Source organism: Tympanuchus pallidicinctus, unplaced genomic scaffold (genome assembly GCF_026119805.1).
Source record: "Tympanuchus pallidicinctus isolate F22 unplaced genomic scaffold, pur_lepc_1.0 scaffold5, whole genome shotgun sequence".
NCBI lineage: Eukaryota > Metazoa > Chordata > Aves > Galliformes > Phasianidae > Tympanuchus > Tympanuchus pallidicinctus.
Window position 1 is genome coordinate 6347768 of NW_026294769.1, and position 1140371 is coordinate 7488138.

The 1140371-nt window shown below is 37.5% G+C and overlaps 3 protein-coding genes, 5 long non-coding RNA genes, 1 other non-coding gene and 1 pseudogene across 16 annotated transcripts; 5 read left to right on the top strand and 5 right to left on the bottom strand.

Moving 5' to 3' along the window:
• Positions 1-35787: 35787 nt before the first annotated feature.
• LOC128091655 (U6 spliceosomal RNA) lies at positions 35788-35892 on the bottom strand. Its single transcript, XR_008211499.1, has one exon. It is a non-coding gene; the product is annotated as a U6 spliceosomal RNA (small nuclear RNA).
• Positions 35893-278064: 242172 nt separating this feature from the next.
• On the top strand, positions 278065-283971 carry LOC128091033 (uncharacterized). The gene is made up of 3 exons (XR_008211194.1): positions 278065-278211; positions 283094-283159; positions 283658-283971. It is a non-coding gene; the product is annotated as an uncharacterized LOC128091033 (long non-coding RNA).
• A 43416-nt stretch (positions 283972-327387) lies between these two features.
• Positions 327388-939778, top strand: CTNND2 (catenin delta 2). Of its 6 annotated transcripts, none has more exons than XM_052703881.1 (23): positions 327388-327513; positions 438052-438185; positions 564092-564204; positions 647327-647361; positions 647827-647943; positions 670298-670470; positions 678352-678916; positions 700787-700981; positions 716887-717139; positions 781836-781968; positions 803679-803892; positions 819238-819421; positions 853056-853173; positions 856549-856734; positions 866027-866200; positions 875929-876079; positions 901833-902043; positions 905291-905375; positions 911640-911765; positions 924341-924467; positions 928308-928439; positions 935249-935322; positions 937889-939778. In XM_052703881.1, the coding sequence occupies exons 1-23, from the start codon at positions 327477-327479 to the stop codon at positions 938147-938149; spliced, it is 3798 nt and encodes a 1265-aa protein (XP_052559841.1). In that variant the 5' UTR covers positions 327388-327476; the 3' UTR covers positions 938150-939778. The 6 variants fall into 6 exon arrangements, with proteins under 6 accessions (XP_052559841.1, XP_052559844.1, XP_052559846.1 ...); XM_052703886.1 differs by having other exon boundaries at positions 327389-327513; positions 678784-678916; XM_052703883.1 differs by lacking the exon at positions 327388-327513 and adding an exon at positions 345726-345853.
• On the bottom strand, positions 677404-678910 carry LOC128091034 (uncharacterized). Its single transcript, XR_008211195.1, has 2 exons — positions 678808-678910; positions 677404-677905 (listed from the first exon to the last, which is right to left on the bottom strand). It is a non-coding gene; the product is annotated as an uncharacterized LOC128091034 (long non-coding RNA).
• Positions 929804-929922, top strand: LOC128091649 (uncharacterized; annotated as a pseudogene).
• A 7009-nt stretch (positions 939779-946787) lies between the features above and the next one.
• On the top strand, positions 946788-962587 carry LOC128091028 (uncharacterized). The gene is made up of 3 exons (XR_008211189.1): positions 946788-953753; positions 961157-961242; positions 962333-962587. It is a non-coding gene; the product is annotated as an uncharacterized LOC128091028 (long non-coding RNA).
• Positions 962588-1019430: 56843 nt separating this feature from the next.
• Positions 1019431-1059043, top strand: DAP (death associated protein). Of its 2 annotated transcripts, XM_052703925.1 has the most exons (5): positions 1019431-1019586; positions 1026547-1026643; positions 1037888-1037980; positions 1055102-1055144; positions 1056789-1059043. In XM_052703925.1, the coding sequence occupies exons 1-5, from the start codon at positions 1019532-1019534 to the stop codon at positions 1056906-1056908; spliced, it is 408 nt and encodes a 135-aa protein (XP_052559885.1). In that variant the 5' UTR covers positions 1019431-1019531; the 3' UTR covers positions 1056909-1059043. The 2 variants fall into 2 exon arrangements, with proteins under 2 accessions (XP_052559885.1, XP_052559886.1); XM_052703926.1 differs by lacking the exon at positions 1037888-1037980 and having other exon boundaries at positions 1019437-1019586.
• Positions 1031901-1059992, bottom strand: LOC128091032 (uncharacterized). The gene is made up of 4 exons (XR_008211193.1): positions 1059938-1059992; positions 1042081-1042145; positions 1032854-1032924; positions 1031901-1032132 (listed from the first exon to the last, which is right to left on the bottom strand). It is a non-coding gene; the product is annotated as an uncharacterized LOC128091032 (long non-coding RNA).
• An 11672-nt stretch (positions 1059993-1071664) lies between these two features.
• Positions 1071665-1109713, bottom strand: ANKRD33B (ankyrin repeat domain 33B). 2 transcript variants are annotated; one of them, XM_052703910.1, is made up of 5 exons: positions 1109151-1109713; positions 1083133-1083262; positions 1078693-1078833; positions 1073242-1073467; positions 1071665-1073130 (listed from the first exon to the last, which is right to left on the bottom strand). In XM_052703910.1, exons 1-5 carry the CDS (start codon positions 1109568-1109570, stop codon positions 1072617-1072619), a joined length of 1431 nt encoding a protein of 476 aa, XP_052559870.1. In that variant the 5' UTR covers positions 1109571-1109713; the 3' UTR covers positions 1071665-1072616. The 2 variants fall into 2 exon arrangements, with proteins under 2 accessions (XP_052559870.1, XP_052559868.1); XM_052703908.1 differs by having other exon boundaries at positions 1071665-1073467.
• LOC128091035 (uncharacterized) lies at positions 1084332-1086652 on the bottom strand. Its single transcript, XR_008211196.1, has 2 exons — positions 1086263-1086652; positions 1084332-1085324 (listed from the first exon to the last, which is right to left on the bottom strand). It is a non-coding gene; the product is annotated as an uncharacterized LOC128091035 (long non-coding RNA).
• Positions 1109714-1140371: the final 30658 nt, after the last annotated feature.

Consider the following 1140371-nt stretch of genomic DNA (forward strand, 5'->3'; position numbering starts at 1 on the left):
AACTCACACTCTGTTATGCCTCCTTTTCTGTGACTCCCTCCATCATCAGCCACATGCAAATACTGGGTGATAAAAGTACCCCCTTTCATCCCATCTGCACAAATATATATTTAAACTACTTTTACCACAACTGTGAGCTACCGTTTTCCGGTGCAAATCTAGTTATTACTGTAAATTAAAGGTGGTTATGCACATATTTTCCAGTATATTGACAAAAAATTCTTTATTGTCTCAGATAACATAAATTACTAATAGATTTTTTCCATAAAATTTCATACTTTCACAAATAAAAACTGGAGATATTCTTCTAAAATCCCAAAGGATGGTTACGTGGTGTTGGCAGGGCCTCACTCTCACAACTACATGCAGCCAAATCAGCAGCCCCAGCAGCCTGTATTTTCATTGAAGACTGTAGAATACATTAATACAAGTAACAAACTTCAGGTTCATTATGAAGAACATGAATAATCAGTCAGGAAATAGAAATGAATTTTCCTGTCACTTCCCTGAAGTAACAGTAAATAATCCCTGATAATCCAAGATTTAATATTTCAGCTTTAGAATCACTTGTGTCCTGTTAAAAAAAAATCCTTCCATAAAAGGCAAACTGCATCTTGAAATAACTTAAGCTCTTTTCTTTTATTATTTCATTCAGATGGTATTTTAGATCATCCCACACACAATCTTATTTTCTGTCAATCTATGTGACCAAGAAATGCTCATAAGCTCAGGCAGAAATGTAAGGAGTGATTAATGAGCTGCTGGAAAAAAAGAAAAATCAGCTTTACACAAGAGAGTTGAAGATGTTCTTTCTTCCAGTTACGGGGCTGTATCATCTCTGTACATTAGGTAGCTGCTTATCTGTTCCTTGTGAATTAATCAGAATAGTGCAAAGGTCTTCCTGAGTTAGCTAGACCAGTGATAATGGAGAGACAGTCCATATATGGCTCATCAAAATATACAATATGAAAACAAACTAAAACCTAGGAACTCTGAAGCAAGTAATTTCTCTGAATGGATTTAAACCCAGGGACCAGTAATAAAAAATACATTTGTATTATGATTCTGCAATATATTGCAATTGCTAGACTCACACTAAATGTGTGTCACTTAGTGTGACGAGGACACATATTGTAATTTAAGAATACAATAAGGGATACAATATTCAATAAGTAAATTTGGTATTCAACATAAAATCTTGTATGTGGAATATCTAAAAGAACCTGGTCAGAAAATATTGGTCTCCAATGCAACCTATTTCTAATGTTTTCCACTAGGATGCTAAATACTCTTTAGCTATTCAAATGTTAAAGGGTGTTTATGTTTTTACCCCTTTTTACAGCTCCCAAACACACTTAAAGAGAGTCAGTATCTTCCTCAGCCATTTCTGTGCTCATCCAGGTAAGGATTTTTGTTTATTTATTTGTTTATCTATTTATTTATTTAGGTAATAGAGAAGCTCTTCCTTAATAGAGAGGTTGATGATCATCCTGTATCAAATTAGTACAATTCTTGCAAGTCGATCTATTTTTGGAAAAAGATAATCAGAAGAAAACACATTGTACTGAGATGTTTTCCATGTCTTGTTTACTGGCAAAACTTCATTTATTGTTTTTCTTTTCTGTATATGCTTTGACAAATCTTCACAGCAGTTTTCCTTTTTTTCCTATGATGTTACTTGAATTGATTCTATGACTGAAAATATGAATACTCAGGTCTGTCTTTTTTTCCCTAATGAAATATATTTCTTTCTAGTGGAGCTCCTTTTTATTATTCCGTTAGTCCAGGACTTTGAAATTTTTAATAAAGAATTTCCTTTACTACTAGAAAGTATGACCTAATTATTCTTGTAGCATTCTCTCATTCTTCACAGAATTACTAAAAATTCCAAATTATGAGCACACACCTCCTTAAGGTTATTAGTGAACTCAACTTTAGATACTTAAACAAATTTCATTTCTATACTCTCATTAAAAAGACCAAACAAATAACAAATAATGCATCCACTGAAATCCCAGATATCTTCCAGGAAGCATGTAATTCCTGAAATTTTGCAAGAGAGATTGGTTTTGGTCCCAAATCTCGTCCCTGTTCAAGCCAGTGTGCCAAATGACACCTCAGATATCTTATGAGCATATATTAGCCCAAAAATATACCCTATATTTTGTCAGTGTTATCTTCATAATCTTTGCTTTCATGAATGATTGCCTTCAGTGAGAATTTATGTTGTTACCGATATGAAAAGACCAATGGTACAGCATTATTAATGCAAAGTTTGCAAAGTTCTGAAAGCTGTTCTAAGAGCATGGTATGTGCACGTGGCATAAGATTTACAATATTTCGTGATATCTAATGAAAGAGGAGGTCACCTTATAGGCTCCTTTCTTTTGGCATGTTTCGGCATCCACTCCTTTACTGGATGTGGGATATTTATTTTCAAGTATTAACCTGAAGTAATTGTATTTCAAGAGATCATTCATGATGATACTGTTAAGATTTTCCCAACATTCATCAGTCCTTTTAATTTTCTGGAGATCACCCCTCTTGGTGTCTTCTGGTGAGCTCAGCCGAAGGGTAAGCTCTTCCACTAATTCTCTTTTGTGATCGTTGTTTACTTTGCCTAATTCTCTTGATTATATTGTAATTATAACATCCTGATTATACAGTGTCTAAGCAGTTCATACTCACAGTATTTGTATTATTTGTATTTTAACATCTTCTGCATAAATCAAACACACCATTTAAAATCCAGGCATTTTGTTTTGTTTTGTTTTGTTTCTACTATGAGGCCAGTGTTTTAACGACTTTAAAAAGTTTTTATATCTGATATTCTAGCCTAATAGTTATAATGTAGGGAGCATTGATATTGTTACCTTAGTATTTTTGAAAAGATATTTATTTCTCTTTAAAATTTATTTTGAATATAACATTAATTCCATCACTGGCATGTAGGAGGAGAATGAAAACAGAAATGATCGTAATAATAAAAAAGTCTTAACATCTTAATTTATCTTTCCTTGTAAACAGCACAATGCCAAGGTCATGAACATTCAGCTCTCACAGTACAGCTATAAAATGATATTTAGATTCTGGCAAAGCACTGTTAATTGTGATTAGTAAATAACATTACAGGATATTGGAGTTCCAGAAACAAAGCTTAAAATTTTCAAACTGCCATGGAATTTTAAAAAGTCATTTGATAAATCATAAACTCTTGCAAATCCACGGGGCTGAAGTTTTTAGTTTGTTGTCTGGATAATTTATTTCTGGTAAAATTTTTAATTGTTTTTTGCCTGTTTCTGGCTGCTAAATTGAATTAAGACTGCAAAATATCATTGAGCTAAAGCAGAACTCTCTGCTTTTTTCAAAGCAAATCCTTTAAAGGCATGAACTACTTTAAAGCACTGCTTGTAATCTTCTAAATGTTTAGGAATTCATGAGGTTTTGGCAAAATTAGCCATTTCAGTCATTTTATTTAAATGACAGCAAAATATCTTTTACTTTTCACAAGTAGAAAACATATAATTATGAGAATATAATATTAATATTATTAATAAATCAATGTAATGCCTTTAAAAATAACATCTTTTTAATGGGAAAGATAGGGAGAAAACTATCACCTGTTGTCATTTGTACCCATTGCTAACCCTCATATTGAAATAGCTCAAATTAAATTTTTTATTAGTATAATTCTAACGTTCCTCTAAGTAATATTATTATGTGACAACAACACTATTTCTGCCAGAAGGAAGCAGAAAAACTTTCTCTGCAGTTCTCATACTTATTTTTCTTATAACAGTTTGAAAAATGGTACCGTTCAAAGCAGTAATAGTACTGTAAGACATAAGTTCACAATATGGTTTCTCACCACAAACCTTGCTACAACTTTATTGATACAATTTTTTTCCTGTAGATTTTTCCTTGAAGATTTCTTTGACTTTTTTCTCACACTGTAGAAAATTCCAGTACAGTTTCTTAGCAGAGGATATGGAAAGAAAGCCCATATTGTGCTGATACACCCAAGTCAGGTGGACCTACTTTAGTGTAAACATAGCCAATATGCTTCTCTCACCATGTGTAAAAGAATCTGTCTTATTCTTGAAATGGAACAAGGGAGGAAAAATGCCTTGCTCTCACAGGTGCATCTATGATGCAGCAAATGCATAGGATTAGTCTGGTCATTCTAGGAATGCTAGGTATTCAGATCACAAGCTGTGATGCTGCAGATGTGTGCTGTTAGCACTGAACAGATTGCAAAATCTGGTACATTTATTTGTTCTCTTTTGACTGTATTTCTAGCACAAGTCAATTTAGACCAACACAGCAACAGATCACTAGCTCAGTTACCAGTGCTTTTAGAACCGTTTGCCAGTTCACTTCTTACTGTTGCAATCTGATGAACTATTGATTGTCTAGTTCAGTTTATGTGGCTTTTCTATGATTAAATTTCTAAAAAGTCTACCAGTGGTTTGTGTGAAATGGGAAATTTGTTTATATAAGAAATATTACCCTGAGGTACGTTATTTCCAGGAATTAATAATGAATATGTTCTGTGTTCTGCATAGAGAAAAGCACATGTAGATCTCCACATTCAAGAAAAAACGAATGAAGATATCCTGATAGCAATACATATGAATTTTCAATGAGGAAACCTAAATAAGGAATGCATTTCCTGATGAAATGGACATATAAAAAGCATTAATTAGGTGGATTTAACTTATTCAAGTCAAGGCTTGAAAGAAACAGCACAAAGAGAATAGCAAATGCTGTTGCTTGACACTAGAGACAGTAAAATGATTTAGGAGGTTTATCTTTCTAACAGGATTTAGAGAGCTTAGCACACTCTTGCTTTTAGGTCTAATATAGGAGAGAGGCTTTGTACATAGGGATTTGACAAACAAACTTTATTTGATCTCTGTGAGGAGCTTAAAGAAGACTCTAAGGCAGAGTGGAATAGAACTACACTTTACAGAATGTAAAATGCTTGAAGTGTCACTGCAATCAGTGTTTAGAAGCTCTCTACAGATTTTGGTCATTTCAGGTACATTAACCCTTCTATTCCCTGCTGGATTTATTCCATTTTCTCCTTTTAAGCCCAGCATTGCTTCAGGCTGTTAGAAAAAGCATGTTGAATCCTGCATTGGGATTGGAGATGTGGTCAGTCCCACAGTGCTCTCCCAGAATTTATCTGATGGTATTGAAGCTGCAAGTGTAGCTGAACAGGTCAAGTAGAATGTGTGAGTCCCCAGAGCAGGCTGAATACCAGACATCCTGCTGAGAATGTTAGACGTACTTCCTTGTCTACCACCAAATCAATGCACTTTATTGAATAGTAGAGAGAATTTTCAGCTCTCTTTAAAACTGAACACCAAGCGCTAAATTTGTTTTGGATAAAGAAAATGGTGTTATTCTTCTTTGTTTCTTTATCATAAAAAGTATTTCAATTAACTTTACTGAATGATGAAAGAAGAATCCAGGCAAATGTGTTGATTTATATTGTCTCCATCATTCCATGTTATTAACATGCATACATGATTTGTGTTTATTTTCAAACAAATCAATTTCTTAAGGAATGATATGTATTACTGGTATCAGCTCTTTATCTAAGAAAAAATGAATTGCTATCATTTTAACTTTAACTTTTTATGTGCACAAGAGATTGGCAACATGGGAGGACTACAGAGATGCTTGCTATTGTAGGGAGAAAATTATTGTGGGCAAAGATAATTAGAATTGAAGCTGGCCAGTATTTTGGGGGTAGACAAAAAGCTTTTAAAAATATATTAACAGAAATTGGAGGATCACAGATAACTTTAATCTGCTACTTGATGAGGATGATCACTTCACAAACAGGGATGCAGGCAAGGCAGGGGCATTTAACTCTTTTTCTGTCTTTAACATTACAGATAGGCCCTGGTGGTCCCAGAGATATTACACAGATGACTGCATCAACATTTTAATTACATGCTTTGATTTTCCAGTTAGTCTAAAATAACCGAGTAATATTTTTAAGTTCTACTTATTCATAGCTTTTGGATGAAATGGGAGATTCAATTTAACTCATAATCATGCATTTTTGTCTGATCAGTTTGCTCCCAAAATAATGAATAACGGCAAAATATTTAACATGCAGTGAGAATTGGACTGTTTCTCGAAAAACCTGCCATCTGAAAGTGATTACAACTCTGACAACAGTCAGAATAAGTGCATTTAGCAATCAGCCTTGTCACAGAATGATTATACTTATAAGTGAAAGCAAGAAATACGTATTTTAATGTGCATTTGTTAGCTATTAATCTCACATTTAAAACATTAATCTGCAGGGAGTAGAAGCATTATTATGCAATTTACAAGGAAAATAGAACAACAAATTAAAAAAATTGACAGTATTTGATTGAAATAGTGGAGAAATAATAATTGTTTCTAGGTCTTCAGTGAAATCCATTAATAACAGAAATGTCGAAAAAAATTCTTGTGACTTTTCTTTTTGTAAGTGATTGAATAAAAGTCAAATTTTAAATAACATTAATCCAAAGAATATTTTGCTTTGATCCATTTCAAAAACTCCTTCCAGCAATATGTCTTTCTGTTGCATTCTTTGAATGAGAATATTCAGTAAAAATGTAATATACATTGAAATAAAAATACGTGCTTAATGTATACTGAATCAAACATGCAAGAACTACTCTTTATGTCAGCTTCCATCTGTCAGCACCCAAGTGCACTGCACATGCTATGTACATTCATATAAAATTTTAAGGAAAACTACCTATAGGAAATAAAATGAAACAAGCTCTATTTGATTCATGCCACTTTCTTATCAAAGCTTTTCATTCTTGTTATCCCTGCTCAGTTTATTGTGCCACAGTCGTCACATGCTAACCATGCATGAAAGGATCTTGCTTTTCATGTCCACTATTTCTCTGAGATGGGAAGCATCAAAGAGAGAAGTTCCCAATTTGTTCTTCCTTATCCTGTTATTTCCTGTTCCAGAACAATGAAATATGAGTCTCTTCAGAGCCTTTGGCCAGAATAGAAGGTAATAGTTGAGTTCTCTACTGTTTTTGCTATTAGTTCTTCTGCTGGAGGTCTTTTAAGCTTTTGAAGTTTTGTTTTCAGATATCATGAAAAAGCGCAGTCCTGATTATTAATGTTTTCACTGTCTATGAAATGCTTTTGCTTTTCTTGTCATCTTTTCTGGGAAGAGTCAGCTGCCAAAGCTACTGCAAATACCTCCAGCAAGTGTACTTGTCACCTGTCTGGATTTTAGTCAAAAAATAAAATTTTATGTCTAGATGGAAAATGCAAATATGAAATGTGATTTTTTACTACAAGATATTAGAATAACCTTTTTTTAAATGCTGAATACAACCTGGGAAGCCTCTAAGCCTTTTTCTGAAGTACACTTAATTTATAGCTACATAAAGGGCACATTTGAAACCTAGACAATTATAATCTGCCAATATAGGAAAACATTCCAACAACATCATTAGAATTTTAAATGAAGAGAATGCAAAAAATACTCAAGTAAAAATGGATTCAGTGCTTAAAATAGATTTTGAGCTAATGCTAATTAATGATAATTACAGGCTAAGTCATTAGGATATGGCTGATCCTGGTAGGAAAACATAATGTAGCAGACAGAGTACCTTCCCTGGCTGTCAGTGAGGGCAATCCACAGCCTTCAACTGGGAAAGCAGCTGCTCATGGTTAAACATAGGAATTTAGTGAAGTAACTAACTAGTAAAGTGGAGAAAACTTTGAAGCATTGAAACTTACAGACAATTCAGATTTCTGAAGGCACGTACCTGATTACATCTAGGGAAGAGCAACAAAGTTGATAAAACTCCTGGAAAGCACATTCTGTGAGGACATAGTTTATCTAGTCCAGAGTGAGGAAGGTTGAGAGGCAACCTAATTGCTCTCTACAACTTCCTGAGGAGAGGAAAAGAAAAGGGATGTACTAGTATCCAATCTCTGGTAACTAATGACAAGTTCTGCAGAAACAGAAGAAATCTGTGCCAGAGCAGGTTCAGACTGGGCTTTAGTGAGTCATGAGAGTTGTCAAACACTGGAACAGGCTTCCTGGAGAGATAGATGATGTCCCATGCATGTTAGTGTGCAAGATTACTCAGTAATATGCTTTAATTTTGGTGAGTCTTGAAGTGGTCAGGCAGTCGGACTTGATGTCTTTTGTTGGTTCCTAACAACTGAAAAAAACAACTTTTTAGGTTAACAATCACTACATAACTATTAAGTCCCAATAAAGTCCAAGCTAATTAGTTTGCTAATGCTATTAACAGAGGCTTCTTTTCAAGTGCAGCTGCTTGAAAGACAATGTATCTCAGTGGGTGGGAGTTGCAGGGTCTGCATCTCTCTCAAATTACACTAAAGTAAGTATTTTTTTACAATAGAAGATAGTGATGAAGAAATACTATTTACAGTTTCTAAGAAAGCATTCACAAATATGAATTTAATGTCTGGCAAATGCAAAAAGAATACAACCAGCCTGAGAAAGAAATCCCTTGTTTGATTGGTTGCTTTCTTGAAAAAAATATTTTCTAACTTTCTAAGTTACTGAATAAAACTGCCAAATAATAAGAGATGTATTTTAAGGAAACTGAAAGATCTCAGCAAAATGTAGCATTATATTTGGTAGAATCCTGTACATAATGTAGAATGACTTCTAAATCAATCTTTCTGGCAACAATACTTTAGACTAAGAAGGGGGGTATAAACTTGATTAATGAACGTGTACAAAAAGATGAGCAGGGTTTACAATTTAACATATTAATGTCCTATTGAAGCTGATGCATAGGGCAGAATAAATCAACTTTACTCACATCGAGCTGAAATCCATCAAAAATGAGGAATACTTTTTTATTCAGGCATGAAATTCATTGTATTCAGAAGTTATTACTAAAGAGTGATATCAAAGAAGTCATTATCACTTCTGTATAATTTAATATTATGAATATAGAGTGTATATATATTGTTGCTTTTAATTTAATGAGATACATTATTACTATGATCAACTTTTTTCACAGTTGAATCCAAACTTTGACGTAGTATGTATAAGTGTTTAAGTGATAAGTAAAAGTGTTGAATTTCTTGCTATGTGCATTACCTGAATTTAGTGCACTGAGACATACAGATCAACGTAGTTCTGAAGATAACAGGTGTGTTGTGACAAAGCTGTAGATCTCTGCTCTGTTTGTTTTTTGTTTTTTTTTTTTAAAGAAAACAAAACAATAAGAAAAAAAAGAAAAGACCAAAGAACAACAGCAACAACAAAAATAATCAAGCTAGCCTGTATGTTCTTTCTGCTCCACTGAGTAAATATGCTACTGAATCTCTTCAATTTATGTATCTTTAAGTTCCAGGTATACACAGGTCTGTTTTGTGCAATGTTTACCTCTGTATATCTACATAATATGACAGTATAATTTTGTGTACAAAGCTGCACTGCACTCTACTTGTGTAGGACAATGTTCATCTAAAAACATTATTCATAAATAGAAAAAAAAAAAAAAAGCAGAAAGCAAATCTAAGCCACAATTAAAAATATATATCTTAATATAGAAGTTTGAAGAGTAGACTTTATTTCTAAACACTTATTTGCAGTTGCTTCCAGAGAATCCCTTATAATGTGAAATAACATATAGCACTCATAACCCTGTTTCTGAAGAGGAGTATAACATGGAAGACAGACTTCATAAAAAATATTGTTTCTTCAGGGAAGATTCATTTTTCCACTTTGATTTTAAAATCAGTGTTTTACTGCCATATGCATTACACAAAAAAAATCATAGCATACTCCTGTTCTTCCTTTTGACTCAAACAGTACAGTGATGAAAATAAAGCTGATATTTGAATTTAACCACTTTATCCCAAGATCTTTTCTGTAACCCTGAGTAGCAGTAAACTGACTGTTCTCTCCCGGAGGAAAAACATCAGGTACTTCTTGTGTTCATGTGGGGAAAAATTCTTTTGCATGTAAGGTTTAACTTTAAGACTGATAAGATTAGTGATACTAAAATTCTCATGTCAGCTTCAACAACATCAAATGTACTGACCCACAGATGTAAGATGGAGAAAGGGCAAGAATGGGAAGGACAAATTTAATTAAATGTCTTGAGTGTTTTCCTCTGAATTAAAGGAGGATTAGTGGGGTTACTGCTCTCTGTTGGAAGGAAATGGCGTTGGTAAAGAGCTGTCTATTTTGATCACTAAACTTGTCTGCACCTGTGAATAATTCCTTTGAATTCTGAAGCTTCTTTTTCCCAAAGACATTGACCAAGTCCATTCTGATATCTTAAAGAATAAGTGAAAACTGGACAGACACAGTTTTAGAGTGTGTAAAGCATGAAGCCTTCTAATAAAATTTAGAAAAATGTTCAGCTAGGCAACTTTTATTTTCAGTGATACATGTATCAAATTTTATACTTGTTCAAAAGGTTTAGGGAGACAATTAATCTGTTGAGTTTGGACTTGACAATCTTGAAGGTCTTTTCCAACGTGAGCAATTCTATGGTTCTATGATTCCATCTGATCTAGAATAAGCTGTGATCAGCCTCACAAGTCCTTGGAAATACAATTTTCTACCTATTCTTTAAGGAAGAAAAGAGTAAATAGAAATACAGAACCTTGAAGGAACACCAGGTGTGGACAGTAAGAAGCCTATTGCAAGAGAGAAAGTAGTACAAAAACTAATAAATTATTTTCCTTTTCCTTCTCAGTAATTTGATTAAGAAACACTTAAAAATAAAGGCAGCAATTTACCCATTCACATAAGAGAAAGATACAGTGTTTCTTTGCTTGTCTTTCCCTGAGCAGATGGTATACGAAGAAATCTCCGCATGCAATTCTTTTTTCTTCAGTTTCAAAAGCTTCCTTCACAAAAGTATTGTTCTCTTAGAGAGCAGAAGTCTCACTCTCCTTCAGATATGGAGGATGTTGTTCAAGCAATGAGACAGGGGAGATTCTGAACCTGACAGTTTCCTTTGAGGTGTATGCAAGATTTCAAAGTGAAGCTGAAGAGCGACAGCGTACTAGTGGAAAAAAATCTCTCCAGATTCCAGTGAAACATATTTGAATGCAACTGCATCTTCCTAAATACTAAGTACAATTAAAATATCTGCATGAAATCCAAGGTCCAAAATGTGATTAATGTGACTTTTTAAGGCTACATTCAGTCTGCATATGAGCCTGAGTAAGAAAATAAGTGAAACTTTCCATTGTGTTGCAAACCTGTCTTGTACAAACAAGAACTAAGAATGCACATTATACTTTAACTGATGTAAGCTTACAGATTTGCTTCCACTGAAGTCTTCATTTGTATGGAAGAAAATTGATGGAAATATTATTATTGTATACAAAATTTTAACAAGTTACTGTAGTTATCTACTAGCATAAAAGAGCAATAGTATTTCTGCAGATAGTCTTTTAAGGATCAGCTTTGCAAAGTACAGTTGAAATAAATGTTTACTTTATTAGTTCTTTGGAATGTATTTTTATATCCCTATGCAACAAAAAGCATTGATTATAGATCGAGGGAGTGACCTTTGAAAAAAACTAGCACTGAGTACCTACATTTTTATTTGGAGAACAGTACACCTACGGAAAGAGCTGAAAGTAGACCACAAACTGTTTCAATTTTTGAAGTTCTACTCCTTTAGAAGCTGAAGCTTGGGTTGCAGGTGCACCTTGCAAAACGTTAACTTTTAACAGCATTTTAGTTAGGCAAGGGACAGGAGTTATGTAGCACACTTACAGGGAGTATAGCTCTGCTGTGGGAGGTAGTTTGGCTCTCGCATAGGAAAAAGATTGACTTCTGGCCATGGATTGGCAACATCACCTGCATGATTCAAGAGCCTCTAAGAATGAAAGATTGTAAAATTTACAGAAAGTAAATTTTACAGTATCTTAGATTCTGAAATCTCACAGTGATACGTTTTAAAGTTACAAAAAGAACCATAAATTTTATTTACATTGTGGTACTGTAAGCTATAGAACTTCAAGATAGGCAGGGGAGAGTGAGGATTGGAAAACGTGGTCTTAGTGCATGCATATGTTTCCTGATTAATGTAACTATGTGCTAGTATCTTGATCATCTGTAAATCTAACATCTGATATAATATATTCAAGTGCTTAACTACCTTATGGTGTTCAAATTCACTGGAATGGCAATGCTTACAATATATTTTTTTTATATTTTTTTCTGTACTCAAATTAAATAAACCCACGTATTGTGGTTTAACCCAGCAGGGGCTGAACACCACACAGTTGTTTGCTCATTCCTTCCCTTTCCAGTGGGGTGGGGGAGAGCATTAAATGGAAACAAAAACAAAAACAAATTAAGCTAGTGGATTGAGATAAAACTACTGGGATCGAGAAAAGGATCATAATTACAAATATAATTACATGTATATAACAAGTGATACACAAAAAATTGCTCATCACCCACTGACCAATGCCCTGCTAGCCCCTTGAGCAGTGGAAGAAGGCAAGGTCAACTCTCACTCCCTTCAAAACTCCTTCCACTTGATGAAATATGGTATGGAATACCCCTTTGGCCAGTTTAAGTCAGCTGTCCTAATTCTGTTCCCTCCCAGCTCCTTCAGCCTTCCTCTGAGAATGGCTATGGCTTTGTACAACACTGCTTAGCAGCAACTATAAACATCAATGTGTTATCAACATTGTTTTTCTCCTAGGAATAAAACATGGCATCACATCAGACATTCTGAAGAAAGCAGTTCTGTCCCAGCTGAAACTAAGACACTGAAAGGTGGTAGATTTGTGTATCAGCACACTGAACTAAGTACTCAAGTAATTAAACAAACTAATAAACTGCCAAGTATCTGTATTTTGTGTTCTAGCATAGCTTAATTTCCTATTTTCTGTAGTGTACATTATAGGAAATATAGTGATTTTCTTACTACTTAGTTAGCCTGGCCACTGACAAGATCCATTTACGGTGTTCTTTGGGAATTAGTATATTTCACTGCAAGTTATCTTCAATCCTGAACTGAATTTCATTATTTCAGTTCTATTTTAATCTTATTTCTGTGAATAACAATGTTTAGGATGACTTGTTTTCAAAATAACATTATATTGTAGCTCTCAAGACACGTATAAATGGCATGCTTTGTTTGTACTTCTAGTAAGTATTTGATTTTCTGTTGTTTCAGGACAGTGCTTGACTCCTAAAGATGCTCTGACAATATAACTGTGTTTTCATAGAAAAGGAATATGAGAAAATAAGCTTCTAGTAACCATAGAAACAAGCTTCTAACTTCTTGTGTCTATGAAAGTATTCTGTTTTCTTAGAAACATTCTTGCTTTCTTTAAAAAACCAAAGGAGCTGAAAAAAAAAAAAACAAAAAAAACCCAAAACAACCAACATCATAGATGTGATTGATGCAGATGTTCACATATCTACTCCTTTGAGACAGGTTTTGTACAATTAGCTTTGCTAGGGTGCTAGCACTGAAGAAATACATTTTAGTTATTGCAGGTATTGAGTAACACAGTATTCTGGCTCACACAGGATAGTAAATAGTTTCTATATTTAAATCCAGTGAAGCTCAAAGAAATGGTTTTAAGCCTTAGGAATGTAAAACCAGAGAGAATGTAGGTGGTGATCCACCACCTGGGGCTCTTAGTTTGAACCTAAAAACTTTCTTGAGATTTCCAACCTCTCTTACTGAGTTTCAAATCTCAATTTAAGTCTTGTCATAGATTTATTTTTCTGTTTGTCCTGACAGTATTCCTGTACAATACTATCATTCCTAAATACCTTTATTTATTAACACTGAGTCAACTTTCAGAGATAATTAAAGTTGTAAATGTGGATTACTTGATTACAAGCTTGATTACAAGCCCAGAGCAATGCTAATTTTCTGGCATGGAGATTTCAAAGACCAATAAACAAAATAGGTTTGCAAGTCAGTTTTGATGTTTATTACCTCCAAGACCTGGCCACTAGCAACACACAGCATGAAAAAGGTGTGATGTCTTTTTAGTACCAAAATGCACCTTCATAAACTGGTCAGAAGTTGACAGTGTCATTGAAATAAATCTGAAGATTTTATTTCCTGTGTGAATTCTTCTTTCAATCTATGTTCTTATCTTTCTGTTTTAGTTTATATTGTAAGTATTATGAGGTCAAATAGTATGACCTGTGCATAATTATTTCTGACATCACTGGTTTTTGAGCTTAATTCCATATAATCTTTTGCATTAAAAAAGAATTATGCTTTATATTGACAATTAGTGCCTTTATTACTGTATATTTATTTGTCACATAGTGTACGCTATGTGTACTAATTACAAATCTAAAGTATTGCTGCCTCTGACTTGCATTATTTCTTAATATCTTAATAAATTTATTGTAGATACCAAGAAGAAATCTATAGTGAAAAAGTACCAATCACAGAAAAAGGGAAAAAAATCCTTTGAAAGCACATTCTGAGTTACTGTTTAAGTTTTATGAAACAGTTGATCAATTTCATACCTTAGCTTTTTGTTGCTGACGATGATTATTACAGTGAGTTAATCCTTCAGTCTATTTCAATAGGTAGCTTAGATCTAAAAAAGATATACTGGTAAGAATTGGATTGTAGTCTAAAATATTCAAAGATGAATCTGCTATGAAACTTACTGGTTATATTCAGCATGTTGGAACAGAAATACTTTCCAAAAATGAAGTATATTGACTATTTCTCATTCCTACCTTTCAAGTCATAGATGTCTCCTTTCTTCTGCTTATTGTAAAAGAACGTACGACATCTCTCTCCTCATTAAATATTTTCCTGTTTTTTTTTTTTTTTCCATAATATTTTTCATTTCTAAAAGTTAAACACAGAAATAGGCAAATTTTTGCTTGCTGTTACTTTATGTTTCTCTAATTCTGTTACATTTGATGAAAGGTGGCATTGTGTTACTGATCTCATAGAATAGCCTGGATTGAAAAGGACTACAATGATCATCTGTTTTCAAACCCTCTGCTACGTACAGGGTCACCAACCACCAGACCAGGCTGCCCAGAGCTACATCCAGCCTGGCCTTGAATGCCTCCAGAGATAGGGCATCCACAGCCTCCTTGGGCAACCTATTCCAGTGTGTCACAACCCTCTGTTTGAAGAAATTCCTGCTAATATCTAACCTAAACCTCCCCTCTCTCAGTTTAAAACCATTCCCCCTTGTCCTATCACTATCCACCATGTAAACAGCTGTTTCCCATCCTGTTTATATGCTCCCTTTAAGTACTGGAAGGCAACAATGAGGCATCCCCAGAGCCTTTTCTTCTCCAAGCTCAGCAAGCCCAGTTTCCTCAACCTTTCTTCATAGGAGAGGTGCTCCAGCCCTCTGATCATGTCTGTGTCCCTCCTCTAGACCCACTCCAAGAGTTACACATCTTTCTTGTGGTGGAGATCCACAGTACTCCAGGTGGGGCCTCACAAAAGCTGAGTAGACAGAGAAAATGATCTCCCTCTCCCTGCTGGTCATCCCTCTTTTAATGCAGCCACAGTTGGCCTTCCAGGCTGAAGTATAGAATACTAGCTCATGTCCAGCTTCTCATCTACAAAGACCACCAAGTCCTTCTCTGCAGGGCTGCTCTCAAGGAGTTCTCCCAGGAGTTGTATAAATACCTGTGATTGCCCTGCCCCATGTGCAACACCTACACCTGACATGGTTGAGCCTTATTAGGTTTTCATGGGCCCACTTCTCCAGCCTGTCCAGGTCTCTCTGGATGGCTTCCCTTCCCTCCTATGTATTGACTGCACCACTCAACTTGGTGTCATCCACAAACTTGCTGAAGGTGCACTTGATGCCATTGTCTATGTCACTGATGAAGATACTGAAGAGCACCGGTCCGAAGACCAGCCCTGAGGGACTCTGCTTGTGACCAGCCTCCATTCTGACACAGAACCATTGATCACAACCCTTTGGCTGTGACCAATTTAACGGGTCACTGATCCTACTATAACTTAAATTAGATAATCCTTCAATTGAATATGCAGAAAAGAAAGACATTTAAAACAAAAATTGCAAGCAGTTATTATTTTCTTCTGTTTCAGCCTTTCTTGCTTAAGCAATCACTAAGCTCAGAAGAACAAGGCATAGTAGATTCGCATTTGAAAACAGTGTTGACAGTTATCATAAAATGAGAATTTTATGGCAATTAGCACCAAGCATATTGAGTACATGTACTACTATAATTCTAACTAAAGATACACATATGTATAAGGTTTGCTATTTCCTATTTCTATCCCAGCCTATGTTGACTAATATTTTATTTTTGTTCTGCTTTAAGAGACTACGTAATTTTACATTTTAATACTCTGCATCTGTTTTCCTTTTGGGGGGAGGAATTTTGGCTCACTGGCTTATTTGGTCTGTAGTCTTCATTAGAACTTCGCATACTCTTTCTCCCTGCTAAGATATCTTCCAGGATATGCTTAAGGATTTGTTTTAAAGTCAAGGATTGAAAATGATCAAGATAGAGCTGTAGTGAACACAAAGTGCTCTCTGAGTGGTGGAAGAAGTCTTCAAAAAGCCCTGATGGAATATACCACTCAGGACAACAACAGGATATTAATGCAGACTTGGTATTCAGCTGGTTAAGTCAACCAAGGATGTATTTTTACTTAAAGAAAACTTTTACTATTAAAAAAAAAACAGTTGTTGACTTTGGTTAAAAATAAATTACAAATGAAACTACTACTTTCAGGGTAAAATTCAATGTTACATAGCATGAGAAAAGGAGTTAAAAAATTCTGAAATGTTTCACCACTTATATTGTCTTCTAATATATACATTTAAAGCTATCGATATTGTACTCACCTCTACAACCCCTGATAGCATATTTTCTGAGAAGTGTTGTAAATTCACCTACAGGAGAATAAATGGAAGTGAGGTACAGAATATAAACAATATTTTTAGACTGAGTTGCCCCACAGTCAGTACATAAATTCTGTTTTCTTGTGTCAAATTTCAATATAATGTGTCTATTACATTTTGAGTTATCTTTACTGTAATTGATTCAACAGTATCCCAAGAGTGTCTGAAAAACTGCCAGTGTAAGCTGCTTCCTTAGGATTTTGAAGTAAAGCTATGTACTTACAGCAGGTTAATTGGCAATGAGAATGATTAGTAATTTTACATCTGAGAGAATAAGCATAAGATAGATGATATGTCCTTGAGAGAAAATGGAAGGTGTTCTCTGAACTGAAAAGCCACAGTGCTGAGAAAACTATTTTTATTTTCAGTGAGAAGTACTTGCTATTCACTGTATTTGAGGATGTTTATTTCAAATGTAAAAAAACCATAACATAGTTAATTCTGAAATGACTAATATGGAATTACTATAGCACATCTGAACTGAAATTTCACAGAAAAAAAATGTTTGTTTTGAAAGACTTCTTGAAAGTTTTCCAACTGAGTTGTTATTCCCACACTTGTAATTTGACTGTAGTAGGATCTCTACCAGGATTAAGAAAATGTAGCAATTTTGGCAGGTGCACTGCTAATCCAGTGTTCAAATCCTAACTGCTACTTAAGTAACCTGCTTCAATCTAACTGCTCTATGCAACTTGTTCAGTGATCACATAAGGAAAAACTTTTAAAACCCCTTCTGTACTTGCCTCAATGTATTTAAGAAGCAAATTTATCTATTTAGTTTAAAAATTCTAGTTTCTTACTGATACATGTGTATTTTTTCTCAGTGTGCCTGTATCTTTTCCCTGTTTACTTTAACTTCTTGAATTCTGTGACTTTTTCCCGTTTATGGATTTAGATAACTACACTTTCTAACAGAGAAATATAGGAAATGCAAAAAAGAATCTTCATCAAAGGCAAATTCTTATCTCTCTTGATTCTGTATTTGGAGCAACAGCCAGTGCTTCAATAGAATCAACTCCTGTAGAATATTTTCTATGGTAACTAGGTATTGTAAAGTAGATCTAAGTAACTAAGTTAGCACAGAATTAATAAGTTAACTGTAGTTTACTATATTACAGTCTGACAAACACGCATACATGCATATCTTCTTACACCTATTCTGTACGAAGTACTTTACCTTGTGTGTCAAAATAACAAATCTCAGCATATTTCTGATGAACGATGAATATGGTGGTAATTTTAAGGCGACAGAATGCTAGAAACAGATCTAAAATGCAATTTCCTTGATTATACTGTCAGTTGCCAGGAGAACTGACCTTCAGCCTGGAGAAGAGGAGGCTCAGGGGAGACCTCATTGCTCTCTCTAACTTCCTGAAGGGAGGTTGTAGTGAGCTGAGGGTCGGCCTCTTCTCTCATGTCATTAGTGATAGGACCAGAGGGAATGGTTTCAAGTTATGGCAGGGGAGATTCAGGCTGGACATGAGGAAGTATTACTTTTCAGAAAGGGTGGACAGGCACTGGAATGGACTGCCCAGGGAGGTGGTGGAGTCACCGAGCCTGGGGGTGTTCAAGGAAAGGCTGGATGTTGTGTTGAGGGACATGGTTTAGTGGGAGCTATTGGGAATAGGTGAACGGTTGGACTGGATGATCTTTTAGGTCTTTTCCAACCTTGGTGATTCTATGATTCTATGAAAAAAGTAGCTTGGGCACACTGATCTCTCATGTGGAATATGCTGTGTCATGAGATGATACAGATTAAGATGGAAAAAAAGTTTAGTAAGTAATGCTAACATAACAAGGTAGAAGAAAGCTTCTCTGACTGTATTCTGCAGTTTAGAAGTATTTAATAATATACAAAAATCCATAATAATAACAACAAAAGTCACTCAGAGTTTAAAGTAAGTTAAATAAGATTTTTGCAATCAAAAAGAAAGTATTTCTGTTTTTCTATCTACTGTGATTCTGAAAAATCTTACAGCAACTTAGGTGTTCTTTCCTCTGTCCAAAGAGAAACACCACTCCTCCAGAATCTGTTGTCAGATGAATGCAATTGGATTCTTAATATTGTGCTGGTAACTGAAAATATAGATTAAATTTTCATGCCGTCAATAAAAACTGAAACATGACTTTTTATAAGAAATATTGCCCCGCCAGTGCAGGTGGCTCACCATTTCTCAGCTGCTATGATAATATCGTTGCTAGGAAAATGTTGCTCACACAGTCCAACTTTTACTGTGCTCCCATCCACTGTTTGATCTTCAAAAACGTTCAGTAAGCACTGATGGAAGTCAATTTCTGCAATTCTTTTTCCATTAGGAGGATTTCAATTATACATCTTTGCTTCGTACACACTTTCATGTCAGATGCAATTCTGTCAGACTGCCTTTCTGCAGCCATCTGTCACATGGCAACAAAATGTAAAGGAATAATTATGGGAAGGGTCAACCTCTACTGCCATAGCACCAACATCTACCTCTGAGGTCATCGGCTAACACAATAAAATAGAAGGCATTTCTTTTGGAGCAGCCTTCTTATCTCTGTCTCTCTGGTATTTCTGTTTTAATTGCCTGATGGACACAGATACACATTGTCTGAATAACTATTTTCTCTCCCTTTTTTTTTTTTCATTTTTTTTTGTTGTTCTTGTTTGTTTCATTCTTCAGTAGTCAGCAATTTTTTCTTTTAGAATTAATGGTAAGGGCATATATTTTTAAGAAGCCACTGAAATAGCTACATAATATTAAAAACAATATCAAAAACAAAAAGGTGGGACAAAACAAACCAAAAAAATAAAAAACAAAAAAAACTTCAGCTTCATGCTAAACCAAAAAGTGCTTTTGCTAGCTATTTCACAAGGTTAGGCTTAAAACCATTTTTCCTTCTGTAGTCCCATGCTCAGACCACTACAAGATTATATGTTACTCTATTACAGTATCAGAATCTTTATTTTGAACACAGTAGTCCAAAGTAGATCTGGTCACATTTACATGCCAAATCCTCTGGCAAACAGTCCAAACTAAATTTTGGTAATTTTGTCTTAGTCTCATTCATGAGTCAGAGAATGACTGATAATTTCCAGAGTAAAAGAAGACTCTTTGTAGAGCAGTTCATTTCAGTCATTTGCTGTATTTTGATATAATTGCACATCACACTACACACTCTCAGTTGCACTCTGAACCTGCTTTATCTGAAGAAGAGTAAAGCTCTGTTAATGCTGTCACTTACTGAGCTTGTCTGCCTTATATAAAGCTTCCTGAAATATGGGAAAATATGAAATATGGCAAAAAAAAATCAAAGATGTACTTGGCTGTGGAAGTGAAGTTAGAGCTACATGATCTTAAGTGTTGATTGCAACCAAAACCATTCTTTGACTCTACTATTCTAAAACAAAAGAAATAAGAAATACTTATATTTAGAATTTAGTTGGCTCTCTCTGGTGTACTTCAAATTGTGTGTGGATCAGGTTTTTTCCTAGGAACTGCTGTGAGCAGATCTGTATTTATTATTTCAAGCTTGAAAATTTAACTCTCTACATTTATAAGAAAACAATAGACTTCCATACAAGTTATGTATCCGAATTATACATTTATGTAGCTTCTTTAAAGCACTTAAAAAAAAATTCCCACCACCTTTTATTAAATATATCATGTTCATTCTATGGGCAGTTCCACTGTAAATATCTGATCAGGTAATGCTTCAACAGCACTTAAAAGGAGTTTTCATATCTTGTAACATAAAACATAATCTGAGACAGAAGCATAGTTCCAACACTTCAGCTGCTAGTCCTGATTAGACCTAGCTGCTTATGGCTTTTCTTGAATAAAAATTGAATATGTTGCATACATGAGTAAAAGTTGACTTCAGTATGATTTAAAAAGAAGCCTTGTGGGAGGAAGCAAAAAGATGAAATGACATCAAAGTAAAATTATGTGAATGACAGCTGACAGCATTGAAGTTGTTGCTGTTCCCAGTTGCTTACTTCCATTGGATGCAAGACTCACAACAATACAAACAAGAAACTGCTTTAGTTCTGGCTTCTGACTGTGTTGGATAGCTGGAAAGGCAAGTAAAACAGAGTTATGAAATAACATGTGAGAATATACTTCCTTCATTGAGGAATAGAATTTACTTCAGATATTGTAAATCTTTGAGAAAAATAGCAAGGCTCAGCACATCAGATAGTATAGACTACAAATGGTGTCATAGAAATGCTAAAATGTTGATCAAAGCTCTGTTCCAACAGGTGTTAACAAAACAGTTCCCATCTGAAAGAGGTTGTAGTGCATACTATCAGGTTTTTCTAGGATTGAGGAACTGAGACACCCAAAGGAAAAGTTTTCTCCTTTGTTTCTTGCATGTTTCAGCATGATTAAAGTCTGCTTTTGACAAAAACAGAGTGTTCATCCTTCACCTAGTTTCCATATATTATATTTCTGTGGTTGTTTCACACTGACAGATAGCTCCCCCTCCTCAAAACCACAGAGAGAGATAATATGATTAAAAATAGGACTCATGGGATGAGATAAGGACCGGGAGACTTCTCACCAATTGCCATCATGGGCTAAGAAACTTAACATAGCAGGATTGCAGATAATTAACTGCCAACTAATAACATCATAGAGCAGTGAAAAACTAAAAGCAAGCTAAAAACATATTCTCCACTTCCCTCCTAAGTCACTCATAGCTCAGCTTGGCAGCTGAAGCTGCTCTGGTCTGACATGGAGCAGTGCTGGGCTCTGCTCATAGACACACCTGCAGCACCCCTCCACGTCTTCTGCTACCAAAAATGTGCCAGATAAGACTATCACACAATCATGCAAGGCATCAACTTAAACAACCAGATTTATAAATACACATATATATATATATATATACATACATATATGGAACAGGATGGGCTTTAAAATCCCTTTCAACCTAGGCCATTTTATGATTTTATGATTCAGATGTATTTTAGAACTGATTCTCTATATGAGGGAAGCAAAATGAGGACATTTTACTTTTGCAAAGTGTTTAATTTTTGATTTTATCATTGTCGGTTTGTTTTGTTGATTTTTTTCTTTTTCTATGGGGGGAACATGTATAAGAATCACTGCAAAACAGGAATCCTGTGTATCTTGCACCAACTTCAAAGCCGTTTAGAGCATTAGAGCAGAAAACCCAATTTTCTGATAATCAGGAACACCATTTAAAAATAATTAAATAAAATATTTGTAGATTGTATTTAACTCAAACTAAATGAAGTCAGTTTACTTTTCAGCTGATCAAGTCTTCTGACAATAAATAATAGATAATAATTGCATATGTTATAATTTGTAAGACCTGCAGTTAAAATACATATATATATAGCAGCAGTTCTGAGTGCTTGGTAATACAGTTCAATTTTTTGTAAGCCACAAGCACTCTTTTTACATGTACAGGATTTTTCAAGAAGTTCTAAACAGAGGTCAGCCTTACCAGCATGATGTAGGAGAGACATCAGGTTGAATTTAAGCAGGCAATAATCTTTATAGCCTTCTGTGTGTTTGAAACCTCTCACAACCCTCTTTATCTCTTCATTGTTGCAACTGAGGTTTTCATGTTTGTCAAAGGTGTTTCCCTATTTATATTTGATATTTCACTTATAGCAGCTGTTACAGAGAGGAGATTTCTGTAAAATACATAGAGAAATATTCATTTAAGAAGCAAGGCTTGCAACTCATTTAAGAAACATTTCTTGCAACTTATTAGGGCTGTACATAGAAATAAGTTAATCAGTGTATCATCAGGAGAGAGTTTCGCTTGTTTGTAAGGAAGCAGAGGTTAACCTGGTTGACAATCTACGTTATTGATATTCTTTATTTAACCAAATAAGAAACATGACAAGAGATCACACAATTAAACATCACTTAGATTTGCTTGTGTCACTGATACTCTGTTTACAAGTGTTATTGAAATAATAATTTAGAATTGATGTGTTTTTGTGAAGATAAATGTAAATGTGCAATGGTACTCTTGGACTAAATTGCTTTGGGTGAGTGTTTGAGGATGTATTTCGAGGTAGAAAGACTTGTTCTTTCAGCTACTTGACCTGGTCTCATACCTTTGTGCTGTTAATAACTAACCGTTTTTTCATACAGCGAATGAAAAACCCGTGTGTTTATAGCAGAATAGTGACAGGAACAGGAAAAGAAACAGGTAGTAAAATGCATGGCAAAGATAAATGTGGTTTATAAAGACTAAATTGCCCATCCAGGAATATTTCCTGAATAATATGGGTCTTGAGACTCTCACAGACTTTTGTGGCCTCCATATGAGTAATTTGATTTCTTTACAATGTTTTCAATCTTTCTCTTTAAAAACGAAGAAACAAAATCCCCTGTACTTTCAGGAAGAAAAGAAAAAACATCAGAATGCATGTACTTTATTTCTGCGTTACCTTAAGTGCGTTATATCATTTCAAGTTGAATTATTTCGTTGGTATTCTTGTTGGTATTCTTGATCAATATAGTTTAGACCATAGTCATTCTCAACTAAGATCAATATTCTAGTGAGAAAAAAATTAAAAAATAAGGCAGGGTTCTCTTACAAATTATAAGGTGTTGAGGGACCATGTTGGTGGATTTCTTAGAGAGATGTTCCAGTGTCTTTTTTTTTTTTTTTTTTGCTTTGTTTTCTTTTGTTGTGCATTGCTTTCCTTTTAAGGGAAAGACTTCTACGGAGTCCTGGATTCCTTCCATTCCTTTGAATAGTTCATCATGTAAAGATTTTTGAAGGACACTGCTGTGTTGCTAGTCTTATTAAATCTCTTTGACAGCAATATGAGCAATATAGCTGCAAACAAAATCAACAACAAAATATGAAGGAGATATCTTTTTTGTAATGGTTATTTGCAATGCCGGTATTAAGACTTCAAAATTCAAATATTCTGTTTTAATTTTCATATTCAATCAATTGAATTATTTAATTATTTCTCCGCAGAAATATCAGTAAAGAAGACGACTTTTTAAGCTGGACTTCAAGAAGAAAATATATGAAGTTATAAACTGAACCACAGACAGTGGAAAGTTAATAAACACTGAAATCAAATGAGCACTGACATATCTGAGACTAAGTATGCATAAATACGGTGGAAAACAGATTACTGTAACAGATGGAGAAGAAGAAGAAAGCCAAGTTACACTAATCATAGTTCTGATACCTTCTAAGCAATGAATGACCCAAGAGTAACCATACATTTCTGTTTTCTTGCACTGGTGCACTTTTCCTCTCACAGTTTTTGCCTTACTATATGGTTGGCTAAATATTCCTGTTTGTTCTCCTTGCTCATTCTAAGATAAAAGATTGATGTGCAGGATTCCTTTCCCATCTGGTGACTCTCTTCAACATTAATGATACTTATAAATGCAGGGACATGCATTTCTATCTTTGGTTTTAAAAACCCATTATTGATCTGAATACTTCTGGACATTGATATATTTTTCAATCATAGATTTCTTTTGAATTCCTGAATATTTCTGTTGTTCCACTCTGAGAAATTATTTTTACAACAGATTATGTTTTACTGCAAACATGCTTATTTATTAAAGCTAAATCACATAATTCATAATACATTTGCTTTTTGACTTGACATTGTATTGTGATAAATGCTATATATTCTTGGTAGGCTAGTAGAGCTATGAACAAAAGAAGGAACAAAATTGCTACCCAATTAAATACTTAATATGAGGGGTATAAAGTAGTCCTGGTCCTTTACAATAAAGGAGTCATTTAAAATTTTGATATCTCATTTTCTTGATAAATATTCTAATGAGGGGAGAAAATGGCTAAATGTTAATCCTCTTCTGTGACAGAGAGTAAGAAGTAGGGAAATTAAATTAATCTTCTTATTGCAGGTTTGACACTAGACTTTCATTCTTATTACCTGATGTTCTCAGCTCTTTATATTTACAGAGACTTTGTTAATGTTAATTTAGGTTATATCAAGAGAAGCTGAGCATTTTATTGTATTCATACTTCTTTTTTTCAGTAAGACCCTTAACAGTGAATAAAAATTAAGTAATCCTTCAGACGTGCAATTGCTGTCCAGTGCCTTAATTCCTAGTGTTCATGATTCTCTGTTCACTTTAATTTAGAAAATGCTAGTTCTCAACAGGAATAGATTCTCAGTAAAGTTCTAAAGATCTGCCCTTCTTGTTCATTTTCCAAGAAGGTGAAACCACTCCTCACAAACTGCTGGATGTTAAAATTCTCAATGTAGCAACAAGTTGTATTCACTCCTACCACTTACTGAGTTCTTTAATGGCAACAAATGCAAACACAGATGTCTGAATTACTTGGTTTAAATTATTATATTATACTCCAAACCACCCTGGTACCTCCAAGAGTCTGACAGATTCCACAGAAGAAAAATAATCCAGAAAAGGGTAGAGTCAGTCACTGGTCCTCAGGTGTCACATTTTCCAATCATGTCAGATACCAAGCATAAATGTTAAAATATGTAGGCTAGGATGTTATCAAAATCCCTTTATCTATGATGAACTGTTTAATTATCTCCTTTACAGCACCGAGCATTCTGTCTTCTCTTTTTGTGCTGCTTCCCTGGAGAAACAAGTTTCCTCACATATTTCTCTGTTAATACTCTCAGGCCACTTCTGCCAAATCAAGTGAAAATATAGCTTTTTCCAAATGTTGACGTTATCTGGAAATAGAAGTTTCACTGACAGCTGCAGCCATGCAAGTAGGAAAAGTAAAGTAATACTGGGAAAGGCAGGATATGGTCAAAGAGGAGCACGTGTCTGTAGAAAAACAGACTTTGGTAATCCAGAATGACAGTCACAGCTGTGAAATTAGATTGGACTATTTCACACGTTTTGCCTCTCAGAAAGACAAAGGTCATAGAATCATAGAATCAGAGAATGGTTTGTGTTGGAAGGGACCTTTAAGATCATCTAGTTTCAACCCCTTGCTATAGGCAGGGATACCTCCCTCTAGACCAGGTTGCTTAAAGCCCTGTCCATCCTGGCCTTGAGTACTTCCAGAGCAGGGGCATTCACCACTTCTCTGGGCAACCTGTTCCAATGTCTCACCACCCACATAGTAAAGAATTTCTTCCTAATATCTAGTCTAAATCTACTGTCTTATTGTTTAAAGCCATTTCTCCTCATTCTGTACTACATGCCCTCATGAAAAGTTGCTCATCAGCTTTCCCGTAGGCCCCCTTCAGGTTCTGTAAGGCAGCTATAAGGTCCCCATGGTGCCTTCTCCAGGCTGAACAGCCCCAACTTTCTCAGCCTAACACTGTAGGGGAGGTGCTTCAGCCCTCTGATCATCTCCATGGCCCTCATCTGGACCCATTCTGACAGCTTGATGTCCCTCTTGTGTTGGGAACTCCAGAACTGGATGCAGTACTCCAGGTGGGATCTCATGAGAGCAGAGTGGAGGGGGGCAAAATCACTTCCCAGATCAAAATCTGGGATACAGCTGGTCTTTGAATCTTCTTTATCGTCAATACTATCTTCCAGTCAGAAATCTTATTGTCATTTATTTTCATTCAAGTCAAGCTTAATTGCTCTCACCAAGTCTGAACACAGTCATGGACTAATGTCTATGGAGAAAATAAATATGAAAAGCTTTAGTATTTAGATACGGTGTCTCCATATGTCTCCATGTTTTCGTATAGGCATATTAAAACCTGCCCTTTGATTTTATGGCAGGAGAAGGTAACACAATTGGAAAAAATGGATGATATGCACTGTTTTGGGAGATGGTCTAGAAGAATTATCTGTCAGCCTGGAACTGTGATAATGTTTCTGATAAGAATTCCCTTGATTAGCATCATTTCTTGGAGTTCTGTGCAGTGTGTATGGATGACTCCCTCAGGAACTTACAAGTGTTAATATTTGTCTGTTTATTTCTTGAAACTGCATAATATGCCCCATCAATCTAGCTATTCTTGCCTTTCTTAGCAGTAATTCATAACTATAACTAAATAGGACAACCTGAACTGACGAGTCTCAGTGGATTCTCTAATAGCTTAAGATTGTATTTATGTTCTTTGAACTGCCACATGCACTTCCTGGATAGTAAAGGAGGTTACTTGTCTAAATTAACCATCAAGGATGAAGGTGGGCATTGTTGCATTTTGTTGTACATGATTTTACGGTGACTTTCCTTACCTCATATTTCTTACCTTGTCACTTATTTTAAGTAACAATTTTCTTTCAGTGTCTCTATAAATTTGCATGCAGCTAACATAAAAAATTTCCACAGGTAAGCCTTCAGTAAGCAGCTTTGGCATTGCTGTCCAAATAATTTCAAGCTGTCATGCTGCTTTCTCATCAGGTTTTTTGTTGTTCTTGTTGCTGCCTGGTTTTTTGAAGAGCAATAAATCTAGTTCAGAAGTTACACTTTTCTCTACATGACAGAGAAATACCTTTTTAGTATGTTTTCTTTCATTGCTAAGACAGTTGATACTTCTGATAACATTTGCTTAACGAAATAAGAGAACTATTAAGCAGTGAGTAACAATGCAGTGGGTTTTCTAGTGAGAGTTTCATTTCAGTGCTCCCAAGTAAAATACAGGGGAAAGAAAAGTTCTTTACATATGAATAGTATTTAGACAAAACACTATAATAGTCCAGTCCCTTCCATTTTATTATGGGATGGTGACAAATGCCCAAGCATAAACCTTGAAAAGGTTAGTATTCCTTCTGAAATGGGATTACTCAGAGTTCTTGAGTATATGAATGCATATGCAGGAGAAAAAAAAGTTTAATTTAAGGACTCAGCATTCATTTATTTTGCCTGGATATTCTGGACCAGAAATGTGTACCAGCCTTCAGCCTACTGCCACCTGGCCTACACAGAAATATAAAAAAATACTGAAAAATGTAATAAAAACCTCAATCACTATTTTATTTAAATAAATTACTTGGAAAATTGATTATATTTTTTTCCTTAATAGTATGTCTTTTCCACACGCTTACCTTAGAATATTCCGTCATGTAGACAGTCATATTAACTGTATTTATGTATTTGACCCAATACTTAGAACAAGAAGTACTTCAGTATGAAATTTAATTAGCTGACTGTTAAATCATACAAAAAATATTTTGAGATTCTAGATTTTTAGTATTCACTTTAAGCCTAAGAAAGATTAGGTTCTGATGACTGGTAAGTCTGACCAGAAAAATAAATGAGTTGGACAGACAGGAGTGCCACCACAGTCAGACTAAACAGGTTCCTGTGTAGCAAAACTGAAAAAGAAATGTGAACATGTGCAAAAAGGAAGCAGAGATTTAAACTGAGATTAAAGGAAAAATGAGTTTAAAGAAGTCCAAAAGCAGGCAGAAAACAGATATTTCTGTCTAGGTTATATTCTACTACTTTATATATATGTATGTAAGTATTTTAAACTCTATTTTAACTGACATTTCCAAAGGTATTTGTGGTTTACACTGGGAGAAATTGTCTTAAATAGATAGATCTTCTTTATTTTCCTTCTTCTGTAGAAGAGATATCTGAGGAAACTTGCTCTGCCTGATGTGATTTCCATCAAAATTCCCGTAGTTTTCAGAAGAGTGTGCAATTATATTTTTATAGCTTACTGATTTTAATAATTGCCAGTAGACTAGGGGTAGCTTGAATAGTACTTCAATTTTAAGTGAAGAAGCAAAGGGCCTTGCATTAGCTTGATAGGTAATGTTTTGCACAATGTGAGTTTTCATGGAGTAGCTGATGAGTATTGCTGTGCTTTGTGTTGAAAGAGCTGGAAGGAGGTCCCATACAATATTGATGGCTGAAAGTTCTGAAAAAGTTATTGACACAGGTATTTTAAGGTTTTATGTGCCTAAAATAGATGTTTTAACATGAAGATAAATATTTTGATACAATAATTGGCTAGAGGCTACACATCACAAACACTAACATCTACACTGTTTTGTAAACAGTTAGAAGACCACTATGTTGTATGTGCAGTCAAAAGGTAGTGGAATGATAAAGGCTGACGTTCAGGAGTAATGTTCAGGGTTTTTTTTGTTTGTTTTGGTTTTTGCTGGGAAAGATACATTTTTCCATTTTTCACTATCTGCTCATTTTTCTGTCATCTTTTCCTTTCTGTGACATCATGGATACTGAGAGAAAGAAGATAATTTAGAGGATGTTTGTTTGCCCCTTCCCTTTAGGATCTGATCATAGAGATATGGTCCACAAATTATTTTTGAAGCATCCAATACCACCTGTCTCCACAGCTTCCTAAAACAGCATCCTGAAGTTCACTATCTAAGGTATAAAGAAATGTTTCCCTGTACATGTTTTAAAATTATCTTTTTGTGCTACATAGTTGTCTAAACACATAATGCTTTGTTACAGAACCCATTGGAAAACTTGATAAAGAGACTCACAGTGCCATAAACTGAATTATTTTCCTTGCTGTGTTAACAGAACCATTCTCATTTTCTGGCAATGTTCTTCAAATGAAAAATTTTACCGTTTACTAGAGGCTTTTATTTGAAAGAAATCATGTAGAGTGCAGCAAATTAATTTTTTATAATACCTCAAAAAATTCTGTTGTTAAGTCTTAGATTGCTATACATTGCTACTTTACCACAGAACAATAATTCCATAGCCTCTGTTTTAGTTAAGGTTCATGTTCATTACCTTGGTCAACAGGTTCACAACTGCTGTAATGCTGAAAGATGTAAAATCTCCATTCAACAAATTGTGGTTAAAGACTTACTGTCTTAACTTATAAGTGTTCAGGAGGTAAATATATACTACACCAAATGAGCTTTTTGAGGTCTGATTGATGAACTGTTTTCACAGTCTGGGCAAAACCAAAGACAGCCTGAATAAAAAATGTCTATCTAAATTATTTATAGAACATTAAGCATTTTAAGACAGTATGGTACTTAAATCTTTCAAACAGCATCTTGACAAATATCTTTCATAGAAATGCACATCCACCTTATTCAGATACTGTATACTTAGCATTAGAGTCAAAATACATTTATCAGCAGAAGGGCTGAAGTATTTTTTTACATTACTGTGATCTTTTAAGAGCTACTGATTTATTTAATGCTGTGACAATGTGTTGAATAATTATAATGAGTTACTGAAAATGTTACTACCAGAAAGAACACTGTGGTCTTTTAAAAGTAGAAACCATTGAGACCTTTTTTCCTCTGTGGCCAGGAGTCATGGTTCAATAGAAAAAAAAAGGACAAGCTATCCTTGAACTTTATATCAACATTATGAGCTTGTGTATCTCCACAGTTAATCTTAAGTTTTCTGGGGAAAAGAAACAAATAAAAAATCCATAACCTTGAAGATTTGTGTTGTGATGCCTTAAGAGGATGGTCATCAATTTCCGCGAGGTCAAGAGTTCAGTTCAACACTTAACCTAAAATTTTGATTCACTTTAAAAAGAATTTGCTGGAAAAGTGCAAGAATCAATGAAATGAAGAAGGTAATTGTCTCTACAAAATGCAGCAAAATTTTAAATTTAATAGGACAGTTGCTAACATTTTAACAAACGCCTGTTAGTGAAACAATTGAAAGCTAAAAGATATGAAAATTAGATATTCAAAACTACAGGCAAGAAGAAACACACCACTCAAATTCCACAGAGGAAATAGTAGAAGTTTCTGAATCACTGCTGGTGAACTATTGATATTCCTGTAACGGAGTGAAAATATTGATGGGCAGAAACCCTAGGGTTGAATTCAAATGGCATTTTCATGAATTTAGGGGCTGCTCAATGTAGACTGTGTAATCTGCTGGCTGTCAGGCCTAGTCATGTCATACACACAAATGAAATAGAGCCATCAAATTGCTTTTTATAGAGCTGCAAAATATTGTGACAGCACCCAGTAATAATTAATGCCAGAGAGACCAAGAATTTACCCACCTTATAAATAAAAGGTTTACCCTCATCATGACACAAGCTACTGGAATGCTGGAACAGAAATGAACTATTTGCAGCAAGCATTAAGTTCAAACAGTTCATTCAGATAGCATGTATCCTCACAATTACCTGCTAAGACAAACTCATATTATTAAGTTTTTTACTGCCTTTTATAGTAGCTGAGCTTTTTTTACACCTTCTTTTTTTTTTGAGAGATTACCTCAATTTGAATTTCATCACATGAAAAATATATTTATAAAGATGAACAAGAGAAGATACAAATATTAAAATGTTGCTACATTTGCACATTGTCCTTTTTATAAATCTTTCTTACCATTGTTTAGTAATTCTCTGCAGCTATTCATAAAACTTGTTCTGCTGCCATTATCTGAACAGAACTTTTAGAACAATTTAAAATTATGGATGTATATAATTCCCTGACCTGCTGAAATTATATCTAGGAGTTCTTTAAGTTTTTGAGAGTGTGGACAACTTTTTGATTATGAAATGGTTTTTAGAAAGATCCGCGTGTTATGCCTGCAGATTTAGCCAGACACCCATCAATTTTTTGGTACTTTTTATTCTTATATTCACTCCAGATATTATTACTGGGCTCTTAGTGAAGATGATGGCATGAGAGTCTGTATACAAACCCTTGCTAAATCAAGGCAGACTACCTTTGCTCTGAGCAAGTTGTTTTCTCAAAGAAGGGAACCTAGTTAGTAAACACATAAATGAATAATACTACCAATTTATGAATTCATATAGCCTTTTTTTTGAAGGAGTTTCTTGTCCTTTCTGAGCTTCTACAAGCATTTGTTCTTTCTTTTAAAGTTCAGGAGATAATCACTCTTACAGAATTCTCGAGGTTTCTTTGTATTATTCTGTTTTTTTTTAACAAGTACAAAAAGGATGAATGAAGTTAAGAATTTTTTCTATGGAAAGTTTTTTCAGGCATTGAATTCTCTAACTTCAGAAAAAAGTCCCTTCAGAGTTTAAAATTAACTGTGTTAGCTACAGTAAAATATATCAACTAGCACTTTTATTAGGATTCAGTAAGTCAATCATTTATATTTTCAGACTAAACTTGAGAATTTTTGGACAATTTTCATTTTGAAAATTATTAACAAAACAGGATTTCTTATATTTAAAAAAATTTTTACTACAGCATATATTCACATACTTACTACTAGTCAGATTTTGAAGAAATATAACTTCAGAGAATAATTTGCAAGAATTATGCATTTTATACTTCTACTCAGACAGAATGTACTACATATTTGTACATTTCCATTGTTATTTTGCTTTGAGTATGGAATGTATATAATTTGTTAATTTTTTTCTGCTGTCTTACAAACAGGGAAAATAAATGCCATTGCTTTGTTTTTGCATTTTGGTCAACAGCTGTTTTTAGCCAATGGGAGCAGTGAGTAGCAAGATTTATTTTTCCAAGCTAGTAACAGGAAAATAAAATAAGAAATAAACTTACTATTAAAATTAGCCATACTTGGGAAGGAAATGGTTGTCTGTAAGAGATACCTGGGTGCTTCAGGAAGTTTCTAATGACTGATAATCAAATTCTAACTGTATTTTAATTCAAGCTTCTGATGATTAGGTGCAATGCCCTTTTCAAAGGCCAACTTAAGTATCTGCACCCTTATGCTCAGCTGTGATTTAATATAAAGCTGTGTCTTGTTGTGAACTCTGGAATCAGCAGGCATGATTCTGTCAGGAGTTTTCATTGTGAGATTTTCAGTTTAAATGTTAATTCCTGTAGGTATTCCTTTCAGTGTAACAAGTCCCATGCTGATTCCCATTAATCCATAGCTTGCAGAAGAATAACAAAGTTGAAAGGCACTTTCAAGATCTTTTAATATATAAGGTATTCTATCTAATAGATTACTGAGTACCACCTGAGTGAAAATCTATCAACATTTTGGCACAGTTGAAGTTGTTTCAGTTTTGAAGTTACATATTTGAAAGATATGTCATCTTGCAGCACATTTATTTCCTCAACATAAGTACATCCTGGACTAAATAAAACCAGCATGGGAAAAGGAGTTTGTAAGTGAATGTGCATTATTTGTCATGTGGCTTCAAACAACATTGTTCTAGGAAATGAAACAGTGTACATGGTATAACTAAAGGATGAAGAGATAATCAGTTGGACTGAGCTTGTAACTACAAGCAATGCAACTGCCACCTGAACAGAAGTCCATAAATATACATGCACAGTCGTGCTGTGCTGAGCCACATTCCCAGTCCTTCTCTCCACATACTGAGAAGACAAGCAAATAAGAGAGCAGAAACTGGCAGAGCAATTTTTTTCCTCTTTATTGTGCCTCTGAAAGCCATATCAGATGAAATTCTTTTATACTTAAAGCTAAATAAAAACCAGAGGCATTAATGTGTCTTCACTGGACTGAGCAATCAGTAAACAGAATAGAAGAGGAACACACCCACGGATAACTAGAGAGTTCTAATTCAGTTATTCTCAATATTAATGACATTTTTGCTCCACCTACTGGTAGGAAGATTTGTAGTTTCCTGAATTGCCATCATGGGCTTGTTACTCTTTCTGCAGCCAGTTCTCTTGTCCCGTTACAAGATTAAATTTCCTTATGTTGAAAGAGAGAGAAAAAAATCTTGGTACCTGTCTATAAAATATGGAAGTGAGAGACAAATTGCAGTTCTACAGTGGAAAGAATCATCATGACTCAGAATTTAAAAACAGAAAAGTGTTTCTTGTGGTGAGAGAGGATAATGCTGATAGTTTTGGTGGAAAAACACATGAAACATACAAGCAAAAGAAATCCCAAACACCTATAAAATGCTCTACAGCTTTACCTTTTAGGATTTTATTGATAATTTTCTAATCACAAAACAGTCTGATATCAATGACCATATCCCGTTCCTGATGGCTCATTTTGTTTCTTAGTGGGATGTGTCAAGAAAAATGGGGCTTGTGAATTTATTTGCAAAGCTATGTGATTGGTTATGTTTGGTTTTAACCTTGTAGGTTCTCAAAGGTTTACTCCATAGTTTCTGAAGTTGTCAGCTCACAGTCTCTGATTTCTTAGAATGACAACCAAAAACCAGTTTTCTAGATGCATTCTTTTACTCTTGCTCATTGGACTGAAATCAATGAATAAGGTTCTTTCATAATTACTGATTCGAAAGCTGTAGCTTTCTCTTCTGGTTACAGGCTAAGGTCTTCATCAGAATGCTGTGCAGTAATATCAGGATAAATCCATTACAGTGTTTTGTAGATCAGTTAATATCCCTGTATTTATTGGATAACATTCTTTTAAATTTGAAAAAAAAAAAAGTCAGTTTTCTTGTAGGACAGGTTTCATTGGCATTTTGACAGATACTTACAATTGTGATAGATAAACTGCTTTCCCTCTATGGACACACACAGTCACAGAGCATGTATGGTCAGTATAGATGTCCAAAGTTCATTTAGATGAATATTGTTGATGAAGACTGGTCTACTAAAACAGGCTGCTCAGAGCTATGTCCAGTTGGGCTTTGAATATGATCAGAGTTGTGGATTCTATAACATCTCTGGTAAACCTGTCTCTGTGCTACTGGGGAAGGCACAGGTATGGCCATTTTCCCCAGCTGCAGTGTAGAGCATTTTTTTTACATCTTATCCTATCTGGACTGGCCCCAGGTCTACTGCATGAACTATCTCCTAATTTGCTCAAAGACTTGTTGTTGCTCATGGCCCCAGGTGAAATTGTTCTTCTTCTATATCACTTGATACAATCAGACTGCAATCTGGAATATGCATTCTACTAAAATCTATAACATCTAAGAAAGCTTATGTTTCCTTTTGTGGAGACATAGAAGTTATTTTGTTGATCACATCCATAGGTAAATAATGCTATACATCTTGGCATTTATATTCCTCAAAACTGAATCTCCTTTAAGGGTTCCTTGAACTTGCTTTGCTTTCTGTTAACACTGACTTTCAGAAAGATTTGGATAATTTTCTTTCTTTTTTAAAAAACCTCCTGTGCTGTGCTGTGCTGCTCCTCTGCCCCACATGATGATGTCATCAACGTATTGCAGGTGTTCAGGAGCTTCCCTTTTTCCAGTGCAGTATGGATCAGCCTATTGCAAATGGTAGGATTGTGTTCCCACCACTGGGGCTGTCAATTCCAGGTGTATTGGATGCCCCTCGATGAAAGTGAATTGTGGCCTGCACTATACCACCAAAAGAAATTGTGATATAACACTTGGCTGCCTTTGACTCCCAGTTCATACTGAAATTCTAGCATGTCCAGCATGACGGCATTCAGCAGTGCTGTGACAGTAGTCCACAGTGAAACTCCACTCTCCATTGCACAGTCCATACAGAACTGCTAAGGGGTGAGCAAGTCTTGTTGATTATTTCTTGGCTCTCTCAATAATGAGTAAGTTTGTGGATGGAAATCAGGAAGTCTTGGTTGGTGCGATAATGTCACTGTTGTACTAGTGATTGATATCTGCAGTTCTCTTAACAAATCCAAAACAGAAGAATCCAGGCAAGGTAGACAGCTGCTTAATGTCTCCACCTCCAAGACAGCTATATCAAAAGCCCACCAGTACTCTTTTGGTCCTTGAAGTAATCCTTCCTGAGATTACCTATGTCAAGAATGCATGGAGCCTCTGCGCTATCACAGTGGATGCTTTTGCCATCCTTCCCAGCTAGGTTCTCTTCAGCCTCCTAAGGAATGAACTCTTGGGATCTTCTTGTTGCTCCAGAAATACACATGAAGCCTGCCTCTCAATAACTTGATGACATCAGTACTGCCATCATTAGCGCTTTGTGCACTGATGTTCACTAGAGCCTTGTATGTCTGTGGATCTCATATGAGAGGCCATTGAATAAACGCACTTCAAGAAACCCAATTGTCCTGGCTGGAGCCAGGACCACTCTAGAACTGATTACTGTATTTGTTAAGCACTTCTTCTGAATAAAAGTCATCATCAAATTCAAAATAAGATAAAAAAATATGGAGTTACTTATGAATTTTTTTGTCATTCTTGCACAGGGACCATGGTAATCTTCTGTGCATCATTCCAATTTTAGTATACATTTTAGTTGCTAAAGTGAGCATAGTGTTTGGTCACTCTCACTATAAGTAATTATTTTGTACACATGAATTTGAGCCCACAAGAAATTATCATATAGTCATATGTATACCATAGGAAGGTATACAGTGAAGTGCTTTTGTATCCTCTTCAAGACTGGATTATTGTGAGTATAACCATAAGAAGAATTAGCCTACCTAGAATCTAACTGGATATAGAATTCATATAATTGATCAGATGGTATCAGAAAACCCATATCATGCTTTTGTCCCTCTCTTATTCACTGAAGATACAATCCTATATACAGCTACCTGTCCCTGATTTTGTAGGCTGCCTTGTATGGCCACAGTTTCAAAAGTTTAAAAGAATTCTTGAACTATTCAGAGGCTAAACAAAGAATCACTCAACCTATTGGTCTCTAGATAAAATAGAAAGCATAAGTGCTTTCAGCTATTTTTAACAGGAATACTTACCAGTTCTTAAACAAGACTAAATCTCTGGAAGTTACTTACTGCAGCCTGAAATTGTGCAAATTCCAGAAAACTCATGGGTTCAGATGCTGATGGAAAAATTATTATCAAATTCTTTTTGGTCTTCAAAAACTAAAGCCTAACACTGACTATTATCAACTTTTTTTATACACTGTATTTTAAGATACATATTGAATATATCTAAGTAGCAGGTCTTAAGTCCTTTCAGGAAGGATTATGGGCTATAATGAGTAATGATATAAATGATAACTCTGAGGAAATCAGAGAATTTGGAGGAGTGTTAATCAGAGAATTGTCTATCAACTGATTGTTCTATTGGATATCTATGTTACATCTGAGTTTATCCTGGCTGCTGCTGCAGTATCAGCCACTCTGTGACAAGTCTAGAGCAGATAATACGCATAGTGCACATACACACACAATATGCACACAATACACAAAAGCATATTCTACATTTTAAACATTTAATTTTCTAACCCCAGTTATGTAGTAGAAAGTAATTGTTGAGTTACTAAAGCAGAATATGATAAATGATAAAAGGAAAAGAGGCACTTTCATTTTCAAAAGAGGAGAGATACTTGATGCTAAAGTAGTAGCATGGATTGGGTTCCACTGGGAGATACAATGCTGCAGAAATTCCCTCCATGTTATTTTTCCTTGGTCTCATTCTTGTAGAGGTTATGGTTCTCTTCTTTGTCTTATCAGTTAAGTCTCTAATTCTTCTAAGCACGTGTGGATCTCAAAGTGTAAGTATATTTTACATCCAGTTCTGTTGAACACTTTATGTGCTGGTGTTGGGCTTATTATCAGAATGCCCATAATCCATACTTAGTACAAGAAAGAAAAAAGATATTTTAACAGGATTAAAGAGTTATGCTGAGGATGCACACTGTACTAATGGTAGAGCTGCTCCTGTTTCTGATTGTGTCCTTCATATTTTCATTGTTAATTCATGTTCATGTTCATTTCATTGTTAATTCATGTGGCCTATGTCTTGTTTGTTTTCCTATTGTTCTAAAACTTGTAATTCCAGCTCTTAAGATTACAATTCTTTAATAATATATAAAACTGTTTTTTTGTTTGTTATTGATAATGATATACCTTTGATGTCTCTGTTATCATCTGTGCTGCTGTTCTCAAACCCTTTTGATCATCTGTGCTTATACTCTTGGAGACCACTGCACACAATGTGACAGGGGATAGTCTATCTACCAGCATTTAGTAAATCAAGGACTTGTAAGAAACAGGCATTTGTCCAATTTTTTTTTCCAGTGAGAACATCTGTTATGATGAAAACCCTGGAGGTTTTCAAGAAACATGTAGATGTGGCATTGAGGGATATGGCTTAGTGGACATGGTGGTGAAGTGTTGGTTGTGGGACTAGATGCTCTTAGCAGTCTTTTCTAAGGGTTCTAAGATTCTAAGATTCTATGATCTTTAACCACACACATTGAAATGCATTCATAAAAATATTAACCTACACAGAATGCTAGGATATTATTATTAAATTATTATTAAACCAAGACACTTTAATTTGGCAAGAACTTAGCTGGTGTTATCAGAGCTCAGGAGATTCTATTAAACTGAATAAGAGTACAGTAAATCAATTTCTATTCTCTTGACTGTTGTGACAACACCGTTATACCTGTTTCATTAAGGTGATGAAATTTTCTTATCAGAGAGATCTATATCGGTATGAAAATGTACTTCGGTGGAAAGACTTCAGTAGTCTTAAAACTATGGTTTTTTTTCTCTTGAGTAGAGTATCACTTGGACAATCAAATGCACTTTCTATTTTAAAATGAGATTTAGGCATCTAAAATAAAAAAAGCACATCAAAATTTTAAACTTTTGTAGTATGGAGTGATATGGAGTGCATGTGTAGATTTAGAGATCACGTGCAGATCCAGAAAGGGAGTAAAAATACAAGATATTTAATGTTGAGAGTTGTACAGTCAATATGAAATTCTTTAATCCTTTAGCCCTTGTCATGTAGTTTCATTACATGCTCCAATAAAATGCTATCCAAAACAAAAATTGTGCTTTGTAAAACCTGTACTTATTGAAATTAATTCCTATTAATTACATACAATTAATTATATCATAAACTTAAACCTCATGACTGACAAATGTCATGGTTAAGAATATTTTAATTAAATAGATTTCCTTCTGTTAATTGCCAGGCTCTATAATAATTTGAAAAAAATATTGAAAAATGTCCTGCTAATGGCTGTTTTCTCTGATTCTTAGCATATTCTGTCTGGTTTATTCTTATCTGGAAAAAAAACAAACAAAAAAAACCAAATAAACACCACCAAAACCACCTTATTATTGTCGTTTTTTTCACTTTGGAAGAAACTAGAAATACAGCTTTACAGCTTTAGCATTGATTCAAATTTATAAGAAGCTGATTTCCTATTTCCTGCTTCCTTGTTGAAGTACTGCTCAACAATACTTCCAAGCTGTGTGTTCCAAGCTAAACAGTCTGTGTGTAATAGTGTTCTTAGTGTTCTCTTAGTGCTCTTAGCTTGGTGTTCCAAGCTATACAGTCTGTGTGTAATGAATTGTTTTAGTCTAGATTTACTTAATCACCTTAATCTGCCATAAAATCACACTGAAGTTAAAGAAACTTTATAGTATACAAGAGTAGTTTTTGTGTTTAAGACTGGTATGAAGAAGTACTGCAAGTTATTCACATTGTATACTCTTGATCAAGAAATTTATCTCTCTTGGGGAGGAGGAAGAAGGCTTCGAACCTCATGAAGGAGCATGTGTTAATCTTCTCCAGTCATAAATTGTATTATATTTTGATTGGCATATACCTCAGAGCTTACTACTTTTTTTTCATCAGACATTATTAAAAACCAATTAATTTTCAGTATAATCAGGTATTTAACTTATCAGCTATGCAGTGAAAAATGTTGGGGGTGATAGCATTGACAAACAAGCTTACCAAATAATCAGCTAATTAATTTGAAAGTCTGTCATGTTTTATAAAGATTCTGCATAATATAAACTATTTGAGACCAAGTCACAAATACACTTGTGGAAATGCCTTTGGGAAGAGTTGCCTTGAAATATGCTCAAAAGGCATCTGAAAGATATTAGGATGCTCTAGTACAAAATGTTCTGGTCTCTCATTTATTATATAACCTTCCTCAGAGGTTAATAGAAAAATCTTTGAAGAGAAAATGATTTAAATAAGTTTCATTAATAAACAACCTTATGTCAGAAGAACTGTCATTCCAGTAGAGACCTGCACCTGTAACTGCAGGGTGTTTAATCTCCTGATAACCCTAGAGTAGATTAACACTTCTCCCTATTTATTTAGAAATATGATAGCTTTTTCCTGTTGCTTCCCAAGCGGGCAATTATTAGGCATAGCTGTTTGTGTAGTAGCAGGAGCTGCAGGGTGTGTGTGTGGGAAGAAGCCAGGAACTGCCCTTTGGCCATCACAGCCAGGTTCAGCCGAGTTGGAAACTGGTGGAAACAGACCACTGCACAGCACACATGGATGGTTTCATTGCAGAAACCAAAGGAGGAAGTACAGAAGATGTAAGGAAGGAGACATTGCTGGGAATGCAGCTGGAGACGCACATTTGGAATGTGATATAAAGGAGCTCTGGGAGAGTATGAAGCAGTGACAGCTCTTTGGGTATGTAGGCTATAGCAGAGGTGGCTACAGAAAACTGGAGGAGTAGAGACTAGGAAAGGAGTGAGATAGGTGTTGACTTAAAGATGTTCCTGAGATTGAGGGAGGAAAGGTGACAGTTTAATTATATGTCTATTTTTCCTCAGTACACCACACAGTAACTAAAAGTTTATGTTAACTGACAATAAAATAATTCAGTAAAATGACCCAAGTCAAGTCTGTTTCATCCGTGACAGTATTGAAAATGGAAATGTGACCTAACTTTGAATCACTTTTTTAATTAAATTTCTTTTTTTTTTTTTTGCATGTAGACTAAATAGTATTAAATTTGCAAAATTTAATTTTTAATTTGTATTCTCTGAACAGTTTGTAATCTCATTTTTAATGACTGTCTAAGAATTTGTGTTAGATGTATGTATACGAGTATTTGTGGTCAGTGGAGGACTTGAACTCCACTCCGGTGCCTTGCTGAACTGGAATGCCTTACGTAGTCTAGAGACCAGAGCTATAGCCTGGATACCTTCACTGCTTAAGAAGTTCCTGGCTAACACAAAGCTGAGGCATACAAATGCAAGTCAGGCAAATGAAGCAGGAAATATTATCCTGAATTATCCATCTACTCTGTCTTTAGGTTCCTCTTTAACAGGTGAAAGGATAACTAATCTGCTTTTTAATCGCTGCTTTTAATTTCATGCTATGTCTCTGACTGTTAAAAGAAACCGTAAAGTATTTTTAGAATACTTTATTAGATATAGGGAGTAGTGGAAATTAAGCTGGATGCTGAATTTATCAGCCTGTGTGTAAGTCCGTGGCTCATCAATTGCTGCTATAAAGGCAACAGTTTCTTGGAGAAGGAATGGTGGTTTGAAGGTTAGCTGGGAGTGATAGCAGCTTTTCTTGTTACTTAAACTTACCTGTGAGTCATTCTTCATTTCATTTCAGAATAGTATCTAAAACAAACACTAGTGTACAGAGAAAGGTGCTTACAGCTAGCCAGTGGGAAATGTAATTATGGATTACTGAAAATGTTCCAGCTATTCTAGTTATAGTTTCAGATATAACAAAAAAAAAAAAAAAAAGCAGCTGTCAAACTATTGAGAAAAAATAAATGACAAAGGTATCTCTCTGCTTTGAAGGATTTTAAAGTGCAGCTTAAGTTTGTAAACACTTTTTTTCAAGGGACTGTGGCTAAATTCCAAATTCATAAAAAATTCAAAGCTGGCAGATGAGGACTTGAGCGTGACTTTGTTAGTCTACTCATATGAGAATGAGGTCTTGACTTTGTTTTCTATTCCTAGGAATTTCTACACATTTATCTGACTTTTTTTCAGATATTCTTGTCTTCAGATTCCCAGATTGTATAGAAATGAGACATGATGAATGTATAGTATTACTGCTGTGTGTAACAGCAGAAAGCCTTTTCTTACGCCACATGTTTAAGCTGTATGTGTAAAAGAAAGTGTTGGAATTGTTCACTATAAAACAATGTCTTCTTGACAGTTTAACATAAGACATATTTCTCCCATTAAGTGTTGATAGTGCTTGCCCTGCCTCTGATAAGTGAACAGGAACTGGGTTGAAGCAATTGCAGGCTTTGTGCACTTGGGCTTTCATTTATCTGAAAGGTAGCAAGTACTCAGATCAACAGTGACATGTGCTTCAAAGACTATCAGTTGTCACCTATGGGAAAGGTCCAGAAAGGGTGAGAAAAAAGAAAAAAAAAACAACACAGTAAGAAGTAAAGGAAACTGAACTGTAATGCTTTATACAGCAGTAACCCTGACATCAAATCCTTTCAGACTCTGATAGTTCTAGGCCTCCTCTTTTTAAGACTAATTGCAAGATATAGTTCAATTTATTATGAATAGTAAACAAAAATTTGTGTCTTTATGTTCATATGAATCAGAAGGCTTTCCGTAACAAAGTGTCAGTGGGACTTAGCTGCTACCTGAAGACAATGAAAGATTGGACTCAGCACAGGTACTGGAGTAGGGATGGGAAAGCAATGAAAGAATCAGTGAAAGAAACATAGCCACAGAAGACTTGAAGCTGGAAGGGACTTCTGATAGTCATTTAGTCCAAACGCTATTGCTCTAGCAAGGGCACCTAGAGCAGATTTATGTCCAGATGAGTTTTAACTATCTACAAGGATATTCCACCATTTCTTTGGGAACTCACCATCACTTCCCTTGCCTGTCTTTGACCACACTCACAGAGTAAGTGTTTTCTTCTGTTCCCAAGGAATTTCCTGCGTTTTAGCTTTTTGTCCATAGCATCTTCTCCTTTCACTGGAAACGAAGAGGAGTCTCAAATGAAAGGGAACAAACAACAACAACAACAACAAAAATAAAAATAAAAACAAAAACAAAACACCAGCTAGTAAAATCTCCATGCTTAAACTAGAATACCTACAGATGTTTTAAGGCTGCAGTAATACTGGATGTCTTATCGTTATTCACTCCCATCAGATGTTTATACACACTGGTAAGCCTTCTGTGTGAATAGTCCCATCTCTTTCAGTGTTTCCTCACAGGAGAGATATTTAAAGGAGAGATATCTAAATATTTTAATTGCCCTTAATTGCCCTGTGGAATCTTCTCAATACTTCCATGTACATTGTTGCTCTGGGAGAAGTCCAACAATCAACCCATTCCTGTGCCTGTGTTACTCAGTGCGATATCTATGCTTTCCTTTAAAATCTGCAGTGATTATGGCCCCACCTCATCCCTGGTCAGCCTTTTTCTTTGTATCACCAAAAGAAGAGGAGGGAGGGAAGGAAGGAAGGACAGAAGGAAAGTTATAGTATTCAAGTATATCTTACAAGAGATAAAGACTGATACAGGTATGCTCAGAAATGAAATGATACGCAGCCTTAAAACATCTGTAGATATTCTAGTTTAAGCATGGAGATTTTACTAGCTGCTGGTTTTTTTGTTCGGTTGTTTGTTTTGTTGTTGTTGTTATTTGTTTTTTATTTGAAGTTCTGCTTGTAGTCTGGAGAACGAAAATACTTTCATCATCAAAGACTTGGATCAAAACTGGAAAGCAAGGAAGTACTGTAAAATAGTTTAATTATCTGCACAATATGCATCAGAAAAGTTGTCTGATTTTGGAGTAGTGACTTTAAAATGTAGTAAGACGGTGTAGAGGGATTGGTTTTTTTTTTCAAGGTGAGAAGAATTCCCTCTTTTTAATGCATGTATAACTTTCTATAGTCTCTGTTACTAATCTCACCACATTCATGGTGTCTGGCTGCTAATGTCTTCCTTAAATCTCAATTTATAGTGCCTATGCAGAAGGAGATCAAACAATGGAATCCTTAACTGATTTATTTCTTAATAATAACCAATTTACTATATTTGATAAACAATTTCACAAATGATCAGTGATCTGATTGCACTAAACTTTCAGAATAAGTTACACACAGATAAAAACCCAAGGCAAAAAGAGCCAAAAACACACAACTGAAAAACAAAACAAAAAAAAAAGCAAACAAATAAACTGAAAAACCCTGGTAAGCACCTGGTGGTAAATCTTTCATATTCGTACCATATCTGACTGGGATGGAGTTAATTTTCATTGTAGAACACCATATGATACTGTTTTTCAGATCTGTAAATAAAACAGTGCTAATAGCACACCGATGTTTTAATATTGCTGAACGTTGCCTGCTGACATACTAGTAGGAGAGATGATTAGGTGATTAGAGTATAAATATTGTTGAATAATTATGATGATCCATAGGAACTTTGTGGTGAAACATTAATTTAGGAGTGTAATGAAAGTAAAATCAGAATAGCAACATAATGTGATGAAGGAGGTGAAAATCTTGTATTTAAGAGACAACCTTCAGTCGTCCAACCTCCATGCAAAGAAATTGAGATTATATTGACAAGAATGAAGCATAAGGAAGAATAAATTAGTCTGATTCTCCAGATGTTCAAGAGAAATACGTAAGGAAAGTATTGATCCTATCAGAACTCAAAAGCTAAATGTCTCTTTGCAAAGTCTCAAGTCTATACTGTGAAAAGACAGTGAACTTTTGATTCAGTCCCTCCAAAAACAAAGCACATTGTTCCTGAGTGGCAGTGTGCTTCATGGCAGGTGCTCACCTTGAACAGGGATGCCCCTTGAAGGTTACATCTGCGCATAGATGCCTTACATCTTGACATCAAGAGATGTCTTGCTGATATAGATCCTCAGTAAGTAACTAACAGTTTGTTTAAATTTTGTTATTTTCACTAACATTCAATTTTCTATCAATTGTGTACATATAATCCCTCAGACAAAAGCTGCTGACCAAGCATGGAACTAAAATTACATTTAGCTGCACCTAGACTCCTTATCTCTGTGCTTCAACAAGTTTAGAAGGCAAGAGGGTTGAACCTGAAGCTTGGGACTCAATGGGAGGACCTCCTGGATTAATGTGTTTACCCCTACCCTCTTTGCAGTAAATAATCATATGTATCATTTCTTAACTCACTGTCTTATTTATGATTAAGCTCTATTAAGTTACTTTTATACCCATCAATTCCTGCTTCTCTCTTACTAATGAATTGTAGTTTCCATCTACAATAGAAAGATAGGACAAAAGGAATTCTGCAGAATCCTGCTCTTTGATTGACAAAAAACAGTGTTCTGATTTATTCACTTTACTTTTTATCTCAGCTGAGGAGGAAGTGGAGTGAATGAGATACATATTATTGAGATTATCAGCCCTTCCTGCTGTTTGTCAGGTAATATGTGACGGTGATAGCATCTTTCTCCTTCCCTCACAGTAATACAGTAGTAGCTGGGAAAACAAACATAAAAAAAAACCATAAAAACAACAACTACAGAAGTATATATATTGCCTCTCCATTTAAGATGAAAAGTAGATGAATGGTGCTGTAACATAAACAATCTCAGAAAAATGGAGCTTGTATTGATTTTTTAAAAAATACTTATTGGATTCATATCACCTAGCTAAAAAGTCTTTCTTTTTTTAAGGGCATGTCCTGTCAATTTTTTTCTCTTTCCCTCTTGCTCATGCATATACACACACGTTTACATACAGAAAAGTCTTGGAATGGGTCTGAATTACCCTATTTAAGTTTTAGTGTTACCTCTTTGGATCCGTAGTGTTCTCATGCTGAATTATTATATATAACAAGAGATACCTGTTTTTATGTCCTTACCTTGATGTCTAAAATTATGTTTCAGGGTCATCAGTTACTTTTCAACTTGGTTTGAATTCTTCTAAAAACATGTTTCTATATTTTCGCTCTCCGCAACTCATCTGTTTCTCTCTTCTTTAAAAGCAATCTTCTGAATTCTTCTGGGAATGTGAAGAGTTTAATTCAGTGTTACTAGTTATTGATGCAGTGGTGAAATCTGTAGATAAAAAGTTGACTTTTTTCTACCATGTGATCATAGGCTAATCCAGGAAGTAACTTCTGATAATAAGACTAGCTAACTTGAAACAATAAGTAAATCATTGATCAGCTTGGATTTATTCCTGTCTTTCCATATTTACAATTTCTCATAGAGTAGTTATGAAAATGTTCTGGGTGATAGACTTATTTTTCAGAAATACTGTAAAATAATAGATTCTGAAGAACAGATAGATTATTAGAAGAAAAATAAAGCTTTTGTTGAGTCAATGAAGAGTTTTTTCTTGTAATCAAAATGGAACATTTCTTTTTTGGATACCTGTAATACAGTATAAGGAAAAGAAGAGCTTAAGAAACCAAATTGCTTAAACAGATGCTCAAGTCCCTACCCAGTAAGTTGTATTTATAGCAGAATGAAAACCTACAGTTAAAATTTCTCATCTAGTTATGTATGAAGAGAGAGAGCTTCAGACTCATTATAGTCACTAGGCAGTTTTTTTTAACAGAAATGTTCAGGTTGGCAGGAATTTTTCTATAATTATTTCTGTTAGAACAATTTTATTATTATTATTATTTTTTTCCCCATAGAGTTACTTTACTGTCTGCCCTTTTTTACTTATCTTGAAAACAATCATAAAAACATCTTCAAGAATGACAGAATTTAAATTGACGTATTTGATTTTGGTTTTAAATTTGCCATATTCACAATATACTTTTCTATTTGAAAATATATAATGAGTCAAGATAAATGCTAGTAATTTTTTCTAGATATGGTCCCACCAGGTTTTGTATAAAAGTGGCTGTGGCCAGTGCAAACTTAAGGTTTCAGATACTTACATTTTAAGATTATTGTCTCATGCAGACACAACTGGCACAAAAGGATTAAATAGGAATGTCATTGAAAATTAGTACTGCTGGTATTAGTTTATGTTATCTGGAGGGTCTATCATTGTTATCATAGTACATGCTGTGCTTTTAAATAGCTTAAGGAATAGTTCAATATTATGGGAAATATTATTATTTTATCTTTATTATTTTATCTAGATGTGTTGTTCTATCATCTGTCTATTTATCGATCAATCTATATATCTATCTATCCATCTAGTTATTTACTTATTGTAGGTGTTGTAGTCTATCTCTGTTCTAAAACAATTGGAAAATTTAGGAGATTATTTTTCATGTCTTTGAGCTGCCTACTGTGACATCTGGACCTAGTATATTTTTTTATATTGTAAAAAGCAGTGAAACTTTGTGTAAATATCATGTGCGGAATTCCTCTCAGAAATTTTAAATTGATGATGATGTATGATTTCATTTGTTTCTTTCTTTGTTTAATCAAAATGCTCTTGGAAATCTGTTCTTATCCAGAAGAGGGAGTGGGAGTGAAAAGAGTGATGTGCAACCTCAGTGGTAACAGGAGAATTCAAGTTACTTATCTATCCTCTTTCAAAATAACTGTATTTAATCAAAAATCAGGAGAGTTGAAGATCATTCAGATGGCATCGTTGACTAATAATATTTTAACTGCAGAAATACAAGTTTAAAATGTCTATTTCCTTGAAATTCCTTAAAAATAATAAATTGGTTTGTCATAAGACTTAGCATTCATCCACTGTGTTAAAATCCAAATTTCCAAATCAGACAATCTCAGAGACTAGATTTGTTTTGAGTAAATTATATTGATGCGTATAGTTCATTTTGTTTTATTCTTTTATATGTATACATGATGAATTGACTGTCTTAATATATACTATATAAATCCATTTGATATTAATACATACTACATAACTCCATATTGTAATTTGGAGAGGGAGTATAAATATTTAATAAGGAAAGCATCTCAACGTAATGAATGTATTTTAAACATCTGAGTATTTAAAGTAGTGAAAACTATTAGGATTATGTGAATTGCCTTTGACTTTCTGAAGGTAAATTACAGCTCTGAAATACCTTCTGGATAGACTTGATTTTCTATGCAGACTCTAGTTTAGAATAGGTAGTGTTGATATCAGTCATCACTATATTTCCAGTTCTACTTTCTGAATCAAATAACCTTCTCACTATTATCTTTTAGATTACTCAGAATAACACTCTAAATTGTCTTGTTGTTGTTTGCTTTATTGTTGTTGTTTGTTTTTTTAATTTAGCTTTGTTTTGTTTTGTTTTTAACTAAGTTTATTTTCAGGGTCAAATGAAATAGTCATTTTCTTATTTCCATTGAGAGAAATAGGCTGCTCTCCTGCGTTATTTAAGCCAAAATGTGAACATAAAAATGTCCTGAATTTGGCAAAGCGGACAGGTCTGAAATATATATGTATATACCATTTTCTCCAGCATTTCTAAACACTGCACTAAAACACTTTTCACAGGCCAAGCCAATGCAGATCACAGTGAGCTGCACACTGTAATGAATGTTTTTTCTATTCCTGGTACTTCCCTTATTGAGTGGTTTTGCTCAGGAGGAAAATCCATTTGCCTGAAGATACTGAAGTAAAAATGTTTCCTTTTGATACTGTCATGGTGTCTCTATGGAGACAGTCAGCAGCAGCTTTGTCTTCTTCATGCATTTTGGAAGGCCGAGAGAAAAAAGAATGTGCTGCACCTGAATTAAACAGTTGCTAGTTGCTGTGCATACATATGAATTATTATGCATTTTTTATATATCTTATCATAAAACAAAGCATTTAACGTGTTTGAATCAACTACTAAAAAAATACCGTAGCTAATATACTGAAAAGAGAAGTCAGCTCAGAAAAATGCCTCTTTATTTTTATTAACTTTAATAAAAAAGAAATTGAATATAATACTAGAAAGACAACAAATACCAGAAGTTTTCCTGGACAATAAAGATAAATGGCAAACATGGTGTTGAATTAATGATACTTTGTACATAGGAATCATCTTTAAAGGGAGATAAATGAATTTCTAATGTTAATGTGACAACAAAATTTCTAGTGTTGTTTCAAGTATGTATTCACACAAATCCTTTCTTCTTAATGCTCTATTATTTCTGCGTTTGCTTCTAAAAACTTGACCTTACTTTTAAAACCCACAGTCTCATCATACCTGCATACTTTTAAGGCATATTTTAGCTATGAACTCTTCAGGTGTGAGAACCAAAACCATCTTTGCTCTAGAAGCAAATGAAATTGTCTGAAACGATCACAGGTTTTTAACAAAAGTGCCTCCTTTAAGTTAATTGTCTAAATTTAGGAATGCAGAGGTTACCTTGCTTCAGATCTATTCACTTCATTGACAACTGTAAAGATGTAATGCTTGCCTTTTTGCCCATACTGTTACGCAACAGAGTTTGTGCTTTCTCAGATTATAAATTCAGCATTCACAGTCAGGGACTCATTAAATTAAAATTCCCTGTGTAAGACATGTGATGTGCCTGAGCTCTGTAGAATGAGGTACCAACAGAAGAGAATATTGCATAAATGTCTGTCTGTCATGACCTATTCTTTGGCAGTAAAACACAATGAAAGCTTTGGTCATCATGTGTCACAATACTGAGCTTTCATCTATATTTGTTCATACACAGACATGCAGAGGCACACATTGTGTGCTCAGACTTAAAGACTTCATTAAATTTGGTTCTTTCTAGCTGCGTTTGACAGTGCTACTATTATTGATGATGTATTTGCAATAATGAACAAGTAATATAACAGAAGCATGGGGAATAAATACACCCAGCAGAAAACAAGAAAGGACAAATTGAACTCTGGGATCTGCGGGGGTCAATCTTACTCTACTTATCTGAACAGTTCAAATTTTGTTCCTATGCTGTATTAATGCTCCTCTTTATGAGAGTGACTTCTGTTTATGCAGAAATTTCTGATATATATTAACTCTATCTTATGAAAGAAAAAAAGACCATTAGTTGTTCTTGGTTCAATTAAGATTTCTGTGAATTTCAAGGCATTAATGGTGAATCAGCTCTGCTGTATATCCGGTGAGGTAACAAGACATTTATAGAATGGATCCCATCTGTTCTAAGTGGAAACAAGTGTCTCAACACATCTTTGATTTTTTTTTTTTTTTAAAGAGCATTTGATTACATATCCATAATCCACAGATAAGTAATCTAACAATTCACGTATCTCAAGTAGTCTTTCCTTATCAATATCTTCCTATTTTTTGTACCAGCTTTTTCCATTATTAGACTTTATGGCTGCTTTTGGACATTAAGTAGGAGGAAAATTTTGGATCATACTTATTTCAGATAATGGTAAAGAAGGGTCAGATTTTTGCAGAATGAAGTTCAAGGTGAGTGGGAGGGGAAACAAGAGAGAGGAGATATCCATTTTTACAGCTGTGAGCCTATAAGGCTAACTCAACTTCCCATAAAATAATAATAATAATAAAATATAATAATAATAATAATAAACACTTCTGTACTGATTGTGTGATTTTTAATATATTATAAATTTTTTCATTCATTCTGGTATGTTTAAAAGCTTGTTAATACTGTTTTGTAGCTGAAGAAATATTTGACTTAGATGCACAAGCCCCAAAGGTGCTGCAGAAAAATAGCTTAGTACTTACAATATTATAGGTGAAAATGTATTGCCCTTCAAACTTAGACTCATGCAGGTAGAAGGAAAAACAGATTTCAGGCATTAATACATGTAAATAGAAAAGAATGATTCTAAAAAAAAGAAAGGTGAATCAGTTTAGGACCTGAGTACTGTAAGCTTAAAAGCTAAATATCTCTGGGTATGGACACTGTTATGAATCAGGAAAGTGATGATACTGGACATGAAAAAAGAAAGAATAACTGAGTAGAAAGAAAGCAAAACAGCATCCACAAAAAAAGCCCCAGAATATACAGCCTCCAGTCATTATAGTATACAGTTATTATAGAAGTTATTCCCTGTTGAGAAGAAAGCACGGCACAAATAACGAGGGAACAGAAAATGAATAAAGCATGTAGCATTTTCTGTATTGGGAAAAAGGAAGAGAGGGATGACAACAGCAAAAAATGTTTTGATGTTCACAATGCCTCAGCTGATGGGAGCTAAATGTACAAAACTAAATAAAGAAGAAGGGAGAACTACTGGGAAAACTAAGTAAGCAAGCCCAAATTTGCCACTGCCCATAGAGTATACAAGAAAATCTGGTGCCAGCGTAAATATTTTGGCTGGTATGAACCAGAGACTTACATGTTCATGGGAACTACAGAAATTATTGTGTGAATCAATCTTCATCTGTGCTTCAAGGAAACTTTATTTGAGTTTGGATTAGTTAAATGTTACCTAGAGCATTGATGACTGATTTGCTAACATTAATGTGAAAGATGGAATACCATGGAAATGCCTGTCGAACCAGGAAATTTAGTCTTGTAATATTGTGGATGCTAGTGTGATCTTCCATCCTGATTTTTTATTTATTTATTTATTTTTGCCCCTTTTTTTCAATATCTGTGCTATATTTGTCTGAGCTAATCAGTTTTAAGAACTTTAAGTATCTTGAATCTGTTCTATTAAAGTAAGGAGAAAGGCTGATAGATGGTAGGAGATAATTAAGTCTACAAAGGGCTGGATTACAAGCAGAGATAAAATTAAACTATTTTCATGATTATTAGTGGTCAAATTGTGGCACACTCACCCGTTTTGTTTCTTTCTTCTTGCTTTGTGAGTAGTCTCATTAGAATAATTTAATCTTCATGCATACTAATTCACTAACTGCTATGACTAAGCCAGCGAATAAGCAATCTACCCTTAGGGGAATCAGTGACATAAACTAGTTTTATCCATGTAATGTTAACATTTGTGTTAACAAAAAAAAAATTACAAGTGTAATATTTAATTAAGATAAACATGTGTTATTTTAATAAGGCAATAAAACTAATTATCTGGACTTGCCCTTTAAGTTTACCTGTAAGAGTACTGTCTTAATTAATGATTTGCCCCATCTCTGGACTCTTTGTCTTCCTGAACCAGATCACTGTTAGGAAACATCTCAAATTTTTTCCAAGCCCAGGTAACATGCATTTAACACAGATCGAAACAGGAAACACGGTATTCATTCACAAATCATAGAAAGGAAAAAATGTTTCTGTGATAAAGATCACTTCTGTCATAGTTTTTTCCCTTGTGGTTTAAAATAGTAAGATTGATATCCTAACTTTATAAGACATCTCTATACATAAAAAAGGTACAATACTACTAGAAGAGCTCTGAATGATAATTCTAAATCTTCACTTGCCTGAAAAAATTTAACCACATTTTTGTGTGTGTTTTCTTTAAGTAGAAAAAGAGCCTGACTTTATTCTCATGTGAATACATGTTCTTTTCATACAAATATCCATGTTGTAACCTTTTTAACAACATTCTGGCATTTCCAGGGGAAGTTTTGTTATGAACAGCTGCCACAGAAAATAAACGTATGCTGTAAGTGCAGCATTGATGTAAGCATTCATTCAACACTGTTTTTTCATATCATGGCATATATCCCATAAGCTTCAGAATCCAAGTATGCACTCCAGAGCATATACCAGGTTGCAATGGAAATTCATCCCCTTCTGGTATGCTTTCTGCTCCTTACTGCTCAAATAAAGTCTCACAGTGTCTCCCTTTCAAAATAAGAGGCAATTTGCTGAACATCTATAATGCATAGTAAGATCTTCCGATTGATTGACAGGACACATCATAGGCTTTGTTGCTACCAGTTAGTTGCTTCAATTCACCTTCAACTAAGACGTAGTAAGATGCAATAGAATATTTTTTTCGTAACTTCCTAAGTAATCTTCACACTTACTGGTATTTGTAACAGACAAAGCTGAAACCAACGTTCTCTTTCACTTCTTTATATGTAAAACGTCTCTGATATAGTAAGGGCTATCTTTATGTTTGACCAGTTGGTAGTTTTCTAGTCTCACTGAAGTTTAGAATGCCCACTTATTTGTAACTCAACAGGATGTTTCAGTTATTTTACATTTTGCAGCCTATTTATTGCAATCATACAAAATACTTAAAAACAGAATAGATATCAACATATATTTTCTGATAGTTGATTGAGTCTGGACAAGACAGTTATTAGTTGGTTTCAGATAATGATACCCAAATTCTTCCTCCTCTGTGTAACAGTACAGGTAAATTTCCTGTCTTCAGTAGATAGAAGTATAAATTTACTTCTTGTTTCATGTATTTTCTGATAAAGTAGATATAGTTAAGTATTCTAGTTTAAGTATTCTAATTTATTAAACCTGAATTTTAGAGTCAAGTTCCTCATTAATATTGAAAACAAGCTACTCTTTTACCTTCAACTTACATGGGCTGCAGTTCTAGGGAATGAATATTTCACTGTACTTTGATGCTTCTCAAGAATACCCAAGGAAAAGCAATTTCCAAAGTTGTTGCTGCTTGAGTTACTTTATTTTCTGTGGTGTCTCCCAGTATGCCATCTTATGGTCTCAGCAAAACTGATTCAGAAAAACAGTGAAAGGTTTGGCTTTTCAGCCCTGGAGTTATTTTTCTCCTTCTTGCAAACCAAATTTTCTGTTAGCGGAATTCTCTCTCAGCAGGAAGCTGTCAGTACTGTAGCTCAAGTGCTTTTTGCTGTTGTGTTCTCTTATTGATATATTGCCACCGAATTTCATGATTCTTACTGTTTGGATATCTTGGTCTTTCAATGCCACTATACAGCAAACTGCCTTTTGACAGATCTTTTTTTTTTCCATAGGAACTGTAATATTACGGACATGTGAAGTGACAGAAGTTTTGAAAGAGCTTCATGTTCTTCACTCTTTTTTACTGCATAGAATTTTGAAGATTTTTTATTGATTCTGTGTTTCACACACAATTTCTGTCTCTCACTTCATCATCAAACATATGGACTTGCATATTTCTCATGTCTCTTTTAAAGAAAGAGAACTTCCTTCTAAAGTCTTGAATTAAAGAAATAAAAAGGAAGCATTAGGAAGGTTTTCAGTAGACAGAAAATGAAAAACAAGTAGCCAGATTGTAACCTGTTATAGATATGAAATAACTGAAATGCTGAAGAGCTTTTAATTATGCTCTTGTCCAGTGTTAATCTTGCCCTTTATATCCAGGTAAGTGACAAAGTATGAAGAAAAATCCTAGTCCTTTTTTCCCACACAGGCAGCTCCTGTAGGGACTGAAATGTCACTTCAGTGGATATTCACACAAAATAGAAGTGTCAGGATCAGGATTTCAGGTCCCAAGAATAGTACTCAATGTTTTGTTACATCTATTGAAGACCCCATGCAAAGCTGTAGCTGATCCTCAGTCTTGGGAATGGACTGTTCCTGTCTGACTGCTAAAATCCTCAATTCTTTTTGTCACCTGGTGTCCTCTGTAGATTTTTCTGCAGTGAGTTTGCCACTACTGGACTTGTTGTAATGACAAAATGCAGTAGTCACAGGGAATGGGATCATATGCTGAAAAGCTGATGTAGATATGCCTTGCAGCTTAGTTGAAATAAAGTATTTCTAGAAAGTTTGCACTTTTTCCTTTTTGCAAGGAAGATGATTCAGTACAGAACAAAACTTTCCAGTATTCTGTTTGAAACAGCAATTGTTGATCCAAAACTTAACACTTTATCAGCCAATTTTCCCTTCTGTTCCTCGTGATTCTGTATCTAGAAACTCCATCACTTACTTTCACAGAAAATCATAAAATGTCACTATGAAGGTAAGTTATTTTTGATGTAATTTGGCAATTTGATCTACAAAGGCTAGAAATATTAGAGGGTTGTTGTCATTCAGGAAATACTTGTTTCCACAACATGGAGTTATTAGAACATGAGACTATTGATTCACTGATTTAAGTTTTCCTGTACCAACTTCAAAGTGTTTTGTTTACAACTCTAGCTAGTGTAACTCAAGTATTAGTAAAATGTTGGTGAACGTGATTCTAAAATACTTTCTACTTGTTATCACCATTTTATGCAGAAAACTAGTGTATTAACAACATTTAAAATAATCCTTGTCACATTTGTTCATCTGGATAATTGCTAAATCTTTTATTTGTCTTAATAAGTAAGGCATTAGATTCAAAGCTATTTACTCTTTAGATGAAGCATCAGAACATTTAATGTTTTTAGTTTAGCAAATCAATTACTTTTCTGAGAACAATGTACCATATAGTCGTATCTTTCTGAAACAGAAGTATAGCATTTGTGAAGGATCTTCTTAGAGAATTTTATAATTTCCCAGCTATCTTACATAAATCTCCCTCTTATTTTTGCTTACACAAATCCACCTGTTTCACATACTCCAGAAAAGCCTATTTGGCAACTTTCTTATTGAAAATTCTCAAGCATCAACTTCTCCAGAGAAGCATCACCTGTCATCCATTGAGAGTTGCTTTATTCTTAAACATATGGCAAACCACTTCTGTTAGCATCAAAGTATGCCAAAACAGGAGTGCTAGTGCCATTTCCTTAAGCATTTCCAACTATGTAGCTCATCATAGGCCTTTCTGTTTGTTTTTTTGAATCCTGTCAAAATACAAATACATGAGAATGCAGGTTTACCTTTGAGCTCACAGATTAATGAACAGTTCAGTGCAAAATATCATGAGTTTCATGTATTTGTTTAAATACTTTTTTCCTTACCCCAAAGGTCTCAATTTTTACAAATTTCCAACATCACGTTAGCAACAAATTTGAGATCTTAGTGTTTGAACTTCACTTTGAGCATTCCCACATTTGATGCAAAGAAGATATATGGACATGGGAAGGACCTGACTGCAAAATCTATGTAAGAAACTTAAATTATTTCTCTTGCTACTAGTGGTTTTTGATCAGAGAATCTTTTACAGAAGAATAGAAACTTAAGTGCTGCTCAAACTATTATTCATTTTGAAGCTGCAGCATTTTTTATTTCTTTTTCCTTTTTGTCTCTATCAAAGAAATAAAGTAAATATTTTATATCAAAATAACTATGAAGTACTGTAAAATACATGGATAGTATACCTTACAGAAATGCAAATGTACATGTTTGTTTCGAAAGGTGACAATACATAAATTGTGCTTACTAGTATTTTATAAATAAGATGCTAATTGCAGGCATGCCTCTCAAATTCTGTTTTCTTTTTCTGTTGGAAAATAATTGTTTTTTTGCAATAGCAGACCAAAGTAGCATTCTGCTAACACAAGAACGTTATACTTCAAGAAAACAACAACAGAAAAGATTAAAAGTACAACTCTTCAATACCAACCAAATGAGAATGCTTTTAAAATTATGTCTAGCTTAAGATAAACATTTAGCCACCTACATGTGCAAACAGGAGAAATCTCATCCAGATTATTTCATATCCTCTGGATTCACAGTTTTACAAATAAGATTTAAGCTTCTTTGGAAAAGTTGGCTTTCTCTTTCCTGGTAAGGTTAATATCAGACATCAAGTAATATTCTGACAAGAAGTTGTCATGTGAAATCATGATGGTTATGAGAAGTGAAGATTGTACTCAACAAGGAGAAATTTAGTAATTAATGACAAGTCAAATGCACGAAAATGTCCTGACGGCATATATTTATTTTCTGTCACCACATCTCTGTTTTCATCCTAGATGAACTTTAACAATTAGCAATTAAGAAATAAAAACAAAATTGCATAAATTATGTCTAGTGAAATACGTAGGCTACAGATCAGATACGTAATAACAACTTTGAAATATGCATTCAGTTGGATACCCATCTGTCTTCTGTGCTTTAAGATGGGCTAAGAAAATTTATCAAAAAAGTTTTTGTGAAGAACCACGTAAGTGTATATAAAATATTCATAGAAATCAAAGTTTGAGGTTAACATTAAAATGCAAATAAGCGCAATGATTGTAGGAAAGATTTACAATAGGAAATGAGACATTTTTCATACAGTGATATAAAACATAACCATGTAAAATGGAGCAAGATTGTGTGTACTGTTGACTCAGATAACAAAACAGAAGTTACAAATTTATACAGTGCATTTAATTTGATTCTTTACATTAAAAATCTTATTCCTTGTAAATGAGGTCACACAAGTAGAGGAGACCTTTACATGTGCTATGCAGGAGGTCATGGAATTCTTAACCAACTCTTGATGCTCATCAAATATTAAAGCTTATGCTGACATGACATAAATGCAGATCGTTTATTTTAACATTTATGAAGAATCCATTCTATGAAGTGTTAATCATGAAAATGCTGTTCTGAAATTAAATTCAAGCGCTAGTGCTACATATGTTAAAAACTTTAAAAATTTAAATTCTGTTATAAACTTTTTTATATACATACATTCATTTTTTTTTCATTAAGTTTCATTAAGTGGTCTCAAATCTGTTCTTCCCTTACATTGTAAAGGAGTTTGCTTCCCCAGCTCCTGCCTAGAGTTTGAAGGACTTGAGAGACGTGGGAAGCCTGATTTGCAGAAAGAAGCAAATAACCTACTGAGTACTTCAATCTTTTCCGCATTCACTGTTGCCAATTCCTAATTCTTTTTCATCACAGAAAGTACATATCTTTGCTCTATCCTACAATTATGAAGACAAAAATTAATATTTGTAGTCCTAACTATACACTTTTGAAGCATATCACATGCCCAATATCAGTAAGTATATTATTGATTTTTTCCCACAGTGTTTCTTCTTTCACAAAAACAATTCCATGGACTGGTAGCCAATGATTTTTGATGTAGATGTGATGTCTACAGTCCTTACTGCCTCTAAAATCATAAAGTAGATAATAAAGTTTGAAACTCTAATACCACAACAATGTTAATGTTCTTTCCTGTAGAATCTAATGTTTTATGTTATGTTTTATAATGTAATATAATCTAATTATATTATCTAATGTGTAATGTTTAATGTTTTATCAATTCTCCACTTTCCTATTTATTTGTGCTTCTTGATGTGTTTGAAACTGGAATGTACTTAATTATGGTACTAGGGGAAACCTTTCCTATTTTCCTTGTGTCAGCAAACCTGAATGTGACTATGCTTGTGCCTAAGACTATGCTCAGATAACAGTGAACTCTGTAAAAGTCTTTTTTTTTTTCTTTTCAAAGTAAGGCTTAACTGTAACTCATCAGTGGAAAGCAGGGGGAAAATAGGAAGCAGAAAGGTAAAGATGTTCTCCTGTCTCAGTAGAAACTGTCTGATAGGGCATACATCTTCTATTTACTGAAATGGTATATGTGTTTATACTTGTGCATCGTCTTATTTCTACACCATTCTAGCAGCTTTGCCACAAGAAGTGAAAATAAGAAATTATCCACATTGTTTAGTTCCATACAGTCTGTCATATTTAGCTTCATGCTGAAGCATGCTGCGAACACACAGGAAATACATTTTGATTCTTAAAATGTTGAAGAAGGAAGCTATTTTTCAGAGTACTGTGTGCCACTATGTGGGAAGCCTCAGGGCAGATACAACAAATAAAATAAAGCAAAACACAAGCAAGCAAAGAGAACAAAACAGGACAAACAAACAAAAATTAAAAAAAAAAACAACTTTACAAACAAACAAATAGCCACACTAAAAAAAAAGAACTTCTATCCCAGTATATATGTATTATTAGTCTTAATATCTTTTAAAGTAATTTATTACTTGATTGATGCAAAACTGTTTGTTCAAGGCTATATTCTTCAGGGGGGGGCATCTGTAAAGTGACATTTTTTATGTCACTCCAGAAATGTCAGTGATTACATCAATCTTCTATTTCTGTGCTTACAAATATTTCTGATTAATTCGTCCAGAATCTTTATTCAAAGCTTGGTCTTCTTACCCGCTTTTATATAGTTTTATATTGCCATCCTAAACTGACAAAAAGGTTGTAAATTAGACCTTTGTATCACAAAATACTCTACAAAACTACATACTCTACAAAAATCTAAACACTTCAATCTACTTCCCTCTTTTTCTTTTTTTCATTCTCTATTTTATGTTAATTCCAGTGCTTTTTGGAATGAAGTTTTGGAATCAAGTTTTCCACGCTATTCATAGCAATTGTTCTTACATACATTACTGATTCAACAAACAGATATTTCATTAGGATGTGCTTTAGACTAATTTTTCTCTTTTTATTTCTGTAGCATTTGACATCTACTGCAAAAGAGATCAACTCAGTCTTTTACTACAGTATAGTTGGTCAGCCATTTATTTGTAGGGGTCTCCAAAGGTGTTGTGCACAACTTCTGAACTTTTATTTCATTATTTGTAAGTTAGCAAAAAATGTCATTATTTATTTTTAATATATAATTTATATTAAATCAAAATGGGAATCCTGTCCATAGTTTTCTTGTGTTGCCATTGACGACCTCAAAGATAAAATATTTAATCTTCCAAAATATTAAATTTATAAATGTTTGTAAGAAATGTCACATTGCAATGTGTTTTTTCAGGAACTGAACTTCTGATAAACTAGAATATGTTTTTATTTTTTTTTAATAACAAAATCTCATTATTTTCTATTTGGCTTCCAGCTTGGATGTTTAGAAATGCAGTTGGGAATCATTGTTTTTTTACATCTTCCATTTCGGTTCTTTCATGTTCAGTGTATTTTTTATTGAGCAGCAATACCACCATTAACAGCCTATGGCTTGCTGTGTTTCCTCTGTTATTGCTCTATGAATTGTGCTATATGCTGTGTTATTTACTTTCCATCCCATGTTATCAATGCAGTACTAAAGTGGAAATTATAAGTGGAAATAGTCAAACTAAAAATTGTGGTGAAAAAAAATAAAGGTCTTTATCACTTCTTTTCAGAAGTGATGTCATCTAACTGAATCTTACTAACCAAAATAGAACAGGGATTGCTCTATACCTAAGGATACCATCTTAATGGTTTGAAAACAAGCCTGAGGAGAAAACAAGCCTTGAGATCAGCCCTGAGGAGAAGGATGTGGGGGTGTTGATTGTAGAGAGACTGAACATGAGCCGGCAATGTGTGCTTGCAGCCCAGAGGGCCAACTGTATCCTGGGTTGCATTGAGAAGCATGACCAGAAGGTTGAGGGAGGTGATTCTGACTCTGCTCTGCTTTCCTGATGCCCCACTTGGAGTCCTGTGTCCAGTTCTGAGGTCCCCAACAGAAGGACATCAAGCTGCCAGAAGGGTCCAGAGAAAGGTCACAAAGATGATTAGATGGATGGAGTAACTCCAGGTGGACATTATAGCAGCCTTCCAGCACCTGAAACAGGCCTACAGGAAAGCTGGAGAGCAACTTTTTATAAGCCCATGTAGCGACAGGATGAGGAGAAATGGCTTTAAAATAAAAGAGGGCCGATTTAGACTAGATATTAGGAAGAAATTCTTTACTGTGAGGGTGGTGAGAATCTAGAACAGGTTGCCCACAGAGGTTTTGGATGTCTAATCCCTGGACGCACTCAAGTCCAGGCCGGAAGGGGCTTTGAGCAACCTGGTCTAGAGGGAGGTGTCCCTGTCTATAGCAGGGGAGTTTGAACTGGATGATCTTAAAAGTCCCTCCCAACACAAACCATTCTATGATTCATAGAATCATAGTGTGGCCTGGGCTGAAAAGGACCTCAATGATCGTCTAGGTTCAACCCCCCTGCTATAGGCAGGGTCACCAGTCACTAGATCAGGCTACTCAGAGCCACATCCAGCCTGGGACGATTCAATGATTCAGTGATGCTCTGATTAATGGCAATGAAGAAATGCGCTACAGGCAGCAGAAAGCTACAAGTACCTAAAAAGATTAACACAAATGCAACGAAAGAAATATCTGGTCATTGATATCTCAATTATTCTGGCTACTGCTGACAGGTTTGAGAAGCAGCTATATAAACTTTTTAAATAAAAATAATTCATTTACTATTTTAGATTGCAGACAAACACACAGTGGAAACAAAACAACCAAAAAAACCATGCACACAAAGCATGAGAATTCTTTAGTAGTGATGTCAACCCAGGTGTTTTTTCAGTGCTATACTTTGTTTATTTTTCTTCCATCACAATATATTTGGAGATCAAGTCAGGCAGTGCTGCATTTACTTCTTCCTGCTCTGTTTTTGGAACAAGTTTCTTGTTTATTTGTTTCAGTTTTCATTGAATCTTCATGAAATTGTGCTCATTTCTTACAAGTATTTAATCTACCATGCCTTTATCTTATTAATTAACTGTTGTTAAAGAAAACATTAATTTCTTGGGTTCTACCATGGGAATTGTTGAAACTGCCGATTTTATTGAACACTGTTCCACAGGAGTACAACTTCTTTTTACAGAAAAATTTCTTTCAGAAAGCTATTTTAAAATATAGCTACTGTGAAAAAAATTACTTAAAAGTGTTTTGAATTGTGCTAATTTGAGGAACACCCAGGGATTCTTTATGAAAGTTACTATAGGACGACTATTGTACGACTGCTGTAACTCAGCTAGACTTCTCAGTATCCTTTGCAAGTCCCATTTAAGTATGAAATTATGATTGCTTTAATGCTAATTTCATGCTTTTTCTTCTTTTTTTAGTAATTGTCAGGCATTTTACCTTAGATTTGAATACAGACATCAAGCTGCTTTGTTTACTTACATAATGAAAGCAGGTACAATGAGCACTTTTATCACCAATTAACTATATCAGTAGAAGTGCCAAAACAGATTTTATTTAAAATCAAAGACAAAAAAGACTATTTTGTATCAAAACCTGTAACTTATAAATATCTTTTTACTTCAAAACCATCTGCAATTGTTTATATATTATATATATTATATGAAGCTGCTTTATAAGATAGAAATGCTCCCATTAAAAGAAAAAAAAACTCCCATTAGAAGAAAAAACTATCTGCTTAATGTGTCCATCCACTATCTAAAGCATGACAAGTTTTGTGTTTATGTGTAATTTAGATGCATGCGTATCCGCTTCCTGAGTACAATAAGTCACAAAAAAGAAATACATTAGAATCACCTTTCAATCATAACCTCACTTTGAAAGATGTATTTACTTCTTGCAGATTCTTGATAGCCACATGATTTTTTTTTTCTAATCTTCCAGAAATTATACTGAAATGCAATGATAGAGAACTGCCACTGCTTAGGTATATATGCACATTTATATGAAGATACTTGTAGTTGCTCTGAAAATAATACCTCCTGTTTATTTCCATGGAAACAACAACAGGTGAAAAAGAAAGGAAGTGTACAGTGCTTAATTTCAAAGGATTTGTTGAAGATTTGAGGCAAAATCTGTGACACTGCAGACTTCACAGGAAAGTGTTTTCTGTCTTAATAATGATTAAGTATAGGAGTTAGATTTAACAGCAATGGAACAAAGCACTGACATATTTGGTTAGGATAGTGAAAAGGATCTTTATCAGCCGAGCTGAAAATGTTTGAAATCCTTGAGATATAGTTTAACTATGCATATTAGCCTTACAGCAAAACTCATTCCTAAGTTTTGAAAAACAAACGTATTGATTTCTGAGAAAGCAGAAGCTCTTTTGCCTTTCAAGTGGTATCTAGCTGGAACATATCACTTAGTATCCATCTGTGTAATGTTACTTTTCACAGCTTGGTATCACAGACATATTTCAGCAAATCATATCCAAGTAATTAGAAGTTTATAGCCAAAAGCTGAAGCTAATAGAATACAAAGTATCTATCTATTCCATGCAGACGCTAACGTTTGCAGAATGTTAAAGATTTGGAATGATGTTTCATCTTTTGATTTTACCAATTTCCTATTAATAGTACAAATTAAACCAGCATATTTAAATGATAGATGCTACAGCAAAACTATTAGGAAAGTCATTGAAGAGCCGTTAGCAAAGGCATTACTCTGTCCCAGGTGCAGCATCTGCGTTTTCCTCTGTTGAATTTCATGCCATTGCTAAGTGGCCTGTGCTCCAATCGATCTAGATCCCTCTGCAAGGCTTCCCATCTCTCCAGGTCAACAGGTCTCCAGTCAACAGTATTTCCCAGTTTAATGTCATCAGCAAATTGCCATTCTCCCACTGAGCCAGTTCATCACCCAGAATAGCCTAGGTGAACCTGTTTATCTCACAAATGAACAATTAATCCAGAAAGATTCTGTGAGAGACAGTACTAAAAGCCTTACGAAGTCTAGAAAGATTACATCCTTCCCTCATCCACTAAATAGGCCATCTTAACATTGAAAGAAATGAAAGTACTAACACAGTATTTCCCTTGAATCCGTCTTGACTATGCCTTATAATAGCTTTATTGTATAATGTCTTTCAATTGCACCCAAGGGAGTTGCTATTTAGGAGTCTCGGTTTGTTCTACAAAATGATGGAAAATACTTTGGCAACAAAATAATTGTTCATAACGTTTTGTTTAAATGACATAATGCACAGATTCTATTCTTATTTCCAACTCTGTCCTTCTCCCACATAAAAAAAGTTGCTTCACCAAAGTTGTGACTTGGAAATCCAGCGAACAGCATGTTTATAAAGTTGTAGAAATGACTAACCTAAGAGGCAGCAGCTGGGCTTATTTGATCAGTACTGGCATGTTTCAGTCCTTCCATCATGATTCTTTTTCATCAAACAGAATTCCTCTGCTTTTCCTGTTTTCAAAATATCAATATTGTGAAATATTTGTACTTTCTTAAATGCTTTGATCTTAGTGAAAGACTTGCTCCTGCACTTCAAGACACAGATGGCATTTGAGTTATAGTTCCTTGCGATAGGAAGTGTGCAATTTGTGCATGTATGTTCTATCCAGCACAGTTAAGTCCTCTGAATGTCACATAAAACAATGTTGACCTGCAAATAGAGAATTCTGTCATTTTTGCTATTAATAAACGTAGAATAACATGAATCTATCACAAAATACCATTGGGAACTATTATTTGCTTTCAAATCTTGCACTTCCGCCCCCCCCCCCCCTCCAAAATCTCATTTATTTTATTCTTAAAGATGATATGTATTAGAGCTCTGACTACTTCCCTTCTTCCTTTGAAATCAGTATCGGTAAGGGTGGAAGAATGAGAACCTTTATTACCTATATTTCCCTCCATAGCCTGCTGTCTAATTACAGGTAATAGTAATAATTCACTTAATTGTTAAGTATATTGCAACTAAAGCTGTTTAGTAACTACAGTTATAAATAGATCCTACCATATCAGTCCAATTCCTATTTATGACTTCTTTTGTTTGCTTATAGATGAATTTTTGATTGAATTTAATTTTATTTGCAAGCATGTTACTGGTAAGTACAAATACTGCATATGGGAAACCAAATAAATATTGGCAAGATATGACATTCCAAAAAAGAATGCTAATGTCCTTATTAAATAAATTATTATTTAAATAAATTATTAAATAACACTCATTTGGTTCTCCTCAATCAACTTCTATTTCTTTTTATGCCACAGACTACAGGTGCTGAAGTAACATGAATATAACTATGCACAGATTTTTCCACCAAGAAATGATTCTATAATACAGTCACTTCCTTTTTTCTCTCCTGCTAAAATTCTTCTTTCCCTATCTTCCTTGCCTGGTCTAAATAACAATAAGGACCCTATTACTGTGAAACTTTGGGAAACTGGAGGTAAGACAGAGAGCAAACAGCATCTGTTTGCATCCAAGGGTAAACAGGAGGTTCTTTTTGTATGCATTGTTAATCTTGTTATGCTTAAGAAACCTTTCATCCTTTATCACTTTTGTTTGGGAGAAACTAGGGCTGATTAACTGATTAGAGGAACTGTTAGAGGAACAAGAATTTCTTGTTTGTAAGTGGTATATGAGTTGTATGTTGAACACAATAAAGAGAACTATTTTGATGCTACAAGAAACTATGAGAGCTCTCTAACTCAACTGGGTGTCAACAGTAGACTTAGTGTAGATATTTTGAAGAAATTCTTTACTGTGAGTGTAGTGAGATGCTAGAACAGGTTGTGAATGTTCCCTTCTAGGAGGCATTCAAGATCAGGCTGGATGGGGCTTTGAGCATTGTGGTCTACAGAGAGGTGTCCTTGCCTGTGGCAAGGGTATTGGAACTAGATGATCTTAAAGGTCTCTTCCAATCCAAACCCAATTCTTTGATTCTATATATTCAAGGACTACAGGTATACTAGTAAACTATATCTCTTGGGAACATTCCTCATATACAGAACCGGCTTATCTATGCAAGAAAGTTATTAGAAATCTGCTCAGCTCACACTGGCAGCAGGTCTTCCCAAACAATTCCCAGCAGTTAAAATATTTCTCCATCTGTGTTCAAGCAGATTTTGTAAATCCTTCATATCATTGTGCATTTCTGCTGTCACAGACTGGATGGGCACTTAAAGGATTTTAGTGTATATTTCCATTCTAAGGAGTGCAGAACAAAAAACTTGTCCTCATAACTGACTTAGACAGTAATTGAACCTGCTAACAGTAACAATGACTATTCACATGAAACAAATAGTCAGAGGAACTGGTAGAAAGGAGATGTGTCCATTCACAGCCCTGGGACGAAGTAGAAGCTCCAAATAGAGTCATATACATGAATATATGTATATTTATATATATGAATAAAACAATCAGTTAATGGAGAATTATTCTTTATAGACATGTATAGTGAAGCAAATTTCTTTTTGAGATTCCTGAAGACGGAAAAAGCAAAAAAACTTTGGTAGTATCAGATCTTAATGATGTTTATTTTCTTCCATCTGTCCTGCAGCCAGTGTGACCTCTCTGTACAATCTGTAGGTGACACTGTTCAGACACAGGAAATACTTCAAATATACAGAGGTCTGTCAAGCAACATGCTGTCTAAATGTTGCTTGCCTAGTGTATGTGGGAGTGATCACAACAGTCAGTATATTTTAGTGTGAATAATCTCACTCAGTGAACAATGCACAGCCTCAATCTTGGATTACAAAGAGATAAAAAGTTACAGAATCGTGCTCTGCTCCTGCAAATTTAAAAGCATTAAAGCAGGCTAGGGCTATTTCAAGAGACCCAGGGAATTCTCTTTGGAGACAGGCTGGTGGTTTACATGTGGACACCTTGCCTTTCCATCTGCAAGGTGCTAACTCCTGGTGGCTGATTCTTAGCAGCTGAACTCCTTGTTCATGGGAAACAAGAACACAGAAGCTCAGTACTGAGCCTTACTGCAATGTGCTGTACCGATACAAGATACACAATATCTCTGTGTTGCTTAAGCTTTATTAGATCAGATTCACTTTCTGTAATATTCAGGTCTATAAATATCTAAGGTGTAGGGGGCTGAATGGCGAGGCCGGACTCTTTTCAGTGGTGAGTGGAGACAGGACAAGGGGAGATGGCTGGAAACTGCAGTATAGGAAGTTCCACACAAATATGTGCAAGAACTTCTTTACAGTGAGGGTGACGGAGCACTGGAACAGGCTGCCCAGGGAGGTGGTGGAGTCTCCTTCTCTGGAGATGTTCAAGACCTGCCTGGATGCCTACCTGTGCGACCTGCTGTAGGGAACCTGCTTTGGCAGGGGGGTTGGACTCGATGATCTCTGGAGGTCCCTTCCAACCCCTATAATTCTGTGATTCTGTGATTCTGTAATATCTTGGAAACAGTGTCTTACAAAGCGGAATATAATCAGTAAGCGGCCATCTTGATGCACTGGCTGGACATTAATAATTTGGTTGTCATGACAACAACAACGTATTTAAAATATGAATGTAACTGCAAAATGTGCAAAGAAAATACCTTTCAAAAATAAAAAAGAAACTGACAAAATTTTCAGTAAGAAAAATTAATAGAAGTCTTTAAAAAAATATTTTATATTTGCTACCACACAGATTTCTTCAAGTCCCAAAGAGCATGTGATTGAGCATGCATGAGCTTGAAAAGCTGCAGGTACCAATCAAAACCAAGCAATTCTGTATTTCTACATATATATAAAATGGAAACCATTTTATTTACCAGCTTTACCAGCTGGTAAGTGGTCTTCACTTTACCTCTGATATACTGCAATAATATTGAAAAATAGATTAACATTGAAGTATTGAACATTTATATTCTGTAATATGGTAAAATTGTAAATGAAATGTGAAATATAGATTCTCCCAATCACAATAAATGTCCTAACCATAAACAGTCACAAAACTGCCACTCAGTATTATTTACAAGGACATGAAATTTTCAGTTAAAGATCTATATGGCCAAGAAAAATGTGCTTTTTGATTCTTAACTAGTAAACATAGGTGTTTCCAAACAAAACCTTTTAGAATGCTTACTCTTTATTAATCTATACTATTAAATATAATTTTCTTTTCTTTCCCTGGAGAAATACGAGCTCCTCAAATTAAAGCAATGAGATGTAGTACATCCAATGTAACTATATACCCAAGTTCCTAGTTTAGCGTTTTATAGGTTTCAGGACCTAGTTATTGAATCTTGAATTTATGTACTTAGTTGCATAAAATTATTTTTCTAATAAACTATTACAGACCACATAATTAGTTTTGTTTTGTAAAAAGATACGCTTTTAGTAATTCTTCACTGAAATTCGACCTTTTTACTTTAAGAATCTGAAAACAGAGAGTAATAAAAGCACGTGAAGGATTTGGGTTTTTTTTTATATAATGAGTACAGAACAAAATAAAAATCTTAAAGGAAATAGAATAAACTTCAGGGAATCACTGTATTCTGTATCTTCCATGAATCAAAAAGAATAGTTTAAAATCTTTCTATTTCTTAAATATAAAGTATGAGATAATAACATTCATTTATTTCCATTGAAGGAATATCACATGATGTAATAAATGGTAGATTTTATCAAAACTGAGATTATAACAGCTGGACACTAATCAATCTTCAAGATAGGCTAGGTAAAAAAAATAGCATATCGGTCTGATTAAGAAAAAAGATAAGTAATTACTTCAAAAATTTACCTACAAAAATGTTCAAACTGTGACTGTACATATATTTTGATGTAATTCTGTTAGACTACTCAAAATCTTAATGTTATGTAGGGTAATTAAGTATTTAGTAATCTGAGTGGTTACACATAATGCGTAATGCATAGAGCTTAATTTTCACAAAGTCACAAAACTTTGTCTGAAGGAAGGTGAAATTACTTTCAATACAAGTGAGTACTTTGAATACAAGTGAAGTACTTTGATACAAGTAAGAAAAAACAGAATTGTTTAAATTCCTGTAATTCACGGAAAACTTTTGAGCACTGCATTTTGGAATCCTCTGCAGCTTCTTCCTTCCAAGTCAATTAACAGGGGATTATATGCTGAAGTACACTGTAAAACTGCATTTCAATAGGAAATTCATATTTCTGGTTTTGTTCTGTTTCCTTTCATCTGAAAATGAGATTAAATATTCTCTCTAGAAGAAAAGAAACCCTTATTACAGCTTACTGAATTGGAGAAGAAGTAAATGGGAAAGTTTTGTGTCCATTAAAAGACAAAATAAGCTAAAATATAACCTTAATAATATCAGAAGATATCATAAATTCTCTGGTTTGTTTACAACTTTGGACATGAAAAACAGTTATTTCTGGCAAAGCATCACTTAATTTAAACTCCTTAAATTTATGTGTTTTAGTGTGTTATTACATTTGTCTAAGTTGTATTTCTATTTTTGTTACTCTGATTCAAACAATGTCACTGCTGAATAACTACACTTTCTAAACAAATTTTGAACAATTTCCATTTTCTATGCATCAAAACTTTATAAACTTATTATTACTACTGTATTTTTATCACAACAAATGTCCAAGCTTAAAATAAATTATGAAACTATTAGAGAGGTAGTATTTTTCTTTCATTTTTTTTTTAAAGATCAGTTACCTTAAATGATTGGAATAATCAACTATGTTTAATTTTATTTTCTGTTGTAGTTGCTTCATGCATGTAGGATGAGTTGTTATATTTTAAATGTTCTAGATGCCTAACCCAAGGCAATTTGCCATCCATTTGAATAGTTACTGTGTCTTTACTACATGTTGAAGGTACTCTTCTGGCTTCAGAAAATCTTAACAAGTTAGTTAAAAATCTAATCTTCCACAGTGACAAAGTAGCCAAGATGTGAAATAATTTTCTGTATTTTCTTTCTGAAATTTCCAAGTCGTCGGCTTGAATAGAACCCTTATTTGTAAAAAATATGTAAGTTAATCAGTGAATATGTCTCCCTCGTGCAATAGGTCACTGGGTACACTATCTAAAGTAAAGATTTGTACCAAAGACAGAGCTCCAAACTGCAAGGGGTGCTCTGAAAGTAATGCCTCCTGTTTCATTATGTTGGCCCACTGTGCCAAAGGCAGATGATGGTGGTATGGCAGTAGAGGTTGAACTTCTCACCAATATTCCATTCCATTTTGATGTTGTGTGACAGACGGCAGCAGACTGGCAGTCTGACAGAATGGTGACAGGCATGAAGTGCAGAAGAAGCAAAGATGTGTTACTGAAGTCTTCCACACAGAAAAAATGGCACCCTTTGACATCCACTGATGCTTGCTGAACATTTATGGACACCAAACAGTAGATGTGAGCACAGTGAGCTTGTGGGTGATTCATTTAAGTAGCGATGACAGCAAAGTGAAAAACAAATCACATTATGGATGACCATGTAGTTTTTTATGTGCACAACATGCAGGCTTCTGCTCATCGCTGGCACAAATATAGCTATATTGAAAACAGAGATTTTTGTAGCTGAGAATTTGTTCTATCAGATGTGCTATTAAACTCTTTGTATCTGCTGTATTTCCATGGAAATAGATAGAAGGAGTGACGTGCATACAAGAGAAGAGAACTATATGACATGGAATGACTTCTGCCTTGCTTCCTATTTTTAGGTATTCCTACAATGCATTTTTCAATGCACTGATTACTCTTTTGAGTACCGCATTCTCTACATGGAGGTTAAATGTTATATCCAATGGTTTCTAAAAATAGGTGTTAAAACTGAATGAACTCAAAATATCCATTAGTTTAATGCTTAAGTAACTTCAAAGGAAGAAGTGATCTGTCTCAAATTGCTTTCTCAAATTGGCAAGAACATGGATTTTGACTTGTCTTTTCTAATACCTGGTAAATATCCAACTTGTCAGAAAGTTTAAAACGAATCAATCACATAATCAGTTTTCATCCTGGTTCAGAAGGCAGTTGAGGCTTTTTTTGAATCTGTTTTTTTAGAAGTAAATTTTATTAGAGATCTAGTATTTACTGAGTGAAAGAAGTATGATTACCGGTTTTGTGTTTATCCAAGGTTAATAATAAAACTTGTAAGTTAGTACAAAACTTGTTTAATTTACTAGATATAAATATGTTCATCAATGCCTGATTTGTTTTCTGTATAGCAATATTTATTTATTGTTTTTCTTTCTTTTTTTTTTCTCAATAATTAGATTTGATCTAATAATGATTCCTGTATTAAACTGAGGATTACAATAATATCTTGTCTATATATAAGGTCTCCTTCCTTTTTGCTCTTTACAAGATCTTGAGATTAATATTGATTTTTATATGACTGAATTTTTCTATCCATTGTCTAATATAATAGGAAAAAATCTTAACGTAGAAAAAAATCAGAAATGTAAATAAGAGATTTTTTTATCCTTATAAATTATTCCCAAAGCAGAAATTGCTTTTACTGATGAAAGCAAATTTATATTTTTTTGATTTATTGGTAGTGCTTTTTAAATTTTGTTTAGTTTTTTGAACTTTAGAATATTTGATTTTTAAAAGCATTCATTCTTGGTAGCATAAAATGTTTCTCAGAAGTTAATTTTAAAGAATACAGGCAAGAATTCTGACTCTTTGTATTGCCAGGTATGGTTTTGTAATGTGGTTGTGTAAACAAGGGTGTTCCCAAAGTATTTTTATTTTCATTGCACCTCTGTCACATTCTATTGAAGATTAAATGTGATTAGTCAATTTCAGGAGAATTACACAAATGAAGATCCACTTCATTCACCCTGCTATTTTCTTACTAACATTTGTGCATGTGAGGGATGAACTGAATCTAGGTGCATCAAAGCTGGAGTGGATAAATCGAATTTTTTGAAGGATAGAGTTACATGGACTGAAATAAGTGGTAAAAACATGGAGCAAATGTGAAATATTTACTTGAGAACTTTAAAAATTCTAGATGAACAGAAGATACCTTCAATAAACATAAATAATTCAATGACTGATATCAAGGAAAGAAGAAAAACATTAAACTACTTTTGAGGTATTTATTTTATGCAACATATTAGATTTGAAACACCTTTTTCATTCTTTCATTGTGAGAATGCCCATGAAAATACACTAAAATCAATTGGAGCCATGCTGCTTTTAAGTGTATCATCCCATTATTCTGATGACATGGCAGTGCTGTGGAGTGGCATAATAGGGAATTTATTGAAGCAAACATCAACCCTAGGTATTTATATATGAAGTCTTTAAGAAAGTGCATTTCATGTATTCATACTCTCTCACTCACACAGAAACACTTATCTAAGATCAGTTATGTACAAAATGAATGACTTGCCACTTTCAAGTCTACTTCAAGTTAGTTCTCTGCAGCTGTTCACTGGAGGTGGCAATTTTCAGGACAGGTCTTTTGCACTATTTAGAAGTGATAAGCCTTGTTTGAGAATGTGGCTGATTTCTGTGTCCATAAATCTTTGGTTAATTTATTAAACATTATATGTTTTTTCCCTTATTTTATGGTTGAAATATGTTTCCGTAATCTCTACTACTGATAAGCAAATAGAAAAAAAAGAAAGGTGTATTCTGTATGTGGCAACATAGTTGTATGAGAATTGAGGTGGGAACCCACCTACGCTGCATTCTAGAGTACAAATCTTTTTATCTTAAGAAACACAATTCTTAGTGCTACCTCTAAGAACAAAGCCTGGGTGCCATAGCTTCTCAATGCAGGCCGCCTTTAAAACCTTTTCTGCTGTTCCTTCCTTTCATTCACTGTGCATCCTACAAACTTCACCATTTCTAAGTATTATAAATCCATGCAGCATGACTGTGCAAAATTATCTGAGGGTTTGCCACAATAATATTTCAGAGAAAACTGGAAGCTTGTTTCTGCAATTTTATTAGGCAGTATTTATTAACCCATCTTATGAGTTCATCAATTTTTGAATAATGACCAACAGAAGGAACACTGTTTAAAGAGATTGTTTTCATGAAGAACAAAAGCTTTTTCCAGCTTGAGGCTGCAGATAGAGCTTCTTAGAATTTTCTGCATGCTTTCAGCAGTTCTGTACCAATGAATCAGATTATTACTTTAAGGAAGGGTGTACCATGAAATTCCTTTCATATGAAGTCTTACAAAAACTAAGAATACAACACACCCTGTGGTGGTGAAGTTCCGTATGTATCTTACATTTGTCTAGATGTTCTGCTGTTATATTAATTTAAGGTAAGAAAATACAGGTTCTGGATAATACTGTGTAATGTAAGCATTCTGATTACTTACTGAGATTCTGTTTTTCATGTATTATATGTCCGTAACTCACATTGAACAAATCATTATTATAATCTTTAGGATCAGGAAAATATGCTCTTACACTTTAATCTGACAAAAGATGCTCGCTTAAATGTTGATCATTTACACTCTATTTTCTTTGTTGTTCACAGGAGGCAAGTCATAGCAAGCCATGGGGCATCTTAAAAGGAAGTTTTATTTTTACTTTCTATTTATTTATGAAAGCATTGCAGTTCTTGACAATTACACACAATTTAGCAATAACAGCAACATTTATCTTACAGAAAAACCATGTGATTTCTGTAATACCATCTATTGCAACTTCATATATAGGTATTAATAGGATCAATTTTAAGTGTAACAATAGAGATCAGTGTTGCTGTGCTGATCCCCTAGTTGACACCTAAAGTTAACTCTTCAAATAGTATAAAAATCTAGGAGTCATAACTACTGTCAGATTATTGAAAAAGATGTGGGATGTTTTGGTATGCGGTTTTGGCTGGATTTTGCAAGGAAGTTTCTCTTATATAATGCCTGATGAGTACTTTCTTACTGCCAAAAAGTCATATGATTAGATTATCTTCATAGTTAAATAATGTATCTGAAACATGAGAAGAGGAAGAAGCTTGCTACATGAAGATAGAGACTTAGTTTTTTAATTTAGACCATTTTTCTAGGCCTGGAGTAAGGTCTTGCAATAAAGTGAGCCAACTTAAATATTTTGTTTGAAAAAATCTCTGGGAAATTATAGGTATACAAACTCTTTCACTTCTACCCAAAAGCAACATACCAAGCCATCAGAAAACATCTTCAGGCACCAACTTACGTGTGGACATCAGTATTTAAACGTGAATGTTCTGACTGCAGAAAAGTCTAAGAAATGAAACAAAATAGGGTATTATACCAGGTTTTTTAATTACTACAACAAAAACTTGTCATTATATACTAGACTTAATAGATTATAGTAGGATAGTTGACAAAAGCAACATTTATCGTTGATAAATTGTTTGCTGTGTTTGAACCGAATTGTAGACAACCTACTATACAAATTTACTCAAGATTTTACAACAAATGGAACATTGCAGGACTCTTTCTGAATGTCAATTTAGAGCAGAAACATATTTCAATAAATGCTCATATAGTCCTTGAGAAGTCATTCAAAACACTTTGTTTATATTATCAAACACCTGGATGTGGGTATTCAGTGCTACATTCTATTTATGTAAATTTAGGACATCAGTATTGTCAGTAGGATTCTGCTATTAGTGGTGTTTCTCTGCAGAGCAAGAAACTGATGTGCTGCTGGCTTTCAAACAGATTCTCCTTGCTCACAAAATTTACAGTAAAAATCAGTCTATAATTTAGATCTGATATATGTTGGAAATTTGGGCATGTTTGGCTGAGGTCAGAAAAAATGATTGAGATCATGGCTAAAAGCATTGCAGTATGGACGAAGTCCTTTGCAAGCAAAAATGCACAGCTCCAACAGCTAGTAATTAAGCAGAGTTAGAATGGCTTTAGTTAGACTCAGGACTGCAGCAAAGACTTTGGGCAGCCAGTTAATGGATATAATTTGGCAGGAAGTGACTTGGCAAGGAGTTAGGAGTTACAACACTGTACTTTAATGCCAGTACTGCAGGACCAGTGTTTCAGGGGAGTTAACTCTAAGGGGAACATAAGAACTATTAGATTGACTTGTCTTCTGAAAACTGAATTACCTGACAGTAAAACCATTAAGCTATACTGGGCCAGGGAAGCATCCGCAGTAAATCAAGAGCTTGCTAGACTTGTCATTACCACATCAGAGAGAATTAAGATGAAGAACCAGGTACACTTCCTTGGAATTCTTTTGCTATAAATGCCCAGAGGGTTTAAGACAGGTGCACTTGGTGCAGGAACTCGCTGAGGGAGGGAGATATGAACAGACTTACCATAGTGCCTGCATGACTCACCAGTTCTCTTCTCATCTTCCACATTTTATACACATATACAATTGTGTGCTTTGTACACTCTTTGTCCATTCCCTTAAAATTATTCAGTCTTTCTGCTTACTAAAAAAAAACCAAAACCAAAACAAACAAACAAAGTAACTTCTATACTTCTCTTTTGAAGAGTAGAAAAATAACCTGAGGCATCCTTCTCTCCCTCTGCATCTATAAATTAAACAGCAAATCTGACTAGAACATTTTTGAATAATCTGCTAAAAATTCTAGCAATAATAAACCCAAGATTTCCTTTTCTTTCTTTCTGCTTCTTTCTCTCCTACTTCCTTTTTTTTTCTTTTTCTTAATTTTATTGTGTAAAAGTGTGTAACTGTGTATACTGTCGCCTTTGTTTCGGCGACCCTGATTGAAGTCTCCCTGTGAAAGTGTTCCGACAGCCCCGGCCAGTTTCACACGCTTTTCATGACACCAATATGGCGAGCGGTAAAATGGCATTAATTGCAAGGAGCACATCCTTCTTAAAACTTTCCCCATGCCTTAGGGCTACTACCTGACCAATGGACATGTGGCATGTCTTGTTTCTTCCTTATTTGGTCTATCCTGTTCTTCTTTCTTATCTTCAAGTCATTTGTTGCCATGGTTTCCCAGGGGCCAAGAGGCCCCTGTGGACCCTGGCGACTGCCACAGCCCATTCAGTTAACTACAGTATACAGAGTAAGAGTTAGAAAGATCTTAACCTAACACCGATAAGTTAAATGGCAGCATTACCTGATTTGAATTGTGATTAAACCAGGAAATCTCTTTTAAAAATATCACCCAGAATGTTATGGGCGCATGCTAGGTTTCAATTAAACCACATTTAAATCTACCTTAAGCTGATTATTATTGTTCTCTATAATACAGCTACTACGGAACTAAGATTCTAGGATTTGGAATACACAGAACAAGTTATTCTTCTGAAGCTTTTTTCACAATGGGCATAATTCATTCTTAACATAATGCAAAGAAAGCATACAGGCTGTATTTGCTTAGCCAGTTAAATCTGATTCGAAATTCGTCCTATCTAAAATGTTTGAAAAACATTTAATAGTGTAAAATAGTGTAAATTCAAAATTCATTTTAAAGATTTCAAGTAATTTATGCCTAAGATACATCAAGTTCTACCACAGAAATGCTGCTAAGCAGGATACTTTTAAAGTCAAATGAGAACTGAATTATTTACTTGCTCATCCTAAAACCATCAGGCTTTATTTTCCACCTTCACTGTTATTTAAAGTAGTTTCTAAGATTCCTTGAAATATATGAGTAACACTTTACAAATACAACAAATTTTTTTTAATAATTTAGTCATGCATTACTACTATATACAGTTCTCCATCCAGATGATTTCTGTGATGTGGAGCTAACCTTGCTAGCTATTGTTTTCTACAGTTTGTGATTATGTAGTATGATTGTTCAGTATATTATCTCATCTTTTAAAAGGCTATACTGGAATGACTTAAGCATATTATATTCGCATTTTTTGATAGATGTATCCCTATCAATCAGATCTTCTTTGTATATCTTAAGTCTACTCTTACAGACATAAAATGCATTTTTAATTCCTATTTTTCCTATTCCTATTTTGTAAAGTTTCAGCATAATTTCATAACCTTCTGAGAAGGGTGTACTAATATGACAGACATAGATATTTACCAAGAATATGATATCACAGGTAATGCCTTAAGCATTGTGAATACCCTTTGATTGAGATGTCAATAGCTGAAATATTTTTGCAGGCAAAAAACACTCCTTTAGCTTCCACAGAAAAACAATGATGTAAATTATTTCTCAGTTGATTAAATCAAACATTTGCAAAGGACTATTTTTGGAATGGATAGAACATATTGGTTTGGTATTAGACTTGTAATAGCAGGACAAGAGATTAAAACAAAAGACAAGAATATGAAAAGAATAAGACTAAAAATATAGGATGTACATAGAATTGTGTTATTTCACTCTTTCAGATTTATTATTTTAAATTGTTATATTTGTTTTTTTTCTTATATTTTATTGTACCATGTTTTATAGCTATGCTAGATAGAAGGCATGGAAGATGATGTTCTGTTTTCTGATGCTGAACTATCTATATCTATATACAGAGCTCTAGCACTCTGGTTTTCATTTTCTGTTCTTTTTTGACAGTGAGAATTACTTCGGTAATAACCATTCTACAACTATACTATGCTATGCTTACTTTCCCAGAGAGTTTGAAATATTGAATTGACATTATCAACATCGCTCAAATCTGACATAATTTTCAAGCCTCTCGTGTCAGATAATCTTCATGCTTATAGAGAGACAAAGAAATGCCAATGGAAATTAATGACATAGTAAGGAAGAAATAGGAAAAAGAAGTCATGTAACACCTGGGGAGGTTTTTTAATTGAATTTTTCATTTATTGTAGGGAAGACCAAATGTGATGAATCAGGAAGACCAACTGGTTGGATTTAAGAGAATGGCAAATAGGTGAAAGTAATAAGTTCTATAATAGCTAAAAAATGAGAAGTCCACTATTAGTAGCCTATATAACTATAGGAGACTGTGCTCCTCTGCTCTGCCTTCATGAGCCCCCATCTGGAATACTGTGCCCTCAGTGCAAGAAAGATGTGGAGATTTAGGAGCTGGTCCAGAACAGGGTCATGTAGATGGTCAGAGAACTGGAACACCTCTCCTAGGAAAACAGGGTGAGGGAGCATGGCTTGTTCAGCCTGGATAAAAGAAAGCTCCAAAGAGACTTTATTGCAACCTCTCAGTACTCAGGGAATGCTTATGAAAAAAAAAACAAAAAAAACAGGAAGGGACTTTTTGCTAGGACATGCAGTGATAGGACACAGGTTAATCAATGGTTGTAAACTATGAGAGGGTTGATGCCAATTAAATATAGGGAATATTTTCTTTATTATGAAGATGGTAACTCTCTAGAGCGTGTTGCTCTGAGAGGTTTTGGATACCTCATCTCTAGAATCATTCAAGACCAGACTGTATGTGGCTTTGAGCAACCCTAGTCTGGTGGAAGTTTTATCTACCCATGTCAGAGGTGTTGAATGATCTTTAAGGTCCCTTCCAGCCCAAATCACAGTATAATGCTATAGTTGCGTGATTCTATGTATTACTTTTAATGTTCAAATATATTAGTGATATTTTATGAAATTTTATACTTATAGGTGAGTATTATGAAATATTATATCAACAGGCTCCTAAAACTCTTAAATAAATATTACAAATGTGAACTGTAAGAACAGAGTACTGCTGTAAACATTTGCAGATTTTGTCATATCTGCAACAAAATGTGAACAAAGAAAAAAACAAAGCCTCACTAGTTTCTCAAAGCATTTGGAACACCAGAACAGCTACTGACATTTCAAATGAGAATTTAAAAAAAGAATAGAGCATGACCTCATTAGCTATCCCTATGACTATTTGCAAATGTAGAACCTGAAAAAAAATGCAACGATTTAAATGCATATATGGTTGCTCTAACAACTCAAGCTTAAACCAACTTCCATAATCTCATGAGTTAACCCTCTTTGGGATTTATTCTAATTGCTTTTTATCAATACATTTTTCTTTCATCTCATTATTCCTGTTATAATTCACAAAGGATATTGTGCTCATTAATGAGAATTAGTAAGACCTTATTGAGATCAGACGCCCTTTTCCCTTTTTGCCCTTTTGCTCAAGGGCAACTACTACTGATCCTTCTGATATCCTGGGCAGGACTTAAAGTAATTTATTTCATGGTAAATTATTCTTTGGTGCCAGAATCCTAATGTCACATGGGGAGTCGGTGACAATCCTATTCACAATATTACCAGAAGCATTTAACTGTACTGTTTTACTCTTATCTCTCCTGGAGAAGCTTTCCACTGCTGGAAGCAGCACCATATCTGGTGTATGAGATGGGAGAGATATCTCTGAACTCTGTGCTAAGGACAACAAAATACTATCCTGAAGGATGTAAGTAACTAAAAGTGGATTTTGATTTTACGTGTACAATTTCTATTAAAACCAATAGGTGGTATTTTTGCTTTACCAAGAGAAATGTTTGAAATGTAGCTTAGTACGTTGCATCTACTTCTTTCAAACTACAAGAAAGAAAATTCTGCCATTTTCATCTTTGCTACACTTAAATACTTTCAAATGTTCATACTATAATAATGTATTTAGGTCTAATATATGGAAAAAATTATTGACATTAACATAAATTCAAATTAAAATAAATTCATTGGGTTCACAAAACTGAAGATGATACTTTATAAAACATTCAAAAAATTGATTTAGTTGATACCAAATAATGATTTGATACTACTCAATCTAGTACTCAATCCATTATGTTTTGTCTTAACGACTTCAAAAATGTTAAATTACAGAGCTTTCCTGATTTGTGGTTTGTTCATTTATATATATACATACATACATATCTGTCAACTACTAAAATATGTCACAGAATCATGGAACTGTAATGGTTGGAAGGGACCTATGGGGATCATCAAGTCCAATCCACTACTAAAGGAGGTGTAAATAATTGTATTGTGTCCTTCATATATTTATTATTATTATTATATATTTATGTATATCAAATTTACACATATTATTTATGCATACGTAAATATACTGTAATTTAATGTGCATAATATAAAAATGTGCATTATAATATATTTTACATATGTACATATACATAAATATAGTCCTTCCAGTTAATCTTCTAGTTACACGGTACCAGACCACAGTGTCTCACTCCAATTTATTAATTAATAATTAATAATTAGCATATATTATATTATTATTATTATCATTATTATTATTATTATTAATAATAATTAATTTTTAGGAGGGAGAGGAGGTTCTTTTATTATTTATATACCCAGCATGAGATTAAGAAGCAACGGTTCAAATGTTGGTCCAACCAGTTTATTACAAATCTTAATCAGGGACATGGGGAAGGGCAGGGAGGACACACTTATGAATTAGGGTAATGGGGAAGGGAAGGAGGGTGATAGAAAAGATAGAAAAGAAGAAGCAAGGAGTCTTTATAGGAAGCAAGAGGGACATAGTCACCACCATGGATCCAGTGGTTTGTAATTCAGTCTTTGATCTTCAGTAGTGGTGGGTCGTCAGGCAGAGTTGTTCTGTTGACAAAGACGATGGACGACCACGACCATGGCAATGATGGCCCTTTTTCAATGCTTCAAAGTGGTTGAGTCAGCTCTCCTTTGAGTGACAGCTCAAATCCAAAGTGGTTGAATCAGCTCTCCTTTGAGTGACAGCTCAAACCGAAGGTGGTTGAGTCAGTTCTCCTTGCGGTGGCAGCTTCTGGCTCTGGGATCTCAGCAGGAACCTCCTTTGTTCTTATCTTTCTGGCAAGGCCTTGCCAGAAAGATAAGAGGAAGCAGGGAGGCACCAACTTGCATCTTGCCTTCGCAAGATACAATGGTATCATCCCCCAGCCTCCCATACCAAGCGGGAGCGGTTTGGCCACAGGCCAGATCTTCCACCAGTGAACACTCCTGAGCACTCTCTTCTGCTCTTCTACAGAGCAAGCAGCTCTGGGGAGGAAGGGGCTTTCAAATGTTCCCAAAGCAATATCGATTGTCACACAGTTAGCACCCATCAGTTGCCTCCTTGACAAGTCACTCAGAGTCTTATCACAAGAAAAACCTCAGGAAGCAAGCTTTGAGCCAAAAAGACAAAGAACGATTCTCACACACAGTAACCTTCCAAAGATTTGAATGCACTTGGGTTTTCTGCTATGGGCATCAACACATGCAATCTATATACAAGATTAAAAAAAAATCATTCCACCCAAATTTTATTGTCACTCTATGAAGCAGTTTGGGATATTTGTTTCACTTTTCCTGTACCCTGAGCATGACAGTGTCACATTCATTAACATTTTCAGCAAACATACTCTGCAGAGCTCTTTCATATACCGTTATCTTCTTACCATATTTCAGTTTGTCATTACACTATTTATTATTCAAAGTAACATCATCTCACACACAGTTGTCTTTTTCTGTATTTGCAGGCAGTTTTTTCTTCCTTGAATCACTGAGTTTCATCTGTCATTGAGTTGTCAATAAATCATATATTGCTATTTTGATTGAAAATGACTTTCTAGTAAGACTTCATTTATAATATGCATTTATAATTTCCATTAAATATAGACTGTCCTCACTGATGAGAGTTCAGGTATGCAGTACTAATCTATGCATGGCAGTCTCTAAAAGACTAAAACCTGGAAATTTGTGTTGAGGTTTTCAAGATTCCCACACAGTTGTCTTTCTAATTATCAAAATTCGGTAAAAAGAAATTTTAAAAATAGAACTTTGGCTGGAATTATTTTTGTTCATGTTTTGGAATGTTCCATCCAATATTAATATAACATGAAAAATGTATTACAGCAAATACTTTCTTATCTGAAGTATGGAATTCTTTGGAAAAAGTGAAATAGCCAGTTTTACTGTAAAATAATTTTGCCTACAATATAATGTCTAAATACAGTGGTAGGCATACTGTTTCCAAGATGAACTGGAAAGATTAAAACAATCACAGTTTGGGAAATCTTAATGCGTAAATTGCATGTTTAACTCATTGAGGAACTTCTAGATTTAAAAGGTTTCAAATAATTACAATACTCCTAAAGTTTTGTATTTCTTTTTAATTGTGATGGTGAAACTATATGTATGAAGTCCCATGCTAACTTTAATCTTTTAATACTGAAGGTCTACAAGGAATGAAACCATGTGATACAGAGAAATCATCTTTAGGCTCTGAAACAGTTTCTTGGTTTTTCTAATTGCACCTTATCTCCCACTGCATCACACTTAGTTAAAATAGATAGAAAAAGATCAAAAAGGTAATACAGATGAGATACTGCTCCCTTAGAGGTTCAAGGATTTTTCAGTCCAATTAAAGCCAGTCTCTCAAAAAAAGGCAAGGAGATGGAATAAACACTGCTGTCATGGCAAAAGAACATTTTACCTGATATTAACAAGATATTTTGAATTACACTGATAGATAGAGGAAGAAGGCTTTGCAGGTGTATCATGCATGAGGATGCAAACTTTTAAATATCACAGCTGTCCTGCTTGTATTTCCTCTTTTTAAGGAAAATAAAAATGTCATTATCAGCCAAAAACTGAATGTTATTAAAGTTGTGTGTTGTTCTTTAATATCTCTAAATTTCCAGGATTTTACTGTTGTTACTATATTACAAAAAAAAAAAAAAAGAAAAGAAAAAAAAAAAAAAGTTATAAATTGACTGCCCCAAAGACGTCATTTTACAGCAAACATGTGAGAAGTCTTGACAGTCCTACACAATTCCTGTTGCTCTCTTCCAAACTCATCTAATGTCATAAAATACTCCCGTGTCTCCTCCAAGAAATTGTCCCCAAATCTGTTTGTTTACTCCACTCCTAAAAATTATTTTCTCCTATTTCAAAGAGAGAATTCTGGTGAACTTGACATTGGCCTTTGCAACTCGCATCAGACTTCTGGTATTCAGGGATCATGCTCTAAATGCTGGTACTCTAAGACATTACATTTTGGGGAGGAAACTTAAATGATATTCCTGCTGAAATTATGTAAAACACAAGTGCAAGGTGAACTACAGGCCAGTGAGCCTCAGATTTGTGCGTGGGAAAATCATGGATGAGATCTTGGAATCTCTGTTACGGCAAGACAAGAATGTGATTCAAGACAGCCAGCAGCCAGCATGGCTTCACAAGGGCAAATCATGCCTGACCTATCTGGTGGCATTCTGCCATCAAATGGCTGCATAAGTGGACAAAGGGAGAGCAATAAATGCTGCCAACTTGGACTTCTGCAAAGTATTTGATATGATCTCACATTATTATCTCTAAGTTGGAGAAATATGGATTTGAAGAGTTGACTCATCAAGTCTGCATATTACATGCACCTGAGTGGTGTAGTTGGTATGACATAAGGAAGGAACACCACCCAAAGGGATCTGGACAGGTTTGAAAAATTGGCTCTGATGACCCTAATGAGGTTCAATAAGGCCAAGTGAAGGGTGTTGCACTTCAGTCAGAATAACTCCAGATATGTGTAAGGACTGGGAGAAGAACTCATAAAAAATAGCCCTGTAGAGAAGGGCTTGGGGGTCCTGATGGATAAAAATCTGGATGTGAGCCACAAGTGTGCACTTGCAGACTGGAACGTCAACTGTATCCTAGACTGCATCAAAAGAGGGGTGGCAGTAGAGAGGGATGTGATTATCCCTCTCTACTTTGCCCTTGTGAGGCCCCATCTGGAATACCAAGTCCAGGCCTGGGGCCCACAGTACAAGAAAGATGTAAAGCTGCTGGAGCTTGTCCAGAGGAAGGACACAAAAATGATCAGAGGGCTGGGGCCCCTCTCCTATGAAGGAAGGCTAAGTGAACTGAGCTTATTCAGCCTGGAGGAGAGAAAGCTCTAAAGAGACCTCACTGTGGCCTTCCAATTCTTACAAGGAACTTATAAATAGGGGAGAGACTGACTTTTTATATTGGCTGGCAGTGATAGAGCAAGGGGGAAAGACTTCAAACTCAAAGACAGGAGATTTAAGTTAGATGTTAGAAGGAAATTCTTCACTCAGAGTGTGATGAGGTACAGGAACAGGCTGCCCAGGGACTGCATGGATGCCTCACCCCTGGAGGCATTCAAGATCAGATTGTTGGGGCCCTGGGCAGCCTGATCTGACTTGTGGTAACCCTGCCTACAGCAGGACGTTGAAGCTAGATGAACTTTAAGGTCCCTTCTAACCTAATCCATTCTGTGATTCCATGATTTTAAACGTGTTTCTCAATGTATTATGTGTAGTAACACTGAGCAAGTCAGTTTCTGTATATCCCACCTTATCCCCACAGTTACCTCTTGTTCTTCAAACCAGAAAAGTGCTGAGTTGCCTAGTAACACACTGCCCTCACCTGTAACTTGGAATCACCAAATCTTAATTGTTTTTAGGTTGGATCTGCCCTTTAATCTTCATATCCAAACATTTGAATTATGGCTTTGGTTTGGTTTGATTTGAGTTTTGTTTTGTTTTGTTTTGTTTTTTTAGGGGGAAATACTACTACCTAGGCTGAATTTTTTTTTTAGCAGCAAATTTTTTTGTTTAGTGGACCAGAATTCACTATCATTTGATGCCCGAAAGACCATTTCCTGTAACTAAAATATTTGTACATATGGGTTAATTTCTTGTTTTAGTATACACAATAGTAATTTCTCTGGTTGTTACTTGTTATCATGGGTAGTTAGAAGGAGATATGTATTATGTAGTGAAACATCCAGGGTAATGTCAACTTTGAAATGTTGAAATTAAACAACTTTTTGTACACTCTCCATAATCTGAGACAAAATAAATCTTCAATATTCATAACAATAAGTTCTTCACTAGATGCAGGACAGTGAAACTGCTTTTCCTATCAGATAGTGATTTTTAAAGTAGTTCATGAAGTAAAATAATGTAGTAAAATTAACTACAACATCTTCTGATCCAATGCAGAGATAGTATGAATCAAATTAACATAACAGACAGAAAGGTTAGAAGTAAGCCTTTTCTAAAACAGTTTTAAAACAGTAGAGTTGTGTCAATGGGATGTTAGAGATAGTAAAGTAAGATGCACAAACTAATGAAAAGGAATATATCAAGCAGTACTGAGTATAAAAACACTAGCTTTGACTGATCAAACATGACTCTTGAATTCTTATTCTGCTTTCAAATCATTGCATTAATACATACTTTTTTTTTACTTTTTTTTTTTCAGACTATTGCTTATGTTTCAAATGTTTTATTGCCAAAGTGATTTCTAATAGCTACCTTCTTGAGAGCAGAGTGCAGTGGAAGCTTTGCATTACTTCCCACATCTCTCTGTTTTGGAGTGTCTGAGAACGTCAGAATCTGAAATTGCAGTGACACTGAAAGTGCTATTAAAGCTGTGAGACAAGACTTTAAAAAAATTCTTAACCTAATAGAAATTGCTCTGCAATAGCCTTAAGTGTCATTTGCTTAAACTACTTCAGTCGTGTATCAGACATAGTTAGATCATGATGACATAACATCTAGGTTACCATGTTCCTCATTATAAAGTCTAATTCAGACTTTTTTTAGCAGAGCCATGGAAAAAGAGGCTGCAGAGGAGCTTCTTTGACTTTATCAGCAAGGGAAGAATGAGAAATCAGCATCATTTTTAGTATTTCCAATAAGAAGAGACACAATTTCAGTTCTCGGGATATGCTAGCAAGCATCTGCCAGGCTCTGAGAATACCAGTTGTTGCAGAGCAGCAAGGCATATGGTTCATAAGACAGTGTGTTGATGTGCTAAGAAGAGTACTCTCTTGGGCATGGGAAGCAATGTCTTCTACCCTTACTTGGTGCTGCTGTTGACTGCAGTCACAGCTGAGAAGAAAAGGCATTGGCAGATAACCTCTGCTCAGCTTCTTTGTCTGAAGCTCACTGCAGTACTTTGGGACAATGAATAGATGGTGAAGAATGTAATAATCCTATAGTAAAGGCAAAGAAAAATGCTCTGTCATTATTATGTACATTTTGCTGATCATACCCATGCAAATTTCATTTGATAACAGTTTCATGATAGAAAGCTTTATGAGCTTCAGACAGTATAATAGGCAGGAGAAAAACACTGTAAAGAGAAAAAAAACCACAAAATAATTTTTCTGAAAGAAAAATCAAACTTTGTAGTTATACCATCACTTAATCTGTTGTTATAGCAAAGATTAGATGGTAATATGAATGTCTAACCTCCTTCTAAATGAGTATTAGGATAATTTATTCTAAATATCTGATCCAAGCAGAGATTTTAGAATTTTTAGAGCAGGAAGCATTGCTGAGTTTGTTAATGTTTGTGTATCAGTATCTCCCGTAGTGACACTGAAATGTAAGGTCAGTTGCAGCAGACTCCGGTCCACATAGTCTGGTATGCCTACCATTTGGATAATAATAATTATTAAAAAAAAAAAAAAAAAAAAGAGGTCTGTCAAACAAAATAAGGCATCCAGTAATTTAGACAAGTTTGGGTTTTCTACCCACGGAATTTGTCTGGGCATGATAAGAACTGATAAGATAACATCTACTCTTCAGATCTTCTTAGGGGTTTCTAACTTTTAAAGGTGATCAGAGTGGAAGAATGTCAAGTGTTTACAATTAACTATACTAACAGCAAAATTGATTCTATAATAAACCACAGATAGGCAAAACTGCAACTTATGAGTATAAATAAACCTCTGTTAACTGCCACTCCCTTAGTGAAAGTGTATAAATTAACAATAAAATTTGTTCTGTTGCTGGTTTTAGACATCACTCCAACTACTGTCACTGCTGGTTAAGCATGACAGTGGTGTACTCTAAAACAGGAAAGAAAATGCAAAATAACCCTGGGTTTCTCCTTTCAAGAAATTAGTGATTGCAATTATTTTTCTTATAAATATATCTCAATTTTGATTATTCTCCCACACCAGGCTTTATATCTACAGTTTTCTCTCCACCTAATAAGCATAAAAACATGTCATTTATACACTTTATTGGTTGAGCAAATGAAAAAATAGAACTGATCATGTTTAAAATACTTATATATCAATCCTACTTATTCTAGATATATAAAAGCAATACCTAATCTCTCCAGTACAATACTTCACTTACGAAGAGAAAAAGGAACAAAGAATTCTGTGTCTCTCAGAGCTGTGAAAAGTAAAATATGTAAAAGAAAATGAATTTAGAAGATGGTGAACTGTCAAGAATTTTTTACTCCAGAGATAAATCTACTTTTTACCTTGTCTAGAGAAACATTTCCATTTAAACTTTATCTATGCATTTGCAATTCTGCTTCTCTGCTTTATGTATACCGCCTTGGCGCAAGTAGATTCCAAATGCATGACTAATAGATAGAGAATGACTTGAATAGCTGTGGACTCTGTTTTTGTGATAGGATTCTGCTTGGTGTCTGCAGCAGAAGGAAAGATAGGTTAGTAGAGATTTCTCAAATTCCTTTGAACAGACTGTTCTAGCAGTCAACTACTCTTTCTTCAGTTTCTGTTATTAGCTTCTAATTTCCTACTGGTGAGATTCTTGAGAGCAGATACAAATTTATTGTTTTCTGGACACAGATCATTATTTTTTTTCCTCTTTTTGACTGACAAAGCTGTATAGCTTTGAATAGTTTTGTATAGCTTCTCAGTTTGTCTTGTGTTGCAATCTCTTCTATGGTTTTGGATCTCCAGTTCTGGTTGCGTTCTGATGTCTTGTAACAGGTTCTGCCCACATTCTATAGTCATCTGTCTGAATCATCATTTCAAGTAATAAATTAATCAAAGGACTCTGCCTATGTAATGTGGATTAAGAATATGTTTTATTAAAAAAATCATATATTTGTTGAGAATGTTATAATCTTTAAACTTATCAGCTAAAATTTCAGAATTAACTCACTCTAACAAACCTGTTAGTGTTTGTGTGTTTTAGTTAGTGTTTGAGTTTGACTTAATTTATTAATATTACTAAATGCTGTTAATATATTCTTTCTCATTGAATTCCTTTGTTCCTACATAGACTTGAATACTTTCAAGTCTCCAGTGACTCCATCTCCTCAGGAATCCTATTTCCTCTCTCTTTCGACTCCTCTTACTCTTTGGAATAAGAAAAGAACAGCAATGTGTTTTCTGAGATCCTGCTGTCTTGGAACATTAGTGACTGGCATTTTTGTTCTCAAAGAAAGAGCTTAACTGAATTCACAGTAAAAATCAAATGCTGAGCTTCCTTCAAAACATAAAATCACATCAACAGACTGCTTCTAGGGGCTCAATGGATTTTTCTCCAGCAATATTTTGTACATAATAATATATATAACGTATATATGTAAGGTATATGTAATATATGTAATAATATACATAAGCTCTTCAATATTCTAGTATTATACTGTTTATAGCCATCAGTGCCCTCTTAATTTTCAGCCTTTATGGTGGAGCTAGCAGTAAAATAGTTGTCCAATTACTTTATACATATACACCAAGTCAAAAAGTAATGTTTTCTATGCTGAAGCAAGGCTTTATTTCCATTATGTTTAACCTGACAGTGCCTCACATGTAGGTCTTCCAGTACTCTGAAGACAGCTGGGGGTTTGTAACAGCCTGCAGAGTGCATAAATACTGAACTGGAAAAAAAAAAAAAAAACTAAAACAAACAAAAAAACCCATTAATAATCTTATATTAAATATCATGGGAAACAGTGTTATTTGTATTCCATACAGTTTTAGAGCTGTAAATAACTTCTGCCTTTTCACTGTGAAATCCGAACTTCAATCATTTCTGCAAACTGATCTAGTGTGAATCTTTTCAGTGTATTTTCTGTTTCTCTGTACTTTGGGTTCATTTAACATGAGTTTAAAATGCTTTCTTTGTTAGTCTTACATCTCTTTGACAGAATGGATTTGCTTTATGAGCACTGTTAACAATATTTGGCTGCTCCTTTTTCACAGTTTTGTTGATTTCTAGAGCTGCTTATGCAGAGATGCTGCTGTTGTCAGATGAAATACACAGGCACATTACCTTGTCTGACAGAATCAGTAAGCATCAAGAATTTTATGAAAAGAAACATCAGTATTCAGCATTTGAAGTTTCACATTTCCCAACACTACTAATTACATTATCTCCTTAACACTGACTTCTAATAATAGCTATTACTGTAATGTGTACCACTGCTCTTCTTTAAAGAGAATTCATTTGAAAAACTGCACAGCTCTTTTATCTCAGCCGTTGCATTGAACTGACTCAGAGCTGACTGGCTATTCCGGATGAATTCAGTGGCAATAATCCAGCCTATTTCAAATGAAGGAAAGATAGAAACTCACTGGCAGAAAAATATCCTCCTTCATAAAGTTCCAAATGTCCTCTACTTCTTTGCCCTGATGAAGCCTCATCTTTAACTGGGAGTTGGACTAGGTGATCTTCGAAGGTGCCTTCCAATCCCCATGATTCTGTGAAAAAAGCAGAGAACTAGATGGGAACAAAAGAAATTCCAGAAGCTGTCACTCCAAAGGGAGCTGACTCAACCACTTTTGGATTTATAAATAAGTTTTTACTGCAGTTGAAAAAAAAGTTGCTGTCACTGTCATCAATCGAACAACTCCTGATGACCCATCACTACTGAAGATCAACATCTGCACTATGAACAACACTGGATCCATGGTGGTGACTATCTCGCTTTCTACAAGGACTCCTTGCTTTTATTACCGTTCTCTTTTCTGTTGCCCACCTTCCCTTCCCCATCTCCCTGATTAGGAATCTTAAACAATGACTTGGATGAAGGATTAGAGTCCACCCTCAGCAAGTTAGCTAATGTTACAAAAACAGAAGGAGTGACTGTCCAGACTTAGACAGACCAGAGAGTTGGATGGAGAGGAGCCTAATGGGGTTCAACAAGGGCAAGTTCAGAGGGCAAGTCCCCCTCCACCTTTGGTTGTCTAACTGCATGCATCAGTACAGAGTAGGGGCTGACTTACTGCAAAGAAACTGCAGGGAAGGACTTGAGTGGCTGAAGGAGGTGGGATTGTTCAGTCTGGAGAAGAGGAGGCTCAGAGGAGACCTTATTGCTCTCTATAACTACCTGAAGGGAGGGTCAGCCTCTTTCTCATGTAACTAGTGATAGAAGGAATGGCTTCAAGCTGCACCAGGGTACATTTAGGCTGGATGTTAGGAAATGCTACTTTTCTGAAAGAGTAGTCAGGCACTGGAACAGGCTGCCTAGGGAGGTGGTGGAGTCACTGACCCTGGAGATGTTCAAGGAACGTTTGGATTCTGTGTTGAGGTACGTGATTTAGTGAGTACTATTGGCGATAGGTGGATGGTTGGACAGAATGATATGATATTGAAAGTCTTTTCCAGCCTTAGTGATTCTGTGATACTCTGTGATACTGCGAGTGTCCTGGTGGACAGCAGGTTGGCAGAGCCAGCACGTGTGATGCTATGCCAAGACCAGTTGTATATGGGGGTGCATTAAAGAGAGCATGGCCAGCAGGTTGAGGGAAGATATCCTTTCCTCCTAATAAAAAAGACAAGAAACTTTGAGAGAGTCCAATGGAGAGCAACAAAGATGATTAGGGGCCTGGACCATTTTTCTTATGAGGAAAGGCTAAGAGACCTGAGACTGTTCAGTTTTTCTGTGTAATCTACTCTAGAGAACTTGCTATAGCTGGGAGGTTGGACAAGATGATGTCCTGAGGTCTCTTCTAACTCCTACAGTTGTAAGATACCATGTTATGTTTCTATGACTTTTGCCTTGTCCTCTCTGCCCCCTCTTCATCCCAGGTTAATAGAAAATTTGAAATGTAGGAGGGAGGAGAAACTACCTAGCGAATAAATCGGGGGTATATCAAAGACACTCTAATTGCTAAGAAGTTACTGTAATTTGGATGAGATTGTCTGTTTTGAAAAGCCTACTCATCTTCAGCACGTCCTATTTCAAAGCAAAGAGCTCTGATGTTTCTTTGAACCAGCAGTTGAAAATCTGCAATTGAATGACATATATTTACAGCCTGTGACAGAATAGTAATAATATCTTTGTCAAGCCATGGTCAGTACAACTTCCTTTAAACTGCACAATTGCAGTTGAAATCTGTGTATAATAGGCTCACAAGTTATTCAGCATTACAGCAGACTTTTGTTGGCTAATGGGTAAGCTACGTGAAATGACTGGGAAGCTCTCAGCCAAATTCTCATTTGAGAAATGCCTTAATCCAAAATGTAATAAAAATTGTCACTTATTCCTCTACTGCCTATACTTGGAAACTGGTCATATCAAGGTTAAATTGCATAGCTTAGTAGCAACGTAATTAATGGTGACTAAGAGGCACTCACTGCAATTATCATACTGCTTGTGGTCCCGCAGTATCTGATTATAGCAGTACAGTATTCTTTCATAGCATTAAAATTCAGTCTACGCTGTGTATAAATTCATATCAAATACATCAGTAGTGTCTGTTATATAGGGACACTCATTTACTGTAGATACTGACTATAAATTTGTTAAATAGCTGAAGAACAATTTGGAAAAATTGAAATGTAAGACAAAGAGAAAAATAAATAAAGTGAAACTTTCAACATAAAATTTAATGAAGGACAGTTTTTTGCAAACTGTCTTGAGAGTAATTTAGAATTTTATCATTATGAACAGTTTTGGGCATCGTGGAGAAATAAAGTCTTCCTTTTGTCCATGGAAGATTAAAGTCAAACCCTGAAAGGCCATGCAAAGCCTGAGGATATTCTTATTTGAAGATTAAACAGTAAATATGGAGATAAAGAAATGTTGTAGCCTACAGTTTTCCAGCCCTCAAGACACTGTTACCATGAATCTCTGGTCATGAAATTCTTTTTCTACCAAAAGTCAGACTGATCTTTGGTTCCACAAATAATGCTTTTTTGTTGGCACTACTGAGAATGTATTGCTTTAGCTAATAAATGCATAGCCTTCTGAATTTACTTATTTTTTTTCTGAAATTTCTTTCTGATAAAACACTGAATGCAGATTAGGCAAGTCTGAATAAACTTGAGGAATGACTGGAACTTAATACATCTTGACTGAAATACCTTTGATCTCCCCTCCTGTTTATAGGTTCCCTTTAGGTACCAAAAGGCTGCAATCAGGTCACCCCATGCTTACTAAATACAGTATTTGGTTATTGTATGTTTTATTAAAATTCTAAATTATAAAGGAGATTAATAACTGTTTATTCATGAAGCTTGAATGTGTAAAGTTAGTTATGCACCACATTCAACAACTGGCATCACATGAAATTATGAGAAAGCAATCAAGCTCCTGATTCGGACACTGCTCTTCAGTGTCTAAAACTTTCTGTTAAATAATTACGTTTTTCTTGCTTACCATCAAAAATTTTCAAAGAAAATGAGTATCTTTCTACATACATCTGATTCAGTTGGACTGCTCTATTACAAAAAATTCTCATGATTCCTGGGATTTGTTTTGACAGCACCTTGTGCTTTTATTTATCCCCTAACTTTGGAATATTTGTGTTTCCCATGTTACTACATGTTCACTGTATACCTAAAAAAAATTTTTTTTCATTTGTTAGTGATATTTCTAATTTTGTCTCATTTATTTCGTAGTTTATTTAATCATTTTTAAGAAACAAAAGCATGATGTATACTGTTTCTATTCTGATTAAAGGATTTATTTATTTACTATTATTTTTATTGTGATTCTCTCCTGTGATGTTTTAGGGTTAGTTAGTAACATTGAGAAGGGTGTTCAAGATATTTCCTCTCACTTCAGAACTTGCAGCTTTGTCAGAATTTCTGTTATGCTTTTCCCATCCCATATGGAAGTCTTAAGATACCCTGCTTTGCTTCACAGTACAGCTTAACAAGAGTCAACTAAGTACAACGCTAAAAAAAATTTAAATGACTTTGTGTAGTCAGCAGCTGTTCTTGTTTGGCAGAGGGTGATTTGGTCCAACAGATGGACATTTATGTTATCTTGCATTTGTGCTTTTTGACGTTCTGATTTATCACAGTAACTCACTGGAAGTGCTGAAGTTAAGCAGGCATATCACTGTAGTAACAGTGATGAATTCACTTATTATTTTAGCTGTGCAGTGCAGACCAGACAACTTTAGAGGTTATAAAGCATGTTCTTAGAATTTATGAATTTATTTAAAATTTTGTCCTGTAAGCTTTAATATTTTTAATTTGACTGATTGCTTAGGTGCATTGATGTTTTGCAGAGGTCACAAAATAATTTATCCGTAATTAACAGTTTAATCAACATTTTTTAAAGAATTGGTGACTATGAATTTGTCTAGAATGTTGCGACAACGGTAGTAACGGATATACAAAATGGATAGACAAAATACCCAGAATGCTCTCTGAGAGAGAATGAGCTATGAACTATGTTACTTTTCCTACCTGTAGTCAGTTTTTAATTCTACAAAGAACAGAGGACTACAAACTTCCTGAAAAAACTGAGAGACAGAGTTTAGTGCCAGGTTGAATCTATACTCAGTGGCTTGTGTTTACATCTGTACAGCAGATTAAAATTAGTCTCTCAGTACTATGCTGCTGCTGTAACTCAAATTTTCTTGGCAAAGTAAAATCAGTACAGATTGCTTCAGTACGTCAAGCAGCATTACTGATGATTGATAAAACTACTATTCTAACTACGGCAAGTGCAATTCACGCCATCAAGTTTTAACTTAGTATTAGAAATGGAAATAATTATGATGAGCTTATCACAGATTTAGAATAGATTCTTCCTTTTTGTGAAGAGGGAAGCATGTATAAAAACTTAGTTTACATATCTGAAGAGAAAAAATACAAGCTTTCTTTTAGTATCAGACATTCACATATACAAACATTTTTATTTCTTCTTCTTTGTCCATCAACCAATATCCTTCATTTTCTACGGGAACAGGAGGGAAGACATTAATAATAACATTTACAAAGATGCTGAAAATTCATGCCTGCTGGTTTCTTTTTTGTTGTTGTTACATTGTTGTTTTGTTTGCTGTTGTTGCTGCTTGCCCAAATCAATAAGGAAAATAGGACTTGTTTATCATTTAGTTCAATGAATGTATCTGTCAAAAAAAAAAAAAAAAGATTGTTGTATGATTTGGCTTACCTGTGCTGGTATAATCAAGCTGGTATGGATAAAGGCATACTGTTGAGTTAATATTATACTCTAGGAATATGGATTTTCTGAGGAGACTGGATGGGTGTGATCCGTGAGCACCATATGCCCCATAATGTCAACTGGCACCAGAGTAACACTCAAACCCTGTGCCAGTATTCCCATCAGGACTGCAGCTATCTTTTTATTACAAGATCAGTTTTTCAAACTTTGCATGAACTAAGAGTCTAAATGCAAGAAAATGTTTTATGAACACTTCTGAGGTGAGCAGGAGGAAAGAGTCCATAGTGATAGTCCACTAGTATACCTGGTTTCCAGTTTCCATGACCTAATGTATGGCGCTCTGTTACAATTCTTGCACCTTTCAAGGAATTCCTGTCTTTACAGACTGAAGAGAGGTGTTCTGAGCAGTTCTAAGATCTTCCCTATTTCCTCTAAGTACCATGATACTGGGTGGCTTTTCTGTGTTTTGCTTTTTTTTTTTCCACTTAGCATCTTTATGCTCTGCACATCTATTCCTTTTTGCTTTATGTAAGAGGGTTATTGGTTCCATCTGGACATGGAACATGAGATGTTTTTGCAGAGTTTCTTACATGGCTCTTATTAGTTCATAGAACCATTCTAACGCAAAACCCTCATAATATATGTTGTTGATCTGTAGCTCTGCTTCCACTCATAACAGATTTACATTTTATTTTTCTAACCATCTTGCTATTATTCCTAGTATTTATTTTGATTTTGCCTGGTTTTCTTTTGAAAACAAAGGCTTATGCAATTATCTTTTGTCTGTCTGTGTGCATGTGATGTAATAAAAGACTGCTGACTCACAGCTGGCAGTTTTATCTTTTTAGTAAACACAAAATAATCATCTCACAAAACTCCAAATCTATCTTTGCAAATCCCTTGGCACTGCCAGCCTTCTTCCTGTCAAGTAACAGTTTTCTTGGGTAATGTAGCAGTTCGTGAATTTACCATAGCACTGTTGCTTGTGTAAATAAGAATAAATGCTCTCAACACCTTAAATAACAAATTAAGCAATATTTCTTTGTCCTCCGCAAGAATAACACTGTTACTCTATTTTCAACTTTATCATAAATAGCAGGAATTACAGAACTTAATGTTGACTAAGAAATTTTTGTATTATTTTATTTTTGTTTTGCTTTATTTACAGAAGAAATAGGAAGAAAAAGCCACTCTTTGGTGCTGAATAGTTTGTAGAATGTTTGCTGAATTTTTTTGCATTCAATAAAAATCCTAAATCCTGTATGACTTTTTCTACCCACTTCATATCACATTTCCTATCAGTATCTTAGGAATTATATGAATGATACATAAACATTTTGAAAACATTTTCTTCTGATGAAGGAAATACTCAGTTCAGAACCTGTGGCTGCTACATTTTTTCTCTCTGAACTTGTATTTCAAGCAATTTTCCCTTGTGTTTAGTATGAGATCAGACTTAACTGGCCTCATTTCTGCTTTTTTAATTGCAGTAGATACAGAACTCCTAAGACATCAATAAATGTTCATTTTCTAAACTGAAGTAGTATTACCAAGCTGCTAACAATTCTGTTAGTTGCAGACATCTTGGCCATCACTGATGGTTATCACTTACACCATCATATCAGCTACAACACATTTCTCTATACAAAAATATTTGTGAGGAAAAGGAAACCAATTCATGCTATTGTCACTGGTTTTAGATTTTGTTAGGATCTTATCTGCAATATATATTAAAACATATATAAAATTAAGCATACTTGTTTGCCACTATCTGTAAATAATTTATAAGGAGATGAAAAATTCAATTTTGAAAATATTAACATCTTGGAGTAAATTTGAATAGATATGCTTGCATCTGATTTATGAATATCTCTAATCTATAAGTACTTCAACTGTACTACAGTGATATGCACGTCACAGTGAGACTTCCACTGAAAAACCACTTAAAACACATGGGAGAACTTCTTCTCAGCAATCTTTTTTTTCCTTCAGTGAAAAGTATTTGTATGTGCAATGCCATAAATGAACCTTACTTTTTTCAGATACAACCTACGCTAATGATAAGAAAACAATCCCTGCATTTTAATGAAGTTGTTAGAAAAGCATAATTATCTAGAAAATTGTAAAAAGTAAAAGAGCCTTCAGATTATTTTTAATGTTTTAGATTAGTTCATACTTTTAATATAATTTTATATTTAAAGAAGATAAAAGTGAGGAATATTTATTGTTACAATATATTATGCAAAAGATTTCTTGTTCTTCAGGAAGTTATCTAAAAAATGGACTTGGTAATCTTGACATGTGATATCTACATCTATATATAAAATGCATTCAAAATTCAGGAAACACACTGAAGGCACAAGATAAGAATTGAAACTTTCAGAATAGATGAGAATTATACATGGTATTGAGCATAATAAATCAAAAATATGGAAATTGTCCAAGGTATAAGTAAAGTATTTTTCAAAAATGCTGAATGCAAGCTAGCTATATTGTTATGGTTTTGGCTGGGATAGGGTTAAATTAATTCATAGAGGCTTGTCTGATGCTCTGTTTTGTATTTCTGGTGAAAACAATGGTGATAAGAAATCAGGGTTTGTAGCTGTTGCAGAACAGTGCCTGCACAGACCCTAGGATTTTTCACTTCTCACACTGCCCTGCCAGCAAGGAGACTCATGGGACACAAGTAGATGGGAGAGGACACAGCCAGGACAGCTGATCCAGACTGACTAAAGGGATATCCCATATCATATAATGTCATACTCAGCAATAAAAACTGGGGAATAACGGAGGGACATTTAGAGTTACAACATTTGTCTTCCCAATAAACCACCACACATGATGATTTTTGCTCTCTAAGTAGTTGAACATTTCCCTGATGGGAAGTAACTAATGCATTACAAGTTTTGCTTTTATGTGAGCCTTTTCCATCATCTAGTCAGTTGCATTTATCTCAACCAAAGAGTTCTCACACTTATACCTTTCCATTCTCTCTACCCCTTCCTATTTGGGAGAGTGGCTGTGTGACGCTAATCTACATGCTGAGTTTAAACAACAAAATATAACACACAGATAATGGTATTGCACTGCAACCCAATTTAAAAAATAAATCTTGTAAGTTCTTAAGGGTGACGCAATCCATTTCCCATTACTGTTGAAAATGACAGTGCATCTGGATTTCCAAATACCAGATGAAAGTAAAAGCAGCAGAAGTTTCAATAACCTGGTACAAAAGGAAAACTCCCTTTTATTTTTGTTTTTTAACTACTTTTTCTTCTTGAAAGAAAAGTCAAGAGAAATTCATTGCTGATAGAAGACGCAGGAAGTACAAGAATCAACATACTGTATGAAATCTGAAAATCTGCCAAGCTGAATATTCTGTGGCCTAAACCAGAAGTATAGAGGTGATGAAACAGTGCAAACACACAGTAATGCATCCTCAGGATTTTCCAGGCTGTCGATGATTGCATGCATCAAAAAATATGTATTTGCTTTCAGTAGTTCTCAATTTTGCAGTGCAGACTTTTTCCATGATTTTTTGTAATTAATTAATTAATTAACTCAAAACACCTTGCAGCAAAGCATTCCTCAGCTTAGTTACAATGTGCCAGGGAACCCATCTCAGTCTGATTGTTTTGAACATGTCACTTCTTATCTTTAACTGATGTTGCCATTACCTTTACCGGAGAAAAGTGAATGTTTCCTAATTATCTTTCCCATTCTGCTCTTGTATGTACAGGTCTCTCTCTTCTCCTTTCTGTTCTTAAAACAAAACAAAGCAAAACAAATAAACGAGCAGTAAGAAAAAAAAGAAAAAAAGACAACAGAAAATCTATATAGAAAATAAGTATTTGATATGGAAGTCATTCCAGGCATTTGGTTATCCCTTGACACTCTTCTCTCAATCATCAACTGCTTCCTGTGGAGCAGAATTTCCTGGTCAGTAAGTTTATTCTCAGATCCTTTTCTATAATCTCAATGGATAGAAATATTTCAAATTCTCAAAGTGCAGCTAACGGCAGCAGGGACAGTCACACTTGGAACTGACTTGTACAAAATTGATTCAAAAACAATTTGCTAAAAATGAGGTGAATAAGTTCAGGAATACATCAACACACTCAGCTTTTTTTTTTTTTTTAATATAATTTCCATCCTTCATTATAATTCCATCATTAACAAAATCCATCCCCTCTGAGAGATAAAAAAGGACAAGTTTTCTATTTTGTCAAAAGTAGCGAACTTTGAAAGTGAGCTACTCTTCACTCAGTTGCACTAGAACAATGTGCAGCCATATCCTTGGAAAAAGAGTATGGTCATCTTGTAGTGCAATATAGGCCCACTGCTATCTGTGATTATATTCATATTATATGAGGAGAGTGAAATCTGTTTGAAAAATACATTAAATAGTATTAGCTAAAAATGAATATAGCACAAAATTTAATATGTAACACGTGCATATGCACCCAGAGCAAAGCACTTATGGCAGCTTTTCCATGTGTTACATAAGTGTCACAGTTCGTAGCTTTTCCATATTTCCTGGCTTAGTAAGCTTTCTTATGTATACAATCAAATGTACAGAAATGAATGACATATCACAGTAATGATGCTTTCTGTTACTAGATACAGTCAGGATCAGAAAGCTTGTTGTCTAGAAACACAAGACTTCTACTGCTCTACAGCTTTTTATTATTATTGTTTAAATTCTGGTGAAAGAAAATATACTGATTTTTAATTCAGAGTATATCAAATTCTATATTTGTTTAGTGGGTACGTGATCTATTTTTTTGGCTTTTAGATTGTCAGATCTATTCATGTTCAATCATATTTTAATCCTGTAAACCTGCTTCATCAATTAGTATTAATCTCCTCATTACGCTGTATAAACAATGTTCAAAGGTGAACAGTTTCTAGCAGAATCTGTGACAGAATGGTTCAAGGGACAATAATTTACTACCTCCATCATTTATATCTGACTCACTGTGATTATCTCAAGGGGCATTGACTGGTGTACTGAAGACTGAAGTCACCCACTTCACAGATTTGATGTTGTACATGTCTTTATATAATAACTAAATATTTCATTCCAGTTTTGCTCATGCCTTAAAATTCTATAACAAATTCTATCTATAGAACAGTCCTGTCTTGTTTTAGTTTAAATTTCAGTAAAATTACTTTCAGATTGTGTTTTAAGTTGTAAAAATATTTTTTCTTCTACCTACAGAGAATTTCTGTAGGACTCCTAACTTAATAATCTGAAGGCAGCCTTACCTTCTGTATCAATGCGTTATTTACAATCTAATAGTGTTGTAGTTTGTATGTAGTAACAGATGGTGTGGCCTTTGTAGCCTAAAAGTTTAGCTCTGTTTTCAACAGTTTTATTACATTATTTCTGCAAGGCAGAGGACATTTTAGAATTTTTCCTTTAGAACTAGAAAGGAAATCATTTTAAGCAGGAACACTTTCTATTGCACTCTTTTCATTTCAGCTGTTATATCTCCTCTAAATCCTTTCTTTCTGCCTTTTTTCTCCCTGATTTTTACAGAAGAGGGATCCTCTCCCAGAGTCCCAGTCTGTAGTTTTGTACTTGTCCCATACCATTTGCCAGATCAGAAGTTTCAGAACTAGGCAGAAAACTTCAAATATTTGCTGATGAATCTAATGCAGTGGAGGCTGATTCTCCTTGCTCTGTTATAATCAGCCTCCTATTGGCTACTGCTTCAGATCACATGCAGTCAACTTGTTCCATTTGCAAGAGATCAAGTAAATATTTTAAGCTCCTGTGTCACTGTTCCTTTGGCAGCTTACTGATTCTTCCTTAGGGAAAATGATCTGCTATAGAATTGCTGGAGGATATTTTAGTACTGTTACATAGCAGTATCTTTAGTTTCAACCATGCAGTAATACTTGACATTAGCAAAAATTATTTGCTAAAAAATATTATTTTTATCCTGTTTGAGTACCATGAATATTTTTTTTCATTTTCTTATTTTGTATAAAGATCCCGCTTGCAGTTAAGCACCTGTTTCCTTAAGAACTTGGAAGAGTTTTTGTTTGCTTAACATGTACCTTTACACCAGTCATGAACATTAGCATACAGTCTGTCAGAAAAAAAATAACTAATGTGATTCTGTTGGGTAACTACTATGCTTCTGCTTCAGAAATGTACTGAAATAGTTATGATTAATATATTAATAATGATTATGCATCAATGATTAATGTAGGTTAAGTTATGGCAAATTTATAGCATACACCATGTAAATTCCTGTAGTCCTAGGAGATTAACTACTCAGAAGACAGGGCTCTGAAAAATAGTTTTGTAGTAACTGAGTATAAATAGAACAGCCTTTATGTAAATTATTTTCCTTAGCAAATAAAAGTTTAGAGATTTCCATAATTGAGATAGATCTGTAGTTATGGATCAGCAACAGAACAGGACACTGCCAGTGTAATGACATGAGACTAATATGCTATAGTATAGCCGGGAAGAAATTTGAGACCATTCACCTCATCACTTTCCCTTACAATTTTATAGTCAAAACTACTGATAAAAATTGTTGAGGAAGAGACAGAGAAAAAAAGGAAAACTCTTTTTGCTGTCTATCCAGAACATATATTAGCTGTACTGTTTGATATAACTAGCCTTTTTGATGGGCTTTGGACAGTCAGTTGACCTTTTTCTCCTAATACCTCCTAGCATTCATGTACTGTAGAAATGATGGCTTTCTGCTTGCTTTAGCTATACTTATGAGCACACTGTTTATTATCCTTCTCACTATAATGTCAAATTGAAAGGCAAACATTCAGTGTGTTATTGCCATCTCTTTTCAATATATCAACGGCTTAAACTATGAACTCTGTATATGTTTAAGGTTCCTATGCATACACAGTGAAGTTGCATATAGTTCTTTGTCAAGCTAATAGAAGCCAGAAGGCATACAATAAGGTCATTTCAGGTAAGAACGGTATAATTGATCTTTCTTTATTGCTTTGTGTGGCCTCAGTAAGGCCACTGAGTGAAAGAAAATAAGGCTGGACAGTGGTTGATATAACATGAAACAGAAAAAGTATTGTAGATCAGAATATAGCGATAACAGTTTTGTCTTGAAATGGAAATTCAATTCTCAGCTTACAGTTAATGAGACCATTAAAGTGTTCTCCATAGTTCTGAACACTTAGAGGTTGTTGTGCTGAATTCTAACTGATTTGTATCATTATGTTCTGTAAATGATGGAAATTAGCATAAATTGCCTGAAATGTGCCATTTGAAATGCAGTGCACAATAATGGTGAGGATATTGTCTTCCCACTTTGCAAAGTATTAGTATATAATTGCCTTTTATCTCTTGTGCTCATATTCCATGTATGGAAATGTTAAATGTTGCCAACAAAAAGTATAATGTTGAAAAGTTTGTTTTTTGTTATATTCATTGTGTTAATGAGGTATAAATTGTGTTGGGCAACAAAAACGATGCAGGTTAAAAAGCCACAAAGTTTATCAATAGAAACCATTGCTTATATAATTACATATCATGGATAAAACGAGTCTAGGAGTTTGACAGCAAAAGATATGTTTCAAAGGAATGATGTTTGTGATGAAAAGTTATCTAACCTCTGCATTCTTTTCACAGGCTTTCAATGTAAGGCAGGTCTTTATGTGCAGCTACTTGATATTGATATGTCAGCTGGGAGATGAAAGGATTGAGCACAGCCCTGCTATAACAGACCAGAGAGTACTGGTAAATGGCAAGCTGAACATGAGCCAGCAGTGTACCCTCACAGTCCAGTAAACCAACCATGTTCTGTGTTGCATCAAAAGAAGTGTGGTCAACAGGGTTAAGAAGGTGATCCTGCCCCTCTACTCTGCACTCGTAAGGCCTCAGCACTCAGTACTGCATCCACATGTTTATTCCTCAGTACAGGACAGACATAGACCTGTTGGAGTGTGTTCAGAGGAGGGCCACAACATCCAAGGGATGGAATACCTCTCCTACAAAGACAAGCTGAGAGAGCTGGGGGTGTTCAGCCTGGAAAAGAGAAGACTCCAAAGTGAACTGCTAGAGGCCTTTCAGAATCTAAAGGGGAGCTACAGGAATGAAGGAGACAGACTCTCTAGCAGGGTCTGTAGTAATAGGACAAGGGGAAATTATTTCAAACTAAAATAGGAGAAAATCATGTTTGATACAAGAAAAAAGTCTTTTACAGTGAGGATGGTGAGGCAATAAAAACAGTTGCCCAGAGGTGGTGAAAGCCCTGTCCCTGGAGACATTCAAGGTCAGGTTGGATAGGGTTCTCAGTATCCTGATCAAGCTGTAGATGTCCCTGTTAACTGCAGGGGAGTTGGACTAGATAACCTTTAAAGGTATCTTCCAACTCTGAGGATTCTATGATTCTATGATAGTAACTGATGGTACCAGGAGTTCCATATTAACTTGAAAAGAGATTGTCAGCTGTGAATGAAGATGGATGTCTTTGCTGACTTGTTTTCTACTCTGTTTGTGGAAACAAAACTTGGTATATCCTCAATCTGCAAGCAGAATTATCTTGAATTCACTTCCCACTTATCATTTCCTAATGGTTGCCTGCCCCCGGGTTTGAATTAAATAATAGATCAAAATGAGTAACGTCCAGTTCAACCATTATGTGAAACAAACATACTTTATAGCCTTATCTGACACTTCTTTTAAGGATTCAAGTGGATATATATATATATATACCTTCTTTTTAGAAGTGATTTTGAATATCATTACTAAAACAAGAAACTTGTAATGTGTTCCTGAAAGCACTAAGTGGTGCCTTTGAAGCAGTAAGAATGTCTACTGAATGCCAGTGAGAGTTGTAAGAGGTCAGATCTTCAGTTTCTCCTGGCGCTTTATAAGATTTTGTCATCTTTGTAGTACTCAAAATATGGTTTTACATAGCATGCTTTTAATATTCTATGAGACAGAGATATAAAACTTCACAATACAGCTTTCACACAGCTGACCTCAAAATTAAGGATCTACTTCTATAAAGAGTTCTCATCTTACTACCATTAATATTCATGGGTGATATGGAGTATTTGTGTTTCTCTAAATGTACTTGGACCTTCACAGAAGAGTACTGTGTTTCAGAAGGACAATGTTATAGTTCTTGCATGTTTTGAGAATGTTACCCAGAGGATATTATTATAGAATTATTCTTGTCTTTTCTGCACTTTCAATATCATTGTCAAACTGTCACCTCTCTCTCTTCCTTTTCCCCTCTTTTGTTAGTAAAAGTTAAACTACAAAAGTATTTTCCACTTGTAAGGAAAATTTCACAATTTTATCTGCTTTTACTTGGAGCATATGATGTATTTTCTTCTTACAATCTCTGCTTATCTGCCAAAATATTAGCTGGATTGGCTGAACTCTGCTCCCTGACATGGCTTTAAAATGGAATCCAAAAGCATGTGAACCATTTTTTTTCCTTCAGAAATACTCAAATGTAAATCCTTAGGCACACTAAAAAATAAAAAAATATATATAAAAGAAGTCAGATAAGTTCTTTTTCTACATTGGCAATATTAAAGTTAACTGATAAAATAACTCATTAGTACTTGAAAATCATAAATTTGAAAGGTCAGTTGTCTGATTAAGAATGTTTTTGTTCATTTCACTGCTATACAGAACAAACCCACCGAAAGCATTCTCTGTGGATCTGTGACATATACAATTTCAGTTAGAAATGAAAGGTCAAACACTTGAGATCAGTTGTGTCCAACCTGCAGCCCATGGACTGCATGTGGCCCCAGAGGATCGCAACATTTTAACATTATTATGTAGCTTTTAGTGATATTTTTCTTGAGTTGATTGTGTATTGCTGAAGAATGGGCCGTTACACGTCACATGCACCTATGTCACTTAGCAAGTAGTAAAGCACAGTGATTGTCAATAATATTTAAACCCACCTCCATGTGTGTGACTTTGAAGACACACTTTTTTTTTGTTAAGTAGACATGTAAGTCTTCTTATTTAATTATTAAATTTGGACTTATGTTATTTTGTAAAATAATTTAATAAGTTAACAAGTTCAGAGGAGAAGTATCCAGAATTCTTGTGCAGTGCAGACAAATTTTATAATTTCCAGTATTTTGACGCACTGAGTAAACATAGGCCAGTAAAAAGCAAAAAATGCATGGCCATGCTTTCATTTTTGATGAAAGAATTTCAGAATAGGTTTCAAGATTGTTGTAAAAATCATCAATTATTTAGATACATACGTGATTCAATTTTCAGTTGAAATAAATACAATTCATGTGAATTTTCAAATGCAGTGCATGAAGTTCCAATCAGATGTTCAGATCAAAGAAAAAAATCTGATCATGTCTCCTTACCAGACTTTTGTAAGATCTTTCTTACCAGAGAAAAATATCCCTTGCTTCGCAGTCACACTTTCTTCACGTCATTGCATTTTGGCAGTGCATACATTTGTGAAAAACTATTTCCAAGGATGAAGTACAAAAAGAGTTACATTAGATCAAAAGTCTCTGATAAGGAGCTTGAAAACTCACTAAGAATTGCAACCACTTCACTGAACCAGACTGATGCATTAGTGTCGCAAAAAAAAGATCAAATATCCCCATACCTGTGAGAATAAATCTTGCATCCCTCATCTATCATGCACACCATAACTCATACCTTGTGTATGTGCCCAAGACAATGATTTTACTACTTCCCCTCTTTTTAAATGTTTTAATTAAATATATGTATGTATGTAAGAAAAAAAAAAGTTTTGTAAGTCATATACATAAGCCCAATTACATATTTTATACGCAGTCCAAGACAACACCTCTTAACTCAGTGCTGCTCAGGCAAGACAAAACTTTGGTCACCCATGCTGTAGATCATACACTGATGCTGAAGGGTTTTTTCCTGAGGGACTTACCAATGTCAGCATCGTATCAACGTGAAGCTATGTATCCGATGAGCTGCACAAAATACCAGCCTTATGACTGTGGTCGAGTTCTGTGGAAGGCAATCAGTGTCACCATTCCTGTCTGATGATCAGTTTTGTTTTCAGAAGCAAAAAGTCTTGACCTCATTAAAGCTATGAAAGAGAAACATGTCTCTTTAGGAAACAAAATGATGACATAAACAGGAAAATTGTAATTAATAATAGGACATGCAGCTTCTGTTGATCTTTCTGCCATTGAAAAACACTGATTTCTCCTGGTATCTCTCCACCAGAGGGTTGTTATTGTGGGAGTGGAATGTTCCTTTGCACAGAGTGTAAGTCCACTTCTCTTCTCACCCACTACAAAGAATTTGTCACAAGAATAAAGTGTTTCAGAAAGAAAATGGCTAAGCTTCATCATTGGCAATTTTTTTTTTTTTTTTTTTTTTTTTAAAAGGAGTAGTTTTGAGCCATTGAAAAATTTTTCAGTGTTTCATTTGTTAGAAGAAGTCAACAAACATTTTAAAGAGAAATGAAATAAGCTAATTTGGATAATTGTGTCTATATTTTTACTATAAATGAATATAGTATGGTTCTATCTCTCTGCATTCAAATTCATAGAATCATATAACAGCTTGGGCTGGAAGGGATCTAACAGATCATTTATTCTCACCTTCCTGCTGTGCAGAGTTTCCACCCACCAGCTCAGGCTGCCCAGGGCCTCATCCAATCTGGTCTTGAATGCCTCCAGGGATGGGACATTCACAGCTTCTATGGGTAATGTGTTCCAATGCCTTACCACCCTCTGAGTAAAAAATTTCCTCCTAATACCATGTCTAAATCTGCCCTCTTTTAGCTTAAAGCTGTTACTGCTTGTCCTATCGCTGCATGATTCTGTAAAAAGTCCTCTTGAGGTTTATTGTAGCCCTCATTTAGATACAGGAAGGCTGCAATCAGATCTTCCTGGAGACTTCTCCAGATTGAACAAATTCAGCTTTCATTCTCTCTTCTTCAGCCCTCTGAGCATCCTTGTGGCCTCCTCTGTACTCACTCTAATAGATCCATGTCCTTCCTATGTTGCAGAGATCCCCGAGCTGAACACAGTACTCTGGTTGGGTTCCCACAAGGGTGGAGTAGAACTGGAGAACCACCTCCCTCAAACTTCTGTTCATGCCAAATTCAGATACATTATGTTCTTTTATTTTAAACATTATTCACAGATTCTGTGCTTCACTAAGTTTGCTCTATAGTTTCTTATTTCTTACTTAGCTATATACTTTTACAGACATATGTTTAGAAAGCAAAGTCAAAATAAAAACAGTAATGCAAAAAGAAAAATTCCACTGAACCGTAGATTAACTTGTCAAGAATATTTATTAATTTTTGTTCCATAAACACAAGTTATTTTACTATGTAAATTGAGAAATAGTGTATTCTTGTATTTACCTTTGTTCTGTTTTCCACTTCCAGTGCTTTCAATTCAAAAACAATGTGATAAATAGGCATTGTTGCTTAGCAACTGTAAATATTTCCTTTCTAAAAGAATGCTTATAGTTTGAAATATAATATAAGCTCAGTGCATATTATATGATAATTTATTGGAAAATAATTGCCTTCTCCTTTCTTGTATTTTTTCTCAGGTATATTTTTCATGGGTTAATTTACCTTTTATTTTTCTAGAAAGAAAGAGCTTGTCTATAGTGCATACGCATATAAAGATTTTGTTAAACAAATGGTTTATTATCCTACATATTAAACAATTATTTTTTCAGCAATTACCATTTAAGTAATTTTTTTTTTAGTTGGGCACTGGAACAGGCTGCACAGAGGGATTTTGGAGTTAGCTTCTTTGGAGATGTTCAAAGACCCTCTGGATGTCTGTCTGTGTACCCTACTGTAGGGAACCTGCTTTAGCAGAGGCATTGGACTCAGAAATCTCATCACAGCCAACATAAAAGTCAATTTCCTGTCCCTAAGGATTTGTGAGATTTTGGCTCCATAGTCTTAATAATGCAATTATTTAGTTTGTAAGGAACTCCCAGTGGCCATGTAATCCATCCTTCTTTTAATGAATTTTCTTTTACATTACAGGGAAATAGTCCTTATAACTGAGTAACATGCAGTCAGTTTAAAAATGGGAATAATTTTATGGAACATACAAATGCAAGAATAAATATTATCTCAAATTTGTTTTAGAACTGTTAAAATTTTAAACGTCAAAAAGTGTAAATTATGAGGAAGTAAAGCAAAGTGTTGCAAATAGCTGGCTAAAATACTAATATGCGTAAGTATCTAAGGGTGTCATAATCATGAATCAGTACTTTAGTCTGATGCATACTGTATAATTACACTCCCTAAACGGATGTCTGTCACAAAAGGATTTTTAATCTCTGAAGTATATATATAAGAGAGTCACACAATAATACATAAAAGTCTAAAAATGAACATGATTAATTCATTAACACATCATCAAATTAATGATAATTATGGGTTTTACAAAAAAAGTAAATGAACAGCAAAGCAATATATCAAGTAATATTTTTTAAGAATCATTAAATTATTTAAGATGGAAAAGATCTCTAAGGTCATCAAGTCCTGTCATTAACCTCACACTGCATAGTCCACTGTTAAACCATGTTCCTAAGAACCACATCTACACATCTCTTAAATACCTCCAGGGACAGTGATTAAAGTGTTCCTCTGGGCAGCCTGCTTCAATGCTTAACAACCCATTCAGTGAAGAATTTTTTTCCTAATTTTCGTCTTAAACTTCCCCTGGTGCAACTTGAGCTCATTTCATCTGTTCTAAAGAAAATGGATTATGGAAACGTTAGTGGGCATTTATGTGGAAATTCTGTGGCAGATTGAATTTGGGCTGCTACCAGCCACACATTCACTCCCTTCCTCAACAAAACGAGGAGAATATGAAATGAAGAAGACTTTGAATCAGGATAAAGGTTACCAATTATCACCACAGGCAAAATAGACTTGATGTGGGAAAATTTAATTTATTGAGAACTAAAATAGTTGTTAATGGTGAAAAATAAAAACTAAAAGACAACTCCACCCTTCCTTTCCTCCATTCCTTTTCTCAGGCCCAGCTTTAGTCCTCCATTCCCCAACTCTTCTACTTATCTGCCCTAATCAGCACAGGGGCATGGGGTCAGCCCCTGACAGCCCCTTTCTGCCACCCCTACCTCCTCACAACATGCCCTGCTCCAAAAGGGCCCTCTTTAGTCTCCTTCTGAGGCACCCACCTATGGCTGCTGGGTCAAGCTGTGTCCTTCCATTTGGGGCCATTGGAGTCAGCTGGAATTGGCTGTGTCCAGCACAGGGCCTCACAAAGCCTAGCTCTGCCTTCTGCCTGCTACCATCAATTCATCACATAAACTAGATGTAATTGGAAAGACATGTTTTTTGTCGTTGCACTTAAAAAAGCTGTTATCTAGAAGTTGAATGTTGGTTTCATGGGATAACTGGAGACCAAAGCCATACTCTTCATAGAAAGAGGAAGGATACTTAACATAAATAATTTGAGTATAGTATGAAACACCAAGCAAATGCCAGAGATCTATGAAATGTCTAAAGTTGACTGGGAAAACAATCTTTGTTGCAATGTTCTAAATGGTTTATAGGAAAAGAAACATTCAGATTATCAAGGTCATTTTGCTAAAAATCAAAAGCAAAATGAGACTCCAAACAAGTTTTAGCTATGTATTTGAAGAGAAAAGGTCATGGCTAATCTATTATGCAGGAAAACTTGGCAAGCATTAATGATATTTGGGCTATATGAGCCCTGAGTGACTTTAAGAATGGAGGCTGATATTAATGTGAGTAACTGAGAAGCAGAGTGGACAAATTTGTCTTTAGTGATAGTGAAGGAGGACAACTGTTTAACCTTATTGAGGTAACAATAGAGATGACTAGATAAAGAGATGTGAAAAGAGGGAAAATAAAGATGAGGTAATAAGGTTACTGTCTAAGTTGTTCTCATGAGGCAGATGTACAAGGAAAGAAAGAGGAGAATAAAACCGAAGATAGCAGAATAAAAGAGATCCATAGAACTGATATAACAGTGAAATGAGAGATGTATAACAGCAGCAAGATTGCAGAAGTCATTCGTGGATGCATTTTCAAGAAATTTACCTCTTTAGAATGAATAAATGAAAGAATAAGAAGGAAAGAATGTGGCTAACAGTATTTATTTATCAATCAGTTAAAGTTCAAAACTCTGATTTATAAACCCAAAATTTGACCCCAAAGTGGTATAAATCTCTTTGTTCAGGATGTAGAAAATGGCTGAAAAATAAAACAGGACTGATAATGGCTGAATTATCTTGCATCTTGATCATCCTTTAGCCTTGAAGACTTTCATTTATGTATATTTTTGAAGAGAGAATTGTTGATTTTCATATCTTTACAAATTATTCAGTAAAACAGCCTTTTGGTACATTTTGTTGCATTGTCACTGTTAAATCCCTAGATGTTATGATTCTGCCTACAGGTTTTGTTTTAACATGATTCCAGGTTTTTTTGAAGGATGTAATATCATTTCTAATTACTATTCTTACCAGAGTGTGTAAATGTGTTTGTTATCAATTTGTTCTCTAAAATAGGTCCTGATAGTTGTACAACTCTGTTTTGTGTTTCCAGTGATGTTGTGCTTTTTATAGCTATTATAGTTTCCATGGAAATATATATGAAACATTACTTTTGGAGTAACCTACAGACATTTCAACATATACTGTATTCCACTGTATTCATGGTCTACTTTGTTTCTCATGCATTGTTTGTGCTGTAATCTAGCGCTGTCCAGTTTACTACCTTCCTTCTTCCCTGTACTAGGTATGACTATGAAGTTTATCCTCACTAAAGATTTCCAAGTTCATTTATTAAGCTTTATACAGTCCTCATAAGCTTTGGTACATGAAGAAATTTTTCTGTTTTTCTGCATTCACCTTACATAGCATAAGGTATGCTGATAGTGATGTAAAATTTTGTCTAAGATTTCATCATTAGTCAAGTTTCTTAGTAATACAGTGCATGCAAATAAATTCTGTGAGATTCTGAAGACTGTTCTTGAAGTTTGGCTTTTGGGAAAGATCAAGTGTCCAAAATATTTTTCCTCTCTAAATAAATTTTATTAAGTTATGCCTTCCTATTTGGGATCTAAACAAAGAAAATAAGGTGAAATCGCTAGACATTAACATGTGATCCTTCTATTTTACTAGCACAAACACAGCTCTGTTTATATAGAAATTTTAGAGAGATACACTGAAACATGAATTGAGACTCTCATCAGAGATTAGCCTTAGGTGAGAAACTTAAACTTATTTTTTAATAAAGGAAGAGTTTTTATAACAGTAGCGACTTGAGAAAGAGTATGTTGATTCAGCAAGTCACACATAAAAGACAAAATTTGTTAATTTTGCATGATAGTTTTGAGGAACTTATCACATTCTTCCTCTTCCAGAAGGTGAGGTATTCATTCTACTTCATCTTCTCTGGGAAAATTTCCTTAGAGACAAAGAATTTCTGTAATTCAGTAAGATATTTCAATCAAAATACAATTAAAAAAAATCAAAAAAGTGAAATTCAAAATTCAATACTGCATATAGGTAGCTGTATAGCTATTTTAATTCAGTGTAATTCAGTAAGATATTTCAATCAAAATACAATTAAAAAAAATCAAAAAAGTGAAATTCAAAATTCAATACTGCATATAGGTAGCTGTATAGCTATTTTAATTCAGTTATTAATATAATTGGTCAGTACAATACAATACAATAGCTAAGTAACAGAAAAGAATTTACCAGCATTTTGTGTTCTTTTATACTGCATTTTTTAAAGATAAATGAGTAAGAAAATCCAAACAGGGATAAGAGCTTCAGCAAATGTGATCTACAACAGACTGTGTCTGTTAATATGTGAAAAATTATTTCAAAGAACATAGTAGCAGTTTATTCAAATTTGTACACACCCTTCATATGCGCACATACTAAGATGTTGTAGAAAACTGTGGTGTCAAACTTTCTCTAGAGGATTTTTCAGAACAGATAAGACAAACATTTGTGCATTGCATTCCAGCTCAGCTCAGGGCTTTGCTTTAGACAACTTTGAAGACTAAATAGGAAGTAGAATTTAATACTGATTATGAGTTACATCTAAAAATTATTAGTACTATTTAGATAAATATTTCTTGTAGAATATTTTTAAATTTAATTACTAATTCTGTCTTTGTTGCAGTGAAGACTTACACTATTTTTAAAACATTTTCTTTCTATCATAGTATTATCTATATGTATTAATGAAGCTCATAATACAGTAATTAAAAACATAAGAATGAAAATAACTAGTCATGATATTAAAAGAATTCAACAGTCTCTGAAAAGCTCAGGACTGGTGTTCGCTTATGCATGTGTATGACCAGGATTTAATCTCTGTGTGTTTGTGCTTACTTTCAAACTCAAAAATTGTAAATGACCAAATATTATGCAAATCATCTTCACGCTCAACCTATTTTTGTTCTGAGGATTTTTTTCTTGAATGTTTTAAGAAGGGCACTTGTCAGTGTGATTGTTCAAGTTTTTCTTTCCTTTTTATGCAGCTAAAGAATGCTAGTCATTAAGCTTTGTTCTCAAGTGGCATGCTTGATATTGTGACTCACAAATTGGATGGGGATGTTGGATGTGAAATGAATGGAGTGAGAGTTTGAGCTATTTGTTTTAATGAAGAATTTTTAAAGTCCCATGGCTGACTTCCTTTATTAACATCCTGCTCAGACATTAACTTTTACTAAAATATGATTATTTTTATTTTTACACTAATCAGTATAAAATAACATATACATAGAAAATGCATTTTCTTTACTATGTCATTACGTTAACAAGCAGATGAGTTTTGCTCTGCTAATCTCTTCTTTGTTTGTTAGATAACATTTTTACTTCAGAAGTCTTCTGCCATTAAATCTCTATGAAAGAAGTTATTTTCAGTATGTATTTGATAAATTATAACCCTTATAGAGAAGTGAGACCAAAAAATAGATAGAGAAATGCACATAGGTTGCTCTGAAAACAATGTATTCTGTTTATTTGCATGGAAATACCAAGATACAAAGAGCACAATAGCACTATTTCATAGAGCAAATTCTCAGCTAGAAAACACTAATTTTCAACATATCCACCACCATTAGTTATACATTTTCACTAGCAATGAACAAGAGCCTGTATGCTGCATTTGTCAAAGTATGCACCAGTTTCACATCTGTTATGATGACACTGATGCTAGGAAGAGGTTGCCCACACAGTCCGCCTTTCATTAACTCAGATAGAAGTCAGAAGACTCGTTTCACAACTGCATTGGTAACTTAAATCCACTGAATGCTAATTCGTCATTATTCCCTAACATTTTATCATTTGGTCAATTTTTTTATCCATAAAAAATCTTCCTCCTTATTCTGAAGACTTTGGATCCCTATTTGGATTACAAATCCAACAGAATATTAGCCACATCACTTTTCTCGTGGACTACTTCTCTCCTTCAGAAAAGTCTAGCTGGCTTTTGGAGCAGGACTTCTTTCTGCCAAAGCTGTGCTTACTCTCCCCATTAGGTTGTACTTATTTAGCTGTCCACTGGTTTTTCTCTTATGTTTTCTATTTATTTTATTTTATTCTCTTATGATTTTTATTTTTTTTTTTTTTCTATTCTTGAACACACAGTAATTCCACCATCTCCCTGGGCAGTCTGTTTCAATACTTCACTACTCTTTGTGGGAAGAAATTTTTCCTAATGTCCAACTTGAACCTCCCCTAGCAATTTAAAGCCAGTACCTCTTGTCCTATGGCTAATTACTTGTCTTTTGGTCCTGCAAGTTTAGAAGCACCTCACTAATGTAAGAGTCATAGTTCTTTACAGAGTGCCTGAATATCGCCTCAAGAGTATTTCTCTCACTCTTTTTATGTCAGCCTTCTTCACACAAACACAATTACTGCTTTCTGTCTAGAACTTTCTAGAGTGAATTCAAATTCCTTTTGAGATCACATACTTCTGGGCTTGGCAGACAAATCATCTTGGGTATTCTGTGTATGATAAGTTGTCAGTTTTCGAGAAATTGCATCTTTTGCCACTCAGGTCTGATTCTCTCCCAGTTAGGCTTTCTGTCCAAAGCGATGACCTGTGTGCAAAAGGATAAATTGCTACCTTGTAGTAAGGAAAGGAACACAGATGTGTGCTACAGGGATTATTGACCTTTTCAGTCTCATGTCATCCTCCCTGAATTAAGGACTGTGATCTGAATCTGATTCCACTTTATGATGTCCTGAAAATCACTATGAAACTCTGCTGCATTTCTCAGTAAGGGGGATTATTTGCTTTGAGAGAAATCTGCTCAAGGATGTTCTTAATCTTACCATGAGTGAGCCTTGTGAGTTCAGCTACTCTTCTCTCAAGAGCTGAAATGTTCTCTGAAGACTACAAGTGGACTGTATTGTACATACATGTATGCTACCTTTTCAGAAAGAGATTCTCTCAGTAAAATAGATAACTTTCCTTTCCTCCACCTCTTTGCTTTCTCAACACTCCAAGCTTCAGCTACTATCATCCATTGGATATGTTAAGTTCTAGCTTGTTCAAAGCAGTCAGCAGAGTCACAATATTGTAGCATCTCACTCATCATGAAGGGGGAGGAAAGGTTACCTGGCAGCAATTCTCATTCAAGATATCAAGGCTTATCCAAGCTTTCTTGTCAAGGTCAATTCTCAATAAATAACAAAGGACAGAATTCAGTCTGCAGACGTATACTTTCCTTCACTGGATGCAAGGCACCAATAACTTAGTTTTGCAGTAAATCATATAACCGTTAACATAAATGTGTAATTAAAATGTATTGAAGTAAATTTTCAGAAGGCAACAACTGTCAGACTAAGCCTATTATGATCAGCTCCTATTTATTAGCTTTCAAGGAAGCCTGTCTTGTAACCAGGCAAAGTAGTTACTGTCAACAACAGAAAGCTTCTAAAAAAGTGAATACATTAAAGCAACAATCCAACTACTGCTTCCCAGCAAAATTTATTAGGTGTAAAATAAAGGCATCTATACTCATGTCAAATCATTTAATGACGCATTTATAGTAAGTAGTACTTAAAAGACAGATAAATCTCAGATCTTAACTACTACGAAATTTTCTGTGAAATAAGTTTAGAAAATGTTTATGTTCTATGTGAAAAGTATCTAAGAAAATAACCTTTGAGTATTTTCTTTTTCTGATAAAGTATGCTCTATTAGGATGAAGAACAGTAATCAACATAAATGCAAAAAAGTAGGTTTTTTCCTCTGTTTAATTTTGTCCTTGAAAAAGAAACATGTATAAACAACAGTTTTGTTTTGAACTGCCCAAGCACAGACTCTAAATGTTAAAAAAATTATCAAACCTTTGAAGTCCAAAGCTGGAAATACTTTCATGAGACATTGTTTTTCTTCCCAAACTTCAGTCAGTCTGTCCACAAAAATTATTCTTTTTTCCACCACTAGACCCTAATTCAAGAATTAACAGAAGTGCTAATTTTCCTGGTTGTATCTACACCGTGTCTGCTAATAATGCCAGGAAGGTCCCATAGAAACCAAACTGAAACTCATGTAAATGCAATGAAGTTTTCTGAATGGTAATACTCACAAAATTTTATTACTGATAAAATACGGCCTAGGTAGATTCATTTGTGTTTGTGATGGAAAAGAGTAGGATTATACTTGCTGCTGCTTAGAGATGGCACTGAATAATGGAAGGTATAACCACTCAATCTCAATGCAAAGTCCTACTGACAGTAATTTTTCATTTATTCTTAATGTTAATAGAAAAATCTCTGCTTTACTGCAAGATACGTGTAGCTGCAATCAAGAGCTTGGTCTTGAGCTACACCTGGAGAACAAAATTAAGCCAGGAAGATAAAACTAGTTACCAAGAAATAAACAGACTAGGAGGTTTTACTGGGTCCACAGCAGAGCCAGTATTGAAAGATAAATCCCACAGAATCAAATCCTACAACACTGGACAAGACATGAAGGGGTGCCCTTGAAGAAAGAAATTTTTTTTTCATTATAAAAAACACACATTATAAGTGTGAATACATGTCAGGCTTGTACAGTCACTTTACAGAAAGATGAGACTAATTATTTCATTTTTCACTCTTTGAAGAGAAAAAAGCCTGAAGTGAAAAATAAAAAACTGGTAACATTCTTGCTTTGAAAGAAAGGAAAAACTAATGCCATATATATATATATTTATATATATATATATATATAAATATATTCTTCATTCTGTCATTCCTTACTGTTTAAATGAGATTAGAGGAAAATCTTACAGAAAATATACTTATCAAGACTGCTGGCATAAATTCCTTTGTTTTTTCTCTTTGTATAGCCTAAATATTATGGTCTTCGTTTAAAATTTCTTGCCATCAAAACTAAACTGAGTGCATTCCTAGATGGTTTTTGACTTTGTTTTGCTTTATTACTAATACTTTTTTCTTTTTTTTCTAACTCACTCAGACTAGTTTTGTTTCTGATAGAGGTGCTCAACCTGCTCACAATGAAAGCAGTCAGGCCCCATTTCTACTAGAGCACTATTAGTCTTTTTCAGGTCCAATTTCAACCATAAGCTTGTTTTCCTGTTAAAAGCAATGTTGATGTTCCTTTTAGATATATTTTTTAAATTGTAGCAGATGGCAGATTGTGATTCACCTGTTGGCATTTCATACTCCTGACACACTGTCCTACTTACAGCTAGTTTTCTAAATTCTAGAAAGCACATGATCCTGATTGTACCTGAAAACTACATTTTTAATTTAAGCACTTGAAAAGAAATATAAATTCCTTCAACTCTTTCTAGTCTGGAATCTATTCATGGAGTTTGTGCCTTGACTACTCAGGTTCCACCATTTTGGCAAAGCCAAATATTCTTCACTAATCTTGAATGTATCTTATACCCCATCACCTAATATCTTAGGTATTCTTTGACACGGACATTAAGCAGTTATTAACAGAACCTCTGTTACTGATTTACAAAAATTACATGCAACTTATATACATTTTATCATGGTAACTTGGTTGCAACTAACAGAAACTGAAGCTAAGTTTTTGAAATGAATTAAGACTTTGAACACTACCCCAGGGAAAGAACTTACAAGATTTTGATACAATTCTGCCCCCCTGCCCCCATCTTCTTTTTTTTTTTTTAACATAATATATTTTCAAAGACCTCATCCTGCAAATGAGAAATCACTTTCTAAAACTGTTCAGATTTCAAAATTCTAAGAATATCTAATACTGAGGGTAGGCTTTCACCTAAATGCACATATCAACAAATACTAAGGACTTGCAAGCCACAACAGTGCTTTCTGGAGCTCTTCTGGAAGGAAGTACAATGCAACATGATAAAAAAAGTGAATACACATTCTTCATAATTATCAAGGAGAACAGAATTCTATCCCACACATTGTGAAATGTACATAAAATATTTTCTTGGCTTATAGAAAACAAACAAGTTCAATTCATTTGAATTAGAATGCCAAATTACAACAAAAGGCAGCTAAACAGGAAGGAGGGATTTGTTTTCTGTCCACCTTCCCAGAGGAGTTTGGTTTTATTTTGTGTTTTATTTAAATTGAGGAAAAAGGAAGCTGGGAGCTTACCTTTATCTTGAGCAGCAGCAGGAGGCTTTGGAATATGCACAAAATTATTGAGAATTACAAAAATTATACTAAAATATATAATGTACTTTGAAAGGAAGATGATTTCTCATCCTCTTAACAAAGCCAGAATTATCTGTTCATAATAAATCCATATATACATACACCCTCTTTTACATACTGAATAAATCTATCATGTTATTTTTCTTAAATAGTGAGTGGCAACACATTATATTTACACACATCATATCTCAACAGCTGAAGACTTGGTTGTGTTTTTTTTTCTTTTTCTTTGCAGTTCTCAAGCCAATCATTGTGAAAAAATATGTAGAGATTTCTTTCCTTACAGTTTGCTATTTGTACAGTTTATTCACTGAATGACTCCAACTTATAATAAACTCATCTAACCTACGTGGTGAAGGATGGTTCATTTAAATATTGAACTATATGAAGACATTATCCTTTAAACAACTAAAAGTTCCAAGTCACATGCAAACTACAGTATAAGGAAATAGATATGCATTGATCCCACTCATCATTTGTCTGGTATCATTTCAGATTCATATAGGAAGACACATAAACACAATTTCTGTTGTGTTATATAAATGATATTAGGATTGTTTTACATTCATATCCAATAACCTTATTTCTAGGGTAGTCTTCCAACTCATTGTTTTTTAAAAATTATCTCTGGTATGTTATATACTGAAATCACTTCCTTGTTTTATAGGAACATTTCCTCTCAGATTAGCTACACAGATTTTGCCGGTGAAAAAGTGTCCTTTAGGTTAGCAGGAGTCTATTAGTTATTGTTTCTTTTCCAATTTAATCTTCTCTGAAAGCTTTTTAAAGATATAGTGCTTTCTCAGCTGCAGCCCTTAACTTTTCTGTGCCTTTGTACAAAGTTGTAACTTTGTTTTGGTGCTGATACTTACTGAAAAAGGAGACTTTTCAGGCAAAGTTTTAGCAAAATTTGGACTATTTTGACTGTATAGATCACACAGATAATACAAAGACTGGGTGAAGTTACTATCAAGTCTTCTAACGCCATGCTAAATGGCATTTACTGTCTGCGAGTATCAGCGCCTCATTTCTTTCTGCTTTCTCATAAAGATGGTTAAGGTTATAAACACCTATTTCAGGACTTATGTAGAAGTTTAATAAACATGATAACCACCTAAAATTTTTATCAATGTTGGTTGTATCACAGGTTGGCAGCTAATTACCACACAGCCTCTTGCTCACTCCCTCACAGTGGGATGGGGAAAGGAATTGGAAAAATAGAACTGAGAAAACTCGTGGGCTGACATAAAGATAGTTCAGTAGATAAAGCACAAACTGTGTGCATAAGTCAAGAAAAAAATTAGGAATTCATTCACTACTTCCCAAAAACTTGTTCTGCCTCTTTCAGGAAAGTAGGGTTCACCATGCATAATGTTTTTTAGGAAAACAAATGCCATCACTCTGAACTTCCTACCTTTCCCCATTTTTCTTGCTGAGTAAAGCATCAGATTTTATTTGATATATATAGGTTAGTCAGGGTCACTCAAAGTCTGCTGTCCTATATGTGTCCCCTCCCAACTTCTTACTCTCCCTGGAAGGGCAGTGTGAAAAGTTAGAAAGTCCTCAATGATATGCAAATATAATTGTCTTTGTAGCACTGTTCTGATCACACTCAAAACACCATATGAGCAACTGTGAAGATTCCAGCCAGACCCAATACAATCTTTTTTTGATGTGTTTAGAATATTGAAACAAAACTGTCTAAGAAGTTAGCTCATGCCTTGTTCCAGAGGTACACAGTGTCACACAAAGCATTTTAAGAGAGGTTCAAATGCACAAGAATTTATTTGTATCTATAGCAAACAAGCTGTTGTAGTGGCAAAAATACTTTGGGGCCTAAAAAGAGAGAAATCAGTGAGAAAAAGAGTGAGTGACAGGTGAAGGGAGAAGGAAGGGGCAGAAAGGGAAAATATAAATGATTGCAAGTTTGGAGGTTTTGGGTAGCGAGATGTTTTTTTTATCTAATAGAAAAATATATTTTTTAAACTGTTTGACACTTTTGCATGTTTCAAGTAGAACTAACTAGAATTCTAAATACTTATCTAATTTGTAAGAAATGATAGATAGAGAATCATTTTGAAACCCATTTGAAAATGCTGTGACATTTTTTATAGTGAGTTTGATATTGAATTGCATCTGTCTAAAGTGCTGCAGACAGTTATGGTTCAACCAGCTAATGCTATCATTCTTCTCTGAGGACTGCATCTTCCATTAGGTACCAGGCACAACATAAAGCAATGTCTTATAGAAATCTACTTAGCCAATAAATAATTGTATGGAGGGCAGCTGGAAGAAATATGTTTTATATTTACTTTAAATAGTAACATGTAGTTTAATAAATCAAAACTCACTCATTGTGATATGCTTAATTCATTCTTTGCTGAAAAATCATAGCAATTTTCCATAGCAATTTTTTAATCTACTATTAAAATGAGTCTCATGAAGTCTTTTGAGTTTAATGTCTCTGTTTAGAAAAAAAAAAACTAAACTTTATAAAGAGTGTCATTCAAACATCAAGACATTTCATAGAATCAGGAATAAGTAGTTGATTACTGTTTCCTATAATCAAATCATTATATTCTCTTTTTTTGGTGCATATATGATTTATTTTCAGATAATTCATGAAATTTGCTTTTTCCTAAGTTTTCAAACTGCAAGATCTTTAATGTAAGTGAAGTAGCATACACCAGGCTGTAGCTGAAAAGTTGCCCCGTTAGTTTCTGTAAGCAGGCTTGTTGGTTTTATTTTTGAAGTCACCCTGATGTGTACCATTTTCATATAGAATATTGACTGCATCCATCACTTTGCTGCTGTCATAGGCAATTTGAAAATAATTCTCTTCATGAAGGATGGCTCCAAACACTTTGCAATACATCCAATGAGCTTTTGTAACTTGAATATGCTTAGCTTAGTGTTCACAGGAGTTCATTTCCTTCAAAGATAAACCAGTTAAAGGCTAACTCATAGTAACAGGGTGTTTGCTTCATGAAATAACACCTGTTAAAAATCACTTCCATTTACAGGAAGTAATTTACAGCAGACTAAAATTATTGTAGGTAGAGAAGATAATTGATTGCGCTCTAAGCAGATAGATCTACAAGTCTAATTCTAACCTTCATAGTTTCATTATTACTTGTTGGAAGAGGGAGGTGGAGAGCAAGGAAACAAGGAAGACTGCAAATTACTAAGAAATTTGTAGTATGGATTTTATGAGACATAAATCTTCATAAAAAAATTTTGCTTGCTACCTGTCTCCTGTGATCCTGCATTAAGCAGACACAATCTGGATATGAGAGAGAGACATTTCTTTTACAAATCTTTTATGCAGTAAACAATGACAACTATCAGATGCCACAGATAGCAAAATTTATCATGATAGAGATTACAAATACATACGATTATTAGTATAATCACAGGATCATTCAGGCTTAGCAGAGATCTCAGATGTCACCCAATCTAACTCAGAACAAGGTCAGCTTTGAGGTCAAGTAGTTATTCAGCCAGGACTGCACAAACTCTCTGGACAAGCAGTTTAAGTACTTGCCTGTCCTCAAGGTGAATGAGTTTCCCCTAATATCAAATGTTAAAATAAAATGAAAATAAGGCCATATGTCTATGCCAAGAATACTGACTTGGTCTACACTTTTCAAGTGAGCCATGACAAAATACATTACTTTTTTCAACATCAAACTTTATGTTTTTAAAAAATAATTTTGCTTTTCCATATCTTTATTTTCTTAAGGAGAAAATTGAGAGGAGCCCTTAGGAGAAGGTCTTGAGTATATAGGTTGATGAGAAATTCGGCATGAATTGTGAATACAAGAATACATGAAATGAATGCAGTGTGCACTTGTAGCCCAGAAAATCAACTGTATCCTGAGTTGCATCAAAATAAGCATGTCCAGGATGCTGAGGGAGATAATTCTCCCCTTCTTCTGCTTCTTATGAGACCTCACCTGGAGTACTGCATTCAGCTTTGGGGTCTTCCACACAGGAAGGATGTGGACCTCTTGAAGTGAATACAGAGGAGGCTTCATAGATGATCAAAGGACTGCAACACCTCTCCCTTGAAGACAATGAGAGAGCGCTGGTGTTTTATATAAGGTGATATCTCTAATACTTAATTAACATTACTTTATGTACTACATTGTGCTGAAGATTTTGAAAGGTTCTTTAGGCCAGAAATTACACAATGTGACTGTGGTAATCACTGGTTATCATCTCTAGATGGGTACAAGGAGTCAGTGACATAGCTTAGATTTAATATCCTATTACTGCTAATTAGATTTGCTTCACTTGCTTCAGTTTCTTTTGCATTCTTGTCTTATAGCTTGTCATGTCCTTGATAGATGTAGGTGTCAAGAGATAAAATATAGTAACTGCCAGATATAATCCTGCTTTCATCAGGCAAAAAAAGAAAAAATGTTTTATAGCTCATTCTTTGCTTCTTCTGCTCTGCACATTGCTTTACTAAAACGATGCAGTATTGATAATATCTGTTTAGGTATAACATGTAGTACAGCAGCTCAGTAACTCCTTTGCCATCAAATAATGCTTATCTAGGACCACAGGACCACAAAGATAGAGGTTTTATTTTTCTCTACAAATCTGTGACCTCTCTACCAATTATCCTAGGCTCAAGATCAGCCAGGCAGTATGAAAAACAGCATGAGACAATGGCTCAGTGCTAAAGAGAAGCCTAAGCATTTCCCAAAAAAACAACAGGGTTCGTCTCTGCAAGGCAGGGGGTCAGTATCATCAGTAACAGATGAATGGTTACCTACTGTGGGATAACCAGGGTTTCAAAAGCATCCAAAGCTTTTCTGCTGTTCCAAGAGCTCACCACTGTTTAACAGCTGTCACAAGAAGGCTAATGACCACAGGGAATGCATTACATTTCCTTCTTCTGAGATAGTAATGTATGTATCTATCATTCTATATATAGATATATGCATTCATTTGTGCTGTTTTTCATATCACTGATAGCAGTATTAAAAAAGGGAAAAAAAGAGACATAGTTCCAACTATATTACTATTTCCACAAAAGAAGACACACAAGTTTGATGAATTAAAGACAATGAAAACTGAAGTTTTCTGAAAGCACAGTCAGATTTATAAAAGATTCCTAGAATATACCCAAGAAAAAGTAAAATATACAAATTACAGAGTTCACTGAAGTCACCGAAAATCAGAATATAAATGATAAAGTACTAATATAAATTATGAAACAAATTAGGCTTATTATTTTTTTTGCACTGGTGTCCACACAACCTTGTGCAGGTCTTGCTGTGGCAGTGAATACAGACCATAAGATAAATGACAATGGACTCCAAGACAAGTCGTCATATAATTTCCTTACCCCTTGATCTTCTATTATGTACACATTGGAATCATTATGCACTTATGAAACTTACTTTTTCAGTCTGTTGATATAACACATAAACAAAATTGTAGATTGTATTCTTTTAATGCCTAACTTAAAAACTTAAAGGATACTTAAGTTGTATAGAAAATTTTGTCAGATATTGAGTCAAGGTTTTTGGTGGGTTTTTTTGTTTGTTTGTTTTGTTTTGCTTAGACTCTTTCAGATGTGGGATGATGCTTCAGCTGCTTCTTCTACAAATAGCGCTTTCATAATTGTCCTCTTGACTTTTTCCTATGTCCATTGTTGGTTTTGTGGTTTTTTTTTAATCTTTACTGTTGCTTGGATTTGTTTTTATGAAGTGCATATATTTCCTTACTCATAACGAAATAGAGACTGATTTTTAAAATGACTTATACAAATTATATAGCAAATTCGCTGGCTGAAATTCTAGAATTTCAGTGTTCTGACATCTGCTTGCATACTACACTGTAGAAAATATTTAATATAACTTGTAGTCCCAGTCATATAAGTATCAAATACAGAGACATGATTCTGCATGTGGTAGAAGTTTTCAGCATCTCCAAACTGTCATCCACTTATTTTACACCTTAGAATTATATCATCGTAGACAGAGGACCACCTGAAAATCAGGTAATTAAAAGAGCATTGTCCAAGTGCTTCACTCATCATATTATATATATTTTTAGCTGAGAAACTGAACATTTTGTTAAGAAGAATACTGTGGGAAACAAGAAAAAGCTGAAGTTCAAGATATTACGTCAATTGTCTTTCCTTGTCAACATGGATGGACATGGGTGGACATCCTTGGAAGGGAGAAATAGAAATGATGCATATCCCATGTAATTCCTTGGAGAGTGAAGTACAACATCTTTAAATCTGTTTTTTCCACTGCCAGTTTCAAGTCATCAAGTAGTGTCAGTTCAAACACTTCTTCTTCCAGGGAAAAGAGAATTGAATCAGCTATGATCCAAAGTTCTGATATCAGTTTGATTATTAGCGACTTACAAAGTAGTTAATAGTATCACATCTCTTAGTTTTGAAGTAGTAGTGAAAGTCATTCAAAGATGAAAACACATGATTTTCTTATAAAACTGCATGAGTTATCACAGAGGATGTGTGATAAATAGCAGTTGATTAAAGTTGCTGGATGAACAGTCCAATTGGTTCCAAATGTACCTTCTGGTGGAAGATACTGTTGTGATATGCTATGCGTGTGAAAGAAAGCAATGCAAAAGTAGACTTTTTTCCCCATTATGTCTTACTTCAGGCATCTCCTGACTACCTTATACAGTCAAAACAAGGAATGGAACCTGAAGGTAATGGAAACTCTTGTTGCTGCTCCTTAAGCTTTGATGAATATACTTCTGAATCGTGGAATAATTTGGTCAAGTGTATTTTTTTCAATGACAGTGTCTGAAGGTGTTTCACCACCTATCAACTCATGGAGAAAGAAGGATTTCTAAGGGCTTTTGTTACAGTGCTGAGTCATATAAGCCTTTCTTTAGTGGCAAACAGATTTTGAAATTCACACCAAAGTGTACTTGTAGCTTAATTGTTTAGAAAAAAGGTCAAAAGTTCTCTTGACTTTACAGCTGGAGCTATTAAACAGCTGTGGATGAGACTGTGTGTTTCCAATACAATAAAACAATCCACGCTCTTCAAGAATTAGAAAGGCTTGATCCTTGGGTGTAGATCAAGCAAATTAGTTATATTAAAGATGTTTAATCTGGTAATTTTGAGTTCAAACAGAACATTATTACTTGTTTACTTCACTTTCATGTTTCAAGTTTAAATGACTGCAGGAAAAAACTATTACTTAAAATATTCAGGACAGCAGTGTATGTCTCAAGAGATAAGACTTTTGCTGTTAGTTTAATTAAGAGATGAAAAGGCAAGCTTCAAGTGTTATTTACAAGTTCTTGACATATTGACTAATGAATCATAGGAGGCTGTAAAGGTTATTCTGCCTATTACAAAAGAAGTGCACAATAGTTGTTTTTTAACAAACATATCTTCAAAGTTTTATTGCCTTCATAATAGATCAATGTAACTAAAAGGAGAAACAAAGACTCTTTTTTTACTGTTTCATCTATCTCCTTATTTGAGATAGCAGATAGTGGTACACTGTTATATTCATTTCTATATTAGGAGTTAAGTTTAATATTAGCACAGTTTTTTTTCACTCCAGAACAGTTAATTCATTTTTAGAAATATTAGAAACATTTGGAGCAGCTGCCAGCACACCAGCTAATGAAGGACTTCCAAAATTCAATACGTTATTTGCTAGTATAGTAAATAATTTTGTTTAGTATGATCTAAATGCTACTTTAATCAATCTTTCTACTTTCTGTCATGCATATTTGTTAAACCTATTGGTATATTTTTTCTTTTTCTTTTTTCTTTAGAATTTTTTCTTAGGCACAGACACGCACATTCTTTGTTCAGATTTTATTTGTTGCATTAGACACTCACTCAGCTGAAACAAAACAAAAAACAACTCTTCCAAATGAGTGGTTTTAGGATTGATAGCAATGATACTGCATGCTGCCATTGATATACAAGGTGCTGGATAATGGATAACAGCATCTGTATTAGAATTGAGCTTTAAATGTATCTTATATAATAATATCTTGCTCATCTTCTGTCTTCTAAAGAATCAACATTCACTTACTTCAGCTGTGGCTTGCTAAAGAAGACAGATTTTCAGATAGAGTTTATAGTTCCTCCTTTTTATTTAGAGTGCTGCTTAAATTGAATAGTCTATATTGGAGAGCAAGTCAAAAATGAGAAAGAACACAAGTGCACCTGATCAAAGAATCTTTATTTTTCTGTTTGAAACATCTTTTTGTTTGTTTCTCTGTTACCACTACTTTATTAAAGGGGAGTGAATAACTAATTACACAATAAATCATGTTTTAAATGTTTCATTATGTATCTTAAAAATAATAATTAAATCCTGTTTCTCTTCAAATGAACAGAAATTAAAGATTTAGGTTTAGCAACAAAAAAATGACTGACCATACTATGCCTAGAAGGTAGAAATAGTAATTGAAGCTATGCACGCTTGATAGAACAGAAGAAAAGCTAACGTTCAAAACCTACTTCAAGAATGACTGTGATTAGCAAATTAGGTACAGCTTGTAGTAATGTGTGTCTGGAAAAAGGCCATATCTCTTCCTGCTGAGGCCCTTAGATACATTCCAATGTCTGCTTCAGTGTCACTGCATTTTGTGTATGGAATCAGATTTATCAGTCACCAGCAGCCAGCAAGTGTACAGAAGAGGAATTGATAGGAATTATATTTCTGCCAGCAGCAGTTGGCTTCCTTCCAACAAGGGACCTTAAACAGACCCATTTAATTTCTAGCCATGTCATAAAATCTGTATTTAGTTTTGGAGGAGACTATCTCCTTCAGTTTATTCTGTTGCATTTGTAGCAAGTGGAACCCTGAAAGATACAGTTCTGGTCAAACTGGAGGGATTGTGTCTCCTTCCCACCACTCCTATACCTCCTCTGACAGCATGAGCAATTAGGAGCACGGCCACATCTGTAAGCTTCTCTTTCCTTTGGTGGAAACAGGTCACTGTAGAAGTCAACTAGGATTGAAAAGAACTGGCTTTAACAACATTAAAGAAAGAACAATATAAGGTGTAAGAGAACCTTTTATAGCTGTTTCCCCATACTCACTGTAAGAGAAGAGAACATCGTTCATTGGGTTAAACATCACAAAATTTCTTTTCTTGGAGTAAATGTAAAAGATAGTGAGACTTCTTTGTGGAACCAAGCAGCTGACAAATGAAATCATCCACGTAATATATAAACACATTGTTCAAAGTATAGGCATGTCTTAAAAGAAACCTCTTTGCTAGATGATGATGATTACTTTTTTTTTTCTTTGTGGGGGAGAGGGCATTATTTTTCTCCTACAACCCTAACTTATCCTATGCAAATAAAGAAATATCATAAAGGAGCAGACCCAAGAACATAAGAAATCAGAAGGTTATTCATAATTCTTATTATGGTTAAAATATTACTAACTGCAAAAAGAAAAACCAGAAGCAAAACAATACCTCCTGATTTCCATATCATAAAAATGGCACTGTCCATTGTTTAGAAATGTTTTTTTATAATTTTTTATCAAATCAGAAATACTTGAATTTATTGATAAAATTTCCTTCTAAATGAAATAAAGTAAGGGATTCAGTATCTTGATTCAAGTTTAAGAGCAAAACCAGTCTTTCTGCCTGCTACTCAATCTTTAGAGATCTCTGCCAAGGTCACAGTCTGACTTTTCATCTTCTTCATCAGTACCACTGAATAAATGCAAGGGTTCTCCTATCTACTGCTACTATAAGCTATTAGAAATTTAACACCCATCTCTCCCCAGAGGAAGGAAGAATTTTGTTGGCTTATGTTGTAAACTTGGTGTTAATGTAACTCCTCTTTGACAATGCCACCCTACAGCAGCAAAGCTGATTCACTGCTGCCCAGGCATAGGATTCAGCAAATAATACACAGGTCTCCCTCAGTTTCTGCAATACCTGTGACTAACTTTCTGCTTCTGAGCTTTAAGACATTATTTGTATTTCACAACTATCTGACAAGTGACTGCCATTCACTTTGTTCTTTGTGTGTATAGGACAAGATGTGAATAAACAGGAAAATGGGGATATGGGAGATATTTTCTCAACAACTGTTATCTCGTTTTTATTGTTAGACAACCAATATTTCTATGCTAGCATTATAATTTATTAATGCATTTTTATGCTTCGATATTAGTACATTTTAATCTCTTTATAGATTATCTCCTATTCTGTTGTGAGCACAGTGAATTTAATAGCAAAATACTTAGAACATAGAGATACTTCACTGGAAATTGATTGAACTTTGTATGAGAAATTCAAATGTAACTTACAGCTCTTCTGCAGTTTTACCTTGCCTTTTATCTTTGTATCTGTGTATGATGGGATCCACATTGCAGCCTAAAAAAGTTTTATCACAGCATTCAGAAATATTTACTTGGGAAAGTATTGCTGAAACTATTCCAACAGTTCTTGTCTTTCCAAGTGAGCTACTGATGTTGAAGCAAAACAGTTTATTAAAAACAATATATTATTTAAAATAGCATAGTCTTTACAGTTCATGATGAAAAATCAATCCTATATCCTGTAACAGAAAAAATACTTTTCCCTTATTTCTCCATAAAATTTTCTTATGTCTAATATTCCACAGAAGAACTACTATCTGCAAAAATCTCTTTTTTCTAAATTCCAGGAGTAAGAGGTAATCACTCTTTTAATAATTAAAAACCATTTATACTTTGGATAGAATATGTAGCCTTAGCTTCGCTTTGTATTTGTGCATTTCCAAGCTCTTCATTAAAGTTATTTATTTATATATATATTTTAGTATGTTTGATGACTTCCAATCTTAAAAGAGCAACAGTAAGATCTGACAGTAAGCTAGTGAAGAGATAGTAAGGGAAAGATTATAGTATTTCTCAATACAAGGATAATGAGCTAACTACATGATAAGAACTTTTGCCATATACCTTCTACTCTATTCATGTAGTCTGAGCCTCTTTCAGAACCACTGAAAGACCACAGGTTGCATAAGCGACACATTGAGAGCCACTGCTAGTTAATTTGCCTTAAGAACCTATCTTCTGTCAAAGAAACAGGTATAAAGAAAAATCATTCTTTTAAGTCTCCAAAGAGATCTCTGCAGTTGGGATTCGGACTGAAATTCTGCACCTGTGGAGTGTTCTATATGTGCTCAGAGGTCATTCTGTGTAATACTGCTCAGGTTTTTGATCCACATTACTCATTTTTTATTATTTGAATTGCACTCGTAGACTGTGCTATTAGAGGTAGATATATAGAAAAATATAGTTTATATGTAATCTTCATGGAGGCAGATCACAAAGAGTAAACTTCATTAAGCCATTTATTTTTTCTTAGAAATATAGCCAGTTCAATTTGTTTTTTTTTTTTCCCCCTTTTCTATTATTCCTCCAAATGTATCAAAGAAAAGCTAGCAAATATGCACAATTTGTTTCTTAAAAAGTCCTTAGTAGGACAAAATTAGTCAGAGATAACAGAAGACAGATCTTATTATTGGTAAACATCTTAGTAATCCACAGTTTAAGCTCTCTAGGTACTTAAAAGTTTCGTTCAAAGTTTGTCTTTCCTCCTAAGAAGAAAACATGCCAACAAATGTGGATTTACTTTATCTATGTATTTCATGCTGAACTACAATCTGGAAATTTATGCCAGGGAGAAAAGCAAAATAATAAAACTTAAATCTAGATCTGGATGCATGCTTCAAAAACTGTAACACATGAAGTTAGGGTCAACCCTACTGCAGTTTGATTTGCAGTTTTAAACCATTCTAAATACTGCCTTTAATGAAGAGTAGACACTATTAATTTATTCTAGAACTGTCAATATATCGCTGTCTGTAGTCAAAACCAAAGTAATTGATGCATAATATCACAAAATAAAAAAATGGTGTGTGCTATGATATTCACTTTTTCTGTATGCATTTGTTCAAAGAGCTTGCCCTTCCTTGGGTTAATTTCTCTATACTTATAGAGGCAGAAAATGAGCAAGAAATGAAAAACGTATGTAAGTTGCCTAAAACTCAGTTAAATTCTCTATAAATCTATACTTTGTTTTTGCCAATACCAAAAATTGTGATATAATGAGCAACATGAATGCAGACAAATGTATGCAGAAAAAATTACGACACGTGACTCTAGAAGGTGAGTTTTACAATAGCTATATATCCCAGATAGAAATCTCTATAAAATATTGCATTTTTATCACTGATGCCAGTAGTTTTTACAATACAAGTGGAAGGATAACAGATTGCTCTTTAAAGGTAGCAGCACAGAAAGAAGCAATGTTCCTACATATATAAAGCAACAAGAGTCTTTCCTCTGTCTTTAGTGGTGTGTAAATCAAGCCTTGTAGAGACAAATCCAGATTTTATTTATTTATTTATTTATTTATTGCACAATTAGGAGAGCTTTTCTGTAGAAACAAATTTCTGTAAATATAAAATAAACCTGATAGACTAGTATGTTAGCTTACCCACTTCAAATATTGCTTTCTTGCCTGTTTTGAAATACTTAATAAAATACAAACTATCCAATTCCCAGTTATAAAACAAATACTTTTTCAAGAATGTGAATTTGAAAACCAGCCCAGTATATTAACCTTTAGATTAAAGTCTAGAGACTGTACCACTGGGGAAGAAGTTCAAAAAAGTAACTGATAATTTTTTTTCTAGAAGAATAAGATCTAGTAGTCTGCAAACATGGCCTGATGTAATTAAATAGCTGCTAAGAGAGCCCAATTAGTAGACTATAGTAATATATAGAATTTGTACACATATAGTCTGGATTTTCTCTCTCAGAAGATATTTTGCAAAATGATATTCTTGAGAATAAAAAATGTGTTTTACTGAAAGTGTTCTCCTGATCGCTTTTTCTATTTAATTGCATGGAAATAAAATACTTTTTTATTCCCAGTGGCAGAATGAGTTTTAATGGTCCAGTCACCACATGAGCCGTCTCTGAAGGCTTTAATTCCAGGAAGAATCATTCAGTTTTGATGGGCAAGTTGACAGCAACAAGCCAGAAAGCATTTCACTGATCTATCAATGTAGGTTAGCAAACTGTCATTTTAAAAGATAAATTTTAGAAATGTAACCAGATAACTAGATCCCACAAAGGACATGGCAAGACATGCCCGGTGAAACCTATTAAAGAAATATCTGCCAGAACAAGGAGCATTGCAATCATAAAGTTATTTTAGTGAAAGGAGAAGAAAAGGGAGGAAATTTTAGAGATAGAATCTGATGAGTAAGCCACTTTTTAGTAGTTAAAAAAAAAAAAAAAAAAAAAAGTGGTTATCTCAGACTAAATTTCAGAAGGAAGCAATTGTGAGGATTTTTAATAGCTTGCGCTGGGGAACCTTCCTCTTTTTCAGATATAAAAAGTCAAGATAACAAGTTTTGGACTTCTTTGTTTGTGAACTGATACATCCACATTCTTCTATTCATTTGTTCATGTGTCATTTCTTGGAGCCCAATTGCAATGATATGCAAAATTGTTTGATCCCCATAGACACAGGTGCAATCCTGACTTTCTCTTTTAAAACACGTTCTTTCTTAAGTGCTAGATCTGTGAGATCATTTTCTTTACCGTTGTGTTAACTGATAAAGTGTAACAGCAATACTAGAATGATATTCACTTTTTTGCCTCAACCAATATTTCTTTTTTCATTGGATCATTCATTTGGGGACTTTCACATCTTTTCTTTGAGCATCAGCTTTAGCACTCATCATGTACTTATAAAGTGCTGTGATAGAGCAGAAGGTCAAAGAGAAAAAAGGAGAATACACAAAGATGAAAACTAGAAAAACAAGCTGTAAGGGTTAAGGTAGACCCTATCTGTGAATATGAGTTTCTTTATAAAGTATAAGCAGTTTATTTCCTAAATGCTTCATTCATTTACTTTTGTACCTTTGCCTTGACCTAAAGTTTCCTCTCTTTTTCCCATTGACTCCATCATTTAATCTTCTCATTTATCCATTAATCACTTGGCTGTACCAACATACACTACCATCAGAAACATAAAATGCTTCCTGTTTTTGCTATGATTCTTAGTCTTGTTGACAGCTGTAAAATACAACCTCTTACACTCTATATAGGTTGAGAAGTATAATGATGTTTCAACAACAGTGTGATCAGGAGCTTGGGTTTTGTCAGTTCAGACTGTAACTCAGTTCTTCTCATTTTCCTATGAAAAAGTAAATAAGCACAGCAAGCAAGATTGGGCATCTCCAGCTACTCACTGCAATATCTCTTTCCTACAAGCAAGAGAATGGCATGCACAGGCTCATGGAGTGAAAGAATCATCTCAGTTTGACTGTGTATTAAGGGCTCAATTGTGTCTTGAAAAATGGGAATGAGAAACACAACAGCAAAGTTCTTTAAGGAATAAGGCTTGTTCTTTGTTTAGGAAAGGTCCAAGAATGGTGAGGCTGAAATTTTACCTTTGCTTCCCTGTGCCTCTTCAGTATCCTGGAATAGCTAGATGATTACACAATTCCAAACTAGATTAAATATTTGGAAGGGTTTAAGAAGCCCATATTCTCATATTTGATTCCTAGAGATGAGGTTTTTTTGTTTGTATGTTTTTTGTTTGTTTGTTTTAATATTATTGCAGTGAACACCGCATTCCTGAATGTATGCAGAATTCAGCTCTAGAAAATCTGGTCTCTGAAAATTAGATGTAAGAAACAGTGCATGATAATGAGTGCATGAAACTAGCTACCTCTGAAGTGAATTCAAGCATTCACAGAAATGTCAATGGACATGAATTTGGCCTGTGTTCCCCAAACAATTCCCTAACATTTTTTTGATAGTTAAAACATTACCACAGGATAAAAATAACAGAATCATTCATATCGGAAGGTGTCATATAGAAAAGATATTTATTATAATTTAAACTAAGATCAATTTTTAAATAATTTATTATTTTGCTAATAACACAATTAACAGAACTATACAAGCTGATGCATATCATTATGAGAACAGATAAAGCAGATCACCATTCAACGAACTGAATGAACCCATTCAAGTTTCTGACCTTCCTATAGCTATTCCCAAAGAATTCTCATCACACACCCACACAGTGTTGCATACACAGCATGCATAGCTTGCAAGTGGCAAGTGCTCTATGAGCCTAGGTTCCCTTGCTTGCACACACGTGCAATGAGTGCTGTCATTTCACGAGTGAGTGTACAATCTCATGTGCACTTCCCAGCATTTCAGTTTGCAGTTCATTTGAGTGGAAACCCAGTCCCTTAAGACACAGACAGTACACACAGTTTGCTGTACACCTTTTGGGAAACATTCCTTTTTGCTACTGTATATAGTAACATGATAATTCAGGGTCTTCATTTTCCCACTGTCCTCCAGCAGTATCATTATAGTAGGCAAAACAAATTCGCACGTCCCTCCATTGTGTTAAAAAGCCACCAGAGAGCAGCAGATATCTGAGCCACAATCAAGAAAGGATATGGTTCTAACTTAAGCTAAACAAAGATACTAAAAGTCAGCTAACTTGAACATAAACAGCAAAATGAAGAACAAGACTTTCAGGAGATGGAGTGCTCCAAAGCACACTGGCAGGAATAGTGGGCTGCATACTGGATTATTGGAAGCTCACCAGAGACTGCAACATGGAAGTGAGTTGCTTCTTAAGGAGCAGAAGATGAGATGATATAGAGAATTATAGAATTATTTGGTTTGGAAGGGACCATGAAGACCATCAAGTTCCAAATCCCCCGCCACAGGAAAGGTTCCCAATCAGTAGATCAGACAGCCCAGGGCCCCATCCAGCCTGGACTTGAATACCTCCAGGATATGGAATATCCATAACTTCTATGGGTAACCTGTTCCCCTGCCTCACTACCTTCTGAGGAAAAACTTCCTCTTAGTATCTGATCTAGATCTCCTCTCTCTTTGCTTGAAATCACTCTCCTTGTCTTATCATTGTCAGATCATGTAAAAAGGCCATCTCTCTACCGTTTATAGGCTCCCTTTAAATAATGGAAGGCTGTAGTGATGTCTCTTTGGAGCCTTCTTTTCTCCAGGCTGAACAAGCTCAGCTCTCTTTGAATTTTCTTCATAAAAGTGGTAACTCCATCCCTCAGTGTTGACTGAGACTTTTCTCAAAGGTGTGAGAGAGAGGATGCGCTGTAAGAAATAACAACGCTAAGCAATTTGCTCTGAATGTTACAAAGGTGGCCTTACAGCAAAAATGAGAATTTTTAATGCAGGAGCAGAAGACAACAAACTCTGGTTAGTCTTTTTATCTTTCTCAAAAACAAAATACTCTGTGTAACTTTAGCACTAATGTGAATTGTATAGCAATTCTTCCTGCAAGAAACAGAACCTAGAAGGTCTGTATTTGGCCTGACTCTCATTAGCTGCCCCTAAGACTCCTAACATTCCTGACTATTGAGCTTGAGGCTTTGTTGTTTCACTGTCATTATTTTGTACAATATTTCCTGTACTAACTAATATGGATGATATTGTGAAGAACTGGTGAAAAAAAAATAAGGGGGGGGAGGGGGATTTGCAGTAACTCTGCTAGTTAGTGAGGATTAGTCTGCTAGTTAGTGAGGATTACAGCTGCACAGAAGGGTTGACTTTATTAATAATAAATTTGCTTGTGCCTTTGTCTGTGTTGAGGGAATATTCTACATTAATTTATTGTTTGTTATTTTATCTTAGCAAAAACAGAGTGACAATGAAATGTTAATAAGGCAAAGACAGAGCCAAATGTTACGGTATTGTAGTTAGTTCCAAAGAGGATCTGTTCATGCTTGCTGTCTCCTTCTCAAGACTTCCAACCAAGTCACAAAATCTTTTACCTCATCCATCTGTAGCCTAGAACCTTTCTTGCTAAGCCCTTCATCACAGACAGATAAGGCCAAACTTTTAGATACAGTTTGGGTGGTAACATCCCTGTAACAACAAACTGTGCTTTATCTGAGATGGTGAATTTAACCAAAATTAGATAGTGAAATGTATGGACTACTTCTGGGAATAAATGCACCTTCCTTCCTTCCTTTAAGGATAGGTAGTGAAGCTAATGCCTGTTAAATGTAAAAAGAAGGTGCTGAAAACAAATGTAGGTTTTATGACTTCCTCCACGTTATGATTATTGATGTCAATGTGAAGATGATAAATAAGAGCAGACGATGCATGTCTCAGTCCACTGAGCCTTGTCATCAGAGGTCAGATAGAAGCCTGCAGCTGGGGAGGGTCAAGCTGGTGAATGAGAAGGGAAAGCTTGCTGAGACCATAATCCCTTCACTCATGTCAAAACAGATTTGATCTATCGTTCAGCCTGTGGAACCCCTATTACCTTTAAAAGCCATTCCTCTGAAAGCATTCAGAAGCCTGTGGATGGGAAACTTGAAATGAGCACTGTTTAAAGGAATTCACCTGTGTCAGTTCAAGGAGAGAATGGTCTGTGCCCTACAGTTATGAACATAAAAAACTGGGGCTTAGTGAAAGTTTACTTGTTTATGAGTTTTGGTTTTAGAATAATTAGAATCATAGGTTTTTGATTGATATTTCTAATTGCTATCTTTAAACATATTAATTAATGGTAATTACTTGCATTAATCTTGGAATGAGGGGTAAAGTTCCTCCAGTTATTGATGGAAGCAGTGCTTTTAAATGAGATACAAGCTGCCAAGCATAACCATAATGCGCAGTTGAAAAGCTTTGCTAAGTGAGACAAGAAACCCAGAAGAAAATTAGAATCCATTGCAGGACAAGTAAAGCCCGCATAAAGGATTAATAAAAGTCAAAAGATTGGAAAGTATCACTGTAGGCTGAAGAAAGCTCAAAAGGAATGCTCAAGTAAGAAGTCCAATGCAGGAAATAGCTTCAAAGGCTGATGTATCTGAACTCATGACTTCTTGGAAGCTACATATTAACAGGTAGAGAAAAAGGAGAACAGAAGACAAAAGGATTTTGAAGCCCAAACCGTGTTCTATAGATTGAAGGTCAGTAATGTCTAAGAGGGCTTTTTATGCTCTCTGAAAGAACTGTAATGTTGAGAGAATATTAACTTTTAGTCAGTACTAATTATTGGGAAGTACATGAGCATGCGTCAACACAGCAAAAGTAAAAACTAATGAAGTAATTTAATAGAAATCACAAAGCTTCCAGATTATTGGTCATACAATAAAGTGGTATACGAGTTTTTTCAAGTAATACCAAGGAATGTTTTGTTTGACTTTAACAGAAACTAAGGAGCGTATACTGTGTCTCAGATCCAGGCCCTAATTCTGCTAGATAGAAGAAGTACTGAGGAAAAGAAGCGTTATTTTTTTTAATGGGAATAATCCACGAGGCTCAGTCTCATAGAAGCCAATGGAGAAAGACAAAAGAACAGTGTAGAGGCAAGTTACTGGTTTTGTTCTTAAATGTAATTGATTAATCTCTGTTTCCAGTGATAATTCCAATGTTTGCTTATGAAAAAAAAATTGATCAAGAAATTTTGACTGCTATACTGCCAGGTTGGCAAGAAATTTCTACTTCTTTTACACTCTCTTCCTTTATACTCCTTCAACCAACAACCCTAGACAAGGGAAAATAATTCAAACTAAAAAACTGAAAAACTAGGGGAAGAATCCACCATATTAAAGGAATAAAACCAGAGGCAGAGACTAAACTTGAAGATAGAAGTCAAATTTTGGTAAAAATAATAACAAAAAAATGATCATGCCTTCTTGTATCATGCCAAAACCCCCTGTCTTATTATAACTGTTCTACATCTACAGTCTGTGCCCGCCAGAGAAATGAAGGCATGATCATTTGAAATGAAAAGGTAAATCCTTGCAAGTCTTTTCTAACTGAAGCAAATCTTCTGAACAGACTGAAAAGCAATTTTCTTCCTTTTTTGCTCTTTTTGTTTTGTTTTGTTTTTACAGCAGCCTTCTTTGCCACTCTGTGTTTTAAGGCACTTATTGCCTAGTACTTTGAATTCAATATGATTAATAACAAATAAAAGAAAAAGTGGCATTTTGTCTGCCCTCAAGTTCACAACATTGAATTAATAAAAGAAAATTTGTCTATTTATTGTGCAACCCTTTTTTCTGGGAAAATCAACCACACAGAACTAAAGAAACCTTGATACCCAAGCAGTGAACTTTAATAAAAAGGAAGATAATATGTATTCTACCATACATGGTGGTTTAACTCTTCCCTCGTGAAATAATCTCAGCACTGTGTTAAGTTGTAGAACCTTTATGGCCCTGTACTGTAACTCAGGCCCTTGAATTCAAAAGGTGCATGAAAGAAGGAGATTGAACATTTAACCCAGCAGCATAATTAGTACCAAAGTGTGTAGTATTATTGTCTGTGTTGGTAGTATTGTAGTATTAGTGTTTGATTAGTAATTGTCCCAGTTTCAGCCAAGACAGTGTTAAAAGAACACTGATGTTTGCTTGTTGCTGAGTTGGGGGAGATCACCCAAGACTGGGCTGCTTGGCAGGGAAAAACCACAACCACGATGGCACAGACAGCAGGCCTGAATTAGGTATGGTGTTATTTCATTCCCAGTGACACTGTGCAGGCAGCTGTAAAGCACTGGATACAGTTACACTGAGCTACTCTCTGTTGTAAGAAATTTACTCTGAAGGACTCTATGGTACTTTTGTTAAAGACATTGAATTAACACATGGTTATAGAACTCCAAGACTATACTTTCTATCAGTTTACCTTTTTGTTGACAACTCTAAAACCTATTTGCTTTGATAAGATACATCACAAAGGAATGTTGGGCAAATGAACACTGTCCAGTCTCCAGCCATTTAATTATACTCTACTTTCTTCTGCACCTCATGGTGATAGACTATCATCTGTTAGATAAAAATAGAGAAAACTGAGAGAGATTTTTTATTTATCTGACAAAGATGCATTTCTCCAATAGCATCACTTTAATTCTGGAAGCACATTATTTTTCAGCCAGAAAGAATGACAGCATCTTTTTCCTAGTTTCATTCATCATTCTGATGCTTTTCATGGCTTTGGCATCTGTCTTGTGAAAGACAAGTATATGTCTAACAGGAGAACAAAAGTGCAGCTTTATTGTTCAATTAACTCCCACAAGAGTAAGAAAGACTTAAATGTGATGTTTTAAGCACATTCATTTTGAGTATGGAGTGAAGTAAAGGAGTGGGTTCTCTGTTAAGACTTTGAAACCTCTGAAGGTTTATATTAGTAAGTATATGTCATTTTTCATCATGGTAACAGAAAAATCACATCAGTTCAGATATTGGAAGACAGGATTCATAAGTATTTGGTACTCTCAGTTCTGTCACAAGAGTGGAGAGCAGAAAAGCATGTAGGAAAAAGACAAAAAATAAATACGTAAGACTCCTGCATTGTAAAAGGAAACAGGGATCCATGCTGCACTCTCTGAGGCTGAGGCTAGCTGATGTCTGCTGTTAATAAGTCTGGAATTTGTGAATAGATAAACAAAAAAGAATACCTGAGCTTCTCAATTTCTACCTATTATAGTGCTATTGGCAGTATCTTCCCTTGAGTGTACAGAAGATCTGGACATCAGGATTGAACCTGGAAGAAAACTCACTAAACTCAACCTATGTGCCATGGGTTTGGAAAAAATCAAGCTACAGCTTGAAAGCTTTTCTGGCATTTAAAGCAAAATAAAAGTACTCAAAGTTCATATGAGTTGGCTGTAGTAGCAGCATGCTCTTTGCAAAAGGAAATAAAGAGAATCAACAATCCAAAAACATTTCTGTATATGTTTCTGTTTCAGCTCATCAACATGCAATGCTTTTATGTTGCCAATATAATAAAAGACTATAATAAAAGTGTTGCATGTTGTAGTCATCTCTTTTGTCATTCAAGGACATTTTTGACCTATTGCTGAAGCCGAAGAATGAATTTCTTAAACATGTTTAAGTCATGTAAACATTCAAGCTGTGATATACAAAGATAGCTGTCTTTCCAGCTTTCTGTGACATCTGCTTACCCTCTAATAAATAAATAAATAAATAAGATCTCTCTCCTCTTGTCACAATAGCTGTGACTCCATATTGGAGATGGGACTTTGCTCCTGACACTGTCAGGAAAGAAACATACAAAAGTCTTCATTTTGATCCAGACTGCATTTCTATTTTCAGGTTTAGCTTGTGTTCTTATCATTTATCCTTGTCATTCACAAACCACCTAAGCCATAAAAATTAGACCAATATTTAACATAAAGGGAAACCTTTCTTTCCTACTGTATGAGAGTTAAGATTGGAATGCAGGCATAGGAGCCCTTTCCTGACTGAGGCCACAGCTGACATACACTTACTTTTTTCAAATGTGATCAATGCTTTTGCAAGACTGCCTGATCTTGAAGCAAGAACAAGGAAACAAGCTTAGAAGAAGTAATAGGGAAACAAGATAGGAAAGAAAAGTAGTTATTTTGAATCATTTTAAAGTATGCTAGAGTGAAGATTTAAAGCAAATTTTGAAGCTGTTAATAGAAAATAATGACCAAATCACAACTTCAACACAAAAGAAATGGTTTGAACAAGGTACTCAGTGAACCAGTCAGTTCCCAATCTTCTGTGTTCAGCTGGACACTTCTGATGGCTAGAACAAATTTCAGTTCTTATCTTCTTTTATTTAACTTTTCACTGACTCTGTCCATTTAATGAGCTGTTTTAACAGCAATGAAAATAGATGCATGAATCATATACATAGTATTCCAAATTAAAGTGAAACTATGAGGGTCACTTAAATGTTCTATCAATCACTTATATGTTCTATCAATATTTGACACTAAAGAAGAAACTTAGAACAGGATTCTCTTGACTATCATGCAAATTTCCCCATGGAGTCAAGAAAGAAGACATACATAAGGTATATATACTAAACAATGAGATGAAAGAAGTATCTTCACCTAAAGATCTGCCTGGATAGGCAGGCAATGACATGCGTAATACAAGATAGCAGTTCTAGCACCAGGCATCCAGAAATCATGTCAGTCGTCTCAAACATCAAGTCATAACATTAAAAGTATTAAAAATATATCTTTTCAGACTAATAATGCTGGGTTCAAAATCATTCTTGGTTTTGAGTCTTCAAAATTCATATTTGAGCAACTCTTCTGTGACTCTGAAACTTGCCTTGTTTTTATTTCACAACAAATGTAAACATTTGTTTATTTCATCATTTGTTGAGGGTCATAAAGTACAAGTTTGTGATATAAATGTTGTTTTGCAGATCTCAAGAGAATTGCAGATCACAAGGGTGATGACCCAGAGTGAAAATATAGAGTAAGCTTGCTCTATACCTCATTTATGAATAGATGTCATTCAGTATTGTTACTGACTTCATTTTTTTCCATGCTTGTCCAGTTTAAAGAGCAAAAGCACTATAAAAAAATTCATCTTACTCTTGAGTCCAGATCACAATAAAATATTCTATACATTGACTGAAATACAAAATTCAGCCACTTTTACCGTAATTTGTCTGAGGAGTTGAGTAGTCACTACTCCTGTAGATCTTTTTCGCTTTGATGTCTTCATGCATGCAAGAGTTTAGATTATGATTATATGATAAGAACATGGTAGATAAAAACAAACTAATTCTTATATATCCATATAGCAAACTTATGAAGAATGCAAGCCCTGCTGCTATGTCAAGTATGGACCTCCTGGACTACATACCAGCATGGTTCTTTCCTTAAGAAGAAAAATATTTTTGTAAATAACTGTTATTCTCACCAAGATACACAATTCTTTAACTGGGAAATCTTCCACAAGAAAACAGTTATAATGTTTGAAAAAGTAATGGTAAATTTTATTCACTCCTTCAGATTTCTCAGGCCCTGGAAAGAGAGAAAGATTTTTATGTGAATCCATAGTTTGAGCTACTGTTGTCATGTTTTGATCTTGAGGACTACTCGGTGGGAAATTGTAGTGTCTGATATGGGAATATATGAACATAAATTGGCTGTAATCTGTTTTATCTCTTTTGCAAATGTCATTTTCATAATCTGAAAATATTCAGGTTGTCCTAAAACAAAAATAAATTCTAAACATTTTGTATTATTTTTAATTTAAAGGTTGGATAGTAGAAAATCACTTTTAAAGCATAAAGTTTCTAATTTATTTCATCTGTATTTGCCTAAGAAACTTGGCCCTATGCATGTCAAGCTGTCACTGACATCACAAAGACCCAATCAGGATACAAGATATTTGATTATTACTCTTAATGTTGATTGACCAAAATACAATAAGTTTCATTTTAGGGCTGAATTTCAGAGATAATGAAAAAATAGGATATTCTTGTTCTAAATAAGAGAGTAACATAACGTGAAAAATGAATTTTTTCCCATTATGTAATGAGACAATGGAGGATTAGACTAGAAGATGTCACTTCCTGGTATTTCATCCTGTGCCTTTCCCAGAAATGTCCTTGTTATTATACAAGGAGTAATCTTTCTGTTTCAGGAGGTTGCTGAAGCTCTGAATCAGTAGAAACTGACAATGTAATAAGTTTTTTTTTTTATTTTACTGGGTTTTAACTGCTAAAGTACCAAAAATCTAAGAGACATTTCTTGGCAAAGTGCATTAAAAAGATGGAAAAAATCATCTTGAAAGTCTCAATCATAAGATCATAGTTGTTTGTGTAGCAACATATATTTATGAAAGTTCAGAAAAGACTTCACTCTTTTGTGCTTGACAAAAAGTATTATAATTTTCCCTTTTATTATTTAACCTTTTTAGAACAGACATTGAATTATATTACTGTCTAGATTTTCCACCATTACTTCTGGAGAATCATGGTGATAACTAATAGACTATAAAAGTGATCCTTCCAATTCAAGTAATCATAATAGTTTTTGAGAGCAAAAGAAGTCGACAAGATACACATTTTTGCAATGACCCAAGTAAATTTCCAGTGACTACATAACAAAAACACTGTGAATATTACTGATATTAATATTAATAAATATTAGTTGTTGCTAAGAGGTAGTAATGTGATCAGCAATGTGCCATTTTTAGTTCACACTCTAGTTTTAAAAGTGCTTCTGAGTAAATATTGATGCTGAACTGACAGGTTCTGGTGGAGATAGAGAAAAATATTTCAAAGTTTCTTTCTTTTTTAGTATTTTTGCTTGCGCTCTGTCTAAAGTTACTTTCTTTACTACTTCTCTTTTATTGCTTTTACTTTTAACATTTTGGTTTCAGAAAGAAAGTGAATTATAAGCTCAGTTGGCTAAAATCATGGTAGTCATTACATCAGATACATTTAACAGCAGGGAACAAATAGTATTTCATTATAATTAGAATTTGTCAATATTACAAATACAAATGGTGAAGAATTTGATTAAAGTGCTGCTGTGTCTTGACCTCATTGCAAGGTGACTCTAATTTGCAGTGTACACTGTTGGCTTTCTGTTATCTTTTTACTTTTATAACTTTCTTCAGTCCATTAATGATAATGAGATCCAATTCTTTCATTTTATTTTGGTGAGGAGGTTGGAGGTGAACATCATGGAGAGATGCTGAATTATTATTACATGATGAAAAGAATCATCAAGAACATAGTACAGTAAGTTTCATATGAGGCATCCTATTTTAATCTATGTAGATATCTGCATCCAAATAAAAGTCTAGTTTAATATTAATTTTGTCTCCTATTGTCAGTGTTTCTTATCTTGTATAATCTGCATTCTAGTGCTTGCACTCAACTGTTTATCTCCTACAACCCAGCAGTAATTTTAGTAATGTCATTTACCAGATAATTTTGTACATTTTGGGTTTGTTTTTCATGCTCTATACTTGCTTCCTTTTCATGTAAGTCTTGCTTCATTTGCTTTTGAAAATGACAGGACAGATTTTACAGAAACAGGGAACTGTTTTGTGCCTTAAACAACAGAAAAATATTCTATGCAGTCTACACACAAACAAACAAACAAACAAACAAATAGACTATTTAAAACATTGAAAGTGGTGTTTTGATTTTTTCCTAGATCACTTTAGAGCAGGGCCAGTTTCTATGTACTGTGCACATTCATGAAAGTGGGAAGTATTTAAAGTAAACTGAGTAGCTTAATAATTTTGGTGCCTGTGGTCACAAACCTTGATATCATGTTCTAGTGCATCAGTTTATGCACTGAATTGAACAAAAATTTCAACTGTGTAAAATGAAGTTTGTCAGTGATCATTTCATCTCATACTTTTTTTAAGAAACAGAAGACAGATCCATTTCCTACACATAAAATCAGCATTTAACATGTATGTGTGTTTGCAACTTCCTCTATGAGCGTATAAATGAATAAAAGGCAACAGTGAAGAGCAAATCAGTTTTGTATCCTCACAAATTTTCACTTGGGATGAAAGCAGTCCACAGTCTTCTCTTTCTGGAGATTTCAAACTGGCTTTCACACATTTTTAACTGGAAAAATCTGTATTTCAAAATAAAAAGGGGGATGAGTAACACTGAGATGAGTTATGAAATTGAACATATACATATATGTTCTATATATATGTGTTCTATATGGAGAGAGAGAGTGGTCTTATAAATAGTTGAAACTTAGAAAAATCGTATATTGGATTTCTTCTGTACTAACAGCAAAATAAAAATAAAAATGGAAGACAAATTAGGAAGTTATGAGTGGTTTATATAACTATATTGTGGTCAGTGGTGCGGAAGTTATGGAATAATTATTTTACTTGCACTCAGTACATACTACACTGATAATTTGATACAATAAAATGAAGGTGAAAGGGATGTTGTGTTATAAAACATGCATTTCAGAAGCAAGAACAGTTTTAGAACTAAATAATAAGCCTCAGGTAAAGAGATTGTAGTTTTTATCTTTTTTAGTTTTTTGCTAAATATTTAGCTACCCCCCCTCCCATCCCCCCCCCCACACACACACAAAAAGGGTGTAATGCAAGCAAGCCTATTATTGTAATAAGAATTCTGTCCACAAAATAAAGAGAGTCTTGAAGCTGCTTTTGTGATCCTAGGAAACTCAATTGACTTCTGTGGATGAAATCCTGGACTCAATGAGTGAGGTCAAACTGCTGTTGAGTTCATGATTTCTTTTGCAGTGTCCAACTTCTGCATCTGCATGCTGGAGATAAAATTAATTCTCCACATCAAAGGGATGGTAAGAGGCTTAATTCATTAATTGTTCTAAATTGCTTTGAGGTCTTCAAATGAATGCAGTAGAGTTGTTATTAATTTATTCTATTCGTGAAAGCCAACAGTAACTGTTCACACCAGGTGTAGCATGCTGTTGCAAAAATTAACATTCCTAATTATCTATTAAATTCATAGGTTTTTTCTCCTCTGAGGTTTAGCTGCCTTTGCTCAAGGCCATACCTGATCTGGTGCAACTGTGTGAACCATGGTCGAAAAACTGCAAAAAGAGCTCAGAGAGAAAGGACCATGAGAAATATTTTTGGCAACTTGCTCCTCTGCATGAGAGGATGCTTAGCTTTGTCTCTGCCAGAGCTATGTGGGAGTTCTGCCTGTGGTCAACCATGTCTTACAGGTTCTGACCTGTGGACCAGACTTTCCAAGTTGACCTTGGATGTGCCCTGTGACTATGGGCTAAACTTGCGATCATGATTGTCAGCTGAACCTGATCATTGCATGTGCTCTTTATTCATGGGTATCATGAGACTATGTCTGCACCTCCTGTTTTGCTGTCACTCAGCTCCTGGCTTGCTTTCCCTTTCAGAGTAGCTAGCTTCTGCTTATTCCTAACTTTACCTTCAAGAGAACTGTAGCATACACATAGACTGCTCATCTTTACCTCTGAAAATAATCATAATATGATAAAATAATACCATGTTTGGTATTTCAGATAAAATAATCACATATTATCTTGTAATCCACATAAGCAGGTGATACTTTTCTTTCTCATAATAACAAAGAATATGACTTTGCATGTGAAGCTGATCTCCCACTTCCTCCTGTGAGTTTCACTGGAACAACAGAAGACAAAGACATCAAAGTTTTTCATTAAAGATTTATCAAACAGCAGCTCATGTTTGTGCTTCTTTTCAAGTGCCTGGATATACCACAGTCCAAAGAAGGGATGTCTTGAGAAGCATTTTCTATTGGCAATACCAACAAGATAATGTTAATTGTTACTTATTTCTTTCATCAGTGATAGGAGTCTTACTAGATCAAAACCACGTTTACAGATTACACTGATGAAATTGAATTTCTGTTTATTCTTTGAGGAGATGAATAAAATTATAAGCTACAGCCAGTATTTGTGTTTCCCACCTCTTAACAAGAACACAGCTAACCATGACATACCTTGATCAAAGTGACAATATGTTATTTCTGGTATATTTTTTCTAGCAAGATTATACCATGGTTTAGTTCACTTTACAAATATCAAGGGTTTTTTTTCCTATCACAATCCTCATCAGTTAAACTGTATGAGGAACATTGCCCTTCAAGTGTTAAGTCTTTATACTGTCCTCTTATTCCAACACTGCCCTGAAGACACAGAAGCAGCTGTCAGCATCCATAAGCTTACTGTAGAAAGTAGCAGAGAATCTTCTTAGTATGCTGATTAACTTGCTACAAACGTGTAGTGTCTTAACGGCATAATTTAAAGGGCTCCATGTGAATGCAAAGCACCTGGAATTTGTAGCTCACTTGATAAATGATCATAAGCACAAGAAATTATATGTCATTAAATGCTTCAAGATGTTCTTTAACTGAGAAATTACAGTACAGTGATTATTTAAACAGAAAGTATGAGTAAATTCTATTTTTTATTCGTCTTTAATTGTCAAATAGTTTCACAGGTTTTGACAGTAATCTCTGCAGATGACACTTGCCAGAATGTCAACATACACAAGAATTTACAGCTGATAAATCTGCATTTTAATATCACATATATAATGAGTTCAAAATACTTTAGATGTGTGTACCAGTCTTTACCCTTCTGACTACACCAACCATTATCCTTTTAGGCATTGAGCACCAACCTTGAGCTCAAAAATTTCTACCTTGTTTTTTGCTTTTTCTCTCAGACTTTTCTAGAAGATGATGCTTTGAAGAAGCAGTCCTTGTGTTGTCTTATACATTTGTGAGCAGCCAGATGTATGTGACAAGAACTCTCTTTTTTGAGGCATGCAAGCAGAAAAGATTTCTTTCTTGTGTTTCTGCCAAAATGTTTTTTTGTTGTTTTTTGTTTTTTAGTGAGGCTTTTATTTTACATATTGATATTTATTTTACATATTGATTTTTTTTTCTGTATATTTAGGTGCACCACTTCTCTGAATATTACAATAAATTGTAAAGAATTGGGAATATTTTGGAGAGGAACTTTTTTATTATCAGCTGAAGCAGCTGCAATGCCTGAAATGCTGACATGGAGCAATCCTTTGCAGCCATTCTGACTGGCAATGATAAGCTGATAAAGTGATTATTTTGTTGCTTCAACTGCATGTAGCTAAGTCATGCTCTAACACCAATCCTCCAGTAGCTGGCTGTGCCAACTTCAAGGGCTGCCCTCTGCTACTCTGTTGGTCAGGCCTATTTACTTTTAACACTGAAACTGTCATCTTATGGCTGACACAGTGGAGACAATTCCAATACTATTACAACAGTTCCCCTTTACCCATTAATTTTGGGGTAGAGAGGAAGGGCATTTAAGCTAGTTAGATAGTAAGTTAATTAGTTAGTACTTTGTACAATTTGTAAAACTCTAATTTTCATGCTACATATTCATTTTTTGTTGATGATTTCTCTGCAGACATTTCACACAGAGCCACTGGGTGAATGATAAGGGCTTTTCTGAGTTGAACGAATAATGAAGAAGTATTCTGGCAAAAAATCAACTACTTTATAATCCATTAGGAAAGACAGAAAAAAATGTAACTGTCAGCTTCATATGCTGCACAATATATTTCATGAAAGTTTGCAGTTATTATTTCTCATTCAGAAATTTGAAAATGGAAGTACAGAGGGCACCCTTCCCACTCCTTAGTTATTTGTAATATAATTCAGTGAAATTATTTAAATGGCACATCATGTAGGAAAAAGAGTTGTTCCAATTAAGTAATTGTCAGTGTCATGAAGTTATATCCACAGACAATTGTTTTCATTAGATGAATTTCCAGAATAATACCTGATAGAATTATCCAAAGTATTCAGATGTTCTGTAATAATAAAAAATATGAAAGATTTATTACAAATAGGTCTGTGGGAGAACTGTAAGCTCCACAGAGGAATGAATGCACCATGATAGATAAATTCTCATCATTATGTTTCTCAGTCCATGTAAGAATGAGGTCAAATTCTTTCAATCTGCATAGCAGTAAATTTCATCTTTATAAATAACATATAAAGCTCAGCAAAGAAACTGTTATTATTAACCATTATTATGCTAATAAAGAGGACTGATGCTTCTATAAAAGAATTATGTTGTTATATTGGTTTATAGCACAGCTATAAGTAAAATACTTTTACCACATTTACTCTCATGGGAGGGGTGATTTCCCAAAATGCATCAAGTAATTATGCTGAAGTCAGAGCTGAATGCTGTCGAAGCAACTACATCTTAGCAAACAGTCGTCTTTCTGTGCATTCAGGGAGAGAATTTAACCCTCTCTACTAGGTTTTGTGGTTTCCAACTTGGGAATCTGCAGTAGGTCTCAAGCTGGGAGTATATATGTAATATTCTTTCAAAGGATAAGCTTATGTAATAGATTTAATATAGAATCATAGAATCATAGAATCACCAAGGTTGGAAAAGACCTAAAAGATCACCCAGTCCAACCGTTCACCATTTATATAAAATAAATGTGAGCCTAGTGCTCATTTAAATAATTGAACCAAAAGAATTTTTCTTGGGAAGTATAACCACTAAAAGCTACAAGTAAATATTAGACTGAGTTAATCACACAAATGTACATAAGGAACTGATAACCAATCATGAAGAAAGACATATGGCTATGCAATGAATTGAGTAATAAAAGTTACGTAAGTAAAACAAATATTTATCAGGGTGTATGCTCTTCTTTTTGCCTAGATACTTTCATAATTTACCTTGTACATCATTGACAGGATGTATACTCCCTGTACTTTGGAAATTATTCATTTTATTGGAAATGAAATATATGAGTTATAGAAATACTTTAGAATTTCATATAGTTTAAATCTGTCACAGCACATTTCTATAACAGGATGTATTTTTATATGAACTGGAAATTTTATTATTAATTGAGTGATGGATACCCAAAAACTAATATAATAGTCTACAGCTGTTTCCAGTATCGGACAAAAAAAAAAGCTGAAGTAAAATGAAAGACATAGCTGGTACATACTGTTAATGAAGAAGTAAAATTTTGAAGACTTACAGTGCCAGAGCTGTTTTTCTTTTTTTTAACTAATAATTTTGCAATGTATTTTTATAAATAACTTTCATGCCATTGCAAGAATGTCCATGGAGAATATAAAATACCCCTATTTATATTCTCCAAACTGTTCTCCAGGGACTGTACTGTGAAAATGCTTTTCATATTAGCCTTTGCAAAATTCACATACCATATTAAAATATTTTATTGGCTATTATACTACTGGAAAAATCTTTAATCCATTTTTATCCCATTGTAAATTCTGCTTCTAAATGTTTATCTAGTATTACATCCACCTGATAAAATTGACTTAATTGATTTCACTGAACATTCTGAGGAATTTCTAGAATTTCATAAACACTTGAAAATTTGTAGCATAAACAGTTCAATTATTATTTTGTCTAATTTTGAATCTAGAATATGTAAAAATATTTTTAGTTTTCCTCCCCTAAAATATGATCTTATTTTTCTTGTTGTGGAACACTGCAGATCACCAATGACATGCCCTGCCTGTCATGAGTACTGTTAGTGGAAGTGTCAAGCACAACATTTGGACTTTAGATTTGCTTTTTAAGGTCTGCAACTTCATGGAAACGTTCCTTCAGCACCGGTCAATGAGCACACAATTCAGTGGAAATATGTATCAGCAATGGCTATTATTTTCTGTGCTGGTAGGATCTTGAAATGAGAATCTTCCTCAGCCAGAGAAGACAGTTCTCTGTTCTGGCAGTAATTTTATCTAAACAGTGATAGAACGAAGCTAACAGGGACAGTGTCTGTCTTTCCATCTGCCTGCAGCACCATAAGGACAGTGGGTATTAAATATGCAAACTTTTCCAAAAGGTCCATATTTACTAATAAGAAAGTTCTTTGTTAGAATGGAAAACAGTAATCACTAACTCCAAAGGTAGTACTTTAAAATATATATATATATATATATGTATATATATGTATGTATATATACATTTTCTGACTTCTAGAACACAATGGGAATTTGTTGGTAAAATATTTGGACCAGTCAACAGATACATTAATCTTTTAAAGGATCAACAGTGAAGATTATCTGTAATTTTCTTGGTTTAGTTACAGAAGAAAGCAAGGATTTAACTATCACAGAAAGAGGCATAGAAGAGGAGGTGGTATTATGCAGATATTAGCCTGACATCCATGTCAAACTAGTACTTAAGCTCAGCAGCAGGACAGATGAGGTACATTCAGGTATAATGAGAGGATCTGTGTGGTTTGCATGCTATCGCATGATAACATGGGCCTAACTATCTTAAGAGAGATTATGATAGCAAAAAAAAAAAAAAAAAAAAAAAGGAATAAAAGAATACAATTTAGAAGTACTAAAACTAGAATACATTGAGATTATTTGGCCATAGCTATTTTAACACGTAATATGAACTTCATTTCTGCCCACTTACTGTTTCTTATCAATGAAACAGCAAATAAGTGGCTGAAACCAGACATATATATATTTATGTAGAAAAAATATTTAATAGAGGACAAGGAAAGAAAAGTAGTGAAGTTCAAGTAACAGAAATCATAGCATCTTAGCTATAGTTTGTGAAGTGAAAATTTTTATGTCCCCCATTCTCTGGAAAAGTCTGGAATATGTTAAGACTTGTAATTGTAAATTCTTGTTTCAGCAGCAATGGAGCAGACCAGTGAGGTTACTGAATCTGTAAGTAGAATGTTATTCACTGCTTTATTCACTGAGTTCAATCAAATTTAGGTTATGTGTTTCTTTTTCAGTGGGGATTTGATAGTTTGGCAATGCATCCTACCAGATAATATGATGTCCTTCCCTGAGATTCTCTTAATTTGTAGTGAATACATTTGAAAGTTGCAAGAAAGCCAAATTCTCCCACGACTGATAACATCATTGACAGAATGATGCAGAGAGTGCAGAATCATCTCTCTTCAGCCTTACATCATCACTTTAATATAACAGTGCTCTGTCCATTCAAAGAGACTCTTCATTGGAAGAATCTGAAAAGAAAGTGACTACTGATATGGAAAAAAATCAGCTGCAGGAAAGGAAGGGATCACTGCAGAACAGATGACTTGATAGATCTGCCTGTTGTAGAAGAAGTGCATTGGCAATATCTTTTTTTCTGATAAAAAGAGTTGAAATATGGGAAGATGAATAGTCAGAATGATTGTTAGGTAGAAGGCAAAATGAAACTCTGCAAACTCAAAGATGAAAAAATGACAGTGTAGGAAAGACAGAAATGTGGTAATGCTTTTGGTAACCATGGTGAAGACCTCCAAGTTATAGAAGAGGAAAAGACAGAAGAAATCGCGAGGGGGAATAAATGGTCTTTTGGAAGAAAAGGTGAGGAGAATATTGCTGTGATCACAGGTGTGATACTTGTTCTCCATGCTTCATCTCAGCTGTGAGTTGCTGGAATGCTAGGTTGGAGGGAACCTCCTGCAGGAAAGGAAAAGGAGAAGTCAATTTTGTTCACTGAGAAAAAAAAATATACAGGGTTTGAGGTGTGCAGCAAGGAATGAATAGAAGGATCTACCCTGGAGAAATAGCAAATAGCCTGCTAGCCCTCAGAAATAACAGAAACAGAAAATTAATGAAGACCAAGCTGAAACATAGTGAATTTATTACAACATGGAGAATGACTAAGATGACTAAAGCCATACCTGGAAGCAAAGACATGATGAGCAGGGTAACTATAAACCCTTCCATACTTCCATACTGATCTCAGCTTTCTCTACCTAAAAATTTAATTCATCTTCTGTAATAAAAGCAGAATTTTCTGAGTTTAACCTTTCTAGTCTTCATTGTGTTTACTGTAAGGTATCTGCCTCAAAATTCTGTGGCTCGGTTCAGTCCATTTATGAAACACTATAAGTTTATGTGAGTAGACCAAATTTCTTTGGCACTAGGGAAGACTAGGGAATAGAAAAAGTGTGTTTTTTGAGGAAATGTTATGGACAATCCTGGATTTACATTATTTTAACCCAACCTCATCTTGTTATTATGCTTAATTCACATGAACATATTTTCCTTACATTTGGCTCTATCAACTATACTTGCCAAAGTACTTGACAACTTGACAAAGCTATTAATCTTGAATGTAGGTGTCTCTGGAAGTAATGCCTCCTATTTATTTCCATGGAAACTAAAACAGGTACAAAGAACACAATAACACTATTTGCTAGATAAAATTCTCAGCTACAAATACGTTTTCACTGGCAATGAACAAGAATCAGAGTCTGTGTGTCACTCTTGTAAACATATGCACCAGTGAGGTGACACACTACTTCTGTTGCCACTGCTGAAACTCACCACCCACCATCTCACTGTACTCACATCCATTGTTTGGTGTTCATAAATGTTCAGCAAGCATCAATAATGCCAATGGACACCATTTTTTTCTGCATGGAGGAATTCTATGGATTGTCATTATGAATTTTCTGTTTCTGCTATCTCTGAGCACTGTTTTGACTTCCATGTCAGATGCCATTTGCCAGACTGAACCTTTGCTGCCATCTGTCACACAGCAACAAAATGTAACAGAATATTCACAGAAAAGTTCAACCTCTGATGCCATACCAACAACATCCACCTCTCATGTCATGGGCTGACATCATAAAATAGGAAGCATTACTTTTAGAGCAGCCCTTGTACACTGATCCCCTGGGTCATTTGTCTGCACTATCCATTACTGATATAGCAGTAGGTAACTATATATCTCACTACCGTCTCAGCTTATTGCTTTTCCTTGGTCTCAGGCTTGTTGCAACACTTCAAATAACTCTGTGGCACAAATAACGTGGCACTTTGCTTTTAAAAAATGATGGTTATTACAAGTCAGAAACATTTATCCTAACATGTTTCCTATGTTCACATATTTGTTATAAATAATGCAGCACAGGGTAAAATAATGTTTTTCTAACTATGGATTTATGAGCAAAAATCCTTACAGCATTAATGGAAAGGATGTGCATAAATTCCCTTGTGCACTGATGGCGTTATATTTCCCAGAATGTATGTGCACTGCATGTCATTTGGTGCTTTGCTTGGCTAGAATCCTCCCAGCCATTTCGTCAATCCTCTGAAATCCAAGCTATTAAGGTACCATCGCATGCACAGGAAGACATTTCTGGAAAACTTTCTCATGGTTACCGTTGCTAGGTAAATCACTCCCTTGACACTCATGTATTTAGATATGCTTCTCACTTTCTTTGTCTCAGAATTGAAACAGTGACATGACTTTGGGGCAGGGGTAAGGAGAGATGCATGCAAGCCACAACAACTGCTAACCTGTGGGAATAAAAGATACACTGTTAGGATTTATAGATGAATACACTGGGGAGACTAGGAAAAAAGAAAGATAAAGTATTTGAAAAATTCTTGGATGGGAAATGAGAGAAGAAAACCTCTTTTTTATAAGGAGAATAATAGATTGAGCTGATTAATTCCAGCAGTCTTCCAGAAATTCTTGTCAAAGCCCTGAAATTAAACAGGCTTTCAATAGCAGGTTGATTCTAACACTGACTTTCTCTACAAGGAGTAAAATATACCCTTTGTGAGTATTTGATGTACCTTTAACAATACTGGTGACATTTTTAATGGAAATATTACCATTCTGTGAAAGCAAGATTTATCTTACAATTTTTATGCATGTCCCTTAGCCTACCCACTTCAGAAAGTATATATGGGAACCTTGCTTTTCTCTTAATAACCTGACTGTTATGTAAAGAGTAGTGAAAAACATTTTCTGAAACTAAGATGTAGATAAAGTGCTAGACCAACTAATAATTTAAATAAGTTTTTAATGAAGATGTTACAAGGCAGTTCATGTGATGTACATCTTCTTTCAAAGTCTTTCTAATTTTTACTCTGAACCATTCACTCAGCTTCTTCTCTTCCTATAACCAAGAATATTAATTTCAGAAGCAAGAGATAATGTTGAGATACTTGGGGTGTTTCATTTGCTCAGAATTAGATTTGCAGAGTAAAAAATATTATTACTAAATAAGATTCTGTATGTCACTTATTACTTGCTTATTAAGCATTCGATTACTCTCTGGCTAATATTCTATTTACTGATGTTTAAATTTTACTTGCAGCTGCAATTGTGTGACTAGTAATAATATAAATGAGTGGTTTCTTAATGCACATTTGCACACATACATGCATGCTTTATACCCAGGTGTATGAATTAAAAATACTAATTGAGAGAAAGGACTATATTTAAATATTTCTCTTCATAATTACTCATTTCTAAGGAATAAAAGTACAGTTGTCTTTTTTCTGATTTCTTAGTGCCTTGTCTTGTCCTCCCATGTCATTAAATTCGGCAAATTTTCAGTACTGTTATCTGGATCTTTACTTCTACTCTGTGAGGTTTAATTTATCTGAAAGAAATAAGACCTCAATTTGATGATATTTTTTTTTTAGCCTTACAAATTAAAGGTAATATAATATTTCCAATACAACTCTCTTTAGTTAGGGTTTTTATACACTACCAATAGAGAAGTTTAATTTAAACTGCAAGGAAATAAATTCAACTGAAAACGAGCCCATTAGTTTCAAAGTAGTCTGAAAAGTGCTACATACTAGTTTATAATACATAAAATATTTATCAAGATTTAAAAATGACTAGAAAAGAAGGAGAATGTTCTGTAGAATTAACCCATGAGCATTTCCTGCAATATATGTTATCATATTACAAAAAAGGTTTTTGAATACAAATGGGCAAGCTACAAAAATATTAAATATTTTCCTTAAAATGCCACTCAAAGGCTGAAAATCTTTCTAGGATCACCCACAAAATAATCAGAAAAAATTATGAGATCTCTTTCCTCTCCTTATCTGCTAATGGGGCTAGAAACAAGAGTGTGGTAATTTTAAAAGTGTTTAGGGACGGAACAGCGCTGGAAAGCTTCCCTGGGCAAGGGAAGGTAGGCCTTACAGTGAAGCAGCAGTACTTGGCAATAGGCTACTGTGATATGGCTATCAGGAAGAAGTCAGTGATTGTTCACCATGAGCACCAGAGCAACCAGAGCTATCAGTATGCCTGAGGCCATCAGGAGTCAGTTGTAAGCTCCACTAGTTAGCCTGCTTGCATGTACACTCTTAATGAATAAGTAAAGCATGTAAGATCCAGATATATTCTTCACTGATCAATGTAAATTGTGACTTCAGGTTATTTGAGAACCTTGTATTACTCAAGAGTGTGACAAGTGTAAATCAATAAATGCTAACGCTTGCTCCAACAAGGAATAAAAAGACCTCTTCACTTTTGGCAAACATGATTCACAGAGATGTCTTCAGAATTTGAAAAATATGTTTTACTATTTATATAGAAGTTTTTAAAACTTTGAGAATAGTCCTTAATTTAGAAGACAAGATCCCAGAATTTTACATTTATTTGCTGAGTAATTCCAATTTTCTTAATAGCAGCAGAATAGAGAAAGAAATACAGTTGTATCATGCAAGTTGTCCACTTAGTATTTGTGGCTACTTAACAGACCTCATTATAAGCACAAGAAATATATTTACTCTGCAGCAAGCTGCAGCAGTTCAGTTTACAAAATAGGATGTACAATAGGAAACAGAATAGAACAGAAAAATAGCCATCTGTAAAGACAGTGAGTTCTCCATTATTCAAGACCATCAGGAGGAGGTCAGATAACAGTATATGTCAGGATGGCACATATATGTAGGCACAATTGACTCTGCTGTAGGGTAAGTAAATGAGCTACAGTAACTCATTTACAGTGATTCAACGAGTCATCTCTCAGGAGACAACAGATCAGAGACAAAATGAAAAGCTAAATCTGGGTTAATTTGAATGACATGTACCAAGTGACAGGAAATAATAGCTCCGGACTTGTAAAAGTTATTGTGGTATTAATCCTTCTAATGACTTTTAATTCATACAGCACCTTTCTTCTTGGTATCACTGGACTTTCTCGTAAGTTTGACCTGTGGCTATCCTGGCTCAAGGATAGCAGAAGTAACCATGTAAAAATGAAACTGTGATACTTCACATCTTTTTTTTTTTTTTTTTAAACTGCAATTTTAGAATCTTCCAACACGGAATGAAATAAATAAACTCTACTTATAATGATATTTGGAATGAAGGAAATTATTTACTATTTGATATTGCTGTAGGAATCATAATCACTAGTTTTTTGCAGCTATGCTCAGACAATAAAAAGATGCATTTTTCTTTATACTAAACCATACGTAATTTAAGATAAATGCAGAAAACATAAAGTAACAAAGACATTCATGAATTCTACAAGAATGAACAATCATGAGACACCAGCTGTGTGCCTCTGTGGAATGTTTTTGTAGCAAAAGTGAGATTTAAGAAGGGTTTTCACTAGGGATGCCACATTGATTGTCCATTTATTTATGAGTTTACAAAAAAATTGCCATAAACCAGAACAGAATGTCAATGAAAGCAAAGGTAATGCTTAAAAAAAAAAAAAAAATGTAAAATGGTAGCAAAGATTCTGTATAATTTAGACAGAAGAAAGAGACTGTATCCCAGTAGTGTGCAGGAAATGATGGACAGAATATGCTGTGGGAAAAATGCAGCAAGTTTATTTGATATATTTAACAGTACCAGTCCTTATGATTTCTGCTTGAATATGATTATTTTCATTTTATATATAAGGGAAAAAGACTGGATAAGGAAGTTAGACATACTGAAACTACAAAAAACAAAATCAAAATTTTGAATTTTAAATACATTTTAAGGAAAGTAATAGTTCTTATTGGAAATATCATTCTTGGAGTACATGATTTCACTGCAATATTTTCATTGATTTTTTTACTTGATTTTTGATCCAGTTCAGAAAAATTTTTCGTATGAGTTATGCATGGGATAATTTCTTTCAAATCTGTTCCTTTTTGACATCTGTTCTGCATATTTTTTCTTTCTTTATAGCTTTCAATTTGGTTACCTTGAGAAATTTCCTTCTATTTTTTCAGTTTCAGTCTTGACTGAATTCTAAATCAATATGAAACATGACTACAGAAAGAAATAACGGTTTTTATCTTACTAAATATCTCTGCCAATAGTCATGCGGAAAACGAAAAAAACAAAATTGTGCAACACTTTATTTTCCCAACTTTGCAAAATTCTTCGAATTCTTTTTATTCTTTCATCCCCATATTTGCCCAGTAAATACTCAAAAGCTGTATAATTGCCTAGCGAAAGGGATCATTGTTGGTTTTAGTTGGCTTTGTGGATTTTAAGTGGTTTTGATTGGTTGGCTGATTTGTTTTGTTTTGATTTTCAGGGGAAACAGTAATTTACTGGGCAATGTATTAAAATCATGTTTCTTTCATAGTTTTCTTTCAAATCATTATCGAGTCAATTGATTGTCCCACTTATGTGGGATAAGCTATTATTGTATTCCAGCCTCAAAGAAACAAAGAGAAAAAATGAATGCAATTACACTTTTTTGTGTATCTTTTTGTGCTTATGCACATAAGCAGCTACTCCAATTCTCTTCTAAAGTCTTGTTTTTGTAAAATTGAATCTTGTTTAGGTTGAACGAAAGACCTGGGTTGACCTCTGTTGATTTTGTCATCAGACTGTGTGCATGAAGTAGAATCCAACATTTTTCTATGTTGGCACGTTTAACACCCTGCCTAAGGGCTACAGTTACTTGAAGATGACTATAATTATTTTCACTGTCTTGTAGTTGGATCTGGAATTATGAATCTGTTTGTATAATCTTGGTTCCTAAAAAGGAATGAAAGTAGCCTTTTTAGAAGGCATTTCAGAGGATTATTGTTGCTTGTTTTCATCCAGAGTTCTATTTGAGATGTTTACAAAGATATCTCTGGCTATTTTTTTTTCTTTAAATGCTGAAGTTGTGCTGTTGTTTTGTTTGTTTATTTTTTAATTTAACCACAAAGATTACCTGCATATTTTATCTGTATCCATAACCTTCATTAAAATATATATTTTTTTGTCATTAATTAATATCCAGGTATATATGCTTACAACCTCGGTAAATTCCAAAGCATTATGTGGCTGTTTTTTTTTCTTGTAAATTCATCTAATATGTTAAGATGTTTGTATTATTTTTATTGTTAGTCACCAGTCTTTTACTTTTCTATCTCAGTATTCTTCTTATGAAAAGTGTCTGAGTGCACTTGGAAATCTTGTAAATTTTTAGTGTCATGTGGTACTCTAAGTTAAAAACTGCCAATGAATGCTTGCCTACTGAATATTTAATAGGAATAATCATGGGAAAATGTTACCTTTTCACTAATTGTTTCGGTTTATAACTCTTTTTCTTGCTGTGTATAAAATGTACATTCCAGTTGACTCCTGAGATAGCTGAGGATTTCCTGAGGCAGAATATTAAAACAGTGTATGATATGTCACATAACTACAATGAGTGTCTTTATATTTATCATTTATTGCTTTTTTAAATGCCAAGTTTAAGTAAACTGGATATTCTTTAAGGATTATTAAAAATTGCAGAACAGTGAAAAGATTTCAATATTGTATATCCTCATCTTCTGATCACTTCTGTCTTGGATTAAAGACAGTGGGAGTTTTGAGTGACCAAGGGTTTCAGGTTATGTAAACAAAACGCTGAAAAAAGAAGAATTTGTTCAATAACACAAACACCCCTATGAAAACTCTGCCATCGAGTGCAAAACACTCTCAACTGACTGTCAGGCTTCTTTAAATATACATGAATTTGCAAAGACCAAAGACTGTCCCTGATGTATGGACTCTCAGGCAGAAGTATGGCCACAGTCAACTCAGAATGTTTCCTTTAGCAATGATCTGGTCTTCTCTGGGGATGGGGAAGCTAAGCCACTACCTCACTGAGTAATCAAGGAGGAAGATCTACATATGTTTCCTAAAGCCTATAATTTTAAGTTAAATCTTGTTAATTGTAAACTAAATCTAAGTAAACTTCCTGATGTATTTTTGCCCAGTTGATTACTGACAGGTAATCTGAGTACAAACATTGCAGACCCAACCTGGAGAATCTGAATTAGTGCAAATGAATATTTCATATAAGAACTTAGGATCAGACATAGGTTTTTAAGTTTCTAAAAAGCTGGCGATATAATTCTTCAACAATGTCTTTTTTTAGCAATCCATCAAAATTGCCACCCTCATTTTACTGTGTATCTGAAGTTTTGATAAGAGGCAAGAGAGCAAAATTATTGCCTGACAAGTCAAGGTGATGTTAAATGTGGAAAACAGCAAATGAAGATAAAGATGTCACTATTCACTCTAGCCTTTTTCCATCCAGCAGCACAGATGGTTTGCAGTTTGCACAAGTCCTTTCTAAAAGGAAACTAAAACTATAGTAGGCTACTTGATTACTCCCATTGAAATACCAGGGTGATTCATAGCCTTGTATTTTCTTTGCATAGGCAAAAACAAACAAACAAACAAACAAACAAACAAACAACAACCAGCACAGTCCAAATGCTGGCACAATTTGAGTTCTTCTACTGTATATCCTTGTCACAGCTGACAAGACTCAGCTTCTAGAACACGGCTAAAGTTTGGTCAGTTTTAGTAATGTTCCTGCTGTTTTAGCTGCGTCCTCTGAAATGCTTTACAGTGCTGCAAATCAGTTGCATATATTGAACATGCTCATTTTTGTTAATCTACACTAATCATCCTTACTTAGCATTTAATACATAATAGTTCAACCATGGTCGTAAAGGCACAGCATTGCTTCTGATTTAGTTATTGCTGCCTCATAAATTTTCTCTAAACTGTACTTTCCATACATATATTCTCTACAACAACCTTGTTACTGCCACAGTATAATTTTTTATTTAAGTTGAAGTATATTTTAAAAATTACACTATTACATCTCATGCTACTGACTACACTTTTTTTCCTGCTATACTCTTGAATGCCTACCTTAGTGTATGCCATGAGCAAGCACAGACCACTCTACTCAGTTTTGTTTGACTGGTGGAGAACCATTAAATATGCTCTCTGCAAAGTGCCAGTCTCAGGGTCTCCACTTCATGAGCAAAGACTGTTGTCTTACCAGGGTTTCTAAGTTCATTGATCAGTTTTCCTGACTGTATCCATATCTCAGGTATATTGAGCAGTTATGTGAGCTTATGTGTGCACCCTCAGCAAGTTTGTGTGCACCCTCAGCAAGTTTGCTGACGACACCAAGCTGAGTGGTGCGGTTGATACGGTGGAAGGAAGGGATGCCATTCAGAGGGACCTCGACAGGCTGGAGGGCTGGGCTAGGGTGAACCTAATGAGGTTCAACACGGCAAAGTGCAAGGTTTTGCATTTGGGCCAGAAGAACCCCAGGCACCTGTACAGGCTGGGAGGAGTGGTCCTTGAGAGCAGCTCGGCAGAGAAGGACCTCGGGGTCCTGATGGATGAGAGACTGAACATGAGCCAGCAGTGCGCTCTGGCAGCTCGAAAGGCAAATGGGATCCTGGGCTCCATCAGGAGAGGGGTGGTCAGCAGGGAGAGGGAGGTGATTGTCCCTCTCTACTCGGCTCTTGTGAGGCCCCATCTGGAGTACTGTGTCCAGGTGTGGAGCCCTCAGTACAAGAAAGACATAGAGATTTTGGAAAGGGTTCAGAGGAGGGCGACTAAGATGATCAGGGGGCTGGAGCACCTCCCCTATGAGGACAGGCTGAGGGAGTTGGGCTTGTTCAGTCTGGAGAAGAGAAGGCTGCGGGGTGACCTCATTGCAGCCTATCAATACCTGAAGGGAACCTACACCCAGGAGGGGAGTAAACTCTTCAGAAGGGCTGACAATAGCAGGACTAGGGGAAATGGATCCAAGTTGAAGGAGGGAAGATTTAGGTTGGATGTTAGGGGGAAGTTCTTCACAAGGAGAGTAGTTAGGCCCTGGAACGGGCTTCCCAGGGAGGTTGTGGATGCCCCGTCCTTGGACGTGCTCAAGGCCAGGTTGGACGGGGTCCTGGGCAACCTGATCTGAATGTGTATGTTTGGTGGCCCTGCTAGGCAGGGGGGTTGGAACTACATGATCCTTGAGGTCCCTTCCAACCCGGGTGATTCTGTGATTCTGTGATTCTGTGATTCTGTCTGCAGGATAGGAACCTTACCTAAGGACATTTACCACTTGTTTGAAGTCAAATGCTCAGTATTTTTTTATTTTTTGAAGAACATTGTGCTTTAGGTCACTCTTCATTAGTGTAATCTATTAATGTGTTAATTATTTAGATTATGATTATCTATGTTTTTTAATATCTGTTTTAATCACTTTTTCAGTAAGTGGGAAGTAAATAAAACTTTTATATTAAACACTGACAAACGTACTGCAAATACCTTCCCAAAATAAAAGATTAAATATGTTCCTTGGATTGATAGAAATTCTCTCCATATAAATTCAATTTCTCATGAGGGTGTCATAAGACTCTTTGCAATGAAGAAAATGAGACCAAAAAAAAAGTCCTAAGGATGGCATTTAGGAACTTTCTCTTTTTTTTTTTTTTTTTTTTTTTTTTTTTTGTACTAAATTGTTTTTTAAAGGAGTGACATAATTTCAAATATTCAAACTATGAGATGTTTTACACCTGAATTTTATGTTTTCAAGTTACTTCGGAGGAATTTCTGTGAGAGCTTTTGCCATTAGGACCTGCCTGATAAGAAATTTTTTCATAACTGGAAACCTCACTTGAGATTTTCTTAATTTCATGTGAAAAAAAAAAAAAAAAGTGACAATTCTTATTCCACAAAATGTAATATAATCTGCCTGCAGTACCGTGTGCTTTCACTGTAACATTTTGATGATTATTTGTATCTTTCCATGACTTTTTGCAGTGATCTATTTCATTAAACAAAAAGACATTCACCACTATGATTTTTTTTCCAGATTTTTCTCAATTTTTTATTTATTGGCAAGTCATTGTATTCAAAATAGTGAAAACTTTTATAATCAGACATTTTTAAAATCATTGTGACACTGATTACAAAGTAATTACTTCAATAATCTCATCAATAAGCAATGTTATAGCTGTAAAATTGAGTAGATAACTAATCATATTAACACCCATTTTCCAGATAAGAAGATTTGAATTAACTTGGAAGTTTATGGACTCTCACGTAAGGATATCTTTGAAGGCTGTGAAGATGTCACAGTACAGGCCTATACCAAGTTTAAGAATCACTAATATATTTCTTGCTTTTTTGTTGTTGTTGTTGCTTGTTTGCTTGTTTTGATTACTGCATTATTAGACAGTGTTCAGTTTCCATACTGTTAGAAGTGCTACAAGTTTTCTGTATTAATCATTCTGTCACATAGACTCCAGTAGCCTACCTGATGTCACCCTAGGTATTCTCCCTGACTACCAGTAACAAAGATTTTAAAATGTCAAAAAAAATTAAAAGTGAGGAAAAACATCCTATTTTTTTAAATGTATTTTTTAAACAATGAGTGTTTCATGATGCATTTAGTTGAGTTTTGGAAACTTCATGTTTAGTACACTTTCTCCTCTATAATAAAATTAAACAACCATTTTTTGTACATAACAAGAAATGAAAATAACAGAATAAAAATACTGTTTTCAAGATTAGAAAGCAAACAAATTTTGAGTTATTTCATAGTACTCAAAATTACTTTCAGATCATTTCTAGAAAGACTATTTATCTACAAAATGCAGAGTCAGCATGTGAGTTCTATTTCTTTTTAATTTAGGCCTTAACACAGCAAGCTGTCATTGGAAAAGATTGTTGCCATACTTGTCTCTAGGTGTGTTAATCCTTCTCTGATTAAGTCAACACAAGCAAGCTAGTTAATTTATGAAACAGACTTATTAATTCAATTGATGAATACTGAAAAATACATATATCAGCATGACATTATACACAGTGTGAATGTTTTCTATGTAATTCTGAATTTCTTATATATCATATAAAATAAAGGCATATAGTAACTATGGATTTATGTTGAACTGAACAACTAAGGCATGTTAATTCTTTCTTTTTTGGAGCTTTTTTTAAAAATACGCATGCATTTTTATCTTCAAAGAATGGCCTTTAAAGAATGACCTTAGAAATAATCCCATTGAGATCAATAATATGGTAGGGAAGATATGAAGAAGAGAATTAATGAGATATAAAAGACTTTGGTTATACTACAATTAATTATATTAGTTAAATGTGTTTGCCATTTCTAACTGTTCTGAGGCATTTTTTTAACAGCTTTAGAGGCATTTTGATCCAAAATGTGAATAAATGCATGAATATTTTCTGTCTTTCACACTGGATGTTACTTTCAGAGTTTTCTTCAGACTATTTAAACACACTAGCTTCTATGTATTTAATCAGTTCACATATGTACAAATGAGAATTCTTAAAATATCAAGGTAGGTTATTACTTCTTTTAAAGACTTTATTTATTTATTTCTCTGAGTGAGCTATTATTTCCCTAACTTTGTCAGATTCTCCAAAAAAAAAACAAAAAAAAAACCAAGGGATTTCCACTAATACACCAGTTCCAAACAGACTACTTTAACTCAGTCACATTAGTTCAATAATGGTGTGTGTTGTTTGTTTTTTTTTTTAATTTGCTTGTTTATTTGTATTTCGCTTGTTTTTTGTTGATTTTTGATTTTTCTTTGAGCAAATCTATCTCTGTAATTGACAATAGTAGCGCAAGATGAGACAGATGGGCAAGTGGATGTAGAAGTAATATCAGAAGGAATAGTTTCACTTGACCTTCTTTCGTTTGTAGATGGCTGCTGAAATAGTGCCAGGCCTGCTTCAAAAGTAGTGCTTCCTGTCTTATGATGTTAGCCCATGATGTCAGAAGCATATGTTGGTGGTATGGCAGTAAAGACTGAACCATCCCAGCAATATTCAATTACATTTTGTTGCTATGTGACAGATGGCAGCAGAGGGGCAGTCTGACAGAATGGTGTCTGACATGGATGTGCTGATGAAGCAAGGTATGATACTGAATTCCTCCATGCAGAAAAAATACCCCACATTGACATTCATCAGTGCTTGCTGAACATTTATGGAGCCAGTGTGAGCACAGCGAGGCCATGGGTAGTGTATTTCAGCAGTGGCAACAGTGATGTGAGACACAAACCATGTCCTAGATGCCTATGGACAGCAGTCACATCGCAAAATGAACAGCATCTTGATCAGCTCCTCTGCACAACAGATTTCATCCAGGGAACTGTATATGGAGCTGAATATTGGCTTCCATGATTTGGAAATGACAATGGCAATGTTGGAACATCACAACACTTGTGCCAGATGGGTCCCACAGATCCTTTCTGTATGCAGCCCTGCACTGAGTACATAAATAAATATATATATAGTTTAATACTGTACTGCACTGCACAAATGAACTTGAAATGCCATTAGGAAATTCCTGTAGATGATGCTATGCATCTGTAAACTGCATACACTTGCGCCTTGATGGCACCAAACAGAATGTCATTTATTGCTGCCAAGCATTGCACACACTGGACTGTGCTGCTTCTTATGTTCAGTTCCATGGTAATTCACTTGAGCACTCCCTGAGAAGTTACGTGACAGCTCTGAAGAAGCCACCAGTTCTAGTCTGAGCAGTGCATATAGTTCTGAGATCTGGTTAAACAACATTTAGTGTTTAACACACAGGAAGAGATTTTTAAGCTGCGACTTGGGAGGTTCAAGTTGGATAACAGGAAAATGTTTGCAAGCATTTAGTGCTTGAATGATTTATCTAATCCATCAGGAAAAGTGCCTGCTCTTTTCTGTATTCTTAATTCCAGTATAAATAGAATTTTAATTACCATAACCAGAAACTTAGTTTTCATTCTATGCTCAGGAACCAATAACAACAAAATCCCAAGTAATACTGTCAGTATTGCCCTGTTTCAGAGTTAAAATCACCTTAACATTATTAATCAATGGGCACTTTCCTGTCTGAGAACATACTTTATTCCCTAGGCAACTGTTAATATTCAAATGATTCATAATTTTTCTGTCTTGATTAATACTTGTATACACAATATTCCCTGGTTTACAGAGTTTTTGATATTATACATGATTTTATGTTCTCTGGGAAATTTAGAGGATAACATCTTCTCTATTCCAACCCTAATAAGATATTAGTCCGTTTCAGTCGGAAGCAAAAGACATGAACACAACTTAGTTAAATCAGATTTGACTGCCTCTGATATACAGATGATTCCTGAATGACTCTGCCAGAGAAGTAATTTAAGTAATAATAACTTGTTTTTTTTTTTAAAGTGGTTAATATATATCTATTCAGAAAAGTGCAGATGCCTGCATTTCAGTCTCAGATTTCCCCTGTTACCTGATTTATTTACTTGTAGGAACACTTCTGTTCCTTTATTGTATCTAATACACAGGTTGCAAATCTTTCGGTACAATCTACCAGAATTTATTTTATTGTAAAATATTCCTAACATGATTTAGCAGAGAAATACAAAGTTACCTCTGTTCTATACTGTATTAAATTATTTTCTCACAAACTAGATAATAATGCACATGTATAAAACAAAAAAAAAATCTAAAATTCACTCTTTCTCACATGCATCATGAATAACTACTACCTTTTGCTATTATGTTAAGACCTACTGTATTTATTTCATTTACATTAGGATATGCAATGCAACAAACTTGCCCTAGTACTGTTAGACATGAAATGGCATCTTTTCTGTTTTAATTCTATAATTGTCATAAGTATTCAAATTTTTATTATATTAAATGTGTCTATTTGAATTTCAACTGTTGTAATCTTTTTATTAGCAGTTATAAGATATAGCTACTAATGGCAAAAAATAGTATACAGGTTAATTTTTCATATTTACTATGATAAAATGAATTTTTTATTTAGAAATGAATATGTTGCCCAGAGCGCAGATGCTTAGTGCTTCTGTTTACTACCCATCTGCTCTTTGGCAATGAAGATATAAGTCATGCACAGGGCATTTTTTAAAGTGTGCTCTAAACAGAGTGCATTGAGAATTTTCTATGCGACTTGCTGAAGCTTAAATTGGAAACCACACCGTCAATTTCCCTCTCTGAAATGAGGCTGCTCTCTCACATGAGGACAGAAGTATTTTTGAAACCCAGACATGTTTGTCTATCTGTTCTCTATAAAAATTAGATTCAAAGGAAAGTAAGCCCACCATGTATTTTATTTCTACATTTTTATCGGGAAGTAAAGGTGCTGTATTTCCCTCTGTCCTCTTTCTAATTTTGGTGACCCCAATGAAATCTTACTGAGAATTGCATAAGCACAAATTGTCTTAGTGACTACTGTATTCTATTTTCCAGTAGCAATCTGAGCAATTGTAAGAGTCCTGGGATTTCGGATTGTTGGGCAAAATAAAACAGCATTAAACAAAAAAAACATAGTTTAATTCTAAGAGCAAATATTTAGCCTTAGAAGAAAAGTACTGACTATCTTACTAAGTGAAAACAGGAAGAATGGTTTTGATTAAAATAATGAATTTTTAGGGTGAAGGAAAAACAGATTTCCTGAGTGTAACAAATTGTCCTGAAAAACAGAATGGGAATTCACTAGAACAAATAATTTTATCAATAATATATAGAAAAAATCAAAGGTAGTAAATAGCTATGGAAAAGTGAGTAAACATTAAAAGTTAGCTGTAACAGGAAAAGGAGCTACAGGATAATTGAGGTATGAATTATTATTGCCATCAAATAAATACTCTTGGTATAAGACTGAAGAGAAATCCCAAAAGCATTGGTTAGACATTGTTATAACATTGAGGTGCAGCATCCCAGCTGCACAGACCAAGAGTATTCTCTGAAGCCTGAATGATATGGTGTTGACATATGTCAATTATATGTTGAAAGAGCAGCCTAGACATGCCAAAGAACAATACTGTAATGGCAAAAAAATGGCACTCTGAACACTTCACCAGCTAGCTTTAATCAGTATCATGTGACTTTTGCACAATTTAGCTACGTATTTTGAGAAAATCTAGCACACTGAAGTAAAGAGAAGTTATCTGAATGACATAAATTATTGAAACTGTTCTTTTTTTCCAAGCTTCCAGCTATGAAAGCGGGTTCTATTATCTGCTCTGCACTGGATTGGAAATTTATTTGTATTCAAGAACATGAGAACGTCTTCAGTATGAATTTTGTTTCTGCTGCTATCTGATTACTTTGGGGTCCTGTTCTGGTTTGATTTTTCTAAAGCTTTTCAGTCACAGATGTTTAAGGGTAGTTAGGTGCTTAATTGCTGTGGAAGATCTGTGAAATACCATTTTAATGGGTATTAAATACAGCCTTTCTCAGTTCAGGATTTTTCAGTGCTGTTTTCTCTGGAGGAAGGTGAGCAGTCTAGGTTAGGCTGGCTGACATATTGAAACACAACACTTCAAAGAATGAAACTATGCTAACTGAGGATGCAGAAGTTCTTTACCCCTCCCTCTTATGACACTCAGGATCAAAAGAAACCTTATAAGCTTCTCTGCTCTTGCTTTCAGAAATGCAGCTGTAAAAGTTTGATTTGTTGTTGTTATTTAATGTCTATGCAAGATTTGTGATCACTCAAGCACTGTACATTTTGAGAAAATAGAAGAACATTTTGGTTTTACATTCTATTTCTTATGCTTGAAAATGGTAAATAGTCCCCTTACTGACATCTGTCTTTGATTATCACTCATCCCAATGCACAACCTGTTAGAATTGTGCATTAATAGTAAGCATCTACAGAAAGGTGTCACCAAGGTTTTCACACATAATAAGCTTTTCAACATACCTGTCTGATTTCAGATACAAATCTGAAAAGATATTAATGACCCTTCCTCTAACCTAGAATGAAGTGAGATGTTCATTTATTGCAAATGGGTACATCTTCTTTGCCAGTTTAAAACTAGTCTGATTAACGCAAAAAAAGAGACTGGCTCAGTGAAAGCGAATGTATTTCCTGCACCATTTTAGGAGTTTGTCCTTGTTTCATCAATACATATAAAGGAACTACAGAAATATTGTTCACATGACTTGGAGGTTTGTTTACAATGGCTTGTAGATTCTCTTCTTTCCCTTGGGTGAACTGTAGCTCTCACTGAATTTTAACTTCCATTAAAGTCTTTGTAAAGAAGGGCAGGATATTTTTCAGAATTTAGTTTGCAAAAGAATGAGAGACTTGCTTCTTGTCAAAGAAATAAAACCATAGCTAATTCTGAAGAGGTGCATTCTGCATTAGATGGTATTACATAACTATATACCAAAAAGACGTTGATAGTCTTTTGCTGCTGTTGTTTAACCCAGCAGCCTGCTCAGTATCACACAGCTGTTCTCTCACTCCTCCCTCCTACTGAGTGGAGAAACAAAATCAGGAAAAAAAAGTAGAACTTGTGGGTTTAGATAAAAACTGTGTACTGATACAGAAAAAGAGAAATAATAATATTTTACATATATATGCACCATCCCTCAGGGACTGCTCCCCACGGCTCCCCATGGGTTGCAGCTGTGGCCTGGAGTGAGAGTGATGAGACACTGGAACAGGTTGGCCAGTGAGGCTGTGGTTGATCCCAGACGGAAGGTGGCCAAGGCCAGTCTGGATGGGACTTCAAACTGGTTTAGAGGTAAGTGTCCCTGCCTATGGCACAGGGGTTGCAACTACATGATCTTAAAGGTCCCTTTCAACTCAAACCATTCTATGATTCTAGGATTCTATTTTGCTTTAGCAAGAACATTACTGTGCATTGTTACCGTGAAAAAGGTGTTCCTGTGAAGGATTCCCTACATTTTCAAAGCCTCCTGCAATTCTGCTAAATGAAAGTTAGCACTGAACAGTATCAAGGGTGACCTAGCCAGCAGTGTTACTCAGAATATTCCACAGACAAGTAGTTCTCTTCTACTTCTTGGGAGTAAACTGCATTTAAGAAGGATTTAAATATATTTTTTGACTATTGGAGTTTTGTACTTTTTGTTGGTTGTTTCTTTTTTTGTTTGTTTGTTTGTTTTTGGGGGGGGGGTAGGGGGAGTTTGGGATAAGAAGAGAGTTGATTAGCAGGTTTTCAAAAATGACAAACAAAGATTTAGTATCTAGAGGAAGATGCAAGGAAAGACAGAAATATTTGGGAAGGTGAAGCAACAGCTATGTCTGCTTGTATATTGGCAATGAATCTGCCATTTTCTGTTATTCTTTTTTTTTAATCTGTGTCAAGACAAAGAGAGAAGAAAATAGCGTGGCCTAAAATATTTCGAGTATGCCTGTTAAATCTAAAATGTGACAGAATGATCCAGGAGCTCCACAACAGTATTGATTTCCAGCCTGAAAATTTTCTGTCTTAGTGAAAGAACAGGAATGCTGTGAAGAAAGGGAGGTCAGTTATTTCCTGGTGGAAGAGGGCTCTTCCTTTTGCTGCTCCTCTGCTCCACAAATACTTTATTCCTCCAACATATTTATCAACTGACAAGTGAACTTACTTTTCTGAAATCGTGATATTCTACTGGAAATATTGTTGTCGGTCCTGTCCTGCTTATCTCTCACATGTGAACACCATGATGACAGGACACACTGGGCAAAGCCATCTGCAAACTAGGCACAATGTCATTATCTACTGAACAGTCATAATTTTGCTCTGTAAGGGAAAATGGTAATAAAATTGTTTAAGTATTGATTAGGAATCTCCATCCAAGGAATCAAGACTGGTGTTTGGTTGAAAATACATGTTTGCACTGTCATTTTTATCTCTCAAAAGGGAGGGTTAGAGAGAAGGTGTGGCCCTTGTTAGCTGGTACTGTTGGGCTTCAGAAGTTCCTAGTCCAGCAGAGTCACAGACTGGGCTTTGGTGGTATGTAGCAAGTGGTGCACCAGGTGATCTCTACTATGCAGCAGTGAGGCGGAATTCTTCAAAAGGGTGGAAGCCAAGTGTAGTAACACAGCTGTCAGGACAGGTTTCAGTTCCCTGGCACCTAGGTGAGGCATCTAGGAGATCTGGAGATGGCAGCCAGGTTCAACCAAGAGGACAGAATACAAGTTCATGGTGATGAGGCATGCTCCTAGGTCAAATGAGGAAAATGTGTCAGCATCAGGCCCAGTGAGGGTCACATGGGTCAGACATGGCTGGGTTCTATCTTGTCCATGTGAGACAGCTGAGCAGAGCCCTCAGGATTGGGGTAGGCCATGGGCACATTTGGCCCTGGGGAGTATTAACTGAAATAACGTAAGCTCTAATCCTCACACAATGGAGTGGTACATTTGTATGTAGGGAAGGATGAATAAAGCTATGTGAATTTTTTCTTCTAAAACACTAAATTTGCCTTACTTAATTCTGAATTGTAAAATGTAATGCTGAGAGAGATTTATCATGGAAATAAATGAAATAGTAACATAGTAGTTATTTCATTGTTTTTGTCTTCTCTTCTGTCTAGAATCTCCAGAAAATCACAGAAGGTAGTTTCAGTGAACAGGAACATGTAATATAGGTCTAGGACTAGACCCCCTGATTCTCACTCAGCTGCCACGTAAGGTAATCCTTTTATTCTCAGAAGTTAAGGATTCGGTACAGTAATTAGTAGGTGAAATTCTACTTCATGCAGGCTGCAGGTAGAGACTAGATTAATCTGGATCACAAAGGGTGCTTCAATAGTTAAAGGCTGTCAATTGGACAATTCACTTTAAATTTTTACAATATTGTCATGTTAAGTAATCAGAAAGAGTCAGGAGACTGTTACATCTCCACAATGTCTGGCAATTTATGTTTATAGGACATAGGATATGATTTGTCGTGCTTACTGGATGCTAAAACAAATTCTAGTGGGAATACTGATTTTATGTTATAACATTTGTTTTGGAAAATGGAAAGGGAAGAGGTCACTTGTTTGATTTTATTTATTTGCAGCCACCCAGACAGGCTAATCAAACTTGACTCTGCTCTGTGGTAACTTTCATTGCTGTCTCTTCAAGATGAGACTCTGATTTAGCCTGCTTTACATGAGTCAGAGTAGATTCTTATTTTTTGAAAAAAAGCTTTAAAAAAATTTGTATTTGAACATAGCAACAAGAACAAACAAGTAACAAATCCAAGCAAATAATAATTATAAATGAAAACAGAAGCACCAAAGTTCCAAAAAGCTAACCAGAATGATCAGGAACAGGAACAATTCCATGCTCTTACAAGCCAATTTGTTTCTTCCGGGCTCGTTCTTAGTCAAGAAAATTTGGCTGTGATCTGGCTGTGTCTTCTGTTCACTTCTCTCAGCACTCTCTTCTGTTCGAGACACACAGCTTGCTGAACACTCATACTTGGCACATCCCACCCAGCACTCAAGGAAGTATTTTTGGTCTTTTGTCTGAATGTTCCCAATTGCAAGAGAAGGTGCAATCTTTCAAGGCAATCTGCACATTTGCCAGCCATTTATTCATCACTTTGCTACTTTTTCTCCTTTAACTAAGTGCTAGCAAGGCACAATTCATACGCTTTTAATGGATTGGTAAGCCACATACTCTGAATACTCCTTAATTTTGTACTGTAGGTTAGAAACCTACCTACTCTCTATAATAGAATACTTTTGTGGTTGGCATATTTCAGAACCCAGTGTCTAAATATTAGGTTTCTGTAACCATATTTAACATAAAAATAAAAAAAATAAAAAAAATTTAAAAAAAGATGCCATATCAGAATTTAGGGTTTAATTTTCTGAAAGTTTCAGTAAATATTATTCTACATATTTAGGTTCCTAAATTCCTGACATTAATTTTCAGGTAACCATTGTATTAAAATAACACTTTCATTAAAATTATGCTAGAAATGTTAAACTATTTCCCAAACTAAAAAGAAGAGAATATCTAATGGCCGAGTACTTTGTTAGAACTCAAATAAATTGATTTCTTCTACATTCAAGTTTGACAACACTGTTTTGTTGCTATAATGCAGTGTTTTGGAATGTTATGTATTTGTGATCATGTTTTGTAACTAAAGCAGATGATTATTCCATCCATGAAGAAGAAGCATATTTCCTTGTAAAGTAAGCAAATAGATTCAGATGTAAATACACTAAGATAATGTAACCAATGGTGATTTACCAATTTACCAATGGTGGTAAATACCCACCAAAGCCTCAGCACTGGAAAGATTTGGTTGCATGACTGTGGTCTGTGGCAGAAATAAAATGACGGTGTGAAATGACAGCTGAATGAGAATTTGGGGGGTCAAGTCCTAGTAACATGCTTCATGTTCTCTTTCACTGATACTACCTTCTGTGATTTTTCTAGAGTTTCTAGACAGGAATAGAGAAAATAAAAACCTAAGAATTTCATGAATGTGTATGTAAAGTAATGCAAACTTGTTGGAGGGAAACAGGAATATTAAACTTATTTAAACAGTGTTATGTGACACTTTTGAGGGCTTCTTCAAAAGTAATGCCTCCTATTTTATGATGTTGACTCAGCAACATCAGAGGCAGATGTTGGTGATACGGCAGTAGAGGCTGAACCTTCTTGATAATATTCCATTACATTTTCTTGCTGTGTGACAGATGGCAGCAGTGGAGCAAGTCTGAGAAATTACGTTTGTCATGGAAGTGCATATGGAGTAAAGGTGTGGAATTGAATTCCTCCATGTGAAAAAAATAGCACTTACTGACACTCATCAATGATTTCGTAACATTTATGGAGACCAAACAGTCAATGTGAGTACAGTGAGGCCATGGGTGGTGCGTTTCAGGAATGGTGACAGCAACAGTGGTTCACCTCCACTCTTGCAAAATTTTATATGTGGCATGCAGGCTCTTGTTGTGACTGTGTTGAAAAATAGTGTTTTATAGCTGACAATTTGCTCTACCAAATAGTGATGTTGTGATCTTTGTGTCTATTGTTTCTATGGAAATGAATAGGAGGCATTAATTTTGGAGTAACCTACGTATATATATATGTGTTGTGTAATGATATGACTACGTCTGTGTGTAGCATACAACTGTTCTCACATAGTTATATATGAAGACTGTGACTTCTAGTATAACACTCCTTCAAAATTAAATTATTTTCACTGCACATAAAATGATTCACAGATCTGGAAAAGGATGGATATTTCTATGTCTATTCTGCACAGGATTCTATGGAACATATACCTCCTAAGACAGGAAAAATCACAGAAGGTGGCCTAACAACCCACGTACATACTTTTTTTTGTACAAATAAATCAATGTGCATTTCAATGAATTATTGTTTAAACAGAAAGATAAGGGAATAGGAACTTAAAAATCAGCAGGGAAGCTATTAATACACAGATAACGTTAAAAATTGATTCAGCTTTCTCTTTGATACCTCATCAAACACAGAACTCTGGAGTCAACAGCAAAACACTCACTACTGATTTTTATTAGACATGTTAAAGAACAGTTATTTCTTCTGATTCTATATCAGCTTTTGAAAGACTTGATAAGCCTTTGAGGCCATTCTTTGTCTAGTGAAACAAAACAATCTTACAGCTATTGACTGTTAAGCTTTCTTATATTTTTACCTTGCAACAAAAATGAAGGCAGTTTACACCTGCAGATGTGAATGTGGACACTTCATTAGATACACTAATGGTCCCATTTGCCAAGCAGAGTTTGGTACAATTATAATATTTTTCCAACAGAATATGGGATAAAAAAGTCATGAGCCAGTATGAAACACAGAGCAGGTTCAAACACAATTTGTCCTATACACAGAACTAATTTTCTCAGCATTTGCTTTGCTCTCTTTAAAATGCAAACAGTTACCACTAAAAGCTATGGTTGCTAGCTGTTTCTTATTGTACAGAAAATTTGCATTTTTTTCATTTGATTCACATTACCTTGCAGGCTGTGTTTAACTAGACCTGTGAGCAAGCACTATAGAGATCATCAAGGCCATAAGTTGTTGATCCGTTCAGTTTGCAGTTTGGTTGGAATTTTCTTCTTCAGAGACCAAGGGAGTAAGGGACTCACCTTGATATGGATCTACCCAGGAACCTAAGCCCTCCAGGGAAACTGCGGTCAGATGTGCAGTTCTGAGTTTGTCTTTTGAAATTTTGATCACCCTTGGAGCAATCTCTGCAGCTCTCTCTTCACAAGGCAATTTCTTTTTGTTGCATCATCTTATTTGTACAGAACCTCCAAAGCCTTGTTATGCCATAATGAAAGCCTTGAAGTGGCTGTTGTATGTCTCTTGCCTGATACTTGCAATACGGAAATTCCCATTTAGAAACATTTTCAGTGTATTTTTCAAATAAGCACACACTTTCAGATCAGTGAGCATGATTCTTTTTAATTTGCATGGGGATTGCATTCAGATATACCTGTCAGAATCTCATTTTATTGGCCACTGTACAGACATAACATAAGAGACAATCTGTCTTGGCCTGTGTGTATGTAAAATGTGAAAACACAGCATGGGCAGGCAAGAAGGAGGTATCAGTAAAAGCAAGTAAATTACCATGCCATTACTGAAGTCTCAGCTTCGCTTACTTCACTTCAGGGTTGTCAGTCTGCAGCACGCTGTGTGCTTACTGTATTCTACTACACACAGAAGTTCATAAGTACAGGTATGAACTTTACTTATTCGTAACTGGAATACACATAAGCTTTTGCAGCTCTTTTCAGAAGGATTAAAAGTTTGGCTTTAGCATAAGAGCAAAAAGGAAAAGAAGTATAGCTTCTGCATGTCCGCATTTTTCTGCTTGTTTTCCTGTGATTTGAAATGAAATAGTTAAGAATTCTATTTTACATTAGATACAGATTTGACTCTTTAAAGTGTTTAAGCAATTCTAAATTAATTTTAAAAAAAGCATCCATACTACTGGGAAGCCCTGTCAGAAGCAACAGATGCTAGACTTGCATATTCTTAAAAAGGAATGTCTGCTTCCAAAAGCCACTTCTAGAGATCTCCTCTTCTGATCAAACTATATTATTTCCCCCTCACATGAGATCCTTAGAAGTAGCTTTTATTCTTCCAAGTATTCTTTCAAGTAGAGTTTCCAGCTCTCCTACTCAGAGATATTAAAACACACTGTACTGATAACAGGTCTTCAGATTAAGTGTTTAGTCAAACCTGATCGCTTAGTCTCTTTTGTGGATTGTGACCATAACTGAATGTTTGTAATCTGTCAAGCTACCAAGGAAATTCATCCTTTTCACATTAAAAAAAGAAAAACAAAAACAGTGTTGTCACCCCTAAAAGTAACTTCATTACGGAAGTTTTGAATGAAATTTTCAGATTGAACTTTTTTCTCTTAAATGTTTTGATGTTTTAGATCTACCCCGTACCCCAGAAAATATTTATGAGCAATTTTATAAAAAAAAATTTCAGCTGATTATAGTCAAATGTCATCTTGCGAATTTTTTTTTTTTTTTGGTTGGTAAAAATTCTTTTTCACTTAGAAATACTCATGGTATTTTTTCAATCAAATTAAACATTGCTGCTGTATCTCATCTACTAGTGTAGATGAAACATGAACATATATTCTCAGCACTGGAAAAAACACCTCTGCAATGACATAAGCATCTCACTGAAGAAGAATCCTCTTTGTGAAACAGTTGCAAGAACTTGTCTTAAAGGCAGTTGTAATATATTTAATGCATAATGTTATCTTTGTAAGTATACTAAATCACATTGTACAGGATTCAAATTTCTATTGTTAACAAAGAATAACTCAGATTACTCCTGATGCTAACCATGCCACATTAGTGATGAAACTGTGCTTTCCATGGTGAACAGTCTGAGAAAATGGATTTCTGTTTTTTTTTCCAGTTCACACTGAATTCAGTTCTATGAAAATACATATGTATCATGAAATTACTGTTTTTTTCCTCCCCCAAAATCATTACATAAAACTGAGTGCTTGAGAAGAGGTCTTCTAGGAAGTTCAGTTTGATACCTGTCAGTCTATTCTTACAATTAAAGACCTGATGTCAAAATCCTGCCAGGATTCAATAAATGTTGATTGTAACGACCACCATGCTTGGACTTAAAATTTAAGATCATTTTGCACCAAATATCAGGAACATGAAACGAACTAAAATAATAAATAAATAAGGCTAATTTTTTAAATTCTTGAAGAGCCCTCTGAAAACTTTAGGAGCTTTCTTACTGCTTCTGTGATCCGTATGTTCTCACCTTTGCTCACAGAGGAGCAGACCGTTCACCTGCAGCCCACGGGCAATGCGCAGAGCAGACCTCCCTGCACAGCCACTGAGAAGGATGAGGTCTGAAGGAGGCACAGCCCACGGATATCCCCGCAGAGCAGCCCAGGCTGGAGCTGCCAGCTGGGGAGCAATGGGGACCAGTGCCTGTAGGTGAAGTGTTATGGAATGACTGCAGCCTCCATTGCCTGGGAGGTAGAAGAGAGTGGATGAGTGGATAAAGTGTTTTTAGTTTGCTTTTAGTTCTCACTGCTATATGCTGTTATTCACTGATAATCTTCCCCAAGCCAAGTATGTTTTGCCTGTGACATTAAGAGGTGAGTGATCTCACCATCCCTCCAGCTTTTCCATTTTCTTTCACCCTCTTGTCCTTTTAAGGGCAGGAGCAAGAGTGGCTGTGTGAGGGTCTGGCAGCCACCCAAGTTATAGAATGGTTTGGGTTGGAAGGAACATTTAAGATCATCTAGTTCCAACCCCCTGCTATAGGCAGGGACACCACCCACTAGACCAGGTTGCTCAAAACCCCATCCAGCCTGGCCATGAGTACTTCCAGGGAGGGAGAATCCACAGCCTCTCAGGGCAATCTGTTCCAGGGTTTCACTCACCTCAGCGTAAAGGATTTCTTCTTAATCTAGTCTAAGTCTTAATCTTAGTCTAACTCTACATGCTTCCCGTTTCCCTGTTCCTACATGGACTTATAAAAAGTCCCTGTTCAGGTACTGCTAATAAGATCCCCTCACAGCCTTCTCTTCTCCAGTCTGAAGAGCCCCAGCCCTCTCAGCCTGTCCACACAAGGGGAGGTGCTCCAGCCCTCTCATCATCTTCATGGCTCTCCTCTGGACCTGCTCCAGCAGCTCCATGTCTTTCTTGTGCTGGGGTATCCAAAACTGGACACAGTACTCCAGGTGCTGTCTCCTGAGAACAGAGTAGAGGGGCAGAATCAATTCCCTGACCTGCTGGTCACATTTCTCTTGATGTAACCCAGGATGCAGTTGGCCTTCTGGGCTGCAAGCGCACGTTGCTGGCTCTTGTTGAATCTTTCATCAACCTACAGCTCCAAATCCTTCTCCTCAAAGCTGCTCTCAAGCCATTCTCAGCCCATCTTGTTTCTGTGCTTGGCATTGCTCTGACCCAAGTGCAGGACCTTCCACTTGGCCTTGTTAACTTCATGATGTTGGCATGGGTCCACTTCTTAAGCCTGTCCAGGTCTATCTGATATTTTTAATCATTGTATTATTTTATGGAAAAATGATCACTTCAAGTAGCTGTGAAAAAAAAACATATTTTCATTACATTATATTATTGCCAACCTGTTTGAAATCTACTCCCTCTACAATGCCAACTCTGCTTTCTTTTTAAACCTTAGGTCAGTTTAAAACTGACAATTATATCTGTTTTCTTGCACCCTGGAAAAATATGTATTCTGTATATATACTGATTTTTTTAAATACAGTTAGCACTCTTCTTGTACCAGTAATCAAAATTAAATTTAGATTGTATATATCTATGTTTAAAAAAAAAAAAAAAAAGCTTAGGAACATGCGTGCCTGTTGTAAGACTTGTGCGTTTTTTTTATTAAGTATCATAACTGATACATTTTGAAATTTTTGTGTTCCCATAACTACTGAATAATATTTTAATCATTCATATAAATGCACAAGTGCATTTTTAATCCTCTTATTTATGTTTTCTTATATATTTATTTGTATTTAATTATTTTTTGCCGTAGCTTAAATGCTTTTGTATTACAGGATAAGGTGTAGAAGCGATCCCAATGTAGAAAATAATACATGCCCTAATTCAGGGAAATCTTTAATACTCACCTTTATGTCTGAACTAACAGAACTTCATTGTCCAAAGGAATATCTGTGTCTGAAGGTTATCCTTGCAGTTTGTATTTAAGGTATGTTATAATTTTTTTATTGTTATCTCAGGGAACTAGAAAATAGTAGTCTCCTTGCACTGGATTTCTAGGCTCCATTTCTAGGCTCGTTCACACATTTTAGACTTACAGCACAGCAGATATAGTACTGTGGTGAATTTGCTTTTTGGGTCATTCATTAAGTTTTGTTTCTTGCACACCTTGGAGGTCAAAGTACTCACTTTTCAGGAAGGTATGAAACCATTAGAAATCAGTGAAAAGACTTCAGTGAAGCTAAGAAAAGAGTTCAGTGAAGCTAAGAGCATTGAGCTCATCATTTGGACTGTAGTTGAGCTGTCATGCTAGCTGTCCCTCACAGTCTCATTAGTGTTATCTTCACTCCCCACATGCCTTCTTTTCTTGTTCTCTCTACATATAATATATATCTCCTTCTGTAAAAGTGCCACTCACACTTCTTTTTCTTCCCGTTAGTAATGCTGTTGGCATTTCCAGTATTAATCAAATAATAAATAGTATTATCCTGGAGCAAAATCATAAAAAGCCTTCTTCTTCCTTCAGTTATCTTCGATAATTTGCTTTACAGATTGTCTCACATCATGGCTCTGAGAAATGTCAAAGAAAACTGAATACATTCATTCAACACAAATGCAATCCATGTGGAAAATTGTAAGATAACAATAAGACTGGTTGATTCACTTCAAATGTCTGTATGTACACTTTCTAGTTTTTCTTTTCTTTCCTTTGCTTTTTGGTTTATTTGACATTGTGGATAGTTCAGTGTATGTATTCAAACATATTTCTTCATTCCGGAAATTGTTTGGTATCTCTTTGCCCTTGTAGCTTATCCCCCCTTGATTGCAGTGATGTAACTAAACATGGTCTGTTGCCATAGAGATGATCAGCCGTGTATAATGTGAGCTGCTATGATTACAGGTCTGTGCTGCTCGACTGTTTTTTCCAGTCTGTTCACTGAGAGATCTTTTGTTTCATAGTATACTCCAAGTTGTTTTATTAACATGCTTAACCAATTTTCTGCCTATAAAAGTGCCTGTCACTGTAGAAAGTATGTTCCTACAAGAGCTTTCGATTTGCCCTTAATGCACATACAAACACACTACTCTAGCCAGCATTTGTAACTTAGAGAAGCATTGACTTATATATGTGGAGAAGGGCACAGAGAAGGCTTTGTTTTTGACATGAGATAGCATTTAAGCCAATTCCTTTTCTTAGATCTAGGCACTAACAGACCCAAGCAGGAAGAATGGGCAAGTTGTTAGGAGTGATTAAATGAGAGGAGAATGCTTGTTGGAAGGCTTTCCTTATAAACACCAGCACCAAAATACCTTTTTCCCCTTTATTTTTCTCTTACTTTTTCATTTTAAAAACAAAGGTTGTGCTACAAATTACAACGCACATCCAGATTCTAAAAAAAGAGAATTTACTAAGCACATATCTGCCTGTGGAAATACTCTGATTCTGCTGCTGGTCCTACACAGCAGTAGCCCACCCTGCCTTGAGTGATGCATAGCAAACATGTTTTTACAACTTGTTTAGTTCCAGTCTGCTGTTGTGCATCTCACACCAAGAAGTAGCTCTGAGAATTAATGTGCAATTTATGAATATGAAATCAGCTCAACTAGCATTTATCTACAATTTTGCATTGGCTTAGAAAATTCTTTTTCTGCAAGCCAAGTATATACATAAACCTCCCTCTCCAAACTTTATAAATATGCTACTATATATACTATCTTTTGGGAAGCTGAGTGAAAAATAGTTATCCATTCTATGTCCTTCATTAAGCATAGAATTAAATTTCCCTGCCCATCTGCAGTACCTCACAAATACACTAACAAACTACTGAAGAAAACCTGCATGGGTGAGAAACAAGACAAATGGGATGAAGTATTCAACTGTTTACCTTTTCAGCTGGTACCTTTTGTACCACAGTTTTTGGATAACACTGGAATAGCCCCAAACTATGCTTCATCGTGTTTTTTTCTCTCTACTTAGATAGACTGTCTAGGGCACTTCATGTATTTAATTCAGAGTTCTGTAAGAGCAACTTAAAATATTTGAAAAATGAAAAAATATATTTAATGCTGCATAAACATTCCTTACTTCAAATACAAATTGAAGAAAATATTTTACATTGATATTTTACATTCACTTCATAATTGACATTTTCATTCAAAATGGGAGCACTAGAGAAACGTAACTTTTTTAAAAAGCGAATCAAACACACAGCTCCTCTACATTTTTCTTTACCCTTCAGAAAAACCTACAGGAAGTGGTCGTAGGTATGTGATCAAATTTGTGAATTAATTGGTTCATTTGTACTCTTTTTTTAAAAGTCAGTGACAAAAGCAAGGATTAATTGCTCCTGTGCCAGAATCAGAGATATTCTTCCCTTAACAGGGATCTTTCTTTACCTGAGAAAACAATTTATTTTGAAATTAAAGGACATTTACAGTAGATAATGAAATATAGAGTTATAAATTATTTCTGATTTCACCATTCATTCTCACTCCCTTCCTCAGTCTCCTGTTACTTGAGAGTATACAGTGGAACGACTCCTGGAAGCAAAAATTTAGAAATGAATTTTTGATATGGAAAGGACATGAACTTCTCAAGCACTGATTTCATTTTCTTTGATAATAGAGGTGAACTGGGTTGTTTGCTTCTACTAATGTTCATGAGCAAGTGCAAATGTTGTCTTCTCCTGGATTGCAGCCAAAAAGGTTGCTTTAATTTTAATTTGTTTCCGTCAGTTTCTTCCTTAATGTTAGAAATCAAGAACATCCTTCCGTATCCTATACTAAAGTGTACTCTTTCTTCTGAATATCTGTTCTTCATCAGTGTCAGCAGTATACCAATATGAATTGTGTACCTGTATTTAAAGAGAGAAGAAAAGTACATGTGTATGAATGTTAGTTATGAATTCATTTGGGATTTTGTCATAAAATTGTAACTAATCAAATATCAAAGAATTGATGCCCTTACACATCCATGAATCATACAATAGAATGAAATCATAGACACATTACTGATTATTTTCCTGTATAAATGTTTGTAATTTAATTCATGAAGTTAAAGTACATTAAATCCAGACACTGAAGTAAATTAGTCAATTTTTTTTTTTCAATGAATACAGTTTTTCGTTTGTGCTTCTGGTCGTATTTTCCAGTACATGCATTGTGGAAGAAGAATAGTTAGTTAATGTGTCCTAGACCTTTGCAGTCCTAATCAGTTAAGAAATACTTGCAACTAATGTCCTTGCCAGCCAGCAATTTAAGCAACAAAGGAATGGATTATTCAAAATATACTGCCTAGAGCCTACTTACGTTAAAGATTTCAGTCGATGTTATGTACCATCCTGCTTGTCTGACACAATTTTGATGAAGAAGAAGTTGCACACTCTAGATAAACGTGCATGAATCCTTTAAGTTCCTTTCAGCAGAGCCTGGCATTCTGCTCCAACCTGACTACATTGTGTTTCCTTGCCACTAAGGAACTGAAGTACTCCTATCCAACAGCTACATTTCAGTTGAACTAGCAGCAAGTGATAGTTTCCAAACACTTGATAAGGGGTCCATTTTTCATGTTGGCTTTCATGCATCTATAGTGATGCAAGATCTCAGAAGAGAACAGGGAAGTCATTAAGGCTATGATCATTTTCTTCATTATCTTTACATGTGGGTTAGCATAGCCTATTATAATTAATTAAAACAAAACTGAACACATTTTTTTGTATATTTAAATCAGCATTTCATCAAAAAGGATAAATGAACTAAAGTATGTCTTCAGTTGGAATGGCACTTGACTCAGTTATAATTGGAGCAAGACAGTTTTGCTGTTTAGATTCTGATTAAGAAAGAATATGCGTCTGCACTGGTATGGAGCAACTCATTAGACAAATATCACAGTGCTTAGCCCCTACTAAATTCTTCTTAAGATCTGATCATAGCAAAATTAAAGTTTCTAAGTGCCATTACAGTATCAACTAGTTGCTCTTGCGAGGTGGAGATGCTATGATGATAGTTTAAAAGATTTTTCTTTCCATGTTAGAACTGGCTGAATCCACAGGAGAGAAAGACTTGAAATGTATCATCAGTTCCTCTAATAATGATGCTTTATCTCTTCCAAATGAGGAAAAAATGTTTAATTCAAATGACTGTCTAAATGAAAGATGCTATTATACAGAACTCTTGGGATTTCCTCAGAGACAAGAATGCTATAACAGGGTGCCTCAGGTGATGTTAACTTTTTGACTAAAGTATTGAAATATTCTCTTGAAGAACAAAGAGTATCTTTTCAGCACATTTGTATACTTTACTACTTTTTGATATTTAATATGTCAAGCTCATCTTTGTAACCAATATATTTTTTCCTTGTTCTTTTTTTGTTTCTTTTTCATGCTTTCTTTAGTTTCTTTTTCCCTCTATTTACAAAATCTGTCTTTCTCTCGTATAACTAAGGAAACTGACATCTATTAATAAGCATTTCTGATCTAGATTAAAATGACCGAGGTAGAATAAATGGAAACACATAATTTTCTACTTTCAGATATTCTGACATGATTTTATTTCATAGAGCTTCATCAGATATTATTCAACAATCATGGAACTGAAGACATATGGCAAACAACTCATGCGTAGTCACAATTATGATACAACATAAATAAATTTGATTGCCAAATAAAGATCTTCTATCCACACCTTCACTTCAAGGTCCCTTTTAGTTTACCATTATTTGTTATATTAGTCACATCATTTCCAGTGAGTCTATTTAAAGAAAAAAAAAAAAACCATACTGCAGATTACACAGATAACCAAATATTATGGAATTTTAGCTGTCTCTTCTTATTTTGAAATATGTTCATTAATTTCCTAAGGAAAACATTTGTTTTTTCTTAATTGTAATCTCATTCAGCAAAGTAACATGCATTTTTAATTTGTAGAATTCATATTCTTATTTCTAAGATTTTATGTGGATATTCCACCACCACCTATTAAGCAGCCTTAGATTCTAATGCAAACAGAATTCAACATGTAGGTTAGAAAATCAACTGTTTTCTTGCATCTTTGATAAAGCAAGTGATCAACTCCATGGAGTAAGGCAGAAATGTGAACCTAAGTTACTGTGATGTTTCAGTCAGCTGGAATCTGCTTGCATTTTTTCATTCCCATTATTATCAAGGAAAAAATAAATTAAAATTCACATTCAAAGTTTTTTTGCTGGCAAGCTTTTATAGGAATAATTGAAATATGTTGGTATAAAACATTTCTCTAATGAAAATTATTTTTTTTTAATAAAATAAACTGTTAGATATTATATTTTGAGATAATCACAACTGAAAATATTTTGTTGGATTGACCTGGAACACACTATCTTAAATCAGTTTTACTTCTTTATCTCAACCTTTTCTATGGGGAAGGTATGAGCACTCAGATGTATTCTATACTCAGATACTCGTGTTTTACAAATATATGATTATGCTGGTGAGGGACAGTTACTGGTATTGAGTTTCAAAAGCCATCACAGGATAGAAAGGATGTAATTTATTTAAACAATCATGTGGCAGTTCTGTAAATGAAACATTTTATTTCAATACTGAAAATGTTAGAATGTTTAATTTATATGGAAAAGAACTTTTTGCACATCTTTTTAGAGACATGTTCCTAAAATATATATTAAAAATTTATCTTTGCCTCCCTGGTTCTAGTCAAAATGAGAATTTCCAACTTTGTTTAGTACTACTTATTTCCTGACCAGCTAGGCATATTTGTGTTACAAAGTGCATCAAGATTTATATTTTTTCTTGTCCTAATAGTAGAGGATATCAGGGAAGGCAAATTTTCTTTCAGTTATTTAAATCAAATTGTATATATTGGCTGTTATCTTTTTATTTTTTAGAATGAAAACAGAGTAGAAGTGGAGAAGATTTGGATCCTTTTGCAAGGGTCATCTTCAAGTTTTGGTATAATGTGGGTAGCTGTTCTCTCCTAAAAACTTTATGTTGTAATTTTACAATGTAGGGGCCCTTTTGTGAATGAGATCAGGAGGTCTTTTTGGACTAAGTCTCCCTGACAGCAGGATCATTGCCTTAGCAAGTAGTCTGCTACCAGCATTGTCTAAGAGTGTTTACTAAATCTGTCCTCAGCCTTGACTTATTTCTTGAATTGAGTCACTTTCATATTGTTTGAACTATAAGGAGAGATCCACCTGATATTATTTTTCTTTCATGCTTTTTCTGTTGCTTAAATGAATCTGCAGCCTAATTTAGCAAGTAAAAGAAATGTCTGATATTGGTGAGGAGCTTATTTTTTTAATTCTCTTGTGTCTAATTAAGTCGTGTATTTTGAACTATTGATAGAGATCTTAACTGTATGTTAAGGTGATAAGTAACTGTTGTATGCAGCTGGCATTACAACGTACTCCCATGAGCTAGACTTCTGCATCATTTTTCTCACTATAGTTGAGAGTGGATTTGATAATCCAGGAATTTCATTCCATTTCTAAAGCTCTATGAATATAACTGAGATTTGTAGTGGAAATCCTATTAGGAACAATGGACAACACCTGCCATTTACACTAGTGGTTGAAATGGAATTGAAGAGCAGGGAATCATTTTTGCTGATTGTTGTGTATTTGCTTAGTATTTACCTAGACTTATATTGTGCAGAACTATCAAACTGAAAAGAAATATTTGGAAGTAATGTTCAGGATATCTGCTGAGTATGGAGGAAATATAAGGAGATGAAGAAAAGATTCATATTGCTTTAATTAGAACTGTGTATGTGCTCTGAAAAAATGTGAGGAGAATATATGTGTGATAAATAATTTTACTTTATGTATTATGTCTTGCATTTATATAGGAACATATATTCATAGTTACTTAGCTTCTCACTAATTAAGAGATTATATGAGAACACCTGAGCATAGAAGAACGTTAACAATGGAAGGCAGCTGTGCAGCATGATCTATCAATATAATATTGCAGTGATAAATATTAACTCATTGACTCAGGATTGTAAAGTGTTCCCACTTATTTCAGCATAAGGGCTATGCACTTATTTAGTCATTTATACCTCCGCTGACTGCTTTGAAAAACAGAAAATTACAACCATAGCATCTACCCACTCCTCTATGTTGACTTTATAGTTGCACAGTACCTGCAGTAAAGCTGGAAAGAAAATTTGACTGTGAGGTTGTGAGAATCCTTCTTAGTTTTTTTTTGGCTCAAAGCTTGCTTCCTGAGGTTTTTCTTGTGATAAGACTCTGAGTGACTTGTCAAGGAGGCAAGTGATGGGTGCTAACTGTGTGACAATCGATATTGCTTTGGGAACATTTGCAAGCCCCTTCCCCCAGAGCTGCTTGCTCTGTAGAAGAGCGGAAGAGAGCGCTCAGCAGTGTTCACTGGTGGAAGATCTGGCCTGTGGCCAAACCGCTCCAGCTAAGTATGGAAGGCTGGGGGATGATACCATTGTATCTTGCGAAGGCAAGATGCAAGTTGGTGCCTCCCTGCTTCCTCTTATCTTTCTGGCAAGGCCAGAAAGATAAGAACAAAGGAGGTTCCTGCTGAGATCCCAGAGCCAGAAGCTGCCACCGCAAGGAGAACTGACTCAACCACCTTCGGTTTGAGCTGTCACTCAAAGGAGAGCTGACTCGACCACTTTGGATTTGAGCTGTCACTCCAAAAACAGCTGACTCAACCACTTTGAAGCATTGAAAAAGGGCCATCATCACCATGCTCGTCGTGCTTCGTCGTTGTCAACAGAACAACTCCGCCTGACGACCCACCGCTATGGAAGATCAAAGACTGAACTATGAACCACGCTGGATCCATGGTGGTGACTATGTCCCTCTTGCTGCCTATAAAGACTCCTTGCCTCTTCTTTTCTATTTTTTCTATCACCCTCTTTCCCTTCCCCCATTACCCTAATTCATAATAGTGTCGGTCCTCCCCTTTCCCATTTCCCTGATTAAGATTTGTAATAAACTGGTCGGACCAACATTTGAACTGTTGCTTCTTAATCTCATGCCGGGTATATAGATAATAAAAGAACCTCCTCTCCCTCCTATAAATTGGAGCGAGACAGAGGTAGAGGAATGGGAATCATATGTGAAAGAGTGCAGTACAGGGAAAGCATTGGATGCTGATGCATGGGCAATATGACTGAATAAGGAGACAGAAACAGCTCACATGCACAGTACGAGCTGAGAAGAGACATGAATTTGGCCTGTTTTCTTAAGTAGTAAGTCTGCAAGTGAAAATGTATCATTAAGAAATAACATGAAGGATATGTAGAAATGCAGCTGAATGGGACAGACTGTTCTAAGACTTCTGTTTCCTCATTTTCAGTACTATCTTTTGCTACCTCAGACACACCCAAAAATCTGTAGAAAAGGAATGTGTCATTTGTTTCTACTATAATGAAAAATAACATGCTTAGGAAGTCAAAAAAGCAGTGATAGTGGAGGATTTAACTTCCCTAGATACAGATGGGAGAAAAGTGGTATTGAAAATGATGCTAAGGTTGTTTTAGGTATCCATCACAACTATTTGATTTACACCAGCATGTGAGATTCACTGCAAAATCTTAAAAGAGCCGTTGTGTAATAGTGACTGCAAAGTTCTCGTATTCAACCTCCCCCAAGGGACAATAAAAATGAATATACCATAGCTGTCCACAGTTTTCAAAAGGGGAGCTATAAGAAAGTGAGAAAACTCTCAGAAGTTAAAAAAAGTATTTGAAAACAGCATGGAAAATATATTGGAGTCATAGAGCAAAAGCGTATCACCTGTCACTAAAGACTTGAGAAATGATGATAAATAGTAGTAGCTAAAAATCAATGCAAAGGAAACTAATAAGAAGGCATCTTGCAAAAGCTGGAATTTTTGTCCAAGAAAATGTCATAACATGCAGCAGGCAAAATGTAAAAGCACAGTAATGTGGATCAGTGGATAACAAAAAAAGTCTGAAGAACAACTTCAAATGGTGCAAAAACTGATACTACAATTCTTTTCATGGAGAAGCAGGAAACTTACCAGATTACCTGCCGAGATTATAGAAAAGCAGAAGTACAGGAAGAATATTTTAAGTAGATAAAACTTATTTTTTGTGGTTTTTCTGGTTGGTTGTTGTCTAATTTTGTTGTTTAGGTCTGTTGGGGATTTTTTTTGTGTTTTTGTTGTCTTGGTATAGGTGTCTTGTTTGTTTGTTTGTTTTCTTTGCATCCATGTTAACTGCTGACAGAATTAGTGACAGAAAAGAATATGGATCAGAAGACCATACTAGCAGTAACAAATCACCAGGAGCAGATAGCTTCTGCCCTGCAGTTCTAAGGTATCTGAGTGTTAAACAGTCAAACAACAAACTGTGGTGTGTAGAACACTGACTCAGTGTCAGAGAACAACTGCTCTTCAATGGAAGGCAGTTCACAGCGGAATTTCCGTAGAAATCTGTGCTGAGTCCTTTGAGGTTCAGCATATGCATGTGAATCCTTAAAAAGGGAGGTGAATATAAAAATGACAGAAGTTGCTGATTCTGTTAAACTATTCAGAGTAGTAAAGATGATGTCCAAACTGGGAAAAAATTCAGAAAGCAAACCACTAGAATCTGAACTGACAGCTGAAAGGCTATTTAGACATATGTAATGCTGTATGATAGTCTGTTACGTGTGACAGAACTCAGCTGTTGATACAGAACAGAACAATTAACCGTATAGAGGTCTCTTAGTGTGAGTACATTTCATTTCTTAAACTTCAATTTCAACCAAGTTCTTTCATGGACTGTTTGACTCAGTAATCATTTAAACATATTGTGTACAGTGTTGAATGTTGAACAACTGCCATTCATACTAAGTCGCCTGATTTTAATTACATTTTAACATTCTTTTGATGGAAATCAATACTGTAAATAAATCTGTTCTCGCGATCCAGTTTGTTGGTGGTATAATTACAGTATTAAACACAATTGGCTATCAAATTGTACCAGGTAGGTGTGTGATGTTTTATAATGGTCTATGTAAATTATAACTGAAAATCAAACAAACTAACAAAAGCAAAAACAAAACAAAACAAAAAAGATACCAAGTGCTATATGCAGTTAGCATAAAAAATCTTTTCTAAAGACTTAAATCTGAAAGTCAGTAATGGACTAACATACAAATAAATTTGCAAGAGACTTGTAACTGAAAAAAAACAAACAACAACAACAAAACAATGTATCATCCCTAGTGATGATCAGTCTAGAAACAATGTAAAAGAGAACAGATACAACATTTCCATGATTGACCTTTAGTATTTCTGATTAACTTAAAGATTACATTTTCTTTTAAGCCAGTCTAAATCTGTGCAACTGGTGTAACCAGGTAATAGGCTATATTACTTAGAACTGAAATATTGTTTATATAATAGGAAAATTCATGTCCAGATGAACAGGTGAGATGTTGGATTTACTTTATTTTATGGTTTTTAACTCATTCTAAGTGAAACTGATCTTCCTGGGAGCAAAGGATGTGAGAACTATTTCACTTAAACAAAAAAAAAAATAGTTGAAGTAATGATATAAAGAGTCTTTCTGATGTTACTTATGCTTTCAAGTCCAATTAATCAAGATATTAAGAGTCAAGTTAAAGAAAAAATGAGCACAGAGATACAAGTCTTCATGCAACAATTAGCAGCTTGTCCAGAAGTGACTGTGAATATCAGAAGAATAAATTAATTACAATCACAGAATTGTAGAATATTCTAGAAATTCTAGAAATAGTTTGGAAGAATTCACAAGGATCACCGAGTCCAACGGCTCACTCCACAAAAAATCACCCAAAAGTCAGAAAGGTTTCCAAGCCCTTATTGGCTCCAGCAAGCTTGGTGTCATGACCACTTACTTTGGTTTCTGTTTGACCACTCTGTCAGTGAAGAACCTTTTCCTAATACCTATCCTGACCCTCCCCTGATGCTGCTCTATGACATTCCCTCACATTCAAGGGAACAAATGACATTAAGAATTAAGAATTTGTTAATGGGAACAGAATCTTACTGAGGCCCTGAGTTTATAACACTTAAAATGTTGGATAGTATTAAGAACAGAAATCTTGCATTCTTACCCCATTTTATCACTTTTCTAAACTTTCTTTCATTCTTACTCTGCATATTGGTTTTCTCATGCAGATTGGAGGCAGATAACTCTCTTACATATCCTAAGAGCCTCATCCTGAGAATGAGAATAATAAAAGATGTCAGGAAAAATACAAATGTGTTTTAGGAAACAAATTGGAGTAAATGAAAGTGGGAAGTGTGGAATTAAGTGTCAGTCAAATGATTAAAAGCAGAAAAAGTAAGGAACCCAAAAGATGGCCCAAAACCCCAATTCCTGATCTCTGAAAAGAGGCAAGGGAGATGTTAAGTCAGATCAAACACTGGTTGTGTATCCCACTGAAGATATGTATTATGAGTTTATATTGTTCAGCATTGTTGACTACCCATGTGCAACTCAAAATATTTCCCAGTGGAAGAATAGTACATTGGAAGAGATGAAGTGTCTGTGCTGACAGATTCATCTGTAGGCTGCAGGCTGATCACAGAATCACAGAATCACAGAATCACAGAATGGCCAGGGTTGGAAGGGACCTCAAGGATCATGAATCTCCAACCCCTCCACCACATGCAGGGCCACCAACCTCCACATTTAATGCTAAACCAGGCTGCCCAGGGCCCCATCCAACCTGGCCTTGAACACCTCCAATGATGGGGCATCCACAACATCTCTGGGCAGCCTGTTCCAGTACCTCACAACTCTCTGGGTAATGAATTTCCCCCTGATATCCGACCTAAATCTCCCCTCCCTCAACTTAAAACCATTTCCCCTCGTCCTACACATATCAACCCTTTCAAAGAGCTGATTCCCCTCCCCTCTGTAGGCTCCCTTTAGGTACTGAAAGGCTGATGAGGATGTGATGGAAAAGGTGATTTTAGTTATCCATGTGAGAACATGATCTCTCCTTTCTTAGAAAGGAGGGCAAACAAATAAAGTGCTCTGAAGGTGATCTAGTTGTGAAGATGCTTTCCATACTTACATAGATACAAGATGCAAATTATTATCTACCTAAGCAGACATCTTTGGGGTTTTTTTCTGGTTATTTTTGTTGGTGGTAATGGTTGGTTTTGTTGTTTGTTTTTTTAACTGAACAGTAAATATTTCAATGACTCAAGGAGGTCAGCTCTTTTCATTTATTTACAAAAAAAAAAAAAACAAAACAAAAAAAAACAAAACAAAACAAAAAAAAAAGCATGACATATCTTATAAAGTTAAAATACAATGGAACCTTAATACTTCACAACCCTTACCTTCATTCACACCATTGAGGTATTTGATCATTCAGTTTTACCAGGTAGTTGTGATCTGCTTTTTTAAAGATGGCAAGATGGCAGTGTTTTATATCAAATCATGCTGACACTAAATATATTCTTAGGCACTTGTTTCACAAACTGAACATACTTCAATAGTGAGTTTAGTTTGTCACAGATTAGGTGCATTTATTTTTTTTAATATTACTATTTTGGTATTATGTATTTCATAATTTTACTGCAAGTCTTTATTTAGTACCAGTAAGTTTATAAAATTATAAGAGAATATAACAATGTGAGACTCTGAATTAAAACAGTGCAACCTAAGCTACTTTTCTGATAGGAGATGTAGTTCAACATTTTCAAAAAAGATTGCTTTCAGTCACCACTCTGCTCACTTTCTCCTTCTCTGTCATTTCTGTTTCTTTCTTGTGCAGTTGCCACAATGATAAATAATTCTTTAAAAAGCCAGCTTAAGTTACACAGACACTTTCTACTGCATATAATGGAGTTGCAAATTCTGTTGTTATAAATTTAACATATCATCTCTAGTTCAGGAGCAGTTGAAGAAGAATAACCACTTAATTTACAGCAAGTAATAAAATAATTATTTTTTTCATATCTATGTTAACCATCTTTTGACATTGGTATCAACTGAATCATAGGTTAAAGAATTAACAGGATTACTACTGCACTAAAGGTGGAACAAATTAATGCACAATTAAGGAAACTGATAAACACAAAATAAGTTCTGGATCTAACAACTAATAAGTTTATTCAAATAAACAGATGAAATATTGACACAAAAATTGTCTAGAAATTTTCAACATTAATTTCAAATTTGTATTTTAAAATTGCCATTGTCATATATGAAACATTGCTGTTGACTCATATATATATGTAACAAAAACTGGTTTTGAAGGGTTAGGTTTTGTTTTGATTGGTATTTGGTTTAATTTGTCAGACTTAGCACCGTTTAACATATTAATTCCATCATTCAAACAGAGTATGTCATTGACATATTTGAGTTTCAATATATGATATACACCATTCTTTCACCATTTCCTTCTTCTTATTTTCAGCATTACTTTCTTTGTTCAAGCACGTTTCCTTTCCATTTCTTTCTTTTTATAGTTAGATCTTCTGTTTTACTAATTTTAGTGATAATTCCATCTTTCTAGCTCTCATTGTATTTTATTTGTCAGATAAGCATCAAATGAAAAAATAACATATTTAGCCTCTACTACAGTCTCAGTCCACTGTAACCATATGCTTTGTTTTCAACTGTCAACAAGATTTCAGTATTTTCATAAAAGACATAGATTTGTCTCAGTCAAATTGGTGAGATGACATTCTCCAATATTTCAATAAAATTTGAATAGCCTGACACATTGTATTCCTTCTGTACTATCTTATGTAATCTAATAAAGAAACAATTTTTTTTGTCCGTAAATGCCTATATACAACTGCATTTACCTACAGTTATTCTTTCCCTCTGTCTTGTTTCATCCCTATACTCACTTTTCTCTGAAATTTATTACCATGATTGTTTTCATAAGTCTTTTAGTCGTAAAATGTTGTAATAAAATTAGCAGACACCAGAATATTTCAGGAAGAAGACATAGTGAATTTACCCTCTACTAATCACTAAAAGCAGTCTTTCATACTGTGAAGATAGATGCAGCTGTGTAGACTCCAGTCTCAGTATTATTTCAGGTTATTGTAAAACCATATTTTCTCCTGATACTATTTTCCTCTAAAATCTATGGAAACAAGATTTGTTGTTTGGGATGGGGAGAAGGAAGGGTGTTTTTTTACAGTGAACATTAAAAAGAAACATTGGCCTTTCAGCCTATAGTTATTTTTATCTTTCTTCATGGAGTTTGCACTTAAATGCTTTATTCATCCTTCATTTTTATTACAAGGATTCATTCAGTGTATTGTTTTTCTTTCACAATCAGTGGAATTTTAATTGATTTTGGTAGATAAGTGTGTGCTCTGAAATGTTAAAATAGATCAATATTCTTTTTAACATGTTTATTGTAATTTAAAAATACATATTTGATAATTGCTTACTTATGTGCTTGTGAAGGCTACACTCACCTTCTATTCTTGTTTTTCACTAATAATATTATTGAAAAATTGAAAATTCCCTTAGTTTTTCAATATGTTCTCATCTAAAATAATTTTCTATATGTTTCTGAAAACTGTACTTTATTGAAAGGTGGCATATAATATGTAATGATTCAAAACAGATTCTGTGGTTACATAAAAGTTATTCTGGACTTCCTAAACGTTTTTCTTTAAACCACATTTGAATTTCACATATGGAGGATATCATGTTAAATCTATTGGAGAAAATAAAACTGTTAAACAAAAAAAGTCTATTTTTATGACAAAAAGCTGGAATCTGATACATAATGAAGAAAAGATGTCTGTGAGAAATGTACTCTGTTTATGAGTCCACATAGCAACAGGGTGGGAATGAGTTTATTTCAATGTCATTTTAATATAATTGTTCCTTCCAGTGAAATCAAAAGCCTCACATAATGAGATGCATCTGTGAAAAAGACAAATCCAATCATAGGATGCTTCAGGCTAAACATTTCCAAAAAAAGTAGGGATGTATCTCTGCTATTCTATAAGAGCCAAGTCAGAACACATCTGGAAAGCTATGAAGTTCTAGTCCACCATATTCTACCAGGATTCTGGTAGAAAAGAACAGCTTGTTTTTGTTGTATGAGTAAAATAAATGTTGAGAAGAGGTATGATTACTCTAAATTTGACATAAGGGAAGCTTTTAGAAAACAAAGCTGTTAAAACTAAGTCTCATTGTTGGGAAAAACACAAATGTGAATAGGCTGGCTATAATTGCATTTAGCTCAATATTACAAGATGCCTGACCATTCAAAGAAAGGAATTCTGAAAAAAAAAAAAAGAAAAAAAATTTAAAAAAATCTCCATCAGAGAAAGGAGGAAAAAATCAATTTTAAGAGGGCATTATATCAGTATCATAAAATTTTTTGATTTGGAAAGGAACCTTAAAGATCACCTAGTACCTCCCCTGCAATGAACAGAAACAGGTACAGATAGATCAGGTGCTCAGAGCCCAGCCCAGTTTGATCTTGACTGTCTCCAGGGATGGGGTTTCCCCACATCTCTGGGCAACCTGTTTCAACGCTTCACTACCCTTCTCATAATATATATCTCATGTATCCAAACTAAATCTCCACTCTTTTATTTGGAAACAATTTCCCCTTGTCCTATTACAACAGAACCTGCTAAAGAGTCTTTCCCTTCTTTCTTATTGCCTTCTAATGCTATATTATGAGGGGAGGTAGCTGGGAATTTGTGATTGAAGGATCTGAATGAGTTGTCTGACTGCTAAATAAGGTACCATTGTGGCATCATATGAAAAAAAAAAAGTAGAACTACAGTCAGCTGCTGTATGATTTGAGTAATTCACTTTGAGCTACACTGATTTTGAATGATTCTCTTTGCTTCATGCTGGTTTTGATTCTGAAGAAAACTACGAATGCCTTTCATATTCTTTTATTTCCACATTTTTTCCTGTGCATTGATGTTCAACACCAGCTTTTGATGTTCAATATTACTATGCTGTGATAAACATTTTTTGAACTTTTTCTAGCTTTACTTTGTAAGATGTTTTAGTTTATCAGAGCTGGATGCTAAAGTTTTCTATTCCATTCTATCAGTATGCTAAATTAAAGAGTAGAATATAAAATTTCAGAAGAGGTATGGAATTTTTTAAGGGACACACATATTAGGATTTTTAAAGAAATATGCAATGCTCAGTCTAAATTTCAAGTTAATTGCACATTAGAATCCAGAAGCTACATAGGTTGCTCTGAAAGTAATGCCTCCTCTTTTTTTTCCATCAAAACTACAATGGGTACAAAGAGTACAGTGACATTATTTAGTAAATTCTCAGCTAGAAAAAAAATATTTTTCAACACAATCACTACCATTAGATATGCTTTTTCACCGCTGCTGAACAAGAGCCTGCATGCTGTGCTTGTGAATATCTGCACCAGTGAAGGTGACACTGCTGTCACTGTTGCTGAAACAAACTACCCACTGCCTCACTGTGCTCACATCCACTGTTTGATCCACATGTATGTTCTGCAAGGTACATGTCAATGAGTGCCGTTTTTTCTTCATGAGGGAAATTAATGACACACCCTTGCTACATCCACATTTACATCATGCTGTTTTGTCAGACTGTCCCTCTGCTGCCATTTGTCGTACAACAATAGAGTGAAATTGAATATTGGTGGGACACACTATTAACAGTTGCCTCTGAAAAAGTGAGCCAAAATAATAAAATAGGAGGCATTATTTTTGGAGCAGGCTTCACACAGATCACCCAGCTGCAGCCAGAAGACAGATTACTGAATAAATTACAACATTTCCAATATTGTCAGGTATCTCGTTTTACACTGTAGGCAAGACTACTTTTATATACTGTAATTATGCACTGAGTAGTTGTTTTTTAAAGTCTGTATACTGAAAGACAAACAGTGCGAGATTTGACATGTATTTGCAAGGTGTTTTTCTTTTATAATACATAATCTTTTTTTTTTTAGTAAATTGACAATGATTCATATGTAACAAATACTGTTAAGACGTTGATTTTGAATAATTCCCAGGACGCTGTGTTCATTAACTAATACCAACATCTTTTGAAAGAGATGCACAAAGACTTTATTCAGTTTTGAAGACAATATCTCAATCTGCACAGTGTTGATCTTCGAATTGTTCCAAGAATTGTATTAATGAATACACCACATGTGTGATATAAGTTATAGTAGTCTTTCACATGTACTTCAGCAGAACAGAAATAGGGTGAGGTCAACTTTCTGTTGTCTCTTTCTTTTTGTTCAGGATGTTGCAAAATAACAGGGAAAGGGAACTTCAGGAGACATACTGTTCACGTAGATATCAGATATGGAAGCATAATTTGACAGGTATATTTTTTAGCTCTTCCATAATGTTCAGTGTAGGAGTTCAGTCAAATGTCTTACGAATGCTTTGCTACTCACAATCTTGTTTTTGAAAAATAGTTAGGCATGTTTTGAAACGTCAGCAGAGAAAAAGCAGAGAACTGGCTGAAATACAATACCATTAACATTTTCTGAGAAGGCACAGACAAGGTAGAAACCCATTTAAAGTTTCCTTAGCAAAAGGACACAATATAAATTCTTCCAAGAAATTGGATTTTGTCTGGTACCAGTCACTCAGTTCTGATTAGAAAGCAGACAGTGAACTTCTGTCACTTAACAGAAATCTATTCCTCACAGTGCTACAGCCTACTATTATATTTTCCCTATACATCCTGAATGCCATTAAATTATATTTTATTTCAAAATGTTATATATAAAATATTAAAGACTGAACCACTAGGCACTTATTGTCCATCCATAGTGTTGTGTCTTTCAACAGTATTGCCTTAATCTTTAGAGTGGGTCCTCAGAATTACCCCAGTATCTGAAGGCTTATTCCAGGTAGTTTATTTGTCAAAATGGAATGATTTTTGTCTGACCTACTTAAACACTTTCAATTCCTGTCTATAAGACACCATCATCATTTAAAACTAAATCTTCTACTCCATATGCAGCATAGACTTGTGTAAATAGTGCTGAAAGGTACTCAAAATACGGATGAAAAATACTGTATTTAATTTTAAGTATTATTCCTTTTAATAAAAAATAAAATAAACATATAATCAGAAATCAGGTACCTGTTTCTCATAGATCACAGCTAAGTTTTAAGTATGCAAATAGAACTTACATCATTATTGCCATGCTATCTGTATCTACTATTAAATTATACTATCTGTAAACATAATAATGCAGATATTTGCATACATGTGTGTCTATATCTGCATCTAAAATATTGCTATTTCAAGGCAGAAATTCAAAACAACCCCCCAAAATGTAAGCACTGTCTGGAAAAAGTCATCTCTGAAAATGCTGACTGTGGCTGGTAAAGCAGTAGCACATTCCAGAAGAATACAGACTTTCATGAAAATGCCAACTAATAGTCATGAACTGCTTTAGAGGAGGGCAAAAGCTTTACCAGTGAATTAAATAAAAATTAAGTATTTTTCTTTGACAAATATTTAGCAACAGAAAATTGTTAAATGGCTCACCAAAAATTTTTAAGTGTTTGTTCACACTAATGTAAAAATGAAAACAGCCTTCAACAGGAGGAATAAATTTGTAGATTTAGTGATAAATTATGCCATGCCAAAGTCATTGCTCTGTTATCCCTGTGTTCATTCTCGGTATGAAGGTGCATACAAGCTCAGTTTCCTACCTGATTTTTAATCTGATATTTCTTTGGTTTGCACCTTGCTAATCAGTGCTGACAACTTTGCTTCATTTGCCCACATCAATCTTCTACAGATTACACTTTAACTTTTACACTGCATTTCTCTTTCACATATTCCTTTCCTGTAGTTTTCATCCTACTGGTAACCTTTCTTTTCTGCCTAAGGACAGTATCTTGTTTATCTATTTTTCCAAAATACCTTATTTTGTCTCTTTAATTTATGTTCTTGAACCAAAATAAATTAATTAATTAGGGTTAAAGTTTTAAAATAAAAAAACTTAAATGTGTCTAAATGCATAATTTAATAAGCATACTTATTCTCCAAGCAGCTTAAAGAGAAACATATTCTATGCCCTTGTAACATAATTTCTTTTTTTTTCTGGTTAATCTATTTTCAACATTCTCAGTAGCAGTAATATCTAAAAATAAAATATTATTTGTAAATATATACAGCATCAGCAGATGGAGGAAGAGCAACTGACATCATCTACATGAACTTTGAAAAGCGTTTGGCATCGTCCTATGCAACATCCTTGTCAACAAATTAGAGAATGATTTGATGGATAGGCCACTTGCTGGATAAGGAATTGGCTGGACAGTTGCACTCAGATAGTTGTGGCCAATGGCTCGATGTCCAAGTAGAGACTGGTGATGAGTGGTGTTCCTCAGGGATCAGTACTGGAATTGGTGCTAATGAACATCTTTGTAGGGGACACAGAGAGTGGAATCGAGTGCAGATTCAACAAGTTTGCGAATAGCAACAAGCTGAGCAGTTCTGGTGACACGCTACAAGGGAGGAAATGCTATCCAGCTGGACCTGGACAGGCTTAAGAAGTGGACCCATGTCAACATCATGAAGTTACAAGGCCAAGTAGAAGGTCCTTGGGTCAGAGCAATCCCAAGCAGAAAAACAGGCTGGGCAGAGAATGGCTTGAGAGCAGCTTTGAGGAGAAGGATTGGGGCTGTAGGTTGATGAAAGATTCAACAAGAGCCGGCAATGTGCGCTTGCAGCCCAGAAGGCCAACTGCATCAAGAGAAGTGTGACCAGCAGGTCAGGGAATTGATTCTGCCCATCTACTCTGTTCTCAGTACCTGGAGTACTGTGTCCAGTTCTGGAGACCCCAACACAGGAAGGACATGGAGCTGTTGAAGCAGAGGAGAGCCATGAAGATGATGAGAAGGCTGGAGCACCTCCCCTTGTGTGGACAGGCTGAGAGGGCTGGGGCTCTTCAGACTGGAGAAGAGAAGGGGAGGGGATCTTATTAGCAGCTTTCCAGTACCTGAAAGGGGCTTACAGGAAAGCTGGGGAGGGACTTTTTATAAGGCCATGTAGGAACAGGGAAAAAGAAAATGGTTTTAAAGTGGAAGATAGTATACTTAGATTAATTATTAAGAAGAAATGTGAGGGTGGTGAGATATTGAAACAGGTTGCCCACTGACATTGTGGATTCCTGCTCCTGGGAAGCACTCAAGGCCAGGATGGATGGGGCTTTGAGCAACCTGGTCTAGTGGCAGGCGTCCTTGCCTATAGAGGGGGGGGTGGAACTTGGTGATTTTAAAGATCCCTTCCAACCCAAACCATTTATGATTCTGTGATTCTGTGAGATATACTATGTACATCTTAGGTGGGTTCTACTTTTCAAGTGGTTACTTTAAATCAGATGAATTAAAATACTTGTAAGCCTCATGTATCGAAAGTATAAAGAGAAAGTGATTGTGAATTTGGTAAAAAAGTCTGGCAAAATCTAGTAAAAGATTATGACAAAGCACACAAAATCAGAGTTCAAGATACCTCATAATTTATTCTTGCTCTTAGGACAGACAAAATAATCTATCTCTAAATTAAATTGAAGTTAAATCACTTGAATCTCAATATTTTCAAAACTTTCAATTCATCATCCTCACTGATAAAATGTCTCAAATTTTCTGTAATGTTAACTTATTTCGTTAAAGAGTATCAACATGATGAGTATGTAACGCTGTTCTTTTGATCCTGATCTTTTCTTAGGAAGGACAAAAAATACATACATACAAATGTAAGAGAAGATGAGTCTAAATGGTATCAAGCAGTTGTCTAGTCCAGCACATTGTTTACATCACTGCTTCTAAGGAACGTGTGAAAATTTCACAGAATATTACTATGCAATGAAATTTCCTAGGGGAAAAAAAAAAAGGCACTTAGAGAATTACTATATTTTCTTCACTGATGTCATAAGCAAAACAGTGCTGGAAAATTTTGCATAGTTTCTTGCACTGAGATATACTGCACAAATTGCTTCCTTACAAAATGCCCACTGATATTAAACACTTTTTTAATGTCATCCCGTATCTCAGTTGACAAATGATCCCTAATGTGTGAACTTTTGGAAAGCTGGACTTCATGAAATGAGAACAGTTCTCCTGTAAGCTACATGGAAATGTCACTTCCCTCCTCTCAGCATGCTGGACAGATGTAGAGTAATGTGTAAATGAGATCTGGGCCTAAATATATATATATATATTCTGTATCTACAGGATTCTTAAAAACTGAAATATGTGGCAAATACCTTGATGACAGGCAGCATAGGAGGAGGTCTGTGAAAGAATATTTCTGCTAACACCTGAAATTTTAAAAAGGCAGCCTAAATCTGAGAGGCAAGTGAGATGCAAAAAATGATTTCTTTAATAAATATTTCTATCTATCTTTGGAAATGATCTTCCAGCCAGTTAAATTCCTACTAAGAATTTTCCTTAATAGAAGATCCAAAATATTTTCTATGGCACTATCTTGGATTAAAAAATAACACATAAAGTAGTCAACAGCAAGGTTCTGTTCACTTTAAGGAAATGAGAACAGCAACATTTGTATCTGCTAATTATGGTTCATTGAGATATTTTAAAGATCTAGAAATCTCTATTTGCTACTTCTCAGATGAGAGCTTTTTTTCCTGACAATTAGAATTTTCTCTGAATGTGCCTTATCTTCATTTTGCTATGAAATGAGGTTGAGATCTAAGCGTATATTGAGATGTAAGTATATATGAAGCAGAATAGGTCTTTAAGAACTCAGATATCTTAAAAATATTCAATATTAATATACTTTTTCTGATACAAATTCCTCAGAACTACTGATCCTGAAGATTGTACCCTCACCTTAACAGTTATGAACTATTCTTCCTGTTACCTGGAAGTCTTTTACGTTATCTCCATGAGAGTGCGTTGTTCTTCAGTCTAAGCATAAATGAGATTATGCTAAATTGAAAATAAGACCCTATTACAATACACTTTAGCCATTTCTTTACTATAAAAGCAAAGGAAATCATTTCCTGGCTATAATTTAATGCAACTATTTTATATAGTTTTCCAATGCTTACTTCACAGTAATCTTGCTACATGAAAACAGCAGTGCATCATATTATTTACTGAAAACATTGAGCTATCTGGTTAATTAGAGAAAAATGTCATTGATTTTTCAGTATAAAGAAACCATTTTATTCAAGCCCGAATGTATAACACTCAAAATGCTACTAAGCCTTCCCAAATTGTACAGAAGAAAAAAAAAGAAAAAAACCACCAAAAAACTCAAACAATTACAAGCAAATTCTATTTTCTCTAAGACTTCTTTTTCTAAGCATATTTTTTAAAATTGTTTTCTCTGAATATTCCCAAGAGAAGCAAGCTGTTCCTATGAAGCTGATTCAATTGTAAGGCTAAACACTGATTCCTCTGACTTTTACACTTTTTTTTTATTTATTATTTCCAGTATGAAATTATCTATTCACATTACATGCTAGATAAATGAAATCTGCTGCCCTCTTTGGGACCTGGATATTCCATTCTACATGGTCATGAAGACTAGTTGTGACCAAGATGAGCAATGGGCTGTACTTAAAAAACTGTGACTGACCTCTCAGACACATTGTCACAGCCCATTTACAGATTTCAAGTCAGATTCAGGTGCTCTGAATTTTTTATTCCAACTCATACAAAACTAAACTGGCAAAAGATTGACAGAGATAGATATGGTGACAGATGTACTTCTGTGGTGCTTATTTATGTTCAACACTACAATTCTCAACTGCTTTAATTTTAAAGTGTATCACAGAATCACAGAATCACAGAATGGCCAGGGTTGGAAGGGACCTCAAGGATCATGAATCTCCAACCCCTCCACCACATGCAGGGCCACCAACCTCCACATTTAATACTAGACCAGTGTAAGTAAATTTGTCTTTATAAAGTGAAAAGGTGTAGAAGGGACTGTGATGAAAGCATCAAAATGACATTTGTAATAAAACCAAGGGCTTGATGTTCACCATTCTAAAAGGGAATCAAACTAGAGAGAATATAAAGAGTGAGGTGAACGTAAGTCCACGAGGTGCATTTACTATGATCTTAGAGAATAAGAGAAGTATTTTAGTCTGTCAGTTATTTATTTATTTATTTATTTATTTATTTATTCATTCATTCATTCAACTATTTATCTATTTATTATTTATTTATTTTGGATGCAGACCATATTTAGTTCTTTTAGGTATAATAAGCTGTTGTTTCTGTTTTTGGTGTTTCTTCTGCCACTGAGAAGTATTCTCACCATCTGAGTTGGGTTTCTGGAATTGCCTCAGATTCTGCGATGAGTCCAATTTTTTTTTTCCACTGTGTGAAAATTTTGTCACTGCAGGAACTATCCTTCCCATAAATGGATGAGAATACAGCAGAAAGTGATGAGCATTTCACTTTATGTAACTCTAGCTGGTACTACTAACAGTGGCACTCTATTTCCACTCTCCCAAAGGAGAGTAGAGTCAAGTGCAACTCAATAATGCTGGAGACAGCATTTATACTCTGACGCATGGCATGTCCCCTTGCTTTGTCACTGAATCCTTGTGGAGTCATTACTTCACTGGGCCAGCTGGACACAAGATGGAGAATAGTGCAGGACTTGCCACGTGCCACTGTACTGAAAAAGAATCGCATCCTCCAAGACCTTGTACAAACTGTGCATGGCAGCTGCTGCAGCTTTCTCCAGGCTCTCTGGCACTGCTAAGCACAGCCTGACTCCACTCTCATCTGCCTGTGGTAAGCAATGCCAGACGTCAAGCTCTGTGAGGTCTTCCCAATCACTGTACTTGCTAAATTGTCTGACTACAGAACAAAAAAAACATACACAAAAACAAAAAACAAAAATCAGCCTGCTTTACTTCCTGCTTGTTCCTCCCAGTTTGTAAAGTGTCAGGCCACAACTTGCTTCTTTCCCCATACATCCAATCTTCTTGCATAGAGCATGCCTCATTTCAAACCTTATTTAGCCTTTTAAAAACAGTTTCCAGCATCCCATTTTTTCCTAAACATGGTTCATAATCTCAAGATTATATATTACACCCATTAAATTGAAGTTAGGATCCTGGAATAAATCATGAATTCCTGTATTAACAGCAAGAATTAAAGTTACTGTCAATATTAATTTTCATTTCAAATTTCATTTCATTTAATATGCTGAGCTTGCTGGAATATGTATCAATTTTAGTTTCTAATTATTTAAAAAAAAAATAAGAAAAATATAGAGGAACAGCATAGCTACTTTCTCCCATAAATGGGTATTGGAGACAACCCTTGCCACAGGAGATGTCCCTCTCAAGCTCTTTCTTACTTCAATAATTACTACACTGAAAAATCCTGTCATTTGGATCAGAGTTCTTCCTGTGTATATTCCTGGTAATAGTTTTGGCACCAGTAAATGAATACCACTCTATGGCAAGAAGTTCTCCACTTCCTTTTTTGTTCAGCACACAGCGTAATAAACATGATGGGATGTTCAGTCTCTTTGAAGCTGATGCTGATGAATTCTATGTTTTTTGGAGGAGACCTATTAAAGGCTTGTTTAATACCTGGAAATGTGTTTTGGACAGCGTTTGCATTGCAAAGCCAAAGTCACAACCATATATAGAGAGAATTAGATTGCATTGTTTCCCTTGCAGATTTGTATTCCCATGAATGTTTATTCACACAGAAACTTAGATAAGTTTCCCAAGAATGTTCAAGAGCCTTATCCCTCCTAATTTGGTATTCTCTTGAAACTGAGGGTCCAAAACTTGACATTCATTCTCACTCATGAGTGGTGGCGTGGTTTTTCTTCAATATTTTTCTAATGTTGTTATTTGAAACATTTCATACAGAAGGTTGTAAGGCACTGAAATGGGAAACTGTGGATTCCCCTTCCCTGAGAATGTTCTAGGCCATGTTCAAGGCATTTGAAGGAGGTTGGGTGGGGCCCTGGGTGACCCTACTCTTGTCAAGGGAGTAGAATTAGATGATGTTTAAGGTTCCTTCCAACCTAAGCCTTTCTATTATTATTTTATTCAGTGAGAGTCTGAATGACTTGGAGTGTCAAGTCAACAATTTATCTGTTATTTTTCATATGAGAAGAAAAAATAACGCTAAATAAATTTCATTTACAGAAAAAAATGAGACCATATTATGAAATATTGTATTGAATTGCTGTTGTATTTATATCAAAAATGAATACTATATTTTTAATTGCAATTCTTGTTACAATAGCTATTATAAATGGTGAATTAGAAAAACCAATGAGAAAAAGAACTATCAGATAGAAAATCAACAAGAATATCAATTGTGGCATTAACTTTCAATTAACATTTAAATTTACTAAAATTTCTTTTATTTTGTATACCAAATTAATTACCTGCTGAAAGTTCTTTTCAAAAATAACTATGAATTAACATATATATTAGAAATAAAAATAAAGCTTACACCAATCACATATTGAACAATTAGATTGGAAAACAAAATATATTTACATGTTGCATTATTTTTAATTTTATTAAAAAATTGAAACTGTAGTTTTAAAATGATAGATATTTGCAATGGATGTATACAAATGTAGGTCACTCTGGAAGTAATGCCTCCTATTTTTTGCCATGGAAACTAAAACTGATACTAAGAGCACAGTAACAGTAATTGATAGAGCAAGTTGTCAGCTGCAAGTCACTATTTTTCAACATACTCATCACAATTACTATGCATTTTTGCCAGGAACAAAGAAGAGCCTACATGCCATGCTTGTCAATATCTACCAGTGGAAGTGACCCACTGTCACTATTACCACTGCCGTAACACTCCAGCATGGCCTCACTACGTTCACATCCACTGTTTGGTCCCCATAAATGTTCACCAAGCATCAATGAATGTGAGTGGGTGTCATTTTTTCCACATGGAGGAATTCATTTTCACGCTTTTCTTCCTCTGTACTTCCATGACAGATGCCATTCTGTGAGTCTGCCCCTCTGCTGCCTTCTGTCACATGGCAACAAAAGGTAATATTGGCAGGAAAGTTCAACCTCTACTGCCATACCACTAACATCCACCTCTGATGTCATGGATGAACACCTTAACGTAGGAGGCATTACTTTCAGAACAGCCCTCCTGTAAGGATACACATGTACAGCATACATCTCATGCTTTTGCTGAGTGCGACGCGTATAATATAATATATTTGTACACATACACATATATCTTCTCTCTGTTTATGTTTAAATATAAGAGTCTGAGAAGGATATATTTTTACTTTTATAATTTTAGAAATATTTATATAGTTAGAAAAATTCAAGTTGCTATCACGTATTTTTGTTGGTACTTGAAAAAAAGTTTATCAAATCAGTGTTAGGAGTGGCACTTCAGATGGAAATGAAAGTATTTTCAAGGTCTCATCAAATACTTATTAACAGAAAGAATTCTGAAGTGATATTGTACGCAGAGAGAAAAGGAGACATGCATACACATTTTTTTAAATTATAATTTAGGTCTTGTCTAGGTTATGTTGCACAGTCTCATTATGGTCTTTGTGTCCCAAACACCTTAGAGCATGTAGTTGAACCTTTTCAACTCTCAGTTCAGATCAAGTAATTAAAACACACGATTAGTAGATGAGATCTTATGCAAATTCTTTTTCTTTCTTTTTAAATTTTTTTTTAGCATATAGCCTTTTAGAAATTGGCAGCAAAAGCAAGACGGAACAGAACTTCACAATCAGGATGTCAGCAACACAAACCTGCTTAAACTTCAGAGTAATATCCTTAGATTTTGTTATTTATTTGGGCTCTGCAATTTGTAATATATGAAAATCAGATTATAGTAGCTAAATCTCTGCCCTTTAAAAGAAAATCAAGGAAAAGCTAAGACTTTTTTTAGAACTAAAGGCAAGACAACCAGTTAACAGGAAATACATATACTTATAGTAATTTTAACCTAGTCAGGAGTGCAAGACAATGACCAGAAGAAATATGAACTACAAGGCAGTTTTAAAATGCATGAAAATTTCCCAAGCTGTTAATATGATCTACTTTCTCAGTTTTTGCCACTTCAACCCCATTTTTCACCATTAACATCACTTCACCATTTTACACAGAGAATATGGCTGCAGTAGGTGAGAATCAGTATGACAGAGAGTCCTTTAATGTCAATTGGTCAAATAATTAAGTTTTAAATCACCACGACTTTTGTTCCTTCAAGGATAAATCAGAACACGTTACGTGCTTTCCAGTTCTGTATTCCAGTAAGTTGATTATTTGGTTCACTTAATTTGTGATTTGTTTCTTGATTATGAACCTTTGAGAAAAATTATGACTGTGTCTGAAACAGATTTGGGAAGAAGGAAGTATTCTGCTTTGCAGAGGGAAAAAAAGACTGAAAGAAAAAAGCTGAAGTGAGCTGACTCTGCAATAGTGTGACGTTATACTGTAGATGTCTGAGTACCACATGCAAACTTAACCCATTGCTCAAGCACGTCATGAGCTCTCATCATTTCCTTCTGTTCAGTTTTTGCATAGAAGATCCTACACTTGTAACTTGTGCCACTGCCAGAAACTGGTCTCCATTTTTTTTCCCTGGATATTCATAAACTTATCCAGAAATTGAGAGTCCTAACTCACAAGTTTTTAAACAGCTCTCTTCTCTTCTCCTCTCAGAGAACCTACTTTCAATAAGATAATATTATTTTGTGATATTTCAGGATTTAATCAAAAAAATTTATTAGTTTAGTAAGATCGGCAGAAAATATAATCACCATGGCTAGCTCCTGTGAGAAAACTGTTAACCTTTTATATGCACTCTGATCAGGACTTAAAGCTGTAGATAGGAGTTGCAAATGATTTAGTAATCATTCTAACTTTCGAACAAGTCATTTCCATTGTAGGTTCTCTCAGTGTTAATTATGGGAGCAGTAGCTCAGGCTTCAGTGACATGGAAAATGAATGAAAGTCTGAGTTTCATTTATTTTTGATTTTTTTAACATACCAGGTTTGGACACTGCACTTTTTGCCTTGATCTGTGATTCAGTGAACACGCATCATAGAGACATAAACAGCTAATATTGAAGATTTTTGTGGGCATGCTGCACTTCTGCAAACATTGGTGGTCTGGTAAACTGACAAGGTTAGAGTTTCTTGCTTATGCCACTGAAACAATAATACTGTTGATTCCAGTCAGCTTTGGGATTAGATGTTTAAAGAAAGGAAAAGAAAATTTCTTCCTGGAAAATTTTATTTCCTGGAGCCTGATAGAAAATTTAATGTGTAGCCAGGCAATACTGCAGAATGATAAAAAAAAAAAAAAAAAATACCCAGATTTGACAATTTCCAGAACTTTTTGCCTGATAATTAATTGCTTGTGATCAAACTTTTCTTTGAAAATGTCAAGGTTTTCTAACCTCGAATGAGATAGATTTAATAGGAAATCTTCAAATAAAGTTTTCATTTCTGGTTTAAAAAAAAAAAAAAAACAACACTTGCAAGTGCTCATTTTTCATAATACAAATATCTGCTTCAGTGTCTAAGCCTAATTTTTTCCATTTTATTCTCAAAGTATACAGATGAATATATCTGCAACATCCTGATTCATTATGGCTAACAATTGGGAATTGAAATGAAAAAAAAAGTCATTTGCACGATGGGCATGTTTCCTAGTTTGTAAAGAATGTAGATTAACTACTTATTCTATCATGTCACATTACAGTGCTACAGCACCCAAGATCAAATGAGTAGCAACCGCTTCCATATGCAAGTCTTCAAAGAGTATTTTAACTTCCCCACTGAATTTCTGAGGGTGATTAACTCAGGTGAGTAGTGGAATACTATTTCAGTATTCTTAGAGATTAAAAAAAAAAAGTCCTATATGTTGCCTTTTTTTTTTTTTTTTTTTTTTTTTTTTTTTTGACTTACAAAAGCACTTGAAATTTGATGGATTTTGATGAACAGTTCATAATGATAAACAGTTCATGATAAACAGTTCAGTTTTATTTTTCATGTCACCCTACTGTCTCAAGGGTAAGGTATACAGGTTTTTTTTTTTTTTAATGTGCTACTAATATTGGCATTATTTCTTCAACAGTTTCACTAAATTCTTGAAATATTCTTAAACAAATTTCATACAATCATATACGTGTTTAGTTATGCTTGTTTCTGCCAGTAACTGGATAGATATGGATGAATATATTTTGTTAACAAGAATATCTCTAGTGCTGGAAATGTATAATATAATATATAATGTATATTTATTATGGAAAATAAAATCAAATCTGTGAGCTATTGCCCAGACCAGAAAGATAGAAAAATATTTTAGAGTAAGAATGCTGAGTTTACAGATGGCATTACTGGTCTGATACAAAGAAAAGCCCTCGAGATCAACTACATACTGTAAAACATCACTGTGTTTCTTTATGCTTTTCTCCTTAAATAACTGGGTTTAAAAACATAGTAACTGACCAGATATTTTTCAGATACCTAAAGAGTGCCACATAGTATTCTCCAGTTAATTTGACATCTTGTATTTAGAAATCTTCTTGTAAACTTTTCTTTAAAATTACTGAAATGTACTATTTGATTAGCAGATTGAAAACCATAGGTTCTCACTGTGAGCCAAGTTACCATAATGATAGATCTTTATAGCATGATTCACCAAAGTTTGTGCCATTCATATGGAGTCCAAATTATTCTACTGTAAATTTGAAATATTTCAACTTCAGGTTCATACTATTCATATTTCATATTATTTTTTGCATTCATCATTCTTGCTAAGTGTTTCCTCCAACTTTTTAAAAGCCCATCAATTTTTATAGTTACTGAGTTATTCTATAAAGATTATTAATATGGTAATTTTGCTATGGAATTCAGACAAAGGGTGTAACAGGGAACATTAAAAGGGCTTTGGGAATTGACAGTAGGAATGGAAATGTTTTCTTTGCTAAAATATTAATATAAAATATGTGCAGCATAGTCAGGGAAATGTTTTGACCAAGAACTGTCCTAGATGTAAAACGTTCAGGAATCTGTGGAAAGCCTCATTTTCTTCAAAACAACTCTGTTTAAGCAAAGAACAAACTATATTTTGTGATCAACTCCCTGGGGTTAAGAGAGGAAGGTAAAAAACGAGAAACACATTTTTTGAGTCCTTCACTGAATGGTAGTCACTTAAACCAAGGCATGCAGCACAGCATTACTTGCAGCAACATGATAAAGTAATGAGCCTATTAAGTAACTCAGAATATACTTCTATTAATATTTATTCATCCAATGCAGCTTCTTCTGCTGTATAAAGAGATTCTACAGTATGAACAGATTCTTCTTGAAATTCTTTGGTTCTACCTAGAAAAGATACATAGCAATCTCCTGGGGTTTTCTTGGGATTTAAAAACAGCCCTCAGGTTTTCTTTGAAGGAGGATTTCTAGAGTCTGTAGAGCTGATATTCAGAGAATTTCAGAGAGCAGGGTTTAACTAATACAGAGAGCCTTGTAAGAAGGAGAGCTGTTAACTCAAATCCTTTTCCTGCATAAATTACAGTTCTGTGGGTTAGTATTTGAACGTATTTACTTCAGGTGGTTTTACTCAGTTAACACTGGTAGAATATTTAATTCATGTCTATATGTGCTTAAGTTCTGTATTTTAATGCTATTAATTGATTTTCATCTTTTGATGGTAATGTGCTTGGACTTCCTTTGAGTTAGGGGAGGGAAGGGGAGTTTCACAAATAACAATGTTATATATATTGCATATTTTAGCACTTTTTTTGAAGAAACTATTTGCACTGGCTAAGCAGAAACAGTAATAGTGAAGGTGTGGAAAGAAATGTTTCAATTAAACTATTCATAAGTTCTTAATAAACAGGCTGGGTAACAATATAATAAAAGTTGCAGTGAAAAATAAAAATCCTGAAGTCCAAACTCAATCTGACTCTGAACAGCTGCATCAGGATCTTATGATAAGGAACAACTTGATAAAGGAAACTACAGATAAAACTATGTATCAGCATATGTAAAATAAAACACAAGAACACATGAGCAACTCCATATGCAGATCACTATGATTCTAGATACTTACCACTGCATACAAAGATCTTAATAGCTGTAAATATCACCTCAACTGCTTACAAGTTGTTCAATATTATTACAGAGAGCAAACAAGATAATAATAGTATACCACTGCACAAATTCACTGTTACCACATCATATAATATGCAATTTTCAATTGCTTTGCTCCTCCATTACATCTAACTACAGAGAATACAACAAGGGTGGTCAGAAATATAGAAAGCTTTCCATGGTAGAGAAGAAACTGATTGTAATGCTTCTATGTAAAAAGCAGGAAACTGAGGGATATCTTAAAACAGTATAGAGCAGTATATATAGTATAAACAGTATAAATATTTACTTTCTTCTCTGATGTTCTTTAGCACACTGAATACCAGATTAAATCATACCAGAAGGATAGCTGAGTTGTACTTGTATCCTTTTCTGAAATTCAGTTAAAAAGAGGATATGTTAATTGGAACTTTGGTATAAGAATTACTATAGTGTATCAGGTTATCAAGGATCAATTGTATTAAGTTGACAGCTTCATTTTTGTGGTGTGGCTGACTGCCAGACCAACCCACTTCTCTCACTTCTCAATAGGAAAAGGGGGCAAAATTAGATAAAAAAGATTATGGAGGAAGATCATGACAGGGAGATCACAGTTAAAAATCATGACCAAAACAGACTCAATTTGAGGAAAATTTATTTAATTTATTGCAAATTAAAATAGATTCGGAAACTGAGAAGAAAAAAAAAAAAGACACAAAATACATACGTACATACATACATACATACATAAATACATACGAAAATAAAACACCCCTTCTTGTTCCTAGGCTCAACTTCATCCCTTCATCCGCAACTTATATGATGTATAGCCTTCAAATTAGGGTAAATAATTTTCAGAATTTGTCCAATTTCCTTTTTTAAGCTTGCTCTTTTCATCTCCACTCTAATAAGTAAACCTGGATCTATTCTGAACTTCTTTTTTCCCTTTCCTTCTCCATCCACTCCCAGAGTGTCACTAGGAGTTTCTGGGGAAAAAAAAGCCCAAGTTTCATCATAATGCCAAGATGTGAAAGAAGTTGAAGAGTTCCTCAAATTCTTTTGAGAAAGGGCAAGCTACATTGCAGGAAAGCTTCCGGAAGAGAGACAGGGAACAATGCAATAATTTATCTAAAAAAACAAAGATCAAAAGCATTGGAGAAGAAAAATCCCCTATTTCTTTACCTTTTCTATTACAATTTTCACAGAATGTTTCTGTAAAGCAGATAAAAATTTGATTGACCTGTGTAGGACCCACAGTATTTTGGTGGCAAAATGACAGCAAGAAAAAAGTTGTCTGATGAACAATGGGAACTTTTTTGTTAATATTAAGTTACAGAATGAGTAAATAAGGGTAATGGAAATTGAATCTTGAGCTATGAGAATATCAGCGTAACAAACAGTGGCTTTGTATATCACTGGGCTCCATATGGGCTAATTGACTCTGAAGCTCTCCATAAAGCACACTATATTCCAGTGAGAATGTCTGACAGCAGCACATTTTGTCTCAGAGCTCAGTGATACACAGACAAAGTAGTGATGAAGCAAGACAGTAAAGCTTGGCTCTGCTATTCTTCTCTTGGAAAGAAAGAAGTTTTTCCAGCCATACTTTGCAAATTAAGAAAGTAATCTTCAACCACTGTTTCCACTTTGTTCTCTACTGTCAGAGCCCTCTTTCTAGAAGCCCTGTCTCACTTTACTGAAATAATGATTCTTCAGCAAATGATGTTTTAAAAGTAACTCACATGTTGCTTTTAATTTTCCTGACTTATTTGTATATTGTCAACCCAGAACAGAATGCCTTATCTAATGTGCATGTAAGTTCAGAACAAATAATGCATACAGTCTTACAAAATAATCTTATGAGTTCAGGTTATTTAATAATTAATCTGTATACAATATAATTTCATAATAAATGAGCAGTCCTTCCTTATTTATTAAAAGAAAACAGTATTTGATCTGCTTTACCAGAGCAACTGTAGCAATACTGTTAACAGTTGCATCCTGATTAATGAAGTGAGTGATAAATTTTGGTCACTTTGGAAACAAACTTATAGATTCATAGAATCACAGAATCATAGAATCACAAGGTTGGAAACGACCTACAAGATCATCTAGTCCAACCATCTTCTCATCACCATTGCCACCACTAGCACTAAACCATATCATGCAGCACTTCATCCAGACCCCTCTTGAACACTGCCAGGGACGGCTACTCCACCACCTTCCTGGGCAGCCATTCCAGTACCTGACCACTCTCTGAGAAAAATAGTTCTTCCTTATGTCCAACCTAAACCTCCTCTGATACAACTTGTGGCCATTATCCCGGGTCCTGTTCGTTGCCTGGGAGAAGAGGCCAAACCCCTCCTCATCACAACCTCCCTTCAGGAAGTTGTAGAGTGCAATGAGGTCTTCCCTGAGACTGAACAATCGCAGCTCCCTCAGCCGCTCCTCATAAGACTTGTGCTCCAGACCCCTCACCAGATTGTTCAGTTATTGTGTGAAAAAAATGCAAATGTTTGAATAACTGTTTCAAATCATAGTTTCACACAAAATTTCTTCATTGTGGACTGAGATCTCAATGAGAATCTTCATTTGAAATATATAAAACTATGACTACAAATATCTCTGTTTTCAAGAAACATGGCAGTTGTCTCATCACATATAAAATTTTAAATAAGAGAAGAATAGGGCTTTCTCTTAGAGAATGGTAGAAACATTGGAAGATTTTATTCTGTAGTATAGCAGTGATTAAAAGAAAATATTAATTTCACAATGCAGTGTTAAAATTAGGAATAAATATTTTGTGAACATCCTCCTGGAAACACATTATTTCTTTCACTCTACTCTCACAGTTTCTGAAGTTTGCTGAATCTTCAGTGGCAGGTATAATACCTAATACTCCTAATACCTAAGAGCATAATACCACTCAGTATTCTAGCTGAGAATATATTTGAAAAATGAATCCTTTTCTGGATCATTTATTTGTTTATTCATTTATTTTTAGATTGAGTGTGAAAGAGAAATCTATAATGTTAAACAGGTGAAATGTGTATCACGTGAATTATTTCAAAAAACGACTAAATTTAGGGAAATTAGGAACTGAAAACCTAAACCAGTGGCTTGGGGACAAAATTGCTAACAATGTTTAATGATGTTGATAACAGCCACTGGAAATTAGGATGAGAAGTATGCTATGATTACTGTGAAATATTTTTGCACTTCGGTTCCCTTTTGTATTTTAAATCAAGTCACTGGGCTGAACTGATAGTCATTAAACTGCATAAATTCCCACTCAAGTTAATGATGACAGCCATTGCACTCACATGAAAGTTTCTCCACGTTGTTCTATAGTTGTGCAGTTATGTCCTTGCACCAGAAACTACAATGGAAAATGGATTTTCTAGAAATTTTATCTTACTGTGTGTGCAATGTCTTCTGAGAACACTTTGTCCATCACTTCTTATCACAATGCTTCTGTTCTTGCTCTGTGAACCATAACAGCCTCCTCTGAGAGAACACGTCTGGATATGAATATCTAGCTGCTATTATGACTCGAGGTCAAATGCTTATTGGTCTATGGAAATACTAACAAGGTGGGCAGCTGGTACTCCATACATACCAGATGCATTGTGTGGCCTGTGGCTAAGATGAATCTCTGTATATTGAAATGGAAATTTTACACCTGTGAAATTAATTTTGGCTATTGCATTGCTCTCTGCAGCTTGAGGGAAAGGTGTGAAATGTCATTCTGACATGTCACTCCCCTTGGCACCATCTTGCACTCCATCTGGCCTATTTCAATTGTAGCACCACAAGGTCTGCAAGATGACAGTGATGGTAAGAGTGTGGGGTTTGTGAGTAGATAGTTGGACACAGATTTCTTCTAAGGGCCAATTTTTAGTTTACCTTTTCCAGAGGAAGTAATAGAGTTTATTTGTTTGTTTGTTTGTTTGTTTGTCGCCCTGCTTTCTCTGAGTAAAGTATTTCTATACATGAGGTTGCTATGACAAGTACTGCCAAATAACCAGGGAAGGGAGGCATGAAAATTCAATACACTCCCTGGAATATAGTCCCTTGTTCACTTTATTGTGTTAGATCCCATGTTATAATGCTAGCTCAGAGTGCAGATTGTCTTCATATGCTTCAAAATAACCAATGAATTGTGAATCATGTGTCGTACACTGATGTTTTTTCAAATAAAATTTTGAGTCAGCTCATTACAGTACGAGTACTTCAGATGAAATCTTCCTGGCCACTGGTTGCTTTCTGCGACCTTCATTCAACCAGATTTCATCTTCTTGAAACAGAACTATTCTATGAATCTGTCAGAAGTTACTCAACCATGCACCTCCATGTGCTCCTACTGGGAAATTCTCCAGACAGCAACTCTTCTTCCAGCACAATCAGACCAGAAACTCAATTTATTCCAATCCCCAGGTTATCCTTCTGTGCTGCTAAGATTGGGATTAAACATCTTCTTTTTCTTGAGTAGCAGCTGGAAGAAATATTAAAATGCACTCCAGAACCAAATGCTGAAATGGTTGTTTCCCAGCTTTTGAGACTGGATTTTTTATAGCTGCTTGAATCTATAAATTGCTAGATTACAACAAATGCTGTGAAAAGGTATTACAGGACTAGAGGAGCAAAGGAAGGTGGGAAGTTGAAGGCTGTTTGAGTATATTCTATAGAGAGTGATGTGCAAACCAGTGTATCCTCTCATACTTTTTTTTTTTTTTTTTTTGCTTTTTAGTGTGGTAAGATTGTAGGGTTTCGTGCAATTTTCCTTCCCTAGCATGTGATGCATGCAATGTGGGTCATCAGGTAATAAATAGTCTAAGTAACTTAGGTGTCATTCCTCAGTACATTTTCCAGTGGACAAGTTAAAATTGGTAAAAGCTAATACAAATAAGTAACATTGTAAAGTCACACAAGAGATACAGGAGAATCAAACTGAAACACAATTATCAGCAGTAAAACAGACTATACTTCAGAGAAGATGGTTTTAATAAGTAATAAGTGACATTACATTTTTCAGAAACAGAGGCACAGAAATTTTAAATAGAACTATTGGGATTTCTCAAAAAAAAAAAAAAAGTGTATTATTATTGCAGTAAAACTTGAAATGATGCTGATATCAAATGAGTTAGTAAGTGCTATAGTTTGTGGTAATTTTTTTATTTCCCACACTATTTGATTGTATTAAAACATTATTGAGATTTCTATCAAATAGTAAAATAAGAAGATATGATTGGATAAATAGATCACCTTAGAAAATACAGAACAGCATTTACTGAGCTTTACACTAAAGAATTTACATGGTCCCTGCTATCTGGTTGCCCAGTTCAAAGAATTATTCATATTGCAGTCTGTGGAGACAATATGGGGGTAGCATTTTTTCTAGAAAAGAAAGATTGCTACAAATCTTCAATGATAAAAGTAATAGGACAACACTGTAGATACAGTGATACGTGGCCTGTGATGATTTTGACTAGGTGATGTATGAAGTGACCAGAGACAGGACCCAAGGGAATGGCACGAACATGTGTCGGGGCAAGGTCAATTTGGGTGTTAGGAAAAGGTTCTTTCCCAAAAGGTACTGAAATAGGGATGTGGTCACAGTACCACATCTGACTGAATTCAAGAAGCATTTGGACACTTTCAGACATGTAGTAATTTTTAAAGTAACACTGTGTGAAGCCAAGAGTTGGACTCAATAATTCTTGTGGGTTTCTTTCCAAGATATTTTATGACTTTGTGATATGTGGTCTCCATGAAATAAAACACACAGCAAGTGTCTAGTGAGGTGATGCAAAACAATACCCCTTGAAAAAGTTGAGAGTAGGGCATGTTCTGGGGCCTTCTACAATACATGACAGCAGACAACTGCTACAGAAAAAAAATAAATTAATTGAAGTAATCATGTTTTTTAAGTCATAGTGTTTCAGAATTGTTTAGAACATGGAAATATTGTAGTTGATTTCAAATCTTGTTTAACAAGCCAGAATACAGTGACGTACTGAAAATGCTAGTACTGGCAAGAAACTCTGGCAGTGACTTCAAGTAGATTTGGCACTACTTGTTTTGATGATGCTCTGCCTTCTGCATGCTTAATGTTTGCATAAACGTGTGAGAAGAATACTTTTTAAGAAGTCACATCTCCCTAGAGTCACCCACACTCCCTGAGCATTCCTGTCTGAACTGTTTCATATCCATGCAGCAGAGAAGCAGCTTTATTACAGATAAGAGCACAGGAAACATCTGAAATTCTGGAAGGAGGGCTCTTTCAGTCTGTTACAGATGCTATCCCAGCTGTCAAAACAAAACAATGACAAAACAATGTGGAATTTCTAAGAGTTTTGATGCTCATCCAGAAATCATGGCAGCTGGGTTATCAGTAAGGCACAGTAACAGATTAATTTCTATACTACTCCACTACACTTGATGTACAGCACAGCATATTTATAATGAGACAGGCTCAGTACTTTGCCAGTAGCAAATATATGGTTTGATGTTTCTGTAAAAGCAGAGACTTCATTGGACAATGGTTGGCAAGTAGCTGTCCTATCTCATAATACCTGCAGTTAACACTAAAAGGATTGCAATTTTCAATTTTAATGATGCTGTTCAGGGACATTTTGGGGGGGAAAGATAACTCAAGACTCTAGGAAACTTGTCTAACATAAGCAATGGTAAAATTATGGTGAAAATAGAAATACCTTAAGAGTTGCACTTAAGAGTTGATGATTGAAACAAAATCTTCTAAACACTGCATTTCTTCCATACCACAGAACAGTTGCGCATAGGATAAAACTGATAGGGATACTGGGAAACCTTGTACATACACCCATGTTAAAGGAAAATAAATTTATCTTACACAGTTTTATGTTTAGTTATCATTACTTTATAATTTGAAGCGGGGAAGCAAAGTTTGTTAAGTGCCAGATATGCATGATTTTACTCATGCTTAATTTTACTTTATTCAAGCTCACTCCTCCTGAATGAATGTGACTATGTTTGAAGAACAGCTACAAGATCTCCTATCAGTTGAAGAATTTTCCTTAGAATTTTCCAATATCCGATAAAGCCATTTACATCATTATATGTATAATCTGGACAGCCTTAAGTTTTTTCCATTCAGCACTTGATATAATAGATAGCCTCCTGTACTATTATGCATTTTTAAATCTAACTTGGCTGCAAGAAGCAAAGGCCAGTGTAAGTGAATAGCCAGTTCTGTCTGGGAACAACCTCACATGTTGCACTACCCAAACTAATCTATAACACCCTTCAATATTCAAAATGCATTATTTGAGAGTATTTACTATTATGGTGAAGTTGTTTATCTTGCCTTTCTGTATAACTGAATCTTTAAATTTTGTACTTACTGTAGCGATTAGTTACGAGAAGTCTTTCTAGAGGGAAGAAGTTTTAATTATGCTTTCAAAACATGAAAGTCAGTTTGAATGAAATTGTTTTCTGTAGAAGCTCTCAGATAATAAAAGAAGACTTTGAATCCTGTATGACCTTAAAAACATTCATTTTGTAGATTTCCAAAATATTTAGATCTCAGATCGTAGAGGCTATGATTCAGAATAACCTGGTAATTTAAATTATGTAAAGTTTATTGATAGGAGTGCTAATTTTAAGTACAGTAATCAGAAAAATTTTACAAATATATATTTCTTAAAAAAAATTCATTGCAAGTCTTTCATCCTCTGCAGTTGTATCTTTTTTACATGAATGCAAACAGATTTGCTGAGTAGTACTCATTAGCTCAGCTAATAGTAGTACACAATTACACATTTTTAAAGGCTATGTCATATTTTTATCTGATTTAATTCCTTCTTTCAAGGGAAGTACTCCATATAACCTCAATAAATTTCAATTGAAAATTTTCACTTTTTACATGTTGTCATAATTCATTATGGAAAAAAAAAATTTCTCAAGCGTATCTGTCAAACTAATAGATGTTGGCAGTTCGCAAGTCAGAAAACAGATGGATATAAATAAATGTTTCAAAAAGAATAATTTTGGAATTTTTTCTTACTGATTCCTACTTTTTTACTACTGGCAGTGTAATAAGGTCTTTGGTTACTAGAAGTAGCCAAAAAACAAACAGTGTTATGTTTGATATTCAAGAAACTTTTTCATAGGATATCAACACTAGCAGGAATTGACAGGAAGCATCAGATATTGAATCACATCTTTTCCAATGGCAGTACATGAACCAGCCAGGCAGAAAGAGGGTGAGAAATAACAGTAAAGTGAAAAGCATGGAAAACGTGCTAAGCATGCCAGTAGAAAAGTTAGCTGTTTCTAACTTGCATCTTCCTGTAGGTGATCTAGGGGGAGGTCAAGAATCCTGTCGATGTGTGCCAAAGGAAGTGCAGAATATGGATGAAGACATTACTTTAATAAAGGCCTGCTGAAGATTGTTCAATGTATCAGATTAATTCAGATCAACTGAATTTCAAAATAAATGAAAAATGTTAAAAAATGTTGAAACATCAAATTTAACATTACTTTGTCATGTTTGTAATCAATTTGTTCTCTCTTTTTCAGTGCTAACCATTATAAAATATATGATTTTGCATTTTATTACTATGTCAAATGCAGTGATCCAAAATCAAACAATAGAAAAAAAGACTTGCAGATTTTCCTAATGTAGAATGTATTTTTGCACTTGTATTTTTTACAATTTTCCTTCAGGACATTATTTAGATATTCTTTTTATAACTGGATAAGTAGATATTCTTTTTATTAAGTTAACTTAATAAAGAATAGCTAAGAAAAAAATGTAACCATTTTAGATGACCAAGTGCAACATAATAATGAGGAATGTACTGTTTTTTATAATTTCTCCATGTCTAACTTTTTATGGTGAAGAGAATTGAAAGGATTTCTGAAACTAAAGTTATTATCAGTATATAAATACCAGACCTTCTTAAAGAAAGAATTTTTTGCTAGCAGAGCACAAATTTCTGAAAGTACTTCAAATGTGAACAGCTTCTCCAAAATATTATAATATAAATATTGAGATGATGATATTATAAATGAAATGTTGATATTATAAAATATGTTGAGATGAGATTAAAAATCAGGATAATTTGAATTACGAATTTTATTACATAGTAAGTTTAAGTGCAGGTATGCAAAATACACACATATGGCTTGATTAATAAACTTACATTTAGCTAATCTTTAATTTTCATTACACAAATTTCAAATACAAATTATGTTGTTATAATGGCTTAGAAAACAATACTATTTGACAGTCTACTTTAGTTTTAGGAAATGTATTTAGAGAACATTCACAATAGTGAGGTGAATATTTTAATTAGGAACTGCATTTAAATCTTCTCATATTTTGTGTGATAATTTTAGAATTAGAATGAATGTTGTGCTATATGGAATGAACATACCTTCAGCCTTGTTTTCAGAAACTGCAGGAAAGGAACACATATCCTGGTTATGTCATCCTTGACTTTTATGACTGCAGGAATATTGAATGGAATCTATTTCATGCTATATTTCTCAGAAAAATTTTACACAAGCTTTCTCTGCAATTTTTGAGCTAGTTTCTGTGCATTACTAAGAGAAATTCAACATAGTCTGCTCAAAAAATTCTTGCAGCTGACTACATTTTGGATATTATTTCATAGCAGACAAAATGTTATTCTCAGAAATGTATGAAAAAATCCTGTCCTCTCTGCCATGTGTTCAGGAAAGGGTTGGTTCAAGCCATCCGCACAGAACTGCCTGCAAAATGAAACAAACATATATATATATAAATTACTTTGCAACTTTGTGATTAAAACTGCTAGACTGTAAAGGAAGGAAAGGCAACACATGAGCAGGAAAGAGGAGAGACTGAGAGTGACACTACACTAGTCTCCTCTCAAATTGCTGTAAACTGCCAGACAGTTTTGCCTTGAGATTTCATACCTCAGCTTCCAAAGAGATGTGTTGGATCTCCATGACGTTTTTTATACATCAAAATGAGTTACTATGTAAAATACAAGGTGTAACCAATAATAATTCTTTGCCACATTTTAAAAACTGTTGATCATTTCTTTTTAAATAAATAAACTGTATATATTCTACTTCTCACCCAATAAAACAACTTAGGAAAAGAAAAAAAAAAAAAAAGAAAAAAGAAAAAAGAAAAAAGCTGTTAGCTGTAGCTAGATAGAAAGTGAAAAACTGTGAGTCACTGAAGTCACTGAATTGTCACTGAAGGTTACGGTTCAGGTCAATCAATCATTCTACATTTCATTATGAACTGATTTGGCAGTGAAGTGAAATAAAAACAGATAAATGCCCTTTTAGGAATGTGTTAACATTTAGAAATTTCATCATGAACAGCAGATTCTGACATTTTCAAAACTTAAGACTTAGTTTTCCAGGTTATTCAGAATAGTTACAACCTTATCTACTACATTTTAACATAAATGCATATGTTAAGTTAAATAATTCTTCAGAGTTGTTGCAAAGTTGTTCAGATCAACAAAAATACAAATAAAATAACAATTTGCAGAATTATTTCTAATGAGAACAAATCCACATTTTTTAAAATGTGCAATTCATACCATAGCAAAGATTTTATTTTTTTCCCTCTTTTCACTGAACATTTTCTCTGTTATTTAATTACACTGCTCCGTGTAACAAGTTCAGCTGTGTCTAAAGTTGATCCACAAAAACAAAATATTCTCTCCACAAGCCACATATTTCTTAAGATATCTATTTAAAATGCAGCTAATAGTCGTGGAGAAAATCATATTAACTAAATTTACAAATGATTTTATATACACACTGTAAGAAATTTAATTTTAGGGAGAATATTTTGTGACTGAATTCCAAGATAAAAATGCAAATCCTCTGATAACAGGCAAGTAAACACTCTCTTCCAGGAAATATTGATTATGTGTGACCCTTTGTATCACTTATACAAACATGCATGGAGACAAACAGAAAAGCTGAATATCTTTAAAAGCACCTTTTACTTTTATATGCTTTTTTAATCCCCAAAAAGTTCTAATGAACTTTGAATGAGGAGAATATTAGGATATTTTTTAACGAAAGAGCTTAAATATATTGTAATACCATACTGGAAGGCTTAGTTTGAACACCTGCAATAGAGAATTGGAAAGGTTCCTTTGTCAGATTTCTCCTTAGGAGTGTGTGCATACAATTCAATTTTGCAGTCTAACTGAGAATGCTGTAGCAGTTTCTTCTCTTATAATATGACATTGGAATTACACAGTTTACTTCTTTTTGTTCAGAGTTTCCAAAAACAACGGGAAGCACATCAAAAGGATTTTTACAGCCTAACTTGGTGCTTTGTTAGGACACTTGTCCTGCATGGAAGTTCCTTGCTGCTGATTCCTATTTAACTGCAATCTTTCTTTGTCAGGATGCATGGACGTCACCTCTTTAGATGCCGAATTCCTCCATGAAGAAAAAATGGTACCCAGTGGCACTTGTTTGTGGACACCAAACAGTGAATGTGAGCTCAGTGAGGTAGTGCTGGTGTATTTCAGCTGTGGTGACAATAGCAGTGGGTCACATTTGCTGGTACAGTTTTTTATGAGTGCAACATGCAGATCCTTGCTCATGGCTGGCAAAAATTCATGGCAAATGGTAGTGACTACATTGAAAATTATTTCTTTGCAGCTGAGAATTTGCTCTATCAAATAGTATTATTGTGCTCCTTGTAGCTGCTGTAGTTTCCATGGAAATACGTAGGAAGCATTAGTTTTTAATTGACTTATGTAAATATAAATTTACATTTGTCTAACTAAAGCTTTTCTGGTAAACAAAACGAAAGTTTCGGAGGTGTCCAACTGCTTCAAGTAAGATTGTACTGCATGTGTACAAAATAACCACAGAGTAAAGTTAAATCTCATAGACTCCCTCAGTGAAGATATCTTTTATGTTTTTGGTTTTTCTTTCACTGCAATTAGAAGAAGAGAAATTCCATTTACTCATTTATTCATTGAGAGAGTATAATAGATGAATGGAAGATACAAATAAATATCTTTAGCGTTATGTAAATAATGAAAAGTTTATTTCCCTACTGTAGTTATATAGTTTTTTTAATGGGAATATTATTGCATTGTGCTGCCTGACGAAAACAATTGTTGGGTTTTTCTTGTGTAAGAAGTTTATTTCAATGAGATTGTAAAAGGTGATAGGGAGAACTAGTTTTGTTTCTTCTCAGTTGTGAAAAGAAATCCTTGCAGTGACAAATGTACTGCAGAAAGCAGAGCTAGGCTTTGCGCCAGATTTGCAAGCTCTGCACAAGTTTGTTGTCCTGTTCTATCACTTCTCACTCTAGGCAAAATTATTTTTCAGCCACTGAAATGTCCTAAAAGAGGATCACAGAATGAGGCACCCAAGCTTTCTTGACATAACTCAAATCTTGATCCTGTGCTTTACTGCACATACTGGCAGTAAGATATGACACAGACCATCTGAAAAAGAAAGATCCTGAATTTTTGCTAAGTCTTAGATTTTTTTAACACAGTTTTTTATTCATGATAAAACATGTACAGGCTCCCTGAGCTCTGCAGAAGGAAGTCTCTATAGTTCACATACCTACAGTTAATGAGGATGATCTCACTGCAGGCTATGACTTTCTTCCCATTCTTCATATTTTACAATGCTCTAAGGGTGTAAGATGACCATTTCTGGGCCCTGGAAAAAATATTATCATCTTTCCTTTCTGTCACTAGTCACGTTGAGCATAAAATTATCTATAAAAAATATTTCATTGCCAGAACTCTCCAGTATTATCTAAGCTGTAAGAAACTGACAAATACTTGGAAAGAGGAAGATCTGCTACTTAATAACCTTTCTGGGTTCAGCTGTTAACAGATTCCTTCTCTCATGCCAGCCATTTTCCATAGTACGCAATGCCAATTTGTTGTGAAGCTGGACACCAGTGCTGGGAGATGATTCCAGTTCTTATCTGTGCTGGCTTAGATTTTGTTGGTAACGTAGCAGAAAATGAAATTCCTGGATTTCTTTCAACGTGTCACTTTCTGTCAAAGAGGTAAGCACGGTTTTGAAATAATTATGTTCGTGTTTATATCTTTGAATTTCTGATCACTCTCTAAAATCCTATATACTTTGAATTATTTCTGCAACTGTTACATTTCCATGAGTTTCCAGATGGTCTGTACTGCCCATTCACTTCTCATCGCCACACAAAGATTTTACTGCCGCATGGAGGTCTTCTGGTATTTGCATTTTGTAACTCCCTCAGTTCAAAAGATCTCACACCTTCTGTGTCTGGCTGCATACGAGTGTTGAAAGATAAACTGTGAAAAACTTACATCTGAGGTTTAATTATCAAAGATACAGCAAGCACAGATATGAGTGCCCTTGTACATGTGTCACTGGAAGTAAAATACCACTTTTGTTGTCTGAGTTTTTACGCAGAAATTTTAAGGATTGAAATTGGATAATATGGTTATGATTTGAGCAGGGAGGGAGGGGTTCTGCTGTTGATTTTCTATCTATCTATCTATCTATCTATCTATCTATCTATCTATCTGTCTGTCTGTCTGTCTATCTATCTATCTATCTATTTTTGTATTATGTTGACTAGGAATACACTTCATCTCCAAATAGTTGAGAATATTTTTGTGCAGGTGGAATTCCATTCATTCAAACTTTATGAGAATCTCGATATTTGGAAATCCTATGGATGCCTCTCTTTGATTACATTTTTCTTGTTATAGCTCTGAAGCCTCTGCTTTTCTGGAAAAATTCATGTATGTTGTCCATGAAATAAACAGCTATTTTCTCTTGCCATCCCAGAAAGAGCTCTCTAATCCAAAACATTACTTGTCAAGTAATGCATTTTTATGAAACATATTTATCTGAAATATCCATCTTAGGAAACATTTTGCTTGAGTCTAATTGGAATTCTTTTGACCAAATCTTCTTTAATAGATAAAAGTTAAGGATATTTTTCTTCCAATTTTTCATTCTAACAGTATTAGCTCACCAATCAGACCGATCTTTTAGTACTTCCATGTTAGCCTGTGTAAGCCTGCACCCTGTCAAACAATATTTTTTTAATTTAATAAAAGATAATAAGTAATTTAATTTAATAAATTTATTATTGCATTCTTTCTCTGCATTTTCTATCTATGTAAGAAAGAGTCAAATGCATGAAAAAAATTCTGAGGTATCTGTATAATGACTGGCTACATTGAGTGCTGTACATAATGGAGTTCAAATCTAACTTTGTTTTATTTTCTTGCAGTATAACAAAAATACTTATTTCCTTCAGATTAATACAGTTGAGGTTTAATTTGTTATTAGTTTCTTCTATCTGTCTTTGAGCACAGGCAGACAAACCAAGAAAAGGGGCAATTCTGAAACAAGCAAAGCATCTGAAAACTTTTGCAGACAACAGATTCTGTCTTTCAACCTAAACACTGAATTCAATGAGGAGCAAAGAGAATAGACATCTGTTGTTTCATTTTACAAGCAACAATGGGTAAATGTCCAAGCTAGTTTCTAACTAATGAGAATAAATTATTTCTAACTATTATTAAAATTGTGGCCACAAAAGAGTCTATCTTGGCTAATTCTCCACTCTGATGCAGGCACACTCTCTAATCCATCATAACAGAGAAGATGGGCTGGGGAGGAACTAAATTGTTGATGGCATTTTGCTCACATTTGCTTTGTTTACTTGGTTATGCAGGGCTGCTGATTAAAATTATCTCCTCAGGGTTACTCATTCTTTCCCAGTGTAGAACTTCTGTTAAAGTAAACTAGGTAACTAGGTATCCAACTTTGGGGTACCAGAAAGTGCATATGATCTGCTATTCTGCAACAACTTTTCAGTTGGTTTGTGTCCCATGGTCACGGGGAGCTGGGACAAAGCTACACTTGAATAACTGGGCAACATTTATGAAAGTGTTTTCTTTCCTGATTCTTACTGACAGAAATAGAACTCAAGCAAACTTTGATTTACTTCTCAGCATCTACTGAGACCTTGTTTAGGGTAAACTTCACCACGATTTAACAACTCAGAACACATAAGGAGGAAATGCAGCTGGACCCAGAAATAACCAACTGCATTTCTTCCTCTCTGGTAGAAAAAACTTTACTTTATAAACTCTGAAAGTAGAGTTCCTATGGAGTGACAGTTAAGAAATAAATAGCTGAAGTAGATCCAGTTGACATTTGCCGGATAAATATAAACACTTCCCATTTCTTACATTCTGAGCACCTTAAGTACTTGGCAAAATGCTTATAAACTATACCAGGCAACATTCCAGCTGCAAAATAAGAACTTGAAAGAGGTTTGATTAATTTGTCTTTCAAAATAGTACTATGTAATTATATTTTCTCTGTTTGATTAAAGAAAGATCTAAACTACTTCAGTACTAGAGGCTTTAATAACGTACATGCTGAGTCTGGTGGAAACTTAATACTTCCTTCCATACAGATAGTGATACAATCACTCAGCAGATGGGAAATGGCATCTTCACTTTCAGGAATCATACCGTAACTAATGTCAGACGAGTCTGCTCCAAAGCGAAGCAATTTTCTCATGGCCAGCTCACTGGGTGAAAGAGGCTGAGTCATCTCTGCTGATAGTCAGAAAAAAAGAGTTCTCCATTCATACGTGCTTTCCCTTGTAAAAGATTTGTTCCACAGTATCGGGTATTTTTTTTTTATTATTGTTTATTTTTTTTGCAGTAGTCTGAAGAAACAAATGAAGAAAATAATTAATTCAAGTCAAATAAGGAGATTAGGAGATTTTAGCTAGTCCAGAAGCCTGTGATACCAGTAAATTCTAAATGAAATAATCAGAGTATAATTAACACAAGCTACACTATAATTACTAAACAATTTAACTATTAAATACTACACTTCACAGCTGTATGTATTTATAACACTATGATGACACAGTCAGACACAATTTACGTATGAGAATAATGATAACCAAAGAGGCAAAGTTATGTTTATTTGCATATAAAAGGTATCCAGATAATTAAAGTTTACACACAGAGAATGAGATAAGCACATGGGACTGAAAATGGGCAAGATGTCTTTCCAAATACACAAGAAGGATGACTGTAAAGACAAAGAGAAAATGATATACAGTATGGGAGTGCAGGAGGACTTCCCCAATGGCCTTGGTGGGAGAAAATGGTGGCATAAAAATATCAGGCACAAGACAGGAGAATTAGAGATCTGAAGGACCTGAAAGACCTGAATGAAAGCAAGACTGCTTTCTGGCTTCTCCTGTCGCACTCTTAAATCTGATCACTGGGACCTCTGCTTCTTAGGCTCACAAAGGACTGAATTTGTCAGCTAAACATGTGCCATCTGCTCCTTGGTGTAGTTACACTTACAGTGAATTTAGAATACAGCTGTTGAAGTCAAAGCTTTTTGCATATGTATTGATGATAACTAATAATAAGATCTGACCGTTAGCAAGTGTGAGTAATTAGGTAAATATTTTGGTGTACAGTCTAGATCTGGCCTGATTTTCTGTTCTTGTAAAAGTCATATGACAGAAATAGCAATTCAATAACACACACATATATATATATATTCATGGTATACATACACATATATGTAATACATATGGACGCATATATTCAGAAACAACGTGTTGTACCATGAAAGATAATTTATACACAAGATACAGAGATATTTGGTAATATTTGGTACAAACAGAGCAGTAGTCATAAGGAACTTCCACATTCTTGATAGAGCTGCAACACCTAATTTTTAAATCCTACTGTGTAATTTAAAACACAACTGTATCACAGCTCATAGCCTGGAAAATATAAGTGAACGGATTTTTTTCCTTAAGGAGCACACAGAGAAGGCTTGATTGCCTTTGCCTATTCTTTATAACATTATTTGAATGTTCCTTTCTGTACCACCCAGGATTCAAACCAAATATTTCGTGTATCTCAGGAGCATTCCCTTAATTTACTTTCATTTTTATCCAGTAATTACTCAATGCAAATTGCAAAGGCAAGCTGTTTCATTATTACATTACAGACAGAGACTTTCATGATCATTCTTGTTCTTTCTGATACCATCAGTCTTGAAAGAGTACTTCACAGAGCTTCCTCAGCAGTAGTGCAGGTACCATTGTGAAGCAGCTTAAGGAACAACATGAAATTTTTGGGGGAAGTGTAATCTCAAACTAACTCAGTTTTAGGTGAGCATAAGCCTTTGGCAAATGCTGTAGCCACTGTAGAATTTTCTTCCAACAGTTTTAAATGAGTTGTTCTAATCACAGTTATAGGGAGATAGTGAGTTTGTGCCAAATCTTCTATGTTTCTATTCTTGGTCCAGGGCCTCACTGGTTTTCCACTTGCCTTCATATGTGGCAAAGGCAGGAAATGATGTGGCAACCCATCATTAGCAGGCAGCATGTAGAATGAGAAAGACCAACACAGTAAACTTTTAAGGCAAGCAGAACATTCATGTGATTTTGCATATGATATCTAAACTATGCATTAGACACAGGTTTTTTTAACTCCAAGGCATTTTTTTTAATTGCTTCCACTAGAGATAAAGAAGGATTTGTGGCTTTGTCACAGGTCAAGCTACGATTTACGCATGGCTTTGTCAGTCCTTGGTCATGCAAATAGTTACACACAAGCTTAAGTGCTATTTACATCAGTAAAATTCTTGGAAGTTAGACTTGAATAGAGTCAGCTTGAAGTAAATTATTTTATTTCTAGAGTCAAAACCATCAGTTTGTGTTTATTTGTTTTTCTACTTAGCATGTGACAAGGAAAAGCATAAACATATTAAAATAGCTCATTATCCAGAGTAGTCCTAAAACTGAACTTTGCCCTACACAGACCTTAAAATTGAACTGACTATTGTTTTCTTAAATACACATGGATTTTACTTTAATTTCAGTACAAACTGAAGGACTTCTTTATCTGTTTGAAGTACTCTAGGTTTTCTGTTTATATTCTAGCACCAAAGATACTTAGAGCTTCAGTTGAGATGTGCACATATCTCTATATCTTCACTATTCACATTCAATTCTGAAAAAAACTTCCCAGGTGATGTTTTGTAAAAGTTAAAAAATGTGCTAAGAACTCCGCCTCCCCCCCCCCAAAAAAACCTACCACAGTCCATGTAAAATCATAAAAAAATAAGTATATTAAAGACACAATGTGGTAAAATGTGTAGTATGCTTAGCACTACTCTTTTCGGATGAAGATGGTTAAGGACACTTTGATTCGTGTTGTGCGAATAAAGATTTTAGACAACCATATCATATTTATATGACAATATAACTATCTGCTGTCAACGGTTTAAGGGCTTGTTTGGCCCAGTTCTGTGACTAGCGGGTGGAGGGACCCGCAGATCCGCGCCTCTGGAAAAGGGAAACAGGGGACCCCAAAATAGTTGAAAGCAGCAGCGACGATCTGAGGTGGAACAAACTAATTTACTAAATACAGTATCAGAATGAAAGATAATATGATATAATGGAATTGAAGCTAATAAATCAAAATATAATGAGAGAGAGAGAGTGTACGAAAGTTGCATAGCCTCACTACTACACTGAGGTGAGAAGTGCAGTCCAGTTGAGCTGATGAAGAAAAGCGGATGGAGATCAGATGAAGGAGCGCAGACGAAGAAGCGCAAACAAAGAAAACATCAGGTGACCTTGCCAGGAGTTGTATCTCCTTGCTGACCGCAAAGCCACCTGGAGAATGTAGTTCTTCTCCTCTCCTCCGGACAGGCATCCGGAGCTTGAGCATCAACACTCAAACCCCCAGTGCATTACATGATGTTATGATGTGGAATACCGATAATCAAAAATCATTAAACCATGACATCTGCCTAAATTTAAAGTTATGATTTCCTTGGAAAACTTAGATCATGATCTTACAACAAGGGATGCACTTTCCTTAAACCCACCATTAGTTTGGATTTCATTTGTATCTTTAAATTTTGCAATACTCAGTAAAAGCATCAAAATTACTTTAAAGAACAAACATATTAGATATGTCATTCAGGTTGAAGCCAGTCCCTCCTTGTGCTAAAGAAGGAGTTGGCCAGATCAATTTTAGCAGATTACTGGCAGGAAATCAAATCTTTAGTGTTCTGTTAGGAATTTGCTAGCAAACTGCAGTGGGTAATTAACAGACCAATAAAAAAGTCTTTATGATTACTAGTAAGCACAGACTTGGTTCAGAGCCATCTCAGCATTCCTTGGCAAGAGCTGGATAGTATCATGACAGCAATTTCCTGGTGGTCTGTTGTCTTCCCTACATTTTCTTTGCTCCAGGCTCAGATTAAATAACTGGGAGAAGAATAGCTACTGAGCAAGTGGACTTTGGGGCTAAAGAGGAAGAGATACACCCCATCAACACTGTACATCTTCTGGTGAAGAATTTGAGATGATAACTGCTCACTGTGTCTCATGGTAGCCCTGTTTGAGGAAGGTGGTCATGATGTTAGTACCCACAAGGACATTCCATGAGTGAGCATATCACCAAAGAAAATGATAGTTGGAAATTTTCTCATTTAACGGTTTTAGGGATATTATTCTTAACGAGGCTTTACACTATTAATTTGGATTATGTAGTAGCACTATAACTGTTCTAATGATAAATGTTTGATATGTTTTGATTACACTATCAAGATTTTTATTAGGTTTGCAGTGAATCTTTGTCTTAATGTATATGGATTTTTCCCTCCTGACTGTAACAGGATTTTGAGTACAATGAAAGTATTTCCAGCATTGCTGCTGGCTGACTGCATACCATACTCAAGAAAGTTAATGCTGAACATAATCAGAATTTTATGAACTAACCAACAGAAGAAGTTCAGGTAGGATGTGGAGTCCTCAGTACAGGAGAGTCATAGGTTTGTAGGAGCACATCCAGAGGAGTGCCACAGAAATAATCCAAGGGATGGAATATTTCTCCTACAAGAACAGGCTGAGATTGCTGAGGCTTTTCAGCCTGGAGAAGAGAAGGTTTCCAGGTGACCTGACAGCAGACTTTCAGTATCTAAAGAGGTGATACAGCAAAGAAGCATACAGACTCTTTAGATGGGTCTATGATGTTAGGACAAGGGGAAATGTTTTCAAAATAAAAGAGGGGAGATTTCTGTTGTATATAAAGAAAAAGTCAATTACAGTGAGGGTGGTGAGGCACTGGAACAGGATGCCCAGAAATGTGGTGGAAGCCCTGCCCCGGGAGACATTCAAGGTCAGGCTGGATGGGGATCTGAGCACCCTGATCTAGGTGTAGGTGTCCCTGTTCATTGCTGGAGTATTGGACTAGATGACCTTTAAATGCCCCTTCCAACTCAAACGATTCTGTGATCCTCAGATAAAATTAAAAAAAAATTCACATTTGGATTCTCTGAGTAAGTTATTTCACTAAGAAGAATGATAAGATTCAGTGAATGGACAGAAAGAAGAAAATAAAACAGTAGAGATCACCTGGTTTGAGAGTGTAACTCTCATATGCATGAGAATTTGTCTCATAATCCCCACCACCTGACATCCTGAAATACCATCTTTGAAAAGGAGGCTGTCTTTTGAGTACAAACCTTCATGAATGGTAACTTGGTCATGAGTCTCAGCACTAGTGACCATGCAGCCTCATGGAGGATATATGTCTTATTCCATGACACTGATCTTTTATTGAGGTATGAATATACTTTCTTCAGTCATCTTTAAACCAAGAAGAGTCAGTTTGAATAAATACCTTAAATACAAATTGAAAAAGTATAGGAAATGGCAAGAAAGTATCTGAAATCTTGCTTTACAATCAAAAAACTTGGTTCATCATCATCATAGAGAACTGGTGAAAAATCCAATAGATCTAAAAGGATGGTAAAATAGAAATAGTTTATTCAGGAATCACGAACAGAAAAAAAAAAAAAAAAAAAAGGAAGCCAATATTACACTGTAGATCAAGAACACTTTGAAGTCACTCTCTGAAGTTGAGCAAGAGGTGAGAGGAAAATTTGTTGCATTTCTCTGGGTGAAGATAAAAGGAGAAAGAACAAAAGAAATGTCCTTATCAGAAAGAAGCTGTAGATGAATATTTTTGATCACACAACAGTAGCAACCAAAGGATGACAGCAAGAAGGGACTAAGTAGCTAATTATTTATTGGAAAACAGTATGTAGGGCACAGTCCTACAAAATGTATGGAGAGTGACTTTGGGTAGGGTAAATCTGAGAGATTCTGTTGTGCAGATGATGTTAAAATTCATGAAAAATTATCAAGTACCTGAAAAATTATCAAGACCATATCTGAACCATATGCAATTATATTTTGAGAAATGCTTAAGGTATAAATTTTCATGAACTTTACCATCCAAAAAGAAACTTTATCGATGGGAAAAAAAAAAAAAAAAAAATAGCTGATGAATAACAAATGTATTGCTTTAACTTTCTTTCTCAAATTGAATAACCAACTTGTAAGCAACTGAATGACAACAGCACAGAAGAATATATATGGTTCTCACTCACTGTATTTGTTAATAACAACATAACTAGTCTAGTAAATAAAAATGAAGCAATACCTGTGATGTATTTTAACCTTAGTAAGCTTTCTGTCGCTGTCCTACAATACGTACATAACATTGGGAAGATCATGTTTACACTATCACCATAAGCACATTACCTAACTCTTCAAATAGATAATAATTATAATAATTATAAACAATAATTGATTGAGAATGTATGTCAGGTGGATAGAATCACAGAATCATGGAATCATAAGGTTGGAAATGACCAGTAAGATCATCTAGTCTAACCGCCTTCTCATTACCATTGCTACCACAAACTAAACCATATCTCGTAGCTCCTCATCCAGACACCTCTTGAACACTGCCAAGGACATTGGGCAGGCCATTCCAGTGTCTGACCACTCTCTGAGAGAATAAGTTTTTCCTCATGTCTAACCTAGACCTCTTCTGGTACAACTTTTGGCCATTTGCTCAGATCCTGGATACTTCCAGGGATCTGTCTTGGGCCAAGTTTTAATCAGTATTTTCATTCATGGCTTGAAAGAATAAATCAAGAATAAATGTATAATACTGTAGGAAATGCCAGTCTAAAAGAAATCACTATTTCAAAGAACGGTATGAGAATTTAGAATGCATTAATTAATTGGGAAAATGGTTTGATATTCACAAGATGAAAATATATGAAAAACAATAAGTTAGGAAGGAGAAATCAATTAGTTCATCAGAGAGAACAGTTTGCTCTGCAGCACACAGTGGACTCAACAAATTTCTGCACACAGGGTACTCTGTGAATGGAAGAACAGTGAGAACAAACCCCTGCCAATGATGGTAAAGCCTTGCCAATGTTCTCAATGCCAACCCCAGATGCAGTGACAGTGACTACCTTAGAGACTCAGATACAGAATACCTAAAAGAAAATATTTTTTATTTCTTCTTGATTCCAAGTGATTAAAACTCATCTCTTCAGCATAAGAAACTGTTTTCATGAGAAATAAAGTCTTGCCCTCTATTTTCAGGGCTGCCTCCAGTAAGAGAGGTCTCTTTAAAAAGTATTAGAGTTCCTCTCACTCTGCAAAGGCAAGCTATATTTTATATTTTTTGAGACCTTGAAGAATGCAGATTTCAAGGCAAAATGCTGTTTGACTAAGGCAAATTTTTGTCACAAAATTACATTTCAGTGCCCCAATAGAACCATGTTTGGGCTCCACTGTTGGACTATAATTTTTGAAAGTAAAACAGAAATAAGTGTGTATATAATCAGTTCGCATTTTTCACACTTACAATGGGTTGTCTTTGTTATTTAACACCACTATAAAGGGTTGCTCAGAGTTGAAACTTGGCACCCTTTATCTGGAAAGAAGGAGTCCCAAGCTTCATACAATCACCTAAAAATATCTAAAATCTTAGGAAACAGAGTATCTGTTTCTTTCCCACTTCATTAAAATAACGTACAGAGCCAACTCACTCACATGGCTATCCTTCACAGTTTTACTGGAGATAAAAATAAAATAATCCTCTTCGTTAACATTGTGCTTAAGAATCTAATATTCTTTGTTAACATTGTGCTTAAGAATCTAATATTCAACAGCTACCAAGTTCTGACTCGTAGTATAACGGATAGTGAGCCATAAGTATGTGCCTTTTGCAGGAACAATGAATATTTATCTGTTTATCTGCTTTTTACCACTTTCATAATGTCACAGGTAAGTAAAATATTCATGGAGCAGTAGGAGTCCAAAGACTGGAGATCTCTGAGTATGAGATCCTTCTTATCTTAATATAATAGAATCATAGGATCTTTCTTGTAAGGGAATTTTAAAAGCCAAATAGTCTAACTCCTCTGCAGTGAAAAGAGACAATTACAGTTAGTCCAGGTGCTCAGAACTTGATTCAACCTGACCTTGAATGTCTTCAAGGACAAAGCCTGCTACCTGTCTGGGTAATCTGTCATGGTAGGGGAAGTGTTTGACCTCTTGGGTCATTTTTGAGCATCAATCTCAGTACTCAGTACAGTTTGTCACCGATCACTATCCAGACATTGAGCCACTGACCATGATTCTCTGTGTATTATCTCACAACCAGTTTCCCACAGTCACAACAACTGTTATAGGGCATGTTTTCTCTCTGTGAGGAACTTCTGTCAAAGAGAATTGTCAGTTTGGTTTAACAGTAGAGCTGTGTAACTGCAGACTTAATTGAGTTTTTCACTGTTATTGAGAATACAACACCATGGTTTCCAGAGGAACTTTGTTATAAAACTGACCACAATATCAAGTTAGAACCTTTAAATCTCAACTGCAATAGCTGGTCTCTGAACAGACAAGGGGGAAGAACTCCACTAGATCACTACCATAATATATTTTATTGATACCTGTTAACTAGAATGAGTTGCTGATTGACACAGAAATCTGATTCCTGGTCCTAAAATCAAGTCAAGGGTAAAAGTCTTAAATTCAGATATTTCCTTTTCCTTTCTTCCTCATTTTGTTTCATAGGTTGTTTCTCAAGGTTGGTTTTGTTCATTCTCAATAAAATCAGCATGTATTTTTTCTGAATAAATAGATATTTTATTTTTCTAGATGAGGTCTAATGTTTTGCTATTTTTAGCTATTTTTACTTTTAGCTATTTTTACTTTTCATTAATTTATTACAGACATCTCAGGAAGTCAACAATGAATTACTGACAGATAAAGGCAGTGTGTTTAGCTTCATACAATTTTATTGTGGTGGATCTTTTATTTTTTTGTCAAGTATTCTTAACGGAGTTTAAATTCTTTTTGCTAAATAATCATACAGAAAAGAATCTATTCCTTTTTCCAACAGCATATTAATGAGTAACTATCAGAAATATAGGAATATTTCCTTAGATTGTAGCAACATGAAAAGTGTCATTTTCATTTAATTGTTTGTTCTTCTTAAACAAAAGAGAAATTAATACATCGTCCCACCAAAAGACTGCATTTTAGCTGCAGGTATACATAAAATAATATAATTTATTATTCAGTTATTTATTATTTTGATTGACTTTTGTTGTCTCTGTTGCAACAGAGGAAAAATACCAGTAAGAAGCTGCACTGTAACTGGCTTAGTGATCCAAGATAGCATTCCGACAAGCAGTGGAGAAACATCTTCCACATAAAAGGTAGTAAGTCCTACCGTGGCTGTTACCCTTACACATTCACAAGAATACCTCGGTTCACCCCTATATGATAATTACACTCTGGTCACAATAACATGCACTTGGAGGTTTATGAATTTCAGACTCAATGCTCCATAAAATTGTTATTTACTCCACAATGGAGTAAATTTTTTTGATACTTCACCCTGTCTGAAATGAAAAAATCTCTAAATAGCAAAACAATGAATACATATGATGCTGTCTTTGGGAAGAGACCTATTCTTGAAATGAATTTTCTCTATAGTTATGGAAAGTTTTGGTGCTCAAAGTGTGCAGTTTTTAAGGATAAAATATGTCTAGATGTGTATTCTGAGTTAGGATGAGGTGACTCATCTTCAGCATGCTTACATCCACTTCCAGATACTTAAGAAAATTAGGCTATCTTCAACAATACACTGAGTGGCTAACTTTTTCACTCCATTCCATGAGCTCTTGCAATTTTTCATTGTTAGGATTCACTATAAGTTAAACAGAAAGCAAGAAGTCTTGACATTTAGCCATCACTTCCTTAATCCGAAGTAAAGCTACAGTTAGAGGCCTAATCTCCAATTATGAAGTAGCATAACTTTGAGCCCCTCAAGATTTATTGTGACAGGAACAATTTCATCATGTAATGAGATCCTGTAAAAGGAGCATCATGAAAATGGAAAACAGTATTTCATAGTGTGAAGTGTTCTATGCATTTTCAATACAATTACAGTTTTAAAAAGTCATAGTACTTTACATACATGCATGTGAGCACTATATTGGATTTTTCTCTAGAATCTCAATGATTCTAGATCATTGCAGGGAAGTTGGAGTAGATAACCTTCAAATATCCCTTCCAACTCAAATGATTCTGTGACTCTATGATAAAGTCTATGGCTTTCTGGGTAGAGATATGCTGAGTCTTAAACTGGAGAAAAGTTGAAAACTAAATTTTATTCTGAGCACATCTCATAACAGTCTGGAAATCAGAACTGTTGAAAATGTTTGAGTTTTAGTATAGCTTTGCTAATAGCTCACACTTTACATAATATGTGCAAGTTTGAATCGCTTCTGAATTTCTGCCTTCATTATATTCTTTGGAATAGTTAGGAAATAACTAATTTAATAGTGAAGAACAGTTTTCTCACTACTAAAGATGCAGTACATCAAAACAATGACATGTACAAGAATAAGTCATCAAATTCTCTCAATACAGAATACAACCATAGGAATGTGATTTTTATCTGTACAGATCTTCATTTCTTCTCTAAAAAGAGTGGGCCAAAGTCATAAAGCCAGCTTCCAGAAAGTGCTGCTGAAAAGTTGGGATGTAGAAGAGGTGGTAAGTATGAACATTAAATTGTCTTGCTGTTTTCTTCATATATTTAAACAATTTCAACTTGATTATAGCTTTACTATAAGGATATCTAAAGAGCTTTTGCTGATTTTCTACCTGCTTTTTGTTCATTCAGTACTTTGATTACTTCCCTATTTCTTGTAAATACTTTTTTCTTGCTTTATTTTCTGTCACTGTCTTGTTATTTTTTATTTGTCAGAAAATTTGGAAATATCAAGTTGTAGATGAAAAGACTTTGTATAAAAAGGTGATCTAATGCAGCAGATGAACAAAATTACATCAACTGACTTCATTTGGAGTGAAATCAATCAACCTGACACCTTGAAATCCTTAGCTTCTTACATATTTTTTTCCAGAGATGAATGTTCTTTCTTTTCCTAGCTGCTGTCATTGCATTAAAGTTTTCCAATAAATTTCATTTTTACAAGAATATATAGCTACATTTTCATACCTTTGGATTTCATTGTTCCATTCTAAAATTTATCCTTCCACGTTCTATATTTAGATCTGAGTTTTTCTTTTAAGTTATTAGCATATTATTCTAACTTCTGACTTCAGCTTTCTGTGGTCAAAACAAGAAAAACTTTCTCTGTTATAAAATTTATTTGGTGAGTATTTGAAGTAATCTTTTTGCATACATTTTATTCATGTAGTATCTTAGGATTCTGCACATTCAAATGTGCCATTGTTCCCTCTATTGTTCATAAAGACATACTTTTCATAGCATAAAACCAACCAGCAGATTTATTATGCTTTGCAAATTTCAAAGGAAGAGTGTTCTCTTCTTTTAGATATTTGAATGCTTGAGGTCAGTCTTTGATTATATCCCATATGCAAAAAGAACTTCAGATATACATATAGCAAAACAGGAATGAAAACCTACAGCTGTCAGATGCTGCCTTGCATTGCATTTTATTAGTATTTTAAAAAGCACTTTAATATCAGAAATTAAATTCAACATGACTTGTTTTCTCTAACAGAATTTCTAAATAATGAAGTTTTAATGGCTGGTTAGTCTATGTTTCCACTAGCTTGAATCTTAATACTTAGTTAAAACTAAAGAAATCCAGAGATCTTCTGAAGTGTATTTTTTTTTTCTCATTTCTAGCGCATCAATTTCACAAATGGTCAACTATAGGAAAGATGTCAAAAACTTCTTCTTGCTATCAGTCTTGCTACTAATAAGAAGAACATGATATGTTTGAAAAGATAGATGAATCATCATGAATATTATCATTATTGGTCTATACTTCTGTTCTGTGCTGGCCTATGAAAATAGAAAGCAGTGAGAACTGGCAAGGCAAGCTTTGCACTTACCTTTGCAGGACTCAGTGTTTTGTCTGTCCCAGCAAATACAAGGGAAGCATATGAAAAAAATCTGATATTTTTGCACTTGAATCCAGATCTGTTGTGACAGGAAAGATATAATGCTGCACATAATAATGGAAATTCAGGCTAACAAGCCCTAATCTCAGAAAATAATTCTGACTTTGTGAGACAGCGTACTAGCTGTATCTCGTATTCTTGCAACAGTCAGGATTTCTTTCAGCCATTAAGTGTTTTGCAAAGCAAAATCAAGCTCAAATCAAGTATCGAGTATAGATTTCTTTCCATTCTGTGAATTCTACATGAGATTTACTGAGGACTCTTAATGGCTGATTACTGCTGGCTGCTGAAAGTAACCTGTGAGAATCACAGAATCACAGAACGGCCAGGGTTGGAAGGGACCTCAAGGATCATGAATCTCCAACCCCCTGCCACATGCAGGGCCACCAACCTCCACATTTAATGCTAAACCAGGCTGCCCAGGGCCCCATCCAACCTGGCCTTGAACACCTCCAAGGATGGGGCATCCACAACATCTCTGGGCAGCCTGTTCCAGTACTTCACCACTCTCTGGGTAATGAATTTCCCCCTGATGTCCAACCTAAATCTCCCCTCCCTCAACTTAAAACCATTTCCCCTCTTCCTACACATATCAACCCTTTCAAAGAGTTGATTCCCCTCCCCTCTGTAGGCTCCCTTTAGGTATTGAAAGGCTGCAATGAGGTCATCCTGCAGCCTTCTTTTCTCCAGGCTGAACAAGCCCAGCTCCCTCAGCCTGTCCTCATAGGGGAGGTGCTCCAATGCCCTGATCATCTTTGTGGCCCTCCTCTGGACCCTCTCCAACAGCTCCCTGTCTTTTTTGTACTGCGGGCTCCACACTTGGATGCTGTATTCCAGATGGGGCCTCACAAGAGCAGAGTAGAGGGGGACAATCACCTCCCTGTCCCTACTGGCCACCCCTCTTTTGATGGAGCCCAGGATACAATTTGCCCTCCAAGAGCACGCTGTTGGCTCATATTAAGTTTTTCATCTATCAGGACCCCTAGGTCCTTCTCCACAGGGCTGCTCTCAAGGGCCGTTCCTTCCAGCCTGTACGGATGCCTGGGATTCCTCCGGCCCAAGTGCACAACCCTGCACTTTGCCGTGTTGAACCTCGTCAAGTTCACCCAGGCTCACCTTTCTAGCCTCTCGAGGTCCCTCTGCATGGCATCCCTTCCTTCAACCGTGTCGACAGCACCACTCAGCTTGGTGTCATCAGCGAACTTGCTGAGGGTGCACTCGGTTCCTACATCGATGTCATTAATAAAGATGTTGAAGAGCACTGGTCCTAAGACAGACACCTGGGGAACGCCGCTCGTTACCGGCCTCCACTTGGACACAGAGCCATTGATGACTACCCTCTGTCTGCAGCCTTTCAACCAGTTTCTTATCCATCGAGTGGTTCGCCCATCAAATCCACATCCCTCCAATTTGGAGATGAGGATGTGGTGGGGGACCATGTCAGAGGCCTTGCTCAAGTCAAGAATATTGGAAGAAAAACTACTTTTCAGTTTTGTCACCTTGAGTTTTCTTGTCAGATGCATTAAACCACAAATTTAACCCCTTCTACAAATAAAATGAGCTGCCAGTTAGGATTAATGCAGACAAAAGCTCTTTTTTACCACAGGAGTGGAGAGATAATGAACTAAATCAATAATGAGTACCTCCAGCCTCCTTCTTTCCAAGGTCTCAGCTTTGCTCCTGAACAAAGAAAAGCAGGATCAGGTCCTAGAGGTGCTGACTGGTCAGGTCTTTTTGTGCTGTTGTCGTATAGCCTCAGGCTTCTAAACCAGTCCTTTCTCCAGGCTGTGTTTGCTGTCTCACAGTCTGCTGTGCAAGCAGTGGTAAAGTGCCACAGCCGAGCCTGCATGCTCTGCTTGTCCTTCAGCACCCAAAGATGCCAGTAGTCTGGGATCCATGGGGATCCAAGCACATGGACGTGTTGGGCAAGAAGACAGGTGCTAGCTAGCTGTGAGGGAAGTCCTGCTACTTGGACAAGGGCTGTATCACAGAAGGACCTGCTGTGTGTCTTCAGTTTTATTTCAGAAAAATCACTAGTATAGGTTTACCTGTCCAATAACTGTCCTTCACGGTGTCCCTTAAAAAAAAGACTTATAACTTTAGACAAAAAGACATGAAACACTACATCATAATAAGTATCCTATAAGTCAATAGGCAGGATTGAAAAACAGCATATTGTTAACCATTTAGAAGCATCAGATAGGAAGTTAAATTTCTCGTTCCCATCTCGGAGCATCTAGATCTCTCTCAGACTGTCAGATGCTCATAATAAACTCTCTCCTTGAAGTGTTTGAGGTTGAGAACATTCTTTACAAAAGAAATCAAGAGAAAGAAGTAGAACGTTTTTTATAAATGATTGGTGTAAAACTTAGGTGCCATGACAGCTGCTGGGAGTTTCAGTAATGATTCTACAAAGAAGATGGTTATCTTTCCTAGTATTTACCAGGGTGATGGATTGGGCCCACCTGGCAGTTGAACACCCACCCAGCAGGACAGGGAGAGAAAGCTCATGAGTTACAAATAGGGAGACTGCTTGCTAGATGTTACTGCAGGCAAAACAGTCTCACTTTGGAGAAAACTGACTTGTTGCCAAATAAATCAAATATCTAAATGCTTAATTTGGGTAGTGGGAAAAGACTAACATTAAAACAATATCTTTCAAGATATTATAGACTTCATGATCTAAGAGAAAAGAAAATTAACAAATTAATTTGGAAAAATAGCAGGAATTTCCTTACTGGTCATTTTTGTCTATGGCAGAAACATCGCAGCACCTGGGTAGTATGCTGATACTAAAAGATAATGCTGAGGAAACATCACTGAGGACATTCACAAACCATAACTGCTTAAAGCTCCAGAATCCAACTAGGCAACTTGATATTTTAAGTTGCAGCGTGTAAGCCAAATTTTTTTGCACCTGTAAAAAACATCCATTGCTGTTATGTTACTGCAAACAAAAATCCCCAATCTGCAAGCATACAGGGAACCATTTAGCTTCACTTCCAACATTCACTGTAGCCCTGTGAATTCAAAAAGACTTTTCACCCAAATTATATCTGTTTAAGCGACGTACCATAAAAACAGGATTCTTTTGCTACCCATTGTATCATAATAGTCTTTATCTGAATTCCTTTGCATCAGTAGCTATATCATCCTGCAGCTCCTCATGGCACATGATTCTTGTCAGAGATGGTCACTGGGAAGAGGAGAAAATTAGACTGTTTTGCTGTTGTGCTGGCAATTTCCAAGCTCTGCTTAGGTGTCCCAGAAAAATCCTATAGCATTTAGGGAAGACGCTGAAGGTCACACAGTGTTATTGGTCCTTTATTTCACAACAAATCTTCTTGTGTAAAATGGTACTTGAAACTTTAAAGAATCTGTTTTATGTACCTGTTACAAAACATCGGAGGGGCACAAGAGATGTCTGCCACACTCCCATTCCATAAGCGCTTGTAGGGAAAGGAAGGCTAAAATATTACCATTGTACTGAGTATCTCTTCATAATGTTGCAGGTATGATTAAGTAGAGTTAGATTTTTATTCACACTGTTTTCCATTCGAAGAAGTCTATAAATTTTTCATTGCCTTTAGGCAATTCTGTAGAGAAACTTGTGAGCAGATTGATGTAAACAGCTAAATAAGTTGTGGGTCTCACTGAATCAAGCAGTTGCAAGATATTTCTCCATAGTTTTTAATCCTCTATTCTTAAACTGTCACCTATAACAGTTTCTGGGTCTTTATACAATGATCAATATGAGTGAAGGCTGTGTAAAATCACAAATATTTTAAAGGTTTTTTTAACAACAAACTTTATTTTTAATGTAAATTTCTTGTTTTGTCTTCCAGAATTTGAATTGAACACTTAATTTTAGCTTAATTGGTTTGATACATACATATATATGCTACATTACTGTATAATTACTGTCTTTAAGGATCCTAAATCAAACAAATAACTTTTGTGTTTAGTTAATATAAATCAATGCATTTTTATGGACTGTAATCTTCTGTTGACAGAGGATCTAGTCAAAATGTTTACTTCACAAGGCTATCCTTGTGAGGGATTAAAATACATAGATTTGTCCATACATCTACCGTACACATCAGCTTCTGAAAAAGGGAGCTGCTTTACCTCTGGGACTAGTTAGATGCATTTAGTTTATCTCTCTTTCAAATACCTTGTTTAAATTCTCTAATAACTAAATTCAACACATAAATAAGGCATGTGTATTAACTGGCAAAACACAAAGCCCAGGATAAACTGGAATATACTCTGTTCTTAGGCAAAACAAAAGGAGAGTTGAGGGTTATTTGGAAATCCTATTATGTGTACTAGCCGTACTTAAAATCGGTCCTTTTCTTGATCTGGATTTCTATTCGGAGAATTCCTCTCTATAATTGGTAAATTACAGAAGTATTGTTTTAGAAGTGACACCTCTTTTACCTCACAAATGAAATGTTTTCTAAGAGGTTCATAGCAACAAACACCTCTTGCTGACTAGGAAACTTCTGGAAGCTGATCACTGGCTGAAGGAATATTGATGGGATTGCATATTTATAATATTTCTTTCTAAAGCAGGTTCTTGCCAGCCAGTTATTTTCCACTTAGAGCTATCATCTCTTCTACTTCCCTTTTAGTTTTCCTGCACCAATTCCCTTTCCTATTCTCACTTTCTCACTTCATGGTCTGACATCCTGCCACTAAGCACCATGTTATCCAAAGATTTATTTTACAAACTGCAACACAAAAGATTATTGGAGAGGTGTCCATGTATTTTTTTTTTTTTTTCAGCCAATAGATGAGTATGGGAATGGTTAGATTGTTCATATGTAGAGCCCAAGTGAACAAAAACTCAACAGGACTGAACAAAATCAAGCCAATTCTTGCCTCATCTTCTACACTACTCTTTACAGGAACACTTTTTTTTCCTGCATCTCTTGCACTGCTACATCTTTCTCCTAAATGCATAACCTTCTATGCAGTTTCTTCTCAAAATTCTTCTTAGCCTTGTCCTTTATTTCTTGTGTTTTGCCCTTCGCTATTTCCTCTTCTATCTAAATCATTTTCTACTAAATTCAGAATTGAATTTAGCTGGTTTTCTAGTCTCATTACAGACAATGACGTAATGTTTCTTACTCACAAGTACATACAGCCAAAAAATGAGATTTTGTTTTAGTGCATTTTATTTTCTAATGTTTCGATACCATTGGGTGTATTGCATGGGTTCTTATTAATGCTTTGCCTACAGAGGGCTGTTTTAACCCTCCTCTTTTTTTTTATATAGTAAAACCGGAAAAGTGTGTAACTATCTTTTTTTCCAAGTGCAGCATAATTTATTTTATTTGTGAATGACATTTTGTGACTTTGTTTTGTTTTTAATGAGTCATACAATTACACTGTTGATTGATTACTAGGCTTGGGAATATTTTGGATTTCTAACAGGACTGTTCTTCCCACAGCTTTCCTTTTTTTTTTTCCTCAATCCCATTCCACCATAAAATATCTAATTTCATATAAATGTTAAAATTGGTTGCTAGACAACCTGTAGGAATCAATTCTAAAAATGTACAAGTGGCTCTTTAGGGGGTTCCTAGAACGCCAAAAGATTGTTCAGTTAGAAGATGAGGAAAGTAGCTTTGCATTATTTATGTCTGGTATTTTGTTACAGCAGCTTCAGTCGATGAATTAGTGTCTAGTTTGGACCTAGCCCAGGTGAACTGACTTGTAAGACCATTCAGTACAACAAAATCTAATGCAATACAATGTATATAAAGAAAGATTTACTGTAATAGGAGAGAAAATCTTTCTTTAGAAAGAAGTCCCTTGTGCCAACACAGTTACTAAAACTGCACATTTGAAATGCAATTATATTGAAATATACTGCAAATTCTATGAGTAAAAAGAAAAAAAAAATAGTGTGGTTACTTACCAGTGCTATAGCTATCAATACTGTGAACTATTACCACTGTTATGATTAAACAGCTCCATAATGAAGTAATCCATGTAAGGAAAAATTCACATGTTTTGGAGCATGAGAAAAAAAAAAGGAAAAGCATTTAATTGAAATTTGGATACAAGAACTAGAATATTGGGTAAGGATGTATAAGGAGTTAATGCTCTGCTACACAACGCAGAAACAAGAAATAAATAGTGTTGAGATCTGATTCGTCATGCCCTCAAGCCTTAAAATTAAAGGCATTGTTGATAATGCAACATAGTCTATAACACAGCAAAACCAATTGCAATAGAAAAGCTTAGTTACAATAGAGCTGTTAATATTTATTGGATAAAGTGTACTTTAAAGGTACTGTTGCTTTGATTTCCTGTCTCTACACTGGCTATATGGACCCCATTGGCTAGAGGATCATAGAAACACAGAACTGTATAATCAGCAAGGTTGGAAAAGACCTTCAAGATCATCTAGTCCAACCATCCACCTACCACTAACGCACGTCCTTCAATACAACATTTCTTGAACACCTCCAGGGACAGTGATTTAACCACCTGTGCCCTGGGCAGCCCACTCCAGAATCTAACCACTCTTTTCTCTAATGTCCAACCTGAACAACCCCTAGTGCAACTTGAACCCATACCCACTAGTCCTATCAAGGGATGTTTATCATGGTAGGAGAATTTGGTTGTTTTTGTAAGTAGTCGAAAAGTTTTGTCCTGAAGTGCACAAGTTCAAAAACAAACAGAACTACCTCATTTCAGTTCTTCAAACCTAACCTGACACACTCAAATACAGACTTTTGGTGTGCAGATGCAGAGTGCATATGCCTCAATGACTCTTTTCTGGGTATCTCCAAACTGTTTACTAGCCAAAAAGGCTGATTGCATGTGATCTCTAATCAGAGGTACAAAGGATCAGAGCATGATCAGGTGACATCAGAAATGTGAACAAATAAAATCGTAGAGAGCATTCTAAATCAGAGCTGACATTATATATCTCTGTAATAGCTGGGGTAAGTCTTTGGGATAGAAAAGGAATGAAATGCATGGTTTATGTTTCTTCTTCTGTACGCCATAATTATCTCAACCTGTGTGACCAGGTCAGTATTTGCTCTTTTCATTGGTTGTAGGAGCGGTAAGTTTAAGAAATCAGCTGCCGGCCCTCAGCAAAAAAAAGCACTGTTTACTCAGGGCAGTTACATTATAATGAAAATAAAATGGAAATGCCTCTCTTGCTGAGATGTCTATTCTTATCCCAAAGGAAATAGAAATCTAAATGTCTTATCTGCTGCTGCTCACTCAACTCGTGCCCTAGTTTTGGCTAACACACAGCTCATGCTGAAACCCGGTGTATGCTTGGGGCAATGCCATTGGGTCAAAGCTAGACCAGCATGTAGAGAAGACATGGACAGGATACAGTGGTAAAGATCACTATGCAGCTGCTAGTACCTGCAGCTTACTGTCTCCTGAAACCATTGGTCTCCTGTATCCTTGCATGTTCATTGCCTGGCAACTTCTTCAGAATCCACTGAATAAGATACTATTAACATGTTAGTTGACCCAAAAATCTTTTGAGCAGATCTAACAGTAGCAGGACTGATGAGGCCTTCCTGTGGTGGTGCAGAGGACACTTGAAGCATGACTGGTGAGGAAGGATGAGCACTTGCCCTTGGCAAAGTAATTGCATTGCTCATGGACATGAGTTACAAGCTGGGGAAGCTGTTGAGTTAGACATGTCATGAATTACTGAAGTGATAAGTTACTGTATTCATGTCAGACTAGCCTGTACAAAGGGGGCCGAATCCTTGATTTGATGTGTTTGTTTGTGAGATTGTTTTCTTAATGACTACATAAAGCAGTCATTAATTTACAGAGCACATTTTCTTGTAAATTTGAGATAATCAAACTAACTATGATACCTTCCCTTAGCACTTGTATTTGCTACAGTCCCAGCCAGGCCAGTCAATTGCAAACTGTTTATACTTTTCAGTCTAGGACTGCCCATTTTAGATATTTAAATTCTTCTTTTCTTTTCTGCTTGTCTGGATAGTTCTGTCTGTTTCAGTGGTTCCTTCTGGGGAAGATAAGATTTGGACAATAAAACTTTTTTCTACTTGATCATGCTTTTGTTTTTTTTCTTTTTTTACTAGTAGCATTGTTGTGAACAATGTTATCATAAACTGAGCCACAAACATATTCTGACCTACAGAATTGATTAGATTATTAGTTCAGACTATTCTATATAATTGTATGATTCTCTCTATTTTGCTAGTTAATATTCAACATTCTGCAGTTTATTATCTGCAGTGGGATGATGGGAAGATTTTTCTGAGAGTGAGGTATTAATACATTCTCTAGCTCCTGAAGTTTAAAAATATATTTAAAAATATATTGATAATGACTTCTTCTTTCCCTCTATTACGTAACATTTGCTCCAGTACTCACCAAAATTCCAAGCAAAAAATAATGAAAACTAATCTGATCTTCAAATCAAGATTAAAATTAAACTTTGGTTGCTAAATGAATTTAATCCCAGTTTGAACTTTAATACAAAGACTCCTATAAATTTAAGTGAAAATACAAGGGAGTTTTCTCAGAGTAATACCTGATGGTCTCTGTGACGGTGTCCGCAATGCAATTAAATAATTGAACTGTTGTAACATACACTGTAAGCAATGATTTCCCTGGGATAATTGATGTTTGAACAGAAGCAAAAACAAATGCAGAATCAAGCAAGAGTATGTGACATAATTAAGATAGACTTAGCATTTGCTCTCCGCTCTGTGGACCTGGGAGTCCTGGTGGACAACAGGCTGGCCATAAGCCAGCAGTGTGCCCTGGTGGCCAAGAAGGCCAATGGGATCCTGGGGTGTATGGCCTGCAGGTCAAGGGAGGTGATCCTCCCCCTCTGCTCTGCTCTGGTTAGGCCTCAACTGGAGTACCGTATCCAGTTCTGGGCTCCCTGGTACAAGACAGACAAGGATTTCCTGGAAGGATTCCAGCGAAGGGCAATAAAGATGACAAAGGGCCTGAAGCACCTCTCTTATGAGGAAAGGCTGAGTGACACAGGTCTGTTCAGCCTTGAGAAAAGAAGACTTAGAGGTGACTTAGAGGTGATCTTATTAATGTTTATAAATATCTTAAGTGTGGGAGTCAAAGACACATGGCCAACCTCTTTTCAGTGGTCTGTGGAGACAGGACAAGGGTAAACGGCCATAAAGTAAACCATAGGAAGTTCTGCACAAATATACAAAGGAAATTCTGCACAGTGAGGGTGATGGAGCACTGAAATAGACTGCCCAGGGAGGCTGTGGATTCTCCTTCTATGGAGATATTCAAGACCTGCCTGGATGCCTACCTGTGCAGCCTTCTGTAGAAGCCTTCACATTAGTATTGGACTCAATGGCCTCTGGAGGTCCTTTCTAATGCCTACAATTCTGTGATTCTGTATCCGTCTCTTTCTGTCTCTATATATATATGAAGAAAAAGCTTAATTAATATCTAAGACTGCTAGTTAACAAGACTCAACTACAGTCTCTTTCCAGAAGACTTTCCGCTTTTCATAAGCTCTCTATTTTTTTACTATTTGTTTACTTGTTTTTTATTAGTGTTATTTTTTTCCCTTCTTCTAATAATTTTGGATGAGATAAGCCAGAATTAACAGCTGTTCTGAGGAATCCATAAGTAATTCACCAATATGTAGAACCAAACAAAGGAATTTAGCCAAGATGTTGTCTGATGAGGATTTTTTTTAATAAGCTGGTTGGAATTTTATTTATAGGTTTAGTTTGGAATCATTTTATTTTATGTCTCACTTAATGACTTCTTAGAAGAGTTTATACTAAAAATGAAATTGAAAAATAAAGCACTTTACCACACATCACATTTATTATTGTTGAGGCACCTCACAGCCCTGTCCAGTGTATAGATTACTGTTTTTAGCAGCAGGACCAGTGATAATCTGCATTGTGGTTTCTTTTATGTTTGTTTTTTTTTTTTTTGGTAATAAATAGACCAAATAACTGCTTTTGTACATAGTTATAGGAACTGCACAACAGTTTCAACAGTGTTGGATTTGGTGTGTGAAGAATATCACCAGATGAGAATATTAGCAGAGGATAAGACTCTCTTATTAGAAAAGAATTTAAATATCCGAAATTGTTAATATACAAGTCCAAAGTTTTATTTGTTTCAAAACCCTATTGAATTGTTGTTAATCACAGAAAAAAACTTTCATGGGTATATATCATCATTTATGTGTTCATTTGATTTGACAGTTCAGAAACTTTTTCTTATGGTAGACTGCACAGTTAATGAACTTCACTGCATGTGTAATAAAACACCTCAGGTACATGTGGCTGAACTGTTCAGGATCTATATCATACTTAAGTATGAATGAATGACAAAGAGCAAAAGGATAAACACATGAAAGAAAAGTAGTTCCTCATGCAGAAAACTGTCAGATTTCCTTTTCTAAGTGCATAACTCTTGTATTAATGATTTATTTGTGTCTGATCTCAGACCAAAAGACCTTAGATTATCTGCACAATGGCAAAGCTTTCATATGATTGCTGGAAAATAGCTCCAGAAAAAAAGAACCAGAATAGCCATATAGTTAAAGAATACATAGGAAAAAGGATGTGTAGACTTACATTCTCATTTAGAGAAAATGTTTGAGTTTTAACAATCTGCACCCACAAGATTGGCATAAGTAACATTTGATGGCATTAGAAATCAGGGTAATTGAGACCTCTTTCATTCTTTGAACAAAATGACGTATGTGAGTCAACCGTAATGGTGCTCTAATATCTGGTTTCTGAAATTAGGCACTCCTGGAAGCTGCAGAATCCCAGCTGTTTTTCCCCATCTGTATTTATACCAGTAATCTAAAGTGGGCAAAGGAAAAAGCCAGAAGAATGACCTAAAGTAACTTTTACCATTTAATTCCTGGAACGTTCTTTGGCACAATTTTGGCCTGTGCCAGCCAGTACTACTTCAGACAGTGCACAGTTTAAGGGATAGTACTGATCAAGAACTCTTCCCAGTAGACATTTGGCATATGTGGGCTTACGTCCATTCCTAAGACTGACTCTTGTCTGTCTTAAGCTTTGTGTCAAATCTAAATCTTAAAGTAAGCAGCTGCCTGTTTCTTTCAGTCATGAACTGAACACCTAAATTTTTGGTGCTTCCATATAGAGCTGCTTACCTACTTACAGAATTGATTGGCTACTAGTTGTGTTATTCTATGTTGCTTGAGACATGATACTCTCCATGAGCTTTCCTCAGCTTCAGAATAAGCATCATCAGTGGAATCATTAAACTTCTTTCTCAGTAAATTTGAATTCATATCAGCCAGTTCTTAAAATGATTCCTATGGGTGGAATAAAAGCTAGGGTTTTAGTTTTCAAAAATTAAAACAGCTTTTAATGGGAAGGAAAGGGAAGAAGGAATGGAAGGAAGAAGGAAAGGGAAATGGCCATCTCTGGATATAATAAGATAAGGCAATTGGAGGGTAAGCTGAATACTACTTTGTTGCAACAATGAAAAGTTTATGCCTAGAAAGTAAGACTGCTCAATGTTTTGCTGCTAGCTCATCAGTATGAGTGAAATCAGATGAGGTCTTTTTATTCTCTTGGTTTTTGTGGTTTAATACATGCCCATTATTTTCAACCACAGTTCCCTGGCTACTGACTTAGCTTTTTAGATGGAAAGAGTCTGGTACCTGATGTGATTGAACACAAATATGGGTGTGAGAGCTGTAATTTTTGTTATCTGTGTATCTCATTTCTTCAGGTATCTCTAAGGTATTTGCCTTCTTGAGAAAATGAGGTAAATTTAGCTTCCTGCTCTCTAGTTACATCTGTTTCTCTTTTATTCATTTGAGACTGGGGCATTAAAGTACTGAATGGATTCCTCATTCTATTTTTATGTAAAAGTATAAACACAAACTACAACAGTATGTCCTGAATGCACTGTTCAATGAAATTTTCAAGTGCTGTATTTTTTATGTGACATGTAATTTTGTAAAATAAGAAGTAGTGTAAAGTGTTCTGAAGGTCTGCTTGCTTTCAAAGAGAATTTTAAATATTCCTGAGACCTTCAAGAACTGTGATTTATTACGTTAACATGTTTACTAGGCAGTGTATATTTGAATTTATTAACAGTATTCTGAGGTAATGCAAATTCTTGCCTGTGACAGAAGGATTATAAACACAGTGTTAGTGTTTTGTGACATGATGAAATGACAGCTTTTGCTTCAGTGGATGTAAATTTCTGTAAACATAATGTGACACCTTTACTTTGCTGTTGGAGATTTTTTCCATTGTATAATCTGTCCAGTTTCCCCTGACACTAAGACAAACAGAACATTTTGATTTTTTAGGAAAGCAATAGGAAGTTGCTGTTCCAGTTTGCTCCTTAAACACTTTACTTTTGATCTGCTGACACCTGTACGTATGGAAAAAAGACAAAAATCAATGTGAGAACATAAAAAGTGTCCAGAGAGCGTCCAGAGTAACCAACATAAAACTGGTGAGACTATTCCAAAAGTGACCAAAGTGGAAGCTAATTTGGATAGAGATTAATGGAATGTGAAATGGCTAATCAGAAAAAGGGTCTAGCTGAGCTGAAAATGGCTGAGGAAATACAGGCTCCATAGTGTTCTCAGTGCGCTTTCCCTTTCTTCAATACAAACCTTCAGAAACAGAATGTTAAAAAGACAGCAGGAAAAACAAAATGCCTCAGGAACACCATGGCCTAATTCTGAGTTACAAGGAAGAGTTCACTGTGTTGTTTCTGTTTGTGGTAAGTCACTTTCCAGGTGAATAGATTTCACTCCTAGTTCCTCTGGCGTGTTTTTGCTCAAGCATTCCAGAAAAGTACAATAGTATTTGCAAGTGAATCTTCATGTAAAACTCTAAATTTTGCCTACATGAAGATATTAAGCAATTTATTCATTTTTGGGGGAAGTAAGTGTTTGATACTTTAATGAACATATATGTTGAGCCTCAGGAAATTTTTCAAAAGATTGGCAAAAAAAGATGGAAATTCCTTCTCACACCAGTGGCTGCTAATAAGATGTAAGCTTTATTTACTTTTAGTTTTAGCAACTTTCTCCTGCAATCTGTGCTGCTGTTTTACCCAAGTAAAGGACGTGAAATGATACTACACCATTAAACATTGCTGTCCCTGGGGACATGTATGAGCCAAAGGCAAGAGGGATGTTAGATAGGAGACCTGAAAGGTCCATTGGCTGAAAAAGCTCCCCAAGGAGACAAGATGGACAGGGGAAGCTCTCAATAGCATTGCCTCTGAGCTGGCCTTGAGCCCTGGCTGCCAAACCCATAGGCAAGAGGTTGTGCTCAGGCCTTAACACTTACCATAGTGCTACATAACATTATGGAAAAAGCAACAGAATCTGGGTCCAGTTTCTCACTGTATTAAACAACATCAAACTCCTACCGCTACTGATAGTGCTGCCTCTCCCCTTTGGAAAAAGTGAAGAACTTAATTCTGCTTTCAGATTATGGCAAATTATTTTTCTTCTACTTATTTTTCACCCTTTTATTTTCAAAATCTGTTAATTTTTTCAAAATCTGAGTGTTTATTTAACTGCTTCTTTTTGTTTGCTACTCTTTGCAATGAACTTCTGAATTAGTATCCACAGATTGTGTAAAAGATTAATGAATGTCTTTTATTTCCTTGAAATATTTTCAAATATTATTTTCTATAAGCTTCAATCCTGAGCTTACATGTCCTACAAATGTTTTCAGACTGAAAATCAAAAAGTATCTAGGCTTGATATAATATTTTCACAACCTCTACAGTCCTGATTCTGTTTAAAAGAGTAATTTTGACAGATGGAGAGTAGAGAAAGACAGCAAGTTTTCCAATTCTGTTGTAAAAATCCTCTTATGTCTGTCTGAAGTATTCTTTGCCCTAATGAACTGTTTTCTTCACAGATCTTTTAATAAAATGTATATCTGTCCTCTGTCAAAGGAAATATAAAGTCATTACAACATAAGGAATGAGATTCCCCACATCACCATTAATGTCACAGACTGAGTTGAAACAATTACAACAATTACAAAGTTCTATAAAAAGCACAGGGATAATGAACCTCAAAATAAATTATGAGTTGCAATTTTGATAACAGCAATTTCATAATAAAACTGAGCTGGCCCAGTGAGTCTCTGGAAGCTCTGGGAGACCAAGATCATTTCTTTAGTAGCTTGGAATGGCATTACTGTCAACAGGATACTCAACTGAGTTTAAATTCATTTACCTTTTGACACAAATTAGGGCTTCATTTGGTAATAAAATGGCACCCTAAAGATCTACTAATATATTACTAAAAACATTACAGAATTTCAGACACAATTAAAAAGATGCCATTTTTGCTCTATATGGAAATATGTTAATTAAACTGTAAAAAATAATTGGGATACATTTGCTAACGTGGTCCAGTATTTCTTCCATTTAGATTAGTGTTACAGTTACACCATATTAAAGATGCTGCTTCTTATCTGTAACAAATGTGTTAAGGTAGCCATAGGTAGTAGGGTGTGTAATTAACTACTGAAAAGTTAATTTATATTTCTATGTGATACTTTCATTTATATATGCTGTCAACTTTTTTTTTATTTTGTCCAGAAACCTGGACAACGAAATTCTTTCCTCTGTTTGTTGAACGTAAAAAGAAACAAAATGTTCTTTTTTCTTGGTCTGGATCACTACCCTTAAGGCCAATACAGGCTTTTTTACGGAAATTACCAACAAGCTTTTAAGTCCAGGTCTTGGCTTCTATTTCAGCTTCTTTTTCTATCATTCAAAAATGTTTCAACTGATTTAATTTTATATCTACAGCTCTAGTGTTTCATTTCTTATTTACATCATTTTTGCCAATCCCTTTGCTGAGAAATTGGCTTATTACTAAAGCTTCACTCCATCCGTACTTACAGATTGAAAAGAGGCAGAGTTACTTACAAAGAACACCCACATCACAAATGTCTTTGAAGATGGCTTAGAAAGAAGAGGAAGAGAAGGTGTGAGAGAGGATATAAATGTCTGTGTAGCTGTGTAATTAAGAAGTCATAGGAGATTAGAAACTGATTAGGAAAAGCAAGGGAGAATACAGAGCAGTACAATTTGGATAAAATATGTAGTCTACCCTCTCCTCTCCTTATTGGTATTCAATATATGGAGGCCCAGTTAAAATACTGTCATCTCCCTGATGAGCTCTTAATACTAGTCAGTATTACCAATGAATAGATAATAACTTCCCTGTAACACTCGAGGTGATTTAAAATTTAGGGTGTTAGAACATATGTGTATATACGTATTAATATGTTTATGCACATATTAACATATTAACATATATATTCATTTATTAAGGTTGGATATTAGGGAAAATTTCTTCTCAGAAAGTGTGATGAGGCATCGGAACAGGCTGCACAGGGAGCTGATAATTCACTGTCCCTGGAGATGTTCAAGAAATGTGGAAATGTAGCACTGAGGGACATGGGTTAGTAGGCACGATGGGGATGGGTCAACAGTTGGACTAGATGACCTTAGTGGTTTTTTCCAACCCTAATGATTCTGTGATTTCTGTGATTAGTATAGTATAGCATTTCTGTACTATCAGTAATAGGATAATACATATATAAATATATGCATACATACATGCTAAAAGCTACAGTAAAATAATATGCAATACTATATATTATGATGTGTACTTGAAACATGTATGTGCATATATGTAAAGAAGTAGACATGTCCTGACTTTTAAAGTATAATTAGAAACAACATTATTTTGAATGCTAGGTGTCATAACATCTAAGGACATTACCTGTCTGAAACTCTTTTCTGACTGAAACTTTACACACATTCTGCCTCTGGTACACCATGAGCTTGTTGCTGAAATAGAAGTGACTGAATTTAAATGCTGAAAGAGAAGGGGAACAACATGTAATTACTCTTTTTCCTGAAGCACCATACATTCTTTGCAGTGTCAGTTCAGAGATCTTCATTTCTTTAAACCGACTTCTCTGCCATAGTCAAAGATGCATGTTAGTTAAAACAGAATTTAAATCATCCTTTTGTTTAATGTTAAAGATTGCTATATAGACACTATATACTCATCCTTCTTGAGCCATCTGAAGTTTCTAGAAGACTTTTTAGTCTGATAATTACTGTTAAACTTTTAAAAGATTATTTCTCTTGAACACACAATGGACTTCAGATTGGAAGTAGGGGAAGAGTGAATATACTACTCTTAACAAGCTTTCATGCCAAATGTGCTACACATTATTCATTCATGTCTAAGCATCTAAGCAATTCATGTCTAAGCATCAATACAGGTATTTATAAATTAAAAATAAATAAGTAAATATACAAACAGGGAAAAAATACAAACAGGAGTTACACCTTTCTTGCTGTCTATAATTTGTGCTAGGGATGTCCTTAGCTTACTAAATTTTTTTCTTAAACCTGCTAACCACTAGCCTACTTCCCTTGAATTTCTTCCATAGCTACTCAGAGTGTCTTAGAAATCAGTGCTGCAGCCAAGAAAATCTCATGGAGGGATACATATGTAATAATGTCAATAATGTAAGACAAGATATGTGAGTATGTGGCCTTGTAAGTAGAAAAGGTAGAATTAAATCCTGCTCCCTTTGGTCAAGCATTGGTACCACAGGAATCTGTTACAATTGAAAGATCTTTACTTGTACAGAAAAAGGTAATGGACAACTCTTCTTTGGTGAGGAAGGTGTGTAGCACCCAAGTAGGTTGTAATTGCTGAAGAGATTATTTCACAGAGCCATTGGAATAATAAAAGCTGCCCACTACATATATGGAAAGCTCAGTGACTTGGACACAGCCCTCACTTCAAAGATACTGACAAAATAACAAAGGACTCTTTGCCAATTAATGCATGTTTAAACAATTTAGGCAGGATTTTCAAATATAGTTTATCATTTCATTCATTTTGAACTGGTACAAGTCTGTTAATTACATAGCAGTGGATTGTATAATTGTGCAGGTAAAATTATACAATGTGTGGGCTCAAAGTACGTATGAAAGGGATTTGGATAATAGATTTGAGGCTTTCAGAGTCACAAAAAGAGGTTGTCATCCTGGTTTCTCAGCTACTCTGTAGCTTTCAGAAGTAAGATTCTCTTATTTTTGAGTTCATAAATGAAATGAGTTTTAACTGTTTCTAAAGCCACAATTACTGGCACAAAAGTTTTTGAGGAATAATGCTTTGGGGAACCATTAAAAAGAATCCTGGAATGTCATAGAAAAATCAAACATCGTGATAGAGCATGCTGCAGTTGCTATTTTTCAGAAGAAAGTACTTCCAATTGAATTTCCAGCATCGCTTCCTGACACATCCTGCACACTCTTTTAGATCTTTGTTTCAATGAGTTTTATCCAGTGTAGTCAGGCTGGGAGGGCTCAAGTTAGTATGACTATTATTGTGTGGTTAATTAAACTGATACAAATAAAAATTCATGGAATTTCTTTTTTGTTTAACCAAACCTTAATTTCATGAAAGAGAATGAGGGTCATAATTTGCAGACAAAATTAGAAAGATAGAGAAAGAAGAAGAAGAAGACTGGGTGTAGGTTTAACTGTAATTTTCTAGCTTTGAAGACCTCACAAATTATCTACTTGTTCTGAACTTCAAATGCTAATAAAGGATTTACAAATCTACTTATTTCAATTTAGGATTTATTGGGATGCTTTGTAAATTAATCATAGGAATTACATATAGAAGGTAGGATTTATGAGCCTAGAGGAGGATTATAAACATGATGTAGGATTAATTAAGTCTATTATACAGTACGTAAACATATTTCCAGATTTCTAAAGCTATTACATATGTTAGCCAAATCATATGTTTAAATTAATGATGTCTAAATCAAAACTGGGTAAAACACCATTTTTTAAGCTAGAGGCAAGATAAGTTGTTACTAAATTAAAAATAATAATAATAAAAAAAAAATTATAAGAAATACAATTTATAGAATGTAGACAGTACGGAGTACATTTTACAGGTAGAAATGTATGGGAGAAAGAAGAGGCATTACTACAATAGGAACTTCCCAGAACTGTTTTCAACTTTCCAAAACCCATCCAGACAGAACAATGTAGCAATCTAAAACAACACATTCAGTGCCCACACACATAATGGTGAGAGAAACTGGAGAGAGGATAACTGAACAAAGAAAGCCAGGGAAGCATACATACATTGTTTTGAATAAGAATAACCAATTCTGGTGACATTGAATTGATTAAAAATAATAGAAATTACACTGTTAGTCTGAAAATAAGCCTGCTTTCCCCAGTAACTTTGGTTGAGATCTCTCCCTTTGTCTTCTCTTCTACTTAAATTTTAAACCAAGGGTAGACTGGCTTGGTGAGCAGCTGGCATTGAGCCATTTAAGCCTGAAGAACTAATTTCAAAACAGATAGGCGAATAACCAGTAACGATATTGTGAGCAATTTAAGATTTTTAGTAGCAGAGCTGTCTAGAACAAAAACCTTACATTAATACAAAAGAGGGAGTGCTGTGGTAACCTGCAATCATTCTGTACAAGGTACCACAACATAGCAGTTACACTCAGACTTAAAATTCAAAAGAACAACTGGCAGCACTATCAGAACAATCTGAGTAATTTGCTTCTCACCATGAAAGTATTTGAAATCTTTCTTGGCTGGCACTCAGATTGCATTTGCCAACTTGTAGTAAGTTGCTCAGATTTGCTCTGTGTTTGTAAATACCCTACAGAGTTTATTTTTGTTGCACTACAAAATATATTTTTATTCCATTTCTAAATAGCTGCAATGTATATATATGAAGGTAACAGAAGTCAAAACAAATCTGAGGCAGAAAGATCTTAAAAGGAGGATAGGAAAATGAGAAGAAGGACCATTCTTTTGTGGATAAGTATCATAAAACTATTATTAAGTTGAAGATATTTTCTATTTAGGCTCTTATATGAAGAAAGAATTAACGCAATTTTTTGTTCTTTATTTCCTGCCAAATACTTAGATTCTGAAATGCTAGCTTTGCCTCAAGAAGTCCCTTGCTCACACTCAGACTTTAGTGATTTATTCTCTGAGGAGAGTATGTGCCTATCTAATTTTTAATTTTTTTTTTTCCTTGACTCTTGGGAGGCAGACTATTCGGCTAGACAGGTGCTGGGTCTGACCAGGAATAGCTATTCACATCTATTTGTTAACATTCTCAATGTTGGCTGTTTGTTTACATTAGCCCTGACAAGTATTTTTCAACACTTTAGTACAGTGTGAAATACAATGTGTAAAGTTAATGGCTAGCCAGATTGACAGGTTTACCTCTATGAACTTCCATCTGTTGACTCTTCTTAGCCTTTGAGGCTAAGCAGTTACTCTTTCCTGCATCAAGGGAACACCTTAATGAATTCCAGTAACAAACTCAATAACTTTGTAGATCAGTTCAGTGGTCATAGCGTAAATGGAGAAACACCTCCTTATTTAAATCACTGGCAAGTTTAAAAAGTGAAGGAAAGGTGACACTTTATCTTGAGGTTCCACTATGTATTTGCAGAGTAAAACATAATGAAAAAGGCCATTTATTACTAATAAAAAATTTCTAACTGTAGCTAATTGAAAGAAAGAGCTTAAGATGATGATCTTGTAATTAAATCCTACATATATTTTTTCTTTAAAAAAAAAGCATAAGCAAACAAACAAACAAACAAAAAAAAAAAAAAAAAAAAAAAAAAAGAAGAAGTAACAAAAATTAATTGAAAATGAAAGCCAAATCAAGATCACTTTTAAGCGTAAACTAGGACCAAAAGGTAGAATTGTGATTCCTGACAGTTGGTTACCTTCCCTCACTTTCCCACAGAGCACTCTGTGTAGAAAAGCTGTACTTGAGAAGTAGTATGTTACCACATCCCAGCCAACTGGAATGTTAAATCCTGTTTCATATTGCCATTTGCATGAAACCAGCCTGCAGCTTCAATATTTTCCTATAGCCAAAAATACTTTATTTCCATGCATCCAGACGTAAAGTACATAAATGCTGCTGGGTAACAACTTCCACAATAAGCAGGCCAAAACCCTGCCTGCAACACAGCCCACACAGCCTGTTGTTGAACTGTTGGATGAGCCTGCTTCTACTCAAAGATTTTCCTCCTCACTGGCACAATTGGGAAGACCTCACCAATACCTATTCTGCAGTTGAAGATCCAGAAATGAAACAGGTACCAGAAGTCATAAATCACCAATTTTTTTCATCTTGGCAGTCTGCCTCCACAGTTTGTTTGACCATGGCCTTTGGATGTCAGTCTTTTTTTGCCTTGTATGGCTCAGGCTCTAATTTCTGCCGATTTTCTGTCCAGTCAATCTCCTCTTCACCCTCCCTGATGAATTTCTGGAGCATGTCTCATGAGGAGTAGCTGAGAGAACTGGGATTGTTCACTCTGGAGAAGAGGAGAGTCAGGGGAGACCAAATCACTCTCTACAACTACCTGAAATGAGGTTGTTGTGGGGTGGAGATTGGCTTCTTTTCCCATGTAACTAGCAATAGGACCAGAGGGAATGGCCTCAAGTTGTGCAGGGGGTTCAGGTTGAACATTAGGAAAAGTTTTCTTTCTGGAAGAGGGGAACAAGCTGCCCAGGGAGGTGGTGTAGTCACCGTCCCTGGAGGTGTTCAGGAAAAGTTTAGATGTTGTACTAAGGATCATGGTTTAGGGGGAAATATTGGCGGTAGGTGGAAGATTGGACTGTATGATCTCGAAGCTGTTTTCCAATCTTGGTGGTTCTATAATTCTCTGATGATGATAGCTTATACACTAGTATACTCTAAGTGACACAGAATTCCAGTGTCTCCTACAAGAGAGATCCCCAGCACTAGGGAAAGTTCCCTGATATTCCCTGTAGCCCCCTGGGGATCTCTATTGGGAGTGAGGCACCCAAGCATAAAGGACGTTTTTCAGTACCTAAAAACTTTACCACATATTGCACTAAGCATTACAGCTAATTTCATTATGTTAGCAGGTTTTCATTTTCTGTGAGTAGGCAGCTTTAAAATTCTTCGTAATCCAAACTAGAACTGGCTAATTTAAACAGCCATTTAATTCTTATGCTCAACATTACTTTTGCCAACATTAACACTGCAAAAGCGCCTAAGGAATTAGAGGTTCCAGACCTTGATTACTCAAAAATGTATTTGTATTGATTTATTGTGAGCTATCGTATTAAGGATTACCCTGCCTGTGAACTTCTACCTTTTTACATGACACAAACAAATCAAACATTTATCTGGAAGTCAAGAAGGCATATTTACATTACTGTTGCAATCTGACAAAGCACAATTTATATCCTCTTAAGTGATAAATTAAACCAGTGATAGACCTTGGAAATAAAGCGTGAAAGGGAAAAGGCTGTTATTAGAAGTGAAACATGAAATATAGGAGCCAAAACCTAAAGGTAAAGAGCATGAAGTATAGTGTATGAACCTTTGTCAAACTTACTCAGCTTTGTGTTTGGATTAGCTATTTAATTTATCTAAGTAGGTACTTCAAAGATTGTAGAAAGCTCTTTCTTGCATGTCTTGTTTCTTACCTTCTTAAAGTGACAGTTCTTTCACCTGAACAATGGAGAGAAGCAGTCCAGCAGAGCACCAGTAATAAAACAATAAACCATAGCACATGAAGTGAAAATAAGAGGGTAAGATAAAAGATCTATGGAGAGGACAGACATACCCATTTCTTCCTAACTTTCTTAACAATTCCTAATTCTTTCCCAATTCCTCGCCTTTCTCAGAAAATTTACTGATGTGTTAGTACAATTAACTTTTTTTATGTCTGTGTTTGTAAGTGTCTGTGTTTTACTCCTACTTTCTCCTACAATTTTTTACTCCTACTTTCTCCTACAATTAAAGATCTATATTATTTTCTGTATGTTCTTTACAGCGAAATTGCAACACAGTTTATTTCTTTCTTCTTTGTGGCAAAATAATAATAATAATAATAATTCAAAAAGCATAGCACAGAACTGGAAAAGAAAACAGAAAGGACTTCATGAAAATAAAAATTTTAGACCTAATTCCCTTTGTTATTTTTCAAACAGTAAAACAAAGAACCTTATTCCATTGTATATTATCTGCAAGTCATTTTTGAAAATTTTGACTTTAGAAGCCTTTTTCAGTATATTAACTTTATTTGCTTTATAATAGTTTCATAGAATCATAGAATCATTTATGTTAGAACAGGCCTCTCAGATCATCAGATTCAAACATAAGCCTAGCGCTGCCACATCTACCACTACTCTATGTTCCTAAGCATCACAACAGCACCCAGGGATGATAATTCAACTACTTCCCTGGCAGACTGTTCCAATGCTTCATGACCTGTTTAGTGAAGAATTTTCCTGTTATCAAGCCTAAACCTCCTGTAGTGCAACCTGAACCCATTTTCTCTAATTTCTTGCTGCCTGAGAGAAGAAAGCAGCCCTCCACTTCATTACAATCTCCTTTCAGATAGTTGTAGAGGGTTATAAGGACTCTTCCCCCAAGCCCCCACTTCTCCAGGCTAAATAATCTCAGTTCTGCCAGCTGCTGCCTGTAAGACCCGTGTTCCTTCCCAGCAGCTCTATGTGTTTCGTGTAGTGAGGTGCTGAAAACCAAATACAGAATTTGAGGTTCAGCTCTCACCAGAGCCAAGTACAGGACGTAATCACTTTCCTGATCCTGCTGGCCACACTATTTCTGTTACATACTTGGATGCCATTACTGTCTTGGCCACTTGGGTACACTGCTGTCTTATATTCATCTAGTTATCAACCAATTCTTCGAGTTCCTTTTCCACCAGGCAGATTTCCAGCCATTCTTTCCCCAGCCTATAACGCTGCACTGGGCTTTTGTGACCTAAGTGCAAGACCCAGCATTTGATCTTGTGGAACCTCATACAGTTGACCTCAGCCAATCAATCCAGCCTATCCAGATATCCCTGTAGAGTCTTCAACACTCCCGCCTAAATTTGCATTGTCTGCATATTTACTGGGGATACACTCAATCCCCTTGCCTAGATCGCTGATAATAGTATTAAAGAGAACAATACTGAGCTCTGAGGACATCACCTGCAACTGGTCTTGAACTGGATTTTATTCTATTCACCACAACTCTTTGGGCCCAGCCTCTCCACCAGTTCAGTAAACCTTTTTATTTCTCTTTTATTTAATAAGAAGAGGTTTTTTTATAGTGGTTTTCTCCTCAAAATCTTCTGTTGATTTTTCCCCAAAGTATTTCTATTTTTATTAAGTTATGGACAATATGATTAATATTTTTATTTTGAAAATTCTTGAATTTTCAAATTCAATTGAATTCAAATTGAATTTGAATTAAACTCAAGGACTATCTGGAATATAGATACATAATACAGAACATCCTACAATTAGTAGTTACATTACAAAATAAGAAAGCAAACTGGATTGAAGATCAGCAACAATAAATCATTGAAAGTTATCATCAATGAGGCACATATATTTGGCAGCCTGCTGTAGAAATTTGTCCCTCAGATACTAAGTTTCACAGTTCTATTGAATATCTAAAACCACAAATTCACTGTAGATACTGAGTTTACAGCGTGTTGTCATCTTTTTTCCTTCCCTCATTTCTCAACACTGCAAAGACTATAAACTCCTTGTGTCTCTCGTTCCTTTTAGAAATTGATACCTTATCAGCTCTCAGAAATGGGTTTTTGAGAAATAGAAGTCACCTCCCAAAAATCCTTTCCACTTCATCAGTACTAGCTGCCTTATCTTTCAGAAATAGACTAACAGATACCTATCTAACTAAATTTCAATCACGTTTTCCAAATTTCCTTCTGTTTTTGGAAGTTGTTTCTTCTGTTCACTGACCTGAGGAAGGATTAGTGTGCCTGAAGCTTTGTCTTTTGCATACCTGAAACTTTGCTTGAATTTTCCTACACATGACAGTGGATGTAATAAAAGAAGCATTACTGCCATCTGTAAACTTTGTTTAGCTAGCATTCTTAGATTGTCATTGCTGTAGGAACATTACCATTATATACAGGTTATCAGTTTAAATTTGCTCACTCAAAAGAATACAGGGCTATCTTGTTTCTCCTTCTTTAACACAAAGATCACACAGAAATTTTTTCTTGAGCTCATTCTGGAAAATTCCATTTGAAAAAATTAATCGTTTTTATTTTCCCTTTATTTTTGTACTCTTTTAGTGTTGTAATTAGGGTTATGTTGTTATTTTACATATTAAATCTGTTAATTTAACAATTAATGTACCAAAAAAGTTTGTTTTGTATGCCCCTTCAATAAGAAGTTCATTTGCCATCACACTTTAATAGTAAATATCAGTACACTATCATATTTTTCCTTTGTTATGTCAGCAGAATAAAACTTAATAATATTAAAAATTAAAGGCTGATGCTTTTTGTAAATATAAAATTCCATGAAACTGGTATGCCATGCCAAGAAATGTAGAATAGACCAGAATTTGGTACTGCCAAAGGTATATGCCATTTTCCATCAGTGGTAATACTACTACCAGCATCGTTGCTATGATTTACTTTGAGTTATGACCCAAAACAAAGCTTCAAAACTTCATTTTTTAAAAAAGAACTAAGTAACAGATATGGATTATTAGCCATACCTTACACTGTACTTCTCATATCTTCTGCAAGATTAAAAGATAGTGACAATCTCTCTTACTCCCTTACATGACTTGAAGGTAAATGACAGTTATTAATCTCATTATTCATAAATTTTTATATTATTATATTATTCATATTAATTGTATAAATACGCATACTATCAAATTACATTAATATTGTGTATTAATGTTTATTTCTATTAATATCTATTTATTTATAAGTTATTGTGCAATTATAAAATGCTTGATTTTTTTTTACATTTATTTTCCAATAAGCTATGCTTTTTAGGAATACGCACTTGTCTACATAAGTTACTTAAAAAACCATGGAACCTCATTTACATTTTAAAACTTTTGTAAGAAAGATTAAAAATATTTTTACTGGAAAAAAAATATCAGCCACGTAGTATTCAATATTATACTTATTTTCCCATTAATACGGTGTTCATCAGAAACCACTAAGAAGAATTCATCTCCAGAAGCTGCAGCAAAGCTATCAAATCTAGTTACTGCACATAGCAACATTGCCTGTCAACTTCTGGAGTATATTGAGCTGCTTTTTGAGATAAAAGAGGGATGGCATTAAAAAAGGCATAGCTTAATTCTTTCTACACATAAGCACTTTTTTCTAAGGAGGAAGTGGGCATGAAGAGCATATTCTCTTATAAATGGATTTGTTACATTTTTAATTCTGAGGCCAACTATAATATCAGAGAACTGTACAGTAGTTTGATTTGGAAGGGACCTTTAAAAGCCATCTAGCCCAACTCCTCTGCAATGAACAGGGACATCTACAGAGAGATCAGATTGCTCAGAGCCCCATCCATCCTGACCTTGAATGTTTCCAGGGGCAGGGCATCCACCACCTCTCTGGGCAACCTGTTCCTGTGCCTCACCACTCTACCACAAAAAAGTTCCTTATATCCAATCTAAATCTCCACTTTTTTAGTTTGAAACCATTTCCACTTGTCCTACTACAGCAGACTCTGCTTAAGAGCTGTCCTTTCTTATAGCCCCTGCTTAGATACTGAATGGCTGAATTTTGGCCAAGCAATGGCTTCTAGCATGTGAAGATTCACATTTGAAGCAAATTTTTGAAAAGATCAGTAAAACTTTCAGATAATTAAATACAGTCATTTTCTTTGTAGTACTTATCACCCACTGAGGCTGTCAGGTCTGATTTTTCACAATAATTCAAGTGCTATTTGCCAACTTGACCATTCATTTGAACACCTGTATAAGATGTCAACTGCTTAAAAATTGGTCCCTTCATGTTTGTAAGTTCTTTCTCTTGGGGTTCAGAACTAAAGATAGGCCTGACTTTGAATTTCACTGCAGTATAGCAGGATTTTTTCTGAATTGAAGGAACTGAACTCCAGCACTTCAGAGTTAACATCAGATTTTCATTCCATTATCAGTCAGAACTAATCTTGTGCAGTTCCCCTGTCCCCTGAGCCATCAGGAGAGACTAATTTTTGCTGACATTGGATTTCTATTCATTTCTGACATTCTTGAAGAGTGTTAAGACATTATTGACTATGAAAAATTACTTGTCTGCATAGCATGCTATGTATTGCAGCACTCCCTACATACAAATAATTTTAAGCAGTGACAATGATGACCTGAAATGTATAAGAACCTCAGAATTATTGATGTCATGCACAGAATATCATTTTATAAATGTGGTTCATCTTGTTACTAAATTTGTCACACCTTTGAACAGAATTAAGAACAGAATATTTGTCATCTTACCTCTTATCTCCATTGATATTTCTCAAATGACTTCACAAACATAAAACCATCCAGGCAATGCTGATAACTTTTAAATACCTAGCTATCTTGCTAGTGTCCATATTAAATTCACAGAAACAGATATTACTTTGTCTTCCTTTTAGAAACATGTTACAAAAATATGTTATCAGAAATGCTTAATTAGAAATTAACATTTTCACCATTCTGTATGATTACTATGTGTTTTCCTTATATTTCTACTTGTTTGAGAGTTTGGGGTTTGTGAGAAGACTTGAAATATTAAAATGATTAAGATCACAAACTTTCAACAACCAAACAGGATATAAGATAAAAATTATTTGAAGCTCTTTATATCTTGAGGGATTCCTTTCTGCTCTCATTGCTATATTATTAAATAATATTAAAACGTATTATTGGCAGTGCTCAGATAACTGTTTACATGTCTGTTTATTCAACTCTACAATTATTTGTGTTAGAATTATGGACTTGGTTTTCTATTCAGAGAGTTAGTTTCCTTGCTCACTGAGTCTTGAAGCTATTTTAGTTTGAATTATATTAGAGACTCACATACAAAAGGATTCTTTGTTCTCAGCCTATCCAACCAAATAGAGAGGGCTTCAGAGGCACCCATAGCTCCAGGGCCCAGTAAATTAGGTCTTGACTAGAAAAATAAAAGGAATAAAAATTGTTGTATGGAAGAGAGTGGATTCAATTTGCTGTCTCCCACTAAGAGCAAAGAAACAATATTCTAAGCTGAAAGTGTTTTAATTTACATACTTCTTCAAAAGCACATACACTTAAATAAAGAATCTAAGATTAAGGAAAAAGTCTGTTTTGTATTCTTTTGTAGAGCATTTTTCTATGACAAAAAGGAGACAAGGAAGTCAGACTAGAAATCTCCATGAAATTTGCATTATCCTGGTGACTTTTCTATCAGTCATGAAAGATGTTAAGAAGAGTGGCTCCAGAGAAACTAGATTTCACAAAGCCCTTAGCATTATTGATATATGCTTATGGCTATACAACAGTACAGTCAGAGATGAGGATTTATTTCATGGGCTGTTTCAGGATAGAATGGTTTTCTTCTGTTCTTTCTCTGATTCAACTCTTTTTCAGAAAGCTGAAAATTAATTTCAAGTGAGCACATCTGTTAAAGAAATCACTGAAAAATAACCTTAGATGGTCTGTGCCATGAAAACCCTGATATCATCAAAATGCTACTTTTTGACTATTCTTTTTTAATGATCTTATGATGAAATTTATATTCTTTAAAGTATTTTTTTACAGAATAGAATGCATTTTGTTTGTTTCCCATGGATGTCTTGTTAGCTACACCATTTTCCCTCCTTTTTAGGGTTATGCAGCTGATGCGGAGATATAAGTGAAAAGCAGATAAATTAGACTCTTGCACAATTGTTACAGGATTTTTTACAGCTGTAAAGAGTGGTTTGTGGTCAGTTAAATGGATTAACTCATCATTAAAGTGAGACATAAGATGATTTTAATCATACCTATGTTGGGCTATTTTCACATTCCTCTATGCTGTTGTAGAAGCATCTCCTTCAGAGTGGCATTTTTTCACTTGTACAGAGTTAATTTGCAAGTAGGAGGTTGTTCTTTAATTCCAGTGAGATTGTTCTTTAATTCCAGTTAATAATGCTTCAGTTTCTACTTTCTTCCATTCACTCTTCCCTGGGGTGAAAATCCATTTTTTGTTATATTTCAGAAATCATTACAAAGGCATCTTGTTTAGATCACTTTAAAGTTCTGTAAAAGATCAGCATCTGATTTTATGTATCTGCAAAAAAAGCAGGAACAATTATGTCTTACTAGAAATACTAAAAAATTAATAATATACAGAAAAATATATCAAATGCTATTTTAGATTCCTCTGTATTTTATCCATGCATCTTTAAACAAGTGTAAGTTACTTAAAATGTTATATACCTGTTGAATTCATTAATGTAGCAAGCTAAAAGCTTATACTTTAATGCTTCATGTGGTGTTCCTTCAAACCAGGAGGTAATAGTTTCTAATTTGAGAACCTATGTCAGAAGCTATAAGAATTATAGATAGCTTTTCATTAGAACAATGAGCTATTCCTTTCTTTTTCTACAATGACATAGACCAAAAAATGTAAATTATTTTTTTTTCTTAAAAATCTTAATGTCTTTCTTCTTCATTACTCACATTTGGTATTTAGGACCAAAAATATTGAACAATCAGCAGTGAAAAGACAATAGAAACAAAAACAACACAGAGAAAGAATATGTTTATAACTTAGATAAAACAAACGTTGTCAGATTTCAGGTTTTTAAGAGTCCATCAACTAAATCTTTCTGTCATTTAACTTCAGGAATAACAGGAATGCAGATATGATCTCAGAGGTGGGAGTCTACAACACAGTACCTATATTTCAAACAGGGGAATTTAAAATGTATGCTTTAGACTATTGAATTTTAAATCTTGTAAGATACCAGCACTAATTAAACAGTTATGATACACATATGTAAAGATGAGAGTGTAAGAAACACAGACAATGAATGTGCTGAAGTTCAATTCCCTTCATTGCCAGAATAATTGTTTTGCTGGATGGTAGGAATGACAACTGTGACACTTCATTTCATTTACTTTTTGATGGAACTAAATATGGAAACACATTCTGGAAGAGTCTACTATGAAATATATTAATTATCAGTTGCAAAAATTGCAAAGTGATTATCAAGCATTCATTGTCAGTGTTTGGACCATATGTATACAAACCTACAGGCTCCAGCTACCCTGACCAGCCTCATCTGTAGTTTCCATTCATACACCCTCTTAGAAAGGGGTCTAAAATTTGCATGTAAACTCAGACCTCTGGCCTCTGTCTAATCGCCAGAGTGAAAATGTTGTGTCATGCCATCTAACTTCTTAACTTTCTGGCTTTACTTTAATCTCTCTTCTAATTACAGACATGTCTGGTGGTTCCTGGTCTATGCTTGTCATGCAAGGTACTGTGGGACTGTGCCCCACATCAGTGAGGTCTTGCTTTCCTGTGCGAAACAACCTCATGCTGGTTGCTCTTGGATAACCAGTGCAAAGTTCATCTCTAGTGGAACTCGTCCTGAGCTCATTTCCACTTACCATAGCACTGAAAACATGCCAAAGTTAGGCATGCTCCTGGAATAGGAGAAAAATTATGAATACTTGAAAGATCTTAGCTGGAAAAGAAAATTAAATCAAAAAATAATAATTATATCTGGGTCTGGACTACAGGGTAGAGTCAAGAAAGTTGAATTCTTCCCTGGAGCCAATGAATTGTTACAAGAAAAAAAAAAAAAACAACAAACAAACAAAAACAAACCTAAGTGAGGTGGAGGGAGGTGAGGTGGAGTCGCTGCAGAGAGTTTTAGAATGCTACCTGTCTCTTTTAATCACGTCCCTTCCAACCAAAAATATGAAACAATACACTGTTTTAAAAACTTACTATATTTTTATGAAGAAAAATAACTTAGCTTCTCACCTTTTTTACTTTGGATACCTCTTCTGAGATGTGCAGAAAGACTTCCCAACTACTTTAATGGAAAATTTTTACTTTGAGAATATGAGTGGATAATGGCTTCTCTACAAAACCCTGAACAGGCAGTTTCAAAGTAAATTAAGTCTACTATGAAACAAAAATATCTTTCAGTGGTAAGCCAAGATGGATTATGAAAGCATCACAGATCTTTTTGTCCATGTAAAATTTCCTGCTCATTCTTCTACACACATGTGGAATAATGAACTTTACGTGACTTTCTTAACACTAAGGAAGCCCAGACTGATATGCTGTAGTGAATTGTCAGTGTTGCATTAAATAATATCTTAGAAATGAATTTAGTGAAGGCCAATTCTGTGATACCTTACTTCCTAGTTTGCTTCTCCAAAACACCAGTGATTTGAAAGAAAAGAATTTAGAAAGATTATACTGTAGCGTTTTCACATTCTTTCTGCATGTGGCGAAAGTCTGATCAAAGAAACAGAAAAACAACAAAAAAATATATTTGACATGGAAATATTTGGGTTGCTTACATCCTAAACATGATCATTAAAATTTAGCAATTCTGTAACTGTCTCATCTCATCAGAGAGAAAAAAAAATGTCCTACCAAGGTATAACTTTACAGTTTTATTTCCTCTTTTACTGTAATATCTATCTTATGCTTACACTTCGTAAGCATAAACATTTAATTGAAAGTAAATACAGATAACCAAAACAAAAACACAACAAACAGAAAGTAAATAATCTAAAAAATATACCTTTGTTTCCTTTTCAAAATACATAGTCTTAGCTTCGTTTTTAGAAAAATAAAAATATTCACAGACAGAATCTTTATATCTGTTTAGAATACTTTTTAGTAGGTTTGACTGTTACCAGATAATATTTTGCTTCTTTCCTTATTTAAAACTTATTTCTCGACAGAATAAAGTAATCTATTTAGATCTACCTAATCTATATTTATACAGTCCTCTCCTAAGTATGGCGACAGATTTCCTTAAAACATCAGAGATCTAATGTACTTGAAATGTGAACCTCAACAGATGAAATAAAGAAAAACAGTTCTTTTGAATCTAAATATTTGTACTGTAGGCAATATCTTGTGCTGGGAGTTGTAAGATAACCCTTGATACAGGAAAGCATCACAGTCCAATTTCTGATCCTCGTGAACATTCATCACTCCTTGCCTGAGTTGCCACTTTGTACTATCAGCATAATTACATGGAAATAATCTTTTATTAAGCCTTCTGACATTTATTATTCTCAGAGCATCATGCTCAAGCTGTGACTCTCTTTGTCACAGCAATAATGTATCTGTTATGATTTAGAGAGCACATACACTTATGAATAGAATGTTTAGTGCCTTTTTATGTTATCATCTTTAAATATCTGGAAGACTTTGATTAGACGAGATGGGTAAGTTTGACATGCTTGTCAATGTCCGATGTATAATGGATATACATCTATATCAGATGTAATGAGCTAGACCTGTAGATTAACAACAAAGATTTTTTATCTAATTCTTCAGATGTTTTCTTTAGCAAACTTAGCTACTGTGACTGTGTGGATTTTCAAATGTTTTGACCCATTAGAACTACCATGCTGAGAGGATAAACAGAATTTTTCTGATTTATTCTTTCAGATACTTTGGTTGGAGACTTGGATACATCCTATGAACTTGCAAAACTGAGGCCTCTGATTTTTTTCTTCCTAAAGACAACGACAACAGCTGGTACATCTACATTTTAAATACTATATATCATGATTTGTACAATATTTTCATGTTTTACATTACAGCATTTCTGTCATTATTAAATGAATTATTTAAAAATATTTGAATTTAAATTGCAGAAGAAGCAGTGGAAGTCTGTTATATAAATGCTGCTCAAAAAGTAATGCCTCCTAATTTACTACATTGGCCCACAACTTCACAGGCCTCAGTAAGAAACTCAGGAAACAGGTAACTTACAATTTGTCCTGTAAATATTTCAAGATAAATAAAATCGATGCTGAAAATAATTTCAGGATATTTAAATGAGAAAAGTGGGAGCTGAATAATTTTCCCACAGAATACGTTTAATTGATAATTCTTCAGAATAATTCAAATGCATAATTAAAGTCAGATGAGAAATGCATCTAGTTGAAAGAACATTAAATAGTAGACAGCATACCATTACAAATTAATATGTCATTATCCTGTTCCTTATGATTAACATCTGTTATCTACATTCTGCATAAATATTATGAAATATCATTGCTTTTGAGTGTTGAAAAATTACTGGTCCTGTAAGAAGGTTCGTAAGAAGAAATTATCTGATACATAAAAACACATGGAAAGGTTTCTCATTTCTTCAACAAAGATAATTGAAACAAACAAGTTTTGTTTCATTTCTAATATATTTATTTAATGATTAATAATGAATTGTCAATTCTGCATTCAAATTGTATAATATACAGTATAGAAGCTGCTTTAGAAAACTGTACTGATTTATGCATGCAGTAGTCTCATCAAAATCATATGTAAAAGAACACACTTTACAGAATCACATATTGGTTGAGGTTGGCAGGAGCTTCTGGAGATCACCTGGCCAAATCTCCTGCTGAAGCAGGCTGCCCAGGACCATGTCCATTTGGTTTTCGAAAATGTCCAGTGAGGAGACTCCATAACCTTTCTGGCAACCTGGGGCTTCATCACCCTCACAGGAAATATGTGTTTCCTGGCATTCACAAGGAATTTCTAGTGTGTTCCAGTTTGTGCCCACTGTCTCTTGTCCTGATATTGTGCACCGCCTAAGAGAGTAGTTCCTTCCTGTTTGCATACTCCCTTCAGATATTTATTTACATGGATGAGATGCCCCCCAAGACTTCTCTTCATCAGGCTGAGCAGTCCCAGATGCCCCAGCCTCTTCTCATAGGAGAGATGTGCCAGTCACTTCATCATAAATAGTTTCTTATTTAACATCATACTCTCCATTAAGTCTATGTCTTCCTTTTATTAAAGGACTCAGAACTGGACACAGTACTCCAGATGCAGCCTCACCAGTGCTGAATAGAGTAATAGTAACCACTTAAGTAATTAGAAATTATTTATTGATAAAACTATATCTCTTTTTTGTGCTCTTTTTATGATGCTACCGTTTACTATACTTCACTGCATTTCTGGCACACTGTATCTAATTCAAACTGTTCTTTAAGTGTAATGTCAGCATAATTATTATTTTCAATACAAATGTCTAAGGAAAGTGCAGAGAAAATCAAATATATATATATTATTTTAACTCACATCCAAGTTGTATATGCCTTTCAAAAGTACTAAGTAATTGCTGAATTTCTTTTGAAAATCCAAATATATTTTCACATAACACTTGCAGTATTTAAAGCTTCCCTGCAAGAAGCTCAAAAACATTTACCTTCATTAAGATACCCTCACTGAGGACTGAGTGATCTAATGCCTTTTGGTGGAAAGTTGAAATCATAATTTTTAATAAAAAGTGAGACTTAAAAGAAACAGTAAAAAGTTCATACTATAAGTTTAAAAGAAAATGAATTGCGAGTTAAAAATCCTCACACAATTTTACTTCTGCTCCTTAGGGCACATACTGTCATTTTCCACAGTATTGTTATATCTTTTTGCAGTCATCTACATGGATACAAAAGTGATGGAAAAGCTCATCATCTTGATGAGGTTGTATTTTTTGCTGTGGTGTTGACCAAGTTATTTTTATCTTCCTCTGCATCTTCATGTGTCATCTGTTTCCCAGGCTCATCAAAGTATATTCACCTAAAAAACTTATCTGCCATCCTACTGACATGAAGATAGCTGATACACTTGATTGTTCCTCCTCTTTTTGTGATCTTTTACACTGAAGATCTTAATTTCTAAGGCACTGAAGTGCTTTGCGACACAGTGCATGTCAGTATGGCCCTTTCTAGATGATATATTTATTAAATGGCTCACTGTAATCACAGCTGAGTGGATTTCATGGGTCAAAGGTCTTTTTGAGCTGTACAGTCCTGAAAGTAAATGTGATTATATAAGGTGGGAAGTAGTAAAAGATATTTAATTACTAAATTACAGAGGTTATTATTCATGAGGCAGTGATGCATCATGAATAAGGCAATGGAGCACACTGCTTTTATCCTCTTTTTCAAGTAAGCAAGGACATCTGCACCATTCCTCTGTAGGCTGTTTATGCCATCAGTAGGGATTGATCTTGTGAGTGGAATACAAATTAGATTTTTTCTTACTGTTTGGAGCAAGACTAGGTTCTAAAATATATTGCCATACTTCCTGTTGAAACATGTATTCGCATTTTTCTTAAGCATTTTTTTTCTGAAAATGATGTTTTATGTGTATGAAAAGTACAGTGTTCTGCTGATTGTTTTTCATTTAGACTATTCTCACTTTGCTGGGGTTGCAGGCTAACGATTGCCTAGGACTTGACTTGGTGTTATGTTAGCTGAATGAGACATGGAAAACTACTAAACCTGAGAAACTTCTTGATGTAACAGAAAGGATGAATGAGAATCCAATGAAAGCTACAGAAGTGCCACAAAGGAAGGCTTTTATACATGATTCAGGTGTACACATGTAAGAAAAAGCTAAACTTCATAGATGGTGAGTGCTGGGACCTTCAGGGAGAGAAATCTTGGATAAGCCTAGAAAATCTAGAAAACCGTATAAGCAATACCATATACGATTGAAATCACCTTAATAACACTGTCAGAAATAAGAAATTAAGGCAAAAATGTACCAAAACCAAGATTAATAGGGGAAAAATAATTGGGGGCAGGTTGTTTATTTGGTAAGCTGATAAATGGGCAAAAAAAATGGGTGAGGAAAAATAGAAAAAGCAGCAGAGGAGCTGATTGGAACTGTCTATGTAGACCTGCCAGACTGTCTTGGTGCTTGATTACCACAACTGGGTAGGATGGCAAAGTAGAACTGTTGCTGTCACCCCACAGAATATTCTGAGCTTGTATCTACCCTTAGGTATACACAAGTGGTCCAGCTGCCTTCACACACTAGCAGAGGAACCCCTGGGATAGACAGAGCAAGCCTCCTAGGACATTTTGCCAGTACTTCCTTTGGGCTGCATGACGCCAGTATCTTCCTCTTAGTCTCCCAGCACACTGCCAGTCTGGCTGTGAGAAACATGTGGTTAAAAACCTGGAACAAGATATAGGGGAGAGATTTTATCCTATGGCCTTCAAACCATTTCAGACAGGAACATTTTTGAAGGTAGAAGATACTCAAACTGAATCAGTTCCTAATGAGCCATAATAGTAGGACAGAAAATTGACATGAAATTATATATCAAAACTAGTTTTCTAAATTCTTTATACTTCCCAGTTGAAGTACAGTGAATAATTTTCTAGCTTCACAAAGAAGTTTCAAAAGCCCTCAATGATGTCACTGAGTTTCAGACTGTTTAATCTAGGATGGTATGATAGAGAAATACCATTGCAGGATAGCTCTGCTTTTATGCTCTTCCCAGTCCTACTCTACAGAACACTGGCCAAAAAGATTACTGAGTCAGATTGTCTTTTGGCCTGGTTCTGTAGAGGCAGTAGCAGATGCAAAGGAAGCCAGGCCTTCACGTTCACATAAAGCACTGGTATATTTTAGAGTAGTCTATGCACTGAGCAGGTTCAGGGATTTGGAGATAAGCTCTTTTATTTCTTATTCCTTGCAGACTTCTCCTTTTCTGCCTAATGATATATTACAGAGAAAGCATCATGAAGCATTTCTCCCTTGATAATCTGCTAAGGAATTATCCAAATGTCAAGCTGGTCTGGGTCACTACAGTAGATGTACGATAACAAAGCAGAAAAAAAAGAGGTAACTGAGGGAAAAACTGTGTTAAAATTACTTAACCAGAAATTTGAAGATAAAGTTAAATAAGAACTAGTCTTATGGAAATGTGTTGAAAATACAAGCTTACATTCTGAAAGTAATTAATGGCTTATTCCACTAAACTACACTTGAGGCAAACGCTTAGAAAAATTGCTGTCTCACTGGTCCACTAATAAGAGCAAATATCAAGGTAAATTAGATTTGTAAAACAGATTTGTGTGTGTGATTTTCCAGTGTAATAACTAACTGCAGCTGTGCTGCTTTTAATATGACTGCTCTGAAACAACTGCAGGTAAGACAGTTAGATGTAAGCAGGACTGATATAGTGGTTGTCTTACCTGAGGTCAGGACTGTCCTTCTCCAGGGCCAGATGTCAAAACAGGAAAACATTTTATAAACAAGTGAAGGTAAAACACAATAAACTGTTCACATATTAGCAGTATCAGGAACAGGGACACGACATGATTTCTGAAGTGAGGAATATTTTTATGTAGATATAATACCCTTCTTTTCAACGCTGACTTTAAGTACCATTTCCACAGAGTTCTTTATGGTTGCCTGAGTATGAAATGAATATATTCAATTTTCCGCAGTCTCATTCAGACCACGATGATCTGGATAACACACTACTGATTAATTAAGTTCAGAAATAAGGTATAATTCTCTGAGCAATTATTTAATTTCTGCCCATACAAAGTAACTTTAGCTGACCTTATGCATTTTTTCTTATGAAGTTTTCTGTGCTTCAGATAAACACTATTCATACATGCTTTGCATGGCTTTTTCATTTCAGTCCCCACATACTAAAATAGATTTTAAATAATATTTGATCTATCTTCACAGAATACATCTGGTAGAACTTGTGCATAAGTGCATGTCATACACCTAGTATAGAGATAGTTCTGTCAAATACAAGTTGATGTCTTTGCTGCGTGTTTTCGAGAAAAGGATTTCAGTGATTCAATTAATACACGGAATCATTTCTTTTCAACTCTTCTTTCACATTTCATTTTTCACTCCTACACATTTACTTAAAATTTTATATTTAGTATATTTTAATAGGGTTTCTTTGGAAACACAGGAAATAATAGAACACACTAAAAACACCTGTACTACCTCAGCCAAATACAAGAAGTGAAACCTTTACAAATGCAGTTCTAATTACGTGACCAGAGGATATAGATATTCATGTATTTTCAGTATTCCTGCCCAAATTGGAAAGCAGTCATTCACAGTAGAAATCAATCTGCTACAACACTTCCTCATGCTTCTAGCTTCTTTAAGCAAGAATACTTTTTTTTTTTTTTTTTTTTTTTAAATAATGGGAGAAAATTTAAGATTATAAGAAAATAAAATGCAAATCCTATCTCCTTTCTCTGTGAATAATTTCTTTACTTGGAACACAGGTACATGGGTACCACATACCCACATATCAGGGCTTGGAAATTGATAAAAACTTCAATGATGCTTATCATTTCTTGCTTGGTTTTGTTTGGCAGCTTGTTGAATAAAGGATTGCCTTTTACCTTTTTTTCCTCTAGTCTGTATTTAAGGAAATATTTATGTCATCTTTTCCAAGGACAAGCTGATGTCATACACTCTTCAAGGGCTATGGTGTTAACACTTCTGTTTATGCTGGTTACTAAACAAATATACATGTAAATTTTTTTTTTTCAAGTGCCATTTGGTTGTCTCAGTGAGCAAATTGTAAAACATAGTTTTAGCCTCCTCTTCCATGTCCGTTCCTATTTATGTTGTCTTGTTTATCAATCTCTCAAATGGAGAAAATTCTGCAAGGCACATGCCAATTAACAAGGATTATTGATATATATATATATATTTTAAAGGAGGGTTCCTACAAGTAAATGCATGATATCAAGAGTTACTGGAAGGGTAGAGAAACTATTAACTTGTTTTTTCGCTAAACTGAGCATAACATAGTATTTGGCTCTTCCTTGGGGATTGTTTGCAATTTGAAGTTTAGAATATCAAGATTTGGTTTTTGCTGTTGAATGTTTGTTTATTTGATATTTTCCAAGTACGTAAGTAGCTTCCAGAAAGTAGTCTTTCTTTGGGTTTAGTTTCTAATAAGGGTGGTTTAAAATTATCTAAAACAACTATATACTCCTCTGGAGTCAAGATATCTCAAATGAACCTCTTCTTAATGTTTCCTATCAGAATACGAAAGCAGATCCTAGGACATCTAGGGAGCATTTTTTCTGTATCAGGTGGAATAATGAGTCAGATAACAAGTTACCATATGGAAAAAAAAAGAAAAAAAAAAAAAGCAATTTGATACCTCAACTCTTTCACACAGAAAACTATTTAGCTATTAGCTTTCCAATTCTTTTCCACTACTGTCAACAGATTTTTCAAACCTATTGTCAATAGGTTTTTAAATGTATGAGACAACTAGAATAAAACTTTTTCAGCGTGTACATACTGAATTAATCCTTCTTTTTTCTTCATAATTCATCTTTTCTAAACCGTTTAATTATTTTGTCATCTCTTTGGAACTCTCCATTTATTGATGAAAAGATTTTGATGAGATATGCCAATCTGTAGGTTTCTACATTTTTCTTCTTCTTGAATAAATCGCATTAATTCAGAGCAAATATGAAACCTCATCTCCAGAATGGTGACATTAACTAACATCTCAAAACTTAGAACTCTTAAATATATCTTGCTTTGTCATCAAAACTAACTGAGGAAGGAGAGGGCAGCTGGGGGAACAGTAAATCTTTGAAATTGTTCTTTTAAAAAAAACTTCAATTTTTCAAAAGAATGCAAGAAACTTCATATATTTTTCTATCACTGTAGAAAATACAGAGAAAAGTATAAGTAAATTTAATACTAACTGCATTGTAATTCACAAGTTTTTAACTTGACTGCCCACAGGCATTTTTAAGGAAAAGCTGCCAGAAAGTGCCAGATGCTTTAAAGAGATGTGTAAGTTTAAAAACAAATTTTCTATGGAGAAGAATACAACTTTAATAGTAGAAAATCTTTTATGTAAATATATATATATATATATATTTGTTGTTATTAATAAAAGGGGTACATGCAGAAATATATATTTAGAAGTCACGGAGAGCAGGAAGCAGGAACTTTAACAACATGGGAGGTATTTCAATTGACACAAAAAGATGAGGAACAGTACATAAAACTGTAAATGTCATTTCTCTTGGCTGTATTTATTTTAAAAGAAACCATAAATACAGTTCTCTACATATTTTAACTAAGACAAGTTGAGAAGGACAAGTGAAAGAAAGGCTTGCACCCTAAAATTAGATAAAGTCCAGTGGTTTTGACAAATTCCTCCAGTCTAAGCCACTTGCATGCACAACTGAGACAGCTAACAAAAACTGTATATTAAAATCTAATCTATATTAACAACATGGCTGATTATTCCCACATAGGATTCCAGGGGGATCTTGTTTTTCTCCACACTCACGAAATTACTCTCTTTCTTACATTATTTCCTTGCTTTTTTTTTTTTTTTTTTTTCTTTTTCTTTTTTTGGATTGGGTAAGGGGAGAGGGGGTAATTTATTACGTGGAAAAAGTTATATTTCTTTGCATATTATCAGATGTGGATTTCAGAAAAAAAATTCCAAATGCAGAGAGTTAGATGGAAGGAAGCATTGTTTATTGGCCAAAGCAGGTAACACTGTAATAGATGAGAGCTTAGAAATGGAATGAAGAATTCTGGAGGATAGATATCAATTAATATATAAAATCTAAATTTTAGAAATAAATTAATAATTTTTTGGAGGATCCCACCTTTCCCCATGAGATGTGCAAGGTAAGAACTGGTGTTTAAGTAAAGGTCAGTGAGATGTATCCAATTCTAATTTAGTGAGTGTAATGATCTTCATGAAATTTAGTTGGCTTTGCTGCATTTGAAGTTGCCTAACTGAGCAGTTTTTTTATACCACGTTACAGCGTCCTGATAATTATGGTTGCCAGGGCAACTTAGCTCAAGTTTTATCAATATGAACTCTAGTAATTGAACTGACCTCACAACACATTCTTATACTTCCAAGCAAGAAATAGGGCATGTCAAAACAGATCTCAGGGTGCACCCACTGAACAGGAGTAAAGGCTATGGAGGCAATGGCTGTGAATCTCAGTTGATACGTACTGTCAGTAAAGTATGGTGATGCCTTCTTCTGCCCACTGTGCTTCACTGCAGGATGAATACAGAGTTTTGGAAGCCTTGCAACTGCTGTATGGGCCCAGTTGCTTAGTTATTTGTTGTTCCATCTCACCATTACATCCTTGCTCTTAAATGTAAGGTTGATTTAATGTAATTTTTGTGAGATCTGATTTTCATAATTAGCTCTAATTATCTAATAACTAGGTGCATAAATTCATTGTAGAAGAAAGAAAAGTATTGCTAAACATTTATAATGTTTTCTATCAGTGGAAAGATACAAGTGAGTTTTCGAGCTAAAAGTAGAAGAATTCAGTGCAGTTAATTAATGATTTAGAACTGAATGTATGCAGGTAAGAATCAAAGAATCATACCTCTAGCAATTAAAAAGGCTTTGATCCTGCAATGATGGAATATACAATAGGATATTACAACAGAATAGAATAGAATAGAATAGAATAGAATAGAATAGAATAGAATAGAATAGAATAGAATAGAATAGAATAGAATAGAATAGAATAGAAGTGAGAATGGTCTTAAACAGAGACAGGGGAGGTTTAGGTTAGATATTAAGATGAATTTTATCACACAGAGGGTGGTGACACACTGGAACAGGTTGCCACTGGAAGTTATGGATGTTATGGATGTCCCATTCCTGGAGGCGTTCAAGACCAGGCTGGATTTGGCTCTGGGCAGCCTGCCCTGGTGGTTGGCAACCCTGCACATAGCAGGGGGGTTGAAACTAGATGGTCACTGTGGTCCTTTTCAGCTCAGGCCATTCTATGATTCTATGATTCTATGACTATGTTCTAAAGACTCTTAGAAAAACTGAACACAAGAGATTGTGTAGTATTTGCGATGGGAAGATAATATTTCCAGATATGAAGTGATGCATACTTCAAGGTTTAGAATAGACTGGTTGTACATACTCCTGAGTGCACGCCACTGCGTGGGAGCAGCTATTCAGGAGAAAGAACTGGGTACCATTTACATGGATCAGCTTCCATACAGTATTCAGTTCTGCTTCTCTGAATTAAAATGGAATAACTTTATACGACTCAGTAACAGTTAATGTGAATCACTGTAAGCAGTGAAAATACTTATAGACTTTTTTTTCTGAAATTTGTCTCCTTTCTTTAACGAAGAATAAAAACGTGTAATACTTTGAAACAAAACAGTGAATACTACAGAGCGAAAAGGCAGAAAAGAATGAATTCCTTTGTCATTTCTTTTAGAAAAGAGTGCATTTAATTTATCACTATTGCATGTAATTCAGTGAAATAACTCCTTGCCACAAAATGCCTCTGGGACTAAGTTTTTAATAGAAATAGAAAGGGAATTTTGTGTTTTCAGGCTTGGTGTTTTTGTAGTTAAATTCTATGCAGAGTTAAAAAGCAGAAATGTCTTCAGCACCAAAAATACTTTAGTCATGTGTCAGCTTTTCCAGACTCTATTTTTCTGGATAATTTTCACAAGCACAGTTTTACTAGATTATGGGTGGTAGTACAGTTAATTAGCAATGGTTGACAACTATTCCTCTGATTTGTTAACTTATTTCTGATAATGTGAAATCATATAAAACTCTCCAATGATGTAATTACACATTAAATTTTTATACAACAATCACATGAAAGAAATCTGTTCTAGTATTAATGTTTTATTCTGTCCCAAATTCTGGAAGTATTTTTAACACACTGGTATATATTTTTTCTAACCAAATCTGTCAGAAATGAGAATGTATAATTAACTTTTACAGAGGGATAAATGAATAGTCCTAAATTATGGTTTTGAAATAAATTTAAGAAGAAAAGTTCTGAAAAGAAATAAGCAAAGAAAATTCCATGAGTTGTAATTGTTTAAAAAAAAAAAATAATAAAAAAAAATTACCATGGGAAAAACAAACAAACAAAAACCCTTTAATTGCTGTGTATGGGAACTGCTGAGTCACAGCCTGAACCTCTGATTGATCACCTGAGGCAGGCCATGAGTCAGCCAGAGGAGCACAGGTGAAGGCAATTCCCCTGTGCTGCCGGAAGGGGTGGAGCCTGGCTCCAGCCCTCCTAGAGCTATTTAAGACCTGGCTACCAACGTGGAAAGTTCTCTTCTGGAGATCCCCTCTTCTGGTGTTTTTGTGGGTGAGCCTAGCATAAGGGTAAGCTTTCCATTTATTCTCTCTTGTTACTTTAGTCTACTTTGCCTAGCTCTCTTGTTCTTTTTTGTTTTTATAACATCTTAATATCCATTGATTATACATGCTGATTTGCCAGTTTATTCAAATATATGGAATCTGCAGATAAAGGTCATGTTAGAGCTGTGAAGCATAGCTGTGTCTAGGATAGTACCTTCTGGAAGTTTTCTTTTTCTTTTTGACAAATATCAGAGCAGTTATGGGCTAACCTTGCTCTTTAAAATAGATTCAACCTGATGTTGTATTGGAATTCAATCTCCATGAAATACAGATAATAATATGTAGCTGTTTCATAAAGATGCTTGAGAATTAATTAGTGCATAAAAAGCTCACTGCAAAAATCAATATTTTTTTGAAGAAATAATTTTAAATGAGAGAAAATACTGCTGCAAACTCATCAATAGGAATTGATGATACAGGAAATAGGAATAAGAATTCTGCATTAGACTCTAGGTCAAAGACAGAGGAAATGAAGTAGGCTCCTTTGTGACCACCCAAAAGCAGTACAATTAAGCCTTTTGTTTTGTTTTATATTGGGGGGGGGGGGGGAGACAAAGAGAGAATTTTTGTGTATAAGTGTCAGATCATTCTACGTTCCCTTTCCCTCACTAAAACAATGTGATCCAGACCAAAGGCAGCATGCACCCTTACTGCTGATTTGAATAAATACACTGTCAGTCAAAAAGGAAAGATAACCCTCTTGTGCTCAAAATGTAATCTTTCACTGAAGGGAACATGAATTAACACCTTCAACTTCTATACAATACTTTATTTTCATGAAGCTTATTGGAGCTTGAAAGCTCTAAGTCCTTGGCTATACTTCCAATTCTAGTTGAAGCACAAGACTGTTTGAGTTGAAGGGACCTTGAAGATAATCTAGCACCCCTGCTAGTGGTGCTGGGGAAGGTTTTGTTCCACTAGACCATGTTACTCAATGCCGCATCTATTAAAATCTGATATCAAGTTCAAAAGTTGTTGAGGATCTTGACTGAATGACTGGCAGAGAGATAACTGAACATAGACAGTTTTATGATGGCATAAAATTTTTCTTCTTAGGAAAGCAGGCTAAAAATAAACTCACATTATTATAACACACAGTAGACTTTAAGTGTTGCTCATAAGAAAGCTGCAATAATTACAGTACTATACTCCTGAGGCTACTTGAAGGTATAATAATGGTTATAAGAGTTATTCTTCTCTGTCTACCTGTAAAATTGATGCATGTCACTCATACATAATAGCTGTTTAACAATTCTTATTATTGAACATGTGCTATCAACTGACAGTAACTGGAAGAAAACAAAATGCAAGACAAAACAAGAATCTCAGTTTTCATTTAGGACTGTCTTCTGTAAGATCTATTGGTACACAAACACTAGTTTACTCAGCTGAGAATATGATGAGCCCTTATGAGCTGTATAGGTAAAGTTCAATCCCAGAGAATTCAAATCCTGCAGCAAAGCTCTCATAAGACAAGTCACTTGAAATTATTTCATGATGTGGTCTTTTGCGAATCAAGTAAATACTTGATTCTGAAGTACATGAGGAAAGCTGAGGCCTTTTTGTTATTCAGTAGAATACAAAAAGTCATTAAAATAAACTACACTCTCCAAATGAATATTTATTTGTATTCTGAAGTGGCTTACTTCAATGACTACAATTTTTAAAATCCATCTTTGCTGCATTCCAATTGCCATTTTCAGTAAACAGATTGGCACTTATCTAGAGGCAGAAGAACATTTACCTGTAAAAATAACCCATTCCGGTGACATTATAAAGGCTATAATGTATGCAGCATTCAACAAGGGCAAATCGCCTTTCTGGAAAATGCCAAACACTTAGCCTGATTTAATTATTTATTATGTGAAAAGAAAGGTCTGTGACAACTCACACTGATGTGGGTTTGTCTAGTGTTTTTGTCAGAACAGAAACCGCTACTGTGAGTTCCAAACTAAACTGAGGCGATGCATCACTGTCATGAACATCACAGTTCGGGTCCCCTCAGACCAACTGCAGAATTTATGTTAGTGCAGCTTAACCTTGAACTAATTTTTGATTAAATATTGAGTAATGAAAATTGAATTTTCTCTCAGTTGTATCAAGTAGTATGTCCATAAGCTGCAAAAGCACCAGGTCCTGTTCATTATGCTTATCAAGATACTCCTACTGCCATCAGTAGAAGCTGTCCATGCCTGAGGTTGTTTTCTTTTGTCTTTTTATTGTCAGGAATGGCAAAGATAAGCTGTGAAGAAAGACAGTAGTGGAGAGAAATAAAAATATACATATATTGAAAAAGGATTATTTCACTAATCATGTTCTCAATGTAGCTAAAATAGTGTTGACCATTTGTACTCACTGATTTTATAATGGACTATTCTTTCATTCACTAGCATTGCAATTGTACTCCAGAATAATGTAGGATTCAATGTCTATATCATTTCTCTCATGTAACAGACAGCAAGATGGAATATTAAACAATGTTATTTTACACTGGGGAAGAAGCCTTATTGTACCATAATGAACCTCTCTGGGCAAAATCTACAAATCGATACAATACAGCTCAGCTGACCTGACAGATGGGACAAACTCTTTAGCAGGTTCTGCCATAATATGACAAGAGGAAATGGTTTCAAACTGAAAGAGGGGAGATTTAGACTGACTACAAGGAAACATTTTTTTATGATAAGGGTGGTGAGGCACTGCTTAGCCCAGAGAGGCAGTGGATGCCCCATCCCAGGAGACATTCAAGGTCAGGCTGGGCAGGGCTCTGAGCAACTTGATCTAGCTGTAGGCAATTCCTGTTCATTGGGGAGGAGCTGGGCTATATGGCCTTTAACAGTTCCTTCCAACCCAGATGATTCCATGGCATCTGAAGCCAGCTGTTATTATCTGTCATTACACTGGCTTGCCCAGTTGTAGAGGCATCTTATGTATTCTTATTTCTCATAACTTCAGTTTCTGAATGAATCTACTGTTGAGTGCAAATACAAGATGAGATCCTAGACTTAAGAAATTTTTCATGATAACTTGTTTATTCTTTAAAATATATATATAACAATAAAAAAAAAATTATATCCTGTGTGTATTTGCCATTTGCTCCAATGGCATCCTAATGTTCTGTTTTTCTTAAAAGATCTTGGAGGTGAGATTTTCTTTTTGATGAATGGCTGCTGTGAGCTTATAATTCTTATATCTTAACCTGCCCGGGCTGAAAATATGTACCCTTTGCATCACATGCCAAAATGAAGACAGTAAAACTGCCACAGCAGAATAGATTGCAAGGTAAGTAACTGTTTTCTAGCTCTTTAAGACAACTTGTAAAAAGTAAATGGGCAGTTTTTTAAAAACACAGTTGAAAGTCTTGATGTATTTACTTTGAAACCTAGTGGAATTTTTTATATCTGTGAGTTCTGACCTATTGATCTGCTGTCCATCTAGTGACATCATTTACACTTGTGCAGAGAACAATCAGTGGAATAGAAAAGCCATATTAGTTTCCTATATTACAGTGATATTTTAAGTGACAGTATAGTCAAGGGAGAAGACTTCAGTAATAATAAAAAAAATTAAACAAGCAATGTAGTTTTGGGTTGTATGGCCTTGCCAAATTGATTTTTACTATGGTTATTTCCTGTAGTCTACCATCAGAGGAGCTGTCATATCTGCAATAGCCTTTCTTTTTTTGAATTAACTATTTTCAGTTGGATAAGCAAATAAGCTTATTTGCATTTAGCATACCGTTCTGAATTACAGTCCAATATTTCCTATCCTAAGGTTCTGGCAACTTTCTGCCATATGTCCTCTGGCTAAATGTTTTTCAGACATATGAAAAATTTCCAGTTCTTTCCCTAATCTAAATAGTATAGATTACTGTGTCTCAAATAAAAGAGATTTCTGGAGGTTGTTTTAGTCCCAGATCTGTGGAAAGGATAGGGAAAAACGGGAGGGCATTCTTGTCTGATAGTCCAAGAATGAAAGGAAGCATTTTGTGAAAGTTAGGGTAAGATGCTTGTCTTGGACAACTTCTGTCAGTGGAACATGAAAATAAACCCAATATCTCAGCCAGTCTGAACTGGAAGAAAAATCTCTCCTCATTCCAAAACCAGCAATTCACATTCCTCAGAGTGTGTGTGTGGAGTAAAGCTTACCTGAAAAGATTGCTCAGATACATGAGATCTGGAATGTAGATATATATAGAGAGAGACAGACAGAGACAGAGAGAGATAACTGACAAGATTTATCTAGTATATGTTGAGAAATCATAAAATACAGATAAAATTCCATATTAATGTTTGCAACTTCACACTCTTGAAACCTATTTGGGGACAGGTGAACACAATATGACAGTAATCCAGATTAATACACACTAATTGGCTTTCTGTATGGAGAAGGTTAAAAAAAAAAAAATCAGCTTTGGGATACATGATTAACAGCTTAACAAATCTAATTCAGAACGCAATAAATAATGAAAAATTGTGGTCCCCTCGGGAGGAGCTTTGGGGAGGAAAGAGGAACTCAATACATAGATATGTGAAAATGTGAGGAAGACTGAGTCTAAGATGATGCCACTACATGTGATTGACAAGTCAACAGGTTAGAATAGTGTCAGGCTTGCCCAGAATATGGTGCTGGTCATGGCTAGACTGAGCAGCTTTGATCATTCTTTAATAAGAAGCCTGAGAGTGTTGTAGAATAGAGATCTTGAAACAGAACTTTTTATCCACCTGCTAGAGCTTATTAACTCAAATCAATTAAAAGTATGCCACAGCACTAAATGATGCTGAATGTCATCTTAACACGGGCACTTTCTCTTCTGGGGCTCCCTGACTTCATAGATGGCCAAGATCTTTTGCTTCAGAAGAAGAGAGGAGGAAAATGATTTTTAAAATGTTTCTTATATCTACAGTGAATTACTATTTTCATATGAAATTCTATCAGAATCTTGTGTGTTGTTCTCCTACAAAAGTAGCTATCCTTGCGATCAAATACCAAAAAATAATAAGCATGGAAAAGCCTGTGAAGATGACATGAAATATCAACTCTGCTTTATTCTTGTAATTATAAACCAGAGAATACACATGCTATTAATAATTTGTTGGTGGAGTTTACAGCTCTCTGCTGAAGCACAGTGGGTACACGAAGCTCCAGAAAGGCTATGTCTGCCAGTGCAATGCCCGATATCGACTTCATTTTCTCCATTTAGGAGTAAAATCTGGGTCCTGGAGAAAGTGATGAAATAAGAATAACATATATATTGCCAACTCAGGTACAAACTGCGTAACATGAAAGACAGAAAGAAGGAAAAAAGAATTATTAGTAGGGTATCTGATGTTGTTCTAACAGTCACCCTTTGAGAGTTGTAAATTTCCTGTAAACTTCACAGAGAGAAGAGCTGAAAGATTATTCATCTGGAATGAGAGAATGAATAAAAACACAGCTGGAAGAGTAAAAAAGAAAAGCATTCACTCTGCAACACCAATAAATTTATTAACGCTTGAATAGGATTATAGCAGATTTTGTCAATATCATATTTGTACCTCACAAGGAAGGTTAAGGGAGGTAGGGGTGCTGGAAGCTTTGCAGGTACCTAAATTAGGAAACTAGTCTGGTTTTGTTATAATGGAAGCGTAAGACTTAAGCCACTGTGGACAATCCCTGTAAAACTACACAAAACATACACTACTTTTTCCAAGTGTTTAGTTTTGTTTAAATAACATCATTCTAGTCTTACTGCTATTGAAAGTTGGACTGATGTGTAATAGCAAAAATAAAAGCTATTTTTTGACTGAACAAAAAGAAATCTAAGAAATAAACAAAAACATGCAAAAAAGGATGGGAAAGCTGATTTACTAAATATGTTAAATATTTTATAATGGACAATTCCTATCCATACACAGATGTAAGAATACTGTCTTGTGCATTAATTGTTCAATAAGACAAATGTTCACTGTCATGCATACAAATTTCAAAATGTGTTTTAGGACAAACAAAATGAATATATCATCTTTGGATTAGAGTAAGCAAGTACTAACATGTAGATCTGAATGATATTTTGTTAAAAAAACGTCTGGGAGAATCTTCTAGTACGTATGGTCATTTCACTGTCTGGAAATGTAAGGATCCTTAGAATACTTTGAAAATAGCTGAAAAAGTCAAGCACTTGAAACACAGATTTACTTAAGTGAGAAACACATAACAGAAGAATAATTTTAATTAAGGAAACTTAATAGTTGTATATTGTATCACTTTTTGATTAATAGTCACGACTCACCTTTTGGAAATGTATGCAAGCATACATACTATGAAAGCAGAAAGATGTGAATTACAGAATCACAGAATTGTTGAGGTTGGCATTAGGTCCAACTATGCAAGTCATGAAGTCATAGGTAAACTGGGCAGAGTTCTGCCATTATAATCAGTGTATAGATCCTGGTAAATGTTGATAGAATATTGGATTTGAAGTAAGCCAAGCTGCTCATTATAGAATCAAAGACTCATGGAATCATTATGGAAAAGACCTTCAAGATCATCTAGTCCATAGGTGTCCAACCTTGGAGCTTCCCTGGGCCACACTCGCTGAAGAGGAACTAAAACTTAGTTAATTATAGAAGTAACAAAATATTTTTAAAATATTTTTCATTATTATTTTTTAAAGAGTCCATCAAAAAAATAGAACTGGTGGGATATTTGCTCTTTTTTCTTTGAAACTTGGTTTGATGGAAGTGATTGCAATTACTAGTTAATACTCAAAATGTTCATTAGAGATTTTTAATGTAATTTCACTCTTCCTGTACTTTTTCCTTGAAAAGGGTTGTTCACAAATGTAGGAATAGCCAAAAAGTGATAATATGAATAAGGCGTGATAGTAAAGAAAGGCATATATTTCTCTGGTTAAGAGAGCTATTACAAAAATCCAGTAGAGTAGTACATTCTGTCTTTGAGTTCAATGTCTGACTGCAGCTCTGTACATTCAGTTTGAAAATTCATAGGTAATGTATTCATGTTGAATGAAATTGAAGTCGCAAATATTCCAAAAAATTGTTGGCTTTTTTGTAAATCTTAAAACTTATTGAAGTTTTTGAAAAAGAAGACTGTTAAGATGAGAGGGAGAAATCTTACTAAAGTAAGGGCAATGTCAAGTGGTAGTCTGGATGAATATCATATCTGTGTCTATATCTATGTCATATCTAGACATTATGACAGGTTTGTCCCAAACCAGTGTGCTAAAATTGGTTCAGATTATATCGTTAGGAGTCACTGTGTCATGAATAAACATAAGACACTTAGATTACAAAATCCTGAAGCTACCAAATCAAAAGGTCTACTGATGATTGATTTTTAAGGAAAGAATCCACATAAATTAGAAAAGTTGTTAAACAAAGGTTAAAGAGATTAATCATTCCCAGTAGGGAGTATTTAAACTATCATATGGCATCTCCAAGTAAAAGAATGCAGCCTGTCAGGAAGGATCTGACAGAATTCAACTGCCTTTCATTAGAAAGGGAGATTCATTAAAAACCTTAAGCCGTGTTGAAATGTGAAAAATAGAAGGAATGATAATCTCTGATCGACTAAGTTATATATAAATACACAAAATGGCAAGGCCAAAGAAAGAGAAAACAAGGTACAGATATTTAAAATAAATAAATTAATAAATATATTTTCAATCATGAGAAATAAGCCTTCTTAGGTGTATGTAGCAAAAGGAAATGAATGAAATAGTGAAAGGAGCACAGAGGAAAGGAGACTACAGGAGAGAAGAAAAGCTATAGGCAAAATGAATAGTAAAGTAAAATCTACAAGACTGAATGGTGTTTACATTTGGGCTCCAGGGAAATTTGTGGATGAAACAGTGAATCACAGACCTCTCCCTCAGACACAGTGTGGAGACAGAGGACTGACACATGCCTAACACAGTACCAGTTATTTTGGAGGGCTGTAGGGGAATCCTAGGGCTGGCCAGTAACTCAAGATCTGCAGCAAGTTAACTAGTTAAAACTGTCTGAAAAATAGAATTTGTGTGCACCTAAAAGAGGTGAAGATGACTGTGGAAAAGGGGATTTAACTAGGTAAAGACATTTCTGATTTAGAGTAAACAAGTTGCTGAAATGGTTAGTTTGCAGGGTGGAGGAAGATTACTGGAAGAATCTCTCATCTCTTGCAGGTTTGTACTTGATTCTGTGATTTTAACTTGGTCATCAGCAATCTTGAGAAGAAGCTGAACAGTGAGGTGAAAAAATCTAGCAATATTACCAAGTCATTTGAAACAATATATATGAGCAATACCTGTGAAAAACGCAAAAGTACTTCATATCAGTGACTGACAGGTGACAAAATGGTGGACAAATATACAGAAAAAAACCATAAATCTGTTACCTGTATGCTTTAACTCACTTTTGATAAAGTAAACCACATGGAACTTGAATACAAAATTATGAATACAAAACTGATCATCGATCAGTTTCAGGAAAAAAAACCAGAAATGTTACAAACTCTCCAAATTACAGCTTTGCTTCAGAATGAGTATCTGCCAATTGCACATCTGTGTCTACAATATGCTTCCCTTGCAGGAGGTTTTCAGATTTGGACCAAACAGACTAAATTGAAACATGATTTCAGTTCTATTAGATCAAATCTATCTATGTAAATCTCTAGCTATGATTTTTTTTCTAGTTATACATGTGAATAATCCATCTGGCACCTTTTTAAAAAAACACTGACTGTCTAGGCCAGCTTAAAAAGCCCCAGCCCTACATTCCAGGCAAGTCCTGCAAGCATGAGGAACGTGTGGATGTGCACCAGCATTTGTGTCAGCACAGAATCCAAGCTGCTGTCAGTCTCTTGGGCACAGCTCCATCAAGAATAGGCACCACTGACACAAAAAGAAAACAGCATGAGAGCAAAGTCTTAGGAGAAATCTTCAGATGAAAATGGGTGCCTCTTTTGCGGTTTGTGACATCTCCTCTCCTCTGCAATGCCAGTAAAGGGAGCAACTTCCTGACCTCAGCTCTCCCTAGTCCACCGCATAGCCGTGGATGTGACACTGGACTGTACCTGGCCCATCTGTGGACACAGCTGGGACAGTACAGCCTACATGACCCTCTGTCTCCATCAGCTTTGATATGGCTATGCACTGCGGTGGGCAAGGAAGAAACTGAGTTCCCCCTATGCAGAGAAATGATCAAATACTTGGTGAGTTCAGCAGATTATTAGTTGGAGTGTGCTGTCCCAGACATGTAGAACATATGGATAGCAAGCACCAAGGTGGGCATAGAGTCATCCTGCCTCAGTTTCAGAAAGAACACCCAACACTTGACCTCCTTCACTCTGCACCCTCTGCCACACATCAGGGAGCAACAATCCTTTCCAACCTGTGCCTGCTTAGCACAGGCTGAATAGAATGTAATGAAAGGACAGTATAAAAAAACAAGCTGTCAAATCAAAGGTAGTGTCTCTATTTCAAAGAAGGAAAAAAAAAATTAATGCCAATTTTCTAATAATGGGAATTATGAATTCTATCACTTGAAGTAAGAGTAGAAAAGGAGGGGAGGAGGGAAGAGAAAAAAGCTATCTAGACATTAAAACTTCTTATGGCTTTTCCTCTCCTAATTTTCAGATAGCTCTGAGATCTCTCCTCAGCAATGTTGCCCTTAGAAGTTTTCAGAAGAAATATTTGTTCACACCATCCATCTATTATTAATACCTAATTTTCCAGCTTCCCTTTGACAACTGTTTCATTTCAATTTCTGATATTCCATTGTAAAACAATGGTGTAATATAAAATACATTAGGGAATTTTCCAGAGCAATATTTATTATGTAATATTTAGAATCACAGAATCATAGAATGGCTTGGGTCAGAATGGACCTCAAGGAACATCAAGTTCCAAACCCGTTGCCACAGGCAGGGCTACCAACTTGCAGATCTGGTACAAAATCAGACCTATTTTAATAGGTTACTTTTATTAAAAGGGTATAAGTGATGTTTTTTACTAATTATTTATATACTGCTAAGAATGACTAATGATACAGGATGTGTCTGTTGGCTGGACAGCTGCAAACAGTTACAGTCAGTAGCTCTATGTCCAAATGGAAGTTGATGATAAATGCTGTCCCTGAGGGGCCTATCTTGGAAGTGATGCTCCTCATTATGTTTGTAAGTGACATAAATACTGGAATTAAGTGCACTCTCAGCAAGTTTGCAAATGACACCAAGTTGAGTGTGTAGATATTACAGAAGGAAAGGATGCCATCCGAAGGCATGAGCAAGCTTAAAAAATGGATCCACATAAACCTAATGAGGTTCTACAAGGCAAAATGCAAAATGCCTTAACTTAGGTTAAGGCAATCTCAGATATATTACAGACTGGGAAGAGAACTCACTGAGAGAAGCCTTACAGAGGACTTGGGGGTCCTGATGGACAAAAAGCAGTAGGCTCTTGCAGTCTAGAAGGCCAACCACATCCTGGGCTGCATTTGCCCTTGTGAGGCTGCTTATGAAGTACTGTGTCGAGGTCTGGGGCCCTCGGGACAAGAAAAAAGTGGTGCTGTTGGAGGGAGTCCAGAGGAGGGCCAGGATGGAGGGCCAGAGGGATGGAGCACTTCTCCTATGAAGAAAGGCTGAGGGAAATGTGCTTGTTCAGCCTGGAGAAGAGAAGACTCTGGGGAAAAATGTTTTCAGTTTTCCAGTAATTAAAGGGAACTTATAAAAAATAAGAAGATGAATTATTTACATGGTCTGATAGTGATAGGAAAGGAGGAAATTTTTTAAACAGAAGAGGAAAGATTTAGATTAGATGTTACAAGAAAATTTTTGACTCAGAGAGTGATCAGTCACTGAAACAGGTTGCACAGGTGATCAATAGCCTGATCTGGTGCGTGATTCTATGATTCTACGATTCTATGTGACAAACCTCCTCACTGAAGAGGGAGTGGAACTAGATGGTCTTAAAGGTTCCTTCCAACCCAAGCCATACTTTGATTCTATTGAATTATACATCCTTCATCTTTTTCTTCTGCATCCCATAGTTTTTTTGTTTGTTTTTTGATTTTCAGTTTTACTTTTTCTATGAATATGCTGATGTACTGCTTCCCTCCTGCCTGTATCTGAATGGAGTTTTCGGTATTTTTGTATTCGTAAGGCAAGAAGTCAGGGAGACAAAGATATTGACACAAAACTACCTTCAGAAGGTTTTCGTCTCCCCTGGGTGTAACTTTCTTACAGTGTACATTCAACAATAAAGTTCTTCAGCACATCGTACATCTGTGTGTCAATCAAGAGCTTAACTCTCTTTCAGGCAAGTTCCTGGGTGAGTTCAGATTGTGGCACCATAGCATTATGCAGGGCTTAAATCATCACAGATTTACCTCTCTGTGTATCATTTGCAGTATTCCTGGAATATATATTGCCTCACAGTAATTGGTGTCTGGGCAAGTAGCAAACCTGTGCAAGATACAACCACTCCCAACAGCAGTGTCAACAAATCTAGGCACTGACATAATAAGCATGTGCTTCTGATGACCGTCAAACTGTTTGTATTCTGATAGCTGTCATTTTTGCCATGGGTCATTCATGAAAACTGCTGAGCGCCGTGGGATGGGAACATCTGTCTCATACATAGCTGAGAGTTTCACTCAAGATTGGTGAGGGTGGAGTCCTTTGATCAACAGGAAAATGACATGTAAGACAGCATAAATTCTGACTCACACTAGAGAGTCTATGCAGCCCTAGACAAGTTGTACTGTATTTCTGCTAAAGCCTATTATATATAAACTATTAACCATTTGTCTCCAAATATGTTTTCCTTTCACTTCTACATTATACAATGAATGTATGAGGCCCGTGTCATCCTCATGAAGTTCAGCAAGGCCAAATTGATTGGGGCAGTCCCAAGCACAGATACAGGATGAGCTGAGAATGGCTTGAGAGCAACCCTGAGGAGAACAATTTGGCAGTGTCAACTGATGAAAGAATTATCAGGAGGCAGCAATGTGTTCTTGCAGCCCAGAAGGACAATCATAACCTGGGTTGCATCAAGAGAAGCATGACCAGCATATCAAGGGAGGTGATTCTGCCCCTCTGCTCTGTTCTCATGAGGCTCCACATGAAGTAATGTATCCAGTTCTGGGGCCCCCAACACAAGGACATGGAGTTGCTGGAGCAGGTTTAGAAGAAGGCTACAAAGATGATCAGAGGGATGGAGGACCTCCCATACTGAGGACAGGTTGAGATAGGTGGGGCTTTTCAGCCTAGAGAAGAGAGGGCTCCAGGGAGACCTTGCTGAGGGCTTCCAGTACCTGAAAGGGGCCTGCAGAAAAGTGGGGATGAACATTTTATAAGGGCATGCAGTGACGGGACAAGAAGAAATGGTTTTAAATTGGAAGAGGGTAGATTTAGACTAGATATTTGGAATAAATTATTTATTGTGAGGGTGGTGAGACACTGGAACAGGTTGCCCAGTGATCTTGTGGATGCTCCCTTCCTGGAAGCATTCAAGGCCAGGCTGGGTGGGGCTGTAAACAACCTGATCTAGAGGGAGGTATCTCCAGCTAGACCTGGAAGGGTGGAGGTAGGTGACCTTAAAGGTCCTTTCCAACTCAAACCATTCTATGATTCTGTGATTCTATTAGTACAAGAAAATGTTGATTCGTCAAAATAGATATCCACACAGCATTTCAAATATATATGTCCTTAAAAGTAGATAATTTACAGTTATCAATTTCCTGAAGTTATGACTATAAAGCAGTATCTGTGAATGTATATTAAGGCATCAAAATTTGTACTAAATATACTAGATATCATACTACACATCTGGACAATATGGCAAGATAAGAGTTGTTAGGAAACAAATGTCTTCCTTTATTGGAACATTTAAGAACATGAAACTAATTCAGATTTGGTAAGAAATTTATTTCTATGTCTCTTTATAAAAGAATGAGACATTCACAGCTCTGAAACTGTTGCAAAATTATTCAGAAGTTGCCATTCTGAAAACCAAGAAAAAGTTCTAGCAATTTTTAAGGACCAAAGGTACAGTCACTACAGAATGTAAATCTTTGATGAATTGTGTTAATGAGTTTACAGCTTTTGAATTGACTTAAAACAGAATTCTTCTTTATTTTACCTTCCAAAAATCCAAAAGTATTCAACATGTGTATTGGTCACAGTGATTATTGGAAATACCATTATAATTTCAATTGATTACAATTGACTATAGTAATTTCTCCCAATTTTATTCCGTTGTTCTGTGGCTACATTTCAGTGATCTATAAAGTGATGATTGTATTAGTTTGTAACGCAGTAACTTTCAGATTAGGACAAAACACAGAGCAGCATTATAAATAATGAGATTTCCTGAGTTGCTCACTTTTGTCTAACCTTTCTCAGATTTATCAGACTAATTTAAGTTTAAAATCCTACTTGTCATACATTATCATGTTGAAACTAAAAGAGAGGAAAAATGAGATTACTAAATGCACATCAAACATGAAGACAACAACTAGATTTAAAATATATATAGATTAGCTAGAAAAATATTCTTTGAAAGAATACAAATGTTAAAATATAATTCTCAGGAATAAAGCCAATGAATGCTAGCTAGAATATATAAATGGCACTTATGCTATCTAATCTGGAGTGTGTATATTCAGCCATGTAAATGTTGCATACTTTTCTTCTTCCTTTTCTTAAGTTGATCTCCACTCAGGTAAAATAAATTTGCTTTAAAGTGTTTGAAAAGTAGACCAATTTACAGAAATCATCTGCAGAATGTAATTGCCAGCTAGTATTCCAGGCAGCTTTCCTAGCTATCTGGAGAAAGAAACAGGTAAGGTAGAAACATAAATTACAAACAATAAGAAAGAAGTAGAATTATAGACTACTGAGAAGAGAAACTACTGCTATCAGTCCTGCCAGTTCATAAGAAACTGATCTGCAATTCATGAATGTGACAGAACACATTCTTCTTACAAAACAATAAAACACTACGACAGCAGATAAGTAGGGGCAGAAGGAAAGATGCCATGGTGAAATCGGTGCAGAACTATGGACAGTGTTTCCACATAGGTAGATCCTTAAAGTGTGAATAATGCAAGGACACAGAGAATGCAGAAATAACGGGAAAAAGTGGCAAACACATTTTTACATTCTAAAAAATGAACCCCACAGAAGTAAAGGGGCAAATAAAACGATCTAAGCTGATATAACCCAGCAGTCCTGTAAACCTTATACTTGAGAAGCTATGAAAAAAAATGTTAATTTTTGTTGTTGTTGGTTCTAGATGACCGAAGCTGAAATTCCAAGTTTTCTGCTGTTGTTCTATTTTTTGGGTTGTTCTATTATTTTTTTTTTTCTTTTTGCAGAAGATTAGAACTCCTATGATCTTTTGTCTGTGATTTCTTTTTGGTCTGATTACTTCAGAGTAACCAGGTGTCTTTTATTCTTTTTATTCCCATGTCTTTCAATGCACTGGGTGGGAAATTGCTTTTTATCCTCTCTGTTGGAAATGCAGGGGTGTTTTTGCTTCTGGTACCAAAAAAAGAATACTTCAAGGATCAGATTGAGTAGACTTTTTATGATTGTACATACATGTTTTAAAATGAGTCAAATAATGTGTGCTCTTTCACTGTAAAGCAAATGTGGTACTCTAAACGACTAATTTCAACTTCAACAACTTTGGTTGCCAAGTTTTCACAAAGTTTGGCATTCCTTCATCCTTCATCTAATTCTTGATTCACATTAATACCCAACTTTAGGATTCACAGCCCTAGATTCACATTCTGGGGTTTCAGATTTACGTGAGGAAAGGATAGAATCTCATATAGAATAGGTCAGAAATCAAACAGCTAAGCCCATGTTATATATTAGAAAGCCTTATTCCAGCATAATTTTCCTCACTTTAAGACTTTTTTAGAATATAATGGCATCTTTGGTTCCAGAGCAGAAGGAAAGTTTGTTTTTGGTGTTAACACCTTCACTGCACAGTGTTTTCATCTCCTGCTTTTCTCCACAAATGTTTTTTTTTCGCTATCTCATATCTGTATCCAGAACAAACAGGGGTAATATCTAAAAAGAATAATGGTAATAAGTTGAAAGGTAATGTTTGGAGTCACAATTATGTTGCTTTTTTTCCAAAGTGAGTAAAATAGCAGAATTAATTTCAGATTTATAATCCTATGGAATTAGTCTAATGAGAGGCACTAATTATACCACTTTAATGCATTGAGCATAAAATACATAAGTAGGGATAATGTATTATAATTTTTATGAAGATCAAAGCCATTGATTTTCAGGAAAAGTGCTATGCAGTGAAGAAAAGACTGTAACTTAAAAATAAGCCATGAGATCTGTGATACTGAATTTTCTTTTTGGTATGTGGAAAAGATGTTGCTTTACAAAATTTTGTTTTATGTAGTAAAGGCAGGAAGAGATAACTGCCTAGTCCCCATTTTTTGAATTTTCTTCCAAGCATTGTTTTTTTTCTAATAATTGAACCCTCCTTACATCAAACTATGATCATTCCTTACAAATATTTAACTAATGATAATTTTCCTGGGATAGATTTTAAGCATCTATCACAGCTTACACTGGAAAAGTTAATTTTTACTTATTTAAATAAATGTTTTAAATAAAAGAAAAGACTTAAGTTTCTATACAGGAAATAGAAATAAGAATTAGACAAGGATAAGGAAAATCAGTCTGTCTTAAAATTATATCATAGCATTCAAAGTCATATTGAGGAAACTTTTTAAATCACAACCCAAGTGAATAGCAAATGGAAACTGAAAATTAACATCTTTTTCAAGTGTTATTTTTGAAATGTGGTCCAATCAACTCTACATCAAGGTCTATAGAAGCTTGTTAGCTCGCCATAACACTGTCAGTCATGCTCTTTTCTCTACTTATAATGTTGTTTCAGTATCTAATATCATAGAATCATAGAACAGTTTGAGGTGGAAGGGACCTTTAAGATCATCTAGTTCCAATTCCCTGCTCTAGACCAGGTTGCTCATGATCTAAAAAATTGTTCCATAATGTATTCAGAACTCAAAGAAACCTTTCTGGAGAGAACATACCTAACTCCTGTAATGAGCTAGCAGCAACTTGCTTGACATGGAGTAAAGAATTTTGTTTTCTCTTCATGCTGCCATGTTTATGAATTTTCCTCTTTAGGTAAACAATTCATATCGTAATACTGCCTGGGAGACATACTTCTGAAAATTAAGGCTTCCCACCAAGCCTTCCAACATTCCAACACACATCATCCTTTTATGTGCAGTATTCTTTTGAACTGGCAGATGCTGTGATGAGCATCTTTTCAGTCTCTTCTTTTGGTCTGCTTATCTTTAGCTGCTGCATCAAAAGAATGTTCAAAATGGTGTGAGCATTGTTTAATGAAAAACATCTTTCAAAAAGTACATGTTTCCATGTTGTTTTGCCAGTTCTGTATTTAGCTGTATTTCACAAATAAATAATTAACTTATTCCTTTTCTTGGCAAATTAAAGCTAAAGCTGGTGAAGCTTGGCAGGAGTACGTGGAAGGAAAGAAATAGCAACTCTATTTCTGTTTCAATCTCTGCAAAACCACGGAAATGAGTCTTGCAACCAACTTGCAGCTGTGTCAGGCTTTTGCTAACCTGCAGGAATTACAAGAGACTGAATTAGAAAGACAAGCTGTTGTATAGCACATCTCAGACTAAAACCTCCCAGGGTGCAAAAAGAGTCTCTGAGCAGCATTAATAATCCCTGCACATTTTCTGCCCCAAACTGAGGAGAACCCATGGCTGTGTAGCTCCTGAAGGAAAAGCACTTGGCTAGGTGACTAGCAATAGTAGCCAGCTCAGTATATCTCTGCTCTCAGGCAGCAAAGCACAGAAACATTCTCCATGTACACTTACTACATGTAGCAACACACTTTTTTGAGACTAAGAATGAAGCATGTGCCTGAGCGGATGGTTGAACTGATACTTCTGGATTCATTCAAAGCCAACTAAGTAAATGTAAAATGTTGCATTAGCATTAATAAGCTTCAGAGACTATAATCCTATGATCTGTAGAGCATGAGCCTGATTTCACAGTAAATCGCTTCATTGCAGTTATGGAGTATAACTAATGTAATAAGATTAGAAGCCCCCTCTCATGTATATTTCTTATTTCACAATATAAATAGATATGTATTGCTTATAGATTTGTTCTACCTGTTCCTTTCCATCAACTTTTAATTCCATCATATGTGTATTCCTCTGCTCGGATAATGCTTTGAGTCTTGTTAGATGGAAGAAAAACTGTGACATGGAAAAGGTAACAACTTTGGCTCAGTACCTCCAAGAATAAAATTGAGGAAACATACATTTTTATTACTGTTGCAAAGCAAACACACTGATTAAACTGTAACGTTCTGAATGAAGAAATACAAAATGCCAGAAAGCAAATGCTGACATGAAAAATTCTGCTGAATTATTTCATTAATCAATGTCTTAGAAGCCAAATTTGACAGTATCTATAAAATAAAGAGGCAGAAAGATTTGTAAAAATATACCTCTTTGGAAGGAAAAGCTTCCTTTCTAAAAATGAAGAGATGATAGGGAGAAAGAAAAGCAGTTTGTTTTCAAATGAAAATCTCATTAAGAAATGAAAGCTGGCAGCAAAAGAAGACTGCATCCAGGTTGTTCATCTTATTCTATATTGTGTTTTTAGTTAGACTAGAGGACTGGCTTGCTGTGAACAGATTCCTAGAACAGTGCAAAGGTCTGTGTGACATACATGCTTCATCACTTGAGATTTGTCCAGCAGAGGGAGGAATTTGTCCCACACTGCATAGTGTGGAAGAGGCTCAAGGGAGAGTTCTCCATATGAGACAGATGAATTTTTTTTAATTCTGTAAATCCTGAAGAATTCTTATATGAATGCAGAAACAGGAAAGTGGAAAAGTACCCTACAAAACTGAGAATGGACAAGTTGAAGATTTCCATACTTCAGCTTATCTGCAGATACACCGCTTGTAGTAGATTATTTTGCACTAGCTGGGCATTGCAGAGGTATCCCACTGGAGCAGTAAATCTAGTCCAGTATATTTCATTACAGAAGGAACTGCTGAGCCTGACATTTACATGACCTGTAAAGGATATTGGTCCTCCTTATTTCACAGTAGACTAACCATATTGGATGTCACCTCAGGGTGAAATGGGAACACTTGCACATATATACAGTTTTGTGAAGGAACTAAGTACTGGTAGGTACAGAATATAAGAGAAACCCTCTCATCAAAATCCCGATTCTTGACCTAAGCAAAATTAACATTGAATAAATCTGCATTTTGTTTGACAAAGTACTGTGGGGTATAACAAATCATCAGGCAACTAAGTGCTTAAAGACAGTGACTGTAAACATTCTGTGCTGTACTGTGCCCAGGGGTGTCTTAGAAATATGCACTGGAAACACAGGTATAAGCACAGGGCCTGGTTTTTTTCCTAATAAGCTAAATAGGATGCCCTGTGTTAAAATGGCACTGAAACATACATTCAGGAAGCTGAACAATTTCCCTTTGTCTTATATGAGAAAGTAGGAGGAAAAAAAATCATTTCAATAAATCTAAATGCTGTCTGTGAGCATCAGCACTGATCACATGCCAAATGATCATTTTGTACCTTTTAAAAGGAAGTCATTAAGGATTTAATGTTTCATCTTTCCTAAGGTAACAACATAAGTTCCTTTCTTCACAGAGGGACCACCCAGACTGGTCCTTCAAATGCACAGCGCTTGGTTTTGTTTCATCAGGTGAGAGAAAGGAGTATGCTTTGCTTGAACTCCCTGAGAAGAACTTGGCTACCCAGGATTTTCATTCCATCCCCACTGCATCACTTTGACTTCCTCATCTGCTTGCCAGTCACAACTCCTGCCTCGCTGGTTCCTGCTCATTCTCTTTATCACAGGGTGTGCATGCATGAAGGTGATGGCTAGGATTCTGGCTTCCAAGATTCAACTAGAAATCTTTCATGGAGGGAATAGAAACTAGCCTGTGAATGTTAACTTTGTTTAAAAGGGCAGTCCATATTTCAAAAGGTTAGCTTCTGCTGTCATGTCAGGCTGGTGACCCCCTGCATAAGATAATAGATTCTTTCTAAACTGCTTGCAGTTTATTTAAGACTGGTTGTGCGCAGTGATTAACCACAACTTTCTCCATTATTTCCTCATCCTAGACAATTATGTGGTCTTTTAAAATTTAATTTTTCACCAATTTGATCTATGTTGCTTATTTTTCTCACTCTTGCTTCTGCTTTCATTGTGCTGCAGGAATCCTTTTTCCTCTATGGAAATGCAAGAATAGAAGAAGTTGTTTAATTATTTAAATGTGCCCAATTCGTATGCACTCTGGGGAAGAGCATTGTGATATGAGACAAGAGCTGACAGACACAGCAGCAAGCAATAGTCAAAAGTTTCAGCATGCAGTGGCTTTTGCACTTTATTGTGTGGATATATTAGGGAAGGACAGGGCATGAATAAACAGAACAGAAGGCTTCAGATTTCCAGTTTCAGTGGCAAGGCTGGTATTTTTGATTATGTAGATATTTTATCTTAGGCATCTGGTGAATGAGCACTCACAGGAACTTACCTGTGATTTACAGTAATTGATCCATGAACTTATTACTGTCCAGGTGGAGTAATAGGTCTCTAAACGTTTCCACCTGAGTCAGGGTGGGTTTATTCTGCTCCCCATCTGAGACTTCCAGTGCAGGGGACCCCAAGAATAATCAGTATGATCTTTAAAGACAGGTGTAAAGCAGGCATTGAGAACCTCTGCCTTTTCCTTATCTTCAGTGGTCCCATTCCCTGCCCATCATCCAGAATATAATGGATATAATATTCATTGTTTATATACACGCACACACATATATAAAGAAATAAAGGAAAATGTACTCCTTTCTCAAATGTGTAGTTTATTTTAATTCATTCTATTTTTCAAATAGTGGAGTTATACAGGAGTAATACACTAAACTAGAGCGTCATTGACAAATTATGTACAGAAGCATACATATACTTATGAAGCTAGACACAAATAGAACAAAATTTTTAAAAGAGATGAACATAGTCTATGTTTTCCACATGTGCACTGCATGACGATTAAGTATACAAAACTTCTTTTTTTAATAAAAATTCCAGTTGACAGTTGAAGAAACTGGAAAACAAAGCCCACGGTTCCTCTGACTCTATATCATATTCCCTGTAAATTGAAAGATTTACTTTCTATCCATCTCATCTGTTTTCTTTTTTTTTTCTGGCTGGCATAGACTTCCCAATAATAATGGCATAGACTTAACAATAAAACCAATTTCCCTCCATGTTTTACATTTGCATTGTGTAAAATTGTTTTAAGTCCCTGTTTTCACTGAATGCTTTCTATGTGCATTAGATTTCACATATATTTTGTTTAGAATACAAAATTTTTAATATATATATATATATTCTGTATTCTTGTGCATCTTTGTTTAGTCATGTACTTATTTATTAGTTGTATAAATTATAGTGATAGGTTTTTGTCAGTTGAATTCTATCTGTCCATAGAGTTAAAATCCTTCTTGTTATAGAAAGCTATAAGGAATTACATATAATTTCCTCTCCCATTTTTCAGTTCTGTTAAAATGCTTTTAGTTTGCTGAGTAATTAACTTTTACGTCTCCTTAGGTACAGTATGAAGCACTCAAGGACCTACAATATTAATGTGCTATAGAATGTGCATCTTAAAGGAGAAAGACATTAGAGTCCAGCCTCTCTTGCTTCGAAAGAGTCAATTAGAAAATTTCACTGATGTTAATACAGCCAGCTTTTTTAATTTGAAGAGTGGCAAAATAATGAAGTGTTCCTTTTTCATGCTTTCAGATGTTTGTTGTGAGCTCTAGATTCATGCTGCATGCCTTATTTTAGCTTAATATCACTAATTGTTATGAGAGCTCTATTTCAAGCTCTTGCACCTTACAGTACTATTCAAAGATAGTCCTAAATAAATAGTGAGAGACTTTGAAGTGAGTACTATTCAAAGATAGTCCTAAAATAGTGTTGACGAATTTTATACTCCTTCAACAAGCCAAGACAGGACAAAGAATCAGAAAACAGATCTGCTTATCAGTATATTGGAAACATACCTATATAAAAATCTATATCATGCAATTGATCTTGCCACCAATACAGTACAATGGAGCATTTTATGAGACATGGAAGTCTTCAGAAAATCTAACTAATTAAAAGGAGGAAGAGCATTGAGGTCTCAGTGGAATGATTGTCCTCTCTAGAGAAGTAGGGTGGAAAGACAGTAAGATCCTGGCTATCAGATGAATCGAAAAGTGATGCTGTCAAGATAAGGAAGTTTGACTACCCAGAAGCAATCACACACTCATTTGTCTTGAGATATGGTTTCAATCCAGATACAGATAATGGCATGGACAGTAAAACAAGCTTGAGACTAGAGCACTGGCTGAGAAAAAATAGATATGCCTAGTCTCCATATGTAAATGTTGATGAACAACATTCAAGTATTTAAAACAGCAAAACAAAAAGGCAAACATGTTAGACTTGCAGTAGAAAGAATACATAAACAAAATGTTTTTTAGCTGGAAGCACTAATATGACTTTTTTGAAATCTCACTAAGAAAAATCAGGAGTCTAGGCAGTAAAATGGAGGAAAAAACTCCCATGCAAGATATCAGAGAGCATGTTACAGAAATAATAAAAGAAAGACTAGTGGCACTAACCATGATTGAGGTATAGGATATAGCTGTTCCGAAAGGACATAAATGAAAGTAGAAACAAAGGGACATTTTAGTTTAATTGATGACTGTAAAGAATTTACAGCTTGAGCAAAACAAGTCTTTTTGATGAAACAGAGAAAAGTGTTGGAAATGTCCCAAAAATTGGTGTATGGTATACAATAAAGAGAACTAAGTCTTGAAATGAATAGAATTATTTATAAGACAAGTAATTAACAGTGAAAATTGAGGCATTATAAGCAATTTTAATTTCTTAGTGCTAGACCTGGACGAATGCACCTGAAGCAGCAGATATCACATTCATTGTCAAGATAAAAAAACACCAGAATCCTTTACAAAATAGCAAGGTTATAATAAGAAGAAATGATGCTAGTTTTGTTTTTAGTGAGAAAAAATAACGCAAAAGCAATAGGGACCTTCACCTTAGTAAGTCAGGGATTTTATATAGTTAGAATTTCATAAAATTATTAGAATTTTATAAAATTATTTCACAAAAATAACAAAAAAAAATCATCAAAATTGCTAAGGGTAGCTGCAAGAACAGAGATGTGATAATACAGGTATAAATATCTAAATGCTACAGAATAGAAGAATTTTAAATCCCTCCGCTCTTTATTCATGGGACTTTGCATTTACTCATTGTTGCTGAAATTTTCCAGTGACTTCCCAATTTTTCTCTGGTGTTTTATTTTGTATTAGAGAAGTGATCCACATCGAACAATAAAAGTATTTCATATTCATATAATATCATAAAACTGTAGTACTGGAAATCTTCAGAGTATTAGACACATAACTTTTCTTACAATATACTGAAAATCCAATTAGAATAAATATTTCTAATGATTCCCCACTGTTACCAAAGAAATATTTATAGCATCACCAGTTCTTTCGCAGTTATAAAACAAAGATGTGCAACTTCACCAGTGTGACTTACAAACTACAACAAATCCATAATCTGTCTAAAGTTCCTGTTTAGCTAAGACAAAGAAGGCAATCACTTTTAATTTCACTTCTTAAGATAGATATACCTCTCCCTTTAATTAATCTAATAAACCACCGTCTGTCTGCAGATCAGATTTTTGCTTCTGTACAAAGGCTTGCCAAAGCTGTATGTGATATTCCAGATGAGATCCTGCCAATGTCTCAAAGAGCAATTCTGGTAATAGTCTATATCTGTCAGAAAACTTTCTCTGCTTTGTCATTAGAATATCTTGCACCTCTCCCATGCAGGCAGCTCAATAATCTTCTCCAGATGACCATACTCAACTCATATTTTCCCTCCCACATTTCCATTTGGATAACTAAGCAGACTGTAGCAGTTGTTTCAGCCTCCCTCAGTGCCTGACTTTTCATTGTTTAATATCACTCTGTTTCTGCTGTTCCTTGGTTTAGTGACAAGACTCTGCAGCTTCCTGTTTTCCACAATTAAATGAACCCATGTCTACTGGTGGCCTCTGTTGCATCTGTTAAAATGGATTGGTTCCTGAGATGTTGTTCAGAAACAATCCTCCTCCTTTCTTACAGCTGTTAAACTTCCTCTTTTGACAGTTTTTTTAGCAACCTCACAATTGGCTGGCAATGTCTAATCCTCACTTTGTTTTATAATTGTATAGGAGTCATGTATTAAATGATTAACTGAAATCTTGATCTATGATATCATCTTGATCCCTTCCATGAGAAATCAGACTTACTTAATTTCTAAAGTCACAATGATCTTACAGTCTACCTTTACTAAAATCATGCTGATAATTGGGATAACTGTGTTTGCTTCTTTGTCCATAGTCACTATTCGAGATCATCTCTAAGACAATAGCCAGTGTTGAAGTGAACTATCATGGAAATTTTTGGTGAATGATTTTCTACATTTTTTTTGAAAATAATGAATCATAAAATCATAGAATTGCTCAGTTTGGAAAAGACTTTAAAGATCAATGAATCCAAACACAACCTAACCATACTACCCTAACTCTAACGAGCCTCCACTAAATCATGTTCCTGAGCACTACGTCCAAATGGTTTTTAAACACATTCAGGGATGGTGACTCAACCACCTCCCTGGGGAGCCTATTCCAATGCAAGCCTTTCTGTAAAAATGTTTTTCCTGACATCCAACCTAAACTTACCCTGGTGCAACTTGAGGTGATTTCCCTTTGGCCTGTCACCTGTCACCAGTGAGAAGAGACCAACCCTGCTCTCGCTGTAAGCACCTAAATGTGTGTATCAGTTTGAGCAACAAGTTCTGAGCTAGATAGATAGTTTCAACACAAGAAGACAGACAGGCAGGCAGGCAGAAAGACAGGCAGACAGACAAAGAGAAAAAAAAGAGTCTTTTTCTGAGTCTTTTTACCCTCCATTGTCCAGTACATTCAGTGTGCTTTCCCCTTTTATTTTGAAAATCCTCCACACCATACTCATGGAATTGTGTACATCTTAATTATTGCGGGGAATCTTGCTTCCCAGCTACTATTTGTCTTTGAAAATCTCCCTCTGTGCAATATCAATTAAGCTAAATGCATCCCAACTTAGACTAAGAGATCAAAAACCAAGTTAAGAGCATTAAAATTTACAGCCCTTATTTCATGTGCGTGAAAGTTGGCAATTGAAACAGGGGGACAACTCAGCTAACTAACCATCTGATTTCCAAGTGGATAGCATGTTGTATGCAGCATACTGCAAATGCAGCTCTGATAGATGTATACATGTTAGCAGAAAGAATGTAGTAGATATGATCAAAAGAATTAAAAGCCTTCTAAACAGAAATCTAATTTGACGTAGGTTCAGTATTATGCATAGCTAGAAATAGTGATCAGGGAAGGAAACAATAGTAGCTATCTCCTATCACTGTATGTCTTCAGATCAATAGGCCAGACCTCGCTGTTAATTTTTTTAATCCATGACATATTTAAAGAGAATCAATTTTGAATGGAGGAAATAAATACAAAAAGAAAGAATGTGAACTAAAAGATATTTGAATTTTCCCTGCTCATTGAGGTACCCATGTCGTATGATATTCATTTTTATTTTTTTTACAACTGTTTTGTTAGTGTTATTTAGAGACATACATTGGTATCCCATGGAACATTCATGTAAAAAAAATCAAACAAGAGAAGGAATGCCTCCATGACACAAAGAAACAACTTTCTAAAATCATATTTTCTTCAGACTAGGAACCTTTCTAAAACACACTACAGGAAGATGCTTTGGGTAGTGTTAAGTATCTAACATTTAAGTTTATGGTAAGTGCATCATAAATAAAAAAGTTGCTACAGGTTGCCCCGAAGTTATGCTAGCTTCTTTAACACTCAAAAGTATGGAACAGGTTTTCCTGATTTGCTGTCTTAGTGAAATCCCAAAAGAACAGAACATTTCAACACCTCTCAGTTTTAATCTCTGAAAGATTCATGTAGCTCTAGCATGAACAACATTCACTTTCTGAAATAAAGAAATAAGATTAAGCATTAAAATTAAATAACTGTGATGTAACTACGGCACAAGCATTCTGTTCCCAGTGAGAAGACATACACTGAACAGAGAACCCATTGAATTCGAAGACTCAAAATTCTTATAGTTGTGCTGAAGGTGAACCTACCGGTTGCACTAAAGCTTCATAATAATTACTGCTTTGTACAAACAAGAATATAATGACCAATACATGTTTAGAAAGGAATTTCTTGCACAGATACATTTTATTCGAGCCAGAAAGGCTCGAAAAAGCTGTGAAATTCAACGTTCTGTGGCTGTGAATAATCTGAATTCTTACAGTCTATGGAAGAAGAAATCATTAAAAATCTACCTGTCTCCCTAATCCTGAAATCTATGGAACCAAGGGAGTATAGTAGCTTTTCAATTTACATGTGATAAATAATATGAGTTCCTCACCTGAATTATAAGAATTGTATTTTGGACAAGGCCCATTTAAGTTATTTTTTCCTCATAAGTGATCCGTCAGCATAAAACTATCAGCACATGCATAATTTTACTACTGTTGGCATTTTCAAATCCTCCATAATTTGTAACACAAAACTTGGAAGACGTTCCAGAGAATTATCATTCAGAATGTTTTGCTCTTTACTGTCTATTTGAATCAAAACTAAAATTCAGCTTATTTTTACCATCACCTTTTACTTAATATTCTGTTTTCTACTTTCTTATTTATTATTTCTTACTGTACATTGTACTTAATGAGAGTATAAGATGCGAGCTTTAAGCTGGGGTGTAATTAATTCTTTTACTTCTTAATATTCTGATAATTACAATCAGTGCATAAAGTAGGGAGGGCTCAGAATCTATGTGATTTTGGCAGAAAATGCACCATAGATTGTTGTGATTGTGAGAGAAAAAGAGATGACATTATAATTACATACAAATAGCTTACACAGCTAGCTGCTTCTGAAGTACCTAGCTGCACTTCATGGTATGCAAAAATCACAGAATCATAGAATGGCCTGGGATGAAAAGGACTGCAGTGATTATCTAGTTTCAACACCCCTGCTATGTGCAGGGTCACCAACCACCAGACCAGGCTTCCCAGAGCCGCATCCAGCCTGGCCGTGAATGCCTCCGGGGATGGGGCATCCACAACCTCCTTGGGCAACCTGTTCCAGTGTGCCACCACCCCCTGTGTGAAAAACTTCCTCCTAATATCTAACCTAAACCTCCCCTGTCTCAGTTTAAAACCATTCCCCCTTGTCCTATCACTATCCACCCTCGTAAACAGCTGTTCCCTCTCCTGTTTATACACTCCGTTCAAGTACTGGAAGGCCACAATGAGGTCTCCTTGGAGCCTTCTCTTCTCTAATCTAAATATGCCCAGTTCCCTCGATCTTTCTTCATAGGAGAGGTGCTCCAGCCCTCTCATCTTTATTTTGGAAGATCCATAGCCAAGTCATTATATCTTCAGAATCATTATATATATGGGCAATTTTTTTTTTTTTTTTCCCACTAAAAACATATATTCCTTTAAGGTTACAAACAAACAAACAAAAACAAAGAATCAAACAAACAACAAGAATTTGTAAGTAATATCCCTGAGAATCATGTAATGTTAATATTTCAAGGGATATAGAAATTTGGAGTACCACCTGTTGGTGAAACATAGAAGTAACTTATTTTCCTGCTGAATAGTAGATGCTATGCTTTAGTGAAGAGCTGGAGTCAATAATGATTTTTTATGATTATCAAGAAAACACACATAACACGAAGTTGTATTACAAGAAATATCAGTTATTTATGATATAGTTGTTTCAGGTTGATGAAATTTAGCATGGATTCAGCAATTTTGGAATTATTTATGCTTTTTGGATTATTTATGCTACTCTTTGTTTTGGATAAATGTGTTAAATTAAAATTAGACACCCCAACATGCAACACAGTAAAAAAAACAGAAGCAGTAAAAGTTAAAAAGATTTAATTTAGCACAGAGACCATTCTAATTTTATCAACTGTGAAAACTGTGGCTACGTAATCTACATTATTGCAAGCCAGATTCAATCTGTGGAGGTGGTACAGACAGGATATTCAAGGCACAGAAAATAGTCTTTGCCCTTAAAAAATGTGTAACATTGCAAGTTACCTAAATCGAAAAGGGATGGTGTCATAATAATAATAATAATAATAATAATAATAATAATAATAACATGCTGACTCTTGTGTGAACATATCATTCAAAGTCTGTTTAAAAAATATATATATATATCTTCACATATATATATCTTCATATATATATATATATCTTCTCAGTTCTAACTTAGACATTTTTAACTTGTCCTAATGTTCTGCTTCAGGTTTTAGAAACTCCCCTACAATTTTTGCTCAAGAAAAGAGGAGAGGGAAATGGAAGTCTCTCACAAAGAACTCAAGTATATACCCTTCAGTCTCTGTGTAGTTACACTGCTAAATTGTATTCTATTAGTCACTGTTCACAGAAATATCTACTCTTTCTCTGAACAGTCTCTGTATTTCTTATGGTACAAATTTAGTGCTCTTGAAAGAGGATGATTGCTATATACATATTACACGTAGTACCCAAGATAATTTTCTAGGGTCCTGCATTAATTTTTCTTACTCTCCTGCAAATTCTTTTGATGTGTTTAATTGCAATTTCTTTCTCTTGGCAACATCACACTGATAACTAAACCCATATTTATGAACTCAAATTTTTCTGCTCTACTGTCATTTCATTCTCACAAACCTTTCATTTTTAGAAGAATATTCTTTTATCAATCCTTATTAGCAAGAACATCTTGTTCTTGCATTTTAGATGAATTTCTATTTGTCTCCTTAGCCTTAAATACTTTTTCTTTGCCGATGCATTCTAAGTTTTGCTCACTGCAAGGGTCAAAGAAATTTATCTGCAGCTGTCCAGATAATTCATTCCTTCTGAAAAGTCATTACTTCATGAACTATTTTCATGCACACAACACTGAATTTTTAGTCAAAATAATCACCTCTAGACTTATTTGTGATTTTCTATACTTCTATTGTCAGCAATATAAAAGCTGAAGGCAATCCATCCCATCAGGTAGTCCATTTATTAGGCTGCTGAAGAGATACTGATCACCTCGATTTTTCTTGTAACTTCAAGTGTGTTGGTTTACTGTTCCATACCACTATTATCCGAGCTCTCTTATTCCTGTCATTTATTCAGCGATACCCCACTTTCCGAAAACAGAAGCAGAGTACTTATACAACCTGGAGCTACACTCAGATTAATTTTGAACTTGAGGAGGAGCTCAACTTTGGCTAATTATTGTCTTTCCTATCTCTTTGACTGGATTCCTTACTTCCTTGAGGATTAGTCATTTTTTTCTTTTCTTCATCCTTACAGGTTTTCTTTTTTTTTTTTCCATTTTTTTTCTTAGTATCCTGTCTTAACTGCCTACATATTCAGATACATGTTGTGTCCTCTCCTCTTTAATTACATTAAAAACCAAAATACAAAATCAAAATATGTGATTTTTCCCTTTGCAGAACCTTTGATACGCAGATCTTTTTGGCCTGATCTCCCTAAATTGCTTTGCATGCTTCAAATCAGTGATTTTGATCTAGACAACATTAGTTAGGAACTGCTTGTTTACCCTTTCTTATAAGTTGATCCTGCTCGAGGCATTTAATCGTGTATCTACTATTTCATTCTGGAATAGCTTTATTTCTTCTCAATATATCATTCTTTAATGGTATATCTCTCAGCTATCCCAAACAGAAATTACTGTGCTATTCTGACTAATAAGTTTTCTGTCATCCATATATAGGAAATTAAAAATCCAGTAAGTACACAAATTCAAATACTTATAGTATTTATAATACAAAGAACTACAGAATAAAATTCTTGGAATATGTAGAATATTTTTAATATTGCACCAGTACTTTTTATATTTTAATCTTTACCCAAAATTATTTTGACTAACGTGTCTCCTTTTAATGTCTCCCTCAGTCATACTTCACCCACTTCAGTGGGAATATTTGTCCTTCATAATAACAATAATTTTTTCTTTGTTCCAATCAGATTTTCTTATGTCTACATGTTTTATTTTCTGTCTGGCAGCCAGTTCATTTTCCATTCTCAAGTTCTGCTTTGACTTCAGGACTGTCAATTAATTAACAGCAGTCCCCACTAGGAAAAACACAGAGTTGATGTTTGTGAGAATCTCTTATTTATTTCCAGAGTATTCTGATTTCAATTTTAGTACCATTGATCATATTTTTTTTTTCACATTCCTGCCCTTGGCTGCCTCCATTTCTTCCTGCTATAAAAAGTCTTCTTTCTCCTTATCATATTATTTTCTACCTGACTTTATTCTCAGCTCTCCATTACAACAAAGTTTTTCATAAGAGAACTGATAGACTTGTTCCTCATAACCTTGTGGTTTGCCAAGTTAGTGATTTGAGTCTTCACTCAGCAGTGGAGAGGGAAACATGGGAAATTTCAGCCAGAGTGAAGTTACAACTGGACAGAGTCCCAAAAGTCTCCATACTCTGCTTAGCTCCTATCAGTCAGGCAATACATCTTGGAATTAGCCCTCTTATTTAACTAACAATTCTGGGCTTAAATGTGCAAACCATTGTCAAGCAAGACTTCTGTTGAGTTCTTAAGCTGACTTTTCTCCAAGCCTTACCTTTCTAGATCTCATGATTGCACACTAGAGGAAAAAAAAGAAAGAATGGTCTGACAACCCTATTCCCTCTCTTTTGTATCCCTGTTAAAACCTGTTAAAAGCATTATTAAACAATCTGCTTGTGATCAGGGATTCTCTACAAAATCAACATGCTGACTAAACCACAGAACTATGTAAGTTCTTTTTCAAAGAGTAATGAAGCCATTCTCTGCTAACTGCTAATAAATTCACATTGTCTGGCATTACTTCAGAGTTTCCCTAAAGTCTTATTTCTAACTCAAGAGCTTAATCATTAACGAACATAGAAGTTTAGATTCATGGGATATAATATTGCTTTATATTTGTTCAACACCATAAAGATATTCAACTACCTTCACTTTTTATGAGAAGCATCTTTTAGTTCAGTTTTGACCCTTATTCACCCCATGTAGCATTTCAGTCTTCTGCATAATGTTATAATTTCCTGACTAAGCTTCCCAGAGATAGGGCCTTTTAGCAACTGTGGAAATGACAAGGGAAACTCTGAGATTATTTAGAAATGTCAAGCCCAGAGATGTAGCAGCAAGTGCTTTCTTTTTTTTTTTAAACTTTGTTAACTGTAGTGTTGAATCTGCTTTACACTGAGAAAATAACAGATCTATTTATGACAACTGTAATAACTGAGACTGATGAGGTCTTATCCCAGTTGTAAGCTCAAGTTCTGCAAAGTCATTGAAAGTTCACAAAATGTTCCCTGACTCCTAATAACATGTATTGATAGGAAAAAGATCAAAAGACAGAGGCTAGAGAGAGAAAATACCTAAAAGAATATTATACCAGACCATGGACACCAGAAAAAGACAGGAATGAAATAACTTTTGGCAAGCAACAGCAAAACAGAAATGAATTAACCAAAACTGGTGTACTGGAAACATAGATTATTCAATACCTGCCCTTAGCCACCGCCTTTCTTACAGTTTCTAAAAAGATTGTTTGAGGCAAAGGACAGTAACTTTTTTTTCACCTTTCTATGGACATATCAGATTAGCTCATTATAAAGCCAGCAAAGACCCCCTTGTGATTAATGTGTCTTCCTTCTCTCTTATCTTCCCAGGATCCGGAGGAAAGACTTTTAATAAAAACTACTGTGACTGAGCTCCAGACTTGTATGCCAAAAAGCCAGCCAAAAAGTCACATTTCTCCTATCATTTTGATTTCATTATCTTTCCATACTTTTTTGTTTACTTAGAAAATAGGACAGTGGCTGTCTGCCAAAATCTGAAAAGCAATACTTTTTCTGTATGACATATGTACAACATATTAGATTTTAATTAATGATTTATTATATTAAAAAAAAAAAGAATCTTGATGGTTCTTGACCACCATTTTCTGGTTTGCAATCAGATTTTACTCTTTTAGTGTTTTGTTGATAGTGTATTTTTTAAAATAATTATTTCTTATCCTAACACTTATTTCCTAGTTTCTGTGAAATGCTAAGTGGAGATATCTCTACTTAAAACCATTTTAACATTACCACTACTAAAAATCATTGCATACAACATTAAAATGGAACAATCAATGTATGAATCTTGGTCATTCATTAGGCTCATTTATCCTTTAATTCTTAAAGGTAGATTTATGGGGGCACGTATATAACTGAGCAATTCAGTATGACTCCAGATCTGCTAAATCATGCCTTTGAACAAACCACTCTTCATGGGCTATGGCAGAGATTTTATGGCAGAGAATAAACACTGTGTCACTGAACCAGAGACACTAGGCTACCCCTATGGTAACTGATGGAGAATGTAACTGAAATATGTTAAGTATCCCTGTAATAAGATAAATTGAAAAGAGATGGGAGATTTGTGGAGTAGTATACACTGTATATCCACATTTGTATGAATAGTACAAAATAATGTGAATCTTTCCAATCACGTCTGAATAGTAGTTTCTATAGATTAAAGGAACTTTCAGCATAAAAGTTTGGTAGACTGATCTACCAAAAATGCCTCTTCATTTAATATTTAGCAGGTTTCTAGCATGAATAGCACAAAGTGAAATTATTCTGGAATTATATGATCATTTTAATGCTTAGGTAATTTCTCCATGAATTATTTACGAATCTGTTCCTCTGACAGGCTTCCCACTGCCTGTTAAATATATGACTCAGGTTATCTCACCTTCCCTTAACATTACCATGCACTTCCCAGGGCCATGACTTTACACTTTTTCTTTACACAGTCTTATGTCATTTAACCATTTATTCATATATTTTCATCTTAGATAAAATTCATCCTGGGGCATATGATTCAACTTAAGTACTTGATTGTTTACACAGGTACAGTTTAAGAGTTTTGAGTCACTGAGTAAATGTCATATTGTTTGCTGGTTGTTTTTTTTTTTTTTTTAATATCACCCAGTGTTAAATTCGTATCAGTTTATATTAATACAATAATTGTATTACATATATTTTGTTAATTGACTAAACCGTGTGTCTCCTCCTTAGAGGAAATTATTTAAAATGTGCATTAATCAGGATTTAAGTAAACATATCTGATTTATGACAGCTTGTTTTGCTGTTGGATGGAGAGCAGTCGGCCAGTTATTTAATTGTCATTCATCACTGTGAAACAGCATTGATATTCATTCATTATCAGACCTTCAACAAGCTGGATGCACAATATTTCCTTACCAGCTGACACTATGATATATTTAGTTGGTAGTATGTTTTGTATTTTGAAACTCATGAGGCAGTTTGGTATCATATTCCTGAAAGCATGTATTTCTGTATAATGCAAGTAATAACTTGCCATGGTTCTTCCATTTCTGAGTATTGCCTAAACTAAAAACTTTTATTTTTTTTCATCCTCTAATTTTCAAAATATACAATTTTTCTTAATAGCAAGAAACAAGCTGTAAGATGCCAACTCCTTATTCAGTGTTTTATGTTAGATCTAAGTTTATTATTTTGAAACTATTGTTCTTCTGTACCCAATACTCGCAAGTTATGATGGAGTTTAATAATTAAAGTAAACTAAAAATATGTGAAATCCGTCCCTGCACTCTTGTGCCTTCCATTTATCATCATTATTATCTCCTCTATATAAATTCTTTAACTAGATTTTGGTTCCTAACAATGCTTAGCCAATTTGAATTAATTTTTCATTATATTCTGAAATAAAATCTGTGCAAAGTAATCTCCAGTGAGCACTGAGGTTTACATAAATGTAAGACAAGGTGATGTTTCAGTTCAAATTAAACATCATATTGATTTTCTACAAGAATTCTGGCCTTTGATTCAGGATGCACTCTCATAATAGTTCTATAGGAACACACTCATTCACAGATGGGGATCCCCAGACTTTTATCCTTTTGGCTGAAATGAATGTTATAATGGATCATTTGGAAAAAAAAAAAAAGATAAAACACCAAACTACTGATTATGGATGGATTCATGCAATGTTTATAACAGCTCCCACCATACCTTCAGAAAATGACTCCTAAGCTCATCTTAGTCCGGAAGATACAGAGGTAGCTGACAGAAACCATTCACCTAGAAAAACCGTACTGTGACAGCTGCTGGTTTCACTCTTTGGTTTAGTTTAGAAATAAGAAAGAGAAGTTTTGCAGTTAGGAAGAGAGGGGCTGTCATGTTGCAGCAAGTTTTCTCTACCAAAGGTAGTATTTATACATAAAAAAGTCTTCCTGTTTTCCCTACTTTCAACAGAAAAGCAGTGAAGAAGATCTCTAGTTTGTTTAAAGGAGGCTAAGGAAAACATCTAGAATTATCTTGTGTAATCTATTGGGAAAGGCCTGGGAGGAAGAATATAGGTACAGTACTGTTTAAGGGTCATAGAAAATGAGATCTACAGAGATGAGAGGGAAAGAAATAATGAGTATTGGGTAGATAAAGCCCTCTAGTGAGCCCTATACTAAAGCATGATAGTGAAAGTGTCAAAGATGACAGAATCAGTGTCCCCTCGATGAGCTCTTATGTGCATTTACTCTCACTGAAGAGCCTGCAAAACAATGGAAGAATTACTTCTTTTCATTAGTCAGGAGTATCCAGGAGGATGATGGACAAATGCAATCCAGAGACAAAAGTATGTAAGTGGTTTGGTTGTCTTTCGAAGAAATGATCTTGCTGCTATCGGAATTCCTTGTGGCTAAATACAGGTGCTAAAACACAGGTGCTAGAACACATAAATCAGAAAGAAAATATTGTAGTTTGATCACTCCTAGTGTATGTATGAAAGAGGCATGTTAGCTTCAATACCAGTATTCAGGCCAATAGTTTAGCATGTTTCTTCATCCTTGCATCTTAGCTTCTCTCCAATAGTAACTCACATTTTTTAATGTCATAACCAAAATTGTGAATAGAAGGAAAAAAAATCACAATTTGCGTAACATTTTTGTCTGATCCATGAGAGCAAGTGACTCCACCTTTTTTTCTTTTAGCAGTAAGTTTACTGTAACAATTTTTTTCTCAACAGATATGGGAAAACTTCTGTAAATTTAAAGGAAATTTAGTGTAATGCAGTTTCTAAGATAGAATGGCAATTACCTTTTTTTTTTCTTCTTTTTTTCCATCATTAAAGAATAAAAGTAGAAGAACATGGAAATTCAATTTGGATATATGGAAGAAATCTATATCTTGAGACCAAAAAGATTCTTAGAAGATTGCATATAAAAAATAGAGACAAACTACTGTACAAAAAAAAAAAAGGGAGTTGGAATGCAAATGACTCTTAGGAGACGTTGATTTCTTAACTGTTGCTGACTTTTCTCTAGCTGAGGAGCCATCAGCCACAGCAATCCCATAAGCCAAATCTGAACCAAATGATCTTTTTGGACTATGCTAAAAACACATAATTCTGCAGGTTCCTACAACAGGTTTTGATCCACAAAATCTCGTCACACCTATGGCTACATTTTTCATTGTAAATATGCATTTTGAAAATCAGACAGAAGTCAAACAGGCATAGATACAATCAGTTAGGAAAGAATCTTGGGAGACTGCCTAGTCCAACCTCATTCTCATATCAGGGTCAAAACTCAGTATAGATCACACTGCTTTGGGCTTTGTCTAGCCAGGTCTTGGACACCTTCTTAGAGCTAGTTTGAGAATTCTTTGAAATGAACATTAATAAAAGAAGTGAGAACTGTTTTGATACTTCATTCTGAACTGATTCAGAAAAGATTATCTCAGAGCTATCTTATTAAGGAAGTTCAAGAATTTTCCAGGGGATATTGTTGTAGCAGAACTGCAGTGATACTTCTGCAACCTAGGAAATTTGAATAGGCTACCCAGTCCTATTGTCTGTCTTTATGAACTAGCGCTGAAGACACTGAATTTGGCAAGGAGAAATAAGAATCTGTTAGATGTGATTTCTAGAGTTTTTAGTGGAGCTGGTTCATGAATTACATAAATACCCATAGCTTCTGTTTTAGAAAAACATGCTTCCTACAACTGACATGAACCTATAGTCTGTTGCTGAGTATTTTGTTAAGATGCTTTATTGGTTCAACTTTAGGCTACCTACAGTTTTAGGGAAACAATTCTTAATTAAGGAAATTAACAAAAATATAATTGCTTGATCTTTCTTCATAAAGAGCAGACAGATGCTTGTTTTGATATTGTTTAGCTTTGATGCGCTTAAGAAGTACATTTATTCTATGATAGTTACTTTTTAGGAGTTACATTATCCATTGTTAAAATACATTTCCCCTTGCTAAAAACTGTCATAAAAATCTATTTTAAAAATATTCTAAGAAAGCTTTCTTTGTGACACATATGTCATCACCTATAAGAATAGAACTTAATGATTTAAGAGATTTTTCTTCTCTGTGGGAGGTGAGATTACTTCACAAAAAAGAAAAATTTAACCAAGGCTAAATTGTTGTTCATAACATGATGTGAACCACTTCAGGTTACTGCTATTTCGTCTTGCCAAATACAAGATTAACACTATTTTAAGCAAATGGAAAAAAAAGAAAAAAAAAAATATGACATATATAAAGAAGAACTAATTTAAGTAAAAGGTAGAATCAAGAATTCCAGTTTCACATGGCAATTCTTGACATATGTTTAATTGTAGTGCCATTTCCTCATGTATCAAAATATATTGTTTTAGTATTTTTTGCCCATATGAACTTAAATCTATTTCCTCTACATTAAACTCACTGAGAGCATGAAACTGTAGCCTAAGTCTTGTGCTTCCACAGAGCAATAAATGATGTGTGGAAAACAACTAGGTGTTAGAACTGAGGAAAATTTGATCATTTTCAGCCTCTACACTTATACTTTCTGTTTTCTGTACTTTCAATCTTGTAAATCCTGATTTTAGTTGTGAACTGGGAGACAATATAATCAGCAAATTTGATTTCTAGGTCAGGGATCTTAATACAAAGACAAAAAAATAAGAATTTAGGAAATTGCTTTATTTTCATAACTGTTGTTTTTAACCAATGTTAAGGAAGGCTACAAGTGTGAAGAGAGAATTGCTGTGTTTTAGCTGCTAAATGGACATCAACAAATTATGTCAAGAAAAGCTGCACTGACATTTTATGCTCGTAGCAGTGAAATGGCAATGCTATTTTCACCAGCCTTTTAACTGGATATTCTATTCACAAGCTTCTCAATCTTTTTTCCTCCTGCATCTCAGTAAACGTAATCACATTTTCCACAGCTTTCTATGACCCTATAGTTACCTCCTTGCAGCAACTCATCCTCAAATTCAGAAGTGCTCCAGAATATTTTCAGATTGTTTCTCAGAAACACAAAAGTAATACCCATGACCCCAGAAAAACACTGTTCTCTGCTCTGGTCATAGGACTAAGTGACTCATATATTGAGATTTTCTGATCTACACAAAAAAATTAGAAGACTAGATGATTTAGAGGACATGCTGAAATATTTTAAGACTTTATCTCCTAAAAAAGCAGAGGGAGAAGTGTGAAGATCAAACAGATGGAGATTGTCAAAAGCCTTTATTAATGTTTGATTTTATGTACCACACTATCTGAGGCACTGATACACTCAATCTTTTTACTGCTCCAGATATATATTAGAATTTGTGTTGTCTGGATTGATAAACATAAAACACCGTTTGTATTCGCAAGAAAAAAAAAGTAATAAGAGTTATTACACATGAAGAAGATTTACAGTGCTGCCATAGGGCGTAGTAAAAACAAACTAAAAACAAACGGGAAAGCAAATGAACATTAAAGGCCAGAAGATGATGTCTTTATTGTTCTTCAAGGTCTGCCCTCACCATATGGTACATCTAACAACCTATGATTATTTTACCTTTCCCAGTTTTTTATTGATCCTTTTGTGTTGCATACATAATTGTTAGGAAATTAACTACTGGCACATTCTGATAAAATGATTTGCAAATATAAAATGAGAACCATTTTGGCATTTTCCCCTTTGAAAATACAACTAGCTTTATTTTTATCTAGATTTGAAGATCCTCATTTGTCTTCTAGAATCTTCCAAAAGTTGTCCAAAACTGTTGCACAACTGTATCTTATAATACAGAAGTGTCTGTTCCAGCGTAGTCAGAAGCAAATACTGTCATGGCATTCACAGGGATTGGAAGGGACCTCCAGAGATCATCGAGTCCAACCCCCCTGCCAAAGCAGGTTCCCTACATCAGGTTGCACAAGTAGAAGTCCAGGTGGGTCTTGAAGATCCCCAGAGAAGGAGACTCCACAACCCCCCTGGGCAGCCTGTTCCAGTGTTCCGTCACCCTCACCACAAAGAAGTTCTTGCACACATTTGTGTGGAACTTCCTATGCTGCAGTTTCTGGCTGTTTCCCCTTGTCCTGCCTCCACACACTGCTGAAAAGAGTCTGGCCTTGCCACTCTGCCCCCCACACCTTAGATATTTATAGACATGGATCAGGTCCCCTCTCAGTCTTCTTTTCTCAAGGCTGAACAGACCCAGTTCACTCAGCCTTTCCTCATAGGGGAGATGCTCCAGGCCCTTCACCATCTTTGTGGCCCTCCACTGGACTCTTTCCAAGAGATCCCTGTCTTTTTTTTCTGGGGAGCCCAGAACTGGACGCAGTACTCCAGATGAGGCCTTACCAGGGCAGAGTAGAGGGGGAGGATCACCTCCCTCGACCTGCTGGCCACGCTCTTTTTAATGCACCCCAGAATGCCATTGGTCTTTTTGGCCACAAGGGCACACTGCTGGCTCATGGGCAACCTGTCATCCACCAGCACACCCAAGTCCCTCTCTGCAGAACTCCTCTCCAGCAGCTCATCCCCAGTACAGGATATATATATACAGGAGATGCCAATGCGTTCTTCAGGGTGCGGGATACTCCCTGGTTATTTTGGCAAGTTCTGTGTACTCCTTTTGAGCTCCTCTGGTCACAATCCTTCCTGCTTTTGCCTCTAGCTAGAGCTACTCTACCAGTAGATGAGCCTGGGCAGCCCTGGCTCCAAAGGGGAAGGAGAGGATGTACTTTCCAGGAATTTGGAGGGTGGCATGTTTAGAAATATTTCATTTGCTTAATGGAGGCACATTTCTGGAAATGCCACCCTCCTTCTCTTTCATTCAGATATGGGTTTCCAAACCTCTATCTTGTCATTCAAGTAGTGGGAGAACCTCATCACCAGTAGGACAGAAGAGATTTCTGAAGTGCACAAATACCTGCTAAGCTGATGAACATTTTTTACCCTTCTCCCCTTTTTCCTCCATCCTGTGAAAACAAGGTGGATCCTCCAAGTCAATTTTGACAGAACAGAAAGAAGAATGACAGATAATGTGGCCAAAATGAAGAGTGGAGCACCACTTCTGATGAATCTCCCGAAGGCAAACCAGTGACTAGCTAGTGGTTAGTTTTCCCTGCAGATTCTTTGAAAGTATGGCTAAAAACAATAGAAATTAAACCTTGCCCATTTTACTCTTGTTAACACCTCTGGAAGCTACATAGAGCTAAGCTCTGCATGTTTCAAATAGATATTCAAGCCTGAGTAATATGAGGGTTTTTATGTTCTTTTCAGCATAAAGAAAGCTTCATGAAGGATATTCTAGGGACTGATAGGGAGTTGTCTTGTGCAATGGCTTGTTCTCCTGAAATGGTAGGGAAATTCTCCACACAAGTAACTGTACTTCTGAGTCAGGCTATAACAGATGTTGAGACTAAAGATACAGTAAAAATTGTTTGCTCTAAGCAAATGGTATAGTGTTATTGCAAGTGAAGCTCAGGACAAGGAGGTGTGATGAGCTCTGACAAATACACAGAAAAGAAGCCTTATTTCCCAGATAAAATGTGGCAATATGTGACATGTGATATATTCCTTCCTTGATCATTGTTTGCATGTGTGACAACAAGAACTTGAGATCTTTTATTTTCCTTGTATACCATTTGCTAAATCTATTTTTGATGGAGATGAATTTGCAACATTAATGGAGAAGATTATTAATTACCAAGAAACAAGATACTGTACCTTGCCAAACGTCACTTACTGTGTAAAAACTGAGACTATTTAATGCTTTCAGCATAAGAAGACCCACTGTTTTTCAGCAAAACTGAACTCTGCAAAGTTAATTACAATAATTTTTACAGGCCACAGTGACAGCTTCTAATAACAGCTGATCAGTTGTAGATGCATCAGTTGCCAGATTGAGTCAGCTTTACAGCCATGATGAGCTGATGACTCCCGCTTGTGTGCCGTGTATGCGTAAGTAACCAAAACAAAAACAGTCAGAAACACAAATTGAATTGTCAGCATTGTTCATATCTGTAAAGTCCTGCTCATGTAGTGATTCTTCATAATCTGTGAGGTGTTACTAGGTCTTGTTAAATGTTAGCTAGTATGATTGACTAGTATTAGCACTGTTTGCAAAACAGAGTTAATCATCTAGTTGTAGGGTTATAAAACAGACTTTCTGAAAACAATTGAGAGGAAAAAAAGGCTATCTCCTAAAAAAACATGTATTATATCAAAATATTTAATTGATAAATCCAAACAATTCTACTGAATCTGCATACTATTTAAATGAGATGTATGGCTGATTGAGAAAAAGCCAACTAAGCCTGTATTTTATTAGGTATATATTTTCTGATAATTTTTTATCTTCCACATCTACTTTGTTTAGCATCATCTTTTCCAAAAGAATTTCAGGTTACATAGGACTTTTAAGCCAGGGCCACATTTTCACAGTCTTACAGTGCAGTGAAGAGAAAGGATAAGAAGCAATTGATTTAACTAACGAATTCTTCAATTACTCCAACCAAAAGAAGAATACAGGAAGTGAAGTCTGAATCAGATTGCAAAGGATGAGTGCAGAATAACATAGGCAAGCATGTGGAAACAAATGACCAAAGCATAAACCTCCTGAAAACAGGAAGACGTATCACAGTAATAAGCGCTTAGCATGCTAGCAGAATAGAAAAAAAATAGTAGCTCGTTATCCAGTAGAGAATAAAACTACCATCAGCTAGAAAAACCCAATATTTCTTTTCTTTTTGAGTCTTGCCTCTCCCCAATTCCCCATCCATCACCATTTGGCTTCCACAATTGATCAGTTCACAAAAGCAGGATAAGATCTCAGCCTTGAGCAAAGAGAAAACAGGTATGAATGCATTCAGGTAAGATAATTGCTTTGATATCAGCTAAGTCCAATAAATTTCATTCTAAAATGTTTATGGAACTGAAATAAACACAGTCTCCAGCACTTATTTTTGAAAATTTGTGTAGAAAAAATTCAGCAAAATTGGAGGTGAAACCTGACAATGGTAAAAGTCAAAGGATTTAGTGTGGATTTTGCACATTTTTTTTCTCATTGTTAACCCTGAATAACTTTGATGCAAATAAATAAACCATTTTTGAGTAGTGAAGATACTAAAAGATTACAATATTGATATCAGCTTACATAGATTTGTGAAAGATTAAGTGTCAAATTAATATAATTATATTCTGTGGCAGGGTGACAAGACTCCAGAGTAGAATGGAAACTTAGAAACAGTAAAAACATACTTCATATCATGACATTAATGTTAAGTATTAATGATGTCTCATGCAATACTCTGGTAAACAGGTTAGGGAGATATGATCTACATGCAATTTATTACAGGAAAATCTAGATTAAACCTGCTACAGTGTGGGTGTAAATCTTGTTGGAAAACCATAATCAGGGGTAGCTATAAACAAATTACTGCCTACAGCAGAAGAGGTCTGCTCAGAATCCATTTTTACCTAAACTCTGTCATTAATGGATTTGATACTGAAATAAAAAGCATGATTATTAAATGTGCAAATGATGGAAAACCAGATGAAGCTGAAAGTGTGTTGAAACATAACATTAGAATTCAAAATGACTTTGATAAATTGCAAAAATAACCTGACAAAACAAGAAAGTTAGCAGTGAAAAATGCAGTGTGCAGTTGTGCAAGTAAAAGGTGAAAAGAGACCTGTTAGAAATTAGTCTTGTGGGAAGAAGTAAAGAATGTGAGCATGTAAAAAGGCTACTCTCTGAGGATTGTTTTTGAAAGACAGAGCACTTCTAAACCATCTATGTGGCCCTACTGTGCACCTGTTATCTAGTATTGTCCTACGTATTTCAGGAAAGAATGAGAAAATGCAATATCAACTGAATGTGTACATTGAATAGCTAGGGTAATCAACTTAGGCAAGTTAAGATCTAATTTGGAGTATTTACTTGAATCTAGATACACAGGGAAAAGTGTGAGATCTACTCTACAGAAAATTGACCACAGAAGATGCTAGAATATTTAGTGGGAAAATAATAATTATTAGGATTTTGAAAATTTGTAGGAAACACATACCTTTTAAACTGGTATTTTCCAATGTGGAACTACAGTTTACCTGGTGGACATCTTGTTTTCTAGATTAACTGTCTGTATCACCATGAAAAGGAAAGAGAGAGAGAGAGAGAGAGAGAGAGAGAGAGAGAGGAGAGGAAGGAAGGAAGGAAGGAAGGAAGGAAGGAAGGAAGGAAGGAAGGAAGGAAGGAAGGAAGGGAAAGGGGAGAGAGGGAGAGAGGGAGAGAGGGAGAGGAAAAAATAAAAAGATATTTATTGAGTTTAGAGGGAATCACCTTAATATGTAAACTCTTAGGAATTTACAGTGAACAAAATCATCACAAATTTCTTGGAAGATATGTTCTTTTGTATTGCACAATGAAAAATGTGGTACCAGTCCTCTCTGCAGGAATTTTTCAGGTTTGTAGGTTGTAAAAGTCTAAGCCTTTGAATTCAGAAACTATTTATTATTCATCCATGCATTTCCCTATATATAGAAAAGCTTCTGCTTTTCTCATGTAATCCTTGCAAAAGAAAAAATGACTCTAAATCCCACCTCCCTACTCTTTTCCTACTATAATCTCTAGATCTAAGAAGTCCTCCAATTCCATAGTGTGAATTGTGATTGCTTCAAAGTGAGGGAACAGCTTTGTTTTGTGTCACACAGAGATGGAAAAGGGAAGGGTAAGGTATGGTAAGCTGTCCCTGGGGACGGTTCAGGTCTATGGAATATCTGGACAGATAATGAACTGGCTTTCTAGAACAAGCCAAAAATTTTCACTGCTGATTAAGACAAACATATTCGTGTTTGCTTTGTTTTGTTTTGTTTTCATTCATATAACAGGGTATGTTCGTCATGTATCCTCTTTCTGTTGGGAAAAAAAAGATTGAAAATGGGCTTATTCAATAATTTCATTTTCACAGCTGAAGAACATGACACAAAATGAAGTTTCATGTGCAATTTCTTCTCACATTAGGCAATATAGCAGTGAAATTGCCAAGAAACTGCTAGAGAAGATACACTAGGAAACAGTGATGCAGCTAAAGTATTCTGAGTTTTGACTTTTTTTTTACTGAATACTAGTAGCTCTCTGCAGAATAGTCTGAGTCTCTTGGCTGCTGTTGTAGAAAAGTTGCCAAAGCAGCTCTAAAGGCTCTGAAGATTACTGTTTTTTAAAAATGGTTGTTTTAAAAGCCCATAGGCCTGCTATCTGTCTTGATTCTTCATATTATGTTATAATGCAAGTGTTTAGTAATTTGTTGTTACGAAACCTGTTTTTTTTCTTTTTATATCAGTGTATTTCTTGTGCCAGTAAAGTACCTGTAAAAATCAAAGTCTATTTCTGTAGTTGCACTCTTGTGTCTGCATAGGCTGCATTTCTTAGAAGTTGAGTGATGCTTTCCTCAGAATCTGGTTAATAAATGTCCTTAAGTAAGAGGCCTTGTTTTCTTATCTTAATCAATTTTCCTTCTTGCCTGAAGATTGAAGAATATGAATAAGTACTGTAAGGATATGTAGAAAAGGTAAAGCTATGTGAATTGTAGAGGATATATACATACTTGTAATGTAAGGACACTTCATAAGGACAAGGTAATGGCTACCCTGCATAAAAACAAAAGGAAGGGACAGAAAAAGTAAAAAACCCACCAAGATTCACACATGCTAAGGAACAAGATATAACAGAGACAACAACAAAGATTAGATATTTCAGATTGCTTATTAATGGAACACAACTGAATGAATCACTCAAAGTCTTGGAAAGGTTAAACTAGCTTTTCCTAATTGATAACAAGAGTTGGAGTGGGAAATAAGAGTATCACAGACCTTAGAAGAGAAAGCAAACTTAGTCTGAAGGTCTATAAGGTGTTTATTACAGTGTGTTTAGGAGAAGAACCAAGCCATGGAAGGGGCCAAAACTCTTGTCCACCTGAGCTCTGCACTTGATCACTGCAGTCTATACAGTATTCTTGACCCTGTAATCTTTTCTGTGTGACCTTGTTCTCTGTGCAGGTAAGCAGAGGTGACTTAGCAGCAAGCTTCAAGCTGTGCTAGGCAGCAAGATGGAGGAGACGAGAATCTGGAAAAATCCAAATTTGGAAATGGAGATCTGTTAAACAGGACATAGACTGGGAGCAGACCTCCCATCTCATCTAGGGACTCTTGAATGCAGGAGTAACTATGAATGAACAGTAATGTTGTGCTAATAACCACTAGCAAATTGATCATCTGGAGAGGGAGAACAGGGTGTTCAGCTGTGTTGTTCATTTCCATATAAATGCTGTGGGTGCTTATGCAATCTCAAGCAAAGACACTGCATACCACATCCATATGGTTGGCCAGACGTGTGCTGTGCCCCTCTACTGGGATGCACACTAAGCCTCACAACTGAATGATCCTAACAGGAGCAGAAAACAGACTGGACAGAAGAAATCTCTTCAGCCTTAAACTCCAGTGGGTTTGCCAAACCTTTGTACACACTCAGGAATTCTTCAAGTAATAGCTATGGTATTATAAGAATGATGATGAGGAGGAGAAGGGAAAACAGCTCTGCAGTCCCAGATGTGTAATCTTCTTTCATTCTCACCATGTAATTATATCTAGTTTCCATTAAGCCACTGAAGATTAGGTATAGACAATGGATTGAATGATTGTCACAGGGAAAAAAGAGAGACAAATCTAAAAGAATTGCTAACTAAGCAGTCATAGTTTCCTACACCTGCTTAAGAAAAATAGGAATGTGGTGATGGACAGAGAAGAAAAACAGGGTCTCTAAGAGTAAATGTGAAAGCCTCTATAGTCTGTTAGGATAAAGGGAGTATGTCTTACAGTCAATAGGGTACTATAAATGGAATTTGACCTAAAAGTAGCAACAGATCTGTACAGAGGTCAGTAGCACAGACAAAAAGAGTTTGAAGAATGACAGAGCTAGCTGTGGTAGACAGTAACAGTAAAAAGAAATCACATGATGATATATCTACAGAGACAAGAATTTAAGAGAAAAGGAGGCACCTGTGATACAGCAAGTGAAAGAGCCCTCTCAGTTAGCCCTGGAAGACTAATAAAGCAGCACTCATCTGAAAGTGTAGGCAGTACATGGTCATGACTACATCATTTTGGCCATTCTCCACAATTAAAATACAGCAATTAACAGTATATGGTTGGCAACCTTATCTCTTTCTGTAACATTTTTTGCTAGTTACTTACAAGAAGGAAAGCAGAGAACACCAGACAAAACATTGGGAAAAGCCTGCCAAAAAGACAACCATATTCTGTGCATCTACCTTTCACTGTATATTGTGTTAGGATGGCTCTTTGTTCTTGGCCACTCAAGTACACTGGCTATGCTAAGAGATGTTTTTGTATCCTGCATGCTTACATGGTGTCCCTTCTCCAGAGATCTCCATTTTATAATTGAAAAAGTAGAAAACAGGCATAGAGTAGTCATCATGAACTCTATGAAGATCTATAGCAGAGCATCTTGACCCTCAATCACCTGTTACAATGACTGCGTCATACATATACATATATAGTGGAACATTCTAAAGATTCGCTATTCCTACTGCTACAACAGTCTTGAGATCGTTAGTTTATATGTTAGAACTACAGGTCAAATTTCTTATAGCAGACTGAAACGATATTGTATAAAAGAATAAGTCACTAAACTGATAAAATAAGTATTTTTCTTCACCATAATACAGTGGCCATTACTTCTATGTATGAAGTCTAAGTGCAAGATAAAATTTACATATTGTTCACATTAACACTTGCCATTTTAAATACTTATAACCATATACTGCATTGTTTAAAGTGGCATTTGTTTTTTTCTATTGAATTCAGTGTATGAAAACAAAAATTGCAGCTATTCAAAACCTTATTATAGATGACACTGAATTACTGCAGTGACAAGACAGCAACATGAGATACTATATATTATGATCTTGTGACTTCATAGATTTTTCTTGGCTATCTAAACTTAAAAATTCATAATCATACACAAAGACCAGAGTTTATGCTGTATCACAAAATTCCTTGAAGCAGTATTAAACTGGCAGCCATCATGTCAGTTGCTCATTGGAATAAATAATAGCATAAAGAATCTGAAGCCAGATAGTTACTTACCAACACTTCTTCTGCAGAAGATTTTCAAACAACCAAAAGCACTGTACTACTCTCTGCTGCTTTATAACAGCTGAAAAATCTGCCAAGCATCACAAAGTAACATAAACATCACCAAAGGTCACTGAATCTAATATGATTTTCTGAACTGATGTCCTAGACTGGAAAAAAAAGAAAAAAGTAAATTGCCATCTGAATTCTGTATGTGGCAAAGGTAACTTATTTAAGGGATACAGTTGACATGGGAAATGTCAAAGATTTTTTGAACTTCAGTTAAAAGGTTTAACTGGTTTAAAGTCCTTCTTACTGTTGGGTTTATCACAGCTGTCACAGAATACTTTTAACTTGTCTCCGAAAGGACTGATCCTGGTACAAACTACGCTACTTTTGAACATCTACAGCTGTTCTGTAGCATGTAGCCACAGAAGCTGTGGGAAATCCAAAATCTGGCCGCAAACACTGACTAAATAAATTTAATGCAGATACATTTTTAATAAGATCCTGATTAAAAATAATAATAGTAAAAATCTTAATATTCGGAGTGTGCAATATCTTATTATTTCCCTCTTAGTACTATGTATTACATAATATTACTTTCATTTTTTTTCTTCTTGCATGAAGGGTAAAAGCATGCTAAATTCAGTTATCTTTTCTTTTTTAATCGAAGCAGGAGGTACTGATGAAATACATATTTCTATTTTCCATTAAGTTAAAAATTACACAAGGTGGTAAGGTTTGCAGTAGTACAGAGATTTAAATAACAGGATTAGACCAAAATAAGCAGATACTTTTTCTGCTGAAAATGCACAAGATAATAAACTCATATTTCTCTTCGTGTTACCCTGAAACTGGAAGAGCAGAAGCAGAACAGAAAGTTGGAAAAAAATCCTTCCCTATGTGTTCCACATATTTTCCAGACGTAGTTTTAAGCACCAACTTTAAATATCTTTGATAAAGGTAAAAAGTTGAACAATTTATATTTGTTTAAATGTTTCAATCAAGTTTTTATTATTTCCATTTTTAGAAGACTATTGTAAAAATCTAATTTTCCAGTAGAAAACCGTGATTTTGAAAACTTGCATAAGTAAGATTCGGTGTTTTACTTATCATCCATAAGCCAGTAATCCCCTACTCATCCATTTCACTCTTGGTGAATGGTAGCAATCAAGGAAGCAGTTCCTTCCTTGCTAAAATTAATCTACTAAAAAATTCAGTTCATTGAAATGAGATTGGGACTGAAGACTCCATGGAATGCTGACAAAACATGTCTCTCCACTACAAATTACATATAGGGCTACAGATACCCAATTACACAAGAGAATCTCTAACAAGAAGTATAAGACCTGGCACTCTGCATGAACCAGATAATCTGATGCACTCCAACATTTTTCTGAGACAAATTCTGGAGACTGACTGAAGGAGTTATCAGGTCATAGTGGGAGACAATCAGGCATCTGCTTCACAACTATGAAGTAAAAAGTGCTCAGCTAAGGAAAGAGAGGAAGTGGTGGAGTTTTGTTTCTTGATCCACTTGGCTGAAATGTTTTTTCTTCCAACAGGAAATACTGACATTACTCAGAGGTACAGTGCAAAGAAGGGAAAACTGGGTCTCAGTTTTCTGAGGTCTTTTAATGTTACAGGACTCTATATCCATATTGCACCTATATCATCAACAAAATCCACAGTTGCTGCCAGGCCTCAGTGCGTACAAAGCACGCTAGAGGACCTTGAGTCCTCGTTGCAATCGGTGCACTCTAGAATGGAATCCAGCTGTGATATCAGCCTTGGTTCCACTAGTGAGGCAAGCACTTTGAAAGCACCAAGAGGGTAAATAAGAAACTGCAATATGGATGTGTAAGGAATATTGTAACAAGCCTTCCTGTACACTAAAGACTAAAGTACATGTCATGTAAGAAGACAAATATGCATGATGTGTAAAAATTTACGTGGAACAGAGAAAATCTTGCAGGAAGTTGCTAACCCAAGGACCTTCAGTGGTTCCATACTTCACAAAGCTTACCAGTGTGATTACTGAATGAAACTGAGAGCATGAGTCTGGATAGGTATCAGGTAGATGCTAATCTCCTGTGCACTAAGAAACCAGATCAGATGTCTCTGAGAACAGATAGCCATACTGGATGGAAAAAAAGAAAAGTATATGACTTTTGGAGGGTGTTACTCTCGGTGTTAATAGACAAATTTAGCTTCATTTTTCCTGCTGTTGCCTGAAAGTGATAAAGAATAGTTTAAAAAATACACTACATAATTGCAAGACATGCCAAGTAATTCACTTCTTTTTCAGAGTAAGCAGTACCTCAGCTTTCACTGAGGTCTAAATAGATGTAGAATCTACTGGTTCCTTAAACGCTGGCAGCCATTCACACCGTAGAAAAATATGAGCTAAAACTCACACATAATTGGATTAAATAAAAGGATAGTCCGTGTAATGACATTTTGCTAACTGTTATTCAAACCATCCCTATCTGAATCTGTGGCAATATTTCTACATGGCCTTTTGCAGGATGGCCTCTACTGTTGAGATAGACAAACTCAACATGAAGTGTAAACAAGTACAGTGGAAAGGAAAAAAAGAATCCAAAAAGCACAATACCATTTTCTAAGTGTTATACCTTAATCCTAAATGCTTTTGCAGCTTTGATTGCACAAAGGAATACATTCTGAGAATAGCTTGGCATTTCAATTGACACTAATAGGAATAAACTTGTTTTGAACTATTAAAACTAGACTGTGATTTTCAGCTGAGTTGACAGCTTAGTTTTCATAAAACTGGTTCACAAGCAGATAGATTGAGATTACTTTCTTCCATGGAATTAGAGTGCAGAAATTGTTTCTGAATATTCACATCTTTGTATAAACTGTGTGCAATATAATATATGAATTTCTAACAGCAAAGTTTATTTTTACCATATTGGGAAGAAGAATTTTTATATTACACTGGTTTTTATTTGAACTTCTGGCCTTTCATCTTCTGTACAAGATACCAAAAAGTTTCAAAACTAGATTTCAATTAAAAACAAAAACAAAACAACTAAAATCTCCTTTAGTTCAGAAGTGTGCAATTAATAAGAGTATTCAGATGTGTGCCATTAATAGGAATAATTGTTCATATTCCCTATGTCTTCTTAAATATTTCCTGTGTGTTCTTTCTTGGAGTTGTATGAAATTTCTACTGTCCCATTAACAAAGAACTCTTAGATACAGTTCTGTTATGAAATAATTGTTATTGAACATGACTGCTGTTTATTTGTGATTGATGTGCTCGATTGAGTTTTTGACCTTTTTGTATCATTGTACATGAAAATCTGATATGCTGAAAATGTCAAATTGCTTAGGAGACAAATGGAAACTATTAGTTAATATTCAATTTTAGTGATTTTTTTTTTTTAAATTCAGGAGATCAAAATACTAACAAAAAACAACAAACCAACAAGAAGACTTCATTCCATCTGTTTTATAGAGGTTTTGTTCACAATCATCAATTTGATCATCCATGGACAAAGGAAGAAGAAAATCCCGGTCAAGTCTCAGGGACCTGAGAGTTGTCTTCAGTACATACAAACCAACTTTCCTAGTGCAAATATACATTCATTTACAAAATCTGCAGGTGCTTTAAAATCAGTTGTATCTTCCTCTTGCCAGCCAAGCTTAGCACTTAAACAATAATCTGCTCATAACAAGACTGAGTCAAAACCAGCTGTGTCTCTGAATTCAAAATACCATATACTTCTTTAAAAGACTGCTGCTAAAAAAATATATTTCCATGGGATCACAAGCTTATGCAAATGCAATCATGCAAACCTTCTCTTGCTATTTTCTCTTTGTCTTATAGGACTCCATTCTTGTTCCAGGATTTACATGTACTTTACTGTTAAGTATGCAATTGCTTACATAATACTGCATAACAACTTAAGAAAAAATAATAGAAAATAAAAATATTATAATCCAATGTTGACTTAGCTTATTAAGATAATATCATAGTCAAATGGGAGAGAAGAAATTTGAATCAGCTGTTTCAATACCCTCCAACTTCATTTTCATTAAGGCAACATACTGCGTGTCTCACAAAATACATTCTTCCTATTATTTCTATGGATGTTGTCTATTTCTTTTTAATAATTCCACCTTTAAATGATTCTTAGAAAGTGATAAAACAGCAAAACAATAACCTCTTTAAAGTATCGCTTCAAATATGAAATACTAGTTACGCTTAGCTGTTTTTTAAGTTAATTAAAAAAGGCAAATAAAAAAAAGTTCTATTGATTCCAGAATTGCTAAAAGTTGCCTGCAACATGAATCTGTTTCATAGACCTAGTTTTAATTCAGCTACATTCTTAGTATGCATAGTTCCCATTGACATCAGTGTGACAAAGAAGGGTGCTGCCCACCCCTCCTGCCCCCAGCAAAGGATCTGGATTTGGGGAGCTTGGTGGTCCTGAATGCGGCAGGGGTTTGGAGATTTATGATCCTTGAGGTCCCTTCCAACCCGGGCCATTCTGTGATTCTCTGATCTCAATAATCTTCAGATGAAGTATACATTTAATTTTAATCATTATCTAAATGCAAGTAAATCCATAATTTTCCATTCTGTCCAGAAAACCAGAAAACAAATGCCCAAACCTTGTTCTGAGAAGGATGAATCCAAGAGTAAATATATTTATTTTGAGACAGAACACACAGATACGATTAGTGCTTGTGTACATGTAACCCATGTTTTAGATAGGTTATCTAATTTGGGGACAGTGAGTATTTTCCTGTCCTCCTTGGTTAGATTTTTAGTTAACAACACACAAAAAAAAAAAATAATAATAATTGCTGCCAACTAACAGTAGTAATTCACAACCCTTGCAGATAAGTTAAAACAATTTGTAGTTGTTACAGTTCAGATAGGAAATTTTCTGGAAAAAAATATTACTGGACTTAAATCTACTCATGTTATGATGTCTTTTTTGCAGAAATTTCATTTGCCTTGCCCTTATCTTCAGCAAATAGAAACTTAAGGCCTCAAGGACATTTGAAAATATTAGTTAAGTATAAGTGACAAAGACTTTTTACAGCTTCTATGCTTGAAAATCTCAGCCTTGATGCAGTCATCATTTCCATGTCTTTTTTCCCTTCTAATTAGATAGGGAACATAGAAGTCCATGAAGTTAACCAAGTATTATGCTGGATACACCACTCCCCAGGCACAGCTTAAGTGAGCCCGGCATCGCAGGCTGCCTACGGCTGAGAGGGCTGCGGGGACCGAGAAGGGAGCAGCCTGCACCTGCCTGGGCTTCCGGCTCATCAGAAAGCGGCTGAGTCATCGGGAAGGAAAGGGGCACACAAGAGCTGCGACAGAAGAAGCAACCCCTTCCAGGAGCTGCCCTTACTCCTTTGTACTTTTTGATCTCGTTTTTCCTTCCTCCGTATCACAGAACAGGAGCAGAAAGACACTCGTGGAGGGCCAGGTTGGCCTCCTGCTCCCGCTGCTGCTTCTTCCTCACCCTACGGTCCCCTTCGCAGGCGGCAGGGCAGGGCAGGCACCTGCTGGAGGTCGCAGAGCAGCCCCTGCTTAGCGGGGAGCCGCTGAGCGAAAGGTGGCAGCAGCGAGTTGTTCTCAAACCTGGCGGTGGCGGTCCCTCTCACCGAATCGGCTCAGTCCGGTGACGGACACCTCTCCCAGATTCCCTGCTAGTCAAACACCCGTTAGCACTAAGTCCACCGCGCTGCCCCGGGGGCGGAGCAGCCCGCCTCGGCCCCCTCCCGAGCTCAGCCGCGCGGCTCCAGCTCGGAGCGCAGGTGGTACCCGCGCGGCGCGCGATGCCCCGACCGCCCCCGGCACGCGGGTTGAGCGGCGTTCCGCCTGCGGACATTGGAAGCCGCTGTTCAACTCGGGAGCAGCGCCGCAACGGCGCTTAAGCGGAGCGGTGGAATGGGAACTTTCGGGCGCGCGCTGTCATTGCGTCGCACGCAAGTTTCTCGGTAAAGGGTTAAGCGCATACATAAGTAAATACGACTTCCATATTCCTCGCGCTCTTCGCTCGCGAAAAGACTTCTGCAAACACGGTAGGTTTCCCACCAAGGATGCAGAGAGAAAGATGCGGGATAACGAGCGCGGGCGTCACCCAGATCACATCTCTTCGCTGCTTTGCCGAGCGAGGAGAGCTGCCGGGAGGGGATCCCAGCGTCCCCTCCTGCAGCGCCGCTCTCTTCCCGCTTCGAGGCCTCGGCGCGGCCCCGCCCGGCGCAGGCAGCGGCGGCGCCTCATCGGGCGCGGGGCCGCCCGCCCTTCTCCCTCCTCCTCCTCCCCCAGCCAGCGCCGGCTGCTCGGCCGCGGCGGGCGCGCTCCTGCTGGGGAGGGGACGGGAGGGAGGGGCGGAGGCAGGGCGGGAGGCAGGCAGCGCGGCAGCGAGAGAGGCAGGCAGCGCGGCGGCGGCGGCAGATGCTGCGGCGGCGGCCGCGTCTCCTCCGGCCACATCCTGCGCCCGCCTGGCGCGCAGCGCTACGGCGCGGCAGCGCAGCCCGGCTCCAGCCGCAGCCCCACGCCCTCGGGGCGGTGGGTGCCGAGCGCGCCTCGCCCCGGCTGCCGGCCGTCCTGAGCGCTCCGGAGCACACACGCACGGGCGCGCCCGGGGGGGGGGAAGCCGAAGATGCTGCAGCTGGTGCTGGGCAAGGTCAGGACCTTGCGGTGAAGCCTGGGGCTGGCGCACCCCCCCCCCCCCCCCAACCCTTCTCCCCGGCCCTTTTCATTCTTGCCCACCGGAGTGAGGATTTGCCTCTGGGGTTTGGTGGATGCTCGGGAGGAAACACGCTGGAGCGGCGCCGATCGGTGAGTACGGCTGGCACCGTCATGGTGCCAGGTCCCCCGCCTCCCTCCCTCCCTCCCTCCCTTTCTCCCTTCGTCTCCAGCTTCTCGGTGCGGGCTCCTGCGCTGCTCCCCTCGGCGAGGCGGCCGGGAGCCGCGTTTGTGCCTGCAGACGGGAGGTAACAAAGTGCTTCGTTTCTTCCTCCCGCCTTTCCTTCTCCCCCCGTCTCTTTCCTCCCTTTTTTTCATACGCCGCTTATGTAGGGCACAGCGGCGGCTCCGTGCCGCCCGCCGCCCCGCGCCGATGCTCTCGTTACGGCGGTGAAGTCATGGGCCGGGGCGAGGAGGAGGAAGGCGGTCGGGCCCGTGGCTGCTCTGCGTGTCTGCGCGGCTCTGAGGGGTGTCCTTCCTTTGAAGCCCCCCCCCCCCCCCCGCAAAACGCTGCGCTCGGGGAGGGGGTGGGGAAGGGGCTGCGGAGTGCTCGCTGATCTATTTTTAATGGCTGAAAGGAAAGATGCTCTTCTTCCCTGTACCCTTCCCTTACTCTGTTGCTGGTGTGTAATGTGTTCGCATCGATCGGGCAGAGCGGAGCCGCGGCTGGGTGAGGGCACGCAGAGGAGGTGAAGCAGCACGAGTGGTGATTGTAGCACACCAATACGTCTGGCCAAAGAGATCGGAGAGGAATCAGAAAGCCCCGAACTGAAATCATTTGGGGAACCATGTTAAATCTCCCCTGTAGGGACTGAAGGCGTGGATACGTGGAAGACGGGAATAGTGCATCTTGTTGTGCTCAGGCGTTTTCTTTCTCACAGTTTAAGTGTTGGTGTGTGCTTTGTTCTGAGTCAGGGTGTCACAGTTAACCTCCTGTGTTATAGGAAAATAGCCCGAACTTAGAGGAAAATATGTAGGAAGCAATAGGCCTCCAATAAACAGCCAGCTGTTAACTTTATTGGCTGTAGAAGAATATATCATTGCACCTAAAACCACGTTTGCCTCTTTTATTGGTAATAACATGATGAAATAAAAACTTCATGTTGCAGGCTTTTTTTGTGGTTTGCGCGTAAAGTGGAAATCCTGAGCCATAGTTGGTAGCCAACTGTTCTGCCACACTCACAGCCGCACCTCTGGGGAGTGGGGGCATACCCAGAGCTGTGCAGGGTTTATGTAAGTCTGCTGTGGGCTTCTGCTCAATCAAGAGAAGGGAAATGATGCGTGTCATCCTGTATCTCAGGATATACTTCTCTTGTCTTGAGCTCAGGAAGTTACCTGGCTGGGCTGGGCTGATGTTGTCCAGGCAGCTCGGTTAGTTGGTCAGTGCAGAAGTGACGTGGCGTGAGGGAGTCAGTGCAGGTCTGTGGGGAGAGCTGCTGTGTGCCCTGAGGTGGGCCTCAGGCCCCACGGTTTTAGAGATCCAGGAGTCATCTGGTTGGCACTGTGGGCATTGGGAGAAACCCCAAACCCAACCACCAGGGAAGAGTGCAGTAATTAAGCAGAACTTGTGCATTCTATGGTGATCAAACATCCCTGTAAGACCAGTTCTGTGTGTGAAGCTGCCCCTCTCGTCTGGAAATTCCTTTCCCTTTAGGGAGCTGTGATGGAATATCATCAGTCTGCATGCTGCAAAGCTGCACAGAACTTGCAATAGATCATTTTTATTAGTAAGAAGTTGATTAATGGCTTGGGGATGTGTTGGATGAGACTCTATTGAGAGCTGCAGTACAGAAATGGGAGATTGCATCTTGGTCGCGGTGCTCAGAGATGGTTTTTGCAGCCTGTTATATAAGAGAAGCTTTGAAAAAAGAGAAGTGGGCTGTGCTATGTGTACATACCAAAGGAAATACCTCCGAAAGCTTCTGGTAGGAAGCAAAGTGTTTGTTTCTGGATTTCAGTGCATGAGAGTTTGTGGGTTGTGAGAAGGATGCTTTGGGGAGGGAACTCCAGCTACTGTGCTGAGTTCTGCTTGTCAGATCCCTTAGCTGATGCCAAGCAGTGATAAATGGCTCATCAATGGCTCTAGCTTCTGATTTTCACTTTTTTTTTTAAAATAATGCTCCTAAAATTATTTCATCCTCACATAGTGAACTCTGACAGACAGCTGCACGAAATAGAAATAGTATCAACTAAAAAAAAAAAAAGCATTTGCATAATTCTTGTTTGCATAATTTATCTTTGCTGACGGATGGTATCAATTTAATGACTGTGATCTGTTGTAATGTGTTTGTTTCTCGAGACGTGTAACATCAACTTATGCTACAAAGGAAGGGATGGAGCAGCTTATTTTAAGTGTTTTAAGAAATCTGTTTTTAAGTAGGGCTGTAGATTGGCGTATAAATTGAGCAGATAACAAAATCAGCAGAACTCACGACTGTTAAATTTTGCACTAAACTTCAGATACATTTTCTATTTCATGGTTCAGTATGATATGATTTTTAGAGCCTATCACTTGTGGCAATTCCTGCATATCTTTGTTAGGATTCCAGACGTACATTTCAAGTATTCCTAGAAGCAACTGTGTTCATGATTGCCAGTAAGATAAGGAAAACACATCATTTTGGCACTCTTTACTTAAATAAGAACTTGTGGTTTTGATTCTTATTGATTGCACTTGCAAGTCATGAAGTTTGATATTTCCAGTTACAGCTTAATCTGTCAAAAATGAAATGGATTGTTTTTCTCCTTTTGAAGGTCTCAGTACGATCTTATTACAGGACGAATTTTGGGTGATTATTTAACTGCACAGTGTTAAATTTAGTAGTATGCTTATATACAACATAAGTAATACGTTTCAATGGAGGCAGGATTTTTAAATATGTTGCTTTTTTTTTTTAAATGACAGAATGAGTCCTGAATAAGAGTAAAATGCCTTCGCTTTTGAATAAGAGATTGACTTTGTTCACAAAAGTCAGTACATTTACAGAAGCATTATTTTTTTTTCTGATTTTAAGGGGGAAGACATAGGACAGCTATTCAATATTGGAAATAAGAAAATAGGTTGCCTAGAGAGGTGGTGGATGCCCTGTCCCTGGAGACATTCAAGGTCAGGTTGGGCTGGCCTCTGAGCAGTCAGATCTAGCTGTAGGTATCCGTGTTCATTGCAGTAGAGTTGGACCCGATGACTTTTAAGAGTCCCTTCCAACTCAAATCATTCTAATCCTTTGCTCATGAACTGCAGAACCAATGCATTTGGTTTATAGCTGTTCTGTAGTTAGGGTACTTGGAAAGAAGTCTGAATGGAGCAAGACACACTGAAGTGATTTCTTCTGTTCCCTTGGGATGTGCTAATGCGGTATCATGAATGGGCTATAAAAGCAGATTGTCTGACCAGATTCTCTGGCAATATTCTGGTCATTATAAATGTAAAGGAAATATGTTATCTGCTATACGGGCACTGATAGCTATGCTAATAGATTTTTTTTTTTTCTCATATGAGATGCTTGTTTATTGTAAAACTAAGAAAGAGGGAAACATCTCATTATCTATGACAGCAAGCATTTAATGTTTAAGTTGTTCTTGGCATGCTAACTTCTGGTACATCCTACTAGCTCTTAATCTCCCTGTTCTGCTTTCAAAAATTCAGTTATAGGAATAAGCAGTTACTTCAGGAGACACGAAATATGGAGGAATATGTAGTATCTTGATCAAAAGGGCACTCTATTTTGTTGAAGTTTTTTCGGAGAGAAAAAAATAAAAAAGACTTCTAATGAAACTTTGTATTTCTCAAACCTACCAAGAAAACTGCAAACATTTAAAAGCCATATTTGTAATGACAATATTTGGTGTTATACTTGATTGTTTTATTGCTTTAGCCATTCTAGCTCTATAATATAACAAACCATGTTTTTCCACCAGTTTACATTCATTTTGAGAAGGCAGAAATATGCAGAGTTGACACAGTGCTAACATAAGAGCATTTGAGAGCCAAAGAAGTTCTACATCAAATGCTCTTTAAGGGAAGATTTTGGTTTTTTTGTTGTTGTTTGTTTGTTTGTTTTTGTTCTCCATTCTTTTTTTCTCTTTTTGCCAAATTTGCAGTTGACTTAATCACTCAAAATGTTAACAGTCAAGAAAACTTCTTTTGGAAACAGATCGTAAAACTTAAATGTTATACTAAGCAGTTTATTAGCAGAGAATCATAGAATGGCCTGGGTTGAAAAGGACCACAATGATCATCTAGTTTCAACCCCCTGCTATGTGCAGGGTCGCCAACCACCAGACCAGGCTGCCCAGAGCCACATCCAGCCTGGCCTTGAATGCCTCCAGGGATGGGGCATCCACAGCCTCCATGGGCAACCTGTTCCAGTGCGTCACCACACTCTGTGTGAAAAGCTTCCACCTAATATCTAATCTAAACCTCCCCTGTCTCAGTTTAAAACCATTCTCCCTTGTCCTATCATTATCCACCCTCGTAAACAGCCATTCCCCCTCCTGTTTATACGCTCCCTTCACATACTGGAAGGCCACAATGAAGTCTCCCCGGAGCCTTCTCTTCTCTAGGCTAAATGAGCCCAGTTCCCTCAACCTTTCTTCATAAATACCTTTCTTCATATGTACTCTTCTTTCAGCCACAGGTATGTTTTTGTTTCCTGTCACAGTAAATTATTGTTCAATTAAACATCTCCAAAATATCCCTTTAAGGCTGAATTTTTTTCAACAGAGCTGAATGAAATTAGACATGTAGCATAAATAAGAATTTTTTTATGAGCTTCTTAATTGTTTTAAACACACTGGATTAGACTTGACCTAAGATAAATTAATATGTAAAACTTAACTTCTTTTAAATTACTGAATTGTTTAGGGAAACAATTAGAAGCAAGTTACAATGAGGTGTCTTCTGGCATTCTTAATGTTGTACCTCCCTGGGTAGTAAGTAAGTAATTGAACACGCACATTGTCTTCTCTTTGACAGAAAGTAGGTTGTTGTCCCAGTCAAGCTTGCATACTTAAAAATAATCCTCCTCCTTGCCCAAAGGTTTTACTGTTACCTTACTTGTTTGGCATAAGGAAAGACAAAAACTTTTCTGTGTTTTTTTTTTTTTTTTTGGCATGAGAAATTGTATGATGTTGAATATGAAGGTGTCTGAAAACTAGAATGACCCAGAAGTCTGGGTCAGAGAGTCGTTATCTATGGAAACGATGGCTTGAATGTCTTCAACAAAGTAAACAAGTCGAGGTTAGAGAAACCCAGACAGAGGAAGTTCTGTTATTGTGTTTTCAGAGGCATTGAGCTCTTTAAATAAGCTGAGACCTGAAAGCATTTTTGAAATCATCTGTCTCATGTTTCTTACAGCAGCTAAACTCCACTACACCTTTTGAATATGCCCTGTAGCAGCATCTCATGTCAGGATGGCTTGGGGCCTTTGACAGAGAGCTTGTGTGATCTGGAAGCTGAATTCTCACAGAAAATGGGGCTTGGGTTCCAAGACACTGTTAATGCTAGAATGGGTCTTCCAGATAGATCATCTTAGAAATCAAAGTCCTGCTCAGTCTATTACCATTTTGACAAATTAACAAATACGATGACTCATTTTGTTAAGCTGAGGGTTTCTAATGAAGTACCCGTGTCCAGGGTAACCTGACCTTCAATTCTGTCTAACCTTATTTGACCAGTTGTGCTTATAAATACAGTGAATAAGTGAACAAGCTTTGGATATTTAAAAAACAAACAAAAAAACCCAACAACCATATCTTGGGCATCTGTGAAGCAAGTTGACAATAATTGAAGAATCCTGTTATTCTTGCTATTCTCACTGCTTAATAATATTTTTGAAGCTTGAGCTATAAGAATCATGTAGCTTTATTTGTGGATTTCTATCATGGTGCTGAAGTCATTTAGTGTTGCATGGAAAAGCTTAGAAATGTGAAAGCATGCCTCATCTTTTTAAGTGTCTGTAATATAGAAGCCTGAGTGCATTCTCAGAATGATCATTACGAAAAGAATACCTGAAGATACTTGGCATTTATTTTCTTTATTTCTTGTTAAACCAGGTTTATAGTATTTATCCCAATAGAAGGATGTTGAATAACAGGGTTAAAAGCCCGGCGCAGGGATCACCACATTAATTCCCACATGCCTCTCTGCTGTTTGTGATTTCTTTTTCAGATGGTAAACTTTGGTTCACTCTGGGAAAAACAGGATCTGTGATCTGGCAGAGACCTCATTAATGATTGACTAGTACATGTTCTTTAATTTTACCAATGGCATATAGCATCCTATAAAAAAGTGTATATTAGATACATAACATTTCCTCTTTTTCACCTGCATAAATATGATTGTCTGCTAAAGATTTTTATAGGATCAGAAGTACATATTTTTGGTTACAAGTATTTCCTAGAAGGTTGGCAGCTTCTTGTGCTTGTTTGCCACTTCTGACTTCTATTGTCTTTACCAAGAACAAGTACAGTATCTGCACAAAGCCTCAAGGGTCTTGGTGGTCTCTGACTTTAATCTCTTCAAAGAAGGGTGGGCAGATTGAACTTAATTAGAAGCATGTCTAATGAAGGAGTAAGTTTAGAATTGAAGATTAAAAAAACCTAACATTAGAAACAGTCATGGTACGAAGGAATCTTACATATGAATATCAGGATTGAATGAAAGCCATCACGTATTTGAAAAGCTTAGTGCACTATTCTACAAAGCAACTATTTTAATACACTCAGGTAAATAAGTATTTAAAATGTGCCATTACATTTTGTGCACTAAAATCAAATACTGAGGCATGCATTTCTGGTCAAATTAGGGAAGTTCATTAGCCTCTGTGTGCTTCCACTGGGATACTGCACACTTAATTCTCAGTGCTGACTGTCATAATGAGCTATCAAAGGATGGATAATACTCCTCATTTCAAAAAGAAACACTTCCTTATATTGTGTCACCTCGTATAACCTAGCAGCAGTCATGTTCAATGGATGAAATGTGAAACTATGACATAAAACAACTTTGGCATCTCTTCTTTGCCTCTCTGAGGTGGAGTTTTGAGCAACTGTTCTAAATGCTCCCTCTCTGTAAATACCTTTTTAATTAGAAGTAGACTTCTAATCAGCTTCATAACTGTTGCTTTTCTGTCTGTCTAGGAGATACGCTGCATGTGTAACTTTATCTGCCTTTTTTTTTTTCCCTATTCTATTTGAAGATACATGATTTTTTGGTAGAGAAGAATAATTATTTCTTTTAGCTCATATATATTAGTATAAGAAATTTAAACTGAGAAGACACCTCGCTTTGAGTGTTAAAAACAAAATTCTATATTTTATTCATGTTTTAGGCCTTTGCTTTTGTTCAAAATGGCTAAAGCTTTGCATAGTTAGATTTGGGAATTTAATTTGATTTCCAGGGTAAGATTTTCTTTTTGTTGTGTATTTTACATACATATATATACAGGTGCAGCATTAGGATTTGAGGAACATAGTATATCTGATGCTTAATTCCAGCTAAATGCCAGATAGTCCTGACCTACATTGAGAACTTTGGGATGTCTTGGATTTTTAAGACCTAGCATCTCTGACCTCCTAATTATGCTGGTGTCATTGGAAAGAGTACTAGGCAAAGTAACTTCAGAGAACTTGATCTTCCCTTTCGTGTGTGTATGCCCATCTATATTTTTGCAGGTTCTATTTACTGTGTAGTGTCAGGGTGCATACATCTGAAGGCAGGCTCTCAGCAGAATAGCAGTGCAAGCAGAGCCTTGTCTCAGCTGGCCTGCAAGGAGAAGGACTTTTCTCTACAGCATTGCTCGAGAGTCTTCATGGCTGATGGATTGCTCTTTGAGGCTCCCTCAGCATGGTCTCCATTCTGAAAAAAAAAAATCCAGTGAGGAGCTGCTTGGCTTTTGATTAGTGGTGATGACAATATTTCAGGTCTCTGGATGACAGATTGTTGGTGATCTATTGACAGAGCAGACTGGGAGCGGTGATGTTTGTCAAGGAGCCAAAGACTCTCAGCACTATAAATTGCTTTTGCATTTTTCACTGTGTCACAAAAAAAGGTGGGGACTGGGAGAGAGGTTGAAAGTCAGGATAGCTGTACTGTCAGCAAAATAAAATGATGCTGATTCAATCCTTTAATAGATAGTTGAGATAATCTGATTTCTAATAAATGTTTTCAGATATACATTTTCGGGAGTACTTTATTTGAAAAATTATATAAGTTGTAACAATGCCTTGCACAGATTCAACAGGTATACCAGTTTGAACCTGCTTATGAAATGCTTCTGTGTGTGCTATTTGAATGCTATAAGCAAGATAGAACTAGCTGCACCTGTGTTAAATGCACATCGCACAACTTGACATGCTAAGCTCCAAGGCTGTATAATTTCAAGGCTTTTTTTTTTTCTTTTTTTCTCTGAACAAAACTCAGTCATATTCTCAATTAAGTAACAGAAATCCAACTGGATCAGTTGAAGATGTATGCTTTGCAAGATGGACCTTGGTCAAAAATATTTTCTCTACAGTTGGCATTTTTTCACCTACTTGGGTCTTCCATGACTCCATAATCTAATGTTTGTCATGATGCAGGAAATTCTGTTTCTTTGATTTAAAGAAAACCACAGGCATCTCAATGGTATCATCAAACAGGCAGAGTGAATAACCTCTGTACTAGTTTATATTTTTTTTTCCTAAAATTTAGAATTTGTAAGTTTTGCTACACTTTTTCCAAGTTTGATGAATGTATGGATTCCAGATGGGAGGAAAGGAACGGAGGAAGGAAAGTCAGTGGTAGTTTGTTTAGCTAACTTTCTCTACAAAGATATCCTGTAAATAGCAGTGTTCCCCAGGAGATCTCGTTCAAAATGGTTTCAAGCTGGACGTTAGGAAGTATTACTTTTCAGAAAGGGTGGTCAGGCACTGGAACGGACTGCCCAGGGAGGTGGTGGAGTCACCGAGCCTGGGGGTGTTCAAGGAAAGACTGGATGTTGTATTGAGGGACATGGCTTACTGTGTCCAGTCCCGGGCTCCCCCATTCATCAATAAATAAATACCTAAAGGGAAGTGGGAGGCAAATGGAGGAGGCCAGGCACTTCTCTGTGGTGTGTAGACAAGGAGTAATGGCCTTGAACTTGTATGAAGGAAGTTCTATAGTAACATGTGGAAGAACTTTATGGTAAGGGTAAAGGAGCACTGGAACAGGCTGCCCAGAGAGGTTGTGGAGTCTCCTTCTCTGGAGATAATCAGGAATCTTCTAGACACCTGTGTGACTTTTTGTAGGGTACCTGCTGTAGCAGGTGGTTGGACTTGACGATCTTTCGAGGTCCCTTCCAACCCCAGCAATTCTGTGATCCTTCCACATCCATAACAGTTAAGTTCTGGATGCGTAAGGCTTGTTTAGCTGATACTGTTTTGTGCTTATCAATAAGTGATTACTTCCTATGAAAATGTGTTCTTTGAGGGAATGAAGTAATTATTTCTCCCTCACAATTCATTTTAAAGTTTCCTTATACAGTGTTCTATTTCATATGCTTATAGTAAAATACCAGGTCCTGACTGTGAAGGGTTTAATATTCTTTATTGTTTAATATTCTATAATGTTTAAATATCCATATTTGTTCATATTTTTTTTCAAATAAATCTTTATTTAAATACAGCCTTCTGGTTCCTTTTTCAGTTTAATTACTAGAGTATATTGGCAGGTGGCCAAAAAATGGTTGTGTTGTCACATGGTTTCATTTCAGTGTGTAATTTATATTACTGTGCAATATAGTCATATTTTTTACTTAATAAATGAGAACGAGTGGCTAGTATGAAAAAGATGAATTGGCTAGAAGGAATGATACAAATGGGATAATTGAAGCTGTCCCTAAAACTGAAGTCAGATGGAGAATGGGAAGGAATAGTGACTGCTCTTGAGATTACAGAATAAGAGTATGTATATTTGTTGAACTTTCTGAAATGCATCGGTCCTACACTGTGGACTGTAAGGATCAGGTGAATCCTTACTATAGACTCTTGGGATGTTCCTTTGGAGAAGCATGTGTTGATTCTTGCCCTGTGCACATTGAAGGAGATTTTAGTTTATACTCTTCCGGGTTCCATTCTTTCATACTTGCCTACCTAACCAGCAAAACCGCTCCCTGTGTTGGTAAACTTGTTACAGGTTAGGATGCTGTCACTGCAAAGAAGTGAAATTGGGGTTGACAGAGAAAACAGGATTAATGAGTTTGTTCCACGTTTTAATTATGTAATTTATTATTCTGATCTGGAATAAGCTGTTGGACTTCAGGTTCAACTTCCATCTGAAAGATAAGAGCACAAGCTTTGAATACTGAGAATATGTTGGAATACTGAACACATGTTGCTGAATGCACATTAATCTGGGCTATTGCTTTAAGAATAAAGCTTTAAAAAAAAAAAAGAGAGAACCTTTAGATTTCCATCTTCTCACTTGGAAATATGGTAGCCCTCTGAAACTCAGGCTAGTAGGATTTTATTGTCTATATAGAACATTAATTTTGCTATGATGTTTTTAAAAACAGTTCTGCTTCTTTGGTAGTTAAATTTGATTGGTTTTCTGACCCTTTTTACAGCGTGTTGTGTGAAATTCACAGAGCAGGATCAAAATTATAACAATGTTTCAGCTGGATCAATCTTACTTTCTAGGAATCAGAGAAACCCATGTCATGTAACTAAACTTAAATAAAATGAAATCTTATTTCTTTTTTTTTTTTCTTTCTGAATCAGGATGTTTCCTAAAATGAATGTTATAGAAATCTTCATGAATATTATCAGCTTGCACTCAAGTTTAGTAAGTAGCATGAAAAGGTAGACTTTTAATAAGCGTCAGTAGCTGTTTTCATTATCTGAGCAAGAACTGCAGTCCTTTGTGTGGTTGCTGCCAGAGAATTAAGGTAGCTTTTGGATTTTGTATGGGTGAAGTTGTCTAATTTTTTCTGAGGCAAAACTTAGTTTTCCAACAATGTAACAATTAAGTAAGGCTAGAGTGTTATTAACAGTTTTGACACTTAAGTGGATGGAATAAGAGAGAGGTAAAAGAGTAAAATCATATTTTACAATCTAGATTAAGGTGATGGAATATATGTGAAGGTAAAAATATGTACATAGAATTATAGTATGGGCTTTCAGAGACTGCTCCAATTCAGATGGGAAATCAACTTCAGCAGTAACGGGTGGTAGCTGAAACATTTCAGACTGCCTATGTAATACATCAAGACTCTTACCTGTGAAATAGCGTGATTTGAGACTTTATTTTTTGTTTTGGATCAGTGAAAGGAGGCAATATCAGTGCGATAAATCCTCTACTACCTCAATGGAATTTGACAATAGTGAAAATAATTTTAGTTTTCTATTCTGTTCCCTTCAGTGTGCAATTTACAGTAGTTTATGTGGAAGGGTTAGGGACTTGTGATTTATTTCTCAATACCAGGTTCTAGATATAAAGTATATTTCTGAATCATAGCTATATATCTGCATTTCACAAGAACCGTCAGAGAAAGCCAGCACAAAGCCCTTTCTTCTGTGCACATGAATCCCTTTATAGAGCTTCCTCAAAAAACTGTGGCTTAAACAGTGGTTCTGATGTTTTAATCTTCTCTTTTTGTCATATGTGTGTGGAGGAGAAAAACAAAAAGGGACTTGTAATTTAAGGTCTGAGTATTTCTGTGTCCAAAACTTTTGAAGTTCGAGTAATTCTATTTCTAAGAATTTTTAGTAAAACTTAAATAAGACATTCAGATATTACCCAAAGCATAAGAAAACATAAAGCAGTATGGCCTTTTTCAGTTTTTTATTTCTGTAGTTCTTTTTGTTTCAGGCTACCTCTTTTGTAAAGATTTTTGTTATGGTTGTCTTGAAACAGTCATTAATCGCTTAAATAGAAGAAGACTTATGGAAGATCTTGTTTCCTTCTTTGCATTTTAAACGTCTGGAATCTTGTGCTCTCTGATAGAATGTGAGTTCTTTCACTTGTTCACTTGTTCATGTTATATTCTAATAGTTCTTCATACTGTTTAACAGAATTAAGGTTTATAGCTGATAATTGCTATTGCTAAGATATTGCTAAGGGCCTGAGGCACCTTCCTTTAGATGTAGGCTAGCTTGTGTTAGAAACCCAAGAAAATTCCTTGTCACTGTGTTTGCAGGTCTTGTTTGTTTTTTTTTTCCCTTAACTATTTTGAGATGGAACCAAAGTTTTCAAAGTTTGAGTGGAAGTATATTTACTCATCACTACTAATTTTGTTATGAAACTGGACCTGAGATAAGCATAAGTTACAAAAGGAGCTCAGAGTTAGTCATGAATATCCCAGCATTTTACACCTTGAGCTACTGTGTGAACTCAACACCTCTGAGTTAATCCCAAACCTCTTATAATCCATAAAAAACACAAGAACTTTAGTCAGAAATAAGATTCAGCGGTGTCTTTGTACACAGGCATGTGACCATCTCCTTTCCAGCATGCTTGAAAAATCATGCGCTATAGATTCATTGATGGTTCCATATGTAAAGGCCCATATGTAAGAACAAAATGAAATAACAAACTGCAGTGCTAATTTATCACTCATCTAAGCAATCAAACATAGCTATGGCTTTTTATTCTGTACTGTTTTGACAACTGAATTTAGAATACAACCCTGTTGAACTGGTGCTGTCCAAAACATTCTCACAGATGGTTCTGTGCTGAAGAGTTCAAAAACCCAGTTAACGCAACTGCTAAAGGAAAAACATGCATAGAGAAGTTAAAAACAGGTCAGATAAAAGCATGAAAACAAGATCTTGGTTCCTTATGTACTCTGTTTCCTAGAATATGCAGCTCTTTCAGTGTTGTTCAGGCAGAGTTTCTTGTTGCTATCAGTGCATGGATAGCATAAAACTTTTGCTTTTGGACATTTTTGCAAGTAGGTAATAATGCGAAGAATTAAATGCTATTCTAATGTTTTGTTTTAAAAAATACTGTCAAAGCTTAAAATATCCTGGAAGTAGCCTTTTCTGAGATAATTTTTTGTTGGTATCCATCTTATAAGGTAAAATAGTAAAGCACCCTATAGTTACTTTGACCTAACTTAGTGGATCAGAACGTTAACTACTGACTTATTTTTCCCCTCCACTAGGGTGTGTTACTCAGAAGAAGAAACTTAGGCTAGTATAAACTTCAGCAAGGATCTGAAGACTATGCTTAAGCTGTGCCCCTGCAACAACAACATACAGAAATAAAATAGAAAGATACTGGGAGTGGGAGAAGGAAAATATTTCAAGGTTGGCATAGTTACTAAAAATAACTGTTTCCTCAACAAGAAAGCACATGTTTTTTCTGAATCAGTGTCAGAATGTTATAAAAAAGTAAAATGCAGTTGGTGTATTGGGTAGCAGCTGCCTTTATCATTTCAGTGTTTAAAATGAAGTAAAATGTCTTGACAAGTATGGATTAGGACTTTGGCAAGAACGCATAATGATGCTTTTAATGTGGCAAGTAGACTACATCATTCTGTAATAGCTTAGAAGATAATGTAATACATAATCAAAAATCTATTTGATACAATATTCATTTTGAAAAATAAAACTCTGTAAACATCTTAATTCAATGAAAAAAAATTAGTTGTGGCTTTGTAGCTGATGCTGCTTTGGTTTGAAAAACACCAAACAACAATAAAAGCAAAATAAAGAATAAAAACAATAACTCAATGAAAATAACTCAATAAAAACAATAACTCAATGTTTTGCTTAGCAAAACATTTATACTTTCTATGACTATTTAACAGCTCTAATCCATTGACATACTTGTGGTCAGCCTTAAAAGTATGGCCTTTTTGAACATTTGCCTTTTAATAATTCTAAATATCACTATTCTAATTGCATACATCTAGGATAATTATTCCTTATGCTCTTATGTTTTATACATTTCTATTTTGTATATTGCTCAAAGCATATATTCTTTTTCCTATCCATAATTCCTCTAGATTGACAGATTACAGTCTGCAAAGTGTGAGGTTAATAAATTGCATATGTGACAAAAGGGGAAATATCATATGAATGACAATATTTCCTAAAGACATAATCTGAAAATAAATTTCATTTCAAAAAATACAGTTTCTAGGAGATAAATTGGCTTACTAGTAGGATATTTTTGAATATATTATCTCCTTAATTCATGGTAGAGATACTAATTATTTTATGTTCTCAGAAGGTGGATGGACTTCAATTCTTTCTTGTTCCTTTTTGTTTCTTTCTTCCAAAAGACTGTTCTACAGCTGAGTACCCTTCCTTGACATCACTCAATATCTTGTTCTCATAAGATTTGCTCCAGGATTCATTATCTGTATTTTCAGTTATTAACTTACTTGTTTTTGATTCTGCCTTTTGGTGAGTTGAGCTTAGGCTATTCTTAGTGACTGAGAATCTGAGTTCACTTGTCATGCCTGTAGCAACCTGAAATTCTTTGGCATTGCATTATTTTGCTGTGGGACTATACAGCTATTTCTGGAGGACTCTAGTAGGACTTTAACACAGTCCATACTGGAGAAAAGGAAACAGTGCAAGAATGTGCCTGATCAAATGCTAATGAACAACTGGTTTGTGTTTAAGAATTAGCTTGTAGGCAACACTACATGGAGAAGGAGTCAGTATTTCTGAATCTCATCATTGTATCTGACTATCACCTTCATTTAAATTTCTACTATTATACTAGTTGTAGGAGATTAAACTCTAACAAGTACCTTTGAAAGGTCATGGCAATCAGGGGAGGTGCTTCAAGACTTGGAGGAAAACAAACATCTGGAGAGCTACAGGCCAGCCAGCCTCATGTCAGTCTCTGGAAAGGTGATGGAGCAAATATTCCTATAAATCATTTCCAAACACATGAAGGACAAAGAAGGTGATTGGAAGAAATCAGCATTGGTTTGTGAAACAGACAACATGCTTGACCAAACTGATAGTCTTCTACAGTGAAAAGTGCGGTGGATGAAAGGAGAGCATTGATTGTTATTTATCTCAGCTTTAGTAGGGCTTTTGACAGTACCACATATCATCATGTTAGACAAGCTCTTGAAGTGTGGGTTAGATAAATGGATGGTAATATGAACTGAAAACTGGTTGGGCTGAGTTATAATCAGCAGTGTGAAACCCAGCAGGAGACCAGCTACTAATAATGTGCCTCAGAGTTTGTACTATATCCTGTATTGCCAAAAATTGTTGTTAGTGGCCTGGATTATGGGAAATAGAGACGTTGTCTGCAAGTTTGCAGATGATACAAAACTGGGAGAAGTGATTTTATATACCAGGGGACTGTGCTGCCATTCTAGAAATGTTGACAGGGTGGAGAAATAAGCTGACAGGAACCTCATGAACTTTAAGCAAAGGCAAATTATCAAGCTCTACACCTGGGTAGGAGTAACATCTTGTACCATTACATGCTGGGTGCCAACTGGCTTGGAAAAACAGCCTAGGTGAAGAAGAGCAACAGCCACCTTGTCTGTATTAGTAAAGTTATCACCAGGACATGGAGGGAAATGATTCTTTCCTTCTACTTTATTCTGGTAAGGCCACTTGTGGAGAGCTGTGCCCAATTCTATTGGGTATTTAAATAATTTGTAACTGTTCTTTGATTTCTGACAAAACAAAAATCAGATTTCAGTGAGCTATAACATCTGCTGAACTGTTACTTAGTTTCAAATGAGGATCAAAGCTTTAAACAGGGAGCAGAAGCAGTTTGGGACAAGGGAGGCTGGCAGGCTCCAGATGACATTTGATTTCAATGTAGCAGGTAACTCATTTCTTTGCAAACCTGAGACCATGTGTGATCTTCACATTCAACCTCAAATGCATTAATCATCCCAAGGATGTCAGTTGTTTACTGTGGCTTTTCCTGTGTGCAGGAGAAATTTCTTTGCAGGCAGTCCACAAGTTAATGTTCTGATGTTACCTGAGAACTTGGATGTAGCAGTTTGTAAAGGAACTCAAAGCTTTGCGTGGTTTCTAGAAGGGCTTATATGCCTGTGAGAGGGATGTGCAGCATCATTCAGCCTTAAGAGCAGCTTTTCTACATTCAGTAATTAGTTTCCTAAAATTCAAAATCCACAATAGCTGGAGCTGGATCCCTGAGGAGGCATCATCAAGATATTCCAAGAGTCTCATTACAGTTTTCTCTGAAGAAGGTGCTCTATGATTTTATTAGTGATTGGTTTTCATTTGATTTCACCAATTACTGATAGGGCAGGCTGATTTGAATAAAGCAATAGGTATGTCTTAGATTACTCTGACAGTGCAACTGGAGAAGTATATTGCGTGCTCTTTTTTTTTTTCTGTTACTTTGGAGATACCCTTGGCACTCTAATTCAAGTGGTTTTGATTTGCTTTTCTAACAAAAGCAAGAAAAGATATTTGCAGCAAAGCATCAGTGGTCTCTGAGTTGGAAAGCTTTAGATTAATGGCTTGCAGTTTCAAACTGTTCTAAAAATAAACACTTCACAGTTGGAATTTACATTTTTGTGGTATCATTGATGACAGGAAATGCCTCTTAATATTGTTTGTTAAATACATTTTCCTTTTTTTCATTCATCATGAAGTATCTTAAATGAGCTATTGTTTTATGCTTTGTTTTGAGGAAGTTGCTCGAAGTCTCATGTAAAGACCCTGTATTTTCAGGCGTATAGGATGATCATAACAAAATAATGCTTAATGTTTGAGCACCTTTGTCTTGGACCCTGGGGAGCATGATCCAACAAGATCCAAACAGGTAGTTCATTGTTATGCATTTTAGGCAGTTGCATTCTAGTTCCAACTTGATCAAAAAGTCAGGAGGCATTAGGTAAAACTTAAAGTAAAAACTTTCATATTTGGTATGGATAGGTTTTGAGGGAGTGGGGGGGGGGAAGGGGGGAAGAAGAAGGACAAATGATGGCAGATCAAATGATTATTATTTCTTTTATTCAGAGAGCACAAATCAAATTTAAATTCTATTTGGTAAGAAATAAAAAGCGTTAAAAATCAAATCTATGTCTTGCCAGAGGTATGAGCTGTTGTTTGAGCACTGAATAAATGAGTGATATAGTGTTTTGCTAACTGTCTTTGCTTTCTCTCCTTATAAACTAAGAGGAACGCTAGAGTGTTAGAAACTTTTGTTTATGGTGAAAACTAGGTTCCCTGATCTCCAGAAGAGAAGTACTATTATTGATGTATTGTTTCTAGTTGTTGATCCTATCTATACACCCAGCAGTCTTGGGCTAATTGAGTGGGACAAGCAGTTTGGACAGAGACTGAAAACAATTGTACCTGTTTAGATTTGCAGTCATATAAGTCTGCATTGGTTTCATGCTGGAATTCTGGATCTTCAGTTCTCTCAAGTTGTACAGAAAGTTATCTGTTTCTTCTGAACTATTCCTCTGTTGGAGCAAAACCTGTAGGGGGTGCTAAGAAGTTGCTTTTGGGTTAAGGAAAATGATAAGTCTTCTCTCATTGGTGTCAAAAGTGCACAATTGCATGTTAAGATTCAGTTCCTGATAGGTCTTACTATAGTAGAGTATATATACTATAGTATAGTATAGATAGGTCTTACTATACGATAGTTCTCAGTGGTTCAGATGCCTTAGAAAGGACTTCTTCAATTTTGCTTCTGAAGTCTTTCTACTCAGTGATAAGTTACCTTTGAGTGTGTGTATGCATGTGTCTTTTGATACTAGGCACTATCTGTATGACTGATGGGTCTGGTTTTAGATTTTTTAAAACATTTAATCTTTATTCATAACTTCTCTGAACTGGGAAAATGCACAATGTTCTAAAGTCACATAGAGCATACATTAAGATAAATACAATTTTTTACCAAGGCTTGGTATGACAGCTGAGGCTAGATGACTACAAGTTACCAATTCCTTTTAATCTTGCACAAGACTGTGCCATTTGTTGCTAAGTTAGTAAAAAGTCTCAGGTAGCTTTAACACACTGGACTATTAAGCAATGCCTCTGCCAATCAGCTGCAGCTAGTGGTGAAGAGGGCACCATCAGAAGCACAGCTTTTTAGAGGGTTATAAATTGTCCATCCTGCACCTTGTCAGGGGCTGAAATTTGCATTTTTCTTGCTTCGCTTAGATGTGTATCAAAAATATCTGGACATGTTCACATATTTGTAGTTTGAAATACTCCTAGAGATTCTACTCAACTGCAGCTTTTTGCACAGCTGTACCAGGCTTAAAGTGGTTGTAGGCAGTAATGACATGCATATAAAAGTAAGATGGTGTATGGGAACTGTTAGGTCATGGCCTGAACTGGTGATTGAGCACCTGGTGAAGGAGTGTGACCAGCCCTGAGACTACAAGTGCAAACAATTCACCCTAGCCTCATTTAATGGTTGGCAGCTGAAAAAGAAGCATCACCAATTGGAGATTGCTTCCTTTGGGAGTTTACAGCGAGCCCTGATTCTTGGAAAGGGGTAAGTGATTCCTGTTTGTTGCTGGACTCTAACTGATACCTTTCTTGAGCGACCCAAAAACTGGTCAAAGGCAATTATATCTGCTGCCTATCCTTACAGATAGTATATAAAAGATGGAATTATCATCACATTAAAAACTGGGGAAAGAAGGTTCTTAAGGGTTCTGTACGTATTTGGAAGATTCTGCTGTGAGATATAGTTGTTTAAGAATTTCTTACTCTACTCCCTGTCCTGTGTCAAGGTATAGGGAATCTTTGTATTCTCATCAACACAACCAAAGCCTGTTCATATTTACTCACAAAATCCTGTTGACATCATTTACATGAGTAGAAACCACTGGGATTTGTCTCAGACTGTATAATCTCCTAATGAATTTGTCAATTTATATGTATTAACAGAGCATTTATAGTGTTTCATGATCCAAATTCTTGTTTAGTCTACAGAAATTGTACTGCGTATGAAATAATTACGTGACCCCTTAAAGAGGACTTGAAGAATATTGCAAAACTAACTGCCTGAGGGGGGGGGGGGGAAAAAACTCATACTGGGAAAAAAAATATATATAACGTTAGTTAATAACGTTCATTTTTAACAGAATGCTGGGGAAGCATTGTGAGAATAGTGAGAGAGGACTAGGTAGATAAATAATTTTCCCAATTAAGTGCACAGACTTTTTAGAATAGCAGGACTAAGGGACACAGCTTTAAACAATATCAGCTGGGTTTACCAAAACATTAAGATAGTGTTACTTGTGCTGCTTGTCTTAAGAAGAGATGAGATTTGATATCCTTTTGTCTTTCTAGAGAAGGAAAAAAAAAAAGAGTACATGGGGGAGGGAGGGGGGGAAGAAGCATTCTGTCCTATTGGATATGCATTGGAGCAAAATTAGTTGAATGGTCTAAAACAACCAGTTTTGAGGATCCTTACCCTTTAGTGCAGTCAGCTGAGACGCTGCAGGTGGAGTGAAAAGGGCCTTAAAGCTTTGAATGACTCATGATCTAGGAAACACCTTGGGAAGATGAAGCTTAAGTGACTCCTGGTGGAGGGCTTCTTAATTCTGTAGCAAATGAGATTTGGAATTGGTGTCTGAGATTAAACTGATTGATTTCAGATATAGGTTTAGAATTTTCATACTAATTGTAGTTTGTCAATGTTCCAAATGACAGCATTTTTAATTCATTTACTTGAAGACTACATATATTAGTATGTATAGTCAGATTGGTAAATGTATCTGTCTTGGATATCAGATTTGGTTGTGTATTATGTGTTTGTATTTATGAATTCTTTGTTTTACTGATGCACTTTAGAAGTTTGCTCTCAGTTGCTCACCAGTATACTTGATTGTAGTTTTCTTAATGTAATAAATACGGCTCTTACAAGTATTTTGGTACTTGGCAATACCTGAATATCCAAATATTTAAGACAATGCACACTGATTCATTTCTTAATAATAATATAAATATGGTTTAGGCTCTTTTGTGTGCCAATAAGGTATAGGTGTGGCTAACTCTACAGGACACAGGTTTTGAACTATCTTATTGTGAGATGATATGGGCTTTTGCAATTTAAAAGCATGTCTGTTCTGCAACTATAACAGCTTATCTAACTGGTACTTGTGATGCTTAATTTAGGGAGTGCTAATTAAACTTGACTAATTTTGAACATCTTAAGCATGTTACGAAAGCAAGAGGACTTTATTTTAAAGGCTAGGGAAGGGAGTGAGAGGTAATAGATTTAATGAAGAACCATAAATATCAATCCAATAGTTAGAAATGTTTCTTGGGAAATTGTAGTAACCATAATTAATAACGGGGAGCTTTCAAAAAACTATTTTTGTAGCTTGTAGTACTTTTTCATTTTGCTTCTTAAGTAATTGTGTGGACAGTTTGAGTGTGACTGTCCAGTTTATTACAAAACTGCATACACTGACATTTTATGTTTTTGTTTTCCCCAAATACAGTGGCAATTACTTTGTCTCTGAAGAGTAATGGTCAATATAACCTGATACAAATGATGCAAAATGATGTGCTGTATGATGACGTGGCTTAGAAGAAGGTGCAATTTTCCTAATAGTATAATGACCAAAGATGTCATTTTCTGTGTTTTTTAATCATTTACACTTCTATAATGGATCAGATAAAAATGAAGCTTCAGCAACTTTTCCTCAGTTATGTGACACAGTTCTTCAGTGAACTAGGAGTTCAGAAATAGAGTATCTCATAACTAATTGAGAAATACATGTACAAATAGAAGATGGTTCTTATTTTTATACCTTTTTTTAATAGCAGCATAGTTCAATGATATGTGGGTAATTAGAAGCCTATATTAAAGGCTGTACTGCTGCTGGGGTTTTAAATAGTATACTTGGCTATTTATCAACAGATTAAATGTCTGAGAGTCACTTTTTCCCTCTGGACTTCTTTCATGCTGTAAGCAGAATTCCAGTGTGTGAGTGCTCCACATTTGCACGGAGAGATGTGCCACTGCCTTCTGTTGCATTTCAGTTAGTCAGGTGCTTTTTTCATAGGATTTTTTTTAACGGGATACCAAGATGGTCCTAGAATCACTCCATTAAGGACACTTAAATAAGCTCTTTATTTGTGGATGTTTTTTGTACTGTAGTATTTATGCACCAAATATGTGTGTGGGTGTTTTTTTTTGTTTGTTTCCCTCCCCCACCCACCAGGTAGAATTCAGAAGAGACTGTGACTGTGGTCTCCTCTGGGGAAGAGTGAAGTCTCAAAGTCCAGGAGCAATTTCCACAGTCTTCTGAAGGGCTCAATACTGGCAGACCTGTGAGTTGGGAAGACAAATTCTTGTTTTCTGTTGCCTCTTGCACTGGTCTTTGAGTAAAGCATCAATGTTTTCCTCTTGGATAGTGACTAAATTGTGAAGCTTTTAAACAGTGTGGAGGTCTGGAGCTAGGTTGTGCTGTGCCAGGAAAGATGTGGGCTTTTTGCTGCTGTTGGTCTGTATGGTCTGGCAGAGCCGCATCCTCTGAAATGTGCAAGGACCGGCTTTGTACTGCAGTTTGGCTCTAGAACTGTCATTCTGGAGGGGAAGCCGCTGTGTTGAAGATAAGGATTTCAGAAAGGGGAACTGAAGATGCTTTCCTGATTTATACAAATCATGCTTGAAAGAGCAATTGCAATGTCAGGTGAAATAAATAGCATTATATAAGGGGTCTTGAAACATCTCCAAGCTGAAGTAATCAGGACAAGATTCAGTCCGGTTTGCTGACAGTTTGCCTTCTGCATCCTTCCTTATGGTAAATCTACTAAAATTAATGGGTGGGTGGTGGATGTAGTGGTTAAAGGCATTAGTACATTTAATGAAACAGTACTCCTAACAATTTTAACAAATAAAATATGCATCTTTTAAAAATATCCTCATAAAAGTGTGAAATGATAATTTTAACTATATTTATTTTCTAACTCAGCCTAAGAAAAACTGTTTCTGCCTTCAGAACAATTGATCTTTGTGTCCTTGGTGTCCAAAGACACCTATTTGAAAATAAGTGATAACTGTCTGCTGTTGCAGTCATCAGATGTCTTTATTTTTTCAAAACAAATAAGTTAAGACTACCTTTTGTTTAAATGGATTAAGAATCGGCAAAATATTTCACAAAAAGGCTACGGAAATGCTCAAGAAGGGAATAGTAAGATAAAAACAAATTCAAAGACTATATGAAGTGTTAGACCTTTTGTATTTGCTTACAGAATCACATCTTACACAAATGTGTTCTCTTCTGTTCATAGATAACCACTGACTTAAGTGATAAACTTGATGGACAGAATCAGATCCACAAGCAGTAGAGTTCTTTTTCACTTAGCAAAATAATGCTGCCATCCAGATGTTACAAGCATGTTCATTGTCATTTTTTGAACTTGGTTTTGATGTGGATAATTAAAAGGTTGATCGCTTGCTTATCAAACAGGGGAGAGTAAATGTTTGTGTTTTCATTGTGTACGGCCAGCTGTCGTGTTACCATGCTGCATTTTTTTTTAATTTTTTTTTTTGAGATTAACAGTGCTTTGTCTGTCTCCCAGATGTATGCTGAACACCTGCCACTTTAATATCTGTCTAGGTCACAGTTACAGGGAGTTTCTTCATGATGTATGCATGCTGTACGAACATCTCCTCTAAACGCCTTTTTTCCAGCTTGTTCTGCTTCTATTTCAGAGACTAGAGCATACACATTGATCTGTGGAAGTGCAGGAAATGTCCTTAGCTCATCTTCTCTTTTCTTGGCAGTGTGAGGGCTTTGTGTTTTCAAGCCCAATTTTATGGTGAATGTGAGAGCAGAGCCTTTTTCTGGCTTGGCCAAAACTTCTGTGCTGGTGCAGACATCAGAATTGAGAGTAACAGCTCTGTCTTTCACCTGCTAGCTCTGTCTTTCACCTGCTAGCCCTGTCAGAAGAACAGAGAGGTGCGAGTTTCCTTTGCCATCCCTTTACTTTCTGTGCAGTGTGTCTGGCATTGTGAGTAATGGCACCGCTATGTTCTTTGTGGGGCCTTGCCAATGGCAGGGCTGCAAATGGAGCATGGTTCCTGCTAGGTGCCATAGCCTCCCCACTGGGCTTCTGGTGGCAGGGCTGAGTGATAACAACACGCTTCTTGTGTTTTCCCTCTGCCACCATTTAAGAAGCCTGTGTGTAAGGGGAAGCCTGTGTGTAAGGGGAGAGATTAATGCAGCTTTCTGTCTGCTGACTTGGGATAGCATTACAGCACTTGGCATTAGGAAGCTTAGGTTTTCTTTTATATGATGTGGTGGGATTTAGTATTTTTAGAAATAATTTGGCACAGAAAAGCTATCAGGCTGCTTAATTTGTTTAGGAGACACCATTCCTTAGTAATTAGCAAAGTAAAATATCAATTTAAAAACCTTTCTGTGGTGCACTCTGATCAGTGTGTTTTGTCTGACTCTATCAGGAGAGTGCCTGCTTTTAGTGTTAGCACTGACAATAAGTCATGCTCAGATTGGGATTTAGGAAAATGCTAGATTTGCAACTCGGCCTCATTTCCTTACCCTAAACATTCCTATGAACGGCTTTTCTTTTTTCTTTTTATGTAGAGAGCATGTACGTGCTCTTGCTGGTCCATAGGAAAGGAAAACTGATTGCTGTCTTCCTCAATTGTATCGCTGACTAAAGGTGCAGTCTTTTTGTCCTTCCTTGTAGGAAACCTAGCTGCTCTATCTCAGACCCAGCTCTGTGTTCTCCTGCGCAGGTGACCTGTGCTGCTGAATGAGCTCTTGGTAGTGTTTCCAGATGTGTTGTGGCCATGCCTTCATCTCCTGTCCCTCTTGCAGCAACGTTCCCCTTCTCAGTGGGAGAGAGGGTACGAAAGAAAGAAGTCTCTTCATGATTTTTTTGCTGCTATTAGTGAATGTCTCACTGGACTGTGGCTTCACCGTTTTTACTGTGCTTTTGAAATGCTCTGTGCTGATTGACCAGAAGTCACCATATTCAAATATTTCAGAATGTGTTCTGTTTCAGAAATGCTGCATATATATGTGTATGAATATATATACACACACATATATATACACTTATATATGCAGCATTTATATATATGTACAAACATCTATCTATCTATATATACACATATATTTAAACCCCTTATGAACCAAGACCCATTCAAACCAGTTCATCTGAAGTACTTGAATTACAGATGTCCAAGTCTTGGAATTTCCCACTGCAGCCTGTGTTTTACTGTTTTAGTGCTATTCTAACACTTCACTATTCTTGCTTCTGTTTTGGGGACTTGATCAGTGTGCCCTCTTGTCATGACTGCAGATAATTAACCACTTAAGTGTAAAGTTCTGGAAGAAAATGCATAAATCTTCCCATTCTGCATCACTGCAGAAAGGTGGGATCCAATTTTCAATGCTCTAAGATCTGCTGAGCTGTGACGCTCCTGTACTAGTTCTGTTTTAGTACTGTATCTTTAAGTCCACAGCCCAGGTTACCTGCCATTGCAATAAGTATTTCACTGCAGTAGATGAAGGGAAAAAGATCTCTTTCCATAAAGTACTTCGAAAGTGAATGCGGGGTAAGAGTGAGTGTTTTTTTGTTTTGTTTTGTTTTTAGTTTTAGCTGATGAAACTGGCATTTGTGTTTGCACTATGATATTATTAGGCTTGTTAATTAGTTTTAATATGGGATTGAGACTACTTCTGGTACCTACAAGTAGATAGAGACTGCAGTTGCCAAAAATCAGTTGTCATTGCAGCTGCTTCCAATTTGTGTGGATGTGGAGTGTATTTTTCCAGTCTCGCAAGAGAGTATCTGTGATACAGGAACAACACATTGCAGATAAATGCCAACTATTTTTCATTTGCATCCTGTTCAGACACTATTCAGAAGTCAGTTAAAATTAGTCAAAATTAATTTGTAAATGTTAAATTGAAATGTATCCTTTCACTTAATGTCATATTTATATTGAAGTTTGGGGAAGAAAATGAAGTTACGTGTTACTGTGGAACTTAAATGAGGCACTGAAGCTAATTTTTGGAAAATAATAAAATAAATCCATCTGCTTGCTGTTAATTAGGAGAGTATGATTTCTCAGGTGTCTGGGTGACAGAGCCAGGCTATTTTGGTGTGCACAGAGTAAACCTGCAGTGTTCAAATGTCAGTGTAAATTTTCAAGTGTATACTTAAGCTCACTCATCCACAAACTTCAACCTTTCATAAATTGAAATGATCTTTAACAGATATTAACACATATTTCAGTAAGCTTGCATATTACAGGTGCTGGAAAGGAAATGAAATTTATTTTGAGGGCAAGCTTTTGAGTTGTAGGGTTCATTAATGTTAAATGAAACATTGTTTCAATAAAAGCAGTATTACACTTTAATGATTACATTTTTAATGTGAAAAATATTTTAGAACTTTTCTCTGTGCTTCTCTTTTGGACATGATATTTCACTGAGATTCAGACTCTTCTCCATGCTAAAAGTTAAACCATGTGTTAGTTTTCTGGCAAATAATTTTTGCCCAGCGTAACAGTGCTGCAAACAACTTGCAGTACTTCGGAAACTTTTTGAGAAGGTGAAGAGAAAGCCTGTAAGGATGAATATTCATCAAAGTAGCAAGCCTATTACATGGTCCATCAATGCAGTTAGGAGTCTTAGCTGAAGTCAGCAAGCAAAGGCTGGCTCTGCATTTTTGTGTTTTGTTGGACATTTTGCTGATGTGTGGAGCTTGGATTTCTGCTGTAGGTGTGAAATATGCCCTTTTCTTATATTCAGCAGATAGTCTATGGCTTACACAAATCACAGCTCACTAATATTTTGAAGTCTTATGTCAAGTGCAGGCTCTGTGTTGGGCTGCTGGTTGAGATGTACTCTATACAAGGTGTCTTCAAAGCTTAAAAATTATACATATATATACATACATGAAATTGTCCTGTTGATGAATGCAGATATTCCATGCAAACTGAACTTGCTGTAGTTTCATTCCCAACACGGTAGCACTTGTTTCCGTAGGAGAGTAAGCCTTTTGTCTTCCTTGCTCATTAAACACCATTGGTCTGTACATTCTCACTTCAGGATGGGATAAAGTCAGCTTTTCTCTGAGCTGGTTATGTTACTATGCATCATGCAGGTTTTGCAAGTACCATGTCTGTTGTGACTGACTTCCTTGCATCTCCTGTTCCACCACAAATATTGCTGAAGTGTAAAATAGAATCTTGCCTATTGAAAATACCAGGTGTTTGCTGGTGGTAGAAGATGTTTCTGTGTGTAGTTCCAGCACACACACACACACACACACACACACACACACACACACAAAAAGTAAATCAGACATGTTATTATGCTACTGTCTGTGGTAAACCAAAATGCCATTGACTCAGTTTCTGCACATAGAATGAAAGGAGGATGGAAAACATTTGGAGTTTAAGGAATGTGACTGTTGCCATGCAGTTCTCAGTTGACTAGACCTTCTTTTCTTAGCAGAGTCTGGAAAATACTGGAGGACTTTGACATTAAGAAATCATCAAGTTCTGCTAGGAAAAAAGACACTTAATTTGTTTAAAAATGTAAGGGAAGGGAGTAAGAATCATAGACTCGCTGAATAACTTCATTTAGAAGGTGCCTTTAAGATCACCTCATTTCAACCCCTCTGCCATGGGCAGGGTTACCTTCCACTTGACTGGGCTGCCAAAAGCACCATCCAGCCTGGCCTTGAATGCTTCCACAACTTCTTTGGATAACCTGTTACAGTGCCTCTCTGCACTCATATTTTTAAATTTATTTCAAATATCTAATCTAAATCTACCCTCTTTTAGTTTAAATAAAGATTTAAGTAAGGATGGGAGAGGGAAGGTATAAGTTAGTTTCTTTCTATCTAGCATGGATGGTGAACAACATCACATAAAATGTGCTGAAAATTTTCATGATGGTTAAGCTTGATTTAAAAACAAAAAAAATCCCAAACCTACATTTGTTACTGCTTATGTATTGTAGTATCTAAGTCAAATTTTATGAGATAATGAATTCAGTGTTGTATCCAATTTTTTTTTGACTGGTTTAGTGTGACCCCTTTTCCCCTTTGTGCTATGAGCAAAAATAGCTGAGATAACAAAAATGAGTAAACTTTAGAACTAAAGTGCAAGTAGTTTATTTTTCTGAATCTATACTAATCCAAGTATATGCTTTTTTTTTTTTAAGAGTGTTTGAATAGGATGTGCCACGTATTTTGAGCTGATTTATGACCAGACCTGCATATGTTTATAGAAAAATCATGAGCTTGCTTATCCTATCTCTGAAGACTATATGCAATTCTTAAAAATGGGGGGGGGAGGGGAGGGGGAAGTTGTTTACTTTCCTTAATAAACAATGGTGTTTCTTGGGCATTTTGGGTTTTACTTTGTAGTGTTATTCATACTGTCACTGTGCCTTGGGCTTCACTAAAGCTAATGAATAAATGCATCAGCTAGCTGCACGAGAAACCGGTTCAGTTGGAAGGATGATTCTGAATTATATTAAGGAATGCTTGGAGAATAGAACCAAGCTAACCAAAATACCTACATGGTAAGGCATTGTAGATTTGCAAATGGTAATAAAAACAATATAAAGCTGCTGCTTCCTCTGTCTGGAATTTGTCTCTTTGCTCTTCTAAAATGTGATAAGATGTAAAAGCAATGAAAAGGGAGGGCTGTGAGGAGTGAGTGGAGGGCTGTGAGGAGTGCATTCTCTGCTCTCTTGTGCCCACTTGATGTCTGTCTGGGATGAAATGGTGGACAACAAAATGTTGGTAAGTTCCATCAGTCCTTTCTTGCAACAAAGGCTGATTAACTTATTTCAATGAGGCATAAGAAATTGGTGATAAACATGTATAGAAAATCAGGTTTGGAGGGCAAAAAAGATTAGCAAGCCTTAAAAACTCTTAAGTAAAGGAAATGATGCCATAGACAGGATTAAAACAGAAAATTTACCCTTACTCTTTCAGATGTCTGTTATGTACAAAAGGATTGGGGGGGGGGGGGAGGGTGAGCACGCACGAACATTGATGTGTAAACGGCAATTTGTTGTATACTCTCCCAAAATGGGTATTATTATTATTTTTTTTTCCAAAGGGTACCCTCCCATAGTGCTGTCCAATCCATGGATTTGGAAGAAATGGGAGTAAATTAATTTAGTCAGTATATTCTAATCCCTCCTGTTGTGTATGTAGATGACTGCAATAGCAGTCTTAAAGTTGATCTGATTGTGAACATATGGGTTTGGAAGCACCAGAAGGAAAACACTGCAGGAAAGGGGCCCTAGGGATAAATGGATCCAAGCACAGAGTTTTGGAGATGTGGGTGAAAGAAGGTGATCAAGGCCTTGAATGCCCTCCGGGTGGAAAGGCTGTCAGGTGGCTCCCAGAACACCTTGTGATTTCCAGAGAGGAATCAACTTTGCCTGAAAATTTGCTCCATCATTACTGTAGTAATGTAGCAACATCTCCTACAGACTGTTGTTATCTGCTGCCTCATGACAGCACTAAAGCTTAGGGGAGTCTGTAGGATGGGTGTTTATGGGGTATAAAATGCATTCTCCACAAATGCTCCATCTGTGAGCAGTTAAGTACTGAAAAAAAGCATTTTGAAAACAAAGAGCCACCATCAACCTGGTTTCAATGTATGAGTTTCAGTTCTCTCCCTCATCCTGCTGGGAACAGATGAGTGAGCCAAAGGCTGTGTGGTGTTTAGTTTCTTGCTGGGTTAAACCATGACAACCACTAAGGCATTTATTATGCTCTAGCCTTAGGTCCTAGAGTGCTACTTGCACGGGTTGTGCTGAGTGATGGGCCTGGGCAGGCTGTGAGATATGAACACAAACTTGGAATATAGGTTTGCATCATACAGTGGGTGAGCAGAATGTAATGAAGTAAATAAGGAACAGAAAAAAAATTCTGATCACATAAATAAGGAGTTGCTTTGGTATGAGGAAATTATCTTGAAAATTCAATTTCAGGTAATTCCCTAAGAACATTATATTTATCTTCACCAGCATTAAACTGATCGCTTGTTACCCTGAGCCTTGTTGCCTGCTCTCCTAGCTGCAGAGATTTAAGACTTCTACATTAAGAAAGCAGTCATTTTAAAGTGATTCCATCCAAGATTTGTCCTAGTGATGCTGAGGAAATTCAGTTGTCCAAAAGATACTGTGGATAGTCCGTAACATATTACACTTAATTTAATATGTAAAGATTATGAAAGGTGAATGAACAATGCATGAGGGCTGCTCTGAAGTGCCTCCTACTTGATTGTGTTGGCCCACAACATCAGAAGTGCATGTTTGTGTTATGGCAGTAGAGGCTGAACCTTCCTGCTAATATTCTATTTCATGTTATTGCCGTGTGACAGATGGCAGCAGAGGGGCAGTCTGGCAGAATGGTGACTGACATGGAAGTGCAAATGGAGCAAGTGTGTGTCACTGAATTTCTCCATGCAATGGTACCTGTTGACATTCGTCAAAACTTGCTTAACGTTTATGGAGATCAAACGGTGGATGTAAGCACAGTGAGGCAAAGGGTGGTGTGTTTTAACACTCGTGACATTGAGGTATCTCCATGATGCAGAGTATCTTGTTCATCCCCGGAGAAAATACACAGCTAATGGTGCATTGGACATGATCACTGGAGATTGTGTTGCAAAATACTGTTTTATAGCTGAGGGTTTGCTCCATCAAATAGCGATATTGTACCTGTTGGATTTTCCATGGAAATAAATAGGAGGCAGTAGGAAAGCACAATGCTTTCATAGTGTCCCATGTAGCAATAAGGCAATCCACCATATTAGCCTAAGCTTTGTTTTTCTAGTTTTTGTTACTTATTCTTTCAGGTATTTTCTTGCTAAAAAGTAGGATCGCATTTTACATTCTTTTAAGACTAAGTTTGCTTCAAGGTGGATGGGAACTAATACATCAGGAAATTATTTATTATTCTGTAAGTCGCTCTGTGCTCCTGCACTAGGAGGGCTTCCTTTCCAGAGTTAGATAACTACAAAAAAATGAAGTGAATGGCTAGTGAGAGCTGTGACAAAACTTAATGAGATCATATTTAAAACTATATTCTGGAAACAAGCAAACAAAAAATCTCAGTTTCTTCTTTGTTTTTTTTTTTTTTTTTTTTTTTTTTTTTTTTTTTTTTTTTTTTTTTTTTAAACTTTGAAGCAGTGAAAGCTTTTCTAGGAGTGTGGTCAATCTACTGGTGGCATTCAAAGAGGACACTGAATTGTCAATCTATTTCTATGTTGTAAATGCTGAAATAACCATACAAATGCATATAAGAAATGAATTTGGTAATAAAGATAAAAGTAAGGAAACTAGCACAAAGAATATGTAGTACTGTGTTGCTTTGTCAATGGATTTACCCCTTGAGGTGCTTATTCTAATTATGTAGAGGTGTACATCTAAGCCCAGGTGCATCAAAATGTTGATAGTCATAAAATGACTTTGGATTTTTGGAGAATGCTTCTACAAAAACAAGAGTATAATTCTTGGGCTTGCTTTGATCAGACAAGAACAGCTTTGGCTTTCTTAACTGGAGCAGGATTGTATGACAAATACTACTTAAAATAATATATTTTTGATATTTGGAGTATATAGACACTGCCTTTGTAATACATTCTGGTTTCTGTATTGGAAGCTCAGATTCATCTGCTGAATTCATGGCTGCTGAGTTTGGATATAGCAGGTGGGGTTTGAATTGGTCTTGAACTTTATGTAGAAATCTTCAGTCGTTCATTGTCAGTGTTTTATCTTTTTTGTACAGTATGTATTTTGTTAAGTGGTATTATGAAGGCCAGAATATCTGAAGTGCCTGCAGAGGTAGAAAGCGGTAGTAGAGTCTCTGTTGATATGTGATATCTGAATGATTCCATTTGTTTTTTCATTCTGTGTTGCACAATGCTGAGCTCTGTTGGGGTTCTTTTAATGCCATGAATGTTGAGAGCTTTAATAACCTCTCAAACCTTTCTGCACATGATCTTTTTTTTTCTAATGCTGGAAATCTGGCAAATTTCATTTCATTTTAAAACAGTCTAAATGTTTGTAAATTGCCTGAGTCACAGTTGGTATTTAGGAAAAAGAAAAAAACCCAAAAAACAATTATCTTTTCCATTTATTGTCTAAAATAAATAACAAATGCTAAGAATTCTTTTTCTGTTATCTGTTTTGAAATAATTACTGAAATGTAATTTATCAAGGTCTTAACTTTACAGAATTTATGTATTTGAAAATGGTATGATACCTATGCCTTTCTATACAAATATATGTTTAAGAACGTTACATGCTGTTTTAAGCAATATAGCTTTAATACTATTCAGTGTTATTGCCTTATTTCGTGGAGACTAATTAGTTATGGAGCTATGTCTCAATTAAGCTTTGAATTGATTCTTAAGGGGGGTATGTTGTCTCAATACTGAGAAGCTGAACATACAAATCAATATAGGATGCAAGATAACGTTTTTGTCTAAAGAAACTTTGGAGTCCTATTAAACATCTTTCTAATGCAGTATTTCCTATTATAGTAATAGTATAGTAACTCCTGTGAGGAGTTTGAGGCTTACTCTTCTCTGGAATCTCCTGCAGATGAATTAACACAGGCCCTCTCTAAAATGGGAAATCTGGTAGATCAAAGCAAAGAAAGAAGCCCTGGTCATGTCATGTCCCAAATGACAGGATTTAAATCCCTTGGCTGACCATCACTAATGGAGGTGGAGAAGTGATTGCTACAGCTCTGTTAGGTCCCTGTTTAAACAACTTAGAAGTTTAAATAAAACAGAAAGCAGCGATGCTTGAGGAGGCTCAGCCCTCACAACACAAATGATGCACTAGGAGCTGTTCTTAGAAGCCAAATGTCTTCTTGAGCTTTGTAGATGCTGCAGCAGGAAATGTGCTGTTATCATACTGGAGCTGCTAAGAAAAACAGTATCGTAAAACGTTGTCAGTCTTGAGTGGCAGAATTTAGGACAGAGTAAGAAGATGTAGTATGAGTGCACACAGCATTGTGCTGGTGGTGTTCTGTGGCTTCAAGTAGATTACTTTTAAAAGGGCCTATAATGTTACTGCTGTGTAGGGTGTGCCTTAAGTTGCAGTCACTTAAACTTGGTGGTAGAGAATGGCATGGGACTGACTACGTAGAGTCAACATTTTCTTTACTGAAAATTAGAGATGGCAGACGTTGCTAAACCTTGACAGACTGAACTGTCTGCCTGTAAAGAGTATGTCTGCACTGGATTTTTGCTAGAAATAATGAAATTAACTTCATATCTCTGTCTTGAACTAAAGGAATCATAAGAGGTTCTTGTGCTACTTGCTCAGGAGGTTGGACATCAAGGCTTTTATATTCTATGTTCTAATTTCTTTGAAAGTATGTGACCCTAAAAGATCACTTTTGATCTTCCAAATACAATAACAGCTTCAACACAGAATCTTTTATTTCAAATTTTGTAAAGGCAGCTAAGGGTTATATTCCAATGTGTTAAAAATAAATCATCTGAAATGCATGAGAGTTCTATTTCAGCTGGTTTTTTTTCTTGGTTTCTTTATAAGTTTTTAATCTTCTATGCAGATGTGGTATCCAAGCAGAACTTACTTTGTAAATGTGTATTATCTCCCTCCATTCAAGTTTCTGTAGCAGTTGTGTGGCAACTGTATCAAAGAAAAATCATTAAATCCATGACCATGTTTTCCAGTCTCCCTACTGACAGGTTATGAGCAGAATGGATCCTGTTTACATCTCCACTGAAGTATGCGATTTGTTAGGCTCAATAATGATTTCTTTGAAATATTCTTTTAAAGAAAATATGGAGTAAATAAACACTATATGTAGTATTTGGATAACAAAAGAAGGCTTGCTTACCTTAATCAAAGCAATTACTGCAAATCAGCCTGGGTCTGGAGGTAGCGAAGAGGAGATTTCTTTGAAGGAGCACACCACCTCAGCAATTTGTCCATTGGAGGGAGTCTGTTATAAATGGGAAGATGTCATTTCTTGGGACATAATTCTGAAAGGAAGGCCACGAGTTTCTCTGTGCTATTGTACTGAGGGCTGGGGGGATTCATAGCAGGAGTGAATTCTCAGTTGTTTGTAACTGTTCATTAATGGCAGTTTCAAGAAGTAAGCTACATTTAAAACTTCTGTTCCTGTGATAAAATGATCTTCTTCCAGTATTTGGATACAATTTTGTATGAAAATGTTAATTTTTTTATTGGTGATATTTGAAGAGTAAGTTACAAAGCACTGTGCTGTAACAATCTTTAGAAGATGGTGCACTTTGCTGTATAATTTCTTAAGTAAATATTTTTTAAGTACTGCTGACATGATGGCAAATGTTTTATGTGAAAATCTTTAATTGCTTTTTTTTTTCCATTTAGTACAAGTATTTATATTTAAATCTAATCTTATTTTAGAATTAACCTGATTGTAAAAATGGAAATAACTTCAGAGAACACAAAAGGAAAACATTTTAAATGTGAATTTTAGCTTTCAACAAAATATGAGAAGTATATACACAGGAGATGAATTAATCAAGTGATTGCTATAAACTACTTGTATCAGAGGGAAATTTCTCAGAACTTTCAGGTATATGGAGGAAAGCCCTTATTTATCTGTGGGTGATTAGCTAGTGTATTTGAGAGAAATGAAGTTTTTCACTTTTGTTTTCATTGTCTGCCTTTACAGAATTCTTGTAGGTTCTCCTTCATTTCTTTATTTCTACTTCCTGCTAAATAGTGGACTGTGTGAGCATTTGAGTCTCAGTGTTTGGGTAAATAGCTGTTTTGTTTTCCTAAGTAGTAGAGAGACAGTCAGTGTAATTTAGCAGTTTGTGCCTGTGTCTCACTGCTGCTTTTCTTTCTGAAGGGTTAAGCTGCTTGGGCCAATTTATTGTCACTTCCGCTGCATATGCATGAATGAGATTCTTTCTCCTTTTGGCCAGAATCCTCTTAATGTCAATATATTGATTCTTCATTGGAGAAACAGGTTTTGTTTGGCTTTTGCTCTGAAGTACAAACATGAAGTTTCTTGCTTTCCTTCCTCCTCCTCCCTCCCAGCCTGTTATGCTTGTGTAGGTATTTTACACCTTCAGTTGGAAGAAAGAGCCTGCATTCCTCCTGATTTGTAAGAGCAGACAGAATACTAAATGGAAAATACTCCGGTGTGCTCTCATGTGTCCTTTTCAGGACTGAGAGCCAAGACTCTTTCCAAAGAGACAATCTCCTGGAATGATGTCCATGTCTGTGCAGCTTTACTCAAAGGTATCCTTTCAATTTTTTTGACAGTTGGCAAGTTTGTTAAACACAAGTGCCTGTGGTTTTAAGGAAAATTAATAAGAATTGGGCACAAAGGATTTAAAAGTTTAGAAGTTCCACCCTCCCTTTCATATCATGATATTGTACACTTTCACAAATTGGAAGATGTTTGTCACATGTGACGAAGGCTTTTGCTAGAGTTGCAGATTTGTTTATCGAGCATGTGTTGGAAAGTCTGAAATACTGCTGGCTGTACAGCTAGTGTAAGCTGTGCTGCATGCAGGTGTTCAAGGCTCTCTTCCTTCAGAATCAATGTCTCTGACTTGATCAACAGTCCTGTGGCTGCCGCTGGTTTGTTAAATCTGGCAAGGTACAGAGCCATGATGATCCCATGGTGGTAGCTGTTATTCTCGAGCTGCATTCTTCAGCTGAATCTGGCAGCTGTAACGTGGGCAATGAGCGAAAGGGTGAGTGTCCAGGTCTGTGGGATGACTTGACCAGTGCTGTCTTTTCTCCTTTGCAACTTGTTTTTCCTTGCTGTTTTTTTTTTTTTTTAAGAGCCTTTGAGACTAGCTGTAAATGGTAATTTGTGTACAGTAAGATCCTGCTGACTGCAACTGCTTTGTATTTCTGCTGAGACCTCGTAGTTTATGGTCAGCGTTTTTACTACAGTGAAATTAATGTTTTATTGCTGCTTAATGTACAGAAAGTGAATTCTGTGGCAGAGTTGCTAGTTGCGTGCCACTTTTAAAAAATATCTTCAGCTCACTCTGTTATTCCCTGTAAAGAATGGTACTTGTTTCCCTGCTCTTGTGAATTGTGAAGCTCTCCATCCTGAGCCATATTTCCTTCACATTTGTTTTGCAGAAAATGTTTTAGGTTGCCTGGCACGTTCCCCAGACCAATTAACATTAAAATCTGTCAAAAAACAGTTCAAGCAAAAGAATTTAGCCTCTAACATGTCAGACTACAGTGAGCAATTGTGTTTTTTGACTAAGTTTAAGATAAGCATCTCTGCTGTTTAAATTATTATTCTATTTAGCTGAAATTTTCTTCTTCCACAGTGTTTACTGTCTATCTGGCAAATGTATTCCCTAAACAGGCAGTGCTCAAGTACAATCTCTATTCCAAACATTTTAGAGCCTATAATCTCCCCAATCAAATACCTGTCATAGCCAGAATCAAATTTCTACAGCCTCATATTCTTTAGTTGTGTGAACAGGAGAAAATTACTCTCCCATTGCTGTAAAACAAGGTAAAACAAGGATATTTGCTTTATGGTGAGACAGAGCTGTTTATGCCTGTGATTTCTCTACCTGCTTATGTCAACGTGTTTAGTTGCTTTTCACTTGTTCAAGCATGCTTATGGAAACTGATCTGAGGAAGTAACTTATTTCTCATATGAATTTGAATTTTGTTAAGTCATATGTATGAAAATTTCCTCTTACCTTCATTCATCTTTATAATAGCAATTCGTTCTGCAATAGCACCTAGAGAGGAGAGTTTTACAAACTTGTAAGAAAAAGTGCAGACTCTCTAAAGAATTCTGTGAAACTTCTCAGTGGAGGTAGGCAAGAGATGTGTAAACTGTTTTTAAAATTAGGTAGGCATTTTAGCCTATGATCATGCAGTGTAGCCTGGCAGTATTGAGAGTCAGCAGCATCCTGGGTTATTATTACATTAATGGAAGTATTTAATTTCCCCTTTTACTCAGTCCTCATTAGACCACACCTAGAATATCACGTCCAGCTTTGGATTCCCCTTATCCAGTGTAAGAGACGTCGTTGGACTAGAACATTTTCATTCAGGACCACCAAAATAGTTGAAGGCTGAAGCATGTGATCTCTGAGGAGGAGCTAAAGGAAAGAGGACTTGTTCTTGCTAGGGAAGAGTTTTTAGTGGTGGTGGGAGATCCTAATGGCAGTCTGTCAGTACCTATGAGGTTGTAATCAAGAAACATAGCCAAGACTGTTTAATGAAGTGTTTGACTGGAGGGTAAGAACCAAGGCCCATAAATCAACGAAAGTGAGATTTATGTACATAAATCAGGAGGTTCTGACCTAAGGGAAATAGGATAATTAGGCACTGGAGGAGGTTGCATAGAAAGTCTGTGGAATTTTTGTCCATGAGGGTTTTCAAGTCCTGCCTGACCAAGCCCTGAGCACCTGCTATGAGTTCAGTATTGGCCATGCTTTCATCAGAAGCTGGGAGCAGGTGGTCTCTAAAGTCTATGTCCACATGAAGTATGCTATGGTTTCGTGAATCAAGGAAGATCCAGAGAAGCAGAAAGTGAACTGAATGTTTTCTGCAAGAGTTCATGGTTTTACAAATCACTAACTTCCTTGTAGGGGATCAAGAAAAAGAGATGAAAGAGTTCGGAGGCCATGTTCCAGATTTCTGAGAATCATCTACCCAGTCACCAGAATTTTGCAAAGTTCTAAAATTATTGTAGTGATGGAAAAATGTGTAGAAAATGGCAATTTTTAGAGTTTGGGACAGCACCTCTTGGGGGGGTGATGAGTGGTTAGGACCAACAAAACCTGAAGAAAGTGTAACTATTATATCTTCCACTTGCAATCAAGTGGTCATTGAATGATGCAACCAAGGAACACAATGAAATAGTAAGAAAATGGTTTTAACCTTCAAAGAGGTAGCTAGGTGGAACGACTTGCTGTAGGTGTAAATGAAAAAAAAAAAAAAGTGTTGATGATTACAATAAAAATAATCCTTCTGTTAAGAAGAGGTTTGGAAAGGATAATGGAAGAAAACATCCACTGAGAGCTGTTAAATATAGTGACTTTACCAGTGGATTTGGGAAGAGTATGAGAGCGCGCCTGTTTTTGGCTACCACTGGAGACAGAAGATGGAACTCTGGCTATTGATACTGACATATTCTTGTTCAAGGATCAGCTTATTATGGAAACATGAGTTGTACCTACTCAGAATTTGTCACTCTTGCAAGCCTTGAAATTATATGCTGTCGTAGTCTGGCAAGAAATCAGTGATCAGTTGTTGATTGAGTCATACTGATGGTCTAAGATCCTGGAGTAATCATGAAGACATGAAATAAAAATATCTTTTTACTGGAAGAGGATGCAAAGAATTTCCCCCTTGCTGGTGGTTTTGTTGACTTTCAGTGATAGTTTGTTCCCTCTGGCAAAAAGTTTCCTCATCATTTGTCATCATTTCTTGATTACCAAATTTGTATCCAAATTGTGTGCTTACCTTTATTTGGTAAAGAAAAATAGTCCTTTTAATATTGTCAGTGGGTGTATCATATATGTAGATTTAGTTCAGTGACTTTATTATGATATTTTTACATACTAAGATCAGAAGGAAGCTTGTTTTCAGACTGCAAAAAAAAAAAACTTAGACTACTTTATCCTTTGGACTTGTGAGGCATGAGTATCTGAGTACAAAGTATTTGGTGTTTAATTCAAAAATATTCAAGATCCAATATACATTTGAAGTCCAAATTCCTTTCAAATAATCATGTCAAGAAATCAAGCTCCTTAGATTAGCAAAGCTTTGTCTTGCATGATTGGTAGCAGTTTGTAATAGCCTGATAGAAAATGTCCAGTATGCAATCAAGGGCATGTAATTTAACATCGTGTGCTTTGAGTGCAGCAAGTGAGCACGTAGAACATCAGAGTATTGTAAAAAATGTATCTGCTGTAAGTTTTTTCAGTGTGTGTGTGATTTCTAATTATCACAACATGTTTCAAAAAATACAGATAGAGAACTGCTGTAGCAGCTTCTTTTTATTTGAATAAATTACTGTTAATAACAAATATGTTGATGCCTGCCAGAGATGTAGGAGCAGAACTCCATTATTGATCTGCCAGAATTTTTATGCACTTCTTTCCAATCCTGGTTCATTATATATCACATTTGATCTGTGGGGATGGCATCTAGAAGAGATCTCTTGAAAACAGGTAGAATGAAGAGGACAATGAAATGGATGTATAGAGACCTGACTTCATCTGTCAGAAGCATTTTTATAGACTGTATTCCATAAAAAAAGCTTTCTAAGTGAAGATAGGCTGCTTTAGTATATACTTCTGTCAGTATTTAACATGATTGCTATCTTCCCTTCAGTTCATAAACAAATGCTAGTAATCACCACGTTATGCCTGTGGCTGCAAGATGGCTGTCTCCCTCTCTGTCATTTGCAATGGCTATATATGAAGCCCGAAATTTATGCATACATGTCTACTGTTTAAATGAAGGCTTTTCTTTATTTGTTCATTGTCTTCATCCACTTAAACACTCAGAGACCATGTTACAAGAGGCTTATAGGTCCTGCCAAGTTTTATATCCCTGTAAAACATAAATACTGAAGTTTTAAATGATCATCAAGGCTATTGTTAGTACAGTCTTTACATGGCCTTATGAAAAGTGATGTTAAACTACATTTTAAACCATTTCATCTTGCAGGAAATCAAGTGCCCATAGGCATACTGTAAATCCGAAGATGTGATGCCATTAAGCAAATATACTCTTTGGCTCAGCTGTTTTTAGTCTTAAATACTTAATTATCCATTTAAAAGCAAAACAAAACTAAAAACTCAAAAAACAACCGAATAAGAAATAAGCAATAAAAAAAACTAACACCACAAAACTAGTCAGTGGTGGAGGACTATGTCTATTAATGAATCACAAATTTGTAAAAATGAAGTTTAAGTTTTATATACAGCTAAATGTATTTATCCCATTGTTTCACTTTATGCTTTCTACTTGAAAACACTTGCAGTGAAAGTAAGAACTTGAAAATTACAAAGTGTATCATACCAGCTTTTACAAATAGGGGGTAAATTTGTATAAACACAGTTTCCCACAGCTGAAACATTGGAGGTTTGTGTTCAGTGGTGACTAATCAACTGGAAAACATTCTATTGATTTCTAATTTTAGCATTCTTTATGCAACTGCATATGTATAGAAAATGTGTTGAAGACTTGGATGACTTTTTTTCTATTTCTACATTGGAGATCTCCATACCACATTACCGTATATAGTGCTTTGTTCTGACTTTTTTTTTTTTTTTTTTCAGCTTCTATGCAATTTTCTTTGTGGTTCCTAACATCTATATATAAGCTGACATGTGGTTCAGCTCAATGATCATTATTTTCCTTGTGTTGTCCTATTTAGGATTGATTTTATCAACATAAAAGCAGAAATACGAATTGAATGAAATTACCTGAAATGGAATAATAGGAATTTTGAAGGAATACTTTGAAACCATTTGAAGACAGAATATATTCTTTTTTTTATATTTCATATACAAAGACTCTTTCTATTTAAAAGTCACAGGCCTGTTATAAAATATTTTTGGAAATAATGAAATAATCTTACCAGTGCAGTTGAGGAGATATCAGATGAAGATGTGCTTACTGACTCATTTTTATGAACTTGCTTGTAGTATGTGGATGCTAAATAGAAAAGTAACTGATGAACTCTTATGTTACTAGCATGTTATCAGGTTGTTTGACAACAGAAACCTTGTGAATCTATCTGCTAATAAAACACCTTTAGTACAATGTATAAACAATCATCAAAATTTCCATACAAAATCACTTTGCATGGAAAGATGACTTGTAACTAAAGTAAATATGGTTTCTTGTCAATGTCTACTAGTTTATGTTAAATCAGCCCTAGCTAATGAGTGCTGCTCTGGAATACAAGAGAAAGAACACAGAAGCTTGTGGAAGATGTTTGTGACTGTAATAATTCTGTAAGTGCTGATTGTGAAGAAAAACAAAAATGTGGCAGGTATCAGCAATTTAGTGAAAATCAGAAAATCACAGATGCCAAAAGAAAGAATTCACTTTGAGAGCTTATGGCCTCTTTTTCTTTTAATTATTTCTGCAAATGTTTCAATGATGGAAGATAAACATAGATACGGGGGCATTCATTAAACACTTCTTTGTGCATTTAGAAGTTAGTTGCTAGAGGTCTTTGTGGAAATCTAATTTTGAACACAAACAGATAATATTGGTAAGCTACTTTGAAGCCTATACATGGTATTGCTCCCTTATAGTAGCATGGGATATATTAGTCACAAGGAGATGAGGACCGTGTCTACTACTTGTATGCTTCTGCCAGGAGTTCAGCTGGTTAATGGATGTTTTAATGCTGTTTTGGCAGAGGAACTTCAAAAGAGTTGATAGTGGGTGGGTCTTGAAAATTCTTTTGTTACCTCTTCAGTAGGATATGTACAACCAACTGCTGAAAAAAAAAGTTGATAAAAATAATATTTTAAAAAAAAAAAAAAAAAGCCAAACAGCTAAGCATGACAATATCTCATCCTATATCTTTCTGACACTTTGAATCTGTGCACACAACAATATTCATAGTTGACTTCATGTGAAAGTAGCCGTCAGATCAGGGCTTCCATTTACTCTTCAGCTTTCTCCTTGATGTCAAATTTGACTGTGAAAGCAATGACTTATACAGACTGTTGCAGAAATGTGATTCAGACTACTCACAAAATGGCATAATTCTTAACTCATCCCAACAATGGAAATGGTAATTTAGCTCAATTTCCTGTAACTCCTGTCTTGGTCTTGCTGGATAACTTACCCTTGCAATAAGAGGCACCCTGACTAACTGGTACTCGAAAGTGGCATCAGATCTCCTGAAGGATCTAACATTACACTTCTCAGTTATCTTCACTTTCAGTATAGTTTGCATACAATGAGTTTCCTTCTTCCTATCTTTGTTTCTCTTGGTGTCCTTTTCTTTTTCCCCAGTGTTTCTTTGTTTCATACTTTGTTAAACCAAAATATCAGTTTTTATAAACTGAGACATTTCAAGGAAAAATGTTTGGAGTTACTGGCATGAGGAAACACTTGCAGGAACAGACCTTTTAAGTATAAATTAATTTGAATTAATAAATAGAATTAAATTGAAATTAATATTTCAAATATAGTTGGCTTCTCACTGTTGTCTACTTGACCTTACTATGTATCAGGCAAAATTCTTGGTCTTTTTTCAGGGGTTAACATTTACTGCTATTCTTCAGTTGTTCCTATTACCTGGATAATTATCATCAGGTATTTTCTTGTATGTGTACTGTGCTTCTGTGGGGCTTGTACCTTAATCAGAAATTGTTATTTCTGAACAGCCAGCTATTGCACACGTATGACTAAAGCTGATCTGTGGCTTTGTGTGTTTTCATCTGTTTGACAGATACAGGGTGACAGACATGGTGATATAGTAAGCAGAGAGAAGGCACAGTTAACGGAACAGTCACACCTTTCAGCAAAGGCCTACTTTCAGAAATCCTTCAGTAATTACTGTTTTTGAGCTGACTCAAACTTTTCAGAGCCCAAGAAAAGCTGCACAATGATTAGGGGACTTTTCCTTTTGTTCTTTTAAAGCCAAAGCTGAGCCATTTGTTCTAGTAATATCAGTTTGTATAACAGTTAAAGGAAGTGTTTTCTGCACCTGGAAAAGAGTATTTTTCTGTGAAAGAATAAAAGAGCTTAGACTTCATAGCTGGGAAGCGAGTATATAATTAACACTTCCTTGTTGCTGCTATAATAGAAATGAAATGGTAAAACAAAGCATTTCCTCTACAAAATGTAGCTCTGGAGAAAATGCAGAGCTGTAGGACTGGCAGCCTGAGCATTTATGAGTGATTTCCACTTAACTTGGTAGCCTATTTGGTGAATAAGAGGGATGTTGCTAGTATGGAGACATACTAGAAAAAAATATGACAACAAGCTGTTATCAAATATCTTGGTCTAATACAGTTGTATTTCCTAAAACGATCTGCCTAGAGTTGATTAGATTTTTGAGAAAATGCAAATATACGTGATGACTCTGTATCATTTTACTAGTGGAGAAAATTTGGGGAAAATTGTCCTTGGAAGATCCCTTTCTTCTTTGTTCCTTGGTTTTGGAAGATATTATTTAGAAAAGATGTACAAGCAGAGACTTCCTCTTTTGAGGAGGACCATTACAGTGGTGTTTGGCCCATTTCTTCTGTTCTTGAAATGGCAGTAGGAGTCAGCATATCCCTGGGGAAAGAAGTAGAGAGCTAAACAGGTTATCACTCGCTTCCACTTCCAAGAACTGATGAAATAAAAGGAGAATTTTTTGAAAAAGTTCTCTTCAATGGGATGGAAAGAGAGATGGGGAGAAAAAGGAACAAAAGGGAAGATGAGGAGAGCAAAACTACCAGACTTTTTCAATATGTTCTCAAATCCAAGAGCAAGTATGTGCTTCTAATTTGCTTGCTGATTGCAAACTCCATCTGTAAATGCTTTGAAAGCTTGTACTCCAAACTTAAACTTTCCAGAATTATCCTACATGATTGAGAATAATTTTCTTAAATGATAGCTTTATATGCAGAAACTTAAAAGCCAACAAAACAGCACATTCTTCTGTCATTAGAAGTACGCAGATTGTACTGCGTGTATCTGTTTTGAAGACAGATGTGCAACACTGAAAATGTTCTGCTTCATGGTTAAATTCATAGTAGATGTAATGTAAGCTCTAAAGGTTTATCTGCCCATACTTTCTCTGTAGGGAAGAATTAAGGGCTTTCTTACAGATGAGGGTTGCTCTGAAAGTAATGCCTTGTACTTTATGATGTTGGCCCAAGATGTCAGAGGCAGATGTTGGTGGTATGAGGTTGAACCTTCCCACCAATATTCCATTACATTTTGTTGTTGTGCAACAAATAACAGCAGAGGGATAGTCTGACAGAATGGCATCTGATGCAGAATAGTGTGTGAAGCAAAGGTGTATCACTGAACTCATCCATGCGGAAAAAAATGATACCTACTGTATTTTGTCAACATTTGCTGAATGTTTATAGAGACCAAACAGTGGATGTGAGCACAGTGAGGGGTTCATGGTGAAATACTCTGAAACAGTGGGTCACCTGATGGTGCAGATTTTCATCAGTGCAGCAAGTTCATTCCTGGTTACAGCTAATGATGGTGACTGCGTATCAAAATAGTGCTTTGTAACTAAAAATTGGTTCTATCAAACAGTGTTATTATGCTCGTTGTATTGGTTGTATTTTCCATGGAAATAAATAGGAAGCATTACTTTCAGATCAACCAATGTACAAACACAGAGCATTTATATGTTTAAGTTATGTATAAGCTCAATTTACTTTTGTTAGTAAGATAGTCCTCATTACAAAGATTTTTAAAAACAAACGAACAGAAAAAAAAACCAAACATCATTCCTGTATTTCTATTGAATTACTACTATGGTAATGAAGGGGAAAAGCAGGCCCCCAAAAAAACCCTCAAAAAACAGCACTCCAAGCAGGATCTGTTATTAATGCAGAGATTCACTGTTCAGAACAGTGAGGGAATCCTCAATTCCTGAGTGTCAGCTGTCTGCAATATGAGTAGGAAGAAGCTGTATGCTGCAGACCTCACCGTCTTTTTGGCTTGTTTTAAGTGGATAGAATTCTCCAGATGATTTTCAAGGTCAAAGTTTTTCCCCTTATCCTGTTTTGTGAGATGAATGCATTTATTTACTTTAAGGACTTCCTTCCTTCAACTAAACTGTTCTGTGTAGCATCCCTAAGTGAATTTGAAAGTATAAATGCTTACGTTGTTGCAGCTGGGAATAAAAAGCAGACAAAAATGGAAGTGAGGAAGGAGGAACAAACTGTGTTGAAGTTAACAAGTTTTTAAGGCCACTGTAATATTTAGAATAGCTCAGTTACTGAGTTCTCAGTTTCTCTTCGCAAGCCATGTCTTCAGCCCTGTTAGGCTTGGTTGCCCTCCTCTGGATGCTTCTGGGGACCTTAACAACCCTTTTATATTTAGGAGACCAGAACTGCATGCAGTATTCAAGGTGAGGCTGCACTAATGCTAAATATAATGGAAGAATTCCTTTGACTGACCTGGCTATGCTGTGTTTCATGTAGTCATCATTTTTACATGCTCCTTCATTAAGAAATTAATTTATTGTTTGTGGCTGTTTCTAGAAGTGAAAATACAAGGGAGCTTTGGGTGAATCCCTGAATCACAGAGCTTTCCTCAGAGAGTTCCAGCAGCACGGCCAGGAGACAACTGTTGTCAATATTTGTGTCACTCCCTTCTACACATTTGCCAATAATGATGTTAACAGAGAGAACTATCACTGCTAATTTCTCCCATCACTTCAAGAGATGAGAGCAGCATAAGGGAGGACTTGATGTGGCCTGTAGCCATTCCTGCAGCATTGTGAGCTGCTCAGTCTATGCGACAGTGATGGATTTATATTAAAGGATGATAATTTCTATTTAAGATTTCATTTTAAAAAACAAGAAGGAAGTACTTGCTGATTTGCCTCAAGCTGTGTCCAAGGAAAAGGCTATTTGCTACTCTTCAAGGGAAAACGCGTATAGAAATAAATCCTAATAGTTTGGTCTTTAGTTTCACAATGTGCAATAGCATATAATTATCTTCATACTGTTTCCTTGCTATCTCACACAGGCTTGTTAATTGATTACAACACTAAAGCAAGATAGAGCTTGTAAATGAAGTGGTGAGAAACTACAGGTTTCGATCACAGTTGTACAACACTAAGATGTTTAGGGGAAAAATGATTACAAATTTTTGTATAACGTTTAAAATAGTACTTCTGTGTTTTCTTTAAAGTAGGATGCCATTGAGTCTGTGGTTTGGTTGGCTGATTTGAGATCTCCTTGTCCTTTATAGCTTTGTTTTATTATGTCAATGTGGTCAATGGCCAGTAGATTATGGGTGGAAAAATATTAAATAGGAATCTGATTCGCCATAGTAAAGATGATCTTTTCCTGCTAATCGCCTACACATGGGGAAGGTGCTGGGGGGAGGGTGGATAAAGTGAGAAGAAGTAGGGATAAAATCCTTGACTCCTACCTAGAAGTCCACTAGCTGCATCTTATTGCCTTTATTTCCTCTGTTTTACTTTTTGTAGTGGAGAGGCTGGATTGGGTATGATCATTGCTTCCGTAGGCCGTTTGCCAGCTCTCTGCTGCCTCTGTTTTTCCTGGCAGTTGTATTCATTACTTGTATTTTTCATAAGGGTCTTTGTGGATGAGAACAACTTTGAAAAGTGCTTCAGGATTTGTTGCTTCTTCCGTAAGCATATGCTGTCCACATTTTATGCATGTAGAAATGACTTTATTGAGCAAATGAAATTTCAAGTGGTTGGCTCTTTGGTTTTGGTGTGATCTGGCTGCAGGGTGTTTATAGGTTAACATGTAGTTGTTCAGTGAATTTGGAAGAACTCACTGTTCTCAAAGCAGGCCTTTTGTCACAGTGAGTGAAAAGGGTGGATGCGTCTCCTGTTATAATAGGAACTGGAAATGTGTAGGGGAGTCCATTCTTTGATGTATTACAACATACCAAAATTCAGGTTACTTCCTAAGTTCCATGACAAGGCATCTGATCTTTGGGGTTCTGCTTGACGCTGCGTGAAATACTCCCCTTAACAAATACTAATTCTTAATTTTTGCTGTTTGCAGTCTATAGAATTGGAAAAAAAAAATTATTGAACTTGTCATTCGGAGATGTCAACTGAGTATTTTTCTTTATGACAGTGTTGTAAATTGTCTGAGATTGTTCACGTTTTCCAGAACAGCCCTCCAGCTTCACAGTCCATCAAAAAAAAAAAAACCAAAAATTGAAGTGTTTTTGAAATTTCTCTGTACTGTTTATTTGATGGACTTCTGTTTGGCAGATGAAGACCAGAATTTTAATATTTGCTACTCTTTTTCTGTTTATAAATAAGAAAGTAAAGTCAGTGCATGTATATGCGCAGGCTGAATGAATTGAAGTAGTTAACTTATTTCAGTGGTACTCTTTGGTAGTGGATGTGCACACTATATGAAGTAACATTTTTATTCATTACACAGTTAAGAATGAAAGACAATTATTAGTTAATACGCAGAAGGATCAGTTAGTTCACATAAACTCAAATCTATGATAGAAAAGTAAAAAATGGTTTCTACAGGCAAGAGATCTGATAGAGATTAAAAATCACTTATTTGGCAGGCTGTACTGACTTCCTACAGTACAGGAGCGAATTACTTTTCTAATCTAACATACAGTTTACTTGATCTTTTAATTTTGTAATTCTGTAAAGGAGACTCCAAAGAATGCCAGATAAAATGTGCTGCATAAAAAATGTTTACAGAAAGATGATTCCTGAAAGTTAATTTTCAACATGTTTATAGTTTTTGTAGTTCATCTCAGTGTTCATGCATTCAAAATTATGGAAAATTGTTTAGAAGTTAAAATGTTTGTCCATGGTAGGCCAACATGCACATTTTCAGTACAGTCACCAGTGATGTTCCTCAGGGATCAGTTCTAGGGCTGGGCTTGTGTAACATTTTTATGTGTGGTTTGGATACAAAAGTGCATGCTCAGTATGTTTGATGGTGACACTAAACTGGAAGGCACTATTGACTCTATGGAAGAAAAGACACATTGAAGTTGAGTCTAGATGGAACACTGAGTGATTAGCAAGGGCCTAAACTACAAGAAAGGCTGCAGCAATTAGGACATGGTGATGCCAGACACAGATGGGAGATGAGTGGTTGGAGAACAGCTCAGGAGGAAGGGACCTGGGAGTGCTGGTGACAACAGCTTAGCATGAGCCAGCAATGTGCCCTGGTAGCCAAACCAGGCAAAACACATTTTAGGATGCATCAAACACAGTGCAGCCAGACATTCTTCTCCTATACTTATCATTGTTTGTATCATGCTTACTCTGTGCTCTGAGGTTGGTAGTGTCTTCTCTCCTCGAGGGCAGTAGTGTGGAAAAGTGCTGTACTTCTTAGCTCTTCTCTGGGGGTGCCCTGAAGTGATGTGTGTGAGGAAGAAATGTAGGCTCTGTTGGGGGCTGTTCTCATGTGTTTGTAAATGTTCTTTCCAGATGTTATTTTTCTAAATAGCTCACTGTTACTTTCTTTTCCCACCATGTAAATGCAAGAGGACCTGTTGCACTTGGACCTTTATCGCATACAGTTAAAACAAATCTTTGCAGAGTCAGCATTAAGATGTAGAAAAGTAAGGCATTACTGAGCTGAAGAAAGTAGGTCACTGCAGAGTTGGTGTTCAGCTATGGGAAACAACACTCCTACCCAGTCCTGACTGTTACTGATATTTGTGGTTACAGCTAAAGAAGATCTGTGACAATCTACAGTGTTCCCTTACCAGCCCTGCCTGAGGCGAGAGTTGTGAAGCATGCCCTGGGCAGCAGTTACTGAGGAAAGGAGACCAGTGACACCCTGAAAGCCAGCTTGCTGGCTAGGGAGAGGCTGCTTAGGGGCAAATGCAAAGAAAATGAGTCTTCAAATAGAGGATAGATAATCTGCCAGAATATGTTATCCAGCATTACATATCACGGTTTATGGGAACTCTTTGTTAGCTGGACCACTCAGTGGCATTTCAAAGTCACTTCTTTGCCTTAAGGTAATAAATGGACAAGGCCAATTTGGGTGCACAAAGGAAAATCAAAGTTTGAAGCTTACGCTGGTTTTGGTGTTTAAAATCTTTGATTGCATTCTAAACCTTTACCTTTAAAATGTCATTGATTTTCATTAAAAGCTTTGTAAAAAGGTTCAGAAAAAGCTTCAGCTTTTGTAAAAGCTTCAGAACTGTGCTTGCTCTCTCTTTCCCCATCCCTCCCTCTCCCCAAGAAATCTGTTGTTAAGGAATTATATTTATTTCTTGTTTTGGATTCTTTCCAATCTTATAAATTTGGACTTAATCAGGGATGCAGAAAAGAAATAGGTTTTATAGTGAGTAATAAGTCAGTAAGATATTTTGCTTGAATATGACTTGAACTGCAGCTCTATACAAATGTGATATAAAAAAAATGCTATAGTTTTCTTAATTTTTTGACTTACTACTGGTAAATATTTCTTCTTTGAGAGAGATACATAAATTTATTCCAAATTTCTGAAAAGGAGTATAACCAAATTTGGATCTAAGCTTATTTCACGAAGTAAGCATAGCTTAGAGTAAGAGGATAATCAAGTGTTAACAGTTGTGTTTTTTTTCCTTCAAAATGTCTGTCAATGTAGGAAGTTTGATTCGGGAGACTTGATCTATTAGTCATTGTTAGAATTATCTACTTTGATAAATTTTTATGCCTCATGATGAAAACCCAGTAAAGGTGTGTTGTTATTTTCTCATTTGTCAAGTTAGGGCAGAAGCCTGCCCATTAGAACCATGAAAATGAAACAGTGCCTTCACTCAAATATTTCTTTAAAAATCAAGATTACTTTAAGTAGACTGTGATGATTATTTAGTTATTTTTTATTTATTTATTTTTTTCAATATCATAAGTCATCTTTGCTGGATAACTCATATTCAGGTTTTCTTCAAGAAGCCTGACAAAGCATCTGTATCAGCTATTCTCTGTCTGTTTTCAGATTTTATTTGGAAAGGGGCCAGTTAAAAACAGTTCCCCCTCTCCATTTTCACAAGTCTGTGAAAATGAGAGATCGAGAAGAGTCATGGTATGTTGCTGTGTTGTTGCCTAATACAGTGATATGTCTCTGGCTGATGAACATAAGCACTGCTCAATATTGTATAATCACTGAGCCTTGTGCAATGAGGCAGCTGTGTTGTTGTTGCTTCTGTGCATCTCTCCTCTCTGCAGAACTGTTCTCTTTCACAGTTTTCAAGGAAATGACTGTGTCTCTTAGGGACAAGGGTTATCTCTGTTGTAAGTCATTCTGTACCAATCCTCTCGCAAGGTAAGCTCAATTCTGAGGTGTATATATATAGTAGATATGGCATTAATTAGGGAAATGCATCATTTTATTGATAATGAACATCCCTTTTGTTGTTGTGTCATTCTACAAGCACAGCAGTAGCATGGCTTTCTGTGTAAGTTTTTATCTGTGAGCTAAGAGATGTATCAGGACATCACAGTCAGAAAGTAGAGAAGTAGATCACTTAGGCCTAAGTGGACAGTACCTGGAATAGCAGCTAACTGTACCAGCCAGCAGCAAGAACTCCTGAGGTTTGCTTAGATGGTGCTGTTCACAGTGGGTGCTGCAGCAACCTATGGAGCTGTTAGTCATGAGTGACCAGCGAAAAAGTTAGTGCCAGCTCTGGCCCCATCTTCCACATGTTAACAATTCATGTGTAGGTGATGCTTAAATACAAAACCACCCCATGGATTTTGGCTTGCTTCCCCTCTGTATTTGGGCTTGGTAATAGTTTTGGCAACCCATATTGTATGGGAACTGCTGAATCATGGCCTGAACCTCTGATTGATCACCTGAGGCAAGTAATGAGTCAGCCCTGGCAATTCACCTCTACTGCCGGAAGGGGTGGAGCCTGGCTCCACCTCTCCTAGACCCATTTAAGAGCTGACTACCAGTGGGGAAGGATCTTTTTCTGGAGATCCCTCCTTTGGAGTTTTACAGCAAGTCCAGGACATGGGTAAGCACTCTATCTGTTCTCTTTTGGTATAATAACCTGCTTAGCCAAACTCTCTTGTATATTTCATAATTATAACATTTGTATATTCATTGATTATACATATATCTATCTGGGTATCTTTTCCTATGCAGTTGTATAGTTATTATAGTGTAAAAGGTTCAAATATATCACAGCAGGAATGTAGTTCATATGACACATAGCTCTCCTACCTATTTTCTACCCCTCCTCCCCTCCCCAGACAAACAGCCAAACAACAACCAAAAAGAAACCAGCTAGACTTCTTTTTTTTTTTCTCCTTCTGAAGTAACAAGCATGATTAATATGCTGAATCTAATTAGCTCCCATCCCAGATTGCTATATCATTCTGACTTGGAAACTACTGTTCTTTGAAAGAGGATAGAAGCTTTACTTTAATTAGTTCACCATTTAACCACAAATTAGCCAGTAAATTTGTAAATGAATAACTTTATATTTCAAATTACACTTATCGAATGAGTATTTACATTACTTTATGCAAGTGGAATAATTACGTAAGTTAACTAGCACTCAACAGTTATTCAGTTTAGATAAATCTTTTCATTTAAATAAATAAAAAGGCAGAATGACAAAATCTTATGAGTTCCTTAAATCCTTAATTTAAATTCTCTTAGTCATATGTGAAATCTTGAAACTTCTTAAGCTCATTTCCACCCCCAGGGAGACAACAAAACCAGCTTTATGTAGCTAGTATAATCATCACCACTTTTCTCTCATCCAAGAAATCACTGTAACTTCTCCAAGGGACGTGTCCTTCTAGTCCATTTTCTTTCATCCAACCATTGTATGGCTTGCGAACATTAAAAAAAGTAACTTGCTATCTCAGGAATTGGATTTTTTTTGTGTGTGTGTGCATGACAACTATGAATGTAGAATATGTGTTTACAACCAATTATTTCTCCTAGGGGGGAAAAAAGTTCAAAAAAGGTTAGAAATTATATTTTAGCCTTTATTTTTCAGAGAATAAAACCTTACTAATATAATGGTTAATAATGAGAGTTGTTAGAGGGGTTGGTGCTTAAACATTTCAATTAAAGAAAAAAGTACTCATGATGTGCTGATTGAGAGAGTTAATGAACATCTGTAAATGTGTTGGAAAATTATTTTCCAGTCATAACCTCACAATTGGTTCTATTAGAATAACTCTAAGTGCTTTAAGAAATCTTTGCCTATTTCACATATGCCTCAGATGTAGAGCTTTCACTTGTCAAGTATGCTTTGTGTGAATAACTTTTATTTTTCAGCTTATTTTTGTATAGTATCAGAGATTCTTTAGGATCTCAAAGCCATAACTGGATACAAAAATTGTTTTTATCAAAACCAGTATTGCAATATTCCTGAACTATTGGTGTTACTGTTGTAGTCGACTTTACAATCTTTATCCTTTTGTATTTTCTTCCTCTGTACCCCCTCCCCCCCCCATTGTGCTCCAAAGCATGAGGCTGGAAGAGCTTATCTGCCATCAAGTAAATAACTTTAACTGTCCTACAGTGTAGTTTGCAAAATTTAAGTCAATGAGCTATCAAAAATAAATCAAAATTCAGAGCCCTCATGTTGGGAGGAAGAAAAGACAAAGGGAAGGCAGGGGTATCTATTACTGATACAAAAAGTATTGTGTATTTATTTATTTTAGAGTAAAAACGATACATTTTTGCAATGAGATAAGCTTAAAACAAAATGGTTTAATATAGCCTTGCAGCAAAACATTTTATGAGAAAGCCTGTCAGTGTTGAGCAAATGCATCAGAAGGTAGCACTTAGCCTTAGGCGGAGCATTCCCTTCAGTGGGAGGTCATCAAAAGTATATGCTTTTATCAACCTTCCTTAAGACTTCATAGCTGTTAGATGGATCACTTTGCATATTTATATCACAAAGGTCAGCATGTTAATTTAACTGAACTGACTTTTACAAAGAAATATTGAACAAAGTACATATAGTTGTGTTTTTAGAAGGAGATAATTCTTTCAAGTATAGAGTTTCTAAGAGGCTCAGACACCTATTTCTACGACTTCGGAGTTGAAAAGGCTACTAAGGATATGCCTAAAATATAGAAGCTTTGATGTGATGGTGGCAGTGGAACACGGCTGGTAAATCTGCTGTGAACTGAAATTTTAATTTCATATTCCTGTGTGGAATAAATTATGTTGGCAAACTGGCAATTCTGCCTGCATAACTGCTTCTACCATGGAGGGATCTTGTTGTTTCAGATCTGTCAGCTAGTGGAGGAAACTGGAGGTAAATGACATCAGCATAAATGTGCTCTGATTTGACTTAGAAATGTGTATCCTGGTAGTGAAATAGTATTAGGTTTTGGAGAAAATAATACAATGTATACCCTATGGTATTCTGACGTATATCTGGCAAGAGTTTTAGCTGAGGTTAGCGAGAAAGATTATGTCAGAATATTGTGCATGCTTTCACTGAGACCTCATTTGTGCATGAATTGATTACCCAAAAGAAAAGAAATTATATTTTCCCTTTTCCAGTTTGGCTACCAGTCTGATCCATAGCAGCTATAGTGGTAGTGGACTCAATGCAATCAAATATCAAATGTTTTTGTACTGTTAGCACTAAATTGGAGACCACTTTTGGGGAGTTACTTAAGACAGTGCATTTGAGATGAGGAAAAGCAGTTCTCTTCTACTTCTCTTCCCCAGTTCTCCCATGGGAGTACTGTTACCTGTAGGAAACTTATTACAGAGATTAAGGAAGCTTATGTGTGGAATTTAATGATGAAATCACTATTTTGAAGTGTTGATTATCTGACCTTATAAATTCCTTTGCAGTGACACAGCCTTTTAATGTGAAAAGTTGTATAACATTTGGCAGGAGGATTACTTAATCCTAAACTGGCTCTCCAAAGAGCTGCTGAAGTCTTGAATAACCCTGGTATGGAAAACCATGTATTCAATGGGAAAAGATGCTAGAGAAATGAAACTGAGAGACAGCTTGAAAATGACAAGTTGAGACTGATAGTTTGAATGCAGAAGCAGCTGAGAAGTTGCCCACACATGGGGGTGAATCCTGGTTGCACAGAGTGTGCCCTGTAGTTTCCTGTGTAAACTGAGTTGAAATGAGGAAGACTGACTGCCATTTGCCCTGAATGTGAGTGCTTCCAAGGCTAAGAGTACCTGCAGTGTGCTGAGGAGACGTGAGAAGATGGCACTGGTGTTTCTGTTACCCATCTGTATTGCAGTTGGGTTTTGGCCTTGGATCAGTTTTGTGCGGCTTTGCTGCTGCTGTGGTTAATGCCAGCAGTGGTGGTTCCTTGATAGTTGTACAGCTGCACAGCTGCTGGAGTATGGCAAGCCCATGTCCCCAGATGGCAGGAATGCTTAGGGTAGAGACTGTTTTTCTTGGATCTCTGCTTTGTGTTAAAGATGAAGAACTGCATGTGACTAAACGTGTAACTAGAAAGCAAATAAGCTTCCTGAAGGATGTGTAAAAGTCTTTAGAATTCTGAAGTTCAGTAGATTGGAATTCTAAATTTTTATTGGTATTTATGTTGAGTTGCACATTGCTGCAGAAGTTAATGCTGCCTTATTTGTGCTGCTTAGTCTGTAAACAGCATAGCCCCTCTGAAACTAGTACAGATTTGCTATGAAGAAAAAACATAAGTCTGGGATAGGCATTCTAAATCCAGCAGTTCAACGAAACCTGGCTCGTGGTGACCAGTCTGTAAACAGCACTGTTGCGTGTGTTCACTCATTCTCACTTCTGCCCCAAAGGTTCAAGATATCAGACTTGAGCCTCAAGTACCTTCTTAATCTGAAAAGAGAACACCTTGAAAATGCTATAATTTGGTGGCTTCCCACTGCAGAGGCAAGATAGCCATCGCTGCCCATCTGATTATGAGTTTGACTTTACTGAAGGGCTAGGCATACCTTGAAATGCAAAACATTATGCTTATTTGTGGTGTGAATCATTGCAGCTCCAGCAGCAATTTTTGAATATTTACCTTCAGGATGCTGTTTTCTGGAATATAAGCATAACATAACCTGTTCCTTTTTACTGTTCTGTCTTGCAACATTACTTTTTTTCATGCTTTCTTTTTTTTCCTGGGGTATCTGATGTAATCAGAGTTACAACTGAACAGACAACAACAGCTTAAGAAGGTAGGCCTGTAAAGGGAAACGGGAAACAGAATAGTAATGGTAGGGAGTTGAGTTTGCTGGAAATGTTACAGGCTTGTCTTTTTTTCTTTTTGAGTTGACTCTTTTCTTTTTGAAGGTTCTGGAGGAATGTAGGAATAGGTAAAAACTCAATGGCACAAAACTCAATTTTCCTGATCCTCTTGAACCCAAACTGAGCCATGCTGAACACTGCACTGAAATGTAGTCTTTTGGAGTTTTTAATTGTATAATAAGTGTGGTCTTTGATATAATCCTGCCAGGTTAATCTGTATGTTTCTGCATAGCACTAGCATAGCACTGTGTAGGATTGAGCTTTCACACAAGGCTTGTTGATTATATGTAGGCACAAGAATTTGACTACTCATATTAGCTTAAAATATCTGAGATTTGCATAAACCAAAAAAAAAAAAAAAAACAACCACGTACACTGTAAGCACACAAAGATGTTATTTTATTCCACTTTGAACATAAACATTTAAATAGTTTCAAACTATATTGGTTGGACATGAGTTTGAGAAGGCTCTTCATTAACTTTCCCTGCTTGTGAGCCAATGCTTCTAGCTAATAAATCACAGAGAAGAATACAGTGTATTATTTCTATGAAGACACGAGGATTAGTTGTTACCAATTGTGATGCAATTTACAACTTATTTTGGCTTAGATTTTGTATGTAATTCTTATTTCTCAAAATGTACTACAAAACTTTTCATCTTCTTTTATGCATTAAATACAGATGCATAAATGTGGCCTAGATGGAGATGTTATAAATTATTGAAACTGTTCTGATTTGGCTGAGAAACATATCCTCCTATCAAATTCCCCATATCAGAGAGGTTGAGTGAGAGGTTCCTGGCAATTTCTTTAGGTGTTGTCTGTGCAGTCAAGTAGCTTTTTATCTCTTGGTGCAACATTTAGTAGATAAAAGCATTTGCAAATGAAAGCTTTAGTAAACAAAGAAGGTTGCAGAGGTGGGAAGGGGCAAGTGCTGAACTGGAAATAGCTCTTTATTTTCTGTAACAGAGTAGATATCAAGTTTTCTGTTGATTACAGACATCTAGAAGGATCAGGTGTTTACTGCATAAGTAATATGCTGAACAGTAAATGGCTTTTCAAAAACATATGATTGAAAAGGTAGATAGTGATTTGACAACAAATTAAATAGTTACAGCAATAAGAATGAAACTGCTAACGCTGAATAGCAATCCATCTTTATTTGGATGCATACCATCTGTCACCAACTTGCTGGGGAAATCATGGTAAAGAGGCATCATCCTAAGCAAGCAGGTGCTTTTAAAGTCCTTTCCTTGCTTATAGTGAAATGCTAATTGCATCAAGGAATACTTATTGAGAGTGCCCCAAAAATGTTAAATATTAAATGCTTCCTTCTGATTTCAAACTCAGTCCTTGGACTTTTAAAAATGATCAAAATTAGTTTTTTAAAAACAGTGTTACCAAGACCATATATGGTTTTGCATTTGCACAAAATTTCTTGAAACAGTGGTGGAAGGGAGTGTAAAGTCCATCTTGTTTATCTCTAACTGGGAGAAATCTAATTGCACATTATCCTACTCTGCCAGCAAAAGTAGTTTGGCTAAATTGAAGAGGGTCATAAAAAGTGAGGGATTTGACAGACTGATGAGTAGGTTGAAAATGTTTATCCTGTAGTATAAGGAGGCTTGAGCATGAAGACTATCATCAATCTATAAAGTAAATGAGATAACTAGAGAAAAATGTGAGCTGAATATGGCATAATTTTGTCGTAAGAAGTAATTTATGAAGAGACCTCATTTTTTTTCCACCAAATCATTGTGTTGGTGTTGGGTTGAATAAATGACTTTCATATCACATTGTCAAAGATAGTTGTTGTAACCATTAACTACAAAAATATCACTCTTCTGCACTAATGTTTCTTTTCAGTGCCTGAGTATTATCTTTGGGTACAGTAAGAAATATTTTGTGTGGAAATTTATCTGTTGTGAAAGATTTCTCTGGGAGATCCAGAAACCTGAGATAGTTTGAAGAGAGTGGAAGACTATGAACAGGTGGGAAAGATTGTTCACACCCAGACATGTTAACTTTTTTTCTTTGCTGCTTTCTGTACCATGGGAATATCCCATAGTCTCTAAAGGAGACCAACCTCCTTTTACTGAAGATATTGTATACAACAGCAGAGCAGGATTTTAGTAGTCTTGTGTTTCTGTGGAGTATGCTTTGCCTAAGAAGGAAGAGGGGGGAAAAAAAAGGACCTGAAAAAATCATATTAGTTCTTCATATGCTCGTATGATAGCTTTTGTGGGAGACATAGCTCTATCAAATTTGTAGCCAATCAAACTTTTTTTCTAAATTGACTCTATCAGTTCAATGCAAGAAGCTAATTCTAATAGACTGCATTTAATGCAGTGTCACCTAAAATTGTCTATATTACTAAATTTAAAACTAAGCAAAATGACTTACATAGCCCAAGAGCAGCCCCAGTGTGTTTCTTTTCTGCTCTGCTTAGCAATTAAAGAGCAAATCTCTCAAGATTAGCCAGGTGCAATATGCTGCTACTCCCTTCTCTGTGTAGGATCAGGTGTTGGCCAGTGCTGGAGGCAGCCTGCCAGGTTTCAGAGCAGCAATATGATCTACTGTGACAAATCCTGTAAATTCTTTTGGGGTGGTATGAAACTGCTCTGCTTTGAACACTGATGCGTACTCTATAGATAGTGTCTAGTGCCATGTCTATTTTTCTACATCTCGGTTCATAGTGATTGCATTTTCCACCCTGTTGATTGAGAAATTATTTTCTACTTTTATGTTCGCATACATGTAAGTATGAAAGCAGCTGGAAGGATATAATTAGTGTGGAGGAAAACAACACAAGTGCAAGTCTAACAAGTTTATATGTGTGTGGGCAGCCTATTTTTTTGGTGAAAATTAAGCAGAACTGGCTGAAGTATGGCAGCAGCTGAGAAGTTAAGCATGTGCTTAACTTGAGGTCTATCCTCAAGTCTCTGTCCTCTTGAACTCTATTCTGAGCATGTTCCCTTAGGACCCCAGGAAGAATTTCTGTCCTTTGAGGATGATGAAGCATAGACAGTTTGCCCAAAGAGGTGGTGAAATCTGATTCTTGGAGATCTCCAAAAGCTCCTTGGACATGGGCCTCAGAGAGTAGCCCTGAGTATCCCAGCTTGAGCAGGAGTTGGACCTGACGGATACAGAGGGCCCTCCCATCCTCAGCCATTCTGTGATTCTTTGTCCATGCTAATCATATTCTTGAGTACCTCAAAGTTAACCTAAACAATACTTTTTTTTGTTTGCATTTGTTTTGTTGTTTATTTTCAGATAACTGACTGAATTAGTGGCATGAGAATTTTGTTACCAATTTCCAGAAACTCTGTCATCTTAGAGCTTTACTGTGGTAATAAAAACAATAACTTTATCACATCATACTACCAGAAGAGAATTGTATTTTATTGCAGCATTGCTATGATGAAACAAAAATTCAATTTCCTTTAAGAAATGGAGAGACCAGAGCAAAGAAACAGGAACAAAGATGATAAAATGTTTCATTATCAGTCAAATTGGCAGTGAATAATGAAAGTGTAAGAAGAATATGTTACAATGCAGTGTTGAGGGCTATCTAGCTCTGAAGGGGGAAAAAGAAAAAAGGAGGAATAGCGACTCTAGTTTGGGGGTTTGACTTTGAAAACCTATTATTATGAATGCTTTTAGGACAGTGCTTCAATATTTTTAGAACTCTGTTTCTTTCAAAGAAAATGTTAAAAGAATTGTGGATGATGATGATGGAGATAGAAATAAAGAATAAAATAATGTCGCCAATTCAAAGAACTTGAAAATATAAAGTCAGTCTGGAGGATAATTACAAGATGATTGGAATGAATCTATATAAAAGATAAAATTTTCCAGACCTTGCTTATATGTGAAAAAGATTTAAATTCTAAGTGTAGGTTGCTGATATAGCCAACTTAATCTTGTACAATTTTCTTCCTTTTTTGTTCCTTCTTCTGTTGCACTTGGAAATTTTAGTTTCAAAACTTTATTCCCCACCCCCATTGCTGACTAAGTTGCAGTAAAATGAATGCTAAGTCTGACACTGATTTCTTCAGGCAAAATGTTGTGTTCCATATCTTGAATCAGTGCCTCTATCAGTTGCTGGCAGTAGTGGGTGGAACTCATGCTCTCTCTAGTTTTATAACCAGGATGATATTCTCAAATACAAACAGAAATGTATGTGGACTTTTTTTTCCTATTTTCTTATATCTTGCCCCACTCTGAGGTTGAAGCCAATCGTGTATTTGGCTATTTAAGCAGAAGAACTTTAAGTTAGAAAAATTATTAATTCTTAATTTTTATGGGTAGGCATGTATGAGTGTTAGATAACTATTTTAGGCTGTATCTGCTGTTTCACTGGCTCAGCACCAATTTTTTCTGTTTTCATTTTTTTTAAGATGCGATATTCTGAATGTGAAAAACAAAGGTGTGTCTTTAACAGTGACAAGTTAATAAAGAATGCATTATTTAGAACAATTTCTGAGCCTCTGTTATACTTACCTTAAAACAGAACAATATGAAAGCCTCACACTTGTAATTAGTTTGTGTTTACAGGGGAAAAAAAAAAAAGAATAGAAAATGAGTGATGTCAGGGGTTCATTTAGCAGATGTTCTGTTCTGAGTTAAAGACTGCGGAAGAAGGGGCATGCAGGCCAAATGGATGTGCAGGAGTTAACAGAACCCTTGTAGAATGAGCTCCTTGGAGAAGTGCATGAGATTCATAAACCATTCAGCACGCTACAAGATATACTAGGAACATTCCAACTGACCTGTATGGTAGTTTACATCATCTGCTATGATCTGATGGAATCAGAGAAATTAAGAGTTTGTGGGGTTGATCTACAATTTTTCCACTTACTGGTTAAAGCTAAGGAATGGAAAAAGACTACAAGCACAAATATCTTGATCTGAGTATGATATTTTTTTAAATGTTCTGATTGACTGTGATTCAGTGGGTTTAAGACTAATATGACGTACTTCAAAAAATTTCTTGGGATGTTTTCTGACATCTCGAAGAGGGTATGACTTAAAATTCATTGTTAAAAGAAACAAAAATGTGACTAGGTGCACCTTTCTTCCTTAAAATACACTTAAATTTAAAAAACAAAACAAAGAAACCTTCCCAAAATATGTGTGAATTTCAGCAAAAAAAAACCCAAAACCTTGGTTTTTCAATTAATGAGAAATCTGTACATTTTAGATTTTGCTGATTTTTTTTTTTTTTTTTTTTTCTTCTTCTTTTTTTCCTTTTTTCTTCCTTCTAGCCTCTGAGGTGAGCATTTTTGTTCATTTATTGTATTTGGTTAACTTGGATCCAGCTAACCAAAGTACATGGCTATAATTTGTCAGAATATGAATTGCAATAGTATTTGAATACACATTTTAAATCAGTAAATTATCTGAAACATCTGCACTGCTTCAGGAATCTCTACGTAAAAAGACTCAGTGCTGGTTGCACAGATTTGTCTGTTTTATGATAAGAGTAGAATGCCTTTTTCTAATCTACTTGCTTTGGTGCACAAATTATTTTCATATACACTTGAGTGTATATGAGTGGGTATATATATGTGTATTGAGTGGGTAAATAACCCCAAAATACATTTTCTCAGGGTAATGGATTGTTCTTTTCAGGTGGGAGGTATAGGTGAAACAGGCATATATTTATTAATTGTTGCTATTGTCTAAATCAGCATCATGTACTAAGATTTGTTTGCTTAGAAAACAAACAGACAACCCAACAAACTCAAACCTAGCAACAGTTAATCTCTTGAACCACAGAAACTGCATTTTAACCAGCAGCTTGGATCTCTTCCAGACTGTGCCTTCATGATATTGTAGAACATATTGCAAATATAGAGGTAGAATAAGGGTAGGTTTAAATGTAGTCATTTTTGCTTTTTTTTTCTTTATTAAAAAACAAAAACAAAACTTTGTGATATGTTTCTAGCTTTATTTCATAATCTGAGTTATAATCTGAAATAAAATTCTGAAAGATATTTCTGATGTTACTGTTCAGTACAAAAAGAGAACTGTTTACTAAATTTTTATTGTGTCGTGGAGAGAAAAATTACTTGAGCTTGAATGATAGTGTCATCTGCTACTAAGATGCACTTATGCTCAAGAAGAGGTGGATAAATGCATTCTAACTTTCACAGGGGTGCTATAAACACCTTAAATTGTTGTAGCTTTGGGAATGTCCTCACTTGGGAAGTTGTCCCATTATGCAAATTATTCTGAAAGACCTTAAACAAAGCAAAAATAGTGGGGTATTCTGTAGCCCAGTTAATTTTTATTTTATTTTTTTTCTTTTTCTTCAGTGTATTAGTACAGTAAAAAAGCAATCCATGCTGCAAAAACATTGTGTGGGAGACAGGGTGTCAGCAAAGAGGCAGCTCATCACACTTCATGCAGTTATCTTCACCTGAAACATTCAGGAGAATTCTGATTTACAGTATTAACAGTTTAAAGCAAAATATCTATTGGCAAACCATTGTCATCGTTATGCTGCTATGGATGATAAGCCTCTATGTTAAAAGCTTGAAATGGATATCAGTTTGACTATTTCTGATATTCACCTGTTAATCTAAAATATAATTCAATTTCTGTTCATTTTAATCTGTTCCCCTGTGTTTATGAAGATCAACATTTCCTCTAACATATTAGAATATTGATTTAAAAAGTAAAGCCTTTTCTTCAATCTTCATACACTCACAGAATCACCAAGGCTGGAAAAGACTTACGAGATCATCCAGTCCAACCATCCATCACCAATAGTTCTCGCTAAATCATATCCCTCAAGACAAAATCCAAATGTTCTTTGAACACCTCCAGGGTTGGTGACTTCACCACCTCCCTGGGCAGCCCATTCCAGTGCCTGACCACTCTTTCAGAAAAGCAGTATTTCCTAATGTCCAGCCTAAATCTCCCTTGGTGCAGATTGAAGCCATTCCCTCTAGTTCTGTCACCAGTTACATGAGAGAAGAGGCTGACACCCAGCTTACTGCAACCTCCCTTCAGGTAGTTACAGAGAGCAGTAAGGTCTCCCTGAGCTTCTCTTCTCCAGACATGTGGCTTTCTTTCAGAGAGCGTTCTTTTATGCATTATGGATATCGAAGTTAACATATTAACTATATGTTTGTCATTAGGTTTAACTCTTTTCATTTGATGTTTCAGTTCATAGCTGCTATCTGTGTTCTTATTACATGGAACATGTCTCATCTGAGCAGACTGGTAATTCTATATCATGCATGTGTACCATGCTGACTTTCTAATTTGAAGAGACATGAAGGGATGTGTCCATGTGGAATAACACCAATATTACTACTATTTTCAGACAAGAAACATTCTGCATTCAATTCTCTGTTCAATATAAAGTGTTATATTGATAGGCACAGACTTACTCTAATTATTACTCAATTTTTTTTTATCTGTAGAGCATTTACAGTGAATATTCCTTTCATTCAGTTTACTTAGGATCTTAAGGACAGTTCTTGATAATTTTACTTGCACAACAAGATTAAATCCACTATTCAGAGGAATATTCCAAATGACATTGTACTTTGGATATCAACATGTGCAGCTATTTGTTTTTTCTTGATTAATCTCTTATATAGAACAAGTATACAGCACTTAAATTAATTTGTATTATAATTACGCTAGGGATTTAGATCTATATTAAAGATAACCTCAGAATGTGAAAACAGTCAGACTTCACTTTGAGGATGTGACACTATCTATCCTGCATTTCTGGGGGTTTAAGCTATATATCATTCTTCCTGTCCTACTAATATTAGCAGTTTTTATGTTTGCAAGTACTTCTATAAGTCTGTTGTATATGTTTATCTATTTGATGTATCCTAGGCTTGCATATATTTGACTGATTATATCTGTAAGATTTAAATTGCTATAAAACTCAGATGCTATTTTATTAAAAAATGCATTGTTTTATTTGTAAACTAGAATTACTGTGTTCATAAAAGTTATCACTATTCATAGTTTCTGTTCAAAAACTAATTACTTTGTAAGGAAGATCCTCTGAATGTTTTTGAAATCACAGATAAATTTAATCAGTGCAAGCATATAGTCTACGCTGAGATCTTTGCATCTCCCAGACAAAAGAGTGTCCTTTTACCTTCACTTTTTTTTCTTTAAACTGTTGAATTTTATTTATTTATTATTTTTTTTTTGGAAGTGCTGCTTCTCTCACTACAGCAGTAGCAATTTCAGCTTTGGCTGGACACTTTCAAGCCTTTGGTCTAGTTAGGCTGTTGCTGCAGGTTCCTGGTGAGCCATATATTAAACTGTTTTGAGGCTTGTTGATATAGCGCTAGCTAGCAGGGTGGAATCCACCTGATAAAACATTGTTACAATGGATCTCTTTCTTCCAACTATCCTTACATTTGGCATTGCTATAAACTTTCAGTAATATAATTCTGTGATATGATAACTATTTCAACAAGAACTTCTTAACGTGGCAGCATTTTTGACTATAACCTTAAATGCTGAAATTTAAAACAAACATTTAGGTTTAAAGCAAACATTTCCAAAGAATTTTTCTACAGAAGACTTAAAGATCAATTTTCTTGTCTGAGAGTAATAATTATCATTGTATGAATGTTATCCTCGAATGAGTCCAGCATCGTGCATACAGTTTAGGGTTGTGGGTTTTGTTTGTTTGTTTGTTTTTGTTTTTATCTCAACTGAAATAAATATGAAATAAAAACAGTCAGAATTGGTCAGGTTGCTTGGAGAGACTGAGTAGCCTCAAACCATGTAGTTTTTCAAGAATGCAGATGGATAAATTCGCAAGAAACCTGGTCTGATCTCATAGTGGCCCTCTTTAGCAAGGAAGCTGACCTATATGACTTTCTGGGGCCATCCCAATGTTATTCATCCAGTGGCTCAATGAAATTCAGACTACGTCACCTGCAGCTACTGAAAGTAAAAGAAGAGTAGCAAATATGTGGCTCTTTTTCAGTCAGTTCAATCTTCTGTGAGATAACATAAGCAGTGGCAGAGCTACAAGAAGAAATAGAATCATGGAAAAGCAAAAGAAACAAGACATGATGCTTAATGCACAAAACCTTTATTCACTGAACGTTTAGATCTTTTAAGATGCTTTCTGATGTAAGGTAATTTTGTCAGCCCCGCAATTTTGCTGTTCATCAGGCAAATGTGAGGAGTTTATTCATGATGGAATTGTGAAAAGATGTGTTAGATGGTCAAAGTGAGACAGTGCTAAGGGTATAGTTTAGAAGGAGGAGTGAATTATACACTACCTTGCTATATAAAAAGCTAAGCTTGTAAATATGTATCTTTGTGGTCTATGAATGTGAAAGATAACCTTTTAAAAGTATTTCCTAAAGACCTTTTTTCATCTCTTTTGACTTATGTGCCCTCATTTGGTGATTATTTTTAAAAGTCATATGGACAGTGGTATCCTGTTGGGCCATTTTAACTCTCTTGTAAATATTGATTTGAATGTAATTAATGCTTTTGCAAAAGTGGTTAGTTCTCGTTTACAGGGACTGTAAATGTAATACTTCCAGTATGGAAGGGTAGCTTGATATATTCCTCTAACTATGGAGGAGCTCATGTTTAGAATACCTAAGTGAAGAATGATGTTTGTAAACATAGAATTGCTTTTTTTTTTTTTTTTTTTCTTTCCTCCCCCCGGTTACTTGAGTATAGTAAAGATGTTAAAATCCCCATGATATTATGTGGGCTATTGCAGCTTGATTTTCACAATACTATCAGTATTATATTTTGTTCTTTTAACATGTGTTTGTGCGTGTCAGATTTAAAATCATTTTAAATGTCTGTATTTTCTATTTAAGACTACAGACAACTGGTGGGTTACTTTACTATGGAAAAGTTAACCAGCAACTATTTAATAGAGTATTACAAACTGAGGAAGTAAGAGAATGAGGAAAATGGTGTTCACGTTCCTATACCCCTGCAGTCTTCTGCTGAAAAAAACATCTTCTGAACTTGAAACAAAGAGGAATTAAGATACATCTGGAGGAGGAAGTTGATGGGTTTATAGGTAATTGGAAGAGTAGTACCAAATTCAGAGATCTTCCTGCAGAATGCTGTTCAGGAAACCACAGGAGGAGGAAAGGCCTAGAAAATCAATGAACTCACTCTTCACTCAATACACACAGTGCTTTCTTTCCAAAATTTTCAAATTCTTTTCCTTGTGTGTGGTGTTCATAGCTTACTTTTATGAGCTGCACTCTCTAAGCATTTGTCTTGTAAACAGAGAACATCTGGAACCCAGGGTATAGAATTTATTTAGAATTGTGTAAAATTATTACTTAATTTCCTTTGTCAAGGATGCCAATATAAACAAATAACAAAAATGATTTTCATCATTTTAAATGCCTAATGCTTGTGTACGCAATGAAGAATTTCCGGAGTGCCTTTTCTTTTCCTTTTTCCCATTATTTGTTGTTCTCTCAGTCACTGTTCTCTTATTTTTATTGCAGATTAAATGTCTGTTATAGGCCCAGTCTAGTAGGATATAAACAGTTACAGGAGGGTAAAAGGTTGCCTTGATTTCTTCTGACCTGTATTGAGGGCACTGGGAGCTTTCTGTCAGTAGGAGTGGTAACCTTGGAACAAATCCCTACAACTAGGTGGAGCTGTGCTGGGTTTTTTTTTTTTTTTTTTTTTTGTCTGCTGATAGCATGGGAGATAGTGCAGCTTCTGGCATCTTGTGTTGTTGCACTGCCCCTTGGTTTGCTCCATGATGCAACTCTGGTGCCTGTGGGCTTTACTGTAGAGAGACCCCTGATGTTGCATAGACTTGGGCTTTCATTAATCTCCTTTATATTGTAGGTAATAAAGCCTGTCTCGTTTGCAAGAGAGGGAGAAAAAGATATGTGTGTATATACATATATATATTTTTTAAACAGATTTTGTATTTCTGAATAGATGAAACTACCTCAGAAATTCTTTGTTATTACAGAATAAACAAACTGTGCTGTAGACGTCTTGACATCTAGTCTGAGTCTTTGCTCAGGCTTCACTTGTTGCTCAATGTTAGTGCTTATACTTTTTAAGGACCTTGATATTTTTGCCACAATATATACCTGCAAGAGGCTGTTCAGAATATTTTACCATCTGAAACATTGAGATCAATCAGGTAGGCTAAGATACTTCAGTAACTGTATTATAGTGGCTTCAGAAGGTAAAGAGCAGCCTTGTCTATTTGTTTAAAAAAGTCTGCTATGATCTCTAATGTGCTGTCCTTTGCAAGTAGAAGAAAATAACTTCTTAAAATTGTAACTTGAGCAAACCTTTTTCCTTGATCAGACAGCAAAATATTAGGTGTTTGTGGGTTTTCTATCGCCTATTAAAAAAAAATAAAATAGCACTGCTCTGAAAATTTGTTTGTTATTAAATTTTTCTAAAAGCTGAATTTTGTTCACATCATATCACACATCACAGAAGCTTTGGCTAGAGTTCCCTGACAGTTGTGGGGAAAGATTTTCAAGTTTCTCACAAATCAAGTGAATGATTTTCTTAAAGGGCACGAGGGAGATTGACTTTCACTTGGTTGAATTCGAGTTTTGTAAAAAGAATCATCTTTGTTGCAAAGCATTGTAACATTTTAAACACTTCACGTGTTTAAAGTCAACTGGGCAGAGTCTTCAAGTATAGATATTCAGGGAGTCTGAATGAGCAAAATCTTTTTGGAGCTTACTTTCTGTTCCTGTTAGTAAATGCTGGATGGATATTCTGCTGGAAAGGAACATAAAGGTAGCAGCACTCATCTTCTTTAAAACAATTCCTTGGGGGTTGTGAATGCGGTCCTGGGATGTGAAGGTGAGAAGCTACAACTTAGTTTTTTTTTCCTTTACATTTTTTTCTGAAAGTATGACACACTCATTCCATAAAGTCCCAGAAAGCAAGTTAAAGTGTAGGTGGAGTAACACACATGAGAGTGAAATATTTTGTTATTGGAAAGCTACAGAGAGACCAAGTACATAGGAACAACCAGTATCTTTGGAATGAAAAAACCTTGGGTTCAGATTTAGACAAGTATGAACAGGGAAACCTTGAAAACAGTTTTCTTTTCCTAGATCAGTAGATTGATTCACTGGAAGAAGCAATAGATTAGATATTTATAAACTGTTAAGTATGGAATAAAGGGCAACAGTTTCTTTTAACCACCTACTTAGCTTTAAGCGATGAATAACTGAACACCACTTAAAATATCTCTCAAGGAATGGATTAGTAGGATTTGTCACTAAATCATCTCCTCTCTATACTCCAGCATCTTCAGATTGATTGTATACTTGTAACTGATTTCTGTGATTTCAGGTTATCTTCTTGTTGTTCCATATTTGTCTTATAAATACTGTAATTGGTAAATATGAGCTTTTTTTTTTTTTTAATCTAATGACTTTTTTGAACTGTGAAGTTATATGGAAGAAGGCACATCTCCTCATGTGTGCAGGAACAGGGGAGGCATGATAGCAGATGTCAAGCCCTAATACCTCAGGGAAGGGAACCCTTGCCCTGGCCTTTCTGTGGACTATCTCCTGAGGGACATTACCCTGCTGCATAGGGCTGCAGCTGTTGCCCATCACCATGAGTCAATGGGAACAACTTTCTGGAGCATCCTTTCGAGTGAGTGTGGAGGGATTCAGTGCCTGAGGGTACAGGTACATCATGGGTTGCAGGGGAATAGTGTTTCAGGATGGTACATGAGTTGGTTCAGTGCCTTAGGTATGTTTGTAATGAGTTTCTGAGACCCTTCTGAAGAGACCAGAGGGTCCAGGAAGTCAGTAGGTTTTAGGGAGGTGAGAGGGGATCTCTGTGTGAAACTACTGAAAAAAGAAGATACAGAGACCTTTCACTGCACAGGGACAGAGTATCTTAGGACAGTTACAGAAGGGATGCACAGTGTGTGTTTCCTGCTAGAGGACCTTCATCCTGATCTGCTGGAGAGGGGAACAGAGTGAGATGATTGTTAATGAACATGCTGCTAGCTGTGGTCCTTACAACACTGAGGGCCAAGTGATGTAGCCTTGCTGCTGTTTGTGCATGTCAGTGTGGCTTTTTCATGACTGCATGAATTTGATACAAGTTTACCTGGTAACCCTTTAGTCTTTATCTGCAGGATACCTTTCTTTACTGATGCTGATTTTTCACTGTTGTGTAGTAACTCTGTGGATAAGGACCTGGTGGACAACAGGTTAACCATGAGCCAGCAACATGCCCTGGTGACTAAGATTACCAATGGTATCCTGAGCTGCATTAGGAAGAGCATTGCTAGCAGGTCAAGGGAGATGATCCATTCCCTCGCCTCTGTCCTGATAAGGGTCCAATGCTGTTCAAGATGCATGGAAATACTGGAGATAGGACAGCAGAGAGATGCAAAGATGGTTTGAAGTCTGGAGCATCTCTTACAAGGATCAATGACTATTTCAGGAATGTTTTATTAACAATTTAATATTTTAAGTTTCCTTGTGTTTATTTTACTTTTAAATTTATCTATCAAGAGTATGTTGAGGTTATTTTATGATTGTATGAGATGATGGAAGGGGTTGTTGTGTTCTAATAATAATGCATAGTCTGTTGTAAACATACTGCTTTCTAACTGGAAAATCGAGCATCTTTTTTGGGTTGCTGTACTGACACTGATAGTGATACTGAGGCCTTTAGCTCATTTGGTTCCTCAAAATATGTGTTTTTTGCTCCCATCCTGTACGTCAGAAGTGCAGTGAAGAAATCTGCAGAAAAAAATTTGCATTCATATGAAAACTTGCTCAGGCAAAAATGTCTGTCAAGCAAAAGATGCAAAAATATCAGAACTAAAAATGCAAAAGCATCAGAAATATTTGTTTCTTGCCTGTTACGTGGAACCTTAGAATCAAAGTTGCTAGTTCTCACATTGAAGATATTCAAGACAGTAAAGCTGACAGCAATTGAAATCATAAATGTATTAAATGGTAAATATTTTCATTTTTAATATACAAAAAAAAGCATTCATTAAAAAAAAGTAATTCATTTATTTTGAATTGAATGCAGTGTCAGTTTAATTTTCAGAATGTTGCCTAGGGCAATGGCTTGACATTTTCTTGAAAACAATCTGATTAGTTCTCAGAATTACGCTAAAAAATGCCACTTACTATGGAAAATACTTTTTTAAGCAGTGAACCTCAGAAAAGGAAAAAAATTTTCTTCACAGATTGCTTTTTGCTTTTCAGTGGCAAAAGCAACAGTTAGCTCTAATTGTGTATTGAGCTTGTTTTTATATGATTATGAAATCAATTTAGAATCTTAACAGACAAGTGATATGGATTGAAGCAAGTCTGTTGGGCTGTCTTTGTGAAGGTGACCTTAAAGGGTGAGCTTAAAGACTTTCAAGTATTAAATTTTGTTATTCTTCTGCTGCAGTTCTTAAGACACGTAGCACAGAGTTGCTGTGTAGTGTCTTCCATAAAGTGGTGAACACTCAAATATGGGTTTTGAATGAGAGAACAAATATAACATTACAAGATATTGTTTAGGGGACTTATAAGTATCTGCCTGTGTTGTCGTTCAGTACTATTCAGTGATCTTACTGGGTCTTAATGGATGTTAAACACTGTGTTAAATTACAGTATTTGAGCTAGTTTGGCAAATCAACTGGTAGATTTCCCAGAACTTAAAATCAAACATTAATTGTCAGATTTTGTGGTACAAAACTTCAGTTTCTGCCAAAAGCAACATCTTTACCAATAGATTGGGTTTTATGGTAGTGTAGAGTAGATCAGCAGAATGCGTTGTCTGAAGGATGGTGATCTTCAGTGCTGTAGTGGTTTTAATAATTATTTAACAGTTGAGAATATTTTGCTGCTTTTATTTTTAAAACACAGACTATGTATATTTTAAGAACTTAATGCTGTTCATGAAAAGTATATAAATTTTCCCCCTCTTTTTTTTTTTTTTTTTTTTTAATTAAAGAAAAGTTGTCATATCCTGGGGCCTTGCCAGATGACTGCAGTGGAATGGGTTACTGTCCACTTTAACACAACTCACTTTCTAATGAGATGATATTTTCATGCTGACAAAGGTGATGCATCTTGTTGCTTTCATCAGTCTGTATTCTCTTGCAGTTCTTTGCTTTCATCGTAAACAAAGCTTTATTTTCAGGAGACTTCCATCTGTATGTTAAAAAGAAAGTAGAAAGCTGGTGGTTTTCTTCCTCCAGGTTGGGCAAAGTGTCACTTGTACCTCCAATTAAAGAAAAAAATCTTCAAGTGGGAGGAAAGTTCTTTATAGAAGACAGATGATGCATTTGACTAGTATGCACAGTGCAATTAGTGCAGAACAAGATCTTTGTTAGGAATGAAGACACCTCTTTTAAAATTGTTGGAATGATTTTGGACTTGCTCTTAAACGCAGTTAACCTCATGTTGTTCTTGCTGCTAACACTGATTTTAATGTTCTATATGTTAGTGCATATATAAGTAGTTAGATGTGCAAATTGATGTCAAAATCCATTCTGATTATTAGTTATCCAAAATATCTGTAGCTTTATTTTCAAAAAGTTAACATATTTTTAGCATGCAGATATAATGACAGAGGTCAGTACATTTTTTTTTTTTTCTTTTTGTGTTTTTTTCCTCCTGGTATTTCCCAGGTTTACAGAAAGGGAAAGTGAGAGAAGAAGAGAGAATGATTGACTTGTTGTGCATACAGAAGGGCCGTGATAGAAGCCAGATCTGTTTAGCCCCCATCATATGCTCTTCCTTATTCCTAATTGAATACCATTTCCAGCAACGTTAGTTTTAATTAAATAACTAGTTCTATCTCTAAGCATCATTAAGGTACTATTTAGAAACTAGGGAGATGAGAAAAGGATGTCAGAGTTCTTTCAACAGGACTTCAAATTCTGGTTATGAACCATAATTTAATTTCATGTTCCAGATTATTTAGTTGTTAAAATCACTGTTTTCTACTGAACTCTTCTGAAATACAAAATGTTTAGCTTGTTCTAGAGGTGCTCCTCAAACTCAAACTCAAAAAACAAACAAACAAACAAACAAAAACCCTAAAAAAAAAAAAAAACCTCAAAATATTCTTGAGGCCTGAAAACAAGAAAACAGTTTTAATTGTGTGGGAAATAATTGTTTTAAGTACAGTACTTGGCATGTTTTTAAATGGATATTGTGACCTAAGTGTCAGCAGATTTGACTTTGTGATACTGTACTTTTTAGGTTCTTTTCTTAATTTGTTTCTTGCTCAAACATAATAGACATAGAGGACTAGCACCAGTTCAGAGAATGGTATGCCTCTGTGGGAGTGTCTCTTTTGCAGGAAGAGGGTAAAACACACTTATAGAATCACAGAACGGTTTGAGTTGGAAAAAGGAACTCAAAGCCCACTCAGTTCCAACCCCATGCCAGGGCTGCCACCCATCAGCTCACCTGCCCAGGGGGCCCCATCTGACCTGGCCTTGAGCACCTCCAGGGATGGGGCACCACAGTTTCTATCACAGAATCACAGAATTGTAGGGGTTGGAAGGGACCTCCAGAGATCATCGAGTCCAACCTCCCCTGCAAAGCAGGTTCCCTACACCAGGTCGATGGGCAACACATCTGATGCTGCAAGGCTGTTTAAGACCAGGCAGTTGGAAAGCTGGACTTTTCTTTGAAGTGATTCTGCAGCAACATATGAAAGCATTTTAAAGTAATCGTTTTAATTATGCAGTGTTTTAAAATTTGCAACGTGTGCATGTGTGTTGGGATGACTAATTGACATCCGCTATGTCATAACGCTCACAGGAGTAGGAGCTGTGCTCCAGCATTGCGACTTTTTTTCTTTTTTAAGTAACGCTAATGGAAAGCTACAAGTGCTGGGAGGTGATGGCAAGGTGGGTATGAAGCAGAAATCCCAAGTTTCCTATAGTCTCTGTGAAGTTTATGAAGGAACTAAAGCTAAAGCTTTCTCCTTAATTTCTTTTGAAGTTACTTTTCCAGCTGACTTAACCCTCTGCCAGGCAGAGGACAGAGGCTGTGCCCTGGAAGTGGATCGGCTTGTTTTTCCTTTGGTTTGTTTTTCTCCAGAGACCAGGCACAGCAAGTGCTATCTTTGTTAGGCAGTTTTACTGATACGCTTCATCCCCAGCCAGTTTATTCCATGTTCCCAGAGGGGATAAAACAGCTTTCATCTGCTGCTCCTCACTACGTGCCCCCTCTGCAGAGCCTCTTGTTTGGAGGCATTTATCTTATGTCTTTGGTAATCTGGGGTATGAGCACTTGCCATCGCTTTTTTTTTTTTCCAAGACTACACTGAGCTGGGGAGGAAGAGAAAGCTATCAGCTCAAATCCAAGCAGGCTGTGGTAAGCCCTATGTGTTTCCAGTTACTCTTGGTGCATGCTTAAATCCAAATCAAAGCCCTTTTCTAACATTTGCTTCAACACTGTGCTTTAGGAAGAGGTGAACTACCTTTTCTTCCTCTTCACTACCCTTTAATGTCTGCTTGCTCAAAGTTGGCTTTATTTAAGAGGCCTCCTTCTATATTGCATCATTCATTTCTAAGAGGTGATGTGTGTCACACTAAAACCTAACAAAGTGATATGAAATGGGATACAACAATTTCAGCCCTCCCTAAAAGTGGCATAAACAAAACATATTCTGAGAGACAACTTCAGCCCTGTATTGTTAGAATAGTTGTGTATGAAACAGCAGCTGCATTGTGGCACCTGGATGGAGGCATGGGGCTCTCGTCTTCATATCAGAAACCACAAAAATTACAAGCGTGTAGTTAAAGGCAGAAATGGTTTTAGACTCTTCCCATATTTTTCAGAATTTTAATGTGTTTGGTTTCAGTACTCTGTATGAAGCAACTCACATTATCAAAGTCACACCATATGAGGAGTTGTTAATGCAGATAAAGGATGAGCTCTCAGGTGTCTGTATAGCTCTTCTTGACCTCGTGCCATTAGGAAGAAGTGTCAGCAGCTTCACTACTTTCTAGGTAGAGATGCAAAGTCCTGACTGCAGGCAGAGAACTGGTCTATGGTATGACTAGAGAAAGAGATGCAAGCATGTATTGACCCAGCCTTCCATAGCATATTGATAATAGGAAAGTTCCATTCTTTCAGGAGCTGAGGATGTCAGATCTTTGTCTTGGAAATTTTTTTTGTAGTCAACATTCATTCATCCAGATGGGCTAAGCATCCAGCAAAAAGCATGACACCGGAGAAAGATGTAGGAGATATGGATCTTAACTCCAATTCACTGCAATTTTTGCCACTGGGAGCCATTTATTTTCCATTACTCTGCTGAGAGTAATGGAAATGCTACACATGAAGCATTCTCCCCATCTTCTTGTGCCGGTGGCAGGGAACTGATGCCTGAGTGCTTTTCTCAAAACTTAAACAGGTGTTTCTTTTTAGACCAATTTCTAAGGTGTTCGTGGTCTCTTGATCCTGACAACAGATGCAGATGAAAAATAAACCTGCAAGCACATTGATGGAAGGGGAGGGGCAGCCTCCAGTTACTATCCCCTCCCATCTGTCTTCCTCAGGACTCACTTTTGCTGGGGAATTCATGTGACACTACAGCTTCATGAGAATGAACTGCAGTCAGTCAAGATGTTGGTATGAAATAGGAAGCCAATACTTCGTTTTCCCAACCTACTCTCTTTTTTAAGTTGTGGTCCCTCATAGCAGGTAGCTCTCTGAACCTGAAATGTGGCAAATCCTTTGTAGTCCTCTCCTGCCATCTTTTCCTTGCTGTGGAAAAATTGGAATTCAAAAAGCTTTGTGCATACTAAAATATACATATTTGAGTTTTTCCACTGCAGCCATAAGCAGCCTGCAATAAAGGACTTCCAGGGCATGGATTCATAATGTAACAAGGGTTTAAAATTATGTATATACACACATCTATCTATCCTTATGCATATAATATACAGGGTAGTTCATGTGTATATACATATTTCACAGAATGGCCAGAGTTGGAAGGGACCTCAAGGATCATGAATCTCCAACCCCCCTGCCACATGCAGGGCCACCAACCTCCCTGTTTAATGCTAGATGAGGCTGCCCAGGGCCCCATCCAACCTGGCCTTGAACAACCTCCAGGGACGGGGAATATTTGCCCTTGTTTATAGTTAAAACCTTCTTGAACAGTGAATACTTACATTTGTCTGTCCTCAGTTATCTAATTCTCTGAATAATTGTGTATTTGCTCATTAATATATCCAGGTACAACCTGTACTATGTAACTGAAATAATGAAAAAGAAGAAATCATGTCTCATTACATTGTCTCATATTCTAACATATGAAAATAATGTTCCATTGCTTCCTTCTTACACATTAGGTTTAGTTTAAGTTCTGTTTACGTGGGTGGATAGTGATAGGACAAGGGGAAATTGTTTTAATCTAAGACAGGGGAGGTTAGATATTAGGAGGAAATTTTTTCCCACAGGTGTACATGTATGTATGTCACTGGAACAGGTTGCCCAAGGAGGCTATGGATGCCCCATCCCTGGAGGCATTCAAGGCCAGGCTGATGTGGCTCTGGGCAGCCTGGTCTGGTGGTTGGCAACCCTGCACATAGCAGGGGGGTTGAAAGTAGATGATCATTGTGGTCCTTGACATTGTGGAACCCAGGCCATTCTATGATCCTATGGTTTTCTGTTATTAGAAATTCAAAGGTAATAAGCAATAAAAAGTGATAGCCTTGCCCACAACACTGAGATGCTGACCTGCAGAACTGTGCTACTGTAAAGTTTTCTGTTCTTTTGTCTACTGTTACTTTCTCCTGTAGTTATTTTCAGTCCAACTCGCTTTACAAAAACGATATAAAGCAGTTCTTTATGCATTGGTGTATTTAATAGCTATGGACAGTTATTTTTCATCTATGGCTATGGTTTTACTCTGTTTTTAGATGTTTTCATTTCTGATGGGAAGCTCTGTAAGAGATAAATAACTTACAAGAAATCTAGGTATTCAGCAATGAATAAAGACTTTATATCAGATGTCTTTGACATAGACAGTGGTTTTGAAAATAAAATTTAGGAATTGATGTTAGTATTTAAGTATAAAAATCAAAATTAGTTTATGACCTTATACAAAAGTATTAAAAATTATAACAGAGGCTCTAATTCAACTGACTGATTATAGTGCCCCCATTCATGCCCACAGTTTGATTGGCTTTCATTGGTGTTTCTCATCTAAGTCTTCTTCGCTTCTAGCTGAACAGCACAAAACCATTCATATTATTTATTTCAAATCTTATACTTACCTGTGTTATTTAAAACATACAAACAAAAATCCCACACAACCCCCTCACTTTTCCTGCTTTACCATTGTAGTTAACTGAAAATAAGGAACCTGTAAATAAAATAATTGCAATCCGTGTTTCAGAAAATCATAGGCAGGTAAAGAAACTAATGAAGAAGCTTTTTATCAATATGATGTTTGCTTCTAAAACTGGCTTTGAAAGCTGCTGTCTTGGGATCTACACAAGAGAGAAATAGTGTGCTGCAAGTATAGAAATATGTACTTTATTTTGTATTTCTATATAATTAAACATAAAAAGGGATGCTAATTTTGCTCTAGGAGTACTACTACATAATAAATTGAGCAAACTAATAGGCTACTAAAGGGAAGTATCTTAACCATCTAAATGGATGTAATTTATTGTAGAGTGAAAGTACAGGTACTATAATTATTTATAGGCACAAACTTAAATTCTCTCTGTGTTAATATTTGCTTGTGGTATGAACTGAAAAAATATATCTTAAGCTTTCTCAGGTCTGACATATGAATATACCAATAATTTCAAGTTCTATATAAAATTGCTTGGCCTTTTTGTCACGTAGTTTCAATTTAATGCAGTGGAAGCTGTGCAGCTAAAATCACACTGAATTCATCGAAAATCTAGGGCATGCTTAAGGGGCACTTCATCTGAGTACAGAAATCATTGCTTTGACTGTGGCTATGTTAAGTGAGAGATGGAAGTGAATAGCCTTTAGTTTATTGCTCATTTGAAAGCTGGAGGGTAAAATGTCCCTTGTCTACCGGCCAAGCTCTTCCCCTCCCCTGCCCAAACTTCCTAAAAATGCTCATTTGAAATCTAGCAGCAGCTATCTTTGATTCTTTCAGTAGCTTTACAGCATTACATTTTTGTGATGAATTTGATCTTTTTTTAAAGTGTGGTAAGTAAAACCAATGCGTTTTGAAACAAACCTCAAAGAAAAAGTCACTTAATGATAATTTAGTACTTAATTCAGACTGTGATCACTCAGATGTGTTCTTGAGTTGCTTAGTCATTTTCTATTAACATATTAAGCTGTTAGGTTTCTTCAAATAATTTTAACAGTCCTGCCTTTTTGTGTGAGCTACAATCAGTTCTTACTACAGATGTAGTCTCAGTGTTGTAACGTTGAAAAATGGTAATTGCAGTCTACAGGACGTTTGTGATCTATGCATTGGTAAATGTGACACCTCAGTGTTACGCAATTAAATGAGGAAAGTAAAATTATGAATTCCACTGGTATCTTCAGTAATAGTACTCTTAGTGCATTAATTAGCCTCACACTTGCTTAAAGATCAGAATGAGGAACAGAAAATATTTGGTGTTTTGATAGGAAAGCATTAAACAACACAAGCTTTTCTCGGGGAAATAACAATGTACATATTGTGGCTTTGCATTTATACTACTTTTTCTTAATACTTACTTGGAATTTTGAGCTCCTGACAACATCACGGATGTTATGTACGCATTTTAGAGACCATCTTGAGAGATTGCTTCTTATGGAGGGGAAAAAAGCAAAGCTATCTTTTTCTTCAAACATGTGTTGTAATAAAGAACCTATGTATTCAGAAATTTAGCTGAAGTATGTAGCTAACTAAACGTGAAATCACACCAAGTCCTTCAACTCTTTTTAAGTGTAATTGAAAATGCTTCCTGAGAAGTGAATTAGATGCTCATCTGATTATCAGTATTTCGCTAGATGCTGTTCTGAGCATAACTGTTTACATTTTGCCTTATAAAGTCAATTATTACTCCCATGAAGTTTATGTCAGTAGCCCTTAATAATTTTTGTTTGCGATAATGATTGATAAACTAGACGTTTTCCAGCAACAAAAAAAATGGCTAGTTAAATTAAGATTAAATTCAATCTCTCTTACTGTTTTAATTAAACTTACGTGTTGTTAGTGGATGTGAAACTAGAAGTCATCAATGATGATAGAAAAGGAAGTGCTTGGGATAAAAGACTCTTAAAAAGTTGAACTTACCTTAGCAGTAAGTTCACAAGTGCTGCTTAGTGTTTGCTGCATTGTTCTTTCTTGCTGGATTTTGATAAAATCATATAAAGCATTCCTGATACTTGAGATCTTTTACTGAATTAAATATACTCTGACTTACTGGATTGGTTAGATCTATTAAGCTAAAGTCTTGAAGCACTATGCTTAATTTGCTAACTTTTTCTGCAAAGCATGAAGGTAGGCCATTATTTGTCCTTCAGGGATATATTTTTCTTATCATTTTTCCATTTTCCTTTCTCTATGAGCTAGGGAAGGGTACTGCTATAGGTAACGATACTGCTAAATAAATGGAATTCATGATTGAGACATTCTGGAAAAACAAATGTTGAACCTCATGATATAAATGTTGATTCAGTAAATTCTTATTTTGTAAGTGTGGAAAGTGCTTATTTTTGCAGTAGCATTGAGGTTTCAATGATGGTTACTTGGAAGTGTTCATTTCTCTATTTTCCTTTGTGACTAAAGTTGTGTGTCCCGTTCATATCTCCATACAGCACAACTTTGCATTCACAGTACATACATGATGAAGGACTGTGGATTTGTACTTGGGCTCAGAGTCATGCTTAAAATGTAGTGAAAATGTTGCAAAATAAGTCTATCATAACAGCATGCATCTTCCTTTTACAACGGCATCTAGCCAGGCCAGCAGGAAAAAAGAAAGGTTGTGGGTGATGAGCAGTTGTCTCGAAGGTCAGAGATTTGACTGAAAGTTGTCTGCTTGTGGTTTCCATGTCTCTGTAATGGTATTTCACAGTTGATATGCATTAGAAAGTACTGTTTGAAATAATAGTTGTACAAAACTGACTATCTTGGTTGAAAAAAAAAAAATATAGATTAACTCCAGTAATTTCATAATCTGCCAAATGCGAGTAAAAGGGAGAAAAATCTTTCTTCAGAAGGTGACTTGCATATTTTTAATGTCCTGTTCATCTTAAATATGTGACATTTTGAGGCAAAGATTGTCTTCCTAGAAATTCAACTTTATTTTCTACTAGTTTACTGAAGTATTTTCAGAGAGCTTCATGCAGTTTTAAGGAGAAAACAGTGTTAAGAGTTTTCTTAGCCATTATTTGTGAATGATTTGTGTACAGAGATTTTATAGGACTTCAGTTTACAGCATCATTGATCAGTTTCAAAAAGATTGTGATTGACTAGGTAGATATTTGATTTCCCTGAGCATAGCATTTGTTGGATGATGTTACTGTGTAGAATTAAGTACCCAGAACTTGGCTTTTGTCTCCTTTAAATAAAAAAAATAAATCAAGTGAAAACTAGCTTATCATCTCGTTTAGCTGGTTCCCTTCCTACTCCTTTTCTTTCCCCCCAAAATAGTCACTTTAGTGATTATTTATTTAGTAACTTTAAAATATTTATCTGTTTTCTGTGGAGACATTATTTAAGAAACTTACTTGCTGTAACTTATTTGTTTTTAAGCCTTCTCAATTTATGAAGACAACTATTAGTAACACTTTGGAGGACAGTTCTTAATAATTAATATATTATGAATTGTATTGGAAATGTTTAGAAAATGACAATTGCCATGCTTGCGTATGCTTTTTAGTAGTATAAATTTGAGATGTTAATGCTTTCTATGAAAAAAGAAAATCCACATTGCCTATAGCTTTAAAGATTGGGAGATGAATGGCATTTGTGTAGCTGCAGGATATCATAGCCTATAGTCGAGGGAAACCCACTGAAGAGAAGTCTTGTAATTTGTTCTGATTATAGCCAAGTTTTGTTCTTGAATTCATTTCTGCCAGCAGCAAATACCAGAGATACTTATCATTTGCCAAGAATTTCAGCAGCCTTTTGGCTGTTGAAAACGCAGTGCTTGGAGGCAGCCAAACACTTTGGGTCAGGGTTGAAGGATCAGTGCTTGGCCTTGGCATCCCAGCAGTCATGCTGCACTGAGCTCTACACAATGCTGTCAGCAGTCCAGCACTGACTGCATCACACAGAACGTGTACTGCCAGGTGTCACAGGGCAAAGGCATAGAATGAAACACCTGTTATATTTATCCTCTCAAACATATGTTGTTGTAGATAGGCTGATACTTACTTTACTATGAAGTCCCAGGCCAGAACGTCAGAAGCCACATTGCAGTGGCTTATTTGTGTATTTATTAAGAAAAAAAAAATCTTCCCAAATGCTCATGTATCATGTTGTCTTTTTACATTTTACCCTTTTTTTTTTTTTTTTAAATACGTATAGATCTAGGCTGAACAAATTAGTATTCCTGTCAGCATTTTACCATTCTAAATAATGAACAACAGATGTTTATTGGATGTCATTATCAATCATGAATGCTGTGAAGTCTAGGATCCTTGAGTAGTACTCACCAAGGATGGAATGATGCTTGCTTTTTCATTTGCTTTCTTTTCCAAAGTGTGGAGGACAGGATTGGTTTTAACAAGCAGAGGAAAGCACATGAACTATAAAAGCAGTACCTGTAAGCTTTCAAAAACAGTAAATTAGTGCTTTGATATTTCCTAAGCTTTCATTATGTTGGCGCAATGCTTTTTACAGTAAATTTAGCTTCATTTAATCATTACTCAAAAAGCTGTGTTAAACATTTCTGAACATAACATTTTAGACATGAATATAATGTATGGTTATGGGCTTGGACTACTCCTTAAATACCTTCCATAGTAACAAAGCTAGTTTTATATTCAGAAGTGGTAGCGAGCAGCTTTGCACAGTTGACTTGAGATAGTGTTTCTGTTTCCTCATTTGTCATAGAAATGTTATCTTGTTAAGTAGCACCTGAGTTATTTGTTAAGCAGATGTTGTTTATAGTAAAAAGCAGCGTATCTGGAATTCCTGTAGATAAGGAGATTGTGGATTGTGTATGATAAGTAAAATCTAAACACCTTGGCATTAAGACTAAAAGTAAATAAAATTCAGACATCATTATCACTGCTGGGCTCTTTCAGTAAACAGGACGTGTTTGCATAAGCTGACTCAACTTCATCTTTTGTTCAGCTTAGATTGGATAGTGAATGATATTTTTACTTATGTGCTGCTCTACTGTTCTCATGATAGAACTTGCAAACTGCCCTTTATTTGCAATGAGAGATTCTGTGCAGAGCTCAACTCAGTTTTCTGTAGGTGTCAGCAGTACATTATCAAAAGAGATGTTAGTGCGTATGGGAGAGGTAAGGGCTGTGGAACTTTTGTCCCACAGAAAACAGAATGCAGCCCAGCAAAGTCAGCCAGCTTGTAAGTAAAAAAAAGAATCCTAGGCCTTGTAAGAAAAAGAAAGGACAATTCAGATTTTCTTTCCTTGAGATTTGCGTGCAAACCAACGAAAGTTATTTACACAATGATTCTTTTTGTTGGTTGATTGTTTTGTTCTCAAGCTAGCCTGGCAAGACAGCCCTCACTGATCTCATCTGATCTTAGACTGTTTCCCAAAAGCCTGTGCTTTGCTTTGGTTCCCTTATACCTTCAAAATAATTGCTCTTATGTTCTTGTTCCTCGAGGTCAATGTCTAGTGTATAACCTGCTATTATTGTGACTGTGTTAGTTGGGCTGGCATGTTTTGGGCCCCTCACTATGCAAAGGACATTAGATTGCTTGAGGGTGTGCAGAGAAGAGCCAATGAACCTGGTGGCAGGACTGGAAAACAATCTGTCAGAAGTAGCTGTGGGCACTGGGGCTGCAGCAAGAGGGATTGGTCTCTTTTCTCAGGTGCCAGACATTGTTTTTCTAAGTGCTTATAAACTGTTTCAAGGATACATTAATGAAGTGCTTCTATATGCATCAGTAGTCAGTATTATTTTTAAAGCCTGTGTTAAAATAGACCAAGTTTTTTTTTTATACATCAGTAAGTAATGCAAATAAACTCATGGCAGTATGAAATTGAACTGATCTTGTGTGTAATAATTTCACACCATACACAATTCCATAGGTGCTGGTCTTTGTTTTGAATCTGATTTCTGTATCCCTTAGGCTTTCCTTTATTTAAAAAAAAATTGAATTGCATTTTAAATGTTCTTGTTTTGGAGACTTGATTTTTGGAATTTGTGGAACGTTCAAAATATGTTCTATAGAGTTTCTGGAAAGCAATATAGGAAAAGAAAAGAAAAAAGCTATGCAATACAAATTACATGTGATTTCCTTGTAAATTAAATGCATAAATCTAGAAATATCCCGTAAGAATGAGAAATTAATTTGTTTATAAGCATCTCTTTAACAGAAACAGCATTGTTTGCTCAGTCCCAATGCCTTTATGCAAACAATATATCATCAGTTCTTCGGCAAAAATTCCTCTTCTGTACCAAATATAGCAAATCCTCTTTTGAAAGAAATAGCACAAAACCAATCAAAATGGGTTATGTGGTATCAGAGCTTAGAAAAAAGAATAAGACTGGTCATAGGTAGGCGTGCTCAGGAAGACATCTTGAATAGGAAATGATTTTGATTAGGAAGAAGTCTTGTTGGAGTCAGAAGTTCGAACTTTGAGCAGGAGTAAAAGTGAGACTCCTCAGTCATCAGAATTGAGATACGAACTTCTGTAATTCTTATTTTATAAGGATCTCCATTTATATGTTTTTCTATGGGAAATTTTGATTTTAGAGAGAACCCTAGCTTCAGTAAGATTTTGTTTTACCTGTTACCTCTGTATAAAAGTGATTAATAAGTTTGTTACTGAGTTTACTTTCAAGAGCACCAGGCAAAACTTGCATATTCAGTGAGAACTTTCGGTTTTGGTAAGATCTATTTAGAATGATTAGCCAGCATCTTGTATCCTATATTTCAGCTGTATGTTCAATGTTATATATATATTTACATATTATATATATAGTGTATGCATACTGTGTATATATATACACAGTATGTATATATAGTGTATATTATATATTATATACACAATAAGGAAACATTCAACAGTCTTGTGTGGGGAGAGCTGTTTGTTTCCAGATGGGGAAAAGAATGAAGGTTTTCCCAAGGGTAAAAAAAATTCTTTATTTCAATTGATTGTTTTGAAAAGGATTGGCAAAATCACAAAATCATCATGTGATGCAGTTCTGAATGCCTTTCTTTTTCTGCTTACACACTGACTAAGCCTAGCATAGTATATTTTCGAGAATAATTTTATTGCAAAATGCCAGCTGGTGAAATACTGCTAACATTTCTTTTCTTTATCTTCGTTTTGTTTCATCCTCCTGTAAGGCATCTCAGAAAGGAAACCATTCATGCTCTGTGGTATTTCTCATGGCTGACTGTACTGCTTTTTCTCTTGTGATTCTCTTTTTTTTTTGTGTGTGTGTGTCTCTTTCTGCTCACAATAGGTTGAGTCTAAATGGGCAGTCCTTTGAGGCATAACTGGTGGCTTATTGTTATTGATTTTTTTTTTAATTCCTTTTCAGCTTTTATTTGGTTGTCTTTTCCATCACCACTCTCTCCAAAAGTTGAGCTGCAGGTGGTCTCATTCTTCGGTTGGCTGAATCTGCTGGTGATGAGCATTTTGAGTTCATTGTCAATATTTTTTTTTTTATCTTCCTATGTGTAGCAGTTGTCTCATAATTAATAGTTATTTGTATGTTGGCATTTCCTTTAATGTGATGTGGAGAGAATGAGGTATGAAATGCTGTTCATGTCATCATCTTTGCATGTTTCATGGGGTGGATCAAGGTGTTCCGTCCTGTAGAATTTTAGTGAATAAACAGTCCCCATTTTAGAATATCTATGATGGAAAACACTGCATCTTTAATGTGAGGGATCGAATTCCTAGAAAGGCAAATGAGCAGTATGTGTGTGTGTGTGTGTGTGTATATATATTGTTTTTGCCTTAGCAGTTCAAAGGGTTATGTATGAGGGCATCAGATTAGGAAACTTTGTTCCTCTGTTGATGCTTTTTCCATACTATTCTGTGACTATGCTTCTTAGTATAGCATTTGTTTTGTTTTTGATTCAAGATATTGTTGCTAGTCCTAAAAGTCTGCATTCTGGAGTCAGCTTAATCTGAAGATAATTTACTTTTTTGGATTACTGGAAAGATGAAATGATGGGAGATGGCAGAGGGCCATCACAGCTGTCGTAAAATGTGTGGTCATGATCTTACAGGTCTGCTGTGTTGATGCTAAGAAGAGCAGGAACAATTGCACCCCTTGTCTTAACTGCAACTCAAGCAGAGGAATGAGATAGGTAGTTTGCAAAGAATGGGCTGTTTAAATTTCCACTTTAAATAAAAAATTACTGTAAAGACTGTGGTGCTTGTCTGCTACCTGAAGGTATTGATTCAACCTAGAAACTTGCAGATTGAGGGGCAAGTTCAGGATGTTGACTTCTCGTTTTTTCATTTTAAGTGACACTAGGAAAGGGGGACAAGGCTGCAGGGTATGCTCTTCTCTTGGAGGACTCTCAGAGCCAAAGGTTTGAGAGCTGATGTCAGAACCAATTAGCTTGTCAAAGTTAGCCTGCACTTGAGTGTATGTGTGTATATATATACACATATATATAGCTCATCAACTCTACCAAGTGTAATTTCTTCTTAAAAAACAAACAAAAAACTTGCAGATACAAAATCTATGATCTCATATAATTTTTATACGCATTATTTAGCTTGAAGGATTTTCTATATTAAAAAAAAAAAAAGCACTTTCCAAGTGATGGATTGGAGTAATATCAGTGAGGTATCTTTTTGAAAGAGCAAAAAAGAACAAAGTAATTACTTGAAGCAAGTGCATGTTTATAAAGAACTCTATAACTAATTTAACTTCTGAATTTACATTATTAACAAAAGGGACTGGCAAGATAAACCAGCTACATAACAGACTACTGAATATATTTACTTATATGAAGATATTTAAACAATGACTTTCTTCTAATTTGTTATGATATTAACTGTACTAGCTGTTGCCAAGATCAGGGTGAAACATGACTGAATTATTTTTGCATTTGTAGGAGTGTAAAAGGGTAAAAAAAAAAAAAAAAAAGTTATACTCTAGGTTGTAATAAAATCTCTTTGCATTAGCAGGCCGTTCTTGTGATGTTGCTGCATGTAACCATGGAGTTTGGTAGTCAAGGAGTGCTAGCAGATGAAAATAATGAAAGGAATTAATAAAAAGCCAAATGTAGCTTGAGCATCAAGTCAAGTCTACTGAGCACTGTAGATGGTGGCAGTCCTATCCTTAATGCTAGGCTTACCCTGTAGCAGCAGTTGTACAGCTGAGAGCTTTTGCCTCTGGTTAGAATGCTGTAGGAACAAAGTGTGCTTGAGATTTTATTTTTACTCCCAAGCAGTTGCGAACAGTAAGTGCTGCAACTTTCCTAATATTTTATTCCAAATTTTATCAAACTCTTTGGGGTAGTTACAAAGGGGGATGTCTTTTTCTTGTTAAACTGACTTGATTGGTTTAAATACTGTACATTTACATTCACCATTTTTTTTTTTTTTTTTCTTTAGAAAGGTATTTGTGTGTGTACTCTTCCATACACACTTCTGATTCAGAGTTCATCCCAAAACAGCTTTTGCCTGAGCTTTGATTGTGTTCTTTTTCAGTCATATTGGTGAATACCCTGGGATCCTTTATTGAGCTGCTTACTTGTACCTGCATCCCCAGTGACAGAGCACTGCACTTGCTATCTTACCAGTCAGAGCAGCCATCTCCATTAAGTTTATTGACTCATCTACATGGAATTAGCGCCAAAAATACCCTGTGTTGCTAGCTGTTGCTTCCAATACTCAGCTTACTTTGGTGATATGTGTATTTTCCCTTCTCCGTTATCAGGTGATTTCTTCACCTGTATTGAGTCTATCTACTAAAAGCAGATAAAGTAGGCAGATGTTTAACTGGAGGTAAACTGTGTCTGTGGACATTTGAATGTTACTGGCATGAGGCATTTCAGTGCATACAGTCAGAAACATGACTATTTTAGAAGTGTGTGAACTGCACACCTCCTTTTTGTGTTCTCTGTGTCAGGAGTCACCAGGTGGCACAGCCCTATGGAGCCCAAAAACTGCTTTCTCTGTTATCGGAAAGGAAACCTGGATGCTGGGGGATTTTCTTCTTGCTGCTCTGATGGTAGTTTCCGTTGCATATTTTCTTGGAGGAAATGTGGCTGTGTCTTGCATGTTTGCATTATACCCAGGGTATATATACCCAACTTCGAGAACCCAGTGTGACTGCTCTCATTATAAGAAAGATTTGTTTGTCCAGTCTTTGTAGGGAAATGTCTCTTCTGGGGCAGTAATTTGCTTGAAGCATATTACTCTTAAAAATATATGAAAATCTGACATTGATATTTGAATTTTATTTATTGGACTTCTGTGCAAGATCTTAAGGCATACTTTCATTTGCAGAAAAGATGCATCACGATAATTCATGTACAAAATTTAGAGTTCATTTGCCAAAGTTGGATGCAGTAAATAGTTTCATATTTCCTTTAGGTTTGTTTTTCCTGTTTTTCTTTCTCCCTAGTTTTAAGTTGATATGTATTAAATTTGGGACATTCGGTGGCCTCTTCTGTACTTCAGGCAGCAGTTTTCAGGAGCATTCTTCACTTGTCCTTCATAGTGTAGGCTTTTGTTGTTTTTTTTTTTCTAATATAGTTATAATTTCTACCAACTACATTTCAATGTACTCAGCAATATGTCGGAAAAGCTACAATGAATTTTATTCTACAAGTGAATGTAAAATAACAGTGCCTGCTGTGAGCACTGTTTCACATCAATTTAAGGAAAATATTACGGTATCTGCCTAAAATGTGTCACAGTCTCATGTTTGGAGGTGATCCTCACCATGACCTTCTAGACATTAATAGCTTAACCAGCATCCCAGTAATTTTTTTGTCTGGAACTTCAGCTTGTCAGGAGCCTTGCCTCATTGTGATTTGAGTTATAGTACTAGAAAACCTTTATTGTAAATATGCATTAAATGTATCTTAGTAGTCTAAGACACTTGAGAAATGGAGGTTAATTGATGTCTTCTAAACTGCAAAGAACATGAGTCCACAGCTGTAAGCAGAAATGAAAGAGAAACAGAAGACTGTATACCCCTCAGTAGAGGTTAGGGATTTATTATTTTAATTTGTGCAAAAATTAAATTACAATTGTATGGATATTTCAGTAATGTAGCTCATATTACTTAGGCAGTCTCTCAAATTCAGCGTTATTGAGAAAGCAGTTCAGTATATAGCAATACTGTGTGCTAACGTTTATTTGTATCTTTTACCTGCAGATTTGTAAGATTTTTATCCTCTAGTAGAGCATGTATCAGCTGTTATCCAGTGAGCAGAGGGTTTCTAATCTCATGGAATAAAACCACAGACAGTTTCATAAAAGCTGAAATACAAATTAATTCAAACTAGCTTAGTAAAGCAAATTTGAGGGCTTTTCTAGAAACAGAACATCTTGTACATCAGTAAACCAAATTATATGTCTGATTATTTGAGAATTTCCATAGAAATAAGAAATTATGCAGAAATCAAAGCATAATGTTCACTGAAGTTTGGACAAGGACAGTAAAGAGGCTTGGAGTTGCACAGAGTGAGAAATGAAAGTGAAATCACTGACATATTCTACTTTTGAGATTATGTTCAAAGATAATTTCCTTTTTTTTTTTTTTTTTTCTCTTCGGTTTGCTTATGCTTCTGAAAAAGGCTCCTTGCTTGAGGTGTTGCCATTTGAATATTAACTTTTGGGACAGTGTAGCTGAAATTACTTTAGTAAAGGTCCAAGTAGACATCTCCATTTTGGAAAACCTAGAGGGAAGTTTGATGTGAAAGCCCTTGTAGAACTACTTTGTTCTCTGGGTTGAATTTGAGATGGCTGTAACATCTGAAAAAATGCTAATTATAGCAAATCAAATTGATCCCCTCTGTTAAGGATATCTCTGTTCTCTAAATATATAATTTTAGTTGAAGGGGAAAATTTATCAGATATACAAAACACAAAAACAAGACAATGGAGATCATAAAAAGGAATCATGGAACGAACTAGGAACTATTAACCCAGGCTAATAACAGACTTCTTCATGAAGCAAATTACCTGCTGACAGCAGTGCAACTAAATCATGAAAAAGTACAAATGTGGTAGCAGTCAAAAAATTTTGTGAAACACATAACATGGAATAAAAAATAACCACTCAAAGGTCAAAAGATATACATGAAGAAAGTGAGAAAGGTATAAGTTAGAAAGGTGAAAGAAATAAAAATTCAATCAACCAATAAAAATAAATAAAATATAAAATAAATATAATATATAAATAATAAATATAATATAATATAAATAAAATATAATTTTTTTATTAAAAAAAAAAAAAAATCCCAAAGGAAACAAAAAGCCAAACCCCAAGAAATACAAACCAAGAAACGGCAATAGAGAAGCCTCTCTGAAAAGAGGACATTATTTTTGTAAAGTGTAAAATAAAGAGTTAGTGAATCCTATTCCATTACAGCTTTAGGACACAAGTATAATTCTGTGGTGGTAATTAAAGACCGAAAAAGCCAAAACTATTTCTCTCCCTGCCAGGACTTTTTACTGGTTAATTACCTACAGGATACCTTAGAAAATTCTATGCAAATTACATGACTCATCCATATCCCCTAGGTATGGAGAAAAAGGGTGGATAAAATTTTTCTTTATGTCTTTATTCTTAATGATGAAAAAAAGGAAAACAAACAAGCCAAAAATGTAATTCTTTTAGATATCTGAAATCGTATTGTGATACAGTGTATTTAACCAGATCTGTCCTATGACTGTATCTAGTAAGTACCACAGGAGATTAAAGCATTAGAGTCCATATGTGAGAACTCTTTTCATTGAGAACATACTTTAACTATTTTCATGGAGTTTTTATATATGTATGCATGAAAACTAGTGTGCTGTTAATAAAGATGAAGGACGTACTTGCTGAATAGTGAGTAGCAATGGTTAGTGTCTACCCAACATAACACATTCCCAAGCATTTCCTTGAAAAATTTAACATAACAAATGCTTTGGAATCTAATTAAATCCCAGAGCTTTTATGAAAATTGATCTTGTTTCCTGCTGGAGAGACAGACAAATCCCTCTTCTTCTGTGGTTTTCTCCGATATTAACGTATAGATCCTTTGCAATGAAAGAACCTAACCCAGTATACCAAGTCCATTTCTGTGGCTTCCTGTTCCTTTTCTAGTCTGAGCCTTTTGGTTAACAATCTAAAAATGTTTTTTTGGGTGCTCATTTCCTCACAGGATCCTGCCTCTACTTTATCTTCAATGGGAAAGCACCTTTGAGTGCCTGTATCTGTCAGCTCTGGTAGAAATCTTATATTGTTTATTTCCCTAATGAGTCCTGCTGGCTGTCTGTTCTGACTATTCACTTTCAAAATGACTGGCTGCTGTCATTAGTAATTTCATTATTTCTCTGGCATCTGACAATCTGTTGACTGTGCTAAATGCAAGAAACTTCACAGAGCTAATAAGTACTGTATTACTTTAGTAAGTGGTTTTATTTGGCATATGATATCCAAGTAGACTTGACAAACTTCCCAGGTGCATTCCTTTACAGTTTTCTAATCTCTGGACTGATTGTGAACTTGCTTTAGGTTCCCGAAGTACAATTTCAACATAAGGAAGAATATGGATTTATGTCCAATATTTTTTTGTCTTATTATACATAGAAGAAATTCAGTATAACTATTGACTTTTTAGAATTCATTAGTTATTCTCCTGCTCTTTGCGAACTTATGTTTTACACTACCTATTTCAAGAGAGCTATATGTTGTTTTCCATGATCTTTAATGACACTGATTTCCTGACATGTTCCCTTGGATCTAGTTGCTGTTACTTATGGGGGAGATTAGCCCATATGCTTGGGGCTGTGAACACCAACATTTTCTGGATCATTATGTGCTATTAAACATAATGCACAATTTAAAATCAGTGCAGAAATATGAAGTTTGAAGTTCAGGTGTTATTTGTACAAATCACAACTCTGCATGTAACACAGTCTTTCCTTAACTGGACTGGAAAAATTTCTGCTACATAGAATACCTGATAAAGGGTACTTTTTAAAAATGCAGATGAGTGGTTTCTAAGTGCTTTGTCAGTTCACTACAGCAGAGAATTTAGCCCAGCACCCAACTAAAAGTGCATAATCATAAATTTTATAGCAAAATCTGATATTTGATTTTGGGCTCAGTATTAGAGAACACACTCTAAAATGAGTGTTTTGGTTTTTTTCCCATATACCAATTTTTATTTGTATTTGCTAAAATGCAGTTACGTATTCAGTGTAGTCTGCAGTGTAGAGCTGATCTGAGGGTTTGTAGTTGTAAAGCATAAGGAAGCTCTGCCAATCCCACCATACAAGTAATAAGCATGGAAAAATAATGCTTTTTGTCTTTTTCTTAAAGAAGGCACAGAAACACACAACTTTAAATAGTGCTATTTTGTTGTAAATTATATTTGATTATGGAAAGATATTACATCTCCTTAAATGTATTGCAAAGAATTTGTGTAAACTTCTGTAAAACGGCTTCACAATAGGGCTTAATACATAACAGATGAATAAATGCAGTCATCTTTAGTATATGACTTCTACTATACTGTTTTCATGCTCCAAACCAGTTATGAGTGGTCAGTTTAGAAGACAGAGTTAATACAGTACCAGTTCCGTAGCTGTGTAGATCATCCCAGTGTCACCTCTCTTCAATAGATGACTTTTTCTTATTTTGAGGCGCTTGAAATGTGGGCAGGATAAGGATTTCATAAGAAATGCAATTATTCAAAGCTCTGAAAATAAAGCAGTCTTATTTTCAGTCTGACAGTCTGGATCTAGTTGACCATCATTTACTATTTGGCAGATCAGTGACTAATATGTGTGCAGTGCTGTAAAGGAGCAGGCAGCATATTGTGCATCGCCGGTAATCACAGAGTCACAGAATGGCCTGGGTTGGAAGGACCTCAAGGATCATGAAGCTCCAACCCCCGTGCCAGGCAGGGCCACCAACTTCCACATTTGAAACTAGATCAGCCAGGGCCCTATCTAACCCAGCTTTGAATACCTCCAGGGATGGGGCATCCACAATCTCTCTGGGCAGCTGTTCCAGCACCTCACCACTCTCTTGGTAAAGAACTTCCCTTAGACATCCAACCTAATCTCCCCTCCATCAACTTAAAACCATTTCCCCTTGTCCTGCTGTTATCTACCCTTTCAAGATATTGACTCCCCTCCTGTTTGTAGGCTCCCTTTAGGTATTGAAAAGCTGCAATGAGGTCACCCTGCAGCCTTCTTTTCTCCAGACTGAACAAGGCCAGCTCCCTCAGTCTGTCAACCTCACTTGGGAGGTGCTCCAGTTACCTACCATCTTTGTGGCTCTCCTCTGGACGCTCTCCAACAGCTCCCTATCTTGTACTGGGGGCTCCAGACCTGGATGCAGTATTCCAGATGGGGCCTCACAAGGGTAGAGAGGGACAATCATGTCCTGTCCTACTGGCCACCCCTCTTCTCATGGAGCCCAGGAGCCCATGGAGCCCATTTGCTTTTTAAGCTGCAAGAGCAACTGCTGGCTCATGTACCTCTCCTACTGACTTGCTCAAGAGGTCTAAGGTTTTGTATATATACAGATCTGTTTTCTTTCTAAGTGGATAAGGCTGCTTCCTTCGTACTGGATTTGTTGAACAGCTCAATTCATATTCACCAGCTCAAACAGAGCTTAATAATGTGTGATTGTTACAGCTGGTGCATTTGTCTAATGTGATAGACTAATGTATTTTGCCTTGTAAATGCTGAACGCCGATCTGTCTTAAGAAGGCAACTCTGATTCACTCAGCATATGCTCAAGCCATGCTCTGTTGCTTCCTGACAATATTTTGCAGGCTACTTGTGAAATCCTTGGGGCATGGGGTATTTGGGAATCTTTTTAGCTTCCATTTGTGCCCTTGCAGTGCTTACCATTTGTTGGCAGATCATGAATCAACTCCTTTATGTTGGTTATGTTGCATACATGAATGGGAAAGGAAAAGAAAGAAATTAACGAAATGGTATAGTGAAAAACTTAAGTGGTTCTTTTTAAATTATAGAACATTGGTAACATAATTTAGGAAATCAGATGCAATGTTGAAACAGTATTTGTCCAGCTATTCTTGAATTTAGAGATGTTATACTTTTGTTTAAGCAAAGTGATTTGTATTAAAAGTAATTTTTAATTAGTCATGTTGCAAACTGTAGAGCTGTGAGGGATGTTTCCAAAATGATATTCAAATTTTCTGTCTGACCCTTTAAGAAAGGAGAGACACCAGTGTGTCAATTTGTTTTTAAAGAAATATTTGTCCTCTTGCTCATAATAGATCAATGTATCATTAGTATAGTCCTGAAGATGTCACAAAAGCTTATCTCTATTTACTTCTCATTCTTTTCTTACTAACGTAGCTTAATTTTACTTCTCTTCATGAATTCATGTTGTTTTTGCCCATTTGGTTTTGAGATTTTGCAGCTTTCTAAAGTTTGTTTAAAATTTGTGTAAGCTTGAAAGCACCAAGGAGCTGCAGTCCTTTTGTTAATCACAAAGTCGTTCCATGTCTCCTCAGCATGCTGTCAAAGTAAGTGTTCTGTTTCCATAGCAAACTCTGGGGTAATAAATTTTATCTGAATTTGGTTTTGTGCTGTAAAAACAAAACAAAACAAAAAAAAAACAACGACCAACAACGACAACAAAAATTTTCTGTGAAAAATATGTATGTAATCCTCTTACTAAGCTCGTCATATGGCATTTTTCTAATTTCACTTTGTTTTAGGAATGTAGGGCTCGATTTGGTTACCTTGACATAAAATCCTAATGCTTTCTGGGACGCTCAGAATACCTGGCATGGCAGATATGGTACAGAACCTGCAAGAGATTCACTCCTTCTGGAATCTACATCTAGAGTTCAGACGAGATTACTCACAGACAGCACACACCTACAATTTAGTTTGGTTTAGTTTGGTTTAGCTTTAGTTTGGCTTTAGTTTGGTTATATTTCAGTTAACCAGTTATGTTGGATGAGAAGCTGACGTCAATGATTAACAATATTGTCCACTGTCATGTTGCTAAAAATGGCCAAAGACAAATAATCAGAACAAGAGAAGTGTGCATTATGCACACTTCTTAGCATAGTCTCAGAGACTTTTTAAGTAGTGTGGTTCTGTGTTTATTTAGAAATCTCAGTGCTTTTTTTTTTTTTGCTTTTTTTTTTTTTGCATGCAGTCATGTATACCTTTAGCAACTTGCAAGTTCATTTCACAAGGACTTCAACAGCTCAGTGATGGATAAATAACCACTTCTTTTTCTTTGCTTGGAACTTATCACTTGCTCACTTCATTTGCTCTCTCTATTTATTCTTATTCCCTACTCACCCTGCCTGTGCTACCTAGGATTTTATAAAGCTTTTTTCACTCATCCCCTCAGCCCTGTCTTTTCTGGACCAAAGAGTTCTGGCATGCTTCATTGTTCCCTTAACAGAAGCCATTTCATGCCTTTGGTTGTTTTTATTGCCCTTTTCTTCCTTTCCAGATCTGCTGTATCCTTTTAATGAAAGGAAACCAGAACTGTCTCACGGCATTCAAGAGGCCAGTGAACTACAGCTATTTTATTACTCAGTTGTTTAGTCTTGCAAGGTCCACATTTCTTCCTAATTGACCATTTTCTATAATACTTTCAATTTAGTACATTAGCAAATGTAATTGTCTCCTGTGCACCAGAAGAAGCGACTGGTATGAATATACAAAACAGCACAGATCACAATATAGCTTTCTCTGGGAATTTGTCATTGTTTTTTCTCCTCACGAAGAGCTCACTCTTTGGGTTTTGTTGGTTTTTTTTTGTTGTTGTTGTTTGTTTTGTTTTTTTTTGTTTTTTTTAAGCCTCTTACATAATTAGTTACTTATGGAGGGATCTTCCATCCTATGTGATAACTGTCTAGGTTACCCAAAAAATTTTGATGAAGGACTTGAGAAAAGCTTTGATGCAGCATCCTTGTATTTATGTTGGCACATTACATCCTAGCTGAGTAGCTCACTAGGTGGATGAAAACTAGTTGGGCTATCAATCCAGGCATGAATGGTTTACTTTAAGGGATCTGTCCTGTGCCCTTGTCTTGTTTAGTTCTTCATCAGAATAAATCAGTCAGTGATGAAAGGCGTTCTCATCAAGTGGCCGACAACAAATTGGGAGGTACAGTTGTAGCATCCAGAGACTGGTCTGCCATTGAGAAGTGCCTACACAGGCTGGAGGAAGGAGATGACTGCACTCCTAAAGCTTGCAAAGGAGAATAATGCGGTCTTGGAATGGACTAACTTGGGTCATCACTACATCTTGGGCACTCACTGACTTGAGGAGAATATCTGCTAAGTAGACATATAGTTTCAGGCAGATGGTAACCTGAGTGTGAGCCAGCAGCACATCTTGGCAGCAAATAAGGCCAATGGCAACTTGGGCTTCATCACAAGGAGCGTGTCCAGTAAAGTGAGGGAAATGTTTATTCAGTTCTACTCAGCTCTCATTAGACTGCATCTTAGAATATTATGCTCAGGTTTTGGGGCACCCCAATTCAGGAGAAGGTTGGCAGGCTGGTGTGTACCAGGAAAACTTGCTTTGTGAAAAGAGGCTGAGAAAATGAGGCTTGTTCAGCCTGGAGAAGAGATGGCTTTGGGACACCTTGCAGCAGCTTCCTCATACCTAAGAGGAGGTTACCAAGAAGATTGAGGCAGGCTTTTTTGTTGAGATGGAGTTAGACTCTTTTTGAGGGTTATGTTTTCGCTTACTTAAGGGAGAACAAAATGTTCACAGTGAAAGTAATTAACCAGTGCAAGAAAATGTCTGGACAAGCAGTGGGGTCTTGATTCTTGAATGTTTTAATGAGCCAACTGGACAAAGCACTGAACAACCTGGTCTGAGTTTTAATGTTGATCTGCTTTGATCAGGATGTTGGATAAGATAACTTCTTGAGGTCTGTTCTAGACTGGATAATCATTCTGTATTACTGATTTTCTGATAATTCCATATTTAGTCATATCCAACTCCTTAGCTGAAAACAGAAGAGAGTTTTTTAAAAAGTAATTATATTGTGGAGAATAAATTTGTTTGTATTGTCTATGAGCATTCACTTGACTGAATTCTTAAATTTTAATGCAGATGTAAGTAAAGAACAGTTAAAATAATATCATTTTTGTAAGCACTCCTTAGGAATGAATTTTCCTCATCTGCACTGGAAGAGTATTATATTATTGCCTTTTCAAAAGGTAAATAATTGTCAATTTTGTCATAAATGCAGTGTAATTATTTTTGTAGTGAATTTGCATGCATATGTATTTATGTTGAAAATGTATGAAAAAAAAACACCAAACTTACTTGCTACATAATTCTGTGTATGTAACAGAAAAGGTGTAAGAAAACCTTTGGTATTTACATGTTAGAGACAATTGCTAGCACTGGGTATTTTTACTCATCTTTCCAGAAGTTTTGAATAACCTTTTGATTAGATATCATTTTCCTGATGAGCTTATTTGTTGGTAAATTTATTCTGCGTCTCAGATGCAGTGCATCTTACCTAATTTTAGCTACCTGAAAATGTACTCATTGAGTTTAAAATAGTTGTCTAAGCACTCACTACAGGTAATAGAGATGATTCCTTATCCCTTAAACATGAATCATCCTCTCTGCATTAGAAGCTTCTCTTGCAGTGGAATTAATCACTCTGTGGAAGCACACATTCTCCCCTACAAACTAGGAAGAGAATATGGGCAGCGAACTCTTACACAAAGGCTAGTTTTATATGATTATTTTGCAGATATCAACATCAACAGACTAATTCTTCTTTGGTGTGTTTTTTAACTTCCTCCTTCCCTTCTTACTTTCATCCCACTGTATATTGGCAGTCTCAGAGTTGTCAAATATAAGGCAGTGGGACAGAACTTCATCTTGGGTAACAGAATTTTACCAATATACTAAGAGCACATTGGAAATGCTCATACCTCCATTAAGCTTGCTTTGATCTTTTTTTTTCTAATCAGTGGTAAATTATGTTGGCTTATTCAATACAGTATCTGTATCTGTATGGGATAAAAATATATATAACTAAATATCAGTAAGACAGTCTGTGGAAACTGTAGAAGCGATGTGTGCAAGATAATTCTCTGAACGTGTTCTGGATTGCCTTTTCTTCTGCTGCTTCTTCTGCTTAGAGTCTTGACACAACAGATTATCCTGCACACGTGCTTCTTTTCTTCTCCTTTTGTAATATGTGAGTCCTCTTCAGGACAGGTCAGATACATGGACATATATACACTACAGATTATGTCAGATGAAGTGTGAAGTATTATTTCTTTAAAAAAAAAAAAAATTGAAAGAAAATACTGCAGTCTAGTAAAGTAAGCAGAATTAAGCACATTTTGTAAGAGAAACCTTTATCAATTCACAGATGCCTATAAAAGCCCAGCTTGAATTGCTGGACTAAATGTAACAGTAACAATGCATAGCTGTCCAAGATTGTTTGGTGCTTAACAATTAGCTTAATAAATATAATATATTTGATGATTTATTTAAGGTGTAAGACAGGAAAGGAAACAAACATCTGCATTATCAAGATTTATCTTTGTCAGTTGTAAATACAGTAAATGTTAAGTCAGGAGGATTCATTGGAGCAACTGTTCATTTGATGTTGTATATCAAAATGTTGCTGCAGATTTCAACTAAGTAAATAAAGAAAATGGATAGTCATGAATACAGCAAATGAATAGCTGTTTCTAGCCTTGTACAGTCTTTGTGTTTGTTACATCTTGTGGGTGTTTGAGGATCATAAAACAATGACTTGATGCACATTTTAAATGCTTCTTTACAGTATTAAAGAATTGTGCAGGGATTTTACTTATTTAGTTTTTTGAGAGGCAAGGGAAGAGGGAAAAGAAATCTTTATCATTAAGTGGTCATAGAGATTATTAAGTCTGACTGTTTCAGCTTTCTGATTTTGTAAACTATAACAGAGACCTCAAAGCCATGAATATTTTCTACTTCTGTCTGGCTTTGTTGCAGGCTAGTGAATTTGTAGCTGAATTTCTTTATCCTGTGCATACTTAAAGTGACAAGCCATAACAGGCCATCTCTTCATAGTGTCAAGAAACTTATAAATGATACTTTTTGAACTATTAATTTTGTAGTCAGAAAATAATCACTTTATCTTGAATTCTATGTTTGCTTTTTTGAATGTATTGAATTCAGTAGTGAGATCTGAATTTCTACAATACAGCTAAATATCTTATTGTGCATTATGATGCTTTTATGATATTTTTTTCTTGGAAGAAACCTAAGAGACTAAATTGATAGTCATTTTCCTTTAATACTTATGTTCTACTTTGTGCTCACTATAACTACTTATTGCAGTTCTCTATGTATATAGGGCATGGCAATATACGTTTTATATATGAATGTGTATAATTTTATAAGATTGTATATTATGTGCATGGATATAAAAAGCTTACCACACATAGAATTGAGGAGGAAAAAATACTGTAGTAAATTGAGATGACAGGAATTCAGTAAGGCAAATAAGATTATGTAGCATGGAAGTAAGCTCATAGGAAGGTCTTAGATATTTTAAATATCTTAGATATTTACCAATTCTAGTGCCTTGTCTGCCAGCCTTCCTTTCTGTTTTAGTGTATGAAGAATGTGTCCATACATTTTCTATTCTGAGTTTTCCTTCAGTGTTCTCATTTGTACATCTCAAAGATTTCTGATTCGTGATGACTACGTTATCAATTTTAATCAAGTGCTGAGAGATGATACATGTTCATGGCAAACTGATAAGCTGCACAGTGAACAATCTTGTAGGACACACCATCTTTCTTCTTGTAATGCACCATGCTTTCAGAGTACAGGGACTGGATGCTTGCACTGCTTTTTTGCAGGGCTCTATTTGAAAGTACATTTCAGACTGCAAGTAATGTGGGCTGACAGCTTCCTCTGCAAGTCTTCCTCTAGGAGAAGCAACAGCAGAGTCTAGAGGACAGAGGACGAGGCCAGAATTCATTTTTGGTCTTTCTTCCTGAGCAGTGTTACTGACTTGCCATATCCTTTCCTGTATCTTGAATAGATCATTTTATTTCTCTATGGACATTTTTCCTTTCATTCTTTATTTTATCCATCTAGGCTTTAAACTTTCCAGGGCTGTCTTTTCTTAGTTTTTTGCAGTCCTCAGAGCAGTGGGTTCAATTGCAGTTGAAGGCTCAAATACAAATAATAATTTTGTAGCTATGCCTTTACAACATAAATGCTTTCACAATTTCCACTTTTTTAAAATACTTTTTTTTTTTTTTTTCATAATGCAAAAGACAATTTTCAAAAATATAATTCTTGGAAATACCTCAAGTGTTTTATGACTGGAAGTCACTTAGTTATGACACAGCTGCTTGGATGGAGTGTTTTGGTCCAAGCAGACAGCTTGTCAAAAAAATATGTGGCTCAAAATAGGATCTTAAACTGAGAAATGCTAAGCACTACTAGCTCTGCCTGTAATTAAAAGAGAAAGCTAGAAAGAAGATTGTGAAACTTCCATAGCAGCTTTAGGTTGGTGAAATTAGTGGATTCCATCAGAGCTGTTTAAAAACCCCTCTCAGCAGGCTTGACTCCTTACAGTTGCTGACAGAGTTCCTAGAAAGCCTTGGAACTGTTTTTATCTTCCTTCTGCACAGTGGTTCATGTTCAGGAGGCAACCTGCAGCCCCTTGCAGGAGGAGTGGGAGGGGTGGCACCTGCCTTTCTAACTTCCTCACAGATTGTCAGCTCCATCTCTGGGGTCTTTTGCTGCACCTCTGGTAGTATGTGCCTGAACACAACACTTGCAGGAGTTTGTACAAATTTTAAAAGTACAGAAACTGGATTATCTGCAGTGATGTATGATTTCACAAGAGGAGTTTGTAATTAAAATCATTTTAGATTCTGTAGATAGGAGAAGATTGGAGCACTCTCTAAATACATTCATATATTTATGTTGGTGGTTAAAGCAGGGTAATATAGACAGCCAAAACAGATGCTGGAAAACATGTATAACTTAATGCAATTGTGTGTGACTATGCATATGTGGTGAAATATATCTGCTTAGGATGAGTGTCGCTTCTGTTCCAGCCACTTGACTTTGCTAAGGAGCTCAGTGGCATCTTAAATCAACCTTTGCAGTGGAAAGGGAGGACAGCAGTTGTTATACAGCTCTAATTTAAACTGTGTTGTGTTTAATAGCAGCCAGCAAGGTAGTTTACAGGATCTTCAGGATTTACTCATTATAGTAATTCGGCATTAATTCAGTTGAAAACTTGGACAATAGCTTTGGTTATAATTTGAAATGAAGGAATGGTTAAAAGAAAGATAAATATATTTTTAAAGGGAAGCATTAGAAAGGGTTACAATAAATGGAAGGAGTAGATGCTAGAAAATATACAGAATTATGTATACTGATTTCTGTTACCATTAATAAGTTTGATGTAGTAGAACAGAGCTACACGGTGATCAGTAAAATTCTACAGCAGATCAGTCTTGGGCAATTTTCACTTCTGTGCAGCCAGTTTAGCTGGTTTAAATCCAGCTCACTGAGGGGATAGCCAACTTGCTTCCTATGCCTAAATCCTTCTACTACTTCATTACTGTTTCATATATCTTAATGTACCTTTTTATCACAAGGCTATTGTTTAAGAATCAGATTCTCTACTGATGTGTTCTTGGTAAATCCTGTAAAGTAAACAGGCCCCTAAGAGAAGATAGTAATGATACAATTTTGTAAAAGCAGGCTCTAGGTCTAGGCTTTTTGAGAAAATTGTTGCAAATTCACTTGCCTTGTAATACTTATAGGTGGAGTTAAACAAATAATAATAAAAAAAAAATACAAAAAAAAAAAAAAAAAAAAAAAAAAACAACAACAAAAACAAAAAACCCAACAAAAAAAAGTAATAATAATTAAAGGCCAATGTAATGGTAATAAACTAGCTCCATTTTTTTTATCCTTACTGAGAGTATCTTTTAAAGGAAAACTTATGGATTTTCAGGCGACACTGGCAACAAAGAGAGATTTGGTGAGGTTCAGATAGTGCTGTGGCACCTTTCCTTTACATGAGTTGCTTGGCTCTTAAAGATCACCTGAATAGTCTGTTGATACTAAGGGAGAGATCAACTGGTGATGTTCAGCTTGTGATTTTCTAAGCAAAATAGCTAAGGATAAGCAAGACATATCACAAATACAGTTCACACTATCAGCCTGACCTCTTCACACTTAAGACTTTATGTCTGATTGAATGTCCCTGTCAACATTTGGGATGTTTTATGTTGTGTTGCACTGTTTGGTCTTATATACACCTTGTAGCCTTTCTAAATTCTAGCATGTTCATAAGATTTTACTTTATACATCCCAGATCAATCAACTTGTTAAATTAACAAAGCTTTGAAGTTCCTTATCCAGGAGGATGAGAAATTCCCAGCTGTTGGTGAAGATAGACAGAATATTTTAAATGACACACAGAAAAGTTTGCTCTGAAGCAATTATGCAAGGCTTCGGATTTGTCAGTATTTTTCTCCAATTGATTTTTGCTATCATTTAGCATATCCATTTTGATGTATTGAAAACAAGAATAGGAAAGGCATAGTAAGTCTTGCAAGTCATGGATTCCTAACTGATGTATTTTAAGAATGTACTCAACATGCAGTGTTTATAGATAGCACTGTAAGTTGACACTGTTCTAGTGTAAGAGACTGAAGATTGAAACTATTAGACTGTCTTGAATGTACATATTTTTATCCTTTTCCATCAATTAGCTATATTCTGGATATCATTTTGGCTAGAGAGAAACCAAAATAGACGATCTGTATTGTGTAAGAACACTGGGCTTGGCTGAGCCACTGTGGGAAGGGATCGGTAATTTCAGGTTGACTGACTGAAATAAAAATGAGGACAACTACCTTCTCTATATCACAGGACACAAGTTACACACAGTAGTTACACAAGTAGACATATAACATCTTTAGGTAATTTATTGTAGATTGCTCACTGAGTTCCACAATATCTGGCTGTAGATTTTCAGCAAACTGAATTTGAAGGAGTTGTCATCACACGCTCACAATTGTTGTTATTGTTGATTGAAATGTATTCAAGCTGAATCTACACTTTCAAGCTTCTTTTGCGTATGTAAAATATGCTTTGTAAAAATGCAAGGTTTTCTGCCTCTACTTTATGCTAGGCAGAGAAACAGAGAGTTTTCTATTCTTCTGACTTTTTTTTAATCGTGATCCTAATTCAAGTTGATGTAGTTGATGTATCATTTATTTTCTTATTTACTTCTACAGAAATCCAGATTCCAGGGTCAAGAACAATGTTTTCAACTATGTGCAATCTGGGAGGGGGGGGGGTGAAATCTGTGTACTCTGTAGAAAGAGAATAGTAGCATTTTCTTTTCTTGGAAGTTTTGGCATCACTGGTACAGTAATATTTCCTACACTGTAAAATGACATGAGAGCACATAAATTGCTCACAGTATTCTAGCATTTCAAATGCATGCACAGGAATGCTATTGATATTTGTAGAAGAACTAGGCTGATCCTTATAAACCTTATCTCATTAATGGTGTGGGGTGAAGATTTTTTGGTAGAAAAAAGTTTTTTTGTTTTTTTGTTTTTTTTTTTAATATTTATATACCTGAGAAGTTCTTATCTTTATTCTGTTTGTTTATTTGTTTATTTACTTGTTTGTAAACTTTACAACTTGGCTATATGTTTTCCTTATCTTTTCAGTATTTTAAGTGTTATAGCTTTTCAAGCAGTTACTCACACAGTAAGAACTATGACATTGGTACCAAGTCTGTCTACATCCTAAAACATAGTTGTGTGGATAAGGTTTTACTTTATCTTCTCAGATGTCTTCAGATCTAGGAGTTGTCTATTTTTTTAATTATAATTTATGCTTTTTTTTCCTTCTTATTGACTTTAACTAAAACATCTTCACCCACCACTTTTAAGTGTGACTACTAAACTGCTGATTAAGGGACAGAAAAAGAAAGAACAGAATGCATTCTACCAATATGGCATAACACGAAGAGCTGTACAGATATGATTTTAGAAGCACAATATTGGGAAAAAGAAAATGCTCAGTATTAAAATGTATATTAAAAATATGTATAGAAAAAACCATTAGCAGGAAAGTAGATTCTAGCCTATCTGTTTTATCATGGGGTCCCTTGGGAGTGCTGAAGTGCTCACAGGCTGTTTTGGTGTTGCCCAGATGGTCCCAAATTCTGATGCAACATGATAGGATTTTCTTCTCTGTTTTTATGATACTCTGTCTACCCACAAAATGAAGTGTCCTTTGTTGTAGGATTGAGCAGGGAATACCTTATTGATGAGTAGTCCTTTCAAATTCTGATTTGCTGATGTTGCTCACAATCTGCTTGTTCCAGATGCTTCTTGATGTATTTGCACTTTCTGATAATCTACAGGTTGTTTGTATAGGTTTTCTTTAGCACACAAAACCTGTTTTGTTCCTTGAGCCAGGTGGTTGACTGTATTTCATCTGCTTCTGCCTCAGCAAAGAGTTAATATTCATAGGCATATGCTAACGGCTATCTTATTTAGGCATAACCATGCTAGCTGCTACTGAGAGTGAAGTAAGGGAACATATTTTTTTTTTTTTGATCTTGGCTAATGTGTCTTTCCATGCTGAAACTGTTCTTTGTGGGGATTTCTTGGGGTCTTAAAATCTGAAAAGAGGTGATGAAGCAAAAAAACTACCACCAACGACACCAAAATATACATAGACGAATTGCCAGGAAAAGGTGATATTCACTTGAGGGCTCTAAGGTAACTCAAGAATTAGGTACCTGAATAGCTAAGGATGTTGTTGTGTGTAACCTCTTGAACTATGAGTGCTAGAAGGCTGGAAAGCACCCAGTCATTCCTCCAGATTTGTAAGGGCTGTTGGGGATGTTCATGAGCTAGAGACCAGAAGTATTTGCTAGGCAATTAATCTGAAACTATATAAAATATTATAAAAATTAAATAAATAGTGTTTTCTGAAGTTTGGCTTGTTTAAGTATTTCATCATAATTTTATAATTCATCATAATTTTGTTAGAATTCCTGGAAGCAGCTTGTGTAATTCTGGTTGATATTTGCTGAATTTTCCTAAAGATTTTAATAGGAATTTCCATTTCTTAGAGCTTTTAAAGACAGCCAACGTTGGATATGAGGGAAGTTATTGCATGTTGAAAAAGCTGCTTAAAAATATGAGAAACAGGTAATATCAATAACTAGTGAGTTTACTGTTTAATGAGTTTACTGTAGACGTAGCTCATCAAAGTGATATCTAGCAGTGGGCATATGTTGTTCAACACATCCTGAAATGATGTGGAAAAGGAAGTGAATAGTGGAATGACACAGTTTTGTGAACATGCTAAGCTATTCAAGATGGGGAAATACAAACTGTGTCTGCAGAAGGATCAGCAAAGTTGAGCACTTGGATAAAAATCCACATGGATTAATATAAAATGATGCACTTACAGAGAAGAAGCGGGGAAGGGGGCAGGGAGGTAGGATTAAAACATCCCAGCTTCACATGTGAAAATGAGTTCAAAGTCCATCATTTTATTACATTCTGTTCCTTACAAGCAAGATGATGAGGGACAAATTGGGAAGTCTTGGAGAGAATGGATGAAGCTGGAATCAAACCCAGTGTAAAGAGGAATAGCATGAGAAAGCAAGAATGGTGTGTAACAAGCTGCAAATGAAAGATACAAAAGGGTATGTCAAGCAGGCAATTTATGATTTCCACAGATCTTCAGAGATGTCCAGGTGTGTTGAATGAGTGAATGAGGAGACTTTGTGCTCTTCCACCAGCTTTCCATTTGAGAGATGCAGCTGTGAAAGGAGTCCCAGAGGGATAGCTATGCTGGTTCCATAGTGCAGTCCTAGCTGCTGGACATTGCGGCTATGAAGGTTTTGAGTTACTGTGCCTGGAGATGTTCAAGAAATGTTGTTGTGCTAAGGGACTTGGTTTAGTGAGGAAATAGTGGTGATAGGTGGACAGTTGGATGAATGATCTCAGAGGTCTTTTTCAACCTTGGTGATTCTAGAGATGCACTTCACACAGTGTTGTATGGTATTTATTCTGCACTCCAGCTCTTATAAAAGAGTGAGACATGAGGTAAAGAGGATCTGTGCAATTTAGTATGATATATATAAGTAAGCTCCTTAACTGTAGGAATTAGTGAAGAAGTAGATTAGTCTTGAGATTACACCAGTAACGGAACTGTCTATCCTACTTCAGGTTCAGAGTCATGGGAGACGTTAAGAGTACTCAGTGTGAATCAGCTAGCAATTAAAATTTAAGTAGGAGTAATAAACAGTCTATTTTGGCATGAAACCTTAGTGAATACAGACTTGGAGGGCTGTGCTATTGTCTTGTTATTTCTGTTTTTGAACAGGTGTCCTCGGACATGGCTGTTATCAATCCCATTTCTTGTACTACAAAATATGTTTTTATTTTTCTCGTTACAGTTGTTGATGTTGAGGGGAATTACTTACTAATGGTTTCTGGTGGATTGATCTCAGCTAGCAGCTAAGCCCCTGCTCAGTCATTTTACACAACAGCACCCCCAGTGGAATGAAGAGAGTCAGATAGGCAAAAGCACGAACACAAACTAGTAGACACAGTCAGTTTGAAAAATGAAAGAAAACCAAATAATGTGAAAGCAATCACTCATCATCAGCCAGCCCCCAAGTAACAGCTACCTTGGAGAAATCCCCCCCGAGTTGTGTTGCTGAATGTGATGTGATGTGGTAAGGAATTTCATTTTGGTTGTTTCATGGCAGCTGTTCCTGCTGTGTCCCCTCCCAGCCTCTTGCTCACCCTTAGCCTACTTGTTGTGAGAAACAAGAGAGATCTTGACACTGCTCAGCAGTAGCTCAGCCCACTGTTTAAGTAGCAAATCTAAAGCACAGCACTTCTGTGTAAACACCTATGAAGAAAATTAACTTCATCCCAACCAGACCAGTACATGATGTCACCTCCAGCCATCAATGACCACTGAATGAAAAGAAATACAAAGCAAACATTCCATAATTTTTCAGTATCACCTTCTCTCATGATGTGTAGATCAAACAAAATTTTAAGAATTCACTGTAATAGTGCTTTCAAGTTTTGTTTTTAATTGTGCATTTTGTTCTGAATGCCTGAGGGTATTGGCATTGTTGCTGAAATAAGAGCTCTCATTCCCTCAGTAACACAGTATGCATCTTCTGGGTTCCACAAATAGGGCAATTTTGCTAGATTTGTGAATAGACTTTTCAGCAAAACTGAAATCAATTATTGTAAATTCTCATGCTGAGATCTGTAAAATATTGGCAGGAGTATGAATTTTTATGTTGGTTTTTCTTTGTGATCACATTGCTGACTTCAGCTGTGAAATATTTTCATAAATTTTTTAGGAGGTTGCACAGTTTTCAAATGATGTATGCTAACTGGTATGGGAAAATTCTTATGGATTTAGTAGGTGGTTTCAGTGCCAATGATGTTGGAACATGTTCCAAGCCAGTGTGTTTTATCTCTCCTAATTATTCATTTAATTGCAATAATATGTCAATAGAGAAGGGGGTTGGGAGCATTTAACTGGAGAGTAGTCAGTCTTCCTGGGTTTGATTATTTGAATATTTATAGAGCCTGTGTGGATGCTGACTCAAGTTAAAGAAAAAAAAGCAAGTGACATACATTGATATATTGGGCATCTTTTCTTTGCCTTTTTTTTCAGAAGCCCTTTGGGTCAAATGCTGAAGCTTTCCTCTCATGCGCTCCTTCTGAGTTATACTGCTAAAATCACTGGAAATTTTGTGAGAATTTTTGTTTGGTATTTATGAAGAAAGGCTGGATAGTGACCTGAAATATTTGAAATTCAAATTATTATAAAACAAAACTACCTTATTTTATGATGTTACATGAGCAAACAGTACCTACAAGGATCATACTGAAGTAAAATATCTGTAATCATCATAGATAGATGAAGCTCTAAGCAAGACTTCAGGTTTGGTTTCTGGCATTCTGTCATTGTTAATGCAGACAGTGAAAGTATCTTATGCAGCCTTAGGAAGAGACCTCATATTGACTACTGTCAGTATAAGATCATTCATTTTGCTTTTTTGTTGGAGAATGGGAGATATTTTGATCAGGCTTTAGCAGGAGTAGAAAGTCTCTAAGGAAAAAACTTCACGCTGTTATCTTTGGATTGTTGCAGGAGATGCCTTTTTGAGTCAGGTATCTGTGAAAGAGAAGGGAGGAGAATTTTATATATGTTGCCTGCATATGTGCCAATATTTGGCATTTCCATTTCAGGTTTTATATGTTTATCTGTAGGATTTTAAGGAAGGATAGACAAGGAGGCTGTTAAGGAAAATTTTCAGATAAAGCTCTTTGTTTTACAGTATAGCTGTTTTAATTCTTTCCTGTGACATCTTTTATGTCTTCTATACCAATTTTGTTAAGAGAAGGGGGAAAATGGAAAGTTTATGGTTTTCAGAACCTGAATTTATACTTTGTCTGAAATCTGCAATCAGGAGATTGCTTTTCATCCATTTTAAACCAGAGGATTCTTTCCCATCCATTTTAGAGACATTAAATACTGTGGTTAAACTAACTGAGAATACAACAGTTCATCACATGAGAAGAAAGGGGGGGGGGGGGGTCCCTTTCTCAGTTAATAAAGAACTTGATGGATCTACCAGCAAAGAAAAATCCCAGAAAGAAAATAGAGCCTCAGCTCTTTGGGAAGCCCCTGTGATGAGCTAGAATGGATAGAATACTGACTCTATCCCTCATATCCCTGTCCCCTAACTGAGCTTAAGTCTTTGCAAAGATGCTTAGAATATAATGTCCTTTTTAACCAATCTGTTTTCTCATTTAGTAATTTCCACATAGTAAGTATATGCTTTAGGATATTGTGAAAACTACTTAAGCAATCAGAAGAAATTTTCTTCTTTGAGATATTTGCCAGGATCTGGAAGATTTTCTTCCCCCTTGATTCATGAACTCAAGAGATTAGCAATTTTTTTTTTTTTTTTTTTTTTTTTTTTTTTTTTTTAAGAATCCTTACTGAGACATAAATTGTATCAAACTGCCAGCAAAGACAGAACACAATGATCCCTCTGTAAAAGGAATCTACAGTTGTTCTGTGTGCAGGAGAAGGCAAGGCACATCTTCATGTACTTCCTGTCACACAGCTGAAAGATTTACTTTCGTTACAGATGTGATGAAACAGTAAGTATTTGAGCTATAATGCTGAAAAGTTTATTGCATTATTAGTAGGTACATAGATTGCTGCCTGGAGTCAGTGATGTCTCAGTTGTGGATCACATCTCCAGTTTGATTTTACCAAAAGGGTGCAAATAGGTCATCTTTCTGCTGATAATTCCTTGAATGTCCAAATCCTCAAGCAGTGAAAGCATCTTGGTTAGCTTGTAACAGTAACATGTATGTGATAAGCAGACTGAGCAAAGTCTCAAATAGTTGAATTGGCTTAACTAGTGTTAAGTTAGTGGAAATGATTATTTTGGCTATTTTTTATATACACTCTAACAGGAATATTTGAAATGCATGTTATTAAATGGTAGTCATGCTGCAGTCTGTAACAGGATATTGTTGTTATAGGAAGCAAAAATTATTTCTAGATGCACAATTGCATATTGAATTGTTTTTAATTGATTGGTTCTTATCCAAGGCTACTTCCATGTCGTTTTATGGTTCTCCAGATTAGATCTTTGAGCCAAATTTGATTTCTGTGCAGTAAGACCGCGTGACCTACACTTTTATGATGAATGTTCTCGCTCATTAATGATTCACTGTATGGGGAAAACCCACTGGGGAGTACATATTCTTTACCGTAATACCTTTTAATTAAAGAAACTTATTTGGATTTTCTGATTCCACTGATAAAATGCAACTGCCAGCATAATTGGTAGTTCTTCTTTCTCCATAGACTTTCAGACTTTCTGGAGCTATTTTAACATATCTGTATATTCTACTCAGAAAGGAATAATGCAACAGTAGACTATGCAAGCAACATTAACGAAGTGACCTTTAAAGGAATGTCAAGCTAATATTTTTTAAAAATCTACCTCTTTAAACCAGACTTTTTCTTATCTAAACATACATTAAAAAGAACCAGAACCTGTTAAAACAATGCAGTTAAAGTTGGAAAAGGAATTAATTGCTTGGTTTATAGAAGAGCATGCAGCTTTTTCAGTTCTAGGGCTTTTTCAGTGTAAATGTGCTGAATGAGGCATGGCATTTCTGTTGTGGAGGAGAATAAGTTCATTGAAAGGTGATGCAGCCACGGCAACTGACAAAGAGTGAGAACATCATCAGTGAATTCTGCCACCAGAATACCTTTACCAGTAATGTCTTCATGGCTACACTCTTGTAGGTCTGTGTCCAATATGATTGAAGTCCATGTAAAACTGCACTTCCAAAATTAAATTTTCAAGTGAAACTATAGCATGTGACATTGCTGTTTCCATATGTGAAGATAAATAGTGTATATACTTCTTCGTTTTACCTAAGGATTGATATGTAGTATAAAATGTTAGCCCTTCCCAAGGTCTCCCTGTGCCGCCCAATGGTGCCTTGTGATGGGGCCCTTGGAGCTGGCTGTGTATGGCACAAGGCTGCCCTGGCTTCACCTCACATGCATAGGGGAGAGGACATTTTATTTTGTATCTACAACCTTATTTCTTCTTTTTCCCCAAAATGAGGCACATTTTTCAGATTCTCTTAGAAAGACAACTGGGAAGAAAAAAAAAATAAAAATCAAACTCCACATAGAATTTTGCTAGTGTTATTAAGTATGGGAATACATGAATTATTTATGTCCAACTTTCGATATGTTCCCAGCAGGCTGGTAGTATTTTACCTGTTCATCTATGAATGATCATCTAAGATTTAAATTTGGTTCTCTCAGGAGCATGTATATGCTCTGACTTACAGAATCTCATTTGTTTTTCTCTGACGCACGTATGAAATAGCAGGAAACTGTGGGAATCAAATACAACAGATTGTGTTATATACGCAACCACAGCGTACTCCGTTATGTTTCTTAATTTTTATTTTTCTTCTATTTGCTATAGTTTTCCATTTGAATTTAGGGCTAAGCTCCCTTGAATTAAAAGCTTAACATCATCAAGTGTAATTTGTGAGGAAAGATGAAAATAATTGGAGTAGCTTTTTCTAGAAAAGAGAGCCCAGAGTAGAGGAATGTTGTGATCATGTGTGCTAGTGATGAAGTAATTTGATTTCTGTGTGTGTTTTGGATGGTACAGGACATGCTGAGGTTGTACTGGGAAAAGCATGTTAACTAGTAAAGCAAGCTTCCTGCAAGTAAGGTGGGTAGAATCCCAGAACAGACAGAGGAGGCCACGGGAAGCTTCAGATGCTCCAAATGACTTAGGAAAAAAGAAAAAAAAGAATCTGCGTCATTGGGAAGTTTTGTAGTGAGATGGGGAACTTGCAGCCCCATCTTCTGTAATTCTTAAGTACCAGCAGTTTTAAGCCCTGTTAAGACATGAGAGTACCTGACTTCTTATACTGAAGACCAGACTGAATTAAAATGTATTCCTAATCTGATCAAATGGACTAGTTCAATTCAAATGCTGACTGCTCCATTACTGTTGAGTAATACTATTCCTGATTCATGTATGATTCTTTTTGAACATAACTGCCTTTGGTACAGTAACTTCTCTGTCATATTGCAAACTCAATTCTCTGTTTTCTTTGTATATGATTTTTCTCATATGAATTTGCATAATGCAAAAACATTGAAGCGCATTACATTAAAGGCTCAGCTGGCTAAAGTCACGCTGAGATTCAGTGTCATGTTATTAAATGCAATTTGTTACAATCTTGCACCCTCAAATAATTGTAATAATAAACTGAACTAATGAGATAGAAATTGTATTTTGTCCAGAAGAAATATTTTAGGTGGAATGCCTTTTTTTTTACTCATCATTTTAAGCTATATATTAAAGGACAAAAGTCAAACAACAAGAAAAAGCCAAAAATCATGGGATGCATGAGTTGACTGTAGAATATTAGCATTGCTCAGTCCAGATATTGAGCCTATTTTATTGAAGCAAATACAGTTGGTTGCATTATCAGATTTGTTTTCTATTTAAATTGATTTTTGCAGAATTTCAAATAGTGCTGTAGCAATATACCATGCCTTTTTATTGAAAAAAAAGTGTTTACAAAAAGCGTCTGAAAATTAAAATGTAATAAGTTGCATGCAGTTCCAAAACAAGTTTGGGATAGCAAGAGGCAGTATGTCATACTGATATTACTCATTATGAGCATAGAGAACCTAACAGCAATAGGAAACAACCATACCTCAGTGGGCCTCATTTGGATTTGCTCTCAGAGAGTCTCACGGACAAAAAACAACCTTGAGTTCAGGAATTATGCTTAATTAGATATATTTCCAATTAACATAAATCTAAAATTATTGATTCTAGTAATGAGAAACTAAGAAAACAAGCAATTAAATGAACACAAGGAAAAGACTTATCTCCTCCCATCCAACTGAATGAACACAAGTCATGTCTGCCCATCCTGATGACAGTTGGCTGAATATGAGCCAGCAGTGTACCCAGGTGGCCAAGAAGGCCACTGGCATCCTCAATTGTATCAGGAATGGTGTGGTGAACAGGACTAGGAAAGTAATCCTGCCCCTGTACTCGGCATTGGTGAGGCCTCACCTCAAGTACTGTGTTCAGTTTTGGGCACCTCAGTACAGAAGGGCCATTGAGGTGCTGGAACAGGTCCAAAGAAAGGCAACAAGGCTTGTGAAAGGCATAGAGAATATGCCCTATGAGGAGAGACTGAAGGAACTGGGCTGTTTGGGGAAAAGGAGGCTGAGGGGAGATCCTATTGCTCTCCTCAAATACCTGAAAAGTGATTGCAGCAAGAGCAGGGTTGGTCTCTTCTCACTGGTGACAGGTGACAGAACAAAGGGAAATGGCCACAAGTTGTGCCAGGGTAAGTTTAGATTGGATATCGGGAAAAACTTCTTTACAGAAAGGGCTGTTAAGCACTGGAATAGGCTCTCCAGGGAGGTGGTTGAGTCACCATCCCTGGATGTGTTTAAAAACATTTGGATGTGGTGCTTAGGATTTAGTGGAGGGTTGTTAGAGTTAGGGAGGTATGGTTAGGTTGTGGTTGGACTTGATGATCTTTAAGGCCTTTTCCAACCTGAAAAATTCTATGATTCTTCTTCTATGTTATACTCTTTCCCTTTGGTGAGGTGATGGGTGAGCTCTTCCCACACAGGTTACCAGGTTTTCCTTTCCTCCCCACAAAAAACTCTGCCAGTTAAGTATTGGCCAGTATGGATTGCTGCAGTACAGAACAAGTGTATCTCTGGAACGTTACCAGAGCTAAGTTGAAGTTTTATCACTTCTGTTTATTTGCTTACAAAAAGGGAGTCATATGGAAATATATAGCTGCTTTAATTAAAAGTAATATTTTATGATAGTAATCTTGTGCTTCAACATGTCAACTAATCTAGCCTGAAATATATGGAAATTTCACTTTGGAGGATAACCTTTTTTATGAATAATCTGCTTTTTTATGTTTTTACTGTATGTAAGAAAGCTAATCTTCTGAGCTTCAGGAAGCTTTTGAAAAAGACTTCCCATCTAGACTGAATGAATGTTCCTGGGCAGTACTGAAACTTAGATCCAAACTTCTATAGAATGTAATCTCCCTTCTTTTAGAGCCTTGCTTTCCCTGTCAGGGCGATGTGCTGATTTTTACTCTGTGACCTGAATTTTGTATGTTGCTGTTAGCCAAGTCCCCTTAACTTCTCTTCAAACTATGCATTTCTTTCCATTAAAATAAATAAATAAGTAATATCTGTCTTCATAAAAACCTGCGTTAAGTAAAGTGGGACAGAGCCAAGGCATAAGGTTTTGCCATTGATGTGAATGGTGATTGCTGTGGTGTTTAAGTGAAGGTATTACAATATAGCTTAGCCTCCAGAAAAAAAATGCATTGTCCTTTTCAAAGAAGGAAAACTAGTAATTCCTGCAAGTAGTACAAGTTTTGTTTTGTAATGGATCTCAAAAATGTCTTAGCAACTGGTGTGCTGAGTTTTTTGTTTGTTTTTTTTTCAAGAATACTCTGATAAAATATTTTCAAAATCACCCTGTAGACTGGAATAAAAGCATAGTCACCAAGCTTAAAATACAATAGATACTAAATAGTCAATTGAATTAGGAAGCCAGCACTGGAATTGTTCTATTTCTCTTGTATTATCAGTTGGTTTACTGTTTGCAAAGCATTTCATGATTCATTATTTTCATGGTACTGTAATTTAGTGTTGGATGCTGCCACTGGAATACTTTATGAAAATCACAGCTGTAAATGATTTGAATCCTCTCCAAATGTACTGTGGTGCATATTTTAGAGTAAGACTGGGAGATATATTTTGCTTTGAAATGAATTTTAAAAATTATTCATAGTCTGAAATAAATCTTTTTTGTTGTTGTTGTTTCTCCATAAACTGCAGAAGCTATGCCTGTTCCAGACCAGCCCTCGTCTTCTGATAAGACAAGCTCCCTCAGTCCTGTGCTGAACACATCCAACGGTGATGGCTCTGAAACTGAGACAACGTCTGCCATTCTAGCATCAGTTAAAGAACAGGTATGCCAGAACTATGTTTGCGTGTTAGAAGAGAATATTATGATTTGGTGGTTTTACCAAGGTTTAGTAGGCAGTACATGAATAATTTCATTAGCAGATGCAAGTTGTAAAGAGCACAAAATATTTATCTGTGTCAGTATGCTTCCATGTACTGTCCTAGGAATAGCTTCAATGTAATTAAAATGTTGATTTCCTCCTTCATATTTAGTCTTTATTGTGGACGTTAGTTTTGAAAGATGTCTCATTTTCTTGTTGGTAGCTTATGTGTGGAGTTCTATCGTGCTGTTTAAGAACTACTGACAAAAAGTAGCTTTGAGAAAAGTTAATTATTCCAGTCATTTTAGTTAAAAGATTTAAAGTATAGCAAGATCTTAAAGTTCATCATATGCTTGTTTTTGTTCTTATTGTATGCACAGTGTGGAATGAGATTATTGTAGAGCAAAATTGGGCAGAGATAGAAGCTTTTGTCCTTGGAGTTAACATCAGAAGCACTAGCAATATTAGAAGGAAAAAGACCTTTTGAGTGACACTCTGCATGATTCTAAAAAGACAGTTTGGGATGTTTTTATGTTAATTTTGGTGGGTTGATTGTCTTAGATTTTGCTTTATTCCTCAAGAGATGGTTTGTATTTGCTTTGTAAAACACCTAGTCTCCACTGCTGCTTCATTCGCTTCAGCTGTAGCAGCAGGTATCCTGGAAAGAGACATAAATGGTTGTTTTTGGTCAGATTTCTTCTTCCTGTAAGCATCTTGGTTGTTCCTCCCATTATAAAGTAGTGATCTTAGCAGCATAAGATGTTCACTGCTTCGTTAGCGAAATTAACACGAATTTGGTTTATGATGTCTAATACCATTGCAATAATAGCTGTTGCATCGTTGGGCATTTTAAAAAAAAGAAAAGCAACAAGTGATCTTGTGCTTATTGTTTTGTTTGCTATGTATCAATTCTCTCCTTTGGGTGTGTTAGAGGTTATTCCTATTTTCAGTTTTTGTAAAGATGAGTGCAAGAAAGAAAGGTAGTAAAATGGAGTTGTGTTTTAGGATTTATGGCATGATGTTGTATCAGATTTACCCACAGATTAAGTGTCTGCATTTTTTCTTCCAGGACAGTAGTGTTGACTGAGCTTGAATCATTGTTTTGACTTCAGACAGGTGTTTCAGACCGTGTTTCTATATTGTTACCATGAAAAGTATCTCTCTTAGCTATTGGCTTTCTGATGTTGAAAAAATATACATGGGCTTCAAACTGGTAGATGCATGTACTTATCTGTTGGAAACACTGTATTGAGTAGTGAGAAATTCCTATGAATAACCAGCTAACCTATGCTATTGCTGTCTAAAAAGATAATCAATTGTGTCATTGTCATACAGGGTAAAAATGCAAAAACTTCATTGGTGTTCTCTCCAGTGCATTTGTTTCTTGACAGGTGATCTGTGTACTAAGATACTTTTATAAAGTACTAAGCTTAAAAGTTAGACTAATTCTGGGGAGTATCTCAATGCATTCCTCAGAATATATGGTGACTTCAGGAAAGTCAGTTTATGACACACGTTTATGTTCAGCCATGCTGCTGGGAAAGCCGTGTAATTTAATTTACTTTGTAGTAAAGGTTTGAAATAGCAAATTGATTTGGCTTTCTATTTCTGTTTTCTGTTCGCCGTAATACTGTATGTTTTGATAGGCTTCTATTAGATAGTTTTGTTGGAACAATTCTAGGCTGCTCTTGCCATACTTAAAGCAAATGAAATGTATTACATCAATTTAGCATTAGGGAAGTAGATTAAGTTTCTGTGTTTCTCAACATCTGCCTGTTGAGATGTCTAGCCCTTGTTTTTTAGAAGGATGAATGAATGAATGGTATCACTACTGGGTATGGATCTTTATTATTCACTGTAGCCCAGAAGGAAACTTGAAGTTCTGAGAATTGCCTGTGTTTGCATGTTGTGTGACTGCATGAGAGTCAACTGAGATTTATGATACTGAGTACTGTAATGAGCATTTTTTTCTTTGAAGAGGGCAGGATATATGGAAGAAGGCACAGAGAAGTCATAGATGTGACATTTGTTTCTTTTAATTTTTATGTGAAACATAAATGATTCATTGGAAAAATCTGAAGCTTTGCATTTGAAGATCTATGTGCTGTATCTTACTTTGAGGAACAGATTTATAGGATCTAAAAACAATTTTGCCTTTAACGTGAAGTGGCACTCAAACTATTGTGAATTTAGCTACATGGTTTTCAAGATGGGGATTTGTGACAAAACAGAAGTGGAAGCCTCTATTTTGTTGCTGAGGAGTTATGTTTATTTTAAGGAATCCTAAACTACTTGCTTTAATATATTAGACATTTTGTTTTTGCTTAACACCTTCTCAGGCATACTGAATAATCTCATGTTTCAGACCTTTGAGATGAAATTGAGAAGAAGTAAAGGATAAGGGGTGTAAACCCAGGTTTTTTTCTTGTTTCAAGCTTCTTCCAGGTCATAGGCACTGCTGGAGGTGATGTCAGAATCACACACCATATTTTTAAGAAATCTAGGGATGCCAGACAGTGAACTTTACCTTTGATATTTTCAAGCTGTCCTCATCAGGAGGAGGAGTTGTGAACTTCTCTAAAGTGAAAGCTGCTTTTTGTTTCATTGATTGTCATCTACTTTTGTAAATATTGGAAAAATTCTTCAACAAACAGAAATCATGATTTCTGAGGACACAAATTTCTCCTATTGCATCCATAATGTTTCTTCTGCAAAAAATGCTGTATGTTTTTGATTAAGAATTTGCATCTGTGCAAGACACTTTTGATCCTACTTAGTGTTAAAAGGTTCTTGGGAAGAGAGCCGTTCATAATGCTGTTTTTTGAAGGTAGAAATAGCTGCTGGAGAGCCTTTTGAGTAAATACATAGTAAAGCTGATGCTTTTACTGGGAATCTATATACATGGTTCACAGTAGTTCAGTTCTTGGCATGCAGGAACAGCTCTCCTGGAAGCTGAGGATGGATGTAGTGACAGTGATCTAGTAAAGGCTGTTTTGGCAGGGTTGTTTTTTTAGTGAAAATGCTTGGAGAACATGAGATAAAATCATTTCCTAAGAGCGAGAGAGCTCTTGAGGCACTGACGATTTTGTTTAATGCAGAAATAGTATCATACATTTCTGTTAGATTTTGTGACTCATGGTCAGTTTTTTCACCATCTGAGCAGTTGCCTTTCCAGAGAACAGCTCTCCTCTCTTTCATAAAGCTTATGCAAAGAAGTTGTGTAACATTTAATATTTCTTCTGAATTGCTTTGGAATCTACCTATTTCAAATCAAGTTACTATTTTTCAGGTGCTTGTCTTCACTTGCCTTTAAAAACAAAACAAAAACCTTTAGTCTGCTACACTGTTGGAACATTTCTCTCTCTGTTTAAATAAATGGTTGATTAATATGTTCTTTAAGTCACAGTACTGATTCCAGAGAAAACAGAAGTCTCTGGATTTGAGATGGTTGCTGATAACTTTTCCTGTTAAAACAAGGATAAAAGAGTGATCTCAGTTGTTAAATTTGTTCCAGCTTTATAAGTCTAACATATTTTTTGTCTAAAGAAAGATACTTTTAAAAAATAACCAGTATTATCATTATCAAACTGTTTTCTACAGAAATTTCAGTTAAAACTAGTTTAAGAGCACACACAACATGTAGTCATTATTACTTTGTAATGTGTGTCGTTCTTAAATGAGGGTAATATATGTGCATGACTTTTGTGAACTTATTTGTTAGGTATTCATACTTCCTGGAGACAAATGTATGTATGTTATGCACACTTTATATCTGCAAGTAAAACTACAGATGAAAATGACACTAAAAGATGAAAGATTTCATTTCTTTTCTTCACTCTGTCAGATTGTTCTTTCTACATCTATATATCATCTTTGAGGTTTCAGAAAATCATAAATTTAGGTTAATGTTTCAATCCAGGCTAGTTTTCTAATGTTATGAGGACAGAAGAGGCTTAGGAAATCATTTAGTCACTGCATTTCATACAGTTGTCCAAGTACTTAGCTGTGAATCTGTTCACAGAATGATTTCTGCCGCTATTTTTCTGATTAAACTGAATGCTATATTGTGTGATATTCACCAAAATAAATAAAATCTCATTGTTTCCTTGTAGGAACCAATAATTAGTGTAATAACCTGAAGTGATCTGTGGATTTTTCTAAATAGGTTCAATTATGATACATTCATATTTTGCTCATCCTCACACATCAGGCACTATCTTTGCCTCTGTGTATTTTGGCACCTCTGTTTCAGACCCAGGTTAATTATATTCAGTTTATATATAATTTTTCATCTTCTCAGTAGTGTGCCAATATATTCAACTCCTTAGTTATAGAGTCATCTTTTTTTCCAGTGAGGTTTTAAAATATTTCAAAGAGATGCCTCTTCCTTGTATCATCTTTCTTTTCATTAGTATATTTATTTTAGATATTAATACACTGTAACAGCAACTTGACTGCATTATATATTTTGAATACCACAGATGCATGTATATTTGATAGCATTATTCTAAGAGTGCAGAATGGACCAACATGCTATTAAAATACAAGGCTGTGTGAGTAGAGCTATTGCTTCTCAGATGCTTTCTCAAGCTGATGGGATTGTTTCTGAAATGTGCGATTCCCAGTACTGGAGTTCTGTAAAGAGAGATCACAGTGGCTGGTGAGGGAGAAAATCATAAATGTACTTTATGCTCTGCTCTACAGGACTCTTGAGTTCTTGATTTAATCTGGGTCTGTTTTCATAGAGCTCTGTGACACAGCCGTGAGTAAATTCGTGGGCTTCTCTGAAAATGGCGGTGTTTGAGAGAGGACACTTAGACAAGTCATTCTTTTTCAGAAACCTATATTCTGTAAGTCATCATCTACAGCTACTGTACCTATGGATCGAGTATGAAGAAAGTGAAAACTCTTTCACTGGAAAAAAAAAAAAAAAAAAAAAAGTACTTTGTGTATTGTTGGGAATGAGCTAGGTTTGGAAAGTCTTCTATGAAAATTTAGTGTGATGGAACAATTTTGAGAGAATATCAATTTAATCTCCCTGCAAAATCATCTTTGAAGAGAAGGAAGGAAATGCTGATTATGAGAATAAAATTGCAGTTACATATTTTCTATTTTAACTTTGGAAGTGTACAAAATTTTAGTAATTTTGAGCCAATAATTTTTAGAGAAGCTGGGTAGAATACCACTTAGTGGCAGTTCAGTCTAATGCTAATTTAAAACACGGTTAAAGACAAAAATATTCTTTGTTATCCTGCAGCCAAGATGTGAACACGTTTCTACTGATCCACCAGCACTTTTCTCTCAACTCTTTTTGTCATCAGCAGAAGAGTTTTGAGCTTGGAATAATGATACCCTAAGAAAGTAATAATAAATTCTGAATTGGAATTTTAATGTATAAAATTTGTAACAGTTTAATGCTGAAGATTTTTCTTTCTATTGTCATTCATGGGGTTTTTTAAAATCTAAAACATTTTCACATCTAAATGTGTCTTTTAATCTGTGTAGTGGAATGGGTTCTCAATTTCAACTTGAAATCATTTGAGAGGAACCAGGTGAACTTAAAATATTTAGGAGTAGGTAATGAGTTAGCTGAGTAAGTTGAAAATAACCTCCCCAAAGATTAGAAAGCAGCTTTGTGACAAGGAAGGTTGAATGGTGTTTTCTTTTCCTTTTTGAGGAGTTGTATTGTATCGGTTTGTCTAGATGTTTTCAAGGGTTGGTCTTTTAACAAAGCTGTTGTAAAATATGCTTCAAATCATGGGTCAGCTTCTTTTAGTAGTTTTTAGACCGATTCAGAAAGTCTCACGTGATGACCCTGTTTAAATGCATAGATCTTGAAAAGTGGGAGAGGAGTTGGGTGTGCCTTCCCCACTTCCTTGTCTAGAAATTGTCAAGGTCGTGTTTATGTATATTTGATTTTCCTGTTTTCAGTATTCCTCCCTTGCTTGAGAAAAGCTTGAATTGCTTGAATTGCTTGAATTAAGCAAGATCAATCGACAGCTAAGTTTATTTGCATAACAAAAGAGTTTCTGAGGCCCATGGCTTTTTCAAAACAGCTTACCTATTCTAGAGAGAAAATAAAGTGCTATTAAAACACTAAACTAAACTGAATGCTTTGGTTGGTAATTAGTTTTATTCCTTTTTTTTTTTTTTTTTTTTTTTTTTTTTTTTTTTTCTGTTTTCTTTAGAAATGAAACAATAAAAGCATTCTCTGGATTCCACAGTGATCCCTCTTCCACTTGTCTTGCCAATACTTTTCAGGCAGCCTGCTTTTGTAACTAGAGCTTTGTGAAAGATTTTTGAAGGCAATTACATTTTCATCATTGTTTCGATGATTTTTGATGCTTTTTGTCGTTTTGAAAACTTGAGTAATTCTATTGTGCTTTTCCATCTGTTTCTGTGTGTTTTCTACTCTTGGATGCATTTACTGCTAAATGGAGCTATGGAAATGTATCTTTCTGTGGGCAATTTAAATCTTTTGTACTCTAAGAAAAAAAAAACTTAATGTGTAGTTGAATATTATGCATGTTATACTTTGATAAAATGATACAATTCTGTTTATCTCCACGTGTTAGAAACCAGAACTCAAAACATCCTAAGCAAAGTTTGAACTTGTAATGAATGTTTATCTGAGTTAAGCTGCATCACTACCCAAATAAGTTTATCTATGAGTTATATTAAAATGTTTTAAATAACACAATAAACTTACCTAACAATATTTGATATATACTTACCTTTTTCCTCCTTTGTGGTGGAAATGAAGTGTATCTTTAAAATTTACAGTGACAGAAACTTCTTCTATAGATACCCTTGATCAGAATCTTTACATTTTGGATGGGTAAAAGGCTAAAAAAAGACTTGAAATTTTTTTCAATTATTTTTAAAATTCTAGAAAAATTAATTGCTTAATCCATAAATTCTCTTCCTCAAGATAAAACTGTAGGTTTGGTCAAAGATGGCTCCCTTTGTTTTAGGGAGGTTTTACGTGAACAACCTGTAACATGTAAGAGTGCAGCCACAGTTCTTTGCACGTGTTTACTGATACTCTGTGCAGACACTTTCCTCTTCTATGCAAACAGCAAATCCACATTCTGTGGCCCAAGAGAGTTTTTTCTCCTGTTTTCCTTCTTAAACACTTTGTTGAAAGTTTTATTTATTTTTGAAGGGGTAGATGAGATAAGGTTTTAGCTACTTACATTTGGAAACCTCTCTTCTAGGATATCTTTCTGTTGTTGCTTTTGAAACCTTATGAGCAGTACTCTCTAGCCATGTTCTTCTGGATATTCTATATATTGAGGGCTTAATATACACTATAGAACTTTATTAATTTGAAGGTACTTGCAATTATGGAGGATTTTGGTTTAGCACAGCAGTGCAGCAATGCACTCAAATCACTATTTAATTAGAGTCTATACTTATACTTAACAAAGTATAGCAATTGCAATACAGATAACACATAGATATCAATTTTGTTATCCAAAATATGCTTACCACCATGATTCCGAGCATCCCCTGGTCATCAGAAAGGAATGTGTGGGTTGAGGCTAGAGAGAGAGAGATCTGAAGACCATAGCTCTCTTCAGAAGTTTTAGTGGCTGTTTGATTTTAAACCTGATGTTAGTTTTAATCACATATGCACCCTCACAGTGCTCATCTGTTGTTATAATCATGGTCTCCAATTCCAAACCAGTCGCCCATCTCTTATCTCTTTTGAGCCTGCACTGAACAACTACTTCACTTCTGTAGGCCACTGCTGTTGTATCAGGCCTACACTTCATCATTTTAGTGGCATTAAATACCTCACTCTACACAGAATAACGGCTTGATACTGCCATTCGTACAAACTATGGTCATAACAAATTACCATACACACCTGGTCAATTACAAAAATTGCTGCTACAGCAAAACAAGGTAATAAAAGTTGCAGTCAGGTCAAGTAAAGTTCAAATGGAGAAAGCCTGGCAGGGATTAGTCCTGAGGACTTGCAGTCTTGGTACAAAGCTGAGCCATTACGTGGTTCATTACTTGGCTCACATAAAGCTGTCTGGAAGGCTCTGCAATGGGGGACACACTCCTTCCTCTGAGCCTGACAGGGTGAGCTGTTTGTTGTACAGGTCCGGAGGACAAGGCTTCAGGCAGAGCATAGCTCAGCTCTGCTGGCTTGTCATATGTTTGTGCTGTTGCATTGCTACTTCATCAGCAACTAACTGTAGTTAGAAGTTGAGCAGGCAGTCACTTGCTAAGGGAATAGCTGGGATCTGCAGAAAAGCATAGAACAGTATGCTGAGTACCTCTTGGAGGTGTATGTGTGGAAAGATACTGTTAACTAGAGTCAAAGGATCACAGTATATAAGCAAATATAATAGCTTATAGAAGCTATGCTATTTTGAACACCTGAAACTAGTTTTGTTTAGTTCTGGACCTGCATTTCTGTAAGGGACGGGTAGTTATGCAGACAACTGAAATGCTTTTCTGGGATAGCATATCTATCTAAAAGAGTTACCTCCGCATCCCCTTTCACATTGAGATGAGTTTGGCTTCATTTTCAACAGCTGTGATCAATCACTTCATTATTCTCTCTTGAGCCTCAGCGCCACGTATATTCACTTATCTCTTCAGAGCAGTCTTTCTTTGTGGATGTGGATCTGTAGCGAGTGGGAATGGGAGGGGGATTCTTGGATCAGACACAGCCCTTAGTGCACTTATCTTACATACAGTGGTGCGCTTTTTTCTGATGTGCCAGAATTTACCCTTTTGAGTAATAATATCTCATGATTGCAACTTTTTTAAGTGGAAAAATGGCCACTGGTTATCTACTTGACAGCATATGAAGAAGTATTTCTATTTCTATTAGTATTCTCTCAATTTCTTCAGTATGGATCGTCACACAGCAAATAGTTTCTCCTTGTCTCTTTCCTTGGTTATTCTAAAACATGAGCCTTGCTTCTTAGATTTCATCTGTGTTCATTCATCTTCCATGTCTGTCTCTCCTTGAGTCTTCACAAAACATTTTTTTTTGCATTTTTTTTAGATATTTCCTGTAACTAGTACCTGGCTGCATTGAGCTTTTCTTCCTCAGCTGTGTAGCACCGTCCAAAATAATTATTTGTTTAATCTGGAATGGCATTTTGCTGGTTAATGAGGTATTCTAGCACACTAACCTGGCAATGTTATCTCTTGGTCACAATTATATATCCATCCTGCCAGTAACACTGCAATTACATGTCTGGCTGTGTAATTAAGTTTTAAATCAAGCCTTTTGTATACTGTTACAAGACTCTTTGTCTAGGAATTTTCCCAGTTTTTGTTCACACTGAAAAGTGTTTTTCAACGAAATCTTTCTTTAGGGGAAAAGAGTAGAAAGGGAAAGAAATACCTGACGTTATCCGTTCACCTGAATGTATTTCATAGTCTTCAGAATCCTGATGTATATGGGTAAATTTAAAAGATGCACTCTATCCCGTTTTCACCATCTATCTCATTCCAGCATAGCAATGTATCTTGGTACAAACCTTTTTATGTTTTTTACTGTATATTTAGTGAAATACGTATGTGTTCAGGTTTTTCAACTGCTAGCCACGGAAAGAGTACTATTTTCCTCTTTCAGAGTAGTTGAGGGTTTATTTATTTTTGGATGCTGACTTTCCTGTGTATAGTTATGCCCATCTTTGTTCACTTCATTGTCAGTGTAGACTGTTATTTGAAGATTTTGTTGACAGAGCACTTGATGGTAACTGCATCTGATGTTATAAATAGACTTTATTCTTCATAGTAAGTCAGCAAATACACTTGAAAATCCTCAAGTTTATACTTAGCTTGATAAACTGGAAGCCTTACCTCGTTCTTTTGTCAACCAGCAGCGTAACAATTTTTAATGAATTGAAGTCTTCAAAGCTTCAAAGCTTTGACATTCTACAACTGAATAATTTCCAACTAACATAGGAATGTGCTAGTTTTGCTTGCAGGAGGAAAACGGACACTTTGAACTATTTAAACTTCAGTTTTTATTTCACAAAGCAGTGCTTTTATAGGAGAACATACTACAGCACAGCTTACGCCATTCCATTTGTTTCAAATGACAGAAAAATTGAGGATACTGTGCCTCTTTCCATATGTTTTTAGTAGCATGTGCTGTAACAATAGATACTTCTTTTGTTAAGTTGGTTTGTTGTTTGTTTATGGCAGACTGTGGCAAGGACCAACTGAACACCACACATTCCAGCCACAATTTAAGGCAACCTTCTGGTACAGTTAAACCTATGATAGGTTGCATTTTCTGCATGGCTACAACTGCAGAAAGAGACTTAGGTGCATCTATGGTTTCAGCATTGGAACAAACTCCTTTCTCTCTGAGGACTTTGACTGCTATGCTTCCCACTGCACATATAAAGTAAGAACATCGTATTCCTGCTTTCTCATTCATCTGTGAGTTCTGAAACCTCATTTAAATAGTGCTTAAATTCTTAGGATGAAATTAATAATGTGGGTTCATCCAGTGCCCTTTCCATGTGGAGAACAAATGCATTGCAAAATCCAGGTATAATGCTAGGTCAGTCCTTTTGCCCCTAAAAGAAGGACTGGATGTACCACAGTCATGCATATTGGGTTTGAAAGGCATCATAAAAGGTGTACTTTTTCCCACTGCAGTCTATAAAGATTTCTAAGCACCCCACAGTTTATTTGCAGCACTGACATCTTCTTCAGAGGTTTCTCATGCTGAGGCTGAATGATGGACTGTAGAAAGTGGGCAGTTGTCCATATTAAATTTGATAGCCACACAGTGAGGTTTGACACAGTGCCTGTTTGCTGACACTGAGTTGGCACTGCTACTTGTGCTGTACTTCTGTGTGAGAGATTCATTCTCAGGCGCCTAAATTCATTGGTAGTTATTTGCCACAGCAGTGCCTGCTAGGAATAAATATCTGGTTGTCTTCTGTTCAGTCTGAAGAGAACCAATTTGCTCCTTCCCCTTTTCAACCATAGCAAAACACGTGTTGAACTCAATCTTATGACTGTTTCTGAGTTCTGATTTTCTTGTGTTCACTACTTTATTTTCTTCCTCTCAATTCATCTGTGGTCATGCAAAGAACTATTTTACGATTCCTTTCTGTAAATTTGTGTGATACATAATTATTGTCCTTTAAGAATTTTTACTGCCTTTTCATTAACAAGGTAGTCTCTTAGTATGTAGTTAGAATGCAAGATTTACAGGTATAGGTGATAAAGTTTATAAGGCCAACTTTTAAAGGAAAAGGATGTACAAGCTTTCATGCATCTGTGCATCTGAATTCTTGACCTTTTATTTATTTTTTTTTTCTCAGTATTAGCCCATTTTGATAGCATATCCTTTTCATTACAAGCCTTCCTTCATATGAAGGTGTCATATGATGAAAGGTGTTTTAATTTTTCTTTCTTATTTTCTGACTCAATATTTAAAAAAAATGTTTTTGAAAAAGAGAAAATCATGGATCTTGCTTTGATAATATACTACAATATTATTGTAATGACTACTGTTTGCAAACTTTGTGCACATCAGTAGATCCTTTTAGTGTGATAATGCATTAGTGTACATGCAGAGAAGGAAGGTCTTTTAATAAATCGTATTCATTTGTGTCTTTTTTGATCAACATCTTTAATTTGTTAAAATTTCTATTTTGTCACACTTTGACTTGAATGTTTGTTGTCTTCTTTTTTAATCATTATGCTGTCCTACCTCAAAAACTAGAACTGCAGATAGAGGTTTTACCTCCTCTCAGTGAGCCAGGAATGAGTGAGCTGACATAAGAATACTGAAAAGCTTCAGGTTAACATTTACAAGGATAAGATTTGCATTTATGAAGAAGCAGTAGTTTCTGAAATAAATATAATTCTTTAAAATATGAATATTCTTGACATATGCTTTCCGTGTTGGTCACTTTTACTCTTTACCTTTCTTTTTTCAGTATGTGCTTGCAAGAGTCATCAAATTATGGAGATAATGTATCCTTGCAGTTGTGTTGTAAAATTGCTTGCTTTTCTTTTTTTGGAAAGTTCAATATTATTTTTTTTATATATGTATAAATACTGTGCAGTTCGCAAGATATTCTGCTCATTGCTCAACAGCATAGCATGAGACAGATTAATTCAGTTCCATTTATCTTAGTGAATGAATTAACAAGATCAACAGCAGCTGTGTTCTTTTATTTTTATTAATGGTGCAGCAATTATTTTATAGTAGGGGAAAACCAGGCTTTGTGTGGTGTTTTCTTCTTTTCCTACAAAACTTCCTGAGACTTTTCAGACGTCCACATTCACTTAAGGATGAAAGTTTCAATGTGCAAAGCCTACATCAGTCTTCCAAATAATATAGGTTATAATTTCTACCCTTACATGCATACTGATCTAGAAGCTGAGTATACGTCTAGTGTAATGTGTTTTATATGCTAAATGTATTTTGTTCTTTACTTCTTGGGAAGCTATACTAACAAAATCAGGAAGACCAAAGCCTATTTTGAGCTAAATTTCTGGGCATAAAGTAAAATTAGATGAGTAGCAGAAGGGAAATGTGTGTCTCTGGATGAATTGTGGAAGGAATGTAATGATGGAAGACATGGAAAAGGCAGAAATTTCACGTTTTTTAACTGTTTCCAGACAAGGGACAGTAACATGGAGGAGACACAATTCAGGGACTCATTAGACAATGTGGATTCAGCTTCTTTGGACTCTGTGCCAAGATTATCAAGAAGTTTTTCTGGTGATAGGATTGCAAAGCAGCAGTGAAATGGCAATTGAGTAAAGTCCTTAGAACCAGGAGAAGGCTATTAGGCTGTTGCTATACCAGTCCTTAAGACAAGGAGAAGGATGGAGGGATGGATCTATAGACCATGTCAGGTCAATCTCTTTCCCCAGAAAGATCATGACACACATTTACTTCACAATTGTTTCCAGACATGAAACCGACAAGAGGGTAAATGGGAAGTCAACACAGATTTTTTTAAGTGCATTTAATGTCTTGCTAATCTTAGTGCCCTGTAGGGTAAAGGACTGACAACGTGAGTGAGGGGGGAAAATAGGTGATATGGTGTGACTGGAACTTTACTAATGCTCCTGTTAGCTTCTCCCACATTATTGCCAATAGTAAGCTGAGGAAGCACAAGCTAAGTATTACGTGGGCTGAAAATTGGCTACATTATTGGTCTGAAAGGATAGTCATCAGTAGCTTGACTCATTAGCAAACTAATGAAATTAGTTTGAAATTCTTAAAGGGCTGATTCTTGTGTAATTTAATTTATTAGTGACTTGGATGACAAAACTGACCAGAATACTCTATGAGCAAATTTGTGAATAATGCCTGGGCAGCTGAAGTAGGTCTTTAAGTCGTAAAGCATCTTGATACCTTGAGAAACCTGAGGATTCAGTCACAGGAATTTCATGTATTTAAAAGTGAGATGACTGAAATTCTGTATCTGAGGTTGAATGATCCATGCATCAGTGTAGGTTGGGAAGTATCAGGCTGAGTGACAGCCCTGATGAAAAACACCTTGGGCCATTATGAACATCAATCTGGATTTGAGCCGATGGTGTGTTTTCACTGCGGACAAGACTAACTGCATTCTGGGCTACGTTAGAAGAAACGACAAACATAACTAGTGGGCCATAGAAGGCTGTTACCACCACTGCTTGGAGCTGATGAAGCTGCTTCTGAACAGCTATGTCTTGGTCATTAGCAACATAAAAGGGATGTTGAGAATCTGGAAATAGTCCAGTCAGGGGATACCAAAATGGTCAGAAACCACATGATGTGACAAAAGATTTTAGGGAACTGTCTTTTTTAGGAAGCTAGGCTAACAAAGATAGGCTGAAGGATGATCTTATGTTAGCTCATAAAAACTTGAAAGGGAATGGCACAGATGATGGTATAAGCTATTCTCAGTAGCAACATACAGTTTAACCAATAACAACAGCTGTAGGTGGCAGCTTGGGCAGTTCAGAGTAGATACAGCAAAAATTTAATGTAGAGGCTACTGTAGTACTGGAATAAGTGATGTAGAAGAGGCTCTGAGCTTTACAATTTTTCAGCCTCAATTTTGTGTTGGAAATTATCATATTTTTAGGGGTAGGTGGGAGTAGGTGACTTTTTATGTTTTGTGATGATTAATTCAATAATAATGCAGATTTTTTTCTCAAAGATTTTTTTCAGCAAAGCTGTTACTTCTCAAACTCAGCTATACCTAAATACTTACAGGAGAGCAACATGGAAAAAAACAACAGCAAAGCATGTTTTCCTAAAGTTAATAATATAAAAGAGTAATTGTAGCCTCACATTTAAATTTGACATCCTTCTTTGTCTAACTTTATACAGCTGATCTATTCGCTTCACGATCTGTTTGTTCCATGGTTTGTATTTGCCTCTTTGTTTTATTTTTGAGCTGGGAATAGTAACTTTTTTTCTAAATTTCAGGCAGGTTGCATGTGTATGTCCATGAAGAGAACAGGTTAGGTCCCTTAAGGGAGACAGAATACTTTTTTTTCAGTCATTTGCTTGTGTTAGATGAATAGCTGGCAAATAGTAGAATGGATACAAAAACTGATGAAGATTGCTATATTGTAATAGCTGAGCCATCCCATCAGAGGATTCAGAAGTTGTTCTGCATCTACCTATATGACTTGCACATCATGTTGCATAAAATGAAGTGAGGCAAGTGAAGTATGACTTCAGTAAGAAAATTAATCGTGATATGGTCTGTATATAGCCTATGAGCAAGTAGACAGGAAATCAGGGCAAGATATTCCTAACAAATGAAAGTGAGTGGCCACTCAAGCTGCTGCAATAAGCTGGCTTGCTGACCGGCTTGCTGACCAGCTTGGTCTCAGTGGTACAGAGCAGTCAAACAATTCCTGAATGTACAGTCAGGGCTGCAGGAGACTATTCTTTGGGTTAATCCTGGGCTTTGCCAAAGTATTGCCAGGTACGTGTTTAGCTATTTCTAAAGCTGCAGGAGAAATGCACTGTAATAGTTGCAGTAATGTAACTTTAGGATATTGTACAATGATTGTTATCTCTATCATGCTTAAGTGGTTGCTGTGAAAATAAAGATTGCTCACTTCAAAGACAATTCTTGTTCCCCTAGGGCCTATTTAGAAGAAATTCCAGTGCCAAAATGCTGGATTAGTATTTCATGCAACACTAGCAAGACTGTGATCTGTTTGTATCTGTTATCTGACTGTTGATGCAGTAGTCATAGGCCAGTACCAGATCCCTTCCTTACAGGTTAAATCCTGAGAAGTATGTGGTCCTTTAAAGAAAATCCATACTTGAGCTGCTTTGAGTTGGTATTGTGTAGTTTACTGAAATGCTATTCAACAACACTCTTCTAGTTTTTTGTGCTTTAGTGGATTTCTTTGTTTTTCATTTCTGTTCTGCTCCTTCTTGACTCTCCACGGGCTCTTCAGACAGAAGAGAAGATGCCAGGAGGACCTTAAAGCAGCCTTTGTGTACCTGAAGGGAGCCTAAAGGAAAGCTGAGGGAGTTTTTATAAGGGCAGGTAGTGACAGGATGGGGGGGAGGAATGGTTTTAAGCTTGAAGAGGTTAGATTTAGATCAGATATTAGGAAGAAATTCTTTACTAAGAGACACTGCAACAGGTTGTCTGGTAAATCTGTGGATGCCCCCTCCCTGGATGCATTTAAGGCCAGGCTGGATGAGGCCTTCAGCAACCTGATCTAGATGGAAGTGTCGCTGCCTGTAGCAGGGGGCTGGAACTAGATGATCTTAAATGTTCTTTCCAACCCAAACCATTCTGTGATTCTATGTGTTTAAACAGTGCCCAGGAAGGGAGTATAATAATAAAGTTGCAGCTTACATTGTCTAATAAACTATATATCAGTGTTTTCTGAAAAAAAAGAAAAAAAAAGAAGAAAAAAAAAACCTGTTAGCAGTTAGTTCACTTTCCCAATTTTAGTACATTGTACTGTTCTGAATACATTCTAAGACAATTGAATAAAGGCTTGTTAAACAGGGATTTTTTTCTCAAGATTAGATATTTTTTTTAAGCTTGTTGGTTGGTATGAACTGGTCTCTTGTGCACTTTTAAATTTTAGTCCCAAAGAAAACACAGTTCTGCAGAACAAAGATTGCCATCTGTTTGCCATATCTATCTTAGTTTTGTTTCTTAAGTGAGGTTTTGTGGATAGGGCATTGTCTGTGGTGTAAAGAGATTGCCTTTCTCTGTTAGCGTTGTTTTTGCTCAGAGCAGTAACATCATTGCCTATTGCTGGTACCTCTGGATCCTGTCATGTGATTTCCAAATTAGACTAACTTGATTTTCAGAATATACTTTAACAGTTATTGATCAGAATCTCCTGAAGTAAGTTGTTCTAAGCAGAACTTCATTATCTGTGTGCACTGGCTAATGTGACATGTAACATAGGTTTATGGCCTGCAGAGCCTTGGCAGGTGGTTAGTGCCTGGGAGGTTAACACTTTGCTTGTGTTGGTAAGGTGAGTGAGGCCCTTAGGTTCAAAAAGTAAAGAAATCAAAGAAATGCACTCTTTCTAGATCCCAGCAGGTATGTAATCCCAGCTTGGTGCTGTACCTGAATTAATAAATTCCAAAGGGTCTTCTTGACCATTCATCCTTTCTGTCTCCTGGGATTCTTTTCCTCAAAACATGCCTTTTCGCCATCCTCCGATGTCTGGCCTGTGAAATGCAGTAAATGTTTCCAGCAACAGTGATGGCTGAAGAGGAAATGGACTCCCCACCCCCCAGCCCCCCAAAAAACAACAACAACAACAACAAAAAGTAGTACAGACAGAGATCAGAAAGTATGTTAGTTGTGTGGGTTATGGAAAATAAGAAATGATTTTACCTTTTCTTCAGTAGGAAAGAATTGGATTGAGCTCTCTGTCATAACTGCACTATACCCATGTATCTGAGAACTTGTTTCTCATGAGCTTCTTACCACAGGGGCTAATGGAGGACAGACAGACTGATAGAGCTGTTGAATGAACAGCTGTTTTCATTTTACTAACTAGAAGCTGAATTTTCAACCTATTTCTGTATAAATATAAGTGGAAAAGAGGTCTAATCCATGAACATAACTATACTCGCTTGAATATTGTATGAATGACTTCATTAGCTGTAATATGGGTTATTTGCAAGTCAGAGGCTTAGAGATTTGAGTTAAGTCCTGGTTTTAGCTTGAAAGATCCATCTTTGAAGACTTGGAATCAAATGCTGATAAAGTTAATTATAAAAGTGAATCCTTGCATGAAAGTATAAAAGCAATTTTTACATAAATTTCCAAATGTAAATGATATAATGTCCAAATCGTGTGACTTTTTTGTATCTTTTTTTACATAATTTTATAAATAACATATTTGTAAAAAAAATTAATGATAATTCCTGTGATAAATGCTTTATGTAGTATATTTTGTTAGGTTTCAGAGAGCTCTTGTTTAATTTTCTGTGTTTCATACTGCAGGTGGATTTCAGTGTTGTTACCTGTACATTTGTTAGGCTTGTAGGGAATAACGGAATTAATTCTTTCTGTATTTTAAAAGATTGTAGAAGGTTTGTAAAATGTGGGAAGGCTGATCTGCAGTTTGACAAAACCTAAAGAGAGAAAAATTAATTCAATGACTCAACAATATTTTGAAAATGAGCAATCTTTACTTGTCTTTTGCTGAAGAAATAATTTTGGTTTTGTTTCTACACAATGACTAGAAAGAACTATTTGAAAGAAACTGATTACCTAAGCATCCAGAGTAATAATTTTAAAATGTTAATATGCTATAAATTTATTCCACTCCTGAGAGTTATTAAAATACATTTGTATTAACAAAGTTAGTTTATGTATGCTTGATGACTTAGAAAAATTGGTACAGCATGTACGCAAAGCTAATGTTATCAGAGTTGCACATAGCAAGAAAATATTTCAGTGGGGTATTCTAAAGCAGATCCAATGATGAATGCTAAACTTTTATGACTACCTAATCACTATGCAGAAGTAAATCTAGACCACTTCAGCAACTCAATAATGATATGATCAGTAAGTGCAGTATATGCACAATTAGAATTGTAAATACTACTGACACAGAAGAAGTTATGCTTGCTTATTTTGCAACAAGATGGCATTATTTTTAAGGATCTTAATTATTAAATTTATTTTGAAATTTGATGCATTTAGTGAAAACTTCAAGGTTATTTTAGCCATGTAGCATAGTAACATTGCAAAAGAGGAAGCAAAATTACTTTTATTCTCATGCATCTGTTCTCTCATCTGTATGTTCTGAGTGTTTGCATTCTGTCTTCGCTATCTCCTTTACAAGCTCATTGAATTTTATTGGTTATCACTGCAAGCCAAACAAAATAAAAGGAGTTGCACAGCTGTGGTGGTATGAGTCTGAACTCCATCATCCTTACTCGCAGTAATATGCACAGTGGAGAAGAAAAAAAAAAGATAGATTATAGATCTCGGGAACTTTGCCAGAAATGATAAACAAAAGATTTTCTCAATACTGAACTTTTTTCAACTGGGAATCTTAAAAACTGGGAGAAAAAGAAAAAGAAAAAACAAAACAAAACAAAAAAAACCCAAAAAAACACCGAACCATGAATTCGGAAAACAAGCAAACAAAAAAGTAAAAACAAAAAAAAACCAAACCCAGAACAGCAAAGATGGTATTTTTTTCCGCACCGATAATGAGCATTCTGTGCCCTCTAAATTAATGAGAAGAGCAGGTTCTCACCGTCTGTAAAAAAAATACAGCAGAATACAAAGAGCTTATTGATATTTCAGTTACTTGACTGAACAAAAGTGTATCTTAATGCATTTATGTTGTCCCTCTGTAATTACGGCAGAAATAACTGTGGCTGACAATTGATGCTGGATATCAAAATAACACCATTTATTTTTGTGTACATAGCAACATATAATTTAAGGTCAAGAACAAGTCCTCTTGCACTGTGCTGCTAAGTAATTCCTGAGAACTGCAGCAGGTGTGATGACTGGGGTGAAGGGACATCATCTATCCATCAAGGTTATACCTGTTGAATTACTGCTTGTAACCATATTTAATGTAGGCAACTACTAAGATTTATGTTTACATTTCCTCTTAAGAATCCCATCCATTTAAGACACTTCTATGTGTTTGTTTAGTAAATCATTTTTCTGCGTTTTCTGCTCATAGGTTGCACAAAACTACACCTCAAAATTTCAAGCTGGTTTGCTCTGGGATTTGTAGCAGGCTAATTTAAGCATTGCATTGATCAAGTAGTATTGCATACTGGAGGAAGTGGTATGTCTTCTGAGAATGGCATGATTTTTAAGAACTCAAAAAACAGGTATTCTTATATGTGAGTCTTAGTTTCGGCTCAGGTGAAATTGTTTTCTTTAGACTGTCTGGTATGATGCTGTGTTTTGGTTCTAGGAGAAAAACAATGCAGATAGTGCACCAGTGTTTATAGTTACTGCTGAGCAGTGTTGTACAGAGATAAGGGCATTTGCATCAAAGGGCCCCAGGTCCTGGGAAGGGATGGAATCAGGACAGCTGACTTAAGCTGGCCAAAGGGATATGCCATACTGTATGACATCATGTGGAAGGAGTTTTGGGGGAGTGGGAGTACTGAGTTGCGAACCAGTCTTGTTACACCAGGGCAGTCACAAAAGCAGGTGAGGCTTCAGGCTTTGCAAATAGCTTAAGGACGTGCAAAAGGACAAATATATTAAAGAAAGTGACGGAACTGGTTACTTGCCTTTAAGTACCAGTTGCCTATCTTTATATAGCCAGGAATGACTGACTAGTTTGTGTAGACTCAAAAAAAAAAAACAACAGTATATCCAAAACATTGGATACTCTTATTGTTGAGCCGTTAGAGATCAAAGGTAATGCAAGGCTGTTTAGAACAGCTACAAGTGATGAGCTGTTTAGAATCATATTTTGCCTGTTTATCTGTTCGAAAAAAACTTTTATAAACATATACTTTACCTGTCAGAAAGAGATTGTGAAGTCTTTAAAGCTTAAAATTCATGATTTTTAAGTTTAATGCTTGGTCAACATTAAGCAATACTTAGTTCTAAAAGTATGTTGGTTTTATTTGTAAATTTATGAATTTTCTTCCTCAGCTATTGCTTTTCATGTAGTGCAAAAGTATTACTATTCAAAAATCTCTTGCTGGATTATGACAGCATAACATACAAAAAAAGTACACTGATATTGCCCTGGTTATAATTTTACCAACAGACTTTTTTTCTTGTATCTCTCACGCTAAAACAAATGCACTTGTTTTAATCTGATAAAATAAAATTGAAAATTGGGAAAATAATTTTAGGATCATACATGGTAATGTGCATTAGCAAGCAAAAAAATTGAAATTTGTCCTTCTGGCATACTTACTGCAGCACTGTTTCTGTATGTTTTTGGCAAAGCTGAACTCAAGATGTTTTTTGAGCTCACCTTTTGAATTTTTGCATTAGAATTCCCAGAAGGCTGCAAAGGATCAAGTCCAACATATTCAATTATGAGGCTCTTTATAAAGAAAAGAACTACTAACCATGTATTATTTGGTCTTTAACATGGAAGGCAATTAAGTTGGTATTTCGTTCTGTAGGTGTTTTTTTTTTTTTCAAATTTGAGCAGCTGTTCTTCTTTTCCTCTCAGTTAATGTTTTCTCACTGACTTTGAAACTAGAGGAGAGCTCAGAAGGAACTGTACCTGCCATACAAATCTTTTCAGTAATTTGTTATGGATTATTTTGTTCTTGCATGTATTTATATCTCATCTGCCTAGTATTGGCTTCAATGAAATGAGCAAATGTAGTAATAAACAAAAGAGACACTTCAAAATAACATCTAAATATTTTATCTTTGCTCTTAGTGGAACATAAGAATTCAAATTATATTTTCCTGATTTGATTGTCATTTTTGTATGTTCTTGCCTGATATGCCTGTTTATCCTCCAAGAAAACTTGCCAACAGTTTCAAAAACACTTTCCTCCCACCTGTCAAATTTTAATATAGTGAAAGCTTTCAGTTGCTAGAATCAATCTTTGTTTGTTTTTGTTGGATGAAGAAATTACTCCACTGTAGGATAAAGTTGTTTTATTCACTTTCTTGGAAAGTAAGATAAATTTATTTCTTGCCTATATGGATATATAAGTAAAAAATGAAAGAGTTAATGTGATGGTCTCAACAGCAAAAGACATTTCTGCACTTTGATTTCATTTTAATTCAGAATTTTACTCTTTGTTTTAAATCTTTGAGTAAGTCATAGTAGGATGAGAGTTAATGACTTCAAGATGCACCAGGGGAGGTTCAGGTTGGATATGAGGAACAATATCTTCTCAGGAGTGGCAGTGCATTGGAGCAGGCTGCCCAGAGAGACAGTGGAGTGACCCAGTGTAACATAGTTTAGTGGGTGTAGTGGTGATGAGTTGATAGTTGTACAAGATCTTAGTGATCTTTTCCAACCTTAATGATTCTGTGATTCTAGTTGGATTCCTGTGTGACTTCCTAATACAGTTGTCAGGTCTGTTAGCTAAATCCTTTTTTCCTCTTTTGCTAATGCTGTATGACAGTAAATGGATTAAAACTGGGAACAGCCCATACTTGCCTGCCTTTTACAAGCTATCCAGGAAAAGGGAGCGAGACAGCATACAGATGCTGCTGACTTGATGTTACACAAATTGTTGCACTCAGCTCTGGTGAAGCCACACTTCAAGTACTGTGTTCAGTTTTGAGCTCCTCACTACAAGAAAGACACTGAGGCCCTGGAGGGTGTCCAGAGTGGTTAGGGAGGGGTCTGGAGCACAAGTCTTATGGGGAGCAGCTGACGGAAATGGGATTGTTTAGTTTAGAGGATTCTTAGGGAAGATCTTACAGCTCACTGGAACTATGTGAGAGGAGGTTGTGCCTTTTTCTTTGTAACTAGAACAGGACCTCAGGTTCTGCCAGGCAAGGTTCAGGTTGCACGTTAGGAAAAATTTCTCTGAAAGAGTGGTCAGGCACTGGAATGGGCTGCCCAGGGAGGTGGTACAGCAACATCCCTGGAGGTTCAAGAAATGTTTAGATGTTATTCTAAGGGACGTTGGTTAGTGGAGAAATGTTGGTGGTAGGTGAACTTAAGGATTCACATTATCAAGCTTCTTCATAAGCATATGACGTACGTATGTCTTTTTTGATAGGAAATGAGATTTTCTTGGAACTATCAGAGAACAAAAAGGAAAAGCTTTCAGGGGATGTAGTAGAAAATGACATGAAGACTTCTACTTTGACCGATCTTTTGCAGCTGGTAGGGATATAGAACATAGCAAAGATATGTCTCTCTAGAAATATTAACAGAAGGATCTCACATTATTCTTGAGAGTTCTTTATAGCGAAATCTTATTTACAAAGGAAATTACTCCTCAGGGTTCATTATAGAATTTTAAATGAGGAAATAGCTAAAATCAGAAAACATTGTAATTTTTTGTTCAAATATTAACATTTCTAGAATTAATGTTTATATTCATGATTTGTATACAAAATAAGCAGATACTTGTTATTCAGTCTATTAATTTGTGTGTTTGAATTCACTAAAATTATCTCTTTGAAGTTGAGGCTGAGTATTATCTAGGTATAAATAAACCACTTTGTAGTTCAAGTAAGAGCCTCAATACAGATAAGTTGTACAGATGTACGTACAGCTAGAAATTTTACTTCTCTAGATTAAACCCAAAGGATAAAATTACCATTTATTTCAGTTAACACTGAGTAACGAATGATGAAATATCATTAAGTCTCTGTCAGAAGTAATGCTCATTTTTCATCTTTATAAAATAATTCCTCATAACTCAAATAATTAAGCTCTGTAGAAGAAGTAACTCCTAGTTTAGATTCAAATAAATCTAAGAAAGACCTTATCTCAATTAATAAATGAAGCATTTCTATGGATGTTACATTTGGTTTTCTGTTGTGTTGGTTTTTTTTTGTTTTGTTTTGTTTTTTGGAGTGGCACATACATGATAAATGATTTTGACTTTTAGAGAACACAAGAATGAACCATTATTGCTTTTACATATGGTACTGTGAAGTCTATTAATTTTAGCAGTATTCCTTCTTTTAAGCTAAGTTATATGTATCCTATTTTTTTTTCTTCAAGTTTAGTATTTCTTGACTAAATTAATGTTTGGATGCATAAATGTACTGTCTAATATCCAAGAGTGATGAGTCATATTGAAACTAGCCATAGTAAGCATCTAACAATCAATGAAAATCAGAAATCCGTACTTGAATGTTTGGGGAAATCCAATCTTTTGTATTAGTAATAGTAGCAATATGGAGCTCCTGGGAGAATTGCCCTCCAACTCGCTCCAAAAGTGATTCACAGAGGGTTTTTACAAGATTCATGGCATTACTTAAAATATAAAGGTAATCTTCACCCAACTCTCAAGTGCTATTTCCACTCAATCATTTTGTTTCCTTTTCTTGAGTAGACTAAGAAATTGTTTCTGAGTTTTAGAAAATTTTGTTGGTATTTTTATAATGTCACAAATTCCATTTAAACTTATAATCTAAAAAATTATACTTTTTTATGTTCAGTTCTTTCCTTTTTGTTTTGAGTTACAATTGTGAGAGAAGTCTTTTAAGTCCCTGTTAGAAATAAATTAAACCATCACTCAATAGCAAGCATTCAGTGCTCTTACTAGAAAATCAGGTTTAGAGTGTAATTTGCAATTAAACTAATATTTAACTTGCTGTCAAAGCTAAATTTAAGTAACAACCTTATTAGAAATGTTGACAGGCCAGCACAGGTACCGTGTTTAATCTACTTTTCTAAATGCTGCTGTGCTTGTGTAAAAGCCTCAGAAGCTGAATGCAATGTCATGAACAGCAGGATTTTATTTGGGCAGAAAATAAAAATAGCATGACAACTGTTCAGTTAAGAGTAGAAAATAATTAAGGAAGATGAAAATGAGTACCGGCAGGTTTTGCCAAGATGACCAATTTACTTCAGTTTTGTTTTCCAGGGAAATAATAGATGCCAGTCTGTCCAAAGTTGAGCATCTCTGTAAAGACTGGGAGGCTCTTTGTTACTAAGTGTTACTAAAAGCAAAGAGCTCAAGTTCTTTTTACAATAAAAGTCAGCTTAAAAGTCATTTGTATTCACAGAATCACACAATTATAGGCGCTGGAAGGGACCTCTAGAGACCTTCGAGCCAACCCCCCTGCCAAAGCAGGCTCCTTGTTGCAAGCTGCATGGACGTTCCTAAATGATGTTTCACCCCAGAAACTCAGGCATCTGGAGAGTCTTTGGTAGTAGCAAGTACAAAGCAGTTCCTTCTGAGGTAAGGACTGCCCAAGTGCATCAAATATTAACTGTAACTTAGTGCTAGTAAATGAACAAAAGCTGACACCAAAAATATGTGCAGGACTAACACAGTCCTCTAAAACAGCTACCTAAATAACTTGGTGTAACTCAAATGCAGCATTAAGTTGCAGTGCAAGCTGCACTGGCATCCATACTGAGGCATAAAGACTTCCTTTGCTTTAAGAAACATGACAAAAATAGCAGAAAATTTTGTTGTTCCGGGGAAACAGATTCATGAAAACAGGGACAGAAAATGTAACCTTTCCTAATGAAAAAATGTTGTACTGAGTTGTTCCCATGGCCTCCCCATCTCATCCCCCCAGTAAGCCTGAAAATGTGGAGCTCTCTGTTAGCTCTTTCTGAGGGCTAGGAGAATGCAGCCAGTTGCGTAAGACTCTGTTTTGAGTTCTTTAAGTGCTAAAAATTGTTTGGCAAAATAATTAGTTGTGTAAGGATGAAAAACTGCCTTTTTTTTTTTTTTTTTTTTTTTTTTTTTTTTTTTTTTTTCCACATAGCATTTCTGATGACAGGATAATGACTAAGTTGAAAATTAATTCTAGCTAGTATCTATAGTCAACTCATAGAACTGATTATAGAGAGCAGTTTCATAATTCAGCTTGCATGTTTAATGTGAGTTGTGTTACAATAAAGCTACTTGCCTTAGACATGGATGTTGATATTTGATGATTCAATCTGCAATTTCAGAGTCCCCAACCACAGCCAACTCTGTAGGTAACTGAAGCTCAGAGGATGTGAAATGCTCACCATCATCTCATTCTTAATTAATACTTTGATTCTGTGTTCACTAACCCCTGTTCAGTCAACACTAAAAGTTCGCAACAGATGTTTAATGCATTTTTTCACTTAACTGATTCCTGTCCAAAACTCCTACTCATAGTAAAATTATGTAATCTGGATCTTCACTGTATGATCTACTTACCCTAAGATGAGTCTTTCCATTTTTTTCAATGCTACCAGTTGTGTTACTAATATATGGCCATATTAACTGCAGGAAATAGACACTTTCAAATACAAAAGCCAAGTCAATGTCCTTAGGAGCTGTAGTTGTTGTCTGTTTCCAAAGGTCATGGAAGGAGGAAGAAAAATTATTTTCTCTGGCAGTGAAGACCTATACATTTTAACCCATGTGCATTTTTGTTCTGCTTTGATACCTCTCTTTAATAAATTTTGGAGGACTCAGTTTTCCATAATGTAGTCTGCTTCTATTTACTTGAGCTGCCATGGGACTGCATTGTCTGAGTGCCCTTGCTTACATAGTGGTCTCATGGAACACCTGTAGAAAAGGCACCAGGGAATCTGTGCCCATACAGAACTCTAGGAACTGCCCAGGGGTGGGGCCCAGGGCACGGTCTGCATGGAATAAGGCAGCAAAAGTGGGCTAATTTAGAAGTGACTCCTCTGTAGTTTCTGTATTAAGCTCAAGAGTGCTCTAGGAACCAGAAAAATTTGTTAGCTCAGACATAGTATTCAGACTGAGTTGGTCCTCTGTTGCAACATGACTGTTCTGATTAATGCCCATAAAGTCTTTGGTTCATGGCATGGACACCTGACTTGTTAATTATTTTGCTGTAAGCAACCTTGTGGGCTTTATTTCTGTGTTGACCATATGTGAGCAAAGCAGGAACGACTTTGTACAGTGCTCTCAAGAAAGCTGACACCTTGATTTTCAGCTTTTTTTTCTTGAGCTTGTCTCAGTTCTGTGAGCATTGAAAGAGGCAGTTAAACCTGCTCACAGAAAACTGATATGCTGACTGTCTTCTTGGTTCTAACTGTGAGCCAGACACATCCAACCTATGGCCCTCAGGCCACATGTGGCTCAGCATAGTTCACACTGCAGCCTCCTCATCCCATGCAGGATGTTTTCTTTTGCATTCCACTGGACGCTGCAAGCCCAACTTTGCAGTCGAGTGCGAAAACCCTGACATTGGATGGAAAACATGGTTGTGTTGGACTCTGATCACTCAGGACTTTAAAACAGCCTGATGATACTTGGGAATCATCTTGCTTAGAAACTGGAGGGATGGTAGCATGAGCATCTGGCAACTGCACTGCTGCAATATATGTAGACGATCTCCCCCCTCTTATTGGTGCTGAGATGGGGAGGAAATAATACAATTGACAATAAGTCTCCTGAATTTTTTGAGAGAACCCAAGAAGAAAGCACAAATAGCTTGTCAGTCTGTGATTTTCCCTAGGTTTTACCACCACTGGCAGCCAGGGATTGAGCAAAAGGAGACAACATACCAAATAGCAGTGCGGAAGCTAGAATGGGGACCGCAAGCTTTCTCAGGTGTGGCAGGATGGTGTAGATCATGGATGCCAATGATGGACTGATCATGAAATCTTTGTGTCTTGGGTGTCTGTTTTGGCTTGCCTGGGTCACATTAAGTAAAAAGGAATTGTCTTGGGTCACAAGTTGCTCCAAAAGTAATGCCTCCTGTTTATTTCCATGGAAACTACAACAGATACAAAGAGCACAATAACACTTTGATAAAGCAAATTCTCAGCTACAGAACACTGTTCTTCTGCATAGTCACCACCATCGGATGTGCATTTTTGCCAGTGATTAACAAGAGCTTGCATGCTGTGCTCATAACAATCTGCAGCAATGGAGATGACCTGCCGTTGCTACTGCTGAAATGCACCACTCACCACCTCGTGCTCACATCCACTTTTTGATCTCCATGAACGTTTATCAAATGTCAGTGAATGTCAGTGGGTGCCATTTTTAATCTGTGGAAGAATTCAGTGACACACCTTGCTCTATATACACTTTTGTGTCAGATGCTGTTTTGTCAGACTGCCCCTCTGCTACCACCTGTCACACAACAACAAAATGTAATGGGATATTGGCAGGAAGGTTCACCCTTTACTGCCCTACCACCACCATGTGTCTCTGATGCTGTGGACCAGGGTAATAAAGTAGAGCAGCCCTTGTAAAATATACAATATTGTTAATATATAAATAACAAAACAATTTTATTTTTAATATTTTTCTTAAAGCTAGTGAGTTATTTGACTGTGTTTTTATGCAACTAACACATCAGGATGGTTCTATGGCAGTGGGTGTTCTCAAGCTATTCCTCAGAGACTTTTGATGAAATTTTATTCTTTCTGTACTTCATGCTTGAGTTGTTTACAAATGTGTATACTGCCAAAAAGCAATGATGTGAGTAAGGCATGATCGTGAAGCAAAAGGCATTTTTCTCTGGTAAGTCAGGAATTATGGAAGTCTGATAAAAGAACATGATAAAAATTTTTAGTTGATTATCTGCTTGTAATGCTATTCATTCCATTTGAAAATTTGCAGGTCATGTATTTATATAAACTGAAAATGGTGTCACGAATATAAACTGATGTTTTTGACTTTTTTTTTTTTTTTTCAATTTTGAAACTTGTTCTCCAATTCCTTTATTAAAATGGAAAACACAGCTTCTGCTCTGTTTAGAGCACGTGTGTAGCTAATGTATTAAAAAGCATACAGTTGTTTAGCATCACTTGAGTCAGCACTGCACAGCACTGCCCTCCTTGGTTTCAATCACAACACAATATCAATTGAGCACCAACAGTTTGGTTGTTGCTGAAGGTGCATGTCTGGGACCACTCTGTAGGGAAGAGCTGCCACCTTCATAGCGCAGAGCTGGGGGCAGGCTGCATGCAACCCACAGGCCGTGAGTTGGACATGGTTGCTTTATATGATGCTATTAAAAGAGAAGTCTTGGAATGGAACCCAGAATGCCTGTATTCAATTGAAAGCTGCTTTGATGTCTGTCTCTGCTCTGAGACTTCCCAATCTGGAAAAGTCTTTTGAATTATGTATGCAAGAAAGTAGTCACATTGCAGTAGGAGCGTTAATATAACAAACTGCATCCTGCTCTGAGTTGGCACTGAAGGCTGCAAGGGGAGGCAGGAAGGCCAGCAGGACAGACCTCCAGCTCCAGCACAGGATCAGCTTCCATCATTCCTTGGCCAGACAGGCTTGGCAAGGCTGCCCTGGGGACCCTCTGCCAGGCCTTGCCTGGCCTCAGCCTAGCAGTACATGGCTATCAGCATCTTACTAGTGCTCATACTGGCATAGGCGTTGCACTCCCATGTGTCTGTGCTATTGCTCAAATAGGAACAGAGCCAGTGGGTGCTTTCTGCAGCTGCCAGGGCCTGAGGAATACACCTGTAAATCTCACCTGTGTGTCTAGTTCTGTGTGCTGTGTTGTTAGGAAGCAGAGGAAGATTTGTGTGTCAGCAGAAAACATACAAAGCTCAGCACTTAAGCAGTTTTTGAAAGACGATGGCAGGCAGTGCCAATAAGGAACTGCCACGTTGAAATGCAGTTTTCATTACATAGCTCATAGATTTTTAAATGCTTGTAACTTCCTCAAGTGGTTTTTAGAAGGCTGAAATTATTCCAGCCATTGTTTCAACTAGAGGTCATTAATTTTTAAGTTTATTTATTTATTTTTTTTTAATTTAAATAATCTTTATTTTAAATTACAGGAGAGATGTGGGTTTTTTTTTGTTTTTTTTTTGTTTTTTTTAAACTGCAGCACTAAAACATAAAGCATTTGTTTAAAATTTCCCTGTTTCATAGACTGTTTAGACCCCTGAAAAGTAATCGTCACATAAAACTTATCCAATAACTCTGGGCTTTTCCTTGTAAAACACTGTATTTTATTACATATTAGCTTAGTAACCATTACGTTGATTTGTATGTAAAGGAAAGACTGCTGAAATGCTTTTGTGCGAAGCAGACAAACCAAAAATACCACTATAAAATTGGAGAGTTGTGATTCCATTAAGTTTGACCCATCTCATTCAGAAGTAGTTTGCTGTAAAGGCAGTTATACTCAGGCACTTGCAATGGATACCGATTAAATTTACTCGTAAACACTGTGTTATTTCAGTTTCATAGAAATGCAGGCTAGAAAAACAAAGGTTGTATTTATTGATAAAGAGGTATTCATTTAATATTTTCAAAATTGTTTCCTCTAGATTGTTGAAAGTTTGTTATGTAAAACTGCCTCATCGTAACTATAACATCTTACATACTAAAATTTTTGTGAATGAAAACCTCATGTCAGCACTTACCTCTTTCTTGGACTCACGTTTTGGGTTACATCTGGAAAAGTTAGGCCCTTCCTTTGCTCAGTTTTACTTTTTTTAAAACAATACTTAATTTATATTTTATTTTATTTTACTTTTGTTTGGAGAATACTATATGCATAATAACTTCTTGTTACCTAAAAAAGTGGAAGTCTTTTTTTTTGGGGGGGGAGGGAGAAAGGGGGAGGAGGGAAGCAAAAAATTAAGTAAAACCACAAGAAATACTTGTGCATAGAATTTTTCTCCCAATTCATTTTTTAAAATTCAAATACAAGTCTTTTCCTTAGGGATCATTAGCAATGAAGTGGTGAAGTTTTGTGTTGGGTAAGTAGGAACACTATGTTAGACAAAATAATGTCTACGTTATATGCATTATTCAGAATGAAAACATTGCTGAGTGTAGGAGATCATTTTCTTTATGTAAAGCAAGCTGGTTGAATCAGTCATTATTTCAGTGCAGAATTGTAATGTAAATGATTGAAAGCAGTCTTTGGAGAAGGAACATTTCTGCTTCTCAGATGGGTAACTTCAATGTCAGATTTCTAAATACTTGAGTTTCATTGAACTTGGTTTGCAAAGACCATAGATATCACAAGCCAAATTTAAATATACATTAACCATATATCTCTTCATTAGCATAAGATGTAATAGAAGTATTTATTTTTGTTGGCCTTGATCGCCTCGTGCAGATACCAGCCTGGAGTTGTTGAGTTAATCAAGGAGAACACAATCACCCAGGGCTTCTTTACACTGCTGTAGGAATGGCTGAAGCTGGAATTTTTCAGCCTAATTACATAAATGGGATGGTGAATGAAGTCAGTTTTGATTTCACTCTTAAGAGCTTAGAGATCTGTAGGGAAAAGTAATTGTAAGATACAACTGTTAAGTTTAAGCTGATTAACTGCCCTAATCTGTTCCCTACTCTGGTTTTCTGGTTCATGAAAACTGAGCAGAGTGCCTCACCAGGTGTCTCAATACATACCCCTATTTGCTATCATTAAATCAGCTGTGCCATTCACCTGTGGTCCCACATTTCCCTTATTCTACTCTTTACTGGTAACAGAAACTCTTTCTGTTGTACACAGTGGTGTTTGCAAGTTTTATCTCTAGTTGTGTTTTGGCTTTTCCCAAGACCATCCCTATGTGCTGAAGCACTATTTTCAAACTCCTCCCTTGTAGATTTTCTCTGCTTTTATCTCCTGACAGCGAAGGGAATTTAATTCTACAAATATTTTGCCTTGGCTTTGTGCAAGCTGGCAAGCTGGATGTAAATGGGAAGCAGCAGCTGGTTGTGTTTTTACATGTGCAAAGGAGTTTTGTAGGTGAGATTTCTTTCATCACTTTCTGCGTAACGGGTGAAAAATCAATATTAAATGCTTCAGTACATACAATAAGGTATGCATGTTGTCAAATGTTTGCTTTCTGTCATCATTTACCCTGAGCATCACTGGAGTGACTGGCATTTGGCCAAGTTTGTTTGTAGATGCAGTACTACAGTGTTTGACTAGTGCTTTTAGCACTCCAGTTGACAACAGAATTATTCAGAATCATGGCTCTTTTTGGAACTTACTGCTGATAACATTCCTGAAGAAACATTGAATATTCTGGGTGATTTTGTTTTGTTTGGCTTGGTTTTGTTGGGGGGAGGGTGTTGTTTGTTATTTTTATTTTGCTCTCAGAATTGCTGATAAGAGTTTCTATACATATGTTTTGTATTGATAGAGATGTTGAAGTATTCAGGGCAAAATTATTTTTTTCCATTATTCTTTCAGTTAAAAAGATCATAGTCCAGAATGCTTTAAGAATTGAGAATGTAACATAGAAAATATTTTATAAGGAAGACTATATTAACAACCTGGAAAACCTATGTAGAAAATGGTAAAGAGTTGTTTTACTATGCAGAACTGCCTCTCAGGTATTGCATATACAGTACAATAACTGTGTCTTAAAGATACTGACTATATTAAATACGAATGCTGAAAATACAGATATTTGAATTCACAGTTGTTTTATTTAGTAACTTGTTGTATGTAGTATGTCTTTGACTATCATTGCAGTAACTCTTTTCTTAAATAAACAGCTGTTATTTCTATTCTAGATCAATCCATGATGTTCAAGTAATGTGTTGTTGATAATTAGTACAATAATAATCCACACAATGATGATTTTTTTTTAATAGTGTCTCATAACAGAGCCAATATGTTGTTTATTTTTTATGAAATACGGATGACAATAAATGATGTTGAGTGTTCTAGAATTCATACTTCTATGACAGGTCTGTAGTAATGAGATAATTTAGAAGAGTTATTCTATGAATCTAATGGAACCCATTGCATACGGTAAGATATATATATGCCTCATGTAGATATGTGAAGTTTCAGCTATTTCTGCCTTTTCTAAAATGAAGCCAGCCATATTGTGATGTGAAAATGCACAGTTAGAGCATCCATGTAACCTTAACAGCCCTCTCACCAACACCCACACAACTGTAACTGCATTATCACAGCTCCTTCTCAAATGCACAGCTCCATTTCACTGAAATTTTCACTGCAGAATATATCTCGACACAGGAATAATTCTATTTTAGAATGGCAAAGCTTATGTCTGACTTAGAAGTTGGATATTACATAACTGTAAACGTTTCAGTAAGTTTCTGTCATCCACAGATCATAAAAGGTATTCCGCTTTATACTTTTAAGGACAGTCTTTGAAACCTGACTGCTGTTCTTAACCTACAGCCAGCAGGAGTAGGTCTTTGGGAACATGGTTACAGGCTGCTGGATAGTGAAGCACAAGCTCTGTGTGCTCGGTCAAGCTGAGCTCACAGAATGTTAGTTAAAAACATAGCTTAAAACATTAAATACATGTTTGTGCAGATATTAACCTGTATTTTTTCTAGAAGCTCTGGTGCCACATTCTCTCCAGACAGAGGTGTGATGGAGTGGTGCTTTCCAGCACTGTTTGGGGCAGTGACCAGAGTACTTCAGAAATAGAATAGATGTCATAAACTAAAGGCCTGAGTACTTGTCCAACTGTGCCTATTGAATGCCAGGCAGATGTTATCCAAGTTAAAGAAAGGCCTGAAGTGTGACCATGTGGTTCTTAATTGTTCCAAAATGCCAATTATCACTGCTGATAATCCTGAGCTCCCATGTAGATGTGTAACAATATGTCTTTATGAATTAAGACTGGTAACCTAATTCATAGATAGCTATAGGTAAGGGCTATCAAGTGAAACTGTTTTTGTTTTGTTTCGTTTTTTGGTGTGTGTGTGTAGAGATTAACTGGAAAACTGGACTCAAAAGCAATTGTGTAGATCTGACCTTGGCATAGATATTCTCTTAGGATTTACTTGTATTTATGTTACAGCTGAAGTGCGTATGTCGATATTTCTGACATGCATGTATCTGTTATATGCCTACCATAGAATATCTTAAACTCAGCTGATAATTGATTCATCTGAACTGTGTCATACTGTGCAGAAACTAGACCAGTTCATTCTTTGCTGTCAAGCTGTCTGCTGTTAGAAAGACAGAGGAAACTGTTTCTGTTTTTGAAGCCCAAAAAGATGCCACTTTTATTTTCCTGGTGGATTTTGAAGTTTATTCATATTGATTGATAATCATTACATTGTGAAAACGTAGAATGCAGGTCTAACCTGACATCATTGCTTGTTAAATTGCTGGAGGTACGTGAGAACATAATTATATCTGTCAGATTTTTAGTATAGTTTATGGAATTAACTATCCACATTCCACCTATCCTTGTGCACTGGCATTATCCATACAGAATTCTGTCCTATCTCCTGCTTAAGGTGTATAACCTTTTTTGCTGGAGGAAAGATTACTCTCCAGTGGTATTATTTTTCAGAATATGATATCCAGTCCCTGTATTGCTGATTGGAATATGGAACTACATTGGAAAATATTATTGTAAAAACATGTTTGCTTGATAGGTTATGGCAATATATGAAGTATAATGTTGGCCTGTAAATTTGGCATCTCTCTCATAAAACACCCACATTCGTATTTCAGATTTGTTTGGTCTACATATAAGTGAGGCTTGGACAAGGAGTTATTTGCTTTAGTTCGTAGGTTTTCTTCATATGCTTCTACCAAAGCAAGATATGTTACTCATAATAGAAATAGCTTGAATATTCAGAATAATAGAACTACATGAATGAAAGCAAAATGAAACATTCATATAACTGAGAACGCTGCTTTCTGTAAGCTGAAGGAAAACATAGAATTTCCAAACTTGATTTTTAACGGCCTGTGCAATGAATTATTTACGTAATGAAGATGGTGTTAGCTTTGGTTACTGAACTCTACGGTAGTAGTGACATTATTGGGAGCTGCAAGTGCTCTGTATTTTCAAATCGAGTTATACGCGTGTTGAATGAGTAAGGACAGCCAAGTCCAACTCAAGGTCTGAAGCTTTAAAAACTGTAGAAGAAAATAACGATTCTTTCTATATGCTGTGCTTGTTGCATAGCTACAGGCATGTTGGGATAAAACATACTCTTCAAATCCCCCACTGACCTCTGTTCCTTTCAGGTTAACTAGCCATATGAATGACCCTTGCAGTATATATCCTAGCTCTTCTTACAGTTTCTGACTTCCTGTCCTGCAGCTGAGTCTATTTGCAAAGGAAATCTAATACTAAAACTAATACTGAAAATAATGAAAGAAGCTACAACTATGCACATGTATTGCATTTTGTATTTTATGTGTAGAAACATGTTTTACCGTGAAGTAAAAATGTGGTTATGCAAAAACAACAAACAAACAAAAGAAAATCAATTCAAGAACAATAACAAAGCCCAACAAATATGCAGGTGTTTTTTTGGGGCAGTCTCATAGAGATTTCACTTTGTCATATCAGAGTATCTCTATAGCAACATACTGTGAATCACACCAGAAATAAACTACAGTAAACCAACAAACATTTTTGAAGGTATTCATAGAAGAGCTAAATATCTTATTGGAAAGATGAAACGCAAAATTTTATGTACAAGGTGTTCCATTTTGTTTCTTGAACCAGACATTTAAATCCATTAAAAAAAAAAAAATGCAATTGATTGTTTGGATTAAAATAGGATTAAAGAGTAAATGTTACCTTTATAGCACTGATTGGCTGGCTTCATAATATAGGAAAACAAGGTAAGGGGTAAAGAAAAGAGTTGTTGTACTATATAGTTTTTCCTTGATGGAAAAATCTTTTTTTAATATGCCTAAATTAATCAAAGCCTACCTCCTTCAAAGAAGATTTACTTTTGCGGTCAAAAAGAGGGACATGTTTTCGGCTGGAAAGTTGAAATAACTCTTGTACCTGTGTAATTCTTAAAAATCTTGTGTTTAAAGGCTGAGACATCAATACTTTAGGATGCCGAAAGGTAGATAATTCCTTTTCTTTTTTTGCAAGTGACAAATTTATTTCAAATAAAAAGCTTGAAACTTGAAGTTCTTTGGTGTAAGCAATAGGTATAATGTGTGTAAATATGATATATCCAATGGTCATGATGCTAGGTTTTTTTACAGGAGATAGGTTCAAGAGAAACATTTCTTTGTATTAAGGACCTAAAATAGTGTAACGTTATCTGTCTTCCAGAATTGTTTACATGCATCTTAGTTGCAATTAAAACTCTCAGGTTGTTTCATGTTTTCTTTTTTTTTGTTTTGTTATTGTTTTGTTGTTTTAACTCAAAGGGACATGTGTTTCCTAGACTCCAGAAATGAACTAATATACATACATCATTTTTAAATTTTCATTAACCTTGTAATCCTGTTGCTTTATTAATGCATTTGCTTAGAATCTATACTCCATACCTGCTCAATATTCTTTTTATTTCATCATCTTATAGTAGTAATGCTGTGCTTAAACCACACTACAGTTGATACTGTGTTGTGTTTTGACCTCTAAGTTTCTAGCCATGTAAGGTTTGTTATCACTGAACATTTACATTTTGATTTGCTGCTCTTTTTTTTTTTTTAAAAAAAAAATATATATTTGTATATGTCAAATTAAAAATTACTATCAGTTCCCTATTGTTCAGAAAAAGTGTTGTTAAATTAATGAACTCAACAGTGGCGAATTAACTGATATATACAGGGAGGATTTAAAGGAGATTGGTAAAGTATTTTGATTTGATTTGCCAACTTGAGGAATATTAAAACTATCATGCTATGGATCTTAGTGACTTTTAAGTTTAAAATAAGCAGCAATTGAAGTGCTTTAATTCATTTGTCAGTCTATCTTTTAGGACATGACTATTGGGATTGATTGTTGAACAAATGCAGCAGAATCAAAATCTAATCTGATTTTCAGAAGAAAAAACAGTTGAGTTTTAAAGATACCAAGATTTGATTTTTTTTATTTGTTTCATATGTGATTACTCTTGAAAGAATGGATTTAAAAGTATATTTAGTATTGAAATGTAATTCTTATGCTATAAAGTACACTTTTATGCTTTTGTTGAGCTATGTTAGTTTCCGACTGATATAATTTCAAAACAATACATTGAAAAAAAAGAACATGAAGCTCATGAGCAATTGATCATTATTTTCATATCTTCATTGAAAGCACTTCATTTTTCTCATGTGAATTTTGATCTGTTTGCAGCAAAGTGGTAGCAGCAACTAATTCCTGTCCTGCAAAGCTTCAGCTACTATCTGTTTAATAAATTGAGAATACTTAATATTGTCTACAATCAACTGCTATTGCAAATGTTCCTGAGCAAGGGATATGGAAGAGGCTTTTGATCTGTCTTGTAGATCTGCACCTCGGATTAGTTTCCTTACCAGTTTTCTAATGATTCAGAATGACTGTCAGGAAGCTTTCATATGAATGGTTTTGAAGCCAGGATGAAAAATTAATTTGCATTGCTTAGTTCACATACATTAGACATGTTTTCTCAATACTCTAGGTTTGGAAAGTCTTGACTCTTTTAACTTTGGGAATTTGCATAGCAGTGCCTTTCTTAATTCTACTGGTTTAAGCTAATTAAAATAGAACTTCTTTTCTTCTCACTGTCTTCTTAACCCTTTTTTTTTTTTTTTTTTCTTGTGATGATGTAGTCATGATGAATATTATTTTCCTGACAGGCTTTTTAACTTAAGGAAACATGCCAGAGACTTCAGCTTTTTTGGCTTCCTAAGCAGATTCAGAAAATATCTCAGTGATTTCAGCAGATTTTTGCCCCTTCCTTTATGTTAATAACTTTTGTTGATTAAGATTCTGATGGGTTCTCAGTTTATGATAAAATAACGTAATTTACTGAACATCAATTGCGATATCCGCCACAGGAGAAAATAGTAAGCATTTCCTGACTAATCACTAGCAGTCTCAGGCCCAAGGGTATGTCTTTACAAGTGAGAGACAGACACAGATTTCCCATCCAGGCTGAGGTGACTTTGCCCTTTGTTAGGAAAAAGTTGATATAGCAGATACTCTTGTGTCATGTGGCAGTGTCCTGGGTTTGTGCAGCTATCCTCCCCAGTAAACTGAGGCTGCAGCCTTCTGTGTGGGTTGCTGGTGCAGAAAATTGGTAGACTATTTTGTCCCTTTTTTCTATCATTTTGAATCTCATGCAATAGAGCTTAGTAGCTGCAATTAGCTTATCTCTGCTCGCCTGCTATCCAGTGTTTACAGAGTATAATTACATGTCTGAAGTAGGAAGAGGACAATCTTCACTGTGCAAGCTCTGTATGTTACCAAATATTTCAGCAATTAATCCTGCTAATAGTTTTTCGTTCTACTTTTGGAGTATCTGAGTGTCCTAAGAGATTGTGTGAAATGTGAAGTTCTGTTGGGTGATACTAAAAGGCTTTTGGGGCAAAAGCATTATATTCACTGCTTCCTGAAACCTCTTTAGTACAAGTTGCCTCCTCGTGTACCAGCAGAAAATACTACATGCTTAAAGCAATTCTTTCAGTACTTGTATTGGGCTAAGTGAGTTATTACACTGACTTGCATTTCAGAATGTCTCACATTTACTTCTGCTGTGATTCAATTCAAATAGTGTCCAGAACAGTTAATCATGAAAGAGCTCAAAGTTAGGGCAGAATGTAACAAGATTACGTTGGTTACTTACCAGCCAAAATCAATAAAAGAAAATCTAATTATCACAAACTCTGTCCTTGTCAAATCAGTTGTGAAGTAAAAAGGCCAGTATCCTGAGGCACAGCATAATAAATACAATAAACTTTAAAACTCGTTGCAGGAAGGAAATTCTGTCTTCTTCACGTTTGAATAATTAATGTAAAGTGCATCTCCATACATTATGTGCTGCTTACAGTAATGAAACAATTAAGTTCTGTGTTAATTTGAGTCAAAATGTATGCATAATTATACCTTCACAATACTTTTATTCTCACCTGATGATACTACATTCATTCAGAAAGATGAATTAAAAAGAAAAAACGAAACAGAACACCCATGGCATAAAACAGCACCAAACTGCAGAACTCATATCTGTTTTTTTTTTTTGTTTGTTTGTTTTGTTTTTTTTTACCTTTGGGGATTTGCTATGTGCAGTATAGGCTTCAGTGAAGTCTAAAGTTCTCTCGTCATTACCATTGTGTGGGAGAACATGCATTTATTCTGAATAAAAATTCACCCTGTTTCATTGCTTACAGTGTTTTTGAAAAAGATTAAATTTGTAACTGTTGATAAGTCAAGGTCATTTGAATAGGCAATATTTATCAAGTTACAAGTATTGTAAATATTTTAAAACCATACTATAGTTCCTTGATTTTTCTTACTTGGGTAATTTAAGCTATATGTTATTTAAGCTGTATTTTTAGGAGGGAAAAGCTAGCCCTTATTGTAAGATTTTTTTTATTTTCATTTTTTAATACAAAATGACATCTATCTAAATGAAGGAAATTCAGTTGCTTAGGGATTCTCAGGGGATGAAAAACTGAGCCTTGTAAGCTTGGGTGTCTAAGAGCATGTGGTAGACAGCGTGAGTAGAAAGTGGGAAGTTTTTGCTTGACTATGCAAACCTTATCTAAGATTTCTTATTTAGAATTAAAGTTATAGTTTGTTTTAGAGAGAGGAGAAATGAAGAAATTACAAAATAAATTGATGGTTTTCTCTATTATTTTCATGCTTGGTAGTATTTCCCACTTTGCCAGCTTTCCATGTCTTGCTTAGAACTGATTTTAATGAGATTTCTTCACAATCTCTCTTTCTGTCGTGACTTCAATATTAGTTCTTCTCAAATGCTTTAATTTTTTTTTTCCAGAACTGTTTAAAGAGAATGCCCCATTTTCACTGGATTGCTTTTTCCCCACCAGTAATCTCTTTTATATTGGACCAAGCTGGAAGGAATGTGACAAGCTTCAAACAGAAGTTCAGAGGAAGCTTCTGGTTTGGCAGGACACCTGAGGTGGTTATAGCTTCTCCTGCTCAGTGCAACTCTGGCAATATTTTTTGTGTTAGAAGAAGGAATTGCTCTGGTGACCATCATTTTTAAAAAGAAAAAAACAAAACAGCAACAATCTACATAAAAAAACAAAAGTTACTCTAGTGTGCATCCTGTGTGTGGATGGTGTTGCTGCTTGCAGAGGGCTTTCTGTATTTTCCCAGTTATTCCCTAGGAGTAGTCCAATGAAATGAAAGTTTTAATATAGTGTAAGGTGGTTTTTTTTTTGGTTTTTTTTTTTTTTTTTAATGCCTGTTGTAGTTAGAATTTGCCTAGATTTCTTGAAAACAATATGTTTTATTTTTCTTGAAACTGTTCCCTATCTTGCTCATCTTTATCTTGTAGCTTTCTTGTTTTTTACTTTTTTGTAGCCCTTGGTTCTCTTATGGTATTTTATAGGCATCAACCAATTTAGATCTTTGAGCTGCTTGCTAGAATGTTTTGTCCAATCTCTGTTAATAGGTCTTTGTTTTCCTCCACCCTTCATCCATATTACTTCTGATGGGATCAGTTAATACTCCTTGAACTTTGGCTTCCCTGCCTCATAGTTAACACCTCTCTCACACGTTTTCAGTACCTTAAACTCAGTATATCTTCCTGAATTTTCCATCATCCAACTTATGGGATATGAGGAAGAACTTTTTTTACAGTAAGGTTTGTCAGGCAACTGGCACAGGTTGTTCAGAAAGTTGGTGGAAGCCCCATCCCTGGAGACATTCAAGATCAGGCTGGACAAGGCTCTGAGCAGCCTGATCTAGCTGTAGGTGTTCCTATTCATTTCAGGACTAGATGAGCTTTAAGGGTCCTTTCCAACTCAAACGATGCTGCGATTGTTAAATATTATCCTGAATTTTCCTGAACACCAGCTGACAAAGTTGTTGAAGGTGGTGTGATTCCTGCTCCTATGTTAGGCTCACATCATTTGGCACAATTAATATCTTAAGTGTTTATGAAGATAATGAATACCTAAATAGCATTTAATATGTAGTTGCCTCTTGCAAGTTAAGTGCTTCAAATTAAATGCATGTTGAAATCAACTTGTCACCTAGCTTATATACTACAGTGGGAATCATAAATACGGACACTGTGAGAAGTAACCAAAGAGTTTTATGTGCAAAGATTATTGCAAAAACTGGCACAGAAGCAAGGTGACAAATGAGGTGTGTTAATTTTAATAGATACAAGGAATGTGTGGCATCTAAGAATGTTAACACAAGCAGGAGCTGAATACAATTGCAAATGATTAAGTAGACTGATAGAACAAGGTAACAAAAATGCTTCAAAAGAAAGAAAATCATAGCTTTTCAGATCACCTCTAAGAAAGATGTCAAATCAAAGTGGGAGGCAAAAAAATCTCAGGATCACAGATTTATTAAAATCTACTTAAATTACGTAGTTTTTAAAACTTTAATTCTTTGTACTTTTTAGATAGCTTAAATTTCAGCTGTAGAAGAGAAAGCCTTGAAAAAAAAAATGACTCAGAAAAAAAAAAAAAGAAAACCCAATTCCAAATCCTATGTAGATAATCATGATGTGCCTTGGATCTGCTATAATTTATTAAGGCTTTCAGAAATTCTGCATGAAAATGGCTGTCAATTCTTGGTGTCATCTTAGCAAGGCTTCTAGAAACTGCTGCCAATTGATTTTCATAGTGGAACAAAAAAAAAAAAAAAAAAAGAAAAAAGAGACAAATTAAGCATTGGTGATTTCTATATTCGCAGTGCCAGATTAAAAGCAATAAATGTCAGGTTGTATCCTGTACAGCTACTTCAGGTTCTTTTTGTATAAACGTGTATCAATTCTTAGGATTCTGCAAAAATGATGGGTAGATTTTTTCCTTCAAGTAGGGATAAGGATGTCTGTGTTTTTTTTTTTGTTTTGTTTTGTTTTTTTGTTGTTTTGTTTTGTTTTTTTGAGTGCAACTGGGAATAAAAAAATAAGTTTAAGAGCCTGCAACTTTGTTATGTGTCTAAGTAACATGAGAGAAGTGCTTTAATTTTCTTAGGATACCAATTTCTTTCACACAGTTGAAGTAGAAACTTGGTCTCAAAAATCTTCAATACCAATTATGAAAGTGTGTAATTGTATTATACAGTAACTTTAGGTCAGTGCTATTAGCCACGCCAATTTAAGTATATCTGCAGCAGCCCTTGCTTCCAGTTTGTTATTCTGTGACCTCCCTAAGGGCTGATCTGAACTACTTGTAAGTATAGTTTTGAGAAAAGAATGCTACAAAAGCTCAAAACAGAATAAGTGAGAGTTTGTCCCCTAATTCTGCAACAGCTTTAGGCAGACAATGTCAGGCTCACTTCTGTTGCTGGATTTGCTTGATCATACAGGAATTGTGACCTACGAAAGGCTGGCGTGATATGGGAAGAGGAGGCTGCTGCCATCTATGAAAGAACAGCTGTTATGCAAAGTGCAGTAAAGTATATTTTGAGTATTCTGATCCTGCATCATAAATAGGAGCCGTTAGTCTCTTGCTCTCTTCCCTGGTTATATTCCAAATATAATACTTCTCCAAACTATTGCAGATGTGTTGCACTTCTGTGTCTCCTTGGTTTAACAGTGTATACTATCATTATGGGAAAAGATTACAGTGTTCTTTTTTTCCCCTCAAAAGCTGATATCTTGCCAAGAAATGTGCTGTTCTTGTACTTTTGGTTTGCTGTTTTAAACTTGATAACTGATACAGATTTGGGGGTAGTGAGCATCTTTGAGAATTTAGGTAGTTGTCTGCTTTGTTAAATCTCCCTTGCAAGGACATCTCTGAAATTCTGGGTGCTCCAGGGAAAATTCAGTATCACCTCATTGCATTTACATAGCAGTGTAACTATGTAGAAACATTCTGTGGGAAGCCATACTTTGTCTCAAAAAAATTGCTTTAGATTATTTCATAAACTTTCCTGTAGCATCATAAGGAGCAGCTACGCAGACACCCAGCAAGCTTTCTTAAATGTTTTGTTTTGTAATGTGTACATCATTTCCACTACATAGCGTGTAGATAATTCAAATGATGCATTAAGATGCAAGATGATTCACCAGCAGTGAGCTACAGATGGTCTATTACTGAATTACAAAGTAACAGTGGGAAGGCAGGGACAATAATTATGGTATTTACCTGCGCAGGGGCCAGCAAGCTGTTCTTCAAAGCTCGTTTGTGAGGGTGGCTTGATTGTTTTTGCAAACCAAACATTATTTTTTTTGTTCACTTATGGGGGTAATCAAGAGGCAACTAAGAAAAAGAAGCCCTTTTCAGGATGGATTAGCATAGACTCTGAGTTCAGCAAGATGACATAATTTCTACTTCTGTACCAAGGATACCAAACAAAGGCAGTATATAAATAGTGTGGTCAAAATGAACAACATGCACAAAAATCTATGTGTACAGAGTCTCAGCATAAGATATTAGCAATTTAATACAGAAAACAAGTGTGAAATACGCTTTGCTATGATTTAGCTCAGTATCTAAAAGACCAAATATAATTTTGCCTTTTCTTTAAAAAAAAGAAGCCATTTTTATACTGTTAGACTGCTTTTATATTTCTAATCCAACTTCAATACTGATAAGCATTTCACAAACACATTTGTCATAAGAAAGATGAAATGAGGATGCAGAAATGTGTAAGTATGAGAGAAAGTACAATTATTTGTACTCAAGTTATGATTGAGTAGGAAAAAAGATATTTCAGACAAAGGGTAATATCTAAGCAATTAACCAAGAAGATAGTCTATCACACAATTTTAAATGTACTTTGATGGCTTTTTCTAATACTTTTAATCCTCTTTACCTCAAAGTTAGGTAGAAATGAATTAGAATTACACAAACTTGTTCTCTTTCTAGCACTCTGAATATCTATTTGAAAAATATCTGTGGGAGAACAAACTCCCCAAGGTGCTTTTCAGGACAGTGCTGTATGGTAGAAAACAGTAGAAAGCCTGATTGCTCTCTTGTTCTTATTTACTGCTTTTACGGTTTTGTCTAAATTCCCTCAAGTTTGTGTAAGTGACAGAATTATGTAGTCCTCTTCACTGTTAGGAGGTGTGCCCAAATCTTCTCTTTTTAAATAATTTATTGTGTTTTGAAGCTCTTTTTGTAAATAACATATATACTCCTTGTGTGTGTGTGTGTGTATATATATATATATATATACTTGTCCAATACTCCTTGTATTTTTTCTATTCTTTGTTAGAAATGTCAATCAATCACAGATTTAATTTCATAGTTTAAGCGTGGATTTCATATTGAGCACATGCCCCAAATTCCATTTTGTGCATTATGTGTCTAGTCAAGCAGGTGCTTATAGGGTACATGCATTTTATGCATATATTTATGTATACTAAGTATTTTATTTCATTGGAACCACAGTAACTAATGGCTACACTGAATTAAAGCATTAATTTTCATTTATTGTCTCAAAAAACACAATTTAAGGCATGAAGACGCAGAGAGGATGATCAGTTGAACTGTAAGCTGAAGCTGGTGACTTTAAGTAGAAGCTAATTCAAAATGGTGGTAAACGACTAATGTAAAATATAACATATTTTCCTCACTTTTTTTTTCCCGTACTTGAAATGCTCCCCCCAAGCTACTGCAGATGGTTGCAGTCTTTTTTAAAACTTTTTGTCTTGAATTTCCACAGCATTAGGCTTGATTATTTCTGTTGAATTGCTTTAGGGAACCCAACATCAACACTCATTTGCAGTATCCAAGTAGGATAATGCAATGTGATAGTTTGTTATCAAAAGAAGGTCATTATTTTTTCTTTAACCCTTTATGTAGGAATTCTATAGGTAGATCTATTATCAATAATGCCAGTAGCTCATTATAGTAAGAGGGAAACTACTGTTGGTGAGGGATTAATAGTAGAAGCTTTCACGGTGTATTTAGATCATCTTTTTCTGCATTAAGATAATACCATACAGTTTTGTTTTTATTGTTCATTTCAAGGCTAATATATACTGTCATTTCACATTGTTAGTTTGGTTTGTTTCATAGCATTATTACAAAATGAGCTAGAGGAAACATGTGAGGTCATCTAGTTCATCCTTTGAGTCCAAAGGCAAAAGTAACTGCACAATTAAATTATTATTGCCATTAATTACAACTACTTTTGATCTCAATCTTGCCCTGCCTCAAATATTTGATTAGCTGAACAAAAGATATGCAGTTCTTAAACAAACAGTGAGTTTATGTCAATTCAGGAAGAAATCTTCTGGAACAGTTTTTGTCTCATCTGAGGTTTGTAGTATCAGAGAGAACGTAAAAAGATAAAGGAAGAAATATTGGTATTGTTGGTGGAAGGATGAGGAAAGAGCTGCTCAGTTTTCTTTTTGGCTGTATTCTTATGTAATCACACTTTAAATATTGTGTGAGAGTGCAAATGGGAACCTACAGACAATGTAGGATATTATTCTTTTGGATATTTTAACTCAGGAAAGGGGCTTGGGGCTAACTGCATTCCTCCCCTTTCTTTTCTTTCTTTCATTTATCACATTTTGTTTCAGACATTCAGAGTCAGTGATACAGGGTCTCATCCTAGACTGTATTTCAGCTGTCTGTAGGCACATCAGTAGCAGCACACTGCCACTCCAGTTTTAAATCTCCTGTTCATTAGTTTTATGCAAGATCAGTGTCTCTATGTCGCTGTCATCTGTTCTCAGTTGAATTCTTGGTGTTTACAATATCTAGTAACAAAGAAAATTTCAACTTGAAAAGTATTCTGTGCGAGGAACAATACCTGATATTTGTAGTATAAGACTAAAAACAAAAAGATCATGTTTGTCCAAAACTTCATATTCTTTGATAACATATTTGCATTACCTGTCAAGATTATGCTTGGTAATTATGCAGTATCCCTTCTGACACAGTTATTTCTATTGCCATTTGGTTTGTGCAGATTACTAATCAGTCTGTGATTGAGGTTACACTTGATGTTTTTCTTAGAAATAGTGGTCAGTGGCATATAGCATGATTTCTTTTGTATTTTAACATTTCTGTAATGTTAGGCCACATCCTACGGGAGAGAAGACAACTTAATAAGGACTAAACTAAAAGTAGAGCCAATAAATCTGCCTGTTGAAAAGACCCCTTTCAACAAAAACGTTTTTCTTCCCTCTCTTCCCAGTAAGAGAAGTTTCCATCTTATTTACTGACTCTTTCCAGTTCTAAGGAGATATTACCCCTCCTTTCTATGAGTGGCTATGCTTCTTTCTCCTTACTGTGGTTCATCAGCATGCTAAGGATCCTGCCTTTGTGTGCTTAATACTGTGTAGAGACTTAAGAGCGCTGCTCATAGAGTGACCATGCTGTTCCCAACTCACCATGATCCCTTGACCTATTTTGACCATTGCCTTTTGTGTCAGCCACTTATCCCACACAGAATCTTCTTTGGCAGACATGGACAATGTGGACTTTACAGATTCTCTCACATAGCAAACCTGAGTGTTTGAGTCCAAAGCGCTTGCAAAGCTCAGGGATGTGCTTCAAACAATCTGGAGGGTTCACTGATATAATACCATCTGTAGCCCTTTATTTATTTTTTTTTAAGTAAGTTGACATCTGCCTCAGTGAATGCAAAGTATGATTATTGTCCCTGATTTTCAAGAAGCTTGGCTTAATATTTTTGGTTTAACAAAGCATTCCTCTCATATGAGAACTGCAGTTGGCAGCTAGCTGATGCTGACCCAAGCTAAGCTACTGCTCATGGAACTTGCAATCCTCAGAGAGGGTAAGATTCATAAGTGGTATCATATTGTTGAGGTGTCAAATCACACCTCTGATTATCCAAGAGTGGGAAGAGATATTGATATATGACAGAAGAGAGTAGAATGGAAAAAGGTATAACAAATTACAGTAGTGAAAAAGAAAATTAACAAGGAGAGATTGCAGTAGAAGGAATGATTTCAGACCATGGATATGTCTGAAGAAGATTCTCCAAAGTATCTGCTATGATTTGCAGATAGGAAGATACAGAATTTGTCACATCACATATTGGAAGGAGCCTCCTGATGTTTGTAATGGTTTAATAACCCATTAGTGGTGCTAGCATTGTATGTGATGATGGCAGTAGTATGTCAGTTTTGACTTAATGATTCCCACTGAAGTTGTAAAACACTCTTGCAGTAATGCAGTCTTCCAAAATGTAACTAGCAAGTGTATAGGAAAATGCAGTGAAGCAAATCAGACGTTGTTTGCAACTGCAGTCAGTCCAAATGTAAGCAGTAATGCCTGTTGAAAAAATGGAAGGGAGTTGAATGGAGAAATTACCTCTTGTAAACTAAAAAAAAAACCCCAAACAACCCACCCTGTAACCAAACACAAAACACTCTCTGTTTAATTAAGTTCTGTATATACAAATACTTTGTTGAATATCTATTTAAGTGTTTGACTTCCAACACCCTTGCATTGCTTTATTTCCTTTACTCTTACATTGACTGTATTGTTTCCAGCAAACTAAGCTGTTTAATGGGTTTACACAGCTTTGAATTACATTTGAATCACAAGTTTAGATGGCAATATGCATGACTAAAAATCTACATTTACATAAATCTGTCATTATTTTTTTTGTTTACAATTGCTGTGCAAACGTGAAATATTTATTTTCAGGCTTAAAAGGCTACTTCATTTATTTTGACATCTTTGTTCTGAGATATGAGCTTCTCCATTTGTTTATTAAATTGTGGCTAAGCTAGTCATCAAGAGAGAAAAATAGTGTTTTAAAATGAGAGTTCAAACTTGCTGCACCATGGCTGGTTCTCACTTTTTGTAATGTTGACTTCTAATGTAACCAGTTAATTCATTTAATGTTATAGTGCAACTAATGCTGCTCTAAAATTAAGACGGAAGAAATGATGAAATTAAATCTGCATTCTAGCCTTCATAACTTTACTATTCTCAGTCAGTGTAATTTGTTTGGCATTTTTTTCTTTGTACCAATTAATTACTTGTTTGCAAAGTGTTTTCGGATAAGTACTAAATAAATGCTTAATATTAACATTAAAAGTATATTTATTTGTAATTCGCATAATTGACCTCTATTTTACTACAGTAGCAATTAATGAAATCCTTTTTCAGCCTTTATTGATTTTCTTTCATCCCACACTGTTTTCCAACTTTTTTCATCTCTAATCCCTTCAGTTGATATGAATATAGATTAAGTTGCTCATATTTTTAGCTTACTCATTCTTTTCTCAGACAAGGCACTAAATTGGAAAATTTTACATGGTTTCAACCGTAAAAGTTGAGAATAATGAAATTTTTCTGGGACTGCACAGCTTAAAGAATAATGATGTTAGTCAGTTGAAATGAAATACACTGGAATTGCAATATTTATTACTATTACTATATACAAACTATTTCAAATTGTTTTGTTCTCTTAAGTAGTAAAAGTGAAGTGAAATAATACTTACAGTTTTTAATACTTGTCAAGGTAATTAACTTGCGACTATACTGGTTTGACTCTTAATGGCAGATTCCGCTTCAAATAGGGATGTGTTTTCTGTCAGCTGTGTTTATTAAAATGAAGAGTCCCAATTATGCCATTCTTTTTCCAGTCCTTAGTCTTCTGAATAATTCAGAACAGTAAAAACAAGCTTACCTACATGATGGGATAAATAAGAATTTCATGGGAGACTGCACAAAAAGAATGGCCTCCTGTGCACGTGGCTAAGAGCAAAAATATGAAGTCCATGAATATGAGGGAGGCACACATAAGAAATGCAGAGATTTGAATAATTAGCGAGTGTGTTACGTTTTAAGGTTTCTTTTGCTTATGGTCCTCTTCCAGAGTTGTAAGTCAGTAAATTGCTACTAAAAAATCTCCACTTTGCAGCAGTAGACTAGCGAAATGAAAGAGTATGCTTGGAGATCTCAGATTGTAGGTGTGAAGAAGTATGTTTTTGAACTCAGATTGATGATTCAGAGATCTTTTTTGATTTTGATCTGTTTAATAGATGTTAATAAATTGATCAGAATAAATTACTGGCTTAGTAACTATTGGATTGAAATGGGATAAAATCCAAGCGAGCAGGAATGATAGGTGTTTGTTTCTAAACAGCTGTTTTCACAGCAGTGAAAACAATTATAAGGTACATTATCCAGAAGAAAACATTTACAATAAAAGGAAAGCAATCACTTTTCAAGATAACTGGGAAACAATGTGGCTTAACAATTAATAGATAGAAAATGGAAGAGATCAGTACATACGAAAATACAGTATAAAGGCAGCTTAAAATATATATATATATGTATATGCATATATATAAGCAACCAGATAAAATGTCAAGCTATTAATATATTAATATTAATATATATCATAAATACAATTGGAATTTGAGATATTTAGGAAACTTGGGAGGTAAGACTAGCTAAGTGAAAGCAATAGAAAAGTGTTTTTTTAAAGTGTGATAGAAGTTCATATTATGCAAAGTTTGGAGTCAGAAAGTTACTTCCAATAAGAAGACAGCACTATCACAAAACTCAAATAGGAAAAAGAATAACTGCTATTTAATCAGGAATTTTAGAAGCAGAATGATCGTACATCTTTTCGTTGTTAAAGTCAAAATTAATTGATAGAAGGGACAGCAATAGTAGAATTTTCCTCATGCACTTGATATTTGCAGATACTTTTAGGCAGTTGTTGGCAAATGAGCAGTCATCACCGGCTAATCTATTGACAAGTTCATGTGTATTATACCGGGACAGACAAAAGAAATGCTGCCTGTTGTATATGTAAATATCTATGATAAAAATATGTTTTTGTATATTGTATATATAAAATAATTTCAGAACATAATTAGGGGTGGCCAGCAGGGACAGAGAGGTGATTGTCCCCCTCTACTCTGCCCTTGTGAGGCCCCATCTGTAATACAGCATCCAGATCTGGAGCCTGCAGTACAAAAAAGACAGAGAGCTGTTGGAGAGGGTTCAGAGGAGAGCCACAAAGATGATCAGGGGGCTGGAGCACCTCCCCTATGAGGACAGGCTGAGGGAGCTGGGCTTGATCAGCCTGGAGAAAAGAAGGCTGCAGGGTGACCTCATTGCAGCCTTTCAGTCCCTGTAGGGAGCCTACAAACAGGAGGGGAATCAACTCTTTGAAAGGGTAGATAACTGCATAACAAGGGGAAATGGTTTGAAGTTGAGGGAGAGGAGATTTAGGTTGGATGTCAGGGGGAAGTTCTTTACCCAGAGAGTGGTGAGGTGCTGGAACAGGCTGCTCAGAGAGGTTGTGGATGCCCCATCCATAGAGGTGTTCAAGTCCAGATTGGATGGGGGCCTGGGCAGCCTGGTCTAGTATTAAATGGGGAGGTTGGTGGCCCTGCGTGTGGCATCGGGGCTGGAGCTTCATGATCCTTGAGGTCCTTTCCAACCCGGGCCATTCATGTGATTCTGTGTGATTCTGTGATAATTAAATATTGTCAACTGTGTTGTAAAAAATGGTGGGGAGTTATGATGCAAGAGTTACATGTGACATGGAAGCCAAGCAACTTTCAGTTGGAGACCTGATGTTATTTGAGCAGCCGTTGTTTTTAGTATGACTTCTGCAGAAATATATGAACTAGTTCTTGTTAGTCAGTTGTATAAGAAAGATGATCATAACCTTAGGAGTGTGTGGAGAATGATAGTGACCAAAGGTATGGAAAACTTTCTCTGTGATGATAGATTCAGGAAATGATCTATTTAGCTTATCAAGAGAATGGCTGAATAGAGAAACACCTAACCAGTAAGAAGATTTGCAGTTACAGAGTTCATCTTTACTCGTCTAGAAGTGGAAGTTGTACAAGTTCAAACTGAATTAACGAATGGTAAAGTTCATAGTTACATAACTTAATGAAATTAAGTTAAAAGTCAAATTAGTTTAAAAAGTGAAATAAGTTTAGGAAAACAATTGTAAGCTCTCACACACCATCAAGGTTACTATGTGTAGTTTTAAATGAAGGTGTTTAGCTCAGAGAAACCTTACAACTTTCATATTGGAAGCCAAACTGAGTATAGTTACTTAGTATGTTTTCTCCAGTGCAACAAATATGAGAAGTAATATTAATCAAAACTCAAATGTCACTACTAAAAATCATTTTTAGTATAAGATAGTCCTTCACAGTACAAAAGGATTACACTGAGTGATGTACAGCACTGCAGTTTGTACTTGATGTAAGTAGTATTACGCCAGGCTAGGGCAAAGATCTAACTAGCTTAGTATCCAGTCTTCAAAATAGTAGTGAGTCTAAGCAAAAATAAAAGTAGGTAAGCATTTGCTGACACCTCCCCAGAATGCATTTTACTTACTAGATGAGATGTGGTGCTTTTTTTTTTTTATTTCCCACTACCCTTAAGCCCATGTATGTTTTTATCACCTAGCATTGCCTGCGCAGCTTCAGTGTGTCTTATCAGAAGAACCACCATCTTATACTGAAACATCTGCTTCTCTTCATTTGATGATTTGAAAAAAAAAAAAAATGCTGGAAGAAATTCCTTATCTACTGTTCTCCAATCATATTTTATTTTAAAGTGTCTATTTTTCTATCCTACTTACTTGCTATTCAAATAATTAGTTGAATTTATAAGAATTCTATTATTCACCTGATGGTCTCTCATCGTTTATAATAATAGGGGACCAGATCTGGATAGCAGTCACAATGACCAATGAGTTTCCTGGGCATTGGAAAAAAACTTGACTGTCCACTTAAAAATATTTCCTGAGAAGTTTTAATGAGCATCAGACTTCCATCATGACGTATGGACTTTTCTTACTGGAATGAGATCCTTCCTTCTGTGCAAAAAATGGACTCCTGAGATCATAGTAATTTGTCAAAATCTTATGAAACAGTTTTTGATGCATCCCGTTCTAACAACGTACAATTTTGATAAAAAGTATTTCGTATAATTTCATTTTCAAAGTATATTTAAATCTTGATTATATTTCTTTGTCTGTACAGTGACACCACCAAAAGCACTGTAACAGTGGATGACAGAAGGAATGTAACTAAAAGCCAATATAGGCAAAAGTTATTTGGATATTAGCAGAAAAAAGATGAATGTTGAAAGTATAGGTTCTCTTCTCTGTCATTTACCATCTTTTTCAACATTCATGGTTGTATCAGGGAAGCGTTCTGTAACTCATCTTGTCCTGACTGGGGCAACTTGTAAGGTTTGTCATCATAGCAATACCTTCAGATTAGAAAGGAAATAAGCACTTAACACAGTGGTTTTGTAAGGATTGAGACTAGACTTCTAAAGAAGATTAGACATAAAAGTAAAGAAGTGTGTGTTGAAATTCCATGAGAAGCACAAAATACAATGTATGCACTGAGGAATATTGGAAGTTCATGTATATTTCTGGAAAGTCATGTGTGTCTACTTGTCCTTCAATTCATACTTTTCTTTACAAATCTTGTGTGTAGTTCAGAAAAATCAGGAGTGAAGAATGCAATTGAAGAAGGGTTTTGGTCATCTTGAAACTTTGTTAGCAGGAATACAGGATTGACATTCTCCTTGCATTCAAAGAGACAGTCTTCTGCTAGGGCAGGTAACAGTGGTTTTACTCAAAAGATATTGAGACAAGTTCATGTGCATAAAGATTTATTAGCAGGATTCTGTAGCTGGTGGCATATGCAGATGGCAATGGTGAGAGTTATTTCAGGGGAAAAAAGAAGAAAGGAGAGGGGAAGAGACAGAAAGGGCAAACTGCATCAGTGGCCAGCTGGAGAAAGTAGTGTTTAGATCCCTCCCTGTGTGTTCTCTCTAGAGCAACAGGTGCTGCACATTGCTTGGCCGTTAAGCTCTCTGAATGCATGTATTGCTTCCCTAAATGTAAAGTAAGGTCTACAATGAAGGGCTAGGAATACAGGGGAAAGGAGTGACAAGCTGCAGTTGTTTCCCTTCATAATTGCAGTAACAGTGCTGTTGTAGTTTGCAAATACAAGGCCATGGGAATAATAGAGGGAAAAAAGAAATATTGCAGTGGAGACTTTGGAAAACACTCCCCTGGACCTTGGGTGAAAGGGGGCAGAGCAACAGATAAAATACAAAAGGCAAGCCACCGAAAGCGCTGTGCAAAAATGTCCCTTTGTCTTTGTCATGAGCAGATATGTTCAATGCATCTGCAACTGACCATGTTGTTTCCATTCTGTGTTTTCCATTTTTCAGTCGTTTGATGCACTTGTTGATACTTCTCATTGAACACTGAACAGCATTATTTATGTTAATTGCATTAGTATTTAGTCATGGACGTTATGCTGTCTCATGATTTGAACTTAGTAAGTTTTCTGTTTCTATTTAAGTTGGATGTGACCACTTCTGTTTTTAACATCCTCCTTTTGCTCCCATCTAAGTTGTCCTTGCAAAAAATGGAGTGCACTCCTAATACAGTTTTTATACCATATCTTTACTGGCTTTGATTTTGTCTAGGACCTCACTGTGTAAAATTCTCCCTGTTCATTTCTTCATTTAGAAATTTTTAAATGAAAATGAAATTCGTCTTCATGATTACCTACTGAAGGAAGTCAACCCTTTTTAAAGATATAAAGTTAACATAAAAAATGAGTTTTAAAACTAGGGACTTCATTTTGATTCAAAAAAAAACCCTCACCTTGAATAAAAAGAATCCTTTGTATACCACAATTAATATTTATGCATAAAGGTGTTCCAAAGATGTAAAATGCCTAACAGGGAACAAAAAAAAAAAGGCAATTTAAATATTTCTTTAGAACTTTGAATAAAGATGGGTTTGGTTTTAATTTTGTAAGCTGAGTGGTCTTGATCTCAGTGATCTTGGCTGAGAGAAGTGAAAATTCTATCTTCCACAGCAAATGGCAGCGAAGCAATAAGCCTGATGTGAAGGGGTTCTGTTCTGTTTTGTTTGTGTGTGGATGTCCATTGCAGCAGCACTTTGCTTTTTATATGCATAATTCATAAACCGCTTCAGGGATTCCACCGAATCCAAATGTGCCTGTAAAACAAGACAAATTACGAAACAAATAAACAAACACTGTTTGCTTTTGAGCCAGTGAGAATATGAGCAAGTTTACATTTCAAACGGGATGAATCTCAAGAGGACCAATAAGTCTTCTTGAGAATGATATTTTAACTCTGATTTTTCCTCAAAATTGTCTGAATATCAGAGTAGTTTTGTCCATTAAGAAAGACTCTTCAGAAAGAAGACAAATCAAGGATGGTTTCCCTTTGCTTCATGAAAAGATTTGTTATCTTTTTATAAGCTTACCTCTCACATGATTAGCAACAAAATAATGTTTAATGGAATCTGGATAAGATTCTTCTGGGTTTGTTAACATATTTGTTGTCCACATTTGAATTTTTGATTTATTTTTTTTTTCCTAAGGAATACAGGTATTTAAAATTAGTAAAAGAAAAGAAATTGCAAGGAAGGAGTTCCAACTGCATTTAACATAGGGAGGAACGTTGCATTTTGTTGGTTTTTTTTTTTAACACTTTTGACACATCTGCTGAACTGAGGACTGATATTTATCATTGAAATCAGAGTACAGGTTGTTCTTTTAATCCAATTCTCTCTGATGCAAATCTGATTTGGGTTTTGTTTTTTGTTGGTTTGTTTTTTTTTTTTTCCCCCACAGATTTAATGAGATCAGATGTTTGTTTCTGATATTTCAGACCAGAAAGATCTGAGATTATTATTTGAACAAAACACTATATTAATGATAGTAATGATAGTAAACCTACATCATCAAACAAATTGGTAAAGCAGCATTTAGTATTTTGTATTTTGTCACTGAAAAAAAAAAAATACCAAGCAATTCAAGAAATGCTGTGACATTATAGTTGCATTCTGAATAAGGGAGATAAAAAATCACAAACACACACACCAAACATTATTCCTGAAAGCATCCTGCTTCATTACAGTCAAGCTCATTGCGCAGAGAAGATTCATTTGATTCAGACATTTAAATTCAATTGAAAATCTATATAATACTTCCGTTCTTAAAGGTTAGATATTATTATGATGTTTTTGTACTTATTTTTTATGCTATAAAATATAAGCATGATAATCAACAAATGTAACTAAAACTGTTATAAAATCAACCTTAAACCCATGTGTCAGGTTTGATAGCATTATGCCATTTGGATTGTATGATGACTTGCTAATTTAAACTAGTCCATTATACCTGTTCAGTAAAAATGTCATTCAAGTAGAATAATCAGGAAAATATGTCAGGAAGCAAATGCAGGGGGGAAAAAAAAAAAAAAAAAAAAAAAAGAGCAGTGTTTTTGAACACACTGAAGAGTTGGCAAAAAAAATTTGTGGCAACAAAACACAGAACAAGGACAAAGACAAGCGAGCTTTGTTCATTCTGTTCGTACAAACGGTCTCAGAAGCACAACAGCTTAGCAGGAGCCTCTCAGTACACACAGTGGGATCCAGCTGGTACCAAGAATGTGCAGCCCCAGAAGCCATGTGAGGGCAGTGCCAGCCCCTTCCATTTCACCCTGAGATGTCCTGAGGGAACCTGAGGCAGAACACTGAGTTACAGCATCTTGCAGCGCGGGACATGGGAGGACAGCCTCTGGAGCAGAGTGGCACAGCCAGAAATAGTGGGTTTGGGTTTTAAATAGATGGGAGTAAAATATTAAGAAACAGGAGTTTGCAAAGGGAATGATGCAATAACAAGCACCAAAGTAGAGATGTAAGAGAAAAACATGTGAGGGGAGAATAAGTGAGCTTCCATGTTTGGTTTGAGTCTTAGCTCTATGATGTCAGTGAATGATCTGTCCTGGCTCTGTGCTGACTGTGATAGTGCATGAAAAGAGATGAGGGAAACTAGGTAATCTCTGAGCAATGAACACTGGAAAGTAAAGAGATACTTGAAAGAGCTGAATAATCCATACTTGAAAGTCATACTGAAAACCTAGGATATCTGAAAGAGGAACAGAAATAACTTTGGCTTAGTAGAGGTAAGAAGACACTTGAGCATTAAAATGCAGAGAAATAAGGAAAGATGCTGATCACTACTGTTTAGTACTAATGTTATAGAAATAAGTTTGAAGAATGATATAGAGAATAAGTAACTGACATCAGCAACCATGAAATATCGATTTTCTAATTGAAAACAGAAGCTGAGGAAAAGAAAAGCTAGTTACCAAATAAAGAGGCCTAACTGTGTAGTATTAAGTCTGAGTGTGATGTGAGGTGACCTCACATTTATAGGATAAAAATTGAATGTGCAGAAAATGTGCCAGAGGGCATACGCATATCTGCTGAGAACATGGGCCAACCTCCTGCCTGAAAGTACACAGTACTAACAAAAGATGTAAGAAGCAAATATGGAAACTCTGCACAGAGACTTGAGGGGCAGTACAGTGAGCACAGATATTGCCTCAATTAAATATGCATGTAGTCCACAGCATACCTAATGTTGCAAAAAAAACCTCTTGATTTTCTCATGATAGTATGAAGATTCAATAAATGGACAGTGATTAAGGTTTCATAATTTTCTGAAGGGAGGGAAAAATAAAGTAACAGTCTTCCAAAGCCCCCATTTTGAGAAAAGCATTGGAAATCTATTTTTAAAGAAAGATGAAGTAGACTAGCGGTTAGTAAAACAGTTTGATAAAGGATATGCATTGTGAATTCAGGCAGAAGAGGTCATACTGAACTAATCTGTTCGAGTTCTTTGAAGATATTAATGGTAGGATAGATAAGGAAAATTTAGAGAATGTAGCATCTGTACATTTCAAAAAGAATATGACAGGCCTTCGCAGCAGAGATAAATGCCTACGGAAAGAACTCTGGAGTAGGAGGTAAGTGAAGATGCTGGTAGAAAATTATATTAAAGCAAGGAAGTGAGAACTTTGAATTACCGAGTTGAATGACATTCCTCTGATTATTCTGTTTCATGAAAGTCGGACAATAGAACCAAATATGATATTATTAATCTTTAAAAAGGTTGAAGAAAGATAATAAAAGTGACTCAATTTTTAAATCAGTTGCTCAAAAGTTTAATCATTACAATGAAGATTTGTCAGGAACTTAAATGTGTTCACACTTGGATATAAATCTGTTGTTATACGATCATACGACAACTTTCCAGAGCATTTGGCTTATTTAACGTAAAAAGTGTTTATTATTCACCTGGCTAGTGGTTTGGTTTACCTTTAATTAACCATTGAATGTTACTGATCAAGATCATTCAAATTCTGAGTAGAAACAGATTTTTAAATTTTCTCATTAGCTTTTCTAGGACACTTTTCAGTAGCATATGCTGTACTGTAATGGATGAGCATGTGTTTAGTTTTTCAGTGATGGGAAACTGAAGTACTGAAAAATTGCAGTCAAAAGTGTTTACTTATTTTGCATTACCAATCTGAGGTGCCTAGAACATGACTTCATGTTGTTCTTACTTTACAAAGTGTTTTGTATATTCAAAGCTCAACTTCTGTTTATGCAGGCCACTCTGCCTCAAATATGTAGGTGTGCTGTGTGTTCATGCATTAAGTCTAAATCAGAAGAGTGTAAATTCTAGTTTCCTCAGCAAAGTAAGAAGAAAATAATCTCACTGATTATCAACTTATGTATCAAGGATATGCCAAACATATGCTTTGAAATAGACAGACTTGGCTTGCAAAAACCAAAACTATTATAATTTATTGAACTTTTTTTTTGGTTAAGTCCCAATTTTGAATGATGTGCTTTTTATCTTAATAATAGCATGTTATGTATCCTTCCTATATAGAAGGTGTAATTTTTTGAAAGTAAATGTGAGAATATATTTCTCATAAGATGAGAGAGCTGGAACTGTTCAGTCCATTGTACAGGTTTCTGTTACTGAAGCTAAGGAGGCAACTGATGGTTAATGTAATTTTATTTATAGATCGATACTAAGGACATAGTTACTTCTTGAGTATTTCCTGGCAGTTGGATTAAATACTGATGTTCAGGAGTGTACAGAGCTTTCCAAGATCTAGATGGCATTATCTGATCAGTGTGCACTGTCTTGCTGCACTGCCTTCCCCAGAGCCTCTATTTTTCCCTTAACTGAATTCCATTTTTTTTCCTTAGAAGCTGCTGCTGTTCTTGTAACTATTCCTCATTCAGTTGTTTTTATGTGACCTAACATTTGATGCTATCCAGGTTTTTCCCTACCTTTCTTCCCTACTGAGTTAAGTTCTGAGCCTGTTTCACTTTAACTGTCCAGGTGCAATTCTGAAGTCCATTTACAATATCGACTGCCTCAAGATCTCCCAAGAATAATTTACAGTTTATGAGTATGATTAAAAGAAGTCAGGAAACTTACATGCTTCAGTATGCTTTCAAAGAATTTTTCCATTGCATCTAGAAAAGATGAAAGGATTTATGACATTTTGGACTATCCCACTAGAATTCAAACCAAATAAAGACTATGCTTTGCTGTGCTAAAGGAGTGTTATCTTTTGGATCCACATCCAATACACAGGTTGAACAAGTTGTCTCACATAGATTCTGTGAGCTGCTGAATGAGATGCAGCACAACTTTCTTCTTTGCCCAGCTTTGTGTCTTGCTGTCACTACTTCATTCCGTTACTTCTATTACTGCTGTCTATTTTCTATGAGTAGCAGAGCCTATACAAGATATGGTACAGTATGTATTAAGTAATAATGTATTAAGTTTTTATTGATGTCTCTTGCTGATGTATTTCTCATTCATACTGTCAGTCATCATCTTTGGTCATTAGAATTTCCAAATATAGAGCTTATTTGCTGTACCAGTTGAAGTATCTAGAAGAAAAGTTGTATGAAGACCATTCTGACTAACATTATTTATGTAGTAGTATTCCCTTTAAACCATTTTCAGGCTCCTTGGTTTTCTTAAACCAAAGTTTGAAGAAAAAAAATTACATAGATTGTTTAGAGGGGTTATTATGCTTAGATCTGGCAGAACTAAAAGGAACCAGTTTGTTTGTTCCAATAAGTTTTTTTGTTTGTTTGTTTGTTTTTGTTTTTAAAATGTGATGTCTTTCCCTGACAGAATCTCTTTACTTTGATAGGCACATATATATAAGTGAATGCAAGAAGTTTTGTTTGTAAGATTGGATGAATGGAAGCCTACTTTAGGCAAGAAAGTAGAGTGCAGAACAGCAGCAGTACTATTCTGTTTTCCCTGACAGAATGGTGAATAACCATTGTGGAAAAATCACACTAATTCCTCTTCGTAACAGAGTAGTCATCAAGCTTTCAATTGAAGAACACAGAGAACTTTTTTGTGATAATTTTTTCATACACAAATGAAGCCCATACAGAGATGTGTAAAAAAAAAAATTCTCATAAGTCTTTAAGATCTTCATTTATTCATTCAGGTATCTAAATAAAAACCACAGATTATTTTTCTTTATGCAAAAATTCCCCGTTAAAGCAGTATTAACTATTGTAGTAGTAGGTGCTAAAACTGGTAAGGAGGAGCATTTCCCATTAATTTCTCCTACCAGAATTTTTTGAAATTTTTCCTTGAATCTGATAACTATGATGCTTAATTTGTATCTAATAATATTGTTTTGCAAGGGGGATAACACTTTTGTGTTGTGAGTGATCAGAGCAGTGGCACAGGCTGCCCAGAGAGGCTGTGGAGTCGCCTCCTTAGAGATTTCCAAGAGCCGCCTGGACGTGGGCCTGGGCTTCCTGCTCTGAGTGTCCCTAGAGCACAGGTTGGAACAGACGGATCCAAAGGGCCAGCCTCAATCATCCTGTGATTCTGTAGAGAGTTATGAAAATCACTTCAGCTGTTGCTGATTCCCAAAATGGGATGTAGCACTTCTGCTTCACAGTTTTTGATCTGGATGTTATTACAGTCTCTAAATTTAGAAAGAGCTATATAATTAATCATTGCTAAAAACATGGTATTTTTTTCTGTACTGAAGAAAGAGGAAACAACAACTTTTGTTTCACAGACACAATAACACATTTTCTGATTGCTGTTTCTCCTGTCTTTCCTGTATACTTGGTATAAATTTGCCTATAGTAGTGGGATATAACCACATCCAGTTTCTACAATAAGAATATGTTATTGACTCTTATTTCCAAAGAAAAACTGAATACTGCATCATCATCATCTTCTACCCTGAACCCCAGGACTAGCCAGAAGAAAGCAGTATATTTACTGTTTTCATGGTTAGTCACTGTTCTGTTTAACTCAGTAAGAATATTGCACCTTCCCTGTCACTGTCCCTGACAATAAGTCTCCTTGGATGGCAACATCTAGAGAAAAAGGATTCTTGTTCATATTTAAATTCAATCTGGCAATCTAAAACTCTGATTTTAATTGAAGTGCTCTGGCTTTCATAAAATACAAATTGTTTATTACTGTGCTGTTATTATGTCAGTAAAGGATGAGCAGAAGATAAAAACATAAATCAAATGGAGTATTTTTGGAATTTTTTACTTGCTTAGGAACTTGATTTCATCTAATTGCTGCTTGTGTTGATACTGGTTTTAAGAATGCAATTAAATTCACCTTGAAGCTTCAAATATAATGACACAGATGCCCTCCTTTTAACTAACTTCTACTTTATATCTTCTGTTCAAAATTTTTTGTCTTATCCCTTTTAAATAGTTTTTCTATCTTAGCAGTGTGTTCTATTTTGGGAGAGATTCTATAAAAACAGTAAAAAAAAAAATCCAGAAAAATAGGCGTGGATTCTTGTTGTAAGGAAACATTAGGAATTTGAAAGATTTGAAGATGCTGTAGTTTCTGAACTTACAAAATCTGATGTGTTTATTTTGGGGGGCTGTCTCAAATAAAAAATAAGACTTTTCAATTATTCTTCAGTGGACATATGGCCAGGTACTTAAAATATTCACTAAGGCTGAATAAATCAGTTAAGTATTATGAGAGCTCCCTCACTGGACTTCTCATAATATATTTCAAGTTCAGCTGCCAAATGACATTTGATTTTCCAGCTGTTTCTGTTATGTGACCACAATTCTGTCACATCTCATCCTTTTTGTTATGCCACTGATATTTAAGCTACACAGGCAAAACTCGATGCAGCGAGATGTAGTTGCATGCATGTTATTGGAGAACAGTGGTCAACAATGGCTCTGTAAGTCTTTTCAGAAGTCCCTAGGGTTAGTGGCTCTAAATTTATAGAAAATATATAGATATATATAGCATGTTTGTGTATGTGTGTGTGTGTGTGTGTGTATATATATGTATACATATATATACATGTATTTATAAAGTACACTCTTTCCTATTGTTTATTACCTGGCTAAAGATTGCTTTGAAACAGCATGAAGTGGCTCTTATTTCATTCAGAAAAATCCAATTTTAGCAGTATATGACACCAAAATCAGTTCTTGAGAACCTCTTGTAGGCCTATTTGATTCAAATGCCTTTTTTCTTGTTCTTGCTAACCATCCTGACTTACACAAGCAAGCTCCTTCACAAAAAGGTGGGAGTTTACACTAGGGAATTTTGTGCTGTGCTCACTGATTAGACCATTCTATACTTGCCAATTTTTCCTTGACTTAATACAGTGGTTCTTGAAGTTCACATCTATATTTAAATACCTCTACCTTTGCCTCTACCTTTGTCTGCTATTATCTTAGTCAAGGGAACTGAAATTCCTGATGTTATGGTCATTCTGAATTATTACTGCATTAAAAAAGCAGAGAGAATTGCCATGATGGGAGTACTTGTTATTTGTTTAAAAATCTGGACTCTAATATGAATTAGATTTCCAAGTGCATTAAGTGTCTGAGTGTGCAGAAAATGTCTTAAGCTGATAAAATTTAACCCTGGTAATCTTTAAATCTTTTCATTCTCTTCATGTATGATGTATATGATCATACTGATTGGAACATCGGTCTTGCAAAATGTTCATCTAAAAAGCTTTAAAGCAGCAGTCATGCTTGGGACATCAAAGAGATTTTGAGTCATTGAGAGATCATCTTTGACAGTTTGTATGTGACTTTTTTTTTAATACTGTTTTTTTTTTTTTGCTGTCACATGAGCAAAAGTAGTATATATGTTAAGTTGCATTATAGTGTTTAAACTCAGTGAATGAAAATTTTCAGTCACATCACTATTTTGATGAGTCAGGCTTTGCTAAAATATTTTTCTTCAGTCAGAAGGGCTGTTAAATAGATTTGTCTACAGTAGTCATCCAGCTTGAGTCATTGCAAGTCTATTTATTTCAATTTAACTATCAAAGACCTTAGGGTAGGGTTTGTGGGATTTAGTTTTCTTAGGGAGAGAGAGGAGAGAAGAGGTCCAAGGAGAAAGCATGGACTTTAGTTACAATTCTCAAATGTTTTCATATAGATGTTACTTAATTTACTGCTTTATACTGCATCTAGATCCTAGGATGGATTTTTTCTGTACTGAAAAATATGTAAAAACAATATCTAATTTCCCTTATTTGTCATTTTTCTTCAGTAAAGACAGGAAGATATTTTTGCTGAATTCAGACTACACCTCTGTGCAATGACTCATGTGAAATGGATGTCACATCCCATATTCATTCTGTTTTGTACTTCACAATTTATTCAGGTTGTTAAAGTTCTGAAATTCATTGCTAGTCCTCTGGTTCTTCATATTATCACAGGACAAAAAGAATGACCTCTATGGGTGATTTCATTTTATTGTTGTTTTCTACATGGGTTGATGATGGCAGCCCATGGGGCTGAGACACTAAAGCTTAAACAGTAAAGCTCTCTTCAAGGATGAAGCAGTAAAATGAGAGGGAGTTGGTGAGTTGTGGCTCTTTCTTTCTTCCCTTCCCTTCCCTTCCCTTCCCTTCCCTTCCCTTCCCTTCCCTTCCCTTCCCTTCCCTTCCCTTCCCTTCCCTTCCCTTCCCTTCCCTTCCCTTCCCTTCCCTTCCCTTCCCTTCCCTTCCCTTCCCTTCCCTTCCCTTCCCTTCCCTTCCCTTCCCTTCCCTTCCCTTCCCTTCCCTTCCCTTCCCTTCCCTTCCCTTCCCTTCCCTTCCCTTCCCTTCCCTTCCCTTCCCTTCCCTTTCTCTCTCTCTCTCTCCTTCTCTTTCCCTTTCTCTCTTTCTTTCTTTCTTTCTCTCTCTGTCTTTCTCTCTCTCTTTTTTCTTTCTTCTTTTCTTTCCTTTTTTCTTTCTTTTTTTCTTTTTTTTTTTTTTAATAAATAAGGAAAACGGTTAGACTTGATGAGTTTTAGCAATGAAATTGATGAGCTGGAAACCTTCATTTGGGTGAGAGAGCCATCTTGTGCAGTCAATTTTTGGAGGCTCCTTGATGGAATATGTCTATTTAAATAGGAACTGAGAGAGCAGTAGGCAGATTTTATTGATATGACATTTTTGTGTTATAAAAGAAACTATTCCTGAGGTTGAAAAGAGTATTTGCCTCTAGGGAGCTTTGGAAAATAAAGGTGTTTTTTTTGTTTTTTTGTTTTTTGTTTTTTGTTTAATGGAGAACATCTTTACAAATACTGGAAAGGAAACCATTTCTTTTTTTAGCATTTTCAATTTTGATTTTACAAAACGATTAGCTCAATGGCTGCCTGAAGCATGAAATCAAATTATTTTTCTGTATTTCAGGAAAGAGTAATGATGATATTTATTTCAAAACACATTTTTAGGAAGAAATTGATTGAATGTTATTCCTTTCTCTTCAAAAAAAGAACTAAATCTAACATTAGAATGAAGAGCTACAACTGCTTAAAAAAAATTATTGAATAAATAAAAATGGTGATTACTAAACAGTATTCAATTGGTTGAAGCATCACTTCACGATATGCTCATTTATGAGAAAATCTGACCAGATCTTAAAATCAACAGAATAAAAACCCACATTAATATGTCAGTAATGCAATGTTCTAATTTTTTGTTGATAGAAAAAATAAACCATTATGTTATCCTTCCTCGCCTCATGAATTAGCTGTCAATATCTTCATTTGTGTAGGACCCACAATTCCATATCTGTGAAAAAGAAAGGGAAATGGACCTCTAGATTAAGTAGGAGGCAGAAAAATGAGCATAGCTTCAGAGAGTGGATATTAAAATCAGTGGACACTGGTGCACAATTCAAATGTGCAAAAAGTCATTCAGAAGTAAGAAGCAAAAATGGTATTACAAGCTTCCATCCACATGGTGATCAGTTGAATAAAAATTGTGGTGTGAATGCATACAAAACCCATGAACAGAGTATATTTGTCAGCAGTCAATAGAACTGAAGGAAAAACTCATGCTTCTAACCACTCTCCAGCTCCATAGAAGAGACCTTGGCAGCTTCTGCAGTAGGTTACTCGTCTTCAGTTCCGCAGTGCTCATCGCTGCCCACTGTTATTTTAATACTGGAGACAAGTGCACTCATCAAATTAATATCTTCATAACCTTTTTTTTAAAGCTTTCACTTTTTGTTGGCAGTGTACTTCACAAGGACACTATCAGCATTTAAATAAGGATTTTTTTTCAGTTTATTTCTGTTATTACTTGCATCTGCTTGTGCAAATATTTAAATAACTGAGTTTTATTTACATGGGAAAACTTTGTTGGCTGCTAAATATTGAAATGACTGGAATTGGTGTTCTCTCTTTCTGTAGTTGGGAAGAAAAGGCTTGCTTTATCAGGAAAAAAGCTTTATCAGGAAAAAAGCTTTATCAGGAAAAACTTCTATGCAGAAAGGATGGTTAAGCACTGGAACAGGCTCCTCGGGGAGGTGGTTGAGTCACCATCACTGGATGTGTTTAAAAACCATTTTGATGTGGTTCTCAGGATTTAGTGGAGGGTTGTTAGAGTTAGGGTAGTATGGTTAGGTTGTGGTTGGACTTGATGATCTTTAAGGTCTTTTCCAACCTGAGCAATTCTATGATTACGTGATTCTGTTGCAATAATCTTCCACGCATAAGGTTCTGCTTGTGACCAAGGCCAGTATTCTAAAAGTTGGTCAAAATTTACCTAACTGCTTGCCTAGTCAAAGGGCATGTGTGATGGGAATCAATTTAATGTGTTTTATTTGGGGAATGGTGATCTATTTTTGTCAGATTTTTTCAAATCTATGTGGTTTATTGGCAGAAAGGAAGAAATGTACCAGAAAGCCAGGAAACTTGAGAGTTTCCCTGCTGTGCTTAATATAGGAGCAGTTCTCGCTCTACAGGGGCATTTCATTTTCTGCTAGCTAATGTCCACATGGTGTTTTTTTTTTATCATTTAGCAAGAAGATATTTTTAAAACCTTCTGCAGACCCCCATTAACAATTGCAGTAAATCTTTTGAGCTCATGCTAGAAGTAAAACATTTACTTAAGTGCTTTCTTGAATCAGAGCCTTACATGCTGGCCCTGAAAATAGGGATTCTAATTTTATACCTGCAGAAGACAGTGTTGTAAATGGAGGCTGCAACAATGTTTAAAAATAAGTGAATTATTTTATAAATATATATATTTATATATATTCTATATATATATAACACTTCTGTTACTGCATTACTGAGTAATTTCACATGAAAAGTCACTATAACAGTCTTGGATTCTCCTGTAGCATTTCTGTACCCCCTCTCAGGTGAAGAACAGCCTCACCGCCTCTTCTGTGAGTCATTAGCTCTCATTCACAGAGATCTTTTTCTAAACACTAAGAATTAAGTTAAAACATAATATTTGTTTTCCTGGGGAGAATTTCTTAATTGGAGTATCTTGTAAACCTGGAAAAGGGAATTTCTTCCTTAAAGGCCTTGTAAGCACTTTTAATGTTATAATAATTTTAAGTCTCATGCTTTTTTCCAGCTTCAAGCTGGAGACTTGGCCAGTCCTTACCTGTATTCTCTGATGGTCACATTTGAATGTGTTAAAATAAATAAATACATAAATAAATAAAATAATTTTAATTTTTCTCTCCATTCACACACAAAAGGGTTTCTGTGCGAGGTGGGAATAATCTTTCCTTCCTGATAAGAGAAGTGCCCCCTGCAAGGAAACTGAAACTACTGAGTTGTAAACTCGCTTCATATCTTCATCTCAGAAGTCTTTCCCAAATTACTTGGAATTATAACATATGCATATTTTCAAACTCAAGTCTAGTGATTTTTCTCTTATATGGGCTCTCATAATATGCAGGAGCATAATTAACTTGTGTTTTTTTAAAATTAGTGGTGTTTTCAGTAATATCTTTTCTGATTTGATTTGAAAAAAAATAATTATTTCATAAAAGATATTTCAGAAGCCTCTGAAATTTTCTGCATGTGTTGATTTCCTAGTACATATGATCCACATTTTCATATAATCACAAAATGGCCTGGGTTGAAAAGGATCGCAATGATCATCTAGTTTCAACCCCCTGCTATGTGCAGGGTTGCCGACCACCAGACCGGGCTGCCCAGAGCCACATCCAGCCTGGCCTTGAATCCATGCAGGGATGGGGCATCCACAGCCTCCTTGGGCAACCTGTTCCAGTGTGTCATTACCCTCTGAGTGAAAAACTTCCTTCTAACTGACTGAGTTAAAATGTCATGCTTGAAATGTCTTGTGATCTGCTGTGAAGCAATTTCTCAGTTCCTGACCGACCATGCTAATGCCTTAAGTCCCTTTAGATTCCTGGTAATGACAGCAAACAGTGTTTTCATCTTTTAGTCACTAAGATGCCAACTCAGAATACAATTAGAAGCATTAGTTTATGTTACTACACTTAAATCCCAATGAAGCCAATTTAAATTGTGTTTAAATGCTTTACTGCAGTGAAGAATGACAGAATAGAGTCAGACTAAGTGCTCAAAAAGTTTCTCTGATTGGAACAAGCAATGCAAAAAGAACTTCAGTTCTTCCTATCTCTCCAGTTCTGCTGAAAGGTTCAGCAATACAAACCTGAGTGCAAAAGTGTATTAGTTTCAGCTGGGACAGAATTGTTTTCTGGAGAGTGTCTGGTATGATGCTATTTTTTGTTTCTAGGAGAAAAACTGTGTTCATAACAGACCAATGTTTCTAGTTCCTGCTAAGCACTGCTGTACAGAGTGAAGGGCCCGAGGAGCTAGTATGGAACAGAGTTAGGACAGTTGACATAAACTGGCCAAAAGGATATTCCATACCACATGACATCATGTGGGAGGAGTTTTGAAGGGAGTGGGAGTTCATCGCGCTCTCTTCTGATGCTTAGGAGCTAGCTGGGCATTGGTCAGGGGATGGTGAGCAATTGCTTGTGCATCACTCATTATATACATTCATATATAATCATAACTATTTTATTTTTCCTTTTCTCTGTTTTAGCAAATAGTTTTATCAGCCCATGACTTCTACTTTCTTTAGGGTTTGTTTTTTTTTATTCTCTCCCTCACTCCTCTGGGAAACAGTGGGGGATGAGTGAATGATTCTGTGGTGCTGACGCCTCAGGGGTTAAAACCACAACACAAAGCAATCAGCATTTATTTCCCTATTAGCCTAGAACATGGAAGCTGGTTTCATGGCTGGCAGTTTGGGATTTCATTCAGATAAATGTGTGCCACATCTCCTTACATCTTCATGTGCTGAGAGAGCTGGGGCTGTTCAAGCTGGCAAAGAGAAGCCTCCTGGGAAACCTGAATGTAGTCTCTCAGTATCTAATGAGCGGTGTAAAAAAGAAAGGGACGGACAGCAGGGTCTGTTGTGATAGGACAAGGAGAAATGGTTTTAAACTTGAAGAGAGAAGATTTAGACTGGACATGAGAAGTTTTTTACAGTGAGAGTAGTGAAGCACTTCTCTGGATGCCCAGAGAAGTGGTGGAAGCCTGTCCCTGGAGACACTGAAGGTCAGGCTGGACAGACCTCTGAGCACTTGATCTAACCACAAGTGTCTCTGTTTCAGGAGAGCTGGACCAGATGACCTTTAATGGTCCTTTCCAACTCAAACTATGATTCTGTGATTGCAGCAAAGATAACTGTTCCCTTTACTGATACAAGAAAGGGTCAGAGAATTGCCAGTCCAAGCAAGTACTTCTCTGCAGTAATAATGCTTCTCTACAGTCTATTATTTAAAACTAATTTCTGGATTTTTAAATGCCTGTACAGATACTTTGGCTAAGTAACTGACCACAGCTGTGGAGAACAAAATCTCTAAAGGGGCTCCTATTAGATTTTCAGTTTTGGTGGAATTTCAGTGCTTCAGCTTTGAAATTGACCTGTGAACTCATTTATGTACCTCTGCAGATGTATACTAGTGTCTTATTTCTTTTGGTGGAAACAGTGGAATAACATACAAGCTAATACATTTTAAAGGAACCAAAGAATCGACATTTTCTGAGTTATTGAGGTATTGTTACTTAACGTGAAAATACCAAGAATAATACTTTTTCACCTAATACTTGAGTAAGCATTTCCATGATTTAATGGCTTCAATATCCTAAACTGCAACCTAACATTGAATCATAAGGCTTATCAGATGCAGAGAATATTACCTTTTTCTGAAGGAAAATTGCAGGATTCTGGGATCCATAGGGATTGGAAGGGATCTCTGGAGATCTTATCAAATTCCCTGGAAAGGCATTTCCTAGAGTGGGTTCCACAGGAGAATGTTCGGATGAGTTCTGTATATCTCCAGAGAATGAGAGTCCACAACCTCTCTGGGAATGAAGTAGAATGAATTAGATTCAATGGAAGCATTTTGCCAGTGCTGAAATTCAGATACGATCCTTACTTTTTGTTCTCTGTTTTGCAGGTAGTGCTAAAAGAATAGTAATTGTTTACAGTGATGCTCTCTTTTTGCCTTCATCATTTACAGTCTAAGTTGGCTTCCAATCAGAAGCCCTCAGAATAGCAGCTGTTCACTTCAGTAAGCACAGGGAAGCTATCTCCTAAGGGGCTGGTATGATTTCTTTTACCAGCAGGGGTTAATGTGAGCTAATATATTTAATGCAATTTAAACCTATCCGATCCGGTTGGAATATAGCACAAGTATAACTTCTTTGTTTTCCAGTCATTTGCATTTCTCCACCTGAGTGCTTCAAATGTAATGGATGAATACTAATGAAAGCTTCTAATGAATTTAGACCGTGGTATGTGTTTGATCATTAGATTATGCCTTTGAAAAACTTCTATTAAAACAACGAGAAAGAATTTTGTGCTGAAACTAGATCCTAAATTTATGTATAATAGGTTCATTTCTTACTTTGTTAGAAGGCCGTTGGGTTTCACAAAACAAGTATTTTATGCAGTAGAAATATGTTTTCATGAAGGGTTTACTGAGAAGTGTCAACAAAGTTCCTTTCTGCTAAAATTAGTCTTATTGCAGTTGTTACTGTTCAGCTGCAATTGCTTTTGAAGGAAAAAGTAACTGTCATGAATTTTTAAGTGTGTTAAGAAGGTAGCTGAAAATTTGTACGGTAGATTAAATTTGTCTCCTCACAAAAGGAAATGGAAATACTGCCTTTCTGCCTGCTCCTACCATGTTTATTTGCTGTGTCTCATGCCTTATTTTCAATTAAAGCTCTAGCAGAGACTTAAGACTACGAAGAATGCAATTACCTTTATAAATGAACATGATAGGGTTTGTTCTCAAAAAAACATGAGTAATCCTTACATTGGTTTAGAGATCTGAATGTACAGGTGTCATTTTATCCTAGCATAACAGTTTGCTTTAGAATAACAACAACAAACAAGTCTTTCCATTCATCATTTCAAAGGACTGGCTTAAGCTACAGATATTTTCCTATTTCTCACACTTTATTCCTGGGTTAAATTCATAGATAAGTAATAAGTTTACAACAATCTAGAATGAACTTTCTAATTTTTTCATGAACAGAGCAGCAGGTTTGCTAGTCTTTCCAGATAAGTCATTTCAATTACTGTTGCAATGAAAGTTTCATGAAATCAGCAGGACTTTTTTGGATACTTTTCAGTGCAGACATTTTCTTCCAAAAGGAAATAATATCTGTATTTGAAACAGTAATCCCACTGCAGGATACATTCTAGTAGTACTGTCCATGTGTCTCTTTTTTGTTTTGACAAAGTGTGCGAGACTTATGTATTCTATTAAGGTTATTTTTATTGTCCTTCATTGATTCATCTGTTGATTTAAGTTAATATTATGGAAAGGAGGATCCAAAGCACACATTCTTCCAATATTTTTGATTTCTTTTTTCCTATTAAGCAGATGAGAAAGATTAAATGGGAATGTCTATCTCCTTCTCCAATCCCATTTTTGTATTTGTTCACTAGAAGAAATAACCTAAATTGCCTAGAGCTTCACAAACTATCATGTCTTTCCTTCAGTGACAGGATTGTTTTGCCTGAATTCACTTAGTCAAACTGCTATTGGAACAAATTCTAAATCAAATTAGCAAGTAAATAAAACGAATTTATTGCTAAGAGGAAATGTGGTGAGCTGTAAAGATTATGGAATTCTGCAACAAGATGTCATGAACATGCAACATGAGAAATCCAGGCATGATTACTAGATAGGTACAGATGTGCTGCCCTGGTTAGGAAACATCATTCTCTGGCTTGCTAGGAAAGATGCTGGAGGAAGAGAAAGAATTGTAGTTTGCCAGGTACCTCGAAACCTTAACCTGTTTTCTTCAAAGGAACACATCTAAAATTTACTGCTGGACACTGACTGGACTTGGGCTCCACCATCTGCATTGCGCATCCCTGCATGCTTGACCATCTCTAGGAATATGACAACATTACAAACGAGTGGGCAAGCACCCATAGCCACTTGGATCAATCCAGACTGGATTATAAGCAATCACGTGCCACGCACCAACCTGCTCTGATGTGAGATCTGAGTGATAGTACAATTTGCACAAAGCAGGATCAGTGAGCTTACTGACAGCAAAGGCAACAACTTAATGGAGTTTCAAATACCTAAATCTTAAGAGGACCTAAAACCTTTTTCTAGGGCTCCTATCATTGTCTTTATGAATTTAACTTTCTTAGGAGACTTTAAATTTCCAGGTAGCTTGACCCCTAGCATGTAAGTACAGGATAAAATATATGTAAATATATGTTAACTTTTCAGTAATAGCCATTTCATTAGCATGAGATTTCAAGAAGTCTTTTTTATTGGTACTAGAGCTTTATTCTTCCTGTGCCATTCTGCCTTGATCCCTTTTGCAACCCTTCTTCTCCATCCTGTTCTGTCTGCTTTTTGTCCCTTTAGATGTCTGTAAGGGTTAAATGAGTGTCTCCATAAACTCTACAGCAATACAAACACTTAAGAAGTGTATTAAAGTATATCGAAAATGGTCATCTGCCAGAGTCCTCTGTGTGTTGGAGCCTCCTGTGTGGCAGCTGCAGTCCTCATCTTGAGCAGCTGTTGCTCATTCTACTGAGAATGGATGTTGACAAAGCATCCATTGAAGAGCTGGCCATGCAGAAATGTACCCTATATTCCTATGCATCTGGCCAAGAAAAAGCCCAGCTCAGTGCCCATGCCATTTTCTGCACTTAACTCTGAATTCTTTGTGTCCCATTAGGCAGGCTTCCTAGGCAATCCACTAGGTTTCTCTTCAGAAAATATTCCTGCCAGAGGTTCCAGTTGAAGTGCTGTACCCTATTGAGACCTGAGCTTAAGAGTCACAGTGCTGAGGGCTTTTCTTTTCTGCTAGCCATTCTTATCAAATTGAAAGTAATAATAAAACTGATTTTTTTCCCATCTCTGACTGATCTTCTATTTCACAAGATTCAAATGCTTGTTTTGGCTAACAGCCCAAAAGCAGACGGTGTAGGAGCAGAAGCTGAATTCTCTACCCTCTTTCCCTATCCTGTAGTCCAATAAATACAATCTTGTCAGAAAACTACAGGCTTGGTCCTGACCTGGCAGCATAGGATGTCTGGTGGCAGCCACAGCCTGATGGGCAGCAGACTGTTGCCTCCTGCTGCTGGCTTCATTCTGGAAGCCTGGGCCAAGCACCTTCGTGGTCCCTGAAGGACAGCATGCAAGGCACTGGCACAGGTCTGGCACATGGGTAGGAAGAAAGCTGGGGTAGTAAAACATAGGGAAACAGCCCCAAGGGCACCCCAAGACTGAAGAGGAAGAAACCCCCACCATGAACAGCACAGTGCTCTGGAATACTGAGAACACATTCTGGCTCTCCACACAATTTGAAGACTGAAACGATCAGTCTTAGGACTCAGAGGAACATTGAAAGGATGAGAAAAGCAGAAGTTTTTCTTTTAGACTTTTAAATTGTTAAAACATTAAATGGACTAGCAGTGTTTGGAATGTAATCACAGGATCACAGAATCATCAAGGTTGGAAAAGACCTACAAAAGATCATCCAGTCCAACCATCCACCTATCACTAGCAGTTCTCACTAAACCATAATAGTGATGTCCCCCACTATTGCATGTACAACTCCGACAACTGGGGACATAGCTGGTGGCATCCAGCTGGGGTAGAGCAGGGCTGACACTGAAGCTGACTCCTAATGTGACCTTGTTTCACACATCACAGCTGGAGGGGGATGAACTTCCAGCTTGGGCCACGATCTCAGTAGTATCAAACCAAATACTTCAACCTAGCTTTCAAATGTGACATTTTTTGCCATTACACTTTGGGCTCCCCTTTTTTGGTTGCAATTACACATTCAAAACTATCTGCAACATGCAGCTGAATGGCAGCATCCAATCTGCATTTGGATGGTAGCAAAAAATTCCACAACAGATTTTAAACAATATGGCAATCTGTTAATTTACAACGAAACAGATGTTAGCTAGACCACGAAATGGATCCAAAAATTCTAGTTTTTCTCATAGGCAGCCAACATGACCTTCCATGTATTTCTTCTCTGAGCTTTATTCCACAGAGAAGACCCAAATTTTCACTGTTTAAATTTTGCCTGCGCATTTGTTTGGAATCAAATTGGAGCTTTTTTTTAGATTCATGGAATTAGTTACTGAAGATATTGCTATTATAGCTAAATATGGATGGCTATCAAGACTAGAACTCATTCTGTCTTTCCTTCCTTTTACATTTACATTGTTAGGGTAAGTCACAGAGACGAGTAGCTGCATCCCCTCAAAATGGAAGAAGTTCCATCAGGAGAGATTTCTATGCCATATTTCCTGCAGCTGTTTGTTTTCTTCTCTGAGGATATGATTTCAAGTGACCTGTATCCTATCTTGGTCAGAGTGAGATGACATATCATCTATTCAGGAGGAAACCATGCTTCATTAACTTAGCATCTTTTTTGATCATCAACTTCATTTATTATTTTAGTAATTATTTCCCAAGAGCTACTTCACTGTTATGTGAAATCTGTTCTGAATTAATCTGCTGAAAAAAAGCTGTTCTAATTGCTTTAACATTTCAACAATCTATGCAGTGGTTCCACTTTGAAAGTTCATTCAAATTTATAATTATTACCACTTCAATAAATATTCTCTATTTTCTGCACTTACAGTGAGGAAATGCCACCGGAACTGACAGAAGAGTTAACACTTGTAGCATGTTTGATCTGTAAGCCTCTATCTAGATGAAAACAAGTGTTTGTTAGCACATTTTAACACAGAGTAATCTATTTGGATGCAAAATTTTGTCCTTGGGATTCATGGGATAATAAGATATAGTTTTCATATCTTAGTATGTAATGCTGTGGTAGTTTTCTTTAAGTATCTGTGTTTTCTGTGTGATTTACTGTTCTCGTTGACAAAACTTTAATTGACTTAAATGGACTTACCTCCTTTCTGTAATAGGAACTGTAAAGCAAGTCTCTGCTATAATAGTTAATTCCAGCATTTCATAATCCTTCCTTCCTTCCTGCCTTCCTGCCTTCCTGCCTTCCTGCTTTCCTTCCTTCCTGCCTTCCTGCCTGCCTTCTTTCCTGCCTTCTTTCCTGCCTGCCTTCCTGCTCCCTCCCTCCCTCTTTTTCTTTCCTTCTTTCCTTCTTTCCTTCTCATTTTTAGCAGCTATAGTTGTTGCTGTACACACCGACCGATTTTTGTTGTTAAGTTGACCCTCTCTCTTCAGTCACGCAGGATTCTTGCCTGAAAATCAGTCTTGCAGTCTAGCTTTATAACCGGATTTTATTCATCCTGCAATATGCCACTTTTGTGAAGTAAAAAATGCACTGACCTTTTTTATAATGTTAATAGGGAATTTGTTGTATGTAAGGCCTTGTCAAGATATAGGTAAATTTATTGTGTGCAATAGCAAATGTTTCATCCAGGGAATAAAGAGTAAGAAGTAAACCTTAATGTTGACAGATTGCCTGACTATGTAACACAAGAATATGATAATCAGTTGTGATATAGAACATATAGAATTATGCAAAATTAATTTATTTCAATATGAAGTATAATCATTCTGTTTACACTTACAGACAATTCTATTCAGCTCTCTACTTTTGTCCACATAACACTGGATACCTTGAACTCTACCCACTGAGGTACAAACAAACAAACGATTCCTCCTTATCAGGAGAAAGATAAGAGAAATTGCGTTTGCTTTCCATCCTACCATTCCCTAGCAACAGTGTCTTCAAGTCATATTTTGTCCATCCAAAAGCAAATAAACTATTTTACTGTTGTCCAGGGCTAGCTCAGTTTCATTCTTATATTTGCTTGCTTAGTTTGCTAACAGTTTCATTATGCAACTGTTTCCTGATGAGTCAAACTTTTGCAAAAGACTGATATTATTTGAGTGAGAAAGACTCTGCTTTAGGTGTACTTGGTAGCGTATTTTTTTCTTTAATTTGTACTTTAAAAGAGAAGCACTAGCAATATTCAGTGGTGTTTTCAGCTTATCTTTATTATTCAGCACAAATTTCTCGCTACATTTTTAGTATGTATAGTGTTGACTGTTACTGTGAATGTTTTATGAATCAAAACTCAGATAATCTATAACACATTATATATACATTGTTCACATAAGGGTTAATGTTTGCTCCATTAAGCTGGTTTACTGTGAGCAAAAAATTATTGCTTTTTGTATTGTTTCCTTCCTCCCAAAGGTGGAACAAAGATAAATAACAATATTTTTGTAGGAAGTCTTACTAGAAAATAGGTCTCAAAGGAAAGCTGGCTTGCTGTACACCATTCTTCTTAAGAAATCTTTCTTGGAATAGGGAGCAGCTGTATTTTTTACTCGTTCATCTTGCACATATTAGGTGGGTGTGCAGGCATTGATTGGACAATCCCTGTAGTGTACATGTGGCAGGTTAGACATCATGGGAGGGGTGCTGTAGAACAAAAGTACTTTGTTTTATAAAATGTGTTAAAGAATTTTAGTTTTGTTTGTTCTAAACAATTGTTTTCATGCTCTTCTGTCATTACAAAGGTAAAATACTTCACACATAAGAGCCAAGACAGTGGTTGTTTAAGTATTTTCAAAACATTTAATTCACATAGGCAGCATGCATCACTCTTCTGGTGTATTCAATTTATACTGCAAATTATTGCTTAGCAGTCACAAATCTAAAGGGAGACACTAATAACAAAATAGTAAAAGTCTGTTATGGGAGAGGTGACTTTAGCTTCCAGAGAAATGTTGCTGCTTGATATAAATGCATGCAGGAATGCCTCTTCATCCTTCATTCACCCTAAATGCCTATACTTTAACCTCCAACTTGAATACTGATACTTGCTGAAGTTACTTCAAGACAGAGGATGGGACACACACAATGTCTTAGCTAAACGTTAATATTTTAGTAATACTTTTTGTATTGTTGGAGTTTAAAGTATAGGCATTTAGAATGAACGAAGCTTTTGTGCAACTAATGTAACTGGTTTGATGGCAGTGGTTTTAATTCTCAACAAGCTCTCAAGGTTTTTCTCAGAGATTCTTGATGAAATTACACTCCTTCTGTACTCTGTCCTCTGCCAAAAAGCAGTGACATGTGTAAGGCATGGTTGTGAAGGCAAAGGATATTTTTCTCTGGTAAGAGAGGGATTGTGAAATTCTGGTAAAGAGATATGATCAGATGAATATCTGCTTGCAACTCTATACATGCCTTTGGAAAATTTGCAGGTCATGTATTTATATCAACTGAAAATGGTATCACAAATGTAAATAGATGATTTTTTTGTCAGTCTTGAAACATACTCTCAAATTTGTTTATCAAAACGGAAAACATGGCTGCATATTCTTTTCTCTTCAGAGCATTGTGGTTTAGCCAGTGTATCAAAATCCACAAACCTATTTGCCACCATTTGAGTCAGCACTGCACAGCACTGCCCTCCCCGTGCCCTGATTTTAGTTAAAACGGTGTTAATAGTGCACTGATGCTTTGGTTGTTGTTGAAGGATGGGTGCATGGCCATGGCCGCTTTGTGGGAAAAAGCCACTGGGAGCAGTGGGCTGGCTGCATTGCAAGCTGTGCCATGCCGTGGGTTGGACGTACTGCCTCACAAAAAAGAAGGCAGATGGTATCCTGAGCTGCATTAGGAGTGCTGCCAGAAGGTGGGGGAAAGTGGTTCTCCCCTCTATTTAGCATTGGTGAGGCCATACCTGGTGTGCTGGATCCAGGTCCTGGTGCCTCAGTACAAGAGAGACCTGAGCACATTGGAGAGAGACCAGGGAAAGTCCATGAAGAAAGTGAAGGGCATGGAGCGAGGGGGCTGTGAGGAGACTGTGGGAGAGCTGGGCCTGTTCAGCCTGGAGATGGATCAAGGGGTAGAGTACCAGTGTCTGTAAATATCTGAAGGGAGGGTGCAAAGAGGGCAGAGCCAAGCTCTTTTCAGTGGTGCTCCATGACAGGACAAGATGCATTGGGCACAATCTTTTTTTCACGATCCACACAATTTAGGTGGCCAATATTCCAGGCACATAAGCAAAACCGTAAAGCATGCTGTTAAGTCAAAGTCATGATCTGTCATGAATTCCCAGCAGGAAGAGAAGGTTGACTGATGAACCGATTTGAAGTCAGCCCTTTTGTTGACTCACCAGTTCTGACAGCGTCCTTTTGCCAGAGTTAAGAGTGATTTTCTTGTTAGAAGGGGAATTACTACGAGACCTCAAGAGGTGTGCTTCCAGATAGTGTGCTGTCTCAAGACAGCATTTTTAGTCAACTGGCAGAGTGGTGTAATCAAAAGATTATGCAGTAACAGCAGGACTGTTGATGCATGTGCACTGCCACTACCTACTATATTGTTTTGATAAACGAGCGAGCAGGACAGGCCTACAGGGACAGTGTGCACATCTAGCAGGATACTCTGCTCTGGTGTTGTGGACTGAGGACAGAACTTCTGAGATCACAGTCCCTCTATTACATGCTTCTTTCTGTAGGTGTGGCTATAGCTTCTCTTCTCCCAGTGGTAAAATGGAGTATTTTCTTCCCATCATGTTATAGATACTTAGAAAAAGTTTCAAATATGAGGATTTACAGTATAGTTACATGTAAGACATGAGAGAACACCATCTATTTGTGTTTTTTTTTTCTTTTTTCTTTTTAATATGAGCAATCTCATTGAAGTCAGAGAGCCAAATTTGTTCTCTGATCTAGAAGTGAAATCCTTTGGAAGTGAAAAGCCTCTGCAGCTTGCACTTGAAAATTTGATTTAAAGTCTATCTGACCATAATTTCTGAACTGTGGCAGGATGAATTAAATCAAAGTAAGGCAGCTGAATATGTGACTTCATTTTCTGTTCTGAGCACTCAGCAGCTCTCATTGAAGTCAAGAGAAAATGTGTAAAGTTTTCTTTTTTTTTTTTTTATCAGGTCACTCAAACATCTGCTTCAAATATGGGTTTAAGAAGGTAACTTTGGTTATCTTGGCTTCTCAGAATATTAAAAAGTTTAAGAAGGGTTTTCATTATATGGGGAAGTAATAATGTGCCTTCTCTAAAGACTTCATCCATAAGTGAATTCTTGTAAGTGGGACTTAATATCAAATGAATAGAGTCTGCAAGTACAGTAGGTGTTTTAAAGGCAGTTTGTGTCACCAAGCAGTTAAAATACTACAGGTAGAATTTGAAGTTCCTTGAAGTCAGTGGAAGAAGAAGTTGTATCTCTTAAGTTCTTTGTTTTAGCCAGAGCTGTCAACGGCAGAATGGTTTAAAACGGTTTAAAATGGGGAGATTTATATTAGATGTTAGGTAGAATTTTTTTACTCAGAGGGCAGTGAGGCCCTGGTGCAGCTGCCCATAGAAGCTGTGGTGCCCCAGCCATGGAGGCGCTCATGGCCAGGTTGGATGAAGCCATGGGCAGCCTGAGATGGTGAGTGGCAGCCCTGCCCATGAGACAGGATTGTGGCTGGGTGGGCTTTGAGGTTCCTTCCAACTCCAATCATTTTATGATTCTATGATTCTATGATGTGCAAATTTGTACTGAATAATTTTGAAGTATCTAAGAACGTTAAAGTACTTTTTAGTCATTGAAATATGCTTCTGAAGTGTTAGATTTATAAATAAAGCATAGATGAAAAGAAGACTTGACTGAAATGATTACACTGCTTTAGTGTGTAGAGTTTGACTGTGGTATCTATGCAGAGTTCGTGCAAATGACAAGAACCCCAACGGTGGGACCTCACTGCCAGAAGAGCTGTTTTGTCTTAAACATTCATCAGCAGAAATCCCATGAATGCATGAGCTGCCTGTACAGTGCTCAGGGCTATTGTAACTACAGAAGTAGTGCACACTGGGGTGCACATACTGTGGGGATCACACAAAGTGCTGTGCCGCTTTCCCACTCCTTGCAGAGGCAGCCCACAGTGGAGAGCCCAGTGTTTCTCACTGCCAGGCCCCTCCATTAACCTCCAGATTGTTTCATGGCAGCTGTGCTGAAATGTATTCCATACACCAACTGTCAGCCTAATGTAACTTGAAATGGGCTGCTGTAGTAAACCATTATCAAAGCACTTGAGGAGAATACGAGCCTTGACCTTATCTGGGTAATTATCTAATAGAGTGCACAGAGTGATCCTGTTAATTGATGTTGTCATCATCCTTTGCAGCCAAGCTAGGATGTGCTGGCCTGGGCAGTTACCCACTCCTACGTTTTCCTTTTATATCAATGTCTCTCTTACACTTTTGTAGCCTCTGCTATAGGTATGAATCTCCTATAATTATTGCACACATTTTTGGAGAGATAATTCAAGAAAATTCTGATTTATTAGTTTTTAGAATTGTTTGATAACATGACTCCATTCAGTTCTTGGTCATTACTTATCCTCTAGGCAATGCTGTGTCAGAAATATCTGAGCACTATAACCAGCTTAGATTGTGGTCAGCAGACTGTCAAAATGCAGGTCCACTTGGCCAAGACAAGTTTTTGACCCTTTCATGACCCATTTTCAGCAGTGTGAACCACAGAGCTCATCTATTCTGGGACACAAATGTGCACATTTTGCTTATTTCACAAAAGCAAATATTTTTGGCAAAGCATAAATTACCAAGGTTCAGCAATACATCTGTCAAAACTTGTTATCTCTGGTTTGGTGAACAGGGGCAAAGACACAAACAATTCCTCATTCAGTTAAATTGATTTTAAAGCTTTGAGCTAATTTTATTTAATGCAAAGAAGGCTTTTCATGAGGATCTATATGTGCAGATAGAAAGAGCATCAGTTTTTAAGTCATTCTTCTGTTACGTCTCCGCTGCTTTCCCCTTGCAAATTCACCTAGTTGAAAATATATATGAAGTAGCAAAATATATTCACAGCTCTACTGAGATCCTTTGGACCCTGAAAAATCTCTGCCAGTGTTCATGCTTTGATTATATTAATATACCGTAATTTAGAATCATAAAATCATAGAATGGCCTGGGTTGAAAAGGACCACAGTGATCATCTAGATTCAACCCCCCTGCTATGTGCAGGGTTGCCAACCACCAGACCAGGCTGCCCATAGCCACATCCAGCCTGATCTTGAGGGATGCCTCCAGGGATGGGGCATCCAAAGCCTCCTTGAGCAACCTGTTCCAGTGTGTCATCAACCTCTGTGTGAAAAACTTCCTCCTAATACCTAATCTCAACCTCCAGTCTTAATTCAAAACCATTTCCCCTTGTCCTATTACTATCAACTCATGTAAACAGCTTTTTCCCCTCCTGTTTATATGCTCTCTTCAAGTACTGGAAGGATGTAGGTTGAATGACACAGAAACTTAATCACAGATAAAGTTTATCGCCTCTGAAAGAACTATCTCATCATCTATATGGCTGTCCTGTTTCTTGTCCATACTGGATTCTGCAGTGTCAGCTTCTGAAGAGCAAGATCTGTGTTCTTTCTATATGCATTTTTCTGACAATACAATGGGCAACATTTTACAATTGTGCTGCTCAAATAATGGTTTTTCATTTCTTCACCTTACTGAGGAGTCCTGTTCTATCTTGTACTCTTGAACTTTTTGCCCTCCTATGCCTTTCAAAATCAAGTGCCTGAAGAAAACTTTCCATTAAAGGCATTCATTTTTTTTCATCTTCTCAGCAATTTTTTCCTAACCAGTGTACCTGTATTATAAGAATACTACAGCTATTCCTTTATACTGGTAAGTTTATGTCAAATGAAGTTGCTTTTGCTTGGTTACTATATTTTCCTAATTAATAATTTACCAGCAAGATTAATACCCTGACATATTAGCTGTTTTCCTCATGTACCTAGGGAGAGAGGGGTTTCAACTGTGAATAGCAACTCATATTTCAGACTGGAAGAATGGAAACTTAATACACTGCAAATTTTTAAAAACATTTGTTGATAACAAAGGTCCTTGTTTTTTTTTTTCCATGTACACGTAAGTGAAAATAGAATACAAAGATGTCACTCTTTTTAGCAAAATAAAACTTCAAAACAAAGCAAACTTGTGCCAAAGCTGTAAAAATAAACTAACAGTGTGTGAGAGCACAGATACAGGTCAATTCAGCTTGTCCCCATATTTGCTGTGACAGTTATTGAAATAGCTGGAGGCAGAGTGATTACTGATACGCTATACTGTATTTAGAGTTTTAGAAGCTGTGGCATTGAAAGCAAGACCATTTGGAGCACTTAGCATGATATTGTTGGTACAGAGGTTAAATTTCATCCTGAGAAAAGAGATAATGATTCTCATGGATTTTGGCACTGAGATGCTACGGATAATGTAGTGCTAGAAGCTTATGTGATTTTCTTCTAGTTACTGTTGTTTTTACACTTCATTTCTGAGTTCCTGAAATCTCCACAAGTCCCTTCTTAATGGAGTAGGTAGTGATATACATAAAAAATGGTTAGGTACTGGGTACTGCTGTAGCTGAGGTCAGTAAGCTGCGTATAAATGTAATCCTACACTTACAAGTGATATTTAGTAGATAAACAAGGATGAATGCTTCCATGCTGGGGATTGGGCAGAGCCCAGTCTAGGCAAAAATAGAGCCTGAACAAGCAGAATGATTTCCCAACTGTGCAGGTAAAGCCTGAGGTGGTTGTGGCAGTCCCACAAGCCTTGTTTGGTGGGGAAGGAGCTGGATGTAGGCAAACAGAGAGGAATAAAAGGAAGAAAAGCAAAGAGGCAGTAAAAAGAAAAAAAACACAGAGTTATAGATGTGTGGATATAGAGAAGGAACAGGGAGGACACGTCTGGTCTGGGACTTAACCATTTGGCTTGTTTTTTTCCATGCAATTTTCCCAGGAGAAAAAGGAGGGGAATTGTAGTTATTGGTACTAGACCTGCATTTTTGTCTAATGTAAAATAGTCATTTTTTTCACATAGCCCTTACACAGGAATAGATTCATTTGAGAAATGAGCTCAGTGCTATAGCACTTAATCTTATTTAAGGAGTATTAAATAATATATGCCATTACCACCAGAACAGGGATATTCGCAGAACTACTTCTTGTATGGAGATACACACTGAAGCTTAGAAACAGATACATAAACCCCTTAAATTAGTGCTTTTTTTTTTTTTCATCTTCACCTCACCTCTTATCCCTGGGCAGATAAATGTTGCTCTGCTACAGATTTGTATCTCCTTGGCACATAGTCCAGTAGAGCTGAAAGGTTGCTTGGGTGTATTGTAAATAAAAAAGCAAGACCTTTTGGTTCATGCTTGTAGTTAAAGGTGAGAAAAGGGTAGGTTTTGTGATGACTGATTAAGTTTGGAGTTGCACTATGCTTGCAACTTAGCAGCAGTTGCCAGTAGTCAAGATGGATTACGAAGTGTATGCTCTATTATTTTAGAAGACCACGTTCTTGATTGTAACTCTTTAGGACTATTTTGTCTGAGAATTGCCTTAAATTTTGCTGAAGTGAGGAAAAATATTTATATGTGCTGTCACGTAACTCAAGCAGCCAAACAGATTTGGGTTGCAGCTTTTCTGAGGTCTGTATTTCATTATTAGAGCTCTAGTCCTAGCGTAACAGCTGTACTGGTGGAGCCTGAAGCTTTTTGTTACGGTGCAAGGCTGATTCTGTGGTGCACAGAGTGCACCAAAGGTAAAATCAAATGTGGTTTTTCTTTTGTGCCCATTATTAGTTATGCTGCCTCAATCTTGAAGATGTTACGATCTTCATGAACATACCATTGCAAGATAAAAGCGAGTTAACTTGACATTGACTTGACTTTCAGATAGCTCATTTCTAACAGCAAGTAGCAGCTAGAAATGCTCTTGAATAAAGTTGTTATTCTGTACTAATTCTCATTAGAGGATTAAACTATAAGCCTTATTCAGAGTTTTTTTTTATAAAGTTATTTTTATTGAGTTTCTTTGAATCTACAAAAGAAAAAAAAATAGAAGAACTCAAACTATGAGAAAGCACCATTATTCAGAATCTTCCAACCAGGAAATTATTTGTCTACTTTAAATGTAAAAAACTAAGGACTCTTCTCAGAGAGCATGCTGGGCAAAACTTTATTCAATTTATTTTTGGGGGAACCCTCTCATGAAAAATTCATATAAAACATACTTTGACCTTTCGGGTTATTGTTTTTCATAACGTGGAAATGTGGAGTTCAAGTTTAAAGAGGTAAATTATTATACTTTCTTTCTCTCTCTTTTTTTTTTTCTTCTTCATCAATACAAAATGCGCTGCTGATGCTGGTATATTCCGTAAGAAGGTAAAAATGTAACTTTGTGGAACAGGAAAAGGAAGGAGCTATTGAAGAATAATCCTACAAAAGCACTGTGATTAAAAGATGACTACTTCTTGAAGCAAATGCCATTTTTTTCATATGTATCCATACCTATCCAAATATAACCATGTATTTCACGGTGATTTTCTTTTCAGTGTATTGTATTGTGTAAGCTGTTTTTATCTCACTTCTAATGCTACTGTGATAAAAATCATCAACATACCCATGTCAGTATCCCATGTCAGTGGTCAGTGTACTTTCTTGAAAGTCATAAAAGAATGAAGCTTCCTTTCTGAAAAGGAAGAATGAATTGACTAGCCACAGATGGCTAAGGATGAGGGAACAGAGAAGTTCAGGAAAGAAAACTGCAGTGCCTGAGTGAAAAGAATGCAACTGTGCTCTTACTGTGCTTACTAGCAGGAGGCAAGACAAAGAGTAGTACTACAACTGCAAAAGCAAATAGTGTACTGGGGAAAAGTCTGGAAAGGAAACTGATTTGCCAGGTAAAGGGAGCAACTCCACATACTTTAATTCAAATTGGAATTACTTTATGCATGTATTCTGAGAAGGAGAATTGTTTTTTTCTAATAACAGATGGCAACCCCAGTCAAATATTTTGTGGAGGGAGCAGTGATCACCTCTTATAAAACAGCTGGTGTAAGTACAGGTAGGGGGCTGGTCAGTGAGATACCTATGAGCGTGTTTAAAGTTGACATAAAATGATAACAGCTATTATAAATAATAAATTCCTATTGATTGCCATATAGTTATTTTTCATTTACAGTATATTTCTTCTCAGTGAGTGTTTCTTTCGTGCTCAAGTTTTATATACTGTTAACAGGTCATATAAATGTAGATACTGTGTACAACAATTTGTTTTAATCACAAAATATCACATCTTCCATTTAAGTGTGGCTTTAATGAATGGGTATTTAATTAAGAGCTTTAAATCAGGTAATCAGTTTGCAGCACCAGGCGACAAGTAATCGGTTTATAACATGCAGTTGAATAACCGAAAGAAGCAATAGGTAAACCTTTTCCTGTTATTGTTTATTGGCTAATTAAATAATCTGGGCTCCAGGGTACATATAAAACAAGGAATAGATTTAAGTAGGAAGAATGCTGGAGAAGGAAACCCAACAGTGCTGATGAAGCCATGAAACTGTTGTTGGAGGCTTGTCACACAACTCCCTCGTGTGTATGATGTACCACTTTTTGCTAATAAAGGAAAGAAAATGTCGTACCATTGCCTATCTTTGGCAAATACATTGCAACTCTAATTATGTGACATTAAAGATATTTACTCTTGGCTATAATATTAAAGATCACATCAGTTAAGATTTGCTTTTTTGAGGTAATATTCAAATATATTTTTCTGATTTACTTTCTGTTGCTATATCTAATACATCTTCACTCTTTCCTAATTGGATGAAACTGATCACACACTTCCATGAGAAAGCTACTGTTCACATGAATGCCTATTGGTATTTCCCTTCAAGAACACATGCAACAATCTCATCTTGTGATTAGGGTGAGACACCTTCTGTTTTAAGAGAAGGAAAAACTGCTTTTCTATTTGCTTAGTCCTCCTATCCACTTGTATTTATTTATATTTATCTTCATGTGAATTCAGGTTTTGATGTAACAGACTTGAACAAGTGCATTTTGTGGACATAAGATTTCAGGCATAAAATCATATAAATCATGTTATCTGTCTCAAAACCTTTGGCTGCTCTACTGAGTCAGAGAGAAAGTCAATCTAAAAATATGAAGTGATGCAAAATCCATTACAGTTCTGGGAAGTTACTTTTACGTTTTATTTCCTTTGCGATTAAAAGCTTTCTACTTCTTTCTCAGTTTGTTTTGTTTTTCCTTCTGCTAAGCCAAGGTGAACTGCCTGCTAACTGAACTGTCTTTTGTAGATCATAGTTTTACAACATAGCTAAAATACTTCTTAATATTTCTTCCAAGAAATAATTACAGTGGTATAATTTTTAAGGTCACAGCTCAGTAGAAATGTTCAGGAAGTGATATAGTGGTTAGTAAAAGGCATTCAGGTATAGATAAGAGTCCAAACCATACATGATCTTAAATTGAATGTGTGAAACTGTTTCACGTTTACTTACTAGTTTTACCTTTCAGGCTTTTAGATTCCTGAAAACAAAGTACATGCATGTGTAACAGTTTTTTGTTTTTTGTTTTTTGTTTTTGTTTTAAGTCATGGCAAGTGTAGATTTTCTATTTAAACTTCAATAATGGATTTCATTGAATCATGGAATGGTTTGGATTGGAAGGGACGTTATAGACCATCTGGTTTCATCCCCCTTGCCATGGGCAGGGATATTTTCGCTAGACCCAGCGCGCCATCCAACCTGGTATTGAGTACTTCTAGGGATGAGGCATCCCTATCTGGGCAGCCTGTTCCAGGGCCTTGCTAACTTCTGAGGGAAAAATTTCCTTCTTACACCTAAATTAAATCTCCTCTCATTCAGTTTAAAACTGTTACCTCTTGCTCCGTCACTACATTCCCTGCTGAAGAGTCCTTCCTTGTCTATCCTGTAGGCACCTTTTAGGTGCTAGGAAACTGTAATGAGGTCTACCCAGAACCTTCTCTTCTCGAGGCTGAACAACCTCTACTCTCAGCCTGTCCTTGTAGGGAAGGTGTTCCATCCCTTCTATCATTACTGTAGCCCTCCTTGTGATTTATTTCATAAGCTCTGTGTCCTTCTTATGTTGGAGGCCACAGGGCTGAACACAGTGTTGCAGGTGAGGTTTCGGGAGAAAAAACAGAGAAGGAGAATCACCTCCCTTGTGCTACTAGCTGTGCTTCTTTTGATGCAGTCTAGGATACAGTTGGCTTTCTGAGCTGCAAATACACATTGCTGGCTCATACTGTATTTCTCATCAACCAGTACCCCCAAGTACTCCTTGGGGCTGCTCCATATCCACTTCTTGCCCAGCATCTATTTGTGCTTGGGATTGCTCCAACCCAGATGCATGTTGAACTTGGCCTTGTTATCTTCATGAGGTTTGAACAGGCTTGACTTTCAAGCCTCTCCAGTTCTTCTGGGTAGCATCCCTTCCCTCCATTGCACTGACTGCATCACTCACCTTGGTGTCATTGGTGAATCTGCTGAGGGTTTGCTCAACCCCACTGTCCACGCTGCTGATAAAGATGTTAAATAGTACCAGTCCCAGCATCAAGCCCTGAAGAACACTGTTCATCACTGGTCTTCACTTGCGTGTCAAGTTGTTGACTGCAAGTTTTTGAGTGCAACCATCCAGCCAGTTCTGTATCCAGCAAGTGGTCTATTCATCAACTCCATAGATTTCCAATTTAGATACAATAATTTCTTAATCTTCCTTATCGTGTAATATCATAGTTACCATGAAGATGGCACAAGATTTCTGTGAGATATATTACATTATAAATAAGTGCAATAATGTTGCATATATTAGACTTCCTCTACCATGCCTCTGTCTCCATAGCTTACTTATAAAACATTGCTTTTTCCTTTTCATTCAGCTAGAGGTGAGGAGCATGGAGAAGGTGGGGTTTTTTTCAGTGAGGGAAGATTATGAATCTTGATTTTTTGCTGTTCTTCTAGGTACAACTTCAAAATATGTATTTCTTCCTATCTGCCTATCAATCACTGCACAAAATACTGCATCTTTACAGTATGCTGTCAGAAGAAACTGTTTTTCAACTTTCATAGCAGTTTTGGATTTGATCATGTGTACTGCCTTCCTGCTCAGGTTGCAATTTAAATTTTCACACATTCAATGACTATGTAATAAATTACAAAAATTGGAAGAAATGAAGACGAATTGGAATCCTGAGTTTAGGTGAATCAGAGCTGATGTATTTTCTAAAGGTACAAATCTCCTCTATGTAATTTAAAATTTTAATTCTGATTAATATGAGCCTAACTACATCTGTAGTAGAAAAAAAGATATATCTGCCATAGTGGTCAAGCACTTTACAGTTAGGCACCAAGAGTAAATTCTACAAGAACTGCACAGGAAAAGTCACAGCATTAAAACCCAGTGAATTTGCAATTTAAGGAAGCAGTACTCACTTACTTTGAATATTTTCACAGTACTAGGGTATTTTATTACACATTATTGGAAGTAATTGCAATCCTTCATCTAACCTTAGCTGACTAGAATGTGGGGACTGGATTTAGGAGGTACTTTGCCTAAATAGCATTTAGTGTAACTTTTTCTTTTCTAGCCTAATGGTCTGCTGACAGTTCTGAAGAACTCAGCACACATATGCAAGCTCTCAGCCCCTGTGGCTACCAAAGATGCAGGGTAATATCATTGTCTTGGATGCTCTTCCTTCCCTCGAGCTGCATCCTGCTTCTCCTGCTATGACAACAAAACCTTTGAGAGAAGAGTCCTGAATTACATGAGGAATGGTCCTGACTCTGTAATGTTTCTTTATGGCTTTCTTAGTCAGTGCAATGAAATGTTCTAAGACAGCATCAGCCTTTGAGACAGTATGCCCCTTGGTGTCTATGCAGTAGTGATAAATCATTCCTTTTATGCTGTCATTCTTTTTGTTCAGATTGCCTCACAAGCCCCAGTGATAAAACATGCATTGCCAACTGGAAGCATCAGCATCATTAACAATGTTATGTTACTTTTCTATCTTCAACTATGAAGTTAATAACCAAACAAAACCTATCATTTTAAACTGCATAGAGCAGTCTGTCACAGTGTTATTCACATTGAGAAATCAAAGTAACTTGAAATTATATTTGATGTAAATAAAATTCAGGCTGAGGGTATTCCAAGTTTTCCTGTAGTGCCCCCGTGCAATGTGGAGAATAACACTATTAAGACAGTACAAAGCGTGAAACAAAAAGAACTAAAATTTACAAAGTAACCAGAAAAAATATTCCATGTTATTTATTAAATTTTATCTTCAAATGTTGTCATGTGAAAGAGTACTACTGTACAAACAGGAATGAATGAGAAGACTTTGAAAGTCTGACAAATTTTGAAAAACCCTTGTGAAGTCTCCATAAAAATGAAGTGATCTACTTGTCTGAAGTTACAAACAAATTCTGAAAATAATTTTTTAGCTATCCTTCCTCTAACAAATATGACTGAAATATGACTGAAGCTGTACCATGGTGAACGGTAGTGTCACTTAGACATGTGTAGCACAGCGCCAAATGAATAATGCAACAGGTACATAATAGGGAACTTGTGTCCCTCCTTTTATTTATATATATTTTTAAGAGTTTAGTTTGCTAGTAATGTTTTCCATATACAATAAGTTTGATAAGGAAGCCCCGATCCAGCATTGGAATTACCACTTCATTCTTGTGAAAAAAACTTTTACTCTGTGGAAATCAGGAGAATTTGCAAGTGCGCAACTGTGAAGATAATTCTTTAGAAAATTCCTGAGACCTCAGTCTTTACTTTCATTCGTAACTTGAAAGAAAACGATGTGCAAAACTCTTAAGGTGGTGAACGGTCCTTTGCCAGGGCCCTTGTATCTAAAGATGACTTTGTTAGGCAAACAATTCTGTGTCTGTGGACTGCTTATCTGAGGGTCTGAACAGCCTTTAAAATAAAAAAGAGAGCAAAGTAGAAATATAAATATTAAACTTACTTTGTGCATGGCAAATTTTGGACATGGCACATCTACTGTAGTTTTTCCAAGCTCTTCATTTCTTTTGGCAGCACTCATCCCATAAATACAGATAAGCTATACTTTACTTTTCATATTTGTTCAACAAAAAATATTATTTAATGTAGAAGTCTGGACCTTATGAACTTACTCCCCATTTCTAAAATGTTGGTTTACTTTCCAGAAAAGAATGGGTATATTTCATTTATAACCGCATAAATAATGGTCAAACATTTTATCTAAATCTATTTTTGCATGCACATCATAAAACCATAATCATGTCAAGTTTTAAATAGAGCTCCTTATTCACGATGAGTTGCTAAGCATGGCCAACATCGACCTTGTGAGTTTAATTGTGGATAGTTGATCAAATATAACATCTATCTACATTGAGAAAAATATGAGTTGTCCCACATATGGCACATACAATTTTTGCTTTCTCGTGTTTATTTGACTCAAGTAAATCAAAATGTCTCTGCTGTAGAAGAAATTCCGTATCACTCCAATGATATAGAAGCAGATAACAAGATATGTGGCTTGGAAAAAATAATTCTTTGAATCTTCCATACCATAGCCACTTTTGCTTAATCAGGCATTCAGTAATATACCAGGTTTTTTCGTTTGTTCAATGCTAAATCGTGAATTGTAAAATTACGTGGCATTTTTAAATGCAGTAGAATTCATTAGATTTGTGAATTAGATATCACAAAACATCTGACAAAACATAAAGCCTAGAAAATTCTTATTCTTTCTGAATGACTTTGATTTAGTCATGAGTGTTTTTCTCCATGACACTGCACAGTCTTTTGTGTCAGACTCCTGAAATGTTTCAAAGCCAGCGATGGACCGCCCAAGAGGGAAATTGTTTGTGAATTGGTGATAGGTTTAAAAAATAATACTGACATCTGAGACACCATTTTAAGTCTTAGTTCTGTTCAGTGAACAGCTTGCCCATGAGGCAAGGCAACAAGCCATCCTCCCAGAGCTTTTGGTTGGTTTTTCCTGCAGTAGCACTAATAGCCAATATCCCACAGGCTGTGAGAGCTGGTGAAAGAGCCTCTCTGGGCTCTATGCTCTCCTTACCAGCTGCTTTCAATTATGTTCCCACAGGCTAAGTAATTCGCTTTAAGCTTATGAAAAAGTGTGAATTAATCTCCAGACTGACTTTATTCCAATACTTACTGCTGTACAGCTGGCAAAAGACATTTCTTTTAGCTGAACTGTCATTGTCTTCATTAGCATGAAGGAGCAAGAACATGAATGTGATTATCAATTATGATTATTACTTATTTAAATCTGCTTGCAATTTGAGATTCTTGTGGAGGTTATTTGTTTCATTCTTCATGAGAAAAAAAATATTTTCATTAAAAAAACAGATAACATATTGATAATTATTTTGCTGTATTAATACAGTCTCTAAGAATATGCTATTTTGTATATGTTACCTGCTAGGAAGCTGTACTAGCTACAGCTACAGGTTGTACAGTATATTGTAAATTCTAAGCTGGATTAATTTTTAGTTGTGCTTTGCATGAAAATGTCTTTTTAAGTATGGAAAAGCTTGTTTAAACTGGTGCAATTCTTTCTGCTCGTATATTTACTCCTGGGATGTCTATGACAGCTGTGGATGCTTACCAGTACTGTATAAACACTTTTTTCAGTTTTCAGAACTTCCAACAAGTGCAAATATAACTTCAAATCAAAGAATCATCAAGGATGGAAAAGAGCATTGAGATCATCCAGTACAACTGTCAGCCCATGCCTACCATGCCCACTAATCATGTCCCTCAGTGCCACATCTACACATTTGTTGAACACCTTCAGGAACTATAACTCTTGGTACTACTTCCCTGGTGGTAGAACTATTGCAGTCATTGACTGTGCATTTAAAAGTTTGTTTGCATCATATTTTTTTTTGCTGTTAAAATAAGTAAAATACTTAGTTGTGTGCTGTCTAAGCCATGAAGAGCTGTTAGAATCAGTGCCGAAATGACATGGGATGTGCCTGTATGTAGGGCAGAACTGCCTTACTTGATCTCTGGAAACATAAGTCAGTCCTTAAGTGGATTAAAAACAACATAGGTTAGGGGCTGGGTTTTTTCATTTTTTTTCTTCCCTCCCCTTCACACACCCCCCTACCCTCCCTCCCCCCCCCCCCCCCTAGTTTATAACACTGCAGTAGAGATCTTCCCAATCACTAAGAAAATTTTAAAAAAAGCATTTCTGCCCATGCATACAGAACCTTTCTCAATATTCTTTTGGGCAGATATTGCATTTCTTCATGAAGCAAGCCCTGTCCTCTGGTCTACCTGCAGTTGTACTATCAACTTTTTATTTGAGAGAAATTCTGTGTTACACTAGAAGAGTGTGCAAGGCAGCTTACTTTATAGTATTTAGCCTCTCTTGACCATTTTGTAAGCATGTTCAAAAGCAACCCCTCTTCTCTGAAGGTGAAGGAACAGACACTGTGCCCTGAGTTGTGGCTGTTTACAATGTCAGGTATTTTAAACATATTTCAGCAGGATGAATTAGGGAAGATTGCAGTCATTCTTTTTGCAGATTTTTACAGCCTGCAAAAGTTCTTGTTAAGAGACTTCACTTCCCTTCTCTTGTAAGACATTCTGGGAAATGTCTTGCTGCCCTTCCTTGCCCACTCCCAGATATTTTTAATGTAGATCAGTTTGAGCTCATACATAGGTCAGCATAATGTAACCTTGCATCTTCTATTTTATAAAGATAATGTAGTGTCAAATATTAAAGTAAGTCCCTACACCAGGTAGTCTCATTAGTTATTAGTTAGCTGCCACCAATATTTTCCACACAGTGGAAAATTAGCTTGGATTACTGTAGCTGTAAGCATCTCATACAGGTGCAGCTGTTCTGAAAGCTTGGGTGCAGATTTTGAGTTTTACACTTGCAGGCAAAGGTGTAAAGGCTGACAGACACCTTAGCATGGGTCAGGTCACAAGCAGAAGCTCTTGCAAAATGTGCTGCCAAAAACAGAAAGGAGGCAATGGATTTATATCCCTGCATGGGAAGAGATAACGTGACTGAAATCTCTTGAGATCTGTGAAGAGGGAGAAGGAAAAATAGTGGGGCAGCATTCTGCACAGAAAAAGTGTTATCAATTAGGTCAAAGTCACTAAGGGCTGGCAGAGCAGGTAGAGGTGGGTTGAAGGATATTTTTATAGAGTGATGCATATTGCCATATACTTTCCCGCTCTTCCCTGAGGGGGCAGTAACCAGCACTGGGGCCCCAGGCTGAGCCAGGCTTATCGGCAGGGGGAGCAGAGGTCTGGCACTGGTGTCTGCAGGCGTTTCTCAGGGAACAGGTTGAACTTACAGGGAGTCTTTCGGGGGTTTTGAGGTGATGATCATCTTGTGCTCATTTCTTAAGCATAAAGCGGCAGACAGGAAGCAAGCCAGATTAAAAATAAATAAATAAATAAAAGTATTACTTAATGCTTTAATGCTATTCGTGCTTCCATAGTATGAGCAACCATCAGCATAGGCTCCAGACAGTATAAACAGAAAGGGCTGTAGGTGTTTTTTCTCAACAAAGTACTTTTGGGATTGTATGAGGGACAGAGAAACAGAATCAGCATACAGATCAGCAGACAGAAGAGCGTGCTGGGATTTTTGTTGTGTTTCTTGAAGTAACTGGGCTTAGCATAAAGTTAGAGAGTTGAGACACACATGGAAGAGAAGGGAAAGGTAATAAGAGAATGTGGACAGAGTAGAATGAGTGGAATGATGAAGCTGCAGAGTGAGGCTGGGTGGTGTGAGAAGGATGTTATCTAAATATAGCACCTGTAAGTTATTAGAGTGAATGCATGATTGACTGGAGAATGTTTGCCAAAGTTTAAGTCACTTAATTAGTCTGCTAGTCACTGGCCTAATTGCTTCCTCTTGGGTATGCATAACAATGTTTCTTTTCTTTTTCTGCAAGAAATGTTTTTAAAAACTTCTGAAAGTAGGATTTGAGGCCTTGTGAGCATAGTTCCCTGTCTTCCTGTTCCACAAAGTCATTACATCCTTTATAAAACTTATGAAACAGGTGTACTCCGTGTTTTTTATCGGGTTAAAAGTCTAAACTAAAATCCCAAGTTTTCCCGCTTTCCCTCAAAATTCTCAGAAACAGATTTATTTGTTTATATTTAATTAACAGATTTATGTGGTGGTGAATGGAGTCAAATCCAGCTGGCGACCGGTCGTGAGTGGTGTTCCCCAGGGGTCGGTGCTGGAGCCTGTCCTCTTCAATATCCTTATTGATGACCTCGATGAGGGCATCGAGTGCACCCTCAGTAAATTCGCAGATGACACCAAATTGGCTGGAAGTGTGGATCTGCCTGGGGGTAGCGAGGCCCTACAGAGGGATCTGGACAGGCTGGAGAGCTGGGCTGAAGCCAATGGGAGCCTGGAGAAGAGGAGGCTCAGGGGAGACCTCATTGCTCTCTATAACTTCCTGAAGGGAGGTTGTAGTGAGCTGGGGGTCGGCCTCTTCTCTCGTGTCATTAGTGATAGGACCAGGGGGAATGGCTTCAAGCTATGGCAGGGGAGATTCAGGCTGGACATGAGGAAGTATTACTTTTCAGAAAGGGTGGTCAGGCACTGGAATGGACTGTCCAGGGAGGTGGTGGAGTCACAGAGCCTGGGGGTGTTCAAGGAAAGGCTGGATGTTGTGTTGAGGGACATGGTTTAGTGGGAGCTATTGGGAATAGGTGAACTGTTGGACTGGGTGATCTTTTAGGTCTTCTCCAACCTTGGTGATTCTATGATTCTATGATTTTGTACCTGGTGTGATTGCTTATGAAGATTAATGAGTCTATTACCCCCAGTGGAATGGTGGGTGAGGTCATTAGTGAGTGCATTTCTCTCTTTCCTGTTGGTATCAATGGCTGAAGTACCTTTTGGAACCTCAGATTCACTCCCTGCTTTTTACCTGTTCTCGTTGACTCTATGACTCGTTGACCTTTATGACTCCTTACGATCACCTTAATTTATTTTCATTTCTAGCAATCGTTCATCAATCTATTCTGAGAATTTCCACAACCAATATAGAAATCCATTAAATCTTCATAACAGGTTAATCTCAACTAGTAATTACTCATTAATCTTGATGAAAATACATATTTTCTTGAGCCCATTGCCAAGTCAGAAGCCTGAGATAAAAAAAAAAGGGAAGGATTTAATCTGTTTTGTAAAGTTTTTAATGACAAATTCTGTCTGACAGATTAGAAAATTAGGTTCACTGTGTTGGGGTGCATTCAGTTTTAAAAAGTGATTAACTGTATGCCAAGTTGTCAAAGAAATTTTGCATGAAAAAAGAAAACTTGTTAACATTATGTCTAAGCCCTATGATTTCATAATGTACATTTTAAATATACATGAAAAAAAACCAGCAGTATACGAGCATTTTCAAAAATTGAAGTATTGAAACTATCAAAACAGAAGATTCAAAGAGCTTTTTTTTATTCCCTCATTCCCTCCTCTTATTCTTGTCCCAATATCTTTGACTTTAAAACACTTTTATTTTCCCTCTAGAATTTTAGTTGTGCTTTCATCTGCTTCGTAATTCAACTGAACATAGAATGTGTCCTTCCTGAAAAGCTCCTCCTTGCTCTTAGCTTCCCATTAAACCACAGCTACATCCTGGGAGACATTCTTTCAGAGCAGCAGTAGTTCCTGATGCAGGTAGGCCAGAGCTTAGGATGATTTAGAATTCCCCTGCTTGCTAAGTAATTACAGCTATTTTATGTCAATTTGCTTAATATATAATTTCTGCAATTGCTTAAGTGTCTGAGTAAAGGTCAGATTGATTCCTTGGCTTCTACCTACTGAACTTCTGCTGCTTCCATGTACTGCTATCACTACATCTTCACTTCTAATTGATTTGTTGAATTCAAAAATGGATAAAGAATTTTCTAATTAAAAACATTTGTCAATACTGTCCACTCCCACCATGGATTTCCACTGTATTTTTGAATAGTAGCTCACAACCTGTTATGTATATATTGTATGTTTACTTGAAAATCAAAATATTTCTCCTCCATACAAAAAAAATCACGTTTTTCCTCGTCTCTTACATTGCAGTGTGCTATGTGGCAAAAAGCTTACATTCATATTCAACATCTTTTTGGAAAAAAAATAGGCTGATGCTACTGATGCTACCAGGCAAGTCAAACAATTTTATATTCAGAAAGAAGAGGAAAATAACCTGTTGTGAGCAGCAAGTCTTTATTCTTGGGCAGAGATGAATTCCCAGATAAAAGGATATATTTCTTCTTTGCCTTGTGACACGAAGTAAGACTTAAAAAGCCTTCTTGTTGTTCAGAGTGACTGTGAGACTAAAGAAGTGACACTGTGTAGGACTGTTATGACACGTGAAGCTACAGCATGCTTGTTCTGCAGACTCAAAGTGCCCCTTTGGATCTTGAACTCATTTTAATTCCATAGAAAGCCCATCACAATGTTTGACTATTACAGAGCTTCAGCATCACAGGTGTTGAACTATACCTGACATTTGTGTACATCGTACAAGATTTAGCAAGTAGAATTTGGCTACAGATACTGCTTTGTGCTTTTGTGTTGTACTGGTAAGTTATTTCTATCACTGATTACCTCACCCAGCAATGCAGTGCACAACTGTAATAATACTTTTTCACATTCCATTTATTTGTTCTAATACTGATTTTTTTTTTGCCAATGTATCTTTTTTTTCCCCCTAGGACTTACTTTAAATATTAAATAAAGTAATTTTGAGAGTGCCTTTACTTGAAGAATAAGCTTCAACTAAACTCCTGCATTTAAGGATTAAATATCAGACCTCACCCGACCCTCTAAGATCTCTCATTAATTAAGACTTTCTCATTAATTTGTTCTTCCATAGTTCCCTGTTGTCACTGTGACAAGTAGTTTGTCGAAGGGAGATGTCTTTTGAATGCACTTGTGACAGAAGCAGCGGCGTTCTTTCCACTGCATACTGTTGTGAAAAATGCTGGTGTCCTGGAACACTTTGACAATGGGAGTTTCCACTGCTCGTGTTTAAGATCATTCCTCATATGTTACTCCTGCACCCCATCTTTGTCACTTCTTCAGCATAGTATTGCTAGTCAGGGGAAAGAAGTCTTTTGTTGCCTATGAAGTGATGCTTCTTTTTCCATTTTCCCAACATTTTGAGCTAGCAGTATGCATCAGAAAGGTGTGAAATCAGACCTTGAAGTCTGAATCAGCATGGACAATTAGATTTTGGTTGATAAGGAAACCTTTTTTAGCAACTTTTTGATGTGGAAGTGAAGGGAGCTGGTAGTCATCTTATTCCAGCGCATTGTGTTCAGTGTTGCTGAGCATCTGGTCAGCTTTTCTGATGCAGAGAACAGGCATCGTTCTAGCTGACTTAACCAGCAGCATGCTTGATGCCCACCATTTTTCTTCTGAAGGCATTTCAACAGGAAATACTGGTAACAGATTGCAAACAACAAACTAGTTCCATTTGTGCTTATAGGGGCACATCACAATTCCATAAATGTTAATTAACTGTATAAGTAGAATATTTGGGGATGGTGGTGGTGAGAATGATGATTTCTTCCGTTTCTCTGATATTTATGTTATACTATCACCCCAAAGATCATACAGATTTGATTGCTGTGAAGGATATACACGCTTTCAAAACAGTAAGCATGAAATACAAGTGAAACTGCATAAAGAGAAATCTGTGAACATTTAAAATTGAAGACATTTAAAAAAAATTGCAGAAATCATCAATGGAGGGTTTGGGAACAGTACTTCCATAAGTCTGAGCTCTCCATAGTAACTCTTGTCTTCAGTCTCTTACTACTGGAATCATAGTGACTTTTATTTTTTGTTTCCAGAAAGCCATGGATGTGCCCAACCCTTCAGAAATTGTTTTGTTTTCCATTGGCTGACTCCAAAGTGGCTCCTATTCTGTAAACTGATTGTTCGGTGTGGAGGAACTTTGAGAAATGCTTATAAATTGATATAAGAGGATAGAGAATTTCTAGTTAGCTCTTCTAACAAAGTTTGCCAGAAAGTATTTGAGTGCCTTGTCTTTTTTTTTTTTTTTTTTTTTTTTTCCCCTAAAATAACTGAAGTGATTGCTCTCACAGAAAGTGAAACAGATTAAGTTTTAAAGACTGCTTGGTCTGTAGAATCTTTTTAGAATTCTGCTGTTCATTAATGTTGCAGTACATAAAGAGTGGAAGTTGGTGGACATAAATGCTGTATATTACTGTCTATTCAGACCCTGCAAAATGCTTTCTTCTTTGGTATAGAAGAAAAAATTTTCCCATGTATGCTGTTTGAGCTGAGTATGCAATACAAGATGTATAGTAGGAGTCTGCAGAGTGATCACTTTGTGACAGGAAATCCTCACTTGTTTCTGGTCACCCCAAATCAAAACAGAAATGTGAAAAAAAACACAAGAAGAAAATTGCTTGAATCTAAGAAGGCATTTGAGGTTTTGCTGTAATTGTAGCGTTATCTTATGGTAACGCTACATAGTAGCGTTAGAAGTAGAAAAGGGTAGTAGACAAAGAGGAAGAATTCAGGACACATAGAACCATAGAATCATAGAATCACAAGGTTGAAAACAACCTACAAGATCATCTAGTCCAACCATTTCCATTGCTACCACAAGCACTAAACCATATCTCATAGCTCCTCATCCAGATGCTTTTTGAACACTGCCAAAGACGGCGACTCCACCACCTCCCTGGGCAGCCATTCCAGTGCCTGACCACTCTGGCAATTGCTTTGCACAGCAGTTTATTCCATGTTTGTATCCTCTTGGCTTACTACACACATTAAGGTGAGCACAAGCTAACCTAACCTTTGCCTCTGGCCTTGTTATTGCTCCCTTGAAATATTTTCAGGTTTTTATAATCTATGAAAACCAAAGATTTTAATATTGATGTTTTTAATTCAGATTATGAAGAATGTAGCTAGGTGCTATATCCAGATGTTTGGAGATGTTTGAAATGATTCCTGAAGAATCAGTGTGAAAAGGACAGGCCATGTGCATTTGCATGGATTTAAAATGAGGTGAATGTTAGTATAACAACTCAGAGATAACCATTCATATGCTGCGTAAGTGCTACAAAAATCCTGCACATACATCTGAACTCCGCTCTCAATATCCCAACTTGAGGCCAGTAAGCATTATTAGAAAGCCTTAAATACAATTTCCTGCTAGTTTTCCCTGTCCAAACTTTCAAAGTTTGCACATATTCAGAATACAAATAGAGCACCAACAGAACACTTACGGATATCAATTTTAAGTATATAGGAAATGCTGTGATACATAAATGCATATATTCTAACAACATGAAGGGTATGTAGGTTTGAAATGAAAAGTTTTCTTGCATTTCCAGCAGTTTTGTATGACATAGGATCTCTTTACATAAAGATTATTTAACAACTCTCTCATGATTCAACGGTAGTCCATTTTGATTAGTTTGATTAATTTTGATTAGAGTGAAACCTCTTTGTATTTAATAGTTAGGATGAATTCCTCTATTAAATATACTGCTACATTGCATTATTTGTGCACTGCTGCAATAGATGCAATGACTATCCAGTGTCTGTTTTATTATTTTTTCAGCAGAGCATTTCTGAGACTGTGATGCATATTAGCTTCATTGAAATGAAGCAGGACGGCTATCCACAGTGTTTCAATGAAACAGGACGTGCTCAGGCTCCTGCATAATTAATCACCCCTTGGAGACATTATTTCATGTGGAGTAGATTTTCTTCTATTAAATTGCCATTTATTTGTGACCTTTAATTTATCATAAACAGTCTTCTTTCCACATTCCAGGCAGCAAAGAAGAACAACAGTAAATTGTTCCATTGTTCTCCTTAAGTGACACTTACAGCTTGGCAGCATTACAAGGGAGCGAGTGTGTCTGCGATTCGGGAGCTGAAAGGGCTTTACAAGGCATTTTTCATCCATTGCCCCCGGCAACATTTTACTTCCTTGAAGTTTAGAAATACAGTTAATTGTTGGGATTTCTCCTTCCAGGAGTTTTCGGGAGGAAAGCTAACTGCATCCTCTCCTCTTGGTACATCTGCAAGTTTGTTGATGCTTCAACACCTGGAGGCGCTCAAAGCCAGGTCGGATGGGACCGTGGGCAGCTGAACTGCTGGGTGGCAGCCCTGCGCACAGCACGGGGTTGGGGCTGGCTGGGCTTTGACTTGTCTTCTGACTGTTCTGTGTGCAATGCCTGCCTGCCCTCTGAGCTTGTGTAGGCTCTTGCTGTTCACTTTTTGGAGGAACTGGTACAACCTGGGTCAGCGTGTTGTTGTTTTTTTTTCCCCTTCAGACCGTTTCCTTTCAACATGCACATCCCGTGTCTACTAACATCGAACAGAAATGAGCCCAGCCTGACTGTGACATTTAGAGAGAAGGCTGCTGAAATGTGCACTGAAATCTTATGGCTCCCAACGGCTGGCTGGCAGAGGACAGCAGGTGCCTGGCCGCTGTGTTTCAGAGAAGGGAATGGATCCCTGCCAGCACAAAAGGGCTCTTTCCTTACAGTCTGAACGGAATATGCAATAATTGTAAGAACAGGCTGAAGTGCAAGCCTATAGTCCAGTTCTTCGAGCTCCACGTTAGCAGCAAGCAACCACCCGCGCGCCCGCGGCACAACGTAGGGAAGAAGAGCGGGAAACGCCGCTGGGCGGTGTTTCTGGCAGCAGGCGGGGCGCGCGGGGACGATGGGCGGAGAGCAGGCTGATGGAGCGTTGCCACCGCGGCGCGGCGGGGGCACGCGCGCCGTTGCCATGGCGACCTTTGTGCCTGGCTGCGCCGGTGGCTGGGCCCGGCACGCGGAGCGGCTGCGGGCGGGGGCACGCGGAGGCGGGACGCGCTCGGCGCCGGCTTTCGCCTTTCTCAGCCCCCGGCATGGCCGGCAGCGCGCCCCGGCGGGTTTCCGCCTCGTCTTTAAGTTTCGCCCCGCCGGCGGCCGCGAGAGGAAGCGGCGTGCCGTAGGGTGGACTCGGCGCGGACTGCCCTCAGGTAAAGCTGTGCGGGGAGGGCGGCTCTCGGAAGGGCTATGGTGGGCGGCTGCCGCGGGACCTCGGGCGCTCGGAGTGAGTGCTGAGGGATGCTGGGCTTCGGGATGGGGAGATGCTGCGTGACCTGTGGCTGCTGGCCGCTTGGTCCTCTTCGTGTGTTAGGGTTTGCTGGCTTCTTTGTTGATTGATTGTTTTAAACAGTTCTTGATTGGAAAAGAACATCAATCGCTCCTTCTCCCCCACCCCCGTCCCACCCCCCAAAACCAAACCAGCAATCCCTTCCCACCAAAAAGAAACAAAACGAAATCTCAAGAATAGTTTTGTTGAAGTCCTTCTGAAGCAAGAAAATGAATGTTCCTCCACAAGGCTTCATTCATGTTCTTACCCGAGGTCGTTGTGCCTAGGAGTCTTCCTTGTTTCAGCTCATCTACAGCAAAGGTTGGAGAAAATCTTTAAAAATCACAAATTCCACTGAGGTAAAATAATCTCTTTCTTGCCCCCAAATGTCCCTGCATTGTAGCAGACTTGGAGCGTGAAGACCTGTTGCCGTGCGCTCCTACCCTAGAAAATCTTCCCAATGAATGCCTGTAGTCAGCTGTGGTGATTGATGTCTTCTTTCTCAGATTGTAATACCGAAAAAGGGAGAGAGGGATTTGCATTTCCCGTGTAACCTCGGAGTCTCCACTAAGCTTTTCAGGTAGATTTAAGTGTAGGTGGGTCAGCTAATTTGAAATTCATTACAGAAGATTAGTGAAAATAATGTGTGTCTTCGTCTGGTGCTGCTGAAGTCCGAGGGAAATGTACCTGACTGCTCCAGGAATTAGGCAAGTGAATTTTGTGTGGAACTTAGTTATCTGACAAAGTCCTAACAGCCTTTACAGTTAGATCTGTATGTAAGAGAACAGTGCATCTTTTGGCTGAATTCAGTGAAATATCTAAAATTTTTAGGAGACAGAAACAAATAAAAACCCTGTTGTCTTTTACCTACTGCAAATGGAGTGTACAGAGCAGGCTGATTTTTAGTATTACTACTGACTTGGTATACTGCAGGAATGTGTTATCGGGGTTTAATTCTATTTACTGGGGGAGTGCACTTGTCAGATTACACAAATAAGCAGTTCCTTTCAAAAGTCCGTGCTGAATCAAACATATGGCTCTGGGGGATTTCTGTTTTGATTTCACCATAATGGATAGATGTTATTAAATTTGCAAACTTTTTTTTTTTTTTTTTTTTTTTTTTTATATCAGACTACTTTTATTGTTCAGTCTTTTGGTAAGGACTGGTTTGCACTTATTCTTTCCCCATCCTTCCCTCTGTCTTTTTCAGTGCATTCCAGAGTGTTCAGCATGACTAATTCCCCTTTAATGTTCAGATCCTTAATAGAGCAATAGAACTATTTTAATCACTGATCCAAGCTGGTTCCTAGTTAACCCAACTGATCTTATTGACTAGTTTGTGCCATTGGGTTGCTTTTTTTAATATGACTACTGAACTTTTTATGTGATCCTTTTGAGTTGGCTGCAGTGTCTCAAAGTGTTCTTTTTACTGTGGAATATTTCAGTAGCTTTTTAGTTGCATACAATTTATTATTACTGATTTTGGAAGTTAATCATGAGAGACTTCCCATCTTCCTCTGAAGTGGAAGGTGTGAAGATGCCAGTTGAGGCAGCACTATAGTTAGGATGCTGATGTGAGCCAGAGCCAGTTACTGAGGGACTTGGCAGAGTAGTACCTGGAATTGTTTCAGGACTTGATTTCAGTCTCCTTTTCTAATGTTCCCTATGTCAAATGTACAAACCCAAATTCGGTGAAGTCCCTAATAGAGTGTGTGCTCTGTAGAGCCTAGTGCAGCTGATAAATATTTCAAGAAGCTGAAAGTTAGTGATACATTTTAAATGCACTGCTAAGCTGAGATACTTCATGGTCTTTTGCATACACATTTACATTATTCATTTGTGCTGTGCAGGTAGATAATGGGCCAAATTTATCTTTGGTATTACTCCACTGATTTCTGAGTAACTGAGCTAATGCAACCATACTTGTACATCTTGATTTTTTTTGGAAGTTTTGGGGCAAAGTTGGAATTACTTCAGTGATTTTATTATACAGGTAGAAGTTGTTTATGTAGAAACTAATGATGTATCAGAAGCTTAGGCATTCTTTCATTAAAATAATCATAAGCAGAAGGTATCATTTTTTCTTCTGCCAAAAAACCCAATGTGTTCAGTGTTCCAGTTGCCGCTCTAGTCATCTAGTTGCTGAACTCTAAGGTAACTAACAGAGGTGGGGTAAAAACTGCCATCTGCCAGTGGGAAAAATTCATCCTAATCTACTAAATTAGAAGGTCTTCACGTGCTTTCTTATACCATGATACTTACTTACAGCAGCAACTTTTTCTTTGTTTTAAGTGGATCTGTAGGTAATACTGATGTGCTGCATTTGTGTGTGTGTGTATAAATACGTGCAAGCTGTATGTATAAATCTTCCATATAAAGTTGGTTATTGTTTTGTTGGAGTTTTCTTGCTTTTTGCCATTTTTTAGCAATGATCAATGTTGTAGGCAATAACTGGGGCCAGCTTGGAAATTTTAAATATTTACTTCTGAGATCCAAAATGGTCCTTTCAGAAAGCTGCTAGCAGAGGCTATCATGCCGATGCAAGTAGCTTCTGTCAGAGGTCTTGATCTCTGGCATGAACCTCTCAGAATGGTGATTCTGTTAATTGGCCTTTGAGGAAGAGTTGATCTGGTGCTTAAGGCAGGCACCTTGTCTTCCCAGACATATGCCTTCTGTAGAGGCACAACTGTGAATCTATCTCAGTCTATCTTGACTGCAACAAGATTGTGAAGATTTTTGAGGATCTGGAAGAAAGAGCAATTGTAAACCCACCTAGATGTCAGCTGAGATAAGCCTCTCCTTGCATGCCCTGCGTCTCACCCCTTCTAATTACAGCGTGGAGATGGGTTGTCTGAGTGGGGATGGGTTGCTTCTCAGACGTCCTTGACTTTACAGCAGTGGAATGCGGCAAGTCAAAACTCGGAAGCGTGTAGGAAAAATACCTATAAATTTAGAATGTTAGCTGAGAATTATCAGCATTGTGTAATATTTGTGTTATCAGCATTGACTATAATTTGTGTTTAGACAAATGCTGTTTTATTCTCAGTAGGTTGAAATATTTTAAAGCTTGAATAACTTCCACAGCTTTAAAAGTTGTCAGAGGAGTTGGGGGTTGGAACACTTCTCCCTGCTGTGTTATGGCCACAAGTTGTACCAGAGGAAGTTTAGGTTAGATATAAGGAAGAACTTTTTCTCTCAGAGAGTGGTCAGGCACTGGAATGGCTGCCCAGGGAGGTGATGGAGTTGCTGTCCCTGGCAGTGTTCAAGAGGCGTCTGGATGAGGAGCTACAAATATGGCTTAGTTGCTGTGGTAGTAATGGAGATGGGAGGACGGTTGGACTAGATGATCTTGTAGGTCCTTTCCAACCTTGTGGTTCTATGATTCTGTGAAAGCCTATAGAGTATTTTTGGGCCTGGAATAATCCACTCATGGGCAGTTTCTGCTGAAGCTATCGGCATTGAAATAGATATTGTTTTAACTGGTGAGTTATAGCACTGAGTCATTTGGTGGTCAACCAACACTTGAGAAGATGTCACTGTTGTGTGGTGGCCTTAGTCTGCCTGATAGTGATGAAAATTATGTATTTTTTTTCTTTGAAAGGAAAGTTGCATTGCCTGAATAATATTACCAGTAAGTATGTATGTACAGTGCATTAAGATGTTTTGGTAGAATAATACAGGTTTGTACTGCTTTTAACCATTCTGTTTGGGTTGCACAAGTGTAGTCTAATAATTTTTGTGCCTGGAGTGGTAGCGAATGGTTTCGTTTGGAAACTGAGGGTAGGTGCCTTTGCTTTCTAGTACATAGAGACTCTCATTCTGGCTCATTATTTCAGCTTAAATACATACTTACCAGTTCCTTGTTAGATTTGCACAAACAGTTGCTGAGGGATGCTGCTGGCTACATACGTGCTGTGCAGCATGGTGAGAGAGGTAGGCTGCTGCAGCACAGCACAGCGAGCTCCATAGGAAATGACAGCATCCCTATGGCAGCCGTAGTAGGTGCTCATTTTTCATTTGTGAGGCTACTGTGTCTTGTTGTGTTTTGTTTCCTTGTGGGAGTTCTCAGGTCACACATGGTTGAGTTAGCCTTTGCCACTTGATCCCTTTACTCCTTTGTTTTCGATTGAATTTGCTGGTAACTTTTCAATAGTAATAGGCAGTTCCATTTTGATTTCTTACTTGAGTTGACTGTTCTAGTACCAAGTTTGCTTTTCAATGTATACAACTTCTTCAGACTTGCTTAGATGCCAGAGCTTATCAATGTGCCAAAGGGACGTGCCAAAATCTAACATAAATTCTCCTGTCTAGATACTAACACTCACCCATCACCAATAATATCAGTGTGATGCATTTGACTGAACTGTAGACAATAACATAAATTAAATAGATGGTATTATATACTGGTTTTACTTTTTATTTACTGTTATTTTAATAGCTCATCTTCAGATGGGTCAGTATTTTATCACAGAGCCCAGTCTAGCTTGAACCTGCTAATGTGTTTCTTTTGGGCTGTTGAAACTGTTTGTTGTCATGTGCTGGATGCTAGGCAAGGATCCTGTAACTTAGAAAACCTGAAATTCTTCTCATGCAAGAAGTAAATTGTTCAGAAGAAAAATAATTTAAAATAAGGTCTACTGGAGGAGGAATTTTTTCTTTCCTTCAGGGATGCAGTGTTACGCATCAGCATTGGTCTAGTTTCAGAACAGATGTCCCTTGTCTGCACAGCTGATTCTTTCAACTGGCTTTGGATGTGCTAAAAATTCAATAGCCAAACTTCAGATTGAGAACCAAGCAGACAAACGGCTCAGTGTGAGTTTTCTGTGAGCTGCTGCTTGGGCTGTGCTGCTTTTCTCCAGCTCGCTCTGCCCAGCGATGTAGTTATTTTTCATTATCTGTCTTTCCCTGACATTGAAAGCCATGATTTGTGCACAGCCAAATACTCCTAGGGTATGACTCTCTTTAAATAATTTCCTACCTATCTGATGTTCAGACTTATTCCCTGGGTCCTTCAAAACGTCTGCTGCCAGTTTTAGACCCTGCCATTAGCCTGGGAGGGAGCCTTCAGTTCTCATGTGAAATTCAGTGCCATTAGTGCAGCTTGTGGCTGCAGAGTCAAAGAATATATTTTTGGTAATTTGTCTCCAGTATTTTATTTTTTTTTGTCCGACCAAACCAAGGATGTGCAATGAAGGCCAGAACAAGTTCTCAAATTGTTTAAAATGAGGTACTGAGATTTACTGAAATGAGTGAAACTTAACTGACCTAGGGAAGGCAGCTTGGGTGTTGGTGTTGGGTGGCTTTACGGTATGAGTCTTGTTGTGGAGGAGGCTTAGCTGAGCTTCAGAAGTCATAGATTTTCTTGGGCATTTGCTGAATGGAGGCCACACAACTGCTTTCAGTCACTGCAGACACAGTAAATGAAATTGCATTTTGGCATAGCCCGTGGAGGAGAAAACATCACCAGCTTTATCTGCATAAATTGTTTGAAGTCGTTCACCCAGAATGATGTGATTAGAACAAGGGAGAAAAAATGCGTCTTGTATACAAACTATGAAAGCCTGGGACTTTCCTAAATAAGCACTAAAACACTTGAGCCATCTCTACAGCATCCTGTTCAAGCTTGTTCCCTTCTAAGCAGTCATGAGGTGAGATGTCCCAGTGGAAAGGCACGTGCTCAACGTTTATAATGACTGACATATATTTGGTTTAATTCTTACAAAGCCCAGATTCCTAGAAAGTCATTCACAATAAAAGACACGTCGTGCTAGGATTAGAATAATATTTCTTCTTCCATATATTAATTGAGCAAACATAGATAATAGAGTAGTTTCCTTTTGTTATACTTCTACACACAGGAGTTTTGTACTGCATGGGTGTTTTATTAATGCCCGTTAACCAGATTTCCTTCTTTTGCCTTAGCTCACTTTAAGGCTGAGTGCTGTAGTGCAGTAATGCCTGTAATTTTCATCAGCAATAGTGGAACTTCTGTAAGAGACACTGTGCTCTTACAATCAAAACATGAAATATAGCAGAACTGTAGTTCCAGAGGTGGAGAGTTATCTTCATCAATAACATAATGGAGTGTATAGATTTTTCATTTATTTTTTGTCACAGAGCTTCAGCTCTGGGTGGTTCTTGTATCCATTTGTAGGGAAGATCAGAATCCACCTCCAGTATCCCATTACCACAGGTAGCCACATACACTGATGGGCTGACAAGCCATGTTCTGTTGTGTTTTCTTTTTTCTTTAAGACCAATACTCTGATTTTGTTTCCTAGGTGAAATAACTACTGTGTTGGCTTTTCAGCCATAATTTTGCTATTGGCCTGAGTACCCTGGGTGATTTTTTTCTTTCTCTAAAAAACATTCAAACACCAAAAAGCTTTAAGTGAAACTGTAAGGGGGATTTTCAAGTGCCACTGCCTCTTAGGCAGGCATCTGCAGTTATTTGAAAGCATGTACACATTTACATACAGTGCAGAACTACATAAATATAAACAATATCAAAATTATCTCTTAATTTAAACAAGAATTTTATCTCAAATGTGCATCTAGAACTGTGTTTGTCCCACAAATTGCCTTTGAAGAATGACATTTTCACAGTTTCTAATGTTTGATGTTCACAGGACTTTTTACTTTGACAATATGCTATTTTCAGCACTCAACACTAATTTAAAATTGCTTTAGAATTGAATTAACATTATGAACCCCTGCAGTATATTCTAAATCAGTTGTTCCAAATATTGCAGCAGAAATGGCATGCATTGTCACAAAGCTCTGGTTCACTTAGGGCTTGCTCTAAGTCAGACGTGCATTCCTTTGTTCTGAGGAGCCAAATGCTTTCTTCCAGGTGGCTGGCTAGGCTGGAAATGAATTTGCTTTGTAGCTGCAGCTCTAGGCTGGAGACCTAAAGATAAGTCGTGACTTCAGGAAGGGAGAACGAGAGGAAGGAGGAAACAACTTCAGCAGGCACATGTACTACCAAATGAGGGGTAGTTTCACAGGATAAAATACTGTTTGAATTACTAACAAAATTCCACATGCTTTTTACTCTTAAGCTATTCTTACTGTCCACTGACAAGTAAGTTATTAAACAGCCACCTGTTTTTAATTGGTGTTCCCCACCAAAGTGGGATCCTTGCAAGCCTGCTCAGTTGCAGAGTGCAGTAGTGCTGTGCTTTGGTGCAACTCAAGACCACTCCAGGTGCTGTCTGGATGCTCAGGGTTTGAGTCAGTAAAAGTACATTAAAGATACCAGGAGGGCATACTGAAGAGGGTACTGTAGGTATGTGCTTATTCACTTCTACCTTTGTTTCTGAGTAGTTGAGTATATTCATAGTTTTAAAGCCACAACACTGAGAAGGTAGCAGTCACTTTGATCATATCAGAGGACCGCAGGTGAGACGTCTCCAATATACCACACTGGCACCAATCTATGTTTAGAGCAGCTACCAAAATTGTATTGGGATCGTGTTAAGTGCTGTCCTGTTTGAAGTGTGTTGATGGGAGAACTGAGGAAGTTTCAGACTGAGGAAGAGCATCTTTTCTGGCAGACTGCACAATGACTTTACTTGCAGTGCATCTCCAGACTATGAAAGTCATCTTCGCTGGCTTGTACAACTTTCACAGGCTTAGAGCTTTCTTTGATATCACTGACATGATTTTGTTCCCTCCCAGCCCTCAAGAATAAAGCACATTGCATGAAGAGTAACCAACTGTGTCAAGGATTTGGGCAGTGATATATGACTTCCTTTCCCGTGTTAGACTTTTATTCCTGTTCACTTTGACATCTTACCTGGTTACAAGTGAAGTTTACTAAGCTCTCAGAGACTTCTCTGACTTATTTCAACAGGCATTGCATGAGCTCATGTAAGAGCAGTTTTGTTTCTTGTTTTTAAATAAATTTTGAGTTATTTTTTACTTTCCATTCTTAGACATCGGATGTGTGGCTCAATAAATTCAGTCATAGATATAAGTGAGGACTTATTTGCTACTAAGCAGAACTGCACAGATGAATGGTACCTGCTTTTACCTAGGTGAGAGTAGCTTAATTTTGTCTGTAAATACACACAAAGTGTTTCTTTCAAAGGGCCTATTTCTGAATTTGCAAACTCTTTTTGAGAAATTATGATTTTTAGGGAAAAAAAAATACTTCAAATATTTAATACTTCTAATATTTAATCCAGCAATTAATTACTGGGTTGCTAGAAATAAATCCAGTCTTTTGAATACTCAAAATATGCTGTAGCATTATTTGACTTATGCCTTTACTCCTTTTTTTTTTTTTTTCCTGTGGTATGTTCAGAAACTTGGGATGTGACATCAGCTTAGGAGAGTCTAGCAGCAATGATTGTTACTGTTTTCTATTCTTACTTTTAATTCTTTAGTATCAGCATTATACCACCTCCAAATGGAAATGAGCTTGGATAAATGTAGAGGCAAGGTGTCCAAACACCACTTTCTGGAAATAGCCTCCTTTCATTGATAAGTAGTGCAGCAGGGATGGCTGTGGCATGCATGCAAGATAAGGCAGCCGAACAAATTGCCTGCTTGGATGCGGCCTTTGGATAGATTCTGGCTGGCTGTTTGGGCCAACTCTGAACAGCTTTACTGTTAAACCTTTTGTCCTGCCTGGGCCTCTTGTCCCTATTTTTAAGTTTCTATGACAGGAAACAAATTGAATCTAAGTTTTAATTAATACTGGCTTTTGGGGGGGGAGGGGAGGGGGAGCAGAAATGCTGTTTATAAAATCAGTGGCACTTTTATTTGGACAAAGGCACGTTTCTCAAGCTCTCGCACAACCTGCTTATGCAGGTTTCTCTTCTTTTAAAAGTTTATTTTTAATGTTCATCCAACACTTAAAAAATGAAAACTAGTCGTTTAGTGAGGAGAAATGAATTGCAGATTTGAGACAATAGACTTTGCGTTTTCCATTGCTTTTGTGAATGTCAGAGTAGATTTAAAATGGAATACCATTATTTATTTTTATTTTTTTTAGTAAAATGAGTGCATCTTGGAAGGCAGCTTTGAGAAGAGACATCTGTATATTGTGAAGAGAGTGAAACTGCTGTTGCGTGTATTGTAACCTTTCGGGCACTAAGCTGGCCTCCTTTCCTATGGGAGCTCAGCCATTGCTGATTGTCAGCTCTGCCCTTACTGTTTCCAGATACCTTTCTGTCACAATTTTTTTTAATATTAGGGAATTATTATTCATTAGATACTTCACCTCATGCTTAGATGCTATCACCTCATGCTGGTCCCAGCTGAAGCTTTGAAGCATATGCCTACAGGGAGCAATGTAACAGGCAACTGTGAAAAGCACTGAGGTTTTTTCTTTCTTTCTTTTTTTTTTTTTTTTCTGTTGGTTGAACCTAGATTTTTACTAAAAGATCAGTTTGACCCAGTTTACCAAAACATCTGCTGAGTTCATGAACAGCTTGTTGGCCAGTTCTGCCCTCTTCAGCAGGTGTAATTTCAGTTGATGGAAATTGCAATATGTAGTTTCAGGGGATGTGTGGGTAATGTGTCCAGATGACAGCAGTATCAACAAAGTGTAGGGGAAAAAAAAAATGGGCAGATGTTTGGTTTATTCTGTCTACATGGATACATATACTTAAATTCACTCTATTGGAGTTTATCTGCTATCATGTTGTGCTTCACTCTGTTACACAGAAGGATTTTATAGTAGGCTGCTAATCCTACAAAGCCGTCCTGTTACAGCAGCCATAGTGTGCAGCTATGTCTTACCTGCTGATTTATTTTTATTTATTTGGCTTCCCTGTTTTGATCTTTCTTTCCAAAAACTTAAGTGCTTGGCCTGCTATGGTGGGATGCCTTCCTTTGTGGTTTTGGCATCTAGAAGGTTATTCTTGCAGTGAAAAAACAGAACAGGATACTGTGTATTTTCACAGACAGATAGAGGGTAAATGACACACTTTTCAAACCTCACCCTTTAAAAACAAAACAATGGCAACAAAAAGCCTGTAGGTTTTTAAACTGAATTATTCTTTCTTTTGTGTGTAGTTTGGTACTGTGTGTGTACCAGGAATACTGTTAATTCTGAAATGGAAAAGGGGGAAAAAATTTGACCTAATCTGATCAATAGAATATTAGAATATGTCAAGAATTAAAAAATAAGAAAAATAAAAAAAAATCATGAAGCTATGAGTCACTGCTCTTTGGGTCCATCTATGTGTAAATCAAATTGGTGGTGAATCTAGCTGTTGTCTGATCGAAAGGTTATTGGTGTGCACCCTCTGCCTGCTCCAGGCCTTTCTTTCTCCATTCCCACTAAGGTTAAGGCTCTGAGATATTAAGGTTCTGAGTCATTGTGACTTGCAAATTTAAATTCATTTCTTCATAAAATTAATCCAAAAATATTTCAAACTTTGATTTTTGAAACGGATGTGAATGCTTAAATAAAACAGATTCTATCTGTTGTTCATGTAATGTGGCATGAAATTAACATCTGAATCAAACAGCAAAAAATTTAGTAAACAAGATGCAGTATCTTTTGGGAGACCTCATTATTCTATACACACAGTAATATTTCCAAGATGTATATATGTATACTTTTTCTTCTTTTTAAGCTACTCAGAACACTGTCCTTGTTTCTCAACAAAGCATTTTGTGTTCATGTCTGTAGTTAGATCATTTGCATGTGGTAGTTGTCATTAAAAAGTTAGCATCTCTAGTTAGAGATGAGACTGGTAGCACGTGTACCCAGAGTGGTAGTGTGCATAGAACTGCCTGTAAACTCAATACACACTGAACACTTCCCTGGGTTAAGGGAGATGCTATGAGAGCTCAGTGGCTAAGATTCTATTAAAAACAAAGGAGCAAAAACCATAAGGTATCCAGTTCAAGAGCCTCCAGGAGGTTAGGCTCCCCCTCTCTGCCTCTAACAATAGCGAGGTTGCAAAACTCCGCAGTGTGATCAGGGTTAGTCTTATGTAGTTCCTCTTGGTTGCAGAGGCTGCCTTATGCTTCTGGTAGCAGTTACACTGAAAGAGCTTTGTGCTGCTTTGCTGTGCTAAGCACGAACTGGAAGAAGAGGTAGAAACTGTTCTGCCTGTTCATGGGGTTATGAAGCTGCTTAAAGGAAAAGGAGCTGATTTCAAAGAGATGAATCTTCAAAATCCTTCCCACTAAGTAGTGTTACAGCTGAGGAGCAGTTTGCTTTTTGGGGGAAAAAAAAGATGAGGAAGGACACTTTATATTCCAATGTTGCTGTCAAAGACATCACAAAACATTGTTGCAAAGCTCTCTTGCCACTGTTTTGTGAATGTATTCAAAGGAGGCAATGCTGATGCTGTGTAGCTTTCTCTGTTTCTGACTTCTTTCTGCAATGGACGTGAGCCAGAGAAATGTCTCTCTCAGTCAATGCAGCCTCTTGTTTGAGGAAATGAAGTAGAGTGGAGTGAGTACAGTCAGTGCATCCCATTAAATTCTTCTTTCATTCTCATGTCAGTGACTTTGCTTTAGAAAATTATATAGATTTCACCAAGCATGTAACACACAAAAAAAGCAGTCTTTGCCAGTCTTTACCAAGTAGAAATCAAGCTCTAGAAATGAGGAAGTAACATAACAAAAAACAACAAAATCTCCATAGAAATTAAATTTGGCTTAATTCCTGACTTCAGTGCACTAAATATTTAGCCTTCCTTTTTAAGCTGACGACTGAATTGCTTTATAAATTCCTAGCACTTGCTAAGTAATCAGCCTGATTTCACATTTTCCTTCTTAAGTGGTTATATAATCTGAAATATGCAAGTAAACGACAACAGAATAAGCTCAGCAAATTAAGTAGCCTTTCTTTTGTTCTTATGGTTTAGCATGGCAAATGTTGCTTGTATTTATTTATTCTGGGCTTCAGAGGTTCCTCTGAGAAGGTCTGAATGGAAGAAAAACTTGATTCAAGAGAGAGACTTTGCAGTGCTTTGTTCAGTGCAGCTTCTCAAGTTGAGTACGGAAGCCTAGTGTTTTCCATAGGGTAAGGTGTTACTGAAATCAAGGCAGTGTCCATGAACAAAGAAGAATGAACCCTTCAAAAAGAGGTAGTCTACCCATGAGCAATTCAGAATATAGATATAAAAAAAGAAATCCTGAAAATAAATGCCTGAAGGGAAGGTGCCAGGAAGATGGAGCTCAGCTCCTGTCAGTGCCTGTAGCCTGGGCAAGAGGTGACGTGTACAAATTGGAACACAGAAGATTCCCTTTGAGTATCAAGGGAAAACACTTCTTTGCCGTGTGGCTGACTACTACAGATTTCCAGACAGGTAATTGACTCTCTGCCTTGGAGACCTTCAAATGCTGATTTGACATGCTCCTGGGCACCCTGCCATGGGTGCTGCTGCCAGGGCAGGGGGTTGAACCAGATGGCCTTCGGAGATCTGTGCCAACCTTGGTTGTTCTGAGATCCTGTGAAGATGCCTGTCCTGCATGATTAGGACCTGGTGTGGCGTTTGGATACTGTGTTGCAGTTTGTGGGCAGATGGCTTGATTGGCATTTGGAACTGGCCAGGGTAATCTTGTGTCTTTGATAGGTTGTGCAAGCGTAGATTGCAATTCCAGGTTCATGTTATCTTAGGCTAGCCAAGATCATTCAGAAATGTCAAACTTCATCTGTCTTAGAATTGCTCAGCTGTGCAAATCATACAGCTTTGACAAAGTAACCCCAGTGCGTACACAATCTTGAGATGCTGAAAAGCCCTGTTAAGACTTACGTACTGTGGGTGTTTGTGAAGTCAAACGTAGCCTCAGATCATGGCAGGGGCACACCTCTGCTTCCTCACAGCGGGGGAGCGATCAGAACTGCCAGGCAGCATGCCCATGAAGGGCTTGGGAGGGGAGGAAAGCTGAGAGCTTGCTGACTGTGCCGGATTAGCCATTGCATGGTGTGTGTTGAAGCACAGCAGTTCTCTAGGGATCTTCTAGGGCAGGGTGCTTTGCCTGGCCATCCTTCCTGACCAGTTTGGTGCAGTTTTCCTTGTGCCGCCATGGAAACAGTGCCTGTGGTCACAGAAGAGAGGATGTGTGTGGCATTTGGGTACTGCTGTGTTTGGGTAGGAGAGAGCAGGCTTTTTGCTGAGTCCCTGCTTCCCACTGTGGTCAGAGGGCAGGTTTAAGGTGGGGGTGGAGGGTAAGAGATGCAGTGACTCAGAAACCACTGCTGGAAGTTAGTTCTAACATTTCCCTCCCTTCCTTTCTGCCATTAAATTAACTTGAAATGCCAAATTTAGAATAAGTATGTTTTGGCTCATTTTTATTTCCTTTGCCTTTCTTCAGCAACTGTGTTATCAAAATCTGGTCCCTTTTGAAAGGAGAACAAGAATTCCTACCTGCTAGCTTTGCACTCGGGGCCTAGGGGCTGTAATGATGCACCATGTATTTACCAGGTCTTACACAGAACTGCTAGGGTTAATGACTTCTCTAGAATAAGATTCCTGTGTTCATCACCCAGGAGTAGATACAGTTTTGATTGTTTTATTTTGCTGTAGTAATGACTTACATTTCAGATCACTAATGTCAATTAAATGTCCTGTTTACAGTTGCAGAATAAGTTGATTCATTATTTTTACTTTTTTCCCATTTCAGTGAAAGATACCAATGATTCTTATGGCTCTCTTATTTTATAAATGTACTGTGCATTAACTCTGATATTGTTGCTCTAAGGAACATTCTTGCAGAGATTCTCACAACACTCTCGTCTACTGACATTTTGGTGGCAGCTGACTAGTACTTGAACCAATTCCTGGTGGTGTGAGTGACATCATTATTTTAGTGATACTTGATTTTCCTAAGGTGCAGCCAACGTCAGTGTATGTTTGATTACCCAGAACCATAACTGCAAATCCAGTCCAATATGTCTAATTCTTCTGTTCCATTCAGTGTTTTCCACGGGATAAATACTGCAAGTTATCTGCTTATTTAAAGACTCCAGAACAAAATTGTTTTGTTCTACTGTACAACAATCCAGATTCCAAATCTGCATGTTTTATAGATATAGATCTGTTTTTATATTAAAATTATTGTGTTTTCAGGTTTCTGTTTTATGGCAATAAATGTGTGATTCAATAATGGAATAACCTTTATTGGCCAGACAAGTTGTCTATGCCACTGACCAAATGCATGCACTGAAGAAAGAGTAAGAGCAGGGCAAGAATATATGATACTGCCACCTAATGCTTAAAACTTGCATATTTTCAGACTTCGGTAATCCTATAAAGCCATTATGTGCTTATTAAACATCAGAACCATTTCTCTAAGGTAAAGCACCACCTTCTTTTCTTTCACCTGTTTTCAAGTCTGCCTTTTATTTGCTGAATGTCCTATTTCCTGGCTTGGAACAGCTGGTGCATATGTCATACAGAGTTGCAGAGATGCAGAATCCTGGCACTTGGCTGGAAAGGTGAATATGTTGGCCTGGTTGTCCCTTCCATGGGAACAGGTCTAAACAGTCAGGAAGAAAAAATGCTAAGTATCAGGGGTCACCCTTCAGTGGTGACTTAACACACAGTCATGGGAAGCTGGCTGCTTCCAGCAAACATCCTGCATCTGTAGACTGCCAAAGTCATCCTGAGATCAAGAATTTACTGCTCTTTGATGTGACACCAGTGATACTGCAAAGTGTGGCCTGTAAAATGAAACAAGACTACTGAATGCTAGATTTAAGGAGAAGGGCTCTCAGTTTGCCTTCTCATTGGTTTTTCCAGGGGACAGGCAGAATTAGGCTTGTTGTTCAGGTCAATGCTTAGCTGTGTGGCTGCTTTCTGAGATCAAGAGATACAACGAAGACTGGGAGCTACCAAGCAGAGAAGAGATTCACTTATCGAAAAGGAGCATGGGCATCTTTTCTGATAGTCTGGCAGATGACAAGTTGGACTTCAAGATGGGGTTAAAGAAAAGGAGACAAGCAAGGCTAGATTGGACAAGGTGAAGGCATGCAGGGAGCAGTGACAAGGTGGGCCACTGCACTCCCCTCAGAGACAAGCAGAAAACAGGACATTATCTCAAGTGCTTGCGCACCTACCCTCACATTCTGGAGAGCAATGCAGCTGTGTGCAGTCACACTGTTACAGTGTCATTGAAATTACAGAACCTTGGGGAAAGTTTGCACCTGGAGTCCTGCTTTTCTACTACAACTGTGTTTGGAAGCACAAGAGCAGTCTAGGTAACCCCTTCAGAAGGAAAAGAAACAGGCATAGAAAGATTGGCTGGAAAAACAGCATGCTACTGAAAGAGCTCAAATGGAAAAAGAAGCACAAAAGTGGTGCAAAAAGGGGCCGACTCCCAAAAATGGGAATGTGGAAGCACTGCTTTGGTATGTGGAGACACAGTGAGGAAGGCTGGAGCTCAAACTGTAGTGCACAAATTTCTGCAGGTATGTTAGAAGAAGCAGAAGCACAGGAAAGATGTGGATCTGTTGTTGAATAGGGCCATCAATTCAGTTAAAATAATACAGAAAAAAACTTAGTTACTTGGCCTTCTGTACCTGAAATGCTGGGCACTAAAATGCAGTCAAGTGAGAATGCTGAAGCAAGTGGCAGACCACAGATAGTAGGGAAGGGTTAAGTGAGGAGCCCTCTGTACAAACGTGACAAGTACAACTTTGTGGGGTGTGAGAAGCGTATCTGAGAGTGCTAAGACAGTTGGATGACATCATCACCAAATCAACTCCTAACATTGTGAGAATTACAATTATTTCATCTATCTACGAAAGGGGTGGAAAGGAAGATCCAGTAAACCGTAAATCATTCAGCGTTGTTTCTGGGGAAAATAATGCAGCTCATGGAGGCTACTTTCAGGTGGTTGAAGAGCATGTGAAGTTAGGATTCTTTTTGCTCCCTGAGGATCACCTTCTATTCATACGTGTAACTTATCTCTCATTTTATATCCTGCTTTTTCATGCTGTGAGAAGATTCTTCTAAAATGATCTATAAGCAGCCTTACTGTCACACATAGTTCTGCATCACTGGCAAATATGGTAACCCTGTTGTTCACTCTGTTTCAAATAATTTATAAGTGTATTGAACAGTGTTGAACCAGCACTTCACAGGTGTATACCTTCAGCTGTAAGAATTTACCATTTATTCCTACTCTTTATCCCCTTAAGAAAGAATTTCACCATACAGAAACCATCTGGATACACTGTTCATGTTTATCACAGTGTCTGTTAATTGTGTTCCATGCAATAGACTCTACTAATTTGCCTAATGCAAATCAGATCTCCCTGGAAACTGGTGTTGTAATCAAAATCTTCTGTTCTCAGGTGCTGCCTCAGTTTTAAGGTATACACTTGATCAGTTCCTTTCACAACTTGTAAGTGAATACCATCTGATCTTCCAGTTTGTTACAGTGTGTCAACTTACTTCGCAAATATTTTGAAGTCACTTGAATTTCAGACAGATACTCTCATGAGAGCTTCTTGGTGAGTTCTTACCACGGGAATTTCCCACGAAATAGCAAAAACCATTCTGAAGGAATCACTTAGTTTCTGTTCAATGAGCCCTTTTGTATCCTGATCATCCAATGACCCTATGGAATCTCCAGGCAGCTTTTTGCTCCTGATGTGTTTGAAGAAAGAACTGCTGTTAGTTCTGATGCCTTTGAATATTTGTCACTTATAACTGTAGTGTCTTGTTTATTTTATTTTATTTTTAACTTAACCTGTCAATATTTATGGTCACTTATGATTAAGATGATTTCAGCTTTTGGAAGGAGTCTTTTGGTTTCTAAAGATTTCCTTTGCCTTCCTTTTGCTCTGTGCTTCTTTTTGTTATGTCTTAAGCATTTCTGAACACATGAATTGGCCCTGCATGTGCTTCCAGTATGATGTAATTAGGAAGTTTTCATGCTGTCTGTGAGAAATTGACTCTTGGATAACGTTTGACTTTTGTGTTTGTTTTCTTTCTTGTTGTTTTTATTCTGTTGTTTTGTTTGTTTGTTATATATTTTCTCTCTCAATGTAACTTATAACAGGTAGATTTTCTGGCTTTAGTGGGGGTGTTGGCTCTGAGCACAGAACAGTTGCTGTTAAAGAGTAACTTATGAGCTACAAGAAGTCAGACCATGTTTTGTGCACTATTTGAGACTAAGTCTAGAATTCTGCCTTTACTTGTGGGTGTTCTAAGCAGCTCTCTATGCTAGTATCCAAAATTCAGTCCTTCTGCCATGTCTTGCTGTCTTGGCTTTCTGGATTTCTTTATTTTTGGACTATAAAAACAACAGAAGACTCCCAGAAGTACTGATTTTTTTGTACTCTCCACACCTTTCTAACCTCCCAAAGCATCTCTTATCATAGACATTATTTTTAATCAGTGAGATTGTTCGTACAATTTGATTCTAAGCTTCTTCCCTATCTTTGTACTACAAATGTTATCCTGAATGCTGTGTTCCGTACCTGTTTGTTTTCAAACAGGTAATTTTTAGACTGTAATTTCATTATGAAAACCTTTTTTACTTTATTCAAAAGATGAACTTATTCATACCGCAGCAAGATCATAATGATACTTCTTAAAACTAACATTTTCATTATTAATGAAATTAGTCCTCCTCTCTTTCATTAAGAACAATATGAATCCGTTGGGAATTACCTTAATGCATAGTATTCTACAGGGTAACTAGAAGAGGAATGAATTGCCTAATTATTTTACTAGTTCTCATGTTTTTATGTCTCTAATAGTAGAAATAATGAAAGAGGAAAAATTCAAAAGCGTATTTTGGATTATCAAATTTAACTTCTACTGCTACAGAATCTTCTGTGGGAGAGAATGTGTGCTGGAATACTAGAGGGTTTTTTTTGTTTGTTTTAAAAGCATCCTTGCCTTCATGCTGAATTTCCTTATGGTTTAACGGTAATCCTGTATTTATTTGGAAGTCCAGCCAAGTAGCAAACTGAATTCTGCAGAGATGCAGCAAATCAAACTTCTGTGTTATTGGCTGTGGGGGAAGGAAAGCAAAATCCTGTAGCCATTAGATTGGGTGCAGTAGTTTGTTCTAAAAAATAAACAGCCCATCTGACTTTATCTCTGAGTAACAGTAATGAGTAGGTTTTTAAAGGGCACTTTCAGGTCTACTATCCTAATTAATTAAGATTCAATGATAATTGCAAGTTACGAAATATGTTCTTGGATGTACTACACTGCCAGTCTATGTATTGATTGAGAAATCAGGCCAGAGACAGCAAGAGAGACTGTTCACCTGAATAATTTCTGCATTACAAGCACAAGAAAGGGAAAGGACAAGATGTTTCTAATTTCTTAGAGCATTCTGGACAGAGTAAAGCTAGTAATATATAGTGCTGACTGTCCATCTGCATGCAATGCCTGGGATATAACCTGTGGCTTCAGAGCTCTGGGATAACAAAAAAAAGGTGCATAAATTGAGAACTAGAAAGCCCCCAAAGATGCTGGAGCATTGTTTGAATGTCTAAACACATGAGCAGAAAGACTGTATGCAAAGAGTCATGAGGTTTTGTTAGCCATGTATGTTAGTGTGTGTACTGACACCTCTGTAGCTCTTGCTGGCATACCAGACAACAGACTGGAGAAGAAAGAGAAAGCTGGAAACTGGATGTGTTGTTGGGAGTCAAAAAATGTTCTCACAGTGGTTCAATATCTGCAACACTTCTGGAGTTTTCACTTTATTAACCTCCACTGTTCTTATTTTTCCACATCTATGAACTGTACATGGAATCATAGAAGGGCCTGGGTTGCAAAGGACCCCAGAGATCATCTAGTTTCAACCCCCCGGCTATGTGCAGGGATGCCAACTACCAGACCAGGCTGCCCAGAGCCACATATGCAAATAATCTTTACATCATAATAAAGCATCTTGCAGCTATATCTGGACAATGTTGCTCTTCTCAGAACAGAAATACCCAACAGTATATATCAGAAGATCAAGGCAAAGGGCAGCACTCCACAGCTCATTATGATAACAGTTGTGTATTTTTAATGCCGTAATTGGATCTTGCCTCCACAAACAACCCATATGAATACTAGCCCTTGGTTGGGAATGGCCATGTTAATATCTTGTGAAGAAACTTGTGATGGCTAATGTCATCCGATATCTGGGAAGAAAATTCTCAATTCCCCAACTCCGTTATGGTGCTAAAAAGCAGTATTCCTTTATTTTTTTTTATATGTACCAGGGGACTTGACAAATCAAGTGCACACTCTTGCAGTTCACATTCTACCTTTAAAGACTGAAGACATACGTATGCAGTGCATTCTTTCCCGAGAACTCATTAATATATGCTTGTGTCTCTCTGTGCATGCACAGTTGTGTCTAAGGAGGCCATATGTCACTGATTTTATCCCCATTTTTCCATCATCAGCTTCATCAGAGACTTTTGGCTGACCTCTAGCTTTTTTTCTCAGATTTGGCAAACTTCCATTGCTTGTTAGCCATAATGAGTGACTTCAAAAACAATATATGTGACATCTGAGGAAAATGTCTTTGGACCTGGTGGGTGAAAAGGTAAAAGTAGTCTGCCTCTTGTGAAGCAGAATTGGTGGGGAAAATAAGGCTGTTCACACATGAATCAGAGTTGAAATTGAAAGTTTTGGAAGTAGCACTCGCTGGTTCCATCTGCTGAACTAATATATTGGTCCTTAAAGTAATATCCTGGTCTCTATGGCTAAACAAACCAGCATATATCGCTAAAGCCCCGAGATTGGGTGAATACCTGAGCTACAGAAATGCAGGTTCTGGCTGACAAAATACTAGCACTTGCGTCAGCTCGAATGTTTCTTAAGGTAAGTAGGGTAATGATCCAAGCTTGATAGTAGCTAATCTGTGCTGGGCACTTCTTTTACTCCGTAACGCAGATTGGCACAATTCTTTGAAAGATATTTGCCAGAACTCATTGATTCTGGAATCCTGGAAAACTTAAGAGACTTGGGAGGTGTGTGCCAGGCAGGACTGGCTTTGCTGTTAGATCACATGTGCGTTTCAAAACCTCCAAATATTGAGATTTGAAGATTCCACAACCTGACTGGGCAGCCTGTCCCAGTGCTTAACCACTCTTGCTGTGTTGTGTTTGCTGTTTTTTTGTTTAGTTGGTTGGTTTGTTTCTTTATTTTGCATTATATCCAGTAAAAATTGATAGGGCTGCAATTTGTGACTTCTGCCTTTTACTGTGTACCTCTGATGAGTCTGGTGCTGTCTTCACTGTAATCCTCCATTAATCACAGAATGTCTCGGGTTGGAAGCTACCTCAAGAATCATGAATCTCCAACCCACTGCCATACACAGGGCCACCAACCTCCCCATTTAATACTAGACCAGGCTGCCCAGAGCCCCATCCAACTCAGCCTTACACACCTCCAGGGACAGGGCATCCACAATCTCTGGGCTGCCTGTTCCAGCACCTCACCACTCTCTCTGTGAAGAACTTCCCTCTGACATCCAGCCTAAATCTTCCCTCCCTCAACTTAGAACCATTTCCTCTTGTCCTACTGTTATCTACCATTTCAAAGAGTTGAAGTAATAATAAAGCAGTAATAATTGGCAGCTAACTCTTCTCCAGTTGTTTTCTTTACCATGCCAAACAAACCAAATTTGTGCATCATCTCCTTGCTTCAATCCCATAACTGTCTTATTGGCCTTCTGAAGCTTTGCTTCAAGTTCTTGTGTCTCTTGTTCTGGTGACCATAGTCAGGAAGTGTACTTGAGATGCAGCTTCAGGAGTCTAATAGAGGGGAATAGTTACTTCTGTATCCTGCTGAAAGTTCTTTTGGCATTGCAACCAAGTCCATTGTTGTCCATCGTCACAAAAAGAATGCCCTGATGATTCACAGCCTTTTGTCTGCCACAATCATAGGTCCTTTTTGTGGAGGTGCTTCATTTTCTTTTGTGAATCTTCATGACATTCAGAACTTTCAATTTTTTGTTCTGGAATTGCATGACATTCCTGCTGACCTGTTCCTACAACTTGTCAAGGCTTGTCTGAATGGCATTCCTGCCCTCTAGCATGTGAATTGTCTCTTCCAAATTGATGACAGCTGGAAAGTAGAAGTTTCAAACAATTGCAGTCAACTATTAGCAAATCTTTTTTTTTTTTTTAAGATTTTTTTTTTTCCTCCATTAAGATCCTGCAACAACATACCCACCACTGAGTTGCTAGAATTTTCTACCACTATGTTCATCAATTTATTGCCTTGTTCTGAGCAGTTTCCTACAACTTCATTTTATTAAATGAAGGAGAAGAATGAAATGTTTCCGTGAAGAAGAGTAAGAACAGTACAAGAAAGATCAGAGAAGCAAGGGTGATTGAATGGTATGTTCTAAAGCCCAATTTTGAAGCTTCTGAACAGCATTCAGTGTCAGATAGGGAGCATTTCTAGTGATGTTTTTATCATGCTTGAAAGCATCAAGACATTCTGTTTTCCTTCTAGATGCAGGGTAAGGCTGTCGGGTCTGGTTTGTGTCTGATGTGGTTTCAGGATTTCTGCCAATTTAAACTTCTCAAGATTTTGCTGTTCTCACAGGAGATTGGTGCCTCACGTATAGCTGCTCATGTGTTTTCAGAGTACAGTAGATTAAAAAGAGTGTTTAAAACACCTTGCTAAGTAATGGTATACTTAGGAGTATAGGTATACAGCATATGGAATTATGCGTGATGCCATGGGAATTGCATAACAATATGTAGAGACTGCTTGTGACATGAGGTACAGGTTTTCTTGTTTAATAAGCTAAAACAAGGTAGAGCCAGTGTTTTGAATTTCTATAATAGACTGTGTGCTTTAGGAAATCCTGAGATTTCTAAGATATTTCTGTAAAAGTCATCAGTTCTCAAGACCATGTCTTGGTTGAGCTGTAATCAAGCTTTCTGTCTTCATCTCACCAGAGATTCCCAACCCTTCCCTAATGCTGTTATTTGTACATGAAGATTCAAATGATCACCAGTGCACCAATTTGGTTTGTATAGCATGTTTATATTCAAAAGATTAACACTTTTTTTTCTTTTAATGTTACAACTTTAAGATGCATAAGAATTCAATGCATTCATAAGAATATTCAGCCTAAATTTAGATTTAATCAAAATGATTTTTCAGCTGCTTTTAACCATCTCTACTCATTTTGCCGTGTCTCTTGCACAGCATCAATACACATCTCTCTGTAAAAAGACCGAAAAATTACTTTGAGATTGTAAGGGGTAGAGTAAAATGAGATCAGTCTGAATATCAGCCAGATTTCTTTTGGCCTGTTTTTCTCCTCTCAGCGTTCAAATGAATTGACACAGACCACTGAGCAAATACAAAATAGAAGGTAACCAAAACCCCTCCACTTGGTGTGCTCTGAGCTCAGAGTTCACAGCCTCTGGAGGCTGTGAAGGTTTCTGTCAGGCCTACTCAGTGTTCTGGACCACTGTGAGACACAAGACTTGCCTCAAGCGCTTCGTGCTTCTGTGGCTGCAGAGGGTAGATGGAATGTAAGTGCCATGCTGAAAAGGCTGTCCAGTTACCCTCTATGGTGTAGTGAGTATTTTTTCCCCCAAAAGTATGTTGACAGATAAGTAAACTTGTGAACAAAAATTGCTTCAGACTCTATCAGATACTGTTTTGATCACATCAGAACAATTTGATAAAGTTGTATTGAAGTTCCTCCCTTTCCACGCTGCTCTCTTGACTGATTTATCTGGATTAGTCTTGTTGTGATGTCTAATCTTTCTGCTGGCATCACACTCCCACACTGTTTTGTTGCTATATGCTGAGGACTGTCAGAGTGGTCACTTTGGCTTTGCGTTACCTTTGCCTGTGAACTTACTTTGGCATCATCACCCTTTTTAATGCAGGCCATGAAGCTGCATTTGACATAGCATTGCTTGAATTAATTATGAAAGTGCAGTATAGTTTCTGCAGTTCTTTTGGAGACGAAGAATTGTGCAAATAGTGGCTAGAAATATGCTTTTCATTTTGATATTCAGATTAGCTTGATTCAGATGAATAATAGAGGATTGTGATAACACAAGATGGCATGATCTGGTGAAAATGTAAACAGAACAAATATTACAAATAGAGTAAGGTTCAGTGGATATTTGTATAGAATGTAGGCAAATTTCTTGTTTCTGTCTTCTTCCATTGTGACAGCTGCTTGAAATCTAAACATATGGAATTCTTTAACTGTTAGTCACTCTAAGTGCCTCCCAAACAGAAAAGAGGAAGCTTGTTATTTATTTTTTTTTCTAGCAGGCATTCTCAATATAATGGAATAGCAAACTTGTCCTACTTGAATCTTTTTCTTCTTTCATTCCAAGGCAACCCTGTAGACCTTCACCTTGGACATCACATGAGGGAATATCTAACCATTCTATGTTAAACTGAATGTCGAGGATTATTATGGGAAGATGGTTGTGTGAGTCTGCCCCCTCAGTTCACCACCTTCTCTCATTCCTTCCCTTGGTAACTTCTGTCACCTGACAGGAGACAATGAACAAAGTGAGAAATAGCAGCTAACAAATAGCTAGTGATGAAGTTAGTATTCAAGCTTGGTAGTGGCTTGAATGTAGGTAGGAATCCAAGATTATTTTTACTTTTAGTGATCCAGAACGTCTTTGCTTCCTGCTTGAGAAGGGAAAGAGGCACAACTGTCCTTTTCCATTTATCTCTGTAGGACAGGCTGAAATAATGTGGATATGGACACAGACCAGGAAACATGAATTTCTGCATCTCAATTAGAGAAACTTTTCCACAACAATGGAAATTGTCTATAGAGAAAGGCTTCTTAAACCTGTAATTATAGGAAATTTGCTACTAGTTCGTACAGTAGGATTGAAAAGAGATTAGTGGAAGATGAGTCATGATGTATGCTATGAAATTAGAGAAAGAGGGAGCGCAGAAAAGAAATGAGAAAGTAAGTAAGACACATAGATGGTCAAGAATAGAAAAGTATTTTGAAGACCAAAATCATGATTAATGGACAAAAACATGCATGTCCTACCTCACTTGGGACAGGAGATAAAGATGAATTGCTGAAAACATATGCCAAGCTTCGAAGTCTGTATTGGTGTCACTTTTATGATTGAGTAAAGTAACTTTAAAAGGCAGTGGTATAGCTGTTAAAGCTTTTACTGTTGCTTTCAAAGAAAACTTAATATTTGATTGTGTCTGTTTTGTATTTTATATTACCAGAATTTCTTAGTGCAGATGTACTTTAATAAAAAGCATGTTTGTGTAGCAGATTTTTTAGCACTTTGATTTTGTGTTCTTCAAAACTTCAGTAATATTTCTATTGCAGTCCTTTCTGCAGTATTCAAATCCTGGTCTTGTTTGTGCAAAATGATAACTCTTGGGAAGTTGCTTAACGCTCTTTTCAGACGAGTGATTTTACTAGTTAAGCAGGCAAATGTTGTGTGTGAAGTAGGCATATCTCAGCCAGGTGGTTATTATTAGGTGATTTTTAATGATGCTATTTACAAACAACAAGAAAAAAGACATTTTGGAGTACAACAAAAGCACAAACAGAGCATATTAACAGCAATGATTCCTGATGCGCTATTGCATACAGCAAGCACTGGTTATATCTTGATTTGCTCTGTGCATCAATGTTTCTCTTTTGAGGCTGAGGAACCTTGGATAGTTTTGCTTGAAGTAATGTATACAAAGTAGGCTCCATTGTAGAGTCAGTGGCCATCTCTTTCTTGATGTGCATTATCCGTGTGGAGGTGCTGCATTACTTGCAGTGTGGGTCAGGATTTTTTCTGTGCCAGTAAAAACAGAAGTGAAGGGAATGGCCCTGGGGAATCAGGTGGAACAACCATCCGCTGTTTCCTTCTTCTGTTTCAGTTATAGATTCACTAGTGACAGAGGTTTAAATGTTTTATGCTTCCATGTATATGTATATATACGTGGAGGCTTTTTGGTCAGAGGTTTTAGGTAACAGACAGGATGAAGGCATTTGAGTCCTTGCCTCTACCATTTCTTTCATTCTGAAATGCAGTGTTCCCTGGTGACGCTTAGTACATATAACAGTTGGGCCCAAATATCTCCGGTGATGTTCTTTCGGTGGGCAAAACATGGCATGCTCTGCCATGCCTCTGCAGCACAGGGAGATGGCTTTGGGAAGGAAAGAAGGAAAAAGGGATTATAGGCACATTAATAAGTGGATCTTCAAGATATACGGGTTGCTCCAAAAGTAATACCTCCTTTTTTTTCCACTGAAACTACAACAGATACGAAGAATACCATAACACAATTTGATAGAGAAAATTGTCAGCCACGAAACGATACTGTTCAACATAGTCCACCATCAGGTATGCATTTTCAATGGTGACAAACAAGAGCCTGCATGCTGCTCATAAAAATCTGCACCTGTTGAGGTGACCCACTGTTTCACTGCTGCTATGATGCCATAGTTGCTAAGAAGATGCTGCCCATGCAGTGCATCTTTCATCAGCCCAAACAGATGAAATCCTGAAGGAACTAAATGCTGGATGTGCTAATACTGTCCAGACAAGATTGGGAATGTGCTTCATGGTCTTTAAGCTGATACAAGGCTTGGTGTTATTGCAGTGCAAGATAAAGGTTCTTCCCTGAGCTGACTATGGAAGAGTCATCAAAGACATCAGAGCTGATGAAGTGTCTGGGTTACAGGAAAAACAGAAGGATCCCCCCTTTTCTATCACAAAAGAAAGTGCACATCACTTTACCTGCTCAGCTCTTAAACTTTTTCTTCAATGGGGAATTCACATTGCAACTCTGTGGACTGCCATTCTTACTATGGCTTATATTGGTGACAGCATTTCTCGTCACCAGTAATGATGCAGTCCAGGCAGTTGTCGCCTTCAGCCTCATATTGGTTCAGAAGATGGTGACAAATTTGCATACAGTGTTCCTTCTGTTTCTTTGTGAGCACACCTGGGATCTACTGGGGGCAAACTTTGTGATATTCCAACATTACCACATTTCCAGTGCACTGGAGCCGATATTCAGCTGAGTACGGAGTCCCCTTGTGGTAACCCTCCAATTTGTGCAGATATGCTGACTGAGACATTTTGTGGTGTGACAGGTGTGTCTGGCCATCCAGAACGTGGCTCGTTTTTCATGTCACTGTTGCCACTGGTGAAACACACCACCTACCCCTCATGCTGCTCACATCCACTGTTTGATCTCCATAAACATTCGGTGAGCATTGATGAGTGTCATTGGGTGCCATTTTTTCTGAGTGGAGAAGCTCAGTTAACACATCTTTGCTCCGTCTGCACTTCCCGTTCTGTCAGCCTGCTCCTCTGCTGCCGTCTGTTGCATAGCAACAAAATGTTACGGGATACTGATGAGAAGGTACAATCCCTACTGCCGTACCACCAACATCCACCTCTGACATGGAATAAATAACGTAATACAATAGGAGGCATTACTTTCAGAGCAGCTGTGATATATCTCCTTTCCCCTTCAGTGTAAAGGAGAGAGGCAAGAGAACAGTTTCCGCATGCCTATGAATGTGGTTTTATTTAACGATGACCAAAATGAAAAGGCAGCATATTTAGCAAACTAAAAAGAAAGGAAACGTAAAATATTCTTTTAGAAGAACATAATTCCCTGTATTCTATTTTTTGTTCGATGAAAATACTAATAAAAGATGTAGAAAATGTAGTTTTTCAGGGAACTGTGAGGATTAAACTTGGCTTGTTTTTTTTTTTTTTTGGTGTGCAGGGTTTTTGTTTTTTAATTTGTTTGCTTTTAAAATTTAATTTCAGGAAATAGCCTCTTGTGTATAGAAATGAAAATTCATTTTTGAGCTCTTTAGATAAATCTTGTCTGGTGGGGCTGGTTTGACTTCCTTGACAGAGTGAAAGAAAATGTATTCAATTTGTGGCTTTTATCCAAAACTGCTTGAGTTTCTCTTCTGCGTGTCGTTAAGTGCTGAAATTTAATCATGCTCAGTCCATAACAATATACCTGCAATTTAATTTATTTCAATAGTCTGTACTATGATGGCTGATATTTTTATCCTCAGTAAAAAAGCTTTCCTCACCACATGACCATCTACGGAACTTTACATCTTTTTTTAGTAACCAAGTTGTTGCTCATGACACAGCATAGTTAGATCACCTTGTTGTAAACATGTTTTTATGCCAAGGGCTTATATGAACAGTGGATGATTTTGATATGAGCCTGAATTTTTTAATGTGTCTGGAAGTTCCATTTCCAATAAGCTGGCTCATTCTACAATGCATATCAGTGGAGTGAAAGAATGAGTAGGGGGTACCACTAAAATTTGGATTGTGAACACAATAAAGAAAGGTTTTCCCACGGGGTGGTGTTGTAAAATTTTTTGCAAAATTATTTTATGTACAGAAATTCTCGAGAAGTCAAAATGAATGGTTTCATGAGGTGTTTTTTTTTCAGGAACTACAGTTTGAGAGACTGACTCGAGAGCTTGAGGCTGAACGTCAGATTGTAGCGAGCCAACTGGAGCGATGTAAACTTGGATCAGAAACTGGAAGCATGAGCAGCATCAGGTAATGCGTGAACTGCTGATTTCTTTGTTGGGTATTGAAAAGAAGTAGTATTGATCGTGGTGTGGAACAGTTATACAGCAAGGATGATGAGCTTTTAGTAGAGCTTGAAACTTCATTTTTTATTTGTTTCATTTTAAAGAAAAGTTCAAGAGCAGAAGGAGTTTGGTGTAACTGTTGTCTGCTTTGTCCGGTAACAAAGCAGTAGTGGCGTTTGGAATTTGTTGACTGGCAGCTTGCTGTTTTATCTTATTTTATCAAAACTTCGTCAAGGTATTAAAAGCTTTAAGGATTCTTTCAGCTGTCCGTAAAGCTGCTGACATAAAAATGTAGTGATAAAGTACTAATCTTTATCTTTGTTAAACATTGGTGCCCTTAAAGTCAATTATTCTTACACTGTTTAGATGATGGAAGTATTATTTGAGAAACTGTAACAAAAGGAGGCTGATCCCTTGGTCAGTTTGATGCAACTAAAGATTTTGTAGTCTTGAGCTACTTCCCAGCCATTCTTTTTCCTCAGGTGAACTTAATAAATAAAAGATGACAGTGTTTGGGTTTCAAGGACCAGGAGAAATGCTGTGTGGACATGTCTTCTATTTGTGGCAGTGCAAATACTAAGTGCCATGTGTTTGAACATGTGAGATGAAGAATGATAGACCAAGCTTAGTATGAAGTTTTATGTGATACAAATAGAAAAGACTGTAAAAACCCTGTCACTCTTGGAATAAACTCTTCTTCAGTTGAAGTAACTCAGACTGTACTTCAATTAAAGAAATGATTGTTTTCCATGATAGGTAGAAAACAGTCATTCTGCAGAATGCTGCAGATGCAACAGAAATTCAAAATGTATCATTAAAGTAGCAAAACTCAAATGAATCTTTTAGTAATTCAACCACTGTGCATGAAGTTCACTTAAATATAAAACAAGTCTTAACATTAAATCATGAGTTAACATCCTAAAAGAAAACCCTGTTCAATTTTATGTATTCTTTTCTACTGGCTACACTTCTATAACAATTAGGAACAACTGCATTACTTTGAGTTATTTAAACACAGTGTAGTACTATGTTTGCACTTGAGGTTCATTCTCACTGTGCTTTCAATTTTGTGTATGGCATGCTTGTATTTCAAAAAAGCTACCTTAATCATGTCTGAATAATGCTGTTACCTTATGATCCCTATGATTATTTCACATAGTATTATGGAGACTGTGAAGAAAATGTGTTCTTTTCCTTTTTGGTTACTGTAACCACCTGTGAAGCTCTGCTTCTTAGACATACTTGCTTTGAAACAAGGTTGTTAACTTTGTTGCAAATATCTACTATTTTTAAGTCAACTCTTTTATTGATACAGTATATTTTGAAGGATTTCACAGCTCTGTTGTTCAGCCACTCAAAGTAAACCCAAGAAGTCTGAGACAGATTACCTGCCCCAAAATAACCATAAAGAAGTGTCATTCGTTCAAATGTTGCATCATTTTTATGTTGAATTTTTGCTATTGAGGTCAAGTGACAATATTAAAAGTTTCTGAATCATTCATTAGAAGGCTACTACTGGATTTCCAGTTAACCCTGTGGTTTCTGCAATCATAATGGTAATCTGTGCAGTTAACAGGTTGTTTTGTGTTTATTTTTTTTACAATAACACAATCAGAAATAATTCTTAAAAACTGTTTTTGTTTAATGCTAAGATAAATTGATCCAAGTTCTTGGGATTGGTAGAAATGAAAATAAAAATAATTCCTTTGAGATTAGAGATTTAGATCTAGCGGGGATTAATTCTGTTCTGTGACTTTTTTTGTAATAAATATGTAAGCTCACATTAAGATTTAAAGTTTATTTGCTTTCCTGTTTCAGTCAGTGCATTTCAGGTTAAGAAATCCAAGTGATGAGAATAGTTTCCAAAATGTAGATTAAGTTCTAAACAAAGAGATTAAGAGTTTCCAGAATGTGAAATTGTACACGGGAAACCAGAGATATCAAAGGCTAAAGCAATTATATTTTCTTCTCATTAATGTCATAAGTGTTTAAAAATTAGATATGCTCATAAAAAGAAATTCTTACCAGAATTACCCATCTCTGTATCTGGACATGGTAGCACACACCCATTGAGATCAGTTTCAGTATAGGGAAAAAAAGGAAGAGAACTGAGTGATCAGAAGAATAAATTTGTGGCTAACAAATTAAGAAAAGAACTTGGATTCCCTTAATCTTTCTTGAGTCCAGTACTTGGGAAGTCTGTTTCCCTCTGAAGGAACACTATAGATTTTAGTATCTGTTTTTTTACATAGAGATTTTAAGATATGTAAGTGGATTGTATTCATGATTTCCACTGCACCCAGTGCTGTATAGCATTTATTGTAATGTGTGTTGCTATCAATCTGTTAAGCTTTTGTTTTCCCAAACACAGAGTTGTTTGACTGGTGTGGAAGTGTCTTATTAGAGAGGGTGAGAAAGTCCCCTTCTTCCTTCCTGAGATTTTATCGTAGGAAGTCCTGCTTTTGAAGCTTCATTCTCCCTGCTTGCACCCTTATGCTGCTAAACTTCTAAGGAAAGAAGGCAGTGGTTTTCTTGTAGCTGGGGGCTGAGTGATATGTTGTAGAAGCTCCCAGAAACTTTCATCATAATTAAAAAAAAACAAAACAAAAAAACAAAAAACAAAACAAAACAAAAAACAAAAAACAAAAAAAAACATGCTTAAAGAATATAAATAACATCTGTTATTAGTTAGGGGTGTTAGTTTTTTTTAACCCTTTTCTTCTTCTGGCATATACAGAATGGTTCAGTAATCATTTGTGTTACAACTCTTTTCACTTGTGTGGAAAGCCTATATAACCTTTGCTAGTTAGTATCAGTGGAGGACTAAAGCTATTATAAAACTGCATCAACAGCCATAAAATACTATTTTATGATCTTATGATCATAAAATCATAGAATTGCTCAGGTTGGAAAAGACCTTAAAGATCATCAAGTCCAACCACAACCTAACCATACCACCCTAACTCTAACAACCCTCCAGTAAATCAAGTCCCTGAGCACCACATCCAAACAGTTTTTAAACACATCCAGGGATGGTGACTCAACCACCTCCCTGGGGAGCCTATTCCAGTGCTTAACAGCTCTTTCTGTAAAGAAGTTTTACCTGATATCCAACCTAAACTTACCCTGGCACAATTTAAGGCTATTTTCCCTCGTCCTGTCACCAGTGAGAAGAGACCAGCCCCCTCTCGCTGCAATCACCTTTCAGGTATTTGAGGAGAGCAATAACGTCTCCCCTCAGCCTCCTTTTCCCCAGACTAAACAGCCCCAGTTCCTTCAGTTGCTCTTCATAGAGCATATTCTCCAAGCCCTTCACAAGCCTTGTTGCCCTTCTTTGGACAAGATCTAAAAGGAACTTTTCACGTTAACATTCGTTACTACCCAAGGAATTAAAACTCATACACATGGAGCAGCTTTCCATATTTGCTAGCTAACTCAGCTTACAGTGGTGGTTACTGCCATGTCTTGATGAAACGCCTTGAAACAACTGCACATGTGCATAATGAAGGAGTGCAGTGTACTTCATAGGGGAGATATCAGGAAAACTGTTCTCAGTAAAATATTAATGTTATGAAGATTTAATGCTTGTTTTAAGATTGTGTCTTTGAAACCACATTTTAAGAACGTGCTGAAAGACTGTTAGTTCTATCTACTTTTGTTTTGTTTTTGTCTTTGCACATTTCTGGCACACCTTGCACTTGGCGTATACATAAGGAGCTGTGTGTCCAACTGCACTGTGAAGCTTCAGGTGGCTTGACTTTCAGTCATTAAGAACTTAATATATAGCCCTTTCTTGCCATGAGAATCAGGATCCAGAGATTAATTATCAGCTAATTTGTAAACCTCAGTGCAACTGCTAACAAATATGCAGCCTAGATCCACTTTCAAATTGGTTATGTCTGATTGGAGGTGAATCTAGTTAACCAGGGTGGAATGTAATATAGTCAATAGTTTCTAGGATATGAAGTGATTTAGTGAATTAAATCTTAATGCTACACTTTTTCTGAAGATGATCTCAGCAAATACTAGGTTCTTGAAGTGCTAAGTTTCATGGTGTGAGTAGTATCTCTTCATAGGGAGCTTGCCAGAAATACAGACGAGTATAATATAAATATGAGAATAAAAAAAGTTACTAACCAAAATATTCCTGTTTGAGATATGCTGTCTCAAGTACCAAGGTGAAGACATTCCTGCTTTTTTCCTTTGGCTATCTTTATTCTTACTGATGTCTTCAAAACTTGGCACAATAAAGTTGAAGCAATGGCAGTAAAAGAAATAAAGTGGTTGTATGGAGCACGTTACCAAAGATGTAAGGAGCAGGTGTTTATAAAAACCTTTGGAAAATGAGATCTAGTAATATTTCAATTTCTTATGACAAAACTGTCCAAGAAAAGTAAAATATAAATACCACAATAGCAGAGGTCTTTGTCTGCTTCTGTCTCTGAAGCTCTATTTACCAAACAGTGTTTCAGGCTGTCCTGTTAGGCTCCAGCAATGTACTTACGTGTCACAGAAATCCTTGGTGACTTTGTAGGTATTGGGTTGCTAGCTGGCAGCTGATGGATGCGTATCTTCTAGGTAAAGTCTGGAACCCAGCATTTCTGCAAGTCAGGCTACTGATTTACATTTCTGCTGAGGCCCAGTATTTAGGGAACCAGCTTAAAAAATAATAATTAAAAAAAAAAAAAAAAATACTGAGAGAAAACTTGGTATAACGTAGTCTGAAGTTGTACAGATTCTTGGTGCTTCCATTAATCTAAAATCTGTAGGGACTCTGTGCTGGTTCTCCATAATAAGGCATGTTGAGAAAACAGATTAGTCCTGTTGGTACCCTACAGGGAACTAACTGGTTTCACAGTTTCATAGCAAACAAGCTTTTGTTGCTGAAAGGCAAATATCCAGTAAATGTCCAAGCAATCAAGTCTGGTGTGATTTTCTTTCTTACAATTCCTCCCTATCTTTTACAATATAATCGTTTCTTTTCCTGCTGGAGATATCACCTCTGTGAGAGCAGCAATACAGTAACGTTCAGCATTGCTCAAGTTTTAACAGTAATATGTTTATATGAAATTAAAGTATGAGATTTGTTAAAAATGTCATCCACCTTACTGCAGAGAAGCAATTTTTCTCTCTGTTGCCCTAGGAAATGTTTTTTTTCACCTAAAAGCCTTATTTGGGGCTGCCACTTGTCACTTTGGTTCTCTCACAGTTAGCTCAAGTATTTCATTATTTCTTCTGTTTCACTAATACTACTAATAGAAAAGTAAAAAAAAAAAATAAAATCAAGAAGCAGAATTATGACAACATTAAAAACTTCAGATACTTTGTATATCATCATTTACTGATAGGTGAGCCAATGAAAACTATTCACGTGGATGTTCTCTAAATCAGTGCATTGTTGGTGTGATTCTAAGGTCTGAAAGTTCTTTCCAGTTGTCATGTTCACAGTTAAGTATCTGCCTGCAAGTCTGCACTTGAATATTGCGCTAATTTGAAATTAATTGGGAAATATTCATCTTAGGAAGTATATCTTTGTTAGTGTATAAATCAGCTATGTCTTACAGAGTTAAGCTCTGTGTACTTTTGGCAAACCCTTTGTTTGAAAAATTTGAGCAATACCTCTTGCCATTAAAGACAGATAGGCACTGCAGCAGATTGCCTACGACTGTAAAAAATATCATTTGAAGCTTAAACGCTTGTAAAGTATCTGTCAAAAAAAAAAGGGTATGAGTGATAAGACTTTCTCTACAACCCTTTGAGCTCGACTTTTTATGATTCCTTCCTGTACTCTGCTTTAATAATTCGACAACGCTCTTTTTGTCCCCATCCTTACTTATCAGATGTAGAAATGTTTTTGGACAGGATTGGAGGAAGACAAGATTGAGGATAATGCTGAGGGAAAAGTGCCCGGATACTGTGAAGTTCTTTGAATTAGCGCATTTTCAGAAGAGTTGATTTTTAGTGCTTAACTGCTTGTGGATCAAAAGTACAAGATAGCTTTTTTTTTTTTTTTTTTTTTTTTTTTTTTTTTTTTAATATATCTTTGATATCTTTTGATACCTTAGAAATAAGTGGTTTATGACTGAGAACAAATTCTGTAATACTGGTGAAATTATTTAATAGGTATGAACAACTGAAATCAAATGCTGTTATAGAAATAAGGTAGCAAAGGTATTTTGAAGAGTTAGTTTTGAGAAATGATGGACAGAGCCTATCACAGTGTCTGTCATGAATATTGTATGCTGGTTTATATTAAACCCAGATTTCAGTTTTTCCTTATTTTGTCAAGGTTATCTCCCTCTCAGATGTACATTGAGAGATATATTTATGTTATGAAGGGAATTTCAAGGAATCATCATCATCATTGCTGTTGTTATAGATTTGCACCACCAGCCCTATGGCTCTCCCCTGCTACCCAGGCTCCCATGCCAGCCCGTGGCATTCAGCCCCAAATCCAACAAGCACAGCCAGGTCCCAGATCCCTACAGCATGCCCAGCCTGGCCATGCTGGATCTCTAAGGGTAGTCTCTGATTTGTTATCCCATCTGTCCTTTGATGTGTTTAGGGTGAGGAGAGGTCCTTCCAAACCCAATGAAACGAGGTCAAGAAGCAGATCTGTAGGTGCATGCAGGATCCCAGTTACTACTAGTGTAATTTGGAGGAAAAGTTAAGGAGAAAGAACGTTTGTTCCAAAAGTAGATGAGGCATCTGGAAGAACCCAGACATAATCTGAAAATGGAAGAATTGGATTTAATTGGTCCACAATTGAATCAAAAGTAATAAGAACTGAAGGGTGGTATGAAGCGGGATGAGGGAAATAAAACTCTCAGTGACTAGAGAAGAGTAGGACGCAAAGATAAGGCAGAGGCATCAAGGAACCATATTATGCCCTTCGTAAGTGTTGCAGAAATAAAGATAAATGTCGACAATATCCATTCAAACTGGATTCTGGAGTTGAGAAATATAGGTCTTATTGTAGATCTCACTGGCTTCGTTTGCTATTCCAATTAGTCATCACATCTGTATGTCAGTTCCTGAGATACTATCAGATCATTAAGATTCCTGCTTATGTGGAAGGCTGTAGGAAAAAAATGAGAAATGGCAAATACCTGAAAATGATAAAAATTAATCTTTACAATAGAATTAAACAGCAGAAGTTGATACAATTCCATTGGATTTCTTTCAGCTAGTTTTATAAGCAGATAGATATTTCTTTTGATTATGCACATCTTGCAGCTTAAGAAACTCCGTTGATTCTGTGCACAACAGCATCCCTCCATGCAACATAGCTTATCCCCAGAGCAATTTAGAAGTGAAATGGTCATGAAACAAAAGTTGTTTAATAATGCATTTTTACAGGGAGTGAGCCAAAATGCAGTCTGATGAAGGCTTCCCAGAACTTGAGACAAACCACTTTTGCTGTTCCACGAAGAAAACAAAGTGACAAAATGTTGTCCATATGCTTGAGGAAACAAATTCAATGTTGTACTTTCTCAGAAACGTATTTCTCAGAGACTGTTTTCTCTCCCTTTGTCACTCATGCCTTTGTCTCTCACCATCCGAACTTGAGTAGGTGATCTTGAGCATACTCCTCACTTTTGATACCTTTTTTCTTTTCCATTACTTTATTCCACCTAGCCTTCATACCTGAACACTGCAGTTTTTAGGACCTGTTCTAGAACCTCCTCTGCACTTCCTTGCTTTGGTAGGTTCTGATTGTCTTTCACCAGCACGGATATAGGAACAGTTACTATTGCTTCCTGCCAAAACTCATTCAGGATAGTTTACTTGTTTACAGCAAATGATTTGAGTTACTTTTGCATGAAGCTGGGTTTGACTGAGTTCTTGGTTTTAATAATTTATTTTCGATGTAATCTTAGAATAAATTGAAGATTTTCAATGATAATGCATTGATGAAAGTTACGAGTTCTCATCAGACACAGCTTTCAGAAATGCACTCATCACTACAGCAGTAATTTATGCTTTCATATCAAGTGTGGATCCTGTGTCTTGCTGTGGTCCGTTTTGAATTAAAAATTAGGAAAACAAAACAAAACAAAACAAAAAACTTGTGCTTAGCTGTGGTGCTTGATGCTGGAAATTTAAGATTTATCAATTAACTCTGAAAAGCTTTGGGTTTGGGTTTTTTTGGGAGTGATTCTTCTTTCTCTTCAGAAATTAGCAGTGCTGTTGTTAATAATAATTAGGTGATCTTTCCTTGCCAGTATGTGATAATGTGCGCAGGAATGAGTCCTCATTTTTTTCCAATCTGTCTGATTCTTCTGAGGGGCTGTCATAAAGATAAACATCTCAGTGGAGCTGCTACAACTGTGACTGTTCTGGAGCAGAAACCGAGTTTTGCATTCCTTGATGCTCAAGTATATTGAATATCAAAAGTTCATAGGAGGTATTAATATATCTAGTTGGATTGCAGAAGTGGCATGAATGGATGCATTTCTGTTTCTGCAGGCTTCTCACAATTTGATATCAACGTACTTTGAATGATTGATGTTATGAGCTCTAGAGGCATGTTGCCATTTCAGCAGTTAAGCAAAGGTTTTATAGATTTTTAATGTGTTAAAGGGACTTTTTTAATCTCTTGAGTTTTCAATTCGTAGTACGTGTCTCAATTGCTGCTAATTGAGAATAAATATTGTGCCTCCTTCTGGCTTTTCTCTACCCCTTATATTTTCACCTTAAGCCCCCACACTGCTCATTTGCACAAAGAAAGACTTAATTAAAAAAAAAAAGAAAAAATAGCCTCTTGCATTTCAGCTCTCTACTTCCTCACTCTCTGTAGAGCAATATCTTCCTACTCTCCAGATGCAGAGAAAGAAGATGAAGTACGCCCTTTATTTTCTTTCTATTACCTTGGAAGAAGTTGTTCATTATTAGATTGTTGGATTTTGTTTTCACAAAGGCATCTCTGCTGTCTGGGAGCAAGACAGCTGCAGGGACAAGGAGGGTAACACCTTTAGATGGGCAGTCCCTTCATCCCTGCTAGCTGAAGTTATATAAATACGTTGTTATCACTGCATTTTGTTTCCATTTTCCTCTTTTACCTCCCTAGGAGGGAAGTAAGCAGAGGGCTGTGTGGTGTAACCTGCTGGGTTAGACCACAACAGTCCTTTTGGCACCCAACATGAGGCTCAAGGATTGAGATAATGACAGATCTGACTGTAGCATGTTAAAACAAAATTGTTGTGTTGTAATAATTTAGTAGTTGCTGTTCACATTGTTACTTTTCCTGGTTTTAGAAATCTCTGAGGATTTTTTCATGGAACCATGTTACTTGCTATATATGATCTCTGTTGCACTGTTTATCATTTCCAGGGGCTGTTATACTGTACTTTGTTCTGTATAACACTGGTTGAGAAGCTAATCTTGTATTCAGTATTGCAATCATCTCTGTACTTTGGAAACTGCATCTTGGAAACTATTAATAATTTCACTCTTTACTTTGTCTCCTCGGGGAGCCAGACTGTGGGGGAGAGAAATGAGAATGGCACGTTACTTCTGCTGTGCCCATTAACACCTTTAAACTTTTGTTTAAGGTTAAAGAAGCATGTATAAATATGCCCCAGAGATCTTCCCGTCAGCTGGACAGTGGAGTGGCAGGCAGTGTGGGGTGATGCAGGCATGTGCCAAAAACAGTACCCTGAACTTCTGCAGAATCCTGAGAAACTGTTGAAATATGTAGAGAATGTGTACTGTCACCTTGGCAGTTCTGGAGAGGCACAAATGGCTGCAATGTGCTGGTGTCTGACCCATGCCTACTCAGATCTGTTCAGCTCAGTTCAGCACCCTGACCGGTTAGACCACAACACATCACCTTCGTTCCATGATTTCCTAATATAAAGGGGATCTATTCATCCTTAGCTTTTGACCAGGTTTACAGATTCAGTGAGTGGCAAGTGCACAGTTATCTTTACAGTATGTGTAGTATTGCACTTGGGTCATATCTACTCTGTCTTTCCACTCCAAAGCCAAGTTGTTGCCTGTGCTGGAATACCTTTTCTTGTGTATGTGGTCGGAGTAGTACAATGTAGTTAATCATTCCATTTATTTTTATTTTATCAGTATGTGATTTATTCATTCTAAAAACCAGTTTTCAAATAGTGTTTTAATCTAAACCCACTTCAACCTGAAACAACAACAGAATTTAAACAACGTTAATGTGGAACAATTAGTCTGTATTGAGTCACCTTTTGTCAAAGTGCTAGGCTACTGTATGTTGAAAATTACAAGCAATTTCTTTATTAACTTATAGGACTGGTCCAATTATAATCAGTGCTTTGGAGCTCAGTTATCCTATTTTCCTCTTCCAATTATAGAATCATAGAATCACCAAGGTTAGAAAAGACCTCCAAGATCATTTAGTCCAACTGCCCACCTATCCCCAATATTCTCACTAAACTATGTCCGTCAGTATCAAAAGCATCAAAACATTTCTTGAACAACTCCAGGGATGGTGACCCCACCACCTCCCTGGGCAGCCCATTCCAGCACCCAGCACCTGACCACTCTTTCAGAGGAGAAATTTTTCCTGATATCCACCCTGAACCTCCTCTGGCACAACTTGAGGCCATTCCCTCTGGTCCTATTGCTAGTTACGTGGGAGAAGAGGCCAACTCCCACCTGGACACAACCTCTCTTCATGTAGTTGTAGAAAGCAATGAGATCACACCTGAGCCTCAACTTCTCCACACTGAACACTCGTGACCAGTCACCAGCTGGATGTGAGTCCATTCACCACCAATCTCTGGGCCCTGCCATTCAGACAGTTCTTTACCCAGCAAAGATTGTGTCTGTCCAAGATGTGGACTGCCAGCTTCTCCAGGGACTACTGTGGGAGACAGTACTGAAGGCTTTGCTAAAGCCTGGGTAGACTGTCAACAGCACCATCCATCAGGTTGGTCACTTGATCACAGAAGAAGATCAGGTTGGTCAAGCAGGATCTGCCTTTCTTTAACCCTTGCTGGCTAGAACTGATCCCTCAAGTTGTCCTGCACGTGCCATGTGATCTCACTCAAGATGATCCTTTCCTGACACTGAGGTCAGGCTAACAGCCCTGTAGTTCCCCAGATCCTCTTTATGACCCTTCTTGTAGATGGGAGTCACGTTAGCAAGCCTCCAATCCTCTAGGACCTCTCTGGTTGACCAGGAGCACTCTGCCAGCTCCCTCGGCACCCTCAAGTGGATCCTATCCAGCTCCATGGACTTATGGAAGTCCAGGGTTTACAGAAAGCTCTGGAAGCTCTTTGGAAATTCATGGCCAAATAATTTGTCAATGAAATGTAGTACATGTAAATTGGTAAATGTAGTTGTTGGGGATAACTAAGCACCACATGTTGCTGATCAGGATAGAAGTCCCTATTAATAAATTGAAGTAATTATCACCACCACTTTCTATGCTTTTCTGCTAAATATAGTATCAGAATATGGCTTCCTAGGAGGATGTAAATGTCAGGATATGTGACTTTAGATATGGAAAGCTTTTACAGAAAGCTTTCTTATTTTTCCTTTCCAGGCAGTATTAATCCTGTAGATGAACTGAGCAAAAGAGGCATGGCTTATCCATATATAAAAACATTTCTAAATCTGCTCTCCAAAAGGATAGCATATGGAGTATATTAAGGAAGTCAGTCTAAAAGAGCTTCTCTAGCAGCTCTCCCAGAATTTTTTTTCTTGTTCAAAAAATACACTGAAGTTGGATATTAAAAGTGTGGTACTCTTGTTAATGGATATTCTTCTTTCATCCATCTTTTTCTCCAGTCCTTTCCTTCAGACTTCTTTCCCTAAAGTGTTTTCAATTAGTGCTGTTATTAAGAAGATAACAGCATTTTCATTTGTAGTTAAAAACTTGCCAGGCATTCACCTTGAGTCCTTAATTTTGGCTCTACTCCGAAGTTCAAGAAACAGCAGAGTTGTGTATTGCTGCTGTTACCACTCTAAGAAACTACTGTAATACAGCTCAATTTTGCTCTTATGCTTCAGCTGCCTTTTACTAATGAAGACTTAATTTTACCACCTGCAAAAGGAAGAATGAGCCAAAAATATTATTTATGTTTTCTACTTAGGTTTTGCATTTACTTTATCTTTACTGATCCACTTTTAGAGAAAGCAGCAAAGTACTATACGTATATGTACACACTGCATGTAATAAAAATAATATATATATTATGTATACAGGAATACCTTTAAATATATTTACTTTAGTTGTCCTGGAATGCGCAAGTGTTTCACAATTCATTTCTGCCTCTGCACTTAGGTATTGATAATACGTTACTTTATTTCTTTGCAGTGAATTTAGATGACAGTTTATATTGAGTTTGCCCTTCCCCGCCCCCCTCCCCATAAAAGGGATATCGATGCAGCTACAATAAATGACATTATTAAGGAAATCTGCTACATGAACCTCCAAACATCAATAATGATTGAATAAAAGTGTTTTTTATTCTATGATGAGTAAAAATTAAAGAAAAAACCTGTTAACATGCATAATAAAATCTTTCTCAGGTTTTGATTATTTAAAGCACTTGTTGAAAATCTAGGCTATGGTGTGACTTTTGTTTAAAATGATGCAGGACATACACAGTGAAGGGACACAACTGACCAGTCATTTAGAAATATTTTGTGGTTGATACACAGCTTTCTACATTAATGCTGACTTCTAGTGAGAAACAAAACTGTAGTTACATTAGTGTTTTAGCATAGGATGTCATTAATTATGAGTGGGACCAGCCTGGGGTAAAGGTTTTTTTGGTTAAACTATTCTTTCACTTTATCCTGTTAGAATTTAAAGGTATTTTAAATGCTGCTAAAATGTAATATTTCTAAATACTCTTAATCTAACCCAGTGGTTAATATAGGATTCTAAATAGCTATTTTGCTTTTTTATTTACATTTTATGTAAGTTGTTTATGATGGTACTGCTTTGTTGTCCTAAGTAGCTTAATTTTAGACGTGCAATGGTTAGTATCTTTCATCAAAGAAACTATGAGAAACATTTCCTGGGTATTGCTTATGTAGAATGAACAGAGCACATTGGTAGTGGGATTGGCATTGATGATGCTGATGGTAACTGAAATGGCCTTGGGCAGAGCAGGATCTCCCTGCCCCAGTGTGGCACAAGCCGATCATGTTGACCCTGGCAAAACCAATCTCCAGCAGGCTTCCACGTGCTTTACTTCTGAGCTGCCAGTTTGTTCACACCATCAATTATGTTGAATAGGAAACAAGAAGTTATTGTAATTCAACTGGTTTACACTTCCGAGGTATAAAACATGCAGGTTATTTTAAATGTTATTTTCTGACTGTCTTGCAATCTAATATTTGCTACTGCTTCCATGTATTTCTTAAACTTTTGGTTCTGATTTAGTTTATTGTTTTTATAGCTATTCTACTGTTCCTACTTTTTATTGATATTGGAAAAGTGTTGATCGTTTGATGACCAATGAGCTATTCCTTGTGATTCAAGGTAAACTATTTTACCAGAGTGATTTACTATCCATGAGTTTCAAGACCTAAGATCTTGAACAATCAATAATTTTAATTCCTTACCAATTAGCCTCTGAAAGATGTGTCTAAAAGGGCAGAGATTTTTTTTCTCTGTTGAGCATCTCTGTTTCTCTGGTGATCCAGGAATAGGTATGGGACCTTCCAGTCTACTGTCTTCAGTTAAAATAGAGTCCTTTCCTCATTTTCTCTCAGGCTTTTGAAGATCTCTTTCTCATTGCTTTTGTAGCAGTAATTGTTTGTGTCCTGCAGCTTTGTCATCATTTTGTGATGTATTCTGCTAATATCTTCTGTTCACTAGCGATTCCCTGCTTAGAATCTGGGGCTCCAAGGCTAGAGGTAGTAAAAAGTGGAAAAGATTGTAAAACTTTCATAGTTGCTTGCACTGTGAATGAATAAAGTACTTTCGTGCAAGTCTGTCAGAAAGATTACATGCTATATTTATTGATAATAGCTACAAATGGAAGATTATATGCAAATGTATACACTTATTTCAACTGTTATTTCAACTGTTTCAGTGAAATATGCTGACCTTCCTCCCTTAGGCTTCTTGGAATAGATCAGTATGAAAGCAATGTACCAAAGTTGCTAAAGTTTGGGAAGTAATCTCTTCGAAAAATTAAATTGTTAAGTCCATTTCAATTGATGTTTAATTTTACTGCAGCCAAATCTCAAGGAGGAATACTGTGCAATATGACTTGTGAGCAGGCAGGAAAACTTTTAATGGAAGATACAAATCCTGCTGCTGTTCTCTAATTCAGTGACCTCTTATTAATTTCAAAGGTATTGCTTGGGTAAAGAACTTAGAAAATGACCTTTGGTTTTGCCTATTTAAATTGCTAGTGGAGCTGTCACATCATTCTTATGGAAAAGAACTATGGGTGTAAAAATAAAGATATTAAATGCACGGCTGAAAGTACATTCTCTGTATTTGCTTCTATATTGATTTTCACAAGCTTGGTGATATCTGCTTTAACTTACTGTGCAATGGTTAGAGGTTAATCTGAAAAAAAAACCCACACCAAAAACTTGCAGCATTGATTTGACATTGGACTTTCTCATAAAATGGAATTACAAAAGAATGCAGAAGCTTTGGAAAGGCCACTATAATCACAGATAAATTTAAAGTATGTGTCAGTATTAGATTACGTATCTGCTTTTGTAGAACCTCAGACCCTTGAAAATCTGTAGAAAGAATATTTTTGAGTGTTTCAAGGCAAAAATTCAAGCTGAATTTCTAGTAGTATCCAGACCACTTTTGTGAGACCAAGGTGAAATTGTAATTGCTTTTCAATATTCATTTTGTACAGAGGTAAATACTGACGCTTTACTTCTTCATTGAATTCTTCTTTTTCCTTTCTAAAAGGCTGGAGACAAGATTTCTTTCTTTCATTTCTTTTGTTACACGATTCCACATGGGGAGGAAGGGAAAAAAAATAAGAACACATTTTTATTTTTATTTGCATGGAGGAAGGGAAGATTTCAGTGTCTGAATGAAGCATTCAGTTCTTCCAAAGCATCCATTCTCTCCTGTGGCATCAGCGCTTTGCCAAGATTGTCACACTGTGATACCTTCTTTATTTTTAAGCTGCAGACTTTCTAAGGCTAGGATCTTTTCAGTCTGTGGGTCTGCAGTATGGTAACATGAAGCCTGATGGGAAAGCTTCACCAGCTTCTTCTGGAAAAGCTTTGGCTTATACTTTTCAAGCGTAAAACTTGCAGTGAAAGAGAAGGGAGGAGTGGAGCAAATGTGCATGGAGAAGTTTCTTTACTTATTTGATAGGACACTATGTACAGTCAGTGTGACATTGCTTGTCTCTTCCTCTGTCGTTTGGATGGCCTTTTGGTAGCACCGAGAGCAAAGCTATTCAAATACATGAAGGCGAACAGGCTTTTATGGGAAATGTACCATCTAAAATGGCATTTCTTACTTTTTGAACTCAGGTCAAAATGCCTTCAAATGCCAATTTTGACTGCATTGGATTTTCTAAAATAAAGATGATGTTTAATAAGGAAATAAATGAAAAATCAAGATTAACATCAATTCATTGCATTATTAGAAGTTCTAGCAATGTCTGTTGTAAGTGTTAAAGTGGTGCTTATAATATTGACAATAGTAAAATTTCTCCGAACTAAAAAATTATGCTACATTTGATGAGTATTTCATAGTTCTAATTTGTTTTGCACTAAAAACTCTTAAGATACACTTCTTTGTGGAACCATAGAATGATTTGTTTCGTAATGATTAGAAACAAAAAAGCAAAACAGCAGTGAGAGTTACAGTCTTGTAACAAGGTACCAGTCGTTGCTCCCTTAGGATAGGATACCTGTGTACTGAGATGTATGGTTGTATGGAGACATTTATTTTCAGTGGTGGCTGCTGACAGTAAAAATGTGGGTTTGAAAGACATTTTTTAGATAGCACATGCAAATAAGTGTAATTTCATCAACTGAAATGACCAAGAATTTTTTAATGCATACTATTTAAATAGTCTCTGAAATCATTGTACAGGAGAATGCCCTGCAGAGAAGGACCTGGGGGTCCTGATGGATGAAAAGCTTAACATAAGCCAGCAGTGTGCTTTTGCAGCTCAAAAATCAAATGGTATCCTGGGCTCCATCAGAGGAGGGGTGGCCAACAGGGACAGGGTGATTGTCCCCCTCTACTCTGTTCTTGTGAGGCCCCTTCTGGAGTACTGTGTCCAGGTCTGCAGCCTCCAGTACAAGAAAGACGGAGCTGTTGGAGAGGGTCCAGGGGAGAGCCACAAAGATGATTGGGATGCTGGAGCAGTTCCCCTACAAGGACAGGCTGAGGGAGCTGGGCTTGTTCAGCCTCAAGAAAGGAAGGCTGCGCGGTGACCTCATTACAACCTTTCAGTACCTGAAGGGAGCCTACAAACAGGAGGGGAATCAACTCTTTGAAAGGGTAGATAACTGCAGGACAATGGGAAATGGTTTTAAGTTGAGGGAGGGAAGATTTAGTTTGGATGTCTAAGGGAAGTTCTTTACTAAGAGAGTGGTGATATGCTGGAACAGCTGCCCAGAGAGGTTGTGGATGCCCCATCGCTGGAGGTATTCAAAGCTGGGTTGGATAGGACCCTGGGCAGCCTGGTCTAGTATTGAATGTGGAGGTTGGTGGCCCTGCCTTTGGCAGGAGAGTTGAGGATTCATGATTCACCTTGAGTTCCCTTCCAACCCTGGCCATTCTGTGATTCTGTGAAGATGTATTCTAGTGCTTCAACCGCAGAAAATGTAGACTGCTTCCCTGTTAGGGAGCATTGCCAATTTTTACAAAATGTTGCAAGCCAATGACAATATATTTGTCTCAGAGCTTTGTGTGAGATGGCTGCACTTGCAGATTGACTGTAAGCGTGACAGGGAAACATAACTTGTTTTTGAGTTTTTTTATGTTACTCTGTAAATGTAGAGGCAGGTTGTCTTTTAAATGAGTGTGGTAATATACACTGCTACTGGCATCTTTAATGTCATCTCCATTTCATTTTGCTATCCAGAGCAATGTAATCCAGAGCATTCTTTGCTTTCAACATAGTGTTGGTAAGGTGTTTGGTGACCAGGGATAATAAAAGAAGAGCGTGTGTATCCTTGCTACCAACTGCAAGCTAAGTTTACAGTCTGGTTCAGTAGTAATGCTCAGGTTTCCAAAAAGCTTTCCGTATCTGTCTTGCTAACTTGCATTTGGCTGGAAACATATAATGCAACGTGAATGCTCAGTACATATTTAGTGTACCTCTGGAACAAGCAAAGTTTCCTCCTAAAGGGCTCCAGTTTGTACACACCACAGCTATTCTGCCAATGGAACCAGCATTCAATGTGATTGTTAATTGGTAATTCACTTGAAAATCCTGCAAGTGCTTCAGACTGAAATGGTAATATGGAGTAGATGCAGACTTAAGATTGGATTTCACGTTATTCTTTGCCAAAGAAAAGAGTAATAACTTTCATTCTCACATCACTTTCTGAGTGCTCCCTCTGCATCCTTTTCTGAGTTTGACTTGTTGCTGTAAATCTCTCCTGCTTGGAGAGAAAGCTAACTCATGAAAAACTGTGGGTTTTCCCTCAGATCAGCAAGCTAATCAGAGTCACCATGGAATTGCACAGTTGCTAAATTTAACACAGTGGAAGAAGCAGAAACACAAGGAGAAAGCAGGTCCATTCCCTCTTGCCTCCTCCTGCTGTTAGATTGAATTAAGTATAATGTGAAACTACACCCTGAAGGAGAAGCATGTAGGTTTATTCAAAGATTGTGGCTGTTGCTGCTGGTTGAGAATTTGTACAGCTGAGGTTTTGGTCTTTAAAAATGTTGAGGAATTCCTCAAATGATTTCGTTTATGGTAGTTGTGTTTAGAGAGTTCTGTCTGTAGCAGTTAATAAATGTTTCCAGGTGTCTTGTGTAGATCTTTCCTGACAAATGCAGGAATGCTGGATGTGTATTTGGCTGTCTTTGTTGTCTTTGTTGGCCTTCTCAAAAGAATGGCAGGATTTCAGAATGTAATAGCAAACTGTTATATATCACCATGACATTCATAGCCAGATACAGTAGAAACTGCACCACAAAACTTACACTTCTAGTATTGTTTTCTTTACCAAAATACTTAGGATCAGTTTTAATATAAGGCCAGTTTCCTTACTATTTTTATTTTTTGTCTATCTCTACTTATAAAATGATAAAAGTAGAAATAGTGCGTTGTAATTTTCATAGAATCATAGAATCACCAAGGTTGGTAAGCACCTCCAAGATAATTTAGGCCAACCATCCACCTATCACCATTATTTCCTCACTAAACCATGTCTCTAGTACAACATCCAAATGTTTCACCTCCAGGGATGGTTACTCAACCACCTCCTTGGCCACCTGTGCACACTGCTGCCTCATATTTAGCAGAGTGTCAATCCATAGCCCCAGGTCCATTTCTTCCACGCAGTATTCCAGCCACTCTGCCCCAAGCCTGTAGCATTGCTTGCAGTTGTTGTGGCCAAAGAGTAGACCTGGCAATGGGTCTTGTTGAACTTCATCCCATTGGCCTCAGCCCAGCTATTCAACTTGTCCAGATCCTTCTGCAGGGCTTTGCTACCCCCAGGCAGATCCACACTTCCAGCCAACTTGGTGTCATCTGCAAACTTACTGAGAGTGCACTCAGTGCCACCATCCAGATCAACAATAAGGATATTGATGAGGACAGGCCGCAGCACCGACCGCTGGGGAACACCACTCATGATCAGTTGCCAGCTGGGTTTAACTCCCATTCCACTACCTCTCTCCAGGCGTCACCTTGCAGACAGTTCTTTACCCAGCAAAAGGTGTATCTGTCCAAGCCATGGGCTGCCAGCTTCTCCAGGAGAATACTGCTGAAGTCTAAGTAGATTACATCAACAGGCTTCTTCCTATGCCTTAAAAACCTTCCATTCTGTTTCCTTTCCATTCCATTTCTCTTTTTCTAAAAAAAATAAAAAAAATAAAAAAAATAAAAAATAGTCTAAAATACCTTATTATTAAACTGCTCAATTTATGACTGAATCTGAGTCATATTGTGGAACTACTGTCATGTCACTGTAAAATAAACTGAAAAAACAGGGAACCATTCTACTCCCTAAATATAGATTTTGTCAGAAATAAGGGTATTCAATGAGAGCATGCTAGCTTTGGAAATTCTCTGTGCTGGTATATGAGCAGAATAAAGTAAAAGTTCTAAAATCAAGTCCTGCCTTTGTATTAATGTACAGGAATTTGTTTCTTTCTGCTTATACATGAGCACTTTCAGAGATTTTATCTGGTTTGAATAAACTCTGTACAGCCTCATTAGGCTCTCTAAGGTTGTTTCTCCCCTCTACTCCTCTGCTTTCTACTCTGTACAGTTCTCCCTGGCTGCCTTCCCTTACTCTTCTCTCTCTATATATAGTGCAGAAGCCTAAAAGAGAAGATAGCTAAATGCATACATTTGTAGTGAAAATAGCAGATAACATTTAGGCATTATTTTCAACAGCACAAAGCATTCAGAAAGAAGCAGATACCAAGTGAGATCCTTTGACCTTATTTATGTCCTGCAATCACTGATAGCTTGTAGCTAGGACGATCCAGGTTTAGCACTAGGGTTTTGTCAAATGAGTTTAAATGTGTCTACAGCTAGCTTGTACTTGTAATAAACTTAGTGTTTGTTATATCCATGACATTAAACGTGCTTTGGGAAAGTGAAATTGCTGATAAACGTATCCAGGTTCTGAAACCTTGGCTGATCTGATATTTCCATGGTTACTGTTCATGAAACTGAAATGATTTTTCCCTGAGGGAAAATACCCATGCGAATATGCCCAGCAAGGTTGTGACAGGTTATATCAAAGTATATTAGTTTGTGTGATGAAGCTTTACACAGGAATTACCAAGGCAGTACTTCTGAAGCATGCTTGAGGCTTGTACTGGAATGGGCTTTAGAGTCACTGTATCTTTGGATTTCAAAAGAAAGAAAGAAAGAAAGAAAAATCCCTTCTATGATTATCATTTACATAGCATTTGCATATATAGCACTATCACCAGCTGAATTTTGCTGACTTAAAGAAGGACCCATATATATTCTCAGGGCTTCTCCTGATTGGACTTCTGATTTTTATCCAGCTGAAGAAGCAGCATAACTGTGACAAGAAAAACCAAGAACAAATCCAAGAAGAAATCAACTCAAGATACATCTCTGCTTTTCTTTTTCTACTGTGGGAAGTGGGCAACAGAATCCACCTGTTATCACTGACTGAGCAAGGGATCCTCACCACTTCTTCCACTGCTTCCAGTGTCAGGATAATGAAAAACGTCTTTGGGTCTCTGAAATTTGGATATGTCTTCTCTTTTTACCTGCCTCTCTCTGTATGTACATGTATATGTCATTGACACAGAATGTTTTTTGTCCCAAGACTGCTCTCTCTTTCAGTCAAACCTTCTACGTATGTTTGTGCAGCTTGCGTCAGAGTATCTTTCCCACTCATTAACATTACTTCCAAAATCTGAACAATTAATACTGAACCAAATAATATTTTTTTTCTTATTTTAGTCAGCATAGAATTATACGTGTTCCTTCAGCATATTATGAAACATTATCACCATTAACACTGTCCTTAAGTAGTCAATTCCAGTGCTTGAAACCTGCTTCTCTCAAGTTGTTTGCTTCTGAGCTTTGGCTGCCCCGTAGTAGAAAGCTGTTGTTATGAGACCGTAGGGTTTCTTACTTCCATTGTAGAGAACATTATGAGTGAATGTGTGTATATGATGTTAAGGTAATGTAAATAACTGCTGCAGATACCAAATTATTTTGATTGAAGTCATGAATGAAAACAATTACTTTCAGTAATTCTAGGTATATTCCAGAATGTACATTGATGGCACAACGAAACAAAATATCTAATTAAATTACTCCGAGGCTGTTGCTTTAGTTAAAAAAATAAGGACATTCAAACCCTGACAGTTCCTATTTCTCATCATCTGGTAGCTCAGAACCGCAGCAAAATAGCATGATGTGTCAGAGGTTTGACAGCAGTACTTAGATACCATATGCATCACTGAAGACGTGAGCGTTATGTAAAAGAAGTGAGCCTGGTGGGAAGTGGCGATATTTCTGTGATGTATTGAGTTCTGTTCATATATTTGTTACAGAGAGGACGACAGGGTCATGGCCATTCCTGCTGTTGCAGGAACCAGCTCAGATGAGAAGCTTCTTATATGCTTCTTGACTGCATATTATCATGGAAATCTTTCATGAAGAATTAAATATAAGGACCCTAAAACCCAGCAGTCATCTGGCATTTATGAGGGTTTCTCATCCAGGTGTCCCATTCTTGATTGTCATGAATTCTACATTTTCAAATATCTCCACACTTGATTCTATCTCTCTACCTTTCACTATCAGAAGTCTCTTTCAAAGAGTTTCCAAGTGCAGAACAACTTTACCTGAAATTGTGCTCACAATTAGCAGTTAGCTGTTCAGTCATTCTCTTTTGTGTGTGTGTGTATATGTGTTTTTTGTACTTTTTCTGAGGACAGATGCACTAAATCCTGATATACAGTAACGGGAAATGAAGCCTCAGGCCACTTGGAGAGTCCTTAAGGGGAAGGAAAGTAAAGAACACAGAAAGTAAAGTTACGCAGAGATGTTATGGCTCTGCATGTCTTTTCCAAAGAGAAGGAAGAAGCCTGGATGTAGATCTGCAAGACTGTGTTCTGGTCTTTTATTATAATGGACAGTATAAATCAGTTTCAGTGTAGTACTTAAAGTAATGACAGCCTTCTTTGTTCTTGAAGGCACACAAAAATTGCTTTGAGGGTTCCAAATCCTCTGTTGTATGTCTTTTGCTGCTGCACAAATTTTGTTCCTGATACATATCCATTTTCTTTTTCTGCCATTACTTTTTCTTTTCATTTTAAAGTTGAAAAAAGCAAAACGAACATTTTCAGCTAAGGACTGCAACACAGTTTAAGTTTAAATCCTCAGACGGGATAGGGTGTGGATTACTTATACTTCCACTAGCACAAGCAGGTACTGTTAGAAAACCCATTTTGAATATGAATAAATACCATCCTTAAAAAAAACTTATGGGAATTGATAAATTCCAAGTTTCTATGTTCTTTCTATCTCACCTGAGCAGACAAGTGTTTCCTAGGTTCTTGAACCTCTGTACTCGTAGCTATGGCATCTCCAAAAGGGCAGGAGAACCTTTTCCTTGCTAAATATGGAGACAGGTGATGCAGCTGCTTTTACCCCTTTCTCTGCCTCTCAGAAGGTTTTGCTCAGTGTGGAAATCACAAACTTCCAGACCTCTCCTACTGACTTTGCCTGATTCTCTTTGCATTTTGTAACTCTTCTTTTTTTTTTTTTGAGAAAAAGGAAACTAGGAACTGAACAGAGCCAAATTAGAAACAAAGAGGAGGCAGAGAAATGAAAAATGATGCTTAATTGAGAGAAGCTTCACAAGTACATTAGCAAGGTGAGAAGGACGAGGGCAGGTGAGGATATAATGGGACAGGCTGGGCAAACACAGGAGCCAATGGTGTTCTGAAACAAAAGGACTTCAGTGGGTGGAGTGGTTGTGGTGATGATTTCTTCCTCTTAAACCTTGGGCTGCCCGTGGGTCTATTTCCCTATGCTTTGATACCCCACTCCAGCTCCTCCTTCCCACACGTCAGGCCCAGGCTGGAAGCTGTAGGCTGATATTTCACATATGCTTTTGTTACATTTTGGATATACCTGAGGTAAAGTCAGTTGAATTTGGTATTCAGTCTGTGATAATAGCTCCCTGTTGCTTCCTGAGTGCTTTGCAGGAGTTGAAGAATTTATCATCAAAAATAATAGATGAGGATGAAGCTAGAACAAGTGTTCATAGGGAGATAAGCTTATACTTAAATCTTGTGTCGAGACCAGAGTGCAGGGATTTCACTTACACTGTACTGTATGATAGCTAAAAGTAATACAATTTTGTTTCATATCGATACAGTAAATCAAGTACTTAACTTAGATATACCTTGATTATCTCTCATAAAAGATTAATTCCTCAATCCAGCTATCAACTTAACTTGCTAGTAAGCTAGGCTTAGATTCTGGGTAAAGATACAGAGGAATCTAAGTGTCAGTGACAGGGACTTATTTTCTTTTAAAGAGAAAGGTCACTGCTCTGCTTTTTGGGAAGAAGTGTATGCAGAGCTTTCTTTGGATGACTTGATTAACTGATTAATTTTGAAGATGCTTATTGTGGCAATATTAGTGATTTAGGGTTGCCTGCTCAAACTCAGTACTTAACACTCCAAAGAGGACTAGCTGATCTCCAGTGGTCCCCTCCAACTCCTATGATTCTGTGTACCTGACACACTCTGGCTCTTCCCCTATCCAGGCCATTTCACTCTGGGCATGGAAAGCACAGCCAGGCTAATTCAGCTCTGAACGTGCAAACAAAATGTTCCTGTTGAGCTGTAATTGAAATGGCTACATCAGGGGGAAGGGGCCAAAGAAGGTAAAAGGGAGGGAAAAAGTTTAAATTATAACCTAGAATCTATTGTTGCTATGTGTGGAGACGTTCCTTTTTACTGACCTGCTGCCCAAGCACTTGAATTGTTTGCATTTTGGTGCCGAGGGGCCACCTCCCCTGGGAAACTACTGTGTCTTGGTTTTCAGCCAGCTGAGCTGTTTCTTCCCTGACCATGGAAACACCATTCGCAGGAAGGACTGGCTTCTCTGTGCTGTATTTTCACCATACCTGCTTTTTTTATACAGGGGCAGTGGAGGAGCTGCAAACCATTCCATGAAGGTGCTGCTTGAAGCAGTCCCTCAGATCAGCTTAACAGCTGTCTCCAGAGCTCCACACCTGCCTCTCATTTGTTTTACATAAGCAGAAGAGGATAAAAGATGTATCTAATGGGCTCAAATAATGTTCTGGAGAAAAGGTATGAAGAGTAATTACTTGCTGCATATTTTTGCAGACTTCACCCTCCTTCCTTTGTCAAGCCATGATCCTAAGCACTTCTGCTTTCCTACTATCACTGTGGGAATGCAAGTTTTGATGCCAAGATTGGATGAATGTTGTATGTTATGCTGTGAACTAACAGAAAAAATATATTCTTCTATCTTGTAGACGACAACTTTGAAGTCAGCAACTCACAAAGACTTCAAAAAACTCAGAATTGTCAAATTGTTCACTTGTCAAATGCTAGTGTCAGGATATGGGTTATATAATCTAAAGTAAATGTTAGATCTTGCAAGGCACTGAGTGTTCTCAGTTGATGCTGAAGACCGGGCTGCTTCTAGATGATTCTTTATCTAACAAAACTGCTTCTGTAGTTGTTTTTGTTGTAGTTGTAGTTGTTAGTTGTTTCTGTAGTAAAAAAATTAAGTACTGAGTATTTCAAGTGAATGGAACAAGATTTTGAAGGCTCTGTTCACTTCTGTGTAATTTATTACAGCACATCATTTGCTGTCTTGTCAAATTTGTGTGTTTTCTCGTTAATGTTAACTTACTCTCGGGCTAGAAGAAGCCTGTGTATGTGGCTTTGTTTTTGATGTCATTCAGATAGCAGTACTGTAACTCACTGTTTATACTCAATTTCTGTTAAACTGGCCCAATAATAAAATGTCATCCCCTAAAGACTTTATTTGCACTGGGGGTAGTCAGTGCATTGGCAGTCTGTTGCTGTCGTTTAGGATCATCCGACACCACAAACAGTTGCAGGGAGCTAAGGTTCTTTTTTGCTCAGTGTCAAGCTGAAGGAGTATAAATTCTGCTTTTGAAATGACTGTTCAAGAGGTTTTACTTTGCTGCTCTGCCAGCATCTTTTACAAAGGCTACAGTGTTTGAGTACAGAATAGTATTTCTTACCACTTAACAGGATGCTCTTGGATTCTCTTTCCAACTCAGCAGGGCTCTCACATGGTGCCAGTGCTTTATTCCTTGCGTATCCGGCCTGCACTCCCAGTTCCAGGATTAATGTCAGGGCCCCATGGGGGATGACTGCTCCCCAAGGGAGGGGGAGCTTGGAACCAAGGGTTCTAACAGGCTGGCAGAGTAGTGGACTTTCTGGCTGGGACCCAAACCTGCAGTGACCAAGTAGACTAGTATGGAGATGGTGGCAAGGTTTGGTGAAGAGTTCAGACCGTGCAAGGTTCACTAAAGAGGTTGGACAAGTCGGTGGTGATGAGGCAGGTAGGAACACAAGTCACTATGTTATGGTCAAGATAAGTACAGAGAGTTGTAGCCAGTGGTCCCCAGGCAAGATGATGGAGTTGAGGCAGATCCCAGGTCAAACTGGAAAGTCGGTCAGGGTCTTGATCTGTGCTAGTGGTGCACTTGGCCAGGCATAGGCATGGCTGCAGTGCAGCTGCAGAGGGGCTCAGATGAGTGCCCAGCGCTCTGCTTAACATCCTTTCCTGCATAAAGGGCAGGGGAGCCACCGAGTCTTTTTCCAACTTTCCTTAGAAAATCTTTTCCAGGCTGACTGAGCCATCTCAGAGCTGGCCTTCAGAGCAGGAAGTGATATGGTAGTGCATTCTAGACCCTGGCAGTTACAGGATAGATTAACCTCTGTGTCCTACGAAATGATGACCAGCAAGTATGTTCTTTGTACTGACAGTAAGACATTCAGGGTGCCACTCCAAAGGCTATCCTACTGGGTTTTCTACTGTAACTCATTAAAAGGGTGAAAGCTATTAAAAATTCTTTTAAAAAAGCAGCACAGGACAAGCATATTCTTGCATCCCCGTGTTGTTTTTCCATGGATCTGTGATATTTTATCTCTGCTTTGTACAGTCTTGGAGGCAGACCATGCTTGTCAACTAGTGACAATGCAGACATGAAACTGTTTCAGAAGCTGCCATTTTCTTTAAGTACTCTTTCAAGTGCTGCTAAGCAAAGTAACTTGTTCCTGATCCCAGCAAATCTAAAGGAAATACTTTCAAGATCTTTGAGCCTCTGGGTGTGCTTTTATGAACAAAGAGATTTATGTTTTTCTTTGAGGAAAACACTGTCTGCAGACCACCCACCTCTCTTGCCACATGGAAGGCAATATAGTAGGGAGTGGTGGAAAGCAAGCAAAGTGATCTCTGTGATTTACTGTTAATCAGTTCCCTCACTCAAGTGGAGGTCATGTCAACCCATAAAAGCTTGGGCTGGGGCAGAGATCTCTCCCTCCCCTTATTTACATTCTACATACCTCTAAAAAGTTTCTGTAAACCATTAACAGTAACTCAAATATTCAATTTACCTGACCCATCACAGGTGCTGATCCTAAGATTAGTGGCATCATCCATTCATGTCTAAAACAAAATATTAAAGGGAAAACAAGGGTGCCCTACAGGTGTTCCCTTCAATGATGGCTGCCCAGTGCTGCTGAGATCTGGCTCATCTGTTTGGCACCCACTAAGGCAGCAATCAGTTTATAAAACCACAAACAAAGGCCAGGCTCAAGAAACTCGCTTTTACTATATTTTGGCCTTGGGGAACTTGTTCCAAGGTGGCCATCCCAAAATCTCAAAAGACCAGTAGAGATACTGACATGGCCCTATTTCTGTTTAACAGAATGACTTCAGTTTCTGAAGCGTTGCTTAGATGGTTAATCCATCTCATTCCCTACCTAAAAAGTGGACATCAGAAAATGAAGGAAGATGAGCACCATTCTTCTTTCTTCCCTCTCTATCCTCCATGCCTTCAACTACTGAGGCACTTAGTTCTTGAGATTTGTCCAAGAGCTGAAAATCACAGAATAACCAAATCACCAGGGTTGGAAAAGACCCACAAGATGATCCAGTCTGACCATCCACCTATAACCAATAGTTCTCACTAAACCATGTCCCTCATCACAAAATCCAAACATTCCTTGAACACCTCCAGGGTCGGTGACTCCACCACCTCCCTGGGCAGCCCATTCCAGTGCCTGACCACTCTTTCAGAAAAGTAGTATTTCCTAACATCCAGCCTAAATCTCCCTTGGCGCAGCTTGAAGCCATTCCCTCTAGTCCTATCACCAGTTACATGAAAGAAGAGGCTGACACCCAGCTCACTACAGCTTCCCTTCAGGAAGTTACAGAGAGCAATGAGGTCTCCCCTGGGCTTCCTTTTCTCCAGACTGAAAAATCCCAGCTCCTTCAGCCGCTCCTCATAAGTCCTGTGCACCAGATCCCTCACCAGCTTTATTGCCCTACTTTGAACCCACTCCAGGGCCCCAGTGTCTATTTTGCAGTTGAGGGGCCCAAAACTGGACACAGAACTCAAGTTGTGGCCTCAGCAGAGCTGAGTACAGGGGAACAGTCACTTCCCTGTTCCTGCTGGCAACACAATTTCTGATGCAAGCCAGGATGCCATTGGCCTTCTTGGCCCCCCGTGCACACAGCTGGCTCATGTTCAGCCGAGCATCAATCAATACCCCCAGGTCCATTTCCTCTACACAGTCTTCCAGCCACTCTGCCTCAAGCCTGTATCATTGCCTGGGGTTGTTGTGGCCGAAGTGCAGGACCCATATTTGGCCTTGTGGAAATTCATCCCGTTTGTTTCAGCCCAGCCATCCAGCCTGTCCAGATCCCTCTGTATGGCCTCGCTACCCCCAGGCAGATTGGCACTTCCAGCCAACTTGGTGCCATCTGCAAACTTACTGAGGGTGCACTCGATGCCCTCGTCCAGGTCATCAATAAATATACTGAAGAGGACAGGCCCCAGCACCAACCCCTGGGGAACACCATCAAAATCCATCCATCAAAATCCATTAATTCTAGCCTGTAAATTCAATGCAAATGACCATCAGTATTTTTGTTCCTATGATCTTCCTTTGTTAAAGAGAGCTAAGTGTGTCACAAAATATGTGTGCACTTTCCTGTACGGACTGTTTCTTTTTGTAAGACAGCCTTCCATGTCCAACACCAGAGCAGTAACTACTGCACAGCAGCAAAAATTTTGCACAAATTTTTTTCAAGCAATTGCCTTGTGAGCCTTCAGAGTAGGAGGAGGTGGCTCTGGTAGCACTGCTGTACACAAACTGCACCTCTGTGGCAGTCATTTGCATTGGGCAGCACTGGGAAGGGTCTTCAGTTTCTGTGACTAGGAATCACTGGGATGTTTTTCTCTGCTTCAGTAGGCAGAGCTGCTCTAGTGGGCTTACACTAACCTACCCAAAGATGATGAGGATTCTGGGCATCCTTCAACTTGCAGACTTTCTGAGATGGAACTGTGTTTTTTCTGGCCAAGTGACTTGCCTGCAGTACTGAACAGAATAGATATTTGAGTCATGTTTGTGTGGACTTCATCACTCAAATTGAGGCAGTGTCTTATGCAGGGTCTGTGTAAAGCTTGAAGTGTATAATGGGGATATAATCCAGGGAGTCTGCAGGGAACTTCTTGAGTGTTTTCTGCTTGAAAGTTTCTTTGGTGTTCACCTCAACTAAAAGCACCAGTTGCTTTTAAACCTTGTTTATTTTTTATTTTCTCCACAATTAATTACTTTAGTGACAGATTTCCAGTTATTCTGACAATGTCTTTGGATAAGATTGAACTTCTTTGATCAGCAGGAATCCTGAGAGCTGTTAGGATCCATTTACTGTGACAGCAGCACTTAGGCAAACTCCAGTACACAAAAAGATAGCAAGAAGTTGCAAAAAGTGCTGTCTAGCAGCGACACAGCACAAAGCAGCTCAGTATAAAGACTTTTAAATCAAAACTGTTTATATGCAGAACTAAAGTGAGCGTTTCAGTAATTTGTGTTTATTTCTTTATTCTTACTAGATTAGTGATGCACTGGAAAGGAGCAAGTAGGAAACATTTCATGGTAATAAAAATAATTTCAAGATATTTATGTAGTACAGCTTACTTTGATGCCTAGGTTAATACATACTTGTTACAAATAAAAGGTAGATTTCTTTTTTTCCAAAGGCAAAACAGGACATGGAGAAACTCTGACTGTAGCTGTAAAATTGTTTCCTAGGTACTTCTGAGTGGTACATGAATTGCATGTCAAGTTAAAACATTTTTGCTGCCTGTTTCTTCTTCTTCTTCTTTTTTTTTAAAAAAAAAACACCAAAAAAACAAAAAACTGTTCCACTTCAGTACATTTGGGAAGTTTTGTTTTGAAATGGTGAGTGCATTCAAGCAGTGCTGCCAAATTCCAGGAATGTTACAGTTAATACAGGACATTTAGTTGACTTTAATTTGTTCTGCTTTGTGAAAGCAATATTTTAGCAGTTAAAGAGTTGTTAAAGGATATGTGGCCTGAATTCTTCTGTGAAAAATTCTGCAAAATCAGAAAAGCTGTTAGGATACCCAGATGACTCATGGAGGTAGTAGTTTACTGTCAAGAATGATGAATATGCATGGTAAAGTCTTTTTGACAGGTCCTTTTTCAGAACCGACACCATCCCAGCACTCCATCTTCTCTTTTATCACAGCCTACCACCCCATCTTTGCTTTTGTAGGTTCCTGAAGGAAAAGGCACTAAGCCAAAAATGTGGCAGTTGGTTTGAAAACCACGTATCAGGATTTAATCTCGGTGTTCCCGAAGTTATCTTGCCATTAGGAGATGCATGTTGTAGGGCACTGTGACAAGATCTTGAGTGAGATGAATAGACCCAGTCTTCTCGTAGCTCCCCAAAAGAAGACCAGAAAGTCTTCTAGATGCAGAATAAGCAGAAAAAATAACTTTGAAATACAGAAAACTCCAAGTGGCTAGGAATAAAAGCAGAATAGAAGAGGAAGTGTTTTCCACTGTGTCCAGGCACAGTGAGTGAGCCTGATGGGGTTTGCTTGGTGCCAGCCCTGTGGCTCTGGCTTATCAGCAGCTCTACGCATGTGTCCCCCTGAGCAGGCTGCCTTTCTCCTCCATCCACCCTGGTGGCCTGGCTGCACATCCCTCTGGCTCCTCCTCTTTCCCCCTTGCCTTTTGTCCTGCCATGACCACCTGCCCCAACAGCTGATCCTTCAGAACCAGCTTCTGGCATCAGGCCTGAGCTTTCTACTGGGGTGGCACGGCTTCAGGCCCTCAGCTCACTGAGGGAGCTCGTCATGCCCCTCTGGGCTTCGGCCTCACAAAGGTGTCTGGTGGCAGCTTCCCCCAGTGGCCTCTGAATTACTTGGCTTAGAGCTGCCTGGTGCTCTCCAGCAAACTGCTAAATCACGGTTCAGTCTGAGGCAAAACAAAGCTGCCCTTGACTTCAGGAGTAACAAGTGACAGCCTTAATTATTCTTGGATTTAAAGGCCTACTGTTAGCAGTAGACAATCAAAAAGGGGAACACTTTAATACTACTACTTGGTATGGGTTTGCTGGTTACTGGCACTTTATAAAGATTCTGTTCGTTTGAGCAAGCTACTCTCACTTTGGGGTTGTTTCACTTTGCTTCTCTGAAGACGGTAAACAGGGAGGGAATTTGTTCATTCTGAGCAGAGCAGAGGATTTAGGGAGGTTTTCCTCAGCAACACAAAGCAACTCAGGCAGCTCTTTTCATGGTGTTGCATGGCATCTGCAAGTAAGCAACGGCACAAGAACTTTCTTGTCCAGGCAAGCAAGAAAAGGTGTCTTGTGATACATCTGCTTGAGTGACTTTTCTGAATATATCACCGGGCAGAAAAAGATTGAATGGCTGTAAGGGCTGCGACATTTTTCTCTAAGAAGTTGTCATTGAGATTACATTTCAAATCTTTTGTGCTTTTTTGCAAGTTGCATTTGTCAAATTCCTACTCCAGTAAACATTCAGTAGAAATTCTTAAAACGGCATATCCATCCAGTGCAGCTAAGGTTGCTTTTTCCTGACAACTTACAGTTTGCCCGTGAGCAGTGATGGTTGGATCCCCATTCTGTTTAAATATTTTCAAATGGTTAATTTCTCCATGTTTCTTTACTTGAGGAGTCCTTGAATATAGAAAATTGTTATCTCTTGCTAGAAAAAATGATATTCCAATCGATTTTTAAAAAAATGAAAAATAAGCCCTTTAGTTCTAGAGTGTTTTCTGTATCTAGCTTCTTGCCAATACTTTCTCTCCCCAAATGTTTGGAAAGCAGAACTTAATAGAAACTGCTTATAAGATGCTTTTGAATTCTGTTGCTGAATACTCTTTTTTTGTAACTGAATCTTGAAAGAAATAAAGTATTAGCAAACTGTTGAAGGAGAAATTTGCCACAAATTAATTTTAAGTATCTGTTTTTAAAACAGGATTCCTTCATGTTTTCTTTTTTTCTGCTATCACTTACAATCCGTAGGTCTAGATTCTAAATAGGTTACTCCAAAAGTAATACCTCACGTTTATTTCAATTGAAATTACAACAGATACAAAAGACACAATAACACCATCTAATTCTCAGCTACAAAACACAATTTCTGAACAGAGTTGCCACCACAAAACCCTGCATGCCATGCTTGTTAAAATCTGCACCAGTGAAGATGACCCACTGTTTCACAGCTGCTAGGATGACATTGCTGCTGAAATGTACCACCCACTGTCTCACTGTGCTCATATCAACTATTTGGTTTCCATTTGCATCAGCAGGCATTGATGAATGTCAGTGGGTGCCATTTTTTTCCACATGGAGGAATTCAGTCACGCCTCTTTGATTCGTATGTACTGTCTTGTCAGACGCCATCTTGTCAGACTGCCCCTCTGCTGCCATCTGTCCCATGGCAACAAAGCGTAATGGAATATTGGTGGGAAAGTTCAACCTTTACCATCTCACCATCTGCCTCTCGTGTAGTGGACCAGCGTCACGTAACAAGAGGCATTACTTTTTCAGCAGGCATTGTATATTTGGAACAAGAAATGTATTTAACTACTTACAGTGGCTCTCTTCTGGTTTGAGATTTAAAGCACGATTTTTTATTTCTCCCAACTCTTAATAAGATATATTATGATTTCTGTCAGTGGTATTTAAACTATAAAATTTCCAGAGCTACATGTGTTGCCATCACCCCAATAAATAAATAAATAAATAAATAAGAAGAGTGGCATGGGGTTCATTTTTCATAAAGAGATGGATCAAATGAACTCTGTAAGCACAGAACAACACACAAAGAAATGGAAACTAAAATAGAAAACTGTAGAGGAGTCTGCCTAAAAAATTATCTTTAAAACTGTGGCTGTTTTCCTTTGCTGAAATCAGACATTCTGTGTGTAAAATCTCAAAAGAGTAGATTATAAGAAAAGAGTAAAAATCAATGACTGCTTTTCACATTCACTTTACATTGTCTTGCTAAAGATAAGATAATGTCAGTGTGTTTTAAAAAAAAAAAAAACAACAACACAAAAAAACCCCACCAAACAAACATGGAAGAGAAAGGATTTCATTATTCTTACTGAGTTGAGGAGAATTCCCATACAGCTACATAGTTGAAACCAATCTAGAGGTGATGCAATGAACAAAGGTTTTGCATTTGCTTTTGTTTTGTTGTTGCTGCTCTTTCATTTGTTTTTCTTTTATCAATTATTTCTCATAGTGTAAGAAATGGTTTTCCGGTGCAAACAATTGACTATAAACTCTGTGCTCTATCTCTCTATCTAGATCACTTCAAGAGTGCCTAGATAGAAACTTAAGATGCCAGTCTGCTGCCTGCAGACATCAATTGTAGTTTAAAAAATGCAGCTCAAATTTTGTGATTTCAAAACTGGACCAAGAAAAAATGCGATGCAGATGTACAAAAGAAATTAGCCTTTCCCCATTGTATTTCTCGGTTACAAAGCCTTTGGCATTTGAACTTCCTATCTTTCACCCAATTTTTTCTCCTTATTCAGCTTTGTTAACAAAGCAGGTCTTTTTCAGTTAAAGGCCAACTTGGCTTCTAATGGTGACGGCATCTTCTGGAAGAGATTAAAGTCCGCTGGTAAATATTTATTGATTTATCTTATTCATGAAATTTGGAAAAGCGCAACAAACTTGTTTTATACTGTTTTTCTTTGAACAAATTATTATCCCAGACAATAAGTTGATTGTTAACACTGTGTTAGGTTGGAGACTCCCTTAAGGTTCAGAGATACTATAGTGCAGAATGGAAATAAAAGCAAATGAAAATTCATATCATAATAGAAAGGAAGGAAAATGTTTCATCAAGAATTTAAATTGTAGAGTTAAGGCATTTGTATTTGTTGTTTTTCTTGCAGTAATTTTCACCTTTGCCTTTTTTACATACCCTTTATAACTTGATTGAAAAGAATGTTGTTTATTTGGAAAACTGCGGACATCTGATAATGCTATTCCTTACAGAATACACACATTGGATGTTTTACATTTCAGTGACAAAGTCTGCAGCTAGCAATATCGTCAAGGAGTGGCCGTGATACCCATGGTGCATGAGGTTCAGTCTATATTGCATGTGTCAAAGCAGGGTCAAAGCTATTCATAAACAGTCTCCACATACTGTAGGTACAAAGCTCTTGGGAAACATTAGATTCTTTTGAGTAACCACCTACTCTAAATATGCTTTAATAAAATCAATGAGAATCATCAGCTTGCCCTGGAACTCTGAACTCATACAGAGGCAAAAGCTTACAGGCATCAGAAAAAAAAGAAGGAGCTGCCTATTAAATGTAATCAGTGTGCAAGAATTCTGGCACCCCACAAGAGTAGATCAGAGCATGTGACTTACTGTTTTAATTCTAGTGCTGTACTAGTCTTCCATATCAGCAAAAGTTAGGGGAGGTTGTTGTGCATCATAATTACAACATTTCATTCTCATGAAGATAGAAGATTTCTTTAAAATCCGATTTGCTTGTGTTTGAGCTACTACAGGTGACCATCAGATATGTTGATACATCTATGCCTCCACAGCAGGATCAGACATACATATGCAGAAAAAGTGAAAATTTTAGATAAAGAGAGATGAGCATGCAAAATTACAAGGAAAGACTGATAGAAATTGTTCGGCTGTTGAAGAATCTTAAGCAAAAATTACTTGTTATTTATTCATTTATTTACTATCCCTCTAAGCCTATGTAAATATCTATTATTTTTCCAGTAGTAATTGTTGTCAGTTAGGACATTAAGAAAGTACATTTGACTGAAAGACAGATTGACTGATGACAAGGGATGCAATTATGCATCTTGTAGAATATACATATTACCTGTACTAATTTAGTGGCCTCAGAGGATGAGAGGTGTTTATTAAAATGCCTAGTTCAAAGGAACAAGTGTTGGAAGAGTAACTTATTTCCGTCTTTCAGTTTGAACAAATCTCAGAATCACCGAACTGTAGGGGATGGAAGGGACCTCTGGAGATCATTGAGTCCAACCCCCCTGCTACAGTAGGTTTCCTACAGCAGCTCACACAGGTACACATCCAGACGGGTCTTGAATCCTCTCCAGAGAAGGAGGTTCCACAACCTCTCTATTTAGCCTGTTCCAGTGCTCCACCACTCTGACAGTGAAGCTCTTCCTTGCTTTAGTATGGAACTTCCTCTGTTCCGGTATCTGCCCATTGCCCCTTGTTCTGTTGCTGAACATAGTTGTAATACTTACTGATGAGTTCTCTGATTATTTGCTAGATAGTGGCAAAGGAAAGCTGAGAATGGCTACATTGTTAAGAGGATAAAAATAGAAAATGGTGCTTCTTGTGAGTATTGATTTCTTTTGTCATGATACTGATGTGGGACAATGAGCATGATCAAGTCCCACCATGTGAGATGTGATGCTTCCTCAAAGGAAAAAAGGAGGAAAAAAAAGTGGCAAAGAATGTGTATGGAGAAGCCTTTAGTTTTGACAAACTTTTCTTCCAGTAGAGAATAGAATAGTAAAGAATAACTGTGTTCATTTTACTTATGCAGCCAATGATTGACATGAACTAAAACGCAACAAAAGGATGTGAATTTGAGCCTTTCTTCAGTAGTTCAGGAAAAGAATAGCAAGGCCCCAATTCAGGCTGCTAATAGCACTTGTTTTAAGCTAAGCATATCTTCAAATGCCATTTCTGCGTCAGAGTTTTCCTGGTTTAACCCAGCAATTACAATCAAACAAAATAAACTTTGAAATTCTTTCAATCATCACTCCTCAGGCTACTGCTGATAAGCCAAAATCACAGTCCTCAGCCCGCATGCCTCGAGGGAAAAAGCCAATTTATTTCCCAGTACTGACTTCCAGAACTGTCACAGGCTTAAGGAGGAGGATTTCTTAATCAATTTTTTGAGATAATAAACCTCTTTCTGACTGTGGGCTCTCAAGAGAGGGGCAGTGTAAAGTGTGAGTGTGAACTGAAATAGGAGTAATGTGTTTATATTGACGAGAAAATGAAAACCGTACATATCTGAGAAAATTAGCTGTAATAACCTTCAGGAAGGAGTGTTTGATTTCAGCTTCTCATTATTCTCTGTATACAGATGTTCCACTGCAATGAGCAATATTTAGTTTTTGTGATGATATTTACTGTACAATCCCGTTTTGTGTTTTTGCAGCCTCGTAAATGTCATTAATGGTTGGCATTACAAAACCCAGTCATGTTTCAGCAGGCACTCTGCTTGTCAAGGTGACAAATCAGTCACTGAAAATTACATGGAAATCTGTGGATTTCACTGAAGTTATGGCCGTGTTCACTGACAGCTGTGAATTTGGGACACTGTACAAAACACTGAAATATCGACATTAAATGCATCGATGGCAACTGGCTCTATAGTCTTCAAGTAAATCCATCTGACAGGGACTTATCTTGACCTCCTTAGAAACCCTATTCTGGATGAGTTAATCAAAACTTCATCACTGATGTGAGTGTGCTCAGCATAAAACCTCAGTCAGGCAGGAATTTATTTGAAAAGCACACCTTGCAGCATAGCACAGATGTTCTTCCTTTTGAGGATCTGAAGGACAACCTACCAGTAACATGCAAAATTTGTTGTCCAGTGTGGACTCCCATCCTATCTCAAAATTTTAAGGACTGTGAAAAGCACATAAGAAAAGTGGTTGAAGGTGTTTATTGCCGTGTTGCTTCATTACTTTTCTTCCTCCTTTGTTTTGCGGGTGTTTCAGTACAAATTCTACTCTTCTAGAAGACCCAAGTGACTGAAGTGAATGAACAGTAGATGTCTATTTTATATCTGAGTTGAGAATCTAAAAGATTGACATATTTTTTCAGGGAATAGAGGAATATAGAGTGATGGGGAAAGTGACAAAAATTCTAGCAATTTTGAATTCTTAGAAATTTAAATTGATGTTTGTCTGAGAATCTTCTTCCACACGTCTAATATTGGATGTGCTGAATGGAAGCAAGCTGAAACTGTCTTTATCAAGACTACTGTTAAGAACTACTTGGGAAACTTCATTTACTAGCTTTTTGATGATTCCAAAATGTGTGCAATTCTTTTCTACATATGTGATTTCATATTTCAAACTGCAAATATTTACTGAGATTTGTTCCTTGTTTCCTAATAAAATTCTAGTTTGTGCACAGCTGCTGTGCTGCAGGGCACACAAAAAACCAGAATGCACACTAGTTGATTTATTCTACCTATTAAAGTCAGAATTTTAGACCACTCTAAAAATGTGATTTGATAGCAGTTGTTACTTTCCCAAATGTCAAATTTTATCTTGTTCTATCAATGTATTTAGTTAGCACCCATGTACAATACTCGCATTTGAATGCAAAAGTATGTGCTACTTCAGTCTTTAGATTGACTATCTGAAATTGGTTTGAAAAATATAAATGATCCAGTGCAGATTGTTTCACCCCCTTCGTACTCAGTAAGGCTTCTTCATTGAGGTCAAAGTGAGGAACCTGAATTAGTTCAAAACTTTTTAGCACAGAGACCAATGCTGCTGAAACCTGGTAGTTACTGAAATGATGGAGACAGAGGCTTTCCTGTCTAGAGCTTTGCATAACATTTGTTGCATCCCAAGCCAGATCATCACACATGAATAATTATGCCTATATTGTACTCAGACACAAGACACTGACAGCACACACTGAGACTTATCTGCTTGCATTTTTGAAACATTTCAAATGTTGCACAGAAATGCTTTTCCCAAGACAAGAACATATAATTGTAGCAGTCACTCAGATTAAGTTTACGTGACCTTTCATATGTTGTGAATAGTGTATCTTGCAGATAAAAACTTCTGATATTTACAGTAATGTGCACTGTACTGTGGACATTGACTGCCAGTTCTGTTTAACATCTGGAGTGATGCAAAAGCTAGCAACAGAAAAAAATAGGTGATGTTAATAAATTAAATAAAAATTAAGTGCAGCACTGATAGAGAGCAATGAACAATAGATCAGTGAGCAGGACAAATGTCTGCAGGATGTGGGGCTCAGTACAGGATGAGGAAAAATGTTTGAAGCATCTGAGCATCTGAGTTTGCTTTACTCTTTCAAAAATTGGAATGAAGATTGCAATTTATCTTTTGTTTTGCAATTCCAAGTTGATACATCAGCATGAGCCTAGGTGAATACTGTTTTTTATCCTTTTTTTGAGACATGGGATGATCTGGATGAAGCATTTTGCATTACAACAGTAAGAGATCTGTCTAATCATTGCTGGCAAGTTGTAGAAATACATAGAGACTTAGGTTGGTATTTTGTTAGAGGCATTACTAGGAGAGCACAGAGCCAGGTAAGTGCTTTTCTGAGTTGTCCTAAAGGGTATGAGCTTAGTCTGTACCTCACTAAAACACATGTGCATACAAACTGTGTACACAGCTGCATATGGGAACCTTTGAGTCACAGCCTGAACCACTGATTGATCACCTGAGGCAAGCACTGAGCCAGCCATGGGAGCACAGGTGAAGGCAATTCAGCTGTGTGACCAGGAGGGCTGGAGCCGGGCTGAATCTCTCCTAGACACCATTTAAGGGCTGACTGCCAGTGGGAAAGGATCTCTTGCTGGGGGTTGTGTCCTTTGGAGTTTTTCTGTGCGTCCAGGATGCAGGTGAGCATTTTCATTTGTTTTTGATTATCCTTTTCCACGGTGATAATCTTTCTAGCTATATGATCTGTAGGTACCAGTGTAACCACACCACACTGTATATTTGTTGATTATACACACCTGCTACTGTGTTTTGTGCCTGAATGAAAGGGAAATATAGAGGAAACATAAAAACTATGGGAATGGAAAAAGCTGCTGTCCAGTAGAAAATAGAGATGTAAAAATATGTGAAAAAACTGTGGCTTATATAAACAAGAACTGATTTTGGAGATACAAAATACATTAAGAAAGTGGAGGAAACTTAGAAGAATGAAGAACTTTGAATTACAGTTTTCCTAAGAAATTAGTGTATTGTTAGCAAATACTAAAATGTGTTTTTATTTACTCTTGGAGGATATGCTTCAAGTTCTTTCAAAATTACTTACCCTAAATGGATATTACTGAGTTTCCCATTTATCTACTGGTTTGTGTAATGAGGCTTTCTTAATGCTTTAGGTGTTATGTTGGTTAGTAGGACTAGGTAATACTGAGGCAAGTTTCATTCTGTAATAATGCATTCTGATTTATGTCTGTATTTTCAAAGACATCTTGCCAAAGTTTCTGCAGTTTCACAGGTTACACCCAGCTGTTAGTTTTCATTACAGTCTAGTATGTTCTTTCAGCAGTGAATTTCTTCCACTTTTTATCTTTGGTATAAAAGGAGAGCATGAGTGTAAGTGACAATTACACAAGACTTGTCATTATAATTGACACACTCAGTGTGACTGTGTAACGGAATCGTAAATAAGCTGACTGTCTGGAAGACTCTTCTGCATTTGATGATTTCCATGCAGACTTCTCCAGGAATTTTCTGTTGAACTTTTGAAGTAGCTGCTATAAAATGCACGTGCTACAAGGTGCTGGAGCTCATTTAAATACAAATCTTTCAGTGAAGATAGGTGTTGTTTATGTCAGCATGAAATATAGTTAAATGCTTTTCTCCACTGTGCCTTAACAAATCTGTCAGGATGCGTGCTGCCTTGTTAATCAAATTGAGATATACTTTAGCAGGGATGGATAACGTTCTGTAGTCACACAGCATAAGAAGTTGTCATCTTCAAAGTGAGTGATTATTGTTTAACTCAGGATGTACGCAACTATGAACACAGACTTATGAAATTATATTAACTCAGTGTATGTTCTTGAAAATCTCAGACTGAAATGTTTAATTACCATACAACACTATGAAAATCCCTTGTGATTGCTAAATTTTCTTGATATCATTTTAGCTTCTCAGAAGACTTGTGCCACTCTATTAAAGCACATTTGTAGCAAGGAAGTAGTATTCTAATGTTTGTTTATATTTGAGAAATTGAAGGCAAACAAGCAGTGCATAATTCAATTAACTATTTTAGTCTTTTTGTGCTTATTTTTCTATCAGGATGTCATATGTTCATTGTATTTCATTTTGAGAAAGAGTTTTGGACAAATTATGTGTATTATGTAAAAACTGAACAAAGGCAAATAACCACATAACCTGACCAATCTAACCAATTGCATCATTAATGATTAGGTAATTTAGCAAATTAATGCTTGTTGCTGCAGTTTTCCATGCACCTTATCCAGCTGAGGGTAGAAGGAGGAGGAAAAGAAAGATTGGAGGAAATTAATTTCAGTGTTGCGTCTATTGACAAAACTCTTTAATGATCTCTGATACTGACAGGATGTCAAATGGAAAGCAAGAAAATCTTGTAGTCCTATCACCTGGGAGGTTATGGCATATACTAAAATACTCTATCAAAGGATTAATGTATCTTTTAATACTGTGTAATTACTCATCTGTATCAATTGATGCCATACAACTACTTGATCTTTACTGAAGAAATACATCCCCAAATTATCTGTAGTAAGCCTAGAGAAAGCTAATGTTGGCAGCTATAATTCGTATTTGTCAATGTAGCTTTTGCAAAGAAGTCAAGACACTGAACCCTTGTTAAAAATGCAAATGCATTCTTATCTTTTCCAAACACTTGATAGTGGATGAGCTGTGATAAGACTGGCTCTGTGCTACATAGTGCATAAATCTGCAAGCTGTGTCAATGTGGGATGGTTGTTGTAGGATCATTTAGGCTGATGCGAGCAGTAATGCAATTCCCCAAACCTGGACCTCTATTAAGCTGTGTGTGCTCCCTCATCAGAGCTGTCTCCGTCTTTCATGTATTGATAAACATAATTTCATTCACTGAAATTGTTTCTGAGCTGAGTGTTATCCCAAGGTCAGCTGGTGTTGAATAAAGAACAGAAGCACCCCACATAATCCAGAATGATTAAATATAAAGGGTGCAGTTACTGCTCATGAATTTCGTAAGAGAAATGGTTTATTAGAATTTGAGGCGGAAGTGGTTTTTAAGGAAAACTGCTTCTTTATAGTTCTACTATAGACAACTATTTATATGACCCTTTAGAGTTTATTAAACTGCTGAGTAGTTATGTGATTATAACTTCCTAAATACTTGCAAGATGTCATACCTCCTGGCACAGTGTAGGGTGATTTAAATGAGAGTCTATTATGAGATCTTTTCTCTACACAAATCAGTGCCTAATAGTGCTACAAATACAGTTTTAGCTGCACCTCCTGGTCTGGAGATTCTGTGAAGCCCTTCTTGTTAATGATTATTTCAGGTTTTTATTTCTTCACTGGTTTCATGGTCAGGCTACTGATAGATCTCACTTGCTGAACAGGCATAATTCAACTACTTCTAGCCTAAATCTTTTATTTGCTGGATTTTATTATCTAATTACATAACTTTTTAGGTCTTCTCTTTTACCTAGTATTGCCTTTGCAGAACCATCTCTTTTAAATAAATGATAGCTTTAGACTCTGCAGATAAATCCTCAACTTCTGCTTGAACTGAACTTGAGTTTCTTGAATCAAGTACATTTTTTCATTTATTTGTGCTGTGTTGCTGTATACCTGGAACAAGAGGTCATTTTCTTAGTTTCAGCTGTGAACAACTGTTCTGGTGTTAGTTTGACTAACAATTCACATTTAAGGATGTGAGTCTACACTGAACTTACAGAAAACTTGGTTCATAGGTGAGCACTGATTTTTTCTTTTTTTTTTTTTTTTTTTTTTTGAGCAGCAGGCTGTGATTGTGTCAAAATCCTTACAACAAGTCTCTTCAACCTATGTGACTGTGTGTCTTTTAATTTACCTCAAGTAAGGAGGGAAATTAAAATGTCACCTCCACCTGATGCTTTGAGGTCTTCCTGGAGAGTCAGAGGGTTCTGTCAGCAATATTTAAGGCAGCCTTTTCACTGAGAAATAGTTCCTTTCCCAAGGCATAGCAATGAATTGAGACTATTTAAAACTACTAACGTGTGTCTTTTAATTAACATCCTTCTGCTCTTCAGGAAGGTGTGACAGGGAGGGGAAATCAGCCCTTCAGCCATTTGCACTCTGATGGAGGAATGCTCCTTTGTGATTCCAGAGGATCTATTCAGCTGGATGTAGTGGATGTAGTTGTTGCATAGGTAATCATGGAAAGGATTTTAAAGGTCTTTAAAGAAGAACTAGCTCAGAGAAAGGTTGGCCTAAATGCTCAAATCAGTGTAGAGTCTCAGTTGAGTTTGCACATGCCTGTCGGTCTTGGTTCACCTAGTGCTAAAGTCTTGGGTATGCATACAGGCAGAGACCTTGTATCCAGCCATGCCACAATTACAGTTCCTCATTGTTCTTTCATTCCTTCCTTCGTTGCTTACTGTGAGCTCCATTAATCTGGCCATACGTTTTCCTGAAAATGGACATCCTATGTTCTCACTGTGGAGAATGAGGATAAGACAGCTGTAGAGCAAGACATTGAAAACACACATACACACTAAAATCATTGCTTTTTCTGTGAGTAGAGCTTATTTTTTCATTTCTAGAGGGTGAAGGCACTAGTTGAAGTAAAACGAACCTCATTCTCATTCCCTAGAATGTTTTCAGTTTCCTTCTTTGAGGTTTTCTTCTTTGGATTCCAGTTAACAATCTTGCTTTGCTCAGATCTTTTTTCAGATGCGGCCCCAGGAGAAAATCTGTCATGGGGCCAATCTCAAAGAGGACTGTTACCTAGCCGTTAGGAAGGCTGTTTTTATCCTTATCACAGCTGTGGATAACATAAGCTCTTAAGCTTAAAGCTCATCTTTAAAGGTGGCTAGCCTGGGGAAACTTGTCTGCAAAAGGTTCCTAACTGTGGAACATATCTCCCAAGTATTCTAGGAAATTGAATTGACCTCAAATAGTAAATAGATTACAATGGATTAACAATGGAAACTAAAGAAAACTTCAATTCTATTTCTAACAGATTCTTTCATCTTGGGATTTCTAGGAGCGCATCTTGATTTTCATCTTCATTACAGTTGAATGCCTTACTTGTAAGAAATGCCACAAAAGGGATAGGGATGAATAATACTAAATATATAATTGTCTTTGTTAGGTGATAAGAAAGTGACTGAATTTTTGTGGATTTTCCTTTTAGTATATGTCTCCACAGCAACTGATCTCTTTTTTTAAAGGACACTTACGTGGTTAAGAGTCTGGAAGAATGGATGCTGCCTGGCATCACTTCATTCATGACACTGGAGGCTTCATAGGCTCCAAACCTTGCATGTAGACATAGGGTTTACAGAATAGCCAGATGTGTTGAATTCTGGAAGACATGCTGTGTTTCTGAAGTAGGAATTTTTGTGAATTTAAGGTGAGAAATGCACTGCACTTGTTGTCTTCACTAGCTAAACCATTAATTTTGGTCATTTCATGGATGATAAAAATAGTGCTGTCTTTAAATCTGTATTTAAACCCGTATCTATTTACATCTTTATTCCCTTCACTCTCCACTCCCTCATTTCCCCTTCCCCCCCCCTCCCCCAACAACCACAAAAAAAAGGTGTTAGGAAGAGCAGTGTTCCCTCTAGAGTTTTATACAGGACAAAACCATCATGAATTGATCTTTATACGTAGTATAAAGCATTTTTAGTTTAATTAAAAGATGGGAGAACCATGAGTGCAAATCAGCAAAGAAAAGACAAGTAGCACCTGTTGTGACTAGTATCTTGGATTTAAATCTGCTGTTTTATTATTCATCTGGTACAAGCGCAACTGGTATTTTGCCATTCCTCATATATTAATAAAGTAATTATGTAGTTTCTGAAAATATCCATTGAATTAAGGTCTGCTTTCCTTTTTCTGGAGAAAAATAGGGAATGATGCAAGATAAGGTATGATTCTGAAGAAAATCCCCCAACAAGAAAACATTATAGGGGGGAGGAAAAAAAAAAGTCAGTACCTGATCTGGAGGTTGGTGGCACTGCCTGTGGCAGGGGCATTGGAATTTGATGGTCTTTGGGGTCCCTTCTAACCAAAGTCATTCTGTGATTTATTTTCTTATGATTTATTCTCAGTTTGTAGCCTGAATCAACCTAAGATGGTAAAGAAGTGACTGTGTTAGTTGACAGGTGAATGTTATGTTACCCTTGGCACACTGGCCCACCTCCACAAATGAAGCTTTGAGAAATTGAGAAGTTCTAGGTCACATTTCAGTATTGCCTTCATTCCTTTTTCAGGGAAGGAGACCCCGTTATCTGAAGTGAACCATTATAGCATTCTATAGTTGCACCTATTCACATTTTCTGGACTGGTGACATAGGAATGTTTTCCTTACTCATGTTCCATTTACAAGAAAAATATATTTTCTGAGACATGTTGATGCTGTATATTAAACATCTATGGGTGATGGATGGCTGGGCAAATGCTGCTGTGCCATATTTTGTAAAGAAAGCAGCAGATCTGTAGGACAGTCATGATACTGACAATACATATGTGCACTGATGAGAGCTAAGGTTACTTAGTTCCAGCTTATTGTTGGTTCCATAAGAAAAACTAAAATGACTACATATTTTAGCCTAGTCCATGCTATCCAAAAGCATTCTTAGAGGCTGGTACTATTATTAAAAAAATAAAATAAAATAATGTACTGTTTACTGGAGGAGTATCATTAGTAGATAAAGCACCATAGTAATTGCTATTCTTGGTATAACAGTATCAGAAGTGATTTAATTTATGACCAAAATGTTACTGAAACTAATAAAAATGCTGTGCTGGGAAGCTGCAGGAGTAGCAATCATACAGAAGTGATGCTTTAAAGCCCAGAAAATGCCTTCCAGTACTTCAGTGGCTGCATATTGATGTCAGCCCCTACTGATTCTTAATTTTGGTTCTGTGGCACCAGTGTTTTATTGTATTTAAGTTGCCCTTCTGCTTTATACCTGGTGACTTCCTTAGTACAAGGCACTTTTTGGCTGTCACTTGTTAATATGAAACACTCGTTCGGAAGTCAAATTGCGCTTGAATTATGCAGTAAAATACTGAAAAAAGCATAACGGTATCTTTTAAAGTCTTATGGTAACGTTTTCACTTGTTCTGATATCTGTCTTTCCATCGTTTGGGTAGAGAAGGTGATTATGAAGTGTTCTTAATTGTCATTTGGAAGTAAAATGTGTGTGTAGCATAATACTTCATCTTCCACAGTTTATCTGTTTCTTTTAATGCTCTGTGACATGTTTCTGACTAGGCCAAATAATCTGATCTAGGATCACATATTATTGTTACTGAGCTTTCAATTCAATAATATTTGAATAGTAGAATGCAATATCCCACTGTATAGTTTCCAAGATACACCACATTTGACTAATTCTGAAGACTTCAGATGTGTCAGCAGTTACACATCATTTTCTTACATGATTTTTCCTTTCTGCTTGTTTAGTCTCAGCAGCAAGACATGAGGCACTAGGCTAGTTATCTTTTGAAGTCCCCTAAAATACCTAGGAAAAAAATGCTGTTCTTATTCACACTTCTGACAGAGATGTGACAGAGATAAATTTAACTTCTTAGTTTAGAAGCATCCACAAAGTGGTGATTTGCTACTAAGGCACACCTTCCTGGTGCCAGGCAAAGAGTTGCACCCAGCTTTTCCTAATTATCAGCTTTTCTGGAGTGGGTCAGCTATTGAAACAAATAGCAGAACTAGCTGTTGGTGTTCTAATTAAATAAATTGATGATTTTTAAGGGAAGACTATGGCTACAGATTTTGGGAGACAGCAACTCTTTTTTTAAGATTTGATAACTTCCACTGACCGGGTAAAGCCACAAAAATAAACCTGTGCATCTGCATTTGAAGAAGACCCTTCACCTGGCTATTTTGTTCTCAGACTCACAGCAAGTATACGGGACTGTATTATAGTTTTTTATTGCTGAGGATAATGAAGAATGGCTATTGATTCCATTGCAATTTCTCAGGTTTTAAATAGTTAAGCAAACTTTGGACCTAAAGATCCTTTTTTTTATTTTTGGACTTCTCAAGTCAAAACCTCAACTGAGTAGATAAGCATAACTCTTCAGCTTTAAGTACGAGAATCTTCATGAGAAGGCAGTCTATAGCTATGGATGAAAGGGGGGAAAAAAAAAAAAGCTGACATTTTAAAAGGAAAAAGACTAATGACTGACTTTGTGCAGCAATTGCATTGCTTGAATGTATCAATATTCAGTTATAATATATGATTTCCCAATATTGAGACAAAGAATTTTAATACACAGTCTAAATGTAAATGTTATTTCCATGCCATTCAGTGCCAAGAACATTTCTGCTCACATGGTACATGACATTAGTTACTAGCCTTCTTTCGCAACTATATTCAGAATATTTCAATTTGATCAGTGTCAGATTCAAAATTCTCTTTGGTTCAGCATTTCCTCCTCCTGTTTTGGCTTCTTTTCTTCCCTTACTATGTACAAAGGGTACCAGCCTGCTGCCCTGTGTCACATACCCCCAAACCTTAGGGCAGCTGAAGGGTCATCCACTATCCATGCATGAAGCAGTAGTAAACAGTGATAGATTTGCATTGTTTTCTTGAGTTTTAATTGTAGAAATTGGATGTCATCCTGAATCAGAAAATTCTATTTTGATTCCTCTTCTATCCCACACCTGCACCCCAATTAATAAAGGACCATGCTGCCAAATAGCAGTTAAAAAAAAACAAGTAGATGTGGCTATTCAATGGAAAGAATGTTTCATGATTATCTTTCCACCCTGCACTCCATTTAATCACATGTGACAATTGTCCTTTATGTCCTGCAGTTTTTTTCTACTTTGCATGCAGATTAAGTCCTTCATCTGAAACCAAGTAACCCCCTGTGACAGAACAGTCTGGGGCTGCCTGGATAGAAAGGAGCTCCAAGAAACTGCTGGACAGCAAGTGGAACATGAGCCAGCAGTGGCAGAATGAAAGGCAATGAACAAAAATTGCAACATGATCAGTGCTGTTGCATAGATGCTAGGGATTTTATTTTCACCACAGAAGTGGTCAGATTTGGGCAGAGGTGCATGGTTTGTGTGTGGAGTCTGTCCCTGGAGATCAGGAATCCTCACACAAGCACATTTGTGAGCAACCTGAGCTAATTGGACCTGCTTTGGGCAGGGAACTGGGCTAAAAGACCTGCGAGGGTTGGTTCCAGCCCTTTTTTTAATTTTTTTCTAGTTTCACGATTGGCAACTTTTGAATCTTGTCAGAAGAGTTGGAAACAACATCTGTGCAGTACTGAGCAAACTGATTTTTTGCAGCAGTTAAATGGGGTACTGTATTGTTTATGCATCCTAGTATACAAACATAAATTTGGATATGTATATATACACAAGAATGTGTATATACACAAGAATGAATATATATACATATATTCATATATATATATATATATATATATATATATATATATATATATATGAAACACTTCTTTATTCTCTTGCGTAAAAAAAAAAAAAGCCTGAATCCTAGAAATCATTTTCCCTGCAGAACTCGTACATTTGCAGGCTTGCAATTTAACATCCTAAATGTTCTCTGTCTACTCCAAATGTATTCTTTTTCAAGAAGTAGAATTACCTCCAAGGCAGAAAAAGAGAGAGAGGAGAGGGGAAGAAAAAAAAACAAAACACCATGGTCTTTGTAAAATGTTTACAGCCAGCAGTGAAGCACAAACTTTGTCTGCAGGGGTGGCCCCACTTACTGGAATTCTAGAATTTCTTATTCTGTAGTTTGGGCATTGCTGAACACTCGTATCGTGGCACTTATTTCTACAGTTTTATTTTTATTTTTTAAATATGTAACAAGCACAGGACATGTTTATTATGCACAAATGCAACCAAGAGATGGCAGCACTGCTTTTAATATTGTGTGCACTAAATGATCCATCTGTCAATAACCCTGTTGAATCTTTCCCTTCATACATGCTGTGCACTTCCACTCTTTGGCATATAGCTTCTTAATGGAAGATCTATTAAAATTAGCAGCCTGCTACTAATGAAGGTTGACTTTTACCACTGGAAATCTACGAAATGCTGTTTCATCTCTGTAACAGAGAAAACTCATACATGGAAACTGCAGCAAACATTTAAATGCCACATGGCTACTTTGTTAGCTATGGCAGAGCAGTCTCATGTTGTCACTTGCTGTGCTTCCCTGCAGTTATTTCACTACTTCTTTTTTACTCTAGAGAACCTTTTTTCTCAGCAGGCAAGGTTTTTCAGAATATAGGGCACTGAACTGTTTCTGTACAGTATTTTCTTTACTGGTGAATTCACATATCTTCTCAGAAGTGAAAAGTGATCACTTCAGTTTCTAAAACAAGCTGGCAGTGAACATAGCTGTTAGAGAATTACTGACATTCTCAAGTTATTGTTGGTGTTAACAGTATTCATCCATGGGCTGTATAGGATCACTTCCATGAAACAGTAATGGGAATGTCATGTAACTGTGTGCACAGATACTCCAAAATTCTTAGTTAGTAGATGTTCTGATACAGTGTCATTAAGCAAGTTTTTTTTTTTTTTTTTTTTTTTTTTTTTTCCCCCCCAAGTAGCATGCATTTGGAGAAGATTGCAGTAAAAATTAGGTAATTACAACTATAAATGAAGTATTTGAGTATTAAATAAAATAGGGTCCTGGAATATTCTGAGTTAGAAGGGACCTGTGTGGATAGTTGAGTCCAACTACTTGCTCTATACAGAATCACCAAAAAAGCAAACCATATGTCTGCTAGTGTGAAAAAAGGTTCTATGTGTGTGAACATTTTTTATTTCACATTTTAAGAAGTCAGTAACAAGAACATAGTTGCAGTTTCAGAATTTAGCATTAGGGTTTTGGCCCTCTTGAAAAAGAAGGTGATTTTGTTTGACCCTCCTAGAACTGACTTCTGTGTTTAGTAACTGACTTTCAAATCAACTCTTACTGTCATTTTGCAAGAAAAGTAAACAAATATACAGCCTGACCTTTCAGTTTTGGAAGTCATGGTTGATCTTTATAGCAACTTCGCTCTTGCCAAGATTGACTACATAAAACTAATTCTGACTGACACTGTGAGAACCAGATATCTGTGTATAGCTAACCAGTCAGAAAAAGATGTGAATAGTTAGTGAGTTTGAGCTTTGCTTCCTGGCTGCTTTTGGCAATATGCTATGCCTAATCTCTGCTAAGAAAAGGGTATTGCTATGAGAAAATATATCCCTTTCTGGTATTACTCCTGTTTCAATACTTACCTAGTCATACAGCAATGCTGCTAAGTGTAATAAGCCATCATTATTTTAAAATGAACACTTGGATTTTCACTAGTGCTGAGAGTTTGTAATCCAAATGATTAGTCGTATTCAGGATGAAGACTGAGGGGATCAGAGGCAGGGGCTGATGGCCTGGTGCTGGACCCTGCATACTGGGCCTAGGCAGAGACAGGCAGGGCTGGCAGCGCCCTTGAAGTCTTTGTGTGTCTGAGCAGTTCATACACTAACCAGCTGTGGTAACCAGATGTTAAGAATATCTAGCTGGAATAAAAACCAATATAGATGCGAGTAGATATTACAAGCATTCAAATAAAATATTTGTACATATCTTGAACATATTTTGAAAAATGAAGCAGAAAATGAAGCAAAAAACCTTCACTTATTATGCAACCCATACTGAGAAGTGTCAACTCTAAAGAAGGATCATTGTGGTATATGTGGAGAGTCCAGCAGAGCAGAGTCACAGAGATTTCAACAGGGAGGCCAACTGAAATGAACATGTCTTGTTTCTTACTTGATGTTCACCTGAGTTGAATGCGTGTTTTTTTTTTAAAAAAAAAAAAGCCAACATTGCAGAGAACTGCAATTGTACTTGATGCCATCTGTTGCTTCAGTTTTCTCTTGACATTTCCCTTCTATTTTGCAAGAGGGCAGAATGCTGGGCATTAATGAAGTAAGAGCCTCAGAAAAGTTTCATCCTTCTGAAGGATTTTAAAGTCTAACAGGCTTTCACCAGTGAAGACTGCGGGAACATTGAAAGTACTGACAGGTGTTTACCTGAATGATGGTTACCAGGCCTGTCTACAGGCTTGGCCAGAGACATTAGTCCTATCTTTGCATTTGAAATGTATTCAGACTAAAGAGTAACAAGACAGTAATTGTGACAGTAATACTGTGACAGTAGTACTGGATTTTAAATTCGCCATGAAGTCTAAAAGAGTTTCAGAGCTTCACTAACTTGAAAGTGGCATATCTCTGTTTCTCCATAACCTTCAGAGTTCAAAGGTTTCACTCTGAGTATTATAGACCTTGGTATAAACCAAAGTGGAGAATATGACAATGGTTATGGCCTAATTCATTATTTTAAGACATTATGTATTCATAATATGCTTATCCACTGTTGCTAACTAAGCAGAAAATGCAGCCACTTTAAATAAATAAGGATGTATTTAATCAACTTAATTGGCAAGTGACTTGAAACAAAAACCTAGAAGCATAAAATTGATGAAATAAAGATCAGTGAAAGGTACAGCAAAATTGTTTATGTTCACTGGTGGAAAAACAAACAGTGAAACAAAATCCTGAATAATCTTTAATGGGACTTGAAGTATATCCAACAAGCCAATAAAGTCCTAAACAGAGAGGCATGCAGTCATGCAGTAAAGGAATTTAAACAGCATTTCAAAAAGTATTCTAAGTGTGACAGTAGAAAGTAATTTTAATTTAGATTTGGGTTAATAAAAAAGTGTTCTTCAACAGAAATTCTGCAAACTTAATTGCAAATGTAGGAAAAGGAAATTTATCCAAACTTCCCCTCAAAATTGATGTAAACCTGCAGAATTATATTTGAGCAAAGCTGCTGTCTTCTGCATTTAGCTTTGATATGAGATGGTGGTGTGTCAAATCTAATTGTGTATGAAAGCAATTACTTAAAATGAGATTTAAAATGAAAACTCTCAGACCTTAAAAAACAAGTTATTTTAATTTTCCTAAATACTCCAAACTGTTTGCAAGTAAATGTAAAACATCAGTTTAAAAAAAAAAAAACCTTTTTTTTTTTTTTTGCTTATGTAAAACTTGAATACAGTAAAAAAATGTTCATAGTGGCAGTCTAACAGTCTTACAGAAAACAGTTGACAGAATGCTGTAGAGAACCTCTTCCAAAGAAAGAGGCACTAGTTGGCATTAAGTGGTGTTTCAGAGGGCAAGATCTTTAAGAAATCTCTGGTAAGATAGAATAGACCTCATTTTAGTGACTGAAAACTTAGAACAGGTTGGGTCAGTAGTGACTGCTGCTACTTTGATTGAGGAAGGCCTGCCTATGTGATGCCATTAATGCCTAGGAGTATTTTATCTGAGCACTGGGAAATTCTTGCACAGGACATCTATGTGCAGGAGACTGAAAGCTCATCAGCATCCCATTGTGTGAACTTCCTGAGGAGGATAACATGCAATTTTTGATGCTGAGTGCCCACAACTCACTGGCAGGCTGCAAAATGTAGTCAAGTGCTAGAATGTAGGTTAAGTTAAAATGGCTGAAAGCACTGATTATTGATAGTTGTAAGTTTTATTTCATACACACTTGAACCTAATTATTGAATATACAGTGCATATTATAGGGTAGGAGATGACAAAGGAACCTTAAAAGGGTCTAAAAGCAACTAATGCAGGAGGGATAAACACTTCAGTGTCTAGTATCCTTGGCACTAAGAAAAAAATCCAAGTCTTTGGCTTGCAGACAGCCCTTCCAAATTTGTACAGTCTTGTTGAAATAGAAATCAAGGTAAGGTGTATTTCACAATTGAAAGACATGACCAAGTCCATTTTTTAAAATTGAGAATGAAGGTCTATCTTTCTAAGAAGTATGTTTTCATCAAAGCAAACATAATAGGACTTCAGCAAAATCAGTAATGAAAACCTTTCGTGTACAAGTAAAATAAATTGGATTCTAAATTAATGATCCTTTCTCAATGGTCTGAATCATAGGATGACGTAAATGCACAAGAAAAACTATCAAATACTGGGCCACAACAGATCTGTGCTGTGTGGTTTCCATCTTAGTAAGCATATTTACCCAGATTATGCGGACTGCATACAAAAAGTAGTTTAACAGCTGGGAGCAAAAAACCTCCTTCAGGCTTTTCCATGTCAGTAACAATAACCTCAGGGCTGCAGTTGTCTAAGTGGCTACATTCATAATTTGTTATTAAGATTCTCAGGCTTTCTGTAGCTGGCTTAGCAGGTGACCTCAGATTTAAATTCTCTGGAGCAGAGACCATACATTTCTATGTGCATGAACAGTGGGGATTTGATCTTGGCTGGAGCTGCAGGGTATGACTGCGTTGTAAATGTCAGATATAATAGAGTAGGCTCAGGCAATTTCTCTCAGAAATAAAACTTGCTGTTTTCAAATGTCACTAGGCTAAAGAAACTTAAGCATAAACAAATACTCAGATTAGTAGAAAATACATTTATTCAAAATGTAATGTAAGTATGAGTTATTTAATTGTATGGCATATTAAAATTTTATTAATCCAGTTACACTGTATTCTTCAGCCTAATAGGAGTATGCTACTTCAGAGAAAAAAGTTTGATGAATGCATATAAAATTACCATGCTTTCCTTTTGTCTCTTGAGCCATTTTTGACCAACCATATTTTGAAACACAATACTTTAACATATAGATACATGTTAAATCAACCATACTGCGCATTCTTTTTAGAGATGTCAAGTTTTTCAGATGTCTTCTGAATTGTCAACGTGATTTCCAATTCATTCTCTTACTGTGAGATGAGAAAAAAATCATGTCACCTTTATGAGGAACAATAAGAACTTGAGAGGATTTCATCAGTTCCTTCAACTCTTTAGAGCTACTTAACCAGAATCTGTAGTAGTTATGGTACAATATAAACATAACTGAAAACATAACTCTTAATTGTCCGATCTCAATGAGTAAATTGAAAGAACTCTATACGTAGGATCTTGTTCTCTTCCTAGCAGGTTTTTACTCCTGAAGTATACCTTTCATTTTTAGGCAATTTAATTTGTTGCTGTAGCTAGAAGAAGTTGCCATTCTCTCTTTGCAGCTGTAGGGATTGTTTACAGAACGAAGTGGAGAATTTAAATGTGAATTATACTGGGGCTTTGAAAAGAAAATGCATATGATATAAAGAAGATAAGTACTTGATTTGACACAAGTGAATCATTTTTGTTTTCTGGAATAATTTTTCAGTCACCCTTCTCAGATGGTGTCCCTTATATGATCAGTGCTTGAATTTAATAGCAAATAATTATATATAAAACAGATACTGTGAATTTTGAATCGCTGATACCAAATCCATTTATCTCAGTTAAATAGGTGTCACGATTAAAGGGAAAGAATTGAGAGAAAAATATGGGAAATCACAAAGTCTTATGGAATACAATCAGAAAGAAAAAACTGCTATGATTTTATCTTTTGGTAGAGTAATGCACATTTTGAAAAGTTCTGTCGCTGACTTCAATGAAAGAAGGTACAGGATGCTGGTACTAAACAGGTGCACACTGGATTCAGAGGCGAACATTTTACAGAATGGAAGATGTATTTAGGGCACTGCTCTTTGTCAGGCTTGTTATGATATTGAAGTGGATAAGCTTGTTGTGTAAGCACTTTTTACATTCACCAATAGCAATACTTTCTAAATATTGTTGTCTCTCAGAAGGACCATAATCTCTGATCTATGTAGTAGGAAAGCTGTATCATAAGGCAGGACTTGATAGGTGTATCCCCCATTTCATTTGCTCCATAAACCTTTGTCTTTGGTTGGAAGTGACCTTAAGGATCGTCTAGTTCCAATGCCCCTTCCATTTGCCAGGGTTGCTGCCCACCAGATTAGCCTGCCCAGGCCCCCTGGAGCTGGGGATCCTACAACGTCTCTGGGCAGACTGTTTCAGTGCCTTACCATCCTCTTTACAAATAATTTCTTCCTAACATCTTAACCTAAATCTTCCTTCTTGTATTTTAAAGCCATTCCCCCTTGTCCTGCTTCTATAAACCCATGTAAAAAGTTGGCCTCCCCTCTGCTTATAAGCTCCATTCAGATGCTGGAAGACCTCAATGTGGTCTCCCTGGAGTCTTCTCTTCTCCAGGCTAAATGAGCTCACCGCCTCAACCTTTCTTCATGAGATGCTCCAGTACTTTGATCATCTTTGTCATCCTCCTCTAGACCTGCTCCAACAGCTGCACATCTTTCTTGTTTTGGAGCCCCAGGCTTCAACACGCCACTTCAGATGGGGCCTCACAAGGGCAGCGGAGAGAGGGACAATCACTTCCTTCTCCCTACTGGCCACCATCTTTTGATGCAGCCCAAGTTGGCCTTCTGTTGGCCTTCTGTTGGCCTTCCAGACAGCAAGAGCACACTGCTGGATTATTTTCAGCTTTTTATCCACCAGAACACCCAATTCCATCTCTTCAGGGCTTCTCTCAGTGAGTTTGTCTCCCTGTCTGTACACACACCTGCAATTGCCCTGACCCAAGTACAACATCTTGCACTTGGCCTTATTGAGCCTTATTAGGTTTGCGTGGCCCACTTTTCAAGCCTGTCCAGGTCCCTCTGGATGGCTTCCCTTCCTTCTGTTTCATCAAGATCATCACTCATCTTGGTGTCGTCAGTGAACTTGCAGGTATATGTGAGTCTCCTGTCAGAGTTAACAGAATAAAACATATCTAGTCTATGTTAGTTGTAGTTCTGACTTCTTCTTATAACTGAGAAGAGGATTTGTTTCAACAACTTTGAGTTAAGACTCTGTTGATGTGTAGAGTAATGTATCTACTCTGATCCAGGTATCAAGTCCTAAAGAGAAAAAATATTTGAATGTTAGCATCTCTTTTATGTTGTATCTAGCAATGATTTCCTGGAATGTTTGTTATAGAATGTAGCTTAAAGAGCCTTGATAGGACTGAAAAGCACGCAGGTATGTGTGTGGGTATATTCCTAAGATAGAAAAGTCTACATGAAAAGTGTTCATCTGGCCATCACATAAAATTCATCTCGTTACTGTAATGAAAAAAAAAAAAAGGTAGACCACTATGTAAGAGATGCATCCACCACCATCTAATCTTGCAAAAATACTGTATTATTTTTGGCTCTGAAACTCGTAAACTCTATTTTCTCTTCACCTGTCTTTCAAATTGACTAAGCAGCTGCCAGAAGTTCTCGTCTACTCTATTTATCTTCATTCTCACTGAGGTATGCAGGAAATGTTGACCCACATAGAGTTGTGTTGGTTCAAGAAGTTGTATTTGTGTTTTGGTGTGGAAGGAAGGCTGGGAGAGGACAGTCTGGAGTAGAGATGCAACCCAAGGCAGAAATGAGGAATTGCAAAGCAATAAATGATAGGTACAGATCTATTTGCAGTATAGTATGTCCCTATAAAAATACAAGCTATGTCTATGGCAGACTGGAGATGGATATTGAAATGCTACCATCCATCTAGGGAATTAACTGATCAAAGATCTGAGATCTTAGCAGGATGTGAAGACCTCTGCACAGTTTTCCAAAGTTGAGAATGTTGCAGCCTGTAATGACATCTGCCCTCTGTGAGCTTTCTTGGACTATCTTGCCTGAGTGGCCTCACTGGTGCATGTAGTAGTGTGATGGTGCAAAGCATAATGCTGCTTTTCTTGCTGTGCAGTTTCCTTTCTGCTTGGGAAATTGGGCAGAAAGGGAAAACAGAACAAACAAAAGAAATCATGTTACTTAGCTTTTACTGCGTCTTGAATCTCAAAATGAACTTTTTTCCTTTCTTTCTCATATTGTTTTAGGTGGACCCATTTTCTGTTGCTATGATTTCCACTTTTTAATTTGAAAAAATTAAATGGGGAGGGGACAAGAGAGAGATGCTCAGAGAAATGTTTCTGATCTCTATTGTTGATCTGTTCACTATGGAAATAAAAAGGGCTACTATCAAATGAGGTTGGATAATCCATAAGCCAGTTTACCTTTACTAAGGAAACTTCATTGCCTGAAGGACTGTGTCCTTAGCAGAGGACACTGGATTCAAATCTTTCGTCTGGTCACAAGTATGAATGCTATCTAAAAGAGTAATTGGTTCCAGCGTTAGTAGATTGGTTAAAATAAAATAATTACATTCAGAGTTAGAAATTATTGCAAAGTTAAGACTGAGAAAGGAAAAAAATGCAGACTTAACAGAAAAGGGAGGAATGCATACAAATGGTTTAAAATTATTGACATGATTTTAAACGGGGAAATATTAACTAGAATTCGGAATACTGGTATCACTGACTCTGTAATAAGACTGTCAGGATATCCTGCATGTCTCAATATCTGTAATTTATTTTACAGTGAAAAGAGGTATTCTTCCTACAATTTATATTCAAACTGTGAAAGAAACATTTTAAAGCAAATCTTTGGAAAGAGATGGAACATGGGAAATCCTAGTGATCATAATGGTTGCCAATACAAAAATTATGAAGTGCTGATTTTGGTGAAATAATTATTAAATTCAATTAATTTATTACCAGTAAAGTTGCTATAATACTAGTATGATTACTGATCACTTCTTCAGAGTATTGTATTCCAGTATGTTGGAGTTATGTGGGCTGTGTGTTCAGTGAGTGACAAATAGACTTTCTCTTCTGATGCGGTAAGTTAATTACCATAGATGAGGAAATCATATGCCTATATTACATTATCACAACTTACAATAATTTTAATCATGATCAGTGATGTATCAATCAATGATGAACAGTAATTGTAATTGTAATCACAGTTAGTGATGTACTTAGTTCCCAAAATAAGATGTTACTGTGTCAGAAAATTACAGACAAGTATTCTTATTTCAGTAAACAAGTGGAATGCATTTACCCCCTTCTAGCTTACCTCAAGATTAATGCATTTCCTCCTCAAGCTGCTGTGGTTCTGGTATTTGAACACTTCACAGAAAGTAAATTCTTGGTTTTATTCTTCAGCTTTTCTGTGTCTGAATGTGAGTCTTAAACCTTGATTTGCTAACCAGCATTAGTACCACTTCAAATCAGTTAACAGGGAAACTAACTCTCGCATTGCTAATCTGTGATTACTTTAGGTAGCTTTCTGTTCAGTCTAAAAAGCTCACAAAAGATTTGAGAGCTTTCCTTGAATTATTTACCTTAGAATTTTACTATTTAATTTCTATTCTAATGGCCGAAATGTCAAATAACATGAAGACCATCTAAGATTTCTGTTATACTCTGCTCTGCAAGCTCTGTCAGTAAAGTCATTCAATCAGCAGTTAAAGTTGTTTTGAAATTTCAGCACTAATTTACTGTGAGGGCTGCCAGCAATGTGGAAGAAGAGGTGGTTGTGATGGTGGTGTTAGATGTACCTGATGGAAGGAGTTTGTGTGCCATCTTTAATGGCTGTTACCTCTCCTCTCAAAATGTGCCTTGCTTGAAATCAGAAGAACAGTCATTGCGCTAAGCTCCAAAGAGTTTAAAGGCAGAGGTTTGTTGTTGGAAAGGTTAATCTGATGGTCTTCAGGGTGAATGTTCATGGTTTTTTTTGTTTTTTTTTTATCCTAATAAATGACTGGAAACAATATTCACTCACTTTGGGTATGATTTTTTTTTTAGGCTTTCTTAAGGTCTTCTGCTTTCCACTGTCCCTTATGTGGTACACATTACTTAGTACATCGTACCAGTAAGATATTATGATAAATCATTCTCTTCACACACCCAGTGCTCTTTGGCTAAGCAGGATTAGCAGAACTCTTAATTAGCAGAATGCACTAATCATCTGAGCAAGATCTTAAAAGGGTTGTGGAACCTAAGTGCTCTTTTTCTTCCTCCCTCTGTAATTATGAACATGTTTCAAATGGATATGACCTGGTCTGAAACTTAAACATGGTCTGAATTTTGCTGATTGCAAGCTAGCCCCCGTAGTCTCATGTCTCATATATGCATTTCCAGCAGTTATTCTCCAACCATGCTTCTTGCAGCTTTTTTGCATTCTCAGCTTGTGTTCTTTTCCTTACTATTATTTCCCAGGCTGCAACTCATGTTAATACCATGATGGAAATGTCAGGCTAATTATCTGTGAGAATAGGTAATAGTTTGGGAAAGAAGAGAGGAAAATAGCTACACAACAACAAAAGACCTTATTGCTGAAAGGCTTGCCAACTCCGCTTTGCTGAAGTTAATGGAATTCTGTCATGTTTTATGGCATGTGTTGAAGCGCGTCAGTAAAATTTACAAAGGAAAGTGTTTAGGATTCCCCTCTTTCCCTCCTAAAAGTAGTGGTATGTCTGAAATTGAGACAGGAATCTCCATTCAAGAAAGAATGAAACTGAGAGTGAACACTGAGTGTTCCTGTTCGTGCCTGTAGATGTCCCTTGTGTTAATAGAAAAGACCATAGCATAGCAAAGATTAAGCAATCCATGTTGCTGAATGTTCAATGCGTTGGAGACTGCTTCGCTTCTCTAATAAAAATTTTGTGTTGCCTTAAGGTGCAGTAGTCACTTGTTGAAGGGAGCTTCTTTGAATATGTCAAGAAACAAGAGATTTAGATCTGCTGTGGATAAATGCCATCCCATTGCAGCCAGAAGAGATGCTTCATCAGGTCTAATTTTCTGCTTCATTATTCAAAGGACAGCAGATGATGACCAAAAAAAACCAATTAGAGTGGGAGAAGAGTGTCTTTCCTAGAAAGTGAAGGTATAAGAATGCTAGGCCACTGTCCTGTCAGAAGGGAAAAGAATGAAAGATTTATTGCCAATAAGTATCAGTCAGACATTCTATTTCTGTTAATTTTTGAGATAAATGATAGAAACCTTTATTTCTTCTCTAAGCCCTTCTTGTTTTTATTGTGGTAAGCTGTGAATTTACTCAGTGAGATGAATCAGGTTAGCTCTATTGGAATGTTAATGCAAGTCATGTTCAGTAGGCTTGTAGTAATAGTTATACAGCTACAACAAAAAAATAGAAACAACTGAAAGAAAAGTGCTTCTTCCTCAGTGTGCTATGGTAGTTAATTTTAATATCTCCCAAAATATTTTATTTTTCATTTATTGTATAGGAAGGTACATTTTTCTGGTGTTGAAAATGGTGGAAGAACTCCTATCTTCCATATACGGTACAATATTGGAACATCCTCCTTCCATCAGTGTTCTTTGTATGTCTGAGATGCAGGATGGTCCAGTTTAAATGTAAAGTAATGAGTAAATACTACAGCTATGTTGGTATTATGGTCTTAATCCCCAAAAGATTTGGTACAGAAACTTGCTTTTGTCTGGAGTTAAAAAATAGTCCTAAAATACAATTGGATGATTTTTCTCCTTGCCAAAAACAAGTATTGCCATTGCCAAGCCACTTGAAATTTATGTGTTTCTCCTTAATGTATTTTGACTTCTCTGTTGTTGTTTTGTTAATTGCAACCTTTCACAAGAACAACTGAGTCTCAGAATGAATTCATTATAATCTTTCCTGGATGAGCACTTGTTTATAATCTTAAATTTCCTACCTGTTGATCTGAAACACATGTAGCCACTTTCAATTTTGATAACAAATGCAGAAATGGCAGAAGTGCTAGTAATTGCTTTGAGATTTTATCCCTTGTGATTTGGATAATCTCATGAAGCATCCTTTTGGCAGAAATAATGTAACTAAGCGTCAGGTGAATGTATGCTACAAAGTGCTAAACAGGAATGGAATCAAATATTGATTGCATGCATTTGAGCATCTGTAATCACAAATTCATTCAACAAAAGATTTGACAATTCGGTGCGTTTTTAATCCCACTTTTCAAGTGCAAGACCTTTGGATATTTGTGTTCTGAAGGCTGAAATCACAGTACATTGTATATACCAATTTATGCTTTAGAAAAAAATTTGTTCATCTACCAGTAGTGAAAAAATGTCTTAGTTTTTTTCTGAATGGCAAAGCTACTGAAGTTTTAAATATAATAACACTTCTACCATAGTAGAAAATGAAGTAAAAATTATTCAGCATCTATCTGTAAAGGGATTTTACATAGAAAAGGAATGTGTTATCACAGAATGGCCCGGGTTGGAAAGGATGTCAAGGATCATGAATCTCCAACCCCCCCGTCACAGGCAGAGCCACCAACCTCCCCATTTAATACTAGACCAGGCTGCCTAGGGCCCCATCCAGTCTGGCCTTGAACACCTCCAGGGATGGGGCATCCACAACCTCCCTGGGACAGCTGTTCCAGCACCTCACTGCTTTCATAGTAGAGAACTTCCCCCCGACATGCAACCTAAATCTTCCCTTCCTCAACTTAAAACCATTTTCCCTTGTCTTGCTGTTATCTACATTTCAAAGAGTTGATTCCCCTCCTATATGTAGGTTCCCTTTAGATACTGAAGGCTGAATACCCTTTGGGGGGATGCAATCCTTTGGGGGGCACCCTTTGAAGGGGACAATCACCCTGTGCCTGTTGGCCACCCCTCTTCTGATGGAGCCCAGGATACCATTTGCTTTCCGAACTGCAAGAGCACACAGCTGACTCGCATTAAGTTTTTCATCCACCAAGATCCCCAGGTCCAAAATGTTCATAAAGTATCAATATACTGATTGAAAATAATCAAGGCAAATGCATTGATTCTGCCCAAAGTTTTGTTTAACGTAATTGGATGACCAGGGCTCCTCTGATACCTGAGTACTACAGTTACACAGAGGTTGAAAGAACTAAGTGATGCAAGAAGTGCTGTCATGATGAAAGAGCGTACAGGTGCTTTCTATATAGCAGTTATGACAGTAGATGCAAAGCAAAAGAAAGGTGGACTCTTTCTCCATTCTGCTTTTAGAAAAGCTACTTCTAAGGGATGATCTGTTTATTTTGTTCTCTCTAGCTGTCATGGATTTATCTGTCTTTCCTATGTTGAAAAAATCTGCACGTATCTCTTTTGACAACTACTAGATAAGGATCAAATCCTGCAACTTTGATAAATTCTTTGAGAATTAGTGGAATTTTAGCACAAGGTGTAGATTTGGTTTCTATATTTAAAAAGTTCTAAAAGGATATTAAAACAGATTCTTGGAAATCCTCAGTGGCCAGTCCTTAACAAAGTCCAGGTTTACCTACCTAAGTTGCTGTACAACTTTAGAAGGATTTGCAGCTTTTAATGAGTTTACGTTTACGTGCACTGTGCTCTTGATGATACCTTTAATGTTTTTGTGATGGTCTATATCTTGTCTCTGGCATTTATGGTTTGGACAGACAGATGCATGGAACAGTGGAGAAAGTAGAAGTCTTCAGACATCTGCTAGACATCCTTAATTATGTCTGGAGATTTTCGTGAGTGTACTGAAGCCTGAAATGTGCAGATTACTATGGACATAACTTGTCTATTATTTACTGTGACTGGAAGCTAACCCACTTGATGTTAAGAGTTTCTCAGCGTTAGCTGAGTCAACATACTGAATGGGGAGTGAACTAAATTCACAGCATGTAGGCATGCAGATGTAGGCATGCAGATGTACACATCTAGCCATGTTTCAGATCCTTCACTTCGAGCTTCAGGAGGTCAGTTCTGTATACTTGTGCTTACTGATCTGTATACTTACCTGTATATTAAAAAATGGTTCACATACCTTCCACCCATCTCCACAGTGGCATCACTAAAGGCTTTTGGTGCTCGAATATCTTAAAGCCAAATGCAGTCTGCTCAGAAAATCTTCTAATGACTTGTCATATGAATTATTTTTGCTGAGATTTATTTTTATACTTCCTGTTATGGCTGTTCTATTGTGCACAGAACTGAATATTCATCTGAGTGGAAAGAGGTCGAAGAACATTATTCTGACAGCTGGAGAGGTACCTGGATTCCCATCTGTGCTTCTGTGCTTCCAGGATTGTTTCAAGGACTGAGACATCAGCACTTAATGTATAAACTTTTTTTTTTTTAATTTCAGGCTTAAAATACCAATTCATTGTTTTCTAAAAGTGACATTTTATTTGGATAAACAAATGTGTAAATATAACTGGAAAAGAGTTTTATTTATCAATGCTTTGATCTTAGAAAAAAAGAAAATGGTGGTTCATTTGCTGTAGTCCAGGCTGCACTCAAGGAAAGGGAGTTTTCTCAATTCATTCAGAATTTGAAATAGTTTTACCCTGAAAAATATTCATGTTCATAAATAGTTGTTAGGATTTTAAGGTGGCGATTGGTTAAAGTAACAGACTTTTTGTTCAGAGCTTTTGTTTTTCTGAAATCATCAGCCACCAAGCTGGAGGTGTGGTCTTTCACCTCTCAAACATCAGACTTGAGCAGTTCAGCTTTCAGAATATTTTTTCAGTAGCTTAGTTTCCCTCAGGGGGAAAAAAGGCAAGTTTTCACTCAGTTAACAGTTCTAGTTCAGTGCCTTCAGTTTAGTGGTTGCATGGGGTTAGCCGGATCTGATAGAAGACAATCACACATTCCAAATAAAAGACCAAATGCCTTGAAGTAAGATCACTTGGAGATAAACAGTATTAAAATGGAAGCACATCTGCCAAGAATCAGCTGTCAAAGCCCCGCAGCTTTCTGAAGCCAGCCAAGAATTAGAATAATCCATTGTAGTGCACTTCATCTTTAAGTCTTTGCAATCATCCGGCCAATTCCGTGAGCTACGTGGATGAGAATGCTTATGTGTTTGTGATTATAATAATACTTTAAGTGAAATCTGAAATAAAGAACGATGCTTAATCTACAGCTCTGAATTTTAGCACCTTATTTCATCATTATTTCCTGATCTCCCATGATTTCATAATTTCCCGTGACAGCTAAAGACGTTTATTTGTTCTTTATCTAGCTGGGAATTAAGGAAAGTTGATAGAAATAGACTGAACCTCTTGCGCAAGTACAAAAAAGACATAAATTATTCCAACATATGTATCGTTTTGTCCTTTAAAAATGTTTGCATAAGACTTTTTGTGCAGGGATGGGACAAGCTATTTGGTATGGTTCAAAGTCTAATTTTCAGCTAATCTAGTTGCCAGCTCAGGTATATTCTGCATTTGTGTGGAAGCTGCTGAAGTTAGATGACTTCAGTGACTTCCTTGTGCTGTGGTCACTGAATAAAAAGGGAGCGTTCTGTAGTGGCTACAGAAATGGCTGATAGTGAGAGCTAAGCGACTGTCACGTAGAACTGAAAGACAAGCATCTTCTTGATCCCCTTTTTCTTTCCTTTCCCACATCTTAACCTTCACTTTCATCTGTCTTCATATTATTTTGATACTTTATAGGGCAGACACCGACCTTTTCACACACCTGATCTAGCTTGTTTGGCCTTTCGTAGAGCACTTGGACATAATGCTATGCAGTGTAATTATTTTGCATAAATTATGGAAAGGCCGTGTTCCAGGCTGTTGGATTTTAAAGCAGGAAAGAACTCTAGTGTTGTCAAGCAAGTGCAGAAGAGAAGCAGAATGATGTCTAGGCCCAGCCCACTGGAACGTTACCGATGTCCAAAAATCTATTTAATAAATATCAGATACAATAGAATTCAATCTGTAACCTCTGACCCTGATTTTTCTATTTTCTTTCATAATCATTAGAGCATGAGTAGATAGTGTTTTCCCTGATATGCCAGTATGTACCAAGTGCAGTATTTAAATGTTTTGTGGGGATAAATGATCTTTTAAACGCTTGGATCTAACCTCTCCCATCTCTTAAGCCATTTCATTTCAGCCAGCCTATATGTATTTGAATAATTTATTTACCCTAACATAATTTTCAGAGAAATTCACCCTCTTGGTTTGTAGGTATTGGCGATGGAGAGTCTACCAGTGCTCTTGGTAGCTTGTAGCTGTACTGGTTAGCTGTCTTCATGAGTATTTATGCCAGATTTTCAGAACAAGTTTGCTATTGTAATGCTTTCCTTTTACACTTTCTGTGCTAGAGGAAAACTCCAGTGCCTTGACTGGGAGAAACTGCTTTACATGTGTTGTAATCAGAGAACCTTTCAATCTCCTTGATTAACTGATCGAACTAAGCGTTTTAATCAGACAGGTCATACAGAGGCATTTGAATCAGTTTTATTTGTATTATTCTTCACTTTTTTTCTCCAATCCTTTCAATAACCCCTTTTGAGTTTGGTTTCTGTAAGCAATATTTAAATATCACAACTATTTCTCAAAGCCTTTCATCAAAACAGCATTTCTTCTTGTGTTTTTTATTCTCTTTTTGCATACAAACTTTTTATATTACGTCCTGCAACAGCTCTCACCTACCTAGATGGTTCACCATGATCCCTAGAGCCCTCTGTTTTTTCAGGATACATCTCCTATTCTCAATGAAAGGAGAGAATTACCTTTTTTTAAAAAAAAAAAATAATAAAAAAAAAAAATTACTCATCTTTTGGCTGTTACAATACACATTTTTATATAGGAAAGTAATTACAAGCAATCTTTCTAATTGTTCCCCTCATACCTAACAATTTAACCAACTCTACTCATCAACAGGCTTTATAAAGTGATTATAATGCTTAGTTCCATCTCATCAGTGAAGATCTGTTCATTAGCTGTGCAGAATCCTATAAACTGCTCCCATTTGCCACTAAAGCTGTCAGTCATTTATGAACATGCATTTTGGTTTTACTCAATTTTCTATCTGGAAAAAAAAAAAAGGTATTGTGCAAACTGTATCCATTGTTACTTTTTAAAAATGAAACTCTGTATCTCAGAAGGGAATAAAATTAGTTTGGTAATGCCTTTTCTCAGGAAAATCTTTTTGATTGACATTTGGGATCAGTTCTAGCTCGGTCAGTGCAAACAGCAAATATCTTAATAGACCCATCAGTAGTCTCAGCTACCAGAACAAAAAAGAAGTGGGCTGACGAAGAAATCGTATAATCCTTTCAGCTATATTTGAACTGCCAACTCCATGGGAGGAGAGCACGGATGTCCCATACAGCTGTTTTGGTCCTGGTACTGATATGTGACTCCACAACATAATTTCAGCTCTAGCAGTTTTTAATCAGGCCTAATTTATCTCAGAACTTATGCTCAGAGTAACACACTGCGTTATTAGACTTTTCAGTGTGAACGAAGAGATGATCTCATAACGAGTATAAGTGACGTGACAAAGTGGCTTGTGTGGTCTAAAAAGTGCTCTGATGAGGCAGGGAGAAACTTGGAGCCAGTCTCTTGGAGAAATTTGCTGCCAGTCTCTTGCTCTTCTTTTTAGCTTTCAGCTACACATGGATGAAGAAGGAGCTGGGATGTAATTTTTATTGGAGTTGTATTTTGTAGAATATTATTATGTGCTAAGTAAACTTGCAGTCATTATGTATATAATTGGTATGTGTTTTACCAGGATAAAAGTTTAAATATAAAGTACTAATTAGACCGTATAGTTCAAATTTAATCAATAATATTTTCGAAGTGTGAATTGTATGAGAGATTAACCTTGAGCTTTTATGAAACTCATTGAATCAGTAGGTATTGGCAATCAGAATTTGAGATCAAGCATAAATAGACCTGTGTTTGGATTACTGTGACTGCCCTTCACGTGCTTCAACATTTTAAGATTTTGCAATTGTCTATCTGTGGTAAATAATTTACCACCCTCTTTAAAAGACCTGGAATACATTAACCTGTTGGTTGGAAAACTGGCTTCCTGTATTAAGTTGTCCTGTTGCCACTGAAAAATCCAATCTTCTCTTTTTCATTATTCAAGCTATTAAACAGCTTGGACAGTTCAGTCTGTGTAACATATTAGATCCTTGTGTCTCGAAGCAGAGCACAAGTTGAGATGGCTTTTCTGTTGAGACAAGGCTGTTCCTGTAGTTTGTAGTACGCCTGCACCATATTCATAATACTGATAACTGTATCTGGTCATGAAAGGAAAAGAGGCCACCTTTCCTGTTTTTTTGGTTTTGTTTTGTTGTTTTTTTTTTAACTACTAGGCCTGGTGTTAGGCAGCCATACGATCTATATCACAGTATGTACAGCGGTTTGTGCAACCTGTAGTGCTGCTTACGGGCTGAGTTAGCTCAGCTGAAAATTAGTGTAATGTGGTCAGTGATACATGCAGGTTCTACCCCCTGCATGGCAGCTCTGTTTGGGAGTCATATTGTGTTAGACATTGCCAGGAGGAGTTCTTATGGTGATCTATAACAACAGACCACAATTTTGTAAGTAAATGAAGCCAAGACCTTTTTGTTTTCTTTATTCATAGAATTATTTTTCTTTCTTTCTTTCTTTCTTTCTTTTTTTTTTTTTTTTTTTTTTTTTTTTTTTTTTTTTTTTAGCATAAATAACATCCCAATTTTGCCCGTTTAACAAGATGAGGTACCATTCTTCTCAAGATACTTAAGGAACTGGGAGTGTCTAGATAATGCTGGTTTCTGCTCTAGCAAAAAATGTATCATGATAATTAAGCTACTGTGAATAGAATCATAGGATCATAGAACGGCCTGGGTTGAAAAGGACCACAGTGATCACCTAGTTTCAACCCCCTGCTATGTGCAGGTCACCAACCACCAGACCAGGCTGCCCAGAGCCACATCCAGCCTGGCCTTGAATGTCTTCAGGGATGGGGCATCCACAGCCTCCTTGGGCAACCTGTTCCAGTGTGTCACCACTTTCTGAGTGAGAAACTTCCTCCTAATATCTAACCTAAACCTCCCCTGTCTCAGTTTATAACCCTTTCCCTTTGTCCTATCACTACCCACCCTCGTAAACAGGGGTAATAGATGGTACAGTAATCATGTACTTCACCATTGTTTTGCTTTAAGGAAACACTGTCTGCACTGGCAGAGCTTCACTCATTCCCTTCAAAATACCAGTCCACCAGAGTATTAATTAATTCTAGGAGTCTGTTTTTGCTGGCCAACTGGGAAGTACAGGACTCACATTCTGCCCAGAGCTGCCTGTTGAAACATTGAATTCCAGCATACAAATCTCAGCTTACTCTTTTAATCCAGGATCTGGCACCCAAAGAGATGATGCGAGTTCTCTGGAGAAGATAAAGTATACTAGTTTCATGTTATATGTACATATAGTATGTTATGTATTTTTAACTTGGAGCTTAAGAAACATTAGGTAGTAAATAATGTTATCCAAAAAAAAAAAAAAAAAATCCCCTCTAAATTTCCTTAAAAAAACTTCCTTCGAACTGTGTATGTTTGTTCTCAACTTCAATTATGAAGTTTGTATTGTTTAGCCAATAATCTTGTCCTCCTCAGAGCGATTGTGCTGTAAAAAATCCTCAGATAAAATTAAACAAAATAAGCAAGTGTTATATTTAACGATACTTAGTATCTGTGAATGTCTGCTGAGAAAGCTTTTTTTTTACTTTTGTATCAACTCTGCAGATATTATTTCATCCTTGCTGATTTTCTTTTTTCTTGTAATATTTTGAAAATCCATGTCAGGCCTTTCTCAAGGTTTCCAAAGAATCTGAAACATGAAATAGTTAACATGGAACTAAACTTGAGCTTTTTCCCACCTTTCCCTGGAGGAATCAATGAATACACATTATCTTAATGTTCAGAGATTGCCAAATCACTGCTGAACATTTATGAGCAGCTATGTGTACGGTGTCATAGTAATTTGGCAGTCTTTCACAACTGGGATTTGCATCTTTGATAGCTCTATCCTGACTCTAGCGAGATACCCTTCTCCCAGCAGTGCTGAAAGTACCACCCAGGTTTCACCCTTTATTATTTGATTTACTACAAAGCTGGAAATTTCTATATACGTTGTTTGCTCTAATTGACTGATTTTCTTAAAACAGCATAGACATACAGAAACAATAGAAGTTTCCTGAGTTCATAAAGAGGATATCAAGTGTAGGCTAAAATGCTCTCGAGTATTTGGGAGCTACATCATAGGCTTGCTTATTTCAAGAATGTACTCTAGGATGTCTTGCGAGAGGTAGATAAGGTCTTCCAGCCTGCCTCGTGCTGAGCTAAGACTGACAAATGAGATGCTTCTTTTTTTTTTTTTGTTGCTATTACTTTTGTCTGTGGATGAATTGAACTAAAACTCAATTCTAACCCACAGACGATCTTGCTGAGAAGTCCGCCTTTCCAGTTTGGATTCCAATTTAGACAATAAAATGAGATCCTCAACTTATCACCTGCCTATGCCTTGCTGAGCATACTGTAAGAACATAGCTATAAAAAATCAGGTAGTTATAGGGAAGGTACAATCCTGATAGGTATTCACTCAGTTCTGAGATATAGTACCCAATAATGGAATAATTTGATTGTCTTAAAAATAAGTTTGTCTCATGATTGTGAATGTTTCATCTTCTATACTAACATAACTCAGATAAAAGTATACAATTTAATGACAGGTAGTGTTGGGCTGAGATGGGGATGCTGCTGCTACATGTTTTATGAAAGAAAAGTACAAGTATCAAATCATCGTTATTTTAACTCGTGCCAGACTTTGCAAAATAAATAAATAAATCTACAATGTTTGTTTGCTGTGCATATCTCAGTATCTCATTCGAACAGACAAGGATCATCTTTTTTTTTTTTCTTTCTTACTTTTCAGAGTAAAAAGTAGAGACCATCTGTCTATTACTATTTTTCACAAGTTCCAAATGTAATTATTCTATAGTATCACATACTTTCTTATTTTAAGCATTCTACTTATCTGTATATATTTATAAATATATATATATATTTGGTACACTTCAAGGTTGTGCAAAAATATTTTCCAAACTTTTCCAAACTCCATCCAGACTGAATGTAGATCTGTAGCTCATGGCTTTAATGTTGCTTTTTCTTGGCCAAAATATGTCCTCAATTAAAAAATAAAAATTTTAAAAAGTCATCCTAATCTGTTTTGTATACAAATCTCAATTTAAATATTCACGGAATGCAGGTAGCACAGAGTTGACATTTATCACGAGGCTGTTCTTGAAATATAAGATTTACTGAGCAATTTGGACATGGGATGAACCCGGCTTTTATCCTGGATGTTCTAAAAACTGAAATGGTATTTCCAGTTCTTGCTTTTGATCCAGCTAAGTTGATGTATGCTGGCAAGGGTTTTTTAGGGGGCAACTGCAAATGTTTCTAATTTTTAGGATGTCGTCTTGGTTTGGAATCCCAGTCCCTTTTTTTGAGCTGGCCAAGAGATGATGGGGCAGTCACCCCTTTGGGATCTCGAAGTTGAAAGAGCCTGAGTTCCAGTATCTCTCTATTCAATTTTTCCTTTTTTTAAGCTTTTGCCTGATTTTGCTGCTTTTGTTTTTTTGATTGTTTTTTGGAAATGCCAGTCTCACTTTCTACGTTACAAAGATGTGTCTATGCTGTCATCCAAATACCTTACCAATTCAGATAAGAATGGCTTAACAATAGAGTAGTAAAATAGTTATGTAATAATATATATTCATGAAGAAAGGAATAACTTATTAAAATAGCTTTTAATTACATTAATTACATTATTTTAAAACAAGATATACCACTATATTTACAGCAAATATATTTATATATTTATATATTCTGCTATTTATATACTTTGCTATATTTATATGCTATATTTATTGCTATATTTATAGTAAAGTTAGCACTGTAGCTCAGAAAAGTGTGTAAGGATAACAAGAGTGCAATTTTTTCCTTGTGTGCAACCAGAGCACTACATCAAAATGAAGCCTCGTGCTGTAAATCAGTCAGAGAGCTTCTGCTGATGACATCCCTGTGTGCAGCTGCAGTGCTCAACTGAATTTTTATCTGAGGTATTCACTCCGTAAGGAGTTATGCACATAATGGCAGGGACAGATATCTCTTTAGCTTCAGCCTTGGGAAAACGTGACAGGTGAGACTCACAGACCTGCAGAAACTGTTCATACAGGTATCAGGGAGCCTTGCTGAGAGGCAGCTGAGAGGGATCCAAGAACTGAACCAGGGCCAGGAATTAGTTTAGTTATGACACCATGACCCTTCATCTCCACTTCAGCTTTATTTCAAGTGCCTCTAGTGGAGGGCTGCAATGTCAACATTTGCAGAAAGAACAAGATATTCTAGATATTTTTCAGTTTTCAAGTCTGTGATGTTCCTAATAAAAAAAAAAAAAACCCTGATATGTAATCTTAGCTTTCCTACAGAAGCTGAAGTGATACATGTAAAGTGTAAAGTTTCATACTCTTTTTGGTGTTCTACATAGCTGAGAAGGTTGAAGCTGATGATCCTGTGTTAATTTCTTTGTTTTTTTTTGTGTTACACTTAGCAGCCACAGCTAAATTTTAATTCTGTTTTAGAACTTACCTAGTTTGAGCAACAAGGTTTCAGAGTAAGTGAAGTAATGTAGAAATTCTTTGCCACTTGTCTGTTCCTTTACAAAGCATTGCATGCTTGCAAAATTACATAGGGATTCCAATATGCTCCATCTTCTTGAAATCCCGATGTAAAATAAGAAAATGGTTGAGGCTTTAAGGCAGCACTTCTGGAGTGTCTTCTCCAGCCTCCCTGCTCAAAGTGTCATCAGATGCTGCCCAAGGCTGTGGGGCTCCACAATTTCTCTGTTCAATCTTTGCCACTTTACTTACAAAAAAAAAAAAGAAAAACACTTTTTTGTTTAAGTGAAATTTGTTGCATTTTAATTTGTGCCTATTATCAACTGTCCTCCCACCTACTACCCCTGAGAGGAATGTAGTTCCGTCTCCTTTTCTGTCCCCCATTACATATTTATACACACTGGTAAGATCCTCCCAAGCTTTTGCTTCTTGAGGCTAAACAGTCCCAGCTCTCTCAGCCTTCTCCCATATGGCAGAGGCTCCACCTTTGTGCCCCTTCACTCAACTCTTCCCAATACGTCCACGTCTCTTCTCCAGCATTCAGCTCAGCACTCCAGAAGTGTCTCATTTATGCCGAGTACAGGGGGAGGATCACTTCCTTCATTTCATTGGCAGTGCTTTTCACAGGTCCGCCTGATATGCTATTAGCTTTCCATACCACAAGGTATGTTCTCATGTATTTCTCATCCAGTACGACCCTCTGGTCCTTCTCTGCAAAGCTGCTTGACAGGTATTTAAATCCCAGCCCATGACAGTGTTCTTGCCCAGATACAGAACATGTCATTCCTCTTATTGAGCTTCACGTGACATCTATCAGACCGTTTCTTCAGTCTGTTGAAGTCTGAGTGGCAGCACAATGGTCTGGTCTTTCAGTTACTCCTCAGAATTTCACATTATCTGTGAACCTGCTGAAATTGCACTCTGTCCTGTTATCTGCATAATTAAATTATGATAGTCAAAATGTTCACCTCCAGACTGACACTAAACCATGTTTTATTTTCATCTAAGCACCTTTCCCTTCAATTAATAGAGAAATAGCTGAAGAGCAGAGCACTTCTTAGTTTCTTATAATTAGACAAGGGAATCCAGAGCCTCAGTTTGATCTAAAGGGTGTTGGGTTTTGAAAGTTAAGAAAGAATAGTTATAAGTGCATATATTAATGTGGGATTTTCAGATGCAGGGCCTCATTGTATCTTCATTCTGAGCACCGAATGTATTAGTTTGGTGTCTTTCTCACTGATAAAGAATCAATTTCTATTATTTGTTTCTGTTTTTTTGTACGTGTGCCTTCTTCTTTGTATACGTAACTTCTCTTAAATTTACTTGTATCTGTATTTGATTCTTAGGTAAATTATGGACTTCATTCTGTCTATTTTTTTTTTTATATTGCCTTGGAGACATTCGGTGAAATACTAACATCTTGAAATTATTGCAGCTGTGCCTGAAAGTGTATCCTATGTATGTCCATCTGTAGAAGTTCCTAATTTCAGACTTTGTATTCAGTGGACAATAAAATCCTATTAAATAACCATCTTCCTGGGGATGTGTTATTTCTTCAGGAGTATTCATTTAAGTAGGCTGTAGTTAAATGTTTCTACAGTTCAGTTTAGGCTACAAAGGTCTTGGTAATAATTGTACTGGCTGGATCCAGTAATGCATTTGTATAAAAATCAAAATACCACTCATAGCCTTAAAGATGGAAATAGATAAAACAGTAGAGCAATGTTTAGACCCAGAAGTCAGATGAAAAGAGAAAAAAATGTTTATGATAAGAATATTTTAAAGGTTAAATGAATTCTGAATATGATTCACTCTGTGATATGTAGGGTGATAGTATCTTCAAAAACCTAGAAAAAAACCCAAACAGCCACATCCTCTTTGCTTCTAATTGGGCTGTATCTGACCTCAGGTGATCAACCAGTGAGTGGTTCAGGCTACGACTTAACAGTTCTCATGCACTTCTGAGATGTAGTGACTCTTTTCCCACTTAAGACAAAGGTAGTTAGTTGACAAGTGACAGCATACATTGCAAACAAACAAAGAACCTTACTTTTGAAAGATATTTACATAATGTATGATTTTGCTTTTGTTCTGATACAGTAACTTAAAATGCAGACCTATCTAATGTAGTGGTGCAGTGAAGCAATATGTAATCCAAAAGTAAAAATAGAGGGATTTTTGTCAGAGGCTGGTGAGGAGATCAAGGCAATTAGAAATTAGAAGGGTCGTAGTAGTGTGAAATCAGGACAGGTAACCCACATCATGGTCGGGTATAACCTTTTTCAGGCTCATTTTCAAGTGGATGACGCTTTAGTAAAAAATTGGGCAGGTACTATGAATTCATTTATGTAAGAAGGTAAGCTTGAGCTTGGTGGAAAAATGAAGACTACAGAGTAAGTGTGGAGCCACCTGACCCCAAGAAGTTGAATTTTCCACACACAACAGCTCGAGTCAAATGCCTTGTAGCAGCTGAATGGACTGACAAGGAATGATTTGTATTTCTTTTTCTCCTAAGTGTTAGGTTATTCTTTGTTCTAATATAAACTTGAGGCTTGAAGGAAAAAGGGGAAGAAGGCTATCTGTTGTCAGACAGCATTGCAGTTCAGGTAATGCCCTGTTTGTTCTTGGCAGATTGTTCTGCAGCAGTGAGAAAGGTTGCCCTCTCTGTCACATGCATACCTTGTGTGAGCACTTTCGATAGAGAATTTCAGTGGAAGCAGGCTTATTCTTGAGTTTCAGTTGTTTTTCAGGTGATGACACATATGTCTTCTTGTTCTCTGCTCAAGAGGAAATTGAAATAGTTGTTTCCTTTCAAATACTTTGCTGAAAATGTAGAAGAAACTGAGAAAATGGTATCATGGGATTCTTCTTCTGTCGATTCAGTATCATATTTTCACAATAAAGAATTATAAAATAGAGGTTGAATTTCCCTTTTTCCCATTTGAGGTGCCATCCACAGCTTAAATGCAAGCTAAATAATAATAAATGCAGCCAGGTGGCTCACACGTAATGGTCCTTATTAGCAGGACAGGACTGGCAATGACTCTAAAAGCACTGTACAAGACTCAGCGCAAGACAGTTGTTTTTTTCAGATAGCACTGCATTGGGTAGAGTCTACAGAATTGAAATTTGTGTAATGAATGTAAATAATGACATACTCAAAACATACCAACTTCATATAAATAGCACACTGGGTCCATCTGTTTCAAACGGTTTTCCAGCAGGGATATTCAGAGCAAGGAGCAGAGGCCCGTGTCCAGGCAGCTTTTGGAAATCTCCAAGGAGCAGAATTCACAGCCTTTCTGGGCAACCTGTGCCAGGGTTCTGTCAGCCACACAGGACAAAAATGGTTTGTGGAGTTCAGGCGGAACTGCTTGTATTTCACTTTGACTCACTGACTTTTGTCCCTTCTCAGCTCCTACAGATTTGGGTAAAATCTGAACTGAATAGGGAGAATTAAAGAATCCATGAATAATTTATAATATGATTATGATTATTTATTCAGTGGACGCATATTCTTTGGGATTCCAGTGAGCTCAGTTTTCCTACAAGTTCCATTAAGGCTTTTTCAAAGGCAGACAAAAAGTCAGAAGATGGGAAGAGGTTAGAATAGTTAGAAAGTGCAGGAAAAAAAAGTGCTAAAGGTTTCCAAACCAGCAAAATTGCAGTTTGGTCAGATTTATTTATTGTTGAGAAATAAACAGGGATAAACTAGGCAATCTAGTAATTATTAGCTGTATTTTATAGATGACCATAAAGTATTTTCAGAATTCCTTTAATTTTTTTCAATAACTTCTTTGAAATCCATTAATTCTTTTTTCTCATTATGAAAAATTAACTATTCATCCAAGGAGATGGAAAATGTTTTTCAGACTCAGTTTGCTGTTGAAATTAAATTCAAGTAAGAGTAAGATGAGGTTTAATCTCATCTGAAATTAACTTGAGAATCAATAAGTCCAGTCTTTCTTTGGTATCAGAAGACTGGTGTAATACATTCCAGGTACTGATCTTGCATCATCTTCAGTTTGTCTTAGACCTGGAGAAAAGTCCAAGTTTAATCCCAACACTGATTTTTGAGAAACTCTGTCGTTTCCCTTCTGCTCAGCCTCACTTCAGCATACTGGTTGCCTTGTTTGTCCATTTTTTACATCTTCTGCTAAAAAACCTTTTAATGATCCTCACTTTATTTTTAACCTATGAATTAAGCAGTGTCAGCAGATAATGGATTATCTGGCCTGATGAAATTCCAGATATTAGATCTATATTTCCCTTTTTATACTCTCTTGGAGAAATCTACTGTTTTATGTGCCGTGTGAAGCCTTAATCAAATTCTGGGCATATATTTCATTTTCTAGGAGCCATTAGAATTCTAATTATTAGCAAATTAAACTATGAAAGTCAGCTTAGGCTTAGGTGGTGGCTATTTAATTTTCTTCCTCCATTTCTTAAATAGGTACAATACTTTGTAATGTTGTTTAGAAAGTGGAGATTGTATAGTTCACCATACTGACCACCATACGTCAGTGGATGCTTTCAAGTGTTCTTTATAGACTCTTATCCTTACCCTTTTTATTATTTAAAAGCACATTAAGATCTGGACACAATTATTAACACTTGAAGAATGGCCATGCCTCCTAGCCAGTGCCAGATGAGCCTGCTGTGAGCAGGGTGTTGAGAGAAGTGGTTGGAATAGAAGTCCATCTCTGCTTTCAGCGCTGTCCTTACACTAATGTTCTAAGACTGTTTCTTCTCAAAAGGGCTGCAACACACGGTGGTTTGTTTTCTTAATTGTTTCCACCTGCTAGCTGTAACATTTCTATACTTGGAGAAATGAATTTTGTCAAGTCCAGAAAAGATTTGTTTTGATTCGTATTTAGGGGAAATCATCTTTCTCTCTCTTTGCTTTATTTTGCCTATAGAAGCAGATTTTGCTTTTTGACTGGTCTGTTTTCTAGACTGACTGGATGAGTAGAAAAATATAAACTAATTGATTTTACGAGTATCTTCTAGATTGTTATATTTAAAAGGATATTTAAAAGGATATTCAAAAGATATTTAAAACTTGTATAGTTAGTAAAATGATGAGATAACTCAGTAGAGAAACTCCTGAAGTTTCATTTACAGTAATTATAGAAAAGAAAAACAAAAACAAAGCTGGAAACTATTGTGTCATGTGTGCATGTTTTGGATGATGGCACATGTGAATAGGTTATAGGATAGGGCATAGGTTTAGCTTAGTGACATGCACTGTGTGAAACTGAACTGGACTCCACATCTGTCAGCTCTGGAGATGAAAGAATTTTGATTAATTGTTTTGAAAAAGTGATGTTAACAAATCCTAGAGAGGGATTTGCACAGGTGGCCAACAGGTGAGTTTTCCTAAAATTTCGGAATCCTTTCACCAAAAAAAAAAAAAAAAAAAAAGGCTTTTAAAAATTGAGCATGGTTCTGTATCTCCCACTGTGAAGTTACTTGGGATGTGTTTCATTTCCTTTGTCTGATTATTCAGCAGTTACAAAATGAGTGCTTCCATTTAATCTAATACAGTTTAACATTTTGCTGCATAATTATACCATTTCTCCAGAAAATACTAGGTGGCCCCTTGAGCAGAATGAAGATCAGTGCCCTATCTTAACACTTTTAAGTGCTACCACTTTTTAATTTCAGATGCTTTGAGGATGCCAATGGATATAATTAGATTTTTATCAAACAAGCCTTCACTGCAGTTAAATTCTGCTATTGAGAGCTACTGAGTTATGACCACAGTGCTATCAGAGATGGTAGAATAACCAATTTCTTACATTTTTACAGGTGATTAACATATACAGCTAACTTTCTTGGATTTTTTTGGAACTCAATGTGAGAACCTGTAATATTAAGTCACCTGTCTGGTGCACTGGGGCTAGATTTGCATCAGGAGAGTTTGTGGCAAATAGATAACAAACGTCTTTCACTGTTCTAATTTGCACAAATTGAAGATAAAAAAAAAAAAAAGAAGAAGAAGAAGAGTAAAATTAAACTCTAGTGCACTGTGAATTTCACACTTCCAGGTTTTTATGCAGAGAAAAATGGTCTTTTTGGCAGTTTAAAGGAACAATAATATGGAAATACAGGGTAGGATTTTGTTTTCCATGAAAGACTGCCCAAACCAGAAGAAGCAAGAGAGCTGAAGAACGGGTTTAAGAACAAAATCAGCTGCATGGTTACAGATGCAAACAAGAATTTTGGTGTTAGATTATAGAGAAGCCAGATGAAAGCCAGAAGCAATTAGCAGAATTTCTGAGATCAGCTGGGCATTTGTCTCTTGATTTGATCTGATTTTCACTCTCACTGCTGTTACTACTGTAGCCCTTCATGGTGTATCTATCTGGCAGATCTTAAACTTAAAGTCAGTGCACACAATAGCAGAAAACCACAACTTCAAAATTCTCTTGCAGCTTTAATTCAGTAACGAAATGTGTGGATTATGTACATCTAGCAGGGTGAAAAGATTGAATACTGAGCCACACAGTGAAACTTCATGTTCCAGATGTACAGTATTTTTAAGTAGAAAGGTAGTTTCATCCTTTTGTTAACAAAACAATTGCAAAGGATTGCTCTTGTTGTCAAATGACTATTTAACAACATTTTATATTGTAATATTCTTCTAGGAATAAAGGCAGTGCAAAATGTTTTTGTTATCCATTGCATTAGCATGTTGTCTGAAAGTTTATTTTTTTCAAATTGCTATAAGGACATCTTTTTACTGTTTAAGATTATTCTTTTTAATGCATACCTACTCTTAAAAATATATTACATATTTCTTTAGTAATTTCTAGGCGATGAATTAATGAGTATTACCGTCTTAGGGAACTGATTATTTTTTTCCCCTCTGAGCATTAGTAGGGAAAAAATCTCAAATAAAAGACTGTATTTTTATAGGGCAAAACTCCAGATCTGTCTGGAGGTTACATTTATTTTTTTGTCAGCTTGCATTAATGTAATTTTAGTCATTTTCAGTAATGAATATGTGATTAAACGTTATCCATATAGCTGAATAGCCATTATTACCATGCGCCGTTTTGGTTACTTGGATAATTTGTCAGCTCTGTATACCAACAGACAGTTTAGAAATAAGAATTTTCACTTCCATAGTTGAAATCATAAATCAATAGCAGTTGTTCAAGGGTTGATTCAGCTGCTTAACACCCATCTAATCGGCCAAATTACTTTTACATCTACCCAACAACTTAGTTTGGAAAGTAGTTCTCTGCTGCCTTTATATTCATCCACTGAAAAGTAGATTTAAGGGTCGTCATTTTTTGCATATGTGATTCTTGGTGCTGCCTGCTTCTTGAGTGACTGAATTTCTCCATTTCTTTGTGCTTCTGATAGTCTGAGAAACTAAAATAGGCAGTTGTGTGTGTGCTACATCATGTAACAATCATTAGGCTTCATCAAGCTTCAGGATAACAGCCTGAGAGTAATTAAAAGGCTGAACTGGACGGACCATCTTGGGATCTAGTCCAGCTCCCTTAAGTTTAAACTAGCATCTGCTCTTTCTAACAGATTTATCAAAGAACATTACAAGAACAGGTGAGAGTGGGCCCTCTCACCACAAGTGGGATGGTTATTTCCATGATATTTTGGTACATTATCTAAATTTCCAGCTCAAATTTCAATGAAACTCTTTGTTCTTGTAGCACAGAGAATCACAGAATAGCCTCAGTTGAAAGGAACCTCAGTTATCATGAATCTCCAACCTCCCTGCCATAGGCAGGGCCACCAACCTCCCCATTTAATACTAGACCAGGCTGCCCAGGGCTCCATCCAATGTGTCCTTGAACACCTCCAGGGACGGGGCATCCACAACCTCTCTGGGCAGCCTGTTCCAGCACCTCACCACTCTCTCTGTAAATAATTTCCCCCTAACATCCAACCTAAATCTTCCCTCCTCCAACTTAAAACCATTTCCCCTTGTCCTGTTGTTATCTACCCTTTCAAAGAGTTGACTCCCCTCTAAGCTCACCAAACTCTTCTGAGTTCACCTTTTACAAGCTTTGATTTTCTCTTTTAAAAAAAAAAAAAGAGAATTAATACCCTGAACAGCAGGATACTCACCAGTCTCTCCAGTGCCTTGTGAAAACATTTCATGAAGCACACAGCCATTAGCAACTAACTTCGAAGGGAGCCCAGCATTAAGTTGAGGCTGGATAAGTGATGTCCTGAAATTGTTCCAACCTAAATTGTTACATGATTATCCCTTCTTTGGCTCCACAGAAAATAATTTAACACATCAAGTAAACTTGTCTTTTTAAGGCATATATTAAATCATTTATTTAATCTTCCCCTAAAAATGATCAAATTTTTTTTTCTGCTCCCTGTAGAACCTTTTCCTGTTTCATGGCAATGTCTCAAGTCACACATCTGGTGGAGAGTACACAAATAAAAGAAATAAAACAATATATATAAGGTGGAGATGGCAATTTATTTAATCTAAAAATGCAGAAATATATTAATGTTAAGAATATATTTTGTTAGTTACAAGGGACATCCACCCTATATTTTGGCACAGAGGGTGTTTGATCCTGGCCCAAGCAGATAGCCGGCCTAAGCTGTGGGAAGGGGAACAGCAAAATTATCAGCTAAGCAAAAAAGTCTGTCTTTTCTTCAGTAGGAAAGGAGAGGGAAAGGGGAAGGGAAAGAGGAAAGAAAAGGGGAAAAGGGAAGGGGAAAGGGAGAGGGAAAGGGAGAGGGAAAGGGAAAGGGAAAGGGAAAGGGTTGTTTCAGTAGAAAGAGGAGAAGGCAAAGAGCTCGAGGGGTCAGTGTCTTGGAAGGAGCTGAGTGAAGCTAATGTGAAGAGGCTGTAAGGGAAGGGAATTGGAAGTGGTGTGATGTGTAATTTCACGCAGTGTCAGACCATTTGTGTGTTGGGAGGTTTCTGCATGGAACGTGCTTTCTTCAAGGTACAGCCTGTCTAGCTTCTGTCTGCATTATTTCCCCAAGGAAGTGCTGAACTCAAAATGAGTCATTCCTCAAAAAAACAGACAAAACCACTTTTTTACTGGCTACTGAGGACAATACAGGACAAATAGTGTGGTTGAAATACTCCTAACTAAGTGAAATCATGCTTAAAATAATTTACTTAAAGCAGTGGTCAGCCTGAGTCTCTTAGTTCAATCTGCATTTTACGTTTGAAGCCTTGAACAGAAGTGCTGTAGTGCTTAGCTATTCCAGAAAGAAATACTGCAATGATCAAATGCACAGAAGTGGATTTCCTCAAAGGAATTTTATTTATATTGCATTCTGTTTCTTAAGAAGTTAATTGCCTGCAACCAAAGTCCAAATCCATAAAGTTTCAGGGAAAAAAAGGGTTTTGTTGATTATTTTTAACTAACGTAGAACTATTACAGATTGTCCGAAGGAAGGCTATGAAGATGGTGAGGGGTCTAGAGGGCAAGATGGATGAGGAGCAGCTGAGGTCACTCGGTTTGTGCAGCGCAGAGCAGAGGAGCTGAGGGGAGGCCTGATGGCGGCTGCAGCTCCTCACAGGGAGCGCAGGGGCAGCGCTGAGCTCTGCTCTGTGTGACTGTCATCTTTATGTGTCTCTTACAACTCAGGCCACTCCAAAAATAATGTCTCCTATTTATTTCCATGGAAGCTACAACGGATGCAAGGAGCACAATAACTCTACTTGATAGTGAAAACTCAGCTACAGAACACTATTTTTCAACATTATCACCACCATTAGCAATGTATTTTCATTAAACATGAACAAGAGCTTTCTTGCCATGCTTATAAAAATGTGCACAAAAGGAGGTGAACCACTATTTCACAGCTACAATGATAGCGTCATTGCTAAGAAAATGCTGCCCACACAGTCCATCTTTGGACTATATTTTATGGACTATATTTTGCTCTCTCCATTAAATAGCAGAGGAGAGGAGAGGAGAGGAGAGGAGAGGAGAGGAGAGGAGAGGAGAGGAGAGGAGAGGAGAGGAGAGGAGAGGAGAGGAGAGGAGAGGAGAGGAGAGGAGAGGAGAGGAGAGGAGAGGAGAGGAGAGGAGAGGAGAGGAGAGGAGAGGAGAGGAGAGGAGAGGAGAGGAGAGGAGAGGAGAGGAGAGGAGAGGAGAGGAGAGGAGAGGAGAGGAGAGGAGAGGGAGGGGAAGGGGGAAGGGGGAAGGAGAGGGAAACAAGGAAAGGGAAACTAGAAAAGAGAAAAGAGGAAAAAAAAAAGACAATTCCCTTTCATCTCAAGAATTTGTAGCAAGGCCTTTCTAATACAGGTGGGAATTAACTAAGAGTTTTCACAGAATCACAGAATTGCAAAGCTTGGAAGGAACCTCAAAAGATCCTCGACTCCAATCCCCTGCTAAAGCAGGTTCCCTACAATAGGTTGTACAGGTAGGCATCCAGACAGGTCCTGAATACAGAAGGAGACTATGCCAGTTTTCTGGCACTGTAATCTGAGGAAATCTGTAACAATTTTAAAAGTTTCTTTGAAATTCAAAGGGTACAAAAGGTCAGTGATGAGTAAAGTATTAGGGGATTTGAGGAGTGGGGTTTTTTATTACTTTTTTTTATTTTTACAATTTTGATGACTGTTGTAAAGTATTAGATTAGATTTGTTGGACCATCAAAAGGACTTGTTGACGTGACAGCTGAGTTGATACCATAGCTGACTAATAGAGTGTGATTTAGGAGAGATGACTGTGTCCCATCTATAGAGGTGATTATTGCAGTCAGAAATTCTGATGTAATTTAAATTGGGCAACCAAGAAATAGTATGGAACTGGGTGGCAATTAGGACCTTTTTCTGTAGTAATTGGTAGGAATTATATCAGATTTATTCTTATCTCCTTTTTTTTTTTTTTCTTACACAGTTGATACCAAAGGTTGGTTTATTTACAAAATATTAAAGAAAATATACTGATTATTTAAGAACTGTTCCTCCTTTGCTTGAACCAGAATATTAGTGCTTCTCAACCTCCATGCTTTTTGTGAAATGTCTCTGAATCTTTTTTGTTCCACCTTCCACAAGTGAGAACTTCCAGAATAGCAATTTTAAAATCAGTGAGACAGTATCTGCCTGTAATTACATACAGCTATGTTTGTGAGGCTCCATTGCAAAAGTAATTGGAAAGATTGTAGCTGATACAGCTCCTCGTACAAGTCCTTTCGTAGCTGTTGCACAGTAGGGTTAGATATAATTTAATGAATTGTTTTAGAAAACAATAGAAAGAAACATTTTATGTAGCAGATCATTGCAGCACTTCCTCAAAAATGGGATGAGTGGAAACTTAATGACTTCTCCACACAAAGAGGCACAAGAACTCTTCTTGGGTAATCAAAGGAATACAACAGTGTGGGTTTGCCCTTAAAGTGTGTATGCAGGCTCTGTGATAAATCAACAGACGTGCCAGACAGAGCGACTTGTAGTCCTGAACTCCCTCCCACCAAGAATTAAGGGTCTTTGTTGCAGTGCTCTTTTAAAGATCAATAAGGCATGTGACTTGAATAACAGTCATATGCACTGATGTTCATTTGCACCAATATATTTGTGTGTGAGAGACAAAGAAAGTGAATTTTCACATTCTGCCTCTGGGCGCAGTTTTGGAACCCAGTCCCGATGCAGACCCTGCCCCAACTCCCAGAGGTCTCTGCACTGCCACCACCCCAGCCCCCTGCTCAGCATCCCTATGGAGCAGCCTGCCCTCGCTGCCCTCTGGCACCTGCATTGAAAGACAATCCCTGGGTATCTATCCAGATAGCTCACTCTTTGTGCACAGACATGGAGTTTCTTTTCTCACTGACATGGATGAGATGACACTCAGTGTTGTTGCCCACAAGATTTAGAAATCTGTTTTGCCAGCAAGAAATCTACCTGAGGTATTGAATTTTGTGGTGTCACTTGAAGTAGTATCTATCACTTATGTAGAAAACTCAGTTCTGGAGGTGGGTCTGTATAGTGGGGAAATATATGCTGCATATTATGGATGACCCTAATGCCAGAAAGGCAGAATGCTTTCAAGTTGCTCACTTTGCTTTGAAACATCTGCCAACTGGTGCCAACTGAACATTCAGTTTGAAAAGTCGGACAAACAGAACTGCAAAAAGAGCCACTGTCCCTTGTCACCACCAAATGGGGTCAAGGCTACATTTGAAAAGGCATTTTCAATTAAAATCATCTCTTCAGTTCAGTACTTTGCCATAATTATTTGCCAGAGGACTCTGGCTGTGTTTATCTTCAATATTATTAGCTTCAATGCACTCGAGTGCAAACATTTTAGCTGAGTGTCTGATCGAAGGACTAGCTTCTTAATCTATGAAACCCCACACCAGTGCATCAAAGTAAGCCACAGGTGGAGGATATTTGGAAATTAATGATGATCTGTAGATTTGAATTTGTCAGATTAACACTTGTGATGCCAGCTGGAAATTAAAACATGCTTTTAGTACTATTTATATGTAAATTAGTCAATTATCCTTTTTTAAAAAAAACTACCAAATTTGATCAATAATTAACTTAGGTTATTTTCATCTAGAAAGAAGCATTTCATTTCATTTATATTATTCTTGTTCACAGGACATAGATGCAAGGAGCTCTATTCACATATTCGTAAGAGGTTCAGCATCCACTAGGAAAGGAGAAAACTATTCAAGATTTAAAACCCATGTGCTTCTAGGAAGAGCAATTATTCTTGACATCAGAAATAAATATTTGTTTTGCTTGAACTCTTCAAAATAATTTGTCTTGTTTTTTTTTGTTGTTCCTGTTGATTTTTATTTTACCAATAGGTGTAAAGATGTACAGAAGATGTACAGTTTTAATCATGACTATAACAATCAATTCACTATTATTATAAAAGTATTATGAATGACTTCAAACCTTTTTGTATTCTTGGCTTGTAAGAAAGATCTGTAGTGAAGGACAGGCACATCATGCCTTTGAGTAAAGTGTATTCATTGCCTAATTAATCATATCCTTCATTATATCCACTAAGGAAAAAAAAAAAAGAAAAAAAAAGAAAAAAAAAAAACATGCTACTCTAACCTATATTCTAATGTATACCCTCATAATTATAAATTAAGACCTTCCATTGCTTAAGGGCTTGTATATGAAAGCACAAACACTTCTAAGTTTACTTTCTTGTGCTGGCTAATTCAATTAACTTAGCTGCACTTTTGAATAATAAAAATGTACATAAGTAGGACCAGGAACAATGCATGTAAATTCATTTTAAAAAAAAAAAACCAAAAAACAGAGGTAACTGCTCACTTGAGAAAGCAGTCAAAAAAAAAAAAAAAAAAAAAAAAAAAAAAAAAAAAAAAAAACAGGAAAATCCTATTTCTCTAATAAAATCTCCAGAAGTTGCAAAATGTTGACAATTTAGCTTTGCAACAGTCTACATTGAGACTAAAATAGTGGCTTCTGTATGTACATTTTGAATTATTTAGTTAATAAATAGTTTATTTTTCCTTGCTGAATGAATGCTGTGCAAGTTATTCCTGAAAAAAAAAAAAGAAATATACATAAAATAATGCTTCATAAATTCTGCTATTTATTCTTAGGTCAGTTTCTTCAGAATATATTTAGATCTGCGTATTGGTGGCACGGTACTGAATCATTTCATAAAAAATTAATACTTTTTCTTTTTCTTTGCAGTTCAACAGAAGAGCAGTTTCACTGGCAAACACAAGGTAATAAACTTATCATTAGAGTATTATATACATTCTCTCCCATAAAGCTTGCTTCCCAAATAAGGTAGAGTGGAGAACAGCAATGCTTTTATGCACTTGTTGGGTGTTTTCTAGTGTTTGAAAACTCTGCTGAAAAAATTGTAGAACTTGGCAAAAGTGGTTAGGGTTGGCAAATGGAGCATCTACAGAGATAGAATAAAGCAAAGTTTTGAGAGAGGGCACTGGTCTCTAGGTTTTTCTTAAGATAAGACCTGTGCTTCCTTAGTTTGCTTTTATTAATCCAAAGCCAAACTGTTAAAGGGCAGCATAACTCTCCTGGATCAATGTGGCCAGCCTGCTCTGAAGGTGCCATTTGGGTGTGTTTTTCATTCCTTCATCGGCTATAACTGATATATGTACGTGATAGCACGGAACTAGTTTTATCTTTTGTTTTTCTTATACTTTTTTATGTTAATGTTATTACAGATGGTCAGAAGGATATAGAAGATGAGCTCACTACAGGTCTGGAGCTGGTGGACTCCTGCATTAGATCACTGCAAGAATCAGGGATACTTGATCCACAGGACTATTCAGCCAGTGAAAGTAAGTTGCTAAAAATGTGCTTTTCAGAACCCCCAGTTATTTGTAATACTTCATGCTTTAAAACTGAATACATGTATTAGAATGTTTTTCTCATTATTTTCTCAAATCAGCAGAAGACAGTGTAGCTGGGAGCAGGAAAATTGGCTCCCTGCATTTCCAATTTGATTTTTGATTTTCTTTGTAATTGAGAGAATTTCACTGGCAGTCTGTGGGCAGAAGCCCCATGGAATGTATTTTAAGGAATACATTTAGAAATTGCAGTATGGCCATACTGTATTACAAGGTCATGACACAAGACTTCAACATCATCACTACAGAAGCATCTTTAAAGCAGCATTGCTTCAGTATGCAAAAGTAGTAATTGAAATGTGAGGTGGTGTGATGTCACTTGTTAGCTAATAGCTGATAGTCTCTAGGACCAACATTTTCAAATGGATAAATGGGCCATAATTGCTGAACTATTTAAGGATGATGCACAGAACACCACCAGCAGCAAGAAAGATGAGGCTTTTCCTCAGATTTTGGTTCAGTGGTCATTTGGTAGCTGTTCTTGTTTGCAGAAGAGTGCTTTGAGTAGATAGGTCCTCTGCTAGGATCAGCAGCTGGAGAAGTGAATCAAAGCTGCAGTGAGTAAAGAACAGGGACGTGCCGCCCCGTGTATTTGTAGAGCACATATCTACAAATGCATGTGCTCTGAAGTCACAGGCACTGAAACAAAGCTTTCCAACAGGCTGACAAGTCTGAGATGAGATGTAATGGTGGGCACTGAAGATGCAAATTAGTTCCCGATTTTCCTTTGCTTTTCCTCAGTCTCCTTTCTGATACACTGTTGCTGTGTGCCACAAACTATACACACTTTCCCATCACTCCTGCCGCTGCTCCTGACCTTACCTACGCTTTTCAATTTTCTCTTTTATTCCTCTATATGTCTTCCTCTTTGCTCCCTTGAGCCATTTTTGTCTTTTTCAGTCCCTTGCTGCTTAGTACCCTGTGACTGAGACACATCTTTCAGGGTGGTTGCCCAAATTCAGCTTTCTTAAAACCAAAGGGAATGATTTCCCTTTCCTGTGGAAAGGCTAATGGAATGTGACAGCAGCCTTCTGCAAAGCAATGGTGAGTTGTCACCTGAAATGTCATCATTTCAAGTGAAAGCAAAGCAGTGCAAGGCTGAATGCAGAATTTTAAGTTATCATAACATTTTTCATTATTTTAAAACAAGATTTGCAATCAGATTCAAAGTTGACAGTCCTGGGACAGTAGATAGTGTTTCACTTTTCATGTACACAAGATTTCTGGGCCCACAGCATCACTAACAGTTTTGGTAAGATGCTCTTTGACCTGAGAAAAATTTTCTGTAGGGAAAGCATGATGCAACAGTTTAAGCCCTTATAAGTTGCCCTGAGTTTTCCACCTCTTACTCTATTGTATTCAGAAGTGTATTTAGAGTGAGAAGAAACAGACTGAATGACTGATCACAATTGTTTTCATACATTAGATAGAAAAATGAATCTGCGTGGACTGCAATAGGGAAGGTTGAAAGCCAGAAGCTCCTATGGGTGGGCATTGCAGAAACTGGATGAAGAGATGAAAACTAAGAAAAATGTTAGGGAAGGATGAGGATAGCAGGTAGAAAGAAATCTGGATAGGTGAAGGTAACTGCTGTTCAAACAAATTTCTGAGGAGTGTCACAGAAATATAGGAATCAAATAGGAATGTGGTGAAACTAGATTGCCGTTTGCTATTTATGGTTGTTAATTAAGAATCAGATATAGATGCCAAAGCCAACAGTTGCAGTTAATCGATCATAAATGCGGGATGTCATACACTGGATTTTTCTTTTTGTTTGGGAGTCTGTTTTCAATTTAGAATAAAATTTAACAGATACATCAGTTAAAATGCTATTCTGTTTGCAAAGTTAAAAGCACCATTATCAAGACTGTCTATGCAGAATATTTTTTTTTTCTTGTGACTGTACTCTACAGCAATTATTACCGTATTTTGTTTTGTACATTTTCTGTCAATGCTTCATTTACCCTAAAGCTAAGGTTTAGATTGTGCAGTAACAGATTGGCCATGAGCCAGCAGTGTGCCTCTGTGACCAAGAAGGCCAGTGTTATCCTGGAGTGCATTAAAAAGAGTGTGGCTAGCAGGTCAAGGGAAGTCTCCCCCTCTACTCTGCACTGGTGAGGCTGCATTTAAGCTACTTTGTCCAGTTTGGGTTCGAAAAAGACAAGGATCCAGGAATCCAGTGAAGGGCCACAACAATGGTAAGGGGCCTGGAGCATCTCCCCTATAAGGAATGGCTTGGTAACCTGGTCTCTTCAGCCTAAGGAAGAGAAGACTGAGAAGGGATCTAAGAAATGCTTATAAATACCTAAAGGGAAGCTGGGAAGCAAGGCTGGATGAGGCCAGCCTCTTCTTGGTGATGCAACAGGGCAAGGAGCAATGGCCTAACTCTTGAACATAGGAAGTTATATACTAACATGCAGAAGAATTTCCTTGTGGTAAGGCAACGGAGCACTGGAACAGATTGCCCAGAGAGGTTGTAGAGTCTCCTTCTATGGAGATATTTAAGACCTCTGTAGATGCTTACCTATGTGACTTACTGTAGGGTACCTGCTGTAGCAGGGGGTTGGGTTCGATGATCTCTTGAGGTCCTTCCCAACCCCTGCGATTCTATCATTCTGTGATTTCATCTTGAGCACTATTAACTTCTCTACACAATGAGAACATAGATATTAAATGAAAACAAAAATTACGTATTTAATAGTTCCGCTTCTCACTTAAAGCTGATTTTTATCTCTCCTTTGCATCCTAAAGTTCTGATGTGATAGTTAGGAAATCATTCAAGTTACCTTTTTCCAGTACATTGTTTTGTATGTTACTGGCTCATCCACAGGTGTGTTGAGAAGAAACACATCTAGTTGAACTGTGGTAGCAGTGTCTCAAATATACAAAAAGTTATACAAAGGGAAATCTAGGACTTACTCTGGAGTATTTCACAGCATTTGCATTTCATAGACAATTTTCATCGTAATTCATTCAGTTTCTACATAGGAAGTGAGATAAACGTCTCACTTCATAAAAAGCATTGTTTGTGATGCATTGGAACTTGAATATTGAGTGTCACAGGGTAATCCACGAGAGTTTGTTTTTTTCCTTTGTGTTGGACCATTTTCAAGGAAGGCCCAAGGTGGCATGATGAAGAATGAGGCAATCATGCAACACTGAATGGGTTTGCATTTTTGTGTGCACCGTCCATAAGACAAGGAGGGAGAGGAAGAGTGATAATGCAGAAAAATCATCATTGCGTGCCGTTTTTTAGCTTTTGTAGTCTAGAATTTACAATTTTACCTGAATTTCCTTCTGCATTTTGAATGCTTAGCTGTATTTTATGTCACTAGGTTAACTGTGAGGAGAACATTTCTAGCCTGCTGCGTCAGTTCTAGCCTAGTTGAGGCTGATTTTTGAAATCATGATATGAAAGCTTCCCCAGGGATGTGACCACAGCTTCTTTTCCCAAACTGCGTGCACCTAGTGTAACAAGTTAATCTGTGGGTAGCTTTACCTTTGGAGAAGATTAGTGTTTCTGTAGTCAGAATCCTTATGATTCGGTTTTCTGCACTCTGACTTTCTCAGAACTGTTTTTAAAAAATGGTCATGTAGCAGGCACAGGCAGCTATTTGAGGTTATAATACCTCAAATCCCAAATATCATCTTGTGCAGTTTCTTTATCAGCGTGGACATAAGCTAACAAGACATATCACACTAAGGTGGCTTAGGCAGGAGGTGTTCCATATTGCTAAGACTAGTGCTCCCTAATTATTCTTGCTGAGTGTGAATGAGCTGATAGACAAATACATAGGTAGTGCTGTATAAAGCTCTTATTAGTATGGGGCAAGCAGAGCCATCCGTTATTTTTAAGTAATTACTGTCAAAGATGAGCAGATTCATAACTGTTGTTTCCTCACGTAAGCTTTCTGTGGTTGGCCAGGCCTGGGACAAGGCTGTATGCATCTGAGAGGTGCTCCTGTACTGTGGCCAATCTCTTCTGTTTCAACTCAGTATAAACTGGCCAGAAAAAATGTGTTTCTATTTTGTGTTTCACATTGGATATTAGGAAAAATTTCTTCAAAAAGGTGGTGGGGCATTGGAACTGGCTGCCCAGGGAGGCAGTGTCAGAGGTGTTCAGGAAACAGGTAGATGTGGCAGTGGCGGATGTGGTTTATTGGACATGGTGGAGATGGGCTGACAGTTGCGACTAGACGATCTCAGTGATCATTTCCAGCCATAATGATTCTATGATTCTGTAATTCTACTTAGAGACAAGCAAAAAACAGGAAACTATGAATAAAGTTAAGGTCAGTTAAGACCTCAACCTGCGTACCTTTGTCCAGCTTCCTGTACTGCAGGAATTTCTCTTTGCCTTTACATAGCTATAAATCTGTCACAACTGTATCACTCCAGTTTATACCACATACAACCTGATGTTACTTTCACGGTGTCAGAGAGGAGCTGAGATTGTCCTATGTGCTTGTGGAGTTGCCACCAGCAGAAGGTCAATAGTTCACTAGTACCCTCAGTCTCTGAGGTGGGCAGCTAAGGGCTGCTGGCCCATATGGTGGCCACCATCTTGTACTGCACATCCCAGGCTCCACCAGTCCCTCAGTGTGACTGTAGTGGCACTCCATCCCTCCTCCTTGCTGTCAGTAGCTGTAAAACTCAGCTTGGCAGCCTGCAGTGGGTGGCTGAGCCGGCTGTTCCTTTCTGAAACTTTCTTCAGCCCACTGTTTTCTGTTTCTGATGGGCCCCATAGCACAGTTTTTGTACAAATGAATACTTGTCATTGAAACAAGGTTCAGGGGAAGATCAGAGATGTGAAAGCCAAGCTGGGTCATGTAAAAGATGCTGAGAATAGGTCACAGGATAAGGATGGAAATGTTCATTGAGTGTATGGACTGGAATCACTGCAGAGGGAAACATGCAGTGGAGCAAAATTTTGATGGGCTGTGGACCAGAGTTCAGGATAGAGCTAATATTGATGATGTTTCAGATAAAGATAAGACCTCCAGGAGTATTGAGTGAGGACTGTTGCTCAATTTGTGGTGTAACTGAGTGATTCAATCAGCAAAGAAACATGAAAAAAGCATTTTCAGAGAGCTAAGTAAGTATTGTGGAGATTGTACGTTAATATTTTATATTAGAAAGCTTGGAAAAATGGGAGACGAAAGAAAGAAAAGACACAAAAGGAGGAAAAGTTCAGGGAGAGAAGGCAAGTAAACACAGATGTACAATTGTGATTGAAGAAGGGTGATTGCTGGATAAAGCTTTTCATTAAGGCTGATAAGGTCACAGGTAGGTGGGGAACATGCTGATGAGCTGTCTGAGGCACCAATGCATCCATCCTCTGTGACACAGAGCCTGAAGGCCTCTGAGCAATCACTGAAGTCCAAGCTGCCTTTTCCTGCCAGTGTTTGTAAGTTTGCATTTTAAAGATGTGTGGTGTGAATAAATGAGATCAATGTGGAATGAGAGGAAAGTTTTGGTCCTGAATTTTTTTCCTTCTTACTAGCTCCCTTTTGCCATTGCCCCTGTGGTTCATTTGTACGCCACATTATGGACTGCCACAATACTAGCATCAAAATCAGTTCTGAAATAATACACTGGGGCAGATGGAGTCCTTACAGACCTGTACAGGTTGCAGAAGTGAGGAGAGGCAATGGTTACTCTCTCTTGTCGTGACAGTAGCAAAATGAGAGCTAGACAGACTGCTGAGATAACTGAGCAAATCCATTGGCACTTTCTTCCTAACATAAACCACAGGCTCAAATGTCTCCTAATCCAAAAGTCTCTAACTTTAATTTAAGGTATCTATACTTAAATCTGTCATGCTATTTCCTTTGCTTCAGTCTCCACAAAATGAACCTTAGACTGGTCTTAAAAGGATTATGGAACAGATTTATGGAGCTTCTGGTGTTTAAGTTTCTCATCGAAATGGAATTGTCTCATCAGTTATTTTTCTCTTGCTTAATCATTTCATGTGGAAACCCTCTTTCTTTGCTCTCTAAATAGTTACTACAGACAGCAGCAATAGAGCTTTTGTTGACATGGATCACAAAAAACTCCCGTATCACTGTGACATGGCTGCAATTCTCAGATAATTTTAAAATGCTGCATTCTAATCTTCAATTTAAAACTTGGCGTTTTGTACTGAAACTCCGGCTTTCCCCACCTGACTCTGCCAGTACTACGGGCAATCTTTTCCACATTTCCTGAATATTCACATCTGTGACTCTGTTGTCCTCTGTTCAAGATTAATTAGAGAATACAAGATGCTGATAAGGCAGTAAATACAACGGAGATTAAATAATACTGTCTTCTTGGCTTTTACCATTTCAGAGTGCGCTTTGCTAAGGCTGCACCTTAACAAAATTGCAGGCAGTTAGGGACATCCCAGTCCTTCTGCAGAAGAAAAAACGTGGCTCAGCACAGAGTATTCAGTCCCGTGATGTATTAACTCTTTTAGTCACTTAAAACTGTTTGCCCCAAATGCAACACAGATGGATAGCAGTGCCATTTAGAAGTCTCTCTCTCTTTTTTTTTTTCCTCTAAAGAATGACTGACGTTAGATGAACAGACAATTTTTATCTCAGGAAATTATACATACTGTTGTATTAAACAGATGTGTTTTTCACTTATCTACACTGCCTAATTCTGAGACTAAAATATGGGCTATGCTTTTATTTTATTGTCTTAATTCAATTTTGTTTCAGCAATTTTTTACGATAACAGAGATCCTCCTTACTCAGTGTGAAAGCAGATGTCCCAATCTGAAAGAGAATTCCTTCTCCAACCTTTATGATTTTCATCCTTTATCAGCCGCTTTATTCATTGATATTGAAAATAGATTGAAACAAAAAGGCTCCATTTACACAATGAATGTGTAAAAAGATATGTGTTTATGTGTTTTCAATTCCATTGCTCTTCTTTGTGAAACTGCCACCTGTCAGATGGCTGACATGCTGAATGAGTTGAAATTTGGCATCAGTGGACCTCACAATTTGTTGATAGATGAAGTTATTTCCATTTCATTATCTACTCTGAGTGCCAGGGTGATCCAGCTGAGTCATTCTTTGCACACACAAAGGAGGTGTTCTCATGGGATCTCCTGATAAACACACAAACTCAAAAAACCACATGCTCTTCAAGTATGTTTCAGAGACAAAAATCACCTCAGCACTGTGGATGCCCTCTTTAATTTTAGAAACTGAGAATAATTTTAGAATCTTTGGAATAGCAGTGGCATAAGTGCATTAAAAGGGTCACCTCACCTTTCCTCCTACTTCTCTTTCCTTTTGCATTAATGCAAACCTGGTAGTCATCTGACTAAACAGTTTTTAGCTACAGATAAGCCACACTGGGTATGTGTCTGAGGAAGCATCTGACAGTCTTTTAATATATTTAGAGTAAATATTTATGGGTGGATCTTTGGCTGCCTCTTGTTATTCCATCCATCTCTTTTAATGCAAGCCTTCTCAATTTGTTAGCTCAAAGCTCTGGGGTTTCTAAGTCATCTTTGCCCAATATCTAATGTGGCACATCCTCTAAACAGTGAGCAGAGCAGCTGCCAGAAGCATCTTCTGTTTAAGTGCAGTCTCTCTGTTCTCTGTTGCATGTTCTCACCCAGAACTTTGCTCACTAGCTGTCCAAACCTCTTATCATTGGTATCAGCAGGGTAAGGTTCAGGTAAAACAAGCATATCTTTCTTTCTAGGATATTGCATCATGTTAAATTCATGCTTGTCTTCTCACCTCAAGAGAACAAGTGATTTTTAATTTTTTTTTTTAAACTTTCCTCTTTTATCAGTTCCCTTACACAGTCAGGAAAAGACCACTGCAAGGAGTCAGTTTTAGGAGTGGAGCCACACATCTTCCCAACAGCAATCCTAATGGTATTTGGCATCTGTTTCACCAGCTGTGCCCTGCTAAGTCATTCTGACTGTGGGATGTTACGGATTGTAACTCGGGTCCAGCTGATCTTGCTCTGCTTAGATGCTGTGCCTGTCTTCAAACTCTTAGGACTGTTTATTCACAGGAGGCCTGGAGAACTCTGCAGGAGTCAGCAGCACTCTGCAAAGTAGCCTCTGCTTTCTCTGGTTCCTCAGGGGCAGCAAAGGGGTTGCTGTGAACACCCTACTATGCATGACACTGAAAGCCTGTTCTTCTGCAGTTATTTTAAAGACCAGTCATGCATCCAAGGGGATTTATAGGCTTCTCAGGGAGAAAGCGCTTGAAGCCACCAGCAGAACTGTTCAAAACATGACAGTCCAGTATGTTCATGTCCTGTTGGATCTAAATTGCTGGCTTCATTTTAATCTCCCTGTAGCCTTGTCCTATCCAATGCTCTGATCTTTGCTATCCTGCTGTTCCCTAAAATACGCCTTCCTCTCTTGCCAAACCCTTATGTCCATTCCTTACCTTCTTGCTTCCATTCTGTCTTTTATTTTCCAATTCCTTTACCTTTTCTGTTTTCACACATCATGAAATAAAACCTCAGTATCTTGTTTCCCAAACAGATGCCTATTCATCCTCAGAGAGGGGAAAAAAACCAAAACATTTTCAGTATAAAAGTGGCCTTGTAATCCTTACTTTTTACACGTTTATCTGACTTCAGGCTAATCCACATTGCTCGCTGATGTGTCATGTTGACAGAGCAAAAGTAATAGTATGACAGCGTTGCACATAAGTCATTTGTAAGTTCCCTCCGTTTCTGTACAGCAGCCTATAGGCTGAATTTTGTTTCAGTGTATTGTCACCTAAAGCACGTTTCTCAGGGTTCCCTTATCTCAGGTTATGCCTACGTGATGAAATGGGCTTTTATGTATCACTTCCATACTCATATCACCATATTACTATATATGGAGATTGTTTCTCTTGAGATGAGTTTGACTTTGGAGCATGGTGTTATTTTATGCTTTTTGACTTTAAATCCTTGCCTGAAGAAAACAACTCCTTAAAATTTCACCTTATTACTGCATTACAAAATGTGAAAGTTGAATTAACACAGTAGTAATAACAGCTGGTAAAATATATATGGATGGAGGAGGAAAATGAAGGAGAGAGCAAAGAGATCAGAAAATCAAGAACAATTAGTAGCAGCTTCAAAGATGGAAAGGAGGTAATGATCAGCCTGTAATGATTAGCCTGTGGCAAACACAAATCCTGCTCGAATAACCAGGTGTTCCTTCATCCACTGCAGGAAGCAGTTAGTGAAACTCATTAGAAAGTGACAGTGACTTATGGTAGCATCTGTAGAAACAGAACAAAGAAAGACTTTTGGCATCTGAACCTGCAGTGCAAAAGAACATCAGTAAATATTTTGTCTGTAGTGCAGGCCAGGAAACAAGTGCACCCACATCCTCTTGACAGACTGATAAACCACTCATTCTGCTCATGCTGTAGTGGTATGCCAGCACCCGTGCTCTCAGTACAGTTAGATGCCAAGAACTGCACAGCTCAGAGATCCTCTGGTGCCAGCTCACGAGCATGAAACCAGTCTGTTGATGCAGCGGTGCAAGAGGTAATTGGTTTGTTGGCCTGCGTGAGATGTGAATGGAACAGAACACCTTGGCAGGTCTGGTTTGGGGCTTAATTTCTTTTGTGCCACATGGAGTTTACAGAATTCTCAGCAAAGTCAAATTTCTGTGACTTGTCTAACATAAAGTAGGCAGTTTTTCCATTATTTTCCATTTTTTTCATTCTGGCTTTAGAAATGGACAAATGCATTTTATGAGTACAGTGTGAAAGGAGGGTGGTGCATATCTATGGACACTGAAGGAGAAAACAAAAGAAAAAAAAAAAAGCATCAACAGAATCCTGGGTGTGTGAGGAGTTTAATGGGATTCTTTCTCAGTAAAGGACAACATGCAAACTGCTGTTTATGCTGGAGATATTACATAAGTGAAACATGAGTGGTATTTTTTTTACGTCAATCAAAATATGCAGAGAAGTTCTCATATTGCACTTTTTGTTTTATGAAAGAGGTGTTTCTGGGAAATTAAAAAGATTTTCATAAAATGTTCACCTTGTTGACTTACTACTTAGTAGACTTACCTTTGAGGCAGTGTTAAATACACTCTGAATCGGTTTACCTCGAAGGCCAAATAGCTATTTTCATTTGTGGACAGAAAAGATTCAAGTCTGTCAAAGCTCGGGGGGGGGGGGGGGGGGGGAGGAAAGAAAAAAAAAAAGTATTACTTTGCATGAGAAAAGGAAACCTATTCTGTGCTATTAGCTAAGCTCATAGAGCAAAGTGATAAATCCAATGATAACTTCTGTCTTATACCAACTATCTGTGAGTAGCTGTGCATCCTTTATAGCCAGAAGCTGCTGCTGTTTGGCTGGTTTTGTTTTGGAGCCTTGGAGATTGGTTTTTGTTTTTTTTTAAAATTATTATTTCTGATGGATAATGCACTCAACTTTGTGTGACTCATGTTTGTGTGGTGTCTGTAACCACCTGATTTTATTTCCTAGAAATGAAAAGGGAGCACTTCAGTTCAGTACTATCAGTAGCAGCCTTTGGCTGTGCTGGGCACATACGGTGATTAGGAATACTTGAAACTGACAGTTGATCTTTTAATGCATAAAATACTTCCAAAAATTTATGACTTAATCATGCAAAAGATACCCATAATTACCTAGTTTCTTCTTCTTCTTTTTTTTTTCCTCTGTAAACCAAGCTCATATTCAATTTTAAAAGTATTTGTTCTTTACAAAATAGGAGATAGGTAATGAAAATGAAAAATTAAAAATAACCATTACTTATGTCAAAATACGGTGTTTCCCAAATCAAAGCATGGGACTTCCTGCTTAGCTGGACACTGCTGTCTGTGTAGCTGCATACAGCTCCTGCTCTCACGTGCAGCTTTCTTCTTCTGGTCACAGGGTAAGAAAGATAGTAAAAGTGTAAGACATAAGAGCAATGGCAGAGGGCCCTGGGTTTGCTCAGCCCAGAGCAGAGGAGCTGAGGGGAGGCCTGATGGCGGCTGCAGCTCCTCACAGGGAGCAGCACTGAGCTCTGCTCTGTGTGACAGTGATGGGGCCCGAGGGAACGGCATGGAGCGGCGTCAGGAGAGGGGCAGCTGGGGGTGAGGGACAGGGTTTTTCACTAGGGGGCAGTGGACATAGAACAGGCTGCCCAGGGCAGTGGGCACAGCCCCACGTGCTGGAGTTCATGGAGCACTTAGATAATGCTTTCAGACACAGGGTTTGGATTTTGGGTGGTCCTGTGTGGAGCCAGGAGTTGGACTCAGTGATCTTTGCGGGTCTCTTCCAACTTGAGATATTCTACGATTCTAAACCCACCCAGAAGCCAAGTTCAGGTACTGTTCTGCTGTTGTTCCATATTCTGATCTTTCAGTAGGCAGAAAAATTCTGTTACAGTGAATACTGTGTGACTTTTACCACTCCTGCATACCACATGTAGAGTTTCACAGAAGTAACATCATCTACAAATCAGGTCATTCGTAGACAGAAGAGATTTACATTCTTAAAGTAGTTCACATCGTGTCTAACCCCAGCTACTAACAAGTTTTTTTTGGCAGAGGCTTCTGATGAAGGTGTAACATGTGCCAGCAGAAACTGTACTGCCAAAAGAGCTCCAGTTCAACCTTACACATACATAGATAGAAGGCTAGTGGGAATTATTTTTTCTATTTGTGTCCTCTGCAGTACAGAAATGCAATTTAGCTACTATCCTTGCTGCCCATCTTGCTCCTGGGTGCTTTCCATCTATTGCTCCTGTAACACCCATCATCCTAATGGTCAGTGATAAATTATGTTTTCCAGATCATATCTGAATTCAATATGTGCTGAGTTTAGCAAGCAATTTCATAAAATATGATTAATCTTCTATAAAAGAAGTTGCTTAATCCTGAGGTCATTTAAAAATTTGCAGTAGGTTATCCTTGTTTTTAATCAAAATTTCAGACAGCTTTTTCTATAAAAATCAAAAGCACAGGCAGCTTCTGTATACTGAGATTAAATATGTTTAAGCCTATTATTAAACCTGCTTATCATTAAAAGTCTTGATCTCCACTAATTTCTCTCATTTAAAATGGAGCTCCAAAATTTTTTTATTATGAAATACTACCAAGGTTGCTTAAGAAAGAAGATTTGGTAGGCTGGCATTTCACAAAGATATCTGGAGTAATGCCCTATTTGGTACGATACAGAAAACGAAACAGTACACTACCTGAATAAATAACACTGAACTTACCCTATAATGTCAGGGCTGCCTAGACTTTGCTACATCACCTTGTTCTATGAGTTTGCTACAATTTCTTATTTCCAAAATATACTTCCTAACTTCCCAACAACTTTTAACTGAATTCACCGGAAATTCTGTTACATTCATAAGTTATCACTTACAGATTTTTGCCATCCATGAAGAAATTTTTTCTCTTTATGTAATTCTTTAGCTAGCTCAGCTATTTTTACTTTTCTTGTCTCTCCCAGGTGTACAGTTAAGTGAATTTTAACTACTGGGCAATATGTATTTGGAGTGTGCAAAGGTCTGAAACATAATTCCAAACAATATTTGGAGCTCATATTTTCCATTTTGTAGTCTTGGCTTAATCAAGTACAGATTCTTCTTATCTGGACATATGTCACTAGTATTATGCAGTACTTGGAAACCTAGAGAGTCAAGCATTCAAGAATTCCAATAAGAGCATTCAAAAAAATAAAAATAAAAATCAGTAATCAAAAACAAACTCATTACTGTTAGGATGGGATGCAAGAGCACAAAGAAGTGTGAGAGGATATTACTTCTTGCAGTAGTGCACTGGAGTCCTGATAGTCAATGGTAGTGCTTAGTATCTAGCAGCCTCGATTGTAGAGCTGCTCACGAGTCATCAATAGGAATTTCTAAATGGCTTTTTCACTTCAAGTCTTACATTTTTCTGTTACTTCTTACGAATGTTTGTGGTACTTTGTTGTCCCTTGCAGTAGTGATTTATTATTTCAGATCCTAACTGAGGTCTTCCGTCTTCTCCTTACAATAATGGCTGTATTTTTATCTTGTAGAAAAAGCACATGATAACTAGCATGTAATGAAAACATTTTCTGTTCCCAGTTCACTTACTCTTGAAAGAAAGTGCTCTTCGTCTTTTATTCTAGCAGTAATTAGGTCAGAGAGTTAGAAGGGATATCCTTGTATTGTTCCTTTACATAATGTCATCAGCCTGGTTTTTACATCTTATCTCCTGATATGTATCATTTATAGGTGTCTTGAATGAAAATGAACATATGCTACATTTCTGAACACATTCTACTGAAGCCTATTTTCCAGTGCTTACAGATAGGTTCTGTAACAACACTACAGCCCTTTTCTGTATCTGTAGGTAGCACATAGCCCTCTTGGTGTTGGCAGTGCATGGTACTGCATATAAATTACTTTCCATTTCTGTAAAACAAGTTCATTTTCTGTGTACTTGTTTAAGAGTTGCTGCCGTTCATCTGAAGGGATGTTTGTTTCATAATAAGAAACCTACTTTAGTATCCAAAGTTTTATCACTTATTTCTTCATTTTGAGTATGCTTCTTCACCTACACTTTTTTCAGCTTTGTACATTACTAGGCCATGGAATAGCTGCGTTACGTTGCAGCTTTGGCATTCCTTATTGTAACACAGTTACCTACATATTGAATATCTCCTAGAATATAGATCTTGAAATACTTTGCTAGTACAGATCTTTGTCTAAAGGGAAAGTGGGGAGAATGCCTTTTGTTACTGCTATATTACAGCTACATATTATCTTCCATGTGACATGTTACTAACAGCTGTCTTGAAAATCCTTTTCCTACAGGATGCTTGACCAGTCACAGCTAACTGGATTTGTTTTCATCAATTTATTTAATTTTTTCCTTATTATTTTTTTCATCATATTTTATGCATACTAAACCCCTGATTCAAGCACATATTGATGGCCAAGCTGGATATTTGCTTTGGATTTTACATTTTCCCATGGTCCAATCTTTCATTTTTCTGCCTCTAATGAAGAAAATGTTGTCTTTTTATGACAACCACAAAGGTCTCCCACCTAATTCCCTGGACTTTTCCCTACAACTGACTGCTGCCACAGCTGCTTCCATCTGCAGTTCTGCAGAGACTAGAAATGGGGTAGAAAGGAGATAAGGCTGGGCTTAAGTAGCAATTTGCTGTCCCTTGCAATCCCCACAGGCTTGCAGACCTGAGGAATCTTTTGCAGGGCATCCCTCACCTTCTCTCCACTGAATTTTTCAGCTTTCCAGAACTGTCCTAAATAATATCTGCAACAGAGTTTCTTACAAAGAAAATTTCAGATGATCTCAGAAATAGGCCATGCTGCAAGGGAGTGTTTGAGAACAAACAAATGTTCTTAGCCCTTCTGATTTCAAAGGAAAATTTATTTCTGATTAGGAGAGCAGGACTTGAAAAATGGGAGATACCAGTAAGATGCCACAGAATTTGTCTGTAACTATCGTCTCCTCTACACTACCCTCAAATACGCTGGAAACAACCTTGCAGGTTACCATCCAGAGTTATCCAAGTTTTCGTTTTCCTTTCAGTCCAGTTCTAGCATTCCTCCAGCTTTCCAACTATAGTTGAGCATTCAGAAACTGAATGCTCCATCTAAAGGTACTTGAGCCAATGTTTCATTTTATTAGATCTCTCAAAATCATACATCTCTTTGCAGAACTGGCAACAAATGCAAGCAACTTTAGAAGTGGTTAGCAACTATTTTTCATGAATATAGACTCTTAAATACACCGGAAAGGTAGGTTGTAGAGTTCAAATCAATATTTCAAACAAAACCTTAATGACCTAAGAAGAAGAAGAAAGAGTAAACAATGTCATCTTGGCATCTCGGTTTTTGAAATCCTTAATTAGGACTACTAAGGAACACTTACAAGATGATTCCTCCAACTGGAATGTGAGGCACCTTGACCTATTAACTTTGTAAATGAATGTTTAAAGGACATTAAAAGAGTTTTGCTAGTGCTTTCTTTCAGCTGTTACCCAAATGAGCAAAGCAGGTTGAAAAATGTGTGAAGTGATTAATTACACTAATTAAAAACACTTTATTTACACTTACTCTATAATTTATCATTACTACTTCTGTCAGTTGATCGAAGGTGAGGGAAGTGTTGTTTATAATTGGAATGTGAGCTAATTAAACGTTCGTTTTAGCATGTTTTGGTCTATTTCCTTTGTCAATTAGGACTAGCATTGCAGTAGATGACTGACCAAGTGGAAATGTGTAACACAATAATTGTGCTCCATTTTAGCACTTAATTGGAGAGGAAAGCTGCCCCAGTAATCCAAGTGACTTTAAATCTTAAGGACAGAAAAAATCCTGCTCTTTTTACTTGCATGATATTTTCACTGCAAACTTCTCATGGAAAACTAAGTAACAAGCATGTAATTATCGCATGGAGGCTGACTAGGTGTGTATGTCTGCAGTTCATAGTGTAATTATTTTATCCAATTCAGAAGTAATTATTGCATAGATTTAGAATACTGAATTAATCATGCCTTTATCTTGTAATAATACAGTACTTTATATAACTTGTCATTATATGGTAATTATTTGATAATTTAACAACTAGCAGATAATGTATTATTGAATACTTGCTACATGATAGCTTCTGCTGTGTAATGTAAAATTCTAGTTCTCCTTCATACTGAAAATTGACCATACAATTGCTATAGCACATGAACTAAAAATTTATCTTGAATTGTCATGGGTTGTGAAGCTACAACTTTTAAAAATACTCTATGTGATATATTCCATGAGATACTGCAGTCTCCCTGCTAGGAAATAAGTAACTTTTCAGATGATTGATTGGCAGACAGTAGGGATCATCTGTCATTAGTATCACCACAGGGAACTATTTCTTTGGCTTCTTTTAGTGACTTCCGCCTTCACAGTAATCCAGCATTCACCTGGCTATTTAACTTTGAGAACAAGCAATGATTCTAAGATATAAGGCTGAAAAAATATCATGTTCAATGAGTTTGTAATACAGTTAATCCTCAGATTCCTACTACCTGAACCCCCTGTCCTGTAGATTAAAATATTTCAGCAACAATGCTGTACTTGATTTGTACCACTCTTATCCCATGCCATGTATTTGTTTCTACATTCCTCACTGAGGATGTATAATATTACAAATAGCAAAACTTAATAGGATGTGTTTCTTCCCCCCACCTCTACTCAGTGTAAAGATACTGGACTGGTCTCTCAGAACTTCACGTGTCTTCTTGGCACCTATGCAGCTGCTTCACTTCTGCCTTTGTTAATCTCCTTGGACCACAAGTTCCTAGTGGGTTTCTTTCATGAGATGTTCTTCTGCTTATGAACACTATAGGATAAGATTTGGTTAAGCACTGCCACTGTGTATTTGCCAGACTGAGTCTTATTTATGAAAGAAAGGAAAAGAATAGGTCATGACTCACCAGCTCTGATTCGTAGAATCATAGAATCACCAAGGTTGGAAAAGACCTAAAAGATCATCCAGCCCAACCGTTCACCTATTCTCAATAGCTCCCACTAAACCATGTCCCTCAACACAACATCCAGCCTTTCCTTGAACACCCCCAGGCTTGGTGACTCCACCACCTCCCTGGGCAGCCCATTCCAGTGCCTGACCACCCTTTCTGAAAAGTAATACTTCCTAATGTCCAGCTTGAATCTCCCCTGCCGTAGCTTGAAACCATTCCCTCTGGTCCTTGATTCTGAACCAGGTTGCCTAGCTATTAGATTCCTGATTGCTGTAATGCCTAATTTTTTGTCATCCCTCCCTGAAGACCCATTAGACATTAAGGACTGCCCACTAGAATCAAAATTCAGTACTGTGTGATTAACTTTGGTCTTTCTTGCCTTTTTTTGAAATATCTTTCCATTTCTTTTCTTTCTCTACTGCATTTTTAATACTATGGCTATTCATTACCATCATTGTATTTTTTTACATTGGTTTTGTACCCTGAGTTCAGTTGATACATTTCCTCTGTAAGCATGCTTCAGTTTCCTACACCTTAAAATATATTACAAACTGATTTGACTCCTACTGAAATTACCAGGCATATTCCAGTGAAATTGAATATAGTGGCCTTAGCCCTTGTATGGGAACTGCTGAATCACGGCCTGAACCTCTGATTGATCACCTGAGGCGAGCACTGAGTCAGCCAGAGGAGCACAGCTGAAGGCAATTCCCCTGTGCTGCCGGAAGGGCTGGAGCCTGGCTCCACTCCTCCTAGACTTATTTAAGAGCTGGCTACCAGTGGGGAAGGATCTTGTCTGGAGATCCCCTCTTCTGGTGTTTTATAGGTGAGCCTAGCATAAGGGTAAGCCTTCCATTTATTCTCTCTTATTGTCTTAGTCTACTTTGCCTGACTCTCTTGTTCTTCTTGTGATTCTAACATCTTAATATCCATTGATTATACAGCCCTTGAGGGTTTCTGAGCATACAAAAAAGGACATTCTGGACCTTCCTTCAATGTGTAAGTGGGATTGTTCTGATGAAATGTAGGTAAAAAGTCAGTTGCACAAGTGAAACTAGCTTTTGTGCTGAGCAACATAATACCATTTAAAATCAAACTATATGTTTGTTCCAAACAGTACAAAGGTTCTTTTATCTTGTTTTCAGTAGACTGCAAACACTGTTTGAAAAAGAGAAAATATAAAGTATGACCTAAATAGAGAACTATAATAACATAATTTTGTTGGTGCAATTTTCTTGTTCCATTACCACCTTTTTTTTTTTTTTTTTTTTTTTTTTTTTAAATTTATTTTTTTTTTTTTTTTTTCCCCTTAATGGTCTTTAATCTTTTATCACATCTTAAATATGAAGTAGAATTAAAAGTTTCTGTATATTTTTTCTGTCACTATTTCTCTACTGCCTTAGAAAGCACTGTTAGAGTGCACACAGTGCCTGCAGGTACTTAGAAGTACCTTAGTATTCTGAGTATTCTGCTGCTCTGAAATAGCTATATAAAATATCTCTGAATGCAAACACTAACTGTACAAGGATAACTTAAAAAAAAAAAAAAAAAAAAAAATCATTCAAAATTGATGTTTTGCATTTTGTTGGATTTTTGTTTGTTTGTTTTCACTTGGCTGGCTTGTTTTGTTTTGCTCACCAAAGACTGGAATGAGGAGGAGGAGGTGGTCTCAATAAAGCAGAAAGGAAAGGCAAAAGATTAAAATAATACAAGGACAAATGTATTTGTAATTTTTTTCCCCGTTTTTAACATAGCCATGGATGACTATAATTGAGATTCTTTGCGAGACTTTGATTTCCTGTGACCAAATGTTACTTTCATGTCCCTGAATTAATAATAATGTTATCATATAAGGCCACTCATTTTCTTGGCTTGCTTTTTAAATATCTACACCTCAGCTTGTTGCAGCCTTGCACATTGTGTTATTAACCAGAAAGAACAATGGCCAGAGATGAAGTCCTGCCATGCAGCACCTTACCCCAACAGGCATAGGGCACAGTAACATCCCTGCCTGTGCCCGGGGAGGCTCCTGCAGCAGCTTCTGCCTCACATTCCTGCAAGCTCCTGGATCCCCTGTTGCCAATAGATCAGTGTCACACACTTCTTCTGCAATGGAGTCTGTGCATCAGTGGCTTATATTTACAGCCATATACACTATATTTAGTGCCCTGAATCAGCTCATTTATAGTAATGCCATAATCTCCTTGTTTTCTCAAATGCAATATGGCAGGAAGGTAGCAACAGGCTTTGTGCTGCAATCCTCACTTGGTGGGATTCAAGGTAGGCCAGAGTCCTGCAGTGGATCTGTTCCCCTTCCCTGTTTTGCAGAAATTAAATTTGACATGTACATGCAAGCACTCCAAACCTCTTAAACTGTTAGGTTTTCAATGGAGGAAAAAGTACCAACCTGTAACGCAACTGCCAGTAAGAAGGGTGGGTAATACAGTGAGAAGAGCTTCAGAAGAAGCCCCTCCCCTTCCCTCACTCTCCGAATGGGTAACTCTTCTTCTAACTCTGCCATGCCTTCCAGACAGGTTTCCAGACTGAAAAGGAAAACCCCTTTTGTCTTCTCTGATTTGTGGCAAATCCCTCTGCTCTCCATCCCTTCAAGGTTTCACTTTGGGTTGGCTCCCTGTTGTAGGCATGTCCATCATTCCCCTGTTGTTTTTTTTTTCTTGCCTAGTCTTCTTCATGCTGCTGATTTAGAGTACCTGACAGAAAATAGAGAATTTTCAGCTGTTTGAACTCTTCTGAAAACAAAAGAAAAATAACTGCATACACAGGTTTTTAAACTAACACAGCAGAGTTGAAACTGTTGCTGAGTAGAAAGAGTATTTTGCTGTGGAGAGCCATTGATAAGCCTGTGTACAGCTGTACACAAACAAACCATTTTCTTCTCTTCTGTCGAGCTGCAGGCTCTTCAGGGGGTTTCTCTGTGCCTTCAGACTGAAATTTGAAGAATCCTGATGGGAGAGGTGATCTGTCTTTTCCCTATCAGACAAGACAGGCCTGTAGTCATTAAATCCTGTAAAAGGAACTTGTCTTTTTTGCAGATCACTCTGATCTCAAATGTACCTTGCAGTTTGCATGCTTTTTTAGGCTTAGTTATTTGCAGGCAAGCAGCCACTATTCTCATTCTGATTGAGAGAGGGTTTATTTTAAAGTAAATATCTGTCTCTTTCAAATGGATTTTTAATTACTCAAATGTGTGTAAATTATTAGCTCATTTCTACTTGTTAAGGTGCAAAATAAAAATGATTATCCAGTATTTGGTGAGTTCTCAACTGTGTGCTTCAAACTTTTTTGCTTTTTTCTTCCCCATTTGAATATGTTTCTTAACTTCCACTGAAGCATTTAAGCTAAATTGTGCAGGGAACCCATGTATGTAATGCCAGCTATGTACATCCCCTGATGAGCAATAGTAATATAAAAGGAACACTTAAAAGCCAGATGCAATGAAAATTTAAACATATTGAGTTCATAGCATGTGATAGTTTAATCATTATTTAAGCTTTAGAAATGTCATAGCATAATTACTTTAAGAATGAGTTCAAACACTTTCATGTGCAAAAATTTCTTTCTCACTTCAACTTTTTTAGCCTCCTGAGAAATTTACACTCTTATGAATTTTCTGCACTTAATCACATCATTTGATCACAGGCAAATTTTCAGTGAAAATTCAAAATCTGAAAGATTAGCACATAGTCTAAAATATGTATTTTTAAACTAAGCCTCTATTTTCTTTATGATCTTTAAATAAATCTATGAAAGTGTTTCTTTTATTAAAGAACAAGATCTGCAACAAACCCTGTTAAATGGAGAATGTCTAGAAGAACTTACTGCAGAGTCACAGAATAGAAAGCTGCAGTATATTGGATTAATAAGCACCCAGGCAGGATTAATTCAACTCTCCTAAATATGTGATACATTTTTAATAATCTCTCAACATATACAGAGCTATCTCCTTCTGCACTTGTAAGAAAAGGACAAGGACCAGAACTTACTTTCTCAATTTCTCCTATACCTGGAATATGATTAATCAGATCAACTTGGCAATTAATAATCTATGTTGTTGTATAAAATAGTGTCTTAATCACTGTCTGCACTTCAGTGTGAACACTTCCACTACCATACAGCATACTGCAATTTTATTTTTTAATAATATGAGCCATCCAGGTTGGATTTTGAAAAATGTCAGTTATAATGAGTCTGCCATTTCTGAGGAACAAGCTGGGGAAAAAATATTTTCCATGTAAATTTTGGAGAGGAGGAGGGTTGTTTGCACATTTTTTAAATGGAAATCTTTGTAGAGCAGCTGTACATCCTCTTAGCAAAGACTTACAGGATATAAAATTTGGCATTTGTATTAGAGATGTATTGGGAATTATTTACAGTAAAATTCACTGAAATTTGACCATTGTAATTCTCTTTAAAACTGAACTTTTCATGTGTTCCATCAGAGCTAAATCAACATTGTTTCCCATCCCTTAAGCTTTGTACCACCTGCTGTGCTCTCATGAGCGTGTCTGTGCTAACCAGAATCTGAACGTCTCATCCCTGTAGAGCTACTGGATACAGATTGTAGTTGTTTGGGTGAAGCCACGCTGGCTTGTAGTGTGTGCAGTGCCCAGGGCCTAACCCTCGTCATTTCTCTTCTTTCACTTCCCTTGGTGGACCCAGACACCATGGCAAGCAACTCGTTCTTGGAAAACTAGGAGACACTGATCAGAGATGGCATAAGGTGTAGGGCCTTTTGGTGTGGGGCCAGGAGGAACTCACCATCAGCAGTGCGAGGGCCTGTCTCTCAACCACATTGACAGGGCTGGGCAACAAGCCTCTCCCTGCACAGTACATGCTCTCACAGCCAAAATCAGAGTCTGCTATGTCAGCTGATGCTATGTCAGCACTAACAAACCTAATGAAGAGGTTGCACTGGCACAGATTGCCCAGAGATGTGTTAATACGCCATCCCTAGAGACAGTCAAGGTCTCGCTGGAGGGGGCCATGAGCACCTGATCTAGCTGTAGGTGCCCCTGTTCATTGCAAAGGAGTTGGACTAGATGACTCTTAGTGGTCCCTTCCAAAAGATTCTATGATTCTACGATTCTACAAATATGGGAACATTTTTGTTTCGCAGAATAGGTAGAGGAATATTAGTGTCACTATTCATTTTCCTGATGCTGCAAGCACCTTTTGGTTTTGGCAGCCCTCATCTGAGATCATTACTTGTGCTCTGCTCTCCTACTGTGTGCGTCCACGAGGGGAAAGATAAGGTAGGCTGACAAAATAGTCATCAAAAATTCACCAAGATCAGGGTGAGCCTGACACGATGAGAGGAGCTATTAATATTTTAACAGCTGTCATCTATCTCCACAGGCACTGAAGTATTGCATCCCTGGCATCCCTGTGTGCATGCTACAGTCAATAGATGCCATGTGCTTGGGCATGGGGAAGGACAAATTGGCATTTCTTATACTGACCAGCGGGGTGTAACTAAGTGAAATGAACATGGCTTATGCAGGGGGAAAAAAATTGTAAAGTATTCTGAGCTGAAAAACATGACTTCTCTATCAATTGGCTTAGGATTTCTTTACCAGATGGTTTGTTTTTCTTGAAGAAAACAAAGAAGAAAGAGTTGTGGTCTGTGGCTTGAACAGTGTAAGACTGATGACTGAGTGATAAAGAGACACTTTAATTTCCCTGACTTTTATTACTGAAAAGCCAAACTGTGGCATGCCACTGATAATGTCAAATGCCACCAGGTGCATGCTCTTTCCCTGAGACTGACGGCTCCAACCTGTCCCTTGCAGGGCCCAGCCTCCTCTCGCAGAGTGCTCTGCAGCTCAACACCAAGCCTGAGGGCTCCTTCCAGTACTCAGCCAGCTACCACAGCAACCAGACCCTTGCCCTGGGCGAGACCGCAGCCGCCCCACTCCCAGCCCGCAGCACTCAACCCAGAGGTGCCATCCAGAGCTACAGCCAGGTAGGTGCCCTTTGCTGCCTTGCGCTGTCCCAAAACTACACCCAAAATCATGCAGGGGAACACTTAGGAAGGAGAACTGCCTGCCTTCCAATGCTTGCCTTTTTGTCTTGCTTTTGAGGCATCTTGCAGGGTTGAATTACTGCTGTCATTTTCACACATCTAAAGAGGCTTGACTTTCAAGATAATACAGTAATCCTGATGAGAAAGGAGATTTACATGCTGTTTTTACTTGCTTGCTTGTATGTTTGGTGGTCTAATGTTTGGTCATTTAAGTATGAAATTCTGTGCTGCTGACCCAGATAAGGTCAGGGCCTTGCCATGTTGGTATCAGATTATTACAGAAAGCACTTTCATGCCAGAGAACAAAAACAGAGCCAGGCTTATGCTAGATGCAAAATCTGCTTGGGACATTGTGTAGAGCTTGGGGCTGTCATTCAATCCCATTTGTAAGAATCAGTTTTTGCTTTTCTTTCTCTGAATTTTAAGATGAACAACTTGTCAAACAGCCACATGTACATTTCAAACTTTTTAAAATTTGCTTCAGATAGTCATGAAAAGTCTGAGTGATTCCCTCAGTTTCTAGCACATAACCCTCTCTCATCTTCCCTGCTTTTCAGCATGACATTAAAGCCTCTCACATAAACCAAAATTAAACCAAAATTTCTCAAAGTATTCATACTTCTGTACATAAACAACGTCAGACTGAATGTTGTCAAAACAGGTTATTTTCTCTTTTTAGAACTTATCTGCCATGGTACAGCAGACCATTTCAGTGTGACACTAGGACATTTTATAATTCAAGATTCAGTGGAAGTGAGCTGCATTTGAATTTCAAAGCCTTAAATTGCTAAGAGATTTCAAGCATTATATAGCCAGCACACAGCTTGTGGGATACCAAGAGACATACAATATTCCATTCACCCAATTTGCTCAGAAAAGTCCTCTTTCCTCTAAGACTGAAAAATTAAATAAAGCACAGTTAGATTTCATTTCAAACTGGGTTTGTACTTCTATCAAGGGTTTAAAATGTGTGTAATGGTCAGGTCACAGGATTTTTCTGTGTTTACCAGGCACCTCCTTCCCTTATGCTGTTAGGGATTGGAACCTGCAAAGGAGAGCAGGACTCCAGTGGGAAAGAAGAGTGTTAGCTGTAATACTCAGTAGTAGCCTATGCAGGTGTGGTTGGGAGTTATGCTTTGTGAAAAGCTTCACACCCGTGGTTAGTCTGAAAGAGTGGGATGCATTCTGCAAGGAAGCTAGAGAAAGAAGTAAGATGATATAAAAGGAATAGGTTGTAAGAACAACAGAAACAAAAAGAAGATAGAAGAGTGGAGGGAGAAAGAATCTAAAAAACAAAAATCAGAAGTAATGAAGAAGGAAGAGAAAGTACAGAAGAGAAAGTGTACAATTGCTCATAGTTTCAAAAAAGTGATATTCTTAATATAAATTTTGTTGTCATGAAGAGGGAAAAAATCAGCAATTGACATTTCTGTCATTTAAATTACACTGAACCGCCATTGCTTAGTTCTGAAAAATGCATTAATCACTGAATTCATATGGAACTGGTTACCTTTAGTAAGGTAACCACTAAGTTACTAAAGTAACTAAAGGTTACTAAAGTAACCTTTCCTATTTTATTTTCTTTGTTTTGAGAGGGCAGAAGATAAGGTTTCTTTCTGTATCCCTCCATATTTTCTGGTAGGTGTTCCAGCAGAGAAATAACTCATAGAAAATACTAACAATAGTGTGTGTCGATACCTTTCAAAAGATACTTGGCAGCTTCACTTAAATTAAAACATATCTTCAAAATGTTAACAACCATGTGAAGTATGAATTAACATCATAGAAAAAAAAAAAAAATACAAATTATTTTTAATACAAAATATTTAAAAAGAGCAGGAAGACAAAGATTCAGTTAAAAAATTCAAAATACGACCACTGCTGATCCCATAACTAAGGGGAAAAAAAGTCAATCCTTGGAATTGGTTTGCTGTCCCTATTATAATTAAAGTAAGTCTCAGGAGTCATAATTGTTCAGATAATGATAATTTCCTTTGTTGTTTGCTTGCAAGGAATATAGCTATCTCTGAACATGAATGATAGACCGAATGTGTGGGAAAATATGTGCGGAGTCCCAAGGCCAGCTGTGACAGCAGGAACAATTTCTGAAAATGCAATTGTATAAAAAACAGGAACTAATTAGTCTTGGGATTTCCTGTATAGAGCTGCAAAGTACAATATAACATTTTTGTCAGTTTGGAGGAGTATGTCATAAATCATAGAGTTTTTCTACTGTTTTGACTACCATAGAACATTAAACTTCTATCTCTTAAATGCTACAAGAACAGAATTTCTTAGCAACTGCTTCTCAAACAGGAAATTATTCTGTTTCTCAGCTGAAAACAGCTTCTCAAATTTGGAATCCATATCCTGATACACCCTATATTGATAAATGAATGGTATTTGCAAAGAGTCTGTAATGGGTTTTGTGACAAAAAAGATTTTGCAGATGAGTGAGTGAACACTCTTTGGACATTACATAGTTTGTGAACAAATAATTGGGTTTATTGTCATCTTGAGGATGGTCAACTTACCTTGTGGATATTACAGGAATATAAAACACACCATGGAGTGCAAATAGTGGTTTCCAGCTTGTTCTACCATGTACTTGCAAGGGGAAGGGAAAGGAAGTGGAACAAATTAGCACTTCTGGATGAAGATTTTTTTTTTTTAGTCTGCTGATCATGTGTTCTTCTCAGAGGCCAAGGCAGCAAGCAAGATTAATCAGTACTGTGCTATTATCCCATGCTCCAAAAGCATCTGGACATGCTGGCACAGAATTTGAAAACCATTTAAAAAGAAAAAATAAAAAGCCTTGAAACAGTTGATTTTTGAACTTGTCTCCATTTTCTTCCAACCAAGTCATAAGTTAGTTATTTAACAGACCACTGCATTTCACTAGTCTTATTTAGAATGTAGGCAGAAGAGCAGCAAAATGTATTTAGTTGCCAAATAAAAACTGTATGCTGGCCCTTCTCAGTTAGAAGATATTTATTCCTGCCACAAGTGAGGTGATGAGCAACCTGAAACTCTGTCCAAACAAAATCTAAAATAAGGACTTCACTTCTGGTAGGATGTGGCAGTGATGAGGCATTTAAAACTGGGTTCCAAACATGACCACAAGAAGTAAAGGAAGCGATGAAACCTTAGGACAGATTACTCTTACTACAAACGTTCCCAGGGAACAATTCATTAGAATAGTTTCTGTTAATGAAAAAAATGACCTGCATGATGCTGGTTTGATCCTACAATAGTTAGTGATTGCAGCCAGCAGTGCTGCTTTAAAATCAGAGCTTGGCCATCTCTGGACAGCCTAAAGGATCTCACAAATTCTGTTTCTTGATGTAAAGACTGTGATGATATTAGCCAAATTCATCTATATGAAATTTATCTATATCTACAACCTTTGTGATAGGACCAGGTAGGATGACATGTTTTCCTCATAGTGTTGGACTATGCTTTGCAAGTACAGTGTAGAGATGATCTTGTATCATTCATGACCTTTGTGATGAAATTGGGAGAAAAATAAAATAGGTCACAGGTAAAGGGTTCACAGGTTCAGTCAGCATCTGTTATCACAGAAGTGCATCTGAACATAGATGGTATCTTCCTGGTTAGATCAGGAATTTACAAATGACATCATAGCAGTCCTGGAGAAGAAAGATCCACCCACGGGTACTGCCCAAGGACTGAAGTCTGCATCATTAAGACTGGAGAATGTTAAGCATTTTCCATGTCTTCTGCCCTTTGCAGAAGAGCGCTGATGGAAGTTTTGGACCAGAAGAGAGTGATACCTTGAGTTAAGCCATATGGGGGGGTTCTTTGAGCTGGCAACAAACAAACAAAAAAGGAATCTCAATAAACTGAGAAGACTTTCAGTCACTGAAAGAGCACAGAACATCACATGGATTATAAAAGAGAGCTGGACACTTAATAGACCACCAGCGTTTCTCAAAAATCCCGATAAGGACAATCAAGTTTACTGCCTAAAGCTGACGACAACCACTGATATTCAAGAAGCCAAAGCTGTGGTGTTTCAGCAGCCTAGAGGAATGCCTTCCACAAAGTCCAGTTGGAAAGTCCTTTCTAGAATCCACAGAAAGGTCTCCTCATAGGCAACAGCGTGCTGTGACGGCGTCCATTATCACCGGTTGCAGCATTTTTTTCCTGAATTTACCTATGCCTCAAAGAGATGTGCCGGGGTTTGAGACTGTAAGGGCCAAGCAATCCCTGAGAGCTCCAGAGAGAAAAACAGTCTGAAAACTGGTTTATTCATCCCTAAGCCTGCCAAGTACTAAAAACGCTTCTGGATACAAGTACATCCAAAGGCATGCAGACTTACAAAGGTAACAGAATGTTTCAGTTTCTTCTGCTCTCGGTCAGGGAAGTATAGAAAACATTGAGCACAAACCATAGTTTCTTAAGGACAACTGGTACCATGACACAAATCTTCCAGCATGTTCTTGGAAATTGTATTTCTTTTCCAAGAAATGACTCTGAAGCCTTTTGAGTTATATCTGAGACTCGGCCAGCCGCATTGACAGACATTCTGTTCCTTAGCACCTATGAAGTATAGATGTATGGAATCTACCAGGTTTTGGATTTGCATTTTGGCATGCTTAAGGAAAAAATAATGGGAAGGGATTTTAGATGAAAACACATCTGCTGCATCTGCTAATATATCCATACTGGTCACTGGATTCTTTGAGACTTCATGTTCAGTTTTTTTGCTGGTCTCACACACTTTTCTTCCCACTGGGAGCAGCCTCCAAGAAACAACATGCTGACTTTTTAGTAATCAGCAGCTGACCCCAAAGTGTTGCTTAAGCTGTCTTAACCATTGAGGAACTTGTAGCTCCTTATCCATGAATAATTTCCAGCAGAATAACTAATTCAGTTATTTGTCCCTCTCGGTTCTTCTTTATAAAACAGAAATCTTGTATAGCACTGTCTTTCACTCCATCTTTTTCAGGTAAAGATCTGATTTAAATGTTTTATTTAAATTGAATAATTTAGTAAATAAATAAATAAATAACAAGCTGGTGTCCTGAAACTTAGAGTATTTGAAACATGAATGCTGGCAGCCCAACATCAGTGAGACCATCAGTCTACCATAACCTAACTGGAAACCCTCAGTGATTTTATGTACAGAGGCCTGCAGATCTTCTTTTGTCAGCATCAGTAGAAAATGATCTTTCTAACAATATTAAATAAGAAAATATTTTTCATACTTATGTTCATATTCTCATGCTTTTTCACTTCTGCTGTGAAAAAGGATACAGCGGAACTCATACATTGAATCCAAAGAAGCAAAACAGAATCTTTTTGGGGGGATATAAAAAAAAATCTGAGAATTAGAAGAGATATCTGCAGGGCTGTAAGAAAGAAGTCCTTGATTTTTTTTTTTTTTCACATCTATGAAATAGATTAATGCATGAGGATAGAGCTACTGGAAAGCAAATTTGCTCTCAATTTATTAGTTTAAGCACAGTTTCATTATCAGGTTGACAGCAATAACAGATAAATGGAAAAATAATGGAACAAATACCATTGTATTTCATTCTTCCAGTGCAGTGTTGGATCGCAGGAGGAACAATGACGTATCTGTGTTGTTGTCTTAAGCTACAAGCAGGGAGAAAGTGCATTTTGCCTCTGAAAACACAACCAGAGAATGCAAATGTATTTGATCCTTTAGAAAAAATGAGAACCTCACAATAAATGTAAGACAGGTCTGAGATTAGTCACAACTCCAAAATTACTGCATGCTAACGTTTCCTTGCAATCTGTTCATCCAAAGTTCTCTCCTTCACACGGAGCAAATGCTTGGCTTTCCACAAAGTGCTACACACTGGATTTTTAATTAAGCATTTAATTCTTGTGTCTGCCGCTACATCTTTTTCCCTGTAACAGACAATCAGAGAGTGGGATTTCTGGTTTTTGAATTAGTGCTTACAAAATGCCTACAGCTTTATAGAGATTTATTAGGAATATGGGATAATATCGGTTTACTTGAAATTAATTACTTTAAATCCTTGACACGCCAAGCAGTGTAAAAGTAGATTAGAAAAAGAAATAATGCATACATGTTGACAAGGATTGCCTAAAATCCATAAAACCAAGTTATCAGTCTGCAGGGAACACACTGGGAACAGTCTGTATTATTGTATTTCAGAGCTATTTTGAATATTAGAAAATAAATTATAATGTTGGTCCATTTTAACCATTCAAAAAGTAAAATCTATTACCAAGCAGCAGTGGATAATGTCGTTGGTTCAAACAGCCATTTGTCATGTGTGAGCCTTGCTTTGTACATGTTGTCTTAAATCTTGGCAGCCTGGTTTTGTTTTATAGAAGATGTTGCCGTACAGTTTAAGCCTTGAAAATGAGAAATGTGTTCTTGTCAAATACGTTACTGGGAAGTCACTTTCAGGTTAGCCCTTCTTTTTTCTTTCAAGACTGTAAGTAGTTCAGAATGCAGGCAGCTCTTACAAGTTATTTGATGTTCCCAGTTGCTTGCATTCCTTGGTTTTGTCACGAGTCCCTCAAATGAGTGTCTTGGAGATGTTGGCCATTTGTAACAATCACAAGACAGGTATCTGTGCTGCGCTGCTTTTACCTGCTGGCCTCAGCAATGAACAGACTGCTTCCATTGGCCATCCCCATGTCCGCTCAGGACTCATACTTTAGAATGGGCATGGTTTTTATCAGATTTATCCATAAGGATACAGAGATGTCTTGTGCAACAGAAGCCTCCAGAAACCACACAGTTTGGCTGCCTGAGTGCTTTGAGTGCTACCAACAGCCAGAGGGAGCTCCTCCGGAGCCTCTTGGCCATCCCTAAAACAATTCCGGGGATCCCAAAGGTAAAGGCAGAAAAAAAAAAAAAAAAAAAAAAAAAAAAAAAAAAAAAAAAAAAAAAAAGCGAAGGATGGAATCATCTCCAGCAGGTGTACACTGAAAGAAGCATAAGAAGCATGTTTGTGGCATTTTGAGCTTCATACCTGCATTCTTCTGATTATTTTCTTTTTTGTCTCGTCCTCAGTTCCTCACCAAAATCCTCGGTTGGGTATCCAAGTTTCATTGCTGGAATGCGGTGATTTTGTTTTACTTGGTTGTTTGCTTTTGGTTGTTGTTTTGTTTTTTTCCCTGTAGGACGGGACTAAAAAAATCCTACGTTTCTCTTTAAATGTGAAGCAGCATTGCCGTTGGCATTCACTGCAACTCCGAGCTGAGTCACAGAATGCACTATTTGCATTTTAAAGGAAGTTCTGGCTCAAGAAGCCTCGTTGAGAGGTGCGCGTTGGGGCGAGGCTCTGGCCAGTCTCGAACTGCAGCTCACGGGATTTGCAGTACTTTCTAAGGTTTCATGTAAATCCTCCGCATCATCAGGAATAAGAAAAAAGTTAAAAAATAAATAAGTAAACAAGCGAACATCTGAAACACGAGCGTGCCTGTCGGCAGAGCCGAGTTGCCTCGCTGCGGGGCTCGGAGACCGGCGGGTTTGGATGTTAGCAAGTTAACAACCGCTGATCAGCTCCCGCTCCCGGGATGGGAGCCGGCCGCCGGCTTTGGGAGCGGGACCGCCCCTCCCTCCCCGCTGCGCTCCCGCACGGCCGGGCGGGCCGCGAGAGGGGCCGGGGTCGCCGATGTGAGCTCCGGCCGGACGCGCTCCCGAGCCCCCCGGCACCTCCCGCCGAGCGGCTCTCGGATCGCGGCTCTCGGCCCCGGGCCGCGCGCGGTGGGGGGGGCCCGGGCGAGCCGCCGCCGCCTCTCCTCGTCCCCGCGCGGCCCCGCTGACGCCTCTGCCTTTCCTTCCCGCAGCAGGGCCCGGGGGGCCGCGGCGCCCAGCCGGGCGGCACGGAGCCGCCGCCGCCCGCCGCCCCGCAGCCGCGGGAGCCCTTCGCGCCCAGCCATGGCAGCGCCTTCCACCTGCCCGAGCCCCAGCACGCCGCCGCGCTCTACTACGCCAGCTCCACGCTGCCGGCGCAGCGGGTGAGCTCCCCGCTGCCCATGCAGCCCGGCGGCTCCCCCACCAAGCTGCCGCGGGCCGGCTCCGCCGCCGAGGGCGCCGCCTACGCCGGCGCGCAGCGCCTCTCCTCCCCGAAGCAGTCCCCCAGCCGCCTGGCCAAGTCCTACAGCACCAGCTCGCCCATCAACATCGTCGTCTCCTCGGCGGGACTGTCGCCGTCCCCCATCCGAGTGACCTCCCCGCCCACCGTCCAGTCTAACATTTCCTCCTCTCCTATTCACCAGTTAAGCTCCACCATCGGCACTTACGCCACTCTGTCGCCCACCAAGCGGCTGGTTCACGCTGCCGAGCAGTACAGCAAGCACTCCCAGGAGCTGTACGCCACCGCCACCCTGCAGAGGCCCGGCTCCCTCGCAGGTAAGCGGGGCGGGGGGACGGGGCCGGGCGGAGAGGGGCGGGGGTGGGTGAGGGCAGGGTGTCTGGCTGCCCGCGGCCCCGTCCTCGGGCGCGTTGAGTCTCCCGACGCGGGGGAACGAGCGGCTCGGGGCGCTGGGTGAGCCCGGCCGCGGCTCCGGGAGGGATGTGCCGCTGCCGCCGGGAGCTCCCGCAGAGCGCTGCCCCGGGTGTGGGCATCGGGAGAGTTGGGAACGCTCGGCGGAAACTTCTGGGTACAGAGAACTGTGTATCGGTAGCGCTCTTTGGGCTCCGCGTGCGCCTTCGGGAGCTCGACCAGATGTAATTCCGCGGTAACCACGGACTTCGCGCAGACCCCAGAAGCGAGCCGCTGGCTCCCTGAGCCATCTCTGCCACTCCGAGCATCCTTCGGTGGTGGATTTTTGTGTTCTCAAAATTTCCAGTTTCATTGCTATAGTAACAGCTGCTATGCTCATATGTTCTCCCGTGTGACATAAATAGATGTGGAGATAAATAGGATATATTAAGGAGTTGGGCTGTGTTTAGCAGGCAGGTACTTAAGTTTTGTACCAGAGTTAAAACCTCTTCCCTCTGTCATCCATCTCCCTACCCCCCCCATCCAGCGGCTGTTGGCATGGGACACAATCACACTATAAAGTGCCAAAAAAAATGCAGGTTAAAGGAGCAGATAATAAAACATAGCTTTGATTTATCTCCTTTTGTAAGAACTGTTATTGTTTTTTTTCCCTACTTAAAACTTGAAGGAGGATTGGAATTTTTTTTTTTTAATGTAACCCCATTTTTGAAGTTCAGAATGTATATGAAGACAGCATCACTGAATGATGCCAAAGCAGAGATCTCAGCACAGTTTGATCACTCCTGTTGTCAAGTCTTCATTATGCCCTTTTCAAACAACTTCTCAAAGTGTTTTATACAGCTGTTACATTTGTGTGACTTCTTGCCAGGTGCTGTTGACCTCAAGTATTAAATACCCTCTTTGTAGGGCAAATTGAAGATGTAGAGTTATGTCAGACTTTGTATTTTGGGGAGTTTTGCATCTTCTTGCTATACCAAGAGTTGTTTGAGTCTAAATAGGCGTGGAGGGAGCTGTCACTGTAAACAGAACAGAGAAGAATACAATATGAAATTTATACACCTGTGAGTACTCACTGCCAGTATTCCCCTGTTTTTTCTTATCTTTGTTCTTGGAGAGAAGTATTTGGTTATGGAGATTTCTAACGAGCGCAGCCTCTGTTTCCCTTCGTTTAACTTTAGCAGTGGGGTTTGTATTGTACTGGGTCTTTCTTTTTGGAATGCATCTCTTATGGCTTTGCCACATTAACCGTGATATTACTTGGAATAAAACTTGCTCTACAGTGCTTTAAGGGGCACCATAATGTGTCGGAAGTGCCTCAGTGCTACAGAAGCGGTAGAAGCTGTTTGTCTTACACTAGACGTAAGCCACAACGTGGACTTGGGCTGGTTTTGGCCATTTGGCAAATCGTGGCCATACATGTACTTATAATGGGGCTTTCTATGTAAATGTGTTGTAAAATGTAAATGTGTTGTAAAAGTTATGTTGCTTTTAAATGAAAGCTCTTTGTAGACTCCTGCTGCATCTTGCATTGTGTAGGTACTTCCCTGCTTCTCTGCAGGACCTATTGAGAGGAGTGGCATGTAACTGATGGAAGGGGTTGGGTGAAAGAAAAGCCTATGGGCAGATGATTGGGTTTGCATTTCGGATCTTAACGTGGGGAAGGGAACATTGATTGATCATCTGAACTTGGCAATACATTTGCAGAACAGCACAAACTTTGCCAAATGTGGTGCCCAGTAGAACACACATCATGAGTCTGAGTTGCTCTGTATCTAGGGATTTGCTTTTAACTTAGGCAAAAATCTCAGTGTCTAATTTTCTAACAAATGGAAAATCTTACAAGTAAGTGCGGAATGATAAACATGCAGAAATAGTACTGCTGCTTTAAACAAACAAACAAACAGTGGAGGCAACAGAGTTTTAGTAAATACTGTGTTGTTTGCTTTTTGTTTTTGTTCTTTTTTTCCCCCACAGTGATGATATGCCTCTCAAGTAATCGTTGGAAGGATCTCAGTCACATGACCCTTTCTTTTGCAAAAGATCCCTCCTGTGTACTGGCTTCCATTATTTTCCATTAACATTCTGTAGCGCGTTCGTTTTGGCCTCCCAGCCATTCAGGGAGTTGCACATCTGCTAACAGTGTTAAGTGCTTGACTAATCTTCTAGGCTTCTTCTGGATGCGCTGCGCTGAAGTCAATGGGCTACTTAGAGGCTTAAAATTAATGTATGCTTTAGCGTTAGACAGGATCAGGTGTTGGGGATACTACTGAGGCAGAATTCGTTACTGTACTGTCTCTGTGTTTCTGTAAGTGTTTTTACTCAGAGCAGGGTTTGTATTGGAACAGCAGGCTTACTGTGTTGTTGCGGGAGTTTTCTAATCATTGCATTAGAAACCAGTGAGAGCAAACAGTTGTATGTTGAAAAGTTGGTGCCCTGTAAGTGGGATTTTTGCTGCTTGTTCGTTGCACCCAAAGATAGTTTTTCTTTCGCAGAGGAGGAGGAGTGGGGTGTAGTTGCCACATTGCACTGATTAATGGTTTGCCTGCAGTGATTAATGCAAAGTTTCAGTGGTATGTATGTGTCATTGCAGGGGTGATGTTACTCAAACTAATCTTTTTTTATAACCAGGGAGAAAAATATTTGTAGTAATTACTGGGAATACAAATAATGCATTCGTTTTGTTTTTTTGCCTGATGTTAGAAATTAGTGCAGGAGCTGCCTGGTTCATGAGTAGTGCTGTGTCTCAAGGCACCACGCAGAGCAGCATTGGTACCAGCATGAGGTGATTAGCAGATAAGACCTTCAGGTGTGATTAACATTTCTTAAAATCATAGCTGAAAATGTTCAACATAGAAACTGAAACCGTAAGACTTGATTGAAGAGATGATATCATTTATAACAATTTCCTACAAACGAGGTTATAAAAGAACTTGAGATTATGAAAAGGTAATTTTTAGACTGCATCTTGAATTTAAAATAAGATATGCAAAAGCATGCATTAACTCAGTTTTAACCAAGTTACCGTAGAAACATCCTCAGAAATGTATTTCAGTCCAGTTGCACTTGAACAATTACTGCTGCCTAGTGTACATGCATTTGTGTATACATGGAGGTTCTTGTGACTGTACCATTGCTGGGCTTATTCTTGGTCTGGCTACTTTGTTGCTAGGATCTGCAATTGCAGTTCTGGCAGTGGCTTTCTGATCTGTGCTGCTCCTACATTTCACTCAGACAGCAGTTCAAGCAGTGTTGTGCGTTCAGGAAGCCCAGTCTGTAAATCACAGACACATAGGGGTTGGAAGGGATGTCTGGAGACCATCTAGTCCATTCCCTTGCTAATGCAGGTTCCCTACTGAAACCCAGAACGCCCAAGAAAGCGTTCAGGTAGTTTTTGAATATCTCCAGGGAAGGAAAATCCACAGCCTCTCTGGGCAGCCTATTCCACTGCTCTGTCGCTCTCACAATAAAGAATTTCTTGTCATGTTTGTTTGGAACTTGCCATGTTGCAGACTCCTGCACTTTAGATATTTATGAACAGTCTTCTCCAGGCTGAACAGACCCACATCTCTCAACCTTTCCTCGTATCAGAAATGCTTCAAGCCATTAATCATATTTGTAATACCTTTCTCCTTTGCTTGTAGCACATGTGGGCTGAGATGCTGTGTGCTGTTTGGTGCCAGTTGGCCAGACTTGACTGGTATAAGGGCTGCACAGGGCAGAAGGCAACAGAAACATGGGGCTGCTTTTTCTGAGCATTGCACAGCAACCTAGTATGCACATTCCTTTGGACCATCTCCTGCTGGCAGGAATCAGATGCACAGTCCAAGAGGTTTGCTTAAGTCCACGGGGAGAGGAGGCAGTGAAAGGGAGCTGCTGAGGCAGTTTGTGCCTCAGGTTAAGTGATGGGGAGCAGCCTTGGTGTTGCAGAACCTCTCTGCCTCTTCATCCCTCCTAGGGAAGGCTAGGGACACCTGTGACATTGAAAGATGGTTCTAGGCATTGCTTTATTACAAACAGCTCTTGAAAGCTACAAGGAAAACACTGAGAATTATAGAATCATAGAATGGTTTGCATTGGAAGGGACCTTTATGATCATCTAGTTCCAACCCCTGTGCTACAGGCAGGGACACCTCCCTCTAGACCAAGTTGCTCAAAGCCCCCTCCAGCCTGGCCTTGAACACCTCCAGGGAGAGGGGCATCCACAACCTCACTGGACAACCTGTTCCAGTGTCTCACCACCCTCACAGTAAATAATTTATTCCAAATACCTAGTCTAAATCTGCCCTCTTCCAGTTTAAAACCATTTCCACTCATTCTGTTGCTACCTGCCCTTACAAAAAGTCCCTCCCTAGCTTTTCTGTAGGCCCTTTCAGGTACTGAAATGGCACTATAAGGTCTCCCAGACCCTTCTCTTCTCAAGGCTGAAGAGCCCCAGATCTCTCAGCCTGTTCTCCAGCCCTCTGATATGTTTGAAGACTGCCTTCTATTCTCTCAGCCCACCGGAAGGGTTAGGTTTAAGAAATGTGTGTTGATATGAATCACTTTGTGCAATATTAGGTGGTAAAACCTTATGCAGCTGTTCTTTGTGTCATTATGACATCTAGCATTGAGACAAGAGCCGGAATGTGCCATAGACACTCCTGATACCACTTATAGAAAAGCCTTCAATGTTCCTTCTCCTGTTTGCAAGCAGAACCTTCTTTCTGGTCTCTGTAAAATAAGAAAGAGAAGTCATTTGCCCTTTCTGAGTTAGAACTCTATGCGTGTGCAGTATTAACATTACAGTATTGTGATACTGCTGACAGAAAAATGTGGCACGAGTTAATAGAGAAATACGCTTTTTAGTCTTTATAGTGCAAAGAGCTGTAAGTTTATCAGGGTCTTAACTGATTCCTTCTGCTCCTTCATCTGTCGTGTCTTGCTCCTCTCACACTTTGCTGGAACCCTCTTTTGCCCTTTTTCCTTCTGTATGCTTTTCATTGTATATGAAATGTTGAACCTGGTTTCCTGTTTATGGTAAGACTGCTGTTGGTGAGTGTTGACAAGTTCACAGAACAGATCAGCTTATGTGACTACGTATGGGATAACTGATACTACCACTGTCATGGATTTAGTCTTCCTTTCAATTGCATGGAAATACCAGATCATCTGCATATCATTAAATCATTCCATCTTAGTGGAAAAAAAATCTGACTTAGCATTACAAATTCTCACAAAATCACACTGCTGTGCATTTGTGCTAGAATGGCCATATTGCTGCTTGAGAGTCTACCTGCATCCACTTTCTTCTTTCATGCCTCTACATGAGGAAGAAATAGCTCTTTTAGCAGTTAGTATTAGAATCAGTGTTAGCACTGAGCCAAGTTACCATCAGCCTCTTCAAGGAATTTAAACTTAACGCAAGCAAAAATTTTGTTTTTTGACTGCCAGTGTTCACATATGTGAGTAAGCTTTCACAGCATGCATCACCATTCAGGTTTTGAACAGAGCATTGCAAATAGTGAAAGTGCAAGCAAGACATTAATCTCAGCATTAAGCCCCAGGAGATCTGCACCACCCAGAATTAAAAGTTTCTAGTGCTTTTAAATCATACTTTTGAGACATAGGGCTGAGCCAATTAAGCAGTCTTTTTTGGACAAGTAAGGAAGGAAAATCTTTGGATTTTCTGCTGTTAACTTACAAACAGTGAGACGGGCTATCAAATCAATTGATGATAATAAAAAGGACACTCTGCTGTTTCCCTTAACTATACTTCTTTTATTTTTACAGAATCCTGTATTTATTTTATAGGGAGAACAAAATAGCTTCATTAATTTTAATCAAAATAGTCTTCCATTGATTTTTTTTCTAGGTTCTCTTTGTTTTTATTAGCTGGAAAATTCCTATATCTGCCTCTCAGAGCCTTTATACATGAGAACATTGTTAATGCCCTTTTGTTCTTTAACAAACAGGATATTTTTTTTTCCCTCCTTCTACTCTTGTTTTGTTTTGAGACTCTTTCTTTTGGACAAGAAAGCAAAACAAAATAATACTTTGAGGTATCTAGTAGTATTTTGGACACAAGTTTTCTTCTGATTGTAACCCAGAGGATAGAAGTGCTGATGGTGGACTTGCAGCTGGTAGAAATACACATCTCAGTGTTCGCTTCTCCTTGCCACTAGTTCTGCTTCCACTTATTCCTTCAGTGATAATTAGGTTATCAATTATTTCAATGAGAATGTTTACCAGAATGCTCAAGTCCTCCTTAGAGAAGACATCTGAAAGGGGTAGTCTTCAGCAATAAAGTAGGAAGCATAAGGCAGATGTCTTTCAAATATCTTCTTATTACCATGGTTTTTGCTTCTGCATCTTTCAGATCTGTCTTGGAATTTAGAAGAGGGGTAATTGACAGAACCAAGTAAGGAGGCTCCATCTGCATGGGTATGTCTTGGAGCTAATGAGTTTGAGCTTTGGCTTCCTGTGTGAGTAAACACTGCAAATGTGTCTAAATTAGCATCCTGGTCAAAACCTTTCCTTTGGATTCCTATTCTTTATATGGTAAATCATGCAACTGATCTTCCTGATGATCTTTCAAAGGGTAATTATTTTAAGGTAACAAGCTCCTGGGCAAAGAAAACCAGTTTACAGCATTGTTGAAAACAGATCAAACTGGCACAAAATTGCAGTAGTTTGGCTAAATGTGGGAAACAGTGTGTCAGTGGCTATTTCTGGATTTTTAGGTGAATACAATATCAGAGATGCTTCAGATCAGTGCTGCCAAAGCCTTTGCTGTTGCTTTTAACCATACAACCTGGCATGCAGTTTCTGGCCTCTGGTCTTGAACTTCAGCAGTAAAACCTACAATTCTGGATTCGAGGGCTTTTCATAAGCACGCAAACCACTTGAAGAAATTTCTTAAGTATCAGAGCAGAATTTCAACGGTCTATGCTTGTATAACTCCTGAAAAGAAATAGCGGAAGAGCTTGGCAGCAAGCTAGCAGAGAAGTCAGTGTCCATAGTTGAGAGCTGCTTTATCAGAGGATCTGGAATCCTCTCCGTTTTTTTGTTTGTTTTTTTTTCTACTGAAATCCCATAGAATATATGAAGTTGAAGAACAGTGCTTTGGAAACCTAACTTCTTGGAACTTTTGTTTAGCAGTATGAAAAGACATTAGCTAGTGTTGATGCCCTTAAATGATAAAGCCTTTTGTATGATCTTGGAGGTCTTTTCCAGCCTCGGTGGTTCTGTGATTCTGTGATCTGTATTATTTTTTTTAGGCTGGGAGATTACATGAAACAGTTGGAGTATCATGGGCTGTGATAGGTCTCAGTGGTTGGCTCTTCAAGGTGTGCTGATAATGCTGTTTTGCCTTTGCCTGTTCTACTTCTGCTTTGTCTCTAAGGCCTTGAGGTGACTCTCCAGCTGACAAATGTGTGACTCTGGACCCTCCCAAGTCTCTTTGACCTTGACTCATCTGCTCATCTGCTTAGAGTAGAAAGGAGTGCTGTTATTTGGGATAAGGAGCATTAAGCAAGATGAAGTCCAATTTCTGATGCTTAGGTTTTGTGGCATCAGTGGAAGTGTTTGTACTGTGTCATGTAAATTGGATTTTGTTTACCATGCTTGTGCACTGGACCAAGGGTGCAGAAGTCTAAGCTGTAGCTTCCTCATGGTCTGAAATCCCATTGTGACGCATTATGCAATAGTCTGGAAGTGTTTGTTGGTAAAGCTCAGTAAATAGGAGGAGAACTCTTTAGTCCCTTGTGCTCTCTGTATACTCAAGGGAAGGAAGAAGACACTTTCATTTTTATTGTGATGGGAATAACAATTTCTTGTTGTGGTACACATGTTGTCTACAGCAGACCAAGTAGTTGTGATCTGGGAAGTCAGTGCAGAACCAGTGAGCAAAGTAAGCACTCTTGTGGTAGGCTATCTAACAGCTTTTAGTTCTGCTGTGTACACAGCAGCTTTAAAGCAGTGCAGGTGTTTCTGATCAAAAGTAAAGTGGTTAATTATGGTAGGAAGCGTGCAAGCTGGGGAAATAAGGAAGGTTCCCTTTATTTAAAGCTAAAGCGTGGGTGGAAAAGTGTCTGTACGCCCATGCTGAGATGCAAAGTGTTCACAGGACTTGTCAGTGGTGGCTACAGAAACTACATTGGGCCAAATTCTCCCTGAGAGCAGTTGTGGAGATGAGACCAGTTTTTCTGTAGTACTGGGATCGAACTTGATTGCCTACGTGTAGACCCAGAGCAGACAGGACAGTTTTTGTCTGTAGTAAAAATGGTATTACATAGGGCAGAAGGAGATAGTCTAGTGATAATGAATTCATGGAACTGTTTATTATCATAAGTGCGTAGAATCAAAAGTCAGAATTTAATATTCTGAAATCAGGAGGACCAAGAGATGACTAATCTAACAATTATAAGGCATGGCATATGAAATTGCCAGTTGGATGACGTAGATTTTATTAACAAGTGCATCAAGTAGTAACTTGTGTGTAAGTGAAGGATAGAAAAGTGCCATAGTAGTTTTAATACAGCTAGCTGTGAATCTTAGGCAACTCTCATTTTATGTGAGGAAATTTTTGAACACACTTTATCGTATTTCTCTCTCTTACATAGTCTATGTTTGTATCTTGCTTTGTGGCCTCTTAGTCTCTTTCTGCTACCCAGCTGTGAGCCCAGTTCTTTTATCAGGTGGCCAGCTGTGTTGTTCTTGGGCAGTAAAACCTTTTGATTTTAGGACTAGAGGGTACATGGGCTTAAACTGTGCTGCCTGGGAGAAAAGTAAAGATGGGGAAGGAGCTCTGACTTTGTTGTGCTAGGGCAGGTTTCCTGTGTCAAGAAAATACAAGGAACCCTCTCCATAGGGTCTTTCTCCCACCTTCTTTCAGCAGGGATACAGATTTAAGTTGGCTCACCAAAAGGTGCCAGAAACTCTTCAAAGGCTTGGTTCTGAAGGCTTGGGAATTTGATTTGCAAAGGAGGGTAAATTGGATTCCTTGGAAGAGGAGAGAGGGCTAAGAGCAGCGCTTTGTGACATTCTGACAAAAGCTGATGGAGAGAAAAATAAAAGACTGAAGAGTAAATGGTTAATGGGGTAATTTGCAACATGAGCTTGCTAAAAACAGATGGTGCTAGAATGACATGCTCACTGATCTTTTTCTTACACTATATCTGATGTCTGTTTCCCATCAGAACTGAGTACACATTTTCTGCCACTTGGGAAATACGTAGTTAAGATAGAGAAGATGGATGTTCTTGCAAGAATGGAGTTGGATGAGGACCTGGTCAAAGGAGAATTCTCAGTTTGTCTTTTTGAAGATAAAATTAGTGGAAAGGAAGGATGTGACTAATAACGTTCCACAAGAGGAACTCTTTGGGCCACTTGGAAAATATTTTTTCAATATATTATCTTGGCGCAAGACCCACAAATATGCCGAGGAAACTTCTGGATACAGTGATGTGAGGAAACAGTTGCTGAACAGAAAAAGATAAATCCTCTGTAAAAGGAATTGCCCAGTTTTGAAGATGAGTTGAGCTAATAGCACAATTCATGGTTGGTTACAAATTACAGATCTTTGGCTGAAAAGAAGAGTGAGGAAAAACCTGAGTGACCTTATCATACCTTAGAATCAGATACATATCTTAGAAATACAATCAAGTGTTTCAGAGCCTCATAACAATCAAAACTGTGAGTGTTAGGCATGGTTAGGATTTTAGACAAGGAGCTGTACACAACTGTAACTCTGCGCTCAGGAAAGACTTTTTCCAGACCTCTTCTGAACTAATTTGTCTGAATTTTCAAGACATTAAGAAACTTGTTGTACAAAGCATGGATGTTGTGTTTCCTTTCCATGAGAGAGGCTACTGAGTTATACAGCTACAATTTCTAAATGGAGGCTACTAGTGAATTCTAGCAAGAATTAGTAATTTGGTAAAAGATTTCCCGGTGTTTTTTCAAAGGCAAGATCAAGTGTCTGATAGCTTTTGGGGAGGTAGCATCTGATCATGGAGGGAGTTGTGACCAAAAGTAGCACATTAGTGGCATGTTTTCACACAGCAGGCTTTGCTTTTAGGTCTCACTAGCCAGCTGTGATGTGTTTGGTTTGTGTTCAGGATCTTCGTGTTATCTAATGCTCTTCAGTTTTCTCTTGAAAAGTTGAAACCGGTCACAACATTAGAGTGGCTCTCAAGTCATGATTGCACTTCTCTGCTTTCTGAACAAGCACATCAAAATTGTGCATTTCTTTAAGACTGAAGGTGAAATTCTTGTCTAGTTCATGTCATTCTTTGTTGCACCTTGACAAGAATCTGAAGCTAATGCTGAACGTAGCAGCCTACTTCAGTGTGATCTAATTTGTGTCCTGTTCTGCTTGGGATCCTGTCCTGAGCATCTGGGAATTCAAGAATTACTGTCTCAATCCAGAGTCTTTTTTTCTCTGAACTGTGTCAGTGATGCACGTCGCTGCTTTTCCCTGTCTGCAGTAGGGTTCAGGCTGCTTTTGTAAAATCAGACTGAACTTATGCAAATGTCTTCAGCCAGTCATGTGATCTTGGAAGTATTGGTTTCACAGATGAGGTAACCATTTGGCATGCAAATGATATTAATTTGCATTTATGAATAATCAGGAAGTAATTATGGGGTGGTTCAAAATCCCTAAAGTGTTTGTCACCTTTGGACTGCAGTGCATCTTGTCATTCTAATTGAAACTGCTGTTAAAGTCCTCCTTGAAGCTGAACCGCTCCAACAGTTTATTGCAAACTGTTGTTCTTAACTATCATGAGAACCTTCCTTGTATTTCTTACCTTAGGTCTGCCCTTCTTTTGCTGGTGACCTTCTGTCACCATTTTTCCCTTTCAGCATTTGTCGTGGCCATTTCTTTTTATGAGGGCTGCTCCTAAATTAACGCCTCCTGTTTTATGATTTTGACCCACGACATCAGAGACGGATGTTGATGGTATGGCAGTAGGGGCTGAACCTTCTCACCAGTATTGCCATGCCATTTCAATGCTGTGTGATGGATGGCAGTAAAGGGGCAGCGTGGCAGAATGGCATCTGACATGGGAGTGTGGATGAAACAAAGGTGCATCACTGAATTCCTCCATGCAGAAAAAATAGCATCCATTGACATTCGTTGATGCTTGGTGAGCATTTTGGAGACCAAACAGTGGCTGTGAGCACAGTGAGGCAGTGAGTGGTGCATTTCAGCAGTGGCAACAGTGGGTCACCTCCATTGGTACAGATTTTTATGGGCACAACACACAGGCACTTGTTCATCACTTGCAAATATGCTCAGCTAGTGGTGATGCCTCCATTGAAAAATACTAGCTGAGAATTTATCAAGTAATACTGTGTGCTTTGTATCTTTTGTACATTACGTTTGAAGCAACCTATGTAGCTTACACTCTAATTGAATGACAGGACTCTGGCAGCTTGGTCTTTTTCTTTCTATGCTTTGAGGGATAATCAGAATCAGTGAGATTAATGGCACACTGTATGGTCTGCTCTGCTGAGTTTTTTTGTGTTTGGGGTTTTTTTTTGTTTTGTTTTGTTGTTTGTTTGTTTTAAATAAGTTACTCAAATCTGTAACCATCCATTTTCTTTTCTCTTTGTTTCCTTTCTTGTTTGTTACAGAAGGATTTATGTAAGAATTTTTTTCTGACTTCCTGGAAGTTTGATGCTGAAAGCTTACTATTCTTGCTGCCATGTTAATAAACATAATGGAATATGAGAGAACTTTATTGATAGAAACTGCAATAATTACTCCAGTATAACCTTTGCTTCAGTCCTTAAGCCCTTCGTGGTCTCAGTGGCAGCAGTATTGCTGTTCTTTGTCTCTACAGTCAGCATTTCTTTTATTCAGAGCAGATCTGTTAGAATTGTAGTAAATTATAATGATTTTAATAATAGGAGATTACTATTAAATGTTCTAGTAGAGGTCTCAATGCACATGTAATGGGAACAACCTAAAACAGCTTGAGTAATACTATAACAATCTGTTGAACAAAAGGCTATAATTGTCAAGTCAGTGATCAGTGGTCTGCATGTTTTACAGGCATAACTAAATAATTTAGTTAGATTTTATTGAAATTGATGTATTTAGTAAAACCTGCATTGTTTTACTCATATTTTTAATGCAGTGAATCTCCAGTGGATGATGAAAACTTGATGAGTATGTAGTGTATTACAGAATATCCAAGGAATATTTCTTTTCTTGAATGAGGTTGAAAAAAAGACAAAGATAATAGACCCGTTTCCCCTGGAGCATCACAAACCTGCACCTGGGGTCTCAGTGAATTAACAAATGCATACTGAGGAGTAGAAAGCCGCTGGGTAGAGGAAGTGCTTAAAATTCTATCAGAGATGATTTGACACAAAAGAACAGTGCTATCTGATGCTTTCTTCCATTCTCCTGCTGAAATGCAAGTTTGAATACAAAACGTTAACAGATAAAATCTCCAAAATGTAATATTGTTCACACATCTAATAATGTGTGGCCTCATTCTAAAAGGAATTACAGAAGATAAGTTGCAAACATAATTCTTTCTGTGAGCAAACCCCAAATGTGGTGTCTTGGATTTCAGCTGTATATCTAGAATGTCACATTTGCCAAAGAGGTATGTGCAATATTCAAGAGAAGCATCTTTTTTAAAGATGAATGCATGGTCAAGATTTATTGGAACAGTTTCTTTGCATTTTCACTGTTAGTAAGAAAAGTACCTGCTGTAACAGAGAGCAGGCAGGAGTGCCAGTATGTTTAGATCAGTAATCCACGTTGCCCAGCAAAGGCCAGTGGAGGGCTGTTGCAGTTGGATAGACTTTGATGCTTCATTAACCCCAGAGAGTTTTGTTTTCTGTTGGTACTTTTTCTGGGAATTTTTTTCACTTTGAGAATTAGTCTTCTGCAAAGTAGAGTCATTAATCCACGTGTTTTCGGTGCCAGTTTGAGACTTCCCTGTCTGGTCTGGCTTAGGTGCTAGATGTCTGTTCCGGTTGGCTCCCCACTACACACCCAGCTCTGCTGGGGGAACTTGCTCACTGAAGGCTGGTTGAGCTGCCACTTGGTTCAGGGGAAGGGCTGTGAGCTGCTGGTCTTTTAGAGGCTGTGCTTTTCCATGTTGTTAAACACAATCAGCAAACAGAGTTTTCATGGGCTCCCATCACTGGGATAAAGCCCACTTTGCCTCGGTGGAGGCAGCGGTGCCTTTTTAGCGAATCACCCTGGCTGCTGGCAGCAATGATCTGTGGATGAGGAGGCGTGCAGCCTGCACTGCTGCTGCTGAGGTGTACCAACATCCTCCCTTGTAAGGCCAAGAACCCCAGAGAGAAGGGCAGACCTGGCGCTGGAGATCACAGGCTCACTGCTCTTCTCTTGGTTCGCAGTGCCTGTGAAAGAAGTGATAGCAGTTGGGCCTGTTGAGGATCACACCCAATGTGATCATGCAGTTCATAGTTCATATATATGATTTTTGTCTTTCACTTTCTGCCATGTTGAAGGCAAGATGTTGCTGTGTAGTAGTGGTTCGTTTGGGGGAGTTGTGGTTTTTTGTTCTCTCTTCAGTGACAGCTCCCTAGATCAGAAATGAAATGGGAATTATCTCCCTGAACTTGTCTGTCACATTTAATCTGCTGTTTCTTCCTGGCTATCTTTGCCTCTTATCTCTTTGCTCCTAGTCACACTACTCTTCTTCCACTAACAATTTATTTTTGATAAAATGTTTCAAGCAGGTGAATGCTTTTCAGCAGAATGAGGACAGTTGCAGGAGGAAGAATGCTTGCGAGGAAACAAAAATGCTTGGTTCAGGTTATTTTCTTTTTTCCTAGATTTGTACCACTGTAGAATTAAAGGAATGGATAACCATAACTTATCAGCAAAAACACATTGCACGACTGAAAAGTAAACATGGAAAAATGAAGAAAATACTTCTCTTTGTTTCTTTTTTAAATGCGCTTAGGAATATAATTAATTTCAACATTTTGTATAAAAACTAGTTTTGAAAGGATAAGATTTATCCTAAAAACTCTTACATAGATGTATTAAACTTTCTTGCACTTAAAACAAATTTCTTTTTTTTTTTTTTTTTTTTTTTTTTTTTTTTTTGCTTCCTTCCTTTATTTTTAGCAGTGATGTGAGAAGTACTAACCTGAGGTCAGAGGTGGGTTTTGCAGTGTCCCTTAAGCAGCCCGAGACAATCTCTTTTCAGGAGACTTTCCTAAGACCGGTAATCTTGTTAGCAGATAAATTGTGTCTGGGAATTTCCAGGGTGTGAACTACACTCCTGAATGTGAAACTGCTAATAGGTTTGTCAGTGCAATGATAGTTTACAAGAAAAGGCCCAGACTGGTCAATATATTGCACTTCAATCTTTTAAATGGAAAGCCTGAAGAAAAGCTGCCCAAGATACTGACAAGTGAAGCAAGGATGTTCTTGCAGTCTTGAGGACTTTTAGCAGAGGTGATCACAAAACAGCTCATATGGACCACAGATGTAAAAGTAACACGTCATTATTTCTAGACATCCAGTGCTAGATGTGAGTCGAAAGGCATCCTGTGTGATAAATCAATCATTTACCTCCTTTATTTGTAGGAAGAGTCCTGAGTTATGAACAGAGTAGCATAAGGAGAATGGGAAAAAGAGTATAAAGATAAAAACTAGTTCAGTTCTGAAATTCCTTTCCTTAATCTTTATTTCAATACTTGAGTAAAAACCAAACAACAGGAACAAAAAAACAGCCTTGATACCTAAATCAGTATATTTAGAATGTGCGCATATAAAACCTAAACAGATGAGCAAACTTGAAGAAAAAGCTCACCTCGAATCAAAGGGAATTCGCTTCAGAGTCTATTTTGGTTTGTTAGGGCAGATCGTTGGTGTGCTGGGGGCGCAAACTGATGCACTTGAGGTGTGCATTAGCTGGTCCTGCCATATGGCCTGTCACGTCTTACTAGTTAATGTAACCATCTGTCACCTCTTGGTGATTTGCATTCACTTTCAGCGCTTAGGTTAGAGACATTTTCTTTGGTATTTTTCTTTTTATCAAGTTGTGCTGCCATAACCCTGTTTTCTGAGTTTATTTCTTGATGTAGAATCAGTAGCATTTGTTGTAGATGGTACTGTTCTTTTCTGATGGTATAAGGAGAAGATGCATGTTATCAGACAAGCACTTTGGAGAGGTCTCTGCATACATTTCTGGCAGAAAAGGTCAGTATTTTACCAAAATTCTTGTTGCAGATGTTTGATTTCTTTTCCCTCCTCTTCCATCAGTGCTCTAATTTTGCACCTGGCTTCACATTACTTTCTTTACAAGTAAACCAAGACAGTTTAGTGGCTATAAAATATCTCCTTATGTATGAGTTCAGATCAGTAATCCTACTGTTTATATCCTCTTTCTCCCATGTTGCATTTTTGTAGTGAAGCTATACCTCACTTCTTTCTATCCTCTCAAAAGCATGCAAAAAACATGCTGTGGTTCTCTTGTAGTTTCTGTGCCTGTAGTCTTATTGCTGTCTTGTTACAGTGTTACCATTGTGTGGGTGGCTCTTTGTGTTTTTTGACTTGTAATCTAAGAAAAACTCATCACAAATTACATGAGCGATGTTGTCATTAAGCTTGAAATGAAAAATCTATACGGGCAGTTGTGGGTGGTCAATCCTGTTAAGAAATCACGTCTCCTGAGTGCGCTGCATTGTAGTGCATTCCAAATCCAAGCTTGATACTTGGAGCCTGATGTAGCCAGAGATAAAATGCGTTGAAATGAGTGCAGTTGTAATCAAGTTAGGTTAACCAGTGTAAACACATTACTGGTAATTGTTTCTTATTGTAATATAATGGACATTGAATTTTACTCTCAACTTGCATCTTATTATTGATATTCCTCTATCACAGACATAAGGAAGCTGCTTTAACAGGGCCATTGATGACTGTTTTGTGATGGAAGATTTTAAAATGAGGGGCTAAATAGTTTATCCAGTCAAATCTGGACAGTTTTCTTCATGCTGAGGCTGCCACTTGTGTATTTCATAATTCTAATGAGCTCTGAATTCCAGGAAACAAGGGCAACCCTATCTGCTCTTGCATTTATAGCTGCTCAGAGTACCATGGATTCATAGGGCTCTGTAGAGCTTGAGCAAGACAGGGTTATTCTTAAAGGCTGTGTCATGGTTTTGTGATTTTTGGTTCTCGGTATTCCACATCATAACATCATGTGGGGCACTAACTGTTAAACTCCCAGTGCCCCACATGATGCTATGATGTGTAATACCGAGAACCAGAAATCACAAAACCATGACAGGCTGTCACAAAGGGCACAAATAAAAACCATTCTAAGACATATATAAATGCCTGTGTATCCATTAATTTGAATAGCTTTAATACTCTAGCTTACTAAAATGAAAAATGCTGCAGTGTAGCAGTTTATTATGTTGATATCAACTGTTGGATTACCAGTGTCATTTAAATGTGTCTACTGTATTTACTTCCATGACAGCTTATAGAAGGTCTGAAAAAGGAATTGGGGATTCTTTTGTGTATTTTTCTCATGTTACATTTGTTTACAGTAGTTTTTTTCTACTGGAAAACGAGACTTTGTTCAAAATAAAGAGCCCCAAAAACATTTTCCTAGGACTCAACCATTTTTCCATAGCACTGAATAACATGGAAATCTTCATCTAGTAGGGCTTTTCTTAAAAATAAAAAACAGAGATTCCCTTTAGTCTCCAGGAGGTAGGATTGCACTACCTCCTGGTTTCTGTTACCCCCCCTTAGATGCAGGAAGAGAGCAAAGCCTCTAGGAATGTGGTATCTTCATGCAGTGAAAATTCTAAAAAACACCTGGCTGGTTCTAGATTTTCTGTAGCCATAATCAGATGCACCTGTCTGGGGGCTCACATTTTTCCTCTCCTGGAGTCTGACCACTATTTGTTTTTGTGAGCTCCACAGAGATGCAAAAGAGTGGCATTCCGTTTTCAGTCAGTCTTATTTTAGACACTTTAGAGAACAGAGAAGAATCTCTGTATCTTTGTTCTTACAGTTAATTATTTTCTGTTTTAAAACAAATGTACCGTTTGGATTTTTTTCAGCCTATCTTGTTTGCTTTCTTTCTGTTTTCTTTTGTAGCTATTGTAGAGCCATTTAGTCTTCTCCATACATTCTGCTGTTGTGCACCTCCAGTACTGCAATCAAATAATTTCTCAACCTTTTTTTAAACTAAAAATTACACCGTTTGATAACTTAGGAATTAACTGTAGTTCCTTCAGCACTTAAATAAATTTCCTTCTTCTCAGTACTTTTTTTTTTTTTTTTTTTTTTTTAAACTAGAAGGGAGAAAAAGAACTTTCTTCAGAAATGTGCTTACAAGAATTTTGTATATACTCTCTCATTAAATGCATCATTTACAATTAACAGCTTGGCGAACTGTAGATTTAGTAATTAGTTGTTCTTGGATTTTTGTATGTATTGAATGGACTTGATGCCCTGTAGTCTCACAAGACCAATATGGTGTTACTGGTTGGTGTGGGCTGGTCAGGGAAGAGGGAATTAACCTGTTTGCAGATATAAGAAAGATATGCATGGACTTGGTGCACATTACTGCTGTGGTTTCAAGAAACTTACAGTGACAGATTGAAGGCATGGTGGCTGGTAAGAACATGGCTTGGGCAACTACAGTTTGAAGTATGCAGTGCCTTCATGATAGCTTCAGGTTCAGGGAAGCAATTTCTCTGAGTAGTGAGCCTCCTTGTCTGTGAGAATACTAATGGGCCTGGTAATTCCATGTTTATTACTTCCTGGTAGTATATTGATCACTGCTTTTTCCATTCTGACCTTGTTGCTGCTCAGGATCTCGCAAGCTTTAGACTGCATTAATGCATATTGTTTGCTGCAAACAATACAGATCAGCTGACAGCATCAGGCTGTAATGGATGTAGCCATTTGCTGCTAACCTAGAGGTGCAGGCAGGAGTCATGCTATCCCTGTCCTTCTCTCACTGGCATTAATTTTCCTGAGTTCACAGCCTTGGTTTTGATCAATTATTCTAACCCTCTTTTCAATGTCTTCCATAATAACAGCACTTGATGGAGAAGGGCTGAGCGTAGAGATGAAATGGGATGCAGTTGTCTGAAAGCCATTATGCAGCCCTTATGCAGCCCTTCATTTTCTTTGATATAAAAACCTACAAATCTACAGTTAATTTCAGCTGTAAATTGTGTGTTAGCTCTTCTGAAGTTATCAATCTGATCTTTGGCATTAGCAGCAGATGTCACACCTCTCTTCCAATAGCTTTTGGTTGGTGTAGTGGAAATGACCCAGTGATTGAGCACCTGATGGGAAGGCAGGGCCAACCCAGGAGAGCTCAGCTGTATGCAGTGTACCTGAGTGACCAGAAGGGGTGGAGCCAGGATCCACCTCTTCCCAGACCTCATTTAAGTGTCAGCGGTAGAGACGAGGGTATCCTGTTGGAGGTTCCTGTGTACTTGAAGCCTTCTAGATGTAAGCAGCTTCTTTTCTTTATGTCTGTGCTAGTTTGTTGTGTTTGAGTAAGTCTCACTTGTGGCAGTCTAGGACTTTGCTATTCTGCTGTCATTGTTGTGCTTTCCATCATGTTACAGCATTATCATTAGTTATTGTAATACTTAAAACATGAAGGAAAATCTGTTGCTTTTAAGTGTAGATACATAAATAAATGTGTAAGTATCTAACTGTTATAATATCAATAAATAATAGAGATCAATAGAAATTTTACTTGAAGACAAAACTATCCCGGCTTTTGAAACAGTAGCTTAAAAAAACACTGAAAGTGAAAAAAAACACTGAAAGTGAAAAATCTTGATTTTTCATCTTTTTATCTATTTATTTACAAAATTTAAGACCTTTGAAGTGTGCTAGTATTTTGTGTTTAAGTATTGATGTCTTACTGTTTGGAAATTGTGTGTTAAAATTGCTTAGCAAATCCTATGGGAAAGTATCAGATTTTGCTTGTAATTAAACATTTTTAATGGACATACCTTAAAAAGTATGTATTTATTTACATAGTAGGTTTTGTCATTGTCCATGAATTGTTTAACACAAAAATTACATAAACACATCCAGAGTAAGACGTATCTTCTTTGAAGGTGATAAGCAGTATGTTTAAGGAAGAATCCATGACATTGTCTAATAAGGTGATAAAAGTAACCATTTCCGTAACAGTCTCATGATACAAAAGGAGGAATACTAGAATGGTTCATGTTCTGTTAGCTTTCATTTCTGGGATTTAACGGTGGCTATGTTTGTGAAATAAAAGTACTTCAATTATCTGTTGAAAGCTTTGTCATCTTGAAATGTCTTGGGGAGGATGGATGAGTAGTAACGAATTTCTTTTGCTGTTTATTCCCTCTTCTTTGTCTTGTTTGTTTGATCTGTAATATGGTTTCTCCAGTGATACATATCTTTATTATTCAACCCAACAGTATTCCAGCCCTAATAGTATGTGTGGTAATCAAATATACCACTGTGGTGTTTGTTTTTATTAATGAACTGTACTTGACACTTGCATATTTAGTACAATTGGTAGAGTAAGAATTAAGGCTACCTCACTAGAAGAGTAGCATAATGAGAGCTTGTTAATGTTTACATTATACTGCCATAGAGCTCAACAGGAAAAAATTATTTCTGTTCACTGGGAGCAGAGTTCCAAGGAAAATCTATTGCTCCAAAGACCATTATTACTTTGTAAATGGAGAGAAGGCTTGCTCTACTTCTAGAAGGCAGGTATAGTTCTCTACTCTGTATCAAGTCTGTTCTGTTGATACATTGTTGAACCACTGAAGCATTGTGCTCGTTTTTTTCCTATCAATTTTCATAAAATACAGACTGAACCAGATATGCAGTAAATACAGCTGATGCAAAAAATTTGAATATATACCCTGTTGGCTGTATTTTAAACCACTCCGAAGGATGGTATGCTTTGGTGGGGCTGTTCTGAAAATCAGTCACCATATGATGCAGTACCTATTGTGGCCTTCCAGAACTTGAAGGGAGCTCTGTGAGCGAGAGGGAGACTGACTTTTTACAAGGGCAAATAGTAATAGAACAAGGAGGAATTGTTTAAATCTGCAAGAAGGAAGATGAGATTAGATATTGGGAGGAATTTTTTTTTTCTTTTTTACTCAGGGAGTGATGAGGGGCTGGCACAGCTGTCCATACAAGCTGTGGTGCCCCCTACCTGGAGGTGCTCAAGACCAGGTTGAATGGGACCCTGGGCAGCCTGAGCTGGTGAGTGGCAGCCCTGCCCATGGCACAGAGTTGGGGCCGAGTAGGCTTTGAGGTGTTTTCCAATCCAGGCCTTTCTTGCTGTTCTTGGATGCAGGGCTAAAGGAGTGTTTGAAAATGTGGATCATGAAGAACATACTCCTTGAAGAGTAATATCAACTTTCTGGATAATCCAGTAGTTCTAGGTAAAATGTGTCTTTGAGATCCTTTCCAATAAGGGGAACAAGAAGAAATTTGCAGTAGTGTGCTAATGGCAATTCAGTCTAAAAAATGTTCGCTGGGAAAAAAATGCAAATAGGATATTCCACTTAACACATGCATGTATGTTCAAAACTTTCAAAGAAAACCTGAATGTGGCACAAACTGATTAAAAAGAAGGATATGGAAGAAACTCTTTTCCTCCAGGCAATTTTAATGAGATTTAACTAATTCTATGCATCTCTTTTCATTTCTATCCTGTACTGGTACTGCGTATCACTTTATGGATTTGCTTTGGATTTTCTTACTATTTAGTGTGTCTGCAACAAAACTGTAAATGCGATGAATGTGGTAGAGAATTCCCGCAGGCATAGCTACACAGCTTGTAGGGACAGTCCAAGCTGAGTTAGTAGAATCCTGCATCCAGGATTTTAATCTCACAGGAGTATCAGCAAGGGATGTGGTAGTTAAATCTCTGATTGCGTTTCTACACGTTTAAATAGCACCTTATCACGTAGTGGTGTAAGACCCTGCTTTGTCAAGTGTTACTTGCGTAATTGTCTGCCTTTTTGCCTTCCTCATGACTATCTTTGGGAGTCTTGAAAATAGTAAGTCAAGTAAGAGTAATAATCACAGCTAGAAATGTATACAAGTCTCTTTTTAATGTCATGGTAGAAAATAATATTCTAATAGTACCAAAAAAAATTTTGTGCGGTTCCATTTGATCTTATATCCTTGCAGTATTGTTTCCAGATGGTATGTTTAATTTATTCATCTTTAGAGGATTTAAGTTGTAGAAAGTCATAGCAGTAGGTTTTGGTTTTTTTTTTTTTTTTAAATGGTAGAGGGCAAAAATATTGGTAAGATTCAACTATTCTGGTGTACATCCAGTAAAGCAGCAAACAGATCAGCCTTCGTGCAACTACATCTGTTCATCATCTTTAAGTTACTTCATGATTAGATTAAGATATGGGCGTAATACATGAAGCCAGTTCTGACCCTGATTCTTGTTCTTCTCCCCTTTCGTGATTGTTCTGTGGTCATATTTGGGCTCAGGGCCTGCCTGGATCTCACGGCTTCTCCCCTTCTCCATGCCTATGGAAGATATTTTTTTTTAGTGGCCTTTCACAATATGGCTCTGAAGTGTTACTTCTTTCCAAGAAAATAGACTTTGCATTAGATGTGGGCAGCTGGATGATAGAACTGAAGTGAACAAAACTAGCTGCTGTTGTTGCACGTTGTTTGTATATTGAAAGCTTTTTGGTTGTTTTTGAACTGCAACTTTCAAGTTAACTTTATTAAATCCGTCTGTATTTATTGCTTGTTTTTCTCTTAAATCTATTTGCAGCTGGGTCTCGGGCATCTTACAGCAGCCAGCACAGCCACCTTGGCTCCGAGTTAAGGGCACTGCAGTCTCCAGAACATCATATAGATCCTATTTACGAAGACAGAGTTTATCAGAAGCCCCCTATGAGGAGTCTCAGCCAGAGTCAGGGGGACCCTCTGCAACCAGCACACACAGGCACATATCGCACTAGTACAGGTAGGTGATTATAACTTGCATGATTGTCTTTTATGAGCTCTGTCTTACTCTTCACTACTAATTCTTCTCTTTCTGATGAGTTAAACAGCGTGGATTGTGTGCATGTCAGTAAAACAAAATACCTGTGTAGATGCAGCTATCAACAGAACCCTAAAAGCATGCACAAAACGTAGAAATGCTTAGTGCTGTATACAGTAGCTTAAGCTAATTTGGAGAGAGGGCTTACTCATAAGGAGAGTGCTTCTATTAATCTTTTGTGTTGTCTTCAAGAAAAAAAATCTCTGGAGTAATTGCTATTTTTATTTGCTAGCAAAGTTTGTGTTTTGCAAAGGGACTGCAAAGTTCCTTTCTCATGAAGCTAAAGGATTGCTCATTTGACTTTCAAGTGATTCATATGTATGTGTTCTTCCTCTCTCCTGCACAGGTAAGCTTATGCATAGGATCCCAGACACAAAATTGAACTAAGGCACTGACTAAAGCTGTTAGCATCCCTGTTTTATCCATATAATAATTGCCCATGAAGTACATTGGTGTCATCCTCGCAGAATGTCCACTCAACCAAGTGAAATGTAGTTGTATGTTGAAACTCACAGAGATTCAAATCAACAGGGATATTTATGGTGTTGAATACTCGAAATAATTAGAGTTTATAGGTGCTACAGCCAAAATAGCCTAAAGCAGTTGTAAGAAAAACTTGCCTGAGGAGTTGCAAGTATTTCCAGTGTTTCAATCAATGCAACAAAAACAAATAGGGAAGATTCTGTCCATTCTCTTGTCACTCCTGTTTTCATCAAGAAAAAAGTGTTGTGTTTTTGGGTTGTTTTTATTTTGAGCTAGATAGCTTACTTTTTAAAAAACTTACTTTATTTTTGAAGTCTTCTAAGGGCAAAGTTGGCAGCTCTTGCATGTCTGAGGATTCTGATGCTTTATGAAAGTTTGGGTGTTCAGAGTAAGAGAAATACTTAAAGAAGTTAATCACAGAATTCTTTAGTTAACTACTTAAAGCTTTGTAGTTATTTAAAGTACTTTAAGCCATTACTTGACTAAAGTAACTTTATGCTTTGTGAAGAGTATTTCCTTTCAGTGAAAGAAACTACAGTAGCACGTTTTGTGTAGACATATTTGTGTGTGTATATATGAAGAAAGATTGCTGTTCTTTCATGACTGGGACCAAGACTCTGTCTAAGTCACTGGACAGTAGTGGTAGCAAATAAAGCAACTTTTACATTGATCTTTAATCCTTGCATTCCATGTGCAGCCTCTTATTTTGTATGCAGTGCACTCTTTCACGATCATGCATTGAATGGATTTCTTGTTTTGCTTGCAAAATGTCCTCTGAGTCTGTGCAGAACTAGCAGGCTTTCTTGTGACTGTTATCTTCACGGCACTTCTGTAAGTAAGGAAACCTTGTGAAACTAGATCACAATTATAGTGGATGAAACCGGATCACAGGATGTTAGTGGGTAATACATAAAGGCAGCTTTTTCAGAAGGGAAGAGCCCAAAGACACTGGTTTGGATAGCAGAAATGAACCCTGTCAATTTTGTTTTGCTGTATTTGGGACTCAGACTTCAGCTTTTCTCCAGATTTATCCTGAAGAATTGCTACACTGGTCCAGCTCTGTGTTTTGTTGACCTTCCTTACTTTCATCTCCCCTCCCTAATAATGCTGTCACTGGCAGAAACAGGGCTGGAGGCATGCCAGGCTATCCACTGCACTGCACAGTATGGATGGTTGCTGTCAGCCTTTTGCACAACCAGCCTGAAGAGCAGTCAGTGGTCAGAGGGAATCTTGGGCTGGACACACCAGCTCTCAGGCTCCTTCTGCCACGAATGTGCATGCTTCTGATATGGAGGCTATATATCTTTTCTCAAATTAGTAGAAGAAAGTAGTAAGAATCCAACTTAAGATTAGCATGTTTACATTTTCAGTTCTTCATTGCCTGTTTCCTATTTCAGACTGAATAGGAATTTGCTTTCACTATTGGTGTAGGAAAGAAGGGTTGTAAATTTGTGTACTCCCTGAAGATAAATGCAGATTGTTCAAATCATGTTTCTTTTGTGTGCATGAAACGCATTGGAGGGCAGGCTTAGAACTTTCTGCTTTTTTTTTTTTTTGTAGACTGTAATTCATTCTCTTATGTGTTACAATAGTATCTTTAATCTTAAAGATTGCACATGTTTTTTTCACATGTGATGGAGAAAAGAGAAGGCAAATGTAGTTGAAGGACTTTGGATGAAGTCTGATTTTGTTGTGTTTTTTGTGTTTTTTTTTTTTTTAATTTTCTTTCTCTACAGCTGACATTTCACACCAGAAACAAAAGTTATGCAAATTATACTTGGAAGCCATTTGCTTCTATGACTTCTCTTTTGGAAAGAGAGAACTCCTCCTGAATTTGAAGCTTCCACATTTCTGACGCAGAATGGAAATGTTTCTTATTTCTTTTTTTAAAATAGGCATCGCCTCTCTCTTTTCTGAGCTCTGAAGTAGCTATTGCATTTGGGAATGTTTACACAACTGAGGATAAAGCCCACTCAGTTTTTCATTGCCTGAGTGAATCAACATGCAGTGAACAGAATTCTAAGTTAGTCTAAGATTTCTCTGTGGTGTAAGTAACACACTGTGAATTTAGTGTACTTGCTACATTTTTTAGCATGTATTTTTAATTTCATGTTTCACTAATGAATGAAATGCATGACCATAGTTATACACTAAGGGCTATGTATTGCAGAAGGTACAAAGTAGTAGGAGCTTGTAGAACATCTTCTCAGCATAACATCAGATGGGGCAGGACAAATTCTTCATCACTTTGAAGTTCAAGTCATGATTGGGTGTGTTCCTGTCAAGCTTAGCTAAAAGTAGTCTTGCAGTCTTCAGAGCAATGGCTGCATAGGCTTTCTTGGCCTGTAGTTTTATGTAGCAGTCCCTTCTGGCCTTAAAAAGGTTGTGCCTTCTCTTGTAAAAAGTAGTAGCCTAAACTTTTGCACTGCATTTCACAATAAATTTCTAAATTTACTTACTGAGTAGGAATTCATTTGTTAGCTAAATAACACTACTAATTTTATTTTTTTTTCCAAGCAGTCACCTCATTTATTTTTCTTACAAACCTAAAGGCATTGCTTTATTCATTTAAACTGTGAACTAATGACTGTAACGGTAAACTTATTTGGTGGGATGTTTACATGAGTGCTGCTGGAATTTGAAGCGTGTTGTTACTTAAGAGAGGAAAAAGATTTGCTTACAGCCAGCACAGGTTGCAGAATAATTATTCTCTCATGCATTGGCTTAGTTTGTGGAATTGGAGGTTAGGTCTAATATTTTAGTCTTATTTAAATCAATTGTTGGCATTTTATTCATGCTAAACATGAATCAAGTCCAAGTTTGTGAAATCTGGCTGTTTTGTAAGCATGAAATTTTTGTAGTTTTTCTGAAGAGAAGGCGATGTGTCTCAGGTACCAGGCTACTGATTTTGACTTACAGTACAGGAATATGGCTGTGACAACAGTAGGTGCTTTGAGATCAGTTGTTATTATCCTTGTGACAACAGTGACAACACTCTGTCTGGAAATGCATAAAGGCACTTGTCCCTTTCACCAAGGGACCAATGAAAACAAGCCCTCTTCCATAAAAGGATGTGATTTCTTGGTAACATTATTAAAAGCTTTGAAAGAATGATGTTCCCAGCATTCTGGAAATAATGGGATGTAAATATGTTTACCTTGACCCTCCCCGAGCTGGGCCTGGAATTTTATCAGCTGAAAAATGTGCTGCTCTTTAAAAGCAAGACTGTTGCTGGTGAGCTGTGAATGTGTTGAGCTTAGAACATGTTGAGCATTTGTGAAGAGTGTTTCTTGGTTTTCAAGGTGAGTATCATTGTCCTCAGCCTCACTCAAGTGGTAAGGAGGAGCCAGCAATTAAACAAGAATGAACCTGTCCTCCCAGCTCTATGAAGCATGTCTCCCTTGTATCAGTGCTCCCCTGATACACTACTGGAGAAAGCTGAAGTGTTGGCTTGGTGCATAGGTCGATAACTGTCTCTGCTCCTAAAGGCCACCATGAGGAATGCCTGGTGGCACAGCTTGATCACAGGAAGTCTAGCAGCTCTGTAGGGTTTATGCAGGCAGATGACATTAGCTGTGAGTGCTGGGTGCTTGGACTCAGTATTTGGAGCACTCTCTTGTTATTTTCAGAGGTTGAGGGAAAAATCTTGGAGGAGAGGTCGGAGTCTGTGGTGGAACAAGTTTGGCATTCCTGAGATTAAAAAGAGGATCCCAGAATGAAATTTCTATTGTGAACAAGGTCAGGTGGTGGAAGGATAAGCAGTCAAACTTTGCATTGGCTTTGTATGGTAACTTAGCATAGGAAGCAAAGTGTTTATATGAAGCATGGTTTCTGGGCTGGGGTGCGTGTGTGTAGCAAGGGCTCTCCTGCATTGCTTCTCCCTGCTACTTTTGAAGCTGCCTGATGTCCCTGTGTACTGCAGCTAGGGAGCTTGCAGCCTCTCCTGTCGCCTCCTGTCCTTCAGATCAGGTCTGAGCATGCTCACACCAGCACTCTGTGGCTCCATCAGCATAGTACTTCTGAAGATCTTATATTAAAAGCTTTGATGGCATGATCTGTTTGGGCTCCTGAGTGCTGTGTTAGAGGATACTCTTCAAAGAGAAGAGGCCTATGAAATTTGTGACAGCAAATGCAAAACAGAAACATGGCTCTTTGTTGGCTGGATTTGTGTGAGGAGGGAGGCCACCACCAGGAGCAGTGTTGCCATGGTGAGTCCAAGGGGAGGTTCTTTGGAGGGAAGAGCTTTCTGCAGTGGACCTGTCCTGTGCCAGGAGGATGTCACGCTTCAGCAGCAGTAACCAGGCAGGAATGTCCTTGCTGCAAGCGCTTTCAATGACTGGTGTTTGCTTTTGGTCTTCAGTGAAGGGCACAGGGGGCAAACACAGCACACACACAAACACCAGGCATAGAGCCTGTTGCTCCTGGTGTCTGTTCTGTCACTTACCAGCAGCAGGAAAAATCCTGGATTTCATTCTGTTGTGATGCAGTACAGGAAAAGTTGTGGGAAGTAAGAAGTGTTATTGAGCTTCTGGATGAATGCTGTGCTCTGCTTTCCTGTCTTCCTTCCCATGCCTGCCTGCTGCTTCCTTGACTGAATGGTGGGAGCCATGATTACATCAGGCACTGTTCTTGGTTGTTTACAAAATAATCTTTATTTGAGTATTGTCTTGCTTTAGTGGTGTAGAAGCAGTGTTTGCCCTGGAGTCATCTTCTGTGATAACCTAGAGTTCTTTCTGAACAAAGAGGGATGCAGATTTTTGCCAGGGTTCAGACACGCTTTTAGTTGAGAAGCAAGAGGATCCATGCTGATGCTTGCTGCTTCACACTTGCTCCTCTTGGCCCTGGCATCTGCTATCCTGGAAGTCAAGCAGGAGCTGAGGGGAAGATTTACAAGCCAAATGAGCATTCCTTTTCATGTCAGTGAGGTAGTGGCTTTCTTGTGACATGTGGTGAAGACCAAGTGTGTATTCAGAGCCCAAAGGAAAGGCAGGAGAGGAAGAAGCAAAACCCCCCTTTTGCTGCTGTCCCAGATAGGAACAGGCCTTCAAAATTGTTTCCACTGTCTTTTGTGGCAACACTCATTTGTTGCTTGCAAAGCATTCAGATGGCTCTGACAGCCTCTTTTTGTCTTTGTTTAACTGGCACAAGCAAAGCATGGCCATACAATTCCAGCTATTTGGTGTCTGATCGCTGCCCAAGTGTACGGCTTCCACTCACCTCCCACTTTCAGTAATAGGCCCAGGCTCCATTTGCCTCTGGTCCTTGGGATTTCGTTTTTTGTATGAGAAGGTGTTGCACTCTCAAACCATTTGAATTTTCATCTCGTTAGTAAGCAGAAGTCAAACACTACGGAGTTGGTGCTGGTAAGCTGTGCCAGCTGGCAACACGTTGCTGCTCTCCTGCTGTGTCCTCTGTTGCCAGCACGGCACCTTGTCTTGCTCCAGGGCTGGTTGCTGCTCAGCAAACAGGAGGCTCTTTCTTAGTAGTATGGCAGCTGGCAGCCTGTGGGAGTCATAAATGCTCAAGATGTGCAAATCAATTTTTTTCTGATTTCAGTTTTTACAACAAGGTCAAGGAAGAACGTTGCATGGAGAGCTTGATGCTGCAAGTATCTTACTTGCTGTATATTTGTTTTTGTAAATGCTGGTCCAGCTTAGTCTTCCTTTGATTCCCAAATTTTTGCCATGTCTCTTAGCTCCTTTATTCTTTACAGGAGACAGTGAAGAATGCATCACTTGATCCCGAGTGTGTTGTTTTCACAGGACTGTGAATGTGCATCTTCACATCTAATAAAGTATTGGATGTGTTTGGTATTTTTAGAAATCGTCATTATTTCAAGGTGAAGATTTTCATTTTAATATTGTAAAGCAATTCTCTAGTATTTGGAAAATTGTCCATATGAAGAAAACTGATATCTGAATCAATGAAACAGTGATTTTTCTCATCTTTTAAGAATAGTTAAGCCTGCTTTATAGTAACTTTGAGGTGTCACAAATTGGTAGCTATTCTTTTGTTTTCAAAGATGAATTTGGTCTCTAATCATCTTAACTAAAACATTTTGAGGTTTTGTCATGGTTTTTTGTTTTTTTTTAATTGCTTATGATGTAGTTTTTAATAATATTAAGGCAATACCTAAAACACATTTATTTTGCTTTGAGAGTTGCATTTTCAATAGTCATTTACAATAGCTTGTAGCAAGAAGCCCCTTGGAAAGTTGTTAGTTTTAGTCCTTCAAAATTGCTGAAACTGTATGTTACCTAAATGTGCTGAAAAAATCTGAGAAATCAGCACAGAATTCTGACATTGAAATAGGACTTACATAAAAAGGATGTTGTGGAAATCCAATTTTATTGTCATGATGAATTCCATGTAGTGGGCTTTGTTCACAGGAAGTGTTTCTATAGTTGCAAGGCGGCTAGCAGATGTAGTGTTGACTCCGGAAATCAAACTTGGAATTTCAGTCTCCTACGTCACCAAAGGACAGGTTTCACAGAGCAGTTGATAATGCAGTTATCCTACTGCTATCTGACTCTTTCTCAGTCTGTGTTAGTATTGCCTCTTGTCATGGAATTGGATTTTAGTTAGAAGTGTGAGGATGTAATTCCATGGTCTTTGGACTCTGTGTGAAATGAATTTCAAGATAATTAATAGGAAAATATTCTTTTTTTTTTTTTTTTTTTAATGCAGTTAGGTGTTTTCAGACTCTTACAGTTAGTATTGCTGAGTACACTAGTATAGTTTTACTTTGCTTTCAGAATAATATCTGACTACTAATGGGAAGCTGCCTGTTGCATGCTATTTCCTGTATTATAAATACTTCTTCTGGAAGTAACAAGGGAACTTCAGTTTCAGAAATACTTTCTTCTTATTTGGGACTTCAAGTCCTTACTTTTCAGCTAAAAAGGAAAAGTGACAGGAAAAAAGAGACCGCTCTTATTTGTCCCATTTTCATTAAGTGCTTTGCCTGTCAAACTGCTTCTTTATTCTTTTCAGTCCTAAATTACCTTAAGTTATAAATAGCAAACGTCATGTCCTCCTGCCTAGGTTGTGTTTGTTCTTTTTTTTCTGGCTGGGAGCCAGGTTGGGTTGGTTTGGTTTGTCTTCTGTTTTGTCACAAGTTGATGTGATATGCGCTGGCATACTGCGATACCACAGCTGCAGGTTGAGAATCATGCTGGTAAATCACACAGCATGAAGTTGAGGCTATAGGATGTAATGTTTTCAGGGAGATTAAAAAGAAAAATTATTCCTACCACTGCATTTCTATTAGTCTGGTGATGTTGTGTTAATAGACCTGTATTCCTAACTGACATCCGCTTGATAACATTGGTTTGGGAGAGAGAATTACAGGAGGCAAGCAGGGAACAAATCTTCACTACAAAGTAAATTGAGCACAAAATACTATAGTGATCTGCATAGTGAGTAACAAATCACCTCATAGAAAAGCCATAATCTTATTTCATTTGACAGATCTTGAGTGTTTAGTAAAGCATTATCTGTGTTTATATTCTTGTATATTTGTTTTTTTGCTGCTTGTCTGCCAGGTAGGCTATGTGGCATCCTGTCTGAGAAGGATGTGGTGCTTTTTTTCCACGCTTGTTTACAACTTGGAGGAAGGCTTATGAAAGACATTGTTTTTAATTTCAGTGTTATTCTATGCTCCTGGAAAGCAAGAGCAATGGAAGAGGAAGGGAAGTGGTGGAAGGTGAAAATTCCACAGATTCACCTTCATAATCTGTTGTCAGTATCTTTCTTGTAGTGGAGAATTTTCCTCCAAGTAAGATACTTATAGCTTTAAATTATGCAGCCCATGGTTAAGGTCTATTGAGGAATCATAGCTGTCTGAAGATAGCCCAGATTTCTCCATTGCTCGAAATAGATACTTGTTAACGTTGTCAGCATTTGCAGTCTTCTTCCTCTGTCTCACGAACAGGGTATCTCCAGAGATTTGTAGTGTTTTATATGTATTTTCTAATTTTTTTTTCCAATAGCGGAATGATTTAAAACGTCTGAACACATCTCAGATGTCCCTTAATTTTTAGTACCTATTAAAGTAGAATCATACATATAAAACTTTGGTGAGACCGTTGAATCTCAAGGCAAGTATATATCCTTTAAATCTCACTGCTACTATTGAGAAAATACAGTGGCTACTCTGTCAGAAGCTGTCTGTATTAATCATCTGTTTACTCTGTAGATGTAGTCTGAGGCATGTTAAGGCCTGATCACACTAAATTTTAGTGATAGAAGACTATATTTTCTTTTATTTACTTCAGCAGTTTTTTTTAAATACAGAATTGTCCTTTATGAAATAAGGTATGCAAACATTTCTCATAAATCTCCTTGTAAATCTTTGAATGAAAACGATGCTATGCCTGAAGTAACTATCCAATAAAGTCTTCAAGAGGACTGATGCTTTTAAGAATTTATTCTTTCTACAGCATTGTGTTTAAAGGCAATCTTTCAAAAATCATCAGGCCATTATTAATTTAAAGCTGTGTATGCATATAAATATTAATAAGACTACCTGCTACTTAGCAGTTTGCATGCACGTGTGGAGTTTCTGCAAGTAGAACAAGATGTTAGTTTTCCCTCTTAATGTATCCAGCACCTTTCAAGCTTTCAGTTGCAGAACTTGCTGTGTGTTTGATGTGTATAACTTTATGTACCAACTCTGTAATGCAGTTATAGTTAATTTACTAATAAAACAACTGTATTCCAGAGCAGAAAACATAAACTACAGTAGCTGAAACTTGGTGATGTATCCTAAAGAACACAGTCTGATAACGTTTTTAAACTTTGGGATTAGCTCACTAAACAAAAAGAAGTCAAAATCTGCAGGAGAAAAGGGAAAATTTCCAAGAACTGGAAACTTTTCATCTGTGATGATCTCATTTTTATTCACTTAATTTATGATTTTGTGAGGGTTTTTTTTTTTTTTTTTTGACTGTCTTCTGTTTTCTGCTGGCTAGCTGGAAAGTTAACAAAGGGATTTCAAGAGAAGGTTAATTTTGAGCAGAAACTTCATTGCTGTAGGCTTGTCCGTACTCAGTAGCATTAGTTGTGTATTTTTTACTTTTAATCAGGTTTTATAGTGGTTACTGTCATTATATCCCTTGTGCACAAGGTGGAAGAAATTCTGTTGTACACAGGTTATTCTGAAAGTAATGCCTCTTATTTATTTCCATGGAAACCACAACAGATGGAAAGAGGAAGATGCCTCTACTCCATAGAGCAAATTCCCGGTTAGAAAACACTGTTTTTCAATGTAGTTATCACCATTGGCAGTGTGTTTTTGTCAGCCATGAACAAGAGCCTGCAGGCTGCACTGGTGTATTTAAAAACAAAAACAAACAAAAAAACCTGCTCCAGAAGAAGTGACCTACTGTTTCACAACTGCTATGAAGGTATTGTTGCTAGGAAAATGTTGCCCATACAGTCTATCTTTCACTGACACAAACAGATGCAAGTCAGAAGATGCCGGATCTGGGCCGTACAGTAGGTATGGTAGAACAGTCCAGCCAAGAATGGTACAGTCTTCAGGCTGGTGTGGGTCCTGGTGGTCAAGAGAATGGTTATCTGGACTGACTCTGGAAATTCAAGGCTTCAGCTTTGACCTCTGCATTGCACTGCTGGTTTGTACAGCTTCCAGGAAATCTAGAAGGGTCACGCTTTTCCTATCCCAAAACACAGCGCATATCACTTTCCCTGCTGAGGACTGCAACTTGGACTTTTTCTTCCCTGTGGAATTTGCATGTCGCCACTCCGAGTGCACTACTGTTTTGATTCCAACTCATAAAGGTGGCACTATGTCTTGTCACTAGTAATGAAGCACTCCAGGAAACTGTCACCTTCAGCCTTATATTGGTTCAGTAGGTCCTGACAAATTTGTATATGATGTTCTTTCTATTCCTGCATGTGCAGTCATGTGACCCATCTTGTGCAAACTTTGATATTCCAGTGTTGCCACCGTTGTTTCCCAAGCATTGAAGCCAACATTCAGCTCTGTACATGGTTTCCTGGTCATAATCCACTGACTCATGATGATGAGCTCTTCAAAATACTCATCATTTTGTGATGTGAGAGTTGTGCTTGGCTGTCCAGAATGTGGCTTTTTTTTGTCTGTCACCACTGCTGGAAGTGCACCAACTGTCACCTCACTGTGCTCACATCCACTGTTCAGTCACTGTAAATGTTCAGCAAGTGTTGACAAATGTGGTTTTTTTTGTTTTTTTTTTTTTCCATGTATAAGAATTCACTGTCGCACCTTTGCTTCATACAGAGTCCTGTGCATACTTCATTCTGTCAGACTGCCCCTCTGCTGCTATCTGTCACGTGGCAACAGAATGTAATGGAATATTGATGGGAAGGTTCAACCTCTACTGCCCTACCACCAACATCCATCTCTGTCATTGTGGGCCAAAGTAGTAAAATAGGAGGCATTACTTTTGGAGCTGGCCTCATAGTACGGAAGATTGAAGTGTTGTATGTGTTTTCTCTTGTGCGATTGCTCTTGGTTGAATTCCATCTCCCATGATGAATTTTAATATCTCTAAAAGGTCAATTGCTTTCAAGGGCATTGGCAGTTGGTACTTTCTCCATTTAAATGTCCTTGTAACAAATGAATTAAGCTGTGTGTTCTCCCCAGACTCAGGGATACAATTCAGAGGCAAGAAGCAGTCTGAGAAAAAGTCTTGGCAGAATATCTTTAGGAGCTGAAGGTAGCATTTTTTTTTTTTCCCAAAGAGGAGCGTGTTGGAATATGCTAAACAGCTGAAAGTCTGAGAATGCAAGCTATGTAAGTTAGTAGAAATTAAAATCTAGTGGATCTGAAGTATGCTTTAGTTTCTGAAGGTGGAAGGGGGTCGGTTTTCTCGCCTATTAAAAACTTGAAAGTCATGGCTTCTGCCCTGCAAAAAAGGTAATCATTTCTCTCTTAAGGCAAAGAGCTGAGAATCTGAAGTAATTTAAAGTATGTAGTTGATTGAAGATTCTGAGTATCTGCATAAAATCTTTGTGTCCCCTCAGAAAAATGCACAGATGTAGATGTAGAGACATAGCTTAGAAAGAAAAGTAGTAGTTTGGTTTGGTTTGGTTTTGGTAATGCTAAATCAGTGAAGGGACATCAACTTCCTAAGCAAAGGAACACTCAGCCTTGTAACAATTAATGTCAGATCTAAAAAGTGTTCTTAGAAAATTGAAGTGAAAGGATGTGTAAATGCAGGCACTGCTTTCAGTTCTTCAATCTCCGAAGATCATCACTGTTTCCTTTGGAACAGGATTTATTAGTCATGACCATCCAGAGAGCACAAGTTATGTTTCCTTGGATTCTGTGAAGCATGGCATTGTTCCCCCCACAAAACGGTGGCACGTTCTTTGCAGCTGACAGAAACAGGAATGACATTTTGGACTATGTTAGACTAATATTGAGTATTTCCCAAGGAGCTATAGTGTCGTCTTTGGGATAGGAAAGTATGAATAACTAACATCTCCTGTGATACCATCTGGAGGAATGATATCACAGTGACTTGGGTAAATTCTTCCTTCTTACCATGTAATTGGAAATCTATTAAAACTTGTTAAAAAGAATAATAATTGGAATACATGCTTGTAAAGGTGTTTAGACACTGATTACAAGTAGGTGTGATAGCCAAATATAGCCAGTACCTGAGAAAACTGTAGCATGTTTATGGGTGGAAAAGAGACCTTTTTCTGAACTGTTCTGTTTCCCCTTTGCTTGCATTTCCCACGTACTGTGTGTTATGTTCCTCTAGTAGGAGATAGCAAACCACTGCACTCTGCTGTACCAGCCATGCTCTGGCTATTGAAAGCAGCAAGCTGGGCATGTGGGAACTGGAGGGGAGGAGGTTGCAACTTTCTTGCCATGCATAGAATGCAAGCATCTAGAGAAGGTTGGGGCCCAGCAGAAAGAAGGTAACTAGAAACAGCTGGGAGAGGGAGAGGACATGGAGACAATAAAGGGAAAGAAGCTTCTCCAGTTGGTTATGTGGAGTTCAGTGCAATTCTGGAAGCCCTAAAAAGTAGAAGTGCTGAGAGCAAAGGCTGGATGGATGAAGAAGATGCTGTCTTATGAGGCTGCGAGGGGAAGACTTGCCTGCAAATTCTTTATCTCCCTTCTGTCTGAGGATAAACTCGGGAAATTGAATAGAATGGAATTTGGACACTGAAGTTTTGAAAGATTAACAACTAAACAAAACAACACGTAAAAGCGATGGCGAAGACAATGGAAAACAAAATGAGAACTGGAATAAATTTGACTGTCTTTCTTGATAATAAGAAACTTCATAGTGAAGTGCCTAAGCTACAGAAGACTTCCTTGGTGTTAAACCTAAACTCAAGCTCTGTATCCTGCACCAAAGGCAGCCACGCTCCTGTTTTGAATGGGCCAAGTCCCAGGGAAATTGGCCTGAGGGCTAGCGTGTTTCTACTGCAGAACACTGCTACAGCTCTTCTCTTTCTCTTCTTTTGTTGGATCAAAGTTGTGGTCCTTGTCCAGGTAGCATGACAGGAGCTACCTGTGTATCATGGTAGCTGTACAGTTACCGCTGTGTCTGACTTTTGATTTGTGAGAAGTCAAATGTGAAAGTTGGAGGATCAAGTAAGTGAATCTGTTTTAAAAGCATGCTCTGTAGTTGCTTTGTCATCTTCAGATGTGTCTGGTACATGAACGCTTTCTGGTCTGCTCAGCATGCCCTGTGATTTAATGTTGCCTGGTGAAACAAATGGGTTTCTGAACTTCATTGTTTAATAGGCATGATAACTATGACTTTGGTGTTTAAAGAGCTAAATCAAAGGGATTTCTCATTTAGTACTATGTTTAATAGGCTTATTGTTAATCAGTAAATCTAGCTGCTAAAAGAATTTAACTGTAATGGGTTGGTAGAAGGTGGCTTTGCTTTAGTTTGACTTGAAACCATTTGTGTAAAAATGTCTACTTGAGTTTAACTGTTTTACAGCCCGTGGTAGTGGCTCTACTCCAGTTAAATGTCGAAGTTACTTTAAAGTGAATGGGTTTTTTTGTGTTTTTTTGCTTTTTTTTTTTTTTTTTTTTGGCATTTGGCTTGTCAGATTGTGTGTGTTCTTTTTACGCTTAATCGGTCTAACATTGGGCAAATGAGCTGAGAAATGAATGTTTAGCTAAGTCACAGACTTATTCTGTTTTTCTACTCCAACTCTGGTAGCTCTGTGCTCATTGTGATAAAATTTGAAAGGAAGCAAGACTCTTTTAGGAAGATAATTTGAGAAATGAATCAGTTACTCAAAAAGCACATAGGTGTTAGAGTGACAGTTTCTGTTCATGTAAGTACTTATTTTGATAACAAGGCAAAGGGGAAAATGGAAAGAAAAGTTTTCAAGGAGTTTAAAAACAAGTATGGTTTCCATTGAACTGCCTTGAGAAGTAAATACATTTCTTTACAATGTATTCTATTGTATGTTACAATGTAGCTGTTATTTTCAGCACTGTTAGCATTGTAGGATTTTTATGCAATCCTCCCTGCGATGTGTCAACAGCTAGTGGCATGTTCTGCATACTGACAATACTTAAAAGCAAGCGGTATCAGTGTACAACCTCATTTTTGCTCTCCTTAAAAATATTTCCAGAATATTCTCTGACTTTTTCACTGTTTTTTTTGTTTGTTTGTTTGTTTTTCCTATAAGGCACCAAATGTTCAGTTTAAGTGTATTTTATGTTAAAAAGTGATGTTTTTATTGTGTCTTCATAACACTGAATTTAGCATGGTTTGTGCATGAGATGTTCTGGTATGCTAATATTGTTCTTTCGTTTTAACTGATGCAGATTTACAGAAAGGTCTGTATGTGTCTTGTTCCTCATTTCATGAGGAATTATTTGGTAAAAATTAAGAGCAGTACTTATAAAATCTTGCTGGAAATTTACATCAAGTTAATTCCACTTTTCTGTGCTTGTAACAGTGCTGTGAGATAGTACTTGTTATTGTAGAGCAATATGCTTCAGAATCAGGAAAAATGAAAACAAGGCAGAGTTTGATACAAACTTGGAATGTTTGTAAACTGTGAATTTTGACAAATAGTAGCTCAGACAAAATTGCAGTAATTGTATTTTAAGCTCTGTGTATTTCATTTGCTGATGCTTAAAGGGAAGATGCTTAAAATCCCTTTCATGGATCTATAACATACCAAAAATGTTTACTTTCCTGAAGTGTCAATGTAAATGTTAATAAAAAAAAAAAAGACTGGGAAATACTTTACGAACATCTATCATGCAAATATGCAGTTTTGCCTACAATTTTGTGTATGAATTTGACTCAGCAAAAAATAGTCCTGAACCCAGACCCATTCCTGCTTGCGTATATGGGGGGAAATGAGACCCATGAAGAATTCACTTGCCATTTTAAGCAGTCCAAGCCAGCTTTTAATTTGTATTTGTTTTCAGGCTAAAGATTATGTGGCTGTTGCTTCTCTAGCCCTTACAAAGCCAATTGCCTACATTTGGACTTTGGTTTAAAAGTATTGTATATTTAGTAAGGATCTCATATTCCTATACACTGCTGCATAACAGAAAGATAATGGGCTATGAGGGGGTTTAGTAACATTTCACGCTTTTTCAACTAAAAAAATCAGTTTAACTCTGTAAGTAGGCTGCTCAGAAGTGATAATATAATAATCTTTAACATGGTGTACAGCCCCTATTGGTGTGCATTAAGATATCTGTTGGCCTCTTTGTACCTGGCTCTCTTTCAGACTCAGGTAGTGGTAGCAGTCCTGTAAGTCTTTTATATCATGAAATACAGGGGGGGAGGAGGGGAAGGTTACAGAAGTTTACACAGTAACAGTCAGTGACTGGTATCTGGTTTTACCTTTTGCACAGACACCAGGAATAACAATTCCAGCTGGCTGTGGCAATTTCCTTTGCCAAAGAACAGTACACCTTGGCTTGTTAAATCAGACTCAGGAGGCCGTTCCTTCTGCTCACCTCTTGAAAGGCTGCAAAAACCATTTGATGGTGTTCGTAAACCCTGGTGTGATGAGTTTTATGCTTTTTATGCGCTTTTTTTGTCCCAGGTTAGTGTAAGTAAAACCTCAAGTGAAAAGTATTGCTACAGTCTATTTAGCTGAAGTAAAGGCCCCCTAGTCTAGAAGTGGCATGACATTTAGAAGTTCATTTGACGGTTACTTACTTCAGTGGTTTTGAAAATGACAATGTTCTTTGTTTTGTTTTTTTCTCATTCTTTTTGAACCCCTGTTTTATATGTGTGTGTTTTTTTTCCTCTGCCTAGACCTGGTTAACCATTTCTGTGAACAGGTCCTCAATTTTTTACTTTGTCCCTACTTTCCTGTCGTAGCCCCATCTTCCCCTGGTGTCGACTCCGTACCCTTACAGCGCACAGGCAGTCAACACGGCACACAGAACGCAACCACGACCTTCCAGAGGGCCAGCTATGCTGCAGGCCCAGCCTCCAATTACGCAGACCCCTACCGACAGCTGCAGTATTGTCCTTCTGTTGAATCACCATACAGCAAATCTGGGCCAGCCATCCCACCTGAGGGGACCTTGGCTAGGTCACCTTCCATTGATAGCATTCAGAAAGATCCCAGGTGGGTGAAACCTTAATTGTCTACTATTTCTTGCTCATGCAGAGGTTTGAAATTGCAGTTTGCTTTGTGTATTTCTGCTGTTGAATATCACCAACAAAACCCCACGACCCGAAACCTGATGGTAAGTATAAAACTTTTGTATAACACTTTTATTCTGATGCTTTACCTTGGGCAGGCTCTCATGAGCTCTTCTTGAAAATGAAATGATAGATGTGGTCTTGGATACATACGTTTAGCCCGCCTTCAATAGTGCCACCCCTCCAAATCTTCTGGAAAGTGATTTTCTCTGAAAATGGCAGTGGTGCTATGACTTTTGACTCTAACTGTTGTGAACTGAATTTTCAGGGTACTGCTTGGGCAGGTGTTGTTACAGTTGTTGGGTTTTCTGCGGTTAATATTCACAGAAGGATTTTCTGGTAGCAGGCAATGAGACTGAGCAATGTAAAACAGCCTATGGCCTGGTTTGTGCTTCGCTCTGTGTCTTATGCAAGCTTCTAATACCAGTGCGTGATAGCAGAATGTATGTGCTACAATTCTCTATAAATGATTTTTACATTGCATGCTCTTTCAGTACCTATTACAACTTAGTCATGCCCAACAGCAATACGGTTGTGATATGGTCATGTGCCTAGGGAAGACACAAGAAATAAATTTTATAGCCATCCATATGCCCAGTGGACACAGAAACAGATTAGGGAGTTTTCTGGCATATGCTTTGACTTCCATGATAACGGTAGTGCAAATGCTGACTGCAATCGTTGGTGCACTTTGTAATTTTCTTTAATTTTCTGATGGAAAAGAGAACAAGGCTTTTTTTGTGACTGAAGTTTAAGCCCATCAAAAATGTTAATTTATACTTTTTTTTTTTCTGTGGCAGATGGTGTGAACTACTTATCAGTTTGTTACATGTCATACATAAGTGAACCCAATAATTTGCACCCCTCCAAATTGGTGGAAATGCTAAGTAAAAATTTTGTAAAGACTTTTCTTGTAGCATTAAAAAAACAGTATTCACAATCTGGTATCTCTGCTTGTTTAGCATGTGTGAAGTTCTTTGTAACCAGGTACCCAATAGCAGCTTTTTTTTATTTTATGACACATCAGAAGAATATTGGTAACCGGAGGGGAATAGTCTTTTTAATAAAAACTCAATGTTTTGATATGTTTGTATTCCAGAACATGAAAGCTAGCAGAAGAAAAAAAAAAAAAAAAAAAAAGGTTTTCTTTTGTAAATATCTCATTTTCAAACTTAAAGGAAAATTGCTTTAGGAGTGCACAAAAAAAATGACAGTAATCCATGTGAAATGTTCTTAAGAGGTGTATGTCAGCAAGAGTGCCATCATGCAGGAAACATATTTGTAGTATCGCTACAGGTGCTAGATATTATGTCTGTGTAAAATAAAAGGTCATCTCTGAGTTGCTCTGCAATTGCTTTGAAGCTGATATTCAGTTACCATCTATGAAATGAGCTTATAAAAGAAGGTTTTCTCTTGCAGACTTCTCATTTGGCTGTTTTTTCAATCTCGTACTGGGAATAGTTGTGCATTCATGAGTACTGATTTTTTTGTAGGTAAAGTAGCAGCATGTAGGCATCCAGGTTAAATTGACATAAGCTCTTACAGGCAGTCACTGAATGCTGTTTTGCTATGATCACTACTGAACGGACTCAGACTTTTCACCTCTTCTCTAAAAGAAGTTTGCGTTATATAAATCACGGTCCATGGATCAAACAAATGAGGTTGTGTGGTGTCCGTTACTTAATGATGCTGCTTCTACTTGTTGGCAGAGAATGCTTCTTATAAAGTATTATGAAGTTAGCAAGTTTTTCAAGAGGACTACTGATTATGTTGTTGTGCCTGTCTGCAACAGCTATAGTCTGCCTTTGCAGAGCAGTTTGTGAGACTACCTTGTAGACCATAACTGTCATTGATTACTCAGATATTGGAAAGACTTTGAAAGATTGGAGGGTGTTTAGAGAAGAGAAACAAAAGTGGTTAGGAGGTGGCCGATTTATATGGATAAAGTATGAACCTTCATATAAATGACAGATTTGAATTTGTAAGGAAAGACAGAATTTATATAGTACAGCATATGGGAGATAAAAGGAGTGGCTATAATTAGGAAAACTAGAACATTTTTTTTCAAATACACAAAAAATTTGCAGTAGTGTCAAGTTTCATCGTATTCCTCAAAGGATTATCATTTATATCATGTATAGCAAGAAGAAAGAATCTTGTTACCCAGTAAATGGACTTGAGCAACTGATAAATCTTGAGCTTCTTTACAGAGATATTGCTGCTTTTGTGATTTGCTTGCTTGTTTTTCATTTTTAAAATGACTTATGTGAGTGGTTACAGAGTGGCAGGCATAATTTTCAGACACAGTCAACCTTTCCATCAGAGGTCCAAACAAAGGTTTACTGGAAGAGTGAACTGTGAGACAAAAACAAATTAATTGCAGGCTTTTGAGTAGCGTTTGCTATATGTCAGTCAGTTCAAGATGGAAAATAGATGCCAGAAGAGAATGTACTTATCCTAATAAGCCATTAGAGTTTCTAAAACTGAATGCTATTTTCTGGACTCTTAAGTTTAGATGGGATTTCCATATGAAGTCCAGAAAAAATGGTTGGCAGGCACTGCAGAAATAGACAACTTTTTCCATTGTTTTCAGCATGTTGTTTGAATAGCAAACACTGCAGCTTTACATATATGTTCTGAGCTGACACTTTGCAAATTAATTTTTAACTTAGCATCTGTTCTCCGTCATTCAGCTCTCATAAAATACGGTTTAATATTCATTATCTTAAATTTTAGCATCTGTTTCTAAAAAAGAATCAGAATAATTATCAGGTTTGTGGTAATAGGTATTTTTTAACTTAGTCAGACTGCTAGCTGGTAAATGACATAGTGAAGATGGTGAAAACTACATGCGTGTATTCTGTCAGAGAGTCTGATGCTTTATCTTAATTAGAAAGGAAAGCCCTTTTCTTAGTGCATGTCGATAATAAAACTTAAGTTGTGTATGGAAAAAAACAAGCTGAACGTCAGACAACTTATTTACAAGTTGATTATTTTGTTTGCTTGCTGTTAGAAGAAGAACAGAAGTATGAAGTATAGCTGAGGTGAACTGTTTCATGCCGTAATTTCTTATATGAAAATGTGGTGTAAAGTAAGGGCGCAAAATAACAGTGGTTTTTTTTGAGTATTGTCTTGGTTTTATTTCTTGTTGAACTCTGAACAAGAGACGTTGTGGGTGTTTTAAAGTATTGGATATATGTGCTTGTAACATCTTTCTGCCCTGCTTTCATTTAAGAAAGATTTGTCTGCCCTTTAAATTTTGAAAATTTCTTTAAGGTTTGCCCATCTGCAGAATGTGGGGCAACTGGGGTACCCTGGAAATTGAGGTGTCAGTATGTAATTATCAGTCTGTGTGCCTTCCAATTTCTATACCAAAATATGTCTTTCAGATAAATACATATCAGTGATATCTGGTAGTAACTGGCTTTGCTTATTTATGAATGGGCCTGTGTCTGGTTTGATGGGTTGAGTTAATTATTCTTGTGTTTTGTGACTCCTGTTCAATGTGTTTGAACTGTTTCTTCTGAAGAAACTGGCTGATTTGGTGAATGCAGCTGTAAGAGGTTGATTCTTTACCATAGTGCAGTCTGCAGCAATAACAAAACATCACCACAAGTAGTGGAATTGTGTTGCAAATAAAGAAGAAATAAACATTCGAAATTTCTAAATCGAGCTGTCTCACACCAGCTCTTACCTTTACAGCTGTCTGTGTTTAGGTCAGCATAGTGATGGAGCTTTCCAGGTATTGCATGCTTGAGCTGTAATGCCCAGAGATGTTTCTGCTTCATTCTGTGCATTTGGAGTCAACGTTGCCTTTCATGATTTCTGCTGGCTGTAATTTCTTCCTTAGCAGAAAAGGAAGGCTCTGGCTGTTTAAACTTAAAAGTTGGCTTTCTTACCACTTACGAAAGGAAATAAATTAGATCAGAACGTTCTGTATGAACTACTAATTTCAAAACTCCTTGTTGTTTTTCTGTTTTCTTTCTATTTTTTTGGTGTTTCATTGGTGTGGGGTTTTTTTGTTGTGGGGTTTTTTTTTTTGTATTTAAATGTGCTGTGTTTTCAATATGCAAGCTAGAAAGCTTTCTTTTCTGACAGAGAAGTCAAAGAAATAGAATAAGTTTTAGTTAACTTCTGTGTTCCAGTAAAATTGCGTATGGGATCAGTACACACAGTTTGGAACATACTGTGTTAAAGGGTGAAAGAGTCTTTACCATATATTTAATCTTACTTTGTTCCAAGTGTTCTCAGCACTAAAATAGTGTTAGTCTGCTCTAAACTGAATAGCAGCTGGGCAGTAGAATGGTATAACAAGGTGGAAAAATAAGTGTAAACCTGCATGTGTGGATGGTTGGACATGTTTGTGAGAATGTGTCTGGTAGGTCCCTTAGGAGAGCATGTCATCTGCAGAAAGGAGCTTCAGTTGAGGGAGAAGGCCTTCCTGTGACCATAGAACAGCTGATGATAAGTGTGCTGTCCTGCCCTATTCAGAGTGAGATGTGGGCTGGGGTTCTCAGAATCCAACAGGCTGCTGGAGGTGTTGGTTGGATTCTGTCCTTCCTGCTGGGATGTGGCTTGTAGCAGTTACTTATCCAAACAAGGACAGGTCTGCCACGTTCCAGGTTAAAGCCTTTACTACTCAATTATCATCTGCTATATCTCTGATACTGAACGATTTGTGTTATATTAAAGCACTCAGGAAGACAGAGAACATATCCATGGTAGGAGTGGGGAGCGGTTCAGGGAACCAGAGCATAATTCTGTAACCCAAGAGGTGGAGGAATGAAGTTCGTATTCATGATCTGAACGTGACAGAATAAGGATTGCAGATCCACTTCCCTGGTTCCCTGTGATACAGTGTGATGGGCAGATCTCTTCACCCACGAGTTTTCTTAGCCTCATCTGATATTAGGGGTAAAGTGGAAGGGGAAATTCTCCAAAGATGTTGGTAGTGAGGAAGCCATGGGAAGCATATTTCCAGTGGATCTGAGCACATGTAAGTTTGGCAGTATAAAGATACCTTGAGAAATTGAATGCTTCAAATTCTGAGGTCCTGCTAACATCCTACTAGGAAGTTCTTAATCTGATTAGATATCTTCTGTTTATTCAGCTAATAAATATCTGGTTTATTTTGCCCTACATAAAAAAAAATTGTGCTTCCTCTGTGAATAACTGACCTTAAAAAGAAAATAAAATCAGATTTTCAAAACAGCATAAAAATACAGGAAATTCAAATAAAGCAAGTCCAGAGAAAATTTCACTTCTTCATACAGATCCTTAGTGAGCACAGTAGCTTTGAGAAAAATGAAAAATCATATAAAGTAAGCAGAGATTTTTTTCCCCTTTCTGTTATACATAAATAAGGTTGAAGCCTGCTTATTTAAAGTAGTTGAGGTGAATTGCCGCAGTCTTAATTTGGAATTTCAGGAGAGTGCTTTGCCTGGAAAACTTTGGTTGGAGAAGACTTTCTTTAAGAGTATTCAGATCCAACTTGGATGTGGCAAAATAAGTCAGCTGGTAACTGATCCAGACCTGGGTCGACTTTGAAGTAGAGGAGTAGTGCCCAGAATTTGGTAAACATATTGTGTGTGACCACACTGCTGTGTATACCAACAGTTTCTATCTGTTTCCACTGCTTACGTCACATTGGACTCAAAATGTCTGGAAAAGTGCTGGACAGAAGTCATTCCCTGATGCAGCAGGTTTGATTCAGTATGCATGAAAGCATCACCTGTGTTTGCTCTTTTTTTCAGTATTGAAATTGTTTCATGCTGTTTCACAACCTCCTTTGTCTTGGAAATCCTTTGAAGAAAAAAATCCTGGAGTGTACTGGAGCATACAGAAATAATATCTCTGCTTTTAGCTGATGAAGCACTAGCATCCACTTGTTGTTGTCGGTGACTAGTAAGACTATTGGCTGCAGAATGCCACTCCATTTTGTTGCCATCCTGTTGTTAAAGAAGATCTTATCATTAACAAACCTGCTGTACTGTAATCATAGAACATCACAATCTAGGTTTCACAGTAACATAGATGACTGGTCTATATAGTTTGAGTAATGAGTCTGTCCTGAAGTTCTTACAGTTCCTAAGCCACCAACAGAGGAGAATAGGCTATAGATAGCCACTTTATTTGGTAGGATATTTATGTAGGGTATATAGAGGGTATAATTTTGAGATAGAGATAATACTTTTTTTTTTTGCTTGGTTAGTTTGAAAGTGTAGCTCTATCAATATTGTGCCTCAAACAGAAGGTAATTTGTTTCCTTTGTACTGGAGGAAGAGAAGTGAAAGGCTGCTTATGTACTTGTCAGTGATACACGGCATTCACAAGGAAGTGGCAGGAGATTCACGTACTGTTTGTAAGTCCACAGCTGAGAAAATGGAAGAACAAAAGAAAGATCTCCTCCTTCCTAAATAATTTTTTCCCCATTGCAGTAATGCAGATCTGACACCTGAGGAACAGCAATGAAGTCCTTTCTACTGTTTCTTTTCCAATCTGTTGTGTCTTTTAATGTCTTGATTCATCTAGGGGGAGAAAGCAGGTGGGCACTGAGCCTCATTCTCATACTATCCATAGCTTGTTTTTTGTCTCTTGAATGGTGTAACTGAGCATCTAATGGTGAATATACGTCCCAGTACAATTTCTGCCTTTGTTTGCTATGCATTTTGCTCAATATCCTGTGGTTCATTTGCAAACTTTGACAGATGCAAAATCTGTGTGGTTCCTTTCTATGATGGCAGACTGGAACAGCTAGAAAATATTGTAAGCATGTCTTCCAACTAGACATTAAAAACATGGGAGAGAATCATACTTTCGGGCTTTATTGGGCTCATGTAAGCTGTTACTATATCCTGGCACGATAAAGTTTCTCAGTAGTAGCTCTTGAACATCTCATCAGCCAAATGGATAATAATGATCTTCCTCTTTATAGAGATGTTCAGAGCAAGTTTTTAAGGTGCTTTGAAGTTCAAAGGATAATCTTGATTCCATGGCAAATGTGATGGAAGAGAGAGAAATACATCAGGTGGAGAGGATGAATGGAAAGCTTTCAAGAAACTTGCTAAAATCAGGACATGTGGGCTGAAATTGTCTCAAAAAAGAAAAGTCATCCTTGACACTGCCGCACAAATTTATGAGCAGAGATTGTTGGCTTCTGAGGCTGGATGTTATTGTGATTTTGTACAGCTATTAAATAAGCAAGAAACAAAAGCCAATTTGTTGTCAATTTATACAAGTGACAAACAATACATTTTGTACAAAACATGTCATTGAGAGAGAGGATTTCTGCAACAGAATACAACCAAAAGTTTGCTGAAATCATGTTTCGAGTGTAGAGGAAAAATGATGAGGAGAAAGAATAGTCAAGAATTTTTATTAGGCTCTGGTAGAACTTTGTAGCTGTGGGAACTGAACAGTCTGACTCAAAAAAAAAAAAAAAAAAAAAAAAAAAAAAAAACCTGCTCCATGTAGACTATTTCAGATGAGAGAAGGCCAGTCTCTGCCAGTTCACTCAAAATCAGAGTTTAGTGTGAAATCTGCCTCCTAGCCTTTTCTTCCTAGTGTGCTGCCATTCTCTTGGCCATTCTCTTGACTTTGTGGAGGTCTTCCTTCCTCACTGAACAGACCCAGTGCGGAGATGCATCGCGATTTGTAGCATTTAGCTTGTGGTTTCCTAGAAACCAAGAGCCACCACTGATCCTAATAGAAATCCTGCAGCCATTGTTGCCTGGGAAACTCCCAGTCTCTGGGCTTACTGTGGAATATTTTCTTTATGCTTTTTTTAAACCACTGCTATCAGTTTGCTATTTAGCTTACCTCTCACTGCTATAGTTCTGGGGGGATTGTATTTATCTTTACTGTGCAAAAAAGTGGAGGAGACTAGAGAGAAGAAGACCTGGAAATAAATTGTTTTCTTAGCTGAAAGGAGAAGGAATGAGATGTCTAGGTTTTGTGAACACACCAAAGGTAGAAATGTGGAGAAAGGAAAAACTTGTGGTGAAAAGAGGCACTTTGGCAAACTCTGCCAGAGTATAAGAAGTTTTTTAAAAAGCATGCAAGATCTGCACATTGACACGCAATAAGAGGAGTTTGAAGTACACTCAAAAATAAGGTATAATGATTCAATTTTCAGCTTTTTAAAAATATTTCCAAGTTAGTTTGATAATCCCTTTGTTCCATACCGGGACATGATGTATTTGATTCATGTGTTACATTTTGAAGAGGACTGTCTTTTGCTTTTATGCTGTTTGATGCTTTGTTTTTCCTTTTAGAATTTGAGTTTGCACGTTTGGCACTGTCAGTTGATGTGGCTAAAGGAAAGTGATTGTGTTTATGTTAGTTCATGAGAAAGGGAGGAATGCCAACAATGCAGGTGTAAGGCAGTTTCTTAGTAACTGTTTTCTTAGCTTCCCTAACTTCCTGTGACAATCCTAATATTTTAGTTACTCTTGTAGAGAAACAGTGCTGAATCAGTATGCTTTATTTATTCCAACTTTTTATACTAGAATAAGAAGTTTGCATTCTTCTTGACTCCCACTTTGAATTGGAATGATTCAAAAACTAAATTGCCTGTAGCTGTTCTTTATGTAATTCCATTGTCCTTCAAAACATCTAATCTCCATAATTTCTCTCAGAGCACTTCCATCCAACTCAGTGCTGGCATTTCCAAATACTGGCTGTATCCATACAAAAACACCGGTACATTTTCTAGCCAGGAATTCTGTACACCTCCAAAATTCAACCAGTTTATTTCTACAGTTTTGCAGTGTGGGACTGTCCTGCTCCTAATTTGTTGATGGTAGAAGTGCAGAATAGTATGACCTTCTTGTATGAAACAATTTATGCAAAGTAAAGAACTGAAAATCACCTAGGTCAGAACAATGAAAAAATGTGGGTTTTGTTTTATTTTTTTATTGTGTCTCAAATCAGGACGTTGGTCTGTAGGCTGATTCCTCTGGCCTAAGACCTGATCTGGTGTGTAAAATATTAGGTGCGATGTTCAAGACCAGGGAGCTTAGCACCAGCAAAGCAATTGTAATGATAGAAAACGAACACGATACTTTTCCTTAGCCATGAGGCAGCCTGTGGCTCTGGAAGAGCCTGTGAGCCAGTTGGTGCACTCCATGAGCTGGGGACCTGCTTATGGTGCTACCTGGGTGTGGAAATGTCTGCCTGGAGGCCCACTGGTCCTATGCACTCCCAACAGGGCTTATGGCTGTGAGTGGTGGCAGAGTGGGCCTGTGTCGCTTGCAAGCTGTGGAAGCTGGAGCTGCTACATTGCAGGAAAGCCTGGAGGGATCTACAGTAGTGAAGCCCAGAATATGCCTGCCAGGACAATGCAGAGAGTGAGCCTGGGCCATCCTAGATAGCATAGAAAAATCTCAGAGGGATCTCCATGTGAGCAGAAAGTCTCAGAGCATGTGCAGGATTTGTGAACATGGTCAGCAATTAGCCCCTTGTTTGTCATTAGTCTAGCCTACGTGGGCAGTGAAACATATGGTAGATGTGAACTCTCATGTCATACAGTCCCTGGGGTTCACCAGGAACTGGCCAAACACCGCCTAGGTTTAGTGTAACCACATAACAGCTGTGTAATGGATGATTATTTCCTTGTGAGAGGAAGAAAATACTCATTTGGACTAATTGGAGCAACCTACAGATTTTGTTCTAATTTGGAGTTGTTAGTTTCCTGCTGGATCAATTCTGTGATTGCTGTAATCCCTTCTGAGTCAATACCTTTAGCTGAATGTTTCTAAAAGTAGAGTGCCCATTTAGTCAGCTGCTTGTTAGTTAACCTGAGTGTCAGGGTATCTGGGCCTTCTCATGATGGATATTTTGTTGTAAATGAAATTTACAGGAGCTGAAAACAATGTTGAAACTGTTTTAGTCAGTTGTCCCTCGAATCAAGTGATTCTTGAGTAAAAGCTGCTGCTTTTTCTGTGACGTGATCCAATAAACTCCACAGGTATTCATATTACCATACTTTAGATTATGGTCTTGAATGGCCATAAAATGGATGCTTTTTTTCCTTTTCCCTGTAAGAAGTTGGCTTTTGTGAAGGGCTTCCTTTTGTGGACTGGTTTTTAGTTTTCTGCATAGTTCTTTCATTTTTTCCAACAGCTTCCAATAGGAAAGATTTGATGTTCTTCTGTATCAGAGTAATAGTTGTGAAATCTCTTATGAAACTGCACAAGTTGGTGCACAAAGGATTCCTCAGCTGTTCTGATGTTAGGTAGATTTTAGATAAAAGTGAGAAAAGGAGTATGATGTCTCTGTGTTTGTACATCATAGCAGAGTTTACCACAGGTGAGCAACTTGTAAAACCTCCATACAGGCAAATCCAGTCACATACTTAGGAATTCTTTTGAATATATAAAATCTTCTCTGCAGAACAGTGACATCTCTGTCATATGCTTAGTCTTCCTTTTGGAATGCTTTTTTCTGTTTGTCAGCAGCTACGTTTGTTTTAATAAAATTTTATCCTGAACTGTGAAGTTTTCATTTGGAGCTGGAGCTGCTGTGAGATAACAGATTCTGTCACCCACTACATTTCCTATGGCATGTCTCCAGCAACCATCTGTTACCTCCCTGCCTCTGCCCTGTACATGCATCAGGACCTCTTCCCTATACTGAGCAGTGCTGCACATAGGCTCCTTCTGAAGGATGTCAGATAATCTGTGAATTGTTTATGTGGGTGCAGTTCTTGGGCCTGCTAATAGAAAACATGGTGGTTTGCTTATGCTGCATAGGAGGAAGAGGGCTGCCGTCTCATAGGAGGTCATCCTAAATGAAATGTACTTGCATGACCAGTGGGCAGGCCTGCACTTTTTATGCACTTTATGAAGATGTCAGGACAGCGATGACACTAAAATAATTAAAAGCATAGAGCACGTTGTTTAAACAGGATTCTGACAGCCAGAGGGAGGACAGGTTTGAGAGGAGAGCAGGAACTGCATTCACGTTTGCCAGTGCGTAATGGTGTAGGAGCTTCTGTGCTGGTGATGATGACGTATGACAGAGCTTCACAGGACAATTCAAGAGCTGATTTCTCAAAATGCATGCTGTTCAGATTTTCCCTTCCAATTACTGACTCTTGCTGATTCAGTTTTTAGGGCAGCTAGGTGGAAGTGCTTTCCTTTAGGGCTCTGTTTATCACCCCCTATATGCCTGTAATCATATCAGTTGTGCATGTGGGTACACTGAAACTGAGCCTAATAGCTTCTAATCCCCACCAGGTTAATTAGTAGGCCAGGCTTGCCTCATAATAATGCAGCTAACAGCTTCACAGAATATATTGAGGTGGGAGTATGGAAGCCTGATTCCTGTCCTGTTTCATATTCCTTGACATAAAAATCAGTCTGTTACTGAATGTGTATCTTCTTTCCATCATTTTGAAAGAAACATTTAGGTTAGAATTTGTTTTTACATCATGTTAAACGTGGCTTAGTTTCACTTATTTCTGGCGAAGTGTTTTGTGCATTTTTCTACTTTAACACTAAGAATATAGTAGGATTCATCAGCTAATGAATGGTTTTTGAGAATCCATTATGAGAAAAAGCATTCCCATTGCTAAAAAGGAAAAAGAAGTATTTTGGAAGGGTGAAGAGGAGAGCTAGTTTTGCTTTTTTTCGTAAGGAAATTAATCATGGGGAAAAACTCAGGAAAGAAATCCATATATCAAACTTTCTAAAACGTTTATGATAGATTGTCTGTATTGCTTTTATGCGATTAGAAATGGAATGGATGGCAAAAGAATGATGGGGCTTGTAGGTGACAGCTGACGTATTCAAAATAGCAAAGGTAGCCTTTCACTCTTTTGTTGACAGTTTCAGTATAGCCTGAAGGATAATGAAGCACATGAAAGTTTCCAGAATCATTTTAAAATAAACTATTCATGAGCATGCTTCTCTATCATTTTAAACTTCTTTGGAAAATGGAGCTTGTGCATGTGGTATTGATTTATTTCCTTGGTATCACAGGCTTCATGAGAAAGCTCAACTCTCAGAGCTCCCAGTTCTGCAGAACAGCAGTATGCCAGTGATATGAGCTAAATGTTACAGCCTTCTCAAAGAGGAAATTCCATTTACTTTGGAATGCAATTTTGAATGGAGTAAATACAGTAATGTAGAAGAATCCTGAAATGGAAATTTAACAGTGGGTCATGACTAGCAAGATGCAAATTGTGATTTTTAGAGCCTTATTATCTTCAGTTTTCTTAGAAAAACTAAATCTCTCATGACATTGTATTCATTCAAAACTATTGGATTTCAGAAAAATCACAGGCAGTAGCTTGAGGTTCTGCATGTGCTTTCAGTGCAGCCAGAAACTGGAGCTTTACTGGTATATTTTTCTCCACTTCTTTGAAATTTTTGGTGCGTAGAGGGAGAGAAATGTTACAAAGGCATCACTGTCAAATTCATAAAGTATATGCAGTAAGAAATGCACAGAAAGCTTTGACGTATTTCCTGTAAAATGTCCTTGTATGTCTGTTAAATAGAGACAGATGAATCTCTGTCTATTGACAACAGCTAGAAGTTGTTGTGGTTTGTTTTTTTTTTTTACTACATTTGGACAGATAATAATGTGCTATTTGAAAAAGAAAATAGTGTTTCTTGGATAATAACTGTGCATGAGAACTATTGCTCAAAAAAGTTAAGATGTCATTGTAACAAGAAATACTTTCTGCTGCCAGCATTTCTTTAGAATATGGATTTCATTTCAATCTGGATGTCATGGATCCAACCTTAAAATTGTAATTAAGCCAGTGAAGAAATATGTTTTCCATTTTTCTATTTAGGCTGAAATTTGAACTAGTTTCTCAGTGGTAAAAAAAGAAAAGCAAATAAACTTTTAGAGTTGCAAGCAGCAGTTTTCATATGGTGACACTTGGTTTGGGTTAGTAACTTCAGAAAAGTAATAATACTCTTTTGAAATAAATGCCAGAAATGGCATGGAAACTAATCAGAATAAATGTGTTGGAGGATTGTTTTTTGTTGGGTTTTTGTTGTTGTTGCTTTGGGAATTTTTTGTTTCCACTTGACTGAGTTTTCTAGAAAGCCAAAGACTTGAAGAGTTTAGAGATTCTAGTCCAGAGTAGGGAAGAGATCTGGCCGCTTTCAGCTGAGTGTTGTAAAATAAGCCAAAGAAAGGGTCTTTGACTTAATTTCTTTTAATTCGGGGAAAAGAAAAAATCAGGAAAGAACATTTTGTTCCCTATTCTTCCTAAACCCATGTAACATTTAGGCTTTGTAATGATGAATTCTCATAGAACCATAATGAAATGGAAACCTCTGAAGACTAGTGCGTTCTTCTCAGTACTTGCATGTGGTAGTGATAATGATGCAATTCCTGTGAGAATATGCAGCTTAGATTGAAGGCTATGGAAAGTGCTGGGTGAATTGCTGGATTGGTGGCCTGTATTCCTTGCTTATGGGTAAGACAAAGGTAGATACATGGATTTGTGATGCAATTTTGGTGCGTCTTGTTAGTATTTAAATGGTCCAATGGTTTCATTTTGCTGTGTGGGTTATGATTATGTAAAAATGCACTTCCTTGCCTCAAAAAGTTTATGTTCAATTTCAAATGAAGTGCAGACAGATAGGAAGAACGAGAGAAAGTAGAAAGGAAATCAGGGTTAAAAGTAAAAGCATTTAAATCGTTTAATTATGTGCATAGACCTACCTCTGAATCAGTCAGGAACTTTTATTCTGCTTAACAAATAATTGCTGGTGTCCCCAGACTGCTTTCAATAGTGTGAACATTTTGCTGCTTTTCTGGTAAGCAGGTCTCAGTAGAAAATACAGCGATTAATAAAGAGACTAGTTTCTTTTGGAATAGGTCAGCTGTGAAAGTCTGTAGGAAGGATGCCATGTGAAAATCATAAAGATGTTTGCAGAAATGTGCTCAAGGCTGATGTTAGAAAGCAATTTCAAAGAGTGCGGCAAAGGGCAGAACTGAAAGGGCCTTGGACATCTACAAAAACTCAGTGGCAAATGTAGCCAACTATATTCAGTGATCTCATGCTGTCATCTTGTAAAAATAAAAACTGCTGTGACAGTCGTGCTTCTAGAATATTCATGTTTTTTTAGAGTGGATCATTCAAATAGGGTAAGAATCTGAGTCTTCAACTAGTCAGCTAACTCAGGAAAAAAAGATAGGGTTCTTTACCACTCCATGTTTAGTATTTGCTAAGTTTACTCTAAATTCATTTCTGTATACATGTATGCAGTAGCCAACGAAGCTTGTAGGTTGAGCGTGTTTTGGCCACTCGATAGCTCAGAAAAGTGGAAGCACAAAGCACGGTATTTGTTGGTGACTGAGCTCATGGGAACTTCATTCTTCTTCAATATAGTATAAATACAAGATGTAAGTATACAAACATGAAAAATATGTCGTACAAACACATCATACATGTATAGATTCCATAACCCATGCATGCATGGCGTGTATGATGAGCTGACGTTCATGTCTATGTGTAGGTGAGGTGCAGAATGTGCCCAAGAGCAGCGTGCAATGTCAGCTCATCATACATGATTAGGCATGTCAGGTTGCTTTGCTGTGTTAAGAAACTGAATGAAGGGTATGATGTGAGTTCAGTCAGCTTGCTGTTTTGTTTGCTGCTGCTGAAATTCATTATGTGGGTGTTGGTAAGCACTTGGTCTGAAATAGACACCAGGATTTGGTTGTTACTCACATCAGTGCCTCGGGTAGAGAGCTGCTAGCCATATCCTTGAGTGTTCTTTGTACTTGACAGTCAGAGTACCTTTTCTGTCTGCTTTGAAATGATCAGTTCAGGAGCCGCACATTTTACATACCCAAATTCAATTGCAGCTGCTAGTTTTATTGCTGCCAGTAGAATTCCCTTACTTATAAAGTGTAAACTGCAGTGTCATTTTAATTCAGTTACGTATGTTTATAAAACACAGACAGACGCTTCTGTGAATGGACGTTCGTTTTCAGTGTTTTAGTAACAGGACAATTTCACGTTTGTTTGTAGTGTTATTTTTTTAATGTTTGCAAGAACAGAGAAAGTATGGATGCTTGTTTTAAAACAAAAAAAAAATCATCCACGTATTTAAAAAAAAAAAAACAACTCTCCACATTATTGAGTTGTGTAGTTTAACATTCTATTTTGGACACAGTGTATTCTTACGTAGATCTGGATCAGTGATTGTAAGGGTAGAAACCCTTCTTGACATGTGCTGCACCTGATTGCTTCTACATGCATGTTATATAAAGAATCCAAATATGCGTTAAGGGAAGTATAATTCTAAATTGACAGTGGCTGTTCTGACTTGTTTTTTTTTTGTCAGTTGACAATGCTTAAGAAAACCTGGCATCTCACTGAGGGAGTGAGGTCATAGAATGATAGAATCATCGAGGTTGGAAAAGACCCACAAGATGATCCAGTCCAACCATCCACCTATCACCAATAGTTCTCACTAAATCATGTCCCTCAACACAAAATCCAGATGTTCCTTGAACACCTCCAAGGTCAGTGACTTGACTTCACCACCTCTCTGGGCAGCCCATTCCAGTGCCTGACCACTCTTTGAGAGACATAGTATTTTCTAATGTCCACCACGCTGGTGCAGCTTGAAGCCATTGCTCTAGCTCTATCACCAGTTACACAAGAGAAAAGGCCAACCCCCAGTTCACTACAACCTCCCTTCAGGTAGATATAGAGAGAGCAATAAGGTCTCCCCTGAGCCTCTGTGAGATTTGGAAGTTCTACCTGAATAAAACTGATATGTAGGTTTGCCATCTTTGTTTTGTGGTAGAGTTTATGATAAAAAAGAAACTAGCTTTCCAGTTGGTAAAAGGCAAGGAAATAAATAGGTTTTGAATTAGTTGTATCTGATTGATTGCTGGGAGATGTTGCTCTTCTCCAAAGATCTACAAATAAGACTTGACCTTGCCCAAACTTTGGAGAGGAAACTTTGTCTCAATTAGTATTCTATTCTCTCTATCTGTGAGGAGATTTTTGCTTGGGAGGAAAAACAAAACAAAATAATTTGGCATACAGGACAACTCAAGTGAGATTTAATTGTTGGCTGATAAAGTAGTACTTCATTTTGAATGTGTTAATACATTTGAATTGAGCTCACCTATTCATTTTTTAAAGACTATTATTCCTGATTATGGTTTTACTTTCAGCTTTTAGTACTTGAGTTCCTTTTGCTGAGGAGTAGTGGAGTCATTTTAAACAATTGCATGCTACATTACATAAGAAGATGCATCCTCTTTGGGGCTGGAAGCAGACTCTCATCTTGCTTAATGGAGGGTTATGTTTTACAGTCTTAGAGATTAAGACTCTGCATGGAAGCTTGAGAAACAAAGGGAAGTTATAAAAGCATATAAAATTTTCTGGTTTTACTCAGGAGCACTGGGGAATCTCACCCTGCATAAATGCAAACCTACTAAGAGCCAAGTGAAGGATCCCACTTGTGTGCACAGTCAAATAATTGAGTCTCCCAACTCCTTAGAATAGTTTCTTCCTGTCATGTTCAGTTGACATTTCAACTAGATGTAGTTGAGCGATCTTTAACAAGTAACTAAAAATACGTAGAAGAGCAACAAATATAAAACTGGTATGAATTAAAGTGGTCAGAAGATTGACATTGAAGTGTTTCTTCTAAATTTGTCAAAAGGAAAAATAGAAAAACAGTCAAGAGCTACAGTAAAGTAGATTAGCATGTGAACCCCTGAGAAGCAGTATTCCTAGGGGTAAATTTGCTTCCTGCTGTTTTAATCCTGAGAAGTATTTCTAGCTGTTAAGCTCCTTAAAATTTGGGTATGACCTACAAGACTCTGAAGGGCTTTTGTTTTTTTGTTTTTTTTTTTTTCTTTCTTAAAGCATTTGATTGAACTGTGGCATGCAGGTATCCTAGCCAAATAACAGTTCCTTCATGTAGAAATTGGTGTTTACCTTTGTTTTCCACTTTTTTAATATTTCTAGAGCCTCTAGCAATATATTGTGTGACAGAGCATACCGCTCTCTCTTCAGTCACATTTTTCAGCTCTAAAACCTCCTCTTTTTTGGATTGGATTTCTTCACATCTGAAGCTTATTTTCACACTCAAAAGAAGATGCAAGTCTAGTTTCCTTGGGATAACTACAAACTTCTATTGTGAAAAAGGATAAACTTAGAGCAGAATTCCGTGACAGCTGTGCAGAGTTCTGTGAGTAGCTAGGAGAGTGAAGCAGGACTCTTATTTGCTTACATGTGCATACCATGTGAAATTGTTTTCATGTTGGTTTACTTGGTCTTCAGGCTACCTATGAGGGGCCTACCAGGCAATGCATTTTTTCCTCTCACCACTTCACAAATGTTAGGGAAAGCTAATGAACATTTTTGAGTATGTTCAGCATTTGAGCTGACCTGAACGCAGTAGCTTAATGTTCCAGTTACTTTCTTAGGTGATACCGAGCTTGCTCTCTCATTAACCTTGGAAGTCCTGAGGAAGGGGCTTGCTCTTAAATAAACAAGTGCTAGCAATCTTGTCTGCCTTCCGCTTTAAAAGGGCACTCACTGTGGTGTGTAGGGTTCTCACTGCAACAAATAAATAAATTTGAAGTTGATACAAATTCATGAGTTACTAAAATATGGTATTCCTGAATGTTTGTAATTTTAAAGTTATTTTTATGTTCTCTGAAATTGTCATTGCATCTATATTCTGAAGTTACAAAATGATTTAAGTATGCTAAATGATTCTACTGTATCTGCTGACTGTAAGAAGAAGAAAAATGTTCAGTTTGTTCTACGCTTCTTTCTAGTCAAAAAAGTTTATAAATGCATTCAGTAGGAATGCATGTTCGTGAATTCACATGTATTCTTCCATGAAGAAGTACAGCTTTCTACAGTTTTTTTGTGACTAAAAAAAGAGTTGTGTAACAGCATTTCTCTTTGTAGTCTGAAAAGTCTATTATTTTTTTAATAGAATTTGAGCATAGAGTTTTTCTCCAGACTTGAATATACCTATTTGTGGTACAAAACACTGGGAGGAGTTGGGTTTTCTGTGCTATTCACAAAGGAGGGTTTTCTTTACCAGCTGATTTACACTACAATTTTCAATTTGCTGTTTGTTTTGAAGACAGTCTGTGTACTTCTATCAAGCAGTAGCTACTAATTTGGTAAGATCTACTGACTATTGGCCAAAGTTTTGTTTTCAGTGTAATGAATTGTAATGGGAAGAAGGGGACAAAGACACAAAATAATGACTGCTTCTGCCATCTGAGTAGAAAGAGTGGTGTACTAACAAACCATTTCTAATATGTCTTTGAATGAAAATTGATCCCTGCTTGCAGTCTCCTATTCTTTAAATACCAAGTTAATAATACTAAAGTAAAATCTTTGTCAGTCCTATGAGTATTTGGGATAGCAAAGCCAGGAATACAATGCATAATTGAAATTAGACTTTTTTTTTGGTTTTTACCAAAAAGATGCTGAGGTGGATACTTTTGCTAGTAAGTCCGTAGCAGAGTAATGTCCAGATGTGGAGTCTTCCGTACAGGAGAGACATAGACCAATTGGAGTACATCCAGAGGAGGGCCACAAAAATGATGCAAGGGATGGAATAGCTCTCCTGTAAGGACAGGCTGAGAGAGCTGAGGCTGTTCAGCCTGGAAAAGAGAAGGCTGCTAGGTGACCTGAGAGCACCTTTCAGTATCTAAAGGGAAACTATGGGGAAAAAAGGGGACAGACTCTTTAGCTGGACCTGTGGTGATAGATCAAGAGGAAATTATTTGAAACTTAAAGAGGGGAGATTTAGTTGGATATAAGGAAAAAATCTTTTACAGTGAGGGTGGAAAGACACTGGAACTGGTTGCCCAGAGATGTGATGGATGCCCCGTCCCTGGAGACATTCAAAGTCTGAGCACCCTGATCTAGCTTTGGGTATCCCTGTTCAGTGCAGGGGAGCTGAACTAGATGACCTGTAAAGGTCCCTTCCAACTCTACTCTAGGTATTCTGTGATTCTATGATTCTCATTGAATCATTTACTTAAATACATTGGTATGAACCAGTTTAAATAAATGAAGTTAGTTTGTCCACTTCTTTTTTTTTTTTGAGGGCATTTTGACTGCATAAATGCCTGAGCACTTCACCATTCTTCCAAGATGTCTATATTTTACTGAAGATTTCTACACCCTTACGAAAATAATTGGAAAGGAATGAAAATGCCTCCCTGTAAGTAAGAGATCAGGGGAAAAAAAATGCTCAATTTTTTTTTTTTTAAAGGTTATTGTATAATGTATAAGAACACAAAGGAAATTCAGGAAACACTTCCACAAGGGTGTAAACCTCTTGAAAGGCTGAACCCCTAAACATTTACCTTTTATGTTTGAGCTCTTAATTGTAACAACTGTAACAGGTGTACTATCTGATTCACAATAAGTGCTCTAACATTTACTGGTCCACAGATATAAAACAGAATGGAAATTGCTTTCTACTTCTCTTAGCTCCTAGTGTTGAAGATGATGCCACTTTTCACTGCAGCTGAACTTACAGTACCGCTGCTGTTGTGCAAGCAACATGAATAATACAGTACACATTTGAGCCAGGCATTTAGGGTTTTGATGGCAATGTGCAGAACCAAAATTGTTCTGCAAAGCACTCTGAGAGTTAGTCGATCACTTTCTATCTCTGTGGGTAGGTGAGGAAGCTATAGCTGAAACATACTTTGAATTCTCAGCATAAACTATGGTTTATGTATACTCCTGAGATTACTGAATTTTCAAACGAAAATTACAGTATTCTGTTTAAAAAAAAAAAAAAAAAAAAGCTGTTTGTTTCATATGAGAGAATGAGAGAAAAATGGTGAAAGGTGTTGTGGAAAAGTAAAACGTTGGAAAAGGTAGGAGAAAATATCTTCTGGCAGTCTTCATCCTTTATTAGTGCTGTTTAGTACAGAAGACAGCCTATGTCATAACACAGAATGGTCAGTGCATTGCTCTGCAACCCCAGCATCTGTGAATCCAGTTTGGCTTGTTTAAAAAAAAAAAAAAAAAAAAAAAAAAAAAAAAGACATAAATCAATATTTAACAGTTTCTGCTTATATATTTTCTTGTTTAAATTTTACCAGGAAACTAACCTTTCCTTTTCTGATTGCTGTAAACCCTAATGCTTTTTATACAGATTGCAGTTCTATTTTCAGTACTTTGAGATAGATTGGATTTTGACACAATTACAATCACTTTCATGATTGGTTGTTCTACAGCCAGTCTTGAAAATCTGTGATCTACATTGTTTTTGTTGTCACTGATTGCTTCTGGCACAGTGATATCTACCTGTTCCCCTTAATCCCCTTATCTGCTAATTGGAAAATGTCTCTGAAATTTCATGAGGTAGCTTTAAACTTAACTCTTTGTAACAGCTACAAAGTCTTATTACCTTATGTTTCTAATTAGTATACATAACTTCTCTAATAGAGAAAAAGATCAGAATGAACTCTTCCTATAACAGTTGATAATACTGTTCTGGGAAGTGGGTAAAGGATCAACTTAACTGTGTCTTGTTTGGGATTTGTTTTCATTGATTTAAAGTGCTGTCTTACAGTTATTTGGTGGTGGCGGTTTTGGTTGGTTGATTTCACGTTTATGTAGTCTCAAACATTTGTATACAGGATGGGATTATTGAAAAGTAGGCACCATGATACTTACACGTGTTTGTCATGTATTATAGTATGTTAATTTTTTTTTCTGAGACCCAGATCTGCATATATTGAAAAAATAGGCTAGAAGAATCAAGAATTAAACCAAGAAAAGTGTTGGCTCTTTTTTCTAGTTGGCCTCATATTCTTAAAATCCTGTGGGATACTAGTGTGTATCTTGAACAACTGTTTGTTGGTGGCCACCAGGGTTTTTTAGAAGATAAAACAATCTATTTATTTTTTCCCTAGCCACTGTGATATTCAGGAGTATACAAGAACTATTTTAAAACAGGGGCTTCTCTGTCATTTGTGTCATTTGCACCCTTCTGTCTCAGTATTTTTTGTCTTCCTTTACATCTTTATTACAGACTTTGCTTATATAAAATGGAAAATAGCTTGATTCAGTCCTGAATGTTTCTTATTTTACATAGTTTAAAATCGTTTATAAATTCCAAAATGTTAATTATTGTCATTATACTATGCACCGCGGAAAGAAAAGAAGCTTCCATCTTCTTAAACAGTGAGCATAGCAAGCCTGATAGCTAAGTGGCCTCTTGTCAATTCATTACAAACCTTTATTAGAAGAAGCTTTTAAAGGTTACTTTGTTGTTTTTTTTTATCACTGCTCTTCAGATAATTGTTCTTCTAATTTGCCTGTCTTGATTACATCACTGTTGAGTAGCAAAGTAACTGGTCTAAAAGATCCTAGCTACAGTAAGTGTCGTGTTTTAATGACAGGAAATAGACAAGGTGGTACAGAATAATGGATTATTCTGCTAAAATAAAGGGAAGAATTCAATCCCTATAAAGGGAAGTAAAACTGTGCAAGTTGGTGCCACCTGTTATGCTTGCATGATGACGGTGATATGGTTTAACCCTGGCAGTCAACTCAGCCAGTTTCTCATAACTCAGCATAAGAAAGTGTAATGAATTCATCTATTCATTGAGAAGTACCAGGCAGACTCTTTAGTCAATATTCAGGCAATGCTCATCTGTTAATAAATTATACCTTCCTTTCTACGTTAATTTTAACTTGTTTCCTCTCCTGTACTGCACTTATCAAATCTGCATTCAGCACATCCTTGATGTGTTTGTCACCATCTTTGGATTACTTTTACTTGCTTTGTAGAAAAGAATGCCATCCTATGAGACCTATTGATAACTGTTTATTTTCCAGATATTGGAAAAAAAAAAATAGTTCAGTATGTAAGATCTTGTTTGCCTCAGTCCTATGATACACTGAGACTTCCTATTAAAGGACAGCCTTTCTTTCCTGCTTGACAAGTGGCTATAAAGAAAGTTAATGGAGTTGCTCCGTGAGGATTCACAGTTTGAAGCAGAGAAGTTTTTCTGTAATCACTCTTCAGTTTGTATTCCTTCATTCTGCTCTGGGAAGACGGTGTAGAAGCTTCATAATTACTTCTCTGCCATATAAATCACCCAGGATATCTGTTGTAGTGTGAGTCAGTTTATTTCAGCTTAGAGCTTAGGGAAGCAAAGTCATCAGCAACAAATATTTGTTTTTCAGACCAGTGTCAAAACAGCTCTACATACTCATCACAGTTTCTCAGCAGAAAAGACTTGTAGCCAGAATTCATATGTAGGCAGTGATGAAGTGGCAAAGTACATGATATCTTCCTGAAAATTTGTCTGTGAAGGGCCTTCAGGAAGGAATATTACTCTAATTCTTTTCTAGGAATATTAGTCTAATTCTACAACCCTGACCATATCTTATAGCTAAAGTTCTTTTCCTTCTCTCTTGACACAAGCATGCTTGAAAAATTGAAATTAGACTTTTCACAAGACTGAAATACAGGGTCTTTCAAAGAGAAGTTTGGACCATATAGAAGCCTGTAAGGATTTGCGACAGGTGAATGTCCGTACAGTGGTGGTATGTAAGTAGATAGTCTCTGCAGCCTTTCTACACTTACAGACATGAGGCTATTGAGATAAAGGTAGATAAGGAACAAGCAATCCTGAAAACAGCATAAGCTTGTATGGAGAACACTTTTCTTGAGGTATTAAACCTATTTCTCTTCAAAAGGATTTTCAGATGCATATCACTGTATTTGAGGTGCATATGCTGTGCCTATTTTTGAGGTTTACTTGGGAGATCTGCACTTCAAACCAGTACCTCAGAGAACTGAGAGGAGAATCTTTTCTTACAACTCCATTCCAGAGTTTTGTCTTTTCCCAAGCTTACCTTATCTTGCAGATACAAGTATACTTGTCTTATTTTTGTTGTAATTTGCATCCATGTAGATTTATCAAATGTTTCAGAGTACTGAGCAGATACGTTCTTAGAACTCCAAAATCCAAGGTTTTTCATTTTTGGAAAAATAAAAAGCTCCATCGCTTCTCCACAAAATTCTGGTTGCTCATGTAGTTGCGTGTGTTCATAAATTCAGCTTCTCATAGAGCATTTTGGTAGGAAGGAGCCCTAACGCCTACCCTGCCATGGGCAGGACTGCCACCCACCAGCTCAGGCTGCCTGGGGTCCCATCCAACTTGGCCTTGAGCACCTCCAGGATGGGACATCGACAGCCTCTCTGGGCAACCTGTTCCAGTGCCTCACCTGCCCTCTGAGCAAAAAATTTCCTCTAGTATCTAATCTTTCCTCTTTTAGTTTTAAACAAATCTCCCTTGTCCTATCACTATCTGCCTGTGTTAAATGTCAGTCTTGCTCTTGCTTTGAAGCTCACTTCAAGCACTGGGAAGCTGCAAGAGAAGTTTCCTTAGAAATCTCCCCAGAGCCTTCTCTTCTCTAGGCTGAGCAAGCCCAGCTGTGTCTGCCTTTCTCTATAAGAGATGTACTTCATCCCTCTGATAATCTTAGTAGTGCTCCTCTAGACCTGTTTCAACAGCTCCACATTTCCTCCATAGTTTCTGAAAATTTGACTGAGATTTTACGAGCTTCTGGTTCCCCACATATCCCCTGCAGTTATCCTCCTGGTTAGTTAACATTACTTTATCCACCTTTCAGTTCCTTAACACAAATATGTTGAAGCGGTAGGTTGCACACTCCAGCTAGTGGCCCTTTTACTTTGAGGTGTTGAGGTATGTGCCGTCCTGACCTGGCAATTCTGTTCTGTGTTGTTGTTCCATTCCCTTTCCTAAAGCATTTAATGTGAGACCATTTTTCAGCAAGATCCATACAAAGAGCTTGTTGATCTTTCTCAGTTGAACGTGGAAATAATGAATACGTGCAGCTTCTCTGCTGTCAGCTTCATCTTTATGACCATACTTTTTTTTTTTATCTTACAGGATGTTTTGCAGACATCCTCTCATGAGTGTTTGGTTTTTTTTTTTTACCCTTGATATTTGTTTGAAAGGTGATTTATCGTTGACTTTTATACCTTTATGAAAGCTGTTTTTGAGCTACTGTTTTGCCCACTGTTTAGAGTGCCTCACTTTCTCCATTTAACTTGTTAGTTTCTTGCATTTTCTTTTATTTGCCTAAACATAATTCTAGGTTTTTTGAAGACTATTCAGTTAACCTCTCAATCTTTCTTTCTCCCTGTTGTTTAGCCATAGTACCTGTTAGGTTAATATTCATTTGTATCAAGCTTCAGTATGTCCTAAACAGTAATAAATCTTGACAGATGTTAGAGAAAGTGCTAGCTTCCTTTCTTAAATTTTTAGCAAACTTGCTTCATTCTAATGTGTTGTCCTTGAAGGTAAACACAACTGTAGAGATTCTGAAGATGGATTGCTTCTGCTAAGATTTTTCATTTAATATTATTATAATATTTAATTTCTGTATATGTTAGGATTTTTGATTGATTTGAAATTCTGCTATACTTTTTGCACAAGTGAATATTAATGTAAAATGAATGTATCAAACTAGAATCAGGGCTTTTAAGATCAATTAAGATTTTCAAGGGGGCTACGTACTATAAATTGTGGAGGTGTGATAGGAAATCTCAAAAACAATATAATAGGGAGCAGTTTTGATATCTGTAAAATTAGTTTACAGTTACCATGCTAACCATCTGTTCTATTCTCTCGTGTTGTGAATTGAGGTGGATATTTTGTTATAGGGGGAAGATCTTAAAAATATGGCTTATATATTTGCATATGCGTACATTTATAGAGCACGTGTTAAAATGAGGTTTAGATCCCATTGGTGCTATTTGGGGATGCTACTGTAGTAACCATGATATAGTATGAATGCAGTTAATTCTGTGTTTACAAAGAATTTCATTAGTTGTTAATGAAGTATAAGTTACCTCCTTTCCCTCTGTGTGTGTACAGGCAGTGGCATACTTTTTGATGAAATAGTTTCTGGTGCATCTTTTTAAAGAGCTTGTCTTTAAGGGTTTTGAGGAAGAGGAGAAATTCTGTCATAGGGAACTATAATGTCTCTTGACAGGAATTGCCAACTGTGTATGGACTTCTAGGAAATACAGCTCTGTGCTCTAGTACTTGAGCTGATGCATATTCATAGCATAATGCTGCTGCTCTATGTACCTTTTCTGGTAAGAGTATGGAGACCACAGTTTTTAAAATCAAGGATCACATTTGCTTTCCTAGGTAGTAGACTTGTATTAGGAAGCTCGAAGAGATGTACAATACTGCAGTATGTTTCTTCAGACTAATGGACAGGAAACTGTGTTTAGTTTGAATAGGTGTGGATTCTGAGCTGCCCTCTGATTCCCTAGGTAATATACGAGAGGTCCATGATAGCTTTTTAATGTGTATCTTAGTGAATTTCACTATCCAGCCTTGCCGCTCTGTCACAAGGACATAGGTTGATAGTAAAGGGTGAAGAATGTGATGTCATTTTTGAGAATGAAGGGTACATTCCATTCTGCACAATATTAACATGAGCCAAAAAATCATAAAGCCTTCATTCAGACCACCAGATAAAGATTACCTGAGATTTAATGCATTGTTATGAATGATTTTGTTTCCCTGTAGTATTTATTGACGTTTGTCAGTCTTATGTGTACCCTTGTATGTGCCCATTCAAAGTATAAACCTAATGTTTTGTGACAGTTATTTTACAATTTTGTATTCACATGGAATTAATTACAGCTTCTAATTTCATTTTTGCAAAGTGTTAGCAGTTTAGTGTAACTCCTGTTCAGGAATGTGCTTGGACTGGCTGGAATCATTGCTCAGTTTTCCTTGAATTTAAGGAACGTCTGTGGGAGAAATAATGCTGACTCTGAGGCTACATGATCCCTTCTAAACAAAATAATGAGAAAAACATTTCTGCCAACATTAATAACTAGTCCTATCATGATCAGTCCAATAGAAACCAACCCAATAGTTTTTTGTCATTCAACATAAACGATTTGTGTGTTCGATGCAAGACAAGTCCCAGCAACAGTGATCAGCACTTAACCTTTCTGAGCAGCAGCTAGATGTGTATTATCTTCCTCAAGAAGGACAGTGTATGTGGTGTATGTTTCCCTGAGTAACAGGCTTTTAATTCTATTTATAATTGCTTGACTACTGTGCAAGCATAGTTTGAATGTGGCTCACATTGCAGCAAGTTTCAAAAGCTGATGTGTACTGTGGATGTATAGTTGTCATGCTTGGCAAAGAGCTCATGGTATTGGCATCTTTTCATGAATGTTCTGCTTTACTATTTCTAGTTGTTACCTCTGAAATACTTGTAGTTTTAAAAGATTAAAAGAACGAAGTGTTGCTGTTGTTTTTTATTTTTTTCATGTGCATTTTTTTCATGTTTCAGTTTTGGCAAATAAATGTATAGGACTCGAAATTTGTTGTTTTTTTAAGGAGCAAACCAGGCAAGACCCGTAAGAGAGATATCACAAGATATATGGTACTGTAGCTAGCTAGCAGTTCCAGATCTGTTTGTCCTATAGAACCATTTCATAATTTACATCCTATTCCACTACCATAGTAGTTTATGGTGAAGTGGGTCATGATCACACAGTTATGTCAGTAAGAATGTGTGCATGATTTAAGAAATACATGCTGGGTTCTTGCTTTAAACACTATTGCTGATACAACATGGGCAGAAGCTAAGGAGAAGTGTCAGGATTAACTTAGTGTGCTATCATAGCATTTTAAAACAATAGTATTCAAAACAATTCCAAACACTCCATTAACGTGTAACATAGAAAACATCTCTGTACCTTTTAAAGGAATAAATAGTTAGATGATAAATATGCTAAAATTGCTTTTTTGATATTCCATTTTAAAAAAGCTGTCTAGGGGTGAACATTGCAAAATATAAATATGAGTGGTTCTGTTATGTAATATAATTGAGTTGTTTAAAAAAATAGGAAGAAATAAAGCATGCAGTTTGCTCTGCCTTACCTATGGCTTAATTATAAAAACAAAGTGAAAAAAATTTTTTGCCTTTTCAGTCATCATCAGATGATACAATGAACACTTGTAAAGTTGAAGCATTGCATAAGAAGAGATTTGCTTCTTCAAAGGTTGATTAATGAAGATTTTGGAATTAGTCCACAGGTTTCTCTGAAAGTAAAGGTACATGAAGATATTTGGTTAGTTTTACTTCTGTACCAGTGGTGGCCCAAAAAGTGTGAGCATGAAAGTGATGTGGTTAGGCAGGCTATCTATGTTAAGAAAATCTTTCATTCTTTAAAAAGGAAATTTAGGAAGAAAGAAAGAGGATTTCAAATGGTGTTATCTGTTCTGTTAAATAAAAAAAATAGCATGATTCCCATCACATATAGCTTTAGAGGATGAGAGACTGAGTTTGATACTTGTTGCTGTAGAATTTTTTTACAATTGTAGTAACAGAGAAGAAATCAATATTTTATATTACAGAGAGTAAAGATTAAATTGGTGAATCATTAAAAAAGAAATAACGTACTTACTATTGTTGTAATTACTCTGCAGTATGTGAGCACTAACACCATTTTTTTGGTAATGTAGTGTTAATTTCTAACTAACTGGAAGCATTTTATGTAGGCCAGAATTGAAGGCTTATCCCAGTGGTGGCTTTTGCTATCTGTTTGATGGATTTGTTTTTAATAATTTACCAGATTTCTTGAAAAGAGCTCCAAGGTAGAATATTAGAGTCTTTCCACATGGAAGAAATTTCAGGAGGTCCTAATCCAACTATCTTCTCAATGAAAGGTCGACTCTGAATTAGACCAGATTGCTCAGGGCTCTGTCTAGGTTTTCCTAGACCAAAGACGATTCTGAAGCCCCCTTTGGCAGCCTGCTTCAGTGTTTAATTCTCCTTGTACTGCACTGAAAAATTAAGGCTATTTCTGTGATACTCTACATGCCTGAGAAAAATGAGAGAAATATGACTTGCCTGAAAGAAGTCAGAGGAGAGGTGTGAGTCTGTGTAGCGTTTGATGCTGTCATTAATTCACACTAACTGAAATAAAAACGTGATCCCATGGTGTAAAAAATAATGTAAGTACTTTTAAAATAATAATTAAAAAATCACACATAGCAGTGTAGAGAGATGACAAAGTGAATGGTGATGGGAGTTTGATGATGGGAATAGTCCCATTCTGTTTTCGTTATTAACCTGGAAAGAGAGCAAATGTATGCTAACTTTAATTTTCTGTTTTGTTTCCTACATTTGAAGAATATTACAGCAAACAATCAGGATAAAGATTTGGCACTATTATTAACATTATTATTATTATTATTATTATTATAAACAAAGAAACAAGGAAATAAAATAGAAGGGAAAAATAGTATTTGACTTGGAAAGTGCAAACTAATATGATGAGGGGGAAATAAGCCAGATTTATTTATTTAAAGATAAGAAACATTAATGAAGGAAATAGTGGTACCAAAAAAGACCCTTGGGACCCCTTGCTGGCTGCAGGATGGGAACACAAGGAGCTGATTTGCAGAGCCATCAGCTTACTAAGGAACAGAGAAGTTAACAGAACTTGCCTCCAACATTGCTGCTTCTTGGAAAAGGAGGAATAGGTCAAGTAAGGATTTAAGGAAGGCTACCAGACTCCATGACATTTTTGAAGGGACATTCCTTGCTTTTAAGTATTTGCAATGTTAGTAATTTGTTCCTCTGTACTTAAAAATTCCAACTAAAAGGGCCATGTTCAAATTTCACAGAGGGGAAAAAAAAAAGAAGAAAAAGCACGTGGGAGAATCTGTCACTGCTGGAAGGATGCTTTGGAAAGTTTTGAGCACAGTTAATAAAGTACTCTGAAGTAGAGCAGTGACTGTTGGCAGCCATTAAATTTGTGTGTTTTGCAATGTGGAAATGACATTTGAACATATTTAAAAACGTGAGCAGCAGTGAACAGTGAAACAAAAAGATAACTCACACAGCAATTTGTCAGCACAAAGCTAGATAGTGGTACAACTAGATAAGTTTCCAGCAGTCCAGAATGACTTGAACTGGTCCTCTTGGAGGTATTGAGTACTTGCCTGCCAATTCTGCTGTGTCTGAATCTGGGAAATAGGCAGAGACCAGAATTTCCCATATGTCTTCTGTCTGAAAAGGGCTGGATTTCAGCAGCAGGTATCTTTGGGTTTAATATGTATCTCTGTCTTACTGCTTCCATATTGTATAGAATAGTGATTTAAGCTTTTCCAAAAAAAAGTTTTTAAAGGTAAATGAGTATGAGCTAATGTGTAACTTCACAACCTAAACAAAGATCTGCTTTGCTCACCTATACTTTAATCTTTTTATTTTAAATTTTTTACAGTCCATAGATGTCGGAAGGTGGAGAATAATCAATGATATCTCTGCTGCATTTAGGATTAAACTTGATATGTGCTTGATGTGTGATAATACATGCTGTGATCTTTATTCCCTATAATATCTTAAAATTTGGTTCTGTAGAATATCTAGTGAACAAGTGCTTCTTAGCACTTAGCAACTAGTGTTAATATTTAATAACTAGGAATTCATTAAATGTGAAATCGATAATAATAAATACAATTCAGCAAATGAAGATATAATGAGACTGTTGATAACTGTTTTCTAAATGAATCCTACAGGAGACTTAAGCAGCTGTTGCTTGCTGTGTTGTTGTTACAATTTCTTCTTAAGATTTTTTTTTTTTTTGAAGAAAGTGATTGCACATTAAGCTGGGCAGCTGTTTACATAGCACATGGATTAATTTCTGTCAGTTGCCTCCTGAATATTGTTCTAGGGACACTCCAGCAAAGTATGGTCATGCACTTAAGAAACAATTCTCAATGTATATAACTGCATATTCATAAGCTTACTTATATAGGCAAACACCTGTGGATAACAGATGTTGTCATAAATTTCTGATGTGATTTCATTTCCACTGCATGTGAACTTTGTATTGCTTGAAATCACGGAGCTGTTCCTTGAGGAACTGCTGCATGACATCTTAAATCATCTTGCTGTGTATCCAAATGAAATATACATGACTCAAAGAAACATTAGAACTTCAGTAAATAAGTGAAAACAATTTGTCATTTAGTATCACAATAGGTAAATAATTACTAAATAGCAAACTTCTTGTGCATTTTCTAATGTGGGTAATCCTTTTTATTTTAAAATGATTCAAATAATATTGGTATTTCTCTTAGTTGATTTTACTGTTTTTGAGGTTGGATTTTAAATCTTCTCCAGTCAGATTAAGAAATTTACCCTAGTAAGTATGTTTCAGTTTCATTCATGTCTTTGCTTTTTCTATCATCATTTGAATTGCGTCTCGTAATGCAGTGGGGCCTCAATCCAAAACTGCTCAGTCACTCTGAAGATGTTAAAACATCCCATAGATGTTTGACTGTTAGTATGAAAAATCTCTAGCAGTCCAGCTGACCCAGTGTACTCTTCTGTATTGTTCCAAGTCAATTACTGTGTCTTGGTATTTTCCCTGGAATAATCAAAAGTCTCCTTTCCTTACCTACAGTAGTTGCACATCACATCGCACCAGTCTGATTCAATAGGAATGATGTGACAAGAACTCGTGTGTTAACCATCTAAGTTAGAACTGCTTTTCAGATTTCTTATGTTGTGGTTTCTTTAAGGTAAGAATAAAAATGATTAATTTACAACAGATAGAAGGCCTTAAAAATAAAGTTTAGATTTTGTAATTTGCATACTTTATTTCCACATACTTCACTAAAAAAAAAAAAAAAGGCAACATACAGAAGAAACTGTGACGTTATCAAACAGGTAAAAATCATTTAAATCAGAGACTGATTTCTATGAGTGCTATAATGAGTGTAAGTTTAGTGATGAGAGTTCCAGATGTTACCTGGGGTTAATTCAACGGCAGTACATGGGATTTCATGTCTCAAGATGTTACTTGATTATCTTGATTTTTATCTCACTTTAACTGTAGCTGGTGTTCATCAGCTTAATAGAGGTGAGGTTGAGGCCCCCAAAATCCATAACTGATTGCCCAGTCATGATAGTTTAATGGCTTTCCAGTAATATACAGTTTGGATCCTTTTTCAGTATGAGTTTTAAGAAGAGCATTTAGTTGGGATTCGTGTATATTCTGAGTGTGTTTTGAAAGCATATGTTTGTTTCACAAAATGTGTGGATATGGTTTCAATAGTGTTTATTAGATGGTAGACAAGGTGGTTGCATTACTGTTTTAGTAGTCACGGCCTAATGGTCAGTAGACATTCACATCAGCCTGCCTTTTCCAAAATTATATTCACTGATGAGTGTATGTCAGTAATCTCATTTTTTCATATGCAGTCACAGTTAGTAGTTAGAATAAGCTCAGTTAAAGATCTTAAGAGATGTTTCAGGCTCTGTTTTTTTTTTTTTTTTTAAAATCGTCTCAGGTAGACTTGGATATTGGGGTTTTTTTCCTTACAACTCCTGAGTATGAGCAAGACACACTTAGACTATTGAATTCTTCAAGGATCATGCAAATTATATAAATCTCTGAAGGGAAAGCACCGAGAGACTGAATTCCTAGCTTTCTATTTTCATAATTCTTTTCTAATACTTTCTGTCCTTTTTCCCTTTCCTTATTTTACAGCAGTACTTTTTTGCAAGATTTCATAATAGTTGCCTACTACAAATCTGGTGTTAAAACTTGACTGTTAGTTTCATAGGAAAACAGGAAATATTAATTACTGTCTGGAATTCCTGCCTTTTCTCTGTACATCTTTACAAAACAAGGATTAGAAAATGGTTATTAGTTCAGCAAGTGTTTTTAATGTGATTCTTACTTTAATGTGTAGTACTTGCTTCTCCTATCTAGTAGTGTTTCCTTTTCTTCAGTTATCATTTTTTTCAAGGATGTACCAGATGCATGTTCAAATACAGCCTTTCTAAGAATTATACTAGGAATGCGACAGGTGGTTTTACCTTTACTGTTTGAGTCAGCTGCTGATTCAGAGCCCAGAATGATGGGAAGGGAGTGCTGGCAGAGAGACAGAAAATCAAAAGCCCTGGCTGTTGCTTTTTAGTCATTGAATCTTTCTAATAGTCTCTGGATTTGCTTGCTGCTTCTGTTAAGAGTATTAGCTAGCTCAAAGTCTTTTCTGATCTTATACTGAAATAGATAATGATGTGTGTTATGAGCATTTGGAAGCTGTTATTAGGAAATAGCTAAGTTCACAGAATCACAGGATGGCTGAGGTTGGATGGGACCTCAAGGATCATAAATCTCCAATGACCCCCTGGCACAGGCAGGAATACCAACCTCCCTTTTTAGTACTAAACCAGACTGCCCAGGGCCCCATCCAACCTGGCCTTGAACACCTCCAGGGACTGGGCATCCACAACCTCTCTGGGCAGCCTGTTCCAGCACCTCACCACTCTCATAGTAAAGAACTTCCCCCTGACATACAACCTAAATCTTCCCTCCTTCATCTTAAAACCATTTCCACTTGTCCTGTTGTTATCATTCAAAGAGTCACAGTTCAGCTGTTACTTCATTTTTAAACCACACCATTTTATGCACCTCAGTAACTTAATGTTTATAAAGTATTTTCAACTTTTGAAATGAACCAAGAAATGCAAAAAAATTCCCAGATCTCTCCCATTCACTTCTAGTGACTGCACACTGCAGAGCAATTGAAATACAACCCTGCTGCTATTCTTCACATCTATTTAAATGATTCTTCCTTTATCAAGTCATCTTATGGACTTGATGCACTCTGTGCTTTAGTTGCCTTCTGAGTTCCCCTGTGCTACACCGCAGCTGGGACAGATTTTACTGTTTTATCTGCCTTTAGATAGAATCACATCTCACCATGCCTATCTTGGGCTTATGATCTAAGCTTATTTTTGAGTTCTTCATTCTCCAATTTCAGAAAACCTGTACAATTTTTCAGCAAACAGATTTCAAAGACCTCAGCAGAATGTCTTGAAAATTAACCTTTCTCATCTCTTTAGATCTCTGTAGCTTTTCTCAACTTCCTGATATCACTGCCATAGTGCTTTCCTTCTTTTGTCCTAAAGGAGCATTCGTGCAGTCTTTTTTTGTTTATTTATGTTCTCTGAAGTTCAGTGAAACTTTAGATGATACTTTCGCCCTCACTTTACATTAAAGTTTTGAAACAAAGTCTCTCTTACACAATGGCTCTTCAGTTGAAACAGTTCAAATGAACTTGTATGCTAGCAAAGTCAAGTTACGTGTTCTGTAGTGAACTTCTTTTATGGGCTGGTGGATGCAAAACTGAGTATTAGCTGGTGCTGTTTACTTGCAGCACGGAAGCCAATAGTGTCCTGGGCCAAATCAAAAGAAATGTGACCAGCAGGATGAGGGGAGGTGATTGTCCCCCTCTGCTCCATTCTTGTGAGACTTTCACTTTGTGTTCTACATCCAGGTCTAGGGACCCAACATAAGAAGGACATCTAGCTGTTGGAGCAGGCTCAGAGGAGGTCCATGAGGAAAATCAGAGGGCTGGAGCACCTCTTCTTTGGAGAGAGGCTGAGGGAGCTGGACTTGTTCAGCCTGGAGATTAAAAGGCACCAGAAGGACTTTAGAGTGGCCTTCCAGTATCTAAAGGAGACCTACAGAAAGGGTGGGCATTGTTCATGTATCATGGAGTGTACGTCAAGGAGTAACATCTCAAATAATCGTAGAATCATTAAGGTCAGAAAAGATCTCTAAGATCATCTAGTCAACTGTCAACCCATCATCACTATGTCCACTAAACTGTGTCCCTACATGCACTTGTCTACCCTTTTCTTGAAAACTTCCAGAGATGGTGATGCCACCACCTCCCTAGGCAACCTGTTCTAATTCATTACCACTCCTTCTGAGAAGAAGTCTTTCCTGATTCAAACTAAACCTCACCTGGCACAACTTAAAGCTGTTAGTTCTTGTCCTATCTCTGTTGCTTGGAAGAAGAGGCAACCCCCCATCTCACTCAAGCCTCTCAGGCAATTGTAAAGAGTTATAAGGTCTCACCTGAGCTCCTTCCAGTTCCCCTAGCCTTTCCCCATGAGACTTGTACTGCAGATCCTTCACCAACTTCTTTTATCTTCTTTGATTGAGCAAAGTGAAGATCTCTTCATGCAGTTTTCCAGGCCCAAACCTGTAGCATTGCATGGGGTCATTGTGACCAAAGTGCAGGACCTAACATTTAGTCTTACTGAAGTTCCTACAGTTGACCTCTGTCCATTGAACCAGCCCATGTGCCATCAAACCATCTCATCAAACAAGCCCATAGACCATAAATCATGCCTGCAAAAGAAGGTAGATTTAGATTGCAGAAGGAAGAAATTCTTGGTGGTGAAGGTGGTGACCATTCTCTTTTTTCAGTGGGACTGATTTTTGATTTTTGAAACCAGCCTGCTCACCTGTTTGCTCTGTTCCTCTGAACTTCTTCAGTCTATCCACCTCAACAAAGCTCACTAATAAGTTTGCATCATTTAGGCTTCTTTCTGCAGCACAGGTACTTGTGAAAATGAGATTTGCAATAGATACTTTCTTGTTGGAGTTCTGCCTTTGTTTTGCATCAGATAGAAAAACAGTATTTTTTTAGTGGTTTCTGTATCACAGTGTTTCACCTAACTTCCAGATATTATCAGGTTCCCAGTGGATCCAAACTTCCATTTATCTTCCCAGTTCACTTCCATCTATCTTTGCAACAGTACTCCTCACTCCGTGCTAGGATCCAGCTTGCTCCAAGAAGGGCTTCTTGCCCAGCTTCTAATTCCATGTCTCTGGTTACGTCTTCCTTCCCTCATTCCTTCTCCCTGCAACCCCCACTGCTTTCCTCTGAGTTTCTGTCCTTGATCTTGAAAGATTCAGAGATGATATTGGATTTGCTGATATAGAAAGAATAAGAAAAACATGTAAATATTTTATGTTTCACAAAGTAGTGTGGCCACATAGAATACTTTACAATACTAGGAAAGAAATAGAACTCTACATTTTGAAAATACTAAGAACATTAAATATGTATATGTATATTTATATATAAATAATATTTACATACATACATACCACAGACAAAACAGAATTCTTAACAGTCTTAATTTCAATTTAAACGCGCAATCTACTGGGAGAGTTTTATTACATACATTTGACTTCAACCAATTATAAAATTAATTAATTCATCAATTCAGTCAATTATAAAAATACAACAACCTGAATAGCTCAACTTCATAGCCATAAAAAAAATCAGATCAAAGCCATCTCTGTCTTCTGATCAGAAATCTGACATACTTAAGTGGGTCATATCACAGCCTGAGATTGTGTTGTTGGCCTTGTCTGTAACATATGCATTGGTCTACAGTCATCCCATCTATGAGGATTTTCTTGGAGTTGACAGGTCTTGGGTGGTTCCATTTTCTTTTGGACACCTCCAAATTTGCTCCCCAGTCATTTCCTATGATCTGCCCTCAGCTCTGAGGTCAAAATTATTAAATAAGTTACCAAAAGCACTGGGTTGTTGCAGACATGTATCTGTCTGACACTTCTTGGCTTGTTGTGTGGACCCTTTGTGACTTTCAGAAACTATGGCCTTGGCCTCACCACACTGGATAGCTTTAACCCCCTAGGACAATGGGGGGCAAAAGTTCATTGTCCTCAACACAAGCAAGCATAAAGTGCACATGCACCCCGGCTCTGTCATACAATGAAACTCTCAGTTTAATTAAAGAGATTTATGTGGGTTAATTCCATAACTGGCTTGAAGCATCCTAAACTGTTAATTTCTTCAGGGGTTTGTAGCTATTTCACAGAAACGTTTCCTAAACTTTCACTGCCATATTTTGTTTACTAATGCTGTGAGTACGTATTTCTGTCTGCTTCCAGTATAATAGCATAGCAGAACACTATTCTTTTTTGTGTGTGCGTGCTCAGAATGCATGGCTTGTGTTGTCAAAGATATTTTGTCAGAGTGAGTTTTGCATAAGAATGGGATAGCTGCTGAACACTGAAACGTTCAGCAGTCTTCCAACAGAACAGACTTCACATATAGAGAAATTGTTGCCATTTACACATCTAATATAAGAATTAAAGCATTGTTCCACTTACTGAGCCCTATTTTGTCTGATTTATTTATTTGTACCCTGGGTGTTTGCCTAAAAACATTATTTCAGACTTTATTTATAAACTTTCAGCAATCATAAATCTTCTGTGACCATTGTTTCAGCGCGATTGTCATGATGTGTGTTTGTACTACAGGAAACTGAATACAGATCTATAATTCTGGCATTTCTTAGCCTCTGAATCCTCTGTCTCATAACTTAAATATTTTAATAGTGTTTTGGGGGTTTAATATATTTATTTGAAATCTGTTAAGATTTAGTTTTGCATTTCATAATCTTCCTCATGAAATGTGACTCAAATTAATTCATGGTTTTGGTGTTGTTTTTTTTTAGTTTGAGGTTTTCGTATACTCTGAGAGCTTATGAAAGAACATGATTAATAAAGCTGGTGTTTTAGGTTCTTGATTCTTAGGGGTCTTTTAAATAATCTTTGTGTCTGATGATTGTAAATGAGATGTTACAGAATCACAGAATTGTAGGGGTTGGAAGGGACCTCCAGAGCTCATCGAGTCCAACCCCCCTGCCAAAGCAGGTTCCCTGCAGTAGGTCACACAGGTAGGCATCCAAGCAGGTCTTGAACATCTCCAGAGAAGGAGACTCCACCACCTCCCTGGGCAGCCCGTTCCAGTGCTCCGTCACCCTCACTGTAAAGAAGTTCTTGCACACGTTTGTGCGGAACTTCCTATGCTGCAATTTCCAGCTGTTTCCCCTTGTCCTGTCTCCACTCACCACTGAAAAGAGTCCGGCCTCGCCATTCTGCCCCCCCCACACCTTAGATATTTATAGACCTGGATCAGGTCCCTTCTCAGTCTCCTTTTCTGAAGGCTGAACAGACCCAGATCACTCAGCCTTTCCTCATAGGGGAGATGCTTCAGGCCCTTCACCATCTTTGTGGCCCTCCGCTGGACTCTTTCCAAGAGATCCTTGTCTTTTTTGTACTGGGGAGCCCAGAACTGGACACAGTACTCTAGATGAGGTCTTACCAGGGCAGAGTAGAGGGGGAGGATCACCTCCCTCGACCTGCTGGACACACTCTTTTTAATGCACCCCAGTAAGCCATTGGTCTTTTTGGCCACGAGGGTACACTACTGGCTCATGGCCAACCTGTCATCCACCAGGACACCCAGGTCCCTTTCCGCAGAGCTCCCCTTCAGCAGTTTATCCCCCAACCTGTACTGGTGCATGGAGTTATTCCTCCCCAGATGCAAGACTCTACACTTGCTTTTGTTAAACCTCATCTGTTTTTTTTCTGCCCAGCTCTCCAGCCTGTCCAGGTCTTGCTGAATGGCAGCACAGCCTTCAGGCGTGTCAGCCAATCCTCCTCATCAGCAAACTTGCTGAGGGTGGCCGTTATCCCCTCATCAAGGTCATTGATGAAGATGTTGAACCAAAAAAAAAAGATGTCCTTATTAACAAAAAGAAAGAGGGAATGAGGAGGCATAGCAGTGTAAGCTGCTTATTTGGAAGTCTTTTAGCCACATGTCTGGAGGAGGGCAAAGAAATACAAAAGAGCTGGAAGAGTAAATAAGTAAAATATTGCCATCTACACACGAATTGATAATGTGTAGAAGAAAGAATGCAAAGAAGCAGTGACAAAGAGTAATAATGGATAGCAAATCAGATATTTTAGAGATAAGGTATTTGAGCGACAGTAGCTTGCAAGGCTTCTTTCTATGGTTAAGTGCAAAAGAAGTGTGTTATGTTAAAGCCAAATATGCAAGATAGCACACAAGAAAGTAAGTCTTCAAAATTAGTCCAAAGATGGACAGGCACCCTCTGTGCATTAAATCTAACACAGGAAAACAAAAATGAAAATGAAAATTTTCTGTATGTATTTTTATGTATTCATATTTGTAAGAATTTTGCTTTCCTTTGGGTATCCAGAACATAAATGTTTTCCAATTCATCTGAGAAACATTTGGCAAAAGAATGTAAATAATTGTGTTTATCTAAATCTAACTTGTACTCTTCAATGAAGAAGCAAATTGCAAAATCTGAGAACGGAGATAACATAAACCTTTGCTGCTTCTAAAAAAGAATCAGTGAATTTTCTCATTGATCTAAGATGAGTATTAAAATTTGTAATTGTAAATGCTTTTAGAATTTCACTTCTCACAATGCAATTTATGATGATTTTCAGATGAAAAGACTGAAGCAGGAAAAATAAAGCCAAAGTTCAATATATTGTAAGTGAGCTATTACAATAGCTCAAGCAACAAGCAGTACATTCAAAGGAAATTATGTTCCCAGAGAACTACATGCTCAGTATTGACATTGTAGCCCCTCTGAAAATCAGATAATTCTTTTTGTTTAATACGTTGTTTCAGAAACTTCTCTTTTAGTTTATTCTTTTTTCATTATTAAGAGACAATGAGCTTCTTACTGAGACAGCAAGGTTTGCCAAAGCATGTATGTTGGACGTGATCTGGATCAGCATAAGTTTTTTAGGAGACAGAAGAACTTGGAACGTTTGCATCCAACTTGCAAATGTTTTCCTTTCCCCTATAATATTCACAAATTTTCTGTGAAAAGGCATGAGGTGGGTCTGTTGTGAAGTTCTAATCACAATAGAGTTAAAACTTCCAACCATTGGCTTAGCCTCCTTGAATTTTATTTCCAAATTTGCATTTATAAAATTTGAGAAGTCTTATTTTGTGAACCTGTGTTAAATTTGTTCTCGTTTTTCATTAGCATTTTCAGAGCTGTAAAAGAAACCAGTGTTCTCAAATTCAGAGCTCAGTTCCCTAATCCCAATCTGTTATCCAATAGGCACTGAATTTCTTGAGCTAAGAGCAGTGCAGCATTCAAACATCATTAACCCACAAAGTGAATCTGCCTAGTAAGTAGATGTGAGGTTGATTCATACGTCAAAGTGGTTTTGTTGTTTGTGAAGGAGACAGAACCTAATCAGAAATGAGAATTTTTATTTTTAAGATATAAAATTCATAATAAACTTGGAATTATGACATAAATCAAGTTCTTAACTTTATTAAAATACTTCTTTTTTAAAAAAGCGAGCAGCTTTTAGGTATTAACAAAACCTACAAGGTACAATTAGCCTAAAGTGTTTACATCCTGTTGTGCATAATAAGGAATGAACATTTCCAAGATAATCTTTAAAAATCACTTGGTTTACATATTTTATTGTGATGAAGAATTAGAGGGGACCTTAGTCTGCAGGATTTGTGTGTTTCACATTCTCATAAGCTTGGGTTTACAAAGCAAATTTCAAGGTTTCCTTTGCTGCACTTCTTAAGAGGTGACCTACCATTCAGTCATGTCTCTGATAACCACCAAGCTCTGAAATTGGAAGCTATTAACTTTGTTACTGCCTCAACCCATGCTGCATGCAATCTGATTTCTGCAGTTCTTAATATCATAATCATATGTGCTGCATTTTGGACCATACATGTCTCTTGAACTGGGAAAATATCACTTGTGATCTCTCTGTCATCAGTTAAAATGATGATGTCTCTGGAATGTGACATCCTGAAATCAATATAGACAAAGCTTAGAACTGACAAGAGCTTATGTGGCATAGAGAACATAGCACACCAATTTGTTGAAAATGTGCTCAGCATCACATTGCTCATTTAGGCATAGCCAACACTCAGTTCAATCTGTGAATCATGCTGCTTGTTACTCTGAAAGAACACATCTTTCTTCCTGAATTTCTTTGCCAGCTGTGCAATTTCCTTCAAAACACCTGAAGAGGAGATGAAAGTTTTCATTTTTCCTTCCTCTGCTTTTTGAGGGAGAAAAAATAAACATCATGTATGTAGCATTGGCAGCAAAATTGAGGGAAGAAATGCTGAATTAGGAATAACAAATTTCCACGATTAGGTAATGTTCATCTAAGTGTAGTAAGACCACTCAGAAACAAAGTAGTCTGACTGGAGGCTATAGTGTTGTGACTTTTTCCTTCTCTAGCCCCCAAGAACTGATTAATCATAGTTTCATAGAAGGCTTGGGGTTAGGAGAAAGGATCATCTAGTTCAACCTGTGCTGCAGTCAGGGGCATCTTTCACTAAATTGGGTTGTCCAGAGCCTCACCCAGCCTGACTTTGAATGCTTCTGCGGATGAGGCATTTCCAGTATGATGGCTGTTTTCTAAAAGATCTTTAAAGAAGGTGTAGGCAACTCATATCTAAATCCTGTTTGTATCAAACTGATAGCAACAGCAATAAGAGCACAGCTGAGCTCAATTATTAATGTAGACAGGGAAAAGGAAAAGAAACAAAAGATCTCACACCAAAATAGGATTAAATCCATTTGGGTAAGTAGAAAAAAAAGCTGCTTTCACATATACAAAAATGGATTCTAAGCTGATATGAGACAAGGAGACTTCTGGAGGTGATAGATCATTTTTGGGGTGTCAATAGCAGCAATGAAAAGGTGGTGCTACTTGAAAAGAGTTACTGAGATGAAGCATTAGCCTGACCCAGAATGGCTTTTCCCTAGTTGCTAACACAGTACTTAGTGTGGCATTTGATTTTCTTAACAAGTTGCTTAGCCTTTCCAATAGTAAGCCCTGAATTTTCTCCTGTATTTGACAATATCAGCCACTGCCTGTTGTAGGTCTGTTTCTCTTCATCAAACCTACCAGTGTCCAACTTGAAGAGTAAAGGTAAATCTTCAGGCTGAAAATCTTGTTGACCATAATTTCCTTATTCTGAGCATAATGCATCTTAATAAATAAGCACTGGATTAACTTGTATACTCTGCATTCTTTTTAGATTCAAAAGATAAAAGTATTGCATCAGGAGAATCAGAAAGTGCCTGTTCTTCCCCTACTGCTCTTATCAAAACTATGGGTCTTTGTGGTGTGGTAGAAGTTTTTAGTTGATATCCAATACTTCATAAAGTTTTCTTAAAACCTAACTTGCTAATAAGCAATATTTTATTTCTAGAGAGCTTAGGATTAGGATGCTTCTGCACTCTTTTGTTAAACTTAATGGTACAGGTTTACCACGTGCTGTCCTTTCTGTGGAAGTGTTAGTCCTTATATCTGTCATCTGAGCTTTTGCTTTGTATTTCCTAAATGATACTAACAAGTGTTCCCTGAGTATTCTTTCATTCACTATCAAGTTCTATTTTCTATAATGTTCCAACGTTTCCAGTCTGACTGAAAACATCTGATTGGTGAACAGCTACAATGGCATAGCAGTTTGACACTTAAAATTGAATGAAAAGACTGAAGATTTTAGAGAAACATAATTGTCTCGATAAAATGTACATTTGTACAACGAAAGCACTAGCAAAGAAAAAAAAAAGCAAGAAAATCTGAATACTCATTCATGCTGTTTGTGGTAGAGACAAATTTTAATGCCTTCACACTCCAGAGCAGCAAAAAAATCCATTAGCACGCAGATTCTCACAGTCATTGACTGTGTGGGAAGATACAGATGGGTTTTTTTCTTCATTGCAACAATATCACTAACAGCAGGAGCCAAAACATACTATGTCATGTCAACCTGCAACAAATTAGGATTTAAGGATCTAATAAAGTTGGGATTGCTCAGTAGTGCGGTTTGCTAACGGAATGTCATTGTACACAAATGGTGTGTGTTCAGAGCTGGGTAGCTATGGCAGTTAAGACGTGCATTTCCCTCGTGAGCTGAATGCCAGCAACAACCCCACTGTGGATTTCAGTGTCTGTTGTGCTGAGTCCAAATTTTCTTTGGTTGTGAAGGAGCTGTATGGCCAAACAACTGAACTAACTAAAGAACTAACTAAACTAAGAAACTTTTCCACTAAGAAAAATACCTGGTAACCCATTCAAACTTAAGACGTGCAGGTATATACAGGTTTCTATGCCGCTGTTTTTAATTTGATTTGACATTTGTGATCACAGCCACATGTGTACAGTTTGAAAAAAAAAACAATACCGAGATGTAAATGGTATATGCTGTTCCCCTTTTTATTATTTAAATAAACCCTCATATATTTGCATATGCATGCCATATCAATGGCAGACAATCATTATATATGCTGTATTCCACTATTTAATAAATACTGCAGAAACAGGGGTAAAATTGGCTGTCCTCAAATTATTTAACTGTTGTGTGAAGTGGGACATGCAGCTATTTGTTCTGGCTTATAAACTGCATTTTAGGATGCTTGTGCACGAACACAGCTCTTCTGTGCGTTGGTAGTTTGACCTCATTCCCATTACAAAGATTTTTTTTAAACTGCTTTGTTTAAAAACATAATGACTGTCGTATGTATTAGATGCTTGTTTTTCATTCAGTACAGAGAGCTATCTATTCAAGAATTAGCTTCATAATATCAAAAGCAATAGAATGCATCATAGATGAACTAAACCAAATGTTTTTACAACTACCTTTAGAGTAAAACATAAAAGATAAGTTGAATAGATCTTAGGAAAAAAAAAATGGATCATTAGGAGCCTGTAGAATGAAAAGACAGCTTTTGGCTTTGTTCTTGTTTAGCTTAATGGCCAGTTTACAGGTTTGTGCTGGTTTAAACTAATTGATTGTAAAGCCGCTGATGCTGTATTTGTTTTGCTATTTCTGTGCCATTCTAGACATCATTTGGACATCGTTATCTTCCCATATCCTGGTATTTCCACAGTTTAGCACTATTAATTGCCTGTTTTGCTGTGCATGGAAAATAACAAAGGAAAGAATAAAGTATCTGTAACTTGTAAGGTTTTCTGTAAATGTACATAAGATCAATAAACAGGCTGTTTAAAGGAGAAAATTTCTCTCTTCTATCTTCACTTCCTTTACCTAAAAGAAAACAGCCACAAAACTTCTATGTGAGAGTATTCTGTTTAAAGATAAGAAAGAAGAATAGGAGTTGCAGAGATAGACAAAAATCCTAGTGATTAACTGAAGGAAACATCCTACAGCATACGTTTTCCAGGCTGCCAGCACTTTTCAGTACACCTTAAGTATGTTTTCTGGCACCACGTTTTGTGTCTTAGGGAGATGCTGGTACTGCCTTGGTATCTTCTGAAGGTGCTGTTCTGAAACCTGACTCACACTTGATGCTCTGGAGCGAGTGGTTCCCCATCTCAGGGGATCTCGCGAAGTTAGAATCTAGTAATTCCCTATGATGTGCATTTCAAAAGTCAGTGTCCTACCAGTGCACACAGACAGTTACATGGGTTTTTGTTTTGTTTTGGCAGAGGGAGACTAGCTATTTCGTTGGCTTTTTATTTTTTTTCCCTGTTTCAATGGATACTTGGTCAGTTTGCTCCAGATATGTCTTAAACCAAGTCTTTACAGAAATCAGTGTTATTTAATCTTTCTGGGTAGTCCCTTGACTGGGAAATGAATTGTGCATCTCAGTGAGAGCTGTATGGTTTGTTAGGATGTGTCAGTCTCATCATCAGTCTGTTCTGTGGTGGAAGCATTTTTTCGTTATCTCATCCAAGTTTCAGCAGGAGTCAGCATTAAAAAATCACAATGCAGTACAGTTCAGAACATCAAATAAGAATACTTGTAGTTATTGCATCGTACTCTGTCTCCATTACAGCTGAAGGAGGGTTTTAATATTCATGGATTTTTAATATCTGAGATTTCATTACAAACATTAAAAACTCTTCAAATTTTTAAAAAAGTGTAAAAAAAAACCTGCAGATGTTTGAGCAGGGAGAGAGATGTGATATTCCACAACTGTGACCTTACGCAATGGTGGATGCCATATTAATTTTATTTTATTTCTTAAGAGCAGTTTCATTTCCAAATGAGTGTAGGAGTCCAGTTCCTACTCAAGACTGTTTCTTTCTATTTTTCACCATCCTGCTGCTTTCTCAAAGTGGGCATCCTTCCTCCCTTTGCTGATCAGCCAAATGAATATTCCTGTCTCTGTCCCTGTCCTTCCCGAGCTCCCAGAAGAGATGGTATGAGTGTGGAGCAATCAGCCAGCCACTGAAGATTTACTAAGAGAAGTGACAGAAAACTGCTCTGTCAGAAACAAAGTCAGAAATGCCAGCTTATTCTATGATAGTGTGTGTGTATAATCTTACTGTACCAACCTCCGTGGCACAAACAGGGCAAACTGAGACTGCTTACCAATGTCTGAAATAGTTGTCGTAACCCACCCTTGGTGTACCATAGAATAAAAGAAGCAGATATGAACTGATCAGGCCCATCAAAAATGTTGCACGGTCATTAAAGAAGTCGCTACAATGCCAGTTATTTTCCTTATGACAGCTGGCCAGTCAGTGAAAAACAAAACAATCATCTTCCTTCCCCATCTGCATCTAGATAAATAGTAGAACAGACTTCTCACCGTATTGCCTATTGAATGGAATTGACATCAGTCTTTTTAGACTGACTTTGTAGTCTACTCCACTCCGTATAAGGACAAAGTGCATGTATTTCAGTGATGAGGAAAATTGGTTTACATCTTCCTGGAGATAGTAAACTGTAAGTGTAATTTGAGAGCAGAGAAGTGAATGAATCACAGGAGCTGAACACTCACCTTTTGATGTGATTTCAGCACTTTGGTGCTGGAAGAGTAGTTTACGCTTGATTTTTTTAGTGTGGTTAAGCTGTCAGGAAGTATCCCCTTTTTTGAGCAGTTCCCTTGTTTTCTGGTCACAAGATTAAAACTATATGGGTAAATGAGCTCTTCTCTCTTGTACGAAATGAGACTGGCTAATACTGCTTGAGCTGTATAAGCAGCTACTTCATGTTGCAGACATGATCTTGGTCCTTTCTATTACATGTTGTACTGCAGTCATCACAATTCTTAAATGGACCAGCCCTGATCTGATCACAGGCAGGAGTAGGTTTACTTCCAGAAAAATGCATGCCTCTGGGTCAGGCTTCTGCCTGACTTCTCTTTGTCCCAGAGATTGACATGTCCTGAAGTAGTCATAGGCAGTTATGTACCTGAGCGCTATGCCCTGCTGAGATTATGCTGAATCATTGCTGTTAACCTGTGCTATAGCACTTTAATTTAGCACCTAAATTTAATTTAGTGTTGGGAATTGCCTGCAATTAATCCCATCATACCAAATGATCATGGGAATGTAGCTTCCCAGCAATGAAATCAGCAGTCGGTACACTTTGATTGTGTAGGGCTCATGAATTTACCTCACAGTGGGTTTTTTCAGGCAGTTCTTCTTTAGAGCCCTTACTCTGAGATGTGTAAAAGGCAACATAATGGTAGGCATATGGTATGTTAATAAAACTTTTTAAAATAGGTAAACATAGTACTCATGAGTACTCATACTCTGCATGCATCAGTATAGGTTAAGGTATGACCTGCTGGTGGGGAGCTCTGCAGAGGAAGACCTGAATGTTCTGGTAGAAAACAGGTTGGCCATGAGCCAGTATTTTGCCCTGGTGGCCAAGAAGAGCAGTGGGATCCTGGCGTGCATTTAAAAGGGTGTGCCCAGCAAGGCAAGGCAGGTGGTCCTCCCCCTCTACTCTGCCCTGGTGAGGCCACTTTTAGAATGTTGAGTTCAGTTCCGGGCTCCCCAGGTCAAAAAAGGCAAGGATTTCCTAGAAGGAATCCAGCAGAGGGCTGCACAGGGGATAAAAGGCCTGGAGCATCTTCTGTATGTGGAAAAGGTTGAAACCTGGGACTGTTCAGTCTGGAGAAAAGAAGGCTGAGACAGGATCTCATCACTGTTTATAAATATCTTAAGTTTAGGAGTGGATGGGGTCAGGCTCTTTTTGGGAGCATGCAACAAGAGAACAAAGGAAAATGGGCAGGAACTGGAACAAGGGAAGTTCCATTTGAACACAAGGAAGAAATTTATCACTGTGAGAGTGACAGAGCACTGGAACAGGTTGCCCAGAGAGGCTGTGGAGTCTTCTCTGGAGTTATTCAAGATCCTTCTGGACCTACTGTAGGGAACCTGCTTCAACAGATATTTGAACTCAGTGATCTCTAGAGATCCCTTCCAACCCCTACGATTCAGTGATTCTCTGCATTTTGCAATCAACCAAAGATAGTCTTGAGGCAGACACAGCAGGAAGTGTAATGTGGTAATAAATGTATTCTTAACTGATACCTTCGAGAACTGTTAATGCAGTGAGAACATGAAAAATGGCTTGATTTGTTCAGCTACCTATTTTTTAGTTTTTATTTGATTTCCAACACTCAAAAGTCGTCTCCAAGATAGCAGAAAAATACCTGTAGTGCTCCCGATTCTACCTCACTTATGCTGTACCATCCTCATCAAACTAGCCCCTGAGAATCTGATGTTGTACTCATCATTGTTGTAGATATCCTTTATAAAAATACGTGTATTGGATAAAATTCAGCGTCAAGCTCTTAAACATACATTTTAGTTAATAAAATATATAGCAGTGAATTTCAATTTCAAAAAATGAATTGTTTGATCACTTGATTTTGCTATCACTTATAAAGGAATAAAGCATGCTTTTTAAGCATGTGGCTTCAAAATTAAAATCAGAATGTTTAAAGAATTAATGTTGAGCAGTCATGTTGATAAACAACATTTTGACAGTTAAAGATGTTACCCTGTTTTGCTCAGAAAGAAATCAACTGCTAGCCAATGCAAGCAGCCTTCTCTAGAAATGTAAGCTTTTTACCTCCTTACAACTGGAGGTGAAACTAATTTTAATGGAGGTGGTGGGATTTGTATTTTGATGTATACCAATTGGGGAACAATTGAGATGGTAATGATAAAGGCCAATAAATGCTGGTGTATCTGGTGAGTGGTAGCAGATAAATACTCAACTATACAATTTGCACATCTCAGGCTCATTCAAGATCTAAGATAAAACTACTATGGAGCGTATATAAAGTAAACACTATCTTTTCAGTAAGATAAGTATTTCACATTAAAAACCAGGAGCAATTCTAACATGTTCAGACAGTCATTAAAGTTTCTTAAGCATTCAACTGTGAGAGGCATTCACGTATTTTATTGACAATTTGGTAAAAGAGCAGGTAAAATGCTGATTTAAGATGTCATTTGATTAAGTCTTACCCTCAGCGAGTACTGGTGATCGACTTCCCTTGTGGCAAAATACACTAGGATTGCTTTTAATAAGATGAAGAAATGTTAGATTTTTTGATTTGATTTCTAAAGCATCTCTCCCCCACTCTTGGTGTCAGTTCTCAGTACTGGGATATGAGGAATCAATTTTAATGAAATCCATTTTTTTAGGGCAAGAGGAAATCACCCTGCAACTTAAATGAAAAACAGAACCTCTTCAGACATTTGAAACAAATTGCTTTTTACTAAACTACTCGTTTTCTTTTCGCACGGGGCTTGTTAAACAAATGGTAGTCAATAATCTGCCTATGGATGGCTTTTTGTGTCTTGGATTTTCACCCTCTTTAAAATCATCCAAGCTTCAGTGCCTGCTCTGCAACCCTACGGCAGGCCCACGTCTTAATATTTTGCCTGGGAGTTTAGTGTTTTTTACAGAAAGCTCTCAAGGCTTTTCAGAAGGACCTTTTTACAAGTAGCAGGACAGATGTATAGAGAGATGAAATGACATGGAAAAGATAACAATACAGTTATGCCTCCTGTTTCCTTGTCTCTTGCTGTGCTTACTCTGCATGATCTCTGCCTGACCTACAGGGTTTTTTCTTAGTTTAATTCATTGTGAGTATATTGCTTTGCTTTTATCTCATGTCTTCAAGCCATAACTCTTTATCTTATGACTCAAAGCTGCAGGATCGAAGGGTGAAACTGAATTTCTTTCTTCTGATCTTAGGGCTCTGATGCTCTGGAAAGAGAAGGCAGAGCTAAAAATTGACAGAGCTAAATAACTGTCAACAAAAAAATACAGGACAAACAGGAGACCACAGTTTTAAAAGTGGCGAGTAATTATAGGTGAAGTAATTTGAGGTGCATGATTTGATAGAGGTGACTTACCTACAGCCAGGCCTCTTTAGCACGGCACCCACAACTGTTAGCACAGCTTCACTTTTTCTTGTGCTTTGGAACCATCTTGAACTGGATGTGTATGTACAGTCTGGAGGCAGCAGTTGATGCTTCATTAGTATGTCAAAATAAAAATGGTTTTATAAACTCATTTAAACTCAAATTCTAATCAAGCAAGCTTTGCATAGTTGTGTTTGTAAGAAGGCGGTGTGCTGAAATAGGTATTACTGATGTGTTTTTCTTCAAGAACTGATTTCTTAGTTTCTGTTGCTCTAAATTTATATTGAATCTTGAGAACATCTCCTCCCATGTTACATTTCAGCAGCAGGATTCAGTGACTGATTAATATGCAGAGATCGTTTGGGTCCTGGTTCTGCTTAGTAGCAGTAACCTCAAAATAAAAAGTTAATTAGAACAAGGAGAGTTATTAAAAGTGCGTATGTGATTTAAAAGCTGAAGCCTATGTTTTCAGGAGAGTCTTAGGTATTTTGGAAATCTAGTCAAATTAAAATCCTCTGTGAGGATTTTGCCTTTAAATCACCTTAGTGATTTTGAAAATCTCAGTCAGTGCCTTTCGCTGTCTCACACAATCAGTGATAATCCTCCGCAGGTGAAATTGGCTTTATACTATTTGTATCTATTCTATTAGAAAAGTGCAAGGACACCATCACAGACAGCACGTATTTAGTCAAAATCCTTCACAAAGCCCCAGAGCACTTCAGATAACAGTTCATTTTTAACCTCCAGTATTTAGAAACAGATGAAGACAGGGGCATGTACTTCTAACATTCCGGTTAACTGTGAGGAGGTGTTTTGTGTGTATTACAATAGAGGCTACATTTCACAGCCCAGGAGCATAAAACTGATGTACACTGATATCCACCATGCCACGGACATCCGCAGGAGGAGAACAAGGTGATTCAGAATGTTGCTAGGCCTTTCTTCCAAAAGACCTTGTTTGCATCAAGCACTGCCGTACTTAAATACCATTGTCTACATAGTACTCATTGGCCTGTTGAAAATTAGTTTGGTATTTTCAGGCCAAGCACCAGGGAATGAAGTGCCCCTAAGACGCCCAGGTGCTACCAGCTGGCAGTCTAATTATTAAATCCCCACCAGCATACAAAGGACTAAATGAGCCTGGTGACTGATTTGTCTTCACTTCCAGTGGCTCTGTTCAATTCTGTGAGAATTGACCGGCTGCTATTAAATTGATGGAAGAGACTGTGCTCATTTTCTTTCGTAGAGCCACTCACAGAAGCAGCATCAAGGAAGCTCATACATGGAATGGGATAATAAGTAACCTGCTGGTAGCCCTCAGTGAAAGGGTTGGGACCAGGACAGGGCTCACAAAGCGGGCAGGATGCGTGCCACTTCTAGCAAGGACATTGCAAGTCCTTGAGTGCTTTGCTTCTCTGAAAGCAGCTTCAGATGCTTGCTATAGTGCAGATAGTATTTAATTCATCTTCTGTTTTACATGTGCTATCTTGTACGATATAATAGGTGTTTAATGCAGCTATGTCTGTCTCCCTTCTTCTGGCTGTCTAGAATATCCTTGGCATTTAAGATCAACCGTTATGTCAGCTCCTTTAATAAAGAATGTGCTGTGGAAATTATGCTAATTAAGCTGGAGTGTAATTATGGGCTAGAAAGATTATTTCACAGTCAGAATTGAATTGTTGTAGATAAATGTGCATTAACTTAATAGTATGCAGCTAATTAGTTTTGCTATTTACTCTTAGAAGTTGAAACAGAAAGATTTAATCAGTTACACAAAAGCTTCAGAAATGCATATATTGCAGAGCCAATGGAAAATATACTTGTGATATCTTTTTCATTATTGTTTTGCTGGAATTTTTTTCTCAGTTTTCCTATTCTGAAATTACATTGGACACAAGTAACCAATTAGCATGCTTAACATTCTTTCTTTTTAAAATACATACTGTACAAGTAAAATATATAATTTTCAGTTCAATCTGAAAATGATTACGACATTGTGGTCTCTTATGCTTTCCACAAAAGGTAAAATATTTTAGGTCTCATTATGTAGCAAACGAAGATGGAGAATTGGAAATTTAATTTACTGGGCATCTCTAACAATAGTTTGTATGTTCCTCAGCAATTTGTGCTTGATAAGCTTTAAAGGAAGATAAAGCACTTAAATACTAGAGAGATATATACTCCAAATACACTATATACCACCTTTAATATTGCAGTTGCACAGCTGTGGTAAAGTTCTGAAAAGCAAAGGTGTTTAACTGCTGTATTTTCTGAGTTCTATCTGGACCCAGTCTGAACGCTGAAAGCTTCACACAGTTATGAAATACATAATTTGTGTATTCCAAAAATCCCCACATTTGCTGTATATCTCAGATATCCATGAGTGCAAAAAGAAGGCTGCAGGATATTCTCCTTAATGTAAATTAGTATCAGCTCCTGAGAACATCTGATACAGTCATTTTATTTGTGTATGTAAATTCACATATAGAAATTCTTTAAAATCCACATGCAAGCATATTTCTTATACGAACCTCCGAGTCAAAAAGACTCCACTTATGTGGTGTAGTGAATTACAGCTGTGGTTAAAATCACAAGCAGCACAATCACAGAATGGATGATGGTGTGTCGTGAACTTCATATCTAGTGTAGTCTGCGGTGGTTTGCAGTTTGATCAGCTTTCTTCATGCTCAGACAAAACTGTTATGAAACAGAAAAAAAAAAAAAATCGTTTTGGTAGCTTAGACAGCAATTTCTTCACTAACAAATAAATAATATCAGTTGCAATATCCTCCACAGCTTTTCCACACTGAGTTTTAATGAAACTGGGTATCAGTTTCATTTTTATCAATTTACATCAGGAGCACAAGGTCTCAAGTGAATTTGTATTTGCCATTCGATTAAAACTTTTGCATTGATGTGGACCTAAAAAAACCTCAGACTTTTCCCTTTCCCAGCCTTCTACTGTGCAATCTGCACAGATGAAAATTTGTGAACATCATTGTTTCTAAATTTGATATTTAAATTTGCATATTGCTGCTATTTTTCCAAATCATACAATTTTGTCCTAAGATGACTAAAATTAAGCTTCAGTAAGAAGTACTTTGTCATCAGCTTCATCCCCCCTGTGGAAATGGAAAGGGAGAGAAGTAAAAGGGAAAGGAAAGAAGAAGGAAGGGAAGGGAAAGGGGAAACCTGTACTTCTTGCAGCTGGCGTGATGTATGGCGGGATTTCACACACCAGCTATGTTCTTCAGTCAGTTATGATCAAGGGCAATTGAATTTAGTGTATCACATGAAAAATCCCATCCAGAATATGCTTCATGGAAATAAGTACCATGTAACATGATCTCATCATTTTTTGTAGGTAATTGCACTTCCACATGCTGAGGAAAGACTCCTGATAGATTGATGTATGTATTTTCCCTTAACAAATTCTCCTTCAGGGATCTTTTCAAGATATTGATTCTGATTTATAAATGACAGATCCTTGGCAGTATTTCTCCCATTTGTTAATAAGGGTGATTGCCCTGATTCAGTAGTGTGATTATTTTGTGCAGTGGGTTTATTAGTGTTTTGCAGCTCAGCTAGAAACATCTCTGCAGAACAGCCTGCAGTCTTGTTACCCCTATAAAGGGTGGAAAAGTCCTGTCCCAGTTGCAGCATGGAAGGGTGACAATTGAAAGAAGAGCAGGCAAAACTTGTTTTTCTGCATTTTACTGAATTAAAACTAACAAATACATGTATGAATTGCGTGTTTTAGGCTTACTTAAAATACACAGCCTCCTTCTGCAGTCTACTCATTACCATCCATGTAAAATCACTTTTCTCTGATTTAGTTTTTGCACATTCTTTTTTAGATAAGATTGGTTTGGTTCTGGTTTTGTTACCAACATAACACTTCAGGGTAGTAGGATTCTCTGGTCTTCTAGAGCACTGGTAGTCCTGTTAGTTTTGTTTGTCCACCAATTAGCTTGTCATTCTGCTCAATTTGTACTATTGTGAAGCGTCCCTGGATTATGCTGGGACCAAACAGACCAAAAATGTTGTCATGCTATATTGTACCCACCTAGAAATTATCCTTTCTCCTCTACTTTCCCTGCAAGTGCAACCTTTTTTTCTGATTTGGTAATCTTAAAAAGGAGAGACGTATTACATACATTGGAAGTGATGCAGACAGCTTGTTAGAAGAGAGAAAAAAATGCCCTTTCTGAACAAGTATGTTCAATGACAGTTCCTTTTTCATGTAAGCTGAGACAAAACCTGAGCTGTTGATAGAGTCAGTGAAGCCTAAGGTTGATTAAAATCAAGATTTTCTTATGTAAGACTATCTTTATCTTGAGCAATGTATATGGTGCATCATACGGGCCAGATAGAAAGAAGCTTGCGATCAGAAATTAGCTTTGACGGCCCAGAAGGTGTCTTCTTGACCTGTGCTCCCTTGGAACACTGTCTAGATCCTATGCAATTCTGTGGCTGAGAAGCTTTTGCAGTCAGCTCACAGTGAGGCAGCATATTCGGTTCAGAGAGTTGAAAATATGCTGAGGATTTCACAGTTGCTCTTCTAACTTCTGCCACTTTTTCTTGTGACAGAGCTTTGTAAGTGCCATCACTGCTTACCCACGTGTGACATGAAGGTGATGATATCTTCATACTGCATTAAGAGAAGTCTCAAGAATTTCTACAGTGTTTTATTTGTAAAAAAGATGTATGACAGGAGAAATAGCAATACCATTTGAATGGCAGTACTCACTAATCATTGGATATTTTTCCTGCCATCCAACTGGTTTACATCTGAACAATTTTTTAACAGTTTGACTCTTCTGTTATTGATCCCATGAACTCTAGAACTTGACTGCCAAGAATATGCATTATCACATTGTTTTAGTGGTTTTATGTTGAGAGATTCATCTAGCTACTTTGCAGGAGACTGTTCTTTTCGTGCTTAATGAAAGCTGAAATAAAGCAGCAAAGAAAAGCCATTAGTCTGTATTTCCCTTTGACAGGAAGATCAAATTCAAATGCATTTGCTGTGTTGCACACTTCTCAAATTTAATGAACAAAAATAGTTCCTTCAGAAATATTGCTCAGGAGTGTAGTTGTGCAAAAGACAGTGAGAATAGTTTTTTTTTTTTTATTTTCTATGTCATTTATTATAATAAATTCATGTAGTTTTTCCTCTTGGCTTTCCTCACTCTTTGAGTGTTTGAGGGCAAATCAATTTGGGGCTTAAAAATTTGTATGATGTTTTGAATTACCTTCAAAATTTATTGTTTAATATTCATTGTTTAAATAGCAAAATAATGTCTACTTTGAAGAGTTCACTCTGCTTAGAAAGACAAGAAGTGCTGCTAAGTGTTGGATAGATCAGAAGATGCTTGACCATGCATGAGCGGAGATAATGTGGGAGCTGCTGCTGCACGGTTACCAAGTAAACTAATAATGCACTCAAGAAAGGAGAAAACAAAAGAGTTTAAGATGAATACTTTCTAAAACTTCAGGTGGACACCCTTTCCCTCCACCCACAGTACAAATTATTTCTGAAGCTTGTGTTGAACTGTACATGTACTGTTTGCATTTCCCTCTTGGTATCTGCATGCATATGAAGTACCTGATTTCTGGCTTTTGTACTCCCACTTTCTTGTGTCAGGCTGCAGGCAAGATGGCTGGCAGCCTTCCTAAGCTTTGTATTTGTAAAAAGGTGGAAAACATCCAATTTGGTTGTTTCTTGGTTTCCCTAAACCTTACAAAAATATGCCTTTCTGTCACACTGAGTGCTGAAGCCAGAAATCTTAATTGGGCAAAGGGGACAGAGAACACAGGTGCTGTCATGTCAGGTGTTGTGAAACTCATCATGCTTAGTAATGTGATGTTTAAAACTTAAGAGTGAAGAGGGGTTGAATTCGCCAGAACCTTGTAGGAACTTGTGGTTTAATGCAGCAGGTGGCTGAGCACCACACAGTTATTCACTCACTCTTCCACTTCCCAGTGGGGTGGGGAAGAGAATCAGGGGGAAAAAAAGAGTAGAACTCATGAATCAAGATAAAAGTATTTACTGAGATAGAGAAATGGAAAAGGATAATAGTTATTACAATACATATATATGAATATATGTAACAAGAGATACACGAGCAATTGCTCACCATTCCCTGATCAATGCCCTCTAGCCCCCTAAGCAGTGGAAGCTTGTGAGATGAACTTCTACCCCCTTCAAAACTCCTCCCACGTGATGTCATATGGTATGGAATATCCCTTTAGTCAGTTTAAGTCAGCTGTCCTAATTCTGTTCCCTACCAGCTCCTTGGGCCTTTCACTGCAAATGACCTTGGCTCTGTACAGCAGTGCTTAGCAGGAACTGGAAACATTGGTCTGTTATCTAGTTTTTCTCCTAGAAACAAAACATAGCGTCATGCCAGACACTGAAGAAAATAATTCCATCTCAGCTGAAACTAAGACAGAACTTTTGGAGTGGTTATTTCAAGGGAAAAGTAGATGCTGTGGGATTGTGAGGGAGTGCTGTGTGTGCTGGTTTCCTGTCCTGCAGACAAGCACGATGTGAATTGGTGCTGATGGGGCAGTGGGGAGCTGTGCTGTGTCGCTGTCCTGTATTTAGCTGCAGAGGTGAGGTGCCCTAATGAGTACGGGTAACTGAGCAGCTGTCATCCTCCTCGCATGTCTCTAGGAAAATAAGGTGTTTGGAAAACCCATATTATCCATTAAATCAGATACAGGCAGGATTCCAAAAGCTTTTTTCCTCTGTCATTGAAATAAAGATTTAAGAAACTCTGAATGAAAACACTAGTTCTAGAAAAGGAGACAATTTTGATTTATAATATCTCAAAGGGCACTGAGAATCTGTCACGCTTCTGAGAAAGGCACCAAATCAGATGACTTTATCTTGCAAACACAGCAGAGTAAAGGCTTGACACCTTTCAGCCTGCCTGCTGTTTCCATCTCCTGTCTGCATTCCCACCTTCCTTGCCTTTGAGAGGAGCATGCCCACAGCTGGAGCAACAGTACGGCCATTACACACAGTTTCAATCTTGTGAGATCCTCTCCATGAAGTGTGGGCTGCACAGAGACAAGTACATGTAAGCAGACCTGTCAGGGAAGGGTTCATATGATGATGCAGTGCATTAAGGTACTGTGAAACCCTTCTGTAGTATGGGGATCAGGAAAACATTATGCATTGCGTAAGAAGAAGGGGGATAAATTAGACGCCTTGATAGCTTATTTCAGTTGCTTTTTATTCAGCATTGCAGAAGCGAGCCCTGTGTTTGCAAATTGCTGCAGAGGAAGAGGTGAAACAAGATTTTCAAGACTGTTTCAGTTCAACCGCCCCAAAAGAATAATGCAACTCCTTCTAAAAATAAACAAACAAAAGAAAAACAATTTATAAATAAATAAATAAATATGGCAAAATCAAAGATACCCTAAAGCACCGAAGTCCCTAATTTTTCTCTGCTGTCTCCACCGCAGTCTAGAGGAGGGAGAGCATTTTATCTGCTGCACGACACAACTTTTTTCCTGAAAGCTCCCTCACTGGGAATGAAGGAATTAAATAAGATCAGTGTGCCGATAGTGTGAAAGATTGTTTTGTAAAGTTTTGCAAATATATTTCAATTAAAAAGACATTTGTAAATGAAGTCAGGATGGCCTTGAACAGCTAAGACTCATGCCTCTGATTTTCATGATGCTGTATTGGAGGCAGTACCACAGAATAATAAATAATACCATGTGGGCCAGTGTCATTGGATAATCTTTACTCAACTATGATTTTTACAATCTTTTATGAAGACAGTGTTCAAGGAATCTACAGGAAGTTCAGCTCCAGACCAGTTTGTTCTTATCTTACCTCCTCACAAGCTCACTTCTTACGTTTTTTAATTTTAAATTTTAAATCACAGGTAGTAACGTAAAAGTAGAACAGGGATGGATGCCTTACCAGGTGTATATAAAGCATACTGAGGCATAGCTGCTCTTAGTAATGTGCAGTAGGGAATGCTTGCTATGGTACAAATCAGATTTAGCCCTTTGCCATATAGGAGACCTGATGTTTAGAAGTCAGCCCTGACACTTCAGGTCTGTGATTTTGTTAACAACCTGGAACAGGTCGAGCATCTCTGTCATTGCTCTGCAGGAGTTTTCTTTGTCTGCTATAGCACGTCTTTTTCGACACCACACCTGCAGACACAGATAGGTTGTGACACCAGTCTAAAAATCACATTTGCGAGGAAGCTGGGTGAGCATTGCTACTTGATTCTTCTAGGTTTGGCCACGTGGAAGCACAAGACAAGAAATTACCAACACCTCATAGCAGTAACAGGAAGATTCTTTCTGCAGGTTTTCAACAGGATCACCAAATGTTTGTACAGCTGTTGCGCGTTCAGCTGTGCTAAATTTGAAAGCTGGAGAAGAGATAAACTACATGTCTAAATAAAAACAAAGCATCTGAGGACATGTAGTCAAACGTTGACTGCTCTTGGATTTTACTCTTAATATTTAAATGGCGCGTTGCCAGAATGCAAAATGTTTATTTCATTGAAACTGTTGATCCAGTCAAGTGGCAAGGTATGTCTAACACAACATACAGAAACAGGTTTCAGTATGCCTAAGTATGTAGATCCAGCCTATTAGTCAAATGAAAATCAGTAGCTGTTGAGCCGTGTGGATGTTACTGCTTCTTTCCTGTTCAAGTGCTGGCAAGCTCTGAGATCAGCTTTTCCCAAATATGAAGTGGGATTCTGCAGTGAAATGCTTCCTCCTCTTTCTGATTCAGTTTGTACGATTCTTGCAGGCTTAGGGTTGTTTTTTTGGCCTGCAAATTTACAGTTGTGCACATGCTAAAAATAAATAAGCAAGCCAGCAATTAAGAGGTTATTGCAGTCATTTTTCAGTGCTGCAAAGCCATTTGGCAAGCACGCTGTTCTAACAATAGCAACTCTTCCAAAAGTGTTAAGAACTCTGTTAGCAAAAGAAACAAATGGTGAAGTTTTGTGAAATTCAAAAACTGTGGGGCTGATGAAATGTGAAAGCATACTCAGATTATATGATACAGAATACGTTTGCTTCTATCACATGAAGCACTGCAGTTATTCTTCCATACCCTTGGCAGGTTGCTGTAGCAGAGTCGTGGTGCTCATATTAATGTACAGAAGGCAAACTACAATTTCTGCTTTGTTCGATGTACACAGGATGTGGGTTTTAGGTAGGGATAAACAATAACTTAAATGTTTGGGGGTTTTGTGGAACTTGCATTTTATTCACAGAAGATAGGTTGTGGTACATTTTCTCTGTCCTTCTGGCACTTACACATTTAGTCTTGATTATGTCATTTTCTTCAGTTCTAACTTTTCCAATAGTTCTTTGTTTTTTCTTTTTGAAAAGCCAGACCAGCAGTACAGTTAGGTCTCTGCTGATATGTGTTCACTGCTGCCTTAAGGGGTGCAGGCCTAAACCCAGCATTATTGCATTCTGTGGATGTATGTTGTTCATATCAGCATGGGGCTGAAGATGATCAGTGGCTTGTTGTTGCACACCCCTTTAGCCAAATTGGACTAGAAGTCAAAGAAGGCAGTGTGGATTTTGTGCATGTTCTAAAGTGAGTCAAATGGAGATTGTTGTTTTTATATTTTCTTCCTAAAACTGCGTGCTAAATCTCATCCAATTCCCACGTTCCATTTTCAGAAATGCTAGTAGCAAATACAGTAGCTCTGCCTCCTCTTAAATTGTAGCAGATCATTCAGATCAGGCTTGCAACATGCAGTAATGATAAAAATAAAAAACAACTATGTGTGTATAGCTGTGTTTGGATATGAAGAGGTGTGCTTTAAAAAGGGAAAATATTGTAAGGAAAGTTTTCAGAGTACCATTCCTGATAAATGAAGTATGTTCACTTATGTTTTAGAATTTGAAGAGTTCAGTTGAAAGGGACCTACAAAGACCATCTAGTACAACTGCCTGAGCACTTCAGGGGGAATCAAAAGTTAAAACATATTAATGAGAGCATTATTGAAATGCCCCTTGAAGCAAGTATCATAAAATCAAACAGTCTGACCTAAGAACAGCAGAAAGAAAATGAGGGAACAACCTGTTAGATAGCTTCTTCATATCTGTATCACATTCCTTTTTGGTACATTATCTTGAAATGCTTTTTTCTTTTTTATCAGTTAAGTTTAACAGCTTGTCTGTACTCTTTGTAAATGTACCGAGATAAAATCCTTACAGAGAGATTCCTGTAGCATTGGTATATTCCCTTCAAAATGGTTTTAATCGAAGAATATGTCTCCTCTTGAGTAAGAGATGTAGTTCTTTCTTTGATCCTCTTTTGACTCTTGATGATTTCTCTTTGTGTTTGATTCTGTAAGGTTCATGTAATTTGTTTTCTCCTAGTGCAACCGAAAATACATTCTCAGAGCTCTTCTTTCAGAGATGAGGCGAATGAGACTTTCAGGCTTTATTTATTGAAATTTTGAGGAAAAAATGAAAAAAAGAAACGCAGAGATATATCTCTAATGCAGCAAAAATCTTGTAGGCTAGGATTAGCAATGCTGCTTTATATGTTTCGTACAGGGTACCCTCTCCTTTACCAGTCTGTAAGCGTGTTTTACATACGTATGTGCTTATTAAGGCAGGCAGGTACATAAAGATAAGTCTGGTGTAAACATACAATTTCATAATGAATATGTTTACAAATCGTGCATTCTCTGTCTTTCGTAAGTGCTTGGTGGTAGTTAAGTCGTTGTCAAACATATGGTTCTTCATAGCAGGCATCTTCGCATCACTGCCTTTGGGGAATGATGCTGAGACTGGAATAGCTCTGGATGTCAGTGCTTGCATATGCCAACTGCTCGATCAGATGCAAATATTCTGCTCCAGTAATGTAAATTAGAAATAAGAATCCAAGCTCTCGTCAAATTTTCTGTGGCCAATGGATGAATAATATCTGATGCCATCACACCTGCTTCTCAGATTTCTTTGTAAGGGTTCCAATTTTGGTGTCCCTACGTTCTCAAACTTTGTAGGATTTTTAAAGTCAGTGCTTACACTGGTGTAACAGGGCTTTGGTGTTGCATTTCTGTGTGTAATCAGAATGGTAAAAGAAGAAAAAAAAAAGCCTTGCAAAGTTTAAGCAAATAGTCAGATGCTGTACATATCCTGTACTCAGCATCACCTTCATGTGAAACCATTAGACAATAGACAGTAGACAATACAGTCAACTGTGTTACTAACAGTCTCTTCTAAATCTGTCTTTCCTTTTTCTTTCTGACATGTAGGTGTGCTGTGGAGCAGGAATTGGTTTCAAGTGGTGTCCTCATGTTGATCTGGATTTCTTACTAGTGCTGTTTATACTTATCTCACACCCAACTCTCAGTTGATTCTCTTCAGTTAAGCCTGAATAAAATGTAGCCTTTTGCTTCATCTTTTGACAGCAGACTACTGCAATACATGGATCATTTACATTAGTCATCACTTCCAGCTAAAAGCTTTTGAAGGATTCAAGATGAGATCAATCTTACATTCCTAGAGCAAAGTTCCTGTCAAAGAAGCAAGGTGGTAGGAACACTGGCATGCTTTCACCAGTTCCCTCAAATAATGATATTTCCTAGAGAAAATGAACTTCTATGGTCTCTTGAACTGCCTGAAGTGCACTGCAAATGCCGCTTTCCAGACAAAGCTGTCAAGTTGTAACACAGCTGTAATTTTCTTGAGAAAAGCTACACCACCACCAGAAGCCTTTAGCTGCCCATAGCTGCATAGAGGTTGCATTCCCAGGGAAACACAGGCAGTAGCAGATCTTCAATGCATATTCTAGCGTACTGTTCATTTTTTGATTGACTGCACTGATAATTTGATAGAATTCTCAAAAATTGCACACCACACATCTCTGATTTACTCCAACCTTCTGACTTTTTTCACCATCTATGTGCATTTCCTCTCTCACCTTTCATAAGCAGTTGGTAAATGACAAATAGCTAGGTAGTGTTTCTTTAGGCTACTCCCTGCCGTTTCAAATTTTCCATAATTCTGCTATAGTATTTTTACTAGGGGTTGGATTCTCATTTGTTGCCAATTGAACTAGTTTCCGTGTGGCACAGTATCAGATATTTCACAGAAATAGAGATGGATCTGATCTTCTTTTTCTTTTTCCCTTCCTTTAATCTGATTCTAATCATCAGGTATTGACTGTAATATTGCTTTTCACTGTAGTCAGTAAATGATGTTTTGGTATTTAATTTTACTTATCTTTCTGTGATATAACCTAGCTTATTCTAACTTTTGACTTCCACAGTCTATTTTCTTATCCCTAGCAGTTTGTCTCTTAGTTTAGTTCAGCTCTCCGTTTTAATGAGCTTTGGGTACGCGTGAGGCCATGGCCTGGAAGCTCCTCACATCTATGCAAAACATTCCAGGTATCTTTTTACCTTTGTCTTTGAGAAATTCCAGTCCTTCCTTCCCAAGGCCTCTGTCCGGTTGACTTTAAGTAGCCTTCCTAACTTTTCATAGTTAAGGAGAATTTAGAAATATATATGTTTTTTTCTCAAAGTAAATTTTGTTATTAGAGCTGCAGACCTGCTTTTCTAAAAACTCTCCATCTCTAGCTCACTTCTTCCTACTCAGAATGTTAAAAAGAAAACAATTGAAAAGTATAAACACCCAGAAGTTACTCTTCCTTGCCCTGAAGGCTGCTATAATACTGCAATTATTCAAGCGCCCTTAACTGTTGACAGAAATTTTTGTTTGTTCTAAATAGCTACCATCATTCATTTAGAAACTACTTAAAATATAATAATTTTAAGAGACCATCTGCCTGAAATGACAATGCATATTGCAGCTAAATTTTTTTAACTTCTTTTCCGCTTTGTTCGTTCTCTTTCCTATAACTGATAATATGATCTGTTGATAATGAGTTCTGTGTTAAAAGTTTATTTTCTGAATTAATTTTCCACTTAAGTCCATTGTGCACACAAACATTCAGACAAATGTTTATTTATCATCAGATTGTCTGCTGGAAGATGAGAGAAAAAAAAGTGGGCACAGCCTTGTTTTCATATGTGCATACCTACCATGTAAAATCTGCAGGTTCATTAGATGAGTTAACTGGGCCAATGATTAAGGGACGTTTTCCTTTTGCCATTCATTGCCTCCTCTGTCCTTTTTGGAGACAATTTGCTGTTAGAAGTTTCAGCATTTCAAAGTATAGTTACTTAGTTTAAAGCAAAAGCTTTTGAATGTTCCCACTCCTTGTCTTGTCTTACAAGCTTTTTTTGTCTAATAGAATCATAACATAGAATCATAGAATGGCCTGGGTTGAAAAGGACCACGATGATCATGAGTTTCAACCCCTCTGCTATGCGCAGGGTCGCCAACCACCAGACCAGGCTGCCCAGAGCCACATCCAGCCTGGCCTCGAATGCTTCCAGGGATGGGGCATCCACAGCCTCTATGGGTAACCTGTTCCAGTGCATCACCACCCTCTGAGTGAAAAACTTCCTCCTAAAATGCCAACAGCCACTGTTAAGATCTAGGAATCTAAACAAGAATAAATTAGAAGATGAGCTGGAATAATGAATTTCTCATCAGGGTTTGGATTTTTCATGTTTTATTTTTATGTAGAAATAATTTCTGAATGATATCTTTGGTTGAGAGCCATATATGTAGACTGACGTGGTTGAAGAACTTGTTAATGTGCTACTGCCTAGGTATCATCCTAACTGTGAAAAGCATGCATAAGAGGAAGCCAACACATCAAGTAACACTGGTTCTGTCACTCACCTCTGTAGGCAATGAAAAAGAGCCATCCAATGAAGTATTCAAGCTGATGGGCTGCCTGTCCTTCCAAGCACCAGCTCAGTTTCTAAACCCCTTCAGTGAAGGCAGCTCAAGTCTCACAGCATTGTGAGGCAGTATTTCAGTGAGAACTGGGTCAGGTTGTTCACCTCAAGAAGATGACCCTTTTTATATTACATAGGTATTCTCTGTGTCATTTCTGTGATTTGTTTATGTATATTGTCTCTCTCTTTATATATACATATGGATTGTTTAGTCCGTAGCTATTGTCCTTATCCTACTATTAGCTACCAAGGTTTCTGTGCTTCCCTGATACCTTTTACAGTGTTCTGCACTTCAAAAATACCAGTTCAGTACTAGATTCAGATCTTTCTGAATCTATGTAACAGGTCTCCTTGAGAAGTTTCCCAACAGTCTGTGTTGTCCCAGGGTTCACTGGAAATACCTACACATAATGTATTGCATTACATCTCTGTGGTTTTTTTGTTTTTTTGGTTTTGTTTTTTTTTATATATTAAACAGTTGATGTGAAATTTAATACTCACATCTTAACATTAATTTTGTCAGAACAGAAATAGCAGATAAAATTCTATGCTTATTTTTCTACATCTCCTACTTATATTCTAGATCTTTTTATAGAGATATGAATAATAATAATTCTCAGTCTAGCAAACATCCTGTGTGAGAGAAGAACAGACAATACCTGTTCCATAGCAATCCAATGTCACTGTAAAATGAGTCTTGTTTCAACAAAATGTCTCAGAGATCTGTAATATTTGAAGAGTGAGATGCCTGAATTTACTTGAGACAGCCTGTGAAGTTGCGTACTCTAAGTTTTATTTAAATAGGTCAATTCCCCCAGTGATGTGCACTTGGCCTCAGCCCAGCAGAATCCTCATAATTCAGGAAGGAAACTAATGATAACAAATATTTTTTTCAAAGAGACAGACTTTGCAACAGTTCTTGTGTTGTATGAACCCCTCAAGTGATTACGGTAACTGCAGTGAAGAACCTGCAGTCATTTTCACAAGTTTATGGGGCTTGACCCATTGCCCTAATTTTACATACCTAACCTCTGCATACCTAAATGGGGTATGTAATCTTCATGGTGGCTCCATTGGATAGAAATAAACAACATAAAACAGTAAAAACAGTGCTGCTTGCACTGAATTAAACCCCAGTGAGGATCTTGTGTGCCTTTCATGAAGATGCAAGAGATTAGGGTTCCCAAGTGCTCTAAGTAGAGACCCCAGCTGAATGCTGAGGTTGAAGTGGTGTCGTATCTCCCATTCCATCTTAAAGGGCAAATGGAACCAATATTTCTAAGGCCTAAGAACCGTATTCCTGTATTACCTTGTACAATAGCACTAGATGAAAGATGATGAAAAATATTTGTATGACACAAAAGCAGTGTGCCTGGTTGCCAGGAAGGCCACTTGCATCCTAGCACAACTGTGTCAGAAATAGTGCTGCTAGCAGGAGCAGGGAGACGGGTAATCATCCCCCTGTACAAAGCTCTGGTGAGGCCACACCTCTAGTACTGTATTCTGTTTGGGGGTCCTCCCTACAAGAAAGACATTGAGGCACTACAGTGTATCCAAAGATGGGCAGTGAAGCTGTCAGGGGTCTGGAGCACAAGCATTATGAGAAATGGATGAGGGAATTGGGATTGTTCAGTCTGGAGAAAAGGAGGCTCAGAGGAGATCTTACCACTCTCTCCAACTGTGTAAATGGAGGTTGTGGCCAGGTGGAGATCGGCCTTTTCTCCTACATAACTAGCATGGGAGATAAGAGGGAACGGCCTCAAGCCATGCTAGGGAGATTCAGATTGGATATTAGGAAAAATTTCTTCTCAAAAGAGTGATCAGGCTCTGGAACAAGCTGCTCAGGGAGGCGTCTGAGCTACTGTCCATGGAGGTGTTCAAGAAACATTTAGATGCTGTACTGTGGGGCATGGAATAGTGGGGAAATATTGGCAGTAGGTGGATGGTTAAACTGAGTCATCTTGGAGGTCTTTTCCAGCCTTGGTGATTCTGTGATTCTAAAGCACAGAGGAATTCAGCTGTCTCATGCAGAGTGGCTGCATGGATTTTGGGACACAAAGGCCAAAGCCGTTTTGATGGCTGCCTTTAGCTGTAGACCCAGTGGAAAAAATGACGTAAAGTGACAGATTGATTTTGAGTTCTGGAAACAGCAGAATACCTGCTGGAGCTTGTTCACCACACTTGTAATCAATTGTTTCACTCAATGCTAATGGTGTATCATGCTTCATAGCAATAAAAGACAGTGCATGTGCTGAGTTGTTGTTATTTGCCTATCATCTGCTTTAGACTGAGTATTACTAATGAAGATTTAAAAGTAATCAGATGCATAACCATGTATTGTGTATGGTATAACTGTAATATATGTAAAATTATGTAATTGTATGTATTATACGATGTATCATATAAATTTTTACCATTAAGCTTGAGCTATATCTGAAAACAACAAATCAAAAGACAAAATAGGTGATCACTAATTATATGAGATAGTAATTTTTATAAAGTAAAGATTGCAATAAATAAAAGACTTCCTGACAAAATTTCTTAGCAAACCATTCAGAATTATGGTTCTAGTACTCTATACTTGGATTTTAATAGAGGCTGTATAATGGTGTGGATTATTCTGTTCTTATATGATGTTTTATTTGAGGAACTTTAGCATGTAGAGACAATTCCATGAAGTTATTTACTCCAGCTATGATTTATTTAACTTTTTTCATACTAGTACTATTTAGAGCAGAAAATCCTTTCATATATGATTAAATGTGCACTTTAAAAATAGTGGAAAGTAAAACTTACATATGTTTTTCATCTTAGTTGGCCAAACTGTTGCTACATATATCCATCCACTAGTAGAAGAATTCTTGTTGAGTCTTTCTTATTTGTTTTCTCACAGAGAGTTTGGATGGCGAGATCCAGAGCTTCCAGAAGTTATACAGATGTTACAGCATCAATTTCCATCAGTACAGTCCAATGCTGCAGCCTACTTACAGCACCTCTGTTTTGGAGACAATAAAATAAAAGCAGAGGTAAAATTTATAATTACCTAATTTTCAACTGTGATGCTGTCTGCAATTTATCAGCAAAATTATTTATATGTGCTTTAAAAAGAGTTACAAGAGAAATTATGCATGCATGTCTGGAGCAATTTCAGTCAAACTTTTACTTTATGCATTTGTTATTGATATAGAAAGAAACACTGTGGAGAATACTGTTGTCACTCATTTGGATGGCTATTTTTTTTGTTTGTTTTGAGTATTTTAATTGATTCTATACCATTAAATGCTGTATCAGAAGGTGTTAATAGTAGAGTCTTGATCTCACTGAAGCATTTCCTGAGAATTTTCAGAGAGAAAAGTTTGGATTCTAAATATAGACACAGAAAATGAAAATTAAATGAAATCATTCTAAATCAAAGCCTGCTGTAATGTATGATTGTGGGTTAAGAGATTAGCTTGAACTGTGATAGTTGATCTATGATCTTGAAATTTAGAGCAGATTGTACCTAGAATGCAGTTCCGAAAGGAGCATAGACTTTGTTCAGTTCCTGCAGTTGTTCTGTTCTTCTCACTTGCTTGTTCCCTGTGGTCACTGGGACCAGTTAAGCTTTTGGCATAAGTTAAAACAGAAGGAAGGCAGCACTGAGGTATCTGACAGGCACGCAGTAGTCAATTAAAATTGAATGTGTGAAGCTGTTACCAGCCCCAGCTGGCTCCCTGGCCCTCTCAGAGATACTGCTAATCACGGAGATGTGATGTGCACATAAATCTGTGCCTGTATTGGCATCCCTTAGCCTAGCATGCAGAGGTAAACTGAGATCAAGATCTGCTATTGCTTGTTTGTCTGAGCTGTGAAGGGATCCTGGCTTGTTTGCCTTCATTACTGTCTCTCACAGCACGCCCTAGCAGCTTTCCCTTCAGGGATTTTTCACATTGAGAAAATTCCCAAGTGAGTAGCTAAGCTTGCAGCCTGTTGGCATTGCCAGAACTGCAGTAGGGAGATGTACTGGGTGCATTCCCCAAACAGAATGATAAAAAATGTAGAAAAGAGATTTCTGTTACAGGTGTTGCTGAAAGTTCCAGCTGCACATTCTCCTCATAGTCTTTTCTCTCATCCCGATTTCACTGATCAGTTTCAGTAAAATAATTGATAAGTCTGTGAGAAAAGTAGTTAAACATTCAAAACAATTTATTCATTGTGCAATCTGTGCTTGCTCCTGTTACCATAGATAAGAGCCACTAGATAGTTTCATATTTGGGGTAAGGACATGGTTTGATTTTTGTTGCTAACCATTCAAGAAAAATATCCTTTAGAAGACTGGCTATTGTTGATGTATTGCATATTATTAGGACATCAGCCTTTGTAAACTTCAGATTCGTGAGCTGGGAGAGCAAGGTTATGGCAGCATCAAAGATTATAGCATAAGGCAGCCTTCTGCAGCGCTTCTCTGAAAAAGGACAGCAGATAAAATGAGGATTTCCCCCTTGTTCTTTTTTGCTGCTTTGTTCCTCACACCATAACAGGTAAACTGTCTTTGGAAAAGAAGCCACAATATTTTTTCATCAGTTCTCCTGAGAATATGCATTCAAACTTTTGTTAATATAGGTTTTTATAAGAGAAAAATCAAGGTGTGTTTTGACTCTTCTAATGCTTTGTGAAGCTTCTAAACAAAAGCTTGGAATGCTAGGAAACTGTTCCCATCTATTTGTCTATTTGCCTGTTGTTTTTAAGCATAAGTATTTTGTGTTTGTGCCATGATTCAGCCGAGTACTTAAACGGTTTGTGTGTGTGTTTCTTGGGATCAGCTACCCAAAAGGGTCAGATGTCTCCTCAGAATCTGCTTAGGTTCTCCTCTGAGCTGGAATTTTTTAGGAGCCTTTTGCATTAGGAGACCAAAATTCAGTTAATAAGGGGATGTTACACCAGATCTCAACCCCCCAAACTGGCCAGATTCATACTACTTTCCTCCAGCCAGAAGAATTTGAGTGATGCTGCTAAACTTCACTGGGAAAAAGCATGGGCTGCCTGTTAGGGATATGTCTGAATTACGTGCTGAAGGAAGATGTAAGTAACAGAAACTGTTATCAAAATACGCCCTACTGCAAGGTGTTTGTGTCGCAGTTGGGTGTTGTGGCCAGTTCTCCCCTGTCTAAAGCTGCCCACATTTCATACTTGATTCCTTCTGCTGGAAAGGCAGCATTCTTGTTATACTGCCCACAGTCACAGGGAAACATGCTGCAGGGATACAACTGAGACACACAGGTGAAAAATTCCAATTCTTTTGAGACACAGAAAACTATGCTCTTTCACTAAATAGCAGCATAGCAAATAACTTATGCTAAAGAAGGAAAACTGCCTTGATGGCCTTTCAAACTTTGGAGAAAGGCCAGACACAGGAATGTGCGCATTAAAAAAACTACCCGTGTTTTGTACTCCTGACAAGCACCAAGGGAAAACAAATTGTCTGAATCCAGTAGTTAAGTGTTAATGTATAACGTGCCCTTGAAGCATCACCACATGCACACACAGAATGGCTAATGTTATGCAACAATTTAGCTCATTCTAATGGTCACATGGAATTTGAAATGTAATTTGGCTGTTAAAGTTTCAACTCTGGAGGTTAACTTAGGAAGAAAACAGTTCTCTATACTTATCGCTAATGAGTATCAAGTTGCCATACTGTAACGAATGGCTACTTTATCCTGGATTTCTGAAAATAACCAGTTTGAAATCAATTCACTATTCTTTTAAGCATGATTTATGCTACATTGTCTACAGAAATGTGATTAATGATTTTCATTGGAACTCGGCCATTCTTTTGTTCTTGCAGTTTTTTGGTTTCATGTAGTGATAGAATTGTCCTACTCTTAGGAGACTTTGCTGGAACTTGCTAATAAACTTATCCCCACGTGCATGGTGGGACTGAGACCTTCCTACTCTCTTTGAGTGGAACAGCATCAATTAAATCAGGCAAATAGAAAACAGTAACTATGACTATGTGCATTTCTGAGATTCCTAGCACCAATCAAGATTTTCTCTTCCAAAATATTTTATTTTCTGTTGCTGAAGTGTGGAAAATTACTCCCTGCTTCTTCTCTGCCCTTGACAATAAAAGGAAGTGGAAATACTCAATTGAAGTCAAATATCAAAACGAAATGCTGTAAAAAACTCCTTAAGTATAGCTAGGGAAAAGAGAGAGCTTTTATGCCTGATTTTGATTGTGTTCTGTTAGGTGTTCTTTCTAAACCATGTGTGATCTCATACTTTCTTCTGAATTTGGTGATATATCGATCTAATTGTACATTTATTGCTGCATGAATGTTAAAGCCTGGTTCATTCTTTTATGCAGCAGCTCTCTCAGAGCCATAAGATCTGCAAATGCTCTTCTCTATCTTAGAGAATGTTCAAACGAAGTTGGAAAGCTGCTTTGGTGAAGATACTCCAGTCTGGCTACAGAAGTGTCTGAAGTCATTTACTTTTACCCAAAAGAACTTTCAGAGAGAATTAGATGTTTCTGGTGGAATTTTCATTTTATCTTTGAATATGCTAGTACTATTTAAACGTAGTAAGTGGTGGCATTTGGAAAAGGAGGTGTTGTTATTGCTTGAAGATGTTGCTGCTCAATTCTGCTCAAAATAGTTCAGTGCCAGTCTTAATTTAAAAGCACAATTGCAGCTGATGGTCTCACCTGAATTTTGTCCTCAAATGCTGCTACTGAACCTGCTGAAGTATTGTTGTCTGGAAGGTGATCACTGCAACTGTTGTCCACAGCACTTCAAGTGTTCTAATTCAAGTGTTCTAATTGCTGCTTAAGTGGTGCAACAGTCATTGAAGAACTTTGATTATTTGTGCTACTGCCCAATAGCTTAATTTTTCTTCTCCGGTTAACCAGCCACCAACCAGTCCTAGTCGTGTGAAAGGGGACATAGGAAGGCAGAAAGCTAAAGATTGCGAGTATTGTGAGGCAGCTCATTGTATATCATAATTACGTGGGCACAGTTATGAAATTCAGAATTTCAGAATACCTTAGAGATTTATTACATAAATTAGGCTTTCATTGATAGCAGTGAAGAAATGCAACTAGAAAACAAAAGGAAAGGAGGAAAGCGGTTTTGATCAGATATTTGAAGGCAACTGCAGAGTTGGTCAGGCAAGAATACAGGAAGGGTCTTTCTCATGGCATTTTCTCCTTAAGAGAGGTCTTTTACACCAACAATGGTGAGACTGTGTGCAGAGCCAGAGCAGCTAGCCCTGGATGCCAAAAAGGAACAAACATGGAATATAGGAACAGAGAAGCATTTTAACACAGTCAGCAGAGAACATTTCTTTAAAAGAGCACGTTCTATTAAACACAAGATTCATTCTTCTACTGCAATTTTTCTTCCTGTAATGACAGCTTACTCCTTTGTATGAGGTCACCATATAAAAGGATTGATTTGTGCAGTTTCACACTCCAGCACCATTCTGCTCTCATGGCAAGTGGCAACCTGCCATCAGCTGCGAAGGTGTAACAGGTCACTCAGGGTTTTTGGCACCAGTGACTCCTTTCTGCAAGCTAGGAAATTAATTTCAGCCATCAAAGCCACAGCACTTGTAAGTTCTTATCTAAGGAAAATTGTGCAAAGATGCCAAGTAAAAAACAGTAACTGCTGAACTGTCCTGCCTGAAGCCTTCCCTTGAATCCTTAATAAATCTTGCTGTGTTGGACAGTTTCCTCTCTATCTTGTGTATTCACTTCACACCATATTAGAAGTAGCAATCTAACTGTTACTGCATGGAGTTTGAAAACTGAGTGACTTCATGTTGAAAGTGTTCATTTTCCCTTTTGTTCAAAACCGTGATTCATATTCATTTTGTCATTAATCTGAAAAATGTTTCTTCGTCTTCTGTGAGTGCTTCAGAATATGCCCAGAACCTTTTCAACTAGGCACCACTGTTCTTTCATGTCATTTAGTTTGCATAAACTTGTAAATCCTCATTATTTTATGTTAATGTTGCTGTTGATTATTGTTTGTGAGGGCTTCATAAATATATATATTTTTTTCATTCTCTACATGGTAGCCCATTTGATTGAAACACAAGATGAACATAAACAGTACATGAAAAACTTATTCAGTATCTTCCAGGATATATTTTCTTACCTCCTATGTATCTGTGCCTAATTGCAGTGTTGTAGTACCTTTGATATCACCTATACTACCACTAGATCCATGATTGTCAAGGATACCTATGTGCCTTTCTCTAGAAGGGCTTTGTCACACATAGTAGTGCATGTACAATTATGGTCCATGTGATGGGGCTTTTAAACTTGCTAGCTAACAACTGACAGAATGCTTCACTCCGCACAGCATTTGAAGGATCAAGAAGAGATGTCTGAGGTACTTTTCATGTCCTTAAATGATATCTTGAGTTTATTTCTGTATTCTCCTGCAAAATTTCTTTATGTTTTCTTAAGGAGTCCCAGGGAAAAAATAGTATGTTTTTTTTTTCATGTGCAATTTGTTTTTGCCTTCCAGTAATCCTCCCTTTTTTCCCCTGAGATCTCTTCAATTAAAGGCTGGAATTTGGCTTGTCCAGTGATGATACTGTCAGGTTTCCATTAGAGATGCTATGTAAACTCCTTTAATCTCTGGATGGACAACGGTGGAGACATGGTGTTTAATTTAAATGAAAACAGTATCTCAAAGGTAAAAATAATGAAAAGTAATGAAAAGTCACAAGAGACTCTAAAACATTTTGCTGAGAGTGCATTTTAACTCAGACAATAATAGTGTGCTTTTAGAGAAAGCAGACTTCCCTCTTTGGGTCTAAACATTTTATTAGTACTTTGATAACCATAATTTTCATGTTAAAAATCTCTAAGGGTAAAATCTCAGTTTAAGAAAAATTGCCTAAGTACTTTTTCAAGGTATTTACCATTTTTGTGATGATTGTTTATGTGAAGGAGTGCTTGCCTACATGTTGTTCTCAATATAAGTGCTGACACATTCATACTTTTTATAGAATCATAGAAAATAGAATGCTTTGTGTTGGAAGGGACCTTTAAGATCACCTAGTTCCAGCCCCCTTGAGGAACACCACTCATCACCAGTCTCCTCTTGAACACAGCTGTTAACCACAACTCTGACTGTGACCATCCAGCCAATTCTTCATCCAGAGAGTGGTCCATCCATCACATCATTTTATTTTTTTTCCAATTTGGTGACCAGGATGTCATGTGGGACAGTGTCAAACACTTTGCACAAGATAGATTACCATATGCAATATGCTTTGCACATAACTCCCATCACTTTGAGCAGTCATTTTCACCTGTGCAAGAAAATTTCCAAAAATGCCCTTCAAATAACTCTTTCTGGTTAGTTTTTACTGGTGTGAGTTGCTGTTGTCAAATAATCACCTAGTGAAGCACCCATAAACAATCTTTCTGTGAGTTTAAAAGTTTTCTGTATAATATTTGATTGCTGATGATTTTTCGAGATAACTTTCTGGTTCTTCTTTACTTTTAGTCTGTTTTCTAGAAAGTTAATCAATAGATCTTGTGAGATCCTGTGAAGTTTTTCAGTATAGTTTGTTTTTAAAATTAAAATGTCCATTACAGAATGTTCTGTTATTGCTTTTTTTTTTTTTTTTTTTTTAGCTCTCCAAGTAATTTTGGCAATGACCTCCTTTGCCTTTGATTTGCCTTTAAGAAACTTCCTTGGTTTACATTTTGTGAATAGATTTTTTTCAACAAGACATTCCACCTCTGGCACCTTTTCATTCAGGGCTACGATTTTATAGTGAAAGACAGTAAGATGCCATGCCCATAAGCAACCATCAACAGCACCACAGAGTCTCCTCTTCAGAGATTTGAGCTGCTTTTAAATATACCCTTATGAGCATTTCTTCACTATGTTCAGATTTTTATTCTTTGGTATTGCCTTTTCTATACTTACTTATCTTTTTAACTTAATTTTTGCAAGGAAGCCTTTGACATGTGTAAGATGTCTTTCATCTAACAGGAGCTATAGTACTTACAATGCTACTTACATACTTACATAGCATACTGCATATATCTTACATGGACAGTAACTGCAAAGTATAAATAACTGACCTGCAATTATTAAATACATTTTGGTCAACCAGAGGAAATTATAACAACAACAACCAAAACTATGATGAGAAGTTAATTTGATCAGTTTGAGTGTTTATTATTTTAGCTTTTACAGGCATACCATTGTCTCAATTCTAGTCTATCCTTCTGTGTTGTGACACCGCACACCCAAAAATAAATAAATTAATAAATCAGATCCTTCATAGCAAGATATGAAAGACAAGGATAGGAAAAATATGAGAGATGAGCAGATGAAGTAATGCATCTAAAGTGATGAGCAGATGAAGAAATGCGTGTATACCAGAGTGTAACTGAACTAACTTGTTTTACAGTGAATGCACATAACTAAGGTTCATGACTGAGGTCCATTTTTAGCCCTACATTACCATGAGCTCTTCTGTAAAATGAGGACAATGATTTTATTCTGCTCTATTTTATTATTATTATTCCCAAGGTGGTTTGCTAGCAGCAAACCATTGAGATGAACACCTCTGCAGTTTCAGGTTTAAAGCTTCTGTGAGGGTTTTCCCACTTGGTTTTCATTCTGGGTACTTTTGTGGATTACTCCAGTGGTACCAAAATGTCACATCCTTCCCTTTAGCACAGACACCTGTGAGAGCAGAGCTGTGCCCTGGCTGAGCAATGGCATGAAAGAGACTTCTCCAGCACCCTTGTCATAGGGCTCTGAGGTGTTTCACTTATGGGGCTGCTTCAGGCATTGGAAAGTTGCCTAAGGGAGACAGCTGCTTTCCGTTTTATTTATTCCAGCAGTCAGTGGCTTCAGATATATTCTGCTGTCAAGGAAAGCAGGTCTAAATGGCCTGTTGCCCCAGAGAATAACAATGATTTCTGTATTTCACACCCACCTCTATTGACGCGTGTACAAGAGATATAGTTTATAGCATTTTAGTGACTGTAGCACTTGTTTGAGGTGTCTACCGTCTGCTATGTATTCTAGTTATTATTATCCCTCAATCTAAAGTGCTGGGTTCACCTGAGTTACTAACAATATTTATCAGAATACATCCGTCTGTTCTTCTTGCTTGTAAATTTGCTTTATTTTGCTTGTAAATTCCAGAAGCACAGTTAAATCTAAGGCAGCAGGCCTTTTCACTTTTCATTTTTGAAAAATCATGAGCCCACCTTCTATGAGGAAATTAAATCTTAAGTTGATCATCTTCTTTTCAGTAGCATTTCCAAATGCATTTCTGAATGCATTTCTCTGTTCCTTTTTACCAGTTAATTTATGCACTGCCATTTTGTAATATTCATCTCTTCTGACAATGGACTGCATGTCTTTATTTTGTGCACTCTCTTTACATGTAATTAAACCAAACATTAGTGGATGTCACTGAGTGCTGCACTGCGTGTCCTCGATCTGTTCTTTCTGTATCACAGAAGGAGCAACACTTTACACTCCAGGGTCCCTCAGTGGTCTTTTAACCACAATTTTGTTGTCAGGAGACTCTCCCTGAATAATACTAAGAGTTTTCTGTGTACCTGGCGTATTTCACTTCGTATAACTGGGAAAATATTACAGGTGTTAAATAAACAAGTTAATGGCAAACCCTGGTGGAGTAATATCTGTTTAAAACAGGAAATAGAAGAGCTAGGATGTAGACAAAATATGCTTTGCAAAAATGGTGTCAGAGCAGTGAGTTCTGTCTTTATTCTCCTCTGCCCTGATAAGAACCTTGATTAATGCTTTGGCTTTGTTGCATTCACATTTTGAAACTATTCCTTTTGCAAAATAGCCTCAACTGGAATTAAGCATCAGTCTTGTGCAGTGACATGGTCTCAGAAGTAAACAAACAGTCATCTGTGATTTCATACATGTAACTGAAAATCTAGTTCTAGTTATTTTTTTCTGAGTTAATGCTAGATAGGCAAAGTTTAGACATTTTGCACTATTTTCCTGTTGTTTTCAGTCATCTTGTACAATTACATTATTCCCTCTCATGTCACAGAGAGTCAGAATCAAATGAATTTACAGAGTGACTGAAGACATTACTGTTTTGCGAAATGATGGGTTTAATATCGAGAACGTCTCTGTATTTTTGCCTCTCACACCGCGTTACTCTGCCCTTCTGTTCCTCCCGTACGCTGCAGAGAACATCAGGTGGACAAAGTTTTGCCCACTTTTCCCAGAAATGCATTTTCAAGATATATTTTTCTACAATGCTCATAAGTATCCAACACATTATTTAGAGCCAAAGCAAGACACAATCAGTTTGTGAATTATCAACAACATTTCTGAATTATCAGCAACATTTCATGGGGATAATGGCTGTTTGTTTTTGTTGTCTGGAGTGTCCTGCTCTGCTGTTCATGCTAACAGCCAGCTATTAACAGGGGTGTGAGTATCTTTGCAATGCTACTCTGGCCTTTCTTCTGCTGGCATTTAGGGGCCTGGTACCAGTCTTCTTGTGGGCAGAAGGGAGTGAGGTCCTGAGTGAAACCTGCCTAGTCTTCCAGTTTGTCTGGGGCATGTAGCATTCACTGCTACATTGTCCGCCCAGCAGGAGCCAAGCCTGGTTAAAGGTTTCTGTCTTTTTCATTACTGCACAGCCAGAGTTCGCCTCTGAATAAGCAACCATACATAAGAGAATTTTAGGCAATAAATTCAATTATCCAGAAAATTTAAATGTGAACATCTGGCAATAATGTTTTTCATGCCATTAGGACGAGAGGAGAAAAATCAGAATTGTGTACGTAAGATGAATGCCGTCATGCTACTTCCTGTGGTGTGCAGCAGGTGCAGGAAGAACATTGCACTGTTTCATGAATCTCTCTCCAGTGGACTGGGAAAAATGTCGTGGTTGCATTAAAACATTTGAAAAAGCTGCATCTTTTGTATTTGGAAATACTAAGCAGTAGGGAAGGAAAGGTTGAAAGAAAGTGTCTTTTGACATAAGTAATATGTGTTCCCACAATTTGAATGGGCGCTGAATACATCTGCAGCTTTTCAAAGCAGTATGATGATGTAGCGTATGGTCTGATTTCTTTCTATACATAGCTCTTCTGGAAATTGCTTCTATGATTTATGAGGCCAGTGCATGAATGGAGGAGATTACTTTCCTATTGTAGAGCATATTTTTTTTTATTACTATTCTCATCATCCATCATTCCAAGGTAAGACTATATATAGAAATAAAATAATGGAGATCAATATCAATATATGTAATTTGATGCTTTCTCAAGATACTTGTAGTAAAAAGGTTGGCAGCAAAACAATTTCAATAATACGAATGGTAGTCCTGATAGAAAAGCTACACTAAAAGAAACATCTAATGTAGAGGCTATCAGATGATCATCAAAATGTATTTAGAGTTACAGAGATGGCTGTTACCTAGATACCTAGCTAGAGGGTAATTGAAGCAGAAAGCACAGTTTGTAGAGTCGTGAGGACACCTAAGGCTCTAAAGCTAAAATGTCTACCTGTCTACCTGGCCACTGTATAATAACTGTTGAAGGTGCTGGAACCACTGATTCCTTTAGGTAATCCTGAAGTAAACTTACAGCAGTGCTACTGGAGTCAGGCCTGCTTTCATAGATTTACACTGATATAACTCAGAGAAGAGTTTGATTTGTGCCATTTAATAAATAAAAGCAAATCAAAAGAACTGTAAGTAAGACACAAACATTATCCATTTCAGAAGCCTGAAGCACTGCTGTACTTTTTGTACTGATTGTGGACCAGATTCTTTCCCTCTCCTCATCTCAGAAAAGTACTTCTTGACTGATAAAAGGCTGACATTTTTACTGTTGGTGTTATCTTGTACAGACCTTGCTTCAGGCAGATAAAGAGATGTGTTAGATATGTGAGCTATGATTTGGAAAGTTATTTGGAAGATAATAACTTTTCTAGTTTCACAAAGAAATGCACTTTTTTCTTGCATACTCAACTTATGAAAATTAATTATAATACCAACTCTAGGGACCATTTGTCATATAAAAAGAAATAATTCACACATAACAATAAATGACACAGCAAGTCCAAATCAGACCCTTAAGTCTGAGTATAGCTGCCACTGTAGCTGTTGAAGAGCAGGTGGGAAATGCTGCCCACCTGTGTCACCAGCATCAGTGGATCGGTCTGGGCACATCCCTGGGCGTATCACTGGTGTGTGGTTAGGCACGTAAGGCCCTAAAGAAAGGGGTGTAATATGTATGCCGCATCAGAAGTATTGCAGGTTTGGAGTTGGTTTTTGTTTTGAAGCTACTATTTTGCTATTCTTATATCCAAGCCTCCAAGACCAACTGAAAAATTGCTACAATTCACAAACTTGTTTCCAAAGCCATCACAGCAAAGACACTTCTTTCCATAACTGACAGAAATGCCCAACGCTATGTTAACAGGGCATTAGAAGAAAGGTGTTGTCAGAGAAGGAAAAGAGAACCTGACAAAGACAAAAGAAAAAAAACGTGTGTGTGCGTGTATGTGTATGTGTATATATATATATATGTAATATTGCATATTGAACTGCAGGTATTATAAAATCCATAATGCATGAGGCAGACATATGTGCTTATGTTGACTTTTCTTCTGCTTATAATGGTCATGTTAACTGGGAAAGGGAAGAAAGAGTACGTAGTGCAGCTTCTGTTTATGTCCTTAGACAAATAAGGCAATTTTATGTGTCCGAGTTCCTACACATTAGGAGTACATACCAAGGAGACATGTTGTGAGAATTAATGTGAGAGTTAATTAGCTTGAGACAGTAGCTGTCTCTCACTTCATCTGACAGATTTTCACGTGACCAAGAGACTCTTTGAAGAATCAGTTAAAAGAAGATAACGCTTCTTGTTTAGATTGCAATAAAGGAAGTCTTGGGAGCAGAGGTCATCAGGTGGCAGTATGATACTTGGTTGCATAAATTGTAAATACATTTTTAATCCGAGAAGAAAGGGTTTGTTGTTTGTTCTATGAAGCAAACTCTCTGAGATTGCTACAACATGAGTCAAAGAGGTATCTTTTCGAGTTTCTAATTAAATTTGAAATGTCAGATAACATTGTTTGGGCTTCAGTCACATACACACACACACATACACACACACACACACACACACACACACACAAGCATTATCTATGGTCTTATTTGTGACCGCTGTTCTTTGATCACATTTGTGTTTGCACTGAATAAATCCCACGAGTAATACACTTAACTGAATGTAGTTAATTGCCACTTCATCAATTTTCGTCTGACATTATACTGATGCTATTTTTCGGAATATTTGAACTAGTAACCTACTGCTTTTGTCTGAATAACTTATTTTTTTATGTAAAGAAAAGTGTGAGTTATCTTGTTTATCTTCACTAGGAATTTGATTGTAAGAATGATAGGATGTTCGTAAGTGAAGTGTATATGAAGAAATTTTCTCCCCAAGAATAAATGTTATCATTCATACTCAAAAAGATTCTTAATTCCTTTCTAATATGAGAGAGTAAATGATCCAAACCCTTGGCATTAATCCTCATTCTTTTCATTTAACTACAGACAATGGTAGATCACTGCTTGATCACTGCCTATGACTTTTGCATCCTAAATTAATATTGCTGTTGTATTATCTGTAAAATGCACACTGGTGGGCCTTCTTTAATTCTGTGCCTTTCAGACTGCTTTAAAAAGGATAGACCACAAATATAAAGCAATTAATTACAGTACCTTCTGGAGGCATTGGCTTGTATGTATCATTTCTAATATGTGTTTGAATCACATCTCCAGTGACTCAAGAGCTGAGAAACTTGTTTAATGCAAGTCACTATGGATCTGTTTCGTTTAGCAGATGCCGGTTTTGAGAGAGGACTTGAAAATCATATTCATTATACTTTTGCATTCAGATAAGCACATTAGGTCAGCTCTGTGCCTGCAGTTTGGAGTGTTACTTGAATGATCCCATTAATGCTTGATGTTCAGTTTTAGAACAGGATGCTTGTGTAGGCGTACAAATTATTTGGTTTTATGAGTAGCAGGGTAAACTACGTTACTATACTTAACTTGGGTCTTGCCATAGATTTTTCTTAGTTGTAAAAATTAAGTCTTGCTAAAGCCGTGATTTATAATAGGCACAGCCTTCCTACTGAGGGTGAAAAACAAACTGCATCACAGCACAGAATACATTAAGGCTTACTGACTGAACAACATGTTTATTCATACCATCTCAGGGCAATTTTAGAACAAGATTTTGAGTCTCCTTCTGTTGGAACATGTTTTTCAGTCTTTGTTAACCCCACGCATAGATTACAGAATTTGAAGAGGTCACTGAAAGGACACAGGGATAAACAAATGTATACTTGGTAACAGAAATATGAGGGTTGGTATGGCAGAAGAGGTTGAACCTTCCCGCTTGTATTCCATTCCATTTTGTTGCCATGTGACAGATGGCAGAAGAAGGGCAGTCTGACGGAACGAGGTCTGACATGAGAGTGCAGTTGGAGCAAAGGTGTGTCATTGAATTCCTCCATGCAGAAAAAAACTGACATTCATTGATGCTTGCTGAACATTCATGGAGAGCATTAGTGGGTGTGAGCACAGTGAGGCGGTGGGTGGTACATTTCAGCAGTGATGACAGTGACAGTGGTCACCTCCACGGGTGCAGATTTTTACGAGTGCAGCATGCAGGCTCATGTTTGTAGCTGGCAAAAATGCCCAGCTAATAGTGGTTGATGTATTGAAAAATAGTGTTTTGAATGTGCTCTATCAAAAGTGTTCTTGTGCTCTTTGTTGTAGTTTCCATGGAAATAAATAGTAGGTGTTATGTTCAGAGTAACCAGTGTAGAGTATCCACTCCCAGATGGAAAGCTTCTAATATTGACCCTGTGCTTTGAGACCTCATGTATCACATAACCATTCCTCCAAATAACTGCATGATTTCTTAAGGCACAGAAAAGAAATTCCCTTCCTTTTCAGTGTGCTGCAGTTTAGCATGCAGAGAACAATTCTTATTTGACTTAAAGCAGTATACCATGCATGTACTAGTGGTTGAATTTATTTAAGTTATGCCTGTTCACAGCTTTATGTCACCTCGGTATTTGATCAAACAAGTCCTAAGTGGCAGTTCTGCAAAACTGTTCTTAAATGGGACCGAGATCCAAACCCTGATTTAGGTTCCTTAAACAAATTAGACTTCTGAGCTAATGCAGCAATTTGCATAACATTCCACTTTATTTTAGGATGAAATTGCTCAGCACTTTTTTAAACTTGTAGCAAATTACTTTGCTAATGAGACTAAATTGTTCTGTGATGTTACAGGTAAATTGGTCTGTAATAAATCTCACATGTGTTTGCAATGTAAGGATTTTGTATTGTCTACCTACTGCTCCATAGCCTTCTAAGAAAAAATAGTGGAGAGAAATGAAAGTTTAAACCGGTATATCTCTCGTAAGAGTATTATTGTCCTAAATATTATTCCCTTATCCTGCTTCGGAGATTTTTCTCTAATTCAAGCCCATTAACTTTTATGAATCAGCCTTCTGAGGAGTCCTGACACTAATTAGCAAAGAGGCTGCCTGCCTTCCAAAACCACACATTTAAGTGTTTTTTCTGCTTTTATGAAAGTTGTTTTAATAATATAAAAAAGGGCAAAGATATATAATGGAAGTAGAATGGAATGGGAAAATCTAGGTATGTAATATTTTTATGGGTGTGGTCAAGTTGCTGTGCAGGCATTGGCTTCTTGGATTGATCTGAAAGGAAGCACCAGTTTCCTTAACTGCTCGTAGCTGAGGAATGTCCCAAACACTGTGCTGCCAATCACTGTTTAAAAATGCTCTTGGCATTTGATTCTGCTTTCTCTCATCCATGGAACAGAATTGTTGGCAATCCATTTGTGTGTGAAATCATAAGCAGTTATTTTGCTAGCTAGAAAGCCTTTTCCAGAATCTAAGTATGAATTAAATGAATTATTACTAAAAATTTCAAGAACTAGTGTTCAAATTAACTTCATTTTTAACTTGGGATCTATTGTGTGTATGCCATTACTTGTGCTAACAGTCAATTGTATGTTGGTTGTTGCATACGCATAGTGGTATTGCAAATAATTGTGCATATTTAAACACTTAGATTTTGATATACTGAGACATGCTTTCTTAATAATGGAAATGTCACTGAAAAACTGGCGAATGATGCATTGTGTCATGTCAATTCAGTTGATGGTGGGTATCTGTGATGTATCAAAAAGCATGCTAAATTTCTTCCACATCCTTTGGATGAAGAGTCAATGAAATTGTTAGGAAAAATGCTGAAAGTAAGCATTTAGCCATGAATTCATCTTTGCATTGGGACTGTGAAGCTGTTAATGGCCGAACATTTAGCTTGTTGGGAAGAAGAGATTGTAATATATTACAAACACACTTTATCACCCTGTTAGTCTATGATTTTGTCACTTATTCTTAATCCACCTCTCTTTCCATTGTATTTTACTTTGTGAGGCATTGGCAGTCAGAATTAAATACAGTTCCAGTTATATTTACTGGTAAATGTGAAGAATATCTCAATATCTCAGATGCCCACTTACTGAGTATAAATAGAAAAGAAAGGGTGTTTTGATTTCTGACACTGCAGTATTTTTAGACAGTGTTGGAATGCTTTCTTATCTAACAGTTTTTCTGCTAAACTGGTTAAAATCTGAAGCTTTTTTTTTTTTTTTTTTTTCTTACTGTTGACAAGAATAGAATAATTTTTATTTGAGCATTCCTTGGAGTTCAAAACAATAGTAATACTGAAAACACCTACCTCCTATTTGCTTTGTCTTTGCTTTTGCTGTTGCAGTGCCATAATCAACAGCCAGATTCAAGGACTGGTGTTCTGATGCCTTGATATGAGGAAAGATGACTCACCTGTAAAAGCACGTATCCTGCTCAAGCTGACAGTCTTGCTTATCTTCACTTTTAGGGCAGACCTTCCCTTTCCCCAGGGAAGCAAGCCGTAGAGCTTTCACATTCAATTGTTAGACTTCAAATAGTGAGCCTGGAGGAATAGCGTGGATTCTGTGCTGAATCGGTGGCAGGTAGCATGTTTTGTCAATTAAGGTCACGGGCTGTTATGCCATTACTTCTTACACCTGACAATAATTCATTTGCAAGTTGTGATATCATTTGTACAAGATTTGGCATATATTTATCACTAAAAATAACTAGGAAATTAAGAAGGCTGCAAATATCCTACAATACTTTTTCGTTTTTTTCTTTTCCCTTAGGCATTCATAAATTGTCCTTCTGTCAGTTATGGTCATTCAGAAAATATTCTTTGACCCAGAGTAGACTTGAAAAGAATAAAGGCAGTGTTTAACCAGTGTTAAGAAGAGTTACAGTGTTACAGTGTTAAGTGTAAAGAAGAGCAGGAAGATGATGCTGTAAGCTATAGATCCAGTCATCTGTCCCAAAGGGAGCTAACATATGTAGGGGAGCATCTCTGGATTTTTTTTGCATGTAGCTCTTTGTTTGATCCACTGACTCTAGTATATCTTTATAAGAGGACTACTTGAATGCCACATAAGGTACCTCCTCCTGATGGAGGAATTGGTATTAATGGTGTTTGGAGTTATCAGGACTGAACTCAGTCTGCTGATTGTAAATGGAGCAGGACAAGTTATGGCATTGCATAAGATGGGCACTTCTCCTTTAGATTAGGTTAAGGAGCCAACTGAAGATTTTTCTTGTTTATGTCCATCAGTGAATGTGGTACAAGGCTGAAAATATAATCTTATGTATCAAATTAGGAAAGCAAGCTGTCAAGTAATTCATATGCTAAAATCATGCAGTCATCAAGGGAGTCTGTATTGATTCAGATGTATTATCAATGTATCATTGACTTGTTTTTCCTAGTGCATGTGCTTCAGGCTGGTCACGTGTCTCCTGGCAGATTAAATATCTAACAGTCCACGGTCATGGAAAATTTGTTGTGGTAAACAACACTGAACTATTCGTGGCTTCTTGAGCTCTGAAACAATATTCACTGATTAATTGTCAGGCTTGAAACTTATAAACTACATTTCTCAAAAGCTCTTTGCATGAGACACCCATATTTTCCTACTTAGGAACATAGATAACTTCACTACCTCCAGCAAATGCCTGAACACATACAGTCATACAATCATAGAACCCTTAGAGTTGGAAGGGACCACTGAAGGCCCTCTGGTCCAATCACCCTGCAATGAACAGGGACACCATAGCTAGATCAGGTTGCCCAGGGCCTGATCCAGCCTCACCTTGAAAGCCTCCAGGGATGGGGCATCAACCACACCAGAAGTCCAAATTCACCTTATGTCTGCATAGTGTGGATACAGGTATGTTCTCAGATGTGCTGGAAAAACAAACTCTGTATGAGGCCAGAGAAGAAGACTCTGATATATCACACTGACATTAATTAGATAGATCTGCCTGTGAATCAGAAAGTCTGGCATCTTTTCTTCTTCTGCGTCTCTGAGTACTGGCACAGTGTGACCTGACCTGAGCCGATCAAGTGCTTCTCGTCAGCAAACATTAACATTAATGGAGGCTCAGCTTTAAAAGCAAAGTTTAAAATCTTCTTGGAAGAGAGAAAATAAAAAAATAAAAAAAATAAGATTCATTAGAGGAAAACAGCTTTGTACCTTATTACATGGAAAAAATTTCTTGAAAAAATTCATGGCATCTCCATTCTATCCAGTTTTGTCTTGATCAGTGTGGATTTACACTGAGTGGTTATTAGGAAAGCAGAATCAATTCAGACTTGTGGATGATGACATTTCTGGTCTCTGCTAGGAACTGTCATACACTGTCATGCGATGGGCAAAGAGTGCAGCCTGTTGTATATATTAACAACTACCTACCATCATCTTCTGAAGAAATACAGAAAATATTTGTAAGGAGAAAAATGGGGAACTGCATTCAGAAACGAGATATACTTGGATTAGAAGAGGCATTTGAGAAACACTGTAACAGAGATTCACCCAACATTTTTATTACTTCCTGGATGATCAGCTTGACAGAGAGAAAAGGGAACAGTTTATTCAAGGAAGAATGAACTTTATGATTTGAATGGCTGAACTCAGTTGTGCTGCAGAACATGAGAGTAATTCTTTTGACTTCACTACTGACTACTTTGGAATTGAGCTGTGTGAGGACAGTTTTTTCTCCTGTATTCTCTGATAACTTGGTAGTATGCTGATTATTTGGTCACAGTAGGCAAGCGGGCGTCGCTGTATTCTGTTTTATTTTTCTCCTAGATGCAGCACAGCAGTAGCTACTAATGTGTCAATAGCTACTACATTAAGAATGATTCCACAGAAAGACAGGAGAGAGACAGAACAATCTATCAAAAGTCCTTTAGGCAGGTGGGATTTGATGCCTCACTGATGTAATTGCTGTTTATCCGCCTATCTGAGTATTCTTGGCAAAGACATTTGGCAGTAGCTCTGTTGAGCTCATTTGAGTCCTGGCAACTTCTCTCCACTCAGAATCTGCCCCAAGAAACTCAATAGGTCAGAATTCTTCTCCAGGCTGCTGTAACTCCATAAAGAACTTGAAATAATTTCATTTTCTTTGCCTAAGTTTCTGCAAATGTGAATAGGTTCTGTTAACAGTCATCACCATCTATGTGAGGGCATAGTTCAACCTGCTGAAGAACACAGCAATAATTAGCTATGTAATAAGTGATACAAAGACATGGTGAGACTTCTAGGGAAGTGCCACTGAAAAAGCAAAAACAAAGCAACACAATGGCCCAGATAGAGAAAAGCATTGATAACTAAGGTCCTAGTTCTAAAGAATCAGCTGCATTGCTGTACCTGCAATAGTAGCTACTTTACCAAATGTATGGGAACTGTTGAGTCACAGCCTGAATCACTGATTGATCATCTGAGCCAAGCACTGAGTCAGCCCTGGGAGCACAGGTGAAGGCAATTCAGCTGTTTGACCGGGAGGGGTGGAGCCTGGCTGCATCTCTCCTAGACCCATGTAAGGGCTGACTGCCCCTGGGGAAGGATCTCTTTCTGAAGATCTCTTCTCTGTGGACTCTTTTCTACAAACTAGATCTTTGGATGCAGGTGACCATTCATTCCCTGTTTATTTCTTTTCCTGTTTTCATCACAATAGTCTTTTCAGCTGTAACACCAAGGATGTGAGTTTGGAAATTCAAAGGAAGTTGGCAAAATAATGTTTATTTTTCCAATGTGCTAATAGGATCTTTCTTCAGTAGAATTTAAGAGAATTTGTCAGGTTAGGTGTAGTGTTACATAATATCAGTTTCATTTTTGTTGTATTGCCCTTATTTTTTCTTGATGGAAATATATTTGAGATAAATACTTAATGTCCATGCTTTTAAGAAAGTATCCTTGAATGACTTCAGTCTCCTGACAACTTCATATTCCTGGGAGCTAATACTGCTGAGCTGTGAGTTACCACAACTGAAAAGAGATGGTATAGCTCAAAATACCTTATAACTGTGACAGAAGCAGACGTTTTGACCTAGAAAGATAGCAGAGGAACGTGTCAACTGAGAGCACCCACAGCAGTAACTCTGAAGGAGCCTGAGATGTCATTTGACTGGTCACTAGGAAATGACAAATGGGGAGCTTGTACAGATGTTATCTGGAGAGTGTATGAAACAAGGTGTGCACCTTGGGAGTAGGGCAAGGCCAAGCTCTGGTGTGTGGGGAAAACTGCACAGGCACAGCTTGCCTCAGAGCACTGGCAGAGCATTTTTCTGCTTTGGATGCTTTGCAGCACACAAAAGGATTTTTGCTGCGTAGTTCGTATTTTTTTCTCATTCCTCTCATAATTCATATTTTTTTAATTTTTGCCATTGAAGCAATTAAAATATTCAGTCAGCGTATTGTGTTTTAAAAATCTAAAACACAGAGATAGGTGGGCATGTTTATATTTTGTCATTCCTGATATCACTCATCGTTCCAGAAACAAATTGTATATTTTTTAACTGCATTCTGTTTTCCATCAGATCTTGTCTTGTTTCTCTGGAAGAAGTGTGAAGCTCTGTGATTGGTTCACCTTTTGCAGAACTGAAGCTTAAATTTTTGTTTCTAGTCTCTTTCAGTAAATGTCATCTATTTTGTCATGTAGGTGGCTTTTCATGTGGTATGCTTGATTTTTGAAAATCTGGTAGGGGATGGGAATTAAATGTATTTCAGACCAAGGATTAAATGGTGGTAGATTGGAGAGGAAGAGGGGGGGGGGGGGGGGGGGGGGGGGGGGGGAAATCAAGCAAATAGCACTCCACTGCTCCCATCATTACCACCTCCTAACTCTTCCCAGATAAATCTGATTAATTATTCCTGGCTTGGAACACAACATGTAGTTGCAAAGTCATCCTGTTCACATTGGTAAAGTTTTGATCCGCAGCACATTTTTCTCTTTGTAATCTTTTTCTGATTACTGAACTGAAGGATATCAGCGTTTCTCTGAGCAATAGAAGCACAGGCTCTTCTTGACTGTACCAGTGTCTGCTCACAGCTCTGCACTTCCACTGGCTGCTATAGCCTTCCAAGCGACCAGCACGCTACTCAGAAGGTTGGACTTGATGAGTAGAACTCTGATTTTAAAAATCTCCACTTTCCCTGCAGTTTTGAAAGTACCCTGTAGCTGCTTCCTTTCTAATGTCCCAGTCAAAATATTACTTGAGGTGGTAAAATGGGCAGGTAAGTTCCTGGATTGCTTTGAGTTTTCACCAGCAACCACGTAGTGAGAAAATTTTTGACAGAAATGTGTATATAGCCTAGTTGAAATTGAAGTGTTGTACTCCTTGCATGTTAGTTGTGCATCAGTCTTGTGTCTCATAATTAGACACAAGTATATTTACATATATTATATTTTTTTAGAAGTAATGCCAGAGTACCCTCAAGCTGGATTTGTTGCAGAATATTTTGTAATAAGCTGTTCTTGATATTCTTGACATCCTTGATCATTTAACTTTTTTTTTTTCTCTCTTAATGACGGAATGATAGTTTATATAAGATGGTACGTTCAAAACTTACTATGTAGGCCACCTTAGGAATGAATAAGACTTCTTGTCTTAAATCGCTTCAGGGTCCACCTCTAAATTAATAGAATGAATTCCCCTTGATTTGTCCATTGTACCTTTCTTTATGTTTCTGCAGACTTCCTTCTCTTGGCCTTTAAATTTCGCTTGCAAGACTTTTTTTCCAATTTTAATGTTGAAACATCATCTCGGGTGTTTTAGTAGCTGTTCACAAATTTGAGTTAACTGCAGAAGGTAGGGCTCCTGGTAACTTTATTGAGTAAAGTTTTTGGTGCATTTTTTTCATGTGCAGTAATCTCATGCTCTTTTCTTACAGTGCTTATGCTCTCTAACTTATGATCTATTACAGTCTGAAACAGGTTTCTCCAGTGTAGGAGAAGCCCATGACAAGCCAAACTTGCTGAACCTTGAGAAATCTTGCAGAGGCAACAGTTTTGGCTAACTTCTGACTGCTTTTATGGAGGTTGAAGTTTGTCCCTGGATGGTTATGTTGCCACAAAAAAAGTAATACTAGAATTCAAATGGATGTAATGTAGCAGCTTTGTGAGACTGCCAGCATACCTTTACTGGAGTGTACCCTCCATAAGCCAGAGCTTAATTAAACTAGGTAACATATATACCACTGGTTTTTATTTCCTAATGTTATGGTTATCATTTTGGCCTGTTTCAGATAAGAAGACAAGGCGGAATACAATTACTGGTGGACCTATTGGACCATCGGATGACTGAAGTCCACCGTAGTGCCTGTGGAGCTTTGAGAAATTTGGTATATGGGAAGGCAAATGATGACAACAAAATAGCTCTGAAAAACTGTGGTGGTATTCCAGCTTTAGTACGGCTACTCCGCAAGACTACAGATTTGGAAATCAGAGAACTGGTCACAGGTTTGAACCTTTCCCTATCTTTTGTTCAAGTTCTATGTAGACCCTACAAGCACAGTTCTGTGATGCATGTCAGTAGCTCCATCAATAACTTTTTTTTAACTATTGTCTTCCTCACAGTAGCAAAACACTTCCAAGCCTTCTGAATGTGTGTAATATAGAAATAGCTTTATTTGATATTATGCTGTCTATGTACCAGAGTGGCATGGTTTCCAGATGGAGTTCCTGTTTATTTTGTTCTTGCTTAGCCATGAATGCCTGTGCAGGAGATGTACTCCATGCATGGCTGTGACTTTTTTGGGGTGCAGAATTATACCATCAGCTGTACTCTGTTCCTCATCGTGTCTCATGTAGGGCTGTGGATGTAGAAGTCAGCGTTCACTGAATGCTCTTAGAAACTGTTATGCAATTCCTGTGTATCTTATACAGGAAAAATGGTGGTGGTGGTGTTTAATTTTCTTGCACTTTTGAAAGGAAAGTGAACAACATGCTGGAGAGATGAACTGTATACTCTTCTGAAGCTTTTTACTCTAAAATTTGACAACAATGTATGTAATGTATTTTAGATAAAAGGGAAGCAGGTAGTGGTAAAGTCTATTTCTTTTCTTGATAGTATAAAAACCATCCTTTCTGATATTGTCCAGGGTGTTTTTCCCTAATGAAATTTAAGTTTATTTTTTCAAAAATGCTCCCAAACAGTACCAGTCAGAAACATTTGGAGATTCCTTTCTCCTAAACCACCCTAATTAAAATGCAAAACAAAAGATAGATGGCTTTCTTTTGATTTATTTTTTTTTTCATGTAGTGATTTCATTATATTTGATTGCTAACATCAATGTGGTAATTAATTTAATGCTACAAGTTTAAAAAAAAATAATCTTAATGTCTTTTAATTATCCTATTTTACAGTGCCTGTATTTTCATTATTATTTTTCCTCTATAGTATGTGAGAAAAGTTCTTATCATAGCATTGTCAGAGTACACACCATCATCCAGTTTCTGCAGAAATTACTTGACCTGGTGGGTCAGGCCCAGGTTGATAAGATTGCCATCCACTGGTTGATTCCAGATTCTGAACAAACTTCACTGTGTTTATTAAATGAGAAGTAATGTATTTGATTTTGTTCTTCAGTTACATCACCTATCAGCTCACACTTGTTAGGCAGGATTAATAGCATTCAGATGCCAGGCTACACATGCTCTGATGGAATCTCCTGCAGAGTGACAGAATTACTGGCAGATGTAATGAAATGTAACCACTATTTCAGATACAGCGTACTTACTAGAGTCTTGTTATGTTGTCTCTGCCCTAGCTCTAGGGAACACTATGCTTTTTTTGTTCTGAGTAGTAAGTGGCAAACATTTAATGAACATCAGCAGTACACTTCAGTGGCTTGTTTCAGTGGCAGCTTCCTTGCTGTCTGTAGACTATACATTATGCCACAGGTCATTTAAAGAGAGATAATAGGCTACAGTTTACATTCCTTCCATTGCACAATATCATGTTAATTTTTCCCGAATTCCAACAGAAAGAATGAATGTGCTGAATGCCTTCAAATTGCTACTTCCAAGAGGTTTAGGTACTATCAGTGGTAGGAACCAGCCTGAATACAGCTAGATGCAGCTAAGGGAGATGTTTAGTATCAGGAGTGCTGGACATCTGTGAAAGGAGTGCACGGTGAGATGACTTTGAGGAATGGAATCAAACCTGGTAGCTTAGGAGGGCCCACCTGTGTGTTTTGTGGGGTTTTTCTTGTTTGCATTGTTTTACTTCTAAGCCCAGCAGGCTGTTGCTTGCACTGGCTGTGTTTGTGCATTTTGGAATGCAGATTGCTAGCACTGGCTTTGAAAATGAAATTCTGATGGTGATACTCTGGAAAGCTCCTTTCAAAAGCACTGCTCATAGCTGCACCTCTCATCTTGTGCCTCTTTAAAAACATGCTGGAATTTGTGCACCGACACCAGCTATCCTTTTTTGACAAGCATGGTAGTATGACTGCTACCCCAGTTAAATTCCTTACCTCTGTTTTTTTTCTGGGGAAGGAAGGGTGTCTGCAGCAGCTGCCTCAGGAATAAGAAATATTTAACTTGGTGGTGGGCAGAAGGGAAAATAAAAACTTCTCCCACTTCCTGTCAGCTTTTTTGAGTTGAGGTGGCAGGAGGATAATTATTTCAATAGTGCCACTGTAGCCTGAAGGAAATACAGAGAAAATAATAGCAAATGTGTGTTTTAATAGTAAACATACTGCCTTGAGCCTTTCAAGCCCATGTTCATTCTGCATCCTGTCTACACAAAACCTGGTTTTGTTTGTTAGTTCCAGAGAGAGCACAAAGTTCCTGCCTTAAGAATTCATGTGGGCTGTGTCACCACAGCCTCTAAATATTCCTCATGCATTTGTCCTCAGTGTGCTCCTCTTGGGTGGAGAAGTATCATTATCTCAGTTTTACAGATGGGGAACTGAGCCTATCAAGTCTAAATGACCTGTCCAGAAATCCAGCAAGACGAAGGTGTGAATCATTTTGAGTAGGCACTTAGCTGTGAGGAAAAAAATATGGGCAGAAAATGTTTTTAGCAGCTCAATTTATCTGAATAGTAGTGAAGCATTCACTGCCTGCTTCAAGTACCATGAAGCACATGCCCGCCAAGGTGAAAGTTATGATATTTTTTCTTCCCTCCAACATGCACATATTCTTCCTTTTTGTTCCTTCTCTCTGAGGAGCTTAGAGTTTCAATTTCCAGCTATCTCAAGACTGGTTTTGGAAGGGTACTTAAAACCTGCAAAGCAGCTTTCTATTCTAGTAGCTTCTTGCTTTTCAACATTGCCTTTAACACCATGAATGTTTTCTTCCTTTTTCTTCAGCTCCTAGGCTGAAGCTGTGAGAGAAGTGTGGTGCCTAGCTGCTATGAAATGAAGTGACATTAATACCCATTAAATACATCTGGAAATATTGAAAGGTTTCTCTTCCAGAAACACTTCTATAGTCACTGTGGGGTTTTTTGCTGGAAGAACATGAATAAAGTAATTGAGGTAGACCAATGGATATTGGTTTTCTCAGCAGACCTGAGGAGAAGGATTTGGGGATGTTGGTTGATAAAAGACACAACATGAGCTGGCAGTATGCACTTGCGGCCCAGAAAGCCAACCATGTACTTGGTTGCATCAAGAGAAGTGTGACCAGCAGGTTAAGGGAGGTGATTCTGCCCCTTTACTCTTCTCTTGTGAGACCCCACCTAGAATACTGTGTCCATTTCTGGAGCCCCAGACACAAGAAGAACATGGAGTTCCTGGAGCAGGTCCAGAGGATCACTGGACTAGAGCACCTCCCCAATCAGTATGGGCTCTGAGAGCTGGGGTTCTTCAGCCTGGAGAAGAGAAGGCTCTGGGGGACCTTATAGTGGCATTCCAGTACCTGAAGTGGGGCTACATGAAAGCTGGGGGGGGGGAGACTTTTTGTAAGGGCAGGCAGCAACAGGACATGGGGAAATGGCTTTAAACTGGAAGAGGGTAGATTTGGACTAGATATTTGGAAGAAATTCTTTACTATGAGGGTGGTGAGACACTGGAACAGGTTGTCCAGTGAGGATGTGGATGTCCGCTCCCTCGAAGTGCTCGAGGCTGGGCTAGATGGGGCTTTGAGCAACCTGATCCAGTGGGAGGTGTCCCTACCTATAGCGGGGGGGCTGGAACTAGATGATCTTAAAGGTCCCTTCTAACTGAAACCATTCTATGATTCTATATAAATGCTATATAGAAGTGAATGTCCTGATAGAAATAAGAGTTTTCATCAGGGCCTACAGTGAGGAATCTGCAACCTCTGACCATTTCCAGAGACTCAAGGAGTTGTGTTTCATGTAAATATGTAAATGAAAAGAATTCCATGTAATCTGAATGCACCACAACTAATTTAGATGTTTTTTTCAGCCCTACCCTGTGTTACTATTTTCTAGAATAGCTCCTGTTAATGGGAGCCTTTTATTTTAGAATAATTAAATGCTAACACTTTTCTAACAAATGTAAATAAAAGAGAACACAGTGCAAAATTAGAACAGATTCTGCAGATGGTAGAAAAATGTTTTCACTCTTTATTAATGAAAATGTTTATCTGATCGTGACTCAGCTTTCCTTCCCTGAGTTACAGTTAATTATGAACTCTTCCACAAATTTCTATTTTAGCATTCTTATATCTGGTTTATTATCAGGGGAAAAATAAAAACCAACATGTAAAAATAAGATGTGCTAGCAAGATTAATCCAGTTGATTCCTTTTGAGAAGGTGAGGTAAAGCAGCATTTGGTAGATTCGTGCTACCCTTGCTCCTCGGCTACAACAGCTACACCTGATGACTGGTTGCCTGTTTCAGAGCAATTTGAACCCTTTTCATTTTGGCGAACAAAATCTGTAACAAATGGGAGCACAGATTATACTACTTGAGGAATGAGCTAACTGAATTAGAAACACCTCAATTTAAACAGGTCCATTCTGTGACTGTACCTCAATTTTTCAAACTGTATATATTTAACTGAAAGTAAAAACGATGCGCTTTTAGAAAGCACGTGATAAAAAACAAAGCTTTAAGTAATTACAGGGAAGATTTTTTTTTTATGCTGACAATCATCTTGATGCTTATTTTGATCGACATTAAGATGTCGAAGATCTAATTACTGTCTGTGGAAAGCATATAAATTGTAAAGATCAGAGTTTTATCCTCAACATCTGAAAATCATGAACTGTTTAATACTGCACATATATACTATATAGAAAGGTGTGTGTAGTCTCAATATATTTCATTCACATTTATGTGGAATCTAAAAAACACATTACATTGTTGCAATAAATAGGAAAAAAAAAAAAAAAGAACTTGTATACCTATATTTCTTCCAAATAATCACTCATCTCCAAATGTGATTAAACCATAGTATGGTTGAACATGAAATTTTTTTCATTTGCTTAATGGATCTTGGTCATATCTGTGTTGACTGTTTCAACTGTGGCTTAGTTAAATTTATTTATTTATTTATTTATTTTGCTCGATTTGTCTACAGTCATACCTCATCTCATGCAATATTATGTTGTGGTTTTGTGCTTTCTGTTGCCTTTTTACAACTTACATGATATTTATAACAAGGTATTTTGTAAACTTACTGGTAGTCTGGCAGTGTTGCTGAAAGCGCCTATATGTTGTCCTACTTATATATATGTGAGTTCATATGACTTATAAGTAGGTATGTAAATCTCTAGTATGTTGGTCAGGAAGTTCCAAAAGGTCCCTTTGAGTCTCTCATGTATCTTTACTAATCAGTTTAATAGCGAGTTAATGAGCCTGCAGTGATGTGTAAAGCAAGTTCAAGGGAGTAGTCTATTTAAATGAATCTTTTGGCTGATCTCAGTGAAAGATATATTGTGATTATTTTTTTTTAGCTAATTCTGGATAGTTCTTTAGGATTTTTAACTTCCTAGTACAATGACAATTCACCTATCGGGGGTTCCCATAGTCAATAACATTTAATAGTATTATGGAAAAAAAAAAGTATTTAATATTTAGGATCTTAAAGCAATTTATCAATTCAGTAGTTCTCTGAAAATGTACCCTTGATATTAGCTCAGTTATTGGAACATATAAACACAGATGTGACTTTTTATTGTGATGAAAACGTAACTTTTAGAGGTACCAACTATTTGTAGCCCTATTGCTATTCATCTGGATCTAAAGATGATTAAAGGGTGTTTCATCTCACTCTCAGGAGATATTCCCACAGACATAAGTAAAGAAGAGTTAGTAACATTATTATTTTTCATTTATATCGTTCTAAATATCCCAATTATATCATTTTCTTCAGATTTTGTATTAAATATTCTGGTTCAATGTTGTGTATTAAATGACCCAGTTACTGATTATATTCAAAAGCTGTTAAGAAAAAAACGAAGATAAGGAAGCTTGGCCAGTGAAAGATCAAAATTTTCACTTTTTGATGTTTAATGTAAAAGGATAGGTGGGAAGAGATATATGAAGCAGTGTGCTTTTGGAACCAAAGAGAAGACTTCAGCATTACTGTATACTAAAAATTAGATCATAAAGATATGGCTTAGGTTCAAATACATATGGTATTATTAAAAAAAAAAAAAAAAAAAAAAAACAACTTTTCAAACTGAAAATCTGGAAAGCTGTGGACGTGCTTACATTATTATGATTGTGTTACCATGGTAATAGCATTGCTACAAGGTCAACGTAAAATTTGTTTCACAGTAGGCTTTAGCTAAGTAAGACTGCCAGCTATCATTTGGGGCTCATAATTATAGTTAAAGAAAGTGGAAGAAAGGAATCAATGAAGAAAGTACACAAATAGCTTTTAAGATGCAACTTGGTGAATTAGCTTCTCCACCACCACGAACCAATCTCTTTCTCCTGTCAATCAAGGAAATTAGAATGTTTACATGTAGAAGTAGATAACTACTAGATTAAAGCACAGCTTTCAGAAGTGCCTGTTTGATTTGGGCAATAAAAGGCATTAATTCATTTTTTGCTTAGTTTTTCCTCTGCAGATATGTAAATTCCTGTAATAATTTGAAACAAGTGCTTAGAGGAACTCAAGCTCAGTAGTAGGTGACTTACAAACTTTGTTCACTTTTACACCTGGAAAGATTGAGGAGAAAAACAAAACATGAAACAGACTTTTAAAATTTTCTTAGGAATACTTTTTAACTTTTTTCCATATTAATCTTATAATAATATTAACACATCTCAACTCTATCTGCTTAGTCACTTAAATTTGCTTGTATGTTTAAATTCTAAATACATTTTCTTCAGAAGAGCTACTTGAACAATACTGTTTCTTATCTTTCCTACTGTTTTATTAAATTGATTAAATGTAGGTACAATTTTCTAGTAAAATTGGTTTTGAAAGTGGATTAAGTCTTTTGTGCTAATACACTCTTGGTGTTTTAAATGAGACTTGTTTTCAACATTAGTAAAATTATGTATTCACTCACATTGGATGAAAGCCACTGGTTGAGTAACGAATTACACGCTATGGTTTTACCAGTATTTCTTCTCTAAAAGCACAAAGAACTTTCTATTTCACAATGTTATCAAACTATTTACTCTGTCTCATTTGTTGTAGTCAAGGTATTCTTCAGCTTCTTTTGTGTTCTGGGTTTCATATAAAATGCCAAATCCTGCCAGTCTTGGGTTACTGTAAAAACATGTTTCACCCCATAGCTGAAACTTTGCATATCATAGTTCCTGGTTCTTATTGTTATGCTTAAAATCATATTAAGGGGAGAAAGGAAAACCAAAGGTTTCTTCTGTATAGGAGAAGTTATTGCTACAACTATCTTGTTACATATGCACCAAACAATTATGCTAAGTTAAGCAAAAATAAAACAAATAAAGGATTAGGTGCACTGTTTTCAGGAGTGGTTGTTAATTAACCGAGTTAAGATTCCAGCTTTGAACAACCCTGGCAAGGTTAGTAGAAGCCCTCTAGACTATTGCTAGCAGTGACAACAGGATGCCTAGTAGGCTACAGGGCTACTCTGTTTTGCCACCCTAGTAAGAAATTCCTTTCAGCTCTTACAGTGTCTTCAATGACTGTTATTGCATCAGCAAAGGAAAATACCTGGACTATCTTCTTGTATTTGTACAAAGTCCTGAACTTTTATTTCACAGTCAGTAGATGTGCTTTACCAACACACAGCTAGCTGTACCGTCTGCTAATATTTAAATTTTAGATTTTTTTGTCATCTACAAAAAATACTGTGAACATTTCTAGAAACATAGGAGTGAATTACAAACAAATTCAAGGGAGGAATTCCTTGGATATTCCTATGAACCTGTCATGCCACCACTTACTGTGCCATGAATCCTCTTGGTCTTGACAAGCCGTTGTTCTCACAAATGGGGGTGGAGGGGGCTGTGCTGCTCATGCTTTAAGTTGTTGTGATGGCGATTTCCATCCTGTAGGCTACAGCATTGCCAATCAATCAATTGCAATGCCATTCAAAACACATTCTGTTTGTAGCTCATCTGAAATGGCAAAGCTAAAAGTAATTTAATAAATTGTGTAATTTTGCTTCAGAAATGATGCTGTCTGACCAAATAACACTTATGCAAACGGTATTGACAGTTTCAGTGGAATCATTTTCTACAAAATCTACTACAATTTACTGTCTAATTACAAACAATCTTTGCCGCTTTCTCAGTATGCTGTTGTTATTTTGGCTCTGAAAATGGGGAAACCCACTGATAGGACTTGTCTTCTCAAAGAGTTGTTCTCAGCTCTTTCTAAATGATCTGCTGAACTTGTTCACCCATGTTGCTACCAAGAAAATAAGGATAGAGTTTAAAACAGGTGCTAAAATCTTCTGCTCTGCTTTCTTAGCAACAGGTTGAAGCATTGATGTGGTGCACCAGTTACGCTCAGCGTGTTCTTTTGGGCAGGAGCCACTCACGAATGGTGCTGTGGCTCAAAGCCTCCATCAGGTTGACAGTGTCAGTTTCTCAAAATGAATAAAAGGGAGTCACGACTCACTGGTATCCTGAGGTCTCACTTGGCAGCAGTGCAATGTCCACAACAGAGAAGTCCCTCTCACCTTGGCCTTGGGGTCTGCTTGGGGCTCCTTTCATAGCCTAGAGCACTCAATCCCAGGTGCTGGGAAGAAGCAGGCCCCTGCCTACCAGGCCATGCCTTTCATGTTCTGCTGCCACCAAGGTAAGGTCAGGCCATCCCAAGGCTCTGCACCACCAGCTCGCTGCACCATTTATTTACTTGTCCTAGATTCAATCAGTGCTAGCACAAAATCCAAGGTGGTCCCTCTGTGCTCACATTTTCTTGCTGGAAATTGAGTGAACCACCTATGAACCAATTTAACTTTCCAAAGTCAATTAAAAATTGTTTTTAGCTTGTACAATCAGGAAGATACAATTTCTTCTAAGAAATTCATTCAAGTTATTTTGATTCATATGGCAACCAGAGTGATAGAATTTGTAATTCATTTTCTAAAATACATGTAGTGTTTTTGTATTTCTTGTTTTTTTTTTAGTTTGGTCAGATCTAAGTTTAAGAGGAAGTATCAAGACAGTCTGGACTGATAAATAGAGGACATCTGTTGCAGCATATGGCTTGATGTAGCAGCTGCATTGAACTTTGTTCAGCAAGTAGTAATCCTTTGGAAAAAAATCAGCTTGGCATGTAATTTTGATGCCCCTGCCTGAACACTGGAGTTTAAAATACTTGCAGTTCAAAATCTCCCTGTAGTATGGAATGTTTGCAATGGAAATGTTATTGTGATTGCAGCACAGCATAATTTTTTTTCTAATAGATCTAAGTATTTCACGGTTTTAATTTGTGATTAAACTGCTTTTTTCTTTTTTTTTCTTTTTTTTTCTTTTTTTTTCTTTTTTTTTCTTTTTTTTTTTTTTTTTTTTTTTTTTTTTTTTTTACTGTGGCCAAACTAATTTTGTTTTTTATTTTAGGTAAACTTCCCTCCAACAATTTTATTTCCAGCTCTGTCTTTTATATATCAATTTTAAGATATGGCTAGGTTGTGAGATTTTTAGTGAGTGTTCACTGAGCCTTCTATTTTGTGTGAAGCTGTGATTGCTGATAGGTCTGACTTCTTAGTTGGTTCTTCTGAGAAAGGGCCATGCTACATGGAGATTTAACTTGATGGTGAACTTCATAACTTTTTTTTTTAATCTCTGTCTTAGTGCCTTTATCAAGCGTATGTCTTACTTTTGGGTGCTTTAGAACATTCTCCAATAAAATACACACATAAATATTGAAGAAAAAATAAAAACCTTCCCAATGATACCCATATGAGTGTCACTATTTGGTTTTCTTGTTTTCTGGTAAGATACTTAAGTGAGAATGGTATTATTGTCACTCATTAGGATGAAATTTTATTTGAAGTTTGTTTATTTTTACTGTGTTTTTCTCAATGACAATTAATTGCTTTTGATTTGATTTCTGTATTTTATGGCAATAATATGAAACCAGTTAAATTACATCAGTCAGGAAAAAAAAAAAAAACAGGAACCACTGGTCTTTCCACAGTAACTGAATTTGGTACTTCCAGTAATTCCTCTGCTGTCTAGCATTAAAGCTGATATCTTTATAACTCTCTTGTGTGACAGTTCCCTTCCACAATTAGACGTTATTTTAAAGCATACAACAGAGAGAAAGCAGCAGTGCTAGGTTAAAATTCAGTCCTGTGACAAGTATGCAGACTTTTTCAGTTAATGCAATAGCTTTTGGACAGAATTTTTTCGTCAAAGTATGTGCAACTAATGTTAAAATCAGTCCTTTATGTTTTAATGAAATCCTATCTTTAATTTTGGAGCATTAAAAAAGATAACTTTTCAGTGGAAATGCTTATATTATTTTGTAATCAAGGTCAATCTGCATTTGTTTGCAGTGAAAAAGAAAACACCTACTTCTGTCAATGTTTTTTCTTTGCAGTGCTGTAAATGGCTGCAGAAGGAGAATAACTGAATTGCGTGCAGCTTCATTTGCTGTTCCATGAGCTTGTAACTGCTTATTACTTTCACTGAAACTCATTTTTCCTCAATTTGCACTCTTCATGGGCCATCTTATATACAGGTAGACAGAAAACCACCTTTGCATATGTACATAAGATACATGAAGGTCCATGTAAGGTATTTATCCACTAGCCAGATAAAATATTATTTCAAGAAAACTAATGAAGCTGCCTTCTCTGTTACATAGATTTTGAATTTTTTAAGTGTACTTAAAAAAGGATCTTTCTTAAATGCTTTGAATTCTTCAAGTGCCAGAGTTCAAATCAGACTTTTTTTTATTTAAATCTAATTTACCAGTTAAGAAATGCTGCAGCAGTTGGTGTTTGACATCCTTTATGCACATCAGTTACGTTTTCCTGCTATTGCAGGGTGGATGCTGTGATTCTTAAACACCAGTTGCGTGTAATGTGATGTGCAGTTTTCAGTAGGATAAATGATTTCATCTCTGCCCCTGCTCTGAACTCAGCAGAACTGACGTAATGTATATGGAGCCCACACCCTGCTGCCACAGCGCTGATCCAGTTCTGCAAAGTAGCATTACAGTTATATGGGTCTCTTGAGCAACAAAGCTGCAGTAAGAGCCAGCAAATGACTTTTCTAGTACCTGAGAGCTGTGGAGTACAAGATGCTTTTCCTGAGGGCTCCAGCAAAAGATCCCTCGTGCTTGGCTTCTCAGCAGGGTATTTAGCTCTCAGATTTCAATCTGATGTATGATATGCATGAAGGTACTCCCAGTAGTATCAACACACCATCATCTTATAAACAAACAGCCTGCCAAAGCAGTCCTTGCTCTTACTGGGAGCTGGGACCTTAGCTCTACCAAATCATACACTGCATCAGACCATAACCAAACTGTGAAATTAAGATGGAAAAGAAAAACCTGAGTGAGTTGCAGGACTTATTTTTTTTGTTTGTTTTTAACAAAGAATATTCAGTAAGCGAAGTCTTAAGTATAAGGCTGCCTTAAACTTACCAAATTGAGAAGAATCAAAGTTCTTTTGTCTCCCAGTAATATTTTTTTACTTACAGTCTTATCTCATGTTTTATTTGGTGATGTACTTGTTCTGCAGCACAATCAGAAGTAATGTATGTAGTGGCATTGTGACAGGGATAATACTAATGGTAAAAGCTGACTTTTTCAGTTTCCTTATTTCTATTTGTAGTGTAAGTCATCATTATGGGCTTTTTATATATATAAAAGTAATGATTAGAGATGGCATCAAATCATACACTGAATAACTGTCTAGACATTCCTGATTTCACACACGGTCTTCGATTCTCTGATTTTTGCACATGGTGTCATATCTTTTGCAGTAGCTTAAATTCATTTGATTTATGAAAAAAAAAAAAAAAAAAATGCTGTTTCTAAGCTAAAGGCATGGTGGTTCTGTTCTGTTTGCTTAGTAGTAGTAGCATCCTACTAGTCTGGATGGTGTTTTTAAGAGTTGGTCTTATCTTCAGCTTTGACTTCAATCCAAACTTCAGCTAAGTGAAAGATTAAATCAGTTTTTCCTTGTTTTCTTTTACTTTAATTACCAACATATTTAAATTGCTTTAACTAAAATCTGCATGTGGTTTTCCTTATGAACCATATGTGTATGTACATGTATGTATTTATGTTTTACTAGCATATGTCTCTCTAAAGGATAGCAATAACAAAAAATGGTAATAGGAACCCACAGTCTATTGTTCTTGTTGAAACGATGTTATACTAATGTGTAAAGTTAAGATAAAGTTCCTTATTAGTCCGTGATTAAAAAATAAATAAATAAAGAGTTTGGTGTTATTCCATTAGAGAAAAGAGAGAAATAAAAACGGCATAGTGGCTAGTGATGACAGTAATTGGGTTTTAAACCTTCTAATTGTTGTAACATGACTTTGAAAATGTTGGTTACAAACTTTTTAATCACTTTAATAATTTGGTTGTTGTCAACTGTGAAAGACCTTTTTTGAAAAGACTTTTTATCTCTAGTGCATTAATAAACATTGCTGAACCTACTCAGTGCATGTACTATGATAAGTAATTCCAGAAAATTTAACTTGGTGCAGAAGGGTCACCATAGCAAGCATTCCAGTAGACTCTTTGAAGAGTCCTTCATCTGATGTCTGCAGGATTGGTAATTGGTATTGAGACCCCAAATCCATCTTCTAGCTTGAACCAGCTGAATGCTTTCAGTACAACTTACTCCTTATGTTTAAATTCAAAATGAAACTACATGATACTGTTTCCCTAGTCTTCAATTTGTTTTTCATGGGGATGAAAGCTTCAAACTGCAGAGAGACATGGTCAGTCTGGTGTGATTGCTTTTTACCTGTAGCATTTGACAAACAAAAGTGTTTTGCAAATAGACAGGGAGACAGAATGCCTTCTTTCAACGCATTGCCACGTTAAAGGAAAGGAAAAGAGAAGACATTATGAATATGAATGATTAAGAGATGTTCTGCACTGATCTGGCCAATTCCTTATTTTCCTCTTCCCTCCCAGGAGTCAGCCTACAGATGATAAACTATTGACTTTAATGGCTGAGTTGGATTAACAACTTTCTTCCAATCCATATTCAGCAGGATAGGTCCCATTATTCATGATTAATCATTGATATGCCAAGTCCAGTCTCTTTCCCTTCTAGGAGCAGATGGTGGCACACAAATGATTTACGAGGCAGTCGAGACACCTCGGCTACTATTCCAGACTTGCGTATTGTGCTCTGAAAGCCAATTCATTTGTGGCTTTAAGAGCAAGGTGGCAAATTATTTCCATGACCAACTGCTTAGTGGGAGTTGATCTTAAGAGGAAACATAATGCACGCAGTGTTTAAAACCACGTTCAGACATATGCCACAGGTCGAAAATGGTGGTGTCTTTTTATTTCTTGCTTCTTGAAAAGTCTAGGGAATGGATTATCTTCCTTGATACACATAAATCTAATTCCAGATCCTCCTCAACAAAAGTAATGGGAAATGAAATCCCAGTGCGCTTTCATAACTGTAAATTCTTAATTAAGACAGGGTACAGGGAGACACTTAGAATGCCAACCTCAGCAAGTAGCAGTCTACCGACTGCAAAAATAAAATGTAACTTGTCATAATGAAATTGTTTTATTCGTTACTGTAGTTGGTAGTATTCAGAGACTTAAAATCAGATGAAAGGCATTGTTATAGGGTGGGAGATTAACTTACTGCTTAAAACTGTGTGAGGTGCAGGAACTTAAAGGCAGTGTCAGGCTTAGTGGGCAGTGCTGTTTTATTGAATTCTACCGTGACTCATAGTCATTGCAGAAGAGCACAGAACAGCTGAATCTAGTCTGGTGAGCCCTTCATTATGATACTGTGAAAGTTTTATTTCTGACTAGAGAAACTGGACCTTACTTCCTGGCTCTTGGCTGAGTAGGGTTTTATTTTGAGCTGGCCAGTTCCTATGGCACTTAGTGAGCAAAAGCTCTTGTGTGCAATGTCGAATTTTAAAAAGGGCTTAAAGATTATGTTTATTTAAGTTTCCTTCCTTTAAGTAGGAACTTACCAAATAACAATTACGTATATACTTAATAATACAGTTTTAATAATTTTGCTGTCAAGGTCTTGTTTGCTGCTTCTGGGTTTTTTTCTTTTTTTCTTTTTTTCTTTTTTTTTTAATGGCTTATGACTAGTACCTGAAGCCCAAACAACTGTTTTGTTACCATCAAAGAACTCTATCCTACTTCAGTTCCAAAAGAGAACTTCTTCACAACGAAGCAATACATTGTCGTGTTGAAATATTAAATCAGACCTTGAAGAAGGAAAGCTTTGGATCCTACTTCTCTACCATGTGTAAGAATGGTTCACAGAAAAGTGAATATAAGTATCATAATGAATGCTTTCATTCTTTTACATAAGGTATTACTTTTCACAAAGGCATTCATAATAAAAATCGAAGACTCTTTTCCTTGTTACTTTAAGGAGCAAGTGCAAAAATAAGTATTTTTATTTCTGGTGTGTTTTGGTTTTTTTGTGTGTCCAGCTAAAGTTTGTTAGTTTCTGTCTGTTTTACAGCATACAGAGAATTTCAAGTTTGTTTTTTTTTTTTTGATCTGTGTAACTGCATTTGTATGCAGATCTGTAAAAAGTAATTAAAACATGAAGTTGTATAACTGAGACAGTCTTCCCACAAACGTAATTAAATTTAAAGGGAAAGCAAAAAAAATGTAGGTTAAATTTAAAGGGAAAGCAAAAACTGTAGGTTGATTCCCTTTAATTATAACTCCCCTTCAAAACACAGAATGCTAAAGAAAACCTGGAGCAAGCAGAGTGCTTCCTGTTTGTATTTGTAAGTGCTGGAGCCCACATTTGTACGATCTTCAGCGGTTTCCACCCACCGTCACTTTTTTTTTTAATTTTGCAGCATAACATTCATCATTGCAGCTTCTGCTATATGTTGATGATAATATTTCTAGTTGGTTAGTGGTTCAAAACTTGAACACAATAATGGCAAAACTGTATTTTTCCCCTTAAGGTTAGGTGTGGAGCCAGACTATTGTTACCACAAGTAACAATAAAGAAAAGTAGGAATGATCTGAGGCTTAGCTTTAATAAATTTCCAGAGATGCTGTGACCATTTATGTATTCAAAGCTTTATTCCCATTCGGGAGGCATTCAGGTATCATTGAGCTCCATTTACAAGTTGTGTTTGTTTGTTTGTTTGTTTGTTTGTTTTCTGATGCCAAGAACAGCTTCCTTAGAAGCAATAATCATGTGATTTAGTTTTGTGCATTTTTTTAAATAAAACTATTCAGTGCCTTTTTCCAAATTGTTAATCATGAGTCATTTTCTTTTTGTAGGAGTTCTCTGGAATCTTTCTTCCTGTGATGCACTGAAAATGCCAATCATCCAGGATGCCCTCGCAGTGTTGACCAATGCAGTGATTATTCCTCACTCTGGATGGGAAAACTCTCCGCTCCAGGATGATCATAAAATACAACTTCATTCATCACAGGTGCTGCGCAATGCCACTGGGTGCCTAAGGTAAGTACAGCCAAACATTTGCTTTGCCTGAGTCATCTTGCTTTGGCTTGAATTGCTATTTCTCATTCTTAGATGTCTGTAAAATAAATAATTTGTGTGTCAGCAAGGAAGATGACTTTCAGTGCTATGAACTGTCAAGTTAGAAATTAATTAGAAAATAAGCTTCATGCCATTCAAAAGCAATCCCTAGAAGTTTGCCACTTTCCTTTTCTTAATAGCCTTGACCAGTCTTCTCACCGAAGCTTGTATATTGCAGATGTTTTTTTTCCTTCTAGATTTTTCCCATTCTCTCAAGTTCCCTAAGTGAAGTCAGTATGTTCTCACTGTTATATCCAATGTACTTCATGTAAAAAGCAGTGAAGATGTTCTAAAAAAAGTAACATGCCTTGAGGGTTCCCAGTGCCATTGGTGAAGTTATAATTAATATATCGGATAGATTTTTTCTGCTCTGTGAAGATGAAAACCATGGTGGAATTAGAAACCAATCAGATAAAAATTATGCAACTCGCATACCTAAATGGATCATTAAGTATATGTTATGTGTACCAAATATATATATGCAGTACCAAGTTGCACTCGTATAAATAAGTGCAGCATGATAAATCTGTTCTTAAACATCACCATAGGTGTGAGAATGAAAATAGGATGAGTAAGAAGAGTTTCATTTCTGACAAATCCTTACAAAAGGACTAAATCTGCAGTCTCTGAATTCCAATCCATATCAGTGTGTTGATGTATTTTAACTTATTAGGCAAGTTCTTCAAGTGATGATTTTGTTTTTCTGTTTTTATACTGGAGTTTCTGTAATCTGTCTCAGACACTTGTTATGAAGATGAATTAAGTAGTAGCTTTAGGTACTTCACAGGAAAATTTTTAGGTGAATAGTATTTAGTGATGATACAGCACATGTTCTTTGTTTCATCCAAAACAAAAATCCATTGGATAGAGATAAATCAAAAAACATTATTTGATTATTTTCTTAGGAGGCAAATAAAATTGCAGTGTTTTCTTATGTGTAGCAATCACCTTTTTCACCTTGTGTTTTTTCAGCAAATGTCTTCCTTTTAGAATGAAAAATGGAAAGTTTAAGGGAAAAATGATAATTATTATTGATTTTTATATGTAATCGGTAGACACTTTAATATAGAAGGTAATAATTTATTGTAAATATACTTGCATTGGACTTAAATATAGGTATGTATATGTGTATATCAGCTGCACAGGTTATGTGGTTGGAGCTAGGTAATTACATCTGAGTTTCATTGATTTGGAAATATTATGAAAAGAGTTTCATGGTATATTTCTGTTGCATTACATTCAAATCCCTAAAAAATACTGGTAGAATTACATTGGTTATTCCATAAGGACTTATACCATTTAGTACTTTCATGCTTCCGATGCTTAGCCTCAGTTAAATAGCAGCCTCTGAAAAAATGTCTATTATAAATTTGGGCCTTTGCAGGTTCCCTTTTCTGAACATGCATATTCAGTGTTGGTTTCCCTACACCACAGATACCTTCCTGTTAACTTACTCCAGCTTCTTTTCCCATCCCTGACCTTGCAGACCTCAGTTGTTCCCACCTTATAGTTGATGATTCGTGTCACATTGGTCTTGAAATCTTTCTTTCTTTCTTTCTTTTTGTGAGTATGTGCACGCCCATTTGCAAACTGATGTGAGCTTACTGTAGCCTGCACTCTGGGTCAGCCTGAGGACTTGTGGCCACATGAGAATGGTACGTTGTCTGATACAATACACACTGCTTTGCAGCAAGGCTTACTGCCAAGTGCTTGATAGTACTCTGTCATAGCAGAATGGCTTCTGATCGGCTCTTGCAAAATAAGCTCATATCTGCCTGCAAAAGATTGTGCATATTATACCTCTTGAATCCTTTCCAGATAGCTGCAATAATTCAACTGCTTGTCCTAAGCTGGTTTGTCTTCTTTCCTTGTAACCCTAGGCCCTTGAACCATGTGAAGGCTTTTTAGTGACTTTCTGATCTCAAGCCCTTCTTATTTCCCAGGTGCATCTTTCCTCTGTATCTGATTGAGGTATTTATTTGGCCTTTGTCCATCTTTAGATGACTTCATCCCACTTAGTCCATGTGGATGCTCTTTAGCAAAGCCAGAACATTTGGAAAGGGCTGAATTTACTTTTGCTTTATTAGCAGAAATTTTCTTGTTTATCTCCTCAGTCTTTATGAGAAACCTCTCCCTCTGAAGAAAATGTAAAATTTGAGACTGTACAAGGAACAAAAGTATTAGCTGATGTTTAAGGAGCTGAATGGTTGCTTTTGTGTGGGTTTTTTTGTTGTTGTTGTTGTTTTTTGGTTTTTGTATTCATATAAAATAGTGGGGTTGAAGAAAACAGTGAATGACAGAAAGGTTAGAAAGCTGAGTTTTACTGCTGCTGATGAGAGCAGTGCACCTCTGTGCCGCTAGTATGCTAACTAACATTCTTTAAATACCTGCCACCCCCAATAAGCTTGAAACAGTTTTCACTCCTTCTCCCTATGATTTCCATTCCCCCTTCAGATTTCCATTTCAAGATCTCAGTTTCGGGAGATATTATAAAGCAAGAAGATAAAAGGTACTGGCAAAGACACTGCAGTGCTTAGCTCATAAATTCCATTGCTATCTTCCGTGGGATAACTAGTTCTCAGACTCCTGTTTGATTGTCCTCTACTGCTTTCTTTTTCCCCTTCTTTTTGAGCTGGTTTGCAAGAGGACATTGATTCATAGCAGTTGCACTCAGATTTTCAGTAGCATAGGAAAGCTATTTGACAAATGTTTCTAAATCAGTAATGTTGACAGATTTTAGAGACATCAGGCAGCATTACATAAGGTTTAATGCCACCAGATATGCTAGGAGGCTTTTTTTTTTTTTTTTTTTTTAAATCTTCTGTGCCTTTGTTTTTCTGATGCATCCACTGTTAAAGCTTTAAGGAATATCTGAGAGGTGCTATAATATAATTCTTCCTATGTGGAGTGCCCATAAATAGTTCACATTGGCTATTATATAGGAATAGTAAGATCTTTTATATATGCATTGTATGATTATTTTTCTTTCTGCTATTTTTCTGTTTCTCAATTTCTATATGAGTTTTTTTTATCTTTTTCAATTACATATTTGCTTATTAACTATGATTTTAGTACTCTTACCTTAACTCTTTACAATTCTTAAGGAAGTTCTTAATACATTTTTTAAAATGCTGAGTGGGACAACTACTGCAACTTCAATCAAACTGTAACCCAGCTGAAATCTGTATGAAATCACATGAAAGACAGCAGCAAAATCAGATATTCCATTCCTGTTATAATCTTCTTTCTTGAAAGAGGTTATTTTCAAACTGCACGGTTGTGCACTTTCATGCTTTAAAAAGAAAGTAATACGCTATTGTGCTAGTTCATTTCATATAAATTAAATATTTGAAATTGTTTAGATAATTCAGATAAATACTTTTTATTTCTGTCAATTATAAATTGGTTCTTAGTATTCATAATTCAGAAACTGCCAGGCCTCAAAGTGACATATTGGAGTAATCATCCAATTTACTTGCCGCTCCACTGAGGTATCAGGACATTACTTCAGTAAGCTCTGTGAATGTTTGGCTTCTTTTTTCCTTTCAGGTTCAGCTGTGACTGATGTATTTGCACTTGTGAAATACTGTCTGTTTGTTTTGTACCTTCTAGTTCATGTAGTCTTCCCAGGGAAATTCTAGTGAAAGCTGAATTTTGAGTCCTATTTGTTTATAGTAGGGCTTATAGAGTCCTTACTCTGAAATTTAATAATCAACAGGAGGCGTTTTGCACAACGTACTTTTGACCTGATCTGTCAAGCTTACATATTACAAAACTGTATCTCTGTGCAAAAACCATCCAAAAAAATCTCTAGCAGTATCTTTTCAAAAGTCTTTTTCTTGATGTACAGTTTGGAATCGGGAGAGGCTGTGGGTTTTTTTCCATGAATTTGACATGAGTTTAAGGTAATAGAATGTCACCTGAGGACTTCAAGGATTTTAAGAAAGTATTGCTTTAGTGTTCTAAATCTGTATTTTAAAATTCAAAATCATAAAATTCTGCCCTTTTCTTTTTTCCCTGTTCTATTTAATTTTTCATCATATGAAAATCGACATTAAAATATAGATCTCCCTTTACATTATTGGATTTGAAACTGTGTAGGACAGAATAACTCAAGTACTTTTTCTTTGTACAGTTCCATCCCTTTCACATTTTGCTGTTTCATACTTTCATGCTTGTCAGATCTTTCACAAAATGCCAAGAATTATTTCTTTCCAATGGAAACACAGATAGCAAGCGCTCAGAATAGAAAAGCAAAGGGGTATAGTGCTTTTAAAACATGGATTGAATGCAACAGACCCAGTAGTATTTTCTGGATAGATCAACTTTTGGAAAGAACAAATTACCTTGTCACAACAATTTGTTTTAATTGCGAAACCTGAAAGCAAGTGTTTTTAACTGCTTTGCAGATGAATGATCTGTTTCACAAACATTTGCAGCTAATGCATTTATCCCTCAGCCTTATTTCTCTTCCAGCTCTCTTCTAAGCATTCTAAGACTGTTAGTTCATATTCTTAGGAACTTCTATAATCTCTTTTGAAAATGACATTCTGCTGCATACTGACAATAGAAAATGTGTGAGCAGCATAAAATAGATAGTATTTGCCATATGTTTAGTTTCTAAGAAAAAGTATATATATGTGTGTGCAGAAACTTGCATTGATGTACATACGAAACTTCTTAGGATACTAAACTGGTACATGTGTACATATATGTATGTACATTTGTATAAATATGTAAGAGGACTGATTGATGAAGCTAAAACATGTTTTTGTCTTTCTTGACAATTTCAAGTTCTGAGTATCTTCAATTGGGCAGAAATGGAATGAACTTACTGTAGTAGGACCAGGGCCTTTGCAGCTAATTTCTTTTTTTATTCTTCTCCCATGAACAGCAGGCAGAGTTTTTTCATCATTATATGCTGTTATAAATAAAGAGATGTTGAACTTAGCAACCCATTTCTGCTTCTCCCTTGCATTATCTAGAGCTCACTCTCAAACCTTGCAGTCTTGGAATCAGATAATAGAAAGTCTGTGTTTCATTCAGAAGCTTGTTAAAATCTAGGGTTAGGTTATAATGGTCAAAACTCTTATTAACAGCCTGTCCAAGGGAGGGGCTTTTACTGTAGGCAGTTCTGGAGAAGAGACATAGAAGAGTGGCAGCTACTCGAAAGCGTACTGAGACAGCATTACATACTTTTAGAGAGGGATCTGTGCAAATCCACACTCTGAAATTATCCTCATTTTATATTTTGAAGTCCTCTCTTGGCCTAGAGAAAAGTATAAGCACCTCTGTTCTTGTCTTTCTAATACAAAGCTAGCATAATTAACTTTCAAGCATCATCAGATCAGCAGTTTTTATAATTAGCTACATTCTACTCGTGTACTGTTGTGAAACATGTATTTTACATAGTGTACATGACTATACACCATGTGTTAAACCTCATTGGGCCACTGTTAGTGTGTTGAAAATAGTAAGAAGGTTTCCAAACTCTGCAGTTATATTGGTGCATCTGTTGTTCAGCAAACACGCATTCTCTTGACATTTCTTCTTACTTGGGAGTTTCTCCAGGACCTGGACTTGGAAGTAACTGCAGACAAAAATGTTGCCAAGAAGTCCAGGAAAAATTTACCTTTGGAGTCTATAATGTCTGGTTCAGTGCAATTCAATTCCTTTTCACTAAAACCAAAATTCTTATTAAACTTGCATAATTTATGCTCCTGAGTCCCAGGAATGCACTGTGATAACAAGCTGAAGAGGAATTGAGGCACTGATGTCAGCTTTCCAGTATTTTGAAAAGACCAAGAATGATTCCTGTTATATATTGTATGAGTATGAGTATATTGTGTGAGTATATTGTATTGTATTCTAAATCTTGTCTTTGTTTCTAGGGTAAAGCTAAATGTCATATTTATATCCTGAAATAGAAGTAAAAATAAACTTGACAATAAATTTAATTGCACGGCTTACTTTAAAATAGAGTAGATCAGCATTGTGTAGTTCTAGTACACAATGATATTTGAATAACTTTAATAAGCTTGATAATACTTCAGTGAATATCATACTGAAACAGTTCACTGTAGGGAGAAGAAGCTGAACTTCTGTTTCCTGCCTTTGGAAGAAATAGGAAGGAATAAATTCTAAGTTGCATTTACCTTACAGCAAGTATTTTAATCAGTGAGTAGGCTCTCAAAAAAAAAAAGTCTGTTTTTAGAGGTTTTGAGTATTTTATACAATCACTGACTCATCAGCTCTTAAAATCATTTGCAGTTTTAATGATGTCGATATTTAACTATGAATTTGAGTGTCTAATTTCAGGCATCTCAATTCAAAACTTGCACACAGGCTGCTTTCATGGACATGAGATATGCAAAATATTTATTTTTAAAAAGCCTAAAACTTTCACTAACTCAGGAATAAATGTTCACTGCCATATTTCTGATCTTTCAAGACAAACTGGAAAAGTCAGAAAAAATGAATGAAGAATCAATCAAATGTTTCACTTTTTCCAAAAGCTGAGGGACCCAGTCTAAAAAAAAGTCCCAAGCCTATTGGAGAGGCCCCAGTGACGGGATCACGCTTTCACGTAAAGTTTAGGAGGCAAATTTATGCAGGATATGAGAAGGATCGTGCCATACAAAAAGCTGTGATGATTCAAAAATGTAGCTGAGATAAAAACCTAATGATAGAACTTGGGATAGAGGACGATTTTAGTTTGAATAACTCAGTGTCCTCTGATTACTGCTGTAGTATTTTTATTCGGAAGATAAGTGAGAATTACGAATAGAATGAAATGTATAGCTGTGTCAGCTCCCCACTCTTTCATAATGCTGCAGTTACTCCCATTTCACATATTCATGAACAAATTTATAATGTTCATATAAGGATGTACTGTATTAATTATAGCACTGGCAGTCAAATAGCACTGAAGTTCAATGCTTTTTCAGCATTTCTGATTAAAGTTTTGCTTTCTTGTTACATGTTCCACATAGCTCTAAAAATTCATTCTTTGCTCAAGTTTTATCAAAATCTCAACCAGAAATTTTATTTTTAAATGGCTGCTGGGGAATACCTTTTGTATTCTGCTTTGATCTGAAAAGTAGCAAATCATACTTTTTTTGAGTCTTTTTACTCTCCTATGCTTAGAAAATATGTAACAGCCTTTGGCAGGATGCCTTCTTCCTCCATCATTTTATCTGGTGAAACAAATGGGATTATTCTGAATCTGCCTTCCAATGAAGGAAGAACTCCTAATGATTTTGGATTAAGATAACTGAAAAGTAATGATGAAACCCCATCTCCTAAATGTTATTTAAGCAATACCTGAGCAAACAATAAAACTCACATTACTCTCAGTGGGACTTCCTGTTTGGATACAAATTAAAAATATTGAACTTCTTTATCAAAGCTTGATAATTCAAACTTTTTTTAAACAAAGTTTAGTTCCTGTTCTTCAACTAAGATCTTTTCTTGAATATTTGTATGTTAGTTTTAGGGAAAAAAAGAAACAGTTGTACCATTTACATGTTTCTGTGACAGCAGTATTCTTCCTGTAATTTACTAATATACTGTTGCTAAAAATTCTACATACGCATCTCAAATTAATGTATCTCGCTACCTTTGCTTTCATTTCATGATACTCTGAAGTTCAACAATGTTAACAAAACTATCAGCTGCTGCTCCAATTGCTTATGGTTTCCCCAGCCTTCAATCAGGACCACAGTGAATAAACATCTCAAGTATGTTTTGAATGACTGACTATTTTCTCTGCTTTTCCTAGTTTTATTCACTCCAGGTTGAATGCCTGCTGTTCACTAATGCCTAATGTGAAAATTTCATCTGCTCGCATTTGCGTGGTTTAGGTGGTGTTAATTTACATTCCATTCTGTTGCAGTTTTACCCAGTATGGATATGAATGTTCTAAGGAAAGTGAAACTGTTTTGTGAAAGGATTTAGATTACATGGTGGTTTGGGTTTTTTTCCATTTTGGAACAGTTTTCATTTGTGTGGGAGCAAGAGTTAAGCTTGGCAGTTAGGTTTTCAGAAACCCATAATAAAATATGATCTGAATCTTGGTGGCCTGCTGACTGGATATGAGCAGACTCCAAGTCCCGCTGACTGTTGTGGGCCTCCTCAGTAGTAAGATGCAAAGCTGAATGGCATGGTGCTGCAGCCCTTTTTGCAAGGAATTTCCAGGGCAGTGTGGAATTGTGTTAGTGTAGAACATGGCACAGTGTGGTCACTACATGGGAAGCTGAACAGTTATCTGTTCGTCCTCATCTGTTTTGGCCCATTGGCCTGAAACTCTTTTGCTTAAAATGAATCACAATGCAGCGGGAGGGCAGCAGATGTCAGCTGGAGTCACCATCTACCTCTGCTGTTGCTTTGCTGACTACTGAGAAGTGTAGGCATTCCTTTTTGAATGGTTACTCTGTAAAACTGATTTAGTCTGTCTCTGCAGAAAATACTACTTGTCTCAGCATGACAGAAAAACTGATTGTGACAATTCTCTAGCACCACTTGAGGTCATGGTGACCGATGTTTCATTTACCCAAGGAAAATGAGAAACGCAAGCATCCAGTGTTTGTATGCCCACTCAGTTCCACTACAAACACTTTAATATATTCTGTAACTCTAAAGAGCGTTGAGGTTTTTAGCCCTAATTGCTTGATTTCTATATTAGCTATCTTTTTGCCTCTTGAAACTGAAGTACAGGAGATGTGAAGAAAACATAAGGCTCTGCATAGTGAAGGAGAGGCAGGGCATACCTGTTCAGCTCTCCCTCATTATCGTATGATAGACTGCTTCAAATCTGAAGAAAGTTCCCATAGGAGTGAGAAGATTATCTGATCTCTTTGGTTGGTCTGAGGGTTTTCAGAAGAGATATTTGTTTGAAGTGTGCTGATCTTTCTTCATCCTTCTGGATAAGTGAGCCAACATCAGAGTAAACATTTTATCGTGCTGGTTCAGAATGTATTGAACATGTGAACTGTCACACTTCAAGCACCGGAGTAATTAATGCCAGCAGCTCAAGTTGAGCCAGTGCTCAAGTCTGCTGCAAGAAGGCTTTGATAGCATTCCAAATTTTTGCAACTTGGTGAACTACCGAGAGCTCATGAGAAATACTCCACAGTAATACCCTTAGTACTAAAGCTCTCAGACTTGCAGTCCCCGCTAGCCAGACTTGTGAATTTCATTGCTGTTACGTGTTTTGAAAATGTTTTCTCACAAAACCTCCTGATGAAGTAAGTAAAAAGTAAATAAAAATACAGCTTTTGGGAGTGTGATGAAGTCTACTGCAGACTGCCAAGCGTGCTTAGCATACACTCATGATGTCTGAGCTCAAGACTAAAAGGCAGCATATTATTTCTGGAGATCGTTTTTTGTGAAACTGCCTGGTGAGCATTAAGCTTATATTCTTACTGTCACTACACATCTTCATGGAGTTTTAGCACTTTGTAAGTAAGATTTTTCACTGAGCAGAGAGGACAATCCAATAAGAACACATTGACAAAGACCAGGTCCATTACTTGAAATCAAATAGATTTCCCATTGGAGATAATTAGTGAAGTAGACAATTAATTTGAACTAAATTGAGACCTCAAGAAAGACCGAAATATGAAGCATGTGATACCTGTTGCTAATTCAGTTTCATGAATTGTATCAAATTTGGCTATGCCAAAGAGAAGTTCTCATGCCTGTGGAGTAAAAGAGTTCATAGAGCAAGATGTAAGGCAGTGCTAATTCCAGCCATAGTTCTATGATAAATACACAGCTTTGTAGACACTTGCCTTTGAAAAAGACTTAGTCCTAGGACAGCAGCTGAATGGAATAAAAGTTTTATGCTGTCTTCTGTCATGAAAGTTTGTGAGAAAATTCTGTCTAATACGACAGACAAAGTGGAAGTCTTCTCTCTAGAAAAAGAGCTGAACAAAGATATTAGAGATTGAGGAGTTCAAGGTTTTTTTCCAATTGCGTTCCCTAAGCTAGTTTACTTTTATACTTTCAAGTCATATGTTACTATTGAGAAAATTTTCTTTTGAAAGAACTCAAGCTTTCTTTTTTCTTAAGTAATAATGTCTCTGTAATTTAACTACATCTCAATGTACTATAAAAAAACATTCAGCATCTACTGGATAGTATTTTTAGCAAGAATTACACACTACCTACAGAGGGTTACTCTGACAAAGAAGTTCTGAAATATTCATCCTAGGGTAGCTTTTTTACTTTCACAGCTCATTTCTTTTTGTCAGGTACTCATTTATTATAGTTAGTTGGTTACAGCTTCAGCATTTTCATTTGAAGGACAGAAGCGTTGTGAAATACTTCCTCCTCTTCCCCTGCTGTCAGTCATCTATCTTTATATCTGATCTACTATGCACAAAAGCACTATAATTGAAAAGCATTTCCAAAGACAGAGCCATGAAAGGGTACAGTCTGAAAGGGCATGCAAGTATATGATCTTTTTTGGAATTGACTAACAAAGTAAAAATGCATAATAAATTGAAAAATAAAATTATTTACATCAAAATATTCATTGAATTCCTTGGGTTTGTTTTATATAATTAATTTGTATTGAACTTACTAGTCAGAGGGTCAGTCAGTTTGATTAATTTTGATTGATAGTTACTGTCTTTGGTTGCCAGACATTGTACTAAGAAGGAGTGCCTTGTATTCAGTATAAATATGAGAAAATGTTCAGTGTTGCATGTATTTTTGGTAGTTACTCATATTATATCTGCTCATAGCCTGTGTGCATTCCAGACTGCTTGAGTCAGTGGGTAGACCTAGGTCTGCCTGGCCCTGCACACAGCTTGGGACCTCAGGAATACTGAAGTTTTGTAACCCCACAAAAACAAGAGAGATCTCGGGTACAGTTAACGAGCTAAATATGAATTCAGAGGTGGAGAAGGAGGGACATTCTTTTCATAGCTACTATGATGAAGAAGGCATAGCAAAGACTAATGATTCTGTTCTGCATTCACCTACATCAGGACCAAGCAGAGACTAACATTTTTGAGGTTGTATGAATGTTTACTATGCACAAGACAGTGATCAGATCTTGGGACAAGTTTAGGAAGGAAAACGTGGCTTTACTGAATTCACATTAAGAGTATAGTGATGTTACTAAGGTGGTATCTTCTGTGCTAGACATCACCCTAGCACAAAACAATGTTTGGCACAATCACAGAATTGTAGGGGTTGGAAGGAAACTCTGGAGATCCTTGAGTCTAACCCTCTACAAAAGAAAGTTACCCTACAGTAGGTCGCACAGGTAGGAGTTCAGATGGGTTTTGAATATGTCCTCAGAAGGAGATTCTAGAACCTCTCTGGGCAGCCTGTTCCTCTGCTCTGTTATATGCACCATAAAGAAGTTCTTCCACATATTTGTGTGGAACTTCTTATTGTTCCAGTTTTTGGCCATTGCTTCTTGTCCTGTCACTACTCAACACTAAAAAGAGTCTGACCTTGTCCAGTGTCTCCCATGCTTTAGATATTTATAAACATTGATCAGATCCCCTCTGAGTCTTATCCAGACTGAACAGTCCCAGGTCTCTCAACCTTTCCTAATATGGGAGATGTTCCAGGCCTTTTATCATTTTTGTGGCCCTCCTCTGGACTCTTTCTAGAAGATCTCTGTCTTTTTTGAACTGAGGAGCCCAGAACTGGATACAATATTCCAGATGTGTCCTCAGCAGGGCGAAATAAAAGGAGAGGATCACCTCCATCAACCTGCTGGCCACTCTCTTTTTAATACACCCCAATATAGCATTGGCCTTCTTGGACACAGTTGCAAATTGCTGGCTCATGGCAATCTGTTATTTACCAGGACACCCAAGCCCTTCTCTGCAGGGCTCTTCTCCATCTCTTCTCAGCCCCTAACCTGTACTGATGCCTGGGGTTATTTCTCCCTGGTTGCAGGACTCTATACTTGCTTTTGTTGAACCTCATCTGGTCCTCTCTGTATGACTCTTCAGGACTAGAGAATGGCCTCTCAAGTTGCACCAGGGGAGATTCACGCTGGACATAAGAAATACTGCTTCTCCAGAAGAGTGGTCAGGCATTGGAATGGGCTGCCCAAGAAGGTGGTGGAGTCACTGACCCTGGAGATGTTAAGGAACATTTTGACATTGTGTTAAGGGACATGGTTTAGTGATAACTATTGGTGATAGATGGGTAGTTGGACTGGATGGTCTATAGGTCTTTTCCACCTTGGTGATTCTCTGATTAGTAGGGGACTCACATTTTCTGTTGTTTTCTTTTTCTGTTGACATATTTTAAAGAGCCCTTCTTGTTATCCTTTACCTTCTTTGGCAAATTAAATTCCAAGTGGGCTTTAGCTTTTTCCATTGCATCCCTACAGGCCCTTCCTATATTCTTCCCAAGTGAACAGGCCCTTTTTCCACATTTCATGCACTTTCTTCTTTCCTTTTATCTTATCGATGAACTCCTTCCTCATCTACACAGATTTCTCGCCACTTTTCCTTGATTTCTTACTCTTAGGGATGCATCAATTTTGAGCTTGGAAGAAGTGGTGTTTGAGTGTCAACTAATTCTCATGGGCTCCCTTTCCATCCAGCACTGTAGCCTATGGGCACTCTGGCACACCAAATAGGTTCTTTAAGAGATCAAAGTAAACTCTCCTGAAGTCCACAGTGCTTCTTATACACATGATCCTGAACTCCACCATCTTGTGATTACTGCATCCTAAGCTGTTCCCAACTTTCACATCCCCAACCAGTCCTTTCTTGTTAGTAAGAGCAAGGTCCAGCAGCTCACCTCTCTCTGTTGGCCTCTCCACTGCTGTGTCAGAAAGTTATCTTTAACGTATTGCAGGAACCTCCTGGACCATGCATTCCTGGCCATGCTGCTAATCCAACAAATATCAGAATGGTTGAAGTCTCCCATAAGAACCAGTGCTCAGGATCATGAGATTACTTCCAGCTGCTTGTAGAAGACTTCATCACCTTACTCCTCCAGATCAGCTGGCCTGTAGTGCACACCGAGCCATGTCACCCATCTGTGTCATTGGGTTGCAGAGGTTAATAAGCTCAGTAACTAATCCACACAAAGGCACAGAATCCATGAGATACAAAGCTGGAGCATGGCTGACACTGGGAAGGCCCATGCTGAATTAGGGGAAAGGAGAATTCATGAGAAGGATACTTTTTTCTAAGCAGAGCTTTTAGAAGATTTACAAGAACAATGTGTAACTTTTTATTTGTTTTTAAAGGCTTGAAATGTTTGCATGATTGTTATTATTTTGTTTAGGCTTTGCTTTTCACAGGATTGGTAATTTCATTTAGGGAAATAACTAATTCAATTAGGTTGAAGAAGAAGTGGACTAAAAGAGTTTTAGGCACTGAAAGAACCTCAGATTCCCCAGAATAGTGGGGATTTTGGATAGTGATTTTTTCTGATTATAGTTTTAATTAAGAAAATTGAGATGCCCGAGGGTAGGCATGCAACATCTTCATCTGGGAGGACTTCAGGGAATTAATCAGTCTCCTTTGATGGTGAAAGCAGTTCATGACTTGTATTAGGTTGGCTGCTTAACTGGGCACCCGAATTAAGTGCTGTATATCCTGTATGTCACAGGTGATCTTTTCTAAATAACCAGTTTAGTTTACCATTTGCTCCTCCACACTTACAGATAATTTAAAGACCTTGACATTATTGTTAAATTGAATGAAAATAGAATCATAGTCACAGAACAATATGGATTTTAAAGGTACTTCAAAATCATCTAGTTCCAGTGCTCTTTGCCATAGGTAGTAGCATGTTCCACTACGTCAAGTTGCTCAAAAGCCCATCTAAATATATCGTGATAACCTAAAAAGATGTGTGTGCATCTGTGTGTGCATTTGTATGTGTTAATATATACTATACTTCTTGATACTGTCCTTGGATTGAATAGCAGCAGTTGTTAGTATTTCTTTAAGAGAGTGGAAAGAGACCTAACTAACAGAAACTTTTTAATTCTGGAGTTGTTGCTCTGCCTATCCTGAAACACATGCAAAGCATTAACTGATTTATTATCCTCCATAATTCTCCATCATAGTTCTGTCTAGACTATATAATGCATGCTGTATTGCTTCTGTCACAGTTACAGTTTACTTGACCTTATTGCAGGCATACGGTATAATTACTAAATGGGTGGTAATTTATGTAAACAAATGTTAGTTTTTCATAGCAAGAGCCCTATCATTATGGTTTATTGCTACTGGATGGGTTATAGAGCTAGCCATTTTTCAAGGATTTGGGTAGATTGTTATTCTGGTTGATCTTTATACTTGAAACTCCAAGGATTTAGTGCTTAAAAAGTAAAAGCATTGTAAACCTCAGAGATGGTTATTAATTTCTCTCCTCCAAATTTGTGAGAATTTTAATTCATCTTGCTTTAGCAAAATTAACGTATCAAAATATTTTCCAGTTAATACACAAAGAGTTTGGGAGATGCTTACTGCAAACCAGATCTTGTATTAGCAGATGTAGTAGGTAAAAACAAATATTTAAGAATATATTGAGTACTTTGATAACTGCAGTGTTTCAGCCTTCCTTTATTCAAAAGCTTAGAAGTAGCTGCCACAAACTGGAAGTAATTAACTTCCATTTCTCCTTTAAAGCTAAGCTAACCAAAATCTCCCATTCTTAAGTCAAGGAATGTGTTATGAGGGTACAAGTGAAACTACAAACCAGTTTTCACCTTGGATTCCAAATTATTATTTTTTTCTTTTTAGTAATAAGGAGATTTATTATGTGTACAGTGACCTTTGGATATTTGGAGTTAACCTTGGTGTAGGAATGCAGTGGTTTTTGGAAAGTGACTTTTGGCAGGTATCTAAGCTTATTCATTCCTTTCCTGCTTAATCATTCATTTCACACTTTTTCCTCCCTGTTGGAGGTCTGTCCGTGTTCTGTTCATGTTGTGAAGCTCATATGTACAGTAAGATATACATGATTTTTCTATATTATCAATAACAAATGCTTGTCCGTACTCAGAAACTGCAGAAACAGAGCAGTTTCCAGCAGATGCTACTTGATACTTCACTCTGCTGTTTTAAGAATGTGCATGTAGTGATGTTAGTGGCCTCAGCACAATTCCTGCTACTCTCTTACTAAAAAGCAGTGCTACTTTTGTCAGTCCTTGGTACATCAGCAGGGATAAGAAATTACATTGGCAGTGCAACTGGAAGATTAGCTTGCAGTATCGTATGAGTGAAGCTGCAGCAACTACTATGCATCAGCTTGTTCAGGTAGCAGTTTAGACCGTTGCATTTTCTAGAATCCTCCTGTTAGCCAGAGCTATACAGTTAGATTGCAATTCTCAACTGTAATAGCATACTTACCTTTTTAATTTTGGTTGCTAACCATACCTACATAATGCTTTGATCATTTCTTCTGACAGCATCACCAATATATGCACAGAAGTCACAAATTTAACAGATTTTGAAAAACTACTTTCCTATTGCAGGTTATGTTTAACCGGAAAGTGTGGTCTGTTGTGCTGGAGGCTTTTTTTGTATTTGATCTGTAGGGGAAATTGTTATGGTGCTATTAGCATGAAAATATTCCTCAGCCACATACAGTGGATGTGTCTGGGACTAGGAATGCTGAATGGAAGGATATGTCCAGTAATAAGTGGCATCCTCCAGGGGTCTGTCTTGGCACCAGTGCTCTTTAATATCTTTATCAATGACATCGATGGTGGAATCGAGTGCACCTTCAGCAGGTTTGCTGATGACACCAAGCTGAGTGGTGCAGTTAACACAGTGGAAGGAAGGGATGCCATTCAGAAGGACCTTGACAGGCTGGAAAGGTGGGCCAGTTGAACCTGATGAGGTTCAACACGGCAAAGCGCAAAGTTTTGCACTTGGGCCGGAGGAATCTCAGGCATCCATACAGACTGGGAGGAGTGGTCCTTGAGAGCAGCCCTTTGGAAAAGGACCTGGGAGTCTTGCTGGATGAAAAATTTACCAGCAACTTCCCCTTGCAGCTCGGAGGGCAAATGGTATCCTGGGCTCCATAAAAAGAGGGGCAGCCAGCAGGGACAGAGAGGTGATTGTCCCCCTCTACTCTGCTCTTGTGAGTCCCCATCTGGAGTACTGCATCCAGATCTGGAGCCCACAGTACAAGAAAGACATAGCTGTTGGAGAGGGACCAGAGGAGAGACACGAAGATGATTGGGGTGCTGGAACACCTCCCCTATGAGGACAGGCTGAGAGAGCTGGGCTTGTTCAGCCTGGAGAAAAGAAGGCTGCAGGATGACCTCATTGCAGCCTTTCAGTACCTAAAGGGAGCCTACAAACAGGAGGAGAGTCAACTCTTTGAAAGGGTAGATAACTGCAGAACAAGGGGAAATGGTTTGAAGTTGAGGGAGGGAAGATTTAGGTTGGATGTCAGGGGGAAGTTCTTTACAGAAAGAGCGCTGAGGTGCTGGAACAGGCTGCCCAGAGAGATTGTGGATGCCCCATCCCTATATTCAAAGCCAGATTGGATGTGGCCTGGCAACCTGGTCTAGTATTAAATGGGAAGATTGGTGACCCTGCCTGTGGCAGGGGAGTTGGAGATTCATGATCATGAAGTCCCTTCCAACCCTGGCCATTCTGTGATTCTGTGATGTTGGTAGGCACTATAAACTGGTTGCCTGGAATCAAGTAGGAGAGCACAGCTTCATCTGAGAATAGGAAATGGAGGAGAAGACCGTGACTGGTAGTAACAATGAAGGATTGTCTGAGAAAGGAGAATGGACTAGGATGAGCGTCCTGGGGAGCACATACTGGAACATACATACTGGATCTCAAATCTGTGATATCAAGAGAACTGGTGCAAATCCTAACTTGTGAGAAAAACAAGGATAACACAGGCTAGAGAAATTTGTCAAAGGAGATCAATTGGCAGTGGGAAGAACAGTCTGACAATGGATTGTAAGAATCTAGATCCTGCCATTGCTCACTATCAGTAACCTTCTGATAGGCCACAGTCTATGTTGGTCAATATGTGGCATTTTATCTGGGGCAAGCATGACTTTTCTAGGTATCAATTCCTGTTATGAATGTCTGGCACCTCTGCAGACCAGCTTTATGGCAGAACACTCTGTGGAAATGCTATATAGGAGAAAGGTGTTCTCTGATTTAAAAAACAAGACAAAATCTTAGTGAGAGCTTGGAAACAAACCTCCCTGTTGTACACGGAGACTGGCATTCTGGCAGAAACCTTCATAGCAAGCTGAAGTATTACAAGGGAAGGAAGTGGAAACTATACCTGTATACTATTCCACTGGAACGGGCTGCCCAGGGAGGTTGTGGAGTCTCCTTCTCTGGAGATGTTCAAGACCTGCCTGGATGCCTACCTGTGCGACCTACTGTAGGGAACCTGCTTTGGCAGGGGGGTTGGACTCGATGATCTCTGGAGGTCCCTTCCAACCCCTACAATTCTGTGATTCTGTGATACCTGACAAAGTTTTGGCACTCGAGGATGAAACAAGGAGGATCAAAGCCTAGCTGGAGCAAAGTGGGGGCATAAAACTGTCACAACATGGAATTTTACCATTATACATATCCTGAAAGCAAAAAGAAAGAATGTGTGTCCACTGATGCATGGGGAGGACAAATTTGTGACGGGCAAAAGGGAGGAGACTGAAGAACTCAACACCCTTTTTGCCTCAGTCTTAGCAGTTAAATTCTCCTAATAAGTTTTGTCTTGGGAAGTTGCCTATGGAATAGGAGAGCAGAAAGTAGAAAGTTGCAGAATAGCTGTTTCTCAGTGAATACTGCCAAGATAGAACATGTATCCCATGTTCCCCCCCTCCTAGAGGAAGTCAGTGTGGAATATATACTACACATGAAATTCAAATACCATTTCAGTAAGCTTTCTTCAGCAGAAGAGTCTGTGCAATGCACGTATGTTACTGATGTGTTCAGTGGCACAGATCAGTACCAGTGTTCCTGCATCTAAAAAGTCTGCTCCCACAGCCGTGCTCAGAGGAGCAGTGAGGATGCAGGGAGAAGCTCTGGTACCCAACAAAGCCTGTATCATTGTCTGATCCTGATCATGGTGCGGGGAGGAAGAGAGGTTGAGCTTTGGCTGAGGACCACCAGTTCTGGTGCCCCATGTGTCAGGGAAGGATGTCGGCTCTCAGCAGTGTAACATCCTCAGGATAAAGAGAAAAATGCAGGATTGATCTGGCCATCCAGTGTGTGCACACCTAAAAGTATAAGAACAGCTGATTTAAAGAATGACATTGTTAGAGCTTTGGGTTTATGGGGGAGCTGCGATTCAGGGGACTTCAGATTTAGCCCATATACTTTACATTTACAGATACTGGTAAAATTCACAGAATCACTGAATGGCCCGGGTTGGATGGGACCTCAAGGATCATGAATCTCCAACCCCCCTGCCACATGCAGGGCCACCAACCTCTACATTCAATACTAGACCAGGCTGCCCAAGTCCCCATCCAATCTGGCTTTGAATGCTTCATTCACTTTTAGGTCCCTCACTACAAGAAAGACATCAAGGCCCTGTTATGTGTCCAGAGAAGGGCAACAAATAGAGAATACTGATTATAACTAATAATTCCATCTTTTTGGATACCTGTTCTTGCTTCACCTGTGGACAGGTAGTTTATTGTTTGCAATCACACAGGCCTTCTGTGTATCTCCTGGTCTGGACACAGAGATAATTCAAGAACAGGGAACTGGAACATTGTGATGCTTGATACATGCAGCTATTGACTTGATGGAGTGTTGCTCTATCACAGCCACCTGCTCAGGAAGAAAAACAAAAAAGGAAAAAAAGGAAAAAAATCCACCTGTATCTCAAATCTGTGCGTTTATTTCAGAAAGCTTTGGCAACGTAAATCAGATAAGCACTAAGCTTGATAAAGTTGCATTAAATAATTTGTTCCCTCTTGTTCCTAATATAGGAAATTCTACTGTAATTCTGGGAATTGTGTTTGCTCCATACTGGAGGAAACTGTGTTGTTGAGTAACTGGCAATTAAAATAATAATTACAAAATCAGAGTGAGTGTTTATTCATAAAAGAACAGTCACCTCTATGAACTGTAATTAACGTTTTGCTAATTTGGTCTCTGACTGGCACAGAAAGCAAACAAGTGATTAAACTCTTCCCAGACATCACACAGCCACAATCATAGCATTGTAGCAGAAGTGAGATTTGTGCATGGGTTGTGTTGTAAAAGCAAGGCACACAGGAGCAAGTCCAATGTCACTCAAAGTATGTATCTGTCAACTAAAGAATAACTGCAGCTACAGAAATCCCTTAATGTAGGAATGGTTACAGAGAAATTTAGGTTGAACATTGCCACAGTAATTTTTTATTAGAAAACAACTCTCAACTTCATCTGCTTGTTCAGTTTGCATAATCATTCCCCTCCTCCACACCCCCAATTATTTTTCTTGTTTAATCATCAGAATTTAGAAGATAAGCACACTGCGTTCCTTGGCCCAAAGAGTGCACAGTAATGCCCCTGTGTCAGGTGACACTTGATGGAAATGTGAGACACATAAGTGATCACAAGGAAAAGAACATGATTCTGCTGAAGCCTTTTCCTCTGTAAGACTGCACAGAGCTCTGGCAAAGTCCATTGTTGTGTTCTTCTTTTAATTTTTTCATCTTTTCCTTTGACTCCATGCAGGCGTTTTGGTTCAGTTTTTACATAGGAAGAATCAGGACACAGTAGACATGATAACATGCTTAGTGAATATGCATTAAATTAATACATTTGCAGAAGGGAGAATAGAATATATGAAGGCAAGGATAATACATTTCATGCCAAAATGAAAGACAAAGTGGAGAAATAGAGCCTGCTATTCATGCAAGTTTCTCGCTTGAGCATCTTGAGAGATTGATGGCAAGTTTGTAGTTGCTGTTTAGTTTAACAGAGAGTGGTGAAATGATTCAAAGCATGTATGATAAGGGAAAAATTAAATCTCTGCTGCCAATCCCCTCCCAAGTGATTTCTGCCATACAAGTTGGGCACCAAGACAGAGCAGTGTAGAATTTTGTAATAGGTTCATGTTGGCAGAAAAGCTGAGTTGTCAGACATCATCCCTAGGGTATAAGCCAAAAGAATAGAGAGCAGTGACAACACTGCTAGTAGTAAAGAATGTTTGTACGTTGTTTTATATGGCATGGGCTAGATGGGGTAAGTAGGGTTGTGGTAGAGTGATTCCCTTCTTTTTTTACAGGTTATTTCGAGCAGCAGTGATGCACAATGACTCTTTAGGCTGAAGGGCACGCTAGAGGGTCAGTTCTTTCATCATCTCTCAGTATGCACATAAAGCCGTTTGGAGATATGATGAAGTGACATAATCTGAGGTAGGATACACACTCTGGCAATTTCAGGTTAACTGTCATGAAAATAGGACATGAACATACATATTTATTTCTTATGCTGAAGGCTTAATTTAGCCCAAGTATAGGAATTATGATTTACTGTGCATCACATTTTATTTTTTTACGATTAGGCAATTTATTTTAATGACTTCTTTTACAGATATTTAGGATAAAAAATCATAACAGTGTGAGATGTTATTAGCAGAAAACAGCATAGATACCTTGATGTTTCTAATGGAGTTAAAATATAAGAATAAAATTGAGGGGAGAGATTGCTCTGGAAATAATAAAATGGAATTTCACATGAGAAGTGTCATAAAAATGAATTATATTGCTAGAAAGAAATAATACGAGCAAGCAATAAACGCATTTTAAGGTGCCTAACTGAATATTATGAAAGGAATACTGGTAATACAGAGCAAGTGGATAATGAGAGTGAGATAAAAGATAGAATTAATGACTAGTAACTAGTCTTGACTTATATAAAATTATAAGAATGTGTGATTTGATAGGGCAGAAAGATCCCTCTCAGGTTTGGAGAAACGGTCAATTCAACGAGAGCATCATGCACAGATGGAAAATATTTAACTTCTACTTTTCTGTGCTGTGCTGTAACCTAATTTGTTTCATTCCAATATTCTAATATTCGAAAGAGTGTTCTGCTTGGTGACTTCTTATCCTCTGTATTATATTTTCTAAGTAGCTGATAGGAAGAGATGAACTTAATAATCTGATTAACAGACTGGTGTTGTAATTAATTGTACTTATCTGATTAGTCAACAACCAAAGCTGATTTACCATCCATTCTTCTCAAGGCTCTGCATTGATAACATTTTTTCAAGACTGTAAGGAAGATACAGAAAAGCACTTGAAACTCAGATGTAACAGTGAGATTGCTTTATAGGTTAGGGTGAGTCATTGTACTTAAGCAATCATGATCCTATTTGTTTGTTTCTCTAGGCTGATAGGATTGCTTATGGCAAGTCATGCTTTTTTCTGAACTTAATCTTCATTCATAGGATTTTCAAATGAGTAACTCCATTTAATACAACTATTTGCATTGTTTATGATCTGATCTTGGTTTTTACCTTTTTCACTTGATTCTAAAGCCAAAGCAAAATAGCAGTATTACTTTCCAATGTTTTGATTTATAAGAAGTGTATTAATAGTGCTTTTAAATGTTTCAAATTCAAAGTCTCATGCACACAGACATACTGATCTTAGGTCCCTGTGGTGGTTTGCCAGAGGAATATATAATATGTTGTAATACCTGATCCAAAACTGGTTGTTTTGATTTAGTGATAACAGTATTAATTTAAAAGCGAGCATAGCATATTGAAAAGTGAGCATTAAAACATAAAGAATAGTATCATATATCAAAATAGGACCTGGAATGCAAATTTGTGTTTATATTTGCACTGTACTAAGTCACATAGAAACTGTAATGTAGCCCAGATAGAATGCTAGTCTGGCAGAAGGAGAAGTCATCTCCTGTTATCCTGGCCCTAAGATTTTTATTATCCTTCCCTCAAACATTTACTATTCTGCATTAATGTATGTGTAATTAGCAAGCTGTACTTCTCTCTCTTTCTTCTTTAAGATGCAGGTTTTTTTCACGTTTGCGTAGACTCTCAATTATATCTGTAGATCATTGCAGTTTCATCTTTTTACTGTCTTATCTTTTAGAAGGAATTCAATAGTTGTAGCATTGGGCTCTTAGCTGTGCAAGCTGAATTTGTGCGACTGAAATATTTGGACATCCTTGAAATATTTGGCCAGTGGGTCTATGTGGCATAAGGACGTTTTTGCACTTAGCAGGCTATTTACTGGATGCTCAGATTGCCTGTTTTTTCTGGGAGGCTGACTGACTCTTCAGTGTTTCATTTGTATATCTGAGCAAAAAAGGAAACCTAGGTAACATCAGCAAGACAGAGATCTATAATTTAGTAGTTTAAATACTATGGATTCTTTTATTGCACACAATTAAGGAGAGGATCTATAGGTAACAGTTGAAGTTCACTGGAATCCAAGACACACAAGTGATTGAGAAAATTTAAATATATATGGTAGTCTTCAAATCACTTTCAATTTTTTGCTTCTATGGGTGATACAACTTTGTTCTTTCAGAACAGACCTCTTAACTGCATACTGAGACCATATTCTGAGTGTTTGATGAAAATGGATTAAGTAATGACTCCAGATAGTACAAACTCTCAGGATTTCATGGGTTCCTAATTTCTTGACAGAGGGAAGAAAAGATGAGCAAACTAGTTCTTTAAGAGATATGTTTAGTAAATAAACTCCCAAGAGATCCCAACTTCCAACAACCCCAAATCTTTTATTCTGTGGGTTTTTTTTCTTCTGATTCCAAAAAACATTTCTTGTGAATTTTTTTTCTCAATTTTTTTTATTTGTAAGATTTATTAAGCAAACCTCTGTGTTGAGAAATGTGTCATGCTTACTTTTATGTGATAGCCTGGTCCTTTCCATATTAGTCTGCAGACAAACATATGTTCTGTATGGGACATGGTAGCATCCTGGCATTGAACAATTCAGGGTAAAGCCTGGCAGCAGGTCAGGAATGCATTTTGATCCCATGTTAGCCTCTGAAGTCGTACTTTGATCATAATCAAAACATTCATTGCAAATATTTCTGGAAGTGCAGACAAGAGGCTCACGTGTATCCCTGAAAATCACAAGCTACTCTGAGATTATGCCAAGAGGAAAAAGCTGTCAAACCCAAGAGGTTTTGTTTTCATTTGTTAGCACTAGTTGTTCTAAATCTGAGACAATGTCAAATACTTCAGAGGATGGTGAGGAATTTCACATGTTGTATGGAGTTGGCTAAATTCCTTTTCTCAAGTTGAAAGACAGGAAGAAAATCCTTTTTCCCAGTAGTTTTAAATGTTAAAATTTTGACAGAAGGAGAGCAATTTTTTTCTTGTACAGATATTAAAGATTTAAAATTATGTCAAAGAAACGTCACATAAAGGATTTTACAAAGTGATGTCAAAAATGCTGATAAACACAGTGAGAACAGTATTTTTAAACACAGCAAAATACTGTATTTTGCAGAAAGTATATTTTCACTTATTCTGAACTCCAAAGCATTTTGCCTGCTTTTTTGCCATAGCTGTTATAAATGCAGTCTTGATGCCGAGATTTTCCTGACAATACAGCCAATGAAAGATAAAAAGGGAAATATTCTTCTTGTCATGGAATTATTTTTGCTAGTGCAACTCATGCAAGATAGATTTTCACACAGGATTAAACATGATAAATACAGTCTTCAACTTTAAGTGGAGGAGAAAAATAGACTTGGAAATGTAGACTTGGAAACAAGTAATCTGAATTTTAATACTTTAGAAATTGTTTGAACAATGATTGAAGAGGAAGGCAATTAAGAACATCAAAAATAGGCCAATTTGTAAGCATTTAAAAAATAATAATATGATAAATAATAGGTAGAACGAGGTTAATTGAAAATCATATATGTCTGATCAGTGGTTTTGTTCTGAATAACATACCAAGATGAAAAACAGGAGAGACTGCTTTGCAACAGTGAAGCATCTGACACAGTACTTTTGAGTTTCACAATGACTAGAATGGTTGGCCAAGGAAGAAGAGATTACACCAATGGTATTTCAAAGTGTGCTCCACCAGCCATGTAGGCATCTGTCTGGAGGCTGGCTTGGGGAACAGTGCTTGCATTAACAGCATTAATGTGTTCCGTTGCCTTTGGGTCCATGCAAAAGTTCTAGCAAGGCATTGTATAGGACAGAAGTGCCTGACCTAATTCTGGAACAGATAGTTCACATGCAAGGAACAGTGCGGCTATCGTACCATTTGTGACCAGCAGTGTGGAGAAGTGTTCTTCCGTGCATTGTAGGTGTACAAGTTAAGAAAGGTATGGCTCTTAGACCATCAGCTCTGAGCACTGATTTGGAAGCCATTCCTGAAACATTGTGCACCTCCCCTTTCTTCTGCTGCCATGGCTGTTGAGATTACATGTTCTCTCTGGGAAACTGAGTGTTGTTTTGTTTGTACATAAAAGCAAGAAACCCAAAGCAGTTCTCAGGGTTAAATCCAGAATTCTGGATTCATAAGGCTGGTGCCATTTCAGGTTCACTTATCCTACGTGTTTCTTTGCTCTCTAAGACAAGTTTTCATAACTCTTAGTAGAGTTTTATTCATTTCCAGTCTCAAATCTGAGTGTGAGTGAGCGGCAAAGCAGTGCTTAACTGCCAGGCAGGGTCACACCCATCTCACCACACTTCTGTGCAAAAGGGCTGCAACACATTTAGAGCTCCACTCTTGTTCAAAGCCTCTTGATAAATTCTAGGGAAGAGTCATGTTTGAAATGTTACAGTTTAAAATGGAGAAAAATGTCTTTGCTTTGGTGTCTTTAAGCTGCTCCAATTACGACCTGCAGAGTCTGCAGCAGCTTCTTCCCAAGGGCAGTAAGTGATGCTATTTTTCAGCTCTTGCCACCTGAATGAACACAGTGGTCAAGCTGAATTTCGCCTCCTGCAGGTAGCACATTAACAATTTTATGTGGACAAACAGCTAGGCGCTAATAAGTGCAGTGAATCTTATACAACCAGATGCACATCAAAGACATGAAAAATCAGAAATTTGCTGCTGTTGTATTTTTTTTTTTATTCTATAATTTAAAATATTTGCTGAATATGGTTCTGTCTGCAGTATTTAAATAGAAGTTGTACTTCAAATGGAAACACAAAACATGAATTACAGAATCACAGAATCACCTGGGTTGGAAGGGACCTCAAGGATCATGTAGTTCCAACCCCCCTGCCTAGCAGGGCCACCAAACATCCACATTCAGATCAGGTTGCCCAGGACCCCGTCCAACCTGGCCTTGAACACGTCCAAGGACGGGGCATCCACAACCTCCCTGGGCAGGGAGGATTGAGGAGGATTGAGGAGTTAGAACCATATTTTATTTCTTTCAGATGTGGTTCTTTGTGCTTTGAATCCCTACAGATTCCTTACAGAAAATGTTGTAATTTCTTCTTTTTTGTAAGAAAGTTCTTTAAACATACTGGTGTGAATTCTTTTCCTCCCTGTTATCTCTTCAAAAACATATCAAAATAGCAAGAACTGATGCTGGAAGTCAGATGCTTCACAGATCACTCTCCCTGGTCATAGAAGAGCACATTTAGCCTGAGGATTGGACAGGCAGGCAGAAGTACAGTAATGAAGGGAACCTGTTGAATGCTTGACTTGGAAGGCTAATTGCTCTGATGTTTTGAAAAGGAAAGTTATGGCTGAATAATCAAGGCTAAATCACATTGTCATAGCATTTGATAGAAAGGTTAATAACCAAGACTGTATCCACATTAAACTCTCAGATGTTTGCCTAATTGCTAAGTATGCTTTTAAACTGAAACTAACACCTGAGAGATAAAGATCTGGGGCCAAATTCTTTGTTGATATAAATTCTTTCTCGCCCCAATAGTTGGAGTTGAGCAATGCTGCTAATTAGTAGCAGAGAATTTGCCTCACAATCTGTGTTATTATTACCCACACAGGCAGGATTGATAAATAATTAGTAGTCTGTAAACTATCTTATGAAAGAGGAAGGCTATCACTGGTACTGAAAATTTTAACAAGAAGAAATTTTCATGGAAATACTGTCACATCTCATAGTTGAGTTTAGTACAGTGTTATAATGTCCTGCATTTTCCTGTTCTTTTTAAGTGACAATGCATTGGACTGTCATTCCAATCTGACAAAATTGCATGGAGGATCTGCAGCAGTCACTGAAAAATACGTTTTTATTTACTGTTACTTCCAAACAAGAAGCTGTAGTCACTAACAGCTTAGCAATTAGAAACTTAGGAATAATGAAGATAGACCATCTTGTGTTCTTATTTCTAAATTTATTAACTTCTTTAAACTTGTATGATGTCTGAGAATCAGCTAGTCTAGTTTTCATCAGTAAGGGATGATTTTAAAAGATCTTAGTGTACAAACAATGATTAAAAAGGTAGAATTTGTCTAGACCCTAGAAGTTACAGTGAAGCTCCTTTTAATCTGTTTAATACATTTATGAAAGATGCACTGCATGCTTACAGATATGCCAGTGCAACACAGAGTCTGTTCCATTATAAAAAATTATTGAAAATCCGTAGCTTTCAGTGGACTGCTTCTGTTTGTGAGCACACTTTGCTCACAAAATGTGCATAGTATTGATTGCTTCTTTTTGCTCTCAGTGTTATAATATTAGACTTTTGCAGCAAAGAGCCTTAATGCTTATAGAAACAGCTGGAAGTAAGCAGAAAAAAATAATAGCTCTCATGAAGTCATATGCTACATTGCAGACCTACTTAAAGAATCGTAACTAATCATTGCAGCCTACATTAGGACAGATGATGCCAGCTAGCACCAAGACAAGGCTTTGCCACTGAAGGAAAAAAAAGCTTTACCAATCAGATCAAAGTAAAATTAGGCAGCTTATAAGAGCAGCATGGAGATAAGGACAATATGAAAGTTGTTTGGTTTTAAGTGGTAGTGTTGATTTGGGGAGGGCTTTTTTTTAAATGAATACTTTGCACATTCCAAGAAACTAGATTTCATGACTGGATTGATTTTGGCATAGATTAGATGTGTCGTGAAGTCTGGTTCTCTTCTGTGAATCATGAAAATGCTTATCTAGTCCTTGATCTGTCAGCAGTCTTTAGCATTGTTGATTTTGAATTGCCCTTGGTAAAGGGCTGTATCTTTGTAACTTTGATTTCTCTAGAAGAAATTCAGAGAAGACCTCTTATAGATGGAAAAGTGCAGACATGAAGAACAAGGGGGAATGGTTTTAAACTTTGACAGGGGAGGTTTAAGTTAGATATTAGGAGGAAGTTTTTCACACAGAGAGTGGTGACGCCCTGGAACAGGCTGCCCAAGGAGGTTGTGGATGCCCCATCCCTGGAGGCATTCAAGGCCAGGCTGGCTCTGGGAAGCCTGTTCTGGTGGTTGATGACACTGCGCATAGCAGGGGGGTTGAAACTACATGATCTTTATGGTCTTTTTCAGTCCAGGCCATACTATGGGCTGCATTAGGCAGAGCTTTGCCAGCAGGTCAGCAGAGGTGATTATGTCCCTTCTCACTAATGAGACCACATATGAAGTGCTGGATCCAGGCCTGGAATTATCACTACTGGGACATGCACATACTGGAACAAGTCCAGAAAAGAATGATAAAGATGATGTAGGGGCTGAAGCATCTCTCCTAAGAGGAGCGGATGAGAGGTGGGACTGTTCAGAGCAGAGATGTCACAGGGTGAACCTTATCCATATGTGTAAATACCTGATGGAAGGATATAAAACAGACACAACCAGAATCATCTTGATATTAATAAGTAACAGGACAAAAGGCCATGAGCAAATACTGAAAAACATGAAATTCCACTTAAGATAAATCTTGTTTTCTTTTTTAACCATGAGGATGATCGAACACATGAACAAGTTACCCAGAGAGGTTCCATGGTCTTCATCCTTAGAAGTATTCAAATTCAACTGGAAGAAGTCTTGAATCACAATAGCTTTAGTTGGCTTTTTTTAGCAAAGCAACAGGACTAAATGATCTCCATAAATATTTTACAATCTCAGTGATTAGGTAATTCTTTGATTCTGATGCTCAAAGCTGTTATGTTCAAATTCAAGTGCAGAAGCCAGTGTCTTACTTGGCAACATATGGCATTGTACTTTTAATATACTGCTGGAGCACAAAAGTTTACTTTGCTCTTCTGCTGCTCATTTGTACACATTTATGGTCACACTGTATATACACTTTCATTTTCTTTTACCTTCAGCAGTAGCTATAGAGGCAGGTCTTCCCTCATGTCCTACACGTTGGAATAGCAGCAGGCAGGAGCAAAGCTTTGGCACATAGTCGCATTTCCTCTCAACTGTTTGGTTGTACTGGAGTCTGTATTCATGATGTTCTCTGAGCAGCAGCCTGGACACTGTCTCAGGCATGGGACACTGCATCACTGATAATTGTTTTCATGATATGAGGGCTTATTTCAATTAGCCATCTCATTCCAAAGCGAAAGAAGAACTTGCATTCTGTCCTTCTGTCCTATGGCTGAATGAATCAAGGCAGCTTGTATCTGTTAACTGCAGATAGGTATGTCTCTCTGCTTATCCAACAGGCTCCTAACATCAGTGACCCTGTCATGTTCTGGTATGCCTTAAGTACCCACTAGTGATGGTACAACTTGCCAAATAATTTGGTAGGACTTTTCAAACCGAGCCTAGGAGTAAAATCTACATAAAGAAATGCTTTGAGGATGGACTTTAGATGCCTTCTTGTCACACAGTTCAAAGACTTGGTGGCCAACAGCACACAGTAAGTTGTGTGAGTCTGAGACACTAGGCAAAGCCCTGGGTAATGCAACACAAGTCCCAGATCACCTGTGTTTGGTGGAAAGCAGCGTTCACTAGAAAGTGCATCATAAAACTTAGTCTACCTTCTGGGATTCCTGCATGCTCCAAAGGGCTATCCAAGCTGAAACAATGAGCAGGAAGAACATGTTTCATCAGTGCTGACTGCATCTGTGAGTCATCATTTTGTGCTTCAGGAGAATTATTCTCAGAATCTATCAACTTCTTTCATAGCACTTCCAATCCCCCTGGTCACCCTACTCAGCCTTTCTCTCATTCTGCAGCCCCTCAGATTTCTGAGACAGGTGACACATAGCATGTTATCAGGGCAAATTCAGTACTTGGAGGCAATTGAGGCAGTCCTGGTTTCTAGCTTCCTCATCTCAGAGCAGGCCCCTGTGCAGTGTGCAGAGTTCATACCGAGCACCTTGTAGGAATAGTTTCATCCAGACCTGACACCCTTGATGCCGACTGCATGATGGCTCTCAGGACTAAAGCTCTTTCTAGAGTGCAGCAGCATTGATAATAATGGGAAGTTATGCAGTTAGTGCATGTTTATAGCTGAATAGGTTAGACATTCAGTTTAATATGTAGACGGGTCGGGGTGGCTGAAAAGGCTCTTCTGGGTACAATACTGATGACAAAGTGTGCATGTAGGAAGGGAGTTATTTTACATGTTTGAATATGGGGCTTTCTAGTAGTTGAATGAGTGTGCTTAATAGCAAAATCTGCCTGCTTCATCACTCAAAATGATTACTGGACTTTTTTTTCCACTCAGTTGCAACTTCATTATACATTATTCCCCTGAGGAGTTTTCCCTTGCTAGCTATCTTCAGTGAAACATAAACTTGGTTTCAACAACATTAATGACATTCTTTGAGTTCTTGGTTCATATAAACTTTTACTATTTTCTGGGAAATTCCCCCTTTTTTTTTTTTTCTTTGTGGCTAATATGTCAAGTAGAAGGATGGAAAGATTGAGGCTGTGACAATTACTTTCCTACTCAAAACTTTTTGAAATGAAACTATACTTTTTATTCATAACAAAAGTAACTTCTGAGTTCACTTAGTTTAGAATATTGACTTTTGTGTGTCCTTTCTTATGTCACGTTACACCATAGCAAGAAAATTACATATGCTCAAACATGCTTTGTCGTTATATCAAGAGGTGTGAGGAGGACCAGTCTCAATTTCATCTTTGCTAAATACACATAATTTGTTCTCAGTTTTTATTCTACATGGCTGCAGTAAGATTTGCAACTTGCAGAACTGTTGCCGGTACAGAAAAGGTCTAACTACTTGCTGTAATCCAAGGATGCTCAAGGAGAACAATCAACTCTGTAGATCTGTCTTTGAGATTTGTAGAACTATCACAGGGTGTAATGTCAAAAATTGTAATTTTTCATGGTCCCGTATCCACAGAGGATGTCTCTCAGCACACTGGCTTTCCAGATGATCTTTCCATAGATCTCCATCTCCCTCCCCTGGATCAGTCAGGTGGATTTATCATAAGAACATTGTATAAAAAATGACATGAAAGAAAGAAATTATTTAGTACCTTCTATCTTCTGTCACCTCAAATCCTACCAAAAATATTGAATAACAAAGGTACATGCCAAGCTTGACAGGTTGTTGTTGTTTTTTTTCCGTGAAAACCAGTACATTGTATCTCTGGATAACATGGTTTCACTTTTAAAACTGTTTGGAGATTGACACTGGAAACAATTTTTCTTACTTAGTGAGACATCTTACCAACTGTTGCTGCAGTTGAAGGTTTGCACAGTGACCTGTATATTTACAATGACAAATCATGCCTTACTCCCTGTCACACTGCCAACTACCGCTTGTTTGAGTTAATGACTAGAAATAAGAAAATTAAGATGGCAGAGTGCTTTCCTTGTCAGCTCGAGTAACCTGGGACTTGATTCTCTTCTGCAGAATTTCATAGCCTGAATGTGATTGTGTAGAGCCCTTTTATGAAAGGTCTCAGCAATGACTTACAGGGTTGGGGGTGTTTCCTTCAACAGAGTTGATATGGGAATAGTTAGATAGTACGATACACTTATTTTTAAATAAACAATTATTTCTGCCTAAATGTTAATATGAAGGTTGGATTTGTCCTGTTTTCTAAGCCATTCCGAATCTAAATCTGGAATCTAGATCTGGGGAGGGCCGCAATAGCCGTAAGCCATGTTCAAGAGACAGTGCTTAATCTGTATAGAGACTTGTAAAAGAAAAGGAATAGCAGTCATGGGAGTTCAGTGTATCCACCTTTCAATTACAGAACTAACTGGAGCATAATGAGGATGATAAGCTGAGGAACAGAACTCAGCATCTCCTCCATAGAGAGAAGAAATGCATTTTCTGTGCAAGATGTGCCCCTAGTCTTCTTTCTGCATAAAGGCCCTATGTTCTTTCCTTTGCTAGAAATGAATGAGACAGACAGCTCAGTGCCAAGGGACTATAAGGTTGTCTGCACTGCTGTCTTGTTGAGGAGGAGTCTCTAGAGAGCGTGGGAAGGAGCTGAAAGGCTTCCAGTCAGGCTGTGGTGATGTTTGTCCATGTTAGAGAGAAGAAGAAATCACCTCTGTGAAATAATTAGGGAGAATATCCCTCTCTGTTTCTAGCGATGCACAAGCCTGTATGTTTTGAAAGCTTGTACTCAGTGTATATAACTGTAAATGGAAGACACCTGGAGAGACAGTGGTAATGCAAAATACTACTGCTGTTTAAAGGGATCCAATATTTCAGGGTTTTTTATTATATAAATACATAATGTTGGAAGGAAAGGCACCACTAATAATCTGTGCAGTATTCTTGTAGGGCTGGATACAGCTTTCTTTCTGTTTGTCCTTATCTTGCCAGAGGGTAGGAGTTTCCAATTAAATAAGTCTATAAATCCTCCCTTCTCTTCACAACCCTCTGTCCATTTCTAGTATTCAGATCCTTGCCTCTACTTTTCCTGCTTTTGCTGTACTTACAGGCAAAGCTGCTGACTTTACTAAGGGTACAGTCTACTCAAAATACTCCTAAGCCAGAGTCTTCTGCTACTGGGGCACACTGTTTGGGAAAGGCATACTCTGAAATTTTATCTTCTGATTTCTGTCATCATCCAAAGGGAATTCAGAGGATTTCCATCACATCAAAGAGGGATCCAATGGAAAATTTTTTCCAGTTGATGCTTTCTGGATGATAGAAGAGGGCACCCTAAACTGGAGGAAGGTTCCTCATCTGCAGCTCCTGTAGCAGCAGGGAAAGAGAAAAAGCATTCCTTTTAGAAGATGAGTAAAACCACACAAAACTTGAAACAACACAAAACTAGCAATGGTTTAATAGGAGACATTTCTGATGTGCAGTGTGAGGAGAACTGAGGAGTCTCTAGGAGGATGGAAAGCAGGAATTTGTAAGCTAGGAAGTTAAAGGCGTTTGTTCTGGGTACAGTTTCTGAGCTTTATGCTTTCCATGCATACATGAAGGGAACAGTATTGAATTAGTTGGGGCAGCTTGCAAGAGAGCAGGACTAAATAGGTTAGTGTGGGGATGCAAATATAGCTGGAAAATGGTGTATGTATTTGATCCAAAAAAATCTTTGGTGCTTTGTTGGAATAGAAACACTTCTTTTAGATGTCAAGGAGGCAGAACAGGAAGAACTATACAGACGAAGAATTGAAAGGAGACCTTAAGTTCTCTCACCTTCCTCCTAAAAGTCATTCTCTTCTCCCAAGATTCTCATCTTCTTTCTGTCTTTAATATCAAGACAATTTAACATGGTATGAGGGGAAGAAAGTGCCTTGCCCTCTTCCCGAATGAAATGCCCAGTGTCCTCTCTTCCATTTCCAGATGTTCATACTAGGCAGTTAGGGCTGGTGTCAACACTTCTCTGTTCTTCCTTTGTGTAAACTTTAGAAGTGAGGAGAGAGGAGCAACAGATGAGCACCTCAGCAGAGGGATGTCTGCCCCCAAATTGGAGACTGCCAATTCACCCATTTCCAAATCAGAACTGCTACTAGATACAGTTTTTCACACTTTTTCTTGACACTAACAAGCACAGGTTCTATTTATATATACACAATCATACATATTTGTCTTTTTATATCAGTATTTTGAATTCCATGACACATTATTCATTAGATTTTGTTTTAGTTGTGTTTTTATAAAGATGTTCAGAAAGCCCTCTGGCCCTGTTTGAAATGACTTGCAAGTAATGATATAAAGAGAAGATTGCAGCACCAGTGTTCTCTCCAAAAGGGAGAAAAAGAAGCACTCGTGTAAAATGAGAAACAAGGTGTTTTATGTTAGGCTTTGATAATTTTTTCTTCTATGTTAAGAGCCCTAGCCACTGGGCTCTTCAGTTTCCAAGAGATGTTTTTCGCGAAACTTCTAGACTTTTCAAAGCTTTATTTATATGTACAAATGCACATTTAAAAACACTTTTTCATTAATGTAAAAGCCATTCTTTACAAGAAAAAAAAAAAAGAGAAAAAAAAAAGAAAAGCAACAAAAATTATCAGCTCTTGTCCAAATTTTAGTGAGTTGTGAGTCTCAGTTCAGGTAGGCGCATGCTGCTTGGCATCTCAGCCCTTTCTTGTGGAGGACCTGATGCCTTCCATTTGCTCCCCTCTGTGTTACATTTCCAGAGCTCATTCACAGCTGTCTTCATTATTCACAGCTCTGAAGTGATGAAAGGAGAAAAAAGCAAATGTTGTAGCTTGATGTTAATTGTGAGAATGTTTTAGGAGGGGCAGTGAGCACAGAAGCTGTGCAGGTGGTAACTTTTGCTGTTGCCTTACAGGAATGTCAGCTCTGCTGGAGAGGAGGCCCGCAGAAGGATGAGGGAATGTGATGGCCTGACGGATGCATTGCTGTACGTGATCCAGTCTGCTCTGGGGAGCAGTGAAATTGATAGTAAGGTTTGTCATCTTTGTCTTTTCGGGAGCAAGAAATCCAGATATTCAGCGTACCTCAGGACTATATAGCAATAGCTTTTAAAAAAATGTGTCCCAAGGGATGCTTTATCAAATAGTAGTTTAAAGCATCATTTTCTTTTCCTTCTCTTGAGCTGTACGTTTATGTGTGCTAAATATTGGGTTTGTGTCTAGCTGTGTAATGTGTCAAGGTAAGCATACATTCCTCTCATTTTGATTGTTATCAGAGAAAATATAATAACTACTTTAAGCAGAGCAAATATGTCATATTCCATGTAAAATTCCTTACACCACTCTGCCAGGCTTCCCTTAAAATTGATTTTTGGTATCCAGTATGAGACAGAACTAATAACAGTGTGGTTGGCTTACAAGACAAACAAACAAGAAACAAGTGGGCAATTAATAAGCAGTTTCACAGTGCTACCAGAGTGACATCTTCTTTGAGGAGGATCAATGAATGCTTTCAGTAACTTTTAAGATGTATTTTTATGTCAGCATCACTTCTCTGAAAGCACTAGGGTACAGACAGCACTCTTCAAAGGTGGACGGCACTGTTTAATTAAAAGGAATTCAAGGACTTACAAGCTGAAGAGCTGTAGTACATCAAATACATTTAAGTATTCCACAGAAGAAAAGAAGGGCTAGCCTCAATGACCTTCTGTGTTCAGTGTATTGTGCTAAAGCACTTCCAACAATCTTGGTCAATTTGCCAACCTTTAAAAATTCCGTAAGAAAAGCATTCAGTGTAGTGAGGTCTTAAAACTGGCTATGGATTTTTGAACGATCTTTCATGGAGTTGTCCCTGGACCTCTGATGGCTTGCAAATTGAAGATTTGCAAATTTTCTGGTCATGAACTAAACCAAACATAAAAAATGCTGATACTTTCATGGTAGGGAAGGAGGAATAATGAAAGGTTTGTAGTATGCAGTGCAGGTTTAGTGGCAAAATAACTAAAGCCCGCAGCAATTCAGAGGTCTAGGATCACCTTTCCATTAATAAACATTTAGTGATGTAATAACCAAAAGAGGCCAACCCACAAGGCACTCACCATCAGGGTCCACATCAAATCCAGAAGCCACAAGCTGCCTCCCACCCCTTCATCTCACTTCCCACAGTGCAGCTCAGAAACACAGGAGTGTTTTTAGCTTCATTAGCTTTGGGAATGCTGAATCATGAATTGTGTCAAACCTGCCTGATTCAGCTTGGCTGCAAGAAAGGAGAAGACAAGGAGCTTCCGTGGAGCAGACCAGGAGGTAGACTGAAGTGGAGGAAGTAGATTGTTGCCTTTCTCACAGCTTCGCTGCTGCTCTTTCTTTGTAGATGACTGGGCTGATTTCAAGATTGTTATACTATTAAAAGGGTTAAATAAGGAGCACAGAAAGTTCTCTGTTTTGCCTCTTATCACTAATATAAAATATTCCATCTATGCTCTCATTTGTAGCTATTACGACTTTGTAAAATCTGTAGGCTGTGATATAGAGGGAAAAATGAGGACATGAGAGAAGAATTATTCTCCCTGCCTGAGTAGTTTTAACCTCCTGTCAAGCTGGATTTTAGCTATGGTGGCATTAAGCACTTGTGCAGCTAAATGCAAAACACCATATTGTAGCCATAGGTCTTGCATCCTTTTCCCAAAGCTGAAAGTGATTTTAATTAAACCCAATATTTGAATAACTACCTCTAAATCACTTTTTAATCTAGTGGCCATTCATGATGAAATGTTAGAAATATCTGTAGGAAAGAGGAACGTGAGGTCCCTTGAAAGTTCAGAGCTACAAATCGGAAAGAATAAAACCTACTTCTTGTCTTGTATGAGTTCATCCAAATGGCAAAGGTGTCAGTTGCATTTGAGGCATTATCACTTTCTACTGCAAGGTAATGTTGTCCTTGTAGTAGACTCAGTTAAAACTGTGGGTTTTTTTACAGAATGAGAATTTAAAGTGTGAAAATTGGTATCCATACAAAAGGGGCAATAAAATGTCAAACTTTAATCAACACAAAGCTGCAACTTAAGCAAGTTGCAGTTGTACAGAAGTAATTATTAGCACAAGTCAATATTCAAATGTGGAACTGTTAAGGATAAGTTTAAGGTAGTAAACTTAAAAAAATATTGTGGTCACTACAAGGTCATAGCTTTCAGGTAGGAAAGAAGCATTAGAAGTTTTTGCATTTTTCTGTATATTTTTATGTATGTGTTTGTATGTTTGGCTGGAGATTGCAAATCAGTGCAAGTTTAATTTGAAGTTTCATTCCTTAAAAAAAAAAAAAAAAAATCCTGTCTAGATGTTTAATACCTTCTCTTTGCTGTCTAAAAAACTGTGCCAAATATTACAGGGCATAAGCTCATTCAATTCATGGAAGTAAATGCAGCTCCATCTGCTTGCCTGGCTGGTGAATATGGCAGAGTAGGATAGAGCTGAAACCTCATACTCACTCTGTTCTGGGTTAGTGGAGCAGCAGAGCTGGAATGTAGCTTCTGTCTTCATAGAATATTAGGAACAGTTGAAATAGATATAGACAGATAATGACTTTTTCTTAACCATGCCTTCATAAAATTAAGTGCAGATTATTCTTGAAGCAGATAGCAAAACCAAATCAAACCAACTAAATGAATAGGATTCGAACAAGTCTAAAACTGAACTTCTTTTAGACATGCAGAAATTATGCAGAATTATCACTGCCATCATTTTCTTCCACTGGGTCTAAGTCTGCTTCAGAATTCCCTGCAACGTCTTTTACAGAAGACTCAGTCTATTTAGAGGACAAATACATAGGAGAGAATGGAGAATTGGAGCAGTCCACCAATTATTTGCAGCCTAGCTAAAAGTAAAAGTATCAAGATCACTGAAATTCATAGTCTTGCTTTTTAGCCTCCAGAAACATAGCCTGTTCATGCTACAAATACTTCTGAAACAGAACTTGGAAGCCGTTTCTTCTGACAATTACCATAGATATGATGGCAGAAATAAGTGGTGTTTCTGGTTTAAAACCAACACACGCACAAAACCATTGTCACTTTCATTTCATGTCATTTTCTCCAGTTTGAAGTTCAGAATCACAATAAAAATCCCATGCAAAAATACTGCCCAGACTGTTTTTTTTTTGTTGTTGGTTTGTTGTTGTGTTGGCTTTTTTTCCCCCATAAAAGAGTGTGTGATACCTTGCCAGATTTTCTAAATCTCTTAAGCAATGGTTACCAAGGGAGTACTCATAAACGAGCAGATAAGTATTGTACTGGGAAAATGTATCTAGAAAGATCAATTATATTGCATCTGCTTTGTATACAGAATGAGAAAGGGAAGTATTTCAACTTCTGTTTTTCTTTTGTTTGTTGTTTGGGGTTTTTTTACACTTTTCAGACCGTTGAAAACTGTGTGTGCATTTTGAGGAACCTCTCATACAGGCTAGCTGCAGAAACATCTCAGGGACAGCAGATGGGAACAGATGAACTTGATGGATTACTCTGTGGTGATGCCAATGGAAAAGATGCAGAGAGTTCAGGATGCTGGGGGAAGAAGAAGAAGAAAAAGAAATCACAAGATCAGGTAATAAAAGACACTTGCAGTTGTATTGCAAGTAATTGGAGTGCCCATCATGAATATCATTATTGTATCATGAGATGTAATTAATGCACATTAAGCACATGGGACATAATGTGCATAACTGTTACCTACTGAGACCCATCACTAACCCATGTCCCCTAGTGCCATATCCACACATCTCATGAACATCTTTAAGGATGGGGACTCCACCACTTGGCTGGGCATCTTGTTCCAGTGCTTGACCAATTTATATATGTGTATTTGCTTCAGAATTAGTTTCATATTCTGCTTCTGCATTTTAAGAGAAAACTGCATAGAACTAAATTAAGCTGTGTGAGTGAATGTGAAAAAAACACACATGTTTTTGTGTAATTAATGTTGTTTCCAAAGATTGGAAATTACAGTCCTGATAATTTTTTTAAGTTACCTGAGGGGCTTTTGTTTTAGATTCGTGTAGCAGAAATGCTAAGTCACAGCTTAACCCAGTGATTGAGCACCTGGTGGGAAGGCAAGGCCAACCCAGGGGAACTCAGCTGCATGCAACCTGAGTGACTAGAAGGGGTGGATCCACCCCTTCCCAGACCTCATTTAAGGGTTGGCAGTGGAGGCAAGGGTTATTTGCTGGAGATCCCTGCCTACCTGAGGCCTTCTGAAGGTAAGCAGCTTCTTTCCTTTATTTTTGTGGCTGTTGCATTTGAGCAAGTCCTCACTTGCTATAGTCTGGAGCTTTGCTACTCTGCTGTCATTGCTGTGCTTTCTGTCACGTTGCTGTGCATTTATGTAAAATTGTGTTTATTTCATTACTTTCTCTTTCTGACTAAAAAGCTGAAGAGTGCTGCTAATAATATTACACACCGTGTTGTATCACTGTTGTATCAGTAAACACCCAGAGTAGCATTGAGAATGATTACTGGCTCAAGGACTTCTTCCAGCTACGGGTGCTTCTTTTAACAGATTTAGTTCTTTCCATTACCACGTATTTCTCTTTCAGATTATTTAAAGGCTATATTCATTTGAGTAAGCAGTTAGGCAGACAAGGTATTTGGATAAGTGATATAAACGATTAGTGAAAATACTCAGTTCATAAAGGCAGCATCTATTAATATGGAAGAGTTAGAGTAATATAAGCTAAGATTCAATTTCTTGTGACTAGTAAGCTCTAGTGACTGGTAAGACTTTTAATTTCACCTGCTCTTGTTGTCAAACACTGTAGTCATCTGATAGTTTGTATTTATTATGACTTTTTGTTGGGATTCCAGTGTTAGGCTACAGTGGGGTTAGAAAGTGGTAAAGCAAGCTATCACAAAATTGTCAGAGTTGGAAGGGCCCTCCAGAGATTGAGTCCACTTCCCCCTGCCAAAGCAGACCCCCTACAGCAGGCTGCACAGGTAGGCATCCAGGTAGATCTTGCTGTCTCCATGGAAGGAGACTCCATGTCCTCCCTGGGCAGCCTGTTACAGCGCTCCATCACTCACCATGAAGAAGTTCTTTTGCATATTGGTGCAGAACTTCCTATGCTCCAGTTTATGGCCACTTCCCCTTTTCCCATGAAGCAGTCATTGTCCCTTTTCCTACTTTAACAGTTCTCACACTGTACTTGTGGTTATCAAAAGAGCCAAAACAAAAATATCATGTCTGGATATTAATGTGTTCTTCTGTAATTGCCCTTTCCTTCCTGATGCTCTATTTAGGAAGATTTTCCCTCTACATTTCTTTCTCATCTTTTGTATCTTCCCCATTCTTTTTATAATTTCTGGATCTTGGGCTACTTTTGTTTCATCATTCTTACTAGACTTTGTTCTATTTTAAAGATTCCTTAGAACTTATCTTCCTTCTCCTCTAGGCCTTTTGTTTGATTTCCTTTCCAATGTACTGGCTTTTGCCTTCCTTTAGGTACACTTTGCCTGTTTCTTTGATCATTCATTATCAGTATGCAGCATAGAAGAAGCATCTTCAGATCTGCTTGTGTTTGTCAAATTGAATGGTTTAGTATATTAAAATAATAGTAATAATAAAATTGTGCACGTCTTCTCGGGCTTACATTCACTAGGATTTCCTGCAGTAAGGAAATTAATTCCCCTTTTAAAACTAACTTTGTGTTGCTCAGGGCCACTTTACCTTAGATACATTAGAATAATATTTCTAATATTTTTTTCCTTCATCTCCTTTTCATCTGAACAGTTTTTCAGGATCCAGATACATTGTTTACTACTAAAAATTAAGACTGAATGGAAATCCAGTTTGTTCTTTTCTATGCTCGGTCACAGCCTGGTTGACTGGATTTCCTGGGTTTGTGTGTGTAAAGAGAAAGAGATATTCCTGTGTGTTGTAGAGGTTATTTTTGCCTTGCAAGAACCTTCTACAACTGGACTGTTTTGTGTTTCTCAGTATAGGCAGAATTCACCCCATGCAAATCAAACTTATTTACTCTTTCTGCAGCTTCCAGGAGAATATTTTTCAGGTGTCCTTTGATGATACATTGTCACCCAGCATACTGACTGATGCACTGTGCTTTACACATTAACATTTTCTTTTGCAGTAATCTGACAGGTTTTTTTTGCAAGACTTAATGTTTTTCAGATAATGCCTTTTATAATCTCTTTTCAATTTCAGTGCTTAAGCTGTTACCTGCTGCTCATTCTATCCATCAGAACAGATCTCCTGCTCTTCTTGGGATGCTGTATTTAGAGTGCTCATTTCTTTAAGTGCCTCAGCAGAGAAGCTTTTATCCTCTTAAATATGTCATAATATAGTTCTGAAGAGCATGCTGGCAATGGACACTGTTTTACCTATAAATGAACAATGGAGTCTTCGTAGGATATGATAATTGAAAATACCTGAAACACTTAAAGCATGACACTGAAGTTGAAATCCTTGGGAAGAAATTTGAGAAAAAGATGGATATAAAAATAATTGCTTACCCAGATGCTTCTATATCAAGCATCAGATGAATTTTGGTAGGTTGTATAGGCTGGGAGTGCATTTTTTAATGCCTGAGATATTCATGGCATACACGGAAGTATCTTCTTTTAAGCTCCATGGTATTGGTTATTTACAGATACAAAAAAAAAAAAGTTCAGTGTTTAAAAACCAGTGGGTTTTTTGTATTTGTGCTTCCTTTTGTATTCTTGAGACTTTAGCCAGTCATGTTAGAAGAAGTGCAGAACATAGGCACACTGCATCATAAAATCACAGAATGGCTTGGGTTGGAAGGGTCCCCAAGGATCAAGTTCCAACCCCCCTGCCACAGGCAGGGTTGCCAGCCAGTAGATCAAGTGCTTGATTGGATTGCCCAAGGCCACATCTAGCTTGGCTTTAAACACCTCCAGGGATGGCCCTAAGCATCGTGATGCTGCAGTACAGGGAAGTCATGTCCAGTTCTGCAGCCTGCTACGTTTTATGTCTCCGGAGAACATGTGCTGATATTGGTATAATATCTTTCTTTTCTGGCAGCATTTTGTGTAATGAAACTGTCTCTCTTAGAAGATTAAGTTCACTTCATAATGTGGGAAAAATGTACAGATTGTAATGAATGTAATTGTGGGATTTTTCTGTAACAGTATACGACTTTGGTTCTTCAGTTACTTTCTCAAGAGTATATTTTCACAAATTCTCTCTAAAGTGACCAGTGTAGACTTATGTAGGGTGATCATTAATTTTAAGTTGAAGTATACAAATTATCTAAGAAGTTATAGTGGTGGGAGTACTGAAATTGGGCAATAGTATCAAACTTATAATTTTATATGTAGCATGTGGTTGAAGTTCTAGTTTTCTGTTTTAAGAGAAATTAACCCTATGCACACGTAGGGAGCTTTGTTTCTTAAACCATAAAACAAGGGGAAACCTCCTTTAATGATGAGGTTGCTTCTCACTTGTAAAGAAAGAAAAGTTAATTTCTTTGTTTCATAGTATAGGAGACAATTACTGCAGTTTCTCTAACTTATGTCACTTTGTCATGGAAGTTTAACTCCAGAAGAAGCTCAGACCTTCTAAATACTTGCACTAAAAGCCATGCACGACATAGTATCAATGTTAAAAAATAAATAAATAAAAAATAAAAAATAGAAGCAAAACTTCAGTGGAGGCTTCAGGAGTTGTGAGATGTACTTGTCTGTATTTGACTGAAATACTGAGAGCTGCAGTTTGTTCTGCCATAATTGTACGTTCTTTATGATCAGCTGTTAACTGGTTGAGTTCTCACCCCACAAAGCTCCCCAGCTGTAGAGGGCTGCCTCCCAGACCTGAGCATGGTAGGCACATCAGTGTCTCTGCCTCGTGTCCTGCAACTTTCCAAACAGAATTTCTCTACCTCTGGAAGCTTTGTTACTGCTTTTAGTATTCTCACTGTTTTGCCAAGGGCTTGTTCTTTAAGCTGTGTGAGAAACAAGAATTATGACAGAAAGCAGTTAAGAAAATTGGGTATGTTATCCAATTTCAGTAAAAGGGCCAGGGAGTTGTCATTAATCCTTATTTTAGTTCTTGTTATGCAGCCCATTATGTGCACATGTGTCATTGTTTCATTTATTTTCCTTTCCTCACAAAGAAGAAACAGGTTTACCTCTTGGCTTCGTGCTCTTCTCAAATTCCTCATCTGTGAGCACTCGTCAGCCCAGAATCTAGCCCTAGAGCTGCCTTTTGATTGGAAGTGGCACTTGTGAAATGAGCCTGCCCTTCTCTTTCACCTTCTGTCAGGAGCCTTAAGATATAACAGCAACACTTCAAGTTATATAGCATTATGAATTGACTGGCACACATCTTTAGTATGCTAGGTAAATGGGCTGTAAATCCTTCTATAGCAGTAAAGTTGCCATTTAACTTTCTATTGTAAGGTATCTTTGCTGATTGAAGAAGCCAGGTGAAATTTCAGGTTTAAGATGATAATATTTCAAAAAGAATAAAGAATAAATCTGAAATAATGCCTTTTCATATGGTGAGGCCCCTGTTCTGCCAACCATGTTTCAATACTGTACTGTTGAATACCAGATTATAAAGCACAGAAACAGAAAATAGGCAGCAGTTCCTGTTTTCTTCACTAATAACTGGAGCCAATTTGGGGGATGAAAACCTCTATAGCTTGTATATTGTGCTTCAGAAATGTATTTTCACTTGTTATTTCCTTGTCTTTCATGAGGTGGTTCTGCCAGGTGCTGTTTAGCAAGAAATCTATTTTGAATACTTCCTTTCAGCACTTCTGTTTCTAAATTCTTTGCAAGCACATAAAGCCATGGGGATCACTCAATATCATGTATGACGAAATTGTTTTCAAAGTCAAAACTTGCAGGGCCATTAAATGTGATTTTTGGATTTGTCAATTTGTGAAATATAGTGCAAAGCCCACTAGTTTCAGCTCTCTATGGAGACCAGTGAAGAGAAGATGTAGTTATATGCCAAAGATTGTAATTGCATCAACTGAGTTGAGCCTTTTCCTGGTATTCAGTACAATTTCACTATAAACACTGGTTTGCTTTTATTAAAATGAGGAAGAAGGTGATTGTCTGTTGCAGGGTGTTGAGGAACACCTCCGTAAGTGATTTTTTTTCTTCTCTCGAAGTTCCTTAGTAATATGGAAACTTTGAAAGCTTTTTTTAGAGTACTCTCACTTTCCTAAGTATGTTGTTCTTAAAGATCTTCATATTCAGCTTTTTATTCCTTTACCTTCATCCTTTCTTTGCAACATTTTCAGGAAATGAGAGATTTGTATCTCACCCACATAACAAACAGTTTGTCAGCTTCAGTCACAATATATGTGGGCAATTTCAGCTGAAGCAGGAAAGCCTGCAAGGAATACTTGTTTATGACTTGCTTTCTCCTTAGAATAAGCTTGGAAGAGTAATTGAGTACAGTTGTTCCCTTTTTCAGAGGTTCATACCACATCCACAGCCTATCTCAAATAGACCTTATTGATCATTCCTGATGGTCTGCAACAACACAGTGACTGTTCAAGTAATTCACTGGGTAGAGTCATTTAGCACACTGCCTCAGCTCATTAATACTGAGCAAGGTGAGCTACAAAGCAGCTTCTGCCATGTCTTACCCATCATTTGAGAAAATGTATTGTGATACAATTTGGAGGAAATCACCTTGTTTTGGTTCAGGCATTTGATGTTTTTATTTATGAAATACAGAACAAATGGGTGAGGATTGAAAAAGTCTTTGCAGTAGCTTTGTTTCTGACCTGTATTAACCCTGCATACCATGCAGCGATTGGGCTGTAGGGCTGCAAGCACTGGTCTCTTCTTGCAAGGAAGAAGGCAAAATCAAAAAAAAAAAAAAAAGCCTTTCATTGAGAATTCAGCTGAGATCCCCTGTGCAGGAGCAAAGAGCTAAGGTGTGAAGATAGGAGGAGCATGAGAAGTCATAGTTGTTTGTACCCTCTGTGTCCCAGCAAGGACCAGGAACGGGCTACAGGAGCACCTTTTTGTGTGACCTTAAAGCTGCCTGAGGCCCAGCACATCTGCCATGCATGGCTTGCATTTCAGCATGTCATGCAGCTGCTCTGGTCACAAGCTTCTACTCTGAAGAGTAGTACAAGAATCTTTGCAACATCATTATGTTTACTGCTTCCTCGTTGCACACATGGCACCAACCTTTTCAATGCTCTGAGGCATTGTGGTGTTGAGAAAAAGGTTTCCCACAAACAGGAGAAAACTCCCTTAGTCAGTAATGAATTAAGGTAATCATCATGTACCAAAAGACAGCAGCAAGAATGGCAGGCAAAGGTGATAATTTGTCACACGTTTTTAGAAGTGTTTTGTCATTACTGGGTAGAATGGCAAAGCCACATTAAATATTAATTTCTGTGCAATTATGATTCCTGGTGCTCTACATGTACCAGTACAGCTCTATTTATATCAGTTGATTTTCTCTAAATTTTCAGCAGTCCATGGGATTATGTGACTGTAAGTATTTGAGTTTTTTTAAAAAGTTACATCTCTTGTGCACAAAAATATATTGGGTAGACCTAATGCATTTGATACGTAAGTATGTTATTCCTGAAATAGTGTAATGAATACACTCTGCAGGCATTGTTCAATTGTGTAATGCTTCCATGACATGTGCAAATCAGAATTGGAGGAATAAAGATCTCAAGTTGTGTCCTTGGACATCACAAGTTGATCATAAAGGGTCTTACTGAGGTAGAAGGCCCAAACGTGGTGTGAAGTTGGATTTGACCTGTAAGGCAGATTTTTCACTTGTTTGCCAAAAAATTATGACAGTGCAAATGAATAAATTCCAAGAGTTAAAATAAGAACCAGATTGTAATGTATTTTTATGGGTAGGTGAAAGGACACTTCTGGCAAGGGTGGTGATTATTTATTTGGGAAAAAAGGAGAACTGAATCACATACAGTGAAATCAACCTAGTGGTTTAATGGCAGAAATGTATTTAGAAAAAAAAAAAAAATCAAAGTCCTGTAACATCATCTTTTAAAGGGACTTTTTCTTTAAAAGGTGATTTTCATCTTGTTTCTGTGATGTTGCTGTGCCAGGTCTCTTAAACTCTGGTAACATGTATCTGCTGTAGTAAGTGTTATATCTGAGCAACTTTCTGGTATTAAACAGTCATAGAGTCATAGAATGGCCTGGGTTGAAAAGGACCACAATGTTCATCTAGTTTCAACCCCCCTGCTATGTGCAGGGTTGCCAACCACCAGACCAGGCTGCTCAGAGCTACATCCATCCTGGCCTTGAATGCCTCCAGGGATGGGGCATCCACAACCTCCTTGGGCAACCTGTTCCAGTGCATCACCACCCTCTGTGTGAAAAACTTCCTCCTAATATCTAACCTAAACCTCCCCTGTGTGAACTCAAAACCATTTCTCCTTGTCTTGTCACTATCAACTCATGTAAACAGTTTTTTCCCTTCTTGTTTATATGTCCCTTCAAGTACTGGAAGGCCATGATAAAGTGATCCCACTACCTTTTCTTTTTGGTGTTTGTTCTACTTCAATTTAAAAAAAAAAAAAGTACTTCTGATACTCAGTAGTAATAATCAATCAAAACTTTGATTACATTTGATTAAGGTGTTATAGAGGGTATTGGATAAGGCTTCACTGTCCTTTAGGTCTAAAGTTACCTTAAATAAAACTATAGTGATGTTCTGAAAATGAGAATCTGTGCCTTTCTCAATGTAATTATTGTTGTTGCTTTGAGTCATAACTGATTAAATCACCCAGGAAAATTAATAGTTACAGGTCTAAACAAGGAATTAATTTGCCATGTACTATCTTTGCATGTCTAGTAGGTATTTAATGTTACAATACATATCTGCATAATCACAGTAAGTTCTAACTCAAGGTATTTAAAACTGTTATGTGCCATATCATAAAATCTGTAGGCCTCAGAGGTTTTGAAAAAAGACTGTGCTGAACATTCAAGGACTGGTTTCAGAAAAGGTATTAAGGCTGTGAGTTTTCTAAATCCCTTTATCTATACAAACTAGGGCAAAGCACAATACGAAATGTACAGCATATGTAGATAAAAATAACATATTTAAAATATCATTAAAAATGTATTACAGAAATTAATTTTTCTTTTTTGAAAGTAAGAGTGGTCTTTGAATTTCCCTCTTTTAAGATGTTTCATGCCTACATGGAAGTTCTGTGCATTTCAGGAGAAAGACAAATCACAGTTCTCGTGGAATAGTTTGTTCACACCTATCAATAGGTGTGGCTCTTTATGTAATATCCACCCTGTTGTCCAGGCTTCATTACTGCCTGTTTTGGATATCACTGTAGTTATTTCCATGTATTGGTGGGAAGAGTCAGGTATGTGACAAGTGATTCTACCAAACAGATCAGAATCTGAACCTGAAGGTTGCCAGCAGTGGGCTGGCTGCCTGAGGATGCCTGCAGTGGGAGATCAGAAGTTGTACGGCTGGGATGATGTGCACTGCAGTCGTGCTCTAGGACTTGTTAAGGAATTGAATGCTTATGTTACCTGAATGATTTAGGTTTCCATAGTGGTGGTTCTTGTTGACTTTCCCTTTCATGAAAAGAAAAATTGCAGGGAACTTCAGATCTTTTCCTGTGCAAGTTCTAGTTTCTAATTCTGAAGGTATGTTTTTATTCAATTAGTTTTTATTCCTAACCAAAGGAATACATGCACTGAAGGTTTTCATTATGTCAACTAGCTGTTGTGTAGGAAACTTGGTGGAGTTTGGTTTCTCCATAAATAATCAGGTTGATATGCTGTAAAGAGCGACTGCTTACCTACATGCACACACAGGGTCAGCTGAGACAACTCTCAGTATTTCGCTGATCCTTGCTGACAGTCTGTCTTGTGTTTTCCAACAGTGGGATGGAGTAGGACCTCTCCCAGACTGTGCAGAACCACCCAAAGGAATCCAGATGCTGTGGCACCCTTCAATAGTCAAACCCTACCTCACACTTCTTTCTGAGTGCTCAAATCCAGACACACTGGAGGGAGCAGCAGGGGCACTGCAGAATTTGGCTGCTGGGAGTTGGAAGGTAAGAATACTGACCTGGTATGCCTGTCTTTTCATTGGAATCTCCTCATGGATGACATCAAATTGGTGCTACAACTGTGTCTAAATTCTCCTTCTATTGGAATACCTCTCTATTTTCACAGAACTATCTGTAGTAAGGTTTCCAATAGCATTTTAAGTCCTCTGAATTGATAATCGTGGGAAAAGTTGTCATACAGCAGTGAAAATTGTGTTGGTCAAGAATGAAAAATGCATGTTGAAAACCGATATCCAAATGACAAGAAGCAGCATCTTTATGAATCTGTGGACATGCAGCTATGGAAATGAGTCAAAATATCACCAGTGACAGTAAAATGAAACCATTTTGCATTGTCACTGCAGAAACTGGTTTACATTTTATCTCTTAGGAGAAACTAGACAAGAGCATAGCAAAATATAAACCAAGTAACACCAACGCAAGTAATCTTGCCATCTATTAAAAAAAAATAAAAATAAAAATTATTAAAATACAACAGTAATGATTAAATGTGTACAACGGGCAGGGAAAATGCTCAGTCGATACACTGTATTCCAGCTAAGCCCAGCTTGGAACTGCAGTCAAAAGATCAAGTTTTCCCTTTCCAATTATTTACAGTGTATTGAGGAAAAAAAAATATTCATTTATTAGATTTTGTGAATATTCCTGGGTTTAGAATAAATCACTGAAATGTGAGAGTTGGTGAGCCTGATTTACTTTCATGGCAATTTCTTCATCCCTTTCCTGGCAATGAAGCGATCTGACTGGCTGAAAGTGCTGACTATCTAATCCTGATGAATAAAAGTAATGTATTGATTTTACTTTCTGTTGGAATTTTTCACATTTACTATGAAAACTCACATGTATGGGGGTCTGCAGTTATCAAAGCTAGGTCTCAGAAGGAGTCATTTTTCGTTTTCATCATTCACTCATTCGTATGTGCTAGGTATTTAAGTACCAGTTTCAGTAAGAATTAATTTTGAAATACTAGCCCTGAGGCCAGTGAGTGACTTTTTTCCATAAAATTTTATTGACCATTGAGTTAGCACACTCAGCAGATTCTAAGAGATGTGATTTTTGGTGGTGTTCCACCAAACTTTTTTATAAGTTTGACTATTGCTTTCAGTGACATAATGGAGCAGGCAACAAAGTCTCTGTGCAGTGATTTTGTCCTACAAAGTGCTATGAAAACTTTGCCTGAAAACCAATGTTGTTATTTTCGTACCATAGACTACAACAGATGATTTCATAATCCTGGCACAGAAACACAGTAAATGTCTTTTATTCATCTGGGGATGGGTGTATCCCTGGTCCAAATGAGGGAGGAATGTATGTATATTTGCCAGGACTAAAAGGAGTGCAAAAATTGAAGCAGAGCCCTCTCCTATTTCTAATAAATCTGTATCTGTCATCCCTTAATTGGCAGATATGTACAGGGGACCAGAGACGAAAAAAGAGCTCCACAGAGCTCTTTGGCAAGTGATGTGTTAGAAAAACTGATTTGAACTTTAATACCATCTATGCTGATACCATGGGAAAAGCTCAGTTATTCTCTTTTTGCTCTATTTTTCTAAAGATTTGCCAATACTATTACAAGTAATGTGCAGGCACAAAATGAATATCCTTAATTTCACGTGTCATACCAGCCATTTTTGGGAGGGGAGTAATCCTCTTTGGGGATTACATAAGCATTGATGTTTCCACCTTTTGACCTCTCTTTTCCACTGCTGCAGTCTTCTGGATAGAAGATAGACTGAAATAAAAGATAGCAGGCTCTTAAAATAAGAGGTTATTCCTAAGGGAGATTTTCATTTTTTGCGTTCTTACAAGAAATTGTAATTGTATGATGAATAGGAAATTATTTTGTTTTAATCTTTCAAGAAGTACTTTATGATAAAGGAAAAAGAGGAGTAGAGCAAGCCTTGTTAAAGTAGGTAATGCTTCAATTAATAACAGCAATTCCAGTGCTGTATTTTCTTTTTCTAAGCAGCATTATTATAACACAAGAAGAATACTAGAATATATGAAGTAACTGGTACACCAGGCGTGTTTAAATACTTCTGAAGATAGTCTCATCTGTAAAATAATAATAATGTGTGTGTGTGTGTGTGTATATATATATATATATATGTATGTATGTATGTATGTTTCATATACTTGTATGCCTCTTTTCTGGCTTTTCTGCCCTTCTGGTTCCGCTGGTATAAAACTGACAAAATCTTCAGTAACAAAGAGGTAACACTTTTAACAGGCAGTGCTTAACCAATGCAATTATGAGAGGAAAGTGGGAAGATAAAAAGAAGCCTGGAGTAATTTAAAAAATAAAATAAAATTGCCTAAGGAATTTAGATAAATGTCTGTCACTGGAATGAACAGATGATGTGTGTCTAATTCCCCTAGACTACTTCTTTCAAATTTCAGATGCAAGAGGAAAGCAGCATAGGTTTAAGGATTAATAGCAGGGAAGATAATTTTTCACTGATACATAAGCATAAAGTTGACAAAGGTACATAATCAATCTTACTTTATAGGACATCTTGAACACTGTTACACTTACAGAAATTCCTCCTAAAGCCAAACACTGGGCAAAAAAAAGTGTGGAAAATAAATGTACTTCTGCACTGTTTTTCCTGTGTAAATATAAAACACTATGGATCAAAGTCTTATTGCCTGAAAGCCTGTGCATATTACCAGTTTGTAGAAAAAAAAAACTTGATATTTTTTTAATGATTGATGCAGTATATACTTGGAACCCAAACACTCTGTAATGAATAAAGAAAATAAGCATAAAGAAAATGAATAAAGAAAATATCAACTAACCAGTCCAAATGTAAGTTTGTCAATAAAATGTTTTTGACCTTAGGTATGAGGAAGGGTATTTTTAGTGCAAAACCTTAATTTGGAATGGGAAATATCTATCTTGATTTTTTTACACATATTTTGGTTCTGAAAAATAGATTGATAGTATACAGAAAGAAGGATTCATTTTAGAATAGAGGCTGTGAGTATGGAAGTTCCTTCATCTCACTACCGCACTGGGACTCGACTATGTAGGAAGGACATTGGTGCTGGAATCTGAAGGACACAAACTTGTTTCTTTCATGGAAAACTACATGAATAATTGGATGTTAATAATGGTGGATTTATGTTGAGGGGACTTGTTGCTTTCCAGAGCATTCTCTCCCATTGATTCACATCCACGTTATTTTCCCCATACCCTAAAGTTCCTGCAGGCAGAAGAAGCAACACCCAAAAAAAAAAAAAAAAGCCATTGGTTTTAGTTTTGCTTTAATTTCTACTCTTAAATACATTTTTTTCCAAAAATAGACTAATTATACTTCATACATTTTCAGTTATACTTAGTAGGTTATATACTTAAGGTTGCTTATGGAAAGGACATAAAGACCAAAGCAAGTGTGTTTCTCATCAAACTTTGTTATAGTTTTCCTTGAGCAAATCAGGTTTGAGGCATGCCTTTGGATGCAGTGAAGACTTTATTTACCTCCACTTTAATTGGGAGCTCTGCTAGCTTATCAAGTTTCTGGAGAATGCACAAATAGAAATAAGAGGACTGTCTGCTCTGTCCAGAAGGAACTTGTCTGCTCATTAAGAATTGTTTTCAACCTCATATCATTATTTTAGTACCTTGGATATCAGAAATTATGAGATACCATGTTACAAGACCTGTCTTGTAAAAGAAATCTGTAGTTATTTTTTTTATATATTGTCTGGCATCAGTTCTTTTCCTGGGATGGTGGGAATAGAAGTGGCAAGTTCTCTTTAGTTTTCACCTTGGTCAATAGGCTATCAATACGTTAAATCTGCTGAACATTTGAGAAGTTAAAATAGTTTAATACTTAACCTTGGCTTTTTGACATTATGTCCTTTCTGAACAAAGTTCCCCTCACTGAAAGAAGGGAATTATCTCATTATCTGTGTATTTCTGTGTTTGTCTGTTATGTATGTGACAGTTAAATTTAGGCTGTTGTCAATTTGTCTACCAGTCACATTTCTTTTGCTTTGAATATCTCCTGCAATGTTATCTTCTCTGTTGCATGGAGTTAAAAACAACATTGCCACCAGGAGCATAATGTGCTTGGTTTTGCTAAACTCTAAAAAACTCTTTCAGTCATTCATATTACTGCTTTGTTTTAAAATGCCACCATAACTTATGTAAGTAATGCTTACCTTTAAAAGCTAGGAAACAAGATCCATAGCGTACCTGTTGTCAACGTAAGGTCTTATGTTAGAATAGGTAGCACACCTACTCTGAGCCATGGTCAATCCCTGCCATGTGCCTGGCCTTCGTTCTCAGTTGCTTTGCAGGCTGTATAAACTTGCTGTGTCAGCTTTAGTGGTGGGATGGCAGACTCCATTTGCCTGAATGTCTGTTAGTCTCTTGCACTCTGCAAAACCAGGAACAAGTGATGCTCTGTGTAAGTCTTGAAAGAGCGTAAGGCTAAAGCGTTCCTCAGTTGGTTCTTTTCTGCCTCTTTTCCTTCCCCTGTCCTGTTTTACCATACAAAGCAGGGAATAGTGATGTTTTTTGGGCAGACAATGGAATGCACCTGCCTTTGACCACCAGTTGGTACAATATCCGTGTGAATGGGTGTTTCTGGGTCAGTGGTCTAATCCCTTAAGATAGCTAGATGAGATACCAGCCTTCATTCTTCAGGCAAGCAACTACATTTATTTTCTTAATTCCATTCTGAAGAAATCTTAAGTCCCATGGGAGCAAGAGCTCTAATAAGTTATTACATAAAGGAACTGAAAACATAAAAGGGACTGATGCAGTCAGAAACTCACTGCTACTACTTCAAAGAGTAAAAGGAAAGATGTTTGGAGTGCCTTGCCTTCCAAACTCTTGCAGTTAGTGAATAATTATTGTCTAAAGTAGCAGACATCTAGGTTATCAATCTTTTCTTATCAGGCTGGGCCATATTGTGAGTTCCCTGCCAGGCTTTTCTGATGCAAATAATTAGTCATGTTATTCCTTTAGAGTTTCATCAGGCTGTTTGAGGAGGATGTTTTCTGGATTCCAGTGAAAAGACCTTAGTTTCTTTTCTTCAAAATATTTCTATATGAATTCTTTTATGGTAGAGTGGAGAACACCACTTGTTGTAATTCATCAGCAAATCCCTGGAGGCACCTTTTGGAAGAATCAGTGCACTAATCTAGCAGACATTCGTAACCTAGATGGAACCCTGCACGTATGAGGCTGCAGCAGTTAGCACAGAGAAATGTGTATTAGCTCTGTAGGGAGGAGGACAGTATTCAAAGGTCTAGATGATACTGAGGAAACATGCTGCTGGGAACAGCTGTATCACAGACATCATGAGCTGATCAGCTTGGTGGTCAGTTTGGTGAATAGGGACACAGTACAGAAATACAAGTACAGTAAATTACTGTACTCTATGAGGTACACCACTTTAAGATAAAAGCCTTTCATTTATAATGATAGGCTTGGACAGTGTTTCCAGTGCTTAGAAAAGTCGTTATAATGGCTCTTAGATCATTTGAGTACAAATTACATACTCGTACTGCAGAACCAAGGATGACAGGATGCAATGGACAGTTCCTTCTGAACTTAAGTTATCCTCTGTTCACAGCATTTTAATATTTTGTTTATTTTGAAGCGTTTATCTACCTCATTTTTCCTTTCTCTTAGAGCTTGACTAAGATCGCAGTGCAGAAGGAAATTAATGGACTAATACCACCTAGCAAACCTGTCCTCTTTCTAATCTGCTTGGTTCTATTGGTAGTTTAGCCTGCCCTGTCATACTTGCTGCCCTGAATTGGCTTTCCTGTTGTAGTTTCTACCTCCCCTTTACATTTGTTATCTCTGTCATAGCATCATAGTGCTGAATTGCATAGCGCTGAATTTGCATTGTACAATGCAAATGCTAGTTGAAAATGAAGTATATGATTGAAATATTCTGGAGATAATCAAGTAACACTGATTTCTGTGGCAGGAAAGTGAATGCATGTAAATATCAAGACTATTCAATTATTACTATTTCTTGGGTGGTATTTTGTTTATTTTGCTCATTTTTCATTCTTTGTTGAGCGTTTCTTCATTTTTGGTTTGTCCTCCTATGTTGGTGATCCATTGGAGAATATAGAAAACTATATGCAATGCTTAAAGGAGTTAACTTGTTAAATACTTTTTTTTCTTAATTCATCTGGATCAAACTTATCTTTTTATTCTTTTGTTAAGTTTCAGCCTAATGTAGTTAAATCTCTATGGACGTGCAGCTCTAGAAATGGTCTTCTATAATAACAGTGACAAACGTAAAAAATAATTTACCAGATTGTTGTATTTTTCTTCTTAATTACCATGACAAAAATAAAACTACTAATGAAAGTGGACATAGAGATGCTCTAGATGTCTTTAAGGTGCTGTGTAGTAGTTATGCCCTCTGAATTCAATTATCTCTGAATACTATTCCTGCACAGATTGTGGCTCCCATGTTTGATAATTTAGCTGCAACCTGATGCAATAATGATTTTTGCTTATTTGTTTCCTTATTCACTCTGAAGTGCACACTCTTCCCATAGGAGTCATTTCTCTGTACAGATTGAACCATTATTTGACCATTGACACTGCCACTGATTTGTAGAGTAACAGGATGATTAAGTATATTGGCAGAGTGCCTCATTCACCAGTAGGCAACAAACCCTTTGTCTCTTTTTTTTTTTTTATGATTTTTCATCTCTTTCTTTTCTACTTCACTGAGCTCATATTAGCAATTGACCTGCAAAGTGGAAACGCAGGAATGTTTCATGATGGCTTTAGGCAAACAAAAGAATGATGAATATATGCAGGAGTGAATCAATTTTTTCATTCTCTGAGAGAATAAAATAGCAATTTTGAGGCATCTCAATTTGAGTCTTCCTGAAACAGAGCACAGCATAATTGCTTGCAGAGACTTGTCCTAATTGGCAGTTTTAGGAAAGAGGCATAGACAGTTCTTAGCACTTGCAGAATGGAAAGTTCTCGGGAGACTGTTGAAACAATTAATAGGCATTTCTGTCTTTCTGCCTAAGGTGCCTGACTTGAAACCCAGCTGAAATGATAGCAATTCGCAAAGAAGAGCCTCTGAACTTCTCCAAAGCAGATGGCATTCTCACTGCTCTTTTCCAGTTTCAGAAGAGAGCTGGGGGGAAAAAGGAATGTGCAGGGGAGATGAGAGGTTTCACGCATACTTTTCCCTGTCTCACACATTGTTTTATTTATGTGTGCATATGTCCATCTGTAAAACATTATATCTGGGTTTTTCTCCATGTGAGAACTTTAAAGCTGTATAATTGACTATTATCAAATTAATTGGTACATTACAGATACTGAAGACTTACGTGTCAATTATTCAGAAAGGGGGGTGTGCATTCTCTTTTTTTCATGCTTGATTTATTTCACTGTTTCTCCTGTATTGTCTTTTGTTCTCTCCTGGGTTAAAAAACACATTCGTTAATGTATTTTGTAACTCAGCTTGCTGCTTTTAGCCTTTTGCAATATATGACAAAAATGCTACAAACAAGAAGTCTGTTGTAATACTGAGTTTTGGAAAACAAGTGCTTGTGTTTTCCCTTGACAGTTAAATGAAAAATGCAAAGGAAAACTGTTCTTGGAGGTTTTATTCTGAAGGGTTTTGTAATACAGTGAATAATCAATAAAATCATTTTGGATACTCTCTGGTATGGAGTATATAAAAAAGAAAAACCACCCACAGACCACTCCTACTGATTCCCTGTATAATCCATATTAAAAGCTCTACATCTGGGATGTACTTTTACTAAGGGTAGCAGCATCTCTCTCTGGTAGCTTGAGTTCTTCAACTGAACAGGCTCACTGCATTATCAAAACAGTCTCACTGTGAACTTGAACTTTCATGCTGGAAATCACCATGTAATCACAGTGGATACGGTGGTGGTCTTTCATGGGAGAGGCGTAGAAAATACAGGAATGGGAGTTTCTGGGTGCACCCAGCTGCAGGTGACAGCACACTTAACTGGGAGCTATATATGTGGTTATTAAAAAAGAAGCTCAAAAAATTACTTTGGTGTTTTCAATATGTATTTTAATATCCCATTACAATCAAGTTTCAGGAAAGTATTATTTTTTTTTCAGCAGATACTTTCAGTTAAAATCACTGATCTTTATGAATTAGTTGTTTTGTATCCAGTGACCCCATATGTTGGTTGTACAGAAGGCACCAGAGAAGCAGAGGGTACAATCAGCCAAGAATCCTGCTACTGTTTATCTTTCACCTTAGAGCTATTCTTCACTTCATTGCAGTAAATGGTGGCACATCTACATTTCAGACATGTTACATTATTGTGCTCAGTGATGCTGAGCTCCACATCCCATGTATCTGACTAAAAAGCTTATTGCAACCATTATCACTTTGGTCTACAGCAAAGTCCAGCCAGCTAGTTTTTGCTGTGCATCTTTACTACAGAAGAAAGATGATAAAGTAATACTCTCTGAATGCTGATTTGTCTTCCTTTTTCCCACTTTCCTCTGAGCCATATAACAAAAAATGAATTTGTGCTCTAAACATTACAGGATAGCAGCCATTGCCTGTTTATTTCTACTGGTGTTACTGTAAAATGTGTTCTGACCTCTTGCTGCTCAGGGCACCTGTCTGTAACAGTATAAACAGATGCTTGCTTTCTAAAGCGAGCACCTCAGCTATGCTAAGTAGAGGTCATATGCATGGTGGCAATAAGTGTGCTTTCCTTTTTCTAATGCTTTATGTCATGGAATTTGTTTTTGCTCTTATTGTTTCTGGAGGATCACTGTTGTGATCTGACTGTTCTTTGAAGTGTGATATAACTGTTTGTTAAGGCTTTGTCAAAAAACAAGAGAACCATGATCTGAAAATGTTTGGGCTTATCATCTTAGTTTCTAGAATATTTGAAATATTTTAAAGTCCTAGGGGTTCCATAACTTTACCTTCACCTCTCTTTATTTAAATGCCCTATCTTTAGGGCATTTAGAGCTCTTAGAAATAAGAACTCTGTTCATCATTTCTGCTGTTAAACAAAAAAGAGTATTCATGGAAGAAAATGCTGCTTCACTTTAGGATAAAGACTTGACTGTGCCAGTGTTGTCATCCAGGTGCCAGGTGAGAGGCTCCTCTGCTAAAACTTATAGAGAAGCAGTATGTGCGCTGCACAGACCCTCTCCTGCTTGAGTCAGCTGGTATGTGAATTACTGACTCCTGCTAGGGGCCACTACGGGTGCCAAAATCAGATGTATAACAGTCTCATTTTTCTTTCTGAACAAGTTAGCAATCGTAAGACAAATTTTAAAAGCATTATCATGTTTTTATAATATTTGATTTTACAATAATAACAAAGAAATTCTTAGACTTCTTGAACATATTTTGTAGTATATATTATAATATAATTTTGTGGTTTTAGCAGAGAAAAAATGTCATGGAATGTTGTATAGCAAATGTTGATGCAAAGCCTAAGTCGGAACTTAGGCTGTAAAATGTAACCAGGTGTGCTAGGATTCAAGTTAATTCATCAATTAATTTCCCTGCCACCATAAAAAAAAATGAGTGCTGATTTCCAAATCAAGTGGTTGCTTAGCATCATAAATGCAATTATTTCCTCTCCTTTGAGTTTACATGTTTCTTTTACTCCTTGCCCTGTAACCTCAGATGCTTTACTGTCTTTAATGGATTTTTCGCTTTCTTCACCACGCTCTCCATGTGTCTTTACAGTGGTCAGTGTATATCCGTGCTGCTGTCCGCAAAGAAAAAGGACTGCCAATCCTGGTAGAACTGCTTCGAATAGACAATGACCGGGTGGTATGTGCAGTTGCTACAGCTTTACGAAACATGGCCTTAGATGTCAGAAATAAGGAGTTAATAGGTATGTTCTTTCCCAACTATCTGTATTTTGTATTTGGTTTTCTTCTTGCTTACAGCAGGATAAGCACGATGAAAGATTATTTTCACATTTCTAACATAATTTCTTTAATTCTTTCTCTAATGCTTTATGTTCACATTTTATGTGATGGCTTAGTACTATATTGCAAGGAACTGTTAAATTAATTAAACATCATGCAGCATTTTATGATTTGTCATACTGTAATCTCCAGAAGAAAAGTGATGGCTTTGTTCTACTTTAGTGCTTTATTCATAGGCTGACAGTGGCACTTGCGTCTTCCAGATCAAGGATATGACAGAGCAGCCACCTCTGATCCTCAGATTCTCTATTGGAAGTGATATTGGAGATTAGGAAGTGTCAAATCATAAACTTAAAAGATGGTCTCAGGAATTTACTGGACATATTAGTAGGTCCAGCAGCAGAGCTTGGAGATGCATAATTTTCAAATATGTGCAGATAAGGGAGAAAACAGTGTTATCTAAATCATTGTTCATTCTGAATTCTGATGGTATGGTAAGCAAACTTTTTAGGTTTTCTGTTGTATTTTTTGTTTTATGGTGGTTTTTCAATTTGTTTTGCTTTTTTTTAGCTATAATTCATAAAAATGCTGTGAATCATTTAAACTTTATTTTCATGTTCTGTGTTTGAAAAAATGTCTTTTTTTTGTTTTAAATTAGTTTAACAATCATGACAAAAATTATTTCTACTTCCTCTGTACCTTCAGTGCACACTGTTCTTCATTTGTGCTAGGTAGTTAATTTGTTATCATTACTGCATACTGTAATACTTTGCCCTTAATTACAGAATTCCACAGATAAATACTTTGATCATAATGCTTTATTATTTGTATTGAGTGCTTCGTAAGAGCAGTGCTTGTTAAAGCAAGGCAATCTCCCCTCACTTCTTGTACAAAATAGTGAGAATTTCACTGACAAAATGTGGTAAAGCAAACAGAGGTAGTGAATGATGAGTAGTATAAACCTGCTGGGGTACCCAGGAACTGAACTCAAGTTGATGCTTTGCATGCAAGATCAACCTGATCATTCAGCTTTTGCTCACATGATAGTTGGCAAAAAAGACATGAAATTCAAGTTTGCTGTATTATGTTCAGTCTTCAGGAAGTTGCTTCAGGATGCTACACGTGTGTTCTTAGTGGGTTTTTTCTGTTGTTTTCTCGGAATCTTAGAGTAGAAATTGCTGCTGAAGCAAGTGTGTCAGGCCATCTGACCTGAATGAATAACTTATTATCTTTTCATTTTATCTCATGTTCCAACCTTCACTTTCAGTCTTCAGCATGTTATAGTCTTTGTAATTCAGTATTTTAGTCCTTCTAATTGAAGGGGTTGGGGGTTGCTCTCGATGATCTCTAGAGGTCCCTTCCAACCCCTACAATTCTGTGATTCTGTGAAAGTTTTATTTCCTTCTTAGCTATGCAAATTTTATTAGGAATGTAAGGCTAAGTGTGCAAAAAATTAGAGCTGTCTTTTAATGTGGTATGCCATACAAAATGCTTGTCAAATTATGGATAAGATTGCATAGCCTCCAAATTTTAATGTTTTATGTAATTATCAGAGTATGTGTGATATAAACAAAGATGAATTTTGAAGAGGTGGAAAGATTCTGTTGACAATAGATTTATTTATCTGTCAGCTGGTAATGAGCACAGCGTTGCTTAAATTTAAATGATTTGTGGAATAATTCTGGGAAGTTGTAATTTATAACTCCAAAGCAAGGTACAGACATGCCAATATGATAGGGAAGGTTTGACCATGATTCCTGAACCATTTCAGCTGTGACGTTTACATGCTCATTTCTTTGTCTTATGTCATTGAACATTGAAGAAACAGTAATAATGGTCATTATTTCTCTTGTGAATTTTTTATAGCTAGTAGGTCACATCATACATCTCATTTGCAGAAATTACGAACATCTGCAGTTGTCAAGGATTTCAACTTGTCATAGGTTGTCTATTTTTGTGAATATTAAAATTCAACGTGTTCTGAGAGATCTTCTAAGAGGACTCAAAAGAGGCTTGTTGGTGTTCATTACATGAGTGTCTTTCTAAGTACAGTCAGCATCCTGTTTATCTTGCTTCTTTGAAGTTTCGTTTTGTCAGATTCTTGTAATGACAAACTGCCTCATAAATTGGCCTTTTCCCGTTCAGATAACTTTTCTTAAAGGTGAATTGTCCATCTGTATAGGTAGTAAAGATTGCATAAGTAGAACTGCATTTTTTTAAATGCATCTTGGAGATCCATTTTACAGTTTCCTTTTCAGTGATGCTGTTCTCCCATTCCCAGCTGAGAAATTTGTACTGAAATGCACTGTAGAATGAGATATTTCTTTGCTGCTGTTGCCAAGCAGCCCATGAATCAGTGTTGTGGCATCTGGCAAATATAGCAGAAAGCTTGCTAAAATCCAGACCCATCTGTAGCAAACCACAAAGCAAATGAAAAGACTGTCATTTTGAAATGACCAGAAATTTCTTTCTAGACTTTGTCAAATTTGCTGATCTATTTTGGTTTTGTCACAGATCTATTAAGTGTGTTTATATTGATAAAGTTTGGTGCCAAGCCTCTCAAAATTTTTCTGGGCCATCACCATATAACATTTTCTTCAGTGAGTTCTTCCTGGGTTTCATTTAAGGTGTGCTCCTTGTCCTTAATATCACCTTCATTGTGCCATGTGTAGTCTAATTGGAGGCTGAGGTAGAGGGGAAATCGATCTTTTTCCTCACTGAAATTAGACTCCACTGAGACAAAGACATAGTAAATTTGGCCTGTTTTGGTTTGTTTGTTTGTTTTTTGTATTGACACTTGGTTATACAGCACTTGATTCTCTATCCTTGGACATAACTGCCCAGTTACGTTCCAGGTGACACTCAAGTTGTGTTCATTTTCTGCTCACTTTTGAGGACCTTTGTCTTTACAAAACAGTACCCCTTCTCTATCATTTCCCAAAAGAACACCATTGGGAAGATCTATCAATGTTGTCTCTTTTCTGGCAGTGCCACAGCTGAGGGATGTGGAGCTGAGCTGTGAGAACAGTTGACAGCTGCTATTGCTTGTTGAGTACTGTTGATACAAAGTGTTGTGCTTCAGGTCTTTCTATCAGTTTGCTCTTATCCTGACAGTGGTTTCTAATGTTATTCTGAGCCATTGGTGGTTGAGAGAAAACACTGCAGCACTGTTTCAAGAGCACCACTCACACATTTTCTGTGGCTGCTTGGGATGTAGTTTTGTAGTTAAACAAAAGATGGTTTTGGAGGTATTTTGGCCACTCATCCTTGAAAAGGTAGGACAGTTGCACTAATGATTTTCATTGACCCATTGGCACATGCGTAAGATGCATCCTTATGTAACTCTTTGCTTACAATACGTAGAGAAGCCACTTGTCTATTCAGGGCTCTAGATTTAAGGCAGAGAGGGGACAAATTAAAGATCTGCAATACTTAAGGCATCCTTTTTGTGGATATTGCTGCAAAAGCGTGATTCAAATAAGTGAAGTTAAAGGTAAAATTTCAGGTTTTCACAAGGTTTTGAAGCAAGCCCTGAAACAGGGTCTTTAAAGGAGGGGTATTTTTTAATAACTATTCTTGCTTCGGGATGTCAGGAATGAATCATTCTCAATTCACTGTTGATCTGCTGGTAACATAGTTTTGAGATAGCATGTCCATTGAATTGTTGCTCAGCTTGTTATAGTCTGCTTAATCTTGCTAGGTGTCTAAATATTAGACTCCCTGACAGAGAGAGAAACACCCAGAAAGTGGTTTATCTAACTTGATAAAGTGGATCTCAAGCTGTACTACTGCCCAGCCACTGCTGAGAGAGAGAAAAAGTTAGGGAATGCATAAATTGACACTGAATGTATGTTTTAGCATCTCATGGGCAACATATATGTATTTGAGTGTTTGAAGTAGCTGGTGTTTGTTTCAAAGTTTTATTGCTAAACGTGAGAGAGTTTGGAATGTCTGTCAGGTATTTACAACTGTAATGAATCATAGGATCATAGAATCACCAAGGTTGGAAAAGACCTCAAGATCATTCAGTCCAACCATCTGCCTACCACCAATATTTTCCCACTAAGTAGAATCAGGATGCAGAATTCTGAAAGATGGTAAAACATTGTTAGATTCGTTGCACAATTCAGGTTACAAGGAACCTCAGGAGGTCATCTTGCCCAGCTTAGTACTCAAAGCAGGGTCAGACTTGTTATTTCAAACTGTGATATTGATTCACATTTGGAAAGATTTGCTTTCAGCAGGCAGACAGAAAACATGTCAAAAACAACTGTTTGTATTCTAACAGCAGTATGTTCTGCAGTATAAATAGTGACATGGGTTTCTCCTATTGTAAAACATGGACGCATTTTAATACCATAACTTTGTTTCAGTATCTATAATAAATCCAAGTGCAGATGGTATTTTTTTTTTTTAACTACAAAAACAAAAGCTATAAGAAATTCTGAGTAATAGTAATTTATGTTATTGGGGAACACAGTGATGGATTGGGAGATGATTAAATCAAGTATGCAGTTTTCATCCCACTTAGAGTGTGTAAACACTTTTCTCTCCTTTTTAAATGTGAGCACTTCTGAATTTGTCACAAATAGATCTGCAAAGATCTGAAAGGCACTGCTTTTTTATTGAATTTTTAATCATCTTATAATGTGATTTAGTTACTGAATTGTTAAATTGACAGAAATTCACAATGCGTAAAATGCCAGAAGGCATTATCTCAAATCATATGCATTTGTTCAGAAGAATTTGAAGAAAGAATATATGCTGCAATTTGTTTTAATTTGTATCAATTTTATTGCAGTTTGGTTTCTGTGTTTAGTAGATGAGTTATGAAACACACATATTAGAGTAAACACCTGAATTAGAAGAGGTGGTTATCAAGAAGTTGATTTACGAAATAGAATGTAATGCTCATGCTCTTTACTTTGTATCAGTGACAGGAAAGATATTAGTTAAGATGGTGAATATATACAAAGTCCAGACTCCCTGGTTTCTGATGTTGTATATATAATTTAGCTGAGAATTTAAACTGATAGAAGTTTAAATGCTGAATGTTCTTCAATTATAGTATGAAAGCTTTGTGTCAAAGCAATTTTGACTTTTCAGGTACCTTCAGCCACTTGTGTATTGCCTTTTGCTCTGATTTATCTCAGCTGTATTTCTGACAATCAGATCTGTTACATATAGAGGTTAGGAAAGATTTCTTTCACCCTTCATTTCTAATTAAATAACATTCTCAAGTAAAGAGATTTAGGGAGAAAAACAGGGTTAGTAACTAAATTTTCATTTTTAAGATCAAATTTAAGATCAAGTCTTCTTTGCATCTGAGTCACTATGGATTTTGAGGGATTTCTCTCAACCATGAATCATCTAAAAATCTGGCAGTTAAATTAGTCAGGTAGTCAGGTAGGCTTATGGTGTAAACAAGAAAATGGCCCCGCTTAGGTGTTCACCCTCATGACCTTTGTCACCTGAGGTATTGGATCTTGGGGTTGAACTAGTCCTGTAGTGAGAACTTGGGTGGGTAGCCAGAGACTTGGTGGTTATTTTTGGGGGGACTAAAGATTGGCAGATAAAATCTTACGAAGTTTTTTTGTTAAGCTGTCTTGCTGCCCTTCAGTTAGTTTTCTAGAATTAGCAAGAGCAATTAGTGAAAAAGCACTACAATTGTTGCCACTCAAAGCATCAGAAATAACTGAGTACAGTCTCAAGTCTACTGTAGCAGAGAACACCTCTAACAGAGTGTTCTTTGTAAAGCTGTAGTTAAATAAATGTACAGTGTTTCTTTTCTGTATAATAAGATCAAGGTGTTTCACAATACCCAGCTGCAGGCTAGCTTTTTCTCTCTGTGGAATAAACTGTAAAAAAAAAAAACACCTAGAAAATGCCTGCATTTATATTTTAAATGCCAAAGTCTCAAGAGAGTCATCTGCAGTATTGCAGCATGACAGCTTATCTAGATGATAGTGGCAACTTTAATTAAGACATATTATGGGTTTTGTAAGTCTCTGTTCACATTCAGTATTACTTAAGATTAAATTCTGAGCGCAGGTCTTAAAAATCTTATGGAGAAGGCCCAGAGAAGTCCAGACTCATTGCAACTGCCAAAAGCAAAAGAAAAACCCAACAGAAATCAAAGAAACACACAACAGAAATACCTTTTCAGCACGTTGATGTGCACTTCATAAGAAAATGCCCTGATCTGTGGATTACATTTTGAGATGATAAACAATTTATTTCTGTTCTTCTGCACAAACTATAAAACAGTTAAATATACAGGACATGATCTCACTCAAAAGACTGACATTTCAAACAATTCAATATTAATTTTCATCTCTGTTTTGCAATGCTTATACTGAGAACTGCAACCCATTCTTTTAAAATTTACAGTTCTCATCTAAAAAATGCATATAATTCAGTTTAATATTGCATAAAACACACAGCAGTAGATATGCAAATGTCACAAACTGCTAAAGTAATTTTAAAAGCACTTTTCAATCCCTGAGGAATTGTCATAAATCTGCAAAGCAGTTTCAGAATCCCAACTTCTGTAACAGTCATACGTTAACAAATAAATGTACCAAAACAGGTGTTTATAGCCCTTTCTATATCAGCTTTGAATCACGAAACATAATTTTTTTTGTGTAGCATGCAAAATAGCTTTTTCTCCTGAAATATTTGCTATTTTCAAATAATGGAAATTAAATATATGATTTTTTTATTTTCTAAAAGCACATTTCTTTGAATAAACCAGTACTCCAACGTTTCCTATGATATGTCAATGAAGGAGAGCAGCACATGGCAAGTGAATTTTCATTTGATAGAGGAAACAAATCATTCCTGTATGTGAAGACTTCAGGAATGGGTTTAGGGCACTGTAGTTTTGAAGGAGAGAACCTGGACACCCTTCATAAAGGTGACACTGGGAGAAAACTCAAATGTAGGGGCTTAAAAGATTTGCATATCTCTGCGGAGGAGGGATAGGCTGACATTACACAGGCTAACACCAGATTCAAGTACCTGTGCATATGCAACAATATTGTTCGTTATCATCCATTGGCTAAATATTTGCACCATAAAATGTCTTATTTCCCCAGGGTAAAAAATAGGGCAGTGATGAAAGAATCAGAGAGTAGTTTTTTCAAAGAATGCCTGATGAGGAAGCAGTACAAGTGTCTGGATTCTTACAGCTGGCATTATGTCCAAATTTCAATGTAATTAAACTCAATTTTGTTTTTCTTTCCCGTTCCTGACTGTTAAGACATTACACAGCATTGCCAGTTTTTAACAGCTGCTCTGGTCTATGAGTAAGGTGACTGCATTTCTGTGGCGGGTTGTATGTATTCTGTCCCAAAATATTGGAAGCCCTTGTGTCAGATCAGTCAGACAGCTGTACAGGCAGCTCGTACGAGTTGTTTTCTTTGGATGATATCTCATATGCCAGTTTTTTACATACACAGTAATTGTTCTTCATATGGAGTACTTTGATGTAGGTTTTTTCTTCTTGTGAAAACCTAGGCATAATACCAGTTGTCTATCATTCATGTTTCTTAGGGTTAAAGGCTCTTGTTTCAGGTGTTACCATTAAAACTTTGAGTATCCTTTTGATTACGTAAAACAGAAAAAATAGCTTATAGTGGCAGTCTTTTCAAATGAATTCTTGCATTTCATCAGAAATATTGCATACCTTTTGGTGTCTGTTGCCCTGGATAGCTGGAAGCACTGTTAGCTTTCTGCCCATTTGGGGGAGTTCTTCTGTTGAATACTGGTTGCATAGGCCTCATATTGAATCAGCCTTCAATAGTACCTTCGCAAGAAACTTAAGAATCCAAATTTGTTGTTTCATGCTGTTAACTGCTGGGATGGAGCAGCAGCAGCTTTGTAATGCACAATGACAAAAGACTAAAAGGGTAACTAGTTCTACTAATCTGATGTGAGGAAATAATTCATTTGCATTATTATCATAATTCTATAAGGTAAAACTGTTTCAGATACTTAATATCTCAATGGCTTAATTAAACAAAAATAAAGAAATTTCATTTTCCTCCCATGGAAAGCCCTGATGACCCTTAGAATCAGCTTCAAAATCTCATTGATCTCTCCTTGGCATCTTTATGAAATATTTGAAATCCTGATATTACTTATATTGTCTTACTTTACTTATATTATGTGTTTTTTATTTTCCTTTTACTTTCTCTTGTGGCTGCAGTATGGAAGAGATTGTGCAGATGTTAAAAAGATGCACTGACTACTTTCTAGAGTTAACAAGTTTTCATATATGTAATATTTAATACTTAATAATAGATCAGACTAAAAAAATTGATCTAAGAAAGCATTTGTATGCATTACTGTTTAAACCCATGCTTTTTGTGTAGAAATGTAATATGTGTAGTTGAGACATCAGGATAAGACAGAAGTTAAGCCAGTTTTCCAACCACGATATCATTCACTTAAGTCTCACCACTTTGTAAGGATGATATAGTGAGCAGGCTGATGTGTTAGTTACAGCACATGAGGACCAGTGGCAGATCATCTTATTCATATTGTGCAATCAAGGCTATAAAAGGATCACTGCCATTAAATGCACTTGGACACAGGAGTTGGCTTCATTTGCATGACATGAAACTACAGTAATAGTTCACGATGTCAAGGTCTTAATGAAGAACAGTACTTACTAGTTTTAAAAGGGAAATATGGTGGAATGTCTTTGTCTTTCTCTTTGGAATTGATTATTTTAAAATCAATCGAAATAAATATAGTTTCCCTAGTTCCATAGTGATGCCTGTTATTAAATTATTCTTAGTAATCGCCTTTAGACTCTGATCTCATATGTAATTAAGTTCTGCAGCAGCAACATGAATTTTAAATTGTTGAAATAGGTGCAAAAATTTGTGGCTATAAAGAAGTGCAATCACACTTATGTCCAAACGCATTTTCTTTCTCTTCTATTTTAATGTTCTTCAACTTCAGCACTGTATATCATCTGCAAAATTAACCCCATATTAAATTGCTATAGAATATCTTTAACTTGTTACTTATATTCTATATGCATTCATTTATATACATGCTTGCATGTGTTTATATGTAGATTTACCTACACCAAAGAGGAAGGGACAATTTGCTGGGGGGGTACACATGGATATAGAAAGGTATTCTGTTCGTTTAAAAAACGTATTATGGCACATAATTGCAGCAGCAATAAAGTCTTGTAACTGTCAGCTTAATCTTCTCATAGAAACTAAAAGGAATTTTTCCATCATTCATGAGAAACAGGATTCATCGCACAGTAACAAAGCAGCATTATTAATGAGGAACGAGAAGGTCTGAATGGTGCTATTTATCATAACAATGAAAAGGTGTACTGTAAATCAGTGACTTGAGAGCAGGGAAAGTGAAAGTACAGCTTGTTATCACTATGTTAATAACATCTGTGTGGATTTTTAAGTGCTTGGTGATGAATTCAGAAGTCAGTATCTATTTTCAGTCATGACATAGGCTTTAAGCAGAGCCTCTATTTTAAAGGATTCTTGGCCAGTTTTGAAAAAGTGGGATTGAAAGCGACATAAGTCATTTTATTGCTTTGAAAATGTTGTGCTTTCCTCAGTTCTAGTGAGGAAAGCACATATATTCTCCTATTTAAAATAAATAAATTCATACTAAACTGTTATATGGAAGAATTCATTTTTAATAGTGTGATTTGTTATCACTCTAAAATAACAGGTTCTCAACTGATTTGGGTTAGCATGTTTAGGAAATTACAGTTCTCTTATTTGGTTACTCTCCCTGAGGCAGTCCATGGCAGAAGACACCCTGCTCCTAGCCTCCCTCTAGCCTCTTGTTAACATGCCATATCTATGCTCAAGTTACTTACGTGAATCAGTACTACCTGACTCATTGATGAGAATGAGCTGAGTAAGCAAAAAAACTACTTTTCTTCTATAGACTAACTCTTCTGAAACAGAACAAAGTCAAAAAATTCACACGAGCAGCTGACAGGAGAGGTGGAAAACTCTTGTCTAGGCCCAGTACTGCTTGGTAGGCTCAAAATGGGGTCATAATCTGATACTTTTTCAAACACACTTGCATGCTGGGTGTCTGCCCACTCCCTGTAGGTTGCTTTATTTTGTTAGAATCCAAACACTGAATCCTACCACAGTATTACTGCACCAGTGTAAACCATTATGTTACTGGAAAAATAATGCTTTGGTAATTCCTTTGTGTTTTTATGAAAACAGATAAGCAGCATTTCTCAGCCAGACAAAAAGAGACTGCTTTAGAATACAAAGATATCAGATAGGTTGGCAAGACTGCATGTATATTCTCCGTATGTAGGTATTAAATCTTCAGGAGTTAAATGTGTTATCCTCTGTTGTACAGCACTGTACTGCAATGTCTAAATCAAGCCCCAAAGAAAAGGGCATGTCTCCTCTCTTGTGAGCCACTAACAATCTGAGATAGGAGTACAGCGTCAGCAGAGCCTTTGATACAAGGGTTCTCAGGATGGATTTTTGTGCATTATCCAATGCAGTTAAATCCATTCTTCTGCTTTGGGATTGAATAAGTATGTGCCTTATACTGAAAAGCTCAGCCTCTTTGTAGGAAGACTGAAATTCATCTTATTCAGTTGGAGCCCTATTTAAGCATCTTTCATTCTCAGGGACTTTTCTGATAAGCTGCCCTGAGCTTACAGAAACTTCAAAGCTGAGGTAAAGTTAAAAAAAAAAAAAAAAAAAAAAATTACACCTTTAGTTAAAGCTTCAAACAAGGCAAAAATTGATCAAGTGTCAGAGATTAGCTTAGTTGTAACCCTTTCCACATTCTTACAGAAATCAAATGTTGTCTCTTTATTCACTCTTATTTATTCTAAAATGTCCTTTAAAACATAAAAATCAATAGCTGTTACTCTTGCAGTATTAATAAGACTGTAATTAGAAGCCCTGTGGCTAGAGATTTGTTCAGGAGTTGCCACTGAAGTAAACAAACTAAGATAATTAAATGGTTTTGAAGGTAAACATTAAAAAATCACATCTGTTAACTGGAGAAATTAATTTGTTCTGTGTTTGTTCAGCTATTTCTGAGCAGGAGAACCATTAAGTCTTAGATTGCTTCTTGAGATGGTCATTGGCAAGTTACCTTTGTTTCCCTAAGTGAAGATGAATAATCACATGTTTGTCATTGTCAGGGACAGTTAATGTACAAAAAGTGCTTAGAGAGCATCAGCTAAGAGGCATTCTAAAATGCAAGTCATTACTACAAATTGACAGAGTACTTGCAGATGGAGCTGTACTAATCTGTAAACTATGACAACACGAGCAACATGGAGTGTTCCTTAGTTCGAGTCTGGGACATAGCCTAGATTAGATTGTAGAGCGGAGGGGAAATCATCCAAGGGGAGCTGCTTACACATCAATCACGCTGTAAAGGGCAGTGCTTTAACTATTGGCCTTTCCAGGCATGCATAACTCTTGCAGGATAGGCGAGTTACAGGCACTCACTACATCTGACAAGGGCAGTAAATGACCTAGAAGCCAGGATGTCCCAGCACCTGAAGGCCATGAGCAAAAAGAAAATAACATTCCCTGGATAATGAAGAGTAGTGGAAGGAGGTACGGGGTGTGTTCTTACGCTTCTCCTGATCCTGAAGGAGCCGACAACACAGGTTGGATATCAGGAAAAGGTTCTCCACCAAAGAGTGGCTGGGCACTGGAACAGGCTTCCCAAGGCAGTGGTCACAGCAATGAGCTTGCCAAAATGCAAGAAGTATCTGGGCAACGTTCTCAGACATAAGGTCTGATTTTTGGACAGTTCTGTGTGAAGCCAGGGATCGGACTCAGTGATCCTTATGTATTCCTTCCAACTCGGGTTATTCTATGATAACACAGAGGGCATGGAAAGAAGGTTAAGGATCAGATGAACTGTAAGGTCTGAAAGTAGAGGCATAACTGAGATTCAGAGATGTGGATTGGCTGACTCAGATTGCTGAATCTGCCATGTCTCTCATCTCTTTTTTCTTTTTCTTGTTGGATTTCTTGTTTTCCTATCTTCCAAGCACCTGTAAGTTAAGTGGTTTATTCCTTTTCCAAGATCACATTGTATAACATTCCAACTAATACATTTCTCTCATTCACTTTGCTTTCAAATAACTGCTCAATTTTCTCCTTGAACACTCTCTGCCTGCCCTCACCAGCTAATGTTTTCATGTCAGTCCCCATGTTTTGCTCCTTATTTCTGCTCTAACCCAAATTCTTCTTTCTCCCTTGATCCTATGGTCATGTGTTATTTTATGTCTTTTCTACTGCTCCTCTTTCTGCTCATCTGCTTCCTAAGAATGTCTGCTTACTTTGGATTCTTCTCAGGACTCCATCTACTGGAGATAAGAGGCTACTTCGTCTAGGAAATATATTTAAAGGCCAGAAAGGGAAGCTTGCAGGTGTAAATTCAGAAACTACAGCTGACCCATTTATTTTAAATCTTTTTATTTTGGACACAATGCATGATTTTCTTTGTTCAAATTTTGACAGTAGGCCATTTGAAGACCCCACCCTGTGCATACCATGGGGCCATGAATTTGGGGACTCTGTTTTTTCTTGATCTTCTCTCAATGATCTGCAGCCTCCAATGGAAGCCTTCTCTTCCATATTCTGTCACTGTGTCATTCATTCATGCAGAGTAAGTAAAAATGATGTAACTTAAAATACTTTATTTACCATTTGAAGAGGTATAGGTAGAGTAGCTGTTGTACCAAAAAAGCTAAGGTACTAGCAGTCAGTTTAGTTTATTCCTAGCTGTTCTCCTTGCTTTCCTAAGTACTTAATCATCTTTGTCCATATCTTTCCAGAAATTCGCATTCAGACTGGCTGTGATGCTCCTCTATAGGCTTTGCATATGGGAAAATGTTATCTGTGTGTGCTGATGACAGCAGCTGTTAGTACACTCCTGTATAGCTGACTTTTTTTCACAGCAACCCATCTTGAAACTCTTGCCTGTCTATCTTGTGATCTTCTTAGATATCATGACCCTTTCCTGCAGATTTATTAGACAGTAGATTATTCCTTGTTCTGTATTACTGCAGATTATTGTCTCCTACCTATGTATAATGTTCTATACTGACTTTTAGTGAATTCAGTCTTTCTGAATTAAGATACATGAATTCAAACATTTTTCCAGCCCCTGTCCTTCTCTCTTTCACCATCCACACTATTGACTGTGATGTTGGATGCATATAGACCTGGTTGAGAGATTGACTACAAAGCTTATTTCATGCATTTCTGACGGAATTAATTTGATATATGATTCTTTTTTAACAACAGTTAACTATTCTGAGTAGTGGAATCCCATTTGCAGTAATTACTGCTTTGAGCTCTCTTATGAAAACATCATGGGAAAATGCTCATGTAAGCTCTACTGATGTTAACATAAGTGAATGCACAAGCTGTCCTCCATGAGGCCTTCTGCTACAGGATATTACCTCTTACCTACAAAGTGCACGAATATATTTTTCTGCTGCTTTTACGTTTTTAAAGGTGTAAGTATCAGTGGTTTACATATATATATATATTTTTTTTATATATTTATATTAAAAGGAAGAAGAAACTATTGAAACATTATTATGTGGAACCTCATAGTATCACCAAGGTTGGAAAAGACATCCAAGATCATCCAGTACAACCATCCCCCTTCCACCAATATTTCCCCACTAAACTATGTCCCTCAGTACAACATCTAAGTGATTTTTGAACATTTCTGGGGATAGTGACTCTACCACCTCCCTGGGGAGCCTGTTCCAGTGCCTTCCACTCTTTCTGAGAAGAAATTTATCTTAACATCTAACCTGATTCTCCCATGGTGCAACTGTGGGTTTGAGCATGACCATACAGCCTCCCAGTGTCCTTTCCAACCTCAATTATTTTGTTTCTAGACATAATCATAAATTCTACTTGATAGTAATATAAACATTTGTCCGTGTGTTTGAGTATCTAAATCAAATACATTCATGAATTACAAGAAGAGCATTATTTGACTCTATATCTGAAAGAAAAGATAATTATGGGACAAAGAAAAACTTGAACTTGAAACATCTACTTCAGTTTGTTTTCAGAAGTGGATTTCATAGCTCAGGAGTGGGCCAGGATCCAAGATAATCTCAGGGATGTTTACTTTTAATATTTGAAATAAATATGTACTGAGGACATATTTCAGACGTCTTCAAAGATAGGAATATGTGCATCAGTAAATCTGGAAGCAAAAAAATATCCAATGTAATTGGTAAGAATGTGTTTTATATTAATGATTTTAAAAGGTAATGTTTTTAGTACAGTTTTACTGCTGTGAATTTCATACAGCATTTCTGCAAATATTTTTTATTGCTGATTATATTTTATAAGGAGCTCATATTTAAAGGAATATATAGCTGCATGGTATTGTTTTTACTCTCTTTCCCTAAAATGCTGATAGTGTTTTTTCCAGGGGTATGGACATATGTCAATTATAACTTTCTCACTTTTTTTTATAAAGCTTTCATTTTTCTGAGTAGAACTTTCTAGAACAGTAAGGCTGTGATATTTATAACCACTGGTTTTTAATGATACCACTTAAATAGTGCCATTTAAATACAGTGCAAAAGGAAGACCAGTGGACTGAGGGAACTGATCCTTCCCCTCTACTCAGCACTGCTGATGCCACACTGGGAGTGCTGGGTCCAGGTCTGGGCTCCCGAATGCTAGAGAGACATGGACATATTGGAGAAAGTCTAGCTAAGGGCCACAAAGATGATTAAGGGCCTGGAGCCTCTCTCCTATGAGGAGAGAGGAAAGGTTGAGAGCTGGGATTGGAGAAGAGGTTGAGAGGGATCTGATCAGTGTACATCCAATGGGGGAGTATAATTTGGGCAAAGGCAGACTCTTTTTTGTGATGCCCAGTGACAATTGGTCATGAGTACAGCTTGAAATACAGGAAATTCTATCTGAATATGAGAAGATACCAACTTAGCTGTGCTGAGCAATCTCAGCCTGGGTAGAGAATTTAGACTAGACAGCATCCACACAGCCTGCCAACCTTTAAACGTTGTACAGAAATGACTTGTGTGGATTTTTTTACCAGGAGTATCCATGTCCACCATCAGTTATGGCTGAGCTAAGCACCTAGTTCATGCATGGCTGTGCCTCTGTTTTATAGACTTAGGCCCTTGGGGAACATGAGCAGGGATGGGCTGTTTTTTTTTACATAAGGAACTTAGTTGTTTAATTAAGCAGTGAACGATCCAGTTAGTTTATGACTGTTCTTCAATTTTATTTGAGATACAGGGTTTGAATTTCTTTCTCAAAATCTTGAGAAATCTTCAGCAGTCCTGAGAGAAAAAGTCCTGGTCCAAATTGCACATTTTGTAGCAGAAGGCAATAATTCAACTCTGAGTACTAAAAGATTGTGTAATGGTGGCATTCAGAGTCACTGTGTGATGTAAAAATAAATTTCCTTATGACTAATTCCTCTTAGGAGAAAGATTCCAGGATCTCTTAGATTGTGTGCTACTCAGGGTGCTCTAAAAGTGATATGTTTTAAACATTATTTGTATTTCACAAGTTAGAATTATTCTAGCAAATAATCAGAGCGCTAATTTTAATTAGAAGAAAATGCATATGATTAGCATGAGTATATGCAAAGTCATATATTTGTGTGCAGAATTTTTGAAGGTGACACTGCTGGAGTGTTGCTCTCTCAGAGGGAACGTTATATTATGCACTTTTAATTCATCATTTGCAATGGAGCAGTCCATCAAGAAATAGTTTATCTTTGGGAATGCTGCCTCCCTGAGTCCCCTGTGGTTAGGAGGTCTGCACTGTATCTCACCTCTCACCTGTTCTGTTTGACATTTATTTTTCTGCTGCACTTTTGTATTTGTTGTTATTGTCTAGACTTTTCTGTCTCCTCAAGGATGAACTCTCATCCTTCCCCTGCAATGGGGAATGTAGTTTACATTCAGCCATTTGTCACTGAAATGGTGAGAATGCTGAGTAGAGGTAAAACTTCCATTCTGATTGCCCCCTGATCTTTCAGATCCTGAGTGTTTTAGGATAAGGCATGTGGAGCCAGGAAGCCATCTGGTTACTGGCACATTCTTCTTTTCTCCAGCTCTGGAGAGAGGAGTCAAGTACTTCTGGCATACTTGCCCAGTTGCCTCCCTTTCTTTGAACTAGCAGAGATTAGCCAGGGTAGGGGATAAAATAATTTAAAGCATCTAAGTGATTGTAGGCTTTGCCTTCAGCAGATCACCGTACAACTTAAATCTCCAAGAATGCTCTGATCTAAGCTATGGCCTCTCTGGCTCTTGCCCTGTGGACGCTTGTATCCTCATGTAGGTCAGAGAGTGGAATTCAGTGAGTCCTCAGAACGCTTTCTCAGGGTTCTCAAATGAATGTGTGTTTTTCAAAGGAAGATGAGCAGCTGTAACTCAAATTGGAAGAGTTTATGATGCTGGCCAGGCTTACATGGATATTGAAATGTGTTCTTGGTATTGTTATTTCGGCACCTTACATGGATTAATTGTCATTACTGCTCCACGTAGAATTTTCACTGTGATTACTTAAGAAATGTTTGAACATTATAGTAATTAAGGGAAATATGGACATTGCAGTATGACCTGGAGTGATTTTGGTATTAGAATAATTGTTTTCAAAATACGCTATCATTTTACAAAATATTCTTTGTTGAGCTAACACATATTAACCTATGCATTTTATTTAATTTTTAATAACAATGTATCATGAAATTTGCTTTTGTTTCTCTTAATATTTTACTGTATATCTATTAACAGCAGAATTTTAGTACATGTCACTGTGATATTGTTGTAACTGCATACAAAGGCATGGAAAAGTAATCTGTCTTTCAGATATGATGAGACAGATGAATTCATGAGTTCTAGCTAATATCCTAGAACAAGTGGAGAAGAGGAGAAAATAATAGCAAATGAATAAGTGTTGCTACTGTGGAGACATTTGAAGCAGAATAAAGTCCATAGATAGAATTCATCTTGGTTACATCAGTCTCGTCTAACAATCTTTTTCTGTTTTGAATACCAAAGTAGAAAAGCTACTTTTTTATGAATCCAATTTAATAACTTCTGACATTGGTAGACAGGCTCATTAATTTCAATTGAGAGTTGTATCAGGACATAGATCTTGAAGTTTAAACTTATTTTTCCAAAAAGTAGATTACATTCTTATTTCTTCATTATGATCTAACTTAAAGTCCCTTGAAATAGACTATTAACAAAATATTATCCTATCTCACAAAATAATACAGATAAAACTGAAATTCCTCTCAACACTTACATGGCACTTTTCTTCTTCAAAGCACTTTAGAAAGACTGATTAAACATAACATTAATTAAACAACTACATTTTTTTTTTTTTTAAGTTCAACCTTCCAAAAGCTGTATTCTCAGCAGGGAGCAGGGAAGAGGATAGCAAGGGGCTAAAACGAGCTCAAGTAATCAGAAAACTTAGCCTGCAGGAATTAACTGAGGAATCACTTCCATTTGCAGATCTCTTTTAAGTTGTGCAGTGGGAAGATGAAAAGATAACAGTGCACTCTAAACAGGAGAAAGAAATCTGTTGTTTTAAAGAGCTGATTAAGTATTTATGTTTGCATGACTTAGGTCAAAAGGTTGGCAAACAACTCCTTTCTTTGTCTTTTCCATGCCTGATGAGGTGTGAACAAAAGGAATTTTAGAAGATTAACTGGAGTGCTTGTCCACATGGACTCCATTTATTCTGGATGTAAAACCCAAACATAGGAGGTGAAATTCCTTGGATTGTTCTTGGGAACAATGAAGTCTGGTTCTGTCACTTCTGTTCTCAACCAACTTGTAAAGCTAAGACTGTAAGGAAGGTGGCCAAAGCTACCATGCAAATCCTAAGTCTATAGGTTTGTAACAGTTTACCTTATAAAATGCTGCTTCCTCTGTTACTGAAGGCAGACAAACAGACCCAATAGTTGTTTGATGTACCAGGTCAGCACGTAATTACATAGGTCAAGCTAAACTGAATGGAACTGACTCATTTTTGTAGTCTCTGTATGGATGAGATAGTCAAAAAATCACCCTGCAAATCCTCCCAAATGTGCCTTCTGAAACCAGGGTGCAAGTCAAAGAATGTATCCTGAGCTGAGCTGCTGAGTGACCACCCTAGCATAAGAGAGTGGAGAGAGACTACTTCATTGTTATATGGATTAATATTCAAAATAGAAACCATTCATTATGTTGGGTGAGAGATGCAGTTAAGGAATAGAAAATCTCTTTGGACAAGGGACTCATAAATCCATTTTTGTTACAGTTCTCTCGTTCTGCTCCAATATCTCCTCCCACAAAGGCGATGTAGCTTCTCCAGAAATCCACTTTTCTGTGACAGCCTGTATCCCACCCATGATCTTTGAGTGCTGTTAACTTGGACAAAAGAGGTAGAAATCTAATGGCTGTTCTCTACTTTTGGCATTAGCTCTGTTGGAACCAGCTGAAGCTGAAGTGCCTCTACATGTACAGTGTAGACACAGATGTAACCTTTAAAGAATATATTGGATCAGGTATACTGTATGAATTAGCAGTTGTTTTCTGGCTTGCTAAAGAGCACTAGAAATTGTTTCATCTCCAGATTTCAAGACAAATTCCAATGAAAGACCTGCAGATCTCCTGTCTTACTGTGTAGGAGAAATGAAGAATCTGAAGGTCTTCCATTGACAGAAGAGTAAAATGAATGTTAGGAGCAACAATAGATTAAAAGATAGGTGTCAGACATGGATTTGTGATGTATAAGAGGGACAACACAGTATTACAAGAGCAATAGCCTTTAAACACATCATTATTTTCAAGTCTAAAATCTATGCTTCTAAAGCTACCTAAAATTTTCTTCAGTTCAGAACATCAAAGAGCAGGAGTCTGGAGAGGATCTTGGGCATGAAAGGGCATGGAAAAAAAACAGGATCTAACTGAGCATCGACCTTGAGGTGGTTAAGCCGACCTGAGGAGAGAATAGAAAATCCTGGCAGATGGAAGATGCAGAGGTACATTGAAGTATCAGATGTACAAGAGACAGCAAAGGAACAGGAAAGCTTAGTGGTTAAGAACCGAAGTGCTGAGGGGGTACGGTTCAAGTAAGAAAAACACCTGTCAGAGAGAGAAAAGGTGGCTCTGAGAAGGTGAGCTGAAAACAAGAAGAATTATAAGCTAGAGGGAAGCAGGAAATACATGAAATCAAAAAGTTAGGTTTCTAGGAGCAGAGAAGCTGAAGGAAAAAGGTAGCCAGAAAAAATGCTGCTACGTGAAAGCAAATCTATCACAGATCATGGATCTGAGAAAGCAATTTGTTGAAAAGCTGTGATTGCATTTCACCTTGTTGTAATTTCCCATGGCACGTGCAGGATGAAATTACGATAACACTTCTCTTTTGTCTTTTTCCAATGCTACTGGCTTCTGTACATATTACTCTTCCATCTTTGTTAAGGCAGTGCCCTTTGTCATTCCTAATTCTCATCCCATCTCTTTCTCTTGGAAAAGTTAGAACATGCATTTCTAATATCTTTAAAAAGATAAAAAGATAAAAGTTCTATACTGGTTACTCTTTTAGATATTTAATTCTTTTACAAGCAAATCTCAGTTGATGTTGGCAATACAGATATTGGTGGTTCACATACTTTCATCGCTCTATGACAGTTTGAAGGTTTCTTGCCTGAAACTATCAAAGATTAATGTTCTGCTCCCTGTAGGGCTTTATATGCTGTACTACCTATGGCTGAATGTATTCTTGATGAAAAGATACTAAAAAAAGAAAACCAATGAATGGTACATCGCATACAATGCATCAGGGAGAGTATTGTTCCTCTTTGTTGTGGGCCATATTGAATACCAATCTTATTTCTTGAAATCTTCCTGCCTGTCATCAAAAGTGGTGGAAAAGTGAAAAGCGCATATTGTGCTTCTGAGGGGAAGAGAGGATCTGAGAACTCTGCCTGATACTTTGTTCTATCTCAGCAGTTGTGAACAAAGTGCACCCCAATTCTTGGTGGCATGGGAGCATGTGTGTGTAGCAGTTTTATGTCTTCTGTCTTCTCCAAAATAATTTATTTTCAGAGTTTTCAAGTAAGTTCTGATAAACATTCAAGGAGGTAAAATTCAGCATTGTTCTATGGCTCAAAACACCCATTATCCCAAGTTAATTAGCAGGCCAGACTGAATGTGAAGCAGTTAAAGCAGTGGCCATGGCCCACTGCTTACTCAGACTAGTCTAAGTGACTGATTATCACTCATTTCTTTAGAAACAATGGAACAAATATTCTTAATAGGGAATAATTGCAGTACTATAATCAGTTTACATTAAGTTGTCATATCCCTTAATATGCATTTGCTCTGAAGTGCCAGAAATTACAAATGTTTTTGCACATTCCTGATATAACATGGTAGGACATTAGGAGCAAGATTCAGGCACCTAGAGGTAAGTGTTAAACATTAAGGTCAATAGTATAGAGTGTCTTACCTGGTCTCCAGCCAGCCTTCTGGAAGGTACTGATTCTTTCTTTCAGTAGCACTGCTGACTGTGCAGACATCTCGGGTATCTAGAGACATCTAGGGACATCTGAAATCACATTAGCCCCTTGTAGGTGGATGCATGATTTGCCTTCAGCTTTCTGAGAAATGGCTTTAGCTTTTATGCCTAAATCCAGAATCTTCAGTTCTCTGACTCTTGTTAGAAGTGATGGTGCCCATGTTCTTTGAATTAATGTTTTTCAGTCCCACTGCTTGGGGCTTTTTCCATCCAATAGTTTGTGCCTGGTGGTTGTAGGAACAAGAAATTGTTGTATTGTGATGAGCAACATCACAGACCATCATGTAGTACTTGTCATGCCATCTAGGTTGGTCAGTAGATACTGCCTTTGAGTTGCATAAATCTTTGTCAAAAGCTTAGTTATATTAAACCAGAAGACACCAGACAAGGGGAAGAGAGCTGCTGTATGCAGACTGTTGTGTTGAATGGTTCTGGTTCTTTCCTGTGCAGCATTTACTACAGTCAGTGATGCTAGAAACTAGGTATTATGGAGAGGGTAGATAGTAAAGCTATAGGTTAATGGTTGCTGCAGAAAGCCATGCTGCTGTAATCAGTCACATCATTCATTCATTTTGGAGTGGCTAATGATGCTTGTTCCTTTCTGCACTGTTCCCTGTCTTCTGAAACAAGGGTCCTCCTTTATAACCCTTATTGCCTCATCAGGTGAATTATTTCTTGTTCTTTAACTACCCACACCTTTCCTAATGTCTCCCCAGTCTGAGCAGCAGCCATATACTTATGCATACAAATCTCTCCCAGCTGTGGAGAGCTGTGGATGCTCCATCCCTGGAAGCATTCAAGGCCAGGCTGGATGTGGCAGACCAGGCAGCCTGGTCTGGTGGTTGGCAACCTGCACATAGCAGGGGGATGACTAGATGATTACTGGTCCTTTTCAACCCAGACCATTCTATGATTCCATTCTATGTCTTGAACACAGGGGGCTTTTAGGCACTACACCAGTGCTGGATGTCACTAGCAATTACACCTTAAAACAAGTCTCTGACAAGAGAAGCACTGTGCACAAATCAACTATTTCTCAAATACTGAGGAGGTATTTCTGCCCCTGCTGTCATGTGATGGCTACATTCCAATTTATTAGGCTGTCAGTGAAATGCATGGACTCATCAAAATTTGTTCCATATGAATTAAATAGACAGTTTGGGCACATACATTAAATATTTGAAAGTAATAATAAGAAGTCTCCCAGTAGTCTTCCCATAAAAGCCGTGAAATACTGAGGCTGAATAGTCTTAAAAACAGACATAGATGACAAAAATGCACAAAAGCATGTCTGTCTGGAAATTTAAATAGAGCACGCATTAATAACCAATAGCACAAAATTTGCATGTATTGTAAAATACCAGTACCAATGGTTCTGGGATAGGGTATCTGTGATGTTCCAGTATAATATGGTGGTGTTTTGCTAACTTTTATTGTCTAGCTACAAGATGTGAATTTGTGAGTAACTCTGAAGTAGAAAAAATCATGATGTATTACTTACATTAGAGCAAGCTCTACCTCTAGGACAAGGATCTTAGTTTGAATTAATATCTGTTTGAGATTTCTCATGTTTCCAATATTTTAATTTTCCTACTCTTGTGCTCTCAAACCAGGAACCGTGCCACAACTGTATCAAAACTGTGCCAATGTGTCAGAGTCATTTTTCAGAGATGAGTGAAAATGGAAATGAAGTCCTTGGGGTTACATCAGCAGTGAATTTATCTCAGGGCAGCATTAGGAGAATGCTTCCAGAAGTGGAACCTTTTCTGCAATAATCTTGCTCTTGTTAAATCTACCAGAAGAATAGTTAGCTCTACTGATTTGCTGTAGAAACAAAATTTTTCTTGGGACGGCTCTCAGTTTGACCCTATGAGAAGCAGAAAATTTCCCGAATTAAGGAATAGAAATGTGTACAAAGGCACTAATGAGACCTTATCATGCAAAGAAAAGATGTTAGATTTGTATTGGTGATGCATTTAGTAAGCAAACATTATCATCTTATATCTCAGTGCGTGCAGCTAGATGCTCTCCATATAGAACAGTGATGGAAGTTTTATCTTAAGAAAATAACTTAAATTTTGTAGGGTCTAATAAATACTGTTTCAAACACAAATGAGACAATTTATTTCCTGTGACAGTGCCCCTAAATTATGAATATTTAACATCTTCCTTTACAAGTTGAATGAGTATGTGGTGTTTTTTTTTCCCCCTTGTCAAGCTGGTGGTTTAATCAAATTATGTAAATCCTCTTCAACAGTGTCAAATCAGTTTTGAGTCTTATGATATGTAGTGTTGGTCAAATAAAAAATCAATTCATTTGTAGATCAAAGCGGTTCTATAGGAACTCTGACAAAAATTAACCATGTCATTTATTTTTACTACCATTCTTACACACATCCTCCTCTCTTCCCAAGGCCCTCACGAGTTCTCAGCTCAGGGAGGCTTCCTGAGCTACAAGTTGAAAATCCCAGCTCTCCTACTGGTAGAGCTAATCAGAACTTGGCTGACATAACAGGGCTACTGTCCGTTACACATTTAAGTGAGGCCAAGTTTCATGTGTTCATGGCAGAAATATTAGAGCTGTTGCTCCTTGGAGCAGCCATCCAGATTTTCTTATACCTCAAGCTAAAGGATATAACCAGTGGCTGCTAACGGAAGCATTGTGCTGTTCTGACAAAGGACTGAGACTGTGCACTTTACATAAGGTGGGGTACTATAGGAGAAAGAAGTATCGGTCTGTTCTGTATGTGTGTGTGTGCAATGCAATGCAGAGTCTCACTGATCCTAATAATCTACTTGTGCTTACCCCTGGCCAGTGATAGACACTGCGTTCAGCAGAGTAACAACTATAAAGAAATGTGGTTTGGGTTTGTTTGGATCGTTTGGAGGTGGGGCTTTCTTTTACACACCAACGAGATTTGGTATGTGCTACAGACTGATGTAATCACTGAAAATGATAACTATTAATGTGTTTATGCTGCATACAACAAACAGGAGCAGATGTAAAGAGTATTTCTGTTTATTCTTGAGCAGTGTTTCATATGTTCATAGAGCAAAAAAAAGTAATGGAGTTTGGGCGAACCACTGTTGAAAGTGGTTTTAACACCTGTACTACATCTGATATTAACATGGTATTTCTGAGAAGCTAATAATGCAAATGACTGATTAAATACTAAGTGCAAAGAAATAGAAATGTTTGAAGATAGGATTTGTACCTGAATGGCACATCAATAAGATTCAAATCCTACTATACGCATTGTGTTGGTAACATTATGGTTTTATAATCAGTAATACTTTTGCATGATATAAATTGAGTAGTTTCTAAGATTTCACTACAGAATGAACTCAATAACTTCTAAGTTTAACATTACAGTACAAAGCTTGCATCTCTGCTGTAAGCGTTCTGTTGCAAATGACTGTCCATATTTCTACCACAGCAGGCAAAATTGTGAAAAAAGAAAATAATGTAGTATTTAATGGTAAATGATATGATTTTCCTCTTACCTTTGCTTTCAAATATGGACATACACAATGAAACTTACAACTTCAGAATTTCAGAATTAAGATCTTCAATAAGTACTCATATACTAATTTATCAAAACTTTTTAAAATTCTCCAAAAAATCTGATTAATTTATCATATTATATACAATAATCATACCTGATTATTTTGTTCATAAAACATGATGTAGATTCGATTACTAATTACATTTATTTTTTTCCTACTTTTCCTGTCCTTTTCATTCTGAATGATGTGCTCTGGTGATGATTGCTGTATGCAAATTTCTAACACAGCTGCACTGAAGATGACTCATGAGTTGTCTCATTGACCTCAGTTACCACCCCGTCAGGCCTTCATCCTCACTGTTCTTGTCTTCCAACACAATGAAATCTGCCATTTTCCCTTATCAGTAACACTGTAGTCATACTGTGGCATACAATATATGTAAACTCTCCAAACCTGCTCATTTGTCATTTTCACAAGCACTATATGACTTTCAGGAGTGATTTTGAGAAAACAATATTTGTTCAGACATGAAAAATGTTACATTAATCAGCAGTGTTTTTTTGTGTCTTCAATTAAACATGACATGACATGGCAATCGTAAAAATCGCAGAATGGCCTGGGTTGAAAAGGAGCACAATGTTCATCTAGTTCCAACCCCTCTGCTGTGTGCAGGGTTGCGAACCACCAGACCAGGCTGCTCAGAGCCACATCCAGCCTGGCCTTGAATGCCTCCAGGGATGGGGCATCCGCAGCCTCCTTGGGCAACCTCCTCCAATGTGTCACCACCCTCACCCTCTGTGTGAAAAACTTTCTCCTAATATCTAACCTAAACCTCCCCTGTTTCAGTTTAAAACCATTCCACCTTGTCCTATCACTATCTATTCACGTTATACGTTGCTCCTTTCATTTTATATTTTAAATTCTGGAAGTTAGGGCTATGTGCAACAGTTCCTTACAGAATATCAGGAGTATATGTCAGAAGGGCTTCCTTTTTTGTCAGTACCGTGCATACAACTAAGGATGTGTGGAAAACTGCACTGTCATCTCTGCACTGTGGTCATGCAGTGTAGTACTGGATCATTAGTAAAGTCACAGGAACACCAATGAACAAAGTGAAGTTGCTGCATGTTGTATAGAATTAACTTATGCAGTAGAACTGTTCCTTTAGAGAAGGCTTCTTCTAAAAAACAACAGTTTCCTTGGCTTTTCATTTAATGCAGTGATTTTAAGAACCAATGCACGTTTATTTGTAATTCCTTGAGTTATGAGTTGTGCAGTGGGAGATGAGCTCTGTGAGTGATGATATTCATATTGTCTTTATACATATACTGAGCTTTTATTATCATTGTTTCATTCTCATAAGGACATGATGTAGCCCATATCTGAAGTCTCCAACTCATGTAATATGGAAATATTAACAGAGGCCTTACGTGTGAAAAGCTTGACCATGCAATTGTATAAATGTGGCTTGCTCCAAAATAGTATCAATAACCAATGAGATTACATGCAATGATGAAAATGGTGCTAATACAGTCTTGCATGTTTTCCCTGTACTTCTTCTCCGTCACCCTTTTTGACTGTATCTTCTGAATTCTCCCTTCGTTTTCTTCCAACAAAGGCAAATATGCCATGAGGGATCTGGTCCACCGACTGCCAGGCGCTAACAACAGCAACAGCTCAGCAAGCAAGGCCATGTCTGATGACACCGTTACTGCCATTTGCTGCACGCTGCATGAAGTCATCACTAAAAACATGGAGAATGCCAAGGCCTTACGAGACGCAGGCGGCATTGAGAAACTGGTTGGCATATCTAAGAGTAAAGGAGACAAGTATGTTTTGCAAATCCTCTTGCACCCTTTTTAACATCTCCAGTAGTTCTAACTAGTTCTTAATGTGTTTGCCTCCTCTCTGCAATCGTGAGTTGAATACTTTGGTTTCATCACAAATCATGTGCCCCGCGTGAAAGGTAACAAGAAACAATGGCAGTAGCAAAAGCCCCTGCTATAGCCTCTTTTTGCGGTACCATCAGTAGTCACGTGCACTGTAAGAAAGAGCAACTATCTCCAGTAACTGCTACCTCAAAGCACTTCCAGAAGATCCTGGTAAACATTAGGGACCAGAGTTTTTGGACTGCACTATACAGGGATCCCATGAAAGGCAGGGATGTTGCTGTAGTTCTCTTACTGCTCCTCCTGCTCTGGTTGTATAGTCACTGTCCCTCTTCACCACACCCAAGCTTTTCCCAGCCACTATCTTGCTGGTAAGGTGGACTGTAGAAGATAAATGGATCCATGGATATTGTCAACACCTTGCTTCCAAGAGAGTATTAGGATACCTGCAGGCTACTTAGTGAGGCTCTAAAACCAAAAAATCCTTCATGCAACTGTGACATTTTTAGAGCAGCCGTGGTTTCATCTTGTCCATTTTCTTATGTGCATGCTTTTCAGGAAGAGTTCACTCTTCATCCTTCTTTTGCCTAACTGAGCCTGATTCTCGTATTTGTCAGTCTGCAGGAGTATACTGCAATGGGACTATAGCAGTTTGAAAACAAAAAGCCTTCACTATAGTGTAGAAAACTTCCATCAGTGCACCTGCTGGAAGCTGTCATCACACAGCCTGCTGCAGCATCGGAACTCTAAGAGAGCCTCCACAAAACCAGGCCACAGCATAAAGGAAAAATTTATGCACCCTACATTTGGTTTGAGAACACCTCTGATTGGAGCATTACCAATATAATTTAATCATATTTCTTTTTCTCTGTTGTCACTCTTTTGTTTCATACCAAATTCATTACTGAAGCATTCTCACACTGACTGTAGAGGGCAGAAAGTGTGGGAGCTCCCATGCTCTGCTAATTCATTTACATTTGCACTATTTATTATTATTATTAAATCTATTTGATTTTTTAATGCATTTTTGCTAGATCAAGTGTGCAGGTTGCAAACAGGTTCACATCCATCTCTCATAAGATGTGTCTCTCCTCAAAATAAAGCATTTGTCTACCTACCTATTCATTATCTGGCAGAGTCCATTAATACCTGTTGAGTCTGGAATTTTCAGAGTATCACAGACAGTCTTAGGAAGATCTGAGAGTATAGTTCCGTAAGTATTTAGCCCAGGTACTGTTAAATAATTATACAATGCCTTCCAAAATAGTGATATTTGTCCTCATCCAAAGTACTTTGATGTGCAGTCAGATGTTCTTATTGTTACAGGAAACAAAACTATAGAACAAGAGAACCTGTCAGCTCACAGTGATACTAATGCCCATTTTAAGTAAAAGTTTTATTTTTCAACTCTAAGAATATTAGTATTGTTTACCATTGCTTTGGTTTGCTTTCTTGCAGATAACTCACTGTTTAAAAATCAGAATTGTTAGTTGTTGGACTGATAGGAAGTTCTTGCATTCTCATACAGTAAAAAACTTCAGTATGGATTTGTCTTTTCTGGGATGAAGCATCTGTTTCTGCAAGTGCAGGACTCTGGCCTGGCCATGCATTGTGGTGCAAGTGAACACAAAAGTGTCAGTGGTCCAGACTGGCCTCACTAGCCTTTGGAACGTGCCCATGGTTGTCACACATTCCCAACATGAGACAGCAAGAGAGGACTGGCGTTTACAAAGTCGTATTGGCCACACCCAAGTCTTTACCTAGCTCCCATTTCTCCTCAGTATTCACATTGTGGTTGATGCATTTATGGTTACTCCATGGTTATTCCAAGCCTCACTAGCCAGTATGGCTGGGAGTATAATAAAAACAACAATTCTCAATATTGTTTATCAAATTCCTATTTATTCCTCAGTTACCCACTTATTACTGTATTCTTGATGAGAAAGGGGGAAAAAAGAAGAAAAACACCAGATAAATAGTCGGAAAATGCTGCATAAAATAATAGACTCAGTTATGCTATGAACGTCATTATTCCAGCTTTACTCTCAGCATCCCCGTGGCCATTGTCAGAGGTCACAGCACACCACAGATCAGCTAAGAAGACTTGCTGCCCAAACCAGTAACATATTCTGCTGGTTTTCTGGTTTCCTTCTTGATTTGCAGTCCTCTGCCTTTTCTGAGTAAAACATTAATCTCCTCAGTGGCTGCCCCAAACTTGATCATTCCTCACTTCAGACTTTGGCTTTTCTAGGTTTTCTAGTACTTTGCTGCTTTATACAAAATACTGGTGCAGTATAGGAGCTTAAGTACATAATGTATGCTCCCTTAATGGCCTGGGTTTTCTTCCCAGTCCCTTTCTTTTCAACTGTATTTCATTGAGCTAAATGCTCTTAGGGTTCTTCTGTTGTTTTAGGTGGAGTTTTTTTGTTTTGTTTTGTTTAGATTTTAAACATTACATTTCCCAAGAGGTATATACGAATGAGTGAAACAATAGTTTAAGAGCCTCTTTCAAAACCTGCTTGAAGAGAAAGTTCATGTGAAGTTATTTGTGATTTTTAGCATAACATCAATAGCAGCCATCATTAGTAGTATGTTGAGTGTAAGATGCAAATCCTAGCTGGGATTCCCAACGAAATTCATTGTGACTTTTATAATTAGTTGCATTTCTGCATCTGGACTGCCCTGCAGATTGAAACACAGTGCTCACCACTCATCTAGAGTGTTTCTCCTGGCTGCTGCACAGGGGCACGTGATGCCATTTGTCATGACTTGAAGTCTGGTCATTTACAGAGAAAGAAATTCTGGCTCTAAATTGTCCTGGATGCCAAAAGTTTTAGCCAGGACATTCTCTTAGATGTACATAATGCCAGCCAGTTCCTCAACAGTGTTCCTGTTCGTGCCTCTCCCATTCCTTTTGCTGTGCTCTCAGTATGAGTCCTCATTCTCACTATGATGAGAAATACACATTTTGCTCCTCACTGAATAGTTGGTACGTAGTGCTTGCTTGTAAGAACATTGCTTTCTGAGACGCCAACAAAAGATCTTAATGTACATTGATACCACAAATTCAGTTGTGAATTTAAAATCATAGTAATGCACTTGAAAATTAGGATGAATGGATACTGGAACCCAGCACTCTCTTTCTCACTTTTTTTTTCTCTCTCTTTTCAATATATGTGTGTAACAGGCATTCGCCAAAAGTGGTGAAAGCAGCATCTCAGGTCCTCAATAGTATGTGGCAGTACAGAGATCTGAGAAGTCTCTACAAGAAGGTAAGGCTTGAGTTTTTTTCCAGATTTGTCATCTTTCATGTGATTACCAGAACTTGGGTGCTGAGAGACTTTAGGGGCCAAAACTTCTGTAAGAACTGAAAATTCACCTGGAGTTTAAAAATTCTCAGACTTGGAGCTCTAGATTTTTTCTTTTCCCAATTCTACTTTTAATATAGGAATATTTCTTTCGGGGGGAAAAAAAAAAAAAAGGAAAAAGAAAGAAAAAAAAAAGTATTGTGATGAAAATGGGTAATGAATTTGATTTTCTAAAGAATTCATGCAGAGACTGCTCGATCTGGCAGCCCTGGAGAGTGAAGTCTTCTGTACATAGAACAAACTTGTGCAGGCTCTCCTACTGTTTCTTTCTTTCTTACACCTCCTCATACTGTCCAGAGGAGGTTACCAGATTTTCAGCCCTTCAGCTCCCAAATTTCCTCATGAGATTACCAACAAGAGTATCTGAAGATGTGGCCCTTAGGGACCACTTGTGAAGCTGAGCTGAAACTTGATAGCTTCGCTTCCAGTCAACTGGCAGACAGTAGCATCAAGTACTTGGTTTTTAGACAATCTGTAGAGGGTACCACATAATTCTCACAGGCCTGCTAACCTCTTAAAAATGAATTGCAGTGCTGGTAATGTGATCCTGTGAAAGAAGTTTCCTATAGTTTTTAAAAATAAGTGTCTACTTAGTAAACGACAGTGTATCCAAGTATTTATTGTGGAATATTTCCAAACTGAATTACACCATGGTTATACAGTATGACTACACTTGTGTAATTATCATTCTGCAGGCTTAGTTCTCAAAGGTCTGCTTACTATGTGGAATTTCAAAGTTGATATAGTTGCTATTTGTGGTCTCAACAAAGAGGGCTAGGAACTTCATCTAGCAGAAGAGTTCAGGTCCTGGTTAAGGCTGGGATGTAAGAGAGGGAAAGTTCACAGTGGTGTAGTCCATGCTGTGTGTGTTTTGCACAAGGAGTGATCTTAGTTATGTGGAATTTTTGCACTAAATCTCAAACTCTCTGAAGCTGACCTTCTGCTTGAAATGCTGTTCTTCTGCATGCCTCAGCTCTGCTTTGCATCTCTCTGAGGAGCAAGGAAGACAGTTACTGAGTTTCTCTCACTGTTCACTTCCATTAGTTTCAATCACCCTTTGGAATCATAGGGGTACAGTATGTAAAGGCATTCTGAGTAATGTGTGATTCTCAGTTGTCCCGTTATGAAGTGGAAGCAAAAGCAAACAGGAGCTAAAGCAGACTTTTCTTGAGGCAAGGCAGGAGCAGGCTTGAGGTCCGCATAGCCTGACTTTCAAGCATGTGGGCGGCTGCACTGTAGAGGCTAAACTTTATTACGCCGTAATCTGTTCGAGGTTCATACCATGGCTAGCTCATTTTCAGCCTTCTAGCTTTATATGTATGTTGTGATGGATAAGTGGTTCCTGAGGTTGCTCCATGCACAAGGTAATCTATACACTGTGTGGCTTTTAAATATATTACTGCCTAAAGGGCATTCTGTTGGCTGCCAATGTGAATGTGCCCAGTGATGTACTTAAATACTAGGTATGCTTGGATGCTAAGCACCTTGCATGCTTAGAAGAACATTTTCTGAGGCCACAAATGCATGCTTGTGGTATGGAAAATAGGGCAGGCTATACTTAGAGGTAGCTTCCAGGATATTCTTAGAGAGTCTGATTGTCTGCATTCTCAGGAAGAGGTTTAAAAATCACAGTATTGGCTAATTCCTACAAACTTCACTAAATCTTGAAATGAAGTTCATTCTCTGCTACAAGGGCTGCTCTGAAAGTAATGCCTCCTATTTAAGTATGCTGGCCCTTAATGCCAGAGGTGGATGCTGGTGATGTGGCAGCAGGTGGTATGGTAGAGGATGAACCTTTACACCAGTATTCCATTCCAATTTGTTGCCGTGTGACAGATGGCAGCAGAGGGGCAATCTGACAAGATGGCATCTAACATGGAAGTGCATATGAAGCAAAAGTGTGTCACTGAATTCCTCCATGTGGAAAAAATGTACCCATGACATTCGTCAGTGCTCGCTGAATGTTAATGTAGCCCAAACAGTGCATGTGAGCACAGTGAGGGGTGGGTGGTTCGTTTCAGCAGTGGTGATAGCAATGTGAAAGACAAGCCATGTTCCAGACAACCAGTCACAGCTGACACAGCACAAAATGAAGAGCATTTTTATCTGCTCATCAGTGCAAATCTTTAGATTGTGACCAGGGAACTCTGTATAGAGATGAATATCAGCTTCAGTGTATTGGAAATGATTGTGGCACCGTTGGAATATCACAGATTTTGCACCAGGTGGATCTCCAGATTGCTCACAGAAAAAACACTGTATGCAAGTTTGGCAGAACCTCTTGAACCAGTACAAGGCTGAAGGTGACAGATTCTCAGATCACATCATTCACAGTTATAAGATGTGGTGTCACCACTACGGCAGTGTGTGGATAACAACATGTTATTCACCATTGAAGAAAAATCCGCCATTGAAGAAAAAGTTTGAGACACAGCTCTCAGCAGGTAAATTGATGTACATTCTCTTTTGCAGTAGGAAAAGGGTGATTCTTCTGGATTTCCCAGAACCTGCACAAAACCATCAACTCTGTTACATCACAATGCTGGCTAAGCTGAAGGCTCCAATTCCAGAGTCAGACCAGAGAAGACAGCTTTTCTCTTGCAACACAATAACACCATGCCAGTGTGAAAAACATGGAGCACATTGCCACTCTTGGCTGGACTGTTCTATCACTGTATAGTCCAGATTTGGTGCTTTCTGACTTCCATCTGTTTGAGACAATGAAAGATGGACTGCATTTCCTTAGCAACAACACTGTTATAGCAGCTGTGAAACAGTGGGTTACCTCCACGTGCTTGGATTTTTACAAGCGTAGCATGCAAGCTCTTGTTCATCACTGCTGAAAATGCATAGCTAATGGTATTGGCTGTGTTGGAAAACAGCACTTTTCAGCAGAGAATTTGCTCTTTCAAATTATTTACTCTTTGTATCAGCTGTAGTTTCTGTGGAAATAAGTAGGAGGCATTACTTTCAAAGTGACCTATGTCTATACTTACATATTCATACATCATTATATATGCTGTCAAGCATCATATCAGTGCAATTTCTTGTACTCCAAATGTTTGGATAGTTTACTTAAAATTCTCTTTAAAAAAAAGGGCATGCACTAACCTTAACAAAGTCACAATATTTGTTAGACTTGCCTGTAACAGGCTGTTGTGCTGGATGCCTGTATTTTGGGACTGTTGGAAAAATAATGTTTTTTATAATTGGAAAGATGCAAATGTTTGCATTATTATAATAGTCAGCTAGTTATGCAGTTGCCCAGTATTATCTTTGTCCAATTAAGATATCTGTGCTAGTAAAATTGAGTGACCATACAGCTGACAGTATAATACAATCAGCACTTGACAGTATCTTGCATTTTCACAGCTTTTTTTAAGGGCAGGTAAATCCCATTGCATATATGCATTTGCAATTTCTTTCTATGTATTAAAGTATCTGTACAATTATTTTCAAAGAATTGGTGGCATATAGAGACAGTTTTATATTGTAATACAGGCAAATTACAAGTATCACATCATATTTAAGGAAAATCAACAGCACTTACCTTGCTGTTCAAGAAATAGTGTAACCAAACAATTTGAATTATGGTATGTTTTATAGCTGCATGTTTAAAGTAGATTAAATAAGGAGAAATAAAAAGAATGGAACATCCTTTGTAGTAATGGGGAAAGGACAGTGCTTATTTAAGTATTATACAGTAGTAATCACTAAATTTAGCTCAATTATATGATTACATCACTAAAAACATGAAAACGTTACGCACTCTTCTACATTTGCTCAACATTACAGGAATCACTTCACAGTTGGCAGAATATAATCTGCACTGACTGAAGGTACATCCAGAGGTGGGAGTTGTTGTAGAAAATCACTTAATGATTTGCCAGACTTGTGAAGAAAGCCAAGGAGTGCATAGGCACCAATTTTCTTCTTGCAGCAGTCCCTGATAGATTCCTGTCTGTGAAGTGCAGGGAATTGCAGAAGTCAAAATCTTGTTCCCTCACTGCTGCCATGAACAGGATTGCCATAGGTAGGGTAAGCAGTGCAAGCCCCATCCCATCGTGGGTAAGCATGCCCTTCAGCTTCAACCAGGGCAACATTAATATGCCTGTGTAGTTATACCTAAATTATGCAGCCTCTAAAGAAGCTTTAAGAACTCCCTGTTGCATACAAAATAACCAGACAGATTTCAGGGTGCCAACTTCAGCCATGCTGCTTAATCCAAGCCAAAATCTGCTGCCGTAACCACAGTGAGATAACTTTATTGACCAAATCAAACAATATGCCTTGTCTCAGAGTGTTCGTGTATTTGGCTGAGAGTGCATAGAGTATTCTGTTTCGAGACAATAAAAATTTAAGGTCCTATCTAGCTTTTTTATCCTGAAAAATGAAAAACAAAACAAAACCAAAACACTAATGGGTGAGATAGAAGGCATGGGATATCAAATCTGGTAAACCAACTTAAGTTAGGGATATAAATGTTTCTTGGAAAAGAGTTTTACATTATGCTGTATTTAATCAGAAAGAGAGTACTAGTAAGACTTACGTTTCCATAAAAGGTCACTTATTTTATCTGCTTCTGTCCTCAGGAGTCCCTTCCTTAACACTTAAAATCTGATTTTCAAAAGTTGTTACTGGTTGTGTAATCCATAGACAGAGGGCGTACCAGTGACTCAGCACTTACATAAAACAAGTAGGGGAGCTGCCTAGCTTGTCCTTGTGCTTGGGAGTTGTGGTCCACCCTTCTTAACTATCTGGGCAACCTGTACTGTCAGTGGGAGGACTAAGTGCAACTTACGGTCTCCAGTGAGACTGAAAACCAGATGTGAATATGACTGTACGAGAGCAGATTTCGATTAGCTGCAGATGGTAGGCTATCTATCTCAATATTCAAGAAATAACCAACTGTTCTCAAACACTTGTTAAATTACATGAGGAAATTTGAGCAAAAGGGTTGTGCAAAAAGGGAAACTAAATGAGTTTAACATGAAAGAAAATTTATTAGCCTAAAACAAGCTACAGTTAGCTTAAATGCTTGTAACATGAAAGAACTGAAGGAACTGTCAGGAAGAATGTTTTCTTTTAATTATTTTGCTTTGCCTAACCACTTAGACTGCAACAAAATGTCTCTTTACATTCTCTTATTACGTTTACAGTTAGTCTGTCTTCCAGGGTATAAGTAGAGATCATAAAGAATTTGTAGGAATTATTTTTCTTTTCCATTTATTATCATAGATTTCTGTTCTGCATGGAATAATAGAAATATTTGTCCTCTTCAACCACTGTATGAAAAAAATGCAACCAATTACTTCAAACTAGGGAGGCTGACAAAGGTGATGGTCCTTCATTGTGTACCATGCCATTTACAGTAGGAAGAGTATTATGAGAGGCATTTAATGAAGTCAGAGTAGTCACTCTGAAGATGGCTTTGTCTGTTCGTCGGCTGGAAAAGATATTTAAAATTGCCTGAAGCCTTACAAGCTGTTAAGTGGGTCTAGATCTAGGGGAGGACACTCTTTTCATGTGACTTTCAGAATAATAAACTGATGAATCTATGAGAAGGTCCTTTATTGCTAAATGTTCCAGGAAAATTGCCAGCAATAGACTTTAAAGCTCTAGTCAAGGTGCTTTAAAAATCTAACGTCTTTCTTCAGTAAAATATACCTGTTCACTCTTTAGAGCTATTAATTGCATCACGTTAACATGCAGAATTGGAACACAGCTTTTGGATTTTCTTCTGGTGATGTTATCACCAGTCAGACATCCTCTGAAAAGGTGCTGTTTTTAGTTTAAATTTATCTGATAAAAAGGTCTGTGCAGAACTTAAACCCTATATCAAGATCTCAATTCCAAATCCAGAACATTAAAGTATGTCAAAAAGGTGGCTTAACTTGAAGGACTATACATGTGCTCAAATTGATAATGTACTGATCTTTCAGTGGGACTAAATGTATTACTATATAATGGTGGAGGCTTTTTTCTACATGTATATGTCGCCCTTTCAGAGCAAGGGTGCATTAATGTAAGGTAGCCCCTCCACTGACGGTAATATAAAACTGAATTGTCTTTACAGAGAAGGCATTGTCTAGAGCCCATTTTTATATTAACTTTGAAAATGCAATACCTGATTAATAAATGATTGACTGATTGATTGATTTATGGCAGTGGGCGGCCCCAAGCTTCAGTGTGGCTGAGGACAGAGGATTTTCACCAACCCACCACTCTGGGTCATGGCACGCTCAGCATACTCTCTCCCAGAGCCAAGAAACCAGAATCTATTCCCCATCCCAGGTATTCTGGCTGTCAGCTGATCAGTGTTGAATTGTTATGTTTAATGCATATTGAGGTTTGTACCCAGAAGAGTTCTATGGAAGATGTTTGAATGAAAAGTAGGAAAGCTTTATTAGAGGATATATTTTAAAATTATACATTTTATTTTAGTAAACTCTATAGTTCCTAGATTGAAAGCTGCTCACTTCACTTAAGGAGCAGTCCCATTCATTTCTGCAGTGTAAGATATGCAGAGCTTTGCTCTTTCAGGGCAGCATACACCAGAGAGGGACAAGTGAGGTCCATTCAGATCCCTTTCAGTCTTCATTATTTCTGTAACTCATTTTTTTGATTGTTAGACCCTTTCAAACAGAATGGCAGATATTGATAAGCACTGTGTTACAGTAGCAAATTAAATATATTAAACATTTTGCTTTCTTTTCTGTCACATCTTTAGGAGAAAAGCAATGGCTCAGTATTTCAGTATGAGGATCCTAGGGGAACTAGTAAATCACAGGAAAATCAGTGTGTGCAGTAGTCAATGAAATTCTCAATATTACAATTTCCAAAATCTTTGTTAAGAAAGAGCAAAGGAGATTTCCATCAACCTTAAGTCCAATTAATGAGAATTAGCACAACTGTGTAGTTTTTACTAAAGGCATTATTTAATTTAGGTACTAAAATTCCTTTACTTAACTAAGTATAGTCTTTTCTTTTTTTTCCAATATGTTTTTAATGATAAAGTGTGACTGTGTGGCATTACTGCAAGAACAAAATAACATCTTCTATCTTCATGTGACATTCAAATAAATCCATGTAGGAACCTTCACATATATGTATTATTTATGATAAAATATGTGGAGAAAATAGAATTTTATGTCTTCTTGCTGGTAACACAGAACACAGCAGTTAAGCTACATTATTTCAATTTGCTTTTTCTGTACTGAATTTGCCTGGAAGAGGAAGATGTCAGAGGAGATCTCATTTTAATACCTCAGCCATAAATATCTTTCAAGGTTAGAGTAAATCCTTTTTATCTCGGTGTATCAGGAATATGATTTTTTGAATTGTGAAGCATTTCATCATGATGTGTGACATTCCCTTATTTTGTTCAACTGGAATTAAGCAAATTCCTAAATTGATATTAAATAAAGGAAATTTGGAAATTTTATGTGGGCCTAACCTATTCAAGCCTTTTAAAAGCATCATCTGAGTAATACTGAAGATATAGATTCTGTAAACAATATAGCAAAAGAAATTATAGTCTTCAAGTAGATGCTTTCTATTTTTTCTTTATCAGTCTTTCATGTCTAAGAAGAGGTTACTCACTTTTAAATGAGCATTTTAACTGGAACTTTTTTTCACTTGACAGTCCAGTTAAATACTCAACCATGAAATTGTCACTGGTTTCAGTACCATAGAAAAATTGGTATTCCTGATTTTTGTGTTCTGTATTATTAACTATTCTACACTTGATGCCATATATTTGTTTCTAATACTTATGCAAGGTAGGTGTACTTTTCCCAACGCATATGCAAATATGTATTTTTTAATTAAAGACATATTTTATATTCCACAGACAATAACAAGTATTAGCTGCAGGCCAAAGAATTATCTGTTAATCTTTTCTCAACTTTTCTTTGAGACAGAAGACACATCAATGAGGAGTGATGTGTTAGACTGGAATTTTGTTTTTTTTAGCTTTGTATGATTTTTTACAGCCCAGTTAGCACAGGGCTCCATCACTGCACAGTGTAAACTTATTGTTTCACTTACCTTTCTTTTGATGGCGTATGTCTTCCCAAGGATTGATTTTCTAAGAATCATCCTGAACTGCCAAGTAATTTTTAACACTTGTGGTTTTTTTGTTGCCAGCTTCCTGCTTAAGTCATATACTGTTTGTACAATTGAAATGTAGCTATTTCAGGCAAAATCACTGACTCTGAAGAGGAAATTCTGCAGATAAATGGAGCTTAGCTATACAAGGAAAAATAGTTATTCAGTTGTTTCAGTTATTTCAGTATTTATGGTTCTTTGTAATAAGAATTTTGGTTTTTTTTCTACTGTATTTTAAATGTTAGCTTTAAGATACAGTCTACACTGAATTGAAGATTCCATAGGGATGATAGTATATTTTCATTAAAAATATCCTGTGTAGCTGAAGCCAGACCTTGCACGTCCCTACAATATTTTGGTGGATGCACTTTCACTGAATAATATCTAGAAAAACCAAATGTGATGGCTGAGCTCCATTAAACCCAAGCTAATCATCCCACACTCCTTAAAAATACACATATACTTATGTGATGACATATCTGCATCGTGCTGGTAATTATCTGTACTTGCATATATCTGTACATGTACATGAATGTGAAATGAACTCACAGCACAGCATAGACCTAGGAGGTGCTGCTGCCTTTAAGCACAATGTCTGAAGAAACTGAGATTGGGATTTGCTAAAGGAATAAACCTTCGTGGTTTGAGCTATGAGCTTAGAAAATAGCTGCAGCTGTGATTGACTGTGGCTTTTCCCCTGAGGGCCTTAAAGGCGCGATGGTGCTTTCCTTTAACATTCAGCTACGTAATAAGCAGTATTTCAGCAAGCAAACTCAGAACTGATTCTTCTCAATTATCAGCTTGAGTTTAGCGGAAGGCGACACCATTCTTATCCAAAACCTGCTTGTCTCAAGAGATGCTGATCATAGTTTGCCCAAATTCTTCTCTTGGATGACTAATACAAATGTGATGCCAAAGCATCTACTGCACTGGCAGTAAGCTTTTGTGTTTCAGTTGAAAACTCCATTCCATTTTTAGGTGACAAAGTGTAGATTTAGAAGACAGAAATTTAACCTCAGAGTTGCATTAAGTCTGCCTGTAAAGTACTCCACCTTTTGAATTTCTCTGAAGTAAAGAAAATTGAAAATGCAGCCCAGGAGTCAGTATCTTTACCTTAGAGCCTTCCTCCTGAAGGGAATTACATCTTACTGAAGTTTCTGAAACATCCTTAGGGTAGAGAGTTGGAAGGGGTATACAGAAGTGGAAGGTCACATCTACAGAATTTTCCCTCTGAAAGCACAATCCTTCAGAATAAGCCTACGGTTTAGTTCTTGAATACAGTGTATACCCAAAAAATTATCTGCATGTCTTTTTGAACTGGGAACATTACTACTCTTCTTAAGTAACATATGAAAATTGTAAAATATGCACGTAAATAGCATCAGTTACTAGCAGACAAAGTGTAACTTAATTCAGATGTTCAATACAGGAAAAAATCCAAAAATTCTTTAGATAGAAATGTTGTCTTGTAACAATATATGCTAGAGCAAACCGATTTTATTCACATCAATCCTATTCTCAAAAATTCATTTGAGAAATATAACTACCATACATAAGCCCAGCAACACAATCCTAGTGCACCTATCATAATCTTAGCTCTTCGGGGTCCTGTGAGGAAATAAAAGTGTTTGTTTAATATGGCTAGTTCATGCAAATATAGTCAGATTTTGTTGAAATATTAAGTTGGTATGTCAGTCGCAAGTTCTCAGTTCTTTGATGTTCTGTCTGACCTAAAAATAGGCAGTGACAGAATTGCTGGGAAGTCCTCTGTATTTGTTTTGTCTCATCACCCTAAAACTGCTAACTGATAACCAAAGTGGCCTAAATATGTATTTTGAAAAGTCTCTTGTAGCACACATGCTTTGTTCTGAGTTCTTTTACTTCATTTATAAGATTATATAGTTCATTTTGATAGAAGAGCTGTAGATGCTTCCTGAAAGAAGGAGAAATGAAAAGTGTTATAGACAGTTTCTTAATTCGTTTTATTACTTTTATTTTTACAGAGTACTTACAAAGAAAGCTGTAGTTTCCCCAGAGTAAAAGTTACAGGCTTTGGTGCAATACTGTGTTGCTTTTTGGGTTAACAATACTAAAATTCTCATTTACTGAACTAAAGACTCCTAGTGGTATTTCAGTAAAAAATAATATGCATTTCTCTTTCTTAATGTCTGTGCATGCTGATTAACTACATGTTCAAGGATAAACGTCCCTAAAACTCATGCAGGTTAGTAACAATCACTCAGATCTCTAACTCTAATTTAAACGTATTTTGCAAGAACTTCTGAGTGGAAATCAGAGACAGCAGGGCATTATCTAGGGATTTTTCTGCAGATTCCTTGTTTGTCAGACAGTTGCACATTTGAATGAAGCAATCCCCAGTGTTCAGCTGCAGTGCTGCTCTTCAGGAGGCACAGAATCCTGTTGCTATTTTGTCACAGCCATTGTCCATAAGCCTAACATTTTCATCAGAAACAACTGTGCAAGTTTGGTTCTGATAGTGATTTTATTGTGGTTTAGCAGGTATAACAGAAGAGCTGTATTTGTTTGATTTATGATTTGGTATATAAGTAAGAGTGAGGGTTGTTGATTGGTTTCTGTCTTTATAAAGATGGTGGGCTTAAGAAATAATCCCTGTGCATAAAACACTAATTGTCCATAAAATTTTGACCCTGGCAAGAGCAAGAGATTGCATTTCTAGGGCATGGATATGTTAAGAGAGATTAAATTGCATTACAAATGACAATACAAGTCAAAAATTATTGTAAATGCTTTCTGAGACATAAGTTTTCTGTTGTTTACTACATGGAAGCAAAAATAGTTCTTCGAGATTTTTATCATTTAAATTGTAATTTACATACTTTATGCAGGGGAAATGGGAAGAGAACAGAAGTCATAGCTGAAGGGGCAGATACTGCCATCATTTCCTGTAAGATAGATACAAATAACTTCATTTCTGTATGAGAGGCAAAGTGATACTTTGAGAAATGAATTTATTTCTTTTTATTGCTGTGTTTTGAAAGGTTTATTTGGTTGCATATAACCTCAGTGAACTGAATTATGAACTCTGCTGTATCTCAAGACTTGTCCTTCATGCTTTGCCTCACGTGCAGTTCCCCTTTCTAACAGCTGTTTTATTCATCACATTAGGTGTTGTCGTCCTCCCAGCTCACCCAACAGGAAATCAATAATTAATTATGGATAGGCAAAGTGATGCCTCAGTGATTTCCTGAAACCTCCTGGAGTTGCACTGTAAAAAAAAAAAAACAGAGTTATTTGGCTGTTTTTCACTCATATAGATTTGGCAAGTAATTAACATATCTCTCCCTTACTGTGTGTTTGTCCATCGCTAAAATCTAGGGATGAAATCTAAAATTACAGCAGGAGATTCTTGATCAGAAGCTGATCATGCTACAAAGTAAAAGCATTTGAAGAAAACCTGGCCAAGCAAGGCCATCTGAAGTATTTTGAAAGAGAAAAATGGGTAGTGCTCTCAGAAGACACTATAGTATCTCATGCATTGAGATGACAAGTATGAACCAGGGAGAAAAAAATATGAGAGATAAGGTTGGTGTTGAAGGCTGACGATCTGAGAGTAGTATCTTGTCTCGCAGGGCCGTCAAGGTGTGAGCCAAAGGGTACGTGTCTTATGTAGCAAGGAATGAGTCCGACTGCTGATTCTGAGAATGGCACTTTAAAAATGCCCTGCAGAAAACTTAATAATCCTCATTCAGTGCCAGGCAGTTCTGCTATTGTAAATGACTGTCTGACTGGGAGACCTTCTTTAGCCTCACACTGCCCTGAATAGATGCTCCTCTTACAGCTTCATAAGAAATTGAAGTTTATCTGTGTCTGTGATGCAGATGGTTGGAAGTAAGGTGAGTTTATGCATTTAAATTCAGAGCAAAAAGGAGAGAAACCCCAAGTTTAAGGCTCCTGCACATGATAAGAAAGGCACCTGACCTGGTGCACGGCCCAAGAGCAGTCATACAGATCTGGTGTAAGAATCCCACAGTGGGGATGCACCCAAGGAAAGGGCTGAGAGCTTCCAGAAGTAGCCACGCTCCTGAAGGGCTTGTGCTTTCTGTTCTTGGAGCATCATCTTTGCTTTTTGCCTTTGCTCAAGGGATTGCATGGTTTCCACTGCACCCACTCAGTGGGGTTCCTGTCTTCACACTTGAATTACACCAGGGCGAGGAAGAACTGAGCAGCCTTCATCCCTAGCTCATGCTACTGCAGGTGCCCTCAGCATAACCTGTAATCAGTTAGTTGTCATCAGAAGGCATGGAAAGCAGCCAGAGTTTAAGCACTTCCACCTTCCTACAACCACAAAGTGCAAGTGCTGTACTGTAAGCATCTCCTGCACTGTAACTGAATGATTATAATATTTTCAAATCACCTGTGGTTGCAGAATTTCTCTGCTTTAACTTTCTGCCTTTCATAAGCTGTGGAAACAAGACTATAAATATGAATACTAAAATCTTCAAATCTTCATTTCCCATTATCTATCAGTTTTGAGGCTCTGGCTCATGACTGTTTGGCAGAGGGGTGAAAACAGAAGAATTAGGGCCAGTATTCTTATGTCTTTTGCATTCAGTGAAATTACTCCAGATTTCCACCTGCAGTCTTACTTCAAAGGATTTAACCTATCAGTACACAAGTGTGTAAGCTGGGACAGTGCCAGTCTGTCAGGCACCATCCCAACAATGTATCCCGACTTACCTTGGAAGTAGAAGACAAAACCCTAGGAGCATAAATGTCAATATTTAGAAGTGTTTGTAACTTGGCTGATGGCATTGAAAGAGAAAAAAAAAATTAGGAAAGTAGATTAATTCAAAGTACATTGTAAAGTAGATCAATGCCCAAGAATTCCCTGCTTCTTTTGAGTGTTCCCTGAAAACACACAAGCATATCTGGACAGGATGATCTATTCAGGAGCTGTGTACTAATACTAGGATGTAGCATTGTAAATTTAAAGCCGGGGAAAAAAAAAAAAAAAGAACATCTATTTTTAAATACAGATGTTTTATCTAGAACTAGTTTTTTTGTTTGATGAGCGTTTCCAGCACTATTGAAGTTTTGAATTTGGTTAAAATCTGTTTTTCAAAGTAAAACACTTCCAGTACAAAGACAGGGGGCTTTTTAGAGAACAGCCACCTCTCCTCTTCTTCAGCAGTTGACCACTTCACTGCCATATGCAAAACAGCACTGCTAGGGAGTGAGTTCATGGGGGTGGTTTGGATCCACTGCAGTGGGGCAGGCAGATGGAGAGAAGTCAACTTGCTCTCTTGGCAGCTCCTGATGGAACTGATGGAACAGCCTACTGAGGAGGAACTTTGGGAAATGTTCTTTCTTCCTCATTCTACTAGAGCAAAACAATATGAGTGGTTGTGAAGGTTGTAAATCCTAATGATAAATGTAATACCTGTTAGGCATTTAAACTACACTGTCAAAAGTCCCATTTAAGAGCTCAGCTAGACATGTGTGTGGATCACCACAGCCATGCTATAATTTCAGATTTCTCACAGCAGTCAAGTCACGTACATAACTTTCATATGTCAAGGTACGTAGATAATTTGATCCAGTTCTAATTTCTGTTATGTCTTACTAATGTCATGACAACACATTCTGATGAATGATTGCCCAGACCTGTGTAAGTCTGATGAGCCTTGACTTAGTTCACATCAGATTTGTCTTTTACTGTAGATGGTGTCATACAGGTGCACACCAGTCAGAAACTTTCATTTAACCTGACAGCAGGGCCTGAGATTGTGAAAGAAGCAACACCAGCAACTCCTTCAGCAATTTCTGGCTGAGTTTCAAACCGAGTACATCCTATGTTATTACTTTCTTAGAGACATTCTGCCTTTTTGCTGTCATCCACTTGTTCTGGGTCTAGTTACCAGTTTCTGCCAGTGGTTACCTATAAAAACTTTACATTTCTGCAGCTTATTACCTACCATAAGCAGTTACTATTACAGTTAATATGCCGGAACCAGTAAAATGCTGGCTTGCAAGTAGGGGAAGAAGGAGGACAAAACAAGTCTGATCCTGTATGATTTAAATCATTTGGTGAAATGTCTGTTAAATGAAGTGATGAACAGGATCAGGTTTGAGGCAAGAAATAACCAGGGAGTCTGCAAACTGAGCAGGAGGAGGGACTCTTCTTCTGTAGTTTCTTGGGTCTTAGCCAATTCATTATCAGATTGGTTGTATCATTTTTGTTTGTTCTCCTCAGAGTGTTTTTTCTGAAAAGAAAATGTTCTGAAAATATACTCTTACTTCCTGTCAAGGATGTTAGTAGCCAGGGAAAACAGAAAACACTCTTCAACATAGACAGATACTCCTGTGCAGCCACAGCAGTTTTTCTAAACCACTGGTGACTTTCAAGTCAGTGTCATCAGCCAATCAGATAATCCATCAGAGCACAGGGCTTGTTTTTATTTTTGCTGTGTGGCAGTTAGCAGCTGAGCTGATACAGGAATTCTTTTGGAGCAGATGCCATGAGGTCATCCAGGCTGGCCACATCCATCCTCAAATCACACAATGCAGCCCTTGACTCCACCGTTTTGGCTTCTCCCCTCTCACTTCTTCAACCTATGGGTTCTTCAGGCTTTGGTTCCCTATTGGGTCAGCATGTTGTCACTTCCAGTCATGGCTTAATTTCGTTATGTCTTCATAGTGCTATTGTACAACAAACCAGATAGATAGTGCCTATACTACCCACCTTAGGAAGTCAAGGATTCCTCTACTGCAGAGTCACAGAATTTGGAACACACAAGAAAACTGAACACAACGTGGAAGTTTTAAACACTAAAGAATACTGCTGTCTTGTCTATCTTTAAACACAGAAAAAATAATGTGGAGAAAGCAAACTATATTTTGACACAGTAAGCATAGTCACCCTGACTAATTATTTCATATGGGCTTGAAGAAAGCTGTATATTCAAAATGACTTACAGTTGAGCAGGAAAGCAAAGGACTTGTTCACTCCTTAAGCCCAGTTAAAGTTGATCAGTGAGACAGTAGTATCATATTCTGCAGTGATTAAGCCTCCAGCCCAAATCTAGTCCCTGCAGGTTTCCAACAAGCACATGATCAGAAATACATCTCCGCTGATGAAAGTCTGACACACACCCTTTAACATCTGACAATGCAATGTAATTGAGGGAAAATGCACATATTCATTGTAGTCAGAATTTAGAAAAAAGCCCAACAGAAGCTACCTTGGAAGAGGTGATAAGGACATGCAGTGATATTTATGTACTTTGGTTGTTGTGTGACTTCTTGTGGTGTGCAGTTGTTACTTACTAATTAATTACTGCCAGTTAACAAACATCCATTCTTGTAACAGAACTACAGTGACAGAACTACTCCTCAGTTTGTCAGATCCTTTTGACTTATTCTTCCTCTCCTAAATCAGGTTTGTGACTGATAAATTGGTTTCTGAAATGCGGTCTCACACACTGCTGTTGAGTTAGTTTTCTTTGCAGGACACTTACATACTGTACCTTTAAGTACCCAAATCAATTTAATTAAATTTCATTACAAGCACTAGAGCTGAAACAAACTAATGAAAGCAGCCATCACGTCAGGTGCTATTTATCTCAGCATTAAATTGAAAATACTCCCTTAAGGCTCTTAAAAATTAGTTTCAATATTTAACGCTAATAGCTTTTGGAATTGTTTCTGGGGATAGTTGTAATGAATTTGTTACAAACAGTTTACCTTTCCAAGGGAAGGACCTTGTTCTTTGCAGCAGAGAAGGGCTAAATATATATGACTTAAAAGTATTCAGGTTTTGGAATATGTGACATCTGTGAGCTGCCCATAATGTGCTCCAAAAACACTGTGAAGCTTTTCATACTGCAGTATGCCTTGTTGAGTCATAAGCATTGCCAAGTAACAACAGTATTCATGTTAGAGTTTATTGTTGACCTACCTCCCATTATTGAGCTAATCAGGCTTGCAGACTTTAAAGTTTGTAGCATATTTGTTTTGAAGACCTTACAACAGCCACTACTCTCAGCAGTGAAAATACCTAAGATTTTAAGGGAGAAGAGGGGCAGACGTGCTACAGAGAAAAATGCTATTGCTGGCATCCCAGCTGTAGCTGGATTTTGTTCTCTTATTGGTGAGGTACTTTGCAATGCTGTTGATGAGGAAAAAATGATGACAAAGCGTAGATTAGTATTCCAAGCAAAACTGGTGCCACACACAATTCCTCTGTAAGTCCATGTGAATTTCATCCACTTCCCATCAGAAAACTTGGTATGGAACTCAATATCAGCTTCAATACATTGGAAATGATGATGGCAATGTTGATGTATTACACATTTTATACCAGATGAGTCACATGAACGCACATACAGGAAGAGAAAGAACACCTTGTGCAAGTTTGACCTATTGAAGCTATATGAGACTGAAGGTGACAGTTTCCTGGATTGCATCATTACTGGTGACGATACAGGGTGTCACCGCTACGAGCTGGAGGCAGAACAGCAGTGCATGGAGTGGTGATGTGAATTCCCCATGGAAAAAAAAAAGTTCAAGTCATAGCCCTTGGCACGTAATGTGTGCTGTCTTTTGCACTATGAAAGGGATGATCCTTCTGGATTTCCTGGATTCTGGACAAACCATCAACTCAACTGCTACACTACAACACTAACTAAGCTGAAGGCCCTTTCTTAGAGAGCCAATTCAGAAAAGGAAACAACCATTCTCTTGCAACACAATAGCACCAAGCCCCATATCAGTTTGAAGACTGTGGAGTACATTGCCTCTCTTGGCTGGACTGTCCTCCACATCGACTGTATAGTCCAGATTTGATGCCTTCTGACTTCCATCTGTTTGAGATGATGGAGGATGCTATGATGCCATCGTACCAGATTTGAAACAGAGGGTCACCTCCACTGGTGCATTTTTATTTTTATTTTTATGATTTTTATGAGCACAGCATGCAGGCTCTTGTTCATCATTGGCGAAAATGTAGAGCTAATGGTAGTGACTTTTGAAGAACAGCATTTTGTAGCTGAGAACTTGCTCTGTCAAACAGTGTTATTCTGCTGTAGTTTCCATGGAAGCAAAAAGGAGGCATTACTTTTGGAGTGACCTACATAGAAATGCATTCTGTAGGGAGTACAGATGTTCGGAACCTGTAGCTAGGTGTCAAGTTTCTCTCTCCTATCAGAACATTTTTCTCTGCATCAAATGTGAATGCCTTCCTTCCTCCTGCTGCTATAAAAAGAGCTGTTTGCCACACTCTTGCAGAGTTCTCTTTCTTGAAAGTGGAAAAGGTGTGTTTGAGCCTTTCCCTGCTGCAGCTGGGAGAGCTGTGTGCCTGTGATGGGCCTGATGGGAGGGGTGGGCCTCAGAGCTGGGGGTCAGGGGCAGCCCAAGGAAATGTCCTTCTGCAGTCAAACAGAGTCTTTTTTCTGTAAGCAAGAGCAGAATTCCTGCTGGTTGTGGGGATGGGTGGGGTTGCAGTATTTTAGTGTTTGCTTATGTCCAGCATTTCACTGCAAAGCCATGTTTAACACCATGCCAGTTTCTTGACTTGATATCCATGGAGCATAGCAGAAAGTGGGTGTTTGTAAAAGCCTTTCAGCCCAAGACCAGGCAGGATCAACCTGTGTTATAGATTTAGATTTAAAACTAAGTAGTGATAAAAGCAATTTCAACATGAAAATATTTTAAGGCATCTGAAATATTGTAGTTTAATAAGAGTACTAGTAAAAGTCCATTTATTCTTTCATGATATTTTCAGGTTATAAAGCTAATTATTTAGGAGCATTACATTCTGTTACAATAATACAATAATAAACTGTGGAGGAATTAACTCTTTATTTCTGAAGAAGCTGTTTCTAATATTTCTATCGCTTTGTTTCTTTTTTAATAAAATGCATCACCATTACCACAGCTCTAAATACAGGGAATGGAATTTCACTCTGTACATCTTGGGAAAAAATGCATTGATTTTTACTGCTCAGTGTGAACAAATGGGCATATAATCCATTTTACTAGACTATAGACTATACTCAAATGTTTACATTAATTTTGCTAATGTGGTAGCTTCACCTTCTTCATATTACAATTGGTGTAGTAAGATAGAAATGACTTAAAGCAAGAACTTGCCACAAAAGGTAGCTTTGTGATTCGGAATATTTTTGTAGCCAGAATGTCATCTAAAATGTGAAAGGATCATAGAGTCACAGAATCATAGAGTGGCTTGGGTTGAAAAGGACCACAGTGATCATCTCATTTCAACCCCTTGCTATGTGCAGGGTCGCCAACCACCAGACCAGGCTTCCCAGAGCCACATCCAGCCTGGCCTTGAGTGCTTCCATGGTTGGGACATCCACAACCTCCTTGGCAACCTGTTCCAGTGCGACACTACCTTCTGTGGGAAAAACTTTCTCCTAATATTTGACCTATCTAACCTATCTATCTAAAGTAGAGGCAAGAAAAAAATATAAGACATTGTCCAGTGTTTTCATAACTTGAGTTTTTCAATACAGTACTTTACAGAAATTACTGCATTTTAAAATTGTTCTTTTTGTGTGTCAGTACAGTCAGTATATGGAATCTGGCACTACTGAGAGTATCTGTCACTCAACCACTGGAAAAAGAGAATAACCTACTGTATATAAGTAGTAAAAAATAGAATATGTAGGAAAACGCTCTGTACTTAATAATGAAGAACAGTGAGGAAGAGCACCATACGCTGTTTTTGCTGACTGCTGTCGTAATGTTTGATGTTGCAGGACGGATGGTCACAGTATCACTTTGTAGCCTCATCTTCAACGATAGAAAGAGATCGGCAAAGACCATACTCCTCATCACGCACGCCCTCCATCTCTCCCGTGCGCATGTCTCCTAACAACCGCTCAGGTAAGAGCAGGCTCCCGGGACCAAAGTAAATGCTGAAATAATCAATTGCTGTCACTTGCCTCCTTTAAGCAGTGTCTGATCTGTTATTAACAGTAATGGCAGGGCACAAGATAACAGTCTTTGCTCATATCTGAACTATCCATTGAAAACAGGAATGACTTTACTTTGCGGGACACTTCATAAAGTTCTACGGCAGAGAGATTACTTAACTTTTTGTTATGAATTGCTATGCAGTGCTTTCCTGATTGAGATTAGATGACTGGATCTCAAGAACAATTAATTCTACTGTTAGCACAAGGAAATTCTGCTACTTTCTGCTAGTCATGAAATCTCTTGCGTTGTTGTGGCAGAAGTTGAAAAATCCACATTATTTCTGTCAGCTTTTATTCTGATTGTACGTGTATGTGTGTAGATGTACATAAATGTGCATTCGCTTGCATATACAAGTTGCAAGTTTAAAAAAATTTTGACTACAGGTCTTCGTGTAATATTGATGTCACATTTAGAACAACTGTCATTAATTCTGTATGATCTGTGAATTAATGTTAGTATGGCAACTTGTACTGATGTTAATTAATTTTTCTGCTCAGTAATCTAGGCATTTTTTCATAAGCTTATTCTAAGCTAAATATATCCTGTCTAGTTAAAACAGGCCTTAGTAACAGTATTTTAAGATAAACAGTTAAAACAGACCAACTTTCATTTCACTACTTGTTGAATCAAATCCTGCCATTACATAGGTATACCAGTAGTTTTAGGTTAAAATTTACCATACTGGTTATTGCCATCAGCATCATACAGTAGTTGCATTTCCAAGAAAATAGTTGTGTTAATTATCTATAAGCTGTACCTTAGTCCTGCCGAGAAACCACTGAGGAAGTTTGAAAATGTGGCTGTAAGTACACCCCAGTGAGAGTTACTGCTCTTACTATTCCATCTAAATTCTTCCATGGTATGCTTGTAGGGCTTTGTTCAAAGAAATAGACAGCAAATGAAATCAACACTGATCTGTAAAACTATTTCACGCATTATTTTTATAGGCAAGCCAGGGCAAGCTAGCAAACTATCCAGAAAATGTTGCATGTGGTAGGTATAAAGCAGACTGAAAACCATTCTGAAATAATGGATGTTACTTTCATTCTTTTCTCAAAATGGAAGAATGCTTTCCTTGGAGGTCTGCCTTGGGTCCAGTACATTTCAGTAGTTTTAATAATGACCCTTCTAATACACAGAGAATACCTGTTAACTTTGCAGGTGGCATAAATCTAGAAGAGAATCACCTTATATGGGGAGCTCTGTTAGAATTCAGAGTTGTCCTGAGAAACTGGAGCTACTGTCTGAAAAGATCTTACTCCTTACAAATAAATTACAAGGGGAAATCTGGCTAAATGAAACTGCATTAGAAATGACTTAGGGATTTTTGTCAGTTGCAAACATGAATCAGGAGATGGAGAGATCAGAGTGTGAAGACACACTGAATGGATTGTAATTTTTTAACTCAGAGACAAGTGAGAAGAGATACACATCAAGTCTTCAGACATGTAAGAGGCAGCTGCAAAGAGGCATGCTATGAACTTTCTCTGCTTTCATAGAAGACAAATAATGAGCAGCAAGGAGTCAGGCTAGACATCAGGGAACATTTCCTAACGGCAGAGAAACAAAGCATTGTAATAGACTGCTTGGAGCAATTACCTGGTTTTTGTCATCAGAGATCTTTAGTTTCAGACAAATCTGTCAAATATTATTTTGGTATAGTGTCTAGTACCTTGGGGTAAAAAGGCTGAAGTAAATGAACTCATCATGTCCCATTCTTCCCTAGGACTTGGTGATGCAATGCTTTTAACTAGCTTGAAGAGTTCTGTCTTTTTGTGTGTGTAATTTAAGAATCATAACACAAAAACTTGATATTACTTCTTAGTCTAATGTAAAGTAATGAATGTATGTCTACTTCCAACAAGAACTCTGGAGGAGGACAGTTCTATATTTTAACACTTACCAAAAAGCCATTGTTCTAACATGTGAGGAGAGGCACAATTTATACAGCTAACAGAGAGAGATGTTTTTTTTCTCATAAGTCAATTTTATTCAAAACAGCAGATTGTTACAAGTATCACTAAAGTACGGGAAACAAAATGCATACAAGTGTTAGTTACCTTTTGAAGAATTGCATTCTGTTTCATCCCCTGCTTAAGTCAGGCTCCCATTAGCTGATTTGGTAATTTAATGTCATGTCATGTTTCTTCGTAGTTAATATTTTTATCACCTTCAGAATTACATCACTATTGACAAGCAACTTAAAAGCAATCCCCAGTTTTGATGGCTTCATAAGAAAGCCATCTGTACCACGTCTGCTCCGCAATTTCAGAGAAAAGATGTTATTGCTCTGGAGATTATTTTATCATACTGAATGTCTGGGTGGCAGCCAGGAAGCATGTGGAAACAAGCACCAAAAGTTCAGTTATTTTTTTTGCCACTATGCTTTTACTAACTCTGGGGTGTTCTGCTACTCACTTTGTACAACTTTCCCTCTCCTCCCCTCCCCAACAGGGAAAGTGCATTGTATCTACCAACATCTGAATGTATCAAAATTAGTTTATTTGAAATCTGCTATTTTTGTCCCAGCTTCTCTCTTTTTCCTTTCATAGCATCACAAGCTGTGAGTCTTGTGATCAACACCACTCATCACCTTCACATTCTTCAGTGTGTGAGAATCACATACAAGCCCAATTTCTTAGTCATTTTTCATTTCCCCGCTTTTAGCTAGACCACGTTTCAGTCAGACTCTTTCTTACTGGCTGCTGAAGCTCAGTCAGCTGTGAAACAACTCCACAAGCCAGCTGTTCCCATGACATTGTTCCCCAACCTCTTTCTTTCAGCTGTCTCAGCCTCTCAATACTTGAAGAGTTTCACAGCACATGATGAAAGAAATTTTGTTTTAATGCCAACTGTTTGTACTTAGTTAATGGCAGAGAAATTATTTAAATTACTTTTAAGTGTTGTATTATGATGTATTCTATGAAAAAACAGCTTTATTTTCTTCTTTTCCCCCCAGAATTATTTCAAGGCTTGTTTATTTTCAACAGAGAAGGAAGGAAAGAAACCACTTTATCTCCTTTTATAAGGATTTTTCTACTCAGTTGAAAGTTAAGGGGTCTTTTAAACAGAAAAGAATTGACCATATAAAAAAAAAAAAGAGAAGTAGCTACACTGGGAAGTGTTGACACATTAAAGAAATTGAAATGCTATGGGAAATTTGTTTATTATTATTATTATTATTGCTGTTTTTGTAGTTATTCGTAATGATCATCTTAGATGTTGAGTGTAAGTGAAAAGAGAAAATGATGTTTGGAATCGATAGTCCTGAATTTGAAATAACAACAGTTTTTCTTTCATAATCACAGAACCACAGAATGGCCAGGGTTGGAAGGGACTTCAAGGATCATTAATCTCCAACCCCCCTGCCACGTGCAGGGCCACCAATCTCCCCATTTAATATTAGACCAGGCTGCCCAGGTTCGCATCCAATCTGGCCTTGAACACCTCCAGGGATCGGGCATCCACAACCTCTCTGGGCAGCCTGTTCCAGCACCTCACCACTCTCTGTAAAGAACTTCCCCCTAACATCCAACCTAAATCCTTCCTCTACTTAAAACCATTTCCCCTTGTGCTGCAGTTATCAACCCTTTCAAAGAGTTGATTCCCCTCCTCTAGTGTTTATTCAAACAGCTGAACAGTAGTCTACTAGCAAATATATGCTTTACTGTGATGTTTACTCTAGAGTTAAACAGTACATTCAGTGATGATGTGGTAAGAAAAACTAAATCCATTTTTATGATCCAGCAAGTGCCCCAGCCTCACCTCGGGAAATGATCAGCCTAAAAGAAAGGAAAACAGACTATGAATCAACTGGAACAAACGCCACTTATCATGGAAGTAAGGGAGAACACACTTCTAGGAAAGACACCATGACAGGTGAGATTATGCTTACATAGCACATGTGAAAATCAGTGATGATAGATGGCCGATTTCATAGGCTTGGCTGAAGAATTGACTTGCTCTGGTTTGTGCCAAAGTTTAGCAACGTTGAAGAATAAAACAGAAAAAGTGCTTGATCTCAGTGAATTCAAAGCTCTGTGAAAATGATTTGCAAAGACCGTGATTCTTCAACAAAAAAGTCTCTAAGAACATTTGTATATTTCTTTTTAATTTTGTTCTGTTTTCTGAAGAAAGTGGGTAAATCCACCTTGTATTAACTGGTGCTTTTTCTGTGAGCATGACTATGGTGAGCATGTGTGGTGGTCACTGATGCCTGTCTTTTGCAGGGAATGGCTCTGTGGGACAAGTTAGTTGTTTTTATATGTCAGTCATAGCTAGGAAATTCCCTAGCAGATTGGAAAGACTATTCTTGTTACTTTCTCAACTAGGCTGATTTAAATTTAACAATTTTCTTGGCATATGTATTATCATCTTTTGCAGGTTTCACTGAAGGCCTTTCTCCCTTTGTGAGCTCATTCACCTGTTAGCATTTCAGTAATTAAGAAACATTGACTACTTTGGCTAGAATTGCACCTCTTCTTTAGTTCTCTGCAAAATATGTGTCGATCTCTATCACCCTTACACAGGCTTATATAACCTCTGTTGGGTATTATGTTATATTTATACTGTGCTAAGCCTCATAGTGTCCTCTCCACCAAATGGTACCTTGTAAAAGTTTACACTGAGGAGTCATTCTGCATTTTTTGAATGCCTCTTGCCTTTTCCCGTTCCCTCTGCAAAGGTCTTGCTCAGAGAATGCCAGAATGGGTTGGTTTGGGTTCTTAAGCTCACAGGGACAGCAGAAATGTGCTGATTAGATTTCAAGCCATCCATGCTAGCGTCCACTTTCAGCACATGACACGAATCACACAGCATCTATTCTGCTATACACCATTGTGCAATCACAACCTAAAGGCCAGTGTTCGAGTTTGGGTGAAAATGTAATGCAGAATTAGCAAGAAAGTGAAGTCTGAAGAAGAGGAATGACACTGAAGAGCATATGGAAACCACAGAATCGAATGTCCTGAATCATCTCTACAGGATACCAATGAAACTAAAGAAAATTCAATCAAGGTAATGTATCTAAAGTATCTATAACATTTTGGGTGTTTCATAGTCATATGAGAGGATTCTTTAAAACACTTCAGTGGCCATTACTTGTGTGATTATAAAGGACAGCACTTAATTTTTTTTTTTCAGCACTTTCATGAAGAAGGAATCTGAATAAGAACTGCAGAAACATTAGTATTTCACCCTACCTGTGTCTGCAAATTCAGACAACCAGATTATATTTGAAAGTTCTCAAAAATGATCCCACCCTGGCAATGCCCGATCTCTTCCGATCTCGGAAGCTAAGCAGGGTCGGGCCTGGTTAGTACTTGGATGGGAGACCTCCTGGGAATATCGGGTGCTGTAGGCTTGGAACGGCTAGGAAAGCACCCTCCAGCACCCACTGCCAGGCAGCAAGAGAGCGCCCCCCCCCCCACCCGGAAGGGTCAGATCCCGTGACTGCTGTAATGTACAGGGATAGGTAGCTGGGATTGGGGCAGTGACACTTTAATGCCCCGTACACTACATGATGTTTTGATGTGGAATACTGAAAACATAAAAAAAAAACAACAAGACAAAAAACAAAAACATAGAACCATGACACTTGTGGAAAAACTTCCTTAACTTCCTTGCACTGTTCCTGTGCTTCCTTGCAGTTCATTACTTATTCTTTCATTTCTCTCTCCCCACTTCAAAAAAACGTCTTTTTCCCCATCTCTTATTATTTTACTGTTTACTGTAGTGTCTTTGTTCTCCCTTATGTCCTTGCTATGTCTGTGCAGTTTTAGGAACATGAGGTTTGTGCTTTCCCAGCAACCTTTGCTCCACTGTGATTTTTGCTGTTTTCTTTTCTGTTTTCTTTTCACATCTGTTTGTATTTTGTATGATCTTATTGATCTTTTGGAGAGGTTCTTAATAAGAGCACTCGAGACTCTCAGCATCATGCTCATCTATTGGTAATTTTTCCAACTATTGAGCTCAGTGAGAAAAATCAGAAACAATCAAACTGATAAGCTTTATAATGTTTTAAAATCTTATAGCCATTGTATAAATGAATATGAAATTAATAAATCACTTTCTGTGTCTTTCAGGTCACCAGATCACTGCTCATTTGGTCAGAGCTCAAATTAAACATCATTTTAAGAACAGAAAATGACAGGAGTTGTATTGTCAACGTTTGATGTGAAATGTGTGTAACATATCTGTAGCTGATCAAATAATAAACATTTCATTAAAGAACAATATGAAACTTCTGACTTTAATTGTGAGACATTTTGGCCTTACTTCTGTGGTCTTTTGTAAGTTTGCATAGCAAATTCATTTCAATTCCTATATTTCATTGTGTGCATCAAATAATGCATTGCAGTTAATACCTGCACAGAGCCTATGGGACTTAGATAAATGTTTTTTCAAGTTCCACCTGGCGTATACATATACTGAACTGCTCTTGTGTTTTGTGCCAAGCTGATATATTGCACAAAGCTTTCTTTGACTTATAGATTTACAGAATGTGGAATGCAATAGCAGTAGTCCCAATTTATCTACACCTGTCTCCATGCTCTTCTTCAAAGCTCTTCTGAGTTTATAGTTCAAAAATTTTATGACCTCTTGGCTAAGACTGAAATGAAGGTTTTGTGATGGATTTTTGAGGTAGAAATGCTGGATTCCTGCCATTGTGGAGAGCTGTTAGGAAACCTCTGGGAAAAAATGGAGAATCTATGAAGTAAACAATTTGGCTGAAAATGATAACTTACATTGATTTCACAAGAACAGCTAAAAAATAGGGGAACAATATCAAAGTTTCTATTGCCCTCCTCACTTCAGAGGTTTATGATGCCGTGTATATTTACAGTCCATCTTCTCTTTTCTGTAGAAAATAATAACCAATAATAAAATTTTATCACCTAAAGTATATTTTTAAGACAAAAACTATTCTATTCTTTTTTTTTTTTTTTTAAAAGGAGCTGTAAATGAATGTGGTAACGTTATTTATGCCTTGGTGTTCTCCTTCAGAACAGAGAAGATAAGCCTACTGTATACTGTTATGGGACTTTGTTGGTATCCTTACTGAACCAGTATGTGCATTACAATCTGCACCCTACATCTTCACTTCCACCAGCAGAAATACCTTCTGATTAATTTATTATGTTGCTTGTCAGTAATCTTTCATCTGTACTTTTCTTATTTGAACTGACTTGCACATTCTGAACAGAACCCCCAGCTGTTAAAATAGCTAGAGATACTCAGGTGACTTGAACTCATTATTACTTTAAGAAACCACAATAAAACTGTAATCTTTTGACATGCCCTTTCACCATAAATGCAGGTGGCGGTAGTAATGACAGGCAGTGATCTCTGTTAAGTGATATTTGTGAGGCACAGAATCATTTTCCTTCACTGTCTTGAATTAAATTTTAGAAAACAGAGTCCTGTTCATAGTAGGAAGAGCGGGTTAAGCAGTACCAGTTGAGGATGACTGCCTCCCCATTGATCTTTCCTTTCTTGTGTCTGTCTGTGTTTGTGAGTGCAAAAGGTTAGCACCTTATTATTTCAAAGTGCCTGTAAATGTGTTCTGAATGGGTACTCTTAGGAGCTGGAGATTGAATGTTAAGCCACAAATCAAGTGACTGAGATACGTGGGGAGGGCTTCAATCAATGATAACTTTGTCACATAAACCAGTGAGTGACATAATTCTCAGAGCTGCTGGAAGCTTTAGAGAAGGTGGCTGAGGGAAACTTGTATTATTATTTTTTTTAATCAATATCACCTTGAAAACTGGGGAAAATAATAAAGTAAGGTATTTTTCTCTAATTTTCTTTATACAGCACAACCACAAACTACTGCAGGCGTATCATAGTATTCACTTCAGAACTGTCACTATTTTGCCCAGTAAAAAGTACCTTCTCAATACTATCTCATGCTGTTGTTTAGATACTGCATAAAATACAGACACACACACTCATCAATTCTGGAATCGGTTTATCTGCAGTGACAATTCTCACCATTCTGTAAGGAAACGTGTTTGATGGAAAACCTCTGTCTCCTGCTCTTTGAACCTCTTTCCTTTGCCATGTTTTAAAAAGGGAATTATTTGATTAACTCTCTTTCTCCAGGATCATTTTACTATGATGACACATGTAACATCAGATACTAGCCACCCAAATATTTTTCCTTTCATCTGGCTCATCCTCTCCCTTCTTTCTTTTATATTCACCCCCTGCTTTTGAACAGCAAGAGTCAGCTGCTCACTGAAGTATGGCACAGCAGGAATGGAGTTCCCAGGAATGCTGCCTGCATGTTCCGAAGCAGGTACTGGAGTGGGGCTGCATGCATTACTGGCAGCTATATTTCTTGGCTTACATTTCCTCCAAGACAGAGACGGAGTTATCTCATCCTCACAGCTAGACTAAGCCAAGATTTCTTGTTTGTGAACTTGGCATTCATTTCAAAGCATTTGATGTGTCATTATACTCCTTTTAATCACTTTAAGAAAAGAATACCACAGTTTGCTTGCATTTGACTGCAGTGAAATCAGCAATGCAGACCTTCCATTATGCAGAGGCTATCCATTTCTTCCATCATGGAATCTGTGATCTGGGAGACTGCAAGTCTTCAATCTGGCCTGTGGCATACAACAAATTTCACAGTACTGTGGTTGAGAGCTATGCATCTACTATGAACTGCTTCTGTTTTTTTAATAATTATGGCTATTAGGGGCACATGGGTTCCTTGTGCTCTTTTAGTTGATAAAAAGATGGAAAGGCTGTGGCCCTCCTAAAAGTCTCTCTGATTGTTTATGGGAATGCTCTATGAATTAGCATGTGTCCAGTCTGCTATCCTTCTTCAGGTTCTCCGTAAAACCCTCAGATTTGCATCTTATACTGCTCTTTACTCTGGACAAATAATTATGAATAGTATTGTACTTTCAGTCATTCCTGTCTAAAAATTTGCATGTATGGATCTTCAATCCTGCTTATCTTTAGATTTATATACATAAAAAAAAAGAAACGTTACAAGAAGTTCTTCCCCATTTATGAAAGTCCAGCACATCATCACTTCCGTGTTGTTCATCTCTGCTCCATTTCCTACATGGGACTATGCACTGTCTTAGTAACTGCATCCAGCACATCAAGAACTAAGAACTAGCTAACAGTGAAAAAAACGGGGAGGGGGCTGATTTTTTTTTCCAGCTGGTGAAGATCATCACCCCACCATATAGGTCCAGTCTTCATCCCATTTCAAGATCATCCTGGAGATCTTTAAGAACACCACCTGTGATCAGTAAAGTGGAATAGTGCACCAAGCTCTGTCAAAAGCTTTACCTTCGGCATGGTGCCTGTAGCAGATGTGGAGATCGGAATGGGCACTTCACAGTCAGCTTTGACTACTGACCATGCCATTCCTTCCTTTCTCTATAGTGGGTAGAGTGACTGGGGAAGAATGACAGAGGCAGTTTACTGTGCTGGGATCCATGCTAGCAGGTTTCCAAAGGAAGAAAAAGTGGTTACTTCTTCAGTAACTGTGATTCTTCCTGGTGATGTGACCAGCATGGATCCTACCGCCAGCTTTCATCTCTGCCCTTCAGTACTGCCCTCCAAGTTTTGAGTTGTGAAGGTACTAAAACCATCTCAGGTTTCATACAGTTGCACAGAGACCTGAGAGAAGCTGAATGGGCAGCTTGTTTCAGTTCCACTGATGCTCTGATTCACTGCTATTCAAGTTTTAAATTTTTTTTAAAATTTAAATTTTTATTCAAGTTTTATTTTTTGGGCATATGCTTTTACAGTGAGAGTCACAGTGACAGTTACCAAGTCATTGGTTCTAGTATCTGGAAAGTTAATAACACATATCCAGCAAGCACAGTGTGCACCACATCTACATGACATCCTTCCATCAGATTATTTCAGACATGAGAAATGCGTACATTTCTATCAGCAAGCTGAGCTTCAGATAGATACTCAAATTAAGGTGATCGGGGAAGGTTAAAGCCTTGCAGAAAAATCCTTGGTTTTGAATGTATTTCTTTAGGCAGGTACTCAATAATCTTTGCAAAACAATACAATGTCATCCTTGTCTTCAGAATCCCTTCTGATTTCAAACTCGTAGCTCAGTTTTGTCCATGCATTTTAGTAGTAAGGTATTAGAGAAGAAAATTACTGAAGTTCATGGACTTGAGACCATCTTGGCCAGAATATCTTTGGTTTAACTGCTTATTTTTTGCGTAACTCATTTTATCAGTTGTATTTAATCAGTCTTCCCATGAATAATTTCACAATATAACAGTAGCATTGTTGGATAAGTAATCCAGGATCAGTAACGTTCAACTGAAGTGAAATGAGTTAGATGTTTCTTAATCCCAATATTTACAGCAATATGTGTTATACAAAATCCCACATATAACCTGCAATACATTACTGAATGTTAGCTGTATATGAAAATATTTTGTTGATTTATGTGTGATGGTAAATGATACAGTGCCTGTTACCATTAATGTGCTTACCATGTACATATATGTACCCCAGAGCAAAGATTAATACTGTTTAGTGAGAGAGAAAGAAAATAGAATACTGCTGATGCTTTTAAAGATTTTTGTGTAAGGGAAATGAGCACTATGTAAGTATTAAATGAAGCCTTAAGAATTTATTTTGAGGCCACAGCTGGTAAAACTGCTTTTCCTTTGTTTCTCTCTCTCCAGCTCAGAACACTGGAATCTCAACTTTGTACAGAAATTCTTACGGTGCACCTGCTGAAGATATCAAACATAACCAGGTAAGTAAGGAAGCTAATATATTGCTGTTCTAGATTGCAAGATGCCAGTGTAACATTTTGTATAGAAACTATGAAAAATATCACAAGAATTAAAAAATCTAGGTTATAATAAATGAGTCATATGCTTGACCAAATGCTGGCAATTCCACTGGCCTAAGGCAAGTTATATCCTTAATGCTAATGCATAATTTCAGCCCAAGTTTCAAAAATGTCCAACAGGTTATGACAGCAGATGCACAAGAATTATTTAAAGAATCTAGGCCTTTCACTCATAATGAAATCAAGAGAGGCTTGTGACCTACATGCCTTTAAAGTTCTGGATGTGTGATGCACACTGCAAGGGCCAAGCTAACATAATGGGCACTTCTGCTTTGTCAAATACCTGGTGATGTCCTGTGCCAGTAAACTTGGTGAAGTGCATTCACATCTCATTGCTTGAGTTTATCCAACATAAAATTGAAAGCTACTTCTGGCACTGTTTGGCTCACAGGCTAAGGCATTTTATCAGCAACATGTATACTGGACAAGCCTGGCCTGGTACCCTTATATCTCCTACAGGTACATATGCATTGTCTGTATATATGTGTAGCTCCATTACACAACTGTATCTTATAATTAATTATCACAGTTCCTGAATATTCTCACAGCTTCCCTATGCATTGTTCATCATTCTTCAAATAGAGGTAGGAGGCCAAAAACACTTAGGAAAAGCACTTTACATAGAAACACAGAATTACACTTTACATAGAAACACTTAATTGGAAAAGACCTTAAAGATGAAGTCCAACCACAGCCTGACTATACTACCCAAATGATGAGTAATAAAAGAATATTTGGTGAAACTGATTAAAAAAATCCTGAAAATTTCTACTAGATTACCTGAAATTTCAGTTTCAATGAATGTTATTTCAATTTGAATCCACAAACTTAAGGCAGGTTTCTGATGTTGTGCCCCTATGTTCCTTGTATTGGTTTTACTCTTTATTTAGCCAGTATTTCATGTGGTGTACCATATTTGTGTGCACTGCTTCAAGATATTTCTGCTTTTATTGTCTTTAAAGAGAAAAGTCCTTCTAATTAACACAGTGTTTAGGGAAAGGAGGAGTATGAGGTATTCTAACAGCTGATGCACTCAGGCTGCAGTCATAAATAATTTGATTTTTAGAGTGAGAGTAAAAGGAAAACACCACTTTTCCACCTTTTTCCACTTGTTTTCTCAAAGAAATGTCAGGTTTATGATTGACTTATCATAAATAAAGTTTCTATTTATAAAGGACCCCAGAATACTAATTTGGTCTTCTTTCTACTCAAAAATATGACTGGCTGTGTCTTCTGGCTTATGAACAGGTTGCTCAGTATGTAATTTTTCTCTTTTGTCCAAATTGAGACACCTGTGTTTGAACATGTGGCATTAGACATAAGTGGTGCTAGAAATAGAAAATAGAGTTGTTATGCTCCCTTTTGCCATTTTGATCTTGTGACCCGTGCTGTAAGGTCACTTGCAGGGCTGTTAAAGGTAGTGAACGCTGACTGTCTTTTGCAAGTTACTCATAGAGTCCCATACAGACATTTTGAAAGAGTAGCCAACAGTTTGGGCAATGCAATTGTGCCCATCTTCTTCAAGGAACATGGCAACCTCATGCATAGTCTGCAGGTTTGGCAAAAAGTCTTCTGATACTGACACTGGCTTGCTGGAAAAGACAGCATTTGAGTATTGAAAGACCATGTCATTTTGCAGTCACAAAGCCTGCCCAATCTTCATGGAGATGGCAGAGTGAAAGATAGTGTTCCACTAAGATACTTGACAAATGATTATAATTTTCAGATTTCTACTAAGTCCCAAATATCAAAACAGAGATTCACTAGGGCTGTCAAAAAAAAAAAAACTTAATGGCAAACTTAGATTAGGGGTCCACCCGAGTCTTTTTTCTGTATATCATTAATATTTCAAGCTCAAGGCAACTTACTGGAATGTAGCAACTCAAGACTGTCAGCATGAAGTGTCAAGGCAGTGGTAAGAAATTGTTTCAACTTAACAGTAGCAGAATACATTTCAGGGGACTTAGTCTGAAATGTTCTCATGTCAGTGCCCTGAAGGCTATACTTAGTTCTTAACGGTGTCACCCAGTCTCATCTGTGGCAAAGGAAGTTGCAAATGTTAAGCATATTGGAGTGTGTACACTGTCCATTCAGATTCTTCTGAAGTGAATTTTTACCACCAGTATTTGCACTGTATAGCTGCAAAGTAGTCAGAAAGCTGTATACAGATGATGTTTACTAAAAGTTACTGTGAGCAGCACTGCTCAGAACCAGATTTTAACTACATTTGAAATAAACCAGCATCTGTTAGCAGCAGTAAAATGAAATAATAAATGAAAGTGTAAAGAATATAATGACAAGGCAGAGCTGTGGAATTAATTCACTTCTAAGTGCTACTTCGGGCACTGGTTAAGTAATGACCAAGTTTCCATTTCCAGCACGGTGAACATAGAATGAGATTCACTCTTTCTTCCCTCCTGCCCACAGAAAATTGTATCTAAGAGGTGCGGATGTTGCTGTCTTTCAGGTTTCAACACAGCCAGTTCCACAGGAGCCCAGCAGAAAAGATTACGAACCATATCAGCCGTTTCAGAATTCAACCAGAAACTATGATGAGTCCTTCTTTGAGGACCAAGTGCATCATCGTCCACCTGCAAGTGAATACAACATGCACCTGGGACTAAAGTCAACTGGCAACTACGTCGACTTCTATTCAGCTGCTCGTCCCTATAGTGAACTTAACTATGAAACAAGCCACTATCCAGCCTCTCCCGACTCCTGGGTTTGAGACTTGGGCAGATAGAAAAGCTCCAGGAACTGTGCATGTGCATGCATACCACAAGACATTTTTTTCCTGCAAATTTAGTTTGTTAAAGCCTGTTCCATAGGAAGGCCCAGATAACCAGTGTGGAAAAAATTAAGAGATTTTTTTAGAAGGCTAAAAGAAATGAAAGCTAAACCTTGGAGTAATTAGAAAGAAATATATATACTATATATATATTTTACAGTGTAGGACAACTTTAGTGTTGGCCAGTAGAGTCTTAAGTTTGTTGCTGTGTATTGAATGTGGCTGAAAGAAGGAGGGAGATTATGACAGTGGGTGTGGGTCAAGAGTTAAGCACAAGTAACTGAGCAGCGTACATACTTTATGGGGAACAGCTTCTCACACTTTGTTTAATATCCTCATTCATTGTGACTCTAGGCTTCAAGTTGCATTTGGGGTTTCCTCTGTACAGCAAGATGTTTCTTGCCTTTTGTTAATGCATTGTTGTAAAGTATTTGATGTACATTACAGATAAAAAAAACAAGTGCATTGTGTATATTACACCAATGCCACAGTGTTTCTTCATCTATGGTTCTAAATATTGCTTCAATTTCAAATTTTGAAAGATGTATGAATTTCCAGTTTTTTGTTTTTCTTTTCCCCAGTGCGTTTTAACAAAAAAAGAAAAAAAAGAAAAAGAAAAAAAAAACAAACAGGAATATTTAGCAGTATTGTTCGTTCTGATATGTGAATTTGTTTGTGGCAACTAAAAAAAAAGGCATTCAGCAGTTTCTGACAATTAACATTCATCATTCCACACTCCTTGTCAACAAAGTGCTTTTTCACTGCCTAAAATTTTAGATGTAGATATTTGAAATAGATTTTTTTCATTTATACCAGTTTTCTTTATGATGATACAGTGTTAAAAGAAAATAAATTACAATTGATCTGTCATCCATATTTGCTAAGAATGTCTATTTCCAAGAATCTACCATACAAATATACATTCTTACTCGTGTGTGTCCACGTATGCATAGTATTCTGTGTGTGTGTGTGTGTATGTGTTTGAGTGTGTGCGTTTGTGTGGTATAAAACCTATTTTCATCCAATGTTTTCCTCGTTCAAGCTTCAGTTTTTGTTTGATTTTCAGTTTTTTTAAACAGTGGAAACTCCAGTATGTGCTTTCTCTTACTCACTTTATTAACCATAGATAGCAATTGAAAATTGTTAGGCCACATACGCGCAAAGGAAGGGGTTGTAGGATATTTTTCATTGAGTCCTTCACCCTCAGGTGCCATTTCCTTTAAAATAGCATCTCTTGATCTTCTCTTGAGGAAGGAAATGTCATTACTTTCCATCCACCAACCAGCAAGTGCTCAATGGAGAGAGAGTTTGATCTTGCCATCTCCCTGGGGGAATGGAAAACCAAGACCCAGCAGGCTAAAGCCTGGAGTGCCCAAACTCTTCAGGCTACAGAAGGGTCCAACTCATGAACCATTAGGACAATCATTTACTTTAACCCATACCAAAAAGAAAACCTAACGCCCAAAACACATTCCTCAAATATGGAAGATACTGACCATTTCTGTGCATTTAAAATAAAACCGTTTTAAAAAAAGAAAAAAAAAAAAAAAAAAAGAAAAGAAAGGAAAAGAGACTTTTTTTGAAAAAATAAAACAAAACAAAAAAATAAAAAGGAAATGAAAGGAAACTAGGCTGGGAGTCCAGAATAGCTGGGCTAATATTAGCTTTTGGGATTCTAGAAGTTAAAAAATTAAAAACAAAAAACAATCTAGCATTTCTTTCATTCAGCCAAGAGTTTGTCATACAGTTTCCACAGAATAAGACCCAACACAAAAGGAGTAGTTGTAAATTGCTTCAGTTACAATTAAGGAATTTGTTTTAGGTTGCAAACATTTCTGTGGTTAGTCAGTGTAAGTCTCACCATCACCTGGCACACTTTGGCTGTGTGCAGGGGGAAAAGTCTCTCACAAACCATCACCTGCTCCGTAGGACACAGACCGAGTAGTTGGTGCGGGAGGATGTTGTGACGTAGAATTGGTTTTTCGATAATCTAGGACTAGAGTTTAATCTTTTTGGCAGCTTTTCCCAGTGTACGATATGTAACCTTATCTGCTCTTTGTAGTAAACAGGGGGAAAAAAATCGCATGCAAAAAAAAATTTAAAACATTTAAAAAAGGGTGGGTGGGAGGGGCACAGTGGGCCAGATGTATAGTGAGGTAGATGAAAATATTATTCATAGTTTTGGACACAAGTTGTTTATATTTTATTTATTACATTGATTTTAATAAGATAAGTGACATTTGCAGTGCTCTTTTGAACAAAGCACATTTTCAGTATAAAAGCTTTTTTTTAATAAAGAATGTCACTCTCAACTTGAAGTTCTTCTTGCCTGTGTGATAACCACCAGATCCGTGCAGGCCTCCAGCCGCAGGACCACAAACAGGCCAAAGGGACCCGTGGTTCTAGTTAAAGTTCTTTAGACAGAAATTTATTGTAAGTTGGATTTATTTCCATTCTTCAAACTACTAAAATGCCCACATTGCCCCCTTGCAGCTCCTCTCAGAAAACTAATTGCAGTCAAATGTTGACCATTGCTCAAGTGAAACATTTTGGACCGATGAAGTGGCATAAAATATCTTTCGTCTATAGTTTGTGTTGCTTTGTTTCCATTCTTCTGTAGTGGCAAGTGCTCCTACTACCGTTGTTCATTCTTGCTGTACTGCATTTTGAGATGGTGTGGAATTACCTGGCTTCTCTTCCAGGCTTGGAAATCCAACACTGCTGCCATACTGAAGCAGGATATGTCATGATGCATTCTCTTTAGTACTGAGGAAAGTATCATTACCTATTGCTGTTCCCTTCATTCTTGTACTAGATAAAACACAGAAATAGAGAAGAAACCAAACTGTTCCAAAAAATGTATAAAATGCAATTGATGTACTGTCAAATGTCAGATTATTTTTTTTTAACAAGCTTCGTAATAGAATCTTGATCAGCTGTGTAGACCTTGATAAATCTCACTGTTTTATTAAATGCTGTTTATGGTCTGGCAGGAATGGTTAACCTATCTCAAGATTAACAAATTTGCACTAACATGAGCAATATTGATTTGAAAAAATAATATGAATTCAATATTTAAATGATAAACTATGATTTTAAAGGTATATTAACACTGAAAGTACATTTTGACAAATAACATATTTAAGCCCAAAATATAAGTGGTTATGTCAAATAACACAAAAAGAACTATAACAATATAGAGTGAGAAAAAATGTGTTTCACTGTACATGTTGCTAACATGTACAAAGACAAACTCATATTGACATATTTTCTATTAATAAATCCTACTGTATTGTGGAGAATTGCTGGTCATAGTGCAGTATGTTTACAATCAGAAATTGTCTCCATATGTTGATTCCCAACTTCACACATCCAACAACTCCTTTGCAAGTCACATATTTTAAAAATTGATTGAATATTAATCATCTCTCACATCATGTGCTGCCGCCACCCCCCAAAACAGGTTTATGAGCACAACTTCAAAGAGCAAGCAAAGGGGAAAGGCATTTCTAAGAACATTGTCAACACCTTATTCATCCTCAACTGAGGCTTGAGCGGTAGCACTCAAGGACACTGGATGGGAACATTATAAAAAATACAAACTTGGCCCCAGTGTTATGTAGACTATGGTCAAAATACTCAGAGAAAGACACTAATTCAGTTGTGCATTGCCAGGGATCCTGGCAGGCCATACATGCAGCAGGTGGGGATGAGTGCTTGCTGGGGCTAGGCTGCCTCAGACTACAAAAGTATCTCTGAAGGGAAGCTTACAGCCAAAATTAGGAAGGCAGACTTTTTTTCTACCTTGACACAGCATAGGCTGCTGTACCAGGACAAGTGCTGCAAGGGAGGCTTTCTCAGCTCCTCCACCCATGTTACTCACCCTCTCCTGGTGACAGATAGAAAGAGTTCTCAGCTGGCTGTTACTGCTGATAGCATAGGGACTGGGAAGAGGAGACGGTGGTGGTGAAGGCAGCAGTCTGGGTTGGGGGAGGAAAAAAACAAGGGGCATAAGCATACAAGAAGCACAGTTTGTACATGCAGACACATGCACACCCATAATGACTAACTGTGAAATGGGGCTGGAAAGTGTGTTGTGCACTGATATTGCTAATAAACTGAATAGCCAATAGCAGCAACATGCTGGACACAAAACTGTCTTCTAGCAAAGAGAGGGAATCACCATTCTCCTCCGGGCACATCTAGCTACATAGTTCTAAGCAACAAGCCAAGAGCAGAGCCTGCTGGGCACAAGGGCAGTACCACAAGCTGCTAAGACAGGAGGGGAATTACTCTTGGTCAAAGACTACATGTCAAAAAAGAAACTAGAAACCTAAAACAGGGAACTCTGCAAACCCCACCACCACCATTCTGTGCTGCCATCCTCAGTGGCAGTGCCATCTCCCCAACAGGTACGGGGATGGTGTGCACACAGGCACAACCCTATCAAGACCTCAGCCTGAAAAAGCCCTTTACTGGGCAATAGCTGGTATAGATGTGCCTGATTCCAAGCTGGTGGAGAAGAAGTTCCTACCACTTGCAACTGAAAGCCCAATGTTTTCCCCTGAGGCAGGTGAGATCAACAGATCCTAAAACACTGTGCTATGTGCTCTGCTTCATTTTCCAGAGGACTCTACAGCTCTTAAGCAGTGGTCTAAAGCCACCTTATTCTGAAAGTGGGATATCTGAGTTTCCTGCTTGCCCCAGGCTAAGAGGATCTAGGTCTGCAGCTGCCACTGACTTAAAGGAGGCACTGCTGGGAAAAGACCAGGAGATGAGCAGGGGCTGTCTGATCTGTTGATACACCTGCATTACAAGCACCTCCAGCATTAAGTCTTCTGAGGCCCAGGCCAAGGGTCCATCCAGCACAAACACTTCAAGCTATTTCTTCTCCCCAGTGCTCCCCTGGGTTTTGCACTATCTTGAGAGGACCACACCATTCAGATCTGTACACCACGACCCTCTACTACTCCCGTGCCTGAGGATGGTGCTGGCCAGGCAAGACCCTCTTGCAAGACACCAAGGCTATGCGATACTCTAAAACTGATTCACTTTCAAGCTTACTTTTGTACTTTTAATGCAGTTTTAATAGCAGTTTCCTTCCTCTGTAGGCACTGGTTTCCCAGAAGACATCACATGTTAACCTCTTGTAAAGACGAAGCCTTTAGCTGACACCTCAGTTTAAAGCCCACAGAAGTGCCTGTAAGACTTTCAGCAACTTTCAACCATGTGTCAGGCCCAAAGTGAAAACAGTCAAAGATTGTGGGTGCAGCCATCAAAGGATGAAAGCACCGAGGCCATCCCAAACACCACACTGAAGGCTGCAGTGCACAAGAAGCTGAAAGAAGAAAAAAGTTGTTTCCTGGGACATGTCAAAATTTACTGTATAGCCTTTGGCTCTGTAATTTTATTTTCACTCTTTTAAGAGGTTGGCTTGGATAAAAAGTACTCGCAATGACTGATAGGTGCAGTTAATTTGAGCAGCCTGATGGGCAGTTTCAGACATTGAAATACCTTTCTTTCTCAGGTAAGAAACCTGCTGCTTTTTCTAGGAAAGCAAAATAGCAGCCACATGTTGATGCACTGGTTTTCACAAATTCAGTTGCTTTTTCAAGAATTTAGTCACTGTACATGAGCATTATATACGAGCAGAAAATGCTAATGACTAAACACACCAAGGCTGAAGAATAAATTTGTGACAGAACTCAGGCTGCTGTATACAGCCACAATTGATTATTACTCTGTGCTGCTGAGGCCTTACCCAGAGTACTGCATCCGGATGGGAACTCCTCAGTACAGGAGAGACATGGGTCTGCTGGAACACATCAAAAGGAGGGCCACAAAAATGATCCAAGGGATGGAACACCTCTCCTATGGCTGAGAGACCTGGGGCTATTTAGCCTGGAGAAAAGGCTGCAAGGTGCCCTGATAGCGGCCTTTCAGTATCTGAAGGGGAGCTACAGGAAAGAAGTAGACATTCTTTGGCAGGGTCTGTGATGATAGGAAGAGGGGAAATGGTTTCAAACTAAAAGAGGGAGGATTTAGAATGGATATGAGGAAGAAGTTTTTTACAGTGAGGGTGGTGAGGCACAGGAACAGCTTGCTGAGAGAGGTGATGGGTACTCTGTCCTTGGAGGCACTCAAGGTCAGGTTGGACAGGGCTCTGAGCAACCTGATCGAGCTGTAGGTGTCTCCGTTCATTGCAGGGAGTTGGGCTAGATAGCCTTTAAGGGTCCCTTCCAACTCAAACAATTCTATGATTCTGTGATTCTATAGCCTCTATTTGACATCAAAACATTTATATTCTTTTTCCCCTCGGGGGGAAAAAAAAAAAAAAAAAAAAAAAAAAAAAAGAATGAAAGAAACCTTTTTCTTTAAGCTACCATAGGTTTGAATTTTTATTGGAGTGATGGGAAGAGAGAATTTGAATTATATACAATATTTGAAAGATGTTTCCTGTTGCTTTTATTTCTGCCTGTGCCTAGACATGAAGAGAAAATACATTCCAAAAAATGGCATTTTTTTCCCTCTGGGCCCCTTTGAGTAACATAACGGTCATTGCGATCCACTCCAATTACCAACACCTGGTGCAGAGCCAATGCTTGCGTTTCAGCAAGTTGTTCCACTGCTGCAATCACAGCTTATCAGTGACAGGGGGAAAAAAAAAATTGTTTAGAAGAAACAGATGATGATGTGCCCTGAAAAAAATTTGCATTTAACTGGGTTTTTAAATAAAAGCCTGGATCCTTTAAACATGCATAGTCTTATAGCACCTTAATGAGTGCACAGCCAGACACCAGGTGAATTACAGTCGCAGTTTTTAACACAGGCAAAAAATGTAGGTTCCCTTCCCACAGTTGTATTTTTGTTGGTGGTGGTTTTTATTTTCATAATTAAAGCCTAGGGCAATAAACATTTTGAGGTAACAATCTGTGGAATGTAATTTGAGTAAAAGGGCATGTTATGTTAATATATATACAACTGAAAAAAGATTGAGACAAATTGTGATGCCTTCCTAAAGTATGATTTATATGTAAGCTAAAGATCTGATTTAATACCATGATTTTATTATGAATAATGCAATATAGTAGACTATGAAATTTCGTATCTAGTGGGGTAGATAGATATCCCAGATATAGTTAATGGTGTGCATACGTAGTTAATGCAAATTTAAAGTTTAAAAAGTACTGATTAAAAGGAAGATTTTGGAGCTTCTTCCTCAAGTGACAAAATGATGGCTGCCATTTGTCTCGGAACTGCTACACCAGAGTTTAATCTGCTGTATAAACTTTGACTTTAAAAATAAAAGCAGTTTTATAAACCAGAACAGCTTCAACCACAGCTGAACCCCACCTGCTGAACTAAGGGTTATAAAAACTGGGAAATAAACTGTACAGTGTTTTACTGTGTTTCCAATAGCCCATCCAGAAACCATAAATTATCTCAGAAAGACTGAAACTCTTTACTTCCAGGGTTTACTCTCTGCATTGCTGCTAGCACTCACTGCCCATCACAAGGCCATCCACCAAAGAGCCACTACAGCACTGCAAGCAGTATTTTTATCAGCTCTTAGCAAGCGGGGATGTGTCTGGGAAGTCAAAAGGGAAGAAAGTATCTCAGCATGCTGACAGCAAAGCGAGCTTAGTTAGGGCAGTGGGGAAATGGGGCAGAGCCCCTCTTGCAGCACACTAGCAATGCTGTCCATGGAGCATCCATCAACACAGCAACCTGATGTAAACTCACTCTAGAACTGGGATTGGGGGCACATAAAACTGTTTAGAGATATCTTAGCTGTTGTTTTCTTGGTGTATGGCTTCCCATACAGTTTAATAAGGGATTTTGGCCAAAAAGCAATACAAGATGTTTCGGTTTTGGGTTTTTGTTTGTTTGTTTACAGCAGGAACAAGTTAGGGCAGTTTCAGCTTAGGCAAGTCACTGGAAACATCAGGTAATTCAGATGCTATTAACAAAGATGTACTAGGTGATACTCTCTCTTCTGTGCCATATGGATGGATCCAGTGGCTGAGGCATAAACACAGTCCTACCTGCAAAATTATTCCAGAGGGGAAAAAGAGCTACAGGAGGTTGTCGAGAGGTGGGAGTCAGCTCTCCTCTGAGGTAACAGTGATAGGATGAGAAGGAATGGCCTCAAGTTGTGCCAGGGAGGTTGAGGTCAGATATTAGGAAAAAATTCTTCTCAGAAAGAGAGGTGAGGTATTGGAACAGGCTGCTCAGGGAAATTGTGGAGTCACTGTCCCTGGAGGTGTTCAAGAAACATAGAGATGCGGCACTGAGGGACATGGTTTAGTGGGCATGGTGGTGGTAGATGGACAACTGGACTAGATTACCTTAGAGGTCTTCACCACCTTGGTGATTCTGCTATTGTGTTCTGTAAAATGGAGATATATTCAATGAACACGGAGTGGAGAGAAGGACAACCAGTGGACAGACATATATAGCTGAAATTACTGTAATTTCATTGTGTTTGCAAGGCATTTCTGAAAAAAAAAAAAAAAAAAGAAAGGAAAAAAAAAAGTAAATGCAGACTGCAAACCAGAGGAGATTTTGTAACCAAAGAAGCAGGGATGGCCTGGGGCAAGAAATTGCCCTACTGCAATTGAAAGAGGCTTGCAAAGTGTAGGTTCTGAAGCTATTTGCAGTGTCATGAGCTGCCCTCATCCTGGCAAGGCATACAGCAAGGCAGGGACACAGCCTTCAGGGGAGGCCAAGGAGCAAAAGCTGAGGAACATGGAGGATCTAGGACAGAGACAGGCTGAGGTTGGAAAGGCAGTTAGCCCATAACTGTATTAGGAGAAATCATTCTTTTTATTAATAGTAACATTTAAGCCTTCTAACAATAACAGACTGTATTAAGCCTCGGGTCTTGCCTGGATTTGTCTGGTCTTTAACATATTTTAGCAGTATTTGCAAAAATCATCCCAGAAACTTCTGAGGCAGCAAGTCTGCTATTCATCTTTCTACAGCCGTCTTATTATTTATGTGTCTCAGACGGGGTTTTGCTGAGTAGCGCACAACTGCCTGGTGTCAACAGTAATTATGAGTAAAAATCTCCATCCAGACACAGGAGGAATAAAGTATAACCAATTAAGCAGCTGTATATTGAGGCATTGACTGAGGAAAGGAACACATGGGCTGCATCTGAGGCCAATCTGGTAAGCGTTGCAGAGTGTGGATGTGCTCACAAGCCAATGAACCAGCAGGGAAAAGACCTGGTTAATAGCAAACCTTGCAAGGGGGATTGCTTTTCTCCCACTGATTGGATACCATCAGAGGAGGTTCTGCAAACAAGGAGCTCCAGTTTGACATTTCCCAGTCCTGGCAAGATTTTATAAGGAAAATTAACTTAGCTTTGAATGTGTGACTGTTCTTCACACGTATAAGAACTGCTAAAAGTGTACCAATGATCAAAAGGTACTGACAAGCGATTGTTGTGTAGCATTGCCAGGGACAAGACCTGCAAAACATCTGTGCCCATTCAAAAATGAAAATCTACCAGAAGTTGAGTTGCTCATCACTAGCATACCTGCAATAGTGAGTTTTTAGTTAAAGACTTCAAAGGTTATTTTAATAAGATCTTGCTTTAGTCAGATCTCAGCTGTCAGAATCACTGAGCCCCTCAACTTTGGTTTAGGCTTACACTGACGAAAATGAAAAATTCCTTGAGGACATCTGTTAATTCAGGATTAGATTTAATAAAATTGGAAACTTTCAGGGAAGGAAAATGCCACATGGCACTGTTTCATGCTGCAAGGTGACAGGAAAAGACCTTGGTCTGGGGAAAAGAAGCCCTGTTTAAGATTATCTCAGGATGGAAGGTCTCAAGTGACAAAATATTGTTCGTCAGCGAGGGTTGGTTTCCTGTATTCAACATTGCTTCTTCCATTTTCTAAAAGCAGAATAAGAAGATCCCTTGACCATGTCTGGCTGAAGCTGACAAAGATACTTTAAAATAAAGAAAGAATTCAGCGTGGACAGACAAAACAAAATACTATTCTTATTCTTTGTACTTTTTATGCTGCTGTTGTTGTCCCCTAAAAGGATGATTCTCACTATTTCTATGTGTTTGGGGTTGAGGGGTTTTTTTTGCATTATTTACTAATTTCCTTTATGATGATAGAGCTAAGTAGCAAAATATGTATTCTATTGATTTTTCTGGAAAAATAATAATTCTCTGTAATTTCTACTAGTTCACTAAAGTCATTTACAACTTACAGCAATAATAAAATAATGTATAACTGGCTTTCTGTTGCTTTCCAAAAACATCAGATATAAAGCGTGATCAATTTTATAAGATTGAATCAAAAGATTCTGGAGCACTAATTTTTGTAAAACTGTCGTAATTATCTTCGTAAAAATGGTGTTCTAAAACTGATTTTTACAGCCTAAAACCCTTTGCTTTGGATAATGTTCCGGAAATCATTTGGTCCTCCAATCAAGGAAGTGCAGGAAACATCTTATTGCAGGGAGCATCTCTTGTTTTGTCCCCGATGTGATGTAGGCTGGATGAGTATGTTTGGAATTAGGACAAATTTTAAATTGAGCTTTTGCAATAGATACGTGTAGGTTTTTTTTAAAAGCACATAGACAAGGTCTGGTCTAAGAGTGTTTTTATAAATCTCAGTAAGCCAGTATTGCTTTTCATTCCTGGAGGGAATTCAGTCCTACTAGAAAATCTTCCTTGCCTGAGCACGCATTTCAACATACGAAGAATCATCCCATGTCAATCTTCGCTGCTTTCACTCCATAGCAACACATGTAGCAGCATATCTGAAGCCAGTTGTATTTGCTGATGCACTTAGTAGAAAAATAGACTTTCTTTTATTTTCCAGATGGATTCTTACAATGTGTGTGTAAGGATGGGCTGTTTTATCACACTGACTAGAGTTTGTGCATTTTGTCCAATAAAATGAGTAATAGCTGAGGCTGTATCCTTTATCAGAATTGCTGTTCAGATTCTAGATATTGTCCCTCCCACTAATTTACCTCCCATTTTTTGTAAATAACCCATGCAAAAACAATTTATTTTTCAAAAGGAAATGATCTTCCTATTTATTTGTTCTAAAGAATTAAGATTTTTCATCACTGTTTAGAAACAGAACTATAACCTTGAGTTTTTCATAAAAGCCATTCCTTCATTCAAGGTTATGCTGACTAAATTCAACTTTGCTTCTCAGACTTGTACATTAAAGAATTGTTTCTTCCCACAGAAAAACAGTGTGAGTGTAGTCCACAGCTTTTGACACCAACTGACAGTTAGACTAACATTAGAGAAAATAACTACAGAGACTAAAATAATATATAACTGACTCCAGAGCTAACAAGGCAGTAAATAGTCACAGGGTTAACTGCTTGAAGACTGTGTTCTGTTTCAGAGGTTTTTCTCTTACAACAGATGTCTGTAAAACAAAAAAGTCATGAGAATATCTAACACCTGACATACCATTCTGTATTTGCAGATCTGGTCTGGGAGTACCAGTGGGTACCTTCCAACTCAGGATATTCTCTTATTCCCTTCCCTCCACTCCACTCCACTCCACTCCACTCCACTCCACTCCACTCCACTCCACTCCACTCTATTATATGAAGGATTTAACATGCTACCTAACTCATGGCCATAATCAGGTTGATGTAGTTCTAAACTTTAGCATAGAAGGTGTTGGAACAAAGCCTTTTGACTTCCATAAAAGGTGAAGCAGAAGAACCAGTGACATGCTCTAGTATCAGTATATACATATACTTTATACACATGCAGGTTACTCTTTTCCTGTGAAAAGATGAGCAAAACTGAACATGTACAAGATAGGTTATTTGTCCATGTTTCAGGAGGTGCCTAGTTCATTTTCACTGTGTTTTGTATTCCCAAATGCTTCAGCACTTTTTTTCATAATAACAGACATTTTAAGAAGAGGCAAAAATCAGGTAAATTCTTTTTTTGCAGTTTTCGTTGGATGCAGTTACTGACATCTGGAGGTTTCTTTACCATGTCTGTCACCAACTATCTCCTGCAAAGTTAGTTCCTGGTAAATCCTGTCTGAACGTGAAGTCAGTAGTCTCTCCTACAGCTGTCTCTTCACTGTCATATTAGGAGTATCCTGTTAATACTGTGCTGAGATTCTTACTAGCAAAGTTCAGCTTTAATTTTTTTTTCCCAGTATGACTTAGACTGGAGTCTGCACTAAAATCCCTTGTTTCTCCCTTATGTCTTTCACAGAGCAAAGAACAATTTGTTCAACTAAATAGATTGACTTCTAAATGTCATCAACTGAATTTCCAGGAACTAAAGCATGATGATTTCCCACAATGCATCTATCCAAGACTCTTGAAATCATACAGTCACACCATGGACCTGTGGTACAATAAAAAAGAAATTGGAAAGAAATATTAGAACTGCTTCCTCTAAGATCTCGTCCTCTGCTCTCCTTTGAGGAGAATACCTTTCACCATCTATCAAGGCTTCAGTCTTGCAATTGCTCTGTGGCATCTGTGTAAGAAAGCACTGCCATTGGTAAAGTTTAGCTAAGACAGCATCACAAGATTTTGCATGTTCTGTGGTAGTCTCCTTGATATTTACTTACTTTTGAGCACCTTTTTTTAGGCAGAGGCAGCATATATAGGGTCCTCCAAAACAGCTTGGTCATTCTCATTACATGTACATTGGCCTTTTCTACTTCCACAAAAAACAGTAACTGCCTCTTTTCTCTAAATTTCAGAGAAAATACACACAGCAAGCTTTCTGTTAACTCCGTTCTCTCCTACTATGAATCTGTTTAACACTTCTACATTTCAGTCTCTCCAGATGCTTTCAGAAATGTCGCAAGTCTTCATATTCTGCAGCACCATTTCACTTGTATAATTTGTGCTGAGCTCAATACTTCTCCACATTTAAATATATGCTCTGCAAAGCTTTTATAACACTTGTTTACTACTTTCTGTGACTTACAAAAGCAGTCAAACATGCCTTCCATAACAAATCACTTCACTAAGTGTATCCACACTTCCTCAAGATATTTCCCTCACTTTCAGTTCTCTATCTGCCTTTATGATTAGCTCCTTGTAAATATGACCAATCTTATCCCATTTGGATTTGCATGATTTAACTCCTCCTTTGCATTCTCTTCACATGATACTCTTGCAAAATAATTGCTCCAAGCACTGCTAATTAATTCAGCATTCATTTCCAATATACCTTTACTTGTAACGTAAGCAAGTGTGTTTGTATCCCATATTACTTGTTCTCTTGTCTGGATGAGGTTGCAGGTGATTTTTTTGTATTGCTTGAGTCCTCCTCTCCCTGGAGAGCTATAAAACTCACAGCTAACTCCAATTCTAGCTGACACTATTTCTTTGGCTTCTTTTTTTGCTTGTCATATTCTCACTGTTCAAGCAATTGTACTGTCTTTCCAACCTAACAGATTATTTTACTAAAGTTTTTCACAAACAAGACAACTTCATCATACAATTTATCTCTAGTAGTAGTACCAAGTTCTTTTTGCACTGTTTCCAAAAGTCTTACTGTAATTCCCAGGATATCCCATTTGCCTTAATTGTGTTAAACACAACTCAGATGCTGTTTAAATCAGCTGGAAAATGGACATTACATGTGTGCACTAGGATATATTCTCAGCCATTCAGTGGATTTGTCTGGTTTTTCTGAAGTGGCTTAGAAGTAGAATTACACACCGAACCTTATTAATTCCCTTTGGAATTACACAGATGAGAGGCTTTATCTTCTGTGAAGCCATCCAAACCATCAGTCACTTACCTTCTGAACATTCTAGATAGCAATGCTTCCTTTGCTCCAAACATCTCTAAGAAGAAACATGCTGCTATATAAATGAAAAATCAAGTTACAGCAAAGCATGGAAGTAAGCTTACTAATCAGTTAAAAAAAAAAAAAAAATTGTAAAATGCTCAGTGCTTCAAAATTTCAAATGTTCAGGATCAGATTTTTTTCAGAAGATCTCACTTGCAAAAGTGGATTCTTTTTGACAAAATTCACTAAAAATCACCTTTTTTTCATGGAATATGTCTTCAACCAAACTGCTGATGGATGCACAGTATATCTGTTAAAGGTGAAGAAACTAGATACCATATCCACAGGACTCACTTTCCTGTGTTTTTGCTACTTGAGCAGCTCCTACTGTGCAATTCTTGTTCTGTCTGGCTACTGAGCATAAAATTCAAGAAGAAAGCAGAAAAAAAGGCTCTCCAAAGACTAGAGGAAGGATTAATCAAGTTTGAATTGTCTCAGGGTTGCAATAGAAAATAATTTCAGTGGGGCGGAAGAAAGTGTGTATGCAGCAGTCATTTGCAGCCAAGAAGTGAGAAACGGACTAACCTCTAACCAGGACATCTAACGCTCTGTCATATCACTTGAGTGTTAATTGAATTCTGTGACAAGGTTACCTTAATTAGTTGGCAGATGATAGAAAGAAACTTGACAGGTAAGCATAACCTGACAGGTCTTGAATCACTGCTGTCCCCTCTGCCATTTCATTTTGAGGTGAAATTCAGGCTAAAATATGCATTGCTGTGAGGATAAAAGTTGGCATGGAGTTCCAGCACCAGGTGTTAATTTCACTTTTAGGAGATTTTGGAGGCATACTAGAATATTTTAACAACAACAACAACAACAGAAGTGTATAAGAACTTAATTTTTAAATGACTACAATCAAGGTTGACATTTTCCAGTTTTAACCAGCAAACACAGTCTCTGAGCCCTCCCAGTCTGAAAACACTTAGGTTTTTTCAAGAAGACATGCAGATCTGACATAATATGAAAATGAAACAGCTTTCAGGGTCAGTGAGGAGGAAATGAAATAAGATGCATTCTTAAAAAGAAGAACAAAAAAAGCTTGTCTATATCTGAGAAACTAGAATTATGGATACTTTTCCTGAGACTACCACTGATCATCAGGGCCTGATCCCGAAGGCATTTCTGCATGTAAGTACTACAGCTTACATGAAGAGACCCACAGCTCTGTGGGATCCATCACAGGCATGAAGGTACCAGGGGCTGCAAACCATTTCCAGGATCAGAGCCTTAACTTCTGACTCAGTATTAACGTTGTAAAATATGACTGTCCTCTGAGGGTGAGCATGTACCAGTTTCCTTTCCTCCATCATTTCCAGATAAATCAATGGAGATTCCTGTCAAAACAGTATTTATGTATGTATGTATATATAAGTATGTATGTATGTATTTATTTATTTATTTATTTGCTCCAAAGGTGATTGCATTCACTCTCAAGAACCCAAATGATAGACACCATATATAGCCTCAAAGATTTTTGCATGACATTCCCATTTCATAACTGTAGTGGAAATGCTAAGTCAGGGCTTGAACCAGCGAATGAGCCCCTGGTGGGAAGGCAGGGCCCACCCAGAGGAGCTCAGCTGCATGCAATGTGCCTGAGTGACTGAAAAGAGTGGAGCCAGGATTAACCCCTCCCCAGACATCATTTAAGTGTTGGAAGCAAGGGTGTCTTGTTGGTGATCCTTGTGTGTTTGAGATTTTCTGAAGGTAAGCAGCTTCTTTCTGTACTTGTGACTGTTGTATTTGAGCAAGTCCTCACTTGCTGCAGCCTGGGACCTTCCTCTACTCTGCTGTTATTGCTGTGCTTTCCATTGTGTTACAGTAATGTTGTCCTACTTGGTAAGGCACATAAGTAGAAAATGAAAGAACTGTGGAAACCTGGTCCGGACAAAACTTAGTTGAGTGTATTTTAACATGGTGGTGTTTTCCTTTGTTGCTTGTATGTTATCTTCATTATAATGTTAGACACAGTTCAGTAAAGCAACTTTCTCCTTTGATTCTTATGGCTTTCAGGCTAACCAAGCGGTACTTTTTCTGACATACAAAGTGTTTTATAGAAGCAACAGGTAACATCCTCTTGGTGTGGGGAGTTCTTGTCTGAGATCTTGAACTTGGCCTGAGACTGGGATTTTTCAGTATTAAGCTTAAGAAAAAAACTTTGTCTCAAACTATTCATTATTTGAGCATTAACCAGCTTGGGAGATTCCTGTTTTATTCCTGAAGAAATAACTATTTACTTAGCTCTAGGCAGAGCTCTCTGTCAGTGATCAGTAACTCAGTCAAAAAATTATTTGTATGGTAAAGGGTGTATTTTCCCATGAAATATACAATTATAATATGCAAGCACTACATTGTAGATCATGCCCATCATCACGTTTTTTTTCCTTTCTCTTAGAAGGAAGCTTACATGTACTACTAAGACTTCATTTTTTAAGGGAAATGTCTTCCTTCTGGGTCTAGCAACTGTCACTGGTTTTAAATTGCTGGGAGAAGCCAACCTGACAGAGCCTTCACTTCTTGTTTTGATCAGTGAGGAGAGGTGTTGTACATACATGTTGCTCTGCAGGTGACGTGGTTTGTGGAGGTCTGAACAGTGCTCTTAGTATTAAGAAGGATAGCCTCGGCAGGTCAAAAGAGCCTTCTATTACGGAAACACTTGCGGAGAAGTTACAGATCCAGGAAACAAGGGCATGTATGGTTTTTGCTTTTGTTTGGTAGAAGTTGAAAGCCTTGGCAGCTGTGTGAATTGAAGCTGTTTAGGAACTTGCAGGAGAGAAAATGATTCACCCTAGTTGCCCAGTTTGAAGGTGAACAGGTTAACTGTACTTTACTCCTGACTGGCAACACCTTCTCCTTCCTCATTCTCCTAAGTTTCATAAGAGATTAAAGACTTGAGCCTAGTGATCTTGGTTAGAATATAAATTAAAAAATCTGGAATGCTGACTTTATTTTCCATTATTAGAGCTTTACCTTTTGAACTGATCTCTTGAAGTCAGTCCTAAACTTGATTATATGAGCAACGTGAAGCAGTATAGCTTTGTTTCCTTTTCTAGGTTCTGGTTTCTGTCCCTCTGGGAACAGGATCTGCTCTATCAAATCTTATTTGCCTTTTTTAAAATCATATATCTTGATATCTATTTACAGCATAATAATAATCAGCAAAATTATTCATTTCATTTTATTAATTAAAAGGTAAAATAACTCTTAACGTTGCAGTGTAGTAGTTTTCAAATGCTTTGGCTATTTAAAACCGAAACACTGAAAGGCACAATGTTTTAGCTGAATTTCAGAGGCAAAATGAAAATAAAACTAAGTGCTGTCCTTTTTAAAGCATTTGAGTGCTATTAAATAATAATATATATTATGTGTGAATGAAAATGTGTGTTCATAGTTTGTGTACATATCTGGTTTCTATTAAGCAGATGGTTCATAATGATTCTGATATAGTTAATGACCTAATCCAGTTGGAATATCTATGTGTGTTAGCTACAGAGTCACAATAATGCCACAGACAGAGGTTTGCACCACAGAGCTTGCAAGAATTGATTCCACAACTGAAAAACAACTGTCACACCACGTGCACTAACCCACCAACCCTGTGGTATATTTTCCTCTCCTGCTTCATAGCAGGAAGACACTACTACATCCTGGTTCCTTTCCAAAATGAGAACCTTGTACAGAAGCAGCAGGGGATGTCCGCAGTGAGTTTTTGAGCAATGTCTGTTGGGAGCCATATGTAGAGTTGGGAAGCCTGACCCTGGGAAATATCTTTGCATGGCAATGTAGGCAGCCTAATTATATCTTGCTCGTTTATACTCCATAATTTTAAAATCCTGTTTTTTTGGCAAGATATCACATTCAGATCAGAGAAACTGTCAGTTGTAGGTCTGAGCCTGAGCTTAAGGCTGTTCACAGGGTTTTGATGAAGCCCTATGAAATGATCAGTTATGAAGTTCAAGAAGTTCTGGACATCCTGGTATAATTGCAAGAAGACAGAAGCCTGTCTTTTATTCTGTAGCTTGTTTTGCTTTTTTTCTAGCACTTCGTAGAGGTATCACATCACCTGCACAGAAATAGGCATTCCAAGAGGTTAGAAAAATCTACTTTGAAGATTAACTACTGTGTAATTACTACTTATAGGAAAAAAAAAAAAGCTGCCAAGAAACAATCAGTGCAGTTGTTAATTGAAAGGACCATGTGAGCTGGTTGTTAGATTGCTGCATCTGTTGGTACAATCATGTGACAGAACTGAGGTATGCTATGCTACTGAATCTTCTCGGAACACTTCCAACAGATGGAATGAGTACTTCAATAGCAGGAGCTGCTCAGCACACAAGCTCAGGAAGGACAGTTGTGTTCCTGTTATTGAGCTTGCTCCTTATTCTTGTCAGTAGGGAAGTAGGAGACTGTAGGTTCAGGCAGGTTTTACTCAGATATGCTTACTGTTAGCCATGCTTACTGTTTCCTTTTATCTGCAGAGTATAGCAATGAACCTGACTGAGACTTAGGATTTTTCCCTTAAACAAAGGGCCAATAAGGTGGACTAAAGGTACATTAGCAATAATTGCAATGTATTTGCTTTGCTTTAAAAATGTGTTTTTTATATACCTTATCACACAAATTTTGAAAAGAGAAACTCTTCATTCCAATTGCGTACAAATGCTAAATATAATCCTAGATAAAGTTTTACCAGTCATAGAATTACAGAATGGTTTGGGTTGGAAGGGACCTTTAAGATCATCTAGCTCCAATGCCCTGCTATAGGCAGGGACACCTCCCTTTAGACCAGGTTGCTCAAAGCCCCATCCATTCCTTTATGTTCATCCTGTTCCCAGGTTTTATTCCACTCAAATAATCCTGGGAACTGGAAAGTAACTTTGAAATGAATCACTGCAGAGACACTCACAAGACACTGAAAATTTTATCAAAGAGATGCTTGAAGCTCACAACCCTTTTACAATATCTGTGGATCAATTTATCAACAGTTTGTAATGATAGAAAGTATTCTTGAAAAGGCTATTGTGAGACTACGTGCACGTGATTATCAACTTAAAATCACAAGGAAAGCTTCACCATTGCCTTATGATTTCTCTGTGAGCTTGGGTGATATTAAAAAAAGACGTAGTATCAGAAAGTATTACACAAGTGTACCTCTTTCTTTCTTTGCTTTAAAATACAAAATGAAGTACACAAATGTAGTAAGGATAGGAGGCAACAGAAAATGGAAAAGTTTGATATCTGTTTTGATTTGGAAATCCATTAACGTTTTCTAATCAGGAAATCGGACAATTAAAATATCAGCACATAATCCACCCATTATCCTTATGATACTGTATTTCATTTGTTTTGCATATAAACGGAATGTAATAAATCCAGTCTATGCTAAACTGACATCAATTGCTCAAACTTCAGCAGTTACACAAAGCTGTGTCTGAATTTAGTGCTGTAGCACTGAGGAGAAAAGTTGAGGATGATGGTTTCATGGGGCTTCATCAAGAACAAAACATCAATTGTACTAACACAAACACTTCTGAGAATGTCTGGATAAAAAGACAGCTGATTCACAGTGCTGTAGTGCTCCTGGTGGGCTTCAGATCAAGGATTTAAAAATTACAGCTGTTTGAATTAGTTGTGTATATGATTGTTGCTGAATCAGTAGAGAAAAACATCACTGCAAGTTTGAATGAATATTCATATGGCACAAATAAGCAGTGAACACTCATCGTGGCAAGCTGACAGAAATTACATGCAAGAAATGTGTTGATATTGGTTTTGGAACAAATTCAAAATTCCTAGCCTGTTGGTAAGTAATTTGCTAGCAGAAAAAAAAAGCTACAATTGTCATAAAATTATTTGCAGAAAAATATTTGACTAATCTACTGATGGATGCAGCTATTTCATTTAGCTATAAGGACTCTAAGATTTTCATGTCTGGAATAAATTCCTATCTGAAATTCACAGGCTTTAGAAAATGTGCTGATAAATTGTCTTTGGCTCCCACCATTTACACTCTTATCAAGATAAGTGAGTAAGTCTTGTGTACAGACTCTTATTTATATCCTCAGATATGTTAATGGAAATTAAAACATATTAATTTTTAATTCACATTTCAGTACTGAATCCAAATTGATGTTTCATCTTCTCACATCATCAGATGGTTATGGTGGAAGTTAAGCAGACAGCCATCCCTATCCTGGCCCGACTTTCACACCTTTTTTGGTTTAAAAGGCACTTCAGTCCCTGTAGCACATTAACACCTGGTATGCCCCTGCCAGGGGTTCTAACTCATTCACCACTTGTTTGCCTTTCCGATCAACTGGCTCTTATTGCAAACATACCCACTTTTTTTCTTTGTTACCATGCCTATTCCAGCAGCAGCTTATTACCTACTTTATCAAAGTATTCTGCTTTAAATTGCTTATGCAAACAGCTGCATTGGCAGATGCCTGACTTGCCTGGAATGGATTACCTTTCTGAAACTGCACTTCCCATAGGAGGAAGCTGAATACACTGTGAAATTTGTGCTTTCATTAATAACACTGATTTTCTTCTTTAAATTTATTACTATCATCTCATACAATAATAGAATCACAGAATGGTTGGGGTTGGAAGGGACCTCAAAGCCCACCCAGCCCCATTCTGTGCTGTGGGCAAGGCTGCCACCCACTCTGGTAGCCAGCCTGACCAGGGCTCTGTGCAGCCTGGTCTTGAGTGCCTCCAGGGATGGGGCACCATAGCTTCTCTCAAATACCACCAGGAAGAGCAGAAAAGAGTATTTCTTTTTTTCCTCTCTATAAACCATAGACAAATTTGAACTCACAAAAATTGGTAATGATGCAAATGGTGATAGTGTGCTTTATTGTGTAAACTGAGTGATTCCTGCTTTTCACCATCTGCCTGGACTTCCCATCTGAAATGCCACTGTGCTCCTTAAATAAGGGACTGTACCATATGCTTGACTAAAAAAAAAAAAAAGTTCAGACACAATTTCTCAAGTATCTACAGCTATTGTATTGTCAAAATCTGTTTCTTTTATCAAGCCAATAATCTTGCAAATGAAAGCAATAGGCTGAAACATTAAACTCTATTATAATGACTTTACTCAGAAGATTTCCACATGCTCAGCAAAGCTTCAGCTAATTACCAGTCTTATAAAGTGAAGATCCTGTGAGGCTGCTTGGTGAAGGTCTCTTTAGAAAGGTAGCATGGAAGAAAGGAAGGAAGGAGTTGAAAACCAGCCATGCAGCCAATATTTTGAGCTTAATTAGTACAGGAAACTTCTTTTTTTAAAAAAAAGAAAAAAGAAAAAAGAAAGCAAAGAAACAAAAGCCAGCTAAAAAGATGGAGAACTAATTGGGCAAATATTTACAATGCTAATCATAATTGAAATCTTACAGGTACTTGAAGAAACACTTGATTGTATGCTTACTGCCCTCCACATAATGTAGACCCTCCAGTAGATCTCCATTCTTTGCTGTCCCTTTCTGGGTTGCAGCCCCAGAATCTTTGTGCTTTCTCAATAGGTGATTGTAAACAGTGCGGTTTGCATTTCAATGAATCTGGGTTTAAAAACCTGCTTGGGGAATTCACTGCAGGAAAAGGTCCAGGAAAATCCTCTCCACATTTGTACACCACCTGGAATTCTATCACGTGCAGTTTGGAGCATAAGGTGGTAAATGCTGAAGGGCCTGTGTCCCCAATTAGTCTTCAGTTTACATGTCCTTACTCCATACTTGTCTTTGGGCAGCACTGCTTCCAAGGACACACTTGGAGATCTCCTTACTTTTTGGCATGTTCAGTTCACTCTCTGTATCCTTGCCCTGTGCTCTTGCTGAGTGGAAACTGAGGGTTTTCTTGAATTCAATCTTTCAAAGCCCTGCATTCAGACCAGGAGCATCCCCAAAACCCAGTTACCTATTCCAACTGGCTCCTGACAGAGCATTCTCTTTTTTTGCTCAGGTGCAAATCCAAGTGGAGAAGATTAGAATAAAAGAATTGTAATCCCATTAAATTCAAGTCCTTCCACTTCTGGATAGCTTTGTGGCTGATGTCTAATCTGTGCAGCAGTCTCTTGGGAACTGCAAAGCTGCTGCTCTGGCATCAGTGGGCTGTGGCTTTAAATGTCATAACTGCCTCTGTCACTAAGATCTTCTCGAGCAAAACCAGCCACTTTTGCTCACTTTTTTCTGGATTTTGGAGGTGGTGTTTTTCTTGTAGGATGGATTCCTCTGGACATGACATTTTCATCTTCACATGGACTGAACCCTACAGCACAGGTGACAGCTGTATATCCTCTTGTGTTAGATGATGACATCTTAGATGATGACAGTTTCCAGGACCCCGGCACAAACTTCTGCTTTAACTGTTTGTTTTCACTGCCAACACTGCAGGATATGTTCCTCCTGAAGTTAGAAGTTACTTCCTTTTCACCCTTTTAGGTACTCCCTGTATATACAGACAAACTTGTTCACAGCTGTAGAACAGGTTTGCAGTGAACTGACAACCAGTATACGTTCAGAACTAAAAACTGAGAGCACCCTCTGTGCAATTTGCATGGGCAGCTGCTGCCTGCAGACCCATAGACCTGGGCTGCCTGCCTTCACGTCCTCCTTCATCCCAGAGGCATTCACATTTTAGTTCTTCCTCTTTTCTATGCTATTTTCTGTTTATTTTTCTGCTTGTTTTCACTGTCTTTTTTTTTTTTTAACTGTTTTGTTCCTAGTTGCACACTATGTTCAGTGACCATTGGAGACATTTGATAGAGATAAGTGGCCCAAAGTGCTTCAGGTGCTCCTGAGTGCCATGCAGAGGAGTGACCCAGCACTCCCAGGGTCTGGCACTTCCTCCATTTCTATTTTTTGTACAGGAATACTTCCCATCTGTTGAGTGTTGGTTTTTTTTGTTGTTGTTGTTGTTTTTTTTTTTTTAGATTATTATTTTCTGTTTTCACTTTTTTTTTTTTTTTTTTTCTGGGAAGATAAATAATTTGCAGAAGATTACAGATAAAATGCTGCTACCCTTCCTATGAAGCTGCATTTTTCCCACAAGAGCAGGTGCTGCTGCCTCTCTTCTTTACATTTTCAGTCCTATCTCCCTTCTTGTCCAAGCAGATTCTGCCTCAGCACAGCAGCCTGAGGTTGCTGATGCCTGCAAATGAAGAAGGACATCTGCTGAGGAGCCTCAGATGCTGACCCAGGTAGGAGAGCAGTCTTATATCATAAAGCATTTCAAATATAGCAAGTTCTGTGGCACAACAGAAGAGATTTTTCCAAAGCCACTCAGTTTTTCAAACTGCTCAGAGTTTGCAGAAGCAGGCCTAGTTTGTCACAGCTACAGGGAAAACAATTACTTGTCTCCCAGAAACGTCAGCAGCAATTAAAGTCTCTCTAAATCAGAGTTCCAACAAAACATTTCTTACAGCTGTAACTTCACATGGAAGTAATATGGTAGGTGAGTTTTCAGCCATTTCCTTTTAATTTAGAGATTCAGCACTCGGAATAGCTCTTGGCAACATTACGGTGCAGTAACTTCTGAAGCCCTATATCAGAGTCTCTCACAGTACAATATCCATGTTTAATAAGAGAGTCATGGAGAGGCAAAAAACCAGAACATGTCTAGCTATTCAAGGCTTTATTGGACTAGAAAATCAAAGCTTTAAAAAAAAAAAAAAAAATTCTTTCATGCTGTGGCTGGAAGAGCTGCCTTAGACCTTAATTTATCTTATTAAAAACAAGAGCAGATGCAATCTAGAATTAGAGAGAAAATAGCTAACTCGAAAACTTCCAGTAATTTGGCTGCTGAGAATGTGAGTTATCTGTCGGGGTTTAAAGTTGTATAAAAAAAGTGTTCATACAACACTGTGCATGTGTTAAACAGAAGCTTCATTCATATTTTCTAATGATAAAATGTTTTCCAATTGATAGACTTAGGACTTTCCTTATGCTACTGGGCATATTTCCATAGCAACTCTGACAGTACAAGTCCTCAAGCTACTCTAATATAAAAGCAAAAAAAATTAACTAATAAAATCCAGCAAAGTTGGCAGACCTGACCATTGGAGAGATGGAGAGGTACGTAGTCAAGAAAACTTGTTTACCAAAATTTGTGCACTGAGGAAGACTGAACACACTAATTTTTCCCAAACTTGTAATTGCCTCAGCTAAGAAACTGGGAGTAAATACATTTTCACTTATGGAAGTTCCTTTCCACTACCTGCCCTTTAAAGTTTTTGTTTCTGTAGAAAGTGACAGCAATACACTGTGAATAAATCCTCTTCTTCTACATAGGCAAGAGAATAACTGTGCCAGAAAACAAACAAACTAATGCAAGTCATACTGTGAAGAACAGATTATACGCAGAAAGAATCTCTTCCTGTCTCCAGGCATTAACTGACAAATACTTCTCCTGATGTTATCCTCTCTAGTGGGTAGGCTCATGTCTGGGCTGGATGACCTACTTATCACATTCATAAAGATTTCCATGAATTTGGAATACATTAACAATTTCTATTTTTGATTACATTTGGTTGATTATGGAATAAACAAAGTGCCCACTTGTTTTCAATTTATACACTGTTTTTAATGAGATTTCCCTACTACCCTTTACTACATTATTTACTAAGAAGGTAGGAAATGTCTAGAGGTTTTAAAATTAGGGTCTGCTCCTTAGAGAGAGCATGACTGCCACTTTCTGTAGTGGGCAGCCTGCATATACATCCCAATAGTTTTCCTAATGATGCCCAGTGTTTTGTTGGCTTTTCTGGCTGCTGTTACACATCAAGGCAATGGTTTTAGAGAACTTACAGCAATGACTCCAAGGTCTCCTTCCTGAGCTGTAGCAGTGCTTTAGGATTTCTTATATCTTTATCAATGAATGTCAGTGGGTGCTGTTTTTTCCTCATGGAGGAATTCAGTGACATACCTTTGCTCCATCTGCATTGTAGATTGCATGTCAGATGCCATTTTGTCAGACTGCCCCTCTGCTGTCATCTGTTGCATGGCAACAAAATGCAATGGAATCTTGGTTGGAAGGTTCAGCCCATACAGCCATACCACCAACATCTACCTCTGATGTTGTGCACCAACATCATAAAATGGGAGGCTTTACTTTTTGAGCGATTCTTGTAGAATATATTTCATTTAACACAAAGAATGCCTTAAGTAGCTTTGTCATTTTAGATTTCACAGGGATTCATGTTTTCTGAAGAAATTTCTGCATACCCAAACTATGTAGTTTCCATATATGCTAGTGCTTCTCAAAAACACCGCACCACTTGGCTCAACACGTCCCTGTAAACACTCAGGTACTGGAACAATTGTGTGAAGGATATGTATATTTTTCAGTAAACAGTGCCCCAGAAAAGGTTCTGTCTGGTCTAACTACAGAAAGAACGAATAGGAATATATAGAAGTGATTCAAACAAAGAATGTAAGGTGTGCCCATCATCACTTTATGATCTAAACAAGTAAAGCATGTTTTTAAGGGCTGTGGAGCCCCAGTAGTTTTTGGAAGACAGAAGTAAAGAAAGAGTTAAAAAGCATAGAGAGTGTTGCAAGGGGACAGAGAGAGGGAAGCAGTCAATTGAGTATTAGAAATCGTGGTCTGCAGTAACTTTAATTATTGTCTGAAAGTAATAAAGTAATAAGTCTGAAAGTAATAAAGGGGCTGCATAAAGATAACCTGAAAACCATATCAAAGATGTCTGAATTTTTGCTGTTTTTTTAATCTCAATTAAAAATTATAGTTTTTAATATATATATTTATATTGTAAATTATGTTTCTGTACTGTGTATTCACATAAATATGACAGCATTCATACACATGTATTTATAATATGTTTTTAATAAAAAGTAAATATACATTCAAATTTTTCTTTGAGATCTCAGTCTTGCAACGGGTTGAAAGTAAGAAAGATTTTCTATCTACTGCAGGAGAAAAAGATTTGAGGAGGGCAGCTCATCTGTATACACAGGTGGAGGTACAATTTTACTCAGGGGAATAAGGTTCATGGTCCACACAAAATACAGTCCAGAAAATATTTGGCTTCACACCCTTGCTGGCTCTCTGGTGCACATTTCCTGCCAGTACTCAAAAAAGCATCCAGAGTATCACATAACTTCTACTCCGAGTTGTCTCATCTAACTTAGTGAAGAATATCTTACCTCTACTATTCTTTCTACTCGATGTAGGAGTCTCCAAGTAGAGGCAATACTAAGAGTTTTTCTCTCTTTAGACAACAGTTGTCAAAAAACAAAGCAAACAAAAAAACCCCACCCTTCTAAAATGAGTTGCCAGCTGGACTTTTCTTTTGGTCTAGGGCTGCTCTCTGACTAACAGTTGGCCTTCCTTCCAAACTTCGCCTGAAGCATCTTTAAACATCTGTTGCATTAAGGGGGTCAAATCACACAAACTTCACTGAAGATTGGCCTTAAGCCCAATCCATTACAGGATAAAAAGTTGCTTTCATCAATGTTTTAGGTGCAGAAAGCATGCGTTTTAAAAGAATTTTTCTGGGAAAGAAGCAAAGCGTGATCTGTATTTCTGAGCCAAGCAGACCTTATAGTGCCAGCCAACCACATGCACAAACCAGCACTCTCAGTTGCTACATGAATGTGTGTAACTACAACTCCTACCCACTTCTGAGGCAGTCAATTGTCTAGACCTAAATTTGGTGCTGTGAAAAAAAAAACAAACAAAAAACAAAAAACAAGTCAAATGGCTTGACAGTCCTTAACTGCTGTGTATCAGTGTTCCTTTAGATGTTTGTCACATCTTCATTCTCAACAAATAAGTCGAGGCACTATGGGGCTCATCAACAGTGCCACAGTTGCTTTGTAGTAGCTTCTCCTGGCTCATGTACTCCACCGTCTCTCTGGGTATTGACTGGCTTTGAGGGAATACTTCCAGTCTGTAAGACCTCTATAAAACTGCTGTTCCACATTTTCCCATCAACAGGAGCAACTGAATAACGTTGCTAACATCCTCCTTGGAATCTTACCTGTGGGTGAAGGAATTTCAGAAGGCAGAGGAGAGTTCTAGCTGGGGCAGATGTCTCAAGGCACAAAATACATCCTTTGCTCTCAGGTACTTCTCTGCTTTAGATTTAGACATATGGAGCAACAGATTGGTGGCCAGGGAAGCTGGTTGAGTTAGTCTGTAAGTTTCCTGTTATTAAGATTAATGATTCTTCCACAATGATGACTAACATATTTGCAATTGAAAGGGTACATTTTCAGGTCTACTTATAGGTAAAGGGTCACTCCAGACAGATTGTTATCAGGAAATGTTTCTACACATTTAAGCTTATGTTGTTACTGTTAAGCATGTTGCCAGGTGATGTTCAGCATTATTTTCTCTTCAGCGTGCTCTGTGTTTGCAGGCGTACTCTCTAGAAAGATGCCACATTTCTGTGCTCCTGAGAAAAACAGATAAAATGTAGATAGTTGTTTTCAGCACTGCAAATCATACTTAGTGACTGTGCTGAAGGACAGTTATAAAGAGAGTCAAAGTTGAGAACAAGATTTAGAAATGTATATTCTGGGACAGAAAAATGTGGTTAATATGGCTCTCAAATGTGCCTTATTTTGCTTGTTGTAGTTTGAGTTATGCCTACAGTCTTGTTCATGGTAAATTTTAGAACTATGCAGTAAATGTCCAGCTGTTAAGAGCATCAAACGTACAGTTAAGCCCGATGAGTAACATAAAACTGTTTTCAAATAAGCACTGTTTTGTAAGAAAATATTCATGTTTTACCACTAATGCAGAGCAGAAAGGAATTGGCCACAGGAGCAATTAATTTAAAAAAAAAAAAACAAAAAAAACCAAAGAAACAAAACAAAACAAAACAAAAAAAACAACCAGTGCTATCTTCCAGAATTCTTCATATGCAATTTTTTTTCCCTCTGGAATACTGTCTTCTATACCTGATTATAGCATAATTATCTTGTATAGAAATCAACATTCAAAGCTGTAAGCATGTACTGTTCAATAGCTACCACGACCAAACAAACAACATGGCTCACGAGAAAGGGAAATCAGACATGATTTTAAAAATGGTCTAATGTCTTGCCTCATGTTTGAAGGGAACCAACTTTTTATACAGTCTCATAGTGATAGGACTAGGGGAAATGGCTTTAAACTAAAAGATGAGAGATTTAGGTTTGATGTTAGGAGAAAAATTTTCACACAGAGGGCAGTGAGACCCTGGCTCAGCTGTTCATAGAAGCTATGCTGCCCCATCCCTAGAGGTGCTCAAGGCCAGGTTGGATGGGGCCCTGGGCAGTTATACTAGGAGCTATACATAAGTAGCACATGCAAAGTATAGACTTGAAAGGAGCGAGTGAAAGAGTGAATAAACTGTATTTGTGTATTTATGTAATTTGGTGTATGCTTGCTGCCATGTAAGATGGACAAAGATAGGCTGTGCACAAGTACTACAGCAGGCAGAATCACAGAATCACAGAATTGTAGGGGTTGGAAGGGACCTCCAGAGATCATTGAGTCCAACCCCCCTGCCAAAGCAAATGGCTTAGTGGGTTTGCAAGGCCAGCTTGCAGTAGTAATTTTCTTTCAACTCAAATCATGAGTACTGACTCTTTAGAGTTCAAGTATCTGGACTCTTAATGAAAAATTAAAAGCTGTCTTTCAGAATGGGACATTGGAAAGCACAGACAAATGTGGGGTCACAGTTTTATCCGAACATGCTGTTTGAAGTTGGTATGAAATGCATTTGTAGATGCATTTGGAAACAATCTAAGTCTTCAAAATAATGGTCAAAAGAATGAAATAAAAGTATTCCTGAAGAGCACCCACAGGTAGAGCAATCTTTGCTATTGGGCTGATGCCGCTTTTGTGTGTGAAATATCCTTCCACATCCTTCGTGGATCTCTTGAGGAGTAGTAAGCAGGAGGACCTCCCTCTGAGCACCCCAGGAGCTCAAGATCTGATGTTCTGCATACAGCCTTCGAGCTGCTGGCAGAGAATAGCTTAAACTATATGACAGGAACAAGTGCCTACAGCCAGAATTTCTCCATGGATCCATAAAGCAAAGAGAATGTGGTTGGTGGCAGCAAAAGGGATGTATGTTTTCCTTAATGGTTAGTGACTATCTGTACGAGCTGCTGTTGGAATAATGTGTTTAAAATTTGAAACTACCTGATTAAGTTACGAATAGGCCCCATGTGCCATACTATTTAGTTATCTTCATATATACTTCTTAAAAATGAAGAAGTGAGGCTTGGTAAGATTATGCTGCACTTTAAGTAGTTTGCCCTTTGGTAGACATTACAGAAAATAATACTCAGAGTCTACAGAGACTATGTATTACACAGTACATGAGACAAAGAAAAGGAGAAAACAACGAGAAATGTAGAGAACTGATCTGAAAATTACAGGAATTAAATAAGTGAGTGGGGTATATGCTGAAAAAGAGTAAACACCTTCATAAAAGTACAATCTCAGTGGTTTTTTGTAAGTCTTTGTGGCTCTAACCTATATGTTTTCTGTGATGAGTAGGGAAAACAGTAAGCTTCATTCAAGAACACTAGTAACATGGAAGGAAAATACGTTTTGCTGGTATCAGTGGCATCAGGCTGTGAGAATGGAGATGTCCTTTTCAAACTCCCTGGCATCAGAGCAGCAGGGCAGAGCTGTAGGGCCACAGTGACCTTTCACATTACTTCAAGTAGTTTTGAGAGAATCCCTCTGGAGTTTTTGACAGGTTTCGGGTTCGCATGCTCAAGAGCCAGGAGGGAAACATATTAAGTGTGCTTTCCTTTCCTGCTGTGGGTCCTGGAGAAGGCTTCGTGAAAAACAAGTAGCTAAACACAGATTCTTAGATTGTTCTCTGTGCAAAAATTCTGGCCTAGCTTTCAATCACAAAGCACTCGTTCCTTTCTTGGAGACTTGTTGCAGGCACATCTTTCTACATCTCCATTCTCAATGCCATTGCAAACTGTGGTGAATGAATTAGCTATAACAGTTTTCTGAGATAATCTTCAGTTCTGCTTGACTGTGTTACATGATGAAGTTCCTCAAAGTGCTTAAAGAAAAATCTCCCCCTTAGATATTTTTCCTTTTCCATTCAAAGAAATCGTTGCAGACAACCAGCAGGTAAAACCAACTGGCAGAAAATGTTAAGACAGTTTACAATGGACTGAAGGATTTACCCCATATATGTGGGGCAGCTATGTGCTCACCGTCTTGATAGCCTCACCTGGCTTCCAACAGGAATCCCAGTTTGAGTAACAGATTACTGTTGTGTACATACAAGACAGACTTGAATATCTACATGCAGTTAGTATCAAAAAGCACTCTCATTATGGCCTGTGAGTGAAAGAGTGAGGTGGAGCATCAAGTGGTCTACTGAAATGAAGTGACTGCAGTATGAAAAGAACAAATGGGAATATCTGTAGGAATATACTCTGTAGGAGCATGCTGCAGTTCTGGAGAGAGGTGATTTGGCTGCTTTGGAGATCAGATGCAAATATGAAATTACTGAAGAACAGTGTCCTATGGCCTGTGCTGAGAGTATAGTCATTTGTAAATGAGGAATGTCCAAGCACTTTAATTAAAGTGCTTAATTAGGGGAATTTCAGGATAAAAAACTTCAGTCACACATTGCCACTGGTGGCTCATTGGCAGGACTATTCATCTGGGTTTTCTTATGTTGAGGTCTGATTTTTAAGGACTATATGCAATTATACACAATGTGCATTACTAGGAAGGATGTAATTACTTTTGCACAGTCATGCTACTAAGTCAGCAAGAGTTAGAGTGCCCTAGCATCTTTTTCCACTGTGTCTGTGCATTTGAATATGTGAAACTGTCTGGAAACTCAGTTTTCCATGGTGTGGGAAATTGCACTATTTTGTAAAAACAAAACAAAAAGATCATCTTCTGCACTGGATTGAAAACAACAGAAAGTTTTCTGCTCAGAATAGAGGGGCAACAGTGAACCCCCCTGAACTGTGTGCACTGGTTAGTAGTGTCCATTTAGAAGTGATAAGATACCATCTGCTTTCTGGGATAGTAAGAGTGCTGGGATAGAAAGCTTCAGAAACAACATCTTCATGCATCAGTCTGACCCATGATGTCATCACATGTAACTGAACTGCATTTCTTCTACTGCACTGGGACTTTGACTTTCTCAGGACCTAGCAGAAGTACATTCTCCCCTTTTTATCTATTCATAACAAAACATTTTCTTTCAACTGAAAAGACAAAAGCAATCTTTTGCACTAGAATCATTGAAACATTCAAAGGTAGTATGAAAAAGATGAGGGAATATCCTGAAATTATCAAGGCAACTTTTCCTCTTTGCATTCAAGCTGTGCTTATCACCATATTGAGGCTCTAACTGAAAATGTGGCTAGGAATTTTCATTGTAATCCAAAGGCAGTGATGGTTATTTCCTACACAACACTATGAGTTTTGCAGGAGGTTATCCTGCAAGAAAGATCTCTGAACTGTACAGGATTTTTATGTCTGCATTTTCATATTAATATTGTGGGTTGTTACACCCTGCCCTAAAAGGAACAGGATCCACCCCACATGGTTCTATAAATCCAGTGTACTTACATACACTGAGGAAAAATTATGGGGGAAAGGGGGAAAGACAAGTTAAAAAAAGAAGGGGAAAGAAGGGAATAAGGACGAAAGAAAGTTTAGTAGCACAGTGGTGCTAGCTTGAGACTCAGTAGCTTCTCCTTTCTTTACAAAGTGGAACTATCAGTAACACCCTGCTGTCAACAATAGTAAGAAGCCTGAAATGTAGAGCTAGAACACTGTAACAAAAAAGTGCTCCTACTGTTCACATTAGCAAGCAGAGCATGTAGCTGAACTCCTTTCCTTGCCAGAGACTTGGGAATAAATGAAATTTCAAGGGTCTGATGAGCAAAAATTCCAAGGTCAATGAGCTGAGTGGGATAAATGATAATATGCTTCTCTATAAATAGCAATTTAGTGTCCTGTTGTTACAACTATGGGTGAGTTATCAGTGATGTATTTTCAAGTATTCTCCATTAAGAATATTATCCCCCATGCTAAACTTCAGCCTGTAGTAAGTTCAGCTTTTTTTCTTTCTCTGTATGTACAGGTATAGAGGTCAAGTTGTATCCCACCACACTGCAGCCATTTAGGAGGAACTGCTTTAACCTAGTGTTGTAAGTTTCTCCTAAAAGAAAGATTTGTCTTAGCATTATCAGACAAATGTCTTCTTGAGGTGCCTATTTTCTTTCCCATGAAAGGAGCTTCCATGACCATCCTTATAACAAGGTTCTCACTTTCAGGAAGATAAATAACAATTGCCATGAACAATAATTATATTTAGAGATATCCACTGCTGGTATAGTCCCTGGTCATGATCTGTCACCTCACCCAATGGAGTTCATTAAAAAAAAAGAGGAGAATATTTAGGGTGACTGTTTGCATTATCAGAAGCATGGACTTTCCTCTTCTATTGATTTCAAATTTTGCATCTCAGCAGCTACAATGAAATCAACGTGAAGTTTTTACAGAACAATCAAGAAGAAACTAATATGTTTGATGATTTGTTCTTTATTAGCCTGAAAATATTGAAATATGGCATATTCTCAACTGGGTTCTCAGTGATACTGTATGAGCATGAACTTGCATTGTTTAATATTAATTTGCTGCTAAACAAAGCCTCTTCTGACTTCAGCGTGAATCATGAATTGCAAATTAATCAAATTTGGAGCTGTTTGTTTGGTCTTTAAAATGATTTAATCAAATATACCTCAATTAGAGAGTGATTTAATAACAAAGGTAAAATAACAGTTAACACTGAAAGAGTCATGCTCCAGCATGAAGCAGATTGTTCAGATCAATTGGCTTATGAAGGCAACAAGCAGTCTACAAAAAAGCAGACTTATCGCCATACTCTTCAAACTCATCAATAGATTCAGAATGTTCCACCCCCTAAAACCAAGTACCAAAAAAAGCATCAACAGGCATTTCTTATAATTTTCACTTGTGAAAATAAGTGTTTGAATTCTGTAAATCGTTCAATAGATCATTTTAATACACAATGCAACAAAAAGTCGGTATGGGGCATGTTAATAGTAATTAATACTAAGCTTTGAATCACTGATATCGATGAAGTTAGTTCAGTTCACTCCAGTTCTGGCTGTATCACTGAAACACTAACGAAAGCATTGAAGAATATGAAAAGTGCTCTGAAGCATGAAAATAATTCTCTGTGGAGAAAAGATTTGGTAAGCAAAGTCACAAGCAACCATTTTTCTGAACCCTAACTCCACAGGGAAAGGATTGCACTTATTTAAGGAACAGGACAAAGACGTTTTGCCACTACTATAGTGTTGCCACTGGAAAAGAAGGAAGACAAACAATAAGAAGTTTTGAGTTTGCCAGCAAGAGTTTTCATCTTCTAGAATGTGTGTTTTAAATGTTTATTGCAATTAGTATGGGAAAAGTGAAAATAATGAAGAAATGTTGTAACTTGTATGTCTATGTTGGAATAATTCACACTGCTATATAAAAACCTCCATGTTTTAGCAAGCATAACAATAAAAGTCAGTGGGGACTCACTGTAACTTTTTTTCACACTGTAAATTTTCATTCTTATATTACATAATTTGGGGTTTGCATTTACTGTTATTCAGCTGGGAGATATAAACTCTGCTTTTTTTCAAGGAACTGTTTGACAAGTCAATCAGGAAAAGATTTGACTAGAGTCTGTAGTGGATTTTCTCTTGATATAATGATATTCAGACAGGGAATCCTCACCATCTCAGCAATCCCACATCCCCTACGCAGTGCTACTGGGCTATCCTCACTCTCCCTGAATGTGAGTAGTTTCTGACTGCAAACAGCTTACAGCAAATTGCCATCCCTCAACCGACTTTCTGAAGTAGAACTGGTGCTTCTAGATTTATGTGCTGTGAATGGTTTGTTTCTACCATGATTTTGTCTGGCCATATTTTACACATGTACAGCTTACCTCCCTTTCAAGACTGAGTATACATAATTTCATAGATTCAGTGAGTCATAGAATCATTAATGTTGGAAAAGACCACTACAATCACCTTGTCCAACAATCAACCCATCACCACCAATATTACACACCAAACTATGTCCCTTTGGTACCACAGGTTTCGTGAACACCTCCAGGGACAAAAAGTGAATAAAAAAATCTTCCTGGGCAGCCTTTTCTACTGCCTGAGAATAATTTTTTCCTAACATCCAACCTCAGCTTCCCATGGTGAACTTGAGGCATTTCCCTCTTGTTCTATTGCTGTTACCTGGAGAAGAGGCTGACCTCCACATGGCCACAACCTCCTTTCAGGTAGTTGTAGAGAGGGATAAGTTCTCCCCTGAGTTCTCCCTCTCCTCTTCTTCAGATTGAACAATCCCAGCTCCCTCAGCTGCTCCTCATAAGACCTGTGCTCCATATCCCTCACCAGATTTGTTGCCTTTTCTCTGGACATATTCCAGGACCTCGATACATTTCTTGTAGTGAGGGGCCCAAAACTGAACACAGTACTCAAGGTGCAGCTTCACCAGAGTATATATCCCCCTGAATACAGGGGGATGATCACCTCCTTTATTGCTCCTGCTGGGAGCATTATTTCTGATAAAAGCTAGGATGCCATTGGTCTTCTTGGCCACCTGAGCACATTGCTTGCTTCTGTTCAGTGGATGTCAGCTGACATCTGCAGATCCTTCTTCTCTTTGCAGCTTGCTGGCCAAAACTCTGCTCCAAACCTGCAGTGATGCATGGGGTTGTGACCAAAGTGCAGGACCCTGCAGCATGTCTTATGGAACAATTGGACCAGCCCAGACCCCTCTGTAGGGCACTCCTATTCAAGCAGATGAACCAATGTGGTATCATCTGCAAACTTACTGAAGGTACAGTCATCCAGATCAGCAATAAAATTTGCTACCTCACAACAGTCAGTACTTTAGGCTGTGGGGCACATGCATTGTGTAAACTTGCTCTGTTTTACATAACAGAAAAATGGAAATTGCCCTAATCTCATTAAGCTTCACAAAAACTCTCTGTAATTGCAAAGATATGTGAAAACACATAACTGTGCATATGATTGCAGTATCCATACCAACACATCCCTACTGTCTCAAAAGATTTATCCATGCTTCTCTCCAGCTGTGTGGGATGGTTGATTTTGCTTTTGTAATGTACCTACTACTGGCAGCTGAAGTGCACTCACTTAATCTCCTTGTAGGCAGTGTGTTACCTCAATATGCAGAAACACAGAGGTGAGATTCTGGAATTCCTAAAGGAGGAAACAATATGTGACTAGTCTGGCCTTGGTGTTCACCCTTGGTTTATGGAAACCACAGAACAGCACAACAGAAGTCTGTCAGATCTGCTAAAACCAAGAAATGAACCTGCTTAGGAACCACAGGGGACTCTTTCTTGTGTTTGTGCACTGCCAGCCATAGCTTTAAATCCACAGGTTTGTTTGAGGCTATTGTTTTTCCTCCCTTATAAATGAGTGAGGCATGACTGCTGTTAGAATATCCAAACCTGAATTATAGTTTCAGTAATTTGCCAATGAATTGTTCCTCTGCCCTGAGCAATGCATATAAATTCTCATAGGCAGTGAATGGAATAAAACTGACACCAAAACTTGTCTGCAGTTCTTTATGAAATGATTTGTGGGAGCTTCTCTGTGTAGGAAGCAGCAGGGACAGAGAACCAGGACATTTCATCAAAAGCATTACAAAGGAGTTTTCCCAGGGAAGCTGAAGAATAAGATTTTCTGAAAACTCCACTATATACGTATACACAGTATATATATATATATATATATATATATATATATATGTTATTTTTTTTTTTTTAAGAAGCACCACAGAGTTTTTATGGTTGTAGAAACATTGCTATGTTGTGGTAGTACTGAGCTAGACCTTAGGAGAACAGCATTTATCTAGTAGTTCAGCCTTCCCCATTCTAAGCAATCTTCAGTAAATCTTGGCATATCTCCTCATCTCAGCTTTCCACTTTATACGTACTCTCTTTGTTCTGCTCTTTGACTGCCTTAGGCTGCCCATTCATTCAGGCAGTGACTCACTCTTACAGTGGGTAGCAGGAGATACAGTACTGAAAGATGTTTGGGGATTGCTGAGTGTTGTTTTGGCATTGTTAGGTGTTAACATTGCACAGAAAATCCAACAGTGGTTAACCTACCTTATTCAATACAACAATCATCCTGTATTAACTTTTCTATTGGGAGAGGCAGAAAATTTACTGCATGCAGCCTTATTCCCTTATTTTTGACAGTGTGCCTGAAGTGCCTGAAGTAGAAGGTAAAATTGAAAAATGAATTGTTGAAATAATTCTAATGAGAAACATGTAACACAGTTCTTCTGGGAGATGAGTATTGAGCTCATTGCCCATACGTATATACAATCTAGAATAGCTTTGTGACTGCCGAGAGTACAAAAGCTCTTATTTCTACAAGCTGGTGAGCAGATCGAAGGATCATAGTCATACTGGTGGAAATGCTCTCTGTAGAGGTTAAGCAGTCCAACGGGGAACCCAAAGCAAAAACATCACCAATACAACATCAGCTGAGCCAAGGCTTTGTCAGGTTAATTCCTGAAAGTGTGCATACTTTCCCACATTCCCAGTTAAGCTGTTCCTGTGCAATCTTCTTAGTGAAGAATTTTTTTCCTGGAGTTCAGACTGAACCTGCCACACCATAGCTGGTGTTGTTGCTCCTTGCTGTGTCACCTACCACTGCCCATCTTTTTTCCTTTCCTGGGAGTAGCTGTAAGCAGCTAATACCTGGTACCTTATTTCCCTCTCCTCCAGGCTATACAAGACCAACTCTCTAACTGTAGGCCCTTGATCATCCTGAACAGCCATCTGCAGACTTTGTCCTGCTTCTCAGCAACCTCCTTGAACAGAGGAGCCTAAACCTGCATGCAGTACTCCAGAGGAAGCTTCACCACTGATGGTCACACTTCTTCTAGTGCAGCTTCCTAATACCAGATGCCATTCTTTCTGATGGGGGCTCACTGTGAGTTCCTACCCAGCTTCTTACCCACCAGGATCCCCAATTCATTCCCAGAAGGGTTGTGATGCATGCATGCAGTCCCCAGCCTGTTTTCATGCATGGGGCTGTTCTGCTAAAGTAGCAGAACTCTGCATTTGACCTTATTGAGTTTCAGGATGTTCCTGTTGACACTGTTCACAAACCTCTAGAGGTCCTTTTGAGTCAGAGTAAGGACTTCTTCCCCTCACCTCAATTTAGTATTGCCCAGAAAATTCCTGAGGAATCGGAAACTAATGGTAGAGTATCTTCAAAAGTTCTGATAGCAATTGTTCTGATTCTGCCAGTGAAAGGCTGTTAGTACCACAGATTTATTTGACTCTCCTAGATTAACAAAAAGACCTCCTACTAAAACAGTTATGAAAACAACCCTTGGCATTTTTTATGAGTTTGTGAAAGGACATCTTTTACAGAAAAACAAAGGTATATAGTTATTTTTATATGAGAGTCACATTATATTGAACTACAAGTTGTTTAGCACAAATCCAGGACCACAGCAGTTTCACAGCATTGTCTCCTGAAGTAACTGAAACTGCAGTTTGCAGTTTAGTATTTATGGTAGTATTGAAATGGTGCAACAATTGCTATTTGCATATTAAGTACAAGAAGCACAGCTCTGCCCAGCACAGCAGTACAGCTATGCTGTATATTATACAGGATTCACCAGCTACACAACACGTATCAGAATATCTATTTGCATGCAGGCAACCAAGCACATAATACAGGTTAAAATAGTGATAGACTCCAAAAGTACCATAGGATAATGGCTTTAAATATGTATAGAAATGGCTGAATCAATCCAATGTTAATTTAGTGCTCTGGAGCCATTCTGATATACCTGAACAACATAGCCTCTTCCAATCATAACTGGCTGTTCTATTCATACCTAGTACAAATTCTTCTACTAAGAGAACGTTGCTTTATGTTGGACTCTTTGATAAATCTCAACACAGTTCTTTTCTGTCTTTAGTATTTTTACAGTTTTTGCTTTTTTTCTTTTTCATTTTATTTTTTCAGGGCATCTGCAGTAATTGGCAGCACTCTGCAGCTGTAAAACTATTTTACTTGTCTGTTTTAGATTTGCTGTCTTGCAACTCCACATGTGATACCATTGTAAATTTTCAAAGGTTGCCCTCTGAGCGGTGTCTGTTCCACTTAGTCTAAGATGCTCTCATAGCAGACATTCTCTCCATTTATAGTCAGGCCCATGGTGGTTAGCCCCCTGGAAAAGACTACCTTCTGTTCTTTTCTTATCTGATCTTTGCAGTGGCTAAGGGTTTACTATTAGGTAAGCCTTTTGGTTTCGACCTTTAATGCCATGGGGGCAATGTGATGATTTTTGTGCCTAAAGAGGAGCAAGTAGAGTACAAGCTGGTTTACTGCTCCGAGGTATGAAATGAAACAGTGCATGCTTTCATGCTTCAGAAAGCTTCTTGCCATTAATAACAACTGTATTATGTCAAACATCCTGGTCCAAACAGTCAAGGGAACTGCAGGGATGGTGAAGCTAGAGTTTAGTCTTGAGTAGCTTGGTTTTCTCCAGTCATTAAGCATGATTCTCCATGTCCAGGAGGAGCAGAAAATAGAGCTTTCTTATTAAGGACTGCTGAATCCGTATAAAATAAACATAAACCAGGCAAAAAAGAAAAAAGGTAACATTTGATAGTCTTCCTATTCACGAAGATACTGTTGAATCCAATATATATTCTGCTCTCTTTCGAACCTCTCCAATTTCTGATGTGAAATACCCTGGGACATCAAACGAACATTTCCTAGTGTTCTCATCTTTTTGAAGATTCCTACTGAACAAGTGGAGGAAGGTTTAGAGATGAGATCTCATAATACCTGTGTGAGAAATTCTGACTGAAGTTGTGCATTATTACTATAAGGGAAAAGGAAAAGGAGAGAACCTGCTAAATGAAGTTAAGGTGTTGGAGGGGGGTAAATTTATGTTGTAAGTCTTTTGAATTTTGTTTGCAACTGCATACATTTATCTGCTGTTCAAAACAAGAATATAATTTCCTCTAGTTTCAGTGAAATCCAGAAATGATGGCAACCTGCTGTCTGCTGCTGATCTACTTCAATGGCAACTTCTAACAGAAATTCCCTTGGAGGAAAGCTATCTTTCATCTCTGAGGGGGGGGGGGGGGGGGAGGGGAAGAAATAAACTCATTAGCACATTTTCTTTGTACTCTAGGAATGTTCCTCTGTGTCAGTGCAGGGTATGGGAAGACACACTGCATGGCTGCTGGGAACTCACAGTTATCCAGTTCCATTTTTCCTTTCCTTGTGATTAGGAAATAGTCTGAAAAGTGAGACTGCAGTGGGCCGAAAAAGACAGAATGACAGAACTAGGGTTTGTATTCAGCCTCTGAGGGCCTTGTTACATAGAAGTCTTGGATACTATTTACTTGATGTTAGCTTGTCCTTTTTAAATTGCTTTGCTTCTGTTCATGACATTTCTATCAGCCTGACAGATCTTAATGTTCATTACCAGGACATTTTTTGTTTTTCCTAGTCTCACTACTGAGCTAAACAACCTATGTTAAAAACAAATATTTATGTTAATGGTGATTTAGCCAGGTGGGCAGAAAGGAGGAGGGCTTTAAAAAAAAAAAAGAAGAAAGAAAAGAAAAAAAAACAGCACCAGAAGCTTCTTTATTTTTAATGTAGAAATGTTTTTCTAAGATAAATGTTGGCTCCTAGTTACATCCCAAGTTGTAATAACCTTTTCAAGCCTGGGCTTGTGGATTCTTTCAACTAGTGTCATGATCATCTTAGCCCCTTCCTAGGCTATAAAGCACCAAAGTGCTGGACTCCTTCTTCCACAGTAGGTTTTACTGGGAGTTCTTTCTAATTCCATAAACTTTTTCTACTCTGGCTGCAATTAAGTGAGTTATTGGCTAAGGGGAAAATTATTGGGTCTCATCATGACAACATTGTTCATCACATTAAACAGTATTGCTGAAGGGGAAGAACTATATACTGCCAAGACAATTCACCTGTGTAGAATTACTCAGTAAATGAACAACAGACACATGGCTAAAAACATTAATGGAAAACATATTTTTAAGAAAAATCTTTATTTTCTTTTGCAACAATCTCTAAATACCTCAAATGTTAAAGTCTTCAGCAGCCAAAAAAATGCAAAACTACGTTTTGTGCCACAGGAAAAAAAGAGCTCATTTTTCCCTTTCGCATGTTGTTTAATGGTTCTCCCCCCCATCATTTTGCCTTTGACACTGGTACTGCACAAAATGATTTTTATGTCTGGTGTTTCCACCCTTGTCCCACAGAAAAAGTGGGAGCAATGTAACTATCTATCCAAACAGAGCAGCCATCTGCAATACTCGTACTTCATTTCCTCAAGTATAAACAATTATACTCTGCAAGTTTATAATGAAGAATATATATTTATACTACTGTAGCAGTAAAAGATACGGATATGTTACTGCCAGATTATTTGGTTGTCATGCCATGCCTGAACTGAGAGCAGGCTGTGCAGATGGCTGAGGTAGTCAAGCATCCAATGACTCTGTTTCCTATAGCACCCTTGATTCTTGTGTTGCAGCTCTGGGGAAATTTGTGGTGAGTAAAGGAGGAGCCTGAAGAAATAAATAGAAGAGATGAGCCATTAGAATCGTGCCATAGAGAAATTTGCTTTATTCTCCAACTTCCTACTGCAGAGTTCCTTCATTATTAAACTTTTTGGAATAATTAGTTCCTTGGTACCCAAAAGGAAGTACAGAAAGAGATGGGTTTGCAGAAGTGTTGAACTTTTAGAACAGAGACTGAGAGATATTGAGGCTGTGCAATGAACTGCTGTGAGAAAATAAAGTAGAAGAAAGGGGTAAAATTTCTTGTCCATAGATTTCTCAGGCACTCCTGAATGCATATGAATGTAAGCAGAGAGCTTTGTGGAAATGTATGGAAAGCATGTGGTCTGGGAATCTCTAGGAGAAAACAGATCTTTCTGACCATCTTTTGTCTACACTCCAAGCCTCTGCTGGAGTTAGCTAGGATGGAGTCTTCTGTACTAGGTCCTCTCTTTTCTCATCCCCATTTCACCTTATGGGTACACATTCACTGTCCCTCACCACCCGAATTTATCCCCCATTGCTTCCTCCTACCTATTACCTTCACCTTTCCTTTTGTCATCCTGGCTTGCATCAGAAACAGCGTTGCAAGCAGGAGCAGAGAGGTGATTGTTCCCCTATATTCAGCACTAGTGAGGCTGCACCTCGAGTACTGTGTCCAGTTTTGGGCCTCTCACTGCAAGAAAGATATTGAGGCCCTGGAATGTGTTCAAAGGAGGGCAACAAAGCTGGTGAGGGGTCTGGAACACAGGCCATATGAGGAGAGGCTGAAGGAGCTGGGAATGTTCAGCCTGGAGAAGAGGAGGCTCAGGGGAGACCTCATTGCTCTCTATAACTTCCTGAAGGGAGGCTGTAGTGAGCTGGGGGTCGGCCTCTTCTCTCGTGTCATTAGTGATAGGACCACGGGGAATGGTTTCAAGCTACGGCAGGGGAGATTCAGGCTGGACATTAGGAAGTATTACTTTTCAGAAAGGGTGGTCAGGCACTGGAACGGACTGCCCAGGGAGGTGGTGGAGTCACCGACCCTGGGGGTGTTCAAGGAAAGGCTGGATGTTGTGTTGAGGGACATGGTTTAGTGGGAGCTATTGGGAATAGGTGAACGGTTGGACTGGATGATCTTTTAGGTCTTCTCCAACCTTGGTGATTCTATGATTCTATGATTCTATGTCTTTCTTCTGCAATGTATTTTACACTGCTTTCCACATCTTCCCTCCTTCCCTCTCTCCACAACACAACTTGTATTATTTCCTCCATTTTTTTTCATTCCTTGGCATCAGGAAAGTAACATCAAACTCAGTAATTGTCAGAAATTTCTGGTAATTCCCCAAGTCCCCATTATGTACAGGTCCCTTGCTGAGATAAATCAACCTGAATTGTCTTAAATTTTATTTTTTGCTGTGGGATGTCTGATACCCAGATGTCTAACCTGAACCTTCCCTCCTGAGTTTAAATCTATTACTTTATCCTGTGCCTATTACATAAATAGAGAAGAGTATATTCACTTGCTCTCTGCAGCAACATCTTTCACATATGAAGACTATTATTACACCTTTCCTTAACGTTTTCCTCTCTAATTTAAGTAGCTTCTGTTGACTTAACTTTTACCTATAGGTAATGTTTGCCAGTGTTCTCACTGTTCTCTCCGCAGTGATTTTGCACATACCTTTCAATGCATGTCACCAAAACTGGACACAGTACTCCTGCTGAGTCCCTAGTAATGCTGGTAGTTCTGGAATTCAGTCTTTTGAGCTACAGTCTCTTCTTTCCCTGCCTGTACGTAGAGATATAAGAATAAAACACAATTCCTAGTATACCAGGTTGCGTGGTTGTGTTTTTTTTTTAATTATTATTTATCATTAGCATGACATTGTAGATGTTATTCACTATAAACAATTTTTTTTTTTAACAGAATGATTACCTTGCTTCTTGCTCCTCTTCTCTTTATATAAAGAACTGTTCCTGCCTCCCAGAATATTTCTTTCTATTACTGAATGTTATCCTGTCTTCTTTACAAAATGTTCCTCCAATTTGACAAGATTACCTGGAATCCAAAAGTTGCTCTCTGTGGTCCTTCTTGGTTTGACACCATCTGCAGACTCAGTAATCATGCTTTTCCTTCCATTGTCTCACCTTCTATTCAGACTTCCTGGTCGAGATTAAACTAAAATGTTAAAAGCCACTGGATACAGACCAGCCTGTGATGGAAACTTGCTTGAAATATTTCCTCCAATTTTGACAGTTATTTCTTTTTATGACAGTGTGTCTGGAGTTTTCCCCTGTATAAAAGTAATTCATGTCATAGTCTATGTTTTGCTAATATACACAGAGATGTCTAAAGATAAGAGATGAAATCTGTTGCTTTCTCCATATGCATAAGGTCTGAACATATGCAATAAAATGAAAATAAATTCGGAAGCACATGCTGGATGTGCTACCTTACCTCATTATCTTCTAGGTGCTTATGACCAGTTTGCTTGATTACTTGTTCTGCTGTTCTTCTGCGAATTAAGTTTTTCATTATGATCATGTTAGCATGGGTGTATATTATATCCTTTGTGAAAGTCAGAATATTTACCTGTACCATCAGAACATTTGCTTTGTAAGATCAGTAGAGTCAAGATTTTTAAAGGATGCTGTTAGCATTATTGCATGCTATTTCTTGCATACATACCCACAAAACCAATGGAAAGACAACTGAAGGAAGTGAGCAGCTTTGGCATCTGACACCTGTGGTGTGCATGGTTTTCTATGCAATATGCGTTGCCCTATTTCAGAGCCTCATCCTGGCAACTGGAGGAGGAGCCTCTGGATGAAGCAGAACATAGTGCCATTGAGCAAGGTAGGGGAAGAAGAGTGGGCATCTCAATGATGGGCCTGGGTGAAGGGTGATGGGGAGCAGGCATGCAGCAAATGAGGAGCTGGCTGAGCGGCCAAGGGAAAACTGCAGAGGAAAGCAAAAAGTGAATGGAATTTGTAACAATAAGATGTTTGCCTAAACAGCCAGAGGAGACGGTGCAGCTCTTGCTAAAAACAAAAATGCTGCTAAGTTGCAAAAAAGGTCTTGCCCACAGGGGCATGATGGTGTCATGAAGACTCATAATCAAGTCCTTTAATTTCTGTTGGTTCTCATCTTGAGTTGTCTTTGCTCTAAGAAGTTTTGTCTTTTAGTTTATGGTACAACATGACTTCAGCTTTTACGTACCTTTCTGATGTCCTGACCTCCAGGTGAGGTCTGATAGCGCCATCTCAGTACTCCAGGTAAAGTCAAGTTTCACTGTCCTAGCCATGAAACCTCAGCTCCTAATTTTTCATCACTCAACACCAACTTGCTCTTGTTAAGCAAATTGGACAACACCCTCATTCCCAAGGTACCATGCCTGACTTTTTGCAACTCAAAATATCACTGTTGGTGAATGTGAAATCCTATGAGTTCAGCTCAGGAAGTTCTAGAAGGCTCCCAGCAAGCTGAATTTTCCTCTAGATAACTTATAACAGGAGGATGCACATCTATGGCTGAGGGGCTGATGGTATGCATTACAGGTGATGTAATTTTTCAATTTCCTTTGAGCTTGTGTCACACAATCTAAACTACTTCATAGAGAAGTAGGAGATCTGTACAGCTGATATTTTATTTATGATTAGATGCCTTTCAAAATTCAAAATTACCTCTGTCTTTAGACTCCAGCTGTGACATTCATAAGCAAAGCTGGCTCAAGGAATAGGAAACATAAGCGAAATCAGATTTTTCTCACCCTAGGATGACAGACTAATACCAATTTCTTATCATTAGAAGAGTCATGTAGAGCTAGGTTTGCTGCTCATAGGGCTGCCTGGCAGCAGGAATGGAGAGATGGCAACTATCACTGCCAGAAGCCAGGGCCCCATCTCACGAACGGAGAACTTGATATCTCTGGAACTGCAGTGTTGGCCAGCCTGGCATTTTTGGACCAGTCATAGATGAAGTTGGCAATCTCCTCACTCTCCTCTCCTCCCATCCCATGGGCTCTTTGTTTCCCCAAAGTTTTAGCTAGAAGGCAGATGTCTACTTTGCCTAGGCCCAGCCTTTATTTACTTATGATGGACTTTACAGCATCTCCATGAAGTAAATACTTATATGGAAAGGTAAAATTTCAGGGACCTCTGAATATGTTAAAGAAATATGAGCAAAATTAAATGTCAGTACCCTATCAAAGCATACCATATCTGATAGTAATTTGCATGGCTGTTCAAACCTTTCCCTTCAGTGGCAGCTTAGCAAAACTTCAGTCCTGAAAAAATAAAAACAAAACAAAACAAAAAAACAGGAAGACCCTGTGCTATATAGAGCCTCCCTAGATACTGTAGCTTCTGAAATCACAAGACAGTTCTTCAATTATTATCAGGTAGATGCTATTGTTTAAGAAGGCAATTTTAAATAGGAATTCTCATTTTTAAACCTTTGGAAGCTGCAACAAATAGACCAACCAACTCCATATCAAATTATTACTTTCTAAGCTTTACACTGAAGAAGACCTGTTCATTGATATGACTTTTTGGAGTCATAGAATCTGAGACCATCTTTTGCTGTCACTTACAGCTGTGATGATTACTGCATTATAAGAGACTTTAGAGTTTCATAAGGGAGGACTGAATTCTCCTGAGAAGAAACACGGACAACACTGCTCAAAACAGAAAGCCCACCAAGTCACTACATTCTCTTCATAGGGATTTTCTGTAGGAGAAAATTTTGTGTGTTGCTCTGAAGCTGCCTCAGTTGCAGTTCTGATCCCCGGCCCTCTGTATCAGAAACAAGGAGCTGAGAGGGGAGGAGATGATCGCAAGCTGATTGCAGATCAGCAAGAAATTTCCCTTGTTTCCCTGAAACAAGATTTCCCTAAATCATGGGTGTTAGAGGGTTTGCAGTCATGATTTCAGTGTATACTGCAGGACGTTGATTGTTCTACACACGCTCCCTGGTATTAACTATGCTATGGTAAACAATCCTTTTGGCAACAGCCGCCTTTGTTAACTGCAAAAACTGTAAATGCTAGGGGCTATTCCAGCTAAATAGCATATTTCACCCTTTGGAGTCCTCAGAGCACAGGCAGACTTGGTCAGGTTTCAGTGACTAATTTCATCTCAAGTAATGGAAGAAAGTCAGCCCTGGTGCTTCTGAGCTAGTCATTATCTCCAATCCTGCACTATTCAAACACATAAATTCTTAACAAGAAAGAAGAGATTGTCTCTGTAAGATAATATCTTCTTCCACCTTACACAACTTTTCATCTTTGCCCTTAAGTAATCTGAATGCTTGTGAATGACTCCAGAAACGTGCAATATCTGATTTATTCTTCTAACATAAAGTTGTCTTCACCTTCAGCCTTGCGGCATGTACATTATGCTAAATAACTAAACTAATGTTATCTTCAAGATAATATAATTTACTTGTTAATGAACTATCAAACATCTACCTGGATTTTCTTAACAAAAAAACAAGGCTTAAGCCAAAACCCATTTAGAAACTGAAGACAAAGTAACTTAGCAATTACTCTGTTGTTCCTTCTCTGATGAGACATGTTTTACATTAAGCATAGATATTACTAGGTGTAGCAGAAATGCTAAGTCAAGGCTTGAACCAGTGATTAAGCAGCAGGTGGGAGAGCAGGTCCAACCCAGGGGAGCTCAGCTGTGTGCAATGCACCTGAGTGACCAGAAGGGCTGGAGTCAGGATCCACCCCTTTCCCTTCCCAGATCTCATTTAAGGGTTGTCAGTGGAGGTGAGAGTCTTTTGCTGGAGATCCCTGTATAGCTGAGGCCTTCCAAAGGTAAGCAGCTTCTTTCCTTTGTTTCTGTGCCTGTGGCTGTTGTATTTGAGTAAGTCCTCACTTGCTGTAGCCTAGGACTTTGCTACTCTGATGTTACGGCTGTGCTTTTCACTGTGTTACGCTAGGGCGATGCCTACCTAACATAAGATTTTGCTTATGCCACTTGTATAATTAGCCTTTGTGAACCCCACTTTCACTTTGTTTTCATGCCTAACCTGAGAGTACTGTGCCTAGTAAATAAGGGGACAATTGAAGCTTTAAACTTGGTCAGTGATTCAGTATTTTTTTTAATGCTTTGGGCAATGAGACTGTTTTTACTGCATTTCACAAATCGTAATTTATACTAATAATTACTAATTAATGAAAACTATTCAATCATAGTTGTTCCACCAAATAGTTTAGGAACAGGCAGTAAGACATTATCAATCATTAAGTGTATGGACAAAGAAAAGAGGATTTCACAACTGTTCTGTTCCATCTGCAGTGTTTATGCCTCTTCTTTCTTAGCCTGGGCCAATTCAGAAATCTATTTTAGAAGTGGAGTACAAATAGACGCACTTTTGAATTCTTTGTAGTCGCACACGCAGAGAAGGGTAGGGTAGAAGGGGCATAATAACTGCAAAAAGCAAATAATTATTTTCTGGCCCTTGCAACATTAATACAGGGGATCTCATCAGCATGTTGGTCTTTGCACATCAGGGGAGATCACACTACGTTATTGGCAACCTAAGCCTGTTATGAGATAGAAGCAGACTGACTTCCCAGATACAAAAACCAAGTCATGAAGTTTTCTTGGGTGGTATAAACCAAATTAATTCTACTCATAGAATCACAGAATTGCCAGGGTTGGAGAAGACCTCCAAGGTCACCTAGTCCAATGTTCCATCTACCAGTATTTCACCACTAAACCATGTCCCTTATCATAACATTTAAGTACATAGTAAACACATTTATTTCTTGATCATACTTGTTTATAATCTTCTTTATTCCTTCCTCTGTATATATACTGCAGTCTTTAGATTGAGTGTTCTACACAAACCAGACCATTTTGATTCCTCTTCATCAGATTATTTCATTTAAACAATTCTATCACTACTGGTTTTTGTACAATTATCTTTGTTCTAGGTGAGAATTGGAAATCTAAGTTGCATTTCTCTAGACAGTTGAATTACCAAGGCAGCCTGAGAATCCTGCCTAAAATTCTTCTTGCAGTAGTTCTATAACAAGGACTTCCAACCTTAAGAATTTGGGGTACTTATATAAAATTTGTGAAATCCAGCTGGGACATCTTTTCTGAAAGAGTGGTTCAGACTTTCAAGCTGTTCCCTCAACCTTCAAAGCTCCTGTTTCACAGTTCCTTCCTTTTTAAACTTTTTATGCCTAATAGCTACCAGTTCTCTGGACTGTATCATTCTCCTGTGCTTCTCTCTGTACTGCTATATTATCCTCTGATTTGAACACTGAAATACAAGTTTTACTCAGACTTGCATGCCTGAAGTTAAGTCTTTAAACAAGGAGCTTGATTTTTCAAAGGCAAGGGGCACTTGCAGCTTTCACTGGAGTCAGTGGAGTTTCTCAGGAATTACTTCATCACCATTCTCTTAGAAGAGTGTGGTGGCATGTACCCTGAATGCCAACTATAGTGTGATGGAGAGGAAAAAAGTAAAACATCCCAAATGTTGGTGAGGTATTGGCAGCAAAATAATCTTCCCTACTTAAAATTGAAATAAAGCACTTCTAGATTTCAGTCTCTTAGTCTAAACAAATTGCTTGAGATAAAATTACTTGATAGTGCATAAATTTTAATAAATAAATAACGAAAAAGGAATAATGCAAAATTAATCTGGTCCAAAGGCTGCAGTTGACTTATCTGAAGAACAGCAAAAACCTTGGCAAACAAAGGCTGAATTTCTGGGGGACAAGCCAAGTTTTGAACAAGTTAACTTGAGCCTCAGCTAATCCCAAGCTGATGCTCAGGCAAATCTTGGCTGATGGAGGAATTCCTTTCATGGCATATAAAACACAGCAAGGATTCTTTCTTTCTGCAGATAGAAAAGATGTTGGCTTTCATTTCTTAGGAAGATTTCCCTACTGCTGGACCAAAGCAGCTACCTAGAATGGATTGGAAGAGACCTCTGAGCTTGGGGTCTTTCTTTACATAAGGGAAAGGTAAAAACCCTGACATGATCTGCTTAATGCAATGCTTATCAATTTTTTTGCAAGGTGAAATAAACTTCTGGGTAATCAGAACAGCCAAAGAGAAAGAGTCAAGAGTCAGGAAAGAGCTCCTCAAATGTGTCAGATGAATGGGAGATGGAATATAAAACTACATATACATCTTCTTTGTGTTGCTATCTAACAATTCACCAACCCCATCTCCTGCTTGGCTTGTAAAGCTCCTAGACTCTCCTCCTTTTTGGCAGAACTGAGTGAAATTGGCCATGAGTACACAACCAGATCTGCAACATCATGTTTGTCTTTACTTCATGTTTGTCTTTCTACATAATAAAGTTCTTGCTACTTTTCCCTGCAGCTTGGCTATTTGTCAATAATTTTTTTCAGCCCTAAAAACAGGGAGAGATAATAACCTATTCATTAATTATATTGTTGCAGAATAGTGTCAATCCTTGACTTCAGACTAGATGAGATAATAGCTGGAAAGACGTTATATCAGATTTGTTATTTGGGATCTTGGCTCAAAATCTTGGCCTAAACAGCTGCTCATGGATTTAGTCACAAAAAAGACTAAAAAATAAAATCCAAAAGGTAGCCTGCATGCTAGGTTAGGAAGAAAAATAAATCTACAAATTTCGAATAATCTGTGCTGCTTTATATTCTGTCTGCTCTGGCAACAGTCTCAAAAGTTAATCACCTATTTATATTCCAGTTTTTCACACATCATTTCAACAGTATTGTTAGTAGTTTTACCTTTGATGCTCTTTTTAGCTGCTTACCATTTCTGAAAGCCATTTTCTGAGTGTTCTGAGAGCTAGCTGCAAATTATGCTGTAGGCAGAGTGTTCACAAAGAAAGCATGGTCAAGGAAGGTAGTGCTACAATTTCTTGAAGGGGATTTTTCAATAGGTTTTGAGTTAGGTCAGGCTAAACATTTCACTCCCTTTTTCCTTGACTGAAGCCAACATTTTTATGATTAGATGCCTCAAGGAATTGTTCTGTACTGAGGGGGAAGAAAAAGGCATGGTTCTTTGATGCATAGGAAAAAAAAAAAGGAAGAAATGTCATATTGGCTGAGACTCACTAATTGTTCTACTTTTCAATTTTTTATAACTTTGCAATGTGTTTTGGGAAGATGGGACATGGGAAAGAAAAGCATCGTGGCACAGCTAGTGGCACTGTGTTCAGTGTCTGCTTTTTAGACGAATGAGTTTGTTGTAACAGAACAATGGAAAGGTCTTCACAATATCAGAACATCTTGGCCTGTAGTCGTCTGGACACCAATGCACTAAAAAATGTATATTGAATTTACAGACTGTGTATATGTACTGAAAATATAAGGCAGAATACAAAATAGAATAAACATGTGCTCTGGACTCAACTGGAGTTTCACTTACATTGCAAGACTTCCAGCTAGATTTATGTAGGCAAGAGCCTCCAATAATTTAAAAAAAAAAAAAAAAAAGCCTTATATGATCTTAACCACCAGCATCCAGGTATTTTTAAATGAGGCCACATTCCTTGTTATTTGAGGATCTTCCAGTAAAGTGTGAAGAAAATTGACCAACATCTGTCACATCTTTTTCTTCTCAAACTTCTAAATCTTGCACGTGGTTGTAATGGAATAATCAGAGAGGTAGAACACAGAATTTATTTCAGGTTTAGACTCTCTATGTAACCCATGGAGATGGAGGGGACACATGCCTAAAGGATCCATGCAAGCCAGCTGGCTGGCTCAGCTAGGCAGCTAGGTTACCCAATACAAGAAAGTGGAGATGTCTTTCTTACATTATGCTGTCTTCTGAGACTGGATGCTTTATTCTAATTCATAGAGAGGGCTTCTGCATCTCTCTCAGGGTCAAGTACCAAAAGCAGTGTCTTGCAGAATGAAGAGAACAGAGATAGATTATGTGTGATGGTTACTGAGTTACTGAGGTTAGGAGATTCCTTTTCTGCCTTCTGCTGATAAAATTCTTACCAAGCATATTTTGACCATTGGGTTCCAGAATTCACAGCAGCCCTACCAAAGAGAAATGTGTTGTATAGCACTGGAGATGAAAGTTGTTTAAAAGGTGTATTTTCCTACAGCAACTGTTTCCCATCTGCTTCTTGGGAAATAGCTGAAGCATTTGTGAATGTGATGGTGCAATAATTTAGAAATAACTAGGCTATACAGCTCTCTGGTCTCAAAGGCCATCATCTCCATCATCTTTTAGGAGTAAATTTAATTTCTTCTTTTACGCTAGCTTCTCTTTTTGCACTACAAAAGAAAGAAGGAATGTGCTACTAGCTTACTGATTTAGACATCTGGGCAGGACACTATCCACAATTTAAATGAGAAATGAGTCCAAGCTGAGTCTTTTGAGTCCTGGTTGAGTGCTCCAGTGAACATCCCTCCTACTTGTTTGATATTTTAAGTAGTTCTTTTTTGCTATTAAATCCTGCATGTTGATGTTCTTAGATAATTTTCATACTCTTATCTCTAATGAGGTTCTTTTAATAGTCTTCTTTATAATAACCTCTTTTTCTTATAATTCTAAAAGATCTTTTCAGCATCTCTTCCAGTTTGAATTCAGTTTCCTTTAACATGCATAAGGCAAAGTGAGACATTATGAACACAAAATTCTCTTGCTGGAAGCATTCTGAGATTTATTTGTTTTATGATAGAGAGCCAGGATCTTGTTTATATATATCCATGTCCAAGTTGGACTATATCAGCATGCAGCATTTATTGAACTGGATGTCTTTTGGCTTGGGGATCTGCAGTGTCATCTGTTTTACTCTGTAGTGGGTGAATCTGCAGCACAGTTGTGATTTGCCTCCTGAATCTGTCAAGACCCTGCAAAATCAAAATATGAATTATTTAGTGGAATGTCAAGTGCTTGTAGCAACTTTTGAAAAACTTACAGCAGAAATATCCCTTTCATTAATAACTTTTTATTTGTGCTAGTTTTAATGTTTCCCAGAGGTTATGATTGGTATTTTTCAATTAAATTGAAATTAAAAGCAAGCCATCTTACTTCTCACAGATGTTCTCTGTTATCACATGCTTACATTTTTGTTCTGCAGTCTTCATCATGTCTCCATTGATTTTTACGTTTGTTCTTGACTCTTACCTTAGCTTGGTCCTGTCCTTCAAGCACTCATCTGTTTGCTTGATACTAGTGCCCTGCCAAAGTAAAAGGTAAATCCCAGTGTGGCTGAAGCCCTGGGCTGTATATATTTTTTTAGGATATAAGAGGTACATGTGATTCATAAGGTAGACCCCCGTTCTATCAATCATCTGCATGTGATTGCAAAATAAATACTTTTATAAATAGTCTTTGAAGAAAGAATTCTTGACCATTTCATAAAGCGAGAACTTGTTTTCTTGGTTATATAGCAGAGCACTTGGTACGGGTGGCTGGTTCTTGGCATGTCAAAGGCAGCACAGGAAATTTCACTTGTTATGGGCTTTCTCTAAAAAAAAGTCATACTCAGATGCACTGGAAGTGAGTAATGGATTGTGGATATTAATGTTTATAGAAACAAACAAAAAAAAAAAAACAAAACAAGAAAATGGTTTTTCAATAAAATATAAAGAAAAATGCTTAGCTACCTGCAAATAGTCAAGTTAAATGCATGTGTTTGCCATTTTGGACTTTAAGAAATATGTTGATTCTGCAGAGATTCATCAAACATCTCCTTGACCTTAACACTGCCTTCAATGCAAAACTAACCTGATGGGAGGCATTCGTTACTATTGGCAATTGTCAACAACTACAGCATTTGGAATAGTAGTAGTAATTGTAGCATTCCTATACAATTGCCATTGTGCAAATTTTACGTATTAGCTGTAAGGAGAAATATAAAGACCTTTGGAAATTGTATTTTAATTGTCTATATCCTTTACAATGCAGGAAATTATCTTGACAGAGCAAGGAGTTTTACTACTAAGGAAATTAACTGCTGAACTGCTCTCAGAACCAGTAAGTATAGGGTACAATTTCAATCACTAAGGTGGTTCTCTGCCCCCTTTTTCTGCCCATGCTCTGTGCTGAAATGGAAAGGTGTGTGCTATTTAAAAAAAAAAAAAAAAAAGAGGAGCTGTAAAAACTGATAAGATCACCTAAATGTATAGTAGAGGCTAGCTCTTGCATTTAAAATGAGAGCCCATTTATACTAGGTGAAAGGGGTACTGCAGTTAAGTAAGGTTTCTGAAATATTTCAGCTTTCTATAAGCATTCTGTGGCCTGGTTAGTACTCTGCAGTGTCTTGTGTGCAGACTCTTGCTGTGACACATCTATGTAAAGTAATAGCAGGAAAATGATCGTGCTGAAAATAAATTCATTTTCATCTTAATTTTATTTTCCCTTATTTGAGCATAAAACCTTACTGGAGGTTGTCAGGTGTGGTAATTGATCTGGATCCAACAGCATAGCTCTAGCCAAACAGTCCAGGAATAACTGAGAAGTGTAGTTTTTCCTTTTTCTCACTTTTAATTTAGATTTTATTTTGAAGGAAGTTAGTGTAGAGGTAGCTAAATACGAAGAGTAAAGCTCATTATCAAAGCAGAATCAGCCTTTTAATGGCTCAGAAGCCTGGAAGCTGTTCTGTAGCAACTGTATACATAGACCTCTACACACCCAGGAGTTTTGACAGACTGTGTTGATCAAGTAGAGAGAAAAAGACAAGAGACACTAAAATTGGAGTGTTACCAATACTGAATGCAGTCTGGCAGGAGCATCTTTCAGCATAATCTGGGGACTTGCCCTGCACACTGAAGGAGTCTGACCTCCTTTCTCTTTCTTTGATTTTTGTCAGTTCTTGCACGATCAAAATTGTCTTCTGAAAGTTTTATCAATGAAATTGTGTACCTTGGCTTAGTAGCAGGCTGTAGTCTTCTTCTGATATATGGTTCTCTGTTGGACAGAACATATTTCTGCAACCTTAGTGTAATGGAGAAAGATTCATCTTTTTCAAAAGCACTGTGAAAGTCCTGGAGGGTTATATATTACCTAATATTTTTATTGCAACTGGTGCGAAGTCCAAAGCTTTTACACCATTGACTTCATTGAGAATTTGCTTAAGCATGTGATGAAACTTGAGTAAAGATATGATATGAATCCCACATTTCTAGCCTGAGGCAGAGCATTCTTGAGACTTTGTGTAAATACAGGTGTGCTTGAACTTCTCTATCTGAAAAGGAGCTCAACATATATTTTGTAGTAATTCTAAGGCAACAAAATCATTTTTCTACAAATTACGTTTTTGAAATGATTAGAATAGGCTCAAGAATGACTGAAAGTGGTAGAATACCTGTAAACTAGGATGGAAGAACAGAAAGATTGACTGCAAATTTTGGAAGTCTAATTCACCCTTCACAAGCCCTTCTCTCAGCTAAACAACCCTAAATGGAAGAAGGAGCCTTACACTAGAAAATAAGAACATGTATACAAGGTTGAACCAGAAATCCAAGAATCTGTTTCTTAATTGTGAAAATGACCAAAGCCAAGAAAAACTGGTAAAACTTAGGAAAGAAGAAATCATAGAATGGCTTGGGTTGGAAGAGACCTTGAGGATCATCAAGCTTTAACCCCCCCTGCCACAGGCAGGGTCACCAACCTCCACAGTTAATACTAGACCAGGCTGCCCAGGCCCCATCCAACCTGGGCTTGAATACCTTCAGGGATGGGGCATCCACACCCTCTCTGGACAGCCTGTTCCAGTACCTCACCACTCTCTTGGTAAAGAACTTCACTCTAACATCCAACCTAAATCTCCCTTCCATCAACTTAAAATCATTTCCCCTTGTCCTGCTATTATCTACCCTTTCAAAGAGTTGACCCCCCTCCTGTTTATAGATTTCCTTTAGGTACTGAAAAGCTGCAGTGAGATCACCCTGCAGCCTTCTTTTCAAGCTCCTGGGTTTGTCCAGCTACCTGTCTTCGTATAGGAGGTAGTCCAGCCCTCTTAGTATCTTTGTGGCTCTCTTCTGGACCCTCTGTCTTTCTTCTAATGGGGGCCCCAGGTGTGGACTCAGTGCTCCAGATGGGGCCTCACAAGGGCAGAGTAGAGAGGGACAATCACCTCCATGTTCCTGCTGGCCATTCCCCTTCTTGTGGACCCTATCCCTCTTCTGATGTACTTATGAACAACCTTTGTGTTCAACTGTGCCAATGGCTGAGGCAGGACCACCATAGCCGTGGTCATTGCTGTCTTCACACTCTGTCATTTCAGTTGAATCCCTGAGATAAGAACAGAGCAAGCATACTGCAGCCCAGTAAATAAAGATTTTGTTGCAACCAGCAGAAAGCTAGAGACACAACAGGGAGCTGATGGCATAGCTGCTGGGCTCTGCCTTGGTAGCAGCAGGGGATATCTAGTGGTGGTCACAGATTTTTGGGTAGAGGGACCTGCTGGTGCTGGCTTCAGTTTAGAAGCAGACTTCCCCTAAGGAAGAGGGGAGAGGGACTCCCCCAGTGCAGACATTTTACTGCTGCCAGATAAGACCTTGGGATGCTGCTAAGTCAATCTGATTCCCCCCAGTTTGTTTTGAGGAAGGCTCAAGGCTTGATTTCACTTTCCAGACGGAGATCAGAAGGGTGAGCACATCATCGGTGAGGAAAGAGTAGAAATCAATAAGCCCTCTAGAATAACAATTTTAACTGTGTAATTAATTTTTTTCTTACATTTCCTGTATAATTTTTACAAATAGACTGCTAAAACATTAACTGGGCTACCAGAAATGTCTAGCTTTGTATGTATACATATAACAAGATTTTGAGTGTGACAATGTTTCATATTTCCCCACTCTCCAAACATGCCAGTTTATGATTCAGAGACCATCTCAGACAGATATGGAATCTTGATTAGCTAATAGCTTCAATTAATCAATTTTCTTCCCTTGAGAATTGCCCAGTTAACCCTCAACTCGCACAAGCGGGTGCAGCCTCTGACGGAAAGTCTTTGGGCAAGTTAGGTGCAGGGTGCATGAGGAATTGCTTCTGTGTGCTCATCATGAACTCGCCACCAGCTCAGCTCATCTGACACCCTCCTAGGACAGCAGTGGTTTGTATTTGTCTGCCATCAGCTGACCTCTTCCCTCTGTCCTCCGGTGGCTTTTGATAATACACTGTTTCTCCCAGTCGTCCTCTTTTAGGGCCTTGCTGCTTCCTCCTGCTTGGCAGGGCCCTCCTATCTTCCCTTCTGAGCCTTTCCTGGAGAACACATGAGGATTTGCTCTGCAGATTTCAGTGCTTCATTGGTTGCCTTGTAGGGATGGCTGACCTAGCTGGGGTACAGATACCCGGGATACCTGCTGTTATTTTTAGTCAGGAGCTGCAGGCTTGAGAAGTCAGGGAAAATGACCTTCCCTGGAAAAATAGCACCTGCAATGAAGTGAGAATAATACTTACTTTCAGGGAACCTGCACTGAGGACAGAAGGCTTCTGACTACATGAAATACTGTATGCAGAAAATCATAAACTCTGTTAAAAGTTTGCTATTTTTCCAGGATGAAGTTCTCGATTTATTCAATAAATCAGAGGACATTTTTGAGAAGTTTCATATGCAGAGAAGGAGCAAACCATCCCATGCGTGTCTTGCCAAACCTGTATTTTAAAAATCAGCCCCTGCAAATAGGTGATGCAGTCTCTTAGGAAACTGAGACTTAAATTGTGTGTGAGCCAGTGCACGAACTGTAGAGGTGCGTGAGCAAAAGCGAGTGGAAGTCGAGGATGCCAGCCACTGCTGCAGTTTGAGCAGAGCCAGCCATTAAATGCACTTAGGCAGTGCCTGCTGACAGAGGCCCTCTGGCAAAATAGGTGGAGAAGTACCTGCCTAATGGGTGCTAACAGGGCTTATGCATGAGTAGGTTTTGAGAGGCTCTGACCTGTCAAGACTGAAACATTTCCAACTTTTGCTCACAACTAGAAGTGCATGTGTAATGCAAACTGGGGGGAAACGACTCTTTATGTATTCCTTAAAGAAGTGAAGAACTAAGAATTACTTTTTAAGGATGTATAGATTTTAGGAAGGACATTCTGCCAATTAGATTTAGCGGTAGCATTAGGAAATAAGATCGTTTCAATTTTTCGGTCACATTTGTAGCCATTAGTTCCCTTGGAAACTTGTCAAAGCTTTAGAGCACAGCTACCAAGGCAAACAAACAAGCAAACAAGACACCAGGAAAGGAATACTTTAAAAACAACTTGCAATTGACCTTTAAATATTATTTTCATTAAGAAACCAGCAATGTGGAATACTTCTCAGAACAAAATCTTTTATGTGTTACTAAAATTATATCATATTCTGTTTGTATTTTACTTGATGTACCGAATAGATACATATTTACACATATACATCACATACTTGCATTATACTGGATATTTCTCTTACTAGCAGTAGGTTTCAAGAAAATCATTTTGGATTAAATTAGGATGTGAACATTAGAAACATGGGCATTCATGCCTCTTTCTCCAAATCTAATAATTACCTTTTTTAAGGGGCAAGATGAAATTGTCCCCTAGGTGTTTAGTTCTACACAATGGGATAGATGAATTATAGATGTTATCTGGGTTTTTTTGCTGCCCTCTTTTAATGCACTAAGTGCTGGCCACTGCCTGAGGCAGAATTTCAGACTTGAACTAAAATACTCATATATTTCATTATAATCTTAAAGTTTTTGGTTCGTACGTAGCAAAACCACAGTAATAAGAGAGTGAAAAAATAACTTAAATCATGGTTTACTATGCTTACATAAATGAGAGCTCCATGCAAGGAGGGAAGATTGGTTATCAAGTACATTACACAGGTTTTACATGATGCATATATAATATAAATTTATTTCTGTAAATACAGTTTATGATTTTTTTTCTCCTTCAGCAAGCAAATGAGAGGGTAAATGTTTTGCAGGTATTGATTGCTAATTAAAACTATTTTTACATCATTTTAAGGACTAGTATAGCACTACAATGGGAAACTATCATCATAAGCTGCTCTTTTATTACTCCAAGGAGTTTCAGTACTGCAAAGAAATCTGAATTGTCCTTGAATCTGTTCTGCTGCAGCTGCTTTAAAATGGATACTTTCTTTAGAACTTTCCCCTACCTGTCTTTCTTCTGTGGACATTAACAGAAAAAGAAATACACATAACTTTTCTGAGTGTATTTTTGCAGAATACTAAGAAGAAAGGTTTGGAACATAATAGTCTAAATGGTCTGGTAGAACCTTTATTCCACCTCAAGTTCAAAATGCATCCACTCTAAGAGGAAAAATGGGCTGATAACATTCTCTTAAATACAGAACAGTGCTTGCATTTTTTATAACATCTTTTATTTACTTTATCAGTCTGATAGATACAGTGGTAACCTTCTAACCTCTGTGTGTGTGGGTTAAATATATCTAAATACATGCTATGAGGAATACACACTGGACAACAATGCAATGAGCGTAGGTTGTTCAACTCTGCTGATAAATGTGGCAAAGAGTGTTTTACCATTCATGTTTCAAAAACATCTAGTAAAACATAATAAAAGGACAATAAAAGCGTAGGCAAATGATGATACCAATTTAATGATGTTCACTCTTTTTATTAGTAGTAATCCCACAGATGCCTGAGGAAACGCATTTGCCTACATGAAAACAAAGCCATTCTAGAAACTGTTCTGATATCCATCATTGAAGCTCTTTATGCGAGTAGTTTATCTTACTGTATTATTAAACCATTCATTAATGTGGTAGATAAAAACTTCTTGCAATGGGAACCTGCTGTGGCATTGTGGAAATCATAAAATCATGGAATCATTTACATTGGAAAAGACCTTTAAGACCATCAAGTCCAACCATCCACCTCACTACAAAGCCCACCACTAAACCATGTCCCTAAGCACCACATCCACACATTTAAATACCTCCAGGAATAGTGACTCCACCACTTGCCTGGGCAGCCCATCCCAATCCTAAACCATCCCTTCTGTGAGGAAATTCTGCCCAGCACCTGATCTAACCTCCTCTGGTACAACTTGAGGCTGTTTCCTCAAGTCCTATCTCATGTCACCTGAGAAAAGTGATCAACACCCTCCTCACTGCAACCTCTTTTCAGGTAGTTGTGGAGAGCAGTGGGGTCTTTCCTCAACCTCCTTGTCTCCAACGTACCCTGCGTGGAAATGATGCAAATATACCATGATAAGGAAACAGTAACACAATGTAAAGTAACATTAGGCATTTATTTCAACTTGAGTAATATTTCTATTCTATACTCAAAAGTCAGTTTCCTCTTAAAAAAAAAAAATATCTTTTTTGACTATAATTGAATCTTAGCTGTGCAGTTTATGAAATTTTCGCTAAAACATGACAGAGAACATAGATGAAAAACTATAGAATTCACTGCATTGACTTCATGTCATTTTAAGTTCCTGATACAGTTCATAAATGTGCCTAGACAGCTTGAACTATATCTCCAGCACTCAATAGCAAATGACTGTACTTAAAACACCTTAAAATGCACCAGCTTAGAGTTCAGTGAGCAATGTATTTAGGCATGAAGGTGGTCATCACTAGCCTTTTATGTCTCACTATAATACAGGAAAAACTACATTTTTAAAGCTAGACTCTATAGATAATTTCTCATGCTACTATTGCAGAGTTTAATCACTACACAGTTTTCATCATCTCTTGCAGTGTGCCTGGAAAATGGAAAAACTTACCTTGGACTCTGCGATAAACCAGATCACAGAATCAAGCGTCATTGAGGCTGGAAAGGACCTCTCAACATTGTCTAGTCCAAATCCTCTGCTCAGAACAGGGTCAGCTAGAATAGGCTGTTAAGGGTTGTGTCCAAGTCAGATTTTGAATAAAATAATAAATTCTAATTATTCCATAAAGGCACAGTTTTCAATCTTTTCATTGAAAGATGACGTACAATCTAATGCTGTCATATCGTACCATTTGAACTATCATAATCTTAAAATATTAAAAATCCCCAGTGTTTATTTAAGCAGATCTTTATCTGAACTACCAGTGTCAGGATCCTTAGAGGAACATCTCACATTTTTCATTGAAAACATTGAAAATAATGTCCATACATCACAGGAATCAGATTTACCAACCTATAAGGGACAGGTCTTGCAGTAGTTAACAGAGAATTGTTGGGTTTATCACCAGGCAGACTCTAAACAGAAAGTTGAAGTGTATATGTGATACTACATACAGTGGTAGAAAACAAAACAGTCTTGCATCACTTCATTTGTGTACTGATGATAACTTTACCAAATATGACTATAAACATTTTTTCACTGTTTACAAAATATAGAACATGCATGCTATTAAAAGTCTCTTGTCTCTGTGGCAGAATTTTGCTTCTAGTGATACTGTACCTACATGTAATATCCTTACTTTAGTATTTTATGTTCAACACACAGCCCTTTCCAGTTGAAAAAATCTTAAGGTAGACTTCAAAGATCTTGGAAGTCCACATCTGAAATGGGCAATATAACATACATTCGTTATTGTGATCCATGTACGCTGTTGCAGTTGTAATACTATCTCCTGGCATCAGACAGATTGCTATCCAGTATAAAATAGGATGGGTTTTGGCCCAGCCTCAGAATAGGCTACCACGTGCAATGAGGCTCTCTTTTTTCAGGAGTCTGATAGAGATTCCATTTCATACTGTTGTCACTTAACTTACAGCGTGACACAGAGAGTCAGACCTCTGCGTACCTCTGAGGCTAAGTGTTATCCTTGGAAAACTTTGTTAAATTATATGGGAATTTCAGATGAGAGGAAGCAGAGCAACTATAGCTACATGCAATGTCTTTTGCTACCCTTATCGACAGTCACATCAGAGGAACCAGGAAAATTTCAACAGGGTATCGTAGTCAGTTTGCAAGATTACAGTTAGCTATAGTTGACAGAGCTCAGATAGCCTATAAATGAAGGATAATACTGCATTACTGTTTTCATGGTTAAATTACTCAAAGTCCTTGTTTGGCCTTCATTATTCTTTTATTTTAATCCTAAAAAAAAATGTTATGTTATTCATCCCCACAGCCCAGAGTAAAGGATTATTTTCCATGCTGACGAACGAGCATAGAAAGGCCAAAACTCAATTTAAGCATCTAATTCTAAATGCTTAAAAGCCTCTAAAATTTTGCTCTTATACGTGGACTGATTCTTTTTTAGGAATGCTCACACGCTTGAATAGGATCCAGAAACATATTCAGTCACTCAATGGCTGCCTTTTTCTATTCTTACTGCCTTGTAGTTACCATGCTCGGAAGCATGGATTTGCCCCATGCCCACCAGCAGTCTCTGAGACAGGTGAACCAGAGGCAGTATGGACACAACCATATCAAACCCATTTGGCCAGCACTCTCCTTCAATGATATTGCAGGCAACCATGTAATCTCAAAAGTTTTTATACGCTGTCATGCCATATCCTAATGTATGCAACATATACCTTCTATTTTGCTTTATTTCATTGCTGTATACAAGACATACAGTGACAACAGGCTCTATTAAAGCTCTTTCATTGTTTCAGATCCAGAAACATATTTACATCTTGGAGCCACAGAAGCACTCCATGGAGGAGCAAGTTGCTATCTAGTGGGTTCACCTGGGTCTACAAAGTTCAGTGCACAGAATACTCATTTGTCTTGTTTAGGCTATTGGTAGAAACATAGTTATTGTGCCTGAGTAGTCAGACATTTCTCTCTGACTATAATATGGATTCTTACGGTAAGTGTATTTCAGCCAGTACTGCTAAGAGACACGGTCCAGAAGGAATGGTCTCTCCTGTTCCTTTCTATTGCGATAACCAACTGTTCAAAGTTGAGAGTATTCTCCTAGAAAACCTCTTTTGTGCATTTGAATCTTCCTCAAGCACAGGAGGAAGAGGGATGTTTGATTTCCATTTCGTAGTGAGAGCTCCCACTCATGTAACTGAGTACCTCAATCTAAAAAGCTCTGACATCTAGCATTATGATGCAAACCTAATTCTCTTTGGAGAATTATTCTTAAGTGACTTGCTTAAGGCCATCTCAGATACCATACTCAGAGACCAGACTCCTATATGCATATTAACATATGCACCTATCCACCTAGCTACTATTCTTTCTTATCAAACTTGTACTCCACTTCTATTCTGCTCTAATTCTCATTCATTAATTTCTAATAAACTATGAAGAGCATGTCTCAGCAAAATTGTGTGAATACTGCTTTCACGACCTCCTCCTAAAGCCTGTCATCCTTGAAATTCTTTTTTTAATCAGTGAAAGACATACTATTTGTATCACCTAGGGATTAGTGCCATCAAAATCTGAGTAGTGCAACTTGAAGCTTCTGCTCTATTCACTACATATAAGATCCAAATACCAGGGCATATATATATAGCAGGAAATGTCATGACAGAAAAAAAAAATTTGGCAAGATCTGAGGACCAAGACGGAGTATTTAGTGCAGGCTGGAATCAGGTAAGCCAATTACTATTAGGAACTTCCTGAAGTAAAATGTATTAACTAACCAACTACTTTGCTAGATAATAACTATTTAGCAAAGTAATTCAAGAGCAATAGGCCCATTTAAATTTTCACAATTTAAGTTAATTGGATACTTAATTAAGTACTGTAAGACTCAAGCTAAGTTAAAAATGCAGATGGTCAATGTTTCTTCAAATGCTCTCTGAAGATAGAGGAGTCCCTGAAGTACTGTAAATGTTAGTTACTAAGGGGTGATTAAGCAAGACAAGGAAATGTTTAGGTAAAGACACCCTAAATCATGGGTGTCCAACATTTTGGCTTGCCTGGGCCACATAGAGTAAAGAGGAATTGTCTTATGCCACATTTAAAATACATAATATATATAATATATTAATATATATAAGTAACAAGACCTACTTTTTGTCTTAGAATACTTAAAACACCTGGCAACAAAGACATAAAACTAGCTGGATATTTGAATGTTTTTTGAAACTAATGCATCAGGGGAAAGCGGTTGCAATTCCTCATGAGCTCTCAAGGTGTTTGTCAGATACTGTTGATCTAATTTTACTCTTCCTGTGCTTCATCCTTGAAAACAGTGGTTCACAGATGTACGTACTGCCAAAAGCAATTACATGAACAAGGCATGACAAGTGAGAGCTAACATTCTCTGGTAAAAGAGGTCTTATAAAAGACCCACCAACTTCTATCATGACCTTGCTACCCATCCCAATTGCACTGCAGCATGTGCTCCATCCCCTCCACCTGAGCAGATAGCTGTGGGGCCGGAGATGAGGGTGAGGTTGGGCAGCCTCCTGCCACAGAAGTAGGCGGCACTGTTCAGGGAGCAACGCAGCATTCTCAACCCCATGCTGGTGTCCCTGCACCAGAAGCTCTCTGCCATCCACAGGATCCACAGGTGGCAGCCACCTCTCCATAGAGAACCCTCACACTCAGCTCTGTGCTGTCCAGCATCTTCACAGCTCTGAACCCCGGCACATCCAGTGTGCTCCCTCACAGGGGCACAGGTGAGCCCTGGGGGGTGGGAGCAGCCCCGTAAGGAGCTGGGGTAGGAGGCAGCAGGGCCTAGTGCCCAGGGCTGCAGCCACAGCCACTCCACTCCTGGACAGGGCAGGAAGTGCTGCTCTGGGGGGCAGAGCTGGTGCTGCCATGTGCATACGGCTGCTCCCTGGAAGTACTTAAAAGGTGTGTAGATGTGGCACTTCAGGACAGGATTTAGTGGTACACTTGTAAGTGCTTGGATAACATTTGAACTTGGTGACCTTAGAGATCTTTTCCAACCCAAATGATCCTATGATTCTGTATACCAACAGAACACTGATATATCTGAATCTACTGTGTGCACTGGCAGAAAGCAATGACATGAATAAGGTGTGATTGTGAAGCAAGGGCTATTTTTCTTTGGTAAGCAGAGGTATTATAAAAGCCTGGTAAAGAGACACGATCAGATTTTTCTTTGAGTTGAATACCTGCTTGCAACTCTGCATTCCATTTGAAACTTCACAGATAATTTATGTCAACTGAAATATATGAAATGTATGAAAATGTCTAAAACATGAGAATAGAATCAGAAGTGTATCTAAAAACCGATGGTTTTTCAGCAGTTTTGAAATCTATTCTCAGTTTTTTGTATCAAGATGGAAAACATGCCTGCATATTGTTTTGTTGCTCATAGAACAGCGTTTACTCAATTTATCAAATTGCACACAATAATTTGCCATCACTTGAGTCAGCGTTGCACTGCACACCATACCCTGGTTTCAGCTCAGACAGAGGCAGTAGCACAGCAATGTGTTGTTACTGCTGAGCAGTGGATGCATGCTGGCAGCCAGGCCAGGCTGTTCTGCGGAGCAGAGCCACTGCCATGGAGGACATGAGGCAGAGAGTGGCAGCAGGACAGGCTGAACCAGGCCACATGTGGCCTGTGGGTTGGACATGTCTGATCTAAGTAAAAGCAGTGTCTGAGGCATGATGAGAGATTTTGCACAGAAAGGCAGCTATTGCCAATCATTTTCAGAGGGGCTTGTGAGCTTCCTATTATATGAGCCCTCTAACTAGCCTATGGGCTTCCTCACTCAGACCTGGCCACTAGTACGGGTGCTGCAGCCTTCTCTGAGGGGAAGAAGCAATCTTAGTCCAGTAAGCATCAGGTGACACTGAGCTGTGCATGGATGGGAAAAGAAAAGGGTAAATTAAGCCAGGCAAAAGAGGACAGCCAACTGTTAAACTGGACACAGCTGACCAACACAAATCCACGTTGTTTCATGGCCACAGAGACACAATAAAATTTACAGTCAACTATATGTGGTAAAGTGAAAAACTGTGATATTCACATAAAAGCACAAATCCTGGCGAAGATTTTAGAAAAATGGGTAGGATTGTAGTGTTAACTTGAGCAATGCCTCTGTACCATGCTCTTGTTCTGCCCTCTTAGACAAAGCAGCCTCCTCTTTCCAGCCAGAGTACCAGGAAGCTCTCACTCATCTAGATGAGTCACCCCTGCAGTGATGCTGTGAGGCAGCCAGCCTGCTTCAGCTATCTCTCATCAGTCTATTGGAGGCTCTGATGGGTAATTGCTTTTCAGGTCCTTTCTTTGGAAAGCTTCCTACCAAAATCCTTGTGCACCTCTGATACACTTATGGATTTTCTCTGACTTACAACAGAAGAGCTGCATTTAAATTTATTTAAATATTTAGTATCTGTCTTTCACAGAATGAATAGTAACATTCCCCAAGCTTGCTTAGTGATGTACTTGTAGGAGTACTTTTAGACTCTCCCCTGTTGCTGTCAGTTAAACCTGAGAAAAGTGGATTACTGGGAGCAAGCATGGGAGCTTTACCTTCTGACTTGTGAACGTCAAACATAATTCTTCAGTGCACACTGCTCTACCTGACCCCTTCCTTCTCCTAAATGATATTGAAACTATTATCACTGGCTCTGTCTCCCCTTCCCTATTGTTCCTTTCTTTCTAAGCTCTTTATTTTTCCTGACACTTCAATTTTCTGAGCTTCTGCTGTATAATTTTAATCCTCCCTGTGGTTCTTGTCTTCTAGAATTTTCTTCAAAGGTCCTAAGGTCCTTTCTTACAGGCTTTTCCTGCTGTAATAGAGAGAGTTCCCTAGGCTTATCTAATTAATTTGATTTGCATACGTTAGTAGCAATATAGACAAAATGAATGAAAATTTGTGTTAAATTACAAGAGCTCAGGGATCTTCTGACTCTTTATTAGAGAAACTGACAGTTTGCAGAAATATCAAATGCCTCAGTGTTGCTGACCGCACAGTAGTGTTTTAATCTCCAGACCTACATCTATCCATAGAATTTCTTTTGCTTCTCTATTCTGCTTTTATCCAGAAGTATTGAAGCATTTTGCAAATATTTACTGGTTTTACATCCATATGTTTCTGAGATATGAGTAAATGCAGACATGCTTTCTGTAAAGCCAATTTACCTGGGAAGCTGAGAGGGAAAGTGAAATAGCTCTGTAACAAGGCACCAACTATCACAGTTACCCTGGCCAGAAGAGCACACCACCAAGCACATCTTACCATTTTGCTAATGAGGGGGAACACATCCTTTAGATGCAGGTGATGACATGCCCACCATCTGGCCAATGGGCTGACCAATGCCTCTGACTGGCATATGAACCATGAGACATGATGAACACAAACAGGCAAGAAAATCTCAAAAATCTCTCTGGTACACATCAGCTACCTCTGCTACTTTGAGAATGAAGTAGGATTCATGTTGTTTATGTGGCTAGAGACAGTTTCCTTGCTTTATGCTTCCCCTGTGACCAGAACAAGATTTGCTGGGACCCTATACAATTTTCCAGGAATCATAAAACCAAAGCAATCCGAAGTAACAGATCTGACTCCCAGTTTCCACTATGTGTATGTTCAGTGTATGAAAGCCAGATACAAAAGACTGGTCTGGGCTTTTATTTTTCGATTTTGTTTTCTCTCTTTTATTCTGGAATGTATTTTGACCTCTGAGGAATTGTTAACTTGGATATTAGCTGTTTCCCCAGCTGTTTGTGCTTAGGAAGTTTGTAAAATACAGATTGTGCCTTCTAAGGCATTTGAAAAAGCATGTGAAATTCCACAGCAGTGAAGAAAATACAAAATACCTGTTGAGCCACAGAAGCTCTGCAAGTCATCGTAGCAGGTTTTCACAAAACTAAGCTCTGCTTCAAGCAAGGAAGTGCTACGATATTTCATTCAGTGGCAGACTAAGAAAACCTACCTGACTGGCTAACGTCTGTCTCCCTCTTTCACTATTCTACTTCTCATTTTGTCAGGAAAAAAAAAAATTGGTAAAAAGAATTGAAAGAGCTGCTAAAACAGGAAATAGTATTTCAGACATATGATTCTCTCAGCTCTCCCTAGCACCAGCATCTTAGGCAATGGCTCATCACATAACATTTGCTTTATTTTCTCTTTAACAGTAGGATATTTCCAAATTTGTGCATTCCATCTGTATCCATTTTCACAATGACTGAACAAATGCAATTAGCCTGCAGTCAGCCATGTAATGGTCTCCTACTACTGCCACTATGTATTTTTAGTCCATGGATTCTCTTATTTCTCAGCTATGCCTCTTTCCTCTCCTAGCTTACATTTATTATCTGAGCTGCTTCACTGCCATTCTCTGTCACGGAAGACATATATGCTTCATTCTTTCATATTTCTCTCATGATTACCACCATTAGTACATACCACATACCACATTAGTACATACTGTTGAAAAATCAGAATATTTTTCAGGAAATTATTGCAAGATTTGCCCATTGTTTCTTCTCAAGCTCTGAACTTTTTGTTTTTCCTAATCTACCTACCCAGACTGCCTTCCATTGATTAATACACTTTTACAAAGATGTATGACTTCTAGAGAACATAAGCCTGAAGATCACCTTATTGACCAAGAAGTTGCATTTCCTTTTCCCACAACAGATTATCAATGAGTCTTTCACCTCGCAGCAGGAAGTAACATGGATTTTTCTAAATCCAGATAGCATTTCTATTACATGCTGAGCAGAGAAGGAAGGAGCATATCTCTACGTATGCTTTTCTTTGCCCATAAGATGGCAACTTAGCAGCCTTTCTTACTGCTTTAATACATCAAAAACAGCAACGTCTTAATCTTTCTTCATCTTTTCCGTGTTAAACATGTTCTCTGAATTGGTCATTGGCTTTCTTTATCAAGCTGTAGGTCGTATATTTATGTGTATTGATAATCTTCACTTTCTTTAATGCTACTTGTTGAATGGCCCTTTCTGTCCTTGAGACTGCCTTCTATTACAGATTCATAGAAATCACAGAATAGTTTGGGTTGGAAGGGACCTTTAGGATCATCTAGTTCCAACCCCCTGCTATAGGCAGAGATACCTCCCACTAGCCCAGGTTGCTCAAAACCCCCAGTCAGCCTGGCCTTGCGTGCTTCCAGGGAGGGGGCATCCACAATTTGTCTGATCCTGTTTGTTTGTTTTCCATCAGTCAACCTTCCTTAATTCTTGCTCCTTTTCTGAGGCACTTCTGTGAAAAATGATGATTCCCCAGTTGCAACCTCTTCACTGTGAAGTACTTTGTTGTTCTTGTATCGGATTTGTCTTTACTGTGCACAGCACATGAGTTTATAGCCTTGTTTATAACAAAAAAAAATCCCAATTTACTTTAAACCAAGTTTTAAACCAATTTCACTCAATTAATTCAATCTCTGATGATGAGTTTCTTACTTGGTATTTCCAAAATAAATTGAATTAAAAAAAAAATAAATTAAAAAAGAGAGCTCAGTTGAATGCCTGAGCTATTTATTTAAAAGTGCATTCTAAATAAATTGGTGTAACTTTCTTATATAGGAATAAACTTTGAAATACAAACAATAAGATAAAAAAAAGTTCATACAATCCGCTATAGCATTTTTTCTTCTATGCTTTCAGTTCCCTGTCTTTTCCACACTTCTCTCTGATTACTAGAACATTTTTTTCAGTTGTTCCCAAAACAGAAACATGCATAAAATTCACTGCATCTTCTGGGGACTTTTCTAATCTCCAGAAATGTTCTTGTGCTCAAACCAGTGGCTCTTTCCCCCTTTACCTGTTTTTTTTTTCCACACTATCTCTGTGGATTTCACTGGCTCTGCTGCATTTTTGAACATTTAGTTTACAGTACCTATCTTCAAAAATATAACCAACTTCCAACTGGTAAAAATAATAGGAATATCTTCCAACTATATACATAGGGAGACACATGTATGTATACTTACATGTATAAATGTACATATATATACATTCCTTTTATACATATCTTTTAGTAGAGAAAGAACCATTAAAAGAAATATACTAACAGTGAATAGAAAATGAAATGGATTTCTACCTCTGGGTTTGCCTCAGTTATACTCAGAGGCAGGATATACTGTAGAAGTTAAATAAATACAGCAAGCCTGAATCTTTCATTACCTATGTAATGAAAGATAGAGAATAGCCAAGCATAGCAGCAGTGATTTTATCTTTTAAGTCCAAAATCTTCAGCTTGGAAATACTTTCTCTGCTTTCTTTTGAACAGGCTCAGAAATCTTTTCTGCCTTCATCTCTCTTTTTTCTCAGGAAAAAAAAAAAAGAAAAAAAGAAAAAAAATTATTCTGGTTTCTCAGTCAGCCTATTTTCAATAAGTATTTCAGTTTGTACCTCAGCTCAGGTTCATATGTATGAAGCACGTATTCACACACGATTGAATGTTACAGTTGTTGGTTTTTTGTTTTTTTTTCCCCTTTTGCATAGACATATTTACTATTACATCTCTTTCCCTTTGATATCAGATTAGTGAGGCTACATTAATTATTCATTCTTCTAGGCGACAAATGCTCTGTGTTCAATAGTTGACTGGCCTGGTTCTTTAAGCTCAATAGAGATGTTAGTTTTAGCTATTTCAGGGAGGACAAAGGAAAAAAAAAAAACCTCTGCAAGAGTTCAAATATTTATAACAGATCATTTTCCCACTGCTTCTCATAGTGCTGCATGCCTTTCATTTTATGAAAGTCGACGTTTAAAAAATCCTTTTATTCAGTGTTAGGCAATATTCTCACACTCAAATTGGCAGAATTCTTAGGTTAAGCAATCTCACCCCTATTCTTCCGCTTCCCTCACTTGCACCAGAAAATTCTTCATCCACTTATACCTCTATTGTATGGGCTCCAGGAAGCAAAAATGTGTTGGGATTTGGGTATTGCAAGAATATTCCAGGAAACTGGTTCCAAAAATAGCTGCACTTATGGAATTAAGTATGGAATTAAGTGTGGTTATTAACCACAAAAGCATCCTTAAATCAAGCCAACAAGCAGTAAAAGGAATGAAAAATGTTTGTCTGAAATTTTAAATAGGTGGTTGCAGAATTTTGTGAAGTCAAGCAAAAAAGGAAGTGGAAGATGCATGCAGAGAAGATGCATGGTCTTTGGTCATTATTTATGTTGCCTTTAAAGTTTCTTCTTACACATTACAATGCAGCTGAGAGACTGTTAAAAATTCAGACCCTCTTGGCTGAGGACCCAGACTTGAAATGGAAGAGGATTTTTACTCAGGGAAGAATGTTGCCCTTTATACTAAGTTCCATCAAAATATATTTTAAGAATGCATTCAAAATCAAGTTTCTATTGCTATAAAATTTTGAACCTTAACCTCTTAGGTGAAAAGTGATGCTTCACTTTGGATCTTCCTTTGACTATTAATCACTCTTGCCTCTTTGAAAACCATGGCTTTTATTTGGCAAAACATAGGCAACACTTTGGCTTCAGGTTTAGCAAATTGTTATCAGCTAACTCGTATAACGCTCTTCCTACCTGATCAAAACCAAAATACTTCTGAAAATCACTGGTAAGTATCTCTTTTGTCAGAAGCTTTTGTTTCCCATAAGGTTTCACCCATGATTTATACAAGCATAACAATTGACTATGCCACATCTGGCTATCAGATGCAATTACACACATGCAACTGAGCTCTACATGGGATGTCTGAAGAGTAGCCCCAGCTGACTACTACATTTGCAGCATGGTGTTTGATTCATTTTTGGTCCATGATCCAGCTAACTGGAGGGTACAGATTCTCACCCAGCACTTATCAGGCATCACAGTAGCAGCCCAAGTGCATTGGTACAGAGATGCTCTCCAGGCACAGGCTCCATTTGCTACAGTTCCAGTGTTTGACAAGGAGATGTTCAGCATAAAGCCCCATTTAGCTGAGAGGACAGCAAAGATGACCAGATGGGACAAGGGATGTGGGTAGCAGGCCACAAGAGAACACTCCGTCAGATGGTGTGGAAGCACTCATGGACTGTGTGAGATTTTTTTGTTTAGGATTTTTCATTTTGCTTTTTTCCCTACTGGCTTGGGTGTCATGAGGCATGAGAAAGTCCCATGAAACTAAAAAACATCTAGATTTTTTCCATATAAATTTCATTAGCTGAGGGAAGATTGATACTGCAGAACTTTCTTCCAGAGTTGTTTCTGAAGGATGAGTAGTGGATTATGTGTGCAAAAGGCAGGCAAAATGACAAGTATTCAACTGATGTATGGAACTGAGCAGAATAAAGCAATGGCACATTTTTTCCAGAACAGTCTGTTGGTGGAGGGATTTCCATCACACGTTCAGAGCTAGTACAATATGAAGGACTGGCTAATCTTCTAGAAAGACAACATTTGGAACAGGAACATATAGAGCTATTTTCATTGCTGCATCGCGAAAAGATAGCAACAAAGCAGAGAAAGGATAAACCACAGCTAACAGGAAATGTTACAGACAGAAGAGGCAGGCCAGATAGTCTTCTGAAGGATGGGCTTTTAACATGTGATTGAGTTTAGACAGGAATTAACTGCTGACAAGAGGACAGAATAGTGAAGTGTGACTTGTGGCTGTTGATAATGACAACAAAAGGGATAGATCAGCAGGTTTCAGACAATAAGTCTGTATTGACAAGTAATGAGGAAAGGTATAAAGGGAAGCTTCTTTATGCCTTTCTGTTTTGATGTAGAACACTGTCTTTTTGACAGCTATAAACGTTTGTGCTGCCATGTGAGATGTGGGTTTGGAAACTACAGCTACATCTGTGCCAAGGAAAAGGACAAGAAGAACAATAAGGAGCAGATGAAAAGGGCAAGGAAAGAAAACTAATCCTTGGGCAGAAAGAGAAGGCTGTGTAGGGAGCCAGAACTATTCCAGTTAATCTGCTCAGTTTAAGGATGACCATATGAGACAATATTTCTAGCAGAGTTGTCCTTGAGGGGGAATCAGGAATACTGCAACAGCCAAGAATTTAAAATCAGTGAAGAAATGGCCTATCAAGAAATAATAAATGAGGTGGCTGCAAGAGGATTATGAGTCCCTTTACTCCTCTGGGACAGGTATTGACAAAAGGATGTGATGAATTCAGAATGGTCCATTCAACCCCCCTCTCTTCTCCTTGCACAGTCCATAAATGATGGTAGTGACCCTCGATTAGTTCTTTGACATACATTTTCTTTGACCTAACAGCATCAGTCATTCTTTCCCATAGCCTTGTAACACAACTTGCAAATCGTGACACAAAATTGGTACTTCAGCTACTACCAGTTCACCATCACAGCTTCAATTTGCAGAGATTCAAGATCCAGAGACAATATTTCTTCAAGAAGGCAATGTCAATAGGCTACTCTGTGGTCAGTGCAGTTTCTCATAATTCATCAAAAAGCAGCATAAGCAGTGAAATGGGAAGTTGAATGCCTCTGGTAGCTTACTGTCCTGAGGACATTGCTGGAAAGGAAGGAAAGGACAAACAACAGTCCACAACTATATGGTGGCAGATTATGGTAGCAGGAAGGCAAGGAGTCCTATGGATATGTAAGAAGATAAAGGATTTCTGTGTAAAAGCTGCCATGAGGAGGCAAACAAGGCAGAAACCTATACAGGAGCAACTCCTCCCCAAAGAGGAGAGGATGAAAATCAGAAAGATAAGAGTTGAGAAGGATCGAGTGTTCCTGGGAGACACTTAGATCTTGCATGCATCGTGGTGGCAATTGCACAATAGCACTGTGCACTAAACACTGCAGAACTCGATGTCTGTATATGAAAGAGATGCATCTGTTAATGAGCAACATGATTTGCCACAGCACATTAACTTGGAGGGAGTTTGTTGTGCAGTGCTGATTACATTACATTTTATTCCAAATGAAGACATTGCAGGCCTGAGTAAATGAATCTGAGACAATTAATTTCAATTTGAGGACAACAGGTTGGTTTAGGAAACCATCTCCTCAGGCAGCCAATTGCTCAGGGCAATGCCTTTTTGCTGTGGATCCTGAGTACAGTCAAGAGAAGGCAGATCAATTTTCTATCAGAGATACTGAGGGCCTATAAAAGCACACTCTGATGAGTTTTTGAGGTTCTCAGGAAAGGTAAATCTGGAGAAAAATGTCCTCTGCAATGCTTATAAGCAGCACAACATGGGTTTCCTCACTGAGTAGGACCTGGCAACATCCACTAAAGAAATCACTTGGTAGCTGCTGCTCTGAATACAGAGTTGATGGATTTCATGTATACAATGGGAGTCCCACCTTGGGCTGAGACTGAGGTGGTCAAACTTAGGTTTCTTGGAAACAACTGGAGAATACATGCCTAGCTATGGACGTTTATAGAGTGTCACTGATTAGGCTGCACAATTTTGTCTTCAGATATGGCTATTATGCATTATGTGATCCACACTGAAGTGTATGTATCTTATTATTATTTTGGTGTTTTGAGAAGAAACTGAAGTGATCCTGATACGACATCACAACTGGTCTATCCATACCTGCAATAAATGTAGCAAACATATATCTACAAATTCTAGTTTTTCGATACATAAAAATGTGTTTACAAGCAGTCTGATGACAGATATCATCACACTATGTGTCAGACTCTGCATTTAGCAGCTTACAGAATTTTTGTATCAACTTACTGTTAGATTAAACAGAGACTTTATGGAGAAATTCCACTTAGTGGAAGGCATAATCCCAAACAATTCTCTTTCTTCTTTTCCTGAGCTCTTATTGCTGGTCAGAACATCATGGGACATCCTTTTATGCTGTTCAGCCCAAATGCCCTGGCTGTGTCCACTCACAACCACTTGCCTACCCCCAGCCTACTTGCTACAGGGAGTAGAGTGAAAAAAAGAGAAAGTCTCTATGCTGTGCAAGCACTGCTCAGCAACAGCTAAAATATTGGTGTGTTAATGATAATCTTTTGGTCACAAATCCAAAACAGCACCACAGGAAGAGAATTAACTCAATTCCTAACAGACCCGAGACAAGCATGAAACAATAAAATCCTTTTTATATTTTGATTAATGCTCCAGATAAGAGAACTGCTGAATGTCAAACTAGACTTCTGTGATCAGTATAAAAATTGTAATAATAGCAACAAAAATAATTTATATTATGTAGTTGAAGCAACTGGAAAGAATTGAAAATTAATAAACTAAATGAATCTTTATGCAAAGAAAAATAAAACATAAATGCATACATTAAACATTTCATCCTTCCCTTCCACCATTGTTCAAACACTGCAGTTTCCTGCAGAGAGGTTGTAAGACTTTGCAGCCCTAAAGAAATGTGATACTTTGCATTCTTTTCATGTAAGAAGAAAAAGAACCAGAAAGATAACAGGAGAAAGAATGTGTTAGTCTCATACCCTTGAGCTGTGATGAAATACCAGTCTACTTACATTTAATTATGTTCAGGTTATAACAAAGTATTCAGCAGAAAACATCAATAAGAATGTTGACATACTCAGACTCCTTCTAATAAGAATGAAGTACAATTATGGCTGGAAATCTAGCATCTAGGATTTAACTGAAAAGGAAAATTTTGCTGTTTATCAATTTGTTCTCTCTATAAGGTTAACTAGTGTTTCTAAAGGAAAATTATTGATTTGTTTAACAACCAAGTTATGTGTTAAGATCTGTTTAAGGATTAAAAAAAAAAAGCAGTACATTTCTCTAGAGAAAGACACGCTGGGACTAAATATATACTCCAATATATTATCTGTTGCTGTCTATTAGTTAATGTTCTTTGGAAGGAACGGAAATAAATATTGCATGGAGCGAAGACACAAACTTTGCAACTGATAAATTTGCTGCAGAGTTAACAGAAATCTTAAGTCAACTACCAGGAGTCTGCAACTAAGGCTCTTCCAGGAGGTAAAGGGTTTTTCAGAACGGGACTATCTCTTGGATTAATGGAGTGGAGCTGGATAAAGCCAATGGCAAGTCTTGTGGGAAGAAGCCAAATTTCTCTAATACCCCTTAGGAGTGGCTGTTTATGCCTAAGTTCCAGTAGGGTCAGACACTAAAAGTCAGCACCTCTTGACCTACAATGACTTGGTGTTAATGGCACCTCTAACAGTCAAAATAGAGTTTAGAACACTGCAGTCTTAAATGGTTATTTCCTGGAAGCAAAACCCAACAGTTCATAGTTGGGTACACACAAAACTCCCTCTGGCACCAAGAACAATTGCTATGAAAGAATGGCAAGAACCTGAAGATACTAAAATAAATGAAGTTTGGTGTTATTTATTGTGGATGTGGCATATGATGCTAAACATGACATATGGACATTAAGCAACTGTCACTTCTCTAGTGAGTGTTTATTTCAAGGCTTTCAGTCAAGATTCTCAGTTTTAACATAGCCACAGAAAAAAATCTGGTGTTAACTTCGTAGAAATCAAACATAGGAAAACTACAACAACAAAATACCAACTCCAGTGAGCTTTGAAAAAGTAAGAATTTAAATTAGTTTGACCTTTTTTTCATTTTTACTTTTGAATCAACATGAATTCTTTCCTTTATTGAAATAGCATTGCTTCCTCAAGTTGAAGATTCCAACTCCATTGCAAACTTAGAAAGACAACTCAAATGAAAACAGAATACATAGATATTCACACGCAGCATTGAGTAGAAGCCTAATTCTCTTGAGTCTCGTTTGGGAACCATCCCAGTAGCTCACAGTCCCCATTTCCACTGGCAGCGGTGCTTTCATGTGACTCAAAAAACCTAGAGGTTGTGCTCACTCACACTTGTTATCCACAGAGCTTGAGCAGCAAGGCCCTCTAGCTGGGTGGGTACTAATGTACCCATTACCTGTAATGACAACATATTGCAATTTCTTTAATAGGTCCAAGACCAATGAGACTTAATGGAGAGAGAACTGTGCCCCCTGGATTCCATTTTCATCTCTGCTGCTACTCTTAAGTTTGGCTTTGGCTACTTATTTTTACCACCTTATACTTGCATTTACCCATTGTAAGGTAGGGGATAATAAAAATGATGGCCTTTTTCCAGAAGATCTTTGGATTAAAAGACTCCAGAGGAAAGCTTTTACTTTCTTTGTTGTATTGAACATCTTTCTTTCTCTCTCTCTCCTTCCTACTCTACTTTTTTTCTCCTTGCCTTCCTTGCCTTGCCTTCTCTTCCCTCCCCTTCCTCTTTCCTCTTTCAATTTCCACTCTTCCTCTCTTTCCCCTTTCCTATCCCTACCCTTTCCCTTCTTTTTGTCTTCATTTTTTCCCTCTCTTTCCTTTGTTCTCTCTCCTCCCTTTTTCCCTTTGTCCCTTTTCTCTCCTACCATTCCTTACATTGAATCTGTAAATTGCTGTATCAATCTTAAACATCACAACACTTTTGTAGTATTATCACTGTTAGTGTGCTATGGTAGAACTGAATTGCACTGAATTGGAGAAAGAATGAACAGTGCAATTTTACAGTGCAACATCTGTGGAAACCTACAGAGCTTTATTCTCTTTATTTTGCCTTATTTTCTCTTCAGTATTTATTGGTAGAGAAGTTTATAAAGATTTCAATGAACAGCACTATCTTTTAGCTTAATGTGAGGCTACATTGTGATAGTGGTTTCCACTTGGGTTTAAATTAAAGGCACAATTCTCCCATGAGGTCAAAACAAATTTCTACTTCAGTAAGACACAACCTGAAACTGGTCTTGAAAGAAAAGAAGCATTATTATGCCACTCTAGCATACACTGTGTCAAAAACTTAACAGAATGATATCATAAAAAACAGTGAGGAGAAGCAAATGTAAAAAGTAGCAATTACATCTAACACGTGGTTGTCCAAACCTTTAGCTTTCCTGGGCCACGTTTTGAAGTGAAGAGGAATTGTCTTGGGCCATTCTGTCAGACAGCCCCTCTGCTGCCATCTGTCACACAGCAACAAATGTAACTGAATATTGGCAGGAAGGTTCCAACTCTACCACCAACAGCCACCTCTGACATCATGGGCCAACATTATGAAACAGGAGACATTTCTTTAGGAACAGCTCTCATAAAATATATAATAAAGTTAATGTATATATGTAACAAAACATTTTAATTTTTAATATATTTTATTAAAAGATAAGAAAAAAAAAAGCAACAAAACCATAGAAGTAGTGGGATATAGGACCTTACTTTTTGAAACTAACACACCAGACTGGTTTGGTGGCAGTGTTGCAATTCTTAGTGAGCTCTCAAGGTGTTCGTCAGAGATTAAATTTTTCTGTACTTCATCGTTGAAAAGAGCTGCTCGCAAACGTGCGTACTGCCAAAAGCGATGAGGCCAATAAGGCATGACTGTGAAGCAGGGCATGTTCTTCTCTGGTAAGAGGTCTTACAAAAATCTGGTAAAGAGACATGATGATGAGACTTTTCTTTAAGCTGAATGCCTGACTGCAACTCAGTACATTCCAGATGAAAATGTGCAGGTTGTGTATTTATGTTGACTGAAAATGGAATTGCGAATAGACGAAAAGATTATGATTTATTTTTTTCAATCTTGAAACGTGTTATCAAATTCCTTGACCAAAACAGAAAGCATGGTTACATATTTTTTGCTGTTCACAGGACCGCGTTTAGCCAATGTATCAAAATCCATAAACCTATTTGCCATAAATTGAGTTAATATTGCACTGCAACCTGTGCCCTGGTTTCGTCTCAGATAGGGTCAACATTGCATTGGTATTTAGTTGTTGGGAAGCGATAGGTGCTCTCCCCTGGCCAGGATGCTTGGTGGGAGGAGTTGCTGTTATGATAGAACATGGCAGGGTCAGCCACAGTGCAAGCTGTGCCAGGCTGCATGCAGATTATGGGCTGCTGCTGTACATGCATCATTCTAAGATAATTACTTACAGAAAAACAGAATGCTTATGTGAAAAATGCATACAAAACAATTTCTTCACTTGCTAGAAATCCAAATTTAACTGGCATCTCAGCAGTAATCCGTCACACAGAGAAATGACTTTTTGTGCTGATTTCATGTTTGATAACAGCATAGAAGTCTGAACATTTTGACAATATAACAAAAGAGCAACTACATTAGGCTGCAGTGTTCCTTTATGAAAACATTATTCCACACTTCTGATGAGATAGACTGCTGTACACATTTTAGCAAAAACATTTCCAAGAAAATCTAATAAAAAAAAGTAAGATAAAAGAGAGTTTTAGTTTTTCCATTACGTTATGGTTCGGTTTAGTAACTTATACTACTTACAAATGTCTATGTTTGCCCCAGTGGGGACCTATTCTAACTCTAAAGAAAAAGAAATATATAGGCTTCCTTGGAAAACTGAGTTAGTAAATCCAGCAAACAAATAAATTTGTGCTTCTTGTCACAGTAACAGTGTAGCTGGAGTAACAACATGGAATCAATGATATCATCAAGGTATGGAGAAAACAGTGAACAGTGGCATCACAAGGGTTTTTTTGTTGGTGTTTTTTTTGTTTGCTTGTTTGTTTGTTTGTTTTTCCATTTATCAGAAACTATCATACTATCCTGAAAGTATCATAGAAGATTAGAAGTACATGGAGAACTAATATTTTGATTAACTGACTGAATGAAAGAGAAAAACCAGTCAAGTTTCTCAGAGGTCTTTAATCTTTAAAAAAATAGCAAAATCTTAAAATATCAAAATGAAATAGTTCAGCTTTCAAAACAGCTGCTTTCAGGTGAAACTGCTTTCAATGTATATCAAATTCAGCTAGTTATTTTCACTGACCTTATACTTATCCAGGAATAGACAAAAACCTATTCAATAAAGAGTCTTGCCCATTCTATAAGTGAAAGCAATTTATCATGCTCACCAGGGTTTACAGCATATGTGTGCTGGAGATGATGGTTCAGAGGGTTCTAGCAAAGTATTTAGCTGCCTTTTGAGCACTGAGTGACTCTAGATTGCACTGCTGTGATTTTCCATTGACCCAAACCCAGTAAAGGCTTTTTTACATGTTTTAACATTTTCAGAAAGAACATGAAGCATTGCTGCAGGCCTGAGTGAAAGCACAACAATTTGTATCCATCTCTAAGTGCTGTGGACTAGTTTCAAAACAGACATAAATGGTGTTCTAATCACAGTTCAACAGACTGCCTATTTTTAAAATAGATTTCTGAACATACGTTGGGCTATAGAGCACAAAAATAAGAACCTACTATTATTGTCAGAAGTCTTGTGAAGGGCCAAGTGGAACTGAAAATAGCATCTGTAAGCATGCCTTAACATACTCTCCCATCCAATTTCTTCATGTGTTGTTTTTGTTTTAAACTCAGCCTTTAAAATCTGTAAAGGGCTTTTTCCTATTTTTCAGTTATTTTTTTAAATGTGGGATGGAACATGGAAAGCTAGGGTTTTGCCTCTACCATCACCAGAAGAGAAATAGCTTATTTCTGCTTGTTATTTTAGATAAAATTAGTAGTAGCTGAAAAATGCTCTTTCTTGGCTGCCTGAATATTGCTGCAGATGCTTGAGATTTCTTTTGGAAACTCTTATCGATGAATTGAAGAGGTGTCCTGTGGAACCTTTCACCGAAATGCTCTTATTCTAAAAGAAATGCTGGTCTTCAGAACAGCTCTTACATGTTCTAAACAGTCTGATTTATATACTCTTCCCTCACAGTGCCTTTGCACTTCAGTGCCATGTCCTGTGATGCTCTCATTTACTGGTTTTCCAGTTGAGACTTGCCTTTGTTACAGTTTCTAAGATCTAGATGTCAACACCAGGTATGGTGGACTTCATGAGGGAAGCTGCCCACATTTCGTAAATGCTTTGCCTGTTTTCCTCTGCAGTTGCCCACAGATGTCATACTGTATGCGTTCTGGTAGAAGTAACAAGGCTGTTAGGAATGACAACGACTGACCACTCCCATCTTTTTAATGTCTACTGCTAACCTCTATATATGCATATCGGCATAATCAAGAAGGATGCTGTTGCTAATATTAGGGCAACATCTCTAGCAGAAGGAATGCCCACGACCTTAGATTTCGCAAGAAATCAATTGCTCTGCCAGGGTCCCATCCAGCCTGGCCTTGAACACCTCCAGGGACAGGGCATCCACAACTTCTCTGGGCAGCCTGTTCCAGCACCTCACCACCCTCCCAGAGAAAAATTTCCCCAACATCAAATCTGAATCTCCCTTCTTTTTGTTTAAAACTATTTCCCCTTGTCGTATCAGTACCTATCTGTATTACTGATTGTCAGAGGAAAAAAACAAACAAACAAAAAACACATTACTTCAAGCTGCTTTTTTGTTGTTGTTGTTATCTTGAATTCCCATTCTATAATAGCTGATTTATATTAAACCTTCAAAAGCAAAGATTCATACTGACTGCTGTAAGCAGCAGAAGGAATTTCAAGCCAAGCATACCTGGGAAAACCAAGAATAACCAAAATGTAATCTTTTCATTCAAATCAATAGAAAAGTAGACAAGGAAACCTTATAATCTCAATTTAGGAGATAATTCTACTCTAGAAAATAAAGAAAATCTGAATAGACTTTGACATAGACTGGAAGGTGAACTGGAGTTAACTCATATTAAGCTACACAGAAGGTGGCAGAACTGAAAACATAATCTGAGACTTCAAAGTGCTGTACATGTAAGAAAATAAAATTACCCAGCAGCAAAATTCAACAACTTATTTACATCATTTTGACAGCATTTTTTCATTCAGACTGTTAAGGACACTGTGTTGTGATTATATTTTGATCTGTTGCCAAAAAAGCCCATGCCATTACCCATTACATATATTTTGGCAATGGTAATATTTGTTAGAAAGATTGACTGCAAGTAAGTAGAGTATGCTACGTCACATAGCTACATTAATTTCCCTATAACATAGCTGGGATGGAGTACTGCTACAGCACTCTTGGGAGGTTTAACCACAACCATCATAAGCTCAGTTTCTGGGAACCCACATTCAGCTCAACAGGCTTGGGGCACAGTGGCTGGCAAACTGCACAGAGGAAGAGGATCTGTGGGTGTTAGTTGATGGCCATCTGAACATGAGCCAGCAGTGTACCCAGGTGGCCAAGAAGGCCAATGGCATCCTGGCTTTTATCAGAAACAGTGTAGTCAGCAGGACCAGGGAGGTTATCATCCCTCTATACTCCGTACTGGTGAGGCTGCGCGTTGAGTACTGTGTTCAGTTTTGGGCCTCTCAGTACAAGACATCAAGGCCCTGGAATGTATCCAGAGATGGGCAATGAGGCTGGTGAGGGGTCTGGAGCACAAGTCTTATATGGAGCAGCTGATGGAGCTGGGACTGTTCAGACTGGATGGAGAGTTGGGGAGACCTGATCACTCTGTACGACTGCCTGAAGGGAAGGTTGGCCTCTTTTCCAGGCAACCAGTGACAGGACAAGACGGAGTGTCCTTCAGTTGTGCAAAAGGAGACTGAAGTTGGGTATTAGGAAAAAAAATCTCGGATAGCATGGTGCGGCAATGGCACAAGGAGATGGTGGAGTCACTCCCCCTGCAGGCGTTCAAGATATGTGTAGATGTGGCTCTGAGGGATGTGGTTAGGCACATGAGCGGTGGGTTGATGGACCGCCTGGATGACCTTAGTGGTCTTCTCCAAACTTAATGATTCTATGCTTCTGTTCCTTATCTCAGATTATGAAAGAGAGCCAAACCAGTACAGAGCGTTTGCACTATGCCGGTAATGCAGTTGATTACTACAATTCTTAAAGGCAGCCTGTTGCTGGCACCAGTTGCATAAAACGCCTTCATACTGCTTAGGGGAGAAGAAAAAAACAAAACAGCAACGGGCCGACTTCAGCGCGGCGGTGGTTTGGCAACAAGCTGCACGCCGAGGTGCGGAACTGAAAACCGGGCTGTACGCCGTGCTGCGGGTGGAAATCCGGGCTTCGCGCCACTTCTGTTCCGGGCCGCGCCCCGCGGCCACAGCAGACGGGGCGGACCCGCAGCCGCCCCCACCCTCTCTGGGCGCGTCCTGGCGGCGGCGGGCGGCCACGTTGACAGGGCGGGCGGCAGGCGGTGCTGGCTGCGGGAGAGGGGTGTGGGCGCGCTCGTGCGGGCGCTGTCAGGGTAAACATGTCTTCGCCTCCCAAAGAGAAAGCCGAGACCCGGGCCGGACACCCTCCTGCTGGTACTGCCGCCGGGTCCCGTCTCTCAGCTCTTTTTCTTATGGCCTTCGGGGCGGGCCTCGGGGAGGGCCGGGGCGGCGGCGGTGGAAGAACGGAGAGGCCCCGAGGGGCGCGCTGCGCCCGGCTGGGCACAGGTGGCCTCTCCAGAGCCTCGGCCCAGCGGGCTCTCCGCGGCAGGGGTGGGAGGGAGGCGGCTGCTCGGCCCGCCGCGAAGGGCTCCGGCGCCACGTAGCCGCGTAGCGAAGTCCGCAAGCAGGAGGTTCAAGGCTGAACCTGTTGGCGCTCTGTGTTTGCCTATGGAGAAGGTCGCCAGCTTGCCGGCCTTCGGCCCCTGCTGTGCCCTGGGATGTGGAAGCGTGTGTGTGCCCTATCCAGGTCTTAGACAGCAGCTTGCCATCCCTCCCCGAGCCGTTCGCTGGCTTTCTGGCAGCTTTCCTTCCTCAGCGACAGAGGCTGCTGTTCCCCTACGCCTTCCTCTTATTCATTCTTTCCCAAAAAGCTCTTCTGCTTGCATATGCTTTCAGGCCTGGTTGCTGCTGCTTTTGATACTTTTGGGTTCTGACGTGGGTGCTCATCTGTGAGTGTGTGTTGTCCTTGAAAGGTGAAGAAGGTCTGAGAGCAGCCCCAGGGCTGACAGAGGTGCCCTGCCTGCACGGGGGGGGGGGAACAAGCAGCCTGAGATAATAACAGCGTGCCCTGCCATCTGCATGGCCCTGCATGCCAAGTGGAAACACAAACCAGGAGCTCAGTTTGCTCCTTATGTCCTTTTTTTTTTGTGTGTGTGTACAGTGGTTCTGGTACTGCGTTAGTTTGAGGGGATTGAAGCCATGCAGTAGTGAGCTTTAGTTCTAGAGATGAGTAGGGAAGGAGGCAGAACAAGACACTCGCTGGCTGAGGCTGTTCTGGCAGTTTCCACCCAGTGCTGCTTGCTCAGTGCGGAGCAGTGGTGGGGCACAGGCTGAGCTGAGTCATAGCTTTGGTGTTGCATAGATCCGCCACCAGCCATGGACGGGAGCGCCTGTATGCAGCGGGGGCCCATTTCTCGTACTGTTGTTCTTTCACGCACTGCTGATTTTTCTTCTTCTTGACTACAATATTTTTAAAACGCGAATTTCAGTCATTGCTCCGCAGGCTTTTCTTACGTCTTCCAATGTTTCCTAGTGGAATAGTTTTTCAGGTGTTTCAGTCAAAAATGCTGAAATTCATCAGAGTTCACAGAATGATAGAAAGGTGTGGAGTGGAAGGAACCTTAAAGCTCATCCTGCCCTAGCTCCCTGCTGGGGGCACAGATTATATCCACCAGATCAGGCTGTCCAGGATCCCATCCAATCTTGGCCTTGGACACCTCCATGGCTAGTTAGATCTCATGGTGAGCTCCTTCAGGCAACAGAAGCCATTGCTCTTGAAATTCGGTCTCCTTGAGGTGATGTAAATGAATGTTTGCTTCAGGATAAAAGAAATACTGATATGTTAGATTGGTGCAACAAGAAGACACACCTAACCAATCAGCAAAAAGGGGAGAAAGGAAGACTGGTAGACATTTCCAGCTAGCTGCCTTGTAGTCATACTTTTTTATATTGTTGCTTATTTGATGGTTTTGTTTCAAAGCCTGTGCTCTCAACCAATGGTTTGTTATTTAAAAAATCTCCATAGGCCTGCTTAAAAATGAACGATGCACAATGCAAAACTGTAATTGGAATACAACAGGTCTTCCTTACTGCCAGAGTGTTTCAGTATTTTCTCCTTTTGTAAGGTGTGCATCCACATATGAGCTGAAGGACTTGTTCAGCTGTTTAAGATCTTTAAGCAACCCTGAGGGTGTCCTGTGAGTGTGCACCGATTCAGCTTTGGAAGGGGAATGCCAAGTCTGTCTATGAGATGAGGGAAACGGATGTTTTACAGAATCTTCAAGTCATCCCAGGAAGGGAATGGTTCTGAACTAATTGTCAGAGGAGAGTGCTTCTGATGTGTTGTCCTTTGAATGCTTTGAAAATCCACGATGAACGTGCTGACTAATGGCAGTTTATATTTACTATAGAGGCTGAAGCTAGGTTTTAATCCTCTATTCCAAGCTGTTTTAGATCCTTGAATAATAATGTGATGCCATCTGTTTGCACAGAGGTTTTACTAAGTCAGGAATTCTTCAAAAATAAAAAATAAAAATGAAAGAATAACCTGTAGGCAGTTTGAATAGTGTTCTTAAATAAATAGGCTAGTTCTTAGCCAAGCAAAGCTGTAAATAGGAGAACTTCATTGACTAGTAGCTTGAAAGCTGTGGATTTGCTGCCTATGGTTATATCTGTAATCAATACCATTGAGTATGAATCACATGGATAAAAGTTAGGAAAGATTTGGATCATGAAATTGAAGCTGAATTGACAAACTGATTATATTTCATGTGCACTGTGAGCCCTCGCTGACTGCACGCAGTCTGCTAGCTTCCTCTCTGCATTGATCTTTTCCCATAGGTAAAACAAAAAAGACAAGAAAAACACTTGAAAAAAGAAAGGATAATGAAATAGAAACCTTAAGACCTCAGGTTGGTAACAGGGTATACAAAGTGGCTTTGAACTCCTTTCTGAAACTTAATAAAGCTTAAGTTGAGGCCCTCATATATATCTGTCAGTAAGATCAATGCGTCTGTAATACAATGCTGTATAGGTTTGTATGGCTTGCAGCAGCTGAAAAAAGGGTGTAATTACGCTTTTAGCTGTTCATTTCTTCCAGTAACTACTCTGGATGAGTAAAGCAAGGTGATTGTGGTAATAGTTTATTTATGAAGCTTTACAGTGGATTCATGAAAATAGTGATGTGCTTTAGTTTGGCAGTAGAACAAATAGCTCCAAGTCAGGATTTCTATGAAATGAGGGTATATAATAACTCTTACTTCCATTGTTTTGTCAGATGCTAATGTTTGTTCCCTTAAGCATGCAAAAGGGCTTGTTTAAGGTTTCTCTTGGTCTTGGGTTTTCATACATCTTACAGTAACAGCTTCCATTATACTTGATGTGGTTCATGAGAAACAAATTACTAGTATTTAGCGCTACACTCAAGGTGAACAGGAAGGAGCTGAAGATCTTGGCTAAGCTGTTGATTTCTAGAGGCTCTGAATGGGATTATTTCACCTGAACCAGAAGGTGTGCCCAGGGAGGGCTGCCCTAGGCCATGAAGCTACACTCTGCCTGTCTGAATGAGCTGTGGTCAGAGCAGTCATTCAGTTGCAATGTTTCTGCAGGTGCCTGGTGCTTTCTGTTCTGGTGTGATTTATTTTGGAAGTCGGGAGTGCGGCAGTGGGAGGGAAGGTTAAATAAGAATGCTTACTGATTCCAGGTCACCTTGAATATGAAGCAGGTTGCTTAGTGCATTTCTGAGAGTAACCGTACCCATAAGAAGAACGCAGGCTTCATTCATAGGATAAACAAGGCAGTCCTGTCTGCAGCTCAGAGCAAACCAACTAATAACTAAAAACTCCCTCTTATCCAGTAACTGGACAAACAGACCTTTCTGCTGTTGTTCCCATAGTTTGCTGGGAGGTGAGCCCCTCTTCATTTCACGCTGTGGAAGATGATGGTACCTCATCAGCTCCACAGCAGCCGTTCCCTAGTCCCCTGCCCTCACAGGGCCCAATGCCAGCAGCACTGCAGACTGTGGTTTGCAGAATTACCCGTCTCAGTACGGGAAGTGTTTTGTTCCTGATCCCAGGGTGATTGCTGGTACCTTCCTGTTTGGGGCATGTATTCTTAGCAATGTTCTGGAAGGTGGTTTCTCAGTTATTTAAGTCCTTTTTCTGCTCTATGAAGAACCTAAGCTCATATTCTCTTAAGAATAGTTTTTAACTGACAAAATCATTGTAGAAAGTGTTTGACCAGCAGTTGTATTAAAGTCTAGGCAAGTAGGAAATAGAATGAATCCTCTTAATCCAAGAAAATCTCCCAAATGGAGTATTTTTCCTTCAAGTTGGGGCATATAATCATTTCTTCTCTGTTCACACCGCTGTGTTGCTGGGTTGAAATCTTTTGAAAAGGGAGATGAATTGTGGTGTGAAGATATTCTTTCTCAAGTCTTTTGAAACTAGTTTAGGTATTACTGTGTTGTATCATGGCTGGCATAGATGTAGCTCAGCTGTATGTACAGGAGGCTGGGGTCAGTATTTCACTTTTGCTTTCAGAAATTCAAATTATAACTACCTGCAGAAGGATCTGAATATGTTAGCTGTATATCCTTGCCAATGTCAGCTAAAAGAAAACAAGTGGCTGCCAGACTGATGATATATAATGGAAGAGGAGAGGTGTTTTAGACCAGCTAAATCCTTGAGTATTGTTTCACCTGGTTCTCTATTAGATGGTGAAAAGCTGCAGTGTGGGAACATTGTCCAGAAATGCTGTTTGTGACCTGGCAAATTGGTGATAGCATCCTCTACAAAAAGAATTTGAAATGGAGTTAAGAGGGTCTGATTATGCAGTGAGACTAGGTTTAAAAGTTAGTGTTAAAAAATAATGGAGGTAAAGCAAAATGAGTGCTGCAAGTAAGGATTTTAGGCTTTCAGAAATGCCGTGGTGTCAGCAATTTGGCTGGTGGGTCTTGCTCTTATTCTACCTTGTAGGCTTTGCTTAACTAAGTTAAATCAAGATGTTGGAGCAAGATAATGCTTGACAACACTCAGTGTTTACTTTTATGAATAGACTTGAGTTTGTAAGGAGATTGCATCTAGAAAAAATCCAGAGGATTTTTTATTTCTGTTCCATATTAAACACTACGTGTATTTGTTACCTAATCTTTCTGTTGTTCCGTCTCACGTGAAACATGTTAAAATATTTTAGTTTTATTCTGGAGACAACACAAAAATGGTGAATATGCTGTGTATTTTGTTATTGCACGATAATGGACACAGTTTTGAAGGTTTGTAAAAGGTACTTTATTTTTCTGTTGGTTGCTAGTCTTTAATATCATTTATCAAATCAAAATCTTTCAAACATTACATGAAACTTAGAGATCTATTTAACAAATCTGAGGACCTAACATGCATGTTTTCTTGCGGGTGGTTACTCTCTTTGCCTTCCCCAGTGTAGGCTGTAAAACTTAAACGCAGCAGTGTGTTTCATTGCTGCTCTGAAGATCTAAGTCAAGAGCTTGCCCTGTTCCTAGTCTTCAGAGATTTGCAGTGAACCACTGAGCCTTAGTCTCTGTGAGGTGGGTAGCAAGGGGCTTCAGAAGTCCCAGCCTGCCCTAACCATGGCAGCAAGCTGCTTCAGTTCCCTTCAAGTCACCCAGACATGTGCCCTGGCACTGCTCGCACGGTGTGCCATCTCTGAAGCTGCCTGTGGACCTTCCACTTGTGTAAACAAGGAGCACAAACTAGCCTGTACGTAGGTTTTTTGTTTGTTTGTTTGGTTGGTTTTTTTTTGTTGTTGACTGCTGTAGTGCTTTTCTGATGTGGTTACTGATTGGAATGGAACTCTTCCAGTTTGTTGTGATGCATCCTCTTATATCCAAGCAAAGATGCAGGTTGGGCAGAGAATGGCTTGAGAGCAACCCTGTGGAGAAGGATTGGGGCTGTCAGTTGATGAAAGATTCAGCATGAGCCAGCAATGTGCGCTTGCAGCCCAGAAAGCCAACTGTATCCTGGGTTACATCAAGGGAGGTGTGACCAGCAGGTCATGGGAGGCGATTCTGCCCTTTTGCTCTGCTCTCCTCAGATACCACCTGGAGTATTGTGTCCAGTTCTGGAGACACCAGCACAAGAAGGGCATGGAGCTGCTGGAGTCGTTCCAGAGAAGGGCCACAAAGCTGATCAGAGGTGCTGGAGCACCTCCCCTGCAGGGATGGGCTGAGAGAGCTGGGGCTCTTCAGAAGAGAAGGCCCTGAGAGACCTTATAGGGGCTTTCCAGTTCCTGAAGGGAACTATAGGAAAGCTGAGGAGAGATTTTTTGTAAGAGCATGTAGCAAAAGGATGAGGGGAAATGATTTTAAACTGGAAGAGGGTAGATTTATACTAGATATCAGGAAGAAATTCTTTACTGTGAGGGTAGTGAGTCACTGGAACAGGTTGCCCAGTGAGGTGGTGGATGCCCCTCCCTGGAAGTACTCAAGGCCTGACCTGGTCTAGAGGGAAGTGTCCCTGCCTATAGCAGGGGATTGGGAACTAGATGATCTCAAAGGTCCCTTCCAACCTACAGTATTAAAACAGAAAGTCCATCAGAAGAACCCAGCCTGTTGCTCTCCTTAGTTGCTGTAGTGTTACAGTCTGGATTTAGATCTTATTTCATATTTCACATGGGTAGGAGAAGATGTGAATGTAACTGGTAACACCAACTGGTAACACCTGCTTTCACTTCTCGATCCGTATTTCAAAAGGATGCATTTCATGATTATGTCATTTCTAAAACATGGCAAGGATTTGAAATGTGGTAATAATGGTCTTGCAAAGTAAAAAGCTCTATTTTTAATGCAAATTGAGTCTTCCTAAAGCTTGCTTTTTACTATACTCTTTATGATATTTTAATAAATATTACCACTATAATATTTGTGTTGTTTCTCACTTAAAGTGACAAATGAGGTTCTTCTGCCCATCTTGTTTTGTTGGAGCATTTAAAGTTTGTGGCTTTTTGGATACTATTATGCAAGCCGTTGCCTCAGTTTCTTCTGAGTACTACAAGTTAACAGAGGTAGGAGAAGAGTTAAAACAGACTTGAATATTCTGAAACTGTTGGAAGCAGGTGGTGAAATGAAATGCTCTTCTCAGGATGAGCAAAGATGGCATGATGTGAATGAGAATGACAGATGCATTCCTGAAGTAGATGTTTCTCAGATTTGCCTCTATTAAAGAGTTTGGGCCTATTTTTCAGACAGTGGTTGTTATGTTACTCTGCAAAATACTGTGTGTGGAGAGGTCATCAGTAAAGCATTTGTTATTCACTTGTGCTGATTTAAGTGAGGTTTTGTCTTTCTCATTTCTGTTCCAGTTAAAGCAGGTGGGATGCGGATTGTGCAGAAACACCCACACAGTTCTGATACCAAAGAAGAAAAAGATAAGGATGATCAAGACTGGGAAACCAGCAGGTGAGTGTTCTGGTTTTGTGAATAAGCTGAGCTAATTTCCATTGCCTTGAACGTTATCAGCAGTTTGTTTTACTTGTAGATAGCAAAGCAATGGTACAGTTGTTTTCGTATTATAAAATTGATTTTAAGCAAGCAAGTTATGTGCTCTGTGAAGGGAATTGGAAATTCTGGCGTTTTTTCCCACAGTGAGCCTCCATTAAATGAGCAGGTAAGAGAAGGTTAGAGGGAAATAAAACACAGCAGTTTAAGTAAGATATCATCTTTCCTAAAAGTCTCTGAACATCATTTCAGGCTGTGCAGAAACAGAAGCTGGGCACATTTGGACACAAGCTTTAGTTGTCAGTCTCCATATGAGATTGTCTTGCTGTGTGCTAGTGGAGTCCTTTTGCTGTTCAGTTTTTACTTCTTTCTCTGTAAAGCATTTGGCAATATGGTGTCAAGGCAAGTAAGAATGAAGTTATTAACATGAGCCACTTTAGGTGGGCGTTCTGCTGTTTTCGTGGTGGAGGATACCAAGACAAACAGCTGTTATGTGATAAATCTGCTTAAAATGCTAAGTGACTGCTGTGTAGAAATGAAAGCAGGAGAGGTTCAGTGAACTAAGCTGTATGTTCAGAATATTCATACAAATGCTTCCTAATTTTTTTGCTGCTTTCTTTGGCTTGCTCTTTTTTTGTTTTTTTTTTTGTAGCCAGCACTGTATTTACCTAGAACTCTTACTGGCTATAATTGCATTGCTTTGTCCTTTCAATTTGCTTGTAGTAAAAAATAAAATGAGAGTGCTATTCTTGTACTTCAGTGAGACTGACTTAGCATTGTTTTAGATGTTAAATAAACATTAGGTAAGAAAAAAAAAGCCTTGCAAAAGTGTCTGAATAAAAACTGACTACTGTTGGAAAACTGTTCCGAGTCACACTTCGCACTGGAAAGAAGTAGTGCTTTTATGAGAAGGAGAGAATGATTTTAACTGATGTTTTCAAATGAAAGGTTGGAAAACTAAAGTTTCTGCTATTTCTTTTCTAACCAAATTAGTCACCTTGTTCTTCTTTTTAATGGAGCATAAGTTGGAGCAGAGTCTGTATTGCAGTTAAATTTTGTCCAAAGGAAGGAATCGCGTTTTGTGGCTAATTTAAACTTTGCTTGGGCTTACATGCTTTTATTTATCCTGTGTGTTATACCTCCTGTTCCTTCTTTTTCGTTGGCCTGCCAACATCACAGTGTAGAAATCTCAATAGGGTCCAAATGACAAGGCTTTTATTACTTATTCACTGATCTAAACCTCTGGTATAGTTTAGTTATCTGCTTTATTTGTTTCTTTATACAGGATTGTCATTTTCCCCTGTAAGTCAAATAGTGTAGGGAGAAGTTTAAGTTTTACCTTGGTATATGTGGCTATGTCTGCTTCAGCAAGTATCATGGCATGATAGGAGAAAATCTGTAGGTGGAAACATTGTTGAAGACTTAAAGTTCACACTGTGTGTCCGTTCTGGAGACTAGATTGTTTGATACTTTAGACTGAATGACCAACAAAAGCTGGCATGTGTTAGGTGTGTCCTTGAAGTACATATTCCAGTTTAGTTTTGTCTGTGAAGAGTCCGGGTTGGATGCCTGTAGATAATCCACAATGTGAAGAAAAGTGAGGGCAGTAGAATGATTAGCAGGTTGGGAGGGCAGATCACCTCCTGATCTTAGTTAAGATGCTGACGTTAATTACATTAATATTGTAAAGCAGATACAGGATCAATTTTTACTCTTAAAGAAGAGTAGAAAGTGTGATATCTTCTGTACCTACTTCATTAACTAGAATTTAGTTAGCCGTTGCACCTCATGAAATCCATTGCCTTAGCAACTTGATCAATGTATTGTCAAAATATGCACTTAGAGCCTGCTCTTTGCTTTGCTTTTGTTTTAGACCATCTGTGATCTGTCTTTCAGGCTCTTGTGCATACTTATTCTTGAGCATGTTTTTTAATACAAATAAGATTGGTTGGAATTTCTTTTAAGTCTTCCTGTGAAGGAAAGTGGCAGGACGAATATAAGGAGCATACCTAGGTGGAAACCAGCATGGATTATAGCATTTTAAGTTTCCTAGCAGAACTGGGAAACCTCTCTCTATGAGGGTAAAGAGTTTAATGTGCCTATTTTAGGTTCCTGCAGGAATACATCTGCAGCTGATGGCTGTACATTCTGCAAATGTGAGCAAGAGGTTATTTAGCTATAGACAGGATAAGCAAGTTCCACAGGTCATAGTACATAAAGCTGTCAGAATTAAATGAACGTGCCTTGCAGCATAACTGCTTTCCTTCTGGAAGGTGCGGTTCCTAATTCTGTGCCTCTGCATCCGGTGGTCCATTGTGACCTTCCAAAATGTTTCTATTTCTAATGCCAATGGGGAGAGGTTTATCAGCTGTGGTAGAAGAAGCCACTAATGTTCTGTTGTGGTTGCTCTGGCATCCGTATAGTTTTTGTCAAGAGACGTAAAAGTGTCTCTTCACTAAAAAGATGTTTTTAACTTTCTGCTGTTAAATTTTCAGTCCTTGCCATTTTAAGACAGCCATTTTAAGGCAGTATTGTTGATATGATGCAATCTCTACTCCATGTTGCATTCAGAGTAAAAAAAAAAATAAATCACAAAAAGCAAACATGTTGAAGCAGTTCTTAGCAGGTGTTACCAGCAGCTCGCAATGATTTAAGAGAAAATAATAAAACAAAGAATAATAGTGTGTGCTCACAGGGAGGCTACAGTGATCTTAGCAGTTATTTTAATCTCATTGTAGGTTTATTTGAGGACAGACTAGTGGAACTTGCAGTAAGTCGTGGCAGGGGATTTCAAGTTCTCTTAGAATACCCTGGGAGCTTTTGAGAATGTGCCCTTTCCAAGACTGCACATCAGCATGGAAGTCTAAATGGTTGTTTAACAAAAATAAAACCAAAAATACATTGAGCCAGAGTTTGTAGAAGTGCTTGTGGCTTTGCAGAGGTTAACATTGTTTTTGTAGTGTGCTTGAAGGATAAGGCATTAGGTTAGTATTTCTAGAGTTAGTGTAAATGAAGCTGATAGAAGTAACTGAGGTAATTAGTACAGTGACAAAACTACCTATAGAATGACATTCACTAGGTGTATCTTTGATATTTCTTTTACTTAGTTCAATACCTTGCAGTCCAATTACTGTAATTTAGTTTCCAAAATATTTTATTCAGTCCTGCTTCCTACATTAACAGTAGGAAGCATTCATATTTATTATTTTGGACTTAAATTCACAGTTAGGAGGACAGCTTCTTAAGTGCTACATTCTTCTGTTTTATGTAAGTGATATTTTTCTTAACACATTTTCCCACCCCATTTTTCATCTTCTGTCTTAATCTTTTACACAGAGCATTTATGATTAACAGATGCTCAAGCCTAATAAAGTTGAGCTATGCATAATTTAATTACATAAACAAGAGTAGTATTAGCAGTTTTCAAGCAACTGTTTCTGGAGAATAACTTTTCCTGATGACCAGTCATGCAGAGAATTAACAAGATAACGCTGTGACCTGTGTTGAACCTTATCAAATGCATATATTGTTACAGATTTAGTTGTAACTACCTGCCAACAGTTTGTGGGTGGCTTTGTGAGGGGGCCCACGAACCCATGAGCTGGGAAAAGGTTAGGAAGATGGGCCTAAAAACAAAACAGTGGCAGTGATCTGAGGAGAAACAAACTCATTTACTAGAGAAGATAAAAGGAATGCAAGATAACACACTGGAACACACTATAATTGGAATTGAAGCTAATAAATAAAATGAATGTCCAAAAACCAAAGGCTTTACTCTAGTGCTGAAGGTGAGATGTCCAGCCAGAATGAGCAGAAAGGTGAAAAAGAGGGACCTCTCATGACGTGCAAATAGTTCTATCTTTCCATCTGAGCAGAAAATGGAAACAGAACATGTAAAGTCCTCTGGAGCATGTAGTATGTAGTTCTTCTCTTCTGAGAACCGGGAACCTGGAACTATGGGCAATCCACAGAACTAGAGCGTTAACTCTAACTCCCAGTGCACTGCATGATGTTATGATGTGAAATACCAATAACAAAAAAACATAAAACAATGACACTATCTAAAATAGTGTATGTAATACTGATTTTTAAATGCAGAACTTCTGTAAAGCAGGAAAAGTGTTTGTGAATATCTTTGTTTAAGTGAAAACATCGGTATGTGAATAGAAAGGAAGAGAAGCGAGACAAGATTATTGAGGATACATTCTCATGCAGGAAGATGCTTCCAGTATTCCTCGATGCTTGAAAGTGTAAGTCGATAAAACCATCAAAGTGCTTCTTATTTTGTTGTATAGGTAACTCTTTTTGTATTCCAAATATTCTGTGCATTCTGAAAAGAACTAAGAAAAGATCAGATATTCCACCCCTCAAAGTGAATAGTAGATATACCATCCGCCTCAGTGAGAACCTTGTTCAGTCTCAAAGAAACATATGTTGTCTTACGAAATTCACTGGAATGCTGAGTTGATTTGTCAGCCAAGCTGGTATAAGAAGATTGTAAAAGAATGAGTCTGTGTGATGTATTCATATGTATTCTGTGTGGTGAAGGAAGTGAGAAAGCTTAGTCATATGTGAGAGTAAAATGAATGTGAAGGGAAGTAGATTTTGAGTGACAGAGTTCATGTAGCATGACGTTCTGTGTCTGTACAAAATGTAAGATCTAAGATAATAGCTTCAGCAGTTGTTTTGCATTGTATTTTTCTCGTGGTATCCCAATGCAGTGCATGCAATAAAGGTCCCTCTGCTAGCTTGAAGGTAGAAAATAGTGCTGAAAGAGGGTGTTACATGGGTGTTATAATGCATAAAAATCTCCAAATCCAAACAGTATAATCGAATGATTTTCATTATGCCAGCTAAGCCCGAATTGTTATTACTTAAGTATTCAGCAACTCTGAGATCCTTTCTAAAGCTAACTATCTGAATTTCTATTAGAAAAAGCTGCCAAAGAACCAGATGCTACTCGTTTATTTAGAATCAAAAACCTGTGTTTGAAGTGAGCTAAAAATGAGTGGGAGGTGTGTGAGATTGACACCACGTGTGCCTAGAGGGGATCTAGTTTTCTCAAGTAGCACCTTCATTTCCCTTGTTGTTGGTTTTTTTTTTGTTGTTTTTTTTTTTCAGCCTCAACTGTGTTAGGGTCTGAAGCAGCTTAGTGTGAAACTAAACTGTAGAATTATCTTTTTTTTTAATTGTCTTTGGGACAAACAGGAAGGGATTTCATGCAGCTGGTCCCAGGACCCTTGTAGTAGAAACTAGAGACACATGAAAAACAAAGACAACACTAGAACATTTGTTACGTTATTATCAGAGTTTTATTTAGTCTGCTGTAGCAGTTGGGAGAGCTGTTCCATTGTAGCAGATTACTTGCTTAGAAAGCATTCAGTGCAATAGATTTGCTGCCCTCTGATTTATTGCAACATTTCAGTGATTGCAGCTTGGTTGAAGGCATCCTGTTAAATAAACTGCAATTAGCAAAAACAAAACAAAACAAAACAAAACAAAAAAAACAACTTCAGCAGGAGTTGCACAGATCTCAGTTCTGATGGGTTTGGGTTTCTCTGGGACTTCCTGGGAATTCCTTAGAATGTGTTTAACACTGTGTATGTATAGGGCTGGGGCTGCTAATGCATTCATGTAGGAGCTGCTTTTCTTGCTGCAGCATACAATGAAATGCCAGGGTTTATATGCTGGGAGTTTTTTTTAACATGAAACAGGATATAATTTTTTTTTTTTCCTTCTTAGACTTCTTTAGCTTTAATTACCAAGGATTGCTTCCTGGAGATCAGTTTTGGCATAGCAATATTTGGTTTAGTACATTAAATCTCCTATTTAGATTTGCTTCCATTACCTTTAATCTGCAGCATAAATTTTGTAATTCAGTGTTCTTCAGGCTACAGTCACCTGCATAAGTGCAAACTGAGCTTTTGTAGCAGATAAGAGTGAAAATAGTCATTGAAACAAAGAGAAGAAGGACTTGATTGACATGTTTTTATTTCCTTTTTTTTTTTTTTTTTTAAGATATGAGTTGCAGTGTTAGTTGATGATTCATGATCTGCCAAATCTAACTTGGCTTAAAGAGCAAAAAAAAAAAAATAATCCAATACTATGTTTTAGCTTTCAAAGTATGTAAAGGGAAGGAAATGTAAGAGTGGCTGGAGCAAAAAAGGGTACCTCGAGTCTGGCATGGATTTTATACAGATCTTTATCTTTTTCTCTCCCAGGTGAAGAGTGAGGAAAGCAACCTGGTAAATACAGATTAAAGACTTAGTTACATGTTAGTCTAACAAGCATAGTCTTTGCAAATAAATCCTGCAGTGAAACTGGTCAGTTTATACATTATTGTGAATAAAAGGATGTTTTTGATTTAGAAGCTTTATTTGCTTCTGTTTATCCTTCATGTACTTTGTCTTCCTTAATGTAAATTATTGGAATAGATGAATACCAGTGTATACAAAGAAACCTGAAAATCTTTATGAAGAAAACAGTGCTATGGTTCAGTGTCTGGTACTTGATGTTCATAACTTTTTCTACTCAGTAGTGAGCTCTTTCCCCCTTACTGCACTCCTGGTGTGATAATTCCTATTTAGGATGCAAGTCTGTGGTCCGTCTGCTGCTAAGCTGGGGGTTAGGGAAATGTTCTTCACCGGTGGGTGATTGGGGAAGAGATACTTGAAAGCACTTAAATTGATAGGTCAGGGTGCAGCAAGGTGATGGCACTTGGAACAGAAGATCAGACCAGTCACTTTCATGTTCCTTGCAATCTTAATTGTTCTGTAATACTACAAAATAAAAGTGATATCATAGAGATTATCAGTAAATCAGGTAGAGGGGAGATGTGAGATGCTTTTATTTTCTCTCTTTTGTAACATAAGACTGGAATATCCAGTGAAAATACAAGGTAATAAAAGGAAATATTGAACATGTGGCCTTTCTTAGATGAGCCAGTGGCTCTCTGAACAATGGCTCTCTTGATTTGTGTGTGTAGAGAATTTTTTATGATCATATATCACAGCAGTGTGAAAATCTAATAAGGATTCCTTTAATTGCACTGTAGACTGTATTGCCTCACACACTGAAACGCTTCCGAGAGGCTGGCAGTCTGGCTGCTGTCTGAAATATTCATGTGGTTCTTGGCCATCTTTGCTAGATTCCTGTCTCTGGCATGATAGTAAGGTTGAGTTAGAAACTATGCTGTGAACAGAGTAAGACAACTGGTAAAATGCTTAAATCTCTCTGTTCTGTAGCAATAGCTCTGATACCGTTAGAAGCTTCACCATGGAGCCCTGCTCATAAGCTAACACAATTTAGTGCTAGCTAACAGATAAAACGAATCAAATGTAGGCTACAGCCAGAATGTGAATTAACCTGTTTCTCTTCCACCGCAAGGAAGTTGTTACCGATGTTATTGGAATAGAGTTTGAGCCCTGTGTTTACTCTCCAGGACAACAGGGGAGCTGGTCTAAGTCTTCTGAAATCACAAATTATAGAGTGGTTTGGGTTAGAAGAGTCAAGTTTCAAGGATTGTCAGGTTCCAACACCCCTGCCACAGGCAAGGATGCTGGCCATTTGATCAAGTACAAAATGTAGTACAGATGATAATAGTAACCCTCCAAGTCTACCTTGTAACTTTCTTGAGGAGAAAAGCTTTGAGTCTTAGGACAGGACAAAGCTGACTATTTTCCTTCTCTCATGTTTCTGATGTGAATAATCCTTTTTCTCTGAGCCTGATGGTAAGTTAGAAACTGCAACAGCTGTGTTAATTTATGGTCTCCTAACAGTAAACAAAAGCTGTATATATGCTTAGTTCTATCAGCAGCCTCTGAAAAACAATTGTCATGAGATACTGTTGGATTGCGTTTCCACCTGTCTGGTCATTAAAGCATTACTTGCAATTGTTCTTCTGCCTCAAGAGCCATTTTATATTTTAGTCACAGGTATCTGCAGTGACTGCTGTTCTGTGTAATTTATTAACATGTTCCATGAAGGGCTAAGCCTCATGTTAAGCACAGTAAGCTATCTTCAACTAGGCCTGGTGAAAGGAGATCCCTACCCTACAAGGCAGTCAGAATGATGCTATGGGTAGGCTGAGGTGCAGAGGTCCTAGTTCAGATTATTCTCTTCCTCTCTATGTCTGGCTTTAAACTTAGGATCATTGCTCCCCAGTGCAGGGTTATCGCTGCGGAGGTACAAATGTCTCTCCTTTGCTGCTGTGTGTTCCATAAGGGACCATGGGGAAGTTGAATCCAGTGCAGAGCTGTACAACTTACTTAGGAAATAAACTTCTGTATCTTCAATACAGCAGTGTTCAGTGCAGATCTCTGGTAGTTCTTCCTGAAGTTCATGAACCAGATACGGGTTTTTGGTTTTCATTGCCAAGTTGAGAATAGTTTTATTGGTTGTTACCTGGCATGCAGAAAGCATAGCTGCTGAACTTGAGATTCCTGTATAAAATGTCCTATGAGAGCGCTTTGAGGAAGTTGTGACAATCTCTGATGTATGCTGTGTCTGTTAAATAGAGAAAGATCAACTTTGCAAGATACTCTGGAACTTTCTGTCTAAGAGCATACGAACTGAGCTAAGGTTGATTATATCTACAGGGAGTACTTTAATTATGTTGTTTCCTAATAGGTGTGGAAAAATTTCAGGCAACTGGATAGCTTAAAATATTTTTAAATGACCAAGCAAAAAACTGTGTGATATCAGCACATTTGACTCAGAAACTTGATGTCATTGCAAGGTTTAAAAATCTTACAATAGCAGTACATAGATAGTATCATTTATCTGTCAGCTGACTTCTTAAAAATAAATAAATAAAAGTGCTTCCATCTGATGCAGGAAAAAGAAACTTCCTTATCAGATTCTTGTGTAATTTGCTTGCTGTTGTATATCTGACACCTTTTCCTGAGGCGAGATGAGTTTGTGAATGTGAGGGAACGCTGGCTGATACTGAATTAAAAAGAAGAAATCTTCAAGGCTAATTTTGCTGGCATTTCTTTTTGGGCTTTTTTTTTTTTTTTTTTTTCTTCCTTTCTCCTTTAGATATGTAAAGACTTCTGTCCTTGAATGTCCTGTGTTTCTGGTAGCTAAAGAGACCCTGCCCTCACAGTGTTACTTTGGTTATTGTTCTTTTCCATTGCAGCTCCTTTGTAGACCTCATTTGCAAAAGAGATGAGGGCATGGACAGATAAAGAATCTGAGGATAAGCAGTGAAGTATAGAGGATACTGTGTTTATTAAATATCAGTTCCTCAGAGTATACTGTCATCCTCATTTAGCAGAAGTAAGAGGGGTTCAATATTCAATATGTGTTCTTATACCTTATTAGCTGCTACATTAGTGAATGATAGAAATACTTATGTCAAGATCTTGTGTTTTCTTCTTTAGGGAAGGAGGGAAGTCTTCATTCTGTGTACTGACAGAGGATAAGGTAGAGGTTTGCTGTGTTCATAGTAAGAATGACTGGAGGAACAGAATCACCTAGCAAGCAGGAAGAGACTATTGCAAAAACTGTGCACTGGATGAAGGAGGTGTTTTGAAAGAGATGTGTTTTAGTTAACACATGTTCTTTCATCAAGAAACTGCCTGTCAGGTTTAATTTGAAATGAATTTAATTGTTGGTCTGACAGCTTGATGTTCTGGGAAATGCAATAAGGATATTGGTACTAAAATTATTTTCAGCTCTATTCTCTAGCCATTGTTGGACTTAATGAGAAAAGAAGAGCTAAAACATGCATGTTTTTAGGAACTAGTTGTTATAAATTATGCTTGTGTAGAAGAAATGTACAATTTTGTGCTCTTTTAATCAAATACTTTAAAAGCTGTTTCATAATCTTTACTAACACAGGCATATAAAGACACTGCTAGTTCTGGTGACTTGTTAGTATGTTTATTCCTATGTTTTTGATATTTTCTTTCCCTCTGTGGTGTATCTGGGACAGCGAGCAATCTGAATTCCCTGAACTATCAATATTTAGAACTAAAGCATTAATTTGCATTTTTGGTCATAAGAGATTTCATTTGAATCACTTGAACTTTAAAGAACTAATTGCAGTTGGATTTAAAAGGACAGCAAGGTCATTTTCTCTGATCAAAGCAAAGGCTGCAAAGAACTGTTTGGCAACTGGCACAGTTAAAATTGGAACCAATTGTCTGAATGATCAAAGTTGTATTGTTACTATTTCACACTACTCCAGTTCAGCAGTACCTTTCAGGCAGTCATAGCACGCACTTAGTTCTGTCCAAAAAGAAAAGAAGCTTGCCAAACACTGCTATGAGAGCTTTGTAATTAGAAATACAATGCTTTCTCGGAAAGGTAAGACTTCTGCATTAAGCACTGTCTTTATAGACAGCTGCTTTTACTTTTGCCACCACTTTTTCATCTTTGCTTTGTTCCAGCACTATAGATTCTCTAAGAAGTGTTATACTCTTATCAACCGTTGCCTTGTGATAGTGGGCAAAACTGTACAACAGTACCAGAAAGATTTCTAGCAAAACTTTAAAGTTGTCATATTTAAAGTAGGCATTTCTTTCTTCCTGAATAATTATTTTTTCCTCTTCACAATCTGCCAACAGAATGGTACTAGCTATTGGCAGCAGAGAAACATGCCATTTCCTGAAGATCCATTTTGATTCTACAGCAAGAGTTAAATAAGTAGAAGATCCTGGCTGCAGAAATACATAGCGAGAGGTGTCTCTAAGCAGTAATTTATCAGTACTGTTTAATAAGGAGAAGAATTAAAGGTCCTGAGGGGATGAGTATCTTTCTAGGACAGAAGTGAGATTCAGGGTATGTGGAAGAAGAGATTGTAATTGTCTGAAAAGATAATGGGAAGGCAGAGCTGTGCATGTATAAGAGACCTGAACTGCACTAGGTAAGACAGAGAATGAACTAAGAGGCCTGCTGAGATTTATATGGAACTAGATAGAAAGAAGGAACTGAAGGAGGATTTAAAGCAGAGTGGCAGAAGAATTCAAACCTGAAGAACAGAAAGGAGCAGAGAAAGGCATGTTTGCTTGTGATTGTGTTGTTGCTTTGTGGCCAGGAATAAGATACAAAATACTAGCAGTGCCCTTATCTTATACACTTGCTGGCCAGAGCAAAGAATGACAGCTTATTGCTACTATCACTTTCCCTTCTGGTGAATTTAAGAATCTAAAAATGCTCATCATTGTGACGGTGTCATGTGATCAAATCTTTTTTTTCCAGTTTTCTTCTTACTTGGAGAAAACTTGGAGAAAATTCATTTCATACAAACGTACCATCTAAAGACCTGTACGCAACTTTCCAGCCCTGTGAAAGGTAAACTGTAGCAAATTACAAATACAAGCCAGAATCTCTAGAATAGCCTCAGAACAGAGTCAACTGTAATGACCAGAATACTCAGGCCTTTATGTTGGTCTTGAAATCCTCCAAAGATGGAGGCCACAGAATTGGTTGTCCTCAAGGTAAGAATATTCCTCCTAATAGCTAGTGTTAACCATCCTTGTTCCAGTTTATGTTTATTTTCTCTTATCTTGCCACCATATACCACTGTTTAGAGCCTGACTTCATCTAAGATGTCAGAAGACAGCCTCCTTTGTGGGCAGTGGCAGGCTCTTGGCCCAAAGCTGTCTTTCCTGCAGTCTGAACAAAACCAGTTAGCTCGTGCCTTTTCTCACAGGTTGAGTGGTCTGGCACCCTGATCATCTAGGTGGTTCCACTAAGTTCACTCCACTGTATTGATGGCCTGTGTGGGAGGCACAGAACTGGATGCCGTATTCCAGATGTGATCCAGTCAGCCCTCAGCAGAGGAAGATAATTTCCCACACAGTCTGCACATCCTTGTGTACTGCTAGGGAACTCTACTGGTTCACGTTCAGTTTGCTTTTCACCAGGACTCTGGGAGGAAAAATACAGGATATTAGCTATGAAACTTTGATTTCTTCTTCATTAAGTACAACCTGCATTTTATCACTTGGTGTGCTCTGTTTTAGGTTTCTCTCCAGTTTAGCTTCAGGTGTCTTTTCCTCTCTTACAAATCCCAGACTTTTTGTTTGTTGTTTGTGTTTTGTTTTGTTTTCATCTGTTCCTGCCTGACCTGTCAAGTTCATATTTTCTGCACTTAGACCTCTTGGGATTTGTCTCTGTAAGGGTATATAGTAGAGACATCACAGAGAAGCAGTGATAATAAAGCGTGGCTGGTGTATTATGTTGTTTTGGGAGGATATTGCAGTCTGTTGAAGATGTAGGAAGTCCCATTTAGCCCATCAAGTTTTGAGGACTCCTGTACAGGGTGAACGGTATTTGCTGTGCCTTAGTGCGTGCCTAGTAGATACATGCAAGCACAGATGCTTTCAAAGAGTAATTTACAAGCACAGATGAAATATCTCATTGGTTGCTCACTTAGCACTGGGAAATTTAGATGAGTTTTTGAGCTCCTCACCTTTTTTTGGGCTTGAAATATTCAGACTTGTCACACACCTGAAAATTCTTCCTAGTCTTGCCTTGTCTGTATCCTTTGTCCATCATGGGACAGATGTTATCGGCTGTCACCTTCAGGACCCCTCACGTGTTTTTGCTTCCTCAGAACACTGAAGGGAAAATTCTTGATAAAGAGCATTAGCTGAGGCTCTCTTCTAAGCAGGGCTACTTTTTTTTTTTTTTTTTTTTTTTTTAAATCATCTTCTCCTGTGAGAAGGATTCTACCTACAAGAGGGCAGGTAGCCTTTTTGCTGTGTAGGAAGTCGAGCCCTGGTGGGAACTGTCTCAGTTCTTCTGTCAGTCATGCATGAATATTTCAAGAAGCATCAGGATGAATTTTTTAAAACTAAGAGGTAATATGCTCTGACTTCTGTACAGCTAGAGGTGTTCCAGTGAGTAATTTCATGTGAATTCCACTGTGTGACTGTTGTGCACTTCAAGGTCCTTACCTTTTTATCTTTTGCTTTCCATTACTTGATGAATTCCAAGAACCATGTGTTTGCAGAAAACAATCCTCAGCTGAATTTGTACTGATTTTGAAATATTTGGAAAAAAAACAGAGGTAGTTTATAATGTGTGAGTTGTTTTGTTTTAAATTAAATTTGGAGTGTAGTTAACATTGAGAATGTAAGATTATCATCTCTCTGAAACTAAACAGTTGGGCGGCTTAGAGAACGTTTCCTGCAATGGTTAAGGGATTCATCTCACTGACAAAGGCATCATCTTGGAAGATGTTCTCAAAGAGAAAGTTGGGTGCACTGAGTGACCTTATTGTGCTGAACAGCAGTGTGGAAATAGGTGGCCAGGGAGTCTAGGTTTTATACGTGAAGATTGAACCAAGAGGAATGAGGCTGGTCCCTGAATAGCATTTTGATTCTTCAGAGTTGATAACTGATCATTTAGTATTGATACACAGCCTAGTTCTGAGAAATGAGGAAATAAATGATCTCTTAAGGCTGACCTGTGTGTGTAGTATTCTTGCCAACTTCTCCTCTGCATCCCAGTAGGAAGTAGTTTACACTATTAAAATATTAGTGGACAGAGGGACTGTGATTTACAGGCTTCGTTACTGTCACTTAAGATTGTATAATGCCTTCCAGTGACAGTTGTGTAGGTGAGCTTTCCATACAGCTGTTAACATGATCAAAATGATTCTTGATTGAAACAACTAATAATTTTAGGTTCTATGAAGAAAATACAATAGTTGATTTTGTTGTACAGCCTGTCATTTGACCTTCTTAGGGTCTGCAGACATATCTCAAGACTGATACAGAGTTTGAATGTTGTGGTGCTGTTTTTTGTTGTGGTTTTATTTTTTTAAATTCCTTATTGGTTTAACTTTTCAATTCTTGCCATTGGGAAAGAATATCCTTTTCAAGTACAGACTGGCAGGACAGTCAGTCCCAGGCTGAGCCTTACCTGATGATCAGGCTAGTGTTGGTCTATCTATGAAACTTAACAGAGGCAGTGGGAAACTTAACATAGGCAGTTCTGTCTAAACATCGGGAGGTATTTCTTTGTTGTTCAGGTAACATAGCAGCGGCACAGGTTTCCCAAGAGCAGCTGTGAAGTCTCCTCTTTTTAGATCTTCAAAAGCTGCCTAGATACAGTCCTTGACAGGCAGCTCTGAGTTGTCCCTGCTTGAGCAGCAGTTTGGACTAGATGGCCTCAAGAGGTCCTTTCCAACTTCATTCCTTCTGTAATTCTGTAATTGATTCTCTCTCTTGAATCCAAGAGAGCAGTTTTAAAGCAATCCAAAGTGTGGTGAACTTTAATAAGAGTGATCTGAGAAAAAGCACTTTTCCTCTTTGTTGTTGTCTGGAAGGAGACACCTAAGAACAACCTGTTGGTCAGGGTGGCCCTGCAGAGTTGCGTAGCCTTTTCAGGGTGAAACCTTGTGTACACATCCCCAGAATGTCCCTAATTAGGCTACTGAGACCATTGGAAGCCACTTGTTGATTATCTCCACAACCATGCTGGTCCAAATTGTCTGATTTAATTTCTGATCAACAGGAGTGTCGGTGTAAATGGGTGTGTTTGCAAAATAGATGTGTGTGCAGTTTACATGCTCCTAAAAGCAAGTAAAATGCAGTGATCTTCCAAGTGAAGCTGCAAATTGCCATGGGCATTTGAACCTCCAGAGATGTTCTGCCCTGAGCACTCAACCGTGCAACTCTGTAGTGATGGATCTGTTATCTGTAACTTGCTATCTATTGGCATAGCTGGCAGAGCCACAGCTGACAGTGAGGCAAGGCACTAGGGAAGATAGGAGAAGGGGTGAGGTCACGTGAACACTAGAGTATGAGTTGGCCTCTGCTTTTGTTGTCCATTCTGTGCTTAAGGTTGTGATCTCTTGGGCTTTCAAGTCCGTATTTTGCACAGTGGTGCATTTCCTTATTGCAGCCAAATTATTCATAGAAAAGTAATGTTTAGCAGTAGCAAAACAGCTTACATGGACTAGAAACAAATCCAAGGTCAAGTACATAGTTGTGGACAATCAGCTCTTCTGCTTTGCCGTCGTTAATCTGCGCGTTCTTGCATAACTTCTGTTCATGTTATTCTCAAGGGTTATGTGCTTCTCTGATAGTGGTTATTCAGGCTAAGTTGCACATTCTACTGAAAATTCAGAAGTGGTTTCTTAGGGGCAAGTACCCTACTTGATTGAGATCCTTCACAGTTTTCAGAGATAGTGTTTCTATTTAAATTAAGTGAAATTGTGAATACCTAATCCATTTGGAAACTATGGCAGGTTGTAGTACTGCAGTAAACCCAGATTCCAATTCCAAGTTTAGAAACTGCTTTTGAAACTGCCACTGTGTGTGCACTGAGATACTGAATAGGTAAGTATTCACTGAATATTCCAGGATACTTAAATACTGCTAATTTACAGCTTTACATTGCTACATTAGTATATTGATCTTGTACAAAACCCAACCTACCTGAAATAGTTGAGTCTTGTCATCATGAAGTGAAGTCTTCCAGAAGTTCTCAGTATGCGTGTTGGCTGAAAGATAAGAAATTGTCACGCCTGCCAGCCTGGTGCAAGTTCTTAATTGATTTGTTCCTCAAGATTGCCATACCTAAAAGAAATGGTAATAACAGGTGGTCAAATTTCTTGATATGTCAAATGTTAATGAAATAGCATTAAGTGAAATCAATATGAGAGTCTTTGAGCATTGATTAGTTGCTGAGAAGGTTATCAGAGCTGCTTGCTCTCATACATGAGATATTACCTTGCAGAGGGATCTGAACTTGTGCCCAGGTGTATTTTTCCAAATGACTGAGGCTAAAGGTAGATTGAACTTCCTGCTTTCATGTTTCTGGCAGAAATAGCATCAAATATGTATTTGTTCCCTTGTATATTGGCGTATACTGCGCTGGATTTTAATGGGCTGTGTGTACCTGGCTATGAGGCACTGGTTGGCTTCCCTTCTGTCACTTGCTAACGGACAGGGTTGTTGGAATGAACTTCCTTTTTGATGTTGTCCTCTGCTATCCTTGTAAGAGATCTCTGCAACCTACCTGGAGGTAAGGCAGTTTAATTATTACCTGTGGGATGCTAGTTCTCACTTCTAACATTTAGGATTTCCAGTCTCTTGTTGCAGAGCTCACCAATCCTGTTATTTTGCTTCAGTGATCCTGTTGCAATCAGTTGTGCTCTGCAACAGCAGCTTGTTAACTGGCTTCCCAGTTCTTTCCTAACAGAGGCACATACGAGCCTGCAGGTTTCAGGTGTTGTAACAAGATCTGCTTTCTGTGAATATTTCTTCCTGCCTTGTCACTTACGTTGTAACAGGCGCTTATCCTTCCGCCACTTCCTAAAAAATTATTTTTGATACTTTTTCAGCAGTACTCCAAAGAATACGACTTTCCCACCTGTCTCGCCACTTTTTTTTTTTTGCCTTTTATTCCTTTCCCTTTTCCCCAGTTTGCTTCTCTCTTCTTGCCTCTACAGTTGCCTATTCTGTACTAATACCCACTGCTTTATAAATAAACAATATGAGCTATCTGGTCTTTGAGAAGAATGGGCTCGGCTCTTTTTATTTCTACCCACAAACAGTGAGCACTTTTCTGAGCTGTGGATTGTGCTTGTATCCCCTTAGTGTTGCACTGTTCAATGCTGTTCTTTGCAGCTGAGTTTCATCAGTAAAGGGGAAAAAAAAAAAAAAGCAAAACAACTTTCTTTTCTTGCTTAAAGCTCTTTTATAGTTTTTTACTTCCCTTGATGTGTTACAGTAATGAATGAGAATCACTGCTGTAAGATTTGTGGATATTTCTTTCTTTGCAGCTGGGAGTATCTAGACGAGATCTCTCTGATAGACAAAAACAAAATTAAGCTTCAGTTTGCAGCTGGCCATTATGTAGCAGCAATAGCACTGCTGTCATCTAGGTGCCTAGGGTATGTCTCAATGGACTCCTTCTCTATGAAGACTTTAAATAGATACGACAGGAGCCCAATACCCTCCTGTCAATTTTAATGTCATAGCAGCAAGAATTCAGAGCAACTATGCACAAGAGAGGTCTGTCATCTCTTTTGAATGTGCGGGTTAATAATAGGAGTGCCACATTGGTTAATAGACAGTTTTGCCATAAATACTGACATTGAATATTAGAAAGTGATTTGGTCTTTTGTTAAATTAAGGATTTTCTCTTTACACCTGGTCTTTCTGCTTTTTTTTTTTTTGTGATGGTAAAGTCACAATGAATGTGTGGGTATTTGACATGAAGTGTGCAAACTTGTTTGCAGGTTGAAAGCAGTTTATAAAATGTAATCTCAGGAAAGAACGCTAAAGGATTATAAGTAGATAAAAGACAAGCCGTAAAGCTATCAGCTATTATTGTGGCGGCTTTTCTTCGCTCTTATTTTCGGTTCATAAACATAGCTATCATGTTTTGACTAAAACCTGTAGTAATCCACGTTACTGGTTTTTTGTTTTTTTGGTTTTGTTTTTTGAAGATTGACATTGGTATATGGCATTATAAATTACCAACCCAGAATTTAGACTGTTAATGGGAGGTGAGACCTTCCTCAGGTGTATGTATTTCCCTCCATTTGATTTCTACTGTATGTCTCTCTCTTAGTGTTCGCATTCTTTCATAGTCTGCTTTCCTGATGCAGGCAAGTTAACCATTTGAATACTTTCTTGGTGTTCTTTGACTTAGCCATCTCAGGGCAGTACATCTATAATTTTGTCCCTAAGTTTTTGATTAAGAAGAAGAAAGCTAAGATCCAAAATTGTCCAGTTCCTCTAAAGTACTTTAAGACTTCTCTTTTCCAAGGTTTTCATCTACTTCTATAATGATCCGAATTCAGAAGCGTTCAGCTGAATCGGGCAGTGCCTCATCTTACTCTCCATCCTGCAGCTAAATTTGGTTGCTAGAAATTCCAAATTCCTGTATTTTTTTTCTGTTTACTCATGAAGTGATTATGCTGTGAGTCAGAGGTGTTTTTTTCATGAATGTACCAGGCTTGGATCAATGTTATTTAAAGTCATCACTCTTTTGAAAATAAAGAGTATTTGATAATTTACTTGCTATTGTGCATAGTTAATGTGTTAACGTTCAAAACAAGCAAAATGTACTATTTTTGGGAGCTAGCCCTTGGGATCTGGACTATCAGAGGTAGTTGGAGGTGAAGGTGATGGAGAAGACCTTCTACCAAAATACCATTAAAAATGTCCTGTGGTTCCTGCTTCTGCAGATGTTGAGCTCCTCTAAGCACTTGCTTTTGTAATGAAAACTAAATAGAGATGTTTCATATGAAATTCTTAAAATAGAGCCAGCATTCCTATACAGTTGTTTTAACTGTAAATCACAATAGACTGAAGAGTCTGAGTGGTGGGAAGGACATAAGAAAATGTAACAGAGCTAAGAGGTAAAAAGTATATTTTTGCAGTAGAAGTATGTAAATTTAGAAAATATTTCTTCAGAATGTGAAAACTGAAAAGAATCAACTGTCGGTCATGACACATTATGAAAAGTCCTGCACTATAGTACTTACAAAGGGGCACACATGGTTGCCTGGATAGTAGAAGGTGCACTTACTCTGATAATCACTATTTTGGCTTTTTAATTATTTGAAAATCTCATTCTGGTGTCGTACATTTTCATTAATTTTCACAGTGATGTCCTGGGACTCCATTACTCTGTTGACCTGTACGGAGTAAAAATGGCATTCTGATTCAGGAGAGACCTCTGCCTTTGGTTATTGATGGATTTCTATAAAAGCTATCTCCTGTCTCATTAGCAAGTGAAACTATAAAATGTCTACATGTCCAATTAGATACGGTATAGTAGAAGTGACACTTTGAAGTCTACAGAAATGTCAAGAGATCTTCTGAATATTTTTGCAAATTTAATCTATATTGATGCTTAGGTAAGTGCAATTTGTTTTTTTAAATAAGTGCTTAGGTCAATTGTCCCTGATTTCAGAGGTGAAGAAGCTAATAACTTATTTAGTCAGGTCCCATTATTATATTGTCACTTTTTAGACTATGCATACAGTAGTCAGAGGTACTCTACCACTAGGCTGGTGTTTTGGATAAGCTGTGTTCTTGGCTGTGGACACCCTTCAGCTACAGTTGCAGAAACACAACTGCAGACAGTGCTCTGGCCAGAACTGTGCTGCCAGGTAGTGGGTAAGGTAGAAGGAGTCATTTTTACAGTGTTTTTATTTCTCCTGTCCTCTGTGTGAAAAACTGTTTGTTCGAACAGCATAAAATACTATTACAAACTACTAGTATAAAGTACCAACATTATTGCTGTTGTTTAATAAATGTAAATTCACCTGAGACTGTGGATGCTTGTTTTGTTTTCTTTCCTCAAACTGATCTATTTGTTCTGTAAAAAGCAGGCTGAAGAAGCAGAGCTGTGTGTGCATCGCAAACAGAAGAAGATGTGATCTAACTATGTTATAATGGCTGTTTAATAATGTATGTAGAAACCAATGGAGCCAAGTGTTTATCTGCTATCTTACAGCTTCTGTAATACTTGTTTGGAGAATTGAACTGGCTTAGCTATTTTAGTTGAAGCAATTCAATGCCATTCAAACGTGTGGAGCACCAGGGTGTGACAGACCTAAGAGACTAAACTAGAAAAAGAGCACTCATTTTTGTTAGATTAACAGAAAAATTGCTGGTAGTACTGACATTTGGGAGATTTTAGTTACTTTATGGTTTGTGCATCCCATTTAAATGAATGAGTACTAGTACAGAACTATATTCAGATTAAACAGCACGTTGACCCGTTTGCACTGTCACAGATTTTATTATCACTTAAAAAGTGAAACATCTATTTTGTGCTGAGTAGAAGTTTACCATCTAAGATCTACTCTTGAAATCCTCAGACTGCAGTGCTTTAAATCCCATTGCTATTGATTTCTTCGGGGTCATTTCCTGTGTCTTTCCTCAGTATGAAGTTCCAGTCTTGTTGACATTAGTAGAACGTTTGCAGTTTATTTTAGTAATATCGAATGTTGACCTTCTGGATTAAACCCTTAAGATAAACACAGAAGGAAGAAACAGTCTGTTCTGTGTTCAGGTGAGTGGATGTTTCTAGATGAAAAATGAAGATTCTGCCTTACCATCTACTGCAGCTCAGAGCAGGCATAGTAATGGTAGTAGAGGAGCAAGGCGATTGCTTCCTGGCAGGTCAGTGGAGGTCGCTTGATCTGGAGAGATTCAATTTCTCAAAGTTCGCTTACACAGAGATATGCTCTTGTCTGAATCAGAGGGCTGGAGCACCTCTCCTATGAGGAAAGGTTGAGGGAACTAGGATTGTTTAGCTTGGAGAAGGCTCCAGGGAGACCTCACTGTGGCCTTTCAGTACTTGAAGGGGGTGTATAAACAGGAGGGGGAATGATTGTTTACAAGGGTGGATAGTGATAGGACAAGGGGGAATGATTTTAAACTGAAACAGGGAGGTTAAGGTTAGCTTTTAGGAAGTTTTCTACACAGAGGGTGGTGACACACTGGAACAGGTTGCCCAAGGAGGCTGTGGATGCCCCATCCCTGGAGGCATTCAAGGCCAGGCTGGATGTGGCTCTGGGCAGCCTGGTCTGGTGATTGGCAACCTTGCACATAGCAGGGGGTTGAAACTCATGATCATTGTGGTCCTTTTCAATCCAGGCCATTCTACAATTTCTTTCTAGAGAACTTTGTTCCTTGTCTTTTGTCATACTAAAGCTTTCACTGTGCTAAGTGAATAGGGTGTTGGGTTGGTTTTGGTTTTCGCTTGTTTTACTGTTAGATGTACGCTATTATGATGAAAGCATGTTTGAATTCAGACTTCTGATGCTCCTTTATGAGCTTTAAATGCAAGATCAGGTTTGTTTGTTTGTTTTTGCCTTCTATGGCTGAACTAAGAGGAATTTCAGATTCTGAGATTTGCTAGTTTCTTATTCTTATGGCGAGATGTAATCCTCTAGAATTTTCACTTGCCTCTGGAGTGCAAAGAGAATTGTGTAAACAACTTTGGAAGGATTTGAACTAAAGTGAGATCCTGGCCAATACACGCAGCTCACGCAGGCTTCAGCATGGAATCTAATACTGTAAGAGCGTATTTGTAACCTTGCAAAATGCCCTTGGTTATGCTGGGAGGTTTTCCAGATAAGGAAATGCACAGAAAATTTGTCATGATCTTTTGCTGCATGGGGATTTTCATCTGTGTTTGTTTTGGAGAGCTTCACGCAACAGTGGGGTACAACTGCAGAATGTGAGGTGTAAAGCGGTGTTAAGGCAGTTTCTTGTAATAGTGCCATGGATGTGGAAGAGGATGTGTTTATACGAATGGAGACGCGTGCGTGTATCTGTTGTGTAGTTTGGATTAATAAGAAATGGTATTGAAATTGTTGAAACCGACAGGAAAGTGAAACGTGAATGTCTACTGAACTGGTTAATGGCCTGAGATATAGGAAGGCAAGAGTCAGGTATAGATTTCAGTAGCAATAGCTGAAACATTCTAAGGCACCACTGTGTGTCTGAGACAAACAGAGATTCACCAGAGAGATTTTAGCCTTCTTACTAGCTTCTAATCTCTACATCTCCTTCATTGCACTGACATCATGTATTCCTAATACAGTGTCACAGTGTTTCTATTTTTAATTCCACTCCATCTTTCATGCATTGGGAGGAGGAGGAGAAGCTACAGCAGTGCCACAGGTTGATAATGTGTCCCAGAATCTGAGGCAATGCAGTGCAGGCCCATGCTCATCATATTCTTAGTGTGGAAGCATGTTACTGTCATGGGAACATACAGTGAAACGCACTTCAGCATTTGGCTATTGCAGAAGACTTGATCCTCTCCTCTGCACTACCATCTTTGGCCATTTTGCAAATGCTCACAGTCAACTCTACGTAGTTCTTTGTTTTAGAGTTTCCTTACAGTTATGCCACTATTGAAACTTGCTTTATGTCAGTTTCCACAGCTTTCATTTTTCCAGCAAAAGGGCTACAGGTACTAAGTGGACTAATGCTGCAGTTACTGCCTGTGTGAAGTTTGTCAGTGATGTTCACTAGTACATCACTAGGTACATTCACGAGGTAGTTATTGGGATGACAGGTTTGAACCCTAATAAATGAACCGACAGCTGGGGAATTGTGGTCTATTTTAAATCCTTGAGTCTGTAGGAAAGCTGAAACGCTTAGATCTTCATTCTGTGGTCAGAAGAAGGCAAGAAAGAGAAATGTACTCTCTGTACAGCCAGTGTAACAATGCAGATTAGAGAAGGGAGATAGCTTTCTTAAATAATTTTCTTCTGTCACTAATGCATGCACTAAAAACAAAGATGAATGAGATGCTGGTGAGATTAATCAGGCCATGCGCTGCAGCGAGTTGACAGTGGATGTAAGAACAATGAAAGTCAATCAGTCTCTATTAAATGTAATGAATAGTGATTTGCTATCTCATTAAAAGATCAGGACACCCAATTTGCTTGTATATGAATGGCGAAACAAGTAGTCATTAAAATGCCCTCATAGGGTATTAAGAGCTACCTTAAAACTTGCTTTCATTTGCCTGTGTGGGAAGAGCAACCATTTAGCAGAGTGAAAGCTATCTCACGGAATATATTGGAGCACAGACTACTACATGGAGAGGAGGAAGTTATTTTTTTAAGGTAGTGTCTGTATGTATATTCTTCATTTCATCAAGAGGAAGAAGTGTTGCTTCTACTTGTTCTAGTGTTTGCCACAGCACATGGATTTTTTTTTTTTTTTTTTTTTTTTTTTTTTTTTTTTTTTGAGGTTCTGTCCTTACGGTACATACACATTAAGCAGAGGTTCAACAGTGCCATCCTGTGGGTGATCCTAAAGGTTTGAAAGTTATGGCAGATAAATAAATGACCTCAGCAGGATAAATTATCATAGAATATCAGATACTGCATGTCCCAGTGCAATCAACTAGCATATTTCCCTCTGGTAGTCAGTCAGGCTAATTATTACTTTTCTGTCCAGAAAATTAATAACCTAAATGCATAATAACCAATTGGAAAGTATCTCAGGCAAGCTGATGAGCAGTGTGCTTGTTAGTCTTTCTCTGTTGCTGAGAAATGTGTTTTTAATCATCTCAGTGTCTTTTTAATCATCTCAGACTTCATTTTCACCGACAATGCCAAAATTAAAGGCAGCCATGTAAATTCAGATAAGCTCCGCTATGAAGAAGTATCTGAACATTTTTTAAAAGGAATTGAACTGAAACTAAGAACAGTTACCTTTTAATGTTTTGTATTCAGAATATATGAATCCTTTAGTAACCTTCAAGATTAAGCCGGATGGTTTGAGCAGCTCGCCAAAATGTTTTTAACTCCAGGAAAAAAAAAAAAGGGTAGGATTAAAGACAAACATTTTATTGATTGAAAATGATTAGAATTTGGAGAAATTTCTGTTCGTAGAGCGACCGCTTTGGTGGGACAAGATGTAAAAAAGCAAAATTTGTCTCTTATGAGGGAACAATTGTGGTGGATCATCCTATTTCATGTTTTTCACTTTGCTTGCCTAAACAACTTGCTAATTAGAGTGTATGATATGTTTTACTTGGAATCTTTTTTTTAAACCCAGGAAAGTCATCTTAGCCTAGCAAAAGACTAGTGTCTGTATGGCTCTATCCTTTTTAAGGCAGGCTGACCTGTTCAAGTGTTTCCATATTGGGAATCTTGTTGCTGTGCTCGTACTCTGATTTATAGTTCTCAGATAAATTGCGGATGAATCAGACGTATCAGGAAAATAATTTCTTGTGCTGTTTCATTGAGGGCAGGAAGGAAAATGAATTACAGAAGTTTAACCTCTGCACAGAAGAGGTTTTCTTTGCTGACCTTGTCACTGTGAGGTTAACTTCAAACATAGAGCATCAGCATTTGTCTAACTTCTACATGTTTCTGTCCTGATGTGAATGTGTGTAAGTCACAGAAATACCTAATTCTGATGTTGAATCTTCCTAAATTCTTGATCTTAACACTGCTTTGTTTTCAGGAGGTTCTGTCTTTCATTCTGTGATGTTTTAAAGGTGTCTACTGTTACAGGCTTTAAATGTAATCTATGTGTATTTTCTGTAGGCTGTAGGAGATTTTGCTATAATTCTAATGTCATTGTGTTTGTTTTTACAATATTTCTGTCAGACTTGGGCTTAGCCAATCCCTCTAAGGTGAAGATGTAAGATTCTAGTATTATTAATGCCTCATTTCATCTAGTTAATGATCTTTTCAAGTATTCCATCTTCTTTTTGTGATTTACTTGCAATGTCAAATAAAGGTCTTACTTAAGCTTAAAATGAAATAATAAAAATTTATTATTTGAACACAGTCAAGACAAATGACTCTAGTTGACATTCTAATGTTAAACAGGTACAGTTCTTAGCACATATAAAATCTGGATAAGTTCTTTGAACACTGAAATCTTGACAGATGTGTTCCTTTCCTCTCTGTGTTACAATAAAACAACTAAGTGTTGACTCTGAAAGTATTGACACATAATAAGCTGTGTTGGCAAGTCTACTGTTGTATTCCTTGTCCAATATCAGCTGTGGCTATTATTAAACTGTAAATGAATGTGTGCATTAAATGTGTTCAAAACCTATATGTTTATAAACAGACACATTTTCTGTCCCAAAGTGATGTTTTCTTGCTTTCTTGTGTACTGATGCCTAGATAGAGCATTCCTTTATCTTCAAAACAACATCTGTCAAACCGATTTTCATCAGATTAAGCAGATCCTCAAAGCAACCACTGCAGCTTATGAAATAATAAAAATGTAGGTTGTGCTTTATTTATAACGCCAACAGAATTTGAAGTACTTAATAATATTTTACAAATGTGACAATAATAGCCTGTGCACATTCTCTATTTTCATATCTATTTTTGGTAGGCTGTTTGGAGTGATAGTGAGTGATGTGAAATTCCACAACTGCAATAGATGTCCTGGAGTGTGATTATGAAATTATGGTCCTGGCAGCTAATCTGTGTCTGACAAAGCCAATGATTTGAGACTCTGGCAGTAGAGATTGAATTTATTGCAAGGAAGTTCATCTGTAAAAAGATTTCCCTCATTAAAAATGAAATTGAAGCTCGAATCAGTGACTGATTATCCAGGCCGTTCTTTGATCAGTTGGATTCCTCATTAGTATAGATGTGTGATGAGATATGCTGTGGTCTGATTCTGGTTCTGTGACTCATCCAAGATAATCAATAATATTAAAATTTTAAAGATTTTTCTGAGACACTGTAATCTAATTGAAATAAGAAAATGCCAGTGGCCTTAACGTAGAACATAAATAGAGATATGCTCAATCATTGATGTTTCTGGCCCGCCTGGTGTCTTTTTAGCTGGTAAGGAATAATTAACATATGAAAATGAATGTAATGGTCAGATGATGTTTATTCCAGAGGAGTGAAGTGTTCACCTGTTTGCCTTTGTGATCCTCTCAGCGAGGATGCCTCATTACAGTATTCATTGATCATGGTTACTTGGGTCAACCAGAAAAGAAAAACAGAAATGCTTGAAGTGGAAGTCTAATGTTCTTCAGTCTGAAAGCTGCAGACCCAGCAAGAATCTGATCAGAAAGCCAGGAAGAGGACAAACAAGGGTGGAAATTGTAGAAAGGCTTGGGTTGGAAGGGACTTCAGGGATCATCGAATTTCACCCATCTTGCTACAGCCAGGGTTGCCAGCCACTAGGTCAAGTACTTGATCAGATTGTCCAGGGTCTCATCTAACCCAGCCTTAAACACTTCCAGGGATGGGGCATTCACAGTCTCTCTAGCAACCTGTTCCAGCATTTCAGCACTCAGTAAAAAAACTTCCCCAACATCTAATCTAATCTAGTTCTGTCTATCTTTAGTTTAAAATCATTCCCCATTGTCCTGTCACTATCTACCACGTCAAAAGCTGATTGCCTTCTGTTTATAAACTTCCTTTAAATATTTGGGGTGAGTCTCCCCTCAGCCCTCTCTTTTTTAGGCTGAACAACTCCAGTTCCTTCAGCCTGTCTTCACAGGGGAGGTGCTCCAGCCCTTGGATCATCTTCATGGCTCTCCTCAGGACCTTCTGCAACAACTCCACATCTTTCCTGTGTTGGAGACCCCAGAACTGGATATACTCCAGCTAGGACCTCATGAGGGCAGAGGAGAGGGGGATAAGCACTTCCCTGTCCCTGCTGACCGCCCCTCTTCCGATGGAACTCAGGGCGCCACTGGCTATCCAAACCTGAAGAGCACACTGCTGGCTCACGTTAAGTTCTTCATCAACCAGAATCACCTAACTCCTTTTCAGGAGTTCTTCCCCCAGTTTGTATACATATCTGGGATTGCCTTGACCCAAGTGCAAAACCTTGCACTGTACTTTGTTGAACCTCATTAGGAAATGAAGGTCAAATTTGCTCCAGGCAAATCTGGCTGTAGATACTCTGGTTTCCAAGAAGGTTGATTATACCCTTTTTGTCAGCATATTGCCCTGTGCTGTCCTGAAGCGTTCTGTGCTAACTCTGGGACAAGTTTAGTGTGAGGCATTTTGGTGGATCTGATTACTGTCTTATAAGAGAATGCAATTAAAGACAGTCCTGGAATCAATTGTATACAAACAAGTTTAAATATGTTAGGGGTAAATATGATAGAGTTCTAGTTAAATTCTTCGTCTCTGAGGAAAATTGTTTTTACCAGGAAAATGGCATTACTGATTTTTGTCATCTTTATAGAGATATGCAAACTACATCTGCTGTAGTACCTGAAACATAGAACTCCGACAGGCTTTTATTTGTACTTACTATGAAAATGATCCCTAAAGGTCCTTCAGCCTTGTGCCTTAGACAAAAGAATATACAAGTGAAAAATACGTGCTGAAACACACCAGGTATTCTAACTGTATCCAACTTACTGCATACCCAGGGAACTTACCACTTGTAAGCTCAGGTCCTTTGATTAATAACAGCCTGGCATTTCTAAGTAGGAGACCAAAGTTCCTGAGAAGACAATATTTGCAGTGGGAAAAGTTCCTTGAAAAACCCATTTTGCTACAGCCGTTATGCTTCTGGGTTTTATTTTTGGCCAAAAGCATGGAACGTTTAATTTGTATGGAACTTAGAGCAGATAATACAGCGTGGTGGTAGACAGACAAGCCATAACACATTCAGCATACACAGGCTTCTTTTTTTTTTTTAGGAAATGTTGATTTGAATTTCATGCAGCACACAGGCATAGTGAGCACTGCACTGTTATTGTAAGAACATAGGAAAAATCCATCTGATTTGAATTTCTCACTATCCCATGTTGTTAATAATGCGATGCCAAACTAACAACTATTCCTCTGAGTGTGATTAAAGCCAGATCCCACATATAATTGAAGAACAACTTGCTACTTGTTTTTTCTCCATATCTTGTTCATTTCCTATATAATATCATTGTGTTAGTTTATGAATGGAACCAGCAGCTACTGCAGTACATCTGTATTTTCTCAGAGTTGTTTCTTTCAGTTTATTACTTACTTTACATCCAGACTGTAATGTACTAATTGGCTCAGCAAAATCAGGATAAAATGAAAGCATTTTGCAATTGATCTTTGCTGGTTATTAGTTTATACTGGCAGAAAATGAGATCAAACAAGTGCTAATACAGCTATCAAAATACTTTTTCTCATCACAGGAAATACTACTTAAATGGAAGTATTTTAAAGCAGAAATTCCTTCCTGTTTTCTCTCCTTCTAATCACATCTTGCTAACTTTCTAAAAATTTGAAGAGGAGCAATGATTATTAAGTAACCAGGCTGTTCAGAAGCTCTGGCAGTGCCATGACTTAATCAGGAGACCTACAGGCCAGGGAATCTAATCCCATGAGTTGCCCAAGCTTCAGAATCAAATTCTACTGTTGAATATGGTTCTGTTGATGCAAATGGAGGTCTGCAAATGAAAAAGTGGGGCAGACTTTTTTTTTTTAACATTTGCTTTATTACAGACATTGTTCTTCTGTGTAAGAGAGCAGATAAATATCTGCATGAAAGTCTGTGATTTAAAGTACTGGGTTTTGTTTTGTTTTATAAGACTTGGAATCCTATTTCATTTTCCATGACAGCAGTAGGTTTACTCCAGCTACAGTTTTCATTGTTCCTTACAGTACAGACATACTAAGTCTAAAGTATACTGCTGGCAGCCTATATAGAATGTGAGGATTAATAGGCCAATGCAAACAAACAAAGACTCTTAAGATTAAGAAAGTAACATAGAGCATTTGGACTAGCTTTTACTTCTGTCAATAAACACATAGTAATAGCAGCCCAAACCTGCAGGTCTGTATCACTGTTCTTGGCTGCAGAAAGTGGTAGTAAAACAAAAGTCATTTGAAGAGCAAATTTTTTTTTTTTTTTTTAAACATTAATTCCAAGAATGCCTTTTACATATTTTTTTTAATTATATATGTGATGTGCTTCTCATTATTACCTTCTGAGAATTTTGTACAATTCATCCCTCTTATTTTTTTTTCAGCTCACCTAAACCAACCGTGTTCATCTCTGGTGTCATAGCAAGGGTAAGATTACCATTAAATTTCTTTTTACCATAGAAATATGATTGTTGGCTTTTCGGAATAATCACTGATCAGAGCAAAATTAATCTTTTTCCATTCCCCTCTTCTTTTATGAGAAAAAGTCTTTATGTTTTGTGTATTTGTTTATGTCCCTTTGAGCATTCTTTTCAGCTTTTTTGTGTGTGTGAAATTGAAATTATTTATTGAAAAGGCTTCTGCCATTTTTCTTTGAATTTTAGCACTTAAAGCTTATTTGATCTTCTTTTCATATCTAAGCTAGATATTACAGCATTGATTTTTATTTGAAAGCAGTTGCATTTAAATCTGCTCTATAGAGTGATCTGTAACAGCACTTCTGGCAGTGATGGTATGTGTTTGAAGGCATCACGCTGCCATGTGTGCCTTGGGGTACATAGAATTGCAACAACAAGCAAGACTTGGAAATCCGTAAGCTAAATCACTAATATTAACTGTTAATTTTCAGATCAGTAATTCCTTCCTTGTGCATTGTGACGGGCCTTTAGTCATGATTGTTATCACTGGGGTGCATAATATGGTTCACCTGTCTGCTCATAAGTTGTAGAAGGAGTTGTTTTTACATAATCTGTCTGCAGCAACAGGGTACAAGGTGCCAGAGAAATATGTAAGAGACAAACATCAGCATCAAAGAGCAAGAAGGTAGAAAGTGTCAAGTCTGACAAGAAGAGATGTTTGAAAATTAGAAACAGCTTGAAGTAGTCTACAAACTGAAAAACATGTTAAGTGCTAACCTGGTGATCAAGATTTTAAAGAAAAAAAATGCTGTCAGAATGGAATGGAGGAAGTTGAAGTAGGTTGAGGTGGGATCAGGTGAGAAACAAGCAGTCTGAGGCATCTGCTTTGTACAAAATCTCTGTAACATTGCCACCCTCTGAACAAGTGGAATACAGGCTCTTCTGCCTTGTGTCTGTCCCAGCTTCTAAGCAGGAATGTTGTGGTGCTGTTCTCTGTCATCAAGGACTGGTAGTAGTTGTTTCCCACTGCTACTTGAAAAAATCAAACAGTACTAACCCTAGAAAAGATATTCTAAGTCGGTTATAGGTATTACATGTGAACTGATACTCTAGAACAGTATCAACAGATTAGCAGACCTTGTTACAAGAGGAAGTTAAAAGGTAGGCAGCTTGAAGATTTGAGTCAGAGTAGATAGTGCCTTTCTTCCTGCAGAACTAGTGTTACTGCAGTTGGTTTTTCTCTGCAGGTAGATTTTCAGGCTGCCTCAAATTATTTGTAAAATAGTTCCTTTGTTTTATGGCTTTGTGAAAACAAATAAATCAAGTAAATCTGACTATACAGAGCCATTGGCAGTGACTTGACACAAGGGGCTATTCAGTGGTGAAGATATAAAGTTCATTTTTTTTCCCCTTGAGTCACTCTAAGATACTGCATTCTTAGGTGCTGTGCATAACTGGAAGAAGTTAGATTTGTGCAAATGAAGTACTGAAGTTGTCCACAAGAAGGGCAAGATAATACATGTTTGGCAGGACTTCAGAGGAATATGCAGCACTGTTATTTCATATTCTCTTCACGCTTTAAAAACCTTGTATCCACTTGAACTAGAACGTACTTAATACTTCTTAAACTTTTCCCAATGTGTTTTTCAAACAGGGCGATAAGGACTTCCCTCCAGCAGCTGCTCAGGTGGCTCATCAGAAACCACATCCTTCAGTGGAAAAGCTTCCTCACCCTCAACATGTCAAACAGCACATCCACCAACCTCGCAAGTGAGCTCACCACAAAAATCTCAGCCAAACTGCCGTCAGTGAATAAAGTTCTTGACCCTTCATGGTTCACACAATCAGACCAATAATACTGACTTCTAAAATCTTACCCTTAACTTTAATTCCCAAGGGTTAGGAAGAACAAAACCGTTATTGAGTTGATGCACCAAATGGAAAGTTTTCCCTTTTCTATTAAGTATTTGCTGATGAGGGGTGGTTTTTTGATAAGACTGTCTGGTTGACAAGATGAAAATTATGATTAGTGAGCTTAAAACTTGTGCTTTTAGTTGTGGCATTGCAATAGCCAATAGTTAATGTAGTTTTTATGCTAAACCAGTAAAGAACATCCCTTTTGTACTGGTACTTTTGTTATATGGGAGTTTGTTGTGTTGAGACAAATTAGTGATTGTCTTGAATACAGTCTTGCAGTCTTCAGTACCCTGAGATGTTAGATCACAAGTGGACAGAAATCCAGCTGAATCTTTTTTACACCCCTTTGCATTCCTAGTCTTGATGCAGTTCTTTTGTGCAAGCTCTGTGTGGGTGCAAAGAAGCAGTCAAGAGTTACAAGCATGCTGCTGCTGTGACCTCACAGGCCTGGTTTATTTTTTGTTTTTGTTTTTTTTTTTCTTGAGGTGATGATTTCTCAAATCCAGCAACAAGTTGAAGGAATTCAGGACCTTCAAGAACTGAACTTAAACTGGAGGAAAATCTGTTTTCTTTTTTAAATTACACTATTACTGTGTTTAACCTCATGAGCTAAGCTCTGTTATGCATCTTTTTTAAAAATTATTATTAATGAAGGGAGTAAAAGTTACTTTTCAGGCAGAGCAATCGGATTAGGTTAGGCCACATAGTTAAATATGTCAATTACACAGTTTGAAATTAAAAAAAAAAAAAAAAAAAAAAAAGCACAAGCTCTAGCCAATTCTTTCTTCATCTCTATAAAACCCAGGAAGGTCATTTTTAAACATTCCACCTACATTATAAAAATGTACTTCTGTTTTTAACTGACTAGTACAGGTTTTAATGCCCTGTTGAGTTTATAAGACTTCTAGCAGTCTCAAAAAAGTGAGTACAGGAGCAAAACACTGAAATACAGCCCATGTCACAAGTGGAATAACATGTGTCGCATGTGTGAAAGGGACCTGGTATGGCCATCTGTATTAGGCTTGAAATGCAAAGGGTGTATTACAAAAGACAGGCATGGATGCATTTATTGTGCACCAAGGAAGGGGACCTATGATTTGTGTATGAAGTCCTTATTTACAGTTTAATTAGATAACTGTACTTGCCTTAAGGAGCGAGTGTTGTTTATAAGAATTAGTCTGCATTAGAATATGCATTTTTTATGAAATACTTTTTTTTGTTCGTGATGTCGGTACTTCTGAGGCCTTGTTCTTAGCTGCTCATGAGTGTACACGTGATTCACACGAGTGATTTATCCTTGAAGGTAGAACTGTTGAACCTCATGGAACATATTTATGAGCTAAATCACCAGCAGATTCAGAACAGAGAGACTACAGTCTCATGGACAGTGCAGCCAGTAGTTGTCAGTGTGCTGCATCAGCCCATTAGCTGGTGGTCATGGTCACTTGATGCTGGTAGCTGCTGGTTTAAGAATGGTGGCATTCAGCTCTCCTGTTTTTATGTCTACATCTGAAGTAGCATGTAGACTCTAACTGTAGTCAAAACAGTTAATAGAGCACGTTTCAAGACAACCTGAATTGCTCTTGACTCCATTCATTGACTGTAGAGGAAAACTAAAAATACTTCAGAATAGTTGCACACCATTTGGTGGGCTTGGACAGCTCTATTCGGCGTGTTTCTACCTTACAAGCAACACCACATTTCCAGCTTTTGAGTTAGAAAGAACTCTTGGCTGTTAATGCAATATATACAGCATTTATAGACAGTATCAGAAATTTGTCTTTGATTGCTTAGATGGGTATATAAGTTTGTACAATGAAATGAGATTCTCAAGATATCTTTAGTCACTTTTAGACTGCGGGATTCGCTATATGACTAGAAAATGTCTCTGTAAGAAAGCATATTATGTATGGTTGGAAGATATCTATATTCATGCATAGCTGTCCTTACCAATGCATTATCTTGCTGAAAATAAAGAATCATAATCAGTCATCTGGATTGTCTGATGATATTAATACTTTTAAGTATAATCACAGTCACATACAAGCACAGCCTATGTTCAAATGTTGCATGAAACAATTGCAAAAGAATTGTCCTGAAATTGTCAATGTGGCAGTAACACAGCAATAAAGCTTAAGATTGTATATTGGGTTAATTTTTCTGTAAGTAGAAAACAAACCAGCAGGGGAGCTTCAGTGGGATTTTATTACAGAATGCCACACTTTATAGGTAGTGAAAATTATTAGGGAAATTTATGACATGGTGATAAAATTTTTGGGGTTCTGTCAATTGGAAGGTGAGTTGCTATGAAGTCAGAGAGCTCCACTAGGTCTAAGTGAAAATATAGAATCCAAATCAGTACAGTAAGGGAAATGAGATTTTCACATTTACTGCTGTCTTTCAGAAAAGAAAATTTTGTAACCGAATTGACAAGCACCTCATGGCACAACAGGTAGCACTGCGTAACGCAGGCGATTCGCAGAAAACTTGAAATAAATGACCACAGGGCTTTGGGAAGCTCTCTCATACTTTTAGCATTCCATGTTCAGTGTATGTAATAAACACACATGATGCCTCAGTAAATACAACAGATTACTGCCCTGCAAGTGTTGCTTTGTTTCATCCTTACCCTCAGCAGTCATGTGACAATGCACTACGTTATTCAAAAACTGTTATCTTTCATCAAAACTTTGAGAAAATGCATGAATGCAATGCCTGACATTGTCTGCCCATAGCTGTTTCAAGCCCTGTCTTCTGCAGTGTAATGCTCTAATGGTATAACGTGGTGAAAAGTACAGCAATAACAGCAGAGTGGCAGAATCCTAGGCTACAGCAAACATGAACAAATCCAAACATACACAGAAACAAAAAAGAAAAACAGCTTACCTTTGGAAAGCCTCTAGTAGGCAGGGATCTCCAGTGAGAGACTTCTGCCTCAGCTGCCATTTAAGCTGCCCTTAAATGAGGTCTGGGAAGGGTTAGACCCTGGCTCCACCCTTTCTGGTCATTAAGCACATTGCATGCAGCTGAGCTCCTCTGAGTTGTCCATGCCTTCCCAACCAGGTGCTCAATCACTGGTTCAGGCTATGACTTAGCATTTCTGCTCCATGCAGTTATTACTAATTAGTTTATTTACTTCTCCTTTCAACAGTGTGATTTTTCTGTTTCTCACTGGATGGCCTGAAACAGAAGTCTTGTGCTTTTAGTTGTGGTACAATGATCACCACATGCTGCTGGCTTTTCAGTGAAAATATTCAGATCAGTCTGTTTCATACAAAGGTGAGGGGGGTGGTTTGGACGTAGTGTTAGAATAACACATTCAGAATATTCACCATCTTCAAAGAGGAGGAAGGTTATGGGTATTGTCAACAACTTCTAGTGTCCTCTTCAGATTTCAGTATAGCAAATTTCAAATGAGATGTAAGTCTAGGCCAATGCCCTTTAGGATTAGGGTATGTTCATTGCATTTGTGAAAATGCGGGGATGTCCATAACAGCACATAACTGTTACAGCAGGAATAGATGTTGCAGGCTAGATGCTCCAATTATGTAAAGAAGAGCATTTCAGTTTGAGTTCAAGTTCTGTGCACGCAAACTTCCTCCCTTACAAGAGAAAGACGCTGAAATGTGGTTTATGCACAAGGGGGTCATAGCCAACATTGTCTGTAAAAGAGGAATCCATGTTGCGTTGCCTGGAGGAGGCTAGAAGAAAAAGGCTAGAAGAAAAGAGAATGAATCAGGTCTACAGTGATAAGCCATCATCAGACCTCCTCAACAGAAGGGGTAAAATAATACACGTTGTCGCTACAGTCTTGGTAAGTGTGGGTGTATTTGTATAACATGTAATTATTACCAGTGTTTAACTTGAAATCCTAATGATTTTTTTTTCTCTCTCGAAATTTCTTTGTCACACCTCTGGCACATACAAGTTCTGCCTTGGGAAGATGGAAGTTTGTATTTTGTTTGTTACTGTGTTCTTGGGTCTCCTTCAAGAACTTGTGTTTGTTGGTTTTCCTTATCATGCGTCAGAAAAAACAGTATTCACAGAATGTCTCTTTCTTTGAGTCTTTTTCATAAAATCTTAGCACACGTATTTACACAGGAAACCTCCAGGGAGAGATGGAACGCATTGTATTTTACAAAGCACTCCGTGAATGAAGACTGAGTTTTGTTACAAAGACTGTTCCCTTTTCTTTCAGGCTGCCGATCTCAGGTGCCAAGAGGAATACCAATTTCTGAGAACATACTGCTTGGAGCTGGCAGGCATGCATGGATGCTGGCAATTCTTTTTGAAAATGTGCTCCTTACCCGGCCAGGTTGGGACAACTCTCAAACACAAACAGTAAGCCCGTTGCAAGCATAAATCTTGCAAGTGACCTTGAAAGGACTCTTGCAATGTAATCTCTGCTGCCCAGCTTGTGATGGAGTTATTTTTAGAAAATTCTGGTGGCCTGCATTCTATAGGTCATTCCTCAGCTTCAGGAAAGAAAAGCATTTGTAATCCACAGTGGTTTTAAGGATAGTAAAAATTGTTCAGCTGTTAATGAGCTGTGAGCTTTCTCCAGCCGGTAGTGAGGACACGTGTATTACCTTGGTTACGTTCTCAGCTTGTGCCTAAAGCTAGTTCATTAAGGTGGATTTTGTCCTCCAGTCTGTCTGACACACGGCGTGTTGTGAAAGTGGGTAAAATAACATGGAGCCATTTTTCATACAGACTGTCTCAGTGTCAGCAAGTGCCTGTTGCTGTGTTCAGAAGGACAGTGAGGTCACTTTCATACAAAGGAACAAATGCTTTGGAAAGCATCGCAGCTGATATGGCTTCAGGTCTAGCAGTGGATTTGGAGGCGTTCTATGAAACAGCCCTTAGAAGATCATTGGAGAAAAGAAACTGAGTATCACCTTTCAGAACCAGTACTGGTCATCATCTGTCAGAGCTCAGTGCACTCAGTTTGCACTGCTTTAATTTTAGAGGGCACAGTTCATTGATGTGTTAATCTACACGGCCTTGAATCTTTTTGCATGGGAGAACTTTGGATGAAGAAAATCTACGAATGCAAAACAAATAAATTCTCTCTGCTGCAAAAGCCAGCACTGGGTGCATTTGTATATTGGCTGTGGAATTGAGACTTACTTCAGTTGAAGGGAGATCTAGTTAATATTCTAGTATATGTGTGTACCTACAATGAAAGACAGTAGTCAGTTTTAGAAACGAAGATCTCATGTTTTATTCATCCAAGGAGCATTAAGCAATGTGAGATCAGATTTCTTGGAACACATAGTTGGGATGAACACTTTTAACATCCTTTTTGCAGGTATCTTTTCACTGCTTTAAATGTGAATTGCTAATTAAAAAAAAAAAAAAGACATTGGAAGCTGATTCCTTACGTAATTCCTGTTCTCTGCATAAAATATAAGGAAGATCCAATGCAAGAATTCTTTTCCAGGGCCTGATTTATCAACCAGAACAGAATAAACATCAGCCCACTTCTGATGTGACAGCTGTGACAGCTGGAGGTGCCGGGTACGGAAGGCTGAAACCTTAAACAAGCCTTTCAGTTCAGCTTATTATGAGGACATTTGTTAAGCACACAGCCTTGCTTTTCACTGTGCCAATAGCTCCTAAAACGCACATGCTGGAAACTTAAGCTTTGTAGTACAAGCAGTGTACTTCACATACTAATAGCTGATTCACCATTAGCCAATTGTTTCCAAGATAAATATTTATGGCAAGTTTAGAGCGTGATCTGACCGTTCATTGTGATTCGTAATATTCCTCTCTCCTGGATTTACACATTTAGTTGTTTGCGGAATGCAGCCCTTTCCCAGCTGCCATTCTGCACAGTATGTTTTGTTTTGTTTTGTTCTTTGGTGGTCAGCGCTTTCTGACAGGTGTGACTTTGTTCAAGGGGAGAGGAGTGAAAGCCACAATCCTCTGCCAGCCTCCGGAGCTGCAAACTTAAGAACAGCATCTAAGCAGATCCTTCCTGAGAGACTGATTTCACTTCTGAGCCGAACCAATCCTGGGGGACGGGCAGGCTGCAGTGCGTGACACATGGGCCTGCCCCATCCATGGGCAGTTCTCAGGGCCAGGCCATCACTCTGGCATCTTGGGCGGGAGCCTCTGGCAAGGGCAGAAGTGGTGAAAAGGAGCCTTCAGGTGTGGGGTGTTGGTGATGGCCAGCGGCGCCAGCCCTGAGCACAGAGGCTGTCGAGGCTTTGTGCGTGCAGCTGACAGGAGAGGAGGACACAAGTGCTTGGCTCCAGACCTCAGCCTGTGGGTTGCACACCTCACAGAATCATAGAATTGCTCAGGTTGGAAAAGACCTTCAAGATCATCAAGTCCAACCGCAACCCAACCATACCACCCTAACTCTAACAACTCTCTGCAAGTTCATGTCCCTGAGCACCACATCCAAATGGTGACTCTGTCTTCTGGTGATGTTTGTGAATGACCATAAGTAAAAGCACGTGTGTCCCTCAATAGGTAGCACTGGCAGCCTGCATGCCTTCTTACGGCATGACATTGGGGTATGGAATGGGATTTTAAGGGACCTGAATTCCTAGCCCATTTCAGAGGAAGCTTTTGCTGTCTTTCATGAAAGCTGATTGCTTACCAGTAAAATGCGCACAGTTATAAAAATTTAATAGAATTTGCCTGTGAAAACAGATGTGGAAATGCCTTTAAATAGCTCCATGCCCTGACAGCATCCCAGCATTTGCTGCCTAACTCAATAGGTGTTTTCTCAAGGGAAAAATGCCTGTATAATTAACGCTAGCAGAAACACTTTGCAAGTCATCCTAGGAAAGGTGTGAGCAGCTCCTAAGTGGCTGTGCAAAGACCTTGCTCCAGAAGTGTGGGTGCAGCTCAGTGGGAAAGAAGTGCAGCTTCCCCTCCTTTCCAACATGGTGTGCTTTGTGATTTTGTCTTGCAATTGTGAGCAGTGCCACCAGCACCTTGAGAGAAGAGTTTTGTGGGCTGCCTGAAATACCATTTCTGAAAGAAAAGAGAGACTCTTCATGCATCCCAGAGGTGTTGACTGTGAAAGCCAAAGCATCGCTAAAATTGAAGCTGAAGGGAAAGGTAAGAAATAATCAAAACAAAATCTCCGGCTCCAATTCTAACTGCAACATTTATATTTTCATTTAATTAAATAAGTCCAAATAAACCCAATGAGAAGATGCTGTGTTTCCTCTGGCTTGTGACAGATGGCTGGCCTGTCCCCAGGGCCGAGCTCACTGCCTTCTTCCTCATCCTCACTAGTGACTATCTCACACTGCACAGGAAGTTTGCTCAGCCCCATCCAAGCACCGCCTGCCTCAGCTGTGCTTACGAAAAACCTCACAGGAGCTGAGGCGAGATGATGCTTGAATATTACATGGCTCCTACAAAGTGATTTTAACCAGACTAGGAGTGAAATATCAGCTCTTGTCCTAAAGCATGTATTGGTGAATGTTTACAGCACCTTGTATTTGTTTCACAAGCCTTATCGCTGGATAGTTGGATTAGTTTTGATACCTGTGGCAAGGTAGACCTCTTGCTGCAGTGGAGGAGGGGCCTTCGGACTGTGAGAGAAGGCAATGCTGCTTGCTTCTGCTCCGCCTTTGGCCTATAAATATGAAGGCTGTGGGGGTGAGTGCAAATCCACAATTGCACAAGAACAGTCAAAGTTCATGTCCATACACTAATAACTCTGGTGGGAAATAATCACTGTTAAATTAGGATTTGGCTTCATCTCACGTGCTGCTGCAGCTGGATTGCTGCCTCCATCTTTCCCCTCTTGTCTCCGTGCATTCTGTCATTCTTCCCCTGATTCACTTAAATCCCTTTTAAGTGTCATCTCTGATGTGTCTTCTTGGCTGGCACGTGGCTTTCAGCAGAGTCTAGCTAATGGGAAATGGCAGCACAGGGATTTAACGGCATTTGGACTGCGGTGACCTGCCTTTTGCTTTCATGACTTCATAAATCTGGTCAATGGCCCACTAGAATCCCCAGAAGCCGGAGCTATTCAGAATGGTAGGGTGCGATGGTGGCATATGAGGCAGAAGATTTTTAGCCTTGTGTTTCTGAGCAAAGTTTTCAGTGTCTCATTTATGAGGGAAAGAAAGTGGTGGGAAGAGCAGGACAAAGATGCAATCAGCATACTGCAGTTCTGAGGAAAGTACCCGTATTTTTTTTCTCATTAGTTTGAGAGGATGATAACTTCAATGTCTATACACTGTTTATGCATTTCCACTCTTTTTTGGTTTTCAGTAGTTGTCCAGGCTTGGTCACCTCTCAGCCACGAGCAGCAGATGGCTGCCTTTCAGAATGTGTCAGGCCTCACCATCATTTGGCATCTGAGGAATACCATTAGGATCGCCCCAGGCTCCACTGCTGCCTGAGCTTCCTCCACCATCTGCAGAACACTTTGCACATTTTTCTGAAGCAAATAGATTTATGTGCTGTGATGGCTTGATTGACACAGTTTCCATTATATAGCTTAATTTCTATGGGTTTTCCTATCCATCTTTTTCCCTAATTACCTGGTAAACAGCAGCTGTCCCTGTGAGATAACCAGGGATTTAGGAATACATTTCTATGTGATGAGGAAACTGAGGCACAGCTGATGGATGGCTCTGAGTAGGCTCCAAACTCAGTAGCTGAGGGTGGCTGCTTGTCTGTTGGACACATTTAAATCCCACAGCTGACTTCTCCACACGCTGTTTTGTATGAGGAGGCCTTGGGAAGACCTGCAAACAGGGAATTACTATAATCTAGCTTGGATGTCACAAAAGCGTAGATTAATATTTCATCATCTGCCTCCAACTGTTGTCAGGCTCACTTTGTTCCTGAGAATGGGTCTGTGATCCTCAAAAGACAGCCCTGAATTAAAGATGAAACCAGTGTCTGACTTGATGGAAAAAGAGGAACGTTTGGATACAGCTCTTTACCCAGCACTGCATGTGCTTAAAGTTATCCAAACCCAAACAGTCATGCAGTGCTGTAACATGGTGGCAGAGCCTGTGGAAGGGGCAACTGCAAGCCGTGGCGATGAGGGCTGAGGACCTTGCGTACATTTAGACTTTGTGTTAAGGAACATGGTTTAGAGAGAACTGTTGGTGATAGGTGGGCGGTTGGACTGGATGACCTTGTAGGTCTTTTCCAACATTGGTGATTCTGTGATTCTAAGATTCTATGACCTCCCTCTCCTCCTAGAAAAATGGAAGCTGCAATGAAAACAGAATGGATCCGGCAGGGCTCAAGCGAGAGCCCCCGCAGGAAAGAAGGGATGGTCTGCTGTGCATGGATGGGCAGCACTCCCCACTAAAAAAGTCAGCAGTTCAGTTAAATGGTTAAATTAGTTAATCCGGCCAGAAACTCTAAATTCAAAATGAATAACTTCTACCACTTTAATCTCAAAAGGGTTCTGATTAAACCAAGTGAGTATTAGCCAAAGCAAGTCTGCATTGCTTGTTGTACCTGTTTGCTCAGCTTAGCTCTTTACTTTAAGCGGTTCAACTGCTTTTTTATTTATTAGTAAATTTGTTTGCTTATATAAATTCAGACCAGACCTAACCAAGAGATCTGGCTGTGCAGACAGCCAATGTGCAGTGTAACTCCAGCATGTTGCTCTTGGCTTTTTCAGAGCACAGTAGATAGGTCAGTCACAGAAGCCTTAAGATAGCTCAATTGAAGGTTCATAAATGGATGAGTGGCTGGGGACGTGGTTACTAAAGACTGTGAAGAACTCAATGTGAGCTCATAAACACAAGCAGTGCCTGCAGGTGGGATGGCTGCTGGCACCCTGTAGGGCTGCTGCTGCCACTGACACTGAAGGGACGCTCCCCCTGTGGCGTAGAAAGCCTCACATAGGCCCAAGAAGGCTCTTGCAGAGAGTTGCTTCATGGTGGCTGGAAAACCACAGGCAAATGCTGCTCACTGTGCCCATGGACTTGAGAATAGAAGCTAATGCAACCCATCAAATGAAGAATAAAACCCCATAGTTTTTACAAACCACAAGTGAAAAAATGACACGTGTCAAACACTTCCACAGAGTACTTTCTAAAATGAACATACTGGTAGAACTTGAGTTTTCAAAACAGATTTTCAAGAGAAAACAAAGTACCCTTAATCTGGCACAATCAGTCTGTTCAGTTCTGTTGCTCAGCAAAAGTGAGTTGTTTTATTTTTGCTTATAATGATACGTTTGGGGAAGCAGAGATTGTATCTTATCTTTCCACGTAAGACCATGGAAACTGGGCAAATCCTGAGTGACAACTATTTCACTGCCCTTTCCTGGGAAAGCAGCCAAGCTGGCAATGTAGCAAGTCTATTTTCAATACAACTGCATTTGTATATGCTTTTGAAATGCTGGAACAGGGCTTTTAATGGGGCTATTACTTAACTGAATCATATATTGATTTGTGTCACATTAACATTGCCACACGATGATGTAGAACATCCCAATGCCACCAGCTCCTGCGAGAAGTTGTCTGCAACACAATGGCAACAAGCACTAGGAAACCTTAGCTCCTTCTGCCAGATGCAGTTGGAATGTAAATATTTTATCACCTTGAATACAGATACTCAGAAAACACCTTTGATGGCTAACATTGCCCTCAGCAGATTTTAGTTACTGTGGCACTGACTGTAAAAATGCCAGATGCATGCTCACGTCTGCCCACTAGACAGAGAAGCTGGTGGCAGTTCCTGTGCCCATCTCTCGATCTGCATTTACAAGCACTCCTAGCTGGATTGGAGCCTTGTGAGATACTGGTATACTGGTTATTGGTGAGGCACTAGCACAGGCTGCCCTAGGAATTGGTAGAGTCACTAACATCCCTAGAGGTGCTCAAGAAATGCGTGGAGGTGGGCTTCAGGGATGTGATTAGTGGGCACGGTGGGAACGGGCCAATGGTCTTCTCCAACACTAATGATTCTATGATTCCATGATTCTATGAGATAAGTGCACTCAGGGTGGAGCCTCCTAGCATGAGTTTTGCTCATCTGCCTCTTAATGGTTTTGTTGGTTGGTTTGGGAAGAACGGTTTTGTAAAGCAACAAATGCCATTTGTGCTGAAGCTACTGCAATGGGGAAAGGAACCACCCAAATTCATTTCTCCAGCCTCTTCTGCTTCCTCAGAGTGGACTAAAACAGAAGCATTTGGCCTGTTCAATAGTCATGGCTCTGCAGCCATGGAAGAATGGTGAGAGCATTGTGAATTGAAATGTGCAGAGAGAATGCCAGGTTTAAACCTGACTAGGCAAAATTAATATGCACAGTAACTTTAATTACCCCATGAAGTACAATTTTTCACAGAACACCCTGCCTTTTTCCATGCAAGAGCTCTGTGGTGGTGTTCAGTGAGAAGGCAGCTGGTCTGGTTTCTCTTTGTAGCCTGTTTTATGGCCTGAATGACAGGCTATTAGAGAACAATTACTTACTGCTGGCTTTCATACAGCAGTCATCGTTAGCATATCTGAGTACCCTACATCATCACTGGGAGGTGAGAGGCCTTTCATATGTGTATATTTTATAGATGTGTAAATGCATATGAGTATATAAGTGCTAAATAATCTGCTACTATATATGTTAATGATGTATGGCTGTGTTTCCTATAGTTAGTTTTATGGGTTATTATAATACCATGCATAATTAATATCATTACACAGGCAGGGAATTAAGTTGTTCACTGATTTGGGGCATTCAGTTTGCCATGCTCGGGATGTCCTTATTCAGAACATGGAGCATTATAAAGCATGGCTTCATCTAAATATTGATTTAATGATCGATTAAAATGAACCTTTATCTTTTTTTCTTCCCCAAATCAAGTCTTCTGCAATTCTTTGTCCAAAGCCACCGATGAATAAAAAGCCTCAAAAGAGCCTCTGGGATTACTGCAGCAATGGATTTGTCCATTCAGTAAATCCTTTTCTTCGTGCTACTTGCAATCTATTTATTTTCTTATCCGCACATGGTGCTACGCAGGACATACACTGCTGTTGCATCACATCAGAGCCACTGATAACAGCAAAGAGAGGCACTGAGGTCTCGGTCATTTTGTGGGTAAAACACCAAGTTTTACCCCCTAATGACTGTGATATTTCACAGTAAAACATTCTAGTATCTATACCAACACCTCTAAGAAAGTAAGTAGATATGTTTGTGTGTGACGTACAGACTAATTATCTGGTGCTCAGAAAAATGCTGAAAACAGTGACTGAATGACCAGGAAAGCCACTTCTGAGAAACTGAGAAGGCCCTGAAGAGGCTCACACCAAATCAATTTCTTTTTAACTAATATACTCCTTGGCGGACCAGAGAAAGCCTTTGTGGCTGCTTCTAAGTCTTATCTACACAAGTCAGAAGTTGGGTCAAAAGCCAATCTTGTTTTACATCAGAGTCACAATGTGAACATCAACATGTTTTCTTCCCCCCATTGCCTCCGTTAGCCCAATTCACATTTCCCACTGCTCAGAGACGATCTCCGCTCATCATTATCTCTAATAACGTCAGCTTAGCACATTTCATTAGTGGCTGGGAATTCAGAGGTTTAATTGAATGATTTACTGTACTGAGAGGCAGTGCAGAACTGTCAATCCAGTCCTGCTTGACTCAAGAAGACCGCTGGCTGCTCATCAGCCATATCTCTGCTGAATATGCTCTCTCGGTGAGCAATTAAGTAAGTAATGAAGAACCTCTTTAAATGACCCTAATGGCTGCGTTGGTTTGAAATTATGCAAGTGATGATTTAAAAGGAAGAAAAATGTAAGGGTAATCCCCATTTCCCACAAATCAGTTTGCCCTGCTGGCCTTCCCTAGCAGTTCTGCAGCTGCTGGCGCTTGTTGGTCCCACAACAGCGATCTGGGACACGGACTGGGGAGATGGGCCTTGAACCCTCACCATCCAACAGATGGCCCATGCTTCTCTCTGTGGGCTCTGAAGGGACACAGACACCTGTCAGAAAGGGCTTCAGCCCCTATGGCTAACACACTGCACCTTCATCCCTGAGAGCACCTGGCAGCTGTGTGCCTCCTGCAAGTGCTACTGAGTGCACTTTCACCTGCAGCACAGGTTGATTTCCATGCTCAATCCAAATGCTAAATCTCCAGTACACTCGGCTGGCAGTAAGCAGAAATTAACAGTAAAGCCATTCAATATAGTGATAGAGAAATATCCAAATCTATCCTGCCATTTTCGTCACAGATGACTAAAAGGGGGTTTTCCCACTCTCTGGAGAAACAAGATCAGCCTTACATTCTGGTCATGGCAAACCCGTTAAAAAAGCAGTGCCTATGAATTACACAGGACAAATGCATTGTGCAGACCAAAACCATCTTTACATTCATAGGGGTGGGGAGGTTTATCAGCAGGGTGCTTATTGCACCACGTCAGTACAAGGCAGGCAATCTGACATTGCAGTCCAGCCAGCACAGCTCTTCCAGCAAGACATACAAACACTGGGCTCTGCCTAACATCCTTGTTGCACCAGTCAGCTGCAACCTGTGGAGACCTGACCCCAAACCTACTGACTAACAGTACCGACCTGAACGCGAGTTTATAGCCAACTGAATTTACTTTTCCCATGATGTGTACAGTTTCATTACAAATTCAGTGAGTTTCTGGTCAGCCCGAGATGTTTTGGCTTCCACTCTCCGAATGTGCTCTTTTTTCAGCAAGCAGCAAGAACAGAGCCCTTCCTTATCAGAATTCTTCAGGGTCTGGCATAATTCAGACTGCTGGTAAAAGTACAGCCTTAATCCAGACCATGAGAACCAGCACCAACCTATGGAAAAAAGCACTTACAGAAGCACTCGTGTACCAAAGGATGGGGCTTTTCTGTAAGCGCAATGTGTTTCTCTGGCCAACAAAACAATTTAGATCTAATTTTGGGATAGAAGAATGGCTCTGAAAATCTCCATATAGCGAGGATAGTATGGTCCCCATATATCCAGGGGTTTTAGGCTCAGAGATTGGACATCTGATGTTTCAGTCTTCAACTGTGGGACAGCATGGCTCATTCCTGCTTTAACTTCAGTACTAAGGAATGTTTTCTTCTGCTTTTGAGACGGAGTGAAGCCCCATACTCTTCAGGTACCCAGAAGCATGATATCAAACCTCACAACGAATCCAACCACAGTTTCCAAGCATCAGCGGCTGATACTGCATCTCCAACCAGATTTTCATAGCTTGTGGCTGGATTTGATACCTGGGACAATTGCTTCTGTTTCTGTAATGTGCGTGTACAATTAACAAATGTGCAGATAGAAGAGTGGCATGGTTAGGATTGTATTTTACAGGTTTATAGTTAGAAAGAATATCACGGTGGAAAGAGACAAACAAAAATGAAATGCTCACCTGTATCCTAAGCAAAACTCTAAAAGGAGACAGCTACAGAAAGAGATCCTTCCTCAGTGGCAGCCAGCCCTTAAATGGTGTCTAGGAGAGATGCAGCCAGGCTCCACGCCTTCCAGTCACACAGCTGAATTGCCTTCACCTGTGCTCCCATGGCTGACTCAGTCCTTGCCTCAGGTGATCAATTAGTGATTCAACAATTCCCATACAGTGCATAATTAATATATCTTGGTGATAACCTGGAAAAGTTGTGGAGCAGACACTGATAATAAACTGGTGGTTATTTATTTATTTATTAGCAGGAATTTAAATATCAAGGGAAAAAGACAAATCTAAACCCACCTGAGATTCACCATCTCCATTATTTCACAGTTAAATTCCAAGACAAAAAAAATCCCTGAGACTAAAGAAGAGACAACAGATAGAGAATACAGGGAAACATAATGGGGGAGGCAAATGTTAGAGGTGACTGTGGCATACAAAAATTAGTTCAACTTCTCTGTTGCTCTAAAGAAACCTGTCATTATCCCTGATTTATATCTGTAGATGATGCGAGTACCTCAGCTACAGAAATATTTCATATGCAGCCCTCTTTATATTCAACACAGAACAAAAACGTTAAGGAATGTATCCACACAGACCATATAGAGCTGTACAGTTCAATATCTACCTTGCACTAATCTTTGATTATTAGAATTAATATGCCATAAAGTGCTTCATACATTAAAAAAAAAAAAGAGTAGATTTAGATTTTCACTGCCCATTGAGACTGTGATGTATTTTACACTTTTCATTATTTCTATAAAACCTTGAACTATGCCTACCTACACAAGAAGAGGAAATAATATCTAGTGTCAAAAACTCCTTAATCGTGCCCATTACAAAATGAACAAACACAAGATATGATCCTTTCACACACATTATTTTTCAAGGAGTTGTGCAGTCATTCACCTGGAACTGGAAATAAGAAAAAAAAACAACACTTGAACTTCATATCAACGGCATACAGGTAAACTTTTTTTTTTTTTTTTCTTCCACCCAAAAATAACTTCACCTTCCATAATCAGACACATTGTGCTATAGCCCTTGCCATGTTTCTGCACCACAAAGGCTGCTGTACAGTATTCCAGCTCCATCAACAGCAGGCATGCATGACAGCATGCAGTCTGTTATCTTGCTCAGATAACAAGACTAATGGCTCTAAAACCTTCCAAGTAACTGCCAGTAAGTCAGGTTCTGCTTCTGGCAGGAGACACCTGCCTCTGTCTTTGAGCCTCTGCTGCTCTTTTCTTCTCCTGTTCCTCTGCCTTCTTCCGCTCCTCTTTTAACTCCTTGTATCTCCACTTAGGAATCTGCAAGTAGGGGTCATCTTTAGCGCTGCTCCTCCTCCTTGCCTTTTCCGGTTGAAAGGTGGGAGGAGGAGCTTTGCTGACACGGACTTTGGGGATGACAAATCCTGGCCTCACGCTGCTTCTTCTGAGCAGGTGGAGTGGCAAGAGGCTTGTTTTCCTGGTGGCTATGGTGCTCACTTGAGACACTGCAAGGCTGACGGGCTGCAGACTTGCTCGACGGTCCTTCTTTTTAGGGATTACTGTGACTTTGGAGTTCTGAAATAATTTCTCATAGCTGCTAACGTGGTCTTTGTCCTGAGATCGGATCTCCTCGGCTCTCTGCTTCCTAAGGATTTCTTGCACAGCCAGTCTGCGTTTTCCCACAGAAGGTGGGCTTCCTGGACACACAGTCCTACATGACAGAGCAATGAAAGGACTGCCTAAGCTTGTTGTCACCTTCACCATGTGATCAAGGACCCCATCCTCTTCTGGGCCATGGAAAGCCCGGAATGAGACAACTGACCTCACACACTCAGAAATCCTCTGCAAACAGGTTTTTGGTTCTGCAGCCTTGGCAAGGAGTTCCTTCATCTTTGGCCATTCTGGTTTATATTGATCACAAAACTGTTCAGGGCATGGTTTATCCATCAGCCTTTGCATGATGAAAGCAGATTCTGACCTTCCTGTATAACAAGCCCATTCCCATGAAGTCAGTCCACGGCTTGGGTCTGTTGTGTGAACATTTGCCCCTTAAAGAAAAGAAAAACAGTGTTAGTGAAACTGTAACTGTCCACATTTCTGAGCACTTTAATATTCACTTTTGATGCACATGTATCGCTGCTCCTGTAGATAATTTCATAGCTCCTTGAAAAAGTTTTAAGCTGAAATGTGAACAGGCTACAACTTCTGATTTCTTGACGAGCTTCTCTATCAGATAAAGTGCCACTTTCAAACAGCCAACACATTACCAACCTACAGATATCTTGTCAAAAAAGAAAAGGCGTTCTGTCACACTGCTTTGCAAGATGAACATGCACAGAGACTGAGACCTGGGGAAAAGGCCAGAGAAGAATCACGATGAATTATTTTTTCCCAGTTGGATTTATCTCAGTGACAGCATTTCAAACCAATGAGAGAGGAACTAGATATCAGGAAAGGCAACCAGAAACTGGTTTCTAATGGCTCCAGTTTAATCTTCCACTCAATGGGGTGTTCAACTGTTACAGAAAACAGGAAAAAAGAGAGCACAGGGAAAGTGATTGGAAGTTCAGTTTTTAACCCTACTAAGTATCATTTGACTCCAAATTCCCTGAGAAAACCTCTAAGAGAAAGTTGGAGACAGAGAAAAAACAGTGAACGTGAATGGAAGGAGAAAACCAAAGCAAAGAAGTTGATCTCAATTTAAGAGGAGTTTAAGTGAAGTTTGCAGAATCATCCAGAGAGAAAGCACAGAAACACTTGAAAGAGTGAAGCATGGAGCCCAAACTTGGAGGAAGCAAAGAAGAGGAAGATTTGATCAAAACAAAGAGTTCATTAGATGTCGGCTGAAGAAAGGCTCGTGAGAGCTCAAAGGCAAAGAGTTTGAAGCTGTTCATGACAACAGAAGCTACAGACAGACCAGGGAGAGGAGGCTGGAAGAAAGGCACAAAAAGACATTTCCTCCTGCTACACTAGCCTGTTTCCTCCTGCCCGGACTCCTACCCCTGACTCTCTTGTTCTAGACTGTTGTCTGGTCCCCTTCTGAATACTCGCCTGTGTCTGTACTCCTTCCGATTAAACCTGACTGGAAACATGGCGAACTATGTGGAAGTTGTTTGTTTGCTTTTCACATAACAGGCAAAGATTTACTAAGGGAAAAGTAGAAGCTAAGGGAAATGTGTCTAAATTTACCTTTGCTTGGAGGCTGCATTCAAGCTCAGACACTCAAGCTCCGGTCATTGCCTGAGCTGTGCTGCAGCTGTGCCTGGCCATGTGCCTTGCTGACCCTGCCCTGCACTCGCTAGTTTCACCTCAGACCTCCCCTGTCCCTGTGGTCTTGCCTCATCACCATGGACTTAGCTGACTGTGGTTACTGTCACCCAACCTGCTCCATTCCTTCAAGAAGTGCCCTTATTGATGAGGCCAGTGCCTCTGTGCCTTGCTGCAGCCCCTGGATCACTCATCTCTGAGGTTAAACCATCCCTCACTGCTCCTGACAGATGCGTACCCAGGTATTTGGGAAACTTTATCTCAGGAAAGAATACTACATGGTATAGAAATCCTGATCTTTCAGAGGAAATCGATGTTGACTTTGTAACTTGTTACACAAGATCTCTTGTAAGGCATGATTTGCTATCATGGTATTGATTTTCTGTACAAATCCAGAGGCATTTTTTTAAAAAACTGTCACTTAACAAAATGTCATACCTGCATGAGACATGAATAGTCATGTCCTCTTAAAAATATTAACTAGACACAGAATTAATGAATCACAAAATCCCAAGGGTTGGAAGGGACCTCAAGAGATCAAGTCCAACCGCCCTGCTAAAGCAGGTGACACAGGTCCAGATGAGCCTTGAATATCTCCACAGGAGGACTCCATAAGATCTCTGGGCAATCTGTTCCAGTGCTCTGTCACTTTAAACAAGTTCTTTCACAGATTTATATGGAACTTCCTACGTTCAAGTTTTAGGCCATTACTCCTTGTCCTATCACACCACACCAGAAGAGCCTCATCCATTTGCCTCCCACCTCCCTTTACATATTTATAGACATTTATCAGATCTCCTCTCAGTCTTCTTTTCCCTAGACTGAACAAACCCAGGTCATTCAGCCTTTTCTTGTATGCGAGATGCTCCAGGTCCTTAATGATCTTTCTGGCCTTGCGCTGGACTCCTTCTAGATCTGTCTTTTTTGAACATGGGAGCCCAGTACTGGACACAACAGTCTGAATGTGGCCTCACCAGGCCAGAATAGAGGGGAAGGATCACCTCTCTCAACCTGCTGGCCACGCTCTTCATCTCTGAGGTGAAACCTCAGACTGTCCATCGAATCCTAGAGGGTTTCCTGACAGGCAACAATGCCCCTTTTGCTTGACCTTGCCTTGCTGAAGGGCCTTGAGAGAGAAATTCACAAAGTTCAGCTCCATGATTCCCTTCAGACAATACTCTGAATGAGTTTGAGTCCATCTGACAGGCAGAGAATGGGGCATGGCCTTGTCAGCACAGAACCATGGAGGCTCACACACGTTACTGCAGAAGATCCACAAGAGGCAGGACTTTGGGTCTGGGAGCTCTTAGCTCAGAAATATTGCTCAGACCCATAAACTTCCAGCACAAGAATTAGTTTAGGAATAAGCATCAGACCAAAAAGAAGAAAGCAAAATCACAGGAGAGATTTCCCAGGAGGGAGCTGATGAAGGTGGCTGAGGACAACAGAGGGAGCAGGTGAGAGCAGCACGTGCATGGCCAACACATTGGCACTGTACTCTGTGTACTCTGTGTTTAACAGGAGAGCACAGAGAGGCAGGCATCTATTAAGCAGCTGTTTCACACACTGTATTTAAAGCCCAGTCTCTATGACCACTTCCACACCAGTGGCTTTACTGAAGCAGCACTGAGTTTGCACTGGAGATTTCAGCAGGGCTTGAGTGGTGAGCAATGATGCATTCCTGTGTTCCTGCCCAGGTTCACTGGCAGCTGGCACCATTCGGTCCTCGCTGTGCAACTACCCACGACAAACAGCCCATGAGAGGCTCAGCTCCTCTCTTTTTAACTTTGCATTCCCAAATCACAAATCCCTACCTTCCAAAGAATCACTTTGAAAGAGGAAACATTACAGCCAAGTGTCTCAGAGCACCTTCATCTTACCGTGATCGACCTTGGCCACTCTCCAGGAACTCAAGTTTTAGGAAGAACATCCACTTAAAAAAATCCAGCTCCAACCATCTATCACACTCCGCTGAGTCCCTTTCCCATCCAGCAGCCAAATTCTACTCAGGCAGCTAGAAAAGTGAGCTTCCCTTTATTTCCCTCCTGCATTGCCATAAGAAATTGCCAGAAAACAGAGATCTCACCCAAGTCACTAAGCAGATACTGGATTTAACTCTTTTAGCAGCACACATGCCTGTTTTGTTGCTGTAACAACAGTCAGAGGTTACGCAGAGACTCATGGCTGATTATGGGTTCCTCCCCCCCGGAATTTCCATGTGTTCTTACTGTTTAACATAGAATTTAGCTGGAACCTAAGGAACTGTTTTATTTATGAAACTGATTTTTCCCCAGATCATTCAACAACAATGTATTATGCACTCCTCAGCAAAGCAGTACTTCACAGTCAGCAGCCACTCAGTATCCCTTCACCCCCAAACTATTTCCAAATCCATTCTGAACAAGCTGCTCCGTCTTTCCATTTCACCAGGCTGTGCAGTGCTATACAATAACTGGATATTGAAATGGCCCCTGTTTTTCAGCTGAAAGTGTGCAGACCTGCAAAGTGATCACTAAAACATGTAAATAAACTGCAGTTTAAAAACGTGTGATATATTTTAACTCAATGATTCTTACGGAAACCTTCCAACTCGGGATATTCTATGATTAATCCTACAAGCCTTTAGCCAACAGATGTTCTCTGCTACCCTCACTATCTCTAATGCACAACTAGCCCAACGTAACTTCCTGTAGGAAAACATGACAGGAGACTAACAAGATCATTTTCTGTTTGGTGAAATGTTTGTTCTTCACGCTGATCTGTCTGCTTACAGAATAGGAAGAAAAGCAGGTGACTGTTCAGATGCCAGAGGCAGCAACCATATGTTAAATTTGATGTCTATACTGAGTTACCTGCAACGATGGAAAGTTGTGAAACAGCTTGTCATGAGTAAAACAGGCAGAACAAGTTTCCATCAGATCCCAAGTGATAATAATAGAAAGCCATGACATTGTCAGGTCAATCTGACAAGTTGTAAGGTATGGGGGTTGAAGTTTCATTTTAATTGATATTTATAACAGCCACTGGAAAATTCTGTACTGGCATCTGCTTGAAATAGACATTAGTTCAGAAAGTGCACCTGTGTCTAGCAATATACCAGCTCTAACCACTGTTTCATAACTTTGTTTCATAAAAATTTAACGCCAAAATGAATGATCTGACTCCACAAAACCTTGATTCCAGTGTAACAGGCTGGAGAACCTTGCAGAAAATACTGCCAGTTGCCATATCATTCAAGCATTTCTGTGTCACATCAACATCAAGAAACTGGATATTATAAAAATGGATGAAAGTAATGTCACTGTGTTTGATAAATGCCTTCTACTTAAAACAGTCAAATTTAAGTTCTGCTTAGTATGAGAGTGGTGAAGTGCTGGAACAGGCTGCCCAGAGAGGTTGTGGATGCCTCGTCCCTGGAGATGCTCAAGGCCAGGTTGGATGGGGCCCTGGGCAGCCTGCTCTAGTATTACATGTGGAGGTTGGTAGCCCTGCATGTGGCAGGGCCTTGGAGATTCATGATCCTTGAGGTCCCTTCCAACCCAGGCCATTCTAAGATTCTACAATTCTATGAAATTATGAAGGATTAAACTTCTGTGGCAGCAAAACAGCAGACATGAACTACCTATTCAACATCTCAGCCTACAGCTAAACGGACTTGTGGGATTTAGGGTCTAAATAACAACAATATTCACATGCTATCTATTATCATTTCCATAAAAACTTGTGTTCAACATTTGCAACTGTAAAAAAATATAAAGTACACTAACATACATATGTACTAATTCTTTAATTGTTAACTAATAATTTATGTATCAATTACTCAACACACTAAAGCACACAACACTATGGCTAAAAGGTGTCATATGGCCCTGCCAAGACTCAGCCTTGCTCCTCTACTAGAGGATGCTGCCCCAATGTTCTCACCATCCCTTGCTGATGTTTATGTGTGATGGACTAGTATTTGCAGTTAGATGATGAAGAAGCAGCAGCAAAGCACTTTGCATACCTGCCATCATCAAAGCTTTCACGCATTCCGTTCGTCCCTGCATCGCAGATTTCATCAGTGCTGTAAATCCAAACACATTCCTCTTCTCAATGTCAAGCCCAGGGAAATAGTTCAACAAATAGTTTGTAATGGTTATGTGCCCTTAAAAAGAAGAAGAAGAAGAAGAAGCAGAGAAAATCCATCACAGAATTAACAGCCAGCCTCAAGGTCAAACCAAAAATTGCTCCTGCAGGTTTGATTATTGCAAAAATACGGACGATGAATGGGATCTGTTCTCAAGTAACTTTTCTGCTCATTGCAGTCATTGGCTTCAGCATTAGGTGGCACTGTCCTGTGGCAGAACGCAGGATAGTCCTGGAAAGCTGGACTCCCACCGGCCCTCGGGTTGCCTTCAGTGAGGTTTTTTTCCACTCTGAAAATGAATCTAAGGTACAGGAATAATTAAAGATCAGAGGTGGTCACTCTGGGGTTGAAGGGGCCTCAGTTTCTTGTGCAGGAGGTCCTACTGACTGTCCCCTGAAGGAACTCCTAGCAAAGATTCAGCTTTTTCACCCCTCTGATAAATTTGAGTCTTACAGTCACAGTGCTCCATTAAGTAGTAATTACATGTGGTAGTTGCAGCCAATACTACGAGCAAGCCATGCTAGCCATGGTAATAGGCAAATAAATATTTTGCACTGGCTCCCACATTTTTACTTTACCATCTGACCATGCAAAGCCACTTGTGTCAGCAGGGGTGTGCTTAGTAGCTGAAGCTATCTCTGGCTAGCTGGTGGGAAGACTAATTAAAACATCAAGCCTTTATAATTGGACCTTCAGAACAAGGCAGATATCCAGTGCCATTATGACTCATTCAAAAAACTTTACCCTTTTTTTGCCATTCATTTTATGATGCTTTGATGCTCTATGAAATAATGCAGTCTGCCAGGCAGCTGCGACAATCACAGTTTAATTATGAGGCACTGTAAAAATATTCTCATTTCTCCCTGCAGTCCAGCTGAATATTCTGTGATGCATATCACTCAAATTCATCTAGAAATGTTACTGAAGCAGATTATAATTCATATAGGACACTTTTTAAAGCTTATGCTATCGCATCTGGTGCAGATTTCATCAGATGTGGCTTTGCACCAATGCAGTCCTGGACTCACTTTGGAAAGCAAGTTAAGAAAAGCTTTAGCACTGAACTTAAGATGTTTTCCAGCTGCTACTCTTTGCACTCTAGAATCTGGGAGCTGGACTCTGCTACCTTGCCACATAACTGGATACCCTGCTGAAACCTGAACAAGTGGGGAGAGAGCACAGATCAGCTCATTAATGCCAGAGACAGGGAAAACCAGGGAAGATGCTCACAGTACCTTGGATGGGCTGATGGAAATGAAACGTAAAGATACAGCAAACTGCAGAAAGCTGAACAGCAAAAGTGAACCATGCTCAAGGCAGGATAGAGTGACCCAGTCCTGCTTACTCAGCACAGAGGCTTCAGCTTCACTGACTTTATGGCGTGAGACCAAATTCTGACAGGGTATCAGTTACTACCAGGAGAAGCTTCATGTCCAAGCTGTTTTGTAGGACATTTTCTGTTTCATCAATGTACAGCGTGCTTCATGATTGGTTTGCAACAGCTGAAATAATGCTTTTTGACAGAGAAATTGGAGACGGGAACCGAACCAAGGAGAAATTATAAAACAGACAATTTCTCAGCACTTATACATTACTAAAGATATTCTTCCCTTTGTCAGGACCATAGCTGCAGTAAGATGTTTTTCTGTGAATTGGAGGAAGCCTAAGAGACAACCCAAGGGACTTTGCCCAAGCAAAACTCTCTGGGGTACTACAGATGGCCCAACAGTGTGCGGGAAATAGAACACAAAATCCAGTGCCTTCATTTCACGGGGATTCCTGAAAATCACTTCAGTTTCAGTTTGCAGGAGATTCTGTCCTCTCGGGTTTGTTTCAGATTTCAAGTTCAAACAGACATCAAATTCAAAGCGAAACTCAAATCTGCCAAGTTTGTGTTCAGACCGTGCCATGTGCTTTTGATTTAAGGCCACAATGTTTGCTTCAGTTCTCCTGCATCTGTAGGAACTAGTGGTGCATATCTAAGCCATAAATCAGGTGAGTGAGTCTTTCATGATTTAAAGCCCGCAATGGAGGCTGCATGAAGCTCTGCAATAAATGAGCCTAGCACCAGGCAGGGCAGCAACACAGGATCTGAATCGAGCTGCTGCCCTGCTGTCTGTAAGCCAGCTCTACCTGCTGGAGCACTGGCATGCTGAGGGCACACTCCTTCGCCCTATGAGACACATTTAGTAAACAGCACAGATGTCTGTAACAGCTTAGTTCACTTTATTGCTACCACAGAGAGAATGTATGTAATGGTTACGATAATTCCTAATAATCTATTTAGTGCAGGCAGAAGGGAACTCTGTGTAATAAGGAGGATGCTCTGTCATATAGTGCCACTGCTTGGACATGACTTGTGTTTCCAGATAGCCTGCATTTGATTTATAGACACTGAATACTTTCTGACAGACAAGTAAAACTGAAGATGCACAGTCGTTATGATCTGTATGTCTGAGGTAGTTGCATTCTAATGTCTCCATTAATGCAAAGAAATAGGCTACTATGTGATTTGTGTTTCGAGAGCCTGCCCCAAACTGACCTGTAATGAATAATATCCATACTTCAAAAGGGAATAATTACAGCTCTAAAGCCCAGCACATGCCAATTATCAATTACCATATGCTGCCACTAATGTAACTATGCCGTCATCAACAGCAGAACTGAGAATCAGCAGTTTTTAATTTAATGTAGACTTTCACCCTCTTTCCTTCTTCGTAACCGTTTTCCTTCCTTCCTTTTTGCTGCATGTTATTTCATTCTCTCATTTGCATCGATCTTACTTTTTTTTCCTGCACTTCCCCTGTTCTGCCAATTAATGACTCTATTTCTCCTTTAGCAGCACCACTGCCTATTTCTGGGCTTCATCCCTTGCTGGCCACTACCAATTTTCAGTTCTGGAACGGAAAAGCCTTACAGACATAGCATCCTTCTCAAGAGAAATGCTGAGAGACCAAGAAAACAGACCCATTTTCAAACCTGAAATGTACATTTGACATTAAAATATGCTTTGTCTGTGGTTGTTTTTTCTATATGAATTATTTCTTATTGCCTATTGCTTCCCACTGATCTCCTCAGACTATTTTCTTCAGGTCAGCCCATGCAGAAAGGCTTCAGTTTAGAATGGGTTCTTTGAAAGATGTGAATCTAAAATTATCAAAATCAGAGGGGTAAAAGGAACTGAATTCAATGCTCATCTGAGACCCTAGCTGGTCTGCAAAATAATTCTATTTAATTTTAGATGCTGACTACACTGAAACAATATGTCTAGGCAGCCATAACACTTCTTAAGCACATACAGATGTTTATGGGACCATAACAAGAACAGAAGCACTCTCTGAAACCACCTGGATACCACCCTGCAGTTAGCTGAAATAACTAGACTTCCGTAGGAAATATTGTTGGTTTGTTTGTTTTTGCATAAATGTCAGAGAGCTTCTGGAATAATTTGTTTTGTAGAAATGATATCCAGTAAAACTGAATCAACCCACCACTAAAGGTGAGATAGCACAGGCTTTTCTTTCACTTCTTTGTAACACACCGCTTAGTGTTGCTACTTAAAGTTCAGCAGTAATTAAGCAGCATCTTTCACACTGTAGCTACTCTGGTTGCAGTGTTAACCACATGGTAATCCTTATTAATGCTACAGCTGTGTCTCATGATGATGAATTAAACAACTGGTGTCAGTGTCAGAGCTCAGGATTATCATAGGCGGGGGAAAACTCCCCAGTTGTTAGGGGTTTGTGTATGCTTCTGCTGACTGCAGTCATTTGCAGAGGCACTGGGGATCAATAACAAGTGCTGGCAGACAGAGTCAAGTCAATGTCAGCCCTCCAGATTAATTCTGAGCTCATTAGTGTGAGTTATAACAATCAGGAAGAAGTTGGTGTTAATGTTAAACCTTCTACTGTCCAAATTTGTGTTAGCACAGATAAATAAAAGATGAGAGCTTTGGAGACTTCTCCATGTTAAAAAGCTGCCATACTTACAACTTTGCTATGAACATAACTGTGGTTGCAATTCCTTCTTTCAGAGTTCTCTATCAGAGCTCACTTTTACATGCAACACAGGACAAAGTTTGGTTACTCACTAGAAACATTTTATATGCTTATGTATAGCTTATTCACAGTCTACAGGATAAACATTGCTTTAGATTAATTAGTTAAAAAAAATAATGACAAGCTTATTTGGGAGCTTGGCCAGAATAATCTTATGCAGACTGTTTTCTTATAAGGCCTTGAAAAAAAATCCTACAAATAGCAATCACAGCATGGATCCCTCCTAAGACCCCACACAGGAGGCAGAGAAGACCCTTACCTGCCTGTGCAGCTGTGATCAGGGCCGTGTTCCCTTCATTGTCTTGCCAGTTCACATCAAGATGAGGACACTGTGATAAGGCTATGACAATATCCACATATCCTTGGTAACAGGCAACGATGAGACCATTCTGTAAGCAAAATACAAAGAGTTAGGCTTTCCAGACTCAGGATAAGTCCACTGAGGAAGCACATTTGCATGCTCTTCATTTGTTGGCTTTTTTTTTTTTTAAAGAGTAAAAAACTAAGCAGGTATCAGCATAATCAGTGATTAGCTCCAGGCACAATGTTCAGATCCAAAACACAGCTTTCTCTCTCTCTGCCCTTTGGCGAGTAATGCTTCTCATTCCTCAGAAATACCTCAGGCAGTAGGCTTTATATTGTGCTACTTGGGAAGTAACTGTTTATAACCATCTTAAACTTACACAGCTATATACTCTGTATTCAAATGAGAATAAATCAAATTTTATTGTACAATAAAAGGAACCAGGCAGATAGGATGAATTGTACCTAATGCGAATATGAATTCTGTGAACAACGGGCTTGTTCTCTGAAGGGACAGCAATGGGGAAGAGCTGTGCTCTTGCTGCCTGTTGCTATCTTTTAATGCTTGATCTTTGCCATTAGAACCTAGCATTTCTGATAAGCATAAATATAATCACTGTCAGAGTTCCTGTCTAATGTGCTTTACGACAGCTGGAAGCTGTACAGTTTCCAGGAGGAAGCCAAACCAGGAAGTGAACCTCACAACTTGGCTTGGCATTGAGACAGCCTATCATTCAGCAGCAACAAACTGGGAGCTTCTCTAAAATGCATCAAAATACACTTGTCATTAATTACATGGAACTACAATGCTTAACTCTGACTACTTGCTGGACCACGACAATTAATTCCATTATCTCTAGCTGTCAGGGTGTCTCAGCAGTCCTGTGTCAACATGTGCAGAGCAGATGTGTGCCAAGTGAAGTCACTTGTGGACACACCAAAGCTTCCTGCAGCTGCCCCATATGGCCAGCACCACTGCCCTGAGATCAGCATCAGCTACCAGAAGTATATGGTGAGAGACACACCTCAGCCTCCTTGGTGTCCCTGCACGCCCAGATGCACTGCCTGCTCACCACCACAAATAACAGCAGGAAATAAAGCCTAGTTATGAAAAGAAATAAGAGGGGAAAAAAACACTGTACCCCCCCCACAGACACATATGAGGCAGAGCCATTCACCAAATGACCACAGCTGTGGCTTCTGATATACTGTCATCATAACCAGGTATAAATATTTCAGTGTCCTGGCTCACTCTCATTCTGGATAACTCCTTTGGTTTAGGCAGCAACCAGCTTTATTAAAGTGTGGAGGCAAGGGCAACTCTTTAAGATGCTCACAGGTTATCTACAATATTTTTCAATTACATTATTAGATAATTACTCTGATTTATTTTATTCTCAGCTCACCACCGTCCTCAGTATAAAACAAAACCCAAAACTCCTTTATAAAGAGCATCTCATTTTCCCCATGAAGAACCTTTAATAATTCAAAGCATTTTATTGAAACTGTACACAGGATTCTGTTTAAAGATATATAGATACATATACACATAGTTATGACCTCAGATAATGGTCATTAAGAAAATACGTATTCTTCTGATGGATTGTCCAGATGCACTCAAATTTTACTAAAATATAATCAGTCTTAGCTTAAAAAAAAAAAAAAAAAAAAAAAGTATCAATGCCCACACGGCAAGGATTTCAAACTTATTTTAGTTCTTTGAAAAAAAACAATCTTTCACGTAACGTTTGGGATGTAGGTCTTTACCACACCAAAAGCTCTGCAGATTTAAAACATCAGCCAGCCATTCAGAAAAAATGTCAATTACTACAATATCAGAAAACTCAGCATAAAACAATTTGGAGAACTAAAATTCTTGACAATAAGGAGCTGGATTCAATCTCTTGAGGTGACTTCCAACCCATAAAGTTCTGCAATTCAGTAAAGAAGTGGAATCCTAATCTTCTGGAAAATATTGGCAATTCTTGAGGAGAGTGGTATTTAACAAGTCGTACAAATTATTTGGACTAGTTATCTTCTCTAATGGAAGAATGTTTCACTCAGTACTAAGACATGCTCTCACAGAAGATTTCCACAGGAGATACACATTCAGCAAGTCTGTGATTCTGAGATACCATGTCATACACTCTTTAGAAGTGAAAAGAAAAACATTTTAAAACAAAAAGATAAAAAACAACAAACATTAGCTCTTCTTTTTTGCAAGAAAGCTTTGGCATTGAAGTCTATAGGGTGTACTTCCCTATGTTACACACCAGCATTCTGATTTTAGCAGAAATTTTCTCTGAATAAATCACTATTCTGTGTTTTTAAACTGGAATCAGAGTGACGTGCTTCTCATCAGCGCCCAGGACCTCAGAGCCACCAGCAGGCCCTCCCACAGTACCCATTGTTGGTGCTTCACAGCATCACAGAGCAGCAGAGGGAAAGGCAGCGGTACTTGGTGCCACATTTATGGATGCTTCAGAATAAACATTATAATAAACCCTTGGATTTGTCTGGACCAAACCTGGATCAATGACATCATAATAATTTGTAGTTTAAGGCTGTTTTTTCCCCGCCTTTTTCTCCTCTTTCCATTCATCTCTGGTACTGCCTGTCCTCTGCTTGCTGAAAGTTACTATATAAAGGTTGACCAGCAAACACCCAACCCACCACAATATGAGTTAGCAGTCAGGAATTTTTAATTTCTTGTAGCAACTATGCACAGTTATTATATGTTTTGAGATCCTTCTAAAATCTCAATTAATAATTATAAAAAAAAAAACAACATTCCTTTCAGTAAAGTGTTTCTTGAAGCAATTGGTACAGCAATTGATATAGTATAATACAGCTGTGCATCTTATGTTTCTCAGAAGAAGAAAGCATTATATATAATTTTACCTAGGAAATTCTGAATCTGAACAATCTGATTATCCTCACACAAGACAACATTTTATCTCATTTGTACAATTAACAAATGTACAGTTAGAAGAGTAGCATGGTTAGGATAGCATTTTACAGGTTTATAGCTAGAAAGATTATCATGGATTATCACGGCAGAAAGAGTCAATCAATGAAATGCTCACTTATGTCCTTGGCTCACAGTAAAGTACTCCAAAAGGAGGAAACTCCAGAAGAGATCCTTCCCCAGTGGCAGCCAGCCCTTAAATGGGGTCTAGGAGAGGTGCAGCCCCCCAGGAGAGCCTCTAGGCCTCTAGGAGAGGCTCCATCCCTTCCAGGCACACAGCTGAATTGCCTTCACCTGTGCTCCCGTGGCTGACTCGGTGCTCGCCTCAGGTGATCAATCAGGGGTTCAGGCCGTGACTCAACAGTTCCCATACACTCATTACAATTCTACTAAGGCATCAGTTATTCTGCTTCTCGTACAAATAATTTTAGGGCACTTGTGAAATGGTCAGCATGGTCAGAAATGGTCAGAAAATAACAACTTTTTTTAAAAATTGAATTTGCTTTTTTTTTTTTTTTTTGTCAAAAAGATAAATTCCCAGACATATTCCTCCCTTTAAAACTTCAACCTTTCTCCATCTGTGTTTTCCCTCCCCTCCCTTTCACATATCCCCAACCACCACTTTTTTGAAATGATTTAGTAATGGCTCAAACTGTTCTCAAATGCATGCCATAACAATTAGTGACCAGGAGAAATAGCTCTTGGTGTATCGCACCATGCAAGCACAGCATTCCTGATTCTGAAAGGCTGGTTTGTTAGCTGACACCCATCCTCTCCTGCTTGGCAGCCGAGGTTCTGCCAGTCATCTACCAAGACCGACAAGACACAACAAACAAAAAACGTGCTTTGTCCTCTGCACAGAAGGATAGCTGAGGAAACCATCAACGTAAAATGGCAATGATGCTTCTGGACTATAAGAAAAGCGATTTCGTCACCATAGGAGTCCTGGCCTGTCGGCTTCCCTGAGTTGCGCAAGAGATCCCTTTCATTTGTCAAAACAGTTTTCATGTGACAGACAAGAAAGCATGTCACCCATTGTTTCTACATTAAAATCTACTGCAGATTGTGTCACATAACAGGAGAGATGTTGAAACTGATCTCAGCAACAGGTTTTGTGTTTTTTTGTTCAACTAGAAGCTGCGATACTGCCAGGTGTTGAGGAAATATTTAGCATTTCACAGAGCCGCCCCACAGTTTTTCTGGACAGTATGACATTTTTTATGTTTATGTAACTAACATTTTTGAAAGAACCTCCTTTGTTTTAAAGTGACAAGGCGTAATTAGCTGTATTTTATTTAGATTATCTGGCAAAGCAGACAGTCCCAATTTTCCATGTATTATATATAAAATATACTTGGCTGATTATCAAATGGACAATTTCAGGCGTGGGACTACCTGAAGTTAACCACGCGTTGCTGCACCTTCCTCAAGCAGTGCTTAAGAACTCCAAGAGATTTACACCATTCTTCTGTAACTGGAATAATGGTATTTATTAAAAATTCCCACAGAGGCATTATTTTGAAATGTGCATGTTTGTAATATAATAAAATAGCTGGAGATTAATTGTCATTCATTTTAAACTGAAATGTTTTCATGTGCCTTTGATTCCATTTAAGACTTGAATAATGCTGCCACTACAAAAACAGACTCTGACTTGCTCAGCTCTGCTGGCTAATGACATAACAAATCTGATTAAGTGAGACAATGGTTATCTCAGGAGACAATTTTATAGATCAGATTTTACAACAAAAATATAGATGTCATGCTATTTGTAAACTAGATCATTGTGGATAATAGAGATCAGAAAAATACCAGAGGATCAATAAGGAACTCAAGCTGAACAGCAGAGCAAATCACATACAGCACACAATTAGTTTAGCTTTAAAAAAAATTTCTTCAGGCAACTTATTTTCTACCATGATGCTGAAAATAAAAACAGATCAAAAACAGATAAAAAATAAGCTTTTTGCTTATTATCCCAGAAAAAAAAAACAACAAAAGTGTTTCTAGTAGAAGGCTGAACTGACGTTACCCACTTTGTTTTATAAACATCGGGATAAAGAGCTGTCCAGTTTGTTTTGTGAGCAGTCTGTATAGTATTAGTGACAATTAGCAACAATTCTGCAAGGTTGGCTTAACAGATTAAACCAGCATGTAATTGAATTAAATGATAATGATTCATTACAATCCATAATCATAAGCAGAGAGAACTATGAAAATTATGCCTAAGTTAAAAGCATATTGCACAAACAATATTTCAAGTAATAGAAATGGAAGAGAAACAACATATAGAGTAACAAGAAGTTTTAAACTGTCTTCCATTCATTTACCAAAATAAAAAATAATTCATAAAATTAATATTTTGTGTTATACATAACATGAAAATGTATCTCCTTTTAATTACATAATGCCAAATAATCAGAGCAAGTACTGCAAAAGAAATCCCCTAGTGTTATTTGAGGGAAAAGCAGATCTCCATTACTCTGCCACTCCATGGAACTTAGGTTAATAATGAAGCTCCTCATCTGTATCCTGGTAAAAGAGAGTAACATTTAGTGCTGAACATCCCTATCGGCTTTGTACTAATTTGTGTACAATGCATAAAATCTTCCAGTCCATATAAAGCAATCTGAGAAACTTTTGTAAGTGGCTTGAGCTTACATTGTAATTGGTTTAGTTGATGAGATCAGCAGTGACTGAGATGAGGTAATTATTTGGGTCATCAGCCCCATGAGAAGTGGTGGTTATGTGCCACAGAAATCCATCAGGCGCATAAGCTTTAACATTATCTGCAGAAAATAATTCAGGCTGACCTTTGAGAGATAGAGCTGTAACAGCTTAGCCATGTGCAAATTTATATTGGGGAAAAAAAAGTCAGGAATTTAAATGAATTTTGTTCAACCCCTGTTAGGACAAAACCCAGCACCTGGCCTGGGGAGATGCTGACTTTGCAGTGGCAAGTAACGAGCCAGGTGCAGAAAGGTGTTCTGTTGAGGAGGGATGCAGCAGCATGCAATTCCCAATGATCTGCAGAGGAGCACAGCGCCTAAAGCAGAATCTGGTAACAAAAGAAAGCCTGACTGACACTACACGTTCCAGCAGCTGAACATGCAAAGCACAAAAATGCCACCTTTGCTTCTCAGCATTACAAACCAATTCATGTTACAGGGTGAATCCCACTCCAGGAGGAACAAACACGAGGCAGTCTTCAGACATGCAAATGAAGAGCCACAGTTTCCCCCTCCGTTTTGTGGGATACGCTCAACTCACACATTTCGTAATCCCCTTTCTATCAGTCAGGCTGCATGTCTTTAAGTAAAGGTATAGCTGAGCAGATGTATCATCTCTGCAAAAGCCCTTACTTAATCTAGTCTAATCTAAATCTTGGTAATCACCTCTAAAAATAGTCTCAGGAAAGTTCATTTTTGAATGAGCTCACAAAATCTTGCCTTACACAACAAATAAAACCACTGCTACTTGTGTAATGAACCAAGTAACAAGAACGAGCACTAACATCACAGTGACTTCTCTTTACCAGCATGCACAGCCTGCATTGGTTTCAGTGTTACTAGTGGTACCAACAGCTGGCAGAAGCCCTCAGAAGCTGCTGCTCAGGGCTGTGAGGGAAACACAAAGGGTAAAGCAAACACACAGTGTGGTCAGAGATGTTCCAGTGGGAAGGGTGCATATGAAGATATGGTGATCACCTCTCTGCACGCAGCAGTGGTGAGGTCACACCTTGAGCACTGTGTGCAGTTTTGAGCCCCTCACTGCAAGAAAGACATTGAGGCCCTGGAGTGTGTCCAGAGAAGGGAAACAAAGCTGGTGATCTGGAGCACAAGTCTTATAAGGAGAGGCTGAGGGAACTATAATTTTTTAGTTTGAAGAATGGGAGGCACAGGGGAGACACTAATTGCTCTCTATAGCTCCCTGAAAGGAGGTTGTGGAGAAGTGCAGATCAGCCTCTTCTCCTAGATAACCAGTGACAAGACAAGAGGTAACTGCCTTAAGTAGTGCCAGAGGAGGTTCAGGTTGGAAATCAGGAAAAATTTCTTCTCAGAAAGAGTACTGGAACAGACTGCCAGGAAGGTGGTGGAGTCACCATCCCTGGAGGTCTTCTAAAAAAGATGTGGCACTGAGGGGCATGGTTTAGTGGGCATGGTGGAGATGGGATGACATTTGGACTAGATGATCTTAAAGGTCTTTTCTAATCTTAACGATTTTACGATTGCGCCAAACCTGAATATCATGTTTTATCATGATTAAACCTTCCACTCCTGAGAAGTTTGATGAGAAGAGAATGGGACTGTTATACAGAAAGTAGCAGTCCTCTCTCCTTATCACTCCTGCAGGAAGTTCTCCTGGTCTTCCTATGAGGCAACCTGATACTCAAGAGCACTTCCCATGGCTTATCTTCTAAAAGAAACTCCTTTATCTGTGTTATCTTCTGCATGCACTGTCCCCACATCACGTTGGTTGCAAAGGGCTGGGGGGCTGCTGAAGTACAGAAAACATTTTTTTTTTTTTAGATCTAGCAGCAGAAACAACCATGCAAAAATAAAATGAGCTGATGGGCACTGAGTTGAGTTGCAGGAAGATAGGACTGCACTGCTAGCTGAACTCACAATGTGCATTCAGATGTCACTTGGTGATTCTTCTTAAACCAGTAGAAATGGAATCATGTTGTCACATGAAAAAAAAATGTTATTTTGTTCTTTCATTTCTAGACACTGCTTGAAACAGAGAACTGAAGACTTGAGCACATAGAGAAGAGCAAGTTGTGGATACAGCTAATGCAGGAATACCTTAACTTTGGGGCACGTGAGTTAGGAATTTAATGTGATTCTGTTAAAATATACACATGCTTATAAATATATAGGTTTAACTAATTTATTTGATCAGTATGTTGGCAGGTATACACATTCATGCTAAAGACCAATTTTATAAAAATAATATATTATTTTACAGTGACAGCTGGTGAGACTATATTAGGAATGTACTGATCAGCCTTAAGTTCCATCAGGTGGGAGAAATGCCATTGCTAGTGACAGCAGGCTTGTGCAACAAAACCAATAAGCAGCATGAAGAAACGTGTATGGAAAGGGAGGGAACGGGATCATTCTTTCACAGAACAGAAGAGAGAACAGAATCAGAAAAGCTACTTTTGAGATATTCCAACAGTACACAGTTAAGCATGTAGTGCATGTGACACCATAGGTCACAGCAGAAGGTAAACAAGGTACAACCTTAGGAAAGGAGTATGCAAGGAAACTGTAATGAAAGAGTGTATCATAAAAATAGCACATATTTAAAATGAACTGACAGTTCATCCAGTAGAGATGCAAAAGGCTACTGTACTTTCATTAGCCATACACAAAGAGGAAATAATCACTGGATTCAGTAACATGGAAAACAGAGCAGGATTTTGTTTCTGGGGAAAAATTCTGCATTCTGGCTTAGGAAGGCCTGGCTGTAAAGGACTGAAAATGCTGTGGGAAGATGGTAGGGGAAGTAACACTATTTTTATCAGGTTACATTTCACATTTTCCATTTATTTAGACCATCGTGTCAGGTACAACTACTAAGCAGTGATGATCTCTGACAAATAATGCAGCCTTACTAATCCTAGTTTTACTGTTTGTATAGCACATACTAATCAGTGTTAATACTGTCAAATGTTAGCACAAAGTTTTGATAGTGTTGACAGTAATAATACATGATACACAGCAGCCAAATTTATACATTCCTCCTCTCTGTGCCTGTCTTTCAGTACGTGTGCAACATATGGGTCACTCTTCTCTGGCTTCAAAGAGGGAAGATATCTGTGAAACAGAAGCAAGAGGTCTGGCTTCAAAAAACAGTATAAATGGCAAACTTCATTTTAATGAGGGAATGCTGATTTGGATTTTCTGAACCTATCACAGACCCCATGTCAGCAGCTCAGGGAGTACCATCCCTAGCAAACCAACCCACCAGCTGCAGAGGGCTGCAGTAGGTGGTGCAGCAGCCTCCCACTGACACCAGGATCCTGCTCCAGTAATGGTGAGCTCATCTCAATCTCAAATTTCATGTCATAGCGCTGGCTTGCCATGCAACATTTATCAAGGCTTCCAAGGGCTATAAACAACCCTGTCAACAAGGATAATGTATTTCTTATTACTGAAGCAGACTGAACATTATTCAGCATTGCTATGAACCGGCATTTTCAACAAGCAGTGGATTTAAGACATTGTGGGGTGGAACACTTCCTCAGGAGCACAAGGCCACAAACTCTGGCTGCTCCTGCCAGTGCCAGAGCCTCAGGGAGCCAGGGGACTGCAGGAGAGAAGTGAGGTTGTAATAAGGATCAAACTACACCTCCTGTGGAAATAAGTGCATGAAGATCATTTTGAAAGATCTCTCAATTTCCAGAGTACTTCAAAATCTAAGGTTATAATAATTATCTACCAATCAATTTAATTATTGAAGTATACATATATACATACTTTTTTTTTTTTTTTCTTCTCAGAAAGGCAGTGATCTCCACTGGTGCAGATTTTTATGAGTACAGCATGCAGGCACTTGTTCATTCCTGGTGAAAATTCAGAGCTAATGGTGGTGACCATGTTGAAAAATATTGTTTTATAGCTGAGAATTTGTTCCATCAAATAGTGTTATTGTGTTATTTTGCAGCAGTCGTCATTCCATGGAAATAAAAAGGAGGCATTACTTTCAGAGCAACCTACACATATCTGTTCATACACATTTAATATTAAAAAGAAGAGGCAGCACCATTTTATAAACTTGTTTTGTAGCATCTTCAGAAGCAATATGAAATCCAGTTTGTGCACTAACCTATCAAAAAATATATCCCTTGATTTTAAGGCCTATCATTAAACTCTTTGGCCATGTGTTTAATAGATGCATTTTCCTTGCTCTTTCCTCTGTTCTTTCAGGCACAGACTGCCTGTAGCTCAGGTCTGTTGCAAGAGGCTAAGAAACGTTTGAATGCATCGTGTTGGTTTGTGTTTTTTTTTCCCTCAGAAGACCTCTCCAAAAATATTAATTCACAAAGTCTTTGTAAACAATAAATTTAAACTTGACACTGGCTGAGAAATAAATACATAATGTTCTACCCCCTCTGTTCCTAATATCTCTCTTCCATAAACAACATTTATTTATAAAGGTCATAGTGTGGTGCATTCTCACTGTGGAACTCTTTGAAGAGACGCATCCAGAGATGAGTTTGCAAGCACCCTCTTGTGGCAGTGAGCTCCTGTAAGTGATATCAGTAAAGACAAAGCAACCCAGAAGTTCCAGTGCCTTTTTTAAAACTTTTGTAAACTCATTTAGCTGGTATTTCTCTGACCCTTCTCATTGTGGAATCACATCAGACTCAAAACTTGTTAAAGAGCTCAAGAAGAGATCCAGCCGCTGTGGTTAATCAGCCACTGAAAGCAAAGGTTTCAATACTACAGAGATCACCTTGATGATGAAAACTCATGTGGATGAAAACTCTTCCTTGCAGAGGCCCTATACTCAACAAAAAGAGCAACTGCATTCCCTTCCTGGGATACTAGAGGTGAAGGACTGCCTACACACAGAAGTATCACTCTACTTCTTCACCTTGTGATCTAAAGAAGCTGCAAGAGCAATAAGACCAATCTCTTAATCCAGTTTGATATTAAGTTTAATAACATCAATGGATAAGTAACACACTCGTATCTTCATTCCTGTCCTCTGAACCTCACTGTTTCTTTTTTTCTATGACACTTCTAATAGTAACCCTCCTCACTGATGTTGGATCTTCTAATAATAAGCTGTATTGATCTTGGAACTGACTGAGCGGACTAGGAAGTTGCAGTAAACATTCCCTCCCAGTGGGAACAAAAAGAAGAGAGAAGGTCAGCTGCCCTACCACAGAACAAGGGGCAGAACAAGGTTAGTATTTAATCCTGATGTACATAAAACTCTGGATTCACCCCATATACTTCACTATAGATGAGTTATCATATAGCAACAACCATCATCCTCTTTTCAATCAAGAGGATGACTTGGTAACAACAATCAGTAGGAGCAATTCACAAAACACAGAAGCTACTTACTGATATTCTGAAGAAAAAGTGTGTTGAAATATTAGTGGTAGAGATGAAAAAAGCTTTCCAGATGGAGCAGGTTTTTGGTTTTTTTCACTACTACCAACCAAAGAACCCACTGTTGTGAAAATAATGTTCTTCCCATTAGCTTGTCTCTTCAGATTATCATCAGTTAGGGCAAGTGACAATGTTCTTCTGATCTCTTGAACAGCATTCAGGTCCTTGAAAGCCCTTATCATTACGCATCCAACAGTGAAAGAGTTTCCTTTATCTAGGATGTGCATCTAATTTCACCAATACTGGATTTTGTCTCATTTATGCCCCATCCTGCTTTCTTCCAACAAGGCAAAATGAATATATATGCACGTATATATATAATTCTCTGAGCAATAGAAGCATCCGTTGTGATTTGATGAGAAGTGTCTGTTTTTCACTCAGGGACCTACCACCTAAGGTGGATTTTGGATGTATGGATTAGTTTCAGGTCCTGTGATACGAAAGGTTTGCAATCCTGTAATCCTACAGCTCTGTGTAACAGCTACTGTGGGATATTACAGATGACCATGCAGGAGGCCAACAGCTGGATTTTTATTGATATAAAATTTATCCGATAGAACTCACAGCCTTGGATTTAAGCTTGTGAAACTTGGAGGAATGTGCTACGATTGTCACATTTCTAAGAACTCTTTCACTTCTCCCCACATATTGTACTGCTCCACAAATGGCACTGAGAGCTGGCTCTCCACAAGGTCAGAGGCTTAAATTCAGCCTCAGGAAAGCCATGCTATCTGAATACTGGAGATTTTCCATTCTGGCTGAGAACAGTACTTTTGAACCAAGTATGCAATTTTCAAGTAATGTACAAAGAACTATCTTTGCTAATACTAAAGAGTATAAAATTTATGCCCAGGTCTTTCCTCTTTTGTAGCTGTTAGAAACATCTCTTTACTGATCTGATTAAATCTTACAACAATACCATGTGAAGGTTTTCAAAGTTTGCCAAGCATCACAGTAATTACAGGTCTAACATTTTCACATAACTGCACATTTAGCTGCAGCCATCTTAAAAAAAAAAAAGGGATTAGCAAATAGGTCTGTAAATCCCTTAGCTCTGTGTGTTGCTTCCCAGAATGTTTTGTTTTTCTGTTACAGGAGGACACTTCCATCAGCACAGCACTGTGTTAGGTCACAGAAGCTGTCAGGGCCGATCTGTTGCATCCAAGCAAAAAGGTTGGCAAGCCTGGGGAACTGGACATGTTTTTCTGCTGAAGATATAACAAAGATCTACCAACAACAACACCGATCCCTAAATGGTAAAAGAAGACTTTTGGTAGAAACTGACTTGGTTGCTTGGAGACAAGCCCATGGAGCCACCACAGAGAAGGCCTGTCAACACAATTTTCCCCTTTTTTTCATTCCCAACTCCACAGCACTGGACTTAGCTAAGAAAAGGAAACAAAGAATCAGATTACCTTGAAGAAATATTGTAAAGGTGATTCCATGAAACTGTGGGCGTTTTTTTCAGTTTTATATAAATGGAAACCATAATAAAGAAACTCTCCAACAACTGGACAAGTGCAGGATGGTTAGCAGTAAACAGGAATAATGAGCATAAAAAAGGGTATTTATGCATCTAGAAGAGAGACAGCATGTGTTTGTGTAACTAAATATTCTATTATAAATTTGGCATTTAGTTATTAGTGATGTATGACTTCTTAAATGAAAAATTTCAGCCATGTAGCCTAATTATATATGTTACTCTAAATGAACAAAAAAAGACATTTCCACTCTAGTAACAAGAGTCATTTTTATGAAGTTAGAGCTTGTTCCTTTAGCAATTAATTACTCAACCCTTCACACTTGTGGACAAAGCAAATTGTTTTGCAGGAGTCTGAGGCAAAAACCAGATTGATATTTGACTGATGTTTACATATGCCACAACGAAGACATGGAAAACTTTTCATTCTGTAGATTTTTGGCACTTGGCATCTTGTCATGGTGCCATATCTGAGCACATGGAGTATAAGCCATCCTCCTTCAGCAGCAGACCACTCTGACCAGCAGCCCTTGGAGTTGTCTATCCTTCCTGTGCTGCCTGTGGAGCTGAGCTGGGGTGCAACAGCAAGACCCTTCACTGCCACCACCTTTATACATATGCTGTTTCTTCAGCTATAATCTATGAACGGGAAGAGGGGTCAAGTTGGATATCAAGAAAAGGCTCTTCACCAGAGGGTGGTCAGGCCTTGGAACAGATCTCAAGATGGCAGAACCCAAGAAGTATCTGGTCAGTGCTCTCAGATATGGAGTTTGAATTTTGGGTGGTGCTGTTTGTAGCCAAGAGTTGGACTTGGTGATCCTCAAGGGTCCTTTCCAACTTTGGATAGTTTGTGATTCTACGAAAGCAAATGCATTGAAGTCTGTATTTTCTGTTTTGCTTTCAATCTTGAATAGGTGTGAAGTGACGTGCCTACTATGTAGCCTTCAAAGCCTCTGGATGCTCCAATTGATAGAACTTCATGAGTCTTGTGCCCAGCACTACAGAATGACACCCTGAGTCTCTTTCCTTGCCTCAGAAAGGACACACAGGTCTGGTGAAGTGGTATCAAGCCACACAGTAAGAGTGATTCATACAGGAGCAATAACCAAAATGAGATGAGTGCCATAATGATTTCAAAGAAAACACTGTTTTCAGGTGATGATCCTTTCTATTTCTGAGTCAGAGTTGTTGCATTTTTTCTATCAAAAATTGTGTGCTAACTCATAAAACTCAAATGGATATTAGAAAGCACACTGAGGAAATATCGAAGTCTTGTTTCTGTCAGATACCTGACAATTTGCAATTTCCTTCTCTTTTTGAAACTCGTGAACAAGGAAAATAGATTTTACAGCCAGAATTGAAAATTATTGATTTAGTAGCATCTTGCCTTCTGTGTATCTTCATTGATTCACATTAAATCATTTGTGGTGTGAAGAACTTCATCAGCATGCGGCTTTCTGCATCAGAAGTCTCTGGTCTAAACATTTTCTTAATTGTCAGTAGCCTTATGGAGATTTAAAATATTTTCAGATAATTTATAATCAAATTTTGAAGTCATTTCTACTTTCCCTATCAAGGATAGTACAATTTTCACTACTCTTCAGAAATAGTTTGATATGGAAACAGGCTGCGAAGCTCTTTCCATTAGCTTTTATTTAAAATTCAACCAGGTGATTTAGGTCTGTGCAGCAAATGTGCACTGTAGTAAAACAAAAGGAAGGCTTGTTCAGATCTCCCCTCACTTGCATGAATGAGAAGGGCAAAATTTTGAAGAAATGAAATGGAAAACAAAAAATATGGTCAAGCATAGTCACCTAGTCACCCTTCACCTGCAATTCATTAGGCAAAACATCTTTCTCATGACTTTTACAATTACTAACCGAATTTTGCAGCTTCTTATTGCAGACCTCATTTAAGCAGGTACTACAATTCCAAAGAAAGGTAGCAGTATTTCTTGCTGTCACATCATAGCTAGTTAGTGGATTTGATAGCGTTAGGGACAGCAGACAGTGCTAGATCTGATGTACAAAAAGTACTGTAGAGCAGCATCACCTTGCTAGAAACCTCCAGGCCTTTTTTTCTTTCTTATCTGAATTCACATTCCTAGAGAAAGAGCTGTTCACGATATGCGTGTTGTCCATTAAATGATTACCCCGTGGTATCTGCTTTATTTTTAAAATTCAAAAGCAACTTTTCAGAGTCCCCAGGCAACCATACTTCTTGTAACAGGTGTGACTTGGTGAGGCAGCTCTGGTCTGCTGCATCAAATTATCTTGCTTTTGCAGCAAGTTTTCCACACTTGTGTCACGGATTCAGCGCACTCCGTGGGAACTTGTATGAAGATAGGTATTGTAAATGCACCAAGACATCTGTGTTCAGCAACCCACATATAAGCTATTTTAATTCAGGTAAGACACTAGCAAGGTGATGATCTACTAGTACTGTGCTAAGGCTCCTACTTCACAAGCAATTTTGTTCAGGAATACATGGTACATGTTGCACTCTCACGAGGAAGAATTTTCGAGCTGGGAAATGTCCACTGCCAGTATAGCAGCAGGAGAAAACACCAGTTCCCAAAGCAGCAAAATGAAGCAAAGCAAAAATAGCATCAGCATCCTTCCCATAGAGGACACGCAAAGGGCAAGGAAGAGTCAGCTCTCCACTCAGTCAGCAGTCAGAGGACTGTGTGTTGGTGAGGGCTGATACAGCTTGTTCTTTGCTTTTCCTTCATCCACGCCTAAAGACATTTTTATTGATACACAGCTAGTCTTCACATGTTCCCCAATCAAATGGCAGCCCAAGCTTTTTTTCATAGGAGCAAAACATAGCAAGATACTAGACTTTCTAAAAAATAAATGCCAAAGACTTCTGCTTTTTGCGAATGTACTGAGTACATTCTGTTATTTGCCGCCATCCCTCTTCCAAAGGTCCATAACAGTGGCTCATGTAGCAGTCTGGCCATGCAGCAGCAACACAGACAGGACTTCCCACCAGGTACAATCTGGGACAGCAGCAGTGGTTGGCGGGGCCTCAGCGCCAGCATGCCTGACTCACAGGCTGCTCTGAAGGCAGGGCCTTGCATACAAAGAGCCGAAAGACAAAAACAAACAAATAGATGCTACACAAAAACGTAACACTCGTGTGTGAGAGTTTTAACATATCACTAGATTGGCTGACTAAGTATTATAGGGTCAGGCTCAAAACATTATACACCCGAAATGTGTGAAGCAACAAAAGCCCGATCGTGCGTCATTCCCATTTCGAATCAGCTTGCTTTCAAATTACTCCCTGTGGAATTTAACAGACGTGATAGAAAATAATAGAACTGAAAAAAAAGGGGAACTATTTCCACACTGTGGGTTTTTCCCACAGAACACATGATTTGAATTGCTAATTCTCTGCCAGATGTGCAACTACAAACTCTGTGACAACTACCCCCTTCACATGGTACTTAATTATTTCTCAGTGTAACTTACTGGGCATGCTAAAAATGTATACTTAGCAAAGATGGGAGGGTTTTGGGTTTTGTTTTTAATGAAAGAACCCTCAGAGATGGGTAAATCCAAATCTATGTGATATAACATCTTAAATAACAGCATAACCTTCTGAGGGTAACTTCATTTATAAAATCATTAAAGGTGAAATCCTGTTCTCATTAAAGCCATTGGGAGTTCCTTGTGGCTGTCATACAGTCCACAGATTTCATTTTCTATTTAAAAACACTACCAGAAGTTTTAGTGTCTTCTGTGCAATTCTACCTCAGTGACAAAAGTTAAGCCCAACTCCTCAGTGCAAGCACAGACAACACAGGAAGAACGCATGGAAAAATAATGAGCAATTTGTTGGAAAACTAGAAAAAAATAAATGGATTTTAGAGAAGCACTTGTGGTCGGACCCAGCCCACTTGAACTTGGCTGCACAGAGCTCCAGTGTCAAAGATACTTTGCCATGCACAAGCAGCTTGGGCTTGTCCATTGTGACCCTCCGCATTAAAAGGCTGCTGATGCTTTCCAAATTGAACTGTATTTCAAAATTAGCAGTGAATTTTAGTTAGTAATCAAGTATCTCTTTTCTATAGAGGAAGAAAATTGTGTTTTAATGAAATGCAATGTAAAATAAACCTGGTGCACATTAGGTTCATCTGACACTAAGCAACTTACATCTGGAAAGTAATAAGAGTCTCATTATTATTCTTCTCTGTGAAAATTAAGTACTCTTCAGACATAATAATATTGTGATAAATCACCCAGTTTTTGATGGTCTCTGTTACACAGTAATCATCACAAAAATATAGATGTAACAAGGCTTTATGTTTTTTATATTTCAGTATACCACTTCTTGAGCAGTTGAACAGATTTTGAAATGGTTTTAAACTAAGTCAGGGGAGGTTTAGATTAGATATTGGGAGGAAGCTTTTCACACAGAGGGTGGTGATGCACTGGAACAGGTTGCCCAAGGAGGCTGTGGATGCCCCATCCCTGGAGGCATTCAGGGCCAGGCTGGATGTGGCTCTGGGCAGCCTGGTCTGGTGGTTGGTGACCCTGCACATAGCAGGGGGCTGAAACTAGATGATCATTGTGGTTCTTTTCAACTCAGGCCATTCTATGATTCTGTGATTTCAAATGTACCTGCTGAATAGCCTAGATAGATCAAATAATCTAGTTTGCTTACTTGCATTCTTTGTTCAACACGCATCAGTATTTATTTTCATCATTTATGTTATTTCCAAGCACAAACACAAAGCCATGTGACTAAAATTAATACAAGTGAATCCTGTGCCAGAAAAGCCTTTTTTTAAATGTCCTTTGAAACCAGGAAAGAGGTAAGCCACACTGAGCAGAAAACCATCTCTGCAAACTGTAACAGCAGAAGGAAAAGTGGTAAAAGACTCCTGCTGGGGGGGATGCCCAGCCCTCCCTTCAGTCTGGCAGTGGTGACAGAGGTCCTTCAGAAGGCAAAACTCAAATTATTGCTTCCAGCACTACTAGGACCAAAAGACATGAAGGGACTCAAAGTTAAGCTCTTGAAAACTCTGAAAGATATGGAATGAGGAATTGTTCTCATACGGTCTGTACCCAAACCCATCACTCACGTGATGCTTCCATGCTCCTATCTCAGAAGTTGGACTGAGAGAATTTATTTTTCTTCTTCATACAGCCTGCCTTGAGATCAAAAGCCTTAATATGCCAAGTAACCAGACAACAATCCCCTGGTACTCATGTCAGAATGAATTTTTGAATTTTTGGACTTTTGGACCCACGTCCTTTCCTAGCATGGTAGCTCCTACAGCCTACTGATACTCAACGGGAAAATGTTTCCAAAACTACCGAGCGCTAGTGCCATCTTGTTCAACTTCCATTTTCTTTCCAAAAAATTACATTGGCATGTACTTTGTTGCAGGTCAGGTATGAAGCCTGAAAAGTGATATCTACACAGGGTAGTGTCTTAACTGAAGGAAAACACTTGTTGCTCACAGATTTGAAACACTCTTATGACTGGATATTTGGGTTATCTTTGATTCACAAAGAAGTGCTACTGGAATCTAAAAAAAATTCTAATCTGCATCAGACATCTTAAACCTTGAGGAGGGGAAAGCAGAAGAACACCAGTGCTTGGAGATGAATCACTTCCACCAGTATGCGTGTTAGTAACAGCAAAAATGCTGGGACCAAAACAATACAGGGATTCCCCATAACAGTCACATGTTCTTTGGACCTGTCAGTGCTCACTGAAAATGACTGAATAACTGAAAAATGAATGACTTCATGCCACCACAAAACAGCAAAGAACTCTAGCTTCATTTAATTTTGGATCTATCTTGTCCTCTTTTAAAAATAAAAGACAAGATCTGTTAATGAAAATATGTGTGCCATCAAATCCTTTGAGGATTCTCAGTCCAGCACCTTTGACAGTACTAATGCTCTGTACAAAGTAACTTTCTATGCAGTTGAACAACTAGAACTGAAATGTATAAATTGAAGTGAGGCAAAGCAGAATAAAGAAGAAATTATGAAAAATTGCTTATTTCCTGTTACAAGAAGATATATGACTGATATATGATTGATAGCAAAAAAGAAAAATAACCTTCCTTTTCATGTCCCAGAGTTTTCAAAGCATAAACTAGGCTTCAGTTGAAAACCTAACTCTTCTGCACGGGAGTCTTTATTTTCAACATAAGCAAGGAGAGAAATATCACAGTCTTTTTTCCATCTCTTTTATTACAGAGTTTAAAACTGAATTTCTAAAGACAACTGTTCTTCATGGATTTTTCTGAGCTTCTTTTTTTCCTTTGTCTCTTTCTTTCCTCCTGTTCTTTTAGACTGCATTTCGCAGCTTCAGCATCAAAAGGAACTTCTGTCTGAAGTTACATAGAAAGCTACAGTACCTACACTGTATTACTTCCAAATAACCCTTTTATCAAACTACAAGAACTCAAAACTTAGATAAGTCCTGATTTTGAAGAGAATTGTATACCACAACAAGACTTCAGGAAAAGGAACGTAGGAACATTTAAGTGAGAAAATTAGTTCTGGTGCTCGCTTTTGAGCAATTCCTTTACAGTTCTCTGCCAACAATATGAACTTGCATTTCATAATGAGGTGAGCGAATTAGCAGTGCCACATTGTGCACTGTAAAACAAACCTGAAAGACTCCACTGGAAAAATGCAGTAAGGCATATAAGGCATACTGGGGTTACATTTCTTTTCTGTGTTACAGACACGTTTTACTAAAGACATCATTATACATCTGTCATTATAACTGATGATAAATATCTCGGGAACCACATTTGTTAGATACCTCTTGTATGGTTTTATGATTTATGGGTATTCCACATCATGGATGCTTGAAGCAATTGCATTTCATTACATCTGGGGGCAACCTGTACTCCATGGGTAACCAGGATCATCACCACATCACTGAGGAGCTCTGCAAGTCCAAATAGGTGACTTAAGATACTGATGTGAAACACTGCTTAAATTGGAACAGAAGATTTTTATGACCTTTACTTCTGGGCTATAGTCAGGTCAGGCTGAAAACTTCTCTTCAATACATTTTGCAAGAAGCAATTTGTCAAAATTCTTAAAAGAAATCGCTCTTCATCTGACTTCTTTAAAAGCTGCATCACTTGAAATTAGATTAAACTTGTACAACTTTCTCAGGTTGATGAGGTCTTCAAATCTGTATCTATCGATTTCAGAAAGAGCTACATCTGTTAGATAATGCAGCTTTTGACACTAAGTACAAATTATGTCTTACTGCCTGCCTATTTCTTGGAGGATGCAGCACATCTCATTATGCATTTCCAGTGGTCTGATAAAGATTTGCATTCCCATTTACTTCTAAGCACCCTTATAATCCATATTAACCATTGCCTTTACTCCAAAGAAATCGTGTTCCATGCAAATATTTCTTCTAGAGATCAGTCGTTTCAAAGGATTTGCTTCTGTGCCAGACATAGGAAGGCATTCCTTCCAAAGAGAGGATGAACAAAGACAAGGACAGGCATTCACCTACTCTGCATGTACTCTTCTGACAATGCCTCCATGCGCCCATCTGTACCATAGAATCATATCATAGAATCATAGAATGGGTCGGGTTGGAAGGGTCCCCAGAGATCATCAAGTTCCAACCCCCCTGCTGCAGGCAGGGCCACCAATCTCCAGATCCAGTACGAGACCAGGCTGCCCAGGGCCCCATCCAACCTGGCCTTTAATGCCTCCAGGGACAGAGCATCCACAACCTCTCTGGGCAGCCTGTTCCAGCACCTCACCACTCTCTCTGTGAAGAACTTCGCCCTGACATCCAATCTAAACCTTCGCTTCTCGAGCTTAAGACCATTCTCTCTTGTCCTATCACTATCCATCTACCCTCTGACTATTTTATCAAATTCCCCCATAGACAATTAACTTCATATTCTCCATAGTCTATCTTTTCCTTTCTTATAGCTTCCCTTGAGTTGCAATTACAGTATTTGAAAAGTTCCCAATCTGGTTTGAGCAGTGTCTGTATTTTGCCAACTATTATTCCTTGCTTTTTTTACTCACTCACTTCCTTTTTATAAATATATACTCATAAATATATCCAGGAATTGTTTTTTTTGTGTGTGCATTTAGGGATTTTTTTACTATTCTGAGGGATTTAAATTAGATTACTTTTGCCTTTAGGGTCTTTTTAAAACTAATTCCACCCTAAAAAATTCCCTTTTATGATTTAGCGTCATGGCATGAATACAGTGCTCACATGAGAATACCCTGTATGAGAGAACACTAGGGAACTGAAACAGCTTATGAATATAAGAAAAAAATTTGCCACCAGTGTAGCTGATGACATTTTTCAAGTCCTTTTTCCGACAGGGGATGACTTATATTGTGTGCCACTAAAACCAAAAAGTAGTATGTGGCAAGATCTTTATGGATCTTCATCTTATCTTCCTCCATAAAATACTACAGAGTCTGTTTTTCCTTTTTGCAGGTTAACATCATGCAGATAAAACAAAAACAACAATAACAACCACACTACCCAAGCTCTGACACTTCTTGTGATGCATGATTTCTGCAGAAGACTTATCAAACCCAGTAATTCCTTACCCAGGAAATGGGAACCACTGGCTCTGTGTCCTCCTCCATCAGTCACAATTTTAGGAATATATGCCTTTAGCAAAGGCAAATTCGGGTGCCATCTCCACTGAGTACTCACTGTGCATATCCGTGAAGGGTGACAGTACCTAACCTGGCAGAGTTCAAGCATAGCAGAGACCCCTGAGACACGCTCTGGAGAAACCCACTGTTCTATGCCAAGCAAAGAAGGAGAAAGTGGAAATCTTCTTCCACTTCACCCCACAGAAAATCTCTCCAGCTCCATCCTCTGCAGACTGACTTCCAGCCCTACATTCTCACCAGTTTTTCAAGTAAGTGCCTGGAAGCACACTGCTACCTGTTTTTTGCTTACTGTGTAGTAGCAACTTCAGAGTTCTGAAGCAGAGTCCTTGTCCCTCCCCAGGTATTTCTTCATTTGTTTTTCTACTGAGCATCAGTCACTAATGAGAGAAGAAATCAAAAGAAATTTAGATCGTGAAGAATAGCCCCAGATCAGTTCTCTTCCTTTAACAGAAAAAGGAGAGAAGAACAAAGACACAAATCCAGGTCTGTTTGATGAGAGGGCTGTGGATCTACCACGGCCCAAGGGAAAACCAGCTACCGAGCAGCACTGATTAACAGCATCCTGAATGAAGAATTTATGTGAAAAATCAACTGTGCTCAAATATGGATTTACGAATATTTTCTGAAAGGAGTTCACAAGCTGAGCCACATAGATTATTTTGTCTTCACATCTTTTAAGAGGAATGAACTAAGAACACAAATGCACAAGCTCCACTATATAATGGTATGCTTACACAATAATCTGTTTAATTCCAAGAATTCTTCTAGCAGTGGTTCCTGAGTATGCCTGAAACTGGGTGAAAGACTCACTGAATAGTGACTTAAAATATGAAAAGCCAAAGACTACAACAGAATGTTTTGGTAGATATATAAACCCTAAAATATATGCCTTCAGCATAGTTAGTAAAACAGACTACACAACTTATGTAGTCAACACAAAACCAATCTGAGGATAAGCTACAGTGATTATTTTAATTCTGGTGGAGGGGGGGGGATGTTCTTTGCCTTCTTTTCATCTTTTTCTCTCATTCCTCATTGCCTAAATGGCAAATTTCATTTTGTAGTTAGGTAACACCAAAATTTGAATCTCTGTTTTTCTGAGTATACATAATCCTGATCTTCAGACAGGATTTAATATTATGTCAAACTTACAAAATGTAAGTAACTAAAATTCTTGAGATATAGCTAGCAAGGAGGAAAGAAAAGCAGTTCCCCCATCACATGGTGAAAAGCAGTGTCTGACTGGCACTTCGGTCCCAGTCAGGTCAGGAATTTTCACTGAAGCCAAGATTTTATCTTCTACATATTTGCAGAACCCTCTTTACTGCCAGAGTGAGGCAGGTAAATCCTGCAGCACGAGACAGGTAAATATTTTAAGGTAAGAGAGGCAATCCTGCTTGATCTGCAACTACTTCATTATACGTTGTCATAGTTGTTTTCCAAATATTTTGTTATCAGGTCTGCCAAGGAGAGGAAACAAGCAACATCAAGCTGGCTTTTCTGGAATCCATACTTAGCCAGTAGGGCTGCAGAGGATGCAGGGGTGAACCTTTTTGGGAATCTGCATGTACACATCGTGGCATATAAACTGCTGTTTCCTTTACGACAATGAAAATGAGACACAGGGAGACATCAGTCCTGAGGCTGTGGTGACTAGGATGTGTTGTGAAGGATGGTGAATTTAATGTTTACTGCAGGAAGGTGGATTTAATGGAAGTTTGTGCCTGACAGGTGGTTCCTGAATGGGAGATCCTGTAGCTCATAAACACAGCACGGGAAAAGTCAGCTCCTGCAGAAACCCTGTGAAAAGTCACCATGGAGGCCTGGAAAACAGTCTGAAATGAGAGAAATGGTGTCTTTCTATGAAAAGGATCGAGAAAAATATGAAAACTTTTTTCTAGACTTTGGCATTTTTGGAAGTAATCTCTTCCAAATCATAATTTGCTCACAGAATAGATCGCTTTAGGGCTGGGGTCAAAATATAAAAGCAGAAGAGTGCCAAAACTCCAGCTGTTCGCTCCCAAATTCATTTTAAGGATTTAACCATTTGGAAGTTTCTTCCTCATGTTGTATTTGGAGATTTGCATTTAATCACTTTGAGAATCACGATGTGATCTTATCTTTCTGCCATAACATACTGCACTTTCTAAAACAAGTACTGTTTAGGAAAACAAATTGTGGAAATGCAGGTGCATAGTACATACATAACAGAAGTTATCAGATCAGAGCTGTGAACACAGTCAGCTTATTTAATCAGATAGCCCTTCCTTCACCACTGCGCTTCTCCAAAGCAAGTGATCCTTCTCTCTACTGCCTGATAGAAAAGAAAGAAAATTTGAGAAGCAACAAAATTCTTCTTATCTGTTCAGTGTGAAAAAAAAAAAGAAGCATCCAACTTTTCAATAACAGCATGCAATAATGGATTGTAAACAATTAGCATCATGGACTTTGAAAGCTACTAGTACAAATTTGAGGAATTTAAAATAGCTTTCTTAGTATAAGTGGAAAATGTAACTCCTTCAGTTGTTTTTAGGCAATACAAATACATTTTGCTTATGTGCCTTTTACAGTGATTTTATATAGCAGGCAAATTCAAGAGCTGAAAAAATTCCACAGGGAAAAGAAAGAGCTGAGGGATTCCTTTTTGTCAGGTAAAGTTGTCAGAAACATGGCTGTTCTATTGCAAAATAATGTGAATTTGCTGACTTTGTGAACACCAGTGTCTGGGAAAGAATATAAGCCAACTGGGAATAGATGCACAATATCAGAAGAGGAATCAGCAATTTTTTTGGGCACTTTACTTAAAGCCAATGGAGATTGTGCTGTGGTTTAGCCAGGCTGCTCATTTGTGTACTGGTCCCATGCTGTGCCTGAACCTGCTGTGGGACACCTGGAGATGCAGCAGAAATGTTTCTCCTGTCCCATTCACATCTGTTTGAAAAAGCCAGACTGCCTTGCTCTGCATCGCTGCCATCAGGGCACTTCCGTGCAGGGTCATATCCCCTCAGGCAGAGAGAAAGACTGCATTCATTCTCCTCGCACCACCAATGAGGCTTCCAGAAGCTGCTGAATTCCAGAATTTCTTTTACTTTGTTTTCTCCCCAAAATGAACAAAACAGAATTTGGTGTCAAATCTTAATTTCACATCAAACTCCTTATTTGCTTAAGTAGAGCAGAACTAGCATTATACAGTATGAACAAGTAACTTTAAAATTTGAATCCAAGCTAAAGGTCTGATTCTTTTCTGGGATAGTGGAAAGATGACAAGTAGCTAGCTTTGTGAAGCAGGACGGGGAAGGGAGGGCAGTCAGCTGTGCTCAGCCCCAGCCTACAAGAGGAGGCTGCTTTGCTGTGACAGCCTCCTGTCCAGAAAGGGAGGCCTTTGTACTACACGCACCAAGGACCCAAGCTTGCCTCACAGCCAAGCGCTTTGGGAGCACTGAACCTTCAACCCTTGATGGAGGCCACCGCCATGCAATGCTGCTACAAGCTGGAGCCCAAGCTCAGTCCTACCCTCAGACGCAGACAGGTGCACCAACACCCCCTGCCAGGCCTGCTCTAGTGCAGCCCTGCAACTGGTGTTACCAGCCAACACGAGTTGTCTTTGGCAGAAAGTTGATTTAAAGTATTTCTAGGCTCTATGGCTCGCTCCTACTCCCATGGCATTGCTGGCTGCCCCCTCAGCTGCATTCATACAACTTGTTGCATTCATCTCTTTCATAGAAGTTCACTGTGAGTCAGGTCACTGAAATACACGTATTGCAATAATCTTTTGTTGACGGAAGGAAATACATTTTGCAGGAAAAAATCTTGAAAGTACACATAATAAAGACAACTTTGAACAGCATCCAAACCAAATTATTGCCCAATTTTCCATGCAGAGACTTCTCATGTTTTGAGAATATGCAAGTTACTTGCCCAGATAAAATCACTCTGGCTTTATTTCAAAACATTCCTGTCATATATGTCACATGTGGTGGAAGCCCCATCCCTAGAAACACTCAAGGTCAGGCTGGGGGGGGGGCTCTGAGCACCTGATCGAGCTGCAGGTGCTCCTCTTTGTTTCAGAAGATGTGGGCTAGATGATGTTTTAGAGTCCCTTGCAACTCAAACCATTCTATGATTCCATTCTATGAACATAACAGCCAGAAAAACTTGGAGTTTTTTTTGGAAACTCCATGTAAAAATTATAAATTTTTTTGTATGAATTGTAGAAATGGAAGTGAGTGGAGTAGCTATTGCTAAACTTAGATGTTACTCAAACACCTCAGTAACCCCTAGGAAAAGATTTCTCCTTCTGCTTTAGTGAAATGCACATCTTGCCCTGCAGTTAGCCAAGTGACAGTCAAAAGCCAAATCACAAACACTGTACTGACACAGAATCCCAACAACACAAATACAGTGAAAATTCAGAACAGTCTGATTTCAGCACAGGAATTCTGCAAGTTCTGCCTGGCAACGTAGGGGCTGAGAGCAAGCTGAAAGTTTTTAGAGAGCAAAAGACGGAAAGACAGAAAGGCAGAAAGAAGGGGAGGGGAGGGGCAGTAGCACTGCCTAAAGAGAAGCTCTCTGAAACTCGCAGCTGATGGCCGGAAAGTGAGACTGCAGCCCTCTGCTCCCCAAGGAGCACACTCACATCGCCGCCCGGCGGAGCCCCGTCCCGTCCCGCCTGGTCCCAGCGCCTCTGGGGCAGAAACCCACGGCGCAACCCGCGCGTCCCCCCGTGCCGCTCACCCTGCGGTTGCGGTCGGTCTCCCGCACCTCCTCCTCCTCGGGGCCCTGCCGGATGAGCGCCCGCAGCACCACGGCGTTGTTGGTGCAGCACGCTCGGAAGAGGCTCAGCCCCTCGGGGCTGTCGCGGTCCTCCTGCTCCAGGGACCAGCTGTCCTCCGTCTCGTCCCCCAGCCCCCCCGGCGGGTAGAAGGAGTCGTCCGAGGCGATGCTGCAGGTGTCGTGCAGCTCGGAGAAGTCTTCATACTCCTCGTAGTCTTCCTCCTCCTCCTCCTGCTCCTCATCGCCGTGCCCCTCGGCGGCAGCCCCGTCCGCCCCCTGTTCGGAGCCGCTCTCCGCCTCGGGCAGTTCCTTGCCGGCTCCCGGCGCGGGGCAGACCCGCTCCCCGGCCAGCTGCTCCCCGGCCCCCGACAGCAGCACCATGCCGCCTGCCGCCGCCGCTCTCTAGGCGTCCCGACGGCCGAGCGAGGACGTCCCGCCGCCTGCCCCCCGGCCGTCCCCGGGCCGGGACATGCCGCTGCCGGCACTCCGCTCGCTGGCCCGGCGAGGAGAGGCCGGTCTGGGGTGCGGGCAGGGCGGCGGGCAAACTCCTGGCCCGTAAGCCGATCAGCATCCCCGGGAGCAGATTGGGGCTCGGGCTTAGCGCGCTGACATCAGGGCGCATCTGACAATGCGATTTGCTCGGGCGGCGCGGCACACAGCCGGGCTGCGGGCGGCGGTGCGGAGAGGGGCTGCCGGCACGGAGCGGGGACACTCCGCATCTGGGAGGTGCAGCGGGAACGGGGCCCGCGAGTGGAGCAACTGCGGCTTGATAGAGACCTGCCAAGCACGTATCTCTCATGGAAGGCATCTAGACATTAGGCTAGGAGGAGTGACGCGTGCACACTGAGTTTCTGCGTTACCATAGTTGTTCTGCAACTCTTTTTCAAATGTTATGGATTAGCACAGAGATCCAGGGAGGGAAGACCTACCAGTCAGCCCAGTGGGATACTCCATTTCTGCACTTAGCACTTGTAAGGCCACAACTAGAGCACTGTGCACAGTACTCTATTTGGGCCCATCACAACAACAAAGACACTGAGGCTCTGGAGTGTGTCTAGAGAAGGGCAGTAAAACTGGTGAGAGGGGTCTGGGGCACGAGGAGTGGTTGAGAGGGCTGGGATTGTTTAGTCTGGAGGAGGGTCAGGGGAGACCTCATCACTCTCTACAACTTCCTGAAGGAAGGTTGTGGCCGAGTGGGGGTCAGCCTTTTCTTAAGGTAACAAGTGATAGGATGAGAGGGAATGGCTTTAAGTTGCATCAGTTCCGGTTAGATATGAGGAAAAATTTCTTCTCCAAAAGAGTGGTGAGATATTGGAACAGGCTGCCCAGGGAGGTGGTGGAGTCACTGTTCCTGGAGGTTTGCAGGATGTAGATGTCACACTGAGGGACGTGAGTTAGTGGGCATGGTGGTGGTGAGCAGACAATTGGTCAGCATGGTCTTAGTGGTCTTTTCCAACCTTCTGTGATTCCATGACTCAATGTTTCAACAGCATCTTGAAGTGAACCTGATGTACGTGAGGAGCTTCAGCAGTTGTCTAGGGTCCATGCCTGCAGAGAAGGAAATGAGCATTCTGCAGTGAGTCGAGGCAGTGTGTGAGGCATTTTTTTAATTAGAAGAAAGTGTCAATGTAGAGTCACTCAGAAGTATGAGTAACAGGGTCTGTGTAGTGGATGCTCACAGCCTTGCAAGCGTACACCATACAAACCAGACCTCAGCACTGCCACCAATGCAGAGCTGCAGGGGGGGAGCGCGGTGTCTAGCAGACAGATTCTGTAACCAGAATTAGCAACAGATTGCGCCCTGATTGGCTGCCTCTGCAAAGAGGCTAACCCGGGAAGGAATGGGATTAAACTGCTCCCTCACCTCCAGGCATCCTGGGGATCGTTGCTTCGTGTTCAAAGCAATGCTTGGACTGATGCTGTCCATCTCCAGTCAAGTCTTCATGTAAAGAAAGGCTCCCTGCCGCTGTCGCTCCTATCTGTCTGCTTCCAAATCACACGCTTCGGACTTGGTGTAAATTACAGCACTGTTAAATTTCAGGGCTCCATTCAGAGAACTTTCTGTTTCCCACTCAGCTGGTGTGGCCCTCTGTCCAGCCGACACAATGCTATCTCCTAGCACTTGTATTTTGGAAGAACTTCAGTTTTCCTGATACTGACAGGGAGCATTTGCACTGCTGTCAGGCAGAACCTACCATACGAGCTCGATGCCCAGAAGGGCTCTTGAGTGTGGTAACTCTGAGCAGGAGAAAAAGTAAAAGAATGAATTCTAACAAAATAGGATCAAGTGTTTTCTTGTTGAAAATTCAGCTCACCTATAGGAACCAACTCATCAAATATATTTGCTTTGTGTCTTATAAAATGATTGCATGAGAATAAAGGTTTATTTCATTTACTACATTGTTTTTAAAAATTTACATTAAATATGTTAACAAAGATGCAGGCTGTGGTAGCTTTGAATAGTGATAAACAAATATCAGAGCACCCTAATTCTAATCAGAGAGATATAGAATTTATTTTAATTTAGGGAAAAAAAGTTCAGTTAGGGAAATTAGTGAATTTTTTCCTGTGTTCAGTACATAGGTTACCAGCTTATTGCTGGAGGAGAGACAGATCAGCCCACTCCCATTGGTGGTGGTGATTCTTCAGGACTTCACAGATGGTAGAAACTTTTCTCTCATTGGAGCTCAACGCTTCCATCGTTTCTTCTCCAGGAACAGTGCTGCATTCCTCGATCTCTCAAAGCAAGGTGTCAGACTAGTACAGAGCATGCACTGTGTTTTCCATTTCATTTTTCACTTTCACAACTGCTGCTGAGGCTGTTGGTTAGTCTCTGTGCAATGTGACAATGAGCAGCAAGACACCACCGAAGGGTGCAGCCTATTGCACACAGACCCTTCCTTGGCCACCCGAGACAATGCTGCACATCTTGGTCCTGCCGGCATGATGCTGATCTGCTGTAGTACAGCCATATAGGTAAACCAGATTATGCTCAGTTCTAAAAGCCTTCACTGGCATGGCAAACAGGGTTTCTTGTCATTTGTGCTTCAGTGTGCAATTCGAGAGAGAGCAATGTGAAGAAAGACTATAGAATAAGTCTGCAAAATGCTTTCAATTGAACAGAAAGAAACTGTTTCCATGGCTTCTGTAAGAGGACAGCCTGAAACCTTTCTTCTAGAATAGATACCAGTTAATGTCACTGGAGTTAAGTGTTAGTATTTAGAAATTGTGCAATAAAAACAAAGAAATCAAGATTGCCATCTGAAGGCAAATAGCTTAGTATTATAATTATTTATCACCATCTCATCAAAATTTATTGCTGGAAATTAACACGGCAGGAAATTATGATATCCAGAGCAGATCCTACCTGTCCTCAGGCAGACAAAACTTCCTTTGAAAAAAAAATATTTTTTTGGAATGACGATAGCATTGGGCCCCCATCATTTGCCTCATTAAGGTTTACAAGCCATTTCCTTTATGAACAGCTCTGAGGCTGAGATTTAATGAGGGTCATGTCTAATAGTAAAATTAGAAGGAAGATTCAGTGAGCATTGAGTGTCCCTCCCACATTCAATGATTTACCCTAAGGAAAAAATTCACGTACTGAAAGAGTTTGTTACAAATAAAATCTAGTCAGGACAAAAGAGTAGGTTTCTAGAAGAAAAAGTAAATAAACCCATTTAGTTGCTTGGATTGTTTAGGTATTTGGAATTCCTGATCACCGGGAATGTTAATGATGTCTCATTTTTACTTGCAGGATGCCTATGTACCTTGGTTGAAATTTGAGGGTATTTCCCTCCTCCTCAGATGAGCTGTTTGCAAAAGTCCTCCAAACAAGAGAAGTCGAGGCTGGTGAGATACAGGTGGAGAAGATATTTCAAGGTAAAGATGAAGAATTAATTTGAAGAGATCACTGAGGAATTATTTCCTGCTGATAAAAAGAGCCAAAGAGAGAACATTTGTTTCTGTACTTACCTGACTGGAAGAAGAGCATGGGGAAGAGCATTTGCAAACATGAACCTGGCAGCATTTGCTAAGCCACCCAGTCCACTTACAAAGTCCACCCCGTTTAGGCGTAGTTTTGGAGCCTCAGTTTTCCTAAGCTCTAGCTAATATTTGATGTGAAATCCTTGATCTGAGAAGTAATGTCTGCTACAGTTGGAAATTACATGATGTTTCCTAGAAACCAAAGACTTGGGCTCAGTGGTGACAGCGGAGGCAGAGAATAAGAAATATTAGCAACCATCTTGCTAAATGTGTTTTCTCAGTTGCTGTTAGTTTGGGGAGTCCCACGTGAAAAGGACATAAAACTCTTAAAGAGTGTCCAAAGGAAGCTACGAAGGGTGTGGAGGGCAAGACTCGTGAGGAGCGGCTGAGGGCCCTGGGTTTGCTCATTGCAGGGCAGAGAAGCTGAGGGGAGGCCCGATGGCGGCTGCAGCTCCTCACGGGGAGCGCAGGGGCAGCGCTGAGCTCTGCTCTGTGTGACAGCGACAGGAACGGCATGGAGCTGCGTCAGGGGAGGGCAGCTGGGGGTGAGGGACAGGGTCTGCACCAGAGGGCGGTGGGCACCGCACCCATGTTTTGGACAAGCACTTTCAGTCATATGGTCTGATTTTTGGGCGGTCCTGTGTGGATCCAGGAGTAGTACTCAGTCCCTTCCAACTTGGAACTGCCCCACTGCAGGAAGCCACATATTTAAGTCTTTTTGGACAATTTTCTCAGAATGGGGAAAAACTGCTGTTGCAGCATGCTCCTGGTAAGGCACTGAGCGTGTTATGTGCTGTTTTGATGCTTTGGGAGGTGGTAAATAGAAGGCTGACAGTGAAGGAGCAAACAAAGTGAAAGGGGAAGCGAGATGGATGGAGTTCCCCATAGCTGCTCTTTTCAAATTTACTGTAGACTATGTAAATGATGAAGGTCCTTGAGGCTTCCAGTAATTCCCTGGTGTGGAACTTCTGTGTTTGCATTTCTCTTGATTTCTATCTGAGGGAATTCCTTGGGAGAAAACTGATGAAAACTTATTTTTAGTGTTCATATGTTGTTTCATTAAAATACTGAGGAAAACAGAAGTTTGCATAACATCTCTGGCCAGGCCTCAGACTCGTCTGAAGAGTGGATTCAAAAAATCCCCGCTTCATTTTTGTTTATTTTTTCAGTTTGCATATTCTTTCTTAAAATACTTCACACGTGCACTTGATGATACTGAAATATTCTTTGTTTGAAATGCCAGTTTCTGTCCTTTTTGTTGGGTGAAAGCTAAGGAACATAGAGAGAGGGAGAGCAAAATATTTCTCCCATTAAAAGTTTAATTTTCTTTTCCTGGTTTTAATATCTTTGATAATATAATACTTTGCTAGAAGTGAATAAATTACAAAAATGACTAGGGAAATATCCCCTAGATGTATTTACTTTCTAAATTATAAATATTGAATCATCTGATTTTCTCAGTTGCATTAGCATGCATGGGAAGCTATTTGCAAACTGTTGTTTTGCTTCTAGCGTAGCAGAACACTTACCTGTGAAAAGATGTCACTCAAGTGGGTATCTAAAAGAAAAAAGCAATGTAATCTTTACACTAAAATCTTTCATTTCTCCCTCACAGAATTTCTTTCTACGTGCAAAGGGTAAGCCATGTATTTGCTTCACATTTTCTTAAAATAGTTCCTTAATTGTCAGGTGAAGCAACCAATAACAGGTTGCCTTGATGCTAGTATGAGTAAGCCTGATGATGCTGCTTCATACGTCTGTGTAATGTGTAGCACATCTACTCTTGCACTTCTGAAATTTAAGATCCATTCACTCCTCTTCTGCAGATTTTCCATGTATCTGTGGGTGCTTTCAGCCTTTCCAGCCCTAAATGTTGGCTCTGGGATGTTCAGGACATAGCATTGCAGTTTGGCAGAGGTTCAGGTGGTATTTAACATCAAGCCATGGGTATATCAAGTGCTAGCCAAGTACCACAGATATGTGCCAGATACGTACCCTGCTGTAGTCCTGCATCAGTAAACTGTAAGGAAGTCAGTACTGAATTCATTCTAATTCAGTATTTTCTGGCAAACCCTGAGAAAGCCTTAATATGTGACCCACTTTCTATTTCTGAAATACAATGTTTTTAATCCTCTTTCTATTTCAGCTCTGTCTAATACAAACTGGGAGTTGGTCCCTGCTATCTAATGCGATCCACTAATGGAAAAACATCGTCATAAAGAACAGAAACAGAAAGTAGTTAAAATTTTTTCAAAGTAAAGAAGTTAAGGACAAAGTTTAAAAGTTCTGCTGCCAAATGTATTCGTTTCAAATGTGTTCATCTCATGAACACTCCTGTTAGAATGTGGAGCACTTTAGAATAGAACTTGAACCATGGCATGCTGCAGCACAGTATCTGAGTTCCTGTTGTAAAGGTGAACATCTTTCTCATTTTATAGCTGCTGAAATTGAATTAGAGGGTGCTTAGACGCAGCAGAGCAATGCATAATGTAACTTTAAGCATACAAATGTTTTATTTTGGCACTACTCAAATGCTTTGAACAAGTAATGGTTTAAATGGCTCATCCAAAACTATATAGGCAGGAAGATGGGAGAGAGGGTCTGACTCCTTGCTGAGATCTTTAAAGAAAGTATCCTATATACAAATAGTGCATCTCCATTGAGGCTACAAGTGTTCATGTTGAAGCTATTTCTCTTTTTGGAATGTAATGAATGCTGGCCAGCAAATATTGTAAAAGGCACTTTGTGACATCTAAGTCAACACAGTAATTATATTCAATATCCTGCAGGCTGTTTCTTCTAGACAATTGAATATAAACTAGAGCACTGATAAACAAAATATACTCCAGCAAGGATACAAGACTATTTTATTGCTTCAGATAATTTTTTTTTTTTCAGTTTGCACTTACATGGTATCAAAATAATATCACATTGTATTTGGAAACGTGACTGTATCTGCAAGGAGTCATGCCTCAGAGGAGGATTTCTCTTCTCTGCCTCTTCCAGATAGCTGGTCTTAACTGGTGTTTCACCAGAGCATACAGTATTGTGATTAATAAGGGGCTTCAACTGAAAGACAAATGCACTTCAATATTCTGGAAAAGCTTGATGCATGTATTTTAGCAATTTAATGAATTAGAGCCCTGATAAGGATATGTGTGCTTTGAAAATGTATTAGAAACTTGTAGAATGACTGTGGGGCTACTGTTATTTTCATATTGTGCCCTGCTAGCTTTCACTGCCTCTAACAGGATCACACTGTTTCTCATCTTTGCAGAAATGTGATGTTCTTCAAGGAGATTCCTTTTTTCTGGAAAAGTTAAATACTGTTTTTAAAGTTAAATACTGTATTTAAGTTGCCAGGTTAAAATAGACTCTTGTCTCATCCAAAAGTTTCCTTGCTTATTGGTGCTTCTGTATTGCAATTTCCACAAGTCGCACACATCATTGTAGAGCTGTCTTCTGTATGGATATAGTCTATGAAAATGAGGAGCTGTCACTGTTCAGAAACATATTATGTATCTTTTTTGCCCTCTGCACTGAGCTAGTTGACAAGTAATACCAAGCTGAGAGTACAATATCTTCTTTCTGTGTTCTTCTCATAAAATGTATTTTCTTTACAGATCCAAAAAGGTCTGCTACTGATTCAGTAAAGGATGTATAAGAATCGTGTGGTTCTCTTTTCTCTTGATGCATTCTGTGAATCTAGTGTGACTTCTTTTTATTGCATCTTGCGTATCAAGCGAGAAGAAAGTCTTTAGCTTTCTCTGTAAGAAGGCAGCATTGAGGGATGAAATTTTCACAGTCGAACTACTTCACAAACAGCAATTAATAATCAGAAGACACTCATAGGTAAATATTGTTATCTCCACTTTTCAGTTGGTGAAGCTGAAATAAAGAGGCCAAGGTCAGCGTCTTCTAATTTAAAACCTATGGTTGTACTTCAACAACTAAATGAGTAAAATGAGCTGCAAATTTTTAAAACCTCTGAAGTCAAAAGGACTGCACATTCTTGGGAATCCTGAAAATCCGAACACTTATTTATATGCCAGACATGGTGTAACTAAGTTAAACATTCTTGTTTTAATGATTAGGGCAATGTTAGGTCACGGTCAAAGATATTCTGAGTCTCTCCAGTTTTTGGAGTTCAGCAGTAGATATTCCAGTTTAAATTACTTCCTTTATTCATTTTTACTTGTGTAATATTAAGATAGAATCATAGAATCATTTGAATTTGAAGGACCTTTAAAGGTCATCTAGTCCAACTTCTCTCCAATGAACAGGGGTACCCACAGCTAGATCAGGGTGCTCAGAGCCCCATCCTGCCTGGTCTTTAATCTCTCCAACTTTCTAACTCCACCACTTCTCTGCTGCCAGTGCTTCACTGCCCTTACTGTAAGAAACTTTTTTCTTATATCTGATCTAAGTCTTCCCTCTTAGTTTGAAATCACTTCCCCTTGTCCTATCACAGCAGACCCTGCTAAAGAGTCTGTCCCCTTCATTCTTACAGCCCAACTTTAGATATTGAAAGGCTGCTCGGAGGTCTCCCAGCAGGCTTTTCCTCTCCAAATTGAACAGCCTCAACTTTCTCAGCCTGTCCTCATAAGAGAGATGTTTCATCCCTTGGATCATTTTTATGGCCCTCTTTTGGGCATGCTCCAACAGGTCCATGTCTCTCCTGTACTGAGAACTCCACATCTGCACGCAATATTCCAGGTGTGGTCTCACCAGAGACCCTCGCAGAGCAGAGGGGCAGGATCACCTCCCCCGCCCTGCTGGCCATCTTTTAATGCAGCCCAAGATACGGTTGGCTTTCTGGGCTGTGAGGGCACACTGCTGACTCATATCCAGTTTCCCATCCACCAGTCCTTTTTGGCAAGGCTGTGTTCTATCTTTACATTCCCCTGCTTGTATGGATAGCAGAGTCACCACAACCCAGGTGCAAGACAGTGCACTTGGCTGTGTTGAGCCTCACGAGGTTCACCTGAGCCCACTGCTTGAGCTTGTCTAGGTCTCTTTGAATGGCATCCCATCTCTCAGGTGGGGTGAGTTGGCTGCACCACACAACTTGGTATCTTAGACAAACTTGCTGAGGGTGCACTTGATCCCACAGTCAGTGTCATTGATGGAGATGTTAAATAGTGTTGATCCAGCACTGACCCCTGAGGAACACCACTTGTCACCAATCTCCATCTGGACATTTGAGCCAGTGACCACCGCTGGGTACAGTCTTGCAACCAGTTCCCCATCCATTGAACAGTCTACCTGTCAAGTTCATATCTTTCCAATTTGGGGAGAAAGATGTTGTGACAAAGGGTTACAAACCTGATCTTTGCTTACAGCAAGAGGGACTTTGCTTATCCAGTTTTCACCTTCCAATGCATCCACTCAAGATTGTAGGAAGAAATCTGATTTGCTTTTGAAGTTAAGTTTCACTTAGCTTTCCCATGGCTTCCTTTACTATAGCCAGTCTTATGGTGGTGAAAGAGCTTGTATACTTGAAGGGAAAAGGTGTTGTCCACCCTATGGGTATTTGTGCAGAAGATTAAAAACATGCCCTTCCCTTATGACAAGAGGGAAGAGGGAGTGTGGCAGTCAAGGCATCTCTTCAGGACAAGCTGGCAGTTGATTCCCAAACAGTTCTGTTTGAAAGGGTGCCCAGAGTGGTGAGCAGAGGTGCAGGCCTGCAGCAATACGGCTGGGGTGTTCAGTCACTTATGAGCAATTTGTTAATAAAGTGGCACTCAAAATGCATGTCAAGAATGTGTGGATTTTGTAGGACTCTTAAAGATGTGAGTTTTTTAACTGTGAAACTCAAATGTTTTGAACCCACTGGCCCTTTTAGCCCACTCTCACACATTAAGGCATGGGGAGAAAACAGGTTTTCCCATTTTCAGCAGACATGACAGAAAAATATTAGTACAGAAGGTACAGTTTTGCTGCCTAACTTTGTAATCAATGGTGGAAGAAGAGATGCCTTTGCTCTTCATTTGCACGCGCTCCATCATTCTTGTGCTGTGCTTTTCTATCTCCCTAGAGGAGAGGTCACATCAGCTCTCCCTTTTCTCCCTGTTGCCCAGAGGTGGCATGTCCTGCCTGCAGAAAGAGTGTCCTGAGCACACTCTGCCCCATGAGTGGGCAGGCAATAAAGGGGACACAAGCCAGAGGCTCTTGCAGAGATGTATGATAATTCTTGCAGCAGAAACTTGGAGATAGTATTTAGGCATTCCTTGGAAAGGTATAGGTTTTGTCTTAACTGTGCACACTGTTTGTTGTATGAATCACATGAGTTTCATTACACCAGTAAGTGTATTAGTGTTACAGAAGCACAATGAAGCATAATTGGTACTAGGGCTCAGTGTGAACTAATTGACCTGCAGAAAAATGCCATTTCAGAATGCAGACAGGACACATAAATCTTGACATTTCCTAGAAATTTCCAGCAGGGAATTTATTAACAAAATAATGAGAATTTAGAACTTGCTAGCAAGCTGATTAGGTTATTTTTTGTTGTTGATTGGTTTATAAAAGTGGTACCTTGTTTATCACAAAGCAATGTGGTGTACCAACAGGGACTTCTATACTGAGCTGTGTTTGATTGCAAACACTGCTGAAGATGTTGTTTTGGGAGCAATGGGTTACAGCATAATTAAGAAAAGAAAGACTGTTGCTTTTGTTGCAAAGGCAAAAATCTAATAATATTACTGAGATAGGGAGACACAATCTCACTGTAACAAACCTGTCAGTACCATTACAAGATTTTGCATTGTGATATGCTGCATTGTGTGCTTTGAAGTTAAGCCACAAGCGATAAGTTTTTAACAGGTTACCGAGGGATTTTGAGACATTTAATCTGACAGGGACAGGTTGCCAATTAAAAACAGTGTAGTGGCCTTTAATTTAAAAAATCCATAAACAAAAACTTTGCCTCCTGCTGTACCTGTCTTTTGTTCTTGATTAAATTAGAAATACATTATTCAATAATTAAAAAAAGCAAAACACAAACGCAACAACAACAGAGATCTAACATTTTATTTTACAAGTTTGCCTTCCATTTATCCATATTAAACCTATCTGGAAATGTGCTGCTGGGATTTAGGGTTCATTCTAGTGGCATCTGCCACGCTTTTCACTGAGCTTTTATTTACCTCCGAGTAACAAAACCTTTGGCAGCTAAGAAAAATGCATTAGTAACACTCTAAAACACTACAGAATTGCAAGAGATGCAGATCTGAGTGCTGTGAGAGACAGGTTCAATTTATTCCCGATTTCCCCACTTTGATGTTTTGGAGTGAGTCACTTTGCAGTGTGTGTGCCAAGGCAGCAGCCCAAGCACTGCAGTAGGTGGAGTTCCTCCCTTTGCTCAGCACAGGTAGTGCCACCCCTGTCATTAACTTTCTCACCTTTGTGCCACAGGTGGGCTCCCATCTTCTAGCTGTGGAAGAAGAGTGGGTGGCATGGGCTGGGTGAATAGAACCTCCCCCAGTCCAGGACCATGGTTTAAGCTGGGTAATACCTGACCTGTCAGCAGAAATCTGAGAAAAAATGAACTATTTTAACCTTTTTTTGAAGATAATGTGGCTATTTATGCTGCTAAGTACAGGATCTTTGAAAGATTCTAAGTGGCAGTCCTTGAAATCTGTTACTTACTCTGATACATATACTACAAAACAGTGCACAAGTCATGAGTAGCCCCCAAATCTGTGGTTTCTCTCAGCTCATTCTGCTGCAATCTGAGATGGAGTTTCCACCCTCTGAATACTTGCTGATATGAGGCACGACTACACAAGTTAGTTATTAATTAGTAAAAACTGCATAACTTAAAATTCACTTGTTAGGAATCAGTGATTTAGAAGGATACCTTGCTGAGCCAAGTTCCCAAGTTCTTGGCTCCTTCTTTGTGTCTACCCTCAACCTTTGTTCCTGCACTTCAGACTTTTCACGTGGGGCCCAAGGACATCGCAGTGATTTCATGTAACCAACCTTCATTCGTGGGGAGCAAGTTAGTTTATTAACTAAGGTTCTGTGCTGGACCTTTGAAGAAAAGTCTATGAAGCTCCTGATTGATATCAAGGATTCCACAACAGAGATTTTGCCTCTTGGTCCTTCTGTGATTAAGGCAGCTTAACATTTTCCCATTGCAAAGAACCCTTAAAACTTCACGAAGTTTCCAAATCTCCAGCAACGCTCAAGCAAAAAATCCTTATTTTTTAGGAGGGTTGTTTTTATGACTTTATTCTTTTACTTTAATTTTCTTTGCTGCTTTCAAGCTATATATATGTGTGTGTGTGTGTGTTGTTCTGGCATGATAAAAAAAGCAAGCAACCAGCCAAAACAAAAGAGAACACACTCTGATGTCTTCTTTGAATACTGACTTTCCATAAATATTCTGATGAATTCTTTTCCCCAGAGATGCCTTCCTGCAGCCCTTTGAGCCTTGCCGGCTACTGGTCACCGGATGTATGGTCCTTGTTCCCCAAGGGTCTCTATTCCTTCTTTTCACAGTCCTTGATTTATTTTTCAAAAGTTTTATTCTGTCACTGAACTGCAGTGCAGCTGCAACTGAAACGTATCCATGTCATTGGGGAAAAAAGACATAGAAGCTGTAAAAATAGTAAGGGAAAGGTAAAGGCACGTGTGTCAGGTAGCTAAATATGTTTGCTTACTGTAGATACACTGACCAAATCCATGTCCTTAGCACCTCCAGCAGCGTGCTGTAAATTAGTGCATGCTTATGAACACTGTTTATTCTTAAAACTCCTTTGAAAAAGCTTTTTCTGTGTGTGCCAAATTTTGTTTCATGGCAAACTGTCCTCTTCTGAAATCATCTTTGCTTTGCTTCTACCATTCCTTTCTCTTTCTCCTTTTCCTTTTTTAACTAGGAGATATAAAAGATAAGGAGATCCCCTACACTGCCATGACCTTGGGGCCAGCAGGACGCACTGCCAAGCCCTTATCCCACCAAGCAGACCCCACGGTCCTCGCCCTGCTGCTGTTACACAAGCCTGGGGCAGACGCCTGTGGATTAGTGTGTGTGGATGCTGGGTTTGTGTAACAGCACCCAGCAGCTCTCATTGGAAGGATGTGCAAGCAGAAGGAGATTGGCACAGCCGTTCTCAAAGTGCCTGTGCTTCTCCTGGCTGTTAGAAAAGAGCCTTTCTCCTAGTTAGAGCAGTGGTGTGCTGCCAGCACAAAGGTTTGCAACGGTTCAGTGTGCCTGAGTGAATGAGACTTTTCTGTTTAGTACTCAAGGTCTGTGTCCTAACCTGAAACAAGCCTGAGATTCCTTCTTCGGCAGCCTTTCCAGCATAAAATTGAATGCTATCAAATACCTGCCTGTCTAACCTCTTCTATTTCAGACTGCAGAGATGCCATGCCTGCAACTTCCTTTGTTAAAGACTCTCCATAGCACGATCTTCCCTTTAGTTGCCTGCAGTTTGTGTGGGTGCCCACAAGTGCAGGCCAGAGGGTCAGTGACATTAACAGCCTGTTAGAAAAGGTGTTCCTGAAAAAAAAAAAAAAAAAGTCAAAAATTCTGGTTAGGGGAAAATATGCATATCACAGTGGAGGGGCTTCAGCCTCACCCTGTCACCCTCACCCTGTTGGGTGCAGGCTGTGAGGCACAGCACATGTCTACACACACCTAGGGCCCACTTCCCACCAGGCCTCTGCTTTTATAATACAACGATGCTTTGTTTTTATAAGTCTTCCTCTGCTTTGTCTTTTTGCCTGTAAGCTCTTTCAACCAGGGTCTCTGTCATACATGAGCTGTCTGAACCCCAGTGTTACTCTAGAATCTGCTGCACCTTCACTGCCAAACGTGAATAACACGGCATTACAATCATCTCCTTGATCAGCATTTCCCCATAGAGCAGCATGTGGAGAGAAAAACACATTTAGGAAGAGGAGCATATCTCCTAGGAATGATCATTTATTTGACCTTAATCTGTCACTGGCAGAGCTTCCAGGCTGCACTGTATTAGCAGATGGATAATCGGCTCCAGCTGAAATTACTTGCACAGTTAAGTAGTTTATTGTCTCATTTTCCTACAACGAGAGTCTCCAAGAACAGGGCTGGTGTATCAACACCTACCTGTGTTTCTGCATAAAAGCAGTGGGCCTGTGTGGGTATGGAGCTGGGGTGTTACCTGCTAATTTCTGCCACTGTGCAAGAAACAAACTGTGTGAGGGGGAAGTCTGCTCTGCCTTCTGGAGCCCCTTCCAGAGGATGTGGGGAGGGAGAATTTTCACAGCCCTCCTTCCCTAGAAGACTATCTTCTGTTCTTTTCTTTGTTGGAATAGCTCACAAGGCTTCTTTGTGCTGGGATTCTCTAAAATGTCTTTGTGCTGTGTGGTGAGGAAGTAATAAAAAGAATAATATTAGCATAGAAGTAAAGTGAATTAGAAAATCATAAGATTCAGAGCAAATAAGACTCAGCTGACAAAATCACAGATTTTGAATACATAAAAACATATTGTCTATTACTTGTGCTAATGGGTTAAGGACAGATCTTAATAGGAGTTAACAGAAGTGTAAGTAACCTCCTCCCCTCCCCCCCCCAAAAAAAAACCCACAAAAAATTATCAGTGGTGCTAATTGCACCTGAACAACTCAAATACTGTTAGAGCAGAATGAAGTGCTGTGCAGTTGCTGTGTCCCAAAGTAGTGTCTCACTTGAATACAAAGATGCAGAGGGATATTTACTATAAATTAAAGCAATGTCAGTCAGTTGTGCATAGGCTAAGTGGCACACCCAAGAGCTGCATAAGGAAAGAACTCACTCAGGAGTTACACACAGAAATTTGCATTTGAGGAATAGCAGCATGGATGCTCAACAATGTAGTTACAGAAATATCATGGTTTTGGTTTGGTGGAAAATTGTCATTTGAAGCTGAGTTCTCTCTTTGACTCGTAAACCTGACATAACTGTTACCAATGACATGGGGTAATTTTAATGAAACATAATTGAAAGAAATTGGAAGGCAGGTTGGGTTTGAAACTCCCATCTCAATTACATTAATTCTGCTTTTATTAACTGCAGACAAAAGAAATTAATTTAGCTGTGCTTTATTCCTAACAGAATCATGGGTAAATGACATTCAAAGGAAATTGAAAAAGGAAAGATGTCCCTCTGCTGATAGTTTCAGGAGCTGAATTAAGGGCAGTATGGTCAAATATCCAGGAGTCCATTTAGAGGTAAGTAAAGAAATCTGACGAGAATTGAATCATCTGGATATACAGTAGAAGGGAGTAAGCTGTGACACGAAGCCGCAGGAAAATTCCACAAACATTCAGTATTTGTTAATGCTAAGGCATTGCACTGTGAAAGCAGCAGGTCCGTAATCTAAGTGCTGTTGAGGGCCCTGCACCTGTGCCACGTGAAGGCTGAGTCTCTTACATCAGCTGGTTCCGTCCCCTGATCCAAGTGCCCTCACCACACACGTGCCCCAGAGCTCCACCAAGAACCGGTGCACAGTGGCACAGCAGATACCTACAGCCTTCCACTGACAGCATGGAGTGCGTCCTGCCCGTGGCTCAGGTACAGCTACTGACTGTGGCCACTCAAATTTAAGGAATAAAAATCGTACCAAGCAGTTAGCTTGAGTTAGCCAGTGCTGCAGACCCAAGCACAGTAAGAGAGGGAGAACTGCAGACTTCTTGTACGGATTGTTTGGAGATCACTGTTGGCCTGCAGTGTTCAGGATTTATCTAAGGGCAGAGTGATACAGTGTGTGCACATGAACTGCGAGTGAATGCAGTAAGATTGGTGTAATCAGATATCCTCCATAGAGGTACAAGGAATTAGTAAAATAAATAACATTTTAATCTTCTAGCAACCTTGTAGTGCAAAGTCCATTATTCCAGTGTAAGTAATTACATTTTTAGTTCAGTGTCTGAATCAAGTAAGAAGTTGTGATCTTTTATTGCTGTTTTTTTAGGGTAAAAAGTGGGAATGACAAAAATATTTGCAACAGCCATATGAAACGGCATCTTTGCTGGACTTAAAATTCACAGGCAGCATTGTCCCTAGTTCTGAAGAGTCCCTGGACTTTGCATAAATCAGCAAGCAGTGGCATTTTCCTAATGTCACTAACGACATTTTGGCCAATAGGACCTTAGCTGACTTTGTTCACTGCAGAATTGTGCATAGCATATCCTGAAGGGAATTACTGCATCTCTGTGTTTGCTTGCATTATTCTTCAGCTGCCATGCCCAACAAGTGCAATTAGCTGTCCAGTGAAACAAGATCTTTCATTACCATCTTGTCTAATGCTTAATCAAGGAATAATTCTCTGGGATATTTGTTACATGTGGTGTAAATAAATAGTTTCCTTCTCAGTGTAGTGAATCAAGTTACTGTTGTCAAATGGCGAATAATGTAAGACACGGTCTACCCAGAGACACAGTTTTGTGGGGATAAATCAGGGAAACTGGACACTGATCTGATGCAATGCAGTAGAGGTTACTATACGATGAACACAAGAAGGTATTATTACAGGCTCGTACAGATTTATATCAGCTGAGGAGCCAGGAAAGGTTGCAAAAATCTCTTACCAGGAGGAAGAAGTACACACCGAATGTTTGGTAATAGCTGTGCTGCTGTTACTCGAGTTTCAGTGATGGATCAAGGCAATGTTGATGTAACTTGTCGGAACTTACCAATGCCAACTTACACAGGGGGGAGGCCTGCTGTGTTGCTGTCCGTCCTCTGCATTCCAGGATTACACACTGTGTGGTGGTTTTCAGTGTACCATACCTCTAGGGTCCTGCCATCTCATTTCTTTACTGTGCGAGGGCAAGACTGTGTTAGTGCTGATATCCCATTGGTCACAGAACAGGCCTAGCTGAGAGTTCAGCACATAAAGTGCTCTAAGAGATGTGGAAAAAAAAGCATCTTACATCTGAGAAAGGATTCAGTGACCAGGGCCCATGCTGTCCAGATGTATAATGTCTCTGAGTGGCATGCTCCTCGGGAGCTTGCAATGTGCTCCCATTTAGTTGGGTTACTGATTCCCTTACTATTGAGATATACTGCACTCCTTTTAGTTGGAAAAAAAGGCAGTAAAAGAGGTGCTGGAACTGCTCATTAGTTTGGGGATTGTGACCCACAGCTCGCCTTCCCTGGGCACTGGAGGCAGAGATGGAAGATGCGGGAGGAATGGGAAGGCCTTGCTGGCACTTCTTTCCAGATTAAGGCAGCAAACCAAGTCGTCTTCGATACTAGTTTGATTTGTGAAAGACACATCCTTGCTGATATTTTGAGGCAAACAAACAAGTTTTTTGTTTGATCAAAAAGAATGCTATCCAAGACCAAATGAGAAAAGTGTGAACTTCAGCAAGCTGACGGCAATGCAATGAGAGGGTAAGTTTGTATTAGATGCTGTTGTGAGCTGTTGGACCAGCGAGGGAGGCAGATACAGCCCTCATGGCACCTGCAAACTGCTGTTCTCTTCCTGTTTAAGCCTAGCTGCCTGGTTTTCTGTTGAATTACAATGTCAAACAGCTCTGCTGCTGACTTGTATGAAGTCGAAAAATCGAAGTATATGGCTTTCAGTTTATTTATTATGAATTAAGTTGTACTGTAATAATTCAGAGATGAAAATGTTCCTGTTGCAGAACAGGAATCTGTTTCTCAAGCTTAGTAACAGGTCATTTTAGTCTGTGAAGATCACAGCTTGGTCTTTCACCTGCAGGTGGAAGGTGTCTGGGCTGGCCAGGAATGAGTGGGAATGCTCCAGAGTCTGATTAATATCTCAGCTTGGGATGTAGGAGATGATGACTGCCATGATGGGCAGAATTCTTGTGTGACTGTGGAGGAGTTGCTTACTCTCTCTGGCCACATTCTCTAGCCGCAGACATTAGAAAAATACAATTCACAGCCATATTAAGGGAGAAATGCATTGATGACGTTGAAGCATTATTCCATGTACACATTGATTGGGTGGAAAGGAAGAACTTGTGGACAAATGACTGAATTGCAAGACAAGTGGGACACCAATAATGGCACTTCTACCAACATCAGTTTAGAATGTGAGCATTTTTTAAAAATTAAATTATTATCATTATTTTTAAGACTACATTGGATTCCTGTCCTTTACTATTTCTTTATTATGTAAACAGGAGACCTGAAAAGTTTACTAGCTGTTATTTGAAAGAGTCATGTTTACTTTTTTTTAGATTCAAAAAATATCTGGAAACTTCAGTCTGTAGCATTTTTCTTTTTTCTACAGACTTCAAAACAAGAGAAACTTCAGAGATTTTTACCATGTTTTCCATTCATACGTGTTTATTGAAAGGGCAGAGATACTAAATCCTAACAATGATGGACTTTCTCCATGTGGTTTGTTATATGTTTAAGTAGGTAAGCATAGCAAAAATCAAATAAATCCTGATGTGTATAAACAGCTGAGTGAGGTTTTTTGGACTGTTTTCAAGAAAGTAATTGAGAACTCAGCATTAACGTCGACATCACAGCCTTCCACGATAAACAAGAGTTTAATGTCAACTTTAATGGAGAACCGAAAAGTGTCATTTGTCAAACACTTGTCAAATCATTTGAAATACTCTACAGATGAAACAAAAAGCCACATACCCAGCTATGGTCCTTCCTTTCTTGCCAGAATACCTGGAATGTGAATGGAAATTACTTTCATAATAGAAGAACTTGCCATGGGATAAGTCTTTCCCAAGTAATTACCTTCTTTCACAGTAATGCTTTCATGAGAAATAATCTGATGAAATTATTTTGGTCAGGAGCCTATTTTTAATTAAATACCCTGAGGACAGCTCTGCAAGATAAAACATTTAGCTCACTTGCTTTTAATGGTTGTCAGTAAGCTCTGAATGATTCATGTGGTCGAAGAAGCTGAAACTGTGCATGCATCCTAACACATCGCAGCCTGAATCTGAAACACCTACACCTGCCTCTAAGCTCCCTTGTTGGCTTTTGGTGTTTGGCACTTTCAGGTGGAACACAGATGGATGAAGTGCAGTTAATCTTACTTTGCCTTTTTGGAACTCCCTGGAACTTGATCTTTCCAATACTTCTGTGGCTAAAGAAGTCTCCTGTGTCCCAAACATGAGAGTCCAAGCATACTCTCAGAAATGCTTGCTCTGGCCATTAGCAGTTGGCCTAATGATGGAGAGGCCAACTAACAATTGAGGCCGCTGATGTCTCAGATAGAAAGAGGGCCTGAGAATTTGTGCTACATATATATTACTTAGACACAGATGTAATTCCTCTTACATGTATTTATTTATGAAGGTTACTCACACAGGCTGAATGCACACTTGAGATTTAAGACGCACAGAGCACACTGAGGACTCTAGAAATGAGTGTCTGGGGATTTTTACAAGATATTCTTCCCATTACTGCCAGGCAGGAACAGAAATGTATGAAATCATACTGTGCTATTTTACATTTTGATTTCATTTCAAATTTTTGGCCGCATCAGAAACATAAATTTGCCAAGTGTTCCTCACCTTGAAACAAAACTCTAATGAGAATACGCTAATTACAGATGGAAGTGTTTTAGCCCATTAGTTGTACAGGGAGGAGAGCATCTAAAAACAGTCAAAGCATTTGAAAGCCTTTGGATGATTATGACTCTGGCTGATAGGCTCACACAGAGGTGTAACCTGCTACGTGTTGTACCACATTCAGACAAACAGCTTCCAGCACACAGCCAACTTGGCAGCCTTACTGGCTTGGCCACTTGATGGGCTCCATCTTACAGTGTTACACATGAATTTTAAGGAGCTGTGTAGCTGAAAGAGGGGTTTACATGATGTTGGCTAACTTAGCTTGCTGGCTGCGTGCACTGATACTAAACACGGAGATGGCTGTATTGCTGGTGGTGCAGTGAATTTACTTCAATTTGGGGCTGACACATGGGCTCAGCATCAGCAAACAGAGACAAGTCAGGAAAATGTACTTCATCTAGAAGCAATGTTACAGCATTTATTTTGTTTCAAATTTAATCTCATAACATCATGCTCCAAAGCGTTTCAAAAGAGAAAACAAATTGTACATGTGTCTTACCTCACACTGACGACCTCTGTAGCTTACAAGTACTGATGGAATAATTTTCGTAGTGCATAGGAGTAAAGTAAGTGTTGAGTTTCTTTGGGGAAAGTAAAGGAACCAACAGAATAATTGAGCTCCCCCAGGTCACACAGCACATTTACGTTCCATTTAGAAATACAGATCAGACCTTTCCACCAGCTGCAAATCCCCTTTTCCTGAAAAAGAATAATATCTGGATTAGGAGCACAGAAATTCTGTACTGTACAGTAGCGCAGTGTGCAGGGCAGAAGAGGACAAACTGTGATGCTAATAAGCAATCAGCGCATCTCCATCTCTCCTGATCTTTGATGTATTAAAACAATTGATATGAAGTTTCTGATTAGATTGAGTATTCCAGCAAGGTACTTATTAATCAAGCCATTTGTCTCGTCTTTTACTAAGCTGGAGCAAACGCCTTGATCATTTGCAGTTAGCATGCTTTTATTTAAAATTGCACACAAGCCTTAACTCAGGCTTCAAATGAAAATATAAATTCAAATAAGTGTCTGTCTTAAAAACCTCATGAGGAGCTTATTTTGTTATTCAGGTATGATATTTCTTTACTGGTCGCAGATATTTGGAGTGATCGGGACATGCTCTGCACGTTATTACAGCCAGCCATGTGCTGGAAGCAGTCAGTGCCAGCAGGACAGCCATCAGTGCGGCTGTGCCGGGCTGAGCACACAGCCATGTTGCTAATGACCGATTGTCACAGCAGTCAGCGCTCTGCTGGTGCTGCTAATTTTTCCCCTGCTTCTTTCATGGGACTCTGGTTGTCTGTTAGGCGTAATATCGTCGTGCTAAAGTATGTTTAACAGAGTGTAATTGCCACTTAAAGCATTCTTTTTTCCTCTCCATAATTTTTACAATGTGTATAGCAGTAGAATACAGAGCATAGGCTTAGAAAATATGTTTGTGTCCCACTTAGGAATTAATTGCTCCTGGAGGTCTTGGCACCGGCCTGTTTCAGACCACAGGTTACCACTGAAAGGGAGAGGCAGTGCCTTGTCCCATCAGCCCCATCACCACTCTCTATGGAACAGGAGCAACAGCTCATAGTGCAGGCTCTTCTCTGCAGGACTTCTGCCCTACATAAGGGTCTTTTCCCAGTAAAATCTCACAATGGGGATCTGTTGAGGCTGACCAGGGAAGGCTTATGAAAGCAATGTCTGCGAAAGTCAAAGATGCGGCTGGATGATCTTCAAGCATTTTAAAATGAGAGCAGGTGCCAGAGGGTTGGGATGGGGCAGAGCTGAGCACATGGGATGCAGAGCTGCATTTCCACAGAAGCACACCCTACAGACATGTGCGGGCTATTGCTGCCTGCTGCTCTCTATTTAGCTGGCTCTGTCACCTGTGTGGATGTGGCACACCACTGCTCCAGGGGCAGCCTAGGCTCAGGTACTCGCTGAAAGGTTTCTGGTAAACACAACTGTATTTTCTTGAGTTATTTTGGAAAGTCAGAATGTATGCAGCCCCGAATTATCTGTATGGGACTCTCTGCATCTTTGTGCGACTGCAAGATCATATTAGCCATCCTAGAAGGTGTAGCTTTCATCCTCTTAACAAATCCATTCCTGTTAAGGGCCCTGTAGCTGTTCTGCATGCAAGTCTTGGCTGCGTGCCCTTGCAGCAGCAGCTGTTGCAGTAGGGCAGGGGCAGAGATGTGCAGCCGCCCCAGCCTCCATCCCCCCTTTCTGTAGAGAGGAGCTCGCCTCAGCAGTCCTGGGCAGGTGCTGGAGCATCCCTCTCGCCTTTGGGGACAGCACAGCATCCTTACAGCACAGGGAGCACCAGGACAGCCAAGCTAAGTGAGCTAAGGAGGTGAATCAGATAGCTTGTTAAATAATTAACCTCCTCCTAAGAAAATGCCTTTTAATGAGAGAAGGAAGGATGTCTAGGTTTTGTCTTTTTACAGGGATTTAGCATCCCCTATTCATGCCACCAGGTAGGTTAGCAGAGGGAAACTTTTTAGTGCCTTCTGCCATCCAGCTGCTTTCTGGAGAAGCAAACTGTTGGTAATACTGCGACATGATCATCAGTGCTAATGAGTAGATGTGGTAGGCCATCATTATGCTAGACACAGGGCTATTATTATTATGCACTGTATATAACCCCAGCTAAAAGAGGTTTCCATCCTGAAGGATCTGAAGTCCCAGGTTCCAGCCCTGCAATTTGCAGTAAATGAGTGCGCTTCCTGACGTGTGTGCCATGCCAGCGCAGTCAGTCACAGGGGAGCAGTCACTCACAGCACTGTGGCCTTCCTGGAGCTAAACTGGAAATTGCCTTGGAGAACCCAGTGCTCATGTGTGGGATTTAGCTAATATGTTTGATCTTTTCCTGGAACTGAGACAGCTTTTGCTTGAGGAATGGCGTGGGACAATTCCAATTACTCACTGTGAATGCTGTTGCGGTCAATCTCTGTTGGTCCCAGAGGGTCTCCTGGGAATTCTGTGCCCTTCCCATATGTAGGTGGTAGTTATGTGCAGCCAGCAGCAGCTCTCCGACCACAGAAAAAGGAACAGTTTACCTCAAGTGCTGTCATTGCTGCCCTCCAACTGGATGGACAGAAGCCCCTAACTCAGCTGCTGGTACAAATATTGTCATTTGCAAATAATTACCATAACTCGGTTGTGCCATCTTTACCATGGGGGAAGTGTCTTGGAAAAGTCATGTATTTTGTTCTTTGCAGCACACTGTGCAAATGAAGACATGTTAATTTGCATTTGTTTATGCTAACAGGTACATGGCACAGGAAGGGGAATTTCGCAGTGCCACTTTGGCCATGACTCCCCGGATTGTCACCATGGTTTGATAGCAGTCAAACGAGGGCTCACTTAGAGGGGATGAGAGGAGTCCCAGTGAGGGACTAAAGCCCTGGTGCAGCAGCAGTGTGTTTATGGCCCAGCAGCCTGTTCCCGTGCTTTGCTGCCTGCAAAACGATCGCAAAGCCAAGTCCCATATGTACCATAAGCATTTTGTTATGTATTTTGGGATACAGAGCACATGTTGAAGAAACTCATCTGCTTTCCCAGCTGTACAGTCAAACTGTGGGAGATCAGAACCAATGCTATTCATTGCCATTGCTGCAGTGAAGATAGCCCCCGGGGACCCCCGTGTTCTGAACTCAAAACTTTTCTCAGACATCTAAATAAGTGTGCTTGGATGGACTTCCTTTCTTCATCCCTCAAAACACTAGACTGGAGTAATTGGCATTGCCTCTCTATCTGGGAGCTGATGAATTCATCAGTCCAAAACCAAAGGGAAAATTAGTGGTGTGAGTTTTCCAATTAGTTCTGTTCATAGCTTAAGACATAAGAAGAAATTGAAGCATGAGGAGGGAATAAAGTCTTCATTTGCAATAGATTTTTCTTTTGTGTATCATGTATTGAGAGGGGGCTATTGCTGTACAGAGGGGTGAGATGTAGAAATACATCTCAGAACTCTTTGCTGCATTTCTTTTAGCATTGGGCATCATAAGACTCCTTCAGAAATGAATAGCTGCCAACTAACCTGAATTGGGGCTGTGCTGTGAGGAAAGCAATTCCCCAGCAAGTGTGGGTGAGGCCTGCTGGGGATGGCAGCTCTTCCTCCCTGTCCATCTGCCAGCTGCCTCGGCCCACAGTATGCTCTATTCCCAGCTGGGAAATAATGAGCTGCAGAACAAGATAGCAAAGCAGTCAAACATATTTAGGAATAGCAAAACTATTAAAACTGCATTTTAGAAAAAGTCATCATGTTGGCTATCACAGCTTAACAAGAGAACGCTTTGTGTCAGTCTTTGTGATGCTTACAGATGAGGCAATTCATTTTTGGAAGGTAGTGCAAACAGTGTGCATACAGCAGTGCATACTCAAAGCACTCCTTAAAAGAAAAGGAATGAAATAATTAAGAGGAGTATGATAAGCAGTTGAAATGCTTGCCCTCCACAGTCTTTTCAATACAAGTGTAGGTATCCTAAAACTAATCCCTGTTTCCTCTAGAAATACACACATCAACAGTAATTTACTTTGTACCACATGGCGATACACTGTTTTTCAAATTCTTTCTATGCATGTCTATCTATGTATATAGACACAGGTGACAGAATGTTTCCTCACGCCAGCCCTTAGCAGCTCTTGACACCGCTACAGGTACAGGAGATCTCAGAGTGCTGCTCACACTGAGCAATATCACACTTTCCCCTCTGCCCACCTATCTCTATGCCCCCAGCTCAGCCAGGTGAGCACAATGGCACCAGAGTCTCATTTTTCCAGTAAAATATTTCCTTTTCAGTGGGAGACAGCTGGAGAGCTGCTCAGTGCGTGGCTCTCACAGCAGTGTAACACAATAAATGATGTTGAATCTGACTCATCCGTGACAGTGGTAAGAATATTTATTGACTGTGCTGGTAAAGATACAGTAGAGGAAGAATTGAGAACACAAAAAGCCACCAGCATGCTGACTTTAAGGGCAGTTGGGGTGTTCTGTTCCCAGCTGCAAGGGGAGGTAGTCTGTGCACCTGAGGCAATGCCGGGCAGGGTTGGGCTGAGCTCGTGACCTGGCTCTGCTGCTCCACCACATTGCTGCCTTCAGCGAGCCCTTCTGCCTTTCTGGCTCACTTCTCTATTTGTCAAGTAAGATTAATTGCAATCAGATTTTCCTTCCTGCTAGCAAGATTAGAAGAGTAAAGCCAGGCATGTCTGTAAGGGACTTGAGTATCATGCTGTTAAGAAATTGGTTAGTTGGTTTTTTGGACGTCTCTTTAGCAACGTGTAGTTGGGCAGAAACTTCTCCAGTCTCCCTGAGCACAGTCAGCCAGGATCTTTGTTAGGGAAGCCAAGAGCAAAATCTCATTAGGTGATCTGTGCTGCTCACCTCTGCATTTTTTCTGCATTATATTTTTTGGAGGAACACTGAAACCTTTGTAAGACAAAATACCACTGCCATCAATGCCTTTGTGGAGCAGCACAGTTATCTTCCTTGTCATCTGCAAATGATGAAGTATGAAAGAGAGAAAGGGGAACTGACAGGAGCTGGCCAAAGTTGCCTTTTTCTGTTCGAAGTCTCTCAGTGTATTAAAACTGAAAACAAAACAAACACAGCACACGCCTACATTATTCCAGTAATTTCTTTTTCCACATGACTCTTGCATGACTCTGATCTCATATTTCTATAGGAAGACAGGAAATCTTTGGTGGCTATGCCTTTTTCTCTCTCTCTCAGCATTATTCTCTGCTCCCTCTAAAACAGGCACAGTGATGCAAACTACGTAGATAGTCTTGCCTGTATAGTCTGCACACAGACTACACAGATAGCCCTGCCTTCTGAAGGTCTAACACATGGGTACTTGCTGAAAGCAAGGGCTTCCATGCACAGCTGGAGTGTGTGAAGCCTTTTTATTCCATCAGCATGTTTTATGTCACCACACGATGACCTGAACCCCAGGAGATATCTTCCCAAGCATAGGAGTAAACGTTACTGATCTGTCAGTTTAGCATCTCACCATTGCACACTTACAAGCTTCCAACACTGGACCTTCCACAGCCCTTCTGACATCAGTTATTCCAAATCTTGCATTTATGAATGACAATGCAGATAACTCCAGCAGAAGCCTTACCATTGGCTAACATACAGGAGAAACACCTGCAGGACAGCTTATAGGTCTTGCTGGCCATCCTGATGCTTACACAGCCCTGCACAGTGTTCATTTACTTCACACCAGTCTGTCACAGGTTTGTTCAGTCTATGACCCACCGCAATCTCCAGAACCAATTCTCCTCTACTTCCTAGCTAGTTGGTCCAAATTTGTATTCATGAAATTGATTACTCTTAAACAAGTTTAGCGCTTCGCACTTGTCTTTATAGATTTTCATCCTAATATTTTGCAGTCTGCTTCTCCAAGTTGTCAACTTCACATTTAAATCCTGCCTCTGGCATTCTTGGAGGAGGAAGGTACAGAAGCAATGTGCAGAATATGGTCACATTAACCTTACATCCTTAGGAAATTGTTTCAGTGCTCTGCTTGATCAGGGCCTTTATCAGTCTTCTGAAGAGGTGTGAATATAGAAATACACATAAGATCAACTGCAGTCTGATTTTCCTACCTCCCAGTAAGACTGGCAGGATGAAATCACACGTGTATTGCATTCACACCTGTATTGGACTGACAAGAGAGAGAAGCATCTGGTGAAAGCTCATTATTGGCACTTGAACAGCAACACACACCTTTAATAAAGTCACTTCTGGTAAATATGCAGAATAAGGAGGCTGTACTTTTTACAGTCTTCCTTTCAGTACAAACACTGTCTTGTTTGCAGACAGATCTGTGTATTTGATATGACTCCAGTATTTAGCAGAGGCTATTTTGGCCTATTTGTTGGGAGCCTCTCACAGCTTAGTCTGGTTGAGCTCATTTTAGAGAGCTTTCCTCAGTTCTAGGACCATCTGTTACCCACCTTTTTTTTTTTTTTTTTTTTTTTTTCTCCTTATTGCTTTCACACAGGCCCTTTAGTTCATTTTAAATTAGGATTGTTTGGGGAAAATTGTACTGCAATCTTCAGTTGCCTTCTCCCTCCAGTAATTTGATGGAAAGTACCCCATGATAAAGAGTGCTGTTGAATTTAGCAGGCTGAGAGAGAAAAGGTTGCATTGGGGATTTTCTCTGAAGGTAAGCCTATAAAACCTGCAGAACATGGTGATGACTACCAGCCTTTATGGCCATCCTAGGTGACCTACAGTGTTTTAAAATTAAATAGAACAGCTAGAAATACTGAGACTCGCTTTCCTTACCACACTATTGACCTTTTACATATAAATGTGTATGCATTCATACATGCATATATATATATATAAATAGACATACATACCATTAACCTTTTAAATATGCACATAAAATACATGTACATAAATAAACATACATTTTATACATGTATATAATATGAAAAACATCTGCTTTATTTCCTTGGGGATTTTCTCCTTCATCTAAAAATCTCCAGCTTCCAAGTTATAGAGGTCACGAATGGGCCTGAGAAGTACAGGGGAAGCAAAGCAATATTAGAAAATTTCTAGGAGCCTCTTGAGAAACACCTCCAGACAGATGACAAGTCTGTTTTGTTTCTGGAAACTGTTTTTGTTGTTTTTAATTTTGCACTCTGAGCAAGAACCACAGAATGCTGGAATGAAGAACTGCTACTGTGGGGAAGATGCAGAAGTGGTGGTGCAGGAACATATGAGCTGTTGGGTTGAAGGAACCTAGCGTCAATTCCATCGTGCTTTTGTCATAACAGGGCTCTCTGAAATCCTCAAAGCTTAAGTCACTGACATATTACACTGAAGAAAAAAATGAAGCTGAAAAAATAGACAACACCAGGGCAGCCTGATGTAGTGGGTGGCAACCCTGCTGTGGCAAGGGGTTTGGAACTCAATCTTTGAGGTTCCTTTCAACCTAAGTCATTGTATGATTCTGTGATTGACAAGCACAGAAGTGCTCTTCCTTTGAGCTCTTCATTTTCGGCGCAAAAAAGCTCCCTCCCTGGCTGCAGGGAACGGGGAGCACAGCAATCCTGTCAATTCCAAGGTGGCTGTGGGCTGAGTCTGCCCACATGCTCATGGCTTCCCCTGGGAGTGAGATGCAGGGCCGTCCTGGTGATGCGAAGATGGCAGTTCTCCATAAACGGAGAAGAGAGAGTGTAACTGCTTCGTGACTACGTGCGTGCAGCTATGCACAGGGAGCCAGGCGTAAGCTCTTCTACCACGACCTGCAAGAGAGAGGAACGTGAAGAAATAAAGCTAGACAAGGCAGGGGACATTTTGTCTGAGGAAAGGGAGCGTCGCACTGAGAGCGCTGGGGCCTGCCGTTCGTTTTGTGCAGCTCCATCTGGCGTCAGCCCGCACAACGAGCACGTCTGCCTGCCACTGCGCGCCGCAGAGCCGCCCGTTTCATCCTAAGCTTCATCTTCTCGGCTGAGCCTGAGGAGACACGCGTCCTGCTGCCCTGCACAGCCCGGCGGCGAAGGGACCTCTTGCCCCTGGCCAGGGTGGCACGCTGTGTCGCTGTGCAGCTAACACAAAGCTGCTGCGTGCAGCTGGCTTCTTCTAAGAGGGGACGTATTGGCGTTGACTGTCACACCAACTATCGCTTCTGGAACTCCCTGATTGCATCCCCGCCCACACAAGAGATGAGAATATCACCTCCTGCAGCGGGACGGGTCCATGCCACGTGTGGGGAGGGACGCCGGGCTGCGGGAGCAGCTCCACCTCCCCCACAGGCAGCCACAGGCATGTTCGGAGAGAGGCTTTCCAGCCACTGGCCCTGCTTATCCTGTCTGTAATCACGGCCAGATCCACGAATACTCTGTTGCCAGCACCAGGAATAGAGCAGAGTAATACCGGCGCTTAGCAACCCTATGGGAGGTTTGGCAACTTGCAGCCGTTCCCGCAGGAGATGCCGCCTGCCTGCCCGGACAGCGGTGTCGTGCAGGCACGAGGGGCTGCGTGGGTCACAGGCACAAGTGAGGCTTTTTCTGTTAAGTCTCCAGCTCAAATAAGATGGTTGTGAGGCAGCTTACAACTGAGGACCCCGGATTACTTACTGACACACTCGTGCCTTGCTAACAGCTTCTTCTGATGTGAATGGAGATGTTCTCTTAGGATAGATCTTATTAGTACTTCTGTATTGCATCTGCTTTGGTGGGTGGCAGATAGAACCAAAGTGAGACACTTGGCTGCACAGAGCATTGACAGACACAAAGAGCAGTACACGGGGGGTTCTGCCAGAAGGTCAGGGAAGAGGAATAAACAAGCACTGAAAGCAAACAGCCTCATTCTTCATGCACATTTGAGGGGCAGAGCATGCCGGGTGCCAGAGCAGAAGCTGCATCAGTGCAACAGGTGAGCACGGCTGCTCTCCCTTTTTGCTACAGCCAGGTCACAGCTTGCTTGGCAAAGGTAGGAGACACAAGGTGTCTGCCAGGGGACACGCAACATGGTGTCAGGAGGGTTGAGAAATGCAAAAATAATGATATGCTGAGCAGAATGGGGGTTTTGCTTGGCTGGGGTACATCACTTGCATGGAAGTGGCATTGTAACACCAGTTACAATGGTGTTGTACAGGAACAGTTCTGGCTTTACAGTGAAGGTTTGAATATTTGAACAGAACTGGAAAAAGCTCACAGATCCTCGTATGTTGGGTGGCACAAAGAAGAGGTGGGAATGATCACAAAACCATAGTCTTGAGTGGGGAGGAGACGGGAGCGTGTACAAAGCAGTAACAGAGGCAGGAGAAACTGGACATGGAGCTCGATGCTGCAGTCCAGGCACTGCCCAAGGATTGTGTTGGATCACGGCCAAGCCATTGTGCTTTCTGTCTCGGCTGAGAAGTTGCTCTTCCAAACATGATGCCACCAGTGGCCTCCAGTGCAACTTTGTGCTGAGCGCAATGAAATGTCATCGTGGATGAACCCAGTGGATACAGTGATCTTGAATTGTGAGCCTCTGCGAGAGCTAAAGCCTTGCTGGTAATTCTTTGAAAGGCTCTCAGCTCCGCTGCTGTGCTCACTGTTTCCTTCTTCAGCCCTCACGTGCTCAGGAAACCTGTCATGGTACGACTATGTGAGCATACACCAGCCTCTTTGGAGGGCATCTGTAATCCACCAAGTTAATCCTCCTGCAAAAAGGAGACTGGTAGGCAGCGCTTGCAAATCCACACCCCAAATACAAAGCTCATTATAAAACTGCCCTGCCGTTGTGTCTGCTGGCTCCTGTTCCCAAGGAACTCCTGTGGATGAGTAAGTTTCTCCTTCCTGAGCACTTCCTTGGAAATATTGCTTCAGCTTCAAATAATATTGCTTGTTCTGCACAGCCTTATGAAAAGAAATAGCAACACCTAGGGACAGCTATCATTGTTCACTGTACCAACAACGCTGAACAAGAGAGGCCACATTTTCAAGGCAACCCTTAAGGTCGCACAAGCCAGCAGGTGCGGCAGAAGCGTGCAGCTCTACCTGCAGGTGCCCAGCCACTGCCTGCCGGCCCTGCACAGCTTGCAGGAGGGTGGCAGGGCTCCAGCTGGCTGTGGGCTCCAGCTGGCTCAGCCCATGGCACGAGGTGCTGTGCAGGTCATGGGTGGTGCAAAGGGAGGGCGGTGTTACTGCACAGCATGCAGTGACCCGGGCACAAAGGGCTGGCATAAAGCTGTGACAGCAACGCACAGAGCAGCAGCTATCTGTTGCTGTAGGCTTAGATACATGCACAAAGGGAGGGAAAAGGACTGCACTCTTCATTTGGGTAACACCTTTCAGCCAAATAACAAATTAACAAATACGTTATCCATTAGCCTTTGTTGCTGTTACTGCGGAAAATGAAGCAGGGCGGCAGTAAGGCACACATTTTCAGAGGTGGCTGCATATTACTGGTACTTCTGCTGTTCCCTGCCCATCTGGAGTGCTGCTCAGAGGCAGTGCAGGACCTCACTCACGCTCACACTCACTTGTGGGGAGATGTCTCCAGGAAGAACATTGTCGCAGAGCCTCCCCTCCAGCTCTGAGCTGGAAGGCTTCCCCAGGAGCACTGACACAGACCTAGCGAGTGGCTGAGCAAATTGCTGGCTCCCCATTTCCATGGGAGCAGACATAGCTGGATCTGTTGCACAGTCTTTCCCACCCTGCCCAGCACAGAGGACAAGTAGCTCCATGCCACAAGGGCCTTCACACCAAAAGTGCTCAGGGCAAGATGCTTAATCACCATGGGCAGTAAAGAAAGGTGTGTACTGCAGGCAGATGCCAGGCTCTGCTGGCCAGGCCATGAGGAGATCATGAGGAGAAGGCAGGTGAGCAATCTCAGCACTGAGCAGCCAGCAGGCATTGCCTGCCACAGAGCTCATCGGAAAGGGAGGACAGCAGGAGCAGGCAAAGGATCATAGATTGCAGTGCAGCAACTGCCAGGGTGCAAGGGCTTAAATGGCAAAATTCATGTGAGCTCAAAATCACCGATATTAAAAGTTCAGCACACAAGAGGACATTGGATTTGCTTCCAACTGTGTAATGGTGAATTTCCAGGCTTATAACAGGATGCTTTCTGTCTGACATGGGGGCAACAACAAGTTTTTGATTTATCTTTAAAGATCAGGATCATAACAATCTGATACACT

Bases quoted from the DNA above. Each gene is read 5' to 3' on its own strand.
- DAP (XM_052703925.1), top strand. From the start codon at position 1,019,532: ATGTCTTCGCCTCCCAAAGAGAAAGCCGAGACCCGGGCCGGACACCCT. The intron at 1,019,587-1,026,546 runs GTACTGCCGCCG...TTTCTGTTCCAG, and splicing joins GGCCGGACACCCTCCTGCTG to TTAAAGCAGGTGGGATGCGG. The intron at 1,037,981-1,055,101 runs GTAAACTGTAGC...TTTTTTTTTCAG, and splicing joins ACTTTCCAGCCCTGTGAAAG to CTCACCTAAACCAACCGTGT.
- CTNND2 (XM_052703881.1), top strand. From the start codon at position 327,477: ATGCTCGGGAGGAAACACGCTGGAGCGGCGCCGATCG. The intron at 327,514-438,051 runs GTGAGTACGGCT...CATAAACTGCAG, and splicing joins CGCTGGAGCGGCGCCGATCG to AAGCTATGCCTGTTCCAGAC. The intron at 911,766-924,340 runs GTATTCTGGCTG...TTGATGTTGCAG, and splicing joins GAATCTATTCCCCATCCCAG to GACGGATGGTCACAGTATCA.
- ANKRD33B (XM_052703908.1), bottom strand. From the start codon at position 1,109,570: ATGGTGCTGCTGTCGGGGGCCGGGGAGCAGCTGGCCGGGGAGCGGGTC. The intron at 1,083,263-1,109,150 runs GTGAGCGGCACG...TTTTGCTTACAG, and splicing joins AGACCGACCGCAACCGCAGG to AATGGTCTCATCGTTGCCTG. The intron at 1,078,834-1,083,132 runs GTAAGGGTCTTC...CTTCTTTTTAAG, and splicing joins GATCACAGCTGCACAGGCAG to GGCACATAACCATTACAAAC.